The sequence below is a fragment of the Manacus candei genome, unplaced genomic scaffold (genome assembly GCF_025592945.1).
Source record: "Manacus candei isolate 608988 ecotype Guabito, Panama unplaced genomic scaffold, ASM2559294v1 h1tg000018l, whole genome shotgun sequence".
Lineage (NCBI taxonomy): Eukaryota > Metazoa > Chordata > Aves > Passeriformes > Pipridae > Manacus > Manacus candei.
In genome coordinates this window covers 2301614-3395685 of record NW_026138066.1, presented here as the reverse complement: position 1 = coordinate 3395685, position 1094072 = coordinate 2301614, and the positions used below count along the sequence as shown (strand labels likewise).

At 38.1% G+C, this 1094072-nt stretch overlaps 12 protein-coding genes, 4 long non-coding RNA genes and 4 other non-coding genes across 72 annotated transcripts; 5 read left to right on the top strand and 15 right to left on the bottom strand.

Annotated features, from left to right (window-relative positions):
- Positions 1-33172: 33172 nt before the first annotated feature.
- On the bottom strand, positions 33173-54724 carry GAS2L3 (growth arrest specific 2 like 3). 7 transcript variants are annotated; one of them, XM_051784865.1, is made up of 12 exons: positions 54640-54724; positions 53591-53709; positions 51826-51996; positions 50947-51075; positions 49560-49605; positions 48405-48573; positions 47879-47997; positions 46032-46173; positions 42363-42426; positions 41543-41681; positions 40255-40362; positions 33173-39539 (listed from the first exon to the last, which is right to left on the bottom strand). In XM_051784865.1, the coding sequence occupies exons 5-12, from the start codon at positions 49587-49589 to the stop codon at positions 38166-38168; spliced, it is 2145 nt and encodes a 714-aa protein (XP_051640825.1). In that variant the 5' UTR covers positions 49590-49605; positions 50947-51075; positions 51826-51996; positions 53591-53709; positions 54640-54724; the 3' UTR covers positions 33173-38165. The 7 variants fall into 7 exon arrangements, with proteins under 7 accessions (XP_051640825.1, XP_051640824.1, XP_051640826.1 ...); XM_051784864.1 differs by having other exon boundaries at positions 54539-54648; XM_051784866.1 differs by lacking the exon at positions 53591-53709 and having other exon boundaries at positions 54640-54703.
- A 763-nt stretch (positions 54725-55487) lies between these two features.
- On the bottom strand, positions 55488-100175 carry NR1H4 (nuclear receptor subfamily 1 group H member 4). Of its 8 annotated transcripts, none has more exons than XM_051784090.1 (10): positions 92740-92907; positions 87111-87250; positions 78415-78777; positions 73232-73384; positions 69490-69623; positions 68864-68962; positions 67646-67745; positions 66245-66391; positions 57464-57577; positions 55488-56145 (listed from the first exon to the last, which is right to left on the bottom strand). In XM_051784090.1, exons 2-10 carry the CDS (start codon positions 87193-87195, stop codon positions 55907-55909), a joined length of 1434 nt encoding a protein of 477 aa, XP_051640050.1. In that variant the 5' UTR covers positions 87196-87250; positions 92740-92907; the 3' UTR covers positions 55488-55906. The 8 variants fall into 8 exon arrangements, with proteins under 8 accessions (XP_051640050.1, XP_051640054.1, XP_051640053.1 ...); XM_051784094.1 differs by having other exon boundaries at positions 73244-73384; XM_051784093.1 differs by lacking the exon at positions 92740-92907 and adding an exon at positions 100157-100175 and having other exon boundaries at positions 55505-56145.
- Positions 100176-108709: 8534 nt separating this feature from the next.
- On the bottom strand, positions 108710-139989 carry SLC17A8 (solute carrier family 17 member 8). 2 transcript variants are annotated; one of them, XM_051783979.1, is made up of 12 exons: positions 139850-139989; positions 132468-132720; positions 127761-127879; positions 122482-122596; positions 121798-121885; positions 119529-119615; positions 118486-118625; positions 116779-116928; positions 113848-113980; positions 112479-112589; positions 110938-111065; positions 108710-110308 (listed from the first exon to the last, which is right to left on the bottom strand). In XM_051783979.1, the coding sequence occupies exons 1-12, from the start codon at positions 139948-139950 to the stop codon at positions 109970-109972; spliced, it is 1764 nt and encodes a 587-aa protein (XP_051639939.1). In that variant the 5' UTR covers positions 139951-139989; the 3' UTR covers positions 108710-109969. The 2 variants fall into 2 exon arrangements, with proteins under 2 accessions (XP_051639939.1, XP_051639940.1); XM_051783980.1 differs by lacking the exon at positions 116779-116928 and having other exon boundaries at positions 139850-139956.
- A 15246-nt stretch (positions 139990-155235) lies between these two features.
- Positions 155236-188096, bottom strand: SCYL2 (SCY1 like pseudokinase 2). The gene is made up of 18 exons (XM_051784805.1): positions 187948-188096; positions 182868-183072; positions 176717-176874; positions 173941-174085; positions 173160-173309; positions 172321-172542; positions 171324-171440; positions 169897-170022; positions 168228-168404; positions 164479-164601; positions 163110-163223; positions 162485-162617; positions 160567-160685; positions 159854-159954; positions 159116-159182; positions 158895-158984; positions 157708-157827; positions 155236-157154 (listed from the first exon to the last, which is right to left on the bottom strand). The coding sequence occupies exons 2-18, from the start codon at positions 183042-183044 to the stop codon at positions 156504-156506; spliced, it is 2790 nt and encodes a 929-aa protein (XP_051640765.1). The 5' UTR covers positions 183045-183072; positions 187948-188096; the 3' UTR covers positions 155236-156503.
- A 2-nt stretch (positions 188097-188098) lies between these two features.
- Positions 188099-207671, top strand: DEPDC4 (DEP domain containing 4). 3 transcript variants are annotated; one of them, XM_051784808.1, is made up of 9 exons: positions 188099-188306; positions 189295-189721; positions 190250-190398; positions 190914-191100; positions 191444-191670; positions 193545-193687; positions 193907-194032; positions 195309-195387; positions 207410-207671. In XM_051784808.1, exons 1-9 carry the CDS (start codon positions 188177-188179, stop codon positions 207526-207528), a joined length of 1587 nt encoding a protein of 528 aa, XP_051640768.1. In that variant the 5' UTR covers positions 188099-188176; the 3' UTR covers positions 207529-207671. The 3 variants fall into 3 exon arrangements, with proteins under 3 accessions (XP_051640768.1, XP_051640767.1, XP_051640766.1); XM_051784807.1 differs by lacking the exon at positions 207410-207671 and adding an exon at positions 197788-199820 and having other exon boundaries at positions 188099-188301; XM_051784806.1 differs by lacking the exon at positions 207410-207671 and adding an exon at positions 197788-199820.
- Positions 201541-209877, bottom strand: ACTR6 (actin related protein 6). Its single transcript, XM_051784819.1, has 11 exons — positions 209646-209877; positions 208844-208961; positions 207088-207156; positions 206668-206791; positions 205695-205830; positions 205548-205604; positions 204763-204861; positions 204498-204576; positions 203657-203828; positions 202619-202757; positions 201541-201835 (listed from the first exon to the last, which is right to left on the bottom strand). The coding sequence occupies exons 1-11, from the start codon at positions 209711-209713 to the stop codon at positions 201706-201708; spliced, it is 1191 nt and encodes a 396-aa protein (XP_051640779.1). The 5' UTR covers positions 209714-209877; the 3' UTR covers positions 201541-201705.
- A 2336-nt stretch (positions 209878-212213) lies between these two features.
- Positions 212214-214589, bottom strand: LOC127469927 (uncharacterized). The gene is made up of 2 exons (XR_007904128.1): positions 214212-214589; positions 212214-213454 (listed from the first exon to the last, which is right to left on the bottom strand). It is a non-coding gene; the product is annotated as an uncharacterized LOC127469927 (long non-coding RNA).
- Positions 214590-214715: 126 nt separating this feature from the next.
- Positions 214716-268031, top strand: BLTP3B (bridge-like lipid transfer protein family member 3B). 7 transcript variants are annotated; one of them, XM_051784783.1, is made up of 23 exons: positions 214716-214905; positions 216456-216612; positions 222109-222255; positions 231186-231348; positions 232508-232546; positions 235610-235701; positions 237188-237377; positions 240376-240516; positions 241045-241215; positions 242424-242604; positions 243945-244028; positions 247326-247508; positions 247612-247730; positions 249382-249523; positions 250256-250449; positions 252426-253924; positions 254355-254530; positions 255826-255962; positions 257518-257668; positions 260289-260545; positions 262430-262538; positions 265149-265315; positions 266014-268031. In XM_051784783.1, the coding sequence occupies exons 3-23, from the start codon at positions 222233-222235 to the stop codon at positions 266137-266139; spliced, it is 4344 nt and encodes a 1447-aa protein (XP_051640743.1). In that variant the 5' UTR covers positions 214716-214905; positions 216456-216612; positions 222109-222232; the 3' UTR covers positions 266140-268031. The 7 variants fall into 7 exon arrangements, 6 of the variants coding, with proteins under 6 accessions (XP_051640743.1, XP_051640742.1, XP_051640741.1 ...); XM_051784782.1 differs by lacking the exon at positions 216456-216612; XM_051784781.1 differs by lacking the exon at positions 222109-222255.
- Positions 268032-282660: 14629 nt separating this feature from the next.
- Positions 282661-697482, top strand: ANKS1B (ankyrin repeat and sterile alpha motif domain containing 1B). Of its 11 annotated transcripts, none has more exons than XM_051784790.1 (27): positions 282661-283340; positions 323722-323802; positions 327786-327942; positions 336718-337014; positions 344414-344489; positions 347549-347650; positions 355962-356072; positions 359202-359377; positions 380266-380406; positions 399279-399444; positions 425211-425347; positions 439185-439365; positions 480428-481008; positions 482882-482954; positions 503840-503946; positions 532962-533060; positions 543617-543769; positions 646762-646869; positions 652181-652360; positions 664940-665014; positions 670097-670225; positions 674067-674138; positions 684066-684149; positions 688670-688807; positions 694624-694791; positions 695567-695655; positions 695766-697482. In XM_051784790.1, the coding sequence occupies exons 1-27, from the start codon at positions 283207-283209 to the stop codon at positions 695803-695805; spliced, it is 3855 nt and encodes a 1284-aa protein (XP_051640750.1). In that variant the 5' UTR covers positions 282661-283206; the 3' UTR covers positions 695806-697482. The 11 variants fall into 11 exon arrangements, with proteins under 11 accessions (XP_051640750.1, XP_051640752.1, XP_051640751.1 ...); XM_051784788.1 differs by having other exon boundaries at positions 282673-283340; positions 664943-665014; positions 684063-684149; XM_051784789.1 differs by having other exon boundaries at positions 282673-283340; positions 684063-684149; positions 695852-697482.
- Positions 654376-664944, bottom strand: LOC127469922 (uncharacterized). Its single transcript, XR_007904123.1, has 2 exons — positions 663143-664944; positions 654376-660838 (listed from the first exon to the last, which is right to left on the bottom strand). It is a non-coding gene; the product is annotated as an uncharacterized LOC127469922 (long non-coding RNA).
- On the bottom strand, positions 677681-695311 carry LOC127469921 (uncharacterized). 2 transcript variants are annotated; one of them, XR_007904122.1, is made up of 4 exons: positions 694869-695311; positions 689392-694341; positions 680521-680620; positions 677681-678245 (listed from the first exon to the last, which is right to left on the bottom strand). It is a non-coding gene; the product is annotated as an uncharacterized LOC127469921 (long non-coding RNA). The 2 variants fall into 2 exon arrangements; XR_007904121.1 differs by lacking the exon at positions 694869-695311 and having other exon boundaries at positions 689392-694666.
- Positions 697483-698626: 1144 nt separating the features above from the next.
- APAF1 (apoptotic peptidase activating factor 1) lies at positions 698627-743544 on the bottom strand. Of its 8 annotated transcripts, XR_007904117.1 has the most exons (28): positions 742939-743356; positions 742025-742166; positions 741542-741731; positions 740700-740897; positions 739514-739697; positions 736348-736460; positions 735738-735869; positions 735102-735340; positions 734393-734560; positions 733425-733556; positions 730950-731063; positions 730186-730364; positions 728901-729027; positions 726807-726932; positions 726048-726179; positions 723734-723859; positions 722526-722687; positions 722130-722258; positions 721248-721373; positions 720255-720374; positions 718433-718558; positions 718033-718158; positions 716482-716601; positions 716028-716153; positions 715131-715256; positions 714551-714697; positions 709283-709429; positions 698627-702544 (listed from the first exon to the last, which is right to left on the bottom strand). XR_007904117.1 is itself a non-coding variant. In XM_051784800.1 (27 exons), the coding sequence occupies exons 1-27, from the start codon at positions 742977-742979 to the stop codon at positions 709394-709396; spliced, it is 3687 nt and encodes a 1228-aa protein (XP_051640760.1). In that variant the 5' UTR covers positions 742980-743356; the 3' UTR covers positions 703450-709393. The 8 variants fall into 8 exon arrangements, 6 of the variants coding, with proteins under 6 accessions (XP_051640760.1, XP_051640759.1, XP_051640758.1 ...); XM_051784800.1 differs by lacking the exon at positions 698627-702544 and having other exon boundaries at positions 703450-709429; XM_051784799.1 differs by lacking the exons at positions 698627-702544; positions 709283-709429; positions 742939-743356 and adding exons at positions 711911-712812; positions 743415-743544.
- Positions 743545-743660: 116 nt separating this feature from the next.
- IKBIP (IKBKB interacting protein) lies at positions 743661-752409 on the top strand. 4 transcript variants are annotated; one of them, XM_051784823.1, is made up of 5 exons: positions 743714-743844; positions 745233-745461; positions 747085-747202; positions 748096-748672; positions 751359-751545. In XM_051784823.1, the coding sequence occupies exons 2-5, from the start codon at positions 745268-745270 to the stop codon at positions 751361-751363; spliced, it is 894 nt and encodes a 297-aa protein (XP_051640783.1). In that variant the 5' UTR covers positions 743714-743844; positions 745233-745267; the 3' UTR covers positions 751364-751545. The 4 variants fall into 4 exon arrangements, with proteins under 4 accessions (XP_051640781.1, XP_051640783.1, XP_051640782.1 ...); XM_051784821.1 differs by lacking the exon at positions 751359-751545 and having other exon boundaries at positions 743661-743803; positions 748096-751030; XM_051784822.1 differs by lacking the exon at positions 748096-748672 and having other exon boundaries at positions 751359-752409.
- Positions 752410-758045: 5636 nt separating this feature from the next.
- Positions 758046-767942, bottom strand: SLC25A3 (solute carrier family 25 member 3). 2 transcript variants are annotated; one of them, XM_051784824.1, is made up of 8 exons: positions 767803-767942; positions 767492-767648; positions 763374-763495; positions 760764-760943; positions 760461-760642; positions 759580-759752; positions 758491-758601; positions 758046-758380 (listed from the first exon to the last, which is right to left on the bottom strand). In XM_051784824.1, exons 2-8 carry the CDS (start codon positions 767640-767642, stop codon positions 758220-758222), a joined length of 1080 nt encoding a protein of 359 aa, XP_051640784.1. In that variant the 5' UTR covers positions 767643-767648; positions 767803-767942; the 3' UTR covers positions 758046-758219. The 2 variants fall into 2 exon arrangements, with proteins under 2 accessions (XP_051640784.1, XP_051640785.1); XM_051784825.1 differs by lacking the exon at positions 763374-763495 and adding an exon at positions 763088-763209.
- On the bottom strand, positions 760056-760295 carry LOC127470042 (small nucleolar RNA SNORA53). The gene has a single exon (XR_007904149.1). It is a non-coding gene; the product is annotated as a small nucleolar RNA SNORA53 (small nucleolar RNA).
- A 4900-nt stretch (positions 767943-772842) lies between the features above and the next one.
- Positions 772843-801303, bottom strand: TMPO (thymopoietin). 9 transcript variants are annotated; one of them, XM_051784813.1, is made up of 9 exons: positions 801181-801303; positions 786094-786220; positions 784318-784473; positions 782724-782824; positions 778196-778315; positions 777989-778084; positions 777316-777426; positions 775987-776078; positions 772843-774728 (listed from the first exon to the last, which is right to left on the bottom strand). In XM_051784813.1, the coding sequence occupies exons 1-9, from the start codon at positions 801286-801288 to the stop codon at positions 774437-774439; spliced, it is 1203 nt and encodes a 400-aa protein (XP_051640773.1). In that variant the 5' UTR covers positions 801289-801303; the 3' UTR covers positions 772843-774436. The 9 variants fall into 9 exon arrangements, with proteins under 9 accessions (XP_051640773.1, XP_051640769.1, XP_051640770.1 ...); XM_051784809.1 differs by lacking the exon at positions 801181-801303 and adding an exon at positions 796144-796464; XM_051784810.1 differs by lacking the exon at positions 801181-801303 and adding an exon at positions 795360-795968.
- Positions 801304-802511: 1208 nt separating this feature from the next.
- On the bottom strand, positions 802512-802583 carry TRNAW-CCA (transfer RNA tryptophan (anticodon CCA)). Its single transcript has one exon. It is a non-coding gene; the product is annotated as a tRNA-Trp (tRNA).
- Positions 802584-803045: 462 nt separating this feature from the next.
- Positions 803046-803117, top strand: TRNAD-GUC (transfer RNA aspartic acid (anticodon GUC)). Its single transcript has one exon. It is a non-coding gene; the product is annotated as a tRNA-Asp (tRNA).
- A 142-nt stretch (positions 803118-803259) lies between these two features.
- Positions 803260-803331, bottom strand: TRNAD-GUC (transfer RNA aspartic acid (anticodon GUC)). The gene has a single exon. It is a non-coding gene; the product is annotated as a tRNA-Asp (tRNA).
- A 146090-nt stretch (positions 803332-949421) lies between these two features.
- Positions 949422-951405, bottom strand: LOC127469926 (uncharacterized). The gene is made up of 3 exons (XR_007904127.1): positions 951294-951405; positions 950364-950429; positions 949422-949511 (listed from the first exon to the last, which is right to left on the bottom strand). It is a non-coding gene; the product is annotated as an uncharacterized LOC127469926 (long non-coding RNA).
- Positions 951406-1094072: the final 142667 nt, after the last annotated feature.

Genomic DNA, 1094072 nt, shown 5'->3' with positions numbered 1-1094072 from the left:
CAAAACTGGTAGGTATAAACAGAAAACATTCATAGACCAACAAACCAAAGTTTTGGTTTAATGTTGCTTTTCAAAATAGGGAACCAATATTAAATATTTAATGATTAACTATTTTAAAACTTTTTAAAAGCAGTTAGGCTACTGCTGCATAACTCCATATTAACTATATTTTGTGCAATAACTTTGAAGTTACCATGTACCTTATGAAGACACAAGTGTCATAATGCATGAAGCAGTTTAAGCAATCTTAACAGATGGTAATTTCTGCAGAATGGTACAGAATATTCAATTTCTTTCTAGATATTTCCTTAACTAAGAAAATTATACTTGTAACAGTAAAACAAATCTTATGATAGCCCATAAAATTACCTCTATTCTAAACAAAGTATTTATACTTCTATTTATATGAAACCTGAAACAGTTAGACAGGAGATATTCAGCCAAAAAAAATAACAAAACAACAAAAAAAAATTAAAGCTTTTCCTTAAAAGGTACACATCTTTGTACTTTACTGTCAATGCAAACAGAAAAGTTTACTATTTATTTGAAATAAAGACAAAAATTACAGACCTATCCAGGATGATTCATTGGAGGTAAATTATTCAAACTGCACAAAGGACATAATCTCATAAACAAAAGTTCTACCTGTAAGTTAGTTCCTAGTATAAATAACCACAGCACTAAGAAGACAGTCTGTCCAATAAGACATTAAACAGAGGTCCACTTATCTTCTACTGCCAAAACTTAGATGATCTACTTTCACATCCCCTCAACAGAGAAAGAAAAGAACATTTTTAAAGCCTGTGACAGCATTTTCTGTCAATGGGGTAAGAATTTAACATGGAGACAAGTTTTAAAAAAGCTTCTTTAGAACAAAGGGTGGATTTTATGGAAGTTTTTAAGCACCGAATTACCAGTAGAAGATGGTAAAATCCAAAAGTTGGTGAAGATTCAGAGATAACAGTGCACTACACTGGAAGAGCACAACAAACCTTTAACAAAGCAAGTAAAAAAATAATATATGTATGCTTTAAACATGGATCCCAAGACACCTTTCAGGTTTTGTGGACTAAAGAGGAGTGATAGGACTTTTTTTACCTGCAAGGAGACCAGCATTTTACATAAGGTCATACAGCAAGGAGAGGCTGCAATACTGAGCTCATGAGAGGAATAGAAAGACATCTAGAAAGCACAGGGCCAGCTTCCAGGAACAAACAGGCCCCCAGACACTCATGAGGGCTTTCTAGTCTACTGTTAAAGCAGGTGGCTTAAGGCTGTGCCAGACCACCAGTCAAATTGGAAGTGACCACATACTAATCATTCATCTTCACTGAAGTAGAAAAATGAACTGAGGTTAATGCTGAAGCAGAGAGCAAGGACCCAGCATGGGTAAATTATCAGAAAGGCCCCAACAGAGAATCACCTGGTAAATTGTGCTCTGTATCTAAATGCACTGCCGATTCTGCAGTACTGTTTCATAGCTCCATCCAGCCCTACTTCTAGTACAATTTGCAAAATAGATCATGAGAGGATTTGCAAACAAAACATAATGTAGTACAGGGATATAGGAGAAAGCATTAGATGCCATGAACAGACCACTGAGATTTGGAGATCAGGTCCTTTACGGTCAGACACCCTGATATATTGAAGCAATCATCAATTAGGAGATGTATGTGCACACATGCACATGTGACAAGCATCTGAGCGTTTACAATAGCAGAGAGCGTTGCTCTCTAGTAGAGAGCATGTAAACACTTGGCACCTTCACTACTCACCTTTAAGAGGTTTAGATAAAGAATCATTCAAAATAAAACGTAATAATTAAGAATGCATGATCGCTGTGAAGAGACAAAATGTTTTATTAACTCCTGATTTGAGGTTTACCATTCCTATATTAAAGAGTAGGAATCTCATTTGAAAGAACAAAAATCTAAACTGTTCCTGTTTTCAGTGGGGGATTGGACAAGGTGATTTCAAGGTGCCTTCTAACCTAAATTACTCTACAATTCTAAAAAAATCCACCAAATTTCAAAAATAATCAACCCAAGAAACCCCTCAAATAGAAATTAACAACAGCAAAACTGTTAATGATAACCACTAAATAATCATGTCCACTGATGAACATACATACACACACACACACACACACATCATAACCAAGGAGCCTGAATTTCTTTAACTGGTATTTCAGGCAGAGTCAAAAAAAGAAGAGATTTTTATACTGGGTTCTTTCTCCCTGCAAGGACCTACATAAAAGGCCTCATACTGAGGAGTTTCAAAAATTGGCTAATCAAACTCTGAAAAGTGACTCCATGTATGATGACCTTTTAAATACCACCCCACCTACCAAGGCTGGGATGAGTTCTCCAGGACCTAGTCCTTTATTGAAGTTTACAGGAGTTTTTCTTGTACAGAAACACTTTAAGTGCATCTTAGAAATAGTAGTAGCATTCTTCCAGAAAGTGAAGCTATTTTTTAAATTAACTTACTACCTAATTACCTGGTTCATTATTTCAGCTCATTCAGAAGCATTAACCCTTTTTGGTTATTCAACCTTTAAAATGTTATGAATGCAGCAGAAATAAACTAACTACAAAGGCTCATGATTTATTTGAGTTTTCCAACTTTGCATGGATTTCAAAGAATTGTAAGAAAAAGAAATTCTAGAAATGTCACCATTAATAATCCTCTTGGTTCTCTATAATACCAAAAGCAAGAGCAAATGAAAGGAAAAATCCTTAAGTACTGTATATAATTGAAACTATACATATAAATGCATTTGCATCACTCCAGGGCACATCCACAAATACTGCCAGCCACCGACAACAGCAATTCAAAACAACCTTCTAATAGCAGCTTGCATCCCCTCGTAAAATATCTTATAAAAAGAGCTCAAAAGAACTTGGTCCCCACCAAGAAATAAAACCTATGTCATGGCACTTAGATACTAATTTTATTTTATTTTTTTCCATTGCATTAGGTCCCATTTGTGATGAACTCAGTATTTTTTGTGTATTTACTAATGACTAGCCCTGTCTATAGTACAGTGATACATAAAAACCTGTGAACTAAAATACACAATATTTTTATCCCACCGTTGCTTCTCCAGTGTAGAAAGAGCCTAAAAATGTCAACACAACAGTTTCTTCAATTTGGCAGGTAAACTGAAGAGTCACAGTAAGGAAAGAAAGAAAAGTTTTCTACAATGTTTTTACAGGTTCTACAGGCTTAGTTAAGTAAAGGATCTTTATGGGACAGTGTAAGCTGTTTTGACTGAAGCAGACAGAAGTGCTTTATTTAATTCTTGCTCTATGAAACCTTGTATTGATTTCCTCTTTCCTCCATTAATTTAGACTTTTTTTTTAACATGGAAAAAATAATTTGGAAAAAAAGCATTTTTGAAAACTGTTTTTCAGATTTTCAAAATATGTTTCTGGAAGAGAGACCTTGATGTTTCTAGTGTAACACTGTGCTCTGCCATCCACCTTCAGCACTTATACTGGTAGCCTGGTGGGAAATTAATAACCTCAGGGTGCCTAGAAGCCAAATGTGAGGTACAATAATTCCTGCCTCTAACCACAGAGCAGCTGCTTAGACACACAGAATGAGTCAAGCAAGTTTTTAGAGATCTCTTACATGACTAAAATTTTAATCTACGGGGAAAAAAGCACCCAAAATACCAGAATCTTGAGAAATATCAGTATTTCCCAAACAAAACACCTCAGTCTGAAAGCAAGAAGGCATTGACATTGCAACAGTTCTGCTTGAATAAGATCATTCACTAAATTTCATCTGTATTCACTGTTTTAGTTCCCATTTCCCCCTCTCTCATATCCAGATCACTTCTAATGTGAACTTATAACTTACTATTTTCGTATTATTTTCATTCTAACTACTGTTATATTTAATTTAAACATATTTCACCCACTCTACAATACTTTCTCCTTTGTAGTGAAGAAAAGGAAGCAGCAGTTGCTGGCAACATGGAAGACGCCTACACATTTATGTGCCAGCCCTGGAAGATAGGAAAAGTACAAAGTCCTACACGGTTCACAGTTCAACAGAAAGATTCAGGAAGAAAATCCACATGTAACCCAACAAACCTATTTCTGTAACTGTCTATAAAGAATTGATATTGATATCTGGAGCTAACATTTAAGGTCTTAAACAAGTTGCCTGAGACACACATAAATCATGCTCAAGGAAAGAAGACTCAAGGAACACGAATATTCCTAGTGGAAAAGGCTGTTGTGTTAATTAAAGATTTGGTAGCTGATGCTATTACATGAAACTAAGACCGGGTGGAAAGATTGCTGAGTTAGGCGCTGATTGCTCTGCTGCTAAAGCATCATGCAAGCAGCAGTGTCCAGCTGGCCCTAATGATGTATCTCAACACTCCATCTGCAGCTCCGCATTCTTATGCTGTGCAGGGCAATGTCCTGTGCAAAATATGGGAGATAATTGGGCAAGAGAGGCTAGCAATACAAAGCAAACAAACACTTTCTGCTTATTGTGATACATCCCAGTTTCCCCAATACCACCAAAGACAGATGACTGACCAGTGCACACTTGGAAGTATTAATTGCCATTTATACTTACATTTTTTCAGCTTAAATATTATTATCGTCTGAAGTGAAACACCATTTAAAGACAGCCCTGAAAGCAGGAATATGTTTTGTATCCAGACTTGCTCTGGTTCTTGTTTTCCTGTCTTAGTCTGAGAAAGGCTCTTCAAAACTAATTTAGTCTCCCATATTGACTTTTTGACACACTCCATGCTTCCTAAAGTCATAGATTCAGAAGAAAAATTTTCTGATGTTGCCTGGATTTTTCCTCATTTTTATACTTAAGAGCTTTGGATCTTAGTGCTAGCGAGGCCCTGGAAGAATTGTTTGTTTGTTCAGATTAGTGGCTATCTCCATGCTAAACAAAGACCACCAGCAAGGAAGTGACTTACGAAAAAATAATTGCCACAAGTAGTTGTACAGCAAGAAGTAATGATAAGCCTGAAAAGAGATAATTTTTCACCTACACATATGGTATACCAAATGAGACTGATCAATTGGCTGAAATAATTTATTACAAGCAGAAAATAAAGCAAACCTGTTATTAATACCAACTTTTAGTATAAAGCTTTTTTTTCTTTTTTTTTTCACCTTCTTTTCTCATATTTCGGTCGCTTTATTGCCTGAGCCTCAGAAGGGAAGATTTTGTTAAATTTCCATAAGGCAGAACTAATGGTTCTCCATTGGTCTCTTAGCCATAGACTCAGAAAAACACATTGTTAAGTTTAAAGGGAGGCAGACTCAGCACACAGTTAAAGTCAGAAAAGCAATTTACATTTACGCATACACATGTTCCCAAGATGATGTGGGAACATGCTGTCCTGATTGCTGCCACTACACAGTAGACTAGGAGAAAGTGAGATGGGTTTTGCTCTCCAGTATCTTCCAATTTATCACTGGTTTCCCCTTTAGAGATGCTAGATCAGGTGATAAATTCCTGACTAGATGAAATACCTCAGTTTTCTGATCCCAGCCTGTATTTGACCAAAGCAATTACAGAACAACTCTCTGTCATCAAGTCAGGTCAGTGAGGAAGGTGACTGGGAGATCACCACTGTGAGCACCATGGGCAAAACCCAATGTCCATATTCTCTCCTTTGGTTAAGCTGAGCTTTCTGCCCCTTCCAGGCACTTGCATCCAATGGTGTGGTTTTGCCATCTCTGCCTGGGCAGGTGTGGGAGCAAGCTGAAGGAGGTTGTCATGGATCAACCTGTAGCTTTCATCATAGCAGTGCCAGTCGTGGGTCACCTCAAAAAGTGCTGCTGCTCCTCCTCCTGCGTGGTACATCCTGTTGTGCCTGCCTCCATACCTGCTCTGACTCTACTGAGGCAACAGTGCTTTCCCAAGGAGAAAAGAGCCGCAAGCCACAAATCCCACTGCAGAGACCACAATGCCAGTGCCAAAACAGCACAAGTGTCTCTTCAGCATAAAAGTCAAAGCCTCTTAGCTTCCAGCATGGAAGCAAAGCCATTACAGGTTCTACACCACCTTTTTCAAACATGACATGAGACAGCCAAGGAAGGCTTGAGCTGGTTTTCCACAACCTTTGCTTGTGAGGACACACTACTCTATGCCAGACAGGAAGATTTCTCCCTGTAACTAGACCTCTCATGATACCAGTCCTTAAACTGTCCTTGCAGCTTAGCAGAAGGCATCCTTTTCATCTCCCAAGTGGCTGCCTATACATACAGGCTCTAATTGGAGGAGTAACATTCATTAAGTTTGCCAGCTTCATTGGGATTCGGTTTTAATAGCAAGATTGAAAAGGTGAAAGCAGTACAAAGTTATTCTGTCAGAGCCAAAAGCTTGTTTCTGAGGACAAAGTTGCAGAGAAGAATAAAAGAACCAAAACCTGTTTTATAAGATGATAGAACCTTCCCTGAGCTGTCACTTGAAACTCCCTGAAGCACCTTTTTTGCTGTAAGGGGGAAAAAATGGGGCAGCTGTATCCCCCTAGAACTGAGCCCTGCGGGCATCCTGAGGGCTGCTGCACCACACCACCTAACTCCTGCCCAACCAGAGGCTTCCAGCTGCCATACCTGCATTTATTCACAGCTTCCTGCCTTTTTTTTGTTGTTATTCTCATCTGCTTTCTTAACAAGCAGCAAAGCCACTCTCGGCTTCACGTTCCTCAACAAGTGGAGCCACCATTTTCCAAGTTTTATCCCCAGACTCCAGAATTTGAAAGCACAGGAGTGAGGCCCCTCCTGTCCCTGCAGCCCCTCTGATCACAGAGGGCCATCATGCTCTCTACATTTCTCCAAGCTTAGGTAGCTTTTGAGGTACTTGCGATACCTTCAAGACCATCTCTCTTTTTCATAAATAACAAACCACCAGGAGTATTTGTCAATGCTTACTTTACAAAAATTTCCATTTTCAGTCTGCTTTCAACTCTCCATAGGGACCAATCACATCGCAGAATAAAAACATAGGAGACAGGTCTGGCATGGAAAAGAAGCCTTCCACGTCCCTACCAAATCACAACTCAGATAAATTTGTACTTCTAGTACAGATTAAGTTCCTCAACACACCTCCTTTCACACACAGGGGAGTCAAGCACAGAATTTTTCAGCTGAAAGTTTCAAAAAATAAAATGAAGAAGAAAAAGCTCTCTGAAGTCTCAAAATGGAAGTCAATCATCAGAAGACTTCAAGATTTTAAATACATGCGGGTGTTTCTGCAGGTACACACTATTGCAGAACATCAAAGTTTCTTAAGAATTAATGCACTGAGATTGTTAAGTCCACACTCTTGGCAAAAAGTTGTAATATCAGTAAAGGACTTCATTTTTATTTCAGTGCAGACTAAACTCTTTCATTACTTAAGCTACCAAAAAAATTTTATAAATAAAACCTCCCAGAAGTCTCCTACTGACAATTTCCTTACAACCAGCAAAGGTGCAATCAGAGGTTGTTTGTGCAGAGAACCAAATGCCTTTGCTGGAAGGGCATCAACCAAGATCCAGAGCATTCAAGACCTAATCGATCAAAACATTTGAACATTAATCCTAAAGCACACAAAAGAACCACTAAAGTAAAAGTACTACGCACATGCTAAAAAACCACACATTAGCTAAAATATTTTGCTAGATCATCCATAATGGTCTCAGCATTATTTATAATTAATTACTTTCTTGTCTAAGAAAATTTAGGGCCTCTTCAGAGGACTGAATGTAAGGTCTGGACCTTAAATATGCCCATGTTTTAATTTGGTTAGAAAAGAAAAAACAACTATTCAAATAACTTTAAATAATGTAAACATGAATAATCAGATATTAGTATTTTCAGACTGGTTTTCTAATACATTTACAGTGATTAACTATTTACTTTTCCCAAAGGTGCTCCGCATAAAGACGTATTAATATAGAAAATTAGCCCAGCTTATTAAATTAATGCATTTGTCACCATCATAGAAAATTCTAAGTTTAGTAAGCAAATGCACTGTAGAAAGCAAGACTATCTTTACTTTGTATAAGCAAGGAAGAGATTAAAAGAAACAGGTGAATTTAACACAAAAATAAATGTCTTAAATGCAACAAAACAAATCTTTTTGTAAAGCTAACTATTGCATACAAAGCTGGAGGGATGTTTTTATGTTTTTAAAGACAGACATGCACAGGATCTGCAGAGTCAAATGTTTATTTATCATACAAATATTGAAACAAATATAATCATATTTTTAAATGAAATATCAAACCTTCAAATAATCATGCATGTAAGCAATTTCTAGACAACAGACATGCTTGAAGGGTTATGCATCTTTAAATTGTTTCAGAATGAAACCTAAATCAGTGTAAAACAATATTTGGAATAAAATACATCTATTAAGCCTTTCAACAATCTGTGTCAAGTCCCCACAGTTGCCAAAGAGAATTTTAAGCAGTATACCTGAAACCAAAAACTGAAGCTTTTTTCTCTGAGCCAAACTTTCCTTTGTATATGTTTGAGACTCTCATACAGATATTTTGAAGAATTAGGAAATAAAGTCCTATAGTCTTCTGCTAAAAAGAAGGATTTGATCAATAAAAGATATAAACATGTCTGATTAGTCTTGAGATAGAGGTCACTCAAGCAAGTCATTCTACAGAACTTCAACAGACACTGTCAACTTCAAAAGAGTACTTTCAACAGCTAAAGAAGGAAGATGAGACTGAAAGTCCACAGGATATAGTTAATGTAGATGCGGTCCTGATCACCAATATTATCTCATTATCAGGAAATAATACACTAAAAAGTATTATATTGAAACTATAATAATATATAAATTTAATAAACTTTGGTAAAGAATTTATTGATAGTAGTTGATAATAAAAAATTCTTATTTAAAGAGAAATATATATATTATCAGTCAGGTTTATGTGCATGAAAATTTACATTTACTTTTTTTCAGAGGTAGATTTACTGTACTTAATATTGAGTTAATAATTTGCTCAAAATAAGAGTGAACAGTGTGTTCATAATGCAAAACCAGTATCACTGTGCTCGTGAAACTGCAGACAATAGAATGACTGTACCCAAAAATATGCACTGAAACTACCTCAGTCCTGTATCAGTTCTCCTATATACATAAGCCCATTAAATGAGATTTCTCATTTATATGAAGACCTTATCGGATGTTATTCTGAAGTGTCTCAGAAGTTGTTTTACTGAAGCTTAAATCAGTCAATTCCCAGATTTTTTGCTTAAAACCATCTTTATTCAGTCATTAAAGGTTCTTTTGGTTCAGCTTTCAAATATTCACTGTCTGATTCACATACCAGAGCTCCAAAAAACCTTCATTGACAGAATTTTAATATTTTCAATCAAAATTTCTAACATACCACAAAATTCAGGGTTGCAAAGATATATGAAGAAAGTGTTTCTGGACTAAGAGCCCACAGTGTGCAGGAATAACTTCACTGAGATCATGAGACTGTGCTGAATGTCTGGATGTTTACAAACACAGAGGTATTATTTCTATGAATGTCCAGTTTTAGCCACATATTCTTTGAAGTAATTGACCTTTAAACTTGATGCATGTCCATAGGCTTGTTAAGCATTGAATTCCTTTGCCATCACTTCTATTTTCATGTACTAGCTAAATGGGTTTCTATTTTGCTGAAACAAGTATTTTCCTGTACTATAAAAGCAAATATATTTGCAGCTTCCTCCTTTCTATCATCTAAAAAGTAAACTATAGAGTAGAAGAGGATGCTGAAGAATTTGAAAAAATAATGTGGAACTTCATTGTAATCAAAACTCGGTGCAAAGTATTATCAGATATGCAACCTCTTCATCAAAAGTCTGGTTTCCATGGTGACCAGCACATCCTCTGCTGGGTGGTTTTATTTTTTAAAGACCTTGCTCTTTAATGTCACCCATCCCCAAAATTAGGATGGAAAGTAAGCTCAGAGAAATGTGAAGTTTTTTTCCCTACAGTATCTAAACCAAACGGAGGACTTAGATGCCCACACAGCACCAGCATAATACGTGTTTCCTTTTATCTAAAGCTCGCCCATCCACCACAGTTACCAGCAGCTGCTCTACTTTGGTGAAAATGTTCATCAAAGAATTTTAAGCCATATGGATGACAGTGATGAGAGGTAAACCACTGTTCAAGCTCCGTCTTTATACTGTCTAGGAACATATCTTAAAATTTGTCGTGCTGGATGAGACTAGAAGCCTTCTAGTCCACTTGGTAAAGTATTGTGTTCCCAGCAATAGCCAGAGGTCATAATTTCTGCCATCTTTATCATTAACAGTGATCACTCCTTCCCTCACCATATAAACTGAACCTTCACATCCTCCTAGCCCTGAGAGGAACTCCATTCTAACTAGATATAACTTAAAACCAAGTTGAGCTCATGATTTCCTATATATACCAAAATAGCTGCTTTTTAATTTTGTGATTTCCACTTGGCTTATACAGTCATTTCCTCACTTGCTACTCATGATATTCAATATAAAGAAAGATTGAAAGATGGTGTGCCTCATCTCCTTGCACAGGAGAAAACACCTATCCCTGGACTGGTCAGATGCCTTTCTTGTCCCTGCAGTATCAGCTGTAAGAATACACACAATGCTCAGATTGTAACTAAATAAAATCACCAGTAAACCCTAATCACTATATGTTTACATAGTATTCAACGTTTATATAGTATAGACACAGCCTATTTCTCACTGCAAATTGCATCCTCTATTCAGCTGCCCAGCACACTCAACATCTAATTCAAACACACATCCTATTTTTAACAATGACTCATTTCATTTCATCCTCACCCTCTTGCAGTCTCAGTTCAAGACTATTATATAACTCAAGCCAGTAAAATATACAGCTAGAGATTTTTACTGTTACAGTTTAATTGTTCATAATTTCTGCCAGATGCCTTTTAGTTTAGTGTAACAGAAGATGTTTACTAATACAGGTTCTAAACTATCAGCCATAGTAATAACAGAAGAGAAATATTTTGTTTAACCTGCTAACTAGAAGATCATCTAAAGAGATCTGATTTCTCCCAACTCAATAAACACCACCCTTGTGACCATGCAGAATAGTTGGATAATGGCTCCACCTTTCTGTTTCTTTCTCCCTCACCTACTGTCCACAGAATGGTACAGTGTAATATCTGCCTAGGGAAAAAAAAAAATAAAAGCCTGTTTTCAGCAAGCTTGAGGTGCAGCATATTCTTTCTTGTCTTTATGCACAGAGCTGCAGTAACACTTTCCCTTCTCCCTCAAACTTAATCTCCAATAACATGTTTTAACTCTGCAATATTTTCATCTTAAAGGCGGAAGTTTTTCAAGGATGTGAACGACAGTATTTTTGGCAAGGGAGAAAGAAGCACCCAGGGGAAGCACTTAAAAGAATAAGAAAGAAGTATGTAGGCATTTGTGCATGAGGTGTGTTTGCAGTTTTCAGCCGTGATGTAGAAAGATGACGGGGCTTTGAGAACTTGTCATTTGCAAAGCAGCAATTACTTCTGGAACCCCAGAGTGGTATCTGTTATGTGCATTATTTATTTTTTTCCTATGCAGACCATAAGGAATAAGTACCCATTCCAGGGGATTTCTGCAGCTTTATTTCCAGGATAGAAGGGTAAAAAATGAGGTAAAAAACAAGGGACAAAAGGAAACACAGACAGAGCAGTTGGAGGTCAGTTGTACAATAGCAAAACAAGGCTTGTTCTATAAGCACAGGAATAACAAAGGTAAACAAGTGGACTGACAGGAGGCAGCAGAGTGGTGGTTCCAAGACACATGTAAAGAAATTATACTACATTTGAATAAAATTTTGTCCTGGGTTCCATTGCCTCATGCTGCAGCACAGGTGGACCTTTCCATTATTTCCAACAGAGTTTAAACAAAGTCCTGAATTTCAAGCTAAAACTCAGAATTAAGAAGGCTCCTGCAATATGGTAATTAGGATTCAACTAGGAGTATGTCAGTAGACTTTAGAGCTCAAGTTTTTTCCCCTTCACAATAAACACTATTTGGTCTTCTCAACAAAAAGACATTGCCTAGACATATAGGCCATGGAAACATTAAAAGTGATCAGACTAAAGCATGGAACAGCAGAGGGTCTACTGGACACTGCTGTGTAGATCAGCAAGAGCCAAATAAGCCCTCTGCTTACCCAGTATAGAAATAGAGGATTGGTGTTGGAAGCTGTGCAGGAAAGAGAAGGAATTTAGGAAGAGATTTTCAGAGGTATGCAATGAATAATTAGGGGATGACTAAAGAGGAAGAAATGTAAAAATGCAAGGAAAAAGTGAGCAAAAAGAAGGAAATACAATAGATGAAAGAGTAGACAGGATTCCATTTTTCAAATTGGTAACGCCAGGTTTTTTTCTGGAACTTGATCATCCTTCTTTCAGTGAGGGGACTGATGGGGTACAAAGTTTGGCCTACATTAAACAAAGCTTTAAAGGCAGAGGAAGAAAATAAATAAGGCCTTTACTGGAGCTATTGTGCATAGTTCATTCCATTTAATTATACTGCTCTCACTCTCTCAGTCTTGTACTGCAGTGCTACATGTGAACACTTCCCACCTGACATCTGAAACTCTTGAGATGTCATTTCTCTTTCAAAGGACCAAGACTTCTTTATACATATAAAAATGAAACATCTCATTAAAAAATTATTGAAAAACCATAAAGAAAACACATTCACTGGTTTGTTTTTTTTTTTTTCTGGTTTACCCTCTTTAACATGACTGTCAAAAGGAGATTTATTAGAAAGTTCTTTTTTTTTTTAATAGTTTTACCTGCTCGTGGATATATCAGTTACTTACAGATACAACACTTCAAGGTTTAACAGTGCTATATTCTCCAAGGAGCAATAAAATAAAAAGAATTCCATTGTTAGACACTTAATTTCTCTGGAAATAAAGTTGGGAAATGTCTTATTTTGATTCTGTAATGTTAACAAGAAGAGAAATAATAATTTGATGCTTATCTTTTACTATACACTAGTATTCTGGTTATAAAACATGTCAGATAGGTACACTGTTCACAGTGAAAGGTATGTCATCGATGGGAGAGTGAAACAGATTGCTGTTTTACACAGCACCAGTAAACCCCTGTTAGACTTAAAGAGTTAAACATTTCCTTCTTGTGCCAAGCCTAAAAGACTTTCTATCACTAGAAGTCCTCAATTGGACATCCTTAGTTAAGGATGTCTTCAACTACTGACCTGAACTCCATCCTAACCCCCTTCTACATTAAGTGACTAGCATACAAAACTGAAATATTGCCCAGAGAAACCTGGCATTCAAAACAATTCTTATTGCCCCAACTGTTGTCAATGGACATTGCAGAAACGTATTCAAGAAAGAATAAGACAGTCAAGAAGAATGAAAATGCATACATCCAAGTCTGTGTTAGTGGCAATTTGAGGAAGGGACTGTGTGCTTATGTTCACGTGAAGCACCAGCAATAAGCAAACAGTGATAGCATCAGATTCCTGTTTAAATTTGTACAATAATGCGCCAACCTCAGATCAGCAGAAAGGGCAAATACCCACATTGTAGGTAAAAAGAAACACCGGGCCTTGCAATTAGTTTCAAAATTAACAGAAAGAGAACACAGGAGAGTAAATGCACTTCCAGCTCTAAAGGTGCTCTCTAAAGACGAGGCTGAAGCACACTGATACAACACTACAGGAGGCATGTACCAGCGCTGCCCTTGTTAAATACCTTCACAACCAGTGCTGGCTGGCATTTCTGAATACATTATAACACACACTACAGACATTGCACTTAGGAAAATTTTGGTTTCTAACTCATAAGTGGTAAGAACCATTAGAGAAGCAGATAAATTGATTTCCATGGCACAATTCTCAAGTTGAAAATTAAGCATGCACTTCATTGCTTTGCTGGATCAGAACCAGGCAGCTCAGCAGCTTCTACACTTGATCCTACAAGGTCAGAAGCCTAGAGAAGTTTCAAAATTTTTTTTCTCCTTCCTTTTAAACATGAGTTTTTTAGAACAGTCTGTGCACTTAATGTAAGCCAGAATTTTGAGTAAACAATATTACACATCTTTGAATCATAAAAGCAATTCTACTGGTAGCCAGAGCCTTGAAACTCATTAAGTACATGCATTTAGATGTTTGGAAATATAGATTTAAAGGCACTCTCTGTCCCAAGACTCAGCAAGGACATTCTTTGTAAAGCACTAATTTATCATAGTTATTGAATGCAGTATGCTTTTTAGCCATATCAGGTTTAAACTTAAACGCATTAAGTCTGATTTTATTCAGGGTGAAAACGCATACAGTGCATTTCAGGAGCAAAAGATGACACAGCACTGGAAGAAAGGCATTCTGTAACAAACCTCATAATTCTGAGAAAAGTAGTGAACGTTGCCATTCATAATACTAGAAGATTCTACTGGAGGCTGAATGAAAGAATTAAGAAGGATAAGTCTCTCCTCTTCATGGCTACAATGATTAATGAACAGAGACATGATGCTTTTGCCAGCAGATAGGACAGGACTGTGGGGAAGGCAGGCTGTTCTCAGGGCAGTGAGATAAGTTTATGCAGTTGTCAACTGGGCTGTATTGTTTCTTAGGTTCAGCTGACTTCAGAGATCCCAAGTAATATTTTTGCAAACAGTATTTTTCTTCTTTATAAATCTCACTAGGAACTCTCTATTAGGTTTTTATTATGAAACCTAATAGAGTGAGATAGACAGCTCACTATTATGGCTGTCTATCTCTTTTAAGATGCTGTACAGAGAATACCAAACAAACTCCCCAAAATGGTCCCTGCCTTGGTGCAAGAATAAAAAGAAAATAGGCAGAGAAGCATAAGCACTCAGTAACACTATAGGCACAGCAGATTTTGTCCCTGGCAGTTAAAAAACATGGGAATTCAAGTGAAGATTCTAATGAAAACACAGATGTGTTTTCTTTCTACTTCCCCATTTCATAATTTCATCAATCCCTCTGTAGCTGAAAGCCAAGCAAATGGGGGTACAACCTCTGCAATAACCATCACCTTTCTAATTCCCTTCTTTCTGCCTTCCTTTCCCTCTTTCTCCCCAATATATTAAGTGTGTGTTAGGACCTCTTACTAAAAATCACTTAACTACAAATAGTAGACCAAAGTGAGCCACTGACTTTATTGCTTGTTTGCAGGTTAATACGCACAGAACTCCATGGAAATTTTGCCTGGTTACATCCAGGCCACTGCATTTTCTGCTGACTCTCTCATAATGCTTTTTGACCACGGTAAGGAGTGTTAGCACCATCTTGTGGCTTTCACTTTTGAACACAGTCCGCAGGAGTTGGGCAGTTTATAAACCCTCCATATTAAGCCTTGTAACTGGAACACAAAATCTAAGCACTATAATGAGCAGTTGCATCTCTGGGGTCCCTCAGCAGTTTCCTCATACTCTGAAGCCTACTGGTCAGGATAAATGAATGGCTGTTCTTCAAACCCAGCTATTTCCCCAAACTTTACAAACATTAGGTTTTTAAGCAGACAGAACCTGAAATGTACTCTTTTGGGTTTTCTTTCTTTAAATTACCTTTGTTTTGCTAGTCTAAACACAGTAAACTTTTTTACTTTCCTATATCGTTCTGGTAGTTTTTCCCCACTTAAGCTCCAGTACATCTCTATCCTCTTTGAAAATAAGCAGTTTAGGTAAATAACTTCAACCTCTGCCAGGGTAACAAATACTCCACCGAAGGTGTCTCAAGCCTCCATTTGCTTTCTTCACAGCCGCAGTACACTTTTGAATAGCAGCTGGATTTTTCTTCTTCTACCTCTGTCTACCTTTATCTTTCTCTACCTCTGTTTCCAGCTGAAGACTCCCAGCTCATTGGAGGAAAATATACACTTACATACAAAGTAAGAAATATGTAAAAATAAATTTTGTTTTTGTCTGTGTCAAATACAGCATTCACAGCAGGTGGCAATACCTTCCAATGTAGTAAAAAAGAGAAAAAAGTTTGATGCTATGATTGCACACACAAAATAAGATGGAAAGGTCACAGGAATTTATGCAAACAAAAGAAGGGATACGAGCTGCAGCCAGACTTACAGCAGATTTGAGGAATAAAGCTGTAATACTCCTTCAGATTTTCTTATGGTTGCAAAAGTTGTGTATTACAACCATAATGCTATTTTTCTCCAGCAGTGTGTTTCTGACTAACTATAAGACAGGTCCAAATGCATCTCTGAGAAGGGTTCAGCTGACTTGAGTCCCCTGCATTTTTCCTGTCTCTGCTGTGAGTACAAGTTCTCCTGAAATAGCTCTATTCCATACATTCACACAGCATGGACCAGACACAGACCTAGGAAAGTAACGTAGCTGCCTACTTCATGTTTCAGTAGCCTGGATGGGATTTAGCAACCAAAATATATTTTTGGGAAGACTCTATCCAAGTAAGGATGGCATAAGGTGCCGTAACAATGAAGAAGGACAAATAAAGTACTTCAGGTAATTACAGTCCAGTCAGCCAAACACCGGTATTTGAAAAGAGATGGTGACAAACTAGTAAGTAAGCAATAAATCAAGCTGTCTTTAAGCACCTTGAAGAAAACAAGATTATAACAAAGAGTTGACATATTTGTCAGGAACAATTCATGGCAAATCAATATAGTTGCTTTCAAAACAGCTGATCTAGCATACAAGGGGACAGGTTCCTGTAATAACAAACAAGAAAAATACAGTCTAGAAGAAGGTGCACTAATTTCAGGTCAGAAGTAGTTGGAAAAAAATTATTAACATTACTATTGAAAAATGGGAATGCATTTCAAGGAGACACAGAGGTCTTTTTATATCAAATATCTTAATGAATTATGATATTTTGTATTTCTTTAAAATCTGCAGATGACACAAACTTGACAGGTGTTGCTCAGCTCCTGACTCATTTCTACCCAATGCAAAATCTATTCATCTTAATCCAGCTGGTGTTGTCTAGCTAAGTCTTCTGGATATTCTGAAATATAGTGTTCAATGTAATCAAGAGTAATGATTGTAAGAAGAGAAAGTTAATCAACAGGAACTTTTCATGACTCAGTTAAAAATTGATATGTAGCTATGAAACAGTTACCAAAATGATGTTCCTCTCTGGTACTCCCTCACAAGATTACCAGGTTAGGAAATCAGTACATCCTCATGTTTTGCCTCATTCTAAGCAGAAGCCTGGCTTTTATTAACTAGAGCAATGCTCTCAAGAAAACATTATTTCAAATCACCAGTAATATTACAAATTGAAGAATTCCCTTTCAGAATACATAAGATTGATAATTCTGCTGTCAATTATACTCCCATATACAAGGACAAAATTTGACACTACTCTGTAAATTATACAGCATTGCAGAACACTGCAAAGCAACAAAAGCACTAAATTGAGACTAATGTTTCAAGTAGGATGCACAGTACCCACTACAACCAGCTATTAGCTGCAGTTTTATCTCTTTTGTACTGCGTATATGAATACAGAGGCTTTTTATGTCGGTATCTTAGTTTCTGCATCACTATCTCATGGCTCTGAACATTGAAATCCAGCTCAGACCTTGCTGAGTACAGCTTATTACAAGGTCCCAAACATGCCCTGCTCAGAAGGAAGCAGCCAGAGTATTCCCACCATCAGTAGTTAAAAAAATATTTTGAAAAAAATTCTTTTGAAACTACAATTTATGTATTGTATGCATTATATATTGGTGGTTTAACATAGTTTGTTTTTTAAAAATTTGTTATTAAAATATAGATAATTTGACGTAAATTCACAGAAGAGAAGCAATGCATTAAGCCTATGATATGGTATTCTTCTGCATTTCAAGTTCCTGTAAATGAGCTGATCAAGTAGTCTTGGATGTAAATGAGCTTGGATATAACTTTGGGATTCACCCTACCTCATTAATCTATCTCTAAGTTACCCTCTGTCTTTTCAAAAAATTTCCCCATTTCAGCTGACACTGTACTCTTGCCTGAGCTTCCACAGACGTACTGTATGCTGCTGAACAGCTGTTCCCTTTGCTACAAACAAGCTTTTCAATCATGGCAGGACCCTCCCTGAAAACTGATAAGAGTTTAAAAACCTTGAGGAATCTTTGCACGCAAAATGTTATAATAAGGCCCACAGATAGGGAATATCACTGGTGTTGCAGGCACGACATCCAGCCATATGGAGAAGCTGCTGACGCAACACGCTTCTACCCCTATGCGTGGTAAAACACTTCACCCTGGTTATGTGCAGAACCCTTCACTCTGCTGCAGGAGACAATTAGATTTAAAATAATCCCATGGATTATATTTTTTTTAATTGGATAAGAAATTAGGATATTAACTCATCAGGATGAAGACTGTACCTTCCTGTGCTAAAAGGTATACTTTGAACCAGGACTGCCTAGCCCTGCTGGAAATGGACATCACTTCCATGCTGACCTGTCACCATGCTGCTATGCTGCTTTTCAGTATGACATTTTCATAAACATCTCAGTGTGAACCCTTCAAAGACCTTGTAGCTTCTTAAATTAGGGTATTTGTATTTGGCTTTCTAACATAATATCATAACGGCATCTTAGGTTATATTAATCCATATTTTATAACTAGGAAACTGCTCTGCAGTGCCAACAGCTCCTTATCAAGTTTTATTATACTACTACTATTTTATTTTATTTTAAACTAACCTTTCTTCCCTTCTCCACAACATTGCCTATGGGTGTCAGGTGCCTGTGAACCTCACTTGCCACCTTACTGACCCAAAACAACTTCACAATTAAAACCAAGGGTTTCACTCCTCATATGGGGAAAATATTAAGTATCTCACAGTAGTACAGTATTTCTATCATTAAAATAGATAGTAATATAAACCATGATGCAAATTAAGCTTCTAGAATATAGTCACAGAGTTCATAGAATGAACACCGCCTTGAAGCAGGATGTGCAGATTTACACAGCTCTTAATTGAAAGCAGAAAAAAGATAAATGAAAGTCACAACATTTAACCTTGCTTGAATTGTTCAGCATTTGCCCTAACACTCTTGCTTTGCAAATGTCACGATCAAATCAGGCATTAGAATTGGTACTTGAAGTGCTGGAGCTGAGGATTTTCAGCTGCCATGAACATCCAGTCAGGTTCAGAATATTAAGTCAGAAAGTTCCAGAAAAGGTGAAATCAGTTTTGATTGGATTTCAGCACCACCACAGAGTTTCGGGCCCACTATTTTTTGGCAACATGCAGTAATGTCTACATCAGTTACACTAAATTGCATAAATGTACTACAATACTTACAAGGAAAAAAGCAGTAATATAAACAGCACTAATATACATATTTGATTATCATTTTTACTACAGATTATATTCAGCCACTGTTTCCAGCAATTATTACAATTTTAAGAACCAAGTCAGCACTAGTTAATTAGACCAGCCCTTCTCCAGCCTTACCCATTTCAGTACTGGATCCACTAATACCCCACTCTCCATATACACCATTCTGTTACCTGGCACTTAGGCAGAACCTTGACAATTCCTGCCACTTAGCAACACAAAATAGGTAGCAGAAATCAAAATCATTTTCCAGGGTTTCAGTTAGGAAGTATGTAGAGAGTCTCATTTGCCAGTCAGAAAATTTCCCTGAGCTTGTGACCCACTTCCTATCATCACCATCATCATCAAGAGACAAATGGGACCAGACTGTGGGTCATGTGATTTGTCCAAACACCACAAATCTTCATCAGCTGTCATCTTTCCTGTAGCTCCTGAGAGATTTCCAAACCTTGGTATGAAAGAATGTCACCAGTGACCAGCATGCTGCTGCTTCTGGTAGATATAAGCCTTTAAGATGGTGGGAGGACAAGTGTGTTCCCATGAATGTAATCAGATGCTCCTTGTACACCCTATTTTGTGATTAGCCAGGTGCTAGTAGCATTTTGGATACAGATATATCAAGGTATCCTCCATCATGCAAAGTTTTATGACAGGTATAGAAGAGACAATACTGTCCTCAAATGCCTTCATATGCTACCATGGATCCACCCTCATCAAACAGTTGGTCTACAGGTTTTAAAGCAAATATACACTAACTGTATTATTGTTGCTAAGAACATGATGACCTTTGTTTCTGATACTTTTTGAACCACGAGGGAAATTGTTAGAATAAGGATTATTTGGCATAATCATGATGTTTCTGTGGTCTGATACTTTTTTAAGAGCAGTCAAAGCAGTCTGGCAGCAGAAAGAGGCATTTATGTTGACCATGAAAACTGCTGATCAAACGAAGCTCAAACACATAAAAAATAAATAATCACTTACCTGCAGAATCTTGACTCAAAGTTTCTTGACTACTACTGTTGTAAGAAGGCACCGGCGTGATAGAAAGCGATGCTGGACAGGAGAATGGATATGAGAAGTCATTTTGTGTTGCAAGACATTGACATACGGGAACATGGGCATCTTCAGAGAAGGTGAGAGGGAGAGGAGGGTTCCCATAAACACACAGGTTTTTCCAACGAAGCAGTCCTATTGTAAGAGGGCCAACAGCATCAGAACCTGACAAAAAACACCAGGAATTAAAACCTGTGTCCTTGTACTGTAGCAGCTTATAATTTTGGAAAACGAAGCTATAACAAGGTCATATTAATTCCTGTTTTGATCATTAAGTTAGCCTGTCCCATATTTTATTTTGGTCCACTATCAGTAATGTTAAATGCTAGTGTAATGCTAAAAGTATATTTCAGTACACATTCTCCCTGTACTAAACAAAACAACATTTAACATGGAATAAGATATCATAATTTCAATGTGAGTTTACAATTTGTTGTGGTCTTGCTTATACCTGAATTTCTGCAGGAACTCACTCATACCTTACAACCTGAAGGTTTCTCAGCGCAAGTGAAAAATTAGTGTTGATTTTTTTTTTAATCAACAACTTGCAGCCATTTTTCTGACCCCTATCAGATTCAGACCCTGTGGAAATCAGGAAGTGGGGAGTACAGCCACGCCACTGTCACAATGCACTTTTCTGTTCTTCTGCTATAATCTTCAGCAATTCTCTTATCCACCAATCCGTGTTTTGGAATTTCTTCTATCTATATCACATTTTCTTCAAATTAGTCTTTATTTTGCACTCTTTAAATTCACTTTCTGAAGACTCATATTCCGTCTTACTAAAAGCTTGACTGTATATGACATTGTAATACAAAACAGTAGGGCTTATTATGAAATTATACCACATGACTGTGGAGGAGAAATACCCTGTAGAGAGTATTCTGCTGTACATGATATTACCTCTACTGCCCTACCATCATCCTATCCCAAAATACAGAAGAAGAAAGAAAAAAAAGACAACACTTGGAGTATTGATTACTTAAAACTGCAAAATAAGGGGACTTCTATATGTCTCTCCTACAACTAATTTCTTATTTTTTAACTCTCATGTTTGTGATACTTAGAAGACTGGGAGCATCTGAATACAAAATTGCACTCTCAAATGCAGACAAATCAAATCTGTGATGGTCTTACTAAACTCCCCCAAACAATTATGGCAACACTCGAGACTACAAGTGCTGCTGCATCAAGCAAGCACTGAAATACGATGCAACAACTCAGACTTCAGACATGATCCTGTAAGGAATTCTTCTGCAGAAAACAAACTATGTAACAGTGCAGCATGCCTGAATGGAACTGGTGACTGGCTCATAACTTCTGCAGGAGCAATATGACAGTATCTAACATAATAGTAATTTCAGTTGCTCTAACCACAGTTCCATTACCTACTGTAACTAAGCATCAGACTAAGCACCTGAAGAGTAGCAGCTTTTTATATGTATATCCCTTAAAAGGGAACAAAAGAATAGAAATTTTTCATCAGATCTCTCAGAAGAGGAATATCTAGGAGCTAGGAAATAAATCTCTTTAAATAAGTGTGTGTGTACATCAAGAGCTATTTGAGTTACCCACTAGACAGAGAGACCCATACATCAAGGACTTTCAAGTGTGTGCACTCCAGAGAAAGTGCTTTTTGGCATTACAGAAAGTTCAGTGAACTGCTGTAAAATAGTGTTCAGTGCTAGCCAGTATTGCAGTAGACATTATGTTTAAAAACAAGCTCTCATCTTCCCTATTTTCATCTTCTTCTTTATACAAAACTTTGGCTCATGCTTTTTTTGAAACATAAAATTGATGGATTTTCTAGGGAGCTATCTGCCAATATATTTTATATTGCTTTTGCAGACATTCAACACATTTGAGCCCATCAATAATACCGACAATGGAGCTAGCAACACATAACTTTGCCTGCCTACACCTAAAAGGACACAGGTTTTACTCATCTTTCCTAGTGGTAATTTAGGTTTACTTGTATACTAACTAAAGACTTTGGTTATCTCATAGTGCCTGACTGCTTTATCATGAATGCTCAGGAAAATGGGAGCATTAAAATATATCTGTGTACAGAGGATATCAAATTTATGGCTGTTTTTAACTGTCAATATAGTTGTGAAAAATCTATAAGCACTTTATGTTCAGATTTTTAAAATATGCTTGTAGTCACTCCTTTGTATAGTATAGTTTCCTGTAAACATTGATTTTCACTTTCACCAATAGCAAGTCATTCCATAAACTCATTTTCAAGTACATGGAAATGATAATTTCTGAGAAAAAACCCACAAACAACCACCAGATAGATACATCACATCAAAGAGACTATTATCTGTTCACTACTGCAAGGCCATTTTGCCTATACTAAAACCATCAGCTTAATTTTCATTTTTATCTGTAAGAGAGCATATGCTGCAGCTGTAAGCATACACCATACAGACTCTCATACTGAAAAACTAAGCTAGAATACAAAAAGTTCATAAATAGAACTATCCAGAACTCTTGAGTGAAGACAAGCTTTGTAAGTCTTTGACCTTGTTTAATCTCATTAGTCACATTGGTTAGCAACAGCTTTCACCATAACCACTTTTTGTAGCCACATTAAAATAAATGTCCAATTAAAGTAACACATATATATCAGTGATACGTGTAAGTGTACCTAGATATAAAAATGGATATATATACACATACTCATAAAAGCACAAAATTGTATGTATAAGTGAATGCAGCGGTTTTGAATTCTAAAATTGCAAAGCTATAACAGTTTTGCTTGCAGAAAGCTTTTTTTTTTTTGAAAGTGGAAGAAAGGTCTATGAAGATTTTTCACTAATAAAAAAGAAATAAAAGGGGGAAAAGCAGTGAAAGTCACTTTAAAAAGTTATCAGAGTTCAAAGTCATATCTTTCAAGGTAAATGCAACACCACGGATCAGTACAGATAGATACACTTGACTGCATGATCCATGCACAAGCTGTTTCTGCCTGCTTTTCCAACTGACAGCAAACCAGTAGCTGAAACAGAAGAAAAAAATTCAAAAAAGAAACTTTTGCAGCAATTATATATCTTTTAAGTTGTGCCAAAATTTCAAAATTATAACAGCAAAGGAAAGCAGTATCTTGCTCTCATCGTAACTTCTTAACATCAAGGCAGGGAAAAGGATTCCCTGAGATGTGCTGAAGGAGGCTGTTCAGCAGCCTAATAGAATTTGTGGTTGGAAACGTGGGGACACCTACAAATTCACAATGTTCCTGCTGCAAGCTTAATGCTATTCCCAAGTGTTTAGCTATAGCTATGCTTTGCAGAAAACCAAGCACTTGAATCCGTTATTAGCAATATAGATATTAAATTAAATTGTATATCCTGGAATAATTTCTCCCAATGAGGAGGACTGAAAGGGGCTTGATAGTCCCCCAGAGCTTTGCAGAAGCAATACCCTGAGAAATAAACATTAAAGCTTGAAAATCAATACAAGCCTGGCTACCCTCATCCCTCAGGTTTTCTTATCAGACAACCACTTCTTATGCACTTGCTTGACTGTTAGACATGTTTCCCTTTGTCTCTGCAGTTTTCTCAGAAGTGGTTGATTTCCATCTCTGAGTTTTCTCTTTGCTGGCTTGCCCCCAGGCTTGTTCTCTCACAGACACCACCATGTCATGTTTTCTCCCTGAAAACCTAAAATTTTACATAGCCTCCTGAAGCAGTAATACCCCAAAACAATCCCCTAATATTCCTCTTACCCCACAAATGCACTAATGCCATACAGCAACCACATAACTCCTGCCTCTACTTCATGACATAATAAGCTAAAACTAAGAGAGATAAAAAAATAGCATATACCGTGCGTGGTCTGTGTATTTGTCCTACCTGGGCTCCAGGCTGAATTTGCTGCACAGTGACAGCACACTGTCTGTTGTACCTCCAGACCTCTCCTTTTTGCTCGTGTCCTGGAATCCCCCATCCTGCTACGATGCTTCCCTCTGCTGCTGCCCAGCCAGAGCCTCTCACCTGTGCTCCTACTGCCTCCTGAAGCCTGTATGGCACATGCTGACCACATGGTATACGTGCAGTCTTGCCATTTAAGGCTTTTTTTTTTTTTTTCCCCTCCCTCCTCTCCTCTCCGCTCTTCTCCCACTTCTCTAGCTAATTCTCATCTTCACAATCAGGCACACCTGTCCTCTCCTGCAGCTGAGGTGAAGCAGGAGCCACTATCCCTTCACATGGTGCTGCTCTAGCCAGGGTGCTCCATAGGGAACTGAACTCCCTTAGGGAGGGGGGCACAGAAAAAGGCAACAATATGCACATATTTATTCACCTAACCTCTTCTCGCTGCACATAGTACACATTGTAACAAAACAAATCTGAGCCCAAGAGACTTGGGTGACAAGTTTAACTACTACATTTCCACTCGAGATGCTCTCCCACCTCACCTACCTCTGTTTGGAGCAGGAGGCAGAAAGCCCAACAGATTATCTGGACCTGATGTTCATTGAAGGTCAGGACCCAGCCAGTTCCTCTCCTTCACTGATGCTACAGGAGGGAGACTGTGGCCACCTGAGTCACACACACTGACGCTTTCCTCCAAAAGCTTAAGCGTAGCTGTGGGTGCCCAGCTCACAACTTTCTGGAACTTCTAAAACCCATTCCCAGACCATCCCACTGTAAAAGATTAGCTTTCTGAAAGGTCTCAACATGCTGGGGAGGACCTGCTACATCTGGTCACAGCTAGAACAGGCAAAGCAGGACAGTTCTTATCCCTGGGGTAAAACTCCCCCAGCTGTAGTACCTGCTCTGTTTGTCCCAGGAGGCTGATTCTCTGCAGTGCAGAGAAGGAAGGCAGAAGAGAGATAGGAACAAGCCTGACATCAGAACTTGCCTTGCTACCTGCTCTGCTTGCTTACAAACTGACCTGAAATACTTCCTAGGGCTACATGCTCTGAAAAAGGTTCTCTATATTCTCTGACCCTGGTAAGCAGTTAAGGGATTGAGACATCTCATTCCCAAACCTAGTTTCCTTCTTTGAAATAATTTGTTCTGAATAAACCTTTGCATTTTTTTCCACTGAAAAAATACATTTTGGGAATAGATGACATATAGCTAACATGACAACAAAATTCACAAAAGCAGACCAAGAGTACCAGTTTTTAAATAAATAAATAAAAAATCCAAATGAACAAACAAAAAAAACCCCCAAAAAACCCCAAAACGTTTAAGTCTATATAATCATTTTTTAGTCTTGCATATTTCTGGTGTGTTCATAGATATATTTAGCCAAATGAGATAACAATAATTACTTTCAAGAAATTCTGTTCCAGCTAAGCAAATTTGACATTCACACACAGCATAAAACTGAAAGTGCATACATGGGATTTTTTCAAAGTTTGGATTAAGCAGAAAAGCAGCTTTTAGCTTTTTACTATCTATATGTGCCCCAATTCAAGCTTTTCAGCTTAACTCCTTGTCCAGCTTTCAAATACTGGTGTTAGCTGGTAGACTGGCTAACACCTAATCAGATACAAGAAGCATGTTATATTAACAGGGATTTGAAATGACTAAATTATTTTCCATCTTTGCAATCACACTGTCCTTTCCCCTTTGTGGAAAGGGAATTACCCTTTAGCTGTCTCTCATTTGGAGATATGCTCTCCAGGGTGAGCCAGATTTCCCATGGCCATTATTAATTCACATCTAAAGAACTGAAATTTGTATGAACTTTAGGTAGAAAGTCAACACAGCAGTTTACATTTCCTCTGCTAAAGACCTAAATCCCATTTATATATATAGTTCAGAAATTTAAAAATATTATTTTTGTGCGTACATAAAAATATTATGTGCAATGTGTACTCACATTACACTTGCTGACACGTGAGCAATTTCCTTTGGTTCATGTCAGGACTACACATGCACATCCAAGGATGGAGTTTTGCATTCAAACACAGAAAAGACACAGCAGACCACATGTTGTACAGCAGAAGGGCATATTCTCACTGCCTAGCTTCAGTTAGCTGCATTAGGTGGCCAGTCTTCATAATTTTCCCTAATAAGTGAAGGGAGAAAGATTGACTGGAGTAATTTGTAGTAAGATTAAAACTCAGGTCTATGAATCATTCTTGATAACAGCTTTATGCTGTCTCTATTAAGTAGAGACACAGCACAAGGGAAGTAGCTACCTAATTTAGCTGGCTAAATTAGTTTCCTGAAGACATGAAGTGTAAACAATGACCCCATGAATCCATTTTTTCATTCAGTCTTCTTCCAATTTTTTCTGGATTCAATAAGCACTTAAGATTTTATTCTAGAGAGGCAATTCCACAAGTACTTTTTCTAATTCTAGCCTCCATTATCACAGCTTGTCCTCTACACAAGGGATGCATTCAAATCAGGACAGAGTGCAAATCATAAGCAGATGATGGAGTTCACACTGCTTCGATACAGCTCAAGGCAAAAATAATAAGGTATTAAGGACAAGGTCTCATTGCAGAGCAGTGGGCAGAACACCTGGGAGAGCCAGAATGGCCAAAGGGTTCAAAAACTTCAAAAGATTTCCTTGTCTTCTTACCTGAGGATTTTGAGACTGCTTCCTGTGGAAGGAGAGAGTGTAAATATCAGTTTTGGAAATCTCTAAAAGAAAATGGTAAGAAAAATTTTTACTCTGCTTCCACACAGGAGGATCTGTGTCAGTAACAAAAGCCTTAGTCTTCAGCTGATCACCTCAGACTGATTATCTGTCAGAGGACTTCAGCTTGATTGAGAGCCCTTGCTGAGCTTTTTCATGTTAGTGCAATAAAGCAGACTGTTATGGATGTCCACTTTATCAGTGGTGTGGTTGACAGGATGGATTTTTTTTTAGGATTATCTGTTTAGCTACACAAGATATGATAGGAACACTGTAAATCACTGCTATAGACATACCATGATAGAGTGATTGGGAAGAATTTGAGCATACTGCATGGGAAACAGATTTCATTTACAACAATAATTTACTAGGGAGTGCAACTTCATTTAAAATACCCACTGCAGAAAAAGCTCAAGGGAACAATAATTACAAACATCTTCCCTGAAAATGCTTAATGCATAGCCTAATGGAGTTATTATTACTCACGTCTTTCATATCTCACCAAGATGGCAAAATCACTGCCGAAGAGAGTCTCTAAAAGCCATTTACCTCCCTCCTATTCTGGAGCTGAAATCCACTTAAGTTTCCAGCACTACAAGCAGTGGGAATTATTCTCTGACTTCTTCCTCCCAAGAACTTCTCCCCTATAGTGCCATGTACAAAACCAGGCATTTTGCTAGATCCCAGGTAGGAACACAGCTCTTTCTTTGTCTGATCATTATTCCACTTGTAGTTTAATGGCTTTTTTAAGCATTTAAAAAGTATTCTGCTAATTTTATTGTAATTCTTTCTTGTTCATGATCTTATGTGGCATATATTTGCTAGGTGCATTCAACTAAGGCCAAGGCACAGAAGGCCAGACTTCTGACCAGAAAGTCTGGAACCTAGATGATTCAAGGTGAGGAGTTATTAGTTATCCTCTTTCCCAGTAGCGGGTTATAAATGTTTAAGGTACTTCTATTACTTTTTAAAATATATGTATCAGTAAAATTTATTGGCATTTTAATAATAAGACAAGTAGTTCAAGAAGAGACTGGCTTGCTGCATTCAGCAGCCTATACAGGAAGAAATCTTTAAATGCTTTGACATCAAACAGTACCAAAATGCACAAGCTTAACAGCTTCTCCTCCCATCAGTAACTGCGATATTCTAGCTGAATAAAAGTTAAGTAAATCCTAAACGCCTTACTTTTTACTTTGGAAGTGGAGAACAAAAGATCAGACTTCACAGCAGCGTGAAATTCAGTCACCCCTCTCTATTTAACTAAATTTTCTTGTCTAGAAAAAGGAGAATTTTGTTCAGAAAACAGCCTTCTTGCAAGTGCTGACAAACGGATAACACAGGTTTTGCTATAGACCTTGACAAGAAATAACTGAGAACATCAATCACAATCTATTTGGAAAATTTCATTGCGTACTAGATGCAAGTTATGAATGTATCTTCCCAATTCAAACATTCAGTCAACAGAAGTGAAGAGTTAGATGCAGAGTGCCAGCTGCCTGAAATATATAACCTAACATCATCATTCACCAAATGGGTCCTGTCCCAAGAGCCTTGGCACCATAGGTCTCACCTTTGGTTGAAAGTATGTACACTCAGAGGCACAAAGGGCTTTGAATTGCAGTGAGGTTTCCTCATAGAAGATACAAGAGACTGAAGTACAAGTGTAGCCTTTAAAGAGAGACCTCTTTTTCCTGTGAGCAAAACAGACTGAATAAAGCCTTCCCATTGCTCAGAGTAGAACCGGTCCTCTCCTCAACTCAGCAACTTCTACCAATTTCCTGTCTTGCACAGGCTACACACAGATCTTCACAAGCTCCTCGTAGTCTCTGTTGCCTCCAAAGGTCCAGAAGGCTCAGGTATGTCCGTTTCACAATTGCAGACTGACATTTGAGTGTAGAGCAATCTTGCTTCTCTGCGAGAGGAGCATTATTTGAATGTAATGAGCTCCATAAGGTACCACCCTGGTTTATCAGATTAAATGAACAATTTTATAGGTAGCAAACAGAGCACCTTGGTTTTTGTTGTCACTGGGTAATGTAGTCTTGCTGGAAATTTCAGACAAATTTGAATGATTTCTCTGCTTTTTTGAACCCTCTCCTGACCTCAGCTCATACCCACACACAGACTCCTAATGTTTTTACTTCTATCCCAAAACATGTATTTCTGTCCTGTTATTGCATCTTTTAGCCCTAAGTTACTGAGCCTTAGGCAGTTCTCATTGTTTAAAAAAAAATAAATCAAAGGATTGTTTTCTGGTTCTTATATATTTTCCAAAACCTAGATTTCTACTTTGTTTTTAAAAACTCCTTTGTGTTTAGATGTGTGTCAAGTGAAAGGCAAGCCAAACACTACCATAATTCATTACCTGCTAGAACATTTGGTGATGAGTGTTTCCAAAGAAGAGTATTCCCAGAGAAGCAAAAACTGAGCTGAGAACAGGCCTGAGCTCACCTACAGACTTGGCTTTACAGAAATCTTACTCGGTCATCCAGCACCCCTAAGGCAACATCCCTCTTATTCAACCCATTGGCAGTCACCTAGTCATGAGATTGTTCTTGTTCAAAATCTCTCTTCTTTTTGGTTTTTGAGAGGTAGACATAGCTTTTTAATCTTCCAAGTGAGACAATGTTGCCTGTATCAGGGAGCAGAGCAAAGTATGTGGCTGAAGTGGTTTTAGGCTGCGACTGGTGTTCTGGGAGTGAAGAGGCAAGGTCTGAACAATGTTGTTTCAGAATTTCAACAAAGCTTTTTGAGACCATAGGTATGACTTCATGACTGATTAATATAATTGCCTTATTGAGAGAGGGGCAAGCAGTAAGAGACCTAAAATAAGTTTACATTATTTTTTTTTAAGGCTTTATAAAACACTCTTGAACACAGTTCTTGGAAAACCAATCACGCAATGCCTCTGCGCACAGTCTCAGCAAGAGCAATATTCTCTTCCAAATTACAGCTCTCCAGTATCCATTTATACTAGAATGTTCACGAGAAGTTTGTTGACCAAGCTAGTAATCACTAAGAAGATAAATAATAAAAAAAAAAGGTTAATAATAAAGCATCATCTGTACGTTGTATGCAGCTGCTTTTTCTTAATTTCCTTTCTTTTACCTTTGCCACAGGAACTGTACTGTTCTCTTATAGCCCAAACCCATCTGAATAACTCAAATGCTGTCTGAATCTAGCTTAATCTTTCACAAGCACAAGAACCTACTTTTGCTTGATTTGAATAGGAGCTTGTGCCAGTAACATACAGAGTAGAATAGCTAAGTTGGAATGAACCAATACCAATCATCTAGTTCAATGATACTTCCAGTGTGATCCAGAGCTTGTGGAATACAGATGCTGCAGGTTTCATTCTACAGAGCAACATACAAAACTGTCAAATAATATTGGAGTCAAACATAAGCTTAGGAAATAACACAACTAAATTGGTCAGAATTACTTGTAGCTCCTGAACTTAGATCCCTTACATGCATTTAAGATGAGATGAGCTGCAACTTCTGAACAACTGGTTCTGCTTCCTTGGGAGTGATAGATGGAGATGAACACGGAGGTAATACAGGAAAGCTGGATTGATTATTTTCTCATCTCTTGCTTCAGGCAAATAATTTCTGTCTCTAGTAACAAGATTTATATATTCTTCTTTTTTTTCCTTTGTCCTTTCCTGCATGATACCAGACAAATGAAATAAGCCCACCCTTTCACAAAGAGTTACTTCAATTTCTCATTATGAGTGTCTGACTTAAGCCCATTAGTTAAATTTGCAGTGCTGCTAAGCTCTCCCAGCTGTAAGTAAAGTCACTTGAAATTTCAAAGTCCTGTATCTCACTAACTACTTTAAACACTGAAGTATAAGTCAACTCTAGTTAATTAACTCAACTGAGTGGGTGCTTTAATCTCAGTGACTTTCAGGTTTGACTTTCCTTCAGTTTAAGGAGATAAGCCTGTTTGACTTTATACCTCAAGAGACACTCAGGTGCTGGTGATGAGGTCGTGGAAATGCTCATGACAATGAATCACTGCCTTCAGCACAGGGTGGAAAATAAGGTAGGGGGGCACCCACTGCGGTACAGTGAGAATCCCCAATACTGTACAGCTGCTTATGCAGTCAGAGCTGTCTCTTCTGCAGGCTGAGTGAAACAGCATCCTGATGAAATTGTAGTTTATAATGGAAGTATATGTCAAAATTATAGAATCATAGAATGGTTTGGGTTAGAAGAGATCTTAAAAATCACCTAATTCTAACCCTCCTGTCACAGGCAGGGAAGCCTTCCACTAGACCAGGTTGCTCAAAGCCCATTCCAACCTGGCCTTAAACACTTTCAGGGATGGGGCATCCACAAATTCTCTGGGCAATCCATTCCAGTGCCTCACCACCCTCATAGTGAAGAATTTCTTCCTAATATCTAGTCTAAACCTACTCTCTTTCAGTTTAAAGCCATTGCCCCTTGTCCTAACACTATATGCCCTTCCAAAAGTCCCTCCTCGGCTTTCCTGAAGGCCCTCTTTAGGTACTAAAAGGCTACTCCAGCCCACTTATCATATTCATGGCCCTCCTCTGGCCTCATTCCAATGGGTCCAGGCCCCAGAACTGGACACAGTACTCCAGATACTCCATGCGTGCTAGAGAAACAGTTGCACTTACCGTCTGAATTATATTTTTTTCTAAACTGTAAATGTTTGACTTTACAGTCCTAATATGTTACTTTTACTTTCCAATGTAAAAGGACTGTGACTTAAGGACCCAAGTCTTGGAGGAAACTTGTGTATTTTTAAGCAGGAAATCACAAAGAAACTTCTCAGTATTTTCCTTTAAACAATCAAATGCACACATAGTCTAGCATAGATGTTCCTATGGTCTTTTTCACATAAATCACCAAAAATGCTTCTTCGTGTATATATTTTGTAAGCAACTTGACCTAGCTGAATTTCCTATACAGTTAAGGGTGTTCTAAACTCCAGACTATACAACTGTGTACTCACAAAAATCTCCCAAATCTAATGTATTATACGGGAGCTTAATTCCAGGAATATAGACCCAGACCAAATTTGATTTTTAAATAAACTTATTCTGCTGCTCTTTTCTTTGAATGCAGCAATAAATAACGTCAAGGTACTGCAAGGGTCAATGCTGCAGTGTGTACACAATAAAAGTAATTTATTATGGTTTTGTTTCACAGGTGTCTATAGAGTACTGTACTCAGCAAAAATCAAAAACAAAAAACCTGTGAAGAAGCATACTGTTCATCACCATGACACACCATGGTAATTATTTCTGTTCTTCTGGGAATATAGGGAAATGTAAGTTCCAGTACAAGGTACCTTTTGTTACAGCAGCCATGCTTCAGAAGAGTAAATAATAATGATGATTATATAAAAGATCAGCAAACTACAAGATTCTGAAACTGAATTTCAACAACTGCTTTTATTTTCAAATGCAAGACAGGTAAAGCATATGCTTTAACACTGTAAAGATGGATGTAACTGACCTTAATATGGTTCTTATGAGGTGCCATGGGTGAGTACTTTGACAAAGACTAATGTATTCTACTTTTCCTGTGTGAATATCCAAGCATGGTCTTTTTTTGAGGAAGCATGCAAGTTTGTCTTTGTTTAGTAGGACCTCAGCTTTGCACAGTACTTTCTGACTCAGCGCTAAAGACCGATTTTATATCACAGTTCTATGCTGCAATCCTACCTCCTAAAAACTCTTAGCACAACTAATCTGTCAATATTTTCTGCCTAGCTACATTCCTTGGAGAAATGGACAGCTGCTCCCATCCTGTAAGTTTTCTCTTCCATCTGGAACATAATACTTCACATAAAGTGCTGTAATAGCTTTGATTTAGACATCAGTACTCCTCCCCAACTAGAAAGTCATCTGCTTCTGCCATTTCCACCAGCTGATACACCTTCAAGTTTGTGTATGAGTTAGTGGGGATTACTAGCTAGCTAGACCTGTACTGTGAGCAGATCTACCTCTCAAATATTTTAATGATATCTGAAATGTACAAAATGTTCAGCTTATTTACATTTCACACAATTCATTTTTAAAAAGTTTTAGTAAGGAAGTGATCTTCAATCTCAGCTCTTAAAAAAAAAAAGAAAATAATGAAAAGGTTTTCAAGAATGTATTTGCCTGAAATGAAAGGGTCTTACAGAATTAAACATTTCTTGCAGTATTTATTGCTTGCCAAGTCTGGATTTTGCCAGCTAAAAGGTTTCATTGGAATCAAAGAGAAAAGTTTTGCCTGTGGACTTCAAGAGAAGTTAAAGAGTTTACATTGCCAGAGTAGCCTCTATAAAACTCATAGACACCAGATGGCCCCATAGCTCTCGCTCATCTAACAAACAGATTTCAGTTTCCCTGTAGGGAAATAGAAAAGAAGCTGTAGAGTTTGCTGTTCAAAGCTATAGCTGTTCAAAGTTTTACATGGAAAACTGCCTTGAATTTTATCATATATATATATATGTATGGGTTTTTTGGTTAGTATATATAGGTAAGGGTTAGGACACTTACCTGAGACAGTCTTGGACTGTCTTCGTATTTTATTGGCCAGCTGTAACATCATGTCTTAAAAGAAAGCTGCAACTAACATCTTTACAGAACTTGGTCCTGTAGGAAAAAGTAAGGTAGATGCCACAAGAATGTGACCAGACAAAGCTGAAGTGGAAGCATAAGTGTATCTACATGATCAGGCACTAGCATCGGACTGGCAGGAACTGAAGACACTGGAACAGGCAGAGAAATGCAGATATTAAAAGATTTTTAAAAAATCAAATAGGGAAGGGGGAAAAAAAGTTCATTAGGTGGCTCCAGTGAGAAGACTCAATTCACTTCTCAAAAAAACTAATTAGGTTTCTGTTATTGATAGCGACAAACACAGAGATGAGTCTAAAGTTTGCTGACAAGATGTAAGCATGGAAAATATTAGCACACAAGTGCTTTATATTTCAAGTGGAGCTGCAAATAATAAAACTCTCAGAGGTATATCTGAAAATACTTGGGCTCTCTGTCAGCTAGGGATGAATAGAAAGCCCCTTCTACACAATTAGTCATATTGAAAACAGGATCAGAATAAAACGTCTTGAACTCCAAACAAAGCAATGGATTTGATGCAGCTATTTATGTCTTTATCACAGCCTGAGATACCATTTATGTGGTGGTAGAGAGAAAACATAAACCTTCTGAAATACATTCTCTTTCCCTTCCCACAAAAAGACATGAGGACTAAAAACATGTGTGCACCTAAAAAGGTGCAGTGTATGTTTATTCAAAATAAGTACTCATACAGAAGGACATTGATATGACATGAAGAATTCAGTCAGATTCTTGCTCCAAATTATCTTTCCCTCACAAAAAGTAGCACAAGCTGAAGATTAGACTTGCTATTTGGCAATATAAACATTGCAAAAATAGTATGTATTCCCATTAGGAGGTACTTTGTTACATCTTATTCTTGGTTCACCTCATGTTACATGACACTTGTAGTTAGAATATGACTATACAGGTGAAGACTACAATATTCACAGAAGTTGAACCACGCTCAAATACACTATTTTTATAATAAAATCAAACCAAGTCTATCCATGTGTAACAGAGGAATGATCTTTAGATTAGCTGAAAAAGGTTTCAACTGTAAAAGCTTATGCTTTTTATGTCATTTTGAACCATAAAAATCAATTTTTTACATGAAATAATAGATCACATTTTCTCTGTAGTTCAAAAAGGTAGATGTTAAAATTGCTTTACACTGAGATCCAAGAGTCTCAGTGTTTAAATTGCTACTAAAAACCTTGTAAATGGTTCAAAAATATTGTGGGTTGACCTCAGCCAGCAACCAAACACCTATGCAGCTGCTGCTCCCCTCATCTCTCTTTATCCCCAGCAAGACGAGGGAGAGAAGAGCAGCAAAAGCAGGACTCACTTGCTGAGATAAAGACATTTTAATAAGTGAAGGAAAGATATAAAAAAAATAAACCACCAAGTGATGCAAAGGCAATCCCTCACTACCTCCCACATGCAGATTGATGCCAAGCCAGTTGGCAAACAGCCACCTTGAAAGCCACCCACCCTGCTCCCCCTTCTTTCTCCACCTCTTCCTTGGTTTTATTGTTGAGGTGATGATATATGATATGGAATAGCCCTTTGGCCAGCTTGGGTTGGCTGTCACAGCCATGTCACTCCCAATCTTTTGCCCACCCCCAGCCTACTCACTGGGGGGCAGAGCAGAAAAAAGAAAGACTTGACCCTGACAAGTGCTGTTCAGCAACACTGGTGTGTTATCAACACCGGTTTAGCCACAAATCTAAAACACAGCACCATATAGGATGCTATGAAGAAAGTTAACTCCATCTCAGCCAGACTCAGAAAGAAACCCCAGCAATTCAGCTATTAATCTGCATGAGATATATCGCATGTAGCTCACTATTTGGATGTCCAAAAATCAAAAGCAAGTCATCTACTGTAAAATGCTTTCAGCATATAAAACCATGTGCCAAATTTATCAAACCTGACAGCAATCCACTACAGTCAATACTTTTCTTAACATTTGTAGCAGTGGCTTTGACCGGTGTACTTATAAAATAAGTAAGCCTAAGGCCTTCCCAAACATACAACTTTGTATGTGAGCTTGTGGGACTTGTGTCCACATTATCAAAAGTGATCTGTTTTCCTCTGACAATTTGCATATTGGTTTTTACTGTTTACTCCCAGCAGGTTGTAAGCAGTATGGTACAGTAGATATGCATAAATAGAATCATAAATAAAATAAAAAAAGCTAACAAGGTGCTCAGAAAGGCAGCTCAGTGACTTAGCCATGCATGAGAACTCAGTTCATGATGCTTGCTTACTGTAGTTCCAGGGAAAAAAAAAAACAAACCAAAACCAATAAAACCTCATAACAGCAGAAACTGTTGTCCTTTTTAGGAAACTTTCTTGTCTGACCATCCAGGAGCCGATCTGGCAGTCACACCTGCTCCTGCCCATAAATAGACTGGGAATGGAGAGAAGTGATGATCTGTGGAAGTCAGCAGTGTCTCTTCACAGACCTTCACTGCTTCTCAGTGTTTGCAGGAATGACTGTTCATTAAACCCAAAAAAACCCAAACAGTGCTACTCCCAAAGACAGTAGTTTTTAATCTACCATGAAGCTCCTTCTGTTAAGGGTAAGACATTTAACACACTGAAAGCCTTCAGAGTTGAGTGTAAACAATGCATAGCTTTCTGGCATTTTAAGAGGTTTACAGGCATTACCCCTCACCTCCAGAGAGTAATAGAGAAGAGTCAGTAAGAAGGTCTCCATAAATAAAACAAAAAAGGCCACCGCAGACTAAGAGTGCCTACAAAAATGAACCTGTAGCACTGAGAAAAGTATTTAATGATTCAGCCTTACATGCAAAGGCCATTCCTGCAGAGCAGTAAGACTCTGCCAGTGCAGGTCAGTACTTGCAGCTCAGTGTTGCTGCAGCTGGAGCTGCTTTGGGGCTGCAACGTGGGAGCAGCAGCTAGTGTAGGGCTCCAGCCCAGGGGAAAATGTCCTACCAGGAACTCAGGAACATATCTTAATGCAGCAAGAGCTTTCTAGGAAAGCCTGGGCTCACTTATAATCAGATTAGAGCATGGACTAAGCAAATTTGTCTGCCCTGGGTTTTAGAGGTAGTATTGCTCACTGAAGAGATCTTTTATGAATTTGAGAGACTAAGGCACAATGAGAGCAAGCAATCAAGGCCACGATTTTCCATGTCCAATTTAACATAGACCAAGAAAGCTCCACTTCCAAGAGAGCTGAAGAAGGCATATGGGGGGCACAGTGAACACTGATAACAACATCTGTAAAATCTAAACATGAATAGAGATTCTTTCTAATACATGCAGGTGACCCAAATTTGGATTGTGGGACACCAGTGAACCAAAAACCGTTGTTTTGTTTGAGGTATTACAAATGTTACAGTAGAGCACAGCTCTACTGCTTGCCATGGGCCTTGATGCAAACATGCCAGAACCACCAGAGTCACTCAGGCTCTGCCCTGGGTAGCTGTTTCTTGTGCAGACTTCGCTCCACTGAAAATGAGCAGCAGCCTTAGCTCCCCTTTCCTCTCTCCTGCTGTCCTACAAGGGCTGTACAAGGGCTGGGACCAGTTTATCACTATGTGGGTATAACCAAAACTGTGCATTCTACACACTCTATGTCATTTGTGATGGACTGTTAATAATGGACCGTTTGCAGCAGCTGCCCAGGGCACACCTGGCACCTAAGGCTACCAGCTGGGTGTTAAATAAACCCTGCGAGGCTGTGAAGTGTTCTTTTGTTTTCACACCAATGACTCAGCTGCAATAACTCCCCTTCGGAAAGGCATTAACGCCTTCTCACCCAGCCTGAGGAGTCACCTCTGCTAATGGGCCATACTGGACTGGCATAATAGGCAGCTGCGACACTTAGACTTCAAAAATCAAAGACTCCAAAAATATCCCATGACTAACAGAGTTAAATCACCCACTGTGAAACTCCCCGCCCTGGAGGAGGAACCGTGCATTACCACCTGAACTTGAGCATATATAAACTTTGGGGTTTGGAACTTCTGGTACCACTCATCATATCCAGAGGACCAGAACTCCAACAGGACTGCCATTGCCACTCTCGACAAGACTGTGCTCATTATTTCAACAGAACTGCCACCATCATCTGAACTAACAGGTTTTCTTTTCCTTATACTTTACAGTCAGGGAGGCCACGTAGTGATCAGCACAGAGGCCACTAAACACTGTTCTGTTCTTGTCCCAGGGTTATATATCTGTTTGGGGGGGGTGAAAAACAGTTTTCTCTGTATCATTTCATTTATTGTAATCTCTTTTTGGGAAATTGTAACTCTGACTTGTAATCTCTGTTGAGTTGCATTCACTTCTACCTCTAGTTTACTTTTAAACCAGCACACCCACTTTTCTTACAGCAGGTCAGGAATATTTTCTATTCCACAGTGCTAAACAGTAAGCAAGCTCACTTCTAAATATATCCAAATAGAAGTTTCTAATTGCAAAATAAACACAGTTCTTACAGTAAGTTATGCAGCAAAATGTAGGTTATACCTAATATTTCATGTTAAATGTAGTGTTATTTAACATTTTTTTTCTTGTCCGCAGTGTTTTATAAACTTATTTTGAAGAAAATAAGTTTACTTTCTGGGCTTTTTACTCCCTGTCATAACAAAATAGTGATCATCTTGCCTGCTCTTCACAAGAGGAACTTTTGACACACCAGGTGTGCCTTTGTTACATGACTGTTCCTTCGGGAGAGGCTTCTTGGCTGCTGGGGCCAGACTTTTGTTTGTTTGTAAGGTTTTGGCTGAAGGCTGACCTTTTGTGGAAGGCTGTGCCGACTTTTTGGTCATTGCCACTTTGGCAGAAGTTTGAGGAAGTCGTACAACAGATAAGGGGGTACGTTCAGGAGGTTTGGATAAAGAGGGCCCAACCAGACTGGGATTACTGACATTCGGCTGCTTACTGACAGCTGATGATACGTGTTTGTTTGTAGGTATCAGTGAAGGTGGTGACTTTGATGCTTTGCTAACTGCGAGGGAAGGTGCAGAAGCGGAGAGGACCGATGCACTTTTCAAATTCTTTGCCAGGTCAGAAGTTGTCCGTAGGGCTTTCTGAGGATTCTGAGACGCAGCTCCCGAGATCTGAATAGCATTTTCAGAAGGAGGTTTTGCAAGGAGCTGCTGAGAATGCGCAAACTTGGCAACAGCACGCAGATTTGTCACAGGCGGCCGAGCAGCCCTCGGAGCGACTGAATTCGCTTTGGTTTTAGTGATAGATACAGGTTTGCATTTAGCAGGGACACGCTTCTGTTTTGAAGCCATCATTTCAGCTGTCTCAGACAAATGAGACGGCTGTTTTTTAGAGGATGAGAGGGTAGGATGGAGTGCTGGTGCTGCGGAGCCCTGAGGCCGGGCAAATTTCACCTTGGGAGCATCGGGGGACCAAATACGTTTGCGCACTGTTTCGGAGGGAACTAGAGCTGTTCTTGTTCCTGCACATGAAGAACTTTTGCTTACAGGCTGTGAAGAAGCAGAAGCTGGTGAGCTGCATGCAGGAGACTCCAGTTTCTTTGAGGTACCAGCTAATGTTTTGAAAGGAGACTGCACACCTGTTGCTGAAGACCCTTGCAATTTGGACCTGACTGCTGATGACTTGGCTGTGGAAGATGGGGGCACTGGCACTCTTGGTGATGCCAGAGCAGGGGACTGAGGATGTTTAGATAAAGCCTTCTTGGCACCAGCCCCAACAGCTAAAACAGGAGTAGTGACTTTTAATGGCTGCTTTTGAAACATATTGACAGCTGACATTGGATTCATAACAGGAGGCTCCTGATTCCTAGCTGATGAGTTAGGGGTACTGTCACTGGTGACCCCCTTCTGAAACGCAAGGATTTTTTGTTCCAGAGTTGCAAACTGAAGCACTCGGCATGGATCATATTTGAGCAGAAAACCTTGAAGAGTGTCCCAGCCTCCACCAACACGTACCATCACGTGCTTGCCATGTAGCATCTGAGAATGGAGGAAGAGGGGTTGGAAACAGAAGGACAAGAGAAATTTCTGTCTTGTTTTATGCGGCATTAGGTCTTCAGCTTACATTACCATCTATTGAAATTACCTAAAAATAGCACCTCCTTTCTTATAGAGAAACCTTTTAAAAGAGAGAAATTATGCGATAAACAAGGTTTATGCTTCCCAATTATTTTATTAGATAGTTTCTCCTGTAGAGACAGTCATTACACATCTGCAAATAATGGAAGCATCTTTACAGAAGACATTTTAACCATTCTGTAAGCATCCTCATTTAGTATTTAGAGTTTTGGATACAGGTTTTGTTCAAATTATAGATGCCCCTGTAACACAATCTCTTATGATTGCTGAAGAGAGTACTTAATTATCCTGAAAATTATAAACTCCAAGAGTGGAGGTTTTGAACAGTCAACGTTCTCAGGATATTCCATGACATTTCCTTATTTATATTGCAAATAATTGTTGAAATTTTAAAACCACCACAGAAAAGCATTAACTTTTTTTAATGTGATTGTAAAATGAATAGTTGTAAGATCAAAGTAACTACACCTACTTTGAATAGGTGATTGAATGGCAAGTTGTTCCAACCCAAATAATTCTGTGACTCTAAAACAACACCATAAAAATGAGGTATTCCACTTAAAAGCATTTCTCTCCCCAGTAGAAACATAAGTTGGAGTTCTGAAAAACAACTTACTCTTATGAAGAGTATTTTATCTCCAAGTCTATAACGTCCCTCTGATAAGTATTCAATTGAAAACCGATGGGAACAACTGCAGGGAGGATCTTCTGCTATATGTTTTACCTAGTTATTAAAATTGAAAGTATTTGTTAGTCTTTTGAAAGAAGCATGTGTTGAATACAAGAAAAGACACCAATATCTTCAGCCCATAATATAAGAAAATACTTGAATTCTCTTCCTTCACAAGAAAATCTCAGCTACATAAAGATACAGAGTGTAGAATAAAAAATTAAAAGAAAGAACAAATTGTATGTACAGACAAATATTTTGAGTTGTTCTAATCCAATTTTTTTGATTTCTTCAATTTTCTGTTATTTCCAATTCTGGTATTAAGACAAGTCTATACTTCTATGCATAGTAGCCTCATTTCTAACCACAACCTTGTAAAGACACTCTTATGGTCTCTAGAAACTGAAACGAATGCCTGGGTCTCTCTTGTGACCAAATCCATTGCTACACCTGGCTCAGAGCTACTTCACCATTCTCCCCAAATTTCTGTTAGGCTAAGTTAATCTTCTGTGAGATGACCAAGAAGGAAACCACTGAAAAAAGGAGAAAGGTAGTCCCCAGATATGTGCCAGGTTAGAGAAGATGCGTCTCTTAGAGCCATTTAGAAATGTAATAAATTGGAAGGTCAAGACTATTGCCAAGAAGAAAAAACAGTGAGAGTTTTGAGAGAGAGCAAGGACTTGGTGGCTGACGTTCCCAAAGAAACAGAATTTTTACATTACTACAAAGAGGACCTTTAAAACAAATGAATTTTAAAGACTTAACATGCATTTTTAAGCAAATCGGAAAATTACTCGTAATTTCTTTCGGACCAATTCACAAGCTGTTGTGAGTTTCATCAAAGCCTACTTTAACATTTGATAAAGTTTTAGGAAAACATCAAATTGAAGAGAAGCATTCATTGCAGTCATAGGATATTGACACACCAGAAAAACTGAATGAGATTATTTCTTATACTCAAAGAAGCAATGAAAAGGGAGCAGGGGAAAGGAACTCAAGGTGGGTTATATGCACAAAGGCATTTACTCCAAAACATATAGAACAGCATTGTCTTTATAAAACAAAAACAAACAAAAAAAAATTATAAAAAGAGGTGCATACACTTTTGTTTTCTGTTTAAAGAGGCTAACATATTAGATGAAAACCAGCCAATGCTTACTGAGCCAGATCATACAAGTACAAAACTTAAGAGCTTGATTTAAAGCCCATATCACACTAAGTAAGAAGTACTTACTGCCTCATGTAGCTCCCCATGGTGACAACACGACTTTGCTGCGCTAATAGGTGATGGTGGCCCAGAGGTCATCAGTAGGGTTTCTTCTAGCTCAATTTCCTTCTCTAGTTTTACAAGTACAGGAGGTTCAACTCCATACCTCAAATACCAAAGTAGAGAGTTTAATTGCTAATTTACTAAAGAAAACGGAAAGAAACTGATATTAACAAATTTGCAAAATTCTAAGTGGTTTGGCTGACATGGCACAGCACTAAATCAGTCAGAGGGATAACTGCCTTGATAATCCAAAGAGAAGGAGCAGTTCTGAGTTTTTAGCAGAAGTCTTCCTTAAGGTGGCCTTGGTGTTACCAGAGAAGGAAGTAAAAATACTGTCAAAATTACATAATTTAGGTCACAACCAATTTAGATAAACTATCTTAAAGCTTCCAGCTCTGCACTAGAAATAAATCAAAAGTCTAAATGTAGAGAACAAAGAGATACCTGCCAAAAAGATGAAAAATTATACCCCTTAAAATAATCTTTAATGTTCACTGAGTTCTTCCAAGAGGTATACATATCTATAAGTTGAATGTATAACTTAAACACTCAACTATAAAAGGCAGCATGGAACAGTGCCTCTCCCTGAAAAGGTCTGATAATTATTTGAAAAAATATTCATATTATATGATGGTCCTAGAAAAACCACTCATTACTTTTTGTGAGGAATTAACATCCACTGCATTGCACTAAATGACCACAGATTGTCTTAACTTTGTCTTAGTTTTTACTAAATAGGATGTATTCTTCAATTTCTTGTTAAGATTATGTGCAGTTCACGTACTTGGATACAATGCGTCCAATTTCCAACAGACAAAGATACACTTGTCTTGGATCCTTGTGCAAAACTAAAAGGGAAGAGAACGAAGAGGAGTTACAGTTCATATTTATTGCAGCAAGGCCTATGCAATTAGGTACATAGAAGAGAAGATGAGGTATAGATGCCTACAATTTCCCATTTTACCCAGGGGCAAGTTACATTATCATTGACAAAGCACTATATGCTTTCCAACTCTAATTTTCTATTTCATAAAGTCCTTAAATGCATCTTGGCATTCCTGAAATCAAACTGTTCTTTCTAGGAGAATTATGTTTTATTTGGTTTTATGATCTTCTTTCTTGATGAGAACAGGAAAGAAAGAGATCTGAGAGCTTTCCCTACCCCCAAATACATTATCATAGTCTTAAAGATGAAAAGCATTTAGCAACTGCAAATAGGAAAATATGCTCATGCATACAGACAGATAGGCACAGGCACTCTATAGGTTAACATCCATAGGAGGATACACTGTGAAGGACCAAGTGGTTGGCTACATAGCCAGTCAGCCTAAGCGGTTTAGTCCCTTGGCTGTGAAAGAACAGTCTGGGTGACTGCTACCATTTCAGTTAGCAACAGATCTTTTTTCTTATAATTTTAAATGTTCCAGGTGCCAGCAGTGTCCATCCATATGGCAGATTCATCCAGTTCCACTAGAAGATACCACTTTGTCAGTGGCAGCTCCTGTACCTCATCATTTTACCCCCTCCCAAGCAGCCCAAACCTCCTGCCCCATCCACCAAGAGGTTTTCTTCAGAATTTGGCATCTTTGTGAGGCTGTATCTGAAAAGGGTGGTCAAAACCCCTGAGCATAAGAAGGAGGGGAGAACAATGCTGGTTTAAAATACAAATGCTCAGATTCAAACATGAGATACTAGCTGTGATCACAGAGAAGCAGCAACACACTTTCAGATACGTTAGTAGCACAGTTTTGCGCAAGGCTTTGCTTCTCAAAGACTTGTCCATAGTAACTCAGCTAGTGCCCAAAGCAGAGGCTGCTTCACACCCCTCAATTCAGAGCAGCTCTAGCAGCTATATGAACTTGATCTTGTAGGCACACTAAATGATTATCAGGAGAGCTGAAGAATGAGATGCAAGAGTGATAGCTAAGCAATGTGAATATGATGGTGGCAAGTCTGGGTTTTCTTAAGAACTTTGAAATGGAAACATTCAATTATTTCTACTGTTGCACTGAAGAATGGAAGAGGCAGAAGGAAAACAATGTCTGTTTTGGTTTCTTGAAAGTTCCATCTTTAGGTGTGCAAGAAAAAGCAAAAAGAAACAAGGCCAAGAACAGAGAAAGAAAATAGTTTAAAACCTCACGCACAAGCAACTACTTCCTCCTCTGTCCCCATACAAGCCTCAAAATCGAGATTCTTTCAATATGTTCTAAGAACAGTTGTACAAATGCTTTAGAAAACAGACGATCCCTGTGCTTTCTTAAGTACGTAGGAATATTGCCTAAAAACTCAAAAATCAAAGACTGGGAGAAAGGTCATTCAACTTGCCTCAACCCACACACAGCACCATTCCTTTCCCCACTACCATCAAGTATAAGAAACCAGATAAGTTGTAGAACATCTATGTGAACAAGTCTGACTTTCTTCACACCATGTACTAACAATACTCAGTAGAAACCGGAAATTCCCTCTGAAGAGAAACCTGAGCCTGCTCTATATTTACAGATGAAAGCTGACATCTTTCTGATGTTCAATTTGATATTTAAAATTGCTTTGATTTAAATAACACTGAAGTGTTTCCTAAAGTATAAGCTGAGTATGAAGTCAGATTCCCTTTACATCATCTACTCCATTTTGTAAGTCTGCTTTTTAAAAGGTCTGATTATGAAGGATAAATCTAGAATAGAAAGTTGACACAGCCATAATTTAAAAGTTACTAGAGGTCACCTAATATCTTTTCTCTGAGTGTGTGTGTTTGCCAGAAGTCTTTTAATTTGCCTGAACCCAAAAGAGAAAAATCCAAATATACCCCTAGCAGAAATCAAGATATTTATTTTGGCTTGATGTCAAAGGGTATCCCATGATGTCTACTCTTCCTTTCTGCTGTCTCTAGACCCTCTTAATTTATTTCCTTCATAGTCATCTATACTTTCAGGAGATGTTGCCATATGCATCTGATGGGAAAAAGACAACTGTTAAATTACCCTTCCCCTATTTCATTTATAAAGAATGGCTTGAAGGTCTGATGGAAAACATCAGTGGAAAGAATGTTTCATCAAGGAGGCTGCAAGTCTGCTCATTTCAACTGCCAGAAAGGCTCACAGAAGATATTTATGCCATAAAGCAAGCTTCTGTCAGGAGTCACAATCAGACTTCAAAACACTTATTTGCTGTGAGTGAAAGCCACAGCACCAGGAAATCCTGTCTGCTTATCTCAGGAAGGCTAAACAGGCTCCAGTTACCCATCCACTTACAGGACCTAAGATGTTTAAGCAATACGATTCATACAAGGAACTAAAAAAAAATTATTAAAACTAATTTTCTTACAGCTCAGTTCTACTCATCTGTTTTTCATGGCACTGAAAAAAGATACAGTCACCAGACTAGTTAATCAGAGTGAGACAGATGCAAATGATGGTGTTTTCTCAACTATTTTAAAAGATGACTTATCCAGTGGAGAAGGCACTGGCAGTCCAACGAGCATGCAAATGGCATTAAATGGCACAAAGACTTTGAGAAAATCCTGTGAATATTGTGACAAATTCATTTGATTACTGAAAACAAAGGTACTTTTCAATTTTTTTTACTATTCTGCTGACAGGCAGATATTTTGCTTATTTTAAAAAAATTAACAAAAACAAACAAACAAAAAAGTATTGGCTTGCCACAGAAAGTTTTGGATTAATTAATTTTTACTGACATAATAGCTGGTAGAAGAGTATTTCTTTTTTTACCATGTGATAGAAGTATAGTTCCTCTTAATTAGCAGTTAAAAAAAAATTATTTCATCTGTAAGTATCAGTCTAGAAGCTGTTTGTTATAAGGGACCAACTGTGCACTGGGGCAGGCACACAACACACAACACAGTTGGCAATATTTAGTTTTATAACAATCTTATTGGATGAGAAAACACAAATGGTTTAGGGGCATATCAAGTAGGTGCTGAAGCAAATGTTAATTGCTAACAGACTGTTGCCACTTCAGGCACAACTCCCTAATGTAGTTATCAAATTTATCTGTTATGAATGCATTATTCTGAGGGATTCCTTCAACAAGAATGAGCTCTAATACCAAATAAAGGATCTCATTGTGAGTTGACTCCATGGCCCTGTGGTCTTCCCACACAGGGAAAGCAAAACCACAATTTTCTCCTCTGTTTCTCAGTGCTTCTTTTTACTGAAGGACAACATGCAAGTTTGTTGCACAGCTGTCAGCCCCCGCTTCATCCCACACCACAAGTTTGGAAAAGCATCATGCGAGTTAGAGCAGTCACTGAACTGATTTTTCAAGGCTTTTACTTGGACACTGCCTTAAAATTAAAAAAAAGCATTAGTAGCTTGCACAAGACAGGAACGGTCAAGAGAAAAGGTTCAAAAGACTATACACAAGGGATCTCCCCAACCAGGTAGTTATCCACATACAGAGGGAAGTAAATCTTACAAAAACAAAGATTTACCTAAACCTTCAGATTCAAATAGATAAGTCTCCTCAACTCCAATGGCCCTACACCAGTTAAGAAAGTTGGCTGTATTATCTCTGGCAAAAAAGGATCCTGATGGAGCATCCTTCTTACATGGAACTTTTCTCATAGGAAAATTCTGGCAGGGGAAGAAAACAAAAAGTACATTGTGCACATCAACATTGCCAACAGACTTCAAAGCATAGTTGCAAAGGAAAATACACCCTAAATTCAGAGTACAGAAACAGTTGTAACTATTTTGTGTTCAACCCACCATGTACTCTATCAAAAAAGCTACACTAATATAGAAGGCATTCTATCTTATCACTGTGAACAGTCACTGAGTGAAAAATCCTTAGCTCTGCAGCCTCTCCCAAAGCTGTCCATGCAGTTGCTTCCCCATTTCCCCACATGCTGGGGTAGAAGTCCTACTGGTGATTTCACAGGCCTGGATAATTATTCCCCTTTCCCAAGCTTAAGTTCACAGCAGCAGAATAAGCACAACAAGAGAATGTTAAATCAACTAACTATACTTAGCTGACAGATTTCAATATTTTAGAGCCTTTTCTAGAAAGTGAAAGGAATCATAAGGGAGCAAGGAGCAGTTTCCTTTAAAGCAATTCAGTACTTACTTGTTTTTAAATTGGTACCTTCAAAACTAAAAACATAGTTCAAAGATACACAAGTTGTACGTTTCATCCTCCTTAAAGAGCCCTAAGGATTTGCTGGGTATCTGATGGACAATGGCTTACACAGTGAAATCCATACAAGTGTGGAAATGCATTGTTGTGTTTAGCAACAGAACCACAGGAATCACTAACGTTGTGGATAACTTGCATATTTCTTGTAGACAGAGTAAGGAAGCACTGGGACAGGCTGCCCAGGGAAGCGGTTGAGTCACCAACCCTGCAGGTATTTAAGAGATGTGGCACTTAGGGACTTAGGTTTCACAGTGGACTTGGCAGTGTTAGGTTAGCAGTTGGACTTGCTGATCTTAAAGGTCTTTTCCAACCTAAAAGATGCCATAATTCGAGGGTTCCTTATAGCTCTTGTATAAATAGTGTTTGGCATCTTAAATCTGCTGTCTTGTACCCCACAGTTAATAATAATTCTAATATTAGTAATTATACTGCTAACTGGTAAATATCCATTATTTAAAACTATTTTACTAGGTAAACCAGTAAAAGTTAAACATTAAAAAAATGGTCTGGATATAGTGAAACAGTTCCTCCTGTCCTCCAGGGCAATTTAGCTGGTAATCTACTGTTTAACAAATCCAAGCATTGCTGTAGCTATACAGGGTACTTGTACATTCAACAAATGTTATCTTGACCAGTTTACATGACTTTGTACTTCAAATACAGAGAGTTGCTTGAGATTCACATTTCAACTGAGCATTGATTCCCAACCAAAACACTGAAGTCCATCTTCAGGTATATCAGTTTGGATATTTTTATGGCTGATCTGTACACTAGAGTACAGCCATAAAACATACTACCAAGTGCCAACATATATCTCATTATCAACCCACACTGATGTGGGTTGATAAAACTCCAGAACTGGACTAAATCTTCCTCAGGCAAGACTTCTACTGAAATCAAACTAAAGACCAACCAAGGACCTTAGGATTTGATTAACAAAGCAAGAAGGTAATTTGTTGCACGAGGCCAGTTTATCCATCTACAAAAACACACTATTGTTAATCAGTCCCTGGATACAGAGGGTACAGAGCATTACTTTGGGAAGCCTCACTCATCTGCTTTCCTTTTAATGGCAACTACTTACTTAACTACCTACAACTGGAGAGTTTATATATGTATTTTAAAAGTCATGATATGACTCACCATTAAGTTATTTGAGCTACAACATTTTTTAATTGTGTTTTGAAGAACACCAACCAACTGGCAGAGTAATACCCCATTATCAAGTTCTTCTAGCAGTTGTTCTGCTTTGACTTCCATTCCTTAAAAAAAAAAAAAAAAAAAAAGAAGGTCAGTATTAGAGTTACTCTACAGAAGGTGAAGAAGTTTCATATGAATTTAGAGGCAACCCAAACAGCGTTCCAGTGTTAAAGACTGAAAATTAGTGGAAATATATAAGTAAACTAAAATCAAATATCCATTTAATTACATTTTAATTAGACTAACAAAATTCAGAAATATAAATTAGAATTATTAATTATCCTCCCTCTAAGAGGTGGCAGCTAATAAAATCTGAAATCAAAGCATGCATTTTAATGCAATTCTCCCAGCCATTCAGACTCAAATATGCCACATCTCAATAGTAGTATAGATATTAAATGTCACCAGTGACTAGAATATTGGAAAGTTCTTTGAAGTTCATTAGACAGTGATTTATTTTTAACCTCACCCAGCAAGCCAGACAGCCAAATGGACAGATCTTCTTGCATAGGCACCAAAGTTGCTTCATGCCGCACAGATATCCATTGGTCATACAGGCACACATCTGCCAAACCCGGCCCGTGTCTGGGAGTCAGAGGACTTCGGGGAGTTAAGGGAAGGTCATCTCCAAACCACACCTGCAGAGGATTTCAGTAAGCTGAAGACAGAAAGCTCTAATACTTGCAGTCAGATGACAAAGAGTCATGGTTCTGAATTACGCTGAAGAACTATTATTCAAAGTGTTCCTTTCCCTTCGGACAGATACACCAAACCAACACAACACCAATCAGATGGTGAAGCTATCATTAGTAACTCCTGTGTTAAAATACTACTGCGTTCATTCTCTTGAATTTTTCAGATTTAAAATTACACACTTTCTTGAATATTGAATAAAGAAAACATGCATTAAATGTGTGGGTGATTTTTTTCCTCAGCACATTTTAAGTCTTAAAATCTGAAGTTTATCATATAATTTACTACAGACTACTGATTTCTCTGATCAAACATTTCAGGGGGATTTTGTGCTTCAATCATTAAAAATTATGACATTAAAAGAGGAAATACATTCACGTACAAGAACATAACACATTTATTGAACGTGAATCCTTAGCATTTCAGGAGTGCATATTTTCAAAATGACAGGTAACTTACATTTCAAGAAAAGGACCACACTGAAATTTTGTGTACAAAATTCCCAAAAACAGAGTCCTTCTGCTACTCTTAACTACTTTCCTTCAGTTCAGTGTGTGTAAAAAATACATTTATTTATTTATACTTAAGTAATTAACTAGAATGTTTTACATATATGAGGTTTTAAAAACTATAAAGTTTTAAAAAACACTTCTTAATCACCAAACAGATGTTTTAATAATCTCAGCCTCTGACTTCAAAACCTTCTTAGGTAACAGCACTAAGAAGTAAAAGGGTCACCTGATAGTAACAGTGGGTTATTCATTGTCACATTACTCCACTTGTAAAATGGAAAATTATAACTTTTTTTTTAATTAGAGGTAACTCTGGGGAGTCTAGTATTTCATCTGCCTCAGGGTAGATCTTTGCATTGAAAAAAACAAAAATATATTATACATGTATGCAGGATTGAAACACTTCAAAAGACATTTACCTGAACTGCATTCTGCATGGTCACCTGCATTTACATTCGTTTCTCTCTCTGGGAAAAGAGAATAGATTTTTAATACAGTTTGTCCTGCTTTCATGAAAATCCCAAGAAAAACTCACCAGTACTGTTTTGGAAAAATAAGAAGTCTAATCAGGAAAGGAAGGGGAAAGAGAAAAGTATCTTAGTGACTAAGGTTTTGATCCAGTCAACTTCAGTTCTCTGCCCTGAAATAAAGGCACAATTATTACAGCACAAAGTAGCAACTGCCTTTGCTTTGGATTAACACTACTCCAAAGTAGCTGTATGGCATTTATTCTGCCAAAGTGTAATACAAACACTTCAAACCATTCTTGGATTTAACAACACTGGCATTCATCTTTTTCTTCTGAGTTATCACATGTATATCTTTTATGTGTGTGTAGGCAGATATATGCATCCTGACTTCACATTAAATACTCTGAAGATTATGAAAATATTAAAGCAAGGAAACAATTTTGAAGAATAAGATTTTTTCTTACAGAATCATAGAATGGTGGGGGTTGAAAGGGACCTTAAAGATCACCTGGTTGTTATACAGATACATGAGAGAAATCAATGTTTTTAGTAAATTCTATTGGGATTGTGACTTCCCAGGCAGCATGCATACACCTAAGGTTTCAACAGGCAGCTGCAAACTATTGCAGCAATATAGTTATCCGGACAATTCCCTGGCAAAACAAACCTTAAGGAAAGTTTTAGAGGCAACCTAGTCAACACTTTCTCTCCTGAAGCCAACACAGTATTTTCCAGAAATGCTTTTAACTATGGGAAAATCCAGCACAAGCTCTACACTGGGCTGAGGATTAGTAAGTTTCTCCATGGAGGCTCCAGGTCTAGAGATGTGCAGCATTACCAGGTTTGCTAGATACACATGTACTAGAAGGTATTTCTCCATCATAATTCTCCACAGTGGTACTGGGGGGCATTACAACATCAAAAACACCTGCTGTGTCTTGCAGCCAGTTAAAAGACAACTTTCTTGCTCTGTTACTCAATAGCTGCAATAAAGTGTCTTACTGATTAAAGTGAAAAATCAGACTGAAGACATTATCAGATGTTTTTAACTCATCTGTTTTCCTTTGAAAATAAGTAACTTTCCTCTCCTGTCCCAGATGTTTAAGTTTTGTATGTAGATGGTATTGTTCTCTCGTCCTGCAAAACCTGGCCTTCCTATGACAAAAGGCTTGAATAGCCCATCACAGAAAACACAATTCTTGTAAAAATTCTCCCCTTTCATCCTACACAAAAAGCAGAACAATGTCATTTCCTTCCCCTTTTTTCCTCCCACTGCCTTAAACCCCACACACTACATCAGATCACATGTCAGCCATTTCAAACATTTCAAACTTACCTCTGTGACTAGCAAACAAGCAACCAGTTCGTTTTCAGGCTGAAACCACTTCCCTGTAGCACAACGGCTAGCACTTCCCAGACTTTATCAGAGACACTCCAACTGGTATCTTTCCCCTTCCTTTTATTTCTAGGGAAAGAAAAAAAAAAAAAAAGACATGCTCTCCTTGATGTCATTTTTCCTTCTATGAATGAACAAGGGAAGGGCAGGGTATGTACCAAGCATTACTAATGAGCATGTTATGTTTCCCAGAGCTTTGTCCACAGGAATACATTTTCCTTTGGCATAAGAAAGCTATTGTCCCAAGAGAAGCTCAGTAAGAGGCTTCATTGATTAAAAAAATAAATAAAGCAACAGCAGACCAGCCAGTAGAGATGTTGGTCTCATTAAAATAAGGAGCTTCATATAGGCTAACAAGAGCTCCAGCATATTAACTGCCAAGGGAAAACAAAAGGCAGCCTAATTCACAGGGAGAACTCAAAACAAGAACAAAGCAAAATATTCACACAGCAGCTATCACAAGAATTCTCAGCATCTGCAGTTTTGTGGCATGCCTAACAAAAGCTAGTCTTACAAAAAAAAAAAAAGAAGGAAAAAAGAGGAGATTGAGGAAAACTGTGGCACTTGAACTTCAAGGGCCTGTTCTTCTAAAACAAGTTATTTTGTAAACCCATATGCCAAAGGGTTCCCTAGAAAGTGAAACGGCTTCACTTATTATCAGGGCATCTGAATAACACTTAACAAAAAAACCCTCTGATGATAAAGACTACTCTGCACGAATTTTGAGTTGAAAAGGTAATATAGTAACAATTACCCATTTTCAGATCTCAAACAGTTCAGCTCTGAGACTGCAGAGAATACGGATTAATATAGGCTTACCACTTACTGGGAGAGGCATAGGATGAGAAGACCCAGACGTCTGCCACCTTCAAGTAGTCAGCCTGCAAAGGTGCAGAAGGTGTTCTGGTGAGGTGAATGCTGCAGTACCAGGCAGAGTCATAACCAAGTCTGACTTCTTCTAAAACCGGTTGGGTTCCCTGCATCAAAAAGCTGTACATAATGAAGTAAGTATTTGACACTGAAATCTGGCAGTTCCAGCTAGAACTGTATCAATTTCTACACATGCCAGTTTTATCAGCTGGCCTTCATTCAACAGGAATTTGGTGTTCAGAGATCACAGTTTGTGTAAGAAAAGACCTCAGAATGAAAATACACTGTAATATATCCCCCACATAGCTTCAGGCAATGCCATTCCCATGCCAGCTGATATCCCCAAGGTCCCTTGGGACAAAAGACTGAATAAGCTCATCACAGCAGAAACAATGCTTTTAATAATTCTTTCCCTTCCTCTTACTCTTTCTGGGCAGAAAACACTCTTTCTGGTGATGTTTTCCCTCCCTGCTTCACCTGCTAAAACAGGGAAACACCAGAAAGCTCTCTACTTCTGTTGCTAATGGCTCTAGGATGGAAAGATAAGAGAAGTGTCACCTAGCCACACCTTACACCTGTATGAACACAGCAACACTGATTTACTGTGAGATGAGTGGTCAGCCCCAAATGATACATTGGGAAAGGCAAGCACTGCCTTCAGCTGGCAGATTAACAAACCTCCAATAAAGGACTAGAGCTATGGATCAATATTAGCTAAGAGAGATGAGAAAAACATTCCTATCTATTGACATGTGGGGCAGAGGGACAAGCACTTCTCAAGAAAAGGGGTGCAGACACCCCCTGGACATGACCCACACAGCCTTGCAAGACCACAGTCTGTCTCTGCTCTCCAAAAAGATGCCTGGCATTTTGCCCTCAGGGAATCTGAGAAACAGCAAAGTCAGCAAATGCTAAAGCACTTTACGCAAATACTTCAGGGTGCTAAACACATGCTCTTAGATGCTACATGAGATAGCCTGTTTAACATCAGTTGTATCAGGATTTATAGATCATTCACTGGTGCCCAACCCAAGAAGACATGCTACACTAATTACAACCCATTCTGTAGCACAAGATGAACAGAGTCCAAGTCCCATTTTACTTGACTGCACAGTTTACAAAGAAAGAAACAAACAAAAAAATCCTCAACTCCATAGGTAGCTCCAACATTGATGAAGCAGCCATTGACCTAGCTGAAGTGGAACCTAAAGGGATTCACAGGCTCATTAAAATGCCTTGGGTTAACAGGCTCATTAAAAAAAAATTGGGTAGAAACACTTTTACATCTTCACCCTATATTTAATATATATAACACATCATCTATTCCATCAACACCCAAAGGCAGCCACAACAGACTCACCCAGAGCAGCTGGAAACTAGATTAGTCTTAACAGTACCTACTGAAACCCATGTTTTTAAACACATTGAAACGAAAGAAGCTGTCATTTCAGTATCTGTTGAAACCTACTACAGGATAGTCAAGATTTTATTTGGTACACGTATTCTTACATGCAGAAGAAAAGAGGTAGGCACAAGAGATTCATTGAGTGGAGCATTACTCCCTCCTCACTACAGCAATTACAGAGACTTTTTGTTGCACTACTGAGTCAGCAGGAGCTCTGCTTCCCTGGGGAGGCCTTAGAGCCATGAAAGAGAAAGAACCAGACTAGTCAGTCCAAGGTGATGGGCTTTAAGGTGGCAACCAGCTCCTTACATTCATGCACGCTGATTGCTCTCCTCAGGGACTGCCTTTCCGCGCCTCTCCATGAAGTGAGTGAGCACGCAGTGAGCACACTCTCTCCTTCCAAATGGCAACAAAGGCCTTGGATACACCTGTCAAAGCAGAGAAAACCACTTGAAATCAGGGAGGAGTACTTAATCTCAACAGCTGGCATCTCCACAGGAGACAGGCAGACGGCTCCTTTACCACAGGAGCATCCAGTCTGGGGAGAGGCTCATTAACACAAGGTGCACTACCCTAGCTCTTCTCTCGACTTCACAGGCAAGCTCTTCTCACTCTCTCCCATTCCCACCTCAGACTTTTGCCAGCAAAGCAGCATTGGAGGGCATCACTGCTAGATGCCCATACAGTAGGCTGCTGACTGGCAACAGTCAGGAGGAGTTTATTTTGACTTAAATATAAAATCCTGTCTTATTATGAAAGATCCACCCAGTACAATTTCAAATGCATAGGCCAGTTATGCCTTATAGATCCTAAAAGAATACATGTACTTTTTGCCATGGCTTGATCTGATACTATGCCAAAGGTGACACACAGCATCCCTGGAACATGGCCAGCTTTTGGGCAAAGAGAGGAGCCAGACGCTTTTCGGCTTATTAAGCAATATGAATGAGTGTTCTAGCCAAGAGCACTGGAGCAAACTTCCTACAGAAACAGCACTGCATCCTCAAACGCCTGTATGGGGCACAGGAGAGACTGGTTTGAAGGCTGTTATGCAAAAACTGTCCCCTCTCCCTTCTCCAAAGTAAGTTTCGCGGTGCTTTCCCTTCCGACACCCATGCCGGAGACGCTGGATGGGAGCTGCTGCCCCTGGACGGATGACTGGGCTCAGCCCAACACCGGGCTCTGTCCGCGCTGCTCGGGGTCCCCGACACGCTCAGCGAGTTTCCAGCGCTGCCCCTACAGACAAGTGGGACTCACCGAGAGCCGCCGTTCCGGAGCTGCGCGCCCGAGGCACGGACGCGAGCGGAACCCTGCCACGGCCCCCAGGCTGGGCCCGCCGCAGCTCAGGCGCTCCTCACCTTCCACGCTATCCTATGCGATCCGGTCCGGTCCGGTGCCGTGCCGTGCCGTGCCTTGCCTTGCCTTGCCTGTACTCACCAGCCCCGCCGCGCTGCCGGCCCCGCACACCGGGACGGGACGGGACAGCCCCGCCCGCGCCGCGCCGGCCGCTCCTTTCGAAAGCGCCAATCAGCGCCCGGGGGCGGGGCCGCGCCCGGCCCACCTGTCCCGGCGCCGGCGATCCGCGCTCGCTGACGGGGACGCGGCCCGCGGGGACAGCGCTGCCGCCCGGGGACCCTCGGCCATCGGGGTGGGAGCAGGGAGCCGGCCACCTGCCCGCAGAGCAGCCGAGAGCCGAAGAGGCCCTTTGGCAGCCGGCATTCTGCACCCCGAGCCTTCCGGCGCGCTGCTCGCACGGCCGGCAGCGCGGGGCTCGGCTCACCGCTGCTGATGAGCCGTCGGGGCTCAGGGCCCTGGGAGCGGACCCGGGCACGGAGAAACTACCCACCCTGCCTGCAGCCCCTGTTGGCGTCAGGAAGCCTCGCCCACCATCCAGACGCATTCGCGTGTTCCAGGGATGTTGCTGATGCTATTTTTCAGAGCCATTAAGCACCAACAGTCGAAGTCATAAAGCAAAATAATGACTTGTGTCATTATTTTGTGACACACTTTCACGAAGTACAGATACTGTATAATTTTTACTTTGAAATAGTAATGCAAATGAAGCTACATGTTATATTATGAAAAGGGGTTTTGTTTTTGTGTGACTTTTCTCCATTTCATAATGTTTCTTCTTGTGAAGAAATAACATCTTGCACACCTTATATGAACACATTTCATGGCTAAACAGCAAATGACTATGGCATTACCATCTCATATGGTTTATTACAGTAAATATCTGGAATATGTTTTTTAACAGAGGCAAAGCACAAAAAAAACCACTGAAATGAAAAAATACGAATGGAAACTTGCATTTCCCCATTTCTCTAGAGGAACTGTAACTCCAATCAGCTTAATCACAGAAGGAATTAACTGTTCCTCTGAGGAGCTGGTGGGCTCTTTCTGATCAGACAGTATAAATACAGAAAAAGTTATACTCACGTGTGAAGATCTGGTAGCTATACAATATTCTGTGCATAGTGAACAAAATGACTTTTATGAACCCATGTCATGTTTCTATAAAAATGCATTAAAGAAGATACAATGCACTGTGGGATACTTTTCTATGAAAGTAAATGTTATGTGGTCCTTTAAAAAGATATTTCTCCTAAAATAAAAAAGTATCCATCACTGCACATCCCAGATCTCACAGAGAAGTGGTGTGAATTTGTGATCATTCACTCTCCATGACATCAGCATCTCTGCGTGATGATGGTTAAATGTCCGTAATTCTGGGAGACGACCCAGAAGACATGCAAAGTGTTGAGGGTTGTCTGGGTGGTGAAGTTTGCAGAATTTTTGTAGAATGTCCAGCAGTGGTTCCTGAAGCTTTTCCACAGAATCTCTGTCCTTTATGTATTGTCGATCTGGTTATGGTTTTAAAAGGAAAGAAGTAGTTAGCAAATACATACTATGATACATTGCAATTATTTACACTGATAATATAAAAATATTCAAATATTTACATGTGCCACTGATGTTCACACCTACCAAGAATATTTATTTTCAAATTAAGAGGAAATAAAAATGCTTAACATTGTATTTTTACATTAGGGTTTTCATGTAAACTTCCCACTTCTGGCTAGGGAAAACTTTTAACTTTCTCAAAAACCAAAGTGTTTTAACTCTGCAATGTTTCACTGGGGTTTTATCATCATATCCCCATGTGGTTCTGCACCTGAGTATGTTTTGTGATGCACTGCAACAACTGAGCAATGCTGCATAAGTCCTTGGAGGTGTAGTACTCCCTGGGAATTTGGCCAGTACAGAGGGGTTACAAGTGGGTCACCAGGGCAAAATCAAACATCTTCATCCTCAGATGAAATTTCTTTGTTAGAAAATACTTGTCTTTTTATTTTGTTCATATGGAAGTATGTGTTTGGGTACTTGGAGAGGGAGGAAAAGAGGAGGATGGGGGTTTGTCACTGAAATTTTTAATGTAAAATAATTTCCTGAAACACATTGACTCAGAGAGTGATAGAAATGCTTCACCTTCCCATCTTCCATGAAACCTGATTTGGAAACCTCACTGTCCATCTTTTACCCCGAAGCATCAAGCTTCTCTTCTCCCATTCCTGTGATAGTCAGTTTGTTTGATGCACTATACAATTTCTCTATATTCTGTACGTAGAGATAGTTAGCTTTGTGTTGCCAAAGAAATAGATTTCATGGCAGAGCCTGTAATGAGGGCAGAGATGCTATCATGCCAATACTTCCAAAAAGTCTGTTTTCAACAATTTAATAGTCAAGAGGGCAACTTGCTACTGTCCTTCTGCTCTTGGCATCTGGTGTTTGTCCAACAAAGGATGAAGACTTTCATTGCTTTATTCTATTCTAAGTTATAGGATTTCCCAATTTCCCTCTAAAAATGTGACATTCCACAATTGTCAGTAGCGATGAGCATGTAACCAAATGGGATTTTCTGAAGGAAGAAGCCTGTTGTGCTAAGCAGTGAGGAGACATCAGTAATTTTTTTAAGCAGAGTATTTAACCACTCTTTTCCTTGTATGCAAAACAAAATGATGTAACAGGACATTTGGTGTTCGGATTTGTGTACTTGTTTTCTGGTTTAACAACTAAATATACTGAATAAGCATGTATGCTCACTCCATGTAGAACGCAAGGTCACGCTCTGCGTGCTTTCTTCCCAGAATCACAAATATTTAGTTCCGGATAGGAAGTTACCTGGAGACAGGATAACTATGGCTGTGAGCAGTGCATATTCTTCCTGTGTCATCTTTAGCTCTCCAATGCTTTTGTAAAAATTAAACATGGGAGTTATGAATTCATCTGAAATACCTGTGGGAGGGAAAAAAGTTATAGTATTTCTTAATTATTGAAACAATCCAATTTATTGCTATATAGCAATTATTTTTTATTTCATAATTATTGTCTTGGTGGGAGAAATTTACTACACAAATCAGACCTGATGTAAGACAATTACAAAAGTGTGAGCATATCCTTGTTTTCTAGAGCAGACTAGACATGGGCAAGTACTGGTAATTCCTTTTTGCATGGTTTCAAAGTCTTTCAAATAATTAATTTTCCTCTACAGGTATGTTCATCTGGCTCTTCAGGACAAGTCTCATACATGGTTTCCTCACTGTCTGATATTCTAACTGCCTCCTCTTTTTGAAGCAGTCCCCACGTTCCCTGTCTCTGCATTAATAATGTGGAATTCTCTCAGGGCATATGGTTTAACTCTAGCCCAACTCTACTCTACAGCTAACTGCCTCAGGCAGTTGCTTCAGTAATCTCCACAGAGACATTTAATTACTCCTTCTATATAGCATGAAACTTTAGTTAGGTCTAGGTATATCTGTAGTCCAAGATCAACTTGCCTGCAACTACTACTACTACTTTAAAGCATAAAATAGTGTATTATAAAATACAGAGCCATAAATAACTAAAATCCAGCCAAATTTAAGCATGGGATTATGTGATTCTCTCACCATCAGCGAACCCTTTTGGGGTTACCAAACTGCGGCATGTCAGTGGGGCTTCCTCTTACTGACTTTGTCATCAGGTCACAATGTTCTTAGTTAGCCTTAAATTACATATGTACTCCATTCTGCTCTTTGGTGTAAAAGAGAAGTAGGTCCTGTGACATCAAAATTATTATTTTTCGAAATGATGTATGAGTCACTCAGAGCAGACACTAGATTATTGACAGCAGCTGCTTGCAACTCTGAAATGGTGGCACTGATGAAGTGTAGACATCCAAACCAGCAGTTCTGCAACAAAAGCCTTTTGGCCTTCCTTGGCTGAAAAGATGGAAACCTCCTCTGTTGCCATATATGAGTACCATAGGATCTCTTGTAGTTTTACTCTTATTTTTGAGCTGTTCTAGGAGAAGCCTTTATAACTTGGTGTGGAAATCGCATGAAATAATGCAGTTTTGAGTGCTCAGTACAACACAAAGCTGAAGCCCAGGACTGGTTATGTTTGGAGTGTCTCCAATAGGGGAAAGTCAAAATGAAACTCACCAGGTGGAACTCAAACAAAGGAAACATAAAGTCACTTGACTTAACCATGAAACAGTCACATTTTGCTGTGACAATGAATTTACTTCATCCAGTGGAATAGTTATGTGTCCCAACGGTGAAAGAATGGTCTTGCAGGGTGTGGTTTATTTCATGGCTGAGTCATGTGTTTAAACACATGACATGAGCAACCTATATTCACTTCAGATTACAAGCCACAAATTTTGGTTTTGTAATGAGTTCAACACTACTGAGTCTAAGTTAATTAAGCAGATATATATGATGCAGGTCAGCTCGTCCTGTAGAAGTTAGTAACACAGCTGGAGCTTTTTACAGAGCAAACAATAGTCAGAGATTTTAATGTTCTGTGAGGATTATGTTGTTAGTCATCAGCATTAACTATTTCAAATTTTGAACACTTGTTATTGCTAACTTTTGGGGAACCACCTGTCTCTCTCCTGGGTGGTTTTAAACACCAAAGTTCCTTACAATATCTAAGTAACACATACCTATGGCACATCAAAGTCTTAAAGTTTGCATGAAACTAGAAACAGGAAAAAAATCTGAGCCTTAAAGCAGAGCAAATGAATTCCTTTCATGGAAGTTAATAACTCAGCAATGACATGAGAAAAGTCCAAGACAAACTTGATATTTTTAGAAGTCTCTGTGCAAGGTATCGTGCCGCTGGGCACAATCGTTTTGGCAGCAGACAAGAAATAGGAGGAAGTGGGCTGTGACTAAGACTCCCATCATTTGCTTCTCATATTCATAATTTGATTCTTTTTTTCTCTCTCCTTTTTTTTTTTTTTTTGAAAGTCAGGTTAGCTTTCAGCTGGATGAATTTATTGTTTTGCTGACCACAAACTCTTGAAGTCCTGCTGTTGATATACCAGAGGCTGGGGGAAAATGATGCTGGGGAACAAAGTGAGGAATAATTAATTCAGGTCCTCACTGGTCCAAACACTGCATAAGCACGCAGTAAAACAATCCCTGTCTCACAAAGCTTATAAGCTAACCCTAATAAACTAAAGTATGGATGAGTGAAGCAAAAAATGAGTATAGATGTGGAAACAAGTGAAATTATGGCAGAGAACTTCTCTGCATTACTGTACTCCAAACAGAGAACTAAAACAAAATAGAAGAGATGAAAGGGAATAAAAAGGGATGTTTTGGCAATGCAACTGATTTACCCTTCGACTTTTACTAAAGAATGCTGAAATCTTTAAACCGATATATATCACAAGACAATTATTAACAAAACCATGCAAAATGAGCAACTTTGAGACTAGGATAATGGAATTTTCTATTAGTTACTAGTTTTGTCATCATCCCATCCGTGCTGTGGTTTCCCATCATCGTTTGCACATTAAGCAAATTGCTCTTCCGTCACAAGAGGGGGCTGTTTTCTAATGTGATTGAAATGCTTCAGTTTGGATTTAATAAGCTCCAACAGAAAGAAAAAAAAGGCAGAAAACACAGGAAACAGATGTTTGTGGTTCTTACTTTCTTCTTCTTAGCTACTGTAAAATATGTTGTCACTTCAATTCAGATTATCAGAACAAGAATTAAAGGCGACTTGGCACTTGTAATGGGAAACACTAGAGAAGAAATAAATTACATGACTTTCCCAATGCCATTGTTGCCACTTATACCCCAAAAGTGAGAAAAAAATCAAATAAATATAGTTATATTTCTGGCCTCAATAAGAATAGAAAAGTTAGTTCTGTTTAACCCTCTTTATCTAGATCAGCCAAGAGCCCTGCACTGTTCTGTGCCAGGCAGGCAGAGCTTCCTGATCAGTGCCTCCTGATCAGTGCCTCCTAATAGTGCCTCCTTCTTAATGCTAAAAAGGTTTCAAAACTTTGTTTCACGCAGCATTACGGCAATAAGAACATGCTCGTCCTTCATGGGTCCTTGGGCATCATTCTGAATTGCACAGATTTCTACCTGACTACCAGCCCCGCTCAATCATCTGCAGAAGATATTACAGATCATTTGATTGATTTCTCTATGTTAATGCATGACTGGCTGTAAACCCAAGTGTAGTCAATCAGAAATATGAGCTTTACCGAGTACAGCCTTGCAGCATCAGATTAGAGCAGATTTAAACCCATGAACATTATTCATTGAACACCCCTTACTTGGGTAATTTCATCCCCATTTGTAGGTTAAGACACAACGTTGCTTTAGACCCTGCCTTTTTTAGAGTTTCGTTGCTATGTTTTCTCTATAAAGTTAGGATGACTGATGCTTTCATAAGGTTTGCAGTTTCAGGCCATAAATAATTATCTGGTTAATGTAATCCTGGGGTAGGTGGTTTTAGTGTGATATCAAGTCAGTATTGGCAGCTTTTTGAAACAGTATTCTCACTCCTATCTTCTCTGTTTGATAAAACTGAATAATTAATTTATTGCAAAAAGAAAGCTTGATAGTATGTACTAATTAACAGTAACTAGCGCTGTGTTATTAATATAGATAAAGAGATCTTTTTCTTGATAAACATGGAGGTGGCAGTGGATATGAAACCAAGGGTATATTAGCAGCTGCTTTATGCAAATAAAATATTTTAATTACTTGCAAACTTACATTTTATCTTGCACAGTATTTTATCTACCAGAACTACTTTCCATGCTGCTTATGAGCTCTCCCTTCTGAGCTATTCAAATGTATCAGTGGCCCTTGTATGTATCAGGGACCAAATTCAGCCCACTGATGCCGAATAGGGGAAAATCTAGCCAGTAGAGAAGACACATTGGAGCAGTGCACATGACCTCTCTTCTGTCTGTCACCATTTTGTAGGGATTAAATGGCTAACTTAAATGAGAAGTTAGCATGTGTCAAGGAGAACTCAGAATCAGGATAGCAAAACTCCATCTCCTTTAAAGCAATCCATAGAACTTCTGTGAACTCAGTATTGCAAGCAAAGAAACCTTAGTTAGAAAAAAAAAAACAACCTAACCTTCAAGGAGGGTGCAAATACCATCCTTTGGCAGTAGCCTGAGTGCTTGCAATCAGGAGACAAATTGGGTCTGGCACAGAGCAGCAGCATCTGCACTGCCTTGAGCTCGTCTTTGTAGGTAGAGTCTAAATAAGTTTTTGGCCTGGAAAAGCATGCTTACATAGAAGAAAAGAGACTGAGTCCCTGAGATCTGTTCTTGTTTTCATGGGTATAAATCTACTCTGCAGATGTAATTTAAATACTTTCGGCGACTTTATTTGTAATTCAGGAACATAGCACTGGCTAACTCAACGTGCAGGAAAGGTATGTTCTTCTTAAGGAAAGAACAGAAAAGCTCTTTACAATATTCTGCAATTTAAAGTGGTCCTAATTTCTAAATGTTTTAGGCAGTGTGCCAGTTTTGAGTTGAGTCACAGAATGGTGTGTCTTTCCCTGAGGATGCATGTGACTGTTTCAAGGGTTAGACACTTTGGACTCATCAGTGAAGATAATTTCATTTTGTTTCTCTGCACAAACCCCAGTACAATGGGGGTTTGAAACACCACCATTACTCAGTACCAATAACCAAATGATAAAAACCAAAGACAATGGAAGTGATTAGCTCTCCAGGGTTCTGATAGCAAATTTTGCCTTTGGTTGCAGGAATCTCTTGTCCGAATTAATGGGAACTTTGTATCCCCCATTCAATGGCAAAAGGTGGCCTCTTGCCAGTGGTTTGAAAGTGTAGCTAATTCTTTTTTTTCCTTGGATCTGACTGTACTTCAGCACCTGTAACCCATCCAGGAAGACAACAGTGTATTTCACAATGTCAGTTGTCCTGCTGCCAACCTAAAATTTGTGTCCAGATTCTTCCATTTCTGTTAATATCAGATAGTATCTTATTTCCCAATACTCAAATTCGTAGAACAGCTCTGTAGAATAAAATGATGAAATAAAAATCCGTGTCTGTTCATGACCACTGAAAGTTGGTATCCTTAGGAAAACAAACTACAAATGCTCACTGAGAAAATAATTCACTATCTCAGCACTGTTTTTTAACAATACTGTACTGCTCAATAATGGGGAGAATTTACCTTCAAAATAACAGAAGAAAATCTAAGCATTAAATTACTAGGATGTCAGCCTTTCACAGAAAGAGTCAGTCACAATGTGGTGTATGCATAATGAAGCATCTACTAAGATAAATGGCACAAATTCTCAATAATATTAAATAAAATGTCTGTATTTTTCATAAAGTCTTAACATTAGGGTGAGTAGGAGAAGATTTCAGTCACAGGAGCAGCTAATGTAATAATTTCCATAACACCTTATGAAGAAAGACCATCAGGGCACAGTCTCTGAGATGCAGCAGGACTTGAGCAATATGCACAAGCTAAGAAATAAAAATGCACCTCATCAGCATGAGAATGAAAATGAACGCTGATAATGCTCAAAGGTCATCACCACCAAATCTCTGACTTCTATATCAGAAAAAAACCAACAAACCATTCCATACAATCAAACTGGGGAAGGCATAAATATTAGTACAAGAGAGCAGCTTCAAAGTGGACTTGGTGGCAGGTGACATATCTGGACAGCTTGTGACTTTTAGGCAGGATCACCACCACCCTCCCTGATTTTATGGATAGAAGCATCAAGGCTTGACAATAGGACTTATGTGATATTTAGGCATTTGTCTGCACCTAAAAATATGCAGACAGAAGTTCTGACTAACAGCAATATTTTGTGGCTGCTGGCGTGATGGTGTTTAGGATCTCACTAGGAGCCATGAATAATCTTGATACTGTTTTTCCATTTATCACCTATAAACTTAATTTTTAAACTCTCATTCAACCATCCCTGAATTTCTTCTGCTGTTCTCTATTTTCTTTGTAAGTTTCAGTTCACTGCATTTAGTCTTTTTTTTTTTTTTTCCAGTGAGGTGTTTGTAAAAAAAAAAATGTTTAATCTCTTCTGGCAGTCTTATCTCTTGGACCAGTCTATAACATAATGGCCAGCTGCAACTTTTAGTAGTGTTTGTCCTTACTGGTTAAGGCCGGAAAAGACTGCTTACATTTCTACCCTGATGTCACGTTTGGTACAGGTTACTATTCAACCCAGAGTCCTGATGTTGAGTCTTATGACATGCATATTTAGTATTTTTAATATATTATACTTAATGTTTTTGAAAGCCATATGTGTAAACAACAATAACAGAAGAATTTGGATGCTTTTCTTTAATTTTTTTTAAACTTGCAACACCTGAAAATGATGAGGATTTAAGCCACAAAAATAAGCTATTTCAGTAGTAGGTATTTTAAAACTATTTTTAAGTTTTATTTATTTAAATAGGTTTAGTACAGCAATTAAGTTAACAGTGCTACAATGCAAAGATTTACAAGCTGCTTTTGTTGTTTACTGTCACAGCCCCATTAAATGCAGTCAAGGAAAATCTTTTTAAGTAGGCTTGAATTTGCACAGAGTGGAGAAATAAAATATATGGAAAAGGGTACTTTGTTCTCTATTCTGCCTTTTAATAGAAGGAAAGAATGCAGTCAGCAGCAGTAAGCTGGATAATGCATTATCCTTCTGTAATATAGGGAGGGAGAAATTCTAGCAGTATTTCCTCTTATGTCTCCAACTTGAGCCTGGCTTCAGGGAAGATGTTTTAGAAAACCTTTTCCAAGGGCAAAAAGAAACATGCATATATATATATACACATTAAAAAAGTTATTGTGTTTCATTTCTTGGGAACTATTCAGCCTAGGTTTTTGGTCTGATCCAGAATCCATTTTTAATTTACCTTGGAGGGTTTTTTACCCCCAGAAAAAAAGAATTGCAGGAAATCTTTCTTTGGAGTAAACAATACCTCATTTGACATGGTTACTTGTCTTGACATTTTCTCCTACACAAAATGCTATTTTTCAAATCTGCTTCATGACAAGTAAATAATACTAATGCAGAATGCAATGTAATATTCCAGCTAGCAGTGTTGTGAAGTGTTATCATTAAGTCTAATACAAACTTGCAAAAAATAATATTGCATCTTATCTGGATTCAGTAGTTGCAGACAATTAACAGAATATTTTAAAATTACGACTAAGGAAAAATTATTGGTATGACATAATGGCTTATGTAATGGTCTGGATTAAGTATTTCCTCTGCTTCTGATTTTTTTATGAACAGTGGATACCTTGAACAAGAAGGATGATACTCACTGTATAGATTAGAGGAGAGAAGTTTTCAGTAATCATGTAGCCATATGGATTACTTTCTCTAAGACCTATTTTTATAAAAAATTTAGGTTAAAAACCAATAGAAAAATCTCTTAATGAAGAGATTTGGATACACTCAATACAGTTTCCAGGAAATACATCTGGTCTTCTTGACATGCTTATCTGCCTGCAGAACCTGGACAAGGAGCTATTCATATCACTCTGGAAGTCATCATTTCCAGTCCATCAAACAGTACCCTCTTACAATCAATCAAAATGAAAGAAATATAAAAACCTACTAAATATTAACCTATAAATAAGTGTACTAAGGCAAAATAAACACATACCTGCAACAAATGAATTATTATTAAATTTTCTAACTCCTTTTCAGTGTTTCCAATATATAAGTATTGGCTTAATTTTGCATACATCAGTAGTACTTTCTGATTAAGAGTTTCAGAACTGAGATCATGCCCATTTTCATGACTAGTATTGAGTTTACATGTTCTTCTGTCTCTTCTCTTTCTGACTCTTAAAACAGAATGTCAGAAGCCAGAATCTATAAGCTAACTCTCTGATTCAGAATTGTTGGCATATTCTGTATTCTGTGATTTGAATTTTCAATGATAGGTAGCTGAGGCTTAGACAAAGCTTGCTGGTCAATACAGAAAAATGGAAAACATTCAGTATTGCAGCAGTGGAGTACAAAGAATGCATAATAAGACAAAATACTGCTTTGGAATAAGCAATATCTAGAACCATTTGGCTTTTCATAATTATTAAGATTTATGTCTAGAACCAGTGGAATTTATCAGAGTCACTGAGCCTTTGATGGACCTGAAGAATCAGAAAACACACTGAGAACATGCCATGTTTATAATTCTTCTATACACCTTTTGCAGTGTCATTTAGTTTTACCAATGACCCTAAGAATAGGTGGTTCCCTTCAGTCATCTCCAGTAACATCCTAAAATCACTTTTTCTTTCCTTCTTACAATGATTGCTTTTGAAAGCACACTTTATGTGAAAAGATTATAATAGTGATGTTTCTTCTTCACTGTTCTTTCATGTCTATGATTGGAGACATGCACTACATTTATTTGATATAGCATTATTCATAATACTTGCAATGTATTTATAAAGAAACCTTAACCTTTTGAGCTTTAGACTCAAGGCAGAGTTAGGTTTGCTCTAGTTAGTATAAAGAACAACACTCAGATAAATCTGTTTCAGTGCTAATAAACAATTTTACTAGCTTTCCAAGGGCCAAATACTGACAGAGAAGTGTAATGGTGTGGTTTGTTTTTTCCTCATTAAACAACACACTCACCACTGTTGCGAATTCTTTCTTCTAAAAGGACAGTATGTCCTGTAGGAAGTTTCTTGCTGAAGATCTCAGCTGAACGGAGGAACATGGCTTCTACTGCTGAGCCCTTCAGCAAAGCAATCTGGTCTTCATGATCAAGAGTTTGGAAGCCTGTGGAGACATTAGAGATAAGTCAGGCAGCAATGGTGAAAGTTCCCACTTCTTTCTGTCCTGAAATTCTTATATGTGAGGTGTCACTCATTTGCATAACACTGATGTGGGTGTCAGTAGGGTTGCCAAGTGCTGCATAAATTCTCACCTGGATTCCAGAAAATGACACATATTTGAACTTCACCAAATTGTATGAGGATTACATGTGTTTCAGTGTTCATGGTACTTTTAGAGGAACGTGATAAGCAAAATCTAGTGGTGTAGCATAACCAGTAGAATTTTGTCTAGCCTTATCCTACTCCCTAATATCTTCTTTCATGTTTCCACCAGAGCTCTCTATACGGCTTTCCCACTGCCATGCTGCTTTCAGACCTTTCCGTGCTCTGATGGCAAAAATCAGCACTTGAAACATCTAATTTTAAACATTTCACCTTGCCTTTGGACTAATATACTATTTCACACAGAAGCTTCCTGCTGTGTTTTAAATATTCATTTCTCTTTCAATTACAAATCTCCTCCCTTCTTCACTTCCTACAAGCCTGTATCCCAGTTAACATTAAAAAATACAGTTACAACTGCAGTACCAGGCTTTAAAGCAGCCTGTGAGACACAGAGGAAGGACCAGGAAAATCTTGGGTTTGTACAGCTAAGTGTTAAAATGCACCTTCCCTAATTAAAGGGAATCTCTACCATGTCCAGTGTTCAGTACAGAGGTAACACCAACTTGGAAGTTAAAAAATACTAGTAATAAACTCAGATTTTCAGTGCTTGTCAATAACACACAGTGCAAGGACCATAAATATTGGTGCCACCAACCTTTTGTGTGTGACTCACAATTCAGTGGATATTATGACCTAGAGGCATTGCTAGAAAGTCAGCAAAGAGCAGGAAGCAGAGTCTGGCAAGTGTTAGCAGTAATTAGATTGCAGCAATAAATGAAAATAATTATATATACATATAATGTATATTTTATATATATGTAATAATGTGTCTCTCTAGAGACACAATCCCTTCTCTGAGCATTTTGTTTGTCAATACGTAAAGAGTGCTACATCTCAGAGTGGCAGAGTTTGAATTATTCAGCATATTATTCTTCTGAGCACAAAGCACCTTTTCTTTAGACAGTGTCTGAACAATGTGGAGGAGGAGGAGGAATTTTCATATGCTCTTCAAAATATGCACAATTGCCAAATGGCAACTGAAAGGCATTTAAACTTTGCAATAGCAAAATTTGCCCCAAAACACTGGATATACCTGGTAGTTTTTTAGTGAATTCCACAAGAACCTGCACATGACTGGTAGCCATTTCTGTTAAAATCAGAAAATTTCCTTCAGCACTGAATTCCTCGTTTAACTGTTAGAAATCAAACAAAAAAAATCTGTTAATTTTCACTGACATTTCACATTTAAGAGTATAAAATATAAGAACTATTAGGTTGGACCAGGCAAGAATTCCACCTAACACTGTAATTCGTCTCCAGTGGTTGTCAAAACCAAGTATTTTGGAAGGCCATGTAAGAAGTAAAAGAATTAGACAATGTGTCTTTTCTCTGGAATATATATTATTTTCAGTGTCTAGCAATGATTTAGGCACTTATCGATCTAGAATTTTTATGGCTATCATCATATTTAAACAAAGGCCTTGCTATAAATGATTTTGTCTATTTCTTTTGGCAATTTTTTCCTTTTTTTGACCTCTTCAGTCTCCCACAGAAATAAGTTCCACAAGTTAGTTAAGGCTTATTCAACCCTTCCCCTACAAGTGTCTTTGTTCTAGTTTTCAAAGCTGTTGACTTAGGAAATTATTTTCTACAGTAGTTGTCATTTTAAGTTTGTTTTGGTTGGGTTTTTTTGGTTGGTTTGTTTGGGTTTTTGTTTGTTTTTCAAGAGTGAACCTTACAGTTTTATTTTAAAAATGTATCTCTTTAAAATCCTTTTTCCTCTTCTCCCTGTTTCCCAGCCTTTTTCCATCCTACCATGAAAGCTGGGAGTTCTTAAAGGAAAACAGAATTTCTAGAGGGTATAGAGGAAAAAGAAAGAAGAGAGGATTAAACAAAAACCAAAACTTGGAAAATGTTGAAATTTGTGTTAAAAATAATTAAATATTTTCAAGTTCCCAGGCTGGTGTCTTCATAGAAAGGAAGCTCGACAGCAAGTCAAACTCAAATCTCTGCCTACACTAACAAGGCAAAAAACAAAGCTCCAATCAACAAAGGTTAGATTTGAGTATAAACATGTTATTCTAGAGTTTAAAGTTTTTCTTAACATTTAAGTTTGATAAAGATGTGGTCTAACTGTTGACTGAATAGGAGAGATTCTGCCCCACTTGCAGCATACTTAAACTGTAAGCTTTTACCCAAAGTTCACTCTACTACTTACTACACCTATTTATGCTGACTACAAATATTTTTTGCCATGTAATCCTCAGCTTCATTATCCCTATCTCAAAAATGAATTCATCAATATACTTACTAGTTTTTTTGACACCTCCTGTGGTATTTGTTGTTTACTGTATGAATCCATGATATAATCAAGAAGGTTCTGCTGTTCTGGGGTAAACTCTACTTTCTCCTATACTGGCAAAAAGAAAAAAAAAAAAAAAGAGCCCATCATGATATGCAGTCATAGAAATGATCTAATATCTCTTGCTTTAGGCAAAAGCCACACCTCTATTTTTCACACTTCAGACCAAACATATAAGAGGTTTGCTTGTCACTGAGGTTTTTATAGAAGTGTACAGAAGAGAGGTGTATAATGTTTTTAAACTGTATGAGTTTGTGTAGTTAATTATTAGAAATAAGGAAATGTTTAGCAAATAACTAGGTATGTTCAAGTTTTATTATCACACATCACCATATGTGATATATACCTGACATATGTACCACAGAAAAAAAATACTGTATGGATTTTCTAGATGCTTTACAGCATATATAGAGTTTTGACTTCTCTACTCAAGGTACTTCCTTGGCTTGATGGAGGATCGAGTTTTAACTAATAGAGACAGCTCCAGAGAGTTTGCAATACTCTATTTTCACTATACTAGACACATTTAACAAAAACCACCAGTACTGTACAAACTATTACAAGAATTGTCTTACCCTATATATTTTAGTTGTAGATGTTACTTGTTTCACATCATGGCTGTCATTATCTTCGTTGACTGTCTGATCTGGGGGCTGCTTCACATTTTTCCGGAGCCTTTTTGACTTGCACTGTATCTCGGTTAACAGGCCTAGAACACATAATCCAACACAAAGCAATTTGATTTATATATGCCTCAGGCACTGAATAGGTACCTAAGCATGCCTGTGAATGCCCTTTACACCAATAAACTCGCTTACCTGTGCAGATCATTTCCTGAATGTGTCATTATCTTTGGTCTAATGAGTCATGCTGTGTACACACTAATGAGTAGTCTAGCCCAGATGGAGCTCATCTGCAGAGCAAAACAGTTGTTTATGGTGATCCAGCATCCACACAATGAGCGTGTCACAGGTCCTGCTTTGGACTAGCTCTAATCTATTCTTACAGACAGAAAACCTGTTAGTGATGGGAGTGTGCTGGATTATGCCTTTGGTTTAGTTTTATCCAAAAAAAAATCTCTTCCTGTGCTCCAAGACCAGAACCAAAGTGCAATAAAATAGGAGCAATTGGAAGACTGTCATCGAAAGTGTGCTCCTCATCTGCTCCTCATCTGATCCAAAATGGTAATCCAGGTGCATCTGTTTTTACACAAAGGGCACTGGATATTTTCGATAATATTTAAGCAATATTATATCTGTTGTGCAGAATCTTCAGACAGAAAGTCTACTAAGAAGAGTGGATCCAGGGCTTTATCTACTACTGTGTCACTATAGATAAACCAACAGCTAAATATGAAGAGTAAGAAGTAATTCAGGCCGGCAAATGTACCTTTAAAATGTATTTATTTAAAACTTTACCAGCTGGTCTTGCTATTTTGCTTTTCATTGTATTAGAGGACTGTATAAACCCCTGGCTTTATTACAGAGTTTCTCTTGCCGTAATGAAAAAAGATTTTTGCACTTGTGGTTTGGAGGGTTTTTTTCTTTCTTTGTTTGTTTTTTTTTTTGTTCTAGGCTTCATTTCAGTACCTTGAACCAGGGAGCATCCTTGAGTGGATGTCATAAAAATTATAATTTGCTTGTGCTAATAAAAGAAAGGGACAATAGGTACCCTACACAAGCTGTGGAAGACAGTCAGAAAGCACAAGTGAACAAGTAAACAGCTAAGTATTCATCTAAAAATAAACCCATCAGCATGGGACTGACTTTTTCTTTCTTTCTTTCTTTCTTTCTTTGCTTCTTTCAAGTATTCTTCCCATTCTTCATCTTTGAAAATGCAGAGCAGGAAAATAAGCTCTTTCGGTGAGTATATGATGTGGAGGAAGATACCATGTAAAGAGTGAATTTCGTTGTGAATGTTTTTAATTTCCTGTTTAAGCCCTATATAAAATAAGCTACCTGAACTGCTGAGAGAAGAGGAAATTTACATGATTAAAATAAGACCTGCAAATAATACCTTGAAAGGAAGGAATAGGAACGATGGAGATAATAATTGGTATTGAGCCATGTAATTTGCGGTGCCACACAGCACCATAGATTTCTTTTTCTAAATTATTCAGTGCATCCTTTGGTAGTGTTAATGGGCTTGTGCTTTTTTCCACCAGCTTAGGGTCTGGTCTACTGCCTTCTTAGGGAAAACTGGATTTACATTTGCCTCAAGCATTAAGACAAATTTTTCTCACGCTTCCTGCTACTAAATATTACCTTGACATCTTATTCTGGCTCCATTTAAGTCAGTTGAAAAACTCATGTGTGAGACAGGACTTTACTTTTTACCTCAGCGATATCTAGGTTTCAATGGGTATTAAATTCCAGGAAGAGTTGCAGAACCAGAGTCTTCCCTAGGTAGACATTTCACCCAAATATTTGCAGTTTAGACCAAAATGACAGCAAATTACTGAAACTGATGGGTAGTAATTTTAGTCTGTCTGTACTTTGTGTATAGAGGGCAGGAGTAGGATTGTTGAGTAGCCATACCATAAATATTTATAATACTCTACCTCCTTGTTCAGAGGGGAAAAAGAACCCACAGAACCCGCAATTACAATCTCACAAAATGCGCAACTGAAACAAAGTTCAAGGTAACCTTTTATTTCCTAGTCATATATTTTCACATAAATGCTCTATACTACTAGAAGTTACATGTTATACTGTCCTGTATTGCCTTGAACTAAAAGCAATTATACAGCACACTCCTACTTAAAAGCCATTAAATAGTGCCTTGCCAAACATCCTCATTGCAGTGCATTAGAGCACGCTTATGGTTAAGTCATGAGCAACACGAGATACCCCACGTTTCCATTGCAGAGAGAGAGAGTCAGATGGCAGTGGCACTCACTGGCTTTTATTTCACATATGCCAGTTTGTGAAAATGATAGACCAGTATAAAAGTTTCATGTGGTCCCAGTCAGTATTATTTACACTGACCTGGTTTTTTTCAGCAATGGGTTGTTTCTTTTGTCACGCTGAGTGAATCAAGCTATTTCAAACCCTCAAAATTTTGGAACAATGGATCAGAGACTAGGTCCACAGGGGAGTTATTTTCCTCTGACACTGCAGGACACATTGAGTTCTGTCATCACAGTGTTGTGTGCTCACATATTTATGTATTGCTCAAGAATATGTCATATCTCAGGATCTTTGTAGCCTGTTCAATTTGCAGAATGAAAGATTAATTACATTATGCTGGCATCGCCTTCCAAATATTGATGAAGCTTATTGTTTCTCACACAACCAACAGTTAATATAGCATCTTCTGATCAGATTAGAGGATAAAAATATATTAAAAATTCCAAGTAGATTAATTTCCTGTATGAACCTAAATTGGTTTCACACATATGTGTATGCTAAAGTGATTGGAGCCATCAAGAAAAATAAATTGTATTCCTATTCATTGAAGGCAGAATAGCAGATGTATACAGATTGTTTTCAGGAGCAAGCTTGGAAAAATAGTGCAGTAACTCAAAAAGGAGCTTTAAATGTGTTCGAAATTGCACTCAAATATCCCTGTCATTCTCTGTTATCCAGTTTGAAGCTCAATAAAGTTTATAAACTGGTTCATCTGAATAGAATATTTACTTTAATATGAAACATTAGTAAAATCCATCAGGTTCGTTTCTGGAGACAGTTCTGCCTATGTGCCTATATGCAAGGCAGGAAAATCTATAGTGCCATAAGAAAAGCTAATGAGACTATAAAAAAGGGCTTGCCCTTAGCAGCCTTTTCCTGATTGCTGGGTGAGGTCTGGGAACATACACTTGGCAAGTCCACAGAAACTTCCTGCTAGCAACATTCTTGCTCTTTTCTTGAAAATGGCATTGTTTGTGTGCCAAAATTTGGACTTGGCTAGCAAGAATTTGACAGGGAGAGCCCCAGAAAGAGCAGGAAATAAAAGCACCAGGACTTTCCTACTCTGGTTTCCCCAATACTGCAAACTCCTCACTCCTGAGAGAGACTTGCTTAACCTGACTGCTCTTCCCTCCCACTCAAGCAGAGTTGTAGCTGTCATCTAGTGCAGGATAGCCCTTCCTTCACCATTTGCTCAGCTCCTACACCCTTGCATCCCTGACTGCTAACAAAATCCCATTGCTTCTATGTGCATTTGTCTTTTTCAACAGGATTTGATGCAGAGGCATGGCATCATCTTTAATACACCTTCCACCTGCCAAATGACATATTTTATACCTTAATTATTAAAAACAGACTAATTAAGCAAATAGAGTATTTGATGCACACTCTGACTATATGATGCAAATACCTGTATACATACATTCAGCCAACATGCCCATTTGCTTGCATTTCCTTAGACGGCACTCCTGGCATTTTCTTCTCATGTACATGTCCATCTCACAGTTGCCTCCATTTTTACACTTATATACTGCATTTTTTGTGATACTTCTTCTGAAGAATCCTGCACAACACAGCAATGACATAGATGAAAGAAAACGCTCAAAGAAGCAGTCATCAAGTTGAAGAGCACCTCCATTTGCACTGGATTTTCTGAATGACACGTTCTGCCACAAGTTTCTTTCAGTGTCTGAATGACTGCCCTCTTGATATTTGTACTGACAACAATATCAAAGTCATATAATTTAATAAATTAACACAATAAATCATGGCACCAAACATTAGACATTAACCCCAACTAAGGTCCTAGAATTGTGGATGTTGTGAAAATCCAGACCCAAATCTGAAACCTGCCGGTAGCAGGCTGAGCACCAGGACTAGAGCCAGAGGGTGACACCATACAAATAGCTGGAGAAAAAAAATATGAGTCTGTTAAGTCTCTCAAGGTACAGGATATGCAGAAAGAGTTGAGTACCTAATCACCCTTCCCACAGTTCCTGGGAGCAACAGGAGCTCCACGTACTGGTCTGCTCACCCACCCTCAAGTTTAATAAGGAATCTGCATTGTATTGCCTATTGTACATGTGGCCTCCTCCCCTGTTTGCAAGATGTTCCAGCCTTGTTCACTAAATATTGTCCACTTGATGAGTTAAGCTGTCACCTAATTCCACCTGCACAGGCAGTCTTTGTTTCCTGAATTTTTAGCATGACTCACTGTACCATCACAATCTTTTTATGTTGTTCTTCATTTAGCAGAGACTATTTAGCATCAGATACAGAGATAATCAGTTTTCCTTTCCATATGAGGGCAGGTTTTTGAAATAAACTCATAGGAGCTTCTACTGGCACATCACTGATTTATACTGTGCTTCAAACTAGAGTCCTGTGTAAATTTACATTAACCAGAGCTATTAAAAATCTTTTGCTTTCTTATCACCACTGGCTGGCACAATAAACTCATCATTTTCCAAGCTGGCACTTTGATGCACTAAAAAAGGCACTTGATAAGACCCAAACTCCCATATTCAAATCACAGAGAAAATTCGGATGTGAATCTGAAGGATTTGTCTGTGTATTTGCAGAATGCATACAGCTAAGTTACCATCCCACTGAATCTAAGCAAGATAACAAATGACATGATGATTTTGCCATTGTCAGATGACAATTTCCCAAATTTGATCCATGTTCTTATAATTGCATAATCTCTTCCAAGCACCAATGTGTAGCAACCAGTAAAACAATTCCACTACCTGGTAAAAAAAAATCTGGCATTTCTCTGAAGCTGAAATAATTCCTGCTTGAAATCTTTTCCGTGCTGTCCATTTTATTGGCTGCTTTTCAAATAAATACAGTTGACTGGCATCAGTCTCTTTTGAAATGCAAATTACTTAGAACCTCCGGCAGCCCCAGGCATTATTTTTATTCATCATTCACATGGTTTTAATACATTACCGTTTACCGGTCAGGGAAGGGAGAAAAAGGCCTGGATTTAAATTGTAGGTTCTTACTGTCAGTTAAAGGCAACTGCATCTGCTTTTTACCATTTATAAATTCTGTTAACTTTAAATCCTGTAATTTATGACAAATTAATTAGTAGTAAATGCTGAAAAGCTCTGCACAAATATTTATGACATTCTAAGACTGATTGATGACTTTATCACTCAACCTATCTACCAGGTGTGCATTTGTTTCTTCATGGGGGAACAAAGAAAAAGAGCTTTAGTAAATGAATTTTTTAAGATATGCAAGAATGTGAAAGAAGAATGCAAAATTATGGATACAAAAGCTAGGAACCAAAAAGATTCAAGCAGTCAAATATTTTCTCTTGAAAACAAAGGTTTTGAAAAAGTGAAATAATGTGAAATGAAAAGTGAAATAATTTTGTTGGCAAAAAGTACTCTTGCTTCAGTTTTATTGTGAAGTGACTCTTAAATCATCTTGTTGAACAGATTTCTTCATAATTAACTTTGAAATTAAATTTTGGTATGAATGATAATTATACATGTATTATTCACTATTAATTCAAAATGAACTTAAACTGTCTGAAATACTTTATGTGTGACTATCTATAACAGGAGGAGTTTTACTAAAATTTAAAAGTAAATCAGAAATGGCAAATGTTAAACTAACAAAGGGTGAGTAACCCCAAAAGCTGAAGGTTTTTCTGGCACAGTCTAACTTTTATCTGATCTTGCCAAATTACAAAAAGCTTATGTTGGCTGGAAATGTTGAATTCACTTTGTTCTCTTAGATAGTCATGAATATGATTAATTATGGTAGAGCGGTTCCAGTGTTACTGATGTTGATTTTTTCTTATGGAAATCATGAAAGTTGAAAGAGGACAGTTGTAAAATGTGTAGATGAAATCTTTGGAAATATCTCTGTTTGCCATCCTGATTGGTTTTAAATTTAAAAGTTTTTGAAGTTCACAATTGCTAACAAAGCACCTACTCTGCTCTGACAATCAGGACTTCTTTTGGCATTCCTTCCCTCTGCCCACAGTGGTGGGTGTTAGTGAGGAGAAGATTAAAGCAGGGACCCTTCTTTGCAAGAAAAATTCTCAGTCTGTTGTGAGAGACATCGAGCAGCACAGGAGTGTTTTGAATACTGCAAAACCTCATAATGCAAACCTGCAATGACTCACAGGGTTATAGCATAGTTTGGGTTGGAAGGAACCTTAAAGATGGGGACCTTTTCTTTCAGCAGAACTGATTCTGTGGCTTTATTAAACAAGCACAACATTATGTCAAATTTGTTCTGTAACATCTGGAAATAGCCCTTAAAATCCAATATCGCTATGCAGGCTGAGGCTATACCAGAATGTCTTTGATACCTGTCTGTATAGGCTGTCTCAGAGATGGCCTTTACAGTAGCAGGTTTAAATATAGTGCATTGTTCCTTCTACTGTAAATGTTATGTAAAATATTAATTAAATAGTTTGTACATATTTGTCAATGGATGGTAATGTATTAAAAAATATATAGCAGTGTACGCTCCTGCCAATATCTTCAGATGAATATTTTCATGAAAGACAACAAATAAGATCTTAATATTGTTCCTTCTGCCCAAGAAAGAAAATCAAAAAGAATGGAAGGTGTTGCTGAATGCATTACCCAGGAAAGAATTTTTTTTTTTTTAAACTTAACATATTCATCACAGAGGATTGAATCCCATATGTGCAAAACCTCTCTCTTTGAATAAGAGCATCCACAGCATCAGTGGAGCAGAAGGGGATCAGCATGTTATTTTGGACACACATGGAGCATGGATTAACAGTCTTGTTGCCAAAAAGAAGGGCTAATCTCATACTTGGGAGTGAGACACAGAAACAGGAGATAGTTCTTCTACTGCACTGATAAGAGCACAACTGAAGTACTGAGCCTAATTTTGGTCTCCATGCTCTGAAGGTAATGTGAAAAATTCCACAGATATACAGAAATGATCAGAGGTCTAGAAAACATAGTTTCTGCTTCATTTTGTCAAACAGAATTACTGTCCTCAGCATATTGTTTTACTGAATCAGCTGGTACTTTAATCACCCCTAAAGTTTATTGTAGAAACAGAATGCATTATCTTTAAATAACTCAACTTTTACTGTGTTTGATCATGGGTACTATTCTTTGTAATTGATGTTGCAGTCATGAAACAGAACAAAAACATAAAATAGATTACCCCAATAAGGCAGTAAAATTGTGGTTACATAGAGTGATTCAAACTGAATCAGTAGGGAGGTGGATGCATATCTCCTTTCAGTATGGGTTTTGGTCTGGATAGTTGCCTGGTGGTTTTTAATCTCTCTCCTAGAAACATTCTTTAGAAATTTCAAAGTCTGCAATTTTAAGTCTGACAAGTTGCTAAGACATTTAATAATGAAGTTAATAAACAGTAGGAATAGCTTACTATCAGAATAAATGTATCACTACTTGGAATCTTCACACCAAAACTGAGTTTAATCTGATTTGTAATGACAGCATTCATATGAGTTAATTCATAGTTTTTGACTTGGAGACTATTCACACAGACAGCAGAAAGGAACTAATCTCTTATTTATTGGAATTTCTGAGATAAACTGTGTGACTCTTGACTGTATTCATGTTTAGAGTGGTTGACTAGTGTGGTCTGTTGTTTCCTCACAAATGATTTTGTGATAGATAAAGCAAAAGGCCAAAATTGGTTCAAAGTCCACTGTTTGTGACAGTGAATTCCACATAAAGATGTTTTAGTGCTTCAGTAGTTTCCATGCTTTAGCCTTTATCCGTAGAACAAAAATGATAATGAAATATTTATTCACAGAACAGAATGCGAAACTGGGGCACTATTTTTCTGTACATCAGCCCTGTCGCAGAATAACCATCTTCAGGTTTAATAGTTGGAATAACCTTTTTTCCCTCTCTGTTAAAATATCTGGCAATCATGTTTCCAATAATGGCAATGATTTTCTATATCCCATTTATCCTGATACCAACATGTGAATACCGTTCTTCTAAGAAGCAAGATATTTGTCCTACAAGTACCACCTGCTTCCTGAAGAAGCTTTCTCCCTGGAGACAGCAGCTATCCCTAGAAGAAAGTCTAGAACTAGAAATCCTCTTATTTAACAAGCCTGAAGACACCAATCATATCCTTTGAGAGGTGGGGGCTGCAGTAGGGGCTGACAGCTTTCACTTCCCTTCAGTGCACACTACAGGAGGCACCTGGGCTGGTTTTACAGCTATTTTCTAGGGCAGCCTGCCACTGAACTCTCAGCGGCCTCCATGGGTGTGGTTCCTTCCGCAGGCAGAGAATGACATAAGCAGCCTCTGTGGACAGCAGAGCCAGGCTGCTAGGCTCCACATAGAAGTTGTTTTTCAGTTTACCAAGAGCTATTGGTGCTCAAGAGCCATAGGCTGGCATACTGTGATGTATAATCACAAGACAGTGGTGGAAGACACTGCCAACCTATCTTGGGGAAAATACAGAATAGGGTACAAAATATCAAAATGTAGACTCTAAAATGCTTAACAACTTGGATAAAATTAACAAGAAAGTAAAAAAATACTCATAAACCACTGTGCTTATTAGCTGAATTGCATTCTGTAATTGATTTCATCCTACCTTTGCATCCTTCACAAGTAAGGGCGTTGTAGTGGTACCCAGAGGCTTTGTCACCGCAGACCACACAGAGCTCTTCTCCTTTCACTCTTCCTGTAGAGTGACCCAGTCTAGGTTTTTTGGCTGCAGGGATATCCATTATGTCTGTCTCCCTGGTGAAAAAGGTCTCTGAGGGTAATCTCTTGAGTTCGTACATCCCAGGGGAATACCATTCCTCATGCTGCGGAGGGTAGAAGCCTAGGTTGGGGTAATAAGGCGGTGATGAAATCTGAGGCTGAACTTGGGGAAACGGCACACTGTTGTACTGTGCATAAGGTGACACATCTGCTTCTTGTACTGGAGAACTCATTGGTTCTGAAAGGACACCTGGAAAATAATAATGCAAAACCAATCTCTATTACTGCTGTGAAACTGTAGTTATTAGAGAAGTTTCCACTTCCAGACATCTATCTCAAAAACCAGGCACAAACATAAAGACTGCATTATCTGAGCTCAGATTTGCTACACAAATACACTGCAAGATGTTTTAAAAATAACTTAGTCATCGTCAGCCACTCCTCTGTCATGGGTGAAAATGTCCAGCACTGGCATTTATATAAAAAAAATTTTGAAAGATATTGTGCAGATAATCATATAATTATTCGATTTACAAGAAAGATCAATCCACACCTCAGGAAAGCTAGCAACCCATATTAGGTCTTATAGCAGAATAGAAGAAATCCAAACAAATGCCAAAAATCCTATGGCATTGGTGAAAGCTAGATCAAGATTCGAACATCATATTAATCCTTATTTAATTCAGAATGAATACATTATGACAGAGAAAAACAGCACTAGGGAAAAATTACAGGGGTGAGGCTCAATTAGAAGGCTAAGAACATGAAATAAACCTTCAAGAGGACCTGAAAGATGGAAGAGAGGTTACCATGAAGGAATAGGGAAGGTATTCCTAATATAAGTGGTGAAATGCAACCTTCTCACCATCCAGCTTCCAGTGGCCAGCCAGCCACTACAGCCTGGTCCCCAGCCCCTGCAAGCCTGTGCCATTCAGTGCAGTTGTGCAGTTCTCATAGGAAGCACCTCTGTAAGCCAGCATTAATCACCTCTGAGCCAACAACAGACCTGGTAGTGGTATAAGGAGTGGCAACCTTTCCTGTAAGGATCAACACAATATCTGGAGACTACCTTAACTTTGCTCATTAAATTTCATGTTTAAAATTGCAAACAACTCAAGTCTGCCTTTTTTTTTTTTTCTGTACTACAGGTACAACAACATCTAGCAGTCCCTGGATGGTGTAGTTAAAATCAAACCCATGTCAAACATCTGAAAAGTAGAATTTGAAAGTTATTTGCAAACTACTTCATATTTTCTGTTGGAGAGAGCCACATCTTGCTGTTTCATGAAAACTCTGACTCCATTCCTTTAATAGTTCCAAGAAGAGAGTCTGAGAAAAATAGTGCATATTTCCAGGAAGATGACCAGTCCACTTTATTTGAGTCAACAGCAGTATTTACAAGGAAATCTTAGATTAATATTCATTGGTGACCATCACTTAACGGTGCTTCAGAAGAATTCCAAAAACATTTTTGCTGCCATAAAATTGGTCCTGGGTAAGCATCCTTCACTTCTGAGGAATCAGAAACAACGAGAAAATGCTAACAGTTAGGAAGAGGGAACATCTGCAACGACAAAAATAACTAAAATCTATAGCAGGGGATCCTTCCCTCTCCTTTGTCTCACTTCAGTTAGTGCCAGAAACTAACCTTTTAATTTCAGCTACTTTTTCACTTTCAAGGTCTCACATTTTTGATCTGCAGCCTTCTGCCCTTCCTGCTTTCACATGCTGCAAAAGCCATGCAAGTGTTTTGGATTTGTCGGGTTGCTGTCCTGCCCACAACACATCTTTGCCAATAGCAAATGTTGAGATTCCAGTTCCAGAATAAGCAGCGAGATGTATGTCAGGAAAAATGTGACAAAAACCTGAATAAGAATGATGGTCCCATATATTACTAACAATTAGTTTAACTACAGTTGCATCTGGTTGCTCCAGAAGAGGTCAGGGCCCCAAGTACTATACTGGCTGGAGCAGAGTAACAGAAGGCACTCCCCAAACCCAAGTTTATACCATTTAAACAAACAATATACACATACAGAGGGCATCTGGGACTCTATGAAAGAGCCTGGAAGGGAAGTTACACCTTCATGTATCAAATGCAAACTGTCACTGATACCTGCCAGCCACAGTGGTGACAAAAAAAGAGTAGAACAATGTTTTGATGTCTGGTATAGGTTTAAGGAGTGGGTGGTAGGTTTTTAATTATATTTACTTTTTGTTGAGACTGCTGCTTATTAAGACTGGTCAAGGTACTTCAGGTACAAAAACTGGTGTTAATTGTGGGGTACACAATCATTCAGTGTCTGTTTGGAAAGGAATCTGTTCACCATGGAAACCTAAGCTGTTATTTGCTTGTTAGGAAATTGCTTAGTTGATTGTGTTCACTAAAGGGAAATGGGACAATCCCAAAATGAAATGAAAGAAATTGTTCACTTTTAATTTTATGCCATCCACAGGAAACTCCACGAAAGCTGTATACCAGCATCCTGAAAGAGCTGGAAGAGCTCTTGCTCTGAAAGAGCAAGAAGAAAAGTCAGTATTCCTTCCACATCAAAAATCTTAGGGCTGGTTAAAAAACTCAGGACTGCTAAAGAACTGTAGAACATCCTAAGACAAGACTGGGTGTTTATTTAAACCACTGTAGAACTGTTTGGGTTACACATGTATTTAGAAAAATCTTCACCATCATTAATTCTACTCTGCTTCTGAAGGAAAAAAAAAATACAAGTCTTAATGCGTGAGGTTAAATATGGGCAAATAAAACCCAAAAAGCCTATATCACCTTCTTCCTTCTGTATCAGACACATAGTTAAAGAATTTAGCTGAACTGAGTCCATACCCAGAGCAATGGAAGGGAAAAGGAAGAACAAAACAGGGTTGAGAGAGACTGCGAGAACATGGTCTTGTTTTACGTAAAACAGACTAAACAGCTGAAACTCTGCAAAGTGGTCAGCATCCAGTATGATTTTTGAAGATAATGAGGTTGCAATTATGTAGGTTCCCCCACTTTCGCTAAAAGTTTTGAGGGGCTTTTGTTTGGTTTGTTTTAGGAGACTTGAACATGATATACCTGTAGACCTGTACATCAGAATCTAGACCAAATAATTTCTTATCACAAAAGAAAAGTAATCTTATCTTGCCAAGGGGAATGTACATAAGCTTTTCTCCAGATACGTATTCGTAGAAGTCTGTGATGGACTTGTCTCATGTTACTAAAGCATAAGCAGTCGAGTAAAATCATTGGAGTCACAGTAGTTTAAGCAGTGAAACTGAAATCAGAAATGAGTGCACTGGACTACACCGACATTTTATGTTTGTGTGATCTTAGCTATTTTGAAACATTTATCTGTTTTTCTTTTTGGAAGCATACCTTTTACATTTCTAAGGAAAGACTGCTTACACACACACAAATGTGATGTTACTTACAGCTGCAGATCTTTTAGCTTATGTTTTGCAAATAGATGTTTTTCAATGAAAACATTTCACAGAAATATGGAAAGCTTACTAAAAACCTTCCCGTGGATATGATAATTGTCTTACAAATATTTTTCCACTGTCAAATGAAACTCATTGAAGAGTTTTGCTTTTGTTACTTTCAAGTTTACACAGAATATTTTACATAAAACTTGAAAAAATATTTGACTTGTAGAAACTAAAGGTAATTTTCCTTATAGGAACTAAAGAAAGTGTTTTCAATTTGTAGAATTATTCTGAGGTTATGTATAGACTAAAGGTGGTTTTATGCAGACTATTACAGAAATTACAATGAGATCATTAATGTAAAAGTTATTGTTCCACTAATATAAAGCTAATTGAAGAGAATAAAATTCTAGGCAGGTTCAAAATATGAGCATCCTACAATTTCAAAGAAGAGTGCAAGAATAGTGGCAAAAACATCCAAGCAAGAACATAGCAGTATCCTACCTCAGGCTGGGTCCAATCTGACCATTTCTTGAAGTAAAATACTCTCCTTAAGGTGCCCAGTCTTCCTTTCCCTCTCTTTTTCTTTTTTCTTCCTCCTAAAGACTATCTATAAATAAAACTTTTCAATTCTGCTCTGTCTGTATCCTGTTGCTTTCTTTACTGTGAGAACTTTCTTTAAGATTAGAAAGGAGTGACACAGACCAGAGGTTATATAGTTTACTGATTAACTTCAGTACAGAGAAACTTGTTTGTAAATGTCTGAAACAATATCTGTTCCCAGCGTGGATTTACCTGGATAAAATTTGGTTATCATTCGATGGGATGCCTTCAAGCAGCCTAGCCTTGTAATTTTGTACCTATTTTGCTTTAGTTACAACAAAATTTTTATCAATAAATATACTGTAAGGTCAGATTAACCACTTCCATAGCACAGGAAGCATGTTTTAGCTGAATGGATTAACAGATGTTAAGTACAGAAATTTTAAATTCTCAAAAAAAGGCCAAAGTGCTTTGGCCATACTGGACACATCTGTATGAGAAGATAGAATGGTTTGGGTTGGAAGGGACCTTAAAGATCATTTAGTTCCATATCCCCTGCAATGGGCAGGGACACTTTCCCCTTAAACAGATTGCTGAAAGCCCCATCCAATCTGTCCTTCTCATTAAATTTTTTTTCTTAGATTGCCACTCTGTTTGGTTCTGCTCTTTTCAGAATTATTATACATACAAGATTTTCTGTTTTAATTTGTGTTGGCTTGTTTCCTTTGTATTTGGGGGTCAGTTATGAGCCTAATTATCTTCTCTACAGGGATGAAGCCAGATGTTGCATCATCTGCCAGGTGGTGCTAAAGACAAGTAGTTATTTAACATATCTTATGATCTTGAAGCTGTTTAATCAGTTTGGACACTTGACCCTACTACCTTTAAAAGAAAAAGAGAAAAAAGCATAACTAGAACAAATGCAGATTTACCTAAAAGGAATCAGCTGTTCAAGCTCCTCTTAGGCACTGTTCTATGCCTACAACAATTTTCAGTGGCATTTGGTTGTTCTTTCATTGAGAAGTTTAGATGTATTGCTTTCTTTTCCCCTTTGTTAGGTGTAATTTTTTTTCATGTTCTTCCTTCTCCATTCCAAGACATCTTTTAAAAGTGCTTATTCACCCAAAAAATTTCTTTCTCAGCAGGGACATACGTAATGAGGGTAGCATTTCTTGTCTTGTTAATGTCATGTAAAAAGAAAACATTTTCAGGCCATCAAAAAATGGTTTTCATTCAAACTAAGTGTATAATAGTACTGAATTACCTCTTCAGGTTCCTAGAAATAATTCTATTTCTGATATCTGAAGCTTCACACTTAATATCTTGCATACTAATAACTTCTATATAAGGTGCTTTCACAGAAAACAGAATGGAGCTATTACTTTAGAGGTGTGCTACTTATAATAGAAATGACAGTTTGAGTCAAATGTTGTATATAATTCAGGTGCCATACAAATATATAGGCTTACCCTCCACATTTAAGATTTGAAGGAGAGATTTGTTGTCTGAAAATTAATTCAGTCCCTTGTGATAAAGGGCAAGTGATGACCATTGAAAGAAATAAGGTAATGGAAGTATAGGTATTTAAAACACATATTGTCCCTAATATGAAAAACTTTCAAAGGCAATTGAAAGAGGTTATCAAATAACTTTTTGCAACAGTCTTGCTGTCCCAGCTGAATTGCCAAGCCTTAGAGCAAGGCTTGTCACAGTGCTCTGCTAATGCATCTCACCATGTTCTGTGTCACAGCTTGTGTCCAGTCAATTTGGAGCAAAATGGAGAAGTTCAGATCAGTCTACATCTGTTGTAGCTCTAAAGTGAACTACAAAGCTCCCAAAGATTTTAAAGGAGACCATGATTTCAGTCCTAAATTACAGAGGTTAAAAAATACAATTTGGTAGGTGTGTCACTTTCTCTTAGTTCAGGGTATGAAACTGGACCACTCTTCACAGAGCTGGCCCTATTCAGTCCAATGGGCCTTGTGAAATAAAAACAGTTTGACTGAGGAAGGGAAGAATCTCAGTGAGAGAGGTCCCATGGAGACCCACACACCTCTGGGTTTTCTTGTCATAGAGAGTCCCTTTCCATCACTGGGAAAACCAGAGCTGCAAGAAAGATAAAGTTGATTTTGCATGCTGATACTATAGAGATTGTATCATTTTATGAATTTGGTTTTGGCCACTTCTTCAAAGATATATTTTCTGTAAAGAGGTCTGGGATGTTTCTAAGTCACCTGAGTAGGGATTTAGATAAAGAGAAGCAGTTTTCCAGGAAGACAGGGTGGAAGGGAACGACTTTTACTAGGTTAAAGATTCTTCCTCATCTGCATTTCCGGACCTTTTTTCCAGGGACTTATAACTACAGAAGTGAAAAACTGTAGAACACACTGACTCCAAAGACAAACAGAGACACTTTACCGTAGACATATACTGTTAAAATGACAACGTAGAACTTCCAGCTACTGAAAGGTAGGAAACCCTTCTTTTTTTTCTTTAAGCTCTTCTGAAATCTCCTGCAACTAGAAATCTTGAGGCTAGGTATATAGAAGTGCCCTGGAATTACCATGGTGATGAGGTTCACAGCACAAGCAACTCACAATTGACGTTTCTTTTGAAAGACCTGAACCTGGTGCTAATGTTTGGAGATTCAATTAAATTTGTTTTTGAGGTCTAAGGACACTCTCCCCATAGACTAAGTGAGTCATGATGAAAAGAAAACACATTTCCAAGGGTTTTTTTTTACAGAATGCTAGTATGTATCTTTGAAAAAAGGAAACTGGTTTGTATAAAGGCTAATGTTTGTAAGCCAACAATTTTCAACCTGTGAGCTGTGATGTGTGAGAAGTCCTGAGAGAATTTTATATTCTAAGGGCATTGAAAAGAAAAGCTTTGTTCCTGTTTCCTTGGGTTCACAAGTCACTTCCTGCCAAAACTGAATTTCAAAAAAAAGTAAGTAATTTACAAATATAAAATTGAGACGAAAAAACAATTCCTACAAGTCTTTCAAAGAGAAGAGTCATATTTGCACAATGAGTAACTTTCTCTGTGGACTCAGTTGCACATTATTTCTGACAGGTTTTTTTTCAGCTATAAAAGCAAAAAAGACACCACATAGGAGTGACACCCCACTAAACAAAAATCAGCTTAAATGAAACACAGCAGGTGTGCTGTGTCTCCTTCCTAATGGGTCCCCTGATTCAACCCCTTAATACATTATTTCTTCCTCTTACAGAAATGTCAGCTTGAATTAAATCTCCATTTTGCTAAGGTCTGAAGATCTATAATGGGAGACACAATCCCTCTTATGAAGGCCTCACAACTTGTAAGATTTCCCTGTGAATGGAAAGTATTTTACACATTAACATTTTTCCTAGTATTTTAAGCTACCTGATCATTACTCTTTAAAAATAATGAAATAATTACTGAAAAAGTAGATACTGGGGGTAAATCTTGATAAAAATCTGAAGTATTTCAGTTATTCAGGAGTTTCTCAATGATGACTAGATTTGAATATCATTCTCCTCCTTGTATATCATGGCCTGAGACTAGAATTAACAGGTTGCGAGGAAGTGTTTTAGCTCTTTGCATATACTTTTTTAACAACTCCAAAATATTTCTCCCACCCAACCCCAACACAGAGAGGGATAAAAAGCAGTAACACACAATAATGGAATGGGTTCTGCTTATCATTAGTGACAGTGCTTTAGTTTAGCTGTATGGAGCCAGGAGACTGGAAGTGGTTTGACTTGAGAGATGCTCCTGACTTCTGAGAGCTCTGCAGCTGGAGTGGCTCTGTGTGTCAGAGTCCTTCCATGCCCCAGTTACTATTCTTGTTTCAGACAGATAAAACTGGAATGTTTTCATTTTTCCAGTACCCAAAAAGGCAGAATTGTGGAAACTTTTGAAGTGTTGTAGCATTCTGCATATCTCACAATACTCAATGTTTCATGTTAGTCAATGAAGGACCCAGTCTACCGTCAAACAAAAAGCTAAAAAATGTATTATTCTCTCTTTTTTTCTTAGTAGAAGACAGCTACCCCATGCTTACAAAATATTGACCAAGAAATTTTCATTCACTAGCAAACCCATATGTAGCCTTGAAATATTCAGTGGGACCGGAGCAAGGGGAATTTCCCAGCTTGCTTTATAAATTTTCTTGTGCACTGAAGTTAATAGTTTTTAATAGTCTTAATAAGAAAAAGATTTTAATTTAGGTGAAATTACTTTCATAAATTTGCATAATATGGCAATGCAAATACATTGCAGGATAATTTTGTTACTAATTAACTGGAAATACATCTGCTCAGCTTGATTTAAAGGACTCGCAGGAAGATAACAACCAGCCTGCATACAAAGGTCTGTCCTCACTGAATGGTTTTCAGTATTAGAAGAGTTTTACAAAAACAAACTACAGGCTCTGCTATGAGCAGTGATGAGAGCAATAGTGTGTGGGATTACATTAACACCACAGATCCATTGTTATTTCTTTTGTAAGTATTGAGGATTCAAGGAGGTTGGCACATGTCTCTCACATTTCCTTGACTTGAAATTTCAGTCCATTTTCTTCTACGTTCCTGAGTAAAGGACAGCTTGCTATTTCAACCTGATTTGGTGACTTACCAAACAAATGAGGACCTTCAGCAAGAGGAAATCCATCAGCAGTGGCTAGCTGATGATGTCCAACTAAATTCATTTCAGATCCCATTTATTCTTCAATTCAGAAGGAATATGCTGATTAAAAAATAGGTTGAAAGGAGACCCTGAGAACATATAAAGCAAAAAGAATATTTAAAACTTGGTTTTGTGTACCTAATATAAGGCAGGATTCAAGAGGTTGTTTCAATATTTCCTCTGACGAACACTGGCTTGAAGTTATAATACCTAATTCAGCCTTTAAATAAAATGCTGCATTCAGCTTGTTTGTTTTTTCCTTGCTGTGGCATATTTTATTTGCCATCCTTCTGCTATTCATTTTAAACGAATGTCAGTTTTTGCTCAGACTTATTCAAATATTCACAGACTGAAGCACTGGCCTGACCTGCTGAGAGCATGCTTCCCAGTCCCCCTTCCACAGAATACCAATTGTTTGAATTATTTTTTCATCACTCTTTCACCATTTCATTGCTTTCACTTACTGGAAAAGTATAATATTATGGTTAGATCAGAAGAACATAGCCAGGAAACTTGACTTTAATTTCCAGTGACCAGTTCTTTATTTTGCCTTCAGTAATTTCTGTCTGAACAAGATAAATGGTAGCAAACACAGAAAGCAAAGCCTTGCTCTGGTAACCAGGCTCACCCATCTACTCCCTCTGTAGTCTCAAGCAGTTGTATAACTCTCACCTGGGGAGGTTGGGAGATGCTTGTGCCCAGTCATTGGCATATTTTCCTAGCAGGTCAGATGGAATAGCTTTCTTCCACTAAGGCTGACAGTAGCACTCTACCTAGGCCATCTTTATCCCATTCCAAATGCTAGGCTTAAAATAGAGGCAAGAGACCTACCATTGTCCCTACTCTAGCAGAAGCTAGAGCTAGAGTAACACTGCATCCAGGAGGAAGGTGCACAAGAGGCTCCCTTGCCCAGGTCTGGTTCATGTGAATGGAGTGGGGCAACTCCAGATTACATTTGAGGCAGGACCATCAGCAACAGGAGAACATAACAGCTCCAATGACGAGATGTCTCAAGAGCTTATACAGACACCAAGAGGATTCTGCATAAAGTTGACACAAATCTGTTTTGCTTTATTGTCTTCATTATTTATTTGGTTTTATTCCCATGGGACTGTCCCTGGGAGTGAATTTCCACTAACTGAAGGTGTTTGAAAGTTATAGCCCAACTCTGCTTCCCAGTGAGAGCTCAGCATGCTTCTCAAGCAGAAATGAAGTCATCTAACAAAAATGTGAATGCTGCAGGAGGCCCAAGTTCTGAGCAGGCTGGGAAGTAGCTTATGAGACTGGCAAGCACACTCTGTAATTATATTCAGATTTGTCCCCAAGGATTCATTAAGTTCTTTCTTGACATAAACAGCAGCCCTCTAATTAGACAGATGCATTTTAAATGTCTGCCCACAGATAACTTAAACAGTTTACTCAGAGACGTCAAAAGCTACTTGTATCACAGACCAGATAGGGTTCTTGTGGCAAACAACACATAAACACACAGTCTCAAATCCAGCACAGAAATACAGTTTTGCAACAGCAAAAAAATTCAAAGTATCTTGGATGGGGCTTGGCCACCAGCCCAGCTACCCTAGTAGGTCCATATTTACTTCCAATCATTTTACTGCCTCGCTACCACACTTGCTAGGGAAGGTATCTGCTGGACTCAAGAGGTGGGGCTGCCCACATGGCTGCAAAGGTCCTACAGTTCCTGACAGTCTTCTCATGAACCGCCTATGAAAAGCCCTCGGGATGGGATTCCTCTTGCAGCCCATTACAAGTGTTCTGGAATGGGAGACGACAGCAGCACAGTTCAGACCTTTATAATGGCCAGCAAGAGAAACATCAAAATGAGGCATCTTCAGAGGACTTGTGAATATTTATCCGGATTTTCTTGCTGAAGATCAGAGGAGAGAGGCCATCACCACCTTCTCCCCATGTTCAAGCCCTTCAATATTTTCCTTACAGCCCATAGGAGTGCAACCCTTAGAGTTCCTTGCAGGAATTGCTCTCCCTACACCAAGCATGACGATTATGTTCCATCACTATTACTACTCCTCATGTTTCCTCCTCAGACCCTTAATTTTGGTATGTATGGATTCAGTTCAAACCAAATGTTCATGATGATTTTACACTTCCCACCTTTCTTAATACTTCATTTTCTTTAATATATTCCACTTATACAGACCATTTACGGGATTTCTTGGAAAAGACTATTCCTATCTCCTTAGGATTTCTGCAAGGCACAAGACATGATCACCATTAAAAAGGTTGGAAATACATTTTCCATTGCATGTATCTTTGCTATTGTAAATTTCCCTGAACACCAAACTCTTCTGATTGACTGATTGACATTTTGCTTTGATTTGCTCCTGAGTCCAGCCTGCTGTGAGCTGTCTAACCTGTATTAGATTCATCCTTACAATTAATTTCACTGATATTTAAAAGCAGCAGGTACTGATTTCTAGCTTTCAGACCTACACTAGGTACACAGTACAGAGCATTTAAGCAACACTTACCTACACATTTTTCAGTTCTGGGAAATAGGTCACTATAGGTCCGTGTTGCAAAGCGTCACAGATCTAGGGGTGGACTCCCTTCCAAAGAGCTGGTTCCACAATGTGAACTCTGTCCTTAACCTCTTCTCAGCCTCATCCTCCTGGACTCTTTCTGAGGTTAAACAACTGTCATCCCAACTGTCTGCATCTCCCATGGAGCCGAGGCATTGGTCTAGCCAATGGGATAGGCACACCTAGCAGATATAGAGAGGCACCCAAATTGCTACCAGCATGACTGGGTGAGAAAGGATGCCCATGTGCAGCACCTATACATGGAACCTCTTGGCAGAAGTATTCCTTCCACAGCTAGAGGGGTTGAGGCGTTGTTTTGACTAGTAACATATGTTATGTTAACATATGGTTACATGTGTTAACATATGGTAACATATATTAACTGTGTCATCTTAGCTTCCAGAATGAGTTAATCTACATGATCTGGATCAATAACCAGTCTCTTAATTCAGATTTCTTTATCCACCAAACCCTATGGTATGGGAAAGCTTCTTGATATTTTTAGGCATCTTTGGTATGAATAAACATTCATAAGTATTTCTACGTCATGCTTGCTTTCTTATATGAACTACTTCTTTGGAGCTACTGCTATCACGATGAATCTAGACTACCTTAGCCAACTTAACTGGTACTCCACCCTAAGGTGTAACAAAAAGCCCCTGCATTAGATACGTAAAAGCTGTAATAAAGGTAACAGTTCCAAAGGAAATCAGTAGTGCTCTCCAAAATAAAAGCACCTTCAAGAGAAAACAAGAGGCATGGGATAAATCAGAAATTTTAATTTACCAGATAATTATGTTATTTAACTTTTGAAATAAACTTATTCACTCCACCACCTTTAGAGATTATTGTCATAGGCCAAAAATATACAACAAAGAAAAACAGGGATCAGTATGTATAAAGTAAAATATATGCCCAACTGCTTGAGATTATAGTCATCAATTGCATTTTAAGAGATCCAAATTACATAAAATTTTATTACATGTAACCTTTGACATACTTCAGAACAGTCAATCAATGCATGTTTACATGTTCTATGTTTAACTGAGAAAATTGACATGTGTATTATAATACATGGGGCTTGTTTTTCCACTGTATGGATACGTACACATTTATTCAGATTTCTTAAGGATATATGTTCATTAGAGTATACAAATATATATGTATACACATGTGCATCGGGATGCAGGTTTCAGATTTATTGTGGACTCTTATCAGTGCACTACCTGTGCTATGGTCAATAGTAAAGCTTTCCCTGGCTTCTGTGTAAACAAAGCCAAGTCTGTTAGTAATAGAATTAAAATTAAATCTACTGAGCTCACTGAAAATAAAGCATCATGGCCTCATCCTTTCAAGTAACAAAATTATGTTTGATCATCAGAAAAGCTCTATGACAGTCTAATTGTGGTTTACCTTCAGAAGAATGATTGAAACTGTTTCAGTTAATCAGCAAAGGAAGGCAAATCAAAGCACTTGCAAAATTTTTCACAAATATTAGTGAGGTACGTTTCTTCCACCTGTCCCATAATATTGTCCCATTCTTCACACATCTGACTGCCTATTGCTCAAAGAGAAATTTCAGTAACATCATAAACTACGGCCCAATCCAAACCATTAACATCAATGGGAAGATGGATTCCCATCTAGTTCACGGGCTTTTGATGTGGCCTCATAGCCTTTTTGTAGAATATTTAAGGCAGTGCCTCAGTTATTTGAGAGGCCGTTTTATTTACCTGCTTAGTTTTTTTAAAGTGTATCAAAGAGACATGAAAGCATTAGGAAGATTCATGCTTTCTGTTTCTAGACTATTGCTGTTAGGTCATTTTGACAAGCATGGCACCACAGGCAACTACATAGCAACTGATGCAAAATGCAAGCAACAGTACAAGCATGTGTTTGTTTGAAATTTTCTGTTAGATTCCTTAATAGGGAGTTTAAAATTAGAGCAGCAAAGAGACATGGGACACAGAAAAAAACCCATAGGGCATTCTTACAGCTTAGTTAAGAAGCAAAATCAAGTATCTAAGACACAGGTAGAATGTAAACCTATGAGAAGTTTCAATAGCATTCCTGTAGGCAGGCAAGTAACTTCAAAGAGTGGGGCCAGCTTCTGACTGTCACTGGGATGACCACCTGAACACCATTTCTCTGTGTCTTCCTTTCTCCGGCATCTTCTTCATGTCTCAACTGATAAAACTGCAAACCCTCCATTGCTAACTGTTTTTGGACTCCCATTTAGCCTAGTGGAATCCCAATCTAGTTTGGGATCTCTAGGTTCTCTGTAACACAAGCAATAGCAATAAAAATAACAAAAGCCAAATGTGTTTCACCACGATAATAGTTGTCTGAAGATAAACAACTAGCAGGAACACTCAGCTTAAAATGACATTTTATTAAAAACTAGCAATGGATTCAAATAGTAATCACTTGAAATTTGAAACACCCTTTTCCTTGTGCTAGTTATGCAAAATAAGAGCTAAAGTCCTGGACTTTGGAAGATGCACCTGGAGTTTCTACACAAAATTGTCAAAGAAAAAATTACATGAAACAAATATAAAAATACAATAAAATTACATGAAACTGTTCACTTTCTGGATTGTTCTCTGCCCATTAATCACATTGAAAACACTGTCTGTTCCTAAAAGGATACAAAAATTAACAAGTATAATTTTAAAGCTAACGGACATAATTAACCAGATAGATTGCAGGAAAGACTCAATATCAAAGTTACACTTTCTTTTCCAGTGACACACAGAAGCCAGGTTTCTAAAGACAAATTTCAGCACTGTCATTATTTTTCATGACCCTACCATTTTTCCCAAGGGGAATTCCTGCTGTTGAGACAGTTTTTTCATGAAATTACTTCTCCTTATATTATTCTTCATTGAAATACTAAAGCTTTTAAAATATGATCTTTTCTGGTCAAAAATCCACGAATATCCACTAAGTAAGTCAGGTGAGAAAATTGCTTTTATACTACACAACAGCAAGAGCTATCAGTTTAAAGAATTATTACTTACTGTTTTTTTCTAGAAGACTGCGGATGGCAGGATATAAGACAGTTCTGTGCTCAGTTCAGTATCCTAATGATTCTCACACAGGAACATTTTTGTTTTGTTTTCTTTTTAGGTTTAGCAGAAGGCTGCAGTGATAACACAGTGAATCAAAGCTTGGACTCATTGGCTCAGTGCCCTAATGGACAAGGATTACTCATTAACAATTCCTTCTTTGCGAAACTCTCCAAACAAGGGCTGTATTAAAATGTGAATTCCAACTCAACCATCAGCACAGAGATTTGAGATGCTCCTTAATACTTTAATTGGGTGCAGGGGGGAAGCTAACTCAAATAGCAGGGTGATAGTACCTTGCTGCTGATTTTAACACTTTTCTTGCACATGTACATTTTTATGGCATTTTCAACCTCCTTGCCTTTCCTATCCAGAGAGCCAAGATGTCATTCCAAGATTGGAACCATATCTTGATTTCTAAGTAATTCTGTCACTCTTTACACTTTTTAGTGTACACTTTAGCATTACACTGAGTACTGAAGCAGAATGGGCTATAAATAAAAGCATCACAGGGATGTAGGGACATTAAAGTTTAGTTCCTGGATCTGCCACAATCTCCAACAGACTGCATAATTTTGATTTGGGCTCATTCCATGAAGTTTTAGATGTGAAAGTGAGGCCCTTAACTTTAAATCTATTAGACTCATGCACTGTTTGTGCATAATGGGAAGAAAATGGTACCTGTAGATAGTAAACCACAACCTGGGTGGGCTGCACTGCATCTGAAAATGCTGATCTCTTGCCATTGACAGAAAGGGGACCTTGAGCTACTATATCCCCACTTACCCAGTAGAGGAATTAAAAGTCAAGTGGAGCTGATTGAGGCTGTTTCAACATCCCACCTACATAGGAAGGGTAATAATTCCCTGGTTTGGGGACAAGTTGATCTGGCAGTGGTGCTGAGAAAAATTTCAGCCAGAGGTGACAACTGACAGCATCACTCATGGTGCATTCATGACTGCCACACAGTATATGGTCTCCATCCTTCCTTACATATTTGCACTGTCTGAGCAAGACTTAATAGGCAGAAACACAGGCTGTGCCTCCTACTTGAGCAGAGAGAGACATTGTGCAGCAAACACAGTCCTCTCTAGGAGAAAGGTGAGAGCTGCTGGTCCTGAGATTACCAAGAGTAAAATTCCCTCACTTTGCCTCATTTTAAGAGAAAATAATAATACTTTTTAAAGATATATTCATCCTCAAGCTTGTATCAAGGAAATTCTCTATCCTTCTCTTGAAAGTATAATTAATAAAGGGTCTTTTTTTATGTGTCCTGTCCCTTGCACATTCACCTGGTAGCCATCCAAACACTTGTGGTACAACAGGTTTCTGAAGAGATCAGTGGAGAATAATGCCATAAGACTGTCACTGGACACCAATACTCCCAAAAGGGTGCTGTTTTCAGGGATTTTTGCCTATAGTTCATTCCAGCAGGCACTGGCTGTATGATAAGTACATTTAAGATTAAGGCTCTTGCAGTTCTCACTTCTGACTCTCTGAAAGCTATCTCACTACTGTAAACATAGAGATTTTTGTTTGACAAATACATGCTTAGCAAAATTGCCAAAGTACTTTCAAATAGGACAATTCTTCCAAAACAACCCTACCCATAGGAGGCAGGAGGTCTCCTGAACTCCAAACATGCAAAAATCCCATGTAACGCTTTCCAATACACGTCCACTCCAGTGGAACCTAGAAAACACATGCCAAAAAAATAATTTCTGAAGCCAACGATGGGTTTTGTCCCTTATCCAATGAAAAAGCAGAAGCAGAACCAAAAAGTCCAACAAATGTCATATGTCTCATGGAGCTTTCTGCCTCTTGGCTAGTTCTGCAGTTCTGAAATCTCTTTTTCAGCTTTCAGCTTCCTGCAACGTTGGTCTGAGATAGTTGATGGCACAGAGCGTTGCTATTTAGAAGTCCCTAGAGACCAACTTTCAATAAAGGTTCTTTCCCAAAAAGCATTTTTCTCTCTCTGGGTGCTGTTTGTCTGACAGCAAAGAGCTCAACACAAAAGAAATGGAATTTAATACCCCTATTCACCAACAAATTTGTTGCATGAAAACATTTTTCCTTTCCTTACAATAATAAAAAGGCAAGTGTCAAAGTAGTGCTTTGTCTGCTAATCAATACTTTCAAGACTTTATAGGGAACAGCAGAGAAAGAATCCACATGATCAAAAGAGATGTTGCCTGTAGCAACGACATGTGGCTTGTTCAAGCCAGGTGTTCATATTTATTGTGGTTCATGTACAAATGAGAATTGAAGAGAAAGGAATTAGAGCAAATCAAATATATCTTTTGTAGTGTTAGGAAAGACAATCTACATAGCATTGGGGGGAGGAAAAAGAGAAAAAGAGAATATTCAAATACAGTCACTTATAAATGGAATATCTTTTTTGAGATCACTTGCATGCTATAATTTTTTAAATTTCAGAAATTTAACTAACATCTTAAAACTAGTAAACAATAGTAACATCACATCAGTATCTGATAAAGAGCATGTGTTCTAAAGTACATACATGCCATTATCAGTGTAAATACATGTTCAGCAACAAAACCAGGCATACAGATAACATTCAGAGCTAGAAATGTCTGCCTAGAAAATACCACTTTGTAAACTTTTAAGATTAGTTTAGCTTATTCAGTAAGTCTTTCCTTAATCAGAGCCTCTTCATTATGAATTGCTCTCTGATTATTCGGTTTCTGGAAAGCATAAAATTTATTCAACAATCCTGTGTTGTGCCCCCATGAAGTCCAGTAGTCTGTCACTCACATATTTTAAGTAGAGTGTCAAGAAGGGTAAAATGACCACAGCACAATGTCTCCTAAGAGGGGGAATTCCTCCCTGATGCAAGGCAGTTAATTTTTACCTAATGTGCTCTAGCAAGAGCATATATGTTATTAACAAGATACCATCTTACAGCCACCTGGGTGCGAGAGGAGAGCTGAGCACATGTGGAATCAGCTGCAGTATCAAATACTAAGCTTCAGCAGGGGGGAACTTGGTCTATGTCCCTCTAGCTGGCTTCAACAGAAATTCAGAATGTTTTTCTAAGAATAAGTTCTGGTATTCCATGTGTCAGTTCTCTCTCATTATTTTAAATTTTAATTAAGATGCTGATGTTTCATGCTCTTTCCCACCAGAGTTTACAAGTTTGAAAGTTCCTAGAGAAATCACAGCTTTAAGTTAAACATGCTGGTACAGTATTAGCTGATAAGAAGTTTTACTAGAGGCCTTGGACTAAATATACACTTTATTCTAACAAATTTTTTTCTCTTGACATTTTGATGTTTTACAGTACAGTAGTGATTGAGTTCAATAAGGGTTAGTCTTCATTTATATAAATATTTGGAGAGATAAAATTATTAAGGAATGTTGACGTTTTCCAGCAAGTGAAAGCACTGTCCTTTCATTAATAAGTTGTTCTCTTAAACTGAATGTCAAAGGTGACAAATGAGTTATTATTAATAAACAAATATTAGAATATTTTTAGATTTTTTTTTAATTGTTAAAATAATCACATTAAGTAAATTCATTCTGCAAACTTTTAAACACCTACTTTTGTCTCGGTGTCAAGAAAAAAATAGTCGTAAAAAGACTAGTTCAGTAGCTAGCAAGAAATCATTTGTTTCAGGATAGGAGAGGAAATGTAGTCTAGACATATATAAATGGATACTGTAAGCCATTGGAGGTGCAGGAGGAGCCTCTGCTAATGCTACCTGGCAAGCTGGAGTCACTGTTAACCTTTTAAACTCTCAGTTCTATGCTTTACTGTTCTAGAGGAGGCTCTACCATACCTTGAAGCATTGCAGGCAGATGACTGCTCTCATTATTTATTGAGAGAGAGGGCTGCAGAACAGGTACCAGATCCCCAACAGGTACCCAGAGGAAAGCCTAGGGGAATCTCCCCACCCTGCCTCTAGAAGTCCACCGAGACCACCAAGGGAACAGTGGAAACATCAAACACTCAGCAGCTGATAGGAAGCTCATTACATCTGCCTACCCATCCAGGAGAAAGGGGAACATCAGGTTCTGCTACAAGGAATCATGCAGGAAGCTGTCTTCTTCCTTCTACAAGGGAGACACTTGTACATCAGGGAGGAGCAGGAGCAAGTCTATTCCATGAGGGGATAAAACAGAGCTGAGGATAGCTCCACAGTACCTGATGGGTCAACATGCAGATAGCAACAGACCTAGAGAAGGCAACATGGAGAATCAGGATGAGGGGTCATCCAGGGATCAGCCAAGATCAGCAGAAAGAAGTAGGGCTAGATGCAGCCCTAGAGACACACTGTTTGCAGCATAGTACAGGATCCTTCCAGGAGGCAGGGCGGCAGCAGGACTGGAGATAATGTAGGTTACAGTCAAGCATCTGCAGTCTGCCCAGAGAAAAATACACTCCTGAGCCAGATTATGAGACAGCAACACCAAGCACACTTCCAGCTCATCACAAACCAGGAACAGAGGGCCAGGCTTGATCTTAAATAGCTCATCATAAATAACCCCTCAGCCCACAGTCAAGGCATGTGGGAGGCCCCAGATGAGGCTGGTCAGAGTTATTAAAGCCTATTAATGCCTCAAGATCCTGATATAGAGCAGTTCTCAAAGGTCTTTTTGACTCCTCCTTGTTCCCTAACAGAATTTAGACAAACAATGACCACAGTTACAATCACTTGTGGCAGGCAACAGGAGTAGCAGCAGGACTAGCCCCTCAATGTCCAACTTGTACTGAAAATACTGAGATATTAAAAAGCCAGTGCTACTAGTTCAGCTGAAGAGTACTCATGACACCACCCACCTAAGGAAAGATGAAAGGAGTTGGAAATTGGATAATGTTGGGTCCTCAATATAACTGAAATACTGCCAAGCTCAGAAAAGTACTTTCATGGACTAGGGCCCAGGTCAGTTGGATCATCCTCTTGGTTTTCACCCTGCTAACAGTTGGTACTGAGGAGAAAAGGGGATTTGAAGGCCAAGAAAAGGTGTGGTGTTTGAAGAGAAAGTGAAGGAGATATTGAACAATAGATCTTGGAAGAATTAGTTTATTATTCTTTCTTTCCTAATCTTCAGTTTACATCATTGCATTCTGAAAACAAATTACTTCCCTTTTTAGAAGAAAGAAATTAAATGCGGTATAAAGTTTATTAAATTTAAACAACACATATCAGGAAATGGAGAGGTTACTTATCTCATGGCAGTATTAGCTTGGGCTCACTCTGAAACAAAGCTTTATTTATCAATATCTAATCTGAATACTGGTTTTGTCCAAAATTGGGTCATATCCCAAAATACAAATCATTTGCATTGGCAGATACCTCATTTATGTCAAATCTCACTTGGCTGATATATTTCATCTGCCCATCTCATCCCAAAACAGAAAATATATAACAAAACCAGGTTACCTAGAGAATAATGATAAAGTAGATTTCATGCATGGGCAATCTGTCTAATTCTGTTTCTTGTCTTTGGTAACCCCTCCTCCCAAACCTTCACAAATGAGGAAGTCTTACATATCCATGAATTTTAGGCTTCAACTGTTTGTCTAAATAGGTGTGTAGGATAAGACAATTTATGTAGAAAAGGGAAAAAAACAATTTGAAGCATGGCAGTTCACCCAGTCAGCAACATAAGCCATTGTCCCTCCTTCTGCACTGGCCCCTCACAAATACAGAGCCAAATTAGAGATTTCTGTCCTTTCCCTCCAGCTTTCCTCAAAATTGCATCACGCTATTGGGGGACCATGCCTATAACTCTCTGAATTTACAAGCCTTCCACCAAAACTTGTATTTCCCATGAGCAAAGGAGTTGCCTACCCAGAGAATCTGTCATGCTCCTACTGGAGATGGCTCTTTCTCAACTGCTAATTGGTGGTAGAATAAATCCTCAAGAGCCTGTGGTATTAGTTCCTATGTTTCACTGGCCAGTTTTAGCCATATTTGTATTTCTTGGACACAGAAACTGATTACCACAATGGCAAATGAAAAGGAAGGTTACGGCCAAGCATCTTAGTTACAGAAATACCAGCTAGGAAGTTCTTCAGAGCAGTGATTGGACTGAGCAGCCAGCCCTGGTGTTAACTGTTTTGTGTGTCAGGAACCAGCAAAGAACTGGGTTGCAGTAGGAATCGAGATCCCTCCTACCAACCTCTTTGATGTACAGAAGAACTGTTTAACAAAAACATCCCCAGTCCACAAGAACCAGCTGCCACGTAGCACGGAGAATAAAGTTTCAGTTTCTGATCTTTTAAATTTGAGTGAAAAATTAAAATAAGACAGCACCAATGATTGATAACTATGGAACTGCTGTTCTAGTTATCATGAGGACTACAGCTAACTCTTAGCTGCAGCAAACTACATATGTACTTTTTTTAGCCAAAACACATGGGTGTCTGTGTGTAAGTGTTGCTATTTCTACTCAAAGGAAACAGAATCTCTACACATGATAAAATTAATGGCACTGACAACTGAGGGGCAAAAGTCATGCCCTATTCTTTTTCCGGTAGTCTTTCCCCGTAACAACTGCTGCTGATAAACACAGCAGTAGAAGCATCAAAGGTACCAAATACTGTAATAATACTGTGATTATTAGATGCAATTGCTGCTGTTCTAATATCATTAAACTGATTACATTCAACACGTAATGCATACTTCCTGAAAGTGATCCTCGTGTAAACACAACAACAAAAGGGATTCCTTCCTGTGTGCATGAAAATTACCGAGATACCAGCAGATGACTCTGTATGTCAGATTGTGTCTCACTAATGTGCAGCCACTAATGTGCATCCTGCCAAATAAAAGATTGACAGAGGAGAAGAAAAATAATGCATGTGGCAACATTAGTTTTCCAGAACAGAAATACTTTTCTCCTGGATATATGACATCAACCTGGAAATGTACATAAAGCCTGAACTGCATTTTTTTTCCTCCACAACCAGGTCATTCCAGAGAAGGCCAAGGAAGGGTATACCTACCTGTTATCACTTTCAATTTAGTCCAAGTGAGGTAACTCGAAGTTCAAAAACGCAAGGGAACCTCTATTTTCTGTGACAGAACTGCTGTTCAAGTGGGTGATGCACTGTAATCTTAAACTATGCAAGCCCTTTATGCCACTGCTATAGCATGATACTCTCTATATTCAAAAATATTTCCTCTGAAGAAACATCATCTTAAATCTTTTTGGAAAATTTGACAAAGCATAACCAAGCTGTATTGTAAAGTTGATCTAAAAGTGAAATTTACTAAACATATGCCTCTCCTCAGACATTAAAGATTATACTAAAAAAATTGACTGAAAAAGAAGATAATAATAAGTATCAGAGACTTCAAATAAGCAGAACAGATAAATTTTAGTACTTCAACTTACTTACAACTCAGAGAACTGGGTTTTTTAAATTCTTCTTACTTTCTAAATATCTTTTAAAACTAGCAGAGTTGATACTCATTTTATCAGTTTAATCATTGACTTCTTGCTTAACTTGTCTTGTTACCTAGGTCTTTAAAAGTCAACAGATAATAATATGAAATAAATAAAACCTTTGTCACTCATTCCTACATCAAGTTTTATGTAACCCTTCTAAATATGAGTTGCAATAGAAACCTTTGAACGACATGCCAGTAAAACAGAGTGTATTGCAAAGAAACTGATAAAGTCTTGTTTGGAATACTGTCAATTTATTCCAGGAATTTAACTGCAATTAACCAGATACTTTAGGCTTCTTGAGTGTAATAAATCTCTGTTCTGTAAATATCCTGCTTCTTATTTCTTCAAGTGGAAAAGCTTGATCCATAATTCCACAGACACAGTTCTTTGAGATTGCCAGTAAAAGTGGGCAGATATGATGATTTCTCTAATAGGAGTGTCAACCAGCAGGTGCTAAAATGAAATGAGACCTTGACTGCCTTTATACCCGACCTTGGATTATTTCAAGGCAGTAACTGAGGTGTGGAAAAGCACTGTTTTCTTGTACCTACCTTGATCCCTCCACTTAATATCACAATTTAACAGCATTTTAGCAATCTGCTTCCTAGTCCAGAGTTTTAGAAATGAATTTAAAATTTGATGTGTCTCCTTTGTTTGCCTTTAGGTAGCGAATATTCATATACCTCCTGCTGTAAACTTAGCTGATCCCCAATGCAGCTTGGGGTGGGAGGAAATAAAAAGAATTAAAGGTCTGTGTCCCTCACAGGGCTCTGATCTCTTTGGGATCATGGAGTCATTGTGGGATAGCTCATGTCACTGGAGTGCTGTCTTGGGTGGATATAGGTCAGCAAGGAGATGAAATTGCCCTGTATGTGAGAGCAGCAAGTATGTATGGACCTCTGCCCTGGAATGGAGTCTGAGCCAGCTAAGATTTTACAGATGAGGATTAGAGGCAGAACAATGAGGGCAGTGTTGTGGTGTCTCCCACAGATTGCCAGAAGAGAAAGAAGTAGATGAGATCTTCAGGCAATTGGAAGAAGTCCAAGAAGAAATAAGGAGCAGAAGTCCAATATGTAGCTTGTAGTTCTCATGAGGGAGTTTAACCACCCCAATATCTGCTGGATGCAGATATCCGAGCAAGGACAAGAAATCCAAGTAGTTTCTGAAGTGTGTGATAACTGGTAACTAACTATATGTGATAAGAACTGACTGAGAGACAGAAGAGAAAATATACTCTGCTGGACCTGATTCTTTGAAACAAGGAAGAACTGCTTGGGAGGATAAAAGTCATGGACAGCTTTGGCTGCAGTGACAATGGTACAGGGATGTTTAAGATCTGAAGAAGTGGAAACAAGACAAAAAGCAGGATCATCACCCTGCACCAGGAGAGCAGACTTGTTTGGAAAAATCTCATGGAATATAGCCCTAGAGAGAGCCTGAAATGAAACAAAATCATCAGGTGGCCCATATGGATGAACAAGGAGTTTCTAACTAAAATCAAACAGAAAAGAAGCACACAAGTGGTAGAAGCAGTGTTACATGAATCGGGAGGACTACATGCATGCAGAGATGATGTTAGCAAAGCCAAAGCCCACCTCACTGCATATGGTGAGAGGCGTGAAGGGCAACAAGAAAGACTTTTATAGGTGTATCAGCAGCAGAAGGAAAACTAGGGGGAATTTGGGATTGCTGCTGCATGGGACAGGGGACTGGATGACGAAGTACATAGAGAAAGCCAAGTTGTTCGATGCCACCTTTGCCTCAGTCTTCACAGATAAGAGCAACCTCCAGGAATTTCAGGTACCTGAGACCCACGTAAAAGTCCAGAACAAGAAAGACTTGCCCTCTTTGGAGTAGAAGCAGTTTAGGGACTATCTATACAGATTGGACATGCACAGGTCTATGGGCCCTGCCAAAATGTACTGAGTGTTGAGGGAGCTGCTGGCACAACTCTGAGGCCACTTTCAATTGTCTTTGAAGGGTCATAACTATTGGGAGAGGTTTCTGATGACTGGGCAAAAAGCAAATATCACTCCTATCTTTAAGAAGGAGGCAAAAAAACTGATAGACTTCTATGACAAGAAGACAGGCTCAGTGAAGGGAGAGCTTGATTTTAACAAGGCTTTCAGCACTATCTCCTATAGAAACTTCATGGACAGAATCAGAAAGTTCATACTAGGTGAATACACAGTCAGTTGGATTTGAAACACGCAAAGCTGTCTCAAATGTTTGGGATCAGCAGCGTGAAGCCCAGCTAGAAGCAGTAATTTGTGATATATCCCAGTGATGAATACTGGGACCAATATACATTCATTAATAATCTGTATGATGAGACAACAGCTTTGCAGATGATGCAAAACTGGCAAGAGCATTGATACAACAGCTCCTTGTGCTGCCATTCTGAGGGGCCTTGACAGGTTGGAGAAATGGCCTGACAGGAATCTCATGAACTTCAACAAAGGGAAATTCAAGTCCTCCACCTGGGGAGAAGTAGCTCTGAGAAGTAAGCAAATTAATCTGTGCATCTTTCACTAAGACAGTAGCTACAGAAATCTGTCTCTTTGAAGAAAATATAACATCACGAAATAAATTAAAATGTTAAGCCTACTCCCAATTTGGGGAGCACACCAGGTGTGGAAACTAAAACTCTACACCAGTTTGGTGGATTTTAGTTTCTCATCTTTAGTTATTTCATAGTTTCTTGTGGGAAGCACTAATGAAAATATTACTGAAAAAAATTCTTTTCTTTCTAGAAGGATTTGTCCCAACAATTCCTGATAAGGAAATCTGCATGTGTGTTGTGTTGGGGTTGAGGGTTTGCTGACATTCAGCTGCTGCAGTAATTTGATGGCTCAAAAAAACACCCTGCGATATTTTTTTCAAACTAACATATGCCTATGTTCTCTGAAATCAATCCCAACCATTGGCACAAACCAAAGAAAAACCTGTTAACAAACTTCTCCTACATGCCTTTTTGAAGAGACAATTATTTGTTAAACTTTGGATGAGTCTTTCCCAATAACTGGCATGAGTCAGTACTGTATCTTCTCTGAAAGATGTAAAATTCCCCAAGAATCATAGAATCATATAACAGTTTGGGTGGGAAAGGACCTCTTAAAGGTAATCTAGTCCAATCCCCCTGCTATCAGCAGGGACATCAGCTAGACCAGATTGCTCAGAGCCCTGTCCAAGCTGATCTTGAATGTTTCCAGGACTGAGGCATCTACCGCTCTGGGCAATAAAGAAGGGGCAAAGTGCAGAGAGGTGTACGGGCCAAAGGTACAGCTCAGGGGCAGTGAAGGAAGGATGGACTGGGAGCACTGAAGGACTCTGGGGTAGGGATACAGCTTAGGAGAGAGAAGTAATTAGCTGTGGGACTGGTCCTTGTTATAGGTAAATATAACAGCAGAAGATGCCAGTTGACAAGGGGCATTTTGAGCTGCTCACAGCTTTTTCATGGAATTGGAATAGAGGTGGTTGTTTGGGAGTAGTAAAAATATGGATGAGGAATGCAGAAAATTACCTGGAAAGAGCAGCTATTTCTCATGATCTGAAAGTTCATGTAACCTGCCAACCAACAAGGGTAGGGGACAGAGATCCTGACTGCAGTTCCCTTCCCAGCTTCATCAGCAACTTTGCCCTCCAGCCCCATACAAGCCTGACAGTTCCCTCTGTGCTCTGGCAGTGCAGAAGGGAGCAGGGCAGGTCAGCACAGCCTTGACCTTTGGCCAGCCAGGGTAACATTTCAGCTGCCTGCCGTGGACTGGTGGCTCCAGCTGCTGCTGCCAGCAGGAACCTTGGTACAAAATGTAAAATGCTCTTTCTAGCAAAAATAAAATAAAATAAAACAAAATAAAAATAAAATAAGGAATATGCTAAGAAGTAAACCCTTGCTATTTTTGGCTCTGTGTTGTCCTGGTGTCTTGTGCACCATTCTGTTAGTTAACAAGGGTCAGGAGAAGCCACATGTGGAAACAAGGAAATACAAGTTAAAGATAAGGGTCTGCTGTGACTTTTCTGCACTCTATCGAAAGCATTTTAACAGGCAAACTAGCAGCCAGTACGAGCCACTGGGAAATGTTCCCAGTGAACAGTGCAGGACAGAGGATATTCCATTGAAGTCCCACGCTGAGGGAAAACCTATCCATTGGGGTACTCCCAGTTGCCCCTGCATGCTGCACACAGCATCGTTATTCCACAAGAGTAACATTACATCCATTCACACAAATTGCCCTTCACTTGTTTGTCCTGAACATTAATCTCTTTCATATCTAAATTCAAGTTTCATGTGAGTAGTATGACTTCCCCTTGCCCATCATGGATCAGCAGGGACCCTGAAGCCCCTTCCAGCCCCCTGCAGATTTGTACCAGCACAAACTACAGCACTGACTGCTGTCAAGTGATAAATTAGGTCTCTCAGGACATGCAGACATCTTTTTTTTTTTTATTACACACTGGGGAGGGAGCAGAAACCAAGCAGATGGGATCAAAGTCCCCTCCCTAAAAAATACCATTTCCCTTGTCTTAATCACTGTATCAGCAAGTTTCTTCAACTAAGTCCCTCACTCTTCATTCCAGCTATGCCCAGCAGAGAGAGAGCACCTGGCAGGGTGATGATTGCCATCTCTAGAAAGCAGAGCTACCTTTATTGGGGGTACTCAAATATTTCCTAGTTTACAAAAGTTGTTGTCTTCCTGGTTGGTGTTCCAATGATATGTGAAACACCTCTGGACAATCATAACTGAGCAAATGGAGATTTATTTCTCATGAGTTCCAGTGTTTTTCTGATACATATTTAACAAAATGGCCATGAACTGCTCAGAGGAGCTCTGAGTTTGTCATGCAGGTAGAACTAAGCCTAAAATAAGCAGTGAAGTAGTTGTCAAAAGTTTGTACAGCATGTGTCTGAGCACTGACTTTATTGAGCAGATAAATACGGTTATACATAAACAAATGTAGTCTGCTACATTATCTGCAGATATCTAATAAACTAATTGAATAGGGTGGGAGTGGGGTGGGAAGGGGGGGCTGGGATGAAGTGACATAGGAAGAGGGACAACAAATTAAATGGGTCAACTTTTTATTACTGTCAAGACTTAAAATACCTCAATGGTATGCTTATGTGGAAAAAATGTGTGGCTCCTATGTTACAGATAGTTCAACATGAAGAAGTACAATCTTACTACATTTCTTACACAAATTTCTTTCTTTACTTATGTAATTTTGCATGCAGAAGAACTGTAAAAATGATAAGCAGTATAAACACCAAAACAAAAAACAGTTGAGGCAAAGAAGGGACAATTTTTTCTGTCACAGCTAAACAGTGTTATCAAATGGAAGATAAAAAATAACTGATACCAGTATATAAGTAATTGAAACCATTTTTACAAAGAAGCCTGCCAGACTGTCTTCTGCATGTGTATGTAGAGCTGCAATAGTATTACTAGTGTTGCCTTGCTAGCAGTGTTATCTAATCCAACATAAGCATTTGGAAGACATAAGGATGAGAAGTTTTTAATCTTTCTATTAATTCCTGATTTCATGAGAGTTAAGGTTTTACATGAGACCTGAGTGAAATCCCTGAACCCTAGGATGGTTCAGGATATCAGATCTTGGCCCATCCTGTAGGGTTTTAACTCAAAAATGTAGAGGACTCCAAGTTCTGTTTCCAGGATTTGAAAACTGATTTCTTAATCCAAACTCAGCCCTCCCTCTACATTGCCTCGTAGCTGCAATTTGCTCTCTCTTTTTATCTATTCTTCAAACCACAAGAAATACTTACTCCTCTCTCTTAAAATATGAATAATTAAATAGCACTATAAAATTAAGATCTTTAATGGAAAAAAGGAAGAAAAATAAGGTAACAAATCTGATTTTTTATGAAATGTTATTTAAAATAGTGACTAAACTTTTAGATCTCTGTAACTACCTGTCAAGAGGAGTCAACTGGAATCATACATGTGAAACCATATCACATTTTGCATGACCTTGTGTTCATTTTTACCTTCCTACTTTCAATTAGTTATGTTACACATGAGACTCCTTCTGGCTCCTTGTTAACATCTGGATGCCCTTGTTATATATTTTGCCCCAAAGTCTGTACATTCTTTTGTACTAAGTGATTATTTCCCTGAAGAAATTCCTACTCAGGTAAATTTTTATCATTTCCATCATTAATTTTTCCTTTTTTCATGACAAGGAACATTTTGCTTAATTCTTACATAAATATAAAAGCAGTATTAATTATCATTGAACTTCTGCTAGTAACACCTAAAAAACACAAGCTGCCAAAGAAATAAAAGCTACAGCTTTCTTTGTTAAGAAAGATAACAACACTGAACAATACATTCCTGTCCTGCTTCTTCTATCCTTAAACTTGAATTCGTATTCTGTGGTCTATCTTACTATTTCATGCTATGGAGAGCTGACTCTTCCTCTGGCTTGCTTAAGATCTCTATTTCAGTATAAACTAAGTTTTGCTCCCTTTTGCAATCAAAACCATTTTCAAATCCAACTCTGAGTTGTATGAGCACTGTCATAGCTGAAAATAAGAACTTATTTTGGATGTGGGGACAAAAAAATATGCAAAAAATGAGATGAATGAAGTTTAATCAAGCTACTATTTTTCCTTAGAAAATATCTTTTGAGTTATTCACATCCACTGGCATTAGAGACATGACTTTTTGGGGAGTCAAGGCTGGGATATGCCAGCTGTTTTCCTGATTCTTTAAATGTGCCAAGCTGAAACATATTTTAAGAAGTCAGTTTTAGGAGAAACACCCTCAGTGACTGCACTTCCTTAGATTCCACAATAAAATGCTATTGGAGCAGGTTGTACATAGAGACATCCAGCAAAACTGGAGTTACAGAGTCAGTTTGTTCTCAATAAGTTGTCTGTATTCCTGGTCATACATGACTGTGGAAGCCACTGTGTAAATCAAAGAGTTGATTAACTAACAGAGATTTCCAGGAAAGAAAACTAGTTTCCAACCAGTGCTGCTGTTTATGCTTCATGCAATGTACCTGAAATATTTAAACAGATGAAAAGGAAAGTGAGAAAGGCAGCCCAAACATCTGAATGTGAGTGCCAGGAAAAGCACTGTGCCATGCATATAACTTCAACTGGTCAGAGCTGATACTAGGTCTCTGGAAGAAGCTAAATTTGGAAAAGAAAGAAAGAAAGTCGGGGATTTTTTAAATGCAAAAGCTTGTCCAAAGGTTTTTAAACCATTTTTTTCAGGGTACTAAATAATGCTCAGATGTCCTCTGAAGTCAAACTTCCACTGCACTAAATCAGTGCAGTCTGGATACAAAATGATCCTGCTAAACTGAGCTGCTCACTGTCACTTGTGACAGCTGTGGTGCATCTGTAACACTAAGAAATAGGAGCTACATTCACCAGAGAGGCAACTGAGCTCTCATGGGCCAGTTGGCCATTTCCCAAAATTTTGGGATGTTTGTAGTTCTTTGTCATAACAACAACGTTCACTCCCTTTGTGTTCCTCTTAACAAGACAGGAAAGTTACCCTTTATCATTACTGGGAAAATGATGCTGCTTCTGAGAAAATGTTACTGTTTCTAGAATGGTATGTTGTCTTGTCTTCTCTTTCCTCTCTGTCAGATTATACTTACACTGATTATTATATTAAATCCCTTCATAATATGGTTTACTCTATTAAGAGTTCCTGTAGTAACTATATGCATGTTACATCATTGGGGAGGGAGAAAGAATTTATTTGCTCTGTACATATGTAACACAATGGCCCTCTTTCCTTTGTAAATTGTGGTAGGCATTGCAAAATACCTTGACAGTAGCTGGACCAGCTACTGTGTGATAGACTTGAACTCAAGTTCCTGCCAATGAAACCCCCAAATGTTGACTGTAAGCTGCAAGAAATAAGATATTTTCTTATACCTACTCTGAATATCAGTAGTGAAATAAGCAACTCTAGTCTAAACTAAAGTTTAGAATTTTGGAAAAAAAATATTCTTTTCTGTCTTAACAGAATAAAGTTAACAGATTTTTTTGAAGTGGCTCATTAATAAACTGCATTTTTGTCGAAGTAGGATTGAGCTGTACCATAACAATACCCCTATCATTAAATTATCTGCTCATACCAACTAAAATCTTCACTGTAGTCAAATTTGGCGTGCATTCATTCAATTCATTTTCCATCTTATTTATGTACAGTTGTAGATTGGATTTTGCTGAGTAGAAAAGAAATAAGAGACAAGAACAGAGAATCAACTAACTTCCCAGTCACCCTTTTTAATTACATTTGTAGGGAAGATAAATAATCTGTGGATTCAAATTAATGTACAAGTATAATTTCACTCCTGGTATTCAATTGCACTTCAAAAAAATAAAAAAAATGCTTATGAGAAATATTCAAAAACTTGTGTGCATCACAGTGGCTATATATGGTACATGAGAACAATAATGCTGAAACGTCACAAAGCACAGCATAGGCTAGACATCATAGCTTTCACTTGAGTTTAATGAGGCAACAGTCATGATGAGAGACAAATTAAAATACAGCTTACTGAAATTATCCATTCTGAAAAGAGTTTTGATGTTACAATGAGTGTCTGAGCTGCAGCTAACTGCTTGAGATGACACAGCATACTCCACTGGTTGATTCTAAAAATGGTAGAAAAAGGCTAAAGCCACTTTATACACTCAAACATATACCAATGACAAAAGAGAATTACTTCTAGACATAGGTACCCTCATAACTCTCAAATGGTACAGTGCTTCATTTGTAGCAAAAACAAGACTGAGGCATTGAAAAATTACAGATCCAGAACTAAAGACTTTACTCCTGTAAGGAAGCTCATTCACCTAAATGAGGACTGTTGGTGTTGAGACCAGGAACTCTATCAGTATAATACTAGAAAAATATATTTAAATTACTTCACAATAATGAATTGAGTGAGAATCCTACTCCAAACAGGACTAAGATTTCCTTTCATAAGGAGTAATAATATTGCATCACTAACGATGATTTTGTATTCAAAATTATTTCATGCCAGCACAAAATCTTTGCAGAGGGTGAAATTTTACAAGTATCCATTTTATTGCCTTATCCAGACTCTGTGGGTTATGTGTATAAAGAAGATTTTCAATCAATTTGTAGGAACAATTGAAGCAACACTATACCACTTTTGTTACATATTCCACTCCCTCTTGTTGAGTGACCATTAGTAATTAATTAGAGCTGACTGTTATAAATCTGCTTTTCCCTCTACTCTGATCTTTTAGCATGGGCTAGTGTTTTGACATGGAATAAGCAGTTCAAATATCAATCTAGAGGAGTCCTAAAAAGGCAAAGCAGGGTCACTCACAGCAGACTGTCACACCACTGGAGCCTCAGTGATTACACAGATCACCGTGGATCCATCTGATATGAATTGTCCTTTCTCTGTTCAGATGAGAAGATGAGGGAACTCCTTGCTCCTGCAGTCAGTCTTACAGCTTGCATCAGGCAGGAGCCCTACTGGCTGGTCAGCTAATGGGCACAGAAACACTTCCAAGGGCATACGATGGCTGGGAGAGGATTTACTATCAATTCTCCCAGTTGCATTGCCATGAGCCCTCTTCCACACTATTAGGAGGGAACTATCACCCCTTGAATCTGGCCAAGTGGTCAGATGTTACATAATTGAATAAGAGAATAAACATGGATACCTGATGATTTGGGGCAGCTAGGCAGAAGGAGTCGTGGGAGTAGATGCTATACAAATCTTACAGTTTCAAGTATTAAGACAAATCTTGAAAATTTCCATTTTCATAATGGTAAGAAGTCTGTTCTTCCATGTCTTGAGTTACTTGCTTTTGCTTCCTCCATTCCCTTCTCTGTACTTCACTATTTTGACTGGTAGCACCGTACATTTTCTTTGGACTTACAAAAGTTTCATTGTTCATCTCCGTTTCTTCAGCTAGTTCATCCTGATCAATTATGCCACATTTCTCTTCATTGAGGTTTTCAGGGTCAGCCCATTCCTGCTTCTCCCCAGAAGCAAAGATGGCATAGAATATCACACCACTGTAATGCACCAGGGCTGCGATCAGAAAGACGTTCTGCCATTCTTCACGGGTCTGAAAGAATGGTGCAGGTCTCATTAAGTTTCCAGTAAAAAGAAATATTACTCTCTGAATTACACCATGAATTAGCGTATACTGAATACAGATTGTGATCATTGTTTGATTTCTGATGTTGTGGATAAAACAATTTATAACAATCACTGTGAAGAACTTTTTTTCTTTCCATAACAACAGCTAAAATAATAAAACTTGGGTTTCTTTGGGTTTTTTTCTCATGTTGAAGTTTCTTTCTTGCATGTGAAATATTCATGAAGTTAGAAATACAGGGATTTCTCTAACAACTAAGTTAATCTTATTGTAGATCAATAATTACTTAGGAACCCTACCAGGGATGCATTGTAGAGGAGTTTCCCAAGCCCTATAAGCATTGCACAGTTGTATGGAGATATTGCAGAGACTCAGCCTCAGGGGTATAAAATAGTATCTCCCTACACAGATAAGTAGTTTATAATACCTAAGAATCAGGTCACCATGGTACTATGAAAGTGAATGTTTAAGACAAACAACAACAGAAAACAGCTACAGAGACCAGTGATAAAATGGAATATCCAGCAGTTTTTGAAAAGTCTTAACTTTTGTTGCACTACCCAACGCTTCTCCTAGAAAACATGGAGGAATGTTACCTTGTGTTTAGTCATTGCACCAACAATGAGTGGGCACACCATTCCTGACAGTGTCCCCACGCCGTTTGAGATGCCCATCAGAATGCTGGCATAACGTGGGGCTATGTCCAAGTGATTCACATTGAATCCTACAAAACATGAGAGACAGTGGTCAGCTATGCAGTGTTGCTCTACCAGGCCCACAGGGCTTTCTACAGCCATTATGGCTGAAGGAGCCTGAAAAAGGTAGGAACCCTACTACTATGTGTACTAAAAAGAAGAATAGTATTTTCTTGGTGATAAATATGGAAGACATTGCAACTCTATTCTTTCTCAAAGCTCCCTTTTTCCCCCATCTCTGGAGATCATGTTGTACATAATTTAAAGTTTTAAGTGCTTGTACCTCATATCTTATCCTGAAACAGCACTCCCAGAAAATATTTTTAATAAAGAAATCAATACCTCATATTAGTAAAATATCTTCTACATTTCTTACTTGGGTAGTAGTGGTTTTTAACACATGCTTTTTGGTATTTTAAGTAGCAGTTTAATAACATGATAAAAAAGCAGAATATAAACCAGTAGGAAAAATATAATTACCCTTACTAGTGTGTCTTCTGGGTACATATTTTATTAAGAAATAAAAACAAATACTAAAATACAAATAGTAAATACTCAGACAATTGTCATGCCTTAGATAATGAAAATTAGTCATATGAAGTAAGGTTGATCGCAGGAAATGATGGTGAATTCCAAGTGCATGGTATTAAATACAGTAAGAAGTAAACTACTGGGTAAATCCTGCAATAAAAATTGATTAAGAGAAATGACCTGCTATGCAACGATCTCATAATTGAGTTATAAAACCACTTCCCATCTGCATAATCCTGAAATAACTGAAGACTAGTAGTTATTTTTCTGATTAATTTGGTTCAATAGATCCATCTTCCTGGCAGCCTTCTTAGAAGATGTTGTCCTTCCGTTTTCGCAACAGAAGGTTTTGGATTTTTTAGGGATGATGATACTGTTGATGCTACAAAACAGCCTGAGATTTGTGAGACCCATGAAAGTGTTAGAAACAGCTGTTCTGGAGAAGGGCTGGTTGTAGGACACAAGAGAGAGAGGGCTGACCTAGAAAGCAGAAACCAGCCACTAGGGCTTGGGGCAGAATTGCAACTGATAGCCCTTGTGCAGCTATTCATTGCAGAGTAATTCTTTCCTTCTCTCTCTCTCTCTCTCTCTCTCTCTCCTTTTAGGGATACAGTTTAAACAAGAAGAAAATGGCAATTGACTTTGTAAAATTATATTAGAAAATAGCAGAATGCTGATGTAAACCAGAATCAATAAAAAGCAGGTTCTCTCAAAGTTTCATGTTCTGTGTGCAATATGTTTTATAGATTCTGAAGTAAATTATTTCAGATATGGGAAGAAATAGAAAACAACCCATAAGTAGCCACATTAAGTGCAAACATAATAATAGAAATTATGACAGTAAGAACAGCGAGGATAATAACATCACTTGTATCAGGAACAGTAAAACCAAGAATAAGAGTAATTCTTACCTGAAATGGCAAAGCCACTGAAGCCTACTGCTAACACAAGAAAGGAAATGGCCACTCCTTTTGTATGAGAGTAACCAACCACCAAAAGCAAGGTTGCTTCCATCCCAAAGCCTTCAAATGAAACACATAAGAATGAATTACATTTAAATTACTATTGGTCATGGAGATGCTAATAAGGACTATCCAGATTAGAAGCTTAAAATGAGACAAAATTCTTTTCTATCTTATAGCTATTCTTAAACATACTTGGGAAATTTGTGGATTTGCAGAAATATTTGTATATTTATTGTTTGAGAATATGTTGGGTTTTTTTACTCCTCATTCATTGCTGTGTAAACGATCCAAACAGTTGGTGAAGTTAATTCACTGAACAGTACAGGAAAACAATGAGAAAATGACTGTGCAAAGGGCAGAAAATTCACAAACACAAAACCATCATAGGCAAAGGAGAAAAACACTTGCCTTCAATTTCTCAGGGTTGTAGTGATGCAAGATGCTCTTGGTAAATGGAACAAAAGAGTGTTTTACATACAAGTGTGCTACCAACACCATAGGACATCCCTGGACATCACAGGACACTTCCAGTCTTTACTGTGAATTCACATTTTCTAATATGTAACAGTACAATCCTTCTGGTTTGTTTTTTTTAATGACACTACTAATATGCCCTGAAAATACAATGAATTTGAGCATCTTCTGTGAAGATGCATAGCAAGTTGCTTGGTATCTCTAATTGCAGGCATCTCTGTTTCTAGCAGCCCCTACCATCCATAAATAATGTAAGCCAGCAATTGGCAGTGGACAACTAACTGCACCACAGGCTATCTGGCTTGAAATCTTTTCTCTAACTTAGTGTGTCTACCTTACAGGTAGATGTCACTGATTTTGCAGTTCAGTGACTGAACTGGAAACAAATTACTTTGTGCTGAGTAAAAATGAGCCTGTCCATCCTTCAACTTTTTTTTGTCCCAAAGTTTCCAGCTTAAACTTGCCAGTGAGTTCTGCTGGAAGTATCAAATGGGAACATCACCACTTATTACAAGACTGTATCCACTGAGAAAGGGTCTCTCCAGCACCATGGTACAGGATTAACTTTGTCTGTATGAGTTTGCAGTATGAGGCCTATTTGACCATACTACTCTATTGCCCTTTCAATTATTAACCAGACTTCTTGCCTCCTCTGTTTTTAAAAGCATGTTCATATGAATAAGGATTTATGCCATGAGACACCAGCTCTCCATTTAATGTTTCAGATTAATCAGCTGTAAACGCAATCTTGAATAAATCGTTTCATTAAAATTAAACATGAATTAACTATTATATTTGTAACATACAATTGAAATATCATATTTTCAGAGTCCAATAGTACCTCCACAGTTCATGACCTTCCTTACAGTGGTGGTGGTTAAGATCTTCCTGCTCCGTAGGAAGTCAGCTAGCTGCCCTCCGATGGGTACAATGATTGTCATGACCATGTGAGGAACAGCTGACAAAAGGCCAACCTGCAATTAGACAAATGACTGCTTACTGCTCACATCCTCCTTCAAGACTTAGGAGGAAGAAATCAGGAACCATAACTTTCCTTCATCTCTTTCCACCTTATTACCATTAGACACTTTTTTATCCTAGATTCTTGTGTGGGAGGTTTGCAGACAGGTCCAACAGGAACTGCAGCTAAGACCTGTGTGACCTTAAGCTACCTTTATCCCATCTTTAGGGATTTCTAGGAGCTTGAGAGACTCCAGCAAACTTTTGTCCAGTTAATAGAAGCTTTCATCCCAGACTTTCTCAGTAATGGTAGTATATGAGCCACAGCATGGTTGACCAGTGCCTAAGGCACCAGGGAAGTGGAAAGAGCCTGGGCACCTTAATTTTTTTGGGACTAACCTGGTGGTTTTCCTTCCTTCCCCCCTTCCTGCCTTTCTCCCTCCATCCCTCCCTGAAGGAGAGAAGGGCAGGTAGGGTTTTTCTCTGTTCCTACTTATTTCCTGACAATAGAAAGAGTGTTGCATATTTGTGCATATTTGTACATATTCAAGAGGCAGGGGGAAGAGACACAAGCTATAACAAAGATTAAAAAGAGAACTCTAACTAAAAATTCTGATGCTTATGCTCTGATGGAGTTTTTCCTCTCTCCAATAACCAACAAAGAAGCACAAGAAAACTGCTCTAATTTATCTGTAGACATCACAAAGTCCTGTCTTATGTGTCCTGATATTGGAGTGCTCTATCTTGGTTTTCAAATGCTTTTATATATTTTTGTTATTCAGGTTCTCAAGGACCTCCTTTCTGAATAAACAGTCTATCCCCACCACCTGCCACTATGTAAAGGAAGGAAACGCCTGCACATTGTATATGGACTGAAGACGGTGCAGCATAAAACCTGGTAATAATTTAATAATTTTACAAATTATTAAATAAGCATATGTGTAAAGATATGCATGCATTTTTATTCTTGTGGGATTACAACCTACAAACTGATATTCATCTTCTTTAGATTTCTATAGCATCCCAGAATCACAGAGTGGTTGAGGTTGGAAGGAGCCTCAGGAGGTCATCATCTTCAATCCCTCTGCTCAAGTAGGATCACCCAGAGAAGGCTGCCTAAGAATGTGTCCAGACAGCTTCTGAATGTCTCCAAGGATGGAGATTCCACAACTTCTCTGGGCAACCCGTGCCAGTGTTGTCACCCTCATAGTATAAAAGTGTTTCCTGATGTTCAGAGGGAAACTCCCATGTTTCAATTTGTGCCCATTTCCTCTTGACCTGTGACTAGGTACTACTGAAAGAGCCTGGTTTCATCTTCTTTACACTGTCCCTTCAGAAATTTTCACATATTGATGAGAATCCTGCTGAGCCTTTTCTTCTCCGGGTTAAATAGTCCCAGCTCTCTCAGCCTTTCTTCATAGGAGAAATGTTCCCATTCTTTAATCATCTTCATGGCTCTTCATTGAATTTTCTCCATATGTCCATGTCTCCCTTGTACTGGGGAGCTCAGAACCGGACACAGTACTTCAGGTGTGGCCTCACCAGTGCTGTGTAGAGGGTAAAGATCACCACCCTTTTCCTGCTGACCTTTCCATAATGCAGCTCAGGATAGCATTAGTCTTTACTGCAAGGGGACACTGCTGGTTCATATCTAATTTGGTGTCCAGCAGGACTCCCAGGTCCTTTTCTGCTAAGCTACTTTCCAGCTGGGCAGATCCCAGCATGGAACTGTTTCTCCCCAGGTGCAGGATTTTGCACTTTCCCTTATTATACTTCATGAGGTTCCTGTCAGCCCATTTCCCCGGTCTGCCAAGGTTCCTCTGTATGGCAGCACAACCTTGTATAACCTATCAGACACTCCTCCTAGTTTTATGTCATTTGCAGACTTGCTGAGGGTACACTCTGCCCCATCATCCAGATCATTAATGAAGACGCCAAAAAGGATCAGACTCAGTACATCCCTCGGGCTACTAAATTTTAGTGATCAGCATGACATCTTCTAGAAGCCTTTCCTTGAAGCAGTAATTTAGTGATAAGTTTGAGTTTACTTTCTAGAATGCACAACCTCATTGCATTGGCAGTCAGTCAGTTTTATGTTGGTTTTAAGTTAGTGAGGTACAGAGGGGTGCAACTCCAGCATTAATGAAAAGCAGCTCAGAATAAACAAATCTAATTTTTCTTATATCCATGATCTTCATCTGTATGTTGTACTTGGCCATTCAGAGTGTCATCGCTACCATGTTGTAACTTGGACACACTGTGCTCCCAGAACACATAAATAATGATTAACTTTGCTATCATTATCAGCCATAGAGTTGCTTGAAAATAATTACCACATAGCAAGTAGGTTTGTTAAAGGAATGTTTTTTTGAAAGGGAAAACTTTTCTGAAACAATTATTCTGAATTCCTCATTCATGCTCTGAAGAGGGACTGTAACAATGCTGATTTTAATGAAATGGTGGTGGCAAAACATTCTGGGAATAATCTACTGGAATTATCTGATTTCTCCTCAAATACTCTGCATAGAATCATAGAAACATTATGGTTGGAAAAGACCTCCAAGATAATTGAGTCCAGCTTTTGACCAAACATCACCATGCCAACTAAACCATAGCTCTATATTTTAAGTGCCACGTCCATTCATTTCTTGAACACTTCCGGGGTGATGATTCCACCTCCTCCCTGGGCAGCTCATTCCAATGCTTAACCACTCTTTCAGGGAAGAATTCTTCCTGACTTTCAACTTGAGCCTCCCCTGGTGCATCTCCTAGGGTGAGGTCTGAAGGTCACCGCTTCATCCCAGACATTTACCTTGCTTATTGCAAATCCAAAGACTTCTTCAAAGTAAGCAGGTTGGCTTATAAGGAGCAAATAGAAGGTCCAGCTTCTGCAGAAGTTTGCCACAATGATTGCGTAAACTGGCATTGAAGTGAAAAATCTCTTCCAGGGAGTACTAAATTTCTAGGGAAAAAAGCCACAAAAATTGAGTAGACAGAGGCAGAATAAAGGACCAGTGTTTTTTATTATCAAGCCTATCCAGAACATTGCATGCAACTTACATTGCAGATCACTAAGAATGCAAGTGAAATATACCTCTTGAATTAATGGCAAAAACCAGGTAGAGACATTTTCTTAGAATAGTTAAGATTTTTAAGACAAATACTGCACTAATATTGCCCTGCTTACCGAAATTACACGAGGTCTTCTGGAGTCCTGCTATTGGGATAACAGGATCAGTAACAGAAGCAAAGAAAACTAGAGAAAACCTTGTGTCATTCCCCACCTTTTGGTATGATGCAGTTTGACACTTTCTTCTGAAAGGAGTGTGAAAAAAGCATTATCCAAGCTAAGAGACATAAGTAGCACAGCAGTAAGCAGCTACCTGCTTCAAATTAATTAATTTAGTTAAGAAAAAAAAGCCTGTGGTAGAGAATTTAATTTCTGTAACTTGCTTTTGGCATTTTCAATTTCTATTTATGCTCCAGTACTCCATACATGAGGAATAAAACGCACTTCAGAGACCTATTCATTTGTAATAGAATTCAAATCAGAAGCTGAAATATGTAGCTATGGCAACATGCACTGACATTCTCCTTTCTTTAAAAAAAAAAGTTATCTGTGTTTTACAGGCAGCAGTATGCCTGCAGTTGTGTGCGAACACATGAAAGTGGTACTACTGTCCTTTGCTTTAAAACCACCATACAGCAAAGAAAATCCATGATCTGGAAAAAGGATGTGTGTTTCCAGCCAAGACCTCATTGACTTCAGCCAAATCTCAGGAGCATGCTCAAAAGCAGAGCCTTGTATTTTACACTCTCAGCAAGGCTATTACCCAAAATATGTAGAGGAAAAAGCTTGGAGTTACTTTGTTCCAAAATGTTCAAGACTAAAAGTCAAGAAGGAGCAGTTTAACAAGAAACATCTTTGGTTTTTACTACTAGCAAAAATAAGTTACCTAAGGGAATGGAGAGAAGTTCGATGGCAAAATAGATTTTAGCTCAAAGTTTCCAGGATCTTCTCAGAGAGAGGATAAAGAGCCTTAAGGAAGGACCTGAGCTGCTGTGAGAGTGAGCAGGGCAGAAAACCTGTCCATAAACTTTCAGATTTGCAATCATCCTTAATAGGAGATCAAAAGGCAGATGGATAAATTAACATCTGCAGCCAGGTTTCTTATTTAGTTAAATACATTAATGTTTTTTAGAACAAGCATGACAGTTACTCAAGAGCAGGAGACCAGAATGTGTTGTTCTCCCTTGCATCCCATCCCTTCCCTCCCTAGATCTGGGAAGCTCTATAAGCCGTGGGCTGAAACAGCATTATGTGTTTTCCTGTTGCTGTACTCATCCTCTCCAGCTGCATGAACCTGATCCTGTAATTTTCATAAAAGGAAAAACCCCTAAACATCAACAGAAACTAGTTCTGCCACTCTTATGCAGCTAACAGTACCCATCCAATCTTACGCTCATCTTGTGCAAAGTGCTCACAAATTATAACAAGAAAGGCCTTTTTTTTACTTACACTTGCATTAGCCAGGCTAGCTCCTTCTCCTATACTTGTTTCTATATATATTCTTTCTTCATTGGTTATTGTTGGATGCGCAGCAGGACTCTCATAGGCATGAAGCAACCAGAACATGTACCAAACAACCCCAAACATTCCTGCAGAGGTCAGAATAGCAAAGCTTGATTTTAAAAGCCAATAAAGCTACACTTCAGTATCTGCAAGTCTTGAAGTTTGTTTCAAGTGCCAGTTAAACCAAACCTGCACAGAAATTATGCCCAGGGAAGTAACAAAGTACTGTAACTAACTCTATGTATATTGTATGCCTGCTGGCAAAGTATTTTAGCATTTTGTTGCTTGTATTACATGTTATGCATGGGGCAGAGAAAAGGCAGAAGGAAAGCTCTGTGTAGAACCTGGGAAAGGAAAAAAGCAGACAGGCCATAACACGATCAAAATCTGCATAAAGGGATTTCACAATCAGATGGTGTTGGCAAATCTTGTGGTGTGTCCTGTATCTCCAGAGAAAACCTGTCTTAACTGGGTCGCTGATATGCAAGGCTAGGTTGGAGCCAGTTCTTCCACATAGTGGAGGGGGGAAGAATGAGGCACAACAGATCAGCAACAAGGCCATGCATGTGTAGTGGGACCACTTTGTAGGGGTGGCATTGCTTTACTGAAGATGGGTAGCATGGGGAAGATTTGTCGGGGCAGAAGTTTTCAGAGGTATTGGGTTCCCCCTCGGCAGCATATGCTGTGGTGTTCACTGTTAGTGTGCATCTGGGGCAGATACCACACAAGTGTTTGTGCTGCAGAGGAACCTTTGCAACTGGGTAGCCATGGGCTGTAGCCTGGTCATGACAATTTTACAATCTTTTGTAACAGATGATTACAAAATGAAAGCTCTCAGAATCTGCAATAACTAGAGAATAAATTGGAATACCCATTTGCAACCTCTTAATTCATCAAAACAACTTTGATCCATACCTGTTAGACAGGTTTAAGGGAATAGCTGGCAGTACCAGTCTAGTGGCAGAGGTCCTTCGTGTTAAGCAACTCACCATAAATGTAGAAGACAGATGACCATCCTATATACTGTACCAGCACACCTGCCAGTGGCATGGCGACCACCGCCCCTGCATAAGACCCTGAGGAGAAAACGGATTAGTAAAACATATCAGTCATGATAGGTGTGCCCAGCTTTCAGAACAGATGGTCAAGACAGGTGTTCGTGGGGGAAGAACCAGAGGGACATGTTTGGCTGACTTTTTATGAACGTGGAAAATTGGATGGAAGCTCCAAAATTTTGCTTGGGGTGGTGGGAAGGACTGACCCTTGCTGGTGTGAGATCACCAGTCTCATTTTGCAGTTAGAAGGGTTGTGCCCTGTAGGTAAATAGGATCTGCAAATCCAAGACTGATGACAAACCATCACAGAGGCATAAGCTGTATGTATGCACTCGAGTGGGAAATCTCACCTAACCCCATGGTATTTGAGGTGAGTTTCGGTGAAGCTAATGACCCAAGTTTTGGAAGTCTTCCTTGGTGCCAAGGAATCCTGATGATTGCAGATATTCGGGGAGGCTCTTGTCATGGCTCTAGATTCATGACCACACAAGAGCTAGCGGTGGGGAGAGTGTTCAAACCAAACCTGTGTCTGTGTAGCCATGTTTAGTTCATATCAGTGGTATAAACAAACAGTTGGAATAAATAGGCAAATATTGATGGGAAAAGTAAGGATAAAAACATGGTCTGTGCCAAGGTTTTGGATTGTGAAATATATAGTAGTGGTGAAATATATTTCCAAGTGACTTGTAGAAAGAGATGAGTATTTAAGTGCAATCTGGACAGCAGGTTTCAGTGCAAGACAGTGCCAGTGGCTTCACATGTGAAGAGTGTTGCTTTGAATTATTCTAGGAAATGAGATACTTGTGATTTTGAGAGTATTACATACTTCACTAATAAACACTTGTTAATAATCTACTCATTAGCAAATATTCCTCTGCAATGGTTCACAGTGATCCTTCTCCTCATCTCCATGTAATTCATTTTTCCTACAGCAATAGAAAAGCCCTAGGCCAGAATGTAATAGAGAAACCAGGAACCTGGTTAATATGGGTTTTCCTAATTTTTCTGTTGTTCCTGTGCATCTTACAAGTGCAAGACTCAGTGATCTGTAGCCACTAAAACTGGTGTTGAGCTGAAGGAGTGGTGGTGAACGGTGTTGCATCCAGTTGGCGGCCAGTCACTAGTGGTGTCCCCCAGGGATCAGTGTTGGGCCCAGTTCTGTTTAATATCTTTACTGATGATTTAGATGAGGGGATTGAGTCTATCAGCAAATTTGCTGATGACACTAAGCTGGGGGGGAGTGTCAATCAGCTGGAAGGCAGGAGGGCTTTGCAGGGGGACCTGGATAGGTTGGAGAGTTGGGCTGATCCAACAGAATGAGGTTCAACAGGGCCAAGTGCTGGGTCCTGCTCTTGGAGGTCCCTTCCAACCCAGCTGATTCTATGATTCTACGATTCCGTGATCTTTCTATATCCACTGCTAGGGTTTCAAGGAGAGAGCACTGAGTGTGGAGAGACTTTTCTTTTGATCTGTTCTTCTGCAGAAAATGGAAACACTTAAATAATCACTAAATCCTGAAGTAATCTGTAATAAAAATAAAATTCCCATGATATGCAAACATGGGATTTTCCCTCTTGCTTCACTCCTCCTTTTATCCCTTATCTCATATTTTAGTGCTATATTTTCCCTAGCCTTACAACTCCACTGCTGATGGACAGAATTTTTTCTATGATTTTTACATTTTCTATTGAACATTTTCTCCTACAGACATTCATCTTCAGCTGTCAGCATTGGAAAGGGACTCAGAGAAAAGGCCAAAATACGTGTTTGATCATAACTCAGAATGAAGCAGAACGGCTACTGGTGAGAAGTTACATCATCTCCACTGCAGTATATTGAGAAGCCAGCCTAAAGCCCTTTTAAGATAATTTCTGAGTATGTGTTTGTTTCAGAGCATCCATTCAGTATGTATAATAAATGGAATCACTAAGGATGGAGCAGATAAAAAAATACAGTGTAATTTCTTTCATGTGACACCTTTAGACCCATTTTAGTTTACTATGAGAGCCATTATGAGTGTTGGCTTCAAATGATAAAATGGTGACATATTAAACAAAAAGGACTCTCAGGTTCCTGAGCTTAGAGTACAAGTTGATTGTAGCAAAGGGCAGAGGGTTCGTATTTCTCTTTCAAATAATGAAATTAATAAAATAAATCCAGTAGGAATATGTACTTACTTAAATCACATAAACTATCAACTTACCACAGAATGATGTGGTAGCCAACCTGCTCCTCTCCAGCGGCGGAGCCCATTTACTCCACATCCCATGGCAGGCTGGGTAGGTGACGCCCTGGCAGACATTTCACACATCATATGATTTGCTTTCACTGCATTCCACTTAAAGTATTACAGAATCACAGAATATGCTGAGTTGGAAGGGACCCACAAGGATCATCAAGTCCAACTCCTGGCCCCTGCACAGGACCATTCCCAAGAGTTACACCATGTACCTGAGGGTATTGTAGTTGCTCATACTATCCATACTGTCTAGCGTTTGTCATCATGGAATGATGTAGGAAGGGTTAGTTAAGTTTGGAAGAGCTCAATTGTTTGGGTATGAAGATGTCAAACCGATCCTGATTACTTTTTACTTCAGTAGTAATACATACATTCTGAGGTAAAAATGCTGTTTAGTATATGCAGTGGATGGCACAAGTAAACTAAAATAGCTCAAACTGCTGCACTAGAAATATAATTTTTTCTTTACTTGTAAGTAAACTTAAAAATATAAATTAGCATGATTAAAGAGTTATCATCTAAAAATAAGTAACAAGTTAAACTGTAGATTGATCAGAAAGCTTGATCAAAAAGATCTTACAATGTTTCAGAACCAAATCTCAAAAAACAAACTATATTTGAAAGGACCAAAATGGTGAGTGCTCCTACCTCCACCAGACCTTGAAGAATCCTTACAAACATCACACAGCCATAATGCACTCTTGCTGCAGAAGGGATGATCATGTTCAGTGTAGATGTTAGAAAGATAGCTGCTCCAAATACCCTGTGGAGAAAAGTACCATGAAAGGGAATATACAATTATTGTCTATTTTTCAGAAGTGACACTGTTTTCAGTTACAGTTGCAGAGACAATTACACTTAACCACCATTTCAACAACCCAAACACTTATAAAGTCCCCTTATTGTCAAAAGGGGATAAATATTCAGGTGGTCTATACATTTTCTTCTCTGAATGGAACAGATTTTTGTACATGCTTAAATAAAGGTGCTGGACTTCTATTTGTATCAAGAGAATTAGATATGGATGTAGGTACTGGAGGCCCGGAGGTACAGTTTATATGAATCCTGACCTGAGAGAAGTATTGCTATCCCAGGAGGTACTTAAATTCTGTTATAACAAGAGGGTTTAACTTAAATTAGGTATGGCCTGGTTTAAGTGCCTCTGTGAACATGCTCCCACGTGCTGGTTAGTTCCCCTTGCTGCTGCTAGAATGGGTAACAGGGCTGCTTAAGATCAATTCCTTTCCAACATCACTTCTCTAAATAACAGCTACAAATGTCCTTTATGACTATGACATAGAAGGGACATTTCTACAAGACAAATTCTGGGGAAAATATGATATAAATATTTTGTTACCCTGCTTGGGAAGAGCACTTGCTGCAGCTGGACATTAAGTCAGTTGAGGATCTAAATATACCTGGGGCTCAGCACCTTTGGGAAATCATTTGCAGCCTCCCAAAGGTTAGCATCTGTTAGAGAAACAGGCAGCAGAAACCTCTGTGTAATGGTAATGAATGCAAGCAGCAGTCCTGAAAGTGCAGGCTACACAGAGGTCCCTAGGGTAGCACTCAAAGCCGTGTCTGCTGCACTCACCACAGTCTGTGGGAGCTTTTCCCGACATGGACATGGGCTTTCCTGTATTTAACTGAAGAGTGGTGCACACTTAGTGCCCAGTGACAATAATAAACAACAGTGACACTAGACATGGAAGACAGCTGGACTACAAGGCAGTCGTTTCAGTATGGCAGAGGCTCTGGGTTTGCCAGGCACTGGTGCTGCAATGCAAGGGAAGAGTATCCCTGGGTTCCCAGTTTGTGCCCAGAAAGGACATCTGGGAAGTTCATTTGAAAAATGAGACTGCTGCATCATGAAAAAAATCATTGGAAACCAAGAAAGAGGCTGGGAAAAACCAGCTGGAACCATCACTGAAATGACTACCATTAGTAGGAATGAGCTGTACTTGCTTGATTAGATTTCACATATCTTCACATCTGGCTGAGTGAAGCCTCAGGTTTCCTTTCTGTGCAATGAATGGGGTTCATTCAATAGCTGTGTCATGAGTGCTCTGAACATTAGGAGTTCATTACTATAGCATCTGTGGAAGTTGATATACATGAGGATCCCCTCTGAGATCCTGTTACAGCACTGAAAAATATCAGAACTGGCAGTCAGAGTTCTCCACAATTGCCAAGCACCATTTAAATTGAATGGATTGCTACTAATCTTCAGTAGTTTACTGTCTTCTTTGTGTTGTCTGCAATTGCAAGCAGCCATGCCTGGCTCCCTGTGGACAGTCTTTGTATGGGACACCTTTTATTCTGCAGCTAGAAAGTTGCAGCAGTTGGTGGCCCTGCAGACCACAACACAAGGACATGGGACATCAACCCAAAGCTGCCCTGCCTTGCTCCAAGACTCAAGGTGACACTCTGGGAATAAAGCAACCTGTTTTGTTCAGGGTCCTCAATTCCTAGCAACACTATTAGCTACCAGCATGCTGCTGTTTGTGAACTGTAATTCATGTTTGTTTTTCAAACCACTCAAATTCAGTGACATTTAATAAGCTTTGAATTGTCTTGTTATGTGTGTGGCATTTCAGGAAGACAAGTTAAGCTTCATTCTGATACATGAATCATATTAGACAGATATTTGCTCAGAAATTTTGTGGTTTGGACAACAGCAGTATTTCTCTCCATTTTGATTTTTTCTGGCAAAGACATAAAAAATATTATTACAGATAGCTCTTTATCATGTTCCACTTCAAAATATTTATAAATTTTTAAAACTTTTTGTTTCAATTCCTCTTTTATTTTATTTTATTTTTTTTAATAAGGATTTCAATTGTTTGACTTTCAGTCTCTTTTTGAAAACTTATTCACAGGAAATATATGTGATTTCATTTTTTTTTCTGGTCTTAGTTTTTGCTGTAGGATTAATGGTAGTATTATAGTGTGAGGAATCTACAGTCAGAGATCAACACTGTTTTATCTAAATTCTCTTCACCTATTGACAAAACCAACTCACTACCTCAGTGACAAAAAAGCGCTAAACAGATGAGCACAATAGCAAAGAGGCTGAGCAGGCTGGCAGAGAGAAGTGACAAGGGAACTATATAGAAACCAATCTGAAAATATGAACTAGAATAAAAAGGCCACAGTCATATCTTGACATTGAGAAGACTGCTTTCAAAGCCAAGTAAATGTTTAACTGAGAAATAAGTATTACTTATCTATTATGATCAGTGAAGAAAAGACTTTTGCACCTTGCTTTCTTACCACTAATAGAAATATCAGGTCAGTTATCATAATGCTGTTGACTCATGGAACTACAGCAAATCATGTAAATTAATACACATGTGAAAGAATAAACTGTGAGAAAGAGAATGTATTTAATTATCCAAACAGGTAGCTCTGAAGACTGAGTTTCCGAACTCTGCTACTTCTTTCAATGCCAGTTGTTAATATGCCTGGGTTATAAATGCATCATTTATACTGAGTTAGAACCAGTCACTCTTCTGCTACTATTTAAAAAGCTGAGTATTGTTTCCACAAAGAGGCAGCAGCTTTTCAGCAGTTCACTGCCATTTATCCCAAAGAAGTTGGTCTATACCTTGATTAAAAATATTCCAGTTTCTTTTCACTTCATTCACATATTCTTCTCTCCTGACTACCATGATCCTCAGGCCTCTTTGGGATCAAAACAGACTTCTTCAGCAACACACTTCTCTGCCCAGCAGGGTGCTCTTACCAAACACCAGTATCAAGAGATGCCTTGTCTTTCGTGTATACACCAAACAATGATGAAATTACATTTAGCTGCATATTTGAGGATAAGCAGCAAGTCAAAGAGATGGTGTCACTAAATGATTCATGAACTTTTCGGTGGAATGCTGACCTACATCAAGTTGGATCAATGTATAGAGCAAATTATATAGTGTTAGATGGTTTTGCTGCAAAACCATAAAGCACTCAATATTTTCAGCTATTCTGAGATCCATTTGAATCCTAGATTATTACAGATAATTATGTCCAACAGAGAATTGCCTGGGGTGGAGGCATCCATGTATATTCAAGGTTGCACAGTTCAAACACATGGCAAAAGAGCCTTTGCCTAAATCTACAACGTCACTAGTAGGATACAATTTCAGTTCCAGAGTACAGATGAGACAAAAGACAGCATTTGTCTTTCTAGGGATGATGGGTTCACTGGTCCCAGAACTGCTGTTTTCCTATCCTGTGTCTTAGCAAATAACCCCTCTGAAACAACAACTTGGCACCACTGGTGAATCTACCTAAGCTGAAATTGATTGGGTAAACAAGGAATAAAGGAAAAACATGGACTTAGCCAGACCTGTGAATCCTATTACTGCAAGCAGAAATTCTCTTCAAGCTCAGCTTTTGAGCTATTTTTGTTCCTCAGTAAATTCTACTCCTAAATCCAGTTGTAGTGGAGCATTAGATTGAGTTGGAAAAATGCACTTAAGGAAGTAGTCTGCTGACAGAATACATTGAGTTACAGTGTAAATGTGGTTGATTTTACTGTTTGCAAGTAAATTAAGGAAACAAAAGCCAAACTAATAATATGCTGAATTATTCAACCACAGTGTGCACATCTGTGTTTTGAAGCCCTTCTGCTGCAAAAGCTGGTGGCAAGACTAGAAAGGCTGGGGAAATTATTAAGCTTAGCTAATTTGTTTGTCTTATTTGTCAGATGGAAAAATACTCTGCTTAGGCACTGTTACGTGGTAGAGAAATTAATAACTGAGGATGCTAAGAGTGTTGAAGAAGCAGTGTAAACTGAACTCTGAGTAACTTTTGGTTATGGACAGAGGGGATTTGGAACTGAACAGTTTGGGCAATTCTATGGGATGACTCTGTTCTGGAGTAATTTCTGCAAGGATATATGGTGGGAAGAACATCCAGGCAGTCTTGTAACCCCTATAGCTCTTTGCAGAAGGCAGAGTAAAGTACTTTGATTTGGGGAAAAACAACATATAAATGGTGCTAAAGACTTTTCCAATTCTGACAGTGGTTTTAGCTAAATCACATCTTGTTTGCAGAAAATGAAATTAGTACCAATCATCTTGTTTTGTTAATCTAAAAATCAAAAATGCCCCAAACATGCAAATCTCATGAGCTCATTCATAACCAGCTGTCTTCAGACAACCTCCCCCTCTCTTCTGAGAGACCGTGTTCCAAGTTCTTAAGACTTTTTGAAGTAAAGTCCAAACTCAAAGTTACTGTTGACAAAATTAACCACTTTTCTTACTCACATTTTCTAAAGCAGTTGAATTTAAATAAAATAAAATAAAATAAAATCAGCTGACAAACACATTGATCGTAAAAGAAATCTGTATAGATGCTCAAAGGTCACCAAACAGAAATCATGATGCTCTATTACAAGTTCTATGCAATCCTAATTACAGTCAGTACTAGATCCAGCCATGTCCAGGATGTTTGTGTGCACTAGGATAGATTTGTGGCTTCAGAAGACAAATAGCTCTGCAATTCCTTCATGCTTCAGTCCACATGGAATTTTTAAAGCAGAAAGGTCAGATTTTGTTGGAAAATTCTTGTTTGGTGTTAAGTTGAGCTAAAAGGCACTAAGGCAATTTCTGAAAGACAAATGCTACAACCATTATCTGAAGCACTAGGTGTGATTTTCCTAACACTCTCCAGATAGCATTATTGTTTAGAGAAGAAACGTATAAATATTTGAGATGAACCAACTAAATTGGAAGAATCACCAATAGGCCTATAATGGAAATTGAGTCCCATTTTTAATTATAGGCATAAATACTGCATGTTCAGTTTCAAATGTACATTTCTGAAACACACTAATTCACTATTTTGCTAATCATAATTTAAACAGAAGTGTAAAACTGTCATCAGGCTCTAAAGCTTAATTCTTTTGCTTATTTTTTTCTTACCTGTTAGCAGCCAGTTTGTTTGCAATGAACCCTCCTGGAATTTGTGTCACAATGTAACCCCAGAAAAAAGAGCCATGAATGAGTCCCACGGTCTCTGGATCCCAGTTGAATTGGGCTGTCTTTAAAGGAAATGGGAAAAATGCTGTAAAATGAAGCATACTCACTGGAAGATAACTATTGTTTGGAAGTCACACAGAAGTCACACCATCCTCCAAATAAAGGCAGCCTCTTTACACTGGCTGCTTGGGCTTGCTGAGCTTGAAACCCCCAGTTAAGGCAGAAGGATATCTGATTTCCATGTGAGATTGCTGCTTTTTTTCTTAGCTTTCAGTTGAATGGATAAGAGGGGGAAAGGGTTCAGCCAGGTTGTAGTTAACACTGGACCTTCATCTTTGCCACTTACCACTGCTTCCCCCTGGGCTGCTTCATCCTGAAACCTTTGCTTTTGAGCCTGCTCAGAGTTATAAGAAGGACCTGAAGCCTTTCAATGGTACCTCACTAGGTGTTATAGTGCCAATCACACTCCCTGCTTTTAAGATGAAAATAACAGTGACCAGGTGCTGCAAACTGGTAAGTCATGTTTTCCACTGTTCTGGCACATAAGCTCCCCAGCTTGTTCTTCTTCACTTCTTTCCCTCTAGTGACCTGCCTTGTGCTCCAACACCTTGTTATCACAGAATCTCTCAGCCTTAGGATGACTTGCCTTTCTTGGTGACTCCAGTCACATTCCAATGGCAAATCAGAGCAGGAGATTGAGAGTATGTCCAACACTGGTGGTCTTGAGCAATTCTTCTGGTGGACTGATCGTATTGGGAATGTAAGTCAGACCATTATCCCTGTGTGTCAGTGATTCATCCAATACCTGTAGTCCAATAATCAATACGAACCCTTCCTTATTTCCAGCCTGATGTTATTGCTAGATTTCAATCTATTTTCCCAAGATTATCAAGGTTGCTTACATTCTTTGGACTCAACTCATGGTCAGACTTACCCATAGTTCTCCCTGTCAGGCCAAACTCTGGCCATCCACGATCAGCACTAAGTGGTATGGGAGCAGAGAAGGTGGGGGGTGAAGGACGTAAGACCTGAAGACAAGGAAATCTGAAAATAAAACTAGGTAACACTAGCTACTGACTAGTTTATTTTTTATTAAAAGTGATGCCAGTTGTAGCGCTGGATTTGGATGCAAAAGGCCAGCCACAGGCTGGTCATAGGTGGTTCCTAGACAAAAATACCTGCAGCCAAGAGAAGAGCTTTCCTCATAGTTGAATACTAAGCAGTTTCAGTCTTCTCAAAGCTCTTCCTGAATAAGCATTTCCCTGTCTTCTGATGACCTTGTTTGACATACCTTGTTCAGAAGAGGGATAGCCAAATTCCAGGGCAAAACATAAAGAAAGTGAAGAAAAGGAAGGTGGATCCAAGGTGCCCTTACTGCCCTCCATTCTGTGAGGGCAGAAAGGGCCTGGCTCAGTATAAACAGACTACTGTAAGGTCAGTGTCAAGTTTTTCTCAATGAGCCCTCAGTTCTGAAGAACTCTTTTCAAGCAATAAAAAACCACTGTGTTTTGCTTCATGGTCATTTTCATGCTAATCACATGGCAGGGAAAGGTGGTTAAGTATGATCTGAGGAAGCAGCACAAATGTCCTTTGGATTCAGGATTAAAACTGTCACTAAAATGCCACAGAGAAATGACAACTATAGTGATAAACCTTAACATCTCATTTTTTGGTATTACTTTCTGCGTGTAAAAAGAACAGTTTTTCCCAGTAAGTTGCTTTTTACTCCCAAACAAACTAAAAAACAGCTCATTGTTTGACCTGCAGGGAGAAAGATGGCATTAATTAGCCAGACATGTTTACAGAGGGCTAAATGTTTTCCCTCCTCATCAACACGCATTTTGACAAGAGACCCACTTTCCTGTGTTGAGCTACACTTCTGTATAAATACCTAATTTTCTGCTGGTGATTTCCAGATAAGTTTCTAGGTAGTGTTAATTTTTGAAGGCAGAAACACCATGTGACATCAAAAAAGTTTCTGATTCAGGAGATGCTCATGCCCAAACAGTATAAGTTTAGACTTGTGAAAGGAATTTATCCCAATTTCCTGAAACTACCTCTTCTGAGCCTCCCAACCTATGCAGGCACATCCTTTCTCTTGTTTCAGGATTAAGTATAGAACTGTGAAATCCCAGCAGGATCACAGGGAGCAGGGATTATAAAGAATAAATCTATCTAAGCAGGAGCTGGTCAGAGGAAATTGCAGCTGAGGAAGAACTAGGATCATAGAACCATGGAATACCAGGTTGGAAGGTGGATCTCAAGGACTGTCTGTTTCGTTCTTTTTTGGCAAAAGAAACACAATAATAAATACTGGAGTGTGATGATAAGGCCTCCTCTATGCCTTCTTTTCTCAAGGTGACCAAACCCAGCCCCCTCAGCCTTTCCTCACATGGCAGGCTTCCCAGTCCTTTATTAATCTTTGTGGTCCTTCTCTGGATGCTCTCCAGTCTGTCTACATCTATTTTGTGCAGGGGGGACCAAACTGAACACAGTATTCCAGGTGTGGCCTGACAAGTACTGAGTAGAGTGGGATAATGACTTCTTTATCTATGCTGGTGATGATCTTGCTGATGCAACCCAGCATTCCTTTGGTTTTCATTACCACAGCAGTACCCTGTCCTCTCATATTGGTCTTGTTGTCTACCAGGACCCCTAGGTCCCTTTCCACAGAGCTGCTCCCCACAAAGAAATTCTTCATTCACTTTGGTTAATCTTTTGGGGGTTTATTGAGTCTGATTAGAAATACTCTGCTTGATAGCTAGGAAGGAGAGAGTAAAACACTGTAGGACTGGCCATGGCATAATGTGGGAAGGAAGATTCATTTAAACTCCAGTCCTAGAATCATAAGCATCATCTCTGATCTTTGCAGATCAAAAGCTCCTATCATCATGAGTCATGAAGACAGGCGTACTTTTAACTTTGGTAATTTACTATAGATGCCTTCTGAACTTTTCTTTACCAAAAGTTAAAATATCTGGGAGAGAAGCTGATGAATAATTGCACAGCATTTCATTCAAGAGTCAATATTCGTGTGAATTAAGACAAAAATATTAAAAAGATATCAAAAAATAAGTCAGCAAGAAGAGCAAATGTAAAGTTTATAAAGTCCATTAGGAGACTCATGATATCACAGCCATATACCAAGGCAGGACAGGCAAAACTAAGGTATGAATTGAACCTGCAGTTCCTTGGGTGCATTGATAAAGATATGTAAGCATCTGCTGTGGACCACATGCAAATTTGAAAATAGCTTGGTACCTAGCTCTGTATCACCTCTAGGCAGCAGTCCACACTGTTGATAACCCCATGCCTTATTGCCTGTGACTGCTTTAAGATCTGGAAAACTATCCACTGATCTGAATAGAGTGGGTGCAGCCCTACATAAAACAACTAATAATTCCTCCGGTAGCAGCATCAGAGCATGTTTCCATGAGAGATACTAAATAGTAAAAGCTTCTGCCACCACAGCAAAATCTGTCTACAACTGAAAAATCAGGGACCTGGTAGACATGCAAGCCAATTCAGTTCTCCTTTCTGCTACTTACATCCTCTCTATGACATTGCAAATCCTCAGATCAGCAAATTTGCAAATTACACTAAGTTGGAGGGGAATGTCAATCAGCTGGAAGGTAGGAGAGCTCTGCAGGGGGACCTGGACAGACTGGAGAGTTGGTCTGATTCCAGTGAGATGAGGTTCAACAAGGCCAAGTGCCAGGTTCTCTACTTGGGCCACAACAACCCCATGCAGCACTACAGGCTGGGGACAGAGGGGCTGGAGAGCAGCCAGGCAGAAAGGGACCTGGGAATTGTGGATTGACAAGAAGCTGAACATGAGCCAGCAGTGTGCCCAGGTGGCCAAGAAGGCCAATGGCATCCTGGCCTGGATCAGGAACAGTGTGGCCAACAGGTCCAAAGAAGTGATTCTTCCCCTGTACTCAGCACTGGTGAGGCCATACCTGAAGTACTGTGTGCAGTTCTGGGCCCCTCAGTTCAGGAAGGACACTGAGGTGCTGGAGCAGGTCCAGAGAAGAGCAACGAGGCTGGTGAAGGGACTGGAGCACAAGTCCTATGAGGAGAGGCTGAGGGAGCTGGGGTTGTTCAGCCTGGAGAAGAGGAGGCTCAGGGGAGACCTCATCACTCTCTACAACTACCTGAAAGGAGGTTGGAGCCAGGTAGGGGTTGGTCTCTTCTCCCAGGTAGCTATCAGTAGGACAAGGGGGCATGGTCTTAAGCTGTGCCAGGGGAGGTTTAGGTTAGATATTATGAAGAAATTCTTTACAGAGAGGGTAATCAGGCATTGGAATGGGCTGCCCAGGGAAGTGGTGGATTCTCCATCCCTGGAGGTTTTTAAGATGAGACTGGATGTGGCACTTAGTGCCATGGTCTAGTAACCACGGTGGTAGTGGAAGGGTTGGACTTGATGACCTCAGAGGTCCCTTCCAACCCGGCTGATTCTATGATTCTATAATTTTACAGATTTTTAATGTGACTTCATCACATAAATAGGAATTAAGTACTTGCACATCTACGTGAATCGAGACTCATGTGTCTCCCTCCCTCAGATTTTTGCCACACTACTTCACTATGTGGCCCTATGATTTTGCAGTGGGATCTGCTCAGAAGAGTGAAAGAAAGATGCTTTCTCACCTGCAGCTCTGGTTTCCCATTGACATAAACAGTGCTGTTGTTCACCATTTCCACAATGGCAACACCTAGGTTGCACCTAATTCCAAAGGAGATGCAAAAGCCCAGACCGCTCATGATGGCGATGATGTAGCGCTTGGGCAGCCCACAGCAATAGCATTCACACAGCGCTGGCTTGCGGGTGCTTGCCTGCACGGGCTGCCCCTCTTCTGTCAGCTCAATGTGATCCTCCTCTACATTGATGCCATCGATTTTCCTAAATGGATGAAGAAAGAAAAATTGAAAATGCTTTATTGTCTCAGTAAAATTTGCTGAAGTGTGGATTGACAGTTATGTGCTCCAGTCACCTGCTAACTCATCTCCTTGTGAGGCACTTGTGTCTTGGTGGTATGATGAGTTAGTGCTGGGCTAGTGCTGAGACTACACTTCTCCATGAATGACCTCTGAAGTTTATAAATCTGAGCCGTCTAGCCAGACAGCTAGCTGCAAAAATGTTCACAGGCTATTCATGAGCATAACTATGAGAACTAAATGGAGGTCTGTTGTGATGAATTCCACCAATTCTCAGACAAGTATACATATGACAAAATTAACCATAAGTTCTAACTAGATCTACTAATAAGAGGTGCCACTAGATTTCAAGAAAAGGGTAAATACAACACAAATAATGGTTTTGCTCAGCCCAAAATATCTTGGAATTTGTTTTCTCCTGTGAGACAAAAACCAAGGCTGTACTGCAGAGGAAAAAAGTCTCTGGTATCAGAGCTCCCACTTAAGACATGGAAGAGACAAGCCCAGACTTTCTCTTCCCAAAGGGATTTGAAGCCACATGTTCCCCCTTCTCTGAAACATCACTCTCACCACAAGGACTTAGGCCACTGTACAGTGAATCAGTGCAATTCCTATTGTTGAACATATTGCCCTTTGTGTAAAACACTCACTGTTAAATGAGATCTGAAGGAAGACAGGAACTTTCTGGGTTGTTGATTCACCATTTCTCAGCAGTGGAGGCTGAAACAGTTTTGCCTGGGATCAAATTTGGTGTGGCAACTGCAGTGCAGCTGGGAGGAACTGGGAAGGAAGATGCCAGGGATGGAAGCTCCCCCATTTACTTGGAATAGGAGCAAATGGCACCCAGCTATATCAGCCTGTGAGAGGTTTCCCACCAGTTGCTAACATAGGAGTGCAGCTCCTCCAGCTTTGCATACCCAGCCTTTACTAGTCCTACAAGCAATGTAGCTGAGAGATTAATATTTAAAAAAATGGCATTTCCATGGAATCTGGAATTGCATGATAGTGCAATTAAAAATTAATTTGGTCTCCCAGTCTGATTAGGGTTATTAACATCATACTGCAGGGAATGTGGAAAATCTCTAGTAGAAAAGGTGAGGTGCGAAAGAACTGAACACACCCTCCCAGATCAGAGCTAGATAATTCCTTTCCTAACATTAACTTTCCAAGCGTTTGTTTTAAATACAGGATATGGGTTTTCTGACATGCTGAAACTCTTAAGGACATGACTGGCCATGAATACATGACTAGCCCACTAAACACTATCCACTATCTTAATGTTAAGTGTTTGCTAAGGGAGGCCTTGATCAGTAGCTACATTATAAAGCCTTTCAGTTTTGGCATCACTTTGAAGAAGTGAGCTCGGAATCCAGCTCCTTTTGCGTCTACCATGAAGTTACATGGAGTACTGTGAAAATAGGAACAGTTAGTTAATCTAAAGGAAGCCCAGCTTCCCATATAAGATGAGGAAATTATTTCATTCACTCTTTTCTGATAAGGAATAACTTCCTTCCTTCTTTCACACATCCGGTTGAGTGCATTTTAAATCTAAGGCACTTTGGTTTTCCATATAAAAATAGACTATAAAGAAATATTGACAGACCATACATGGATGGGTTACACCTGATTTATCTACACGGTAGCTGGTTGGGTTTTTTGGGTTGGTTTAATCACAGCTTTGTCCAGTTGCTGTCTAACGTACTAGTCATAATCTAATAGTACTCTGTACTAAAGGGTTTGCAAATATAGGTGGTGAGTATAGCTTCCCGGGGAGCTTCTTGTGGACCTAAATATATCTTTCCAATATAAAGTTCCACTTAGAAATCTCGTTATTTTTAGGCTTTAGAGCTAACTGGTGCATCATTTGCTACATTATCCCCTTTTACATACCATAAACCCATTACTTCAGCCTTAGTCTTAACAAAAAGAAAAAAAACATTTTACAGGCTGTCAGCTCACATTTTCAAGAAACACTAGAATCCCAGTGTTTGGGGCCAAAAAGGAACTCCCATAATTATTTGATTTGATCCCTTTCTCAAACCAGTGCTCACTGCAAAGTAATCATTAGCTCATGGTCAGGTTGGAGCAGACTTTGCATTAATGCAAGATAACACAGGAAACATGATATTGCTGTGGTGTTATTGAGGGTGATTGAGAACTTATGATTCACTGGCAGGGAAACAGCATTTGTTAGTGAAATGAGAGTACAGAGAGTAATGCAGTCAGGCACTTTAAAAAGGAGACACCATATATTCCATGCTCTATGTGTTAATATAGGTAGATGTAAACAGAATGAAATATCAAAAATAAAGACATCTGGAAGTGAAAAGACAATTGAATAAATATTTTTTAGAGCTGCTGTCATCTCAAAAGTGTTATTAACAAACTGAAAGAAATAAATTAGTTGTCTTCCCCTAAAATAATCTAAGATATTAATTGAATAAAATCAAAGCACAATTTTAAAATTTTTGTACCTTTACTGGGCTCTATTTATAAGAGAGACGTTAGACTTTAATTGGTTCATTATTGTGGGCAGCTGGCAAAGAATAGACACATCATGCAAAGACAAAACATCTGTTCTGAACTGGATGTTTTCAGCTGGCTGTCAATTCAGATAGGCATGAAAACATCCTTCTGCTCCAAATTCACTGCTGAAAGTGGTGAGCTAAGACTAACACTATGGACCAATATTGTCTCTACAGGAAAATTAATTGCTTTGCTGTTGTATTTGACTAATTAATAATGGAAGCAAGTTGAGCACTGATCCATGATACCAAATCTATACAATATATTTTATACCCCCAAAGATTAATGCTAAGCCCTTTATAGCAGGTTTGTTTTGGAGAAAACTATTTTGCAATAGCACTCCAAAAACATAGGCATTAGAGCAGTGCAGACACTCACAGAGCCAGTGTCTGACCTAGCTTTTGGTTTTATTGTATTTAACAGATATATAATGAAGATATGGCAACCCCACGAAAAGATGAAGAGATATATCTTCCAATTGATCCATATATTTTGGTAGTGTCACTGAAAACTTTCACCAGTGATTTAGAAGAATACTGCTTCAGGACCAGTGCTGTCCTATAATTACCTGCCTCATGCAGAAGAGCACTGTGCTGCGCAGGAAATGTTCACTCCTTAGATGTATGTTTTTCCCTTTTTCATCAAACATACAATACTTGGCAACTAAGAAGAGCTAAGCTATTTGAAGATATCTGCATCCATGTTCTGTGCCCAAGCATCATAATTACTGTATGCAACATTTCTTTTCTTTATTGAATGGCTACTCTGGCATATACAGAATTTTGAAAGAATTAAAGACATTTCAAAAATTCTTATCAGTAATAAATAAAATCCCTAGAGCTCATTTACATTTGGCAACCTGTATTTATGGGATTTTTAGCCTAGGAGTTAGTTCTTTCTTCAATTGATAAAGTAGGTAGATTAGAATCATACAATTTAATTTAATTGGATTAAAACCTCATCAATTCTACAATAACAGGCAAATGTTAATATTTGCAATGTGTTAAAACAGACTCGAGAACGAATTTCATCAGATATTGTAGGCTTTCACAGGCAGCTGGAGCACCATCCTACACAATACTCAAACCTCACATCTACAAATTCAGTAATTATGATGATCTCTGCATAACTTCAGAAACCTATACACTGATTACTGAAAAACATCATTTATTCAAAAGCAGATACAAAACTTCTGAGACCTTATTTACTCGTCAGGGATTTGCCCAGGTGATAATTTTCCATACCAAATCCTGGAATTGACGCACTGGTACCAAATCCCAGTACAGACAGGCAAACTCTCTTAACTCAGTCCATGGGACCTGTCTTGCTGGTTTCTGTGTAGTATTTCCATGAAACTCATGGCATGTCTCAAGGGACTGCATCTCCCAGGCTGCAGGGCAACCTTGCAGTTTCTCCTCAGCACAGTCTCAGTGCACTGAAGGGATGATGCCCTTTGGGTGCCGCAGCGCCGCACGTGTGCATTGTGCCCTTGCTCTAACCCCGTTGCACAAGACACCTCACACAGCTCATAAATCAGCTGAATCTGGACCCCCCACGTTGTGCTCACAGTGGTCTGGAAGGCACTAAACTCTCTCTCTACTTGTATGCAAAGGGAAAATTTGAGAGTCCAGTGCAGCCAGAGAAGCCTTTCCTGATGCAAGGGTGTATCATTCACCTTCAAGTTGCAGCTTCTAGTAATTTAGGCTAATTCACCAAGCGACATCTGCAGCAGCCAGAGCTACACCTATCAGGGCCCAGACTTCATACAGCAGCCGTGACATGGCCTATATGACTTTTCACATCAAAAGTGATATTATTTAGCTGTAAACCCACTTAGTCACTTCCCACTTCATCAGTAACCCCACGGTTGCCTTTAGCTCGTCCAAGACTCCTGAAATCCTTAAGCAGGGAGAGCCTAAGATTTTACTTCAGTTCATAACTTTTTCTTTGACTGCACTAAGTTCACAGAAGGACCAAAGTGTTTGTGCCTGCCAAGAAGCTCTGCATGAAAGGATTTCTTTTCTGGGGAACATAAGGTTTACAGAGTCACAGCTCTGATATTCATCCGCCCAAGCCTTGAATCCTCTAATTTTATTCTTTTTTTGCTTCCTCGCTGTATATACTTAATCAACAACAAAAAAAAATTTTGTGTTAAAAATATTTTATACAAAACACTTAAAACATTTTCTAGATCATCTTCTAAGACCTCACAAAATGAAACTGCTGCCAAAGGCCTAAAGAAAGGATGTCCCTTGAGTCTCCCAGTTCAGTCCCCCCTGCTCCCTTCCAGGATCCAGACACCCTAAAGTCACCTCCTGTGAACAGACTTATTTTGCAGCACTCACAAAATAATTTGATGTTGTTGCACACCTGTGAGGAGGCCAGTGAGTCACTTTACACTGCCTGCACTTTAGCACTTGAGCTCGACTGTGGACAATCACTATGCAGCAGCCGGTGTCTGGCAGCTGCTTTTGCCAGGTACCAGTTTCTGGGTCTGCTCTGTTGTTTGCAAGACAGAGGAAACGTGGTGGGAAGGCACAGAATAGTCATATTTACAAAAGCTAAAAAGTATTTTTCTATCCACTTTGCTAGTTTTGACCCCACATCAACACACTGCAGTCAGTGAAATCACACCGCACAGCCTAATCAAGAGTACGCATTAATATAATTTGTCATCTATCAAATGAAAGAGAAACCAAATTCTTTGCTGATTTACGCCAAATTAAAGCAAATTGGATTGGATAAAGAGCAAAGTCAAGGTTGCAGATGATACATATGTACAGGCACCACCATGTAAAAACACAAGTGTATGCTCTCATTTGTAGACTAAGCTGTAGAGAATGGAGTTCAAGTTAAAAACATGCCTGTTTCATTTGTTTACAGAAACCTTCAAATATGACTGCGTACTTCCTTCGAGATTGCTAAAGTTGCAGCAATTATTACTTAGAACTGACTGCAAACACAGTAAAAAAGACTTTATAGTTTGGATTATTTCCTCCGCTGGCTAGTACATCTAAGGAAGGCATTAGGATATGTATGTTTAAAACAGAAAATAATTAAGCTTACAAACTGTCTTGTATCTCAATTGGTATTTGATTTAATTTGATTCAGTAGCAGTATTGCTGAAGTTGGATGCCAGTACTTATCAACTGTGTAGGAAACCAGCATGATATCCTTGATACATGGTTACAAGAGGAGAGTAATCTGGATAATTTAAAGTGAACTCAGTGTACTGCCACATCACATACTCATAAGATAGAAATCCTACACGGTTTTGGTTAAATTTGGCCAGCAAAGTCCACAGCAAAGAAAATTTATCATTGAGTAAGTGACTTAATCTAACATTCCTAAAGAAAAACTGATTCCCTGGAATTACTGTAGAGTATTGCAAAGGTAAAAAAAGCAAAATGTCAGACTTCATCTGTAACATCGTAAACAAAAAAAAAAGTTAAGTAGAAACTGTGTAGAACACAAATACTTTGTTCACATAATACAGAAGTAGAGTAACTGGTTATCTACCAGTTCCTAATACGTATCTCTTAAAAGTGTACATTCTTACTCTCTTGCATATATGTTCTGCAGCATAGTATATGTAAATTATTACACATTTTCTTGTTATCAGAAGCATGTTTATATGTGCCAAGAACTGTATCTGGAATCAAAATAGCATTCCTAAAAGAAGGTAAAGGGATGGATATGAAAGCAGATTCAATTCAGTCACTAGAAACACCTTCAGTTCAAATGTTGTCCTTATCCACACAAAGATTTAAAACACTTAACATCAAGTATGCAAGAAATGCCACTGAACCCTCTGGCTCTCATTTATTGATTAAATAAGTGTTGTCAGTGGCAATTACTAAGAGAAATAATCTTCCATTTAAATGAGAAATCTCTTTCCCTTTATGAAACTGGTCATTTGTTACGACAGATTTTCATCTATCTAAAAATAAAAATCCTCCATTTCTTGTTTCATAAAACTGTCAGATTAAGATGAAAATCTTTAATCTTTTCTATCTTTTTACTAGCAAACAGCTGCTTCTCCTTTTTCTCTCTCTAATTTGCTAGTCTCAATAAACACACACATACACATCTCTATTTAATATATTTTCTCTTACTGACTCAGAACAAGATTTAAAAAACTCCAAAACCTGTAATTTAGGAACACTAACTGAAAATACCATTCAGGAGTGGCATCATTTGGGAGTGTTAATTCCCATTAAATCATTACTTTTTCTCATGCATGCTAAACTACAGAATTATTCATATGTAATTATTTAGAAGTTTTTAATTAAACAGTTTTTCAAGCTCATTGTAATATTACAACATTATTTCATAACTTATTTTCACCTTTTTTTGTTTAATATAAATATTCTATGATCTATAGTCATATGCTGTTGTAACAGTGTTCCTTCTACATCTGTCTTACAGTAAGGTGTCTCACCCTCTAAACTCGGATATTAATTTTACAACTCTAAATTCTGTTTCATGTTTATACGTTTTTCTATACTGCATTTTCCTTACTAGATTGAAGCAATGGATCCATCTGGGAATTTTCTGCTGGATTTTACCTTCTCAGATTCCCCAGCGAGTCACTAATTGTGTTCTTCACCTTTTCCTTTCCTGGGTTAAAAAATCTTTCTTTCAGTGAACCGAGCCCTTTGAAAGGCATTTTGTCTTTCTTCTTCAGTAAATCCCTGATGTCAACAAGCATTCACTTCTGCTGTCATATTTCCCGATGCCAGATTCAGGAGCCTCCACAGGTCCCCTTGGTGACCTCTGCAATACCAACCAGTTGCTCAAGAAAGGAGCATGGAAGAAAAAAAAAAATAAAAAATCAAACCAGATCTTCCAAATCCAGAAGGGCAAAGCTCTGGAGCGAAGCCCCCTCAGAAGCACTCAGGGACTCGGCGTTGCACTCGCAGCAGCTCGGCTGTGCATCTGTGCACACTCGGTACCTGTACGGGGTCAGTTCATCTGGGGGCTGCAGCTGGGGAGCTGGAGGTGCTGCTGAGGGCCAGTGTCCCTGGGCAGGATGAGCTGCCTGCTCCACAGGCAAACCTCAGGCTGGCTGGCTGGGGCTCATCCTCAGTGCATCCCTCCCTCTCTCCTTCCCTCCCTCCCCTGCCTCTTTCATGCCGAGATCCTGTGCAAGGTGGTGCTATAGTAACGGACACAATACCTGTCCTCAAGCCACTCCAGTTCATTAATAAGACCTCATCTGTGGCAAGGGCCAGAAGTTTATTAAACATTTATGAGTCCTTTCTGCAGGGAGGGAATTATTGCAAGCTACAGTTCCCATTCACTGTGTACCCCCCACCCAGGGGAGCCCCCTCACCCCAATGCACCTGCTGGTTTGAACCCAAATTTGCCTTCCCCAGCCTGGTCATTTATTATTGATGTTGTTGGGCCCTTGGGCAGATAGATGCAGAAGTGCATTGGTGCAAAGCTGTTTGAATAAGCAATGGAATTCTAGCTATAAATTAAATCAATTACATTTTTGAAACAGAGTGTGGCTCAAAGAGGTGAGCCAGTCCAACTCTATGTGACTTCATGATGGCAATGCTTCTCCTAGCACGGCAGAAAGTACTTAATGAAAACTTGCATGGAAATGCAGCCTACCAGTATGTTCATCATGCCTGCACATTGGCTGGAGTCAAATGAAGAATTTCTGCTTTTGGCAAGGCTTCAGTTATTGGATGTGGGTTATAGACAACAAGTAAAGAATAAAAAAAAAAAACAAAAAACAAAAAACAAAAAAAACCAAAAAACAGAACAATCAACCAAAACCAAACCAAAAAAACCCCAAACACCACCAATCAACAAAAAAACCTCAAAGCCCCAAAACCAAAAAAACAAACTATTTCATATACTCTCTTCCCTGTCAGCCCTTCCCTGTTCTTTGGGTGATGGGGAAGGCAGAAACCTCACAGGTTGTTAGAAAAAGGGAGAGCTTTGTGTTTGGCATATTACCTTACTCTCACAAGAAAAGTTAAAATAAGAACCCACCAGTGCCTCATCAGGCCACTAGCAGGATAAGAATTGGTTTCCCCTGGAAGTCCCCAGCTGAGAGTTGCCATGTGGAGGGCAGATGGGCAGGCTGCTGCCCAACCACAAACCTCAGCTCCTGTTTTGCCTCTGGCCACCTGGTGTCCCTAAGCAAGCTGCCGTGGTTCTGGTAATCCTCCTCCTGACCTACACTGACATTATCCTTCCAGGCACAGTGCCCTCACTTTCCCTGTAACTTCTGTTCAGAGCTTGGTCTATCCAAACTCTACAGAGAGAAGAAAAAAAGAAAGCAAGAAAGTGATTCCTCCAGAGAAATAAACCGTATCTGAGTTGTTTTCACTTACAAACTCCTCATTTGGATGTTTGAACTGAGTGTGTAGGATTGAATGGGACGTAAATATGGGCCAAAGCCGTGCAAGGACTATACATCCACCCATCCATTCCTCTCCTGGCTCCTTGCACAGGCCCTCAGTCTCTGGGTTTTAGATGTCTCCATAATACAAATACCAAATGTCTGGATTGTTCCAGCTCCACTTTGAGGAAGGGGATGTTGGAAAATACACTTCCTCATGGTTATGTCAGGCAGGTGAGTAGCTTTCACTGAAATCCTTTACTCCTGGTTCAAATCAGGAGCAGAGAAGAGAGGGAAAGGAGAGAGGAGAGAGAGAGGAGAGAGGGATGAGAGAGAACATACCTAGGAGCAGAGAAAGTTTTGCTTAGCTGGAGCAAAACTGGCTCTGCTACTGCAGAACTGGTTACAGTTTCTTTCTTCTCTTTGAATAATTCATATGATGTAGAGAAGCCTCCTCCAGCCTCTGTCCTTGCAGACAGTCCTCCTATAGTGAGCAGTAGGAACATGGGACCACCAGCTCCCAACATTACCTACCCACATGCCTGCAGCAGAGCTTCTCTGGGTGTATTTCTGTCTAGTAGGGTGGAACAGCAACTGCTCTCACTGCCAACCCAAGGACTGCCCAATGACTCTCCCTGCAGCATGTCCTGCTGCCCTGGGAGCAGCTGCAACTCCTATTTCTCCTCTGCCTCCTCCTCGCACTGCTCAAGCTTGAATCTGGCCATCTCCAAACTGAGCACAAGGAAGTAAATCCTCCTAATTTCTCACTCCAGATCCCTGGCCCTGGTTTACCCTGGCTCATTGGGGCCTGCAGACAGCCCGAGCAGCCAGGTCACCACTGTGGAAAGGCCCCACACAATGAATTAAAACAGTGTCTCGCACACAGAAAATGAACCCTAGCAGGTCAACTGCCAGACATGAGAGGTACGTATGGTTTTAGGGATATATACATATCAAAAATAATATATAATCAAATTGTCTTCCATTTAAACAAACATTATTTTGCTAGCATTTGAGAGAGTTTCCTGGATGTTCTTATGGCAGCTGAGCACCTGAAACCACGTAAGAACCCAGCTCTGAACTGAAAATGGTGCAAAGTCTAGTGCAAGGAATTCACTTTGGAAGACTAGAGCTCAGGTTGGAAAGTGGTGTTCAAAACCCATACCTCCCAGCAGCTGTGGAACAGAGGGTTTTAGCTTGCCCTTCTTTCCAGGGTTCTGGTCCTGCTTCAGATAAAGAGATCACAGAGTAGACACAAGAAAGAAGTTATGCTTAAAATTCAGGGCTTTATTCATTTATCCACTCATTCTCTAATTGCATGGATGTCTGAAGTCTGTCCTTCATGCATTTGGGACTGATTTGAGTAGCTTCCTCAGAGATATAGCCTGGCTAGCCCCTGGCTAGGTATGTTCCCTTCGTGCAAGTAGGGCCATTAACAGAATTACACATTTCTCACAGCAGGTTTCATCCCTCCGTCCTCTTTACTCTTTGTAATTCTTCACTGCCTGCCCTTCTGCAGTGCTGCAGTAGTATCCCATTTTCAAATTCATATACCGTTTCCCTGAGGCTTAAAGAAAGGATGTTACTCACTCTTGCTTTTCTTGCAGGGAGGCAGCTCCATAGGGGCAGTGCTGCTTCTCTGTTTCCTACTCCTCAGGTACAGACTAGTAAGCTGCCTAGATTCCAAGCTGCAGAGTGTGTCACAGCAGCTTTGCAGTGCCTTGATCCTGCTGGGGCACCATCCCTGGGACACCACCCAAGTCCCAACAAGAATGTACTGGATGAGGCCATGGCATTCCCTATGTGACTAATCTCAGTACACATTTTGGAGCATCAGCTGAGGAAATCTCTCTTCCTTAACAAGACCTAACATTATAGCCCCTATGGACCCAGTTGCCATTGTTACTACTTTTTTCTTTCCTGTTTCAAACCTATGTCCTAATTTTCTTTTCAGAAATTATACTCCATTGTGATTCTTCTTTTGCTATCTCAGACCTTCTTAAAACACAGTGTATTGTATTATATAATTTCATTTTAAGTCTGCTGCTTGCAAGCTGGAGTTTAAGTTCAAGACACAGCATTTGCCTGCACTTGCAAAGAAATATTTTGCAAAATTAAAACTTTATGGCTCTCACAACTTGTAGCCACTACTGAAACTCCAGACTCATATCCTCAAAGAATCCTAGTAAGGCCGTATCAAAACTGTGTTTTAACACCAATACAGAGCTAAAACCAGCATGCAGACAGCCACTGCTGTGGGTTTATATACTATCATTACCTCAGGATAATTTTCAAGAACAAAATGAGTTGTAAGAAAACTTGGAAAGTGATCAAGTGCACATATAGGAGATATGCCCCAAAATAACTGCGCCTTGCAGACACAGGGCTTGATTCAGGATTGCAGCAGCCCCTTAAGAAAACTAAGCAATCAAACATCAGAGTTAGCAATAAACATAACTCTTATGTGGAAGAGTAGTTTCTACAGGTAAAAGTACACCTAGAGGCTACCGAATTTGTTAGTTATTTCTTCTGTTGAAAAGCCTCAAAAAATCATCTTTATGCTACTCCTACCAATGATTCCTCAAAATAATGGCTGGGGTAAAGTCTTAGCCACATTTAAAGGACTTTTGCTATTGGTTTCAGTGCAGACTGGATAGCATACACATTTCATATGCAGGTGTTATTCAGACAAGTGTGCTTCTCATTAATATGATTCCTGATACAGCCTTGCAAGCAGCCATTTTTCCCAATGCTTGTAAAACATAAAATTTTGAACTCTTTACAAATTATCATAGTAATTGACACCCTGACACTAACATCCTGAGAAAGTCAATTTAACCTTTTGGTGTCTCTACTGAATAAACATAGAGATGCTTCACTTCATGCTGTGTGATCAACCCTAACAGCAACCAAAGGCTGCTGGGGTCCTCCAGTGGAAACACACACAAGTGCAAAGCATTGTCACAGCCTGGGCAGCCAAAGTCAGACTAGAATAACTTTGTTAATTTTTAATCAGTTTCTTTTCAGTTCAAGGCCATGTGATCACATCCCTGGTGCTTGTGGGCTGCTTGTTGGATCACAGTTTGTTCTTGTTATTTGGAGGAACCTTCCTTTGGTAAAGCGAGATGAGTTTGTCTTTTTAGTTCTTACCAAGAGCTCAAAGGCTAGAAAATCCTGGTGACCTGTCTTCCTAAGTGAAGATTTCTTAAAATTAAATTGAATTAAAACATTTCAATGTTTCAAAATTAAGTCTCTTCGAAAGTTTTAAATACTTCCTTTACTTCCAAACGGAGCAAAGTAATGAAGCAGAAGTGATGAATGTTGGTTTCATCTACATGTGGGCCTTACAGTTGGTAGCAGTGTGAGTTTGCCAATGCTTTGCCCATGTACAAGACCTATCTCAGAATTTTCTGTGATTCTGTGAAAAAGTTGTCCGGTAGATTTCACAGAATCGTAGAATCATTCCTTCAGGAAAAGACCTTTAAGATCATCGCATCCTCCTGTTAATCCAGCACCACTAAGCCATGTCCCTAAGTGGTGCCTTAAAGGTCCACTCAGATGACAAGCATATTTTATCATTAGGCATGAAACTTTGGGGTGAAATCAATTATCCCTTTGTATAGTGACTGGTGTACTGGAGACTGTATTTCTATTGGCATCTGTAAGAGTCTCCCAGCCTTCAAGATCTACAGCATCTGATGTCAAAGATGAAAGGGGTGACCTGGGATGCCATGGGGTTAGGAATAAATGATCAATATGGTTCTTCAGGTTTTGAAACCTATGGTTTTACATCTATAGTTTTCCTCCATAAATGAAGATGGATTCAGAGACTCCAGGATCCTGATTTCTATTTTACCATATATGAGAACTGAGTGCTTTCCTGATGGCTTAAATGCTTTGTGTTGAGTCTGCTCAAATCAAATTTTCAGATGCTATGTTTGATTCCCTAATGACTGTAGCAAAATCAGCACTAATTTCAAATGGTTAAAAAAACTCATCTTTAGTTTCTAGTTTCTGCTTCCTGATCAGATCACTGATAGGAAAGATATTTGATCACAGTTGGACACAAAATAAAAATAGAGGCTCCTGGGATCTAGCAACAAGTAAAACAATAATGGAAATAAGAATTCTTATTTATAATTTTCATTACTGGAAACTGCTAATTAAGTAGTAATTTCCTACACCTTACACAGTAAGTAAGAGGGCTTTAAAGCATTTCTATGTGGAAAGTTCCTGTGTGAAGTATGTGTCTTTCTCCACCAAAAAAAAAAGACAGTTTCCACATCATTGCACTAACTAATACAAGATACATTGATGATAATTTCTGTGCATACAGAAATAGAGTATGTTTTTTTAAAAATGGGTCCTTTTTTACTTTCACAAAGCAGTATAAGGAAAGCCTTGTAGCTGGATAAGAACACTTCTATAATGTTTCCAATTTATTTGAAAGTTTCTTGGGTTATAGTGACACCTTATGGCAGTTTTATTACATCTTACAGGTCATTTTGAAAATTAACATCTCTTATAACCTTTTATATACAGCCTGTCACTATCAGTAAGAAACTGTTTTGATGTTTTTAGATATCTTTTTGTTACAAGTTACTCAAAAGATGATTCCATCTCTTCAAATTTGTGGCTTCCCTTTTGCTCTTTCTAGGAAAATACATTTTAGAGGGGAATAGTCTTTGGTATTGTCTTCTCTTCATGTTTAACAGATAATCTATGCCAGGTAGTATATACATATCATAGTAATTATAAATAGCTGTAGTGATACCCTGCTTGTAAATAGCCTCTTGCTTGATTGATTTACCAAATTATATCACATAGCTCATTGTGTTCCTCTAATCCTAGACCTGAAGTCTTTAAAAGAAAGCATTGTAATAAAAGCTAATGAAAAAATTCTTCCCTTTTAAATACTGTTGGAAAACAAAACTGTGGGATATGTAAATAAAACTGGCTTCTTTGTGAAGATCAGAATGTATAAAACCTGCCTTCCCAGGGGTCTCCCTTACACGAATTTTCTAGTGTCTAACCAGAGTTATCTCTATCTACAGCCCTTCCCTCACTTGAAGGGCAAAGTTGGTCCCTCTAGTGAGGTAACAGTTATCCTAAAACTTACATTAATTCTTTACCTTTAGTATTTCAATAACACTTTCATCAAACAAGGGTTGAAAGTGGGCAACAGGTTTGAAGTTGCAAAGGGCTAAGAAGGAATGGGGGAGAAGGATGACTGAGCAGTCACATTAATCTTAAAAAACCAGCTGAAAATCTACATATGCTATAGTTTACTTGAAGGGGGAGTTGCACTTAGGCTGAACTGCAGTTAGGGCTTATTTATGTTAGAAAAAAATAAGCTCCAGAATACCTTTTGTGTAACCCTTTCTTGTTTAAAAATTATTACATAGAGAGAGATGCAGTTTAAAATTATAATCAACATTTTGTTTCATCGAGCAAAATAGTTCTGTTTAAAATTAATATTTTAAGTTCTGAAGACAGATATCAGTGTCTAAATATGTTATCTCTTACAGCCTAGAAATTAAAAAAAAAACCAAAAGTATGCTTTTGCCAGACTGTTAAAGATATTCCCATTGCTAAGCTAGGTGAAATCACTGACTAAATACCCAGCACTGTCTGAGATTCTTTTGAAAGAGTGGAAAGGAAATCAGTTCTATTTCAATTTTAAACCCACTAGTTTTTCCAAGTTAAGAAACTGAGAAACACTGACAAAGAAAAATCTTCTCTTCTCTTACAATGCATGCATTAAAAGGAACTGAACAAAAATGAAATTAAACAACTACGGCGTCTTGAAAGACATGGTGACCAGTAATGCACAGTTCAGCCCAGTGCTTTTAGTTCAAATAAATTTGTTTTAAAATGCACAGCTTTAATAAAGTTGCTTTTTAATAACTCTAATCTGTATGTATACATATTTTAGCTATTGAATATTTTACCTACCTCTCTCCAGAAAATGTCTGCTACAGCAAAACAAAGAGTGGAAAAAAAGGGATTTATTCAACTTCCTAGTCACAGTCATTCAAAGTAACCTTTTCCAACAAAAATAATCATAATGAAACATTCCAATAAGTGTGTTAAGATTAAATTAAATCTGAGCTCAAGCAGCAGCCCAGCAGCAGCAGCAGCAGCAGTAGTTGTCAGGACCAGTTAAGCTCTTCCATGAGACAGCATCAACCAGCTCTTCTGCACAGGCACCAGGAATTTGAGCAGAGCAGTTTGGCAGGGGGCACCGTTTCAAAGAAAATAGGTCCAAGCCTATGGAGTTGGCACTAGATATTCTGACATTTTGGAGATGACATTTTCCACTGTCTTTCCTCCTTTTTTTTTTTTTTTTTTTTTTCAGGTATGCCTTGAAATCTGCCTCTCTGCTCTGAAGGGTTGCTGTACCACTCTGGGATCTGGATTCAGTAATCCTGCGGATCACTTACCTGCAGCTGCTTTTATCATTTCTCCTTTGGTCTCATGCTGCCTGTAAAAGAGCTAGCAAGGGAAACAGAGGCCTACTCATCTGCCCTCTCCATCAGCTTGCCAGAGCTAGACCATCAAGCCAAGATGCAGAGCCTCATGTTAGGTTCCCTTCTTCAGCCCCTGATGGCAAAACAAAACCCTCCAGATAAAAGGTATCAGGCACAAAATTCAGACTGTCACTGTCATAAATTCAGCATTCCCTTACCAAGTATCACCAGAAAAACAAAATTCTCAAAGCCCCCTGCTTTTTGTTGCCCTTCTATTACTTTACACAGCCATGTGCTGCTTGGGAGCATGGATGCGAGAAAAAAAATGCAAGGGAAAGGACATGCAAGAGATGGCTACATCAGAAAGGGTCTGGAAAAGTAACAGGCACATGGCCCAAAAGAAAATTCTGACAAAAGAATTGCTATACATGGGATTGAACTCAGTTAAGTTGGCAATTATGTGTGAAGAGACCTCCACTTATTTAATCTTTCCAACGTGCAGAAAATCAAGGTTTTATACTATCTATGACATGAAAAGAATAAGGAAACAGTTCCTACCCAGCAGCCAGATAACGATCTGATTAGCTTAAGAAATGTTTATAGTGCTTGTTTAAGCAAAGAGCTTCAACTGTATTTGCAAAATGTGGCAGTTGAGGATATTGCAAAGGTGTTATTTCACTGTAAATCCTTCTCTCATAATGGTTGTCAATCAGTAACAATTCACAAATTAATTCTTTAGGAAATAAAGATATATATATGCACAATCAAACTGAAAAAAAACTCAACTAATTTAACAGTTTCCTGCTTGCCAGATAATAAAAAAAGAACAGATTAAATATTAATTTAATCCTGCACAGGATAATGATGAAAATACAATAGTACTTTATATTGAACTCACTTCAATTGCAACATGACATTTAGTATCTATCAAGTCAGAAATCCACACAAAAAACTACTTCTCTTCCTAGTTTTATCCAACAGATGAAGGCTTTGAGCAATCACTGTAAGACATGATTGTTTCTAGAAATTTAAAAAAAAAATAAAAATAATTAAAAAATCTGGTGCCATGTTACGATAGATTCTTCAGAAATTTATTGCTGTAGTAACAGTCTCATCTGATTACTTCATTAGCATTTTTGTTTATTTGCAGTATTTGAAGTCACTTCTGTGACATCAGCTAAACACTCACAGCTTTGGTACTATTAGGTAAGTGTTTATTTCAACAGCATGGCAGGGGCAAGATTTTTATTTCTAGTTTTTTAGTTCTCCGTTCTAATGTTTGATTTTTCTGTTCAGAAAATCAGCAGTTATTCTGCCTTGTGGTGCTTGGTTCTTAAGTAACCTGCTGGAAAGAAAGCTCTAAAAAGTTTTGGTTTTGTTTACTCTTACAAACCATAGTCCTAAGCTAGCATTAAGGATACATGGAGACAGACACGAACAAATGGTGCCAGTATAGTAACTTCAGCTCCCAGTCCCTGGTTTTCAGGTCAAAGATAACAATGTTTTTATTGATGTGGTTTCAAATGGAGCTGCTTCTTTCATTTTCCTTTATTTGAATGGCTAATTACTGCAGAAGAGTGTAAAATTTAGTCTTTTGAATGTTGTCCAAAAGGTGAAGCATTTTAAGAAATTCCATTAAATAAAGGCCAAATAATAACTGTGGCATAAACAAAAAAACCTTCAAAAATCGGTATGCAGATGTAGGCAGGTCATTAAATCTCTATAATTTCTAAGTTTCCAGTTGCTTCACATCCACAAGTCCCTTAATTTGCAGTAAGAAACTGCACTAGAGCCATAACAGTATAGTTCATAGGCAGGTGTCCTACAGAGGAAAAAAAAAGATTTTTTTTTTAGCATTTTACAGTTTAAAATTTATGTCTGGAATACTTAGTAAGTTTTTTTAGAGCTTGAATAACTAGTACTTATTTAGCTGCTCTTAGGTTTGTGCACGAGTAGGAGTATAAACTCAGTTCCTTCTTTGTAAGTTTGGCACAAGAAATCAGAATCCCCCTTGTCATTCTCAAGAGCCAGTTTTTCAATCTACTGAGCAAGTGCAGTGGCCTCCAGTAGGTGACATGAGCACAGGGAATTTCTGAGATGCAGGATACAAGTGCATTTGTGTCTGGCAACAGGAAGAAAACATTGAATGAATCATTTCTGTTTGCATAACTCCTCACAAAGAGCCAATTTCCTACATCTACTGAGCTGCACTCCTCACAGCTGCAAACTCCATAGGATAACACAGCCCTATAAACACCGATATAAAAAAGATTAACACAAAGCTCTGGTATATGACAAATCTAAAAGGTGGGACTAGAGACACTTAAATGATGAAGCAGAGATGAAAGAGTTTCATGAAAGAGTTTATGAAAATTTCAACCTTAAGCCATAACAAACCAACCCAAAACATCTGGATTTCAGCATCTGTTATGGATCCTGCCAATATCCAGAAATAGAGGGACAAAGAGAACATTGCCATAGTAAAGGACATACAAGTCAGATCAGGACTGTGATCTGTTGAGCAAATTAAGGCATGTCTTTTCTCAGCAGTGACAAGGCTGTAGTCACTTGACAGATACAGCTGCAGAAGGAATGGGGCTACCGTCATCCTCAGCAAGTGAAGAGAGAACTGAAGCCACCTGATGCTACCTTCACATTTTCACCTAAACTATCTTCTTCCTTTTTTACTCTCTCCTCCCACACCATCTCCAGCCAACAATGATACTTCTAAGCAGATCAAATGTCTCATACTTTATCAATTTATACCATATAAAGAGCTGAGAACTATCTTCCCTCAGAGTGCTGGAAAACTAACCTGACAAAGCAGTGTATTTTGAAACCCAGGTTTAGAAAAAGGGCTGGTTTCTGGGTCAATGAGCAGTGAAAATGCCAATTGAGATTACTATGTGGCACGAGGACCCCAGATTCCAGCATGGGTTTAGCGTGCCTTCAGAAAAAGTAATTTTAGAGACATCTAGTGCATTAGTTTTTCCCCAGGACTTTTATTCTTTGCATGAAGGCAATATGTGATGACATTTTACAAATGTCTGGACGGCAATGACTCTAAGAAATGAACTCAAAAGTATGCAGGATAAGATGCATTTCAAACTAAATATACAGTGAGAGTTTTCTGCAGAAGTTACCATTAGTTAATTCAATGGAAATTTTAAATAAAAATATCCTTCAACATGAAGATATGAAAAGTTCATTTATTTCCACAGGCAACCTAATTCAGAGTAAAAAGTGATGTGAACTTCTCAAAACTGCCACCGTATCTTTTACATATTTTTAAAGTAACTGATCTAAAAGTTGATACAAGAATAAATTTGTTTTGGAAGAGATGTCCAATAAACTGGGTATACACTAATGCCATGCTATGACAGTTCTATTTATGAATCACAGCCGACACTACAGTAACATCACTTTATAAATCTCATGAGAACTTTAATATTTTACAATCAAAACATAAAACTGCCACTCATACAGAGATTGTACAATTAGACAAGTAAACAAATATTAAATATTTTGCACATGGCCTGAGTTCACTGTAACATATTTTGATTTACAACTTCATCTCAGAAATCTGTACAGTAGTTAGAACTGTTTCAGAGAACATAAAGATAATACAACTTCAGAGCTTATTTGTCCTGTTGATAGAAGTGTGAGGCCTGGAAGGCAAGAGGATTTGTTGTATGAATCCAAGGTTTTACTGCCTTGTGTAACCTCCTTGCAAAGCAGTCAAAACCTAATGGAAAGTAAGGTACAAGGCAGGACCTCACTTGAAAATAAGCTAACTCATCTGAAATTCTCCAGATAGGTTTCCTCACAGCTATTTCAGAGTAAAAGTTCACAATGAATATATAAAATGCAGCATATCTCTTAACAAAGAACAAAAAAGGGGTCACATATACAACAAGGTACTTTTTCTGTATTCTCCCTCCCTATATTTCTCTCATCGGAAATGGCACAAATCAGCATCCCCACCCATCCCCAATAGAAAACTCCTAATCAATAAACAAAGGTCACTCTAAAGTCCAAAAACTTCATTGCAATGCAAGATCCAGTGTTCATAAACTTATGTTTTAAAAACTTTCTTTTTATGCTTAAGTCACATAGACATAGGCAGATTAAGCACGTACATTTATAATAGATAACACAAGTATCATGTAATTCTTAACCTGTATAGAAGCTTTATGGAATTTGATTAAAATCTAACTTCTCATTTAATTTTTGGGTTTTTTTTGGTGCAGTTGAGCTGAAAAATCTAAAGTCATATAATCTACACACAGACTTGTCTATCTACAGACACCAATAACATTACAACAGGGGTTATAATACAAAAGTTAACATATGTTTTCCTTACTTTAAAAGGCCATCAGGGTATTTATTAAGGTTCCACGTAAATGTGAAACAGTTGTTGCTAAAAAGACAAAACTTAACAGAAAAGTTTTAAAGAATAAGGCTTGAAATGTTGTGTACCTACACATCCAAAAATCCAGCCTTCTACTCAGCACCTGTGTAGGCTACAACTACCCCACAACACTTCTTACTCATAGAGAGGAGATCACAGTATCTTCATTAAAACAAACTAGGGCATACTACCCATGTTCCCAGTAAAAAAATTTTTCTCCACATCTCCCAAATAATTGGTGGACTCTTTTACCTTTCAAAAGACTCTGGTACTGCTGTCTTCCTGCATGAGCAGGTTCCATGGGCTGTTCTGTGCCTTATTCACAGCACCTGCATGATGAAAAGGAACAGAAAATCTGCTCCCTCCTCCATCCTTGAAATTACACCTCCTGAAACAGTCAGAACTAGGGGCTTATAAATTAATCTGTAACTCAGTAGTTTTAACATTCCTCTCCACCAGCCCAAGCAGAGAAGGTTTTTCAAGCTTCTTTAATACAATCTTTCCCTCTAGTAAAATAGTTTGCTTTCTGAGTTTTCAGAGGGTACTTCAGAGACTTTCATACTTAAAACCAAATGGAACCAACAGTTCTAATACAGCAAACACTGCTGTCTTGGTGCAGTCATGTTCATTTAGCATACACTAGAGCAGCTAAAGCACAACTGATGCACATACATAAGATGTGCAGTTGTTTTCACTTCTTTTCTCCTTTTGTGGTGAATACAATATAGATAAATCAATTAAAGTATAGGAACTTACTCCCTTCTATTTACCTCCCCTTTAAAATTAATGTAAAGTAAACTATCTGGGCTGGGCACTTCAGCCCAGACTATGCTCTAATTTCCACAGTAGAATAAAGACATGCTCATAACTTGCTGGGCTTCCACATTTTTTCCTTCAAATTAGGTTGACTAAAAAGGGCAGAAACTTAGTGTACTTTACAGTCTTGTTCAAGGCATTGTAAAAAAGAACTTTTTTTTTTATCAGGTTACTATTTCAGTAACAGCATTTGTAATTTCTTAATCAGATACCTATTTCAAACCTGTGTTCTCCATTTTATTTTACATTAGGGCTAGGCAGACCCTCTGCTTCCGGCCAAGCTAGATGTAACACTGCTTTCCATCCAAGTCCAGACACAGAAGGCTCCTGGAATATCCACACTCTTTCCAAAACAACAACTTGGATGTGAAGTATAACTGCTGCTCTCAAACAACGGTATTCCCTCTGGACACAATATGAGTCTTCCAGCCTCTTGCAGGGCCTCAGGACAATCACTTGCAAGTGGAGAGATTATCTGGACAAGGCTTCCTAAAAACTACTGTAGCAGTACAGTACTGCTACTACTACACAGCTGCAGTGACTTACCTCTTGCAAGTCCTCTTTCCTCTACATAAAGAAGAAATAATTAGAGAACCTCACATACACACAGTTTCCTGACAAACTGAACAGGAAGCATCTACATGAGAGAGGGATTTGACTCTCTCATTTTAACTAGTTACCTTTTATTTTTAAGGAAGATTTTGTTATGACTTTCATAAAGCACCCTTTTCAGTTTTCTTTGTTGTTGCTATTCTGTTTTGCTCATTCTGAAGATTGCAGCAAACAAGAAATCGAAATTATGTTTCAAATATAAATGGAAAAAAACCTATTGCTTGAGACAGATAAAGACCTTATTCCATTGTACTACCACTTCATACAAGAGCCTCTTTAATTTGAACTTGTAGGATTTTTTTTACTTTATTCTTACAAAATAGATTATGTTCTTGTGTAGTCCACGCCAAAAGCACATACCCCAAGCCCACAGTTTAGGTCTACTATATGAAATCTTACCAAATATTTTCAGTTAATATCCCCTCAAAAAAGTTAAATTAAAATCCAGTTCTGAAAAGCCCACAGTCCAGGGAGCTCAGTGACTGAAACCCTAGATCTAGAGACTGAAATTTAAGACTGCCTTTGCCATAGATGTATTAATCTAATATATTGTAGAATCCTGAGATGTTGCTTTTAATATAAACGCATTTTCCAAATAATTTAGAGAATTACAGATTCAAGTAATTCTTCAAAGGTTTGCTTTAAGTTATCTTAACAAAACGCAGCTTTCAAGAGTTGACATAAAAGAAGACATTAGTGTGACTGAGAATATAGAGCACTAGTAACAGCAAATGAACTTATATAGTTTAACAGTTCTAGCATTGTACTTAAATTTACACAGATCTCTTAACATAACCTACAATGTTTACCATGAATACTAACACCACATAAGCATTACAATGTGTCAGGGATTGTTTTCTAGATCAGAACTTCATTGGTCCCAGGTGTTGTAAAGTAACAGGACTAAGGCAGCAGCTGTAATACATAAATGATTCTTTAAGAAATATGCTTAAATGCTATTACTGCTTGGAACTGTGGAAATATAATAAAATACAAGTCACATTTACAGCATAAGGCCCTTTGGTTTCTTAAGCAGCAAATGAATGAACAGGTTCTTCAGTGAAAGGCTTTGAAAAATAAAGCAGGTAGGATTTCCATAAAAAAGGTAACTAGTTCTTTCCTTCTCAAAATAGCCATCTGTAGTCTTCAAAATATTATGTAAGAAAGCTCTTGAAATTCTTAGGAAAGAAAAAGTTAAACCTCAACAGTAGTATCTGACAGAGCAGAGATTCGTTCCATCATGGGCAAGCTGAACATACACCTTCTGGGAAGTAGAAGAAACTACTATTTGGATTTCTGGAGAGCTTTATTGACTTTAGAGCAATACAATAAAAAGGATCTGAAATACCTGCGTATTTACCATATATTCTAGAGCTTACAAATCCATATTTGAGAACTCACTTTATGTCAATCTATCCTTCATAACGACTTGAGTTAAAACAAAATTAAATAGTTCATTCTCGTCAAGGCAATTTACGGCAGTCTGCTTTTTCAACAATCATGTGCAACTTGTACAAGGCAATCCTTTTCCATCTTCTCAATTGAGCCAAAAATAATGGATTAATTCAAGATATTTCTGTGTAACTATATGATGTGTGTTTGGTTACGCAGAACTGTTTAGCTACACAGCTGTGGCAATCAATATATGAATTTTACAGAGAACATTCATTTTGTGAGGTTTCATATCTACCATTACTCTTTTTTACACATCAGTTAGAAGCAGTATCCAATAAGCCAAAACACTGAAATATATAATAAATGTGATGAAGTCACCACATGTATTTTAAAATCCTGCTTAAGTGGTACGTTGCTTTTGCTATGGGGCTTGCAACAAGGATCTGGCATTATAAAAGAGATTGTAAACAAGCATGACCTTTGAAGCAGTGTTCTTACCCTGTCCCAAACTTGTACAAAATTTTAAAACTTCTTATGCCTGATGAATCTTGTTGTAGTTTACCACCATATTAATTATAATTATCCTATATAGATAGAAAAGAAAGTCAAAATATGCTCTCTTAGCCTCTTTCACAGTTATTGTTTAGAGCTCTTTCTATATAACATGGCTATTGAAATTTTTGGGCTAGCATAAGAATTTCCTTTTTTCAAACGGCATATGGCAAATTGACAGTTTGTGCCAAATGCAGGCAACACGAATAATTGTGGAGGGTTGCATTCACTAGAATCATTATACCCAAAGCATTTTTGGTGAGCCTAAGAAACAAAATTTTGTATGAAACTTCATAGGGGTTGATTGAGTACACCTCTGAACAATTCTGATATACTTCTTTTTCAGTTGTATATATACATCCTACATTCATCATTCTCATTTTCGGTAAAGAGACAGAAATCTTTAGCATGTAAGATGATTTGCACTTGCACAATTCCACTGCAGTACCAGCTGAATGCAACATCAGCCTTTTTTCCAGTGCAGAAGTCTTTACTTTGCTGGGCTGAAAGTTTCCCCAAATCGTGCTTTTACTAATCAAAAAAAGATGTTAATCAGCTTACCCATGATCCAAATTTCATCAGTCTTTGAAAGAAGAAAACAAAACATTTTACCCAAAAAGATCTTTTAAGTCATTACTAGCTGAGCTGCTGTTTGTCATTGTGTTTGCTGGCTGTGCAAAGTTCTGAGGAGAAAAGAAAGGATTACCCTGTATACCAAAGCCAGGCTGTCCCATTATGTTCATCTGAGGTCCCAAGACTGAACTGCTCGCATTTGGGGACCCTGGTGGTGGTACAAACTGATTAACCCACTGGCTTGATTTCTGTTGAGCCAACTGTTTCATGCTAACTTTGGGTTTTTGAGGACCAAAAAGATTATCTAAAGCAGACATATCTGGGGGTCTGTTTTGTTGTGTCAGTGGAGAGACTGCAGATGCAGCATTCATAGGACTGTAATTTGGCATACTGGCAGTTGGTACAATGCTCATCTTGGTTGCTCCTGTTGCACTTGGACCACTGAAGAAATTCGGAGTGGCAAGACCTGCTCCCATAGTGAATCCAGCAGTCTGAAAACCCATATTTGGATTTAGTCCATTTGTCATATTTCGCTTTGTGTTGTCAACAGGTGATGAAAATCCCATTCCAACACCCATAGAAGGAACAGAAGAGAAGCTGTTTGCAGATGAAACTTGAGCTTTGTTGATAGGATGGCTAGTCAAAGATGACATGTTATCTATCAAGGTATCTGTCAAGTCCTTTGTCTGCAAAATATATAAAATGCAGTTAAATGGTCTTCCTGTACAACACTTCTCTTGCAACACTTTTAGCATTGCTCCAGTAGAACTGGCACATTAATTTTTCAGAAATTAGAATTTACTGCATGGAATTGGGCAGAAAATGTAATTATACACAAGAGAAATGAGGTTTTTTTCTTTGCTACTTAGAACTAATTGTTATGCAGCTTTAATTTGACAACTAAGACTACACACAAAGTACTACTGTGACTATCTGCTTTCATGCCCCATTTCTATCCCAAATTCCTTTACATATTTACTTAATAAACTCTTCAGAGCAAAATCATTTTAATATGTCCTTTTTCCTTATCTAGAACAATAGCCTTCTGATAATAATGATACCCTTGGAAACTCTTGGAATATTGCTAATGAAGCAAACGTCAGACACAAAAATTTAATTTAGTTTTTCTCAGCTGTGCCATTGTACTACCAGAGAAAACAGAAGTGACTCAGAGAAGGAAAAAATGCCAAAAGCATCAGAGATCCAATGGAAGCAGTGCAGTAGTTTGTTCCTTCTCACCTGCTTCACTGGAGGTGTTATTGCAGTTGCTTGTGGCTTAAGAGGTTGCTGGCTTTTCAGTTTCTGTGCCTGTTCTTGTTCTTTAGCTAACTTTTGCTTCTCTTCCAGTGTAAGTGATGCCTTTAAAAGGAAAGGTACTAAGTTGCAAGAAACGGTGATTTGTACATTCATATTTGTATTGCATAAATAGCACTGTCATTGCAATACATGGTTGAAAAATACAATTATTTAGAAAAAGACATAAAAGAGAAAGTGAATAAGCACAAAATCTATCATAACATTTACCACATTACTAAAAAGTACTTAAAGCAAATAAATATAAGAAATTTGGGCAGTCAGAAATAAAAGAGATATATCAACAAAACCACTTTAGCTTTGTCTTCTTAATATTGGTCAGAAGAAAAAGTGTTCTTCATAGTTTTTGGTTTTATATGGTTACTAACTTGATATAGAGCTGCAATTGACCATGAAGTAGGAAAGGGAATTTTAAGATTGCTCGAGAGCCTTTTCAGGATTTTAACTTTACTTTTGTTAATAATGAAGGATAAAATAATGAAATCATTCCCCCTTAGTCTAAAATTAGTGAGAGGATTCAGATAACTAGAAATGAAAATTATACAGATTCTGGGAAGCCACTTCCATAATTATAAGTATGAAAAGAATTTTGCAGTAGTTTATGCTTATGTTTACTATTCTATCTCATGTTGTTTTTCTCTGCTTCTTGTATTTAACCCCATACTGACTGCTTATTTTCACTTAACTTTGAACTCTACAGTGAATGTTAATCTCTGCTACTACATGAAATTCTACATTTTATCTTCATTTCTCTTTGTAATTTTATCAGAAAGGTCCCTAGTTTGTTTTCCTACCTAAATCCAGTGCTGAAGTTTCATTGAAATCTATAATTAAGGAGAAGGAAAATGACCACAGATTTATAATCCTAACTGCTGCCTACTTTGTATACAGCTATTTTCAAGGAAAGGCTTCCATGGAAATTCAAGGATATAATTTGAACATTTTTCAATGGACCTGCACATGTGACTATGTATGTGCCATACAAAAGTAATTAGTTTTTCTATTAAAGCTTTAAAAAAGGTAAATATTTACACACGATCTTTTATGCAACCATATCAGCCTTATATTAGATAGCTGGACATAACTGAATTGCAAAGCAAACTAAAGCCCACCTTCTTCTGTATTGATGACACCTCATTCTCTTTACTGTCAGATCCACTAGTTAGAAGGTCAGTTCCACTACTATTAAATACCTTGTCGATCTGTTTAAGTTCAAAGAAACAAAACTTCATTATTTGAACTGTTGCAAATAAAGGTAACAGAAATATCAACCAAGTAATTTTAAATTTCAAATTTCTATGTGTAAGTTACATAATAAAATATTGTTACTTACCTGATTGCTTGTACCACTAGATCTTGCCTCTTCAGACACACTCATTTGGTTAGCTATATCCAAAGATCTACATAGTGCAGAATATATTACAAAAAGATAACTTTGAAACCACATCCATCACTAATATAAAAAAATTTCATTATGAGACCACTGCCATTTTTATATAATGCCTTTAAGAGACTGGGAAATGTTACTATGATGAATAGTAAAGGTCTCCTAACCATTTCACGTGGTTCTTAGTTCCTTCTTTTGAACAGAATGACCCAGACTTGAGATAGTCCAAGTTAATTTGTCTCAGAAATCTCACCTCACATCAGACTCCATAAAATAGCTCTAAGTATCTTAAAACATCACAGTCTTCTAAAAGGTTGCAATGTTTATGTTTCCTTAGTATGATTTATTTCTCAGCAACTAGAGGAAAGCAAGTTAGCATATAGAAGCAAGGCATCAAACAATACTAGTAGAGCTCAATATGAACTTTCAAATTTAATGAATTAAAAATTATTGACTTAAAATAATAAACTGTACCTGAACTGTATAGAGGGATTTTTTTCTATAAATCCACTAATATCACAATATTATCATCATTTTAGGACTAGTAAATCTTGACAACTGTGCTTATTTGAGGTAATTCTCAACTACTGAACTAAGAATTGCCTAATCTTTTTATTGTTATGGCTAGAGTTTTCTAACATTTGCCAAAAAAACTACTTCTTTAACGTAAACATAAACACTTACTTCTGTTGCTCTTGCATGACATGAAGTTGTTCCAGTTTTGTTTTATGTTCTGCTTCCAATCTGTTAAGCATATCTTTTATAACACAAATAAAAGAATTGAACTGGAAAAGAAATATATAAGAAGTTCGGATTTTGGAGAGATGGAATTCAGACAGATATAACTTAACAGGTAATACCTCATAAAACCTACAATATATCATTGTCAGATAAGCTGCAGATTTTTAAATAATTTATCACCTTCGCTATCATGCATTAGATACAAAACTACAAGCAGAGTGCATATTGGAAAAGGGAAAAATACATTCCACTAAATAAAAAAAAAGGGACAATGCAGACAAAACCCCTCACATATGAGTATTACCAGATTAATTTTCAAACAAACAAACAAACCTACTAGGTATTCCCTTTCCAAATATTTCATAGCGACATAGTATTTTAATTTGAATTCTTATTATGTTAGTAGCTAACTGCTTTTGCAGGATATTTGGAAGGTGATAGCATTAATTTTGAAATTTATACCAGATCCGTTAAACACACTGAAAAATAACATGCTTTAAACATACAAATGCAGTAAAACTTGAAAGGGTTTTGGTACTGTTTGTTTTTACAACAGATACAGACATCCAGTAATGTATGAATTTCTCATGACAACAGTTTAAATTTATTCTTTGATAATTATGAAGAAAAAGCAAGCAAAACAGTCATGTTCCTACCTGATTGAGATTAAGATTGTTCTCGATACTAAGAGGAATCAGATGGGGCAATACTTTTCCTGCAAGCTGTTCTTTGGTAATTCCCAACTTCTTGTGAGTAAATGTACATTTGTAAATACCTAATATACAACAGCAAAATAGCAAAAATTGTTAAGCTTAGTAAGCAATGTGAACAAACTCCAAGTAACACGCTCACGTATGTACTGATCATCTGAATGATCACTCTGCGCGAGCAGGGACAAACATGACCAAGAGAATCATAAAAAGTACTCCTTCACAACAGAAACTTATAACAGCAAAAGGCTTTGCTACAGTTCAGAACAAGAGGATGTCCAAAGTAATATTTAGCAGTTATGAAACCTGTTATTAGTCAAGGTATTATTCTATCCAATTATCTGAGAATATGCATCTTTGAATAGATCTCGTGCAACTGAGTTACCACAAAGTGACAAATTGCCACTGAGAAATCAAGCTATGTTAACTAAGGATATGCTCTCTCCTGGCACATTGAAATGGCTAGGATTAACTATCATACTGTTCTCTGATGGTATTTTACAAATATTGTTACCTAGAAGTATCTGGCTGTGTTACATTTGGGATCAGAAATCATGCATAATCTTTATCTGTTCTAAAATCTCTGAAAAAAAGAATACTGACAGGCACGAGGGACACAGTGTTAAGGCCACAAGTTCTATAGTGTTTCTGACAGGAAGAGTCCTCTGCTTAAATAGTCCAGCTCTTGTGGCAAATGCTAAACATATTAGCATAAAAGACACAGCAGCTTTCTTCACTTTCTATGGTAGTAGAACAGAGCTGTCACCAAGACAAAGAAGGTATCACATACAAGTAAGATGGTATTATGATTCTGGAGAAAAGGACTGCCTGAGTATATAAAATTGATTTCAGTCCACCATTTCCAAACAAAGGTTCACTTATTCCCTGTATCAGAGCAGAATTCAGCAGTAACATAACTAAAGTAAAAAACACAGTGTCCCTCTTCTTAGACAGCAAATATAAGTCAAACCTGCAAGGATTAAGGGAAACAGGCAGTTCTAAATCAGTACAATAGTACAGTTCTAAAACAGTACAGCCTTCTTACTGATTCTGAGCAAATCAAAATAATGCTGCCATCACATATTATTACAGTGTTTAATGAGGGCTGTTGCTGATACACCTCAACTGTTACAAACAGTCTTACTGACAACTTACTGACAACACTTCTTTGTCAGTAAGAGAAATGGTCACTGTCCTCCAGACGTGGCCACGCGGTTACACCTCTTTCTTGGCTGTCTCTATGGTCATCTGGTCTCCTTGAGTGCATTGAAATAGTTAAAATCACTCACCCTGAGTTAGGCAAGCACCAAGTGACACTAGAAAAGCACAACTGGTAGTGAGGTCTCCCCTTCCAGAGGAAACAAGCCATTAGGTTTTGTTAGGCATTTTGTGAGACTTCACCCAGCTCATGTTCAATTTCAGTGCAAAAGGCAGAGCTGTTTGTTTAAACATCCAACAAAATGAGTCTAACAAAACCTGCAGTAAAGAACAGCAGATTTGTAGACAATCATTCATAGCATCTGACGTGAAAGAGTATCTGAAAGAAGGCAGATCATACATTCTTCTGAGGAAAACAGCCTCTCTGGCTCCATGGAGCACACAGTCCATAAAGTGTCACAGCCCAAGAACTGCAATGAGTACTCAGAACTGCACTGGGCCCTGAAGACTAAAAATATGTGTACTAGTGTCAGATGTACCTGCAGTACTTAAGGTAACTGAACAGGGACGTACTTAAGAACCAGAAACAGGAAGTTTTAAATATTCATTTTAGAAATACACTATGTAAACATGATCAATGATGAGGAAGCTCTCAGATTTACAACATGAAAGAACATAAGATGAGAAAGTGGGAAGTATTAATTACCTAGAATTCCCATGAGCACTGCAGGTTCCTTTGATGGAATTTGTTGTAGAAAAGGTAAAATATCATCAAGTACAAACCATTTATCCAAGTACTCCAAAATCTTGCCTAAGCACACTAGTGAGTTTACCCGGACCTGTGAAGTATGATAAGAATTAAACCAACTCTTCATTATATTTTTGTCCAAGAAAAAAAACCCAACCTTACAAAACCCAGAAGAAAACAGGTGCTACTCAAACTACAACCTTTATATCTGAAAATTCAAGAGAAGTTTAAAAAAATCCTTTTGTGTCATGAAAGTAAAACACTTGTATATTATGCATAGTTACATAATGCTCACAAAATCTTGGCTTTTCTGCATGACAAACACTGTCAGTGTATATTATTGTGGAGCACACTTCAAAAATTTTTCACAGTATTATTAACACAATAAGATAACAACTTTAAAAATTGTTAAAAAAGTAAATGGCACTTTTGCATTGGTAAAAAGTATTTTACAAAATTTAAAAAAAGAAATCAGAGCACACTGATTGGATTTTCTTTAAAGACACAACAGCAGAAAAGCCAAAGTAATTAAAGGTAACAACAAATTCTGAGGACTGAGAGATAAAATTACTAGGATACTCACAGCAAGAGAAGAAGTCTGCAAACATGCATTTTTAATTCTTGGAATTAATGAATTTTTCATTGATGGGTAATCTATTAAATTGGCAAACGTGGGAATTATGTTTAGGCAAAGCTCCTACGAAAAAAATTCCATACAAGTTTAAAAAGAAACATGTACATTTATTACAAAATTAGTACTAATTTTACTCAATATCAAAGTCAGTTTGAAATGCCTTCTTAAGCTTTTCTTTTAAGGAAATATGTTCAACTAAGTTGACCCTAATCTATCAGACTCACTTAAAAATAGCTAGAATAATAAAGCATCATTGTATGTATACAGAACCTTGGAAACAGTCTTTAGAAAAGAGAGCATTCATAAAGTCATAATAAAATATTTGGATAGCAAGAATATCTTGTATTTTCACAAAACAACTTTACATAAAAACTAGTTTTTATTACATCAAGCTAATATAAAGCAAGCAAATTTGAATGAGTACTATCAACAGCAATACAATGATAGGGTGAAAGATAAAAGAGCATTAAACATATTTTAGCAACAGAGAAAAAATAAACACACAATTTCAGCCCAAAGCAAAAAACAAGAGACAGTAATATTAAGTGAGTTGCAAGTAAATACCTGAGTAACTAAACTACTGACGCAGAAAAAACTCATGCCAGGTACTTAAAAACCAAAAATCTTTCTCCATAATATTGCAAAGGCTTTGCAAAGGCAGAAGTCAAATCTGATTATCCAAATCGTTCTTTAGGAAATATTTTTAGGTTTATTTATCTCCCCCTCCCACCCCTGAATGTTTTTGGGTAACTGGAAGTTAATTCCAGTAGAATGATTAGGAAAAAAAAAAAAACCAAACAGACAAACTTGAGAAAGGTAGAGAAAGAACAAAGAGAAAAATTAAAATACAGATACATAAAAATGTCACCAGAAGGTATATTAATATGATTTTACAGCAAATCAGGTCTTCCAAGGTAACTGTCAGCACAGATGTTCTTACCAGAAGGATCTCAGTATAAGCCACCTCTCGCTGACAGGTAAGAGCATGCATGCCTGCATAGTTTCTGCTGCACAGGCAATGGAGTATAAATGCATATCCTACTTTTTGCTATGGTGGCTAGTAAGATTTTTAAGATAGGAGCATTAGAACACCAGTCAAGTGGTTACCCCCTGGGAAATAAGGGAACTAAATTTTATTTTATTAAAACCAAATTTTCTTTAATAAAACACTCATCTCTTTCAATATTCAGGAATATTACACAGATTTATCTTCTTTTTTTTTTCCAAGTGAACAAATACATGAGTATACAAAAAGTTGGCACATCAGCTGAAAGAAAAGAGAAAACAATGTTTTAAATAAATGCTGCAATTGCTATACCTGGATCTGAATTGAAGGTGCTTCCAAAGCTCTATAAACCATTGGTAGAACGCTGTTCTTTATTTCATCTGGTGGAGTTTTGGTTAGAAGTAAGTCCATTTTTTGCAAGAAGATTAACAATATCTATTAAAAGAAGGACAATTCAGAAGCCAAAAGTTTTAACTCCAGAAGCATATATTTACAACTTAAAGTGTATTGTAACATATCATAAAAACTTCACAAGTTTTCTTAGAACTCAGTAAATGCGATCACTTACCATGTTGCTTGCCTGAAGGCATGGAAGACAAAAAACACTTTGACATATTATTGCATTTTAAAAAGAGCAAATACAAATCAAACAAAATATACATGTTCTAGACTGACCTCTCTAAAATAACAAATCCAAATAGCTAAGTACGGAGTTCTTGTTTCTATTTACTCCATGGTCTTTTGTTAAAATTCACCCACATAAAAATCTTTATACATACATCACTATTGAAAAAGCTAAACTTTCAGAAACCTATGACTCAAATTCTGACCTCAAAGCACTTGATTACAACTCCACATATAAAAGCTGTATTCCACGTGTCTAGAATAAATAGGGATGTAATGAAAACAATATTGCAACTACTAGATGGCCACAAAATGCCTTTATTTTATTTCACATGGAAATTGTATATCATAAAATAAAAAATCTCAAACAAAAAACCCTCACATTGCATTAACCTAAAAAGTAACACTAGAATAGCACATATATATAGTGTGATTCATCTTGCTCAGGCTTAGCCATTTAAAAATTAGCCACTATTCTAAGTCACTCATCCAGGTTCAGTCTCAAATACAGAGAGTGTCTCTAACACATAAGTTTCATAGCTCAGCTCAGACAGGCAAGACAACTTGCTAGAGGTGACACTGAGTATCCATTGATATATGGACCCATTTTAGAAAATAGGTTAGACTAGATAGATAAATTATGTTGAATGTCAACATATTAATAGCAAAATGTCAAGTATTTTATAGGAGGAAATTAGACTTAACTTTTAAGTCTAAAAATACATAGCAATCAGTGCCTATATGTCAAACAAATGGAAGCGTCAAAATGTAGAAATAGAAGTATATCAAGAGCAAATTACAAACTTCCCCCATTTATTTGCCTTCCTTTACAGGGAAAACAGATTTTTAAACTGCAGCTAATATGTGTTTTCTCATTGTATATTTATAATTTCCTAAACTGCACACACACACACAAAATCATTCATTCATTCCAAGAAAACTGCTTCTGATGAAATATCCCCATATTTGGGACAAAGAGGGTAAGACGGACAAGATCAGTTTTAAAGTTAGATTTTATAATTTTCTTCAATATAGAATTTTTGTTTGTCCTAAACTTGGCTTTTTGAAACCTACATGTGCTCATAACACATGTTCTTCTCTAACAGCTCTGTAATGCTGTGGAATTACAGTTTGTATGTTAGTTACATCTATAGCTTTGGAGAAACATCATTCGATTGTTTTTGCAAATTTGAAAAGAATATGAATGAAACCTCTTATTTAACAACTAGTAAATTTCCTCTAAAATAAGAACCAAGTACTATACAGTAATTTAGACTTTACAGAAGCAGTTCAGCTCTTTTCCACTGCCTGTCAATGCTTTTCATCTAAGATAAAGCTGAATCATTTCTATCTCCCTCTACCTGGGTTTAACTGGAATGTAGTTCATGTTGTTCCAAAGAACACCTTTTAGTTTTAGCTTCTATGGTCATATTCATTACTTTTTATCTATTTAGGTAGAAACTAAGATGCTACAGTCACAGATTCACACATATCATCTAACAAGCAAGTAGTAGCAGTTGCACTCTAAACAATAACGCATCTTTTATTAGTGCAGAGCCCAGTACTTCTCAGGGTACACTGTGGTGGACTGAATTAGAATATGGATTTACAGCACATCCTATGCTAACTCTCCATGGATTCCTGTAATTATAAATTAAGGGTCTGTCTGGGCAGCTATGCCAGAGTAAGCTACTATGTTAATTTACAGCACACGTTACTCCACACTAACCCCAAGAGTATGATATAAATGAGCAGTTTAACTAAATATTTAATTTTCATATTATAAATTTCCTCATACAAAGACATTGTGAACACTAATAATGTCTTCATACTGAATTACAGTAGCTTCCCTATGATATGTTTATTTCCTAACCCAAGTATACTATGAAAGTTAAGCAACAGGCCCCTCACAAAAATCTACATCTCAAGACAGCATTTGGAAGAAACACTGGCACATTCTCTGTCTGCCCCTCTCTAGGAGCAAACACACAGAAACTTTTTTGCCTTGCACAAAGATAGACCTAGAATTCTACCCTCTAGCACTCTGAACCTTTGTATTTTTTTCTCAAATTCCTGGTAAATTAATTTTGAAAACATGACCTAGATTACTTAAAGAAACTTTACCATATTAAAAAGACCACAGAAATAATAGTTGAATAAGCCTTGTAGAACTTAGCATTGAAAATATCAATGTAAGAATTTAATACATAGTATCTAGATAGCTACAGAAAAACTTGTGGTCAGCTCATAAAGAGAGCTTTGCCAAGTTTGTATTTTGCTTCCCTCATTTCTCAAGACATAAACCAGCTTTTGTGTCCATTATGCTGCTGATAAAACTGCTACAAACTTTTTACAGTGAAGATCTTTCTCACAAATCTAATGTTAAAGGCAGCAAAACATAGTGTTACCTTTTAGGATGACACAGCACAAATGAGATGTTCACTGACTTTTGGTTGGTTAAATGTTTACTTTTTTCAAGACAACAACAAAGCTAACATAAAGCCTCAGTGTACCAAAAGTAAACAGTAATAAGCAGTTCAAATTTTCCAAGGTATTCTCAGTTACACAGTTGTTCCCTTTCTCCCCCTCCTCAGTATAATGAGAATTCTTTGGTCCAGTTTTCTGAAACCCAGAAATAAAAAGTCTACTTGTTCATTTCTATGTTTACCTTGCCCTTTAGGTGCTCTACCAGGAAATAATGGCATAAAGCAATAAACCAAGGTGAGCTGGAAGGAATGCATACATGCCTTTCATCTGTGGAGGCACAATGCCTAACTTAGTGACAGAATTCTCAGGAATCATCACGCACATGGTGATGATAAAAGGCTGTAAATTTTTGCTCCTTTACAGTAACAATGGTGTCTTACTACTTTTATGCATTTAAACTACAGTGAAAAGAGCATAATTATCTTACATATCACATTTGACATACAGAATTAAACAAATTTCACAAATTTGTGCACAACCCTCAAATAAACACTGTTCTTATTATCATGGATAAACAGCAATTCTAAGAGAGTGCTAGAGTTACAATTTTTTCACCCCATGATCCCAATGTCAGCAATCTGGACACACAAAAAAAAAAAAATCATGGGTACAGCTTGCTCAGATTGGCTAGATAAGTGATAAAATGCTTATAAGTATACCTTCTACAATCAACCAAAACCAAGAATTGAGTGGTATATTAAATGTTTCCTTTTCTGCTTCTCTAATCTCCTTAACAAATATACCCTCAAAAAATTCATCTGAAAAAGCAGAGGCTTTGTATATTTCCTGGAAAAATCTATTTTGCATGAATCAAGACTGACTGCTTGGACAACTACAGACAGGTTGGGCAATATGTGTGAAGCTGGAAAAGGCAAATAGAACAATTAGTCATTTTTCAGAAGAAAAAACCACCAAAGGGAAAAATTGTAATCTGAACAATATTAACATACCTGGATTGGTTCTTGCTGCTTAAAAACAGGACCAAGATCAGGCAGTATAAGCCTGACATACTCCTCTTTGGTACATTCCTCAGCAATTAAGAGAACATTAGGCAAGACGAAGGGTACCATATCAGGATTCACAAATTCAGAAGTCAAGCAAGGCAAAATTCGCTGAATTATAACACGCTAAAAGAAAAAAAAAATACAACAAAAAACCAAGTATGCCTCATGTTGTACTGCACTGCAGTAAGTCACCACTGTGCCAGCTCAGCAGCTTCTGTGTTAACCCAATATTTACAAAAAAGCAGACAGACAATTTTCAGTTTTGAAGTCTTATTTTCACAGTATACTGCAGCTAATTTATACTGTGCTACCCTGGTTACTTTTCTGTTAGCACTCAAAACATAACTGGAGACTTTAACAACTGTGAAGCTCAACAAAGCAACAAACTGTACAACAAACTCAACAAAGTAATAAACTATACAGAAAAAAGGACTTTCAACCACATAAATGAATTAAGAAAACTTTATTCTATATGCTTTCTTTAAAAAGACCCTTAAAAAAGACCCTACCACCCCCAGAAAATAATCCCTTTTTCTGTTCCCCATCATTCACTCATCAAACACATAATGATACTATACTTCCCAGTAAAACTCCAGGTACATTCCCTAAATAGGATTTTGTTGATGAAACAGGTATTTGCACTGTGGATGTCTACTGCAGAGTCAGACATCCTTAAATGCTTTTCAAGTCAATAAACAGAAATATACAGTTCAAGGGCACAGTCACTTCCCTCATAGAACATACTTTCAAGACAGGAAAAGAAAAAAAGAATGCCCTGAAGATGATTAGGTCAGTCTGTGGCTGCCTAAAGTTAAGTGAAATGCATGCCATCTATTTTCAAATTCAAAGCAGTAACCATTTCTGATCAAAGGAGAAAATTACTAAATTAAAAAGAAGAGAGTATTAAACATGAAGTCTGAATTTTGCACTGTGTAGTGCAAAACAGAATTAAAGAAATTTAATGCAACAGTTGAGAAGCTCCCTTATTCCATTAGGTATTAAACTAATACTATTTTTCTATCACATATGCATTATGGCTTATATAAATTAAAGTATACTATAAAAGGAAAAGGAGCGAGTCTAGACATAGTGTCTAACAGCACACAGAAGAAATCTGTAATGACAGGCATTTGCCTTTGAGATTTCTGGGCACTGTCAGCACAATAAAGCACTTAGTCTATTAAGGGAAGGAAGCTTTAGACTATTCAACATTAAAGTACTGCCTTGCTATGAAAAAAACTTGAAACAATCTTATTGGGAGAAAAGGCAGCAAGATGACTTCCAAGAGCTATGATAGTACCTGGAAACAAAGGGAAAGCCTTGTAAGTGAAGACAGCTTGCCTTTAAACTGGGGTGAACTACAACAGGACATGCAAATGATGGTTCCTTACACATATTGATAGCATGATTTGCCATTTTCCATTTAAAGTATTATTTAAAGCTGAGGAGTATTTCCAAACTAGTTGTTTTCTAATCTCCCTTTCTTTCCTACTGCTCTATTCTGACAGTCTACTATGGTACAATACCAAAGAAATTCCAGCTTCCAAAAATCAGAATGCTAATAGATGTTCACATATTTTCTAACTCGTTATTTCAAGACATCGTTCAAACATACCTTGGGTAGTTTTGGCAGAACCTTTGGTAGTCCTTTAAAAAACTGTGATTTCTGCAGGTTATCCCTTTGAAATAATGAATCAAAATATTGAAGTGTCATTGCTCCTACATCATCGAAGAATGGTATCTAAAGATAAGATTAAAAGTTTGTGATCTGGAGGGAGACGACACTGACACTGCTACAATAATTCCAAAACATAATCATCTATTTACATTTTCAATGCCCTATAGGAAACCTTTACAATGACACATCTGCGACTAAAAATGAGAACATTTTTAGACACCAAGTAATATAATATTCACAGATACAGGTTGATTCAGACAGAATTTTCCTGGTATTTTTCAAAAACCCATGTATGTTATGTGCACCTAAGTTAACTTACTGTATATGAAATAATGTTTTGTCTACAGAAAAATGTAATGAAAAGTAAAAACTTCGATTAAAAGTTCTCCTAGGAATAATCATGCTATTTAATATTACAGTAAGGGATTACCTATTAGATCACAGAGATCTAGCTACCACCCCTGGAAACTCTAGGAAACCCTGGAAGCTCTAATATCTCTACTCTACACTTCAGTGTGCAGTGTACCTGTAGCAAAAGAGACTTAACATCTTTATAAAACCATACTGCTTAATACAACCATTTACAGATTTGTTTTATTCCTTCAGACAAGTGAGTTGATACTGGAGAAATATTTGCCGATTCCCTCACTTGCCATCTTTCAGCATATATGCTGACAGAAGTCATTACCTGCTCCCCCTCTCTTCTGCACTCACTATTTCTTCCAACTGTTAAAACACTGATTTCTCTCTCTGCGTACAATCTTTTTATATGACAGCAAAAGAATAAAATTATTTAGCAAAGCAAATCTATAAACAGAAACCTGAAAGGCTATCAGATATAAGAAAAAGGAGTATAAGACAAAGGAAAAACCAGGCTTTAAAGTTCTACTTTCAGATAGGAAAGAAGAGCAACAGTTTGTCAAATGAAAACTTACATTATCCTACTTGCAATTAATTTCTGAATATACTTTATTCTTCTGCATATTTAAATCATAAGACAAAAGTTAATCCTTACATTTATAGCCCTTGATCATTTTATTGTTTCAAAATCCTTCCAATACAGTTTTAAATACTGAATTGTATAAAAATATAGCATAGAGAAGCTTCCAACTGTATTGGAAAGGAGTAAAACAGTGTTGCACTGAATAATTATTCTAAATTCTGTCTCAGTACCCACTTTTTCTATATAAACAAAGGTCAGCATAAGGACAACTTCTGGCATCAACAAACATTATTTCCGAAATAGTTCAAAAACATTTAACATTTCAACTAAAATGATTAACAAAAACCACTTTAAAATAGATCTACACATCCAACACTATTTCCCCTCTATCCTATGGCTACTTTATTTTCCATGAACTGACCTTAGTCATTTGATCTGCGTCTGGTCTGACTGCTGGAGCTACATTTAAGAGTAGCTTTACATGTTCACGCACCTCCTCTGGTATATTCTGAAGAGTAGTGGAGCTTAAACGGCTCAGCTGCGTAAGTAATTTAAGCACATGCACCATGAAGTCACAAAATCCTGTATATAACTATTTCCAGTATACAACAGGACTATACTTGATGGTTTTTCTACCCACACCTTTGATATCCCTCCCGTCTCCCCTTCTATAACCCATTTGTTTCTGAGTCCTCATAGTCTTCTCTGTTTCCCCACAGTCTAGCTGTTTCAGGTTCCATTCCACTATTTTCAACTTCCCATTGTAGTTCAGGTTATCAGAGAACACAAACATGGTATCTTTAAACAGGCAAATGTCATTCCATGAGGTGTTGTCTGCGAACATTAAAACACAGGGCACATAGCTACAGCAATGGGCACCCAAAGAAGTTACAACAAAGGCAGGCTGCATATGAATGGACATTATGTCATCTGATCCAATTAACTGCTTAAACCATGACACTGTCTTCTGTTAATGTGCACAGTCCACAAAGAATGCAAAATAGTGGACTACGTGGATACCAATTACAACGTCAAGTGATCAAGTCACTCCAAACTCAGCCCTCTTTCAATGGTCCTACATAGGTAATTCACTGCCATATGTTTCATACTGTTCACTCCAACAAGTAAACATTATTCCACAAGACCAGTATTCAACAGGTTTACAGAGAATTCAGATGAAAAATGCAATCTGTAGTTTATAAAGTTGGTACATGTAACCTTCTCTAGATATGTTTTTATTTCCCATATTTTTCTAGGATTCTTTTTTTCTTGTTATAATGACAGTATGCAAGGCAAGATACCGTTATCAGATGGTTTATGTTGAAGCACTGATACAGTGTTCTACATATTTAAATCTATTTTAAAACAATAACTTTTCAAATATGAAAATCAATGAATAATAGTCACAAATAGAATACCTGATCCAGTTGTCTACTAAAGCTTTTATAAATATCTTGCTTGTTGACCTCAAAAATTGGTTTCCCTTTATTAAACACTGCATACATAACAGCTCCTAGAGAGTACATATCACTGGCTGTCTCACAGCTCACAGACAGAATATATTCTGGTGCCAGATACTCAGGATTTGGAAGACACAAGGATGGCAAATTTGGATCCCATTCCTTACAAGGGAACTTTGGCTACAAGAGAAGGAAGAAAAGTAAAAGAAAGTACATTTATTAGGGATTTTTAAAGACTATTTTCAATAAGAAACTCAAGCAGCAAAAAACAACTAAGCTACTCAAATCCAATTATGAATCAAACAGAATCAGAGTAAGGCAAAACTGTTAAGAATCTGTCTGTAGCTTAGAGTGATTAGCTGATGCATTTAAGTCTGAATATTAGAGCTGGGAACTGTAATGTAAAAATCAAAGCACCTCTGCAAGAGAGAAACATAAGCTATGATGGAAATTCATTGCAGGAGGTAGTAAACAGGCACTGAGTGGATGCAACAGATTAAATTAGGTAGTTTTGCATGTCATCCAACATGCAGGTGAGCACAAGTGGCATAGGCTTCAGCCTCTGTCTGAAAACACCACTAGTCTATTTTGACTCCACTGAGCCAACTCTTTTTCTGTGATGACCAAATGCAGCAATTAAATCCAGACCTGTGCCATATGTTCAAAATTCCTGCCAACAAAATACAGAGGTGAATATTAAATAAATGATTCTGTACTGGAACGCCAAGGTCATGAAACTGGTTTCAGACAAAGATCTGAATTTGAAATTTAATGATGATAAATATAAAGATTATTACCTCCTGTTCAGATGGATTTGTTGACTGGATGCAAAAATCAAAGCCCATAATTTTCCATGCTCCACTCTTATTCAAAATTATATTTTCAGGAGTAATATTTCCATGGACCATTTTCACACTACTATGCAAAAATGACAAGCCTTCAGAAACCTGTTAATAAAAGATCGTTATTTCAGGTTAAGTATTTCCCCAAACATCCTGTAAGACATTTCTAAAAATTCTGTTCCTACGGTCACAATTAAATTCATAAATTAACTAAGAAACAATTTTTCACCACTATTTTAGCCTATGTCTTGGAAACTATGCATGGAGAAAATTAAACACAGATGGGTAATTAGCAGATGAGATTACTAACGTCCATCACAGCATAAGTGTGGTGGTGCATTCCCCCCTCCCCTCAGGCCACACTATGATCTTAGAACAAAAATGCTTTACAAAGTTGATTAGTATATTCACCAAAAAAACCCTAGGAGCTACTGGTCCTCCACAGAAGGTAAAGTTTCACATAGAGGAGAGACAGCTGTAGCATGGACATTTATACGGAAAATAAAAATTAACTGAATTTTGTGTTTTACATGTCAAAATAAGCAAAAAAGAGTAGTAACTTAGAGCCTCCAGCATTAATCCTCTCTCCCACTTAGAGTGATCAGGGCACTATTATCTCTCACTTTGCAATTATTTGATTTACTAGAGGTAGACAAAACTTTGTCAGTTTACAGACTTCATAAAAAAATTATTAATACTAAATGCACATGAAAATTGTACGGGCAACCTGTCATACCTGAAGCAAACCATATTTGGTCTCCACATCATAAAGTTTGTATTCTTTAATATCAGATGGTAAAGGAGAAGGTAGGTTGTCCCAGTTGCCAAGAACATTAGCTAAACTTGCACAGACTGGTTCTGTACAAAATGCCAAGCAATCCCTGTATAGGAAATGCATTAAAGAATTTCTTGTAAGTAAATGTAATAAGTCCCCTGATTGTGAATAAAGAACCACGCAAACATCATACTATATATTACCAGTGCACTTGGTGCTACCAAAAACCATATTGTATTTCAGGTTTTGAATTCTTATAATATTATACTAAAGAGAAATATATCAATACCTGAAGTATTAAAAAAATACTAGAATTAAGTTATTTTATTCTCTAATATTCACATAAATCGCTAATGATACACACAGTGCTTCATAAAAAGTTTTAACAAAAAAAAGACATTCTTGTCCTGATCCAAGAAGATCAAGCAAATAAGTTTTACTACTAATAAGACTTGTAAAATCAGGCTTTTACCCGTGCCTAAAATTGACATGTCCCTGATTGAAGCAATACTTAATGTGTTCAATGATCAGAAACAAAATTAATATAATATAAAGTAGCACCTGAATATTCTTTTTCTTTGCAGAGTAGTAGAAAAGAAGAGCTACAAACACAAATACACTTGTTGTATGAACTGCAGTTTGCATGTGAAGTGACTGTTTTCTAAGTTGTTTTATCGATTCTTTTCTTCATGTAAAACTACTGGTCTTATTTATGCATTTTTGTGCCAACTGTGTTTGAAGCAAACTTCTGCACACATAACACTGTGCTTCAAAATTCCAAATTTCTAAATTGATCCTGAAACCAATATATGTCTTAGTTTCCCAAACTCCAACACAGAGTCATTCTTTATATCCACATTCTTTATACTGGTCTGCACACTGGTGGAGGTCCTGGACAGTCATTACAAATCACTTCCTAATTGTTTTAAAGTTTTTTTTGGAGAAAGCATTACATGGATGGTAGCACACATACATGCTTTAAGGACAATTAATTCATGAGAACACTAAATACTGCATAGCATGAATAGAGAGAACAGACACCAAGTAACAGTAACAAAGATATATTTTTGAATATAAAGTTGCAGGCAAGAAGACAGAACCTAAATTTTTGTTCTTTCCACAAAAATATCACAATGTCTCAGCATGGATCTCCCACATACTTTTAAAGTATTTTAATAATTAACAAGCTTGGTCTTTGAGGTAAAATAAGGCTGCTGAAACATGCAAACCTCCTATTATTCATCAGATTTTAGTTTTATCTACTGCTTCTCTGAAGGAAAAACAACTGAAAAGTAAAATATACTAAATCATAGGTGTCAGCCAACCTGACAGAACTTCTTTGCTTGGTTTCCTCCCTACCATTCTGTTAATGACATACCTTTCACATGTCTATTAGCACAACCAGGGCTATAAAAGTTGTTTCTGTTGAAATCACAAGGAAGAATCAGAGCACAGAAAGACAGTGTCATTCATTTTCAATCTGACTTCAACTTTACCACAGAGCTTATACATCTAGTTATGGTTGAGGGCATGGATGATAGAAAATACCTAGGGAACTATTCAGTGGTTTTCATAGCATAAACTCTGTGATTACTGTTGTTTTGAGGGAATAAAAAGACGAGTGTTTATTTTCTGCTTTAGAAGCTAATTAAAGGCTCCAAACCAACGTAATGGAAGGATGCAGTAAATCTAATTAAAGTAACTGAATATTGCAAGAGCTGATGTCTGCCATACAGTGTAGCTTCTCTAACGGTTTCTGACTAATATCAGAATGAAATTAATAGTAGGATAAAAAAAAAAGAAAACACTTTAAAAATAAAAATGATGCCCAAAACCGCATATGCTTTTTACAGGGAAACAATGTAACAAATTGAATCTCTTGTAAATTATCTGGGACTCCTCACACTACTATTTTTAATGGGTAGCAATGATATTATGAGTTAACTTTCAACTTGTTTGTTTAATCCTTTTCTCCAATAACAAGTTAAATATAGATGAATATTGGTTACCAGTTTTGTTAATGGAATTAACTGACAAGTTGCAAGTAAACATATTCATATTAAATATTTAGTGTAAATAAGGAGCTATTCATTATATAAATGCATGTAAAGATCTATACATCATTATATATATTATATAAATATAATTATATTGAATACCAATAATTTGTAGTAGACACATGCTATTAATAGTGGGAAAACTACCTACACACTAGGGTCAGAAAGATATGGTCTTTCTTTCTTTCTCTACTTCAACTGTGCAGGTATATCAAGTATCCATTTGCCCCATAAAGGAGGAACAAAGTGTTCAACAGTTCAACACAACTGTATGTTACTTGAGAGACACAAAAGAAAAAGACCAGGTACAGTGTCTCCAGAAGGAGCCCATGACGGATTTCTTCAAGAATAGGTGCTCTGGGAAGACCTGAAATTCTAAATAAATCTTGTAGCATGCTTGCACAACGTTACACATACGAATATTCTAAGCAAACCTTTCTTTTATGAATCCCCTCCAAAAACCGTTACATCACTTTCTACCACAGCAAGCAACTGGACGGGTTTTGTGCTTCTGCTGTTTCTACCAGTAGCTGAGTGTGCTGAGTATAGAAAGAACAATTCTCCTATGAATAAATACAGTAAACTTGAATCTCATCACATGTGTGGGTTCAGTGTTCCAGATATTTTACATCCAATACCAAAACAATGATTAAAAATGTCTCAACTTTACAAGAGCTTACCTAGATTCTTCCAATGGATGTTGAACAGTAAGTAGTCGAGGGTGTCGAAGCCTGGTCAGCTGTTGAACACCTCGTTTTAAAGACTCAATAATCTGATCTTTTTCAAATTTTTGATACTTGTCTATTAGCTTCTTATCAAAGACAAAAACAGCCACTTCCTAGAAATAATCAACAAAAGTTAATCAGTATATAACATAGCCAAAACCCAAGCCTATACACAATTACACACACACACAAATTTTTTGATTCAACAGTACAATGCCACAAATACAATAAACAAACAAAAAAACTTATTGTTCTTACTTTGTCCCAGTCATGGGACAGGTTACTGTATATAACCTCTAAAGTATGTACTTAAAGAGTTAAGGTACTAATGCTCCTGATTTTGCAAATAGTAATACATAAACTATACCCACTAACTACACAGAGACAAAGCAGCAGATGCATAGGACAGAAATCAGCTTGATTTTAAGTAGATGAAAGCATTTACATCAACTATGAACAGTTAAAATATTCTGAGTGTATATGCAGTCATTTGGCATTAAATATATCAAGTGGAGCTTTATTAAACCAGATCCTGTCTCAGTGTTCTGCCCCAAACCAGTACAATCTATATTAAACTAAACTTTCATTAGAAATAATTTATAGTCACAGTAATCTATTAATCTGATCAGACCATTCACATGATAGAACATTAAGAATTTTTTAATGCTTAAAGATGTGTGAAAAGAAGTCACAGAAATGTTAAACCAGAGAAAACCTCTCCAACCTCTGCAATGGAGTGAGAGAAAATCAAGTTTATATTTATATGAAACCTTGAAATTACAGAGGTCAATGTGAAATTAAAAACTACATTACATCACCATCTTGGAAGTCATTAAAGAGAAGTATATCAATTGACAAAAAAAAGGAATTAAAATCTCTGTCATGAAACAGTGACTTTTATATGCTGTACAACAGCATTATGAATAATAATAAATGTTAGAAACAACAAAAAATATGAAAACACAATTTTCAGTCCCAAGAGGAACTCTATGCTCTTCTACTGCACATTTTATAACCATTACTCTAATTAAAATCTCACAGGAGAAGTTACATTATTAATTTAAAAACCCTAAAAACTTCTAGAAATAGTCTATATAAAATAAGAAATTCAGCCCAATACACAAAAAGTTGGTTTTTAGCTGGTTTCATTAAGCCATTAGCAGGTGAACACCTATAACTAACTGAACTAAGTACACTTTTCCTGCCTCTATCCATACTGGCTCCCTGATCAAGCTCTAAGTGTGATGGATGAAATATTAACACTGACACAAGGCAGAGAGGAACCAACAATGGGGATGAAACACATACATTGAGTAGGACATGACCAATAACAAAATTTCAAACCAAGATGGTACTTCTGAAAGCACTTCTGTTTGATGGTAAGTTAAAAGAATCAGAAAGTGAGTATTGAAATTGGACAGCATAAGACATCAGCTATGGTTTGAATACTTTATGATGGCTCTAAGTTCTATTGGTGCTTGATGCAATCCTACGTGGTTTGTTTGAACTCATCATTCCCTGCAGCTGGAAGGACAGAAGAGAACACAATTTGTGCTCCAGATCCCCTGACCAGTTGACCCAAGGCCCTTTGGTTCCCCTTGACTATCCATAGCCTTCTTGTTGAGACTTGGCTGGTACCCACCTGGAAACCAGTAGTGGGGAGTAACCAGTGGGCTGTACCAGACTGGGAAGTTTCTTCATGATGTCTCTTACCCAGGCCCCAGGGAGGCAACACACCTCCCTGTGGGTTGGGTCTGGTTGACATATTGGGCCGTCAATTCCTCTCAAAAGGAAGTCACCAATGACTACTATACTTCTTTTTTTTCTTAATTGAGGAAGTGATGTGGGGGGTTAGTTGCCTTGCCCTAGGCAACTCCTCCATGCCAGAAGAACCTTCATCTACATTATTTCCCTGACCCTCAGATTCCAGAGCCTCATATCAATTGTATAAGTGCACCGGGAAAGCTAAGGTAGGTTGGCAGGGAATTCACCTGCCACGCTGAGCAGAAGCCCGTTTCCACTCCCCTCAGTCTCTAAGGTCCCCTCTTTCTGCCCAGTAGTGAGAGGGTAGGGGATTCATTACTTCTTGTGAAGTAGAGGGCAGGTTCATTTGTCTAAAGTATGGCAGGCTGTGGCTCCACTAGTCAATCTCTTCCTCAGAGTCCCTAATACTTCTTAGTCTTTCTACTTGATCTCAGCTCCACCACTAGGCTGAGCAGATTGCTGACTTGATTGCACCTCATGCAGCTGTTCTCTTTGTTGCCCTCCAAGAGCAGTACAAATTTTCTTGTTTTTCTTCGTATTTTCTGTCCTCAGCCTGCTGGGGATAGGGAAGTGAATGAGTAGCTGTGTGGGCGCTTGGTTGCTGGCTAGGGTTAACCTGCGACATCCTCCCAGACTATTTGCAATCCTGAAATCTTAATGAAACATGCACCAGTTTGAAACACACATTGACAGTTTAAAATACGTGTCCTTATTTACCCACATAAACACCTTTCAAACTAAAGAGAATGCAAAAATCCTGCTCCTATCTTAGCCAATGCAACTACTACAAAAAGAGAAAGAAAGGGGGAAAGAGGGAGAAATAATTTTTTCCAATCAAAAGAAGGCAACCAGGTAACCAAGGCGTGTGCCCCTTTCTCTCCTGACCCCAAGAGGAAGGCAAACATTCAAAAAGAAAATGGGTTTGTGTGTCAAAAGAGATGCAAACAAAACTAGAAATTATTTCTGAAGTAAAGACTCCAAAATCTGCAGAAATGTAATGATATCGGAACAATATCTCTTCCTATTGATCCCACTGGATATTGAGGAAGCATGTTAATAAAACATGTAAAATATTCAAGCACTATATATTACAGAAACTCAAATACTGAAATTTTAAATAGCATGGAGTAATAATGACAGCATCTAAGCACAGAACATGGAAGCAAAAAAACCAACTCCACAAAATGTTTAATAAATATAGTTCACCATCTATCCTGCGAACTGAATTAATGTAGCGCTCTCATGGAAAAAACTCAAATTTGATCATGTTAAAAACTAAATTGTAAACACAAAAGCAAAGGAAATTTAAAGGTAGCAGTCAAAGTGCTTGATTTTAGAAATTTTATGTTTGCTTTCTCTTTCATTTTTGTCCTCTATTTTACTCATATGCACTCACACATTTTTTAAATGAAAAATTAAATGTAACTCAACATGCAAACACATGATATTTTACCAAAGCCTCCCACTGAGATAAGCAAAACAGTCTCTGAACTAAAACACTGGAAAGCATTCCAATATTACTCTGGTCTTTTGCCAGAAAAAGATTTTCCTCCCTCTTTTGGGGGCTTTATTTTCTATAAGCTTGTCAATGTTTTTTTATAACCCTACTTTCCCTCTAGTTTCTTTCAGTGATAAGGTATGCAATATAACTATTTCAATTTTAAAATTTATCAGCCTTTAAAGTATGAACAGGAAGCTTTAAGTTCAAAGTTACTATATGCACAGGCAAAACAACAAAAAGTTGACTTACCTACCTACCATAATACATTAGTACTACCACAATAAAAGTTAAACACAACTACAGTAGTCTGGAAGTGCAAATCATTATTTAATGAATTCTGCTAGTTTTACAACCGAGCTGCCAACAAGAACTTGGTGACCTCACCCCATCTATTCATGAGTGCACTTTCAGACACAGAAGCAAAAGAAAGGACAAGTGCCATATTATGCCAGAAAACATATAAAGACTAAGTTAATTAATCCAAGATGAGCTGAAATGCATACTGTAAAATTATATGCCTATATATAACCAGAGAGTCATAAATCTTTCAAACAAACAGCAGCAAACCAGCTACAGTATAGAACCAGATAAACATATGCACACAGGTAAGTAATTTCCTCACATTCTGTTAGGTTCAGTCACCTACAAAGTAAGCAAGAAAAGACAAAGTACATTAAAAGAACCCACACAAACATTCAGAAATCCTGGAGAAACAACTAGGCAGGAACCAGGACGAACTCAGAAAAAAAGAATACAATCATAGATATCCACTGTCACCAGAGATGGAATATTTGTAACTGTCCACTGACAAATTCATCCTGAAAACAAAGATTTCTGATGGGATCTGTTGTACAGCTACAGACTCCAAATTTAGCTGTTTTATCTGGCTACAATGACTTAAACTATTACTTGTGTTGTTGTAAAGTCACAACAACCTGGGCAATTAAGCCCTTATATCCTGCTTCTCTGAATACAATACACATTTACTGCAAAAAAAGCTAAAAGTTTGTAGCTTCAAGTTAGCTATACACACTTGCAATACAGTAAATATGTGCATCACTTCACAAAAGTGACTGCTACCCCTTGGAGAATGACAGCCAGCCACTTCCATACTGCCCAGCAAACATTCAAAAGGTACACGTGAAAGAAATAAAAAGTTTATATTAAAGAATAGATATACCGCATTACAACACACCATAAACTGTTTGCATTGCTGCACAGTTTTGTTGTGCAATGGCCAACAGAATGTTGTCATGATGTTACCTAACTGGTAATATTAATAATGAATGGTAACTTCATGTCAAATCAGCAGCCACCTAAAATTCCCAGCAGTACAACTGCTGTTGTATTTTTAATGACCAATGATGGCACACAAATGTACAGATGTTAGTCAGGGTTTACAGAGATACTGTAGGATCACATGTGGTAACAACTGAACTAAAGCTCCATAAAATAATTGGTCAGAACACCCAGTCAAAGCTTGAAAAACATGATCAACAGGTACCCAATTACATATATTCTGTACATACACAAGGGAAGAAACTTGCTACAACTCTCCAGAACTTAAAGCTACACCTGCTACAGGTCAAATGCTTACTGGACACATAGATTGTATAAAACCTATCAAAACTACCATACTTCCAATGTTACCACTTATTTGTATAGTTGAGTAAGACCAAAAAAAGAGCCCTAACCAATTGGTATGTTGGGTAAACTCCATAAATACTAGATGCACAGAGCTCTGCAACAGCTAAACAGATGCTTCAAGATATGGCAAAAGTACCTGATTAAACATTATTCCAACACTGTCACAATCAGATCACACATTCTTCATAGATTATTTATTCTGCATATTATATCTCTCCTCTATTTGCTACAGTTTATTTTTCCATCATCTAATGGACTGTATATACATTTTCCAAAGTTATTCCTTTGTGTCCATTTCTTTTTGGTACATCTGAAGCAAGCTGATTCATTGTCTAAGTGACTTCACATCACTTCAGCATCAAGTTTAACTGAAGGCCACAATTTATTAACACTTCCATTTACATGCTGAAAATTCTACTTCCTCTCCAAGTTTGAAAAAAGACTTTTCACATTTCTCCAGTACAACAAAATAATTTTCTATAATAACAATCCTTAAACTCTGTTTTTGGCAAACCTTCTTCTAAAGTCACAATCCCATACTCATTTATACATGTGACTTCAAGCGAGTCAGAAGTTTGTGTATTAGTGCTCTAAACCCTAATACTTCAAGGAAACTAAAAGGGAACAATACTGATCTGAAATCAGCACAGAGAAGGCACAACCAACTTCCTCCACAACCTCCTCCACTATCCCATGCCTTCCTGTTACAGTATCTCATGACTTAACATTTCTAAAGTTTCAATTTCTGTATGACAGCTGAGCAAAAAACTACAGTGTCTTTTGCTGACAACAAATGATGACATACTTCACAATTATTTTAAACTTAAAAAGCCAGTATTGCTGCCAAAAAAATGTTGCAAGGTACAACCAACTGGGGAGCCCATCCATGTTTAAAAAAAAACTCTTCCTTTTTGTCAGATCACTTTTAACTCAGATGAATTCTTGATCTTGGTCGCAAATTCTATGTTATGAATGCAGAACCACTTCTTTCTCCAGCAGTGAAAGCTTAAAGCAAATATCACCTACATAGCTGAGAACACTGTATTTAAATAGTGTTGAGGTTTTTGTTCCCCTTTGCTACTCTTAACCTTACTTTGCCCAGTTGGATTTTGGCTTTAACTGCCGCTTACCAACTGCTATCTATCAATCTGTTATCTAATGCCTATAAATGCATGTCTTTACTTGATAACTCACCTGCTTTGTTGATTTTTTAGTTCCATTAAATATCTTCCATGCAAGACCATTACCTCCACTGGCAATATGACGGCCCACATCAAATTCCCTGGTAACAGGGTTTCCCATGACCGCACTGGTGACATCAGCCGTTACCTTTGTAACGGTACTCTTCAATTTATTCAGCATGGACTCCATGGTTTCAACTGTGCACCAACGTATTATCCTACAAAGACAAGAAAAAAACAAGGGGTCACAGTCCTCTCAATTTCTGCTAACGGAAGGTACATGTTGAACACTACAACTTCTAAGGATCCAATAGGATACAGGAGCAAGCCACAAAAAGAATAGTGAAATATAACTTCCAGGGCACATTCACACTGCATACATGTATCTGTGCCTGCATTCCTGTGGGATTATATGTCATTGCTTCTACTCCTCCTCAGAAACTTCTGAATCTCTTGACTGTTCTTCGTTAGATCTAACAAAGAAATTCAATCATTTCTTGAAAATGGGTAACTGAACAAAGCAGAGAATCTATATACTGTCCCCCTGACAGGAAATGTCCACACCTTGTGTATCAGTATAAATCAACAGAGAAACAAATCTGAAGGAAACCAGACTCCTTTATTTCCAGTGCTCATGGAACTACACATTTTCTGAAGGGAAGGATTACTTAAGATCCCAGACTAGCAAAATAATAGATGTGTATTATACAGATGACAAGCAAAAAAAAAAAAGTGTTCTTTCCTACACTGTGCTTTTCAAAATACAGGCTCAAAATTCAGTATTTTACCCATTAGATTGCTGGCATTACTATTTGTATGATCTAACTATTAATGAACTTAAGTATTAATGCAGGGGAAGGAAACAAGAAACCATCTTTTTATACTTTATCAAAATTGCACAAGGAAGTTTTTTTTACGTCCCTTTTCAAATTTAAGAGCTAAAAGACTCTGGCAGCTTCCAATTTAGTTCATCTTCCCCTGCAGTGTATACCTCCAGAGTTTCCTAAATTGTCATAAAAAAAAAGTCTGACTTGCCTATTCTGCGAGACAGAAGTTCTGAAGCCTATGTCGCATTTATACAATTGTCTCTCTGATAATGTCTACACAAGAAGGAACAAAGGCAGCAAACAAACCATGAAAAAATGAGATAGACACTCATCTTCCTTATCAGTGTGAGCAAAGATGAAGAGAGAATGCAAGAAGAAATTATTTCCAGGAGTCAGTGTCATGCAGTATATTCAAAAGCAACATTCAAGGATATTTCTTCAGTCTCTCTTTCAAATAAGGTGTAAAGAGCACTATTTCTTAAAGGTAAAATAAACCTAAAATAGCACATCAGCAAATATACTGAAATCTGCAGAAATACTTTTTTCAATTATGGCCTTATTTGTCTTATACTCAACTCACTGGCATACTATTGTGTAAAACTGCTTCTTTGAAAAATAGAGAATGTTATTGCTATCTAAATGGAAGCAACAAGATTCTGTTGTGATAAAGATGATGCTTACCAAGTCAAGGTAACAACAACAAAAGCAGCAAAAGGCATAACAAATAATCCAGTGAGCACAGACAAATCAGTCCAAATGTCCTTCTGATCAGATACGAGGTGCTTGCTTGTATGACCTAAAACTCTTTCCATGGTATTACACACATTTAAAAGGCAATATTTTAGTCTAAATAGGTTATCTCGTGTCTATCAATATATGCATTTACACCACAGCTTTTTCCCCATTCAAGACACAGATGGAGTTTGTTTCCTCTTCACAGCTCCTTAGTCCCAAAAAACCTGTAGCAACTTTCTTTTGACATCTGTACACCTCAATCAAACCTGATTAAAATCAACCACACTGACATTATTTGGACATGCACGCCTTTGCTCCCTGGTACTATTAATTCGATTGCATTAGAAATCTGGACAAATAATCAGATTAGTTTTAAAATGCAAATATAGGCTTTTTTTTTTTTACAAAAAAGGCAATAAACATACTAAATAAAACTCCTTAAAAAGTTACGTGTGTTATGGAATAATTCGCTCCAGTGCAGTTGTGTGCAACAGCATAAGTCAAGCCCCAAGCAAACTTCAGCACAGTGCTGGAAGCAGCACAGTTATGCTGCTCTGCCTTAACTATTGCTGCACTTATATTCCACCTTCACTATTCCCCCGTAGGGAAATGCAGAAATACATTAATGCTGTGGCTCCATAGGTACTTCTCCAATTTCCATGTCAGCTGAAGTGACGTAACTTTGTTTGAAGAAATCAGACTAGGAGTTTTAAGAAAATATATTATAAAAAAAGACAGGAAATCCAGCTGCAGAGACCTCAGTCTTGCAAATACTCAAATTTAAATCAGAAACAGTAGTTATGACTTCAATAGGCCAACTCAGGAGCAGAAACAGATATGACTGCAAGCATGTTAAGGGTGGAGTTTGTCTTAATTGCGGTGACTGTGACTTTTAGATAAAAGAAACTGTGTCTGAAATCAACAAAATAACCTCCAGAATAACTACATACTTGTTTGGTATCTGATGTTTGGTTGAGAACATACCTGGAAATAAATTACCAAAACACAGAATTCCTTTATTAAGTAGTTTCATTACAGTATGTGACATTTTATTATTACAGTTTACTTTATAAATTGTGCTATGGAAAAGCACCTGAAACTCCTAACTTTGCAGCCCCAGACCAAACAGTTATTAGACACAAGCTAATGTCCCTGTATAAAGGAACTTTTCCTTAGCCTGATAAATGGTAGAAAAAAGGATCATTGAGTATTCTAAAAAGGAGCTATAGGCATTTCCAGCTCTCAGAGCTTTTATTCTGCAGCTACTCTATGGGCATACTCTATATGCTAAAGGACTATAAAATCAATCCTAAGGAGTTTAAGATAATCACAAATCTAAATTTATTTGGTTTTAGATCTTGTGCTTTTTCCATTGTTTCATTCACTCCCAGTCATCAAACCTTCCCTAGTAGCAATGAAACACCATCTTGTGCTAGGATCCTCAAAACTATAAAAGGCTCTGCAAAATTAACTGCGGATATATTATGAAGAAAATGCCTGTGCGTGCATGTTCAAATTTCTTTGTGTAATTCTGAAAGGGAGCTTTCCACCACACAGGTGGTGGAAAAAAGGTGTTGTATTCATTAAATCAGAAGTGCCCTCTGCTATGGGTGACAGACTAACTGCAGTGAGCAGCCTAGAAAAGCCACTAGGTGAGAATGTTAACAGCATTCCAGTGTTTGAAGCGTTAGAATCTGAAATTCAAGCCTGGTAGACCCTGTCCAACCTGTTCCTCTCCAACTTGACAGTATGCAAACTATTGTTTAATTTAGCTACTGAGCAAGGAGTACCATGAAACTTCCTTCTCAAAATAGCGTAGTTTAATGTTTACATCCATCAAACTGCAAATTTGTAGAAATTCTCATGTCAACACTTGACTATAAGCTAATAGTACATTTTGCTCCATAAAAATAATTGCTATTACCAACTTCAGTAAAAACTCTATATTATGCCAACAAGAACAATGCACCTAGAAAATCCACATGCCCCCCCAAATATCTGTTTTGTGTAGTATCTATGATACCACAAATCACGATAATTTAACCAGATGAGAAATATGCAACTTTAGTTCTCTACTGCAGGAAAACTGGTTTGTTTGGTTCTTTCAAGACTGGTCTGCTAATTCTAGAAAAATTAATATCCAAATGGCAATAAAGTCAGTCACCCACAATGAAATTTTCATTTAAAATTAAAAGATAATAAAAAAGACAAGTACAAAATCTGAAGAGCAACAGTGTTTGGACAAGCAATACAGGACATGCAACAAATGATTAAGAACTCTGATTTCTTCCTCTTCGAATTTCATGGGTAATATTAATGCTACTGATACTAAATCCATGAAACCTGGAACTAATCCTAAAAAAATCTGGATGATCAATGTGTCCTTTTAATGAATGCCCCTCACAACTGAAAAAGGGTTTTATCTTGATGTACATCAGCAATGATATGTCAGCATGATGAGGACAATCACTTAGCAAGGTAGTAAGCAACAACCAACACTGCACTAAGAAATGAGGCAAAATATCCAAAATGTTGAAATAAAGGCTGTTGAAATCCAAAACAAAGATTCCCCACCATTCTTCAATTCTCACTCATCTAAAACAATCAACTGCAAGATGTAAATCCATTAATTTACGTTTGAACTAATTCAGGATATAGGTGCATACCGTACAGCACTGCAATGTACATTCTACCACTATTTTGACTATAATAAGCCTGGATTCCTCTTTGGGAACCAAGGCAACAGGCAGGTGCATGGGTACTTCATGCCACCCAACCCCATCCTATCCATCTGTCCCAAATCAGGATGAATTCATAGAAAAAATAAATGCCGGAAAATCTGAGTCACACCAAACAAAAGGAGAAAACCCCAACATTTTTCAGGCACAACCAACCTTTTGCATTTGTTATAAAAACAACGGGAAGACCAAATGCAATGAAGCACTGTGCACGGGCTAACTGCCCTCACTGCAAATCACCTTCGTGACTTTTATTCCCCATTTCGGTACCGAGCTGCAGCTGAACCCCTAACGAACACTCACGGTACGAGATCCACGAACGGGGATCTGCCACCTGCCGACAGGCGAAACTCAGCCTATACGCTGCACAAACCCCAGGACAGCCTCATAAGGGCCAGTCCTCCGGGCAAAGTATTTACTGTATTTACAGCGAGCCCGGGCTCGCACCGCTCCGCCAGCGCCGCGGGGACTCCGCTCGTCCCCGCGGGGTCGGTGCCCGGGCTCGGCTCCGCGGGGCAGGCCGGAGGCAGCGCGCTCGGGGCGGGGGCGGCCGCGGCCACAGGCGGCAGGTGACCCGCGACCCGCCGGCTCGGGCAGCTCAGCGCTCCCCGCCGGGCCCTGCCCGCGCAGCGATCGCGCCTCCGGAGCGGCCCTTCCCCTCCACCCTTCGGCGCCGGGCACCCGGGACCCGAGCCCGCCGCCCCCCGCCCCAGGAGCCGGCCGGCCCTGCCCGCCCCGCGCAGTACTACCAGGCCACGGGCAGCCGCTCCTGCCCCGGGCCGCAGCCTCTCACCTGAGCCCGTGGGAAGCTGCCAACACGGCGTCCGGCTGCTCGTCGCCCTGTGGGCCCGGCGGGCCGCCTGTCACGCCGGCTCCGTCTCTCGCTCCGGCCCCGTCCCGCTGCAGCTACTCCATAGCGACAGCGGCGGCCAGAGCGGCGGGGCGGGGGCGGCCGGAGCGCGGCTCACTTCCGACCCGCAGGGGCGGTGCTGGGCGCGGCCGGGGGCGGCGGGCGGGAAGTGATGCGCTCCGCCGGCTTCCGCCAGCGGCCCGGCCGAGCCCATGGCGGGGTATTTGACTCCGCGCTTCAGGAGGATCCGGAGCCGGAGCGAGTTGGAGCCGCGGCGGGGGAGCGGGCGGCGGCAAGGTGGGGTAAGAGCGTCGTCCCCGCCTCTCCGCAGCTTTTCCTCCCGCAGTGTCTGAGGGGCTGGCGGCGGCTTCGCGCCTCGCCGGGAGCGGAGCGGGCTCCCAGGGCCGGCGTCCGTACGGGCGGCCCCGGCTGCTGGTGCTGCGGGAGGGACCCATGGCCGGTCGGCGGTCGGGACAGGGCTAGCTAGCGAGGGGCTGGCAGCTGAGCTTCCTCTGGCCTTATGCCCCGGCGCCGGGGTAGCGGCGGCCGCCGCTGGTACGGCTCGGCGTGGAGCTGTGGCCAGATGTTCCAACCGGGAGGCAGTTGGGATTAATGCATTGCAAGCGCTGGTTTGTCATCTGCTGAGCTCGTAGCTATGCGTGAGGTTAAACTGGGGTCTGGGGAACACCTCCCCCTGGTGAAGCTGGGAGTGCTGGGACTACTCAGCCGGTAGCTGACTGTCACCTGCTCAGGGGGTTCTCTGCAAGTATCTGAAGGGAAAGTGCAAAGAGGATAGAGCCAGACCCTTTTCAGTGGTGCCCAGAGAGGCTGTGATATCTTACGTGGCTCTCTCCGCTTCTGGAAATATTCAAAACTTGTCTGGACATGGTCCTGGGCGACCAGCTCTGGGTGGCCCTGCTTGAGCAGAGAGGTTGGACCAGATGGACCCCAGAGGCCCCTGAAAGTCCTGGCCATTCTGTGATTTTTTTAGTGTTTTAATGTATATGTACACAGCCCATTCATATAGTATGTGTGGTCATAACAATGAAAAAAAAGCTTCCTCTCCTGTTTTTAGTGTCATTTTGTTATCTTGGCTCTAATGGGTGTGAGTTAGCTTACAAGACGGACTGATTCATGAAGCACTGTCTTTCTCTGTCTTTATAAAATTCAGCTGATTTTTGAATATTTTTTATAATATATAGATATAACTAAATTCAGAGTGTTAAAATATGGGGTTTTAAATGTTAAAGGTTTATAAATCTGTAAAACTCTCATATAAATGTCTTGCAGATTGCAATGGTCCTTTTCAAGCAACTCAGCTGTGGAATGGTATTATACGTGCCCTCCACAGTCAACTGGAAATCAAAAGACGTAGACAACATCTGAAAACATATAAAAACTGTTTCACTGGCTCAAATGCTGTCGATGTGGTACTGAGCCATCTTATGCAAAGCATGTACCTAAGCTGTAATGATATTTCTCGACTGAAGGGAGTCCGTGTATGCCAAGCATTGATGGATCACAAGGTGTTTGAGCCAGTTGGAGCAAAGCTTTACTTATTCAAGAACGGGAAAGAAACAGAGTTTGAAGACACAGACACTAGCCTCTATAGATTTGTAAATAGTAGTCTTGATCCTCCTCTTCAAGGAATGAATGAGAACAATGAAAGCTTGTCTCCTGAGCAAATCTGCAAACAAAAAACAATAAGATGTTCCAAGTGAGTTACTCCAAACTATTCTAATTTTTTTTTTTTTTTTTTTTTAATAAGTTAAGGTGGGTTACCTGTAGGTGAAGTTATGTCTGTCTAACTCATGTGTTGGAGACTTTTCAAAGCTATGTGTCAGTTTTGAGAATGTCATGCTTAAATTGCAGAAGCTACCAGGAATTTCTTGGTAATGTTAAAGTGCTTTGATTTGCCTTTTGTTATTTAGAATAGAGTCTGGCACAGTAGCATAAGCCTAGGTATAATTTGGTTTTGCAGTCGATCGTGCTGAAATCTGAGAATTAGCATGAATGAGGTAGGTACTGAACGCTGGTTAAGGAAAGGGAACTAATAAACAGTATTTGGAATCAATATCCTTGCCCTTTCCACAAAGCAGATGTGGATGACTGGAATTCTAGCAGCATAACAAACCCCAGATACAATGAAGTCCTAAAGTTCTGATTTAAGAACAATTTAGGAAGTAACAGACATGTCCTAATCATATTTGTTATACAACTAAGTTTTTTTTTCCTCCCTGAGCAGAACAAAGTGTGACACACTTTCAAACCCCTCAGCATTAGAAGCAGCTGATAAAAAGAGGGTAGAGGAGCTTCTCCGATCAATCTATGTTCATGCATCTTTACCTCCAAAGATCATGGTTAATGAACCAATTCATCTGCTTTCAAAAAGAGGTGAGGATTGAATTTTTTCATTTTAAAACTTGATTATTCTTCACTGCATCTTGGAGTGAGTATCCCATTTCTGTTAAACAATGCCCCTCGGAGTCCCAAATTTAACATGTCGCTAATGACAGAATATCTAAATGAATGCTGAATGGGTAAGTGCTTGTAGTAAGTAAATTGAAGGAAACACAACAGGATTATGTTTTTGCAGAATGGTGCTGTTTATGCAAATACTACTTCAGAAGGAAGTAGGGTTTAAGACTAAGAACTTTTTTATTATATGATTCCTTTGCTATTCACTTCTACTAATTGGAATAGATTATTATGAATTCTAATATGATGGGAGAGATATTTTTTTAGCATTCCTATTTTGGTCCCTTCTTCCCCAACAGAGAAACTTCACACTGTGCTGTTGGCGTGTTTGCTTTGAAGACTTAAAACATTCTTGAGTGAGGTAAAAACAAAGGTTAGTGGTTTACATAAGATCTTGTTTCTGAGGATTTTTTGTTTGTTTATGGTTTCAGTAATAGAAGATGTTTGGAAACAGCAAACTCTGTTGCGATTGCTGCAGTTAATTGATATTCCTCTTCTAGAAGATATCTTGGTGTCTTCAGTGAAGACAAAACCAGACTGTTTTGGCAAAGAAGAAGACCTAGTTATCTCAAATACTTTCCTGGACAGAGAGGTTACATGTAGCTTAAACTTGCCTGAGTAAGTTTGTACACATAGTGGGTTGGTGTTTGGTTTTAAATACTAGCTGAATTCCTGGGGTCAGTGACAGCCTAGCATAAATACAGCTTGTTTTGATTTGAGTGTACCTCAGGTGTATTGCCTGTAGCATAGGAAAACAATGCAAGTTGCTTATTTTGAGCAGGTCCTTGAACTGCTGTAGTGAAATAAGTTACATCAACTGCGTAAAAACAAACTCAATGTTGTGGTTCAAATACATGACTATACCTTCATGGTTGTTTCTATCTAGTTTTATTTAAAAGAATGAATAAGAATAGGCAGAGCATTTTAAAGTAAGCACTAAAACTGACTTTTCCTTCTCCAGGCTTGACAGATGGCTCTATGCTGCAATTGAATGCTTGGAGTATTTTCCCGACCAATTCATAGTGATGATTAGTCAGCAGTTACCTCAGAGCACTGACGAACCCAGCAATCTGAATACATACAAGAAGATTCTTTTTGACATCATAATGAAGTATTATAGTCAAAAGAAGGAGTCTCTTCTTGCTGCTCAGGATCCCCATATTCATTCAGGAATTATAGAACTTATAGGTAAGAGCAACCTGGAACAAAAGATACGGGTGAAAGCTATGTAGAGGATGTAACTTGCTAAGCGTCAATTGACTGAATCGTGACACCGTTTGCAATGCTATTGCAGATGCACTGTATAGCTTGGAAGGAAATGTTCAAGATCACTATTAAGAGCCTCTGCTCAAGACAAGGGCAAATTTCAAAGTTAGATCAAATTTGCTTAAGGCCTGGGCCAGCTGAATTTTGAAAATCTGCAAGGATAGAGGTACACCGACCTCTGTGGGTAGTTTCAATTAGTAACTACTCTCATTGCAAAAATTTCTTACCCCAAGTCAGAATTTCCCTTATAGTTACTTGTAACTAATAACTTTGTGGCAATGATTTTAGTTTTATGTTTTCGTGTTAACCGGAAAAAAGTTTTGTAAATTCTGGATTTAAGGCACTTTTTAGTAATAGAAGTTATTTAAAATTATTAAAGGGACTGTTGAGATTGTGATTCAGGCTGCGATCCCCCCTGCAAAACCCTCCTATCATAGGCTTACAAGTAAACCAGAACAGTTTAAGTTAAATACAAGTTTAAGATAAATCTTACCCTAAATAGGCTTTGTTACTTCTTCAGTTCTATAGGGTTGTTGTGGCTTAACCCCAGCTGCCAACTAAGTTCCACAGAGCCACTCACTCGCTACCTGCCACTACCCCACTCCTGGTGGAGGTAAAAAGTAAAACTTGTGAGTTGAGAAAAGAATACTTTAATAATTGGAACAAAATGAAATATAATAATACTAATTATAGTAATAGCAGTAATTATAATTGTAATTATTACAATAATAACGAGAGAGAGTGGAATAAAACCCAAGAGAAACAAGTGATGCACAATACAATCATTCACCACTGATGCCCAGCCTGTTCCTGAGCAACAGTAAGTGTCTCTTGGCCAATTCCTCCAAGTTTATGTACTGGGCATGATGTTCCATGGTACGGAATATCCCTTTGGCCAGTTTGGATCAGCTGTCCACTCAACCCTAGCTCCCTCAGCTGCTCCTCACTTACTTACGCTTTTGGTGTTCTTTTTAAACAAAGGTGGTTTCAAATGGCTTGTGGCACACTCCTGAAAGTCCAGGATTATTTCTTGTAAAATTCGAAGTCTGTCTTAGAAGTAGGACGGAGGCCAGAAAATCTTACGTAGGTTGTATTCGTGTATCTGCCTTTGTCTTACTCTTGCTTTAAGAAAGTTAAACTTTTTCATAGCTTCTCACTTTCAAAATGAAGATAACTAGAATTATCATCTAAATGGTTTGGAGATTATTTCCACTGTATGATGTTTCTTTGAGACTCTCATAGCCTAATGGCTTAAAGGAGGAGGGGGGAACCCAGAGACATGGCGCCTCACCAACCAACAGTAACAAAAAACCCCCAAACAAACAAAAAAAGAAAAACCCCAACAACAGCAAAAAGAAACCAAACCAAACAAACAAAACCCCCAACAAAACAAAAAGAAAACAACAAACTAAAAAAGAACTGTCAAAGCAATGAGTGTTGGAATTGTTCAGCTCATTAAATACTTAGAGATGAATCCTAGAAATAATATGAAGATGTGTAAACACCAACAGTGCAAACGTCACTTCAGTGTTTGCACATTGTAGACAGACTATAGTAATGTCCTGTATACATTGTTCAAGCACAACTGTTCCCTGACTAGCTATGGGACAAAGACTTTAAGCTTTTATTGATTAAATGCTGTATAAACCTTGCAAGGTTTTAGAATTCACTGAGATAACCTGTTTTGCTTGGAAGGAAAGCCCCCCAAAAGTGGGATTATTATTGGGATTTAAATATGTGTTTGTGACTCTGAAAATGAACAATTGCATTGAATACGCTGCTTTACTCCATTGCAGAAAAAGGAAAAACAGATCAAGCTCTAGAGGCATTACAACTTTATTTAAAATTATTAGCACCAAATATCAGAGAAGAACTACACAGGCTCCTGACATTCCTAGCCATTGCATCGGAATCTGAGGGCTATAGATTACAAAAACAAGTAAGTATCTGCTATGTTTAATGTAGAAAATAGCACTTTTCTATAGCAAAGCTAATGTTTTTGTCCAAAGGTAGAAGTATTCTATTTACTGCCTTTCAACATGATCTGTTTTAAAACAAATATCAAGATGTTTTTCCACTGATAGCATCCTGTTATACGTAGTCTTTACTAGCACATTGCAAGTCAATCTAATGCCAGATGTGGGTACTTCTTTTCTAGTTTGAGAACAGATTGGTGATCATCAAGACTTGCACAAAGTTCATCTTGCAAAATAGAACACTGTCAAAACCACAGGCAGAACTGCTGACTCAGTTTCTTTTGGACAATCACTCTGAGCTCTTCAAGGTATCATTTTCCTTACATCATTGGCATTTTAAATGTTAAATGCCATGAACTGCATTTTTCCAAGTAGGACAGGTCTGAGGAGCAGTGTTTAATGTTTTATCTGTTACAGTTTAACAGTACAACCAAGCAGAGTGAGAAGCTATTCTAGACTATGAAGGACAGATTTTTGAGAGCTTTGCAATCCTTTATAAATTATATCCTTTCTCTTTATGTGCATCGTGTGTATTCAGAAAATATTTAAAGCATCAATGTTTTGTAGAGGCCTTTCGGCACCTTATTTGTAATGGCTGCCTCCTAAATCTTTAGGCATCTTAGCGTCTTTCTCTTTTAGAAGCTCACTGACATACTCTGAGTTGTGTATAAGATGGTGTGCTCTGGTGCCCCAGTGTATGTGTGCAGCTCTGATAGCTTTAAAGTTCCTTTGGTATTTTGAAATGTTAACTTGTAAATTAATAAATAGAACCACAAAATGAAATGACCTTTCTATTAAGCTTGATCAGCTATGTAAATATACAGATGTGCTTTATAGTCTCTTTTGTTTATGTTCCATCATATTGTCACAAATGTGAAAAGATGGAACTTTCCCATACTCTATACAAATAAGATTCACATAAACATTGATTTGGTTTCAGTAAAATATTGGTTTTAATTCTTATGCAACATATGCATTTCCAATTCTGACTCTGGGTCAAGAGACTTGGGAGATTTTACTTTTTTTTAAATTAACTCCAGTTTAGTTTGAAAGTATCGAGTGGTTAGTGAGAGTTTTGTATGTGTTAATGCACAACCAAACCCTATTTTATTTTCTTAAATATTTTTTTTCTTTTTCTTGATACTCTTGTATCAAAAGTTCTGATATAAACGTTAGGGCTTTGATTCCCGATTGGAGATGGAGCCAGAACTGCAGAGCAGTGACAGCAGAGGAGATGGTGGTTTGCTCTTTCACAGCTGCAGTTGAGAGCCTAAGCTGAAATCAGTTTGTTTTACACTACAGTTTTTGACGTATCACTGGAAAACAACATCTAGAGATTTTTGCTTCCTATTTCTTTGGCCAGAAATACCGGAAATAAACATATGTATCTTAGTAAAACTATGTGTTTTAGTCTAATTGTATGAGAGATTTTAAATGTGTACCTAAATAAATGTAGGCATAGATTCTTCTGCAGTTAACTGTGGGGTTGTTTTTTTTTTTTAATTGGTCATCTGAAAGCTTTAGATTATCAAAACAAAGAAGTATTGCTTTTGTAATTTTTCCCTTATTGGGTTCTATTTTCAGACTCCTTTAACTCTTCTGGAACTAACAAGTAGGAGACTTGAGAGTTTGCTAGAAGGACAAGATCCAGATATCAATTCAGGTAGATGACGTGATACACATTTTTATAGAAACTATTTTATACAAACTGGTTCATCATTAGTTGACTATAATTCTGCATAGACTGTGTTCCTTTGTTGGAAGTGAAGGGTTAGTGATTAGCAGCTAATGCAATAAATAACTGAATTATAGGCTATCAGCAAAACTCTTGTCTGAATATTAGAGAACAAGGGTTCTAGTAATTACCTTGTTTGAATACATTACAATTTTTTTTATTATTTCTGGAGATAACAGTGCAAAATGTGCTTCCTGAAGTAACTTGCTTATTATTTGGTTTGTGAATGTGATGTGATTTTGTATTTAGGAACAGTATTCTTTTATTTCTTCCACAAGACACCTACAAATTCTCGTAGAGCTCAGTAGTTACAGGTTCTGATAGATGTCTTGAGCACAGACTTTGATTGTTCAGTGTTTTGAAGAACTCTCTTCTTCTTCTAGGTAAGCACAAAGTTTATTAAGAGCTTAGAATTTACATACCAAGTGTCAAATGCCTTTTTTTAAGCTACACTACCTTTGTGAATGTGGGATTAGTGTTTTTCAGCTTATTTCTTTTATGAGCTAAGATTCCATCTGTCTTTGCTGCCAGAAATATCTTGCAGCACTGATTAAAAGGCTTGGCTTAAATAATTGAATTTCTCTCTGACTACCTTTTTTTCTTTTGACTTCTGTATTGCCAGTGCTTAAACATTGAAGAAAAATTGAGTCGGGTACTGATAACACTGTTATTTTGCTGTGTAATACTACATTTAATACAGCATCTGCCTGAGAAGTAGTTTAGTACTTCTTTGGTAAGAATCTCTTACCATCTGTGGTGAGTTCTGGAATGTATCCAAATTCCCTCCCATTCAGTGTTCTGAGAATCACATTGTGTAGCCAAAAAATTCAGAGATGAGCAATAGAGGAAAGAGCTGCTTGTCTGCAGTATTCTTGGAGCCTGTGTCGTCTCCAGCAGCACATTGAACAGACAACTGGAAATACAAGCCCCATACCATATTCTTTCTACTAAGCTTTAGAGTTTCAATCTGCAAATGCATATAGGTTCCATCTACTTGCTGAAATACCTAGTTTGATCTAATTGTAAGCTCTCTGGCATGGCATATTTCTATTTTCCTGTGTGCCTCATATTCTGGTGTCATTTTCCCTTTTCTCATAAAGGAGACATGAGGAAAATCTTTCTTTGGAGCTATTGAGCGTGCTTAGCTGGTGAATTTCTCGGTGTGGGTGGGAGCAGGAGGGAAGGCTGGGGGACCCTGATAAGAAGAGGAGTCTGTCTATTGCAGGAGGGTAAACCTTAGGTCTGCTGGAAATACAGAACACTAAAACCACTGAGAAAATTCTGGGGTTGGTTTTAATCTAGTGAGCCACTTATACCACCAGACTAAAGGATCCATGCTGAAGTTTTAAGAGTTAATAACTTTGCCAGAAGCTTTCCCTTTTGAAGAACTATCTTTTTCTTCATTTGACCCTATAGCACCATAAAAGGTACTGGTGTTTGACAGACTCATTGTAAAAGATGGGAAGGACACGTCCATGTGAAAACTCTGACAGCTCAGGTTAATAACTGCTCTCTATGTGAAGTCTTAAAATGATGGTGTTTGTACAGAAGGATTACTAAGAATTTTTTCCCCTTTAGGCAACTGACAGTTGTTCAACCAAATCACTTTCTAACATGTATAGGAGGAAAAAGTGTCTGTAGAGTAGCTGAATGCCAGTCTTTCCTCAAGCCAGAACTCACCTGCCCAGTGATGGGGCTTGAATTCTCGCAGGGCAGTGTTGCATAGATTCCCAATCTTTTTATGGCTAAGTCGTGCTTGAGTTGCATATTTCTTGGGGTTGTTCCTGGCTCTGCCCTCACTCTGAATCACTGCCTCTTGCATCACCTCTGCTTCTGGTGCCCAAACTATGCTTAGCTGTCTACTCGTTTAGAAGATCTTAAATTCTATTCCTGATTTCTGAAGTGTGGTTCAGAGGCAACTGTTTCTCCACAGTATTTATTCACTTGTATTAAGTACTGGACCTTGGTACAGATCTGATTCATTCACAGAGAATCATTGGATCATGACAATGTAAAGTGCCATTCTTGTTGTGTGATGTTCTTCGTTATGGTTTCTGTTTGTGAGAACTGTATTTGCTCTTTGTCTTGCATGCCTGTTTGCAGTATAGAATCATCTGTGATACTGCACTTGCAACACTGTTTTTCAATTTTATTTTTGCAATTAAGTTTAGATGTCCCTCTGTGCTCAGTGGAGGGCTTTCACATTGTTTGGAGATGTAATCACATCTGAAGTGGAATATCTGTGTATCTATGTTTCTGATCATATTTTTTAACAAAGCTTTTACATGATATGTGAAACTTACTCTGAACCTCTCATTTCTTACAAAGGCTTCACCTTCTGTCAGCGCATTACAACTCAAGAGTATGAAGATCAAAAACAACAAACCAATCAGCATCTTCTAGCATTGATTCAAAAGATGGACAATGACCCTACTGTTCCTTTGAAGCAAAAGAAGAAATTAATCAAAGAATTCAAAAAATATCATTGTCTATTGTAGTGGTTGTAAAACTACTTGTGAATTTTGTACTCCAAATGGTTTGACACCAATACAGCCTTTTTTTATCTCTTTTAAAAAACGTGGAGGATGCACATGAAAATTGTTCATCATAAAAAAATGTGTTCTTCTTATGTCTTTACATCTTCAGTTTCAGGAAATACAACTATCAAAATTACTGTGGTGCTAAAAAGCATTAAATCTAATTATTCTTTTAAGCAAAATGTACTTAATTACTCATAAGTTAATACAATACTGCTTGTGCTGCTTTGAGTTCAGGGTTTGGCACTTTTTTCCTTCTGTCCCACAACCCCATGGCACTCTATCTGAGCCAAGTCTACATTCAGAGCCATGTTTGGGTTGATAATCAGTAGGGAATTTTAATCTTTTCTATCTGTAATTAATAATAATTGAAACTGTAGATTATGACTCCTGCGGGTGTTGTAAAAGTGTACAAAGTGTGTCAAAAACGTTAGAAGCAGGTAACTGGGTTTTGAATCTAGCAGGCAAAATTTATTAGGCAGGGAAACTGTATGTGCTTGCAGGCATTAATTACATCCTGTTGTTAGTCCCTCTCCACTATGGCAGACTGAGCTGCTGCTAATTCAGCAATTATGCAAAAGCAAGTAAAAAATTACATTTTGAAGAAACCTTAGAAATAATAATCTGGGTTTAGATCTCTTGGTATACTTAAGTAATTTATTTTAACATGAGGACATTTTGAGAGTGTCTAGTTATTTATCATAAATACTTTGATAATGTTTATGAATTTCTACAGCAAAGCTAGAAAGCATGTTGGCCCGTCTTGAAACATTGATGGTTAACTGTACATTGACAAGAAAATGTTGACACAAGTCATACAATCATAGAATGGTTTGGATTGGAAGGAACCTTAAAGATCATCTTATTCCAACCCCCCTGCCATGGACAAGGACACCTTTCACTAGACCAGGTTCCTCAGACCTCCATCCAACCTGGCCTTAAACACTTTCAGGGATAGGGCATCCACAACTTCTCTGGGCAACATGTTCCAGTGCCTCACTACCCTCACAGTGTGAAATAAATAATTTCCAGAGGAAAAAAGACCACATTTCACCTTCCAGAGGTGAATGCCCTAAATCCTAGACTACAGGCCCATGTGTTGTTTTCCTAGCCTTCTGTGGGATTTCTAGCCCTATGTCATTCTCCCAGAAGAGGGAGCATGTACAAAGCAGGTTATTGAGAATTTTAAAAAGGAAAGTATTTCCCAGTTAAGTGCTTTTGGTGTTGAGTAGTGGGAGAAAGGGATTTTAGTTGCCTTTTTTTTTTCCTCTCTTTTCTCTCTCTGTCTTCAGTCCTTTTACTGGGTCTTACTCAAAATACTAAACCTGGTAACAGGGAGGGGTGATAACATGGTAATTTGTAGGCTAGATGAGTGGTGAACTGCTTCGAGGAAAACTGTATTTTTAAAAAACAAACTCTTGCACTTTGTGACTTGAATTTTTTTGTGCTAATCTAAAGAAGATAATAAAGAACTGTATAAAAAGTGACAAATCTATCATTTCATAGTCCATTTGTACAGAAGAGGCAGCCTTATAAGGGGGTGTAGATCCAGGTATCAAGTAGTAAGGAGACGTTCCAAACAGGCATTTATAGCTGCCATGTGGTTCCCATCAGTTCATGGGACAAGAAGTCGAGATTGATCTAGATCTGGGAAGGGAAGGAGGAGCTTTTGAAAGCCCTGTTTTATTCATATACCCTGACAGGAGAATTTACTTACCATTAATCTTCCGTTGAAAGAAATGTGATATTTTACATTTAATTATGAGGGCCTGCTGAACAGAAGAAGTTTGGTGAACTATAGACTACTGGTTTTCGTTGTAACGCTTTCAGTTAAATTCCAAAATTAGAAAAATGTTATTGGACTTCACAAAGTTTTGTCACGTATTTTTAACAATATTCGACACAGAATCATCTGGTAGAGAAACTTGGGACCTCTCATTCATTTCTGTTTATGATTTCTAGCATAGAGCTATCAAATTAATTGCCTGTATAAATTTGTTTGAAGTAGAAAATTTCCAGAGCAAAAAGTTTAGTCTATAGGTACTTTTCAGTACAGTCTTACCAAAGCACAAGTGATGCCACCTTCAAAGTAAGAAGGCTTACTTCTATTTATAGAGCATTCATGTTTGCTCCTACCAAGGAAAAGGTTCATTAGTACTTTCATGGGAACAACGTGTACATTTCCTTAAAGTCCTAGCTAAAGTATGCTCACAACTGCGTGAAGCAGTTAGTTAAAAAACTAGAGCTTGGGCCTCTACACACAGCTATCAAAATAACAGTGGACTAGACTTATTCACATCCTACACAATGTAATACAAACTGTGTCCAACAGTTTGTAGGTGTTGGTCTCACACCTTCATACCCCAGCTGCCTCCTCTGTGGCTCATATAGCTGTTAGCAGCAGGAGGAGGGTACCTCTTTCGTTCCTTTCAGTAGGTTAGACTAGAGGAAAGCCAACACGAGCTGGCAGTCCAAAGTAAAAAAGATCATATTCAAGAATAACGATCATCTCTCATTCTCTGAAGCATTGGCTTCTCTTCTGTGTTGCCCTTATGCAAGGCAGCCAGGTAAGTGTACTGTGTGAGTATACTTACTGGTATTATGTTAGGGCAGACAGCAGAGGGAATGAGACACAGCAGGGTACTCCTCTGCAAATCTGAGAGCACTGAGTACCACCAGACCTAATAAAGAGGCCATTTCCCTGCTGCAGTGAGCTGTATCAGCTCAAGGTCAGTGTCAGCACCATGTATCTATTATCCACCCTGTCCAAGTGACCATCTCAGTCTTGGCAAGCAAGCAAGCCAGGTGGGACACCCCCAACTAGCATGGCCCTCCCAGGTTTCTATCTGGCTATTAGCCCATGCTGTGCTCTTTCTCCTGCAAGCCATGCTGCACAGACTGATGGCACAGTGACAGAGCTTCTGATGCCAGAAATAAAAAGTAGTGGGGTATTTGTGTTTATCTAGAATGCATGGAGAGGACACAGATGGGTTATCAGCTAGGACACAGCTGCAAGCTTTTCTCACCTTTGTGGCTGCTCCTGATGTCAGCTTTTCAAAAAGGTGAGGGGAGTGACACAAAGCTTATTTGCCGAGCCATTGTTCAAAACAAAAACCAAACAAAAAAAACCCACAACCTAAAATCCCTTTAAAAAAAGGAATTGTTCAAATCACTCTTTTCTCAAAGCCTAAGCATAGTTTCAATAGGAGTGGTCACACTAGAAGTATATTCCTCTCATAACTATTCACTAAAATAACGAAAAATAAAGCTCATGTATTTCTTTTCAAGATAGGCAATCTCAAAGACTCTTTTTGAGATGTGTTTAACGCCCATTTAATTGCATGCATGATTTAGAATGATATTCAGTTAAAAAAAAAAAACCAAACCATTTCTTCTCACTATGTATTAGTGTCACACTGGTACAAGCAATTGGTATTTTTATTATCTCATGCATTGAGGTTTTCTGCAATAAAGAATACAATGAAGCTCATCAGTAAAAGATGAGAACATTATGAAATGACAAGTAACATATTATTTCATAGTATTAGGCTTGTAAAACTTTATTTTTAAACTCTGAAATGATTTTTTCCCAACCCAATTAAATACAGGAAAGCTAAAACACAATCCTAGCTGATAGAAAACAGGTTGTAGTTCAAAGAATTCCATTCTGAGTAAAACAATGGAATAACAACATATCCAACTATGCTACCTATATATCAAATTTCTCTTCACAGATGTTGTGTCCATGTTCTTCATAATCTTCTCTAGTTACTATCATGTCTTCAAAATCGTCATTTTCAGAAATGAGCTTCCCACCTTCCCAAGAATAAGTAATAGGGCTGAAAAATGAAAAAAGTTATTGTTACTCATCTGTAAGTTAATCTAGAATAGAAGTATGCAGTGATGATTTCCAAGACTTTCATTTAATCATATCTATTTAGAAATACATTTTTGATTGCTAAATCAAACCATCCAGCTTCTGAGAAGTTATGAGACAAAGTTTGAAATTTTAGCAGGGCTAGCTGACTTTCCTTTTTAAAAAAGTGCCTCTTTGGAAGCATGTGTGAAGAGGGAATGGCACGGACATGTCTTTGTATTTACTATGCACAGATAATGATTCTTTAATAATATTTAAAAATACTCTTTAATAATACTTTTTAAAAAGTAGAGATTTTTTTGTACTTTCAAGGTCTATTTGTTTTGTCTCAGTTCTCTCTGCAAAGATGTTACCCCTTCCAAATCCCTGAAGTAGCTACATTAATAATGACATGACAGCATTCAGATGCTGAAAATTCTTCTAAGTAAAAGTCTAAATTCATTAATCTTGCATACTTGCATATCCATTTAATGAAAATAGTCTTATCTGTTTATAATAAAAAGGCTGATCCTAAAAACACTTAACTTTATTAGCCAAAGTACAGAGCAAGCAGGTGGTATCTAATTTATTTGGTTTGTCTGAAAATACACTGATTTAAAATATTCTTTTTGTACAATTTTTGTTCACTTAATATTTAAATTAACACCTTTACTCAGTCTATCTTTTTAATCAGCAAAAGAAATCCTACTTTATAGTTTGTTCTACTAGAAAGATAAAGCCTTCTGTTTAGAAGTTTAGAACTTACTTTTCAGGAAGAACAACAGAAACATCGTAATCAGTTGGAGTAAGACATCGAACTTCCGAATAAACTCTATCTCTAAAGCCTGGAAAAAGGGTGTTTCCTCCAGTCAGAACTATGTTCTTGAAGAAATGAGGCTGCATTTCTGTAAAATAAATAAGTAAATCTGTAGTTAAAGACTATGTAGTTAAAGATTAAAGGGGTTCTTTTTCCAATTTTGTTATGAATTGGAACAGAAGTAGGAAATATGCATAGAAGAATTTTATGATCATCTAACCAGTTAAATACAAGAAAGTGATCAATCACCCTATGTTCTTCCTGATTGTAGAATTTGGCTTTGATAACTACTGTTTTCTTACACTGTCTGTTAAATTTCATGTTTGCCAACACAATTCCCCATTCAAAAGGGGTTTTAAATAACACAATTTTTAAAGAGTACACATTAATAGCCGAAATGCTGCCATACTTATGTGGTATGATAACAGTAATCAGCTGTACATCATCTATAAAATGAAAGCTTTAGTATTACTTCTGACAAACAGCAGTCAGGAAGGTTCTACACTTTGATGCCTAAATTACTAAATTTGGCCACTTTCATTTTTCTCATCGGTTTGATTTTTCTCTTCCTCTAGTAAAGAAAGATATTTTAAAAGATAAGTAAAACTAATTTCAAGTTTATTCCACCATTAGTGTCAAAGACAGACAGGTTATGTTAGAAAAGGATGTTAAGAAGAATTAAGTCTACAGAGATTAGCTGATTCAAGAGTAGAAACCTATCAATAAATCACCAAAAAACAGGGCTGGCCTAACACAGACTTTTGCAGACAATCAGTTCTAGAGTATATAAAATGCATCAAAAGACAGAACAGTTCACCAAACTGTTTAACTGCCATATTGAGAGTTTTAGCTTCTCTAAGACTATTTGGATCCTTAAAAACAAAACAAAACAACAAAGGAATCCAAAACCAAACCAACAACAAAACCCACCACAACATCCCTCCTTCCCCCACCTCCCATTCTTTTCATAATATTTTTAGGTTATACCTTCGGGTAAATTCTGAATAGAATAAACAATGGCTTCAGGAATTCCCATCTCTTGAATACCAATATCCGAAGGATGGAAGAGTATTTCTGGAACTGCAAATCTTTCATTCGTTAGACGAAGTATTTGTTCCCCAGTCTTGTATTTTCCACTTAACACCATCTCTTCCCTCGGCTACATTAAAGACATGAATAGTACCCACTGCTTAAGAAAAGCAATCACATTCTAGAGTATTCAGCTAATCTATTTCATGTACTGCAGAGGTAGGCAGTCATATTATCAACAAATCTTTTAAGAATAATTCATATTCTGGTATTAAATCTGAAGTGACTTTGCTCTTATCAACCGCAGTTTTGTCGGAAGGAAAACAGAACTGGTATGCATGAGAATGGCCTTAAAAGATTGGGACTACTTTCAAAATTATGTCCAACACAGTAAATGAGATAAAACTGTTAAATTGTCTTCAGGCTCTTCTATAAAATGACATTGAACTTTCTACCTATTAGGGTATTTAAATGAAATTCAGAGAGTCTGACAAAAAAGCTTAAGAGCAGAGAAAACATTTTCTAACTTAATGTTAAAAACCCCCAACAATAATCATATGGCTAGGCTGTATGACAGAGCACAAGCATAGAAAGCTACAACTGTTAAATAACAGAACATAAAATGCTATGCTGAAAAAACAATATTTCATTTTCATCTCAACTTACTATGGAAAAGCTTTACCAATGAATGCATAGCAATGAAAGATGTTACAGCATTAGAAAAAATAGAGTATTTTTAACCTCTCTACTAGACTTGTGCAGGGGAACAGTCCCAAAAAAATTTCAAAACTATTATTACCTTACAAAATCCCTTTTTGATTGTGCTGAAGTCTGGCAAAACATAATCTACCATTACAGTATTTTCCTCTCCTTTCAATCTGAAAGAGAAGAATGTAAAATTCAACAGAATAAAGAACAGGTTCTAAATTCCAACTATTTTATACTAACAAGACTTTTTTCATTTAACTGGAAAATTTTCTGATTAAGAGTATAGTTTTATTTGTTTGTACAAATAGATTATTCAGAAGTACCAACATTTACATTTAGTACTGCTGCATACATACTTGGCAATGTCCATGTCCTTGTAAAAGTCTTGAGAAACATAGCACACATCTTCTTTCACTTGATTAATTACATGCGTTTCATCCATAACATGTAGCTGTCTGACAAAACCAAAAACCAAAAACACTGAAGTTTGAGAATAATCAAGTCTTCCATTTCCTGTCCAGTTTTCCACTGGAGATGAGTAACCATCGTTTTCATGTCACAGAAAACTAGTGCCTCAATACCTAAAACTCGTATTCAATTTACAGATGCATTCCCGGCCTACTGGAGTTTAGTATTTTTCTATTTCACAGTTCAGTAAATACAAATATTAACCTGCATTTGCCCATTGTCTTCCTAACAAGCATAGCCATAATCCTGCAATTAGCTCTCTTAGCAAAGACCTTGACCTAGATAAAGTTCTAAGCTAAAGCATCCCAGTGAAAAGTTGACCCTATTGAATTTTATTTGTATTATTGATAATTGGCAAACTGACTGATGATCTACTGAGACACCTCAGAAAATATGTAAAGACTTGTATAATTGTGAACACACAGCTAACCTCATCAACTTCAAAAGCGCGGGCTCTTTGAAAAATAACAGCCTAATTCTTCAAAGAGTTTAAGCTCATCTTAATTCATCCTGAGCTGAAGGTCAAGATGGCAGTTAGCAGATTATAACAGACAAAAATTCCCTTCTCCTTTAAACAGCATTTAATCTAAAATTCATAGAACCAGGAAGAATACCCCATGAACTTTTAGCTCATTTCATACCAAGTTTCATAGTGAAGATCAGCATGCTTTACCTGTAAGAGATGATCTCCTTTAAATGGTTGGTTAAGAGTTTCCCTCCAACATTAATCCTACAGAAAAGGAGTAACACAAGGCATTCTGTCATTATTAACTTCAGGCATAGAAAACGATTCTTCTAGAAAATATATACTGCAGTTTACCTTATGATTGCCTCTTTCTTCTTTTTACTTCTACAATAAGGTACAATGTGTGTAAAAGAGTATCCACTATCCACAATGATACAACACAGCTCAGATGGATTATCTCGGAAATACCTGTGTGCACTAAGAGCTCCAGCTGAAATACAGAAAATTTAATTCAATTTTTATGTGAATATACACTTTTAGAATTTACAGTGATATGGAAGTGTGCTTGCTTCATATTTTAAATGCCTTTGACAGACTTCCAAGACCTCAATACATAATACTAGTCAACACATGAATTCATTTTGACAGTGGATAAAATTAAGTGTTGTATATGGCCCCATTTAATCTTTTTCAGGAATTCTGGTCCACATTCAGTTTCCCCTCCTAAAGTCCAAGCACATTGATCACGCCACAACTTATCAAACATATATAAAGGAGTATCTCATGTCCTGTTACCTTTCAGAAGGGTGGCGATGTTATTTACATATTCCCTTGTGAGATACAATATATTTCATGATTGTAATGCTGCATTTGATTTGCTAATACAAAACAAAACCAAACGAAAAACCAACCTCAGCCCTCAAAAATAGAAAGCTACCAAAGACTTCATGCGAATTTTTGGTAGACTTTTTCAAATGCTATCCTTTTTAAAAATCCATCTGTTATTTCTGTCATCCTTACTCTCCTCAAATTTCTTGTAATTCCATACTATGATACTCTCTTCAGAAAATAGTACAATAGTACAGCTGGAATTTATAAAATAAATAACTTTTAAAATTTTAATACAGTTAAGAGTACATGTACAAGTATATTGCTCAAGAGCCAGGAAGGAAATTAAGGAATTTTTATACTATCTTTATGCAAATATATATATATATATATGTATTTGCATACGCATGCATGCTTTTTATGTATGTATTTATTTATTTATTTTAAAAGACTTAAGCTTCAAGATATATAAATGCAAACTAGAAGGAGACAGACTCACCATTTACTCTAAGAACTGCTTGAAATTGATATTCTTCAAATAGAATTTCATTCATAGATTCTTGTATTGAACTGAAGTTAAAATAAGGTTCGGTAATAATAATATTGGTATCTACAAAATCCACCTATGAAAAATATATTAAGATTGTCATTACATAAAACCAATATATTTTGGCCTACTGACCTAGTTCATCTCTTGTATATTAAATATTTCTTGATCTGTAAACCACACTGTATCTGTCTGTGATTATTGTTTTTCTTCAGTTTGCAAAAACATAAATCCCTGTGATTTCTAATTGAAGACACTTTCAAAGAGAACAGTAAGCTCTCCAGTTCTATTTTAATATTTGCGGTACTTATGTTAATTTCATTAGTCAGTATTTAATCTACACAAAATAAGTAATTAAGAAAAGGCTCTTACTTGATACATTTCTTTTCCAAAAAGATAATCCCAAACCTGTCTCTGGACATCCCAGTTCACCAAGTAACCCTGTAGGAATTTAGAAAAAAACTTTCACTATTTAGAAAAAAAAAAATCATACTTAAAAAAAGATCTAATGATTGATAGACTGGTAATACAAAAGGTTTGGAGAGTTAAAATGTTTAAATTTGCATTTCTAGGCTAAGGAGTAAATGTTACATAGCATAAAGTATGTTATAAATATTCCTCATTGATATGTTAATTACTACACTACAAAAACAATGTAAACTGTGTTTTCTGTATACATTATTCTCTTTGGCAGAAGCCTGTCAGTCTGCCCACTGTGCCATAAGCGGTTATGGAGCAGATTATCTGGAGTGCCATCACACAGCATGTACAGAACAAACAAGCAACCAGGTCCAGTCAGCACGGGTTTATTAAAGCTTGACTAACCTGACCTCTTTCTTTGACAAGGTGACCTGCTGAGTGGAGGAAGGAATGGATGTGGATGTTGTCTACCTGGACTTCAGTAAAGTCAGACAAGTCTGAGCTGGCTGCTCATGGCTTGAATGGGTGTGCTCTTTGCTGGGTAAAAAACTGGCTGGAAGGCTGGGCCCAGACTGGTGGTGAATGGTGCCACATCCAGTTGGCATCCAGTCACCAGTGGTGTTCCCCAGGGCTCAGTATTGGGGCCAGTCTTGTTTATTATCTCTATTGTCAACCTGGACAAGAGGGTTGGGTGTACCCTCAGTAAGTTCACAGAAAGCACAAAGTTGGATGGAAGTGTTGATTTGTTGGAGGGCAGGAAGGCTATGCAGAGGGATCTGGACAGGCTGGATTGATGGGCCGAGGCCAGTTGTGTGAGGTTCAATGAGGCCAAGTATTGGGTCCTGCACTTGGGTCACAACAACTCCATGCAGGGCTTCAGGCTGGGGGCAGCGTGGCTGAAAAGCTGCCCAGTGGAAAAGGACCTGGGGGTGCTGGTTGACAGCAGCTGAACATGAGCCAGCATTGTGACGAGGTGGCCAAGAAGGCCAATGGCATGCTGGCTTTTATCAGAAATAGTGTGGCCAGCAGGACCAGGGAAGTGATTGTCCTCCTGTGCTCTGCACTGGTGAGGCTGCACCTCAAATCCTCTGTTCAGCTTTGGGCTCCTCACTACAAGACACTGAGGGGCTGACGTGAGTCCAGAGAAGGACAACAGAGCCGGTGAAAGGTTCAGAGAACAAATCTTAGGAGGAACAGCTGAAGGAGGCTGTTTAACCTGGAGAAAAGGAGGTTCGGGGGGGACTTATTGCTCTCTACTACTACCTGAAAGGAGGCTGTAGTGAGGTGGGGGCTGGCCTCTTCTCCCAAGTAACAAGCAACAGTACAAGAAGAAATGGCCTCAGGTTGCCCCTGGGAGGTTCAGATTGGCTATTAGGAAACATTTTCTCACCAACAAGGCTGTCAAGCACTGGAACAGGCTGCCTAGGGAATTGTTTGAGTCACCATCCCTGGAGGTATTGAGAAGATGTGGCACTTAGGGACATGGCTTAATGATGGACTGGACAGTGCAGGGTTAACAGTTGGATTTGATGATCTTAAAGGTCTTTTTCAACCTAAACAATTCCATGACTCTTAAACTTCACACTATTGACTCTGATTCTTGGATAATACCACTCACAACCCTGCAGCTGTGGTATACTGTATGAAAACTATTCCTTACAAAAATTTACGTTTAGCTTTCATGTTAAACTGAGGATTACTTACTTACTTTCTGAAAGGGAAGAATATAAAAAAGACCAGAAGGATCCTTAATTTCATCCAGTTGATTTGCTGTAAAGGTTTTCAAACGTGCAGTCTTTGATCTGAACTGACAGTTGGGAATAACGCTGGAAAAGATTGGGAAGTTTCCTATTCAACATGGTATGAGACACATTCATTGTCTTTATGCCACTTGCATAAATAGCATACGTTCAATAATGGTTTTGCTGCTGTATTTTGGTTTTAGTCCATTTATTGGAGCTAGTTACGAGGGAAATCTCCAATTTCTGACACCTCCAGTGCAGACAAGACACCTTTTTGAAAAACAACCCCCCCCAGCCACTGGTCTGAGCTGCAACCACCACCCCCCGGCCATCAGTACAACCAGAAAAGTGCCAGGGGCTCTTCTCCCACCCTGGCCGGTGGGGCATGGTGTGACACGAAGGAACATGTTGTGACACGGCGGGGCACGGCAGGACATGGTGTGACACAGTGGAGCACACCGTGGTACAGTGTGACACGCTGGGGTACAGTGTGACACGGTGTGACACGCTGGGGTACGGTGTGACACGCTGGGGTACAACATGACACGGCGGGACACACCGAGACAGCCCCGCCGACAGACCCACGCGCGCCGCAGGGGCGGGGCCCGCAGCCGCCGCAGGGGCGAGGCGGGGCCAGGCCGCGCCAGTCGGCGGCGGGCGCAGGCGGGGGCCGGTGAGGGGCCGAGAGGCGGGTCGGATCCGCGCCGGGGCCGGCGGAAGCCATGAGGGGATGCGCAACGCCCCCCCGGTCCCGCCCCGGGCCCTCACCTGACGTTCGCGTGGCTGTAGCCGATCTTGGCGTTGTAGGCGCCGTTATCCAGCACCAGCGTCGCCATGTTCCCCACGGCGCCACGGCCGCCGCCGTCCCAGTATTGATCCGCCACCGCCGTGGATCTCTATGGTGACCATAGAGCGGAGGAGCAGCGCGCGTGGCCCGTGGGGACGCGGAGGTGCCGGCAGCGCTCCGCCTCCGCCTGGGGCCGCCCGCCGTGCCGGTGACGCTCGCGGGGCTGCGGCGCCATTGGCCGGGCGTGACCCGGCAGCGCTCGGCAAAGGGCGGGCGGGGCGGTGACACGGCGTCACCGCGGACAGCGTCCGTCACTGCCGCCCGCCGCGCCTGCCTGCGCGCACAGACCCTGCCCCGGCCGCCGTCAGCCCCGCGGGGGCGGCAGCGACCGCTGGGGACCGGGCGGGGCCGTCACGGCGGGAGCTGAGGTCGGGGGTGTGTTACAGTTACCGCGCGGTCGAGGGAGTGCTGTGCCCTCGGGTGTTCCTGGCAGTTCGGGGCGCTGCCGTACGGGAAACCCGCGCCTCGGGGAGAAAGGTGATGTTCGATAATCACGTTATGTGGGAAGTGAGCAGCAACACGGGGCTGCGCTCTGTAACGGTGTGACAAAATGAAAAGAGAGACGACTCTTTAAATCCCACTGTCATTATTTTAATGTTGCAGAATCACAGAATCAGTTAGCTTGAAAAAGACCTCTGAGATCATCGGGTCCAGCCTGTGAAAGAACACCACCGTATAATGTAGACCACGGCACCAAGTGCCATATCCAGTCCTTAAACACCTCTAGTGACAGTGACTCCACCACTTCCCTGGACAGTCATTTCCAATGCCTAATCACCTGTCCTGTGAAGAAACTCTTCCTACTGCTCCACCTAAACCTCCTCGGGCACAGCTTAAGACTATGTGCTCTTGCCCTGTAGCTGGTTGTCTGGGAAAAGGGGCCAACCCCCACCTGGCTACAACCGCCTTTCAGTAGAAAGGAGGTGTTCTAAGCATGCTGTGATTAACACTATTTTATTATAAATAATATTAAAAGCAGTGTTGGAGTTCTCTGTGGATGCAGCCCAGGATCTGTTTTGCCTTTGCTGCTGCAGCAGTGTACTGCTGACTCCTGTTCAGCCTGCTGTCCACCTGGACCCCCAGATCCTTTTCCACAAGGCTGTTCCTCCTGCTACACAGGTCTGAGCCTGCACTGGGCTCTGTGTGTATGTTGTCTCAAGTGCAGTACCTTGCACTTCTCTTGATGAATTTTGCTGTCTTTATATGTTTTACTTACCATCACTACTATCTTTTTTCTTATCCAGTTAAAAAAGCGCACTACTACTTTGTATCTGTGTATAATTGACTCTCCTGTAAATATGAGAACTTAAAAATAACTGCTGCTCTCTATGATGACTCTTTACCCTAACAAATATCAAATGTCTTTCTGTGAGCCAGGATGCTTATTGGAATGCACAGCAATCTGATTTTAGACAAATCCTCTTTATGTGCTTGTAAAGGAAGTGTATCTTAAGGACAGCATCCTTAATCCTCACTCTAGCAGACGCATTATTTGGTTCTTGAGGAGAGGTCAGAGGAATTATCAAAAGCCTGTTTTTCCAGTTCAGGAGTTTCTGGGTGCATTTAAAGAACACTGTAAAGTGTTGTTAGTTCTCCTTCTTTGCCTACTGACAGGTATAGTAATAGTAAATTTGGGGGTTGTAATTAAAATCCAAAATACATAAAACAGAATAGTAACAAATTATTTAAGTATTCAGTGTCAAAGAGAAACATACAATATTACTGTTAAAATTACATAACTTTTACTTCATCCTTTAACTCATAGAAACTTCTTAAAAGAATATTTTAGACTCAAAAAATCATCATAGCTATTGCTAACTTTTGCCTTGTAAAAACAAAGGTGAAAGCCAGAATTCTGTAAATTACTTTTTCCCTTCTAGATACTAGCTCCAGTTCTATGAAACTTCATCTGTTATCATTCAGTGCCTTATGTTGGATTCAGAGTTAGTTTCACTTTTTTCTTTCTTTTTTTTTTTCAGGACCTACAGGACAAGCACCAGGCTATTAAGAGTTCACTTAGATTTATGTGTAGTGGTTGATACACATAAATATTTAAAATCTCTGGGAACTAAAGTTGGTATATTTACTGTCACTGCTACCCGAGGGCAATTCATACATATTTATTGAGTTTGTTTACACATTCACTCATGTATTGCAATGGCACTTCTGATAATACTTTCTGTTGTTAGAGTACGTAACAAAGTCAGCCACACAGCGTGGACACATAAATAGGACTTTCAAAAGTCCATGCAGCAGCAAACCTTGTACCTTGCCCCTTACAACAGTGAGAATTGATATTTTGTGATGCTCTTTGAATAATGGTCTGTCAGACTACTTAAGCCTTGCACATCTGCATTTGAAAACAGACCATTATCTTTTGCATTATCCATATGAAGCCATGCCAAATTTCTCATTCTGCAAGTATGGTACAAAGCATTCACTGAAACTTAGGTCACATTTAATTTGCTGTGTTTTGTTGTTTTTTGGGGTTTTTTAACCACATCTCCTTTATTAGGGGAAAATCAATTTTTTTTTTGCTAATTCTGTGACCTTCATGTTTCTGAAGCTGCTTGAGTTCTACTTGGTTTTGTGGTTTTTTTTCTCTCAATTCCATTCCAGTTTTTATAATTCAGAAATCCCTATGACCACATGAAAAGTCAAACTCCCTCTGCACACCCTATACAAACCACAGGTGCTTAATGGCTCTGCTCTGTGGGAACACGCAGCCTCAGAATGCCTGAATGGTGCCACGTACAGAATTTGCAGGTTGTTTAGAACATCCAAAGGAAGTTGCCCTTGAGGAAGAAGTTATTGCACCCTTTGACAGAGAGGGCGTTATCCAGGACTTCGAATCCTTCTACCTTTATTTAGGTGACAGTGAGGGGCAGGTTGATGGGTGAGGTGACTGCCTGATGGAAAACTCTACATCCGCGCCTTCTTGGGTTTTCTGTTAAATTAAGTGTTCGCAATTTGGCCCTGAAAATACCTATGGGAAGCATAAGACAATTTTTTTCTTTGAGATCATTTTAGTATCCTGGACACACTCACAAGTGGGGTTCTTTCTTGGTAACATGAGTGCCAGCTGCTAGATAAGGGAGGGAAGCCAGGAGCTGGGAGGGATACTGTGGCCAGCAGGGTAGGACCTTGCTAGAAAGGGCCTGTCCCACCACCAGGGAACAAGGCTGGCAAGGGTGGGAGGGAAGCCCAGAGCCCAGGTCATCAAGCTGATGATAAAGCAGGTCCAACATCAAGTTAAGTCAATCCTCAAGTCAGGGGCAGGATCAGGACTAGTGGGATGAGTAAGAATCAGACATAGTCCAGAGATCACCAGGCAGGTCCATGGTGACTGGGTAGGTCTGAAATCAACATGGAAAGCTGGTGCCCTTCTAATTCCCTACGTGGTGGGGACAATGTGGTATGTGGTTTGTGTTGATCTGTGCATTTTCCTCTGTTCCTCCATTCAGTGTGCTCCAGGAGATGGGAGGGATAACATGAGGTTACAATTCAGATCAGCCCTGCTGCACAGAAATATTTCTGGTTTTCGGTTCTGACATTGGTGAAGAGCTTCAGGACTTCCCCTGTTCTGTCAGTGCTATGCTTGCAAGACATTTGAAAGAGAACATGCAGCATGGGTCCTGCTTTCCTTGCCCCTCATATTTTTTCTCTTGATAAGAAGCTGATCCATTATGATGATGAGCATTGTTTCTCCATGATACTGGTAGATTTTTTCCTAGTTGAGAAAATTGAACTTAAAACAGGCATAAAGTGTTAGCTTTCATACACAGCTCATTTCTACTTTATAAATCTCTTTTAAGAATATAATGAGGTCAGTATTGCACAACTGACTGTTTTTTAAATGTCTGGAAAAATCAATTGAAAATGTTCATCTCCTGACCTGTTTTTTCTGTTACTGCTTCATATTTCTGACTTAAAGGTCCTTGGGGCTTTGGTTCATTGCTTGTAAATTATTAATGTTATGCATATGAGAAGCAGAGAAAATACTATCTGATGTCTTTCCTTTGCAGCTCTAGACTATTACAGAGGCAGCAAGCCATCCTTCATATGGAGGTCACATCTGAAAAGCTTGTTAGTTTTCTAACTGATAATTTTTTTTCTTTTTCTTTTCCCAGTTAATACTACTTTTTATAGAGTCCTTGGTTACCTACCACTGAAACTCTTCAAGATACCTTTTCTGAATGAGGGACCACCAGACAAGAGGGTTACTGGATGAACAAAACTAATACAAGGCAATTATTTTTTAACTAAGTTGGAGATTTTGCTACAGCATGATAAGCTGTTCTTTCAGAAGTAAAATAACTCATAGTTTTTATACTTGCCACAGATACCCAGTGAAATATAAGCACCGGAGAAACATGATTTTACAAGTCTCTGGGTTTGAGAAATTCAGCTTAAGGGAAATATATACGTGTGTATATATAAGAATGTATTGCCAAAGCCTTATAAGTTTCTGACAGTAAGCTCTTCACCTTGCCATGTTCCATTTATCTGGTGCTGTAGAAGCTGCTGCCATCCTATCTTTTAGCTCGGCCAAGATCAGGCCCATGCAAAGGTGTGCGGCTGTTTGGACACGCTCCACAGGCGGGAGGAAGGATAGAGCCACAGGCGGGGACGCAAAGAGACGCTTTCAGAGTTTTGGAGATGGGAAGGCTGAAGAGGGATGAAAGAAACAGCTGGCGGAGGAGAGCGGGGAAAAGGGGGGCGCTAGAGCTGGGGCGGGCACTGGCACTGGGGCGGGCACAGGCTGCGGGCGCTGAGCCCGGACGGCGGCGCTGGCACTGGGGCGGGCACAGGCTGTGGGCGCTGAGCCCGGACGGCGCCGTTGCCCAAGCTCTGCGAGCGAACAAGGGGAGGAGTCGCCGCTCCCGCTGCCCCGACCCTGCCCCGCTCCGCCCGCCGGGGCCGCCTCTCCCCGCGCGGGGCGGGGGCTGCGGGCCCGTCCCGCCCCCGTCACCGGGCGATGCTGCAGCCAAGATGGCGGCGGGCACGGAGTGAGCGCGAGCGGGGACAGCGGCTCCGCTGCCGGCGCTCTCCCCGCCTCGGGCAGGGGCGCGCAGAGGGATGAGGCGCTTTCCTAGTCCCGGCTGGTTGTCGTGAGGGGCGCGGGCAGAGAGACACCATGGCGGGGATTATCAAGAAGCAGATCCTGAAGCATCTCTCCAGGTCAGTGGGGCGCGATGCCCTGGGCAGGCTGAGAGATGTGCAGGGCGTGGGTGGCGGCGGGTCCCTATCCCAGAGAGCGGCCCCCGGGGCCAGTGCGGGGCGGAGGGACCGGGCTTCATTCTGCCCGCGGAGGGTGGAGCTGGAGCCGCCTCCTCGCAGTGATTTGGAGGCGGAGGGGGTGGCCGTGTGCTCGTGTGGGACTGTCCGGCGGCGACAGCCGCTTGGCTGTCCCGCGGCCCCCTCAGCCGGTGCCCGGCGGGCGAGCGGGGAGGGGGTCGGTGTGCCTGGCGCAGGAGGGAGTCATCGAGTGAGTCACCGCCGGGCTCCGGCCGCCTCCCCGCCGGGCAGACGGTGCCCGCCCCCGCTGCTCGAGGTGTGCAGAGGGAGAGGAGCGGGGAACACCCCGAACCTCGCCGTGGTTCCGAGGCGGGGGGGGTTATAGCAGCCGCCCCCGTGCGCTGTCTGGCCCGGGCTGAGGGAGCTCGGCCTGTGTCCTTGCAGCTCAGGTCGCGATATCTGAGCTCTTGCAGACATAGGTGAAGCCGGGCGACAAAAAAGGTGCGTCCGGGTGCACGCAGAGAGATGAAAATAAGTTCGTCGTTTTCTGTGTGACTGAAATCATGTCTAACGTGCCTCGCGGGTTAAAGCAAAAAAAACAACCAAACAAACCTGCGGTAAAATTATGTGGCTGTCAATGTCGTGTGTTTGAAAGATGGAGAAACTGCAGAAAGTACACAATCTGACTGATACAGTTTTGAAAAACCACATCACATTTTTCTCAAGGTTTTCTAAAGAGAGGCAAAAACCTGTTAGGTACTTGATATGTCATGATACCACAGCGTTGCTAATTCTTCAGAGCTTACTTTTGTATCTTAAAACATATAACCTGAAATATTGTTCCATTTTTTGCTTATTTTTTTCTGAAATGTTTTATTCTACTTTTGTGTGGTATTTCTGAAAATGTTTATAGAGGAAATCAAACCAAATGAATTGACAGATTGTCATTTGACTAATCTGTTGTTGATGCACATGAAAAAACACCATTTTCATTCCAAATCCTTTGATATCTATCTGCTAAACATGATGTATGAAGCAGTAGTAGAATAATTTTTCTTCTTCATCCTATTCATGAGTTATGTAGCTGGGAATGCTGATAAAGAAATCTTGTCCTCACATGAAAATAGCTGAGCACTGTGTGAATGGAAGTGCAGTGTGAAGATGTCATCAGCCTTGAGTCAGCTTTCTAATCAGAAGTGTGCACAGAATAGCTGAATTTAAGTTTGTGTCCTAAATTGCTATATAGCAAGCTGTATGGAAAGAGGAGTGAACTCTAGACTCTGCACTACAGGTTAGACTCTGAAATGTGCCTGGGACTTAGGCAACAGTAAGATGAGCTGTTTTTTGTCTAGTTTTTCAAATAAACAGTTGAGTAGATTAGAACTAAGTACTTTTTAGTGTTGATAAATCTGTGTTTGCTTTCTCATGTGTTGTGATAATGCTTATGCAACAAGGCTATGTCAAGTGATTATGACACATTTCATCACTTTTAGGAAGCTTACAGAATATGACAGATGATCTGAGGTTTCCAAGTTGAAGTTGAGGCTCATGATCCATACTGTGTTGACATTGAAAGAGTGTGTTTGCTACCTAAAATACGGACAGCATTGTTAAGCCCCTTGTTATGAGTGTTCTTAATCACATGATCAGGTAATGTTTTCTTTCTGCTTTCTTTCGCTGTGCTTCAGTGGTTGCAGAAGTGGGTTGCTCAGAAAAACAGAATTCAAGTGACACATGCACCTGTAAGTCTGGTGGCTTTTTAAATTTCAGGAGCTCAATATTTCAACAAAAATGATAATATTATTTCAGGATTTTCTTTAATATGTTTTGTAAGAACAGGATTATGGAGCCAAATGCATAAGGAATTTCCTGCAATACAGAGACACTTTCACTTTTTACTCTGTTACTATTGGTTTCTGTTCTGCAATTGTCATAGTTCCTTGAAACTGCTGCCTGTTTGTCATCTTCAACAAAGCAGGTATTAGTGACAGGATTACAATCTATTGAAAGAAGGAATAGTGGAAAGAATTACCCTGTTACCTCAATTTACTTTAATTTTTAATGATTGTATTTCTCTTTATGTTTGAACAAAGACAAATCTAATATGTACTTCGAAGAACAAGTAGAAGATTAGAACTTGTTCCTTCAGTTACAGAGAAGTACTTTCATTTTATGCCACGAATCACAGACCAGTTGAGGTTGGAAGGGCTCTCTAGAGGTCTTGTCCAGCTCCCCCCAAAATCATAATTGATTTTGCAATGTTTGCCATGAAGATTGCTGCAATATCAGTTAATCACATGTTAGCAATTTGCAGCTTTTTTAAATATCTAGATACTGTATTTGCAAATTTAAAAGCATTGTGTCATTTAGTAGTGCAGTTTCCATTTAGCAGCTCACAGTGCTTTTAGATGAACTGATAATGGTCTCTGGTGTTGTGAAGGAGCCTTATCATTCTACATTTGTTAGCCAGGAAAAATTTTGCATAGGTATGAGTCTTTAGGATCTGAGAACAAGAAGAGGAAGACAACCCAAACTGCATTTTGAAACAGTTTTGATATCTAAATTACTTTTTATCTTTATAAAGGGTTTTACTTATTGCTATGTTACATCTTAAAAACAGTGAAGGTAATAAAGCTTGTTTTACTCAACTTGTAACAAACTTATGTCAGGATCTGGTGATGAGTTTTTTGCTTTCTCAACCTTTTAAAATTTTTTAAAATGTCCTCTATCTTTGACATGCACTGCTCTTTTCCGAGGCTGTGGTAGAAAATGAGAAGGAGGGAAGGGGTAGGAATAAAATACATGTTTTTTTGTTGCTCTTCGGATTACATGGTGCATGCTGTGGAATATGAAACTAAATGTAGCTGCTAAACTGTAGAGATGAGTTTGTCATTAGGAGGCTTGAATTTTCGTCAGCTCCATATTGTGTTAGGTGAGGTTTTGGTGAATGCGGATGATGGAGTGTCTTTGTTTCGTAATATATGTGCCCTAAAATGAAACAAGTGTCTGGATAATGGCATCATCCTTTACAAAGGTAGGAAAGACACACTGTGCCTAAGAAAAGTCTTCTCTGTAGCGTTGGGATCATTACTCTGTGAAGAGTTCCCAGTGAACTGAAACTTGTGTTGAATCTTCATGTATGCTGTTACATATTTTCAATGGGTGAGAGATTTCAGCACCTTTTCTTGCAAGTTTTTCTGTTATGATGATATCATCTGTTATGCTGATAGCAGATATCCTTCGGCATTCCTTCTTTTTTCCTCAGTTAGACTTTGTGGACAACTGTATGAAACAATGGCGTTAAAGATTTCCAATAGGAATCTAGATTGCCCTACACAAGCTCACTGTGGTGTTACTATTATACTGTCTGTGGTTATAAGGGGATTATCTCTATGTTAGGGCTTTGAATCTTGAGTTGTGTGTATCCAGGATATAGACAGAGATCAGATGTTATTAGTACAGACTTGTATGAGGATATTTCCAAGTGTTTTTTGGTTTTGACTTTTAGTATCACTGAAATTTACTGTCTAGTTAATGAGCAGTCTGACTCTTCTGTGTATCTGCATTATCCATGTTATCCATGCCTTTCTGTGAAAAACAGTTTTGTTTATCAAAATATGTCTAAGAACCATGGAGTTCAGCTTACAAACTTTGCCTCTATGTTAAGTAGCCTCACTGAATATGACATTCTTCATCTCAATTAGATATTAACTCTTAAGTTTATCGATGACAGCACATAGTTCAACTTAAAATTACATTCTTTCTTTGTGTCTTATTTGCTATTTTCACAAAGAAAACAGTAAGACTTTTAAAACTCTTTGGTATGGCAGAAACCCAAATTGTTTTCAGTTGTGTCATTAGTTAATGTTCTGTGTGAACTTAGACCTTTGCTTCTGCTCACCTGAAGCAAAGGATGTGAGCATACTAAGATTTCAATAGAAAAAAATTGCATGATTTTGTGACAATTGTTTTCACTTCATAGTCGGGAAATCATTGTAAAGCTCATATGAATGTTGGGTTTACAAAGAATAGCATACTAATTATGTGGATATCTGGATCATCTGATCCTGATATAAGCAGTGATATCCTACAGGATTTGGTACAGCTCCACTGATACATGTCTTACCTAAATATTTGCCCTGCATATTTCCCTGCTTTTATACCAGTAAGACATGCCTGATTGGTGAGGGATGTTGCCATCTCAAGAGATCTGAGGTGACTCCTTTTAGAATATACCGGTGTAACACCTTTATTTGGCTAGAATGTAGAATGTATTTGGCTAGAATTCCTTCCTGGGAGTAAATTACCAAAATTGTTTGAATGAACTTTGAAGCTTCTGCTAGTAGCAAAATAAGAGGGTTTTTTTGCTTATTTTCAGTTTTGTGTATTCCACCTCTATGTCACTTTAGTTTTGTGGAAGTTATCTACTTCATTTAGCAGCCAAAGCACACAAAATGTGTACTTTGCCGCTTCTCTCTTTGCTTGTAGTGATTTTACAGAGTGTATTCTACATGACTGACTTTACTGGCTTGTGTAGCATGTGGGAAAATTGCAGAACACAATGTAGGCATAACAACCTATGTTGTCCTGAATGAATCTGTATTGAGTCTGAATGCTTAGGGAGAGTGTTAGCATTAAACAAGTGCTGCGCTTAATGAAAGAACAAGCCTGAAAAACAACAGGTGGTAAAGCAGAACTGCTTGAGACAGCAGAAGAGAACGAGGAGGAAGAGCAATTTAAAGTTTCATTATTATCCTGTATCTCTTAAATTTCCATATGTTTGAAATTCAATGCTATTAGTATTTAAGTGGAGATTTCATACCAACAGTTTTGTCTATGTGAATGTGTTGGTAATGTTTTGATGAGCGTAAAGGAATCAGTAAATGTTTTTTGGTTTTTTTTCAAGAGAAATAGAAAACTTTCACTTTGTTCTGTTTTTGTTGGTAGCTTCATGCATCATATTGCGTTTTGAGCTTCTGTGACAGAATATCTTCCATAATCTAAACTGAAATTGCCATGGTGCTTTATGAAATTATGAAGGTATTTTGGAGATAAACAGGCAATAATGTATTTTCTGGTAGAATTCTTAATCATTACATTTATTAAGAGTGGATACTGAATCTTTTGTTACATCTCAGATAGATCTCAAGCTTTCAGTATTTGACAGAATTTGACTTCTACCTTTCAGTTTGTTTTAGATTATTTTTGCAAATGTATTATAAATCTGGATGCTGAGTCTACAGACATTGTATTTGTACAACTAAAGTTCTGCTGAAGCTTTGTTGAAGTTGGACAACTCCTGTGTACACATAATACAAATTAGTGCATTTGCACAATCAGCAGCATTTTACATGTCTGTAATAATTTTTTTTAAACAATTCTCAGAATAGTTTTAGTGGGAAATAAGTTTCACATCAAAAATAATGTTGAAGATCACTGTATTCAAGTAGCTGACATGGTAGTATGAAGCATTCTCAGGGAAAAAAAAAGATATTTGAATAAGCCTGTGAAGGAATAAAATTGTCTCTTAAGTTCAAGTGATTATTGAGTATGTAAGAATCAAAACAAAGGCCACAGTTACATTTTTTTGAAATGTGTTATTTCTCCTGCCAAAGCCTTGGTGTGTTTGTTTTTTGGTTTGTTTTTTTTTTTAATATCAAAGGAAGATAAAATTATGTACTAAACTTCCAGAGTGAGATGTGCTTGTTAAAGTGTCTTGTTTTATTTTTTGCTTTTTTTTTTTCCTACAAGCAGGTTGGATAGAGGAGATTAGATAATTTCTGGTGAAACATTAATGGAATTATAAAGGCCTACACAAAGTGATTTACTTCACAGATTTTTTGCAAATCATGAGAATAACTGCTAACAAGTAACTGCTTAACATATCTCAGGTTTGGCTTCTTGCGAGGCAACCCAGGTTTCTCAGTCCAGGAACTTATGTGGGAGTTCTGTATACCTTTGTGGAGCTGGTGCTAACCAGGATTCAGATCTTTTCATTGTCCCTTTTTTTCATGAGAAAAAACAGGAGAGGAAAGAGCTCCAGCTCAGGCTGTGGCTTTTGGTACTTCCAGCCTCCCCTGGGTGGATGTATGAGCCTTGCTGTAGGAAGCATGTCCCCAGCATGGATTTCATGGCAGGTCTGCCATGCAGCTTTACCATATAGCTTGAGATTACCAGAGCTTTTTTTTCCTCAGAGTTGTTTGCTGCTTCTGTTAAGAAGCAACCTTGGGATACAGCTACTCAGGAATGTGAAAGTTATGTGGTTGCTTACTTCTAGGGCAGTTTTCATGTTGTAGTTTCTCCCATTGCGGGAGATCTGGAAACCTGAGAAAAATAATAATTTGTAGCTAAGTGTCTGTAATTCACTTTAGTGATAAATCTCTTAAATGCTGTTCAAGTATCCCAACAAACTGCCTACCAAGGGCACTGTCCAAATGCTTGGATTTTATTGCACCCAGAAGTGTTGGAATTAATTATATTTAGGCTGAGACATCTCTTCAAAGTGAAGACAGTTAACAGAAAACTTTTTTTTTTGAGAAACATATTTGCTAAAATTTCGTAGCCTGCAAAATCAGAATGTCAGATGTGTGCAGGTTTTTGCAGCGCCACCCCAAATACAAAACCAAATCCAGAAGTCCCTGTAAGATGAGGTTTCTTAGTGTGAATTTTGAATAGCTGAGGTTGAGACACTGTGAATAGGAACAAATAATATGGGATGAGAAATCTTAGGATAGGCAAAACAAAACTGAAAAGTTGCATCCCATTTAAAAATAAAATAAAACCCTCTTATGCTGCATCTCTGGGCTATCTTCCTTCTCATCTTCCAAATATACTTACTGAAAATATATCTCTGAAACCACTTGGTTATATTATATAGCTCTTTTCTCTACATAGTTACAATTTTCTCCATAAACTATTCATTCAATGGGGCTGCAGTATTGCAGTATCAAACAGCAAGGGATATTCTTATGGGAATTTAGTATTTTACATAGGTCTGTTTCCTTTTGAGTTCTGTAATGTCATGATGTGTAACAAACTGTTGTAACTGTAGTTATCTTCAGCTAAAACTCTCTTACATTATTGTATCACTCCTTTTTCCCTTTGAACTTGATCCCTTGTGTGTTCCCTGTGTCCCATTCCCTGCAGCGATCCCAGCTGGCTCTGGTGGAGATTGGTTTGCTGTGAATATCCTTACTACCAAAATGAGTACCAGAAGCTTCTCAGAAGCCATGGCAACTGACCACTTACTTTCACCAGGAGTAGGGGCCTTATGTCTGAATACCTTGCCCTCAGGTAACTTCCCCTCTCCCACCTTTGTAGAGTAAATGTAAGAGGTGGTATGCATTTATATAAATTTGGGAGTGAAATGAGCTCTGTAAAATATTACTTGGATTTTCTCTTCTTTTTGTAACTTACACTTCTGCAAAAAGTAATTGTTTGCCATGCAGCTATGTATTCTGATTTCTTTGGGGTTTTTATAAGTCCTAAACTAAATTTGCAAAACTGATTTATGAAGTAAATCAGCCATCCCATTATAAAAATATCTTAATGTGTATTTTCTAAATGTAATCTAGGTGTTTCTCAGTATCTTTAGGCTATTTGACATTTGCTGTTTATCATTTGTATCTACTTAATTCCTTTTCATTACTCAATGTTTATTACCTCTGTAATGATATATTTGAAGGATCGGTCAGCTTTTTACCTAGTTTACAAAAGAAAACAGCTGATTTTATTTCATTTTTTAAAATTAAAATAGTTCTTATAGCTATTGTCTTATCAAAAGATCTTATTTTCGTGTGAGATCTGATCAGTTAGCATTAAAAAAGATACCTCCTAATGTCACATAAATAAAGGATGCAGTTTCCAAAAGGCAGATGTTGTCATACTTTTACTCTGTATCATTATTTCTTGATTTTAAATTTCTAAAATTATTTTTTATCAAATGGCTTTTCTTTGCATTAGGTACAGAATGTTGTATTTTAAGTGGAATTTAATAGTTTTCAAGTATTAGCAAATTCTCAAAATGTGTTTTTTTTCCTGCCTACAGTGTGCAAGTTGCATATACGTTGCCACATGCGGTTTAATATATTAAGGATTTTATGTTTTCTTGTCCTCAACATATCATTAAGGCCTGACACGTATAGGATTGACACATTTGAAAAAAGTTCTTTGGGTTTGGTCATATTGACTATTTCTACGCTGGATGTGAAAAGACTCATGGAATACAAAAGCTCATACTGGTCTGGGTGAGGATATATCATAAATGAAAGATAAATTGCTTGAGCAATATTTTGCTTGCAAGATGATTATCATTCATGCAGTGCAAGCTCTTCATTTATGCACAGGGCTTGGCCGCGTCTGTGCAGATCTGCTGCATGACACATAATTAGATAATAATCATTGATGACAGCAGCTGTCTCAGTTCTGCCTGTACCCAAAAGGCAAGCAATACAGTTTTTCCAAATAGGAAGAAAATAATTTCCTATATGTGTTGTTACAAGATTAACTAGGGGAAGCTTTATGTACTGTCAAGAGACTTGGTAGGGATGTCAGTATTTGAGAAAGTAGGAGTGTATAAAGATGCCTTTAGGAAGTCACCTGGAGTAGAAGCCCATGCTGAAGTCCTTCTGTGTTGTGATGAAATGGAAGCAATTACTTGGAAAGTGTCAGCAAACAGATGTACTATTCAGTGCTCTACCTCCTAGGATGGGAGAGATAAGGAGGGGTGTGTGTGAAACTGCACCAGAGGTGTTACACAAGTATGGGTTGGTTGTTGAGCCAGGGTCCTAATAAGTAATTTTCCTGGAAAGGAAGATCTATCTTTAGACGATGATAACTCAAAAAGCCTGATGAGTGTTAGATGGTTTAGGTCCTGTACAGTAGCCTTAAAAGTCCCACCTGAATCTGTAGGGATGTAGGTAGTGTTTTGTACTTGTTTGTTGTGCAATAACTCGTGGCCAGATGAGAGTAGTAGGTCCAGGCTGGGTGTGTGAACAGGGGAATGCCCTGTCCTGCTACAGAGGGTTGGGCTGTGAGCACCTTCACAGGATGCTTTGTAGCAAATGATGCAGATCCTCTCCATGCTGGGCATCCAGCAGGCCAAGGAGGGTTCTCCATCTTGCACTCAGCCACCAAATACACACCTGACAGTGCTGCAGAAGTTCAAGGTGTGATTAAACAGAGCATACATGCATTTGTGTGCATTTGGGTAAAGGGGTGATACCCTTCTCTTGTACAAACTGATGTTGGAGGTTATAAGAGGGTGCCAGTTGGGTATCATAGATGGTGAGGGGTGTACCTGAAAGGTCTGGTGGAGGTGCGGTTTCTGCAGTTGGTATTGTCACTTAGGAGTCCCCTGCGACTCCCTATAACTTGCAGAATGAGGGAAGGGTAGTCCTTGCAGTTCATCTTCTGACAGGGGCTTCTTGGGAGAAAATGGCATGGTATTTGGGAATCCATGCAGGACACAACATGGCTGATAGACACGACTTCTGGATACGGGCTGGAGGATGGCCTCTCACACCACTCTTGCCTTGCATACTGCTCACTCACTGGCTCACACTGTGGTGAGATTTTACAGTGCTGCTGTGGCAATGCTCTCTTCCTGGTGCAGAAAGTGAGAGTGTCACTGTTTGTGGGAGGACTTTTTGTCCAAAAATAATAAAATTTATCCTCACAAGTGTTTATTTTCAACTTAATGTATATTCATAAATAAAGAACTTAAGCGTTTATGTGTCAGTGTGTCTAATTAATCCTACTATATTGTAAACATAAAAGGTGATGCCTCTCCCCACAAACCCTACCACAAGTGCCTTAAGTTTTAATTTTTTTTTTAAATTCTTTTGAGCTTTTGATTTTGGTACTGTATTCTGTCCTGACGTTTTCATGGGCATTACAATGTTCTGCAATTAGTTTCTTTTTGCTTGTGTTCAAAGTGTTCTCATTAGTTTCATGTGTTCTTATATTAAAGTAAATGAGCATCCAATTAACTCTTTGTACTAAAAAAACCCCATCAATTGCTGATTTTTATAGTAAAAATTGTAATTTTTATTTCTAAATATTAATATTTTAAGAAACAGAAATAGTGTCCAAGATGAGGATGTGCCATCATATTTTGTGGTGATATTTAGTACTACTTACCATTCATTTTTTTATACATAGAAGTACTCAGATACTTTATGTATCTCAGGCAGTTTTTCATCAATTGTCTCTTGTCTTCCAGCTTTATTGCCTAAAAATGTACCTTTCACTTGCAACCCAGTAGTTTCCATGCATTATATCTTTGGATGTTCAGTATCTTGCATCAGCGATGAGTCACCTGTTGCTGCAAAGCCATTTGCTGCTGTCTTGTGTTCCTCAGAAGGACAGTTTTCTGGGGACTTGATGAATGTAACTTTTATGCTACCTGTCAACTTTTACACATTTTAACTCAGCCTGTGGAGCTAAAAGTTTTTTATTCCAAAACTTATATACAGCACAGCTAATGGTTTTTTGCTGGGGGAAATACTACTTTAATGCACTTCATAAAAAGTAGAACATCCCTAGGACAGCCAGGATTCACTCAAAGGTTTCTGGTACTTCACCAGCTTTTTCTAGGGCATTACTAACTATATTCAGAACCTTTGGCTTTCTGCATATCCTTTGGACAATGAGGTGTGAGATAATGTTGCTCTTGCAGTCTTCTGACACATACTAACGTTAAGCCTTTACTGTTTTGTTATTTTTTATAGCATCTTTTATGATGCTTTTTGGTTGAAGTTTTTTGAAATACCAAGAGAAAATATCAGTTATCTGATTCTAATCTTATTTCTTCTGTCTTAAGGATTAAAATAGACATCTTTTATAGAAGTTTGTTTTTTTAAATTTGGGTTTTTTTTTTCCCCTGGTCTATCATGTCATTGAAAAATTTTCATTAGTGCCTTACGTTTTAAATACAGGTCAAGCATATGTTGCATCTGTAAAGACTGTCTAGCCAGTCTACCATTTATTTAGTGGCAGCCAAATCTTTAATCCTGCATGACTGTAGTGGATCTCGCCCTTTCTGTCCTGTCATACTTGGATCAAGAAGGGATGCTACCAAGAACTCTTCTGAATGTCATTGTATGTAATGTTACTGGTACATAGAGTTGTATTTTAATCTGGGGAGTCTGTCTTTTTCTCATATAAAACTTGCTGCCTTCTAAATAGGTCTAAGGATCTTGGTACTCGGGACTTGAATGATGAAGTGCTACCATGGGAAAAAGTGTAGCAATACTCCTGAACTCACAATGTGCAGGTGGTATTTTTTTCCCTGAGACACTGATATTTCTTTTGGCTACAGGAGAGAAACTATGAGAGAGGAGATTGTTATGTTGCCTGCAGCATGCTATTTGCTGTAACTTTTCTTTTTCTTACTTAAAAGTGGGAGGGATTTAGATTTATTGAAAATCAGCCTTGGTTTGTGGTGTTACACTGGATGAGAGGAACTTGCTTATAACAGTACACACTGTTGATCCCAATGCTTTGTTTCTGTGGCAAATTTGACAAAGACTTAGTTTTGTTCCTCTTCTACTTAAACTTGAAATCTTAAAATTTGAAGTGGTGCAGCGAGCAGAGTGATCGTAGGCCTCCTTCTCTCTGTTACCTGGAGTCATGGGAAGCAAATATCTTCCTGAGAAACTAGGTTGAAAAAGACCATTTTTCTTGCTTCAGAAATCATATACTGTTCCTTAGTGATCTAATAGCATGATTCATCCAGGTGAGACAGTAAAATAAATGAAGCCAGTTATCTTTGTGTGTTCCATTTCTGTTGTTTTGTTATTGATACAGTTGCCAGTGCTTGGTAGGTCATGTTTCCCTTTTTCAGAGCCTGTTGTTTTCAATCATACATTTTTTTAAGCAGTTTGATCTGTAACAAGGAGATGAGCAAAACATGTGGCATATTATGATTTAATAGTCTGTCATGATTAGAGCACACATGTAGGATCATATAGTTGAGGGAATTTTATTTAAAAAGCAGGGGAGGCACATGGTGGAGCTGGGGTAAGCAATTGCATGTTCAGGAGATTTGCAAAATAGCTGAGATTCCTGCGTCCAAATGTGATCCAAACTTGTCTTATTTTTCTATTAAATCCAGAGGTTGGAGTTTCTGTTGTTAAACTTGACAAGGCATCTGGTATTCACTCCATACCTTTATGGAGCGCTGCTGTAAGCTTCCTGTGGTCTGTGGCTGCCATTATACAACCCATAAGCTTGTGACTTCAAGGAATTGTTTCCCCCTGTCTTCTCTACTCATTCTTCATTGATTTTTGTTTCTGTTTTCACTTCTTGGCTGTCTTCTCTGCAGGCATGGTGGAGTGCTCTGTTCAGAGCTCTAAGCCTGTAGTGTCACAAACAAGTCTTTAGAAAATAAATACTATAGGCAAAAAAATGAATCCTCTATGTAGATTTTTAGTTATTTTAGAAGGAAAAGAATTAAAAGAACTGTTGTGGTCTTGACAAAATATAATGATTGTAACGTTTTGCTCTATGATTCTTAATACTCTGCTCTTACTGTGCAGTCTTTTACACTTTTCACTAAACTCTTAGTCTGTACTTTGTAAATTGAAGTCGAACCATCTATCTATAACTGCATAGTAATAATTAGTGCGTGTGTGTATGTAGTCAAGGGAGCTATGTCAGGCTGCTGGTTATATTTGTAACTTCCTATTTCTGGGTTGTTGCATTTAGAGTAAAATATCTGCAGCACTATTCTACTTACAGAATGCAGTATGAAAACGGTATTTGAAGTTCATGCTATCCCACAGTAATTCAAACCTCAAATATGTTTTGAGAAAGGAAGGGTGGTTTGTGAAATTGAAACTCTATTTATGAAAACAGTTTTGCTAAGGATATTTTGTGGTGTTAGCAAACCAAGTGGGTATTGCCTCAGTAACAGTGATGTCTTACTGACACAGCAAAACAGAGTGATGGAAAGCTTTGGTGAACTCAACCATGACCTTTATTTCCTCTTCTCTTCCCCTTGCCTTTTACTTTTCTCCGTTCTACTTTATTCACTTTTTGTACTGAGTAGTGGATATTAACACTTAGTCTGTTCCCTAGAAAAGAAGCATCAGTGACAAGTTCATGGGATGTTGTGCAGGGAAATAAATGGCTGTGTTGTCAAGGCCTCTGCTCCCAGCTTGACCCAGTTTTTGAGGAGTAATTAACTCATTCTAAGGAATGAACACCAGGGTAAAGAACAAATGGCAAGCTGTGTGGAAGCTGTTTGGTTGTGCCTGGTCAGAGAGAAGAGTATGTGCATGTCATGAAGTTGGTGACATTTTTAGTTCTGAGTAGTTACATGAAAAGCTTGTAAAAATTTTTTAAATGGTTTTGCCCAATCAAGGACTTCTAATTGTGAAACATCATGACACAACCAAAGATTTCTAATTACTTCATATTCAGAATTACATGATTCTACACTAACTTTGTGGGAATCACCTCTCTGCTTTACATAAAAATTGTATGGTAAATATGATAGCCTAATAAGTTCTCTAAGTTTAAGCAGTTAAGCATTGTAGGTTACAGTAGTAAGAGACAGTAGTTCTTTAGATACAGAGATAGCTTGCCAACCTCCAAAGCCTCCTCCTTAGATTTTGCTTAGTAATAAATATTAGAAAAAGTCTCCAACACCATAATATTTAGAATAATATTAAAATTTAATTTAATAAAAAAATTAGGAGTTGATAGTATTAAAATATTAAATTGCAGATTTTATCTGAGTAACAATTTCGATGGGTAACAGTGATGATTATTCCAGCTCATGGCAAGTTCATTGGAACTTGCAGTTGACACACAGCAGTGTGTCTGTGGTACATCTCCCTGAGTCTGTTAGCTGAATGTGAAGCACACCAGAAGAAAAAGTCAAAGCACATTGGCTCAGTGGGGCATGTCCTGATCTGGTGTACCATGGGATCCTGGAGCAATACCATTTGAAGACTAGTGGTTGCCCTAAGGACTTTTTAAATTTTTAATTCAAAACACTGTTGTACTTGTCATCTGGCTGTGCTTTCAATTTTGTGCACAAAGATCAGAATTCTTACAAAGTCTAACTAACAGGTATGGTTGCCTTGTGTTTGCAACAAATAGACCAACTTCTGTTTTGTTTGGGTTTTTTTTTCTGTCAAAGGCCACTGTATAAAAGTAAAAGGTTTTCCTACTATATCAAGCAGTATGAAACAATTCTAAAGAGCTGAAATTATCCAACAGACAAACAAGAGTATATTCTGTGGAACAGATGAATTTAGAAGGAGCAGAGAATTGGCACAGATGAGTAAAGTGTTGGCATCCTCAGTGGAAAATTGGCTCTGGACAAAGCAGATGGATAAAGCAGATGTGGTTGTCATGTATTATGAAGTTACTATGGGTTTTGGGGAAACACCACAGTCTCCTCAGCATCCGCTCATCAGTAGCATTCCAGCTGTGGAAGTGGAATGAAGAGACCTACTAGAGGTGCCTATGCCTGAAATAGCTTCTCACAGCTCACCTGTCGAGAGTTTGTTTCTGCGACTCTTGACATGAAGGGTACAGTCTTCATAGGTGGAGATCCTCTTCTGTCCGTCTGTTCTGAATGAAGCAGCACTTTGAGCATTTTTACTTTTGCTGACTGCAGGAGACGAAATAAATTCAAAGCAATCCTCTTGGAAGAATTTTTTAAAAAATATATATAGAAAAGCGATGGTCCTTTTTGAAATTTCTTTCCCTGTTCTTCTGTTCCCTGTTGGGAGAGACTGGCTCATATTTTGTCTGATTGAAGGATATTGGAAGTCGCTCAGAACTGGCTTTGCACTTTCTTCCTTAATGGTATTTTGGTGTCTTGCTGTGAAGTTTGAAAACCTGTTCCTGTAGATCCTCTGTGTTTCACTGTGCTGTGTCTGCAGTTGGGACCAAGGTAACACTTAGATCTCTCTCCATGTTGAGTGGCATTTCTGATATGGCAGAGCAGCAGGGAACTCTGAGGGGGACTTCTTTCACAGAACATGAGTCTTAGCAGACTTGTATGTATATGTGTGTATGTAATGGCAGAATGTTTTGGCATTTGCTCTATAAATGTGACTATAAAATAACACCAATTTGTAATTCTTATGTTGACTCTCATTTAGAAAGTCCAGAATGAGAGATACTATCATGCAACTGTGAACACACAATGGCTGCTTTTTTCTTCTAGAAATTTGAATTAGCTGAGTCATATGAGACTTCTCAATGATTTCTGAGATAGGAAGCTTTATATTTTGCGGTTACTAATGGGACATTCTAATGTCTCTGACTGCAGAATGGCAGCAACAGAAGATTTTGGTGGGAAAAGTCACAAAGCATAATGCCAATCATAGTATTTTCTGTTACCTGATCTTGTAAAATTAGACTCAATTCGTGAGCAGAAACAATTTTTCATGGCAGATTAAAAGTGTGGTTAGGTATATCCTGTTCTTACCCTGTGGTAGATAAAATGCTGCAGCTGTTGGTTTTAGGGTAGAGTACCCATGGATTCTGTCACATGGTCTCACAAAGATGTAAACCATTTGAAACAGTCACATAGATTGTTCTATTGTATCAGCAAATCATACTGCCTTTGAGGTATAATGAAATTTTTTTGCATATGTACTCCTTTAAATGGTTACATTTTTCAGCCCATGGATATCATTGAACTTTCAGGTTTTCACCCAATATTTTATATACCTCATGCTGCTATGTATGTGTATGTGTACTTCTAATTTATGTCATTAAAATCTATGAGTAAACCTAATTAATATTGTAAATAAAACTTTTTATTTCAAGATTTTAACTAAATGTATGTAGAAAGGTACTGTTTATGACAGTGAGTTGCAGAGGTTTTGGATTTTTTTCTCCTTTTGAAAAATGAAAGAAGACTGAAATAGATGCAATTTTACCATATATATCTCAAAATAAGTAGTTCAATAATTTGAATCAAGGATTTGTTATTGTGGATGATGCAAAAATTAGAAGATATCTCATAATATATTTTTGCTTATGTATTTGTAAATTGAGTTAATGAGATGAAAAAATTTAGAGGAACAAATCATTTCCATCATACCATTTTCTTTTTAGGATGAAATTGTATATATGAACACTTGCATCTAAGATGATTTCCTCAGCCCCAGACTGCTGCTTTAAGTTGTCACTGACAGATAGGACAGCTTTGATTGCTTTATATGTGTTTTCTTAAGGTGTGTGTTTGTTTTTAGGTTCACCAAAAATCTGTCCCCTGACAAGATCAACTTGAGCACATTAAAGGGGGAAGGTCAGCTGACCAATTTAGAGCTGGATCAAGAGGTACTTCAGAATATGCTGGATCTTCCAACATGGCTGGCTATAAACAAGGTGTTTTGCAATAAAGCATCCATTAGGGTGAGTATTTTATTTTGCTGGAATGGTATTTCACCAAATGTTTCTTTTCCTTCTGTCTCTAAACTTTCAAGCAACTTTGTATTAATAGAAAATTGTGAGAAGTGCTTGATAAAATTTTAAAGACAAAGATGTTACCAGCAATAGTTTTGTACTAATTTTTGTTTCTCACGTGATGACATGAAATACATATGGAAATGATGAAAATAAGCAGTGTTTTTTTAATTATTATTTTTTCTTTCTGAGTAGAATTTATTCTTGCATGTTCTGAAAACCAGGTAGAGGTAAAAGCTTGTATTTGTCCTTGGTAATTAATGTATCATATTTACTGCTCTCTTTTTTCTGTGTTCTTTCTTTGCTCCTCTCCGTTTATTGCTTTCCTTCCCTTGTGTTGTGTTCTCATTTCCAAAAATACCTTTCTGAGGGATTCTGGTCTTTGGGAAATGTGGAAACACTCTAAAGCTAGTAGACATTGCTTTTTGGTCGGTGTGGCTGCTAATAATTGAAACAATGTATATCATCCCTCCCACATTACACTGATGTGGGAGTAAGAAACTAAGCGGTGGCTTGTTCTTGACAGAAGTTACAGTGTGGTCAAACATTGGCACCTCCTCAGTCTTTTGGAGAAGTTTGTTTGTGGCTTTTTTGTGGTGTGGCAGTTTTTTTGTTTGTTTTGGTTTAGTTGGGTTTATTTTGTTTTGTCGTTGTTGTGGTGTTTTTTTTTTTGTTTACCCCTGGTGGGACATTGTCCTGATTTTTCTCAAGGTAGTGAACTTGGTACCTTGTTGCAGGCACCAAATCAGCTGAAGGTCAATAAAGGGAATGTGGAATTTCTTTCCTTTGAAAGAACAGAATGAGTAACAAAGTGCTGCTTTTTATGATACTTGACAACTAGTATTAAAGAGACAGATTCTGTTTTGTTCCTCTGTTTTTCTGATCAGTGATAAGTAGATTTAAAAGTTCTGGGTTTTTTAAGACCTAGCAAATGTGTAGAGTTACTATATGGTATTTTCAGATAAACTTGATATTTTGAAAGTAATATTATTCCAAGTTCAAAAGTTAGAAATAAAATTTTTATACATAAAATGCATTCTAAACAAATGCTTAATTTTACTGTATTTTAAATATTTACTTTGCTTTAGAATACTGTTTTCTCTTGCAGATACCATGGACAAAATTGAAAACACATCCCATCTCTTTGGTGAGTTCTGAAATAACTCCTAAATATACTGTGTGTAGCAGAATCTTAAATATTTATATAGTTCTCTTGACTTGATGCTAGAAATAATTAAAACATCAGTAGGCCTTTACTTAATGTCCTCTGGGTAGCAGCAGATCAAGACAAAATGCCTTTATGTTTTCTTGGTATGTTTGTTTTCTTAATCTGTGGTTTGGATGCCATCACTATAATATTTGACTCTTAGCTACTTCTGTCAAGTTTTCAGTCATTACATGTTAATTTGGGTTCACCTGAAGGGTAGTTATTTGTCCAATTAAGCCCTTTTAAAAGTTCCTGCCTGTCTGTTGGAGCTATCTTTTATAAGGACTTCTCTATTCTACATCTCTACCTGATGTTCTCAGCCTCAGCAGGTTTGATACAGATAGCATTTACAGGGCTTCTGTAACACCTTAGGTTTCAGCCTGGATATAAATAGGATGTAAAATGTGTAAATAGAACTCAACAACAATTATAAGTAATGGTAATTATTGCATTTGTTTAATTTTGTTCTTTATTTTTAAGTACACTTAAAAATTGTAGCACAGTAATGCTACAATTTTGTAGCATTTGAAGTACTTTACTTGATGATGACTAAACTTCCTTAGCTGTATTTGCTTAAGAGTGAATATTCCCCTAACTGTCATGCTTCCCAGTCTTGCAGTGGATTTCTGAATGTGCTTGTAATTCCTTAGTTCTGAATCAGATTTAGAAAAGACATGTTGCTTTAAATATTTGCGGCATTTGCTGGTGACCCAGTTGTAATGTACTAATGTCTGTACTGCTTCTTCTTGACACCCAGAACTTAATCTGGTAATGCCAGGGTGGGATGATTCAACCTCTTGGCTCTATGATGCAACTGCCAAATTAGGAAATCAGTTTAAGCTGTGCTGTTCTTAAAGATTACACACTTTGATCTGTGGCAGCAAGGCATCGTTTCCTTTGTTCCTGTTGAATTTAAATTAGAAATCTTGGAGGCTAACATAATTTTCAAGGTAACCTTTTTTACATAAAGGTTTCCTTGAACAAGTTCATTAAATTGGTAACAAAAGTTCATTTCATTCTTCAGTGGTAGAATATACAACACCTCTTTTGATTTCTAAAGGAAAGTGAATTCAGTGGCCTAAGTGTCAAACTTCAGCCCTTCATTACATCACTGAACATCCACTAATTTGTGGGGCCATGGGGGCATATTTTTGCTACTGGGAGTTTAATTAAGTTGGAATAGCATCCTCTGTTTGCATAGCTTAGGAGGTGACTAGAACCCACGTGTTTAGCCAAAGGTCCTTTCATTCAGCTGAGTTGCCCTTTGTGAGAATCTGTCTGTTAACATAGTGGCACATACTGTTATCTTTGTAATAATCAATTTCTGGTTTTATATGATGAACAAGATACTTTTGAGGAGTGATCTGGGCTCTGAGGATGCTATGCAGAAGTTTTTGCTCTATCAAAGTACAGTAGTTACCAGTGAGAAAAGACATATATCTGCATCTTCGTTACCTCTTATTTATTGTATGCGAACTCCTTGAATCACTGTCCTTCCTACTGCTCTTTACACTAGTCATGTAGTGAAGAAAATTCTTAAAACCTTAAAAAGAATGGTCAAACACCCAACAATGTTAGGATAACAGGAGAAATCTTGGTTTCCCCCCCATCCTCAAACTATGGGATTAGGTTTTTCTTGTTTTTTCCTCTGTTATTGTTTTGTGAGGCAAGATAATCATTGAGACAGCTGAGAAAATAATTTTAAAATGTCCACATTTACTGTTAACAGCTAATGCTTCCCTTTAACCATCAAAATATAGTGAAGTATAAATAAATCCAGATCAGACAGTTTAGGATTTTTAATTGTAGTTAGGTTTTCATGGATAAGAATAGTACAGGAAAATGTTTGTGAAGCAAGCAGTTTATGAAGACAGGCACAATTAACCCAATATAATAATAAAGTCTAGTAGCTAGGGCAGATTGAATCATGAAAAATCTAAAACTGAGGACAAAGGTTTTTATTATATTTTGTCTGACCTAAGAGCATAAATGCAAGAATTCAGAAGGGGTAGTAGAAAGTAGAATTAGACAGGGACATAATCTTAACTGCTGTGTTTTGAATGGGCATCCAATGGGACAAAATTTCAGGACTATAAGCTTTAACCTAAGAGCCTTCCCAGGTTGTAATGATAAATTTAGGTCACAAATATTGCAATATAAGTTTGGAGATTCTTGTATTAATTCAATTGCTAGGAATATGGTTTTGCATTTGGTTTGTTCCCATTCTGTTCAACCTCTGTTAATATGCACGTTATGGTTCTACTACTTAAATAGGGCCTTTAGTTGAAGCAGGATTTAGATGTCTCATTCCCTTAATTGTCAGCTCCATTTGTAACAGCTACTCTTCAAGTACAAAGAATGCAAAAATATAATACAATTTTACTACAATATAATGTGTTGCAAATTATACTACAATATATCTGTTTAGAAATTACTTGTTTTACTAGATGTACTGAAGATTCATATATATATATATACGTGAGTGTGTATTCTATTCAGGTTTTATTTCAGAGATGCAGCACAAAACTTCGTGGACTATCATGAATTTCAGTGGACTAGTTTCAAATATTTTCCGTTAAAATTTTTTGAACTTACTGAACCATTCAGGAAACTCAGGAAGTATCTCACTATAAACACAGCCATATAGAAAGAAAACTCAGATGAGTACATTAAAGTCCATTTTGAAATGCAATTTTTTTGAAAATGAGTGTGATGGATAAATGATACTCAGGGATCAAGAATTTTGTGATACACTATTTGTCTGGGGATGTCTGCTAGAACTCAAAAAATTAAAAAACATGAAAAAAGTTAAAAAAGATAATTCTGGTACATTACAAAAGTTTATGGAAAAAACAACATGGTAAGAAATGTTTTATGTATATTTCAGAAAAAATTCTCAAGTGTTTTTTTTTTTTTGTTTCAATTTCTATTCTTCATATGTTGTCTATTTACTTTGTTACCTCTTAGATGTCCAATTTTTTTTGTTTTGTTTTGTTTTTCAAGTCCTTGGATAAAGTTGTAATGGAAATGAGCACATGTGAAGAGCCACGTGCCCCTAATGGACCCTCTCCTATAGCAACTGCATCTGGACAGAGGTCAGTGATGAAACTTACATGTGATCAAAAAAAAATGGATTACTATAAAACAGTTTGATCAACTGCAAATTAGCAGAAGTATATAGGGTTCCAGCTTGCCATGTCCATCTCTGCAAAATTTTATTTTATTACTTGTGCATGAAGTGGTTTAGTGAAAATGGAACTATCCAGACCCAAGCCTAGAGAATGTGTGAACTAGGTATGGAGCTTCCTAGGCATGTTTCATGTGGGGGCAACTGCTATATCAGATATTTACCAAGTGTAATTGTTAAGTTTTTTTAAAATTAACAATATCTTGCCTTCAGCTTTTTTAGAAAACATATGTAATGTTGATGTGGCTTTTAAAATTTTTTATTTTTTATTTATTTTGTCTAAAAAGCAGTTTTAAGGGTTATTTGTTAGTGTGGTGTTTTCAAGTTCTCTTTCCTTTATTGTATTGGCCAAATCTTACTGAGAGATTTCATGCACACTGTATATCCCAAAACTCAAGTAATTTGCTAGGACAATATAGAATTACATCAGTGATTTCCATCTCACCACACCCCCAGTCATTTCCTTTATATGGACACAAAACATTTTTCAGTGGTCACAGTGACCCATATATAGAGAAATGAATGTGGTGATACAATTGCTTTTCTTGTTTTAACTTCTGTGCAATGTGTAGAAGTAGTCCATGGACCTCTGTGTCTCCTGGGGTATAGCTTGAAAACCATTGCCATAGAGATTCTGTGTAGAATGCAAGTTATGAAAAGGAGAAGGAATGACAAACCACACAAACTGTACTTTTAAAACAAGCAGAAAAGGACCCAAAACAACAAAAGGCGAAAAATTTTAGATGTTAAAATAATATTTAAAATATAATTTTCCATTCACTAATCTAAAACACTCAGAACATATAAGATTTTCTTTAAAAAAGTAATTGCAACTCTAGATTTGCTGTAGAAGCGTAACCACTACTGTTTTATAGAATGAAACAAAGCAAATACTTTATGCTATTTTGAATATATGAAAGGTATTATTTTTAATGGATGGAATAACTTGACTTATAGAGATAAATACTAACCAGACTGGAATTGTCAAGTAATTAATTTGCTGTCAGTTACTCCTTATGTACACATAAAGAGTAAAATTTCTACATAATGCTGTAGACTGCTGTTCTTATATATGTATTATATATATTTTTATACATTTATATGTATGTATAAGACATTTAACATAGAAGGATCGCATTAACTGTTATACTTCATGTGGATTGATCTTAGTCAAATATATGTTCTTTAATCACTATGTAGAGATTAGGATCATAGGGTGGAAATTATTATAAACTAGATCAAGTATATTGAGTAAAAATTGCTCACTGGAGAATACACTAGGAACTTAATTTATTTTAACACCTGTTTCATTATTTATTTCACATGTTTAATATGCTTAATTTTGGTCCCTTTCCCTGGGCGTGTATTTAATATGTTGGCATTTCACTTTTTAGTGAATATGGCTTTGCTGAAAAAGTGGTAGAAGGCATTTCAGTTTCTGTGAACTCCATTATAATAAGGATTGGTGCAAAAGCCTTTAATGCCTCATTTGAACTTTCCCAGCTGAGAATATATAGTGTAAATGCAAACTGGGAACATGCTGACCTCAGATTTACCAGAATACAAGAAACTCAGCGCGGAGAGGTAAAGAACACCTTTTACTAACTTTTTTCCCTTGTTTTTGTCATAAAGGAGTAAGTTGAATTGCAGCCTTATGCAGTATAGGAAACATGCCATTACTAGAAATGGAGGCATTCTGTGCTCAGTAGTTTCAGCTGTCCTCTAGGAAGCCAAAGATGTAAAAATGGTGGATGTGAGTCAGATCAAACGTCATGTTTGTAGCAGTGGCCGAAGTGGATGCTTAGGGAAGAACAAAGGCCGAGGAAAGCAGGTGTAATGTTGTTTCGCTCTTACGTTCCCCTAATTTGTGACTATTTTAAAATTCAAACTGGGCCAGACTTGAAAAGTACTGAAAGAAAAAAGAATACTATATTAAATGTGGAGGGATAAGGCGTTGTGCTGGGTTTTATTATTATTATTGGTATTGGTATTAATTTATTATTTTTAAAGACTCAACTGGTTATTTGCTTGTGAAGGTTTGCCTGATGAGGATTTTGTTTCCTAAAGCAGTTTTAAATGAATTTTGGTAAGTTCTTGTGCAAGAATTAAATAATTTTCTTGGAATAGCTAAATCATATGTGTGCAAAAAAGTAATAGCAGTAAAGTGCATACATTTCTACTGTCTGGGAGAATTTCATGTGGAAGTCTGAGAGTGATGTACACCATTGGTTACCTGGCTTTCTCCCAGGTAACCAAAGTAAAATATATGCTGAGTGCAAGGTTGATTCTAAATACTGTGTTTAGAGAGACTTATTTTAGCATCATACATCTGGCCTTGGATAAAAGGGTGTTTTAAGTTTTGCCCATGATTGCCTATTTAGAGATGATTATTCCAGAAGAAATAGAGTTTACTTAGAGTCAAGAAATCTGGTAGTTGCTTTTATATAGCAAAAGAAAGCCCAAGAGAATATCAGTTAAAAATATCACAAAAATAAGAAGTTGAAAACTGTTTTTCTAACAGTTTACCTTTCCTGTAGCTCAACTGTATGTGTTAATGAAGTCTAAAGAGGAAGAATTAAAGTTTGACCAGATGGAATTTTGAATTGGCATATTTCTTACTTTTTAGGAAGAATTTGGTTCCGAACAGTTGCCTCATACACAACAGAACTTTCCCTGGGGAATGTTCCTTTTAGGGCAATGAATTCTGTAAACATAAATTCTTAGAAATTACAGTGAATGATTTGTTAGCAGTAAATTACATGAGAAGGTGAAAAAACAAATGAAGTGCTGTACTATGAAGATAACTTGTGCTGTAGCTTTGCACTGTAGCTATACTCTTATTGTGAAAAGGAATTTCCTTAGAATTTTTCTAGAAGCTTTCAATCACACTGCATCTCCTGTATGAGAAGGGTAGGTACTCTGCTTTTCTTCAAATACTGTTTCAGTATTTGAAGTATTTGCACTGGGCCTTTCCATCTTGCTCACTTGATTGTGTGTGTCTCCTTCCCAGACATATTGGGAATGTTTTACTTAAGTCTCTGCTTATATTCTCAGGACGTATGCCATAAGATTTTCAAATTAACAAGAAAAGAATGGCTGATGAAAAATAAGATGCATACCAAACAAACTCTTCCTTCTTGTGCTTTTCTTATGGCTGATCTTTTTTTCTTCAGAGAGTTATCACAGAATCACTAAGGTTGGAAAAGACCGCCAAGACTGAGTCAAACTTTTGACCAAACACCCCCATGCCCACTAGACCATAGTATTAAATGCCATGTCCAGTCATTTCTTGAACTTCTCCAGGGATGGTGACTCCACCACTTCCCTGGGCAGCCTATTCCAATGCTTAACCACCCTTTTAGTGAAAAAATTCTTCCTGATGTCCAACCTGAACATCCCCTGGTGCAGCTGGAAGCTCTGTCCTCTCGTCCTGTCACTAGGTGCCTGGGAGAAGAGGCTGATTCCCACCTTGATACAACCTCCTTTCAGGTAGTTGTAAAGAGTGATAAGGTCTCCCCGAGCCTCCTTTTCTTCAGGTTAAACACCCTCAGCTCCCTCAGCTGCTCCTCATAAGACTTGTGCTCCAGACCCTTCACCAGCTCTGTTGCCCTTCTCTGGACCTGCTCCAGCACCTCAATGTCTGACTCGAAGTGAGGGGCCCCGAACTGGACAGTCACTCTTCCCCCAGCCTGTAGCGCTGCCTGGGTTGTTGTGACCCAAGTGCAGGACTGGCACTTGGCCTTTTTGAGCCTCATAAAGTTTTCCTTGGCCCATCAATCCAGCCTGTCCAAAACCCTCTTCAGAGCCTTCCTACCCTCCAGCAAATCAATACTCCGTACCAGCTTTGTGTTGTCTGTGAACTTACTGAGGGTAACCTCGATCCCCTCATCCAAACCATGTAGGAAGGACTAGAATTAGTTTCCTCCTATTGATGTCCTCCTGTTCATTTGATGTTCTCCGTCATGTTGCTGCTGGACAGTCACTGTTTTTTCCCTGTTTGATTTTCAGTGTCCAGCTGTACTTGCTGCTCTTGTATCATTATTCTTACATTTGTTTGCTGTGTCTTCTAGAAATCCATGTAGTAGATCCAAAGCTTGTGGGATCTACATGGCATGCAGTGTGCTCAATGTTTAAGTTTCTCTTTTAATTGAAATAAAACACTCCAAAAAACCCTCTCCCATCCTGTAGCTTTGCTTCCCTCCCTACTCTTTTTCTATATACTATGATTTAACATTTTGAAACTAAACTACACAATCTTTTCTTTCCTCTCCCAAAGGCAGCCTAGTATGCAATAGTTGTGACCTTTATTTTCTTCTGAATATTTTAAATGCTGCTTGTTACCTTGGCCTGCTTGGAAGTAGCTAAACATTTCTGTGACATTTTGGAGGTAGGCAAGAAGGGTCAGGGCTTTGCTTCCCAACACCTGTAAGTGGAATAACAAGTGACTTGTATTTATTCTGTTCATATAGCTCATGTGAGTTTGTGTGTATATATATACAGATATATACATACACATGGTTAGGTGCAAGTAAACCATCATATTGCATGAAGTTTGTTTCTTTCTCTTTTTCTCTCTCTAAAGGTTTTGACTTTTAAAGAAATCAACTGGCAGATGATCAGAATAGAAGCAGATGCAATCCAGAGTTCTAAGCATGAAATCATGAGTGCTCCAGTTCGACTCATTACTAACCAATCCAAAATTAGGGTCACGCTTAAAAGAAGGGTAAACTTGAAAAGTTTGAAATCTTTTATTATTTTAATAATTAATTTGTAACTCATGCCCTTAATGCATACACACACATTGTAAAGGTTTTAAATTTAGACTGTATAAAATGTAGAATTCCCTGAACTAAATTTTTAATAACATATGATTGGTAAGACTGTAGAGTTTATGAGAAATACTGCAGGCAGATTTTGAAAATGAAGACCTTGTACAGGTCCTACTAATGAAACTGTTTGCTCTGCAGAACTTTGTTTATGATGATGCCTGTTGTTTTACCTCTCTAGATTCAGGTAATATTTACATTGCTTATATTTAGACAAATGCAGCAGTTTAATATCCAGTGCATGCCAAACACATAAAGTGAGGCATAAATATACTGTGTCTTGGGTAATTCTTAGTTAATGAGAGCAATACAATTTAAATTAAAAAATGTTATTGCTTTTTGCATTCTGCTTTCCCCCCCCATGTATATAAGAAACTTAAGTACTTAATGAGCCCATTCAACTTCTTTAAATTTTTTTTCTACAGTTAAAAGATTGTAATGTAGTGGCATCCAAACTGGTTCTGATTCTGGATGATTTGCTGTGGGTTTTGACTGATTCCCAACTGAAAGCCATGGTGCAGTATGCCAAATCTCTTAGTGAAGCTATAGAGAAATCAACGGAACAGAGGAAAAGCTTGGCTTCTGAAACAGCCCAGGTATGAGAATTGAGCGTCTCACTATATCATTATCAAGTGGTAATTTATTTTAGAGAATGTTCAGTTACTAATTTTCATTCAGCTATACATCTTGAATTACCCTGGGAATGAATCGTAGTATAAAATAGACTTTATTTTACAGGATTTTGCATATTGATGTTAGTTGCAGAAAATAAAAAAATATTTTCTTTCTTTATTCATGTACAGAGTATTTAGATTTCTGTATTTACTTAACCCTTGATTAACTAATTAGTAAATTTGTTCTCTGAATATTTTCTGGTTATGAATTTAAATAATTAAGACACACTAAGGTAACCTTAATGTGTGGGTAGATATGCTTACTATAATGATTTAAATTTCTTGTCCAGTTTGTTCTCATGGTACTGAAAAATTAGCTTTTAGTAAGAGCTTACTCTCATGCAGCTCTCGTTGGAACATATAGTGAAAAATGATTCTACTTTAAACATATTTCTGCTGGCATATCTGTGCTACCGATGCTGCATATAAACCTTGGTGGTCTTCAGCAAATGCAGCAGACTAGACCAACTGGGCTTTGTGAGTGTTGAGGGGAGGCACTTCTTGTCTGGGAAGAAGCCGGACAAATACACTGGTAAAAGACACTGCTATAAAAATAAAACATGATTTATTACTAAGACTGATTACCGTCAGTTATGTACTGTAATGGAGAGTTCAGTTCTTGTGATGGTCCTGATGCCTTACAATGTGGTTTGATGGTTTAGCCACAGCAATCTAATGGTTAGCTGTTCTTGAGCAGGGAGGTTCCAATGCTTCAGTGCCCTGTACTTACCAGTTCTCTGGTACTGGCACCAACTTATGTTTGATCCTATTGTGATTTAGTTTGAGGAGCTAAAGTAGCAGAAGGGAGCCCACTCTTGGTTTAGTTCCCTGAACAGCTTGCAACAAAAGTTAGAAAAATACCAGTGCTGCAAGTGACAGGCGTGTAAGGAAGTAGGGAGGACAGGGAGAATGGGGATGCACTGGCACTTCCTCTTTATGATGCACACCCATTAGTTCAACTTAGCTTTATTCTAAAACAGTACACTTAAACCTCAGTAATGATCCAAGGTGAATGTACATCATGCAGATTTTTCTTTATTTCAAAGGCTTGTTTTGTATAAGTAACTGGATACTTACGCTTGAAAGAAATTATAAGCATCATAAATTGATACAACTAAATATTTTTTCAGAGCTCTGCCCCTGCACCCAGCTCTCAGCAGGTGAAAATGCACCAGACAACAGCAGCGTCTGATCAAAACGATGCAATAGTAAAATTATTTAATGATTTTGATGTTAAGGAAACTTCTCATCACTTAGTAATTTCCCATTTGGACCTACATATATGTGATGATATCCATTCTAAAGAAAAAGGTAATTTTTTTGTTTTTTAAGTAACATATCTGTGACTTATAATCATCTTTAGAAGACATTTTGAGGAATACAGTAATGTTAATCAAGAGTCTTTATTTTAGTGGAATAGTCAGAATTGTCTCCAGTGTCTGTGGACACGTGTAAAATTATCTAGATGGCTCTACCAGGACAATATGTTGTTATTGAATGTAATTATTTTAGAATAAATGCAATAACTGTGCTAAGAGCACTAGTAACTTCTGTGTTTTTTCTGTCTTCTAGAAACTGATCCTCTCAGTCTGATTGTTACTGCTGGGGTTTTTTTCTTTTATAAGTTAACTGGGTTATGAAGAATGCAGTGGCAACATTACCATGGCTTGAAAGGGTCACTATACAATCTGCTTCTGTAATACTAATATACAGACTAATAAAAGAGCAGTCCTCTTTGTTTTACTAATTTAGACAATTTGGTATGATCTGCAGGACATGGAAAGAATAGAACAAGTGTCCCATGACCTTAAAATTTTGTCTGTAAATTTGATATGTTGGTTTTCTTTTTTTTAACAAAAGGCTATTGCATGTAGCCATATTTAGAATCAGAAAAACCGAAGGCAAATGACACTTCTTTCATGTCTTTTAAAAGTCATCAGAAGAGAGTGACATACTGGTGTATATCCAAGGAACTGGCTAGTTACTGAAAAAATTATGGAAACATACAAGGTCTGCTGAAGAAGAGTGTGAAAAACTGAAGTTTTAGCAAATGTGTTTCCTTGATTAGGGAAGGCACTTGCAGAGCAGCAGAGCATAACGTTCACTGGCTAGAGACGTACTTCCTTACAGGCTGTGTATCCACTACAGTTGGAATCTGTCATTCCTAGTGAGGTCTCTTTATTGGTCCTTTATTTCTGGCCATGATGCTTAAATTGAACAATGGAAAAAATCAGAACAGAAGACTCTCAGAAGATCTCTTCACTGCAATATTTGTCAAATAAAATATATTATATTTACAGTATTCTTTAATGTAAATGTTGACTTCAAATGACTGATCATAGTCGCATTCAGTGTAAAAAGTTTTGTTTCAGAAAAACCGCAGTGATACGAGTTGAACACGTTGTCTTTTTAATAACATTTAGAACAATATGCAATTTGCTAGTAGTGCCTGAGCACAGAGTTCTGTGAGTTGATCTTTAGAAATCAGTGAAGACTACCTGAATGAAAATTTTGAGGGAAGATAATGAGGTTGTAAGGAGAGACAGTAAAGGGGAGGAAGAAGTAGCTGTTGAGTGTTTAAAGGATTGCAGAAATTGAGAACTAGCATGCGAACTGCAACCTGCGGAGTCAGTCATTGCTTTATTTTACAGACCCAAATAGACGTGTTACAGGAGGGGCCATGCAGCTTTCCTTCAGCTATTTAACAGTGGACTATTATCCATTTCACAAAGCAGGTATGAAAGTGAACATTTTGTGAATTACCTCTGAATGTAACTGTTGCTTGAATACTAAAAAATAATTGTGTTTGTCTGTATATATTCAGCTTGGATAATAATGCTTAAAGCATTTGAAATGCACACCTTTTTATTTCCTTCTGTATTTAAAAACAAACAACAAAAGAAACAACCTGGGAACCAATTTAATTTCTGTGAATGAGCTGTTTGAGGCCACACACTTTTCACTGTTCTGTTTGGTCAGCAAAATGGTGTTTACACATTTCTGACATGAAAAGAATTGTGTGTTGACAGAGGAAGGCAGTATGTCAAACTGAGAATTCACTAACTGCATATTTGCAAGAGTCCATCTGCTAGATTTTTTCACATAAACAAGTCTATTATTTTACATCCATATCTGAGCAGTGTTTTGCTTTTTATTTTGCTAAACAAGAATCCTAGTGTGGTAGAGGTTTTTGCCCTTTTGTTAAGAAATGTCATTAAACAAATTAGCAATTTCCAAAGAAGCATTTCTTACAAATAATTTCTAGTATAAATCTAAAAAATTTAGAAGAGACAAGATACATGTTACAAAGCACTTGACAAGAAAGTGGAGAAAGTCTTGCTAAAGCTGAGGTAAACAATGCTCTACCCTATCTCCCTATCAAGCCACTTGTCTCATAGTAGAAGGCTGTAAAGTTCCCCAGGGATGACTCCTTCATAAAGCCATGCACATGTACTTCCAATTACCTGCCTGTCACTAGTGTATTTTGAAATGGTTTCCAGGATTATTTGGTCTGTTGCCCTCTTTTACCTTCTTCCATTACCTTCTTTGAGGTGAGGCTGACTGGTCTGTTGTTCTTTTTATCTTCCTTCTTGAAGATAGCAATAACATTCGCTTTCTTCCAGTCCTCAGAAACCTTTCCTTTCAAAGATAATTCAGACTGGCCTCCTCATGACATTGGCCAGCACTTGACATCTCTCAGCACTTGTTTCTATGGACTGGTGGATGTCTGATCAACAGATCAAATGTTTCCTAAGTTAATGCTCTTCTGCTGAGGGGAAGACTGCTGAAGTTTTCAAGGCCTGGGAATCTTGAAGGCAAGTGTCACCAAAGAAGGCATTGACTGTCTCAGCCTTCCCCATGCTGTTTTTCACCAGGTCCCCCGTCCATTCAGCAGCAAGTCCAAGCTTTCACTGCTCTTCCTTTTGCTTGTGATACACCTGTAATGCTTCTTATTAGACTGAACTCCAGGTAGGCTTTCCTAACCACCATCCACCATATTCTTTTTGGGTAACCTGATGCCGCTTCCACGTGTTGTACAGCTCCTAGTTCATCCACATGGACCCCCTTGAACATTTTCTAGACTTCCTGCTTTTCCATTCTTTGGCTTGGAGGCAATTCTCCACCCAACTCTCCTGAACTCTGCTTCTGTCCATGTTTATATCCCATATTCTTTCAAGAGATCAGAGGCTGCTCTCTTGAAGGTCTGGGCTGTCATTTGTCTTTGTCTCATTCCTTCACCTCAGAATCCTGAACTCCACCATGTCATGGTAACTGCAGCCAAGGCTGCCCCTGACCTTCATATCCCTGACCAGTTCTTCCTTTTTTTGTGCTCTCTTTGGCTCCTTGGTTTCCTGTGTTAGGAGGTGGTCATCAATGCACTTTCAGAAATCGCATGGATTGCTTGTCTTGGTGTGTTGTCCCTGCAGTAGATGGTGGTGTGCCTGAAGTTCCTAACGAAGACCAGAGTCTGTGAACATCATACTTCTTTCAGTTGTGTGAAAAGGGCCTCATCATCTTTCTAATCAGATGGTCTGGAGCAGAAATCCATCAAATCATCATCCTTGTTGGTCTGTCCTTTAATCCCAACCTGTAAGCACTCAGCTGGCTGATAAGCCATCCCAAGGTTGAGCTCAGTTTCCACTGATCTTGCCCTCCTTTCTCTCTTGACTTGTGCTTCCCAAAAACCTGTATTCATCATTTGCAGCACTTCAGCTGTGTGTGTGCTGTCTTGCCACATGTCTGTGACCCCAGTGAGATCACAGCCCTGCAACTGCATACAGATTTGTATTTCCCCCTGCTCCCACATGTAGCTCATTCTGCACGTGTTAGTGTGCAAGCACTTCAAAGAGGCAGCTGCCCAAACTGACTTCCGAGAAGCAGTATGAGAGCTTTACCTGTGGTGTTGCTGTACTGAAGTCCTGTAGGTACTTCAGAGTTTGTGTGCATAAACTTGGGGTTGACCCCACTTTAGTCCTGTTTTGGAGAATCCCAGCTTCATGGGCTTCAGTTTAATGCATCTTCGCCCTTTTGTTCTTTCTGGTTTCTTCCCTGTTCCTTTCTCTTCTTCCTTAGCTGTAAAGATGTGAATAACCACCAAAGATATCTGTGAGGTAGTAGGGTGGGGAAAAATATCATGTCTTGTGATAGGCCCCTCCCTAAAAGTTTCTTCCATGCTGAAATATTTGCATTTAGACTTGATGTCACATTTTTTTCTGAAAACATTTTCCTGTTTTAATAGCAACCATATCTACTCATCCTCAGTGTAAGTATCCAAAGGCTCATTAAGTCCCAAATAAAGTAAATTTTCACATGGTGGTATTTAAAGAGTGATGTACCAGCTGGTACAAGTTATTTGTATTGCATCCTTATTATTGAACAGGTTAGTAGAATGTCTTTACAGAGACTGAAGATATCTCAATTTCTTTCAGAGGTTTGAATGCTTGACCAACAGAAATGCTGGAATTGGAACAGGAATTGGAAAAAGGAATAAAAAATTTCCATTTGGCTTGATTTTTAAGGCTGTGTGTGCTGCAGCACTGCTTGAACTTACCTTCTTGTTTGTGTGCCATAAAGGTGCTAGAGAACTAAGACAAAAAGAATACATTTCTGGAAAGGGACCAGGAACTTCTTAGGACATAGTTCTGGCAGGAAAGATAAGCTTGGAAAAAGTGACCGTGATTACTTGCTCTCGTTTTTTTTTTTATTAAACATTTTTTGCATGTTCTCACATATGACATTGGTGTGTCATCAAATTTCTCGGAACTGCAAATATTTGATGATGTTTTGAGTGTTAGTGGTGTTAAAAGGCAGGTGGTAATATTATATTCTGAGTGATTTTGTGAAGTACTGAGACTTGTGTTTATGTAATATGTAACTTCTGTTTTAAAGTCTGTTATGACTTCTGTTGCTCTATAATTACAACATACAATGAGCTTATATTTTGAAGAATTGTGAAATAGTGCAAACTTGTTATCCTGTTAGAAGCAAACTTTCAAATGAGTTAATATTTTCACCATTCCTCTTATTTGCAGGAGACAGCTGTGACCACTGGATGCATTATAGTGATGCCACTAAAACCAGAAGTGGATGGGCTGAAGAATTATTAAATGAATTCAAAAGCAATGTTGAATTGCTTAAGCAGGCTGTGAAGGATCAGGTTGTAGATTCTCCTCCCAAATCACCACCCGATGTATCTCCCCAGAACCTACAAACAGGTACTTTGTTTACATCACTAATGCTCTAATTCCATGAAATGTTAAAACTATTAAAAAAAAAAAGTGTTCTTTTCAATGATTCCATCACTATTCTTTCCTACAGGCAAAGAACAGATACCGAAAGGAGCATCTAGGGCATCCTCTGTATCTTCCCAACATCCAAAGGGCAAACTGATGTCTAGTCCTATTGTGGTTAGACTTGCAGATTTCAATATATATCAGGTACATTTCTTAAAGTTAGTAAAACTGGGGCTACTTCACCCTTCACTGTTATCTATGTTTTTTAAGGGACAATTATGAAGCCCATTGAAATTAATGAGACTATGCATTCATTATTGGATTAGACCTTTATGGACCTGTTTCTGCTTTGTTAAAATTGGTGGATATTTTCTCATTGACTTTATATTGTGGCACTATCACAGTTATGTGTTGGATCCTAGTTCTACTATTCCCCAAATTATGAATTTGAAATTTAAAAATGGATCTTTTCATTGTACTATGTTAGGTACCCGATATTTTAATATGCAGTTTTGTATACCAGGCTTTATTGTTATATTTTTCAAAGTAAATTAAAAAATGTTGAGGGTTTTTAAATTTTTAAAATTTTTCTTCAGTCCCTCCCTCCTCTGTGATATCTTGAGTAGACACTTTAACCATTTCCATCCCCCTCCCCTTTGTTAGAGGGGGTAGTTTGAGTTGCTGGTTGTGGTCCAGATTCACTCTTTTGAGGCGAGTGGAGTAGAGAAGGACTATATTTGTTAGGCAGAATGGTAGGGATATGGGAGGATCTACTCTAAGTCTCAGGTCCTAACAAAAATGCTTAGTGTGTGCCCTTTGTCATTGTGATTTCTACTTGCTCTTGTTCCAGTTTTCAACACATTTTTTCCATATCACTTCTGGTATTGTGAAGGGTTGCAGCTTGCTACTAGGAGCCTTCATCTGAGTTTGAAGTGGTTTTATAATATTGTTTTGTACTGTTGGTGTTTCCATTTGCCTTCTGCTCTTCAGTTGCTTATCTCCTCCTCTATAGAAACACATTTTCAATTTTTTTAATCGTCATTATTTCTATGCAATTTCCGGCATCATCATATATTCCATATTAATACACTGGGTAATTTCAAACTAGCAGTTTGACCTACTAACTGTTGAATGAAAGAGCTTTGTTTTGACAACATTCTTTTTAAACTGGGATGCATTCAAAGAAATTTAATACATATCAAATCGTGATTTTTTCCGTGTTCCATAATTTACATTGTAAGGAGACAGGAATGGAGGATTACTGTTCCATGGTGTTTTGATTCTCCTGTGAAGTAGCCCTTCAGGCATATCGAAGCACACATATCTCTGCCAGGTGCATGCTGAACACCTTGCCTAGCACATATTTGAGAGTTGACCTGTGTACTGGAATCTGTCCTTACAACAGTACAAGGACTTCCTAATATGTGTGTAATAAACTTCTCTAGCTTATCTATCCCTTATCTAGTTATGGGATCCTTTGGGACAGACTGTATGCAAACACACTAAATCCGAGTGTAACTGCTTAAACAGGAGCTGTAGTGTTTGCAGTAAAGATTATCAGATCATTCTAGGCTTCTACTGAACACCTTTGAAAGTGACCTGCTACCTCCTGCCTCCTATGAAGGAAGGGGATCTGATACCTTTAAAACTATATAGTTTTCTTGTGAAAGTGTTCTGTGTGGATTGCTTCTGCTACAAGGCAACTAGGTGTATCGCATTGTGTGTTGTAGTTGAGGATCTACAGCTGAGAGCAGTGGAATATGACCCTGTTAGGGACAGTACCTTGCAACTACAAATGCCTAATGATTCATAAAAATGTAATATATTAATGAAATTAATCTTTTATCTTTTACAGGTTTCGACAGCAGACCAGTGTCGTTCTTCCCCTAAAGCTCTGATCTCTTGCAATAAAAAGTCACTTTATCTTCCACCAGAAATGCCAGCTATTCATATTGAATTTACTGAATATTACTATCCAGATGGAAAGGACTTTCCTAGTAAGACTTCTCTTTTTTTTGTACTGAAGCATAAATTTTGTGTGTTGCTTTCACCTTTTTGAAGCTTAAAGCTTGGAAATAAGTAGTAGCTTTCTAAAATGGAAAAAAACCCACAACACTGTTCCATTTCCTCAGTGCTTGCTCCTGGCAGACTCCTAGTAATACTCTTTTTTATAAACATGGTTTGTAAGTCTGGAAACACAGCATTTTTACTGGCACATTAATTATTCATTCTCCAACATCCACATACTGTTTCTGCAGTTTCACTGTCTGCCTACATAAAATAACTCAAACTATTGCAGTAGTATCTAAGATGCAACAAAGATCTGCTGGAGTTATTTGTAGGAATGTGTTCTGGGGCTGGCCCTGTTTTATATACAGAAATGTCAGTGGATTTCCTGGGAATGGGACTTGAGGACAACGAATCTCTGTGGTTTTGCCCTTCCTCTGTAATGAGGACATTCTCTCCCTCTCCTCAGACTTGATTCTATTCTAATATTAGTTTTTACATTCAAAAATTCAGTCCCTTGCTTAAAGTGAGAGAAAGAAGCATCACTTCAGGTATCCACTAACAATTTATTCTTCTGTGAGACTAAAGGAGTGGGTTTGTGTTCTTTCTCTGATGAAAAATACTGGTGAAAATGTAAGTCCGCACCCATTTAAAAAGCAAACAAAACCTGACCTATAAACATTTTACTTATTCTTATAGTTTTGTTTTCTCTTTTCTTTTAGTTCCATGTCCGAATTTGTATGGCCAGCTGAATGCTTTACAGTTCACCCTGGATGAGAGAAGTATTCTTTGGCTGAATCAGTTTGTGTTGGATTTGAAACAGAGTCTTATTCAGTTCATGGCCATGTACAAGCTAAATGACAATTCAAAATCAGATGAACATGTTGATGTTAGAGTGGATGGACTAATGTTGAAGGTATGCTGTCATTGAGGAAGGTTTTGTGGTTTCTTGGAAAAATGTTTTTTCTCTTATTCTAAAAAGCTACTAGCAAGCAACTTAAGGAATAAATACACCAATGAATGAACAAACAGCCCATGCAATAAGCCACGCTGCTCTCAAAAACTATGCAGAATATGATGGTTTGAAGACAGACATCTGTCTTCTGTACTACTTCATCTATGTCCTAGGGGTATTTTGGTTTTGTATTTGAAGACCTGAATGGGAGTATTAACAAAATATTTCCCTGTGTTTGGTGAACCTGACATAGCAGAAGAAAAAAATATTGAGCACTAAAGTAAAAGTAACTGGTGAAAAAAGTCATATTTTTACTCCATATTAATGCAAGGGCCCTCTCTTGTTCCTCTGCTTGTAGTATATCTCTTTCATCTTGTTAGTGAACAAGAGTAAAGAGTAAAAGAACAAGAGCCTGGAGCAAAGAAAGCAGTTCATCTGAAGGTTTATTTCCTTCTCCAAAACCCATTCTCACTGTTTTCTGTTTCATGCTGGCTGTTGGCTGTAGTTCAGGTACACAAGTTCTCTATATTCCAGAGGAGTGATGCTTGTTAATGCAACTGAACATCAAATTTTTGCTTCCCTTGTATTTTCCTTCTTTGTAGAAAAAGAATCATTGAGCAGATAAACTTCCCACCCTCCCTCATCCCCCGTTTGCATTGGGCATTTCACTGCATGGTTTCCAAGGTTCAGAGGTGAACAAAATGAGTTTTTTCAATGGTGTTCACAGGAGAGGTTTCAAAGGTTCTAAAAAGTCAGTTTATGGAGAGATCTTTATCTTCCTAAGGCTCTTGGTACATACTTAATGGAACTTTAAAAGGACATGGTTTGTACTGAATAAAAGTAGTTATTAAGAGTTAACAGCTGGACAACTGCAAATATAGATTGATCTGATATTGAATTATTAGTTATGAATAACCTACTAAACTAAGAGAAGTTAAAGTATTCTTAAATACCTCACCCCTTGATTCAAATTATTTATATCATCCTTGTATTAAGAGCATTATTTTTAATCTAGCAAATGATTACTATTTTAATGGTGTGCTCGATGTTTATATATCATATAGTAATTATTTCATTTTTTTATTTTGTTCTGAGTCCTTGTATGGACTTGAAGAAACTTCATTACTCCCATCTTTAAGTGTTATTAAGATGACTTTTTTTTTACTCCTGCTTTCTAGATTCAGCATGGAGATGTGACAGAAGGTAGTATCACTGATAGTACCAAAACTAGTGTGGCCAAGGTCCATGTTAACAACATCAGATACAGGATTTGGCATAAAATGTGTTACCGTTAAAACTGGCACTAAAAATACTCAAGTTAAATAAAATACAGTTTACCGAACTCTTTTGATGGTTTTTAGGAATTGGAGCATATTGTTATTTTTGTGATGAAAAAATGTATTATTATTATCAGATAATTGTCAGAAATACCTATTCTGTATTCTGCAATATTAGGAACATTAGCTGCATTAGCACATTTAAGTGTTTGCTTTTACCTTAATATAGAAATAAAATATTGTAGTACTCAGTGTAGTGAAAAACCTTATTTGACAAATCAAATTGAACTCCAAATTATAATTCTCTGTTTTTCAAAGTTATAAATTTTTGAAACACTTGAAGAAACTTTTTACCAAGCTGTTTCTCAGTTGAAGAAATGAGACACTTCAGCCTAATGTAGCTGAACTAAATTTAAGACCTTCAGATAAGAAAAGCCTGAGACCCTTACATTCTGTACAAACATTGAGGTTTAGATGCCACAGCATCCTTCTTGAAAATTAGAGGAAACATAAATCATAGACTGTGAGCCTGACTTATCCCTGCTCTCATAAAATTATATTACTTTGTTTTAGCTGTCGTGGCTATTATTTTGTTTCTTTAATTGTATACCTTCTTAAGCTACATATTTCTAACTAGACAAATATATTTCTCCCTTGCAGATCATCATCCCATTTGAAAACAAATCTGAAATTCATAAAGATCAACCTCGTGCACTTTCCATTCAAAGTTCAGAGATGATTGCTACGAACACCAGATGCTCACCAAACTGCAGACACTCTGATCTAGAAGCTTTGTTTCAGAACTTCAAAGACTCTGAATTTTTTAGTAGAACTTTCACCAGTTTTCCTAAGTCCCAGAAAAATTTTAATCTTTTGCATCCAATCTTCCAGAGACATGCTCATGAACAAGACACTAAAATGCATGATGTTTATAAAGGTTATATCATCCCAAAATTGAATAAATATGCATTAAAGACATCTGCAGCTACTGATGTTTGGGCTTTGCATTTTTCCCAGTTTTGGATAGATTATGAAGGAACGAAAAGTGGGAAAGGCCGACCAATAAGCTTTGTGGACTCATTCCCGCTTTCACTTTGGATTTGCCAGCCTGTAAGATTTGCAAAGTCACAAAAAGAGCTTTTATCGCATAATCAGACAGCTTTGAACATTCCAAGAAGTGAATCTAGTGATCTTGCTAATAGATTGCAACGTAAAAAACTTCTAAAGGAATATTACAGCACTGAGACAGAGCCCTTGACCAATGGCATTCAAATGTCTGAGACTTCAGGAGTGCTTTCTGAAAGCTCTTCCTCTGATGCAGATGTACATGTTCTTGTCCATGTTCAGAAACATGTAAGCGTGCAGATCAATCACTACCAGTATCTTTTTTTGCTGTTTCTCCATGAATCTCTTGTATTGCTCCTGGAAAACTTAAGGAATGACGTAGAAGCAGTGACAGGAAAACCTGCAAAGCAAACAGATGTCTGCATTGGGATCCTACTGAAAAGTGCAGAAATAGCCTTACTACTCCATCCAGTGACTCAGGGAAACCCTTGTAAGTCTCCTGTTGTGGAAGAAGGAAGTCCCGTGGCATCAGAACTCTCCCCTGTGGGAAATGGGGAAGCTCTTACTTCAGAGAGTAAATTAGTTGGTAGTAAGATAGTGGAAGCTGGTATTACTAATTTTAATTATGTAAATGACTGCAAGCCTCTGAATGCTGAAGTTAATAAAGGAATTTTAATAGATCCTCTTTTGTTTAAATCAGACAGTAATACAGATTTTCAGAAAGGAATGTCATTTTCAGATGATGCATCAGATAAAGGTTTGGGAGATACAAGTGAAGGAGGAAGCAGTGGACTCTTTAGTAGAAGTGATTCAGAGGAGGTCTGTGGACCTCTAAGTGAGAAAAGTAGCTTTAATCCTAGGGATTCAGTGTCCATTCTGAATAAGAGAGAAGATTCTACTGAATTTTTCATTGATAAAGAGGATGACAGAAATATATTCTCAAATAAGTTAAATGAACAGGAAGGCACAACTGAAGGCTGTCCTAACCAAGTCAATGACTTGGAAACAGAAACTGCCTTAGAATCTGAAGAGCTTGAAATCAACAAAGACCAAGTGACTTCAGTTAAAATGTTTGCATCCCAGTCTTCATCAAGGTATAGAAGATTTAATACTAAATCAGTTTTCCTACTCTTTGAAAATATTTAGCAATCTTGTTGGCCACATACTTCTAGTATTTTTAGCAGTCTGGAAGTGAACATCTAGTAGATGAAAATTTTTAAAGTATATAGAAAGATATGCAGTAACCAGCATTCAGTGAAAGCTAAAAGGAAGTGTTAGTTAATTGATTAAAACTATTTACTTTCAGTTCAAATGTTATAAAATATGTATTGAGAAAAGTGTTGACACAAATACCCAGAGGAATGCATGTCGTTTCTACATTTAGTTCTTTTACTTGTCAAAGGATTATTGAATAATCAGAGGGTTTTTTTATGTCTTGCCTAGTTTAGAGCAAGTTTTTTAAGTAAATTCTGTGTCTTTCCTTTAATTTGAAATAATAATTTCCTAATATCTTTAATTTTAAAGTGCTAAGCCTAAGGAACGCTGCTCATCCAACCTCCCTGCATTCTCTGTTTCTTACAAAAATATGAAGAGAAGTCCATCACAAGTCTCTCTGGATACCATCTCTATTGATAGTATGATGCTAGAGGATCATTTGATAGAGAGTGATGGAAGTGACAGTCAAAGCTTTCTGGAGAAAGGTAAGTAGGTTTAAGAAAATATTTTTAAGCAATACACGAAAATGTTGTTTATAACTAAAATAATACTCAAAAGGATTCTAGTCCAGCAAAACCTGGATACTTTACGAGACTATTTTTTTTGCCTTCACCAGTCAGTAATACTCAGTATATTCACCAAACATCGTTTCAAGGGAAAATAAGGTGTGCTACTTAAGCAGTGGTACTTAACACTACTAATTTTTTCCTCTCTTGAGGAAAGTAAGAGCACTGAAGTGCTGTGTTGCAACTTTGAATCAAGCAGAACTTGTTCCCTGCTTTACTTAAAACCTGTTGCTTTGGCTGCAAGTATTTACAGGTTGTTCCCTGAATCAGTATTATGCTTGAAGTGGTAAAGAAGCTTTCGGTTTAAAAGTAGATGAAAAAGAAATGGATTTTCACTAATGCTCACCATGCTAGTTACCAGGCAGATAAATTTGGTAGTCTCCTTGCAGTTTGGTCCTTAAGGAGCAGTTCCTAGCTGTTGACTGTCTAACAGCATCTGTTTGTCCAATTTTTGCTCGTCTGTGCATATACTGATTAAATAATTTTCTAATGTCAGGAAATAGAGTAAGAAGACCTTATTGGTACCTGTTTTCTGATAAATTCTACTTTGAATAAATAATGACTACTTTTTTTCTGTAGGATTTCTCTTCAGTCTAGAGCAATAATGAGAAGACTGCTTCACTTGCAAACCTGTTATATATTTGAATTGTAGGAGTATTCCTGTATGTGCTTATGTGGGAGTATGCCATAAAATATATTTTTCATTTTAAATAACTTTATATGTCTTTTTGGCTTGTTAAACAGTATTTAACTGCAGGTTAAGTCTCTATGCTTTCTAGTTGTCAAGGAAACAATACCATGATTACTCTAATGAAAATATATGTAGCTTATTTCTCTAAACATAAAACCACAAACATTTGCTCTAAAGGCACTGTGCTGTATTTTAGATACACAACTTGGAATCTGTAACCTTTTTTTTTCTGCTTGATCAGGTTTATATTTGATTTGGAAGATTCAGAATTTTTTAACAATGCATGTAGACTGCTGTTTTGGTTTTGTCACTATATTCTGCTTTACTTGCATAGCATCTAGAACTTTGAACTCTGTAAGAGGAATGGATTTGGCAGTTCAATCACAAATATTTGTTTAATAAGCCATTCAACTCATCTTAAAAAATGAATTAATGTATGCATACAGTAACAAACACTGACTTTATTCTTAATGTAGGAGTGCAAATGCTAACTTTGCATTTTTTTCTGATGTATATATGGAAGGTATTACAGCCACAAACTATCAAAGTCCATCAGAAAATGCCCATGAAGGAGGCACAGTGATTGAAAATTGTGATGGGTCATCTCCAGATGCCATGAGCGCTGCTTCAGAGAATGCCCATGAGACCAGTGAAGAAATGGTAATATTGTATTCCATGAGAATACATGCTTCAGTAAATTAAACCTTAAAATAGAACTAAAATGATTGTTTTTAGAGGTGATTTTTCAACTAATTTTGGCAGCTTTTGTTAGTGCATTATATAAGCTTACAGATCTAGTGCACTTGTGTTAAGTACAAATGATTACAATCCAAGTTCCACTGAGCATTCTCTTTGTTATCTTCTCTATAGCCACTGTTGAGAAATGACAGTAGCCACTTAAAAATGTCAGAAAATATTTATGCTTTAGTATACAACAATATTTTTTTAATACTATCACATTCTTTTATACTCTGTTGAATCTGATATTTAAAATGAGCTTTTCATCATCATTATCACATATAGCTAAGAGAAAGCACCATAACTCTGACATCTCTAATATGAAGATATTTCCTAAGCACTGGTAGCATTTTGTAGAATTTTCAAATACACTGTATTAAGTGTGCTGCGGGGTCAGATCAGAGATGCCTCTTGTCCAGGATTATGTCAGGACAATGCCCAGTGTTTAGAGAAGGTTATAAGACTAGCACATGTAGAAAGAGATTCCTTGCCTGAGACACCATGCAGGGTCCAGTTTTTTCATCTGCCTGCGTACTTATTCCATGCTGATCCTGGTCCTAATCAATGCTTCTCAAATTGTGTTCTATCAGTTAAGGTCATGAAGTGGAAACCTAGGACAATATGGGCCCAAAGGAAGACAGTGAATTTACTGAAATATCTTGTGTGCTTGCTGATGTATTTTCCTTTTCAGTAATGTTAGTCATGTAATCCTGCCTTTGCTTTAAAATATTTGTGGATCGCCTTCATTTTTTAAAAAATAAAAAAAAGCAACTCACTTGAATTATTGATTCCTTTTAAGTAAATTCTCAATCACCTATGCATATAGGTAATATGGAAAAAACATAATTCATTCGGATTTTTATGCAAATACATTTTAGCATATTTTTCTACTTGTAGACTGTAACTAAAAGTCATTAGAAAAATGAGCCCAAAACAGCAGTAATGATGATGGACACACACCTTCTGATATCAAAGCTGATTTAAAACTGGCTTCTACTTCTTTTAAAAAAAATACTGCAACCCAATAAATAGAGAAAAAGGGCTGACTACTATGCAGATAGCTAAAGTTTAGTACCCTCTCCTGGCTCTTTAACCTGGTCTGATTCAGCACCACAAATGCTTGGTTGTGCTTATGATATGGGTAAAGTTGAATGCAGCCTTAGGAAATTTCAGGTGTCACATAGATCATGTGCTTCTCTGTCAGAGTGGAAAAAGTCTGTCTCACTTTCATGGCTTTTCTAGCCAATTCTGAATTGGTGTCAGTGGGTTATAAATACAAGTGTCTGTCTTTGGACAGTTGAGCATTATGAAGCCAAAAAGAAAAGCAGAAATGAGAAAACTTTGTGCTTTTCTGTGAGTTAGGGTTTTGGATACAAAGGGGTTTGTGATGGAAAAGGTTTAAACAGATCCTAGAAACAATAATCACTATAAATTCATCTTATAATCTTATATTGTTTTATCTTGTTTTTATTGACAGATGTCTGTTGTGGTTTTTCAAGTATTTGGTGTTAATGGTGAAATCGACATCAGGGGTGAGGACACAGAAATTTGCCTGCAGGTCAACCGAGTGATACCACATCAGTTGGGAAACATTAGTGTTCGACACTATCTGTGCAACAGAACTGTTGGTAAGGACTACCAATTCAGTGTTGGGAAACTGAAGCTGGAAATATTTGTTCTAAGTAAATAAAGATGCAAACACAGTTTTATATTAGTTCAATAGCATCCGTTTTTATGCTGGTTTAGAACTCTGATTTCTTTCCTGCTTACGATACATTAAAAGGGAAGATAACAAATAAATGGGACCATTTATGCTTGTGTGGGTAAAAAAATGCATTATATTGAATTCTGGTCATTAGTTTGCTTTTTAAAAAATGAAGTTAGTTGCATTATGTGCTGGTTTTGGCTGGGGTGGACTTAATTGTCTTCGTAGTTGCTGGTATGGGACTATGTTTTGGATTTTGCTTTCCCTATTCAGCTGTCTTTATCTCAACCCACGAGTTTTCTAGCTTTTACCCTTCCAGTTCTCTCTGCAGTCCTGCAGTGGGGGAGTGAGTGAGCGGCTGTGTGGTGCTTGGCTGCTGGCTGGGGTGAAACCACAACGCGTTACACTGGTTATTGTTTTGTGAAGATGGAACTCCCTTATGTCCCTAGTAACACTTTGCTTAATGTACCTTTGTTTGAAGGGCTGTTCTTTTTTTTCAAGATCTGTTTTTCTAGATTAAATTACACCCACAGTTTAAACAGACTTATAATATTTGGTTTAAGAAAACTTTAAAAATTATTCTCTATTAAGAAAGATTAGCTGTGAGGACAGACCACCTTTTTTTGGGGGGGGGTTGTGGGGGTGTTTGTTTTTTAAAGCTTGATAGAAACAGAGTGTAGTTTCATGCCAGACATCTGCACAACTAGATCAACCAGTGTATTGTCAGAGCTTTTCTTGGGCATGAGTGCCACACATACATTCACCAAGTTCTCATACAGTGAGGTTCTTTCCTTGGCATGAAGTATTGGTATGCCACTTCATGTCACATTTCTTTGCTCCCCTCTGCCAGCCTTCCACATGGATTGCTGGATGCCAGCTCTGCTGTGCCATAGGGTTTTTGGGCAGATCCCTGATGCACCTGCTTCCTGCTTCTGGTTCATCTCCTTTCCTGGGAAATAGCTATAACAGCTGTTGGCTGCTATGTTTTATTTCAACCTTCTAGCAGCATGGGTTTTGTTCAGGAGGTTGTGCTTCAGCTTCAGAGGTGCCACAGCCTCTGATGCCCAGGCTAAAGAACCCCTTTACTGGTCAGCTGAGCCATTGCCAGCAGCTGCTGCCTGGAGCAGCTGTTCTACCATATTGTATTCAAGTATCAAGGCAAGTAGGAGGTCTAACAGGGAAGACTCATGGCTGACCTTCAGTTCTTACAGCAGGCAAATTGATTTCTGGTTATCTGCCATATCCTTTGTAAAAACCAGAGGGAGTAAACAGTATGAACATATCACCTTCCTGCTCTCACATGTGTTCTACAACTAGAACCTGCTTCCTCTGGTTTAGCTGATTATGAGAGATTTATGCACTGGTTGATTATTTTGTGGACAAAAGGTTAAAACATGATTGGGATCTTCAAAGACTTCCTTCCTCTTTCTGGTGGGTACCTGAATGGGTGGGCCAATACCACTTTTTTTGTACATTGCTAGTCACTCTGATTCTATAATGTACATCTCTCCACTGCAGGGCTATGCTTTCTGTACTGAGTCAGGAAATCTTCTGCAGCCACTGCTGCTTCCCATCTCCTACATTTATTCTATTAGAAGAACAAAGGGGGAAAAGCTTGAGAATCGGATCAAAAAATACCATTTAAATGAGTTAACAGTAACAAAATACCACTAAAAGAACAAGTGAGCAAACGTGTACAATAATATCCCACTAGAGGCAACTCTTTCTCCATGACCTTTAATAAAACTTTAGGTGCTACATTAACAGCTGTAACCAGTAAACTGAAGAACTATGCAAAGCAGCGAATACTCAAGTTATAATTACAGTCTATGAAGGTGTTCTGGGTGAAAATAACCATTTAAAATGTATTATACTGTTAATGCAGTAGATGTAGAAAGGGAAAAATGTACCTAAAATCTAGAGTAAGCTGAGGGCAATGTGGCAACTGTGCAATTCCCTGCAGGCCTGGATGCAGGACTATGCCTTTATCAGATCTTGTCTGGCAGCAGTAACAAAAGAAGGGGGGATGGAATATGGCAGAGGTTCTGTGGGAAGGACAGTGATTTTACTGAGACCTTATCATGCTTGACATGCTTGTGAGAAGGAAACAGCAGTTCATAACAGCTTCCAAATTGTTTAATGCAATTTTTACTCCATCTTCCCTTGATTCTGCCTCTTTCAAATATCTGCAAGATAACTAAAATTGACTTAATGGCTGAGACTGAATAGTTGGTTTTCCATTGTCAAGGCACCAAGGAAACACAAATTTTTTTGTGGGTGGTGATACTTCTGCATTGTCCTTTCTGTTGTCACAGTGAGGTACTAGTCCTTGTATGTATTCTTAGTTTATTTTTTGTACTTTGAAGTGATATGCTTGGAAATTTGCTCTGAAGTTGTGTATTTGTAATGCTGCCTATTGTGGATAATACTTTTAAGGTACTTTCTGGACAATCAGTTGGACAATAGAGACAAATAATTACATCATAATTGTTTTTTTGTATGGTGCTAAATTTTAATGCAAATTTGTTTTCCTTTTGCAACAGGTTCTGACTGTAAATCTGTGACTGGATCTCTTAATTCATCACCTGAGATTAGTCTGAGATGGGAAAATGGTCCTAGTGCTGTTGTACATTCACTGCTAGCTGTGAAAAATGGTTTTCTTCAGTGTCATGTGGAGAACTTCAGTGCTGAATTTCTAACATCTTCCCTCACAAACATTCAGCATTTTCTAGAAGATGAAACTGTTGCAGAAGTGATGCCTATGAAGATAAAAGTTTCTAATGCAAGGATTAATTTAAAAGTATGTTAACAATGAGATATTTGGCTGCTTTAAAAGAAATTGTGTTCTTGTTTCTTTGATGATAAACTACTAATCTGGATACAGTTAACTTCAAAGAAATTGCTATCGTACTCTGGAAGGTCTTTAGATAACACTAAAACAATTTAAAAATCCATAGATTTGGTTAGCTCTGTGGTATGCCTAGAGGGGAATTATCTGCATGACCAAGCTACTTGTATGAATTAACATTTTATACCTTTTCCTCCTCTCCTAAGTCTCTCTTGTAGAGTGACAGTGTCTGGTAATTTTAAATGCAAGGTATACCAAGCTTCTAGAGGCACAATGTGGGTTTTCCTGGTTGGGCTTTTTTGCTTAGCAAAGTAATGGTTTTCTAATTACAAACCACGGATTTTAACGGTTATTTCTCTCTCCTCCTTGGAGGATAATTGAAATTATCCTTAGCACTTGCCAAGCAATGAAAGTTCAGTACAAAAGAAGGGAAAAGGTTATAGAATTCCAGTTCAAATCACTTATACACTGTTTCTTACAACCCAGATTTCATGTTCTGCTCTACCTAGAAACAGATACTAAATAATGCAAGCTTTTCTCACCACCGTAGTTTAAAATAGTAACATTAAGAGGACACTCCTGCTAAACTCTCCTTGGGGATTTTCTTTCAGCCATGTAAAGGAGATAATGAGTCCTGTACTGCACAACCATTGAATATAAAGATAAGGACACTTTTTTGGGGGGTGTGGAGCAATAGTAACACAAAGAAACTTAACAATAATTGTACCATTGCTTTGGAAAGTATTAATCACCCATATAAACTCTGAAAAGAGTGAGGACTGGAAGAGCAGCTCCAGTTCTACATCTGAGGCTAAGGCCTTGATTCTACTAAGATCATTCTTGAGAAAGCAGCTGCTTGAGGTGGGGAATGTACATTAATAAACTGGCAACAAGAGTCTCCTTGGCAGCAAAAGCACTGAAGTGCTCGCTCAGCAGTGCACACAAGTCATGGTGAAGTTATTCATGATGGTTGACAAACTGCAAATTTGACATACAAATGATTCATTTCTATAGAGTTGTTGGGTAATAAGGAGCAAGAGGATATGGTTTAAATGTTTGCTGCATTGCCTATTTGATGTAGTGTGTTCTTCTATTGTTTCTGCATGATACGATGCAGTGTGTTTTATGGCAGGGGAAGAATTTAAGAAAGATTATTTTCTTGTTTGCATTTTCTACTGCAATCTCGATGCTGTTTCAAGAAACTTTGGAAGTTATATCTCAATATCTTTGTTGGTATGTGTTTAATGCTGATATGTATAGTTTGTGATTATACTGGCTGCATTACTCTGCTTGACAGGGGTAATGAACTATAAAGACTTCATGGGGAGTCCCCAAAGAACTAATTTGTGAAGTTCCTCTTCTGTTGAGTACAGTAATATAACTAAAATGCAGCTGGTGTCATCCCAAGCTAAATTCTAAAAAGACAAAATCTGCTCAAGAATGATAGCTGTACCCATTCAATCCTTAAAACAGTTCAAGGGAAAATCAGATACTATGTAGTGCAGGCTTCTTATCTCTGACTTGGAAGGTTCCTGAGCTAAAGAATGTCTTGAGTTGGGATATAATCTTATTGAGATGCCTGTGAAAACACTTTGAAGTATTTTAGTCAGACTATATATTGAGTTCAGCAGACTTATTCCACAGATAAATTTGAGCCTTTAATACGATCCCTGGGGGAAAAAATGGAGGCAAAGTTTAGTGAAGATCCTGTTAGAAAATTCTACTTTGAAATGTTCCCTTTCAAGTTTCATTAAATCCACTTATGTTTAAACGAACATCCTAATTAGCTATTTTGGTTTCCTGGTAAACTCATTTTCAAATACGTGTATTTTTTAGGATGATAGTCCACGTGAAAATCTCAAGGCATCTGAGGTGGTACCCATAAAACTGCATATTGACATACTCTGGATAGAAAGAAATGATGATGGCACTTTTGTCATTAGAGGTTTGTATAATCCTGCACCTTGATATCTCAGTTTTATAATCTTACTGTTATTTCCTTTGTGCGTACATGTGGCTAATAATGAAAAGATAACTGATGATAATTTGTGGAAGCTGTTGTTGCCATATGCCTTAATTCTAAGTGTTGTCACATAGAGGAAAATTACCTTTTTGAATAGTATACTGGCTGTGATAACCCACGGCTGAATCGGCCTGAAAGAAATAAAAATATGCATACAACATCATCAGGAAATGTTTCATCAGTGCATATCACTTCATCATGGTAATTTTAAGGTTCCTTTGAGTACAAACCAAACAAAAAAAATGCTTTTCTTTACAGATTACCAGGATGGTTACCATCTTTGTGGTCTTGTGTAATATTTATTTTGTAAATAAAAGACTATTTAAGAAGTGCAAGTAGCAATTTCCAATTCTGTGTATCGCAGTGCAGTCCTGGCAGCAGGTTGCACTGAGATTTGCATTTAGAATAGTGATTTAACATTCTACTTTTCATGAAGCATGTATGTGCTTACAGGATTGGGGTTTTTTTACATGCATGGGCAAATACTAAATACTCACAACAAGGCAATACATATAGAGCTGGAACTTTACTGTTGTCTTTCACAGATATGTCAAAGAATCATAATCTAGGTTGGAAGGAGCCTCTAGAGGTCATCTGGTCCTACTCCTAGCTCAAAGCAGGGGCAGATTAGATCAAGTTGCTCAATGCCCTGTCCAGGCAAGTTTTGAGCATCAAAAAAGGATACCACAACCTACCATAAGTAATCTGTCCCAGTGTTTGCCACTCTTATGGTTATTTTTTTTGGTGTTGTGTAATTGGAATTTCCTTTGTTGCAGCTTGTGTCTATTGCCTCCTGTCTACCCTCTCAGACAGAGGTGCTTGAGCACTTGCCAAGCACCTCAGGGACATCTGGTCCATCTTCTCTATACCCTTTCACTAGGCAGGCAAAGGTGGCATTAAGATCACTCCACAGTCTTCTCTTCAGATTTCACGAGTGCATGTTGCTGGGCCCCTCATTTGTACATCATGTGCTCCTGGCCACAATTCTCTTGGTGGTCCTCTGCTGTCAGTATCTATACTTTCTCACACTAGGGAATCCAAAACTGGATCCAGTATTCCAGATGTGGTCTCACCGGTGTGAGTATTGGGGAATAATAACTTCCCTCATCTTGCTATCTATACCCTTGCTAGTACAGCCTGCAATGTCCCTGGTTTCTGCTGTCAGAGCTCACTGCTGACTCATGATAAAGCTTGTTGACCAATGCCTACAGGTCATTTTGTGCAATTTTGCTTTCTGTTCAGTTGGTTCCCAACCTATAGCAGAGCAAGAGGTTATTGACTCTCAACTGCAGGACTTCACACTAGCTTCAGCTCAACTTCATGAGGCTCCAGTTAGTCCATCTCTCCAGCCTGTCCAGGTTCCTCTGCAGAACAGCTTTGCCCATCAGTGTGTCAGTCACCTACCCCTCAATTTGGTGGAGTTCACAAAACTGCAGAGTGCACCCACCCTTTCATCCAGGTCCCGAATATGTTAGTCCAGCAATATGCAATGTATTGCATGACTTGAGGAAGGCTGAGATTGGATGACTTGAGAGGCTGCAGGGTGATCTTAATGCCCCCTTCATCCACCTGATGGGAAGGTATATCAGGGATGGACCAGACTTCTCAGAGGTGTGCTGTGGCATGATTTGCTTGTATTTTAATTTTTGCACGTTATCTAATGCATTGTGTGAGTTCTTAAAGATGTACAATGTATTTTGGTCATCTTTTTATACTAAACATTGAAAGTTTAGTAATATAGTTAGAAAATAGTTTTAAGGTTTCTTTCAGCTTGTATTTTTTTCCCTTTTTGCTGAAGTGCTTTGATCCCTATACATGTCTTGGACTGCTCAGGCACAGTGACTTCAAAGGCATAGGTTAAATGCCATCTGCACATCAGCAATACATGTCTGTAGTGCTACATTTTTTGAGTCCTCAGTGTCTGGTGAGAGGAGGGGGTAATGAACAGAAAACTCTTGTTTAGAAGGAAATGTTTAAAAAACAAAACAGTCACAGAGTATTTTTTAGACTACTGAGAACCATGACTCTCACTTTTCCTCTTGGTGTACAACAGTATATTTTAACAGATATTATAGTGCACTTCAGTTACAAATGCTAGAAAGCTTCTTTAATGCCAAGTAATTAAAGGTATTATCTAATTTAAAAACTTGATCCAGCAGGTTTATCTCACTGTGTCTTCAAATGTAAATGCAGTCTTCAGAGAGACCTGTAGACAGTATATTAATAGCAATATTAATGGTTCTCAAACTTCTCATTATTCAGAGTGCATATTCTGTGGTGATGCTATTGGTCAGTATAAAAATGTGTTTATTTCCTTCAGGCTGGAAGTTACATATTGCTCCTTCCCTCCTTTTCTCTAAAAGGTTATGAGTTTTAATTTTTTTTTATTCTTAAATTTGATTTTGAGACGCTAATATAAAAGTACTTAATATCATAAGTATATTTGTTTGAGGTGCTTTTAATTTTGTACTGATAAGAACCAACCTTTAAAAAATTTTGACAAAACCCCTATGCACTATTTCTGTGATACAGATAATCAAAAAATAAATGATGTGTCAAAGATGAATTCAAGTAGTGCATTGCAGCAAACAGTGGAACCTGTTGAATGTAAAACAAAGGATCAAGCCACACAGATTACTTGTGAAATTCCCAGACCTTCTAAATCAAGCAGAGATTCAGCGGACTTCCTTAAAAATGAGGTATTTAGAATTGATTTTTACTTCCCTCTGCCCCCTCAAAATTATGTTACAATCCTTAATCATCATAATAGTTAGGTTATCTGGGGGTGGGATATACTTCTGTTTAGAAATCTGTTTGAGATGGAAAATACGGATCATGGATATTATAGTATGGCTCAGCAATTTAATACTGCTTTCTAAATAGGGTAGTAATACGCTGCACACTGATTCTTTTCCTTTACATCAGAGGGAGTTTTATAAGTTTTTTTCTTCTCCCCATCTCCCTCATCCTTGTACAACACAACACATCTCTGTACAAACACAAGGGACCAGGCTGTTTAGTCAGACCCTTACTAATCTATCAGTCATACCTGGGTTTTGAATCAATGAGGACAGAACACATCCACACATCATTTGGTTGTTTTTTCTACTGCGTAAGAATCCGTTCCTGGAGCTCAGAACCTGGGGTCGTTTCCACTCCACTCCAGAATAGAAATGGCATAGCTGAAACACTGGCTATCCTGCCTTTTGAGCTAATTTGCATCAGCTCTCTGTGTTCTGCACTCATTAACTGGGAATCAGTTGCAATTGACTCAGTCCCAGCAAGCCTCTGCCCAGGAATGAATGTGAGCATATAGTATTTTAAAGTTACTGCAATGGAAAAAGTTGTCAGTATGCAGGAATACTAATAGCTTTGTCTTCTCAACCGATCATTTTAGCTTATTGAAGAAAATGAATGTCTCAAACGGGAACTAGCCAAAGCCAAACTGGCTCTTGCTGAGGTCCAAATGGAAAAAGATGCCCTGCTTCATCACATGAAGAAGATGAATGTTGATCATCAGTAGGACAGTGTTCTGGCAGTGCAAGAACATCAGAACTTCAGGTGATGGTGGCATCTAAAATACTGTCTGTAAATCACTTGAAGGTGTGGTTATTTTTTGGTCACAGACAAAGTTTTCTCATTACAAAAAAATGTATGTGAACTAGGTACTATTCTGAATTTTTCATTAAACATTGTAACTTTTTTCAGCTCATTTTAAACTGAATTGACTTGGAAAAAATCAGTTTGTACTGTACTTTATTAATTTACAAACGAAAAAGTCATATCATCTACTTTTAATATTATCAAAGGAAATGTTATTTTTAAAATGTTTTCTGAAAAGTGAATGGCTCAGCTGTGAAAAAAGGTGTACCACATGTACCACACCTCACTAACAAACTGTACCTCTGTTTGTTAAAGATATGTTGTTTGATTGTTACCAGAAGGTATCCATACAAGATGTTACATTTGCACTATGATGATATGGGCTAGATCCTCTAGAATAGTATAGCTACTGAAAATTAAAATACCAGCCCCTAAACTGGCCCTAAATTCAGTGTAATTTGCCCAGAGAGGATTTTAAGAATAATCCTCTGGTGCTATAGACTTCCCTATACCGTTTCCATATGTGCTCCTAAAATACCACAGTAAATGCTGGAGAATTTAAGTAAGAGGGCATACTACTGGGCTTTCCTTCTGTGTGAAGGTCCACTGTATCTGTATAGCTGATGTAACTTAGACATTCACTCTCTCTGTGATGAGGATATAGCCCTGCACTAGGATCCAGCCCTTTGTGACAGGTGAGCTTGGAGCCATTTTGCATGCATGTCTGATTTCTGCACAACTCATCAGACATGCCCAAGGATTTGGTTCAATGTATTTAAATATGTAGTGTCAGTGCTCGTGAGGGGGGAAAATCCTACAGGGATTTATTAATTGTATATTTCTTTTTTTTGATAAAAAAGTTGTAGAGAATCCCTTAATTACCCAATGAAATTGTGAGATTACATGAAATGTAATTATACAGTTTAAATTATGGGTGATTTGTACAAATTGAACAATAACTTTCAGCTAAAAACTGGTACAGATGGATAAGTAAAAAAGCACAACACTGTAAAATAGAGAATATAAGAGTGTGCTTTTAAACAATTTAGGAAACAACATATAAAACTATAGATGCCTGTAAGAGATTGTCTTTGCTAGAAGTAAAAATGACTGAATAATTTAACTAGTGACCTTGAATCTGACAACTTAAAATCTTTTAATTGCTACCACAATTGTTTCTGCTCCATTGGATGTTGGAGGGAAGTTTTATTTGTAGATATGCAGGCAAATTTCCTAAATTATTTAGTATCCTGTGGTTTGACTTTGCATATGCAGGCTGTCAAACTAGTTTTAATTAAAATGGTTTTCATTAAAACTTTTTGGAGGACACATAATTTGCACTGCCGAAAATAGTTATTGAAACTGTGTAGATTTTAATGAAGAACTCTGTGGAAGAACTGGTTCAGGCACTATTTTAAAGCCTGCCTTATGAACCCTCATTGAAACTCCCCTTAATGCCCATGGAAATTTTTATTTTATTATTCTGAATAAGATGAAAAAATATACATACAATGTTTCTAATAGAGAAATTAAATATTTGTATTTCAACAGTTATTTAAGACAATACAGCAATTTCACATAAATGCAATGTCAGATTCAGGGGAGTATTTCTCCACTGGTTTAATTCTGGTTGGTACTATTAAAGTAATTCTTACTTGGTTTATCCTTGCCAAGATCTAGTTAGAATTATTCTGAAGAAAGGAATGTACAGAGCGCTTAGTAGCATGTTGCTAGAATATTACATTGAGAATTGTCTAATTTTTCAAAAGAAATAAATAGCAATATCAAATGCCTGTCTTTATTACTGCATAAGCTAGTACCTGCTTCTTTTGAGAAAAGCCAAACACAAATCAAACTCAAAACAACAGCCCAAACCAGCCCTTCTCAGATGTTGAAATTCAGGGTATCACTTCCTGGCATTTTGTTATAACTGAATACATTTCTACTTCATGGCAGTTTTGCAGTAATGAGCATCATATGTGCACAGTTCAGAAGAGGTAGGTGTGTTTGGTTGTGAGCTTGACAACACTGAGTGTGATAGTACTGTGTCACTCTGAAATGAGTTTTGCTATTGAAAAAAATGCAGAGGGAAAGTCCATTTATTAACTTTTGAAAGTGCATTTAAACATAGCTATGAAAAGACTCAGATTAAAAACAAAAAAAAGGCTTAATTCATCCTCAGGCTCTGCCAGTGTACACAACCTCCTTAAATCCTAGATAGGAAATGTTATGCAATCAGTAGAGCTTCTTGAATGAATCACTGCTTTTATTCTGCAAAGAACTTGGAGAACCTCAGTGTATACTGAAAACTGACTCCAGAAGTCCTGCAGGCAAACTGTTAGCAAGTTTTATTTTTATTTTCTGTGGAAATTTAAACTGGTCTACAGTTGAACACTTGTTAGCTTGTTTAGAAATCCTGTTTTAATGCCTAACGAAGCTTTCATGTTAGCTCACCCTGAAGAGGCTGTGCCCTTTCCCAGGCTCGGTCATTGAATCATTCTGGCACACTCTGCTCCAGTTCTCACTAACTCTTACCGTTGTTGGTAAGCACCGGTTTTAAATCAAAATTATGTGGCCTTACAGTATTACTTATAAAAGGCCTGTTGGAGAGGCAGCTTCGTGGAGATCGTGCCTGTTCTCTGATGTCCCTGCTCCCTGGATTAAGCCCACCATGGCTGTTGGTGCAAGGGACCATGGCACTGGCTAGGAGGGAACTGCCTTTTTTTTCCCCCTCCTGCCTAAGTCCTTTATTTCCCAGTCCCATTAGCAATGTCTGTTTGGACACTGTCTTGATTAGGAATTTACTTGGGAGTCTTAAACTGAGATCACAATTGATCTCTAAAGGATAACTGCTAGCTAGAGAATACTTCCTACAATCTGACATGCTAATGGTTACCTTTATTCAAAATAATTTTACAATAAATGTAAGGGGAATGTGATAATAAAGGTAAAGACTTTATCAAGCATCTACAATTCCAAGAGTACAAAATGTATGTAAGGTATTGCAGAAGCAAACTCTCCACAATGACCAGATTTCACGTAAGTAATGATGAGGAAAATGGTTTCTGTATGAAAAAAAAAGTGTTTGTCTAGTTCTTAAAACATTCATCACAAAATGCTTGAAGTAGATTTTCAGCTCACTGTTGCCATCTGCAAATTTTAAAGAGTACTTCAGATTCCAATTCAGCTGTTGATACAATTCAATGTCTTTTTATCTGTTGTAGGGACAGAACATGACCTTGCTAATATGTTAAGTAGCAATGAAATTGTGGGCACTCGCTGTGAAATCCACTAATTCATCCCTCCCAGTAGGGAAATGAATTTTTGACAGCCCTGCAATACAACTTTATCTTTTTTTAATTCCAACCCATGCCACTTCACTTTTGCTGACTAGCTTTTGAATAGCAGCCCCATTTCCTCTGCCTCGGTGAAGATACCTGTCAGTGTGAACCTAGTGGCAGGCTCTGTAGTGCTGAAGCACATCTCTCATGGCCTGAGGCTAACACATGGTTTCCAGTGGTGCAGGCACTAAGGCTGTGTTCAGCTGTACTCTGTTTAGTTCTGTGGCAGTGCCTCTCCTCATCTTGTACTGCTTAGTATGGAACCTGAAAGCAAGAACAGCACAAAGATCATGCTAATCAGTATTAAGGGATGCAAAACTTGTATAGGAATAGTGGTCTTTGCTGAAGGAACAAAGCTCTATTTCTCGATAAAATTAAGAAAAAGTGTTAATCATAAGATTGATAGTAAATAGAAGCTGTGTAGTTACAGTTCTAGGTATTTTTAGCATGCTTATATAAAAACTTAAAAATCAGGAACAATTTTAATTATGAAATATATTTTTTAACACTTTAAAATTAATATTTAAAAAATACTTTTGCATCTGACAGCTTTTAAATATTACAGAATGTCTCGCAACTATGTGTCACACTACTTCCTAGCTGAAACAAGTTGCAGGAATTGAATTTTCAAAAATCAACCTAAACTCTTGATAGCCTGTGTTCTCTCCCAAAATAAGGGGTAAATTTTGCATCCCAAAGAGATGAATCTTTCATATTGCCACTACTTAAATGGGTAAATATTAACTTTTTTAAAAGGTCATTTTGGTTTTGTCTACCATTGCCCAAGCCATCCCTAAACAGTTACATTAAAGTATCTGTATTTTGTTATTTTTCACTATCTCTTGCCTTCCCTTTAGTTGCCATCACCCATTTTCATATGAGTGGAAGTGGAATATATGTATTTCCTAAAGCTTTCAATCATGTAATGTCAGTATGAAATCTTGCATTGTCCAATTTCTGAGAGCATTGGTTTGGAAGTAAAAATAAGATGCACTTATGCCTTATCTTCTGTGAGAGTAAAGCTGGTAGTGAGTGTGTGGAGCATAATGCTCGAACTGGTTAATGCAGTTCTCCTAGGACAGAGTATGTCCTACCATTAGACCACCATGATTTAATTTAAGATAATTGGTAAGTAATTTAAACATTTGACAGAGACATGAACAAATGAGCACTTCAGAAGTGGTAGTCTGAGCCAGCAAGCACTGAATAAAGAAGCAGCCTCTAAGCAGCTTATCTGTGGAACAAATCCGGATATCTTCATATTGTCTGCAAACCTCAGTACACCATTACCACGGAAGGTGCAACTGTCATAAATACTTCTAGCAGTGTAATTATATTGTTCCAGTAACTTGAAGTTTTTTCAACACTGGAAAAATACTTTTGCAGTGAGAATTACCATACTGCAGTCTGTGATGGTTAATGTTTTACTAGTAAGAAAACCCGTGCTTAACCAGTTCTCAGAATGCGAATTTTTCAGTAGTTTTTCGTTCAAAACCGCGGCTGGTGCCGAGCACTCCTCCCGCCGCCGCCGCTTGGTGGCAGTGCGGGAGCCACTTGCGGGCTCCCGTCCCCGTGGGTACCAGCGCCTGGCGCCTTCGCCCATCGACAGCCGCACCGCGCTGGAACATGGCAGGGGAGAATCTCCAGTTCTTATACATTTTTGATGCTTCATCTCATAACATGATTTTAAACCAGGCTTTTTTTTTTTTTTTTCACATTTAATTTGGATGGTTTATCGCTGTTTCTACTGCCTTCCTCTTTAAATAAATCACATGAACTGCCTGAACGGTGTTAGTGTTTCTTCCCCCCTTTAGCTTTAAATAAATTCTAAAAGCCTATTTTTGTACATATTGTCCCTTTTATAGTAAAATGTTTACCAGATTTGTTGTTCTTTGTCATTATCTGTCAAAAGTTTAGATTATTTTGTCTGGTTTTCCTGTCACTGTACAGATGAGCAACTCCACCGTGATATCAACAATTTATTTGTTCAATTTTCTTGCTAACTAGGACCCCCCCCCCCCATTTTTAATAAACTGAGCATATAGAGAGGTTTTCTGTATTTCTTTGGGAATAAACAAATGTAGTGCTTTACAAATGCTTACCTTCACCAGATGGTAATCTAACAAGATACTTTATATTAACACTATAGTGTGTGGTAAGTGATCTGGAGTTACTTCTTTTTATATCCCGTTTGGTTATTCAAAAACTTACAGGCAGAATGACTAAGCAGAGAGAAAAGCATTCTATATAAAATTTACTGTAGGAATGGGGTCGCTTTATTTTTGTCAAATAGAGAAAATAGCACAGAAAGCAGCTGTCTCTTCATTCCTCTGGAATCTTGATGTGGTTTGTTCCTTCCACTTACTTTTTAATTATATTTCTAACAAGAGAGTGCAACTCAGGATAGGTATGATGGAGAGTTTTTTAAGGTCTCATCTTGCAATGCCACATACCAAAATGTTGCAGAATATGACAATATACTGGACACCAACACAATCACAGCCACTTACCTGAACGGACTTTGATGCAGAAATGAGGCTTCTCTGCTCAAACTTAGCAGGAAGATAGCAGGAAGACTCCAGAAGAATCATTTCCTTCTAAAACATGAGATTTGATATTTCTGCAATATTCACAAAAAAAAAATAATCTATTCAGATTTTTGAGTATATACATACTTGAAAATATTTAAACAACAGCTTTTTAAAAAACTTATAAAAAATATATCACTTCCAGCATTTCATTTCCTATCCAGAAGTAATGTAAGAAATACGGTAAGTTGCAAACAATCACTGAGAAATTCTTTAAAGCAGTATCAGAGCTATTTGCTTTAACTGGATCCTAAATCCTTTCAAGTCACTGACAGTTGGCAATGTAACTCATGGAAAACTACAAGTTAAATTTCCAACTCATACTCATCTGAAGATATATCTGGGAGTGGTCATGACCTGAACGCTGTTCTTAAACCTTCCTTTGCAATTAATTATCAGAAGCATTTTCAGCTTATGCAACAGGAAAGTATTCCTTCAAAGTCATAACGTTAAGAAGATTTAAAAACTCCTTGAAATGGGACTTGGCAAAATATTTCAGCAGGCAAAGACAACCTAGAGTTAATCTCTTTTGCCTTCTCATTATGCAAAACATGTCCCTTATTTAGCTACTGTAAGTCACCGCTGTCAAAAAGGAGGAAAAAAGGAAAGTATTTGAAATAAGCATAGGGAAAACGATACACTAGAACAAATTCTGGGCACCTTATTCATGAAAACGTGTTCCTGTGTGGCTGAATAGCTGTTATCCTTAATGTCATTGTGGCTGCCTTTAAATCTGCAGCTGCTGGAGTCAAAAGCAATGTTTTTACTAGCAGCAGTATAGGCAGTAACAGATTTATTTTTTTCTTACTGTATGTAGTAGCTGGCTATTAACTGACAAACACCATCATAATCTCCACTTTGCTGATGTTCTTTCACTTTAAGGACACTTAGACACTTCTTATGCCAATCAAGAGAACCTAGATAAAGTGGGATTTATGAATAATAGGAGACATAGTTATATTAGTTACCATGAGATCTCACCCACTGTATCATCCCTGATATCCACTGGAAATGGGCCTGCTAGAAGAGTCTGAGACTGAAGCACTGGAGGTGAACTTACTGTCAAAACTTAACTGAAGCTGCACATACTTAAAAAAGGATGAGGCAGAGCTCTAACACAAACATGTCCTAGGCATGATGTATGTTTTCACTACAACCAGCCTAACAGGGTAATCTTCCCTGTGAGAAAGATGGTATTATATTGTAGAAGAAAGTAGAAAAGAGAGACTAAGAATTTCCACGAAAAGAAGTTTAAAAATTGTGGCAAGAGAGAAATGTGCAATAAACAAAGAGAAGCTGAATACTAACTAAATCAGGTGCTATGAATGTTTAGGTACTGTATACACACTGTGCATTAGATCAGGTGCATTACAAAATGTATCAAAACATTCAAAATAACTGTAAATGTCATTTGATGTGAACACAATCCTACTTGAAACAAAAGAAATTGACCTGGCTTGTACAGCAAATCTGAATTTTTTCCTTGCTCAAATGGTGGTGGTGGGGAAATGTCTCTTCTCCCAAGAAACAAGTGATAGGAGAAGAGGAAACAGTCTCAAGTTGCACTAGGGGAGGTTTAGATTGTATATTAGGAAAAATATTTGCACCAAAAGGGTTGTCAAACACTGGAACAGACTGCCCAGGAAAGTGGTGGAGTCACCATCCCTGAAGGTATTTAAAAGACGTGTAGATCTGACACAGTCCAGTGGTGGACTTGGCAGTGCTGGGCTAAAGGTTGGGCTTGATGATCTTAAAGGTCTTCTCCAACCTGAATGTTTCTATGAAAAGGGATTAGGCTTATGCAGGGTAGTGTCTTCACTGGGGTATTGCTCAGAGAAGCATTAGTTTGATAAAATGCTTACATCAAAATAAAACGGCAGTTCCATATTTTGATTTTTCAATTTTAAAAATGTTATATGGTATCTTCAACATAAAAAGGAATATGTGATAAAACTGTAGTGTCACAGAAGCTCACTGATTTGCCATCACAAAATCTATTTTGAAGAAACTACAGTGTGCAGCAGGTCCAGAGGTGTGAAAAGAGAAACAAATGGAAGAAAACAGCAGTTATCAGATTTATGAAACTTCAGGATTTTCCTACTTGAATTATTCATCCTATCTTAGTTATTCAACCTTCTTTAATACACTCCCCTTATCCCACACCTCTTTACTGGAGGTGGATCTTTTTAGCTCCAATTTGTGCTATACTTAATTATTTGATTAAAGATTACTTTACATTAATTATTGCATATTTTTCTAGGATGATGCCAGCCTATTTGCATATCCACAGCAGAGGGTGTCTCTGTACTCTATTTTCTTAATACAATATGGAAATAGAACATCTGTCATGAATAGCCATAGCTGTTTTCTTCCAATGTAAAAGAATCCAGATTAATGTCTAAATGTGTTTTGCTGAATCAATTCCAGTTAGAAGAGTGTCACAGATAGGCTGATCTTCCTGTAATCCTCTCTGCTACCTTTGCTACTGATGCTCTGGGGTAGGTCAATATGCTATTGTGTTCTTAAAACATAAATCTTACATGTAATATTTTTTTGTGCATGGTTCTGCCTCTGAGATATTAGCTTTAACTTAGCTGCTGAATTAAAATTAGTAGGGCTTTTTGCCTGGGGTTGATAGTCACCTTCGGTTCAGATAAATAATAAGCATAAGTTAAATGAATTGGCTGGTTTAGCCATAGACTTTACCAATTATTATTTTGGACCAAAATCTATTGTATTGTTAGAAGGCTCAAAATGAGGGAGTTGCATATTAGGAAGCAAATTACTCATGCTAATATTTTCCTCTGTAATCCAGTTACACAAGAGGTAAATGAGATTTAGAATTTCACTGCATAACCACATCCTCATGCAAAAAAAAAAAAAAAAGCAATAACTTTCCTCCCTAGGCAGTGCAGGAGTAGCTTTCAAATTTTAATAAACACTCTAGAATGTTGTTTTGTGGGGCTTGAAGAAGTAATTAAGAATGAAGAACCTTTTTACTGTTGGGCTAACGGAATAAAATATAAAATAAGGACCCTAATCTTGTACTAGGAGCAAAGTATCAGCTTCAAAAAATCACCATCTCTGACAAATTTGATATTAATTGTTCCTTTTGGCAGATAGCAGCAGTCCTCTTAACATCAGAGTCACTGTGCGGTTGTACATGTACTGCAAAAAACCACAGTAAACAATGTGCTGTGTATTTTAACTTACATATGAAGACTACATTCTTATACAAGGCAGTAACCCGAGATAAGACAGATTAGCAAGACTATAAGCAAAGCTTACAAACCTATTATTTGTGCTGTGTTGCTATCAGTGTGCACACATATGTAACAGTCTCTATGCTAAAATATCATTTATCAAAATAAGAGCACATGCTTCCAAGTGGAATACAAAGCAACCCTAAGCCTATTCTAAATTAAAATATTTCAGTGAAAACAGTACATTAATGTGGTTTAAGTCTGTCTCCTCACCATTGTGATTTCTTAGTTCTTGTTTAGGAAAAATAATGGATAATTGTTTTATATTTAACTTTTTCGTATCACTTATTTTATATACTTCTATCTTCCTATGGTTATAATTTTTGTAAACCTGAAGTGGCACAGTCTATTTAGGCTTTATGAAGGCTGTACATACTATACATCTGATTATACCTCTTCTCCTTTACTGTACCTTGCCTAGTACTGATGTAATGTTTTTGATACAGGACAAACTCAGTGGTTTTATACATGCTCATGTCCTTTCCTAGCAATTCCCAGTAATTTTATTTGCCATTTTGATTACCATATAGCATTAAATGGACATCGTTATAGAACTGTCCCAAATAATTCAAGATGACGGAGATGTAACAGCAGTTCTGGAACTGAAAAAGGGGAATCCAAAATCTCCCTCCACTAGAGAATTATTCCTCTTTTGTCAATATTGAATTCCACCTTCTGTTTTACTATCTACTATAACAATGTACTCTTCCATACTCAGTTTTAGTCCAAACTATTCTGAAACCTGCTGTTTTGCTAGCAAATTGTTATTATGAGCCTGCTGGACAGTGCAGGTCCTAGGAGAGACCTCTCCATGGCTGTCCTGACAACCTCTCACCATTGTGAAAATTGGCTATTCTTCCTTTTTACTTTCCCTCCTTTAACCAATTGTCCATTCACAAGAGAATTGTCCCTCTTAATAACAATTTGGTTTCTTTAAAAGTATTCTGTAAGGACCTTGTCAAAAGCTTTTTGGAAAGCTAAATACAATCTATTGATTGAATTGCAGTTTTCCATATGCTCTTTGACTCCATGAAAGAACTCTAACAGAAACATGAGACATGACTTGATTCTCCAAAAGCTGTACTGAATCTTCACTATTGTGAAGATGTCTACCAATTTGCCAGGCATGGAAATCAGACTCAGTAGTTCTCCAACTCCCCCTTCAAGTTCCTTAAGAGGCATTAGCATCACATTTGCTACCTTCCACTCATCTAGTGCCAAGGCCAATTGAAGCAATAGCTTGCACCTCACCATTTTAATTTCATGAATATTAGATCTGAGGTTTTGCAGAGTATTTGGCGATCTGAATTTGGTCCAGGCAAGTTATTTTTCTTTAGTTAGTTGCTTCAACAAACCCTTTTCTTATGGGATGGTAACTTCAGTTAACACCTTGGACTTGGCCTGGTAGTTGAAATGTCCACCACAAATAGTTATGTTGACTGAAAAAAACCTGGCCAGACCCAAGAATCCAGTGCAAAGTTAGCTGTGTTAAGAATAAGCATCAAAGCTAGAATTTGCAAGGATTTGGTAAATAAAAGCTAGTAAGAGAATCAGTGGAAGACTGGTTTTCCTCATATATCTGACAATGCTATATCCACTGGATATTGAGAAAAAAGAGTGCTGTGTCCATTTGATTCCATTTTAATTCCCACTGCGATATTGATCATACATTTATCTGTCATATATTTCTCCTTTCAAACATCTTCCCATTCGTCCTAGTTGTACACCTCTTACTGCCCAGCTCTCAGTCTGACAGTTACATCTTTTAAGTATATAAAGACAGTTATGAGCCTTCCCAGATCGTTACCTATATATACTCTATTTTTTTCTGCATGCACCATGCATTTCCACTCACCATGCTCTCTTCTGGACCCAGTGAGGTCTGAAGCTATGTGTTGCACAGTAGCATGGTTAAAGTTTCAAATACATCCTGCCTTATTGGTCATCACAATGTGTATCCACAAGCACAAACACCTGAAGAATGTATGATGTATGAGTGTTTGCTCAACCGTTTATATTAATTATGAGAAGTGATTTACCACTATATATTAATACATAATGGCTATTAGAAGAGACAAAACCAGAATGGAACCCCCTGGCAGAATACCTCCAGCTATGCTACTGCCTTACAGTGCACCAGTCCCCTGGTGGTGCTTTCCTGGATGCTGACAGAGAGCAAGGATAACACTTGTGCACAATTCTAACAGCTGTCTGTACTTGCAGTTGTGGTCCCTCATCACTTGCATGTTGCAGCCGAGACTTCTCTATGATCCTTCTTTCAGGCAGTCAAAATCTGATGTGTAGGCAATGTTGTACACATCACAAAGGGAAGATAAGAAGGGGAAAATATTTTAAAGTCCGAAAGGGGTTGCAATGCATCAAAGGTAGAAACAAGTTATTTTTTTATGCAATAAGCTGTGCATTAAGCAGCACAGGCAAAGCTTTAATACTGTACTATATCTGTCAGCACACACTGGATTGGGGCATCTAATCAGCATGCTGCTCTTCTCAACTTGTATTCACATTCGATTGTGCATTTCTCTCTAATGCATGAAAGATAGTCTCAGGCATATTTTGATAGCAAACTGGTGTAAACCTAGCACAGAGCAGAAGGATTGGATGAATAATCATACTGCTAATCCCACCTGCTGTCACACAAGAAATACATGTAAAGATATGTATAGATATACGAGTTAACCTTTGCATCTGCCATCAGAGCAAAATTGCAATTGCACTGGAAATGGCACGGCAGATGAATCTGCCTTACTGTCAGTACTATCTCATCACACATCCTGGAGGTTCGGCTTTCCAGTGCTGACCCAACCTGCAGTCTGTGTGTACTTGTGACTTTCCAGCAGTGGGATATTTCAGCCCTCGGGAATGCAGCACGCTTCCCATGGTATATTCAGATGACTCTATAGGTCAGTGGCTGCATGACAAAATAACAGTTTAATTTCTTGCCCTTTTTTAGTGTGTTCAGAGCCCCACAAGAATGATGTTGTGGGGTCAGCACACATGCTGAGACAGCATCCTGCTGTTGTCATTAAGGGATCATTTCCTGGCATATTCTTTTCCATTGCAAATTTACAACATGCCTGAAAGGAAGTAAGTGTTTAGAGAAAATGTGATCTAGTCAGAATTGTATGGTCAGAGACAGGATTGTTGAGGGTAAGCCATCAAAAATGGCTTTTTCTTTACACGCTACTTTAGCTTCTACTTAATGAGTCCAAGAATCCACGTGCTCTTTTGAGACCATAGCACCCTTGATGTTTTTATATCCCTCATGAGTTAGGCTTAGTACCTTCAGTTTCTATAATTTTCTTTTACAGTGGGGGAGGATGCAAGTCCTTTTGCATATTTCAGTGGTGAGAGCTAAACAAAGCATCATGTGAGTATTATGGTGTGTCCCAGTTATCTAAACCGAAGATATGTCCACTGTGCCATCTCCCTTCTGAGCCTATCCCTGATGTGTGTCTGGGTTTCACCTTGGCAGGGAACCAGGACATGGTGGGCAATCACGCCTGGCCTCAAGAGCTCAGATGTGCTCCTGGGACCTCCATTTTGGGCTTAGCCTCTGAGCCTGATGTTTAGACATCTCCTAGATAAGCAGTGCAAACACAAATACAGTCATGGCTGTTTGAAGTTCACAGCTTCTTTTTTACACTATATATATATACCATAAAGAGCAAAAGGCAATATCAAGACTGAAAAATTCTTGCCATCTAGGTGCATGAAAAATAGTACTTCCTCTTGGGCACTTTGCAGCCTTTGTCCCTGACTTACCATGGGTGTACAAAAATTAGAATAATAATCAGGCCTATTTAATGCTAATTTACTTTATACCGTCAAACAGAACTGATGGTATTCCAGCATTTTGAGCTCTCTTGCAGAATATCCCTCAGAACTTGTAATAGGAATCTTAGACCTTCCTTAATCTTTACAAGTGTGAATTGATAATAGATAGTCCTGAAAGAAGATGTTAGTATATTTGCTATTCTACACAACTATTTTTTAATATCACAGATTTAGGGTTTTTTTTCAATACTTACAACTCAATTTTTCATACTCCTCCTATGCTTCTGCTTGAAAATAGAGGGGAAAGTCACAGACTGTCAGAAAGCCTTTAAGTCTGGGAGTTAATTTGCCTTTATGTCTGGGAGACTGCAGGAGGAAGAAATGAAGAAGTTGTCACCCCCGTATGAGAACAAAGCTAAGTGATAGTTGCACTGTAAAACATTAAGGAAACTCCCTGCTTATTACAGTCACTTCCAGTCCTTTCAAATGACAAACCAGTTAAAGAATTTCTAGGTAGGCTAACTACTCTCTCTGGAATTTTAGAAAATGGAAGAAAACAGAAGGTAAAGCATATGTTGTGTTAAGAGGAATTTTAAGATTGAAAGTGTGATGCCACTTAGACACTGACAGCTGCAGTGGTCATAACTTAAAACGTCTTCAAAAATACTAAAATCATAGAATCAAAATTCTGCTGTGGTATGGAACAGCACTGTTCAAAAAGCACACAATGTTTTGAAAGATCTCTTGGCTGTTTTACAAATTATTTCTCTCATCTGTAACTGCTGCAAATTGTAAAGCTATGTCTCCATTTTCTATGTCTAGTTCATATATTTATCATACAAAAAATTTTTAACTCTCCACAGTGTTTTCCTGATATTGCCAGGAACAAAGAATGTAAAACATTTAAAACACAAAGGAGCCTACTTAATCTAATGGGTTTGACCATTTACCTTCAACTCAGTCTTGATTTTTTTTTTACTTACTACAGTCCACTATCAATTTCATCTCTGGAAACAGACCAACTCATGTTCTGAATTCTTTGCTTTGGTAGCCCTTAGAATTTATCCATGTTTAATCCTTCCATTAAATAGTGCTGCCTACATTTCTTTTTCCTTTTCGCATTGATAGAATAATGCTGTTCTGCTCTATTTGCTAATGAAACTAAATCCTCTATTTAGCCTTTGCAGTTTTTCATTGGACACTAGGCTGATGAGTTTACTGGGGTATGTTTTGAGCCTCACTACATTCATAAAAATCTTCCTCAATTTGCTGGCTACTGCATGCATCTGCTCCGTTGATATTTCTATCCCGATTCTCCATACTGTTCTTCAACAGCTTTCTGGATGATCTTTTCAGTTAGAGCACAGTCTTGAGATTTTGTTTTCCCCAAGAAGAATTATGCAACGTTTATAGTGAGTCATATTTGCCATCTGCTGATCCAACCACATCAACAATACAAATTCCTAAAGACCCGAGTCGTTCCTCAGTATCTGCTTCTAAGCTAATTTTTCATAAATGTGCAGGTTTATGCACATATGCCTGCCTTATGATTAGCTCTTCATGGAATACTGGCACCTCTTCAGAGGCTCTCAGCGAACTTGAAGAAATCGGTTCATGCAGAGCACGCATGTCAGAAGGTATTTATCAAGCAAGGCATGTGATTGCACACAAAATCAAAAGCAAGTGAGAAATACAGGGAAATTACAGCTACCTTAACAGAGGACATCAAGACGCTTCAGAATGCAGGGGGTTTCTTAGTTTAAGGCTAACTTTTTTGGAACTAGTTAAAGCTCAAGTGGCTGGTAACAAGATACAACCTTTTAGTCAAGTTTTAAATTACTGTTTTCCACTGTGACTCTGCTGTGACAAAGGACTTAAACTATAAATCCTAATTCCTGTGATTATACGTTTGTTTATTTAAACCATAATAAGACATTTGTGATCACAGAATCAGGCCTTAAAATTACTTATATCAAGTAATTTTATACTTATTTTTTAAGTATATAAATTCATACAATTTATATACTTAAAATTATTTATATCAAACTCTTTCAATCAGAAAGACTCTAGTTATAGAATCTCTCCACCTAATAACTTTATGCATGTGCTCAGTTCTGTGTCCTGCTGACAGTATCGGAGAAGACATAATTTCGTGTCCTGAAAATTCCAAACTATGTAAATTACATTTTGTAGCTAAAATATACTTCACTGTGGACAACTGTACTGGAATGATAGGTCTCCATAAGGATTATTTTTTTTATCCTTTGTAAGAGAAAAATCAGATCCCAGAAAGAAATTTCTACTTATACTAAAAATTTTTAATTAGCTACACAAAAACATCTGTACAAGTGTTACTGATAGGGATTAAAACAAATAATTTGTGAAATCAACAAGAATCTTTCCACTGCCTCAAATGTACTGTAGGTCTGTAGTAATAAACACTCTCTAAAAACATAACATTAAAATCCTTGTTATTTGCCATTGCCGGACTTTACCTCTTGTGAGCACAGTTCATGGGAGAATGCCACTGATGCCAGTGGGGGAACAGTTAGGGTTGATAATTTATTTGCCTGTTGTACCTATGGTCCTACCTACTCAAATCACTAAACTGAAACAGGAACCCGGGGCTGTAATTTGGGTTTCACATATGCACAGTGCCAAACGATGCATTTATCAAGGATGTGCCCATGGCTTGGCCAGCACCGAGTATTTTCAGCATATCTTGAAAAAACCCAGTATCCACAAGGAATGATTAATTTTGGTGCCTGGAAAAGTCATACAATTTAAAAGGTCTCTGTAACAGAACCAGAAACTCCAGAAGGGATGACTGGATGTGATACCTAACATACTCAGTTATACCTCCCGTCCGTGGAAATACTGAAAAGCCACGATCCTGGCTTGTGGCGGTGCCAGCAGTCCCGCCTGCCCGATTCGCTCCCGACCTCCGCGGGGCCCGGGTTTTCCTATTTGCCTACATCGTTTCGCTCAAGGAAGCGGGCCGGTGTGTCCGTGCGGAGCGTCCTGCCGCGTCCCCGGATGGGGAGGAATCCTCGCTCGAGCCACCTCCTCGCGCACACACACACACACACACACACGGACACGGACACAGCGCCGTGACCCCACCAACCCTGCCCGCACCTGCCGCCAGTTCGGCCCGGGAGGGTGTCCCTCAGCGCCCGCCCTCCGCCCCCGGGGCTCGTCGCCGAGGCCGCCCCCCATCCTCGCCCCCAGCCATCCTCGGCCCGGCGCCGGGTGCCTCCCGTCACCTTCCGCAGCGCGGGGAGGCGCCACCGCCGCAGCGCTGCCCCGCCGCCGCCAAGCGCTCGCTGCCGCCGCGGGGGGCGCGGCCGATGCACCTGGCGGGGCGGGCGGCGCTCCCGGCTCCGCAGTGGGGCGCGGGCCGGGCGGGGCCAGCAGGGCGGAGGAGCGGGGCCCGCGGAGCGCCGGGGCCGCCGGAGCGGGCGGAGGGGGCGCCGCGCCCGGGCAGCCACTGGGAGCGCGACGGGCGCGTCTCCCCAGCAACGGGCCTGGCAAGGCAGGGCTGCGCTCCCTCCCTCCCTCCCTCCCTCCGGCCGCCCCTCTCCGCTTCCGTGCGCCCGGCTGCTCGCCCGTCCGGGAGGGTCGTTATCCTCGTCAGCCCGACACGGCACGGCACGGCGGCTAACACTGCCCGCTTCCCCCGCCCCATCCTCCGGGCCGGGGCTGTGTGTGCATGGCAGTGTGGGGGAGGTTCTTTATTGGCCTCGTCCTCCTTCCCACCCTCCTGCCGCCCCCCTTCACCTTCCACACTCCACCCAGAAATGATCCAGTGAAACCAGGAGGAGGTGATTCTCCTCCTCCCTCCTGCTGCTGCTCCTGCTGGTCTGGAAGGGACTGCAGGAATCTCTGCCGTGCTCTGCTCTGAGGCAGGGTCTGGGGAGGGGAGGTCGTTCTGTGGAGAGAGGGGGCCGCTGTGGCCCGGGGTACAGCTCTCTCGCGGGGGGCTGCTTGGCTTCCGACCATGGGGAAGGATCAGGAACTGCTGGAAGCTGCTCGCACTGGGAATGTGGCTCTGGTGGAGAAACTCCTCTCTGGGAGGAAAGGAGGGATCCTTGGCAGTGGATCTGGAGCTATCCCCTTATCCAGCTTACTGAGGTAGGGACATCGTTCCCCATCAGATGCTGGGGATATTAACCTCTTCTGTATCATCATCATCGTTGCCCCTCTCATCTTCATTTCCATTCCCGCATCCTTCATAGTAACAATAAATCGTTCACTTTCTCACCAAGTACAAGCGTGCCAGTGTTTAAAGTCACAGGCAGTCATTTTCTTAATATAGTGGTACTGAATTTCCTGCCTTCAATGCGTCTGTAAGGTCCATGTGTTCATTCTGTTACTAGCTGTGGTGCAGAACTTATATTTTGACTGCTGTGCTAATATGTACGATGTATTGATTACCCTTCCTTTGATATTTCTATCTTCACATTGCTCCTTGTAATCACAGATGAAAATGTTTATCACAGACAAGGCATTGCATTGTGGAAGTCTGTGTAAAAAGACGTAGCTTCACCCCATACCCTCACCCATAGTTGCAGCCCTCACTTACAGAAGAAATTAGGCATGCCATAGTAATGAGCCTACAAAACAAAGGGGATCTCTTTTTTGTGGGAGATAAATCATTGAGGCCGAGGAGATGTAAAACTTATGGAGCAGGTTAGGTAAGAGCAGCATTACTTTCAAGGTACCTGGGTTTAGTGGAGTGAAACTGGGTTACTGGCCATATTGGGTGAAAGGGCTTAACTTTAGTCATTATTAGTCATATCTCAGGCGATCTACAGCATAGCTTTGATGTTGGGTTTCATCATGCTCTTAAGTCAGAGCATTGTCACAATCATTTATGGCATTTGACTGTATTCAAGCCAGAGAAGGTCTGCAGGACCCAGTCCAGTGCTAGTGTTCAACACTACATTAGGCATAGCAAAAGAAGACAAAATGAACCAAAACACTGTGGACCTAGAACTTGAATAAATTGGAGGTTTGGTTTGGTTGTTTATTTGGTAAAGAAAGAAAGGCCTAGTGCAATGGAAATGGATTTAAACAAAAATATATTTATGATTCTATTGCCAGTGCCTTCTTGTCAATGTTTTTATATTATTTCTGTGTCCCCTGTCAGGGAAAATTTAGTGTTAACTGTCCGAAGTGTACCTATTTAAACTCTGTTATAAAGTCTTGCTATTTTAAAGCTGGCTTTAGTGCTGTAAACAACAACAGTTCAGATATTCATAGTTTACCAAAGTTCTGTGGTGTCCCAGTTCAATTAGGTGTTGCACCATTGCTGAATTACTAACCCATTGACCAAAATCAAAACACACCATGTGATTGCTTTTTGTACTGTACTCAAATAGGCTGCTTAGCAAGGAGTATGCCAGATAGTTGGTTGAATTTAAAATATGAGTCTTCTTAAAATGTGATACCCATTTTTCTAAGTACAGAAGTAAGTTCACTTCAGTACAATGACTAGCCGTTTATAATCCAGTTCTACTGCATGATTTGTGTAGTGACTCTCTTCAGGGCTGGTGCTTGTGCTGTATTCTTGCTCTGTTACTTTCATGTTGTGTATAGTAACTTCTGTGTATCCAGAGGGAGCGTATTTGCTTGTGCTTTCCTTTCTTTATTAAACAACAGTGGTTTACATTGTGTATATGGAACACATGAGCCAGGTGTTTTGTATATACAGATGGGTCACCACAGTCATTGTTTGTTACTCAGAATTTAAGTATTTTAGGTTGTAAAGTCAACTGGCTTTCCCCCCCACCCCAAAGTGCACTTGGCTTAAAGAGAAGTAAAGCAAAATAAAACATATACTGTTACATTTATGATATTTCTTACAAATGTTGTAAAGAATGTCTATGGCTTCTGTTAATGTAACTTCAAAAATTAAAAGTGAACTTTTAGCTGTGCTGCATACAGCTGTATGCTAAAGTATTTCTAATTTAGAAAGAATTTAGAATTCAGTAATGGATTGATGCATAAATGTTCACAATCTAACACACTATTCAACATAACGCCTTTGAGAGGGTTCACCAGGAGTGCTCAAAGTAGAAACTACTATGCATTATAGTGTTTTCAAGAAAGAATTATATGTCCCAGGTATTTTAACATACCTTTTTATTTTGGAGATGTTCCCTCATCTAACTAATGCCATTAATGATGAATTAAGTCCAGAATGACATGCAAGATTAAGGTTGGGTCTGTCTTGGTACAGGACACATGGAAACAAAATGAGGTACTGAAAGAGAGTTATACTAACATCTTGATCTTTTTTAGGAAATCAACACTTGCTGAAAATAGTAAAGTTGTAGAAGAGCCATAAATGTAGAGTATAAAAGTTTGCATTTGAGGTTGGAGGGGATCTGAAGAAGAAGATTCTTCAATCTTCTATTGAAGAAGCTTACTAGTAGAGCTAACTGGTATTTTTGCATGCAGTTTATTAGAGTAAAAACTGATTTTGGAAGTTATAATAAGAAGAAAGCAATAGAAAAAAATATAGGAACATATTTTTCTTCATTTTATGTAATTTTTAGGAGTCATTGTGTTTGATAATATCTCCTGCTCTTTCAGTGGTTGTAATTAATGCTCAGTTTCTAAAATGGTTCCGCAGAACTTTATGTATCCCATCATGGTGAGAAGGGTCCATGTTGCTTTTTCTTTCTCCTTTTAGCAATGCTGTTTCTAGCATTAGGTTGGAAAAGTCCAACTTTTTCAGCATACAAATGGACTTATACTGTGCCTTATACATTGGTCTACATAGTAGTAGTACATTTTCCCTTTGGATTTCTTCAAAGTGCTAGAGACAACTCAGTTTGTGTGGCTGAACTCTCCATGGCAAGATGCCTTTTTTGGTGGAAACTGGCTTTGCAGTAATGATGTGCCTTGTGAATGAAATTTAATATTCATGAATTGGCAAATATACATTGATTGTTATCTGAACCAAGGAACAAACTACCTGAGCTCTGGTGACCTATTTACAATTTTATAACAATTTTTTTTTTGACTTAATGTATTTTATGGTCCTTGGGGGGAAAATAGGGCAAACCTTTGTATGGTTCTATAGTTGGACCTATTAATTGATGATAATTGCAGGGTAAATTATCTAATTTTTAAAGGGCTGGTTTCTAACTCCTAAGTCATTATATTAAACTATTACAACAGTTCAAGAAAACAGCTTTGTTCCAGAAGGCTATTTAAACACATGTATAAACATATGAATGAATTCCTGTGAGGATTTAAACACATGCTTAGAGTATGTGCTAAGAGCATCAAAATTACATATGCTTAATTAAGACATCATATGCACACAGATATCTGCAGTAGTCACTATATAATACCTCATGCCCAAATTGATTTATCTAAAACAATGACAACAAATCAATGATGTTTGACTATGTGGACTCTATAACTTGTTTCAGTTCAGGAGAAACACTGAAAGGCTCTGGGTCAGTTTGTGCTCCCCTACCTCCATACTTTGTTTTGTAGCATAAAGATTGTGGGTGAATATACTGAAGGTGAATTCCTCAGGTGCAAAAGTCAGCATAAGGCATTGCAACCTCTTAGAGCAAGAAACCTAAGTAAACACTTGGAATAGAGTAATTAAGTTGCTTAAACCTGGGTAATTATTGGTATTTTAGATGCCCATGAGTTTCTGAGGCATGTGATTGGACTGATGGAATTAAACAAAGAGCCACGAACTGTGGAGTTTCATCTAAGTTTCAGGTGTGATACACTAGGATGTCTAAAACTCTGTTATGTCTGTGTTGCCTACAGTCCCCAACCCCAAACATCAGTGCAGGACTGGGATCTTTTACTATGAAACAAGAATATTTTGAGATGCCTCATAAAACATTCAGAGTTTAGAAGACTGAAATATAAGTTTATTTTCTCTGTTTCTTCTGGGATTCCACTGTCTGGAACTGTCATACGTTGGTATATTAAGTATGCTTCATATTAAAAAAAAAAGTTTTTTAAGTTTAGAATTAGGGGGGTTTTTTTAGATTGCAAAGAAAACTTTCACAGATTTTTACACAATTTCACTGACTTTTATATTATTTCAATGTAAACACAAAAACTTGACAGTAAAATCCCACAATCCCTCTAACAGAATTTATCATTCAATTCTTGTATCCCAAATTCTTAAATGCACATTAAAGGATTTAACACATGAAAAGAGTAAAATGTTTCTAACAAACCTGGTATTTTTGATTTACTTAATTTGATTACCTGTGTATACATAACATGTTTTTATTGACCAACTAGTTTTTCATTGTTGGATAGAGACAGGTTTCATTTCTTTCAGTGTTATTAGGAAAAATAACTTTGAAGGTTTTAATGTCTCTCAGAGACCTCATCTCATTTTGCCACGTGCGGTCATGTACATACCTGTTTACCCTACTAATATGTTACAAGCTAAAGACTGGATAGTTCTTGACTAGATGCTAATTTTTAGTCTTTATAAACTGTACATGTTAAAAGAGCTTTGGATTTTTAACAGGACTGTGGGATTGAATATTAATTAATGTGCACTGGCACACATAGTAGGGGAGGTTGAATTGGCCCTTTTTTGCTCTTTGTTGGCTGCTGCCATTACACAGCATGGGAAGGCGGAGCACCCGGCCTGGAGCTGGTTTTTTCCTTTTCTACATTTGGCAGACTGTGGCAGGGAATGGCTCCATTCTTTGCTTAGCCTTACTTAGTGCAGCTACACTATGTGTAGGCCTGGCCCAAGTTATTTCTCCTCAAAGTATAAGAAATGCAGCAAGCAGATTGTCGGTCTGCGAGTTGCAATCTGTTTCCTCATCTGTTTCTCAGAGCAATGTCTTGCTTGTAGCAAAGCCACAGTTTAGCCTGATGGCCTCAGTGCATGCTGAAAACCACACAGATCCTCTTCAGTCCTTGTGCAGAGTCCTCTGATTCATTCAGCTTTCTTTTGAAAAGAGATCACTCTTGGATGTGGCTTGTAGAGCAAAAAGTATTTAAAATGTTGGAATACTTTATGAAGCTTTACTTAACAGTTTAAGAAGTTTTTTTCATGTTATAATTTAAATAGCAAACGGGTCACCTTATCAACAAAATTAAGGCAACTAGTTCTGTTCTTCATTACAAATAGCATTGTTTAAAGTAAGGGAAACTTTCTTGGGTTGATTTTATAAGGAGATTGTATTATGTGAGACTTGAAGTAGCAGGATTCTGGGCTCACATAATTCCGAGGTCACTTGTTTCTATATTAGAAGGTATTTATTTCAGGCAACCAGCACAGATAATAAAACAGAAAGTATTTGTTACATTGTTCAGTGGGGCATCTGGTTAGTCTATTTCAGGTAGTCTATTTCTAATTTTAGTTACACTGCTTTTACTTAATAGATTGAGAGGTTTGTAGTGATGTCCTAAGCAGAGACCAGCATTCCCAGATTCCCCAATTAACCTTCTTTAGAGTAGGAAACTTAAGTTTTTTGGAGACATGTTTAATTTTTCTTCCTTTTGTCTTTCAGTTTGGAATGCAAATTAATGGTCAGGACAACACTTAGTTTATGCTGTTTGGTATTAGTGATAGTTAATTGCTGCCTTTGCTCTGCGTGTTTTTCCTTTCAAATGTATGAGCTTCTCTTAACCTTCGTTTTGCTATTTTCTACTTTTCTTAGACTTATTTTTATTCTCATTTTCGATAAATGCTTTCAATCAAAGTTAAGACAACATTTTATGTATGGAATTCCTTAGATTTCTTTGCAAGTTTGAAATATTTACAATATGTAAAGGTAGCAACATAGCAGAGTCCAGGACATCTGGTAGATTGTTAAGGGCAAGGCAATTTGCAAAGTCTGTGTAGTGAATCATCCCTAGGAGTTGAGTGTGATGCTGGATTCACAGTTCTGTAGTTAATCTCTATGGATAAACTTCTCGTTTCTTACTCCAGAACTTTTTTCCTGAGTATTGTTCAAGTGTATGCTCTATTAATTTTCTAATATGTTAGAGTAAATGCAAAAAATGACCAGCAGGAACGCTAGATCTAGGCTAAAATCTTCCAAACTCATGTTTATCTGCCCATACATAGGATCAAGATATGGTAACAGCTCTGGGAGGACTTGCTGGAGTTTATGATGGAGTCAGGCAGACTAGTGTGAGAAATTTTACAAACACGTTAAAAGGAGAAGGTAAGGAAAAGCCTTCAGGAAGCTGAAGTGTCTGTAACTTAAAACATTTCTTTTAGAATTCTTAGCCACTACATGGCTACTATCTAACTCCACAGAGGACCCTATAAATGCATTGTGATCACCACCTTCTTTTCCCTCTTGTCTAGCATTTCTGATTTTAGTAGTTCAGTAATTCAATAGAATTAATGCTGCTTTATATATCTTAAAATTTACATATGATATTGCTGGTTTTAAGTGGTAATTTTATAGCAGAACTAAGGGGAAATAAATAAAATGGAGAATGATGTTATCTGAAAGGTCTGCTATCTTGTGAAGGTTGAAAACGTTATGAAGAGCAAATATGGATGCTTTTAGGACAAACATTTTCATAGTCAGTGCACTAGTGATTCGGAACATAGCCATGTTTTTAAAAATTTACAGTAGATTCTTTTATTTGCCTCATTTTCCGTTTATATGGGCATTCATGGATGAACTGTTAAGGAACGCTTAGAGCTCTTGGCTGTTTTCTTATTGTCGTGATGTAGGCACTAGTTGAAGCATCCTATAAACTGCTTTAATTTATGCTACTGGTATATAAACCCTAAGGGACAGTGTAATGTAGAGTGCAGTTACAGTCCCTTTCCTTCAGCAAGCTTAGCCTGCTCATCTGGAGAGGTGACCTATACAAGAGTTTCACAGCTGGAATTCCCTTCTGCCAAGGAATTTCTCTACTGACCACTTCCAGTCAGACTACACATCCTAATCCTATACTGATACTTCAAGGTAAAATATTTTGACAGTTTTTAATGTTAAATATGTAAGGCATAGTAAGTAGTGTTAGTTTCTGCCTACTGATATGACATTTTCATGTACATGGACCCTTTTGGGAAATAGGGAATAGAATTTTTTTTGAACCTTATAGCCTTTGTGGGAAGACTTTTTTAATTTTAATTACTTTTTCCTGATGACAGTATTTTCAACTCTCAAGGATTCTGCCTCTTGACCTAACTTCAACTCTCAAGGATTCTGCTTTGGTTTTTTTTGGTGGTAAACTTTGACTTGCCAGGTTCTTGAGCCTGCTAGGAAAATTTTTGTGGCAATGAAACATTGCCCAGTGTAGAGGAAGATTAGGAGAACACTTAAATTCAAGGGACCAATGTTACTATGAGACCACTGTCAATTTTTGGAAGCTCATGTCAAACATGGCAAGTTTCTGATGACTGAAAAAGGAAAATGTCATGCCCATAGGTAGTAGGTTTCTATGACTGGGTTTTGGTAGCAAGGGTGGGCCTACAGGGGTGGCTTCTGTTAGAAGCTGCTAGAAGCTTCCCCTGTTCCGTGGAGCTAATGCCAGCCAGCTCCAGGACGGGCTTCCTGCTGCTGGCCGAGGCCGAGCCAATTAGGAGCAATAGTAACACCTCTGTGATAACATATTTAAGAAAAGAAGATTGTTGCGCAGAAGAAATTCCAGCCAGGGAAGAGCGGACTGAGAACATGGGAATAACAACATAGACACCAAGGTCAGTGCAGAAGGAGGGGCAGGAGGTGCTCCAGTCCCTGGAGCTGTGGCCCCTGCAGCCCGTGGAGCAGACCATGGTGGAGCAGCTGTGCCCCTGCAGCCCATGGAGGACCATCGGGGTGCAGAGACCCACCTGCAGCCCGTGGAGGAGCCCATGCTGGAGCAGGTGGATGCATGAAGGAGGCTGTGACCCCGTGGGAGGCTCAGGATAGAGCAGGGTCCTGCTGGAGACGTGCAGCCTGTGGAGAGGGAAGCCCACACTGGACCAGGTTTTTCCCAGGTAGGACTTGTGGCCTCTGTGGGGGACCCACATTGGTACAGCTGATTCATGAAGGACTGTACCCCATGGAGGAGTGACCCACGGGACAGCAGTTTGGGAAGAGCTGCTGCCCGAGGGACGGACTCATACTGGAGAGGTCCATCAAGGACTGTCTCCCGTGGGAGGGACCCCACGGGAGCAGGGGAAGGACTCCTCTCCCTGAGAAGTGACAGAAACAACAACTGACCTGGTATCTGGCCAGGGTCAGCCCACTACACCATGTTCAGAAAGAGCGTAAGGAACGTTTTGGTGTCATCATGCTCATCCTAGGGAAAGTTACAGAGCATATTCTCATGGATGGAATTTTTGCTTGCATGAAAGATAAGAATGAGATTGGGAACAGCCAGTGTGGATTTACTAATCTTAAATCATGCCTGACCAACCTTAATTGCTTTCTACTGCCGCTGTGGACAAGGGGAAAACTGTGAATGGTGTTTTACTTTAGAGCAGTCTCAGTCAAAATGGTGAGCTATGGACTGAATAAGAGGATGATAAGATGGGTTGAAACCTGGCTGGATTGCATGGCTGTGAGGGGTTGTGATCAACAGTACAAAACCCAACCGTTGGTGTATACTAGAGGGTTTTCTCAGGGCCAGTATTGACTGTAATGTATCAAGTATAGTAGGTTTGTAGATGACACCAAATTGTTGTGAAACAATTCATATGAAGAATTGCTGCAGTCCATAAGGAGGGACAGGCTGGAAAAATGGCCTCATTGGAGCCTCATGAAATTCAGCCAAAGATGTCGTGTAGCCTTTCAGCAGGAAGTGAATAACCACTTGCACCACCACAGACCCTTATGCTGGAGTTGGACAATTTTTTGTGTATTACTTCTTTTTTTGATGCATTTGCCATTACAAAACCACAAATATCACATTTAGTCTTTGAGTTTACACATCAGTAACTCCTTTCTCCTGTAAGAATGATGTGATTGGTGCGTGGATTTTCTCTTAATCCTTTGTAGCCTGGACAAGTGCTGAAATAGGTTAAGTTGTAAAGTATTCATGTTGTCACAGTATGAGAAGTGTCCAGGAAATAGATACCTTTTGGAGAAGGTATAAAAAAAAGGAGTTTTATAAATCAGAATTGGGAATATTTTTTGGACTAGGTATTTTCCGTCTGCATACTGCTTGAATTTCAAACCTTCATGATCATAGAATCAGCTGGGTTGGAAGGGACCTCTGAGGTCATCAAGTCCAACCCTTGATCCACTACCGCTGCAGTTACTAGACCATGGCACTAAGTGCCACATCCAGTCTCATCTTAAAAACCTCCAGGGATGGAGAATCCACCACTTCCCTGGGCAGCCCATTCCAATGCCTGATTACCCTTTCTGTAGAGAATTTCTTCCTAATATCTAACCTAAACCTCCCCTGTATAACTTTCTAGTGTCGTTTTTACTGGCAGTTCTGAGAATTAACTCTTGAGTTTTGTGTTTACTTACTGACTTGTCAGGGTCATTGTTTTCTATTTTAAAGTGTCACTAGATATGAATAGTGGATCTCTATATCTAGGTTATTTTTGCAAATTAACCCCCCCCCAACATATTAATATTAGCGGTTCGACCCCATAATCTCAATTACGTTGTTGGTAAGGTTTCCTAAGAACATAATTCACATTTATTTTTAGTTTTCAGTTTTCTCAAGTAATTATTTATCCACTTCCATATCCTCCTTGTCATGTGTATAGTTAATTTGTCAGAATATGCTCATAAGTGATTTGCAATCACTCTCCTTCCTGTTTTGTGCACATTTGTTGCAGAGCAGTATCTTGTATAACCGAGTGGAAATGATCTGCCAGGGATCTTATCACAGAATGTGCACAAGTAACATTTCAGAGAACGAAGTATTTAATTTGTGGAAACAAAGCACACAGCATGTAGTATATGTATATGTTGCAAATCCCGTTATTTGCTTGTCACGACAGTTAAATCTGTCCCCTCTATTTTTACTTTCATGTAGTCTATGTAAGTCTTGATTTCAGAGGCATAGGAGTCATGACATAAGCAGAAAATGAAGCCTCTAAATGTATGGAATAGGCATGTGTTCTGTGTGAGGAGATGTGGGTAGAAGATGGGTGGAGCAAGAGAAATCTGAATCGAGGGATTTGGAGTGTTTTGGCAAGTAGACTGTATATAAAAGTCTGAAAAGGCTGGAATGCTAGAAATAGTTGGTAAAGGAAATGGATATAAGTATTGAGACTAGGAATAAGAGCTGAGACTGATTGACCAGGGAGGTTAGCACTGCTGAGGAGAGTGAGGCAAGTTCAGGAGACCAGCTACAACAAAGACAGAATAAAGACAAATTCATTCAGCAGAATAAAGAGAACATGTATGTGCACTGAAATATAGTTTTCATTCAAAGCCTGATATTTTTGTATTTCCTTGCTATAACAAATATTTGTGAAATGCATTTGCAAACTGTCATTTTCTTTTAGTGTTAAAATAAACTGCTATAATAGTGGTTAATAAAGTGCCACTAGTCATTCCATTAGTTTAAGATGACAGTACATGGTGAAATTTCAGGAGTTCTAGTTTGCTTTTTTGTTAGTTATGAAAATAAGGTTGCCAGTGCAGTTTTTATGTAGCCCCTTGAATGTAGGCATTGCATGTTTTTTTTAATGACACAGTCCTGTAGTCTTTTTTTTATAAGACTTTTACCTCAGTTGCGGCCCAGGGTATACAGTGGTCATTAAATAAGCAATTATTCAGCACTTTTTACTTACTACTTAATATTTAGCCCTGAGCCTTCTTTACTGCACACAATTCAAACTCTTCTCTGGAAAAAGAATGATTAATTTTTCTCCTGGGCTTTTTTTTTGGTGGTGTTTGTCACTATGGTATCTGACTGCTTCACAGCATTAATGAGTTTACTGTCCCAGTACTTCTGTGACTGGGTAGGGGTTTTTAATATCTCACTTCACAAGTGCTGACTGAAGCACAGTTAGATAATGACAAGTATACACTGACTTGGCATTTCTATCTGGTGACTTCATTTTTCACAGTATTAATATAGTTAGTGTAAAATCACAGGAGTGACTCTTCTTGATCAGAAAGAATATCTGTCTAGCAAAGTACTCTTCTCCAGTTTTGACTTGGAGTTAAGAGCCTGATCTTAGAAGAATATAATAGCAAAACAAGCATATAGTAAGTAACACTTTCTCTAGTGTACTCTCGCAGCTTTTAACAATTTACAGCAGCTCTCCAAGACAGATGTATTGTCTTTGTATTTAATACCTCTGGTGGATTTTTCTTCCATGCGTTTGTTCAATTGGTCTTTGAAGTAATGCAAATGTTTAGCGTTAATAGCATCTCACAGCACGGGTTTCACTTCTTAATGGAGTATTATTTGAAGAACATTCTCTATAAATTAAGTAGCATTTTATACGTTTAAATTTATAAAAATCTGTTCAGATGTTCAGAGATTTGTTTCTGAAGTACAGACATGGATAGAATTCAGTTCTGTGGTGCAGCATTACACTGCTGTTTAATCGATTTAGTAAGTACCACTGCACCTTTGAATACCTTTGATTTTCCAAAAGAGTAGAGTTCTTATTCTATCATCCCCATTCTAGGGGATAGGCCTTCAACTGTTCCAAGATCAGCATTCATTGCACAATAATAGGAAATCATGTGATTAATAAGGCTAATTCATATTTGTAAAAAGGATGACTTAGCACCAGAACTTTAGTCCTCGCCTTTGCAATCTCAACACTTTTTAATACACTTTCCTATATATAGTTTTGTATGTATTTCCACAGAATTTCTTTTTTCCACAGAAAAATACATTTCTTTTGAGAAATGTAAACTACCTGTATGGTGGTGAACAGAACATAAAGAATTTGGAGATGCCTCTAAGAACTTTTAATTAACACAACTCCCGATGTGTATCTAATATCCTTATTAAAAATTATGTAGAATTTGAGGTGCTGGAGGATATTTTTTTCCTTTTTTTATTCTTTTTAGCAAGTAATAATATGAATTTGAACAAGATTCCCATTACATTACCTGAAACAGCAAAGATGAGGCAAGAAAAATCAAACTTTAATTGTTGAAAGTAATGTGTGAAGATGAAATGAAACAGCCATGTGTAGGGGAAAGATGTTATTTTCCTCTCTTCTCTTGTGGGAAGAAGTTATTGTGGAAAGAGCAAGGTCATTACCCAGTGATGTTTCCTCCTATGCCCTAGAAAAATAGTTTGAGGCATAAATGGGATGTGTATCATTTCCCACTTAAACTGGTGAACTGGAATTAATGAGTTACTTCAGGAGTAAATGCAACCATTCCTGGTCCAACAGTACCATGCTCTGTTTAACCAAAACAGAGAAGCTTCAGCATTGAGCCTTTACGTCTCTGTCATTCAAGGAAGAAACAGTTACATAGGTATAAATGGCATAAAAAGAGTAAAAGCAACAGAAATCTTGTCATGTGTCTGCAGTGCAGGAATAGTTCTTGCTATGACATGAACTGTTGCAACATTTGCTTCTCCTTGTCTTGCCTTAAAGCTCACCTGATTGTAACAGGGCACAGACTGAGGAGATAAGTTTTGGGAAAAGCAAGTGAGGTTGCTAAGAAATATCTGCTTTTTAAAATGCCAAGGGAGCATCCTCCTTGTTAGGCTGCCTACTTCAGTAGAAAACCTTCAGGGAATAAATCAGCTAATTATGATGGTGGTAAAAGACAAACAGAACTTTCTTTCTCTTCTCTCAGTAACTAAATATTGTTGCCATAGAATTTTTTCTCATCACCATCCCTCCTTTTCCTAGTATAACTGTGATAGCCAGCTTGAAAAGGGGGGAAAAGTTAGGATGTGAAGAATCCAGAGGTTGCTTATGCCAGCCTTGAAAAAGAGAACCTTGCTGCAGATACTCACCCTAAGGCCAGGGAGTCCAGTATGGGGGGAAAAAAAAAAAAGAAGATCTAAGTTAATGCTTTTGGAGAATACAGAAGGCACTAGGTTTGAAAATAGCATGGAAAAAATTGGATGTAATCAGAGCAGAATTCATTGGGTAGCTTGAAAGAACAGACACAGTTCTTACACAAAAGTGTAAGATCAGGGATTTTTGAGCGTAAGACTGATTTGCAAAGTGGGGCATGATAATTTCTGGACAGAGAGGTAGAGATCCACTTTCAGAACCTTCCTCAAAGACTGACGAAAACTAAGAAGTGGCAAATAAATTTATTTAGAGAATGATAACAAAATACATGGAGATAGTGGGATGTTGTCTGGTCTTTGCCCAAGAGACCTATACCACATGGAATAGCTACTTGGGAAAATGCCAAAACCGAAACCACTATCTCTGAAAAAAAGCTGAAGGAAGGAGCTGAGTCCTGTTGTGGTACTTCTGTTTAAATGTGTTCTTGGGTTAAGAACAACTCAGGAGAGAATGAGAAAGCAGGCCTCGGGGATACATTTTAAAGGATCGAGCCAGAATGTCTAGACTTCTTTCAAAGAAAGTGTACTACTCTGGGTAGTCTTCATAGAGCCTAATTACCCAATCTCCTTTGAAAATAGGATTTTCTGAAATAACACGGTATGTCCCCATTTCTGGGTGTGACAATTCCTAAAGAAGAATTAAGAACAATTATTGCAGAAGGTCAGCTCCTAATACCCATCTCACTTGTGAATGGCTGTGGCATTGTCAGCAGTTTCAGTAGCTGTCATGCAGAATGCATTGTTGCAGTCTTCTGGGATTCTTGGAAAAGTCCAGAATACAGTTGAGATCTTCCTGAGGAAAATAAAGCTTTTGGTAAAATTGAAAATTCATTATATTCCTGAAAAGTTGGATCTTTGGGGATTTCCTTTCTCAGCTCCATTGAAAGAAATCTATATACCAGATTCACTTCAGAGTATTGCACTACCAAACTTACTAGGCATCAGATGAACCTCAGATAAAGCATATGAAACTCTGCAAAAGATTGCTTTATTTTCTAACTAAAGGCAGATGATACCGTTCAAAGCAGTTAAATTGACACTCACATAGAGTGTTTTGAGGAACTATTTTAAATGAAAGCAGATTTATCAGAGCAGCAAAGAAGGCTGTCCTGACTGTGTTAGCACTGCTCAGGGCATACTTCTAATCATCTGCAGTTTTAGTCACATGGCCTAATATTCAGATCATCACAGGTAAACCCACTATAGCTTTGGTGACAAATCTCTTTCCCTTTGCAACTCCATTAGGGCACATTATTACACATCCACACATACAAAACTTAACAATAATATGAATGATTAAAACGGTTGCTTTTCATTTAAAGTTGTTATTTAAACCATTTTTCATTAATATATGAAGAATTTCTTTCTTTCCAAAGGTGCTTTGGGTTTAGTTTTCATGGGCATTTTGCAAAGAGTTTTTAGCTAGATTTGAAAATGCTGAGAAACCTGGTAACAAGCACAAGACTAAGATTAGTGATTTGAAACACGCCTTAAAAATTGTCAGAAAAGGAAATAATGGCCTGACTTTAACTTCTCATTTGAAGTATGATACGTCTCTTAATTTGGTATTGCATTGCTGTGCTGAAGTTGGCTGTCTGTAATACAGTATCTGATTTTTTCCATCATATTCAAGTGATGGTTTGTTTTTTGAGCAGATATTTTGGTCACTAAGCATATGCTCTGAATAGCAATTACAGTATCCAAAGAAAGCTTTGCCTGTATCCCTTCAAATGGATTTTCAGGCTTAAACTGTGATCGTTTATGTTTAACGTAACAACTGAAGACTTGCACACCTAAACGTTAGTTCACATTCCCACTGAAGAAAATGTATTTGGCTACCAGCAATGTCTTCTGTAACTAGACACTGAACATATTAATGGCACCATGTAACTGAGTGTTACTGCACTAAATATGACACATCTCAAATTCTGTTAGTGCTCTGATCATTAGATTCTCTTTTCCATTTGAAACACTATCAAGTTGTGTTTATGTGTTTCACTGTTGATCAATAGTGAGCTAGCCTATCAATTTCTCAGTAGGTCAGTATTTTCCACTACAGCTTAAAAACTTCAATGTAAATAACTACTTACCTTATCTTCCCACTTTTTTTTCCTGTTGAGGGATGTTACTTAAATACTGATGTGACAGGCCTGGGTATCTCCATCCTCCAGAAAATAATGCAAGTGGGAGAAAACATACTGAAGAAATATTGCAAATAAATTTGAGTGGTGTTTTGCCTATAGAGGAAACCTTGAAAAATCTTGAAAAGAGTTCAGTCACAGTTAGGTAGTTATGTGTCCATTTTATAGACCAATGCTTCAGTGAAAACAGCCAAGTTCCTTTCCCTAGAGGCACACATTCTCAAATGATACAGTGACGGTGAAGGTACATGTTCTCTTCCCCTCCAATGATTTTTTTTTTCCAGAAAGTAGAGGTGTTGGTTTGTATGTCTGTAGTTGTGCATGAATGTGAAGCATAGCTGTGAAGAGGAGCTAGTCCTACTGAATCAGGTAGTAAAATTAAAGTGGATAATTTTTTTCTTTTCTTATTTTTTTCTTTTTTAAAAAAATCAGATTTAATGAAGAAATACCAGCTTTTCCCCTCGAACTGCACTAGTTTTTACGATAGTTGTAGTGATCTAAGTTTCTGAGCATAGAAATGGCATGGAGTGTAACAGAGTCTGAAAAAGTAGTTAAGCTGATAACTGTGTCACTCACCTCTGATGTGGAGACTCAGGTTCAAGTCTCTGCTCTGTCATTATCCCAAGAGAGTTCTGTAATCACTGGTTTACCCAACATACACTTTTCCCTGGTCTAAAGATTGCATATAGTTACATAAAAATATTGAAATAGATTAAAGATATTAGACCCAAAACATACAAGTGATATTGGTCAGGACACTTGCTTGGAAAACAGAACAATGGTGCAGGCTTACTTTAATTTTAATCTTCCCAGCAGTGTTGAGTTTCACATTCTATTCTTTCCTGTTTGGAAAAAGCGGACACAAAAAAGTAGACACTTCAGAATGATTCTTGGTTTAAGTTTCACATAGGAAAGTGGAATTATCAGAAGCTCAAAATTTGGAAGTCAAATACTTTACTGGATTCTAAAGGCAATATGTTGGAAAGTAAGGGAGTGTTCTGTTTGTACTGTATTGAATCCTTTCTAAACCACACTTCTCAACTCCATTATTTCTGTGTGACAGTTTGAAATGTGTTAGAGCATTGATCATAGCTTCAGAATTGTTAACACTATTTGAACTGGACTTGCAGTTTTCTCTTTGACATGGACTTCGAAGTACAGAACTTTGAACTTCTCAGAGTATTATAACTATGGTTTTAGAGACTTAGCAAGAACTATGCAGTTATTCATGTATTGATTGTAGGTTTGATTTGTTTAGGCACTTAAAAAGATTTAAAACTGTTCCCTCTTTAGATGGGTATCATCAGTCCATTCTTGTCTGTGGTGAAGTTTTATATTTGTACAACAATTTTCACCTGCTGAAGTAATTACTATTCATATATGACTTCTGGCTAAACTGTTGTAGAAAAATACATTCACTGAAGTATTACATTACCGAAATATATCAATTTGGAACATAAAGGTCTCTCTTTAATATCTCCTTTTCTTTCATTCCCTTTCCTCCCATCTCTTTCCCTTAGTTTCACTGTCCACCTGTTCTCCCACTCTGTGCCCCTCTCTACCTCTCTCTCCTCCATCACTCTCTCTCCAATTAATCTACCTTTCCATTTGTCCTCTCTCACCATGTCTCCCCAACCCCCTCCACCCCAACCGTCTCTCTCTTCTCTCTCTCCACCAGTTTAAATCATAAAGAGAATCACCTGAAATGAAATAATACAAGAAAATAAAATCAGGAAGCATTGCCTATTGGGCTTCCATAGTTAGAGGGAAGGATATAGTGACAAAGTAGTCTGAAAAGAGAGAAATTGATGTCTTTGTTTAGGAAAAAAAATGGTGTTTCTCCCTGAGCATGAGCCAATGGGAAGTATGATTAGACTGAAACAGGACAAGTCACACATAATCCCATCCAAAATTAAAAAAGGAAAAGAGTGAAATAGAGAAGACAAGTTTTACTTAGAATATGGAAATCTGCTCTTCTATGAACTGAGTCTTACCATAATAAGAATAGCAAATATCCTAAAGAATTGTTGGAATATTTGACTTATACATAAGTTCATGAAAAGCCTGTGGAGAAACACCTTATAGGAACATGAAGTACTTCAGGCAGTCGAGAAGGGAGCTTAAGATGAGAATGTCTGATATATTTTCACAGATAATTTAGATGACAATGAAAAGATAAAAAAGTGTGACTAGGGATTCCTGGCAGTAAAGAAAGAAGTTTTAGATTCACACACATTTAATTGATTTTGGTGATATTATTAGAATGTGTTGGATGGGCCTTCCTTTATAATGTATTGTAAACAAAACAATTTAACTCTCAAGTGCTTCAGATTTACAGTGGGTCTGCTTTGGAATTAGCATGAAGAATGAGATAATTAAAGTAATGATTTTTATGGAAAAGTACAGTGACTGGCTGGTTTTGTGGTTTATAAAAATCTGGAGAGATTTTGGAGATGATTTTGTTAGTTAAAACATAAACATGAATAAACATATTCTATTAAGAGGAGATATAAAAAGAAGATATGGAAGGGAAGTAATTTGCAGTCAGTTTGCAATTGTCTTGAGGTAGTTCACGTGAAAAAGGTGGGTGAAAAAGCTGTCTTGCAGAGGTGGAGGTCATGTACTGCAGTCCACTTCATAATCCTGTTTTTCTCCTTAAAGATCTTATGTCTAGGCACAGAGCCATAGAAGTGGGAAGAGCAGATTTAGGGTCTCTTAGACCTAGAAGACTTAGAAAGCATGGTGAGGTAACATTCAGCAGTGTTATCTCGGATGACATTATCTGTGTCAAGATCAACAGAGCCAGCTAATAATCTATTCATGGTTCTGTTTAGATTCACATAACATGGAGCAATGACACAGAGCGAGCTTGAGTCTAGCGGGACTTCTTAGCTCAGATTCAGTGTCATGCAAATGTGGCTACAATTCTTCCAGACTTCAGCTGGCTTGGAGCATTATAAATGCATGCAGTAGGCTAAGAAGCACTGTTAGATCCAAACTGGCTTTTGCAGAGAGCCCTATGTCTCTGTACCCATATTTGTGTGCAGATAGTCTGCCCATGAACTGGGGCGTGTGGGATGCACGCTGATGGCATGTCGTATGTATCAATGAATGTCGCACATTATCACATGACATTCTTCAGATAAAATTCACTCCTCTTTAATCATATGAGATGGATGATGCTCCCTTGGTTAGTTGTTATTTAGTATTTTATTTTCTCATTGTTAGTATGAGCTAATGCCTTTATAGCACTGTTTGCATGTGTTTTTGTAAAGAGAATTCTTTTTCTCACGTATTTCACGGCAGAGTTTTGCAAATATAATGTATTTATTTTCAAAAACAACCTCGTTTGATGGCAGGGTATTATTACTCCATTTTACAAATGTGTATGTGAAGCCATGAGACATTAAGGTCAACATTATTGAGTAATTTTAGATGCCTGGTGCAAAACACCTAAAACCTGATTTCCAATTTTGCAGCATATTTGTCATCACAAACCATTTGAAAGTGCAAAGCACAATTTCCCCTGACTACCAGGGCAACTGCAAATAGTGCTTTTACAGTTAAAACTCAGGGTATGAAATGAGCACCCTGAAAGTTACATGCTCAATGATCATTCTTGCAAAGTTAGATTTAAGAGACTTTCTTCTTGTCAAAAAACCATCTGTGGTATGAAAAGTCTACGTCTCTAGGGCAACATTGCACTACCCTGCATATGGATTTCTTCTTTTTCTCCTTGCAGTCATCTAGTTAATTTAGAATATATTTCCCTTTCTGTTTAACTTTACATTTAGCAGGCTCTGTTGGTACAGAATCATGACCTACCTTTAGAGTAGGTTACAGAGACAGGTTGAGGCAGGTTTACTGAGGAAAAAAAAAAATGCATGCATAATTAGGAATTGAATTAAGATAATAAAGTTTTATTTGTGATATTTCTTGACTTTTCAGTGTGACTTGTCATAATATTTTTATATAATTATATCTCTGTAATTTCCTTTTTCTTTTCTTTCTCATTTTTCAGAATGAACTGATAAATTAGCAATTCCATTATGTTTGTGGTATCAACACCCAGATACATTAGGCCTGTGCAATTTTTGCATCCCAGCTGACCAGCTGCATGGCAGCAACTCCTGGGGCTAAGACCCTAAGTATTCATGACCAAAGAAGTCACCTTTTAGGCCTGATCAAGCTTGTAAGTCACTAACTGGATGAACCTGATGTAGGTCAGTAAGAGATGGCACTTCAAGATGTACTGCCCAGAACTCTGTGTGCTTTACTAGAATGCTTGGTAGGAGTAGCCAGTGGTGATATGAATTTTTATTTTGTTGAAAGTGTTGCTCACATTTGCCCAGTTATCATGGGATTCACTTTAGGAAAATGTGTTCTAACAAATGTTTCTGGTCACTAGATGAAAGTTCAACTCTTCTAGTCTGTCTAGCTGTCTTCCTAGCTTCAGCCTTTACTCCAAATACCTTGTGTGTCTTTGTGTCCTTTCACATCTCTTAGTCTTACCCTTGGAGGCTAATGCTTCTAGTCTTTTTACTCAGCTATTTTAACTATTTCAGTGCCCCCTCTCCAAATTTCTGGTCTTGCCTGTGTGAGTTGGGTCCTCATTTCTGTCTTCTCATTTAATTTTATTTTAATTTCCTATGACTTTCCCTTCACATTCTAACTCTTGTTTCCTGCCCTCATAAATCCCGTATTTTCTCCTACAACTCTAGATCTCCTTTCTTAGAACTCTTTAGTCTGAGGTAGATATCTGACGTGAAATTTGAACTTAAATAAAGCAGTTGTAGTTATAAGCAAAGTAAAATGTGATTTTACACTGGGGAGTGGACGTAATGTGTAAGAAGAGGCAGTGTTACTAGGGCACTTACTAAATTTACTGTCCACAGAGAAGAAAAGTTAGCCAGAGAAAGAACATGTCTGAACCTGCTTTTTACTGATAGGCAGTAACTTTTTAGCATGGTTTTTATGGAAGACCATGATTTATTTAATTGTGCACGGTAGGATGAACAGAGTCTTAGAATGCATTAGTGTGTAAATAGTACACTCAAGGGACTTACTGTTTTTAAAAGACAGTCTGATTGTTATAGTAGAATGAAGGGAATGCTGTAATCAAGTAGTATGGAAATAGTTTTAGAAATCTGAAAATAATACTGAGATTTCCGAGCCTTTTCAAAAAATCATGTGTGAAAATGCAAGGAAATCTGTGAATCAAAGAGCTTTTGGTTGAAAGGGTGAGAAAGAGCATTTATTTATATGTGTGTGTGTATATATATACGTATAGCTAAAAGAAAAAATTAAATCCCTCAGTAAATGAAGTTAATTTTATTGGTTTGACTAGTTATTCTGGAGAATGAATGGGAGAATTCCTCTATGCCATTAAAAGCACTGTTTTGCTCCCATCCAGCATATATACATGATAGAGGTACTTTGTGTTACAGCAGTACTGCTGCACTGGTGACATGTTTCAGATAGAGAACTATCTTCAGAATTTCAGTACATTCAACACTTTTATAAATCAACCTTGACTATGAAAGATACATTCTCAAAGTATTTGATTGATGAGCAGTGGGAGAAGACCTTGTAATATTTCTTCCCCCCCAATATGCAAATTTCAGAATACATGATACCTAAGTACTTTTTTATTATATAGGCTGGATGTTTTATTTTATTAAGAATATTAGCTTGAAAATGTTTGCCACATCTGAGAATTCTTTTTTAAAGAAATTGTGAAAATTGAAATCATCCCGCAGTATGGTTTGTAGCTCTCAGGAAAGAAAAATATGATCATAAATATTGCTTTCTATAAGTCTAATATAATATTTTACTATCATATAATGTGGAATATGAAGAAAATAACCATTAATTATCTGGAAGCATAATTCCTTAAAAACTAAGTTCCATCCTAAAATAGAATTATAAAATTGGATAGTGAAAGGAATACAGAATATGCAGCATTTTTATTTTAAATATATAATTGGATTTAAGTAAATCAAATGATATGCAATTCTTAAGACCTTAATTATGAAAAAGGCAAACATTGCATTGACTTGAATATGAATGTTATAAAGGATTAAAGTTTTACGAGATAAGAGACTTTAAACACAGAGACTATAAATGGTAGCTTATTCTACCAAAATTTAAGGTTAGAAGCTAGAGGGTTACTCTAAGAGTAAAACAAAGAGGAAGATGCATTTAAATGTGGCTGATTCCCAAATTAACCTCAGCAAAGTCTGATATGAAAGCTGTCATGTTCCTCCAACCTGTTTGTTTCCTTTGCTCAGTGTCTTGAAATAAGTTGGCACTTAGAGACACGCCAAAGTTTGATTCTGCTGAGTATTTTTATTTCAGAGGAAGAAGCTAAAATTGCATTAGTCAAATTGACAGATGCTGAAAAATCTGGAAACTATTGCAAAATATGTTATAAAACAGAGACTATAGTAAAACCTTGTTAATTCTGCAGGAATGGGTTAAACACAATTAAACATTTTGATAAGTGAAGAATATTTTTAGGAACATAGATAAAATTATAAAGACAGAGTATATAAAGAATAGTGAGTAAGGAGAAGTTGCTACCAGATACTTTAGATAACCACTCTATACAGATAACTTCTGTTTATACTATCAAAAGGATTGAGAGATCAAGAAAGCTCAGGGAACCTAAATTCTCTAGCAACATACAGTAAGAACACTCCTAATCCCAGTTTACTATACAAAAGCACAGGTAAGCCATAGTAATAGAAACTCCCCCAATATTTTATGTCAGTTTTTTCTCAAGGCTACAAAAGAAGTGTCTGCAAAAATTATGATTTTTTCCCTCACATCTATTAGTGTGGGCAAGTAGTTCTTATTTATTTAGAGTATGTCTAAAGTTCCTCAGATGTCTGCATTTTGATATTTGTTTCCCATCTCAGAAAAAGTGGTTGAATCAGATGATTCCAAAGGTCCATTTTGTACATTCTGTGAGTCTTCACAGTTACATTCTATGCATGTGATTTCCAAAATGTGTTTTCCTTCCGTAAGCTTTCTGTCTTTTTTGGCAACAATATCTGCAGCTGCCAAGTTCTTTTCATGCTTAATGTTGGTTATGGGATTGATCATGATCAATCATGCTTACTATTGTTACTCAGCTTCTTAAGCAGTGAGATTCTTGGACAGGAGTGTTATTCTCCTCCCTAACTATCTTTTTGATAGTATTTTTTTGTTATCAGCTAGTTTAAGGTGTACTGATTTAGTAACTTTCCTCATCTGTTACTTTTTTCATTGAAAGTTGGTAAAGGTGAATGCGTGTTCCCTTAGTTTTCTGCTGCAAAATCTGTCATTGTTAAAGGTGGCATTCTTCACAAATTATTTCACAGTAAAGCAGTTCTGGTACCTAGAAGTTCCTTCAGCCTCTGAAAATTAGAGTTATTTTTTAGTTGGGCAGAGCTTATGTTTTCCCAGTCAGCCCATTACCAGCATTGTCACAAACACTCTGAAAAGAAGATATTGTTCAAATTGGCTTGCCATCCAGACCCCAAATATTTATATTTTCAGGAGAAAAGTATGTTGGAAGTTTGCTTGGATATTGTCATGTATTGTGGTCTTATTTTTATTGCAAGTCACGTGACCAACTTTTGATCAGTCTTCTAATTCTTATCCCAGTGATTACTGGGAGTACTTTATGGCAGTACTGAATGCAGTTCAACGTATCTCCTATGGTTCTCTCTAGGACAGCCAAAAGCAGCCTAGATGTTATGAATGTTGAACTTAATTTCTGTTGCCTCTTGTCCTGTCATAGGGCACCATTGAGAAGAGTTGGGCTTTGTCTTCTCTACATCCTCCAGATACTTTCTGATGAGATCCTCCTCAAGCCTTTTCTAGCCTAAACAGTGGCAGAAGTCTCAGCTTCTACTTTTATGAAAGATACTCCAGTCCCTTGGTTTTGGAAGTTAAATTATTTTTTCTTTCAGTAACAATTGGAAAGTAACTGTGCTGATGGTTTGCCTTAAATTTGTAAAATGTTTTTATTTTGATTTCTTTTATCCTGAAAAGATAGCTTTATTTAAAGCAGCTTTATCCCTTTACGTAAAAGAATTCAGGAAAATATCAGGAAAAAAAAAATCAGTGTTTTATTCATGTATTATACAGCTTTAACTTACCCTCATTTTATGTTTTCATCTTAACTACATGAATAAAGAAACAGTAATAGAAGCAATAAAAATAGAACCAAGTGCTGTTGGAAGCACTTATACATGGGGAATTGCTGTTCTTGTATTGCCTGAATTATTGACAATGTAACTTCGCTCATTCAACTTCAAAATATTTTATGCATAATTTATGTTTTATAGTATAGTACCAAATGTTGTAGTAAAAACTAATTTTATATTGCTGTCTTTACAATGCTGAAATATTGATGATGATTTGATAGTAACTGTGTTGACTTTGGTATAATATCTTATTCATTCAACTCTTAGGTTGTGTTCAGCGTAGTAAGACTACATTGGTTCACCTTTGTAAAGATAAAATCCACATATTTTCTTTTGGAGAATATGAAACTTTTTTCCTCAGTTACATTACATATATGTTTTCTGCTTGATGTAGCTCAATGTCTAAGTATGAAAATGATTTCCAAAGAAGGGAAATGGCCTTGAGAAGAAGTGAATAATCATAGTATGTGTATATATTTTTTATTGACAAACCCGTTCCCAGCATGTAGCATTTAGAAGATTATTTTTATCCTGTGTTTGCAGATATCTGTCTTTGCTTATAGCAATAACTATATTTAAAATTATTTCAATTTAAAATAAGGTTACATTATGCAGTGTGCCAAGAGATATGTGGTTTCTAACTGTGGATTGTATATATATGTATTGTCATTATTCTTGTTTATTTTATTTGAGATCCATGGGTTGCAATCTGAGTTTAGAACTGTATACTTCTTTTATTTCACCGTGTAGAAAGTGTAAAAAAAGAATAACAAAATAATATGAATTTTATACTGTAACTGAGTTCTCCTTATTATTTTTAATCTTGTGGTGGACCACGAGTTTGTGGTTGATTGATTTCTGCACAGCTGAAATCAGAACTCCTTGACAAGCAGTGTCTGTAGTTCAGTACATCCGCTGTGTACAAGTGTAAAGAAGGTGGTACAGCCAGCTAGCGAGTCTGTGGTGTTTTAAGGCTTGTAATTACGGGATTGAACTAGTAGGAGCTCAGTTCAAATACATTTCTTTCTTCCTTTTTCTTGTGTTGTATTTATTTTTATTTCTAATACACAGTATTAATTGCATTTACTTTTTAGAGTTGTTTTAGATTGTATCCATTCTGTACTTTTTAGGGCTTCAAGTCATCAGAAGGGAAGGGAGACCTGTAAAAGCTACAGCGCTTTCTGCTAGATCTCTTTCATTAAAACCAAGTAGTGACACCACTTTTGTAAACTCTTCACAGTTTGAGAAAAAGAAATCAGGAGTCTTTAGGAGCATGTTTCCAATGTGCATGGTGGTCAGGACAGTGATCTCCTCTTATCAGCTACTCTGAGCAGTTGCAGCATATAGAGGATACTGGGGAAAAGCAGTAAGAATTCTGGACTTATCATAGTAATTCTTACTGCTGAGGCTGAGGATGTTCTCACAGCGCTCACCTGCGTCCAAAAGAAGAGGTATGAGTATTTCCAGTTTCTAGTTGTCGATGCCAAAAATGTTAATCCTGGAGTTTTTCAGACAATTATGATATTAAATGGATGATCCCCTAGGTTAAATGAATGAAAACTTCTCATTAATGACAAAGCTCACAATTTACAGAATATCAGCACAAGGAAAGTGCCATATCAAGAAGACCTCATACGTCTGAAATGTTGCTCTTTAGTGCATGGGGTCAGGGAAATACACATCTGTGCTACAAACATTGCTGACAGTTTGCCTGTATGAGGAAGGACACTGAAGAATAAGATTCCCTTGTGGTTCTGTGCACAGCCAAACTGCCAACAATGTTTGAAGCATAAAATGCTTCTATATGGCTAGTAGACTAAGAAACTGTCATATCCTTTTTTTCCCCCCCAGAAATAGTGAGAAATAATAATAGAATTCACTTTGAATTTATCGAAGTTACGTTTAGAATAGGAGGACTCTACTTTTGTTGTGTATCTTCGTAGTGGCATTGGTTAAAACATCCATTTGAGTGTCTCCTCCCAGCCCCATTATTGTACAGAACCACTCCCATTTTCCTTCAACTTTGTGTGACAGTGGCCAAGAAATCATTTCCATTTTTGTTGCATAAGAAACCAATGGTAAACAAGCTACTTTCAAGTTTGAAAGAAAACAGAGTCCATCTTGAACTTAAAGAAGAGTTCAAATGATAAAATTCAATGCTATTTTATGTTTATATTGACAGGAGTAATTTGTATCTCTTGGTTTTGTAAGATAATTTTTTTACGCAATTTAATTTATCTGTGAGAAATACCCTTTACTTAAAATTGGTTATAAACAATTCCAGTATATAACCCTACAGTTCAGACTCTTCGTGACTTCAGTGACAGTTTCTCATTCTCAGGGGGACTGGAGTGCCTTTTTATCCTCACTGTGATGATTAGATGTGAAAATGTAGCTCTACCACAATGTGATATATAAACAAGGAGATACGAAATTCTATCTGCCATATTGGGAGCTGGCTAATCTTTCAGATCAGTATATCCAGTCTAAGATTTGAATTCCTAGAAGCTCTGAATACACGATCAGACAATTCGACCTACTTTAGGCTTCTGAACTCTGAGTGGGTGATTTAGGACAACGTTCTGTAATTTGATTTTATGACCTCAACCTTCCAAAAGCTGCTGTTTTGTCTCAGAGGTCAATAGAAAATGTCTCCTGCCCTGCTTTAACTGTGGTAAGGCCTTGAGGTCTCCTTCTTCTCTGTATAAATGCCCTGATTTATACTTTCATTTCTTTTCCATTTTTTTAGGGATTTTAGGGATTAGACAATGTGACAGGCAGGGACTATGGAAGTGCCTAGTTCCAGGATGTGCCTCATCACGGGTCTGGATATCCAACTCTCACTTTCATCCTTGACCTGTTCTAACAAGAAAGAAACTTGTTCTTCCTTCTGGAGAGACCATTTAATTAATTACGGAAAATACCATCTCTGATAAGTGGGACAAATTTCCAGTGTCTAACTAGGTCCCTTTCACTTAAGAAGGTTTCTTTCTCCTTGATATGTGATGACTAGGAAGTCAGAAATGAGAAATCTGCCAGTTTAGTAAGGGCTTTGGCTGTCCGTAATTTCAGTTCATTTTGTACTGGTGGGATTAATTCTTTTTTCCCACCTGGTCACTTCGGGCTTCCTCCCATACAATTTGGGAGTTTATTTCCAAGAACCCCTGTTTATAGAACTTAAATTTAGGTTTTTTCATGTGAAAATTTTTCAGGTCTGTGCCTACTTTGTCTTTTCCGAACCATTTTCTAAACACTGCTTTTTTTGGTAGGTGTTCTTTCTGTGAAAAAGTTGAAGAGATTCATGCCGCTGTAGCCATTAGCAATCTTTTCCTGGAGGAAGGTCACTGAGTCCATTGTGGATTCCTATCTTAGCTTGTTAGCAGAATGAGACTCCTAGACTGCCTTGCAGGTAGTATGTGCAATTATGGATGCACTGCTAGGAATTTCCATCAGTGTGAGTGTGCATGTGAAGAAGGAGAAAAGAAGCAAAGAATTTAACTTAATGGTAGCAGCTTATTGTTTGGGATATTCACATCTACAGCTTTCTTTCCCCTTACCCTCTATCCTGGAGTCAGGCAAAGGGCAAGAAAGGAGGTGAGGGCAGTGTACCAGCACTCCCCCCTTCTATTCCCTCTACTGGGAGAATCAAAGGGAAAAACACAAACATGAACTGTGGACAGATGCTCATCATCATCTGTCTGGACCCAAAGTCAAACAGTGGTGCTCTTGTATCCTCTGCGCTTATAAATGCTGTTGTTGAGAGACAGTCTTCTGCCAAGCTTATGACAGGAGTGTGAAGCTGCATCTAACTTCAGTGTGCCAGGGAACATTTCTGGGTACTGGAATGTGCCATGTGGCATTGTCCCAGGGAATGAGCTACCAGGCACAGCTGAAGAATTAGTATGTGCCTAGGGCCTCATAGACAATCTGGATGCAGCTATCCTGTTTGTGAGGTTTGAGTAGTGTAGGCGTGGAGCATTCTATGCCAATAGGACCTCAATGCCAGAAAATAGTTCCAAACATGTTTTATTTACTATTGCTCGTGCAGCCTGAGTTCCTAGGTGTTCAGACTGGAAGTGATAAGAGAACTGACATGTCATTCAGAGTCTGGCAGAATGGAGAGTCCTAACCTGCATACAACCCATGATGGAGCTAAGCAGAGTCAGGTAGTTTTAATGATCTAGACTGTACTTTGATCTCAACAGTATATAAACATTCTAGATACCAGATTGTCTGCTGCCATTTTGCAAATCAAAGTGAGGACTGAAAAAATTGTACCTCTTACATGGAAGAAAAGTACAAAAACTCCACTGTCTAAACATGATTATGTGGAGAATTTGTTATGGATTTTAGATTGTTCAGTCACTGGGGAATATAGGAAAGCCAAAAACCAGTTTCCTTTGTCAAACTTAAAAAGACAATCCTGTATCAGTTTACCTTTATGTGAAGATTTTTGTAACTGTGGTGGCTACAAAACTGAAGTTGTAAAACTCATTCTGCCATTTAAAAAAGCCCCCAGGCTGTTCTGAAATAATTTCATGCCCTGCTCTGTTCCTAAGTTTTTCTCTTCTATGTAGCAGAACAGGATTGTACCACAGGATTGTATCAACTAGGTTGAAATTTGTATTTCACTGTAATGAGAATCTATTCCTTCATTGGTTATTGAACTATTAAAGTTTTCTGTTTTACAAATAAAGTTTGGAAGTTTTGTTTCTGACTTTGTAGTTTGGTATAGTTTTAAAATTTCTACAACCAGAAACTGCATCCTGGTATTCTGTTTCTGTGCCCAAGGAGAAATTAACCTTTCAGCTTTGCTTGATTGTTCTTCTGTTGAAAATATTTACATATTCTCTGTGCATTCAAACTAGTCTGAACTGGCATGATCAAAGTCCGTATGGAATCATGGCTGCATAGAATCTCTATGCTAATAATGTACTCCCAATTAATTCAGTTATCAGTAATGCTGTGGTACAATCCTTTTTCAAAACATAAGTGTGTTGTCAACAGAGGTCTTTCATATAAATCTGGGATGAGCTTTCATGTCTTTTAAGATGCCAAGTTCCTTCAGGTTGCTTTGCACTCTTTTCAGCTGGCTTCTTGAAAATACAGAGGAGATGGATATTCTAGTAACTAAATGGTTTTCAAATGTTTATCTTTTACTACAACCCCCTCACACTGGGAAAGAAATGTTGCTGGAATTGCACTAACTTAAGCTATGTCAGACACATCTATATGAGGTTCTTTACTTCGATAGTGGGACTGAGGGAAGCCAGCCATGAACCACCAACTAGTCAGGCCTGAGCAGGGCAGTTTGAGGAATGAATCTCTTTTTCTGTAGTTCTTGATGAGTATCCAACTACTCAGGAAAGCTGATCTAAACAAAGTATTAGATCAGTTTAATACTTTTGTGGGTGAAGCCTTGGCCACTTTTTAAATTTAATTCCACTAAAAGGATATATAAGTATTTTCTAATATGACTCTAAATATGACAAGTGTAGTTTTGGCCAGGCTTGAGCACTTGGGAGGAAAACGTTCCTCTTCTTACTACTCGAAATCAGATTGTGCACCCTCTGGTGAAATGATCATTTCATCATTTAACTCAATAATTTTACTGTCAAGATCGAATTAACTATCAAATCTACTTGTGAAAAGTGCCCTTAGAATGAGATGTAGAAGAAGATCTTTCTTTCCAAGATAAAGATAATTGAAATTTAATGAGAATTCAGTATTAGGTAAATTCAATTGAGGTCTCTCTTTCAGGGGTTTTGGGGTCTGGATTCCTTTAACAGTTAATATTAAGTAGCTTCTAGAGAATCTATCCCATGTGTGTCACAGGCCTTCCATCTCCATCATTTTCTAAAAGCCTACACCTTTCTAGAGATTTCACAAACAAAAATGCTTTTCTCTCTGAAAATATATGACTTTTAATGTAAAACAACAGAATAAATATGATTTATATGTCCAATAAAGGAAAGAAAGATGGAATCTGCCATCCACACATGGTGTATCAATTCCCCCTTTTTTCTTGTAGGCCAGTCTATCCTTGCATGTTACGTTTAGTTTTGTACCTAAGGTGTTTAGTCAGAGATTGTTCTTCTACTGCTATATTATATAAAGGTTTAGGAACACTATTTGCATTAAACACAGCTGAACAAATCATAGTAATTGTTTCATGAGTCCTGCAGGTACTGTAGTGCTGACAGTAGATTAGAGAGAGAGAGCTGCAATGAATTATTTGGATGGTGTCTTATTGTGGAACTGGGATTTCCTCTCCCATGTTTTTAAAAATGTGTGGTATTGGGAGGACTGTTTGCACCCAATTTTGGGTTCTCCAGATATCTCTTACCAAACAGGCAGTTCAGAAAAAACATTAAATTATTCCTGTTATGGCTGAGTCCTATAATATATTTTACATAAAGGTATTTGCCAAAACAGATTTTGTGGGGTATCCTATCAGTTCTTTTTAAAGGAGCAGAAAAATGCCAAGATAATTCAGTTAACATTCTTGAAATACTTTTCCCCAAATTTAGCATTTTTATTTTAGTATTGCTGAAAAGTTCGTGTTCCATAAAACTGCAATTTTCTGCTTATGGAGTAGGTGACAGGTTCATTTTTTAGAAAACATGCAACAGTAAAGCTATTTAAAGTAGAAAGAATGTTTCTTTGTTAGTGTTTAATTGTTTTTGTAAAATTATAAAACACAGTGTTCACTTTAGATGCATCTAGAAATAAGTGATGGGTTATTGTTCTCATCAGTCAGATCTTCCTTTTATTGTAGAAGCTTCTGTGTCATTTAAACCTCTTAGTCTTGAATTTAATTTCTACACTTGATAAGGCTTTTAAATAGAATAGAAACAATAACCTCTAATGGATTTAAATAGGGAATTCTAACATAAATAGACTGCAGTTTTACTGAATATTCTTACTGTAATAGCATTTTGCCTTCTAAGCTATGTGTCATAAATTATTTTGTCCAATAAAAGGCATCATGTATGATGAATTTATTTTTTTCTTAGTGATACAAGTGATTGCTGCTATAATCTTACCAAATATTTTGTCAGTGATGTGATGAATATGACATTTGTAGGTTTTTCAATATCAGTGTTCTGTAAATTTTAAGCGGTGAAATTGCTGTTACATACCCAGAAAGTTTGGAAGACCTTTGTAATATGTAGCTGTGAAACTTCAGCCTCTCTCGTTAAAGTATGTTATTTGTCTTTGCAGAAGTAATTTTGTGGTGATAAAAGTGTTTCCAGTCATGATCATAGTAATGCTTCGGATGCTGCTGAGGTAATTCTGACCTCTGTTGGCAAAGCACAGCAAATGAAATGTGTGCTCAGTAGCACACTTCTGTTTTGATATTATTTATTTCAAACATGACATGTTGCTGAAATTAAGACATTAATTATGTGTTTTTATTGTTGGAAAGCTTTTTTTTTTGTCCTATTGTACCAATTAGCTTGAGCACAGGATAGAGGATTTATGCTCAAACTGTCCTCAAGTAATAACATTTTCTGATTTGATAATTTTTGTACCAGACAACAGCTTCATCCAGTATCTTTCTTAATCAGATTTTCTATACAATGCCAAAAACATCCGAACATACCACATTATAATAGCTCTGTGTGTTAAAGATTAGGTGTTGCAAAAATTCTGTTTGAGGTTTTCAGTATATCTGATACAGCCATCATTCACTTTAGGTCTCTGAGAAAACCTGATCAGTGGATTGGTTTTGCCCAGTTGTACTTTCTGCAGTAGCTAATTTCACAGTGATCGACTTCCTTATTTAACTTGTTAATCCATTTAAGAGAAGAAAGAAATATTGATGTAATCTGAACAGGTGCTAATTTTTTTTCTGTGCAGTAACTATAATTTCTATCATATATTTGTCATATCAATATTTGTCTTTCATATGTCTTTTCTAGGTTGTGTTCTTGTTAACAAAGTTAATACGATGCTGATGGAAAGAATGAATGTTAGCACTTGCATGGAACCAGGCAGCATGCAGATACTTCATGCTAGCATTCTAGCAAACACAATAAATGCACCTCTGCTTTAAAACTGTGCTTCTTCAGAGGGCAGACTCAAATTGTTTAATGTTTTATGTTATGGATAGGAAAAGGTTTTAGTAATTTTTTGAATTCATTTTCATCAAGGTTACTTTCAGTTACCTTATATCTTGCAAAAATGGACTGTTACAGGCTTCTGATGTTCTCTGCCTTGCTCATTGCCTGCTTAGGGCTATGGAGTCTGAATAATTGAGAAAATATTCTACTAGAAAGTACAAATGTTGTGTACATGTTCTACATATGTTAAAGGTCATCGATAGACTTCAAGAGCCTTAATATCTCAGGATAGTGTTGCTGTTGTGAGATGAAGATATGGAAACTTTGACTTGAGATTATGGGGAATCATGTGGATGACTGATTTGATACCATGTGAATGCAAACGCAAGATGTGAGACTCTTACATGTGTTACATTCTCATATGTCAAGATAGCTAGTGATTAATTTAATTGATGCAGGAATTAATACTACTGTAGGTTGATTTCTGAATCTCCTTTTCAATTCTCACCATAAATTGAGATGTGAGGTGGCCTTCAAGAATCAAGAGGAAATGGAGTCATGTATTTTTTTCTAGTGTCTATTTTGCTGGTGTCTGATAGAATTACTCTACTTTTGAGGAAACCCAGATGAGGAAGGGCAAGGTATTAAAGCCAGCTGAATTGCAGACTCTATATATAGCAAGCTCTGTTCTGTATGTCCTAGAGCTATAACATCTCAGGTTGGTTTCTAGGATGAACAATCTTTAATACTGAAATGAGGTTACAGATCTAACAGCATCCATATTAAATTTTTTTTGATATATATTGTTACTCTTCCCAGTGCTGCTTTCAGTGCCAGAGCTTCAGGAATTTTTATTCCACTTAAACAAATGTCAGTAAGTGTTCCAGGATGCATAATTAATCATTTAGAGGTTTTAAAATCTCCTTTTATAGTAAATATTGACTTTGCCTGTCTGCGATAAGAATGTATTTAAAATTGCAAACACCATGAATTTATGATGGATGGGAATACTGTGTTGGATCTCCAGAAATGTACTGTGGAAAAAAACTCTCTTTAACTTTTCTTACTAAAGATTCAAGGTCAGTTACATTAGGAAAAAAATGGCTAAGGGAATATCTCTCCTAACAAAATATGCCATCATATCTGTATTCTTGAGAGAAAGTTCCTGGTTGATCTTGATAATCTACAGATCTTATACAAAGTGGATAGATCTGATTCATAACAAGCCCATGTACCTCATATATGTAGGGAGACCAAACTCATGATACAAAGAGTGTGGAGTTGCCCTTCAAAGGAACAGTTAATCTGATGCACTGATTTCCAGCATTAGCCGTATGGCATCCCTGTAAATTGCTCAGATCACATAAGATCATATATGGAGATATCATTGGCAATGGTTTTAGAACATGATTCACATTGCTTAAACATGAATGACTTTACTCAGTAAAGGTATTGCCTGCTGATCTGGTTTTGGACCGAATATTTTCATAATTTAGTAGCAGTTCTTACAGTGTTCTTGTGCAGGATGATGCCAAATAAGAGGTAACATTTTTTCCAGTCGGGATGACTGGATTCTGAAGGACAGAACTCTGGAGTGAATCCAAAAATCTGTCTGACTCATCATTGACAAGCTGGAGTTGCTATGGTTCTCTGTGAAACCCCAGCTTGTCCCTGTAGACAAATGGAATACAGAGGAACTCTGGTGTCATAGCTGATGAAAACCTTCTGTCTTCTAACCAATCTAGGCAAATTGGTCTTGACTGTAAAAATAAAGCTAACCAGTACTAGTCAGGAACATATTGCTTTCTGAATATAGCCACGGTGTTATGTAGTATCCTCAGCCAGTGTACTTCCAAATGAGTAGTCCATAAAGAATGAAGAAGCCAAGCTGGTTAGATGAAGGTCAAATGCAAAGTGACCTTATATATGACAGATTTTTTAAATAAACCGTGACTAATTGATTGCCTTTTCCTTTGTGTAACTTCATCATGAAGTCAATGTGTTTCTCCTTTGCATATTTGCATATCAACTGATTTTTTGCAACATTTAAAATGATGTAACTATTATGACTGTCAGAATAAAATTATATACCTTCAAAGGAAATTGATTCTAGCTTCAAGTTATCACAGTTCTAATTCATTTAAACTAGTTCACTTTACTTTTGTTCAGGTTTAGTTTATTTGGTTTTTACCATACGGAGTACTTAAATGGGGAAACTGAGTGCTCATCAACATGTTTTTCTAGATAGATTCTTTCCCAAACTGAACATACCTAAATTTGCACATAGTTACATGTGCATGGACTGTCTAATCTGCAGACTTCTAGAACACACTTCCCAGTGGCCTGTGTGAGCCATACTAGACCACTAGTTCTCTAGTATTTTTGCAGAAGCCTGCTGGTTATCTTTTGGTTTGCAAAATTTAGCTTTCACCCTGGTCTCATGTGACATGAGCTCATGTGACATGAGCTCCTTGCACAGTCTCAACCTCAGACACATGCTGGCTCCCAGGCTACTTCACCTACTTGCTGGCTGATCAGCTCGATCTTCATTAGCAATCATATGCTGTCTCACATACCCGCCCTACAGTTGCAGGCTCCATGGGCACACACAGGTCCTCTGACCCATGGTCTCTCTCAGCCTGAAGTGTTCCCCAGCATTGCTTCATGTTGATGTGTGTCACCTCTGGACAGTGGGGGGGAGGCTCTCACAGTACAGTTCTGAGAGGGAGCCCAGCAAGGTGTGGTTTTGCCTGCTGTTGTGCTGCTGTTCTCTGCTGGACTCGTAGAGATGACCCTTTAGTGTACTGATGATGCTTCTGTGATGAACGTCAGAGTAGTTGGACTAGGGTATTACTTGATTCTCCTCCTTACTATTACCTCTTTGTGTTCCTTTGTGGATGTACACGGGAGCTGTCTATCACATAACTTAACATGTGTATAAAAATTTGTATAGTTTCCAATTATCTCAATACCATTCTGACTTATTCTTTGGGTACTTCACAATAGTAATTTCCTCATATAAAGGTTCTGGAATTTCTTGCCTCAGAAGTTCCTTTCAAGTTACTTCTTAAGTCCTAACTCTATCAAAATATGCTTTTGTAGGATCTTTTCTTTTTCTTTCAATTGCAATTCTTTTATCCTGAGCTTATTCAAAGGATAAGGCCACAATGACTCTTTGCAAGCCTCATTGCATCTGAATATCTGAATATCCGGACTTGGGTATCTCTGTGTCTGGCATTCTTCCTCTCCTCAACCACACAGTGAACTTCTCTAATTTATAATCAGCCTTTTCATAGTTCCTTCCACTGGATAAACTATGGATGACAGATTGGACTAATGACTGTACGAGTCTCATCCTTCTGCAACAAAAAATGCAGTTAGTAACAGTGAGAGTGGCAGTGGACAAGTATATTAGGCTATCTATTTGACATTAAGATTATTTGTGTAGTTCTAAATGGTTCCACCCTACTCCAAATTCTAGTCTGGGCAGGTGTAGTCTATTAAATCTATTAGTGCTCATTTAGCAGTGATATTTTACAAAAATTGAAAAATAATAATTACTGGTGAGATACTGGGTTTTGAGTCTTACATTGTTGGACATGATCCCTTTCTTCCACATGCTTTTTAAAATCACCCTTTCTTACTACTTAAGTTACCCTTTTTACTTATGCCCTTAAGTGCTGATCCTGCTGTTTGTATATTTGGAAAAAGATCTCTTTCTAACACACTGTTGTTGTAGCTTTTCATATAGGAAAGAAGAACGATACACAGAAGATAAAAATAATAGTAGCTAAATTCATAACGTGAGTTTATGAATTTTTTCCTTTTTTTTACTGCTTGATATCTGTCTTTACGGATATTACTGTTACTGCACACGTAATTCCTTAGGCAGGTTTTCAAAAGCAAAACGAAATTCTGAATTGGAGCATAACAGGAATGTTCTGTTAATGTGAAGATTATTAGGTAGCTATTGATCCTCATGACTTAGGTATACTAGATGGAAATGATTGACTCTATCTAATTTCTCTTCACATTTCTGTTCCCAGTTAACATTCAAAAGGAACTATATGTATACTGGACGCTTCCACAACAGTGGAAGAAACCTTCTCTGCCTTTCAGAGATGCATAGAATTACAGATAGACACCTTAGAACCATCCCAGAAGTACTGTTTTGTGAATGTCTACTATATCTCCCTAATGAGGGATCAAATATACTCCTTGATATGAATCAAATATATATACTCTTTTGTTAACTTTTCCCAACTATTTCTTCATGTTTCCAAGTTGAAGTCCATAATTCCTTGATGGTAAGGGAATTTAATTATCTGAGCAGAATCTTTGTATCTTACACATATGCTGCATGGGAGAATTTCCTTTAGCTCTGTAAGTCTTCATTGCAAAAGAAGAGTGGAAGCTGCATTTACCTTTAATTACCTCCATGTACTTGTAATACCTTCATCCAACAGTAGTTTTATGTTCCCGTGATAAACTTACGGAACATAGGCCATACCTGTAGATCTTGTACCACATTTACTGAAATGATACTCTTCTATATTTGATAAGTAACAATACTAATTTATATAGGTTAGAGCAAGATAGTTGTTAATTTGGTGTACTTGTGCATAAAATACAGAATGGGAGCTATTTTTCTGATGTTCACAGTAAGTACCATTATTGTTGTGTGTCTGAATGATGATACATATTATTGTGTAAAAGTTTGCATTTTCAAAAATTCTCTGTAAAATTGTCCATGTGCTTTGTATAAGCTCACCTTTCACAACTGACCATGTGTATGAATGTAGGCAGAGCACTAATGAATATAGTAGCCTGGCTGTGTGCTCAAATAACTTTAGGCAGTGTGTTTCTGTCAGGTTAACAGTTAACATGGAAATTTTGGAAGATTTTGGCCCAACACAAGTTCCACAAGTTCTCCTGTAATATAAAGAACAACACAAGTTCCTGTAATATGTATTTATTCCATGGAACAGAGGAACAATAAGGAAGCTAGATATATCTGGTTGGTGTTTGCCACCAACATCAGTGGAAAGAGGGTGAAGCTTAGAATTTCCCGCTATTAAAACTGACCTGGCAAGATGAGATTCATTACTTCTGTTGAACTGAAAAGCCAGGGTGTCTCTAGGAAGAGCTTCCAGAAATGCTGAGGACCTAGGAGAGAAGGTGAGGAGTGGGAAGGATGAGGACTAGGCTGTGTGAGCCTCTCAGCCCTCAACAGGGTTTAGACCCTAAAGTATGCAGGCTTGAACACCATGCTTTATCTGTCTTCTCTGGAGGAACTGATTCCATCCAGTGTCATCCTCCTCCTTGCTGCTTCATTTCAGAGAATAAATAAATTCCAAAGAGTTACAAGTCAGTTATCAGAGAAGGTTTAGTGAAACCAATGGGCAGACAGACACTCACGTCATCAGGTAGCCTTCTAAGGCTTTTAAAGGCTGTTATCATCGTTTACCAAAAATATTTTCCTTTCACCTTAGCAGAACTACCGTATAAAGACCAGAAGTATTAGTTCATGGATAACTAAATAGTGATGATATACTACAATGATAATGAAATAATATGATGAAGATATATGAACAGAGAGGAAATGCGATGGAAAAATTATGCATACCTTGCATGCATAGTTGTTACACTGTCGATGGGGAGTGTGCTTGTGTGATGATTAGCTGAATTAACTTTTGATTTCCTTGCTTTTGTGTCTGTATGTGTTTAACAACAGCCACTTCACAATTATTTCTTTCCATATGGCAAAAAGTGTAGCAAAACAAAAAATTAATCTACTGACCATCTTTTTCTTTAGTCTGTTATTTTCATGTTTCTTTTGAAATACTACTCTTTATATGTAATTATCTTCAGCTCATTAAAAAGAAAGAAAAAATACTAATTTTCTTACCAAGTAAAGAGTATTTTCAATTAATATTTGATGTCAGTTCAAAAGGTCAGTATTCTTTGTCCACAGTGAGAGCAGACTGTAATAAGGAGGTCTCTGCTTTTGGCAATAATGTAAATAGCATAACAGACTTCAGTTTCTTTGTGCCTTACTTTGGCAAGATGAAATGGAAGAAACTGATTGATAATCATGTTTTAATTAATTGTTGAATAAAAATTGATTTTTTGCACAAAAAGTAGGTTCAATTACTTTAGTAAAATTCATGAAGTGATAGGAAGATTTTCCTAACTTACTGATGTACGTAGGAAAACAAATTTCTAACTTACTAATGCATGCCAGTTTAAGAAGTTTGATTATTGACCACATCAAAGTATTAGAAAAAACATGTTTTTGGGAACATTCAATATTAACAGTATTCTAAAGAGCTGCTAATCTTCTGTCAACAAATATCCTTTTCTGGTGGTTGAATGGTATTTGTTTTGTGCCAGGTTCTCCTTAGTGTTGCTTTCGCAGGTGTTTTAATACACAGATAAATCAATATATTTGATAATGCTTCACAAATGGTATATGTTTATGATATCAATGAAGAACTCTTTAGGATTTTTCTCAATCTGCACTCTACTTTTCTTTGAAGTCGGGTGCTTTTTATAGAGCTAATATGCGACAGGACATTTGCCCTGCTGTATTCTGATTGCAAGAGAAGAGCTTTAGATGAATCTGGAACTTTTAGAGTGTAAGAACTTGCATTCACAGACTGTCCAATTTGAATTTGATTCTCAGTTATTAATGCATAAATAGGCCCTGTGTATACTGGGCCTGCATCCCATTTGTAGAAAATAATGTTACAATACTGTAAAATGTGAGACCACCTAGGAGGGGATTTCTGCATCTGTCCAAGGGGAAAGAGGTGCTTGTAGCCAAGTCCTGCTCTCGTTTGCTGCATTCTTTAGTTTGTTAACCAAGCTGTGATTTTGAGCATGTCTTTGTGTACCGCTTGGAAGCTGGCAGTGATTAGTTTGTCCATCCTGTCTTGTGTCTCTGAGTCATCGGTGACACTGTCTTTTGTCCTTTGTCTCTCAACCTCCCAACCTGTGTGTCCTGAGGAGTTTCACATAGGTGCATTTATATACTCACTAATAAAGTTTAAGAGGACTTTTCTTTTTAAATCAGTATAGTTTCAGTCGAAAAATATTTCCTAAGACCAGACTCAGGAAGTATAATAATGTTTTAAATAATGCATGAATTAAAGTAGAAAAATAGGGGAGAAAGAATGCAGATTTTTGGGCAGGGTTTTGGTATGTTTTTTTTTAGTTTTTCTTTGAGTTTTTTTAATGTTTTTTAAAAATATTATTCGTGATGCCCAGTGCATCATGAATAATATATGAACTCATAGATCCCTTGCATTTTGAAAAAACAACCAACAGACAAGTCCTAACAACTGTAAGCCAAAGCAAGCAAGCTAGCAAAACCAAGTAAATTTTATTCTGGTTGTTTGTGTATTTTTTTAATATTTAAAATGCTACTTTCTATACTACTTTTTTTTCTTCATTCTCCTATTAGTTGGTATAAATAAAGTGATGAAAATATAATCCATAATAATGAATAAAAATTATGCAAAAGTATGAAAGGTTATAGAGTATCAATAGATAAGGACTTCTTTCCTTCCAATAGATAAAGACAGTTTTTCTTTGCATATAAATCTTATCTGTCTATTACAGAGAAGCTATCAGTTCGAGGACTCTTTTTTTACTATTTCATGAAATTAAAATAATTTCCTTGAATTGAAAAGATTAGAGTGACTTTTCTTAGCTAGAAGTTGCCTTCTGTAGAAAAGAACATCTGTAAGTGTCTGAGCAGATTTTTAAAAAAAGTTACCTATTTTTTTTCTTCTTTGCACCCAAGAAAATAATTCAATTGTGTTCTTCCAAGAAATTAAATTGCAGGGAGAGGTGAGATACCTAGCATTATGTAGAATTACACTCACTGCAGAGCACAGTGTATCACCCAAATAATTCTGTATGCACCCAGTATTACTTGCAGAAAAACAAGTGCTTAAGTTTATGAGCTAATGAATCATTCAAACACACACAATGAAAAAGAGACCAGTCTACATCAGTATTCCGTAGTGTGTGTGTGTATATGCATATATTCCATTTTCTAGGTAGTAAAATACAGATTCTGTAGTATATAATTCTTAAAAAACATATGTTAAGCATACCATGTCATTTTATTCATGTAGATAATGAAAAATGTCAGTATGAAGAATTCCTTTTCCCTATTAGCTTCAGCTTATTTTCTTTAAACTACAGCACTTGATTCTAAGGTACGAAGTGAAGCAAAAATGTGGCTTGCCAATGACTGTTTAACACTGTATTAGAAACTAAAGAAAACAAATTGTAATTCAGGGCTCATAATTTTGTGTCCTGGAAATTTTAATACTAATGATTGGAAACTGTGATGCAGAAGAATAAATTGCTTCTACAAAGGATACAGTTAGTTTCAAATGTAGTTGGTTAGAAAAATACCTGTGGGTATTCAATATGCCTCTGTTATTCAATTTCCACTATTTGGTTTTGTTGTTGGTTTTGGTAGATTAGCAGCCATGTTTTTCAACTTTGAAACAAAATATCTCCTTTAGTGGTTTTTGAAGAGTCCATAATAGGTGGTGAAACTGTTTACACCGGACATATAATGAAGCTGACTGTAAAATACAGAAAGATAACAAAAGGGAAAAAAAGGAAGAAACATAATTTAATTAACTTATTTTAAAGGCATGTTTAATTTATTAAAAAAATATAATCAGTTAAAGTGGGAGCTAAAATATCAAGTCAAGCAAAAAGAATAAATGTACTGCCCCTTTAAAGGGGTTCTCACTAATCTTATGTTTGTTTGATTCCAGACTAACTGACCTAAAGTCAATGAAAACTTGTGAAAAAGTAGTGCAAAATCAGATTATAAACTCAGTGTAATTACCAGAGTAATAGGGGGAGAACAGATCTAATTGAAATGACAGAAGAGTCATTAGTCTTTAAGACTGCCCTACATAAAGTTCATGACTACTATAAAAATGAATGTGTAAAATTATTTTTATAAATAAATTATATTGATATCAAGATGACATTTGCTATTTTATATTATTTTTAAGGTAATGAATCTCTTAAAGTTTAATCACACTTGTTGCAGAGATCTTTGGATTATTTGTACATCAAATTTCTGACATGTCTGTACTTGCCAAGCCAAAAAATTAACTTCACAATTTTGCTTTATTTGCAGCATCTGGCGAGGACCAAACATAAACTGCACAGACAGTTCAGGTTATACTGCTTTACATCATGCAGCTTTAAACGGACACAAGTAAGTGCCTCACATTTGTTTTTATGTAGAATGGTATTTAGCTGTGTAACATAGAAATATATAACATCGCACTGAGGTTTTCACTGAAAGCTGACAAACTTTGACTTACTGAAATAGTCATTTTTCCCATGGGATATATTAATACAGAATGCTTTGACACTGTCATCAATATCAGCACGTGGTAATGACAAATGGGAAATGCAGTTTATAAGCTGTTGATTATGTACTCTTTCTTCCAAATTCTTCCTTGATTCTGAGTACATTTAGTATTGTTACTAGTTGTGGCTCTAGTGCTTTTTGGTTGCTGGGAAATTGCAGCAGAAAATTTTGTAGTATACTTTTGTGTGTATGTATACACGTGTAGTGTGTTGAACGTTTAAGGAAGCAATTTTGTTAAACAAAACAGTAAAGATTAATCATCATCAAAGCAAATTAGCATGAAAAGAATATTTAGTAATTATACACTTGGAAGCAGAGAAAAAAAAGGCTATTACCCCATATGGGACCTTACAGCTTTTCTCGAGGTGCTACTGTCCATCCAAGCTGCCACATGCATGTCTCCACAATTTTAGGGGAAAGCGTGGAAAATCCCCACTGAGGGGCTCTGCACAGGCCCACCAGTGCAGGTGAACTACTTAAGGCATTGAAAAAAATCTGGAAACTTGCTAGGCATTTTGTTTTAGACCCTCTTATTTGTTCTATGTTATCTCTGCTGTTACATTTCCCCCTGCTACATATTACCTCCACTGTATTTTTCTGCCAACTGCATGTTGTTATTAAGGCAGAACAAGAAAGAAAGGTTTTAATGAAGTCTAGAAATTTCTAGTGGGGTGGACCCCATTGTAACCACAGTAAGAGCTGCCCCACTTAATGCAGTCCAACTATCCTGCTTGCAGAGTGATGGTAATAACACTGACTGGATTTTCACTAAAGAAAATTCTAACATAAAGCTTTGGTTAATTCCTCTGTGGGAGATAAGAAACTGCCAAAAAAACAACTGAAATTAAGAGTGATTTGAACTAACTTTAATGTGATTTTTGACTGTCCATAAGATGTACATAATAATTATGTGTTTAATTTACTCATTGCACCATTTTTGCATTCTTTCATGGAAAAATTAAGACATTAGGATGTGTCTTTAATTATATTCTAGAAACCTGCATGTTTTCTTTAGGAAAGATGAATCTTTTGGTGAATATAGGATATTCTGCTTCTAAATAAATATGTGAAGTTAAAATACTGTTAAATTAGATACCATGCATTTTCCAAAGTTTGAGCTCTGTAGGAAGATCAGAATCATCCATTAATATATTTCTACTTCCATGGAATTAGGTCTAACTCCTTAATATGATCTGTTAAACTCAGCCTTTTTGTTCATAATTTATGGATTGTTTCTTGTGCTGTTGCTCATTTTTGGCTGACAAAAGCTGAAGTGCTAGCTCGCAAAGATTGCTGGTTTTAAATAGACAAAAACTGAGTTTAGTATGTTTAATATTGGCAACAAACCAATAGTTACGCAGCAAACTAAAAATATTACTTTATAAACACTGAAACTATCAGAGATTTCAAGTGAATTCTACCAATATAAACTATAAAATCTCAAACCATACAATATACAAAAAACCTATAAAATACCAAAACATTTCAGACACAGCGTGTGCCAAACTTCTCCTGAGGTTTGGGAGGACTTAAAAATATGGACTTATGTTTAGCTGCATATATAACTGCAGCTTTTGAAAAGTCCAATGCTGGCTGCTATGACCCCTTACACTCACAGCAGGGTAAGTAGCAGTTACTGATATCCCATTTATACCTTGTTATATTAAAGTACACTGAAATACGTTGTGAGGTATTTCGTGATGAATGATGAAGTTTCAGGACCTGTTATCCAAGCCGTCATACTGCTCCTGCTGCAAGAGAATTGGACAGACACCTGGTGGTTCTAATTTTGTTAGTCACTACAAATGACAAATAAATAACTTTACACTCTATTTCAGATTTCAGGCTTGATATTCAAAATCAAAACTATGTACAATCTTTTGATACAAGAATCTTCCCCATTAGGGGACGTTCTTGTCCTTTTAAAATCTTTGAGGTTTTAATTTTTCCCACTTTACATTAGGTTGAACCTGAGATATTTCAGTTTTTTAGGAAAAGTGAGAACACGAGACCTAATGACCAAACCAATAATTTTTGGCTGGGATACTTATTGGACACCAGTATTCAAATCCCTGCTTGATCACTGTATGCGATGAATTCCCTCTTCCTTCATTATTCTGACATAGTTCTCTTTCCTTCAGAAACTATTCTGCTTTATATAAGTAATTAAATTATATCTGGGGCAATCACTGGAATCTCAGTCTCCCTAAATAATTTTACTTAGCCCAATAATGTTACTGGGCTAAGGACTCTCAGTCTTCTCTCTGAAATTTATTTCTGCAAAATGAAAAAGTTCTGACAAAGTGCTAAAAAAGAACCACCCTAGATAAGTGTGATGGGTCAGGGCATTCTTGAAGGATGAAGGAGATGTATGTTCTATTTTGTAGCTTGAATCTTGCAATAGACTCATCCCGATAGTTCCTGTGTATTGTTATCTATAGATTTCAGCTGTGGAGGGTTTTTTGCTAATTTTCTCCCACTTAGTTCAATTTATGCTTCTTTTGGTTTGTGTCCCTTTCAAACAACTGTGTATCTGTCTTTCATTAGACCATCTATTACATCATCAACTATTATGATATGAGAAGTCTCTCAAACCTTATGTGTGCTAAAATGTTTCCCTCAGGATTCACTTTCCTGGAAGTTTCTGTGTAGCAAAAGTCCTTCTATAGTGGAGCTGCTCTTTCTTGGTTGTTTTCATGTTATTTGACCTTGTCAGGAATAACCAAAATCCAGCTTAAATTCTCCTCAAAGCTTAGATGTGATGACTCCATATCTTTTGAAGTTACCTGAGAGTTTCTTTTGACCTGGTTATAGTCCCTCATAACTCACCATATTTTTTTCTCAATAGGAAATTAAATAAGGTTCCATCAAGGCTGGGGGAATAATTGCCTCAGATATGTCTTCTGTCCTAATTTGTAGTCACAGGTTTAATTTTTAGACATAACATAGGCTACACCGAGCTTCCTCCCCCCACTGATTTTTTGAGCCAAATCAGTAAGTCAGTGTTTCCATATTCAGTAAAAAATGTGTGTAGAACTGCCCACACTGGATCATAGATTCTGTTAGCTTAAGAACTAATGAGGCCTGACTATGTCAAACTCTGAACTTAGTACAGGAGACTGCTTAAAAATCAGGGATGGAACATACCAACTTATACCAGTCTTTCATTTAATGTATGATAAGTCACACCAAAAATACTGAAAGTAATATAAAAAGAATTAAAATGATAATAAGTCACTTCTTCCCTCACTATTATAAGGAAGCTGCATGTGGGAAATGAAAATAGAAGCAGTTATTTCATAGAAGATTGTATATATCTAGCTAGATCATTACATTGTTTTTTAACTATCTTTGAGATAATGTTTTAAAGAAGAGGAAAAATTGTTGCTTAAGCCTTACTGTGAGAATCATGTCCATAAAACTACCCTCTTGTCTTCCTGCCTCCAGAACTCAGCAATGCTGGGGACAAGAGTACTTCTCTGCCTTTAATGTCTGAGGGACATGCACATTGCCTGGACTGGCAAATTCTAAAAGTGATTCTTTGGCAAGGTGATCCTACTGAAAGAAACAGATTCAGAGAACTGGTGATAATATTGGTGGTATTCATAAGAAGTAAGAATCACTAAAATTAATAACATTTTGACTGTTTTACTGTCTATTTAATTTTTAGAAATTATTGGTCTTCACTTATTCTATGTTTCGCTTGACACACAGGGGCTTTTTTCTCTTATCCAGGATAAAAATTTTGGTAATATGTATGTTCATGTAAAAACTTAATAAAATAAGCTTTCTGTCAATTTTTAGATTTACCTCCTGTTTTCCAGGGATATAGTTCTCAAATTACTTCAGTATGAAGCATCAACTAATGTGGCAGATAATAAGGGTTATTTTCCTATTCACTTGGCTGCTTGGAGAGGAGATGTAGATATTGTGAAGATTCTCATCCATCATGGACCATCACACTCCCGAGTGAATGAACAGGTGAAGTGTGATAAAAAATATTTGCGTACATCAACGGAAAAAAGCAGCAAATATTCTTTAGGTCTGACAAATTTATAGCCAAGTTTAAAAAAAGCCTATTTTCCATTGTTTCAGTAATTTCTTCTCCAAGACTGATAAAATCTTCCATTATAAGCATATCAAATACCTTTATTATGGATGGGCACTGACCTAAAGAATATTAGATTTAAAAAGTATGGAAAAACCTTTTACTCGTTTTTGAAAAATTGTGTGAAGACATACTCTATACATCTTTTAATTATGGATGTAAATTTGCATAAACTCTGCATCTTTTTTACTGTATTAAATATTAAAGTCCTGAAAACCTTTGAGATAAAATTAGCATCCTTGGTATATTTTAAGTGTACTGTAAATTAACAGATATGAAGAGATAAATGACAAACCAGATGGACTGCATCTATGCATGTGCAACAGAAAGGACACATATATACCAAGAAAAAATAATGAGAGTATTACAGTGAGTAAGGGCAGTATAAGTATGTTGCATTCTGTTGTCAGACATATGGCATACCTTCTCTTTTTATTCTGTGTATTTTTATCTGGTCCATTCATTGGGCCAACATTTAAAAAGAGAAAGAAGGTGATTAAAATTTGACACCATCTATAGTAGGCTGAACTGCTTAAGGACTGGAAGTAGGCTGTGAAGTACAAGTAGTAACCATTAAGCTATTGAATTTGCCAGGGTAATCAGGGAGTTATTGGAATGTAAAGGTGGGAGTCAGCTCAAGATTCAGATCTAAGCTGTAATTGCCTACATTGCACCATTTGGTTCCACAGAGGTCTGGTCAGTGTAATCACAGGAGCCAACAGGGTTATTCAGGTGACCAAAAGTAAGGCAGGATTCAATTGCCCAAACACAGGTCCTGGTGGAGTGGGTGCTGAACTTCAGGTGGGGTAACACCTGGTAACCTACAGCACCTCAAATGGTAAAGTGCAATCTGAGAAATGAGTTGTACTCTCAGTGCCTATATTAGTGTGGCCAGAAGGCAAATGGTTAGAAAATAAGAAATGTGAGACTTACATTGCAAACACTTAACTAGTGTGAGATGCCATACCTTGAATAATCTATTTGATATCTGAGGTTATACAGTTAGCCATTTGAATACATACAATAACTATGATATGAATATCAAGTATTAGTGCAGGAAATATAGGAAAATAATGTAATAGAATATGCCCATGTGACAGTCTTCTGGGAAATCCTATAATATTCTGACTTATCCAAGAAAAAACATAAACCCCAACATTTGTCATTCTGTGCTTTGAGTTGCAGATTAGAAGTTTCTTCAACTTTCTCATTCTCATTAGCTATTTTATGTAGGATGAAACTAGTTGAATTGTAGGATTACCTTTTGTCAAGGAGAGAATTTTTTTCAGTTTTATTTATGCAACAAAACAAAAAGCAACTTTCTGATTTCATGTTACCCATTTCTTGAAGAGATTGTATACTGACAGAAAACTGGAAGCTATGTGGGAACTTCAGAGAGGGGGATAGTGAAAAAGATATTTTAGTAAGATCAGAAAGAGAAATGGAAATTCAAACCTGCTTCTCCCCAGTCCCACATATACATCCAGACTTCTAGAATATTCTTGAACTTGATTAGATGTGCTGTCTCTGGTTTGATCACTGGAGCAAATAAGCAGGGATACATCTGATTATATACCCCACTGACTCAAACAGGTCATCCTGCCATCTATTAATTTTACCCAAGAACTTTATAATAGAAAATGCATGAGCGATCCTCATAAGAAATGTTACACCTTAAGTCTTTTAAGGGAATCTTGATCATATTAAACTTTGAAGTTAAGCATACAGAGTTTTTCTGACCTTGTAAATTCCTTGGTATTCCACTCTGGACAATGGCCAGCTTTAGTATGTGGACTACTTTGCTGGCACCTACTTTCCCCTGCTAATTAGCGCTCCGCGCAGGAGAATACTGTCTGTATCAAGAAAAGAGGGAAATGCCATCTTGATATAGAGCCACCTCCACCCACATGTCCTCAAATAACACCTAAGTGGCATCCTCACTCTAATACCTGTTGTACATTCTTATGAGCCTGTAGGCTTCTGAGGCTTTTGCTTATTTGCAGATAGGCTTTATAAGGCAGGTGACTCTTCATAGCTCTCATAACTTCTCTCACATCTGTGGAACTGAAGCTACAGCTTATAAGAAATCCTGGCCTATTTTTCTTCCTTCCTTTTTCTTCTGAAAGTTGGAGAGGATAGCCATTTTTCATTACACTTTCTCACCACAGCAAATGCTGTACTCAAGTCAGTCTTTTTTTCTCCTGGTTGGTTGTTTTGTTTGTTTTAAGGATCACATTAAAAGCGTAATTGTTTTCAGTTTGAGAAAATAATTTTTTTCATGATTTAAAATTAATTGCAACCAATTTGTAATAAATGTTTGCTTTTCCTCTACCTTCCTAAAATTCTGTGTAAATGAAAACCTTCTAAAAACTTAAGTGAAAGTAATGAACAGCAAATGAAGTAAATGACAAGCTCATGATGATATAATGTATATTACATGAAATAATGAATTTAATATGGTATACTGTAAATTGATTGAACTGCATTCTACACTTCTAAATTGCAGTTAAGTAGCATCATAGGATCATATCGAGCCATATCCAGCATCTAAAGCTCTGAATGCCCCCTACTGTTTCTATTACATAAAATTGGAAAAAACCAGTAAAGAGTCAAACAGTTAAAGGACAATTATTTTGTGGGGGTTGTGGAATATAGACTGGCAACTACACAAAGAACGTGGTTACAGCATAACAATTATGTAAGAAGAATTCTGTCGCTGTTTAATACAGGATTCTTAATTGACAGGTATGTTGTATGTTTTAAATTAAAAAAAATATGGTGAAATTACAAAAATATAAGTGTTTAACTTCATTGACGAAGACTTAAAATTATGTAAATTATCAATTGAATTAATTTCAAGACTTGTTATTAAATAATACCAAATAAAACACAGTCAAACTACGTACATGTTTATTTATATAAGGACATCTGGATAGCACAAAGATTTATTATGGCAATTCTCATCATAAATTAACATAACTGATAACAAATCCTAATCTATGAAAAATGGTTAATAAATAACATACATAACAGCCACATACAGATCAATAGGTAGTGTTTTTTTGCAGGAAAAAAAAAGATGAGTGACATCAGGAATAAACATAAAGCTCAGAGTGACATCAGGAATAAAAATAAAACTCAAAGTATGATTTTAGTATATATATATGTACGGAAAATGAATAGTGAAAAATTTACCAGAAAAAATGTGAATGGCTCTGAAATTTCTTGGTGATGTTCTCTCTTTTTCTTTATGCACATAGCATGTCTTTTATCTTACATTGATGTATTCAGTGTACTGTAGAATTTACTGGTGCATCAAATTGTAATAGTCACAGAAACCACTCCCATTTCTTTAATATTGTTTGACACTTCTGAAATATGAAGGAGAAGAGTTCAAGATGCATTCATAATATGTAAATACCTAACATCTAACTTATTTACTGACTTCTTCAAAACATCAGAATGAAGCACAGACATTATGTGCTTCTCCCAGTGACACCTCAAGGACTTCCAGGAGTACAGTTAATTTCCAAAATAGCCTGCAAAACCAATATTTTTCAAGTTCTGCATTTGATTTTACCCCTTCCCCTAAAATTAGAGACTATGTGGATGAATTTCGATTTCCCTTGCAACTCTTACTCTGCTTTATTCAGAAGACAAAATATGCAGGAGCCATCTTTTTGATTTGAGCCAATTGCAGAAATAAATTAGAAGAAAATTTTTTTCATTGTAGTCAACCAGATTACTGTTTTTTTACAATGTTTACATAAGTAAAGGTGAATTTCAATTGAAAGTCAGTAGATTTGATTTTGATTCCCACTGAGTACTTTGCAGGCAAACTTCCTTTATTTTTTCAGAATGATTAACTTATTGGTGGAACTTCTCAGGAAACTGTCTTCCTGATTTAATACATATGGTAAGACCATCCTGACATCATTCCTTTCTCTGTCTTGGATATATTGTTTTGTTTGTTTTTTTTTTCTCCTCTGTTTAATTCTTTAGTCATTAAAGCCTTATTTTTGTATTTTTTCCCTCTTTAGCTACTATTCTTGAGTATACTGAGTATACAGTTAGATGTTTTCAAAGCCTCCCATTGTTCCATCCTTCTTTAATTTTAACTGAAGTGCTTGTTTTGTAACTGAGAAAACAGCAAAAAGCTTTTCATAACAAATGTCTCATTTAGTTACTTGACATTGGGTTTATGTGACAAAGAAATGGCTCCATGATTTAGGAAGTCTTCCTTTTCAAGTTCATCATCAAAATGCATTGATAATAAGGAAGTTGAACATTCTTTGGGAAGGTCTGTTAAATCACTACTTGAGTTATTATTGGTTGTACAGTACTTGCATGGACTTTAGGAGCTTTAAAACTTGCTTGACAAAAATATCATACTACACAGCTATGCAACAGAAGTCCTAAATTTACCCACAGTTTAATAGAGGCTTCACAAGGGCCTATATAATATTCATGATAGCCATTCATTCTCTTGATATGTCCTGTACTACTTCACTATCAGACTGCCAAGCTACAATAACTGTCTCTATAATGTATTTGCTAATCTGTCCTCTAATGAATAGACCTCAAGATATGTTCTACATTTGACAGTGCCATGCATTCTTAGTAGCTAAATTTGTAGTACAGCCTGCAATACTGATGAGATGCAGTGCTGTGAAGGCACAATTCAGCCACACAAGCATGAGTTCTGGCTGCATGTGGAAGAGAATGGATTCAGAGAAGGACTACAAAATGTCAGGATCATGCCCACAAAGAGACCCGTGTAACAAATAATGAAGAAGAAAATTAAAAAAAGATTAAAAGCTGAATCATAGAATGGTTTCCTTATTTCTGAAAGAGGTCCACTGGGCCATAAGAGTAACTGCTTGGTTAAAATATTATTAATTGTGAATATTAGAGACTTCTATTTTACACTGTGTTTGCATAATGTTGGTCTAGTCTTTTTATCTTACATTTTGTATGTCTTCACTTGGTTTTAATTTCTTGATTCTTTTGCTCTTAGAATCACTCATTCGTAGGGTCTATCTTGTAGTTTCTAACATGTAATGAAGCATCTGAAATTCCTACAAGAATTCTAACCTTTTTCTTCAGCACTATGTATTATTTAGCGCTTGGATATCATATTTGAAGCTCTAATTACAGAATGGTAACTTGCATTTAGACATTTTATAGCAGATTAACTGCTCACTGCAGTGGCTGTTAACACATAAACTTTCTGTACTCCAGGAGCAGTTGTTTACACTTGGGACTGAAAATATAGGCAGTAGTACTAAATTACTAGTAATTTCTTCAAGAATATTTTTTCACATCTTTCATATATTGCTTCAAAATAGTGTGTTACTTTAGAGATATGAAGACAAACTACCTACCTACTACTACTACAAATCAATAGATTTACACCTGAGTTAGCTTTGACCGTACAAAAGACCTATCAGAACTAATAGCATTTGTGGGAGCAGGGAAATCACATCATTTCAGTTGTTAAAATAAATATCTTCATATGTTGGAGGTTTTTTTCAATTATTATTCTTACAGTATGTCTTCTTTAAACAAATTTCTTAAGGAGGAAACTCATAAGGCTGACAGACATTCATGGCCATCTTTCCCTGAGGGGTGAGAAGAGGAAGATAGTTTCTTCTAGTCCAGGAAATACACATTAGAGCCTCCATTATCTTAGGGGTCTCTCTGGGAATGCTGAACCAACTGTGTCTCTCTAGTCTTTCCTAAATTTGAAGATGGCAGACTCTGTCAAAACCTACATAAAACCTCTCTCCTCCCTCCTCAGAAAAACCTCATGATTCCAAGGTGATTTATATAAGTAGTACTAAATTGTCAAAGCAGATAAATTTAGAGGGCAGTTAAACAAGTTTTAATTTACTCTTTGAAAGTTAAAAATCATTCTGTCTTTGATTAATTTACATTTTGAAGAGGGAAGGATGTTTTATTAGAGTTCTAATTAGGTAACACCTCTCAGCTCTGATGACACAATATATACAATGCCTGTTCTGACTGCATATATGTAGGTAATTTAATTATCATGTTTGCCCAGGTTGGATTCTTCTGCTTTATTTCTCTGATACCTAGTTCTTTATAATTTTGTATCAGTTGGTCATTAAGTGAAATATAGGTTTAATTTGGCAAATACAAACCATAGAAAAATGTTCAACAATGTATATTTGAAAATAGTAACATTTTGTTACCTCTGTGCACCATGCTGTTTTAAAATATACTTTTCTGTAAATATGCCCTTGCATGAAAATTCAGCTGGATATTCTTTATCTAGAGGGAGCAAATTTCAGTTGGCTGCTCAGCAACAGTGATTTGGACTGTTTAGTCTCTATGTGTCTATATCTATCACCACATTTTGAGAAAAGGACCATAGCAAATTTAATTTTTATGTCTCTTTAAACATTTAATCAGAATACTTTTAAGCTACAATATTGGATCATTGGCATAAGATTCCAAATACTTTAAGTAATATCCATAAATTCTTGAAAAAAATTCAAACATAAACAGATATTGGACAGATAGTTACAGTTGTAAGCATGTATTTTGCTATTCACCTCCCAGAATATGAATATACTTATACATCTAATTTCTTTGTGTAACTATTTCCATTGGATATATAGAGTAACTGTAGGCAAAAATTACGATAATTGGCCATTTTATGTGCAGTTATCTGATTTTCATTCTTAATTGTACACAAAATTAGGCTGCGATTGCCTATTCCTCTGTCTGTCCATGAAGTATTGAAAACCTAAAAACAGATTTTAATAAACTGTACTTGTGATTTGTGGGTATACCACTGTACATAAGAAAATTGCTTTGCCTAGTCCTGTGTAAAGGATACATTAGAAGTCATTAGAGCACAAAAAGCTTATCACAGGTGGTTGATAGATCATTGCAACCATGTAGTATTGTGATGTCTTTTAATCTGAATTTATGGTCTACGTAATAAAGAAAGAGCACATGGTGGTCTGAATAACGCACAATGATTCAAATACTTACTATTCATCAAGCTGTGTCTGCCAATGGAAGCTTCTCACTTTCTACCTGGCTTTTCTCCAGCCTATGTCTTGCAGTTTAGAAGGAAACACATTCCGGTCTCTCGGATTTTGTGTGGTGGTGCAGACACCCAGAAGAGTTTAACTGCAACATTGTTTTACCTAAATGTATTTATCTGTCTCTTCCGTTTCCCAAGTTCATCTGAGTCACTTTAAATTACAAGAAGACATGAAAATGACAGCAATGAAGTTAAAACCCCAAACCCAAGCATTAAGTTCTTGGTTATAGAGTTAGAAACACCGTAACCAAAAAGAAAAGTTTTTCCCCTTTCCATCTTTCTAGTTTGTACTGCGCAGGATGGATATTCTTTTGCTCGCTGGCTTATGAGTAAGAGTCCAAAGCCTCATTTCTCTAAATCTCTCACTATTTTTGTCTTTCAAAAAGACAATTTTTTTTTCTATTTTTAATTCTCTGTCCTCTGAACTATCTTCAGTTGTTTCCTTGAGAGATAGAACTATGGATTCAGATTTATCACTTCTCCTTTCTTTAGAATTACATTTCTACCTTTCTTTAGTATCTTTTCTGAATTTACATTAATTTTTTATTTCTTTATATGACACGTTAGCTTATTGGCTTTCTACTTTTACAACATTTCATAAACTGTCATAACATTTTATAAATCATGTATCAGAAGAGGCATTCGGTGTACATACTTTTAAAATTTATAGAGTCTAACCTATTTTAAGGCTATATAGAGATTATATATAATATATTAGTAATATAGATGGCATATAGAATCCAGAGAGCTGTATAAATTATTTCCTTCCTCTTTGCCTGAAGTTATTTGTCTCTTTGGGATTGCAAGTATACAGACAGAACTGGAAGAAAACAATTAAAGAAGGTACTGCTTAGCCTCAATATTTATTATTAAATTTATTGAATAGTGTTTTGGGAAGACTTGGGGGGCATTGCTTTATAAAGGAAAAACCTATTCAGTCCACAGCATACACATACTCATGTGCCCTAAAAACACACACATATATCTCTTCCTGGAGCACTGAGAAGACTTAACTGCTTAAGTGACGTGTTAAGTCTTTCTACAGTTGCTATTTTGTATTCTTCCAAACTTTAGTTGTTGTCTCAATAGTAGCTTTTTATAGTGATACATGAAACTAACTTGTGCCTGATATATTTTCGTTGCACAGTTTTTCTCCATAATTCACTTATCTAGTAACAAACTGCTAGGGTACAAAACCAGCAAAAATGAGAAGAGAGACTTCAGTGTAGTGTTTTTAAGAGAAGGACTCACCTATGATTTCAAGAACAGTTGAATCAAGGAGAGTTACAGATTTTGGTGTATCATGAGCCTACAAGGTTTTTGGGAGCACATTGTTAAAAATGGATTGGGAGCAATGTGGACACATAGAGACCTGATCTGCTTGAGAGCCACAAAGCTGAAGTAATAATGTATTATTAGTAAAATTTTAGTGGAGTAATTTTTAAGCATTTAACATACATTACCATACATTATATTAGAAACCCTGCTTCTGTAGTGATCTCATGGAAGCTGAACAGTTCTATTATATGATTAAACATGAATTTCTGAAGCTTTTATTTTGCTTTAACAGAACAATGAAAATGAAACAGCACTGCATTGTGCAGCTCAGTATGGTCATTCAGAAGTTGTTGCTGTTCTGTTGGAAGAGCTGACAGACCCTACAATAAGGAACAACAAACTGGAAACACCTCTGGATCTGGCAGCACTTTATGGACGTCTGCGTGTTGTAAAAATGATCATTAAAGCATATCCAAACCTGATGAACTGTAATACAAGAAAACACACTCCTTTGCATCTTGCTGCACGTAATGGCCACAAAGCTGTTGTACAGGTGCTTCTGGAGGCTGGAATGGATGTCAGCTGCCAAGTTAGTGTGTAATTTCTTTCTTCTTCCTTTCATACTTTCTTCCTTTCCTTCCTTTACTTTATCATTAGAATATGATTCAAATGAAATAACTTCTTACTTTTTTCTTTAAAATAGACTTGCATTTACTTTGTTAGAAATGCTGCAAGGTGAAATATAATACAGATTTATTTTTTACATTGCAAATGATGTGTTCAAAGGGGTAACTCAAGAAAGATGCATGTCTTCAAAGCCGAGTGCATATATTTATATTGTCTTGAGACATGTAGATACACAAATCATATCAACTGTTCACGTAGGTGTATATAACTATATTTTCTACAACAGTGGCTGTAATGATACCAAACTGATTTGCCAAAGCTATGGCCTTTCATGGTCATAGCAATCTGAAACAGTGCTTGACTGAGAACTCCTTTTCCAAAGGTTATTAGGTTCCATGCTAAACCCAAAGTTACTAGGTAATAACCATTTTGATTTTCTGCATTTCTAACTTGTTGTCTAAATCTGAAAGAAAATTCTATAGCAATACACTCTTACAACTACTGACTCCAAGCTGTTAGGTGCTTGGTGCATCTAGTTCTATGCACAATAAGTTATAATAATGTAAAAGGGGTAACTATAAATAAAATAGACATAGTTTGGAACAGCTACAAGGTACAGCAGCAGTAAATTTTATGTTCAGTTCTTTCTACTGGAAAGTGTCCAAGCCCTTTAACAAGAGAGGACTAGATTCTGTTATGTGTGACGTGTTGCCTCAATCTTATGATTTCACTTGATTTAATTGACGACACTTTATTTGTGTTTAAAGTGTATTTTACCTTCAGATTTAAAGTAGCTTTCTTGGTGTGTATATATATATATGTATATATAAAAATATACTTTGAATTAAGGTTGTTTCAGGTTTATATCTATGTTCAGATAAACAAACAAACCAAACAATTACATCTAGTTTAGAGTCACATCCAGACATTCTCACCAATTAATAAATCTTGGGAACTTTGCCTAAACTTTGACTAAATTTTATATCCACTTTAAGCTTTATGTGCATTTAATCAAAACCTTTGTACATAAAATTCCCTTTTATATAGAAAGATTGCGCCTAGATTCCATGTATTTTCATTTCTGAATTCTTCCATCAAGGTGCTGTTTTTCAACTTTTGAGAAAAAGAATGTGAAGTGAGGAAGAAAAAATAGTCTAAAAAAAGAAAAAACAAAGAACAAAACAAACCATAAAATATTAGCATATTTTAAGATTAAAAATGGATATTCTTAAGTGCCTTGCAGATGAGATGAGGTAAAATTGTTTTACGACTTCTATTATCTCTAGTATGTTTTGAATTGGCGTTGTTACTTGCTTCAAACTATTTTAAGCTGAAACACTTTCCTGTGGTTTGCCTACTTGTGTATTTGCCTACCATTATACTTTCAATTTAATTTGATTTTGATTTTCTTTACTAGAAAGAGATACACTTGCAAAGGTTAATACAAACAGCTTTTTTTTTATCTGACTTTTACTACATCTTCAGTAATTTAGAAAAGGTTAATGCTACAGAACTCTCAAATGCATGTTTCTGAATGTATAATTTCTATCTCTAGCAAATGAGGAAAAATTCAGAAAGTGATGCCTGAATTGATATTTAAGACAGAATAATTGAAGAAAAATAATCTCTGTCATGGCAACTTACAGACTGATGGTTGCATGAGGGCAAAATATTACGCAATGCTTTTATGAAATGTGTTCTTTCTCTTATGTAATCTAGATAATTTTAGCACTACTGTGAATTCTCCTAAGCCATTTTTATCTATAGTTATACCAAAAGTTTTTCACTGGCCTTTAAAAAATGCAGTGACTGCAATTTTTTTTTACAATCTTCTTTTAAGAAATAAGAGATTCTTTTAATAATGGTGATATGTTTGGCATCTACACTAAAATTACAGGGCTTACTTGGTTTATTTATTTATTTTTATTCTAATTTCTTTTAAGGAATTTATGTTCTTGGGTTTTTTCGTAGTTATTTAGAGGCAGGGCAGTTATTTTATTTTGTTTTATTTTTTGCACTCAGTTGTCTTGTTTCTTCTATGTTTGTCCTCCTTGCCGTAAGGAAATATCACTTATTTATTTTCTCACTGGTATACATATTCTCTATCAATATGTTCCTTTTCATTCAGCATCTTAGCATATTGACAATTTGGCTCTGTACATATTGTTGACTTATTACTTCTATAGCCTCTGAAAAATTCTGTTGATGATTACTGGCAGCTAATTAAACTGAGCAGAACATGCAATGAGCCTGTTACTTAAAACTGAACTCGACTTTTGTTATTAATTAAATTGATCTGCATCACTTATTGGGAAAAAATAATATACAGTTCATACATGTTAAATAAATTCAGTTTATCACCAGTAGAGAGCTCTCAGAATGTTGAGATGATTATAGAAGTAGCCTGTCTCTTATCACTCTGTAATTGTAAAGATATATTTATTTAAATGGGAAGTTTACTTTAGCCATGTTATCTTTCTCTTCTGTACTCCCTGAGCACTTTTAATATTAACAAATACTTGGGCTAATAAAAGACAGCATTTAATTTTTGAATAAATTAATCACACATTTTATTCACTTCCCAGGTCTATCCAATATCCTGCAATCTGAAACTATTTAGAATTGGGCAAATCAGCTTCATCTCTTTATGTTTTGAAGTTTTCATTTAAATTGAAACACTTGAAAAATACAGAGGTTTGGGGTGAGTGATAGATTTTGGGCCCTTAGTAAAATAAGGTACTGCACAGTTTCAGTCTGTTTCATGTAATAGTAGTTTAATAATTGTGAATACCTTAAAAACTAGTCCCCTTCTGCTTATCCAACTTTCATCTATCCCTGTTTGCCTTCCCTGTCTGTTACAGTAAGGATGGCAATTTCCACTGTTTATCACTGTAGTTCTCTTGCAAAAAGCTGTGCCCCTTCTTCCTTTTTGATGTCACTATGTATGGAGGATATTCGGTGAATCAGTTTGCAAAGCCACCATTCTGTCTTTCAGGTTCTGTCTGAAATCAGTATCAAAACTATAGCAAACTGCCTATAAATAAGGACTAAACAAGTGGCCTAATTAAAAGCTTTTGCATATTTGCACGATTAAAAAAAATTAATTTGTCACTACTAAAACCCTCAATGCTTCTATATGAGCAAATTATATGCAAAGTTGATTTATGTATCCTAGTGTTCCTGCTGACAATGTCCTTCTGTACTTGCTTGCTTTGTGTGTCCAGCTGCGACATTGTACCTGTATTTGGCTGTAAGCTACTTGGGGCAGGTACTGTTTTGTTATACGCTTAGCACAGTTTGTGCTCCAGTTCTCTGTATTTCATATACAGAAAACTTATGGCAGGTAATCAATATATAAGCCATTGATGCAAACTCAAGCAGACTTTAGCTCAGTGTATTCATGGAAAAATGCCAGCATTTTTTGTATTAAGTATCAATGGGAAAGAATTTCCAAATATAATGGTAGTGTTCACTTTGCCAGAAACATAAGATCCAAGTCAGTGAAAGCTTCAGGAAGTAAAGCAGTGAGTATTGTCCATAAATCTTAAGCTCGCTTGCTGTAGTATAGAAGAGTATATTAGTGCATAAGTATGTCATTGTAAGTGAAAAAGACCTACCTAAAAGTTCTATCACATTTGAAATAATATATAGAAATTATTTGCAACTATATTTTTTAATCCTCATGATTTGTGTAACATGCTCTGCTGCACAAGAAGAGACCATTCCAAACTACTTCTGCCTTCAAGTAGTAAGCCACATGTACATTTACAAAGAGAGATATATCTACTCGGCCAGTCCTCAGAATTTCTCATGGCCCTGTTCATCCTGAGGCTCAGCATTTTCTCTATGTTAAAACGGAGTTTGGTAACTGAACTCTCTCTGGTAACAAGGACATTTCTGCCTTCTGGATAGTTTTTGGGTCGAGGGATCTGATTCAGCTGTTAGTTATTAACTATTACCATGAAATCCTGCCTTGGGCTTTTAAGATTTATGTTAGCATTCATCTTTGTGACATCTTATGCAGGATTACGCATCTACATCTTAAAAGTATGCTTTCAATCTCCATATTCTCAGACTGATTTTAGTTCAATTTCATGGTAATATTTTCCCTCTTGTTCAGAGAATCACCTTTAGAGCATACAGATCATTGCACTGCTTACGTGGTGTGCCTTTTGAATTCCTCTTTTGAGTAGACTGTTTGTAATATGTATCTCATTTCCGGGATATGACATTCATTAGCATTGTCTGAAAGCTCAGTTGTAAGGCATAGGCTGTCCCAGAATGCAAGGCAGTGCAGACTGCCTGTAAAGCATTTGAGGATTGTGTTCAGATATGACAGGAAATATCACGGTAGAATAGACCAAGAGGCAAGAAAGTATATAAGGAAAAAACCTGGCAGTTGGCTTTGGATCCCTCTCCCAACACTATGAATTACGTATGTAGAGGTGGCTTAAGGTTTTATACTCCTTTATGCATAGCAGAGCTTTTAGTTCATTGTTACAGAGCTGTCTTCTGGCTTTCAAGTTAGATTTGTTTGCCTTAGACATCTACAGGAAATTTCCTCTTCTCATATTTGTTTTCATTCCATTTCTTTTGAGATATGTGCTTTCATCAAGGAAAATATTGTTTACCTTTCCTCCGGTGGGGAATTTTGATTTAGAAAGGACTGCTGCCAGTGACAATTATCATATCAGGATCTTTTCCACCCTTTAACCGAGTAGTCTAAGCATAGATCCTCTTCCTGATTGTCAAAGCTGTTGATTTAGCATTCCAGAACATTGATCTTTCTCAGTCTCGGATCATGCTACAGCAATGGATTCTAGATAGCTGTTTTCATTAAAGTATGTCCACTTCTTCCATTAAAAAAGGTTCCTTATTAGTACAGAATGACCTCTGCAATTTTAGTCAAGGTGCAGCTGGTTTCCATCTCTGCAGTTCATCCTCACAGAACTAAAATTTAATGCTAAGGCCTTCTGTAGCAATTGAACCTCTGTGGACTTCATTGTTGGTGTATACATCACTAATTATTATCCCTGGCAGAATCACAGAATGGTTGAGGTTGGAAGGGAACTCTGGAAGTCTTCTATGCCAACCCACCCTGTCCAAGCAGAATCCCATGGAATAAGTTGCCCAGGACCACGTCCAAGCAACTTTTGAGTAGAGGATTGAAACTCTACAGCCTTCCTGAACAACCTGTACCAGCGTTCAGTCACCTGCACAGCAAAAAAATGTTTCCTTGTGTTCAAACAGAACCTACTGTGTGTCAGTTTTTCCCCATTATCTATTCTGTCACTGGACATGCCCAAGCCTGGCTCCCTCCCTGCAGATATTTGTACACATTGACGAGGTCCTTCTTTATAAGCTTTCATTTGTCTAGGCTAAAAAGTCCCAACTTTCTAAACCTTTCCTCATAAAAGAGGTGTTCCAGTCTCTAAATCATTTTAGTGACTCTCTCTAGTAGCTCCGCATCTTATCTTATACTGGAGTGCCCGGAACTGGACAGAGTATTTCAGGTGTGGACTCACCAGTGGTGAACAGGAGGGAAGGCCTCCTCCCTTGACCTGCTGTCAATACTCCTCCTTGATGACAGGGAACTCTACAGGTCCAGCTAAAAGTCTTGAGGTTTATTTATGTCAGTAAGTGACTGTTCCAAAGGAAATGCCATATCACACACAGAGAATAATAGGCTGTGTCAGAGTATTTTTTGAGATTGCTAATGTCAAACTTCTTTTTGTAATTGGAACTATTTAGTTCAATGACTTTTCTGAGAACTGTTGTTATTCTCATAAATCTCTGAGCTGCACTTAAGTCTCTGTGTGTACCTTTGTGGTTGCACTGTCATTGCAGTTAGCTCATGTTGAAGTTGACTTCAGTAACTGGAAACATCCTGTAGATACTGTTTGAGTAAAGGATTCTGAAACTGTGTCTAAGTATATCTTAATATTTAGTCTTCTTGTTCAGAATAAACCTGTAAATGTTCATCTGGACTGCTTCTGAAAATGGAAAGATTAGAAATTGTTTTGAGAGGTGTGTTTCATATGTTCATTCTCTACTGACTTCCTTCTCCTCTGTTATACTGTCACTAGACCTGATGCACGGGAAGTAGATATCACTGGGCATCCTCTACTTGTTATGTCCATGTATTAAGTGTGAGGAAAGATAATAAGTGAGCCTTCCTATTATGGACCTAGGAAACACTTCTCAGGCTCAATTGGTAGGGCATGTATACCCTTACAGTGTGCTCACACCTTATCTCAGGATCTCTGATTACTTCTGAATATCCTGTAGTTGCATTGCTGTAATTCTGATGCATTCTGACACAAGTAATTAATAATGAATCACTGTATTCTTTCAGAGTTGGAGTTTTTATGTGTGTGTATGTGTGTGTCTTTTAAGTCTTTCTACCACAGCAAGTATGACAAGGGTGCATTTGGATAAAATATAGAAAAAACAAATTCAAGGAGTAAAACCTTTAACATTTGCCCATAAATAAATCTCAAAATCAAATTTATTATCAAAAAAGGAGATAAACCAGATATTCAGTGAGATTTAGTAGTGCTTTAGCTAGTGCTAATGCTATTGTATGGAAAGATGTGTTGTTCAGAGTTTTCAGTTACAGTCAGCAGGATAAAATACTAAGAAAAGTAGCTTATTAAGAGAGGTATCTTGTTTTTCAATACTGTAAATTTTATTTCAGCAAGAGTCTGCTTTTTTGGGTCAAAGAAACCTGCAAAATCAAGTTCACAGACATCTAAGGTAGAATTTAAATGTTATAAACATAGGCATCTAATGCTGTTGGAGATGCCTTAGGGTATGCAGAGCATCTGTATGAGGCAGATGTGAGGCAGATCAAATGTGAGCATCAACTGGATCATCAGCTGGGGGCCAGGTGGGATATCCTGGGGCATCTCTCACCCTGCAACTGAATTGACCTTCTAGGGTGTGATCCACTTTCACATTAAAACTTCTAATTGTAGATATCCACATGTAAACTGTCTGACTTTGCTGAGCAGCTGATATATTGATGGTACTGATGGTATTGACTAGATTTTCACTGCCTGTTATAGGAGTCTAGAAATTTTACACAAATGCAGGCTTGTTAACTGGGAATTGTATTACATTCCTACTATATTTTCTTATATAGGTATTAATTTTATAGTAGAACTGACAACATTTATGTTGTTATCTTTAATAATAATAAAAAATGGTAGTATTTGTTCTTACCCATTCAGTGTTTTCTATGTATAGATAAAATAGAGAGGAAAAAATAATGAAATACTTCTTTTCTTAATGTATTCTTTACAAAAAGATTAATTGGTATTTTAATTTGCATTTTAAATGTCACAATATTTCTTTTCTAGACAGAAAAAGGGAGCGCACTACACGAAGCAGCCCTATTTGGAAAGGTGGAGGTAGTACGCATTTTGCTTGAAACAGGTAAATCTGATTTACAGGAAACACTGAAAAATACCCTTAATTTTCCTAATCTCTGTGTGCCTCATCAACTTTTGGTTATACAAATTACTTTGATCTTTATCAGCCTTTGCAAATCTAATCACATGTACTTCTCTTTAAAACACAGTTCTTTTAGAATAAGAAATTGCTGTATGCAGAGAACAAAGGGGATTGCACTAAGACTCATAAATTCCGTATATGACTCAGTGTATGCCACTGTATTCTGAGAATAAATGTATTCTGAGAACAAAATGGCTACATAAAATTTTGTTATTCACTCTGAAAGACAGCCAAGAATATTCTTTGATGTAGAGACCAGAATACTCATGTTCACATTTATTTCCTTCCGTTAGCTATTCCTAACAACCACACTATCCTGCTTGCTCCTTCATTTCCTGAATAAACTTTGAGTCCCTGTGAAGAAAAGGGGAGGCACTGTGTCTCTGAGAATTGCATTTGTCCTGAAAGGACAGAAGAACAGGGATATAAAGTCCAAACAAACCCATCTACTACATAATAAGAGTTTCAGAATTTTTTTGCAGGTAAATCACTCATCTAGACAACCATCTTAAATAAATGAGATCAACAAAAATAAAAATATCTAGAAATAACTTCTCACTGATACGTGAACTTTTGTTACGCTGAGGGATCTCATTCATCTTTCTTATCAGTGCTTGTGGGGTTATTTATATATTGCAGAAGAAGGTATGTCATAATCACAGCTCCTTATCTGAATCTCAACCTGATCTGAGAACTGTTTTCAGAAAAAAAAGTCCTTCCAAGTTGCTTTTCTGTTTGGATGAATGAGAAGGAGGCTGAAAGGGATTTTCTCGTTTTTATTTCCTAAAAAAGGAAGGACTGGAGAATATCACAGAAACATAGGAAGCCCTTTAGACTACAGAAAAAGAACACCTCTTATAGATTAATACATGTTACAGCCTCTGCCAGCGTATAATTGTACAAGACAGGACAGTAGAATTTTCATGGTGAACTCTTTCAACCCCAAATGCTCTGCAATTCTGCAACACTCCCCACCTTCTTCCTTTTTTACCTTACAATGCCCTTTTCTCTAGTTCTGCTTCAAAAAGACTCAGATGATGTTTTAAGTAGCTACTGCGAAGGAAAGGTGTAAGTTGGTGTGTCTGGCCTCTTACAGTCAGCTGCCACTGCTAAATTAGCCCAGCAATATTTTGGCTTTATTTTCAGTGGGGAAAAAAAAAAAATCTCTTTCTTACAAAACGAACTAGGAGACTATCCATTGGGTTAGGAAATTACTAGAACTGCAGCCTTTTCCAATGAATACTTTCAAAATGTGCTTATAAATCCTGCTTCCTCTGATCTTCTCTGTTCAGTGTCCTGAGAAGAATTTCGCTTTGTTAGGACTTTTCATGCCTTTACTTTTTATGGAAGTACATCCAAACTGAAAACCAACTTGAGTCTTCTACCATAAGGCAAACATTTCTGAGGCAACCCTACAAGGCAAAGGTAGAGAGTCATGCAGTATCACATACAACAGGTTCTGATTCAGGGCAAGCCTTAAACATAGTGGTTACATTCACAATTTGAGCCAATTACTTTGTCAGCAGTCTGAACAGTCAGTGAGGAAACGCTGTAGCTGTTCCCAATGCCCACATACTACACATGGGTATTTCACTCTATTCAGAGCATGACTTTCAAAAATGTTGCCTGAAGTACCACTTTATTAACATAAAGTTAAAAACTTTTTCATATTTGTCATGCTAAAAAGGGGCAGAAAAGAAGAATTTTCTGTCCAACCTGTCTTAATTTATTTTTGTCTATCAGTGTTCCTCCAGGAGATCAAAGCCTTTTAATGTCCAAAACAGTCTGTTAGTGTCTCATTAGGTGAGACCCTTTGCTTAACAGGTTGGCTGAGACAGACAGGGCGTTTGATACATTTTTTTATAGAGACTACACTTAATAGTGATAGGGAAACCCCTTAGCAAGTTTCTCCTGTGAGTTATTTTGCCGTCAACGAAACTGTCAGCACCTAGAAACAGACTCACTCTAACAGTTCACAAAATAACACATTTATTAATACAAATTTGTGACAATTTATAGGGTTCATTTCATCTGGAATAGGGTCTAACTGTAAAAACACATTTAAACTATGTAGTAATAATAATGAAGCAAAACATAAGCAAAAACTTTAAAGCAAAACAACTTACTAAGAGTACTATGAAGCAAAAGTAAACTCTAGCTATTTATAAGCCATTGGCATGCCTAAGATACGTCTCACCTTCCAGGCATCACCAGAACTAAAGGGAGAAAGACCAGCTTGTCAGCCATCTCTCGCAGTGTTGATGGAACTTCTCCCCTGTTTTTGCTTATGTCCAATCTCTTTTTATACCTTTTTTCTTAGGCACTTTGAGTGGCTATAGTCAATAAACTACTTTTGGAGTGATAGACAAATGACACAGGCCCAAGGGGGGTTTTTGTGTGTTCCCATCTGGCAGGAGGTTTGCAGATGAAGGCCGTGCTATCTCCATATCACTCCTTTCTTTGTCTAGTCCTCTTATTAGTTTCTGGGAATGTCTCCCCAGGAGCTGGGGTCTTCCAGGAAACCATCAGGAGTTTTTTTTCTCCTTGTCTATCACCTTACAGTATTGTTCCCAAAACACATATTTGTACTATCAACTAGAAAGTCCCAGTGAATTAAAGCAGTTTGGAGAGGAACATAGGACAAACATTCAGAGAATTTCTTGGTTTTATAAAATATTCTTTTCAGGATGCCTGTTTCTGAGAAACAGATTGTTAAAATAATCCCAAATTTGGTTTAAGAAGCTTACTTTATATCCCCATGAGTTACAGAAACATGAAACCCATCCATGTCAGCATGTGAATTTTAGGCTACTCAAGCTTTAAAGAGTCTGCTGTACTTCTGCTGTAATGCAGCTGTTAATCTGCTGCAGTTGTAAGAACACTTGCTTTCAATTTGCCAGATAGTTGAGTCTGATACAGTACATTTCTAATCCAAAGCACTTGGGGTTAAAAATTCCACCACAGATCATTTTCTTTTTCAGGAATAGATACCAACATAAAGGACAGTTTGGGTAGAACGGTTTTGGATATACTTAAAGAACATCCATCTCAGCAGTCGCTTCAAATTGCAGCTCTACTTCAAGGTAAGTCATATTCAGTTATACATTTGTTAGAGATGAATCAGAATAGCGTGGAGAAATATTAAGGCATATAGTAATTTCTAGTCTTTAAATACTTTGTTATAGAAAAGAACAGTCTTTTCAATTAAACATACAAAATTCTTGTTTGCTAGTTGAACAAAAATAAGTGGTTCAGTATCTGAAATTCAGAGTAAACCTTTTCTTTTTTGTGGACCATAGAAATTAGCATGGTGTGTCACTTAATAGTTACTCTTCATTACCCACTGTAATGTTTCACTTCATTTCTATTAAATTGTAATGATAACCTACAATTGAAATGCTTGATTCATTCATAAATAACAATATATGACTGAAAGATGATGATATTTTTCCAAAACATTTCATTGTATTTTTCTCAATTTCCTTAATTATTAAAACCTAAAACTACAAAACAACAACAAAAAACCCAAAACAAACAAACCCCCCCCAAACAAAACAAAACAAATAAAAAACAAACCAGGCAATATTGCTTGTTATTACAGCAGAAATGCTTTTTTTTTCTGTACATATCTTCGTTGTCATTCCTCATCTTTCTTTCATGGTGTAAGACTGTTGGAAGTCCATTGTTTACTTCAGGTTTTTACTCTAGAAGATGGCAGTAAAGTGATGAAACATGAATTAGGGCATAACTCAGTGTTAATTATAATTTATTCTCCTCTATGAAATTTTTTTCCTTCATCTTCAGAATAGTCTTTCATTAACTGTGTTTGACAGAGGAGTTCCTGCAGGTATCACTGCTGCCTCTCCCTCTGTATTGATTATCCCACCTTTAAAGAAGGCATTTTAATAAGTTCAGTGGTGGTTCTACATATGAACTAGCTTATGCTTCAGTCTCCTGCATAACTATATTTTATTAGAGCGTTTCCTAGAGAAAATGAGGTCATGTGGCCACGCTGCATCCTTTCTTTTCTGAATAGCTTCCAAACTTGTTGACTAGCTTCAGTAAAGTTTTCCTGTGAGATGATAGACTGAAGATACAAAGCTCTTAAAAGTATAATGAAAATTTTGCAGGATGGAGGACAGGTATTCCTGTAAGAAGCAGATTCATGTATAGCTGAACTGAATTAACAGCTTGCCTTGAGATCTCCCTCCTTCCTATTTTCCTTTGCTGTTTCCCTCATTTCCCCCTCCTCCTCCTCTTCTTCCACCTACTCAGTTCCCTTACATATTCCCCACTTACAGGAGATTTCACAGTGACCTGATACAGTTCATGAACCATTAAAATACAAAAATGTATTTATTATATTAAATATATTTAATAGTACATAAAATATTAAGAAATATTATTATAAATATAGTTTTTGTTGTTTTAATGGACCTGCCTTCTATGTGATTCAGGTCCTAGAGTTAGCTCTGTCCCAGGTATCTGGCAGAATCAGAAAGTGGGGAGGAGGATATGTGTGAGGGATGTAGGGCTTCCCCCAGTCTGCAAAAGGGAGTTCCTAATTAGACTCAGACTCAAACTCATGCTTCAACCTTTATGTCCTCACTCAGCTGCAGCATGAACATACCACTGTGTAGAGGAAAAGAGAGTTAATGTTATACTGAAACTTCTTCAGTGGCAGGAAGAGGGTCAGTCAGAACTTCCGCTTTCTTAGACATCCAAATCAGTCATCCTTCAGATATTAATCTAGGTTTTATCATGAAGTTCCATCACCAACTAAACTAATTTTCATTTTAATATCTCTTTATTGTTCCATTTTCTCCTTAGTGTGATAATCTTGCAGTCTCAACCCCACTGATGAACAGTTTCTTCAAAGTACGCTTGCTCTATGAATAATAAAGCACCCAGACCCCTCTCAGGGGTTTCTCATGTTGATGGATCAGTACCTGCCCTCAGTTTTTAACCACACACACACACGCAAAAGAAGTATATCAATTTCAAGGCTTTTTGATGCATTGACGTAGAATCTTTTTCAAATGTGTGCCTTGAAAGTATAAAGATGACTGCTTAGTAGTTTCAGCTCATATTAGTGTGATGAAACTGTGCTTTTAATGAGCAGCTGTTTATTTTTGCTCTGTCTGCCTTATACTCAGAAGTGAGGTACAAGGATGAAAAATGTTACAAAGATGTCATTCTGACTCTTAAGACAACATGAGGAGCCCCTTCAGAACTCCCTTAGAACCCACTTAGATTCTTTTTCATCAGCAAAATGTTCACTGAAGCTTTGTCCATCAAAGATAAAGTTTGAACTGTGAACCGTAGTTGAAAAATAAAATCAGGAGTGGTAGGATTCAGTACTAGCACTACTGATGATACAGTTGACCCTCCTTCCTCTAAAAAGCCAGCTGAGTATACTCTTCACTAAAGTGTGGGTATTTATCCTATTGTAGCTGAAAAGTCAGTGAAGCACTGGGATTTTGGCAATCTTGAATGTACTGTAATTGAGTTTGATGATGAGTAATGAATTCCATGCAAAGAAAGGGCAATTACAAAGAGAGCTTCAGTGGCTTCCAAATACGTTCCCATTAAAGCTGCTGTCTTCAGACGATTGTCTAGAGAAGCTTATGTATCTCCTTCATGTAGACTTACAGGAAAAAGAAATTAAATTAATGGTGTCAGACAATTACTGGCCAGATTTTGTAAGTTTCTTGCTAATTTTGTTCTTTTTGCAGGCATAATGTCATTGAATTTATTCTTTCACCTTGTTGCCAGGATAGAGTAAGATTTTTATCACCTAGCATTCTCATTAATTTTTACTGTTTACCCCTTGCACTGTTATGAGTGTTACTGCACAGTTTATAGCATTAACAGCATAATGTTTATCCCTGCCACAAAACATTAGCTTTCCACATAGGCTGAAAGATGCATATGAACAGGCTGGCAGAAATTACCAAGGAAATAATGTGTCTGGTATTACTAGTGGGCCTGATAGGTTCTTCACCCCTATATGCAGAGGGTTAACAGAGTTGTAAGGAAAGTTTAGAAAGAAAATGGTTTTGAGGATATTTATGAGAAAATTCTTTGAAGAAGATAAAGTAATTTATATGTTTAGAAGCAGTTAATGGAAGCAGTAATGCAAAATTCATTGAGCTGATCCTGAAACCTTCAGGGCTGATAGCCAGCTGTGAATGAATGCCCTCACAGTATTTAAGAACTGTGGATATAAATTGTTCTCTCTTTTTAAAAGAATATTTAGAAAACTACTTTTTACAAGTTATGGGTTTAAAAGAAACAAAACCTTTTGCTAATGAGGTTTTAGAAATTATCCTAGTGTTTTTGTGATCTTTACTTTACATTTTTTCTCACTATCCTGAGGAAATAGCAGTGGAAGTTTCTGTAAAAATATTTTTGTGTGTGTTTGCAAAGTCTGCCATCTTTTTTGAGATGTTGACGCATTATCTGATAGAAAGAAAATAAATTAAAAAATCACTTTAAAGAGCAACATGAAAAAGGCTGAGTAAGCTATATGCCACCTGAATGTTTTTTTTACTGCCTGTTAATTATAGATGGAATTAATAGAAATGACAGCTCAAGTTTTAATTCTAAACATGTCTTTCAAACATGTCACTTCATTTTCAGTGTCTTGCTCAGGTCTGAGTTGCATTGAACTCACATAAAAACACTTATTAGAGTTTAGATTTTTAATTTGATAAGGAAGAAATAGCTGTATAGGCATTGTGTACTCAAAGAGCAGAGAATTAGGATACTGTGCCAAGTAAGGCCAGGCTATTGAATGCATTTCATGAGTGCAGTGAAACAACAGCATTCAGTGCTGAAGCAGTTAACAGTATTGGCACTTAGGACTTTATAATTAGGCATTGAAGATAAAAGGGATGTTGCCAAGGCTAGTAGGCCTAAAATTAAACCAACCAGCTGTGTTTTAGTTTTAGCACATGTGAACGTGACGCAGGTGCATGCTATACTGTCTTTCAACTCTTTCTCCACAGCCCACTATGCTTTCTATTGGAATCTTGCTCTTTTACTATTTCTGGAAGCAGAATTCTTGTTATTATGGAATAAAAGAGGAGATAGTAGATAAACAGATGAAAAATGGCATGAGCCCCAGGAAGGCACAGTAAGCGTCTCTGCATAGACATTATGGAGGGAGATGCAATGGAAAGCTGTTTCCTCTTTTCTGCTGAAGCTGCTTAGAAACCTAATGTTGTTTGTACCTGTTACCAAATTATTCATAAACAGAAAATGTATAAGCAGCTGCAGAACCAGGACTCCTTTCTTCTGCTCTCTGCTTAAATAGCTTTGGTGTCATTAGCACTGGCTTTCTTTTGTGTATTCTCATTCGCTCTTTCCCTCTTGCTCTTTGGACAAGTAGATCTTCCATTCCCTTGAGTGCAGGAGGCCAGCCTCACTGGAGGGATGGAATAGGTTTTCAGTAAGGGATTTAATTACAGCTGTGTGGGATGAAAATAATTGAGATCTCAGCCCCCCTTCATTGTTTTTGGTTTTTTTTAGTTATGTGTTTGTTTTGGTTTGGGGTTTTTTTGTTTTGGTTGTTTTTTTTTTTCCTGAGGACTTCTCATCTCCTTTTATGGGCTATTGTGCAACAGCTGTAGAGTATTAACTATGCTTATGAATTAATTTAACTGCTGATGTTGTGGCAACTGAAAGTTTAGCTGCACTCCGAATCATACTATCTCAGAATCACTTCCCTGAACACATGCACAAAAGCCAGCTACTGATTTCAGGTTTCTCTGGGATTAAATTAAATTTGAGTAATTCAGATTTGTCCTCTGAAATTTAGGAGGTTGAAGTCAACCAGCTTCCATCTCAGCTCAAGTGTGTCACCTTAGCACACCTGACAATAGTAGTTACCAATCAGTTTTCTGCTACTGCAGCTGCTGTAAAGAGAAGGGAAATTGGGTCATGAAGCCTCAGGTGGGCTCCTTCCCAGGGGACCAAGTAAGCTGTTTTGAGCAGAGCTTCTTGACAGCTCCCAGGCTGGGACAGGATTCAGTGGAGCTGCAGGATCCTCAGCCAGGTTCTGGAAGAGCCTTGGGGAGGGCAGAGGGTTTTCTGAAGATTGCTGCTCTTCACGAAGATGTGGAGTGATGGAGGAGTAAGGACGCCTCTGCAGGGCCATCGGCTGTGGAGGGGAGTGGTTTCTAAACAAGTTTTATTTCTCTGATCTAGTTACTTGGAGAGTCTTCTATTTGAAAAGGTGAGTGTTCAGATTTTTATTCTAATCAAGTTTGGCCTTTTTTTGGTTTCTTAAAGTTTTAAAAAGCCTTTTGCTTTCTTAGAGAAGATTGCTCTAGAAGGAACTCTATGTGAATCCACTCATGGCATGGTTGATGTAGTGTTTGAAAACAAAAGGGAAAGGAGCTCCTGCTTCATTTAAAGCAAAATAAAAAAAAGTTTTTGGTTGGTTTTTTTTCCATTAAAAATAAAAACTTCTCTGAGGTGAATGTAGCCATTACTCTAAAAGCCAGGGTTTGTAAATAAAACAAAAGCCTTAACCCTCTCACCTTAGAGAAATTGGGATCTAAGAGGTGTTGAAATTAAAGCAAGTTGTGCTTTTACTGTCTTTGGACAATAGAGAGTGGCTCTCTTCATGGTGGAGAGGCAGCTGTGTTTCTCTGCTTACATGTTAATTCTTTCCCTTCTGCTTGGCTTTGGCCTAACCAGTGTTACAGAAACTGAGAAAGCTGGGGTTCCAGCTGTTTGAACTTTCCAGAGCTTGTTACCTTCTTTGGTTATGTTCTTATTTCCAGTGTTCTTCACTGTTCTTATTTCCACTACTGTAAGGCCACTTTTTTATGCTATTACTTTTTGTGCACATGACCCTATTTACGTTGCTTGGGGCTATGTCAAAATCTAGTCAAAAAGAATTCTACTAAGCAGGCAAAGTTTTTGAAAGTCTTAGTATTAATCCTCACTGAACTGTAATCTGCCGTCTGGGTAAACAGAAATAAAATAGTCCATTCTTCCCATTATGAATATGACAGGTTGTGTCCCAAACAGCCCTTACTCTCCTGTATTGTAGGAATGAGAGGCTTTTCTTTAAACTCTATGAGAGCACAGCTGAGGAAACTGTTCTGGTCATGTAGTGGTATAATTCACCAAGCTTGGCTTTGTTCTGAATTGTCTTTCTTGCTTTGGGAAAAGTGATACAACCTGAGCAGTCTCTGAAGCACACAGCAGCCAGAGCAAACGATGGTAACAGAATCACCTTTTTTCAGTAAGTTTGGGCAGGCTTTGAAGATGAATTCCTAATCAGCTGCAGGTGAAAGCATCCAGTGCTTGTGTGTGCTTTGTCTTTGGCTCTTAATATAGATCAGCTGTTTTGTGTCTGTTTCCCTGCCAATATTGTGGGTAAGTATACATTTGCCAAGACTAAAAGCCTCTCACAACTGAGTCCCTGTCTTTGTCTCGTACATATCTGGTAGAATTTTCAATAGCATAAAACAAAGTTAGGAGTAGAAGTCCCACAGGTGTCCAAATTTTCAAGGGTTACACTCTTACAAGGATGGCACGCTGCTGGCCTGTTGTAAACCTTACCTTACCACACCACACCTAGTGTGAGACATTTGTGGAGGTTTTCTGGAAAGAACTCTGCATTTTTAAAAGTAAGTATTTGAGACTTATGTTGAACTTACGATTTCCTCCTCAGAACTAGCCTCCAGCAGGTAAGTGTGTTGGTCTGGAAGTGGGGCCTGACAAAGAATAAAAATAGAGAATTATTTTAAGTCCACGGTCTTGTATGATGACAGCAAGGTTAAAGTCCTTCACAATCTCTCGTTCATTCCCCCTCCTAATAATAGCTGTATTGATCTAATAATTGTAACACTCACACCTGATAGAATTTCATTTTAGGTTTGCTTTTGGACAGTTGCATAATTACCAAGCAAATATTTTCAGACACAAATTGAATTCCTTTTTTCTTTTTGTTTTCTTTGGGTCTGGTTTTTTTTTTTTATTTCTTCTCCATCTTACCTATTAACTTGACAAATACTGTAGCTGACAGAGCTGGAAAACATTCCAGAGCATTTTGTCATGCTGCTAGTTTTCTTGTGGTCTCTTACAGCTCATCTTTGCTTCTTTGCTTTCAGTACCACACAAAAAAATTGAAGTATGAAATTTTCATATGAAGAAATGCATGACATTATCCAGGGGACCATGGCCAACCATCAAACTTAATATATGGCACTTTCAAATCATACATTAAAAAAAAAAACCCAACCAATAACCTGCACAGCATTCTGAAACTGCATGCTGTTTTATGCCATTTCCAGTTTCAATTTCTTGGATGTCTATTTTATCACAGACTGTATTTGGGTTTTGGGATTTGTTATTTAATCATGAGTAACAGTGAACTAAACAAATACATTGTTGACTGTAGAAATTAAATCAGGGAGATTTCAGTTCCCAGAAACTCCTTAGTCCTTCAGTGTGATATTGATGAAAGCAGTTGCTGCAGTTTGGTTTTGTGTGTGTTGCAACATGTGCTATTGTGGTTACTATCAGTATCAGAAAGAAATTGTTTAAGCAACTTCAGAAACCCAAGAAAATGCAGATGCAGAATAACTGCCAGAACTGAGAATCAGTCACTGTGCTGGAAAAAAAGTGCCACTATTGCATAAATTAATTTCTAATTATTAGGTCTTGGTTTTCCATTAGGTCTTGGTCTTCCATTGAGGTAGCCTGTGTACAAAAGCACATGAAAATAATGTAGATATTTTTATGAAAAGAACAGTAATGAAATTGAAGTTCATATTTTCATGTTTTTCTGTTTGTATAAACATTATTGTGAACGTGGTGCAAGGGAAGTTTTAAGGGGGAAAAATACAGAAATTTTAGCACACTGCTTTTTGGCCTGCTAGTTTTAACTAAATTTTTGAATTTGCGTTCTTTTTTTTTCCTCATATATTATTTCTGTGATGCAAGCAGAATATTTGGGTTTTTAAATAGTATCAATGTTTGTACTTATTGTGAGCATCCTGAATACCTGAATATCTGGACTAAAAACTCTGCACAAGTTTAGAATAAAAGCCTCTTTCAACAGTAATAATATAAAGGAACAATTGATATTCCAAGGAGACAGGAAAAAAACAAGAATAGTCTCAATTCATTACTCTTAAAATGAGATTTCTGTAACAGTTTCAGCAGATTAGAGACCTGGCCTTTATAGTGTTTTGCAATACTTTCAGCAAATGATTGCCTTGCAGCAGTGTTTATGAATAATTACAAGGTAATTATATTGTAATATGAAAAATTAGAAAGGCTTTAATGAAAAATGAAGTAGCAAATATTTTTAGATTGGAATAAACCCCCTTAATTCAGCCATTTAAGCGTTTGTGTATCTTTAAATTGCAGAATATATGGAAACAGGAAATGCAAGTATTTCAGAGGAACGTCCACTGGAATGCGCAGAACGTCAGTCTTGCATTTTGTCCCCAGAAGTTCCTCCATCTCCAAAGGCTAAAAGTAAATACATGTACTCTGTGAATGCAAAAGCTGTACCGCACTTCTCTTTAGTATTAAAATTATATTACTAAAACATTGATACAGACATGCAAAATGAAAAAATAAGAAAGTTACTGATATCAAGGAGCTTTTTTCTAGCATCACTTAGCTATCTTGACTACATACACTGTAATCCATGTCATATAGAAGAGCAAGGAATTGTATCTTCAGAAAGGACAAGTCACTGATGAATGTGTTGCATTATTTGATCTTAAATCTTTTTAATTTATCTGACGTTACACATTTCATACTCAAGTAAAACAAAAATGCTAAATATATCAGAAGTACTCTGCAGGCATTGTTCACATTTGGGTTAAAAATGGAATTTACTTCATCTTTCCCAGTGAGTACATCTTCCAATGGTGTTACATTTGGAAGCCTCTTTCAAAGATCACGTGTACTGTTCTTCCATTCATCTTCTCACACAGCTTTTGTACACTGTGGTGATCACTGTTGTCTGCACGTGCTTTCGTTTTATGTTCTGATTCACCATTTACACTCGCATCCACTAAAATAGGGCATTTGCTGAGTGTACTGTCATCCTGCTCTTTCATGAAAATCATCCTCTTGTAGAACCAAACCTGACTTCTGTCCTCAGTGATCATCCAGAGTGAATGTAATTGACTGCTGGCAAATAACTAAGCCTCTCTTTGTTTTTGTTGTGTGAGTTGTGGTGATGTTTTGTTGTTGTTCTTCTAGGTTCTTATTTTTTTTTAAACATGTTTGCAGGGAGAGTTTTCCTTCATGAGAAAGCTAAGCTTCCTGCTGTGTGTCACATTGTGATCTTCATGATTCTTCATTCATGAGAAAACTAAGCTTCCTACTGCATGTCAGATTATGGTCTTCATGGTGATAGTGAACAAATGCTATAGTTCCAGTCATATTTCCCATTGGGGTACTTAACAGATATGTGGTATATGAAGATAAATAGTTCCTTTGAGATTAGTTCAACTGCCATATGCAATAGGAGTGTTTGTCCTGAAATAAAGTAGTAAATATTTTTAAAATATGTTTTACTTCTTAATGATAAGGTCATGATCTCACATTCTTTATATCCACTTTCGAATTATAAATAATGTAAAACGTGCTAGCTGGGTTTTGCTTGTCTATTGTGTAATCTGATACTAAAGGAAAGAAATTGTACTTGATTGTGTTTCCCATCCATCTGCCTGCCATTCTCTTACAATCTAATTTCAAATAATTTAAACCAAATTTGGAAGAGGAATGGCAGTATCAATTACTTTCTGTGACTTTCATGAAAGTAAGTAGCTAGATAGAGGAGAGAGACCTTAATAAGTACCTACACTGAAAGAAATAGGCAAAATGTGTCTATTATGTATTCATTCTGGCAGCAATCAGCCAGTCAGTTAGTGCACTCTCACTCACAGGTCAGTCCAGTTTTGTCACACAGAATTCATTCTTGCCCAGTAAGAAGTACTGCAGGCCATATGTAGGAAAACATGGGATTGGGAACATGAACATAATTCTGTAGGAAGCAGTAGTTCTGTTTCTGTATAGGGCACTGTATCATGATTTTAGAGTAGATTTTAATATTTAGGTATTTTACTTCCAATTTTTAGTTATTATAATATTGATCTGGATTAATTTCAATTTTCTAATTAAAAAGCAGACTATAAATAAATTTGATTATATTTTTGCTGAATTTACTTGTTTTTTGCGAAGTTACCATTGAATAAGAGTAATGAGTTTTGAATGCAAAATTTCTGTTAATTAGATATTAAAAGGCAATTAAATGCTTTTAATTAACAACTGTTCTTGGCTCAGAAAATTTCGGTTATAACTGGCCATTGGTATAATTTTAAAAATATTTTTTGAGTATTTTTGTTAACTAAGCATAGCGAACAGTAAATATGAAGAAAAACAAACAAAAAAAAGCTCTAGACCAACCAGATACAGTCTCATCAGGGGATTCTTTAGTTATGTGGATATATTTGTCTGTTTTATGTATGCTGAGCTTAATATGCTCACTCTCTTTTTTCTTTTCAGCATTTTATTTCCAAAGATGGAGTAACATGGAACTGTCTGTATTTTATCAAGTCTAAGCGCTGTAGTTTCCAACAGTATAACATTATAACTGTTGGAAACTGAGTCAAGAGAAGGGGTTTCCTATTTGCTCCTGGAAAAACTTGGTTTTCACTTGTATTTTCATTGCTTTTACTAAAGGTAGCTGTGTAACACACATGCAGTAGATAATCAGAACATAATGCAGTTCATAATGAGTAGCTTTTTAGTCTGTGGAGGTCTTGCTGCTGACAGTGGACTATTTGCAGAATAGTTAGCACTCAGTGTGAGTCTAGTACTTACTACTACTACTACTGTTTCTAATAGTGGCCCTCAGTTAGTGTAGACATATAAAGCCCATTGCCTTACTATTCTTTTAGATTTCCTAACTAAAGATATTGGATAAAAAAAGGAGAAACCGTGAAACACAATGCAGAATGCACTAAACATAGGTTTCTGGTAGGCTGCTGCAGGGGGCATGTTACAAACGTGTGGGTTTGTCCAGTATATCCTTCCAAGATTCCATTTAATCCTAGGAAAGTGAGCAAGAATTGTTTATTCTTGCTTATTATTTATTAGCTACTTGGATGGGACTGATGTGCATTCTTAGAAACTGAGTTCCAACCTAGTCACAGTTTATGGAACCTATGTAGTGTATTGATTGATTACAGCAGCAGAGGTGAACCTGATGCAGAATATGGGACGTTGGTTTTCTGTGTTTGTAGAAACTTTGGATTCCTGGATTAATTTTACATTCTTGGATAGTTGCTATTTCTAGACAATTTTCAGGATTAGAAAAGAGAGAAAGGGTAAGTATATATTGTAGTTCATTCTAATTAAATGCAAGGTATAGGGCAATGCAGAAGTATGTAGATTGCCTCTAGCAAATTCCAACTCTGGAGTGAGATGCCATTATTTTTGAGAGAAGAATTGTGCATGAAGATTATTGTCTAGAAGATAAGGCATGGAAATAACAGATAATAAATTTAAGGAATGTGTATTTCCGTTTTAGGCATTAATTGCACCTGGTATTCTAATTACTGACTAATGGTGTGTCTGTTTTTAAAGGTGAAGCTGTGACTGGAGAATTATCAAAGCTCTTAGATGAAATCAAATTGTGCCAAGAAAAGGAATACTCTTTTGAAGATCTGTCTCATACAATATCAGACCATTATCTGGATAATTTTAGTAAAGTATCAGAGGAAGAACTTATGACCAGTGGAAACCAAACCAAGCTTAATGTAGTAAGTAAGATTGGATACAAAGACAATATATTCAGTTACATCTGCTTTATTTATGATGTAGTCAAGAAAAAAATAGTGCAAGAGTGAGAATAGTACAAGGTTAACATTATAATAGAAAAAATAATATAGAATGTGCTTCTTACAGATTTAGACTGTAATGTTCCCCTTATTTTACAAAGATATTGCTTACCACACCTCAGAATATGTTTTTATGACACCACTAATATGACTAATCATTTGGGTTACTTGTTTCGAGCATGGGGAGGACATGGAAGGGTGTTTTTTGAAAAATAAATGGAAATCAGTATGCTCAATACTGTATTGAATACTAAATGTTTGCAGAATCTGATCAGATGTGCCCCCAAAAGAAGCAGCTTAGCATCTTCAGTTGTTATTCTTATATATTTTGTTACTATATAGGTTTCTCAGTAGTCTAATGATATTGAAGACTGAGTCTCTAATACTGAAAATTGTTGTGGTTGTGATACTTCAGTGATTTTCAAATACAATGAATAAAGTGCTCTGGCATGCATTTTTTTCTTACTGTAATAAGCCTTTTTTTTTTTTTTAATTGAATTCTCTTCCTCAATAAGAAAATGGGATTGCCCAGGAAATAAAGGAAAGAACAGAGGAAGAATGCTAAACATTAAATTTCAATTAGTGTTGTTTGTAAATTAAGAAAAATTATGCTCTCCTATGTGAGGAAAACCATGGCAAGTTATGGACTTCATGTTCTGGAGAATTTATTACAGTATATGTAGAAAAAAAGAGATGTACAGAGGTGGTTAGCTGCCCTGAGAGGCAGTAGATACTTTTGTAAAGCCCTTCTAGATGTTTGAATGTTTAGATATATAACTCATATTAAACTCAGTTTGAACAAGGTACTAATCCCATTTAAACATTTTAGACACTCTTATAGTGTCTCTCTGAATTTAGGTGCTAGCTGCTATTTAAATCTGCTCAGCTGCTGTTTTGCAGAAAATGTATTCCATATAAATCTGTCTACTCTGACTGAAATTTTTACAGACCTAAATGAAATACAATGTGAATAGAAAGTATTCAGACACTAAATCTGTAATTTATATGCAGCAGGGATATACAAAGGTAAATTAGACAATACATTTTTTTGAGATTTCATCTATTTTATGTTGAACTAGATGTGAAAACAAATCTTCAAAATTGGGGACTGTTTAAAGCATTTTATGGGCTCTCCTCCTAATGCATCCAGCTTTTCTTTCTAAGAAAACTGTAATCAGGATGATGGGTGCATACTCCCAACATGAAGTCAGGATGAAGGGCAGAACATATTTTCCCTTAGAGTAAACCCAATTATACAGGCCTATATGGAGAGGACTCTTTGTTGTCATGTGGGATTTTCCTGTTTGTTCTAAAGCATCCACTTAATTTTTAAGTGTATTTTGGGTGACTCAGTCTGTTCAGTTGCCTGTTGGCTGCCTTGCATCAAAAAATGGAAGACACAATGTCTTTTAATTTTGGGGAAGTGCTGCCTTCCCTTGATGTTTAGGCTCCCTGTGTAGTGCAGGGGTAATACAAAAACCTACATGCACTTTAAGGAACCATGAAAGAGTAGTTGGGAAGAAACACTAAGAGATATGTTTAGCTCTAAAAATGGTTGCGAAGGTGAATGCTGCCAAACTACTCAGCGGGCGGGACCAGCAAGCATGGCCGTGGAAGACATGTGACTGTATGGTGATAATACATAAATATTCATTTAGGCTTCTTCAATAAGAACATGAAGATACGAAAAGAAAGAAGTGGAGATGTATATAGATGTGGGGAGTCAGAAATAGATTTCTTGGATATGTATTAAAGAAGAGAAAGATTCTTGCAGCTTATTCTGACTTTAGTTTTCTCCTCCATGGGAATCTTCTGTAAAAGTCTCAGTTGGTAAAGTGGGTTTTTCTCTGATGTCTGCATTTGTCCAGCTTGCATTCGTTTCTGCTGCACATGCCAAGACCCTATGGGAGGGGCAGCACAGGAGTGTGGTAATGATGGAGCACAGACTCTTTTTGCCTGCAGGACCAATTGTTGCCTTTCTCTGTTACCAGCTCCAACACAGGGCTGAGAACTGCACCTGGTGTGCCTCCATGAGCGAGCAGTTACTTCAGGTTCAAATCAGCAGTTTTTCCCCAACTTTCATTGCTGGCTGTGCCAGCATCTGCTCTGAAGAGGTGTAGAAATCAAGTCCCTGCTGATAATGTGTTAATAATGCCATGTCCTGAACAGATGTTGGTTCCAGAGATGATGACTGGTGCAGGCTTTTCACCTTCTTGTAGTCCAGTGGTCTGAAGAGGTTCCAAACCCCAAGCCATAGCACTTCATGACCTCAGGGAGATTCTGCAAAGGAACTGGCTGCTAGGAGACATATATACTTTTTGCATCGTGCTATTGTTCAGAGAAGTAGAAGGCCAAGACTGTGGAATTTTTGATCAGAATAGAAACTTGGGGAGTTGGAGCAATGAGCATCAGGAGCCAGCTCCTGAGCATAGCATGGGCTTGGGAAAGAGAAGGCAACAGGAAGCAGAGTGTATTTTAAAGCATTTTTTTATAGCAATTGGCTCTTTTGAAAGGGTCAAAACCACCTGTGGTACTGCTCTGGCTAAATAAGATTTATGTCGGTTTAGGACTGCAGAAAGTGGTGTCTGTCTATCCACGATCCATAGCCTGGAATTCTCTCCTGAATCTCAAGTGCCAAACTCTTTTGTTTGAAAGAGCAGGGCTCACTGTTTTTGTTTAGTGTAAGGGTAGGGGGGATGCCTGCTTTTTAATGCAATAACTTGACAGTAAGAGGCTTCATCTGGAAGAGTAGCATTCAGTTCTTTCCATGGCATAAGAGTGAGCTTTAACATTGGTTTTATAGTCTCCCAAATAAAGTACTGATTATCAGGCTATGATCCCATCTAGTATTCTTTCTGAACTGTATAACCATTGGAAAAGTACCAGTGCAATCCAGAGAGCAGGACTTTGGATGCCTTATACGTAGGCAAAGTCTTTACCTTTTCTGGTCTCAGGTGTCTTGCATTGTTTGTTGCTCAGTGATATGGCACTTGTAGAATACTACCTTTTCTTTTGAGGAAGCTGTGGTTGGAAGTTTTTAGGTCAAGGACAGAATTGAATCCATTCTTCTGTTTGCTGTGTTATCAGAAAATTAGTTATCCAACCACACAGCAAGTTGTTCTGGAATGATTGGAATAAGGGACTACTTTTCATCAAATTTGCATCGAAAACATTACATGTTTTTATTACTTTATATGTTTCTATTGACCAGGTGTCTGATGTGTGACATAAGGCATTAAAACCTTAGAGATTTATGTGCTCACAGTATTTTAAAGTCAAATAGGAAGCAGAGTTTGCACAGCTCTGAGGTTAGGTGAAAAATTAAAAAAGTTAAAACAACTTTGGGTTTAGTCTCCTGAGTTCCACATTACTAGTCAGATCTGACTCCTAAGTTTCCTTAGGACATGGAAGAGCTGAATAGGAAAAGTGAAAGTCAGGATCTTACGAACTGGGAGAAGGAGATTGCAGTGGAGCGGTAAGTAGAAGTAAGGAGAGTAACAGGAGACACCACAGTGAAGACATGAATAGAAACAGATCTGGAGATTAAAAAAAGTACCCACAGGACACTTCCATTCCAAAAATTGAAGGAAAACTGTGAAAACATTTGGGTTATGGAAAAGAAGATTGTGTTAACTTCCTGAATGGGGAGAATGTTTAATGGAGAGGGAAAACTGTGAATGCTTGTTTGCTGAATAGCACAAAGGTAGATGAGAGTAAGTTAATGTTATCTTTTATTTGAAGAGTACGTTATAAAGAATAAACTAAAGGAAGTCAAGTTAAAGCTGCACTGGAAAATTATAATTTCGGTATTTTCTTTCTCAACTCTGGCTGTGTTTAAATGTACTTCTGATGTGCTGTCATGGAAAATATGAATTCCATGTTTACTAGTACATACCAGGCAACAACTCCCTGTTCATTGTCTCCATGAAATTAAAGGTCAGATTGGACATAGTTTTGTGATTCTGCTTCAGAGAGCTCAAAAAGACCTACGTACACCTAGGCATCATTTTAGTTGGAATTCCTAGTTTTTCTCAAAGATGTGCAGGCTGGGTGGGTTTTGACGGTGGCTTTACAGATTTTTACTCCCAATTCCTGTCTCTGTTTTTTCCTATTTCGGTCATTGTGACTTGAATACACTCTTTAGTACCCCTATGAATGCAAAGACATGGAAAGCCCTGACAGTTGCTGCACAGGCAAGCTGGGAAAGCTTTATACTTTTGTATTGCTCAGTACTGACATACTACAGTTGTTGTATGTTTGCTAAATACAAATCTTCCAGAAAAAAATAGAATTTAATTTGTTCAGCAAGTCAGAAAAGGAGCTGTGCTTCAAAACACATTCCAGAAAACATGAGTGGGAAAAAGATACAGGAAAATCCTTGGTTTTATCAGTTCAGTTAACTAAGGTGTTTCCTTTTCAAGCTGAGTTAAGTATGATTGCTAGCAAAATCAGTTTTGACAATAAATTATAGCAGTTTTAGTTTTTTAAAAAAAGTTTAATTAAAAAAAATATTTATTTTCCAATAGATGGCAGTCTGGTTCAGTCGTTTCAAGAACAAAAGCAGCCATCTTATATAAGGGTTTTCCAACTTTTTTTCATTGCTGTGTAAAAATCATGTGTTTTAACACGGTTAATAGTACAAACCGCTTCAAAATGAACACCTGTAATTTCTCTAGGAGAAAAAATTGTAGAACATCATGACATCCATTTAAACTACAAACTAAAACATCAGAGCTAAATTTAGAGGTGTATCATAGCAAAGAGGTTACACATCAAGTGTGTATTCAAACAATCTCTGTGAATTGAACAGCAAGCAAGAAAATTTAAATAGGTATAACTTGCAAAGCAGGGATCCAGAAAAATTAAGTGTGTCAGAAAAAAGAACAGAAGAATGTCGAAGTGTATATTATGAGAATTCTGAGCTCTGGCAAGTAAATTGCTTTAAATTCCTCTGTCATTGGAATACTAAGATCATTCATTACCAGTTTCTTGTCAGGTGTGACATTCCTGTGTATGTATTCATGTGAGAACAAATTATTCTAAATCTGATATTAAACAAAGAAATATGCTGTCTTTATTGCAATGTATTTGCAGATTGTGTATGTTAAAAAAAAAACAGAAAAGAGAAGTATGGGCTTTTTGTACTTGCAAGAAAAAAATCTTGTGGATATCAGAGAATATGTTGCTTTTTATTTACTTTGCTGATTGCAAAGCAAAAAATAGGGTATTAAGAACTTCTGCACTTCCATATTTGTGTGTGTGTGTGTGTGTGTGTATATTTGCCAGATGTACATGTTGGATACAATAAATCTTAATCTTTTTCTTTCATAAACTTGATCTTTTATTTTCATAATACTTTCTTAAAATTGACTCTTAAAAAAGCGTCATCTTACTTTGTGTTCAGAAATTTATTCCAGTCCCTACTTTGAAAACTATTGAAGTTTTTTCCATGCATTAACCATAACTATTCTCCATATTTTTTGAGAAGTCTTGAGATTTTTTTTGAACTAAAACTAATTTTAAAATCTGCCACTTCAATAAAACTGAAGCTCCAAATTGAAGTATTTTCTTCAGAACAGTCCCTTTAATCTTGTGTAGTTGGTGGTTGCTTGCAATGTTTGCTTTTACATTTATGCTGTTGTGTTCAGAAGCATAATACAGAAATTTATGTTATTGATTTGAAAGTACAAATGCAATATCTTACTGTCTTTGGATTCGTGATGTGAGGTTAGATTAAAGAAACAGTTCCAGAACGCTTTTGTGTTCTTAACAGCAGAGTATATGTTAAAGAATTTTACTTAATTACCTGGAATGAATACTGAGAATCTGAAGTTATAAGGTGGCCCTATTTTTTTTTTTAAACTGAAGATGGTAAAAACATGTAGTGACTACACTACAGAGATATTTCACAGAAGTGGCAGTAGTATATCTGATTAAATTTGATGTGGTTATATAATAGATAATAAAGGCTGGCAGCAGTAATTTAAATTTAAACATGTGGAAAGGTTCTGTGTAGTCTCAGGAAAAAGACTTGGATTTCATCACAGGCATATAAATGTCACTTTCTGCTCACTTCTGTCATCCAGAAAGGGAAGTTGATACTTGTACACATTAAGAGAGAGTGGAAAAAAATATAGTTAAAAATATAGTAGCATTGTTGAAAACAGTAATGGTACGTATTCAAAGAGAAGATTCACTTTTTACTGTCGTGTCAGAATATCAAGAAGATGAAGCAATATAAAGGCAATAAAATATGATCGTGCTTGGTTTATATCTAATGGGAGATTTGAAAGTGTAGAGTTACATGGTTTTGAAAGAAGTGGGTAAAGAATAGATACATTAGAGGTTGATAAAATGCATGGTTGCTCAGAAGTCAGTTATTCCGATTATTTTTCTCTAAGGAAAAGAACAATTATTTTTGCTAAAAAGCTTTACAAAATAATAATCACTGAAGAATACTGAGGTAAACAATTTAGTAGCATTATTCAAGAACGCTGTTTTGGTTTTTACTTTTAATATAACAAATAAATAATTAGACTGAAATCTAATGGCTAAGAATAACCAAACATGCTGAAGTAAAATAATTACTGTCTTGGATCCACGTGGTAGCCTTTAAAAATATCACACACTTGCATACATGCATTATTGAGGGAGTGATACGAAATTTCACATGATGATGATAAGCAAGAAGTATATACAATTGCTTACTAATGAGGATACATTAAAAACACATTCAAGAACAATTTTGGTTACTTATTCATTAAGGAATAGTAAAATAATCAGACCTAATTGTTTGGGGCTCCATGAACAGAAGCAGATAAATTTTAATTATTTAATATAGTAATACTTGCTCAATTGAATAATAAAGCTTCACTGTATTTTGCAGGTATTTATGATGTGTTAAAAAAGGGAAGAGAGTTGTACTGAGACACAGCGTTTGCAACATTGTTGCTTTACTGAATTCCCTTTTTATAATGGAGTTAAATAATTTCTGTACTGTCAAATTTTGATGTTGCAAGAATTTTGTATTAAGTTGCTCTTTTGCACCCAGTCCAGTAAAGAGTCTTATTTTGCAAGCATATACTGACTCTTATTTCTATAGGAAGTAAAGATATGAAGGCCATCTCTCCCAGGATATGTAAACATTACTTTTTAAAATTCCCTTGTTGCAAAGGTCTACCCACTCTCTGAAGATAAGATTATATAACTTCAAAAATTGTTTTTAAAAGCTACCACCCAACTAAAAGCCATCTGTTAGTCCCAATTTCTAATACACGCAGTGGTATTTCCCGCTGAGAAGAACTGGTGTTGCTGTTATTTTTTTTCATTAGGTATTTATAATGTGACATCCAGTACCGAACATCCACTTGGTCAATATAGAATGATATATTTTCTGAAAGCTACTTTACAAAATGCTTTCTAAATTCTATTTAAACATGAGGTGGTTACTACAGAGAAGCAGAGGGGAACATACCAACTTGATATAAGATTTTGTCCCCTCTTTTGGGTAGGTTACCTAGCTGAGAGGACTTCAAACGTTTTTAATGTATGCTTTCCTAATCTGTGTTCTATAGCTATTAAGAAAGCTTATTTTCTGTATCTCTATGTTATGTTATGCTTCAGCACAGTGTTGTAAAAACTTCTGTGTTAGAGGGGTCCTGATAGTAGCTATGTGGCACTCTAAGCAGAATAATTTGCCTGGTATCATGCTTCACAGCCGAGTAAATTAGCCTGCAGCTCCCTGCTGCTGCGATTTCTGGTAGACGGATTGCTAGACAATGCTCGAGTGTGCTGCAGAGACCTACCCTGTGAGAAAGTCAGCACTTACTTCAGAATATAAAATCTCAAAACATGACAGCACTTAGTGTAATTTAAACTACGTGGAGTTAAGTATAACTAGGGGAAGGTGCTGGCCAAGCCACTAGTTAATCTGATCCACACTAAAAAGTACCTACTCCTTTTTCCACTATAATGATTTTCTGGAATATTTAACCAGTCTGTGCAATTATGTCTGTGTGTGGCAAATTCCTTGACTATCAGGTACTTGCAGGAAAACAGCTTACAGACAAATGCATCTCTCTGAATGCTGTTATGTGTTTAGCTTGCGTTGGTGAATCGTAAATGAATCTAATCCTTTTGCTCCACTCTGTCACATTGTTTACCACCATGACCCTGTATTGCTAGGTTTTGCAGAACAGGTGCTGTATATACAGGCATTTTCTTTTATTTGCTGAGTACATGCTTCCATTTATTCTTGTATAGTAAAATCTGACAGAGTAGAAAAGAAAAAATACTTTGTGCGCACCCATCCATAACTTGTAATACTTCAGGCTTGTTCTTTCTTAAAGCTTTCTTTTTCCTAAGTAAGTAATCTTAGCATTGTCAAGTTTATTTTGTATGTAAATCTTGCCATGCTGCCAACCACTTCTGCTTGCCCTGCTGCAGACTCTTTCATCTCAGCTAAATCTTCTACATAAGGATCTTGGATATGGGTGTAGAATTTTTTCCATATAAAGTAATTAAAGTATAAGCTTTTCAGATCAAAGGGCTTGTTTGTCTTTATGGTTATAAAGCTGTGTGTAAATGTGGGGTGCTCTGGAAATGATGAGTAATATTTTGTCTACTCAAAAATTCTGTTGGATGGCTATGTTTTATTAAAGTGACTACAGTAGTTTTTTTGGTTTTTTTTCACAAGGACATTTTTAGTTCAATACTGAGCACATGTGTAATTTGAACACTAATCTCTGTTTCATTGTACTTAGAGGAATACCAAAGAAATCTACCAATATCAATAGGATTAGCCAAGATCTGAGGACTCTCTCAGAACTGATCCTAAAATCAACTTCCCAATATGAAGTATATGTACTTTAATTAAGTATCTTTTTTGTGTGTGTTATTCAGTGATTTAGAGAACCTTCTTTTTCATCCATATTATTTCATTATTTTGTTCTTAACATCCCTGAAGCTTCCTGTGACATTGTGAACACTGTTGCCAGGCATGCACGGCAGAACACCTGTCTCTTCCCTCAGTGCCCATCCTCCTGGGAGTATGCAGTAGTGTACAGCACAATGTCCATTTTTAAACTGCAGTCTCCAGCTTCATCTGGGATCTTCTGAGAGAGTTTCAGCCACTTTCAGAGACCAGAATGAAGAGCCAATGTCATGAGATTTCCACCCAAACTGGTGATTTCAATATTAACATCAATTCTCTTATTGTCATATTATAAAACGAAATCATCAGGAAGACTGAGGAGTTTTTCTATTACTAAGTTATCAGTCACCAGAGGTGCTTCCCTTGTGCCTTGACCCTTCCTAGAGGTCTGGGAAAAAAATTGGTCATGGACTCCTGCCCTGCGTTTCCCTTGGGTTTCTCCTCTCCTCAAACTGTTTGCTAGTGCTCCAGTCAGAATAAGAATTTCAACTTCTTTTTCACAAGAGAACAAAAAGTTCTTTTCATCCTCATCTTGCTTGGTTTTCTCAAAATACATTTTCTCCCTATTTGATGAGGGCATCACCAATAGGGGTGCTGATACTCCAAAGGTGGGATCCAGCTGCCTTAACATTAAGTATGTTGTATCACTGTGGATGCAGGAGATGCCTTGCTACATAGGACTAACGTGGGCTTAGTCATACCTTCAGGAGCAGTGATTAAGGGCCAACTGCTACCCTGTAGTTTCTGAAATGATGCTGGATGGCTGTGCTTGGCAGCTGAATCACTAGTAGTTGCCCTCCTGTAGTTGCATAAGCATATGCATCTAGTGCTGTTCTGGTCGGTCAGCAGCCAAGACATCTACATGGGGCTGGCAGATGTGACAAAGGACTTGGAAAGTCACAGTGTTCTGGGGTGGCAGTTAAAAGCTAGGCAGGGTGCCCAAAGTTGGACCTCAGCGCAAAGGCAACTTAATCAAGATCCAAATACCCCTCCAGTAGATTAGGAGTTTTAACATTAAGGATTGAGAATTGTTTGTGGTCTTCAGTAATCTTTTTGATTTATCATATTTGAGCAATAGAGTATGTAACAATGTGTGAAGTCTAGAAGGAGTATGAAGGAATTCACCAATGTTTTTGTATGGTTAGATTTTAATTTCTGCAAATGTATTTTTGCTCTCTTGCAAAGTTAATTTTGATAGATTGTAAGAAGACTGAGCTTGAATATGTGGGAGATTTGTTTTTCACAGTCATATGTAGATATTTACCTGAGGGAAAAGAAAACTGAGTTAATGAGGAAAGAAGAAGAAAGAATGCTTGAAAGTATACTCTTTTCTATCCTGAAATCTAAACAAGGAATACATAATTCCAGAACTGTTTAGGTTTTGATATTTCTCCATGTTTAAGAGATAGAAATTTCTGCAAGATTTGTAGAACTCTGTCACTATTGTCAGCTGGTACCAGTGCAGGTTTGATTGTGTTTTGCAATACATAGTGAGCTCAGAATAAATGAGTGTTCTACCTACATATCAGTTACAAACAGTAGAGGGAAAAAAAAATTAAATATTTTTGTGTATAGCTCAAGTCAACACTGATTTCATGTCTACTCCACTAGTGTAAGAGTGAGGTCATTAAGCTTGCAACTGATAGTAAAGCCTGATGATCACCATCTGACAGGAAATACATGAGAGGAGTAAAAACCATATGGGTGCCTCTCTGAGTTGTTTTCTGTAGTGAGGGGAACAACATCATTTTATTGCAGTTGTATAAACAATTGTTTAGTAGCTGAGATTAGAACATTGGGTAGAACATTGGGTAACCACTTTGGACTAGTTGCTTAATTTCATTTTCATTCTACCCTAATGGCAACAAGCAGATCTATTTCATAATTCACATATAAAAAAGATTCAGTATGTTTGTCCTTAAGTCTTGATGTAGTTGACCATTTGTGACATAGAGTTTCATTGTATTCTGTTAACAGATTTTTTCAGTCCCCAGTAGAAAATGAATAGCAGAAAAATGTATTGAAACAGATTCCTACACCTCTATAAAATACACGAGTAATTCAGAGTAAAGGGCAACTGCCTAATATAGAAAAGTTTGCCCATGGATATCAACAGTGTACTGGAAATGCACCCATTAGCTTTTATGTGACTTCACTATATGAAATCCTTTGCTTTCAATGTTATAAGTTTTTAAATTGAGATAAGAATCAGAAACCAATTTTACTTAACCATACAGGCATAGGTTTTTACACCAGTTTCTTTTCCAGAGAAATGTGAGAGTTGAATGAGTTACACAATTTTTGATAATCTATTTTCATTTCTCTTCTCTTGGCATCTCTACTCCCTAAACTTAATATAAATTTCAGTTTAGTGCCATGAGGGAAAATCTCAGAAGAGGCTCTTCAATTTTATTTGCTTCAGTGGTTATTTGAGATTAACCAGTTTCCATTAATAATACTGTGATTATTTCTGTTGATATTGGTGCTCTGCCCAATGTCTCTGAAATATGGACTGTTCACAGCCTACAGAGAAGCAGCTTCAGCACTGCCTGTCAAAGTTAGACAAAAATCATATTAAAACATAGGTTTTTTTATTGCTATCCTGGTCTTTTAGTTATTAATAGTTACTTACTTATGGGTATTGGAATATTTACTACCTTACCCTTATCTCTGTCCAAAATGGTATTTCCTTTAAGAAATCTCAATAATTTTAACAGATCATGATCACTTACTGATACTTCATAAGAAATACAATGTTACACAGGAGTTATAGATGAAAGCATATTACTGACTGACTTGTTTATCTGTATTTTACAGGACCTTTGAGACACTATATGATGACTGGCTGAAGAAAGAATTTAAATATTAGCTCTTCAGCTACTTAGAAGTGTGTCTGGAAAACAACATAAAGCTGTGCTTGTGTTGTGGTGGATCTGTACATTCTATGTTGAATCTACCACAGGCAAAAAGAACAGTACAGATGAACTAGCACAGGAAAAGCAGCTACTGTCCTAAATCTTCTGGTAGTACTGGTTATTGAGATGACTGCAGTGACGTCACTGGTTTAATTATATAAGACAGGAAAAAGCAGCAGCTTGCAGTATGTGAGTTTCACACTGGCAGATTTTCCTACCAGCCATAGCAAAACCGTTGCCTTCCTAGTGAAGATGATTTTGAATGCTGCTTCCACCTACTATGTGTATCAAGAGCTGTTGTCCAGTTGATATTATTCTGCGTCTCTTACGGGAAGTGGGTGTGTGTGATCTGTGTGGTCCTTTTTTAATACCTCTAGAGGAACCTGAGCTCTTGCTTGTGCTACTGAGAACAAAAGGTAGATTACCCTTTGACTGATCTTTTCCAGTTAGGCCTTCAACTTCTATAGCCTGTCAAGAGATTTCAAGTGTCAGCTATTCTACTGTACTGTGTTTATATTATGTTTAGCATTTGGGTGACAATACGGCAAACCACTAGTAATTTGTTCCTGATGGATCTGTAAAGGTTCTACTGCAAATGTTCTTCAAGGCCATTTTGATTATCCACTCTTAACCAGCATTCATCTTCAGATGACTCACTCAGTGCTGTATATAGTTCTTCTTTAGATTGGATTTGTCTGTTCAGGTATGATACAAGCCAACAGCAACTTAATGGAATAATAACTGCATTTTCAGTAAATGCTTTTACTGAGAATAGGAATGCTAAATAAAAAAGTGCACTGGAGAAGTTATAAAGTGGTGACTTCTGCCTACTCACTTACCACCTGATTTTCCCCCTACTTTAATTTCTCTTCCTTCTGCTCTATTTCATGACAAATAATGTAATTTCTATAGGTTTCATCATACTGCCACCTACTTATCCACCCTCTCTTTCACAACTTTAAAAAAGGAAAAAATACATGTTTAACAGCTGATTTGCGTAGCAGTTACATTGCACTGAGTTTTTCAAATGTTATATGACAACATTCAGATAGTATAGGGCTGTTAAATGCAGAGATACCTTTCTGAGACATTTAAAGCCAAAAATGCTGATCATTACTTTAAATTATACTTTTTTCTTTATGCAAAAGCAAATATGCTGAAGCTTTTAATTCTATTTAATATTTCTGAAATTATTAACACTTGATTTTGCTTTTCTGTAGGCTCCCATGCCTTTCATTGTCAGTTTGTTCTTTTTCAACTGGTACGTGAGCTTTTCAGTGAGTCACATTTTGGAATGAGTCATGTGCATATTGTTTCAGGGAGACACATAAGCCTGTCATTAACATGAGAAATCCTGTTAACTTAATTGGAGCTATTTATGTGCTTAAACTTCAAGATTAGTAAAAAAAAAAAAATAAAATTAACAAATTCCTGCCTTTTTGCACCACCTATGCTTGTGTATACTCTTCCTGCATACCAACTTAGGTCAAATCTACAATGCCTGTGGGATGGAAAGGCATCCCTAGAAACACATTCTGTAGCACAGTGTCCTTGCACTCCATATGACTTGCCGGGTAGAATTGTCTTGATGCTTTCTGCTTCATGTGCTAAGTTGTTTTTCTTGGTAAAGTAAAGCATTTGCAGTGCTTTGATACTAATCATTTAAAATTGATACTAAGTGTGCAATAGTCTGATTTATTAGTGTTAAGTACATGCTCAAAGTTAGACAAATGTTTAAAATGGAAGTTCACTTTATTTTACCGGATGTTAAGAGAAAGAAATTAATTTGGCAGTTCAATCCTGTTGCAAACACAGATACTAGAGTGGAGTAAGTTATGGAAGTGCCTGTATTTCCATGCATTAAAGAGAAGTAGTTTAGTCCATAGATTAAACAAATACCTTGTAACAAATGCTTACTTTGAAACAGTTGAAAGTAGTTTGAATGATACCCTAAGTGCTTTTTCGATTCAGGACAGTGCATGTTGTAGCTTCAGGCAGCTAATACTTCATGCTGTTAATTTCACACTGAAAAAAGTGCGCAGTATTTGCTTCCCAAGATACTTAAAAATGAAAATTCTGTAGGCTCCAACTACTTCATAATTCTTAAAAAATACTATAGTTAGATTATAACTACTAAAACCACTTAGTCATCCATTCTCTGCAATTTTTCAGTTTATTGAATCCTTGAATTTTCTGTCATTTGAAAATCTTCACCTAGGTGGCAAAATTAAACAGGAGTTAGAAAAGAGTAAAGAATGTTACTGAAATACACTGAAGTGTCTTTTGTTTTGCACTTAAGGTATACTCACAAAGTATTAGATAATGAAATATGAGAGTCCTGGTAGTGGCTTTTATGTGTAGATGAAATACTCTTGTTATGAAGATCACGACACTGTTCAAAAGCTTTTATGTTTAGTGAAAAAGTAATTAGTGAAAATTAACCCTTTTATTAGTAAGTGACTATCCATTGATGGGTCATTTTTTCTTTTATGGTTATTTAGCAAATCAAAAGCTATCTTAGACTTGAAAAATAAAATTCCTTTATCAGCAGAAGAAAAGGTATCTTTCTCAGTTTATGATTAATTTATAGCCTGTTAGGTTCTTAAATCCTAAACTTTTGTTTTATGTATGTTTGCATCCTTTTATGAGAGTAGTGCAAAGATTATTAATTGTCATTATTTATGTTACATGCAAGAATGAATTAAAAAAATGGAATACATTACCCTGCTTTCAATACACATTCAGATGTACTCATTTTATAATCTAATTTTTACTTAAAATTTTGACCTTATTCAGTTTGCATTGTACTTGCCATCTGATTCAGGATGTATTTCCTGTATGCTGTCAGATCACTCTCTGGAGACAGAGTGATTAATTTCTTGGGTGCTCATCATGATAGGTGTCAGTAGCACTTGCCCACTGAGGGGCAGCAACTACACATTTGTGTAGTTTCCATCATGTATGTGAATGACTCATGTTTGCCTACAGTTAATACAGTTTACACAGAGTCAATTACCTTGACTCTACTGACTTCATGTTACAGGAATTTCTTCCCAGAATCAGGCATCACTGTTCTTGAGTTCAAAGTGTGTGACTTCTTCAGATGAGGTGGGTTTTTTTGGAACCCCAGTCAGAAAATACTCTCACATGCATCTGGGCAGATGTGCAGTGGTGTAGAGATCAAGATTCTGCATGTCTGAAACTGCTAGAGCTTGGACTTTCAGAGCACTTAGGCTCATATGTGACTGAAAATGGTCACAAAATCTCTCAAGGTGATTCCTGCTGTAGCCTGGCATGTCTGCAAACTTGCCTTCATCATTTTAATATAGCCAGCAGACACGGAATTGAAATGTAGAGACCATCTTGGAGAAGTTTAAATGACATGCCCGGCATCCCACAGGGATTATGACGGGCAGGTACAGAGTACATATCTCCAACATTGAGCTGCTTTAAGTACAAGACTAACCTTGTCCTCCTGATAACTCCCTGATAGAATACGGGAGGTACAGTGAAACTCTAGCCAGGTGTAAACTAAGAACATGTTTGTGGAAGAATGGCAGCAGATGAGCAGTGTAAGGTGAAGGGCAAGATAATGAGGATGGGAAACAGAAGAACACTAAGGAGGGAGAAGGCCACCTTGGGGGATGTGGAAAAGGTGTGCCCAGGCCACCAAAACATTTCAGTGTTGTTTGTCTGTGAGACACAGGATGTAGTCGCAAATGAGGCTCCTCCTTGTCAGGATCCTTACTGAATTTCAGAAGGGCACTTTTGCTTAATGCAGGGATCCTGTTGTGGAAAAATAGTATCCGATGGTGTTATACTTCATACCCAAATGATGTGTTGTTTTCTCTTCTGCGTACCTCAGGCATTTTCCCCTGGGAGCAGCCTAGGCAGCAGCAGGGGGAGCACTGAGAGCACAGAACCCTGTCCCGGCTCCCCTGTCCCTGGCTTTGCTGCCACAGCTGCTGAAAACAGCTGCTGCAGAGATCAACCTGTTCATTCTAATTTATAGAAGACATTCAGGAGCAGTTTCCCACTCTATTAGTTCTTAGCATAATGTCGAAATAGAATACGAGACAACAAATTTAATTTTTTACTTTTGTTTCATGACATAGGTAGGGTCCTTTGGGCCCAGCAAAGGAGGAGTAGAGGCATACCTGTGTTAGGATCATAGTAAAAACATGCATGGCCCTATGTCTGGGAAATTATTTCTTCAGAAGAAACCTGCTGACCTCGTTGTTACACACTGAATGCTAGCATTTGGCTTATCAAATGTCTGGTTGCTTTCTGTCTTCTGTAAGTGGAAGGATTCTGATTTTGTCTTTGCTACTCCATTTCAAAATCTTGTTTTCTTAATATGCAATATGCTACAAGATAAAAATAAGTTAATGTCCAGGACTATAATGCAATAGCAAATGGTAAATGTCCTATTGTTTTGTACCTTCAGTAGTTTGCTGATGCTGTCTTGCTCTAGTGGATACTGTCTGAGAGGTTATGTGCAATACTTCTACAAATGGACGATAATATGAAAAAAGCAGAGACACAAGAAGTAAAGATTTTGATGTTTGGTTTTAAGTTTCATTAGACACAGGAAAGTCTCCTCTGTATCCTGAAACAAGGGAATTGAGTCTGGTTTTGCCTAGCAGTGGCTGCTTACAAATGTCAAGGCAGAAAGCAGACCAGTTTTCACTAAAAGCTGAGAAAAACAGGGACTGAAAGGAAAGAAGAGGTTTTTTATCACTTACTGTATTCCTAGAGAAAACTTGTCTAGATAATAAGGTCACATGGTAGACAGGAAGTAGTTGATATCTGTAAAAAGAGATCAGAACTTTATGTATGTTTTATACATGGTGTACAACTGCCTGAGCTGTGAACTTGGTAGCTGTGAGTAATGGTTAAGATTAAAACTGCTCTCTCCTTCTCTTCTTGTTGACTTTTAAGAGTGAAACAGACTTTTTCTGCTTTTTCTGTCTGTATTCATCATTCTGTTGATAAATATTGGCTTGCTCTCTTAGATGAGGAGAGAGATGTCAAGTTACTGTGATAGCGAATCTGATGTACATACATATTCTGAGAGAATAAATAACCTCTTTATAGAATAAAGAGTCCTTCAGTCTAAAGTATCCTACAAGGCAGATTTTGTCTTTTATGTAGATGGGGACATGAAGAGGAAGGCTTCCATACCTAAATTTTCAAATTAATCTAAATGGTCATGAGTTATGAAAATGAGAGGTAATGTGTCAGACCCAGTAGAGTCTGAAGAAAATTTGCCATTAATTGTAGTGGTCCAATGTCCTTACACTACATCTTTCTACTCTTTCACTGCTATATCATTATTATTACTCTTTCTCGTATACATAGGGAAATTACTTTGTTAGCCTCTTATTACTATAAGGAATGTTTAATACTTAATTCAGTGTTTCAGTAAAAACTAAAACTTTTAATAAAGCTTTTATTCCCTATTAATATCTTGCAGTTTCTCTACTAATTTTTCCTTTAGCATATCATATCTAATATCATGTAGGGTTTTCTGTCTGTTTTGTTTGAGGATATATGGTGCTTATAGTCATGTCTCTTCTAACTCAGGCAGAAGTGGCCTTTTGGAAGGTTAGTATTGCAGTTTATATCGACTTTGCCATTTCATAATGTCTAATTCAATTAATTGAGCAATTGTGATTTAGGGGGCATTTTCTAACTACGTTAACTTTTGCTTTTTTCCCCCTCAAAACAGGCATAAATAAAAGGTTCTCATTTGTGTCTATTTTTCTTTAGTTGGCAGAAGTATCTTCCTCTCTATTTATTTATTTATTTTCCGAGAAGTGGGCATAAATAACTTTGGTTTCACTAAAACTCTCCCTTCAGGGCTATTTCAAGGCTTCCCAGCAGCACACACAGAATTAGATTTTCATGTTCAAAGGATCTCTAAGGAGGCAAAATTAAATTATGCAACAGAACAGAAAAATTAGGGAGTTCTGGGAAAGGAATGAAGACCGTGAGAGGATAACAGAAAACAGAGTGGTCTGGGTTTGGAGTTTTATGGGTTTGTGTGACAGTCTGAGGTCTGTGAGTTGATTTGTAGATCTTTCTGTATCTCGTTTTTCTCCTCCTAACGCATTCCTCTCCCCAGGCTGTGCAAACCTGGTCTTATGAAATTTGGGGGACTTGTGCTTCCTATTTCTCATACAGCTGTTAACTCTTTCCCTGCTCTTTGCAAATGCAGCTCTCTTTCCCCACAGTAAATCCAATGTATCTCTTTGTGCCTGTTTTCTGGGAAGAACAGGGCTTCTCATAGTGGGGGTGGGTGAGAAAATGATAGCAATAACTGTTTCTTGACCCTTCACATAGGTTTTCCCTAATGGTTCCTTTTTAGTGCTTTATCAGTAGCAGAAATCTGAGCAAGACGAAAATTCAGTATAAGTAATTCAGTATAAGAAGAGCTAACCCTACTCTGCAGTAGTCTGTAAATTAGCCTGTATCATGTTCATACCTCGATTGTCTACTGGCACGGGAGTACCAGTTAGTTTATTCCAATAGTGTGTGTAATGAACTCTGACACTGACTGATCTTTTTTTGAGTGATCAGGAGATCTGACTGTATAATATTTCCTACTTCTCTTTCATATCAACATTAAATTTCTGTGATTCTCAGTCTATCTTAGGCTATTTATATAGAATGCATCTAATGGAAATAATAGAACTCTCATTCTGCTTGTGTATTTTTCCCCTATCATTCAGTAATTATTTGGTATGGGTTTTTTTCACTCTATTCCTGAAATGGCTAAATACTCATATGTTCTCCCTTCAGTGATTCAAATATATTGAATTTCATTATTCATCTTCCTTTAGTTGTGTTGAAAAATTCTTACTGATGAGTGTGTAATTTTTTCCTTTAGAAGGTACACTGACGTTTTTCTGTGACTTTTGTCTTCATTCAGTTTCATTGGCTTGTAAGGTCACAGCTAATATTTATTACCTACTTTCCTGTGCCGAGCACTGCTGCAGTTCTTTGCTTTTTGCTCCAGGGGGCAAGAAGTGCTTTATTCTCTGGTACAGCAATTCTGAGATTTAAAATATAAACGTAGAGCAGCCACCATGAAAGATGGCGTCATAAATAGAGAGGAAAGGCTTGTAGTCTGCTTCCTTTGTCTGTGCAAATACATAGCAATAATAGTCTTTCACAACCCACACTCTGCAAAATTAACCCAATCCTTTTAATAATCAGTGTGAGAATATTGGTTGCTATGGCAACACATTCTGTGGTACTACTTGAGTGTCAAAATAACCTAATGAAATATCATGCTAAGAATGTTTCAAAATTGACTTTTAAAATAAAAAGTAAATAAAGCCACCTAACTGTAGAAGATACGGCTAGATTAATGAAATCTGCAACAAGGGAACAACCATTTTCTAACCAAGGGGAATCAGAGTAGTGGAGATGGATATATTGTGTTTCTCATCTTTGGTGAGCAAGCTGAAATAGAATTTAGAACTATTTTCCATGATTCAGTTAATGGTATACCAACCACACCTGTGTTAAGAAGTTACAGCAAGAGTCAAAAGTTAAATGATCCTCAGATGTCACACATTTAAGTCAGTGCCTGTCTGTGTGGTGCTTTGCTTCTGTTACAGTTTCCATCAGCTTGTGTTCATCTTGAGAACTGCTGCTGTTTCTGTACTTCTTTCCCCTCTACTTTTCTTTCACTTCTCCATTCCCTTCCTGGCAGCAGACTCCATGCATTTATTTATTCTGTTGGCTAAAATAATCCACACTTATGTGTTGGGGTTTTGAAAATTATTTTTATATGGGGCTCATAGCGGTGTTTTAGAGTTGAGGTTAATAGTTGTGGTCAGCCATTGGCTCAAACAGCGTTATTTTGGTCGAACAAAAATCCAGCCACTTCTGAAAGAAGCATTCCTAAAGACAGCATTTAGTATCTGAACATCAGGTAGGCTTCTCGAGCAGCTGTCAAGCAGGCTAGAACAGCTATTGCCTATTCCAATTTAAGTATGGGCAAAGAATTAAGATGTAAAATTTACTTTTTTTTAACTTGTAATAATTTTCTTTGACATGAGATTTTAAAAATCATTTATTGCTGGGTTAACTTTCCTCCTTCTTCTCCTGAAATGAATAAAAGTTGCTCCTGTAATTCAGTTGGGGTGGACTATCCTGTGTAGCAAAATAACATAAATATATGGAAACTGTTATATCTTTCTACTTCTCTGTCTTAGAAAATTAGGGTACTGGTTTGAGCAAAAATCAGGATTTTCCCCCTTATCACTGAGGCCAATATGTAAGTCACAATGTTCACATCTGAATGACTTTTCGTGATACCTTTCATTCCTTTCAGACAATGAAGCAAAGTAAGACATTTTTAAATACATTTTTTGCCTACAAAATAAGCTAACACATTTATTATTGATAAATACAAAATAAAAATCAAAACCTCGTATTTTGATTGATTTAGTCCTTTTTTTTTTTCTGCAAAAACCTTGGACTCATACAGGCAAGTGTAGTACAGCTGTACTTTTCTGAACACAGTAAAAGTGCTGAAATAAGATCCTCTCATATTTTCTTTCTTGGGGATTGTATTTTATTTTTTTAAATGTTAGTTTTTGTTCACTGTGGAATATCCTAAACTTAATGGTATTACAGCAAATTTTAAACTAAAATGAAATAAAAATTGCCAATTTCTTGATAATAAAGACAATAAATACATACTTTTACTGTGTATTATGTTCACTCATCTTTAAAGTATAATTGCAGATAGCTCAATGTGCACCTTCCTTAGGAAGTGTGATTTTCATACAGCATTTTAACAGTTGAGTAGGAACCTTGTATTAAAATAGCAGTTTATCTTTTGGAATTTATAAATGGAACATTCTTAAGTTCTTTTCATTAAGTAAAAGGTTTCTTTACAACATATGAGTATATTTAATTTTAAAGTATTGTTTTTTAATGCACAGAGACCTTCTTCAATGCGTTTATCACCAAGGGAGGAAGATGATGATGATGCAGGTGAAAATACATGTGGTCCTTCAGGTTTATGGGAGGCACTGACACCGTGTAATGGATGCAGGAACCTCGGATTTCCCATGCTTACACAGGTATATATTTACCTTCTCATCAGAAAACTTTATAACTATGAAAGAGCTGCTTAATCTTTGCCTTAACTCTTACAGTCATGTCTAGTCTTGCCTCATTCCCTTCAAAATTTTTACCTTCAGTCTTCATTTTAATGTCAAAATCTGGTTCTAAAATTAAATGTTGAGATTTGGTCATCCTAATGTAATACTTATCCAGATGAGTTTAATATTGAGACTGCTGTTTGTTTCCCCTATTTTAGATATCTAATTGCTGTGTTGGATAGCCTTCTTTTCCATCTGAAAAGAAATTTGAAGTCATACAGTTTCCTTTTGGATAAGTGCTCAGCTTCTAATTGATATAATGACATCTGAGCTACTTTCTTTATAGAATTGGGGACTTCGTGCTTAACTCAGCTGATGTAAGAATATAGCCTAAGACTTCTCTTTGAAGATTATATAAATTAAAAAAGAAGTCCCCAAACATTTTCAAATGCTCATGATAATACAGAAGAGAATAAATAAAAGTAGGTAATATACTTGGGTCTCAGTTGTAGCAATTCTCAGAGCAGACCAGCCTGCAGTGTCCACTGAAGCCTTCCAGCAGCTGTGTCCTGAACAAGTGATACTGTATCGCTACAGAACAGGATGATGCTTATTGCTGCTTCTAGGGTCTCCCTTGTTCTCTCCCTCCACTATAATTTACTACTCTCCTTTCTGTAGCATTTTTCCTCCGCTTTTTTTGTAGTATTGAATGAAGACCTGCCAAATTTCGGCTTAGCAGTCTGGTTTTTTTCAGTTGCATCCTTACTTGGCACTGCATTTAAATAGCTTTGTCAGATTCTTGTGTACCAGATTGGAATTACATATCCTGTCTCACCACACTTTATACACTGTTGCTTTCATATCGTGACTGTACCTTTTATTCCCTTTAAGTCTTATGGGACTTGCACCTGTTTGAAGTCAATGCTAAAGCTTTCCCTGCAGTCAATGGAAACAGGATATGGCAGCTAATGTGCTTGAATAACAATGAGCACTGCCCTGTCTTTTTATAAGGAGCTTTTATATTCCTTTCCCCTTTCAGTAGCTGTTTTCTACTTCATACTATCCATCATTTTAGACATTTGGCAAAGTGCAGAGCTGTCGGAATTATCCTGATTTACAATAGGAGTGTTATAGTTAGTAATTTCTCATTTTTAAGCATTTGTTTCAAAACATATTTCCTAAATGGAACTTTTCTTCTTTAAATATGTATCCCCTATGGTTTAATTATTGCTAAATTTTCTTATGATGAAAATGCATTTTCATGTGATTTCCTAATTTTAAAAAATGTTTTTGTTTTCCTTGTTTGTTTTTAATGTAAGATATATGTAAAGGGTGTTATAAAACTGAGAAATGCCCTTGAAAAATAGAATCAAGCTAGCTTGATTGGTTGGTTTCTTTTTCCTATATATAAAGCGAGATTAATTTCAAGAACAATGTAATTTGTAAGGTTGTGATTCCTGAATTAGTCTTATTCATTGTACTTAAATTTTAAAGTCAACCTGATGATATCTCATCTTCCTTGCTTTCAGAACTAATTAGATTTTTAGTTATAGGTACAAAAAAGATTTTTTTAAAGATATTTATTATGTGTTCATTCATGATATGGCAGATTGCCTTTCTGGATTGTTTCTATCCATAAAAATTGAAGACAGAGATAGTTTGGTCTTTTGTTGATTTTATTTCTAAGAGAGAAAGGAAAGAAATTAGGTAGTGAAAAATCTCCAAACTAAAACCCAGTGAATTTAGTTTAGAAAGCGTTGCCATCACTGTATGCAGTCTTTCAAGCTGTTAGCTAATCTGTTGGATCTTTCACATTTACTTCAGAATGCAGCAGAGAACATCTTGTTCTAAGGGGTTGAGAACACAAAGTATATACTTCAATTTTTGGATTAAGAACAGTATGTTGAATTGGTCTAAGAAATTATGAGATACGATGTGCAACAGCATGTTTTAGGTAAAAGTACAAAAATGTGTTTCTGATACTCATGCCAGTGCTCTAACATATCAGAAAGTGCAGACTTCATCATGAAGAAGCAATGAGATAAGGGTACTTGACATTATGTCTTAAAATCCATACTCTCCTTAAGATCCAAGAATAGGGAAGAATGTCTGTCCATTACTCTTGAACACAAATGACAAGTTCAGTTTTACACTTTTCCTTTATTTAAAAATAGATTTTACTGTTATATAAATGTATTGTGTTTGCACATCAAAGGTGAGCAAACGTAAAAATTGAATCTTGCTTTGTATACACAGAGGCACAATGATAAAATGAAAGTGAGTTTTAGGTGAGATTATGAAAATGTCCATCTGGGACATAGTGAGCTAACAGTTTTCAATATGACAAAGAAACAGGGCAGTTACCTCCTTGACAAACTTGGTTTCTTTATTGCAGTCATGGAAAAAAGCTTGTCTGGAGGTACTTCTGGCATACAGCATGTCATTGCTGTCTGTACTGTGCTGGGAAGTGTCATTTTAGCAAGGGCTGTTATAGAAAATTCTATGTAAGTTATTTTGCAGATATCATTTCTAACCTGACATAGCAGTTATACAGGTATTCTCAGAACAAGCTACTCTCTTCTACAGTCTCACAATTGGTGAAGTCCTGGAAGAGCTTGATGGAAAATCTTTGTGTCTTTTCAAAATGTCAGAGTTTTATAAAGTGCCCAATTCTATGTCAAAATGGACTGAACAACTAGTTTCATGCACCCCCCAAAAGAAAAAAAAGTAGAAGAAAAAATCCAGAGAGCAAGGATACGCAGCTGGATTTTTGGAGACTGAAGTTTAAATATATCTTCTTATTTTAGCAGAGGGTTGAATTCCATTTGTAGTTTATGATTTAAGGTTAATATGGAGGCTGTTGCTTTTTTCTGGAGTTAATCTTTGGTTCTGGGCAGAAATTCCATCCTTGCTAAAACTGATGCACGTTTTTGTGAAAAATTTTGTCTTCCAGAGATGAATATTTTACATCTGAAAAATAACCTTTCTCAGGAAATTCCAGATTATATGTTTTCTGGCTCTCAGTCAGTACAAAAGAAAAACTATTTTATCACCTGCATAACTGAATAATTATCTTCTACACATTCCAGAATTTCCAGTAATCTTAACTCTCAGCACAGTAAAAACAGTTTTAAAAACTTTCCAAGACGTAAAACCTCAAAAGTGCTTCTAAAGAACTTTCAAATTCTAATATTGCAGGCTCTCTTGGAAATAGTTTGCTCTGAAATGACATGTCTGTTAAACTGAGAGAAATCTTTTATAGTGGTATGATAGTACTAGAGCCTCTTCCATGGATCTCTAGTTCATGTAAAATCTTCCTACAGTAACTAACAAGATTTTTAATGCTTCAGTGGTTACATTTCTGCCAGTCATAAATACTGTTGAATATCCTTTCTGTCCAAGAGCTAGAATAAAAGAATATATTTCATATATCATTTTTCTTCAGAGTAGTCACAAAAATAAGACTTATGTGGCAAAGTATGTTTAGCTGGAGAGATTTCACTATGCTGTAGGTAAGTATGGGAAAGAAAACGGGGATATGATCCTTAAAAAAACTTCTTCTGCAATGGCTACTAATGATAAAAAAAAAACCTGGAAGCATTACAGTGTCATCACTATTGACCATGTTCAAATGAGGACAGTTTAGTCAAGAAACTGATAATTCAATGAAATATAGAATAGGAAAGTTTAGAGGTAGAAATAGAATAATCAGCTTAATATGTGCATGCGTATATAGTTATTGGGATGTCCAAAGAAACACAGACTGCTGTAACAGAGTTTTGCAGATAATTGGGTTGATACAGTAGCTTTGGTTAGTCAGTCAATGGAGTTAAGTTTCTGTCCTTACAGTGGCGAGAAGAGCAAATTTAGGTTGAATAAGGACAAGATAGAATGAAAACTTCAGAGTTTCACATTTGCTGCTTTATTCAAAGGAAAAAAGGTTTAGTAAGTGGATGTTGTCAGGGCTGGCAACGCCCTGGGAGTGATGGTGTCAGGACCCACAGGGGCTGCCTGGGGTGGCAACACAGTTCCTCACCATCCGGAGGATCCCTCACTTCTCCTGTGAGGGAGCAGGGCAGGCTTGTGGGGGGAGCAGCTTGGGGCCACCCTGAGTGCAGTACATCAGGCAAGTTTGTGATGCTCAGGCAGTTCCCATGTCAAGCCAGAAAGTCAGTCCATATATTGGGGTTGGGATCAGGACTGGTAAGGTTAATCAGGAACCGGGAGTAGATCACCAGGATGTCTATGGTGATGAGGTAGGCTGGGAAGCCAGTCAGCAAGTCAGGGTCCAGATCACTGGGGTCCCTGGATCAACACAGGCAGAGTTAGAGATGAGCTCTCATACACCTTGTCTCAGCCAGGAACTGAGGGCCCGAGGCTGAGGTAAAATGAGACTGCTTGGGCCCATGTGCACAGTGTGGATAAGGGCACCACGTGAGGTTATTCAGGGACAGTAAGAATTATTGCTGCACTCAGCACTGTGACAGATACTGATAAAAGCAAGAAAATACGTAAACTGGAAGCTGAGTTGAAATATGGTTCTTACTTGACCTGTTATTGCAGCAAAAAAAAGTAGGACCAAGAAGGAACACTTACTGATGTACTAGATTGCTTTGTATGCACTTCATATACAGATTCTCCATATATGTGTGAACGTATTTCATCTGCATTTAGCTGTGTATCTTGGCTGACATTTGTATAGACAGAGTATTCCAACACAGGAATATTCCCAATGGAGCATAATGCAAGAGCAGACAGGTTTGGGGGAAAAAAAAAAGGTTTACATGTCTTGTAATGGTCTAGCTATGCATTACCAAACTACAGGAGCAATTCTGGTAACAGTAGGGCATGTGTGGTAGTTTGGTCGAGGCCTTCCTTGGTGACCAGTTTGTAACCAAGGAAGGGCCCAGATTTACCCAGTATTCCCTACGATTTTTACGTAAGCCAGGCTATAAGAAGAAAGGAGGAGAGGCCTTCGGTCTCTTTCCTTCCGGTGGCTTGGAGGTGCAGGTTCCCTGCTGTTGAGTCTGTCGTGTTGGGGAGCGAGGTCTGGTTAGGCCTTGTCGACCTTGGGAGACGGAGGTTGCCGGCGATCGTTCCAGAGCGACTCTCCGTTGTCCCAAGGAGAGTAGTAAGATAGTCTTTTGCTAATTCTTTAAGTTGCTAGATCTCGGGCTACTGATCAGGATATATATATATATATATATTTTTTTTTATTTTGGTTTTGTTCCTTTTTTCCCCTTCCCCCTTCCCTTTCCCTTTTCCTTGTGAAATTGTATATATATTTCAATTGTATATAACTGTAACATAAGGGTAAATATATTTATATATATTGCTTTAGCTGTCTCTCTCTCATTTCGGTTTTCTTGGTTGTTTTTTCCCTCTTCTCCCTGAGGTTTAGGGGGGGAGGGGGATGGAGACTTCTTGTGGTAAGGTTTGGAGACTTGACAGGGAGCCAGCTTCAAACCATATCAGCATGAATGATGGAGAGTGCTGTGCATGTCAGTCTGCTTCTGTTTCTCACTCCTTCCTTATGGGGAAGACAGAAATGTAACTTATTATATTTAAATGTGAAATAGCATTAAGCAGCTCCGGCCTGGAGGTGAAGGGACTAAAGTACTTCAACCGTTTCTCTCATAAAGTCTCCTTATGGCAGAAACATAGAAGATTGGACAAGGGATGGGTCCTTTCTCTCCTACTTTGCCTGAACATAGGTTTTGGTAAAGTAGTGGGAAGCAATTTGAATAAACATCAGTTTGGTTGAGGGCATTTGTTTGCTTTATCAATTGGTTAAGGAGGGCAAGGTTAGGAAAGTGTAAGGAATGTGGTAAATAAGTGTAGAACACTCTTGTTTGCCAGTAATAAAATAATTTCTTGTTCTTAATAATCTATTCTGCAGTGCAGGTTTATTTACTATTCGACTCCTAGTATATTTATTTTATGAAGTGTATCAGTACCCACATACAACTTTAGAATAAATCATTATACTCCAAATATACGAAACTGTAGTTTTCATTACATTTTCTTTTTCATGAATAGTGTGCTTTAAATATTTCTCTGCTAACAGGCAAACAGGGCCTGATGTACAGGGACAAATACAGGGCTGTCTGCAGCGTCAGAGAGATGAGTGCTGCAGTCCTGTATGATCTCTGCAGTATTATCAGTTTAAAGCAACCAGTTAACACATCTTAATCTTGACAGCCATGCCAACTTGTTTTTCTAATTGTGATATAAAGTAGTTGTGAGATAAGGCAGGTTTAGCTCTGTCCCATTTAGGAAGCTTATGGATCAGCTCAACTACGCTGTGTCTTGAATTGTGTTGTGTGTATAACTTAAAAATCCTAACAGTTATTCCCAGTGTTTGACATGATGACAACTAGGAACACCTCATTTGTCTAACTATTACAAAATAAAAATAATGTCTGTAAAGAGACCAATGCAGTTACTATGGAAAAATTGAATTTTGATTTAAAAGCCATAAGTATAAATTATCGTGTTGCCAGTGGCCAGGAAGCATGGCTCTTTACAAAACTATAGCCAGATATGGAATATTTACTTAAATATTTAAAGAAATGGTACATTTCTAGCTTAATGTCAGATTTTCATCTTTTTAGAAGGAAGACCTTCACATTTTGCTTCTAAGACTGGTCTACATTCTGCTTATGTAACTCTAGGATTCCCAGTGGTAGGAACTCTAGCAACTTTGTCACATGTTCTCCTGTGGAAGAGAGATTTCCTACCAAAATGCCTCTTATTTAGAGGGAGGGAAGAGAAAGTGGACTCCTAACTACATTTTTAGGAGATGAACTGTATATAATACTGTTTCTTTATCAGTATAGGCAGTGATAGGAATATTTAGAGCTTGGAGTCTGATGCATCAGTTAATGGGGTTATGTATTTCATGTCTGCCTTCCAGAAGATCACCTTGTCTGTCTGCACTTCTTTTTATGTAATTTTAAAAAGTAATTTTTAATGGGAAGAAATTTTGTTTACAGTTTGTATTGTAGGAGCTGTTAGGGTTGTTCTATAGAAAGCCTGACATTGAAAATAATTATGTTGCAGTTATGTTTACATTTTCAAAGACAGTTCTGGATACATGAGAGATGAATGAGGTAAATAAATAAGGAGCTAACTCAATTTTCACATAGAGATCAAGTCTATTCCTGAAAAAACCTCTGTACTGACACTCTATGGAGAGATGCAGCATGACTATATCTTGTCTTTTTCTGGAGAACTTTAATACTGGGAATTTTTTTTTTGCATTATTTGTTTTCGTTTTAGTGTATTCTTTCAGTTTGAACCGGTTCTATTCTCAGTTACATCTAAAAATTGTCTTAGATTTTAAACTCTGTAAATGTTACAGTAATTTTTTGAACTGCTAAGGTGCAGGAGAGGTAGTATAGAAGAGGAAATATTTCTTCTTTGTTCTTTAATAAAAATGGAGAGAAGCAAAGTGTGTTTTTTTAACTAAACACTAATAGCTAAAGTGTTTCATCTTGGGCCCAAGAAATGGCATCATCCTTCAATTCACTAATAAATTTGCCTTTCAATGTATTCAGTGGAAGCACATTGCAAACTAGACTAGTAAAGAAACACACTTAGCTGACCTTACTTGGTGTTAAAGTTCTCCAAAATTAGAAACAGAAAGTCTTGTGGCATTACCTAACTTATATGTTACACAGGAGGAAACATGCTATCTTTTTTAGTGATGTACTAATTTGATAGGTGATGGTATAGACATAGTAAAGAAAACTTTGACATACAGTATACCTGAGCATGAATAACCACAGTAAGATTGTTATATTATCTATAATATTTTTCTATAGTTTCTAACCTTCAGTGAAAAATATTTTTTTCTCTTCCTAATTTAGGGGTTAAATGATGAGTTCACTTAAATAGGATTGACATGGAGAACTATATTGCCCATAAAAAAATATTTCTGTTAAACTCTTGATTTTCAGTGTTGTCTCTTCTGCAGTAAGCATAAGTTTTATTAGTAATTTCAGGAACATGCCACCCACACACTGAAGCAGCTACTGAAAACTGCAGTATGCATTCTACCTAGAAAGAATCAGCAGGTGATGATTATACGCTGCTGAACAGTGATGGGAAATAAGTATATTGAAAAAGATTGTAGCTTATTTTAATGCTATGCTACATTTTCTGATGGTCTTTTAAGGAATGAAGCTGTGTGTTTTGTTCCTGTATGTAGTGTAAATTTCCAGTTGCCCATGGACTGTAGATGTCTTATAGCAAATGCATTTTTACTGCAGTAGTTGTATAATCTAGACACTACTATACAGGTATGTAAGGTAACTAGAGAAGTTGTAATCTTGTTTATGCTTGGGCGTTTTCAGAATTGACTGGTCAAGGTCCAGGGAAGCCTAATGGTTAAGATAGCTCTGCTTTGACTGAAAATTTGGACGAGATGATTTCCAGAGCTCTCTTTCATATCATTGTTAGCATCTACATTTTATAATTCTCTCTAAAATTCTAGCTATGTGACCTCAGATGAGCTAATTTCTTTCAAAATTTAGGATTAGCTTTGCACTTTGTAAATGACTGTGAAAATATGGCTATGCCTGTCCAGCACTGTGTACATTTAGGCACTGCTGGGATGAGTTGTCTCTTGCTGTGGTCACAAAACAGCACAATTAAATGGGATGAGAGTGAAAGGAGAGAGGTGTCAAAAAATATGGGAATTGTTGATATATGTCCGAAATAATCTGAAATATTGATGTCTGTAATGTTTTACAAGATACAATTTAATTCTGATTAAAGACATTCAAATTAATGTAGAAATTAATGTTGAATTGAACACTGTCACATTCCTAACTGAAACGTCACAGTGATTGTCCGGGAAGATCTCAAATAGTACGTATGTCACATTTTGTTGTTTTGTGCTTTGAAGCTTAGTGGTAACCAGAAGACACACTTCCAGGGAATGTTTTTACTTTCAGTACCACCTGACAAATTATAAGAAAACAACAACAACAAAAAAAATCAATTTGAATTGCACAGCAAATGGATAGCAATAATGCATAGCAATTAGTTTTGTATATGAACGAAGTTCAACTTTGTGTTAAAAACGTCACGTTTGAGCTTCAGCTACTTCATAACAGAAATATTAAAGCAGTATATTGAAACTTGAAAATTTATGTAGGAGTTCCTCGTCAATCTGACCAAATTGGGTTACTGTTCGGTATTACATTTTGTGGGGAAAAAAGCCATCCTTGGTATGTTGTATTTGTTGTTCCTCTGATAGCAACAGAAGCAAAGGAGTTTCTGGGCAAAAAAGCTGGTAACCAAAAAAGCTGATAATCAAAGAAGCTGGTAACAAAGGAGTTGTGGTGCTATCTGAGCACGGTTATTACTACATGGATTTACTATATCGATTAGCCATTAAGTCAGGCTTTGTCTAAGGTTGTATTTCTGTGAAGGACTGTTTAAAGGCACTTGATATTTTGGGACTTTTTTTGAGCCTAACAACTTATTTTCTATTTTGGCTTGTTTATTTTTTTTTATATTCAGTGGTGGTACAAATATATTTGGGAACTAAGCTAATACTGGAAACTGCGAGGGATGGTTTTACTACTTCAGTTTTTAGTAGTAGGGAAATTCATGGCTTCATAGAGTAAGTCCCTGGAGAAGTCTGTAAAATGTATAGAACTTGATTTCGTTCTGAAGAAAAGACCTGACTGACAACTGGGCTTTTAAAAGAACAATTCTGTAGTCTGTAACAGTGAATCCTCTCTTGCTGTGCAAAAGAAATTGCATGCCTTGGGTTTAAAGTCATGTCTGGCTGCTGTATTTCACTAAAAACTTTTAGTATTTGTATCCCTTATACTGATTCTGAAAATGAGATAGATCCTGAAACAACAAGTTACTTAAGCATAAGCATTAATGTGCTTAATCCCTCTTGGGTTTCCATACAAACATAACTTTATCAAGAGATACTTATATTTTTACCAAAATTCAAAACTAAGGCTAAGAGTTTCTTAAAATCTCCAAATGATTTTATGACTTTTTTGCTAGATGATGAACTCATGAATTAGATGTAAAATAAAATGAAACTGAGGTTAAGGAGAGTCCATATTTTAGATATCAAAGGGAAATATCATAGAATCAGCTGGGTTCGAAGGGACCTCTGAGATCATCAAGTCCAACCCTTGGACCCTTGATATGTAAGACTACACCATCTCATGTTTTCATGATAAGGTATTTTGGATTTCTTTTTTAAAGTCTTTAGACTTTAAGGTCTCTCAGAATGGCAATTCAGCTAGGAAATGAGGAAATGAAGAATCTCATGTTCTGTGTTCTATGTTCTTCTATCTAGAATGGCATTAATAATATATATTGCTGTAATTCTTGTCAAATAGACACATGATTCTGTAATAGTTGTTCCAGAACTGGAATCTTGCAGTGAACCTATAGAAAGTTTTTTAAGTTCAAATTTCATTTAAGAGGTGATTTTGGTTCCCTTATAATCCTTATTCATTCCATTTTATATAATCTTCACATTCTGTTTTCATTTTACAATAGCTAAGGCTGAGTATTTGCAATGAATAAGTAGATTATCACACCACAGAAATTATTATAGTAACAAAGCAGTAGAGCTCTGATGTTAAAACAGTGGAATGTCTTGTTTAAAGAGCCATAAGGAAGTAACATGTTTCTTAGCAAAATGTTTTTCCTTCAGTGATGAGTAGTGAATTATGTAATTATGCTCATTGGAAAGTCTTAGCTACTGGAGTTCAACACGACCACGTCAGTCCTCATAAATTTGCCAAGCATATAGGCAGTATGATGAGATGGAACTTACTGTATCCATAAGGCTAAATACCCATGATATCAATGTTAGTGGGCTTTGGCGCATTTTTGCCCAGGAAACAGCAGAGTTCATAGGGTCCCATTCAGAACTATGGTTTGAAATAGAAAATTACTGGGTTCTTTAAGAATATATAAGGATATATGGACAATATTCTGTTAACTTTTGTCTACTGCTATGATGCTTATTTCTCCTGTTGTCATGGAATAATTTGTTTTATAGGTTTTATGCACCAGTTCTAACTTAAAGTGTGAGTTTACTTTCCCTCTGATTGTCTCTTACTGTCAGACTCAGTTCTCAACACTGCTGAAATACCATACATACTGCAGACAACGTTTGGTTCTATTTAATTACAAAGTAGTAACTTTTACAAACTTTGCGTGCATCCTGGGATATTTAAAGAACAATTTAAAATTCTTTTGCTATTGACTTTTTATCTCATTTTTGTCTTCAGTTATGTGACAGATAAAAGTATGATTCACAACAAAGTTTTTAGTTTGTGATAAAATGACTCTCAATAACTTCAATATTTTGAAAAAAGTTTTTTTTGTTCTTTCAGTTTTATTGTGGGAGCATGCAAAGGAGAGATATCTTCTTGGCTTATGCTATTGCAATAATAACTTTCATACCAAACATAATTAAATTTTTATTTCTTCAGTACCAAAAACTTTTAAACACAGGAGATTCCCTTTCCTGAAATAGCAGATTTTTATTTGTGACTTCTATCAAATCCATTGTGTGTGATATCAATTATTTGGTTTCTGTTGTGCAGATATGACTTCAGAACAAGATGCATGGGCAGATATAGAATATTTTCTAAAAATGCATAGATTATTCATAATAGATAGTGAACTAACACACTGATGTTAAAGCTTTCTTTTCAAGGAAAGTGTCTTTCATAATGTCTCATTATAGTGATGCTGTCTGTCCTCCGATCAAGTCAGATTACAGTTCTAGGGTTACTGTTCACACAGATGTGTTTCGTGTCAAGATCTACTTAGGTGTATTCAATTCCTCTCTCCCCTCCACAGCAAGCCATACATTTTTCATTTACTGGCACAGTAATTGATAGAAATTAAGCTATAAAATGTGAGAAAGTTTTGGCCAGTCTGCTTAACATAGAGTAGTACATGAATGTTTTCTGCATTTGCTGTCTAGTAAATATTGACTCCACTTTAAAGTTTCTCAATATCTAACATTTTCCATGGTTTGGGCCCTTATAATGTGAGGAAATATTCCTACTTCATGTTTGCTGTTTCCATTAGAACTCTGTGTGTGTGTGTTTAAAACCTAGTCACTAGAGCATAAACAACTTGCAGAGAAATATTGTTTCCATGGAGCTTAGGTTTCAGTTCATTTTGTCTTTTTTAGTATAATAGCCTTTATTTTAAATAGGCATTTTCCTATAACTTGATATTCAAACAAGACGTGATTTTTTTTGTTTAACGTTTTTCATGAAAACACAATGGGATAAAAAGGGAAAATATTTAACCTGGAATTTACTTTCTAGTTTGTAATTGTATTTTGTTCGGCTAAACTAAGAATCATTTATTAAACTAGTTATTGTATTATGCTGCATTGCCACACACAACCATTAGCATTTGCATAAACCAGACTATGTACACTTTTAGTATATTCTTTGTCACAGTGAGTTATTTATTTGAGGAAGCATCTGCTTTTTTTCATGACCTGAGCATTGTATGCATGGGAAAGCGTGTAACATGACTAAAACAATCTAACTTCATTTTAAATGTTGGATATCTGCCAGTTAGAATTATGAAAACTCTACCTAAAATATAGCCATATGTTTCTGCTGCAGAGGTTAACAGTACTGGCCATCACTCACTATTATTAAAAATTTAGCAAAAATGTAGACTACCTCCTGGTCTCACTTATAGGGAGTTTCTGCAGTAGAAATTATAAAGGCAGATATATTCTCTCTACTGGGTATGGACATGGAATTAACTCCAGTAAAAAAAAGTTAACATCTATTCTGTAATGTAGCTCAGACTTCATTCAATATTTTTCCTAAATAAAGTATATGACATCATTCATTATGCTCACAATTTACCTGTATTTTCAGACATTTATAGTTTAGGCCATATTAGTGAGTTTTATCTTGTAAGGCTTTGTAGGAACCCTTAGCTTCCAGGAATAGATGTCTGTAGAGTTTTCATATGAAATTTTGGATTCTAAACAGGATATGTGAAAATATGCACTTGAAAAGGAGAAGATAAACCTACTACATTTGCAGTGCTATGTAAATAATGCTTTTTTTTTTCCAAAAAAAAGTTTGAAAAAGCAAATCTAAATTTTGAATGGTTTCTGAAAAATTACACATCATATTTACATTTCTAACTATATACACAGGACAACAAATCTAGCATGATTTTTAGAATTAATGTTTTTCTCAACTCTGTGGAAGGCTTACTGAAACTTACTCACAAAGGCTGTTTCAGGTGCTAAAGGGTAACTGAATATATATTATCCTACAACAGCAAACACATCATTTCAGATGTTTGGTGAGAGGGTAAAAGAGAATGCTGTCTTAAAATCTGTACTCTAAATACTTTGTGAAGACCAGAGTAGATCCTCTAGTGTCATTACCCTTAAATGAGATTATTGGTGTTTTTCCAGATTCTGTAATATATCATGAGCCCTATTATCTGTTCTATGACAAATCACACATTCAAGTGTTTCTAGCTGTCATAACAATGAACATTTATCGTAGTTTGACTCATGAAAAAATTATTCTAATTACATGACACTGTGAAACCTTCTTTGGTTAATTTATTAGTAATAGATAAATGTGTTTTTATTAGCCATAAATTATAGTAATATTTCTGATATCTTTCACTGGGAAGGTAGTCAAAATAAGTATTTCACCATCTATTTGTAGGTTTGGGTTATTGTGACATAGGAAATACTTTCAGTTGATTTTGCTTAGTGCAGTATTGTGGGAAACTTGCACAGCACCCTTCAGGTTCAGTTCCCCCACGACTTGCTGCATGTCAAAAAACTGTCCTAATTATCTTTGGTCACTGGTCAGAACTTCTTTCTTTCTTGAATTCTTCATTCCTCTCAGCAACCTTCGATTACTTATCATTAATTTTTCAGTGTGAAATGTCCCAACTCAATAATATTATACATCAGTCTGTTTACAAATGTCAAGAAATATGTTTGATGCAAATACACTCAGACTAGATGTAAGGAAGAAATTTTTTATGATGAGCATGGTGAAACACTCTTAACAGGTTTCCCAGGGGAGGTGGTAGATGCCACATATGTGGAAACATTCAAGATCAGATTGGATTGGGCTCTGAGTAATCTGGTCTACTTGAAGACATCCTGCTCATTGCAGGGGGCTGGACTAGAGTACCTTTAAAGGTCCCTTCTAACCCAAACCATTCTATAATTCTATGATTCTATGACATAAATGGGATAAATGCAATATTCATTGCTCACTCTCATTGTAATCATCAGCTTTGGGTTGACGGAGTGTTGAGAATCAAGAATTCTCCACAGTTTTAATTAATTAAGTCTCACAGTACTCTCTTAAGAAGAACTAGGCAGAATTTATCCCACTATGGTAGAAGGAAAGTCACTTGGATTCTTCATGCTGGTCCTCTGGCATGCAGCAAGCCAGGGGAAAAGGATCTCAAGGGGTATGTCAGAGTTTAGTAGCAGTTCTTCATTGTCTACATAAATGAAAGAAAATATTTTTAAAGATGTCAGATGTATTGCATTCCTCCTTTCTACATTTATGAGTTTATTTCTCCTTTAAGAGGAAAGTCATGTCTGACTCTGGTGTGTTGTCCCGTGTTCCAGGGAAGTATTAAAGCTTCAACTGACCTGATTTCTATAGGAAAGGGGATGGAAGAATTGAAAATTTTCTGTTAAGTACAAATTCTATCTTCTTGTCAGAGTGTCTGTTCAGATTAGATGCCTGCTGAACCTCTGTCATTTTATTCATAGCTCATACAAACACAAATTTGTATATACTGCTTATATCTCAGTCCTTAAGTATACATTATTCAGTTTGATTCTTAAAAGAAATGCAATAGTATATAGAAGGCAGAAGCAAGAGTAGATAGAAATCTGGCAAAAACGTGAGAAAAAGGTCTAACTCAACATCATGTAGTTTTTGAAGATTTAGTCGTGTTATGGCATATTGTTTCACAACTGTATATAACCCTTTGCAATGGACATATAGATATTTTAGAAGCAAATTCTTTCCCACTGATAAACAATCTTTTAGTCCTGTTAAGGTTTCAGATAACATTTCATAGGTATTATACTATCAAGCATATGCTCAGAAAAAAACCGGAGGCCTGTGAATAAGGCCCACAGTGTGTCCCTGGCATGTGCTCTGCAACTTCACTGTCACATTGCTGTTTCTTTCTACAAGACAAAAATCTACTTTAGATTTTATCCGTATGGGTGACTGTTCTCTAATGCTATCCCAGTGACTCACCCACTCTCTATCTCTCTATCTTCTCTTTTTTTATTACTTCTATTGTGTATGTATTTTTATCCTTTCCACAAAAAAGACTTATTTTAATCTGCTAGAAGCCCAGCACATTACTTTTATGAAGTTGCAATTTCAAGTAAGGACTAATTCTGACTTGATAGTGGTAGTCAGTTACATGTCTCATTTTCAACATTTTGGAATAGTTGACAGAAATTTGAGATGGAATAATCTCTATTTTTAAAACAAAAATTACGCAGATTATTTTGATTTCAGGACTAAAGATAATGGAAAATTATTTTTAGAAGGTTTTATTATGAAGATGATAACTTGGACATGTAGAATTACTGTAAAGTTACTGGTTATGGCACTTGGTGAGGTGAGACAATAGAACCCATATTATTGAGAAGAATGCTGAAGATATTATTAAGAATGCTTTTAATCTTAGAAAAAAACAGAATCACATTGCTTTATCCCTGATATTTGTAGACAATGTTATGTCATCTGCTAACATCTAAATTGAAATAGTTTAGATCCTAAAAATTTCTAGAAATGTTCAGGACCAGCAAAATGGAAAACACACTGCAACAATCAGAAGACTTTACAATGCTTTTCTGCAGCAAAGAGAATTTCCTACGTATGGAATTTTTAATTAAGGTTTGTTGTCTTCATGTAATCACTTGATAGAATTCTAGACTTGTTAAAGTCTTAATTCTTTTTTGACTCTTACTGCTGGGCATACTATTATCATATTTGCTTTATTAGGGAGATATTTAGGAAGAATTTACTTACCTGTAATTTACATTCCAACCATTTTCTCAGTAACCCCATCATTTTTAGTTATTCTCCACTGACGTTTATATTTGTGCAGTGTTAATTACAAAATATTCAATAATGTTCAGAAAACCAAACTGAATGTTAAAAGTAATTAGGAAAGGAGTAGAGTACAAAAGAGGGAACATCATTATGACAGTATGCCTACTTGGTGAGCCCTCATCTTGAATGCCATGTGAAAATCTGATCCTTGTTACATCACTGAAGGCTGAGAGGGTGAGCAGTGACAGGGGTGGTCAAAATCCTGGAACAGCTGGGTGTGTAAGTTAGTATTTCTCAGTCCCTAAAGGAGAGGACAAGGGAAGCATAAATAGAAGATAAGTAAAGAACAACTATTCATTGCCTTCTAAAGTGTAAGAATTAGCGAAGTCAAACTTGGTGAGAGAGCTGAAACCAAAATGCGGTGCCTGCAAACTGTAAAAAGGAACGTGAGCTCTGAAAGTAACTTGAGAAGGTAATTTTAGAAGCATTTTAGAAAGTTGGATTGGTAGACATGCAAAACAAAGTCAGCACCTTTTGATTATGAAATGTGAGATCTTCAAAGTGTTGCAGGATGAGAAGCATCACTCCGTGCTTGTCCTGGTCCCATGGTGGTTTCACTGTTCTCTAGGTCAGTACTGTTGGCTGCCTTTACAGACAGAATATTGGGTGACAAAGTATGATCCAATTTCTATTCTAATGTTTAGTATATAATTTTTAAAGGTTTTTTTAATGTAGCCAAATTCAGGAGCTGAGAAGAGTTTCACTTTGGTGTTTGGTGACAATTTTAAGACTACAGTGTTTCTTCATGTGCTTCTCTAGGCAGATATACTATTATTAAGGTTTTGGCATTCTGACTGAAGTGCAAGCTTCTAGCAGAATACAAGAATTAAATTGGGATCTGCTCTTCTAGTCATTGCTTTGGTAAATAATTTTTTGCCTCTGTTTTTTTAGAGCAGACTTAAATGGACAATGTAGGAATTCCTTTTTTTTTCAAGCTAGGAAGGATTCCTTTTGTCCTGCCATTGCACTTCAGCTGCTTTGATACCTCCCAATAATTATCTATCAATTTAGGAATGAAATGGCTTAAGTTAAAAAAGTTATATTTGGAGCTGCAGGAAGGCCACTTACAAACTTTTATAATTCCTTGTTACATCTTTAGAGTCTGCTAGCTAAAACTACTTACTATTAGTTTATATCTGTGGGATTACTAACGCAAAAAGCTCATACTCTGACCAAATATAAACTGGATAGAGTAAAAGAGGTAGAGACACAATCACATCCCGCTTTCAGACATGTTTTTTGAATGCTGACCAGCAATCTTGTATTGTTTGATAGTGCGTACTGTTTTTTTTAATTACAAATGATTGTTAGTATCTGTTTATTTTATTTGATATGATTTTTTCCCTGTTCACTGTTTCCAGTATTCATTTTAAAGTTCTTTAGTTGTGGTGGTTTAGCTTAGAATTTAAATCTGTCTCAACTGAAGTCATCAAGTAGAATTTTGAAGTGAAGCTCCTGTTGCTGCCGTCTCAACCCTATCCTTCAAGAGGCCTTGAATTATTACCAGACAATGAATTCTCATATGAAGATCAGATGACCAAAGTGACCAGAAAAAAAAAAATGCCTAAAAAAATTCAGTGATGTAATGATCTGCTAACAGTATAAATCATTTTCCTGAAAAGTCACTGTTACCTACAGCCATAGTTTACTTAGGTAACATAAGTTCTTGGTGAGGAAATTGTTCTTCCACATTTTGTTCTAGTCATCACATTCTTTCATCATTTTCTGAGTAGGGCTATGATAGTATATAACTGTCAGGGTGCTTTCTTGCCTTTTGCTTTTTATTATATCATATTTGATTTATGTCTGATGCTTGACTTTCCAAGGCATCCACATGTCCAGTGTAAGAAAGAAATGAAAGCATGTCTTTGCCCAAGCAATTGCTTTCTACTGGGATTAAAATAAAAAAATCACAAATCAAGAAACTTTGGTGAAGCTGTATATTGTCTTCTTATTCACATTCTAAGGCAGAGACAGTCTGCTGGATTGGACAGTTTACTGTACCAGCAAAACATCGAATTCCTTTTTTCCCTTCCCTCAACATTTGCTAATGAGTAGAATTTTATATCTATATCTATATCTATATCTATATCTATATATATATATATATATCACTGTTAAGGGACCTTTCATCATTATTTTGCTCAAATGTAAAGCAGTATTTCATCTTCATTCACAAAATGGGATTCTGCCATCCTAATGTAGAAGGCATATTTTTAGTTTTCTTATATATAATATAAACATACTGCAAACCCATCCCTGAAGAGAAAGTAATTGCAGTGGTTAATGTAATTTTCACTCTCATGAGATATAATTAAAAAAAAAAAAAAGACATCTCCTGAATTAGAACCTAGCAAAGCAGGTATGGCAAGACCAGTTATACAGCTTTCACTAAATACCAAGACCAGTTATATAGCTTTCACTAAATACCAAGTTTGATGAGTAAAGCTTTTCTGTAAATTAAACAAACATTATATTACACAAAAATTTAAAGAAACAGAAATGTTGTCTTCTAGAATCCAAGTAATTCTTCCAGTCTGTTACAATTTGGATTTCAACAGAATGTGGTATTTAATTTGTTGAATTTTAAACCCGACTAGCTAGAGTTATTGACCCTGGTTCTTTTCCTGTGTCATCTGAGAAATATCTCTCTTACCTGCTTGAATTTTTGCATTTCAGGAATCTTATTCAAAGAAGAGAGGTTATGCATTGGAAGCAATATCCTCTGTACCTCTGGATGCAGTTCCTTCAGAAAATGACAGCAGTCATTGTGATTCGATAGACGTAGCAGTGACCAAAAAGCCTTGTTCCCTAGAGATAGCAAGAGTTCCTTCCTCAAGACCAGGTAAACCACCAAATAATCCTTTACATAGTCATTGGTGTAAGTGTAATGTTATAGAAGGTATAGGTTTATATTTTTAAGCATACAGTACTCTGTTTACTTACCACAGCATGATTATAGTCTTCCATTAGCTACCGTGACAGCTTAACATCAGAATAAAGATTAATAGCAAAAAGTTGTAGAAGGGAAAACAAAGCAGAGGTTTAAATACTTTCCTAGATAGGAAGGTTACCAAAAGCCAAATTAGAAATAGAGTTTCTTTAAGCCCAGCCTTTTGTGGGAATCTATTTACCAAGCTATTGTTTTTTTTAATGAAGTGCTTAGCAACATTATAGAACTAGTTCAAAATGTAAAGTGCTTTGCGTTTTCATGTTACAGAAAGGAAGATCTGCTCCATTTTTGAAAATTAGTGGCTGAGAATTGAGAAAAATATTAAATGACATTTTGACAGACTGTTGTTTGTATTATATAAAGGTTTGAACAACAATGAGTTAAAGCAGTTTAAAAACAATAGAATTGTGCTAAGTCAGATGCATGATATTATCTGTAAGGAGTCTGTTTATATTCGCCAAAATTATATGATCTCTTCCATCACCCTTGTTTGAACTCTTGATTAGTCACCACCTGGTACAGAAATTTCAGAATATAGTCATTTCTCTGTAAGTAATTAAACTGGGAGTCTTCTTTGACAAATGACAGTTCTCAGCAGCAGAGACCTATTTGAAACAGGCAATTGACTTTTCAACCTGTGCTATCTTGATTATGAATCATGATTTGGGTAATATACAAGAGTATAGGCGAATGACAGATGCTTGTTGACTAACATCATGTCTGTGTAAGGGGAAGCACCTTCTTGATCTCACAGCTGAACTAGTATTGGAAGAGTGCCAGAGCTATATTGGGCATAGTATATAAGGGCAGATATGAAGACAGAGCTTCGGAGTCTGCAGGGTAAGGTGAAGTGGATCGTAATTGCCACCTCTCCACTAAATTTAGGCTAAAAAAGACTTGAGGGAATCTACATTATAAACAGCAATCTAAGAGGCGGCACAAAATAGGATAGGAGCTTTATAGCATATTGCACAGAATGGACCAGAATCTGACTTTGAACATCAGCATGACTACTTGTGTCACTGAAGGCTTACTTTACTGACTGTTTTGGCTCTGATAATCTAAAAAATAATCAATCTGTGCAGGACAGTATCGTGGGTTGTTGTTCAGTAAAGGAAGAAAATGCCAAATTGTCTTCCCCCCCCCCCCAAACTTCTACTTGATTAATCACAATAAACATATATATTGCACTGGAAAGACTGCCATACCCATATCCAGTAAATTGGTAGGAAGGGAGGCTCAAGACAAAAGTTTTCCATTGTAACTAGTATTTTAAGAAAAGATAGACTTTTCACTAGTTAAAATACCAGGATTTGGAAGCGTGCTGTCTGCTGAACACAAGCATTTTTCTTAGACATAGTAAATCCATTAAGATCAGTCTGAAACACAGATCCTAAAAAGGACATTTTTAGGTCTTAATCTGGAAATATATTTTGTGTAAGGTTAAATATAGTGTGTATCAGAGGCCCAGAGTATAACCTCAGAAGCTGTAGGACAGTCATGAGGGCACCCATAATATTTATAAGAACTAATAAGATCAATGAGTTGACAATACAAATGTCCTGTAATTCCTTCTGTCTTAGTTTTCCATATACCACTGTGATATTTTCCTTGGCATTTTATTGGGAAGAACATTTGGATGTGTAGATAAGCAGATTTTAAAATGTGATTTTATTTTAAGCTATAAATGTTAAGGTTTTCTAACTGGCCTGGCTTGCAAGCCATATCTGGAATCATGTTGGCGATTATCTTGTACTGCAAATGGCCCAAATTAGTAAATCATGTCACCCTCAGTTATAAGGTATTTAGCACTATGTGTATGTGAATGTTGCCCTGCCACTTTAGGTCATATAAATTTATTGCTTGAATAAGTTATGTATGATTATAGAGATAATTTATTTAAAAGAAATATCTGATTTGCGTGCTTTTATTTCCTGAATTGCCCTGTTTTTGTGTCACTGAGACATGCTGACTTTGGGAATACTGTTTCAAAGTTCTGTACTATGTCATAATGTAGAGTTCTTTATAGAGCATGAAGTAGCACTTTGAACATAAAATTGCATCTGTCAGTCTCCTTTCCCTAGGTGGTAGGACAGTGTGATCAACTTATAACAGGTTGGGAATAGTCACCTTGCCAATTGTCATTCTCTGATCTACTGAGGAAAATCCCAGACTGCTCTGTAGTTCTCCAAAATTTTGTTGTTGAACTGGTAGGGAATTGCAGAGGATGAGAACCCCATATACTGAGTGGTAAATATTTCTTACATATCAGGGAGAAAAACTGAATAGAAAGCAAATAAAAGTAGTCACAAAGTTCGTTACTTCTACTTCTGAAATTCTGTGTTGTGTTTGTTTTATGTCTGTTTGTAAGAAATTAGATTTATATAGGAAGACGAACAGTTACATTATTGGTTTATGCTGGCAGTTAAAGCACTTGTTTCTAATTAGGACAAATGTAAGAGTAATAAAGACTGGAAATGTGACTGAGTTCAAGTTAAACTGTTCTTTGTTTCTGTGATAGATTGATCAGGCAAATTTGGCAAAGTGTGTTGGCATCCCTTGACATTTCTGCCTTTAAAATAATAATTAAGATGTGATAGGAAGATTCTTGAAATACTGCAGTCTTTGTGATAATTTTTTCTGCTAAGTAAAATATAAATTTGGGGTTAAAATTTTGTAGATCAATGTCTTAAAATGAATTTTACAAAGTAATTGATTCACAAATCAGTCTTACTGATTCTTCTGTTGGGCTGTTCCAGGTCAGTATTCTATTCCTTAAACTAGATATTTCTGCTGCTCATTTTCATTTTTACACTGCCCTTCCATTTAAAAAAGAAGTCACACGATATATTTAACCTTGAAAAATAGTCATAAAATTTTATTAGTTCGTAAGGCATGCATTAGTATTGCCCTTTTGCTTTTAGGGATGTAATGAAACTTTGTGAACTACAGTAACAAATCATCTTGGAAAAGGTGTAAACTTTGAATAAATGGCTAAAGCTCAAACCTCTGGATAATTCTAATGGTAAAGTAGGCATTATTAAGTGTCTTCATCAAGTTAGTGTGGTTTTGATCAGCTATCTAGAGTCCAGAATACTGGTAGCAGCAGCTTAGGTGCATCACCATGCTACCTTTGGGTCTCTGCTGTTGAAGACCCTAACAGACCTAACTTGAACCTTTGGTAGCTTGGACGTTCTGTACCACAGTCCATCCTTGCACCTCATAATGTCATATACTTTATTTAGGAAATGTTGAATGAAGTCTGAGCTACATTAGAGAATAAATGTTAACTTTTTTTTTTCTTAATTGGAGTTAATTGCATATCCCTACCCAGTAGAGAGAATATATTTGCCTTTATAATTTCTACTGCAGAAACTCCCTATAAGTGAGACCAGGTGGTAGTCTATATTTTTGCTAAATTTTTAATAATACTGAGTGATGGCCAGTACTAATTAAAGTATTTTTAGTCTCATTGAGTATCATTAGGAATCAGAAAGGACTTTTAAAACTCTGTTTCTCATAGATAACTTGTGGAAAAAAAACCCCACAACAACCTTCTTTGGGAAATTTTATCTGTTCATACAGATTAACAAAGGTTTTAATAAAGTATCTCAATAACAAGATGCGTGAAAATCATACTTGGATAAGAGAATCCTAGTTCAAGGACCCATTTTTTTTAGTTACGTTACTTCACTGTGGCAGCAGGTTTAGGAGACCTTAATGAGCCATCTTCAACTCTGGAAACAGCTGAGTGTAGCAATGCAGAACTCAGTGTGGGCTGCAAAATTCAGCCGAGAAGTAAGGTAAATGCTGTGGGGCTTCACTTATGCTGAGCTCTCAGCCACTGCATAGTCAGCAATTCCCAAGTCAGTGATTTTAAAGATAGCTCTCATATAATTACCCAGTTATATGTAAGATATGGCTTCTGTCAGGGATAAAAATTGTCCTTAGGTGTGGGACGTGTTGCCACTAGCCTGTAGCAGGCAAATATGAGGCAAGAAGTTGAAATGTAAAGGAAGAGATAGTAGCTATTAGTGAGTCCTTCACCCAACTAAGTGTACTTTGGAGCAGTCTTGCTGTTGTCAATCATGATGTTTCTGTTATTTAAAAAAATCACTTGATTTGTGCTTAGATGTAGGTAACTTTTAAGGAAGATCATACAGTTAATAAATCTGTAATTAACTGTATCTTCTTCTTATAGCCTCATAATCACAGCAGGGAAATTAACAAAAAATAGTTGTCACTGAATCGTTACAACATATCAAACTGTTCCCAAGTTGACCAATCTATTGCAATATTAGGGTTTTTTTTTTTACTTTCTCAGCCTAGGATCCCTCTCCTGTCACTATGGTGAAAATGAACCTGAAACTTTGTAGCCAGTATGTCAGATCACCTCTGCTTGCATTCCTGTGTCTACTTGTATAACAGTGTGTTACAAGTCTTATATATATCTAGGAGACAATTCTCGAGAAACCTGAATTGGAAAAAAGAGCCTAACTGTCATAACATTTTTATGAAAATTAAAATTAAAACATGTGTCTTTTACCTGGTTTCCAAAATCATCAAATACTTGACTTGATAAATAAACTTCGGTTTCTCAGATCATCAGTTTCTGTTTGACTTCAGTAGTCCTCAGTATTTGGACACTTCAATTCTCCAGACTGATACTAAGATTGCAAATATATATTTTCTTACTTGATGAATTTATACCTTCACTTTTGTGCAGTTATATTCTAGTTATAAGCAAAGCAGTGCAAAGTGGCCACAAAAAGGAATTGTCACACTGCTGGATATACAAAATTGCCTGGATGAATGGAATTTCAAGAGGCTAACCTTAGTTACCCATGCTTCATCACTTTGAAACTCTAATTGATCTGAAGGGTCACACACTAACCTTTCTAAAGACCACTCACAAATTGCTTCTAACAGAAGGACCAATAATAGAGCTGTATTTCATTTAAGTATGCTTTTAAAACCAGAGATAGCGGGATATAGTGCATTTAAACACATGACCCAAAGTAAAACTCCTCATGATTAAATATTTTCTGTGATCAAGAAAAATCATCTTAGTTGTGTAGAGAAGAACATATTAATGGAGGGAGTCTCTTATCAGAGTAACTGCAATTCAGTTGGTCTAGAACCAGCTGAAAATAGCTAGAGTCTGTGTAATTCAGCCTAATGTGACACAAATGTTTCTTAAGCAACTGATCATGCATGAAAGCTTTTGATATTGCAGTGCATATTCAAAACCGGTACTATCTACTATCAGTGCTGAATTTTCTAGGCACTAAGACTCAGGCCTGATGTGTTAAGGAGCAGCGGGGTCCAGGTGCCCCTTCAGGGAGGGAGAGGTAGGAGTGAAGGGCACTACCATGGCTGACAGGGCAGAGGCCTCACTAGGCAGAGCCCTGTCTCAACCCCCATGAGCAGGGTAGACCTAGAGATCATGGTGAACTTCAGCCGAGAGCTGATCAACAAGCAAGTTTGTGCTGAGGAGGGTAGGTCTAAATTCAAGCTAGAAAGTCAATATGCAGGTCAGGATCGGGTTTGGTGATGGCCAGGAAAGTTCATGATGGCAAGTCCGAGTCCAAGATCATACTGGGAAGTCAGCCCATGAGTTGAGGTCTGGATACACAGAGCAAAGGCCTAAGCACAAGATGGGCACTGCTTCAGCTTAGCTTTAGCAGGAGCTAAAGGCCTCAGACTGAGCTGAAATGGTGTCCTCAGAAAAGGGGACGTGAATGAAGAACCTTGGAAAGCTGGGCCATTAAAGGCAGGGCCATTAAAGCTTACCAGTGCTTCAGGACCTCACAGCACCAAGCCTGCCAGAGTTCAAGAAGTGTTTGGACAATGCTCTCAGGCACATGGTGTGATTCTTGGGGCTTTCCTGTGCAGGGCCAGGAGTTGGACTTTGACGATCCTCGAGGGTCCCTTCCAAGAAATTACTGTCTGAATATTCTGTAATGATATATGAATGATAATCAAATATCCCTTAGTTTTCTGTCTATTACTCAAGCAGACAGCATCTCCAAAGACTATAATTCATCTGTACGTTGAATGAGAAGTGAAGAGCCACTCAGAGCTTGTCAATACAGAACACAAAGCATTAGTGTGTATTGTAATGTGAGACATGCATTGGTTTGGTGGAATAGATCACTGATTAAAGAGGCTTGTGTTTCCATAACAACCTAATAGCTGAATGTTTTCTTAGGCAGCAAGTGGTTTCTCTTCTAAGGAATTTTTTGCTTTAGAGAAATTCTCCCATTGTTAACTGAAATTTTGCAGTCTCAGGTTGTTTTACACTGTGTAGTCCCCCTTTATGTTTAGCACAGAAAGAGTAGCACAGGCCATGAAAAGAATGAGCAAGAGTCTCACAGTGCCCTGACATGATGACAATACTCCCTGTAAAGAGAGAAGAGTTCTAGCCTTTGTGTAGTTCCTTTAATAAACTCTCAAGATTCAGCTTAAAAATAGCTGGGATTTTGTGCCTGTTACTCTGTGTAGAAGTCTATATTAGAACCACTGATTTCTGTGCTAGTGATTAAGAACCTTTTCATTTCCAACCTGAGTGTATTCATGGCCAGCTGCAGTCAAGACAGAGTAGCCCTAATTGGCTAGATTGGAAGTCTCCAGTAACTCTTCAAGAGGCAAATTTGGGCAGCCTGTGATTTATTCTGAAAACCTCTTATTACCCTTATGCATATCTGTTTGTCTATACTGCCTTGTCTTGGTGGCTATAGAACTCCAAATGGTGGTGAAGTGTTGCGTGGAGGTATTCCAAAGGTGTGTTCTCTGTATCACAGTGTTCAAATAATTTTTTTTTATTTCTGTATGTATACCTCTATTTAAGGTAGTGGGTTCTATAGAAGTCTGGATTATATTATCTATATACAGTGCCCTAATAACCTTCCCTTTTTCTGCTTAAGAAGAGGAGAGTGAGATTATAAACATTATAAGAAGAACTGTAGTAATCGAACTGAAAAACAGATACCTTTTTTCAAAGGTATTTAGTCCAGCTGAAAATATTTTTTTTAATTTAGAGTTTATTTACCTGCTTTTTAGTGAAATTTGCTTTAAGGTGAAAATTAAAAATTATCAAACAGTTTTTCAGCTGTATTTTTAGTCAATAACTTCTTAATAGTGAAATCTAGTACCCATTCTTAGTTATAAGACCTGTACATACTTTTCTCTGCTATTATTTTTCTTCCTTTAACCTATGTTTGAGCCATAAGGAACTATGGTACAGAATTTCTCAATTTACTTCTTTTAACAAGTTAATTTATAAAGTTGTAGGGGTCACATTTGGAGCTTCAAGATACAAATCTTTGCCAGAACACTGTATCGGAAACCAAACTAACCTTCTCCTGACTTTCAGCGATGACACATTTTGTAATGGTCATTCCTACTGCCACAGTATAAAGTGCATGCTTCTTCTCAGAAGCTGTTTTGTCTAATGCACTAACATAGGTTTACAGTTCATATTTTTAAATTTCTTGAGACATTTTAATAAAGATTAAGAGAGTACTGATGGAAGAGTAAAATATACAATTGTTTTTCTATCTTGCATTTCGCTGGGGAGAGTGTTGCTGATATTGTTGTTCCTATCGGAGAAATTATAGAAATATAATTTATTTTCTGGTTTTGAGTATTTTCTGGCATTTTATAGTTCTGTTTATTTTCTTAGAGTACAAATCCCCCAAAATGTGGTGAGCTTGGAAGATTTGCTTAATCATAATGACATTTTCAGACCTATTTTTGTATTTCTGATATTATTATCATAGTTCTGGAATACGATTAGGATGCTTTCTATTAATACTCTATCTCCTAGAGGAGCACAGTTCACCTGTGGTCCTGTGTTAATTACTGTTTTGTTGACAGGTGTTACTAACCTGCTGATCTTGTTGAGTAGGTATTCAAGTGATCTGAGTCTCAGACGCTGACATATATTCCTGTTGTCACTGATGTTAGGACATATTTGACTGTTAATTTCAGTTGGGATAGATTTTAACTGTATACATTATCTTCCAGAATAAGAGTCTTTATTAGAATTAGGAATTAGTCAATTAAATGAGATCAAGAAAAATGTCTTGTACTGTAAGATGAAAAGTGAGGTACTGTATGTGGGAATAATTCCCTTTTCTTCTGATTTTGTCTGAAATCAGTAGGTACCTCTTAAAGGATCTATTACAGTGTTGTAGTTGGAAGTGGCTATAGATGGGTAAGTGAGGTATGCAACTGATTTCTGCCCAGTTAGCTACCTCCCTAAACTCACTTTGTGATAGAATGTTAAAGCTGTGACTCACTCTAACTGTATTTGGGTAGGTTTCAGAAGGTGAGTGAGACAGCCTGAGAATTCTTTCTGCAGTGAAGTTTGTTCATAGGTCGTTCAGGTAAGGCAGGTTTCTGGTATTATCCAAAAAACAGGTCCAGGTGATCCATATAGACTTTATGTAGACAGGTCCTGTTCCGTATTCTTTCTTGACATAGCTGTAGCTTGCTCTCAGTAGATATACCAACAGTGCACTATCTAATGTTTAAAGAAAAAAGCATATCCATGCTTTATTGTTTCGATTTCCTGTACAATGTGGGAATTGGCTTTCTTGGTAGAAGTTACAAAGGGAGAGAAAAAAAATAACTTCTGTTGTGCAAAATAAGCATAATTTTCATTAGGGTGTGACTCCAGTTACAAATGTATTAACAGAACAAATGAATAAGAGAAGATAGAAAATTTCTATAGCAGTTCATCCACTGTCTTCTTCCCCTCTGAGCAGTCCTGGGCAGTGTGAGATGAAACCATAGGTTCCCCTAACACAGTTGTTGCCTTAGTTATTCTAAGAGCAATTTTGTATTTGGACAAACTTGTGTTATCATGAAATTCTCATATTAATAACTAGAAAATTGAAATCCTCCAGTTTTGTAATTATTTGAGTGGTGAAGCACTTTGTTAAAAAATGATTCTTTGTTATGCTGGGAATAAAAGAAGTTCTGCCTTTTTTTTTTTTTTTTGTTTCACTTCTTGCCTTCTGAAAAGATCAGAATTTATCCATCAAAGCTAAAATAAAACTTCATTGTCACAAACTGAGAAGCAGACAGTGAAAGCATTCAGTGATTGCTGTTTCTAATATGCTTTCTTGGCTGATTCTTGCCCATTTAACTGGCAGCTTTCAGAATCCCAAGGAGCATTAAAATAAATTAGATTTATGTAGACTTTTTGACCCATCTACTACCTGCAGTGGTATTTGTAGGATAAAGAGGGGTAAAACTGTTACCCCTCTTGTTGTTTCATTTGGGTAGTGCATACTTCTCATGCACATGTATCTGGAACCATACAGTATTAAATTTTTAAAATTATCTCCATTGCAAACATAGACCACTTGAATAAGGTTTATTAGCCCAAATGTAATAATTAACCCAAATGTATTATAAAGGAGAATACCAAATTAACTCTATTTATCTGTATTAAAAAAAAACTTACAGTTTTATTGAAAAAGGGCAGGTTAATTAATAAGTTCCAGTTTTTCTGAAGTAATGCTTATTTGCATGACATATGTCCCTACCATTTATTATTAATGGTGATCCATATCAGCTATTCCATTATTTCTGATCTCAGGCTGAAAGCTTATAATGACTAAGGTTCCTCCATTAGCTTCCTTTTAGTCTTCTCAAATCTTATCAATATTCCAGATGCTATTAAGAAACAACTGCATTTGTTGAGATAACTTCTGCTAGATCTTCTAAAATTCTTGGATACAAATTAGATGGATCTGTTGATTAAAAATTTCTAGCTTTAGTAACTTTCTTTTAACATTCCCTTTGGATATTTTCATGAGTATAGTTTCATGTGAGTTTCTCTTTGATATTTAGGGAAAATATTTCACATCTCTTGGTTTATAATATCATTTCTCCTACCACATTTCTAGAGTAGTATGCCATAATTTCATTTGTTCTCTTGTCCATTTCCCCCACTTCTTTATGTCCTTGATGCAGCAGAGGTCATGCAGAGAAACAGCATTACAATCATAAAGACTTCTTCAAAATGCATATGCACAGGAGACTGAATTGAGGTTGCACAAGCCACATCAATTCATACATTTCACAGCTCTAATGTACTTTCCTTTAGAACATTATCATTCCTCTAAAAGGTTTTTAGTATATAATTAGGATAATTGCTTCCCATCATATGCTACCCTGGATAACATCTTTGATAATATTCTGAACAATGAAATGTTATTCCCAAAAACACTCTGTCATTTTTGAAGTTAGAGCACATGGGGATGACTGACACCACGTGACCAGTTCATTATAAAAAGGCATGCAGGTCTCTCTGCCCATCCACTATGTTCCAGTAAATATGTTTATGTTGTTAAAATAGTTTAATTTTCCAGAGGACTAACTTATATTGTCTCTGCAAATGGAGAGAAAAAGGCTGCTGCTTGACATATGTTAAACATTTTCCAATGTTTCATTGCTTTTTATTTAAATTCATTAAAATACATTTGAGAAAAATTAGCTCTCACAGGAGTTTTGGGCAATTTTTGCAAATGAGTGCTCATCAAAGTGTATGCATTCTGACCAACGCTAAGTTTCATCCATCTTGGTGTGATTACTGTCTAGAATGATCTCATTATACACTTGACTGCATGCTGTCAGACAAAACCCCTTTTTCAAACCCAGACAATAATTCAAAGGAACATAATTATTTTCAGGTATTTGGCATTTTAAAGCTCACATGCAAATATATTTAGTACGATTCGAGTTTTTCTTTGTTAAATAACTATTAGTTGCAGCATCCTTTGCAAGTACTTTTGAGTTAGGGCTGAAATATATATAGATCACACAGAACATATTCCATTCTGGTAAGTAATCCTACACCTCAGAATGCTGCAGATATTGTTTGATGATTGAGCAGATGTAAGTGAAAGTACCTTTTGTAAGTGGCAATAATTTAATAGGTGTATGAGAAATAATACTTCTATAAAACTCATCAAAATGCTAATATTAGCAGTGATGGTAAAACTTCACCTTAACATTAATTTGTTTACAGTTTACATGAATCTTTTATATTCTAGAAGAATATGTTTGAAATGGATATAGCACTGCATGGAGATTTTCTATAGGTATTTAGCTAATATTATGTGTCTCCTGATGCACCTGTGCATTTTCTACAAACCTTAAATTGATATTTCTACAAAGCTTTTCATTTTGAATCTTAATCCATATTAGAAGTTGGGAGGAACCACTTGTCTGGACTTCATACTTTTTATTCTGTTATATTCAAGGCTTTGCACACTTTACTATTTTGCATTAAGATGAAACTGAGTCCTATAATTTGAGAGATCCAGTGCTCAAGAGTTAGTGCTTTACTTCTGTCTGTAATGCAGTAAAGTTCAAGTACTATGAAAAAAGCTAAACTGGTTTTCAGAAACACTGGAAATGCAATATAGATATACCTTGAATCACAGGAAGAACTCAGCTGTCTTTTGTGGAAGATTAATTTCTCCACTGTTTGGTCTCTCAATTTCAGATGCTTCTCAACTCTGAATGATTAATTGATAGACACTGCAATATGCATATGTGAGGGTCATCTAGACATTCTCAGCTGTTGCTGGAAGTTATGACAGTAAAAATGTTCCTCATCTCTTCTGCTCCATGTGTAGTTTTTCAGGTTTTTTTATATTTTGTATTAAAGGTTGCAAGTTTATTAATACAGTTTATTAGGGAGTATTTTGTGACTTGCTGTAGATGTAGTCTATATGTCTTGTAGCACAATTTTTACTATGTGATTGCCTTTGATTTATGTATTAGATTTGATGAGTTGTGCAATCCCTTCTATTTCTGTGTCCCATATAAGAGCATTTATTTGAGATGTGCAAGATCAAACTGAGAATCCTAAGTACCAGGCTATATGAGCAACTGTATCTGTATCACGGGACATGGGAATTCTGTTCAGTGGTAGGTACATGCCAGACCAAGAAATATGAACTCAATCCCTGCCCTGTTCTGTTAGAATGATGTTGAGTTTCAGCAGGACCCACGAACTTTCTGAGAGAATCAGCTTTGTGGGATACCTGCCCTGCAGTGTTTTTTCTTCCTAGTCTTTCTTGCAAACACATACCAGGACTTCCATCCTGCTCAGAGAAGTATTTCTGATGAAAACGTCCTGAGATATTTTTCCAAAGGACATCAGTTTGGATTAATGGGTTTTTATATGGTGAAAATCATTTGTCAAAAGATTCACTATGGTTTGGTGGCACTGCTAACGGGTAGATACTGAGGCCTTTGCATCACAGCTGTGCCTGCTACCCCTCCCTGCCCTCCATCATTTCTTCTCTTTAGGGATCATCTACTGCCACACAGTTACTGTGCTTTTACAAATACTTTAGTGAAGAGTCGATGGCTTTATATGAATGGAATTGGTAACCAGTTCCAGTAGCCGTAGAACAACAATAATACTTCCCTTTACTCGCCATCAGATAAGCTATAAAAGATTTTCTGGTTTTCCTGAATGATAGTTTTTAGGAGAATATTTCTTGTGACTGACTGTGTCAAAATCGGGATATAATTTTAGCTTATATCATACAATCAACTGAATTTTATTTCAGCATTGACCTGAATCAGATCTGAAATACTATCTTTTAGTATGAAAAAAAAATAATATCCCATTTCTAGTGTCTTTACTTCTCCAGTAAGTAACAACTTAAATGTGGTAGTTTTGTGAAAAAAGTTTTTGTATTTAATATTTTAGTACCTTTAACTGTGTTCCACTGGGAACTCACTTTTTAATGGAAATGGTATGTTCTATGCAGTTTTTTTAATAAACTTTTGTTTTAACTTTAGTACATTTGGAAAGCAGAAATCTTGGCATAGCTTGCTAAATTTTGTTAAAATCAAAATATTTGTAAAAATATTAAGCAATTGCTAAAATAAAACAATTTTGTACATAATGAACAGATTTATTTGTTTTATTCAGTGTCAGAAATGATTAAAAAATAGAAAAACATTGATTCCTAGTGAAAGTAATCAGTGTTGCATTTTGTAAAAAAATTAAAAAAAAATCCTTCCTGTTCTATTTTAAGTTAAATAAAAAACACTTCCATTTTCTCTGCTTCTGTCTCCCTTTCTACATCTGCTAGTCCTGATGACAGTCTGTAGCTTGCTGCCAAAAAGTTTTCTTCTGTTACTTTACAGGGATTTGATTTTTGTTCTTTTTATACCATTTTCTTTTTATGCTACCTCAAAAGCAAATTAGAGGTATGCAAGAGATGTAGGATTTTGGTACATATCAAAATGGGGTGGGAATGGATTTGTACTGCCAATCCACAAACATATTGATGCAGCGTATCTTTAATAGGAATTAATAATAGAATAATTTGCTACTGCAGTGGGATATCTAACTAGTCTTTTCCTTTTTTTTACTGATATGCCTTCAAATACTGCAGATTTGGAAGAACTCACATGAAAGAATATTTTAACAGTCAGTTGCTTTATTGTTCTCCAAAAGCAGGAGAAGTCTTGAGAAGGACCATTTCAAATTTTTTTGCTCCAGAGCAGGATTCTTTCTGTAATACAGTATATCATTGTATGTAGCAGTAACTGTTCTGAGTGATGATATTAAATGTTATTCTGTTAGTAAGAATATGCCTTCTGGTCTAGCTCCAGCTGTTTACTCCATGTCCTTTCTCTTTCAGAAATCATTCCCTCCATGCTGGAAGATATATAAATAGTTCAGCACAATTAAAACCATTTTCTTACCAGTAATAAAGGATTTGAAACTAAATTTTTTTTCTAAGTGCATTTCCATTATTTTTACATCTGTTTATATCTTACATTATGCTGAAAAGTTATAAGAACTTTCTGTGAATATTGTGCAAGTAAAATTTGAAAAAACCACTTTTTTCTGATCAATTAAATAAGTTGTCTGTCAGACTTTTTCTCACCCAACCTGTAATAACTTCAACAGGGATTTGCTATTAATCAATATAATGAATGTGTTAAATGCCTTGTGAAGTCATTGCAAACAAAAAGCAATACATTTTGTAAATTACTTGTCCAACTGCTAGATATCAACCTGATAAACACAACGTGGAATAAATTTGTGATGCATGTTCTAATGGAATAATGACATTTGCACTAGGAAGCTGTTAGTGGCTAGGAGTTCTGGCAGTAGGAGTGACAGGACTAGTGTGAATCTTGCCTTTTGTTTTAGTTAAATTCTTACCTGTATTCCAGTGGGATTTAATTGTAATTCTTTGACGTATTTTAAGAACTTGATGTTAAGAAAACTTGTCAACTGCCCATATTTCCACTTAATTATAATCCCTCTTTGTTTCTGTCCCACTGTCCTGCTATACTCCTCCTTGTCTGAATATACTGATTTGGCTCTATATCAAACAAGTGGGCCAAAGCTGCTTGGTCTAGAAGTTGAGGTTTATTCCTTTGCTATCAATAGCAAAAAAAAATAGCATACCTCTTCAATATATGCAAAGTTTGTGCTATCTTTATCATTCCTTTATATAGTTATCAGCAGCTCTCAAAAATTCCTTGGTATATCCAAACTCTATATCTGTGGTGACTGTAAGAAATGTAGTAGGTTGTATTAGCGGTAACACTTAATGGGAAGAATTTTAAAAAATCTGCAAAGCTAGCTTGTGGATCTTAGAGAACCTAAAACCAAAATAAGAAGAGAAAACTGTGACAGTAGCGAAATTAAATATGCTGAAGTGTCGAGAAGATTCTAAACACTCAGAGCAGAAGTTATGTAAATCCTGCTTTGTCAGTCAGAAGGTAAGCTTAATAATGTCTAAATATATAACAGTGTTATAACATATAATTTCATCTAAATTGCAGAAGATAGAAAATAAACTAATGCAGGAATATTAGTATAAAGGGTAGAATTTGAGTGTTTTTCAGAAGAAAATGCTAAGTATAAATAAAATACATAAAATATGGCAAAATTGTTTTGGTATATTATAAAAGAGATGATTTGGAAATTAAAAAAATACAAAGTTTTGGGGGTTTTTGAGTTATTAGAAACTCTGATGCTGTAGTGCCACAGATTAGCTGTTAATGGTTGGAATCTGCATTATGATATTCCAGAATTATCCACAGTATCTCCTTTATCTTTCTCAAGTCATTTGGGCATCATCAGAGCAATATATAAGACTAGTTAGCTGGTCCACTCTGGTACAGATGTTTCAGTATTCTTTTCAAATTGAAAAGCAAAGACTTTAAAGATTCCCTGAGTTTTGGCTGCGTAATGTACACTAGCAAACTAAACATCATTTCTGTCTCTCAGGCTTAAAATTTTTGTTTAGCTCTTTGACTTTGGTGTTCTGATAAAGAGCTTTATTAATAGATTGATACTTCAGAAGAACTGAAGCTCATGAAAATATAGTTTTTCCACTAATTGCTTTTCACTGCAGCTGTAGGTAGATAAATATTGGAAGGTTTATCTTCAAGCCTGCTTAAATTATTTACTAACTGAGCTTGATCTCTGGGGTGTATGGCTATCACCAGTATTATTTAAATTATTTCAGTGTATTTATTCTCACCACCTTTTGTGATTTGTATTCTGAAATAATTTGAACCTGATTCATTAATCATCTATTGCATTTGTAATAGTAGAATGCTTTTTCTGCACGACACAGTTTGGTTATTTATTTGGGTTATAGCAGAAGCTTTATGATATCTTAATGTATGCATATGACCACATGCAGTGGTCTCTCACTGATAAGTGAAATTTAAAAATAAGCACAGACATCCCCAATATGTATCATTCTTTTTTTGGGTGATTTTTTTGTTTAACAAGGCTACTAGGCAATCCAGTTTTTAGTGAATGGCTTAAATAAAAAAAATATTTGGCACCTGTAACTATACCCTATGCTTTTCATTTAACTTCCAGAAGTATGATACCTACATGGTGATCCAGACAAATGTAGAAATCTGTGAAATATCTGTCATAGACAAGTGTAACCATTTCACTACAAACCTTTTAAATATGGAAAAACAAACAAAAAAGCCATTACACACCGAAAAAAAAGGTAGATGGCAACTGTGTAGCATTGTTTTTGAATGCTCAATTAGACATCAACAGCTTGCAGAGACAGTCTCAGAAGGTTACTCAGGAAATGGTGGAAATCACCCATCATCTCTCATTAGTACTTAATGAGAGATGTTTTTCCAGACAGTTGCCTGGTATTACAAGGGTTATGCAAGCTTGAAGCAGTTCCAAAGTTCTATTTGTGCAGGTGGGTGATTAGAGGAAATAAAAAGTTGATAATAGTCATACCCAACTCTCTTGGATGATGCAGAAACAACTAAGCAGACCCCCTGCTGCCACTGGAATGCACTTCACTGGTAATTAATTCCAAATACAATCCTGAAATAGCTACCACATCCAGGATTGGGTCAGGTATAGCTTTGAGTGCTTTCAGCAAGACAGTTGCAGATATATATTTACAGTCCTACTCAGAACAATGGTTATTCAGGTTTGAGTGTGTGGAAACCAAGCAAATTCAAAAGAGCAAATTCAAACAGCTGAGTCCAACTGTTCTCTCTCTGCATCCAGTGTAGCTACCTACTGATTCTGTTATTCAGTATTCCATCTGTTCTTTTGAAATGTCTCTTATAATGTTTGTTCCTTGAAATCCTGAAATACATGATTGTCCTTATCTATAGTTCCTAGAGTTATGCCATGTTTTAAGTTTAGTCAACTTAAAACAATTTTAAAGCTGAATCCTATGCTATGGAAAATTGCCTAGTCCCTCAATCAAGGCTACTATGTAACATGAACATTTTTGTTATCTGCCTGACAAATAGGAGATTTTCTAATATTTTCCTGGATTTCTGTAACAACTGCTTAATTTACTGTATACAATTGCTGTGAATCTTTGCAGTGGATCCACCACTTACAGGAGACACCATTTTTTTCACACATGCTATCCAAGAAGTCTTAAACATGGCATGCCAGTATCAAACCAGGATGATTCCTACTATTTTGTGACCTACTCTATTCAGTTTTGAGTCTTTGTTAGTTCTTTTCTACTTGTTGCCTTGGGCTCCTGCTTTGTGAATTTTCTGCTGCTGGAATCCAGCAACCAAGATTGACCCATAATGAATGGACTGAGCCCAAGTAGTGTTGTCCTCATACAAACAGACATACTGTTTTAAGTCTTTTACTGAAATCTGTCCATGGGTATGTTTTAGAGTAGGGTGGTTCTCCTTGCTCTGCCTTAGAAAGGGATGTGTTTTAATGAGCCCTCTGTAAGCTTCAGGGTTCAAATTCTTTTTATCATAGAGAATTGGATTTTCATGATTCTTCATGTGGACCTATCTCTCTCTCACTTTTAAGTCAAGCTCAGCAGCAATAGGATATATTATGCCCTGAGGCATAATCAGGGCAAGTTTCTTGGTCTTCTCCTCAGTATGAGGATGTCAGCATATCCCTGATAAAACTTCCATATATTTGATTATCACAGGAATCAGAAAATACTGTTTTATGACTCCAGTGTGATTAGAAGTGGCAATTCTGCTTTCATTCCAGTTATGAAGCTTATAAAAGGACTTGATGATCATTCCCCCTTTATTGAAAAGCACTAAAACCTGCTCCTAATGGTACCACACATTAATGTGGACCTACATTAGTGTATTAATTTCTTAATGAGTCAGTGAAACTAGCCATTCTGATGGCTCTGTCCTCTGCAAGGAGATGTATGTAAATTCAGTCACTGGTAACTGATCTTCCAGAAATAATACTATTTCCATATTATCTCCTTTTGTACGTTTCCAAGATTTCTACTGTGATGATGATTGATTTCTGTCCAAGACAGAAGATTAACATTGCCATATTCTTTTCAGAGTTGTTTGCCTTCATGTAATACATTTGATGTTAAGAGGACGTATAACATGTACAGACAAAGGCATTCCAGCATTTTTTAATAAAGACAGATCCAAGGCCATTGAAATTGCCAGACTGGATAAGAGTTTCCGTAGTAGTTTTCTAATAGTCTAGCAAATTGAGTCTGCTATAATTGATCAAACTTAAGTCTGTCTTTATACCACACTAAAAAGCATTTTGAGCCCCGACAACACCAAGCTATGTGGACCTTTATTCACATTTTTTGCTTTATTCTGATGCTGGGGTATCCAAAACAGATGCAGGATTTTGACCTACCTTCAAGTAGTTTGAAATATTGCATGAAATATTCTACAGGGAGCAGAGCTTGAGGAAGTTAGTTGCTAGTAATAGGGTGCCTTTGGAGTTGTTGTCTATTTATGTGTGCATATGTATCTATATATATTTATGCATATGTATATACATGCATAATAATTTTCCACCCTTGTCTTTTTTCTCTCCCAGATTTGCAGTGTACAAATCTGTTCAGGCCCTGAGGTTTTATTATAATGCTCTACAAGGTCATAATGATTAGCCTTTGTGCTTTAAGTGTTTTGTTCATGACTAATATTATATTTTCAGATGTTTTAGAATTTGGTATATATATTTAAACACAGCATTAGATGTGTAGTATATAATGTGGTTCTAGGTTATTACTGGTCCATACCTCTAAAGTTAAATACACGTTTCTTCCCCTTTTATAGCAAATTGTAAATCTGAGCATACAGTATTTAAGTGACTCCGCAAATAACTGGAATATGGAAATAAAATAGGCGGAGTATACATTTGAATTTTGGCTCAGAGCACTGGATGTGAATATAAAATAAATCATCATCCACCGTTACTATTCATTGCTTCAGTCACAGGCTGGTTTTGGAGCACATAAACTAGACTCCTTTGGATCTGAAGTTCCATTTCAGGTGGTCCTTCTGGAAGCTGTGAGGATCATATATGGTGGGGGTGTTTGATAGAATAAATAAGAATGATGTGTAGTGCTAAAAGTTAAAAGCCACATGTATTCTAAATAGAAAGTCATGCAGATGAACAGCTTTTGATCTGCTGATCCATTGCCATTACACTAAATTGTAGAAATAACTGATGTAATAGCTAATACAGACATAACTGTAGATTTTGATAAGGATCCTAGCATGTTTCTGTAATGAAAGTAGGAAAATAGATTAACTGTGTTCCATTTGAAAGATTTATTTCTGAGGTGAAATCTAATTATATTTCTGGAATATGGGCTGCCTCTGGCTTTTGATATTTTGCTTCCTGAGATGTGGTAAGAAGTGTTCTGGTTGGTATACTTGGTATCTGCTTGATAGTTAATATTGTGGCATTGTATACATACAGTGCCTTTTCTCTGAGTACGTTGTGAGAAAAAGTATTTATTAAAAAAGTTGCAGTGAACAGTTTGTCCTCACAGAACATGGAGAGGGGGATGAAAATGTCGATGAAACACTTGTTGAACTGTGGTGTTATGGTCTGTTACTATCCACAAAAGCCATTTTTCCCTAGGCAGTGTTCCGTGTGAAAGAAGATGTCAAGCTGACTACTGATGGCACACAGCACAGGAAAAGGCAGAATTCCCAGGGCCTGATTTTTTTATCATTTCAGTTAAATACTTAATATTTTTATATTTTTTACTGACATCTTAGGATATACTCCTGGAATAACACCTTAGTTTGCTCTTACAATATACTAGAAGAAGAACACATTCACTTTTACCTTGCTCTCTCCAGACTCAAATCTGAGCGATGCAGTCACCATATCCATGAATCAGAACTCCTTGCACTCCCCTCTTTTGTTGAAATCCTGTTATCCCATACACTTCAGAAAAAAAATTACCGTAATTATTTTACCATGATGGTTAAAAAATCAGTATTATTAGATAGACATATATAACATATTACATAATTTGTTTTCATTTTATTCAGAAATTGTTCCTGTACTGAAAAACTGCATTGTGAATGAATCACTGAGTACTTACAATTTCAATGATAGTAGACCCATCTTTTATTCCTGTGAAGGGATTGGTTACGATGTTAATTCTTATATAATATTTTTTCTGTGAGACATGAGGTTAGTGTGCACTCAGAGCTAAACATTTTTATGACCAAGATAACTATGCTTACATTAATTGCTTCAGTAATATTGAACTGGATAACAGATAAAACAACATTATTCTCAAAAAGCATCTCTCTTTTTTGCAATTACATTCTATACGAAAGTTGGGGGAAAAATTTCTGAGATTTTCTGTTTTCTTGATGCTTCCTTCCTCTTTTAACATTATCATAAAAAGGTCCTGTAAAAAACTAAATATTTCATATATGAAGTGACTTAAAAACTCTTGAATTTGTAAATTAAAAAAAATAATTATGTGAATTACTTCTTATTCAATGCTATTCAATTTCTACGTATCATTTTCCTGTAAGAATCTATAAAACAATTGGTGAAATGTTGGAATCACTGGAAAAAGCCAGTGTTGTGGTTTAAGCCCAGCTGGAAATTAAACACTGCACAGACATTTGCTCAACCACTCTCTCTCCCTCCCAGTCCAGTGGAATGGGGAGGAGAATCAAAGTAAAACTTGTAGGTTGAGATGAGAACAGTTTAATAATAGAAAATAAAGTAAAAATACAGTAATAGTGGGAAATGATAGTGATGATAATAATAAGTGAAAAAACGAATTATGCCCAATACAATTCCTCACCATGGGCTGGCCGATGCCAGACCCCCCTTTCCCAAACCCAGATCGGCCCCACTTCTGAGGGGTAACTCCCCCCAGTTGCTATACTGGGCATGATGTTCTTGGTGTAGAATATCCCTTTGGTTAGTTCAGGTCACCTGTCCTGGCTGTGCTCCCTCCCAGTTTCTTTTGCATGCCTCCTCACTAGCAGAGTATGAGACAAGAAAAAAGATCTTGGTCTTAGGACAGATGTGACAAACGTGACTTAGAGAAAACGCAAAACATCAGTGTGTTATCAACACCATTCTCATTCCAAATCTAAACCACAGCAATCTAACAGCTACTGAGAAGAAATTAACTCTATCCTAGCTGAAACCAGGACAGCCAGTAAAAGCCTAATCTGGGTTTCTGGATTTGGTGGCATTGATTTAATATTATGAAGTTCTAGTGTAGCTGAAGTCAAGGCACAGGTTTATGTGTTGCTGTAATTTAAATAATGCTAGAGTTGCTTGAGAGTAAAATGTTGTTAAAAAGTGGTAGGAACAACCTGACCTTCAGCTTTTAAACAAGTTGTGTGAAGCACTAGTGTGACCATTGCTGTGAATATTGAGTCTGCTCCTCCTGTAAATATTTAAAAAATTAGGAAAAGTAGCAAATAGAATGTCAAGAGACATCGAGATTTGGAAATTAAGATTAAGAATGTCAAGAGACATTGAGATTTGGAAATTAAGATTAGGATGTGGAAACCTGTCTAATCCTGTGAGAAATTTAAAGAATCACCATCTTCTTTCATATGTCTGTGAGATGGTTAATAATAAATGAGATTGTAATTACATTGTAACACTTTCTATCCTTTAAATCTTGTATGCTGAATCAATCAATCAACCAACCCACAAACAAAGGAAATTAGTAAGGTTTTCCAGGATGTAGATCAGCATAGCAATTTTCATAGTCCACATTACATGAGTCCAGTTGATCCAAAACCTGAGTTCTTCTAACCTTTAAAAAATCATTTTGGTTATTGTGGACATAGAAAACATAATGTAGTGTATTATCCTTGTTCTATTCTGTTTCCTTTGCCCTGAAACAAAGGACATGGAGAATGGCAAGTCCTCATTAACCATTTTTAAAAATCAGAATAAACTCCAGTTACATAAACCTTGTGACAGTTTCTCATGTGTGATGGAGGCAGGAAGGAATATTGTTAGAGCATGCTGCAGTTCATTAATTTTTAGCTGCTAGATGTCCCTGGAGCCTGGTGTTATCTGACTTATACAGAAGCATCTTCTAGTTTGTTCCAACTTGAGCCAGGAACTAGAAGAGAATGACAGCCATAAATACTTCCCTGTTGTCTCCTTCTATAGCACCTATCAGAAACTCAGCAGGAGAGCTAATCTTTTCTGAGTAAATTTGGTAGTTTCTCAAGTTTCTAAGTTCCTTTTCCCATGAAATGTTCCCCTGAAACTTGCAGTATTGCCATTATGGTTACCGAAAGGGGAAAAAGAAGCTTGCTTTAGTTTTGTCACCAGAGAAAGAGAAAATTAAATTATATAATTTAATTACAAAAGAAAATACATTTAAATATATTTTTAATGAAACTACGAGTACTGTATACATAAACAGACAAATCCTCCAAATTGGTTGCAGGAACTTATTTGATGGTGATATTGTCTCTCTGATGGAGACCCAGGTAATAAATCATTATTGGTTGCCTAATGGGAAGATCCTACTGTGAAAATAAACAGCTGTCCACAATAAAGAAATTGTTTACAAGGAACCATTACATGTCAGACACTTATCCTGTTGAGAAATGAGGGAAGGCATGAAGTACTGAGCAGTTGGATTTTTTTTTCTGGGTTGTTTATTTCAAAGAAAAATATTTAGCTTCTTTTTGCAAAGTTTTATTTTTAGATTCTAAAACACGATCCTTTTTTTTCTTTTTGTGTTGCCACTTAATTTTGCTTGGAAGGAAAGACTGTAACTACTCTTTTCTGAGATTGCTGCATATTGTGTACGTTGCTGAATTGGTTATGGTTGTACTCACACACTGTAGTTGAAGAATTTCTTCTTCTCCACTTGTCTAGTGGAGCATATAACAGCCCTTCCTCCCCTCATGAACGACTTCAAATAAATTTCCCTTCCAAGAACATCATTCCCAGTCAGTTTGATGCCACTTGTGTGGGACTGTATTTATGGGCAAAACCTAGTCTTCAGTGAGCTACCATTGAGCAGGGGCAACAAGAAGTCTTTCCTATGCAAAGACAAAAATCTTACTCTTATAACTTGATCCCTCTATTAACCTCTTAAAGTGTGGTTAAATTGAGCTGAGGTGATTATTGAATAAACTGGTGGGCAGACAACTGTATTTGTTACCAACAGCACCAGTCTGTATTTCTCTCTGTCCTTTGAGTGATCCATCTTAAAGATACTTCTGCATCTGCAAGACTCCCTGATTTCACTTGCAAGGCTTTCATGTGCTAAATAGCTCAAGGGCAGCTGTGCTAAGCTCACCCAGGGAAATAGTAACAGAAAGGGCCAGGGACTGCTGAAGTAGTTTGCAGAAGAGTTTGTGCTCTTTATAGATTTAGCTGTTTGTCAGAGACAATAATTCTGTTTGTTTCTCGCACTAGTGAGTAAAGAAGTGCAATAAGTACACTTAGCTAGACTCATGTGGAGCATTTCTCACTCTAGAATGTACTTCTTACCTTCCAGATGGTGCCTGTATTCCCACATTTTTTGACAGCAGTATAGTCCCTTGTTTAATATTTGCCCAAGCACAGTGCAGAACTCTCTTAAAGCAGCTCTCTGATTCAGGAGATTCATGGATGGTTATCTATTGATGAGTCTCTCCATAGAGTGAAAGAAGATAATATTTCATATTCTGGAGCAAAAGAGGCTGAGACTTTCAGCTCAGCTAAGGTGCTACTAACACTTCATCCTCACTATGAGATTTTCAGAGTATGGCAAGGCTTTAGGGGATCTCTTCTTGTCAAATTGCTATCCCTCCTTTGATGAGCTGGGCTTTCAAATCACAGAATACTCATTTGCATGGTGCACATGACCAGGTTTAAAGTTAGGGATCAGGTCAGATGGGAAGGCATAAGAGGGACTTAAGGCTTTCTGAAATGCTATCAAGAATCTTCCACATCGGGTATGTTATTATGAGGATTTACTGTAAGTTCCTTTCTAAGACGGTGTAAAAATTTTTTTGACTCATTGTATTAACACATATTTATTAATTTCTGAAATAAATTACTTCAGATTCAGGATTTCTGTGCACACTTGCAATGGTTCAGGAAGAACTGATCTGTGTGTTAAGACTGCATACCTAAAGGACTGGCAGTTTTGATGAGATACTTTTTAAAAGAGTTGGACTTGTCTTTCTGCAACAGGGAGGGTGACTGTCAGATGTCAGGTAACACCTGTGGTTATCTACAGGATGTCTCCATTCTCAGTGTCTGCTGAACTGCCATCTGAACTTTTGTTTGCACTTTCAATAAGTGTAATGGTATTGCTGAAACATTCCAGCCTGATGTTATTTTAGAAGAGTAATTTGTCAGTCTGTATTTGATTAGAAACTTTAAGACCTCATCTGATTACACAGTATTTCTGCAGGAAGTGTATCTTAGAATCATCTGTGCTATGAAAGTATCTGTAAGTTGGAAAGACCATCAAGTCTACACTCTTGAAACTATTCGTCTTTATCTTATGTTAATGTAACTGGATATTTCCTTCCCTTCGATCTCTCTTTTACACTTCCAAGAATTCTTTCAGGTAGTAGGGAGAAGCTTCTGTCACGGCTTTCGCAGAGGTGTTTCTGACTTGTGCAGATGGAAGAGCTTATGTGTGTACCTGCAGAAGTTGGTCAGGCAAAAATTCTCCAGCTTAAGAGAACTGCTTTTGCTTATTGGTGTTTGGGTTCTTCTGGAGATGATTTGTCCACAGAGTGGAAGCACATGTTGGAGAACCATTGCAATCACAAGTAAATTACCTTTCTTCTGTGAACTCTGCAGGTTGTCAGTTGAGGCCCACACACATAAGATTTGAATGTAATCATTGTCTTAAAGCAGAGCCACAGCTGTTACAGTACATTTAGGAGCATGAGCACATGTCTTTGTGATTGACAAAGAAAGGTAATTGATAAATTTACAGACACTGTAAAGACCAACATAGCCATGCACAGGCAATGGCATTTTCCCCAGAATCTGAACTAAAGCATTTCTTTACTGATACAAATCTAAAGGCATGAAGTAATGTGGAGTTTTTGGCCTCCTGCTAAGTCATTCTGGTGCTCAGCTACAATCACAGCTATTTCGTAGCTATTTCGTAGTCCTCTCTATACTATGATCTAATTTTCACTAACTTTACATTGATCAAAAAGCACTAAGAACATTTAGAGAAGGTAAGAATGATATTTTAAGTCCTCTTAATGGTCCTTCACAGTGCCATAAAATGCTAAGAGCAAAATATGTCCAGACAGCACTTTTCCATGTACATGCACATGTTTGTAGACATTTTTAAGCCATCTGTACGTTCTCTAGCTGAGATACTGTTGGAAAGGTAGCTAGTGCAGTGCAGTGCAGTGCTCTATGGAGGATGCAAATTTTAATTGAGAAACTGAGTATATTTTCATGTAATTAATATTTGCTGGTCAGTTACTCTGATCACAATGTTCAGGAAAGCTGTTGTTATATAACATGTTGGACTGGGTTCTATGTGTTATGATTTAGCAGGATGAGGTAGGAGTTGCATTATAAATTTCCCTTTCAAGTCACCCCTGTTGTGATAGTACTTGGATTCAGAGTTGCTAATGCAAGGTAATGGAAGTAAAATATTTGTGCTTAGTTTCTACTTCATTTTGTTTAGGTACTGAGAGAATGGTGTATCTTGCCTTAACATAGAATGAATGTATGCATTGACAAAATAAGTGTAGAGATGCAATATATTCCTTAGCAAATATATTTAAATTATAATAGGTTTTGTAAGTTGAAACAGTGTTCTGTTTTCAAAATTACTTTTTATTTTAAAACGTATGAAGTATTTGTAAGTTCACATAAATTTTATTTTTGTTCACAGATAATGCACCTCAGGTAGCAATTACCGCACCAGGATCTGGTAACCATAGAAACAGCTCTACAGGCCCAACACCTGACTGCTCTCCTCCATCACCAGACACTGCACTTAAAAACATAGTGAAAGTTATACGTCCTCAGGTAGGTGCTCACCATAAGCATCCTCTCATTAGCTGTAATTTTTGTTTTAATAGCAGGCTATGATGCATGCGTTCTAAGAGGGTGTTATTGCTTTACGCATGCAAGTAGACCAAAGACAGATAAACAGAGCACAAAATATGTTTTGTATTTAAGAAGCAATCTTGATAGCAGGAGAAGATAAAATATTTTATGAATGAACCCGAATGTACAGAGAGCTAGCAGTACATTTTTCTTGTAGCACTAATTATGAAGTCCTTATGCAATATTTTGTAATTTTACATACTATTAGTTTTCTTTCCAGTATATGTTCTGATCTTATCACTATTAATTCCATATGGCTTTTTCAGGTTTACTTTCCTCTTTCTGCATCTCCGTTTACATAAACTTACAATGTTTCATAGCTTCTTTAGTTTACCTTCCTATATAGTATTTTTTCTCAACTTTCATCCTTCCCAACTATCCATATTTCTAATACTGTTTGGGAAACAAGATGCATAATTTGTTGGAAACTTGAGTGCTCCTTATGATTCTTGAAGGACTACAGCCTTTAAAAATAAAAACTTTACAAGAAATACATTGTAGGCCTTGATTTGGTGGTATAGAGGTAATTAACACAGAGCAGTTCATTTTAGAACCACAGGATCATGGGATAACATAGGTCAGAAGAAACCTTGGGATGATCTAGTTCCTTGTTTAAAAAGCTGTGATATTAGGTGTGCCAAAGCTAGCTGTGACAACTGCATGATTAATTGAATAATTGTGAAACTTTTTGGTGTGAACCAAAAGAACTTCTGTTCCTCTCCTACCAATTACTGGGTTCAAATGCAGCCATCTCTTCTTTATTACTGAGCTGCAACTAAACCACTCTGATGCTAGTGATGTATCATCAGCATGTCCCTGGCATTTGTTTTACTTGAGAAGTAAGCTGACGGATACATGATATTTTCAGAAGAATTATATAGGACAGATTGTTTTGGTACCACACAACTGTTACAATGTTGGAGGTGAATCTTCCTTTCAGTACTCACTGGAGCACACAGTTCAGCAAGTCTTGCAGAGTTGAAGGTAATCAATCACTAGGTGTACTAGCCATTTGTGTCTAGGAGCCCCTGAGTTTTCTATGGCTGACACTGTCACTGCACAATAATTGTAGTGACTGGTGGGTGCAGACCGTCCCTCTCTTGACACTACTGTAGTTTGGGTTCCACATTCTGGTTTAAATCTAGATCGCAGGAGGTCTAAAATAACAGTTTCTTCTCCTTTTTTCTTTTTATAGTTGTTTCTCACTTTCCTTGTTCCTGTAGTGTCTCTGTCCCTCCCACCCTACATCAGTATAGTACTGAAATACCTCCTTCCCTCTGAGCTGTTTTTTATAGCAAACAAACAGAAAGGTATTGGAATATTGTTGGAACAAGCTGTTGTGTGAGAGCTTATTGAAAATAGCATTTAAAAAGCTGTTTCCATCATGATATTGCCAACAGATGGACCCAGAACACTGAATGGTGATGTTCTCCTGCTAGTTAACTCTGAATGTATTCGGCAGATTCTGGGGAGCTATTTTCAAATTTAAATCATACCATACTGACTCCCAGTGTTCTCATCGTTTTGCAGAACAAAAGCGAGCTGTGTGATATATATGGTCAGAACTTTACCACATTTTCTAAAATGTCTCTTATGTGGCCCTATATATGGCATGCTTTCTATACAGAAAACAGCAGAAAGGCACATGTAGACTGGTGCATAATATATGTTGTAAGTTTGTGTGCTAATACACGAGAAGTTGGATACACTGTAGCATTCAGATACCACTATACTTCTCCTTTCTGCATGTGTTTAATCCACATCCCCTCAGTATTCTTCTTTGTTTTTGTTTTTGTTGCTTGTCTGATCACCTTCCCCCAAGATCTCAACTCCAGAATTTAGACAAAGAAGTTGTAGATATTTGCAATGTGCTGTTTGCTAACCGCTAGTGTTAATTCTGCCTGCATATTTAATTCCTTTATTCCATTCAATTACATGGCAAGCTCTTTGAAGGTTAGCACAATGGGATTCTATTCCTGACTGACCTCTCACCACTCATGTAAAACTAATGAATAGTGTTACACAATGTATGCAAAATAATTAATTTTCTGTTGGCTGCCAGGGCCTCTTTGCATTTTTCTAGCAAAATAAATAGATTTTGAACAGATCTAAGCCAGGGATAATATAAATGTCCAAAACAGCTGTCATTCCTTTCCCATTTCATGTCCAGCAAATCCAGCACAGGAAAGTGCCAGTGAAAGGCAGAATGGGAAACTCTTCAGCAGCCAGTTTTGCACTAGGCAGGCTTTGGCAGCTTGGATGAAACTGCCAGGGAAGTCTGACCTTTCAACCCTTATTTTTATTTTAATTTATAACCTTATCTTTCCTGAAGAGTTGTACATGTAATGGTTTACTAGCCATGAGGAGAGACACTGTGTTTCTGTGTAACCAAGACAAGAGGACATAGTCTTAAGCTGTAACCAGGAAAGGTTTAGATTGGACATTAGGAAGAATTTCTTGACAGAAGGGGTGATTAGACATTGGAATGGACTGTCCAGGGAGGTGATGGAGATGTCTGGTAAAATCAGACCATCTGTGAAGGTGTTTAAGGAAAGACTGTACATGGCACTTAGTGCCATGGTCTAGTCAACATCCTGGTGTTCGGTCATAGGTTGGACTCAATGATCTCGGAGGTCTTTTCCAACCTAATTGATTCTGTGAACTAACAGCAGAAAAAAACAAAGATTCTTTCCTCCCACCAGTCTGGTGAAGACAGGTGGTGGCAGAGAGCGGAAAAAGAGAATTCTGAAGTTTGAAGGCAGAGGTGGGGAACATTCTATCTCTTTGGCCTTTTCCTTCTAGGAGTGTGTGCCAACTCATGTGATGGCAGGGCATATATACAGGCTTTAGCACATGACAGATTTTGAAGATGCTTGTATGAATATGGGGTTTAGCACAGCGCAGTGCCCTCTCCTCACAGACCAAGTGCATCTTGTGGGGGCCTCTGTCAGCTACACGTGCTTCATGGGGTCCCTGAAGAGGAAGGAGGCTGTGATACTGCACTGACAACCTACAGGGTGAAAGTACCACAGCTGGGAAGTGTGAGACAGGAACAATCTCATACACAAAGGGTGGATCATGGATGTTAAGAGATTCCTCAGAGCGGACTCAAAACTTGTTTTTTCATTTTCTTTCTAGTTCTCTCTTAACCTGACCCTAATTATTCCCTTCTTATATAAAAATACATGGTATCCCAAGACATGGCTGGGAATTTCTACTTTCCCCCAACCTTTCACTCACTTTTCTGAAAATTTATCCTTTCTTCAATTAATTATGATTAATTTTGAGATGAGAAACCTGCAATTTGTTGTGACCCACTGCCTGTCCCTTATGAGATCCCCTTGCTCTCTACAATCTATTTTAAACTCTCTTTGGATATGTCTCAACTATTCAATTCAGTGTAATATTACTAAAACTGAAGGCATTTTAATGGAAATGCAGTGCACTGGCACAGTGCAGTACTCTGGAGGGATACTAACTGAGTTCTCAGAAGCAGTATTAGGTTCAGTGCCACTGTGCACCCACCTGTACTACCTTCAGTCCTGAAAATGGCACAGTATTTAACAGTATTTGAGGGATCTGTGTACTCTTTTAGTTGTGCATCATAGCTAAGGCTTGTACTTCTGCTCTAGCATTTTGCAAATATATTTCTTATTTTCAAATTTTCCCATGGTGAGTCTCTAAAAAGAAGGGTTTGTTGAAAAGTTGCATGTATGCAGAGGAAAAGCAAACAGAATGTAGCTCAGGTTTTTAATTGCTTGATCTTTTTTTTCTGGATTGTCCAGACAAGACTTACTAAGTTTTTAACTGGTGAATTGCTAGTTAGTGAAGACTTTGAGAAAATAATACACTTTCAGGTTAAAGATACATGCCTCTGTGGAGTATACTAACAGCACATGGGATCAAAAATGAGATGTGGTAGGAGACCAGGTAGGTAAAGTCTCTCTCAAATTTTAACTCAGTTACGTTAGTACATATAGTCAAATATAACTTATCAGACTGGAATTTTAGTAAGTGATAGTAAAATTGAACTTGTTCTATCACAGTTCCTCTAGCTCTCAGTTTGGATGAAACCTGAACAAAGTTGGGCTACTTGTGATGCTTCATGTATTTTTTGTATTAGCTACTCAATTTAGTGAGATTCTCCTTACTTATTTACTTGTTCAGCTCCATTTGAACAAATAAGCTATATCCATAGAGGAAGGAAGACAACTTTTTTTCCCTAAGAGACTCTTTCTTTTGCTGGTGCTATTCACTTGTGGGTATTGGGCCAATTCTCGTAAAACCGAATTCTGACTTCTCACCTGCTTCATCTAGGCATAAGGAAATACAGGGACCATGAGATTCCAATGCCTGTATCAGCCTGGACATAAATGGACAGACCAGCTGTTAGGAGATATGTGCTCCAGAGCCTCTCTGGTTGACTTAAAAAGTGGTAGTAATTTACATTCAATGAAATTATATATAATTTTTTTTTCCAGATAGGTGCAGGAATTTGAACACAAACAAACAAACAAATCATCTTAGAGGAAGCTCTGGAAAGTCACAGTTCCAGAAAATAGATTTTCAGAACTAATGGTTCCGTAAACAGGATTTTTGAGTGGATTAGTGTCACTATATCCCCATGGTGAAACAGTGAAACTATTTCCACCTGGTTTCTCCCCCATGCTGGGACCTTATTGCAGTATCCTTACTTGTTCACATATGAAATGCATGCCTTTTAACACTCAGCTTGAATTGGCACATCCCTGTCTCTGCCAGCTGTTGCACCTGTGCACAAGAAAGTGAGAACTCATTGTTGTATCTACTGTACTTGTTTTGCAACCCACAAAAAAAATCTGTTTTGTTACATTTTATCATAAAAAGGAGGACTGGTGAACACAGTTATGCAATAAATTCTCTCACTTATTGAATGAGATCACAGGACAGCTGGGGTGCAAGGACCTTCTTTCTCCTATGAAGTGCTTTTTGTGCTGAGCTCCTGTTACATGTGCTCAGCCAGGCAGGGAATAGCCAGGAAAATGACCATGGAGAAATGCTGAGTGGGCACACTGTGCTTCCTCTTCGGGTGCACACTTCTTTTTCTGCTGTGTTTTGGTGCTGGACTTTGTGCAACCATGTGCAGTGTCCATGCTTAGCACAACAGGTAAATAAGATTTTAAGAATCTTTACTGAGAGTAATGATTTTTGGAGGATCAAACCCATCATATCCAAGGTAAAAGCCAACCCTGTGTACGTGCTTTAATGAAGTTCTGGAGGGTGCTGAGCATTCCCCAAACCCACCAAAGTAAAGATGTATTCTACAGTCCACAGGTGAGTAGTTTTGGTCCTCATCCTTTGTGTGCCTGGTCTGGAATGTTTTTTCTGGATTTCATAGTGTTTCCAAGGTTGCATGTATCTGTTAGGCTGTAGACACATTAAGGTAGTTAGCAGCAGTCAGTGTCCTTGATTATAGGTATTGAAATGTATTTCAAAATATTCTCTGTCTATGTGACAGAGAATGTCTGTACAAATCTACTGCACACAGTTCGATGTATTCTCATTCTAATGATGTCGAAATAAATAAACAAAGAAACAGATATATAAAGCTCCTAAATAGCCCTTTAAAAAGGAGAGCAAAGCAAAGTTAGAGGTATACTGTCAGTGCCATTAAGATGTGGTTAGCAATTCATCTCTACATGACTGAAAATAGGACAGGCATTAGGAAATTATTTTATTCTGGAATACTGAGTACCAAATACAAAAAACAGGTTGTGATTGTAATTGTCTCGCAGGACTGATTCCTAAGCACACACACCCCACACACACTCCCACACCCCCCACTCACCCATTTTACCACAGAATTAATTTGTAGAAGACATGTAACAGCTCCAGAGGAGAATATTAGGAAAAAAAAAATCCTTAGAGCATAATGGATACTTTGTGACTACTTAATAACAACATTAAACAAAATATTGTTAAAGAGATGCATTGTAAGAGATCTCCTTTGACAAGTAACTGTAAAATATAATTCTATTTAGATTACTTTAATTGGAGCTGAGATAATATGAAAACATAAACACATCTACCCAGTACACAGTACTAATGAAAACAGCAGTGTGTGTGAGTGCATTTAATTACAGGTTCAACAGGATGCTAAAACACAAGTATAAATTAAAGCAGAATAACACTCTACTGTGAAGAGTGTTAAGTTTTTAGAGTATCACTTGTACATGCATATGTCTTCCTTAGTTGAAGTTGGTGGCTTACCTGGAGAGATTCTCTAGGCTGTGATTCCTGATTCAATATAAACACAAGTCATATGCAGAACAGAACATTTTTCCTATCTGAACTTAAAACAGACCAGGTGAAATATTGAGCATAAAGATAGTTCAGATACTGAAAGTTGCATACAACACTAGTAAAATGGGCTTTTAGCTCTGTAAGGTTGTCATCTACACTGTTTAATTGTTGACACGGTCCTGGGTATAATTTTGGTCCTATGCCCTTCTCTTTCTCCAAACGTTTCTGCTGTTGGGCCTGATTTGGGATTTGAATGGACCAAGCACCATTCCCAGTAGGTATTTCTGCTTTAAAGACCCTTCTCTGACACCTAATGAAGTTTAATGGTAGGAGTGTGAACAAATCCATACCAGTTGCCCTGCCCTATTACACATAATGCTTGAAAATAGTAACACACTCAGAATTTGGAAGATTAAAGCCTTACCTATAATGCCTTCATGGTTATCTCGCCAGATACTTAGCACTTTCCTTTGTTTCTGTGTAGTATGGGATGGTACTGAGCACCTTAGTTATTCACTAATCCTTTATCATCATCTGAAAATACAACCCATTTTCACACTTGCATGTTCTCTGTAGCATGCAGCTTAAAAAAGCAGCCATCAACTTGGCCCTTCAAAATTTGTGGTATAAAAATATGATATAAGCAATTTTCATAATCTGCAGGTCAAAATAGGGTGTTACAACTAGAAGCTGAGCTTTTTTGAAGAAAATGGCCTTACATCCTTTTTCCAACTGTTTCAGGCAAAACAACACTTCTTTTTTTAATCTTTGAATCTTAGGAAATTTTAGTAGCTGAGACATTCTTCTTATTTATCAAATTTATCTCTTGAAATTTGAAGCTCATTTCAACCAACTTTTTCCCAGGATAGGTATAGTGGTGTATCTTCAAAATCTGGTCACATCTGTCAAGGAGGGAAACCTCTACAAAAGTGTTGCAGTTTTTAGCATTCAAGACTGCTACTCTTCACAACCCACAGCTGCAATATGGTTGCAATTGAAATAAAAGTAGAAGGCAAGGAAAATGGAAACTGGGGGTAGATCAGCTTTTTCCTGTATTTATTTCCAGTCTGATTTGTCATCTGAGATAAGACCACAGGTAGAAGGAGGCAGCAACCCTCTGACGTTTAATTACATACTCCGGTGGAGGGCTCCTAAGGCAGGGGCTGGGTATCACACACAGAGGAAAACAGAAAGTGCTATGTCTGTATGGTGCCTGGAGTCACACAGCATGACTTCCTAACCACAGGCTACAGAAAAAAGCTGAGTCTGTGCCATTCTTGAACACGTCACTGGCAGTGGAATGATCAAAATGTGCTGATGGACCATGAGATTACTATAAAAAAGTATGCACTTGCTGCTCATGCAGGATGCAAGTGGTGTCTGTCTCTAAATTAAAAGTCAGTCAAACAGAACTTTCTAGGACTTTGACACTATGATGCCATTAAAAATTGCAGAACACATAATGCTCTTAGTGTTGAAAAGGATCTACAGTTAAAAACCAGTTAAAGCATTTTTTTCCCTTTTTCTTTTTTTTTTTCTCCCCGCCATGATCCTGTGAACTCCCTGGTATGGCTGCTTGAGATATATTAGTTGACAGCCTCTGTGTAATTTCTGCTTTCTACTTTTAAACTAAATTAAGATGTTGGGAAGTAAAAACAAGATGGGTACTGAAACTGCTTGTATTTTATTTTTAATTTTTGTCATAATTTAAGATAAGGTTCTGTGAAATGAAAAAAGAGAAAATTATATTACCTTATTAAAAAGACAGTGTGTCTTCAGCTTGTTTAAAATGGTATTTTGAGGCTTGACAGAATAATTGATTCAGTATTCTAGTAATAATTCGAGATAGTCTTTCACTTCTAGGTGACATAGATGAATCAAACCCAGATGCATTGTAATCTCCAGTTTTTGCAATTTCAAGGGTACTTGATCACCTTAGTTCAGATCCTATAAATCAAATAATTCTTGGCAGCAGCATTGACTGATGAGAATGTATCAGGCCTGATGATGTCTGCAAATCAAACTGAGGTACTGGAGGCAGTAGTAAACAAAGAAGCCTGTCTTGTCACGGACTGTATTTTACCAAGAAAATTATGAATGTTTTGGGCATTTATGTAAGTGTACATGAGGAAAATAGAGATAGTATGCTGGGATGTTGAGACAGAAGACAGAAACCATAAAAGTGATGTGAAAGTTGTATTTGAAATGGAGGACAGAGGCTAGAATTGGATGCATTGAAGGACAATGAGGGATATAGGGACTGATAAGGTCAGTGTGAGATAGTACCATTTGGGAGTTTGTTTGAGGGATCTTGATGACAAAACCACAGAGAAAGCAGAGAACCAAGTTTTGGAAGACCAAGTAGAACTGAAATCAGGAAGGATACTGTGAAGGGTGTTTTAGAGTAACATAGGTAGTTATGGAGGAAATGTCACAAGAGAGGTGCCCATAGGGGTTGTGGATGCCCCATCCCTGGAAGTGTTCAAGGTCAGATTGGACTAATGACCTTTAAAGACCCCTTCCAACTCAACCCATTCTGTGACCCTATGAAAGGGGAAATGAGAACATAGAAAGAAAATGGGATTTTAGAAGGAAGGAAGCTGGTGAATGGAAAATTTCTGAAGTAGGAGTGAGTCGATCAGAGAATGGAAAGAATGGAATCATCTGGGCAGGTACCAAAATGCAAGATTTATGTGACCATGTGACTACACTCATACTGTATTATATATGTGAGATGAACCTGGAGGAAGAGACTTGCTTGTTTTGGTAAGTCTGTATTTTATGTGCTAGCAAAAATTTGAGAATGTGTGTTCAGTTCTCTATTCTATCATACATTTTCTGCATGGTATAAGGCAACTGAAACCAGTTTTTACATTATGTAGGGCAGCTGGAATTTGGTAGCATTTGCCAAATGCAGATTTCCTTAGGCTTGTTCATTCTCAGTGATTTAACAAACCACACATTTATCCCCTGGGAAAGCTCTATACCCTAGTTCAGCATCTGTAAAATGGGGCAAATAGCTTTGCCACAGTAGAGAGTGTTGTGAACATTAATTTTTTTAAGGCTGTGATAGTGCTATGTACGCAAATCCGAAAGATAAAAGAAGGTGAAGTCAAAAGCTGGAGAAATATTTTATCAAATTGAGAAAGGAATTTTGCCCTACTCCCTCTGCAAAATGTTGTAAGAAATATTTGAATGATCCCTTCCATGTTCATAGTGTTACATGCCAGTCACTGTAGCATTATGTGCAAATTTCATTCATGGAAGCATTAAATCCTTACTTGTCTTTTTAATAGACAGACAATTCAGTATGTGTATTTTGATGCCTTTCCTGTTTTTGCAGTTTCAGGGTGGTATCTTTCATTGATATATGTTCACTACAGAACAAGAAAATATTCTTCTTATTAGACCTGATTTGAAGGTTATTTAAATCTTGTTCTTGCAATACCTTTAAAGATTTGTATTGGTACATTTTTGCTTTTGCATTGATAGGGTTTCTTCATTAGCCTGATCTGGTATGCTGTTTTAGGATACTCAAGAGTTTTCTAGCTTGGTATTATGACAATTGAAATAATAGTTGTGAAGAAAAGTCTTGAAAGTAAATGTGAGTCATTAAAGAGATTTAAATGTAACAAATAAATTAAACACATGATTGTAATGAATAAAAATCTACTTAAGGACGAATTTGCATGCAGCTGTGTAGCACATGTATTGGGGTGAAGTTAAGCCGTAAGTATGCTGCAGTTTCACAAGGGTTATCTAAGCATGTCCAGACTTTTTGAATAGTACAAAGAAGGCATGTAATGACTGACAAAGCTGGCTATAAAGAATGAATTAAACATCATCTCTTTGGGACAGAGTTTTGTGTTTGTACAGATCTCCACTAGGAGATCTGGACCCCTGAGTAAGTTATGGTATTCCATACAGTAAATAATCTTCTTAGAATTTTTCAGAATCTATCTCGAGTTCTTGGTAAATGTAGTTAAAGGGTGGCTTTGGCAGATGCAATCCATGAAACCAAGGCTTCTGCCGGTACGGCTGGAATTTGACTTGAGATTCTAAAGAAGGAAGGTTTCTAGAGTATGTCTAGATGTGAGCTAGAGGGAGGTGTGATTCAATGTGGGACTAAAAACCCTGTGCTTTCATTTCGATATATAAGAATATCTCTCTGATTTAGAAATCTAATCTCCTATCATGCTTAGTACAAATGCAGGATTGAATTCAGTTACCTAAAAATAGGAATCTAATGTCATTTGAGTTGCTGTAAAGTTGTCTTTGAAGTGTACATGGAGGCTGTCTAGTATGATACAGAGCAAACATAGGGGAGACCTGCACTCTTCTGAATGGCAGCTGGATGCCAGGTGGGATGTCACAGGGAATCTGCAGTGATGGTAGATACCTGCATTAAGGCAAGTGATTTAGTACCAAGGTGGCTGGAGTGAGCCAAAGTGTTCACTGGACTCTATTGATTTTGTCGACTAGATCTCAATTGACTCTTATAGGAGCTTAAATAACTAGTGTAGATGTAAATAGCTATGCTGTAAATTTAGTTATCTAAATCTGGAATGGAATTTAATCCTACATTTCTACTACTTTTTTTTTGTGCAAATGGTACTTCAGAGAGATAGCAGGAGAGGGATGCAATCAACGCATACTGGTTTACTGAGTCTCTTAGCATATATTTGTGAACAATTAGTGTACTTTAACAGCATAACATTTTACAGGACCAAGCAAAGGTTCAAAAGGCTCCTCTAGTTAGCTATAAAAGTTCAGATGCTAGATTCTGGTGTAATTATGTAGAAGAATTATTGGCACATATTGACAGATAGACCTTGTTAACTCTAAGCAACATAGCAGAAGTGTAATGCTGTAGAGTAGCAGAGGCTGAGTGAGATTCTGTTCAGAATCCTTAGATTGGAAAGACGTATGCAACTGAAATATGTTTCTCTGAATTAATAATAATAATGCCCAAGAAATTATATAGAAACTATTTTGTATCACCCAAGTCAGCAGATGGTTGCATTTTAGCACAACAAACATAAAATATATTTCTAGCTTCCATGATTGTCTTTGAAAATCAGTCTAGAATTATTTTTTATTACTAGCCCTTGTCCCCAGAGAAAATAATAGTTTTTTGTTGAGAGACACACTTTTACAACCTGTGAGCATTTGTAAACTAAACTGATCTGTAAAAGAAACTTCAGAACAACTTGGTGGTTTTTTGGTGTTTTGTTTACCTACTTCCCCTTCTCCCTCCATCCATCAAGACCTCACAGATTTTTTTTGTGGAACTTTTAAAAGATATTAGAGTAGCTTGTAATACTACACTTAGGTGTAGTCAAACAACTATCAGCCTTAATAGGAAAAGACCAAATTGGGTATCAGATGCTTCTATTCTAGCTTCAAGAAAGGGGCACACAGTCAAAGCAGTGGCTGGAGACCTTACTAGATAAAGGCCAGAGCAGTTGCTTTTGAAACTGCTTTGGAAAACAGAGCTGGACCATTCTAGCTGCCCATTTAGGTAGAAACTGTCTCAGCTAAAGCATAATGAGGAATATCACACATCATGTTAATTGAAGTGGTCCCTTTTCATCTCAGGAGTTAAGTCCTGCCAATCTGCAAAGACACCATTGCTTGGGAAAGGGCCAGAAACATGCTTCTAAATGACTGGATATCTTTTTCAGTTTTAGAAATAATTAGGTCATTCATGAATCTGTTGTCTAGCAAAAGTGTGCCATTTAGGTTTAAATACACGTGAATGTTTTTGGTTTGATCAGAGTGGTTTTGGCTCAGGTCCCAAACAATGACTTTCAACCAGACTGTTTGATATTGAAGTCTGTCCCTGTTCACTGAACTCTCTCATGAAATTACTAAACTTAGGAGTCTACCTTTTAAAGCAGAAACTGGTTTTAATTATTAAAGTAAGTAAATCCCCTTGATAGACCATAGATGAGTTCCAGATGAATGCCCAACAGGACACAGTTAATTCACATGATGCCCACCACAACTTTAAGAAATAATCCATTATATAGACCTAAGTCTATCTGATTTTTTTTTCTGACATTCCTATAGAAAGAGTGAATTTTTACTGAAAACAGTCTGGTTTGGTATTTGTAACACAAACATTGCAAGACTTGTAACCTAAATATTAAATAGACCACAAAAAAATTTGAAAATTAATCCGCTGGGATAGACTATATTTTAACAGCTAGTTCTAAGTAAGAGACGGTGAATAGCTTCATGGTCCAAGAAAGATCTTATTGCTCTCAAAGGCAATAATTTGGTCTTGGCAGTAATAAGTATAAAATTCTTGACCTTTACAAATATTCTGACTTGTTAAGCTTGACGTGCTAGAATAAGAAGAGATAAAGCACCTTTTACTCTCTTTTTTGCTACTTACTTTTTCCAGCTTTAGTTATTTAAGGCAGAAGTTCCTGAAAAGTTTTTCACTGTTGTGAAATAAGTACATAGACAGCAATAAACCTGGATGCAGGGCTTTCTCTCTTTTGGAGATGTTTTATGTTTCAGGTCATTAGTCCTGAAGTGGCAAGGAGCATCGTGGGGTCAAGGTATTTTGAATCTGAAGCTAGATGAGTGGTGCAACAGACTATTTAGCGTGACATTGCAAAACAGCAGTGGTCTGTGGCTTATAACCCATGATATCGAGCACTAAGGTTATGTCTGTAGTAATAAGTAGTGCAGCGTAACAGGAACAGGACTGTGTAGTGAAAAAGTTGTTGCTGACCTGATGATCACACTATATAGATTTAATTTCTACAACTTATGGTGTAGATCCACGTGAAAGAAGTGAGTTTCTCGTGCTCTGAAGCTACTCTGCAATCCAAAGCCAAACCGTTAAGCGGGGTTTGTTCAGAAGTTCACTTCAAAAGTAAATGTTTGATATAAGGTAGTACCAAGTTTTCACACTGTTCCATGAAAACTCATGAAGAAAGTTTGATTTTCATGCTTGTTTTTGAGGCTGACACTGTTCCCCTAAGCTTTTAGACATTTCAGTCTTTGAATATTTAAGGCGTATTCATAAATGGAATAAACAGCAGAGGGTTGCTTTTGACTGATGAGTGCTTGGTATTATTTAGTAAATTTCATTATACAGGCATCAGCAGGCTAATTGTTTTGCAAGATGTACCCAGCAATGCAGCTGGTGAAGAGTTCCCTTTCTTATCAAAAGATGATTGCAATTATTATATGCAAGAACGTAAAAGCCTACTTTATGTTGAATTAAATTGATTAGAATGAAGACATGCATTTTTGCTAATGAAGATTAATTGAAATTTTGGAAGGAAATTATCTCTACACAGCTTGTCACATGGAATGATTTTTACTAGTATAACCTTTGAGCCAAATAAAAACGGTAAAAAGAGTGAAACCCTATCTAGATTTGTGAAATGTTAAGTAATGAAAATGATACAAAAAGTTTCGATTTTTTCATGCCAAACTTTTGTTTCTCTTGTAGCCCAAGCAACGTACATCCATAGTATCTTCTCTGGAATTTCACCGAATGAATCACAGCCACGATTATTTTGAAATCAACTCATCCATTGGCTGTGCAAGTTTTATTTCTACTCCTGCAATCAGTCCAGCTAATTATTCCTTTGGACCTCTGGAATACAGTCTCGAAGAGAAAGAACTTCCAGGTATAGAGAAAAAAACACTTTACTTTGCCTGTCAACAAAGCTTTATAAAGCCATAGGTCTTTGGGTTTAAGCTGGAATTGCTGTTTTCTCTGACACTGAAATACACTTACCATAAATACACAAAATTATGCCTGATTTTTTCCTGCTGCTTCACAAAGGGCTCTGATATTTCATGACCAATATTATTAAAACATGTTCCCCCTCATTATATTTTAAATAAATCAAACCTTTTTTTTACATACTTGCCTAGAATTTAGGTATTGTAGCTATCTATTTTCATCATTTTGTGGTCCGTATAATTTAATAAGAATTTTAAGTTGAAAAAATGTAATTAGAATTCATTATGCAATCACCAGTAAAGATGAGGAAGGGGACATTTCTAGGAAACCTGAGATTGTTTCTGCAGTGCGAATGGGATTTAGTAAAGCAAAACTTCAGTGTATTTACTCAAATGATAAGAGTTGAACAGAGTGATAGTGTCATCATAATGGTGAAGGTTTTATCTGTAAATAGAGATTCACATCATGAAAATGCTTTAAAAAAGATGTAAGTATTTTCTTTTTCACAGATCAAAACTTCAGGAGTGGGAAATTGTTGGTAACCCAAGCATTTAGCTTTGTCCCTTCAAATTTCACATGCAAGTCGATTATTTAGGCTAAACTTGTAGCAGAAGAGTATGGTATTTGGGAAAGCTGATGCATTGAAACAGATATCTTTAATAGCTAGTTTATGAGATCTGCAGATGGAATTTTAAAGAGATACGGTATTTAAGATATAAATAGAAGTAGGTTACTGCAAAATAAAAAATAATGCAAGTGTTGAAATTCAATGCAAACATATCAATTGGCTTCTGTAGCATTGATCTTGAAATTAGATGAATCCTCTACGTTGCTTGTTGGTAGGGTTTGAAACTTCTCAAATTGTTACTTTTCAATGATTTAAAAAATAATTAATTTCATAGCTAGATCAAAGGAAAACTATATCGTTAGAGAACTGTTGTGAAATAAGAGTGAGAAATTCTATCTGCTTTGATAAAGAAAGAGTTTAAATGATCAGGAATTATTCATATTGGTTTTGTGGACTATAATATATTATAATCAAAGATAATGTGCCATTATCTTTGAAACTAGAAGAATATGTTTATATTCATGGATATAGCAAATCTTTTCAAACTTAACTGGAAATAATTAATTTGAATGGTATCTTTTATTTATCTGGGGTAATTTGATTCTTTAGGGCTTTGTGTGTTTTTTATTTTTATTGGGTTTTATCTACTGTAAATTCTCTTCAGTGATCACAGTTTTATTCTGGGTAGTCAAATGATGCTAAATACTTCTTGATGTTTAAAAGCAAAAATAAGAAAATAGAAAGAACATTCATTGGCATTAGATTTTAACTTCTCCAGATTTCTGCTGTTGCACAGTTCTTGTTAAGTTCTTAATAGTATCTGGATTCGCTTTACTTTTATCTTCTTTGGTTAAATTTACAACAGACTACACTCAGTAACTTCTAATTTTTGCATTTAACTGTGTGAAATTGGAACTATAATCTCATGCTTATTACTACTAAATGTTTCTAATTTGTGGATGATTTGCTTTATGGATTGAGTGAAAGCTGAATTTTCTCTTATCTCTGCTGAGAAAGCTAAGGAAAAATAACAAAGGCAAAATGACTGAAGTTCAGATCATCTTCTACAAGTTTTTCAAGAGTATGTTTTACCATCAGTAAATCATTAATTTACAATCAGTAAATGAAATAATTATAATAAATTTAAATTCCACCCTCCATTCTCAGCTGGTATCGTAGAATTATTTTAGTAATATAGGATAACAGCTTAGACACAATCTTAGCCTGAATGAAAAAAAACACTTTATTTTACTAATTTAATTCTTTTCGACTACTTCCTGATAGATGATGCACTTTAATTCTACAAGAGACAAGAAGTACTAATGTGAAAAGAGAATAACAAAATCTGGAAAGAACAGATCAAAATTGTGTCTAATGGAAAATTCACTGATGCTTGTCTCTTACCTAGGTTGTTAAAAGCTGAACTTTGAATAATAATAGTCAGCAAGGAGCAGTAAAAGTAGGGTTCTGTGTTTTGCTACAGCTTTTTCCTGCTTTAGCTAGCTGTTGTTTCTCTGAAAGGTTCCTTGTTCCCTTTCCAGATCTACACTGACAACAATTACAGTTCATCATATTTCTTGATTATAATCTTCTGAATTACCAATTTGTTCTGAAAATTTGTGGACCATCTGCACCTTAAAAGACTGTTTCTTTTAATAATAATTGAGAATTTGTGCACATTTGACTGTTTCCTCCTTTATTATATTCCTGTGTCTCGCATTTTATTTTCTTAAAAAAAACATCATCAGCAAAAAACGGTGAATTATTTTATCATGCGTATTGATGTCAAGGGTCTTCTGCCTGACCAGAAAGAAATGATATACAGAAGGAACTTATTTTCATAGTGACTGCAGCTAGTGGTTTTCTGTTCCCTTCCTTGAAACAATCACAATACTTTTTACAGGATTTCTAAATCAAGAACTGACATCTAAATAAGGCATTAGTATTTCCCTACTCAATTTCAGTGCTTTTTATGTTTTCTTCAGAAAACTTGCAATGATTCATTATCCTTCAGATAAAAATGAGAGATGAATACAACAAATTAATTATTCTGTTTCTAAAATCTTTATCATTTTACCTCTACCTCAATAATCTGCTACCAAAAGAATCAGTCAAGCTCTTGTAACTTCTGATAACTTAGAGAAAATTCCTTTTTATGTTTGGTGATTGCAGTTTTATTCTTGGTGTTTGCTAATTCCCTAAATCCCCTGATTTGAAACAGGGATCCCGATTTTTGAGAAGTATATTTCTATCGAGTAGAAGATCACTGAACTCTACCACAGCACTATATTATCTGAATGACAGCACACGACAACATTTTCTAATTAATTAACTGGAGAACAGGCGTCATATAATGATAAGTATGTGCTTTAGCTTTGGCATCAGATGACCTTGTAGAGTAAACAAAACTACATATGTTGCATGCACGGATGGCAGGAGATACCTTAATATCAGGTTGCCTGATGTAAGGATAAAGGTTGTGTTATATATTTTGAACTTTAGCTGTGGAAGAACCTGCAACAAGTTGATGAAAACTCTGTTTTCACTCCAGTATGTGTAAGGCAGACTATGTGAATACAGCTTCAGCGTGACCTGTTTTCACAGCTTTATCTGCAACAAGAATGCTTCATAGAAGCATTCTTGAATTCAGAATGAATGGTTATGCTTTTATAGCATTGCATTTCACCTCAAGTTGGAGTGCATATCAGTAATGTCAGCTATTACATATACTAATATAGAAAGTTACTGTACTGAACGTGAGACTACTCCGTTACACAGGGAAGTCATTACTGTGTGTAACTCTGTCCTGCCAAGATGTAATTTTCTTGATCATTTGAATACATGTTTAGTAGGTGTTCTGTTAGATAACACAAATGAAAAATTAAATACCTTATAGTCAGGTGATTGTTTCGTTTGTGAGATATTCCTCATGTAACTTGACCATGAACCAAGACCACTAGATGTGCAAGATAATAAACTCCAGAAGAGGGCAGCCTGGGCTTTCAGGGAGATACCTCTCTAACATAGCTTCGTGCCTTGTTATATGCATCCCTCAAGATCTCTTTAAACTGTAAATCTTAAAGATTGAAGGTGACCAAATTGTGGCTGCCTTGGTAATATCAACTTGGCACAATCAACACCTGCAGCTGAAACTGTAACTCTCTGGATGATTTTCTTTCTCATTTTTACTTGACCAGTCAGAATAATTACCTTTCTCTAACCCATATAACTTCTTGTCCCGAGTATAATTGGGCCGTGAAATTAAAAAGACAGCTCTTCAGATGTTCTTGTTCTGTTTCATATCACAAAATAGGTCTGTACTCAGATGTATGTATGCAGTAAAAATGTCAGCAAATGTCTGAAGGTGATCTCATTACAATCTTTATTTTCAGTCCATGAAAGTCTTTTAAATTGTCAAAAAGTTCTGTATACCATTCATTGTCAAAGAGCACACAGTTTTTTCCTCATCTTTCAGTGGTACTGAGTTTATCTGTTGGTTAGAAAGGCTGTCTCCACTGTAGGACCTTAAAGTAGCTCTTACTCTTTTTACGTGCCTTGTTTTCTGACCATGAGAAACATTTCATTCATCTAAGAGGGGTACATTTTTCCTTAAAACAACCCAAAATGTACAATTCAAGAATTGAATCTAGTATATGGGCTATAATTTTTTATCTTCTACAATGAAAAAGTAATATTTGATTCACACCTTAGATTTCTTCTAGAAGTGTCTTCAGATCTTTCTTTACAGTAAGTATCAGATGAAATTGTTCTGTCTCACAAGCCATATTTCTGAAGCAAAAGCAGTCCTACTCTTAAAGCTTGCAGTTTTGTTTTTCTTTTTTGAGAGAATTAGGAAATTCAGCATATTAGATTTAGAAACTTGTTTTGGAGGTCTGGTCTAGAATTCCTGGCTGTATTGCAATCCTAGATACATTCTGCTGCAGGAATGTTCCTTTATGTGACAATAGGAAAGTGGCTATTTGAAGTAGTTCACATATTTGTCAGCATTACTTTCTCACTCAAATATCTCATTTATTAAGAGTTGATACAAAAATATTAAACCTGTGATGTTTATGTAGACTTTTCAAACCTTGTTTCTTCAACTATGAAAAGTTTTGGAATTACTAGAATCGAAATACAGAATGAAAGGAATAGAAAGAAAAAGAAAATAACTCCTATTGCCAGAGCATTTTTTTAGATGTACTGTATGTAAGTTCATGGTACACTGTCTTTGTTTTCTAATTAGCAAAAGAATGCATGGTTGACAGAAAAAGGGGAAAATATTGTCTTGTAATGAAATAAGAATAATCAACAAATGCTTTAAATAAAGCATTCTCATCTCCTTTATACAGCCACTTGCACTTCCAGTGAGGGAACATCTCAAAAAAACTAGTGTTACCAGTCTGTACCAACGTGTCATTGATTGAGAACTCTTCTCCAGATGAGATGCCTGAGAAGGTCAAATTCAAGCCCTCTCTTCTCTGGTTTTTAATTTTTTTCATCTTCTTGATTACAATACAACAAATTCTGCCAAGGCATCCTTCAAAACATGTTAATTTGAACCTTTCCATCTGTGAAGATTGTCCTTTTTTTCCCGTCAATTTATAGCTCAGTTCAACTGAGTGCAAATAGTAAGATGTAGAGCAATTCCAGGAACTGCTCCTGGGGATCGTACTCACTCGGTACTGTCTCATACAATTTATTTTTCATTCTAATTAACTTGTCCAGCAGATGTAGCATGTTCAGGTCTCCTTATGTTGCCCTTCTTTTTGCTGCATCTAATTCCAGCCTTTGCACAGTTATCCAAGGCAAGATATGATCTGTTCCACATGAACAGAGAAATGTAGGGTTGATTAATATTACAAACTGCTCTTTATTAACTCTTATTGTCTTTTACGCAGTCCAGTTTCAAAGCAACATACTTCATGAAGCTCATTGTAATTATATTTCAGTGTTACAAGTATATCAACATGTCCAAAAATCTGATGGCAGAAGGGTCATGTGAGGCAATGCCTGGAAAGCTGTGGATGAAACTGATTCCTGTCATTCCATTCAAAAACAATATGTGTTTTTGCAATAAACTGGTCTGTGTTAGCACATACATGAAACATTAGGTACAGTATGCCCCTAAATATCATGCTACCTGAACTTAAAAATAATCTTCTTGGAGGCAGCTGTATTATTCCAACTTAAAGTTCATGACAGTGTCACCTAGCCTTCTGTAATGCCTCTACAGTGTTATCAGTCAGTCTTTTCTCAGGCTTAAATGAATTACTTGGGCTAAACCCACTTAGCTGCTCCTGTGAACCTGCTCTCCAAACATACTGTCTCATGTGTCACTAACTGTGGATATTCCGATTGCTAAGACAATAATAAGCTAATATGAAAATAAAACTATTTTTCGCAAGCATATTGAAGGGGTAAAACTGCAGATGGGTCTCGAAGCCCTGCTGTCAGATATAGCACTGGATGTGTTAATCAAACAAGAAATGACATGAACAGCTTCTCTCTTTTCAAATCAAATTCTGAACTATCTGGCCACATGTGGATAGGCATGTGTTGAGCCATGTGCATACCTATCTTTTCTTCAAATGGCTATTCTTCACAGGATTTGCCCTTTTTCCCCACATTATTTGCTTGCTATGAATAAAGCCAGTTAGCAACTGTTGACAATACAGTGGGGAAAAAAATCCCTTGTAATATTTAAAATACATTTACTAATTTTGGAAACCTGTATTTTTAGGCCTCAGTCTGGCAAGCAGGAAGGTAGGAAATACAGCAATGCCATGATGATGCTGGAGATGAAAATTTTAGAGACTGTCCTAAAATTGGCGAAGGAACACTATATGTTACACTGCTGTCAAATTCAGGTGTTAGCTATTTCTCAGAATCTTTTTTTACCTCTGAAGTAAGCATAATGTAATGTATGCATGTTTGTGTACATGTCTATTTGCACTATTAAAATCTTTTACACTTCACTTAGTTGCATACATCCTCTTCCTTGTGAGATGCCAGCACAGATAAATAACAGAGCTTCATCACATCATAAAATTCCTTCCTGTAGAAACAACAGATATTACAATATTAATTCAATAAAGACTTTTTAAGGATCTTCTTTTGAGGAGCAGGTAATGAATACAGTTTTTAGAAGCAATATAATTACAAATTTTAGTTATATGTATCTGATGTAGATTTTTCCAGTTGTAATAATTATCCTGACATGTAAGGTCAAAGAGAAAAATATTTCCCATAATGTTTCATTTACAATTCTTAGCCATTTCTAGAAGCACAGTTACTATAGACAATATTCATATTTATCTGATTGTCATGTTAGACAGCTCTTTACTTTGCTGGTTTCATTTGGTTTTTTTACTGAGCTGAAATCAAAATAACTCATGAACTTGTAGTAGGACCATTTTCAGAGACAGATTGTTTTACTCTTTGGACTGTCACCATGCCTTATTGTTCCCTTATCTTTCCATTGGATATTTTGTAAATAAGATTGACCAAGCTGTGGGGGATGCTCATGAAAACTTCATCAGTCAGAAGAATTGCCCTTGCAAGATAAAGGCAATGAGCAAAGAGCGCTAGGATATTTCAGTCTTCAGTTCCTCACAGTATTGTTTGTGATAAAATTTTCTTTTCACTCTATGAATGCATTTAAACTGATTGTAACATTAGTTAGAGTATTCTATCTTACATTTCAATCTATTTCTCTTGTGTCATGTCCTCTTATTCAATTGCTTTTCTGCTTCTTCTCTGTATGAGAATGTTTGTACCTTTCAGAAAGCTTTCTACTCACCAGCTATATTTCTGAGCCCTGTGTGAGATGATTAGAACTGAAGGAAATGGCAAAAACATTCCTGTTTTTTTTAAGAACTTTTAGTCCTCTAAGCATACTTAGTCATGTTCAGTTTTAAGAAAAACAAAAAGCTCTCTGTATTGCATACCAACCAGTTTTCATTTCTTCTAAGACCATTCTGAAATAAAAGACAAGTTTTTTTTCTCTTTCTTGCACACAACTCACTAGATCTTTTTCTTTTTTTACGTTCCTTGCTGTCCAATTGTAATGCTACTAACATTTGATGTAATAAATGTCTCCCTTTATGTTGTTCCACACTGTATAAAAAATGGTCTGTGTGGGTGGGAAAACAAGCCGCCTTTACCTTTGGTAAATATCCAACAACTAGGGTAGCGTCTGTCTTACTCATTAGCTAATTAACTAGGTATTTTATAAACAGCTCTAGTTGAACAACATAAACGTGACACATATCAGAGTACATTGCTGATGGCAGTATTCTTTTGGAAAATGAAAATTTGATGCCACTGAGTGAAAGGAGAAAATTGAATATCTGCCTGCCTCATTCTGGAATAGCCACTATCATTTTTTTCTAAAATGGAGATGATGCTGTGAGTTCTAGAATTTGATTCTGACCTTGAAATCCCTTTTTTTGCAGCAGGAATTGGTCAATAAATCTGAGACAATTTCATGAATGATTTCAGTATGACTGAGTAGATCTTACTGTAAACCAAAATGAAGTATTTATGTCTGGGTTTTGCTATATTGTTGAATAGCTTCTACAGCAGCTAGTTTGATGATTTGTAATTAGATAAGAATTTTATAAAATACCTTATTTAGCACTTGATCATACAAGTTCTGGATATAACTTTTCAATTTGTATTTCTAACTGTAACATAGCTCTATCTGTAAAGTTGAATTAATTGAAAGGGTTTTTTTCCATTTCTAATTTTTAGATAGTGAGAGCTTGATTACCTTCTTAGAGTTATGCAAAGGATTCACTGAGAGTTTGGACTTACTCAGTTGAAGAAGATAGAGGCAGATGGCCATGTCTGGGGAAGATAAAAAGCTGCACTCTGAAAATATGTCAGAAATGTCAGATACCCAAATGAATAAATTCTCATGAGTTTAGCAAAAAGAGAAGGACAAAAAAATAAAAAGTTTGGCCTGAGTAAAGTTTTATCTATCCTGTACCATATTTGACCAGTTATGAATGCTTTTGGGAAATGTGTAATTGCACAACAAATGCATGGTGACACTTCTTCAGAATGTCATTACAGCCTTCAACTATTTGCAGCCCAAGGTCCTCCTAAGCCCGAGTACCTCCTGGGTGTTTTCTGTGTGTTACATAACCTTACTAGATTTATGTTCTATGAATTTGTCCATTCTCCGTTGAACCCATATATAATTTTTGTTCCCAGAAAGAATTTTTATGAGTAGTTCCACACTTAACTAAATATCTAACCACCATGAGAAGGTTGCAGCTTTTGTTTCCAGGCATTTCAAACTTCAGAAGGCTGAAAAGTGGGTCCATTGCTTATGTTTAGAGCTTTATGTTTGTGTTCTAGAGCTTTCATTTGTGTGACTTGCACCCAGCAGATTGTGACACCAGCTAATGCCAATTTTTTGCATTTCAGCAGCATTGTTCATAGAACTAAGTTTCTTAATTCCTGAGACATAAATTAATTTTCTTTTGCATCATGGCTGTCCTTTTGGATCATGGCTTTTTTTTTTCCACTTACGCATATTTTTCTTGTATCAAGAGAAGCCCTTTGTTAAATCATTTAAAAGGAAAGTCTAATTCTCACTTTTGTTGATGTTTTGTATATCTCATTAGTGGCTATGCTTGTATACAGGAATGAAAGTATTGAAGACTTACTCTGTAGTGGCATTATGTATATTCTTTCTTACATTTGAGTCATGTTGAAGTAGCCTATTAAGAAAGAGCTCTGGGTTGATCTTGTACAGCTCAGGAGGAATAATATTCCTTATCTCCTGTGGATTTTTTTTTAAAAGAAAATATTTAAGAATTGGTGCCTCCAGACATATCTCATAGAATGGCAAGATTCTCTTTAATTCTTCCTCCCTGAAATCCATTTTGCCAACAAGAGGCAACACACGTCTCCTGTCATCAAAAAGATCAAACATAGACTTCCACATAGTCCAACCAAGGAGTTTGTGTCACACTTCTGATGATCAATAACTTGTGATGCTATTTGCAGTCTCTTTTTCCATGTGTCAGGTAACTTGTGGCTTTAATAATAGAATCCATGCTTCTTACATCAGTCAGGCTTTAAGTGACTGTAGAGAAGTATGTCCTTGTGCAATTGTTTGCAAAATGCTTGCTTGTCAAGAAAAAAGAATCTTCATGCAAAACATCAAGCTATATGTGAAAACCCAAATGCATGCAAAAAATAGTTTTGTATTTGCAAAAAATAGTTTTGCATTTTTAGTACAACTTTAATTGAAAATCTAGTTTAGTTCAAATGCATCTTAGTTGGATTCTCTGGGGTCCAGATGCCCACTTTTTAAAATTTAAAATTCAGTTCTTCTTCAAATATAATGCTTCCCAAGCAGCTTTTGATTTATCAAACTATCAAGATATCATATATATATATATATATATATTTTCATACTTGAGAACTGTAATGTTAATGTTTTGCTTAGCTTACATGAGTTTTAGTCAGGAGAAAGGTAGATGTAGATTTATTTAGTTTTAATGTTAGCTGGATTCCACATAATAGTATAAACCAATACTATAATTGAATAATAATTCAATATTTTAATAGAAAGAATTCAATAACAAATTATTAAAAGTTAATTTACTTTCTTGTTACTAGTTTTTGTGTTTCCCATAGTAGGCCACTGTGGTTGCCGTTGGGGACTTCTGTTTCTGTTAAATGGGTTTAAATTATGAAAAATCAACATTTGCCTACACAACAGACCTCTAAGAGGCAGTTTAATATTGCTGTTACTAAGGCAAAAGTAAAAACTAGGTATCCTTCAAATGAATCCTGTATGTCATATACTTGTGAGGTCTTAAAATACTAGCTGCAGATGTTTGGTGGCACATTAAAAATGGTGGAAGAACAAATCGTGTATTTTCTACAAGAAAAAGTCAACAAAGGCATAGTGCTCACATGTAAGCCCACCTTCACATTTAATTTTAGATAGAAGGAAGACACTTCATGTGCTCCAAGATAGCTCTAGGATGTGAACAAAACCAAACAAAACTAAATAGGAACTGTGGGGAGATTTCCCAGCCAAACTAAAACACTGATGTGTACAAATGAGCTCCTGTTAACTACGAAAAGTCAGAAGAATGAAACAAATGAGAATGAGAGATTCTGAATGTTTCAGCTGTTGAAAAAGCTCTAATTGTCCCTTTTACTGTGTCAAATATCAGAAAGCCTGACTATGAGACACAGGTCTTGTATAACCAAACCTATTGTTATGCTTTTCTTTCTGAGAACAATTCCAGGAATTAAATGTTAAAACCATAAATATTCAATTATTTGAGTCGCTTGCTGTCTATTCAAGCAATTAGAATAACCTCTACCTTCTTGCCGGCTAGCTCACAGCCCTCAGAAAAATTGAGATGATACTCATAATTGCCTTCCCCTCCCACCTCCTCTGGAAAGTATTCTATGCCATCCTTATAGGCAAGAGAAAGGTCTCACTTAAAAAGAAAGAAATTTAATAAAAAAATAAAAAAGAAAAACACTGCTGAAAATACAGGTTCAGGAAACAGGGAAGACTGTTTTTCCCTGTATTACTAGGCATTTTGCACAAATCTAAAAATAGACATTATTTCTCTGAGCAACTGTATGGACTATATTCCATAGGAGTTAGTTTTATATCATGACCACAGAACAATAAATATTAATCACAATTTCTTTTCACATGGTAAAATGATATATGGTCTGTCCATCTTTTCTTTCCCTTTCTCTGAGTGAGGCACTCCCCTTCAGAGCTTACCATACTCTAATAATGCCTATGGGCAAAAAACCCCTTTGATGTAATTCCAAACCAGTGGAACTGACAGCCTGTATCTACCTACATATCAGGGTAAGTTCTCCTTGGACAGTGTATCACAGAGTTACCCATAATTTAGGCAGGCAGCTAAGTTTTTGTGGTTTAACACCTAGCTGGCCCTCACCCCATCTGCTGTATTTTCATGCTTTTACTCTGCAGCAAATACTGAATTTATGTGTTTCACAGTGAAATAGAGATGGAATACTGTTCATTAACATCCGTGTAGGAATGCTAAGAGTAAACTCTTGATAAGAACATTGATGTTCAAGTGATGTGTTGCTTTTTATCATGTAGTTACATGAGGAAATGGAAATATCAATAATCTTAATTAAAGATAAGGTGAGCAGCACCAAGGTGCTAAGTGCCTCTTTTAATTTAATAGAAAATTTTGGAAGAGACCTTTTTCAAATTCCAATCAAGTGTCCTAATTGGATTTAATGATTATTTCCAGAAATAATCACACTTAAGATTATTTTAGGATTTCAGAAAATTCTGAACTGAGATATTCTTTCTCTCTTGAACATTCTTCCACAGTAATGCAGCAGTTGAAGCATCACCTATAGCAACAGTAGCCATGGGGAAATATTTTTTCTCTGTCAGTGGAAGCAAACCAGTATCACAAAATGAAGTACACACAATAACATCGAAACAAGAATATCTCGTGATGGTGCTTACCTGGTATCCCAATGAAATATGCACTCCTAATGAATACTTTAGTTTTTTAAATTTTTAAATTATACTCTTTGAGTTTAACAATGTCATATAGTTTGGTCTAGATTCCTCTGCCTCTTATTACTCCAAGGAAGATATTGAATTGCCTTAAATACTTATATCAGCTACATAAATAATCAGCACAATTACTTCACAAAGTGTCATATAGTTATTGCCTTCCTTCACCTTTTGGGATTTAAATGATCACAGATTATTACATCTGGAATAATTTTTTAACTTTCATTATAATTAGATGTCATGTTGTATTTTCCTTATGAGAGCTTGATTTCTTTTTATGGGAGCTATATGCACTCTTCTCAGTACTTGGAAACCAAGCTTTGCTACTGGATAGCAACTCTCCTTCTTTTCTGATCTTTTACATCACAACCAGTGAGACCAATCATGCTTCCAAACACCATATTCATATACTGGTATTGAGCTACAGTAGTGTGAAACAAAGAAAAACCCACCCATCACTCTGTGCATAATTAAGTTCTGGCTCAGCACCACAGACAACAGATCTTGTACAATTAGCATCCTATCTGTAAGCAAATTAAACTTAAAGAATTGATTACTAAATACTGTCATTAAAATAATATTAGGAAAAAATACACAAAATAATAAGAAGACATAAACTGTATTTCACAGCTACTAGTCATCTTAGTCCTAAATCTGAAAACCCAAGGATGATGACACTAATGATAAAAAAAAAGAAAAAGTTTCTGAGCAAACAATTCTTAATGTACTAGAAATGTAATTCTTAGCATTCCTTATACCCCTCATCCCCTGGAAACTTGAGAGGTAAGATTGAAATAAACTAAAGATATGGCAGTAGGTCCAGTGGTTCTCTTAAGTAAATGTCAATAATATACTTATACTTAATCTGATTAGAAATTTAGAAGTATTTTGTATTCTTAGAAGTACTGTCACCTGTCAAAACTATGAGAAAGGGAACAAGAAAAATGAACTAGGTAGGTCAAAAGCAGGAGAGAGAAGAGAAAGTGAAAACAAATACTCAGCAGCTTGATTGTTAGAATACTCATCTATGCTTTAAAATCCTTTCTTCAAGTACCCATTTTTTTAATGTGTATAGCAAATTGTTCTGCATGCTACTGCTCATTGATTCATAATCTGAAAAATAAATTAGACTTTTTATAAAGGAATTTAAATTACATGGTGTAGTTACATATTGTATACTTTGAAGTCACTGAGTAGACCAAATTGTGCAAATGTATTTTGCAAAATAAAATATTTTGTAAGATATCTATAGTTATAACTATCTTTAGAAGATGCCATTGAGTATTTGATACTGTCAATATATGCTTTTCAGTAAAAAGAAAGTGTTTAAAATGCTGATTACCAGTTAAAATTCTCTGTGGGCCTGATCCAAAGCTTATTGGTATTAGTGGAAATACTCATACTCAGTTTAGCAGATCTCAGTTAGATTCTGACTCCAAGACATTAAAAATTACTAATGTGGAAGAGCTTTTTCTTTCTAAAAACACTAGAGGCAAATACATTAGTTCAAAACCAGTGAGATATCATTCTGAACTAAATCTCTAATTCTAAAGTAGAACATGTGCAGGATAGGACAGAACAGTGATTTAAAACAGATTTGAATTGGACTGGCACACTTAACTGACAAGACTTGGGATTATTCTGTGCTCTAAAAAGCATTTAAATCTGCATGCTTCCTGTTTTGCTAAGGCTAGCAATCAATTTGGGGCATTTTAGCACAGTACATAACTTATTTCTGTTTCAGATTCTAAAAATTGCTTTGAAGTGTATGCCAGAAGCAAAATTATTTCTGCCCATAGATGAAATAACTCATTCTCTGTGACTTCCTCAGATGTGAAGTCAATCTCTGCTCAGGAAAAATACAGTTTTTAAAAATAGAATAATATGTATCTCCCAATTTTAAGTTTAGCATTTAACATTCAGAAAACCTTGTGGGCTAAATTGTGGCACAGAGTCAGCAAGCTTTTCTGATGGAGGTGCATCAAAGATGTCTGTCTCTGTTGGGCACAATCTGCTCTGGGAAATAAGAGAAATAGGAGTGTCTGTAGTTCATTGGATGATGTGCCAGTGAAAAGGTTTACTTGAATCCTGCTGGAGAAATGGTTATTAGAAAAGCATGGAGGTTTTAGAAAAAAATTGTTCAATTTCCAGTATTTTTTACTACTTCTAAAGAGTGCAAGTTAATGCAACATATTTTGAGCCTGTTACCTCTTCAACTATATGTACATTACAGATATGTAATGTATAACATGCCAAAAGAAAAGAGGATTGGTTTATCTCTTCAGTCCTTACCATGAGAAGAGTTCAAGGAGGGTTTCTGTCTGCTGTTCTTGAACAGCTGTCTTGCTAGCTGGTGTAAGGTCTTGTGGCAGGCTTTCACACATATGCAGAAGATCTGAAGAAGTACACAGTCTGGCCCTGTGTAGATTCAGAGCCATATATAAATAGAAAATCATAGAATTATGCTGTATTTGAAAGAGATATCTAGTTCAGACCATCACAGCTATAGTCACATTACTACTATCTGGTTTTCAGAACATTTTATTACCAATTTTATGCATAACTCTGAACTCTTAAATATTATGATGTCACCACAATGAAGCACTGTATCATCATTTCTGTTGCTGAGACATTTAGGGTCAATCGTATCTACCTATGTTAGTATGGATTACAAGGAGATTTCATATAAAGTAAATGCAGGGCATATTACCACTAAGGATAGGATCTGTGAATCATGCTAGAGACAGTTCTAGCATCTTTCATTAGTGGCTAAGGTGGATCTCTGAAGCTATTGATTTTGCCACTGCTCTGTTCACAACCCTCCCAGATCTAGTACAAGTCCCACACTCCCTTCCCATTTTGGGATTGGGAGGACACATTTTCTTTTAAGGATCCATCACTGGAGCTTTTGTATATGTAAAGCAGTAGTGAATTTGGTGGTGATATAAAATCTAAAGTACAGTTGAGAATAAGCATATTAAACATGTAGAAATTATTGTGACATTCTCTTCAGAGCATCCAGATTTCTGGAATGAGTAAACTGAAAGTAGTGATGAATGCTTAGATGTGCAATAGGCTAGAGCATGCTTATACAAATTTTGGAAGGTGTTTGCATTGTGTAATGGTATGTGATGTTTGGGAAATGAAAGGTTTTAGAATATTCTCTTTTGGCACTATCTTTTGGTGACTTTGAACCTCTTTCTGGGCCCAGAAATGCACAGTAAATGTGAAGACTCTTTTAAAAAGTATGATTAACAATAGAAATGTACCTTTCCAATTAAGTATTTACTAAAGCTGTTTGAAGCTCAAAGCCTGAATAAGCAAAACAGATGCAAAAGTTGTCCCAATTATGGTTCAAGTGTGATTCTGCATATTTTTTTATATAATTAGATAGCATATTGGAATTACAGAATTGTGATAAAGAAAGGTTTGGTGAAAACTATGCTGCCCTGGTATTTTGCAAAGAGTTACTGAAAATAAGTTAAGTGTGAAGCATTTCCCAGATGGTAAAAATTCACTCCAAGGAATTTAAATTGATACTCAAAATGTTGCTGTGTTCATGAAGCTCCTTTTTCCATCTTTAAAAAGAACATTGCAATGTACTCTAATCACTGCCAATTGTACTGTAATTTATTACAGGGAAGATTAAATGAACAAAAAAATTGCAGGTGGAAATTTGATCTCTGCATTAAAAACTTACAGTATAATATTCTCATCTTTCAAGTTTTGACCTGTGTTTGCTATATTATCATGAAACTGAGCTTTCTATCAGTAAAACACCATGCCCTTATGAAACAACTATCAGTGTTAATTTAGTTACAGAGACATTTCCTTCAGTGTAAGCAAGATTTCTTATGTTCTCTTGATGCAGTGCTAGTTTCTAAAAAAATATTTTTATTCAAAGGATTCATTATTTGAAATATTTGAGTCAGTTCAAAGTACCAGTCTAACATAAACCTTTCTTCAAATTCCATAAGATTGCAATAGTTGTATCATTTGAAACTGTTTTACTGTCTAAAGTACTGGACTTTTTTGTCCCAAATTTTGCATATAATTTTGTTATCCAGTGTTTGATGTGTGCTTAATGCAAACTGAGTCAAGGCAAGTAATGCTGATTTGATTAAAGAACAGAAACATACATATTTAATTTGATATTGTTGGCATAATGATCTGGATTAATTAATATAATAAATGGCACATTATTGAATGTGACATATTGAAAAAACCAAAATTAAGTATTTTCTTAGTTAAAATATCTATAAAATCAATGCAGTGAAAGAATCAGGAGTTAAACAAGTACTTGTGCATGCTCCTGCATGGACATATTTTCCTAGAATTTCCAACACACAAATTCAGCTTTTTATGAAAAACAAACCAGGAACAAAAGGTCTTCAGTTGTGACTGATCCTAATTCTGTCCTTGCTCCTGCTTCTTTTAGAAGCCAAACACAGTTTTGCCAATATAGGTCACAGTAGTTTGTCTATCTAAAATGCAAAGCAAGGGAAGTATATTGTTTAATTTCTGTGGCAGAAAAATATGAGATGCTCCTCATAAGTCTGCTGAATAGTTGCCATTGTGTTCTTCAGAGGTAGCTGCCTGTTAGTGGTAGTTAAAATGTGTTTCGTGATGTTTGGATCAAAGAAGTTGTATGAATGATTGTGCTTCTAGTTATTAATTTATTTCTGTGCAAGGAGAATTATTACTAATTTGCAAAGAGAATTATTGCATACATTTCTGTGTATAGATAGTACAGCACTGTGAAAGCAAGCAATATAAGCCTTTCAGTTTGTGATATTTAGAAATGAATGTGCTGTTCAGAGAAGATTGTTCTGGTTTTGGTGTTTTTCTTAAGCTGGCAGTAAAATACTAGAGAAAAACCTGAAAAATGGAGAGATTAATGCAGTTTGGTTTATAACGCAGACAAAGGTGTGATTCTCAGATCAACCCTATTTAAAAATAAAAAGTATTAGTTTATGTTTCTCTTAAAAGCTGTGGTATGGATTCTGGCTCCTTGAACATTTATGTCAAATAAAGAGAACATGACAGGCTTATATCCAATAGTAGAGGAATATGTCTGACTGTAAGCTAACCTGTGACACATCAGTAGACTAATAATTGTTTTCTCTTTAAAGAGACATAAGCTCGTGTCTACATTAAGTATAAAATATGAAATGCAGCCACTACTTTAGGTGACGTATTATTGTGAGATTTTTTATTAGTGGAAATCATACATAAATAATCAAGTATATATGTTTAGCATGTAGCTGAGAAACAGGGTTAAATGCCAATTCTTAGAATTTTAGTTTTAAACTAAGATATGAAAAGAAGATCTGTGAGTAACTTTAGTATCTACTTCAGTATTTGCCTCGTTATGATTTAGCTTTTTCTTCTGTGTTTGATGTTTTGAAAATTACTTCTAAGACAAAGTTGATGAGAATTAATCACTGTTGCCCTAACATCTTTATTACTGATCCTCTGGTCTTTAGAGGGACCCCCTCCTCCTTTCTAAAACACAAGGAGTGACCATGCATCTGCTATTTTTCTAATGCAATTCAGTATGCTAAATACAGAACTCTTGGCTATGAACCTGTGTCAGCTCTTCAATTGCTTGTATTGTCCTTCTATCTTGACATACCCTATGTTTTCTTCTATGTCTAATGATATTCATTTTCTCAAATGAAATTCAGAGTATCTAGGAAGACCAAGCTCTGCAAAATACAGCTCTATAGAATGATTGCTAAAATTAGAGCTAGCTTTATTGCAAATACTTCTTTTAAAATACTTGAGGGGAGAGGTAGCATTACTGCTATAGTTAATATTCTTTATTCCATTACTAATTCATATTTTAAAAGTGCAATAGATCACTGGAATTTTTTTTTGTGAGGCATCACCAGAACCACATCAGTAAAGCGAAAGCTGGTACCAGGACTGTGCTATAACTACCTTGATTTGTTGCAACAGTGGTAGTGTTTAGATGGCAGTGATTTTATACAGGATATGCTTTGCTGTTCAGTACATTGGCTGGGTAATTCGGCTCAGAAGAGCTTATCTATTATTTCTTACTGGCATATAATGACTTTCATAAACTTTACATATGTATCACAGAAATTAGTTCCAAATATTTTAATGCTTTACTTGTTATGAAGATGTTGCTAAATATCAGTGAGTATTTTTTTTCTGAACAGCAAATTTAAAATTCAGCTTTCTTAATGATTCAGTGCATTTTGGAAGTAGTATAAGTTGTTGGTACTGGTTCTTTTCCAATTTTCGTGATATAAAATATGCATCAAATCCAGACAGTTTTTCTGATTGTAAGTAACATCATCCTACCTTATAAACTGGATACCAATTCTGAATTGAGTGGACTCCTGTTCAGTGAGATTACTTTTTCCATGTTTTGTTTCATCACAGTGGAACTGGGTTGCCTAAGCAACAAGTAAAATACCAAGACTGGAATGCTTTCTTCCTCACTTCTAGCCTGAATGCAGTTAGTCCTGTGCAGAGCTCCCAGTCTCTGGTACCCATGGAAGGAAAGCATTGTCCATCACACTTTACAAAGTGAAAAGTGAATAAACTCCCCTGGAGTACACAAAATCTGTGCTATTTTCTGTGAGGGATTCTCCTAAAAAATATGAAGCTGGAGCTGATGCATCAGATGAGCTCAGAAAACTAAGGTTGCACATCTGAGGACATGAGCCTTCATTAGCCTCTGTTCTTATAGGGGAATTTATCAGAGAGAAAATTGAAGCACTGACAAGTGGTGTGATTTGTTAAAAGTAAGTGGCATAGAGATTTGCAGACAATTGAAAAGTCTTGTTAGATCTTCGCATTCTCTGCATACAGATCAAGTCTTGCCCAAAAGACAAGTACCTCTGCGAAGCAGTGTTCCTGGGTGAAATATTTTTCAAGAGTCCCATTGATGGTTCTCACATTTTAACTTTTGTTAGATAAAAAGGCACTCAACTGCTCCTTCTCTTGGATTAAACAGAAAGAGGATGGTAGGCCCAGTACTTCAACAAAATTTATCAGTCTGATTTGTTCTACTGTAAATTGAAAATTTTGGTACCTCTCTTTAATCTACAACAAAATTTCATTGGTAGAGTGTGTTGAAATATGTGGAAGATCAGAAATAACCATGATATGTTCTTAACTGTTTCTTAAAGGTATTAACTAGATTAAGTATTCTCAGGTCAGGTGCTATCATATGAAAAACAGAGTAATTATATATTAGAAATATTTGGGGGGGTTGAGTTTATAAAATGGAAAAAGGTGAAATTCTTACACTAACATTTCCTTTCCTGAGGTGGTAAGAAGGTATTTGAAGAAGATGCTTATATGCAGGGAAAGGAAAAAGGAAATATTTTCTTCCTTTTTTATTCCTTTTAGTGGTGAAGAAAATAAAATGAGATTTTAGCTCATTGGAGCATAATTTTCCTGTACATGTGGATAAGGAACTCAGATACTTTTAGCTCACTTGTTGTGTGTATAGTTCTGCTACCCAAAGGGAGAACTGATGGGTTTGAGGGTGAAGGTTCCATTTTTCCTTCCTCATCTTCCATCATCGCAATGATCTGTAGTGTAACAGTCCCCAGATTTTACATTTTTGCATTTTACAGTCCTCAGAACATTAAAACACTGTGGCAGGGACTCTCTACAAGTTTTTCTTACATAGCCAAATGGAGTGTGAGTATTAAAAAGCCATATCCCTGTTCAGCATGTCTGCTACCAAAAAACTGTGTAGAGAGGTAATTTGTTATTTGAAAACTGCCCCTTTGCTAAAGTACATGATGATTTTGCTTTTCGCTTGTATAAAATTTCCCTTCTTTATGGGGGTGGTGGAAGTGATGTGTCTTCTATAACACTTACAGCTAAACTGAAAATCCAGACCTGTGGCTATTTTAGTATCAGGAGAAGACAGTCTTTAGAGACACACCAGTCCATGTACCAGTTTCATACACAGGTGGCCTTGCTCACACACTTGTAGGTTGAAATTAACTGGTCAGTTCAAATGAATGAAGTTACCTGTATGCATATTTAGGTATAAACCCGATATTTTTCTCGAAAAAAAAAATTCAAAATACATTGTTGCTTCTTGAACAAAAAAAAAATAGTTTTCCACAATTTAATTTTTAATAGTATTAGTTAACATAAGAAATGTCCAGCCTACTTAAGTAGTAATTGCCAGGATATACAATTGATGGCAAAATTACTGCTCTTAGTTTTTTTATCATATTATTAGCCACTTCTGCATACAGACTGGACAAGTCTGTTTTATATTCCTGATTGCTAATAAGAAAGATTAATACACTTAGTACAGGGGAAAACACAGACTAATCACTTGCAGACCACATTACAAAAAAAGTCTATACTAAAATGTAAATACCAAACAGAATTGGATTAATGGCTTTATTTAGTTTTCAATATTTTAAAGCATAATAAACTGCATTTAAACCATGTACAGGTGTGCATTCTATTTCTGAACAGTTCCATTACACGATTTGCTTTTTAAAGACTTGTGTGTCTTCACAATCATAAAATAATGAAGTTTGGGAAAGACCTCTAAGTTCATCAAGTCCAGCCTTTGACCAAACACCACCATGCCAAATAAACTATAGGACTAAGTGCCACATCCAGTCATTTCTTGAGTGCTTCCAGAGATGGTGACTCCACCACCTCCCTGGAGAGCCTGTTCCAATGCTTAACCACCCTTTCAGTGAAGAAATTCTTCCTGATGTCCAACCTGAGCAGCTTGAGGCCACTTCCTCTTGTTCTGTTGCTAGGTGCCTGGGACAAGAGGCTGATCCCCACCTTGCTACAACCTTCTTGAGCAAATGGTCATGTTTAGAAATAGAGTCCCTGAATGTGTTCTGAGGCAGTATCATATATCCATTGACTTTAGTAGGCTTTGCACAACGCTTCATGTGCCAAAGTTAATGTCAGTTCATCACCATTTCATGTTTTCCCAGAAGCAGAATTATCATAGAAATATTAGTTTGTAGTCATTCATGCTATCTATGGGAAATGTGACACTCTGAAAATGAATATTGTATTGAAAATTGGCATATGGATTGATTGGGAACAGCTTCATGAATGTTAGGTGTATCCGAAGAGCCTCTGGGTATTTTCACATGAAGAATTCCATAGGGATGAAAGAGCGAAGGACATCTGAAGTATTCTTATCTCTCCTGCCAGTTTGTTACAGTGCAAGCTCTGGGGGTTTTTTTGCGTGCTGTATGTCTTAAATTGTTTTGAGGAGCTTTTTGAGGACCTGTAGTTCATGGCATGTCTACACATGGTTTCTGAACTCTGAACTAATATCCTGCAGTACCAGTGCAGAATGTTCTTATGAAGGACTAGATGCAGTGAGCCCATCCTGGGCTCCTTGTGCAGCCTTTAATGGTGGTATTCCTCCATCAGTCACAGTCTCCTCTTGGAACTGATGTGAATGGATGGTAGTTAATACAAATGGCGTGTTTTGGTTCAACACAAGCATCTTCTCTGTGAAGTTTTAGCCACTACTGGAATAAGAAAAAATGAGTCTGGAAAACCCAGAAGAGAAAGACCTGAAAGTAAATAAGCAGTCACTCTGAATTAATATAAATGTCTTATATTCTCCTCAATCCAAAGACAAACAGACACTGTTCAGTAAATAAACGACTTGTAAGATGGTTTGATAATCTTTAACACTAATGATCATAGTGGTAGTAGTGTAACAATATCTGATTCTTAAACACGTATTTGTATTAATTATTTCTTATACCATGCTACAAAAGTCAGTCATGTTGCCATTTAACAGTATTTCTGATTGTACAATGAACATGTGAAGATAAATCCAACAATTCAGCAAGTAGAAACGATTCATCTGTACAGGTCCTGTGTGAGGACCTGTTAGTCCTGAGAGAGGACATTGAATAGACAAAAATTGACAAATAAGACTGTATCTCAGACCTGAACTTGTATTTTTGCATTATGTATTCAGAGTTAGATAAAAGGTGTTACACAGCTATGCAGCGTTGTTGCTTGGTGCACTTACCTTGGTGAGGAAGTCAGATAAGAGGTGTAAGAAAGCATGGGAAAGAGTCAGTTTCTGGAAAGATGAAATGCATAGGAGGAGAGGAGGCAGCTGATATGGTTTGGGATCATAATATGGAACAATAAGGAAAAAGGCTGCAGGGCATAGGGTTGGTACCCCATTTGGGAAGCTGGAGCTGTGCAGTGGGAAGATTAAGAATAGTGTTTTAAATGGTAGCTTCAGAGATGCATATTTTCTAGGGTTAGCTCTCTCAACAGTATAAAATCTCAGGTGATGTGACTTTTCTTATAGAATTAATTCTTGAGGTTATTCAGGTGACCTTAAATCGTATCAGGCTCTAGGCAGCAAGCTCAATGACTGCCTAGTTACCTAGACATGTAATCTTATAAGATAGTTTCTTGAAAATGTCTCTTTTAAATAAAAATTGCTTTTTTTAAAATAATCTGTATGGTAAGTACTCATCTCTGTCATAGTTTGTTAGTGTGCCAGCCACATCTTCTGAAATGAAGTTATATTTGCAGAGATAATTTGGGGATTTTCAGGAGGATTTAGTTGCCAGCATTAAAGAATATGAATGCAGTTTTTATTACAAAAAATGATGATGAATATAACTCTAAAATCTAAATGGTTTGCTGTGGGAAAGGTCATAAAAGGGCAAGATATTTAATTGAACTTGGCAATAGTGACAGCATTGCAGACTATTGATGTAGTTTTTCCTCTGTACTTTTCTATGTGTGCCTGCTTCTAGCACACTAAATAAACGTTTTAAATGAACACTGTATTTCTAGCTCCCCTTCCAGTAAAAAATGGTTTTCAAAGACCCTAGAGACCCTGTTTGTCTTAAACAGAACAAAACAGTAGATTCATCTGACATATCAGTCTTCTCAGTTGTAAGAATACTGGGTACCATCTGCTTCTGATTTAAATTCATTGTATCATACTGTGTGAAAAATCATGTCTTGCAAAATAATATTTAATCATTTAGATCTTTTAAATATTTTAAATTCATTCTGTTAAACCATAACCAAAAAACTTCACATTTTCTTTTGATGTATATGTGCCTGGAAGTAACACATCATTTTTATAGCCACAGGGCTTTATAAAACATTCTCTAATTTTTCGATTTACAATATATATAATGACACTTTGTATACTCTGTAGTTAAATTTGTTTTCTCAGGTATTCAGTTCCTTTCATCTTAAAAAAGTTTCCTACAAACACTACAGAAGTATAAAACCACAGGATAAGTATTTTTAAAGGACTTCTGAAAAATTCAGGATTTATGGTAAAGTCTGATAAACATCCTAAAAGATGGTGATAATACTTAGCTTTCCTATAGTGCTGTTTTTATTAGCAGGTCTTAAAACCCTTTAGAAGGATTGGTGTTATGACAGCTGAGGAAATTCAGGCAAACTAATATTAAACTGATTTTTGAATGTCACCTAGTAAACAACTGAAAAGGCTAGGAGTAACTCCTGAATCACAATACAGCAGTTTATACTTTGGACTACAGTGTTTTCTCCTACATTCTGATCTGCTTTAGTTAGACAGTCTCCTATTAAGAAAAATAATTGCTTTTAATAATTTGTAACATTGTTCTTGTGGACAATTAAAAACATAAAGGTTGGTATTTTTAAAGGTATCTGTGCATAATAGGCAAATGGAGGCAAACCCTAATTCCTTTAGTCTTTCTTGGCAGCTCCAGTATTTTACTTAAATTATTTGGAATATTTCTGCAAAACTTGTGAATTGTACCATCTTTAACTGCCTCCAGCTTGAGAATTGGTGTTAAAATGCAGCATAGCATAGGCTAATTTACTCTGGTTTTGGAGCAAATTTCACAGTCTATTCAGCGCACTCTCATGATATTGCAAGGTTTCTGTAACTAGGTAGGAGGTTTTTTTAAGCTATCTTACTCTGTACAGAACACTGTAGTTATTGTTGTGAATGCAGTGTGGTCACATCTCCCGTCCCTTGAAGGAATTTTGTTTTTATTCCTCTCTCCTGACCTTTCATATCACCTCTTTCCCCCCTTGTCATGTTTCGGCTGCAGCGTTAAATACTGATGAGAGGACTTGATGAAAAGGTATTGGTTATAAGTTAAAATAAAGAGATTTTTATGGACTTTCTGTAGGTGTGCAAGTATGCAGCCATTAAACATGACAATTTTGAAGTGTTTATGTCTGCAGAGTGTACACTTAAATGCATTTTCAACAAATTAAACTTTTTAAAAACTTTTTTCCAGCATCTGAAGAATCTTTCAGACAAGAAGCAAATTTGCCATTAAACTAGGTAATGAAAGCGTTATCTATGTTTCATGAATCAAGTCAGTTTATCCTCTTTTTTATCTAGAAGGAGATGTGTAAAACTTTATTTCCCCTTAGTAGAAGGGAAACTACCACGTCAGGTAGTTCAGATTTTTCATCGGATACACCACAATTTATATTTGGAATGGGCAATCTCTTAGCAGAATACTCTCAGTGAACAGCTGGTACACAGTAAATTTTATATCATTACAGCTGTCTTCAAAGTGATTTTATGACTCAGCCTTAGTTTGATACCAAGACTAGAAGCTTAAATTATGTTCAAATTTTCTTTCTTCATACTTCAAAAAATGTCTACTTCAAAAATAAATGAACAATATCCTAATCTCTTGATTTATGTAATTCTTGACAGTCTGAAAAATCCTAATAAATAATTGATCTCCTTCAAGAAAATCAATTCCTCTCCAGTGGCTTGTGTAAAAATCAAGTTTCTTTCTAAATATGTAAAATCTTTATTCTAGTGTTGATTTAGTAGGTTTTGAATGTTCTACTGTGAAAAAAAATGCGGCACAGAATGCCTTCATATTTTTGACTGTAGTAGAATCGTTATTATTCAGCTAGTCTGTATCACATGTTCATTCCCACATTCTCAAGCAAAAGCAGTTACTACCTTGAAGACTCCTTTTTAATTAGGAGAGTGAAAATTTGTCACGATGGCAGATTTATTACAAAAATATTTACCATGTACTTACTGACAGATCTGCAGTATTCTCACTGAAATTGTGGGAAGAGATTTTTTTGTAAGAAAATTGAAAGCTTTAAGGTGAAGACAAGATTATGAGAAGCAACCGCTTGGAGGCCACTGTAGAGAGTGGTGCCTTTTATGCCAGATGTATCATTGGAGTGGGATGTGAGAGAAGATGTACCACATATAAAAAATTATTCTTGGTGTCTCTTAAGATCACAGCTGTCAACTGAGTGCTCTTGATACTGTCGCGAGTGCTACAGTAAAGGCTCTGCATGATATCCTTACGTTAGTATGGTTTAGTGCTGTTGGGAGTGTATAAGAGCCAATGTTTATACATGAAATTGAGAAAGAAGTCTGTAGTTTACCCATTTATATAAATATGTGGGAGCCTAATTGTATTAACAGGCTTTGAAGTTGCAGATGAAGCAGAACAATAACAATCTCGGGCATAACACTTCCAAACTTTTCTTGAACTCTATCACAAACATTGGATCTGCATATTAGCAGTGTTTCCATTTTCTGAAGAATGCAGTAGACAAGGTATGTAATTTCATAGCTCATCAAATAATCTTTTTCTCAAAGGGCTGAAAGGCATTGTGAAAAGGCTAAAAGTCATCCTAAGATTTTGTAATATTCTTTAAAGTAATAGAACCTAATGACTTCTTTACCTGCTTAAGTTATTTTCCTTTTTTCCCTCTATCCCAATCTGTTTCTTTGGTGTATAATTTCCATGAATGCTTTTGTAATCTCATGAGGATTTGGGATGAAATTTAACATTTTTAGGTTAGAGTTCTCCCTGTAAAATTAGTAGAAGGAAAAGTAGATTCTGTAAGTGTGTGCATTATTATGTTTTAATTTAAAACATTTGTGATGGCAAATATAAGTCTATTTAGTAATGGACATGTGTGTTTTGGATTTTTTGAATATTTTTTATGTCCCCTATAGGCTACCTCCTCACAAGAAAGGCATGGATTCATGGAACAGATTAAAAATACCTTTGGTATTCTATTCCTTCTCTTTGACCCCTTCTGTCTTCTATTCAGGCTGTTGTTTGGTTGAACTTTACTTCCTTCGCGTTTGATTTTTCAGATAATTTTGAAATTGTTGATGATTTTTCTTCAAGGCCCCAAAGTGGCGATTTCTCCTTGAGCTGGTCCAGAGATCAGCTATGATTTTGGTATCTACTTCCAGCTATGCCAGAAGCTTGGCTTCCAGCTTTTTCCTTCTTGAGCTTTGTACTATTTCTTAGGGTTTGGGATGTTGTTTCTTTGTTTGTTTTCATGTGGTTCTGGAGACTTACAGTGAATGAAGGAGAAGAAAAACACTTGGGACTGAAGATTTTGATCTGAGGTCCATGAGTATACTAATTCTTCTTTGGGAGTCAAAGCACAGGCCATATTGTGACACAGCAAAGAAATAAATACATAAGGACTGAGAAGGTGTCTTTGATGACCTTGAAAAAATTCTGGATTCGTGACTGAAGGTTATCTTTGTTTAACAATAACATTGATTTTACAACCTGGATTACAACTCAAGAACAGCATGGCTGAGCTTCCCACATGACATAGCTGAAAGGATTGCTGAGTATGGAATATGCTAAGAAAACTCACTATTGATACAGCTAAACATTTGAGGAAGCTTTAATTGAAAAAAATATGTCTGTCATAACTGTGATAGCAAAGAAAAACTATCTAAAATGAGTAACTAAAAGGTATTTTGGGTTATTCTATTCTTTATAATTGAATCAATATATAGTTTTTCAAAGGTACTTTAGCTACTGTAAATTTGACCTTGATTTTTTCATCAGTTTTCCTGTGTGTGTCACTGAGGACATTATTATGACTTTGTCCAGAAATTGTCTATGACAAATCTATAGGTTTAATTAAAGCAAGAAAATCAAATGTAATACCAAAACTAATGTAATTGTTATTCGTGTAAGAAAAGTTGCATTTAAACATGATTGACCTCAGGCAAAGTACACAGTACAACTAAAAACTCCATGCAATTCACTTCATCTATAGAGAGACAGCAAACTGAGCGTGTCCAGTCAACAAATATTTGAAAACCTCAGCTTGTATCTGGGCAGTAATTTAGAATTGAAGTGGCTGTGATAAAAATATGGGCAAGGAACACAGCAGAAATGAAAGACAGATACATCTAAATTCAATATTTTGATCAAATGAGTATCCTGACAGGAGAGACAGATGTAGCAAGAATAGTGAAAGCACTTGCTGAGCAGTGCAATTCTGGTCATAGTTTCCTGGAATTCAGACTTCCCCTTTGACTTCTGCTTCTATGTTTTCCCTCTCTCCTTTCCTAGCTCATTATTCTTGAATATTTTTTATTTCTCAGGCGTTTTAGCTCTTCCTTTAAGTTCTCTCTTTTTTTTTTTTAATATCTTCAAGCAGCTTTTTTGGTATATTGGATATATGAATGGAGTGTAAAATAGAAATTAAGTGAGTTTTTAGGGCCTTTTCCTTTTAAAAATACTTCAACAAATACTAATTTGTGAAAGAACCATCCCATGATTAAAACTGAAAACTAATTTTTGTACTTAGTGTCTTTAGTGTCAGATGTATTGTTCAGGGAGATGAACCTCCTTATTTTATGCTCTTATATGCAGGACAAGTGCAATGGCACTTTCTGATCCCAGAGTTATGATTTTGAGTTATCAGCTGCTCTGTGTGTTCTTTTAAAAGACACTGTACACCGGTCAGCTTCAGAAGAAGACAGGACAGCATTGCCGTAAACTCTAGTCCACTTTAGCCAACTAAGAACCTTTGTCTGATGCCTACCTTTAAAATTCATAGAAGGGTTTGGGTTGAAAGGTGCCTTTAAAGGTTATCTGGTCCAACTCCTTTACAACTAGACCAGATTGCTCAAAGCCCTGTCCAAACTGACCTTGAATGTTTCCAGGGATGAGGCATCCACCACCTCTCTGGGCAATGTGTTCTAGTGTTTCACCGCCCTCATAAAACATTACTTCTTTATATCTAGTCCGAATTTACCTTCTTTTAGTTTAAAACCGTTACCACTTGACCTATTGCAGTAGCTTGTACTGAAAATTCTGTCCCCATCTTTCTTATAATCCACCTTTAATTATTGAAAGGCCACAATAATGTCTCCCTGCAGTCTTCTTCTGGCTGAACCACCCCAACTCTCTGAGCCTGTCTTCATGGGAGAAGTGCTCCACCACTCTGATAATTTTTGGGGCCTTCCTTTGGACGCACTCCCACAGGTCCAGTGCTGAGGACTCCAGAACTGGATCCAGTACTTGAGGGGGGGTCTCATCAGAGTGGAGTAGAGAAGAAAAATCACCTCCTCACTATACACCTCTCACATCTTGGTGTATAGCAATACTTCCACCCCCACAATGAAGATGAAATATTTTTACTTGCTCTGAATCAGTCTTTCTAACTGTCAAGATAAATTAAGAAGAACTCATACCACAAAGCTCAGAGTTCTTACTTTCCCACAGCTCTCATAGGATTAGCCGTGCAGGGGAAAAATATTGCTCTTTAGCCCTTCACCTCTGAATTGTGAAGTAAAGTCATACAAGTGTGATGGTCTTTCTATTTTAATAGTCTTCCTCAATTAATTGACTTCAAAAACTGTCAAAAAGTATCAGACCTTGGAAATTACTGATTTATGCTGAATCTCTGTCTTTCATGTGGTAAACATTGCTGTGTTGGCTTTAATATAAGGTATGATTTAACTGAAGTAGAAGAAAGATGCCGTTTTTATTAAGCAGGCAGTTACTTTGATTGAAACTTCTGTACATCTTTGTGGTGATTGCTGCATGTTGGGCTTCTATAAAATGACAAAAACAGTTGAAGTTCAGATTGATTAGAGATAATTTGAAGGCACTTACAAACTTCAGACTTTTAGTCATTATATTGACAGTCTGATTGTGAGGGTAGGTAAACCAAAGTCAAGTTCCACTTAAGATTTACTTTTAAACTTCACTGGTCAATTTTCATATCTGTGGACTTAATTTTGGTTTGGAAACACATGGCATATCATCATATATGTGTAGATGGTTTGCAAGTTTTTTTTAGGTTTGTCCAAATTATGGCTGAAGAAAGGAAGCTGCTTTCAAAAAACCCTCTGTGCAGATTTACTCTTTATTTACCAGTACTGTAGCTATCCCAATTACTTTAAATTTTGTCTCACCCTTTATTCTCTGAGCAGAGAAGATTTTCATAGCTTAATGCTTTGTTTTCCATCGAAGAAAATTCAGTTATGTGTTAACTGGGCTAGAAAGAGGCTAATATACATGTCTTACATGGTAGTTGGCTCCTTGTTCATTTAAGAACTCCTATCATTCTCCTTGGAAATACCTAGTGCATGTTATTTATTCCCACCACCCTCATCAGCATTCTTTCATTTAGGTTGGTGCAGATAGGCAGAATAATTAAATAACATAATCTGAAGTACTAATAATACTATAATTTTCAAGGCAACCTATTCCAGGAGTGACCATCTTGACTTAATTTTTTGATTGTGCTTCTTTATATTAAAAGCATAAAAGTGCTTTCAGGAAAGAAGTATTGACTAAATACATGGCATTTCATCTTTGTATCTTCATGAGATTTTAAAAAACTAATTTGAAAAAAAAACATAAAAACACATTGGACATTAAATTATGCAATGGTGCAATGGTCCTTTATAGGACCAATTTAATTTGAAAATCTCATCAGAAGTTTCTGGGTTTAGAATCTGTGGTCATCAGGATGGCTTCATTCTTTTTCCCTGTTCTCTCTCTCTCTTCCCTTCTCTCTTCTGTTATTGCAGAAGAGGTCGTTTGCCCACTTTTAATCAGAAAAGTGCTTAAAATTTTTTCATGGTAATTTCTCATTATTTTAACAATAAAAGCTAAAAAAAAAGAAGAAAAAAGAAATCAGCTATCAGTCTTTGTTCTGGTATCTCTTACAGTGCTGATATGTTGAGCTGCTAGTGATGCTTACTTGCTTTTATAAAGAAAGCAAATAATAATGTAAATTTCTCAGGAGACCATGGTCATCTGATTTCCAGTTTATTCCAAATGAAGAATATGCTAATTAAAACAATTGTAATATTTTTCCTGCAATTATTTTTTAATTACAACTGACTTAATGAACTACTTCTGCATACTCAGTTCTCATTGGTGTGTTTGGTAAGTTAGAAGACTTGCCAGAGCAAAACTTCATCAAAGAAAACACTGGGAAAATCAGTGTTGTTTCAGAGCCAGTCGATCCTGAACCTTCACCAATCTGTGTAGTAGCATCAGTGGCCTTGAGGCAGTGAAAGGAATTGTCTTTTTCAACAACATTATGTATACCAATATTAATTTTTCTACAGCTGAGAATGTAGTTGAAATACACAGTTGTTTTACAATCCCTTTCAGTCATAAGAAATTGGAGCAATTAAATTCTGCTACATGACTTCTCAGCAGAAGTGAAAATAGCAAAACAATAATAATTGCCAGCACATGAAAGACAGGAATTGGTTATTTGATGTCTTTGAAGATTTATTAAGAAAGGACTTGTATTTCCACAAATCGCCTTAAAAGTAACACTGAGAGCCAAAGCATGTAACGTGCTGTGTGCAATGGTCCAAAAAGGTGACTTTTGTAGAAGAGTTCTTGAAAGGGACAAGAGCAGGGGGCCTGAAGTTTAATAGATACAAGACAGTGGTTTGTGTAGCAATTTTTAGCTGGGCAGGTAGAAGCCCCAGTTTAGAAATAAACTGCACTTTAGCAATACTCTGTGTTGAGTGTTAAACACAGGACAAATGTATTAATTTGTGTAAGTAAGAGACAACACCCAAGTTACAGAACAAAGTATATGAGAAAATCATAAATCTGTTCTCTCCTACTGTGTATGTAACACAGAATCACAGGATAGGCTGAGTTGAAAGGGATCCAAAAGGATCATAGAGTTCAACTCCCGGGCCTGCACAGGACCATTTCCAAGTCACACCACGTGACTGAGAGTATCACCCAAATGCTTCTTGAACTCTGTCAGCCTTGGTCATGTGAACACTTCCCTGGGAAGCCTGTTCAGTACCCAGCCACCCTCTGGGTGAAGAACCTCTTTCTAATAGCCAACCTAAACCTCCCCTGACACAACTTCAGGACATTCCCTTGGGTTCTATCCTCTTAGTCCTCCTTTGAAAAGGCTGTCACTTTAAACTGATGCATATTACAGTTCATAAATATGGACTATTCCATGAAATTTTTGAGCTCTCCTAATTGCAATTCCCTGCCCTTTGTCAGAGTTTTCTCTGAAGAATCTCTTATAGCAAGTGAAATCTTCCTCAGCTTCTTGTGATGTTTCCAATTGAAAATGGGAATCCCTTGTCATGAGAGTGTAAAACCAAAATAGAATTCACAACTCTGTCTGCAGGAGGAATATGATATCTGTTCACCTTGTATTTGCATGGAACTTCCCTGTTGATGGAGATTCTGCCCGTCTGCGTATCTACAAAACAGGATCACAGTGATCTGTTCTTACCTGATCTGTTCCTCAGGTGAAATGGAAGCACACTTGCTTAAATATCAGAAATACATGATAGGAAGATCAGATCTGACTGATTTGAGTTCTTAGTTCACAAATAAACATAATTATTGATGTTTGTTCATCCGTCTTCCCCATACCAAGTGAAACATTAGAAAAATAAAGCAGAATGAAGCAGTAATAACATTCTAGGCCTGCCTTGCTTCAGGTGTATCCGGTTTAAGGACCTGATGAACTTGTTAAAACCTATCTTGAAGCATTCATTTCTTCTGGCATAGTAGATAAGAAGTAGATAACTCTCTATATAACTGTTTTCCAAATCCAAAGTATAAAATTACATAGTAAGGAAGTTTCATTTACTTGTTAAAGATATGCCAACCACTGGGTGCGGTTCTCTGGTAAGGAAGAGTTTCCTACAGTCTGTTTTTCCTGAGATTCTGACTAGACTGTTACCAGAACAGAATTTGGTATATTAATTACAGGACTAGAATGTGATAATTCCCACTAATATCAGTAATATCTGATCCCTTAGGCTCAAAAAAACTTTCTGTTTTCCTGTTTACAGTTCCTAAACTCTCAACTTAATGTGTTTCTTTAGGTCTGGAGGATGTTTTTGAAAGCTGTACCATCTTAAATCCTTTTAGCTTGGTAAATTATTCCTCTTTATTAGATCATGCTAATATTTATTGTCATCATGCACATTATTACATGTATCTAAGAAAATGTCATTCATAGTATGTGTAACATATTTGAAAAGCAGAACTTTTTGGTGCCTTAAGGGGATATCTACCTGCTGTATTTCAGAGAGGAGAACTGACCTTTATATTGCAGAGAAGCATCATGCTTTCAAGAATGGCAGAATTCTGTGTAAGCAACTGAAGATGTTACCAGCACCTCCTTGTCATTGCACTTCTTTCATAGGCTGTCCCCAGATCTGGCTTCCACAGAAGGGTTTCTGAGAGAACTTTTAATCCAACCCAAGCAAAATAAGCAAGACCTCAACTACTGTACTCAAACTGGGGCAGTTGATTTGCCCTATAAGCAGATTAGAGGCCATTCTTACAGCAGCTCTTGCTGTGGAGCTGTTCAATGATACCTTCTATCTGAAGAGCAGCAGGGTGAGTGGTAATGTTTTCTGTTGCCACAGCTATTCAGTAGATGAAACTGTCCTCTAACTTTCATGTGATCCTAACAGAAGATAAATTCTTCAGGGTTTCTATGTGTAGAACTTGTGTGGCGTGACTTTTCAACCAGTTGTGTAAGAGTATAAATGCATTAAACTGTGCCTCTCTGTCTCTGTGGGAGCTTCTGTCCCACAACTAGTTTATGATTCATACATTTTTTCATAATAATATTTTTATTTATTTATTTGTATTTCTATAGTGAGAAAACTTAATAAAGTGTCATTTGTGTTAGAGCATGAAAGTTTATAATTGTCTTCAAAGTTCATTCACTGCTTTTCCATCTCTGTGCTACTGCAGTCTGATGCTTGTTTTTCCTATATCTGAAATGGAGCAAGTGCTTTTGTGCATCCTGATAGCTTAGTAAAGCTACACATTGCCTCTCCTAGCAATCATAGTTAATTCATAGCAGGTTAATTTATTGTCCCAAATGCATATATGTTTCCAAAATGTCCTGAGCTGATATCTGGGGTCAGCCAACCTTTTGTACTCTGTGTCACTCAGGTGATCTGGCTTCTTAAAGTGAATGCTGTTTTGGTAAAAGTATCAGCAATCATTACTTAAAATGCTAACAATTTGTCAGTTCCTATCTAAGGTAAGTGGATGTGAGTCATCTGAAGGTGGGGTCCATGCAATTATTTATTCAATTGCATATAAATATGCAATTATTTATTCTACTGTAATGGATTCTTTGAAGTGTATCGTCTACATGGTACTACCATCAGTACTCCTTGTCTGCTACCATTTGACCTCTAGATAAAAATTCAAGTGCTGAAAGAGATGTTTAGAACAACTTGGACACACTACTGTTTCTGACCTCTTGCTACTTCACCAGAAAGACACGAGTTTCCAAGTTGTGTGTCACATCTATCAGCCCTTACCATCACCTTGGATATCCTATAGTGTCTAAAATGGCCATATATGTCTATATATGTATAGTCTGAATATATGTATATGTATAGTCTGAATCTCTTATATTCTCTATATATATATATGTATAGTCTGAATCTCTTATATTCTTTTCACAAAATCTACCTTTAAGCGTTCTTGTGTGTAACATTACTTTTTAAAGCAACTACAGTTATTTGTGAAAAGTAAACAACTTTTAGAGATTCCCAGTCTGCCTCTAGAAAGTTATTATTCTTAGCTAAATCATTTTGCACTTAATTGTGTAGATTTATTTTTTTAAGATCATTTATGTTTTGTAAATACTTTTCAAAAGAATTTATGTGGTTATCCTCTTACATTTGCAACCCCCAAATAAATCATTAGGAGAAAATGGGGTAATGTGGATAATGTGTTTTTTATTCTTAAATTTTCCCCACTCGGTATTTATAACTAAAAGACTATGATTTTTAGTCATTAGTTTAAAAACAGTTACATGTGAGCAATTATATAAAATTTCAGTACATATTCCACTTGGGGTTGAAAAACTTTTCAGTTCTGAATGTAATCTTCCATGACTGTATGTACCTACATCTAGAACTGGACTGAAATTCTACAACCAGAGATATTTTTTAGACATTCTTCATTTTTATACACTCTTTGTCCCTACAGATTTGTTTCTACAGCCTAACAAGAGATTTAGCAAAAGCTAAATGTGGTCACTTGGGGCAGAGGGCCTTTATTTTACATTATGTCTTATGAAAGTACCAGTTCCACTCTTTTTGGATTTAAAATGTAAGTTGAAACAGAGCTTGTATGTGGAGCGAGGAGAGGAGAGGCAAGCTGAAGTATCTTAAAAATACTGCTCAGATTGGAAACATTCTTTACCAAGGTTAGAAAAGAGAAATGTATGATCAGAGCAAAGGACAAAACATATATTTTGTTTGTTTTCTGGTTTTGTCTCATGCTTGGGGAAACTGAATTTTTACTTGGACAAACCCTTCCTTTCAAATGAAATTGTTAAACAGTATCTCCTTTTAGAAACATTATTCTAAAAATCATCCATTATTTTGCCTGTGTCTTTTGTCTTGAATATTAGTAAGCTTTGTTCCCACTTGGTGGAGTGGGAACTTGAAATTCCTTCTTTGCATTTGGTGTGTAAAATATCAAGAGTGGAACATTTAACGAGGTTTCATTACAGTCTTCCAAAAAAGAATATGGTTTCAAGAGCTCATCTGTCACGTTCATAGTACTTTGCACTGGTTTTGGTTATTAAGTGTCACCCAGTTTTCCTCTTCCCTGCTGTACTACATTGTCAAATGAACATGTACTTTCTGAGCACAGCCACAACCCACTCAACTGCTAACTTTCTCCTGCAAGAAGAGATCACTACAGAATTTCTCAATGCAAGTATATGTGATCTTTCTGCAAAACTACGTTTTACATCTATTTCCATTCATGTCTTGAAAATTCTTCTGAAAGATTAACTGAAAGTTACAAAGAAATACTGAGTTGTTTTTTTTTTATTATTTTTGGTGCATGGTAGAGCTGAAATATTCCAGTAGAATTTTAGCTTGAACAAGTGTATTGAATTTGTCCAGTGTTTCACCTGAGGGATGTTGACCATTATCTTATCTGTCTGATATTTTTAGTCCATAAACATGTTAACATTTTAGTTTTCTGACAATTCTTATTTTAATGTGGGGGTATAAGGCAGACTCTTGTGCTGTAAAATGTGGTGATTCGTGAGAGCCTGTCTGTCATTAAGATGTCTAGGAACCATGCCTTATATAGTCACATAGAAAGAAATTCTCATGGAAACGGCATTATGGAGGTGGCAGCTGCAGCTCTTTATTTTTGTCTATGTTGAATTTTGCAGTAAAAGCTTAACCCTTTCTGTGATTGATGCAAAAGTTACACTTATGTCCTCCTCAAGTACAGAATATATGTATATCCAAACAAATTTCTGAAAATGTACAGAAGAGTCAACACAGCTTAATAGGAGTTAAAATTAACTCTGTTTTTACCAGATTACACTGCTATTTCTGAAAATTTGGGCAAGAACTATATTTGGGTATTATAATGTGATTAGAATTAGCAGTAATTACTGACTAATATCCTTCCTCACTGAAAGCTTTTTTCTTCATTAGAAGTTGGCAAGCAATGTGCAGAAAACGCCATATGGAGATATCTTTCCCCTGAAATCTTTCTCAACTTTTCTGTTCCTAATAAGTCATTGTGAAACAGATGAGTAAAATGTGGACAGTGAAAATATGAAGGTACAGCTAGTGAGGCAGCAAAACCCTTCAGTACACAGTCAAGTTCAGACTGTGATGTTAAGGGGGTGTATTGGAGGTTGTGAAGCTAGTAAGGGCAAACATAACCCACAGAGACACTCAGTGTGATTTCTAAGGGACTGTATGTTTTTTGAGAAGCTGGCAATTTTGGAACCTGGGTGCAGAGCCTGGAGACCACCAACACCAACCTTGCCAACCACATTCCGATGGTTTCTTTAGATTTAGGAAGAAGCAGAAGAAACTGTAATGTGGCTGGATGCTATTGCTCCTTTTCTGTGTTGTTGCTGGTGACAGAAGAAGCCCACATTCTTCAATAGTTGCTTAGTAATCGTGTTGTTATATTTCCCACATAGGTCTGTGGTACCTTGCTGTAATTTTTACTAGAGTGAGAAAACATTGCTCTGCCTCATCTAGGATACCAACAGCCAACATATTGTCACCAAAGAGCTAGAGCTTGGTCGAAGCACCATGTTGTTTGCTGTGTGAAATAATGCCTTCCTGAATATTGCTATTTCAGTTTTTAAATACTATGAATTTTCTGTCTTACACATTTTCTTGCTGATCATCCCATTTTGTATTACTTTGGCAATACAATTGATATCCTCACTACTGAAGGTATTCCAATGTCTCCAGAGCAATCTTTACTATGCAAATACGAAGACTTCTTTGTTTACCATTCTTCTCTAAGAGGGTAGTCTGCAAATATTACTCAGTTTTGACTGTTCATTTTATCAATCAACTGAGTGTGGAGAAAAGGGAGTTGAAAATACATTTTTGGGCAAATATTACACATGTGCAGAGTGTGATGCTAAAAACATCTTTTTGGATCAAATGAAAGCAGAACTTGAATAGATTAATACTGCATGTGTCACAATACAGTTGTTGCCATAGCTATAGAACAATTTTCTCATAGATTTTTATTTTACATTAGAAACTTGTGCCATGGCAACAGCAATGCCTGTGAAAGATCTAGCTCTGTCATTATAATTTGTCTATTACAGCTCTTTTCATTAATATTATTAACAACTGTTATTCTCCTGAATGTACTTTAGTTTTGAACATGGAATCTCTTGAGATGTAAATGGGAATAAGATGATTTCCAACTTTACATGAATGCAAAATTCACAGTATTCAGTATGCCTCTGATTTTCTTAATGTGCTCCACAGTCTTGGAGTCAGATTCAGAAAAAAATTATGTGAGTTTGATGAAGCATCTGTAAATTATAACTCTCAAATACTGAAAGTGAGAAATGGTATTCCATAGAGTTCTATATATGTACCACGAGCAACTGTGCTGTGGTGCATCAGTGTGAAAATAAATAGCTGATTGAATTGCAATCTGCTGCCTAAATACCAGTTTGGTTGTATATAAACTGGTGATAATAGCAATATGTATCTGTGGCTTTCAGATTATGGCAGAACTGAATTTATTTGTAGTTACAAATGTAAATGTTTTCCATGTAACACAGATACAGCAGTATCACAGTGATTTTCAGAAGTAATCCACTCAGATGGATAAGCTGTACGTGCACTTGTAATAACACTAAAGTTATGTAGAAATGACATCTGTTTATGTTTTGGTATTTATGATACTATTTACAAGTAAAAAGATAAAGTGGTAAGAAAAGCAGTATCTGGTGAGGAAGCAAGATTTCTTTCTATTGGCTTTTTTTCTTTTTTATAATTACAAAAATAAATGTACTTGCAAAAACAAAAAAAACCTTATTTATAAGCAGAAAGATTCTCTCCACTGGGATTCAGTCCAAGAGTTTGAGCTTCCCCTATTAACTCTCCCTTGTATCCCCACCCTCTTTCTTAAAGTCTCTTCTCAGAAGGCTTACTCAACTGCTTGTGAGAGAGCAAAACTGGTATCATTAAATGACTTTTCACTGACTAGAGACCTATGCAATGTAATTGTATATCATATAATTTCTTCGTACCAGTTAAGTTGGCTGAAACAAATAAAAATAAGAATCTTATTTAGTGTTCAATAGCATATGATGAAGTTAGGATATAGAACACAATAGAAATGGAGAGTCCGAATTTCTCCTATATATCTGTAGATTTAAAGTTAATTTTAACCAATCAGAACATTGATCATTAGTATAAGCAACTTAATGAAATGGTTTTTTTCAATGCCCAGCAGTATTCAAAAGAGCAAGAATTACTGTGATATGTTTATAAAACAGGCAGAAATTAATACATAAAATATTACATTTTATGCATTACTACTGAGTCTCAGTGGAAATATTTATGTCAGTATCAGTTTTCTTGAAATTTTTGACAGAAATATGCAACAATAAAAAGACATCAGTCTCAGATATGGGTAATTATTAAAAGCTAAGAAATATTCTTTTTTATTAAAGTTGCCTATTTTAGCAAAGATATAGGAGTAGTATTATATTATTCTGTTTGAAGTTTTTCATACTTTAGGTTCACAGAATCAGAGAATCACAGAATATGCCTAGTTGGAAGGGACCCAAAAGGATCATCGAGTTCAACTCCCGGGCCTGCACAGGGACATCCCCAAGAGCCACACCATGTGACCAAGAGTATCATCCAAATGCTTCTTGAACTCTTTCAGCCTTGGTCATGTGAACACTTCCCTGGGAAGCCTGTTCAGTACCCAGCCACCCTCTGGGTGAAGAACCTCTTTCTAATATCCAACCTAAACCTCTCCTGACACAACTTCAGGACATTCGCTTGGGTTCTGACACTGGTCACCACAGAGAAGAGATCAGTGCCTGCCCCTCCACTTCCTCTCACAAGGAAGTTGTAACTGCAATGAGGTCTCCCCTCAGTCTCCTCTTCTCCAGGCTGAACAGACCAAGTGACCTCAGCCACTCCTCATACGGCTTCCCCTCAAAGCCTTTCACCATCTTCATTGCCCTCCTTTGGACACTCTAAGAGCTCAAGATCTTTCCTATGTTGCAGTGCCCAAAACTGCCACAATATTCAAGGTGAGGCAGCATCAGTGCAGAGCAGAGTGAGACAATCCCTTCCCTCGATTGGCTGGTGATACTCTGATGCCCCCAGGACACAGTTGGCCCTCCTGGCTGATCAGCCACTGCTGATTCATATTCAACTTGCTGTCGACCAGGACCCCCATGTCCCTTTCTGTGACACTGCTTTCCAGCATCTCATTCCCCAGTCTGTATGTACATCCAGGGTTGCCCCATCCCAGGTGCAGAATCTGTCACTTCCCCTTGTTGAACTTCATATGGTTGGTGATTGCCCAGTCCTTTGATTTGTCAAGGTCTCTCTGCAGGGCCTCCCTGCCTTCTCGGGAGTCAACAGCTCCTCTCAGTTTTGTGTCATCTGCAAACTTACCTAGTATCCCTTCCAGTCCTGCATCCAAGTCATTTATGAAGATGTTGAAGAACACAGGGCCTGAGATGGAGCCCTCTGGAACCCCACTAGTGACAGGTCTCCAGTCTGATGTCACCCCATTCGCTATTACCCTCTGTGCTCAACCCATGAGCCAATTGCTCACCCATGGCATGATGTGTTTATCCAGCTGTGTGCTGGACATTTTGTCCAGAGTGATCGTGTGAGAGACAATATTGAAAGTTTTACTGAAATCCAAAGTGATTACATCAACTGGCTTCCCTTGATCAGCTAGGTGGGTTACCTTGTCATAAGATCAGGTTTGATAAGCAGGACTTTCCCCTCACAAAGCCGTGCTGGCTGTGACCAATGACTGCATTGTCCTACAAGTGTTTTTCAGTACCTCCCAGAATAATCTTCTCCATAACTTTACCAGGCACTGAACTGAGACTGTCTGGCCTGGAGTTTCTGCGGTCTTCCTTCTTGCCCTTCTTGAAAACTGGGCCAACGTTTGTGAGCTTCCACTCAGCTGGGAGCTCTCTGGATTCCCAAGACCACTCAAAAATCCTCAAAAGAAGGTTTTGTGATGACAGCTGTCAGCTCTCTCAGGATTCTTGAATGAATCCCATCAGGCCTCATAGTTTTGTAGGGATCCAACTGGAGCAGCAGATCCTGCACAAGCTTGGGGTTGATTGGGAGTTGATCATTTCTTCCTACAGTAGCAGGCAGCATCTGTAAATTCCTCCTTGACCTTGCTTCCACTGGGCATACACCTTCCTTTTCTTCCTTATTTTCAAGAGAAGATCTCTGCTCAGCCAAGCCGGCCTTCTGTCTCACCTGCTTGACTTTTTTGTGGATTACCTGCTCCTGTGCCCTTAGGAGGTGATGTTTGAAAAGTGACCAGCACTGATGGACTCTGGCACCTGCAAAAACATTTTACCAGGGGACCTTAGTTCTTGAGACTGAGATCTTTGATATTCACATGAGCAATGAAGACACATAGTTTTAGTTTTAGATAATGGTGCAGTTTGAAGAGGTTATTAAATATATTCTTTTTTCCCAGTGGTTGCTATTACTATTCTCAGAAGTTTCTAGAAATAAAAACAACACTCAGATCTATTCTTTAGCGACTGTCAGTAAAAAGGCATCATAGTGTAAATTCACTATTATTATAATGACTATAAAATGAAAAATTACTAAAAATGCTTCTGGCAATACTGGTTCTTCATGTATTTTACCACCTACAAAATAACTACCTAATTCATCATACAAAACTGTATATAATAACTGTATACATAATTTTTACACATTTCAACTCAATAGCAAATTAAAAGAGACACCATTATGATGATGGAATAACAATGGCCTATTTTATAAATTTGGTTTTTTTGTGGAATTTATGTGTAGCACTGAGCATTGTTTGTTGTTCTTCAACCAGTCAGGGTAAAATAGTCGAGTTTAAGGAGAGATTTATTTTTTTTTTAAAGAAACTAATAAATCAGTTCATTGCATATTTATCTTTCGTTTCTTTACATAAGAACCAAGCAGCATACAAAAGTAATGTTGAGGAGAGTAAAGGTTTTGTGGTTTGCAGTATTTTATCATCCTGTTCTTCTTTACAATGTACTCTCTCATTTCAGAGCAACTTTGCCAGCGTGAAACATCCACTGAAAGTGAGTTTCCAGAAGGACACCCCGCTGAGCAGTTTGCAGGTTTACTTCATGGATCATCACCTGCATGTGACCCACCTGAAAATCCACTCCAGCTGTACAGCAAAGTAAACCTGTGCAGTGGTCCACTAGAGAAAAGCATTTTGAGCAAGAGCACAGTGCAGCAGATACAACTACGAAAAGAAAGCAACTCTGATCCTCCTGTTAAGAAAAAAAAACCTCCAATTGTAAACAGAACCATATTTCATACTAAAAATAAACCAGTAGAAAATCATACACTGGTTGGTGCACCAAGGATAAGTGAACAATGGGTTATTAGCACTGGGGGATTTGTGGAGCGAGCATGCACACTTGGGAGAATACGATCCTTACCGAAGACTTTGCTTGAAATGCATTTGTGCAAAAATGTTTCTAAATCAGATTCTAATCTTATCACCCATCCACCAAGTGACAAAAAAGCAAGAAGCAATTGGAGTGAACCCACACCAAATCAACAGTGCTCCAAAGGAAATTCAGAGAGAACACCTTCTTTCACATCAGAATGGGAAGAAGTAAGTTTTGTTCATTTTTTAAGTATTAGCAAATGGTCTTGTAAAGATGCTGTTATTGTTTTCAGTTTCAGAGTTGAAATAAAAAGTGAATCTTTCACAGTGCAAATCTTCAAAGGGAATGTCACAGTGTAATGCAGGGTAGTTCAACAGCTGGCACAAAATGCAAAGCATTTCTATTCCAATGCTACCCACTCAATAAAGTCTATTGTTTCCGTAGTGAATGAAGTTAACCAGAAGTAATTCTGTAATTTGTTGTGGCATTGAAATTATTGTCTACTAAAGCCCTCACCACTGACACTAATAAAATTGGTAAAATCCTTTGTAACTATGCCCATTATTTACATATTTGCTAATTATTTCCCACCATGGCAGTGTCTGCCAGCGAGAGAGGAAAAAATGGTGGGAATAGAGAGTTACATTCTACAAACCCTCCCTGTGTATCGTATCCTCTAACTGGTATGTAGCCTGTGTACAAAATGCTTGGCACATACCTGACTTGTGTGAAGTGGGAATACACTTATAGCTGCAATAAATTCGGGACTATGTCCACATAAACATAAATGTCCACACTGAATTTGTAATGCACATGCTTGCTCATATGAGAGACTTTATTTTAGGTTTAGAACTCAATTTAAAATAATTCTTAGGCACCTTATGTTTAGTTTTTTTTCTCCTGTGCTGAATTTCAAGAGTGTAAAAGGTTCTTCATAAACACAGAAGTTCCCATCGCATTGGAGTGAATTAAGAGGGTAAAATATCTTTCATGCCCCTACAGAGAAGTGAGCATTTCTCTTTAAAACAATTACACAGGGGAAAAGTATCTATCTCCAGGGTACTTTTTCATTCAGAAAGCACACAGAGGTTGATTATGTGATTGGTTATTTTTCTAGAAAAAGGTTTTCAGCTCATCTAGATGTCTAATTTGATTGGGCATCTAAAGGTAGTTTCTGTTTTAAAGGAGACAGTTTCTCAGTGGAAATACATTAAGGATCAGGTTTCAATCTTTATAACTTTGTTACATTATTATAAAATCCTGTCCTCTAAAAAATTAGAGTCAGTTCCAAGTTTGCCTCTCTAGGGGAGCATCAAGGTTCAATTGTTCTTAAGAGTAAAAGAATGCAGTTCATATATATTAAAAAAAGTATGGATTCCCAATCTGCAGATTCTGTCATAAGTGCTAGATTGTCTCCTGTCACCAGTGACTAATAGATACTTTTTCTACTAGTCCTAATATTAAACTTAGTAAAATATGCTTCTCTGTCTGCCTTCTTAGTCCACACCAGCGTTTTGATTCACTTTTTGTTCTGTCCTGTTCTTATAGAAAATAAAATAGGTAAAATGGTTTTGACATAGTAAGTTCAATGTGCTTTAAAAACATGTAAATAAGTTTTGGGATCGATGCAGTGCAGTTTCACAGAGAATATCATTCTGCAGTGTGTGGAGGGACAACAATGTTTCATACCTACTGAGTAGCCTTGGGGCAGATGAAAAAAAGGGAGCTAGGAAATTCTCTGGATATCTTACTTGAACAATTGCTTTAATACTTAAGAACACACCAAAAATATTTTTATTCATTAATATTACTGCTTAAATAGACCAATAGTGATAATACCTAGATGGCATCAGTATGAAAGGAGCTCTACTGTAGAAAAAGAAATACTAGTTCCAAGCTTTAGCTTTTGCTAGCATAAAAATATTGCAAAATAAAAATCAAAGTGGAGAAATTAATTTTCACCTTTGATTTTTGCTTTTTGCTATTTTTATTTTTGTTTTCTGAATGAGAGTAACAATGCCATAAATTGCTGCATGAAAACTAAACTAAAATAATGAAGATGGGATCCATCAGTTGTTTTCACTGTTGTCTCTTTTGTAGATTGATAAAATCATGAGTTCAATAGATGCTGGAATTAATACTGGACTGGGGGAGATGAGTGATCACACTACAAGTAAGGAAAAACAACCAACTATTGTTTAATTTTGATTTTATTGTCTATAGGGAAACTGTGGATAAGACATTTGTAAGTAACTCATTGTGGTGAAATCATTTGTAGGTATTTTGAATAACCATGAACAGAATCAATGTTGTTTAATGTTAGAGATGCATTAGGCCCAGTATCCTGGAGCTGTTGCTTTAAATAGCATAATGGAGTTATTAATGTTGTTTTGAAATCTTACCAGAAAAAATACTCCATTAATGTCTTTGTACTGAAGCCTTTCTTCTATGGGGATATTTTACAGTCTTTTTCAGCTGAGGTTTTATTTGGAGTGATGGGACTCTGAGTATATATAATCCAATAACTGCTGACACTTTTTAAAAGATTTTATTATCTAATGCTGCTTCGAAGAAATATTTGGCACAGGGCTGAAAATGTTGCTGACAGCCAGGGACTGGTGTTAGCAGTGATGAGAAAAACCTTCCCTACCATGGTGGATTCTAAGAACTGTAAGTCATGCCTAGCCTGTTGGTCTGTCAGCATAAACCTGTGCAACTGTGCTGATAAGAATTTTGAAATCATTTTACTACATCTTCTCCCTAACTCATGGAAAGAAAACTTACTTGAATGTCTGAATAATTTAGCGTGGGGCAAAGCAATGTTAACTCGCCTGTTCTCCCCTGCTAAAAATTGCATTGGGTTTATGTATTGGGCAGGAGGTTATGTACCTTATTGCTTAAAATTTGAAAAGGAATATATTTTAACATCTGTCCATTTTATGGAACTTTATATGTATATAGGATGAAACTGTGTCTCATCAATTAAATAGAATTGACACAGCTATTTTCACTTGTACAGTGAAAAGGGACTCTAGGTAAAAGAGAAAACTGATTTGTATACAAATATAATTGCAGATAAAACAAGCAGATTCAGATTGGTTTTTTCCTAAAAATAATAAAGGGCAATATAATGAAAAGTGCTAGACATGTACTGGCAGTCTGTTCTTTGGTTCTGAAACTTACAAGTTTCAAAAGTAGAATTATTCATAGACAAACTCTAGGTTAGGAGATAGTTAATAATTTCTGAATGTATTATAAGTAATTCAGGATTTGTTGCTTATTATATTTTATCATGGTAGTTGTATTGGGTCAGTTTGAGATGGAGTTCATTTTTGCACAGCAGCACTCATAGTGCTGTGCTTTGCTTTGGTAGCTAGAAAGGTGTTCACCTTTAAAACACCCCAGTGTTTGGCTGCTGCTGAGCAGTGCTTGCACAGCACCAAGGCTGCCTCTCCAACATTCCTCCCTCCTGGGAGGGGACATAGCCAGGACAGGTGACCCAAGCTGCAGAGGGATATTCCATACCATACAGTGTCTGCTCAGCAATAAAAGCTAAGAAAAAGAAGGAGGAGCTGGATATCACCTGCAGATGAGAAGTAGACCATAAATAGTTTCCCTTTGGTTTCACATAGGCCTTTGCTTTTGCTTTATTAAACTGCCTTTATCTTGACCCAAAAGGAATGGTTTTCCATCTCATTTGCTCCCCTGCCCTGTCCTGCTGAGGAGGGCAGTGATAGAACAGCTTGGTGGATACCTGGCATCCAACCAAGGTCAGCTTACCACAGTAGTACACAGGCACCAAAGGTAAAGTCAGGCATCCATTAAGAAGTTGCACAGCACGTAGGAGGTATGAAAAGGAGACAAAAGCAACAGTATGTGTATGCAAAGTTGCATAACTTAGTGATGTGTAAATACCACTCTCTCCATTCCTCTGACCACTGCTTTTCTTTTTCTACTTTTTTAAGATCAAAATATATCTCACAGCTCTTATCTTCAGCCATTTTGTGGCTTCTATGGCATGCATTATTTTTCTTGGCATTCAAACATGGCATTTGGTGTTTCAGCTCTTTCAGCTGGCAGATCTGTTCTTTGCTTCACTATTTCTTTTCCCAGAGTGGACACTGAGTCTCAGCTTACTTTCTATTCAGTGTGAAGCTTTTTGAAGACCAGCATTTTTTCTTTTCTGTCAACTCCTTTAGCTAGTTTAGGATGATAATTTGACTTTGATCTTAATTAAGAAATCAAGCTACAATCAATCAAAATACAACTGTTTCTTTAAATTTCATACTTTTGCTTATATGCAGATTGCAATAAACACCTGCTTTCTGCTGTAGACCTGACTATATGCAGCTTCACATGTATGTCTTCCACTTTTCATTCCTTCTGTCTGTTTCCAGGTTCAGTCAAACACAGTTTAGGCAGAAAAGCAAAAGGAACTATTATCATATCAAATGCATAATATGCATTGCATCAAACATTTTATACTTCAAGTATATTGTTATTTTCATTACCTAAGTAATAATCAAGTAATTGGTTATCTAGGAGGAAGTAAGGAATTTTCATTTCTCACTGTTTGGAGGCTGGAGTAACCAATCAAGTAGGGCCTTATTACACTGATGTTTACATATTTAAGAGTAGATTTTTACTTGACTTTAGATTTTAGCTCATGTTATGCCTATGCTTAGGAATAAAAAACTAAGTAGTATGGTATCACATAATATAATTTTGAAATAATTCATCAGTTTATATATAAATATGAGTTTTGATAGTTTTACTTGAATACATGTATAAAAAGATAATACACTAAAGCTTAATGTTTTTAATGTTCAGAGAGTATAAATCAAAGAGACTTCTAGTGTTGAACTGAAAACATCTAGATTATTAACAGTGTTCAGAAAACTTCACTTGTCTAATAACTTTTTAGCAAATAGCAGAATTTCTGATAATACTGAAGAGCGAATGTAGCTTCAGATGGAATGCTTCATTTTAGTATTTGCTTAATCCTGTAATTCATATTATACTTTAGTTTTTTAACTGCCAGTAAAAACAAAAGTGTATAAAAGTATATAAAAAGTATATAAAATTTAAACACAATCATGAAGAGCTCCTTGTACATAATATCTCATTCTCAGTAAAAAATATTTGAGAGGAAATGTGTCATATACTCATGATTCAGTAGCTATATTTAGAATTAGACAATGATGACATCTTGTGATGAAATTCTTGAATGGATTTGCCAGATCTTTGGCCTATATTTTCCTACTGGTGACATGTGGAAAGACTGCCCTTAGCTTACTAGGGAAATCTCTTAAGAAGCAAGTAGAGGAGCACTGAAAGAAGAGATTCAAAACTGACTGAGTATGGTGATGAGGACTCCACAGCATGCATTTGGAAACAAAAAAAATTGAAGCAGACTTTTCAGTTGGTAGCAGTACAGGTACTGGAGGAATAAACTTAAAACTACAGAGAGAAAGCTGGCTGTTGATGTCCTCTGAGGGCATGTAGCATTCAACAGCTGAATAACTTAAAGCTGAAGTCAAAAGAAAAAGTGCTGACCAGGAAACACGTAAGAACCAATCTCAACGATAACAGACAAAAACCCCCAAACACTAGCCCAAGGAATACAGAACCTCTTGGTAATAGAGGAAATGAAAGATGCTGCTGGCAAGTGATGTTCTACTGAAGCTAATGTGGAAACATCTATGCCACCTGGCACTTAAATTATGGCTGATTTGTTTCTTCACAAGAGTCAAATTTTGCCACAGCTGTTTATTGGGAAAGAAATTACATTACTGCCTAGAAAAAAAAAAGGCTCAAAAAGGTAGATGTCAATAAAATTCAGAGAATTTATTTTAAAAAAATCTCTAGGGTGCAAGTTAAAGAGAAATCTGTGGGCTTTTCAACAGAACTCTGCTAAAGACCGTAGTTATAAGCTTCACCAATGGGAAGAAAAGAAAGTGTAAAAGACCAGCTTAGTTAAATTTTCATCTCTTCTTGCAACTTAGGCATAATGAGGAAAATTTCTCTCTTTACTAAGCATGGTGGAATAACATGCATGTAGAGAAAAGTCAGAAGTGCCAAAGCACTCAGTGAGATGCAACTAGCAAGAGAAATTTAAGATTTAATATAACATGCATGTATCAGTACATTAATAGACAGAGGAACAAAGAAATCTTCAGCACCTAAGAGAGGTACTGCAGGAAAGGAAAACTTGCTTGGAGTAAGTGCAGAGAAGGCAAAAACATACAGTGATTTTTTATTACACATGTTTATTGAAGAGGTCTTCAGTGAACATATGACATGCAGTTTATCCTAGAGGTAGAACCTCAACTGTAGATAAGGAAGGAACAGATTATATAGGTTAGGGATCTTACAACTTATTTAATGAACTTCAATTTGTGTTACATAGCTGTCTGAAAAACTTAGTTCTGTTAGTGGGTTTCTGTGAGAATTCTTGGAGGATGGTATCAGGTACCAAAAGACTAAACACGAATGGCATTGAATTTATCTGTAAAAGAGGAAAGGAAGGAGAATGTGGGGAATTATTTTCAATTCACAGAAGAGTCAATGAACATATAAACTACTTAAAGTAGCTAGAAAATAAAAAAGAAATACGTAAGAGGCAATATGGATTTGCCAAGTGCAAACATATTAAAGCAATCTAATTCCATTCTAGGAGTGGCTATCAGATTTTGTAGGTAAGAAAAGAACAGTAGATGTCCAGTATTTGGACTTATAGTTAAGGTTTTGACATTGTCTCATGTGGGTTTTTTGTAAATTAATTAAGAAAGCATGAGCTTGATGGAAATGATGGTAGGTCAGATAGATGAATCTTACTCGTAATGGCTGAATTCAGGCTTCAGGAATGTAGGGCTGCATTGAGTACATCTGAGCCACTAATACTGAGTTAGATAAGCAGGCACTTTGTTATTGTTTATCATATCTAAATGCCTGAAGCATGGCAAATGGCACTGGAAGTGCCTTAGAGGACCTCCTCAGATGTAGCTGTCTAAAACTAGCTAAAATGAAACTTCCCCTAATATCCCCAGGACAAAATTATGAAGGCGATATATTGAAGCATCCAAAAGATTATTAAGGAGATTATAACCTTGGCTACATTTAGCAACATCTTGAAGACTTTTGAGTATTTGCTAGAATGAAAAGAATAATGGTTGGGGGATAACTGCCCTTGGCCTGAGTCTGAATGGAAATGTTCACTGTTTTAAATCCCTTTACGTCTATTTTGTAATGATTCTGTGACTACTGTAATAGCATGATTTAGAAGGAACATGTCTACAAGGTAAAGTAAAAAGAAGAAATACTACAATTTGATATTTTCTTTGCCTACAATTTTTTCTCTATAATAAAAAGTGTTTCAAGACATGTGTAGCAGTATTTCTGTGTTAGTTGAAGCTTGGTAGCTGTTCAGAGGTTTGTTATTCAGAGTTTACTTATATTTGCAAATCACTTGAAAGGGAATAATCAAAAAATATTCTACTTCAGAAAAAAAATTTAACGTGGGTTATGGATATCATATCATCATCATGATTAAATCTAGAATTGTTTCAAATCAGAGCAATTAAAATAATGACTAAGGAAATAATTGTTGAAGGTCATTCCACATCAAAATAATCTACAATCGTTTTAGCACTGTGCTGGGCTTTTGAGAGAGCCACTTCTGTCAAATATGTTCCAGCATATGGAGGGTGATTTACAATTTTATAATTCTACTAGGCATGAAGTCTTTTTTGGTTACTATCCATAAATGCACTAACCAGTTGCTGTGTGTATACAAGTGCACTGTAGTCAGAATTTTTTTGGTCAGCTGAGCGTGTACCTATCCTCAAGTGCCCTCATTGTTCCACCTCTCAGGGTAGAGTTTGCAGAATTATCTTCAGTTTCTTGATCTACAATTTTAGTTTAAAATGTAATATATGGATAAGCCTTTTTCTTACAGCTGATGTAAGCAAAATTCTTTTTACATTTAGCAAGTTTATATTTTACTGAAGTTTTTTTGTTGCCCTTTGTGAGAACAGTGCCTTTTCCTCTGCTTGGAGGTAATCCTAGCATCACATGCAGCATCTATGTCAAGTTCTTCCATAAACAAGATCTGATTGCTTTTTGATGTGCCCATTATATATTTATGTTTCTACTTCATGTAGAACATATTTAATGCCAGAGATTGACAACAGGTCACAGAGCACTGTACCTTTTGTACAGTACACTGTACCTTTTGTAGATTTTGTAGTGTACTTTCTCAAATCTTTCATATCAGGATGAAAGTTGTAGACAGTCATCATACAGAACTTATTTTCTTTGTTTATTTTTCCTTTTCTACTGTTACGACCAAGGTTATTATTGATGATTTCTCTTTTACAGTATGGGGAAAATTGTAAGAAATCCTACTCTTCAGATTTTCAAGGGACATGAGTTTGAGCACAAAGTAGACATGACTTCAGCAGCCTAGGAAAAGATGGAATCAGGTGGGGCCACAGACAGAAAAGTTGAATGAGAGGGATAAGTGCTCGTGTTGTACCCTTTATATCTGTAATATAATTAGAATTGGATAAACCTTTGACTACCCAAAGCTACATGGCTTGGTTTACTCTTTCTTCCATCTGTTCCACTACCACTACTCAGACATGAAGCCTTCATCGTCCCTAGTGTGGTTCTGCCTATAAAAGCTAAAATCTCACTCAGAAGTCATCAAACTTTCTTAACAAATGAAGCCTTGTTAGATTGGCCCTTTTCTATTTGCTGCCATATGGTTGCAGTTTTGGCAAAGTGGTCTTCCTCCAAAGCTGTTAATATCCTCCCTCCTCCAAGGGCTGAAAACAGATAAAATATAAGTACTTAATTAAGGCAGAATTTTAATTGGATATGTGTAGGCATGTTGGCATAAGGCAGATTTCACAGCGGTAAGTTATATACTTGAAATTATATATTTTTATTGCAATTTAGTCCCTGTTTTGCAGCATTTATCTTTTCCTTTTTAAATCTCTGAGTGATTAAGCTAAGAGCTTTGATAAGGTGGATTTCATTAATAGAATTTAATAAAATGAACCATGCACCTTCTCATAAAGTGGGAGACATCTTAAGTTTTGAACACATAACTTTATAATTTTGCAGTAGCCAACCACAACAACCAGACTATAAAATAAGGATAACATTACTTCCCTCCCAACTTCCACCTTTCCTTTGAAGCTGATATGCTGTGCAAAAAGACAGAAATATCTGTAGCATCATAGATACCAAAAAAAAGTAAAAAGCAGAGGGAACCTGACTCTGTAGCTGATAGAAGAGGGACCCAAACAGAGGAAACAGCTTCAGCAGCTGGTCACTGCTCCCAGTGCTGTTTGAAGGCTCCTTATTAGGAAATGCAGATGCAGTCTGAAGTTTTTAAGATGCAAGTCTTTGAACTCTTTAGCATCAATTATAGGACTGCGCTTTAGGGAAGAGAGCCACACATTTGGGTTTGATTCTACACTTCCTTGTATCTTATTAATAACTGGAAAGTGAAGGTGGAATTTTAAGTTGCAGTGGTAGAACAGCTGGGGGGAATTTGTGTAAATGAAGTCAATATGAGATGTTATGGAAGGTGAAATTGATTCTTCTTTTAGGCAAAACTGGTTTCAGTCACACATTCTCTTATGGACTTTCTCACCCTCAGGACCCAAAAGCACCAAGGTGTGCATGTGTGCGTGGCCAAGGTGCCTGTCCATGGTCATTTATGTGCGTTGTGGTAGGCTGACTAGTGCATTCTTATTGTATTTGTAGAGTTCCTTTTGATTAGAAAAAGTAAACTAGTTTTTCATAGATCTTTAGGGATCAACAGTTGCTATGATGTAGTCCTTTTGATACAAAATTTTCTTCAGTGACGCTTATTGATTTTGCTTTCTTTTCTCAGATATTTTAGGTCATCCTTTTGGAATAAGAGGAAGATGAACATTACATGCAGTGTGCTGTAATGTTGTTGCTGTAGCATAGGGTCTTCTCCTGATAGGTTGTCTGAGCTGTTGTTTTATCAGAGCACACTCCTCCTCGTCCTGACAGAAATAATACTCCCTAGTGTTTTACCACTGGCAGCGATGTCCTTGGTTATCAGTACAGACTATGCCTTTAATTCTTCGAGGCACTGTTTCTTCTGGTGCTTTCACACAGATATTTCTATCCATGCATTATTCATACCAATCTTCATATTTCTGTTTCTATTATCTGCATTTCAAAATATTTGAATGGTAATTTAAGTGTATGTAATCATCTAGATTATAAAATAGTGGAGAACAGAAGCCATGTAGCTGCAAAATGTGAGGAAGAAATATTTTTGGCATCTATTTACTGAGAACATGATAAGTCCTAATGTATTGCATGGCACTGAACTTACCAAAAGATCATATAAATTCTACAGAAAATATCACATATAATTGGGTTGATGTTTTCTTGACCTCTACACTGTAAAAGCCTAAACAAGAGATAAAGATGCATCTGTTTTAATGACCCATTGAATCCCAAACCAAACCTTATAGACAACTGGGCAAACTGCAGGATAATTGTAGAGCTTTTAGCTGCTTTATAGTAAATGCAATGGAAGTTGGATGCAAAAAGCTGCAGGCATTTACTTTATTTTCTGTTATTCATATATTCCTATTATATTAGTAATTTTACCCTGTAGTTTCATAAATGTAATATTCAGCTATATGCTCTCCATACACCAATTAATCAGAGGTGTGTTTGAAACAGCCTGCTACAAAGGAAGACACAGGCTAAGCAGAAAATAAAATAAAAATATAAGTCATCAGACCATATTTGTCCATGGAGTCTTTAACTCTGATACATCTTCCTTTTACATTTCCACTCTCTCTTTAAGTGCCTGTTAACATAGACCTTTTATCTCTGTCCATGCTTTTTGCTTTTTCTCTTCAGTGTTAGGCTTCTTTTTCCAAAACTGTTGCAAAGCAACTCAGTCATTATATTCACAGACTTAAATAAATGATTTCTGGTATATGTCTTCTAGAAGGAATAGAGAAGATTGATAGCAAACAAAGAAACTTAGAAAAATGGAGCTACGATATTATAAATATTGATATTCATCAGAGAGTAAATGTATAGCCTAATTCTTGTCAATTTAGGTTGTAGTCTACTCGTAGCCATCAGACCTGGTCATGCCAAATTTAGATACTCTGCAATAGGACTGCTTGAACAAAGGAGTCTTCTACAAACTCTCTTTTAACTGGAGGATTGACATGTAATTTTGACTGAATATGCTGAGAGTTCCGAGGTATTTCCCCACATCAGATATAATATTTTAGTGACAAAAGCATAGAAGATTCAGACTCCATTCCAATACTGATATTTTTTCCCTTTTAAAAAGTAAAAACTTTGGCAGTCTGGTCTGCTGTACTGGTATTTCTGAGAAACCAAACTTCTTCCATCCCCCCCCCCCCCAGAATACAAGTGATGTATTCTTCCTTGGAAAGTATATACTAAAAATTTTGTCAGATCTGAAGGTACTTATGTTTTAATTTCTAGAAATACTTATTCTCAGAAAGAGGAATAATGCATACCGAATCCCTACCATCTCTTCTCTTATTTTGTTATTAAACTAATATCTGATCCTTATGTTCTACTGTTAAATATGGTTAAAACAGAAGTCTTTATGACCACAAACATGAACAATTTATGCGCAGTTTGAATATACTACTCAAATCTATGAAAATTCAAATAGTGTACTTACCACTGTTTCTAAAGCCTTGTTTCAGTATTTTTAAAATATTCTCACATTAAATAATTTCTCTTTAGAAGAAGTGAGAGACATTGAGTTACAAAGAAGACAGGTATGTTAATAAGTAGATGTGTCATGATATAGACCTATACTATATTCATATAAACCCATATTATCTGTTTTGAGACAGAGTGCAGAATAGTGTGAATACACAGAATGCAAAACTCAGAAAATCAGATTTTCATTGACTTCCACAGTCATGAAACTCAGAATATTTTGACAAATAATAGTAAAATGGAGAATTAAGTAGCATGATGTTTAGGAATGTTTGGGTGCAGTGCTTAGAAGAATTATATATGTTTCTGTACAGAAAATCAAAATTAACTGATTAATAGTTATTCTCACTTTAAAAGTTTGGATATACATGCCTATGGCCTAACCTTACAAAATCACACTGATAAAAACAAATAAGGTTAGATCTCAAATTAATTGGTTGTGAAAGTTGCTTAAAAATATTACTTGTATTACTTCCTGGCTTCTATTGGTAGTAAATGGGTCCCTAACTCAAAAGTGGATTTTAAAACATTTCTGAGGATAATAATGTTAATGCTGCAATGTGCTCTTCCTGGTCAATTTGCTACTCTGTTGGACCAGTCCCTGAAGTCACTGAGCTGTATAGAATGTATCTTTTTGCACTACGAGGTTGAATACATTGCTGAGCTTTGCCCATCTAGAAAGGAGATAAAAGGATCAACAAAAGTAGATTGCAGATTTCAGAACTTGAGAAAAGATTGATTAAAACATTTTCAAAGTTATTTCCAGTAAGACTGAGGCCTTGGCTGTGTCTCCACTGAACCACAACAGTACAGGAGGGGTACTAATATTCTTTGTCGTTTCCACAAGGACAGTTGGGCTGGATTTCACAAAGTTAATACCAGAGTGTTTGTTGTTGTACCTAAAAAGTAACAGGCCAATGGTGCCCTCATTCTATAATGCTCTCATAATCATCCTACTGTAACTCTAGAGGTTGATACTTTTTTCAAGCCATGATAAATAACATGAAAAGAATTATCAGATTACTTGCAAGTTTTAGAAGCCACGTGCTTAGGTTCAGCTTTTTCCTTGCTGTTTAATCGGTACCTTGCAACTATGTAGCCATTTACAGACATGTATATTAATATTTTATTCAACTTATTTGACTAAATTCAACAGCATTTATTTCTAAAGCAGAATCAAATTCAATATAAGGTTGAAAAGTGTATGTAGCATAGGAATTAGCACATCAGTGGAGTTAAAAGTATCTGATGAAAAACGAAGCTTTCACAACCTGTGGCCAGGAAATACTTTAAAGGCAGCAGAATATTCCTAACGTCTAAAATAGATTTTACAGATTTACCCTTATTAATCACTTTATCATTTTCATATGTGGTTGCTAAGGGCAAATCTCTAAAACTTTGTACAATATCTCTGGTGGTGGTTTATATGAGATGATAGGGGTGTTAATCGTACAAATATATTAGGATTAGAGATGTTATGGCAAGTGAGACTATGATGAAGTTTATCTTTCATGAATTATATAGAGATCTAAGTCTACTAAAACTGAATTAATAACAGTTTCTTGAAAGTTCAGCTGATTCACTCATGTTTCCTTCTAGTAGTCCTTAGATTTAAATAGATAGGGATCCTTGGAAGCTCACATTTCTAGTAATCACAAGAACATCACATGCTAGTTGAAAAATCTTTGGCTTGTTATAGACTTTACGGCACACCAAATTGTTTCTAGTTTTAATTCCACCTACAGAAAATGAAGTAATTCAGAATATTGAACTTATTAAAGTGAATCCGTTTGCTTTCTAACCCAGACTGTTAACCTGATTTCATGATTGTACCACTAGGATCAGTATCTTCTTGTTTCATATCCCTATTTTCAGGAAGACAGTGTATTTGAATGCCTTCACGTCCTTAAAAATTATTTGCTATTTACTACTTACCACCCCTACATCATAACTTACGATACCAGGAACTTCACAAAACTGCTTTTCTGCTTTTATCTGTTGCTGCCTTTAGCTCTTTATTTTAGGTTATTGCTTTATTTCAAGTCTGGGATGGTTGAGGTTAAATTATTGATTGCTAATATGAATTTCCATTAAATACTAATAATAGCATTTAGTTTAAAGTGGTGAGATTTTCTGGAATCTATTTCTAAAGTGTATTTATTATTCATGACTTCATGCATGAGTTTAGATAAATATTTCTTATGAACTCTGCTGTTTGACTGCTTTTCTATTTACGGGATATGATGGCCCATCTCAGTTACTTAGAGCTACTTCTGTTCTGTGATAGGCTATTTGAAATGTTTTATAGAGTATAATTCCAAAGAATATATTATCTTGTCAGTAGACAAATCCCCTACTTCCATATGAATGTGGCATTTATGTAGAGACCAGCCATTCTTCTCAGATTTATGCAAGAAAGAAGTCCACATTTGTGAAAGTTTTTGAACTATGAATAGCAACAAATATAGACAGCTCTAGACCGGAGTGTAAGAGAATAACTGTAGGTGTTGGCTTTGCTTATTAAACCAGCTCAAGTTTTGATCTGCTTTGTAATATAGGAAATAATCATTAATATGTTACAAAACATTAGTGGAATCAGTCTGATGGGTGTATTTTCAGCTAACCTGTACCTGTAAGACTACTTGAGCTCTTGCCGAGATCCATTAGTCTTGACAAATGAACTATGGAAGGAATGATTCCTGGAGTACAGTTTATGAAACTTGACCAGAAAGTTGCGTTTTTTTCATTCCAATTTCTAAAACAAAAAGCCATGCAGGACTAGGTACAATACCATGAGAGGTATTTGCACTTCTGTAAGCATCAACACAGATTCCTGAAACAAGATCCTGGGCTCCAGAGGTGGGAGAGTGAGAATAGAGTTATCGGCATGAGGGAGCTCATAGACAGGATGAAGAGGGTTTATATAATCTCATCCATATGCAAGCAGTCCAGTGAGTTGCCAGGGCTGTGCCAGCATGACACCCACTCAAGTAACATCTTTATTATTCATTGAAAGATGTTGCAGTTTTCTTTTGGTGCTGCAGAACCTGTGTTAGCAGGGGATAAATATTACAGAAGGTCGTTATAGGGTTTTTGTGTAATAAAGTACGTTCCTGTTGAGAACCTGACTTCTTGTCAGGGAGCAGAGAGGGATGGTTGTTCCCTAAAGGCCGAGAGCTGTGCCCTCACCCACAGTCCCATGGGGTCTGCACCCAGTGGACAGAGCCAGGTGCTGGTAACACACTCCACTGATCACCCCAGACAGGCCTCTGAGAGATGACTTGGTCCAGGGTCCATTGAGGGAGCCCAGCCAGGAACAAAGGGAGGCTGGGTTAGGGATAGAAATGGAGATAATGCTGTAACATGGGTTCATAATTCATGCAAGAGGCAGGGCTGAAGATGGGGCTGGAAAAAAGACACAATTTATGTCTGAGGGGTCTATCCAGGAGAAAAACTACCTACATCCATCTTGTGGTTAGGATCAGAGGCATGGCCAGAAACTGGCACTGCTTTGCATTGCTGGGGCAGTAACCAATGGTCCCAGACTTCCCTGAAATGAGGTCCTGGGCTGTGGGCAGGGTTAGGAAGACCTGCAGAGATGCTGGGCATGGGCATCAAGGCCCATTGGTGCCCTCAGAGCACAGATGCCTCTGGTTTTTGTTCATTATTATAAGTTTGTTGTATCATATCAGTGAAATATGGTTGTGTCTGATTTATATATCATTATTTTCTAAAATTTTGGGTGTTCTAGAGAAGAAATAAATGAGGGGTAGTTCAGACAGGATTTTTTAGTAAAGAGTTTCAAGTTACTTCTGCTTCCATTTAAACATACTTTTTTCTAGTACAGATTTAGAGTATCAACTTTGCAATTAGCTTCTGGTTAATGTTGAAGAACTAATGCATGTAGCAGTTGTCATGCTTTATCTAATCTATACCTCAAATACGTAATCCAACGTAGTCTCAACTCTAAAGAAATCTCAGGGGGTAATTTAATCTCAGATAAGTAATTTCATCTTTAAATGAACAATTTTTTACCTACTTTAAAGGATTTGAAAGGGGAAGTGGGATTAAAAATTAAGGAAAAGGAAAAAGGCAGATGCAAAACAAAACAACAAATTGTTGTAGCTGGAGGTGAAGGGTGACAAAAGAGCAAGTGTTCTTACTTTACAAGGAGAATAAGTAGAAATGGGATAAGTAGGGAGCATAGAAAATGAATTATAAAATGAGGCTAGAAGAAACAGAGAGAAGAGAATTCTCTAATCGCCTGAGGAGTTCACTCTAAAATCTGGTGCATCAGGGGCAAGGGAGCCTCTGAACCCAGCTAGGCAAAAGAAAACAAAGTGTCACACTGTGTAAGGTTGAATCTGATTTATAAAATAACCCAAAGAGAAATATTTAGCCTTCTATCATGTATACTGTCAAGATTCAGAATTTCAAAGATATGTGTCAGTACTGGCATCTCATTTCTACAGCTCTCCACAGGACCTTGCAGAGTTATCAAATCTATGAAATTGTTACCATTTTTTATCAGCTGTATTTAACTTCTTGAGCTATGTCTACTCTTTTTTGACCACTTTCTTCGAATAGATCTGTTACCCAGTTCTGTGTTACCCAATCTGCTTGTTTGCTAGTCCAGTGTTGCTCAGCACAGAGCTGTAAAAATATTTGCTCAAATTTGAAATTACATAAATTTGGGTTTACGGTGCCAGGAATTATAGTGCAGAGGGTTGAGCTTGCTTAGTATTTTTAGCAAAACTATGTAATATACATTTTATGTATATTTATATACTCAGTGTACTAGTTTTTAACAGTAGTCTAAAATCTTTACTGAATTAAATAAAATATTTTGATTGGTCATGGTGTCATGTAAATTTTCGAGGGTTTTTCTTTTTTCTTGCTAGACAAAAACAGTGAAAATGATTACTCATGGGTGGTGAGTGTAGTGTTACTATTATCCTGTAGAATGTCCCGAGACAAGCACAGAAATTGCTCTGAGACAGTAAGTCCTTTTTTCAGAAAATATTATTAACTTCCATTGAAGCCGGAATAAGGATGCACACATTTATCCCTTGGATGTGAATATGATTCCTGGACAAAATAACAGGCAACTGAAAGCTCTTTGTCCTACCAAAGGAATTTGCATTAGATAGAATAATTTCATAGGATAGTGGGGATCCACTGAGACTGGGATTCATATCAACACTGCCTCCAGAGAAGTAGGAACTCCTTCAGTGCTCATGGAGAGGGAGGAGAAAAAGCAGCTGAATTCTAATTGCATCTTAATGGTGTCTTTCCTAAGTGCAATACAAGATTACAGTAATCTATTACCCTTGTGATGGCATTCAAAATGCAAAGAGACATTCCCTCAATTTCCTCCATTTCCCTTGGATGGAGAGGATGACAGAGGAAGGATGGAAGATGAATCCAGCTCTCCTTTCAACCCTCTTTCTCACAGTATATTTCATCAACCACCAAACTGTCAGAAAAATCCATAAAGGACAATTAAGCATAAAGACACTATTTCTCTTTCAGGAAGGCATTGAGCTGCAAATTGCTGGAAACTGGGAGAATGCTAGGAAAGAATCCATCTTATTCTTATGCTCTTCTGTAGTGATCTAATAGTAGCCACTGTGAATGAAGCTGATGAATGATGAAGCTAGATGAAGTTAGATGAGCTAGATGAAGCTGTGTTGTGATCCAATAGTTGAACCTGTGATCTTGTAGTGAAACATCTCTCTTCTTAACTAATTCTTGCAATTCAGTAGCTTGCATCTTAGATTTCTGTTCTGTAAGCCAGGGATATAAATCTGACTGAAGTCAGGACTAAAACAATGCTATATAATATAGTTTGATTATCCTGATGTCTTTAGAAAGAAATTATCCCCCAGATCAGAATCTGGAAAGACTAACTTTATCTCAATCAATCTTGCTGCATGTTAATAAATAGCATATATATATTTATATATATATAGCTCGGCACTATAGGAATGACAGTCTTGAGTAGAACAACCTGCCCTGAGTCCTAGTCCAGTGGCTGTGCTCTAGAAAACAGATATTTTAATTTTCCAGTAAGATCTGTTCCTCGTTCCCTGAACAGGGTAGGTTCTGAAGGAGACTAAATTAAAGTTGCCAAAGCAATCACCTGAACATGAAAAATACTCTAACTTTGAAGTTTCTGTAATAAATACATGTTTTATGAAATAGTGGAGTACTTTGACTGAGCTGTTTCTGGGAAAATAATACATCAACAGTCAGAAATCCAAAGTTGTAGAAAGGCCAGTGGGGTTCACAAAGTACAGTTCACTGTTGACAAATAATCTGTCAAGTAAAATGAATTGTCTTTGTTGAATTTGTAGTTATAGTTATTATAGATATAGCTATTGTACTTACATAGTGGTAAGGTAGAGTTATAATCAATATTGATGTAAAAATCAGAAAAGAACTGTGAGGATGATTTTCCTAGTCAATAAGGGTTGTTCCATTAGCTTGATTAGCTGTGATCTGAGAGCTATTTTTGTGAGTTCTGAGCTACACGTAAGCAATGGAATGTAACCTTTAGATTATAGATACTAGATAGTGTTATTTAAATTCAAGCTGTTACTATTGATTTTGTTTTGTTTCTGTATGTCATGAAAAATGTCTCTAAAAGCACTTTCAGAGAAATATTCAGCATCACCAAACATGATCTTCCACAGTGTCATCATCATCCAAAGAGCCAGGCTGCTGACAGAAGTTACAGATTTTATGTAAGGCATCCAGGTTTTTCAGAGTTTTATGAAAAAGACCGTTTAAAATCTAAGCCTTTTGAGTAGCCTAATAATATAACTGAAATGCATACGATAAAGCAGAACACTGCATACACTTCTTGGAACCTACTATACTTCTCCCATAATAAACTTTCTTTAATTATAGTGGCCTGCTGGATGTTAGGCACAGTTGTTCTGATACAACATCCTGTTCCTAGCTATTCTTATCTCCTCTCAGGAATGCATGTTGTTAGATTCATTTGTTCACTAGAACACCCTGTCATGCTAACTGCCGTAGCACAGGTTCTGTCACAATGTCGACAGGTAGCTTTTTTATCTGGCTGAAATAATATAAAGAGAAAAATTATATCCTGTTTAGCGTTGGATAAGGCTGAAGGCTTTAATAATAATTAAAAAAAAGTTTACAGTACTTACTATAGCATCCATTTCTTCTCCAGCTCTGCTAAACTCTCTACCAGCTTACCTAAATGAACCATCCTTTCATATTGTGATATATTCTCCGCTCAGAAATTTTTTGGTCAGTAGCTACTGAAATTCTCCAGGTTTTGATTCCTTAACACCAGAAGTGTTTAGCAATGTTTGACAGGTATTTACCTACTAAAAAAAGAATTGTTTATAATAGTCTATTCATAATGACTAGGGGAGCACCTCCTCTAGAAATAATCACTGCAGTTCTTTCTTTTCCTCAGTCAAAAACAAATAAAGAAAACTCAAGAAAGAAGAATCCATATTGTTAACAGTACAGAAAATAAAATTGATGAGACCTTAAATTTCTTAGCATTTAGAGCAGATATGCCTTACAACATATTTGAAATCATGTGCTCTCTGATATCACAGATTCAGTCAATTCCAAACCCCACAATAAATATATTCTGAGTCCCCTTGGGAACAAGATGTCTTGTAGAAATTGTTGTATAGTGTACCAGATGGCATATTTCTTGTAGACATCACTTCACTGTGCTTCTTCTATTGCCTTGGAGAAGGAAGAACCAAGTGCTGCTATCTCTGCAAGAGACTTACATGTCAGTTTTCCTGTGCAGGAAAGGGTACATCTTTTTTGATTGTGGTATCACAGAAGGATTATCATGGGATTTATGTCCTTTGAAATCATAGGAAAGCGCAGCAATATGTAGATGTGTTGCAAGTAAGACAATCCCATACAGTCAGTTTTTCAATGTCAGGACCAGCTTTAGGTATAAGCAAAGTAGGCACTACCTGCAGCAGCACAGTAGTGGGGCTGGCACTGAGTCATAGACTAGCAAAATTAAGAGATAGCCTTTAGGCTCAAAGCAGTAGCTTCTGCTCTAGGTTACAACTGCACTGGCTCAGAAAAACTGTCCAAACAGCCCCCCTGAGGTAAGACACCTGAACTGGCTAAAAATCTGAAGATCTAAAGAGCTGCAAGTTCCCTAATACAAACGTTCCTGTCTCTGTTCTGTGCTCTCCTTTGCCTTGCTACAACCTTTGGCTGAAGAAGGAGCAAAAAAAAGTCTTGCAGATCACAAGATGCTTCAGCAATAACACAATAGTCAGGGATGAGGACTAGACAGCAAGCTGACTGTGTTTCTCCCTAGTTTCTTTCCCCTTGCTGAGCAACCTTATGTTGTGTTGATGGATTCAGATGTTTAGTTACACTGGCAAAGGACACTGGGACGAGCAGCTATAATCATCCAGTGCTGGAGCCATAGAGATAGTTAGACACAGTACCAACAGCTACATGAGGAGATGTGTCTGGGGAGCCACTCAAAAACTGAATTTTGCCTACACTGTTGCTAGGCATAGAGCCAAGCACTTCTCATTGTTGGCAGCATAACTTCCATGCTGCTTATAGTAAGGTAAGGAAGAAGCAGTTTGACCATGGAACTAATATACTGATTATTGTCTGTGCCTTACTGTGGGCAGAAAATTTTTGTTAGTGTTAGTTAGGGTGACACAGTGCAGAGACATTTGTGTCTATGCATATATAGGAAATACAGGCACCAGTCATGTATAATCCTTTCAAAGGGACTATGCTTCACTAGATCTCTTTCCAATATCAGTTTTTCTGCTTGTGGGGGAAAGGGAAAGACAAAATCTGGATTTTTTTTTCAAAGAAGTTTATGATTTCTCAGCCGACTAAGAAAAATTCAGAAAGGTTTAATTCTCATCTTATTTAAGATAACTTTGTTCTCAATTTGCCCTCTGGAGATCGTGTCCACCTCTCAGATTTGCCTATTCAAGGGAAGGCCCCTATATTTCAACTCAACATAGCCTACCTTTCTCCTTGCTACTGACTGGGCACAGCCTATATACAAGGGTATTGATTCACAGTAGAAAAAACTCTGCAAAATAGGGATGATTTCTAGACAGGTGTGAACAAATGCATTGGGATCTCCATGAGACATAGACTCCTATCAACTTGGTGTACCTACTTTCTCTGAGAATAAATTAATTATCCATTTGTTTATTTGAAGTAAATTTAGCTATTAGAAAATTCCTAAAAGTTTCTTCAGCAATTGCAGATTTACCAGTGCTTGATAAGTCTTCAGTACTTTTTTTGAAGATCTAGTATCAAATCAGTAAGAATACATGGAGTAACGTCTGAGCTCATAACAGACTTGTTTTGGGCAACTTTCCAACCTCATGGAAGATCTTCTATGGCTCAACTAAAATTGTTCTACAAAACATTATGGACTTCAGTTTGCATGAGTTGTTTCACAAATCCAAGCAGCAATATCAGAGTGAAAGGTCAGCCAGTTTTAGTCCAAGGACTAATCAGATTGGAGTTGAAACTCTTATAATATTCCTAATTCTAAATATCCAGCTATATTTCGGATCTGTTCTGTGACTGCTCAGGGATTCTCTGCATGGCACTTGCAGAGACTTTGTATTATAACATGTTGGTCAGACTATAGGTTTGGATTTCTATGAAACAGTTTTCTGCTATATCTGCCATCATCAGTCCCAAATGATGCCCTTGACAGATATCTATAATTTCCTTATGCCTGGAATTAAATTCCTTCTTAGAAATAGTCGTTGCTCGAGATCCACAATGGACAAGAAAAACAAAAAAAGTACTTAATGTGTTCAATAAATGAAGCTCTACTGAACAGGGTTCCTCTTAGAATTTTGTCCTGAATATACCCATTTTCTGCCTTTTTTGCTAAATCCTTTCATCCTGTTGTGAAAAGCAAAAGTTTAGTACACATTCCTGTCAGAACAAAGGAATAAAATATTTCCATTTCTAGAAAAACCGTCTCAAAAATGGAGTGTAGATAGAAAATACATCATGAGGAGTTTGGTTTCTTTTGCAGAAAATGAACTTTGCTTTCATTTAAAATTCATCATCTTTTTTTTTCAGTTATAGTTGATAAAATATACATCCTCTCTAGAAATCATGCAAATCTTATATGTGTGCTTGCTATCATTCACATTTTTGCAAGAAAGGATATAAATTTGCAATTTTATTTAGTAGAAACATTCTTTTAATTATTCATTTGAAATGGTGACCTTTTCAAGTTGAATTATTATATATGTCGGCATGAAGGTTTTCTTGTGTCTTATAATATTTTATGGTTGAAGAAATCATGCAGATAATCTAATTACTTTGACTAAAATTGTTGTGCCATTTATGTGTTTTGCTGTACTACAGGAGAGAAACTGTGAAATGTATTCATTATTGATTCATTAAAGGGTTTTCCTATTATACAAGCAGAGATGCAGACCACTACCTATATTATATTAAAAGGGGTAAGGGGAAGATATAGTAAACCATACCATAGGCTATGGTTTATATATTGCATTTCTTAATGTCTTGTGAAATGTAAAAATCTACAACAAACAGATATGTAAAGCATAACTGGTATGAAGATTTTATTCAGATTTAAGTGCTCTAGGTTGCTTTTGAATCTTGCTATTTTCTGCATTTGTTTTGACTGCTCTCATCATTCAAGATTGACGCTTGGATGGGTGTGTAGGAGGAAGCAGCAGCAGCAGGCTTACAGCTTGCAGACAAAAAAAATCTGCCTTATCTGATGGCTATTATTGAAAATGCGAGGTGTAGCCTAGGCTGGGTAATGAAGGGGAGCGAGCGAGGGGGAGCAAGAAGCATGGGGATGCATACTGATGAGTGTAGGAGTACTTGATAAAAAGAATTCTTGCTGCTGGCAGTGCATTGCTCATTGTGGAGTATTCCAACAATCGCATATAACGGAGAACAGCTTAGCTGACAGCTTGATATGCTTTTTTTTTTTTCCTCCCTACTGTATGACGTACTGGTCTGTAGTAAAGATTAATAACTAAGAAATGTAGAGCTGCGATCAGATCTTACGCTATATACTGCCCTGAAAACTATGTTTTACTTCTGACTTTTCTGCTTGCTGGAAGCATTAATCTGTCAAGCTGGCGGGCTCGTTTGATACCAACTTTTCCAGGAACACGATGTGGCAATGCCACCTCTCAGCCCAGGACTACCGCTATTATCCGGTGGATGGTTATTCGTTGCTTAAACGCCTCCCTCTTCACCCTCCTACAGGACCCCGATGCCCTGTCCAGACAGTGGGACAATGGTTGGAAAATATTGGGCTACCTCAGTATGAAAACCACTTGCTGGCTAATGGATTTGACAATGTGCAATTTATGGTAAGAAACCTTCTGTGCATAGCTGTGTATATACACTGTAGCTCTGCCTTTTTTGTCTGTCTCTTATGTGCTCATGAAAACCTTAGAGCTATTCTGCATTGCACTGAGATCTGTTTGGTGTTTCACTTTTCTATGTGTAGCTGAATTAGTATATAAATTGTCCTTGTATAAACTCCCAAACTGTACACATTACAAAATATTCTAGCCTGAAATATGGTAAAATAAAAACTGAATATTAAGGTTCTTTCTCTCCCTCATAAATCTTCAGATTGAAGAAGAAAAATGCACCATTCTTTTAATCCATTGAAGAATTTTCATAGTATGTAAAAGCTGCAAGCACCCCTTTCTGCAGTACATCACATTCTTACTTTTATTTCAACACTAACTTGCAATGATAATTAAATAACATGCAATGCCATTCTTGCCTTGAGATGTATTTTAATAACAGAAAATTATTTAATGAAGTGTGCTCTCTCTGCAAGTGATTCTGAATGTCTCAGTTAAATATTTTTGCATCTTAGATAGTCAGGCAGTGGGATTCACTTGTTGAAACTTATGCCCTGGGAGGAAAAGTAATGCATTCCTATTAATTGTTCCATTTTCATGTTTTAACTGTAGGCATTTATCAGGAATATTTGAATGAAATGAAATGTTAGGTACTTCAAGATTTACAGTATCACCATGTGGTGTAAAGTAACAGAGATCTGTCATGCACAAACTTTCAATTGGAATGAATATTGACAGTAAAGCGAGAAGCTTACTTGTAAGGCTGTTATATAATCACTTTTCTATCTGCTTCAGTATTCCCATTACTTCAATCTCTTCCAAAAATCCTGACTGCATTTCTTCTAAAGTAGCAGACCCTAAAACATCTTTTAAAATACCTTTTAAAGATATTTTTAATATATGTTGGAACAGTTCTAACTTTTCATAACTTGCACACATCATATAAGAAACAGAAGTGAAACAGCATGAATTATGACTATAAAATCATCACATGAGTTGTAGTCTCCCTATTTAAATTATTTTGCGAACAACATTATATGCCATTACTGATCAGAAAATTAAGGCACATATCACTGTCATTTCCACATAATAATAGTGCAGAGGTTTCTTCCTGTTTTTACATGGCTGCCATGTGATCATTTGCTTATTCATTAAAAATTATTAGAATCTTTGCCTTTAAGTGTTCTTGAAAACGAAGCTGTGCTCAGCAATGTGAAAAAAAATAAAATCCAATATGTGTTTCATGCTACAGTTTCCCAAAATGTAACTACATATTATCATATGTGTTGTACCATTAGTTACATAAGTAGATGACCATTTAGTCTTAAAGAGGTTACAGAAGGAAATTGTTCACAAGAGGCTGTAGGTGGCACAGCAAATGCAGAGGGGTACACCTACCACAGGTAGATTATGAGCACAAGAGAAGCCAAATAAACTACCCTGGAGGGCTTTTCAGTCATACCCTGACTCTGGAGGGGCCTGAACCACATTCTCGGGGAATTCATAAGACTTTCCTACGTCTCTTATTAGTATACTTATGTAAACATACAAATTATATACAAGATGTTATTATTCAGTATAGAAATCAAACTTTTAAGGTATCAAAGAGAGTAAGTTATGCTTGCATACCTGTCTGTTAGCCAGTGTTTTCTGATAATTTTAACCTTTTCTGAAGTGCTTTGTTTTTAAATATATATTGCAGGTAAAATACTTAATTACCTTTAATATGAGTTGATGTAACATACATGTGTGAATGGAACAATCCAAGAGTTCCTAATTTATTGATTTCAGACTGTTCATCCTGCTGTTACATATTTCAGTTTTTGTTTGTACCAGAAATTTTATAGTTCCCATATTTTATTGGAAATAAGAATTATCAGAAAACAGTGATTTATTTTTATATTATTCCTTTGAATATATTAGCATTATGTAAGAAAAGCCTCCTTTGAAAAATTTAAATGAGTGCTTGAGAAATTATTTTCCATTCTAGTCAAAATGTTAAAGAGAAAATTAAACTCGGAAAGTATATAGGAAAATGAGAGAAGAAACACCTGCTATGCTAAGAGAAAAAAATCGGGTTACTTCAATGTGTTGTAATCTTCCTTAATATGACAGAAATGCTTTACCTTTATTACAGTGGTTTACATATTAAGCTAGAGTTTCAATCTTATTAAATTAAATGTTTCAGATAGGTTAGCTACTTTACAGTGAAGAAATCTAATACTTCAGTGCAGTAAAAATCAGTTAAGACATATTTCTTATTCATTCTCTACTATATTCCTGCTTTTGTTTTTCTGGAAGCACATTCTGACCTGCATTTATTCATTCTGTTGCCTAAGCAACAACCATCACACTCCTATTAAGTATGATTTAGTAGTACAGGTCTTACTAGATGTTCAGAACAGAAGAGAGAATATCACAATGTTATAATTAATGTCCATGGAATAACATAAATCTGAGAACAAATATATTCTATATATACTACTCTAAACAGCAAAATTCTATTAATTAAATTAGCATTTTAATAAAAAAGTGGTTTTCCGATAAAAAGATTTCATGGTTAATTATTCATTAGATCATGGAAATTAACTCTTTATGTTTAGTCCCCCTTGGGCATTAGGAAAGTTATTCACCAGACTGTACTTAGAATTAGGGAGATTTGTTTATCTTACGTGAAGTATGTGGACTTAATAGGAATCAGGTTGTTTCCTAATATAAACTTTACAGTATTAATATTTTTAAATGCTTTACGAATATGGTGTTTTAAAAATATGTTGAAACATAATATTAAAAAATTAGTATTATTTCATTAACTGCTTTATTTCTACTTACAGCATGTTTGCACACATAGCAAGCGCAGTTTCTATCTACTATTAATGTCGTGCAGGAACGACACTTCCATAATATTTAGTAGGCCCCAGACAGATTCAATCCCAAGGCTTGGTTCACATGTGCTTGTAATAGCATCATACTTGAATATGTATACGAATATGCAATCATTAACTTTGATAATTTGTTGTGTAATAGGCTGCAGTGTCCTTCAGATGTAAAAATTTGTGGTGACTTTGTGCAGATACTCTGTATTTGAAGATGCAGATGATATTGCAGTTTCATAACATGAAGGCTATTTTGTAGGTAAAATAATTCTGAAGTGCAAGAAAACAGTTAGATCAATCATAAATCACAGTATATAAACTAGATATAAGGCATAATGAAACCTATCCATCTTTTTGATGCATTGGTCCCATGGACAAGCTATAAATTTATGCAGACTTGCAGGCCTGCCTCACTTAGTATGCTGAGAAAAAAAAAAAGTTGAATTACAGAGAAACAGATGTAAATATATAAATGTGCAAGGTCACTAAATGGTTGCATGCAGCTTTCTACAACTCTGGAGCTTCATCAAAGACTCAATTCTGGATGCACAGAGATAAAAGCAGTTCAATCAAATCACTGCCCAGTGAGAACTACTTCTGATTAAGGACTGCATATGACTATCTATTTATAGGTTATCCTAATCATTTAAGATATTCTGAAATTTTATCACTTAAGATTGCAATTTGATGAAAGTAACGTCTCTTAAAAATATTTATAAAACATACTATGACAGAAACAGGGACCACATCATAAAAATGAATTAACAGAAAAATATGAAGCTTTTTATTATATTTTTGGCATTCTAAAATACTGTTCACTATTAACAGTTAATGTTTGCATTAGACTGTAGACTTTGATTGCTGCTGTTAAGAGATATGCATCTCTTCCCCTTCAACTAAGGGCATTAAGTGGCTTGCGTTGTCTGATGATCCTAAGTATTGCCTAAGTATTCTTTTTTTACTGTGGGGAAACTGAGGCATAGAGTGACTGCAGGGTGGAATTTAAAACTGATTATAAATTTGAGATGAGGTAGTAATTCTTAAAGTACCTACTAACATAATGTTTAACAGATCAATGTAGTTGCTTAAATATAGGTGCCTAGTACCAATTGAAATACAGTAGGGAATCCAGGAGATCTAGACAAGGCTGACATATTACTGAGGACCAGAGACAGCCAGACCCTTCATGATTAGCAGCTGAAGTTCAGGTGGGATGTCACTGAGCACCTCAGATGGCTCTAGGGTGTGATGATTAGGCAGCTGAAATGAATCTTAAATTATACAGGTCTCACAGAGTTTGCAACTTATCTAAAAACTGATTATAGATGTCTTGTGTTTCCACTTATAATCTTAGTTGCATATGCATTTCTTTACCTTCTAATAATTTTCTGTGTTTTTGTTCATGCTGTGAACTTACCTGCAGAAGTATTTACCTGGCTTCTCAGTGCTAGGCATGGACTACCATCTCAATTCCCCTTAGCTGACTGTTTTGGCTTTAGTTTTTAGTTAGATTTTGACTTTTCTCCCTTCCTTTCTCTCTCTTTCTTCCTTTGTTTCTTTTCTTTCATTTTTCACTAGTTCTGGAGGTTTATTAGCTGAAGTTTATCTGGAGACTGTCCTCTCCCAGATGCCATTCCTAGGATTTGCTCTCCTCAAATACACAGGAATTCTTGCCTTTAATCACTCTGGAGGATCTTAGTTTTATGGCAGATCTGTAGAACTTGAAATGTGGAGTCCTCTCAGTGTCAGTGTAGCCCTGGCTTGTTCCATGAGTAAAGTGACTTTTTGTCACTCAGCTGTCTTCTGAGTCTTCCTCTCCTTGACCCCAGTAACCCATAGAATGGGGCAGATTTAAAGTTCAAATATAGACAACTACATGTCTATTTACATGTCAGTAGACGTTTAGGACTCATCAGTTGCCCTCATGTTGAAATTGAGATATCTGAGACATCTGTGTAGGCCTGGAATATGTGATACAGGCTCTATAAAATAGCCCTAGCTGTCTGGAGCTTCAGTTGGATTCCAGGCAGTGTCCATTTGCAGCACCTCAAATGACTCTGTGGGTGACTGGGTGAAGCACCTAATCAGACATAAAAGTCAATGGAGCATAGAATGCAATTTAACTGGGTGACTGAATAACTATTAGGGTAGTTATTGTAGGATAAATTAAAGTAGATTCATCTGATCAGTTGAATCACTGTCTGGGCTATATTGATGGGTTTGTACTGGATCTCCTTAAGCTATCATGTAGACACAAAGTTTTTTGATGGCTCAGTTTGGGCTAGAATCCATACAGAATTCACTGAAAACAAAATACAAAGTATTTTTATTACAGCCTTTTCTCCTCCCTCAGAACATCCAGCCCTGAGGCTTCAAGATCTTCTTTTTCATCCCAGTAGGGATTCTTACTACAGAAACTGCAAATTAGAGCTCAGGTGGGTGCCAGAGTTGAAGATTGTGCCTGTCATCCTGCAACAGCAGCAGGTCTAACAAATAATCCCATTCCACATGTTCCAGTTAATGCTTCTGTCATGGTATTCCTCAAGCTGGTCAAGAGGCAGAAGGGCTTATTAATGTACTCCTCAGTATTGTATGTGTAAATAATAGCTTACACTGTCTTTCTTTTTTGTGATCCCAGATGATTCTTCATCTATGAGCGCATGCAGATCTGGAGAGGCAGTGCTCATTTCCCAGAGGAAAGGGAGTTTAGAGGAATCCACTTCATGTTTGTGTATCTGTGTATGTAATAGTGAAAAACACAGCACTGCAGACTGGTGATGATCCTACACTTTGTGAAAATTTTGGCAGTAATGATTGCTCAACAGAGAGACAATATAATTTTTATGTATTTCACTTGAACATTTTTTTCTTAAGGAACCAATCTCCAAACAGACTTTGTTAAGACATCCTGGGGATGGGGGATTCCTTGAGAGTCAGAGGGAGTGTGTTTTCATCTAAACCTATCTCAACAGTTGTAACTTGAAGGTGTAATCAGGGATGGGTCTATCTGCCTATCTGCTAGGTTCTGCTAATTAGACCTTCAGGTGAGGGTTTCTCTGGTTGTTCTGGAATATGTGGTTGTCTTTATTTAAATGTTGTTCCACAAAAGGTTGTACCTACAAGGTAGACAGACAGAACTTCAGGCTGTACTCTTGGTTGACTATACAGATGCCAGTATATTTGGTGGAATGTCCTTGCACTCACCTCTGCCATTCAGGTTAGTGACATCTGTGTTACTTTGCTAAGCTCACTCTGCAGCAGTCTGAGAGAAAAGATCCTGTCCAATGTACATGGCAATGTATTTGGCTCAATCATACCCTGACTAAGAACAAAGGGCCAAATTCAGACATTGAAAGCCATTGCATGTACAGTCACCACTAAAAGTGAAACTATTTCATTATACATGTCTGTGAGTACGATAATGTGAGGACTGGAATTAGTTCCATCTGTTCTAAAAATATGTTAAATGTTAATGTTAAACATTGTGCTTAAGCTAAAAGCCTGCCTAGTGCAGAGGGTGGCCTTAATTTTGATGTACAAACACTGATGAACTGTATTCTGAGACTACATATATGGGGAATTGTCTATTGGCCCTAAATACAGTTTTATGAGAAACTGGTAACAAATGTTTCCTGTGAAAGTTAGTTTGATAAAGCAGATGAAAATTCTAATAATTAGAATAAAGGATAACATCTTAATAACTTATAAAGTAAGAGGTGTGATCAGCATCACACTGTGTTTTTATTTAAGGCCAAAAGCTTTTAGCTGATTTTGTTATCAAAAAGAACAATGGTAAATCTTCAAGAATTAGAAATGTTTGCATATCGAGTGATGTTTATAATGCTATTCTTGATAACTGATGAAAGATACTGAAAACCTGACAATATATAAACTGTTAAAAGTAACAAAATTTAAAGCTTAAGGAAAGCAGAAAATCTAAGAGTTTTTACTCTTCAGAGTGAAAAACTGAAGATTCACAGGACAATCAGTTTATAATTTTATTTACACTGTAGGTAAATAATGTAAGTCTTTGCTATGAAAGGGAATGGTAAACTTAAAACAGTGTCCTGTATGTAATAAGAAGTGACAGCTGATTCTTAGTTGTTTCATATGGGAATACTTTTTAATTAAATGAAATTTAAAAAAAAAAAAAAAAACACAAAAGAAATTTTTAAAGGAATGCAGTATACAATTGTGTATATTACTGTTTTAGAACAACATTGTCCAACAAGAAACAATTAAATGGAATCTGGAACAGTAGCTAAATTAATTTCAAACAATGACAGACTTCCCTGACTAAGTTAAAAGACAGAGCAGTACAGAGAAGCTTGATTACAGATAATTGCATGTTGGGATTCTGAAGGAGTTATCAGGTAGAGATTAATGAGTACCAACAGATAACTGGAAATAAACATATGATTCTTGGGCATGTTATCCTTTTTGGATGAAGACCAGATGATGTAAGAAAAGCTCGGGTAGTTATACGAACAAGTATTACTGCACATCAAAAAACAGAAACGATCTAAAAGAAAGAGAGAACACATCAAGAAAGAACAGATAAATAATCAAAATAGAAAAAGGAAAAAAAGTTAGGAGAGAAAATGCAATTTCATTAGTTATGTGAGTAGAAAAGATTTTATCAGCATGCAATAGCTAAAAGGAATATTAAGGAAGTTACAACCACCGTTGGAATCAGATGAAATTCATTTTAGTTTTAGAATAAAGAACAAAGTATGATAATTAGTGAAGTATAGTGTGAATGAAGACCACTGAGAAATTAGAGGAAGAGAAAGAGTGAGAGCTGTCATACTGCAAGCAGACAAAAGAACAGTTGGTTAATTAAAATATCTAAATCATCTAGGTTAGGTGATGTTTGATGAAGTCTTAAGAAACTGAAGAGAAAATACCAGATCCTTTAGCAATCATTTTTGAGAATGTCCAGAGAATGAATAAATCGTTAGAGGATAACTAAAATACAAATGTAGTACTGATCTGTATTTTAGATGGCAGGATTCTTCCTCAGTATAGATTTCCATTCTCCTGAGCTGTTTATCTTCAACCATTCACCATACAACTATTGCCTTAATCAAGAAGGAAATGGATGGTGGTGTTATTGGCAACAGATCCCATCATCAGTTCTGACTGTGGTGGGAACAAAATGGGGGAGCATACAAAATGTTGCAATAGGATGTAATGGAAAGAGAATAAAGCTAAATGAAGTAACTCTGCAGTTGGGAGATGAAGAAACTATTTAAAGGAAACAGATGTAGTGTACAACACATTATGCCCCTCATCATTTAGATGAGAAGCTTTTCTTCTGTCAAAATTTACTAAAATTTCGACAAGGGATACAAGCTTAATTTGGCTAGTAAAAGTAGAGCTACCTTTTAAAAGCTGTTTTAGAATGATGTACTGGAGTTGCCATGCAAGCAAGATATTCCTGGTATAGAGTTTGCCTGACTGCTAGTAAATTTCCTGGGCATGTAAACTTACTGTCCTTCAGTTTAGAAGTCTTCTGTTTTCCCACACATTGGAGAATTTTTTTCCTTCTTCCACACACCATGCCCATATATTGTTTATGGTACCAACACCTCAGCATCCATTTTAACCTTGGTAATGACAAAAGTGATGAAAGCCATGTAGCCTTTTTCAACATGCTATTCATTCTGTCTGTTCCCACACACACTTGCACAGAGACATTTGTGCATACACATATTACACAAAAAGGTTATTCACTAAGGGGAAATATTCCATGTGCTCAGAAATAAAGAACTGGAGAGTTACAGTAGTTGAGTGACCTCAGCTCACCCCTCATATTCATATGCCTTATGGTAGAGTCTTTAGTCACAGGTTTCTTTACTGATTTTTTTTCCCTCAAAATTCCTTTCTCACTAAGTGTACTGAGATTTGAGTATGCAGAAGCACACATTTCAAAGTATTAGCAGGTAAAAATAAAACTTGGTTTTAAATGTTGCATTGCTTAATGATTTTACAACCTTAGCCCAACAGTCATTTAAAACAATAATGAACCCCCTAAACTGCCTTCTCTTCACATTCAGCAGTGATGTACACTTGTCTAGTATTGTTCATCTGGAACATTAGAAAAAATTATACACTTGTTGTAAATACAATCCCTAACTTAACTGAAATCTCATGTTTCAGATGTTTATTACTCTTATGTGGTATTTTATTGAATTATTGGAAGCTGAATGATTTCATAATATTATTGATAGGAACAGCAATGGGTTAAATTTGCGAGATGTGCCATACCTGCTCTAGATTTGTTTGATTAGATAATAATTATTTCAAAATTTTTTCATCTGAAGACTAGATCTAGATAGAAGTTTTGAAATACAAAAGCCAAAGAATTTGCCCAGGTAGCAGAGGTGGAGGCATAAGGTTACTGCAGATACAAGTACTAACAGTCAGTTTAAATATTAAAAACTGGAACGTCATGAGTAAAAGTATGCTGGATAAACACCTATCAAGTGACCTTCCGATATAAATCCCAAATAGTATTTTCTTTGACTGCCTAATTAGCAGCCAAAAATTAGCAAAGAGTGGCCCCTCTGTGCAGAATCCCCTTTTGCAATTAGGAAGAGCAGGAAAAAATCTGCGTGTTCACTGGTATCTTACAGCTTACACTAAAAAAAATATATGTTATTTGTTGCAGCTGATTACAGCTCTTACAATATCTGAACTGATTGTTAGCTTCTATTATTCAGTAACCACACTATTTAACAGCTTTTTCACTTCTTCAGGTTTGCTCTCTCCACAAACAGCTCCCCTTTTAATCACGTAGAAAGACCACTTCTTGAAGTAAGTTAAGATGGCGTTTATAAAGAAATAGCAGTTCTTAGCTGCTATGCTGCATTAGGATAAAAGACTGCACAATACTGAGTTGGTTTTTAGCCTTGATCCATTTTTAAATATAATATGAATATTATAGCCCTGATCGCTTCTCTGAACTCCCTAGGCATCCCTCTTGTTGCCAGAAAGGAATTACAAATTGACAATGCAAGTAATTTTATTTTCCATCTCTCTTGGAATTTGGCAATGTGTCTGTTCTGTCCATGAACGTTTTTTTTCTTGATGTTCTGATTTTTTAAGTACTTGCTTTATTTCCTGTAGAAATAGTAGATCTTCACTTTCTGCTGAGAAAAAATAACTTTATGCAACAAGAGTGGAATATTATACCAGAGAACCCATATACAGACAAATCTTTGATTCCCAGTAATATCAGGCTTTTTGTCAGCAAATTCTGCAGTCACTGCTTATGTGGTTGATTTCTCTTTCTAACTCTACTTCAAATATATATTTGTTTAAAATGCATTCTGATTTCCTTCGTTGTTCGAAAGTAAGAAATGGAGATTCAGGGGAAAAGAGAATGAAGAAAACATTTGCTAGCACGTGCAGAAGCAGCCTGGTCCATGGAGAATGCATAGGACAATATATCTAAGGGTCTTCTCTGTGGTCAGCTTTTGATTTGGATTATGAGTGTGGGGGAAAATGCTTCTTTATTCCCTTAATTATCTGGCTAGGACATTACATATTATTGCTGGGCCACATATAGGAAATCAGGAGAGGACTCAGGGACAGAAATATCTGTATATTTTGAGCTATCTTGTGGACAATTATCTGCTTGTGTCTAACCTTTGGTAGTGCAGATTTCTAAGTACCTGTAGCTGGAAAGCACAGTTTCTCAGGAGGGGGTCAGAGGTAGCCAGATTGCCTGAGGAATCTCATTGAGTATCTTCAGTTAAGTTCTGAATGAATTCTGTGGCAAGAATTGGACTCAAGCTGAAAATAGTGCAGAATAACAAAACAAGTATCTAATAATTATTAATATTTTATGATCCAGCAAAATGAATCAGGAACATTTTCCTGTGTATGAGCTACCTAAATATAATTTAGAATTATTTTAATCTTTAAGTCATATATTTTATTACTTCTATAAGCCAAACTCATGGCAGAAACTGTTTCTTAGCATTCCTCTTGTATCCCCTGGAGCTACCTGGGTACCACTTATCTTTTCTCTTTATTTCTGAGGTTCTCTGTGTGTGACCCTCTCCTCCCAAATGCACTTGGTTTCTGGGATCTCTCTCTGCCTTATCATTCCTGCAGGCTGGACTCTTCTTATGCTCTCCATGTCCTCCTTTTCTCCATTTCCTCCTTCCTCAGTAAAATTATTTTATGTCCTTTTTTTGACTACAAATTAAAGGAAGGAGAGGAGGAGAAAGGGAGGGAGGAACAGCGGGAGGGGAGAAGGGAAAGAGAGGAAGAAATGGGGTGGAATAGAAGAAAACAAAGAGGGACAGAGGATATCTGCTTCACATCTAATTTCTTTTACTGACTTAAAATGTTTTAACTTGATTTAAAAAGCAGAGGGAGATTTAACTGAACGGTTTTCACAGAGATGTTCTTGTCACTCACAGCTCAAACTGAACAGAGCTGGTGATGAGTGAGAGCTAGTTTGCTTGGCTGGGCTTAAGATGACTCATTGCTGAAAATTGGCCATGCTTTCCAGCATGCTTTCTAGTACCATATTATTCAAATTTTTCCATTTTCCCAGGTGTCTTAGGCTTCTGATTTACCTGGACACCTGTATGGGCCATTCACTTAAGAGTTGGACTCGATGATCCTTGTGAATCCCTTCTAAATGGGAATATGCTCTGATTCTGTAATTCTGTGAAACTGTGACAAACTTTTCTGATAAAACTGTTGCACTTAAAATCCTTTGCTAAACATGTGGAAGGGAAGGAGCAGACTTGCTGAAGTGTGAGTCTTCACAGCTATAACTGAATATGACTACAGTTGTCCTTTGAATACATATACACATAGGTACTAAGCAGTTATTGAAGAGGAAGAAAGCAATCCCTGCATTTAGACATTGAGAGCTAATAGATTTTTTTTTTAATTCTAGTCCTAATTAATCCTATTTTAATTATTTATCTGTATAATGGGTATTAAAATGCCACCTTGCTTTGAAGGAGTCTTAAAAATACATTAATTCCTGGTTTGGAGCTGTCTAATATTATTTCAATGAATGTCTAAAAAAAGTCTGAAGAAAGTGAGTCATTCTTACTGTTGAGGTCTTCAATGGGAAACTATATATAAGACGTGGACCCACACAGAGAATGATAAAGGCTAAAAAAAGAATTATCAGCTGCCTTACTTTGTAACTACCATCCATCCTCCTGTACTGAATTCTTGGATTATTCAGAAATATAATTATACTGTGTGTATGATGCCATGTAGAATATGTAACCTGGGGTGAAGGGTGCTTAGCCAATGTTAAAGAATCGGCATTCTGGTATTTTGTAGCTTTATGACTTTGCAACATTCCTATAATGTGTAGTGAGGATCAGCAGCTCCTATTTTGTCTGTTTTATTCATTGCAGTAACTTTTCCTTTTAAAAAGGCGTACTGAAATCTAGAAATTATATCAAGTGAAGTTATAGTCTCCCACAATCTTGTCTCACTAGGTTGGAAGCATACAGTTTTATTATCCAGTTTGTTGATAGCACTTTTCTGTTTGGAATATTAGAGGCAGAAGGGACAAGGGAAACTCACAAGTGTTCACCAGGACTATTAGGAGAAATTTTTTATCACAAAAAAGTTAAATTAGAAAAAGCTAGCTCAAGAAGAAATGTGTAAAGCATCAGTAAAACAATTGCCTTGAATTAGGATAGTGGGAGGCCCCAAAGAATCCCAAAATATTAGTTGTCGAATGCAGTATCCTTCTGTAGAAGGGGATAGGTGAAAATGCTCATCATAGTAGCATCAGGAAGAAGGGTGCCAGACAAGGTGGACTGACTTGAATAAAGGTTTCCTTGTGACTGAGGGACATGAATTACTAGAGTGTCAGATTACTGCACTCTGACAAAAGATATCCCAACATGCATACTTTGAAAATCAGCTGTGAAGCAACATAGCAGAATCCTTCCATAGTGTTTTGGGACTCAATCAGTCTACGTACTGTTAATAGTACCCTAAGAGTATATCAAACTGTCTTCTCTCTAATTTTGAAAACGTTAATTCAGATTTTTAAGAAAATGCAGTAAATCTATGGGAAGAATAATCAACTCCTCAGTCAAAAAACAGAACAAGTTTACCTTTACATAGAAGACTCTTTAAAGCAAATACTAGTTGCTAGGTGGGAGGGATAGTTCAAAGGGCTATATCAAGATGCTAGGACTGTATGTATGAGACCAATATGTGATTTTAAATTTCACAGTACTTGCTTTGGCTGAACACAAGTTACTTAGTTCAATTTCTCTGAAAAAGCTTCTTCAAATGGATGGGTTGTTTGTTTTTTTTCTTGCATTCACTGGTAATAAAAGATTATGCCTACCATTATATGCAAGTAATTTATGCTGGTGTGAAAATAGCATCTTCTGTGACTTTTTGTAACTTCTAACTACTCAGGTATAGGTAGAAAACAGAACTATGGTAGTCTAATTACTGCTCTTGTGTTATATCTGAGGTAAACAATACAAGAACGTTTGTAGAAGGGTGAAAAAGTGTAAACAAAGCAGATAATGCGAACAGAAAGAAAGGCCACAGTATTAGAACTATTTCTGAATACAATATGTGGATGGGGAATTGGTTGCACAGGAAGAAGAAACAGATATGAAGAGAAAAAAGGACCAGAAAGTAGACAGTTTACTCTCTGTCTTACACAACCAGAAATTTGATTTTGCATTTGTTTATTTATTGAATGTGCTTGTTTATATTTTACATTTCAGAATTATAAATGTTATTGTTCAGTGGCAAGATACTTAAAATTTGTGGGCAAACTGTTTTGAAGCCTGTGGAAATTAATATTTTATATGAGATCCTGTCAATAGCTATAAAGGGGTTTTTTATAGGTTCTGGGGAACAGTTGCTGCATCATCTATAACATAGCTAGATCATGCTACATCAAATGCTACTGTTTAATATTAAAAATATGTTGTCATGAGTCAAAAAAGAAACACTAAGAAATGCAGTGATCAGTGAATCACTACAGAGTGCAATTCTTATGTATCAGTGGCTACCCAATTGTTTTCCAAAATGGAAGCTTTAATTTTTAGATAAAATTAGCATAAATGGAATGTGTTTCATTCTTTGGACTCATTCATCAGGTTGAAAGGGATTTTGAGCAACATGAAAATTGTCCCTGCCCATTACAGGGGAGTTGAACCAAGTGATCTTTGAAGATCCCTTCTAACCCAAACCATTCTGTGATTGTGCTTCTATAGAATCATAGAATTATTTAGGTTGGGAAAGACCCTTAAGATCATCAGGTCTGACCATTACCCTAGCACTGCCAAGTCCACTGCTAAGTGATGTTCCTAAGTGCCACATTCACATGTCTTCTAAATATATCCAGGGATCGTGATTGAGCACTGACCACCAATTTCAGTGAAGGAAGTTTCCTCATATATCATCTGAACCTCCTCTGGTACAACTTGAGGCCATTTCCTCTTGTCCTATCACTTGTAATTTAGGAGAAGAGACTGACTCCCACCTGCATAAAAACTCCTTTCAGGTGGTTGCAGAAGGTGATAAGGTCTCCCCTGAGCCTCCTTTTCTCCAAGTTAAACACCCCCAGTTCCCTCAGCTGTTCCTTCACCAGCATTCCCTTCTCTGGACTCACTCCAGCACTTCAGCGTCTTTCTTGTGAAGGGCCTAAAACTGAATCCGGTATTCAAGGTATGGCCTCACCAATACCAAGTCCAGGGGGATGATTCTAAATATCCTTTCTTCCATGATCTCTACCAGTTTGAGCCTGTCATCATAACTCAGTTTTGAAGGGAGTGCTTTTATCTTGTGGAATATATCTTCCCAAAATTAATTTGTAAGAAAGCTAGTCCAGGGCTTCTGCCATCTTTGCAATACATTAAAAAGAAATACTTTCCAGTGCAGGCATGATATGTATTTTGCTTTTCTGGGCAGTTTTGGCCACTAGCAGAAACACTGAATCAAGAAGATCTTTCATTTCACCTAGTATGGTCATACTGATGATTCTTGAGAACTGGAGCCTCAGTTTAGATTCCCTACAATGTTTCTGAGGAGTGGGGTCTGCTTGGTGCTGAACATAGGCTTCATGGTGCAAAGCAGTCATTCTTGAAGTCACTACATGGGAATTGAAACGCATCCTAAGGTGATGCAGTAGTGCACATGTGATGTGTGGGATGACCAGTGGAACGATAATCAATCCTTCTTTATGAGAAATGCATCTCCCAAATTGTTACTGGGGAACAATAGCACTGTGTAGTGACATAAAGCGCATGGGATCACATCAGAGCGATCTGCTGGTTGCCGTGGTGACGGGAGTGGGCCTGCAAAGCCAGCCTCCTGGCTGCTGAGTTGGAAGGGATAAGAAAAACACAGCCCACTTCCCCTGTGAAATGAATTACAAGAACAAGCAAAGGAAGAAAAGAAAAATGTCAACCCTTAATCAAATGTTCTCTTATTTTTAGAAAGGGCTTGAAGAAAATGTAGACCATCTCTGCTTACCTCATGGGCTTCAGGGATTTGGCCAGTAATATCTCTGTAAATACTGTAGAAATAAATCACAGTGGTTTGTATAAGAAAAAATCACATGTAAGAGATATCTGTGTGCAGTGGGAGATGACAATCCTACCATTCCTTGTGCTTGTCTTAGCAAACAAAATCTGTAAGAATATGTTAAAATGGTTCTCAGTATAACAACTATATTTGGCAGGCAAACTAAATACACTCATTTTCACCTAAAGAAAGTTAGTATATTCCAATTTCTTATTACCTTACAATCTTTCTTACCTTTTACCCTTTTCTGCACCACTACATATCAAAAGCAGCACGGTGGACTGTGAAATACACTTAGACATAACAATTCAGTGGCACATAGAAAACACCATTCATTTTTCAATCTTTCTCATTTTTGGGAGCTGCTTCATATTTTACTATATTTAGTAATATTAAACAAAGCAGCATGTCCAGTCAACCTAACAATCTCTAATTACTAGCAACTAGGTCCTGAAAATTATTTGGTCACCTGAAGTTAGGCAGTGCCTTGATTTTGCAGTGCACAGGGTGGATTCCAAATGGCCAAGTGAGGCCTCCAAGAGCATAATAAAAGCAACACTGAGCTGCAACAACTGGTGAGCATCATGATGCTTGACCGTACAGTTCCTGTCTCTGGGAGCAGGATGTCTACAATTGAATTAGGCAAACAAGACCCTACGTAACTTAATAGGAAGAGAAAGGCAATTAAGAAAAGGGTTTGCAATGGCAAGCAGAGGAAACCAGTGAGATGCTCCAAAGCAGGAGTTATATCTGAAAGTTTTGCCTCCCTTTGCAGCCCTGCATTAGATACCATTTCCTGTACTGTTTCCTTGATCTTGACATGCAAGTCAGCCCTTTGGATAAGGACATTTGGCTCACTGTTTTCTTCCAAATTACAATAGAAGCTTGAGCACATAACTCAGAAGTTAGGATACTTGGTTGAAAGAAATAGAAAGTCCTGAATTTTTAGCTTTTTCTCTGCTTTTTATATTTGGCAGTCACTGGATGTAAACTTAGAAACATTTCTAGCAATGGCACAAGAAGACTGATTTACCACAGCCAGCTGTCACTGATCTAAACAATAACATTCCTTTCTGGCTTACTGACTAACCTTCACAGCAATTGAGTTTCAGCAGGACCAATGAATGATTCCTCCTCAATGCCAGAGTATCCTTTCCTATTAGTTGGTTCATAGCTTGCTCTTTTTTAAGGAAATTTAAGTATAAGAAAGAGAAATAAATCTGATCTCTTACCTTCTGCATGAATACTCTGATAGGTTGGTTGTGCTACGAGAAAGAAAGATAAAACCATTCTTCCTCCTTTTGACCCATTTTTAAGAAAGAGCAGCAACCAATTCATGCTGTGCTCCTGTGTTTCTGCCTTGGGCGTGCTCTGAGGCTTCCTACCACATCAAGCTCTGATGATATCTAAGAGAAGGGCCTACTTTCTAAACACCATCAAAGGACTGATGTGGTTTCCTAGCTGCTCTGTCTGCTCCGAACAGAGAGCTTGAACACCAGGCCACTCAAAGGTAAAACTGCCAGTGTGACCAGGATTCAGTTGCCAGCAGGAGGTGAAACAAGCACTTGAAGATGTCAGTCATAACTTTAGGGTGTAAGTGGGTGAAGACTGAAGTATTTTCTTGAGCATGTTTTCCTTGGTGATATTTTAGAGGCCCTTTCTGGGAATATCCTGTTTTTAAGACGTGGATTCTGCTCAGAATTTTAGAGTAAAAGTCTTTGACTCTGCGTTTTGTGTTCTCTAGGATGATTTGGGTGGCTCACATTTTAAAAAACATGACTAGGGTTGATAAAAATATGGGGAAGGAAATACTTCTGTAAGACATTCTGGGAGGTGAACCGAGTTTTTTCATGTCATGGAATTACAGAATAGTTTGGGTTGGAAGGGATCCTAAAGATCATATAATTCCAACTCCCCTGTCATGGGCAGGTACATTTTCCACTAAACCAGGCTGCCTAAAGCCCCATCCAAAGTGGCCTTCCACACTGTCAGCAATAGAGCATTGACATTTCCTTTGAACAACCTGTTTCAGTGCGTCACCACCCTCACAGTAAAGAACTGCATTCTCATGTCCAATCTAAATCTGTCCTCTTTCAGTTTAAAGCTATTGACCCTTGTTCTGCCACTACTTGCCCTTGTGAAAAGTCCCTCTCTGTATTTCTTGTAGGCCCCTTCCAGGTACTGGAAAGCTTCAATAAGGTTTCCCTAGAGCCTTCTCTTCTCCAGGCTGAATAACCCCAAGTCTCTCATCTTGCCTTTACAGGAGAGGTGTTTCAGCTCTGTGATCATCTTCCTGACCCTCCTCTGGACTAGATCCAACAGGACCATGTCCTTCTTATGTTGAGAGCTCCAGAGCTGGATGCAATATTCCAAATGGAATCTCATGATAGAGGAGGAAAGGGGCAGAAAGACCTCCCTTGATCTGCTGGCCACACTTCTTTTCATGCAGCCAAGGATATGGTTGGCTTTCTGGGCTGTAAGCACACATTGCTGGCTCGTGTTGAGCTTCTTGTCAACCAGTACCCCCAAGCCCTTCTCCTCAGGGCTGCTCTCAAACCATTCTCTGCCCAACCAGTATTTGTGCTTGGGATTGCCCTGACCTGTGTTCAGGGCCTTGCCCTTGACCTTGTAGAACTTCATGAGGTTCCCATAAGCCCACTTCTCAAGCCTGTCGAAGTCTCTCTGGATGGCATTCCATTCCTCTGTGTTGACTGTGTTGTTGGCAAACTTGCTGAGGGTGCACTGAAGCCCGTTGTCCATGTTGCTGATGAAGCTGTTAAACAGTGCCAGTCTCAGCACCATCCCCTGAGGAATACCACTCATCACTGGTCTCCACTGGGACATCAAGCTATTGACCACAACTCTTTGAATGCAGCCATTCAGCTAATTCCTTATCCACCAAGTCCATGTCTCTCCAGTTAGAGACAAGAATATTGTGTGGTTCAGTTTCAAATGCTTTGCACAATCCAGGTAGATTACATCAATTGTTTTCTGTTATCCCCCAGTGCTGTAACTGCATTGCAGAAGACTGCCAAATTTGTCAGGCATGATTTGCCCTTAGTGTAGCCATGTTGGCTGTCACCAATAATGACCTTATTTTATTACAAAAGTTATTTTGTTATTTTATTATCACTCCTAATTTATTACACAACCACCAGTGTTAGCTCCAAGGTTAAACAGAACTGCATGTTACATGCAGAGAAGGTATTGAGCATTTTTGTTATATCTGAAAATATCATCTTTGCCCCTTCCTGCACTCAGCAGCCTTACACATTTATCGGAGTAGGGAATATTTTTCTGAGAATTTAGAAGTCTGTTAATTAGCTCACAGTAATATTGATTTTTAAAGTGGGTCCTTTGAGAAATTTAGCATCTAAGCTAAATAGCATTTATAGCAAGTAATCTGAATAATGGTACAATATAGACTCTGTGGAATTTTCATTACTCAAATGAAGTGAAATTATCTTCACAATATAAATTCAAGACATTAAGATGTAATTTAGGTAAGTATTCATAATTATTTTAATTGTTATGACTAAATAGGTAGACAGAGTTGGGTCAACAACGTTAATAGTTAAGTGGGCCAAGTGCAACATCAGAGGTAATTTTTTCAATTGCCACACTATCTGTGCAGCTAATTTGCATGTGACAATTGTGTTGGTTTTAATGAATTGGTGTGACAAGGAAGAGGGGATAAAAATAGCAGAAATTCTTCCTATAAGGATCCTTGTCCCAGCTATCAGTATTGTTTAATTATCACTATAGTCTAGTTAACTATTCCTCCTGCGACTATATGATCATTTGAATGTCAATATTTGAAAAGCTTTTGATAGCATTGGTTACTTCGGGTTCACCTCTGAAAGAGCTGAATGTGAACCAGAGATCTTTAAAACTTAGGTCTTATGAGTCTTAGATCTGTTGGGACTCCTTTTTAAACTGGCCCTACTTACATCACCTTCTATTTTTATGGATAGGTTGCAAATTCATACTGGGAATTGCTATCACCCCACTATTATCTATGAGTGAAATGGCCTTTTTTTGGTTAACATTTCAGTAGTAGTTTATTATTACTTCCTGACAAAATGACACTAACATGGAAAACTTCCTTCCAGTTTTCTCTTTGTTTCTGTGGGTTTTTTAATTGCTAAGAAAGTCAGAAATGTAAAGACTTACAATAGACCAAGGTGAGGATTGAGAATGAGTATCAGTATTTTTAAAGCAAATCAATTTTGGAAGAACATTATCAAATTTTTATTTTGCAATCTGCATAGTCCTTTCTTCCAAACATATTTTATAATCAATCCCTTTCCCCCAAGAGAATATTCCAAGTTTCTGCAAGGGAGTTTTCTAACATAGTCTTGTCAGATTTGTAGATGAAATAATTTCTGCAGTATCTTCAGGAATCTGATAAATCTTTATGACCTGAAAGTCCAAGTTAGGCATTTAACTCAATAATCATTCTTACAGATCTTGTTTTCATGTTAACAGTGGCAATTCTAATGAGAGGCAACCTTTTCACTTATACTGAAGCTTACTAAATTCTGGTCGTTTGCCAGTTCTTGTTTGGAAATTAAACATGTGACACATTGCCTGAAATTTTTGCACTAATAAGAAGCAGTGCTTGTTACTCAAAGCTACATTTCTGTGGTCATTTCTTGCAAGTCACTAAGAAATAAACTCTTTTACCTTGTGGAAAAGCTATACTGTGTTGAAAAATTATAAACCTTTTGGCATATGATTCAGATTATGAAAAAGTCCTGATTATTCAGTGTGGCCTTAACCACACTGTGAGATGTCTCCATTTTTTTCCCAGGCAGTTTAGATGTCAGCTATTTCAAAGGGATACAGTTTGGAAGGATATTAGGGTTAGATGAGTGAGAAATACAGCAATTCAGACTGAGGAGGCTGGTTTAAGTGAGCTATTGAGGATGTGACTCAACTGCCCTTATGGGGGACTTTGACTTGTCAGAAATTAACTGGGAGCATCACGCAGCTGGTACAACCCGGGCCAGAAGATTCCTAAAAACCTGGATGACAACTTTATGGAACAGGTCCTAAGGGAGCAGACTCAGAAACATGCCCTCTTTGATCTGCTGCTTGTCAACAGAGTGGATCTCATTAGCTAAGTGGAGATTGGTTGACAACCGTCTTGGCCACAGTGACTATAAAGCAATTGAGTTTCAAATCCCTTTTGACAGGAGGAAAAATGCCAGTTCTGGACATGAAGACAGCAGACTTCAGACTGCTCAGGGAATTAGTATGTAAGGCCTCCTGGGAAATGTTTTTGCAGGTGCTGGTCACTTTTCAAACATCACCTCCTAAGGGCACAGGAACAGGCAATCCACAAATGTCAGAAGTCAAGCAGGTGAGGCAGAAGGCCAGCTTGACTGAGCAGGGATCTTCTCTTGAAAAGAAGGAAAAAAAGGAAGGTGTATGCGCAATGGAAGCAAGGTCAAGTGACGTGGGAAGAATACAGAGAGGCTACCTGCTGCTGTAGGGAGAAAATTTATGTGGCCAAAGCTCAACTGGAGTTGAAGCTGGCCAGGAATGAGTTTTTTTCAAATACATTAATGGCAATAGACAGTATTGAAATATCATTGGCCTGTTAGAGGATGAGGATGGTCACCTCACAAACAGGGACAGAGACATGGCAGAAATGTTTAACAATTTCTTTGCTTCTCTCTTCAACATGGATGATGGACCAAGGGGGTCTCAGTGCCCTGAGCTGGAAGACCATGACTGCGAGAATGATCAAATCCCATTGACCCTGAACTTGTGTGGGATCTGCTGCTCCAGCTGGATCCCTATAAATCTGTGGGGCCTGATGGGATACATCAAAGAATGCTGAAAGAGCTGGCTGACGTCATCACAAAACCACTTTTGAGGATTTTTGAGTGGTCTTGGGAATCCAGAGAGCTCCCAGCTGAGTGGAAGCTCACAAATGTTGGCCCAGTTTTCAAGAAGGGCAGAAGGAAGATCGCAGAAACTCCAGGCCAGACAGTCTCAGTTCAGTGCCTGCTTCGTTCACGAAGCCTAACCATGAAAGTTATGGGGAAGATTATTTTGGGAGGTATTGAAAAACACTTGCAGGACAATGCAGTCATTGGTCACAGCCAGCACAGCTTCATGAGAGGAAAGTCCTGCTTATCAAACCTGATTTTCTTTTATAACAAAGTAGCCCACCTCGTTGATCAAGGGAAGCCAGTTGATGTAATCCTTTTGGATTTCAGTAAAACTTTCAATACTGTCTCTCACACAATCACTCTGGACAAAATGTCCAGCACACAGCTGGATAAACACATCATGCCATGGGTGAGCAATTGGCTCACAGGTCGAGCACAGAGGGTAATAGTGAATGGGGTGACATCAGACTGGTGACCTGTCACTAGTGGGGTTCCAGAGGGCTCCATCTCAGTCCCTGTGCTCTTCAACATCTTCATAAATGACTTGGATGCAGGACTGGAAGGGATACTAGGTAAGTTTGCAGATGACACAAAACTGAGAGGAGCTGTTGACTCCCTTGAAGGCAGAGACCTTGACAAATTAGAGGACTGGGCAGTCACTAGCCATGTGAAGTTCAACAGGGTAAGTGCCGGATTCTGCACCTGGGATGGGGCAGCCGTGGATGTACATAGAGACTGGGGAATTGTAATGGTTTGAGAGCCCCAAAATCCAGTTCTCGATTACAGGAGATGAGATGCTGGAATGCAGTGCCATAGAAAGGGACCTGAGGGTCCTAGTTGATGGCTAGTTGAATATGAGTCAGTAGTGCCCTGGCAGCCAGGAGGGTCAGCCATGTCCTGGGGGCATCAGGCAAAGCATCACCAGCCGGTTGAGGGAGAGGATTGTCCCACTCTGCTCTGCACTGGTGCAGCCTCACCTTGAACATTGTGTGCAGTTTGGGGCACTGCAATAGAAGAAAGATATTAAGTTCTTAGAGAGTGTCCAAAGGAGGGCAGTGAAGATGGTGAAGGGCCTCGAGGGGAAGCCATATGAGGAGTAGCTGAGATCACTTGGTCTGATCAGCCTGGAGAAGAGGAGACTGAAGGGAGACCTCATTGCAGTTACAACTTCCTTGTGAGAGGAAGTGGAGGGGCAGGCACTGATCTCTTCTCTGTGGTGACCAGTGTCAGAACCCAAGGGAGTGTCCTGAAGTTGTGTCAGGGGAGGTTTAAGTTGGATATTAGAAAGAGGTTCTTCCCCCAGAGGGTGGTTGGGTGCTGAATGGGCTCCCCAAAGAAGTGTTCACATGACCAAGGCTGAAAGAGTTCAAGAAGCATTTGGATGATACTCTCGGTCATATGGTGCGACTCTTGGGGATGGTCTTGTGCAGGGTCAAGAGTTGGACTTGATGTTTTGTGGGTCCCTTCCAACTTGGCATATTCTGTGATTCTGTGATGTGCTTCATAACAGTCCTTGTTCCCATTGGTACCCGATACCTGCTCCTTTCCTTTCCAGTTATGTATTTAGGGTGGCAGGACTAAGAAATAATAGAACACTTTGGTGCTGTTAATCTGTTTTCTATCTCTGACTTCAGTCTCCAAGCATGTATAATGGAAGAACATTCCCATCTGCTCCTGCCCTGCCCCCACCTCTGTTACTTGAGTGGAAGGAATGGTGGTACTCTTGTATGCTCCAGCTATGTGTACAACCTACCATATTCTCTTGTTTCTTTTCTGTGCCAGGTCATATTTCCTGCAGTCCTGTAAGCCAAAGTATGAGGCCTGTTGCCCCAAATCCATTGAAATCTATGCTCCTGCAGTGCCAGGTCTCAGTCAGGGTGAGATTCAGTGCAGTACACATTGGTAGAGATATTGGCAAGGCACTTCAAATACCCACCAGGCCTTGCCTGTGATACACATACACCATGATCCTACCCACTTTTATGTGTATGATGCCACCTGTACCAGCTCTTCAGAGTCCCTAATGATCTCATTATGTTGATATTGCAACAGATTACAATTGGATGGCTGGGAGAGGGCAAAGGCGAGTGTAAAGTGCTCCCTGCACATTGGGAGTGAAGCAAGCAGCAGCACTGCCTCATCAACACTGTGCTTACCTCAGAAGTCATCCTTCCCATACCAACACCAATTCTGTTCTTTGTCAGATCAGTTTCCAGTGCATCAGAAGCATAAAATGTTACCAGAAGTTGTTGCCACCTCCAGTAGCACTTGGTATCTCCAGCTGACCTTGGTCTCAATAATGGCTGCAGAGCAAGTGAATTCAGCTCAGTCTGATGAGTAGCAGCTGTTACACAGCTTTAGGTACCAGATTTACTAGTTTTCCTCCTCTAGCTGATAGAGCTGAACACTGAAAGGGCCAGCCTATAGCCAGAAGTCCCCTAAATCTTCTGTTTCTTATGTAACAGTCTTTTAGGGAGAAAGAAAGCTTTAAATGTAAAATCAATCTGTTCTTTCTCTTTTATTTTCAGTCAGTTTTCAGTCCATGTACATGAAGTGATGCATATGCATGTACCTCTCCAGCAAGATCTTTTTTCCTAGAACTTTGCAATGAAAATCTGTGAAACCTCTTTCCAACCTTTATCAGGTTTTCAGTGTATCAGGCAAGGCGAAAAACAATAGTAAGACCAAAAATCATATGCAGATGGTTTGTTCCCCATAGCTCATGTCTTCCAACCTCATTGGTTGCATTTTCACATAAGTCTAGAGGTACATCTGCCAGCTATTTTAAAGCTTCTGTACCATTTTACTTAGGAGACAGAACCAGACATTAGAATTTTTCGTGACAGTTCTCAAGCACAAAAAATATACGAACTAAGATTTCAAAACATAGGTACAAAAGGAGAGATGGGAAACATACAATCATGCCTGCCACCTAATAAGTTCTTCTAATCACCATATTTTATTGTCTTCAAGGACAAATCTTCAAAGTGCTTTTGTTGCTGCAGGAGATAGAATGCATATGGGCTGCTGCTTTGTTTTTTCCAAGAATCCTCAAAGTTGATCTGTTTTGATAGTAAATGAAGTTGTCTACAGGTTTGTGAAACTTGTGGTTTGATTAGATTTTAGAGGTTCTCTGAGCTGTTTAATGTATTAATATTAGGCTATTTTTAAAAGAGTATTTTTTTAATAAATCTGTCATATTCCACGTTAAGTTGTTTTCTAAAGATTTCATATACATATATCTGTACTTAAATATATTTGGAATCTTGTATAAAGGACTAATCCAGAATTTCTGGCAAAGTCTCTATTCAGGTGGAAAATGCCAGAGATGATTTTGTGTTGAACAACCCAAATACATGCCAGTGAAATCTCTATCTCATAATGTACCATTATGTATTTTGTTCTAAACTTATTTATAGGAACTATCTCAGAATTTGGCAAAATTTCTGGGTTTTTAAAATTATGTTGTTTTTCATATGCCTCCAGTCTCCCACATGCAGAGTCATTTTTCCTTCGTTCTTGAACCCAACTGTTCTGTGAAACTACTGCCTTCTTACTCAGGATATTGGCTTCCTGTCTGTGCTTACAGAGAAGAAGATTATGATCTTGAGAATCATAGAATCATAGAATCGATTGGGTTGGAAAAGACCTCCGAGATCATCGAGTCCAACCCTTGGTCCAAATCCAGTCCATTTACTAGATCATGGCACTCAGTGCCACGTCCAATCTGCATTTAAAAATCTCCAGGGATGGTGAATCCACCACCTCTGTGGGCAGACCATTCCAATGCCTGATTACTCTCTCTGTAAAGAATTTTCTCCTGATATCCAACTTAAATTTCCCCTGGCGGAGCTTAAGCCCGTGCCCCCTTGTCCTATTGCTGAGTGCCTGAGAGAAGAGACCAACCCCCACCTGGCTAGAACTTCCCTTCAGGTAGTTGTAGACAGTGATGAGGTCACCTCTGAGCCTCCTCTTCTCCAGGCAGAACAGCCCCAGCTCCCTCAGCCTCTCCCCATAGGACTTATGCTCCAGTCCCTTCACCAACCTCACTGCTCTTCTCTGGACCCGCTCCAGCACCTCAATATCCTTCCTGAACTGAGGGGCCCAGAACTGAACACAATACTCAAGGTGTGGCCTCACCAACACAGAGTACAGGGGAAGGATCACTTCCCTGCTCCTGCTGGCCACGCTATTTTTGATACAGGACAAGATCCCATTGGCCTTCTTGGCCACCTGGGCACACCGTTGGCTCATGTTGAGCCTCCTGTCAATTAGTACCCCCAGGTCCCTCTCTGAGAGTTGTGCAGAACCACAAATCTGGGAGGTGCAGGGTTTGAGATATACTCTTTTCTACTTGGAACTTCAGAAGCAGGATCTTTCCAACTCATAAGACTGTTATGCACTAATAAGACAGGAATTTCAACAACTGAAGTGAATGAAATCTGAATCTGTCCTAGAATAAGCAGTTTTGGTATATTCTTATGACTTTAATTCTGAGACATTTTCCTTTTAACTTTTTCTATAGACTTAAGAAACTACAATATCACAAAGTCTCATGTTTTCTGTAGAAAAACATAATAAGCCTAACAGAGATTGCTGTCCCATATTTCCTGTTATAAGAACCTGTTTTGTATGTAAGCATATTGAAGTTAAATCTCTGGACTCAAATTCTCTAGATGTCTACTAGGATTTTTTTTTTTGGCAAAAGTTTCAGCTAATGTAGCTCAACTATTTTTAAGGATGAAATAATGTGAAAAGACAGTCTTGCATTCATATTAATTTTAATTACATTTACCATGTCATCTCTACAAAGTTAATTGAGATTACATTTGGCCCAGTTTATAATAGATGGAAGCTAAGAGCAGGGAGAGAATTTCTCCTCTTTTTTCTACTCTGCTGCAAAAGGAAGTTAATATTCCTTCACTCTCAATGTAGGAGCCTATGGAAGGAGACTGGAAGAGCACAAGAGGAGTAGTCAGGTAGAAAGATAATCAGGGACTAAGATTAAGGGGAGAATGGGAGCAGATACAAGGGAGACAGGACTGTTGGGGACTTACTGTTTCTTTCTCTTCACAGGTATTTCTGCAGACCAAACAACAGCTTTCTAATACTATGAGTTAATTCCTCTGTGTTAACCAATGGTGGATTATACTGAGTATCTACATTTTCCTGTTTGCTTTTGTGGAAAGATGAAAAGTTAGTTTAGTTCCATGGCAGGCAACAATAAAGTCAGTTTTACAGGAGGGATGAGTATCTGCTACTGTTGACACTTAATGTTGACACAGCAAAAGCTCCATTAAAAGACCAGGTTGTTGCCCTATTAAACTAGGAACAATGAGGCAACGTGAATTCCAGGCTTTCCTGAGTTTTAAATACTTGATTTTGTAACCTTGACATAGCTTTAAAAAATTCATTAAATTATATATAAGGAAAAAATAGCAAAGAATTAATAAAGTAATGCTTTTTTTGCTTGGCAGCAGCTATGTGCAAATTGACAGGATTTTTCCTGTGCCTGCTAGTTTAATTGAGTTTTAAACATTGCAGTATTTGAAGCTGGATGCCAAGGTTACTGACACCAGTAAACAGTGATGAGTACACCATGATTGTGTGTAAACATCATGCAATGATGAAAGGTGAAATCTGAAAAACAGTGAAGTGAAATGAAATTAAAGCTGCAAGCAAAATAGCTGCATTTATTAAAATGAATGAAAATGTGTAGCCTTTGTTTTGGACTGGATTCTCAGTTTCCTTAAATCCATTTATGCTAGCTATTTCCAGTATCTGGAGAATCTAGCCCAAAATGGAAGGCTTTTTTTCGTGAGTTCTTCCTCTAAGTTTACAGCCTCCTTTATGTTATTTAAAAGAGAAAGGCAGAAAGGGGAAATTATATTTTGTATGTGTTTACTAGGGAGATGAAGGGGATATTAACCCCTCCTCATCACTATCACTATTTGCACAGTCTGTGCTGCATGCACTCTCATCGTGTGATCTGCTTAAACCAGCATGATTGCACAGCTTCTCCCTTTAGAACAGGTCTCTACCTGCCCTGTTCTGAATGCTGTATGAAGATTCTTTCAGGGTATTATCTGCAGACTCCTAGTCTTAAATCATACCACTTACTGTGAAATATAATTTTAAATATAGTAGCTTTGCAAGGTTTCCATGACTACCTTAAAAAGACATCTCCCAGATTTTTCAGGGTACTCTGCGGAGCAGCACTTAAGAGTCCTCAGAAGTACCCATGTAAACTAATCAGTCCATCTGAAAAGAGTGAAGATTTAGCAGCTGAACAGGGTGAAGTATTGCATATTCCAGTGTACTTTTTGAAAGAAATTCATGTTGCTTTGGAACAGGAGATTTGATATTCAGAAAGAATTTATATCCTTTATTAGAGCCCTGACTCAGCAAAGTATTTAAACATGTTCTGTTATGCCCCTATTAGCTTTTCATTTTGCTGCTTCTTAAGAGCTGTGGTGAGTCAGAAGCAGCAAACCTAATGGAAAGGGAGAGATGTTTTCATGGGTTTGCTCACATAAAACCTATTTCATGATGAATTAAATTAGTACGAATAATAAGAATTTTTGCTTCTAGCAAATTAGTGTCATGAGACTCCAACAGGGCTAAGAGATCAATACAGATCATCTGTTTTTTGCAGGTTTTGTTTTCAACTATAATAGTTAGAAAATTTTTAAAAATAAAATATACATTGAAAAAAAAAAGCTGAGGTTTTATCTGAAATGAAGAGGTCAGAAAAGGAGTCCAAGATTGCTAGCCTACTTTAAATTATTCTGATCTGATCTCTTGCTGGAATTCCCCTTTTGGACTACTGCTTTGCCTCCTATGATTCCAAATAGTAACTGCCAGCTCATCAAGTGTATCTTAACCTTCAAATGCTGAACTTACTCTGGGTGATGTCAGACTCCTTGAATGTAGGAATTGTATTATCCTATTTCTGTAGCTCTAGGTCCTCTCCTACTGCTAGCAATTTGTAAGAAATGCTTGAATTATGTAGGCTTATTTTATGAACTTTTGTGAGCAATTATTTAGTGTATTATTTGAACAGATGGTCTTTTTCAGCTATTTGCATGTTAGGAATTATTTGACCTGCCCACAAGCAGGGAGATAAGAGCAGTGACAAGTAGTTAGGATTGTACTGGTACAGTTAAATTTAGGGGGATGGGGACTGGTTGATACCACTCACTTTCTTCATCGTTTTGTTAACAAGGAACTAAATAATTTTATTCTCATCCACTCTGTTCATCTTATTCTGTTTTAATTTTTTTTCAATTTAGAGAAAAATGAACATCATGTATAGCTGAGTGAGGTAGGAGGTGAATTGAAAAATTGAGAGCTTCTGAATATTTCTGTAGTCATGTCCTTGGTGCCAGTCAAATGAAAGAAGGTTCACATCTGGTATTTGGCTTGAGTGAGAGCTACAATTTCTCCACTGGCAGTGCTGCCAGCAGTATAGTAATTGTCCATGGTTTCAAGCACCTTCCACCATATTTTGTCATCGTGAAAATGAATGCAATCATCAGTAATTTATTATTCTTGTCAGATGCTATAAATTAAGCAAAGTATTATCTTTTAAATGCAACAGAAGGGCTTGTTTCAGGCTATTGAAGGCATCTGTTATTTTTTCATTTTTATTACACTATTTTTTTCCAATTTTTAGGGAAGCAACGTGATGGAGGACCAGGATCTCTTGGAAATAGGAATCCTTAATTCTGGGCACAGACAGAGAATACTCCAAGCAATCCAACTTCTCCCAAAGGTATAGTTTCTGTTATTATCCAGACGAGGGAACTAACTTAACATTATTTGAAACATTTTTTTAATGGAAATAAACATAACTCTCTACTGATTTTCTAGACATGTTTTTTGCATATGCAACCATGGCATAAAATAATGCCATTACATTGGACTCCCTTTACATAGATATAGTTGACAAAGCAAAGGAAAGTAAAATCTGTAATTTGAAGTGATGCTGTTTCAGCTTTATTTTAATTATTTTTGGTTTTACAACCTGTTGATAGACTGTCATTACATATGTGTAAATAAGGCTGTTCATAAATCCTGGACTGTTTGTCTCTTACATAGCAGTTGCCCTGGAAATATTTTACCCTTCATATAAGTATTCTTAAAAACGTTGGATGAAAAATTGTTTTCCTAATGCCTGCCTTTTATGTTAGATGCAGAGATTTCCTTCAGGTTTCATATTTGATTTGTTGCAATGTATATGAATTTTGCTTCTCAGCTGTGGACAGAATAACTTGCAATCATTTTTCCGATCATTTTTTGTGCTAGCCAATTTAAAGTGTAGATTTTAAAATCGACAGTAGAAAGAGATTACTCTTATATTCTGCTTACCAGAATATATCAGTGGAGGCTTCTACTACCATTCCAAACAAGAGAGACAGTGGACCTAGCATAAAATACCATCATTTTAATTAGGAAAGCTGTATAAGGAGAATGAATGAGGAGTAGCAGGGACCAGTAAGGCTCAGAAGGCTGCCACATATGATAGGGATACTTCGTACAAAATACTGGGACCAGAATAAAAACAACTCTAAAGTGCATTGAGAGTTCTGGTAGCAACATGTGTAAAATAACTGAGATAAAGATTAGTCCACTTGCACCTTCATATGGCTGGAGAATGAGAAGAGTTATTAAAGGGCTTTTGAGTCTAGAGCATGAAGCTGATGTTGCTGGAAGAGGCTTTTTGAGGCATCAAGGCTTACTGGATGGATGACTTGTAAAAGAGAACAAGGGTTTCTTTTGTATGGTAAAATCAGAAGTTGCTAAACAATATCTTTATCTGAAGGTGCTAGTCAACCCATACATATTACAATATGAGTCTAGGCACTGAAACACAAAAAATCATTAAAGATAATAATTTTCCACATACAATATTAGACAAATGAGATAAAGGGTACAATTAACAGAGTATATAAAAGTAGCATTGGATGAATTACAATTGACATTAAAGATTTAACTGTGAATTTTTTAATTTTTCAGCAATGCTATCATTCAAACAAAATTTTTGTAATCTTAATGCAAGCTCGTAGGTGATGATATACTTAATCCGTTTTTCATACTTCTTAGAGAGATCAACTTTCATATATTCTTATTTACATTTTTCAAAATTAATAAATAGATTATTAATACATCAGCATCTTAGTGCTATCTGCACTCGGTGGCTGGTGTTTATGAAAATATTGTTAATATTGTCTGCTTTTGGAGATTTCACTAATGCTGAGACCAGATTTTGTTATAAAACTACAACCGAGGTATTTTTGAAGTTTTTTTAATGTGAGAAAGGACATAATCAAGATTTAGAGGTACTCTTGAAACCAGTTTAGAACAAGATGGTTATGCAGTTACTTGGAAGAGTTCTGGATGGCTTGAAGCATGGGCTGAATAATGGTGAGGTAGTTTTCAGCATCTTCCCTGTTGAGCTAAAAAACCCCAGTCCTTAAGAACCATGTTTTTAACATGTCTTTGATGCCAAGTTCTTACACCAAAACAAAGGCAGTCAAAAGCTGTGCGTCGCATTTCTTCACTTAAATGACTCGGCAATGTAAAAGAGCTTACACAGTAAAAATACGTAATTTCTTATACAAAAGTGAGTTCTTTTGAAGGCACAACTGTCAGAATAGTTATTGTAAAGTAAGACACGCAGGTATCCCCAGAAATGCCAAGGCAGTGGAAAGAATTCAGAAAGTTTATTTAGAAGTCCAGAAACTTACAAAATCCCTGACAGTGCAGTTTCTGCACTGGGCCCCAGGGAGAAAAAGGTGAGTTACCACCCTCTTAAGGCCTCTTTATCCTCCGTGTTTCTCCCCTGCCTTTCCAAGGCCTCTGTACGTGTCTGTTAGTGCTATTTCTCTCTGGCATAGGAGAGAGAGAGATAACACAGCTCTCTCTGCCACCCCCTCTGGACTGCAGAAGGCAAAAAAAGCATCTAACCCTCTCAAGAAGGCACCTTGCAGGCTTCCTAAGTGTAATCAATGTCTAACTTTCCTCTTAAAAATTCTTCTGAGAGGAAACTATCCCTACAGTTATGGAGCCCAAAAGTTGGGATCATGGGTAGTTTTATCTAATGTAACTCACCCTTGCTGTATTCACAACAGCTTGTTAAAGACATAAAACACTTCCACATCCTGCAGTGAACCGTGGAATGTTTCTGTATATATATTTATTTGTTGTTAACTTCAGCTCTGTCATCATGCATTCAAAATCCTATATCCATCTAAATACTTTAAGACTTCAAATGATAATTGGAGTCACACTAATTTGAATCCCATTAGATAAAAATTCTTTTAGTTTGTTTGTTTTGAACATTTACCTCTTTTCTGTTCCTCATTTAATTTAAAACTTGATGACTCCTTGTTTTTTACTACTTAATAACTATGCTGATTATGTTATTTTTAGTTTTACTATTAATGTTTCTTGTCTTCAGATACCTTGTAGCTCAGATTTTGATGTGGAGGTTAAATGCTTTAAAAAACATCTATGGAACAACACTTCCTTAAAGCCATATACTCAGGCAGCATTGAATAAGCTTAGAGGGTAAAAATCAAGCAACAAATCTATTTTTAAAGCTCTTTTTGTTAGTCTGATCAATATTCAACTCTACAGCCTGGAAATGCAACAGGCATTTATTAGCTGGAAGGAAAGGCTGTCTTTTTTACTCATAATTGCTGCCTTTCTAAAAAGTAATGAATTTCTATATGTCAAATACCAGTATCCTGATTAGAAACCATGCTCCAGAGCTTGAAGTAGTTTTAAATAGGGAAAAAACACCCACATATTTGTCTGAATATAGATAATTAATCATTGTAATTTCTTATGCACTATTTAACTGGTATAAAAAGATATGTTTACCTGGATTTCTCAAAATATTTTCCCATGATGATTCTGTATTTGGGGAGAACATTTCATAGGAAGGTAAACTGATATGTTCACCAATAGGTAGATAGAGTTGAAATCTTTCAGTTAGAATTATTCTTTTCAAAATACCCTTTATTTTTGTTAGATTAGAGCTTGTAGCCCAAATTCTTATCTTGTACCAATATAATTTAGGTTATTCAAGTTTCACATTAATATTAACTGGAGCACTTCATGGCTTATTATTATTAGATAAGATTAAGACAGTCCATTAGAAATATAATTTGTAAAGTTAATTCTTGAAGTGGAAATATTTTATATATGACATCAGTCTTAGAACGAATTTCATAGCAGAGTTTAATATTGCATTTAAGATTTTTTGTGTGAAAAAATGAAATTAATAAATGTTTGGAGAAGAATTTTATATGTTTTATTAAAATGAGAAGAGAGTTGTGTGCAATGTATGCTTAATTGACTAAGAAAATAATAGCAGTCATGACAAAATTTTAGTCACACTTAGGTTCCATAGGAAACTTAGGGAGCACTGTCAAGTTATTTCAGCATCCCAAACATATGTGCAAGTGACTTCTCAGTGAGTTCCTCAAAAACTAATATATTTTTTAAAAATAACAATTATCCTAGCTTATCTCAGAACTTTTCAAAGAAAAAGGATTGGTTTTGTGTGGGATGCTCAGTGTATGGCTGCTTCTCCCAGCACATAATGGGAACACATTCTCTCATTTGACAGATGGAAGAAAGATGTTCGCTGAGAGCAGCTTTCTTCTGGCTTCAGAGCTATTCTTAAAGCAGCTTGTTCCTTCCTGCATAGAGAGGTCTCAGTACAAAGCAAGTTCAGGAATAGCAGTGGTGTGCAGGCAGCCAGCCTCTTGGGTGCTTTGCAGAACTAGACAAGAAGTAGGATTTGATCAGGCTATGAGTACATGCTGTCTGTGAGTGGTGTTATATGAATGGTAAAACTGTGCTTCCAAAAAGTGCTGGACTTATTACTCATATTTAGCACTCTTCTGTGCTAGCACAGTAAGTCTGGCATTTAGGAAAACAGAACTACTGTGCATATGCTCATTAACTATGCTGTGTATGTAACAGAGAAAGACCACATCATGTGTTTGCTGTTGCTATATTGCTATTCGCTTAGACACCCCAGAGCTCAGTAAGCTGATTTCAATCCTGGTGTTTAATAATCTCCCATTTAGCACTTCCATTCCTAAAGACAGTTTCCAAACTAGGAGATGCTGCAAAATGATGTCATAATGTTTATGACCCTTTCTGACTGTGACTCCTTGCTTCTGGTCTGCTGGAAGTGAAGGTGAAAAACAGGGGTCAAAGGAAGTGCTTTCTACCCTGCTGTTTTCCCTCCTTCTTGTGCCTCTGGGATTTACTTTCCTGGTTTAAAAGGAGACCACTCACATGCTCATTACACTACTTGCAAGACCTTTAACCATAAGGACAGAAAAAAAAGTGTTAGAATCCAGCATAACACATGAATTTTTTAACTCTGAAGTTCAAATGTGTGGTCTAAATTATTTAAGTAATGCAACACAATAGGAGTGGATCAGTAACACAAAGCAGTTAGATGTGTGCATGCTATAGTTCAAGGTGTTTACTTCAGATTAGCTTTAGACTGGTTCCCTAGACCAAATACCTCCTCTGGGCATGTGCTTCAAAACTGCCTGATGAAAGGAGTATCACAAACATTTTCCTTCTTAACTGAGCCTATCAGTGAGCCACTCTAGACATGACATGCTGTCATTTATCTGTATTGTGTAGATAACAATAGCATGCTGCTGGTCCTACCACCATTGCCCATACATATGTCTTACTTACCTTCCTGCTTCTTTTATACTTTCTTATTTGTGATTGACTCTGCAACATCTACTGATTACACTGAGAATAGTCAGTGAGAAAACAGTTCCCTTTTTTTGGTAACCATACTAGGATGACAACCTGAAAGACTTTTTTATGAGGTCAAAGGCCATAGGTTCCACTTAGTCCACAAGTTCCAGATTTAGATCTCTTAAGATAACATTGTATGCAATGGACATGTCCTGAACTGTTGCATTCGTTATCCTCAGTAGCACTGACTGAGAACTGTTCTTCCCTTGTCCCACACATTGTATTTGATGAAGAACTAGGAAGCCTGTTCACTGTTCTGGATGTGGAACTGTTTATACTTCTCCAGAAAAAGAGAAAGAAAGAAAAAAAGGAAAAAAAAAAGAACATGTTTTCCTTTAAATTTGAAATACAGATTCCAACTTCATAAACTGTAGAAATTACAATTCTGACAATCTTAGGCAGGAAACTCTGAACTAAGTCTGGATCTACCACTGGGGCAAGATCCTGAATCAAGTAGAGCTGTGGAGTGTGCCTGTACCATCTTTTTCTAGTAAACTCCACAGGAAGACAGAAGGTTTTTGATTAACAGAAAGAAAACATATTAATAGAACACAAGCTTTAATAGTTAACTTTTAAAATATGTGACAGGGTAGACAGAACAGAAAAACAAAAGGTTTATATAGAGTTCTTCCTCACCCACTGTGTCTCTGCAGTCAGGTCCCTGTTTTCACTCAGTGTCTTTTTCAGCAGCAGCAAATGCAAAGTCTTCTCAGGTCCTTAGGGTTTTGTACCCATCCTCTGCGAAAGCTGCTCCTCTGCCCCTGACTGCAGGCTCGATTTCTGCCCAGGCACTGCAGGCACAAGCTCCACATGGTCCCACTGTGCCAGCCAGGCCCTCTGATCTTCAAAGTGTCACTCTTCTGAGCTTCTCTTTCAATGATCCAGAGGAGGAATGATCTCCTCTTCCAACAACATGACTCCAGGTGATCACATATTTGTAAAGTAATTTATAACAGACAACTCGCAAATACAGGGGGAAAAAAAGGACTGATACATACAACATTACAATAATCCAAAATTACTTAGCTTGGTAGTTTATAGTTTCATATAAGTTCTAAAAAACACTGCTTAGATCTCTTGGGTGGGCCAATGGTGTAAAAGAAAGGACTATATGCTTGCTAAAAAGATCTTTCTTCCAAACCAACATAAGCATAAAATCATAGCCATCATTTAAAAAGCAGTGCAAGTCAAGTAATCTCATCCTTATCAGTGGATAAAAAGCTTGATTTTAATACACACAGTGTTAAGATCCACCAGATAGTGATATTACCTGTGGAGAACATAGTATTAATTCCCCATCTGTCTGAGAAGATCAGAGAAAACTGGCAATAGTCTGTGTTACTGAATTCGCCTTGATGCTTCTGGTGCATATATGATTACTTTGAAGCTCTATTTGTGTTTGACCTACCTTTTAGAGGCAAAAACTTAAGTAGCTTTTAACCTAATGTAAAATACGGTATATAATCACAGTAGTGATGCACCTTTAAAAAGTCTGTTGTACAGACAGTCTCCTGTGAAGGATTTCTCAACCCATTAAGATGCTACTTGACATAACTATTTTATTATGAGAAACAGCTCTTTCTGGCTTCTGCTTTCTGTTCATTTCAAAGGAAGTGATACTAGTAAAGATCAATAGGACCTAGGAAAGAAATCTCATATGGTTTGTGTCTTCTTCCACACTCCTTTTTATATTTTCATAAACATTTCTTTTTCTCTAAATCCTATGGGCTTCAATTCCTAGCCTTTTCTACAGTCAGCATGGAAAAGTTTTCTGCAGTGAAAGAGCTAACATTGGTATTGTTCTCTAACGAACCAAATTAATTAGTAGTAGTGTCTGTGGAAGAACGATACTGCCCCTATTTATGAGCAGTTAATATTTGAAACACTGTCATGACTTGAAGCTCAGAGATTTTACACTGATCTGAGTCAAACAGTATGCACATTTCTTAGGTGTTTGACACCACTGGTGCATATGTTGTAGCTGATGCGAAATGATTGAAATATTATACATGGAAATACACTCAGTAGATAGGAGGGAGTTCTTCTTTCAGAAAAAAATCACAGCAAATATCAGGAAGGAATCCTACAGGGTCTAAATGATCTGAGAGGAGTCTAAGATAGTCTCAGAATCACAGAATAAAGTGCAGTATAGAAGAAAAAATAGTCTAAGCGCTATGACCTGTTAATGAGGACTGGGATAAGATGCAACTAACTGGAATTCTCATAAAGTAAAAGGACAGCACTTCCAGAGAGATACTTCAAAGAGTTTTTATTTCAAAACTCAGTAACATTTTATATGAAAAGCAGATACTATTAATGATACTGTCACATCCATATAAACTATATCTGTCAGTAAGTATGTAAAAGGAAAACATTCAGCCAGCTATGAATGACAGTTAATAAGCTAGCTGATGTTATTAACAGACAGAAAAAGACCTTCCCATACAAGAGGACAGATACTGAAAGTTTATTAATTTTCATATACTGGACACATTTTAGAAAGTCCCTTTTAGATAAGAGGGTGTTCTTAGTTCATGAGAAAACAAAATATTGCTTTTGTGATGAAACTAATAGCATATATTCTAGTTCTGAGATTAATTTTCTGTGATAGGAACAACTGTCCTGCCATGGTAGGTAGGCTCAGGGAGGGAGCTCAGGGGGACAGTGGGCAGGAAGCACTGGGACAAGGCAAGTAAAGGCAGGGACAGTGGCAGTGACTCTGAGCAGCTACATCCCAGAGCAAATCCACAGGACATCCATAGGGATGAGAATGGGACAAGGTCAATCTGGAGGGTGACTCAGTGGTTGAGGATCAGCAAGGTGCATGGCCAGGCACAGACATACCTACAGCATAGCTCAGGCAAGTGTCAGGACATGGACCTGAGATCACAGGCAGCTCCTGCAGAAGGTGGGGTGGCCCTGACTAGACTTCTCCCCACTCTTCCTCACACTGATCCAAGGCTATGCAGCTGCAGTACCTGCAGCATGACCTTGAACAAAGGCAACCAAATCTCTGGGATAGGAAGAGGGAAAATACTTGCAGAGCGTTCTGCTGCCCAAAACCAGACCAGTGTTTCATGTAGGCTGTTGAGTGACCAAATCCAAACAGTGAAATTGTCAAATCCATTTCAGTTGTTCTCAGCCTCTTGCTTATTGTTCACCTGTGTTTACTTGCCTGCAGCCATATTAGAGGAATATCTGTTTTAACAACCCTTTTACTGAAGATCTCCAGTGGGAATTGAGAATTTAGAAACTTGCCATGCTGTATTTACTTTTCAGAGGCTGTTGAGTTACCAAATTACAGACCAGACTGTGTGGGTTTTCTCAATCAACAGGTCAAAAAAAAAGTCATATTAAAATCAGAATTTATTAAAGGTAAAGATCAAGTAGTAATAAACAAAGGAAATAATTTGCATAACATACCCCATCTGGATACATTGAAAATTGTTTTGATGGTGCTTTGTTTTGCTTTGTTAGACAAAGGAAACCAAAATACCTCATATTTTCCAAACTCATTTGTTCCTTATTGGCCCCGTATGTCTTCATATCTTCTCTATATAAGATTTTTCTTCTTCTGTTTATCAGGTTCTTGCTTTTCAAGTGTCACCTGTTTAAGCATACCTTGTTTAAAATCAGCTCTTGAAATAAGATTCCTAGGAGTTAGAGCTCCCAGGATCCTCAATGTTTTAGCAGTCTACTGGACAGATTACTATCAATCTAATATTTAAAGCAAATCTGAATGATGATGAAAGAAGAATTTGCCATGCTTTTGACATAGAATAATTTAATTTTAAATTAGGATGAAAATAAATTCAAAAATGTCAGGTTCAACAACAAAACTGAGCTCTTACTTTCCAGTATGACTCCTCTGTTACAGGAGCGACCTGAAAGGCTTAATTCCTTTTGTTAATTATATGATTTCTCTTGTCTTTCCTTTATGATTTAAGATAGTGGTTTCACTACATCATTTAAATATTTTATACCCAACGTCTGCAGCAAAAGAGTAAACTGTCATATTCACGGTGCAATGTGCCTGCATCACTGCTCCCTGATACTGCAGGAAACCAAGATCAAGATCATGACATGCTGGCTTTCTGCATTTGAACAGACAGATCGATGAGCAGTACAGTGGCTTTCAAATGCAGACTTTAATTTTCTTTTCTCTGCTTTGAATTCAAATTATATTTCAGATAAACTGTGGGAAATAAATTGGTTCGGGCAAGATATTAAGATCAAAATTCTCTCCTTTTGAAATTACTTTGTCACTCACTTCAAACTTAAGCTCAAAGCATTAGGTTTCTGTCAAACTTCCCTTGTTTATCCTAAAGTAAGAATGTATATAAGCAGGCAGAAATAGGAGGCTGGCTTTCACTATCCGCAGTGTTACCCTTGCACAGTCAGGAGATCCTATGCAAAACACAAGGTTTCTAAACCTTTAAAGCTTCTTAACATTTTACCAGTTCAGTGTATTATCAAGTTAGCAATAGTTACACTTCTGTAGAAAGACGATATGCTTATAATACTGTTGAAAATTGAGGCTATTGCATAATTTTTTCTACTTCATTCCACTTCTATTTCTGCCACTATTGTAGATTGCTTTAAAATTCATAAAAACAATATGGCATAACAAACTGCACAGGTAGAGGCTTTATACATTTTTATCTTTAATGGCTAGCTTGAAAGTCTTCACTTTTGTCACTGAGAGGCAATTCTGAAAGAGAAATTGCAGCTTTTTACTTCTTAGTAGCTTAACAAAATTCAGAAAAATAGGATGCCAGTGGTATTTCTTAGTTTTTTATGAAAACAAGATTTATGAGATTAGGTGACTGTGTTGCTATATAAATGCAAGTGGTGCACTTCTGTGCACATCATTCTGTCAATTCCATTCCAATAATATCTGATTCGATTGTCCGCTCTCAAACAGCTTTACAGACAGTGAGCAATCTAAAATATGATAAATTCCCAGGAGTTCCATGAAAAATGTGAGCAGGTAGAGGAAAGAGACTTTTTTTAAACCTTCCCTAGGGGCAGAAAAAGTACAGTGCAGCTTCAACCATTATAAAATAACAGATAGCCTGGTAGAAAAGATAAATTAGGAATAATATAACCAAGGCGATGTGTTTCATTTGCAGTGATACCAAAAGAACCATTTCTCAGTCTAATTTCTTCCCCTTCTATGAAATTGTAGGTGCAAATCTGACATTTTTGTGCAGTCAGGATATTAATAATGTCTCTTCCACCCTTTTGCCTTCTCCCACTCGTGGATTCTCTGTCTAGTAAGAATTGAACTCCAGCTACAGTCTTGGTACAGTCTGGTGTAAAAGGCAAGCAGCCATAAGAAAAATATCCATTGACAATTAAGTTTTATTACTGCTTTTGCACACACAATCATTTCATGTTGTACTAATCACTAAAAGAATGTTGATCAGAGAATAACTGACCCAAAGAAAATAATACCCATAACTCCTTTTCTAAAAGATGTTTAATGAGTATAATCAGGAATTTTTGCTCATTCTTGTTTTTCAGATGAAGCAGATCGGTCACGATGGCTACAACCCCACCTCTGTAGCTGAATGGCTGGATTCCATTGAACTGGGTGACTATACCAAATCCTTTCTAATTAATGGCTATACATCGATGGACCTTGTGAAAAAAATCTGGGAGATTGAATTAATTAATGTAAGTTGATCAATTTATAGCAGTAGTTCCTCCTAAATACATTACGTAGTACTTGTCTTTATACATCAAGGAGAAAGCAGGAAAGCAATTTTCACTACAAATACTATCATCAGGTACTGTTAATGACTACAGCTGTTATGCCTGTACCTAGGTTGACTGTACCTTTACTTCCATTTACTTTGCCATTGTCTTTAGCATGGTATTCAATCAGCATGATTGTGTTTGCCTTCAGGCTGCTGAACGACATTAAAAATATGTTTTGGGAGTTTATGGCTACAAAGCATGAGTTTTAAAGTACTTCTTATAAAGATACTTACAGCTTACTTTTTATACATGCTCTGTCTAAAGTAAACATAAAACAAGGAAACCTTAAGTATAGTTATTAGGTAATGCTAAAAGAACACAGTATTTTCTTTAATTACCACTTTTGCTTGAAACTTTATTTACATGAGTCAATTACATTCGATGCCCAAATTGGGCAACCATAAACTTTAGTGTGGACTGCACTGCAGGGTAATTTGTAATGAGATGAAGTTTGTGCTGTTACAATGAAGACATTGACTGTACAGCTTTGCCAGTGGAATTTTCATGTAAGTTATGTGTCTGGAACTGAGTTGTTTTCTCTTATGAAAGATAGATGATTGTAGCTTTGGATCTGCTGTGACTTTTGAAATCAACTGTATTGTCAGTTTATCTGACCTTTAGCACAATCTCTACATGAAGAAAAGCCCAATATCATATTTTTATTGATTCTTCACAGACAAAAGGCTCTGCTCTTCCTTCCATTGTAGGAGATACTGCATCTTTGTTTCTGATTAGTGCCTGAGTCCCAAACAGTCATAGGGCTACCTCTAATCATAGGCAATCAAACATAGGATAAAACAGTTGGTATAGTTTTATACTATGGAACAGTTCCCACTGTGTCCCAGGCTGGAGAAATGAAGAACATAACTATGGTGCAAAACCATGTTTCAACACAGTAACTGGTGCATGAGGCAGAAGTAGGTATAGCCTGAGACCGGCATCTAAAGAAAAGAAGAGAAAGAAAAATATAAATGGAGTTATATCACTTGAAAGACAAAACCATTGCATGCTAGAATTTCTTTTCTTGCTGTTACAATACAGTCAATGTTAACTGGCACAAAAATGTAGAGTAAGGACCAAACTCTGCCTTATGTGTTATGTCTGTGGCATTCAGTGTATGTTGTAGTTGTATAATTAAAGTCAGGATATGATTGATGCTATTATAGGTGTCTGCTGCTAAGCTATTTATAACTGTGGCTTTTTTCTGTAAGTGGCTGGATTTTAATAAGAACTGGGGACCCTTTGCCTGAGAAGCTAAGTTAGATTAACAACTAGCACTGAGTTGGAAAAAAAAAGTGGAAGACTCTGCTTGTATTCTATAACTTAATTTTGCATCCCAAACATTTTGTCATAATCGATTTGGAAACAGATTACCCTTTAGCTCCCCCAAGTGGATCATTAAAACTTCATTAAAGGTTTTTGGTTTTATTCCAACCTTGCTTAAGCTGATGAAAAGGAGAGTACCTGCACTGAAGTTAACAGGAATACACTTCTGTAAAACTAGTATAAACCAGACCTCTATATATCCCTCTAATTTTAAAGCTTAACATTATGTTCTGATTGAAGGTCTGTGCTTCTTAGAAAAACACCCCCTCTTGCCATGAGTTGCAAATAGAAGCTGTTTAATAGTTGTATAAGTACTTGTATAGATACAGAAATCTATATAGAGAAATGTTTTTCCCACTTGATATGTTTGAATTATGTTGTTCGAAAGCGTAGTAAATCACAGAATATGCTGAGTTGGAAGGTACCCACAAGGATCACCAAGTCCAACCCTTAGCCCTGCACAGGACCATTCCCAAAAGTCACTCCTACAAGTTCTACATTCTATGCATTTCTATTTTAGTCCAACCAGTATATATTTGATTCCCCCCAATCAGTAGCTAAGCTAACTGTAAAGATATTATGTTCAGTGAGAAAAGCTATAGCTTAGAAAATTATTTACTGTTACTTTTCTCTTTCAATTGAGGGGAATCTTTCAGAAATGGACAAGAAATTGTTTTGAAGCATTGTGCAGTCTGACAGAACAAGATACTTAGCTCTGACCAGCAGGCCTGCTGTCTGAAATTGATTTCAAAGGTCTCACTTCCCATTCGGGTGATGGCAAAGAAAAGCTTATTACAGAAAGTGTTTCATAAAAGAACGCATAAAGGTCAAAGCCACTAAGTCTGGAACAGAACTCTTCACTTGAGTAGGTCAAAATTCAGGCATTTGAAAATAAGAATAAAACCAGACTCAGCATCCTGAAAAGAATTCAAAGTACCCTTGTTTTGGTGGCTCTTGGTGCTTAAGTTGTATGTGGAACAAGAAGTTAAATTTAAACTTATGTTCAAATATGCAATAAAAATATGTTAAGGGCTACAGAAGTGATAACTTCTTCATTTTAGCTATAATTTTGAACAGTTTCAGCCACTAAACTTGACAGAAAAGACATACCTGATTTGGTGCTAGGAATCTCTGTGTTTGTATTTGGTACTTCTTTCCATTTAGCCATTGGGAAATAATCCATGGGTCCCTGTAGTGAGGGGATATTATCTCTACCTTCAAATCTGTTTCTACCCCTCACTACAAAAAAAACATTGAGGCACTGGAGCATATCCAGAGAAGGGCAACGAAGCTGGTGAAGAGTCTGAAGCATAAGTCCTGTGAAGAGCAGCTGAGGGAGCTGGGGTTGTTTAGCTTGGAGAAAAGGAGGCATATTACTCTCTACATTTACCTTGAAGGAGGTTGTAGCCAGGTGGGGCTCAGTCTCTTCTCCCAGGTAACAAACATTAGAATGAAAGAAATAGCCTCAAGGTTCGAATTGGGTATTAGGAAAAAGTTCTTCACCAAAAGGGTTGTCAAGCATTGGAACAGGCTGCCCAGGGAAGTGGTTGAGTCACCATCCCTGGAGCTATTTCAAAAACATGTAGGTGTGGCACTTAGGGATATAGTTTAGTGGCACTGACAGCGTTAGGTTTATGGTTGAACTCAATGAACTTAAAAGTCTTTTCCAACTTAGATGATTCTATGATTAAAGTTATCCTTCATGAGTTACCCCTTACTCCCATAGGACATCGGCATGATCAGAACTTTGAATCTTCTTGTCTTCCTAAGAACAGTTCTTACTCTATTTCCAACACAGCTTTATTATTCTTGTAAGTTACCATCTAGGCAAGGACATTTACAAACACTGCAAAGAGAACACCAAGCATATAAGAGAGAGAGAAGGTCTGAGGCATTGGTGGTAAAGGCCGTCTTCCCTCAGCTTTTCTTGTCCTCTAGCTGGCTCACTGGCATTAAGAAACAAATTTAATATGCAACTTCCTGAAATTTATTGCAAATTATTCCAGCAAGGTAATGTCTGATCTGACATGCTAGTTTCTTTCAGACTTCTCTGTGTGTATATGTATATGTATATATATAGAGAGAGAGAGAGAGTGTTTCTTCAAACTCAGTCAAGCAGCAATTTCTAAAAGCATTTGAATCAGAAGAGTAATTTTAAAAGTGTTTTTTTTTTCATGTGAGCTCCCACCGGCATTCTCAGCCCTTTTTCAACAGGTCAGACTGTGGCGGTTTGAGACCCTCAAAAATCCAATTTCCAAGTCCAAGCCTCCCTCCTACAATTTATTTCAGTGTGAAAGGGTTTTCCAGACATAACACAACTCAGTATGGGGGAAAGGGAATTATACCACATAAATACTATAAATACTATAATACATTATATACACAATTCTAACTATCTCTCCTAAGGTAAAGCAACATATTTACATTAGGTCCCTCCTTTCCCTCCAATAAAAGTTCAGAAGGGAAGAAGGAAAGATCCTTTCCACTTCCAGGGCAGCAGTGTCTCTCCTCTTCAAGGCAGCAGTCGTAGCTGGAGTTGTTGTAGCTGGAAAATATCTTTCTCTCTCTCTCCATTACAACGCAAGGGTCTCTCTCTCACCCCTCTCAGCCCTTCAGCTCCAACCGAAGGTCTCGCCCGTGGACTGCCCGCAGGGACAAACACTCGCTTCACCATGGTCATATCACAGAATGCAGGGCATCCCGTGAATCCTTGGGGGATTCAAGCTCCTCCTAAGTCAGAACGTTTAGGGCAGCTCTCAGTTCAGTCTTTGCCCCAAGCATTCTACCAGAGCTCCTTTGCTCCGTCTCAAACTGCCAGTATGGCAAAGGGGGAAAGGAAAGCATCTTCCTCCCCTGTGTTCCTCCTGGCCATCCCGGTCCAGCTCCAGGACATCTCTGCATTTCAGGACTCCCTTCAAGTGGAAGTCCACCCCCTCCTCTTCCAAAAAAAGGGATCTCCAAAGGGTTTGGGGAAATAAAGCCAAGTCTCACCCCCAAACAGCCTCCGCTGAGCTTGGTCCTCTCTCTCTCCGTCGGACAGCTCTGCGTCTCTCAGCTTGGTTCCATGCCATCTCTGCTGCTTGTTATCTTCTTTGACTCTCAACCACAGATCTCTGTTCAGTGCTGCTCTGCCGCCATCTCAGTGTCTCTGGCTGTCCACTCACAGCAAGGAAACCCCCCCAGCTTTTAGCCACAGTACTTGACCCAGTTTAACACTGTTCCAAGTTCCTGCAGCCCCCAACCAGAGCTGGGGGGCCTTGGCCCCCAGCAAGGCTCCTGGCCCCTCTCTCCTCGTGGCCTAAAACATGACTACTTCTCCTCCAACTGTGTCATCTTCTCCCTTCTTTTCTGGTCTACTGTGATATGTTTTAATTTTGCAGGGGCACTGATTGGGTCAACACCAAGAACACCACCCCCCTGGAGTTAAACACTTTCCAACTCCAGGGGAAAACCCTTTTTAACGCAGGACACAGACCTTCAGACTTTGAAGTTTAGCTTTTGTTTCACTAATTAATTTTCTTGTAGATAATTTAGAATTTTTCCAGATCCATTTCCGTCTGGGATGTGCTTTTTGGGAAGTATTGTTCTAGTTTTCTTACCCTGGGATTGCAAGTATTCAGAATGCCTTCTCCCAGCATCAGCTTTCCCAACACTTCTGTTTTTGTCTCCCAGATTTCTGGGCTCATTAGATGGATCAAATTCTGTATCCTGATTCAGATATCATTTATTCAGTGCTGTAGCTATGAGGAACTTTTCTGAAATATATATCATCTACTGAAAAAAAGTCCAGTATGTTCTGTAATCCCCTAACCCATCTAAAGTGTGCACCCTTGCTTTAAAGTATAAACGCTCTTCTACATGACTAATCATATTATTCTTGTCTGTTATTCTGGATTACTTACATAACCTTCCCCCTTGGGACTCCCTGTCTTCAGGGAACTTTTACCGTAGAGATTCTTCAGGCAAGATATAAACAGCTTAAAAGCACAAAGCAAGTTATTTATCCTCTAACACACAATACATTGTGGGACTAATGAGCTAGGCATTAAATCAACCCCCACCAAATGAGTCACTCAATTTAATGGGCAAGTAGTCATAGCTCAGGTATGGCCTCTGGGGCTCACTGGAACAGACTGATCTGTGATGTTGCTGAATTGCTGTATTCTGATTTCCTTTTTTTTGTTAGGATTTTATACCTCTTCATGTGAGTGTTTTTATTCGTGAATCTTTGAGGTGCTAGGTTTTCCCTGTCTCAGCAATCTTACTTATGTCTGCAACTTTACCTTTCTTATCTCAAATGCTTCCAGCCTGTGTACTCTCTCACAGCTCCCTCTCACGCCCTAGCAATTTTCTCAGAAGGAAACTGAGAACGGTTGCACAGCTGCGCTGTACTGAAAGTAGGTCTGGAATCACAGATAGCTGAACTCCTGGGAGGAGGGTTACATGGAAGTGGCCTGGTTTACATTTCTTCTCAATTAGTTCATCCTGCACTGTGAGCTTCTTTTTTCATGCATACTTCTTTCATATGGATGATTCGGGCTTTGTCTTCTGTAAAATTAATCTTTACCAAATGGTTCAATTACTGTCCAGATTTTGAGCTTTTGGGGAAGTGTTCTTGATACTCTCTCCCAACTTGCATTCCTGGTTTTCCTTAAGGTGTAATGATTGCCATTCAGGGTCAGAGCAAAGATACTAGAAGAGAGAAATTAGCTGCCAATGGGCTGCCTTCCATTAGTTTATAGCTAAATACTTTGGACCCTGCACAACATCACTGACAAGATCCACAATATATTATATGTTCTTTAGTTTTATTTAAAGCTGCTGCGTGATTATTGCACCACAGCCCACTAGAATTTGTACTGGAGGAATGAAAAAGTCTAAAAATGGCCTTAGTGAAGCAGATCAGTCCATCTACCTAATCCTCCGTGGTGGCTATAAAAATCATCATAAACAAATGACCAGGGAAGGTTACATGGATAGGACAAGCATATTATCAGCATAGCATTCTTTTAATAATAGTTTTCAGCTCAGGGACTTTTGGAATTGGGCCAGTTCTTCCCAGCTGGTCCTTGACTTTTCAACCTCTTATCATCATCAAGTTTTGTGATCTTACTGCTAGTCTGCTTTCCTACAGAAAGTGTAAATACATTGAGCTGCAGAGGTCCATTCACAGATCTCTTCAGGAATTCACTAGGAATCTTCTTCCACTTTGAAAACTGCATTTTCTCCTGCAGTTTCCTGGTTTAACCAGCTATTTCTCCATGGCACAACCTCTTCTTATGGCTTAATGTCATAACTGCTGTTTTGTGGTTTTTTTTTTTCTTAAAAGCCTTTTAAGAGTGGCTTCATCAGAAGACTTTAAAAATTCATGTAAACAAGCAGATTCTCTACATATTTTTGACTGTTTTAAAGAACAACAATAGGTTCTTGAGATATGAGGTATCCTTACATGCAGTCACTTTAACTCTTCCTGGTTGTATTTATCCATGTGTGCATTTTCACATTCCTGTTTTGCCTGAGACAGGCTAGTATTTCCATGAATCTTCCATGAAACTGTTTTCAAAAATTGGCATCAATTTTGTCACTCTTCAGTCCTCAGATAACAAGTTTTTAAGGGAAAAGTTATACATCATTGCTAGCAGTTCAGCAAATTCATCCTTGAATTCCTTCTCTGTTTATTTTTTCTGTGCTGTGGTTCATTTTACATACTTTTATAATTTCTCCTTTCAATCATCTGATTTGTAAACCAAAGAGTCTTACTTCATTTAGCAATTTCATACTTCCAGAAATCCTTGTTCTGTATCTATCTGGTCCTTCTCTTTACAGCTCCAGTACAGTTGCAGAGTGCCAGTGATACATGTCTAATTTCAAGGTCAGAGTTCTTTTTGTATACATATGTAGCTTGAGCCTATAGGTCTAATAGAAACCACTGTGTCCAGCTTAGTTCCCAAAGCTCTCATGAGGCCTTAGCTGACTAATACACCTACCACATCCATACATCTTACAGTCTCTGCTTAAAGAACTTTAATATGAACCACGTACTGCATTCAGATTCCTTGATCAGGTTAGTCTCTCGCTTTGCAGCCCTCTCATCTACTCCAACAAGTAGTAACTCCAGATAGTAACTCCACAATTTTACTGGGTAGTACACACCAATTGGATGGATTTTGTACAGTGCTCACTTGACAGCTTAATTTCCCATGCTATATAGCATGAAAAGATGCCTTTTTCTTAGGAGGGCTGTCCTTCAGATTCTGTTTGAAAAATTACTCTGTGACTCTTCTTCTCTTGTTGTTACTTAATTTCCCAAGCATGCCACTCTGCAGTTTTTGGAAAGGAATGAAACATTACATCTCAATAACATATTCTCAGACACTGTGACTGCAGAATTACAATTCCTGTTCTTTTGCCTCTCTACCTCAGAGCCTCTTGCTAGATGTCATATCACTGAAAAGAACTAAGAGTGCTTGGAGTCACAGTCCTTTCTGATCTCCCAGGGATACTCCTGACTGATAAAGATGCCCATAGCTCTTCCTGTAGTTGCTTTCTAAATGGCTCCAACATATTTGATGATCAGGAGAGCTTTCAAGACCATGAAGCTGCATTAGCAATAAGCTGTGGGATCTCAAGTTGTTAGATAATTAAAAATATCTTCTATAGTTGTTGAGTGTAGAAAACCGTCTGTAGGACTTTTTCTTTGTTCACTCTTTCCAGACATTCAGGACCATATTCCTAGAGTACTCGATAAGGTACTGGAAGATAATTTATGTGAACCAATACTTCTTTCAAGACAACCATGTTGATGTACTGGTGCAAAACCAGAAGTCTTGTATTTCAGAGTTTCTAAATTTCAACGTTTCTCAAGCACATTCTGAAATGCTTGAGAATGCCTTTGACATCTTGTAAAAATAAAATGTGCCTGTTTTACTGAAGATAAAAAATTTCTAGTGTTTGAAAGTTTTACGGGAATCTTTAAAATTCTCTGCCAGGCCGACTGAACTTTGGGTCTTCTCACTCATTAGTAAAGTAGTAGTCTATTTATGAGATGCACTAAGACATCTAAGAAAACCTTTTCTGCTACATTTGTGGTGATTTTTGTATTCAATAACTACAATTTTGAAATGGTTAGTGCATGGCCTTGATTGGTTTGAGGAAATATGAAGGACACCTTCGGTATCCATTCAAATTCTTTGGCTCATCTGTTTGCAAAACTATCGTAATTAATATAAATATAGGACCAAATATTAAGCATTCTTTTGACAACAAGGTAGTTTTTCATATGTTTCACATCAAAAACTCTGAAGATCAGTATGGAACTGAATAGCTTTCATCATGACACATTATTTCTTCGTGAGGTAAGACATGTATAGGGATTTGTTCAGTTGCTCCTGCATTAGTAGAACAATGCAACAAATGAAGTTATATTAATATGTATTAGCTGCTATGGTTGCAAATACAAAGGATAATTGTCCAAAATACTTTTTTTCCATTTTAAATTGAATCAGTAGGTTCATTGCGTGTACAAAAAAAGTTATGAGGTGTTATACAAACAGCATTTTTTTTGCCCATACACAATAGTTGTGTAGATTTTTTTCATCCAGGGCTCTCACAGAGATCTCAAAAGGGTTTAAGTACTGTATATCTTTGTTTCTTTTGCAATAATTAAATACTTATCAATTGTAATCATATAGTGGATTTTTTCCTTTGAATCTTGCATTTGAAAATTATTCTGCAGTCAGATTCTTTTCTGCTTTGAATACTGATAGCAGCTCCATTAGTCACTCAGTTCCTAAAGTACTATGGATGTTACTTATAATTTAGAAATCGTTGTTATTTTGTAGTATTGCAGTGGCTGTTTCTAGAAATCTCATTGAAAGCTTGTATCCTCAACAAATCCATGTGCCAATATTTTAACTTCATAACATGTTTAACATTTTGCATAGGTAGTGATCTTCTAGCCTTTGAGTGATTTGATATGTAAACTTCCATCTGTTCGTTATGCTAATGAAAATACTTTTTCAGTACATCATTCTCTTTCCTCTGTACTGTTCCTTGCAGCAGATGACATAAACCATGGCAATTTTTTTAACCATGTACTGTTTACCTCTTCTCACTCCCACCTTGGATCATGGCAGTGCTCAGACTCCAGAGCAGTGGGAGGAAAAACAAATCTTTTAGTTCAAATACAGTGTTTTATTCAGTTTACAATACAACATGGTAAAGAAAGAGAGAAAGAGGAAACGTTTGCTCTGTGAACAATGTAATGACAGTTTTTTGGTAGTATAACGATTCTTTTGTAATCCTCTAGTGTCATTTTGCACTAGAGGTTATTTAAATAGAAGACATGATAAAAGTACTTTGAAGTAATTTTCCTAATTCTGTTATTTCCTTATGCTATGGCAATAACAAAATAATACTGTTTCCTGATTTAAAAGTGATAGTAAAATAACCATGTTTGATCTGTACATCTAGCCATTGAATTCTGCAGATTTTTTAATGTTTCTGATATCCTGCATTTATTTCTAAATACAAGGATTTTAGTCCTATCAAAATGATATGATTTTTTAACAATCACTTTTCCCTCTTTTCAGAGGCAAATATTTGCTTTAAAATTCTTAAAACCAGAGCTGTCCCCCTCTCCTTTTCTCTTTTATTTCTTTCCTTCTCTCCCCTCCACGATCTCTTCAAACAAATTATAATCAGGTAGTGATTGGCAGCCATTTTTAGTACTAATAATCAAAGCTGAGCAATTTTAGCACCTATTGTATTCCACCTGCAGGATCATTTTCTTGTCCTGTAACACAGTAAAAAGCACAAATGATTGATTTAATAAAAAAATTATCTTACATTGTAAAGCAACCTGCCCTGCCAATTACCAGAGAGCGTACTGACTCTGAAATATCCTAACGAAATCTCCCTCCATTCAGAGAGCAAATAAATTGCCTTATCATTTGATTTTCTGTCTAAAATCTCAGTGTTCTATCAGAAGGTTCATATTTCAAGTTTTAGAATGTGGTCTCCTTTCCAGGGAGTACAATAGACTTCTTATTTCCTTTAAAACCACTGCAAAATAACCTCTTCTGCCAGCCCACAAGTTCTCTACAAAAACAGATAAAATAGTCACTAAATATTTTGTTGTCCTAGGCAACAACTTGTTCTGCCTTCAGTAGCTTAGAAGAGCCTTGAATAAAGAGTTATATTTTACCAGCTTAACCTTTTCAGTGTTGAGCCAGCAAAAAAATTGGATTTCTATTGTATTTTTTTTAAGCTGATATTAATTTAGAAATTTTACACACATCCTATTTTTGAATTTGGCCTCTGAAATGTGAGTCTTAGGACTGTAGTAAAAGATAGTTGCTCTAAAATGTTTTCATTATGAGTATTTTATTTCCTAGACAATATTTGTGATACTTGTGCTGGAATAAATGGCTTGTTTCAAATGTTTGCATTTTCTGCCCACAAAACCTACCTCTCACAGTTTTAGCCTATGGCATTTTAAAGCAGATTGTGTTGATTGAAGGTCAATATAAAATAATTCAAGTTGATGATAGATAAAAGCAAACAAGAACATAATTGTGTTACCATTGTAAAGCAATACTTCTGTCTTTACTTTGAAGAAATTGGAAGTGATATAAAATCATAAAGAAGTATCCCTTTTTTGTAAAGAAATAATGCTGCAGAATTTATTACATAATGTTTTCAAGGACTGCAGTACTATTTAATGCTTTTAAAAGAATACTGTGTTTTTCAAGTAAATCTGTTCAGCAGTGTGCAAAGGAGAAATCATTTTTCTTTTAAATGTTTAAAAATCTTTTTTTTCTCCTTCTACATTGCTCTATAGGATATTATGAGGAGTCAATATTTCCAATTAAAATTCCCAAGAATGTATCAAATTTGTCTTCTGTGCTCAACTGATTTTAATAGTTAAAGGGGACTGAATGGCAGTCATTTTAGCTTTAAAGATATTGAAGATCAAAAACATTTTAGAAATATTTTCCCTGTAAAGCACATTTTGTTACCATTCTCGGGCGTAAGAGCCAATGCAGTGCTGTGCCATATAGACCTATCAGTGTGATTAATGTGCCAGAAATAGGACAGCAGCATTGTCCTGGGTCTTTTCCTTGATTCTCCCATCTCACATTGTTCAGAGCTAGCTTGGATATCTCTGCAGTCCACTGCATTTGTATCATACAGATATGGTCCTGGATTTAAAAAAAGACTGAAAAGTATTATACCAAGATTATTAATAGAAGTAAGGTCAACGTTTTTCAACATATTAAAGATGAGGGGAAGAGAAGTATTTACTTAAATATAAAAGGTTCTATTGCAGCCTACAGCCAAAAGGGCTTGTGTCCTTAAAGTCATCTTCAATGATTTTTGTCTTTCACTGGTTTTAACTTTCAAAGGATTAAGATTTCGGTCACTTTTCATAAAGGACAATTCAAAATTCAAGTAGCTGATGCTGCTGAGAAACGTGTCATATTCAGTCTGTATTATTTCAAAATTACATACTATTATCTACAGTTATAATGGCAGCCCCAATGTTTACATCCTACTTATTGGCAGGTATTTGTGATCCCTTTCGTAATGATCAAGACATTGCAAGGTTAAGTAGATTTAACTCCTGATTTATATTCCTACCTGGGTTTGTACTTTCTTATTCATTGCTTATTTTAAAGCATGCAATATTCATCCAAAAGTAGTATTTGTACGGATTTGAATTCACTACTATAATTTGAAAAAGAATTTGAGAAAATGCAGTTAAACTCATTTCTTTGTGCAATGATATTCAAAATGTTATTCAGATAATGAATTACAACATAGCTATTGTGAATGTCTTTGTTAATAGAAAATGAGAGCTCTTTCTAATTTTATGGGGTTTAAAACAGAAAGTCAGTTTCAAAATCTATTGCAATGTTTTATCTGTGGTTTTTTTCACTGATGAACTAAGCACCTGATTCAAATGCACTAATGACAGAAGCTACTGGAAAAAATGTGAATATACCTTAGTTATTCTTTTGTTTGTGTGTTGAAAGCTGGATCAGAACCTGTCTGAGTCACTCAGGTTATATGAACACACTGATCAGTAAAGGACATATATCGGTTTTCCAAATAGCATTTTTTATCACTCCGGAGGCATCAGCCCAAGCACCTGGCCATTGTGATTTTCTCAGGGTCTGGACTTCATGATGCCATTTAAAGGAATGAATTGAATAATAACCCTCTTGGGAAGTTGCAGACGAGCTGCTAATGGCTGTCTTTCAGTCTCTATCATCAAAAGGATTTTTTTCCTCATCTCCTCTTCACATGCATGATCTACTTGAAAAGTCATATGTCTTTCTTTAAAATACTTTCCCCTTCAGTAAGCTACAAAGAAATGCATACGCAGTCACATGCACACATGAAGCACAAGAGGAAGAATTATGCAGAGCTAAGTATTTAAGACATTTTTGTTCCCACACGCAATATGGTTCTACTGTGCTTTCAGTGAACGTAACCAAATGCAGGGTAGATTGTGCTTCCTGTCTTATGAGTTAAATTTATGTAAGATTTATATAAGCAATAGATAAGTATCAAAGCCATAGCCAAGGAGGATGGATGGCAAAACACCAGGCTAGTTCATAAATTTACCTTATTAAAGAGAAGTGATAGATCTATGCTGCTCCTTTAGTTGAAGCTGAGCAACAATTTGCAAGGAGAAATAATTCTTCTTACCTGCTTTTAATAGTAAAGTATACAGGAGCACTAGTACATGACATCCACCAAAAAAAATTCATTATCTTGGGTTATCTGCTCTGATCTGTGAACATTTTTTTTTCTTAATTTCTGGTTCCTTGGGAATCAGAGGTATAAGATGTGACAATGTGATAGAAAAAAAAATTACAGAAGTTTAATATGCCTCTAAGCATATAGAGGGGTTGGCTTTGGAAATTTGCTAGAACTGAAGCGTGGGAAAGAGGAAACTGAGAATTAAGGCAATTTGGTAGTAAATGAGGGAGTTATATGCAAGGATGAGATGTCAAGAGTGGGAAACAAGTGCCACTAGATGCCAATGGGCTTAGCAAGAAGGACTAGAAATACATAATGAAGAAACAAACACAGAGTATCTGTGTCATTTAAATCAGAAAAAATATTAAAGTCCTTATTTTATGTCTATCTAAAATGAAAGCAAATGACTACACAGATACATAGAGAGTTTCAAATATTCAAAATTATTTTCAAAATTAGGTTTTTTCTGTTTTCCTTTAGTCAAATCAGCTTGCTGACCCTTCGCATCAGAGAATCATCCTCAAAGTTTGATAGCAAGCACCTGATCAAAAAGTATAGTTTCTCTCAGTATTTTATGGTGTTATTAATAAACAGTATAATATTATGGATATCAAATGATGATTTACAGAAATGGGAAAGATAATACATGTCATGTATTATAGAAGAAATAAAACATTGGATAATTGTTTCAGATAAGAAGATTTGTGTCAAGAATACATTGATGTAAGAAAGAGTTTAAGAGTTTAAAAAAGATTCTTTGGAGATGTTTCATTTAAGCTGAGGTTCTCGGCAAAATATTTTCTTGTGGATTTTGCTATAACGTACTTCAGCCTTTCACCACAAGATTTCTAATGGCTGCTGGAATTCAGATAAGGAAGAGAAGCAATCTGGCTACTATCTCCTCTGCATTTCCCCAGGGATTTAACACAGATTATTCCGATGTGTCCAGGATAAAACCCCCTCACTGTTTTGCAGGACGTGCTGTTAAGCAAAATGACTGAGATTTTGTGTTTATTGCTGACAATTTGTTATATTTCCATAAGCAACAGCATTTTAGTATCCCATTTGTTTGTGTTATCCTAATTATTTTTTTTCTGTGTAAGTATGGAATGAGCTACTGGATGTTTTCTATAGAAATCAAGGAAGATATTGCTCATAATTAAGCACAGACCCCTTAATAGGAGAATGAAGAATTTTATTTGGTCCTGAAAACTCACTTATTTTGTTTGATTCTGCATGTAGCAATTATAAAGACACTAAATATACTCAGAAGGTCTGAAATATAAATCTTCTGATGTGAAAATGTCAAGGTAAATTGAAATGAATAAGAGAATCAGAAATGTGTTTACTGATACTGCAGAAATCTATCATCAGAATCACAGCCAACATAATTCTGATTATCTGAAATCTTGTACTCGGTTTCAATCTTTGTCATGTCCTCCTTATGTCTTCAAAGTAAAAAAAAAAAGAAAAAACAAGCAAATAAACAAAAACACACAAAAAACCCAAACCAAATGAAAAACAAAACCAAAAAACCCAAACAAACAGAAAACCTTTCCAGGTATCTGCCAAAATCTCTATCTCTGTATAACAAATCATTTTATTGAATTGTAAGACAGATGAGTTTTACTGATACCTACAGTCAGTTTCCACATGCAACCAGTAAAGTAATAAGTAGTAGCATGCTTTATTTATTTCAGAAGCTAGCTGACACTTGGCTTTGAAAAATACTGTGTGAAATCAATTATTTTCATTGTACATCTTGTTTTTTGCTTTATCCCTTTTATCTCAAGGGCAGTTTCCATTAAAGCATTTTGGAGCTTTGTTTGCTCTCACTATGAGTTTCTCACCTGAATTCCTAACCTGTTTAGCTGACATGCTGAAAGTAAGTTGTCCTGGTACATAAAGAATAAACACTGGTCAGTGCAATGTACATTCTGGGATGTATCTAGAGGCCTAATACCTTCAGTACTTTGACCAAAGCTGTCTTGCCAGCAGCTGAAAATTTGGTTTGGTGGTACATGTGTCAGAGTTTGCGTGTGTCTGTAAAGTTTTGGAGTTCTTCTGTGTCTCCTCTTAAAACTTATTGATATTTTAGTAACCCAGCATGCTTGTTCAGTGCATTACTTGCCATGAGGCTTTTGAGAATGTTTTAAATGCATGTACTCAACTGACTGTAGCAGTAGAGTACTGTAAGGTGTTCAGTCGATATGTGAAGCTATATAAAAAGCAATATAAAAACCCAAGCATTACACAATCATTTAATAGGATGATGTAATTTAGTATATACTTATCCTGATCTGCTTCTTGTGTTGTGTTTATTTTGCTTATGTCATCCCTCCCCTGGCTTTTATTTCTTAAAACTTTTCTTTTACCAGTCTTCATATGGTATTACAGCATGAGCAATAAAACCCAAGACTAATGACATTCTCACAGAACTTTAACTCAACCAGTTTCTCTCCTCATGGATAAACAGAAGGAACCTCAGTTACACTGTCAGTATTTTAGAGTACATTGCCTAACCAACTATTCCTAAAATGCTTCAAGTTTCTGAAAAGAGTTTGAAGCGTTTCTTTACAAAGTTTTACCAAATAAAGGACAATGTTGGGCAAAATTCATAACTATATATTTCATCTGTGCATTATATTAATTAATCATTTTATGTATTCCACTCATTAAGTGGGTGAAGGGAGCAAGACATTGCATTGTTGGAAAAGCTTATACTTTTCATATATATGTGTTAATTTTTAAGTTCTTTGCAACGATTGGTCCTGCAGTATGCAGTCATGGATATACTGGAAACTTTCCAGATTATTTTATTTCTGCTAAAATGAGTTGGCTCAAGAAAGAGACAGTGGTTTTTGTAACAGAATCACAGTTCTGAAAAAAAATTTTGAAATTTGGAAAATCTTGAAAGTTTATTTCATTTAGCTAGATGATCACTTGAAATTGCAGACAACAGGAAAGAAATCATTAGTGTTTTCTTTGACCTGTGATGAACATGTTATATTCTATTTTAGCAAAAGAGGGATCTATGAAGGAATAAAATTTCAGTTGCTGGCTATATCAGTGAAATTCATATTTACATCTCAGTCATAGGAGATACATGTCAAGTTTCTTGCTATAATCATTGAAGATATGCAGTCATTTCTCTGATATGATTCATCTCATCCTAAAGCAAATGCTTCAGTTACATCAAATGAGTCATGCCTTAAAGGTGCCTATTTTTCTCTGTTAATTAAAGGAACCTTTACATGAGTACTGAGGTCTCTGTTGTGGACATTTTTTATGCTGTAAGACAAATATCACTCTAAATCTGTACATGGCTTTGTATGTGAGAAAATGCAATAGAAATTATTGACTTAAAAATATGATATCCAAGAAAAATAATAATTAAAAATAATAATAGTCCCAGTATCAAAAGTTCTGAGATGAAACCTGTTTCCCCTAGAAACCTGTTCTCAATTGTAGAAACATACTGGAAAGTCTTGATATGTTCTGAGAAGGTTATTGTACCACACCATTGTATACCAACATGTTTTATGATTAACAACCACTGGATCTTCCAGAGTGCTAAATGATGCCTACTCTTTAGGAACATCGTGTGTCATACTTCTGGGTTCTTTTCAGTCCTGCAACTGTATATCTCTTACTTCTATGTCGTTTGAATCACAAAAGAGAACAACTTTTGCCATGTCTTTTTAAATCCATACTCTTAGTTTTATATAGAAAGAATAGCTAAAGGAAATAACCTCATTTTTCAGAGATGCCATTTTCCTGAAAAGGTCTAGAATAATCCCATATGAAACAGATTTTCCTATTCCCTTTTTAAATTCCCTTATTCTATCCAGGACCTGTGATTCTTATTCAGGAAAGATAAATCCCATTCAAATAGCACAAACCTGATTTAATTATGCTTTCCTATGTGCTGAAAACAGAGGAGCCATACATACAGAATCACCAACTCCTGCCCGTATCCCTGAGATTAGTTTAAAATGCAAATTAGTTTGAATAGGTTCTTACAGTTATAAAAAGGCATGTTATGAAAAACATATTGTAGAGTGCTCTTGATATTTCTGTGCATCATTTTAGTGCCGTTTTGCACATATCACCAGAAAGATACTAAAGCGTGCTTCAGGGAATTGAGAGAAGACAAAAAAGGTTCACAAGCTAGTTGAAAAAGTCCAATTAAAAGATATCAGTAAAAGAATTTAATACTGTTGCCAATACCACTATCAGCTACAGGAGGGATGTGACAGAACTTTATAGGTTTGAAGTTTAAAACTAGAAAGTTGTCAGAGTAGTGTATTCAATTTTTTAAAAAGTAAGATTACATTAAAAAGACACATTTAAATTAATTACAGGAAAAAATATTCACAACATATGAAAAGTTTGAAGAAAAGGTCTCTAAATGAGCAGTGTAAACATCATCCTTTGATACGTTTGAAGTAGGTGAAAACCGGCGTGCAATAAAGTGACAGCCCTGTGTGACAGGAGTACAGGGCAGAAACCTAGTTGGAATCTCGCCAGCCTTAACTTGTGTGATTCAGTGGTGATAACACATATTAACTTTCCCACCAAGCAGCATATATTGCCATACTGATTACAAGATGGCATTTTAGAGTCATTGTAATAAAGGAAAATTCCACTAGGTGGGTCTGGTGCTCTTCTAACAGGGACCAAGAATGTTAGTGCATGGCAATTCTGTGCTCTTTTTTTTTTTTCTTGTGTTGTTTTCCTAACTATTCTGAGTATGTCAAAATCCCAAGATTTAGTTATATTTTGAATAGTAGCACTAATACCGTATTTCTTGACTAAGGGTAAAATAGCCTTGGTCAAATAAGACCGAGGTATGAGACTTTACTAATGTGAAATTCCATTGGTAAGTAATTAGTATTTATCTAACTGCTAGAATTTATCTAAACTCCTAGAGCTGTGTTTTACTTTAGCCTTCAAAATTACCTTCATGAACTTGTAATCTTGTACTGTAATCAGAGTGGACTTTTAATTACATTTTAAATGAGGTATCATCAATCTAAGTAGAATTTTAAATGAGTACGGTCATTGCATTTAAAACATTTTATCATCTAAGGTGGAATGTGACAATAGGACATGAGCAACTATGCAGCCAGGGGACTTTCTTTTTGTATAGGCCATTGCTTAAGTAGGATATTTGTTTAAAAAATCTTCTCTAGAGCTCTGCTATGGCCCACTTCAGCCATTCATATTTTTATTAAAATCAGCTTAGAGTTATCACCTTTTCCCGTTGCAATTCCTCTATTTCACAAATACCAACTACTTTTTTTCTCAAATAGCCTGAGATATACAACTTGAGAAATGCACCTTGCATATTCTCAGCTGTTTCCCCAACACCTGTATCTCCCAGATGTGTCCATCTGGTCTAGTAAAAAGTGTTACTCATTACTACAAGTCTTGGCCTTTCGAGAAGGTTTAGAATGAGTTGCTGTTCTACAAAAGGTGCAGGATTTTCTATATTAAATAAAAAAAAAAGGGTTTTTCTGTCTTTTTTTTTTTTTTCATTTCTGCTGTTACACAGTTGGTTATTATTGCTAACATAGTACATGTTATTAATGCTAGGTAACTACAAATATTTCCATTGACTACAGAATTCAGTTTGTTTCAGCTGTGTTTGGATTTTCCTAATATGCTAATGAATGAATTTCAGAATATTCTGGAGAATAATACAGAAAATACAACAGAACAGATATGATAAATTCCCAGTCTGCACACCAGAAAACCAATTCTGGTAATTAGTGTTTTTTAAACTAATTTAGTATATGTGGTCTTATATTTATTTCTGGTGGACATGTAATCTCATATGCAACAAATATAAGCCTATTGACAATAACTCTGCTGAGACATTAGAAATTATTGTCAGACCCACAATGCAACACAGACTGTCATCAGACCTGAAATGAGAGCTCATATCATGTACTACTGACAATTACAATTCATCTGACATTAGTTTTCCAGTTTAAATATTGAGTAGTCACAAATCAGTCTTTCAAAAAGCCCCTGGATTGAATGTCACAAAAAGTAGGAAGCAAAAGACAAGGACATTTCATAAGTTCTTACATTTCTTCTACCCTTTCAAGTTCTTAAATGCATGTCTCACATGAGATTGTCCATTTTACAGAAAGTGTGTACAACAAAATCAGTGCTAATTTGTGCTTGGATGTGCTTTTCTGAGCTTATGTTTATGCTGGTTTGTATCTAGGATTTAACAGCACTCCCACAATTAACATGATCATCGTCTCCAGAACTTGTGAATACTTTCTGCAGATGATGGGGGATTTTTTTAACTGTTAAGAAAGCTTGTAAAATCAGCCATGCATTGTTATTAAATATAAAGGTGCAGACCATCTATTTATCAGCTGTTTTCATCTAGTGCTATGCCACACAACCTATGCAGGGAATTTTAAGTGGATTGCTACCCCACTTTACCAGAATAATCTTCTTACTTCTTTTCATGGTATGTGTAGAATGGAGATCTACTTCAGTCATTGAACAAGACTAGAAGTAGAGGTATTTCCCTGTACACAAAGATCTAAAAAGATTGCAACAACCAAAAGACAGTCATCAAGAAGAGTAAACCAGTCTGAAGAGGGCTATGGCATTTTTTGAAGAACACTGATTTGACTTGCAGATGCAGAAAGTTCCATCTTTTTCTGATACACTTTTTCTAAAGCTCGTATTTATTCTTTTATCTTGCCATAGCCAGTCATCCGTATCAGAAGTATTGTAAAGGTGTGATGTAAATGCTTTCTAAGCTCCAGAAAGCTTGCCTAAAAATGCCAGGTAAATAGAAGATCAAATGTGCAACGGGTTGTGATTCATGTGTTGAAATACTCTTGTGACTTCTGTCATTCTCTGTCAGAAAGACATAAGACCAGAACATAAGACATAAGACTAGAACAAGATATAACAGTACAGCATATATTGCTGTATTGTGAACACAGATAGAAATGTCTCTATGAAGACAAATTAACTCTCTTTGTAGTAAAATGTAATTAAGCACCCAGTAGCCAGTACAGAAATGTGGGGATTTGCAATATTTATTTTTACCAGAGTGAAGTTGGAGCAGACATGCCTTTGAAATACAAAAAAACTACTCAGTCTTTATGATTAAACCCCAGAAATTCATGAGTTAACAACTAATGGAAGCTTGCTTTTCAATTATTTCGACTGATGTTTCTTGACTTAACCATGAAATCATTGTAACAAATACTAAGGCAATGTGGGTGTGAAGATCTAGCAAGGAGCATTATTTGTTTTTTCTTTTCTAAGCAACACTACTAGCACTACTACAAGACTACTGAGGTTCAGTTCTGACCACAAGCCATACCTTAAACAAAGGAAGAGTACGTACTTAGAGAATACCATTATTCACGATCTACAACATTTATGTGAAAACAAAATGATCTTCTGCCAACATTTAGACATCTCAAGTTTATCTTACTCCTCAAGGTAAAGAACAGAGAGGTCAGTCATTGTGGCATGAAAAACTTTTCATATGGTTCATAATTGGCATTGCCAGAATTTTTGAACTCAGAAACCTGTAAGTATATTTCTTTTCTCCTGGTATTTCAAAAGAATATTTCTATTATGTCTTAAATATTGTTTATGATTGGGAGCTTTATTTCAAGACTAACCTCTCATGGTATGTTGTTTCTCAGGAGAACATATAAAATGTCACAAATCAGCTTTTAAATTTTCTTAGTGGTTCTTAACACAAAGAAAATTTATGACAGAAAGAGACAGAAAACTTTGAAGATTGTTTTTGATTAGAATTCTGATTTCACACGTGGTTTGCAAAGGCATTATTACATGCATTTCCATCATTCCATGTAAGTGTCCATTATTCCTGGTGGATTTGTACTAGCTACCAGTAACAAGCAAGCAACAGACATAACCTCTCTGGCTTATGGTTCATTACCAAATTAGTTGTGACCTTAGAACAATGAATTCCATAGCTATGTCGATCTAATAAATTAAACAGTGTTCAGAAAGTGTCTCCAGGCACTAGAGCACACATTCAGAAGTTTCCAGGTACCCTTTTGGCATACACCTACTAGCATTGAAGAGCTACTTGAAAAAAGATTTTTTTTTTTGCTTCTTCCTCTATTTTTCTGCTCATTGCATTGTATCCTAGTATTCCAGAAAAGGTGGGAGCATTTGTGACCTCAGCACGGTTTTTATACCCTGGTATCGGAAGGTATATACATGCATTAGACCACCTTAAAAATTTCCTATGCTATCTGCAATGGCAAATGTGTATATTTAACTCCCAGTTCTTTTTGTTTCAGTTATACTGAAACTCATCTTGATTACTGTCTTTCTATAAGAACACTTATATAAAATTCTAATGACTTGGATCTCAATGAGCAGTTTTAATTAGTGACAAAAGTTTTCCTTTTCTGTCTTCCTCACAATACTGTCATACAAGCAGCAGATGAAACGTTTAAATTTTAATGTGTACTGCAGCATACCCCTTTGATTTGTGTTGTAAATACTATCTGGCAGCCTGCCTGCCCTTATTACTGTGTTTTACTTTATTACTATCCATGATTTTGAAAAATTACTTTAAGAGTTGATAAAAAGTATGGGTGAGAATAATCTAGGTATTTGCTGTTATTTGCTTCTATTATTATTTTGTTTCCAACAATTTTGCTCTGCTTTTCAGTGATCTCACATTCTATGATATCCAGGTTTTAGGATTGCTTTCTCATTTTGACATCAACTGTAAATTAAAGTCTGCTACTTTTTCTGTTGCTTACTCTGTAGACATTACTACATTAACATTGTAAACTCCTCAGAGCAGGGATCACTCTGTTATCTGCACAGTGCTTGTCACAGTGACTTTCTGACTCATAATCAGTGTTTCTATCCACTCTAGAAGAAAAATTATTTATATCCGTATTTTGTTATGAGTGATTTTAATTTTATTTCCATTTGATTGGATAAAAAGCAAGCAAAACAGACTCTTCCTGCTGTCCTGCACTGACAGGGTGGCTCTGTTTGCCTGCACTGAAGTGCGAAGGTGTCATTTCAGAGGTTTCATATATCCTGGCTTATCCCATGGAAGCTGGTTTATCCTTTACCAATTAATTGTTCCATCCCAAATTTTATCCAAGGGGATATCTGTTGAAACTCCTGGTACCACAGATGTGATGCTTTCAGTAGCTGTGCTACCTGGGTACATCAGCACAGGCTGAGGTCGCACATCTGGGCAGCTGTTCAGTTGGTGCTTAAGTACATCTCAGCCTGTGACTTGTTTCCATTGGGGGTATTTGCCTGTCTCATGGTAGGGCAGGAATATAGAGGGGGAACCTGATACCACACTGACTGTGCTGCAGCACTTCAGCAGTCAGATGTGCCTGGCAGGTGGGATGGTGTGGGTGCAGGCAGCCCCCTCCGTTGCGGCTACAGCCTCTTTCCCTATGACTGGCAGTGCCTGAGCCAGAAATGACTCAACTTCCCTGGTAAGATACCAACGGAAGTCTCAAGCACTGTTTTTTAAAACTGTAGTATTTCAAAGCTGAACTAAGCTGACGTGTAACACATACCATAGAGCTCCATCGTCTCTTTTATGGAGTCACTTTGTGGAACATTTAAAAGAATGTTTTACCATTGGTGCTGGAATGGAATGGATTTTGAGAATAGATGAAGGTACAACAAGAATTGGCAAGAGTCCAAAAATGATGGGGTCCTACAAGACTGGGGGCTCCTCTGGGCAGCACGGCAGGGTGTGGCAGCCTAGCCCCATCCCACTACCCCAACCAGGAACAGGACAGCCAGAGGGGGAACCAGGGCAACCCTAGGCACTGGGCACCTTCCTGGGGAAGGGAACAGGTTGAGGCTGCCCTGGGATGTCAGCCCACGGGTGGGTGTCAGGATCAGGCAGGGTGTGGGGACTGGAGTCAGACATGGTGCCAGGCTTGTCATGTAGGGCTTTCTGATGGCGGTGTCTGGGGGCCTCCCTGATGCCACAGGCACCAGAAGGGATGTGCTTTGGCCCTCATCAGAAGCATAGAGGTAGCTGAATGCAACATAACAATGGCATGTGACTAGTGACTCCTTTTATTATTAAAATCCTCCAGAATGTAACAATCTTGTTGTTTATATAGTTTACAATATATCAGTAATTTTTTATTTGATTTGAGATTGTTTAGATCTTTCAACAAATTCATAGGTTTGGATATAGTAATCTACTTGCTTATATCATAGAATCATGGAATCATAGAATGTTAAGGGGTTGAAATGGACCTTAAAGATCATCTAGTCCCAGCCACCCCTGCCATGGGCGGGCACACATCCCAGTACACCACGTTGCTCAAGGCTTTATCCAACCTGGCCTTGAGCACTTGCAGGGTTGGGTTATCCACAACCTCTCCGGATAACCTGTTCCAGTGCTTCACCACTCTCATAGTAAAGAATTTCCTCCTAATATCTGACCTAAATTTCCCCTCTTTCAATGTGTACCCATTACTCCTTGTCCTATCACTACAGTTCCTGATGAAGAGTCCCTCTCTGGCTTCCCTGTAGGCCTCCTTCAGATACTGGAAGTTTGCTATTAGGTCTCCACACAAGCTTCTGTTCTCCTTTATCCCTTATGTCAAAATCTGGATATAACGAAGATCCCTTTACTGAAGAGCACTGGTGCATAGATGTAGCAGGTTACCTCGTTAGGATATAGGTGATGATATAGGAACATTTTTTTTCTGAAGAATCATTTCTAGGATATCTCACTATGACTTATCTTTCCTGGTGTGTGACAATCTAGCTCTTTTAATAGTTGAGTATGAAGCCTGGGGATTTTGTTGTTGTTTGGTTTGGCTTGACTATATTTCTGTAAATTCATTTTATAGCTTTCTACACATTGAGTTGAGCAGACTATGCTTGATGACGGAAAGCTGACACTTCCCACAAAATACACATTCTTGCCATCTAGTTCTTTTTCAGTTGCAAATATGAGAAATTAAGCTATGTTGGATGAAATGTGTTTATTATTAACAAAGAAATATATTTGTTAGTTATTCTAATATTTAAATTCATGACAGTGTAGATAGATTTTTTTGGTAATTTTGCTCTTTGATATAAGCATATTAGTTAATTATCCTTATTACTTTGTAGGCATTCTCCAAGGTCAGTGGAAGGATATAGGTACCTTCCATGACTAATTATCACGTGCTAAACTGTTGTTTTATTATGAGATCGTGTTTTTCACCTGTCCTGTTCAGAGGTGACTGCATGATGAGGAATAAATTTACGCTAATATGAAGATTCCATGTTTCTGAGATATTTACTGTTGAAAAATTTCCTTTACCTCTGGATAGTGATCTCTTCTGCAGTGGTTGGGGATGAGAGCAGTGTTTGCATCATAGCAGTGACTGAGTGTTGAGTAATATGCCAGAAAACTTATGAGCTTCACGAATCACCAAGTCTCAGTGGTGTGGCAATTCTCTGGCTCATTTGGAGGGTGGGGCAGGAAGCATTTCAGAATGGTTCTGACCATTCTTATAATCATCTTGAAGTGATCCAGTAGCTTCTTGTAGTCAAGTTTCCACTGTATCAAACACATCATATATGTTGAGCACAGAAATGTTCTTAGCCACTAACAGAAGCAGGCAACAGCCAGAGGAGTCAGAATCTGTATGCTTTTTGATGTGGAGTTTAGATTTGGGGGGGTAATTAAGAGATCAGGAAGTTTAATCTAAAAATATTTGAAAGCAACTTATCTTATTTCTGGAGCAAAATACTTCTACTCAGGAAAAGGCCATATATCCCATAGCTGTGGAGGTATTTCTGAACATTAAAATTGATACGGACTCCAAAAAATGTAGTACTGTTCGATATTTCTGCAACTTTCATGATGGTGGTTTATGGAAATCCTCTGGTTGACACTTTTTGTTATCAAGAGTATTTACAACTTTTAAGCTTGAATGTTCTTCCTTTCTATTTTCATCTGCCGTAAGAACACTGGCAAACTAGCAGAGCATATGAGCTTTTTAAGTATTTAGGAAAAGCAGTTAAGTCCTATGTATGATGAAACAATGTATAGATTTTAGAAAGCCATCAAGGCCATTCTGGGCTGATGGACTTAGGATAAGGTAGGTACTGGTAAAGTTAGAGATTATTTAAAGAAAGATTTTTTGAGAGAACTAGTGATAAAGAGGCTGAGTTAGATTGCAAACTGAACATGGTTAGGGACTGTTTCTGGGCTCTGAAATTAAGTGGCATGACCTGAATCATATCTGTTCAGCAAAAATCTCCTTCTTACTTCCAAAAGCACCAGTGATCATGTCCGAACGAACTACTGAGAATGGTCCCTTGAGCAGGCTGTCATGTGAACTGTGTTGCAGAGAGTGCTAATTGGCCATCCCAGGGTGAAGGCTATCAGTTAATTAACATGTATGATCAGCAGTGTGGTGCCTGGGCTCACTCCCTGGCTCTGTTCCACTGAGCAGTTTAGCCATAAACAGAGCTATCCTTGCTGGGGTGAGCAGCTTTTCTCTGCAGGCTTCAAGCTCGCTAATGGGCATTGCTGATTGATTTAAAGGCAAGTTGTGATTTAGTCTTGTTCAGTGGGTTGCTTGTTTGCTTCTCTTGCCTTGCTTTATAAATTGATGCAAGCCCTTCTGTTGGAGCCTTGACAAAACTTGGTGACTGAGATGGCAGGTAAAAGACCAGCTTATACCTCATTCTCTTTCATTCAGCCTTATTGCATTTTTATTGAGAGATAAAGCCAACTTTTGAGCAACCTAGCCAAGTAATCTGTGTGTATCATAAAAAATACCGTGGAACACAGTCACAAGTCCCATTCTACAGGAATTTAAAAAGAATTTTGAGCATATATACAGCAGCTAATCAAATCCACATCACTGATCTTTTACTCTTGGGTGCAATGGGCAAATTAGATTTGCAGCAGTGTGTATTTGTTTTTATGAGAACTATAATTCTTTCTTTCCTTACTGCACAAAAAGGACTATTTTCCCAAAAGAACTTAGAGAAAAACAGCAGGAAAATATGAAGCTGTAGTCCCAGACTTTAGCTTTTGTTCATACTCTGCCCCAGTTCACTCTCCTTTGTCATAGTAGTAGTTCCAGGATGATATGACTCTTCTTGCATCTGGATGGTTTACACCAACAGGTCCTTCCTGAGCCAAGAGGAGGCAAATGCTTGCCTCTTGAGGCTTAATGAATTTATTCTAATTACTTAGCTGGGTTCTGCAACCTGTATTATAAGTATTTCTAAGTGAGATTGGTTCCTTTTGACCAAAAGACCTGTTTACATGTCAGTAATTACTGTATAAACTGAATTTGATAAAATCCGCAGGCAACCAGAAGATGCACTGGCTCTTGCATCTTGGAGAAACATTAAGAAACACTTGCAACTTCTCATTTTGATTACTCCAAGCATTCCAGGTATCATTCAGAAGTTGTTCACAGCAACAAGGAGTGATGGGACCAAATACTAAACCCTCTCTTCCTGAGATTGGAAAACAAATGAATCATTGTGGTAGGGTGATACATCTGCTTCTTCCTAAATGATTTGGAATAGATTGTGAAGTTTTTTGCATTTGCAGAGCCTACCATGTTATTGAACAGCACCAAAGAACAATCTCCTGTATAATGAGGGGAGGGCAGGTATTACAGAAAGCATTCAAAATGGTGATCAAGAGAAAGAGCACCCCTGGAAGGGAAAGCGCCTCTCTGGACCTGCAGGAGAGCTTACTATGAGTGAAACAGAGAACTGTCAAAAAAATGAAGACACCAGACAAGGTATTTTGCTTTTTAATGTCACTTTTTAAAGCTCTTAGGGGTATGTGTTTTTTGTGGGAATAGATACCATATTTTATAATTTTAGCAGACAGCATCCCGGACATGATGTATTTTTTCACTAAAGTCTCTGCCAACCACATGCATAAGTCAATCACAGTATCCTTTATAGACCATTTCTTAGTTTTATGTTTTACTTTAAGAAGCTGCTGGTTTTTGATATTCACTTCTGGTGTAAGAATTATGCTAGCCCCCAGAGTAAAAATGGAATCTGATTGTTACTGTAAAAGATAAGTGCCTTGCAGAATGTGAGTAATTCCAAAGAAGAAACAGAAAACATTGAATCAGTTTCCTAGAAAGCAACTAAATTCTTTATTTGTAGCCTATCTACTATTAATGAATTGATCAACATGTTTAGATCATAGCACTGGAATAGTTGCCTATCTAGTTTTTCAATCTGTAATTGCTTAGGTGACCACTTCACATTGGCAAGATTTTCTCCCTGTACTGGTTTACCTAGTTTGACTTTTGTTTGCTGAATTTATTAATAGTGATAGCTAAAGCTTGTGAGGCCAAGAGGCCTTCCACATCTTCTGTAACTGATGCTAGCCAGTGCAAATGGGACCCTTTGGATTAGGACTGAGCGTGCAGGTTTGAATTATCTACTGCTGTACTCTTATTTGGTCCTCCAAGTAGGAGCATTTCCTTAGAGGTGATTTATCAATACTAAGGTTGAAGTCCTCAGAGGATCTGAATTAGTGTTGCTTCACTACCAGTTTGTCTTTTACATTGCATATCTAAAACTTGATGAGAAATGGAGTACACAATATCACTGCTAATCTCCTCATACCTTTCATTTTTTTTCAAGATGTTACAGCTGAGAGTGAGAAGACATTACAACAACAGAAAGAGGCCAGGAGAGAGGTCAGCTGCAATAGCAACTGAACTTTTGGAATAACAGAAGACTGAGGCAACGTCTTCCTCCTTTTATGCAATGAATCATGAAGATACTCTGAATTGCAAAAGTCCAGGAGAATAAGGAAAGGGAAGAGAGTAAGCAACAATAGAATGTGAACACCTTTGACTTTTCATGGAGTTTACATGCTCAGCATATCAAAACAGTACTGAAAAAAAAGGGGATCAATAACAGCCAAAACAAATACTGCAGAAGAAAGTAAGATAGAAAGAGAAAATAATCTCCTCGGATTGGTTTTTTGAAAAATGAAGACAGTTAGCAAAACACTTAGCCAAGTTGTCAATGTCCCTGGTCAAGTGCATTGTATATCAAATCTGAATTAGCACAGAAGCAGAACACTTTTGTCCTCTGTAAAAGTGGTAAGAAAAAGAAAAAAAGCAATGGTGTAAAAGGATTTTCTTTAAATATGAATAACAGTCCTTTCTTCTGCAACATATGATATTCCATGACTATCCTGGTTCTGCTTTTTGAGACTAAAAAGCTCTGAGAACCTTCTGGAGGAATCTGTGCCCTCCAGAAGGCAAATTCCTCCGAACTCCTGTAACACTTCCTGATTGGCTTCTCTCACTAGAAACAAAAATACAAGCAACAATATTCTATTCCTTCCTGCTATCATCCAGAGATAGGTATCTGTATTTTAAGACATTCAAGTTGTTGTAATGTACATATTTTTTTGCTCCTTAGAGAATGATACTCAGATTTGTGACCAGACTGTGCTTTTCTGCCAGCATGCCAGTCTGAAGTGGCATATGCCTGCTTACCATGCACCCAGCATAGTGTGGCTGGACTTTATTCAGGGAATAAAAGTAGGATTCCCTTCAAGATACCCTGTGCCTTCAATTCTTGGTAACCTCATTCACCTATGACTATATGAAAGGTAAGAACAGGCTCCCCCTTTTTGTCTGAGTTATGTCAGGACTGTAAGAAAACATCAAGAGAGAATCAGAGTTTTGCTGTTAGTGAGCAAAGACCAGTTTTTCTCTGAAACCATTTCCTTATTTCCACAGACTCATTGCCTTTCATATTATCTTTCTGTCTTCTCTTGGAGAAGCCAGGGTGAATGAGAACTAACCTATTGGCAGCTTTTCATATTAGTGTTCATGCTCATTGCTGAACCATGAGAATGAATTACAGAACAACCCTGAATTTATAGAAATAATTGGTTTTCACATTTCACAACAGTTAATATTAATTTTAATTATTTAGTCCATTAATACGTGCAATCTTTGCAGTGCATTCCACTGCCCTCTGTGTCTCTCTTTACCTTTTAATGCCAAAAGGTTCCACCTGTATGAGATACCTGATACCATGTCTCCTATTCTTCCTGCGTTACTGTGTCTCTCAGGCCATCCTCAGTCATCTACTTGAAATATGAATTTTAAAATTGCAAGCGCTGCAGTAAAAATTACTCATACAGATTGGTTTTAACTACTACTAATCCAGCTGTTCCACCTTGCAATTCTTTGTGTTTAGTAGACTTGAGGGAGAGCAGTCTCCTCACAGTTTCACAAAGAAACCACATGAAAGCTCCGCTGTGGGCCATCATCCCCAAAGTTCAAACTTTTCTCCTTCCTGTGGAGCACATCATAAATAGATTTCTTCTGAGGGAATTCACAGCTCCTTCTCAAAGCACTATCATGTTATTCATTTGTTGTTGATTAGGAAAATATTAGCACATCTCCAATTTTGAAGGTTGCTTTTGTCACTCAGGTTTCTTCCTGTTTCTAGCAACTACCCAGCAATAGGAAGTGGTTTCAGTGGAGGTTAAGTGATCTCTGCACAGACCACTTCACTGACTGCAGGTCTAATGCCATACTGTTGGGTTGATGGAGCATATCCACTTGGGCTTATGTTATGATTTAAGGCTTCATGTTAAATTAACAGTTTTAAAGGTTACAAATATTTTTTATGCACAGTATCAAATTCAACAAATTAAGTTTTGCTGCTTCATGATCTGTTTGCATAGAAGTCTGTGACACTGTGTTTATCCAAATGTATAGTACATATTGATTATGTGCAAATAACCAACCTCTTTGGGTTTTTTTATACGAAATTACCAGAAAGCTAAAGTAAAAACATTCTTACAATAAACTCATTGGCATAAAGTTAATTTTCTTCTGTTTGTACTATAAGTGATCTAGCATACTTCCAGCAGCTGTAACAATGCTGAGGTCTTTCAAAAACAATTTTAATAAAAATGGTAAACTATGTAAAAATGACTGATTGTATTTTGTCATAGCTAAAAACTTACGTAAATATAATAATAAGTAAGAGTGTGAATGTTGGCTACTATTAATAATACTGTTCTTGCTTTAAAACATTTTTACTCTTATTTCACAAGCTTGGTATCTGATATTGGTGATGACTAGAAGTTTCAAATAATTCATGGCAAATACTGATTAAATTAGTTTTATTTCTATTTCTGCATGTGATTTTGTCATGAACATCTTATAATTTTCTCAAATGTATTCATGAGATTATTGCTCTGAGTAAGTTTTAGTGTATATATTGTTCCCAAATATTTGAAATTCAACATCTAAGCTGTTTTAAAGAGCTTTGATTGGTTGTATGAGTCATACAGTATTTTTGTGTTCCAGGACCGGTTAAAAGACACTTATAATTTTTTATGACTAGTCATATTTCTAAGTTCAAAATTTGCTGTGTTCTTATTCTCTTTTCTCTGAACTGTTCTATTATTTGACTCCTTTGCCTGAATAGACACACAAAACTAGCCTCAAAGTGAGTCTAAACACAGCCACAGCAGAGTCAGCAGTAAATTTCCAAGTAAATATTTCTGAAAATTCTACTCAGGTAGATAGACATCTCTCATCAACTGGCCATTTCAAATATGCTTTGATATACTTTGTTGAAGTGACTTTGTGATGGGAGTGTTTAGGTCTTGCAAACTGCGGGAGGAGGAAGGGTAGAAAAGGTCATTTGCAATTCTTATGTATTTTGTGCTGTATTTAAGGAAAGGCATTTAGTATTCCTTAGTCTCTAAGTTCACATAATCAAACTGAATACTAGCCCAAAAGTATCTGGATGCAATTATGTACTTATTTTTGCATTCACAGTTTGCCTACTCTGATACCACTTAAATGAACTAGCCCTTAAACTAATACTTTGTTCTAGAACAGGGTTAAGAGGTATATATATTTCTCTTACTCTGTTTTATAACTAAATCAAAAGTGTATTTCTGATGTGATTATTTATACGTAGTGGTTAAAAATTAAAGCTCTAAACCACTCATACCACCACTCGTACCCCAAGGCAGCTGTTCTGCTTTGCTGATATATCATGCTGAATTAAGCTGGTCACTTTTGGCCTGATCATCTGATTCACATGCTCCATAACGGAATAAAATACTTTGTTACATTTTTATTTACCTGCCCTTTACCTCAAATAGTTTGTGCAAGAGATAGAAAACCCAAAATCTATTGATTACAAACTCCACAGTTTTGTAGTGGTTAGTTTAATTTGAAAAGAAAGTCATGCATGTGAATTGGTATAGACTCATACCCAAGATGTTGCTGGGGTCCCACATATAATGGCATTTAATATCATGTACTTTAACCATGACTAACTAAACTTATAAAAAATAGTTCAGTGGGACTAATTCAAAATTCAGAATATGCTTAAATTCTTTGTAGACTTGAAACATAAGAATTGCAAATTTTCTGTCATTTCCACTATGGCTCTTCCTGCTCTGTGGTAACTAAACCCAAGCATATGCTACTCTGAAGAGGGGAAATTTCATGTATTTTACAGCAAGCCCTAAGTGTACCACAGAGTTCCTTCAACCCAATCCAAGATTCTGTAAGTTTGCTGCATCAGAAACATTCATTCATACATCTTAACTGCCAATAATCTTAGACTCTTTTCAACTAGCATTTCTAGGACTACTGTTACCAGCAAGACAATTAGTTATGTGGAGTCTTAAATAGTATCAGTCAGGTTTTTTGAAGTTGGTGTATTTCAACCTTCATTTTCATTCACTTCTACTGTCTCAGGTAGAAATTAACCCTGTGTTTCCAAACATACAGCAAGTACTGCTTTCAGTTTTATATTCTCATTTCGCAGTATCTATTACCTATCTGAAGACTTATTCTGGACCTATGGAAAGGGATCTGAGGGCAGAGCATGGCCAGATTTTCCACAAACTACTATCTCTCTCCGAACTGTGTATCTTAATTGCCCTATTTTTTATTTCAAGTAGTTAGCAGACGCTCCTTCTGACAACCTGACACAAAACTGTGAAACTGTTCCCAGAAAATAAATTATTATCTGGAATATCTAATAGACACAACTAAATGCATTTTATTTTTCCAGAGCTATTCCACCACTTAAAGCAGGTAATGCTCTGACAACAAACACTATCTTTAGAACAAGATGAACTTTTATATTTTACCCTTTATAGAGATGTGCTTAAAAAGTCAGCAATACTATCTAGCAACCAAAAAGGGTAATTATAGCTTTCTCCTTCTCTAACTATGTAAATTCATTTAGCAAAATAAACACAAGGATATCCCTTATGTTTTATGATGGCTTGTTCTTCTGCCTTTTTTTCACGCAGAGGGATAACCATACCTTACATAGGATCCCAGCAGGAAAAACTCTAGAAATTCCTGGAAGCCCTGCCATCTGTTGGAGCATAGCAGAATGGGAGCTCTCAGATATATAGGAAGTTTTGGTCCATCACCTCTTCTACACTTTCTGTAAAGAACAGAAGATAACATACAGCCCTCCTTTGAATTTTGGGTAAGCCCCTTTAACATAATTCTTATACAAGGATGTTGCTGGCTTACCTGAGGCCCTCTGAGATCACCAGTTTGGAATCATCGTTATTTTATTATATTAAGTAAAAATGAAGTAGTAAAGATGTAGAAACTAGCTAGCACCAAATGAATGCAAGTTTTGCAGTTTTTTATTTATGTATGAACTTCATATCCTCAGACAATAGCTAAAGATCATTGTTATTTATCAGTATACAAATTTGATTGCGCAAAAGGAATATGAAGGTTATTTCTGCAGCAAATGGCTTTGCAGTGGTAGTATCCCATTGACAGTCCTTTAGAGAGTAGAGCAGCTTTATTCAATATTCCTGGCCTTCCGCAAAAACATCCTGTCTGCTTCTTTTCTCCTTTTTAAAAACAAAGGTAGAGCAGATAGAAGAAGCAGAATTAAATGACATAAAAGTATTTCCTGTGCAACTCCTTTCAGTGTACTATTTTAAACAGATTATCATAGATACTGAGATAACCACTCTTTTTCATTCTGTATATAAAGACAGCGATAAGGCCTATTTGTTATGAAGGACCGCAGGGATCAAAAATAATCTGGCAAACAGCATGATGAAATAAGAGCAGAAAGGTCACAGTAGACAGCATCTGGGTGGATTGTGACAAGGAAGAAATGGAGATGAATGACTAGTCTTAAAGATTCTCAGAAGTGTCTTACAGTAATCATCATTGCAAAGGTGATTAAAATAGCACGGTTAGTCATGTTATATCCACTAATCTGGAGATAGAACATTATTATACAGCACTTATTCACATATGTAGTACATGAAGGCAGAATTTTAAAATGGTACATCCCATTTGGCTTGTGAGTCAAGCTAAGATTATGGAACACCCATTTAATTGCCTCTGTAATGCCACAGCTGCAGTATGTGTATATCTGTATTCAAATACTAGAAGCTACTTTCCTAGCTATTTTAGCTCATTTTACCTTCATTCTCTTCATTTCCCTGCTAAATCAGCTGCCCAAGGCCTACAGTGAAAAATGGCTTTTCTGCAGTCTTCTAGCCTCCTGCACCCAGCTGATCTTCAGTAAATCAGAAACCTCCAACATTTCTTTTCAGAAGGGAAAAAGCGTCTGTACTCTGCCTAAAGAAAACACTGCTGACATTCTTAACAGACCATCAGACACCAATCTGCTCATGAAATCTTCCTAAATTATTTTCATCAAATTTTATGTAACAGTTATGCTCTGTTATTACAGTTATGCTCAGTTATGCTTTAATCTATCCAACCTTCTCTTACAATTCATGGAACTAATTCCTCTGATTCATAATCAGATACATGATCTGAAAATTCCTGCATGCAGCCTGCATGCTGGAAACTTAAGAGTACCACACTGTTGCATTAGTTGTGGTTTATCTTTTTTTCACATCAGTTTTAGAAAAAGATTCCTTATCTTCAATAATTCCTGACCTGAAGGAATTCTAGTCTGCTTGTTCTCCTTGTAAAGGCAAGTGACCCTGAATATCCTGCAGCCTCTAAGAAATCTAAGAAAATAATTAAATATTAAAAGAGATCTTGTCCAAAGGTGAATAAACTATCCCACATGCATCTTTGTGTACATAGAGACTGATTAAGAAAGGCAAGATATTAATTTAACTGAAAATATTACCATTGTAAGTAATATTAGAATTTAGAATCTGAGGATGAGAATGTAGAACATAGCAAGACTGCCTTATCTTTGATACTTTTAATTTGTGAATTGAGAATGATCTCAAGACTAAAAGAAAATTATTGGCATTAGTATTGCAAAAACATCTAAAAAAATAGAAAAATTAGATAGAAAAATGTTTATCTTCCAAAGTTCAATACAGTTCTTGATTAATCAAGGTAATAGCTAAACACAGAACATAAACTTAGAGGGAGTTGCAGTCCCTGATGTAGACAGCTCTGTGAAGCCCTAACCTCTCGGGTATTTCCAGGAGACAGTGGCAACTTTCCTAGTAAGAGGCAATATAGCTGTGTTGTTGCATTCTGTTTGCTTTAATTTTTTCTGCCAAGAAGTTGTGTATGTTGGACAAGGCACGTCCCCTCTCTGGTGTGACTATGATGCTGCAAGTCACTGATCTACCCTGTGCAAATTGTGTTGTATAGCCATAGTTGAAAAGATTTCTTTTCTGACAAAAATATAAAGATAAACAATTATAAAATATTTTCTTTTGTCACATGTTATTCTGAGTGATATTGATGGTTTTCATTTTAGTCTCCTTTTGAACTCACATAGAGGAAATTCTGGTGTAGTGCCTGACAAAATGATTTGTCAGGTGTCATCACTCTCAAATCCCCTGTGATACCAAGGAGATTTTTCAAGATTATCTTGCATAATTTCACTAATAAGGGACAGCTGCCTACAGAAGACAACTATAAAAATTAGTTCTAAATTTATGTATTTTTTAATTCATTTCAAGATGTCTTTTCATTGCTCCAGTTTGGACTATAGATATTGATAAAGTGAAAATTCAAATAATTATGACACAGACTCAGATAGTTGCGTCCTTTCAACCAAAGAAATAAAACTATTACTGATATTTGCTAGCCCACTGTAGGGAGCTGTGCCAAACTGCTTTTCCAAACTGATAGCTTCCAGGGTAAATAGGCCAGAGCTTTTTCTTACTTATTCCTCCTCTTCATCTGTGAAATGTATTCAACTCAAACAAGAGATTGGCCTCTTCCCAGGGGATCCAGAACTTCATATCCCTAGAAGCTAATATTCTCTGCTCTGCAGCAGTACCATGATTATTCAAGAATCAAGATACTTTCTGTTCTGCCAGAGAAAAGAAGGCTTTTGCCAGATTTTAATCATGAACCATATAACCTAATAGCCTATGTTTAGAAACTTCTCTTCCAGATGGTGCACATTTCCTTTTCTCATCTTAGGAATTCTTCTACTCGGTTGGACTGTTAATGTTATTCCTTCCTGTTTTTCCCTCCGTTTCTCTTCAAATAAGACTCAGAATTAGTCAATTCAATTACTGTAAAAATTCAAAATCACTCTCAAAGTAAAAGCCTCTCATTTGCAATAAGTAGTCTGCCTCAGGGTAAAATTTGGTATTTTTAGATACTATAGTGCCATTTTTTCCAGATGACTCAACAAATATATCTGAAATTATTTTATAAGTACTCTGAATGTTCTGTCATTTCCTTTTATTTGAGGTAGCAATAATTTTGATGGACTCACATTGCAAGGTTACATTTTAGCCATCCTTGCACTAATAGAAAACAGTAAGGTTTTGAAAATGAGTTTGAAAGACATTGTTCCTTAGAGACTGGACCAGCAAGAAAAGAAAACATAAATCACTATTGCCTAATTGTAAGGGCATACAAGAAAAGAAACAAAGTTCAATATAACTCCAAGCTCACTAAAATATGTTCATTAAAAGGAAGGCATGACCATGAGAGCATTTTTGTTGTTGTTTTGATAGGAGAAATCTTTCTTTCAAGGGTGTAGAATTTTGCCAGGAAGAAAACAACCAAGAAGCAGGGAAATGAGCATAAATACTGCCACGTATACAGTGGGGCAAATGTTTTTTCTCTTGGATAAGATCACCAATAGCATTGTGACACTGGTTAGAGCCTTCCTGTATTCCTGTCTGCCAAAGGGAATGTGCTGTTGAATAGGAGCACAGCCCAGATAGCTTTACTTTTGCTGTTGCTCTAGAAGCTGTAAGAATGGTGGTATGCTGAACACCTGAAAAAAAGAGTGGAAAGTAAAAATAGATATAAAGATAAGCAAAAAAAGATTTCTAGAGAGAGAGGAGAAGTGGCAGTAGGAATCACCATGAAGTCCAACAAAACATTCTTAGTAAAACCTCCATCTCTTCCATTGTGTAGACATTGACTCTGCTGTTCATGAAAGGATGTTGCTCAATATTAGAGTGTTATTCCTGTTTCTATTCCCTTTTTAATGCTTAGGACTTGTAGCAAGATGTTCTGATATGATATAAAATTGTGGAAAATGTTTCATGGAGCACAGCACAGTAGATAAGCCTTAGTATCTTAGAAGAACATTATTGGATTAGTAATGAACTATATAATTTGATGCTATCTTGATAAAGATGGTAACAAAAATGAATCACAGTAGCTTTAAGTTATCACAGTTCTGTTAAATCTTTGGACAGAGAATCACCAAGACTTCAGGGGCCATAGGTGGGATTTTTCACTCTCTCCCACTCCTACTGTCCAGCCAGTCTGATCTCAGTGGTTAAGATCATGGGGAAGCTATGATCTGCTTCAGCATTTGTGAGGGAGAGGGAGGAACACTGCAGGCAGTGGGGAATGATATGTTTTGGGGACTGTACATCCCCTCTGTAGGATAACTATCAGATAGCATGTCCTCACCTTTCAGGAAAAAATTGTATTAAAAGGTCAAAGGAGCAAAAGTAAATGAACAGAATTGGATCAGGGAGTACTGTACAGAACTAAGAACAAGGTTCATGTTGTGGTAACCATCATGCCTAATACACGCTTAATAATTCTGTTATGGTTTAGTATTGCATACTTTTTAAAAATCTCAGCATGGTTAGTTATGTAGTGTGGTAATATATAATGATAATATGTCTACACTGATGCAGATACTGGTTTTTTGAATAGCAAGAAAGAGTGAATTCCTTTCAGGTCATGCATACACGTTCACATTTTCTTGCAGCTGAGGAATTATGAGCATCATACAGAGTCTGTTCTTTCTTTTTGGATCTGAAATCCTTCAAAGCTGACACAAGCTATTAATACCGAGTTGTTAATACTGCTCTTTGATGACTCTGGAATGGACTATGTGAAATGTATTTCATGGCTGCCATTCTAGCTTCTATATTTGTCAGTGTTGTTGGTTAAAGACTATATGTGCTCAAAAGCAAAATTATTTGAGTATCTGTGGAGCTGATACTTGCAAAATGATTTGAAGAGTGCTGGCAGGACTGTGGGGAAGTTTGCAATGCAAACTGATATACTTCTCCAGTGGGGAATGTGAATTTGAAAGAATGAACAAAATGACCATAAAAGGTTTAAATAAATACATAGACAGTTGGATGCAGTTAAGAGAAAAGCTGAGTTAAATGTGAACTGAACAAAAAAAAGAAAATATAATAATAAACTGAATAATAATTACTATTGGGAAAGTAAGAGAGAACAGTTCACATGACAATGAATAATAAATAGTATCAAAAGGGGGGAAATCTCAAAATTGCTATATAATTAATTGCTATTTACAACCTGGAGAGATGATTATTTCAAAATCGTTTTTTTCTCTAAGCTAGTTACTGGTAGGTACTGTATACCTAGATAGCTGGATCATCTTTTTTTGCATTTTTTTAGGAGATCAGGCAAAATACACTTTGAGTTTTTTTAACTATTAAAAGTAGGTTTTTTAACTTTCCACTTATTATGTGACAACCGAAAATTATTAAGAAAATGGTATCTTTTCTGGTCACGAAAGCCGGTTTAAATATTTTTAAGCTATTAATAAGGTGATAGTCATAAATTGATAGCTGGTGACAAGATTCCAGTATGGGGCATTACTTTTTCCATTATTAAAGATAGATCAAGTTTCATGTTATAAAAAACAATTTCACTTGTACATAAACTCATACTTAAGATCACCAATAGCTTTTTACCAGGATTACTTTTTTTATAATTTTACCAGGTTTCAACTTTTGCAGACGTTTCTCCTCCTTTCATTAGAAATCAAGATGTTAGGAAGCTGTTGTCTCTGGAGGAGTACCTTTAGGAACAATTACATAATATTCTGGACAGATACTGAGAGGAATTGAGAAAGTCTTTTCTTGGTGACTGTTGAGTTATCTACTGAATAAAATTCCTGAAATTACAATCAAACTCCACTGAATCCTTTATTTTTTTGCCCCTAGTTAACAATATTTTCAAATTATTTCAAAACAGATTTCAAAACATTATTTCAAAATTATATTAAACAGCAGGTGGGAACATTGATGATTAACAATGCAATTCATATGAATAGGTTGCTCTGGATGGATGAGCAGTCATGATGACTGATGACTTTGGAAAACATGGAAGATCATTAGTGCTTTCATGTGTGAAGAAGAGAAGGAGATGAGACTGGGCATTACTTCTACAGGATATTTTTTCTGCAGTGGCTTCAGCCGGTGGGATAAGACTGGTTTTTTGGCACTTCGGAACATAGCAGGCTGAACACAGAACATAGGTCTGATAACCTAGATAAAGCTGTAATAGGAGTGCATTTTGTATCTTGCAAAAAGTGTTTAGCCACTGCCGTCTGGAAAGCTGCTTTATTTCCAGTCACATATGCCTATAATCAGCCATTTTGATGTTAGTAAATCAACCACTGAAGGTGTTTTAATGAGGACAGGTACTCTGATAAGTAAAAATATGTCTGCACTGGCCACAAAACTTGGAGTAAAAAAGATTAATTACAGGTTTTAGTCCCTAAATTACAAAGTCAAGTCGAGCAAGCACAAGCAGCCAAAGATGTAACCACAAGACAGGACTATGGGCTGTCCCTTTGCAACCCTGCTGGAATACTGAGACAAGCAAATATTTCTATAAAGTGCCTGTACACCAATGCATGCAGTATGGGGAACAAGCAGAATGAACTAGAGGTCTGTGTGCAGTTGCAGGGCTTTGACCTCATCGTGATTATGGAGACATGGTCAGATCTCTTGCATGAAGCACTTCATGCTGTTTAGGAGAGATGAAGCAGGAAGGCACAATGGGGTGGTTGCCCTCTATGTTGGACAACACTTGGAATGTATCAAGCCCTGTCTTGACAAAAACTTATGGGTTAGGATAAAAGGGCAGACTAGTGAGGGTGGCACTGTTGTGGGTGTTTGCTACAGGCCACCTGATCAGGAGGAGGAAGCGGATCAGACCTTCTACAAGCAGCTTGAAGCAGCCTCAAAGTCACAGGCACTGGTTCTTGCTTTCTACTAGAAAAGCAACACAGCAAAGCACAAACAGTCCAGGAGGCTCTTGGAAAGCAGCTTGATGACTGCCTGTCACAGGCAGTTGAGTATCCCACAAAGAATAGTGTGCTGTTTGACTTACACTAACAAACAGGGAAGACCTTGTTGGAGATGTGAAGGTTGGGGGCAGCTTTGGCTGTAGTAACCATGAGATTGTGAAGTTCAATATTGAGTGGTGAGTAAGATTGCAATCATGGACTTCAGGAGAGCTAAATTTAGCCTCTGCAGGAATCATCTTGGAAGAATCCTATGGGAATAGACCTTGCAGAGAAGAGGGGTGCAGGAGAGTTGGTTGATATTCAAGGATCATTTCCTCCAGGCCCAAGAACAATGCATCCCGATGAGCAAGAAATCAGACAAAAGGGATGAGAGACCTGCATGGATGAATAAAGAACTGTCATTACTCAAGCATAAGCAGGAAATACACAGGAGATGGAAACAGGGTCAAACCACTTGGAATGAATATAGGAAGTCATCAGGGTAAGTAGAAATGAGACAAGGAAGGCCAAGGCCCATCTGGAATTAAATCTGGACAAGGATGTTAAGGACAACAAGAGGGGCTTCATCAAATACATCAAAAACAAAAGAAAAAGGATAATGTGGGCCCATTACTAAGTAGAAGGGGAATCCTGTTAATAGAGGATGCAGAGAAAGCACAGTTACTGAATGCCTTCTTTGCATTGGTCTTCACTGACAAGACCAATCCTCAGGGATCTCTGACCCAGTAGATCAGGGTAAAGGAATGTTGGAAGGAAGACTTTTCCTTGGTCACAGAGGATTGGGTTAGAAAACACCTAGGCAGACTTGACATCCACAAGTCCACGGGCCCTGATGGGATGCATCCACAAATGCTGAGAGAGCTGCCAGCCACCATAGGTAGGTCCTGGCAATCAGGAGAGGTGCCTGAGGACTGGAAGAAAGCAAATGTCACCCCAGTCTTCAAAAAGGGAAAGAAGGAGGACACAGGAAACTACTGGCCAGTCAGCCTCACCTCAATCCCTGGAAAGATTTTTTATAAACTTTTTTATAAACTATTAGAGTAGTTAGAGGTTGAGTATCTTATTTTCTAGGAGGCTGGTGATGGGAAATAAGATGAGAATGATTGTGAAGTACGTAGTTGAGGCAAGTTGTCCGATGATAATAAATGGATGTTCGACTGGTTGGCTACCGATTCATGTAAGGATTAAAAGATTTGTTACTAGGATTCAGAATAAAAGTTGGGAGAGAGGTCGGAAGGTTATAGTTCGCTGTTTTGATATGTGGAGGAATGGGGCTAGAAATAGGATTAAGACGGAGGCGGCTAGGGCTAGAACTCCTCCTAATTTGTTTGGGATTGACCGTAGGATAGCATATGCAAATAGGAAGTACCACTCAGGTTTGATGTGGGGAGGTGTTACTAGTGGGTTTGCGGGTGTAAAATTCTCTGGATCTCCTAGGAGGTTAGGTGAGAATATGGCAAGTGTTATCAGGGGAATGAGGAGGAACAAAGCGCCTCATTCTGGAGGCCATCACTGTCCACATGAATGTCAAGAAGGTGATCTGAGATAGTCAACATGAATTCACTAAAGGTAAATCATGCTTGACCAATCTGCATTCTACGATGAAACAACTACCTGGATGCATGAGGGAAGAGGAGTGGATATTATATATCTTGTCTTCAGGAAGGCTTTTGGCACTCTTTCTCACAACGTCCTCGTAGGCAAACTCAGGAAGTGTGAACTGGATGTGTGGACAGTGAGGTGGATTAAGACCTGGATGAACAACAGATCCTAGAGGGTCATAATCATTGGCACAGGGCCTAGTTGGAGGCCTGTTACTACTGGTGTCCCCCAAAGTTTCAGTAGTGGGCCCACTACTTACTCATCAATTACTTGGATGAAGGGGCAGATGCCTCCTCATCAAGTTTGCTGATGGCACAAAGCTGTGAGGAGTGGCTGATATCCCAGAGTGCTGTGCAGCCCTTCAGCACTGCCAGCAGGTAGAGGGAGGCAAGCCTGCCCTTCTACTCAGTCCTAGTGAGGTGTATCTGAAGTCCTGCATCCAGTTTCTGGGCCCCTCTGGACTAGAGAGACATGGAGCTCCTGGAGCAGGTCCAGCAGAGGGCAACAAAGATGATTAAGAGACTGGAGCATCTCTCTTGTAAGGAAAGGCTGAGGGAGTTGGGCCTGTTCAGCATCAAGAAGAGATGACTGAGAGAGGACCTCATCAGTGTCTATAACTATTGAAGGGAGGATGTTAAGAGGATAGGACCAGGTTCTTCTTGGTGGTGCCAAGCAATAGGACAAGAGGCAATGGGCAGAAACTAACAGAGGAAGTGCCACCTGAATATGAAGAAAAACTTCTTTACTGTACAGGTAACTGTGCACTGGAACAGATTGCCCAGAGAGGTTGTAGAGTCTCCCATACTGGAGAGACTCAAGAACCACCTGGATGCAATTCTGTGCCATGTGATCCAGGGAGCTTGGACCAGATGACCCGTCCCTTCCAACCTTATTTATTCTTGTGATTCTGTGAGTCATATGTAGCTAATATTTATTCTCTCCCCCCAGGACAACACAGTGCAAGTACCAGCCGATTAGATATGATTGATCCATTAACATTAATAAGTATCTGAAAAGGTCCATTGTAGCATAACATTTTGAAATTTCACCCTGCTCCAAACAATGAATAATGAAACTCTTTCCTGAAACAGATGTTAATGGTACTATAATTCCAAACATTTTTCTAAACATTTGCTCATGCTTCCCTGTTTCACAAAAATTAATGCTATTTGTATTCTGAAAGATGTTACTTATATCCCAATTACAGAGTGATACTCATTTCATGTGATAGATGTTTCCAGTGTTTGCATATCAGAAAGATGTTTACACAGAGGTGATGGATTGGGACCAGATCTAGAGAGTCTCTCAGAATGCTCTCAATAGGCTGCAATGCTGGTTCTTCGGATGTCATGTTGGGCTTTGGGTTCATGACCAATTAAACACTATGCTTGATTTGTAAAGTGGATTTATGTTGGGAACAGTTAATGTTGTGTTGGAAATTGTTACATACTATGGTACCTGCTTTGATTTTGTTAGTAAAATACATGATTATGGGGATACACATCTGAATGGCATTTTTCAGTGAAATGCAGTTCTAGAGTAATAAAACTGTAGCTTTGATGTATAACAGTGTAGTATAGTGGAAAACTAAAGTAACGTACAAATGGGCAGTGTACAGGATGAATGCAGATTTGTACAACTGTGGACCACAGCAATGATAGAGGGGGACCATAGCTGTTCTTGCTGTGATTCTTGACATGTAGAGGGTCTGTCTGAGCCATATAACTAGAAGAATAAGAAGGCTTTAAGTGGTCTGTGTTCTCAGTAGGTTTCAGGACAGGGTTAGTTCAATAGGCCAATACACTTATGCACTGTCAATCACAGTCCTTCAGTGAACTCACCTCTACTGTTTCATATCCAGCATCTGTTCCTGATGCTGTCCAGTCTTTTTCTGTCCAGTCTTCCTTTTCTTGACTTTTTCTGGCATTTTTCTAGTTCTTCTGCCTTGTTCTTCTCTTCTAATGTAAGTCTTCCTTTGTGCTATGGTTCAGCTGCCAACTTGGAGGCATAACTGGGTTTTGTTAAAGCACCACAATTCTTCTTTTTCATTCCGTTTCTCATCCCTTAGACATATAGCAAGATATTAAGTACTGACACCAGTTTTTTCACCTTGTGTTAGGCTGTGCTTGGTGCATTTTTTATTCCCTTTTTGCAGTGTATTTTTCCAGTGTGTTTTCCCTACAATACAGTCTAACAATAGCCTTTCAAAGACTACACATCTTCCTAAGCAGAGGCAAAGGATTTAAAAGTAGTAAGACTAGTAACTTCATTTTAACTCATCCAAGACAGGCAGGCCTTAATTTGAAGATAGTAACTGCCAGCATACCTCCAGAATTAAAGTATGCTTTTAATAAAAAAAAGCAAAGAATTGGAAAGATGCACTTTAAAGTTCTTCAGTGTCCTGAGACCAAGGATTTAACAAATACCATAAAAACTGAGAGTGACCAATGAGTGTTAAAGATCATTTTCCTGTTTTTTGTAGGCAAGGATAGTGCAATAGAGGATCTAGTCATCAGGGAACAACACATATGCATGAATAGGCTCAAAGAGATCTAGTTCAATGAGATATGTTTAACTTTTTTTTCAGCTGAAAACTGCCAATGATAAGCTGCCATTATCAGATTTATTTGAACTAGGGAAAAATACATTACACTGGAGAAATACTCTTTCCTTTTAAACAACACATGATTAAGTTATAACTTTCAGTATTACTAATTGATTCTCTATGAACAAGATAAGAGATACATGAAGTTTCTTCATTTCTCCAGCAGTGTTCTGCCAGTGATACCGGATGCAGTTCATAAACAAGATAAGAAAATTTATCACCCAGACTCTCTTATTATACAGGGGATAAAGGATTTAAGTGGTCCTTGAAAAACCTTTCTCTTTGAGATGTAGAATAATTAATTCCAGGAAATTATTGTGGGAGCAAAACGTTTGAACTAGACCCTGACTAGCATCTTGATCCCATGTGAGTACCAGTACAATGTATTTCTTCATGTTTACTCTATTTAAAGGGTCTAGGCAAATTTCTGTCAGAGTATCACTGAGCAGCTGCTCATTATATCCCTGCAGACAATAGATTTGCTTTTGCACATGATACAGTTTGAAAATGTATGAAAGGTATTGGTAATTTGTACTCACCAGTAAAAGGTGAAGTTCTGTCATGGGAACTTAATTTGGCAATGATATAGCCTGGATCCATTTGAAAATATTATTTTTTATTTTATTTATCTATTTTTCAACAGCTTTGGTAAGTTTATGGCATATGCAAGGTTAGAGGAATTTGCTAGCTATAGTGGCAGTTGCTCTTTTTCAAAAAGTTAACCTCCTCAAGAATCCTTTTAAAAAGGCAGGGTCTATTATGTTCATCTTATTAATTTATTTAGAATTTATATTTCTAAGATTGCCAATTCATAAAGCTGAATATAAATACACATTTCAGGTTAGTCACCAGTTAATTTGGAATATGAACAAGAAATCTTTAAGTCTAGGTTTCTATTTCTTATGTTTTATCTCCTATTTTTATGGCAACTGTAGATAGATATTAATTCTCAGTCATTATATAGATGAATTATTCAGGATATAGAAAAGAGGTATAGGGCAGTATCACTTCTTCCTTCTCTAAGAATTTGGACTAAATTAATGACAGCAGCAGTGGACATATAGTTAGCATGTCTCTGACATATTTCTGTTCTTGAAGGATCTCTGTAAAAAATAGTATTAATGAGATACGGCTTCTAGGTCAAGACTTAGTTTGGTAGGACAATATTTCAATACCCGTTAAACAAGGATTGAAATCTACTCTGACTGGCATTGTATGGACAGGACACTGAAGAAGGAGTGGATGTTACATATTCATGTACTTTCAGGTTCCACTCACCTTATCTTTTTTGGGTGAGAGGAAAAGGGATCCTGACTAGAATTTTAATAAGGTCAAAATAGGTGCACAAGTTGGCAGAGAAAAAAAAGCTGAGACATTGGAAAAACCATCCTTCCTTTAGTAGCCTGTCTTTAAAATGTGCAGGAATAATTCAGAGGGGAGGACTAATAGGGGCACAAAAGGCTGTTGAAAGGAAGTCCTGAAGTATGAAACGTTGTCCTGCCTCTTAACTCTGATTTAACACTGCAGAAGCAACCTCCATTTTCACAAGATGGTGATGAAGTAGGGGAAAGACTACCTATGTAACATTCAGCCAAGCCTCTAAATCTCTTTGCTTGAACTTTTATAACCCCAATTCCAAAGCAAAGCGAAGTAGTAATATCTGTAGGAATTAGTTACCATGATATATATACTCTGGCACAAATTTAAGTGTTATTTACAAGTGAAAGTTTATTGAAAATACAGTTATAATCCTTACTATAGCAATTTCTTATAGCATTTATATGGTTTTCAAAAGAAAGCTTAATTTAACCTCAATTGTGCAGTTTTAATTTCATTTTATGTGTAAGAAAATTTTAATATCTCTAAAAGTTCAGGATGGCACCAAATTTGTGACCTTATATTAATTTTCTAGTGGCATATTTCTTGGACATTTTTTCTTTTGTTCTAATATATGGCTGTGGTAAGTTCAAGGGCATTAATATTTATATCTGAATGTGTTACATTGCCAAATAGAAAAATGAGCATTAGAAGCAGTTATAAGGTATGAAATGGTCAAGCAAATCAGAAAAGGTGGGAGTAGTAAATTTTGATTTACAGATAAGGGATTAAAATGTGAAGTGGGGGAAAAAATGTCACCATTTTTACTGCTCTGTTTTCTTGCATAAGAAATACTCTGTAAGTGCTATAGCATTAGAAAAACACCTAAGGAGCTGGAGGGCTGAAGGACAATGAAATCTTGCCCTGTCATTACTTACTAAACATAGAATTTTTCAAATCCTATACAACAAGCACAAATGGGAGACTTAATTATTTTAAAGTACTTTGTACCTCCTGCATTAGAGACTTTCTGTGGTATTGTTACTGATATTTCTCATAGGCTATCTGATGGTGGGACTCTCACTGGATAGAAAACAGGCTGAAGACAGCTGAAAGCAGATATTTCTCTTGGCTGCGTTCTGATGACTTCTGTTGTCTCAGAGAAATGTGTGATGTATTGCAGGTCAGACACAAAATATTGAACACACATCATGGTTCTGCCATGGTTACTACCAGGTAAAAACCTGGTCCTGTTTCTCATGCAGCGCATATGGAAATATACTGGTGCACTGAGAAAGGTTATCTGCGTTTGGTTATTTACCCTGAGCACTTTGACAAAGAATCTGTCCCCTGAAAACAGGATTTCTGTGTTTGCTTCAATTAGTGTAATGTGAATGAATTGAAACACAGTTAAAGACAGGCCTCTTCTCAAAGGCGTGAAACACCGGGATCTTGTATTATGGCTGTTTGGAAGCACAGGACTTCTGCATGCAATTGATTTCACTGTCAAAGACCTTGTCATGTGCTGGAATTACTGACTGCCAAGTTTTGAATATGTCTACATTTGAATAAATGGGGTAGGACATAGGTTGAAGGGGATCAAAGAAGGGGAGAGAACACATAGTTCCCTAAGCAAAGCAGACGTGGAGCAATGCTGTTTGTGATAATTGTGGCAAGGACTGCTTGAAGAAATGATTGAAATAGTCATAACAACCTTACTCAGGATGAAATAGACCAATGCAGAGCATAATTTTACATAAGGCGAAAATGATCACTTTTTTAATATAAAATCTTCAATGTATAGAGAAGTTCTGCATTTTGATAGAAAAGATTCCATTGCTGAAAGACTTAATTTTAACTTTTGAGAAAAAAAAAACCTTTATAAATTTCATATAATCAAATCTATACATTTTATTTCTGTGCATGTGTTGGTTTGGGCCAGATTAGAGTTAATTCCAAGTGCACTTAAACCACGATGGTGCATAACAGACTCAGTTTTTGTTAAAACTTCACAATTCAGTATAATCTATCAGGAGAAGCTATCAAAAGCACTTCCACAACAACTTCAAAAGCCTCTTTTAAATCTGGAGGAACTGGCTATCAAAGACTGTCAGCACTAACATAATACCATCAATTCAAGTCATGATCTAAATAGAAAATAAGGTTTCACTTTAGAGCACTTTAAAATAGTTCCTCCTTCCTCAGGCTGTACTACCTGATTAGCAGAAAGCTGTTAACAGTACAGTTCTCTATTCCAGTAGTTAATCAAATAATGCTAAAATTTTCTACAATAAGTGTCACTCAGGTTTTTTTATGATTCAGTATGGGCATAATCCAAAGCTCATGGCAACAGGAAGGAAAAGCAGTGATATCTTCCTGAAACCCATCAGCTTGTTAGGGAATTTATCTCCCTGGAGATGACATCTGAACTCCTTTCCACTGGATTTTCTATTGCAAGCATAAAATGAGGCTGATAATAAATATAGATGTTATAGAAATTGGTCTGCTTTATGAAATGCAAGTTTGTTTACTTTTAATTAGAAAAGGTGTTCTGAAGAAAAAAGGTCTGTTTATTCTTTGTACCTCATCCATTTTTTTGTATGTCTCTGTTAGGATGCTCTGTATAGTTTCTTAACTAACTCTTGCCATGCTAGCAGCTGAATGTTTCTCTTTAAAGACATTCATTATTACTGAAATTTCTGCAAGAAGGCATGGTACTGTGTATTTTATTATGAGAGGCTGCCACACCCAGACCTTGAGTAAGAGCTGAAATTATTGAAGTCCTTTCTGGTGACATTCTGCCCAGTACATGCCCTGGAACTCTTTTTGGAATAAGAAGAGGATCCACTAAAATATTACTGTTATTCTAAATCCATAAAAAACACAGTTCTTAAAAATGAGCATTAAATAGAAAAAAAATCTGATTGCGACTTGAACTAACAGTCAAATAACAAAGAATTCTTCTGACTGCTTTAATAACTTTTCTTTTCTTTTTATTTTTTAGGTTATTGTTTTCCTGCTTCAGGACAGTCCTCCCCTATCCCTTAATGTGCCAGAACTGCAGGGCTTAGTCATCTCTTCCCCTTCCTCTCCTCCCCCAGTGACAGAACTTTTCATTTACGCTTTCATTCTTTGAGGAAGCTAAAGCAACATTTGTGTTCTCCTCATGATTTATCAGTAATCCCCTAAAGTTCAAGGAAAACCTGAGCAGAGAATTTTTCAGAATATATGGGTAATAAAATATGCCTCAGAAGAGCTTCTCTGGTTCCTAATATAAAATTCTTGATTTTTTTTCCCTTCTGCTATTGTGGACAAGCCAATAAGTAACATTTTAATGTTGATCACTGACTCCTGATCTAGGAAAATGGGATTCTCTTAAGAACCCATTTAACACCATGTAGTTACTGAGAAGAATCACTGCTGGGCAATACAGACTCTTCCTCACCTGTAGGGATTAAGGATTTGGCATCTGCAGGCCCATTTATCTTTAAATTGACAAACTTGGGCATAAGGGTGGTGCTGAATCTTCATAAGGCAAGGAAAGTAATTATCAGTGGGCCATGGGAGCAGCTGACAATTTTTTTTCTTTTCTTTTTTTTTTTTTAATGGCATATGTATAGTTTCAGGTAGAAGCAAATAGTAGGTTGGAGATTTTAATTTGTTTGGAGATGTTACCAATCTGAAGCCATTGATCTTACACTTTATAATGCTGCTGCTCAATTTAAGCTATGTTAGAGGAGTCTTGCTCTTGGGATGTCAAATCCAAGTATGAAAAAGTGTCATTAAAACACAGGTAATTAGAACTCACTGTCCATCCTTTTAAAAGCACTAAATCAATTAAACTAAGTTGATGAGAGGAATTCAAGGTCACTATCTTCTCTATGGCCATCGATGGGAGGTGGATTCCTTAGGCATTTAAATCACTGTTTTCCCACAAAATATTGCTCTTTTTCTTTGACAGGTATGTAAGAATAGACAATTCCTATAGTAAAGAGAGAATATATGGCAGAAATTCAAAATTCAGCTACAACACAAACCAAGCAATCAAAACTAGATTGATTTCAATGAAGTGTGCCATGTAGCGCTGTTGGTAGCACAGAGTTAGTCTGTAGGGATGGTGACCCATACTTCTCACTGTCAGAGTGCTTACCTGGGAACTCTTTAATGATTCCAGTTCTGCAAAGTGCTAAGCAATTTCCCAAGTACCTGTGGCTCCCACTGGCTTGCTGTGGGTCACCACATTCAGAGGCAGGAACCCAAAGAGAGATACTGTGCCCCTGCTAAAACTGGTGCTGTAAAAGACAGTTCATAAGAAAAGGTGACTGCTAAATAGTGTGGAGAGGAACTGATAATGCTTTCCACTGTAGGAAATTATGTGGTTTACTTGGTATGTTTTATATTTATTGTGCGTCCTGGTGATTTGACTGCTTCCCTTTTATGGAGTGTATTTGGTTCTTAAAGGGCATTGGTTACTACCAGGTGTTTCCAATTTTACATAGGTTGTCACTGATTAAGTATCAAATAATAATACTTTACATATAGTAGTTCACAAAATACAATTGTTGTCGCATGCCACTGGATGGCATCTAGCATTCTTTAAATTTGTATTTCACATAACTTGTCAATTTGTGCCACTGGATGCATTGATTATTTTCAGATTGATTTTTAGGGTATTTGTGGTCATTGGCTAAATTAGTGTTTCTTCTGAATGGCTGTTCTTTTCTACAGCTTGAATTTTATTTCAAAAAACCTAAAAGATGTGTGGAAAATAAATATGGAAAGTAGAAGTAAAACAGTGCAGCAAGTCTACCTATGTTTTTAGAGAATACTTAAAATCAGATCTTAATTTTAAGGTTTGAGAGTTCTGAATGACAGGTTACCTCAGTATTTAACTCAGTTGGCCGAAGAAATAGGGAAGTGAAGAGTACAATCTGAAGGTTACAAATCTTATCTTGAACAGTAGCTCATTGTTGGTATGAGTATTTGCACTTAGGAATTACTTCTGCTTTTTACTGTCACTCAAAAGGGATTAACTAAAGTCCAGCAAACCATCTGAGCCTTATGGGGAAAATGTAGAAGAGTGCTAATTGGCTGATAACAGAGAAAACTCATGAACAAACTTTGAGAGTCTGTTCTGCTGAAAGTATCATATTATGTTGTTTGCTCATGGAAAGAGACTGGAAGAGTCAAGGTATTTTCCTTGAATTTCTTTACTGCCATAAAAGCGTTTTGAATTACCTACACTGGTAGAATTATCACAGTAAATTTGATATGAATTTTATACATTACTGAAATAAGAAAAACAATAGAGAGTTATCTGTTCAGATAGGAGTTTTGCCTTTCATAATTTATTCTGACATATCTAGGACTTGGCTAAAGGTCACTGGCAAAGACAAATCCCTTGGATTTGTGGGGTTTGTTGTGTTGAATGCAGGGAGTTTTCATTCTGTGACAGACTTGGACGTGGACCCTGCTTAGATCCAAATACCCTGCCTGCCATTTGGACATGAGTCCTTCAGGCATACGTACCTTAATGCCTCAGGCCAAATACTAGATTCAGAAAAATTTTCACAAGATGAAGTGCACTGATTAGAAATGTGCTGTAGCCATTCTCACAGTGATTTATAGTGAAAGAATAACATCTTAATTGAGTTACATTAATTTCTGGTAATTATCATACAATAACAATTCAATGTGGGAAATATTTTGTCATTTAAGGAGTGCAGCTGTTATTGCATATTACAGTTTGCTTGAGATTTTGCATAATTTACTGATAGGCAAACCTTCACATGTTCACATAGAAATTATAATATAATAAACATAAACATATTTTATAATGCTCACATCTAATTGCAAATATTCCTATGTCAGGAATAGTGTGGCCAGCAGGACCAGGGAAGTGATTCTGCCCCTGTACTCGGCACTGGTGAGGCTGCATCTTGAGTACTGTGTCCAGTTCTGGGCCTCTCAGTTCAGGAAGGATATTGAGGTGCAGGGACATGTCCAAAGGAGGGCAACAAGACTGGTGAAGGGACTCGAGCACAGGCCCTATGAGGAGAGACTAAGGGAGCTGGGGCTGTGTAGCCTGAAGAAGAGGCTCAGGGGAGACCTTATCACTCTCTACAACCACCTGAAAGGAGGTTGGAGCCAGGTGGGGGTCGGTCTCTTCTCCCAGGCAACAAGCAGTAGGACAAGAGGGCACAGTCTTAAGCTGTACCAGGGGAGATTTAGGTTAGACATAAGGAAGAAGTTGTTTACAGAGAGAGTGATTGGGCATTGGAATGGGCTACCCAGGGAGGTGGTGGAGTCACCGTCCCTGGAGGTGTTTAAGAGACTGGGTGTCACACTTAGTGCCATGGTCTAGTTAGACGAGGTGGTGTTGGATCAAGGGTTGGACTCAATGATCTCGGAGGTTGTAGTGGTTTGGATCTTGTTTTCCAATCCAGTTGATTCTGTGATTCTGTGATTACAAGGAATAGCAATTTGAGAATAATATGATTGCTAATTGTCAAATCAGATTTTTCCGTGACATTAAAAAGATTATTTTTTTTGAACTGTATTTTTTTCTATTTTGAAAAGCTTTTCAAAGTTACCTTCTGTCTTTCTTGGTTGTTGTGTGCTCAGTTTCTCTTTAAGTGGTAACATCACTGAAATCTAAGTAAACGTATCGGTTTCTGACCCCAAATAACTTACTTATTAAAAGATGCAATATAAATACCCCAGAATGGATTGGCTTGGTGGCACTCCATGTTTACTGAACTAATTTATATCTTAGCTGAACAAGTTCCAGTGTCTGAGGGAGTCAGTGGGAAGGTACCTGGGTACCTGAGGGAAGAATTTGTCTTGTATAAAATCATCATTCAAATAGAGACATTTTTGTCAATACCAGCTGTGAACACTGAGGGTAGAGTTTATTTTTCAAAGTACAATTATCACCAGAATATCTGAAGGTCTTAGTTACATTTACTTCCATGCTGCCTGTTTCTTTCATAGGATCACAAGTAATATAAGTTGGAAGGGACCTCTGGAAGACATCTGAGCAAAATGAGAGGACTGGAAGTAAACAGGACCAGAGAAACATATTTGCAAATGCTAAAGTCTTCAGATACTACTGGGAATATACATTAGAACCTGACATTTTATGTGTCACTGCACTGTTTATATTCAATGGTATACTCCTTTTACCATAAAACAACCATTTCACATTAAAAAAGATTACTTCTTTCAAAAAGACAAAAAAATCCTTTTTTTAATCTGGCATACAGTTTCATAAATAGATCAGATTTTTTCCTAAGCATTTAAAAAGCACTGCATTACTATGCTGTCCATGCACTAGCATAAAGAGATGCAATCTAATTTTAAAGTTTAAGTTGAGCAGTTTGCGTGCTTGGATAGTGGAACTCTTCTCAGCAACGTCTTCTGCATCTGAACAGCTCTGCTGTCTGCTCAGAAATGTACAGGTTTTTCCTGCTCAACTTTCTTTGATTAGTTTTGAGGTACCTTAGAAATGTATGCGCATGGGTGGATTTTGTAGCTGTCTGTCTGACCCCACTACAGCAGCAACACATACCATACATCAAGTGCAGTATTGCAGGCAGTTCTGCTCCAAACATGACTCTTTTTTTCTTTAGTCTTTCCAATTACTTGAACAAAGGCTCAAACAAAATGTCCTTGTGCTTTTATTTTGCCTAGTGTCATAGTAAGTCTCTCAAGAAAGGAATTAAGTTTTCAGTCAACATTTGTCCTAAAAAAGAATAGGCTGTTTTCTCTTACAATTCCCTCACAAGTCTAGATTATGAGTTTTTTGGTAACTCCTTCCAGCACTTTGTCTTTCTGTGTCATCTTCAATTTGGGAAAATCTCTAGTGTTTTCCTCAATATGACAGACAGGTGAATAGATTCCTTCCCTTCTGTAGAAAGCATAGGGAGTGAAGTAGCTTACTTTGATTATGCAAAGATATGGCAGAAGTAGAAAAATTTCTCAGAAAAAAGTTACAAGACTTGCCAAAAGTGGCCCCTTCGTTTGGTTTTGTCAAATGACAGCCTCTGCCAGAAGTTGTAGAAGGTTTCCTCCCTGTTCTGTCAGGAAATAAATTGGTGGTAATAATTAGGCACCACAAAGTAGCAAATTGCTGGGTCTGCACTTCTATGCTCATTTACTTTTCCTCAACTGTCCACTACATATAAAAAATAACTGTCACCTTTTAATATTTAGTCTATTAAACTTCATTATTAATTTTATTATCACCCAAGCTGGCTAATTTGTGCCAATCCTCTTCTTTCCCATTAATTTTTCAGAACAATGAAAACACCCCATTTCACAATGACATAAATTTTCTGTTTTGCCCTTGGTGCAGCCAGAGTTACTTGTAACTCTTGTCCATATTTACCATGATTGCTCTTTTTTTTCCTGGACCCCCTTTTTAATCCTTTATATTTAATATGATTTGTCTTGCTTATTTCAGATGTTAAAAGGGTAATAGTTTTTTACCGTATTCTATCATATTATTAAAAACATCCAGAAACTCTAGATTTATCAAGGGAGTTCTCATTTGGCAGTTAAATTATTTTTTTCATAAAGTGGATATTATCAGACTCTTTGAGAGGAAGCATGAGACTGAAATAATGGGACAAAGATCAAAGCTAGCAGCTACACAGAGTTTCTTGAGTGGAATTCCTGACTGGAAAAGAGAAGCTGGCTGATGGCATTTTTTTGTACAACTAATGAAAATTTCTCAAGAGGTTAAACCTTCTAATAGTTTAGAAGATGTAATAAAAACTCAGTTCAGACTAATACAGAGTTCTCAGCAATATGTCATATGTATGAAATTTGCACTCTATTGCTGGTAATTTTTCACCACCTTAAGCTTCTGTCCACAGAAGCAACCACACACAGGAGCAGTCGTGTTTATTTCAGAGCTTATTTTCAGAAAAACTGTAAAGGAGGGTCTCATTGCTGCTGATCTTTCTCTAACTTTTTTTATTCAGATGCTCTGTTCTTTTTAGCAGTACTTTTGTATTTTATCAGTACTGAAATTGAATCTAAAAGCCTTTGATTAAAATGATAGAATAACTGCCTGTGAGTGTCCATATTCCTTTACCGAAATGCTTCTAGATAAATGCAGTAAATAAAATCCTAGTAAATTGGTAGGACTGGTAAAACATCAGTACATTTTCATCAAAATCCTTGATGTCTCATTAGGAACATTCATAAATTCTGACTTGTAAATAAGATCATGTTTCATTCAGTTATCTGGAATACTCACTTTATATGTACAATATATATGCAAACTTATTTTACTTAATTAAAGAAAACCTTTTTTTCAGTTTTAAGGGCAGATCAGATAATACAAGATGCAGAAAATAAGTGTGGAGAATAGGTAGGAGAAGAAGGAGAAATAACAGAAAAAAATTTTTAGTGAAAAAGTATGAGAATTATACAATTTAGGTAATTTGTTGCATAAAGTGAAGTAAATTATCCAAAATAAGAGTCAGCCAGCAAGATTTATCTGTTTTCTGGGAAACTATTTAAAAGTATTTTTCCCCTTACAACTGCAAGTAGTTTGGTATCATGTTTATATAGTATGGCCTGTGGCTTGTGTACTGTTTTATTATTTACTCACAAGGAAGAGCACCATTCATTAAACCACCAGAAGCATTTTGTGCAGTGTTACAGGCTTTCTTTACAGGAGATCCATCACAATAAAGAGGACTGCAATTATTAAGATCTGACAACTACACAGTCTGAGTGATAAATATAAAAGCTCTTTAACTACAATTCCAGTAGACTATAACCTGCAATAATCTCTAAAAATATAAAGCACTTCAACATTTTCATCCTGGATGGTCGGTTCTAAATGTGTATGAATTTTCAGAAATTTTTAGAGACCTATCAGGAAGGTAAATATTACCCAGAAAACATTCAATAGAAATGTCAGTTTCTCATTTTTGTCAGAGTACAGCAAGAGATGTCTGCTCTGTGAGGGAGAGGACCCAAGGGGGTAAAATTATAATATGAAGAAAAAAGAAATTTTTGTTCTGAACTGTGAAGTCTCCTTAATCATGCTGCAGTAGGGTGTAGGCTGTCAGCTTGAACAGTCTCAGCTCCCTTTTCCCTGAAATTTGGTAGAAAAGATCTTGTAAAAACAGACACAAAGTCTGTTGTTTATGAAGTTGGCATAAGCTGTTTTCTAACTACTTCAATGCTCATGGGTTTGGTGGGATTTCTGCATCATTTAATCAATGCTTTCTAGTCCTAAGAAAGATGCTACTGTGGCCTTGGATTGACTCGCCCTTTCCAGGACCATCCATGTTCAGATACTTGCAAGCCAAGTGATATGTTCAGCACAGACAGGCAGAAATGTTGAACAGCTGACTGGACTGTAAGAAAATGATGCTCAATTGACAGTCATTTAGATGTGCTGGGGAGTTCCTTGCTGTGTAACACACACGAAATGTCTTACACTAGTATTTAAGCTGTCTTACTGATCCAGTCTTTCCATAAGATTCAGAAACTTCTTTTTCAGGGAAACGTCTTACTGGCAGTTCATTCTCAGTGGAAGATTGTCTTCCTTTCTTATCTTAAAACCATCCTTCCTTGGAGAAACATAACAGCAATTACTTCATTGATCTGAAGAATTTTTTTTCTCAGCAGTCTTGCCTGGAGAATAAGAACATCAAATATTTCCTGTGATTGCCTTTGTTTATCCAAACCTGATAAACCAAAGTATTTCCATGAAAATGAATCATCCAGTTTCTCTTTCTAACTGAATTACTTCCTTCCTGGAAAGGAATTCTTCTGCTTCATGAAGACAACCCCAGCCCCAGCCTGGGCTTCTTGCTCTTGGCAAGTCTTTGCTCAGAGCTTAGAGTCAGGCCATGTTAGCTTAAGAGCTAATTCGAAGTATTCCTTACTGACAACACATTTTTCATTAAGACAGAATCCTATCCTAATGCTGTCATCCTTTTCTTTTCTTTATTTCTTTTTTACTCGATGCAATAGATATGCAACTGTAAATATGCTTGTATGTCACTGAAATCCAAAAGGCTATTTTATTTGGTTATAGATTTGGGGCTTTTGTGCATGTTTGGAAACAGGCTTATCTAGAGAAATGTGTGAAGTCTGCCACTAGACAGTACTGTAATACAGGTACCGAAGAATACAGGGAAAGGTGGAAAAGGAATTTAATTTTTGTCCTGGAATATGAAAATTATGGAGTAGCAAATCAGTTTTTCAAGTTTGAAAGATTACTAGGTTTCCATTCTTCTAAAAGAGGTAAGGAAATATACTTTATTTTATACTTTTAAAACATCCACAAAAATTAGTTTTTCATATGAGAACTCTAATTCTGGAAACCAGCTATTATAGTTAGGTCTGAACATATCAGTGGCAGAAGTTAACCTAAGTTTTCACCTAATAATAGATATCATATTTCATTCCAGTAATCAGCTGCTGCTAACACAGGGAAGAGAAAATTTAGAGATGTTGATTTATCTACTGTTGATTATGCAACATTGGATAACAAAAAATAATTACAGGTAATGCAACAGTTTTTGTTTTTATAAAATGGTATACAAAAATAGTAAAGCTGAATTAATTTCTACAATATCCCAAGAGAGCAGTAACTTCTGAAGAAAAGCTAAAAGGAAAATAAGCAGTTTTGCAGGAACAAGTTATTTTCACCTTAATTGTCTACCAAAAACAGATTGAGCATCTTTACAGAGCCATTAGCATATTTTCCACTCTATTTTTATCCAGGAAGACTCTGTTCCTCTCTAGTTCAGACTTAAGTGTTTTGCTTTTGAATAATTTTATAGTTGTGGTAGGTTGCTCCAGTGGCATGGCCCACTTGCTTTAATCACTATACTACATTCCAGAGTGGTAAGGAGTAATTTTATTCTGTTCTGTAATTCCATCATTCTTCATTTGCTGAGATATGCAGCAAATGGATGTGGAAAAAATGCGAGGTATCACGAGAAAGATAAAAAAATAGTTCCAAATTTAAAAGTATTAAAAAATATTACAAATTGATAACTTCTATTTGAACTCAGTATGTTTATTTAAGATTGTCTTTTTTTAAGTTATTTTAGCAGAAGAAAATATATTATTAAAATTAATTTCATATAATAATTGGCTTTAGTAATTTGGCCTCTTATATGTCATTTCTTTGATAGAATGTGGTGCTTTACTTGAGCAAATACCTGTTGATAAATCCGTTATTTAAATGTTGCAAAAGGTTATACACATTATGTTTATTTATCAACAAAAAACCTGCCTGTATCAATAGTAAACAGCTTGATTTCATGCGCCAGATTGGAAAACAACTTGAAAATGCTGATTATGCCAGAGCTACCTTTTCTGACACCCTGAAAGCTCTAATTTCATTATCACCACCTGCCATTGCTATTATAGATTCATAGATGAAGATGAAAATTGTAACCAGTGAATCTTCCCTTATTCTAATGAAAAAATAACTATCAAAATTATGCACAACCAAAGGAAAAAAAATAATCAGGATTTCTCTCTGGCATACCCAGGTTCTGCCGATTACAAAAAAAATGGTATCCATTCAGGAACAGGCTCAAACTTGCTGGTATTTTGCCCCATTCTGCCTGAAACAACATGAAAGCAACAGAAGGGATGAGAAAAACTTGTACAAAAGGAACTCAAAGCCTTTTGACTGCTGTAGGTGAGACTGTATTGAATCTCAAAGGTGAGGGTAGACTTCAGGCTGTTGGACCAAAAAATCTTGAATTTTCTAAGAACTCTACCCTCTGATATATCCATTTTCCCCACCACAAATGGATGAATAGAGAATTATGTCACATCTTCATTTACTAACAGATTTTTGTCTTTGAGACCCCTTCTACATTCCTACTACCATATGCACCATGGAGTGCTGATGTAATGCGGGAATTCATAAAGACTATCAGACATTCAGATTAATTAACAGTTTATTAGCAGCCCTTCTGGCCTTTGCAGTTAATACTTTCCAAATTCAAGAAATAATTTGAATAGGTAATTATGAATGCTATTTAAAAACAATGAATTGAAGCATCTACAAGATTTTACCTTGACAAAAATGTGATTGCTAAAATTGCCACTGACTAATACATAGAAGGAACAAGCAGCATTTAAAAGCAAAAAAGTGTATTCCCACTGTCCACAAAAATTCATTAGAAATAAAGAAATTTGGAGGGTCTCCAAAGAAAAGAATATGAAATGGAAGAGAGAAAAAAGTAATTTCTTAGAAATCTTTTTTAATGGATGAAAATATGCACCATCCAATGTCAGTTGTCAGGAGCTGGGCTTTGCAGCAGGCTGGGGTGATTATCTCACCACAATGCATATTACAAGACTGGGGACTAAGTAGTCATTGTCACGCACAATTCAGTATTATAACAGTTTAGATTTGATTTCTACCGCCTTGAAAAAGTTGTTATTTACAAACCGAAATGTATTCTGTCATAGTCTGGCTTTCCAGTCTGCTTTTCATTCACTCATGCCCATAAATCACCATTTTCTGTTAATATTATATAAGGTTACACTAACATCCTTAATGTAACAGTATTTGAAGCCAACCATTTATGAAAATGAATGGTTTGCATACGTAGTGGTAAATGTCTGAAGTACCTAGAGGGTGGTTAAAATACAGTGTAATTGTATACAATACAAAGGTGTAAATCAGTTTCCTGTTTTTGTTGCCTTTTAACAAAAGCCATAGGTTATTGCAGCTGCAGAGTTGCTTGGTCTTGGGATGACCTCTAGGGGTCACCTGATACTTTCTCTTATAAAGCACAGGGTTTATGTCATTATTTCTAAATCACCCCAAGAAATTAAAGACTTCTTGAGTGGTTTTTCACTTTAAGCTAATGATGCTCTGGTTTGTATATGAACTCTTATTTGTTCAAATCTTTTACTGTCTTTCCTAATGTGTAACCTAAATTTTCCCCTCTGCATATTAAATGAGTTCCTCGGTCTTCTTTGATTAATCCAAAAGATGGCCTACTTTTTGACATGCCTTTAATTATTTGTAGCCAGTTCCTGTTATGTCATTTTCCTCCGGATGGCGGGATTGCTTAACTCTATAACCCCCCTCTATAATAGATGGTGTTTGGAAAACTACAGTCTACCCAGCTGGCTTGGCCAGCACATCCTTTTAAATACTGTGTCCCTAGACAATTCTCTGATCTTTAATCAGTGTTGAGTACTGCATAGCCATCTTGCTCAGTATTTGGGTTGTGCTTTTCCAGAGTGAATGAAAAGTTACATCTAAACCTGAAGGGAACCCTACAAACAAGGAGGAGGAAAAAGCCAATTTAAGGGGAAAATTAAGAGTGATGTTAAGAGGGGCAGCAGCCACGAGAGTCCTGAAATTCTCTCCCCTGTGTCAGTCAAGTGTGGCTACAGAACAGCAAGAGCTGATGTTGTTCTAATGAGCCCAGGAGAAGTGTGTAGATTATTTCCCTTCTTGCATAGAAGTGTTCCTGTGATGGGAGGCAGGTTTCTTAGATTCTCCTTGCTGTAAGTTGGCATATGGCATGACATTCCAGTATCTTCATAAAGAAAAATAACACATTTCTCTCTGCTGCAGTAGTGTGAAATATTAACATAGGATGAATTTATATTTGATTCTGGGGAAAGAATTAAAGGTCATTGTACCTTTGCTTTGCATTTGCTATGTAGCAATCCCGTCTGCCCCTAAAAGATAGGAATTTACTGAATCCTTAATGTGGTTTTGTATTTATACAATGTATGTTTTGTCTTTGATTACTTCCTAAAATTGTATAGATTTTTTTTCCTGAAAATGATAAAAATAGTTTTCATTCAATGAGTATTCTATAACTTTAGAAGGTCTTTTAACTGATTCGTGTCAAGAAAAGGAAATCAGAAAATATTTAGTGGAGAAAATATTCTGGAAAAGTTTTCAGAAGAGTCTGAACATATACTATGTCCATATTTTTGGTCATAGGCAGACATTTGTTTTGAATTTTCAGTCAAAACAAAATAGTAGCATTGCAGTTTAAATGCCTATTCCATTCATTTTCATGTGGGATCATTATTCATACCCATATTTCGTAATAGTCTACAGTCTACTGATTGCTCTGATTTACCATGGTACTTATTCAGAAGGAATCTTGTACTATAGTGAAAGACCTTGAGGGATTCTACTCTTCTGGGGAAACATAGAAACCTTAATTATAGATCCTGAGAGAAAGTCACTGATTTGGAAAGATAGTAATTTTTTTTTTTAAATTGGAATAAAAAGAGTTGTTAATACAGAATACTCCATTTTGTTTTACTTATTCAGAACATACAATTCAAGAAAGAAAGGCTTTGACTAGATTTCCAGATGATATTTCAGTTATGAAACATGTTAATTATGAGGAAATTACATCTATCAATAAAGTAAACAGCATAGTAAAGATACTGTGTATCTTTTGATTCTCTTCTGACTTTTTTTTCTGATCACTCTACTTTATAATCTGTCTGTCAATTTGCTACTAATACAGTGAGAAATTTTACACTGAACAGTCTTAGAAATAGAATGTTTCTGTCTAATATTTGAATAGTGCAAATATATTATGGCCACCATTACAACACAATAACTATTTGCAGCATGGCCTTTGACAGCAATGGCAATATTCAGTATTTAGATTTTTTAAAAAACATGTATATGCATCTTACAGTGCCACTAAATATGCATTCGAAGCCATATATTTAGTGTTTGATTACATTCTGCATGCATATGTATGCATTTCTAAAGTCAAGGAAAATTTATTTTCTTTTGGAAGCTCATCATCTCATGGTGGTTTTGGACTAACTATACCATCCAGCTCAAAATTATTTTTCTCAACTAGCCTTCTCTCTCTAGCTCTCTGGGAAGCATTTATTCCTTCCTCTCTGACTTACAAGTTTTAAAAATAGTACATTTTCTGGAAAAGTATTAGAACAAAACAGCTTCTATGATTTTATGCTTTCCTTTTCCACATGAAGATCAAGCGGCTGAGCCAGGTGTCTCCTTACTTCACTTCAATACTTCATTATTCCTTCCTTTCTCCCAGTAAAAACATGCATACTAACATTCACATACATCCCCTTTGTGGGTCCATGATTAATTTTCTAATTACTAGGAAACAAATATTCTGTTCTACAATTCTAAGGTAATATTCTGCTTTATACATTCCTTAGTCAAGAGTAAGAGCAGATTTTCACTCCTTTTCATTGCTTTGCTTTCTGATCATACGTTAGATTCTATCTGTTCACTCACCTCTCTATTTTGTTTTCTAGTTAGTCAAAGGGAGAATAACCATTGTGGTCACAAGAATAAAATGGATCTGTGTACTTTTCCTAAATTTGTTTCTTTTCATCAACCTACTTGAAACTAGATTATACTTCATAAGAATATTCGATATGGAAAATGCAAGATGCTTCAAACTAGATTCTATAGGCTTCTAGAAACTACTTTTTTTTTTTTTTTGCATCAATTCAGGTTGCAATGGGGTCCTTTTAGGGAAATTAAAAAAAAAAACACCCTGAAAGCCTCAAACCTGTACTACCTCAAGAACTCCCTTGTGCTGTCTTTTGCTCTCAGAGAAACTGTCTTTACAAATATTCCATGTTTATAAGCACCACCACCATTAGAAATTGATCAGATAATTTTTGACACCTTTTTCAAAGACAGGTTAAGATGATTTGGAGTTACTCCATTAATTTGGCACTCAGGTACCAGCTAGTTCTCAGCAAGCAAGACCAGATGCTGTGTGAGCCTGTATGGACAAAACCTCTCTATTTGTACATTCAGTTGATTTTCAGATATTAAATTTCTTCTTTGACTGATGCTTAATTTCTTTATAGACCCATGAGATTGTCCTGGAGAAAAAAAAAAAAGACGAAGAGCGTAATCCCTGTTTGCCAAAGAGAATTCCTCCCTAAACCCCAGCGCATCACAGCAGAGACTCTAGTGGTTTCAGAAGATAGCTCCAGTTATCTCTTTGGCTATGAGTCCTACAATGACTGCATCCCACACAACTTTATTTGGACTTTTTCTTTCCAAAGAGACTGTATAGTCCAAATTTATCAGCTTCTTCGAACTTCTCTCCAGCATGGAACAATTTTAAGAGTAAAAATCAAAATAAATTCTGATTTTTTTCCGAAAAATGACCATTTCAGCTTTTAATTATGAGATTGGAATTAAAAGAAATGTGTAAAGACAACTCTGGTTGTAGTACAATATCCAGATTTCTTTCTAGTCCTTAACTTTTCTTCCTCTAGGATATTTAAGCTATCAGAAGTGTTTTTCCTATAAACAAGATCCCATCCTCTGAGTGCTGACCCCGAGCTGAAAATAAAGCCAGCTTGCAGGACTGGCGTGAATTCCCCATGAGATTTCCCTGCTTAAAACAGCATTCTGTTAGCCTTCTGTGTTCAAAAAATGACAACTTTCTTTCTCTTCCTCACTTTACTTACCCAAGCCAACACAGCTGCTTCATCTATCTTCAGTTAGTGTATTCCCTTTCTCCTGATTTGCTGCAGCACTGGTGGAAGTGTTACACTCACTGTTGAGTTATATATCATGAGAATTACATAAATAGATTTTACCAAGTGCATAGTCTTTCATTGTGTGCTTGACTTTAAGGACTGTGCATCGTACATACTTCCAATAACAGACTTCTGTGATTCTTGTTTGCAGCTCTCCCTCTCCCCATGTCCTTTCTCACCTGTATATTTCCCCCTTAAGCAGCTATGGGGACATTTTGACAAGTATAATTTACTAGTAGAATTTTCTAATATTTTTTTGTTTATCTATTGGATTCACATTATGATTTTGCTTGCTCAGCAAATATACATAAACAATTATTTTACCTCAATATCTGAATATTATTATGTTAATGTGTACCTCTAATAACCTGGTGTATAAAGTCAATCTGCTCACTCCCTATTCAGAAAATTCAAAATCAACATATTTAGCTCTGAGAAAACATTGTAAAATCAGTCCAGTTAAATATTTTAAGTCATTTTATCTTGCTTTTTAATGAAGATCCCTTCTTTACTTGAAAACACAAATTAATTTTATCTTGCTTAGACTTTCTAGATCCCTTGATAGAGTATAAACCAGTAAGGGTATGGATATCAGGAAAACAGTTCAAATTAGCAAATACTTCTCTCTAACAAAAAGGAGTCAAGTTATTATAACATAGACCTTTACAGCAGTATTGAAAGAAAAAAAAGACAGTGTGCAGGTGCAGGCATGTCTCACCGCTGATGCAGCCATGACACCTACTCAGCTGTAGGTGGTCAGACCTTAGAGAAAGTGCTGGAAAGGAATCCAAGCAAGAAGGTCTTGAATCCAGGCAAGAAGAACGGGAAATGTACCTCATGCTAAAATCATGCAGATCTTCCCTGTCGAAACAGTACAACAATCTGGGTTCACATTTGCCCCCTCACCAAACTTCTAAATTTCTAAAACTGCCCTTTCTTTCACCATGGTGCTAGAAACTTTCATCCTTTCCTAGGACTTGCTAGTTGTTACATACTTGCTTCCTTCATGGAGAGCTGCTATAGTCTGCAATGTGTTACAATCAATGGAAGTAATGAAGTTTATGGCAGGTATAGAAAGCAGCTGGCACATCTACAATGCTCTGCCATCATCACATCGGCCTCATGCTGACAGCCTTAACTTGTTCCTCCTCTGGCTTAGCAATCCATTAAATTATTGCTCCTATCTCAGAAAGTTGTTAATGGATCACATCCCACCTATAGTAAAGATCTGATTTCAGTTTACAAATGCAGATCACAAAATCCAGGAGAAAGGGAGCTGGAACTATGCTAAAAGTCTTGTTAGTTGCAAGGATAGAGATGTGGAGATCCAAGGTATTGGAAAAATTTAGACAAATCCATAAACATCATTCAGCATTTTAAAGAAATACTACCAAAGTATCTGCTTTGAAAAGACCTGTTTGTGTCAGAACAAAAGTGACACTGACAACTTAGATATAAAATTTAAACTGCATTGACATGTTTTGAAAGGATGAAAACAACATTTTGAAATGGTCATTTTCATATTTACAGCCTCGGTCTTTGGAATTCTATTCAGGAAATGTTGCTAAATGTTTATGTTTTGTTCTGATTCAGGATGAAACTAAACTTTTGTATTCTGTTCAGTCCTTCTCCATATGGGCTACATCAAATCTATATAAACACCAGACTGCGTCTATAAGATTTTATTGGAAAAATGGAGCTCTGCAAAGAAGCAGAGAGTATTCAGTTAAAATCAAAATAACTTTCCAGATCTCATTCTAAGATGTGCTTTTGAACCAATGCTTAGCATTCCCCAACATTATTTTGGCAGGACTAATTAGCTAAAATCAGTTATGATATAGAGAACTGTTATCTCTAGGAGTTTGCTAGAATGATTGCTACTTTAATCATTCCTTTCAACTCTCAACTCAACAGTTGATTTTAGTGATTCATAGGAAAATGTTACTGCCTTTACTCACACACGTGCTAGTGTATTCGAAGTCAGCACTATTTTGTGGTTGAGTCAGTCCAGTTGAGCTGTTGCACGTCGCTGAGCTTGGTGGCTACGTGCATGTTATCAACACTGTTTATAACCTAGAGAACTATTTGTATATATGATAGTTTACACTTTGAAAGATTTGCTTTTGAAAAAATGCAGCTTAGCACTAGTTTGAGACCTAATTAATGCTCTGAGGGACATCCACTCAGAGCCTCAAACAGGATTTATTTTGGTGCTCAAATCCATCTATGATTAAAGTTCTATATAAGCACATGCAGTTGGGCATGCCAAACAAAAGGGCTAGTGAATTAGGTTTCTACATTTAATCAGTGTGAGGTCTCTGAGAAGCTTGAGTATGAACTTGTATGTGTGCCTGGAAAGTTTGCCTTCCTGGTGTGCTGGGTCTGCAGCTACTACATCATTCATCTGTGTTCTTCCTTTTGCAGAGGCTGAAAATGACAATGAATTTTAGCAGTGACTTGTCTGTGTAAAACTGTGCCTAGAGAGAAAGACTGAGTTTTTTCTTTCACTCGTTTATTAAAGATTTTATTTCACAGATGATGGAAAGCCTCCATAGGCAGGATCAGGGCCTGAGGCACCTGCCTGACTGGTGTCTTGGATAGGTCTGCCGGGAATGGGTTGGAGAAATGGAGCCGGTGTCAGTAACCACATCTTCCCCATCACTTCACCTGCTGTAACTGAGTAAAATTTTTTGACTTGGTAAAATGTTTCTTCCAGCCTCAGCCGGCTGAGCTTGTCAGATAATGTGCTCAGCCATCAAGTGTGTAACTTCCTCGGGGAAGCCGAGATAAGAGCTGCCATGGGGAACTGAAAGTGCAACTCTGTCCTCTGACATTTTGTAAACTTAAATTATAGGGGCGTTATCTTTTGTATTTTGTTTCACTTATTAGACTGCGCGGGTGCTGCTTAATGGATGCAGTTACCGAAGTAAACAATCCCGTGGGATGCTTATTTGTTCGTATTAACGCAGGAATTCGAGATCGGATGAGATTTATGTAGACACTCGTGTTAGGGGGAAAAAAAAAAAAAAAAAAGAAGTGGTTCTGCCGAGGGAGCAAAGGAAGGCGTTCTCCAGCCGGCGGCGGGGACGAAGTTTCGCCGGCGGCTCCCACGGCCCTCGAGCCGCCCCGACTCTGCGCCCCGGCCCCCGCCAGGCCCGGGGCAGCGGCGCCCTGCAGAGTGCCCCGCCCGCGCGGGTGGGCGCGGGGGGAGAGGCAGGGCCCGTATCCATATATCCATAGTAACGGCGGGGGCCGGGGGAGGCGCCGCGGCAGCTCCCGCCCGCCGCAGCCCGCGCGGCGCCGGCACCGCACCGAGCCGCGGTGAGCGCGCGCGCGCCCCCGTCCTGCTCCGCCCCTCCCCCCGCGGGCAGCGCGGCCCGGAGCGCGCGCGCGCGCGTCCCCGCGGAAGGCGGGAGGGGGACCGGGGGAGCAGCGGGGGCGCGCGCGCGGCGGCGGCTGGACGGGGAGGGCGGCGGGGGCTCCGGTGTGCGCGGCTCCGCGGCGCTCTCCCTGCCTGATTCACCGCGGGGCGCGGGGAAGATGCTCAGCGCGGAGGGGTAGCGGCTGCGGAGCAGACGTCGGGGCCCCCCCTCTCCCCTCTCTCCCCGCCCCCGCCGAGCTCGGCAGCTCAGCCCGCCGCCGCCGCTCTAGGTGAGACCGGGGGGCAGGGGAGGGCTGGGCGAGCACGGGGGGCCGGGCACGGGGCCACCGGGCACCGCCCCCGCCCCGCCGCGCAGCCCGGAGGCGGGGGGGCAGGAGCCGGGGACCCGGCGGGCCACCCCCGGCGAAGGGAAGAGCCGGGAGCGGACCCCGGGGGACGGGCGGGCGGGAGCCGGCGGCGCCTGCGGTTGCCGCGTTCGCAGGATTATGTCAACCCGCGCCTCGCCGGTGCCGCTGGGGCGAGTGTCGGCGGCGGCTCTCGCCCGGCGGCGCTGCGGGGCGCCGCGCTCCCGGGCGGGCGGGGGGCGGCCGCGGGGCAGCGGGGGGCGGCGGGGCTGCCGGAGTTTGAGCCGCCGGAGGGAGCCGGTGCTGGGGGCTGGTGAGTTCTCACCGGGCCGTCCTGGCCGGGGGAGCGGGGTGCCCCGGGCAGCCCTGCCCGCCCCAGTGTGCTCCCTCCGAGCCGTGCGGACCGGTGTTTAATGCGGGGGGCGGTAGGCGCGCACCTCGTGTACCGCACGGGAGAGCGGCAGCGCGGCCCGCACAGCCCGCAGCTGTCTGGGGGGCTGTGTCCGTGTGCGCGCTGCACACCTCTGTTTGCTTGGGTCTGGGAACTTGGCCGTGGTGTGCCGTGGTCCGAAACTTGCCGGGCGAGGTCTTGGCTTCACGGCACCGCTGGTCGTCCGCTCGGTTATTTCAGGAATGCTAGTTGGGCGAAGTGCTACGGTTGTTAAAAAAAAAAAATAAATAAAAAAAAGGGATGAAAAGCAGAAGCGAGTAGAGATCAGAATGATGGTTTGTGCTTCAGCATCTCAGAAAAGGTTCATGTTTGAAAAATATATCGTACAATAACGAACAGTTATTGTACCTTATGGCAAGAAGGCAGCATTGGTATTCGGAGAGAAGCAAACGATAACTGAGAATTTAATCTGGAATTCGGTTTGCTGCACACGTGCAGTAACAGTTTTCCTGAGCATTTTTAGCATGTGGACTGATGCATGTTGCCATGTGCCTCGCAAAATTCCTTTAGCTCTGTGAGCAGTGGCAGTGTCTGCCCATACCCACAAAATCAAGGTGTGCTCCGTACCATTCTTAACAGCAGCTGTATTAGTGAGGAATGCTACAGTGTGTCCATCTGTGACAGGATTACCGATAGAACTCATCTTACTGGTTCCTTAAAAAACGTTTTAACTTGTTCCGTTAATGAGACACAGAATAGTGTTATAGTAGACCCTGGCACGATGGATAGTAACTTTTCATTTGAATGCACTTTAAGAACCAATTTGTGTCCTCTTCTGTATATGCCAAAATATAAAATATAGTCACTTCCTAGAAAAAGCCTCAGTGGAAGGTTGCCATGTGACTTTTTTCCCCCCCCCCGAATAAATATGATTACAAGTTGTAAGCACTCCTGTAGAGCTGATACTTGTTTGCTGAGTACAAAACCTTGATCCTGTGGTGTGTAATTACAATAATGAATTAAACCTCCATTCTGATGGCATCTTAAATTTGGTGGTGCTCTGAAAAAAAATGGAGAGTAAGTGATTTTAGCACATGAATTTTGATCTGTTGGCACTTGCTCGCTAAGAGATTTGTTCTTTTTGATATGTCTATATAACTTATACAAGCTGCAGTTGTGCTGCCACTCCCATACTCTCTTCACCTTACACACCTGAGAAGTTCCATTTAAAGAATTTGTGCAAATGGTTGACAGATAAGAATTGGAAGAACTCGCTGATATATTCAAAGTAAGCTCTGCTTTCTGTACTATTGGTGAGCGCCTTTATAATTTTTTTTCCAGAGAAAGGAGAATGTGATAGTCAGGAAGAGATAAATTTTTCCAGTAAGAAGGCAAATTAAAATGTACTATACATATTCATTCCACTTGGAAGACATTTAAGTGCAGTACCCCAAAATTAATTCAGAAAGCTGAGAGCCTGATGCTTTTTCTCTTAGCATTTTTCTTGGGTGGGGACGAGGGGAGAATGACACCTCTAATTGGAGTTAAAAAGGGAGGGTAGAGGATGTGGAAATTTGGAACAGAACTGTTGATGAAGCTGCCATCAAAGGCAGCTGCACTGAAGTAAGAACCTAAAGCAAATTGGCTCTAGGTAAAAGTTTTGCTACTGAGGAACTTTATGAGGGAGCAGTGACCCAGGTCAGTCATGATTTGATTTACATTCCAGGAGGAAGACATTTTAGTGTTGGAGGAATCAGAATTCTGTGTTGGAAATGCTCATTTTAATTTATTTCCATCAGCTGGGAGGGTGCAGATTTTACTTTGTTTTAACTGGCATTTTGTTAAGGATCTTTGTATTTATTTGTTACATGTTAGTAATAGGCATAATGAATAATATTCTTCACAAATAGTAAACTCCCACCTTGCTTTGGCCAGACTGAGAAACTGTCAAGCCTTGGACTTAAGCTCTCTTGGCTCTTGATCCTGAGACCTACTCTGCATGCAGACTGCAAGTTAAAGCAGAGATGAGTGAATGGCATCGTTCTGGGTCCAAGCTTATTTGTTTGCCAAATACCAATCATGACTAGATTTTTTTCCTGATGATCCTATTATCACAATGCTTTGCTTATTAAATGTTGAAGATTTGTACTAGTCATTCAAATCAACAGTCATTATGATGAACTGACTAGCTTTTACTCTGAGAGATGTGATTTGGTATTGTTTTTGCATTTGGAAACATGTTGGCTTATACTATTTCACATTTTCAATGTTGTCTTCACAGTTATATGACCTGTAAGCTTATTTTTAAGAAATCACAGTCAAATTCTGGAGAATAACACCTTTAGACAATTATACCATCCTGGCATTCTTTACAATCCAATGCATTTTTTTTCCTTTGTGTAGGCAATAACACAGGGCTGCTTGTATTTGATCTTTTAGTCCATGTGCCAACTATGCCAGCTTGTCTACAAGACAGTAGTCATGGTTCCAAGTATCAAAGGGTTATGCTTCAGATAAACCTGGCTTTGACAAGGTAATTAAGCTAGGAAAAGTGTTTCATTGTCATAGTTTGCTTGCTGTCTCTATCCACAGCCTTTCTGTATTTTTTTTGCCTTTAAGGAGAAAAGCATCAAAGTATTTGAGCATGTTAAATTAAGTATTTTGGGCACTGTGGTTCAAAGAAGCAGGTCTCTACATACCTTATTGTCAAGTGTTTAGCTCTATACAGTGTCAGTCTGCTCCCATATTTGAATTGCTCTTGGAGATTGCCTCGGTTTACAGATTACATGTAAAGACAGTGGACATTTTTGAGACAGTTGCAGTGTTCATACTGCTTTTAACATGTAGTCTGGGAGAAGAAGAGATACCTGGTTGGGTTGGGGTTCTTTTCCTGCTTTTATATTTAGGTACTCTGGAGCAGTAGAATTTTTCTAAAAGTCCTTCAGTCAACTAAGAAACATTTCTTCCTCCAAAGAGTCTTAATTTAAGAAAAAACCTGAAATTTGGGCTAGATTTACTCTTACAAGCTTGAGCATAGAGTTAAAGAAAGGATCTTGTTGACATTCTCACCCCCCCCAATGAATTTCTCTGAAGCGAAGTATCTTGCAACACTTCAGATAGCAATTGTGCCTAACTCATGTTAGCTGCAGGTGGAAATCATTATGTCTAGCATAAGGGAGTGATGTTACTAGTGTTGAACAAACCTTAGCCAAAGGAAAATCACCAGGGAGATAGCCTTTCTTCCTGGTTGAAAGAATGGTGATTCTGTGTTGAGAAGTGCTGGCACATCTCCTGGAGACTGTCTCTGTCCTTGGATCACAGAGTCAAAGAGGTTCTTATTGTCATGGAAATGCTCAAGCAGGAAGGAGAAAATCCAGGACCATCTCTAGTCTTCCTCCATTCCTTACTTATTGCCTTCAGCCTCCTACTAGTGGGTTATTTCTAACTCAGTTGACTGAGGAACATCTTCAAGAGTTTTGCAATGCCTTTCCTAAAGACAAATGATATTTGGTCCCTGCTTGGCCCATCCTGTGGGGTAGGTAGTATCTTTGATATCTCTAGAGGAATAACCAGAACATACAGGTTGCAGTGTTACCAGCACTAACAGTAGTACCCAGCATTTGTCTCTTTTTCATTAGGACGCAAATTGTAATATATCCATGCCCCGAGAACTGAGTTTGGGTTAAAGTCAAATGCCTGAAACACAGCTTGATCAAGAGAAGAGGTAATGAGCAAGGACAGTGTGTCTGAAGACCTAAAATCTCTGGCTGTTCTGTCACTTGAGGGCACTTGCTCAACGTTAGAAAGCAGTCTTCAGCACTGGAATATACACACTCTGCGGATGGTTAAGACAGTACTTTTTTCCCCTTGGGGATATTGATATCCTGGCTTTTTTCCTGGACTTGCGCGATCCCTTGCTAAACAACCCAAAAGAAGAGCACTTTTCCTTTGGGAAAACCAACTGGAAATTCCCCCTGGTCCAGAACTAAGTAATTGTAGCCATCCTGTTTTGTCTAAATTTATCACACGTGCTATATGCTTATCAGCAGTGCCTGAAATAAGTAAGTGTTTGGTGGGGTAAAAAGGTCTTGGGAAGCTTGAGATGGAAGTTCTTTCTCCCAGGCCTTTGTCTTTGGAGTTTACTCTTTCTAGAAACATGAAACTGGGATGTGTTAAGGAAAGATAGGTCTCTTTTCTTATGTTTTCCCAGCTTTTTGGTGTAGGAAATCCAAGGTGATTTGTATGAGGTTTGTTATGTGTAATTGGTTTGTTCTTCTTCATTTTGTTCGTTTCCTGCAGTTGGAAAACATCAAGAGAGGTTTTTCTAATGTTTAGAGTATTTTAAGTTCTGATGCTGCGAAAAGGGTAAATTTAATAGTAGCTGCAGTAATAGCAGATGAAGTCAGCAGGGAGTTTTGCCTCTTTGACAGCAGATTTTAGACCATTGTTTAATTTTTTAAGTTCTTTTTTTCAGGAAGTGCTTCTCTACAGTGGAGAATAAACATTTAGTTTTGCAGTACTTTTAAACATGGTGAAACATGAAGGTGATAAACATTTGTTTTGCTTGTCTGACTGTGGATGATCATCTAAACTCTTCATTTAGTTGACTGGTCCTCCCAGTTGCAGAGTGAAGTCAGAGCTTCAGTGCTTCTGGGTATTTCCATGTGTGCTGCCTTTGCTGGTTCTGTATACTTTGAAGTAAAGCTTTTGCAGTTATATCAGTGCAAATATATGCCTCTTTTGCCAAGTGTCATCATGGCTGGGCTTCGCGAACGAAGATTTAGGAAGGCTCTATCCACGTTTGTTACAAGCACACTGGTGGCTAATGAGGCCAATATGAGATAGACATGTCCGATTGCAAAAGGCAGAGCAGAGAGACTCCTTAGGTGGTATATTCTGCAAGACATGATTTGCCATGTGTATACCGAAGATAATTTCTTTCTCCGTCGTATATCTGTTCACTGAAGAACACTATTACATGCAATATCTTTGTTTCTAAGTATTGAGAATGGTGTTAAAAGCCACTGGTAAATTGGTAAGCCACAAAAATGGTTGGATGTAATTATTCCTAATATAGGAAAATGGAAAGTCAGTTACAGTGTTCATCAAGATTTATTATATTACTCAAATGTGTGTGTATATGTATGTGTGTATGCATGTATAATAGAAATAACTTTAATTCCAGAAGTTTTACTCCTGTATTGCATGGTCATCTCACTGTTTTTAGGCTTCATCTTACCCCCTGAAATTGATATTAAGGCTCTCATAATTTTAAATAGATTCATAAAAAGTGCTTGTAAAAATAATTAGTAACTCCTTACTGTTTATATAATCTTAGATGATGTCACTTATTTCATAAGTAAATATGCTGGACAAATGTCAGTTTGCAAATAGTTCAATCACTTAAAAATTAAGATAACTGAAAACCCTCTAATTATCTCCTTCAGGATCCCATAATCAAGAGCTGTTATAGAATTGTCGTACTTTGTTAATGCTTTTATCTTCCTGGAATGTTTTCAGAGGTAATGCCGAAATCTTGGAAAAGTGTTAGTTTGATAATAGTGCAGTCACCTGAAAAGCACATTATTTATGAGTACCAAATTGTTTTGTGAAGCACCTGCATTGTTATTATTATATGATCAAAATATATAGAACTTCAGTGTTCTGTACTAATATTTAAAAACCACCACAGAGGTAAGTGGATATTGGAGTGAATTGTCACACAGAAAAATAGTTCAGCAAAACCGAAGGGAAGTAGTGTATGATTCACTGTATTTTTACTGAAGCCATTATAAATGATGCAGATTATTACTTTTCTTTAAAATCTGAATGTGGTAGTGTTCCTGCTCTTAGCACTAGCAAGAAAAAAGAATGTAAGGATTTTCATAGGCTTTCATAAGTGTTTCTCAAATCTAATCCATGTTATGCCCAGCTTGGGTATTTCGGAAGCAAAGATTGGCTCTACAGGAGGCATATTATAAAAAGACTTCCAAACATCATCTTCATTTAAAAACTCACTTAGAAGTGTTAAGTTTAACAGGTGCTCATAGGTTTAAAAACCTATTGCACTAACCTTTTCCTAGCAATTTCTCCACTGCTTATTAATTTAATTAATTGATTGTCCATGTGGTTTTTACATACCTGTGCAAAATGACAATGAATCTTTAATATTGTCTGAATACTACAAAGTCACACTTCTGTAAGCATGGAAGTATGGAAAGAACATTAAATATTACGACTGTCATTTTCCACTTGGATTCTATTTATGCTAATTTTTGTTGTTTGCAAGAGTGTCTTTATGACCTGTGTGAGAGATTAACAGACCCTTTGCCTTAGTACAAGATACTGATTTTGGAGTCGTCATGTGGTGCTGTGATTTGAGTGCTTCCAAACCTCTGTATGCACTGAACCATCTCAGCACACTTCCAAACAGCTTCATACTTGTCCTTTAAATACTTTTTGTATATATTAGTCACAATCACAGCACAGTAACAACAATTGTTCAGTGCTGTCCCCATGTTCCTTTCATAAGCATCCACCTATCAGTGCAGGATAATCTTTGGGTTTGGCCCATATGAAATGGGCCCTCTAGTGCTTGACTGTGCCCATTTCCACTTCCTTTCTAAGGCTTGCTGTTACCATTTGTGTCCTTTACAGAGCTGTCTGGGACTAAGCAGTATCTCTGCAGTGATGATACACACAAGGAGGCATAGGCCAGGGGAAGAAAGCATTATGTACCTCAAGGGTTTGCGCTCAGAGATTTTGAACAAGGTTCTTAGCTGGTGAAAATTGTCATAGCACTGTTTATTTCATTGACTGCACAGGCTGAAGAGTATGCCTCACGTTCAGGGGTAATCCTGCTGGATATTAGGAAGAAGGGTAAGTAATAGAGTATGTGCAGTTATAACTGCAGTGAAGCAGCATTTGGGCTGCTCCCCTAATGTACCTTTCTAAAGGTAGTAAGGAGCTCCCTTACTGTTGCTGTCACAGTCATGAGAACTCCAATTCTGGTAGAAACCCCATTGACTCTTGCTAAAGACACCATCTTTTAATGTGATTTTACTTACTTCTTGAGTCATTTGCATTGACCAATTAATTGGCTAAAACTTCGAAGAAAATGAATTGTTGAAGAGGAAAGCTCGGTATGTGGTTTTCAAAGGTGCCTTTAGAGGAAGCGTTAAAATAGTTGATATTCTCTGTAAATGCTCAGTTGTGCAAATAGGAAACTAATGTTAGGCGGTCCTGACCTGGAAATCTTGACTGTAGAGTGTTAAGTTTCCCTTTGAACTGTATTTCTCTAAATATGACATGTTGTACTATATATACAAACAAGTGGCGTTATTGAAACCCTTTGGTCTTGATACTTAAGTGTAGTACTGCAGGACTATACTTCTGTAATAAAAGTATGGATAATGTTCATTAAAAAATAAAGGCTATTTGAAACATAAGCTAGAGAGCAAGTCCTATCCCCCAAACCAGCAATTTTTCCTGTTTGAATAGTTGACTGCATTGAGATTGTATTTTTTTCTTATTATATGTACCAAAGTCTACTCTAGTCAACAGGAAGTTGGGAAGCTTCTTTCTTTTTGAACAAACCATTTCCTAAATATTTTCACAAGTAAAGAAAAGCTACTGCTTGCTTCTACTGACTCTTGGTGTGGTGCAGCAGTGTACAAATGTGGTACCCAAGGACTTAGTAATGCCTTGTAGCACTCAGACCACCCCACCTGAGGACAGTAGCTTGGTCAGACTGAGAATTGATTCCCCAGCTTCCCACTCTTTGGTGTCTGAGATCGGTAATCTGTGCTGGGATCTTTGCAAGAGAAGGATCCCTTTTTATCTGCAGAGCATCGCATAAAATTTATTTTTGAAAATGTCTTTCTCATGGTACAAAAACTTAGACTTTGTGTCTTTTGGAAAAGCAGTTTAGAACAGAAGTACTGCAAAAGAAACAATCTGAGTTAGAAGCAGTGAATAAATACAAAACAGTCTTTCCATGTTTTTTTTCCTTGACATGCACCCTATTTTGAGTTATGTAACTTAAGTAATAGGATTGTTCTTTGACCTTCATAATCTCTTTCTATCACTGGAGGTACAAATACTCACGTAAAACAAAATTTCTTCTTTTCTAACCGATCTTCACTTTTAGTTATCCGTATGTGATGATGACTTTATACTTTAATGCAAAACTGTTGATTCGTGGAAGTAATCCTGTGTTCATGCATTATACAAAAGCTATATCTGGTATTGCTGCTATTGCTAGGGGCTGATGTGTCACATTTTTATAAATCTTATTTTTAGAATATCTTATTTCAGCCACCACAGCCTGTTCTGGTAAAACCTTGTTATGTTGATCCTAATGCAGTGATGACATAAGTAAGAGGGTGAGGGGGCTAGTTAAAAACTAGTAACATCCCTGAAGTATAATTTTAATTTATTAGGAATGTAGGAAATCCTTACAAGTCAGATTCTCCTAAAGAGGTCAATTTGAATGTGTAAACTAAGTAGAATTCATCATTTTTGGTTTATCTTACATTTTTCTGTCATGTTCCCCGTTTTTTTACTGTGAAGTTTATACTTTTATATTATGCATCTTATATGTCATTATTCACATAATGAAGTATAATAATTTCAAAAAAACCCAAACCCTAACCTTTTGCCCTCATGCCTTTGAGCTTCTCTGTGGGAAAAGGACTGGTGGAGCTGCCCTACTGGAGTACGTGTGTGTAGAATCCCCTTGACTGATAGTCTCCAAGGTGGATCTCACCATTTGGCTTCCCATTGTTCCTTCTGTTCCTGATTTCCCACCTCAGCCCAGGGCCCCACTGATGAGACAATGCTCTGGATCTTCCTGTTCATGGAAGGGAGGAGGTGATTGAAGCTTAGCTCAACCTTGAGGCATCCCTGTATCCTACAGGTTGAAATTGAGGATTAGGGGATCATAGTATAACTTGAAGTCACTCTTTGTCACACATTGCTGTGGTAAGCAGAGGGTCTAATCCAGCAGTATGAAAACTGACATAACTGAGTTTGGTTTAAAGGTTTTCATGTTGCTGAATTTACACAGTTTGAATTTAGCTCAAACTGTAATGGTGTGTGTGAGTCTGTATAATCAAATTTGAAGATATTTACATAATTACTGATATATCATATGTATTAAGAGTTCTGTCGTGCATTATTATGCTGTAAAACCTGATACCCTTTGTAGGCTGTGACACATGAAGTGTTTTTGTTTATACTTTTGACATACTACAAAAGATTGAGTGATGCATTCAGAAATTACATTGACATTATAGCACTCTCTGTCTCCTTTTCTAGATGGTAGTTCCTCAAAAAGAAGAATGTCAGTCATGGTTTTCTAAAATCTGAAAAGGGATAAAAGTTGAGGTGGTTCATCCTAAACAAAAAATTTTTATACAGTTTTTTTTCCTATTTCTTGATGCTCTGACAAAGTGGATTTCTTCCTAACTCTGCAGTATGTTTTCCTGAAACTTGAAAGTTAGGGAAAGTACACTTGCTAAGTTGCAGACAGGAGTAGTTGAAAACAGAAGTTTTAATGTTTTCTGTTTGTATTCTGGAAAAGATAGTGATGGCAGAAGGGAATAGAAACTTCAGATCTGCAGGAGAGATTCTAGATACTGTACTGATTGGACTGTAATCAAGGTTTAAATGATTGCAGTTTCTATCTGTATTCTAGTATCTTCTTCCAAAGACAAGAATCCATTAGGCATATTGGATTGTTTAGATTTTCTTAGGGCTGCTTTGAAAGATTGAAATATTGCCTGTTAATGCAATGGGTTGTTTTACTTTTTGGGATACAAGACTTACTGAGCTACATTTGTGAGGGTTCTGTAAAGATATTATTATATTCCAGGTGTGTGCTGGGGAACTTGTCATGTAATTCAAGGACTCTGAATGGAACTTTAGTCCATTCTCCCTAGTGTATCTGGGAGATATTTTGTTACTTGTGTATGTTTATCTTGGACATGTACATTACAGGAACTATGCATATTAGAGCAAAGGGCATGTTAGTTTTTACAGAGAGCATCCCTTCAATGTCCTGACATCAACTTGAAAATGCAATATTACTATTGTTTAGCTGAATGTCTACGAATTTCTAAAGCTGGTACATTTTGAATTATATATATGCGCCAATAGAATTGCAATGCTTGGTCAGTGACAACATTCTGGTAGGTGCCACGTGGTAGAAAGTTCTTGAGCCAACTGGCACAAAGTGTGAGTGGCTGAAGGCAGCTAACAACAACAAAGGGGGCTTATAAGAAGGCTGGAGAGGGACTCTTCTCAAGGGCCTGTAGTAATAGGACAAGGGAGAGTGACCTTAAGATGAAGGAAGGTAAGTTTATAGGTTAGCTATTAGGAAGAAATTCTTTACTCAGAGGTGGTGAGGCACTGGTACTGGTTGCCCAGAGAGGTTGTAGACTCCTCATCACTGGAGGTGTTCAAGACCAGGCTGAATGGGGCTCTGAATAACCTGTTTTAGTGGAAGGTTCTCTGACCATAGCAGGGGGTTTGGAACTAGATGATGATTTTGAAGGTCCCTTCCAACCCAAACCACTCTGTGATTCTGTCATAGCAAATATGGCCCATCACTAGCCTCGCATTGCCAGAAAAGGCATTGCAAAGTCATGTCTTTTTTTTTCAGCAGTAAGAAGTGAGAGGCATGTGCTCAACTAAAGCAAATGTTCCTTTATGAAATCAGTCCTGTTGCTCTTATTTCAAGCCTTCTATAGGAGATTCGAAAAGGTTGTACTAGTCTGCTACAAATAGCCCCAGGACCAGTCCACAAGTTCTGATTTTATTAGAGTAGTAGATTCATATACTTATGCTCGCTGTAGTGAATCATCTTTCTGAGGCAAGGGTGTTTTCTACCAACCAAACCAAGGATTTGTTCAGTGATAGGGTTGATTGCTCCTCTAAAGTATAACAAATCCCACTGGAAAGCAAGAATACTTTCACCAATACTTGGTCCATGATGAAAGTGGAAATGTTTTTCTGGATAAAGTAGATAAGAGTGATGAGTGATGCTCATTTCAAACACTTTTATCCCAAACTACTGACCTCCTCTTAAGTAGTCCTGAATTTTTGTCAGCTCAGTAAGAGCCCTGGACTTTCATCTGTCTCTTTAGGATAATAGTATGTGTGTGATTATTCTACAGTTAAGAAATTTTTGAGGTATTTATTCCCTGTGTTTGCTCTGCTGCCTGAACCATACCTATCCTAGGAGTTGATTGCAGTATTTATCAAAGCTATGGAGCCCCTATCTGAGCCATCTGTAGGTAGTGGTTGTACCATCTGTCACTAAAGACTGTGTTCCAGAGGGAGAGACAATATGCACAGACTTTGTCATGCAAAACCTGTAGGGTATGGTCTCTGATGTTTGCTTTATTCTTCTAAGACGTATAAGTTCCAGTGTTTCACTAACTTCTAAAATCTTTATTGCAAGAGGCTTCTGAATGGCACAGTAGCTGATACTTCATCCTTGCCCATCTGTATGCATTATGCATTTTACTGAACTTCACACATTCCACTGGGAGGTGAACTATGGTCCCCAGTTGCTAAAGACTGTGAGAACATTAAAAAATGGGCAAAACCAAACTGCAGTAACTTTCCAATGAGTATATAAAGCTCAGAGATAATGGTGAGAATCACACAAACTAAGGTGCCTTTGGGTGCAAGCATATAATTTTCTGAATATTTTTTCTATGAATTATCAAGGATTACAGCAGCAGCAGATGTTCGAGGCAGCGTGATATAGATTGTGTATACTTTTGTGCTGTGATTAACGGAGCCAATATCCTTGCATGCTAAGAGATAGGTGACTTCAAAAACTTTCAAGAGAACATTAACAGCACATTTCAGGAATGCTTTCAGTACAGATGTTGCTACCAGGAGCAAGATTCAAAATTTTTGTGTGGTGGTTAGTGATCATCTAATTTGTGATTAGCAGTAGTGGTATGTGATTAGCCACTAAATTTGAAGTGAAATTTGTGTTGTCTTCAGATGTATTTTGTGTTGTATCTGAGGGCAGTGGGATGAGGTAGACAATACTGAATGTGAGAACCTCCTAATGAAACTGCAAGCCTTCAGAACAGCAATTTTCTTGACTTCATGTTCTCTCTGTTGCACATGCTTGTTTGCAGTCGTTGTCGCAGGGAAGGATATGTCTTCATACTGTGCAGTCATGAGACCATGAATCCTTCTCCTGCCCCTTTCAACTCTGAGTAAAGCATAGACCAGACACATACTGGTGAGCAGAGAGTTCAGAGGCTGCTGCCGGATTTAGGTGTTGCCCAAGTGTGTAGCTTATCCACACAAGTAGGACTCCTGAGCTACCCTTGTTCGTTTTTGACCCATACAGTGTTGGCAGTCTATCAGAAAGAGACATGAAACACAAAGCAATGAAGTGGTGGGGGTTTTAGTACTTCTTTTTATTAAAAAAAAAAGGCAACACAAGGAACAATTTGTACAAATGACAGCAACCTAAAAAGAGACACTGCATCAGTAAGAGGTGATACTATGCGTTGCTATGTTAAACGGGAAAGGAACTGATTTAGCATATGCAAACAAACTTTAAGCAAGCCATATGATAGCTATTCCTATTCTAATACAGATCAGATGTAACATTAAGAGCCTGTCATGACTTATATGTGTAATGTCTGTGTACTTATATACGGATTAAAATATTCCAAGAAATACATAGCAAGAACATTATATAGTCAGCAAGAGGTTATGCATGTTTGATCTAGACTGAGCTTCTGAAAATACTCATGAAACGTGGATGATCAAACATTTTATTTAAATATTGAATTTGAAGGCATTTGAGTGGATTATTCTTTGTTCTTTATGGATGTTCTCTCATGAAACGAAGGGGGTATATAAATATATATATATTTCCTTTTTTTTTTTGCAGCATAGCAGAGCCTTGCTTGGTTGCTAGGTAACAAGGTATTGCTTTATTTGCAGGAGCAGTAGCTGAGTTGGTAGTACAGGCAATGATTTATCTGAAATGTATTAATATATACTGGAGCAGTAATAACAATTATTGAAATTGCTTATTTGATTGTGCTCCATGGCACAGAAAAATACATAATCGGTTCATTAGAATATTTCCTTCTGCTGTGTAGAAAAACTGCTTAATTACTAGGAATGTCCAGTTATTTAATAAGCATCAGAATCTGTATTGTTTATTTAGTATCTTAAAATGAGTTATTTCAACTACAAAACAAGAAGTTAACAAAATAAAGGGATTTATAAGGTGTAGCTACAATTGTCCATTCATACTTTTTTTTTGGCCTTTCATAGATGGGCTTGCTTTTTCAACAGCAATACGTTTTTGTCCAGGGATCAAGACCAAACCTGCCAGTCTCCAGGGCAGAAGTTGGCTCCTTTCTGGTGGCAGGCTGCCATCTCACTTCTACCTCCAAGAAGACCAGCAGGTGGTCGGCAGGCCACTCCACTACCTCCTTTCTCACACAAGTCTGGAAATTCAGAATGGTCAGAGTTGCCTTCAAGGCAAATGCTAATACCACCTGTTTTCACTGGTAGCACACTGACTAGGTGGTTCTGGATGCTGTATCCATGACCAAAATTTCACTGCTGTTTGGTTTTGCTGTTATTTGTGAGAGGGAAGCATATTCAGTCCTAGTGGATTCCCCATTGACTTGATGCTGTTATGTCGGGTTACTCTTATCCAGGTAAACATCTTCACCCCTGTCTGTTCTGTGGTTTTGCCTTCCTATCAACTGTTGTTGTAGACTAACCTTGCTCTACATCCCAGACTGATAAACACCCCTTTAATTCTATTTAAATAAAGCAGGATCTTGCTTTGCAAAAAAACCCCAAACAAACAAACCAAAACAACCCTAATGAACCAAACTGAATCATCAGGACTACAGATAACAGTCTTTTGAAGGATAGTAGAGATGACAAAATTGATTTTGGTGTACCTCGCCTGTGCTAAGTATTTGCAGCTGTGGGTAACATGTTGCTGCTTGTTGTAGTTTTTACATTGTATCATATTGTATCACATGACATTTTACCTTAGACCTCTAATGACTTCTAACACAGTCATTGACACAATCATTTCATAAGTAAATAGCTGCAGGCTTGGACAGTGTCTTAAGTATTCCTGATCCTTTGGCTTTCATTTCAGCAAAATGAAATGAAATAATGAGTAAATAAAAAGAGGCACTCTCGCAGAATCTAGCTTTCCTGAAAAGTTACAAAAATAAAAAAAGCCAAAGCACAAGGGAATTAAAAAGAATAAAATTTAGAAAGCTGTTTCTGTATCTATATGTGTAGAAGATCAAAAGAAGTAAAAGGAAAACAAAAAGGACAATGAGAGAAAATGGATGCAGCAATAAAAAAAAGAGCCGCAATTATGGTTTGGCATGAGTCAGGAGGACAAACAAGGATGGCACTCTTCTGTGAATCATCAAAAGGAAGGTATTTGAAGCCATTGCTGGGTAAGACCTTCAGTATATACAATTCTATTATCTTCAAGTTAGAGAAAATTTTTTTTTTTCATGTATTATCAAGTGGAAGTTGTGCATTAAGGAAACTTGGGCATCCAAGGTTGATCACTACTTGTCTGATCATCCTTGCCTCAGGTTCAGAAGTTTCACCTCTTCTGACAGCACCTAGCTGCAGTGTCTTGGGGCTTGGTGCGCAGCTGCCTGGGTGATTTTTCCTGGCTCTAGGAGCTTCTAGAGAATCCTTGGATCATTGTCATCACACAGAGGCATATGAATATGGACTGTAGGACTTCCTTAACTCCCCAGATTTAGTGAGCTTTGTGTTTCATCTCACTGCTGTTTAAAATTCCCCAGTCATAATAATCAGACTGACAGAGGACAACATTTGCCTGCTTAATGTTTTCGTTATTTGAACAGCCAGGTTGACAAGTTGGTTCTTCTCTTAATAGAAGACTATCTGAATGGCTATTTTGATTAAAAATGCTTTCCTTAGTGGATAAATCATCAAGGAACTGAATTTTTTTTCTAATTTCAAAATACTTCAGGATGTTTATACGGGTGTGTTATAAGCTCAGAAATCAATCTGATCCTTGCTTGTCCTAAGCATCAGATCTCTCATTCCAATCTGAGTCAAAAGAATCCTGCATCTAAATTCTGGATGTGCATTCTTAGGTGAGAGGAAACACTGAAGACAGTTGCTTAATTAATTACTGTTCTGACATGAGGAATGACATTCACTCTACAGGCATGTCATATCATTTAGACATGAGTGGACAGCTTACGTTGGTTTCACCGAGTTTTATTTATCACTCCTGAAGGAAGGAATTGAATCTAAATTTGGAGTGCTTTAACTTTTCTGCTTGTAGAAAAAGAGTATTTTAACAGTAGCATGATTCTTTTATTTGATGAGGTGAACAGTGATTAAATAACTGCAGTAATGTGAAGTTACATAAGAAGCAAGATTTGAGGTTCCTGCTCTGAGCTATAATTATTATTAAAAGACACATTTTAGCATTTTTGGTAATTGATTTACTCCATTAAAGTTTCCTTTTGGAGAATATTTTTTAACCTAAAGAAGTATGGTTTTGCAGTTTTTCTGCCAGCCTTTCAAACTGATTGGGCATTTGAGCTGGGAAAACAGTTTCTTTCAGAAGTATTAAGTTCCCATAACTTTCATGAAAGTGAGTAGTTGAAACCCTTTTGAGATCCTCACTGGGGCAGGGATATTGTGGCTTGCATGGCTGAGGGTGGGAAAAAGTGCAGGTAAGGAATAGTAGAGCCATGGTGGGAAGCTGAAATTACTGTGAGGACTGAGGAAGCTGGAAATAATACAGAGGACAAAGAGGTACAGAGAAAGGAGGAGTTCTGGTATGGGTCAAGAGAAGGATTGTGGAGACATGAAGTGAAAATCCATAGGAAAATGTACTGTTGTTTATGCTCCTGGTGGCACATGTCAATCACCAGTTGTCTCTTTAAAATAAGTCCCTGTGTGGTGAATGACATACCGGCTTAAGTAAAAGCACTCGCTCAGTTTCAGGGAGCTCCTCATGCTGCTCTCCTCACTGTGCTAAGTGCCCTCCGTTAGTACAACCTGACGGATAAGAGCCACCAGCACCTGGCGGTCTCATCTTCTACCCATGGGAAAAGTGCATGCCACAGAGGACTGGATTGAGCAGGATGTTACAGTTTGTGGGAAGGAGTTTCTCAGTGTACATGTTGCTATGTAGCGGGTAGGGAAGGCAAAGGCAGATAAATATACCTTCTACACTTTTGCTTTCTCACATCCTTTTAATCGGATATTTTACTTTTTTTACAAGAATTAGTGTTTTCCAGTCCTTGATTGGGATTTTCTGTATGTTTGTGATCAGTAAGTGCAATGTCACTTATGTAACCATAATAATTTTTCACTTAAACAAGCAGCCCATCAGAAGAACATTGATATTTTCATAAATATTATCATTAGTTTATAAGAACAAAGAAAACAGTGTGGGACATCTGATTTTAGGCTTACCAAGAGTGAAGTCTGTGAACCACTTCTTGCAGTGCCTGGCCAGGCTGCATACGCAGTACATGTTTTTTAATGCCTCTTATTTCATCCATTCTGATTGTGTGGATACAGCAAGTAAAGCTGGGATGATTTTATGAATAAAGCATGGCGTTAGGATTTAGAAGATGTGGTTTTCGTTCCTATTAGTATGCCAAGTTGTACCTTCAACCTTAAGTTTATCAGTTAATCCACATGTGCTTCAGGTTTGCATTTGTTGAAAAGAAAATAGGAAAGAAAAATCAAGTTAGTATTTTTTCCCTTCTGCGCTGATAGAAACATACACTTGCATTATTCAGTGACTCAAGAGCTGCACTCTATCAGCAATACAGAATGAAGTGACTACGTTGCAACAGGGAGGGCTGACTCTATATAAAATTAAAGTCAATGCGTTAAAAAATAGGCTTATAACCTGATGTTTGTACTGTGATAAGACTCACTAGAGTACAGTAAGCTTGATCACAGGCAATGTAAGATAGTGGATTAAATTTCTTAATTGCTAATAATAAGTAATCCTTGTGTCTCCAGGGTATAAAGAAGTTGAAAAGCAGCCAAACCACTGCATTTTCATTGTGTCAGTCTCCTTGGCAGTTCTCTGTGGAAGCATGCTGATGGGCAGGGGGAGGTTAGGAACAGCCTGTGGGTATGTATGGCATTGCTGTCAGGTTAATAAATTACACGGGTCCACCGAAAAGTAGGTGCAGAGAAGCACATGTTGTGTATCCTTCTGTGACACTTCAGCATGGCATTCTTCTGGCTCAGGGGATTCAGTTATTCATTGCACTCTCTCTCTCTCTCTTTCTCTCTCTCTCTCTCTCTTAATTTAATTTGTGAGCTCATTTCACAGGAGTCTATTCTGCTCCTAATGCTTCTACGTAATCATCCGGAATACTAGAAGTGTATAAAAGCAGTGAGAATAGACCCCTGAGCTTGAACTGTGTTTTCACTGTGCTAAATTCATGTTTTACCATTCATAAGCTCTCACTCTACAAAACCTGTGCTGCTGTTATAAGATAAAATGTAGGTTTGGATTTAATTTTTCTAAGAAGCTGGATAATAGACATAGAAGTGATGCATACAGTCACATATCGGAATGGTTCTGTGTTATATTGCTGTATTTGAAAGTAAAGCTCAAAGAGCAAGTCTTTTCTTCTTCTTCACATTTCTTTAATCATTTTTTAGCATGCTGTGAAATAAAAGTTACTGTGTTATATATTTTTCTTAAATCACATTGCTCTACCCTATTCTTATTTGTCTAGTGAAGCAGGAGGCCATGTCTGAGCACGTGTACTTTGCTCCCTGCTCTCCAGTTCCAAACTCATTTGATGTTCAGTTTACTGCCCTTTTTCATTTCATCTTGCTGGTCTGTGTCTTCTCTTATACTTTGCCATGCAGTGATAAAAGTCCTGGATGCCTGAGATGCAAGGACAAATCTTACCGAATGGGATACATCCAGTTGTCTTCATTCCACCATGGGTATCATTCTTCTTGGGACGAGATGCTTTAGCTCCTTGCAGGCTTCTACTGTAGTAAAACATGGGTGTTAACAAAGCAGTCTGGAAAGGTTGAGAGTTGACAATATAGGATCAAGAGAGCTATTAGTAAAAGTTGCTATCATCTGCATCTTATACTAGCATATCACTAATATTGTGACTGGGATGAGCTGATCTGTGGCTCTTTCTTACCACCAATAACCTGGATGAAGTTCCTGTAGAGGAAGGAGGGACACATCAAAACTGCAGTTTGCCCGCAGCTTGTCTCAGATCTGCCTCAGTTTTACAAGCCAAATCAGTGGGTTGGGAAGAGAATTAGCACTAGCAGCAGTGTCCTTTTACACCTAAGTCTCAACAGAGCCCTTTACAGAGCAGAGTCAGGGAGAAATACTGCCATACAACTTCTCTCATTCATTTTTGCATGTCTTCTTGGGTCTGTGTAGTTTGATTACACTTGGGTTGTGTCCAAGCTTTTCTTTGCATCCCTGAGAGATTATAAATTCCTTTTAACTAAGTGAAAGTTAGAACCTTTCTCAACCCAGTGTTGTGAAATCTGAAGGTTTACTGAAGGATAACAAAGTGCCCTGTTCATTTTGTCTGAAAAACCACAAGGAGAAAATTGTCAAGTTTGGAAATAAAAGGTTTGTCCTAACTACAGTATGCATGTTGCCTGCAAGCCTGATTTGGTGTCTGAAAGGCTTCTTTCTTGTCCTTATATAGTAAAAAGGATTCTGCAGGTGGTATTTACAGTAGGGCTGCTCCAGCTTGGGCAGACTGTTCCTGTGTGTAGAATTTAGAAGTTCAGTTGTCCTTTAATCAGCGATTATCTGCAGAATGAAAAGCAAGTCAACTTTACAACTTCAAATATGATAGTATAATTAAGATGTGGGGTTTTTTGTTTCCCCCTCCTATATGGTAATTCAAAACTCTCTGTGTAGTCATGGGACTTCTGCATTTGTCTTCCTAACAAAAGCTGAGATTCAAAAGTTTGTGGGTTTGGGGGGAAGATAGACTTTATTGAGAGTCGTGATGAAACCACAAGAGTGAGAGACAATATGAACAGGATCTGCTTACTCTCACCATAACTGTGCCATCTCTGAAATGGAAATAAAAAGTAATCCTAGGGGATTTTTTTCTAGCTGTGAGTATAAGCAGCTATGAGATTGAATACATTTGTAGGGTAGGTCTGCTGAATAAGAAAATACTATTTTTACACAGTCAGCTTTCATTCTAGCATTTCATTTTAACTGTACCCATCCTTTTCAGTTCTGCAATGCAGTGTTATTCCTGTTTTGTTGGAATACAGCATGTCCAACTGAGACACTGGCTTCATTGCAATCAATGGTATTTTGACACTGACATCAAGAAAACCAGGTTCTCATCCTTGTTACCATTAAGTTGTGTTTGAAAGAGACTCTTTTGCTGGCATTAGATCATTGCAAACAGGTAATTTATAAACTTGTGGGAAATATTGTAGATTCTATCGAAGTTCTAGTGTATGTGTACTTAGTTAAGTTCTTAAATAGTGTTAATATTCAGTGTACAGTCAGAATTTTTTGCAAAGCAAAGTTTCCTTTGGGAACAGGTTGCCTTTGACCAAGAACATAAGTGTAAATCTAGACAGAAGATAAAGTGTGTCTTAGCTAAGAACTAAACACAAGCAGTTTCTACAGGGAATGTAGGCTGTGCAGCCCCAAATGTCTAACACCCTGGTACTTACAGCAAGCTGGGGAGGCTTTTCAGTGTTCTCCTGGCCTGGAAAAAGTCCTTAGGTCCCCTGCAAGGGCAAAATAAATAAATAAAAAAAAAGGTATTTTGATTCTGCTTGGAGGATTTTGTTGTTAATATTTAAGTTAATGAAATGCCTGACCTATTGAATTATTTTCCTAACCATTTATCTAACTCTAAAATGCATGAAAAATTCAATGCCACTAACATAGCAAAAATGATTTAAACGTGTGTTCACTGAATGCATAATAATCTGCAGTGTATAGATAACTTTTCAGTTTGCTGCACGGAGATTTAGCTGTGCAACTTTGAGCTAAAATAATGATGTACGTTTTCCCATTTAATTTTAGATCCTATTTTTCAGTATATGGGTCAGCTCCTTAACTCAATCCTGCATTAGTCTTGTTGCTCAAAGCAGGTTTAGAACTATGATCAGGTCTTCCACATTTTCATTTCTTTAAAATACTGAACTGTAAATGAGATGATTTTATCTAGAGATATAGATGCGTCCAGCGACAGTTCTTGTCTTCTTGCAATTTGCACAATGAAAATTATGTTTACCCTCTGAAACAAATTATTTTTACTAGTGACTCTTCTGCTGATAAATCTCTGCAGGTTTTTTTAACCTTTCAGGAATTAGAGAGTTTAGAGAGGAGAGATGGTTTCTTCTCATCTTAATCTCAGTTGTAAAGTTTAGCAGGTTTTGCTGTCTCACGTGTCCACATACCTTCTCTGCTGTTGTGAGGAACATTTTAGCACAGTAACTTGTGTCTGCATTTTTGCTTAGAGCAGAGGGAAGCTGCCTTGATTTTGAACTTAAAATAGAGTGTGTGAGCCTCTGTGAGCACATCTGAATAAATAATTGTTCACTTGCGTACCCCAGAAATATGAGGCTTAGCTTCTAGTTTGCTGTTACCTGGAGCAGATCAATGGTAACCAAATCTAGGGTTTGGTGGTCTGTTTCTCAGGCATATGTCTGATACTACCCTGCTGCAGTAGTATGAGGGGTCCTTTGCACATTTCTCTTTTCTGCTTTTTAGTCACATGTGTGTGTGCAGAGATGGTAAAAGACATCACACATTTTTACATAAAGGTGGGTGTGTTTATTTCAACCCCACATACACAGTTCCACGTAGTTGCTCAGCAAGTATTTGTAATCAACTCAATGAATCATGCCAATGCAAGATTCATTATACTTTCCATTTTATGCCTTAAAACTATGCCTTTATGAGGAGGGTGGTCTGAGAGATTTGTCAATGCAGGTCAGTGGAAAGCACCACTGAGGGATACCAGCCCAGGTCTTGTCCATAGAGCACTCTGTATTTAGAGGTTTTGTATTCTTCATATATGGAAATTCCTCCTGCCCTCGATTTATTTTTTATGCAGGCTTTGTTAATGCACATTTTCTTTTTGCACACACAGAATGAAAATGTGATTGAAGTTAAAAGAACGAGTGACTGTACAAAGAGAAATACACACACAAATATATATATATATATATATTTATTTTCTGAGTATACATCACCTAGTCTTTATTCTTAACAAGTGGTATGAAGTGGTGAGCTGTGAGGTAAATACTACCCTTTTCCCTTCTCTGATTTTAAGAGATATGTGTGGAAAAAAATGATAGCTAGTGTAAGCTTTTGGAATTTTAGTGCCTATTGAAAAATAATTGCATGCAGATCTTACAGTAGACACTCTTCATTGTGCTTGTCAATTGTTTCACAGCTTTACACATATTTTAAATGAGATAGCTGGACTATGCTGCTTTAGCATTTAAATGAAGCCAAATTAGTATTCTGTCAGCAAGCAGAAGGGGTTTTTATACTAGAAAGGTGTAGGAGGGAGATGGATAATGACGGATGAAACTTGCTGATACAAACACATGCCATATTTTCTTAAAAATATGAAATTATTTTGAACAACTGAAGCTTGTAAATTGCTAAAGCTGACCCTAGATGATTTTAACATATATGCCAATTCCTGAGGTCTTATGAAAGTCATTAGCAAAACGATACAACAGTAACATACAGGAGTAAATTTTGGTATTTTCTAAGTATTTCTTGTATCATGACACAGTAATAATTTTTGGTGTAGACAGTCAGAAAATGTATCCTAGGGAAAGGATTTCACCAGATTTTAAATAGCTAAAAATTAGATGCACAATTTTAAAAAAAATTATAATCTATACCAGGAGCCTGTGTTCATAAAATCAGTTCTTTCTTCAAAATTATATTTAATAGCCAGCCATTCTGAAAAATGCTTCCTATTGGTGAAACGCTGCGTTCTCTATATGTGTTACCTCGATAAAGAATTAAACAATCGTACTATGTGTGGTAGTATACTAAGTCATCCTAGGTCGCAGCTGGTGATGGGAGCTGGTTGCAGTGCTCCCAGCAGCACCACTTGTACAGAAGACTGCACAGACCATGAGAGAATAGAAATGAATGTGGGTGTTTGTTCTCTTCATTTCAACGGTATCCTAGAGGTGCAAAACAAGGACAGAGATTGCTGAAGAAAGGCGGTCTTTTTCTGCAACCTTGAGTGGTTATCCCATAAATAACATATGTAATAGACGTTGAACATACATTAAAAATGTTTACTGCATGGTTATTTCACTGCTTATGGAGGAGAGCAGATGCCATTAAATCAAATCTGATTTTATTATTAATCCAACTGCTTCCTTTCCATTTTTCTCTGGGCTTTTTGCCTTATTCATTGGTCAGCAGTTTTTGCCCATTCTTTTGCTGTCATTTTTCCCTGTCACCTCTGCAGTGGTCATCTGGATGAGGTGGGAATGTGGTTGCAAGTGCAGATGAGATTGCTGATCTGGGTGGTGGGTGATGGGTGGTAAAGAAATGAAGGGGACCTAGAGCAAAGCTGCAAGGGAAAAGGAATTTGGGGTCAGTTGAGCTGAAAATAAGATGTGAAGAGAGAGAGGGAGAAGGTTGACAGAGGAGAGAGAAGGAAGTTGAATTTGTAAAGAAGAAAACAGGAAAGTTATCCGAACAGCCAGAAGAGACAGATAAAATTATCTACTGTAGTTATCAAAAAACCTTGTGATGTCATCTATTGATGTCCTTCAAATACTTGCCTTTTAATTTCATTGTAAAATGTTATCCTTCCGTTAGCTATTTCTCATCTGATTATTATAATGACCCATTTTCTGGTCTTCCTATTCTTCTCCCATGTTATTCGTCCTCTTAAAATTTCTGGAACTCGTTTTATCTCTCATAGGTTCCAAATTCCCATTTCATTTTATTCTTTCAGGAGCTTACGTTGGTTGTATCTGCAGTTAAGAAGCAGGTTAACAAAACTTAACATTTGTATTTTAAGTTCTCAACAGATATAGTTCCTTGTACAGTTTGCACTTAGTTATGGCTCATAGTGTCTCTCGCCATCTTTTAATTTATGATTTGCACATGGGATTTTGTCATTTATTTGCTTTCCCTGAGCACAGATGTGGAGGCATCCCTGGCCTGTACAAGGTCTTACTTCCCATTGTTCTGTAAAACAAATGTAGATTGGAATGTTCTGTAGTTCCAGTTCTATGTGAAGTTATTTGTTAATGACTGTGTGTTCCAGAGATGAAGCATGGAGCAATGAATTCAGCATGACCCTGAGCAGCACTTGTTTGCCGCACTGGAGCTGTGGGATGTCTGGGAAGCAGCTCTAAGCAGGAAGGGCATGCCAAGGTGGTGGTGGGAAAATCTGTGTGTTGAAGCATTCCACTATGCTTCAAACTCCTCCATCCCACAGCCTACCAGCATCTCGGTTTTGAACTGGAGCTTCTGTGTCAGTCTCCAGAAAGCTCTACTGGCAGAGAGCTGTTGTCTAGAAATTTCAGGGTGCTACCGAGTGCACTGTGCTCTGCTCCCTCCACAGTATGGATTTTCATATCCCGAGCAGTTCTGAAGAGCCAGTACATTCAGTGTTTTCACCCAGAGGGTGGTTGGGCACTGGAACAGGCTCCCCGGGTAAGTGGTCACAGCACCAAGCCTGACAGAGTTCAAGAAGCGTTTGGCCAACACTCTCAGGCAAATGGTGTGGATCTTGGGGTTTTCTGCACAGGGCCAGGAGCTGGACTCAGCGATCCTGATGGGACCCTTCCAACTCAGCAGATTCTGATTCTATGATTTTAAAATGTTTTGTTAACTTTATGTATAATTCTAAATCTTCAAGGGTGAAGAATCTGGAGAATTTTTCCCAGTCCATCCATGCCACACTTCGATAGGAAAAGCCTGGCTGCACCACTCTTGTGCTGGTTCTGTCCTCTGGGCTCACAGCCAGGGAGGGCACCCAGCTCCTGGGGGCTCAGTGGGAACATCAGTGCTTGGTAAATTCCTTGCAATCGGTGTTCATTCATAAAGGATCACTGGACCAAATTTAGAGTGAACCACAGAATGAGTTCCTGAAAATAAAGAAATGTTATTTGTGGTACAGAAACATAACGTTTCAAAAGCATATATTAAATTTAAGACAGTCATTTGCTTACAATTCTGTTCAGAAATTTGGTTTACTTATGTGGTTGAGTATCTGTGAGAAATCTGAGAAGAAAATAGGGACACAACATATAAATGTAAATATTTTATGATTCAAAGGTTCATATTACAATAGAAACAAGTTTAAATGTCAGGATTCTTAAAATTAGAAAAGGCTTACAGTTTTTGGATCCAGATCTGGGTCACAAATACAGGAAAAATTAAAAAACCTGCATAAATGAGATGTATGCTTGAATAGTAGAGTTTCTAAAACTATAGTTAATTAGCAGTGACTAAATTTAGGCTTACTAATTTGAAAAGCTAAAAGTGTATTTAATTCTCTAGTACAACTCAGAAATGCATTTTAAGTCTAAGTCAGTCATGTGAAAATACCTTGTATTAGAAAACATAGCACATACGTAGGTTACATTATCATCTAATTGTCCATAATAAGAGGTTTTTTTCTCTTTGCTTGGTATTCATATAAATTTACTCTTCTGATTCATTATTAATCATAGTTCATGTGGTGATTTGGCATAAAAAGTTCATGACAGGATTTCTTATAGTGAGTTAATGTGATCTGTGCTGTAGTGCACATTTGTGACTAGATGATATAGAAACTTATTTGCTTTCACAATAATGCCTCTGGCTATTATACCTAACACTATAAATTAAGAGATATAAATATACACATAAACTAATGTCTTTTTTGCTCTAGCAAAACTTGTCATTCCAAACAAATGTGCATTTTCATGGCATTATTTCTGATCTGAAGGGTGATTATTTAATGTTATAGTAACATTTGTAAAATAGGATTAAAATAGAGTATGATCTTTGTAATGCATAAATGGGCTGAGTCAGTTATATAAGTTTTAATTGAAGAAATGTGAAAGTGATTTATTTTGAAAGTACAGATCACATGAGAGAATATAATGAGCTCTGAGTATATCACTGAACAGCAGTACGGGGGGAATAATATGGGCAGGAGGAGTAGAGCTACTGGATATTTGATTGAATATCAGTCAACAACAGAACACAAAAAAAGGACAGTGATATATGAATGTTGTGCATAGTAGCAAAAGGAGTGTGTATAAAAACTTGTAGATTTCTGTCCCCTAGTGTGGTTCGCTTTATGTTTCAATTGGGATAATGTGCATATACACTGGATTCTTTATGTCCACTTAAAACAAATTAGGAGCAGAAGATAAATTTCTTGGTTAGAAGAGTTTTGCAAAATTGCATGTATGTTATGATAAATGACTTGCAAAAGGTAGTAAAATTGTTTATAATGATGAATTATTTTCATAAATCAATGAGGACAGAATAAGAGACAGACAAGTGACAATTTCAGTTAAATATTAACAGAAAACATAATTCAAGAATCAGAATGGTTAATCATTGGGTTAAGGATATTTATAGTCACAGAATCATTTAGGTAGGAAAAGACCTCTCAAATGGTCGAGTCCAACCATTAAACTAGCATTACTAAGGTAAGCTAGCACTGCTGAGACATTTGCTAAATCACAATATTTAGAATTATAAAAAGGCATGACTAGAGATTGGGGAGATTCATGAAAACATTTAGAGTGGTTTGGGAATAATTATAGATGTGATTTAGGGCCTCTGACTTCTTGCAACATGGTATTGCTGTTAGCTGAACCCACAGGTCTACTAAGTCATTTTGGTTTCATGCAGGTTCAAAGATCCCCTCATGTAACATTTTTGCAAAATAAGGACTTGCTGGTGTTCTGCTGCTGATGGGAAAAGTGGGGACTGGAATCCTTGGACCTGTCTTTCCTTTTGACTTTATTGCATGTGTTGAATGGGCTTAAGGTAAAGAAAAGCAAAACCTGAGCTGTGGAGATGAAATTTATCCTCCCTTTGAAGAGGAGGATTTTTTCAGGAACTTTTGATTAGATTGAAATAAAAAGGAGAAAGAGTGGAGGTGAAGAAAACATGCTGCACTACCCTATATGTAGAGTCAGTCCTGTGCAGCTCTTCTCACTGAAAAAATTCAAATAGAATTTATAGCAAGAAAGCCTTTCCCATGACAACCCATTCACTGCTGGGTTTTACCAGAATGCTTCATTAGTAATGGATATGCCCAAACTGTGGAATTTAAAAAGATACACACATCTATATTCTTTTTAATTTATAAAATAACTTTATGGACAAAAAGTTTGAGATGACCAAAGCTTTGCTGGTTTTCACTGCTAATATGAAGTTCAGTTTATTTTATTTTTTTTTTAACTGTAGTACAAAATCAGCCTCCTGTTTGGAGAGAACTCTTCAGTACAGCTTGCTTTGTTCTAATTTGGTTATGTACAAAAATGTTTCTTCCTTAAGCCAGACTAATGTTGAATGTTTAATGAAGGAAGCTGCATAAGAAGATATGTATGATCTGAATAGCCTTGTGGTTTCAATTTATCTCAAATCATGCAGACAATAATCTTTTCTGTTCGAATTTGTCGTGTTTCTCAGAACCACATGGGAAGAACTCACTTAAGCTATTGACAGATGAATATTTTTGCCACTTTATTTGTATCCTTTTGTAACCCCACTTTTTGATGGTGTTCTTTCCTGCTCTTACCTCAAGGCATAAAAGAAAAAGATATTTTGAGAAATGCTTTTGCTATCCCCTTGCTGCCCCTGGCAGAGTTAATCCAGCCATCCTGCTGTGCTTATAGAGCCTGTTCTTTCCCACCCACGGTGCTTCCTCCTCACAGATTAAGAGTCAAAGTACAGGATGATGCCTGCGCTGCCTGTGATGTATGAGTCTCCTCTGCCATGGTGGTCGTTGCCTTCTTTTAAGATAGTAGTAGCATTGATACCATTGTGACAGCATTAAGGATATAAACGAAGTAAGGATATAAGGAAGAATTAATAGTTTTTTTGAAGCCATATCATGTATTTGGAAAATGTACAAGATTTGGGGTTCAGAATCTGACAGGCAACATCACAATCCAAACTGAATGTGGATTAGTCAAAATTGTTCTTAGTTTATTTAAAGTTTGCTGATCAATCAGACTACCTGAAAGAAAACAATAGATTACTATAGCTGGAGTTGAGATGAATTGGTAGCTTTTGTGTATGTAGCAGCTTCTTCCGTTTTGTGTTAAAGGATGAGATTGATGAAGGTGGAGAGGAGTGTGAAACCTGGGGAGAGGGGCTGGTATTTAATTCAATAATTGTTTAATGAGAAAAGATTACAAACCATTATAGCATAAAACAACTGGAAAAATAATTTGATGGAGGATCTTTTATTTATTATTTTTATGCTAAAGTTGTGTAAATCATAACCTATACAGAGGTTATCTGTCATTCAAAGTTTATTCTTTTAGGGAGTGTCCTTTCTGAAAGGAAAGTGATGAAATAAGTAACAGCTGCCTGTTACTGCAGTGCAGGTAGAGCGATAATTGAGGACCCTCTTTACATCACATCAGAGATGTAGGTGCATATTTCCTGTAAATTAATGAAATTAGGATCTTGATAGTGGTGACATCCCTGGACAGCATAACACCTGGTACCCAAAGATAGAGTCAATGCTGCCTATTACCAGCACATCACAATATGTGTTTTCCTCCAGTGTGCCAAATACTGTCAAAGACTGGTATGGCCAAGCCTAAGCAGCCACTTTGCAGTAGAGTGAATTCACACTGATTACTGGTAAGACAGGAGCAGTTATGATAAGAAAAACATTTTTCATTGAGTGGTTACTCCTTCTCTGACAGATTCATTCCAGTCTTCAAGGAGAAAATGGCAGACACCTGACAGACAAACTAGAAAACTAAATTTAGTGACTGCTGAATACTTAAAAATATAGGCTCATAGACCATGGTTTCTGTTTAGGGTTCTTTACAGATTTATTTTTTTATGCTAGCTGCCCTCTTCGTTTGGGTGATCCATTGTGAAAGAAACTGCAGATTCACTGTGGTGGACGCATTTTGTGTTTGGCTTGCACCGCTGTAAGCACAAGCAGCTGTTGAAATGAAATTTCCACCCCTCCCTCTTTCCCCTATCCTTGGTTGTACTTTCCTGCCCATTTACTTGTGCCAGTGTTACCATCTCTGGGGTCAAGGAAGAAAGGAGATGAGGAGCTGGCCATATGGAGAACTGCTCCCTGCCTCCCTCCCAGGTTCGTTTTTAAGGTGGTTGTGATTCCTGGAGTGAGATCCTTGTGAGGTTGCTCTGCAGCTGCTCCTACTCTGCAGCCCAGCACCCCTCCTGTTGGACCACACCCTGGTATTTATTTCTGCAGATCTTTCTTCTAAGGAAGCAGTTCCATGCCATGAGACTTACAGGACAATTCACCTGTATTTTGGCAGTGAATTGGGATGGGATGACCTTAGGCATCATGCTGTCAGTTCATACTGGTAGATTATTATTATTACCAGTGATAGTTCCTGTATCAAAGCCGACAAACACTTTCCACGTTTTTGTAATTATGATACTTTTACAACTCTTCCTCTTAAAAAGTGGGTAAATATTCATGTTAGCAATAGAACAATATTACCTTATCAAGTTTATAACTCTGAAATATGTACTGCTATTGGGAATAGGTGGATTTTGGATTGCTGTATGTGATGTCCTGTATGAACTGCTCCATAGCATGCTGGAGCATGTCCAGAGAAGGGCACAAACCTGGTGAAGGTTCTGGAGCACAAGTCTGATGAGGAGAACCTGAGGGAGTTAGGGTTTTATATGCTGGAGTAGAGGAGGCTCAGGGGAGACCTCCTCACTCTCTAAAACTACCTGAAAGGAGGTTGTAGCCAGGTGAGGGTTGATCTCTTCTCCCAAGTTACACGTGACAGGATGAGAGGAAATGGCCTCAAGTTGTGCCAGGCGAGGTTTAGTTTGGATATTAGGAAAAATTTCTTCACCAAGGGGGTTGTCAAGATTGGAATAGGCAACCCAGGGAAGTGGTGGGGTCACTATTCCTGGAGGTATTTAAAAGATGTGTAGATGTGGCATTTAGGGACATGGTCTAGTTTTAGTTTTATGATTGGACTCAGTGATCTTTCCAACTTAAATGATTTCTGTGATTCTGAGATAGCACATCCTGAATGAAGCTATAGGTAGCCTCTGTGCATAGATCTGGCTTGAACTAGATATTCAAGAGTGGAATTGATGCTTTTAATGTGAATGTTTTAGAACACAGAAAAAGAGTTTTACTAAAGTAAAATTCAGTTTTACTGAAGTAACTGTAATGCAAAAGTAATTAGGTCTTTGCACATACTTTTGGTAATTTGCAAATATTCTAGGGAAATAAGTGTGTTCTGAATAGCATTTCTTAACATTTGTTCTGATCACTGATACAGGTGCTTCTGTCCAGTGTTTGGCTTTTCTTTCTGTATGTTGAAGACAGTTTTTCTGCAGTCATTGTGTATCTAAAAGATGTTGATGATTTAAAATAAAAAAAAAAGAAACACAGAGGGACTTTCATTAAATTCTAGTATTGGAAAGAATTAACACCATCTTAGGTTTTTCACTATTTTTACTGCAATTTTTGTCAGACTATATAATTTTATGATATAGAGGCAAACAATTTACTTTCAATTGTAATATATTAATATCTTTATAATTAACTGATACTATTCCCATATTACAGAACTCACCTTTTCATGACAGCATTGGTTATAATTGTGAGCTAGAGTAATTTGCATTTTTACTCTAAGTGCTGAATGGCTGTTTGCTTTTTCTTATATTATGATAACACTCATTACTGTATGTTATTAGAAAGCTTAAAAAAAAAAGCTATTTATTTAGTAGACAAATGTCCCATTCATTAAATGGGCTTAAATGTTTGGGGTTTTTTTCCTTTTGCTTGGAATTAAGTCTGTGATGAAATTGAATCAAAATCAGAAAAAAGGATCCATTTTAGAGGTGTTAAAATTTTCTATGGAGATTTGTGTTCTGTCTTTTATTTCTCATTGTACAAAGTGTATTTCATGCTTGTGTACAGATTAATGTCCTTTGCTGATAATTGCCTATTAAAAATAGATAAATAAATAATTAGCTCATTACAAAATGTGTTGTAGTACTAGTAACTTTAATTATAATTCATCTGCTGTGTAAGTAGTCCTGGAAAATATTGTGGGATAACATATTGGTATTGCAATTGCTCTCTCGTGGTGCTATATGATTAACATTGAAGACCTCAAGGAGTAATAGTACTGCAGGTCTCTGTGACCACACCTTCTCCAAATCTGATCTAAACCAGGAGCTGGACCTGTCATTAGCTCAACACACAAATGGAAATGGAAGTCCCCAGTGGAGGGAACAGTCTATCCTTTGGGACTCAATCTTGGGAATGTATTCCACCTTTCAAACTGTCCAGTATTTTTTCTATTTAACGCCTGTGAAAACAGAAGGAGTGTTTTCACTTAATGTACAGATCTCCTCAGTGCTTGCCATTTTTCATATAAACAATATTTTTAGACTTGTCTCTTAGAGTAATCATTATTGTAACAATCTTGGTGTTTGTATGTATAATAGATGTTTAGGATTTCTGATTCGTGGGGTTTGGAGCCTAGTGTGATAAAAATGCACATATGTAACATTTTTCATTACATCTGAGGCTTGTAAAATGATTGAACCATGATTTAATTTTTAAAAGACCGTGGATTTAACTTCCTCTTAATTAAAAAATTGTTTTTAAAAACCAGTTCAGTGTGCAGCCTGAGACACATCCTCAGGAGGCAAAGTGACCAGCTCTCAGTTTTGGCCAGGTCTTGTTTCATTGCATTTTACTTATTTTTATTAATGAAGTATTAAATTGATATTTTTCAACTGAAATATTAATGGTTATTGATTACAAGCACAAAATTACAGTTAATTTTTTTATCTTTATTGGAGCTAAAAGTACTAGCACCTGATATTTTCAGTCAACCCAACCAATTGTTAAACTGATGAAAATTTGGAAAACACTTTAATGACAAAAATGGCTTCGTAGTGCCAAAGTCTGTCTTGAGAACTTCTGCAAAAAATAATGAATTCTTACTTCCCTCAGTCTGACCTGGGGTGGCAATGGCTGAGCAACATTGTAACACCACTTTACTTGGAGAAGACTCTTGGCCTTAGCTTTCTCAGTACCCTTAAATGGAAATCTGCAGCTAAATTATTTATTTATTTAAGTGGTGGGTGACCAAATAAACATCAGTTCCTCATGATAATGTATAGAATTGGGAATTATGAGACAGCCATATGCTTTTGTGAAATGCTGTCACCAAGACAAATGACATTGTTTCCCGTTGGGTAATTAATTCCAGAGTAGTATTATGCATATTTCTTATCCTTATGATATGAAATAATTATTATATGCATAAGTCTCTTAAAAGTCTCTTCATAGGCATAATAAACAATTGCTTCCCCTGAAGTTGTGGACACCAGAGAAGCTGCAGCAAGCCTCTGACCTTCAGAATGTTTTGGAGCTTCTCTGTTCCCATGTGATGAGAAAGAGCATAAAGTATCCCTGTGTGAAAAATGCAATGGAAATTTAACATGGTTTCACTGGATTTGGCTGTGTCTGGTATTGGTAAGCCACTGGGCATTCAATATCACAGAATCATAGAGTGGTTTGTGTTGGAAGGGACCTTAAAGATTATCTAGTTCCAACTCCCCTGCCATGGAAGGGACACGGTCTGCTAGGTCAGGTTGCATGAAGCCCCATCTAACCCAGTCTTGAAAACTTCCAGAGATGGGGCATCCACAACTTCTCTGGGCAACCTGTTCCAGTGCCTCATCACCCTCACAGTAAAGAATTTTTTCTAAATATCTAATCTAAATGTTTCCTCTTTCAGTGTAAGTATCACAGCTGACTCGGATATATTTAATTTTCAAAATATGCTGATCATTAAATCATGTAATCTTGGTCAGTGTGTGGGATATAGGGTTTTTTCGCCTTTTTAAATTGTGGGCTTTGTTTGTGTGTTTGTTTTAACTGTTAATGCTGCATTAGTGTTCTAGCAGTTCTGTGGGTAGGATTTGTAAAGTTTGGAACAGTTGTTGATGCTGAGAATTTATACAGCAAGTGTGTCTAGTCCTTTTCCAAGTTTTTGGTTAAATCAGTCATGATGATCAGGTGAGTTGTACTGGCTGGTGTGGGCTCACTTGGTGGGTATTCTGGGCACTGCCATGTTTTAGGATTAACCCTGTGAGTCAGCACTGTGGCAGGAAAGAGGTAGTAAATGTATCCTCCACTTGCAATTCCAGATACCTTGGAGTTTATTCCAATATGACCAGCAGTAAAATGGTTAAGAAAAATTAATTTAGCTAGGGTTTTGGGCCATTTACTTGTAGGAATAGGAAGATCCCACTTTGTTGGCTTGCATTTACCATTTTTTTCTCAAATTTTAAAGTGTCTGATGCTGCTACCAGAGAATCACTAGTACTGTTCTTATCACTCTCTAGTTTTGCACTTTGTGGCTTTGTGTTCAATAGTGCTTAATAGTGTGTTCCTAGCATTCAATTGCTGTTACACATGTAGTCCAGACCACTTGTGCTATTATAGTACTAATTTTAGCCCGTACAGTAACGTTTCAGATTCTTCCAAAAGAAAAGGAATTGATGTCCTGAATTTCTGTAATCTTTATAATACTCTTAAAGAAAGGTAGAATAATTATAAAAATACAGTATTGGATATTGGATATTATTATTTAATTAGAAGAAAAGATCAGGCAGAAGAATGTTGCAGAAATAATACTTATTTTTAGATGGAATAACTTGTTAATTCCAGCATCTGCACATACACAGTCATCAGGGAGTTATTGGGCTACACGTATTTTTTGAAACATCTGTCAACTAAGCCAGAAATCTAAATGCAAAGTGTTACATTGGTTGTATTTGTGGATTTCTTACATTTCCTAGTGGAATTTCATTTTGTATGCTAATCATTGCAGAGTATGGAGGTAAAAATAAGATTAAATTTGTGTGCATTTATCAGTTCTCTGGACAAATGACTTGCCCCGTTCTCCTTTAATTGTGTTACAGCATCAAATATAATCAAATATACGAGATTAAGTTGTATCATTTTTGTCTCAGGTATCCTGCTGTCAGTGTGGAAAGAAGTATGTCATGTACATGCTTTTTTTTTTCTTTTGTCCCAGTAAGGAAATAACAGGCCATGGATGACCTTAAGGTACTCTGAACAGTTTCATGCCATGTTGCTGATTCCTACAGCAACGCTGCAAAACTCATTTCTTTGTTGTATACTAAGTAACCTACAGTCCATTTGACAAAATGCTTCACTGCATAGCTCTTAGGTGTATCGTACTGACTGTCCCTATTCAGTGTTACTGTGTTCAGTGTTACCTGGTATATACAAATTATTCATGGGAAGCTGACTTGTGGGCTATGTAAGTGCATGACTTTTAATGGTTACCTAAAACACAGCATTAGGGTATTTCTAAGGTATTGCTTTAGGCAGCTGTACCATTCCACGCTGTTGACCTAAATTTGTGATATTGGACATTTTTGATAAATACTGTCAAAGATAATCCATCACAGAACAAGTTTCCAGAGTTTTAGGATGTTTGTTAAACTCTTATAACTCAAATATAGAAGTGTTTCACAAAACAGTGTTTTACATTTGTAAGTTAAGTAACAGGTTTTCCAAGTAAGAAAATTGCTAGGGAGTCATTTCCAGAAGAATACAACTGTCTTCAGTTAGTGGACTGTGTGCTCCAGACGAGACTGTGATGCAGCTGCCTGTTGACTGAGGATCATATGTTTCTGTAGGTTGTATCATTAAATCCCTCTCACTTCAGATTTGGGGTGGCCACCATTATATTGGGAAAACAAAAAGTGGAGTAAGCTTAGCAGTGCATATGGTGTTTAAAGATCTGTTTTACTTTCAAATTGAGCACAGTTTTTGAAATAATTTAGCCATTTAGACCTGTCTACTGATCTCTTATGACTCATGTCCTTTTCTCTCCTGTTCTTCAACAGCTCTGTGAAGTCAAAGAGAATTGCTTTGTGTGGTTTGATATAGCTAATAAGACAGTCAGAGTGCTGAGGACCTTGAAACAACCCAAGAACTGTAGCTTGGCTTAAAAATCTCTGGATAAATGATCTTGTTGATGGGGAAGCATTATGAAAGAAGCAAGTTCACTGAAGTGCATTACTTGACTAATGCTTAAAGCAGCTGTAGTTCATGCACGTGTTTCATATGGTTAAATATGGAGACAAACTGTGCACCCTTCTGTTTAACACTCAATGTAAACTGAATACATAACTAAGTCTCCTGCATGCCTCAGGCATTTCTGTGTGTGCTGCATTATCTCAGCTTCACTCGTACTTCTCTAGATTTAGGCTGAAAGAGTATCACATAACAGGGTGGTTTGTGGGACTGCAGCTTGGGTCTGCTGCTGAGCTGCAGGGTCTGCAACACCCCTGTAAGCTGCCTCTCGGAGGAAGGCCTCCATCTTCTTCATGTCATAGCCCATCACTTTGTAGATATGGGTAAACAAGATGATACTCATGTTTAACAGTATCAAACAGCACAAAGACCTCAAAAAGAGGAAATGTGGACAAATTCACATGCCCATGGATTGACAGGATAATGGATGCATAGTGATGGATACTAGAATAAAATGACTGTGTGTTGTGAGATACTGGATCTAAGAGATGTAGTAGGCGAGGTGCTGGGATTTGGGTTTTGTTTGTTCTTGTGAATGGTAGCTCTTAGTGCTGCTGCTTAAGCTGAAGTAGTTGTTCACTTAAGATACAGCATTTTCAGGTTTTTTTTGGGGACTATTACTTTTTCTAGGTTGAGCAAGAACTTCCTCTCGACTGAAGAGTGTTGACACACAGTGGTCCTAAATATAGTGGGAAGTACTGTTTTCTGAGAGGGAATGGAGGCAGCTCTGGTGTATAAAACCACATATACAGTCTGGAAGTTACGTAAGGACACTTCTGTTTGCAGAGCAGAGGCTTGCTGCTACAATTAGGGCTGCTTTACACTCTTTACACTACAGCCATTGTAGCCATTAAAGAATAGCATTGAAATATGATTTTTTTTTTTCCCCACTAATGTGTAAAGTTTTCAACTCACTGCTTCTCTTTTCCCTGTTTTCCTGAGAGTGATGATGGTTTTGTATGTGGCAGGGACACAGAGAAATGCAGATGGGGAATAGTTGCAGAAAATTTGGAACAACCTTTTTGGCAGCATTCTTGGAGTTTGGACAAGCATGAGATATTTGAACATATCCACTGGTGGACATGTTTGTGTGCAACATGTTTTTTTCATTGCATCTGATAAAAGTAATAAAACTTCAAGACAAAGTTTGTCCATCCTGTGTCTCTTACACAAGGATGATTCTCCACCATAATGCAAACTGCATGTGATGTTTGGAGATTACCTGTGAAAAGCATAATGAATAGATTTAGAAGTGATAACATTTATCCATTGTATGATTTCTTTTTTCCCTTCTGTCCCCCTCTAAGCATTCCTTTCACTCTTCCTCATCCATCCGATGAATCACTTTAATCCTCATCACTCACTGTTTGCCTGCTCTTCTACATTTCCTTCTCCAGTCTCCTTGTCCCCTTTCCTTTTTTTTCTTCCTACTCTGCTACCTTCTCTTCATTTTTGTCTCCTCTTTACTCATTTTTTAGTCTGGTTTTTTCAGTCTTCCACATCTGTACCTGCTCTAGTTTCTTCCTTCATTTTATGGCATTTTTTCTCTGTTTGATCTCACCTCTCATTTTCTCTGCTGATTGTTTGCCTCACACTCTCTGTCTGCTCAGCCTGTCTAGAGGACTAACTTGTTTAAAAGTTTAAAGAGAAAATGGCTTCACTCTGAATGGATCTTTATTTAATTATTGCCATGTGTTTTTTTAATGAGATATTTTTGATATTATTTCAGGTCTTAAAAATTAGCTTGATTGGCCACCGGAAGCGCGTTCTGGCATCTTTGGGAGACAGGCTTCACGAAGATCCTCCTCAGAAACCACCTCGGTCAATAACCCTCAGGGTAGGTCCCCGTGAAAATTTGTTTGCATTTCTCAATAAGTCAGTAAGCATTTCATAACATTCACATGAAAACAATGGCTGCTTTCAGTGGGGTTCAATTTACCTCACTTCAGTGGTGTACAGTAGGGACATCTTAGACTGACCTGCTCAGTCACATCTCCCCATATAGCCAGCAGAGATAAACTGACATTTTTTGCAGGGTGATTCATCTGACCTGTTTCAGATGTCTGCCTTAGGATAAATAGTATCTTAGAAGTACCAGCTTATCTTTGCTCAGGAAACTAGCTCAGAACCAGGTGTGTACAAGCTGCACATCTACATTTGCCCTCAGGAATCCCTGCACAACCCAGCTGATCGATACTGCTGAAGGAGAGTTACCATTTTCCTTTTATGTTTTTGAAGGCTCGCACTTACTTTTCAGACGAATGCTTTAGGCTGTCTTTAAGGAGAACCTCTTGAAATTGTTGATATAAATGCCATTAAGATGTTTCTGTATATCAAAAGTTTCATCATGTTTTTAATTTTCATTTGTATTCCCTCTTTCAGAAATGTTGTTGCGATGTCCCTGGGGTTTTTCCACACTTGACCACATTTAATCTCTTCTCATTACACCACCTTCACTCAGTTTCTCCAATCCAATGCCTTTGCTTACTTGCTGTCTGCTACTCTTATCAAGTTGTGGTCTGATGACCAATTCCTACTGCGTTCTCTCCAAGGGAGTTCATAGCAACACTTTTTATTTTGATATTTTAGGTCACACCTTTTGCATTTGATTGGATCTGATTATTTTTATGAGGCAGCATTTCTGACTGAAATCTCATTTAGGATTAAATTTAAAAATGTCAGAGTGTCAGTGCTCCCAAGTTAAATTTTCTGGTGTAAAGAAAAATACAGAAAGACAGAATGAGGGCTTATTTTCAAGTGCATTTAAAATTTCTGTGACCAGCCGATTTTCACCCTGCTTATTCTCAGATGCCCCTTACAGGCGTTTTAGATCCCACCCCTTAATTCAACCTATTCCTAATGCCATATTGAAAAAGGTCTGACAAGTCTATAATGTGCTTTAAGGCACATTGCACATACATGTAAATGTTTTTCTTGTACTTTATTTTCTATGTATTATGTGAATGATTCCTGATGCATGACAGGTGTTAAAACACTCCAAGGAAAGAGAAATATATCGAAAGGCACACTTTTTTCTCAATGCCTTCAGTACTCTGAACTGGAGAATCTATTCCTCTTCAGCGGGTGGGAAAGTTTCCACGGCCCACATTCTTGGTCAGGACTGTATATTCTCAGTTAATTCTGAAGAGAAAACTGGATGTCCTCCATCTGTAGTCAAAGTGATAAAAAGTATCTGCTGCGCCACAGCTAGAGCTACTGATGCGGGCCAGTGCTAAATGTCATTTATCACCTCTTGGTACTAGAGACTTCACAGAGAATCCTAAAGAGGAGGACATGCATTTGGAATAAAGGGTTTTTTCCATCAACTGCTTCTATGCCATTTTACACAAAAGAAAGTAATAGTGTTTAGTTTGTACTGTGCAATAATTTGTAGCTTGAAAACTGATTTAAATTAACTGTCTGCTGCTGCTAGAAGATTGATTTATTTAGAATCATAGAATGGTTTGAATTGGAAGGGATCTTAAATATCATGTGGTTTCAACCCTCTTTACCATGGGCAGGGACACTTTCCACTAGATCAGGCTGCTCTAGATCAGTAGGAGAGGTAGTTTGTTATTTAAAGCGTCTACTTTTAAGGTCCCAAGCTCAACTTAAGCAATGCTAATGCTTCATCTTTTTTGACTGTTTTTTTGTATTAGCCTTTAAAATATTTCAAAGGAAAAGGTTAAATATTGAGGAAAAGCAAAAAAGCATTAAAAATATCTACAAAATCTGTTATTCTCACAATAATTGTGTACTAAGGAAAAGTTATTTTGATTCAAAGTTATATATTCAGAAGTATAGTAATTGCTGGATCTCAGTTTACCTGTGTAATCTTGTTGTGCTTCTTCGAGTGCATGATAATCTTTAATTACAGAAGCAGTTTCCATATTATTCATGGAAGCCTGTCTGCACCCAGTCAGCACTGGAGGCTGGAATTTAAAGTGAAGGACCATCAATTTAGGCAGAAAATTTGGAAAAGTGTTACAATAGTAATGACAGTATAACACAAGAATTAATTCACCAGAGAGAATTCCAGTTTTTGGGAACTGGTTAGGCAAACATCTGTGGGACATGAGGTATTCCCAGGCAGCTTGAGGAAGGATCTCTTAAGCTCCCTTCCAGCCCTAACCTTTGTTTTTCCAGGTTTATATGACTGGCAGGACTGGCAGGACTGACAGGTGGGCATGAAACAGATTTTGAAAGTGAAATATATGGTCAGACATCCCTTCAGGTCATAGATCCTTGCATTCACAGCCAAGTAGAAACACGGTATGAATACCTGGTGACTAACAGTATCATGGTACTGAGGCCGTGGTAGCACCTGCAAGGGTGTCCATGCTTGGTCTGCAGGTTTGTTAAGGAGATGAGAAGGTGGGTATGGAGTGAGGATGAGGAATGAAGGAAGAATGGGAGAGAGGCTCATGATTAAAGGAATAGCTGTACCTATGAAAATACAGATTTACATCTGCTTTTGCCACAAAAGCCTTGGATAATGCTTGTTAAGTTATTTAGTTAATTGCCTCATAAACAGTCACTAATTGTATGTTACCAACATTCTGCATATTTGACTGGAGTCTGGTTTGTGCTAGTGCTGAGCACACAGTGCTACAAATTACATCAACAAAGCAGCGGATTTTGGAATACGAGCACTTGGAAAATCAGGAATAAACATTCTAATTGGTCATCCGAGGTGACTGATACTTTTTAAACTTTGTGTAGCTCATGTCACCCACACAGAAGTGGTGATTATAAAATGCCAGAAGTCACAGGGGCATGGTGAAAATTAATTGATTGACATTTATAAAGCAGTTATGAGCATCATGAATATGACAGTATTAATCATCCTATCTTTAGAGCAGGATGTGAATAGAGTTTAGGAAAGGGGTTATGGGCCATGAAACAAGGTGAGAATAAGATACTGACTACACAATAACTAATGATAACATGGTGCTGAGTATATGACAATATGCTGCACAGTTGAGGATCCATCTGTGCTGTGAAGGACGACTGTGAGAAAATAGCATAAAATCATATAATTACATGCTGTTCCAGAATGCAAAGGCATGATAATTCTTGTATTTCTTGACTTGGTATTTCTTGTCTGCATTGCCTTGCCAGCAATCTTCCAATATAGATCTCAGAGTGAACTTCCTCTTTACATGCAATTTGATAAAATATGAAAAGCTCGATGAGAGCTGGAATCTACATGTTCATTGCATGGTCATCTGTCTCTTTGATGCACTGACAGCCCTATCAGTCTAATGATAGTGTGTGAATTGTGATTCAGAGCAGAGAGGGGTTACCTACCTATCTGAAGCAGCAGGTAGCAGTCAGTAAAGAGGATCTTGTTTGGTGCCCCTGTACTCAGGTTATTTTCGGGGCAGAGGTCTGTGCACCATTTGTCAGGCCCAGAGAGGGTAGGTTTTAGAGATTATGCTCCACCAAACCTGAGCATGTGCAGACTACAGCTTTTTAGAAGCTTGTAACTGGGCTGACTGTAGGTGGATTTTTGTGAAGGAGGGAAAAAGACTATTCCTAAGAGGAAAACACTCTTTTCTTTGCCCTGGGAAATGTCAAGTGCTTGTCTCAAATCATAGGAAAGCTAGAGAATTTAAAAAAAAATCCAAGGTAATTAAAAATTGCTTAACTATATTTCCCTATATTTTTTCTTGTTGGTTGACTAGAGCCAAAACGAAAAATACTCATCCATTACTGTGATTGCAAGGAATAATGTCACATAGACTCCTACACTTCAAATGTTAACATCAGGTGTTACTATGACTTGAGTCCCTTTCCTTTCCATTTGGAAGAGATTATTACTCTCTGATTTCTTACACCAGCTCTTATTTCTTAACAGCATCGAGTAAAGTATCTTGATGCTTTTCAGAACTGGGTTTGCTTCAACCCAATCATGCATGAATCATCCAATTTAATTCTCCCTTTAAATAAAAAGGCAGAACTTTTTACCCTCCATGCACACTGGTGCAGGTTTTTGCTTCCTCTAATATTTTCAGGTCCCTTCTTGTTGCTAAGTATTGAAATAGAGTATTACAGCAACAGGTGATTTAGAGAAAGTCTGCACTGTGCAAACATGCTCCTGGGTACATTCTGCCTCCAAAGAACTTACTATCAGAGAAATCTCTTGTGTCAGATAAATTGAGCCCAGCAACCTACATCATGAGAGGGGAACGTTTTCCCATTCGGTTGCTATGGCAGTGTTTTACTGCCCACACTGGGATGGTACAGATGCAGACTGTCTGGCCAGTAGGCTGTAGGTCTCTGCTCCTTCTGATGGACCTCCAAGAGTGTTGAACAGTAGAGCTGGGCACTGATGTTTGTAGTTGGTGTTTGAACAAGTGATGTGATGTGCATGAGAATTAGTGTTTCCAAACATACGAATGGTGGCTACAAATGAGCGGTGTGGTAGCAGATTCTGGTAAAATGGATGATCAGGAGGACCCCTTTACCTATTTATTAGATAGAGTTTATGTATCAATTGAGTATGGTATTTGTACACTGACTGATACAAGGTTCATCACAGATAACAAGAAAAGACCAGTAAAATATTTGTGCTCTGATGCTTTCATGTGTTCTAGGAATTGTTACTTAGCTTGTGTCTGATATCTGGTACTTGGAGTTCAAATGGATGTTCTGCAAAACCTATAAAAATTGCAACAAAGTATCTATACTGTGTAAATGAACATGCATTTCTTTTTTTCCAGCAAGAGATGTTGCTAGAGTTCAAATCACTTTCAAATCACTTTCACTGCTCAGAGTGGCTGCTCAGTAGTGAGAACGTATTTCATCTTACAAATAGCTAGTCCTAAATCATGGCTTTATTTGGGCCTTGACAAGAAGTAATTCACTGTTTTATCTCTCCAGCAGTCCTAGAAGGAAGTATATATAACACAAGGAGGTTTTGGAGAGGAAGATTGCCACTAGTTCGTGTAAATAGTGAATTATTTTTCCTTCCACATGTGCTCAGCACTTTAGGTAGCAAATCTCAAAAGTTCATCCACAGTAACCTCTACTGCAGGAATTGTTCCTTATTTTTTTTAGTGTGAACCATTCAAATACACTTTTAAATGTGTGGTTTGAAGACAGTAATATGCTGTTCTTATGCTGCATTTTATTTCTCTGTCCAGGAACCCAGCGGTAACCACACTCCTCCTCAGTTGTCTCCATCACTTAGCCAAAGCACTTTCACTACTGGTGGCTCCCTGGACGTTCCCCACATTATCATGCAGGGCGATGCAAGGAGAAGAAGAAATGAAAACTATTTTGATGATATTCCCCGGTCAAAGCTGGAGAGGCAGATGGCACAGGTAGGACTAAAGCAATGCTGTTAAAAGGCTGAGCCTTGCTGCATTTGGTTACAGAACTAACCCTGAGCAGAGCAGTGGGTCCTATATGAAGTTTGAATTGTAAATGACAAAGGTTGACAATTTTTTCAAGCTGTCTGTTCCAACTCTCTGTACTTCAAATAGTGTAAGTTGGCATGTTGGTGTATAATTTCTCCTGAGAGGTGGAGTTTTGGGGGGCTTTAGGTGCCTGGAGTCTGAGATGAAGGTGGCTTCTGAGCAGCAGAGCATACAGTCTTCCCCCTGCGTTGACTCTGCCTCTTGTTCCTGTAAGAAGGTGCAGATTCCTCAACTTCTGAGCAACCTAGATAAAAATAAGGTGATGTCAGTTCCCTGGCAGAAACTTAGAGGACTTGGAGGGTGGTGATTGCTGCATTTATTAATGGAGAGGGTCAGCATTCTGCAAAACTGTGATCTGGAGATATATCTTGAGTGTTTAAAAAAAGATTTAATGGTGCAAAAACTCATTTGAGCATCACAACAGCAATAGACTGAACTGGATGTTAAACTGTTCATGAAAGAAAACCTAAAATAGTCTCCACCTCTAAATTTTCTTCATCCAATCTCTGAAAGAGTACTGATATTTTTAAATTAATGTATATATTGACCGGAGTGATACTTTAGAATCATAGAACCATTTAGGATGAAAAAGACCCTGAAGGTCATCAGCTCCAACCATTAACCTAGCACTGCCATGTTCATCACTAAACCGTGTCCCCAAGGATCACACCTACATGTTTTTTTAACACCTCCAGGGATGATGATTCCACCACTCCCCTGCACAGCTCATTCCAATGCCTACCACCATTTCAGTGAGGAAGTTTTTCCTAATATCCAATCTAAGGGGCAGAAAATTATGCATGGGCAGCCTGTTGGTGAAAATGCTTTAGAATGAACTCAGCTGGTTTCTGGTGGTACCTATGATGACAGACAGCCAGGTCTTAATTTGTATGTTGGGAACAGGGCTTTGATTTGCTGTCAGAAGCAGATGGGCGGCCAGGGCAGCTCCTGGAGCGACTCACTCCATGAAGGAGCAGGTTGCTGCGTGCTGCCCTGCATGAGGCTTCCCAACAGTGGCTCTACCTGCCACAGTCCAAAATAGAGCTTCTGTCCAAAATTCAAGCTCAAAATGGAAACAGCTATGCAAATAATTGTGTTATAATGAACAAAAGGCTGCAGTCTGTCAGCTAATTGCATGAACAAGAAGTAATTAAATAAACAAAGAAAACAAGGTGCTGCCATTACCTGGGAACACAGAAACAAATTGAATTCCATTTGTTCAGAGAACGTTTCTAGAGAGGTGAAATTGCATTTGTTTGGGTGGGCCTGTTGCCTTGTCTTTTCTTAATCTCCTAATTTTCTGCTATATAATTTTATTGTACAGAATTAAGGAGAAAGTTGCTGAGTGAATGAGCTTGTTTCCAAACCAAAGTCTGCTGGGCTTCTGTGGCAAGAACAAGGTTGAGCTGAAGTCCAGCAAAGAAAAGCCGAATTCTTAACATGAAAATATTTCTTTGAAGGTTATGAAATTTAGGTGTTTGAGCATAAAATGCATGCTTGCTCATGGCTGAGTAGACTGGTTCATCTACTTAGTTCATTTTATTACTTCATTCACAAATCCCTATTCTCACTTCCTCTTTTAGTCACTAATATTGAAGACAAAAAAGTCAAACAAACCACAACAACACAAAGACCTCATGCTAACAATTCTTTCTGTCTCCATTTTACTCTTTTCTTTTACTGTTTGAGGTCCTGATATTACCAAGAGGTATGACATACTCTCATATATGATACCTGGAGATTTTCTCTGTGCTGTTAAATACTGCATTTTCAGAAGAACTGTGATATGTTGCATGTCCAAAGAGAAAATTGAGAAGTTATTATTTGCACCAGTCCAAATTGCTGTAAAACCAATCAAGTACTGGGATTTGTTTTGGTTTTGGTTTTGGTTTGGTTTTTTGGGGGGGGGGGGGGGCGGGTTGGTTTTTTTTTTCTTTGTTTGTTTTTTTGTGAGACTGTGTACCCACTGAATTAAAGACGTCAGTGCCTTCTGTCTAACCTTAACCATGGAATATATCAGTCATCCTTTGGGACTCCAAAAGGGAAAATGGATTCAGATTAAATCCATAAAACAGTGGCTTGTGTTAGTCCCTGAACTCTAGTCTGTTTGAAGTCTTTCTCAGCTCTGCCCCCAAATTCTGCATTCCTGAAGTATGTAAAATTCCCTTTGACTTTAACGGGAAAGTCAATGACTCCCTCTGGTGATCATTCTCAATAAATTGGACTCACCCCATTAAGAGGCTAATCAGGGATTTCTTCAACCATTCAAGCCCAAAAATAGATTCTTAAATTTATTTTTTGCAATATGTGCTTTGCTAAAATGAACTATATTTCCTTCAGTCTTTTCCCCCAAAGCCCCCTTGAAATTAAAAGGTAAAATAATTGTTTCTAGAAAGTACAAGAGATCCAGCTGGTTCTTAACATGAGCCTTCTGCTCCGTGTGTTTGTTTATTTGTTTTATTTTGTTTTGGGTTTTTTTATCTAGCAACTTTCTCCTTGCAGTTTGCCAGTTCCTTTGGCTTGTGTCAGATCAACAACTTCTGAACTGATACGAGGCCTGCTTTCCAGCTAGAATACTTCTCACAAACACTGTGATCTAGAGGAATTATTGGAATTGCTTTGAGGATATTCTTTGTCTTAACCCTCTCTTTGCTAGGCTGTTTGCATGCTGCTGTGTGGATCTGCATGTTTACTGGATGCTATAGTACATAAACATGCATAAAGATGTCTTGTATGCTGTGATGCTGTGAATGTGGTTTTGATGTGTTCTTGGTGATGAGATTAGTGGGTGTTTTTATGGCCTCAAAGAGAGAGGCCAACAGTGTTGAGACCTTATTCATTGTATAGCTTTCATGAACTTGATTTTATTTCAAAAATGTTAGAATAAAGCTATTTTTAGCCTCAATTTAAAATCTAAAATCTGAAGATATTTTGATGAAATGGTGAGATTGGATGTTTCCGTCTTTAGTATGACCTGTGTTTTCACTAAACTTTTACTAGGAGCCATCAAGCATGTTGATCTTTGCATCAATCAACCAGTGTTTGTTAAACAACGAGCACGGCAGTTTAAATCTGTTTTCCTTTGATCTGCTAGATGGGTTTAAAGAGTTCCCTAAACCATAATCAGATCTGATTGTAAGTAATACAACACTTTGTTTCCTGGAGGAAGCACTGATTTAAATTTACTTCATGTGGGTGGTTTTGTCTCAAGGCCAGCATTGTACCTTCATTTGCAGTTCCCTAGCAGACTGTTCGTGACCTAAGAGGGGAAAATCCTGATATAAACAATGGGTCTAACCAATTTAGATTCTCCACTGGAATAGATTTGGTCATCCAACCCTCCAGTTGGTCATCCAACTTTGAAAGTCTTTGATATCTGGTTGTATAAATCACAACTGCCAAAATAGTAACACAGAAGATTGTGAGATGGCTTATTTTCGAAAAAAAAAAAAAAAAGGAGGAAAAAAAAGCAGAAAGGAATGAGTAGTCTGAGTCATCATTGACTGTGGATGTTGAATTCTGAGCCTGCAAACTGTAGGTTAGTATGATCAAATTAATGTGATTTAAAACAACTGAGGTTGTTCTTAAGATTGCCTAAACCTTTAAAATAGAAATTAAATCATACAGACCAATCCTGAGTTCTTTGGAACCAAAATCAATAGGAGGAGTTCCATTGAAGAGGCTCTTCATTCACCCCTGAAATGATTTACAGGGAAGAACTTTGAGATTGAAAGGAATCATAGCTAAGTTCATTAAAATACACCAGTTAAAATGTCACATCCTTAGGATTTGCAATTCTCTAGGCAGCAGAGAAGCTTTAGGTACTAGCTGCAAGCATATTCCAGACTGCCAGCCCCAAGGCTGTGACTATTTATTGCGCCAGCCAGTGACATATGGTGCTTTTAGCCACCATGGTCCATAAGACCTCTTGCCCTGATGTTCAGAGCACTACACCCTGCCCCTAGCCAGGACCAAGGGTCGAAACCACCTTTCCCGTGGCAGGCAGGCAGGGAGGTGTGGGAAGCACCCTGCCCACACAGAAGATGAGCTGGGACAGGCATCGCCGTGATGCTGATGCACTGTCCCCATGGTGCTGAACCTGCAGTGCACCTCGAGAGGGAAGAGGTCTGTCATTTTGGGAGGCAGTGGGCAAGTGCCTCTAGGGTTCTGGGGAAAGCTTCAGCCAGTGTCTGCCTCTGAGTTGTGGCCCGTATGGGGAGCACCGCAGTGGGCTTTGATGGAAGGAAGAGATCTTTTAAGGTCTCAGGGGGTTGGAAAAATTGTTCACAGGCAGGAGAAGTTCTTTCACAGAGATGCTGAACTCAGACTTGATTTTGAAAGCCTTTCTGGATTCTTTGGTCCCATGGTCTGAGGGCTCTTTTTATTTTTCCCCCTTTTTTTTTCCTTAAAACACAAGATAGCTTGTGTAATGTCACTGTAATGACTGCATAGTAAGTTTTAGTTTGAAGTAAAGCTATCCTGATTGTTGGGATTCTGCATTTAACGTTATTTTGTAAGATATAATAATTCATTGCCGGGTTAGGATTGATACACAGGGAACAATCATTTAAATGGATTTAGTACAATAGATCCTCTATCTACAGTAGAGGAAAAGTGTAATAAAAACAAAGAACAATTAGTAAGGGCAGATTTATATTAAAATTTTGAAATAATGTTGCTTCTTTCTGAAGTAATACCTTCAGCTCAATAATATCTTCCAAATACTTCACAGATACTAATGCATTTGTATTTCCAGTGCACTGTGGGACTGTGTGGTTTAAAATCATGTTTTCCATTTTACAGCTAAGAAAACTGAAATATAGGGATGTTTCAGGTTGAGTAAGGTGACACGGAAAGTTTGAAGGAGCTGAAAATAAAGAACTCACCTTTAGTTTTGTAACTTTTAATCACAGTGTGAAATTTTTTTATTTACTTGTTTCCTGTTTGTTTTTCTGTCTCCTTCTTTGCTTTGGAAGGATTTAATGATTATTTTGAATGAAGGAAAACATGCCCAAGAGAATACCGTTGTGTAAAATGAGATTATCTAAGCAGCAATGAAGTATGGTTTTTATCAGTGGTTGAAATTACTCTTCAGATAACAGAATTCTTTACTAGTTGATTTACGAAGCAATAAATACAAAAATATCGTTGTCTAGATTAATTGTCTTTTTAATTCTAAGATTTCTTATTTGCATTTTTTTTAAAAGCATAAAATAGTGGATGTTGTGAGGATAAATAGGCAGCTATTTTAGAAACAAATATGTAAAATCCCAATAAAATGCTCTATGGTTCATGTTTTAGGTGCTTTTTGTTCAATATGGAAAGATGACTGAACTGCGATGACCTTGAATTTAACTTCAAAAGAAAAATGCTCAACTGAATCAATTGTATGGTATAGATGTTGCTAGCCCATAATGTTAATTCCCATAGATGTTAATGCCATAGACAGCTGTATCTTGAGCTGTAAATTTCAGCAAATTTTCAGTATTGTGTATTTCATAGAATCATAGAACCACAACTGGGTTGGAGGGGACCTTGAAGATCATCTAGTTCCAACACCCCTGCCATGGGCAGGGACACCTTCCACTAGACCAAATTGCTCAGAGCCCCCGTCCAACTTAGCCTTGAACACTTCCATGGATGGGGCATCCACTACTTCTCTGGGCAATGGACAGGTAAACTGATAAAGACATTATAAAAAAATCTACCTAATTTCTGCTTGACTAGAAAGATAGAATTTTTTCATGAATGTTACAGAAGCTAACATTTAGGAACTGAAGTCATGTCATGTGGATTATACCTACATGCTGCTTCAGCATATGGAGTTAAGGAAACTGCTTCTATATTCAGTATTAATGATCCAAACTAAAGCCATAAATGCTACATCAAGAGGAGGACAGATGTTCTTAATTAATTTACTGTTTTTCACACTCAATATTGTGAACTAGAGGCTCTACATTGAAAAGGTTGTATGAAAACTGAAGTTTAATATCTAACATTTAAATTTTTGAGCTCCTAGAAAAAAGCTGTTCTTAGAGTTTGGGGTGCTCTTCTGTTTTTGTTGTTTGAGGGGGAGTGTTGGCAAAAATATAGATACGTGTACCTAATGTTCAGGGATTAAAGTCTCATAATCTTCCCTGGTGTTTGTCCAGAAGTTTATATCCTCTGTGCAAAGTTAAGAGGCTGTGGCACACCTGACATACTGAAGGCCCTCGGTCTGTCCTCCCTAGCAGGAGTCCAGCTCCTGGTCTGCTTGATCAAAATCGGTTGAGATCAACTGCCTAAGGAAAAGATGGCTATTGTGTGAAGGAGGGTGTTGGCCGGGTGAGAGAGAAGCGTACCTCTGTGATGAGACTTTTCTCATCAGAGAAGTAAGTGGAAACCATGGCTCTGTGTGGACCTAGCGCAGGAAGAGGCTTTGCTTCTCACCCTGACACAGACAGGAGAGGACAGTCTGCAGGCTTGCTGTGGCCCTGGGTCAGTCCCCTCCTTCCCTGGGTGTGCTGGCCATGGCATGCACCTTCTTGTGAAACCTCACTGGGGGCACTGACTTGGAGTGTGGTGTTGCTGCTCACGCCTGTCATGCACTGCCTGCCTGCAAGAGAACCAGTCCAAAGAGGGTGGTGATTTTCCAGAAATTTTCATGTGAAGCATTTTCAGGAGAAGCAAAAGAAATATACCAATGCAAAACATGTGACTCCTCTAATAAGAAGTGGTATTTTGAGTTTCTGTTTCTCTAAAAGAAGTACAAATTTCACTCTCCATCTCTCAAGATCTTGTTTTTGAAGGAGGATTTGCAGTTATTCCTGCTGATAAGGCAAGCTCTCCCCAGAGCCTTGGGAACATTCAGGGAAGCAGCATCTATTTAGATGGCACAACTGCTCTCCTCTGGTCCTAAAACTTTTGGAGTTACGGTTACAAAAGTGGCCAGACCCCATTGATCCAAGTTTCATTTGTTTCTTTCAGCTGTTGCACCTTAAAAGTTTGTTCGCCATACCAAGACTGATTTTTCTGGGATTTAATCCAAAATTATCCTCATTTCTGGAGCTAGACTGAATTATAGTTAGCGAGTTAGATTATGTGCATCAGGGGAGTGGGGTTTGCTGCTGTTTCTCTCTCTCCTTCCTTGTGCCTCACTGGAGCTGCAGCACTGGGAGATGGGAGCAATTTTCTGAGGCTGGGTCCTGTGGTGAGACACAGAGGAGGAGGCAGCGGGGGAATAAGCCCAGAGGTTGCATTCGGCAGCTCCTCTTCTCCCTGTGCACCATCACTGCCATGTGGAAGTGTGAGAGGGCAACCTTGCTGAGGAGAGGTGGAAAAGGCAGCAGATCAGGAGTCACCAACAACCTCTACTCAGACTAGCGCAGGGCTGAATAAACCATTGGTGCCTACATTTTCCTAACCAGAGCCACGCCCTGGTGTTTTCTAGACTTCTGTTTGTTGTTGTCACTCTCTCCTGGACTCCCTCCTTACACTGCAGTGGCTAAAACTGGATGCCACCCCATGTGAGACCTCACTGGTGGCTGCCCCATATGGCTACTTTTATTGAATACCTGGGTTTTTTTATTTAGGAGAGGGAAATTCAGCAAAGGACCACCAAGATGGTCGGGAGCTGAAAAAGTTGCCCTCCCAGGAGAGGCTGGACACCCAGGGCTGGCTGGAGAAGAGGTGGCTTTGGGTACTAAAACTGAAAGTGGAGAGACGCTGACTGGATGCCAAGAGAAATTTCCTCCCAATGCAGACAGGCAAGCAGGGGAACAAGTTGCTCACAGAGTCTGCCCAATCTCTGTCCTCGATGGTTTTCAAGACTTGACTGGATGAAGCCCCGAGCAATCTGGTCCCATCTCACAGCTTCTCCTGCCTTGAGCTGGAGTTGGAATGGAGATTTCCTGAGCTCCCTTACAGCATGAATTATCTTGTGATTTATTTCCTTTTTCTTTTTAAAGACTGACCTTATCTAATTTGAGGTATACTGAAACTTTCAGATCTTTTTTGTCCTGTTGCAACCTAAATCACTCTGCTAATTTGTTTGCTATTTTATATCTGTATGTAATCCTACGTAATTTTATCTGACTTTCTGTAGTTCATTAGATCCATTTTCAGTTCTTACCACATTCTGAAAAGTCCCTCACTTCTGGATCCTCCTTAGCCTTGGCACTCCTCCAGGCCACAGCATGGAGCAGGTCCTTGCAGATTGCCTTGGCATATTCCAGTCCATTTGTGCTTAAATACCAATAATTATTCTCAAAAGGTGAATTTCAACTTCTTGTGCAACCACTGCATTTGATTCAGGCTAAGTTTGTGTATGGGAGTTGTTCATATGTTGTTGCATCAGTGTCCAAGTCTTGCAGTACTTCTCCTTGATGCCGCTGATTTAATTGGCTAGTTTTCCAACAAAGAAGAAAATTTGATCTGAGATGATTCATACTGAGGAACCTCATTATAAACATCTTGAATTTTTCTTGGCTCGTAGAAGCTGTCTTGGTAACACATGGCAGGCAATATTACACTTTTTCTTTGTTATTCTCGATAATGGATGCATAGATGTAAATATACGTGCATGCATACATATATTTCTGAGTGTTTCTTTCAGATGGCCAGGAGTAATGGCAGAAGGTCATGAGAATTGGGGGATGGTGGCTGAATTTTGAAACAGTTTCTAGTCACTTGCTGGTCCCTGCAGTTGGGCTGCATATAAGTTTCTGAGTCTTCCTTCTAACACATCTTAAATATTCTTTTAGCCCTTCTTTGGTCCTTTCAGTATTTTCTATGACTTTCAAGGATAATTGCTCCTAATTTAGGTAAATCCTTGACATCTCCTAAAGTGCCATCGAGTGAAATTCACTGAGCTGTAATGAATACTTCTGGACTCCTTCCACGCAGCTCCTGTTCCTCCTCTCCTTAGAAAGCATATAATTTCTATGAACAATCTTATGGTTTCTTTCTTTCTTGAGATTACCAACCAAGTTTTCCTTGTCTATGGGGAGGAAGCCTAAAGTTCTGCTTGGATAACTCTATTCACTTTGTGAGACTTTCTCCCTTCCTTTGCCCATCTTGCCTGTCAGAGTCATGTCCCGCCATGACCAGATGGGGAAATCTCTTATGCAAGGGACACCACAAAAATGGTATGATGGCAGAGTCTTGTTGTGATGTTACTTGTAAGCATTTATCTTTTGAGAAGTATTAAGATAATGGCATGTTCGATACTAATCAGACAATAGCAGATGCTATTTCTTTGCTCATCTTTACCATATTACTTAGGAAAATATTCTTTGTTAAACTCTTTTTCACATAACCTTTGTGTCAGTGGTATTAGGTGCCCAAGTGTATTTGTGTTTGTTGTGGTAGAAATGTATGCACAGATTGAATTTTTTACCTGTTTTTTGAGAGCATATGTTTTGGGAGCTGAAAATTGTGAGTGTTTGAAGCCTAATCTCCATTATTCCTCCTACTGCCAAGTTTCTGGCCTCAGATACTCACTTAACCTTTTTCCTTTCCTTGGTTCTTTCTTCTTCAGCACAGGGATATGTAACTTTGAGTACTTCTCCTGGGGATTTCATAATTCATTAAAAATTTTAAGCACTTTGAAGATATAAAATATGTATGTAGTAAATGCCAAATATTTTTACAATGGTGCAAGGAAAAGGTTGATTTCTGAATTTGAATTTGTTACCATCCATAAAATTAATGTTCCTTCTGTACTGCATTACAGTACCTCAGTCATTCAAACAATAATGAGTACAAAACAGAGTCATGAGTTTTGCACTGCTGCCCTTCAGACTGGGCATTCATACACTCGTGGGAAATTCTGTTTCTGCTGGTCTGTTCAATTTATTGTTGGTTTAATAAATCAAGTCACCGGTATTTAAAGATGATTTAGCTTAAGCCTAGATCCTCAAAACCTTTAGTTCTGGGGGTAGGTCTGTCTGATGGGGGTAGTTCATTTGCACAGTTCTTGAAGCAGAGACCTGGACCCAAAACTTGTCTCTCATATGTGAGTGCTTCCAAACATCTTGGGCACTCTTCTTTCCCTAAAGAATTAATTAGAAGGACTTCCTGCCATTTATAAAAGGGGTTGAAGACAGCCTACCTTCTACAACTGTTTTAACCTGTGAAAGAGAAAGGTGAAATACATAGGTGTGAGTCCCCTCAGTCAGAGAAGGGCATGAAATCAAGAGTTCTCAGTTCCTGGGGAAAGTGCCCTAACCTCTGTGTCTTCATCTAGGAGAAGATGAGCTGGGGAGGGAGAGGCAGGATGGGTACTATTGGCACGTGTAAAAAAAATTTATTGTCTGCCCTCTTTTTAAATGGGGCAACTTAAAGGCTGTGCCCACACTTCCTACAGTGCTGTGTTACCTGTCCCTGAGTTAGCACCCAGGCAGCCGACAGATGTACCCGATGTATTTGTAGCTTTAGGTGCCGCAGCACGGCAGGACTGCTATGGCAGCTCTGCTGGGAGACCCCGCACGCCGCTGCTGCTCCAGCTCATGGCTGAGCTGGCTGAGGCCCCACACCAACCCTTAAAGTCAAGGCCTTGAGAGGGGCAGGATTTAAGGACACACTTTCGTCTTAGGAATATCAAGATGGTGAGAAGCAGCTGCACAATGTGATGGCATCATGGCAACTCCGTGCCAGTGCTGGGAAGAGATTAAACATCTGCCAACATACAGTACCCTGCTGCCTTACCTTGCTGCTTTCAGGACCTCAGTGAGTGTGTCCAAATAGCACTGCAATAAGTCTTCTTGATTACCAGATGCTTGAGTATGCTTCATCTGGCATGGAAATGCCTTCTCTTTACTCTTCTCTTAAAAAGTGGGGGCACAAGCTTCTGCCATGGATTCCTATTCAGGAATCTTCTCGTCCCTAGGCAAACAAAGGTAGGCATCCCAGCAATGAGCATGGCCAGAGCATCCAGAAGTCAGTTTGCTTGACATACACAAAAAAATGTCATTAGTACCAACTAGTGCACTGTTCTAATGATGGCACAGCAGAAGTAGCTGCAGCAGTGTTTGCTGGTGACCTTGCACTGAGACTATTTGTTCATCACGTGGAGGAGGACTGTTTTGTAGCAAGTTGCAGAAGATGGGGAAGAAGACTGAGCAAAAATCAAAGTTTTTATTATCTAATGCTATCAAAATGTAGAGCCCTGCACCTCACAAAGGAGAAGCAAATAACTTCAAAAGCAAGATGAGGGAGGTGAAATTAACCAGATACATGAAAGTTTAACAATCACTAAAGCTGGAGGAAGGGATTTGTGCTCATGCATTTCAGATCATGAAGGAAATAAGGGACTATTAACAACATTAGGCAGCCACCAGTCTGTCTGGCAGTGCTTTGTAGTCAGTCCAGAGGATGCCAGGCTTCCCTGGCAGTAACCAGAAGTGATAACCTAGTCTGTCACTAACCAGGCAGCCAGGTTGCCGACTACAAAAGGTAAGAGCAAAAGCCATGTTTTAAGAAGAGTTGCACTTTTTTGGGTTGTTTTGAGCATTGGTGCTAGATTCCTGCTGCCGCTGCTGACAAGAACCAGCAATGCACATTCCTGCTGTTGTTAAATTACTTATATATTAATTGCTATCTATTCTGGATACTGCAGTTGCATTTTTCATGTCTGTTGATTGCTTTTTGTTGCTGCCTGCTGAAGATAGCGTGGGCAGATTCTACGTCTGATGCTTTGTTTTAGTTGCCTGGCTACTGTAAAATGTTATCTTAGCGTTTGCTGAGGTGCCACAGATGCTTTCTTGATGAGTGTCCAAACAAGGAAATATATAAAAGATGCTGGTTGAATGCTGTGCTTGCCTGTTGCTTTTGCTAGAGATGCTACAGTATGCTGACTTTGCTTTGCTATTACAGACTCTGTACAATAATGTAGAAGGTAGACTGAAACCTTTCATTTATGCTTTGGGGTCATGGTCAGTACCAAAGGTAATATTATCTGTATCTTTGAATGCAAAGGACTTGTTGTTGGAAGGAGATGGTGGGCAGCTGCTTCACTTGATTGCAATGCATTCTTTTCTGGTAATTGTTACAGAGAAAACATATTTTTTCTGTTGATTGTCTTGCCAGATTTTTCCCTTCCTCTACCTGTGAAAGTCTCCAACAGAGAGAGATTTAAGTCTCAAAACTTAATCAGGATGTTGACTTCAAACTTCTTCCCTGCCAAAACCTGAAAGTAACCAGTATTTCTTCTGCTCTCTGTGTTTTCTGTTAATGCCTGCATAACTTTATCTCACAAGCATTTCTGACTAAATTGTTTTCTTGTACTCACAGTCTGAAACCTCTTCTAGAGTCTCTGAATAAGCTATGCGTCTTTCCAGCCAGTCCAAAAATATTTTGTCAGCAAATAAATAAAATTACATTTAACAGCTATTTTACTTCCTTCTTTAATATTATTGCAAGCCTTTTCTATAATTATTCTTGCCTTTTGGCAGTTGCAGTGCATTAATATTTACAAGATGAGATACAGTTTTCTGTTTATATTAGCAGTCTTCGGTCTGTGAGATCTGGACCAACCAGAATGCAGGATATCCTTTCTCATCGATTCATCAGGTTCATAATGTAAGATACAGTAATAAATGGCTATGTTGTCATTCTTTGGATGTACAGTCTGTTGCCTTGGTGTTATCTACGGGTGTCATGTCGCTGGAATGGTAACAAAAGTTCGTAACTTGTCTGCCCTCCTTGGGGATTACGTGTGCGCACATCCGTGTGTCGTGCCATGTGGTTAGCGTATGTTGGCTGTATGGTGTACACACATACAGGACGTGGGGGCGTTGCCAGCAGCAGTCGTGCTCGGGGGGAGCTTTGACTTCTGTTCCTGATGTTTTCGTTCACTCGCTTTTCCAAAGCGGGAAACCGTGTAAACAGCTCGGTTTGCACAGTTTCACCCCCACGGTGTGTTGTGCTGCCCTTTCTGTGTCAGCCCATAGGCTTTGCCCAGCTGAGGTACACGCTGTGTTTACAGAGTCACCTTTGGGGGAATTAGAGGTAATGCTGATGGTGCCCTGAGTTTTTATCACTTCTGTGACAGTCACAAAGGCTGTGCATGTGATCCTGGTGATCCATATTGCAGTGTGGTAAGGATGACAACCTGTTGTTCAGCAGAGTATTTCAGAGGAGCTGTAGATTTCTCCTGATTTTTGCCATGCCTCCTTGGAACATTTCTGCCAAAGAGGGAACGTTTTGGCTACCAAGCTTTAGAAGTTTTTAAAATCTAAGTACACCATAAACCTGTTCCCATTATTTCAAGAGCCAAAAATATAAAGAGCTTAAAAAATTCCTCCCAGTCTAGGAATTAAAACATAAGGAAACAATGAGGATTTGACTGGTCTGCAGAGCATTTAAAATTTTTACAGGGAGAAAATTATTAATTTTTCAGCCAGAAGTGTTGTATCCATGCGTGCTCCAATTTGTTGTTGTCATGGTGACTAATGCATGTTACCATAACCAGGCATGAAAAAAACAGGTGAAAAGTTATAAGATATGGTTCTTGTTAAAAATAACTACATTCAAACCACTCAAACTCGGACTTTTTTGGTTTTTTCTTCCTTGAAGCATGGAGGGGTTTTAACTTGACATTTTTATAAAAAGACGAGGGAGGTGTTAGATTTTATAAAATTGTACTGAGGTTACTTCTTATCTGTGACTACCTCTGCATCCAGGTGCCTTCAATATGAGTCAAATATGCTTCTCAGAAAATGGGATGAGATAGGAAAATGTGCAACGACTGTAAAAAAACCAAAAATATTTAATAGTTGTGATCTACCTCTGTAGCTCATTTGACATCAAGCATCTGACCCTTTGTAAAGCACATCTGCTGATTTTCAGGGTTAGAAAGCACTGCAAGAGCACAAGATATTGGTCTTTAAGGTTGTCCCTGTAAAAGGATTGAATCCTTACCACTCTGGCACCTGACTTGAGACCATTTTCTGATTATAAATTCTTTATCTGCAAATGTGGAGCAAAAAATATTCTTTTTCAAGTTGGGAGAGGCCAAAGAGAGGAAAGGTGCTGGTTAAAGGCAAGGGGACGTTAGAATACTGAAACACAAGCAATACAGCAAAAACCATGTGATAAATTGCACAGCTGTCTGATGAGCTGTAAAGTTAGATGAGGAATAAATTATCTCTTGCCTTTCTACTTCATCAGAGAGATAAAAATCTCCATCTGTATATTGTGTGATAAAAAATACATAAGCTTAAATGTTTGATTATTTCTTATAATTGCAAATTAAATATTCAAACCAGAAAATCCTTATCCTAGCATATCTATTTTTAAAATATAAATCAAACATTATAGTTGGTCTTGCATGGCAATTTCTGAACATTTCTGTACTGCTTGAAAGTGTATTAGGTGAAGGATCTGAATCTCAATACATCACCCATGAATTGTTCCACATCAATTCCTTGGAGTTAGGACTACTAGTAATTTATATTTTTCTATCCCAGACTTGAGCCTTGTTGTTTCAAGTCTTCTCTAGGTCGAAGATGGTCCTATTTTGTATTTTGCCTGAAGTCAACTGCCATCATGACATCCTAAATCTCAGAATTTCAGAATCTGACTAGACTCAGTCAGCTGAGGAGCTCCCTTTCTTTCTGTTGAGGTTTTTAGACACAGTTTTTTTAATGTATTCAGCTGTCTAAATCTTGTTTAAAAGCTTTTCTTCCCTGAAAAAAAAATCTATACCTGTGATGTTTAATTTTATGCAACTTTTCTTAGTAGCTACTCCCTCTACAAGACATGCTGAAATACATGAAAGCTCTCCAGGTGCAGTGGTCTGTCGGGAACAGCAGAAATCCTGTATCCCTGCATTCCTCTAACCTCAGCTCTATTGCCTGTTTAGAACATCCTAGAGAAAAGTATGGAAATCTTGGCAATTCGGTTTTGTCTAATTTAAAAGGAGTGGGTACTAGGATGATTATAGAGCAATTAATGGATACAAACAAGTGGTCTCCACACAGTGCCTCTCCAAGTGTCTCATACACTAGTTTTATTAGCCTAGTTGAAGATTATTTCTCATTTCCTCGTGATTATTTTTTCCTTTATAAAATTGAACCAAAACAAGAGGTTATCACTGTTCCTCTTTTACTGCCCTTTTATTAACCGACAGAAGAAATGCATTTCTCCATGCTTTCCATACTATCTGTGCAAAAGGGAGACAAACTGTAGAATTATGTACTCATTTTATTCCTTACTTACTCCTTACTCCCTGCTTAATTTGTCCATACTGTCCCTTTTCTGCATGTGGGGAAGCCACCTGCTGAGCAGTGCAACAGGAGGGTTCGGAGCACTACCCCCTGTCACTTGTTCAGTAGAACATGGCACAGCCATCCCCGTGCTTCCTTAGTGAAGAGACCAGTGGTCAAAAGATGTACTTTTGTAGCTTTTCTGTCCTAAATTTACTCGTGTTCCATCATAGTAGCCTTTTGCTAAATGGATAGATCTATCTCCCAAGCAGAATATACCACCTAAGGAGTCTTTCTGCTGTGCCTTTTGCAAACAGGCACGTCTATCTGGTATTGGCCTTATTAGCCACCAGCGTACTTGTAACAAATGTGGATAGAGCCTTTCCCAAATCTTCGTTTGTGAAGCCTAGCCATGATGACCTCCCAAGCTCTGCTTCCTTACACAGAACATGCAGGAGTGTATCTTTATTAGGGAAAAAAAAAAGGACTATTTCAAGTGGTCTGTTAGCTGTGGCCTTGAACAGTTCATAAGAGACAGCCGAGCACGCTGTGAGGATTTGTGATGGGTGCAATCCATCTTCTCTTGTTGTCAAAGACAGACTCCACTAATAACAAGGATGCAGATCCTTGCCCATTGTAATATGATGGAAACCTTATTTTATAAGGAGAACTGCTTCTTAAAGAAATCAACCTCCCACTTCAGATTAAATATGATAGAAGGTTTTTGTACATGCGAAAAATTGGAGCAATTGCTTCTGCTGCTTTCTTTTCAAAATCTAAGGCTGAAGTCATACCCATGGCATATAGGCAACTTAACTGGGCAAGACAGAAATTACACTACTGTGTAATTGGTAGATGTGCTAATGGTGTAAACAGTAACTAGGTTCGACTTGCTTGATGTTACCATATTGGCAGGGTAATGTTGATGTTTCTAGATTTATCTATTGCTTTTCATTGCAGAGCTGTGCAAATGCGTGTCATTTTGTTATTTTGTGACACATGAAAATGATGTACTTGTTTTGTTTACTCTGTCCTGATTTAATTAGTAAGATGTGATAGTTTGCCAGACTTTGAATGTCTTCGGTAAGATTTTTTTCGTGTGTTTTTGATGCATAACTTCTTTTTGCTATAAAAGTCTGAGCTTCCAGCCATATTCTGTGTGAAATACTGATGATAATTCCTTACCTTCTTCAATACATATTTTAACAATATGACATGGATAGAAAATATGCAGAGATAAGTGCAGGTAAAGAAAGTAGTAGTGTAACCCAAATTGAAATAATCATATAGGAAAGCATTAAATAGTTTGAGAGAAAATGAGCAGGGGAAGAAGGAGAATCAGGAAGGAGAAATGTAGCTGCAAAAAGACAGAGTGGGAAGAAGAGGACAATTCAGAGGTAGTCCAGACAGGACAGAATAGGATAGAAGTGGGACTGGTGGCAGAGGGGAGAGGGGTTGGGAAGAGGAGAAGGAGTCCATTCACGGGTCATTTTCAGTTAAAGTGAGCCGATGCTTTGGCAGCATCCCTGGTGTTGAGGATGTGGGCACATGTGAACGAAAAGTAGGAGAGATCACAGTTAAAAGCTTAATAGTCTCAGAATAATAATTATTTTTTACATGGGCTTGCAAGATAGAAGGAGCCCCTATAATAGTAAAGCCATGACTAAAAACACAATGGCAGGTGAGACCCAGACCAGCACTACCAGGCTGGGGACATACCTGTACTGACGCCTCCATTGGCTCTATTGGAAGGGAGAAGAGTGTGCTGCAAAGGGATTTGGCAGCAAACTGCAGTCTTACCTGTGTTCTCTGAGGGCTTTGAGGAAAGAGAGGAGATGACAACTCAGGAAGGCAATCACCTGTATCAGTGAGAATCATGAATGTGGAAGGGCAATGTTACTACCTCCACAATGAGGCATCAAGAGGTGGTGATCAAAGTAAATATTCATAAAGAGATTAAAGAATGCCTCATATTTTTGAAGAACATATAATAAGTCTTCAAAGCAAAGTCTCAGTTATTGAGCCATCTAGGAAAGTTAATTATCAGTTATATGTGCCGGATAATGGAAGACTTATTAACTGTGCAGAAAAGCTTGTAAAACACATAGCAGAATTTGTGAAAGGCATTTTCGTGCATATCATGATTTTTTTCAAGTGCTCTCATCCTCATATATGTATTGTAAACACTTATTTTTAAGGAACATTTCCGGTGCCTAATGATTTTATTCTCAAAGCAAATAGATTTAATTAAAGCCTCATTAAACACTACAGTAGATGATTTTGGATTATAAATTAAATCATGAAAAATATTGTAGCAGTTGTGTTCCCTTATTTTAGTAACATGGCTCTATGCGTAGAAAATAAATTCTTCTTAATTGAGCACAACAGTGGAGGTCTATTTTGTAGCTAATTTGCCTGCACATACTCTGATATCTTGAACAACTGTGATTTTCAGACAGGAGACTGGGGAGAACCTTCAATTACCTTGCGACCTCCAAATGAAGCCACAGCATCAACGCCTGTACAATACTGGCAACATCATCCAGAGAAACTCATCTTCCAGTCATGTGATTATAAAGCATTTGTAAGTGTTGATAAATTTTAGTGGTTTGATTTGGGGTAAATATGTTAATCTTGGATTTTGATAGGCTGTTGTGTTTTACTTCCATTCTTAATATTTTTTCAGTCACTTTTAGTGAGACAGACCACTTTTTCTGAAAAACTCTAATTGTAATAAATGAGAAACAAGGATGCACAGTACTTTTTGCTATGAATTTTGTGATATATTGCAGTCCATGTAGCAATAATGTTAGAGAGCGGACACTGAGTAAGTGGTGAAGTGTAGAAGTGACAGTGAGAGCAAACATCCCTACTTCTCATCTGTCACAAATCCCTGTCTAGTAGTTATGGAAGAATAATAAAGCATAATATGGGATCCTCACGTCTACCTCAATGCTGTGTTCAGAGTAGTTAAATTAAGTGTTGCCTTACCTCAATTTTATAGATTTGGTTTTGGGGAAGGGAGATAGGGAAGATGGAGATCAGGATCCTGAAGCAGTGTTTTCCATCTCTGGGACAAGAACACATTCAGACCCCTGCCGTACTGTTGGCTGCTTGAAGTACCAGTAGCAGTCAGTTCCATCAGGGCAGGGCATGTTTATTTTTACCCCCCTCTAGCTGCAGCTGATTACCACTTCCCATCCCTGGAGAAACAGAGCTTCCTTCTACAGCTAAAGACAATTAGTGCTTTATGTCTGTTATAAATGCATGTGGAGGAGAGAAAGGTCTCCTGCAGCACAGAAAGTAATTTTTTTTTTTTTAGGTAAAAACTGAAATCTTGAGTTCCCTGGGCGGGAAGACTGGAACTTCTGGGGATCTGAAGAGGTGCCTCAGCTCACCTCTTTAAATGCTAACATTTCCCCCTCCAACTTTGCTGAAAAGCGTTGTTAAAGTTGCTGAAGGGGTTTGCCAGACCACTGTGTGTCCTCTTTGGAGGTGGCCCTAATGAAGTATGGCTGACCTACTGTACAAAGGAAAGGGGCTCAGTAGTTGCAGTGCCTTTAACATAATAGCTAAGGGTTAACCCCTGGTCCAGGACATGGTGTTGAGATCCTCTTCACTTGAAGGGGCTAAGATCTCTAGTGCTTTTTAGGATAATGCTCTGTTTATCAAATACAGCTGTATTTTGGGGGAGAGTTGGAGGCTGCTGCACCTCTTTTAAAGCATATCTGGAAAGGTAGGAATTAGAGACTAAACACAGGTGAGACAGAACCTGGCTCTCACTGAGCAAGGGCAGAAGGGGTGTTACAGGCCTGTCTCACTGGAGTACATCTGTATCTTCCATCAGACCTTCATTGGGTAGAAATTGCCGTGAATGTAGTGACTGTCCTTGGACAGTAACTAGAACCTCTGCCTTCCTCAGCAAGTCAAGGTCAAAGACCAGCTCACCTACTATTCAAAACCTCCTTGCTCACCTCAAATTGAAAAGGAAGCTTCTAGTTCTTTAAATATTTTTCCTAGTTTTCAATAAAGTGAGCATGAGTCCCTTTTATCTTATTGCATGATCCAGCATGTCACCCTTGTAATAGATTGGAAGGCATATGGATCATTAAAGAAATGAAGTTGAAATGACCATGAATATCTAAGTTACTGGTGATTAAGGAAACACCTTCCTTTCCAAAGGACCATGCATCACTGCTTTGTTTCAGCTCGCTGAGCTGTATTGACCTGATCCTTACAGAGTAAAACCCTGGCTTGTAAGTTATAATGGGTGCAGCTTTCACTGTATGCCACATCCCTCAGTTAAACTGTTGGATGTTCTCTGCATTGCTCCCGTGTGCTCTCAGTATTTGAGAAGGAGCATTTCCAAAAGCACAGCAAGTCAAAGGGAAGCAATATTCCCTCCTAGAGTTTCAGATTTTTCTGACAACTAAATTGGACGGTACCTCTGTGATTTGTTTGTCTATTCCACAGTCCTTCCTGGGAAGCATTTCTGAATGCCTTCAGCTGAGACTTTTTGCTGCTGTGCAGATGGGACAGGAGCTGCCCACCTCTTCTCTTTCTTCCTCTTGTTCTGTCGTGAGCTCAAAGCACTGATTTTTTTACCCTGGTGCCTGATAAACTGGTATCTTTCAAGGAAAAAATAATTTGTTGTACTGTAGTCCATAAAAAAATAAGAAAATTTAAAAATATTGAAGAAATTAATTGCAACCTGCACAGGATGCCAAAAGTGTCAGACAGCAGGATCCAGAAAAGAATACAGTTCAACTCAATACACTTTTAATTTTCTAATTTTTGAGTTTGCTTTACATTTATTGTTTTTCTTCAAGGGCAATATCAAGCTGTCCCACTGAATTAATGCCCAAAGCCCTATTCACGTCACCATCGAGCCCCCAGCTGGACTCACAGCTGCTCAGTTTATGAATCTTTTACATCTGCAGTCCTCCAAGAATGCCCTTCATTCATTCCTTTCTGTATGTGCTTGTCTGGTAGTGTTGGTGTTGCTCACTGTTCCATCTATAATGCCCTATAAAGTGTTTCTCACTAATTGACATGTTGGCTACTGTCTACATTGAAATATTTATGCATTTTCTTGCAGGTCAGAGACTCCTGCAGTACACAGTGTGAAGTGAAGGCTTTAAAGAAAATATCTCAGTTTAGGTCAGGAGACCAGAAAATTGAACCAGTACATTCTCTGTTCAGTTCCAGCTTGCGTTCAGCTGTAACTGAAGTTCTTTTTGATAGGTTCTTGTCTAAGCTGAAGCTGGTTCACTAACTGGTTGGGTCAGTTCAGGCTGTTTCCAAGGGGAGTCAGTGTGGTAGAATGAAAAAGGTCAGGCAGTGATGATGGTCTGCAGAATCCTCTGGGAAAAGGCTCCTGCCCACAGTGGCTTCTCTTCAGCTCCTGTGCTGCCTCACTTAGGACTGGAGACTTGGGAGAAGCCATGGCCTTGTGCTGCAGTGAGGATACAGAGAGAGACATCTCTGTGCCTGGGGAGGAGCAGGTGAGGGGTGACTTGCTGTCCTCTCTCCTCAGTTAAGCCCGACTTGCATGTGACACCATACAGAAATACAAAAACATCCCGTTTGCACCATCCAAATGTGGCATAGAGGAGTACTGAGACCCCAGAGGAACAAATCCAGAGGAGCAGAGCCTGCTGCCAGGGTGCAGGAGGACTCAAACTGCATGTGCCAGCAAGTGACAAAGTGAGGGAAAGGCCTGTAGGAAGGGACCTGTTTTGGTGAGGCACTCACTGCCCTCGGAGAGGAGCAGGCTCCTCCGAGGGCATGGAGGCTTTCAGTGAGCTGAGCCAGGACACAGCACCCTTCTGCTTCCTCTCACCCAGCCCTCCTCCAGATCAGTAAAGGCTTTAAAATAATAGTTCAGGGTCAGCCTGAAGGAAGAAATAATGGTCTAAGCTAGTCTTAGTATAGATTTATTTTCTCTGTTTGCTGACGTCGGGCTCTGCTATTTGCGCGTAAATTAGTTACAGATTGAGTACGGTGAGGTTAAGATTGCTGCTGCCCTTCACATCCACGTGATTGCACACATAACAATAGGAGATCAGCAGATGGCAGCTAAAAAAAGCAGATTCTCCATTTTTTAATCAAATGGCTTTTTTTAAGATGGATTCTGTAGTACTTCCTCATTGTTTGAGTGACTAAAGCTAGGAGACTTTCAGATATTGTTTCAAAAGACACGAGCTGATTCAATACACTTGTTGCTGTGCATTCTTGTTTTGTAGGTTGATTAATGCATTGGTTTAAATGATTTATCAAAGAACTGCAGAGTAAAGAAACTCTAAAGTAATATATTAAGTTGACTGCTACAAGTAGGCTTTTTAAAGCATTTTTAGTGCATTTCTGCAGATGTTTGTCTGTTCTGGAATTTGAGTTAAAGTAAGTTCAATGGATTTTTGTTTTAGTATTTAGGTTCTATGCTGGTAAAAGAGTTAAGAGGCACAGAGTCAACACAGGATGCATGTGCAAAGATGAGGGTAAGTTTGTAAACCTACTTCTTTCTGTATCATAATAGTATTAAATAACATCAATCTGTGGTTGGTTGTACTGTGCCCTTTTTACTTTTATAACGTGCTGTTATCCATTTCTTTTCCTTGCATTTACAGTGGTATTCAATAGGAAATCTGTTCTGCATTACATCTTAATTTCATACTATGAAAATTTAAAGGTAGATTTTTCTTTTGCATGTGGTATCTAACAAAAAAACCCAAATGTATGCATTTTGTTTTCTCGTGAATCTTTCAGTATGTTTCAAAGTACTGTCCACACACTTTAAACGTGTCCATACCAAATTGATTTTATAAACAGAATTTATAGCTTTTATATGATAATCTAAATTTAATTTTCTATGTGAAAATATGTACTAATAAATATATTAACGTGTTATCAAAGCTTTTTTTTATGCATGGTAAATCCAACAGTCACGTAATCCTATGGATGCTTTTAGTCATATGAGTGTTTCCATTAAATATGAGTTACTTACATGCTTTTTGATTGAAGGGTAAAATGGGATCTAAGTCAGTCTCACCTGATGGTGGAAAAGCAGTTAGGTTTCCTTCAGACTGTTAAGAATATGTTTTCCCATGGCTCTTTGTCCTGATACTGGTTTGTAGAAAATTGCAACAAGGCTCGGTCTATCTCCAAGAAACATACCACTGCTGGAAACTCAAAACAAACCATGACCTGATTTATTCCCAACTGTAGTTGTAATAAGAATGAACTGGTTCATAGCCATGGTGAACATATCATGGTCTGGCATGATTAATTAATGAAGAATGTAATTGTTTGCTAATCTACCAAACGTGTACAATTACACAGATGAATGAGCTAAATTTTTTCTTCTGTGTATCTCTTAAGTTTTGTATGCAAGATACCTCTGAGCATGAGACATGGCATTCAGATCAGTTAGAAAGCTGGAAGATGTGTAAAATTCATGCAATCGGACAACCATTTCCTACTGGTTACATATCTGCAGCACACAGACTTTTATACAAGATGTTTTAGCTAAGGGTTTGCAGTAATTCATGCTTACTAGATTGCCTAAAGACCTGAGGCTTTTCAGATAATTACATGCTAATCATTCCGTACCTGGACTTAAACTCTTCTAAAAAAAACCCAACAACTTGACACAGGGGGATCTACAATCAAATATACTTGTTCTGGGGAATTAATTGAGGCTGCAAGCGTACCATCTTCCAATCCAGTTTTCAAACTGTCAGGCTTAGCAGTTCTATTTTTTAGGCATATGCCTGCACAGATCTTAGGGCAGAATTTGACACCATAGTAGCATGTGACAACTTCAGTAAGTTTTCTGACTGAACTAGGAAGCTTAACATCAAAAAAGGCACTCTAAATAATTTATAGGTCTTTTAAGATATATTTTTATGAGTAATAAGTTTGACCAATTTAAATTATATAACTGAAAGAACTAAGTGTTTGAAAGCAAATTTAATTTAAAATACAAATTTTCTATAAAAATAGTGGAGTTGCACTAGTTGTCTATAGTGCTGTACAGGGCACTTATATAGCACAGTGACGGGGTTAGTGTACATTTATTTTTTACATTCTCTTTTGAAATCATTGTGCTGTGAGAATGTTTATTTTTTAGTCTGAGGTTTTTTATTGCAAAGATATTTGAATAAAACAGTTTTTAATCAAGATTTCATCTATTCTTTCTATGTAGTCCTTTTAATCATGTTCCTATTCAAGTCAAAAGCAAAAAACTTTGACTTAATGGGAACAGATTATTATTTTAGCCTATTTCGCAGTGAGAAAAATGGATCTTTTTCCAAAACTTTTTCCCTATGGTTGTGTTCTGAAAGTTGGTGTCTGTGAACTTGGAGTCCAGGTTGTCCAAAGTCATCCTGAAATGTTGCATTTTGCTGTGATGATCATTATTGTATTTAAGTACCACTGGGTTGTCATCAAAAACGCGGCTTCTGATATAGTTACATTTTACTTTAAATGTATTGAGAGGGACATTTCACTTAAAAAAAAAAGAACTTAAAAGCTAGATATATTAGTTGCTGACTCTGAGGTACTGAATTCTGTACACTTGTCCAGTGTCTCTAAAGTCAGTAAGATTTTTACATAGGGTTGTACTTTTGTGATAGAGCAATATTTTTTAATTTTAGTATTTTATTTGTATTTCCATGTCCATATTTCAAATCTGTAGCATGCTGCAATCTGAAACACGCTGGGGGAGGGGAGTATGTCACTCGTAACCTTGTACCATGTTGAGGTCACTCCCTACAATTTTTTTGTCTTTCTAGACTCAGCCACATAATGGTTTAATGGAGAATGTATGAAAATTAGGTACCTAATTTTTCTGTCAGAGTGGCTTTAGATTCTCCATCTTTAAGCTAATGCTGCTCAAAAGTGTCGATATTCACTTAATGTCTTCCAGTCAGCAGATGCACAAGAGTGAAAGAAGTGTATCAGTGAGAAAAAAAAATCTTGATCTTCCTTAATCATTCATAAATACAGAGAAACAACAAAAATGACATGTTTTCTGACTGCAGATCCCTCACTGTTAGTTGTAGATGCTCCCAGGGCTTTCAGTTATTGCAATTGATGGTTTTGGTTCTCAAGGGAAGTGTCATGCAGTTATCCCTTCTCTCTCTCCACAGGGAGGTTTACAGTGGCCTCCTTCTCTAATAGCTCAAGAGTAAAGGGAGATCCTAAATCTTTTATAATGTAAAAAACCACCAATAATAGTAAAAAACAAAAACAAAACCTGGGAACCTTTGTTTTAATAACTCTTCTTGGCAATCCACTGTGCTTCTGGGCATTGTGCAGCAACGTGCTCCAGCAGGGCAGATGATGGATTTGTTTGGGGAAAATCATGCAGGTGCAATAACTTGAGCTCAACATTAGGGTCAAGGTTATACATGGGGGTTTTTTTCCCCCCCAAAATTGCAGATTCTTGTAGCCATTCAAAATTATGGATATTTGGCATAAAAAGTGTTTTTCCATTCGTATATTTGCACTCCTTTATATTTTATTCAGCTATTTTTTCTCACAAACTGCCTTTGCAGTTGACAGTCCTGTCTCCTTATCTCCATTCTTCACCTGCTCTAAACTGACCTTTGGTACTTGGAGATTAAATCTTGCTGTCCTGGCCAGAATAGGTTTATTAATTATATTTGAGAGATGCCTTCAAGAAGTTAAGAGCTTTCATCTTTCCCAGTGTGGAATAGGAAATACTGCAAGTTGCATTTTCAATCAGATTGATGCCTTCACTTTAAATCATCATAGGAAAATGAAGGGAGAATATAATGTGTTTGCATCAAAATAAAGACAAGGAATAAAGTTAAATTTGAGCTAGGAAGGAACTTGTTCTCTACAGAAGACTCCATCTGGCATTTACACATCTGAATTCCTTGACCATGTAGGAAGGGGATGGTTTTATACTTACTACCATGAGCACAGCACCAAGGATGACTCTCTTCTTGCAGCAGTGTTAAATCACTGATGTTGCATACACTAACTGCACACTCTGAACTTATCAGATATTTACTGCAGCAGAAGGGAACTTAGATTTTGTTCTTGGATCCTGCCACTTTCCTGAATATTATGTATCTTTCTTATTTATTTTGTTGTTAGAAAAGAGGTTCTAAAATTCAAGTCAAAGTTCTGAGGAACCAGCAATATAGTTCTGTTCACAAAGCAGGTATTTAAATGTCTCACTGACTTAAGACCAAAATGTCAAAGTTGGAATTGTTACAAAATCTGCTTCTCTTTTGCTCTGGGAGAGGAAGATGAAGCAGAGTTGACTCGCTGAAAATAGGCAGCATCTGGGGCATTTTTCTCATTTCATTTCTTCTTACATAAAGAAGAAGGACGTGAATTTAGATGGCAGTCTCCTTGTTTCTACCAAACCCTTTCTACTTTTCGATCTCCATTTCATTCCCTCGCCCCCAAAATAGAAGTGCAGAAGCCTCCATAGGCCTCCTAGTGAAACTAACCAAGCAAATAAATGTTGGGATCAAACACTGTATTTGACAATTCAGATTCTTCAGTCTCTGGACTCTTGGGACTTGTAGCTCTCTCTCTCTCTCGTGTGGCCACTGCTTTGGGAGGGCCTGCAGTAGAAAAGGCACATGGATATTAATCAAAAGGAAAAAATAAGTGGTGGAAGGTCTTCAGTCCCTATGCACATCCACATCATGCTGCACCATGTTCTTCAGAGGATTTTATGTCCTTGAACTCTGTAGCTGAAAGGAATCTAAGGTGCAGGAGGGATGCAGAGGAGTGTTTAGAGATACTGCAAAAGCAAAAAACCATCTCACTCTCAAGTACATGAGTTCCAGGTGCACCCCCAGTGCAGTGTTCATATTAATGATGTAGCTTGGAGGCATCCACTAATTGTAGAGAGGTAAACAGTCTTGTACCACAAGGATTACAGATACAGTCTTATTCCAAGAGGTGTTAAACTATGTCAGTAATGCATTTTTAAGCCTTTTGGACTGAGAGAAGTTACTAAATATTTGTTACAAGGCAGACTTTAGTTTCAAAATTGGCTTCGAAACTAACTGTTCAATTGTGGACTTTGACTTTTTATTTCCATTTAATCTCATGCATGATCTTGTCAAAGCAATTCATTGCTCTTCCACAGCTAGTCGAAGGAGGTGATTGTCTCACTATGCTCTGCACTGGTGCGGCCTCACCTTGAATATTGTGACAGTTTTTGGGCTTCATAAACCTTAAATAAGTAGCAGACTTATTTATGCAGGTATGATAGTAGGTGGCACTAATACATATTTTGAAATGTGCAGTCTGATGCCATTTGGACTTAATAGTTGGACTTAATAGGTTTAGGAAAAAGTTCAGAATCTTTTAGTGAATTGGTTTCCAGTGCAGAATTGAATAGGAAAATTGCCAGCTACAATGTTCATATAGCTATTAAAAACCAGTGTAGGACTGAACTAGCAGATTCATTTGCAAAAGTAGAAAGCCAAGATGAAAATTTAAGATTTTACAGGCTCATAAACTTGTACTCAAAATTTACTTATGTATGGGGTTGTTAGTGACTTGTCATAGTTGAATAATGTTTTTTTTCTGTGTATTTGCAAGATCAAGTATAATTACATACGCAGTAAAACCTAAAAAACATGATTTCATTTTAGCTGCTGTATGAAATCTGAATAATCCAGTTATAAATGTGTGTATACGTACATTGAAGTGGTCAACATGGCAAAGTAGAAGTACCAATGTATCCCATTTCCTCTTGGCAGGTAATAAATAAATGAGATGAAAGCGTTTTCAGAATGGGCTGGATTACAGCATATGCTATGTTTTATCAAGTGAATGTGTGAGCATCTTACATGGACACCATTCTGTGTGTGTTTCTGAATTTCTTATTCAGCTGCTTTGTGTGTGTGTGCTCAGAGGTACCATGTTTTGTACACTGCAGGAATATTCAAAGGTGTTGCATTAGTACTCTCAGTTCTGCACAGAACAAGGTACTGTGGTACAATCCTGTCCTGAAAAGGTTAAAAGCCCTTCAGAGTTAGAGGTTTTGTATTTGCTTTTTAAAAATAAACTGCTAGTTTATATTACTTTATTCAAAGAACGAATTCCTCTGCCTCTTAAGCCATTGTTAATTACCTTGATTTGTTAGGCACACTGGCAGGGTGGATCTCAAATTATTTGGATTAGTTTATATTCAAAATAATTGTCTAGCAGTTCTGCACAGCCTTTAATGCAAAATCAATATACAGATGGAAATGCTTTACCCACTTAAGACAATTTGTAGTACTACTATACTATGGAAATGTGTTTAGAGGCTGGATGTGAGAATGGTATTTTTTTCTGTGAAACTAAAGAAAATTCATAAATTATGAAAAGCAAGCTTGCACTGACTCGCTTCCTCTCTGGCACCACTGCTCTTGCATCCCCTTATGACCCATTCAAAAGGAGGAATTGGGAGCAGCCCTGTCCAAGCCTATGCAGGCTTTTGGCACTGTCCTATGTAATGGCTGCAGAGCGTTCAGATGCAAACTCTGAGTCATAAATTCAGACCTTTTTTGTACAAGCAATCACTGTACTAACCAAGCAGTTATGCAGATGGTGCCTTCCACCTCCTTCCACTGGAGTCATCTCCACTGTGGGTGCTGAGGGGATGAAACAGCTTCATTGCAGCAGCTGCACCAAAATCCAGATGAGACCACTATTCCTGATATTTTTTATTCTAAAGAGGAAGAGGCTCTATGTCTTTTGGGGGAGGTCTGGCGAAGCTGCACATATATCACATTAGATTTAGGATGGTGATGCTTTCTTCTGTCTTCCTCTGTCTGCAGACAAGCCTGCTTTATGATTCTTGAATTATACATGACCTGCTTTCACATAGTCACCTACCTGTCCAGCATGAAGTATTTCAGAGGTGGGACCAAAGCTCAGTCTCTCTGGCATTGCAGACTGTGCAGCATTGAGACTTCTGGCTGCAGGAACAGTGCACCTGTGGAGACAGGGCATGCACATCTGTCTTTAGGTAGATGACCAGCTGATCAGTGACAGGCACTGGCAAGGAGCCTAGAATAGACTTGCTGTTCATCCAGGTGATTCCCCTGAAGAAGTGTATTGAAACAAAGAGCCAAAGTTGCAGTCACAAACAATGGAGTTCATAGGAACTATGACCAGTTCCAGGCTAGTGAGCACTTGCCCAAAGACAGTCACTATGATTACTTCTATATGAGATGAAATATAATCCTACTTCTCTGGTATGAACACGCCTTGGAGCATTAGACCATATGTCAGCATGCACATGACATGCAATGCCAGCCCTCAGCTGTGACTCCTATAACTTTGGCTCAAGTCCATCTGCTTCCCATAGAGACACCAGATGGACAAGAATATTTTGCCATCTCATTGTGTCCTTGTGAAGTTGACACGGTGGCTAGAACCTGAAAAGCCCAAGGAAAGAGAATACTGACTCCTGTGTCCCACCTTCTTCTCAGGTTCTGGGCACAGGCAGAGATGCCCACTCGGCCTTCACAGAGATGTGAAATGTCTGACCAAGAAAGCTGTAGGACTTCATCCTAGAATTCAGAGCCAAAGCACTTACAGTGCCTGAGTGAATGGTATTCATACTGTATCTCTGAAAACTAACGTTACACATTCTGGCAGACACCTGCTCCATTAAAAAGAAAGGAACAGCAAGCAAATAGTATGAACTCACCATGACAACTCGAAACTGTTGAAGCCTGGAAACTGCTTGGAAATAATAATTATGTGGTGGACTTTAGTTACTGTATCACTGAGAGTTGAGCAGGGGAATAGAGCTGTGTGTTTTTCTTGATGGCACTGTCATAATAACAAAGGATGTTATTCCACTGCCCAACTCTTTGTTGCAATGGGAGTACCAGTGCAGAGTTGTTTCCCAAAATCATAATTCTACACTGGACTACAGTCTTACAGAACACCTTTACACAAGTCCTGGGGGTTTTATGCTTTACAAGGTGATGAGGAATATCCCCTGCTCCTTACCAGCTGAGACAGTTTGGCCTAATAAATTACAAATGTCCATCAGTCTGATTCATTTCCTAATTTGCCAACTGTAATTGAATAGCTCTTGATGAGCTGTTTCACTGAGATACAGTCTTCTGGCAGTTCACAACCTCAATTAAATACTAGAGGTCAGGTCTGGTCTAGACAAATCCAGGTGGATGTGGAGCAGATAAGGAAGATGATTAAATTACAAACTACTGTCTAGAGGAAAGAGGACACCCAGATAGTTGGTACAGCATGGCCTTGCCAACAGGAAGCTTCACCTTTATGACAAATACCAGACAGGGAGAATTAGACCAAAAAGCTAAAATATGTGAACTTAGTAGCCATGTTTGTACAGCACGTTGACGGAGAAGGGGAATTTTGCTGCTAAGGAGGCAAGGAAGGACGTAATTACAATAATCAAAATGGGAGACAAAAAGCTCTTGCATGTAGCTGTCAGGCTAGAACAAAAGGACAAAAGTTGGATGATTGGTGGGTTGCCAGATGATTAAAGTGATATTGTCATATTTGTGACTATTTTGTCTAGTATAAGCGTGTGTGGGGTTTATTGCTTGTTATTCTGATAGATGTATCCACTGCAGCTTCTGTACAGGCACTCTCATGCTTTCTGTGCATTGAAGGTGAATTTTATGAAAAGGTTTATTTGAGATCTATTACAGTGACACACACACATATGCACAGGTAGGTACTTGCTCTGCTTTTGGCAGGGATGCCGTTTCTTTCTCCACTCAGTTCAGAGACATGCAAATCAGATTAATGTCTTTTTTCAGATTTTGTTAAAATTCTTCAGGTTGTTTTACCATTTAAGCTGTCATTTTTTAGAAGTGCCTAGAATTCTGAGTGAAAGGAGCTTTCTCTGGGATAAACTGACACTTGATTGTTGTCTCAAGTCTCTTGTCATTTGATATGGAGAGATGCAACAATCCTCTCTATTACACGGATGGGCAGGGCTCTCCTTGGAACCTTAATTAGAGGTTTTAGTCTTCGTGGAATGGACACTAATTGCAGAATGTAGCTGGATCTGCAGCTTTGAATTTTATGCTGGCAAAAATGGAGTCTAATTTGATTCTGTAAGGATTGAGAGCTGATAAGGAGACTTGATTACAGGATTTTGGTTGGTTTTGTTGGGGGTTGTTTTGTTTGTTTGAAGCTTTTGTTTTGCTCTCTAGTGTTAGCATCACCTATTTTTTTAAAACATATTTTCTTCAGTTACAGTCTGTGTTTTTAAGCTTATAACTATACTTGTTTATTTGTCTTGGATAATACAAAACCACCACTGCTACTTTTGTTTAGCAGCTCTAATGATCTTCCTAGGTGCCAATTCTAGATCTTTCAGCATGTTTACACTTTCCTTCTGTGTGCTGATGCTTCTTCATATTTACCTGTAGCTGAACTTACTCTTTCCTCTCAAGAAAATATTTGATTGATCTCTGTGATTGTTTGCAGATGCTCCCATGAATAAGCATTCTCTGAATGTTATCTAACTTATTTATCTACAATAGTTCTGTATAGAATAGTCCATCGTTGTCTTCAACCTTAAAAGAATTCAAATCAGCTATAGACTATTATGCCATATTTAGTTTTTTCTTTGGTTGGTTTTGGGGTTGTTTTAGTAAATTTAATTTGTAAACAACATTTTTTTCTTCAGAGAATTTAAATCTGATGCAGATATTTGCCCGATCTGTTCAGCAGGAAATATCTTTGCTATGTGCATCATATTGAAGGCACACAGAAGTAGACTAGCATAAAAGAAAAAACAATCTTATTGGAAGGCATGAACTGTAGGTAGGAGAACCTGGCACTGAGGGAATGCAGAATAACCCTCCATGCTAATTCATGTGTAAAGCAGCTTCCAGTAGCAGCTGCACTCCAAGTGCAGACGGTCAGACGTGACAAGATACAACAATGTTGGGCTGACGGATTGACTGGCAGGCCTAGAGGGTTGCAGGGATAGTTCATGTCACAAATACAACTACAAGAGGCAAAAGAGTGAAATATTTCTAAATAACAACTAATTACAGGAAAGAAACGGTACTATGAGAGGTACCGTGCTGTTGGTGTTTACAGCTGGGAAGGGCAGGAGGAGGGGAGGGAGCGATGGATGGGGCATGTCAGGTAGATGTCTTAACCACACACATTTTGAGAAATGCTGGTTGCATGACTGCTCTTTCTAAGCCTGGCAAAGTTACTTTATTCTCTTCTCATTGTGTTAGGAAAAAGGAGAACTTTTATTAGTTTTGTAACTGCAAGGCAGATATTTCAAAAGCCCAGAGCGTAGTCAGCTGAAGAAATAGTAAAATATTTGTTTAACTTAGGTATTTTATCAGAAGAAAAGAGCACTGTTCTTGCAATGCAACACAAGTCTAATAACATCTTCATTTTGATTTCAGAAGTCTACAGAACAAATGAAAAAAGTACCAACCATTGTCCTGTCTGTTTCTTACAAAGGAGTCAAATTTATTGATGCCACAAATAAGGTATGTGCAATTATTCAATACTAGCTTTTATTTTTCACAACTAGGAAAAATAGTAATACCTATGAGGTCCAGGCCAGAAAGGGGACAGATTTGCCCTTTGCATTTTCCTCTCCTTTTTTTCACCTCTTCTCTCCAAAATGGATGTAATGTCATTGCCATTCTTCAGAAACTCAGTCTGGAGGACAAGTGCAGCAGTTTTAATGGCTTATTTGGAGAACATTGTGTCTAGTGTTCTTCCATTAAAAGGCAAGCTTATCACAAAAGACATTTGGCAGGGAGCCTCTGTGGAATCCTTTATATTTATTTATTTATTTGTTCATTAATATAATTTGGGCAAATAATTAAAAAAAGTCTCACTGAAATAAAGATACATGGTTTTATCCAGGGCCAGCCATTTTAAGAATAAGAAACACGAGACTTCAATGTCCTTTGAAAAATGCTAGAGGCTCTCTGTGAGCTGTTTTCCTGGCACTAGCCACTTAACTCCCTGAACTGCAACAGTTTCTTAGCAGTTGTTATTCCATATTTTTTTCATCTTCCTGTGTGGCAATGCTCCTGTGCTTTGTTTCTTATGTTTTAAAATATATCCAAAATCTTAAAACAAAAAAAAAAACCTAACTAACCAAAAACACAAAAGCAGAAATTGAGAGGTCAGAGAACTCAGTGATGGATAGAGCAATGGATTAATGCTTAGCCAAAGTAAAATGTACAGGCTCTGTAAGGAGAAGTAAAGTAATGCATGAATTTCTCTTCTTTGGATGCCTAAAGTGGCAAAAAAATGCAATCCATACTGATGCTTTCATATGAATAGAAAATAAATTATCTTTTCTGTTATGTGACTAAAATTCACTGAGCAATATAAAAAATAAATCTGACAACCCAACTACTTGACTAGGTTAATAATGTATAGAGTGGCTTTGTGTTGCTGAACATTCAGACCACACAGTACATCTAACCCAGTATCCATCAAACTTGCCAAATGAATCAGGTTTTTAAAGCTGTTTAACTAGAACTGGGTTTTAAGTGAAGGATGGAAGCAGATTTGTGAACTTCTGCTAGAGTTTGGAAACCATATTTAGAGTTAGAAGACAGCATAAAAGAAAAAGTGAGGTGAAATTACTGTTATGTCAGGTCTGGCGTTTGCCAGAGCAGAGAGGCCAGGGATTCCTGTCAGCTCCTTTTTCTTCCACTGATTCAGAAATGAGCTTCTACAACCCTCATTTCCTTTATGTTCTCTGATGTGCAGGGCATAAATCAGGACATTGTAATGCTATTAACTCTAACTTGGATAATGCTGTTTTCAGCTCTTAAATCTCTTCCGTAGCATAAGGGATGTAACTGCAATGTCCTTAGGTTTACCAAAAAAAATCAGGAGAACAAAAGGAGCTTCCCGTGTCTCTTTGTACAGTGCATAGAATCTTACTTAAGATGGAAACTTGAAAGAAGTTTGGCAAATTGCGTTAGATGACTCTGCACGAGTCCCACTGAAACCTTATGCCTAGTGGTGCAACGGATGTTTTTGATGGAGGTAAATAATGCCACAGTCCTGTGTTTTTTCTCAAGTGGTAGATTGCTTTCTCTCCAGTTCAAAATCTGCACTGCCTTTCCCTTCTGTAAAAACCAGGTAATAGCCTGCAACTCTCCCAGAAGCGTTATCATCCTTGTCCACAGTGTGCTGTTCCCAATTCCTTCAAGACCCAAAACAGATTAGCACTAAGGTGAGATCCTATTCAGACTTGTACTGCTTCCATATGAGCTTATAGTTGACGGCGCTGGGCACCACTTAGCAATAAATGCATACTTTTTAATTACAAAAATAGCTAGCAGTTCTGTGCTTGAAAACTCAGCTCTCATGGCTGTTCATCTTTTTCCTTTATACCACCAAGCTAAGAATTTGTATTCCAAGTCATAGCAGGCAAAGTTTCAGGTGATGAAGGGACCCTGACCTCATTCCTCGACAGCTATTTCAGTGGCGCCTTGAAGCTTGGCATGACACCACTTTGACATGACACCATTTCTTTGCAAGTGAGGCCAGAAAGAAATTGCTGCTTAGGAAAAAGCAGACTTGCAGAATTTTCTGGTGGCTCACAGCTCACTCTGTCTTCTGGGTGATTTCTGCCAGGAGGGAGATTGGCTGGCATGAGGTAGGCAAGCAAAAGGAAGGTTGCTTGGCAAAAACCTGGTCTCTCCAAGGTATTTCCTTGGCAGAACCAGAACTGACTTTCAGCTTCCCTGCTTTTTGAGAAACCAGAGGTTTCTCTTGCCAAATTGAGAGACAGTTTTAGAATGACAACTGTGCAGTGTCAGTCAATGCCTGAGGAGCATACCCAGAACGGCGAGCTGGTTCACAGCCTCCTACTTTCTACAGAACAAGACTATGGGTCTACTGAAATAGTGACCCTAGGAAGCAGTAAACACATGCATTGAAAAATGTTTAATTTTGAAAGGAGATCACAGAGGATGTCCTATAGCAGCTGGGGAAAAACTCAATTTCACCACTAATTTTCACCCAGAAGATTCAGTTTAGTTATACTTTATTTAAAACAAACTTGATATGTGTATATTTCTAAAATTCACTTGGTTTAAAATTAAAATATTAAAATAATCTCTGTGAGTTTTGACTCAAGTGCAAATCCCTGTGTCAACCCCAGGTCACCTAGAAAAGTTGCAGCATAGCAGAACTCTTTTCTCATATGCTGCATAAATTCAGGTGATTACATTGTGGGTCATGATTTGGCATAAGTACTTCACATATGATTTTATGACCTTCCAAGCTTTCTGCCTTCTAAACTACAGTGTTGTCAACACCACATCAATGACAGTGTATTACAGCTCTAACTGTGGATATCTGAATCCCTGGTTTTGGTATAATTCTAATTCTCATCAAAATCTTTAGTGAGGGTAAAAGTTATCAATTTGAGAACAAAGACAATAAAATGCTTCAAGGAACATAAAAAGCGAGCGATTGTTAAGCAGAGATTATATGTGTCATTATAAATTGGCATATATTGAAACATAAGTACTGGTTTTGTCATTTTTATGAATAATGCATTAAACAGAAATAATCAAGTGTGTTGCAACAATTTAGGAGGATTATTTCATTTCTTCAGTAACAATTTCCTTATCTTGGTTTTTCCATAATTTGAAATATGGAATGCTTTTTATTAAGATTTTTCCTAAGCTATGATTTCTTCAATTAGATATATTACTACATTTTTTCAATAACTTGACACCTACATGCAAGGGGGAAAGTTGCCACTTAGCAAATGAAAGAAGATATGGCAAAGCATCTAAAGTGATTTAGTTGCATATAATAAAAAAAAAAATTAATAAAAGAGGGAGAGGAAAGGAGGTGGTAAGGGAAAGAGAGGGGTGAGGGAAACCAGAGATGTTCAGAGATTGTTTTAACATGGACAGATGCCACCAAGGCAAGCAGTGGCTGTGCAAGGAACTGGGACACCACAGATGTCACATGTTCTGTGATGCAGTTGCGATGTCATGCTGCAGCAGGCTTGATCCCTTTGGACTTTTGTGGAAATGTTAGAGCTACAGCCAACAGGGCCACAGTTCAAGAAAGCATAACTGCTAAGTAAATTCCTATTCAATTAATCATTCTTCTGTTGGAATAAACCCTTTTAAATGCATATGTTGCTGAAGCAAGGCCTAATCATAAGCCACTCTGCAGTATCTTCTTCTCTGGCTTCATGGTTCCTTTGGCCTGAACACAATAATTACATATCAGCAATTTCTGTAATGAATATTCATAATTTTCTTCAAAGCTTTAAGACAGCTTTTTTTTATTTCATCAGACAGACATGCCCCACCTCTCAGTAGTGTGCTATAGCTTACATTGGCTGTTGCAAGTAGTGTGGCTCGGTGCATGAATGGTTTCATTTTCCTATATCTCTTTTACAGGATGCTCTTGTCAGTAAGTGGAGAGAAATTGCCAGATCCTCCTGTAGTTATCTTTTTAGTAATCAGAAGCCTTTTAATATCTCATGGTTTCAGTTATAAGTCATGTTTGGTGTTTTTTTCTCTTGAAAAGGTATAGCTAAAATTTGTCAAACACCACGTGCAAACACCTGGCTATTGAGCCTGCTAGGTTTCACCAGATCCTGTCTGTCAGTAGACTGAAACTGTCCTATTTTGATCATTACACAAAAAAACAGCAACTTCATAAGATGCTCATATAGTGCTTTGAAACAGTATTCATAGCTGTATGCCAGGAAATAGGTCTCTTTGTCAAAGGATACTGAATAAACTGTACAAAGCACAAGTAGCTTCATATGCAAGACTCTAGTACATAACGGTTTCCTACCAGATTTTTGGCAATTGAAGAGGATCAAAATTCCAAATACCTGTGTAAGATCACACATGGGGTATATTGAATCTCTTCTTACTAAGATATTTCTGAAATACCTCAGTACAGCAGATCAATATAAATGTGAATCTAAACCCACACCTTTTACAGCTCTTTTAAATTTAATTCCTAAATTGATTGCAAATTTTTTTTTAAACAGAATATCATTGCTGAACATGAAATCCGTAACATTTCCTGTGCTGCACAAGACCCCGAAGACCTTTCTACATTTGCGTACATCACTAAAGACTTGAAGACTAATCACCACTACTGCCATGTATTCACTGCGTTTGATGTGGTCAGTTTATAGAACATACTTCATTTAATAGTTCTTTGTAATAGTAACAGTTATTTAATTCTGTTAAAATGTTTTCAGGATATATGATGATTAATGGAAGGTATAATTCATTTACCACATGAAAAGACTAATGGGATATCAAAAGGACATTTCTGGAGAAGAGCCAAGATTTTCTTTGATATCTCATTTTCCATATTAAATAAGTCATTTCTGTCACCTCAGCTGTTGACTGTAAACTTAGAGAGCAGCTTTTCATACAAGTCTTGATGTGTAATTCTTAAGCTATAACCTTCCAAGAAGTTTGTAGCAAGCAGGTTTGGCCACCTATTCTGAAATCTCAGTGCACACCAAAAAAACAAATCAGAAAAGGGTCCATGTGCATTATATACAGTGCTCAATCCTGCCAAGAGGTAGGTTCAGGAACTAGATCAAACTATGTTTGCAGGGCATCCTGCATGTTTTACTGCATTATACTGCCTGGGCAGTCAGGGAAGGACAGATTTGATGACATCCAGCCTTCTGGGTTTTCACCTTGTGTGTCCATCCCATGCCCCCCAACAAGCAGCTAGAGGGTCAGAACTTACTTGAGGGGGCCCTCTGAGCCTGGACACATCGCACCTTCTTGAAGTAGATGGAGGCTGCTTTTTGGATGAAGAGGTCAGATGTTACCACCAGGAGTGATTTCTTCAGATTTTTTTTTTTCTTTTAAACTGGAAGAGGGTAGGTTTAGATTAGGTATTGGGAAGAAATTCTTCACTATGAGGTGGTATGACTCTGGAGTTGCCCAGAGTGGTTGTGGATGCCATCCGGGAAGTGTTGAAGGTCAGGCTGGACAGGGCTTTGAGGAACTTAGTCTAGTCAAAAGTGTTCCTGCCTGTGGCAGGAGGGGATTGGAACTAGATGATCTTTAAGATCCTTTCCAACCCAAACCATTCTGTTATTTTGTGATTCTTACCCTGCTGTTCCATGACTTTTAGTGTTTCAGTGTTAAGCTGGATCAGTCCCAATAACTCATCTCTCTAAATACTGTTTAGACTTTTTGGCATTATACTGAATAAACTGGAAAACTGAAGCTTCTTCTGAAAATGTGTAGAAAATGTATGAGAAGTTTTGTATTTATTTTAACCAAAGAACCGAAACACAGATCTGACAGAGACCACACAGGTAGCTAATTACATATCTTAGGAGGTCCTAGGAATATTTGGCTACTATACTGAATCTGAAAGATTCAAAATGTCTGTAACAACAGAAATTATTATTATTTGCTGATCCCTCTGTTCTGCTCTGCTGTCTGTCATGTCAGAGGGAGTTTTAGCTTGACAATTAAGGGAGATATGGAATTTGGTGAAATTTTATTTTATCAGCAACTTTACCTTGTCAAAAAGATATTCTTTATTTTGAAAATAGCAAATTAATTCTTTATTTCTTATTTCCTTGTTCCAATTTTCTTGCCTACATACCTCAAAACGTTATTTCAGCGTAAGTCCTTAGAACTCCTGTTATTTTGGTGGAAAATTACTCAGTTCTTCCTATATTTATGCTTCTCAGATGGGGATGCACAAATTATTACTGTTGCAAGAAATCATGAACACATCATGCAGTTTTCAGCTAAATTTGGTGAAATAAGTAGTAGCTATAGTTTTTAGGACTAAGATTTATTGTCCAAAATTTTCGGGAGTACTTGCCCTTTGAGTTGTGCACAAGAGAAATTTAAGGTGCTATTAAAACTTCAAAATTATTCAAGAAAAAATATTTTACTATAGTATAATGCGTATGAATTCTTGAAACATGATTACATGAATATAAATAAGTTTAAGAAATAGAGGGGCCTGAACGGTGGCATTTTATTTGGGACTGAGGGAATAGTTAACATTGCATAGCAATAGCATGTAGGAGAATTTAAATAACGAGTTGTACAGGTAGGTTAGAAGCAATTTTAGCATTTCAGTGGCATTCTGTTGTTTAAATTCTCTGTGGGCATTTTACTGTCCACAGAGAGTAGAAAAAACTTTAAAATTGTGTTAAAAGTAGATAGATGATGGTCAACAAGATGTTCCATTATATAGATTTTAGTGATAAGTGAATCAGCTGAAATTAGACTGATTGAGTGAGGTTATTATTTCTCCTCATCCATTTAAGTACTACTTAATGGTTTTGAAGTACTGCAGTTTCATTTATAGGTTTAATAATCAAGCACAAACATAGACTCAGGTATATAGCAGATAAAATTCATCTCCTTTCTTGGCAAGGGAAGAAAAGTGATCCAGGAATAATTACATTTTGCTCACTTCCTGTATCTAAGGAGGAGCATTTAATACCCCAAGCACTTTAAACAGCTATTTTAAGCAATACAGAAACTTTATTGTCAAACTGTCATAACTTAGTTTTCTCCTGCAACATAATCCTCAGTGGGGTGTTACCTACTCAAATATTCCCTTTTTGTGTTGTTTTATTTCTCAGGATCTAGCATTTTTGATGCAAGTACAAGCTGTATAAAAAATAGCTAGATATTCAGAGCAGAAGCATACAGTGAATTAAATTTTCTGTTTAAAATCTAATGCTCGTGTTAGAGCCTGATCTCCCAGTTTACGAATAGAAGAAGCAATCCTACTCATTTGTCAATGGATAGAAGTTCAATCATTTCAAGAAAAATAAGGTTTAAAATGGTAGAAATCCACAATAAGGTGTAAAAATATGCATTTTAATTTATATATGTTATGGCAATACAATATACGCAATGTTACGGTCTTTCAGTTTCTTGGGAAATGTGGACAAGAACAATTTCTTTGTAGATAGGGAAGTATTTTAGTCAACCACCAGCATAACTGATACTATTTCAGAATAGCTGTACGTGTAACTTGTCTACTCAGAGTTAAAGTTCTATAATCAAAATTGCAAAAACATCTTGACTAAAGAATATTGAAGGAGACAAGGTTTGGGAGAAGAAGAGGATTTATTGCTCAATATTTGAAATCCACTTTCATTCACTTACTAAGTAGCCTTAAATCTACCACTGAAGGATTCCCTCTTGAGAAACAAACCATCATAACATCCTAAACCATCATAACTATCCCTTACCAAATTCTGGCTCACGTATTGGAGACATCCAGAGTAATTTCCATTGGATATTCCTTCATTGCCCAATGCACCTATGAATAGAAGACAACAAAAAAGTCAGTTAAAATGTAAGAAAACAATTAGCCATTGTAATAGGTTGGCTGAATTAAAGCAGATGAAGAATCCTGACTCAGACTTGCACTGGGGTGTTGAATTGTAACATTGCAAAGCAAACAAGGCAATTGACCTCATTTCTCATCTCCCAGAAACTGTTGCTTAAAGGCATTAGCTTACTCACTTTCCTTCTCTGCAGTACTGAGCAAGGAGCAGGATTGTAGCAGCCTTGGAAGCACCACAGTCCTAAAGGTTTTGCCTCATTTCTAAAGAGCTTGATGGGGTTCTGTAAAGGCCCGTGTCTTTTACAGCGGCCAGGGGCTCTACAGCTTTGGTGCTAAGCATCTTTCAGGGAGGCAGACCTGTATCCTTCCTTTTGCGCCACGTGTCAAAAGTTCAAATAGTTTCCTTACTCCGTCAGAAGGATTTCCACAATGGATTTTGTGGTTTGGTTTTCCACCCCTATTCCCACGGGAATCCTGCTCTTACCTCTCCAGTATAGCCCCTGCAAGAATCTGTACCAACTCTAATCCTTATAATACTCTCCCAGTACTACTGGTGAGAAATACGTCAAACCAAGCTTATTTACCTATGTTTTTTTTCAAAATACAGTTTTTCAGATAAGTTCTTTAAATTTTACAAGGTACAATGTTAAAGCCCTCCTTGCCTCCATTTGCAGACTTCCCTTTGTCAAGGCTCTACCACAGTACACGTGTGAAATTTATGTACCAGTTACGGTTCGGTTTGCATTCGAATACTGAACAGAATAGTGAATGTTCTATTTGCTATATTTCAAATATTTATTAACCAGAGAAACAGTTACATGTTTCTTATGGCTTTCAGGCTCCAGGCAGGCCTATTTTTTCATTTTACAGACTACAAAGGAAAACAAATTATAGTGGCTTCAGATAGGATGCAGGACTCAGACTAGATTTATGGCTCAGCGTAGCAAACCTTTAGTCTGTCTCCATGCTTATCTTAGAGATTTTCAAGCCTGTCTTGGTGACATTTTGGTATGCCTCGCTGGATGGTGTATTTTCTCAGTCCTACTAGTATTGCAGCCTGCATTTTCTGCAAGCCATTACTACACCCTGTCTTGCTGATGTATTCCTTAGTAATAATGTTACCCACTCTAGACAATCCCAGGATGATATAGTATGCTCTTTTACTGTCACAACAGCTGATTCTAAAGACATCTGTCTTTAGATTAATATTCTTGTCCTACTAAAAAGCACACTCCAGTTCAAATTATATTATTTTCTACATTTTTAACAGTTATACTCTGCTGCTCTTAATTCTATAGCCAGCATTCTGCTAAAAGGCAGAGCAGTTCATAATAGCCTCTTTAGTTTTCCTTTTATTACCACACTGGCAAACTGCACCCTCAGTGTTTCTCGGTCCTGGCCAGTTTCCCTTGAAGTTAAGGGGGAGATAATTTGGAGACTACAGCTATCAAATCAGGCAGACATTTTTATTTGGGAAGCTCTGAAACTTTGGCTGGCTTGCTGTTGTAACTGCAGTTGTAACTGCTGAGAGCTTGTCCCAGTGGAGGAATATAATTGTTTTCTGTCTGACCTAACACAGGCCAGAGCTGGCACTTTTATAAGAAGCTCTTATAATGAGCTAAATATGCCAAATTTAGCCTGTACTATCTCAGTATACACATGTGATAAAAAAGGGATTGAATTTCTTCAGGGAAATTAAAGTGTAGGGTGTGAAATAAAATGCTTATCCATTTAACTTTGTTTTAACAATTGAAGGACGAATTATGTACTTCCAAGTGTGTTGCCTTGCTTTCTGACTTACTGCAAATGTAACTTGACTAGGTAAAGACATGTCTCATTTAAAATTGTATCAGAAACATGTGGGAATTTTAAGGGATCACCTAATTTCAAAGCAATGCAGAATTGCTTCCAACTGTGGGCTATGGAGGTTGAGGGAAGGAGAGGGTAACTTCTTAATCACGTCAAAGATTTATGAATAATTTTAAGGGGACTGTAGGACTTCATATGGAGGCAAGCCTGCAGGCTTGCATTTGCTCTGCAGAGGTTCAAAACATTACTGCAAAGTTAGTAGCCCAGAAACAGGCTCAAATAGGAGCCTAAAAATAGGCTCTAGCAGGAGCCCAGAAATAAATATACCAAAACAAACCCACAAACCTGAAGAAAAATTACCATAGGAATTCACTTGCCGTTTAGATTTAAGGTCAGGCTGCCAGCTCTGGAGAAGGACAGGTCAACAGAAGAGTTCCAAAATAGAGCGAGGCCAAATGTCACATAGGTGCAGTAGTGCAAGAGGGGTGGGATCATGACAGCAGCAGATATGGGGTGAGCTGGGAAGTTGGGGCAGTTAATGTACTTGTTCTGAAAAGAGATGACACTCTTTTTTCACTCCTGTTTCCATGAGAATGTTTCAAGGGTTTTAGAAGTAATTACTTTCAATACAATAAATTACATTTAGATTGTTTTTAATCAATGAGAAATCAAATGACAAATGTAAACATTACAGAGACTAAAGAAGCTATTACCAGTATGACTTTAATTATTTACATTGCAAATCACTTCTGTAGGCAGTACTACCCCACTTCACATATCCAACAATAATACAATCTCACTCCAATTTTAACTGTTTCTGTTTTGTTCCAGAATTTAGCTTATGAAATCATTCTTACCCTAGGACAAGCATTTGAAGTGGCCTATCAGCTTGCACTACAAGCACGAAAAGGGGGCCATTCTTCAACCCTCCCAGAAAGCTTTGAAAACAAACCCTCTAAACCTATTCCCAAACCACGTGTTAGTATTCGGAAGTCAGTGGTAAGTAGAAGGTAGTTATACCAAATTCAGCTATACAGTTAAGAGTTTATATACTAGAAGCTGTACAAATAAAATACCTGTTGAGTCAGAAATGCTCCATTGTGTCACCTCTGCTCATCAGCCGGCAGGGTTGTGTCACTGCAGCACAGGCAGCTGTTTCAAACAACTGCTCATTGGAGCCTACATATTGATTGTCTTTAAAGGGCCCTCCTGAAGTGCAGAGATGACAGAGAAATATTCTTTTATGGTAGAACTTTTTAAAAAATTATGAAAGCTATTTTAAATCAAGTGAAAATACAGGCATAGGGTGATTTTGGAGGGAAAGGAGAAAAATGACTGCACACTGTATCATATTCACTGGCTATAAAGTGAGGACTGTGATATTTAATTACTGGGTGAGAGAACGGGGAAAAAAAATGTATGACTTTACACTTTGTCATCCATTGCCACAGAATCTTCCTCCATAAAATTGTAAGTAGGAACGTTTCCTGATGCTATCGTCTGTCTCATTAGCAAACAGACTTCTCAGGATCGAGCGTGGCTTTAACGAACTATGGTGCCCTATAGCTTGGGGGTAGACACAGCTCTGATCTCCACAGGAAGAAGAAGGCAGCCGTGAGTACATGGGAGTGTAGACACCACCATACTCGCTGCTGTAGGACTTTGTCCACTCAGGATTTGTTCTGTGTTCTGTTAGTTTAAAGAAAAAAAGTTCTGCTGGAGCTGCTGTGCACAGAGATGGTAACCCGTGTGTATGTTTGCGTTTGTCTTACAGCAGATAGATCCATCCGAACAAAAGACTCTTGCGAATCTACCGTGGATTGTTGAACCTGGACAAGAGGCCAAAAGAGGCATTAATACCAAGTATGAAACTACAATTTTCTGATACAAAACTGTCCCCCTGTTCCTTGTTGTGCCTTGCACGCCAAGCAGTCACAGCACAGCCTTTCCTTTATGGCAACGTTTCAATCCAGCAGAGAGGAAGACTGCACTGTATGGTGGCCTTGTAACTAACAAAAAAGGCTGACAGTCATTTCTGGTGATGTTCTTCTTCCTGCAGCACTGACAGAAGAATGACACTATATGAAGACTTTTAAAATTACAGTCCACAAGAGGAGTGAGAAACCTTATTTTTCACGCAGTTCTCCCTTGTGACTCTGCCACAGTGCTTTCTTTGATTTCTTATTTTAGGATTCTACTTTTTAAAGAAAAAAAAACAAAAGGTCTCTAAACTAATACTAATGCTGCCTATGAGTAGAGTATTTGATTGGGTTTTTTATTTGAATCCTGGCAGTTTTTAATTGAAATAGAACCAGAATTAATAAATAGATTATTTGTGAAACCACTGAATTCATTAATAATTACTGTGTTGAATAAGGAACTCATTAAAGTGACAAGAAATTAGGTACCCTGATTTCTGTGTGCGCTGATTTTATATGTAAAAATTGATGTCCTTTGATCCTCTACAGAAATAAGAACCTCTTGCATTGTAGCAAAGGATCAGAGTTTTATGAATTGATAGAAAAGGGTATTAATAATGCACAGAAAACATTTATTAGATATTTTTATGGAAGAGAAGTACTATAGGAAAACATATGAATATTTATGGAAGGAAGCCAGATTAATTATGAGAAATATTGTTTATTTTAAAGTTAAGTAAACGACTGCTATTGCAGCATTATGAAAATTGTAAGACTTGTAGCATCAGTGCACTGGATGTTCCGTGTAATCAGTCTGGAATGAAAGTGGAATGGTCATTCTACTACACCTACATATAGTTTATGCAGTTCAACATTGCTATAGCCATGAATTCTACTAATATTTTTAAAAAATAATCTCAGTGGTTCTAAAAAAAAGTCAAAACCATGGATTTTGCTATCAAGATTTCTGTCACAGAAAACTTGTTTGAAAGAGTGTTGATAAAATTCTATTGCAAAACATTTTCTAAATAAAAATATTGAGAAAAAGAAAAAATTCCAAAGTAATAAAAATGTTTTCATGGAACAAAAGTTAAGCATTTGCTTAATATTTGATTAAATAAGATTTACTTACTTTTTCTTTGAAGTGTTTTAATTTTTTTAATGTCTGTGGAGTATTTGTATAATACCATGATGTATATTTATGTAGAACTGAAATTATAACAGTACAAATATCATTATAGGAGAAAAATGACATTTTAACGTATATTGTTCTATCCAGTCAAATTGTGAATCATTTTGAAGTTCATTATAGAGATATTGAAAAATTGTGTGGTTGTCTTAATGTTTTTTTAATTATTATTTCATATCCAGCTGAGGTTTTTCAGTTAGAATCATCAGTTGGTATATTCCAAAAAATGGATAATTGAACTTGGTTTAAACCTGATAATTGTATATGGTTTAGTTACACCTAATCATAGCGCTGAGTGATGACATACTTTTAATACAGTATTCAATTTACTTGAACAAAATAGTTCCTTGTACATATTTTTGCCTATTCACTGTTGATATGTACTTAGTCAACTGACAGTAAAAAAAATAACACTAAAAATATGGTACCAAAAGGAAAATTGTATAGGAGAACAGTAAATAGTAGCCTCACTGCAACAAAGACTTATGTAAATATGCTTGGGCTTCCAGTTATAAATTTTGTAATTTTGTCATTTATTTATATCCTATAAAAGCACACAAAATAAAATGAAGTTGTACAGTCCCAGTGCTTTGTGCATCATTTTATCATTGCTAGAGGAAGTAAGTGGCCTGATGCAAAGGGTACTGAAATGCGTGCAAGGTCCTCCCCTCCCATTTCCATGGGCTTTGGATCTTGTACTGAGCAAAGCCAGAAACTGCTGTGGAGGCAGTTTTGGTTTGGAATACAGATTTTGTTTACACGTGGTGAATACTTCACACTTTAAAGTCCTTAATTAACTGGTTCTTCCATGCACTAATCAACTGCTGACTTCCCATATTTAATTGCACCCTGTAAAGACTCTTGCAGGGAGTTATGTTAAAACACGTTCACTTCAGGCACACAAAGTATAGAGTGGCCAGGTTTTCAGGGTATAAAACTGGAGCACCTCTTATGCAGCTGAGTGACCCCTAAAATTAAAGGATGAGACAGGAGTTGCAGCACAACACTAAGCAGATGCAAAGGAAAGGTGTGAAACAACAGGAAGAACTGGCACCTTGCGGGAAGAATTTGATCTGTGTTTATCAAAGAGATGTCAAGTAGGTAAGGTGGCACAGTAAGCAGCTGAACTTGTTTGAGAGAGATAATTGGGGCAAGAGAGACTGAGGATGACTAGCAAGACTGATGAAAGATGAGACAGATGAAAGACTGGTAGGGCAGGAAATAAGTGTGAAGGTTTGGGGACACAGCAAGGCACTGAACAGAAGCCCCCAGAGCAGAAAAACTGAAACTAGAAGGAAAGATAAGAATTAACAGATGTAAGGCACTTCTGTATTTGCAGAAACCTGGGACTTTAGAAGGAAATATTTCCCTCACTAACTGATAAAGTGTAAGCCAGTTGGAGAGAAGTCCATAGAGTCCCCTCTGGCATGGGATAGTGATTCAGCAAAGGTATGTAAAAACACTGGAGTATTAGGATGCTGTAAAACCAATTGCAATGACTGTCTTACAGTGGGAGGGTGGAGAACAGGCAAAAGAAGAGAGGTGATAAAGAAGTAGAGTGGATTTGACATGAGCAGATAAGCAAATTCAATCAAAATGAGGTGTGGGTGACAAAGAATTTTGAGAATTATTTGGGTAGTGAGGTCTCTGATATGCTGTTGTGAATGGGTGTTTTAGGTCACTCAAAGAAACACTGGCAAAGGTGATATGCTGTTGTGAATGGGTGTTTTAGGTCACTCAAAGAAACACTGGCAAAGGTATCAGCAAAAGCAAGTTTAATAAAAATGTGAAAACACGATGAAGTTAATTGAAGTGCACTCTACTGCTTACTAGATGGTTAAAGCACACAGAGAAAAATCAGACTAAAATCTAAAATCAGTCAATCTATACTAAAGTCAGTCTAAAATTATCTGCATAGAGGCTGGGGATGGGAAAAGGTAAGGATGGAAAAGTGTAAGGATAAAAAGGAATGAGTCACAAGGTTCAGAGTGGACCCCCTTGCCAAACTCAGCCTCAGACTTAACCAATGGTTTAGGCCTAAAGGTTTTAACAGCTCTTAAACATAACAGCACTTAATTGATAGCATAATTTAAACGATTTAAGAAAATACTTTGTAAAATTTACAATGAGCACAACAGTAACTCACAGGCTTAACTCATGAATCTAACCTACTTAAGAATCTAAGAGAGCAGCATTCATAGTACATTTGCTATAGTGTATTCACACTTGCATGCACACAGACCTAAAGGAGTATGTACAAGGTATGTAATACCTGTGAAAAATTCCCCTCGGGTTCAGTGAAGTACTCAGGTCGGATGCCTTTGCACCTTCTCAAAGGGCAAAGGGTTAAGCCTCAAGGACTGGGGGTCTCAGCCCAGGCTCCATCACTGGCTTTTAGCTGTGATCCCCCAAGTATAGCAAACTTGGGAGTTTGCTGGGTCTGAGAAGGGTCTCACTCAGAAGGAGATTTCTGGTCGCAGCCCACTGTGGTCCAGGAGAGCTCAAAGGGTCTTACTTAGGACTGCTGTTTATTGGGTCACAGGAGAGTTGGCTTTGAGCATAGTAATCTTCCATCCTGGCCACAATTCGGGTCAGTAACTTTCTGTGAAAATTCAATCCTAAAAATGTTGTTACACGTGCATTGTTATTCAGGCAGGAGAAATAAGTTTCCAAGGCTGTTCGCTAAATAACAGGAGCTCATTAGCCAACATAAGTTCCTGGGAGCAGACAGTGTTTCTGATAAGCTCGAGGGGAGCTTAGCCCAGCTATTATTTATCAAGGCCAAGGCCTAACAAGCATTTCTGAAATCATAGTGTGGGCTGAGGTGGGAGGAGGGATGTACCACTATGTATGCAAGGCAAAAAAGCTGCTGCTGGGAGAAGGATTCAAGTTGGAGAAACTCCTGAGGAAACACTATGTTGGCGGAGCTAGAGGGTTTCCTAAAGCAGACGTTGATGTTGCATTTCAGACTGGACAGAGTGACTCCTCCAAACTGGCCTGGTGTTTATTAAAAGCCAGAAGAGCCACTACTCACAGCTGGCAAGAAGAAACACTCAGCATGTCCAGTTCTGGTATCTCAGTTTGTGAGAGGTTGCTTTTCCTGCAGAAGAAGGTTACACATGCCTTGCAGTTTAAAGCCAATATCTCAGCATCAAAAACTGGCATGGCCATAAAATGGTAACCACTGGGAAGACAACTGGCAGGTTGGCTGTCCTTTGAAAAAGAAGCAGCATGCTAGACAACTAATAAACTTGCACTTCCAACTGTGAAATAGTTTATTCCTTCCATTCTAGGTTAAAACAGGCAGTCTGTGCCACGTGCAGAACTCTAATTTTGCCCTAGATTTCTTTCAACGTGTCTGTTCAGCTGGCCTGCTTCACACTTCACTGGAGTACAATGTCTAAGATGTCATCAAGACAATAATCTAGAAATAGTAACTTAACTGTCTCCAAACTACCAGCCCAAAAAACAATTGACTCTGTGGAGGAACTGTGTGGCAGTGACAAGTACGTAAGTGAAAGACATGGCATAGGGATTAGGGAAAATATTTAGATGTAGGCACTTAGATAAGAAGTATAGCTGTTATCTCATGTTAAAAAACCATCTGAAGAGAGTGGGAGAAAAAAGGGCTCTTAACTGGCTGGAAATATTGACAGGATTTTCAGCTCACTGGGAAGCATAGGGGTATAATGCTCAGGCTTCTACTGAAAAGCTCTTTAATTGTTTAGTCCTCTGTAACTTCATTAGGTGAAACAGCTTCTTTGCTAAGCTAACAAATGGACTCTACCACTATCAAGTCCATGCTGATTCTAGTTAATCAAATGCTGATTCTAGTTAACTTTCACACCTGTGAGCTGATAACCTGAGCTAGGCAGAGGCTGACCACAAGCTCAGCTAACTGAAACACATACACAAGATTCACTTGTGGCCAGAGTTCTCACTGGATGTAGATTTTGTAGAACTGGTGGATGATTTCCTTCCTGCTGACTAGACAGTCACACTCATCCTCATTACAAGCCTGAATGCAACCAGCCCAAACACTGCTGTCCTACTGAAGAGGCAGAAAATGGCCCATGGTCCTTGCCTTTCAGGAAGGCTATGCTCAAAATGCATGAATGGGAAATGGCACCTACATCTAGCTCCCGCTCTTATAAAGAGCACAAGCAAATTTCTCTTCAGTTCTAATTAATTTTTATGTAGTGCCACATCTTTCATCCTTCTCCTGTGGAGTCAGGTACCTAGATATATTTGAGAATGTGGGTCTGAGTAAAGTGGTAACAACTAGGCAAGCAAAAATGCTACCAGTATGTAAAAGAAACAAAATTCTCTTTCTTTCTCTCCCATATTCTCTTGACACTGAGAGTTTGGATAGGAAAACTAATTTTTCTATCCGTCAGAAAAGCCAAATTCAAAATACTTTACAACAACATAAGAAAAAAATGAAGCTTACTGGAGATACTCAAGAACTGCTTGGACACAATCCTGTGCAACATGCTCTAGGATGACCCTGCTTGAGGAGGGAGGTTGGACCCTTCCAACCTTACCCATTCTGTGATTCTGTGAGGACCTTATAGTTTCTATGTGTGATGAAAAATCTATCACAGATTTAAATTCAAAAGCTCACTTAACTGTAAGATACATCCCTTTTGTCTTCTTAAATGTTGCAATTCTACTTTCAAGTCATTAGAAGAAGTGCTCAAATTCTCCACACCCTTACACAAAGCTAAATTTGTTCTAATATTAAAAAAAAAAAAAAAAGAAGAAAAAGTCATACTCACTGTTAAGGATGGGCCAGTGCTTGAGAGAACATGTCCAAATTTGAAGGCAGTGTATTTATTATCATATTTTCTAAACACATAATAGAAATCCAGAAAGAGTGAAAGAAAGGAGATGGAAATATGCTCCAGTACACAGAATACCTGATAAGCATTAACTTTATCCTATAGTGACACCATGAGGAAAAAAGAAATAGACCACACTAATTTAAAAAATGCATTAGATGCAGTGCAGTCTTCATTCTTCCAATTGTGATTATTTGATAATGATAATTGCTATGATGCAGAATGTCAGGCTTGGGCATGTCCTAAGCAAAAATATCTCAGTGTTTGTAATTGAGACTAGCACTACTTATTTCTTGAGTTTATGTTGCAAAGAAGACTAATATTTTAAGTTACCTTCCAGACAGTATATAAGCATATAAAAGTACCAGTGATGGATTAAGTGAACACTTCTGCGTTGGAATTAAGTGAATTTACTGAAACATACCAGTGTTTTGGAATGCTGTGCATGAGTGGAGGTTAATATGAAAAAATACTAGATAATTAACCATGGCCACCTCTCTGTCACAACCATTACATTTCACTCAGTTACACTTATATAAAACTTCAATGGTTACCTATGCCAAATACCTCAAAAACCTAGAAAATTAAACTGATTGCTACAAGAAGTAAGGAAAAAAACCTACTAAAGTGCCAACATTATCCATAGCCCATGATGTGGCAAAAAGTCCTTGGGTGAGAAGGACCTCAGAAATACCAGCTGCTGCCACATATACTACAGAAAAAGATGGGGGGAAATATTCTGCCAATGTGAGTTTGGGGAAACCTGTTCCCCATCCAGAAGTCCAGTCATTGCATGATGCAATCTGCACGGAAACAAAAAGATAATTCTTTTTGTTGACAAGCCTAAAATGCCCTGCCTTTCTCCCACACATGACAAACATATCACTTCTCAGCCTTCTCTCCAATTCAACAAAACAAATCCAACACAAACTTTACACTGCAAGACTTTTGCCCAACCCAGGAATCATTTTTTGTGGTACTCTTCTAAATTTTGATTGAATCCATTATGTCCCTGAAATACAATTACCAAAGCTATATGCACTATTTCAACTGGTGTCTTATTAATGAAGCAGAGAACACTTTCTCACTCCTTCAAGACAGATCCTTTTTATGTACCCACAGGCCCTTTTTACATACCACTGCTGACACTTGGGAGTTTGTATGAATGACACTATACACTTTCATTCCCACACTACCTTTCTCAAGATAGTGGACTTCAGAATGCCAGTGAGGCTGTGACAAAGCTATACTTTGTCCATAAGGTAAGAAAACAGTGCTGTTGGATGTTGAGAGCAGACATGAATCATATTGTGATAGCTGGTTATTCTTGCAATTCACCCTTTAGCCAATTTATATAATTTATATCATAGAATCATAGAATGGTTTGGGTTGGAAGAGACCTTCAAGATCATTTAGTTCCAGCCCCCTTGCCATGGCAGGGACACCTTCCACTAGTCCAGGTTGCACAAAGCCCCATCCAGCCCAGTCTTAAACACTTCCAGGGATGGAGCATCCACAACTTCTCTGGGTAATCTGTTCCAGTGCCTCACCACCCTCACAGTAAATAATTTCTTCTTAATATCTAATCTAAACCTCTCCTCTTTCAGTTTAAAGCCATTACCCCTTGTCCTATCACTACATGTCGCTGCAAAAAGTCCCTCTACAGTTCTTTTGTAGCATCTCTTAAGTACTGGAAGGTGCTATAAGATCTCCCCAGATCATTCTCTTCTCCAGGCTGAACAGCCCAAACTCTCTCTGCCTGTCTTCATAGGCTTTATCATCAAAGGTTTTATAGATCATGGACAAAAACATTAAACAACATTGTACCAATAATGTGACCTATATTTTAATCCATCTAATGTTCTCTACCTGTGCTACAGAATAGGAACTCTTTTAAATCAAAATATGGTGTGATAATAAATCAAATTGACTAAAGAAATCCAAAGCTCATGTATTAACACTGATGTGTTATAAAAATCACAAAAAATAAAAATCACAAGCAAAACAGTTAGAAATCTGTCAGTAACATTTGCCAAAACCAGTCTCTCAAAAAACCACAACAGTCAATAATGCCTAGAAAAATTCTGTGGTGCTCAGAATAGGCTCTACTTTTCCATATAACCTCAAATCTGCCATTCTACTGTTTTCCTCAGGACTGATTTCAGGTCAACAGTTGTTGTGGTCACCTCTCAAAACACCAGAATTGTCATGGTTCACAATCCTTTAAAAATTTCTCATTTTTATAAGGTATGATAAATTTTACCAGGTGTGATTCAAAGGACACTTCATCTTATCTATCTCAGGCATATGGCTATTTATTATTTGGACTTGGCGATTCAAAATTCTATAGTTTGAACAAATGCAGCCTTGCTACCTGTTAAGATTACCAATTTCCAATCTCTGTGATTAACATATTAGAAAGATGCCATCTTTCCAACATCATATTTCACAACTGTGTCACTGTGATCAATAGAATAAGCTTCTTTTTTAATTACATAGGTTTAATATTAAACAATCTCTCATTTACTTCACTTATCAATATATCAATCCTTGGTGTAAAAACCCCTATCCGTTGCTCTTATAGTTTACTTTGTAATTTGCTCTCTAAAATATCATAAACATGATCTCCTAAGACATTTATCTGTATTACACTGCAGCTTCCACACCTTTTTTAAAGGAATGTCATGTAAGATAACATCTCATTCAGCAGGTTTGGTGGTGTGGTGAAGATTTTTTCACATCTGTGGAACTGTGACTCCTTGGACCCCTTTCAAAGCCTTCCAGCTTTGACATATCCTACATTACATCTGTGCTCCCAACCACGTGAAAAATTTACTTGCTGGAATAATTCCAAACCTGTAACTCCCTGATCAAGGTGATACCCTGTTATACAAGGAATATGCAAGCAGAGTACAGTCAGCAACATCTGGAAAACTGATAATTTTTTACACCTTGAAATTGCTTTCATAATTTGATTTCATAATAAAGATTTCATAAAGGTTTGCTTTTCAAGAATGTCTCTTCTGATCCAAAGCCAAGTGTGTGGGTGTTTTTCATCTCGCTGTAGTTGATTTAACTTGTAAAAGGAGAGTTAACTTCCTCTCTATAGTTTCTCTCAATTACATAAACATTCCTGTGAGCAAGTCAGTAAAAGTTTATGACAGATTTAGAACTGCTTGGTGGTAATTTATGAGTACTTTATGTTGGCCTGATTACTGAAATGTTTGTTATATGACTTAATTTGTTTAACGTAGCAAGAATCTGTCAGGAAAAAACCAATTCTGAAAGGGAAGGATAGATTAAGGTACCCAGTTTTCAAACTCTACTCAGTTCTTAAGGAAAAATGCCAGAATTATTTGAATATCCTATTCAACATAGCCTCTAAAACTAGCTTAGAGAAAATAAAAACAAAGTCCAAGAATCTCTAAGAGCAGAACTTGTATTTCAAATGGGAAGTGAATAGTACTTAACTGCTAAAAAAAGTACTGCTTCTGTCAGTCACCACACAAACACCACCGCTACAGTTACACAGCATTTTTGCAGTCCTCCCCTTGGAACTGAGTCCTAGAGTTACAATGCCTAGTTGGGATGTTCTTGCTTTGAGGTTCTGACTGTGTTTAGGAACTTTTCATCTTTTCCCTTAAAGAAATCTCAGCAACCATGAACAGTCACTTCAGAAATAACAAAAAAAAACCACAAAACCAAACAAAAACTACTTTGTTAGAGCTCAAACATTCCACAGAACACATTCAAAGCAGAAGACACTCAAGCTTAAAGCCCATTACTGCTTGTCTTAGGTATCAACTTAGACATCCAAACTTCATTTTTGTGAAAAAGATTATATAAAAGTTAAGACCTCTTGTATTTGCTGCTAACTGCTTAAAGTATTCACTGTGATAAATTTCTCATTTTCCAGATAGGTTCCTGTTTAACAAAACAAAAATACGGACAGATACATAGTATTATTCTAAAACAATTTCTAATCCATGATAGAAGTCAAATAAGGAGCAAACTAAGTAATGATAAATGGAGGGACAAGTTGCATAAGCTGGAGGCACTGTGGTGTAATTTTTTAAAAGGAGGAGATGTAATTTGTATGCCAAATAAAAATAAATATAGAAAGGATAATACTTTTTAGAGAAGATGATTTTAATTTCCTAGATTCACATTTTAGCAAAATGATGCATAACACACATATGTAACAGCTTGTTAAATATCATTCTCTTTTTTTTTTTGCTAATATATGGTGAAGAAACCAGAGATCCAGAACACAAACTGAGAAAATGTTCCATTCTACAGAGCCATTTTATGATTGAAAAAAAAAAAAGAATAATGAAGTACAACTTTGCTCCAGCAAATCTTCCCCTAACATTACCAATATTAGAACCTGAACAGTGGAACCCCTCATTTAAAGAAGGTTGACAATAGTAACTAAGAGTAAATACAAAATGTAATGAGGGGCACAAGCAGTGTGAGAAACTGCAACGTGTAAAGAGCTTCACAGTTAGTAGAAGCCTAGGAGGAAAAGTAGACTATAACTCAAGGAATAAACTTATTTTTTCCACATCTATCACAAACAAAAGTTTAACCCTTTGAACAAAGATATTTCTGGGAAAAGGAGATAAAGCAACTGAATTGGTAGACTTCTAGCTTATTGCCTTCTACTATGGTTAATATATTTTTAACCAAATTTAAATGTTGAAGATATACTATGAAGTAAATTCCAGGCCACATGTAGTTCTATTGCGTTGTACCTGTCTCTGGCAGGTATTCACTGTTACAGCCTTGCAGTGGAAAATGATTCTCCCACAAGTTCAGCTTGGTCCCTTAAACATTCCTTTGAATGAATGTGTGCCCAAAAGACCTACCTCAAACCCAGTGCTCCAGAATATGAAAAACCAGCTGCTGAGTAGGACAGCAATTTAATAGCTGAATTACTGATACTGTACAAATATTTTCTAAAAAATTGCTATCTGTTCTATAATTTTTGGGGTGGAAAAACAACACCTCTTTGGCTTTGTGAAATTGAGAGTGCCACATCTGGCACTATTATTTCTTTAAATATTTTGAAAATTCAGACACACTCAGATAGCCTTTTTAAACGCTATTTTTGAATATATACCAAAATAGAGGTAAAATTTAAGCAACATTGCTTTTGTCCAAACTCTTTGAAACTCTTCCTCCTTCAATTTCTCACATTGATAAGACCATACATTTCCTCCAGTCTCTCAGCTGGAAATATAAAATGTATAATTGCTATCCTGTACTGAATATAAACACCGCAGCACCTTGTAAGAAGTCATGCAAATACACTGAAAAAATTAGGAGCTACCAACTTCTTTAAGTATGTCTTACATTACCATTGAGTGCTCAACTATCAAGACATGACTATCCACTTCAGATTGGATTCTTAAGATCAAAATTTTTGATCTGTATTTAGAGATAGATTTCCACTGGCCTATGCCTATGTCTGTTCACTTATCTAATCTTTACCACAAAACCCAAACCTAAATAAACAAAAAAACACTCATGTACACCATGAACAAAAAAACTGTTAAAAAGACAAAACTCTAAGCATTTCCAATTCTCACATTAGAAGTATACCATTCCTCTCATGTATTATTTCAGTGCTGTTAAAACAAAAATACATTTTTCAGTTTTCCTTGATCTTTTTTGTCCTACAGTACTTCTGCTGAGAGGCTTATAAACAACAGTCAATACTGATCACAGCATTATATTAAAAGATTAATTAGAGTGGTTCTAACTGGGAAGCACAGAGAGAAATGTCCCTGCCATTGTGTCTCTGGGACAGGAAAACTTGCTCTCAAAACATGTCAAGACTAAGATTTCTTATTAGTATGGTAAGAGTTTGAACCAGCAGGCTACAAATTCTTAGCACACATAAACCCAAATACTGACCCTAATGAGGAAGAGGAGTATGGAACAGTTATCACTATCTTTGGAGAATGTTACAGGTAAATAATATGATTCTTAGAAGTACAAGATCCCTTGTCTCATGTGCTAGAAAGTACCAGTTATCTATAGAAATTAAATTTTCTGTACAATTATAGAGAAGAATTAAAAGAGCTTAATGTCCTAGAAAAGTAACATGAAATAAAAGTTTTAAAAGGTATTTTAAATATCAAGCATACTTTGTATGCCTGTATGCGTTACAAATAACACATGCTTTACCTAAGAAGCATCATGTTTACTTTTATACAGTTTGATTGGGTAAATTTGTCTTTGCCTAATTTTGAGTCATTTTAAACATCATGATTTTCAAAATTCATCTGAGTTCACATGTTATTAGAGAAACTGGACAAAGCTAAAAATAAATCAGAAAGATACACAAATAAACTGAAAGAAGTCAATACAGTAAGAAATGAAAAATACCACATAAGCACACGGAGTCTAATTGTGCCATCCTAAGTAGGTACTCAGATGAACCCTCTTGAGTACAGAACAAGAATCCTCTCTAGCCTGAAGGACAGGAATCTAACTGTTCTCAGAGCACTTCTTGTACATACAGTGTATGGTTTGTTAAATGGAAACAAGCACGGGAAGCTAATTTGTTCTGTAAACAGTCAGGGCTCAAGAGAGAAACTGCTTATTGAAACACTTCTAAGATACTTCAGCTTTCTCATTCTTCTGAGCAAACACACACATGCCACTTCAATAGTTCAACTAGTCCAATTATCACAGTTGTGCTATATCCCACAAGTCTAACTGTAGGAAGTGATAAAGCTGTCAGTAACACATGCAGACTTAAAATCTTACTCCTCTGTATTCTTTTGGAATGCACCCTAACAGTCCCAGATGAGGCCCCTACTAAATCTATTTGCAAGGTTTCTCATAAAAAGGCCTTTTAGAAGAAAGATGTGCAGTAAGTTAATTTGGAAAAAAACACTCTTAAAAGTCAAGAAAATCCAACATCCACATTCCAAACCCACCTCCCCAAAAAAACCCCACACCAACACAAATGTGGATAGCAGCACACTGCACAACAGCTTTGGAAGTGCCGAAAAATACAGGTCAATCTACTGCAGAGTTCCAGTCACAAACAAGCCTAGTCTCAGTTTAACATCTTACTGCATATTGGCAGAGTCAGTGACTGTGTCGCATTCCTAGTCTGAAAGAGCAAAGTGAAATTGAGCACGAAAAAATAAAAACCCCAAACCACACCAGAAGTGTTCAGAGTATCTGGCACACTCCCTGTTCTCCAAACAGTAAAGGTCATTTGGCTTCTGCTTTTCTTGAAATCACAACAGAAATAAGGTGTCCCAACTCCTCAGAGCTCTTGGGCATCATTGTAACCATGTATGAGCCCAAATAAATTTATGTCTCAATAGTAGAAACAAGGAGGGGGAAAGCACAACATGGACAAATACACTCGAGTGTGCTACCAGAGGGAAATACATCCCCAAGGCTGACTTTTCCACTCCTTGGCATTGCCATGGCATCTGTACTTGGTATGAAGGAGAAAGGGCAACCAAATAGTTCAGTAAGGGGGTTATGTTCTACTAGCAATTGCAAGAACATACCTGAATTCTCTGTGACCTACTGGTATTCTGGTTTTACCGGCTTCTTGAAGATGGGTGGAACTGGTCTCGCTGCAATATTCTGTTCCAGGAGGACAGAAGAAACCACCTGAGTCAGAGTGCTTTCTCAGCTTGGCTTTTCCCTGAAACCTGCAAAGGCAGCAGTTTCTGTAAAAACATACCAGGAGAGCAGTGATAAGGACACAGACTATGTCATATCTAGATACAACCTGGGGAACGGGGTCCCACGCAGAGGCTTCACTAAATCTCAAAATGGTAAAAAAAACCCCAAACAAACAAGATAGTAATTTGCACAGCATTCTAAAATAGGGAGTTTAACTGCATAATTTTCTAAAGAAGGCAAAATAATTTTGGGTTGGGGGGATGTCCCTCTACTGGGAACAGGTTACCAGTTCCAGCTCTAACTCCACATTCCAGCACTACAAGAGATCTATAAACCTTTATACAGAAAAAACTCAGACAGTAAGGGCACAGTTCTATTTCAAATGACTGTGTAAGATAAGAGAGGGGGAAGGAGAACACTGTAGTTAAAGGAATGGTACACCTCCACGCAATAAAAAGCATCCTCTTGAGCAGGTGTATCACACTTAGGTACAGTTCCCAGGGAAAGAGAAAGGAGCTGTGGGTCTAATTGCCAAAGTGAAGACACCGAAACTTCTACAGAAACTGACAGGCATGGTTAATAGGAAGTGTACCTAAAACTTGTTTATATTAAAGCATATTATAATTTAAGTTAAAAAACTAGATAAAATTGGCAATGCTCATTTGTTAAATTTGAATGCAGACTCATTCAGTTTGATCTGACATTACAAGAATTAATGGAAGCACTAATGTCCAATCTACGTACCAATGTCCATAAAAATTGTTTCTAGTCAAATTTCCCATTTCCTTTAAAATACATCCAACATCAAAGAGAACAGCTAAATCTGATGATACAGGAAGACACTTTTTATTACAGTAAACTGTCTTCTTAAACATTTTAAATTAAAGAAGCTGCTGTTCTGGTTCGTATTGTAATAATTTTTCACTTGAATTTTTTCATTCACTCCCTGCAAATCAGATCTACTCTTTGGCTCTTCAGACTTTTTCATCACTATTTCTCTTCTTCCACTTCAGCTATAAACACCTACAGCCAACTCCATACACTTACATATGTGATCACAACCATCCCAACTCAAGTAACATTACCTTCTATGAAACACAGCCTCCTCAGTTCCAGCAACAAGTGCAATGCTGCTGTGCTGTCATTCTTCCAGAACAATCCAAGAATGCGGTATTCATCTCACATTTTGTGCTACTTGCTTCCTACTCATTCAACATCACAATCATCTATAAACTCTGCTCGTGCACCATTTACTTTCTGCATTAAACCATGATCAGTTTTTCCTATCATCAGGGTTTAATTAGTGTTCTCACAGAAGACAAGTTTCTGCGTTGGTTCTTCATGGGAAACACTTAGCCTGTATCTCTTAACCTGGACTGGTCTCTAAGTTCAGTCGACAGGGTTCTGCACAATAAGGACAGCACAGATCCACATCCTGGATCGAGGGATATTTGTTGAGAGAAGCTTCCTGTTCCATGATTCTTCAGCTATTCAGGGAAGTACTGATGGGCTCTGTACAAATTAGACAGTAGAAACAACTCTGTCCTGAACACTGCTGGACATGTTCCAGGACTTCAGTTCACTTTTTCCTCCACACTCATATTTAATACTCTGGCTCACCTGTCAAAGTATTTTTGATGTAATTTGTAAAGTATCATTAAGTATCATTATGTTTAGATTGAAAATAAAATCACAGTGAAAGACAATAAAAGAGGCAGCACTCTCTCTCCTTCTTACTATGTATTAAGAAATACTCAAGAATTCAAGTTCATTTATAACTTTGGCAAGTATTGCCTGGATTATCTTTATTGAATATTGTACATACTTAGAAAACAAAACATCACGTTCTTTTCCATTGAATTTCTTCTCTTTACATATCTGCCAGCAGTACTTTGATTATACTGACCCGTATTCAACAGCACCTTAGAAATAGCAGAATTTCAAGTTAAAAAAGAGGAAAAACTGGTGATTGTCAAAACCAGGGAAATACTAAGAATGCATATGAAATCTTCTGAAATGCACACAAAAAATACTATAAGTGAGAATTTCATTATTCAGTATCAGTTGAGATACTTGCTACTGTACTTTTTACAATCAAGTTGTTAGACAGTGTTTTACTGCCAGCTACAAAAATATGAAAACCATATCAATGTTTGTGCAGTTGCCTACAGCAGTTGAGGCGATTGAATAGAAAAAGGTTTACTAGGTACCTAAGAAAAAATTGTTACCTAATTATTCACACAACATTTGTCAAGTGTAATTAGTACAAAATGTCGATATTTCTACCCTATACGGAATCTATAAATAGACTGTAAAAATTTAAAAAATAAATTAAAAAAATCACATATTACCAGGCAAGAGATCAACTGGGCATAGAATCCCATGTAAACAAAGCTGACGACAGCAAAGTGCCTCCATAGTATAAACTGAATTTTAAATCCAAAAGAAAAGAAAAACTATTAAATTCACACCTTTTTTATATTTTTCAATACACAGCTTTTAAGCCATTTCCATTCTCAGTTTAGCTGGTTAGCTGTAGTCATCCTTGGACTGCAAATGTGGCACTATCTCTTCCACTTCAGTTGCAGTATCCTTTCAGGTTTTTCCTCCAGAAAACAAGACTCAGGATGTTCCCCTTAATAGGAACAGCTCAGACGTGTTACAAGCCACTTTATCTCCACAGATTCGAAGCATGAACATTCTTACCACAAATGGGAGGCACTGCTGCTGTAAACTGAACAGCTACTTGATTTGGTTTGAATGTCAAGCACCCAGATGGTTGGTTTCATATTTCAAATGAAGAATGCCCCTCCTTCTTTCCATTCCGTACAAAGTGAAAATCTTTGCATCCCAGTAAAAAAAAATGGGTTTGCACCTTATACAGTTGTGTTCATGACTAAAGAACATTTAGCCATCAGCCTCAACACAAAATATAATTTCAAAGTATTATACTCTTATTATTTTTTCAGTGATATTAATTTCAACTAATTTGAACAAATCTTAATATAATTTCCTTACGGAATTGGAAGCAACATACTTAAAATGCAAATCAAAATTTAAGGATTATAATAACGCTTATTAAAACCAAGATTAAATGCTAGTTCATTTGAAAAAACATACATAAATGTACATAAATATACAGGAAAACATCATGAATACAACAATGAAATATAATTCACAGCTTAATGAGAGTCAGATACACATTTAGCAGAATTTTGTTTCCAGCTTAAAAAATTAGTTATCTTTGCAGTGTTTGGCACACTGATCAGAATTTCTGTAATACATAAAGAATACCAAGATTATCAACAGTCACATACACTTTGAAATTAGGAGACACATGTATTGACTTGAGGTTGGTTCCATTTGTGTAGAAGGTTTGTAAGGATTCTCCGGTAGTTACATTCCACCACTATAAAAAATAATAACAGTTTTGTTAGTAGGACCAAATTCTTTTTCAGTGAGATTACAGTTTCTAATTATTATTTTTTAGAATATGCAGTAAGTACTAATAGCAAAGAAACTGAGAAACCTTCAACCATCAGTTTACTGTAGTCTGAAATTTCACATTTCTCAGAAAAACTATAGACCAATGCAAAATTGACTTAAACGCAATCCAGCACCAAGCTGTTACTCAATTGTGCCAATAAGAAGTCTACCCTCTATTCTTGCAGATTTTGACTGAAGCAGCAAAATATCACAACAGATTACCATCAGCTTTGATCATCTAGAAAAGCAGATGGTATTACTAGTTTTTAGCTTACTCATCTCATGAAATATGTAACATTACAGTTGTGTGCATAATACAGATTTGCAACTACACAGCTATAATGTTCTGATTAAAAACACTGTCCCTACAGTGGCTGCTATTTGATGAAGACACCCAAAAAAAGAAAGAAAAAACCAACCAAACAAAAAATGGATCTTAATTAGCTCCTGAACCTTTATTGGTGAATAAATGATCAGGTGCTGTGCCAGGGGGTACCACTCACACAGCAAGTTTAACGGTTCACATCTGGATACACCTTATCTATGACTAAGATGACTCATTTGTTTAAAGGTATCGTCCACATAACTCTACAGTACAACTCAGTCCAGTTTTTAGGGACCCAGACTTCTGAAATGTTCTAGAATTTCACTGACTAGCATCTCCCTACAAAATGGCTGTGTGTTTTCAGGCACATCATACACATCCAGCCCAGTCTGTCCAGCCCAATGGTCATTGAGATGGCTGGACACCTAGAACAGATGCCATAGAAGAGAAACAGAGCACTGAATTTATGTAGGTGGTTAACTGCTGTCTTCAACTACTAAAAAGAGGGTTAGAGATGACAGAGTCAGACTCTGCTTTCAGGACCCAGAGGTGACCCTGTTGGATTGGGGAACAATATTTGATGGGGCAAGGCCCTAAACAACTTTACCTAACTCTGCAAACTAATTCTAACAAGGGGCTGGACTAGATGAGTTCCAGAAGTCCCTAACATCCTAAACAATTCTACACTCCAAGAAGCATCACAACACCATACTGCATAACCACAAGACAAAATGGGGAGGAAGCTAGAAACAGAAAGTATGTCTTGTTCTTTAATATGAAATGAACATTAGAAGATGTTTTCAAAGCTAAGTTAGAAAATTCAACTGTCTTTGTTAAATGATTACTGACTGACTTCAAAGAATTAGTCTGATAGCATGTCCAACAGCTAGACACGGAGCAACAATAAACTAAACTTCATCACTCTGAGGTGAGAACTTCACCCCCTGTCACCTCACATACACACAGAGTTTCTAATAACTGGTATTGGCTATTACATGAGGGGGAAAAGAACAACAAAAAACCTCATGAGAAATTCACAATTACGAAGAACCATTCACAGACTGAAAGAAAGGCCAACTCTTCCCCTTCCCAGAGGACATATGCCTGGTAGATGCCTGAACCAATGAGAGAGTTTGAAAACAAGCCTGAATTCTTAAGAGACCTTTTCAGAGGACTTGCAGATATGAGAAGGAAAGAAGTGAAATTGAAGCAGCTCTGTGTTAAGTGAAATGTTCCAGATTTGTTTCTTTGAATTAGTCTTCATTTTCCTTTAGAATTTACAGTGTGTTCCCATTTAATTTGGTATGTTAGGATATTTTATTATTTCAAGGCTTACCTTAAGATAGCCTCCAGATGACACAAGCATTTTACTGTCAGGAGAAAACGAGAGGTCTGTTACCCAACCCCCGTGAGTTGGTTCTCCTTCATCTACAGTAACTGGGGAGCAGAAGTGAAGTAATGTACCTGCTAAAATGTCCCAAATCTAAAAGAGAAGGAAGATTATGCAAATAAATAAACTTAACAAGAAAAAAAACTAAAATAAGGATATCTGAAAAGTATTTTTCTATATTAAAAAAACCTCTTGTAAATATGCATTCTCCTTGAAGTGACAAAATAATCAAAAAAAGAATTCTCCTCTTAGAACTGTATCATATATGGAGGATTTAATCACACATGCGATTCACAGTAGAATTATTAGTAAATCATGTGAATTGGTTCCTTATTATTCATGGCACATAAATCTATCAATTTGTTTACAAACTACTGCCTCAAGTGACAAACTTTGTTATTTTCAACCTCCAAGGTTCACCACAATGCCAACAAATTAGACATGCAGAACACAAACTATAAGAACTTTTCTGTCTGTGAGCTGAATATCAACTGAATTAAAGTAAACATCAAGATTAGAGAAGTACCCTTATTTCTCCTTTGTCATCTCCAGTGGCCAATAACTTGTTATTAGGAGAGAAAGTACAGCACCGCACACAGGCTTCATGACCTTTCAGCTCATGAAGAACAGATGAGCTTTCAAAGCTCCATATCTAAATGGAAAACATTACAGAGGAGTGAAAAAGACAAGTTCAAAACTAATTACGACCTCTTTCTAAAAGGCATTAGCATTCAAATATACATAAGACTTTTCATATATATGCATATAAGTGTGTGCATGTATGTAAATGCATTTTACTGTAGTCTAGTTTTCTTTTTATTATCTGAATCACACAAGAATGTGCTTGCTACAAATTACTGAATGACTGCAAGTATATATCTTTCCTTGGAACATACTTTTTAATGAACCCAATTTGTTCACAAGGAAGTTTAACACTGTTCATAGAAACAGGATTTATCAATCAATTTAAAGTTACATTTTAAAAATCTAATAGAATGCTTTTAGAATATAATGGGGCAGCCCCAGTCCACTGCTTTGTGCACCTGACTTCAGAACAGGAATACCAGAACCTATTGACAGCACTTTTCTGGAAGTTTCAGAGATTTTTCATAACTTTACAAATTAAGAATGTCAGGCTATCAACAAATCAATACAGAGAAATAAACAAAGTGTTCTGCACAAAATTGTGCACTAAACATGCATTTTATTTGTACATAAGCCACTAGGACAGCTTCAAGTTATATCCAAGATCAATTGTGAGTGACTGTAACAGCTTTAGAAACATGATGGATACAAGAAATTTAATACTAGAAATACAACAGGATAACTTGAATAATCACTAGTTATCTCAAAATAAAAAATATAAATTACATTTCAGGACAAATAAGGCATCATTTTTATCTTTGTACAGAAGGTAACCAACCTTTGCAGTTTTGTCAGCAGAAGTAGATGAAAATTTACTACCATCAGGTGAAACAGCACAGGAAAGAACAGCACCTCCATGACAAGAAAAATCTTTTTCTAGGTTTCCAGTAGTGATATTCCAAACCTAATCAAATATACAGGAAAAACAGGTTACTGTTGTAACACAGTAAAAAGGTTAAAACACTTGCATCGTACACAATGATATGTAAGAGACAAAACTCAGTTAGCTAGTTCTAATATGGTCAACACTTTATTATACTTACTGCTATAGTTAAAATACAACAACAGTGTAAATCTTACTAAAAAGAAAATTCAAAACTTTGTCTCTAAACTCAGCTTACACTTTATGATCAAATCAATAAAATTCCCACAAAGTGCAGGAAATACCAAATGTTACAAGAGAAAGTAAAACATATTTGATGTGATTTGTCAATTCACATCCCTTTACTTACCTTAACAGTTCCATCAAATGACCAAGAGAGAAGTTTTGAATATTCCAGAAGTCTAAAATCCTTGATTGCTTCCATGTGCCCTCTTAGAAACATATGTTCACTCAACTGCCAATTCCATACCTAGTTATAAAAACAAAATATTTTTTTTAAAAATTGTAACAACAAACATAAGTTAAGAAGAATAAACCAACTGATTGATTTTTATATCATATGACTAATAAAAAGTTCTTATGGTGGTGGCAATTAATTAAAATGTTAGATATCGAAGAGATCCATAGTAGAAATGCTGAAGATTGAGGGTGCCACAGAATTTATTAGTCAAGTTATGAGACAGTCCCCATAATACACATATTATCTGATTTTCAAAGTGAATTTGATCCTTAAAATTCACTGGTAATTTAAAAAGAAAAAGCAAACCAATAAACCTTTGATTATTGCAACAAATAGACTTATTTTGTCTGGCAGACCTCATATTTTGCATACTTAAGTTAACTTTCTTTAATATGTTTAATGGGCATTTCTAATGAAATGCCATTTTGCTTTGCATTTTTATAGCAAAATGACACTTGTATTTTTAATTCAACTATTCACTTAAAAATGAGCGTAATTTTGTTTTACAGGAGCTATTAAGCATCAATTTGTTTTAAATGACAATGATTTAATAGTTTTCAAATTGATAGGTTTCCTGCTGCAAAGAGTGAACAGAAAGCAGCTGCGTTCAGGTGACAGTCCGGGAGGTTTAACTGAGGTGCTGCCCACAAGAGGGAGCTGAGGACTCAGCAGAAAAGCTTCCCACGTTAAGCCTGAGAGAAGGATCCTAAAGCTGAGGACCAGCACCCATTTGTGTTCTGGAGAAACTCAAGTTTGGTTGTAAGGACTGAATGCTCATTAGTAGCCGGACCACGTGCTCCAGTTTAGGAATCCCATCAGCATGCTGCAGCTGATCTGAAGCACAAACTAAAGCACAGTAAGCATAAAATGACAAGGATGTTCAGAAGTGCATCCCTGAGGTGAGCTAAAATGCTAACGTAGACACATCAGAATGCATCTCCGAAGCCAAGCTACCTTGTTGAGAGGCAGAGGTTACTAATTTGAGACTACATTAGTGCAGTCACTCTATTTCTAGTATTATCTGTATTCAGCACTCTACTGGACTAGGTGAGCACATAAGCCTGCTCTGAGACCAGACTTTTTACCTCATTCCCTAAGAGAGTATAAACAAGCCCACTTGACAGATCTACCACATGCAGCCAGCTCTGGCTCACATCCCAAACCCTCACTTCAGAACTGTTGAGTTGTCTTGTTTGACAATTAATGTTCCTTTTACTCTTCTCAAAGCAGTTGGTGCTTTTCTATCATCCACAGCAGTAAAAACAGAAAATCTAATATTCACCCTCACATAAGGTATAAATAAAGGCTACAGTTTCTACACTCTCTTGCATGGAGCAATAGAGAATACAGTAATAATTTACTGAGTTTACATTGTGTACAGTATAAAAGCTCTTTACTTTCAGTAAGTTACAACATGATCTTTTTAAATATCTTCCAAACCTGTAGAACGGAATCATGAGCACTTGAAATGAGAGTCTGACAATCAGATGTGAATTGACAATGCTGCACGGATGTCCTGTAGGCCTCCCAGGACTTCAGAACTTTCCCATCTGACAACTGTAGTACCTTTAAAATGAAGAATGCAATAACTCTACCTATTTTACGTACTTGAGGAAAACACAAACATGCAAATTCTTTTTTAAATAACATGAGACTGAAAATACATGATTCTCAGTCATTGGATTAGAACAACTAAAAATTCCCATTAGCTTAGTTATTAGCTTTGAATTACTACATTGAAGAACATCATTGTACAAAGTCATTCAAGTGACATATATTTAAAAAGCACCAAGAAGAGTGTTTTTCTACTATTGTTAAAATCAAATTTAGGATTTAATACCTTTATTGTTCCACTTTCCTGTCCAAAAGCCGCAAATTTAAGATCTTCACTTAAGCAACAGCAGGAAATGGGGGATTCTTGGACTGCTGTCTGCATAATAACATTGTCTGTATTTCCATTGATAAGCTGTAAGATAGGAAGTTAATTATTACAATATTTTAAAATTTAAACTTAAATAAATTAAAACACAGAGCTAAGAATGCCAAAGGGAACAGTGCATAAATTAGAAACTTAAAATTAAAAGAATCAGTTACTCTCATAAACCACTTGCCTTGAAGGTCAGTGTAACTATTTCCACACAATGTTCTCTGAACAGGACAAGTTTGCAGAAGGAAATTCATCTCAGTATTAGAAGGCTTTTTAAAGTTTGTCTGACTACAGGAAACAGTAACTCAAAATGCTACTCCCAAATTCCAAAAGCCATATAGCAAGCTTCATGCTCAAATTTGCCTTGCCAGCTAGATTTAACAGCCCATGTCAAATGGAGCATAAAATACTTTAAGTGCATCCTGTAAGCATGACTTTAAACTTACTAGCACACACAATACACCAAATCTCAACTCAGTATTGTCCTCAAATCAATTCCCCGGGGGGCAGGGGGGATCTTTAGAATACAGTAATCTACAAACATAGTTTAAAAAGCTATCAGTGTGAATGAATGTTTAAAAATGAACATATTGCACATCAAAAGGTGAGTAAGACTCCAGTTCTGAGAGACAATAAATTACAAAAGGTAAAACATGGTTGCAAGAAAAACTTTGAGATTATGTGATAGCAGGTACACTGTTAAATCACAGTACACGTGCAATCTGTCTTTTCAGTCAATTTTTCTTCTTGTGCAAGGATAAAAAAATCTATTGCCTTTCTACACTGCAGACTTCTCTCATGACTGCTGTCTACAAGTTGTCAGAATATTGTATTTAGGGCAGAGAATCTAAGTACCGTCTTTCTCTAGGAAATGGTTCAAGTAAAATTAGAACAGAAATACACTATTTATAAACATATAGATAAGGTCTACTAATTCAAATGAGAGCCAGACTACACAATTACACAGTAGTTGCTACAGATGTTACAATTCAGGAAGATTAAAAAGTATCAAATGTCCTAAACTGCTCCTGCACATAAGCAGGTATAACTCCATTTGCTGTGGTTTCTCTCAGTCCTTCATTGCAGCAGATGAAAATCCTATTAACTGACTTTATTTGATATGTTAGAGAATCATGATTTAAAAAAGGGTGGTGTGCATGCACTTGCTATCACGGAATGGAAAAATATATTTTGGATGTTGCTGTACTTAGCACTTGGTGTGGGGGGGCCCACAGTAATAAGACTGTACTCACTGTTACTATTTTCTTCAGCACTAATCTGAGGCTATAGGCAGTCCTGGGCTCACACCTGTCATTGCCCCAATTTGAGACAATTCCCTCAGCTATTACACAGGGATTCTGATGTGCTGTGTAACACCTGGTCTATAGGTGCTACACCTGGTCTATAGGTGCTACACGTTACACGTTGCTCTGCACATCTAAGCCACCTGGAGGGCCCATAATATCACTGGTCACGAAGGGAGATGAGTTTTGTTTCTCTGCATCCACTTTCAGTTTCAACATTAGTGTAGAAATTTCCCCCCAAACTCCATTTTTCACTTACTAAACTAGGCAGAGTTTCGAGATATAAAGATGTTATCAAACATTGAGTCATCTGCTACGGATTCAACTGCTGAAACACATGAACAAGCAGCTCTTTCAGTACTTCCTTGGTTTCCTAGCAAGATTTGCAGATAACATTCAAATGTACTAACATATTGAGAAATACAGCTTACTTGTAAATGCTTCTGATTATAAATTGCTAAAATCATCACTTCACCATTGTGAAATACAACATCTAGTTCACTTTTCAGCACATCATCAGAAGACTTGCACACTTTCTTTGTTTCCCAGATCTGTTGAAGAACATAGTATTTCATTAGCTTTATTAAAGAATTAGATATAAAACGTGCTGAGTAGGAGTACCTGTAAACCAAAGGCTTATAACTTTGGACATAACACTGATTTTTTTAAAACAGTGAAAATCTTGCTTCCGCTATTTTTGATACTAGGGAAAGTTATGCAATTACTATAGAGATTCCAACAGATGAAATAGGACTTTTTTTTTCAGGATGACTATGAGACTCCTCTGTATTTAGAGTCTTAGCTATGAAGTCCAAAGTTTTCTAATCCAAAGAGCAGCATTGAAATCCAATTACGAAAAATACCAAGTAGATATTTCTATACTTAACTGCTTTCAAAATTTCAAAAATGTATGTGTTAATTTGAGAGAAAGGGAAAGGTTACCATGGTAAACTACAGTTCTACTTTCCCAGGGTTTTAATGAGACATCAGAATTACAGAACTCTATCCTAAATATTAACATGCAAATATATCTAACAACGAAACTATTATCAAGTCTGCTAGGATCCACAAAAAACTTCACAATTCCTGATTCAGATAAAATGTAAAACAAAATAGAAGGTTATAATTACTCTTGAAGAGCCACCAGACTTAAAAAAAATCATCTAGACACAGAAGAAATTTAGATAAACAGTAAATAAAGTAAAAAAGTCAGCTTGTTTTACTGTATATGTAAATTATTTTAATACAAATACTTAAATTTCTATTGGTTATAAGCATACAAAATACATAAGTGTGTTTTACTTATTTTATAAGATATATAATTTTATAATAAAAAAATTCCTTAAACTAACAATTTTATTTTATTTATATGTATATATATAAATAAAATTAACGTATTTCAAAACAGAAAGAAGTCATCTTACGCGTATTGTCTGGTCATCAGATGATGTCAGAAATAAAGATCCATCTGGCGAAAATGTCACACAGTGAACCCAGCTCATGTGTCCCCTGCAATACGCCACTTTTGACAGAGATTTAATATTCCATAACTACAGTAAAAATACAGCATGGATTTAGATTGCATTTACAGGAAAAACAGTGCAAGTACACTTAATTACTATGTCTTCTAGTATTTTCTTAATTCTCATTCTGAAACAGGTGTAACAAGAACTGTGCTCACTTATCACATTTCAATGGTCAGGAAAATTGAATCCGCAGCCTCTTTGACTGCTATAATTTTGAAAGACAAGGGGTAAAACCAAAAGAATAGAAAAAAATCACAGTATAAAAAACCAGAAGTTCAACTTGGCCATATAGATTGCTAAACCAAAAAACCCCAAACAACAACAATTACCTCAAACCAACCCCAAACCTGATAGCTGTATGGACTTACTCTAGCCTTGCTAGTCCCAAAGTTATTCTAGATGTTTCCTTCCTTTTAATTGAGTTGCCACAGTCTGTACCAGCATATAGAAGGAGAGAGGGTTTGGTTTGGTTTGAGTTAAACAATACTCCTGAGAGTGACAACAGTAACTTTGGATACATTTAGTACACTAGTCTTTTTATATAAATTTATATATAAGTTCCATTGTCCAAAATGAACATGTAACTTCAAAACGTTATTTCCCAGCTGATACTTTACACTGGAGAAGCAAATAAAAATTACAGAATGAAGCACATCGAAAGCCTGCTAAAGTACCTACATTTGTTTTATCTCTGCATACAAAAAACTCTTAAGACAAATGTAACATTTTAAAATTACAAGTAGTCTTTCCTTGTATACTGCAGCAAAGACAATTGCTTACCTCAACAGAACAGTGAGACAAAGCAACTGCTACTAACTCATCACCAGGACAAAAGTCACAGTATTGGATCGTACTGTGATGACTGACGATGACTTGCGTTAACAAATCACATGTTTCAGTATCAAAAAGCTGTGAACACATAGTAAAATAGTTGGTACCCAGTCTGAATGACTTCACTATCAACAAATAGCTTATGTGCACAACAGTGTACATTCTTGAATTTAGGAAGTATTTATCTCAGTCACGAGTTTGTTGCCGACATATTTTTACACACACTTGAAATCACACGCCCTCTCTCTGAAACACCTTAATAGCCTGGAATTTCATCAGTAACTGTAATTTCTACCTATGTTGTAATATACTACCTCCAAATAATTATTACAGTGAGGTACTTACCAAAAGCTTATTTTTGGCTACTACCAAAATCATGTCACCATTTCTGGACCAAGAGCAACATTTTACTAAAACCTCCACGTCATCTGGTTGCTCATCTACATTTTTGAAGAAATCTTTTATCTCAATACTTTTCAGTTCATTTCCTGAGCATGCTGCCCAAAGCTGCAATAAACAGGAAAAAAATGAAATCTCTTTTCACTGATGTAGGTGCAGAATACAACAGGGGAGAGCTAACTCACAATCACTTCTAGGAAAAGAGAGGGGTAGGGAACACTATACACGAAAAGCCCCTTGCTACTTTCCCCAGTCAATAAATAGCATTAGAATATTCACAAGTCCAAGTGGTTTGACAAAAAAAAAGAAGAAAAAAACCCCAAACAAACCACAAAAAAAAGAGGATTATGCTGTAGCAGAACCCTCTCCTTGGCTTTTTCCATCATATTATTCCAGGTACAATGCTGTCTCAACTTCTACTTAGCAAAAGAATAAACCCAAAAATAATATCTGCCTTGTAACTCTATATAAACAGTCCCCTCACCATGAGAAATCTGGTATACATCTAGCTTTGCACCTTAATTTCACTGAAGAACCTACCAAAAATCTACTGAATATTTCTGACCCCTTCAACCACACTTTTCCTTCTGAACAACAGCTACAGCAATCCTCCTTTCCTGATTTAGCAACTACACAGAAACATAACAGTGTTTTAAGAATTGCAGTTCTGAAATAGCACAGTTCTGTTGCAACCAAAGGCAATAACAATAATACATTCTCAGAAAAACACATAAGTTGTGTTCAGTTCTCTTCTAGTGCATACATGACAACAGCACATAAAAATTGCTTTTAACTTCTATGTCTCCTGATCATTTTCAGAGATGACAGAACTTTCAATTAATCTGAAAACTTACTACTATTTCTATTAAAATAGATTTCACTCTCCCCTCAAGCTTTCTTAATAAAGTGCATTAGGGGAAAAAGTATTCAAAATGAGGCTACATAATATTTCTTCAAAACTACAGGCAGCCAACTTTCTTTTCTTGGTACTGGACAAGCCATTTAAAAATCCTGCATTACAAATAGGACCAACTCTTTCAGGACTTGATTCATTAAAGCTTATCATGCAGACACAAAATTTTCTTTGCATTTTATACAAAAATACCCCCATCCATCATCAAAACAAACAGTTGATTTAAAAATACACTGTGTACCTTTACTGTTCCATCTGTTGAGCAGCTAGCAACATATTTATCATTTGGTGAAAATCTACAGTGATTGACAGAATTTTCATGACCTATCATCGTATTTCTACAATACTTTTCATTCACATCCCAAAGCTGCAAGAGAAATAAACATGTAAATATCATCATATTAATGAATTACATAAAGACAGATCGTTCATGCTCTTCTCAAAATCCTATGCTGGCAATCAAAACATCAATTTCATTTCTTTTTTCTTAGTTTTACCCACATGCTCATGGACTGGATGCTATGCCCCGGGCTACCCCACAGCTCACCTCCATCTGCTAACATGCATGAAAACTATTAACATCAGAATTACACAGATCTAGTTAAAACTGCACTGTACAGTGCAGACAAGGCCCTTGAACAGTGCAAAGTTGCAAAATATGCTGAGTTGGAAGGGACCCACGTGGATAATCAAGTCCAATCCTTAGCCCTGCACAGGACCACCCTCAAAAGTCACACCATATGCCCAAGAGTATCATCCAAATGCTTCTTGAACTCAGTCAGCCTTGGTGCTGTGATCACTTCCCTGGGGAGCCTGTTCCAGTGCCCAACCACCCTCTGGGAGAAGAACTTCTTTCCAATATCCAGTCTAAACCTCCCCTGACACAACTTCAGGTCATTCCCTTGGGTCCTATCACTGGTCACCACAGAGAAGAGATCAATGCCTGCCCCTCCTCTTCCCCTCACAAGGAAGCTGCAGACTGCAATGAGGTCTCCCTTTGGTCTCCTCTTCTCCAGACCGAGCAAAAAGCTTTCTCTTTTCAACTCTGAAGTTCATAATTATGTAGCTTATGCATATTAACAAAAGTGAAACACTCAAGTTAGTCTTGAATAGTCTGAAAATCAGACTTGTCGCATCCATACTAACAAAGTTAAAAAAATTTTATATGTTTTTTTTGTTTAGGGCTTCTGCTCTCCACCCTTCTCACATGCACTGATTTCCAAGTCTATAGCCCACACTTCCTTTCTCCTATTTATATCAAAAAAGAAAAAGAAAAAAAGAATGCAACTGAGCATTCAAGAAAGAGCTCAAAACAAGAACAGTTCACTTGCACAGTGTTCTCTAAAAATTATTGTGCATACTTCAAATCTGTTATTCGTTACTCATGTAAGTGTCAAATTCTTTAAAATTTTAACCACATAAACATTATAAAAATAGTAATTCTAAACAAGTCTCTTCTAAATCTACCTGTTATAAGGTGGCAGACTCAGGCAGTAAATGCATCTCCTGAGACATTCAGGAGATCAGCACAAAAGCCTCTTCTTTCCACCTTGACATCAGATCATAACTGTATTTGACCTCCAGTTCACACAGACACAAAGTCTTGCAAGAACTCTTCAGATGAGACTTCACAACTGCACGTTACAGCTGGAAGTGATAGTTGTTTCCCCCTCACACCCCGAAAATCTCCCGCCTTGCCATCTACTTCCAACAATTCTCTTGCATTGGGACTAGGTAATAGTGTCACTACAGGGACCCAAACAGGCAGAAAACCAATCCCAGCAGAGGGTTTTACAGAGCTGGCTCCATGAATCATACAACCGCAGAACAAGGTAAGTACATGCATTGCCTCAAAGGCAAGAATATACTGCCAGGGCATCTCTGGTGCCAGCTAATGAAATTATTTGCCTATTTGTACTGTGAAATTGCACTCCTTATTTGCCAGTGTCTAGATTTTACTGATTCTTCTGGTTTCCCCTTTCCCTCAGATGCAGACTTAAATTGCCCAGCTTCTGCTCTTTCTGTGTATACGTACTGTCTCCCAGTCCAGACACTGAAGACCAACAGTTAACTTGACGAAACTCTGTACTGATTATTATTTTGCTGGCTTCCATGTTCATCTCTGTACTATGCCCAGTAAATTTAATCAAAAAATGTCCCTGTTACACTTAACACTTTTTTTCCCCGTCTAATCTTTCAGCATCCAGTTTTTTACATTATTAATGTTTCCCAACTTAAATTTCTGCCTTCGTTTTTAATTATATTGTTTTTAATTAGGTATTTCACTCCCATTCCCATTCCACCCTCTGTCTTGCCAAAGCCCTCACCTTCATACCCTACCAACAGAGGACTTGCCCATTCTCCTTTGCTCCTATTCTGCCTTTTTGAAATCTGACTACAGAGCTGTAGTCAGTACTCTTAATCAGTTGCCATCTCTCTTCTACCAGGCTCATTAAAAAAACCCATTAATTTACAGTGTTTGGATATACTTATACATCAATAATTATCCTGTTATGACAAGCAGCATGAGAATCATCTCAACCTTTTCCACTTACTTTGATGAAAGTGTCATTTGAGCAGGTGGCTAGAAGATACTGACCACTTCTGTTGTTGAACTGGCAGCAATTGACCTGCTCTGAGTGTTCTTCGTACACACGCCTACACTGGCCTGTTCTCGAATTCCAGATCTAGACAGAATTGAAGGATGAAAAAGACTTTTACATAAATTTAAGGTAATTAATTTAAAAAAACCTGGAAAGTGTACTTCAATACAGATAAAGGCCTAAAACACTCTTAATAACACCTCAAAAATGTTTTGAAGATAAAGAGAAAGAATATACATCTGCAAAAAGAAACAAGAAGTTATGAGGGGAAAGGTCATAATTCAGACTACAATCTGATAAATACTGGAATTTCACCAAGATTTGGCTACAATAAAAAGGAATTAAAAATACCAAATATTTCACAGGTAACAGAAAAAACATTAAAAAGGGTATTATGGACAGATTCATCTCACGTTACGAATAAGATTGGACTCAAACATTATGTTCTAGTTAAAAAGAATTATATCTCATAATACAAGTAAAATAAGTGGTACTAGCTGCAAGTATGATGGTAACATTAAGCATATTTATTTTACATTTGCATATGTAACAAGTGGGACTTTTCTGTTTGTCAAGTACTGAATTATCCATGTAAGATTTAAGACAGTTTAAAACACCTTCAGTCTTAAGAATCTGCTCTGTCTGAATTGGTTAAACAGAAATTAGAATTATTAGTTTGAAAAAAAAATTGCCTGCTCCGCATTCCCTTACCTTCACTTTTTTATCACTTGAACAAGTTGCTACAAATTCACCATCTGCAGAGAAAGCGCAACAAAGTATTTCATCATCATGGGCATTTATCTCCAGGAGTCTCTCTCCACTTTCTGCTTTAAACACCTATAACAAGAAACAATAAAACCTTATAACTTGCATGTAATTTTAAAGCACAAATATAAGGGGTTTTTATCTCAAATAGCTCTCTTTATGTAAACTCTTCAAAAAATTGGTTTACTTTTGAAAGCATTCATATTTTCAGGGACAGTAACATAACTACAAAAATATTTGAGTTTTAATTTTGCAAGGATGATAGAAATTGTTAGGGAGAGAAGTAGTGAAAACTGATACTTAAAAATATTTCTGTTCTATCCTCACTCTTTAAGCCCAGAGCCATGTCCTTTCACAGTATTTCTTAACAGTAACTGCAAAACACTATCTATTAACAAAATCTAAATTATTCCCAAAACTAAAAATTCCAGTTTTAAATGTATGTGATGTTCTTCTGTGGAAAGTACGAATTTCATCAGCAATTCACAATTTGAGGAAAAAAACCCCAAAAATAAGGGAAATGAAACGACAGTTGGGGAAAAGTGTCACATACTAATAAATTTCCCCAAATTCTGAGATTTACAAATGTGGGGTGAGTCAGGGGGAAAATCACGTCTCCCTTTCCATCTTAGGTTAAATATTCTTAATTATTAAAACAAATCACAAGGTGTTCTTTACAGCACTGTTCAGTATACTACAATTGTGAAATCCCTGTTTTTTCCTTTACTTTCTTATTGAACGGGTATGTAAATGACAATGAAACAGTTCGTATTTGTTCAAATAAGAACATAAATACTGAAGTAACAGGAAATCTACATTCACAATAAGTTCTGCAGAATATCTGCTCTTAATCTAGCAATTGTTTAAGTAGCTTTGAAAACTGAAAAGTTTAGGTCATGATTAGAAAAAAACGTGAATAAGTTCGAAGTTAAACAATGAAAAAAGGATTATCACCAATTTTCCTATTACTTCTTCAACAAGAGTTTAGTTTAAATGCAATCACAATCCACAGGGGGTTTTTGGGTAGAAAATGAAGATAAAAATAAGCAATCTGCAGTGTCAATAATGAGGCTATTAAGTACAGAAGCCCAGCACAGTAACTTCAGCACAGCAACTTCAGCACAGCATGAGTACATTCGCCAGACATCTCCTTAAGTGGATGCCATGATCATAATACTGTAGAAGCCAGCAAATAAAATAAAGAAATTAAAAGGACCAATAACACACTAAATAGCCAAATGAACAGCAACTAAGCACCAGTGATATTACTGCTTTAGTATTCAACTTCTCAAGCATCCAAAACAATACCGAAGGTTTGCAGAGAAGTTGTTCTTTTCCCTTACCTTTAGCTGTCTGGAATATGGATACTTTACCAGGTTACTGGCTGGCTGATTGCTAGTTCTCTCGAGAGCTGGCTGACTCCCCTGCAGGCAGACTGCTGGCAAATTTATATTAGTCATTTTCCTCTCTGTCTCCTCTAATCTGCTTCCTAAGCACTTTGGGCCCGTTTCCAATCTAATACTGTCTTCAACTTCAGGGGTTTTCTCCACAGATATATTTCTTTTGCATAAGACATTTTATTAATTAAGCACCAAAGAGGCATAATGTCCATTACCATCTTATATAAACAGTAAAACTGTAACTAAAATATCTTACTGCTTCTCAGTACTGTAGAAGGTCTACTGTGACTGGAAATAACACTTTTTGCAAGCAAATATTAAACAAGCTGGGGTGCATTACTTAGGCTGTGAGTTTTTCCATATCATTAAAAGGCATATCACATTCACGTATTACAGTAGTAAGGGTATAAACCCTAAAATCACACCGTTTGGCTTTTGAACTAGAAGATAATGCTCACTCTTCCAAACATGCAACTTGATGTTTATGCAATAATATATCCTTTTCAATCATTTGTCTCCAATTATGGTCCAGATCCAAATATTTCCACATAACATCAAAAAAAAAAAGCAACAGGACTGTTAACAAATGTTATCAATATGGTACACAGCATCTCTTTTCACTCATGCATAGGTATCTTACCTGAAGTGTTTTATCTGCTCCACATGATGCTATTCTTTGTCTATCCTTAGAAAAGCAGGCATGGTAAACTGCATCTCTATGTGGACGAACAACGAGACGGTAGAGGTTTTTCAAGGATTTTTTATTCCTACAGGGTGAGACAATTGATTTAGATGAGTAGGATTTCTAGTGCCTTTGTACTATTCAAAATCCTCTCTAAAACGATTAACACTTTTCCACATATCTTGAGCAGCCAAGCTTTATCACAACCAACCAACCAACCAACGCACTCTATCTTACCTCTCAGCTTTCATGCTGAAGTAATAAGGGAAAAATAAATTCCAACACTCAGAGTTTTTTATCATAATCATCCTGTTTAGCTAGGTCTTAATACAGAAAGCTGTCACTGTAATAAGACGACTTTTGGTGATGAATGACCAAAACATCTATCTCTATTCTGTTGATTTCAGTCATGTTCAGCATGTCTCCCATATCCAAGGTGAAAACCTTAAACTGACTGGGGATCAGTTCTTCTGAACTGTGCATCTTCCAAGCAGTTTTCTTAGAATTCTGCTAGCTGTGCTAAATTAAATAACCAAGCATTCAAAGAAAAGACTAACCTGCCGGGCTATTACTATAATTGCTTGATACAGAGTCACTCTGTTTTGTGACCACCAAGTACTACAAATATCAGAACAGAAACATCAAACAGAAGAATCTAAGAGAGTTACATGGTCAGATGACTATTGGACAATGCTGGTAAAATGTTTAGATATGTATATTTTTTCCTTAAACAACTTCCAAAACCACAATAACAGCAAAGAATTACTTAAATAGGGGAAATTTCAAGATTGCGTAGAGATTATAAAGTATTTTCCACCTCACTATTTTCAAAAACTTTGCAAGTTAGCACAAATGTTCTCCTTTCTTAAGCTGTACATTTTACTATAAAACCTAAAAACATACTGTAACATACCCAACACTTGCACTACAATTCTAACTTTTAAAAAAAGCATTTAAAGAAGTTTCAAAGTATCATGTTTTCATCTTTGTATAGTTATTTAAAAGAACAATAATCGAATTCAGATGTAAATATATTACTATATTTATTTCTGTGTAATTATTACTAATTTGTGGCCCTACATATCCAGGGTTCTTGAAAATTATTTCACTTTCTTTCCCCAGAAAAAAACCTTATCAGTTGTTACAAAGGTCCTTTTATTAGCCATATGTTGTATTTAGTTGTACATCAAATGATTTCCTTGGATCAAGGGATCAGCATAGCAGATGGACTGCATCTACTTACATCCACTCCAAATAAAAAGTTCCTGTTTCTCTTTGAGCATGTAGCTTGGCTTGTTGATATACCTCTGATGTCTCTGGCTGGCAAAGACCCAGCTGTATAATGTCAGGAAATGGTTGTCGTCCAAGAAGGTGCCCATTTAAAGAGAGAAATTCCTGGAAGTTCTCACGAACTGTGCTATCCTAAGTACAGAGCAGATAATATTTGATAACATAGATTTATCTTAGTATTTATTTCCTAAGTGCCCTTTGCCTTTTTAAATTTCTACACAGTAAATACTCTCACAGAAGCACTTAGCTCTATTTTTATATTTAGTTCTATTAGCAAGTACATACAATAGACTGAAATATTACATTATCCTACTCAGGAAAGCATAATCTCCTTATTTTTCAAATAAAGAATATTGGCAACAACGATTTATTCAAGAAGCAGTCAGTGTGAAATATCACAAAGACTATTCCAAGTGGCTAACATAATTCTACACCTCCTCAAAAGCAGAGTACCTTATGTACCCACCATTAGGTATTGATCATTTTGGTTACTGAGTTCCATGGCCAATCACTTACACACTGAAGTTAAAACTGAAACTGAAAGTTTCCTTCTTTTTTATCTTCTCCAAGTTAAAATTTAATTTAGTATTGGCTTTGTGCTTCAGTTTTTTAAGCTTTCTATACACCTGCCATATATACATATATCCAACAAAATGCAATTACAAAATAGAGAAATATATTTGGAACAGACTGATCATTTACCTTTTAGTATCATACCTTTTGATCCAGGATTGAACTATATTCTACATATTCATGAATCAGATGAGCAGGCCCCACTAATTCTGTTTTAGCTTTAATCCAATCTAAAGAAAACATAAGATCACGGAGCTCCTACAAGAAATATAAATTTAAGTTCAGAACATAAGTTTCACAATAGAATCTACTTAGGGGAAAAAGAAAAGGACAGGAAATACATGAGGTATTTAATATGCCCTGGTATAACTGTCTCTAGTTGGAAACAAGCAATTCCCTGTTTCCTGCATCTTATTTAATTGGATATGAAAATTCTGTGTTATAGAAGGCTAAGTTTGTTATTTTAATGCAAAGGACTGCTCTTTGATACAGTTACTCAGAGAAGGAATGGGAGTACAAAGCAATTCTTGACTTGTAGCACACAAAACCTGGTTTAAGATACAACTCTGAAAAAGCTTCTTCTAGTCCAATCTAGTAAAGATCATTGCTAATAGTGATTGTTGATCTTCCTAAGAGAAGCTGAATTTGAACAAAAGCAAAAAATTTGTTATAGCTGCATTTCACTCAAAAATGAGAAGACTACTTAAAAAGGTGATCTGAAACTGCAAATGGAATTATTAGAATAGAATAGAAAATTTCAGTCGGTAGGGACTTACTATGATCATCTAGCCTGACTGACAGCTAAAGCATGTTATTAAGGGCATTGTCCAAATGACTCAAACACTGACAGGCCTGGGGCATTGCCCACCTCTTTAGGAAGCCTGTTCCAGTATTTGACCACCCTCTTGGTAAAGAAATGCTTCCTAATGTCCAGTCTAACCCTCTCCGGGTGCAGCTTTGCACCATTCCCTCAGTTCCTATCACTGGGTACCAGAGAGTAGGAGCTCAGAACCTCCCTCTGCACTTCCCCTGCTCAGGAAGCTGTTGAGAGCAGCAAGGTTGCCCCCTCAGACTGGGACCTCCCCAAACTCATAAAACCATTGGCAGATGATCAGGAGGAGTCTTGCCATAACATCCTTTGTGCTCTTGGTTGTATCAGATCAGGCACTATGGACTTGTGAATATTCAGCTGATACAGCCAGTTACTTACAACCTCGGTGTCCACAAACGAAAAGTCACTGTACCCAGACTCATGTTCCTCCAATCCAGAGGGCTGGGCAGCCCAAAGTCTGTCAGTATTGTTAAAGATTGAGACAAAAAAACCCCAACATTGAATGCTTACACTTTATCCCTATTAGTTAGATGACCATCTTCAACAAGTATTGGCCCAATGTTTCCTTTAGACCTCCTCTTGCTATTAATGTACTTAAAAAAGTCTTTCTTTTAAAAAAAACATACTTGTTTGAATCAGAAAAACTGCTTAGAGACAACACTGCACAGGCTCTAAGTATATTTCAATTTAAAGACAGTAAATACCACAAGGATTAAAATATTATCATGGTTAAACAAAGGAAAATAATACCTCCCAGCTTTATTAGCCTCCCAACAAATTGAAATCATGCCTAAATAATGAGAAATAAGCGGTACATAGAATGCAAACTCTAGGAAGCATACAGTCATAATGAGTCAGGCTAAAGAACTCAGAAGCTAATTCTACAAAATGTAGAAAGGCTGCTAATAAAAACATTTTTAAAACACACTGAAGTTAAAGAAATTAGGATAATTAAATAAATATGATCCAGAAAAACAAGATTTGTAGCCCACACTAATTATGAAGGTTCTAGTAAGATATAAATCCACAAAGTGTATTATATGATGAGTCAGATGAACCATCTTGAAAGAAGGTCAACTGAAAAGGTTTGAGTACATGTGAAATAAAGCAATCAGCAACCACTATCAAATGCTATTCAATGCATTTGAGACTCAAATTCAAGTGAGACTACTGAATTTTTAATACTTCTGCATGATTCGCATCTTATTCTAGCTGAAAATCTACAGTACAGTAGGTAGCAAAATGACAAAGTTTTTTAAAGATGCCAAGGCAATCTTGGGAACAAGAGATTTGCCCATCTACTTCTTGATGCATTGTTTTTTGGCTATTGAAATCAGCTAATGAATTTTTACATGCAAATCCGCATGACGTAAGAGGAAAAAAACTAACAAGACTTCCGAAGAAAAAGGTAACTAATTGATAAAATTCTCTGACTGAATCAATTTACTTGTATTGTCATACAATAAAGTGAGTTTAGGTGTTCAAAAAGGTTTAGAGAAGATCTCTTATCAAAGCTTCTTAAAATAGGAAAAAGAAAATACAAGCTATTAATATATAAAATAAGAAATCTTCTCAAACGAAAAGACAAGATACAAAGGGTAGAAATAAAACAGGTTTTGTAATGGACAGTGATTATCAGTAGGTCTCCTAAAGACTCTATGCTGAGTGTTCATCTAGATGCACAAAGGCCTAAGGGAAGAGAGGCTGAAGTGGGAAAAGGCCTAGAGGGAAAAGCAGAGGTAAGAGTGGGTTAAAAAGGGAAACAGAGGACACTTGACAGAACCCACCTGCTGCATGTTGGCACCAGCCATGTGATATGCTAGGAAGTTATACCAGTACATGCAGTCCTCTTGGGATGGAACAGGCATCTTCAGTTTGTAATATTTCTTGTACTGATTTACTATGTTTCTATGTAGCTCCTGTAATGTGAAGAAAAACACAGTTTCAGTTAAATCTATACCAACGTATGGGTTAGTTTCAGTATTGAGGAATTATAAGTATTATTAAGATTATATTTTAAATATTATTAAGGAATAATAATATCATTTCTCAATCACAATATGTCAAGAAATGAAATAAAAAAAGCTTACCTTTCCAAATTGTAGACCCTACCTAATTTACTCCTTAAGACTTCTCCAGAAACATTCTCTGGATATTAAAAGGCAGAAAAGAAAGCTGTTAACCTTCCTTCTCAGATTGATAATAGCTATCAAATCTCTCTTCACATTAAATGTGGGTAGCCAACAAAAAAGGACCCTTATATACGTCGCTCTGAAGCAAGGCTAAAAACTTGCTTTTTCTTCATATCTACTCTTTCTGCCTTGTCCTTCAGAACCGAAATTTTCTGGTCCCAATTTCTATGTCCTCTCCCTGCAGGTATTGCCTTAAATTGAAAAAAGGAAGTAAAAAAGCACTTTTCTGCATTAAAGAAAGAACCTCCTATTCTGGTAGGGTCTTTATGCCTTTGGAATCAGCAGTGGCACATTACATCTCCTGCTGGAATCATCTGATAGAGAAATAATGGATATAGTCTTCTCTCAGTTTAGTCTCCTAGGTCCAAATGGAACCATCATGAAATCATTCCATAGTTTCAAGCTGAAAATAAGTATTTGTAATTAATCAGCATTAAGCTGAACTGCATCACGGACTATTCTATGAAACTACTCGGGATATCATTTAACAACACAACATTTTCTGAAGAGTACTCAGTTTTGAAGAGTAAAGTTAAAAGTAAGCAGATTCATCAATATGCTACCTGAAGTTGGTTGCGATTCTTCTCTGTGAGAAAGTCAAGTTGAAGATCGTGTAAATAATAATGGAATGACTTCCCATTACGATCACAGAACAAGAGTGATTTGTTAACAAATTCCTGCAGTATATCTTCAACTTCTTCAGTTTCCATATCCCAAAGAATACAGAGAACCTAAAACATATTAACACAGTAACAGAGAAAAGAATGAGAACTAAGTCATAATATGACTTATGAATATCATAAAAGGCTACCAATTAACTGACAAAAAAGTGTATACTAACAAATATAGACATATTACAAATAGTAATCAATTCAATAAATCACCAATTCTTTCATACCAAACCACAGGACAGATACTACAAGTTATCCTGTCTTTTATCTATTTGCGCTGATTTATGGTGATCATATATTTTTCTTAAAGGAGACAAATTTCACTTAACAGTTTTTAAACCTTCCATTTTAAACCTACTTAAAGAGTCATATGCGGAATGCACATTAAACATTATGAATACATTTATTCAGTTATGATTTTTTTAGTTTCACTACTAACAATACAAGTCATGATACAGTAATGGACCAAATCTACCTAATCTAGCAATTACTGTTAAGTTACACACAGCACAAGTGACACATGACAATTGTAAATTTTATGAATTCTTTAAAGTTGTTGCTTGTATCTCACTAAAACTGACAAGATTTCTTCTATTATTACCTTAGTAGGTACTTTAACATCTTTTGGGAGAATAGAGAGGTCTCTGTAGTAGTCTTTGTAATTGTCATTTAGTTGCTCAACACTTATGGACATTGCTTCATCAAGGGCTTCGTAATCATAAGAAGAAGATTTTCTTATTCTTTTAAACTGCTTATTCTGCAGCTGTCTGAGATAGTATTCCCAACGACTAGGGAAGTCTCGTAATAATGCACCTATCAAGGATATCACAAGAGGGGAACCTGAAGGAAAAGATTAAATCAATTTTAGAGCTTTTCAAGGAACATGAGCTGACAGTCAAGTCATTGAGTAAATCAGGTAATTTTCCCAACACATTTATCAAATTCTTGAGTTGTGGAGGACAAACAAAACATGTAATCCATGTAGACATCTGCAAACTCACGAAAGTTAAGTGCAATTGTAGCGCACGAGGAAAATACGCTGAAGAAAAATACTTGAAAATCAACATGGGACAATCCTATTTTGCTTAAAAAAACCCAAAAAACACTTGACAAGCACTTGTGTTTTACTTAAGGTATACAATATTAAAGGATGTTCCCTCTTCTGTTTGTAAGTCTAAATCTAGAATTAAAAAATCCATTCAGTGATAAATGATATGTTGAAGAGCGACCAGTATACCTTTGCATTCTCTTACAAGGGAGTTAGCTTGTTCTGGCAGTTCTGATATTTTCATATTCACAAATAGGGATAAAATCTCCAGTCCTTTCTCATGTGCTAGTCCACTCTCCACATGAACCTCAAATTTATTGCCTAGACACAGAAACATGGAAAAAAGTTAAAAGAATGTAAAAAATCCCATGGAAATTGAAGGAATTTTCCAAGTAAAACTGGGAGCAAAGGACCTGGTTCATGATTTTTTGCATAGTATTTTATAGGCTTAACACTAAGAAGAGCATAAATTCTACTTATCAGAATCAGTTTGCATCAGCAAAACAAAAAAAAGACTATAATAATTACAAATGCCTTATGGGCAGTGACTACTCAACAGTGTAGAGATAATCAGGTTAACAACGTCATTGTCACACTTCAATGCAAACATTTAACTTTCAGGATAACATATAAGTCTTACTTCACAAACAGCATAAAGTCTTACAGAGCAGAATTCTAAAACTTCGCCACAAATTGACCAACAGAGATTCTACTAGATTCTTTTAAAAATTCACAAGAACAAATTGTATACACACATATACACAAAATCTGTGGTGCAGAAGAGGAAACTGTTCCTTACCAGCCACAGCATCTGTTACGCTCCTGTCCCTGCTGGTGATAAGAACCTGACATTGATTATCGAATGCTTTTAGTACCCAGGAATCCCAAATGTCATCCAGGACCAAAAGAGACCTAGTGCAAGAAGAAATATTGCAGATTTCATATTAACTACTAGTGCTAAAATAAAGTATTGCATTTTAGTAATGAAAGAACATTTTCAGAACTTACAATGTATCACTGCACAATTTTTTTTTACATTGCACAATTTTTTTTTACATTAATACATAAAATATCTTCAGAGCATGTCCAGAGGAGGGTAATGAAGCTGGTAAAGGGCCTAAAAAATAGGTTCTATGAGGAGCAGCTGAAGGAACTGGGGTTGTTTAGTTTGGAGAAAAGGAGGCTCAGGGGGAAACCTTATTGCTCTCTGTAACCTAAAAGGAGTTTTTCGTGAGGTAGGGGTCAGCCTCTTCTCCTTGCCTCAAGTGGAAAGACAAGAGGAAATGGCCTTCTATTGCACTAGGGGAGGTTCAGATTAGATATTAGAAAAAAAAAATTCAATGAAAGGGTGGTTAGGCATTGGAATAAGTTGCCCAAGGAAGTGGTGGAGTTATTGTCTCCGAAAGTGTTCAAGAAGCATCTGAATGTGGCACCTGGGGATAAGGTTTACGGGTCATTATAGTGGTGCTGGGTTAATGGTTGGATTAGATGATCTTGAAGGTCTCTCTTAACCTTGATGATTCTGTGATTAAGCACTGTACAAGAAGTTGAATGCAGGTATCTCAAAAAAGTAAGTTTTTACCATTTATTATTCTATAGTTACAACTGAAGTGCGAACAACAAAGTTTTGAGAAATATTTCCATTAAGAGATGCCAGGAAAAATAGAAATATTTACTCTGTTTTTCAAGTCACCAGGCAGAAAAGAGTTGTACACGACTAGATAACAACTCTGCTTGACACAGGCTAGTGATAAGTTTTGTGGGAGAAGGCATTTCAGTTTCCTTTTGACTGAAGAGTTTTTAGTTTTATTCTTGTATCTTTGGAAAGAACCTCTTGTGAAGGAATTGTCTTGGATGATGAGGTTATTTTTACAGAAACAACATTTTTTAGTGACTACACATTCAAATCCTCTGGCTAGCCACATTTGCAGGTTAATACATCGAATTTCACCAAAATAATTTATAGTAGATTTCCCTACACCCACCTATATATGACAAAGAAGTTACTGAAAGTCGATTTTAAAAGGTTTGTTCCAAGAGAGCAAAAAGTCAAAAGTAGACGTATGAAAAGAAATGCCAGTTATTTGCACTCAGTGAGGTTAATTATTGAAACCTAATCTTACAAATTGTTTATACTTACTGCCTTTTTTTTTCTGGAATTTTCTGCTACACTAGTTATTGGTTAAGTTGTCCAATTCCCACTGAAGCGTGCCAAGACTTCCGCATTTTTGTTCAGCTAAATGGTGCTTGTGCCATCGAAGCTTATAAATGAGGATCTGATCTTTCTTAGAGAAATGCATACACATCATACCCCATTTTGAAAGTTGCATTTAAGTCTTGGATACCCCATCTCATTTTTATACAACTCCACTATTAATATCCTTTTGATAAATCAAAGAATACCGTCACAGCCATAAATGACTCATTTTGCAGCACTTTCACACTTGAAAATATGCTGGGTGGCATGAATTTCATGCTGGTCTGATTTTATGTTTTTAATTAATCTGAACACTTCAAAGTCCTCCCAGTATTTTGGCACCAGTGATTTTCTCCTCCAACCACACCAACAAGTCTTAAATCCTAATTAGGATTATTTAAAAAAAGAAAATAAACAAAGAAAAACCAAAGCAAACAAAAAAACCACCCTAAGCAGACAAACACAAACCCCTGTGGCAATAATGACAGGAGATTAAATTCTGTAATTTCTTACTTTAAAGTATATCATAGTTTCAATTTCTTCATTTGACTAATTCTTTAATCCCAAGAAACATAATGGATTCACAATGTGAATCCTTTGCCTAGTACTTTATTCCCAAGAGATATCCTGGGTTGACTATTTGAATCCAGAAATAGTTAAAGTGACTTTTTGTCACCGAAGAGAATTCCAGTGCAGAGCAAGCTCCTCCACCAGATGCAGAAAGAGTGAAGCCTGGTTTTCAACACACTTGCACCTTATGAACTTCACTCCCCAGTACATTTCCTTCTACTTCCTCCCATGCCCACTGTGATGTTGTGCACAAATTAAACATCCAAATTCTTCTGTATTCAGGAGTTTTGGTTTGTTTGTTAATAAACAAGAAATAACAATGGAAATGTGTCAATGAAAACAACCACTTTGCATATTTCACGAAAAAGTCTACTTTCAGCTGAAAGTGCAGTTTGAACTTTTCATATAAGATTTCCACAAGGAAAAAAAAAAGAAAGATTTCTTGTGGAAGACCTGGCGATATTTTTCACATCTTTTCTTCACAAGAAAAAGCTTTTTTTTTTTTTCTGTACAGAAATGCCAGTATTCTACTCTATGTCATCTATAAAGATACAAGATTGGAGTATTATTCCCAAGATATCTCATTGAGGTGCAGGCTTGTTTACTTTAGTACAGATTTTCCCAGAGACTAATGAAATCCCCAAAAGTAAAAAAAACTATTGCTCAAAGATGAAAAAAGCTGTGCAATGACTGAGATGTTGCTTAATTAAATCAGGTCACTTTCCCTGAAGTTTGAAAGAAACTGCTTTCTCAGTGGTAAGTGATCACATCATGAAAACCTGCTTTCACTTTAGTACCTCTAGGCCAAACACTTTTTAGACATCAGCTGTTCTGGAAAGGAAAATATTTCTGCAATGATACACATCCTTTTTTTCTGCTGTATGATCCTCACATATCAGTAAAGCACTATATGCACACAGTGAGAACAATGAAAGTGAGAGCAATTCTTATTTCCAGTGGTTTGTTCCCTACTTTCATTATTCAACAACTAATACTTTTTCAAGCAAATATGACTCCTGCACAGTCGGTTAACGTATTTTGTTAGCAGAAGCCTAATTAGTTTAAGTTAGGAAGTTGGTTAAAAAAAAAAAATACACATCACAGAGACACGTAACTACAACACAGACACCTTAGATTATTAGATCGAAGTTAGTCTGCAAAGTTTTAAAAGAATACTGTTTGATTTTACTGACATCACCTGGGATATTTGCGCAACATCAGCAAACGAAGACGATCTTTAGCCTCCTCAATGTTAAGTGGTGACCTTTGTGAAAGCGTCAAGTCATGTTCTAATCTACTACAGAGATTCTGAAGTTTTATTAGGAGCCCTGCTTTGTCTTGTTTTCCAACAGAGATCCAGTGAACTCCTCCTGGAAAGTAATCTAACAATAAAAGCAATATTAATTGCGCTATACATTTAACATCAGAAATATTTAATAGCAGCTTACAATAGCAATCGAGAATTCAACTTTAATTAAAATATAAACCTCTAAAGTCTATTGCAAGCCATCCTTGCAACTCTAGTATTAACACCAAAGGATGATTCTACAAGATTACTATTGTTTATTTTTAAAGGAACAGGCTCTGTAGGGCAAATTCCCACAGAAATTTCACACCACCACTGATACTGCTGTCCCTCCTTTGTACATGTCTTCCTGCCTGTCCCTCAACAACCTCTTCTGTAGTCTAACTTAGTATTTATATTTTTAGCCCTGTATTACAGCAGAAGTTCAGAGTTTGGGATGTAAAAACGATCCCAAAACAGTCATCAGAAGACATCTAGAAGAGTCAGCTGTAGCAGCAGATGCTGTGGTATCTATCCCTACATCATGTTTTTTTAATGTCCAAGTCCTACTTTCTCCTCCTAGTGTACTATGCAGGGAAAAATAAATAAAATAAGAAAAATACCATTAAATAGTTTCATTTATGATCTGCTTTAAGCTAAGGTGATACTACTGTAAGCATTCCACAAATGCCTGCCATTGTTAAAATTTATGCAAAAGTCAGAGCAAGATTTTTTAAAAGAGGAGTCTAAGGACTTTATCAGCTATGTCCAAAAGGAATATAACTACTTATATATTTTTCATTAACAGAAATAAAAATTTCAAGTTAATTAAGGATGCATCTACTATCATAAACCAAAGCAGATTCTAAGGTGAAAAGCTATTCAAAACTTTTTCCATAAACTAGTAAAATACTTAGTGGTCCCAGAGCACTAACTGGTCATGAAACTTGTATGTTGTAAGCAAATATTCCAGAAGCAACTAAGGAATTTAGAAACCTGAATCATGTTCAAGATGACATACGATATTGCACCATATATGTCCAAAACGTGTATACTTGCAGTAATTTTTATTAAAATATAGATATTTTTCTAAAAGTACCTTCCAAGAGCTGATGATCCCTTAAAGCTTCTGCTGTTAAAACAGTCTTCCCACAGCCTGCCATTCCATAAACTGTGACCCAGCCTGGATCACTTCCCAAGCAGTACAGCTTCTTTTTAATAGCATCTACCAGTTTCGGCCGAGTGACAAACACAACTGGTCTCTGTGGTACGCCTCCTTCACAGAGAACTGTCTTCACTAGAGTTAGAAACAAGAAACATGAAAATAAAAAGTGAATTCTAAATGCGATGCCTCTTCAAACCCAACCAAACAACTGCTCACCCAAAATAACTAGGGGACTCCCTCCCCACCTCATGTCCCATAAAAATGCTCTAAAAACTGCTGGACTCACAACATGAAAGACTGAAAAAAAATTACTCTTTAGAAATAAATTACTTAAAAGCCCCCCACCTACAACAGTATTCCAATTAACGACCACATGAGGTAAGCTAGTTACATCAATCCCTAGAAGTTAAAAGATAATTAACAGCTCCAGTGGAAACTGTGGCCAACACAGGAGCTCAACATTACTACACCAACAACCAAGTCACTTTCTCAGCAAAAAGTTACCACCCTATGGATGCAGCAGAAAAAAAGGATGCTGTGTAAGGCTTTTACTTGGCACTTAACAGCACAGCACCGTGGTCCAAGCAAGACTTCCACTGATTTAAGCTGAGATAGCATAGCGGGAAAGAAAATGTACACTTTATCTGTCCACTTTGTGGCCATATGGAGTAGCATATTACACTGGTAAACTTTTATTATCTGAGTAAGATTTCCAAAACTCCACAAGGCAACTTGTCTTTACGTTCAAGCACAGGGATCGCTGTAGTTACACTGACCATATGAAGTCATTCCATCCATTGAACTCTTTCTGTTACCAGATGAGACAGCAGGGATGCCATCTTGAAGAAGTGCAGCAAGATCTCTGTACCCTTCATGAAGCAGTGCATTATAAAAGGATCTATATGAATTATTATCTTTTGTAAGAATAATGTTTATTAGCATGGCTGCTCGCTCCTTCTGTGTATTCTAGAAAAAAATCCAAACATTAAAAGATGTATTATACAAAACTAAGAGACCTTAGAAGTCATTTAATCTATCACTCTGTCAAACTCTGTCAATTATAGATTATTTACAGTTAGAGAAACAGCCTTTAACTTGACCAAGCCCTTAACTTGACCTTATGAAGTGCAATAAAAACTGTGTGCTGGATTCATTTGATGAATCCAGGAATTAGATAGAGAGAAATTCCTATTTTTAAGAAGGATGGTAAAGCATGTGACTACACTAGGAAGATAAAGAACAGTGAAAGATGACTCTACCTGCTGTTTCACTCTCTCTTCCTCCTGTAATGTTAGCACTTCGTCAGAAATCATACGATCCATAATATAAGAAGTCTTGATGTCTTTTTCCAATGCTTGGCGATTCATAAGCAAATAATTTCTACTCTTGACATCCATGTTCCTTCCGTGTGAAAAAGGGAGAGGGGGGAGAAGTCAAGTAAGAATGGGAACATAATTTACAAGTATAAGGAAAGAAGTTTTAAAATAGCTTAGGAACTTTGGTTTTAAAGTCCAAAAGAGTAGTGAAGCAGCTGCATTAGTGGAAAATATGTACAGTACCTGATACGTACTCTTAATTCTGAAAATAAAGAGTCTGAGTCCTTTCCCCCATTTCTATGAATTTATGTTTATGAACACTTGGGAGCTACAAAACCACAGACTTTGCAAGCTTCTCATATACTAGAAACTTGCTAAATGTCTCTATGAAAAGGTTTTCTCAGTACCCACTACATCTCTCAATTTTTTCAAGTCCTTGGATCATGCGACTGGGACAACAGGATGAGAAAGAGGACTGGTCTCATCACACAAGATAAACTAATTGTTGTCTCCAAGTTCAAGATGCCATAGAAGCATATAAATAGTGACACATGATGGAAGATGGAGTGCCCAACACTACCAATGACTTTGCTATATTGATATATATACTGATCTGACACCCAATTCTATAAACTGTCATTCTTCCTCTATGTCATAAAAACCCCCACATGTCTGAAGCCAACAGAAGGTGAAAACTATTGTCTATAACGTAAAGGTTTTCCATTACCCATCAGTTGCCCCTGAGAGTCCCCAGTGACCAAAATTATCTCTCCGATCACACTCCTGACAGAAAGCTCCGTAAGCAAGTTCAAACTCCTCCATGGAGCAACTACGCAGGTGCCGGCAGAAGCATTCACCTTTTCCGATTGCTCCCTCCTTCAGGAGCTGGGTAGAACATCTGCCTTTGGATAAGCTGGAGCGCCTCTTCCGCCGTACCGGCAGAATTCCCTACTTTCACTGAAAATTACGCGATCAGGAAAGCCTTCCCCCCACCTTTATCCCACCGCACCGCTGAGGTAACGGGGACGCGAAAGCTCCCCAGCCGAAAATCGTCCAGGTCAAACAAAAAAACAAACAAACAAAATAATAATAATAATACCAATAACAACAATAATGAAGCCACGTGTGAAGCGAATACAAAAGAAACCGCCGCACAAACACCCAAAACAAAAGCTCACACCCGAGCCGCCGTTATCCGCCGCCCGGAGAGGGAAACAGAAAGGGGAGCGCTCAGACCCCCCGCCCGTCGCCGCTGTCCCCCACCCCGCCCAGGCAAACCCCGGTCTGGCCTGGCCCGGTCCGTCCCTCCCACCCTCTCCGCTACGCCGCTCACCTGGCGGGCAGCGCGGACCCCGGCAGCGAGTCCCCGCCTGGCCCCGCGGAGACGCCACTGCCCCGCGACCACTGCGGAGGCGGCGCCGCCACGCTTCCTCCTTCCGGGACCGGGGGCGGGGAAGGGCCGGGCCGGGCCGGGCTGCTGCTGCCCAGCCCCGCGTCCAGCAAAGCCCGGCGCTGCGCGGAGCCCAGCTCTGTGTGCCCAGCTGTGTGTGCCCAGATCGCTCCCGCGGCGGCGGCCGGCGGGCGCCGGACGTGGCGTACCGGGAGGCGATGCGCCGGCCCCGGCCAGGGGAGGGGCTCCGCGGCCTGTAAACGTGGTGCCTGCGGGGCAGCGCGGCCGTCCCCGCCCCTCCGCCCTGCAGCTGAGGCCGTTGGAGCGCCGGGGTAATGGAGGAGCGCGGCGGCGGCCGGAGGGAGCGGGGAAGGTGGCGCGGGGTGCTGGGGGTCGCCGGGGCGGGGTGGCGTCCCCGGGGGCGGGCGGGTGCTCGGGTTTGCGGGGAGGGACGTGGGGGCTCTGGAGGGGAGGGGGCGGGCGGTCGCGCTCAGTGTCCGTGACCCAGCGCGGGCAGGGCTGGGGCGGCCGGAGCCGAGGGAGGGAGGCACGGGAGGGTCTCTGGGAAGCTGCGGTTCATCCCTCTGTACCGCACCGCTCTGCGATCTGAACCCGTCCTTTTAAAGCAGGGCTTTTTGGGTTTTTTTCTGTATTAAACTATTTCCTTAACTACCATTCAGATATCTTTTTTTTTTTTTTTTTACTTTAACTTCGTAATGCTCTCAATCTCAAAGTGTCTTAAAAGTTATAAAATAGCGGTTTTCTGTTTTGGGGAGGTTTTTTGAGTTTAAGAGGTGTTTTTTCCTACGTACTTCAAATTCAGAGCATGCTGCCCTAAGCTACCTGCTCTTATGACAGATTAGATTTTAAACAATATTTTTTACGCTTGTATGTGACTATGCAAGTGTCTATAAATATTTATATTTTGATATGTGACTAAGCGGCAATACTGCAAAGTGATCCAAAAAGCAGCACAACAGTTTTGTCTCAAAATGTGCTAAACCAAATCCACCAAGGATCAAGTCTATTTTGAGCAGTACTGTGGAAGATTTTAGGCTTAAAAATTCCACTCTGTACTTCCACTTGGTTGGTAAAATATGAGGCTGAAGATTACTTGTTTCTATTCAGACCTTAATTTTATTTAGAACAAGTTGTAGCTTTTCTTTGATCTAGATGCATAATTTAATTAATCTTCTGAATTTTTCTGTTATTGACCTTTTATTAACTGATGTTTATGATTTTACGGATGATATGAAATCATTACAATAGAACTATTTCTAAATTAAAGCTTGACTTGCAATTTCATTTTTTAAAATAAAAAGATAACTTTCCCCTTTTAATGTGGTATAGGTAATAATTATTTAAAAAAAAATCTACAAGTAAAACACAAGTCCATTAGTGAAATTGCTGATGATCTTGTGACAGTCATCAACTACAAAAAGAAATGTGCTTTTAGTCTTTGTGATTTTCAGTATATCTTTAAAATTTCTTATTCTACTCCAGATGAAATATTTCTGGAAAGGTGAAATTAGCTAAAGCTTGAAGAGTTTGGTTTTAGAAAATATGAAAGGTGGGCTCTATGCTATAGAAGGCAAAATGAAAGTCTTGTGACGTTTTACAAAAGTGCACATAACTAAGAAACATAGTAAACACTGAAAGAAACATTTTTAGGCGTGTATTTGTATACTTTAAGGGTGAAAGTTTATGTTTGAGAATGATTAGAAGTTAAGTAGTCCTTTTTGGGTTTGTTTTTTATCCTAGCTTTCTCTTTTGCTTCTGCTTTTTAAAACCACAAAATGTCTGAAGTTAAGCAAAGGAAAAAAGGTATTTCTTCGTCTAAGACCAATGAAGGCTCACAAAACATTGAGAAGAAAAGTAGTTATGGGAAGCTGACAAATCCCAGGACGAGCTATAATCAGAGTTCCTTTTGGGTGGACTCACGGACAAGCTTGACCATAATTTCCCTTGCTGTTTGCCTGGTGGTGACCTGGTAGGTAACCCTCTAAAGCGGGTTTTAATATTTTCTTTTGTATTCTGTATGGTATTCAGTCACAGACTGTATGATTTATATTTGAATGCCATGCTTGAGTTAAGTGACTACATAAACTTGTTAAAGCCAGAAAGATCAAGAAAAGAATAGCAGTATTCACAAGCATGGAAATATGGATGTACAGTAAGTTATAACAGAAGCTCAATTTATTATGTCATGTTGAAAGTTTAAAAGGTGCCTTCATGAATTTTAAGTACCTGCTTTGGAGGCTACATCTAACTGAAGAGCAGCTTAATCTGCCAATAAGTACAACAAGGCTCATTTGGCAGGTCATAAATAGACAGTAGAAATGAAACAGAGTTTTCTGTAAATAAATTGCTCAGCAGTGTGGTAATTGTTCCTCAGGTGGAGTCTTCAAGTAAAGGTTAAATACCTTCGTTAAAGATGTTTTAGAATATCTTATCAGCATCAGTACCTTAGTTCCATCAGAAACTGAGCTTCATGCAAAAATGATATGATGAAATTCTTAGAAATCTAGTGCCAGCAGTTAGTTTAGGTTATTCACTCTAGACATCAATCCGAAAATTAAGATAAATTTTTTATGTTGATGTCACCTAGATTTCATTATCTAAATTTTTGTGAAACAGAACAATGTAGAATAAAATTATTACTTATGCTTCTGCTTACTGTTTTATGTATGTCTATGTCTCTTTTGCATATATCTGTCTATAGCTTTTATTGCCTAACTTAATCTTACAGAACATTTTATGTATTTTGAAACTTCTAATTGTAAATAATAATTAATTTACCATAAATTATAAGTATAAATTTATGAAAGCACAAGTATTTGAAGTAAGCTCTGTTGTTCTAGATAAAATTGTTCTAATACAGAGAGGACCCTTGCATAGTCTTCAAAAGACCTTGTTTGGGGATTAATAAGCATCCAGCAAAATGCAGGGGTTTTTGCTTGGTTGTCTCATTGCCTTTTTAATTAGACAAAGTTCAGAAAGCATCCAAGTTCACAGTAAATGAATCTAGAATATGTATAAAGTACAGGATTGAGATCTTCACTGCCTGTTCACAGCTGGCATTGTCATTACAGTAGCTGTACGAGCTTTGCCACCCTGTGTTCTTGGGTGGTTACAATTAAACGGAAACTAGCCTTTCTAAATTCAAAGACTTCTATGCATGCTTTTGTGATGTTTTGTAAGAAAGTCCAAATTTCTGTGCGTGTGGTTTATTTCCACCAGTTAAATAATGCTTCATCAATAAAATATCTTGCGAGGCAGTGCATCATGACTGTGTGACAGTCTTCTTGTGCCAGTACTCTGGACATTTTTTCTGTTTGAATGGCAGTACAGTGTAAAAAATGAAGTAAAAATGAAGACATCTATGGATGTTTCCTTCTTTTCCTGCCTCTTTTGGAAGATAACTCCAGTATGTAGACAGATCAACTTCATTAAATCCTGATTTTTATTTTTTTTTTCCTCTTACATATTGATCTAGCAGATTCTGTGAATAGAAATCCCTCCAGTAACAAATTGCTGTGAATCAGGTCCTGGAACACTTAATATCTGCTAATTATGTAGTTACGTTTTCTGTTTATTTACTTGCAATTTGCAGGTTTCTGTTTCGGCAGTCAGTTCAATTTACTGATATGGAAAGAAAGTACAATTTCTTACAGCAAGAAGCTGAAAAAATCCTGGATGTGGAAAATAAAGTAAATTTAATTTCTGAAAAGGTAATAGTCATTAACATCTTAATTGGAAAATCTCTCGTGAACATTTACCATCATTTTACATTGTTGTTGTTAATTTTTCTGTTTTAAAATAAATTTTCATAATGTGTTCTACTTGCCTGTGAATAGGCCTTTAGAGAATATTTCATGTGACAAAACAAGTCTATCCATGCCATTGTTCAAGTATGTAGATGTAGTGGTTTTATCTCAGTATTATTTTTTAAACTATTTTTAAAAACTTACATTGATGCACGTCCTTCAGTCTACCAGTACTTTTTTGTGTATGATTTCAACATGTGTTGATTTGAAGAAAATTTACAGGCATTTTTATGCAGTAGACCTGTTCTAATAACATGAAAACATAATGAACTGATAGATAAGAAAATAAAACAATGAAAAAATATTATGATGTGTGACATTATCAAGTAGAAAACTTGTGCTGACTGCCAAATTATCCCCAGTACCTTACAGATAATGATGGGATCACAGCATGGCTTATGCCAGTTATTTTGTTTTAGCACTGATCTCAGAATGATGTCACTTATACATGATGTAATTTGGATATTTATATGCTACACTTAAGATTGCAAAATGTTGCATGGCATTTACTGTATTCTACACGCAAAAAACAAACATGGAGACAAGGGATTGACAAAAAAGAAAATGGCATATATTCTATAGAAATGCAACAATAGACATACCTTTTTACTTGAGCTTTTCGTGATAGGTTAATCAACAATATTTTAAAGATGAAATATGAAAAAAATCATATAGGTCCTTTGTAACAAGTACAGTGGCTTTTAAGGGACTTTATTCTCTCTTAAATAAATGGAAATTGTTTTCTATTCTTACTTTTGTTAAGTAGACACGGACATTGTTTTGTGTTATAAATGCAGCTTGCGTCTTCTGAAAGTGTCCTGCAAGAAGCTGCTTCATCCATCTCTGTGATGACTGATTTTGAGCAGGAAATATCTTCTCTTCATAACATCATAAATGATATTCAGAACAATGAACAGACTCTTTCTCTAAAGATGCAGAGCATTAATAAGAAGTTCCAAAATGTTACAAATTCCTGGAGAAGAAGCTTGGATGAAATGAATACAAACACTAGTGGTTTAAAATCTGAAGCAAAGTTCATACACACAGAAGTTACTTCCCAAATTAATGAAGTCGACCAAAGAATTAAATCCCTTTCAGAAAGAGTAAAAGATTTGGAAGACAGTACAGCCAGAAATATTAGAACAGTAAAAACGCAAGAAGATGATGAATTCTCTAGAGTTGAACACAAGTTGGACTTGCATGCAAAGGCAGTTGAAAAGCTAGAAGAAGAACAGAATAGTCTGGTAGCCAAGGACACGGACCTGAATCAGAAACTTGCAAACTATGAACCTAAAATTGAGGAGTGCAAGACTCATTTGCCAACAATTGAAAATGCTATTCATTCCATTCTTAGATTGTCAAGTGAATTGCTAGGTATGGAGAAAAAGATACAGGACTTGACAACACAGCTGTTCACTGTGGAAAATAATATGTTGAAAACAGTTTCTGATACAATGGCGATGCAAAAGGTTCTCGAAGGCATACAGTACAATGGCAGCTTGTTGAAAGTGCAACATGAAATAGCAGCTTTAGAAACAGTAGTGCCTGACATAACAGTATCTTCAAAAGCAAAAGGAGTAACTTTAGAAAGCTGTAACTTAGGAGATGACCAGAAGGGGGATAAGTAAATTTGGACTTAGGTTTTTCATTGATGAAAAAGCACTTTATTTTAAATAATGTGATTTCAGTGTATGTTAAGGATATGTCATTAATTTAAACAGACATTGGATTAGCCTGAAAGGCAAACTTATAATAAAGAGGCTAGAGAACAAGCCATACTGTGTTGAAAAAGGAAAGAAATATTTTCTTAACTTAAGGATTATATTCAGCTTATTTATTAAAAGATCCTTTTCATTTAAGGAATTTGAAGCAAAGTGTTTAGATTTAAGGAAAAAAAACCCTAATATTTTTAGTTTTCACTACTTAAGTTTCTGTTGTTATTACTTTTTGTATTATTTTCCATGGACTTGTAACACAATGAACAATTAATCACGTATTTCTCAGTAGAGAAACATGTACCTTCCTATAATGTATTGTATACCATAACGGTTTGGGGCTTATGGCACAGGCTTCTCAATGTGAGAATTGCTATTGGGATCTATGTATTTTATTATGTGCAGGAAAGCACTGAGTACATTTTTAACAGCTGAAGCTTAGCTACTACAGCATTACAGAAAACACTAGTGAAGAATCCCCTACTGAGAACGTTGTCTTGTATTTATAGGCAGCTGGTATTTACATAGCAGCTGGTGCTATCATTTATTTCTTTGACCCCATGAAAATATTCTCCTTAGACCTCATTTCCAGCCTTTTCAAATGTCCTAAAATCACTGGCATTGCTTTGTTCTGCCATTGAAGTCACTGAACTACATATAGACTAAAGTTCTTATTAACAGATATTCCTGTTAGATTCTTCTTCCATCATTTAATTTACAAGTTTGGTGTGATCAGTCACTGGATTAGTTTGGGGGTTGTTTGTTTGTTTTGGTGCTGTTATAAACAAATTTTAACCTTTTATTCTGTAGAATGTTCTCTATTAGGCATTACATTATATATCTGGTATTGCTTTGCATTTCAAAGGGAAAAAAAATTAACAGTGCCACTGACATTGTTTCCCAAAGTTTGCTGAACCAAGAGCTGCAAAAGTAATTAATGAAATCCACAGAGTTAAGTACTTGGGATCAGGGAATATCCAGTTTATCCATAGATCTACTTACACATATTATCTAATAGGCCTGATAGCTGTTCATTGAAATGTGGATCTCAGGGATAATATCATTTTTTTGTCTACAGATTTATATCTTGCTAATTTTGTATTTCGGAACTCAGGAAAGTAGTTTGCTTAGTTGAAACAGTGTGAACCCACAATATTTATGACTTAATCAGACTTAAGTTAAATTATTCTGGTTTTGTACAGTTGTTTCTCTAGAACTCCACTGAAATCTTCACTAAAGAGGTATAAGTGCCCATTCAAGAGACTATGAAACCAGCATTTCTCAATGTTATAAAGCTGTATCAGTTTCATATATTTATTGCTTATGTATCAATTTGTGTCTGTTTACAGTCATATTCAAAATAAAAATACATTGTAGTGAATTGTCCTGTCCTGGTACATAATCTAATTCAAAATAAACTGCTCCTTTGGAAAGGGTACAGAGTAAATACTTTAGTGTTCCATGTCCCATTAAGAAAAACTATTCTGTAAAGAAATGTTTTTTAAATACTTTTCTGAAGTGTGTTCTAGTTATAGTGTTTCTACTTCATATCTTTTTTGGGGAAGGGTGGCTAGACTGTCAACCTTAACATTATTGAAACCTGAATGTACAGGAATTTGAACAGGAAATCTTCATCCTTAGAGGGCATTAGCTAGGAAACAAGCACAACTTTCCACAATTTTGGTCTTCTGCTTTTGAGCAGACAGTTCTGAGCTAGTGAGGAATGACCAACACTATTGAAGAGCTAAAAGTATTTGTTTCTTTGGTGGTATTTTTACTGCTAGCGTCTAGAAAAGGATTAATATGAAACTAATGATAGCCTCTTAGAATGTGTTTCAACTTGCCCATTTAGTGGTTTTTTTCTCTCCAAGTTCTACCCTGACTTTTTAGGGATTGAACAGGATAGTATCACTCACATATTTTCCTTTCTTCCTCTCAAATTTGAAAACCAAGAACCAGTCATTTAAAAAAAAAAAGTGAACTAGCAAATCCAGGCAAAAATCCAACAATAGCATGAGTGTTCTCTCATTAAAGTAGCTTTTAGGGAGACTTACTACAAAAATTCCTATAAATGGAAAAAGATTGCATTTGATGACTTGTGTTTTCAGAGGTCATGTGGGAAAGTCATATAGCACCTTCCTGTAATTTTTTGTTGTAACAGAAAAAGTAGTAACATTTTTTATGTATACTGTCAGGAAAAAAAAATTTGGTTGTGTTGCAACAGAAGCTGATTTCCTAGAGACAGGATTTGCACTCAATTTGAATATCAGAATAGTAAGATATTTGAGTATAGCTTGAATTATGATGTGAGTTGTTAAGCTAGATATATTTTTGTATCCCTCTAGTGTGAAAAGACTTGGAACTTAATGGAACAGCTGGAAGATCTTGAAATAATTTCTCACATAAAGCATCTGCAGGAAGATATTTATACAATGAAAACATGGTCTAGCAGCATAATTAGAAAACAAGAAGAACTGCAGAAGAATTTAACAAGCCTTTATCATGCAGTTTCAAGCATTGAACAGAATGCAGCTTCTGTAGCAAAAAACATAACGTTGACAATCGTGACAGTAAAAACTGACATAAGGCGCATTTCAGGCCTAGTCTCAGAAATGACTGCACTGACAGATTCTTTGCAAGCACTAGAAGATAAGGTAGAAAAAGGTGAAAAGACGACAGTAAAAAATATAGGTGACCTCCTCACCAGTAGCATTGACCGAAGTACAAAAATACAAAGCTTGGCATCCAGTAATGCAAGAAAAATCGAGCAAATGAAGATGGCATTGTCTGAGTTAAGGAGTGATTTTAACAAGCACTCAGATAGACTTTTGAATCTTGAAGGTGACAGAGCAAAAGTTCTGAAGACGGTTACATTTGCAAATGATTTAAAACCCAAGATGTACAAAGTTAAAAAGGAGTTTGCTGTCTTGGAGCCATTAATAAATGACCTAACGCTGAGAATAGGAAGATTAGTGGAGGAGGTACTACGACGGGAAAAGGAAATTGCTTTACTGAATGAGAAACTGGCCAATCTAACAAGAGTTCAAACCAAGATCAAGGATGTGAAAGATGAAATAACCAAGATCTCAGACATGAACTGATCATTGAAAGGCCACTGCCTAAAGAATAGTGTTTGAGGAGTTGTTAACTTCATCACATGCAGTACTAAGAAGACAGACAATATTTAAAGGCTTCATTTAGAAGCACACTCAAACTTGAGGTTTGTCCTATTCCTTTGAAAAGGACAGGAAAAAGTCATACTGATTTCAAGGGAGAAGTTTATAAAGTGAGCAAAAACCATGTCTCTCTGCATGTATTTCTCTTTCTGAAGAATGACAAATGCTACATTTAATAAATTGCTTGTTTTGTACAATAAAGCAGTGTTAAAACACAAAATTATGTTCTTAGCTTTGGAGTTTGCTTTCATGAAGAAAGCGGGACACAAGACTGACAGATCTTCAGTTTTCCTTTCCTGCTCCAAAGGAGGAAATAAAATTGTGGCTTCCAGCAAAACAAGAGTTAGTCAAACAGCAATAGCAATTTGTCTCAATATATTCAGTCTGTGATTTTTGTAAACTAAAGTGGTTTCTTTTTTAATAATATTTAATGAGGTAAATGCAGTGAAGCAAGCAATGCCCAGAAATATTGCTGATGCCTTGCAAAGAGTTTGTCATGCAATTAGATAGAGTAAATTGTATAAGGTTTCCTGTGAGGCTTTATAGTTGTAAATCGTAATTACTGTGCAGCACCATTCATCTTTAAAACACAGAATCTCTATAGGGACAATGCTCTGAGAGACCTACTAACCCTGCTGATGGCTTTATCACCAGTGTCACGGTGTCTGTTCAGGAATCCTAACAGTTATTCATTCGTTATTTCTTAGTCTGCAAAATACTATAGTGAGTAGCAGAATTGCAAAGAGAAGCTACTTACATCCCAAAAGGCTACACTGATATGAGCCAATGGCAGCATTTCTGTGCTGAAAAACAGGAGATCTGGGACGTTTGAAAATGCTGTAGGTAGTAGACTGAAGTAACAACATAGTGAGAATGGGTTTAGCAGACGAAGGGCAGGGGGGAAAGTACATTAAATAGGAATAAAAATTACTATAAAAACCTATTAGGAGCAATACAGCAACTCAAAAAATCCCTGTAAATGGAATTATATCAAGAAGTGTCAGTATATGGTAAGGCCTTTATAACTTCTCAATTGTTTAGTTGGTCATACCTGGACATCTTGCAGCTACTAGACTCTTGATTGAATGGAAAATATAACCATTCCTCTCCCTCACCATTCTCATCCTCATTCAGCATTCCATATCTTTTGGTCAGCTTCATGTTGCTGGTCTTCCATACCCCTTCATTGCCCTCAGTCAACCTCAAATACTTCATTTAAAATCTTCCTCTTTTTGGTAAACGTCTGTTGCTACCTCCCAATTTTTTTTACCCCTTTCCAGTCCACCTGACAGACCACAAAAATAAACCTGTCAAAAGACAAATGCTTCTAGAAAGCATCCACAGACACCCTTTACCAACTCCTGACCCTTTGCTCTTTCACAAAATTCTTAAGTGAGCCCCTAAAAATAACCAAATGGCATTTAAAGGAGACAGAAAAATCAACAGCCAGAATGGTCAGCCATGCTAAAGCATGTGGTGTATATACCTCAAAAAATATATATGCACATACACCATGAGAGTTTGAGGATTACATAATAAATATATCTCATCTGTATATTAAAGCCTGCTCTTCAGTGATCCACCAACTCCATTTTGGTTATTTTAGTGTGCAAGCTGATGTTGCATCAAGGAGAGCACTTGGCACAACAGACATGGTTACAAAAGGAACACAGATACAGCGGAGTGAGAAATGCACTCTGCACGTCTTTCACTGTGACCCATACGATGCAGTTCACAGTTACCAGTGGATTAACAGCATCATGGGCTACAGTAATTTAATTTATTTAGTTTTCAACATTATGAATGCACCATTTGTCGTCAGTAGCCAGCAAAAACCTGGAGAGGCAGAACTGGACAACCAGCAGAGTGCTATCTACACAAGTGATGTGGAAAATACGCTCCAGCCGCACAGTTAATCAGAGCACTCTTGACACAACAGAGGTCTGTCTGCATGAAAAGAGCACTCTCTCCTTGGAACATTAACCAGAAAATAAGCCAGGATAAACAACCATGGATTTCAACCCCCGGATGAATAACCTCCAAATTCTAGAACACATCTACCAAGAAAAAGCAGAGTAGACGGCCCTGTGCATGGTCTCTATGGCAAGTTCAGGACCATTAATTTCCCTTTCCCTTCAGATGTATGCAGACCACCCACCCTTCCTTCCCAGGAAGTGCAGGTCTAAAGCATTATGATCCTTTCAGAAACCTTTCCTGCTGCAAGCAAGAGAAAAAATTTAAGTCATAAAGATTACTTCAAAAAAATATTTTAAAAAAATCTCGATCTAATGTTGGCACATCCACATGTTGTCCTCATACATAAGGAGAGCAATCAGTAATTCTGCCATAATCTGCACAAGTATTACAAATCTCCATTTGCCCTTCAAGCACACACCTCCACTGTACCAAAAAAACTGAAGAGTAGTTTTGCAATTACACTGCCCTAAGGACAAAGGCAAAGCTCTTTCTACAGCAGAAAAGGTGAGACAGAGAGTGAAGTATTTTTCAAAAATTTAAAGCAGTCTGCTACTCACCTTATTTTAGTACTGTCAGTGATGGGGAGAGTTATCAGCTCAGGAAAACTACAACCCCTTACTAAGTTCGTTTCTAGGGTCACTCAAAGATACTCTCTCCAATTTTACCAAGTGATTGAGAGATTCAGATAATAATGAAAATTACAGCTATGGTACTTAAAACAGATCATCCCATGGAGCCCAACCTGTGGTGACACTCAGGAGATCTTTGCTTTTAATTTAGTTTGTAGGCACAAAACTGGTCAATTAATATTCTTGTCAGCAACTTGCAAGGAAAAAAACAACTCAAAAGCCAGCAACAGCATCAAATAATCAACAATGAAAAATTACATGAGCAAAGTAATCCCAAAACATTAAAATCTACTTTTAGACAGTAGAACACCTGCTCAGCCAAGAATTTCCTGCTAGCAACATCTTTCTCCCCATCATCTGGAGTTACAAAAATCGTATTCTGTAACAAAGCCACATAGCTACTAAGCTCATCTCCCCAGGGTACTCATATTTGCTATAAAAAAGCAGGATGTTTATTGTTTTCACTGTGAACTACATCATTTCTATATAGAAATGTAAATTAATTACAACTATTTGTATTATTACAGCCCATTTTAAAATGATATGCAACAAACATTTCAGCAAGTATCAGCACATTTGATCTGTGGTACAACCTCATACAAATACTGTGTGTGAATGGAGTTGTTATTCCAAATTTATGTAACTATATGCTTTAAACCAGAAAACTCAGCTCCAAAACCAGCAAGAAAGGACGTTTTGTCATTCATAAAATATACACAAGCAGCATATATATAATCCATGTTTTACAAAGCACTTTGGGGTTTAGTGATGGGTCTGGAGTTATCCAAGTTCAAAATGGAGTGCTCCTTTTCGATACAGGACTTGCCCTGCAATGGAAGAGCGAGTCCATCAAAAGCACCACTGCTCCCACGCCCCAGCCTCCCAGACTTCGGAAAACGTACCAGGCATTATGCACAAAGCAGTTATCAATGACAAAGTTGACCTTTTAAATGCATTTTAATACTACGTTTTTCCCACTGAAGCTTATTTAAAATACCAGCAGGTATTTTAAGAAACTTTAAGAAACAACGTTTTATATGTCAAACCCTTTCCGAACAAGCATCTGAACGAGCCCATGGCTGAATGTCAATGAAGCCAGCACCTGCAAGACAATTCTCTCCCCCTCTTGAGTTTTCCACTGAAACACAACACTGCAATGATCGCTATGTATATTTTCCCTTTCTCAGTTACAGAAGAGGAACTGCTGGCTGCTTCTTGTAGTCTCAGATCTACTTTGATAAATCTGAGCATCTTTACAAGGACAGTTTCAGGTCTACCCCTGAGCAGTGAGAAAACAGACTTAAGATTCTCCTATTACTGCACAAAACAACTGTGCAACGTTGACCCTATTCTAGGGAAAAATTGTGCGATTTTGCTCAACATATAGAACAAGAAGCAGTCTTGTGAAATGTAGCTCAGCATTGGATTGTTAGACAATCAGGCTACCTCACTGCATGAGCCAAGCTTGTCTCACTCTTCTGCCAGCCTTAAAATTTGACAGAAGTGCTTCACTTCCCCCAGAATTAGAAGGAACTTGAGATGTTTTACAGCAAACAAAGAAGTATCTACTGAGTTAAAATATGCTTTTAAAGAAACTGATATTTGGTACACAAAACTGATACTGTTTTTTTCTAACAAGTTGTACCACACACATAGGTTAACTTCAAAAGTTGATTTAACATCTATGGTCTTGATACAAGATCAAGTCATACTAAAGGTTCTTCCCCAAGAAAGCTCTTAGAAGCATTTAATGACTCATTAATAACTTCAAAGCTTCCCACTCACTACGAGGAAACAAGATTTATATACTTTTCTCATTAAATAATTCTAATTCAACACCAAAGTACTTGCACAAATGTTTTGTTTAGACTTAGGGAATTTGACTTTGCTGTGTAACACAGTTAAGATACCAGCCACTCTAAGAGTGCCTTTACTAGTGTCCTGGTGACAGGGAAATGGAGAAGTTTTAGATTTTATTCCACATTCTGAAAGGCAGCAATTCAAAATAAGGCCCAGCTTTCTTGTTCAGTATAATCATCAAAATCGTGGAAGTTGGAGGGTTTTCCCAAGGGGTGAGAAGCTTGATGCTAAGCAAACCAATAGCAGGCACATCAGACTCCAGCAAGAAGCAGCAGTCAGTATATTTATTTATGCTATTCCAATGGCACCTGCCTTAATTGTCCTTTTAGCTCTGAAGGAACCAAGTAAGAGGAAGGAACAGTACAACATACGTGAGTGCCAATGTAAGTTCAGTATCATCAGCTCACGTGCTGTAAGGCAGATAATATCCACAGTTTTGCACAAAAGAAATTTCAGCTCCAGCTCTACTATGTGAACAAAGTAGTACTGGAGAGGGTGATTATCTACTGTGGGTTACTGAACAAGTGAAATGCAGAGGGCAGCGTTATCATCCTTCAGTAAAAGACTGCATGACTGTCTCCTCCTGCATGCCTAGGAACCTAGATTTCTTCACATCAGGGTCCAAAAAAAAAAAAAAAAAAAAAAGGTTATGCAGAAGTGCAAGGTTCAACCAAAGCTCAGCATTAAACTGATTCATTAAAAAAAATAAATTAAAAACTACAGCCATAGCAAACATAGGGAAAAGCTGGCAAGTTTTTCCAACTCTCCAATAAAAGACAAGCCATTTTTATCTTATTGGAAAGCTGAACTAAGTTTTTAGTGGTTAGATATATTTGAAAATCTTTATTAACATCAGCATTTTTCTAGTTAAAGAGGTTTAATTCCACAGGACAACCAGAAGGACCAAGTTCTTTGGTGTGGTTCAAAGCCAAGAGAAGCAAAAATTAGTCAAGTAAGCATAAGTTAGTTAAGTTGGGATGACCATCCAAAGGCAGAAACAGCTTTAGGATGTATAAGATTCTTTTTATCTCTGTGGGGAACACCAGTATTACGACCAGGATGCCCTATCGGACTGCAGTCTCAGCTACTCAGGAGTTCAGGTATTCTACAGTAACAGCTTATTATAGGCAAATGACCAGTGGACTCAAAGTGCACAAGACTGCAGTTTGTTTCTGCAGTTCTACAAGGACACGTTTTGGCACTTCTCTGGAAACAGTGAAAGCCTAGTTTCGTTACAAGTGGAAGAGTAACACTTCTCTGATCCCTAATGTGTAGAACAGAGCCACTTTTTAAACTTTTTTTTGTGGGGGAGAGGAAAGCAGGGAGAGTATTTGACATATTTGCTGCTATGAAACGAAGCTTACATATGCAGTAGTAAACAGACACTAAGCACTCTGTTTCTCATTTATTTCAGGCAATGACAGTGGTTGAATTTAAACCCTCATGTGAGATGAGGGCACAGCCAATAATGACATCATATAGAGTTTGTTTTCTACATAGTCAAATATATAAAAGTTTCATGAAACTCATCACTGGGACAGCCAGCAGTCAGTCCATGAGTTGTCTATTCAGTTAGACCAAGCTTCTTCTTCAGAGATTCTGGCATTTCAGGTGGAGGTGGGCGAGGAAGTCTGAAATAAACCTTGACAGAATCATAGATGAACCACTGTAGTGCAGTCAGGGTACCAATCATAATGATACGAGCAAACAGACCTTTCCATACACCTGCAGAGCAAAACATTAAGCATGAGTAGCATAAAACGACAGGAAAAACAGAAATCCTCCACAAAACACCACAAACACTTGATCCAAAATACATGAAAGTAAGGATGTACCTTTGAATCCAAGCCTCATAAGAACCTGTGAAGCAGAGCTGCCCTTTTCTTTGTTCAACACAGACACCACGGAGTCAGCAGGATGGGAAACAATTGCACAGAACACGCCAGCTGAAAGAATAATTTGACGTTAGTTCTGTGGTGTTTTAGCTGTACCATTTCTGTGTACACTAATTACAACCAGCTGAAACCACATCTAATGAATTGCACAGACATCATGTTCTGGTATCCTAAAAGGACTTTGATGAAGATCTACAGGTCTCATGTGGAGCAACTGAGGGAGCTGGGACTATTTAGCCTGAAGAAGAGAAGGCTCAGAAGGGACCTTATCACTCTCTACAACCACCTGAAAGGAGGTTGTAACCAGGTGGGCATCCATCTCTTCTCCCAAGTAACAAGCAGCAAGACAAGAGGAAACAGCCTCAGGTTGCAAAGGGGATGTTTAGATAGGATATTAGGAAAAAATTCTTCACCATAAGGGTTGTCAAGCACTGGAACAGGTTGCCGAAGGAAGCATTAGAGATACCATCCCTGGATGTATCCCTGGAGGTACTTAAAACAGGTGTGGATGTGGCACTTGGGGACATGGTTCACTAGCAGAGTCGGCAGTGCTAGAGTAATGGTTGGTCTTAATGATCGTAAAGGTCTTTTACAACCTAAATGATCCTATGATTCTGTGATAACGTGATGTGAATAGAAAATACCTCAGTTCTGCTATTGCAGTAACTCTTTTGCTAAAAAAGTCCTTCTGAGTCTTTGGATATTGAAAAGCCTTGTTCCATCCAAATATCTCTTACCTTCCTTTCAACCTTCCCGACACTAACAAAGATGCAAGTTTTTCACTTAAATCAGCTGCAGTTCCTAAACCTGGGCATCAACACTGGTAATATACAGGAACAATTAAGAGTACTGTCCTATTACAGACTCATTTTTCACTAACAGACAGAACATAGTTTTTTCCCCTGCATATATTTAAGTTCCAAGTAATTTCTCCCATGCTAGTGACATTTATTTAATATTCTGAGAAGAGACAGGACTCTAGAGTTGCAGTAGTCCATTAATGAAGTGTAGGACTTAAAGATTCCTTACCAATATAGCCTGCAACAAATGTGACTACCAGCTGTTCTCCTTTTGTACATTCACTTCGTGGCTTGGGAACGACATACTTGTAGAGAGCTTCTACAGTGCGTTCAAAGCAGGCAAATTTCATCATTGTGTATGGAATCTGTCTCATCCATAGTGGAGCAACACCTTTATAGAAACTTAATCAGAGAAGAGACAAACTCAGTTTTGTTTTCTTCAATATTTAAGGTACATTTCCAACTTGAAATAAATTAGCTTATTGTTATTATCAAGAATAAAGCTTCTAAATACTGATATTGTAAGGCTGTCAATACCTACAGAACAGAAATTTAAGTTGTATTAGTTCCTGAGTACTACCTTAAAATAGCAACACAAATTAGACATTTCCTGATACCCAGGCTGCACAGCAGTTTCTGTAGTCACTTTTCAGATTACAATGCACTGCAGTAATGTAGTACTGATACTACCAGTGTAGTAAGGCTAATGTCTGCATACCAGCCAAGTCCTGATAGTGAGAAATGACTGGTTTATCTACAGCCAATTCTATCAGAACAGAAAGCTAACATGCAGTTATGTTACTCTCACATGCCAATGACTCAAGCATCTTTGACTGTACAACCAGAAAGTTGCTGAATATCTCTGACTGGAACTGCTAGAAACTGAAGTTATCCAGCAGAACTCAGCACAAAGATACTCACAAAGATGGATCTAAGGAGCATGTGGAATTAACAGCCAGCTCAATACAGATTCCCTGAAGTATGTTGTTATCTTAAAATACAAAGACCAAAACGTATTGTAAGCTAAAGCCAGAATTAAAGCAACAGTTCTTACAAAAAAATATTCAACATCAAGAACCTGAATAAAAATTAAAACTGAGAGATACTTACGCCCAGATGCCTTCTTCTCCAAACATTTTAGGCAAAGCCTGACGCAGAGTGTTTGCATATCCAGGTTGTGTCTGAATACGAACTTTAGCAGCTTCCATTGGAGCCAGAGCAATGTCAGCAAAAAACTCTGCACTGGCAGATGCAGCTAAATATAGCGAAGTACGCCACAAATAGGCATTTTCCTGAAGTGAACGTGAACACACAGTTTTATTAATGAATCGTGCTTCTGTGATTACTCCACATTACTATTATATTGTAGATATACAATATCTACAATACTTACAAAAACTACTTGAGGCTTACCTCTCCCAGCATGTTGCCATACAGGATTTTGAAAACTTCATAGAAACCAAATTTACAAAGCCCTTGCATGGAATATCCAATAAAGGTTGGAGCCCATCCCTTAGCCAAGCCACGAACGCCATCTTCATTGATTGTCACTGAAAATCCATTGAAGATGCTCTTGTATTTTTGGGGATCAACCTAAACAGAATAGGCAGTTAAATACTTGATATAGCTTACCATTTCCCTTCTCACACCCCCATCAAAAATTTAAAATTTTTAAATTCCTCAGACAGCTGGCTTCCTAAAATTCCCTGGACAGATGATATACTCACCACAAGGTTACAGTAATGTAACTTAATCGTTACTTGCTGGTCTCAAACCCTGACTTATTGTCTGAATTTTGTTTTATGCTTATTCTCCAAATCAACAATACAACTATAACTAACAGATTTACTGAAATCACTATTCTAACACTGTCAGAGGTAATATGGTGCAATTATGTATAGATCAGATTCTTTAAAAATTTGATAGCTCCTGTGAGCCATCTCATCCACTCTACATGTCACACCTACATACACTCAAGTGTCGCCACAAACCAAACCTGATGATTCACCTGATTCCTAATCAGAAAAGGTTCTCTGCCCACCTTCAGTTTGATCCCCTCCCCAAGTCAAAGACAGATGGAGCAATGGGGAACAAAGAGTATTCGACAACTTCTACACTTTACTGTGAAGTCAAAGTACAAGGCTACATACAAATTGTTTTCTGCCCACAAAACTTTGGAATTTCGTTAACTTTTCAGAAATTAAAAAAAGATTGAATTGAATAGTTTTGTTTCACGTGAAAGGAAATAATTTAACAGAAATTCTTAAAGAGGTAATTAAGTCACATCACACTTTTACTTTTCATATTTGACATCATCCAACAGTTCCTCAGAGCATTAGGAAGGGAGGTATCAAACCGAAAGCCAATCAAAGGTTTCAGAAAAAGCTATGGGACACACATGCCAACCTGCATGTGTCTTGCAGTCTGGCAGCAACCTACTCAAGAATCACTTCACCTAAACATGTCAATTTTGAAAAGAGACATTATTTCAGAAAACTGGATATATCATTAGGTACACTGTAAAATGAGGCTACGTTCGAGTCAGAACCATGCTTAGTTATTAGCTATGTAACAGGTGTCCTGGTTTCAGTTAAACCATAGCAAAGGTGACCTCTTCTTAAAAAGACATGGGAGGGCAGGCAACAGGTTTCTTCCTGGAGAACTTAGGAAGGATTAGTAACATGCTTTGTACTGGATCTGTAAAGAGAAATGCTGACAGGTTTTACAAGATCATACCTGGAATTCACATGGAACCCGCCCTCCTGAACATCCCCTTAAGTGCTGGAGAGGGAAGTATCACCACCCTTACCATGTAAGAAACCCAGGACTGGTAAGCCCAAGCCAAGCATGTCTGATGTGTTACAGAATTTCTAGTTTGAGACCAGAATTTCAAGAGCTTAAGTATGTGAAAAAGCATCTCTGGTAAACAATGCTAAATAAAGGCCATCCAAAAGAACACAACTTTAAAGAATATCATCCAGTACTCCTAGTGTGACCAGTAGGTCTGACTAATTCAGAGTTCCCTCCTAATTTCAACTACCGTATTTCCAGAAATTTAGAAGTGTGCTTTAATTTGCTTCATTCTTGTAGATTTGCCTGAGAAAATCCATTTGTATGCTTTTAGCCATGGCTGCTCACTAAATGATTTTAATGCAAAGCTGGTATCACAAATTAAGTGTGATGCAATGACACTCCTTTCAGGTCAATCAAGAAGCACTTCAAGGAAACCAGCTGCAAGCACCAATGGCCCCACTGATACCAAATCAAGTTTTAGCCATTCTACTCAAAGTGGCATTGTTAGAAAATATCCAATCCATAAGCCATGCATTGATATCCACAGTGTTAATGGATAAAATTACACATGCATGTCACTCCAGGCTAAAATCCAGATCTGCAGAACACCAAAGATACTATTTTCCTACTCCAAAAGCACTGGAATAGTGCTAGACAGCGACCAGCCAGCCAAGAGTAACACTGTGTTGGGTTCCTTTTAGCAAATATAGTCAGTTAAATGTGCCTTAAAATGTCATAAAAAATAATTCATCCAGATTATCCTAAATACCTTTGCTTCTCTCAAAAGTGGTATTTTGCTACTCTCACAGTAGCAGATTTGATAAAGTAGCGTTCAAGTTTACTCACTTCCTGTCATCCAGAAAAGAGTGCATCCCTACTGCAAACTATTAATATTCTGTCTATATAGAAGTAAAAGTTCAAGAAACATTTAAGTTTATACAAACCTGCATACGACATTTCACTAAATCCAGAGGGACAACACCAGTGTGTGTCAGGCCACAACTTAGGACCCCACCAACGCCACAGAGAGCATAAAACTTGAGCGAGCCATATTCACAACTGTATTCTGCAGCAAAAAATAAAGACACACCATGCTTTTATATAAACTCCATGCACTGTTGGACAATGATGTCCAAGGTATAGTTTATGCCTCCAATTCATTAGTAGATTAAATATACCACACTAAACATGCTTTTTCAATGTCATCACATACTGACATGCAGAACAAACCTGCATTCTGCATTTAACCAGGTCTAGGGGAACCAGTGCCGTATGTGTTGTTCCACAGCTAATAATCCCACCAAGGCCACAAAGCATAAAGAATCTGTTTGAGCCATAGGCACAGCTGTATTCTAGTTAATTGGAAAAAATTACATACATATGATCAATCACAAATGGTAACAAAGATAAACAAAAAAAACCAAAATTGACTGAGTGCTACTTTCTCAGAAGTATTAAACTGAAATAAACTCCCATTTAAGTTTGTGGGAGTATAAATGTACTGTTAAACACAGAAATAATTCCCTTGCTTTAAATTACCACCTTTTAGACTGGCAAGATTTGATTCCAAGCCTTCCAAATTGAATTTGTTCCTTTAAACAAGCAATGGAAGAAAGTGACATTTTAGTTCACAACACACTTAAACCACAGAAATTAATCCCAGAAGCTGCTAGTAGAAATTATGACTCAAAGTTGCAATGTCCAACAATTCCCTCTAGTACTCAGGAAACAAAGCTTCTTTGGTTAAATATTGTATGATAGTGTAACTTCCGTATTTAAGTAGAGACTTATAATGATCTACAAGATCAGTGTTGGAATTTTGTTTATGCAGTTGTATTTTCAGGTATTTTTCAGATTATACAGGTTTTATTTTCTTTCAAATACAGAATCTCAAATTTATATACAGCTTGTTCATTCAAGTTTACATTTAACAGTACAAAATAAGGATAAAGTAGCAGCACAGTTCTGCAACCATGCTTAATATTTTAAATATATAAGTAAAAACAAAACTAATATACTTAATAAGCATCCAGAAAACAATACACTATGTAGAAAATATTTCCCTGAGTAAAAGGGCATAATCTTTTGCTATTACATCCATTGCTGTTACTTGAATATAATGGAAGTCATTAAAGTTACACCAGCTTAGTAAGAACTATCTCCAGAGAAACACTAATGAAAACCAAAAGACAGTGAAAACCTCTCATGCAAAGCTTCTTCACTCTCTTTTTGATTCTGAAATAAATTCCTTTACGAACATCAACAAAAATTTACAATTATGTTTAACAGTATCAATAGAGCAGCAGTTAACACTAGCAGGCTTATCCAGCTCATAACTTTGCTATTTTAAGGGAACTTCTTCCTCCATATCTTCCAGATATATTACATTTTAAATTCACATTTCTCACTTAACTCTTAAAAATTAATTACCAAGTCAATACAATATCATTTTTTCTTTATTCTAAAATAACCAAGTCACAGACAGCATATTAAGCCTAAACTTAAAGCTAGACATCAGTTAACAGTCAATTGAGATACTGCTCAAGACTGCAAATATGCCGATCTGGGACTTACACAAACCTCCAAAATAGCTTGGCTAAGCTGGCAGATTTGCAGACAGCAGTAGTCTGTTTACAACTCTGCAGAATGACAGGTTAAACATACACAGACCAGGCATTCTGTGCAGGTGTAATCAGGGAACAGACTCTAGATCCGTATGGGGCAGTTCTGTCCAGCTATCCTTCGCCTGCAGCACAACAGCACTTCACTAGTTACCACACTGCCCAGACACCAGAAGTGTTTGTTCACAGTCCCTTTTTCACAGTAATTTACTGTTAGAAGTCACACTCCTGAACTAACAGAGACAGACCTTTGTAGTAGTCACAGAAAAGTAGAGCTTTAGGTATGTGCTGTATCACTATTCAGGCTGATCTGTCAGTTCAGTGTTCAAAAACAGCAATTAAGAAAAGCAAGCCAGTATCAATCAGGTTGGAGCTCTTAAGAGGTATCTAAGTTTGTGGCGGTACATCTCAGACTTTCTATTTTAGAGGTAGAGTCAAATGTCCTAAAAACCATTACCTGTGAAGAGACCTCTAAACACATAGTACAGAGAGCAAGAAAGTCATTCTAACATACCCAGGCACTGACTTAGCACAAACACCACAAAGCTACTCAAATATAAACACAGCATAAAAATATGCCTACTGTTGGGACAGCTACATCATAACTACTTTTTATCTCTGCTGCTGATCTGACATGTTAAGGACAAATTCCAAAAGCTGATCATAGAACATTTTGCCTCTGAGCTGGGTTATAGCTGATGCCCTGAGCTAAACTCTTTAAAAGGTCTTGTGGTTTGTACTGACTTTGTGTGACCTTGTGCAAGCTCAGATATCTTCCGCAACACGTTCTTCTTCCAACACAAAGGCCAGAGAAGCAACTGGTATGTGAAATAATGAACCCAGCAGAAAAGACTACAAAGATTAAAAACTACTGGCCACCTTTGACTACAACTGCCTACAAACAGGATGAAGATTAAGCATAATGCTTTTAAGAAATAAGTGCACCTACTGAATATATTTAGCATACCAACAAGCGATTTAGGGCTTTAGTTAGCTGGCAAAAGGATTACTACACTAAAAGCCAGAAGCAATTTCTTGAAAATTTATTAAGTAACATCCAACACTGAGTTGTCTTTCACATATTATGTGAATGTCCATCTAACTGCTCTAAAACACTTCAATAATCACAGTACTTGAAAAGGTGGCTTGCTGAAACCATTTAGTTCTTTTATGAAAAGATGTTTTTAAGCTTTTAACAGCTTAAAAGAATTTTAATATATACCTTCACTATTGTGCAGCCCTTCAAAAGCACCTCGACAGGCTGGAGAGATGGGCAGAGAAGAACTGTCTGAAGTTCAACAAAGGCAAATGCAAGGTCCTGCACCTGGGAAGGAACAACCCCAGGCACCAGTACAGGCTGGGGGCTGACCTACTGGAAAGCAGCTCTGCAGAGAATGATCTGGAGGTCCAGGTGGACAACAAGCTGTCCATGACCAAAACTGTGCCCCTGGGGCCAAAGAATGCCAATGGTATCCTGGGCTGCATCAGGAAGAGCACTGCCAGCAGGTCAAGGGAGGCAATCCTGTCCCTCTATTCAGTCCTAGTGAGGTGCATCTGAAGTGCTGTGTCCAGTTCTCAGCTCCTCTGGACTAGAGAGACTTGGAGCTCCTGGAGTGGGTCCAGCAGAGGGCAACAAAGATGATTAAGGGATTGGAGCATGTCTCTTGTAAGGAAAGGCTGAAAGAGTTGGGCCTATTCAGCATCAAGAAGACATGACCAAGAGGGGATCTTATCAATGTCTGTAACTATCTGAAGGGAAGGTGTCAAGACGATGGGGCCAGGCTCTTCTTTGTGGTGCCAAGTGATAGGACAAGAGGCAGTGGGTAGAAACCAATGCACAGGAAGTTCCACCTGAATATGAGGAAGAACTTATTTACTGTGCAGGTGACCACACACTGGAACAAACTGTCCAGAGACATTGTGGAAGTCTATTTAAGAACCATTTGGATGCAATCCTGTGGCATGTGCTCTAGGATGACCCCACCTCATCAGGGAGCTTGGACCAGATGACCCACTGTGGGCTCATCCAACCTTACCCAGTTTGTGATACTAGAAGTATTATCACGGTACGACCTTTAAAAGTCACAAAAGTGATCGGGAAACATATGGGAAGCACTTGACTCTAATGTGCATCTTAAACACCAGTTATCTGGTGTATACTCTACAAATGCTAGGCACAAAAAAAAAGGAGGAAACAAAAGCCCAAAAACATCTGCAGGCACGTCTGGATGTTCAGATGTGAATAAACGGGAAAAAATAAGAGGAAAAGGAAAAGAGAATGGGAGACATGGTCTTTTGAATCCACAAATTCATACTCTGCTCTTCCCCAGGGATGAAAAAGTACGGGCCTATAACCTCAGTGACCGAGGCTGCAGGCCCTACAGAGACAGAAAAAGTGCTCTCTGCTCCCCAAGACAGACTCCGCGGGGCTCTCTGTGATTCTGTGATTAGTCTGCGCAAGAACCTTCCCACGTCCTTTCCCAGTAACTCCGAATCTTCTTGCCCCTCGGCACACCCCGCAGGGACGGCGGAAGCGCCTGCCAGCGCCTCCCCCGCCTGTGCCCTTCCTCGTCCTCCAAGAGGACGCACAGGCCCAGCGCCAGCCCCTCCCGGCCGCTCACCCTCCCTGCGCCGCCCCGGCGGACATAGGCGCGGGCCGGCAGGGGCAGCGCGGGCACCGCCGCCCCGAGCCTCACCCCCGCCGCGGCCCCTCCGTCCCGCTCTCACCTTCGGCGGCCGATGCGGCCGCCAAGCCCCGGCGCGCGGTAGGCGCCTCCGTGGGCTCCGCTGGGCGCTTCCTCACGCCGTCCTGGACCAGCTGGAAGTGCGGCGCGTAGAACGGGTTGTGCCGCGCGAGCGGCGCGATGGACGAGAACATGGCGACCTGAGGCGGGCGACAAGAGCAGAATGGCGTGGGACCGGGAAACCCCGCCACGGCACAACTGCCGGGCCCCAGCCCCGCACCTGCGAGACGGCCCCGCCAGCCCAGGGCGAGCGCGGTAGCGGGCGGGAGAGCCCGCCGCGCCGCCCCGACTCACCTCGCAAGATGGAGCCGCTGCGGCAGAGGCTGAAGGCGGGCCCCGCGCCGTCACCTTGTCCTTCGTGGGCCGGGGGCGGGGCCGCCGCGCAACGTCCCGCGCCGCGATTGGCGGAGGCGCCTATAACGGCCGCGCACGCGCAGCCGCGGCCGACGCCCTCCCGCCCCGCGCCTGCGCCTCGCGCTCCACGCGGCGGCGGGGCCGCGCCCGGCCAGAGAGCGGGAGCGGGGCAGTGTCAGTGACAGTATGTGCGGGCCGGGGCTGCGGCACCGCCCCGAGTAACGCGGGGACTGAGGGCCGAGGCCCAGCTGGCAGGGACACGCTTCTCCTCGGGTAGTTAGGGGTGTCTGAGCGCACCTCCAGCGCTAAACCCTGCGCCTCAACTTCTGATCCTTCCCCCTCGCCGCCCGGCTCTGGGAGCTTGCCAACTACCCCACGTGCTTCCCGCAGCCCTGCCCCAGGCAATGTCAAACCGGAGACATTCCGAACGCCAGCTCTCCCCGTGCAGCGGCAGCCTGCTGCTGGCACCAGCAGGCTGGCCTTGACCCGTGCTCTGCAGCACTTTGCACTGAACCATAGAATCACAAGGCTGGAAGAGACCTTTAACATCACCAAGCCCAGTACTATCACCATAACCCCTAGCATCACATCCCTTTCTTAAAATTAAAGAAATCCTCAGTATTGCCCCAGATTCCAGTTCTGCAAATCGCACCTAGTAATACTTTCTAATCACAGCCTGCTAAAGCCATAGGATGCAACTCCCTTAGCAAAGGGAGGCTCTGGCCACAGCTTGCTGTAAGACCAAGCACAGTCAGATCTGCCACCACACTCTGCATGCTCCATGGCCAAATTCCACCTTTGGAGGGTAAGCTTGCAGGGCATGTTGATGTGGCCTATGCTGTGACAGCTGCAGCTGCTTACAGAATTACTTGTTACTGGTTCGTGAAAAGCAGAATGTTACTGAACACAGGACCCATGATTGGTCTTACCTACCTTAAACTATGCCTTTTCTAACATAGGGTGATTTCACTCATTTTAGTGATTTACATGGTATAAAACTGGCACAGCACAGTTCAGCTCTCCAGTTAACAAAGAGGCAAGAACTCCATTTTTTCACCATCTTGATCACATACCTTTCATTATAGTGCTCCATGACAACATAAGTGCAGAAGCCAGCTAAGCAAGAGACATGCACTGAACATCCCAGCTATTACTTATGGGCAGAGAGATATAATGCAAATAACAGCACACCTGCACCACCACCCTGAAGACACACCCTCCTTTGGTCAGCTCAGTAGCTCCTATCAAACTTCCAAGGAGAGCCTTTAGACCTTGGCTCTACTCACTGTGTTTCACAACAAAGTTGATCGAGGCACACTGTCACACAGGCAAAAGTGACACACCTAATAGCACTGCCACAGAAATCAAGGTTGGTCAGGTCCCTCTAGAATAAACTAGACTCCAGCTGCCTTCTAGGAAAAGGTCAAATTAAACTTGCAATTCTTTAAATACCTTCATTTAGCAACCAGCAGAGAGCCTCAAGTGTTCACTTCACTGCCAGTGGCAGCAATGAAGACAAGCCAGAATCGTTTATTTTGCCATTACTTGCAATCTAAGCCATTGTTAGTAATGTTTTATCTAAAAACCACTGATATTTATTTTCCATTAATAATCTCTAAATGTGATAAAGACACTCTTATCTTGAAATTGGATATAAGTGATTGCAATTTTCACATACTTTTGATTAACATATAGAAAACCTCTGCTCCTTCCAATTATAAAGGATGAACAGAAGACTATTTATTTACAGACACCTAATGGCAATTTATGTGCTCAGCTAGTACTGATACTTCTGAGTTACAGTCTGTGAACAGGGTTTTTTTTGTTTTAGCTGACAACTAACAACTGTGCTATTAACAAGAACTAATAAACAGCAGTCTAACATAGCCCCATGAAAATACAGGGATAATACATGTTCCTGCTGAATGCATACCATTTTACAGAGAAATATCTTCAACCTTTCCCTGTGGAAAAAAAAGTAGCAAGAGCCTGTAATTCAAACCACCTTAATCTGAATTCTGACGCACATTGAAGGTAGTGACAGATGAAGACTTTAAAGACGCTACCTTTTGGTGCCCACCTGTCAGATTCACAGTAAAAAGGGCTATTGCAAATTAAATATATCTTTTTAATCAGTAGCTCTTTAAGCTTTATCCATTTAGGAAAATGCCAGTTTGGCAACACCAAACTTTCTTAATTTCATCTATCCTTCTGTTATTAACACCCACCATGACCCCCCCTCCATTTCCTGTCCCCCTAAAGAGCATACAATCAGGACATTGTAGGTTATTTCCTATCTTACAATAACTTTTACAGTTCTAAAATTTTGGTGAAGCCTGCAAACAAAATCAAAGCTCTTATGAGCTAATATTCCAGGTGACATTGTTTTCAAAAATATACGAGATAGTGAAACCACCATCCACACCTTTGATAACCAGGTTAGCACAGCACCATCTGCTCCTGTTGTGCATATATTATATTTTATGTGCACTTTCCTGGTTTCAACACCAGAACTACTAGACTTAAGAGTCAGTAATGGATCAGGTTTCACAGCCCAAGGGAAGCCTTAACACTGTGGCATCTCCTTCAGCAGTATCCAAGCTTGCTACATTGAACAGGAGTTCACATCCTCTGAATGCAGAAAGTAGTGAAACCTCCCCTCTTCTTATTAGTTGGTGTCATGAGTGTCCTCATCTAGTAATCTTTTTTAAAATCTAAACCCTTCTCAGATATTACATGTTTTTCCTTCATAAAACATAACATTTTTTACCTAAATAATAAATAAATAAGGCAATGGTAAAAAAGTTAACATTTTTTAACCACAGACTACCAATGCTAAAAAAGAACTTCAAAGTGAGCTGGGACAGAAAATTTGTGGGATTTTTTTTTATATCAATACATACATAGTAGAGGTGTCCATGCCACCTCAGGACTGCTTTACAAGTTGAATTAACTTGTAGACCCTGAGCTGTATGAACACATGCATGTACTATACATCTGTTGTAGCTCGCTGTTGCACTGGTGCAAAGCAGCCTGGTACACACCCTCAGGAGAAAGAAAAGCCAAGGTCACAGGACAGTTTTAGACAAAGACAGGCAGACTTACCACACACACACTAAAAGCCATATTAAAACACCTATGTTTGTAAACGCAAAATTAAAAATTATACATCACAACCCACCCCTGTATCTATTGCAATCAGTCAGATGAAGTCTTAAATATTTCTTAAAGCGTTTCGGCCCAATATGTAACTTTAGCCATATCAAAGCAAGACATGCTGCACAACTTTAATTATATTTTTTTTACTGCTGAACAGTCTGTTATTTAAAGGCATTCTTTTTGTACTCAGTTTCTCTGCTTTAACTCTGTATAAACTAGTTAACACGTTTTTAAAAAGATATTTTGTCCACAAAACCATCTAAGAAGATAATTAGCAGGAAATTTTAATACCATGAAGGGTGTTGTAAGTTGTGCCACAAGAAACAAATCAAAACACACATAGACTAAGCCTAGGAGGGACATGAAATCATTCTGTAGGCAGTACTGAGCATGCTGTTATAGAAAGTAAACTTGGAGAAGACATTCCTTCACACTGTTTCCTATATAAATACAAATCAAGGTTCCAAAACACACACAGAACTTAAATTCAAGATCCTTGAGTTTCTTGCCTCAGACACTACTCATCTAGTCTCACCATGGATCACATGCCATAAAATTAAGTCTCAAACTGCAAGTGAAAATCCTCTAGTGATTTGCAGCCTGATACCAAGCTCCTGAGACCGTATACATGTTAAAAGATAAGCACACAATTTAAAGGAAAAAAACACAAGCTCTGTAATAGCTCTAATTCAGACAGCTAAATCAAGACCTGTCATATTTTCAGCACAGCATTCTGAGCAGTATGACCAATCATGAGAACAAACCCCATGAAGTCAAAACAACACTGTTATGCCCCATTAACTTTCACAGGCCTTTTCCAGGCTTTTTGTAGCTCTTGCCCCAAAAAGGACTTAAACAATACTTACTACATCAGAACTCCATTAATTTTTGCTACTGGATTTTGGATACTGCTCCATAAAATTACTCTATTTTGTGATTGGTTCTGAAAGGTTAACCTGCCTTTGTCCAGGAGACAAGATGAACTAATGGAACAAAAGTGAAAGTTTGTAAAAGGAAAAAAAAAAAACACCTATTGCTTCAGCACTTTGATACAAAGACTACAGTATACTTGTATACTTCAGCATAACTTACAAAGCAGTATTTAGGCTTTAAGCAGATACAACTATTCAGCTAATACTACATGTGTTACTCTTAGAATAATATGAATAGCTTTAGGTACGCTGAAAAATCTGTATGTGGGGCCAGGGGAGGAAGGAAGAGAAAGGTATTAGTCTCAGGGCTATTTCACACCATTAAATGCCTCAAGTATAAAAAGCCCATTAATTTCTTGAAGATGCACTGCCTTCCAACTACAACTGACCTACATGTAGTTACTTTAAGGACTTATGTAGAAAACTCCTTACCATCTGTGAAGTAACACTGAAGCTGAGAGGATTCTCCAAACCAGTGCAAAATGAAAGAATGATGAAATTAGTTGCATCGCAGTTCAGTTTGCGGTTTGTTTTTATTTAAATGATGCTAACAGTATCCCTGAAGGAGGTCAACTGAAAGTATTTCATGTAACTAGAAGAGAAAGATTTATTTCATGTTAAAACATGCAGCAAAGTTGTGCAAGAGAGAATTTAAAGTGAAAAGGAAGTTCCTTAAGCATTGAAAAGCAAAGGAAGGCTAGTTTCTCCTCCCATCCAAATTAAAGGTCTAACATAGGCTTAAGGATTACGGTGCAAAACTCTTATTGTGCAAGAATGCTGAATATTCCTCCCGCCAAGTGACATGAACTGATCTTACTATCAGATTTTTAACTTTTTTTTTCAGTACGGAAGACTGTAGCAGCACAAAATGACACCACTGATACATCAGTTGTCTTGCTTTTCCTGCCTTTCAGCAATGCATTTATTTTGATAAGGAAAATCCACACACATTAAAATCATTTTATTTTTCTGCATTTTTGACACCAAAAGTGAATGTCTTATGTTACAATTTTCTATAGGATGGACACAAGTTTAGCTATTTAGATTACTCAAAAAAGCAGTTTAGAAGGAAAAAAAAAACATTAAACAGGAAAAAAACCCCAAAACTATTGCTTTGCTACAAATTACCATGTTTGTCCCAAAGTTCACAGAAAGTAAAGCTTCCCCATTGCTATAGTCTACACAATAATTGTACCTAGAGTAAAAAGATATTGACTATTAACTAATGTTCTCAGCGTTTTATAAGTAGCACTTTAAGAATAAGTAGTATGATTTATTGCAATTTTGTACCAAGCAATAAGACTTAACATCTGTATGCTGCAGATTTAAGCACACCAAAAATGTATACATTCACTTTAAAAAAATTGTTGCTTATCACTCTTCATTGGTAGTAGTGAAGTCAGCTGCCTGCTCAACCAAGTTACACAATAGAGAGTGTTTCAGCATGCTTCCACTGAGAAAAATAGTCAACTGCATGAAAGTAGTAAATCTCACCTTAGAAGATGAAACTGTAGCAGAAAATGCAGCAATGCCCTCTTCATACAAGAATAAAACTTCATATGGAATTTTCACACTTTGAGAATACTTCTCTACATGAATACTCAAAGATAATCACATAAAGCTGTGTTGGAAAGACCTCGCTTTTTTAAAAAAGAAAAAAGACCACTGCTTAAATTGGAATTTAGACTACTTCAGATAACCTTGACCCAAAAAAGTATTTTAGTAGCAAATTATATTGATGCAATTTTTATTTTCCACACATTACTAATAAATAAGTTCCTCTAAGACATCTCTTGCCAATTAGTTTTGTATTCAGTTCCTACAACACTGTAAGCACTAAAATGAAGGGATACATTTAAATGAAGTTACACTTAAACAGAGTTACTAATATGATACTAAGACTTTTACAGAAATGCAAACAGGTTTACAGTTACATTTACTAAAAAGTTACAGTAATCTACAGAAAAGGTTGTTGTTGTACTCTCTCTACACCCTAAGAGATCAAATTCAAATCGTTACTGAAAAAATGCATACAGAAATGCATTTCCCTTTATCCCATGTTAAAATCCTTCTCCACTATAATCTAGAGATAGAAGTACAACTTCTTTTCTGTACAAAGGAAAAGCTTTAAAAACACAGCTTCACATTTTACTAAATTTTTGCCCTTCTCAGCTTCCAAGTTCTTGCAAAAACAAATATACATTTTCTCAAAAGTGAATTTAAATGATGTCCACATTAAAAAAATAAAGCCTACAAAAAGTTCAAAGATTTAAAAAAATGTTACTCCTATGGCAGTGATCTCCTACTAGTCCAAAGTCCAGAAAGTTACCGATGTCCATTTAATATTATCTTTCTTCATTTATCCAATTTATCAAGTTCCAATCACATTATTTGTAAGAAGTCCTTGAGCCGATGAGAGGGCAGAAGAGTTCTCTACAATTAAAAATAGGAGATCAAATCGGGTGTGCCTTTCAGAAAGATACTCATTTGGCACTGCCCGGAGAGACAATATTCAGGTATTTAGAGAAAGGATTTCCTTGATTAGTTTCCATTGACTGATAAACCAAAAACAGGAAGACTGACACAACAACAAAGAGAAGAACTTTTATCCACAGGGGAATGGACCGTTCTTTTTTTGTTGGTAGTTTCTCCGACTTGATGTCAGCCGAGGTACCATATTTTTCAACATACTTAGAGAAACTTTCATCCATTCTGAAGTCACTGTGCTCTATAGGCCGGCTAGCAGCTCCTTTGATTGGTCTACGGCAGCTAGCACTGTTAATTAAAAAAAAACAGATTGAAATATTGCATATTTAAAAGAGCAATCTAAAGTACACAGGAAAGTTTTAGTATAATTAACAAACTAAATTATTTCTGGTGAATTCAGTACCTGAAATATCCAGCAAACTCCCAAAAGAGAAATCATAGATATGTTAATCATTCAGTGTTCAAAAAAACACCCCTTAAAAAACTCTCAAATGTCACTTTACCCTATCCACATAAAAGGAGCATAACTGGCAATAAAACTCTAGGAAGTGTCTCTATTTGCTTCTTTAATGATCACTTACGCAGCCTTGCTGGAATTTCTAAACATAAGATTATCTCTGGCCAATAAAATGTCTTCTAATGGCTAAGCCAATACACAGAGCCAGAAGACAAAGCAGTAAGGATTAAAAAAACCACATACATTGCCAAGTCCTTAGAGACAAGAAGTGTACATGCATAATTTTTATTTTAAAAGTGGTATAGATTTAACTAGACCTCGAAAACAAGAGAAAGCAAACCTGAGTAGTCAGCAATACACCACAGTAGCAGTAACTGGTACTGTATATTTTCCTTATCGTTCAGACTTTATGTAATTGCAGTTTAAATTGAAGCTAAAATTAATATGTTGGAAACAAAGAAGATGATTTCACATCTTAACACAAGGAAACTGTCTTATTCTCTAAACAGGGCAGAGTTTTTTGAATTGCCTAATTAACCATAGGGTTGCTTCAATTTTTGTTTAAATATAAAGTTGCACACAAAAATGTAACAGCCCTTCCTAGATGCCATCTTATTCATACTGAGAGTAATCTTTGACTACAACAGGACTGCTACTTAAAGAAAAAGGTAGGGTATGTGAAAATTCTTTTTGGTTTTGCAAAAGAAAACTCAAATATACTTTTTACACTAATTTAACAGCAGGCCTAATGGAGTTGCATCTAGCCAAAAACTTAAATACTGCAAGTCATTACCACAAAAAAGCCCTTTCCCTTTAACTTCCAGCACCCAGAAGTTCCAATAATAATTCCTATTATAGTACTACTCTGTTTTCCCTCCCCCAATTTAAATAAAGAACGAGCTATTTTGGCTAACAAAACTTGTATATAGAACCGAAGAACTAGGTGGCCACCAAAAATGTCATTGAGCTAAAGCGCAAAAACTGTTCCTCAGAAATCTATCAATATAATCAAAAGATTATATTGATATAATTCAGCTTAAACTGGTTTAAGAGAACTGACAAACAAGCCCCCATAAACCTTAGAAATACCTAATTCCTGTAGGTGTTGATGCTTCATATGGGAACATTTCTTTCAGAATATCCCTTTCTACTCTTTCTTCTGTAGCAGTTCTCTCCAGCACCTAGGAAGCCAAAAACAGTTAGAGGCCAAGCAGACCAAGCAGAAAGAAAAACAAAAAGCATCTGCATAGCTATCTCAGTGACCACAACCGTGTGCAATTTGTAAGAATGAATGAGTCACCCAGTGATACCCAAGAAGTTTAATTCTTAGGTTTAAGAATTTCATTTGACCTTAATTATTGGCAGAAGTCTGGTCACTTTTGGTATCTTAAAGCATTCAGAGATCTCCTCAGTTTCCTTTAAGATAAAGAATATATTGTATACATACTATACACCTGTCAGCCAATGATGTAGATGACCAAAAACAAAAAAACCAAAAACTTAACCGTCACCTCTATCATGGCTGTGTTGAGCAGATCACAACACTGGTTGTAGTGAACATGATTAAAAAGGCACTGCTGTGGGTAATCTGTCTCTTCATGCTGTAATAGCACAGTAAAATACTGATAGAAAAAAACATCAGCAGCTTGGAATAGAACATCAAGTTTTCCCCACAACCTTCTATTTGATAAATAAGTCTACGTTCCAGTCATATTGGAAATGAAGTGTTAATAGAAGTTTTATCTACAGTAACTACACAAAGCAATGAACTCCATTTAAATTCAGACAAGCATTATCTTGCAATGTAAAATTCCACAATATTACAGTATTACAGTAACAGAATTACATATACTTGCAGGTGCTTTAGACAGTTCTCCAAGAGATATAGTTTTGACAGCTTGAATAGGTTAACAGTAAAAGAATTATTTTCTGTCTTGATAACTGACAGGAATCTACAGATGCTTTTTTTAATTCAGGTGTTTGGTCTAAAGTAATCCTACTGCTTGATTCCCTAAATTAAAGCACATTGTGTTTTTTCAGGATAGGCTGATCTACAAGATCAAAGGTAGATGGCCCAATTCTGCTCTATTTTGAGCTATTCAAAGAATTTAAAAGAAAAACAAAATCTTTATTTTGTTCAGAAAAAGAGCAGCAAACAGAGAAATAACACATCAAAACATATTTGTCTGAGGAAAAAGAAAAAAAAAAGATTTTCACACACACCCCCCACAAATCTGAAAGAGGAAGATAAAAATAAGTTTATACTCTCTCATGTCATGTGACAACACTAATTTAGATTGACTGTCACCTGGGCAATGACATCCTCCACCCCCCTCTGTACTCAGAAGTAAGCACATACACACAAGAATTTTGTTCACAAAGAGTAAGCAAGAGCAATCTAAGTTTTAATTTATTTACTTCAGCTGTCATCAGTGGTTTCTTTGGTGTTCTTCTGGGCATGTCTGAGAGTTCACTGATTGACAGCGTAGGAGCTGCATGCTTGAAATTTCCAGGCACCCTATTGACAACCTGCCGAGATTCAAAATTGTTCAAACTCAGAGACAGCCAAGATACAAAATGAAAGGGGGCAAGGTGGCAGAACCAAACAACAAAACCTTTATGTGCATTGAATATATGCATGTTAGGAGTTAACTCAAGAAGGTTATGTAACAGATACTCCGAAACAAGCACAGGAAACATACAGCTTATCATTCCAAGCAGTTTCTTTTAAGCCATTGAGAAACATAAAAGCTATTTAGTTCACGAGAAAAGCCAAACTTAAAAGCAAATATTCTGCATGTACTTAAATAAATTAAGAAAAATATCTAAGCTTTTAAATTGGTTCTTTTCCACCCTCCCCCCAAGAAGACATCAGATGGGACCTAGGTGTCTACCTAGTCCCATTTCAAAGTGAACAGCGTTAGGTACTAAACCAGATACTGAATATGTAGTTTCAAGACTACTGAATAGTCTTACTTTCCTTAAAACAGTCTTTCATCTGTCCAAAACAGAATGATTCTGTCAGTGAAGACACATTACAGAAGAATGCCACTTGCACCATTGATTAAACATATTTACTAAGCATATTTACTAGGGTCTCGTTGCTTGAAGTCAATATAGTTTCAGCTATGGGAGTACTCTCTGATATTACAGCATCATCTATAGGCAACTGTGCTGTAGCTTCCACCTGTTTGTTTAAAACAAACAAAAGAAAACAATTGAATAAAATAGCCACTGGGACCCTAACAGTGAGAAGAAGAAGAAAAAAAAGCTTGTCTTAAAATAAGCCTCTCATCACCCTTTTTCTTGGTGTTCTTCTTGACACTCTTGTAGACTCCCTAGAAAATGCCTGGAGAGGTCCACTTTTTGAAGATCCACTTGTCCAGACAGTCTCAGTAACTTCATCTTGAGAATAGGTCTATTCAAGCATCAAACACATGATCACATACATGAAAACCAGCTGCCAACATTGGATACTCACAACCAAAAGCTAAAATAGCATGCATACTCCAAAACATGTCTACGATCAAAAAAAAATGGATCCTAATACATTCAATAATGAATAGCCTGCTAGATTAGTAGAGTTGACCACAATACTTACAACATTAGAGCACATTACTGTTTAAATACAGAACTGAGTAGATAATGCCCAACAGTAAAAACTGCTAATTTGCTCACTGCAATAGAGTGAGCTAACTAATACTGTGAGTAGTCACATGAAGTCATAGGCAGACAACATGAAGCTTTCAGGCCCATTACATTACCTGCCTACACACACACACACAAAAAAAAAAAATCTGTGAACATAAGCAGAAAGCATCCCCTTCTTCTCTACACAGATAGGGCTCTATTCTCTCAAGCAGAGATAGGAATGGTTTATGCACAGCCACCTACATTTCAACAGGAACTAATCTCCAGGGGTCTCCACAGGGGTCATGCAGAGATACTTTATAATCTTAAAAGATTCCACATAGAGAGATGAAACTAAAAATTCTCACATAACAATAGCCTTAAAAGATCAAGCCTGACACAAATATTTACAAATCTAAGTAACAACAGAAATCGCCAAACTCTTATAGCCACTAACAAACACAGATCACTCCCTATGCTTTCTTTCAAGTTTTATGCTCAAGGAAAATATCCTCCTCAAAACTAATCCCAGGAGGGAAAGGGAGATGAGGGCCTGCTTCTTCTAGATTACATATAAGATTTTCCTTTTTATTTGGTTAAGTTTAGAAATAAAAATTGTTACTTTGTTATAACTGAAATCTTTGCAAATTAACACCTCATACAGTGATGTGTTACCAAGTTTTTGGAAGTCACACAGTTCTGATCAAAGTTACACACACTGGTTCCACAGCAGAAATAACTTCACTAGAACACCATCAGCCCCAAAACAATGTGTTGAGAGAACAGGCTGAAAAGTATTTATTTATTGAGAGGGGACAGTGAAACTAGAAGCTGAGCAGTTTTATGATTCTGTGATGAGTTCTATATTACAGCAACTACATACCCAGCAGAGGGAGCACAAGTGTTTCACTTTATTCCAAAGTCACTGAAGTACTTTAAAAAAACAAATGCACAGACCTCAGGTCCCAGCAGATTCAGGTGTTTTATACAGAATTGTAGGTTTTGGCCTAATTCTCAAAATTTCTTTACCATTTAAGCAGACTTCTGATGAAACATCTTACAACCCCTCTTTAAATATTCACCAGACACTGTCCTCTCTTCCTTAAGAAACATTTAATCTGCAACCTACAATAATGGCTCCCCAGCTCAACCTCATACACTTTTTATTTGAGAGGTGTTCTTTAGAAGCTTTGGGAACAATACTAATTTCAGAGTGGTTCTACTCAAACACAGTCCACTAAAGAAGGCAGTAAGACAATTCTCTCATCCTAATAGTGGAGAGCTCCCCCTTCCAGACTGTTTGACTAGGAATTACTTATCTTCTAATGAAAAGTTAAAAGTACTTCACTAATAACTGCCTCTCTGTGTTCTCCAGATGCTTCAGTCATATGTTTTAAGTACCAAGTTTCAATTTTTTTCTTGCATGAAGAGTCTAGGGAAAAACAAGAATCTACTGCTTACAACCCAACCATACTTCAGCAGAGCATAGTCAACAAACAAAATAATAAAAAAAAAAAAGAAAAGAAAGAAAAATTGTTGCCTACAGTTATGGTTATCCTCACTGTCAACTGAGCAGGCCTCTAGTCCTATAAGAATGTAACGCTTGTTTAGGTACACCTAGGTAACCAGAGAAGCTACAATGGTGTGGTATGCAAGCACTATTCAGCATGTGCTTTTAACTGCCATACTACTCACGAGCAGCAAAGCTACAGATTATGACTTCACCTCAGTTATCATTTACAAAGCTTTTTATTGGGTGTATGCCACATAAAATTTGTACGTCAGCAGCTGCAATGAGGAGCTAATTAAACATAATTAAAGACAAACAGCTGAGCTAAAGTTCATCCAGCCCTCCACTACTAACTAACTGGTAAGGCCCATAAGCCTGCTCAACCTCCCGACCCAATTTCTCTTGCAGCAGTCTGCTTAGTGACTATCTATTTGCACTCTCTTCTCAAGAGAAAAGCAACACCTATCCTTGCCAAAGGACAGACAATCTTGTCAGCTGTCTATGTCTGGGCTAAAACTAGGGCTGCACAGGACCTAGGAGTAACTAGGAAATCTGCTCACACCACACTGCCCACCACTCTTAAGAGCCTCATAATCTTTAAGCCAATGCCACACAGTGCATGACAACTGCAATAATTCTGCAAAACAAGTATAGTCCCTTGACATACTAGCTGAAAACCTAAGATCTGATTCCACAGAAGAAGGAAAAAACCTCCAAACTTCTCCATCTTCAGGTTTGATTCTCATCAAATATATAACTGCACACATTTGCTAGCCAAAATCATTGAGCTGGTTTTGGCTTCAAGAAAATTTTTGTGGGGGTTAGTGGGGGGTGTTTGTTAGGGGTTTTTCATATGTCGCTTTTTGTTGGTTTCTTTTTTTTAACACAGAGATCAGGAGTTGAAAGGTAAAAGGTTTAAAAAAATAGAGTTACATTTTCTGAGGAATTAGACATAATTCTGAAATTAGATCAATTTTTGATTAATCAAGTGATATTCCTTTGATTAACTACTGGTAATTAAAATACGTAAGTTGCAAAATATTGCATCTAGACTGCACATGTAAGATTGCAAGACAAAATGGGTAATAACATAATATTAATACAGTGAAATAGAATGACCAAAAATTTAGTAAACAATCATCACTTGAAAATGTCACAAAAATACCTCACTATATATCTCTTGCCTTTTATTCTGTAAGTGGGTTCCTGAAGACCAGAATTTTTGTTTGTTCATAGCAGAATTAAATATCTCTATTACACTGAATCTGGCAAGGATTTCTGGCTGAATAGCAATTTAGAAAAAAAGTAATTCTTAAAATACAAGAATCTAAAGATTCAGATGTCCATTATGAAGACCATCACGAGCAGAAGTTGCCTGAATAAAGTAAGGAACATTTGATGCGTTGAATTACATGTGTATTTTGATTTGTAGAAGTGAAATCTGTTCAGCTTGTACTCTAAAAATCCAATTTAAAAAAGCAGAACTACTTATAAATCTCCATAACTCTACTGTATTACTCAAGATCACACAGAAAATAATAAGGTAAAGCATATTACCTGCTTTAAGAGACATTCATAGTGTGTGTATATAAACATGCTTTTACTATCTAAATTGCAAGTATCTAGCATTTACCACGAAGTACTAAGAAAAGTCACTGTGATCTGCTAAAATACACCAAGCAATTAACAAGTCAGATTCTGAATTACTGAATGTTTTCTATACAAGTCCTTTACTGTAGCAAAACCTCTCTATTATTGGTCAGATGAAAACAAAGACCCCCTAACCTAAGCTGAGGAACAGTGTATTTCGTGACACTGTCACACTGTCACATCAGCCACCAACTACCAAATCCAGAATTGAGCAGTTTGAAAATCTAAAGCGCTTCCGTAAAATCCCTCTTTTGTCAAGACAACAGAACTAATATTATTGATAAGTAAAGGACAAGTGGTACATACAGACAGATCTAAACTTGGTATTTACTATTTTTCTTCTCAGGACCAGCTTTTAAACAAATTCATGTCTATCTAGTACTGCTACTACAAACATAGTTGAAGAAAAAATATTATATAGATAGCTACTGTATGTGTATACAAACACACACCTAGGCATATACTGAAATACATTACTTCATGTATTATATTTAAATGAGTCATTAAACAGATTTTAAATGCAGATTTTAAAATGCAGATATATATCCACAGATATACACCACACATATATATGGTTTGATATGTATGTATTTAAAAACATTTTTTAAAAATAAAAAACCCACCCCTTTTTCCAAACTTTTTTTTCTTGAGAAACTGCTGCTTTTATTAAATTGAGTTGATCACAAACATCCCACAGGATGACATCAGCCCATGTGACTTAAAAACCTGTCAGGTTTCCAAAACTAAACATGTTAAGGTTGCCTACTATTCTTCTCTAGGAGGTGCTATAGCAGCTGGCAAGTCAGACTAGAACATTAAAGTCAAACTTTGAACATTATTAGACAGGCTAAAAATGGCACCTATAGTTAATTCACAAGATTTTCATGCTGTATTAGAACAGGCTTTCTGAAAGAACTTTTAAAAAAACTGCAGAGCTCACTTAGTCAAATGTGATTATGTTAAAAGTAGTAAGGTGTTTAGTGAGCACATCACCTGCAGTTAGTAGCTATTCCACGTGCCACTAAATTAAACATACCTGATTGTGTTCAACAACTCTTTTTTGTTTGAGTGCTACTGGCGTCTTCGTCCGTGCTTTCAGTGGTTCTCTCTTCTCAAGCCTCAGCTCAGTCTTCGGATCTGCAACCAGGTTCAATATAACTAGTTTCTATAATACTACTGGTTGTTGTACTAGTTGAAACCTACTGTATTTTAATAAAAATTCACTTTAAGAGGCAACAAAGTCTGAGTTAACATTTCCTTAAAAAGTTGTGCGAAACAGGTATGTTTCTCCATTAAATGCAGAAGAACAAAGACTTCTGAATAACTTTAAAATTATTTTAAAACACTGACAAAAGTATTTACATTTTGTCCTACAAATTCTACATTTCAGATAAGCTTTGACCAATCCAGCAATTCCATTTAGAAACTGGTATCAAATTGCAATTCCTTTAACCGAAGTACCATTCTACGATGGATTGTATCATGGGTATTGAAGCTTTTCAACATCATTTGATGTTGTCAGCTTTGTCCTTTTATATAAAACTCTGGTTTTGATGCCATAGAAAGGCAAGTGGTTAGCAGTCATCAATAAGAGAATGTATTATTTCCACTGCTTTTCTAAAATTCTAATAGTATTACACCAACCTATTTAGGTTTATTTATAAAAACCTTTTTTTTTTGGTGGGCGTGGAAGGGGAGTGTTTGGGTTTGAGGTTTTTCCCCAGCATTTGAACAGTTCAGTAATTAGATGAAGCATATGTAACTATAAGGGGGGAGCTGTCACTTGTGACTGGGCTCTTGGCTGTCCCAAAAATAAATAAATCAATCTCTAACATCCCTTCCCCCTTGCAAGTGCAAGAGAGAAAAGTTGAAAAACAAGTCCAAACATGCAAGGGAGATCAATCAAATTACCAACTGTAATTCAACCCTTTCTATCCTACCTCCGTAGAAATTCCTGTAAAAACAACAAGAACAACCCCACCCCCAAAACCAAACCACACTATAAATAAGCATCTAACATTCCATTCATGTCACTCTTTAAAGCCTATACTTCTACTTTTTGTAAGATGTAAAATGGTGTGATTTAGGTTCCACTTCCCCCACTACACTTTTTTGATACAAACTTGATATTAAAACCACAAAGAAAACACACACAGGACCAACCGATCAACCCACCCCAAACTAAATCTATAAGGAACAGAGCATAAAAGGGATTGAGTCATAAGTGAGACATTATAAAAAGTACAAAAGTTTAATAAACAAACATTCATTTGATATCCCATAGTAAATAATTGCTGTGAGCACCGTACGACAAAACTGCAGTGGTACTTGGGTATGAAGTGCAAAGAACACCTTAGCACCTAATACACAGTTCTCTATCTCTCAGATTTACAGGCTCCAGTCTGGGGCAAATGGATAAAAGCTCAGTAGCAAAAAGTTTACTTTCCTAGAACAGGCACCTGGATCACTGTGCTAGTACTCTGTGATGAAGCACATGACTCACAGGGTTCACAGCAGTACCTTACAGCCTCACCTAACAGCAAGGCCATACCCTCTTTAGGTATTTCTACTGCAAAAATTATTGATATATAATTTGAATCATTCCCATGCAAGTTTCACTTTAGTCCTACCTTCTTCATTGTCACTGTACTGGTCAGAATCACTGTTTCCATTCTGTCTGGTGTTCTCAGTAGTTGTAATCGCTGGGAGAGGCACAGGCTCCTTCAGTTCAGGACCTTGCTCCATCAGTTTCAACAGCTTTTTCTCATAAAGTTTCCTAGTAGTAGCTATAACAAAGGAAGGATACATGCTAAAGATACAGTTTTCATCTTTCCTGACTTGATTGATAGAACTTGGCTGATACATATTCCTTGGGAATATTATTTATTTTTAATCAGTTTGTATGGCCCACAATGCATACCTTTAGGTACATAACTCTGCCTCTAAGCCTCTAACTTTTTGGTTTAAGAGAATTTTTAGATAAACTATAGGCCTCTTTGTACACTGAAAGTTATGAAAATGAAATCGATGGAAAGGGAATTTACCTGTTTCTTACATGTTTTGTTTCATATGCTGCAATACATAAGCTGTTATGCCCTCACAAAAAATTTAGTGAGTCTGACATTTCAAAGGCAACAGTTTCCATGCAGATTGCACTACTATTCTCCTAATTCCTTCACCCTGGAATTAATGCCCCTTCAACTTTAGCCTGTGCCTTGTTGGCAAATTGAGTCCAATAAGCATCAGAGATGGTGCAAGCAAGCAGCAACAGAACTTTGTTTGCTGGATCTAGCCATTAGGTTGGCTCCCTTGATCTCTGAGGACAGATCTTTGAAAGGTATCAAGTCTAGCACACACTTCCACGTCAGGACTGTGCTGGCAAAAGTCTGTAGAGGTGACTGGTGCCTGAACTGCAGAAAAAAAAATTCTAACCTTAGAATTTTTCAGATAAGAGGAAATCACCCTTAAAAAGAAGTGGCAGACTCAAGAAACAGAATCCATACCCTCTAAGAACTAAAGGCTTTTAATTAGACCCAATTTGAACATCTTTCCAGTGGACTGCCTAGGTTCTTGAGTTTTGCAGATTTGAATACCATCCAAGAGGAACAGGTTGCATGGGAAAGCATACAGAATCAGCTAACTGAAAATACTGTGCATAAGACTTTGAATACATACAGGACTGCAGTCTCCATCACTGACATTTCCATCCCCCTAGGATTTCAAGGACATTCCACAGAAGGCTCAGCATGCTACAGACAACAATCTTTTTTTGAAGAGTTGTGAAATCAAATCCCCTTGCCATTAGGCTAGTGCACAATCTGAAAGGCAAGGCACTTGGATCCCACATCACAGACGAGTGCTCAGGGCAGGAGATTAGGCTGGGGTCAGGACTACTCCTGATGTAGGCCAGCACAAAGAACAGAATGTTGGGCTCAAAGGGCCAGAAAAAAAACATTAGCAAAGCAAAACATTACTGCAAAATGCAGTGAGTAGGAAATGCTCTAGGGAAAGGGAAGTTCCCGGCTCTCATTCTGCTTTCAATGCTATTAGGTTATTATGTAAGATGTATTTTCTATTTACGTGGGCCCAGATCTCAACCTCTGTATCAGAAGACCTAATTACCCCAGCACTGAACTTTAACTAATAGTTACAGAGCTTCAGAACAGAAGTTGGAACATCTCCAGCTGGCCTAGAGCACAAGAGGAGCAAACTGCAGACTTGTCTGCACTGCAATACTTCAAGTCTTAATGTAAATAGTTCAATGAAAACATCCTAAGTAGGAAGTAGTATTGAAACAGCACTGGTATTAATAAGTAACTGTATCAGAGGAGCTTAGAGCACTCACAAGTGAGGTGTAGTGAGAAATATGTTAAACAGATGAGTATTTGCTAGTTCAGTTGACCTACCTACAATTGGGCCAGGATTCATTCCGTACTTCACAAGTTGCTCTTTAAGGTCTTCATTACTCATCTCTGTTATATCTAGATCATCTTTCTCCTCTGGCCTGGGTTTGTCAGTTTTCTTCGTAGCTTTCTGTGAGTGCGTGAGGGAGAAAGGAGAGACAGGGTGTTTACAGTTCCTACAGAACACATCTTTTTCTTCTAAGGGAAAAAGAAGTCGTAAGAGTACTAAACATATAAACCCAGAAAAAAGTTATTATATTCTCCCTCCCCCCACACTACTAAAGGTTATGTGAAACAGTACAAACATTTACACCTACTAAACAAATATGCACAAGTTTCCTACTTAGGAAGGAAATACCCATTACAGACCTCCTCTATAGTAAAAAAAAAACAAAACAAACCACCTCTTACTCATTATTCTGGTCATGTGTTTTAATTTGAAGTTCAAGTATACAATGGGAGGGGATTGCTTTCATATGACTGAAAAAGTAAGTTTCTAGCTGTTTCACCATCTCTACACTAAACTACAAATATTTATGTTCCATTGGTACTTCTTCACATCATTTTTCTACCTAGTTGGTTAACATTTCCTCCTCTAACGATATGGAACAAGTTCTTCAGTATCTACATCCTCTCAACTAACTTTTCAAAACCCCTCTTCTACTTGTCCTAGCACTCCCTCTGAGGCGCCAGAAAGGCAAAAATCAGAAACAATCTCAAATTTTCAAAATCCTGCCTGTCTGTTTAGGCCTCTGCTACTGTAGCTCTTACAAATTTTAAGCCCAACTCTGGCAACACTATTTTAAACAGTTGGCAATGCACCACCACATATAGATGGTTATCAAAATAATCTGCGGAGATGCTACTCCTAAATTAACAGTTTCCGCTAAACCCAAAGAGAGTGATCATAACATTTCTTCAACTTGGGAAGCCCCTACTACTATAACAGCCATTTCAAGCTCCAAAATTTGGAAGAAAGTGAAGAGGTAAGACATAAAAAAGCATGCTCTCAACTAAGAAAGATCTTGATACTGCTTTGAAATAAGTTGTATTTGTATTTCAAAGTTGTAGGATATAAACAGAAGCAATTTCTACACTTATTATTTTTCTCAGCTTGGCTGCCCAGAGGCAAACCTACCTGGGCTTTCTGGTATTAACCAAAGACTAAAATTCCAAATACAAACAATCTATAACACTCAGTCACAATTAACATGTCTTTTTCTTGTTGCATTTTGTAAGATAGAACCAAAACACTAAGATGACTGACATGAGTCAACAGTATCTGGCTAGGCCTTAATGCCAGTTCAATATTTGTCTGCATGTAAGCTTGGTCTTGCCACAAGTGTCTTAGTATTTTAAAGTTAAGCAGGGACTGCATGAGGATTTCCCAAACATAACTGACTCCAGATTTTCCTCTAACTCCTGGATTGTGAATATCCCAGCATGATGAACTTAAAATCAGATGCTGAAAAGAAGCATTATCATGAACTCTTGGAATAGACTGCAAGCAGTCTGAAGAAAGTACAGGGTCATTAAAGTGATAGATTTGACTAAAGACAGATTTACGATTCACTTTATCAATCATTCCATTCCAAATTACTTTTTGAAGCAACAGAGCCTACTTACATAGCACACAAAAAACAACCAACCTGGAGCTATATGAGACTTTTATTCACTTCTGAATGTGCTGGTCATAACACTATTTCAAGTATCACATTAACTTAAATTTCATATTCAGTGCATTTTTTCTGGACTACTGAACTGCCTAAACAGTAAGGAAGAAAAAAGAGTTCCAAAACAAATGCTGGGTTTTCTTGTTGAGATCTGTTTAGACTATTGACAGCTCCGGTGTTTGCACACATCATCAAGCAGATTAACCAAGATGCTATTCCGTATTTCAGAAGAAAATTAGCATCGTGCAGGAAATCAGCTTTTCAATGACACTTTGAAGAAACTGGAAACCTAATTTTTTCACCTATCTCTACCTTTATATCACTTAGAGACCACAGAAAATGCTATGACAATATACAGCAGAAGCACTATTCAGCATTCTGCTGGATGCTTTACAGAAATATTAACTATCAAAAATCTAACTGCAAGTAATGAGTACTATGGTATTTTAACACAAGTAAACTCACATATCTCATGGTATCTTTGAGTTTGGTTTTTCCTTCCAAATACTGTTTCACTTTTTCCTGCACTACTGTCACACACAGACCATCAGAATAATCAGTTCCAGCAGAGAAAAAGAGCAGGGAGGGAATGAAAAAAGTTGAAAGTAATCTGCACTCTTCAATAATTGGGCCAGATGTATTGATTATCTTGTGCTCTTCAAGGTCACAACTTTTACTTTTGAACACCTGTTCTCCTAAGCGCAGAAGCAAATGACTTCACTGGTACAAGTACAAAGTTGCCATTTAATCATTCACTGGACCACAAGATCAGGCCCTAGCGTAAGGCAGGATAGAAGAATTTCTCTCATATCTTGGCTGTGGTATGAAAGCATTAACCTCAGCAACAACATTAGCTCTAATTACCACTACTATTATAGTATAAAGCACCACTACACTTCTGTGCATCAGGACAACTTGTCCATTGGACTATGCCATGAGACAGATCAAAAGAGCTAGCTTTAAAATTTATCACTGCAAGTTAAAAAGCAATCAAACAACAACAAACACACACACACACACACACACACACATTTTCCTGATCTGGTGACCACTGTGGTGCAGAGGTGAAGTGCTTAAAATGAGATTGTGGCAATACCCAGGACTGGCCACAGTAAGGTGGTGCCACTGATCACTTCGCACATATTAGGTGCAATATATTTTGCAACAATATACCCAGACCTATAAATCCTTATCTCAAGATCATCTAATTCCATCCAGAGCTAGCAGCATTAAAAACATATTTCCATATTCCTATTTTATAGAAAACCGAAGATGGAAAAGGATCTGCACACTTCACTTGAGAGAGATTTGTTCATACCGAAGAGATGGCAATTGGGTAGTATTATCTGTCAGGCTCAGTTTCAGATTACCCAGGAACCAAGTCTTCAAACAAGTACTGTAGTGAATTATAACCATGGGGCTGCTACACAGCATTCTCAGTACTAGGGCGACAGAAGAACAAGAGCACAAGAGAAGTTCATCTTCTCTCAGTATCTCTCTTGACTGCACAAAGCTTTCCCATTCTTCCATTAACAAGAGCAGAAAACACAAGTGATCAGAATTCAGACTTGGAAGCTACCTACCTCACCTTTGCCATTTCTGATGAATAGCAATTAACAGCCACAGACCAGTTTATCAGGCAAACTTCACAAGCACCTGTACTAGTCCCAGCACTATTCCAAAGACACGCATACGTAACATCTTGAAGAAGCTATTAAATAATATAAACAACTGTGAGACATCATCAAAAGCAGCATTTTCAAATCCCAAGGTAAACAGCACCTACACCAGGATACACAATGATTTTAATCCCAAACAGGTGCAGCTTCATCACTAGAAGCAGAAAGAGTCAGGGCCTATTTACTGTTTCTCTGAATGAGGTTAAGATAGGCTAAAGAAAGGCCAAATCACACCAATAGAATGCTCTTTAATTCTCCAGTTTGCACAGAGTTCTCTCTGGTAACAAATAAATATTTCTTAGGAGAGGTGAAGATAAGGAACTGCATATGTGAAGTGTTAATAATAGACTTACATTATGAAATAGAGAGGTCTCTGTACCATACACAAACATTTCCTGCAGTAGAATTTTCTTTTTTTAAACCAAATCCTACTGAACTTTTTAACCTCAAAGGCCTGGAGACAACATTTACCAAGAGCTACAGGACAGACAAAATAAACAACAGAAAGGAAATTATGCAGCAGCAATTCAAAGATCCTGATACACACAACTTAAAAAACTCACTACCTTTTAACCAGCTAGTAAGTGTCAGCCTAAGTACAGTAACAGTCCTAAATAAAGGTAAACATTAAAAGTCCTAAATAAAATCTTAAATATAAGATTAGGGACTACTCAACTCTTTCAACCCCTTCTCCCTTCAGATGCTGGGTTCCAGTGAAGGGAATGTATCCACTTTGAAAGCAGATGAATGCTACATAATGAAGAGTTGTTTCCAGAAACAACTCTCTTTCACTTAGGTGAAAAGTAAAAATTCACAACAAAAAACCAAATCGAGAAACCAAACTGGTGGGTCTCATAGCTCAATCAACTGAATGCTGACCTGGAGACCTGGCTGGTGTACAACTGACATGCACTGCTAGACAAAAATTACTTCTGTGGGATTCTTTTATTTAAATATAAATTATTACCCCAGCACTCTAACAAGCTTATCTCCTTAGTTCATAAGTCTAGAATTGCAGAAAACCTGAAGGTGCAGAGCAGCATGGCAGGACTTCTCGCTGTAGTGGGAATTACTTTGGTCATCTCTCCCCTACTGCCCACAGGTGTCACTCAGCCAGCAGATGACTGCCATTTAAAAGGCCACAAAGGTTTTAAATCCGTATTCTGGGTCACATTTGTATGGCACATCATCATCAAGACATACAGCCACACACAGGGAACACCAAATAGATTCTCTTTCTTCACTAGGTAAGCATGTATGCTCTACATCAACTCACCTATCTGAGTACAGTTTCACTTCCCACACACCTAATCTTCATAAATTACCAGTTTACTTACCTTCTCTTTTCCAATAGGGAAGGAGTCGAAGCCACAGTTATCTCAGGTACAGATATTACCACTACCATACCATTCTCACTATAAAGGATTGAAGCTAGCTCTGAACTTACTCGGCTACTTAATTAGCACAAAAAACTCCCAAAGAAACAAAACCAAAAAAACCAACAAACCAACCCGAACATCTTTACCTGATACGTCTCCCTTACAAACTTTCATCAAACAGGTCCATATGATTTCATCATACCTTCACTGACAGATCTGAGGAAGAGACATCTGACTGATCTTTTTCAAATCATCACTTTAAAGGTCAAAAATTTCACTCAATGTGTTTTAGAAGGGATTCTTCCAGGACATGATATACACCAAATAGCTAAGTCATAATAACCTGCACATTCTGAGCTCTGAACAGTTCCTGCTTGGCAATGGTGTCAAGACAGTATTTTCAGCATGTGTTTTAAAACAATGGTCCAAAAGAGGCAAAAATGCAATTTCATAGTTACTTTTGAGCTCTGTCCTGATATTCAGCCCATAACTAACCAAGACCAGGGGGATCCAGATGCAGATGGTTTCCCCTGCAGGAAACAGGTGTCTCACATACCCAAACACTGTCCTCACATACCACTATGCTAAACAAGCTTAGGGAAAAAAGTTGCTTAAAGACATTAGTAGAGCTAGAGAAGCTGACTCTTCCAGACAATATTATCAGACTGAGAAGAACAGGCATGGTTTTAAAAGCTTTTCCTCTCCTGGTAAGAGTATAGCTAAAGTGATAAATATATCCTTGGGCTGGATTTAGTATTCATAGAGCTGTGCTGGAAAGACTGGTGGATTGAAAAGGCATCATTTGTAGCACAATTAAAACTATAGGGTTTTGTCTCTGCACAACTTTTATCAATAGAAAATGTGCACCTAAATGCATCCTCGAATGCCCAGAACTTAGGAAAAAAGAACACTAAAATGACAATGCACACAGGTTAAAATGACTAATGATTAGAGCAATGTCAAAACACTAAGTTCCACTATCAAGAGACCTGGTTTAGCCTTCAGTGACTGCAGCACAGACATTCAGAGTACTCCTCTGAACTTGTCCATTTCACAAGCAGCAGCGCCTTCCCCTCCTCAGGATCCGCAGTCAGCCGACTGGTCCCGTAGGGTGCCGACCCAGCCCCACCAGGAGCAGCCGCGGCCTCGCTCCCGCACACGCGGCTCCTCCGCGCGCCGCCGGCCCCGCAGCGCCCCCTGCCGCCCACGGCCGCACCCGCTCTGCCCTCCGCCTGCTCCACAGACACGGGCACTGCGCTCCAGCGGGCTGCAGGACCAGACAGGGTTACAGCTATCGGCTCTTAACAAAGGGAACTGTGAAACGGCCCAGAGCGGGATAGGAGAAATCCCAATGACCAGTAAACCCACCCAGCGAACACCACCAAGCGGGGACCACCCTTACTCAGGCCAACACAGTATCCTCATTACAATATTTTTTTTCCACACCAAAAGCCATATTAAGGAATATATTTTGTAGATCTTTGACAGCCTATGCCATAAAGTAAGGACAGACTGCTTTTTAACTGTAATCCCAACCCTTTCAAAGAAGCTAAACAAGAGAGAATTGCTGTCAAGACTGCTGGCCTTCAGCAGGCAGCACACAGTTAAGCACTGACAACTGTTGTGTTGGTATTACTACTGAAAAAGCACAAACTTCAGAAAAACGAGGTTACGTCTCTCACTTGTGTTGCTCCTCTCCTCCATTCAAAATAACACATTCCTCTGCTCCAAGAGTGATTCTGACCCTTTACTGCTTCTCCCTCTAAACATCCAGCATTCATTCATTCCAACAGCGAGAGTGAGTCTTCACTCCCAAATCAGTTTGTTAGGGGTTTTTGTTAACCGTTTATTATTGCTTGGTTTGGGTGGGGTTTTTTAAGGTTTGTAGAATATCAAGCTAGAGCCAGAGAAATACCAAGTAAGGAGTAGGAGAAAGCACAGTGGGACAGAACCCTCCAAAATGCAAGTCTATGTAAATGCTTTTTCAAACATTTTTACAAGTTAATACTAGCATTGACTGAGTCATCTGGATTGAAGAAACTTCTGTAACTTTCAAGCTAAGCAACAGTAAATTTTTAGAGTGGTACAGGAAACACAGTCCACGTTTTTAATCCCATGGAAGATATACTTGTAATGCAGTCAAGTATTTTGGTGTTCTAGAAACATATTTAGTTGACTGCCTAAAAGTTTGAAACAAATGGTTTAAAACTCCCCCAAGGTACACAAGCCAATACTACCATTTCTAAGACCTGTAACATACATAAATATGGAGCTATTAAAACACTGCAATTCTGTTATTCAGATCTCAACCTAACAACATGTCATTATAGCAGTACATGTTATAAAGTACTTTTAATTTCCTTGCGCACCCAGTAAAATCTGTTTTCTAGTCCTTTTAAATGTAAAACATAAAAGCAATGCCCAGTATAGAACAATGAATTTACACAGAGGAGTTTAGAGACAGAGGTTTGTTTCCAGAGCCTACTAAGTGACCTACAGGTAATATGGAATTCCTTTATTTTATTCCTCCTTTCCATAAATCCTTGCAGTTCCCGCTTCCTCTCTTCGCCCCTTATTTCTAGTTTCTTCTTTTTCAGAGGTCTGTGTGCTTCCCCTTCCACCTTCTCTTAATCTTATCAAGATATTTTGCTTTGTTTCCTCACCAGAACCCCAGTCCTCTGGGACGTCAGACTTACTTTTGCTCTACCTCTCCGTTCCAAGTGCTCTGAGGACATGTAGATTACTCTTCTTGAAGGAGAGCTGATCAGAAAAGCACTCTTGTGCCAGAAGGCATTAAGAGGGACAACAGGTAATCAAGCTACAAGCAATTTCAGAACTACTTAAGCTGCACAAAGCAGGCAACAAACATACATCCTCCAAGTTTGTTTGTTTTGCTTGGCCGGTATTATCTAGGATTTTTCTGTGTGTTTTGGTTTGGGGTTGGATTTTTTGGCAGGGGGAAACAACACAACACAGGGCACAACGGACCCAAATCTGAACAACTATCACTAGAATATTCGCTGAAGTCCTGGAAGTTATGATGATACAGTGTTCTGATATTAATACACAAGATAAGCATAAATAGCACACAGCCTTCCAGACATTGTTAACAGCAGTGTAGGAGTACCACCCATTCTGTAAACATCAAAAAAGTCACCCTTAATTGTTTAAACTTCAGCACTGTGGAAAGGAAAAATCAGATCTAGGAAAGAAACTTCAGCAGTTTCAAGACCTTCCTCCTCCAACAAGTGTGAAACAAGTCAGATCCAAGCTCATCCTATTTTACTCAAAAGCACCTTATGAGCGCTACCAGCAGATCACTGTAAGCCAGCAAAGTGTCTAGTTCACTGTAAAGTTACTTCAGTGAATGCCAGTTAACCGTTTGAATTAGACAGATGTTAAAAAGCACTAAATAACTTGGTTAGAAATCTCTTCCTCTTGAAGTTGCAGTTTTCAATTTCTTAACTCAAGAACTGTTTTTTGGAGGCTAAAGCATGAGAGACCTTAAAAGGATTCAATTTCTCTGCACTCCCTTTACTAATGAGCTTTGAAAGATAGTATCTCAGATACAATTAAATACTTGTAATATCACACACACCACAACTCCAGAAACTGGCAATCAGTATCCAAACCCTTACTCGAGACTAGACAGTTTAGAATTATCAATTACACGATTGCTTTCTCAATATATGCAAGTTTACAGACCACTTATTAAAAGCTAAGAAGGAAATCACATTTTCCCAAAGAGAAAAATTCCAAATAGCTTCAGCTCCCCCTCTTCCTTTACATGATAAAGTCTAAGAAAGCAAATACATTGGACAAACTGAGCATACAGCAGAGGCCCTTTGCTATAAAACACATGCTTAGAGGTACGAGCGAGACATCTACATTATGCAGATCCTCTTTACAATAAACAGTCCACTTCATTAAGTGAAAGCTGTTCCCTCACAGATTCCTCCTTTCATCTAGAGGTATTTACACCGCGTAGCATTGCTGCAGTACAACTGAGACAGCTGACGGGAATCCTCTCCCACAGTAAGCTGCAACCTCGCGCGGTTCTCTCGCTTCGTTCCTCCAACACCGAAATTTTCTACTTAGGAGACCGCCCGCCAAACCACAGTAAAGGCTTCCCAATTTACAACCGGAGGGCTGTCGCACCCTCCCACGCGCGGTCGCGCGGCCCTGACGGCTGGAGGGGCCCCCCCGCACGGGCCAGTCGCTCCAAGGTGGGACGCGACCTGGAGGCGCAGTCGGCGGCCACCCGGCACCGACCCACGGTCCCAGCTCCCCCCTCGACGCAGCGGCCGCTGCCGCTCTGCCCCGGGTGTGGGACCGTCCCCGCTGGGCACGATCGCGCGCTCAGCCGAGCCGGAGGGTGCCCCGGTCCCACGCGGGAGGCCGTGCGGGGCGCCCCGGTGCCTCACCGCGGTCCCCGCGCCGCGGCCGGCGGGCGAGAGCGGCCGCCCCGTTCGGGCGGGAAAGCGGGCCCGAGGCTGCGGGAAGCCGCCGCGGCGCGGGCGGGAGGCGGCTGTACTCACCCGCCCGGCGGCGGCAGCGCCGCGGCTCCGGGCGCCGAGAGGTGTGGGCTCCCGCTCCTCGTCGCTGGAGAAGTCGGGCTGCGCGACAGCAGGCGGGTTGCGGGCGGTGAGGTGCTGCAGGTAGAGCTGCACGTACACGTCCTTGCGCTGCTCGCCGCCCGGCAGGCTCACATTGTTAGCGATCAGCTCGCTCTTCAGCTTCTCCTTGGTCAGCACCGACGGGTCCGCCAGGAACTCGGGCATCGCCGCCGGCCACCGCCGCCACCGCTCTCCCAGGAGAGGCAGCAACAAAGCGCGGGGAGAAGGGGCGGGGGAGCAGCAGGAGGAGGAGAAGAAGGACTCGCCTGCCCCGCGCCAGGGACCAGCTCCACAGCGGGCGGGTGCACGCAACGAGCGCTCCTTCCCAGCCGGCAATAAACCGCGCCCCGATTGGCGGGGAGGAGAAGGAAGCGGCTCCGCTATTGGCTGCCGAGCGGCAAAGGGGCAAGGCGCGCGGGCCCCGGCAGCGTTGGTGCTTTGCGCGAGGGACAGTCACGCAGTTTAAATTCGGCTCGGGCGGGAGAGGCGTGTGGGGCGGTGCTGGCGCGCGGGGTTGGGTAGGCCGGGGGGAGCTGTCCCTCACGGCGGCACCGCCCCCCACACCCCCGCTAAGGCCGCCCGGCGCTCTCCTGGGTCTCCCCACCGCCCTCTCGGGTCACGGGCTACGTTCTCCCCGCCAGGAAGGGAATGAGAAGCGCAGCGGGCGGTTGAGGAGATCCTAGTAACCTGCAGTGATCCCGGTCACCTGCCGCCGGTTCTGCCCGCGCCGCCGCCCCCCAAGGCTGTCCCCTCGGCAGAGCGATGGGCTGGCCGAGCCCTCCCTCCTTCCCGCCGGCTGCAGCGCGGGCCGGGCGGACACAGGAGCTCGCTGTCCCCCGGGATAACTGCGCTGGCCGCCGCCCGAGCGCGCGGCTGCGCCTGACCCGTTAGCTGTGGGCTCCAGAAGAAATCCAGCCGGGAAACCGGTAGCTAATCTGTTACTGCGACTGCTGCCGTTGCGTGACTTAAATGTTAAAAAAAAAAAAAAAAAAAAAAAAATTAAAAATCGCATCTATAGTTTCGCAGAGTTTGAAAGGCACGTAGTTGTTTTATTTATTTATTTACTTACTTATAAAGCTGACTTCAAAAATTTCTCAAGTGTGTCCCTGCTGGGGAAGTAGAACTGAGTTTTAAGACAGTCTTGCAGTCTCTAAACAAACGGGTTAAATCTTTCTATGCTTACATGCTGGTTACTGGGAACACGTACTGCTTGTATTTTATGATGGGAAGGGTTTAGTATTTAGAACTGACTATATATCCTATGCTTTTGAATTTGCCCATCAGTCATAGACCTAAAACAGGATTGTTAGTGTTTGCACCCACTCCTCTTTATGTTCCACAAAGAGTTTTAAATTGCTGTTGAGGAGAGGGATTTCCACTGTTCGAGTGTGCTCCACCATGGAGCTGTCCCGGTGGCTGTTGTTCCTGTTATCTCACCATAGCTGCAGTATCAGCTAGATGAAGGTGATGAGGGTTATCTTTGTGGAAAGTAATTTCGAGGCAAATCAAGGACCCGCTCCCAGGAAGCCTGATGCTTCCCACTGAAGAATTGGTGTGGTGTAACAAAGTAATTAATACAAGTGAGAAGTTTAGCTTGAGGAATTAATTTAGTGCAAGTAGTTCAATGAGGTGGCAATCATCTGAAGTTCATTATAACTTCTATCTGAAAGTGCTTGGTTCTTGGTGTTGTATATACTTCACCTATTCAGTTTGTTATACAACAAGGCTGAGCAGTGGGCAGAAATATCTTCCATTAACAGCATACACAGCAAATATGTATCAATGTGGATTGACTAGTATCACTTACTTTTAAGCCTGAATAGAACAAATGAGATGGTTCTGTATATTTTTCAGCATATCTTACCCAAAATTTTTCCTGAAACGTGGATATTAAATGATAGGTGTTTTGGAAATAGTTAAAGGAAATTTAATTTCTCTCCAAATTTGATAGTACTAAAGTGTAGATAGTATTTTTCACCTTAAAAAGCTTTTAGGTGCCTTGAAAAATAGACTTTCCCCTACCTTTAAGAATTTGCTTCTTATTCAGATATGAAACCAGTAGCACAGTATGCTTCAGAGAGATTCTTCAGCTATCATATTAATGTAAAAAATAACCATGTCAACTCATACCAAGTCTAAAATGTTTTAAAGCAGTGTAAGGGGAAACTGGGTCTGGGGAATTTTAGCCAAAATTAACAGTGAAAATACAAGCTAAAACGTTGGTGCAGTCACCATTTAACACCAGGGACAATAATGGTACAATAGGCCTGAATTGTGCTTCTTAGAACAATGCAGCCACCATTTGCAATTCATCATACTGTTCATAATGTGCAATACAGGTGGTGCTGACTTTTCTTGTGAGTGACCCTTTAGGAGTGGAAGGAATTAAAACTCTTGAGCTTGAAGTCTATGTTGATGGTTAAGTCTGGTTTTAATGCATTAAGTGTAGCACAAAAAACACCAACAGGAACATGGTTATGAAGTAGTAAATCACTACAATTCAGCTTTGATCATAACAAATGGATGGGTTGACTGGCCTTATCTTGGATCTGTGTTTTCGCCTTTTTGCTGTCAGGCAGAACTGGCATACAAATGTAAAGAAAGCAGAAACTTGACATCTTATGTTTTGGCTATTTGTTCAAACTCCAATACAGAGGCTGTGGAGCCACTGAGGTTGTGGCTCAGATTAACATTAATTAAAGTGCATATTTACAGTCCATTTAAGTTTTGGAAGTCATTTCCCCAACTATAGAAGTATGTATTATCTTTTCTTTTTTGTGAATTATTTACTCTGTTACATTGTTACACTGATGTAACTCCCTTGCACAGATACTGAACTCTTTTATTGCCTTAACTTTAGCCGCTTCCAAAGCTGCAAAAGCTAAAAAGCACCATACAATAATTTAGTGTCACCCTTCTTCAGAGCAATAGACTTCTCTGGGAAGCCAAGTCCCTAAACAATCCTTGGCACAAGCTGTCTCCTACTGGTTCTACACTTTTTACGGGTTCTACTCTTTATTATTGCACCTTGGGATCAACAGGTGTTCTCCAGGCAAAGCAAAGATGGGAAAGTAATATAAGAAAGCACCAAAATGTACACACGCATGACAATTAACACTGGAACCTGCAACGTGTAGACCTTTATACAGCCGAGGATCCACACCTTTATTGTTTGTTTGGTTGGAAGGAAAGTAAGTCACATTTTTTAGCATTAGGCAGCAGTCAAGGGGCCTAAGGGAATGAGTCCATTATGAACGAGCTCAAAAGATCTTTCTAATGTTGTTACAGTGGGGAACAAACCCCACAAATGTGAGGTGGTCCGTATGCCTATCCAAGGATTTGTTTCGTCATTGTTTAGAACATGGAACTGTTGTTTTACTGTGCCTTCTGTGAAGCATTCCAATATTTGAATGTTTATCCCTAGCAGCAAGTTCTGGTTTTCAAAGACCAGAATACCTGCCTCTACCCGAGAAACAGGTAGTCAGTATAAATGCTGACAAAAGGGAAACTTAGGAAAAAAAATGCAAATGTTGTGAGACTATGGCCATTTTTAGTGGTTAAAAAAACTGTTGTAAGCTTGCCTAAAAATGTGAAATATGCTGAGAGGAGAAGCCAAAAATCTTTCCTTTGTAGGACCCTCCCAAATGTCTGGAATTTGTTAGTCTTCCTGAGCGTGAGAAAGAGATTTTTCAGTCATACGTTCGTCTTTGACATGAAAACATTGAATGTCTCTTAAACTGTCTCAGATTTCTAGCTCTGAGTTTCCCCAAGTGTGCAATTCCTAATCTCTAAGGCCATCCATAAAAATGAGATAGATAGTTTATGTTGTGATACACTGAAAAAATATATTTTCTATATCTGTTCAAAAAAGTAACCTAAGTTCAGTGGAGGACTTGGAAAACAATTCATAATGAAGTATAGATATATAATTGGCATTCGTGTGTAACATTTGCCTCAACACATAACATTGTGAAGACTATAAATTTGTTCATAGCCAAGGCATTTAAGTAAGTGTTACAGACATGCCGTTGCCTCAGACTGAGCTGATAAGGAAATGTAAAAAAGCTATATATGAAGTATTAATTCAGTCTTGGTGCACAGCGGGTTTCACTATGAAAATGATATTCCATCTGAGTAAGGCAATAGAAACTGGAAAGCATTACTATAAATAAAATAAGCAGTTGCCTAATCATTATAGCACAGTGTAACTATACTTTTTAGAATCAATAATTTCTTTTCCACATTCTTGATTAATTTAGAAAAATTAGGTGGCTTCCTAATAACTAGCTTTTTTATTAGAAACATCTGAAGTAGAAATGGCAAAGTGATAAGGAAAAAAAAGCGTGCCTTACTATAATGGAGCACATTGCTTCTGGAGCAATTCTAGAGCTGGCAGCCACTGGGGAATGCTGCTCTGTGGTGTTGCCTGACATGGTGCACAGACAGGTGAATACAGGGGTGTCCAGCACTGTACAGCTGCTCCCAGGCAGGGAAAGAAACGTGTACGACTGCTTTAAAACTTCTTACTGCTGACACTGTGATAGTCAAAGGCCTGTACCAACAAAGACTGGAAACAGAAGTATCAGCTCCTACTTAAGTACACTGACAAATGAAATGAAAAGGACAATTTTCAGGGTAGTTTCTTATACTGAATCATTTCCAAACTATAATCATTTGTATATCTATTTCTATCATACACAGACAGAGATAATGCCAAAGCTATGTTTACCATGTGTAAGCTATTACCTCAGCACCACAATTTTTTGAAGCTTTTAAGTTATTGTCTATATTGTCTATATTTAGCTAGGAACAATTTCATAAGAAAAAAAAACATCAGCGTAAAGAGATCAGTTGGGTTAAAAACAAAGTATTTAGAAGTTAGAAGAAGACAAAAAGCACAGAAGCACATGTGCTGTTGAAATGCTGGTAAGAGACAAATACCCACCAGAATATTTAAGTGTCCAGAATTAATGGAATCAACTTGATAAAACAGCTGTGAGATTACAGAGAACTACTATCCCCACTTCACTGGTAGGAAATTGAGAGGGAGAGTTTGCATATAGCTAAGGCACATTTAATTTTTTCATTTAGTATTGAGACATAACTAGATTATTTTGATTTAGGGACAATGGGCTCTCTCTCCAAACAGCTGACAAAAACCTTAACTAAGCCATTAGTATTTATGGTTGTTGCTGAAGGGGATGATCCTGCTCTCTATCCTGTCCCACGCACTCCTGGTGCTTTTCTTGTGTTGGATCTAGTAGTTGTGCCGCTGGATCTGCACGCTGAGCCAGCAGCTGCTGCTGTGCCATTGCAAGATGTGATCCAAGGGGAAGGAGGGGAATGCGCAGGCAGGAATAGGCAGAGCAGAGGGAGATGGACTGTTTTGTGACAACCTGCACTCATGTTAGGTATATTAGTGTGAAATCACACCCGGAAAACTTCGACTCCTATAAGCAGATCTTCTGTATTGTCACTAGTTGAACCCCTTACTGCAAGCCAGAGGTATTGCCTGGCAACAAACTGGAATGTTTAGAGCAGAGCACCTGCTTTGGCAGAGGTATAGGAATGCAAGCAGATTGCCACCACTTCTTATATCCAGCTCTCTGGATGGTGAGGCAGAGAGACAAGATACTTTGTGGGATCACAGAAATATGTAACAGATTATGCATCCCATACAAAATGCATCCATCTCACAGATTACACATAAAAGAAAAAAAAAGAAAGAAAAAAAAGGACTAACCGCATAAATGGAAATCCCATCAGCATAGCATTGTGAGGCAGTCCTCCATGTCCATTCAGATCTGGTAAAGTCTGAGTCAGCTGAAATACTGTGATCAGTTTTGAGCATTTAAAAATGCAACTTGTTTGGAAAGACTCCAGAGGGAAAGTGATACAAACAATCAGAGCCCCAGTAAACACAGTTTGTTACTCTAGGACAGCTATAGAAAGGCATAACAAATTTCAGATATGTAAGAAGTATCTATAAAAAGGAAGGGAATAACCTGTTCTCCAGCACAATGACACAAAGGCTGGATTTAAGTTACAGCAAAAGAGACATCAGGGTTAAACTACACATAGTCCCTTTGTAATAGAATAGGAAAGCACTTGAACAGATTGCTTAAGGAAGATGTAGAACTTCTGTATTTGCAAGGTTTTAAGCATATATGGAACAAATATTAGCATGTGAACTCCAAATTACTTGGCTTAAAAAAACCCACATAATTTGATGACCGCTGAGTCTGGTTTCTAGGACTTCTGTATTCTTTCTTCTACAGTTTACAATATTAATCATCAGTTCTTACAAAGTGAGAATTGTATCTGTGGCATTCTGTCTGTTCCTCAAATTTGGGCCCTTGACAAACTATTATTTCTCTTCTAATTCAATTTCATCAAGTGTCAAATTTTACAGTTTCTCCAAATCACTAAAGTACTACTTCTAGGACTCGCTACCTCATGTGTAGATCAAAGTTAAGTATTCTTTGTGCCTTTCTGCCTCTGGCACCTCAGCATGTGGAAATGTCTACTCTGAGAAAACTCTTCTGTTCTTCAGCCTAACCCTATGAGGTGCCCTGTCAGGGTTTCATTCTTCAGGGTTCTTAAGACAAGCATATGTCTGAGCTCTTGACTACATGAGACCACTCCTTGTTATGTGAATTTTTGTACTGAAAACAATGGTACCCCTGCAATTTTGCGGAGCTCTGTCCCCATTAAAATTTATACATCTGTTGTATATCTATACATGTATTTATAAATCTATACAACTTTCTGACTTTTTCCTCATCATTTCCACACAGTGGGTTGTCTTTATAAAAGTCAGTCTCTAGACAGGTTCTTGCCTTTTGTGTTTAAGTGTGGTATTAGACAGTCCTATATACACAAAGACCATAAACAAAGACATACCAATTACATTGCTACAGCAGCAATCCTATGCCATGACCCCCACTAAGCCCTCCACACCGTGCTGCCCTCTCAGCCTCAAGCGAAAAGAGTAGACTCTAGGCTGTAGGGGGAAAGAAAAGAACAAAAATGATGTTCCTCGGTTTCCCCTGCGAGGAAGGGCAGAAAAGTAAGTGACCCCGACGTGATTCGAACACGCAGCCTTCTGATCTGGAGTCAGACGCGCTACCGTTGCGCCACGAGGTCCTGCTGGGCAGGGGCCGTCCGAGAGTTAGAAGTGGCCCATTCCGGGCCGTCGGCCGAGCGACCCCCGGGGCTCGAGGAGCGGGGCGGGTGAGGCGAGTTCGGGCCGCCGCGGGGGTGCGGTTGCCGCACCTGATCGGCCAGGTCCGCTCCCGCTCCGGCCCTTCTCCTCCGCCACTACTTCGCTTCCAGCTTTCCCGAGCAAGTGCGTTACATGTCCCCACCCACATCCCCGATACCGGCCTCCAGCAGCAAAAGCCTCCCGCCCCCGCCCCCTGGTGGTGCCGAGCCCGCCTCCCGCGCCGTCGCCGCCGTACGCAGGCTCGCGGGCCCCTACTCCCGCTCCCTGGAGGTCATTCCTGTCGTTCCTCTGCCGAAAACCCTCCGTTCCTACCTCCCACCGCCGCGGAGTGTTTGTCTGGATTTGTATAAAGGCACTCCCACTGAACAAACACCCAAGGCAGTTCCTCGTTAGTATAGTGGTGAGTATCCCCGCCTGTCACGCGGGAGACCGGGGTTCGATTCCCCGACGGGGAGGCCGCAGGGTAATTTTTTCCCCTCCCGCCGCTGGGGGGCGCAGAGGCGGTGCCGGCGCGCGGAGCATTTTTCGCGCGCAGTTGAACGGCCGGCCGAGCGCGGCGCGCGGCAACAAAAAACGCCCGCGCGAGCTGGCGCGGCCCTCCCCGTCGGGGAATCGAACCCCGGTCTCCCGCGTGACAGGCGGGGATACTCACCACTATACTAACGAGGAGCCGCGGGCCGCAGCCGCCCCCGCGCCCCCGCTCCCTGCGCGGGAGGGGCCGGCCCTGCTCCGCCCGCCTCCGGGCTCGTGTTTTCCTGGATCCTGCGGGACCTGGCGTGGGTGGCGGGAGGTGTGGTGCTCCCACCGCGGCCTTTGGCTGCCCTCCCGCCCCATCGCCCGCGAACCTGCGGGCACGGAACCCTGGAAACGGCAGCGCGAGGGAGCTGCCGGACTGGAGGCGGGGCGGGGGGATCGGAGCAGCAGCAGGGGCTCGGGTGTCTTTGCGTTTCTAGTTTTGCATCTCGTTCACGCAGAGTTTCTTTTTACGGGAACCTGAGAAGCCTTGGAGTCAGCAGTCCTTGAGGTGAAAGGATCCGAGCACCTGCTTCTTACCTACCTAAAAAAGGAACGAGGGAAATGGAAACCGGCTACTTTGAGATTTGAGAGTAAAAGGCAGGACACAGACTGACCATCTGTCTTGATGCTGACCCGGTCAGCAGAAACATGGTTGTAAGTTTGTATGGCAGTGACATTAGACAGGAAACTATATTTAATTTGCTGGCTTCTTAGATGAAGAATTAACACCACATAATAAACAAGTGCTTGGAACAAATGGTGTTCTCTTTTGATGGGCTCCACTACTGCTGATATTTCTTTGGATACAAGGACCCCAGCTTAGCTTTTTCAGGTAATCATAGCTGAAGACCAAACAGCTACCGATACGTAGACTTCCAAATATAAGTGTCCTGTAAACAAAGCATTTCTGAGAATTGGCCTTCTAATTTAAATGTTTGAATATGAACATGTGTTTCTCAGTGCATGCAACAGTTTCAAATCTTGCCCTGACAAGTGAAAAATATAACAGCAGTCTCATAATAATTTCATTACTTTAGATGTAGTGTAATGAGATGTATTGGAGGGCTGTGGTCAGGTGATAGGCTTTAAACCTCCAAGAGCAGGATCAAAATCGGTGTTTCCAGGCAGATCTACGCTTACTGTGCATGCTCAAATTTTATTTAAAAGATGTGAATGGTTCACTTGAAGCTGGGAGACTTTCTGGTAGATCAAACATTTCATGTTTGAATTTTATAGGACCACTCACACTTAGTTTAGATCTTTTTGCCAGTCACTTCTCAGTTGCTTCTCTTCATTAATCCCTGTGGTTGGGGAGCTGAGCTGTGACCCCTTGTGTAAGTTGTGGCGCTTGCTGCAGCCAGACCTTCCCTTACTGCTGCTCTTTGCCTCAGGCTTCTGCACAGATGTCTTCTTGGGCTGTCCTCTCTTGGAACAGGACTTCTGCTGTCTCCATAACAACTCTTGCAAATTTTTGGCATCTGCTAAGCACTTCCATAATACCAGAGCCGGGCTTACAGCAAGGCATTTTATTGTCTTCTTAATTTTGTCTGTGAGGGCCAAAGCAGATCTGGCTGGGAGTTCTGGACCTGCTGGAGACCTGGGGAAAGCCTATGGTGTGACAGGCTCTTGAAGCACCATTTTCAATAGCTCAGTAGATTTGCCTTGAGGTTATCAGTTACTCCCTTCAATTTGATGTCATCCACCTCTGTCACCTGGTGATGCCTATTTGCCTTGACAAGTAACATATATTATTACTGACATGTTGAGGTTCAGCACAGCTGATGTCATCATGGCAATATGACCTGTGATGGAGCCTTCTGTAGCTGCAGAATTTATTCTTCTAAATCAATGTAAAAACACAAACCTTAGATGAGAAGTGAAGCCCTTCTCTAGGTGTGGTCTTTAGGATGCCCCAGTCCCAAAGAGCTGCTGCAAATTGAATATATTTGATTCTGATTAATCCTCATAGCTATTTTGTATGCTGTTATTCCTGCCCATTCACACATATCCAACGCTTCATCTACTATTTGTGTTTTCTTTTTAATTTTCCTTTATTTTCCTTTTAATTTTGGTCTGTATCTGCACCCTGTAAAGTTCACAGCACAGGATTTAATGAGCTTTTCAGTAAGAATGTATGAGTTATCAAATGACATATTAAGTTACAGGACTTCTTTCTGTGTAGTTTTTGGCCTTATACCATTTCTGTCCAGTGTAATGGATTTGTCATACAGTCTGTATGACTCAGTGATCTCTTTCTGTGGTAATGTATTTTGATCAAGCTAAAATGAAGTTTTAGGAGATATTAGAAAAATCAATTTGCATCACTTAAGGGAATGAGCGATCAGACATCCTGTGTGAATTAACAGCTGAAGAGCTGAAGAAATTTAAGGTAAAGAGGACTGTGACATTGTACGTCAGTGCCTGGTGGATTAGTGGGAGGAGGAACTTAAGGGGCTTTCCCCTATTAGCATACCTAGTATAGTTTATGCAGTATTAAATGCAGCCACAGAGCTGGGCCGTTTCCCCTCTGTCTTGAATCTTGTGGATTGTCTAATAAATGGAGCCTTTTAAAAACTTGTTGGAGGAATCTCAGGGCTCTAAAATTTATGTCTCAAGAACTGTGAAATAAAATAGACAAGAAGTGCCCATGCAGAATTGCGTTTTCTGTTTTGGGTAAAAACTACTCCAAAGGAACAGTCGAACGGTTGAATCTGGCCACTTTTATTCCTATAGCATGATTTAAATGCAATGGGTAATTCCAATAAGAATAACTTCTTCTCAGAGGCAATCTGCATTCTCATCACTTTTGCCCTCAAAAGGGATTGTCAAGGAAATGTACTGAAGAGGTATCATAAAACCGGGAAACTTCAAGCCAGGAAAGGTGGAGGTTGACTGGTTTTAATGAATAATATAAAATTTAGAATCACAAAAACTGAGAGATGCCCTGCTTAGAAATAGGATGATAGGACTTAGTAACTAAAAGAAAAAAGGTTTATCAAGTTCATGTGCAGAATACACCTCTTTTTGTGTACAAGATGTATTGTTTCAGAGTAATCCCAAAAGAGTGTTTATGCAGCAAAGCCTTTAGACACATATCAAGATACTCCAAAATCCAAATAGATTGTGTACTAATGTAAGTATTCCTGTGTAATGCAGTTCTGGATACTAGAATATGTCTACCATATGACTACAAGAATAATCATAACTTTCTGGCTGTGAGGAAAGATGCAGTGGACCCAAACAGTTTCACCATTGGTCTGACTTGGTCTGAAATAGCATTGGCATTTCTTAGAATCTCGAGATTGTCAATAATTAGCTTCAAAATAGGCCTATCATTTAGTGCCTAAGAATGAAAGTTCTAGGGTCAAATGTGAAAAAAAATCAAATATTCTGATATACAGCTACAAAATCAAATATTCTGATATACAGCTACAATATAACATTCAGGACTGACTGTCACGTCATATCAGTTCTAGGAGTAAACAAATGTTGTTCAAAAAAAAAGAATCATGAACCTAATAAAGCTAAATGGAGTGTAGAAGCAGCAAAAACATGGGATAGTATGCCCACAGAAAGTAACACAGGAAAAAACACCATTGTCTGAAGTTAGGTAACCCAAACAAAGTTGTCATGAGATAATGCATACATAAAGGAATTAATTCTACTCTAAACAGCCTGGGGAGATATTTAAAGGTATTGGTTTTACAAAACTATAAATGCAATATGCATATGCAATGAATTTAACTTAGAAAGCCAGTCATCACACTTCTGTGCATTCCAGTGCTCAGTACAGACATGGACAAGTGCAGGCCAAATAATTGCAATGGGGAAACAGAAGACCAAAATCAAAGATGAGCATTGGGAGCAGGTGCTATTGAAACTAAAACCTCTATGCTTGGCTAAGGTACAAAATCAGAAATATACAAAAGACCCTGCAGAGGACGGGGGAAAAGAAGCATGCTGCCACTTCAGAATGCAATAATGCCCCAGACCTTGAATAGTGCTTGCTGTTCTCTAAGTTGGACAGATTGCACTGCTGCAGTACTGAAAAATCAGTGGGTAAAAAAAGAGTCAGTATGCTGAGCAAAGAATGAATAGAAATCAGTTTGGGTTTTATCTAGTAGGGATACTGACCTCCCTGACAAGGGGAACTGACCTCACCTTGAAAGCACTGTCGGAATGTGTAGTAGAAGTGAAGAAGGAAATTTACATGTTTTGCTGCTTTTGTGAAGGTTTTGAGAAGTTTTAGTATGATAGAAAGATATGCATCACTGAAAAATGTATTAATGACTCAAAAAACTCAGTTTAGAAAACACTGTAGCTGAGAGACAAAGCAGCATTGTGAGCAGATACCGAAACATTCTAGTGCATCATCAAGGTACATTTTGCCTGTAAAAGCATTTAACACTAAGTAGAAAGCAAACCAAATGAATGTTTGGAATCTTTTAAATGGCGTATGAGTTAATGGAGCTTATATGAAGAATATATGTATATGTCTATTTATAAGAAAATATATATATATATATGAAGAATATATATGTCTGCTAGCAATCTTGCTTTAAGAGTTCAATTAGAGAAGACCTTCAGAGCTTGAAGAATGTTTTGAAAATAAATGAAGAGATGAATATTAAAAAACCCAGAAGTGCTAAGAATAGTCTCAGCAAAAGACAAAGTTGACAACTCATTTATTTTAACTACCAAACACTGGATCAAAGCTACCAGCACTCTATAATTTGTTGTAGTGCTGGCTTCACTGTGCATTTCTGGTCCTCCAATTGTCACCATTTGCTACTTCATTGTGTTGTGGATGTGGAACAGAAGAATAGCTCCCTTTCTAGGCAAAACTATGGCTTCGTGGGGAAATAGTTTCCTCCCTTCTCCTTTTCTTATGATACAAGGACCATATGGCATGGAAACCACATTATTTTCCTTACTTAGGGGTATATTCCAATGATTGCAGTAATCCATGTGCATAGGGAAACCTGGAGAAACCTGAAGTGGTCCTCATAACTAGCAAAAACCCATAAGGCTTAAATCTCATTTCAGTAGTTGATTTTTATCCTTGCCATGTGTTGTACTATTACTTCTGTTTCTAGCTTCTCCACTTGGCAGGTTTTTTGTCTTCCTTTTCACTATTCTTCCTCCCCTCACCCCACTTTTTTTTTTTTTTTTGTTTCACTATTTCCTTTAGAAAAAATAGGATGCCCCATGACTTGGAAGTCATGGGAGTGCAAAAGAGTGATCTGAAGGCTGGAAGAAACTGCTAGTCCTGTTAAGTCATGCCAGTCCTGGGACTGGCTTCTTTGGCTATTGACGCAATTTTAGATGGGTGAACAAGTAGTAGAAGGGAAGTGGATAGATTTTTCAATAAAAATAAAATAAAACATTAAAAAGCCCTTACAGAAATTAATTGCTATTTCCAATGTTATTCATGATAGAGAAAAGCAAATGTGCACATTCACCAGAGATTGCTCAGGATGTGATGGATGGTTAACCATCTTGCTCAGCTGTGAAACTCTGACACTTAAAGATGCAGAAATTAATCAAATTGCACTTTAAATCTGAAACAAGAGATGAATATTTAAAGTCAGTTGAATAGCCAAAACAACAAATGAGGAACTGTTGGGAATTATGTGCTTAGAGCACAGCTAATTGAAGTAAGACCTTAACACTACTATGTATCTGGAATATGTTGCTCAACAATCACCAAATACTCATAGTTCTAGCAAAATCAAAGAAATAGCATTAAGAGGAAAGGTATCAGATGCATTGCTAGGTGGAGTCACAAGATATTTTACAGCTTTCTCACAGCTAATAGGCATGGGAGATGGTGATCTACAACCAGCTCCCCTGCTTTGGAGATGTCAGTTTTAAGAGATGAGAAAAAGGCTGAGGAATTCTTGTGGGGCAAAATATGAAGGAAGACATTGTCAGGGTGACAATAAAAGTAATAATAATACAATAATTAATTTAATGCAATGCCATACAGAATAATGCATCTATTCCTAGGGAAAAAATATAAGCAAGGTTGTTTTTCATTTACATTATTGTTCCTGAATATGAGTGATTTTGAATGTGAGGATTTTTGCCTCAGGAGGCACAAATGCCATGCTTCGGAACAACAGTCTTTATTTCTTTGCTATTTGCCATTTTGCAGGATAATGATCTTTCCCTACGTGTTTGTTTTTGTTGTTTTTTTTTAAACTTAGAATTTCAAGTTTGCAATTGCACTGGCACCCTCTGGTGGCATTCTGAAGTGCTCTACTTTACAGTTCGGTAAAATTAGATTTGCATTTGCTTTGGTAGAGGAAACGTGAAGTTACTATTTAATAGAATTGTTATATTAAAATAGGAGAAACAAAGAAACAAAGAATAATATATCATAACTCCAATTCAGCTTACACAAAATGAGCTCATAAAATGAAATTCTAGCAATCTGGGTCAAAATGTCTGGAGAAAACATCTTTAATTTCCCCTCCCTCACAGTCTCTTAACTGAATTCGTGGACAGCATTTTGCTAGTATGGGTTTGGAAAGGAAAGGAGTTACAAAAATGTCCTAACTATGGGACTGGCCTGTTTCACTTGGCAGCAAATATCAATCAGTCTCTTACAGAAAGTGTTCCTAGGAGTATTTCCGTTTTGAAATTAAGACACTTGGCAGCTGTTGCTACTTGCATCCTGAGAGTTCTTGCCAGAGCTGAGCCAGATGTGCAGTCTATTTGTCCATTTGTTAATAATGAATATAGAAAAGAGTAAAGAAAAGATAAAGAGGAGCAGGAAATGCAGAAATAGTTACACTATTTCCCCCGTTTATGCATGTGGGAAGGACTCACATTTTTGGGGATTTTGCAAAAAATGAAACTAAGCCTTTCACCTAGAGTTGGGTAACTGTGCAGCTGCCCTTCCTCAGTGTAGCAAGGCTGACTGAGAGGAAAAAAATTATTAAGATTGCATTATCACTCTGTCCCAGTCCCCTGTCTCTGCAGTGTAAGTCCTTATTACTGAACATGCTAAGTTTCCCAAATGAATGTATGTTCCTGCCCCTTCTTTTCCTTAAGAGCAACTGAGAGTTCAAGAAATATTGCCTGGAGCACAAGAAGGGGAGTACTTTTTTGTCAGTTTGACTCTGCTGTATAAACATTCTTAGGTTGCACATTGACATACTTTTAATTATAACTCTTTAGAAGCTTTGAAAAAAAGAAGACAGGGAAGTCAAGTTTTTCTGTAGATTAACCTGCTCATATTGGAAGAAATTGTGTAGGCTCTTCATTTACATGAATGACGAGGCCACAGTCTTTTTTGACATAGTTTAAGTAAATTAAAAAGGGAAATACTGAAGATATTTTTAGAACCATTGTTCTCTAAGGGACATGAAGACTAAGCTATTTGAAAGGACTTCAGTGCTATATACCAATAATATTTTGCTCTTTTGACAAAATTCATCTGAAGATATCAAATTTTTTGCTCAGTCCGACATTGGCAAAATCCGCATCCTACCTACTCTTCTGTTTAAAGAAAAGAATTTAAACAAACTCATTAGATAACATTTTTTCATGAACTTATTGGTCTAATGACTCTGAAATTTCAGCTTTTCAGAATTATTTCAGATGGTTATTTCAGGGTTTCACAAAAACTTCACAACCAACAGTACTACGAATAAGAGCTGTACATCTGACTAGTGTTTTTATATATATATATACACACACATATATATATATATATACTCATAATTTGTCTACCACAGAATGATTCTATGATTCATTTATGGTTATATTTAAACATAATAGCTTGGCATTCGTCAGGCCTATTTGCCCAACTCTGCACATCTGAAAGTTCTTGGAACATCTCTTTAACCTGTAAGACACACAGCACCAGATGAGCAATATATTGTATGTGCCAGCATGTTACTCTAAAATATTTAATTTGAACTTTGGTATTGTTAAATCTGGTTTCTTCATATGTGGAAGTCCTGTATTATTCAGCAAGTTCTTTACCTGAAATTTCCACAATGTGTGTTTGCTTTACATCTACAAACCCCACTAGTTTTGGATAATGCCTTTTCACTTTTAAAATCAATCGAACAAGTAACAAGTTACCAATCTTTAAATAAAGCTAGCTTCTGAACCAAGAAAGTATATTAGAAATTTCAGCCATGTTTAAAGGGCAAAAATGATTGCAACTGTGCATTAAGAATGGGAAGTCATTTATAACATATGATTAAAAGCTAACTTGATTTTTTACAGCTAAGCACTGTCAAGAGCAATATGTGCTGATGAGAGAACCTGACTGTTACTACATTCCTAGGTTAGGTGCATGTTAAGGAGACCTGTACAGTGCAAGAAAAGGGATAAAGAATGAAGATAATATTTAGAAGCCAGAAAGCGTGTTTAAATTGCTTAGATATACAAAATTATGAAATTGGAGGCAAAAAGAGCTAAAATAGGTCAAATTTTCAGCCACTGTTTGTAAAGTAACTCTGCTTCCTATAAAGACTTAAAATGTAAACTCCTAATGATTTAAAATCTACTTCTAACAAATAATTACATTAGTATTTTTCATAGTAGTTAATTACTACTAATAAATACACCCCCTCCCCATTAAATAAATAGGGATTAATTCATTTAGAATTTATGTTTTCCTGAAGGCATTTTTTTAAAATAAAGGAGAGAAAGCAAACACTTCGTATAGGGGCTCAATTCCAATACCATGCTGAATCCAAGCTTTTTAATTTTTGTTCTGTATTAGTCTGGGTTATATTAAGGATAATTTTAGGATAATTGGCAAGCATGAAGGCAAGCACAAAGGTATTTAACTCTTAGGGGTGTGTCAATCCTTAAACCCAGCATCACTTTTAGTGTCCATCATCTGGTACAACTCCCTAGAACATTTCAAAATTTAAGGGATGCAACTTTGTGAGACTATTTAGATCAGTCTAGGAATCTGACCAGAAGATGTATATTTGTAGCAGAAGTTGTATCAGAAGATAGATCAATGGATTAATCAATCAATCTTCTGGTCATCACTCTTACTCAGAAAAAAGTCCTTCTTATGCATAGGAGAGAGTTCCTAAAGTTTGACTTTCTTATTGAGTAGCATTATGTTTGCATTTGATGAAAGGTTAAAATAAAGAATGCTGCAGGGGTTTTTTGTGTTTCTTTTAGGTAAATGAATTGTGGACACTCTATTACAACATTCATTCTTATCATATATCACCTTCTGTAACTGCAGTGTAGCAATCTGTTTTCCCTGTATTTGGAAGTGAAAGAACAACTGTACTTTCAAAAATGGGCACTACAGGGCCCACAGTATTCCTGTTTCCTTAACAAGAGACATGCTTGTGTGTAAAGTTTAGACCTAGATCTGAGTTTGCCACAATTTAGGGAGGAACAGAAGAGCACTGCAGTTCTGCAAACCGGATGCAGAACTTCAGCTGAGATATTTGGGAGAAGGATGTTGTGGATAGATACGTATCTCAGATTCTAATACCTTTGTGTTTCAGGATGCATTCAGAATTTGGGTGTTGCCTTGTGCTAGTTCCATATTTAAACTTCCTCTGTGGTAAAACAATTATTTCATTTGAGATTTTGTTGAGTGAAATAAAAAGAATTCATGGCTGTTGAAAAGACAAAGTAATGAAAGTTGTAGAGAGGAAAATATGCACAGAACTCATGGAAAGAGGATATGAAATTTGGAAGGCTGCAACTACAGTTTCTGCAGCCCATAAACCATATTTCCTTCTTGTGTTCAAATGATACAACCAAGAAACAGTTGTTGTGCAGTGTGCTCTCTCCCTTTGCCAGGTCGCTTTCTGAAAGGGAAGACAGCATGAAGTTATGAATGAAGAATGACAGTTTCATGGCTAGTCCTGAGTGGCTGGATACAGTACAAAGAAAGGATGAAGGTGTGTGATGGTATCAGGGCAGTCCAACAACAGGAGGTGTAACATGCACACTGTCGAAAGGTCAGAGATCTCAGCAGGTGCTTGTGCCTACATTCATCTTCTCTGTGCATACACGTAATGTTGGTGCCAAAATTGTGATCGTTTATCTCCTAGCTCACAGCTGCAATACTTGATGAGAACGCTGTGAACACTTCCACCTTATATAGTAAGTTGTACTGGTTTTGCATGGGGTAGAGTTAATATTCTTCATAGTAGCTGGTATGGGTCAGTGTTTTGGATTTGTGCTAAAAACAGTGTTGAACATGTGGGGATGTTTTTGTTACTGCTGAGCAGTGCTTGTGCAGCATCAAAGCCTTTTCTGCTTCTTACGCTGCCCCACCAGCAAGGAGGCTGGGGATGCACAGGGAGCTGGGAGGGGACAGCTGGTACAGCTGACCCCCCTGACCGAAGGGATATTCCATACCATATGCTGCCATGCTTACATATAAAGCTGGGTAAAGAATAAGGAAGTGGGGGATGTTTGAAGTAATGGTGTTTGTCTTCCTAAGTAATCCTTGTGCGTACTGAAGCCCTGCTCTCCTGGAGAGGGCTGAATATCTGCCTGCCCATGGAAAGCAGTGAATGAATTCCTTGTTTTGCTTTGCTTTTGTGTGTGGCTTTTGCTCTACCTATTAAATTGTTTTTATCTCAACCCATGAGTTTTCTCACTTTTACTCTTCCAATTCTGTCCCCCATCCCACTGTGAGGGATTGAGTGAACAGCTGCATGGTGCTTAGTTGCTGGCTGTGGTTAAACCACAACACAGTAGAGAGATAGAGGCAACATTTCAGTGTGAGGCTAGCAGGGTGTTATTTTGGGCTGCCTGCAGTGTCTGAAGTCAGAAGGGATAAAGACAAGCTTGTTTGACAAGGAAACTGTTATTGCTGCTTGTTTCATATCTCCCTCCTTGTCCCAAGAATTTAGTTTCTAAAGTTTTTCGTTATTTCACAACACAAAAATATTATCTACCCTGACCCTTTTTTTTCCATTGAGTTGTCTACAGAAAGATTGTCATACACAAAAGCCATAATTTATATTCTTGTTATATTATTACAAAAGAGATGGTTACACTGGGAATGAAGATTGTTTTATATTGAAATACCTTTCATTAGGTAATTTAATTGATGTATTTTGTGTTACCACAAGGCAACTTCCAAGAAAAGGGAAGCTTAATATACTATGTATAAACACCTTCCAAGCCTGTATGGTAATTGCTCATCATTATGTCTGAAGCAGTGGTCTTTTGGCAGAAACTTAATGACTGTTATTCCACTGGGCAAGCTAAAGCTCTGTTATTCACTTAGAAAGTTATTGTCTTAATTCTTTGTGCCTGGATGATCACAGAGAATGTTATTAATAATAGATTGGAAATGAAAGAGAAGAGGGTCTATTCATCAGAGACTTTATCCGAAGGACATACGAACTCTAGCTGACTGGACTGATTGTTTTTATGCAAGTGATTGTGGCATTTGTACAGCAGATGCCTAATAGCAGCCACTGAAGAGCCACTGAACTGCATTGTTCTCAGAAAGATGGTAAGCATCTTACCATCTTTGCAAATTACAAAAATACATTTTCATAGATGAGATGCTTTTCATAGATGAGACTGCTTTCAAGGGACTAAAGATGTCATATGACTTAATTTCCTTACATGACTAATGCAAATGCAGATAAATGGCAAGAAAAAGTTTGTAGCAGAAGATAGCATGAGAAGAAAGACACTAAAGGGTCTTGGAAGTATTTGTGTTATGAAGAGTTCTTCTATCATGCATCTGGCTATGGTTCCTAGATTCATCTGAAGGGGAGACATTTTCTGTCATATTTTGAAGTGCTTTAAAAGTTAACCTTTTATATACCCACTGTTTGCTTTTCTACAACTTGTTGTGGGAAAGGATGTTTTTGTTGTTTTGCAAACAGCATAATTTTCTCCTATACACAGCCATTTATGATAAACTCAGAGGAGGAGTACCTCCTAGAGGAGGAGGGGTTTGGGGAAGGCATGAGTCACACAGCTGATGTGCTGCAAGAAAAGCCCATTTATAACATTTCTTTAAGCAGTCCCATAAACCAGTTCTTATTTTCCTGGAGGCCCAATGTGTTAAATTATGTTAGTGTGGCTCAGGATACGGAAGGTGATACGTAACGGAGAGCTCAGGGATGCAAACATGTGATGGGGCATATGTCGGCTGTATTGGTCATTTTACAGGGGAAGAGCTGAGATGCTGCATTTACATGTCAGGGCCTAATTTCAATGCAGGGACAAGAGCTGCAGTGCAATACTGTTGCATCTTTTTCTTTCCAAGACCCCAGCTGGAAAGAGCTCACCAAGGAACTGCATTTACTTACATGAGGGGCAAACATGAGAGAGGTTGTAGCACTGTATTGACAGTGAAATTCAGGCACTAAGGTAAGATCTACCAAATAAGCAAACCTCACAGTAATATTTAACAGTTCCATAGTTCAATTTTTAGAGTCTTTATTTTTAAGGGCTCTTCATGTTACTAACTTGCACAGAGTGCATCCACCCCTGGGATTGAACTTAGTTTTGTGAAAGCAGCAGCTAGAAAGAGAACTGTAAAGCAGTATTTGCTAACACCAAAGCAGAGCAGTGTGGTGGGACTGAGATCACCAGCAGTCTTGGATTTATAGCAGCATATGGCATGAGCAGCAGTTGACTTTGCACTTGGATGTGGTCATGGAGAATTAAGATGAAGAGATGGCAGTAAATACATTTTACTGCCATTCATGGTATCTGCACTGGCTGAGTGTACATATGCTTGCATTCAATCTGAAACTTCCATTAAATGTGAAATTTGTATCCAAAGACTTGATTGCAGAAGAACAGGACTCGGTCATTCAATCAGATGGATTGTGGATTCCAAGTAAAACCATACCTGCAGTATAGATCACCAGCTCTATTTGACTGAATATAAATATATAGATAATACAGATAAGCTGTATTTGAGTGGGTATTGTCCCTGCTCCACAAGGACAGGTGACTTCCTGGGGCTGGGGTGCTGGGGTCTCTCCATAGGGGTTGAGGATGTGGCAGGACAGGGAGCAGGGCAGCTGATGGGCACCGAGGCAGCCTTAGCCACATGCACTGGGCACTGGCTGTGTGGATGGGCCAAGGCTGTGCTGGTCTGTCAGCCACTGGATGTGGGATCAGTCCTGGTGAGGAGCTCTGGGTCAGACACAGCCCTGGGATGGCTTGTCAGGTCCTCTCTGTGGCACTGTCTTTCAGAAAATGCCTGCACTGACTACCTTGACCCTGAGCCCCATTGCCAGATCCCTGGTTGGGAGGGAGGGTGCACTCAGGATCCTTAGAAATATATTCAGTAAAGGCACTACAAAATAAGCGGGGAAATAGAGAGCTGGTGGGAAACACAGAGTTTATCACAGGATTTATAATAATTGTCATTTAGGGGCCATACCCTACATTAGGGTCATGAAGATTGTTGTGTGAGAGCTGCAGAGCAGTGAAGAAAGATTTTCTGCAGGGCCATTGTCTAACACAAGGTAAAGACATGTTTCCAGGTCATGAACTTGTATCTCTAACTTGTCCCTCCCTCTCTGCAGCTCAGACATCTGAAATGGAGAGTGTTAGCCCTGTTTAACCCACGGAAGGAGGAAACACCAACACTGAAAATAAACAGCATCATTATGTCTGCTGAAACTAGCACAGGGTTAGTCAACAGCTAATAGTGGGCAAAAAGTTCAGAGAAACCAAGGATGTCAGGAGAAGGCTCTGGCAGACACAGCTAGTCAAACTATCCAGCCATTCTGCTTGGGTGAATAGTGCTGGATCTGAATGATAATGTGGTTTTCTGATGTAGATTCCTGGTCTTCAAATATAAGTGATGATTTTGTCTTTATAGGAGAGAGAAAGATTAAGAGAGGAGTGATTTAAGAACATCATGGTAAGCTTCAATTATTTCTAAGCAGCAATATTGCAGAATATTAACTTGATACAGAGGCTGAGAAGACCTGAGGTCTGAGTGTCAGCAGTCAAAGATGTGAATGAAATGCACTCACCTTGTCATTAAATACGAATTTCTCCATCAGGTGATAACAGAGGTTTTCTGCCAACTTGATTTCAGACCAAGAGAAAGGCTTATATTGTCTGAAAATGTCTCATTTTTTTCCAGCTATATGGATTGCAAAAATAAAAGATGTTTCCTCTCATTACAAACCACGATGACTCGAGGCTTCATAAGAAATATTTCATGACTGAAATATTGGCTATGTACATTTTGTGAAACTTATTCTGTTGCCAGCCATTGATTTTTAATTATATTGCTACAGTAGTTCTGAAATTAAAGCATTAGGGAGACAGTTCTCTGCAAATATGAATTTCAGCTACCCAAATCTTCTGTATCATCTTCCTGACATACTTAGTAAATGGTAAAGCTGATGATTAATGAGAAGAAAATGGTACATAGACCAGAGTATTGACAAAAATCATTGACAAATGGCCTCTAGTCAGAGCTTCTGAGGGTACATGACAAAGCTGAAGTGTATACAATATTGAAAGTGTTTACTATATTGAAATAACTGAAGTGATCAGAAAATGCCGAGTCTTGCTTTTTTCCACAAGAACAATGAGCTCATTTTTTTCTCAAGAGATTTTACTGATTTCTTGAGACAAAGCAGTTCTTGGTGCAGAACTCTTCCTACTTACAATGCTATAAATCTGCAGAAAAACATAGAAAAAGATATCAATCCCCAGAAAAAACAGCTGCATCATCCTACTGTCCCCTTGTGCATTTAGCCCTTAGTAATCACAAACTTGATAATTAGGTATTAGCCAAGTCTAAAATCTTCTTTCAGTCCCATGGCTTTTCTTCTCACCTTTTCCCAGCAGTATCTTTCCCTACTCATTTCCTGCCACGTCCTCAGATTACATTTCTAGAGTTGTAGAGGGGACAGACTACATCTCTTATCAAGTTTGCAGATCATATCAGATCGAGGGGGCTGTTCAATTCTCTTGATTGCTGGGCTGCTGCTGACAGGTGGGAGGGATGAACCAACAGGAACTTTATGAAACTCAACAAGGACAAGAGCAAAGTCCTACACTTAGGAAGTGTATTGCCAGTACTACTGGCAATGATACAAGCTGGGGACTGACAGGCTGTAAAGAACTCTGTGCAGAAGGACCTGAATCTACTGGCAGTCAGAAATCTGAACATGAGCCAGTGGTATGCCCTAGCACAGCAGAGAAAGCATTCTGAGCTGTATTAACAGCAGCACAGCTTGTAGACTGAAGAAAGCATTTATCTTCTTCTACCAGCATTTGTTAGAAAACAAAAGACAGTGATAAAATCAAGCAAGTGCAGCAAAATGTCAGCATAGCAGTCAGGCTGGAGGACCTACCCTGTGAGTGGAACCTGAAGTAAAGGGCCTTGTTCAGCCTGGAGAAGAGATGGCTTCAGGGAACTTAAGTGCAGTCTTCCATATCTACAAGGAAGTGATTGAGGAGGTGGAACCAGGATCTTCATGGCAGTGGGTGGTGGGAAGCCAGGAGACAATGGATATCAATTGAAACAAGAGAAGTTCAGACTGGATGTAAGAAAAGTAATTTTCCCCATGAAGACAGCCAAAAGGTGGGATAGGAGCCCAGAGGGTCTGTGCAATCTTCCTTCAAGGTTTACAACATCTGCCTGAATAAACCCTTGAGCAACATGGTCTGATCTCATAGCTGACCCTTATTTGGTCACAATGTTTGACTAGAGAACTTCTGTAGATCCCTTCCAACCTGCATTATCCTCTGACCCTATGAAATTATTTCTGAAAACTTTCTTCTCCCCTCCTTTGGTGACTTGAAGAGGATTTAAGGAGGCAGAGAAGAAAGGTATGACATAGGAAGAAACTAATTCTTTATTTCAGTTAATTACATTAAAATCTTATATTTAGGAAAAGGGAGGTGAAAGTGGCAGAAACCTTAGGAAAAGAGAGCGTGGGGCAAAGTGTTTTGGAACAGAGTCTGTAAACAGTTACTCATGTGAGCAAGGACTGATAGCCAGCCCTGATTAGTGTACAAATGTAATGGGATTTCATGCTCTACGAGATCAAAATAGCAAAGTGTCCCGTTATGGCAATTATCTATCAACTGGTGAAAGCACAATAGATGAAGCTGCTAAAATACTTCTGTGTTCATTAGCCTCATTATGTGGCAAATGTGTTATAAGGCACTACATGCTGATGCTTTACCTGACAAACTGAAAATGTTAATAGAAATGATAAAAAGACAAATTATATGGAAGCCAATCCATGTCCAACCATCACAAATCCAGCTACACGTTCAACCTACAAATATTGGTGAGTCTGTGGTCATCATCAAAAATCCTTTCATCTGATCCAAGCTATGAGGGGTTTGAGGTGAGGCAACATCTTGCTTGAAACGTGATGAATCAATAATATTCTACTCAGAGCCAAGACTGAACCATTTTGTATTTTAACTTAGGGAAACAGATAGCTCTTCATTTGGCCTTGAGGAATATAGGAAGGCAAATAAATGATCAAGTATTATCCAGTATTCTTCGGGGTAAAACTGCTTGTAATCAAGATCTGCAAAATGAGAGACCCAAGTTCAACTTGGATTGAACTAAACTGTAGCTTTTTAACATGAAAACATAATAATTTCACCTATATACATGTGGGTTCCTGCCTTCTATCATAAATATGTCTTAAGGTTTTTCATTTAACTATTTTACATATATTATCTTTTTCATATAACATTTTATTAAAGTAATTACTTTTTGTTCTGCTCAGAAAAAATCCTTTAGCTCATCAGGTACCAGGAGATTCAGACATGTTTTAAGAATTTCACCATTCCTCTGTGTGGCTGAGTCAGGAGTTTAATATTCACTCAAGTGTCCAGGGAAAACAGAAGGTGTGTATAGATCTTTACCAATACAAAATACATTCCCTCCATCATGGTACTAGTTAACAAGCTATAGGGAGGAAGGACTGTTCTCCAGATCTTTTTCAAATCCTTCCAAGCAACTCCTTCCAAAGCTCTAAAGAGTCCTTCAGCACTTACATTCATAAGATTTAAGAGTTCTAATTATAACCAGTTCTTCAACACCGACATAGATGATGAGGAGGAGAAAATGAGATCTTAGTGTGTTCCTTCTGTTTTTTATTAACCTTTTTTTATTAACCTACAGTGAATGTCAGAGAGACAACTGGCTTCTATTGATTGCATATGCCACCACAGGATACTATCATATTCAGGATACAAGAAAAAAATTATATAAACAGCTGATTTGTATAACTGATTTGATCTAAATTTGGTACTCATTTCTAGTTTAAGGCCTTAGAACACAGATATACCTGCCCAAACTCTTTGGAGTTATTACATTTATCTCAAGATTCAAGCTGTATGTAATGCTGGTGCTCAGGAAAGTAGCTCCTCAGTAGCTGGAGAGGAATAAAAATACAACAGGATAAAAGAGCATAATAACAGGAAAAAAATGAAGATATAAAAAGGAATGGGTTGTTTTCGAGGTTAGTGGAATGGGGCTCTGTGCCTAAACCCGGGTTTCCTGAAGGAAGAGAAAAATAAGGTTAACAAAATATCTAAGTAAGAAGCATGCCAATTAAATTTTAATATGATTTGGGCAAGAAACTAGCAATGATTAATAACAATCTAATTAAACTTGAGTGTATTAACTGTCAGGAACAAAGATATGTAAGCGGGGAGTTCTTAAATAACCAGCATGTATATTTGCTGTTAACCATATATTTCCTCCAAGGAGAATTTCAAAATATGACACCATAATTTCAACAGTCTTCCCACTTTCTGGACCAGATTTTCTTCCCTTTTTTTTTGCATCTCTGCATGCTTTAATAGCTTCAAAAATGTTGCAGAGGGATAGTAAACTTGTTTGGTAGTTAACACTTGCAGATAGTAGTTAGGAGAGATTTGCAATCCGGGAGAAAAAAAAACAAATTTCTGAATAGAACAGTAACAGAGATCAAAGTATGCTTTGGGGCAAGCTGTACTTTATGATTGCAGCAAGTACAGCAAGTGATGTAGCTTTGCTGTGCAATGAGGATAAGGTAGGCTACTGTGCAGAGTCTTAAAGGGCCTTGGCATACGAGTGTCACCTAAGCAGCACATACTGCTTTGCTGTAGCTCACAGTAATTAGAAGAAGATAGTCTTCTGACAGCCTTGAGGATGATGGGGACCAGAGAGGCTTATCAAATTTCTTGTAGTTTTGTTTGGTGTTTTTTTTTAATAAACGATGCCACCAAAATGACTACTGCAGCCTTTAGACCAGCACAGCTCCTCCGAGTAGGCTGAACTACAGGATGGAACTGAGAATTTCTCCTTCTGTCCTTTACCTAGTGCTCAGCTGAGAAGTTGTTCATTTGTGAGTACTAACACTGGCTTAAGCTCCCAGACTTCTCATGATTCATATCCTCTGCCCAGAATGTCCAAATGTGACTTTAGAGCCTTGAGCAACTCATGAGCTATTGAAGTTGCTCTGCTGTTTCTGTGTCACGTGATGAGTTATGGAGTAGCAGAGGCACTGAGTCTGGGCAGTGATCTGAACCCTCAGCCACTGGAGCAATGTAGTGGAACAGACAGTTCTGTGCCACAGAAGGATTCAGCTGTCCTTTAAACCCAGCCTCAACTGGGAGAAGGAGGTGGTGGGACCTTGTGGATCTAGTGTAACCACCTGTGGACCAGTGCTGATGTCCCCTCTCTTCAGATGTGATGTTGCTCTTTGCAACATGGAGGTTTTGATATACTGCTTGTAGGCTCTGAAAGATTATGTACATTGGATAATGTATGTAATAGATGTTGCATATGATTAAGGAAACCTCATACAATATTGCCAAATGAAATTTTAATTGCATTTATTAAGAAATTAAAACCATTTTAAAATTTTGAATTATTAGGATACGCTTTGTCGAGTAGACTTTTTCATGTTATCCAAAGAGAAAATGCCAGTAATTAGACATGTAGCCAATGAGTTGCGCAACTGCAGTTATGGGATCAGAGCAGTTGACAGAAATATTTCATGGTTTTTAAATCTATGTTCAAACCACTGCCCTAGCAGCACTCCCTCTATGTTCACGGTCACAGGACCATATATGCCTAATCTACACTTTTGAGTCATTATGAAGCCAGTGCATTTTCACATACTTTCAGCATTGCTGTATGTTAGAGCCAAGGGCTGGAGTGCCTTTGACTGTGCTCCCTCTTCTGTGCAGGGCTGCATAAAACCAAGGGGAACCAGGGTCAGATATTCAGCTGCTTTTGATACATTTTCCCTACCCTAAATTCTTGATGTTAAGAATATAATCCACATGGTGGCTGCGTGGCATGAACTTTAAATCTTCCAGGTGCTGCCTTTAACTTTTTTTAAGACAAATAGCTTGTCACTGTTTGCCATAGAAAGGTATAAAAAGAAACCATTTTAGTTGAAATAGGAGAGGAAGATAGCTTTGAATTTTAGAGTTCACTTTTAGGCATCAATATAGTGTGATAAAAACATCTAGAATGTAATTTGTGAAGTGAACCCAAGTGGAAGCACATTCTTTGTAAAAAGACATAACATTACTCTAGCTTTTTACTCAGGACAGATTGCAAAATGTTTTTAATGTGACTGTAACAGGTTCTTTGCCATTAGCAGACACGTGCAGAGTACAAATACCTCAGTCTAGGACATAATTAACAGGAACAGAAAACAACATGACCAAAAGCTGGTCCCTCTCCGCTGTATTGTGTCATCCCTTCTGGGAGTCATAGGATGTACTATCAACCAGTATTAAGCTAGGGTTTAATCTCAAGCCTCAGGCTCTTCCAGCTTCTGCATTGCCCTCTAAGTCATCCTTTCTTCTTAGCAGAGCTTGGTTGGGTATTAAGGAGATGTTTATATCTAAGCTTCAAAGTCAGTACTTGCAGATACAATTATCTAATCTACAGCTCTCAAAGCTAAAGTTAGATGTTTATTTTTAGGTATAACTATTTTTCATCTGAAACTGCTGATCTATCAAAGTTGAAGTGTTTTGTGGGAAGATGTTTTAGCAAAAATTGAATAGAACAACTGCCTGCTGAGAGGGCATGAAGAGAATCTGCCAGTTTGACTGAGCAAGGGGCAACGGCAAGTTGAGAGCACACAACTATGGAACCAGGCATGTGGCTCCTTGCAAACTTGTCTTCTGTTCTCAGTTTTTACAAATGCCAGGAGCCAGCAATGGGGAAATCCTCAGTGTTCAGTCCTGAGGTGCCCAGCCACCCCAAACATTAGTCTAGCAAGACTTGGGGAACATGAAGGAAATTTTTGGAAAGGTAAAAAACCAAACAGATCTGGACTTTTGAAAATTGATTTTGAATTTTTTTGCTGTGACAATTTGAGTTTTTAGTCTGAAAGAGAAGAGGCTTTTTTTATATTCTCTCAGCAGAAGAATTCCTGTCTCTAGACAATAATATCCGCAAATGTATGTATAGAGCATTATCTTCCCATTTCCTAAGCTGTCTCCACAGGGCTTGTTAAACCCTACCTGTTTCCAACATGAGAATAGATGTTATGAGAAACACAGCAGCAGTCACCAAGGGAAAATGCTGACAGCAGCATGGTATGAACTAATCAAATAAATCCCACATTGCAGTTGCACAACTTTATGAAAGGAGTCTAAGAAAGCATGCATTAGTAAATGCAAGGAACTTTGGGGTACACACTTGCTTTCTCCATCTCTGGGTTGCTGCCTTTAAGACTTGTAGTTTCACCTTGTTGTATTATTTTTGGAAGAAGCACAGAGCACCTGGTTTGTTCCTCTGAACAGTGACTCTAAAGATCTAGGGTCAGAAGCTGTGAAATAACTACTCTCAAGTCCCTGAACGAACTTGCTATTGAACTGTCTCCTTTGTTCATACCCAGGGAGAGTGTGCATCTCTCTGATTTGCTTGGCAGCTGAACCACAACCTCCTACTATTCAACATATTCTGAAACTAAAAGCATTGGTTTGAATACTGTTTTATAGTGAGTAGTTATATAAAAGAGTCACTCACAAACGCAACCTAAATAGTTGTCTACACAATTGGACTAGTATAATTACACTGCTAAGATAATAGTTATATAACTTACCCAGGATGAGTGTCTTCTTTTTTTTCCTCTGAAGCTCTATATCTCTTTAAAAGGGACATTATGATGTAAGTCTTGGCTAGTCTCCAGCAGTGTGTTTACTAGGACTTGAAACTTTCAGTATTTAGGTACTCTGAGCAGTAAAGAATGAAAATTTGATTGATACAGGATGCATCTTTTCAGACTTGGCCTTTTGTCTCTACAAGCACTTTCTATAGTGTTCAGAGCAGTCTACTGTTTTGGTGTCTGTATTCAAGATACTTCAGGACCTGGCCTCAGCTTATCTAAAACATCCTATACAGTCCCAAGAGGAAGACAGCAGCGGGTAATCTCAGGAGAGGAGCAACAATTATCAAAAGGGGGATGCTTGTTTTCTTGTGGACATTTGTCATTGGTTTATTCTAACCTCATATTGCTTTCCCAGTCATCACACAGTCATCCTGAAAAGTCTGCTGTGACTACAAACCAATTCCTTGAAGTATGCTGGGAAATAACATAAGATTGGCCAAAATATGCTGGTTTGTACAGTGGGAAATTGGGAAGGAATGTGAGAAAAGTGCATGTGAAGAATTATAGCTCCCAGTACATGCTCCTGGCTTCTGATAATATGAAGTTTATGAACGTCTAAAGACAGAGTGATATTAGCATTTAAAATGAGAGGTATTCCTATCTAGAAACCTTTTTGGAGAAGTGGAAGAGTATATAGGAGTTCTTTACTTTTGATCTAGATTTTGCTTTTTTCATAGGGCACAAAATTTCCATAGTCTCTGTCAGTCTATGAGGTTCTTCTCTCAACCAGGATTTTAGAAAGTACTTATTCAGGAAATATCTTACGGTCCTTAAGGGTTAATTATATGTGGAATTTAATACTGGCATACCAGGAACTAGAATGAACCACTTTTAAGTCTAAAAGTGAATTTTATAACTATATAAATTTTATAACTTCCCCTTCCATCTTTTTTAGTAATTAAATGGTTCATTTTCATATGGCCCAAAATACTCTTACATCTCTGTAAGTGTTGTTACTGGTGGGCTTTTACATCTAAAATAGTCTGAGATGTATTCAAAGTTTAGTTAAATTTGGGATAATTAAACCAGATGTTTCTGCATTTTCCTCAATAGTGAAAGATATTTGACTCTCAAATTATAAGACATTTGGACATATTTTGCTATTTTAATATCACATATATTCCCTTTTCTATCCTTGAATGCAAATAACTTTTTTAAAGAACGACAACCCTGTGAATATTGTGAGAGCTAAGTAGAATGTAGTGGCATTTCCACAGCTGTGGGAAAATCATCTGGAGAGATTAGGCAGGACTACCTTTTTTTCGTTTGAATGCATAGAATTGGTCAGTTCACAGTCAGTGGAGGTCACCCATTCTGGGCTTGGGCTCTCTGAACCATATCCAAAAACAACTGATGTACTTTCCTCCACCTACTTGTATCTGCCTGTAGGGACAGAAAAGTCTGGTTGCTGAGTACAGAGGCCAAGCAGTGTTAACTCAAAACTAGAATTTAAAACAGATGGTGTCCCATGCTGACACTGACCTCTCATTGCTTCTCTTGTCACCCCTGTGCTCTGGCTGTGATATGACCCCATATACAGAACAGTTGCATTTCTTTGTTTTGTTTTGTACCCCCTGCCTGTCACATGTTGCCGCTGGTTTTACACAAGGGCAGCGTGGAGGAATGGGAAGGGAGATGGCGCCTGCCATCATCATCAAAATCTGTGAATTACAGAAATCAGAGTCAATAATACGATAAACATTTTGCCAAATACGCTATTTTCTCTCTACCTGTTTATTATTTTTAGTATTAAGTCTTTTATCTCATTAGATGTCCAAAGCCATGCAGCAGGATTCAGGAGAGGGACGGCACCTGGGGTACTCCGGGGGACGTGCAGATCGGGGCCACCCCTACGACCGGAGTCTGCACGGGAACCCAAATTGGACCACGCTGGGGAAAAGGGATCATCATAAATATTGAATTTAGGAGTTAATCTGGCTCCATGCCTCTGCATAAAGCCGCTCTCAGGCTGGTGCTGCGGGGCTTGTGTTGGTGCAGGGAGGACATCTCGTGGGCAGCGTGGGAAGCTCGCCCACTCCCAGCCGCTGGCAGCCCGCACCGCCTCCCGCACCAGGCACCCGCGCGGAAGCTTGGGACCCCCAAATGTGCCCAGCCTCAACTGGAGAGAAAGGAGCGGTCTCCCTGTTCCCTGCTGAGGTGGGGGAGCTGCCGGAGCCCAGGGTTTATGAAAAAATCGCGTTTCTGCAATGGGTGTGCATCGACGGAGATTTAGTTTCTCCTTGACTTACACCTGGGAACCACAGCCCTCAGCCTGAACAAAGTTCAGGCATGAAGCTGACTCAAGGGAGGTTTAGGTTAGATATCAGGAAAAGGTTTTTCACCCAGAGTGTGGCTGAGCACAGGAACAGGCTCCTCAGGGAAGCGGTCACAGCACCAAGCCTGTCTGAGTTCAAGAAGTGTTTGGACAACGTTCTCAGGCACATGGTGTGATTCTTGGGGTGTCCTGCACAGGGCCAGGAGTTGGACTTGATTCTGATAGGTTCTTTCCAACCCAGCATATTCTATGATCCTCTGATTCTGTGAAAGTTGCTCCTTGTGGAGGGTGTTTTGTGTCAGCAGGGAAGTGAACAGTCCTCTAGCTTGCATCAGGACACAGGGATAAAAACCTGCCTTGGAAATGTAACTGTGGCAGGGGAATGCAAAAAAGCCCCTGAAGCTGGATGCTGTTATCATTCAGTGATTTGAATGCTGCACATCACATACCATGTTCAGTTTTGGGCTCCTCATTACAAGACAGACATTGAAGTGCTGAAGTGTGTCCAGAAAAAGGGCAATGAAACTGGTGAAGAGTCTGGAGCAAAAGTCTGATGAGGGCCATCTGGGGGAGCTAGGGTTTTTTAGCCTGGAGAAAAGGAGGTTGAGGGGGACCTTATCACTCCTTACAAACACCTGAAAGGACGCTGTAGCCAGGTGGGAGTCCATCTCTTCTTCCAAGTTACAAGTGATAGGAAAAGAGGAAATGGCCCCAAGTTGCACAGGGGAGGTTTAGATTGGACATTAGGAAAAAATTCCTCACTGAAAAGGTAGTCAGAAAAAACTGCCCTGGAAGTGTTCAAAAAACATATAAATGTGGCACTTGGGGACATGGTTTAGTGGTGAACATGGCAGTGCTGAGTTAAGGGTTGGACTTGATGACCTTAAGAGTTTTTTCCAACCTTAATGGTTTTGTGATTCTATGAATATGACTGTGAACCCGGAGTGGGGCCTGCAGTGTGGTCACACAGGCCTTACCCAAGCTGGCCTTGCAGGCCATCAAGCTGAATGGGGCCAGGCTGAAAAGAGACCAAGGCTGAATGAGCTGGCTGCTTCACATGCTGCAGGAATAACCAGGGACAGAAGGCAGCTGGGATGCACTGGAAGCAGTGCTGTGTGGTGGCCAGGCTAAGGAGGGCTGAGCAGCAAGAGCTCAAGCAAGAGCCTGCAAAGGCCGATCAGAGCTAATGGTGTCACTGGTTGGCTGCATCTGTCCTGCTGTCCTCACACTGACATGCATCAGGCACTTGGCAGCAACAGGCACAGGAACAAAAAAGCAGTAATTTGTCGGGGATGGGACTGTTATGTGCCTGCCTGGGATGTCCTCTGCAGAGAGTTTGCCAAGTACTGTTGCTACTCATGTCTCACCCACTGAAGCACAGACATTGCACAGGGACTGACATAGTAGACTCATACTAGGGATTTCTAATCACACACAAGTACAGTGTGCCTCCAGTTCTGTCTACCAGACATATGGAAATTCCAAACAAACACAGCCAATCCTCAAAATCTACCAGGGAAATGTATCCAAGGGGAAAAGGAGAATCTGGGAAAACACAGGTGTTTTAGTTGGAGCTACAGAAGGATGGAGAAAAAGAGCAAAATGAGTAGTGAAAAGCATGCTGGGCTTTTCTGAGAGCTGGTGGTAGAAAGCCCTGTTCTGCACTTTAAAAGATATTAGCTAAACTGCACTTAGCTTTCTGTGCTCTTTCTCCCCATTCTTCATCTACCCTTTTGGGTCAAGGAGTATCTTCATTGTGTCTGTGGAAAGTCTACCACAATAAGACTGATTGGTTTCAATTTTATATCTATTTCTAAAAATAGATAAGTATGGTCAGCTGCCACATTTTGACACTCTACTGTAGAAAGATGAAATCAGTCACATGAAAGACATGCTGAATGAACTTGGTAAAGTCTGCTTTTTATGGATCTGACAAAAACAAACATGGAAAAAGTGTAGACCCTTGTGTTTTATCTCAATTTAATTCTGTAGATGGAGTAAACAGCTGCACACTTGACTGTTTTAATCATTGCAATTAAACATTTATTTTGATAAATCAGCTAACAATAATAGAGATAAATGTTTTGCTACATTAGATCATTTGTTATCCAAAGGTATTTTGTTTAAACTTCTACCCCACAATCCTGTCTTAAGTTCTTTGCTGCAAATCCCAAGATTAGGATGACATCCACTGTTCTGTGCACACCTTTTATTTCCTTGCACTCTATGCCACCGCCTCTATTAACATGATGTAAACACCTGACCATCCAATTTTCATCTTCTTATACAATGCCTAATGTAATGAGGTCCTGTGGCTACAGGCATTACCACAGTAGGGCAGAAGTAATTACAGTAACACAATAATTAACACAGTAACACAATCATTAGTGGCTGTGAATTTTCCTGACATGATATATCCTTACCAGCATGACCAGCTGCCGTGGCATTGTGCAGCTGAGAACTGTGGACAGAAATTGTAAGACAGTTTTCTGATGGAGATTGCTGCTGCCTAAGAGACCACCTTAAAATCTTCATCCTTGCAGCTTAAAATAACTTGAACTTTTCTTCATGTTTCTGTACAGCTGTAGCTAGGCTGCTGAAGAAGTAGCAGCTGTTATTAATCTGTCTGGAGAAATATACACAACAATACCAATGAAAAAAAATTCTGCTCTGTCTAGAATTCATTTTCCTCTGATACTGGTATGGATACAGGAACATGGGCAATTTTGTTTTATGACTGCATTTTCTTCTATTTCCTGTTTCCTTTATTTAACATGTATTCTACCCTTTTTTTACTGTTAGAAATCTTCATATGACACTGAGATAAAACATTTTCATGGTTTGTCTTTGATCTTTGAATGTTAATTTTTGAGTTGGGTTTTTAAAATTAGAATTTTTTGTTTTATTTTGCACGTGGAAAGACTATTCCACTAACAAACTCTTGTTTACTGTCCTCTACATTTATTATTGAGTAGGCTCCCCAAAACCAAATAAGTTTTTCTCTGTGATCAGAAACAATTTAAATTCCAAGACTGCTTATACTTTCTTCTTCTAGTGACTGTATTTTAAACCATTTTCTTTCAATCTGCACGGTTTGCTTCTAGAGCAAGTTGTATACATTTCTCTCCTCAGAATGAGATATTGTATATTTCATAATGAGACAAAAAAAGAGCAATCTGCAGATGATCTTTTGCCAAAGCAAGGAAGGCAACCATAGAAGCTAGAAAAGCAAATATGAAACCAGACAAACCGCAATGAAAGAAAAGTTCTTTCAATTGCAGAGAATAGTAGATTCTCTGCTAGTCTGTTATGGCCCGACTTATTAACATACAGAGCATATCTAACAATATACACATATTTAACGCATATCTAATCATATTTGCAACAGAAAATAGACTTATTTTTCACAGTCACGGCCCAAATGTATCTTTAGGTTTATCTCATATTCCAGTAAGTTTGGGAATGGGTTTGTGTCTCGCACATTTACACCAAAAGGAATGTGTGAAATTTGACGGTTCTGTCTCAGGTTTTGTGTGACAGATTCTGTGTGTTATGTAATATATTTGACCAATGAATCAAAACTAGATAGCGTTCAAATGTCTGCAGTGCATAATTGTAGGTAGTTTGAGTCTATATGCTTTCACAGAAAAAACTGTTTCACACTGAACTGCTGATCTCTACAGGTAGGAAATAACTATACTGGTGTAGCTCACCTTGAACCTGACTTCTGTTACATCTATCCTGTAACCTTTTTTACCTCTTACCACCATAACAGCACAAGAATCTAAATCATGAAGTGGTATTGGTGCTACAGTGGACAAAGCTGTTGATATTGTTTCAGGAGCATTGCCTGGGGCAGTCTGCCTTGCCTGTCTGATATGGGAGCTGCTGTAGCCATTGCATTGTTGGGCTCAGGATATGGTACTTATGGCTTCCCAGTTGACGTGGTTTATAGCCCGATACATTAGTTTGCACAGTTTTAGTGAAATGGTAGCAATTTAAGCTACTGTACCAGACTCTGAAGTGCAGCGGCTGAAAGCTGTTTCTGTTGGCTCACCTATGGGCAAAAATTTCCAAGCAAGTTATGAGACACAGATCTGTGAGAATGAAACTCCCCATGTATTGCAAATCAGAGCCCTTTGGCACATTTGAACCTGCACAGTAATTTTTCAGGAAGTGTTTGCCACGGCTACTGGTCCTAGAGTACTGATTAAATGGGTACTGATGGCTGGAGAAGACCCTGACCAGGCTCTTCTTGTCCACTGGTGGTCTTAATGACATATCATCAGAATTGTTTAAGAGTGTTTTTTAATAAGCCACTGCACCCTAATACATTTGTTTTATTTCTCTGTATTAAAAAAAATATTGATTTTTGAAATCATAGCCTGCAGCCTATTCTCCCTTAATACAAATGAATCACTTTGGTATTCCTTTTTAGATTAATCCAGCAGTTGTGATAATGACATTTTTGAAAGTGGCTGCTGCCTAATGCTGTGTAATTATTTTTAGTAACAATTGATCCATAAAATAAAATTCATACCATTCTTAATACACATTCTAACTAGAAGCAGTGGTGGTGTGTGTGCAGAGCATGCATATGAAGAACTATTTGAGTTCTTGTTCCATGGGGCATATTAAGGCCCTGACTGGGGCAAAAGTACTTGTTCTCCTTTGACTAGACTGGAATTTCAGTTGCTATCAGCTGCTGAGTTCAGTCTATGATCCAAACGAGCCTGACCCCAAAGCACGCTACAGAAAATTAAAAGTAGAACAGTATTATGTGTGAATACTCTCTATCCTAGACAGTGAACGAAAAGAAGTCAAGAGAAACAGAGATGGTGTGGGAAATCCCCTGCCTATGCCAGGGATGTTCTCTGTGATCAAGTAAAATGCAGTTCTGGATAGTTCTTCACTTGTAGGATCTTAGGCCAGTATAACACAGTTCAAAAAACAGAATTGTGGCACATTTTATAAATTAAGAGAAACATTTGCATAACTTTTTCTTTATAAACTGTCTTCATAAGATGAATACCCACTTGGTCAAACACACTTGGCTCAAGTTCTTATATACAGAATATGCTTGAAGGGAGCTGTTATTAAAGAAATTATAACGAGGTTAGGATGAGTCATAAGAGAAAAAAAGCTTGTCTTTAGTCTCAAGTGAGCGTACTCCAAATGTATTAAGTACTTTAGCAAGCAATGTCTTTTCTTTTGCTGTGGAGTGGAGTAACAGAACATTCCTTTCAGCACTGTGAAATACTCGTGTCATCTGCTATGACATGGTATCTGTGCAGGCATTTTACTAGCAGCACCACTTGACCACTGGGACAGCAATTTAGGCCGATTCCTGCCTATTACAATAATATTATTATTTGACTTATGTCTTTTCAAAAAGTTCAGAAATATCTTTTCTCTGTTGTTGCTCTGTGCATTATTTTTAATGTATGCATCTGCTGGTGTATATACTTTTAAAAGTCATTGTACATTAGCTCTAATTTGCTATCTACAGGTCTTAACAACAGTTGCATTTTAAAAGCAATCTGTTCTACTCAGTACAATTAAGTATGCTTTCAAGAGCTCGTAGGTCCATCGAGTTACAAAGACTTTCCCGGACTATGACGTTCTCTCCCATTGGTGTGTGAACTGCTTTCAGAATGCAACCAGTTAAAAGGGATCAGTTCAACTGAGGCCTGCTGAGTGTGCGTGGGACCCAGTCTTTTGTTTGTAGGCAGATACTAATATCTGAAAGACCAAAGCATTTGAGGGATGTTACCAGCAGAATAATGAAGGTGGGGTTTTTCTTTTTTTTTTTTAATCTTAGAGTTATAGCGAAAGAAAACTACTACAGTGATAGCAAGTGTTGCATGTCTAACGTTACATGCTCCTGAGGGGCCTTCCTTAATGAGGAACTCCAATCCTGGAGAGCTCCACTCCAGCCTTGGTTCTGCTTTGCTGGGACACTTGCTGGGCAGCAGAATCTCTACAGGTAAAAACAGTACCTGCAAATGTAATTGTTGGATTTGTATCAAATGCAGAACCAGCCTGAATGGAGAAACTGAGGATCTAAAGTCAACAAAGTGAATTTTAATAGAAGTAAGTGCAGATGATGATAATCAGACAAAATCAAGCACAAAATGGCCAATGCCTGGCAAGGTAGCAGAGCTGCAGAACAGGGCTTGGAGATTATACTGGGTCACAAACTGAAAAAACACGCAGTCAGTGAGGTACTGTGGCATAGAAAATCAATCTCCCTCTGGGATGTATTAGCAAGAGTGTCACTGAACTGACCAAAATTTACTCTTTGTAGCACTGGTGTGACATCATTTGGAGAGGTCAAAGCATCAGACATTAAAAGGAAGACATTCCCAAAAAGAGCAATAAGAATAGTCAGAGGCATTTTAAAAGCATTATCTGTGAGAAATGAAAGAGGAAAGGATTTGTTACTTTTGGAAAAGAGATGACTATGACTGGGGAGAGGTAATGCTGATAACCTTTCAAAATGGTAAAATGTAAAAGATTATTATAAGGAAAGGGGACAGTGATCAATTCTTATCTCTGCTCATCACAACAAACCAAGGGAAATTGCAGCTGAAGTTTCAGCAAATACTACTTTGGTTGAATATTAGGAAAAAAATCAAGCTATAAATGTGTTAATGTTCTGGAACAGTCTATCAAAGAATGTCATGTATTCTACCAAAATTTTTCACAGTAGACTATAAAAATGCATGCGTCTTCATGACAGGAGGCTGTACTGAATGTCATCAGATCCCTTCCAAGCTTTCAGTAGGAATGCCAGTAAGATCTGTAGTGCTGCCTCTGCAACAAAAGCCTCTTCAAACTTGAAGCTGCATCTGTGTGTGGTGTTACCAGGTCCTCATCTTGATATAGGTCACTGTACTGTGTGCAGGATTACCTTCATGTTAGGAAGCTTTCAAATCCTTGGGGCTTGTGAAGGTTTTTTAAGCTATCAGGTCAGTTCCCATGATAAAACCAACTTACAAAGAACTGCTTCCATGACATCCCACTTCTCTCTGAGACACAGCAATACTCCCCAGTATACTCTTGCACGGGATCAGAACATGGACTTGTAGCATCTGGATCAAATCTGTGAAAACTGGGACTGCCATTGAATGTAACCATTGTTTCCCCAGTTTGTCTGCTGCCTGACTTCTTATTGAAAGCCTGCATCTTTTTTCCTATATCCTGGGCTGTCTGAAGTAAATAGAGATGAGCTGAAGGACTTAATGTTGGCAGCCTGGAAGGCAAATAATTCTGTACCTGGGACTGTAACCAGGCAGCTTAGTCAATATCAACTTTAGTAAATCAGTAACACTCACTGCTCTCAGGAAAAGTCTCTTCTTTCTCTAAAAGAGCACATTCTTGGAAATCCACTCAAAACCCCACTTAGAAACATTCCAGAGAATTAATTTGCATCTCTCTGGCTTTTAACCCCCTCCCCCCACTCCAATAAGTTACAAAATTTGGGCTACTCGAAAAATCACTGTAGCACTTGAAGGAGCAAAAATCAACATTACTAGAAATCTATGTGTAGTTCTTTTTGAATTAATAAACTCTTTTTTTTTTTTTTTTGAGCTGGGGACAGAGGAACATGCAGTACTGTTTTGATGGGGCATAATATATATGAGAATAATTTGTGTGTAATGACAAATGGGCTCTCAAATCCGTTAATACTCCAGTTTCTTTGACAGGCCTAAAAGCATTTGGAGTGCTGTGCTACCAAGGAAGAGGTTCAGAGGCATATTCTAAATGGTGTGTTGGAAATGGTGGGAAAGTCTTGGTGCTGCTGGGATCTGTGCAGGTGAAACATGACTTTTTACAAGCTATTGCCCACACTTCTCCTGTCACCTGGGGATCCCAGGGCAAGTAAACTTTATAATCTTTGACTGACTCTTTAAAAGATATTGCTAGAAACTGAAACGCACTATTTCATGCAAGAAAGGTTTCCTACATTTTGGATTTAGAGAGTCTGACTGCTGAAATGCTGCTTTCATACAGCCCTCTCTTCTAAAAATTGGTTTTCCCAAAATGATCCCAAACTTTCTGAAATAACCTGACAAATCCTAATTCCTGCAGAACTTTTTTCTCATTTTTGGTGTTATCGCTGGTAAACATACCTCTAGGCTGGTATTAAGTGGCAAACTTTTGATGTACTTCTAATAACTTAAACACCTGCCTCTTTTTTTTTCACAGCAGAATAAATCCCACAGAAAAATATTTATAGCAATCATCATTTCCGATGCCTTTACAATAAGCCTAAAGGACTTAAGAAAAAGTGTTGATCTTTTCTGTGGGCCTCCATAACTGCAGCAAGTCTGACTGCAGTAAGTCACGGCTCCCAAAGGGACTTTATGATTATATAGAGTCCAATGCAGAGAGAGCAATGATAACGCGCTAAAAAGCACTGAATCCTGCCTCAAAATTAACAATCACAAAAGCTTTATCTATTTAAAGCTTTGATTTGACTAAGTCGCTCAAAGCACAGATCAATCATAGGCACAATAATGAAGCCAATCACCATAATGTCTGAGAATGGTTATCCCAGTCTTATTCTTCCCCGCATTAGCCTAGACATACCGTGGGATCAAGCTCTCTTGTTAGACACTCAGCCATTCCTCCCTTTGTATCTACAAATGACAGACAAGGGACAGAAACAGATATGTCTTGCAGTCCACAACAGCATATCAATATCCCAATCTGCATAGCACACAACAGGGGTCACCTTGCAGATGGATTAGTGTGCCAGCTGCCTGTTGCAGCTTGGTGATACAATGAGTTACATAAAAGTTAATTAGCAAAGCAAAGAAAGCAGAGAGCCTGAAAGGCTCTGATGTTTTGTTTGAATACTATAATCCTCTGATATTCTGCAGATTTACAGCAAGACTTATGGATTCCTTTTCATTAGGGGAGGGGATGGGTTACTGCTTGGTGTGTTTGACTCTTTAGATGCATAGATGAATAATCTACAAGGCATAGCTATAAGACAGGGTGATGCTTGATGAATCAGTCCCAGAGCTGCATGTTATATAGTGTCCTTTTGATTTATTCCATTAAGATAGCATTGAATAGGATTGCTGGACTTCTCTTGAGTTTCGCTAGCCAGGGCCAGATTTCCAAAAGGTAAAATTTGAAATAGTTTGGGAGTACAGGGCTTCTAATTTCTTTGTTTTACTTGCCTGAGTGTTGCAATTCTATAGTTACTTTTATTTTTAACAAAATAAACTCTATTTTTGTGCTAACCCTCTTGTCTTTGCAATAAATTGGACCGCTAACTTAGCTGCCATATACGGCCCAGCCTGCTACCACAGACAGAGCAAATATTTACCCTCAAATCTTTTATGTCCTTTTGTAGCAACCTGTCTGAATGCTGCAACTCTATAGAGCTGAGGAACAAGCTCTAATCTTATGCTACAAGGACTGCTTTTCATCTTGGTGAGATGATGGTTATACTTGTGGGCATCAGTTTTCTTTAATGGGGATCAGGACTTCACTGTCATGGGATTCCAGACTTAGCAACAGGCACAGGATGACAAAACAGATCTACACAACCTAGTAGAGATCAGATGAATGTAGTGATAAGAAGAAAGTGGTTTATGGACGTGGAACAGCAGAGCTTCTTAATTTCCACCCAATATGGTCTGTGACTCAAACAAACTGAGTCATAGCAATAACTAATACAGCTATTCTCAATCTCATTTCCTTTGGGTTTGCACTCCCTTTGCAAATATATGACTACTGCTGCAGATGCTTTTATTAATAACCAGCAGTGTTCTCCACAGAAATTAGACCCTTGGCTGAATTTCTGCAGCTGTGCCTCGCTCTGGCCATCTGAACATCTGAACAGGGTACCTCCACAGAGGGACGGAGGAATTAACAGAGGCAAAGACCAAATATGTTCCCTCCAGATCAGTGCTGAGTGTGGGTGACAAGGTGGCAGAAGGAAACTCACTATCTGCCTATGTTTGAGCTGTCCTTTGGTAAAGCAGAAGAGTTAGTTCACAGGGGTAGCATGTGGAGCTTTCAAAAATTTTAAACCCCCATAAGAGGAAAAAATCAACAGTAGATCTTTCAGGAAGGACTAAACACCGGGACACCCAAGGCACAGGATGGCATACAGGGGAGTGAGCAGTGACATTCAGCTAGAAAAGTTATGTTTTATTGTGATTTCAGGATTTGGGCTGCATGGCCTTTGACTAGTCATTTCACTCCTTTGGGCTTTCACCCCACAGTTGCAAACTCCTCTTTTGTGGTGCTAATGCAGAGACCACTGTGGTTTCATAAAAGACAAGAGGAATGACATAATCTGCAACATTTTTCTCTTTCACAAATGTTTTTGTGGCATTTTGGAAATGGTACAAACAGCCACTGGATGGCAATGTTTCACACACAATTTCAGCCTCAACGGTTTAATAAGACTTGGAGTGCAGGTGCTCTTCTGATTAAAACTTTCATCCAAATCCTAGTCTAACACTTATTTCAATTCCATGTTTATATCGCTGACAGAAATTGAACTGACAGTTGTATTATGGAGAGGCTACTGGCTCTGCATAGCTAAGGTCGAAACTTGTTTTTCATTATAAACTCAATCTTGGCCTCATCTCTCAAATTCTCTGTAAAGACCATTCCTCTTTCACATATTGGGACCACAATGAATAACAAAGAGAGACGTTTTGTTCACACTTCAGATAAGTTAAGCAGAGTGTCCATTTGGCTCAAGTCTGTAGACACTCTGGTGTTAAAATGGGTTTTCACTTTTTTTTGTTACACTTGGCAGTGCCTCCTCTGTGAAACTTCCTATGAAATTCAAGATCCCCAGGACATCGCATGTTGGGACTGAAAGATTCACTAGGTAAAATGGGAAGCGAAGTTCCTCCAGCTGAATTCACTCTTTTTTCTCTATATTTGCCTGCAGTGGAAATTCACCTAACATTTCTGAATGTTTTCAGAAAATTAAAATCTAGTGACAAGTAACACAGTGACAGGTGCAGGTGTTCCCAGGAAGCAATTTTTTACACTCATCTATCAGTATTCGTGCTGGGAGCACTCACACCTGGATTCAGCTAGGAAACGAGCACAGCACAAATCGAGTGACTTGGCTGGCAAATTCAAGCTGATTGACGTGGCTCAAAAAGAAAATGCTGAATGCTTAGAGAAATAAGGTGGCATATCCATCCACTTTTTTTTTTTTTTAACTCTTAAAAAAAAAAAGGGTCACTGGATAACAATCTGATATAAGAAAGTTGAAGAATCCCGATCAGTAGAAGTATTTACTGTGAAAAAGCAAAACACTGACATTCACTGATGTTATTATTTACTTTGCTTCACTTACCATGTTGCAAAAGTCTCCTTTCTTGTCATACACCTGCTCTTGTTATCTATTGCTGGCCAGCACATACTCTGACAGGTATGCCATATGCCAAGCCAGCAAACAGAAAATCACTGTGCAAAAGAAATTATCCACAAATCTTTGTTTCTTGTTTCAGTGCAGGTTTCAGCAGTAATTGTAATTATAGGAATCATATTTACAGTACATTCCTTCCTGTCTGGGTCAATTTAGCATGGTGTTTACTGGCTCCTTTGGAAGAGGACTGTCTCTTGAGATGTTTCTTGATGCTGAAATCATCCAGGAACGGATACACTTTCTATTCTGCCACTGGTTTTGAGCAACAAGCTTTTCATACCTGCCCTCAGAGAACTCAGAATAGCTATATATGGGAAAAATCCAATCTCATTCCTATATTGGCACAACCTTTGAATTCTCTCCTTTACTTCTACAGATCATAGAGAATGCTCCTAGCAGTTTTTGTGTAACAGATAAAAAGGTACACAGAGAGGAGGACTGAAAGCCTGGTATTGCTGTGGATGGGAGCCAAGATTAGAACTACACCTGAAGATCATTTCTACTTTCAAGCATTCTCAGTTTAGTCTTACAATGTGTTCCCTAACATTTTAATGTCTCTCTTAAAGAACTAAAGTGCTCTTATATTTTACTTCTCTGATACTGACAGGCAATCTCACACTGTACACAGGCTTCTGTTTGGGAAGTACAACACTTTTTTTTCTTTGCTCCTCTGTACAGCTAAATTCAGAAGGTGAATCTGTATTTGATCAAACCATTTCAAAATTGACACTTCCACATTTTTTGATCATCAGCAGTGACATGCCACAAAAGTACATAAACTGTTATAACACACAAATGATGTATGGTCGGGCAGTGAGGCAGAAAATAAATTACTTACATTGCCTAGACTGTTGTGAGAAAATGATGCAACCTAGTCCTAGCAGTAGCAAGGTGATACCATTTGTGTCACTGAAATTCATTAATAAGGTCACCATTTCTCTAAGGAACTATTGCTTCATGTGTTAGTAAACTGAGTGTGAATATTTGTTTTGACAGGGCTTTCATCAGTTTGGATATATTTAAGTCAACTATTTTAAAAGGGCAATACTTCAAAAATAGTTACTTCCTCATGCAATTAGAGCAGATTGTTAAAACCCTGAACACTTTACCAAAATATGTTTTACAGGGTGTATCATAAAGAAGTTTTTGATAACAAGCATCTGTTGACGGCCTAGGAGCTCAAGTTCTTGGCTGATGCAGTAGGTCAATCATACAGAAAGGGTAAGTCTCAACAGCACTCAACAACCACTTTCATAACCTGCTCAAAATACCCAGGGCCTGACTTTTTAAGTTAATGATTTTATTGAAATGAATGAGTTCAAGCCATAGGTCTAATAGACAGCTGCAGCTATGCATGCAAATCTGGCTCCAGGAATTCCCACTGCACATTTTCTATATGTGGAACAGGCAAATAGTGATCATTTAGAAGCATGTCAGTCTAAATGCCCTGCCCAATATCACATAGGACCCTTTTGGCAGGGACATGGGAATTCTCTGTGCAACTAAAATAACAAAAGATTCAAGTAACTTTTTTTTTTTCTCTTTCAAAAACATGAAAGTTTTCTTCTCTGAATCAAAATGGAGTATTTTATTTTGGGATCTTGACACATATTGAAATATTTGGATGCAACTTGAAGCTAATCATGCAGATATAAGTCTTCAGCATCAAGCTTATATGTCAAGTATGTTGTGGTAAGCTCAGATCAGGCAGACTTCCAGAATATGGTACCTTTAATTTAACATTTTAGCAAACGTCTTACAGAAGTCATCAGGCATTTTCCTGAATAAAAAGTGTAAAATTTTCCTGAATATCCTCTTTAATGTAGGACTAGAGATTCTCCTCCAGGCTGTTTTTGGGAAAATGGTGCTTCTCTCCTTGAAGTGTGACACCCCAGAGGGGTGTCAGGAATGTTGACATGATCTTCTACAAAAAAATTAGTAATTTCCACCTGTCACCAAAGAAGATGGTTCTAAAATACCCTCCCCACAGAAGCACATAGCTTTCAGAAAGTAAATGTAATTAAGGAAATACAGAAAACACTGAAGAATAGTGCTTCCACAAGTAAAACTTGGAGTTAACTATAGGACAGAAAGAAGGAGGGTACTTAAAGCTTATGAGAAGCTTCTGGATATGAGCACTATATTTCCTGTGGAATTAAAAAAATTGAAATGGCTTTGAGATATTAATGTCCAAGTATAAATATTCTAAGAGGCAGTAGGCAGATTTTCTTAGAGGGAAACCCTCTGTAGTACATCATCACCAAACACAGAAGTGGTCCAGAGACATGGTGAAACAGTATGTAAAATGAGACAGGAATTTTTCAGTGTGGTAACTTTGATTGTGCTGTGAAGTCAACTTGATGTGAGGGACATAGACTGACTTGAAAATTTTCATTGTTAACATTTTTTGCCAGTATTAATGACATCAAAGAGATTTGAGAAATTTTATTTATTTCGCTTTGAATATGACAATATCCTGATACTTTCTCCACATCAGATTTGTGTGTGTACTGATGTCTGTTTAGGGATAATAGTTGTCAAACCCAAGAGCTCATTAAGTAATGGGAAAAGGCAAAACAAGAACCAGGCTGCATGGGAGGACACATAAGATCTAGGATACTGTTAGTGATGTGTGTTTGTAGGAGCTGAGTGGACAGAAGGACTGCCAGGATGGAGATTCCAGGAACTGACAGCTATCCATGCCTGAGGCTTTGAGGCAAACTTCAGGAAATGTGATAATCAGGGAACGACTGAACTTTTAGACAAATGTCTTCCTTTGCTTCATCAGCTGTTGGCTTGTCAGCTCTGCACAAAGAATGTGATTAGAAGACAGTTATCCTCTTTGATGCAGGACAAGTGTTTCCCCTCCAGGTTGCTTTAGGAAAATGGTGCTTCTCTCCTCAAAGTGTGACACCCGAGAGGGGTGTCAGGGATGTTGACATTCTCTTCTACAAAGATCTTTTAATGGAAGAGGTACATGAAAGGAAGGGTCACTAGTGAATGCCAGCCCAGCCCCCTGGCTTTGAGGCTGAGCAGGGGAAGGTGCCAGCAGGATGCCAGACCTATGGTCCTTCCAAGTTGTGCAACAGTGGCTCCTGGCCATTGGCCTCCCTGGCCTGCCTCACACCTTCATCCCACGTGCAATGCCACCCACCACAAGGCACTTTCTCCTATCCACCACTCCGTTTCAAACAGATGCAGGGAGACAAGTGTCGCTGCAGCTTTTCTTTGCTGTGACCGGAAAGGGAGGCTGTGGGCAATCAGGGCATTTCAGAAATATGTCCCTTCCCTGCCTTGTGACAGACAGTGGTGAGAGGAATAAGAACACCTCACAAACAGGTAGTGAGTACAAAAATCCTTGTGCATAGAGGAGCAAAGGAGGTGGAATGTGAAACCTTGTGACCACAGAGGTCAGAGGCAAGTTTCCCAGGAAATCCCATGAGACTACTCCTGCATCAGGACTGGGAGGCAGAGAGAGCCAGAAAACTGGAAGTGTTCACAAAGAAACTGGCTTTTTGTTTTGTTACACTGCAAATTAAATGTGGAAAATATAAATATTTCATGCCTTGGCAGAACTTTGTTTTTCCTCATGGGAAAGAAAATAGAGAAGAATTTCTCAGAAAACTTGTAAAACGGAGGGGATTTTTTGGGTTTTGTAAGCTAAAGACCAAATGTTTTGAAGACTGAAAGGGAATATTTTTGGATTTTGTTATTTTGTCAGCAGCAACTGTGTGTTTTACTAGAAAAGAAAAGCCTTCAACAACTTTTTTATGTACCTTCATTTCCTAGTACAATGTTTTCATCCATTTCTTTTCAGATCCTTGCAACAGTCTGCATTAAACTCTGCTTTATTTTGCCTTTTCCTGCTTTCATTATTCTGGTTTGCACCCAGTTTTGCAAAATGGGCTACAGAAATGGTTATTTTTTTGGCAGAGAGTCTCTTTCAGGTTTATAAAGAAAAGTTGGAAGCAGTTTCTTTCTCAAGTTTCAGAGAATCAAACACTAACTGGTTGCAATCCTTCTCTCACTGCTGCCCTCCTGCCTACAGCTGTGATTTTGGATTCACATCCAGTTTTCACAGTAGACAAGATTTCTTGTTGCATATTGCTATGGTATATCAGTCTGAAGCTGTGATACCACTTAGCAGTTCATACTTTTTAAAATAATCCCTTCAATTTTAATCCAATAAATGGCTTCTTGTAAACACCCAGTGGAATTGTACTGTTTTTTAGCTTTGTTTGACAACATCTTGAAAAAAACCTTCAGCTGTAAATCTATAAAGAAGGCTTAATTTCCACCTTAATTTCAGACACAAGACAATAAAGAGAAGACTATATACCTGTTTACTGGTGTATGGGAAAGACTTGAAGAAGGTAACCATTGCAGAGATTGATTCTGCAAGTTCGAGAGTAAGTAGGAGGTTTAAAATCACCAGCTTCAGCATTTTCAGAATCTAAAAAATAGGGAAGGTGCAAAATGTCTTTCAGTTTGGAGCTACAGAGAACAGCATCTGTTACATTATGACTTATGAATAAGCAAAGAAAGAATAACCAAAGACATTCATATATTTAGGAAGGTTTTATTTTGGATATGAGGAACTATTTCTTGTATGAAAGAAAATTACTATATCATGTCCAAGAAATTTGTTTGCTATAACATGCCTAGTTATTTTCATAATAGAGTAGTCAGTATTTTTTTTCCTTAAACAGAAGAGGATGCAGTCTTTGGAGAACCTAGTGTTAGACATACTTAGTGTACAGAATCACAGCCTGGTTTTGGATGTTTAAGTGGCAACGTAATTTGAATTAATGCCCTGGGAGAGCCGGAGTGCTCCAGTGATTCCTGAAACCTTCAGCAGCAGGAATCTTGATCTTTTGATTACATTTTTCCTTTTTTGTGAGGTGCCAGATCCCTGTCGTGCTTCATAAACAAACAAAACACCTTCACTGAACAGGACAGTGAGAGGTAAAAATGCATGTTGATAACATTGAAATGGTAGAATGAATTTTCTTCCGCATTGCTAACATTAGCCTGTCTGAGGAATGGTTGGAAGCAAAGCAAAGCAACAAGAGGCAAAATCTTTTATTGATAAGTCCTACTCTGTGTGAGGAGATTGCATCTTGGCTCTTGGTAGCAATTCAAACTTTTTGTACAAAATGATGCTGATGATAGATTTGTCAAGAGGTCTGTTGAAGACACTGGTGAGTGCCTGGATAATTCTCTAGGGCAGCTCTGGTAATCATACTTGTGGAGTTATGGAATTGTGAGAGAAATACAACTAAAAAAATATAATTAAAAAAATAAAAAATGAGATTATTCTATGCTGGAACACGACAATCTTCTTCAGTGAGTCCAGACCTCTCCTACATCTTGCTTTTCCTTTTCTTATGATTCTGAGTTTTCCATTCAATCTACATTTATTCCCACCATTACTTTTAGTATTTGCTTAATTTGTTTGCTGCAATCTGTGAAGGGATTATTATTGTTGCCTTCAGCTTGTCTGGAGTCTAGTGGGTCTAGGGAAGGTTGATAATCACACATTTGCTCTTCTTGTTAACAGTTTTGTAAGAGCCTTATGGGAGGGAGAAATGGTTTCAAAGTATTTCTCACCAGAAAATTAACAGATCACTGTGACTATAGTCAAAGCTAAGGCTCTCCAAAGACAGTTCACTCCTCAGACCAGCATGTGGTCCATGCTGGCTTTGCAGAACAGTCCTTTGATGCCTGTAATTAATAACTCCCTTTTCCAGGAAAAGGTTGGAGAGATATTCACATGTCAATGCTGAAGAGAGGATAGGTGAAAAGTACTTCTACACAACACCTTATCCTTTCAGCAACTTTTTGTTTTCATTCAAAGCTACTAGCTGAAATACAGCAATACACTCTAGAGCTTGGTGGATTGCTTTGCCAGGGGACCCTCGTGTTTGCATAATGGTCATGGCAGGTTATGTGATGCTGGTAGCTGTCTCTTTTCAAGCAGCTTTAGTGGCTCCCAGTGCTTGCCAATTGCAAGGTTGAGACACAGAATCCTTTGGGAGTTGAGACACAGAGTCCTTTGGGAGCTCAGTCTTTATGAAACAACGTGGAGAAACTCTGTTGTTTTAGAAATTTGAAGCACATTAGAAGGGTGATTGACTACTTCATGGCTAGCTCTACCAGCAATTGTGTTAATCCAGAGAGAGATCAGCAAATAAAAGGGAGTAAAGTGGAGTCTACTTTTCAAATGTTTTTAATGGTTAAGAATTTCTTCCCAAATGTGTTTTCACCATTGGACTAGCTCACAAAGAGGTGTCACAAACATTTACTACTTCCCAGCCTGGTGTTAATTATGTAAGTCTCATGCATTGTTTCTGCTCTCTGGTTGAATGATTTAGATAACCACCCATCTCAAATAAAATTATAACAATCAAACTTAAATGTGTTTTTTAGTTTGTTTTCTGAATATCTCAGAATTCAAATGTAAAAATCAATGTTTTGAACATCAGTGGAAGTGAAGCTTGACTGCATGAATATTTACTGAAAGCAAAGATGTCAGATTGGCAAATCATATGAATCAAATTTGGGTTTGCTTGTTACTGTTGTTAATAATAACTGATTATGCAACAGTATTACTTAATAGTCTTTCAGTGTTCACAATATAGTGAAAGCATACAACTAAGAGAGTCTCAGGACTTCAAAGAAGTTGCATTATGAACATGAAACAGGGGGGTTACTGGTTTTGGAAAATGTTTGCAAAAATTTCTCTCTTTCCTCCCTGTCTCTTCTCTCTCACACACACACAAATACACTCTTTCCCAATTATAAGAGCCACTGTGAAAAAATGATTTAAAGCTACCACTTTATAATCCTCAAATAGGATTGCATAAAGCTTTTAGTTTGTCCGAATTCTATAAGTGCTTTGTTTTAGGGAGAGGAATCAGATCACACGGATCACATTTCTGTGATGTCAAAAGATTCAGTTATATTTCTGATGCACTTTTATAATTCCTTCTGCAGAGGGATCTGCTACAAAAAGTCTTCTCTTAGGGTCAGCATAGAAATCCATCATCTCTAATAGTGGTATAGGTGCTTTATATGAGGAAGAGGGTTGGATAAATATCCCTTAAACTTTCCTATGTGTATTAGTAATCTTATCATTTAACTCTTTAGGCTCTGCTTAAAAACTTCCAGCCAGAATAATTATTCGGGATTGAAACTCTGGCCACTGAACCTTTTGGCAAGATTGCTTATTGAAAGCTCATATCTTAAGTAAATTTTCATAAACTGACTAGTAAATTCATAAGGAAAAAAAAGCCAAACAACTGGATTTAAAAAAAAAAAGTGAGCTTTTAAAATAGAAATACTAGTCTGAAAGTTATGATGTGTAATCAGAGCATAGAAACGTGCCAAAAAACTATATGCTCAATCCAATGAGTTAGAATGTGACATTTCAAACAGTGAATACCTTCTATGGATTACTCAAGCATAAAATGCAGAGAGGGAATTATTTTAGAATAAGCAGTCAGTATAGTGTTTGAAACAATGCATACATTCAAGAAATTCATAGTCAAATAATAACAGGGGAAAAAAATTAACAATCGTCTCCACTTGCAAGAATAGTTTGTCACTCAGAGGCAGAATCAGCTTCAGAATTACCAGCAAAGTGAAAGAAAGCTTCAGCAGCCTTTGCTAGTAGTGGCTGGTAAAATGCACGCTCCTACATTACCTGATGTGGTTACAATACCCTCCATTTAAACCAGAGGTGTTTCCATCCATTCAAAGATCAGTTCAAATTTTATTTATTTATTTATTTATTTTTACCAGGTAGTTGAAGACCCTTATAACAGAGGCATGCACTAACGACAATGTTAGAAAAGAGTGAAGTTCATAACCCCTAGCAAGATTACAGTAATGTACTGTATGAAATCAGAGTGAGAAGAGACAGATGATACAGAGCCTGGTCAAAAGTCAAAGGAAATCAATGACAGATCATCTGCAGGCTTCAGTGGGGTGGGATTGAAACCAGGGCATCTAATCTCAAGTCTGATCCTCACTTTGTCTGTAAATTTGGACAAGCTATTTCTACTTTATAGCCTTCATTTCTTTCTGGAATGGTTGTGAGACTTCAGTTAGTGTTTCAGAAGAGTGTCAAAACCTTAAATGAAAATATGAACAATTCCAGAAATATGAACCAATATCAACAAAACAAAAATATGGGCTCTTTATCTTAATTGAAAGCAAGTAGCAGCAAGATGATGATATGTATAAAGTGTTCTCTAAATGCACTTAAACTTCCAACTTACAAATTCAATTAGAGAGATATTGCAGGAGTATAGATGAAATATATAGAAGTACTGAAGAAAAGCAATAAAACATCCAAACCACCCAAATCTCTGTCATATGAGATCTTTCTCCCACATGCACAGAAAACCCACAGGTACTGAATATATTGGTAAAACAAAGGGAGAAGCATATTTCAAAGCAAGCAGGTGCTTGCAAAAATAAAACCATTCAGGGAATCTAGATGAATAATAATATGACTACTTATCACTTACAAAATGAAGGAAATATTTTTGCCAAGGGCTCGGTACTAGCACAATTTAGCAAAATTGTGGGTGAAGAAAAAAGAGTATTGTCAACATACATATCAAAAGGTTATTTGATTTCATATTAGGATATTAAAAACTTCCCTTTCTGAGTCTGAATCACCCATATTTCTGGCTCCACAGGAGCGTTCTACTAACAGCTAATTAATCCTTTCAGTTGTTCAAATATGTATACATATATAAATGCACCTTTTTGCATAAGTTTAGATTGACCATTTTTGCTAATTAGAAATAATTTACTCAGACAGTTTAAGCCAAAAGGACATTTTAATTGAATTGAGTTGATTCTTGAAATTGTATTTTACAGTCGTATTGATCTTGGGCAAAGCATTACTCTTCACTTAGAGAAAATTCTGTGCTATCCAGCACTGATTTCATATCCTGAAATTACAGTTTTCTATAAATTTTGCTGTATTCCTGAGCAATCTCTTTTCAGGCACATTTTTAAGTGCTCTCACAAAGGTTTTTAGGTGCTACACACAAAATATTCTTGGGCCAATACGCAGTTTTTTCATAAATGTATTTTTGCCAAATATTTTCATGCAGGCAAAAGGACATGTCCTTTTGTCCACTAACTGCAGTACTGTAAAAATCCAGAGCTTTTTTATACAGATCAGTTCTCCCTATATATTAATAATAGATATTTTAAAAATGAATTCAAAAAGATAACTTAAAAATATAGGTTTAATATGTATAAGGAGTTATAATGCGAGATAAGTCTACAAAGCTACCCTGAAAGCCACTGTGGTTCTTTCCTAACATTCTCTGACAGCTATGTAATGGAAAGTATGTATGACAATAACATTTAATTTTTTAACAGGGTTAAATTCTCTCTATATTAATGAAATCCTGAAAAATATGACTGATGTATTTGAATTTCAGATGAAGAGAGACTGGTTTATCCATGATAATGTTGTATAACCCAAAAGGATGCCGTCTGACAGCTGTCGAATAGCATATGTGAAAGATGGGCTGTGGGAGCAGTCAAGTCCATTATAACCTATATTGATGCCCCCCTTTGGCACTTTTACTATAGAAATCAAGAATTAGTGTGCCTGAAAATAATTACGTTCTCCTCACTAGAGATAGTTCTTCTTTACTGGGATAATGCTATGTGGACAATGGCTGCGGGACTGCTTTTGTCATGCTCCTCATGCAATCTGTATTTGACTGACAAACAAAGAATTTCAAGGGCAAAAGTTCAGGTTTTTACAAGTCCTAGTTGTAAACCCACAAGGTAAAATCCTCTTCTCATAAGTGTCAAGATCCTCTGTTCTCCCTCATGTATGAGCCATCTCAGAAGGTGGGTAGCAGAGAATAATGACTACAAGAGCACTGATGTAGCTTTGAGATGAGACTTTTGCTGTGAGAACACTCAGTTCATTTAAACAGAAAAGGACTCATTATCCTGCCTTCTGTGAGAAAACTTTAAAGGCTAATTTCATTTCAGTCCTTTTGTCTGCTTGTGGAAAACTAACCATTCTAATTCCTGTTTGCTCTCATTTGGCTGAACAGGGTAATTTCAGGATCTTTGTTTCCTGATTTTAACAATAATTAGACTTTTGGGCATTGCTGAAGCAGCTTGGATTTTTAGAGCTAAACCATCATACTTCAAGGAGTGGGGAAGACTACAAAAATGAAAACTATCCAGCATTTTTCCCCATGTGGGGCATTGCTTATCTCACTGAGGTTACGACACTCCCTGTCCTGATACATATGTTCTAGACCTGCTTTTTCTTATTCTGAAAGGCCAGGGTGTGAAAGGGAGATTTGTAAGGAAAACATAGGACCCAAAAGCCCAGTGCAGGTTCAGAAGTTGCCTACAGGCACACAAAACCCGGGCTCTTTGCCTTGCCTGGGCTCCATAAACATTCTCCAATATTCTATAGCAAACTTCAGTAGAAAGAGCAGAAGGCTCTGAAGCTGCTCCTTGCACTAGGAAGGGAGCAGGCACATCGGCACTGCCTTGCATTTTTACAAACCCAAAGAGTTTGTCAGTTGAGAATGTCTCAGCGGTTCCGAAAGAGGTCTGTCTCCACAGGTACCAAGGGAAGTAAAAAATAAAATATGTCATGTTTTATCTCTGTGCCACTTTGTCTCTCCCTAACTTCAGACTGACACACTCCCCTGATCTTTTCAAATGTTGAAATATTTTGGTAATCTCTTGGTCTCCCAATAGACACAATAACTGCATGTCTTAGCAGGCAGACTCCAGATTGAGCAACCGAAGATGGAACAAAGCTCTCACTGGGGAGAAGTGCAGGCATTGAAGCTGCTGTCAGATTCTTGCTGTAGTATGGGAGAGAGATGAGGTACAAGTTATGCTAGCTTAGACTCTTTCTGGCCTCAAGTCCTATTCACTTGGATCATTTTTGGAAATGCTTAGTAGCTGTCCCTGGGCCCTGGTTTTTAAACGTGCTTTCAGTTGAGCACTGAAATAAGCAGGTGGATTTAAAAAACGCTCAAACTCCTGGACTGGATTCTTCTGAAATTCTATCTGCATTTGTGGGTGATGAGTGTTTGCAGATCTTGCTCTGAGAGCCTTTGAAAAATGACTCTGACTCTTTCAGTAGAATAAGAATTACAGCTGTGTTTCATTTTTGCACATATAAGGAACAGTACAGGCAGGTGCTGCCTGAAATCTTTACTTTCTCATCCTTTCAATGTCTTGACTCTAAAGTAATTTGAAAGTTGGTCTATCTGTGGCTTATTTCATCCCGTAAAGCAAGCCAGATCTAAGATGGTCTGCCCAGATAGGATCTGAGCTGTTAGCTCAAAGCCTCTTGGGAACTTAAGTGCCATTTTTTTTCTGTTCTGTAAACACATGCATGAGAAAGCTCCTGGAGGACTAACTTGTTGACTATCCATGAATTGTCATTTTGGTCTTGTCTGGGTCAATAAAAAAACTTCTGAGAGATCTTCTAATGTGCTGCAAAACCTGTTAGTTGAAGATAGTAATTCTTGAGTGTCCCCTCTGGGTACTCTTCTGGTTCTTTGAAAGAAGGAAATCATTCACACAGGAAGATATTAACAAAAATGAGAGACCAATAAATGCACCTGTCAGTATCCGGCAACAGCTAAAATTAATTCACAAATCCAAACAATCTGTAGAAAACTGAACACAATTACATAAGAAATTAAGTTATACAGTTGCCATGACCTTTAATCAATCATTCCAGCTGTTAATGTTAATTTTGTGATCTGAAAATCATAGTTTTATTTGCATTTTAATGGCCGTTAAATGAGCGTCATCAGGAAGAAATAGTGACAGCTTGGCCTTTTGATACCAAGTTCTTCCTTCCTAATGTTATTTGGAAGATTTGGAATTTCTGTTTTGAAGGGGTTTTGTTTCAACCTGCAGCAGGCACAGGGAGCCAATTTTGCAGAGAAAAACAGGCAATTCAGAGCTAAATCCCTTTTTAATCCATCTGTAGCTATGAAAAGATAATAAAAAAACAGGTGAAAAAGCTGTAATGGCAACTTCATTACCCTCATACTAACAAAACCCCTAGTGTCTTTTAAAGCCCTTTTCACAGATATATACTGGTTTAATATTTTTTTCCATCAGTGGAGATCTTTTTACTTGACTAACAGAAATTTTTGTCAAGTAGTCAATGCAGTAAAACACAGCAATACAATAAAACTACTAAATAACCACGAATTTGAGGATTAGTTCAATTAATGCACTTTGCATTTCCTGACCAAAGTGTTATATACAGGACTGTCTTGCAACATAAATACCACTCACTGGCTTATTTTGCAGGTAATGATGTTAGTGGTATCACATTAGATCAAAACTCTATTTAAATCAGATTCCCATTCTGGAATAACTGTGAACTTGTTGATTGCTTTAATTTTTAATAAGACCTAAATGTCTGCCAGCTTCGTGTGCTAGTATGTTCTATTTTAACATTAAAATGTTTTCTTATTAATAGGGAGACCATTGTTACATGACAATTTATTTGTATGCGAAGTGCACAATTCTGATTAAAATGTGATGTTCTTCTTAAATCTTCATCTAAATCTCCTAGGAGACAGTTCCCAGGTGAATCTTCTTTAGTTAAAAAAGGAGGTCTTGGAACTACACATTCAGAAAGGGAAGCAGTGAGCTGCAGACAGATTTCAGAAATTGGAAAGCAAAGTCAGTATTAACAATGGAAGAAGAAAATGCTTTAGCTCTATCCAAAGTCCTTTTTATTTAAAGCAGGTAAATTGTAAGAGGAAGAGAGTTTCAGCAGATGTTTTCAGGATGAGTTTCATAAAGGACTGAATAGCAGTAGGGAAGAGGAACATTGATATATGCCCTGCCTTTTATCACACAAGTAGGACTTTGGTCCATAAAGGCAGTCTAATTTGAATGCATTGAACAGCACACCTGCTTCTTTCCCCAAGCAGAGAACCTATGCATTTTCTGCTTCTACATTACTTCTACAAATAAAACATGTATAGATGGTATGCATACTAATGGGGCTGATCTCTGAAGTCAGAACACTGACTGATGCAGGAAATTGTTGCAGGGCAGAAGGACTCTCGTCCTTAGTATGACAAGCCCTGTCCTGGGTTCTTATGCAGGCCTGCAGTTGCCCTTCATACTTCCCATTTTGAAAAGCTAACCAGGAAACAAGGCAGCTCATAGCTTTGACTGAAATGAAAATCAGAAGCAACAGCTTCAGGATGCCAATATTTTGGTTTTGCTGGACTTCAGGAGGTTTGCTTCTGTAGAAATTTAAGGATTCTTCTCTCTGGCCAGTAATGTTCCAACCTATAGTACGGCTTTGTACAACGACAGTGCAGTTGTGTATGTGTGCACGTGTGTATGTGTCTAAATGTAAGGAAGCAGCACTATGCTGGGCATAAATGGTGATAGAGATCCCTAGTCTGATATTCTGACTCTACAGAATTCGATCAGAGCTTTGCCACCAGTTTTGCTGGAATCAGGCAGTCACCCTGCAGTCTGAAGTCCTTTAGTCCAGTCTAAGAATGAGTGAAGTGCAGGGCTCTGAGGGCTTCTTCACACTGGAGAGAGTTAAGAACATTTAACTGAAATGTCTGATCATACTTAAATAGGAATAGAGAAATCTCCAAAACTTTGGAAATTTATTTGGCCAGATGTTCAGAATGCCTACGACTAATTCTCTTTCTCTTCTCTGGACCTCTTCAGTTAAGACATCAAGCCACAGATCTCCTGAGCACAAGGTCTTTCATAGCATTGCTAGTAATTTCAGTTCTGATCAGGTTAAAAATAAGAATAATTTTTCTTTTTCCCTGTGTACCTTAGAATTTCTGTGCACATCAAGTAACTAGATATTAAACATTCTTCAAGGACGGTGTGTAGAAAGGATTCACCTAGATTCTTTGCTAAAGAATCAGGCTTCTCCTTCTTTACCCAACCATACACATCTGTCCTGAATTTTCGTTGCTGGATTAAAGAAATCCCCAAAGAGTGATATCTTATTATTTTCCACCTGTTGATAATCCTTGGCATTTAAAAATGTCACTATTTTATTTTTGAGACAGAACTTTCTTAGGAAACCTTCTGTGTGGTGTTTATTGTACAATACATATCATGGTCCTCAACAAACCTCGGGAATCAAGCCAGCAGATTAGCTGTAGAGAACAGACAAATCTCAACGGTATCTTTATAGCTATATTGCAGGTCAGAAGCTCAATGCAAATGGGGCCCATTTTGCTAATCACAAATTGCTGAATTGCAGGAAACATCTGCATAAATATCTTAAATAAATATATTCTTCCTGTTACTCTTGATCATATCTTATTTGTATTGCCTTTTTCAAATCCAGATAATTTAGCATTAAACTGAAATGGTTTAACAAATCAGACCCTGGGGTACTGTAGGGTTGGTTTTGTTTGTTTTTTTTTTTATTCCATCCTCCCCCACCCCCACAGATAGTCAGGGCTTTAATTCACTTTTGTTCTCTGATTTCACCATTTTTTTCTGAATTCATCAGAATTGCTACCTGCCCCTTTCAGACAGATTAAAGTTTTGGAAACCCCAAATATTTTTGAAGATATTTGTATCCTGATGTAAGACTTTTATAACACTCAAGAGTCATATTTTTTTGGTGATGATCTAGACTAACACATGATGCTGGCTGAAAATCTTTGTGCAAAAATAAGCTGATTTTCAATTTCTTTTCTGAAAGCTTGCCAGAAGAAGTGATAGGTAGTGCACAGTCTGGGTGTCATGTACCTTCTTCCTCTTCATGAATACACTCTTTTTTTCTTCGGAAAACTCTGACCAACCTTGTTCCATCTGACCATAGATGTTTTTTAGAAGCCTTAAATCATTAAAATGAGCTGATAGAAGTTGTGAAAAAGAATTTAATTTCTGTCCCATACTGTTGGCAGTAATGCTAAAATACACATAAAGGCCATCTAGCCCATGGAAGATAGTTTCTATACAAATTGGATTATGACAAAAGATTTAAGAATACAAAGATAAGTAAGAAGACTCTTGAGACTGAAGGAGAAGACCCTTCTCGGTAAAATACTGACTACTGGGGGCTTTGATGTGACAGCAGAACTGAATTTCCTCATATCCCCTTTGAGGAGACAGGCTGGTTGCAGTCTTGATTTCTTGGTGTTGTCCTAAATGGAAAAGAGGAAAGATTTGGGGATAAGCAATTTCCTGGTCAGGCTCCACTTGAAGTATGATGATGGGAAGGAGTGAACAGTGTCCCAATTGCCTCCTGTAGTGAAGAGTGGAATCCTAGTCAAACCCTGAGGGCATCATTGCTGAGACAACTGACCCTACATCCAGAAGTGAGAGACAACTGGCCTTTTTGTTGACAGGCAGCTGCCTCCAAAACTGATATGGGAAATCTCTGTTGCAGCTCTGCTGCTGGATTCATTACTCCTCAGCCTCTCATCCTCCTGGCTTCACCCAAGAGTCCTCAGCAGTGATTATTTACAAAGTTAGTAACCTCATCTCTTATGGTAATTATGAAAAACGGGTAAATGTTAGATGTTTAACCTGCATCATGCCACCTGATCTGCTAAAGTGCAGGTGATCATTTCCTTAGCCACTTGGTGGAAGAGTTTATCATGTCTTGTTCAAGTGGAAAGTTTGGAATAGCTTTGGGTGTCCTGGTTGAATGACTCTCCAGACAACAGGATTTCTCATTTGCCTCAAATGAATCTTTGAAGACAGGTTTTGAATGCTAGGCTTTGCAGACTTAATGGTAGTATAAGAAAAAAACCTGCAAAGAGTGTAATGAAGTGAATGAACAACAAAGTAAATGACAGTCAAATAAGTGACATAAATCTTCGAAGAGAAATGAGGTCTCAGCAGAGAACCAAATTTAATGGAGAAAAGAAATTTATTGGGAATTTAAACAGAATCTACAGGAAGGAAGGGTAAAGTGAACTAATCAATAAATGTTTAGAAAGTTGCCATATCCCCAAGTCTCCTAACACTCACAAAGTCCTAATCTCAGCTTCTTAAGCTGTATAGCAGAGCTGAGGTTGCAGGATAAGATAGTATATCTGGTCTTGTGCTGGCAGACTTTAACAAAGTTCCCTATATTTTCTTCATGTCTGGGACCTACAAGTAGGCTAAGCTGATTTCCCAGGGCTGAACTGCTGACAGAATAGCCCCACAGGCTATAAAACAAACTTGAACTTAGCATTGTTATTCAGAAAACTGCATTTAATAATTAAGGACGCAGATGATTTCAGCTAGAGATATATTTTAAATAGCTTTCCTGCTTCTAGTTTTAGACTAATGGATAGGAATGTATCACAAAATTGTAATAAATATAACTCAGCATTACATGAAGTACTGTTAATAAGTTGCTTCTAGTGACAATGTTATTGCTCCTTATGTGTGAGAACATACTGCAGGTGTCACAGGTAATTTCTTAAAGCAATGCTCAGAATATTTACTGATAAGCCTGACAGGATAATTGTTTGGGATGGGAAAAATGAGAAATAGTCTCTCTTCTGAATATTATATGACTGATAATAAAGCAGTGAACAGAAATTCTCCGTCACTGCAGAAGTATTTATAGTGAGGTGCAGTTTTATCAGCACAAGAATAAGTAAAATATATTTTAAACTAGGCTAACATACAGCACACTGGATGTGAGTATTCTTGCTTTGGAAACTTTTTCAGTATGATTACACTCCTGTTACACAATCTAAAACATAAATTGACAGCATTAGGAGGAGCTTTTCATTCATTGGCATTATGGTTCAACGTGTTATGGAAATAACTTAGATTCATTTATATTCAAGGGCTTTGGAAGGACTTTTATGTAGAATGGTGCTCATATGCAAATTTTCAGCATATCCAAATTCACTTGACATATTTTTCTCTTAAAATGAATTATCAAACACTAGGATAATATTATGAGGAAAAATGCATGTTTTAAGCAGCAACAGTCATCTTATTGTGAAGTGGTATTCACATGCGTTCTATTACTGTGAAAATGTCAGATATTTTCTGTATTTATTTTGCATATATCCAAGGATGTGTGTGTGTTTTGTTGTACATTCATTATTTAAAGCCTTAGTCCTGCAGCAGGGCAGTAACAAACACCTCCACACTTAAGTCTAAGAGTAGCCTGTTAACAGCCAACTTCTCAAAGTGATCAGAAATCCAAGTGCATACGTAGACCATCCTGGGAGCTGCTGCATCTTATGAGGATGAGGGGCATAATTCAGCATCCAAAACAGAAGCCAGAAGAGGTTGCTTTGCTGGACGATGAGTAGGTGCTAATTAACATGTTCTCTGAAGTGTCTTTATTATTGCCATTATATGATGCCCAGAAGAGGAGAGTGGCCAGCTATGAAGTCACTCAGATCAACAGATTCAGACTGTTGTCAGCTGTAAAAATTTGTGGAATGTTTATTCCCTATTTGATGCTTATACTTCATGCCATCAGAAGCAGTAGAGCCCAGGAGTCCCAGCTCTCCATCTCTATTTATACAAAGCCATGCTTTCATCCATTTAGAAATCTTTGGAGACAGTAACCACTGTCCTCTCAGATCCTCCAAGTCAGAGACCATAGAAAACAACACCTAAATAAACAAAACTGCCTGTAGAGAAGGCTAGGACCTTAATTTGTTTCACTGGGAAGTCTTCAAGAAGTATTGACACATGCACCTAATGAAGATATCTTTGTTTCATAACAACAGGCTTCTTCACCCAACCCACTAAAACCATCATAGGATACAAAGCAATTTGATGGTAGGCTGGAGGATTTACCACACCACCCAATATTGTTCATTCATCCATCATGGCCCTAAATTCATAGTCTGGATTATCCATATTGGCCTCCTTGCTCATTTCTCTTGGTGATTTCTGAGGGGTTACTAAATATCATTCCTTGTGTACAGTTACAGAAGACTCCAGTGATTCTGTGAAGCTTATTAAAGGCAAATGGGTCTCTGTTTAAAGAAGTGAAAAATGGAAATGTGAAGTTGGGGAGCTGCTTCAGTCAAGTGACCACAGAGAAGAAGGGAGGAAAACATAATAAGGCTCTGAAAATGCCACTGTGGAAGAGCCGACATTACAGCCAGGATAGGAGAAATTAATAAATTCTGAATTTATTTTTCCTGAATGCTGAAATATTTTCAACTTGAATCTAAAATAAACCTTTAAAACAAACTTTAAAATACCACTGAGTAGTTCAAAGAAGCTTCTGTGAATATAATAGACCATAGCCGGGATCTAAAGTGTAAAATTCAATCCGAGGGTCTGTGCTGGCACGGCTGGAGCTCAAACAGAAGTAGTGTCTCTCAGGCACTGGCTGTGTCTTGATCATATCCTACCTATATACTACCAGCTACCAAAAGCCAAGGAAACAGACATGCATATCACTTTGAAGGATTGCCTTTTTGATGGCGCAATAGCCTATGCAGGAACCTCCAAACCACCATTTTCTGACAATCTCACAAGGACTCAAATTCCTAGGAAATCATACAGACGCTGTTTACCTCAGCAACACAAAAGCTGTGTGTAGATCCTCCAAGTTCTCACCTGCCATGTTTATTCTTGCTCTACTTGTGCTGCTCAAGCTGAATCACAGACAAACACATCAAAAATCATCTGGGATTCACAAACTGTAACATTTAAACACCATAGGTTCAATGTGCCTCTGCTGAGCAGGCAGCCTTTCTGCTCTATTGTGCAGAGAGCAGCATACGTGGAAGGATGTGAGGAAAGGAAAGCCGTTTTCTCCCAAAAGTGGGTTGGTTGACTGAATTCCATGGTCTTCCCCACAGGTCTGTCCTACCATCTTTCCCTACTCATGATTGGTCCCTGATCCCTGATGATCCCACAGCTGCCTTGAGGCTCCCTGCAACCTCCCCTATCACTTGCTTAAGCAGCATATAAGGCTTTACACACTTTCTACAGTTTCTCAGAGGACACTTCTAACCCTAAGCGGTTTATAGTTGAATGTATATTTGCAAATTGAAAATTTTACATCATGTTGCAAGAGGCTGCTTAGCCCTGGGCAGTGATGTATTAGGGATGCCATTAATTCCCTCACAGGTTCCTGAGCAGAAGCCACAAAGACTGAAAGTAGAGCAGAGAGCTGGTGTTGGCAGCCTCGGAGGTAGCTACTGACAGCCCAGCGCATCAGAGAGGATTCAGGGTCCTGGAACACGATGGACAAGCAGCTGCAGCTAACTGAGACACTCTTCCCATTCAGTGCCTAATGAAAGGAAGAGTCTGACCTCTGGGACTGGAGCCTCCCTCGAGGACACAGATAACCACACTGCACTCTCACAGCTTTATTCTCAGTGGAGTAGCCCATGCACAACATTAAGTTTCAACAGGAAAGCACAGCTATAAGGTTTGCTCTGCACCAACAAACAGAGTATTCCCTAGCTTTGCTGTCAGGTAACCTCCCAAAACTTTCAAATGGAGACATAGGCAACTCTTCCCTGCCAGCTGTAGAGCTGCTTTCCTCAGAGCAGCTATCATGCCTCAGGGCTGCAGTGCTACTTTCCCCCCAGACAAGAAGACACGACAAGAGAGGGGAAAGGGATAGTCTAGTCAGGATAGCAACTGGGAGGGTGTAAAAGACGAAGGTTACTAGGAAGCAAAATGCAGTTCAGCCTTAGGAAGTCACATTTGTATTGAACAGTGCTGGGGCTGGCTGGGAAGTGAAGCAAGTGAATAGTTCATGCGTAAATAGTAGCTGGGTAGTTATTGTGCTAAAGGACTTGGAAATTTTTGTTGATGAGTGGAGGTCTGATGTAACTGTCATTGCAGAGCATTAGCAGGGAGATTCATGTGAGTGGAATCTTCGAAATCAGGGTGTAGTTCTTGTAGGAAGGACTGAGGGGGAGGGATGGCACCCTGCACTGCTCCCTATACAATGATCAGTAGTAGGAGCAGTGTGAAAACATGCAAATGATAAACTTCAGAAAGGATGTTGGGGGAGTGAGGAGGAATGAAAAGATGCTGACTGCTGCAAAACACTGAATCAAATCAGAAAGTAGGATGAATGACTCCTAAAGCATCTGCCTGCACTGTAGAATAAAAATTGAATTATTATACGGGACTCAAATTTGGAGGATCTCATGCATCTGGTAGTAAAACATTACAAGTTTTAGAGATTGAAGCTTTTTTTTCTCTCCACAAAAGGAGGTTGCACTTGACAGCAATGTATTTGGAGACTCATTCTAACAAACAATAATACATTAATTCAAGGACTACAAGTTGTTGATTATCTAAGGCTTATATGACCTGGTTACATTCACCATGAACGAAGGACAATTCTAACTAGTAATATTTATATTTGGAACTTAACGAACTGGACTTCTCATCCTTAATGAATATTAAAGAGAATTTGACCAAAGGGTCAAATACAAGACAGAAAAAAATGCCTGAAAAAAGCCATAGCCTAGAGTCAAGAACAAGGACAACTTTGGCAGAAAGCTCAGGACAGTTGAGAGAGGAAGCCCATAACAACAGGTTTCTTAAGCACAAGGGGCTATAAAGGGGCATTGAACTGTTGCACAGAGACAACCACAGCATATGGCTTCTAGCGCAGCACATGGATGTCCTTGGATATTGGCAATTTTTCTACAGTCCATCAGGCCTTTCGAAGTCCATCCTCTAGAAGGATGACCCTGGCTGAATGACAAGGATAACCCATGCAGCAGTAGTGTTGGGCTGGCCTCAAAAAGTTAGTGATTGTTTTCAGCCTGACATCCAAAGCCTGACAGTGGGAAAAACAAGTATCTTCTTTGAGAAACTACATTTTCCCCTTTGTGAACAACGAGCCTGTGTTTGAAACACAAGCAATTTTAACAGGAGGAAAGGAACACTAATTGAGGGGAGAAAAAACAATAGCAGAAGCAAATCAATAGTTCAGTTGTACAAATAAGATGTGAAACATCTGCTTACACAGTAACCCCTAGTAGTCTTTTGTCTCACTCTTCTCATCTGCCTGACTGGTCAACAAATGACTGCTCTTTCATGGGCCGCTTTCCTCCCACCCTTTGCTTTTTGATGCCCCACTCTGGGTCCAGCATCATTAGCTGACAACTCCAGCACCCAGACTCAGGTAGGCTCTCTTCCAGTCCTGGGGGGAAATGTTATCATGTTTCTGTGACAAAGGCTCCTATGCCATTTGTCCCTGAATGATGGTTTTCTAGGTGAATATCATTCTAGAAGCTTCCCTCTGCCAGCCTGATCCAATCCTGCAGGCCAGCCACAGCCCGTAGCAACGAGGATTGCCATGGCCTGCAAAGAGATACAGCAGTTCTACAGGGCTGTGAGGCTGCTGCAGCTTCATAGATCCCTTCAGCCCAGACTGTGCTTCCATCCCAGCTCCAGAGGTGGGATGAGCTGCTCAGGGCTCAGTATGATGAGGTTATTAGGGCGCAGGATGGGACCACAATACCTCCAAAACCACCTCCACTCCGCTTGTAAAGACGCAGGTTATTTAAAATTACCTTCTAGCCTGGCCAACATGCAAACCAGGTTAGTTATTACATTATTTTGGGGTCAGGTTTAGGGTGGCCGCGCGGGGCTGTCATTCAGCAGAGACGGCTGGGGGGCGGCACGGCGGGCAGCTCAGCGGGCAGCTCAGCGGGCAGCTCAGCACCCATTCGCTGACACAGCCTGAAGCGGAGGGTGCGAGCAAAGCCGCAAAGCCAGAAAGCCTAAAACCCAGCCCACTAGCCCAGAGGAGCCGAGACACCCGCGCCGGGCGTGCCGGCGGCCACTCGGGCACTGGGGGTCGCTGCCGGTCCAGCCGCCCCGGTCCGCGCTCGGCGGCGCCTGCGGCGGGCGGTGCGGGAGAGGCCCCGCGCGGCGGAACCCCCCGCTGGCGCAGTGCGGCAGCGCCGCCCGCACCGCCCCGCGCCCGGCCCGAGCCGCGGCCGCCAGCCGGGACGGCCTGCTGCTCTCCCTGTGCAGCGGGGGAGATCGGAGAGCCGCGGGTGCTCCCTGGCGCCTTGTGTCGCTGTGCAATCGTGCGATTGCTGCTCGGCTGGGCTAAAGCTCCAAACCCACGCGTGTTCCCGGGGACTTCAGCTGCCTCCAGACCAGAAACAGAACTCCCTCACCCTCATTTAAGGCATAGGGACTCCTCGCACCCTGCTTCTGGGGTGGAAACTGCTGGGACTGATTTGTTTGAACCTCTTTATGTTCAGGAATAGTTCCCTTAAAAATACTCCCTTCAGGGGTTTTCTTTTCTTTTCTTTTCTTTTCTTTTCTTTTCTTTTCTTTTCTTTTCTTTTCTTTTCTTTTCTTTTCTTTTCTTTTCTTTTCTTTTCTTTTCTTTTCTTTTCTTTTCTTTTCTTTTCTTTTCTTTTCTTTTCTTTTCTTTTCTTTTCTTTTCTTTTCTTCTCTTCTCTTTTCTTTTCTTTTCTTCTCTTTTTTTTCTTTTCTTTTCTTTTTTTTCTTTTCTTTTCATTAAATCCGGAATTCGGAAACGTTATGACTTATGTGTGTACAATGATGTGAATAAGTTGTTTGGGTTTTTTGTTTGTTTAGTAGAGTGAAAAAAATCAGCAAATTCCATTAGCATTTATTTCAGCTGTGCTTGCTCACTTTTTCATTTTCCTTGTTTGAGTACTTTATGATAGATATTAGTTAGCAAGAGTGATAGGTGAAAAAAGTGACATTTTGAATGATTACAAGAGAATTCTCATCAAAAGTAATTTTGGGATTAAAAAGCATTAGAGCTGGCATTGGAAAACTCTTTCTATAAGAATGTCATCTAATCAGGGAACAGAAAACTATCATCTGCTACACACTATCAATCAATATTAACCAATACAGCTCAACAAAGAATGTTGAATGCTGCTGTAAATTTCTCTTGAACAAACTATAAATCAAGAATATATGCTAAATTATATGACAAATAAATTCTAGCAGTTTTTCACATTGATATGAAAAAACTTTCATATAGTTTGTCAACAATTCACAAAAACAAGAGCTAATTCATGTAGTCATTGTGAAATACAAACCCAGCTCTAATTTTTTGTAACTAGTTTTGCAAGTGCAATTACATTTTCAGAAACATGGTATCCATTTTTGTACAGAAGTAATTTTGATTCAATGAGATTCAAGCCAAAAGCCCTTTATTCTTTTAAAAATGATTACTGTGTGCATGGTGATGTTGCAGAGCTCAGGTAACTGCCTTGTTGAATACATTTTGCAGGAATATTAATCAGTTAGTATATACTGATGATCATGTGGGTCTAGAAATAATCACCTTCTCATATAGGCAGGAAAGATTAAATATAAAAATGTTATCCCGCATTTACTGAAGATGGGAAAACTGTGAAAATGACATTGACAGGCTTTCAAAACTCTCTAAGTGCTTCTGGTGCCAAAAGGCATGCTTGGGGATTATAGCCTTGTTCCTAGTCACCTTGGTGCATCCCTAACACGTGAGTTAGACTCCCTATCCAGCACATGCCTAGATGTGCTTGCCTCAAGATGGAGTCCAAGGAGTTGCTCTGCTGTAAGATGACAATAAGCAACAGTTAACACTAGCAAATATTACACATGTCCAAAGAACGTTTCTCCCTTGGATTCAGGAAGGCTCCAGGCATTCAGGAAAGCTCTTCCTTTCTGGACTTAATCTGTTGAGTTTCCTTTGTTTGTGAAAACCTCATTCAAGCTTCCAAATAGCAACATGATCTGAGTAGCTTGCTCCCAAGCTCTTCTTGGGTGCTGACTGTTAAATGGTAATTGGGAACTCAGACCACACCTTTTCTGCTTTCAAAGGAGACCTGAATCAAATGAAGAGAGCATCAAGTTCTGCCTTTCCCTCTCCTATTGCTAACAAGTATTTGATTATTCTGTACAGATCACAACTCGTCCAAAGCAAAGTAGCCCAAACAGAGCTTGGAAGACAGTCCAAACTGCTATGGTTAGGGCATCCTCAGGCCTGTGAGGCAGTACAATGGGTTAATCCCTTCTGGTACAGGTGAGTGATAGCAACAACTTAGTTGAATTCCTGGCAGAAAAAGCACCCCAGGGAACCTCCACTGCAACAAGTCCTGCAGAAAAGCACAGCTCTTAATTTAGGGGTCCCGACTGTGCCCCTGTCTGAGTCGGGGTGGAGCCACTTGCTAAGGCTGGGAGAGAGGCTTCTCTGGGATGAGGCAGAGTCAGGTACTGGACTAGAAAAAGGCAATGTTTGAACTGTAAAAGCCAGAGCCCGCAGGTGCTTTGGAGTAAAGGAAACAGGGCTTACAAAGACCTGAATTTTGGAAGCAGCATTTTAGTGCTTGTGTGGACTTAGCCCTCTGCTGTCTGGAAAATAAAAATATCTTTTTATGAATGGAAAGGTGACCTTGATCTTACAACTAAAACAAAGGGAAGAAGAAAGGGTTTGATGGTTAGAAATCCCATTTATACCTAGGTCACTGCCACTCAGATGTTACACAGTTGTTCCCAGACCTCAGGCAAAATGAGAAAAACACATAGAGAACAGCCTAAACTCTTCTTATGGCCCCTGAATATGTGAAAATGTTTATCAGAGGGAGCCAATCTGAGTGTGTTAAGTTCCTTATGCAGTCAAGGTGTTCTAGTTTTATTCCCACAGAAAAAGTCTACATATCAATCAGAGATGACATGTTCTCCCTCACCCCACTTTGGCTGTACTAAATTGCTTCAGAGTGTATTGATGCTGTTGTTCACTATAGCTCTGTTGCAGGTACAGGTGCTTGCCATTAATAAATACACTAAAAAATACCTGGAGCTCTAAGATCTTATTAGCTAAATGAAATGAATTTTTCACAAAAAAAACTTCTTAAAAGGTGACACTAGAATGGAGCTTATTTAAAATGGTTTCAAAAACAGAACCAATAACTTAAAAGTAGGTTTGAGATGACATGTTAAATGTTTTTCCTGTACAAGTGGACAAATGGCTTAATGGACAAACAAACAGTGATGGGTGAGAGCCTTAATATTTTATACAACAGAAATTCATATTACAATTCATGGAAATTTTGGCTTGAGTAGTCTGAGGGAAAAAACTATTGAAGAGTACATTTAGTGCAGGTAGCTCTGTGTGCAGCTCTAGTGGGAGCTGCAGTCTGAGGTCTGGGTGGTGGGAACCCGAGGCAAGTGGCTGTGAACTGGCACCAAGCCTTTGCACAGTGAAGTGCACAGGGACCTGTGGCGCAGCCAGGTGACCAGACACTCAGAGATATGGCAGCAGGCAGACCTCAAAATACTGCACACATGGACTGTGAGGGTATAAAAGCCCAGGGCTTCCTTTGTTTGGGGTCTGTCCTTAGAAGCACCAGCTTGAACTGTTATTCTATTGTTACGCCATGATTAAATTATTTTAAGGATCCCGATGTCTGAGACTCTGCTATGGGACAGCTGGAGTTGAGCCAGTAAGGAAACCTTGTGTGACTATGTGAGTGTGGTGAGTGTAGGGAGTCAAGTGGGGCACCCATTGGCTCACTGGAGCCGCCTGCTGCTAAGAGACCTTGATCCTGGCACAGCTGGTGCACGTTTGGACGCAAGAGCATCAGGAAAGTTTCCTTGACAAAAATACAAAAGAAATTTTTGCTTATACTGAAAAAGAAATAGGCTCTTCCTTCCTGTGGTTGTGGACCTCTCATATCAGGGTATCTGTTCCTCATATCCTGGCTGGAGGGGGCAGGCAGGGCAGCTCACTCACCAGGGCTCTGCACAAGGGATGGAAAGAGAAGGGAATTCGCTCCATATTGTTGCAACATAGGGGCTATTCCTGCAGGTCTGGCACGGGAAATTCTCTTTGCTGCTCCCTGGACTGGCCCAAGGTCCCTCTGCTTGAAGGAAAAGACAAAGAGGGAATGGATCTGAGGTTATCTGAGTTACAGCATAACCCCATGGCTATTCTGTGTTCCTGAGGTAGGACTTCAGTACCCTCAGAAGTAGAAAGTGAGGGAAAGTTTCACCCTATAGGCTTCAGAGAATTTGGATATATCAAAATCTGCATAAATTATTTAAAATATAAATATGGCAGATAAAAGCAGATAAAACAGAACCATAGATATCTGCCTTAGTCAATCTGTGTTTCTGTGTACACACATGGCAAATGCAGGGTTTTTAAACATACATATTGTTAAAATGAATGTTTTCAATGTACTCTAACTAGATTTCTTCAAGAAGAAATTTGCTGTTAAGACAACACAGAAAAACTCAGTCGATAGACACTGCAAAGGCATTACGGTTCTGAAGGAAAATTATACCATTTTTAAAAGAGTGTTTAGGAAAAAAAAAAAAGAATGAAAGCCCTAACAACAAGCAGCTATTAGCTCCTGAAACGAGGGCTTCAACACTGATGATATTTTATCTTTGAAACTGAAATCACCATTGACAAGGGCCAAAGGTATGTTGGTGTGCACATTCTTTTGTTCAAGTGAACCCAAGCAGTGCTGATAGTTTTAGGCAAATCAGCTTTCTGTGTGGGAGTCATCACTGCAGTTTTCTATGGCTCTTCTGTCATTAGACGCTATCATGAAGATGGGAAATTCTCCTGTACAACTATTGTTGGATTTGCATTAGACTTGTTAAACATACAGGTCCCCTGTGTAATTATTCCGATGCACTATCAAGTGATCCTGTTTTAAGCATCTAGATATGGGGCAGAGTATCCAGACTATTGTTGATAGCTGGATTTGCAGCTGCTTGTGATGGGCTCACTCATTACTGCTCATGCAGTGCCATTAGTGGGTAGAGTGTATTACTGACACAAAGACACACTTGCCCTGAGGAGCCTGCAGTCAAAAGCAGACACCAGGATAGTGAAGGCTACAAATATTCAAAAACCACAGGAATGAGAGAATGAGGGCTCTAACACTGAAACATTATGAGATATGCTTGTTATGTTCACCTTTTGCTAGTGCCTTGTTTTTTCAGCCTATGCTGACATCTAACCTCAACGATCTTGAGAAAGAATCATGTTCTGAATTCATATAGCTTCTTGTGATAAGCTTTTGATATGCTTGTGGTATTTTTAAGATGCAGAGGAGACATGTCAGGGAAACAGGAGCCCGATTGCACTGCAGATAGAATATTCTAATCAGCGAGCAGCTTATCAGCACACTTATGGGCAGCAAATACTTCACAAATCCTGGAGAATGCCAGCTGAAAATCCCCATCATTACTGACATAACTTTCTCGATAAGCCTCCTCAACAATATGAGCTATTGTTTATGCTGAGAAGCATTGCTAAGGTTCAGTGGAAAGGTGTGCAGAGCTTTTTCCACCAAACAAATGAAGCACTGGATTCGTGGGTGAGAAGCAGACCTTTAATTGTGGGTGAGAAGCAGACCTGCTGGCATTCACAGCTCTTATTCTACTCAGTGGTCACAGCAAATGACACCCTTTCATTTTCCCTTCCTGTACTTCATAGTACAAAAGAAAAACTTAAACCTAAACCAGCTATTTTTATTTTTGATTAAATCTTTTTCCCCTCTCCAGATGGTACATGCAGGGGCATGACATTAACCCGAAACAAAAATGAGCAACCAGAAACAAGTGTGCCATTAGCTCAGCTCAATGTCTGATGTGTTTATTTTCAGTGGATCTGTGAAGCAGGCTGACAAGCTGAATCTTTTGCTTCACGTACCACTTGCAGAGATCCAGTAGAGCAGGCACCATATGAGACAGACAGTAAAAAAAGCTTCAGCAAGGCATGACCATGTTTGTTTTTTTTCTCATTAGGCTCAGATACAGTCAATCAAAACCTCAATTGATGAGACTCATCAGAGACAAAATTAAGATAATTGCATCATAACTACAAATTGTCATAAGAGACGTTTTATGACACAATTTAGCAGAATTAAATACTATTGACCTCAGAGTGGTTTATCAAGGCAGGAGAAATAAATTAAGAGATATGAGTAGTCTGAATACAAATGATAAGCTGTGTTTTCCAACTTCATTAAGATAGGGTGGGATACTTCTATTTACAGTCACCAAAACGATAAGTTCAGACTTTTAAGCTGCTGATATTATATGGCTTTGTCTATGGCAGTGAACCCAGCCAGGTTCTGTGTGTTGGCCTGGGATTATCCATACTGGAACTTACATAGCAAGGTCCCTGACATTCTTTTGACCTGTGCCAGTTGGCATCCCTCCTGGGTTTCAGACACAACCTAGGGGTTAGCACAGCCTAGGGACATTTTTGTCTGCAGGTCAGATGTGACCTGCTGTTTTGCAAAGAAATTTAACCATACAGATGAGAGCGATGCTGTGCTAGTGGACGTTAGGGCCAGAGAATGGTCCTTATTTACAAATACGGATGTGTAATATCAGGTAGAGAAGGAGCAGCAAACTTGTCTTGTGCACCAAAACCAATATTCAAGTAAATAGCATTGGTAACTAGACTTTCTGACTATTTTATGGTGGTTACGTTGGAGTGCTCCACTCTGGTAAAGCATCAGCAGGTATGGCTAATTTTGAAATACTGGCTTCCTTTGGGCTGGTTCCTAAGCTGGACACACAGAAGGATGCAATGGGGATATACACTTGTCAGATGTGAGACAACTTGCACCCAGAGGTTATGAAGGTATGCCATGGTGTTGCAGCTCATGGGAGAAGGCTTAGCTTGTAAATAACGACAGCATCCCTGTGTGGAACTTTTGGTGCAGGTCTCTGCTGGTGCATATGCCAGCTGGTGGAAATGACTGTGGCCCACCAGCATGTCCTTCCCCAGGACTTCTGTGTCACCTGGGAGGTGACTTTTCTTAGGTGTTTGCACACGGAAGAGCACTGGGGTGAGAGGGGTCTGTCCAAATGGTTTAGTTGCTATTGAAACACAAGTAATAGCTAATAGGAATCACTAACAATGAAAATTAAATGAGCATCAATCAACATCAAAGTCTAACTCACCTTGAGAAACAATGCCTCAAACACAGGCAAAACTGAGATGTCCTCTGCCACCTATAACTTCATTAAACCAGTAAGGTTTTCCACAGAATGTACTTGGCAAACACCACTTACTGAGTTCTCTGCTGCTTTCAAAAAGTGGTACCTCTTGGGACCTGGAATCTGCTGACACAGATGTTATAAAAGACTTTTTGTAGGATTCATGGCAAATAAAATATTCTGCTGCTTATTGCAAGCCTTTTGACGGCATAATTATGGGTATCCTTGCTCCAGGCTTCCTGACTGATTCCCACCTGACAGACAGCCTCATAGATTTTATGTATTCAACAAATGCACTGGCACTCTCCCTCATATTTTAGCATAAATCCAGGAATGGAACAGGCATCAGGTGACTGCCTATTTTGAATCTGTTGTACAGCTTTTCACGTTCCTGTCTTTATTGTGTTGTTACAGAAAGTCTCACTCTTGCCTCTCAGCTTTCTGAAACAAAAATAAAGCGCTATATCACAAACATCAGAAACAGAAGCCAGGGTGCTGTGTGTGTACATTACTGTGGGCCATTCAACATTATGTGCTTAAAAGGGAGTGGAGAGATACTAGAAAACCAGAGACTTCATTTCACAGGTGTTGAGCTTCTAAAACTTCCATTACCTTTCTAAAGGCCTCCATTTCTTTTAGGTTCAAGGTGCTCTGTGAACAAAAAGCACTTAAGAGAAACACTCTGCTTTTTAACCAGCAGTAGCCAATGACAGACAATAACAATTTATGGAAGGACAAGGAGCACTTTTCTGTAAAAAGACAAGAGCACCCCTGAAAAAAAACAAACCAGGACAACTTGATTTTTCTGTGCTTATTTTAGCAGAATGTTCCAGAGCAGACCTATTAAAAATCTCCATTAAATCTTATTTATAAGGAGTGGTATAATTTCGGATCATGTGCACCATCTTGAACTTTGACTGGAAGAACACTATGCTCCTTTTTCCTTATCCTTTGTAACTTTAATTGTGCAGTAAAGTATTCTTAGCTTTCTCATGTGGCACTATGCTAGCAGTCAGCTTTCTACTGTACATCTCTCTTTTATCACATCTTCAGCTTTTCTTTATCTTTCTGTAGTTATTGCATTAGATATTGCTCTCATTTGTTGTAATCTCTTGCCTAGATTTCAAAAGGCCCTCTATTTTCGAAATAAGCTTTGTACCTTGTAATCATCACTTCCCATAGGTTCCTTTTGGAGCAACAAATTTCAGTGCTAGCATGCAAAGTGCAACACTTTGCTTCCTGTTACTTTGTGCAACCTGTTGGGATCCAAGGAAGTGGTACCAGTGTCACAAAGGTGAGTTCAGATCATTATATTTTTGGTCTCAAAGGCCTTCTTGCTGTTTCTCAGAAGAGTGTATCCTCAGGCATCTTTATTGCTTCCACATGCCACGGAGCCCCAGGGAGTGATTCCTTAGCATGGGTGCTGCTTAAAGTCAGCAGCTGAGAATGCAATGAGGAGTAGGGCTTTTCTTCTTCTGATCTTGTCCCCAGTACAACTCAGACATTTACATTTGTAGTTACTTTCTCCTGTAAAAGCCTGACAGTGGAGTCTGTAGTCCCAAGCCCTTCTAGTAGAAGGTTTCAAAAATAGTGCCACTACACCAATATTACTTCTAATGTAATTGGCATATAAACCCCAAAATATCGTAATTTTGCACCCTAAGCCCACAGAGAGTACTTACTGCTACTGTAATTTTAATTTCCTATTTAGGACTGAGTGGTAGTCCAGTAAGTAGAAAAAACAGTAGCAGTTTTGCCAGTTATAACTGCCTGATATAGTGCAATGAAGTGCAGCCACAAATTGTAATTTGAGAAGTGATACTGCTTCTTAAGACCAGCAGTGCATGTTTCTTTGGAATATCAAAGTAAATTTGTACAGAGGGGTTACAATGCAACACCTGTCCAGAAGTGCCACTGTAGAGGCTGTCAGAAGCAAGCTCCTTTGCAGAGGGAGCACCCAGGTGCTGCAGTGAGAAACCCCCAAACTACTTACATCATTGTCTCCATGGCAGTCCTAAGCTTGGAAATACTTCACTGCACAGGACCACTGATGTGATGTCTCAGCGTTACTGGCTAACAGGCCCAGCAGGTATTTGCATGAACTGTGTGTGTGTGGGGGGGTCTCTTGGATGGAGAGTCAGAATTAAAAGGTGAAATAAGTATCTGCACGTACAGCCTACCAGAAACATTGGCATTTCTCAGAACCAATGAAACAAGGAGGCAGCACTGGAGCAAAGTGTAAATGAAGTTCATTTTGGAGCGAAGCAGTAAGGGTCAGAAGATAGTGACTAGCCCTGAACTCTTTCTTCAAAAGTGGAAAGACCCACTGAAGAGAAAAATCATGAATGTTCAATCCCATTAAGTGAGCTCACAGTAGGAGTAATTTTTAAAATGAAAAGCATGCCCACTGTTCAGAGATACAAGCAGGAGAATGGCAGGGAAATCTACAAAAGGAGAGGTGATAAAGAGAGACAGCAGGAAATCAGACTCTACTGAGAGCAGCAACCAGCAAAGTTCCAGAGCAGTCCAGTCTGCAAAATAACAAATAAACTCTCCCCAAGATGAATAAACTGCTAAATGCACTGGTTGAAAAAGAATGAGTTGTACCCACATGTACCTCATGGCCCTTTTAAATGGTAAAGTCCTTATGTGAATACAACCCTCCTTTTCTTTCTCTAACTCATATTATATGTGCTTTTATAACAGCAACATATGGAATAAGGAATTTGGCAACTCAGAAAAATCATTATATTTCAAACAACCTACATCACCATTAAAATATTTTCATTTTCTTCTGATGTATTAATCCTTTATGGAAGAGTATATAAATTATAGACCCAAATAACTGTAAAAACATACCTTCATATTACATTTATACTTAGATATAGTAAGTGAAGCCAGAAACTAGTGTAATCTCTACCTTAATCAGAGGTTGTCTGATAGAAAAAATATTCTTGACTTGTAGGTGTTCTCACTGCCCACTTTCATTACTTAGGTGTAAAAATTGCTCCATTATTTTAGTGTGAGATATTAGCTTTCTGATAAGGAATCTTGCAATGTATTGTCTATATTTTACTTTTGAAATATCTGTGACATTCATGTCAAGTATATCAAGAGTTGTTTCAGGTAGATAAATTAAGGAGATTTATTTGTAGATTTTTTGTTAAACTTTATTGCCTTCACCTATTTCCGAGGTAGCTACTGAACCCTTTTTCAGAGTTTGAGATATATCTAAACTCGTTAGAGATGGGAGCTTTGATTGGTCAGGCATAGTAGCATAGTACATGGCTGTAAGAACTCAATTAGGAATTTAAAGGCACTGCCCAAAACAAGAAAGATGGGTTGATTTCATTAGTATTGATGAGCAGGTCACTGAGAAGTTTACCATGGGAAGAACTCATTTAGATAATAAATCCTCACTGGCATTTACAAGGTAAGCTTTACTTCCTGTCCAAAAGAAAAGTTATTTCCTTTTTTCCCCTTTTTCCAATAATGATCGTGGCTTTAGGATTTAATACAAACATATTTGGATTATAGGATGGTCAGCAGTTTCAATGGGAAACTTTGGACAAACCTACCTAGGTAGTAATTTGCACTAAATACAGCACTGCTGTGTCACTTCTGCTTCAAGTGCTGGATGCAGTGCTGAAGAGAACATCAGGGCTGCAAGACAGGTATGTGCTTGCTACAGGTATTTGTCAATTCTCCTTGACCCAAAGGCTTGACTTGATTCAATGGTAGGAAACTGCATTTAACTTGTTAACTCTGATTAATTTGTGCAAATTGTTCAGTAATCCTAAATCGTTACAATGTTTAGAGTAATGACTCTGAATTTTTATTTTGGGACATTTTCATTAATGCCATTTCATTACTACTTAGAGAATTCTAGCAAGGAAAAAAAATGTGTTGAGATGGTATTTTCTTCAATTTCCACAAGTGTGGTACTTTAGGTTGGTGTATCTCTGTAGGTGTTCTCTTCCACAGATACACTGTGGGCAGCAGACTCAAGATGTCCCCATAGTGTTTGGGGTAGTCACTAATGAGACACTTTGCAGCATGTTAACCAAGATTCTGCAGAGTTGGCAGAAATGGAGTCAAGAATAAATTCCTCCTCTGCAAATTGTGAAACCAAGCAAAACCACTGTGGCAGTGGTTGTGAACAGCGAATGTGTTGCTGATTTTCAGTCAGTGGAAGTACATATTTGCAACCACTGCAGGCACACTTGGACTCTTCCTTCAAACTGTTCCCCATGTTGCTGCTGTCTTAGCTAAAATAGCTGGCCATTTTCTGCTGCAGATGGTTAATCTGCCACTGCTGCCCTGCAGCGAAACCAAAAGAAGAGTTGAATGTCTCCCAAAACTGAATTTCCAAGTAGCTAAACTAAGCACCCCTGTTTGGGGACTGTTTAGGAGGGCTGCAAACATAATCTATTGATCATCTATCTCAAGTGGTTTCAAATTGTACAGGATGAACTGTCTCTACAGCTGAAAGTGATTGCCCCAGTGTCTTCAGCGTATGGAAATTAAAGATGTACTGAACTTTTGAGATCACTGGCATCAGCAACTGTGCACCCAAGGATATTCATGACAGTTGCACCAATTTAGTGTGTGATCAAGATTTTGAGATTGCTATGATAATCAAGTCGGTAAGTATATGCCCAGGCACGTAATATATCTGGCTTTGGAAGTACACTGAGCATGCAAATGAGCAGTCTTGTTAATTCCTTACTTTATTTAAAGCACTGGAGATCCCTAGCTGTACTGTTCACTTTAATAGGTTGAGTAGTGCCTCCCCCTCCCTTCCTCCCTCCCTTCCTTCCTTCCTTCTTTCCTTCCTTCCTTCCTTCCTCCCTCCCTTCCTTCCTTCCTTCTTTCCTTCCTTCCTTCCTTCCTTCCTTCCTTCCTTCCTTCCTTCCTTCCTTCTTTCCTTCTTTCCTTCCCTCCCACCTTTGGATAGGTTGTAGGCAGTATTTTTTTCCAGAGTGAGCTGAAAGCCAAATCAGGAAACAAAATGTGCATACATTTCTGTATTTGTACACAACATATATACATATATCATATTCAAAAATACCATTGAAAGGATATGAGTGTTTACGAAAACAAGCCCTTAGAATTTAGGAAATACCAGAATCAAGTTTGCCTGTGCACATTTAATTGAGTTCTGTTCTGGTTTTGAATTATGATGAGTGCTCAATCGTACAGCTACATGTTTTTTACCCACAGGTGGCTGCTATGGATTAGGATCACTTGCTGGGCAGCTTTTCAATATTCTGTTTTATCTTCATAGTTCAGCACGTGACCCCATGTCTCAGTATTGCAGTCTATTGAAGCTGTGATCTGGATACATAATTATTAGTTTCATCAGCAGCTTTTGGGTGGCAGGCACTGCAATTGTTTTCAAGCGACTCACAAATAACATTGAATTCTGTTTTCCCTCTCTAAGATGAGGGGACATTGTTATCTTAATTTTTCAGGTGGAATAAAAAGAAGCAGGAAGATTATAGTCCAGAGGTTCCACTAATTTCAGCCACTAAAGATCTCTGCTAATTACCCTTGTGGAAAGCTGATAGTGTTAGCAACAGCCTTTATGTGGTCCAGTGCTAACAAAGCCTCGGCAGCGGCCATCATAGCTACTTGCTGCCAGGGAAAGCACTGGAGCCTCAAGTACCTCCCAGACTCTTTGAGATAAACACACTACAGACAGATACAGACTCCTCTGCTCACCCCCTCCACAGCAAATGATCTGTGGGCAGCCAGTCTCCCACTTCCCATCCTTGCCTCTGCCTGAAGAGGGCAGTTTCATCACAGTGCCACCGAGCGTGAGCCAAGTGGGGGCTCTGCTGCCAGCCCTGGTCACCGTCTCCAGGTGAGCAGCAGCAGCAGCCTCGAACAGTAGATGCTGGGTGATGCCGAGGTACCCCAGTGGGGGCCATGCTCTGAAAACACAGACTCTGAGGAATTTAACTGCTTTCCTGTACTTGGACTGTGGTCTTAGGAAAGTGTGTAACATGCAAATTTGGGCTGACTTGCACAGGGTTAGCAAATGACCTGTTAACTTTTCAAGAAGATGAGGCCAGGATAAATATTTTTTCCTTAAACTTCTTCTTAGAAAATAAAAAAGGAACAGTCTGAAGTTGGATATTTCCCTAAGTATACAGCCTGCAGGAAAATCTGCCTAAAATAATTCAATCCAACAGGTTAAAGTCTAGTAAAAATGTTAGCAGATGAAGCAGGGAAATCCTGGATGACTTTACTATTAAGTCGTTCTTGAAGTGGCCTTGCTGCTAATAAGAAGGCACATAGACGCAGGTAGTCACCCACACACGGACTGTGTGCATGCACAAGCACAGTAATTAGCAGAATGCTAGATGCCTTCTCCATTTATTTTACTTGTTCTTTTCTGTAGAGCTTAATCTTGCAGACAGTTCGCTTTAACCATGAGCGGGTGGAAACAGCAGGAGTTTGTATAAAATTGGTGTGAGTTTTTAGCTGCTGAGAGCAGAACCCATCAGAAGGCAGTGCTGAACAAATCTAGAAGAACACTATGGCATTAATTGTGCACTGTGCTAAGCATACCTACTGCGGCAGAAGGTGACTCCCACCTGGGTGGAATGGAATCCTGAACAAACTAGATCCTCCTCATGTTTCACCAATGCAGAAGTGCTTAAAGCTTCATGTCACGGCCTAATTCAAATTACTTGAATTTAAATGGTAAACACAGATCATACAAAGAGCTGAAGTACAAAGCGAAGGAACCTACTGCTGTCATTCCTCGTTTGAAATGTGTTAACACCTTTGGAGGACAAATCTTGAGACTTGGAGGAAAAAAGAATCATTTGTTTATGGAAAAAAAAATGGTGTTAGGCCTTTTAAAGGTGATCTGACAAATTTTTTTTTATATTAGTTGTATCTTAATCAATAATATAAGTGGGGGTAATGCATGAATCAGTAAGGGCTCAGAATTACAAGGAGTGTTAAACAGTAATTTAGTCCTCCTGAGATATGTTATCAGTGTCAGTCCCACGCTTTTTATACATGCGTAAAATTAAGTGGAAGCCACCTTAACTGTTTTCCTTCTTATTAAACACTATTCCAAAATCTATAATTCCGTGAGACATTAAGCAGTTGGCATTTGTTTCTATGCAATCCCATTCCACAGGCCCCACTGCGAATTCAGCAGGGCATTTGGCATTAGCCAGCTTATGTTATCAGTAACTCTACATGAAAGAACTTGCATTTTCCTGCTGATGAAACAAACTGAAGAATAATAAAGTATTTTATTTAAAGTATTTTAAAACCTTAGGGTGGATTCCAGCTCGGAGATTTCAACACAGAGAACTGTTGAGATGCTCTCAAGTCCAAGAGTCTCTCACTGCTAAGTGCCTGTCTGCTTTTATCTCCTACAGATGAGCATATACAAGTTACAGCAACTATTAGACATCAGTGAGATAACATCTGATAAGGGATTGCAAATATTCAATTAGCTTTATCTATATTAGGGAATTACAATTTGAAAAGGCAAATTAGACCCTTGGGTCTGAAGATGGTGAGCAAGATGATGAAAATGGAGGGTGCAAACACAAGGTAGAAATATCCCTGATACATATCTCCCCTTATCTTCCTACATGATCATTGCTTTTTAGGACCTGTATTTTTGAAGAATGGTAGCAGTTTTTGCCCCTCACATAGTTTATTGACTGATAAGCCTGGCAGCAGCACTCCAGTTGCAGGCACTGACTTCAAATCCTCTTTGGAAGAGTGCACTGAGGTCCTGACAGCTACTTTCGGCCACCCGTGTGTTTGTGTGGTGCCTGCCACTGCCTCCCCTGTGTGAACCCAGCTCAGTCTGAGGAGATGGGTTTTGCTTAGTGAAGTGGCTGGTGTTGCTCCTGAGATGACCAAAGTGTGATGGATGGAAGTTGCTCAGAGTGAAGTGTCTGGGCTGGACATGGTGGTGTGGGGCTACAGCACTTGGGAAGTCCTGGTCCTAGTGCAGTGGGGATCATGCTGGAGTGTCACCGGGGCATGCCTGGTAAGCACCTCTGGCTTCTGGAAAGCTCAAAATGGAGATAATGAGAAGATGAGTCAAAGCTATTTTAAACTTTGGTCTCTGGTTTACCTCTTTCCTGCGCTTCTCAGGCCAACTCTGTGCTGTCATTGTGTCCAAAGGCCGGTCCCTCCATTCCCTTTTTTGATTTCTGGTAATTTGCCTGAAGAACAGGTTATTTGCCCTTTGCTATGATGTGTACACCCATCTTGTTTCTCATATTATCAAGCAAAGGGATACAACATCTTTTTTGGAAAACCACACCCTACCCTACTACCTTGGATTTCATTGTCCATCTGCCTCCATCCTGCTCCACAGAAGAAGGGAATTAACTGGATTTATCAGCATTGTGGGAGTAACACATGATGTCACATTAAGCTAGAGAAATTCTTTCAAATGGGAGGAATTTCACTTTAGTAGATAAGAGACAATTTTTGAGAAGCAAGTGCTCCAAGTTTGGACTCTGTCAGCGGAGGAGAGTCTGTATCCCACAATCAGCAATAGGGTGAGTTTGCACTGATGAAACCAGGACAAGTTTTGCTGCTTATCTATGGATGGGCAGTCCAGAGAGTTCTGCTTTTCTGCACTTGTATTTTTCAGCTTTTTTTTGACTAGATGAATTAATGCTGAAATAATTGTAAAGAACCCACTGCAAATATCTGCCTTTTGCAGGAAAATGCTCCATCTCTCTCCTTTCTGCACCCAAAAATATATCTCCTCAGCTCTGCTTGTTGAGGGACACCACATCAGAGCTAGGAGCACAGTTTTGTAGGGGGAGGGAAGGACCGAAGGACCAGTCAGCAAAGTTACAGAAGCTGTTGCATGAGATTTGTTTTGCCCAGCACAACATTGTGCTAGCAAAAGGTTTCCAGGTTGTGCAAAAATATGCAAAGCATTAATGATCCTGATTTCTAATGAATTTCAAAAGGAATTTGTGCTGGTGCAATCAGTTTTGTTAACTGCTGAGCAACGGTATTTGTGTTCACAGTTGGTTGTGGAAGTACAATGACAGGCATACAAATAGAAGCTGGATTTAAACCAGCACATTCCAATTAAGTACATGGCTGATAACTACAAGACTGGAGGCTTGTAACAATGGTATTGTCAGGAAAGATCAGATGGAGGCAACTTTGAGGGTTGAAATACTGCACTCTGTGATGTCTGTGAGGAGAGCTGGATCTTTTCACTGCAAAAACCTGGATTGTGAGGGTGAATGGGAAGCAAGAAAAACAGTTATAGACTTCTTACAGTGGAGGGTTGTAAGGACTCTTAAGTATGCCAGAACAGCAAGGTCTCAGGGCCTCTATTTTGTCCCTTGGTCTGACAGAGAGACCCGCTTGTTCCCATTATGGAATACTGTGAAGACACAGCATCAGCCCCTTTGTGCAATAATTGCAACTTTGAACTATCCTGTTTACGTAAGACCTAGGAAGCAAGTTGCTAAGTGTATGGATTGCTGAGGACAGAGGAGAGCACTGTATTTTCGGAGGTGTCAGTTCCTGGGTTACTTCACAAGTTTCTACCATTGCAAAAGGGGACTTTTATGAGTCCCTTCTGTTGCGAGCCGGTCTTGACTTCCCTGAGTAGCTGAATTTGAAGACCTTGTGGTAGGACATTCATATGAGAATAATCATATTTCCTAGCCAGTGAAGTAGAGTTTCCAAAGTTTATTATAAATCTTGTAGAAAAAAATGGGAAGCGAGACATAGAGGAGGGAGACCAAGGAGTTCTTCTGCCTCTCCTAAGAGCCCTAGATTCCTTACAGTCATCACATCACAGGACACTGGGAAATACCCAAGATGGAGAAAACACTGGTAAAATCTCTCCTTGTCTGTCTATGTATTCATCTGCATGTAGCCAGCTGAAGAGACAGAAGGGAACTGGTTTATTAGTTCCTCAAAAGAATGTCTATTTCTTGTCAGGGAAAATGCAGGCTGAGACACAGTATGACACTCCACACCTGCCAGGAGTAGCAAGGAGATGGGCTTGGAGCAATATCCACATCCAGCAGTTAACATCTGTCCTAGCTGCTGGTGCTACAGGGGTGGGAGGGTGAGTGGAGGGGCTGCCTGTAGGTTTGGCACTGGACAGAACACCTGCTGTCTGCTGCCTGTCTGTAGCTGGTGCCTTAGGCAGCCCAGTCCTGCTCCATGGGTGCACACACCTCCCAGTGCCAAGATGAGAGACTCTGAAGGGGTCTTGTCCTCTATTATCCTTTGAAAAAGGGATTATCAGTGTTAAAGATGCACAGCAGTTCTTCTGGACAGCTTCACTATTCCCATTTTATTGCCTCTCTGGAGGAGGCTGCCCAGCCCTGACACAGTTGCTGGACCAACTGCTGTTGTTGTCTGGCTTGCTCATTTTGCCAAGGGCTAAAGGGAGATTGGTCGGGAAGAGTTAAGTCATTGGGCTGATGATACAGACTGGAGGCATGGAAATGGCATGGTGTGAACAGAACAGAACAAACCAGAATATATTTTTAGAGCTGATAGCTACTTCACCACCCTATTCCCTGGCTTCCTATCTTTAGGCCTACTCCACTGCTGTGGCAGAAAGAGCGAGAGAGGTTAACTGTGGAATCAACTGCTGCTCATACAACTAGCACAGTTTCTGCACCAGAGAGACATAAACAGCAAAATGTGCTATTTTCAAGGAAAAGTGCTACTGTAGATTCCTGGAGAAGTAGGGGAAATAAAGGGATTTTATTCCCCTTAGACTTTGGGCTACAGTTAAGTGGCTTCCGGGCACTTTGTGCAAAAAGAAATACTAGACACATAGAAAAGCAGCTCAGGAAGTATTATTTGAATGTCAGGATTCATCATCATGGCTAGGCTTCGCAAACGAAGATTTGGGAAGGACTCTACCCACACTTGCTACAAGTGTGCCGGTGGCTAAACCACCCTGATTTTAAGAGCATCCCCTGTCTCAGGTGGCTAGGTAAAGGGCCCCTTTGTTATGAAGCTTGTGAAAGCATCATCAAGACTGATTTATCAAATAATTGCATAAACAACAATGGTATTACAATAGCCAGACTTCTACAGTGCTTTGAGTTCCTCCCTGAAGAGCTCACTGCTGGGCAGAGGGGAAGCAACTGGGAGGACAACACCCATTCTTGCAAAATTTTCTGTGGTTTAAAAGTTTTTCTGCCAAAGAAGAATGGACCAAGACAGAACTAAACCTGTTCTCTATGCACAAGGCTATAAAATCATCTCTGTACCTGCTTTGCTTTACCTGTCCTTCCTGCACACCTCTTTGTCATTCAAAGTATGCTCATAGGAAACTTCAAGAGAAGCTGCCAACAACATTATCAACATCAGGAGACACAAACAAACCAATGACACAGGATGCAAGTGAAAGGATACCACTGAGAAAAGCTACAGAGATTGTTTTAGAGATTAAAAAAGCTGGCATTTCTAAAGCTCAGGATGGTTAAAAAACATCGACAGATAGAGGGAGAGAGGGTGAGAGAGAGAAGTAACCTACTTATTCAATCCTTCTGGTCTGGTATTTCTGTAGGCCCCATCTGTATGTCACAAGAATGGGTTTGTTCTTTTGGTTGCACTCCCACCTTGTTCTTCTAGGTGTTTATAGACTATCCCAGATGTCAAATTCTTCTTCACAAAGCAAGTTGATAGCTCCTCGCAGCAAGAATTGTTTTGTTCTGGGACTGTGCTGAGGATTTTGCATTTTTGAAGTGATTTCCAGTCCAGAGAAGTCCTGTGAGGAATGACTTTTCTCTTCCTAGGGCAAAGAAGCACTCTGTCTCTCTCTTGGCCTGCCTGCCTTTTAGCTAGAAGAAATTCTTAGTTATAACCTTTGTTGACTCATTCTCTCTTTGCCTAAAATCACTTATTCTAGTAGTTCCCAAAACATGATCTCTTGTGACACATCAAACAGTGCTTTCTAGGGTGCTTTCCACTGAAGGCTTCAGGAAGGGAACACGTTCTGAGAAATTTCGGTAGTGCAATATTTGAACAAAAGTTTTGGAAAAACAAACAGACCATTTCTCTTTCAGAAGATTTATTGGATTACCAGCAGTGAGACATCAACAAGGAGATAAAAATGGTAAGGGGGACTCCACAAGCCTTCTAGAATATTTGCCGAAAGTTGCAAGGTTTCAGGAATTCTCACTTCTGAATAAACCACCCAAAAAAAGCCATGTCCTTCCTGCTAAGTAATTCACATTAAATATAAATAAGTAAAAATTAAATGTTACTTCTGGGCACCCAATCCACACCTCCTGGTGCCATGCATCCCCTGGCTATCCTGCCAGATTCTGCACCAAACGGACCCCAACTTTGCTGGGCATACCTCGTGTCTTACCTATGGTCCCAGACAACAAGAAGGCAATAAAAAGATCCTGAAATATTTTCTTCCATGCCAGTCCCCTGGCTAGTTTGGCTTGTGCTGAAGTTTCACTTTCCACATATATGGCAATCATGAGAGGCACAAACTGTCCTTGGGTCACTTGCAGCATCTTGGATGAAAGAGGGACTATTCCAGGCAGCTGTTCATGGCATTTCATTTCATAACCCAAGCAAAAGTAATACTCCATCTCTGTCAGAGCCTCTATTTAAACGTTTGAGGCTGTGACAAGTGTTTGATTAAAAAAACTCTTCTAAGGGAAAAAATGTTTTCTTACTGGGGACTGGAAGGGAATAAGCTTCTGGGTGGTAAACAGAGAGATAGAAATATGTAGACAGACGAATGGGTTGGTGATAAAATTGGTCCTTTACTCTGTTTCTAACATATTTCAAAATAGCAGCTTTGGAAGATGGCACTTCCTTTTACAGTCCTTTTCAGAAATGATAAGTGCAGTTTGCTAGAATTTTGGTCTAACTATATAATTACCACATTACCTTTTAGCAAAGGTTTGCCTCCCATCATTAAGTAATTCACTCGAGGTAACAAGTGGAATAAAACCAGGGTGATGATGTGGTAGTCTCAAATGCAAGCCTTAAATGACAATAAAACCCAGTGTGGTTAGGCTTTCTCCACAGGGTACTTTTTTTCTGTATGTGTTTCCTTGCTTGTTACATCTTGCAGAAAGCAGAGATTACAATATGTATCTGCTGATCAATATTAAACTAGTAGAGTAAAATGTCAAGAAGAAAAAAATTGAAATCATACTAGATTTCAACACCAACAGAGAAAATCCCAGCATTGTGAAATTCCAGCAATAAAACTAGCAATTGTTATTTAGTTTTAAGTAATGAACCAAATAAAAAATATGCTTGCTACATTGCCTCCCAAATGGAGCTTATTACACTGCTGCATGAATGTTTGTACAATCTTTAATTTAAACATTTTCTCTTCAGGTCTTAATAATAGGCATGGATTGTTGCCTTCAAAGGCAAAAAATGAAAGAGGAAAACAAAATGCTTTAACAACTCACATGTGAACAGAATTGGCTCATGCAGCCAGAGGAGGGGTTGAAAGTCAGAGAATTTCACCCCATGATTTATCTTTCAGGCAGGTAAGGGCGGGATTAGCATGTGGGCACTCCAAAGCTGCTCCCCCAGTGAGAAGGAAGAGCCATTCATCACTGTTTACCGGGCCTTTGTTGTGCTGCAAACCCTCGCAGAGAAGAAATATAAGGAGTAATTTGTGTTTCTCAAAAGAAGACCAACACGCAATCACATAGATGCTTCAAGGATTTTTTTATTATTATTATTATATTTTAATATGTAAGCAATCAAGAAAAGCCTTTAGAGGTGAATGTTAATATATTCCATTCCTCGTGGCCCACAGGATTCTCAATTCTCAGTTCAGTTTTTTCATTATATTTCTGGAATTACTGTGATAGTTTACTGGTTTGAAGGACTTTAGAGTCATAAATAGGAGCAAATCTTAACCTTGAAACTTGAATGACAAAATAATCCTATTTGATACAACTCTTGAGTGGCACAGGGAGGAGAAAGAAAAAAATAAATTAATTCCCTTTTTTTCCCTCTATATGACAATTCAAGCCCAAGCTGCTATTTAAAATTGATTGTCTAATAAAACACCAAATTTTAAAATGCCTGGCTCTGATTTTTTTATGAAGGAATAGAAGTGGGCTGGAGTATTTATTCCTGGCCTTGGGAACTGTGGATGCATGACCCTCTGTTTCCCCACTCCCTTTGGGGCACCAGTGCTTACAGCTTCATGTACAGGCAGAAGTCATGCCTGTTCAGATGCTCACCTTAAAGGTAAATAAGGAAATTTTCCTCTTGGTCTACATTTGATTTCTTTAAATATTTTTTGTCTTTGGATTCTGGTATGCCTTAGCAGTGAAGCATGGATCATTACACAGCCTGCCAGGAAGTAGGACCTGAATAGAAGGGCTGCTGCTTTGCAGGAGTCACAGCTCCCTCTGGGCACTGCACAAACCCAAAGCTATTTGGGGTGAGACCCCAATACACCCACCTGAATATTTACATCTGCATTAAGGGGTCCTCTGGAGCATGATGAGACAATCCCCATACTTCAGACTTTGTTATCCTTACCCATGTGTGCAGAAACCTTCAGGACAGGACACATTTCCAGCTTATCTGTGACAGCTGATAGAAGAAACTAGGAGCAAGTGACAGTGATATCTGGAAAATGCATTGTGAAAAGTTGTCCAGAAGAATTTGGGTTTGGTTTGCTTTTACAAGGGAAATTTAGAGAAAATGTGTGTTTAATAATGAGTTACTATGTCGAAGAGTGTACTGGAGGTCTAGCACAGCTGCATAATATGAGAGTTAAGAGAGTACTGCTGAAATGTTATCAGTACTTGCACCTACATAATGCTGTTCATCTTTTAGGATCTGTTACAGATAGACTCATACAAGCATGGTAAAACAGATTGACATTACACTTTTTTTTTTCTAGATTAATCTAGGAAGCAGCTGGAAACACAGTATTCATTTCTGTCTTCCTTATTTGTTGCATTGAGAGTTTTTAACACATTCAAACTATTGGTTAACCAGTAATCTTTAAGCCCCAAGAGGCTGGCCATAAGAAATTAAGATAGGAAACTATTTTCCAAATTATGCCATATAATTTTTCCTCAATCACAGTTAAGTTAAAGGAAAAAAGCAATTAGAAAGATATTACTTAAGCCTGAGTATATATAAGGCAAAGAGACAGTTCTTGCTGCCAGCAATAAGACTCTCTATCTATCAAATATTGAATGTTGAAGGTAGACCCTTCAAAAGCTAGGAACAATTTTATATCTAGAGAGAATACAATTTTAAAGAGACTAGAAATTTCAATTATGTATAAAGATTTAAGAAAATACCAGCTCTGCATGGTAAATTGAGAAAAGTGCATCCTAAATCTAAGTGGTTACCTAATGAACTTCAGAGGCATCAGGTGATTGTAGATAGTCAAAAGAGAGCATTGTAATAAAACTATACCTCAAGTGCTTACTGTTTTGAGAGAGAATCTAGCTTAGGGAAAAAAATAACACCCACACATACTCATACATAGCTGCACAAAACACATGAAGCTTTAATGATAATCCATCATCAACATTAGTGAGGAAGCCTTGCAGCCACATGAAGTAACCATGAGTGGGTGACCACACCTCGAGGTACTAAACCAGCCTGCAGTCATCATAATTTTCCTGGTAATTCATTGCTTCTTTTTTAATCAAGTGTTATTGTATACCTTCATAGACCTGTTGACCTGGTCTCCCAGGCCAACAGCAGTACACAAGGCAAGGAATTTCAGGCAGTACTTCCTACATCTTATAATCCTTTGTCCTTGCCTTAGAGCAGGAGATAGCCTTGGGACCTCTAGAAACTAAGTAGGCACTCAGCTATGCAATGATTTCCCAGTGATTTCAGGAGTTGTTAGCACCTTCCCCAAAGGGAAAGAGAGTTAATCTATGTTATTAGTAACTACATATGCAAAAGAAAGAAAAGTTAAGAGAATTTCAGTATAGCTGATAAAATTGAAGAGTCCTCTATCTTCTGGGAAGTGTTACTGAGTCTGGCTCAGATTAACTGTGATCAAAATACATTTTTATCCTCAGAAGGCAAAGCAAATGCTTTTGTCTCAGGCCTTTGCTCCATGACAAAGGTTAGGTTTTTGCATCTGCAGATCTGACCTGAGGCTGCAGAAGTGCTCAAATAGGAGAACGAGGAAAGCAAGGAGGAATTATCTGTAGCTAAAAGGCAAGCCCCCCAACAGAGGTTAAAGCTTTTTTGCTTTCAGCTGCTGTCTCTTGTTTCATGTTGTCTGATCTAGCATCTAGCTGATAGAAACTCCCTGCAAAATGAGGCATAACAAAGGCAGGAGACAGAGGGGAATCACTTCACTCTACATCAATGGTTTATGCTTGGTGCCAGGGAGGAGAGGAAGGCATAGGCGTGCAGTCTGAAGGCTTTGTCTCTCTGTAGCAGGGAAGGACGCTGAAACTGAAACAATACACTGTTGAAAGCTCAACAAAACCAATATTTATTACCAAGAGGTGGCCAACAAAACGAAAACCCAAGAGAGAGGAAGGAGTAGGAAAATAAGCCCTCAGTACGACTCCCCCTCTCACTCAGATGTTGCTTATGAAGTTCTTACCAACCCCAGAATGCCTAGAATTACCCATAGCAGAATCTGCATCCTCAGAGAGTCGGCAGGCTCGCAAGGTGGCGGGTGTCCCCACAAAAGGCAACGTTGTCCTTTGATGTGAAGCTTGCATTCCACTCCTAGAACGAGCTCTCTGCTTTTTATACAATTAATTGGTGACGTCTACCTGAGCAGGTGTGGTCAGCACCACCCAGCTAGAGGCCTTCAGTCCCTCCCTCCGTTATGCAAGTGGCATCTCTTCTGCGCACGCATGGGTACCTTAGAATTTCCCTGTGCCTGCGTGCTATGCCTCAGGGGGTCTTTCCTAAATGAGTCTGGGGGCTTACTTTATCATCCTCCTTTTCACTTTCTTTTTCAAATGCCCTTGAAGGGCCATCAGCCAATAGTGAGGCACCAATTAATTACAGTTTACTCAAGATGCTCCCTTCAAGGACGAAAGTTCTCATTTATCAGTGCTTGTTTTCTCATAACTTGGCAGGAAAAGAATAAATTCTCACAGGTGGGTGGGCCAACCACAGACCAAAAAATAGCAGCATCTAATTAAGCACGAATACACCCTTGTTAGGTCAAAAAGGAAGAGCCTGTAGGTGGAAGCCTTGAGAAAAAAGACAGTATTTATAGAGGCTATGGAACAGGAAGGGAAACTTTATATCATGAAAGAAGAGAACTCCTGTTTGAGCAAGAAGATAGATAGAAACTTAAAACCAAACGAGGGATTTTCTTGGAAGGAAAAAGCAGAAGAGGGTGGTGTCCCTGCTTACGAGATAAGACCAAAAGAAAAGACAGAACAAAGAAAATTTTCTCAGTTAGAGACAGAAAAATAATCATAGTAGGAGAAACGATGGAATTTTGTCCATAGCAGCAAGCACTAAATATAGAAGATGAATGGAATTCTGTAAGAGAGACAGTGGAACTCGGTGCTTGTTACAGCTAATACCAAGCAGTAATACTTTACCCCACCAGGTATTAGTGAACATTAATATTATGTCATTAGCAAGTTTTCAGTACCACTGGCAGTATGTTATGCCTTTTCTGGGTGAAATGAAAGAACTCAGTTTCTAGCCCTACTAATTTTATGTCTTTTAAGAGCAACCCATTCCCTTCTAAAAATAAAATACAGCATGCAAAAGTAGTAATTTACAGCTAAAGCAACTATTTTCTGATCTCATTAAGCCTATTTTATGCACCTGTCTTCAATTCACTCTTTTGAAATTGTAGACCACAAATAAGTGTACTGGGAATGAGTAATTAGCCATAATTATTGTTTCTTTGTAATATTTTTGGATGTTGAGAAGATTTCTTACATGAGAGTGTCCTTTGTGATAAAGGAAATATTCATAATGATGTTGAAGCTTATGACTTGAACCTACACATCAACAGCAGCCTGCAGTGAAGAGAGAAAGAAAGAATTATAGCAGGATGCTTGCAGCAGCAGGTTTCACCAAGGACAAATCCCAATATGGTCTAATCACTGCTTGGTTTTAAATGTTTTTCATGAAATATTTGCATTTTTATGTCTGCTAAAGGCCTCAATAGTTACAAGCTCTTTCATTTCCCAAATTTGCTGTAATGGTGTGTATGTTTAAATACATCTGTATATGTATAATGATCCTTAATGTCAGTGATCCTCTGTGTAATGAATTAGACTTTTCACTGTTGTAAATACAACTGATGCAAGATTAATAAACCAAGCCAAAGAGTATTGATACATGGAATTGATTAGATTGGTTAGATGAGAAGCTCATTAACATGCTTGAGTGATTTGCAGTCTGGTCCTATACAAAAGATTGGAAACCAAACTTGTGAGCACTGAAACAACGAATCCCAGCTGAAGTGTTAAAAATAATGTTCCAAATTTTTCCATGGTTTATCCCTTCAACACTCCTTAATATTACATTAGGTATGATTTTGCAGACTAAATATGGGCATTGGTATTTATTTTAAAATTGGATTTAACATGAAATATATTCTTCACAAGGATTTTTTAAGAAATGAGTGGATTTCTCCATCTATTTGCAAATCTAAACTATTCAATTCAAACAGTAACTGTGAAAGTGTGAAAAGCTGTTTGCAAGTCTACAGCCATCTCTAGTTTCATCAATTTGTTTTTCAGTCTTTGCTGTTATTTCTTGTTTCTCATGTGTCTCCTGGGACAACTTCTTCTTGAAGAGAGAATGTTAATAGCTCATTCATCCTCCTGGATGTTTCCTCGCAACAATGAGAATACTCCCCAAATTTAATCTAATTCCTTTGCCTCTTTTCTGTAAAATCAAGGGAAAAAATGGCCAAGAAACATGAATGTCATTTGAATAAGGTTACTGTGTAATAACAACCTGATTTTGCTTGGTTTGTATAAAGGGATATGAAAATAGATTATAAGTTTCAAAAATCCATTAGTGAAATTCCAGACTATTTTAGATCCAAAGTTCAGAGTACTGTAGATGTTAAACAAAGTTCATCTGAGAAGGGACTTATGCTTTGGGGTTTTTTTTGGTTGGTTTTTTTTTTTGGTTGGTTGGTTTTGTTTTTGGTTTTGTTTGTTTGTTTGTTTTGTTTTTAAATTTACCAACATATTCATCAAACCTGTGTACCTGTACACAATTAAACCCTTTGTACCTGTACAACTAGTTTCCATTTTCCTGGAACTGTAAGATATTTCTTAGCCCATGTAATATGCAAATGCACTGTGATGTTCGTAGTATTTCTTAAAAAAAAGGTAAAGAAATATGAGCATGAATGTAGACAAGTATTTGCACTCTAGATAGATTCTAGAGAAAAATAACCTTGAATTAGGTGGAGAGCTTAAGTTTTCTAATATAATATACGGGGAAAGCATCTGGTTTTTTTCTCTTTACCTCCAATTCACAAGAAAAGATAATTTCTTTTGTTTGGGGCATGTCTACCAGGGTAAATTGACTATAACAGCATTCTGGATTAATTCTTCACACGGAGGCTGGGTTAATATCAAACAAGATTTGAGCATTCTTATTCCAGAACTACAGAGCATATGTAAGGGAGATAGTCTTACATCTTGCAAACTTGTTCTGTTCATTCCTGAATTTATCCAGATTAATTTCCTTACAGTCACCCTGGAAAAAAATCTGTTCTTTTAGTTTTTAGAAAAAGGACTTAGAACCATAGAATGGCTTGTCTCAGAAGGGATCTTAAAGATTATCTCATTCTGAACTTCATGCCGTGGGCAGGAACATCATCCACTAGACCAGACTGCTCAAAGCCCCATCCAGCCTGGCCTTGAACACTTCCAGGGGTAGGGCATCCACAGCTTCTCTGAGCAACCTGTTCCAGTGTTTTGCCACACAGGAAATGATTTCTTCCTAATACCTAATCTAAATCTGCCCTCTTTCACTTCAAAGCCTTGTACACCTTCAGGTGTTATTACACAGTAGCCTTATTCAGATGACATTCATGTTTCTTGGCCATGGTCAGAGAGTGGTTCTTCATTCTTTCAGTCCCTGCCTTTGCCTTCTGCATCTTGTGCAATGTGGCTGGAGCACTTGCAGGTGAAGACTGAAGCAAAAAAATGAGTACCTCAGCCTTCTCCATATCCTGACTTACCAGGTCTCCTGTCTCCTTCCAGAGAGGGCCCACACTTGCTCTAGTCTTCCTTTCATCACTGATGCACCTATAGAAGCTTTTCTTGTTCTATTGGTGTCCTTAGTCAGATTTAATTCTGCCAGAGGCCAAAGTCTTCTCTCCTGAATCCAGGGTAGTGAGCTTCCTGTGTGTCCTCCTCATTACCTTAAGGGTCTCAAACTTCACCATTTCATGGTCACTGCAGCCCAGGCTGCCCTTGAGCCTCACATTCCCCACCAGATCCTCCTTGTTGGTGAGAACAAGGTCCATCATAGCACCTCTCCTTGTGGATGCTCTATCATTTGGAGAAGGAAGTTATCATCAAGGCAATCCAGGAACCTCCTGGATTGCTTCTGCCTACTGTGTTGTCCTTTCAACAGATCTCAGAGTGGTTGAAATCCCCCATGAGGACCAAGGTTTGTGAATGTGAGGCTGCTCCTATCTGTCTATAGAGGACCTAATCTCCTTGGTCTTCCTGGTCAGGCGGCCTGTAGCAGACCCTCTTTATTATCTCACTTGTCCTTGCCTTTCCTTTAATCCTGACCGATAAGCTCTTGATCAGCTTCTCGTCCAGCCCCAGGTGGAGTTCCAGGCATGTCAGCTGGTCATTGACACGGAGGATGACACCACCTCCTCATTTCCCTTGCCTGTCCTTTCTAAAGAGCCTGTATCCCTCCATTCCCACTCTCCTGTGATAGGAGCCATCCCACCATATCTCAGTGACTCTGATAAGATCATAGCCTTGTAGGCCTATACACGTTTTTAACTCCTCTCCTTAATTCTTATGCTACATTCATTTGCACAGAGGCATTTAAGGGGCCCCCTAATGAAGTGAATTACTGGCTGGAATGGCTTGAATTTCTTTGTGCTGCTCTTCAGGTGCTCTCCTGCGGACCTGCAATCATTCTCTAAGCTCTAGGTATCTATTGCTGACACTGGCATCAAAATGATGCCAGTGGGATAGGTTTGAGATTCCCCTTCCCCAGCAACTTTTTTTTAAAGCTCTCTTTGCCATCTTCATAGTAGTTCCTTAAAGTTGGGTCTGAACTCTGAGAAAAGGAGAATTACCTGTGTACTGATTTAATCTATTTCTGTGTAGTTACTACTTCAGTTCCTATATGATTATACTTTGGGAGTTATTGAGCATTGTGACCCTTGGAGCTGCATGCAACAGATACGAGCTCTGTTCTGAACCGACCTGAAAAAAAAAAAAGAAAACAATAAAATTATGTTCCCTGGAACAGATCTATAGCAAACCAGAATATTAAATTCATTGTTGAAGTTTGGTGTGACAGTAAAGCTGAGACTGTGACTTCTCTGTCCACATCTTACATATCTGTAAAATCTGTGAAATTACTGAACCTTTTGTCTTTCTAGACTCTGACAGGTTATTTCTCTCTTTGTTAACATAAATGGCTACCTGGTAGAGGGACCACATTCTCATATTAGTTACATGATTATTGTCCAGCATATTGTAGCTTAACCCAACTTTCCCTCCCCATTTCCCCTCAAACAAAAAGCCTCTAAAAACCTATGGGAAATCAGGTGAGAAACTGTATTAGAGAAAATCAGTTCATATATATACAGACCAACAACCTTCTGACCTTTCTTGCCAGAATACACATGATAAGGGTAATTGCCAGCACTGTTATTTGTTCTCATTTTATTAAGTCTGTTTTTACAATAGGTGTTAGAGATAAGTACTCTGATGGCTATTTCTCCGGATGTCTGGTTTAAATGTACCATAAAACACACTAGATGGTGTACCCATTAACACCATATAGTGATGAGGATAGCAGATAAACATTAAAAAATGTGTTAAAGGGGAAAATGTCTCTAAATTGCATTTGCTTGGGTTAGTCGCAGCAACTGGAAATAATAAAAACCGGAATAATTTAAAAAATATTTCCTTCTCTACTCAGTTTACTTTTTTCTTCCTTTTTTTAATTCCCAGATGCTTTCAGAGGAAGGATAGTCAGGCTTTGCACTTCTGATGCTATGACAATGGAGAGAATATGTTTTGTGCTTCTAGATCTGGTAAAGAATCACAGATATTCTGTCTCTACTCCCTCTGCACTCTCTTATTATGCACAGACACTCTGCCCTTGCATGTTGGGTTATTTTATACACAAATGAGATGCACAGCACCATGATAAATGCACACAGCTTTTAAAAAATAACAGCTTTTCTGTTTTCAATATTGCTGCTCCAAATTTTCACCTTTGAAAGTCTCTTATGTATTCCAAACCTAACTGTTGGACCTACGCTACAGGGAAACAACTCAGCCTTTCAGCCTCTGGAAAGAGTCAATAGTCTTTAATTCTAAGAACCCATGATGCTTTTCATGAAATACACTTTCATATGTTCTTCTAAACAGCATCTCTCCTCTTTTGGTCCCCCAACAAAACACTGAATACACTTTTTGTGTGCATTGCTTTGTTGCCATCACCACAACCCTGGTTATACCTTTTAGCTTTGGTGTTCTTCTCTGCCTTTTTCTATAACTCCTAAACAATAGTCTCCAGCTACTTATTAATTTTCTTTCTTTTTAAACTTTTTTATTCCTTTATTGGATAATTTCTCCTTTCTATCTCTTCCACAAAGTATTTTTCAACAGCAACAGTATCTGATTTCTTTGATTTCCTTTCCTAGTAACTTGTATAGAGAAAACATACTTTGGCAGATATTTCAGGCACATAATGAGGATTTTGGAGATGGGTGATCATGTGGTACTTGAAATCCCTGCTGGAATGAATAACAGCCTCTCCCCAACTGGATGTGTTCCATTTCACTTTGTTTAAATGTCTGTCTCAGCTTCACAGACTGTAGAGTAGCACTAAGTTCTTCTGAAAGGTTTTCAATTAGTACTGTGTTCCCAAACTATCAAAGAAAAATTGCATCAGAAGGGGGGAAAAAAAGCAAACAATTAACAATTTTATTTCAAAATCCTTAAACCACTTTGGTTGCCTTGCATAGCAAGAAACATAATTTGAATGGAGCCTAATGAACTAATTTTGATTAGTCCTGTGCTCGTCAAGCATTGTTTTTTCCCCCCTTTAAACTGATACAACACATTGCTTTTATTTCTAAGCAGTGAGGAGAAGTAAGTGAAACATTTTAATTGAGCACTGAGCTGGTATATTCAGCATAAGGGGAAAAAAAACAGAGAGCAGAAAATGTTTCCTTTGCATTAACAGATGATGAAAAGTTTTCCTCTGTTCTGTGAGAATGTGATGATTTTCATTTCTCAGTGTCAGCATATTATGACCCCTCACAATACTCCAGAATTTTTTTTCCTTGACTTTGGATGTTTACCTTCTTTTTAAACCTCAGTGCACGGGATGGCAGCACACCTACCACACAGGAGGCTGGACCCTGAATTTAAACTTCTCAATGAAGTGGGAGTTCCTGGCATGAGGAGGGTGATTATATTCATTGAAACACAGCTCTGTGAGACTGGATAACTGATGATTGCCTGACTATGTGTTTAGGAGAAGGACTTCTGCAATTACCTATCAGGTGGAAGCAGGAACAAGCATTGCTTTACTGGGAGGAAATATTTCAAGGGATTAACATTATGGTACCTACCTATATGAAGAGGTTTAGTAAAAAGCTCTTGTCTTCTGAATTGGTAGATTTTTCCAGCTGTATTGCATTGCTTCTCAGTAGGGTTGAAAACCCATGAGGCTGATGCCTAGGTCAGCCAGCACCATTTTGCACCCACAGTCTTCAGGAGGAAGGCAGGGATTTCATGGGTAAAAGAGGGCTCTTGAACTTTATGAAGGTGATCTTTTTTGTCTTCTCTTAACCCCTCCCAAACGTGGGAGTGGGATACCAGCTGAGGCTAGTTTTCCATGCACAGTGGCCATTTGTCGTCATCTTGAAAAGCTTCCCAGCAGACAGGAATTTGGAGAGTTGATGTGAGTTTGACAATGTTTCTTTCTTCCTTGACAGCTCATCAGTCACAATATTTACAAAAGATTTTCAGTACAGTGAACGGATACAGCATAAGATTTTCATTAATGGGTTTCACTGCTGTGATGAGTGGGACTTATTTTCACTTGTAATAGCCCAGGCACCCCCTGAAACTCCAGCGTTTTCTTGTCGGCTCAGAAATTAAGGTAGGTAACATTGGTGTCCTTTCCTCCTGAGTAACTGTTTGGGACTCAGCTAACCCTTTCATCAGAGTTGTGGATTAAAAACCCGAATTATCACAGCTGACACTTGGGTCTGAGATTAGGGGAAGGCAAACAGGGGTTATTATCAGATGAATCATAAAAAGAGTTTAAGAAAGTTGTTAAATTCCTGTGCTTAAGTGCTTCACAGTGCCTCAGCTTCCTTCAGCATGCAGTGACCATTTGTGCCCTCAAAATTGCAAGGACATGTGACGAGAGATCAGAGAAGCCACAGAGGGCATGAAAGGAGCTTGAATACCCCGGGGCCCATGGATTTGTGATAGAAGAGGAGTGAATGAAAGTGCTCTCTGGTGAAGAGGAACAGGAAGAAGGGATAATGAAGGAATAGTTACAGTAAGACAAAGGGGAGAGGGTGAAATGATCATGCAAGAAAGTGGAACTGGAGACACAAAACCAGAGTAGAGAATAGATGGGGAAAGATGGAACTCCATCCTCTGCTGCGACTGCCAAGAACACTGCTGTGTCAACAGTGACAGGGAAAACTTCAGTTATACATACAAACTGTGTTGTTGAGACTGGAAGAGGAAGGCCATTCCTTGCCCCAATTACCCATTTAATATAGAAGGATTCTAGAGAATGATAATGTTAAATTCAATAACTTTTTAAAAAGATGTTCTTTTGAAGTGGTGCAAATTTTACCTGATCACATGAATATAAAAACATAGTCTGCAAAGTTAGGCATTTGATGCACTGAAAAATTAGAGTAGAAAATTGCTTCTTGTGGAGTGATTACTATAATGAACCTCGTTTATAGCAGTTATGTTTATAATGGATATGTCTTCAGAACAACAGAACAGTTTTATGAGATCATGTCCATTTTTTGCTGGTGATAAAAGTTGTTAAAGATTTCCTGGTCTTTTTTAGTATCCCTTTGTGACTAGTACTTCTCACAAAATGCTTGCTACTGTGCAAATGTAATTAATATGGGCATTTTGAAATAGGTATGTTCCATCTTCTGTATAGAAAACATTAACAGGAACCAATGTTGGTGAATAGATAGAGAAAACAGGCCAGCCTTTGAATTTTCTAGCACATAACTATATAAATCTTTTCCCTGTAAACCAATTCTGTAGAAGAACGATTTCATGGTGTCACTGGACAAAGCTATGTTTTGGATTTGTACTGGTGTGTTGATAACCCAGAGGTGTTTTAGCTATTGCTGACTGGTGCTTGCACAGAGCCAAGGCCTTTTCTGCTTCTGATACCACCCCACCAGCAAGGAGTCTGGGGGTGCACAAGGAGTTGGAAGGGGGCGCAGATGGAGCAGTTGACCTCACTGACCAAAGGGATATCCCATACCTTACAGCGTCATGCTCATATAAAGCTGGAGGAAGAAGAAGGAAGGGAGGACATTCTCAGTGATGATGCTTGTCTTCCCAAGTCACCATTACATGTGATGGAGCCCTGCTTTCCTGAAGATGGCTGAACACCTGCCTGCCCTTGAGAAGTGGTGAATGAATTCCTTGTTTTGCTTTGCTTGTGAGTGTGATTTTTGCCTTATCTATTGAACTGTCTTTATCTCAACCCATGGGTTTTCTCACTTTTCCTATTCTCTCCCCTAGCTTGTGGGAGAATGAGTGAGTGGCTGCATGGGGATTAGTTGCTTGCTGAGTTTAAACCATGACACAGGTTTACCTTGACTTTCAGCAATAAGCTTCTTTCAAATAAATAGCACTTTCCCTGGGTACAAATGGTTGTTCAGCAAACACAGACAAAAAGTCAAAACCCAAATGCATGAACAAACAGTAGTTGTATGTAATTGTACTTCAGAAATGCCATGGAGTGTGTTTTAAAAGTATAGGACAACAGGCAGGTTTTTTCCTGGTTTGATAGTATTGAAACCTCGTACAAGAACTGGGAAAGTTTTGAAGTACTGCCTCTAGATACAGCTTGTTATTGAAGCAACATAGTACTGCTCAACAAGAAATTCCTCTAATGAACTCCTCTGCTGTAAGTTCCCCAAACCAATAAGTAGCAGCTGGACGTAACATGGGCCTTTTGCATGCTGGAGAATATACCTGCTCTCACTCAGCTAGTGAGGGAGCATTAATTCTCTGTGGCAGCTTGGAAAACACGGACGTGCTACCAATTAGGAAACCTTTCAAAGTGCGGCTTTGCAGCTCATCTGTGATCAGCAGACCTCATCTTGGGAACCAATATTCTCTACTAATGGCACCTGTGGGGCACTAGGAATGGGAAACTGGGGTTTGAGGGAGCAGAGTCTATTAAATGCTATGGCAACAGGTAGCAAAACAGTGTTCTCCCTTTCTCCCTTACTAATTAGTAGCTGTTAGCATCTGGAGTTTGACTGACTGTTTCTGGATGCAATTTGCTGCACTGTATTTTGTGACAGGGCAAGGAAACTGAAGGACGATGCAAGGAGCAGACAAGAGGCAAAAGAAATATTAGGGATGAGCTCCTATACATGTGCTTTGCAATACCATGTTTAAAATATATTCATGCTCCTGGAGGCCTGGGAGTAATGTGCCTAACATATCAATATTTTCTACCCTGTCTTAATTGTTTTTTTTTACACTCTGCATTCTTTTGGCAGAAAGTAGTCCCATACTGATCTTTTCACTTGTTGGAAATTTCCAGAAAATTAAATTGCCTATTGAAAAGAAAACTCCCACAGTAGATCTGAGAATATCTTTACCCTTAACTATCAGTGATCCAACCCCATTGGAAAGAAGAGATTTCCAGGTAAGTTCTAGTCTGGTGGCATGCTGATAGAGGGCTGGGGAAGGAGCCAACAGAAGGGGTTGCTCCTCTCCATGGGGAAAAGTAGGTTCACTTCAACCACTAGTGAATCAAGAGTGTTGTTAGTGAAGTCTTTCTTTTTACCAGAGTTGAATGTTCTGAGATCACCATCTTAGATATGATTATTATGAAATAAATTTGGCCTTTAGGGTTCAACATTGTTTGGAGAGAGAGGAGGAAATGTGTCTGAAGATGTACTATATTTACAGAAGCAAATATATTTCCTCATTTCCTGAGGAAACCAAGCTAAAAGGAATTTCAGACTTAAATATTGCATATACTGGATATGTTTGCATGCAGGAGTGACATTAGACCACTGTGTTCAATTGCACTGATATTTTATGCTTGATTGTATTAATCTCTTTCATTCAGTGCTCAATTACTACCAAACTCCACAGTTTCTTCACTGACTGGCTGGAGTGGAAAAAGTAGTTGACACCAAGAGATGTCAAGGGAAAGATCTGTCAGCTGAAACTCTGCCCAGGATCATTTTCTGTACAAAATACGTTGGGGTGGTCGCTATTCATTAGTCAAGTACCAGGGTTTACCAGGTGCTATTCTGACATGCTACAGAGAGAACAATTATAGTTGTACAGCTCTGATGGTCCAAGGAATGTTCATTCTCCTGCCTGCTTCAGTAGCCAAGAGAGTGCAGTACAATTATTTATGTACCTTTATAAGACTTTATATAAAGCTGTGCATTTTATCTGGTCCTAATCGGCAAAAATTTATTCATAGATTTGTTTCTATTGTTGTAAGAAATTCCAGTTATACATATACACATTCACAGAATGTAGCTATCTCATGATATATACTAAAGCACAGCCTTCCAAGTTACATCAGCTCTTTGTCATCAGCAGATGGACAATATCTAATGATTTAATAAGCACAGTTCTGATTATTCTGATTATTCATGTTTTCCTTTGCTGCTTTATGTGAGTTTGGACGAACAATGCAGCAGCTCTGCAGGAAGTTAGATATTATTAGAAACTGGAAGAAAATTGAAATTTCTTCTAAAACCAGAAGTCACCGTTGATTTATTAGGTAAACAGTATAGTTTAACAGAACAAAGGTGTTTTAATTTTTAACCACACCTAAATCCAAGTTTCAAATTCAAACATCATGAGTTTTGCCGAAATGGATTATAATTCTCCTCTGTGTTTTCAGTCTGTATACCAGCTTGACCTTGAACGCCTGCCAAAGAGACAAAACTATCTTCTCTAAATGCAGAAGAAATGATAAAAGCTATGAGATCTAGGTGAGATGGGCATTTGAAAATCCCACTAGATACTCATCTCTGTTTTTAGGCACCTGAAATAAAAATTCATCCTAAAATCTGCAAAAACATCAATTACTCGTTGAGCATTTGTGATGGCAGATTTAAAGGGTCTTCTGCACTAATAAGAAATCAACAGGATCTGAAGCAACAGGAATAGTTGTGTTATGCAGAAACTGTAAACCGGGATGGGCTGCAGGAATGAATCAAAGGAAAAATTTTGGTGAAACTTGAAAAGCAGAAGCTCCATAAGGACCACAGGGAAATATTTGATTAGGGTAGTTCTGGTTATCATTAGTGCTTGGTGCATATGTTTTACACAAATATTTTCTTTTTTCCCCAAGCCCAATTTCAGCAGTTCAATGGATGGCACTGGATTAAACCCTAATGACACATACAGTAAAGCAACACTGAAGTAATTGCTTGGGATGCAGACATTGTCTGAGACATGCAGATTATAGAAGGGAGAAAAAAAATCGATACAAATCATACCAAAATAGTCTTAATCACTACATTGGTTTTTAGTGCCCAAATCATTGAGAAGGAGAAGAATGGCAGACAAAGTGCAAACGAAATGAAGGTCAGACAACACAAAAGTAAATCTAGTGTTTCCCTTAGCTCCAAGTCCTGCCTGTCATTTCTCTACATTAAAAAGGTATTTTTGAAGTACCATTTCATTCAAGATACATGATACCTATATCAAAGGTAGTCTAATGCTTTGCAGGACTAAGATATTCCCAGCTGCAGGATTTTCCTGTTCGAGATTATGAAAATTCCTTTGTACTGCATTTTTTAGCTCAGTGGCCCATTGTACTTGCTCTAGTTTTTTAGCCTACAAGAACAATGACACTCATTTTATGAGAATGAGGCTGTAAATCACTTACTTTTTCAGTTCAATGTTTTCCACCAGCGTTCTCCTCTGGGAGCATCTGACAGAGCTGGGCCTGGAGGACAGTACTTCACTGCTTAGTCCCTATGACTGCCATCTTGGTTTTTCTTCACCTGCACGTTTAAGATAGTTCTCCTGAACTTCCAGTCACTGTCACTTTGAGATGAGACATCTGTTAATTGCCTCAGGGACTGTTGTGCACGTTCTTCAACCTGGTCCTGGACAAAGGGTGTGGGATGGCATCACAGAAGAGCTAGGACTTGACTCTATTCTGCTTGTATTTAGCTGGACATACAAACATACTCAGAACTGATTTTTCAGATATTTTAAAATTTATCACTCTTATTACTTAATTTGTACAAGCTTCACTGTGCAAAATCAAGTCTTACATACAGTGGCATGAGTATTATTTTAGATGTGAGACTAGAATATGTTTTAAATATCTTCACTAGCCACTGAGACTCAAAATGTAAAACTTATGTTTAAATATAAGGGAGAGAGAACTGCAAGAGCAAATAAAACATGTCTCAGCAGACTTTTCAGAACCAATCTGCTTAAGTAAGAAACCTTAGCATAGTTTATTCTCTTGCAGCAATTTTTTGAAGTTTTACAGAGGATGGTTTTCAACTTAGGATGTCTTAACTGGAAAATATTCTGGAAAGAATCACTTTTGGCTTTTTGGTTGATTGTCAGTTCCATGCTGCATCTTTTCACAGAAAGACAGTTTTTCTTAGTAGAGATAATTAATAGTATTTTGATAAAAGTAAATTGAAAACAAAAAGAAAGTTATTAATATAATTTTTTCTTGCTTGAAACTGAAATTATCAGATTTAGAAGCAATGAGAAAGATTTCTTCTAAGCACAAGTCCGTTCTCGCATTTTATCTCTTGACTCTAGCCCTACTGAAACTGATTTCTTTCTTACTTTTGCATGCCAATCAACTGAAAGGACAATAAAGTAATTTAACTTTCTCTTACGAAGTAGTAGTTGGTCCTACTATTTATTTGCCCCGGAGGGCAAGGGGGCCTAGAACAGCTGGTTGATTTCCAAGGACAACCTCCTGAGAGCACAAAAACCACTCTGATGTGCAGAAAGTCGAGAAAATGAAGGAGCTGACTACCATGAACGAGCAGGAGTCTCCCAATTGAGCTTAAGTGCAGCAGATAAGGGCATGGAAGGAAGAAATATGAACACCTTCCCAGGAGTGATAGGGAGCCTGCAGAGATGGAATTAAGAAAATTCAACTGGAGTGGAAACTTGCAAGGGATGTGAAAGGCAGATAGGTGTATGTTGGCAACAAAAAGAAAAAAATGAATGAAAATGCTGCTGACCCCATGGCTCAGTGGAACAGGAAGCCTAGTGACAGGGGGCACGGTAAAGACTGAGATGCTAAATTCCTTTCTTGGCCTCATTTTTTACAGGAAAGGTTTGCTGGAAGGACCTGTGGGCTTTGTTGAACACGAAGTAGAACTTGAGTCAGCAGTGAGCCCTCAAAGACCAACCACATACAGGCTGTACTAGCAATAGTGTAGCTGGCAAGGCTAGAAAGGGAAGCTATTGCCTCCCCATACTTAGTACCAGTGAGACCATATCCACAGTACTGGATCCAGTTTTGGAGTCTCAAGTATGAAAAAGATACTGACAGAGAAGGACTACCAAGATGATTGGGTACTGGAGCACATGATGTATGAGTGGCTGAGAGAAAGGGATTTGTCAAGTCTGAGGACAAGAAGGCTGCCTGGTGATCTTAGTGCAGACTTCATCTACCTAGGGGAAGTGTATAAACCTGTTTCTCAGAGGTGCTTAGTGGCAGGTAAGAAGCAATAGATATAAGTTGCAAGGATGTAAATTTTTACTAAATATTAGGGAAAAAGGATCTACAGTGAGAGTAGAAAACCATGGGACAGGTTGCTCAGAAAGCTGTGGAACATGGACAAGATTGGAGACAAGTAAACAACTGGACAAGGCCTTTAGCTAGCCTGAGTTAGATCTGCTTTGAGTAACTGATTGGAATAGATTAGCTCAAGAAATTCACAACCTAAATTATGCTGTGATTCTGTGATTTTATTATTCTTGCCTTGTAAGTGGCTAAATTTGAGAAGACAGAAATGAAGGAGCAGATTGGAACAGCTGTTCAAATAGCTCTGCAAAGCTGTATTCTTTGATTCAAAGGAAGAAGAACATTGTAGAGAGAAGTAATACTAGACACCAAGACCAGCACTTGCATTTAAACTTAGGGCCCCAAACTTTGCCTTCAATAACAAACATTTCTTGAGACATTTTCACAGCTGGAAGAACAGTGTGCTCCACAAGACACTGTAAGAGTCACCATGAAAAGGAGATTCTAAATAATTACCAACAGACCGAAGAAAATTTTGTCATCTGTATTGAAAAACTAGAATCCCTATTGATTTCTACCAGAGCTTCATTAATCACTTTCTGTAAAACACTAATTTGCTGGTCACAACCAGCAGCATCAAGAACAAGATAGAATACACAGAGAACCAAGATCAGTGCACTTACCTCTGCAATAATTTATTCACTAATCCATAATTTAAAACAAAGCAAAAGGGTTGGGGTATACACTCAGAACCTGAAACACCAGTGTATCAACTTTGAGGAAATCTTATAACATCTACCCAAATCTGCCCCTAAACTTCCAGAAAAGGGTCATCACCTATGAAGCCATTCTGTGCAAATAGAGTCCATATATAACCACACTACCATATACAAAGTCTCTTCATTTAAAAAGTCACATTGATTGTATGCAGATACCTGGGCAACACCTCAGCCTTGAGAATAATACTGAATTATCATCCACACTTGAAGAAAGTTGGAATTTATTTCCTTCATTGGAAAATAAATTGGCAGCACATTCCATCTCACTCTCCCTACCTCCTCCGGTCTCACTAAGTTCATTGCCCAAAGCAAGTTTCCTGGAGATCAACATGCACCACTTGTTTAGGGCATTGTTCAGGAAGACTGGGAATTTTGGCAGGAGGCCCATTTGGCTAAGCAAGGAGCTTCTTAATGAGCTAAAATGCAAAGCACATAAGAAGTGGAAACAAGGGCAGACAACAAAGGAAAAGTATAAAAGTACTGCTCAGACATGTTGGGACAAAACCAGAAAGACCAAAGCCCAGTTGGAGTTACAACTGGGGAGGAACATAAAAGCTAACAAGATGTGGTTTTACAGGCACGTCAGAAGTGAAAAGAAACTCAGAGAAAATGTGCATCCATTTCTGAATGGAAAGAAAACCTAGTGATGGACAGTATGGGAAAGGCTGAAGTGCTCAATGACTTTTTGTCTCAGGGAAAACCTGCTCCCAGATCTCTGCACACATCAATGCTGTATGGGAAGCCAACAGTGTATTAAAATCCCTAGGGCTGGATGGACTCCTCAGCAGGTGCTGAAAGGTACAGCTGATATGCTTTAGAGGTTTGCCATAATTTTTGGAAAATCATGGGTTTTGGGAGGGATTTCTGATGAATAGGCTGATGTTACACCCAACTTTAAGACAGACCAGAAGGAGGATCTAGGTAACTTCAGGCTAATCAGCACCACTTCAGTCCTTAGAAAAATAACAGACCACATCCATTTCTGAACACATGAAGGACAGGTAGTAATCAAGAGCAGTCAACAGATTTATCAAAGCAAATCATAGTTAAGGAGATGAACTTGGACTGAGTACTGGACTGCATTAAAAGATCACAGCTAACAGATTGAGGGTGGTCTGGTGATGATTTCCCTCTTCTTGACACTTGTGAGGCCACATCTGGAACACCAGTTTGACCACTCTGTTTCTCCCATATGTCCACAGTATAAAGAAAAAAACTGACATATTAAAGTAATTCTTGGGGAGGGTCACCAAGATGACTGGGAAGATCATGGTTTGTTCAGCCCAGAGAAAGGAAGGCTACAGGGAAGTCTGATTGTTGATTTCTACCATCTAATAGAGTATAGAGAAGACAGAGACTTCTTGAAAGTGCTTAGCAAAAGTACATGTTATAGAAATGGCAATTTTGGTCACTGGAATCATCAGAAATATTCAAAGCTCAGTTGGACAAGCCCCTGACCAGTCTTATCTCAGTGTCAAAGTCAGCCCAGCCTTGAGCAGGATCCTACTGCACAGCCTTGAGTTCACTTCCAACCAAAATCCTCCAATGTTTTTATGATTCTGTTTTGAGACAACCTGGTTCCTTTCTGCAGTGAAAGGACTGTTGACATGGATATGAGTGGTCCATGTGGGCTTGTATCTTTCTTGTCTGGAAACTGAAGAAGAATAGCCTGGATGAATGGACTCCTAAATGAACTGAAAATCATCTGGGCCAGCAGTCTGGAAAGATAGTAATCAATGTCTCAAGGTCAAGACAGCAGCCAGCAGCAGAGAGCTCAAATGTTTGATAATGAGGTTGATACCATCCAATATCTTCACCAGTAATATGGATGATGGTGCAGGATGTACCCTCTAAAAGCTGTGGAAGGTTTGGTAGAGTGAACCATGACAATCTTGAGCCTGAGGCAAATGACCTATTGAGATTGAAGGAGCTGGGTTTGGTCTGCAAAACAGACCAAATAGGGGTAGAATCTTAGAGCAGCCTACAACAGCTTGAAGGGGAATTACAAAGCCAACAGAGCCGCAATCTTCTAGTAGACAGCAGATGGTATAAAAACATGCAGTGGCTGCAAATTACAGCTTTAAAGATTCAGAGTGGACATCAGAAATTACTTACTCATTAGGAGCATAGGACAACAGTGGAACAGGCTTCCCAGAGAGATGGTGAATCTCTGTCTTTGCAAGTTTTTCAATACTTGCATGGCTAGGCAGAGCCACAAAGTCTGATTTAGTGCTTGCCATACACTTGCTTAAATAGGACTCTAGACTAATTGAGCACTCTTCCAATCGAAATTGTAATGGCTCTGTGAACCATACTGCATCTGAGCAACACATGTGAGACCTGCCATTGTATCTTCATGTCCACAGCATTAAATGCACAATTACAGAAGCATCAAAACCTCTGATTCCTGCACAAACACACCTCAGAACACACTATGTACTGGCCAGTGAGGAAGATGTCTGTTTCCATGGCAGTAAAACAACAATAACCACATACTGTAAAAACTCACAGAGATCATCAGTAAAGGACAGAAGCTTCCAGTTAGTAGAAGGATTTTTTTTTTTTTTTTTTCACAAAATAGCATTTTCATCTGTGGCTGCTCAGGCCTATCCATTCAGGGAGATGTGCAAAGCACCTTCAGAAGAGGAGTGAAGGAAATAAAATACACACCACAGATGGACACTAAAAATTACAGACTAAAAAGAGAGATTGGCTTTATAGTACATTGTAATTCCCTCCCCAAGCCCCTCCATCTTTCACAGACAATGAATTACCTGTCTTCTTCTCTTTTTGCCCAGTAGGAGCTAATGACCTTATCAACTTTTTCATTGCTCACACCACCTGTATGCTCTACAGGTACCAATCACTTTCTCGCCCAGTCTAACTATTTAATGTAATCAAGTTAACCTCAGACCAACTGTTCAGTTGCCTTTAACACTGGAGATTCTGCTTTTATTTTGGCTTTGAAAAATGGCTCTTGTAGCTGAAAGGCTGTCTGCTTTTTTCCAACAGTCTTCTGAGTTTAATAAAAGATATTATCTCCCCCTACAAACCTTGTCCTATTTATGTCCATAGATTATCCTGATATAACAACAGTGCCACTTTTCTGAATGACATGATTTCAAGGAACCATGTTTTAAAAGAAAAATGCATAATCCTCTCTTCCACTACCACTCATTTCCCTATATGAAGGCACATGCCCAGACTCTGCCTGTAAACTGCATTTTCTAGTGGAGCCAGATGATATGAAAAAAAGTTTAATTTACTCCAATTTGGAAGTAAAAATCTTAATCCTGAGTAGGTCAAAACTTACTTCCTACAGTCTGCTGAAGGCTGATATAAGTCAGCCATTGAAAGTTATCTGTTTGTCTTTATGAACTGCATCAATCTCAGACTCCTCAGTACAAATACAAGCAAGACTATGTTGTAGTAGATTTCTGTGCTCCTGGAATTGCAGAGCTGAGCAATTTATACTAGTCAGGTGGTCTGTCAAGCCTGCATTCTTTAGGGTTAGTGATCTTGGTTGATAAGGAATCTTTTAAAATATTTAATTTATAACTTTTTACTGATTTTAAATCAGCCTATTAGCTAGTTGCTGAAAATACAAGGGAACTTCTGAGGCCAAAAAGGAATCACGGTCCTCTTTTGATGGACTGTATCCCATGTCATAGACATGTCATTTCAATTTAAGACTAATTTAAAGTGAAAGCTTCTGTGAAACTTGAGTATTGCATTGAAAGAAGGATTAGTGCAAAGAATAGCTAAAGTACACTAAATTAAGTAACTTTTGTGGTTGGTTGTAAACTAGTTATACTCTTACTTGAAGCCAGCACCATCATTGGAACTGTTCTGGGTTTTCACTTTCGACAGTTTCGCTATAGGTCATAGTTCACAATAAGCTGTATAATGAACTAAGCCAGAGGTGTAGTGGTCTAAGTATCAATGTTGAAATATCCAGACACCCTGGAAACAAAGGTTTAAATTCCAGCAGAGTTGACTCAACTCTTCTACTTTTTGAGACAGATATATGGTGTGCAGTGTGTTAGACTACCTATGGACCTCTCTGGTAAGGTGAGACCTGAAAAAGAGACATGCAATCTACTCTCTGCACATGTGAAAGGACTTACTGCTTCTTTCTCTAGGGCAGGTTTGTTTCAAATTCATGTCAAAGTTTTTCAGCTCTAAGAGCTGTGCAGTTCAATCTGTATTGCTTGCCTGAGTGACTATTACCTCCTATTTGAGAGACAGAAATGCTTCAGTGAGACTGCATGCACTTCAGCCCGATACAAAGCCCATCAAAATTAAGGTTGTTCTTGTAACCTTTATATTGACTTTTTTTTTGGCATGACAGCTTCCATAAAACCCTAGGTGTACCCCCAACTCAAATATTATTAAAGACAATCCCTGTAGTACAGTATATCAGAAGTAGAAATGCATGTGTAATACCATATATTTATGTCCTCTTAGATATGCATCTGTGCACACACCTAATATGAAAATGAAATCAAACAAATATGACTCAGTCCTTCCAGATACCTCAGCCCACTTGTCCCAGTTGTGTAGCGTATTAGCATTCATCTCACAATGATTTGCCTACAGAAATTTTGCAAGATGAAAGTTTGATGCATAAGAAGAATCTCAGGACAGAGCGGTTCCCTTAGCAACCCTGCAGCCAGCTCCAGCAGCCCTGACCCAGCTACAAAGCCCTTCACAAGCAGAGGAGACCCACTTAATGACAGCTGGCTGAAATTTGGGAGTACTGATAAACTGCCTTCTTATCTGGAAAACACCTTTGAGGAATATTATCCTTATTGACTTCCTTAAAAAAAAAAAAAGCCGCAAACTGCTGCTACAAATTAGTACACAATAATAAGTAGCAATACCAATTTATTAGTGTGCCCTCCCTCTCCACTGGTAAAACACCTGGGGCACTGAATAACAGAGTAAAAATAAACACAGCATAATTAATTAACACTGATTATACTTCCTCCCCTCTAGACCATCTTGAACATAGCTGTTAGTCCTGTCTGTCTCACCCATGCCTCTTCCCACACCACCTACACCGGGGAGCCCCTTGTCACATCCCCAGCAATCCATTTCCTCTGCAAGATCTGGCCTTGCTTTGTGTCTTGGAGTCAGCATAATTGTCCTTTTTCTATTTTTGCAAGTTATGTCCCTGCCTCCATTTTATGAAAAAAGGCTAGTTTTGTCTTTTGTTGCAGAGGGAAATAAATTATGGATATGAATGAATTGTGGTAGTGAGGAAATATTTGTAGAATAACATGGGCAAATGTCGCTATGATTTCCCAAGTCTTCCTATCTGCAATGCCAAAAACAAGTAATATCAAAGTTTTTGCTTTTAATGATGTATTCACATGGTATCTCTGGACCAGCCCTCAGCCTCCTGTGTTGTTCAAATAAGAATAATCAAACATCTCTATGGACAGGTTGGTGGTATTGGCCTCTCTGCTCAGTTACAAGGTGCTGCCTTTTAGCCAAGTTTCAATTTGAGTTTTGTAAATCTTCTCTGCTCATGCTAGAGCTGACTCATGGCCAAAGGCAACCTTCAGCAGGTAGGCATTGCAACAGAAAATTTTTGATGTGTTTGTATTTGAATGCAATGGAGGTTCAAGAGAGCTTTGTCTTACACAGCACAAGAAAAGCAATTTTCCATAGGTCAAGATCATTCTTTTCCATCATCAAGCTAACAGTAACAATTTAAGAATATGAAATTGTTGTATGCCAGGAAAAAAGGCCTTTAGCATCTAAACTTTCTCCAATGTGCTCCTTTTTGTGCTCAGCCGCTGTCACCACATGCCGATCTCTGCAAGGATTAACCAGCAAAATCCCCACTGAAGACTACTGTGCCAGTGCTCAAACCTGTGAGAACTCGGTAACATCTTCCAGACTCTTAGAATAAAAACAAAAAAGAAAAACTGTGAAAGTTTTGTTGTATGTTATAATAGCTATTACATGCTGTAAACTGTTACATGTTGCAACAAATTTGAATGAAGCTTGTAGCTACCTGCATTGTATTATTCATATAACTATTAAGACAGAATGATAATGAAAAAAATCTTAGCAAGATTTATAAAATTCTGATGAGGATGGAGCTCCAGATCTCCAAGATAAAAGCTACCTGTGTAAACAGAAAATCTGCATGTCAAAGGGAGATATTCCCTTTCACAGCTTGTGTTAGGCAGGAAACCGTAGAAGTTGTGGCTGAAAAATGAGCACTGTGTACCCGTGCAAGACTGTGGCTGGAGATGTGACAGTGCGTGCGACAGCAGCTTCAGCATTCCTTCATGCTGGGGTGAGCATGAATCTTCTTTCCACAGATTTGCATTTTGAAGGCGTTGTTTGTGTAGAAGATGAGGTTTTTTAGGACAAATACGCTCAGCCTAAACCACCATTCATTCTAAACCTCAATTCTGCATCTGTAGATGTTCAGAAACAGATATAAATAGGTTTAGATTAAATGCTGATAAGTAGATCAAATATGCTTCCACATCTCATGTTATTTAAAGTGATTTTCCCCAGCTCACTTGCCAGCCTCCAAAGCTAAAAGATATCCCTTATGTAGATACACATACACAGTTTATTGCTTTGAATCATCCTCTCACCTTGAGATCAGCTGGGCAAAATTCAGGCACAGGCAGAGCAGGTACCTGTCTTGGATGCCTTACTATCAGTGGCTGTAAAACTGTGATTGGCCCAGGCTGGCACAGCTTTAGCATTACTGCCTGTTTTAGCCTGTTCTTTCTCCTGGAAGGGGTGGGGATCGGCTGTCTGAGCCACCTGAGCTATCCCCAGAGCAGACATCTCTCTCTCTGCAGGGCTGGATGTGCTACTGCCCTGTGATTGGGGTCAGAGCATGGTGCTGGGGAAGATTTCTCCAGGGTGGGGAGAGAGACAGGCTTGTTGCAAAGCAAATCTCCATGTCTTTACCTTCCCTCTCCTTCCCCGTGCCATTTGTGTGAGAGCACAGATTCATAGGGAGAGAGGAGGAGGAGCCAGCAAACCTCTACCATAACCTAGCACCACCAAAAGTCTTCTGTAGTCTCCCCAAATCTCCCCGAACCACTGAAACTTTCCAGACCTCTGCACCATTCAACCCTTTTCCTTGTCTCCCTTCTCCCCAGACATTTCCCATTCCTGGTTCCCAATACCTCCCTTCTCCAACCAAGACATGCTTTTCCACACAATCCTTACACTGCATCTGGTAGTCCCTTTTCACTCTGGATTTACCTGTGCACTTGTCGGCATTTCTGACCTCTGAGCAAAGTATTCTTATTTTCACCCTCTGATGTCTTAGTTCTGCCCACACTCTGCCAGCCCAAGCTCTTGCTGAGAAGCCACAGGGAGCAAACTGGAGCTGTCAACCATGAACCAGCCCCACAGTGCCATGATGCCAGCCCTGCTAAGCTGACAGAAGCTCTGTCCATGAAAGCCACTGCAAAGAAGTATTTACAGTCTTGGCAGACAGGATGAGCAAAGGATTGTGAGAAGGAAAACAGGAAAGCAGAGAGAAGAAATGTGACAACCCAACACAGAGGACATGGTAACATCTTCAGAGTTAGACGTGCTAAGGAGGACCTGCATCTCAAAAAGAACAGGGTATAGCTAGGGGACTATGACTCACAGAAATCAGCGTTGCAAGATTTTATGATTGACCATGTGATCCTCAGAAATGTTGAATTTAACTCTCTAAACACCTAGCTCAAATAAAGAATAAATTAGGATGCCACAGACTGAATAAAATATTAAGACATATTAAATAGACAGGGATGCGTCACCTCTGAAGTAGACCAAAATAACTACAAAATAGCTGGTGAAATATATATGGGACAGGAGAAAGGACATCCTTGTTAGTACACTGCTTTAAATTCAGAATGATTGAAAAATTTCAGAAAGATATTGGCAGCTTTTCATGGAATAGAAATTGAAAGAAAAAAAAGAAATGTATCTGCTTCAGATATCCCAGTTTTGTGTTGTTTTTCTGATTATAAACAGCCTGATTTTTTTTTACGATATCATTTGTTACTGTACCACAAGGTTCCAATAAACATTTTAATAAACATCATAACCCAAGACCTCATCATCTCTGGTTATGTCTCCATAAAAATTTATGACAGCATCATTATGCCAGAGTTTCTGATGGAAAAATTTAACTTGGACTGTTATTTATGAGTTTTGGCTGGGGGGCACATTTTTGTAGAACAGTTGGATGCAGCTGGCTAATCACATCCTCCCCACACCTCCATAGTGAAAGTAATTTTGACTTTTTTTTGGACATTTGCTGTCTTCGGCCTCCCACAGTGGCCTGGTTCAAAAAGGGGTGAGCAGCAGAGTGGTTACAAGCCTCAGACTGAGCTGCAGCTCAAGCCTATGGATGGGACACTGGCTCTACCTTGACATTGCCTTGCTGGCTACAAGCGCTGGTACTGGGGCTGATGAGTGACTCTAGACACCAGAAGGTGAATTCCAGTCCAGGCCTCCTGCCTATTGCTTTAGATGTATCTAGAACCTGCCTGACCTTTATGGTTTAAACACTGATGAGAAAACACTTGAACTGACCTTACCTCACAACCCAACTCTGTTCTTTCCTCCCAGTTCATAGCTTCAACTGATAGTTTTGCACCAAGTCATGTTGAAACAGTGAGATTATTTTCATGTATGTCTTAAGGATACTTGATGCTATCAAAACTTCAAAATAAGCTCTGATATAAAGGCCTTCACAGACTACCGGAATGAAGGAGTAGCTCTGCCATAAGCAAAGTGGAGGCTGGACCTGCCCATGGTTCTGGGCTTGGTGGGAACCAACAGCACCAATGGAGCAATTCATAGGGAGGGGCACTAAAACAAAGAGCAAGAAAGAAAATAAGGTCTTTCTGTTACCCATGATAAGGAAATCAGACATAGTGAGATCCTGATGTCAGTGCTCTGGGCAGGTGCTGGGTGTCCTCAACTTCCATTTGCAACTGCACAATGGGCAAAACTGGGAGCCTGCATGAACACTCAACTCCATGCAGCACTCATCCCTAGGAGCTGCTTCTTGGTCCCCCCTTTAAACTTCCATTTTTCTTCAGTTCTAGTTGCAATATGGAAAAGTGAAATAGGAGGAAGGGATTTGATACACGAAGAGATGTTTCAGTTTAATAGTGGCAAAAATCTACCAAATTCTCAATATTAAGTGGCCATGTTTGTCTCCTCAGTTGAAAAGAGACTTTCTCAGGAATGTGATTAATATAAAAGATTGCTGGTTTTATACCTCTTTATACAAAGCTGACAATGTTGGCATAAATCAGCATTAAAGCATTTAAACAATAAGTTGTTAACTCATAAAACAGTAAGTCATCTTCCAGCACAAGAAAAAATCCATCACTGTCAGGTTCTGATCACTTGGTAGGAGTCTCCAGGCAATTTCTCTCACATCTGTGCCTTAAAAATAGATTTATATCTATGCATGGGGGATTTAGCTCAGATTCTCATCGGAAAGAGGTCCATTTCCAGGCCATTTTTAGAGCAAAGTCATAGTCGCACACAGGTGTGGGGTTTTTATTTGTTTATTGGCTTGCCTTTTTTTTTTTTAAAGGAAATGTCACTTTTATTTTTCATGAGTGTTGCACCACAGAGACCAAAGTATATGGGCTTCACCACTGTGCCTTCATTTGTAAGTTGTTCTGTGGCTCAGTATATGACTGTTCTTTACTACATTGGCTTATGCAGCTTTTTCCTTTTCAATTTTCTTAGCATTGCTTCCTACTGTACAGCTCAAGAAAAAAAATAAAGGATAAAATCACAATAAAGGCTCCCAGGGAAAAACAAAAGGGAGGAAACATGAAAAGGACTTGAGAAGAAAAGGGTATAAAAGCACAAAGTACAAAGGAAACTAGAGTTGAAGAGATTATAGAATTAAGGGAGAAAAACGTCCTAATGTAATCTTTAAAAAAAAAAGGAAATAATTCAAATGAAAAGCCATCAAAAGGAAGATAAAAGGAGGAACATTTAAAAAAAAAAAGGGAGATATTTTTAGACAGCCTGTTTAACCTGAGAAGACCACCCTCAGGAAAGCCAGATGTAGTTTACTGAAATTATTATCCTAATAAAACGTGTAACAGAACAGAGAGCACCATAACAACGCTTTTAATGGAGAACACAAAACCATCTTCTCGCTCCCTGTTGGTAACACCTTTGCTTAGAGCACAGCTTTCGTAAAGGGTACTGGCATTCCCAGCTTGTTATTTCTCTGCCAAAACAGTGCCTGTGAAGCTCATCCTTGTTTTCCTGTGAGAAACATTAAAAATTCACTTTTCCTACCTATAAATTTGAGGCATTATTTCTGGACTTGTCTCTCCCCAGGAGGAGAGCAGGTGAATTAAGGGCCAATGCGGACCAGTCTGCAAGTCCTCTGCATCTTTAGAGAGCAATGGGTATGCAGAGTGAGAGCAGTGTTCCCAGTCCTGCCTGCTCTTTGCCCTTTCCTGAGGCTCATCCCAACAGGTATGTTTATTTATGTGACACTCTTAGCAGTGTTAAAATCAAATGGCCACTCTGATGGCACAACGAGAAAGTCAGTTAAGCTTGGTAAAACAGTCATTAATTTTCTACATGATAATCTTTCATTATAGTGCTCTATTTAAAGCTAAGAAGTTTGTGCTTTTTTCCCCTCTTGTTGATAGCCCTTATTTAGAGCGATGTTTACATTTTCTAAAATACTAATTTTTTTGCTGAGAATTATTACGATTCTCTTAATTTCAGAGATTATGTATTCTGAAAAATAATAATAAAAAAAGTGATACAACTCTGTTCAAATGATATCAATGTAAAAAAAAAAAAAAGAGTGAGTAGTCATTAATCCACCTTTTCCGTTTCATTTCACTGGGGCTGTAGTATAAAGCAGTTGAAAAGGCAGTTAGATATGTTAAAAAAGAAACATTCATCAAAGGCTATTAATCACAAAGGTGCAAACTCAGTTTTCAGCTTAGGAAGCCACTAAGCTAAGTCACTAAGACTACTAGAAACTGAAATATCACATGGTTCTTGCCTTGATTTAATCTTGCTTTAGACCAGAGGGATGTGGCTTAGATGCATTGTTGCATGCAGCTTGGCATTTTAATGTTGTAAAACCAGAGCACAAAGAACAAAGAATACCTTTTTAAAGTATTTGTCATGGGGATTTTGCTGGCATGCATTGCATCAGCGGAGAGAGATTGTCGCTGCTAGACATGCCATTAAGAGTTGAGAGTATAAAGGCTATGTTTTGCACTGCCACACATAGGTCTGCCTAGGCTAAAGAAAAAGATCATCAGTGGAGCAGCTTCTTATTAGGTCTGCACATGTGCAGGGAAAGGCATTGACAAGGAAGGTAGAAGGCCACAGAAATATTCAGAAGTGGTCGGTGCGGTTCCCAGGCAGGCTGGGTAGCTGCTTCTGATGTTCATGAAAAATTGCTCACTATGGGTTACACACAGCAAAATCCTATCAGTGGCTGACCTAATCATTGCTGGGATGAGGATAAGGGAGGGGGGAGAAAGGCTGAAATCAGGGGAGCCTAGACAGGAAGGAAATTAAAGGCTAAAAATAGACCACTGTCGAGCTGTATTTGACATTTCCCACATGCAAACCCCTGGTAGTTTAGAACATTCAGGACCATGTATAAAACTTCATTTCTGCCCATGGTCTGATGTTGAAATTGGGTTATCTCTCTGACAGACCCAAGTCCATAAGCCTTGGGAATGACATTGCTGTCATCTAGGGATGGACCCAAATACCTCCATCAAATGTAGCACCATATAACCAAGACGTGCAGTCAAACTGGAGCAGTAATGAAGACAAATTGAACAACCACACTCTGCGTACCTTGTGAGTTGATGTGTGTTTGAGTAAGATCACTTATCAAATCCACTAGAGGAAATGAGAGGTGTTTTGTGAAATTCTCAGGAATACAGAAATAGTCTGCTAGAGAAACTCATGCTGATCACAATTAGATCTTCTGTGAGCTATTTGGCAACATGCAGGTGAGACTGAATGGGATGCAGTAGGCAATTTCTCCCAGAAGGAGGTGTTTTGGGAGAAGAGCAGAGTAGTAAAGGATCACAGAGAGGATGCAATCAGAAGGTGTTGGCTGGTTTACCAGTTCAGGCACCCAAACCTGGGATTCCACCTGGGCATGTGAGTCTATTACAATAGGACTGAGGCTCCCTCAGTTAAAAAACATAGTTCTGTGTACTGGCATCAGTACAATGATTCTGTGGAAATGAAAATACATGAAACATTTCCCAAATGGTCATGCATATGGTTATTCTTGACTTCAAAGCTGAGTGCATTTCTATGACCTCTCTTCCCCCACTCTCCCTTTTCCCAAGGGAAGAAATTCGTGTCTTCATTTCTTTTGCAAATTCCTTTGAACACATGTTAATGTTCCTAATGTTAACTCCATTCTACTTTAACTTTATATAAGAAGTCTGAAAGCAAACTTGTATGTGAAGAATGGTGTCAATATTCCCCTCCACAACCTCCTTGTCTTTAAACAGTAAAATTTTTGACACATGGCTCAGAATATGAATATTTGATCAAAATGAAGCTCCAGTGATTCCAGAAATTTTACGTCCCCAAGCATCTTTTTGGCAGATGGCCAGTAATCATCTACATTTTTTTCCATTTGGATCCACCTTGTTTCAGGTTTAATGCCCTTAGAATAGAACAACCATTATGGAAATTAGTTAGCAGCTGCTGTACATCAATGTTTAGAAAATTAATATTACCCACATTACACAGCACAGAAGCTGAATTTTAATGAAGCATGGAAACTATAAGCAAATTGACCTTTCACCTCATCAGAGAAATATTCAAACACAACTTTGTCTGAGAAAACTTATAATTTCCACCAGAATTCTCTGGGCATGATAACAGAAATACAGTATTTTCATTATAACAAAAGGAATTAAACTCTTTAGCAGATTAAAGATGACAATAGAATCTAAACTATTATGTGTTCTTACTGCTAAGCTTTAGAAATATTTTCTCTTAGTTGTATGACAGTGGAAATTACAATGCTTTATAATAATAGCTGTAATGCGTGGAGAAAAATGATCAGATATATGCTGAGAAGAAAACTGATCTAAGCAGTCAGCTGAGGTTTCCTCTGGCTTAGGAGCCATTACCAGTCCATACTAAGAAGGCAGCAGCATCAGTCCCTTGCTGGCTTTTGGATTGCTGGTTTCTTTGCTTTGAGGGTTTTTTTCTTTTCCTTTTTATTGAACTATCCAAAATGTTCAATTCCAACCTCTGTAATTTAAATCATGTATCTTCTTTTATATTCTAAGACAGTTATAACTAGATCACAGGAAAAACACAAAGAGTGAATTTATTATACTCAAGCAATGTATCATGGACATTTTAATTTCAGCTAGAAGCATTTGGTTAATGCATTTCTCTCTCCTTTGAAAAGGAAGTATTACAAAACCCATTTAGGCAAGCTCGCAAGGTGTCTTTCTGACTTTCTAAAATAATTTTGTAGCCTTTCTAAAAAAACCCTCCCAATGTGTGTCTCTGTGTATGTGCTTGTGTGGCGTTGGGCATTTTGTTAACATGCATCAAGACTGCCAGTATAAACTTACCTTGAAGGTTCATTAATTCTGTAAATGGCAGCTAGTACAAGAAAGTCTTTTGATGGACAATTATGCACAGTTTCTAGCAGAACTATTTACTGGTGTACAAAGTTAGAGGAACAGGTCTGAATGCTGTAGTGGCCACATTTAGTTTTTATTCACATTTAGTTGGCAATGAAAAAGGTCTGAAAATCTCAAAAGCTAATAAATGTAAAATAAAAAAAGGCATCAGGAAGACATTATAAGACTGAAATAACTGTACTATAAACTGACTCACTTGGCTGCAGCAGGAATGGTGTTTGGTGTGTAGGGATTCAAGTCAACAGAACTTTAGAGGAACAAAAAAGTCTGCTTATCATTTCCTTCAGACACAATGCAGATTAGAAGACTGCAGCAGAACCATAAAGTGCTATAAAATTACTTAAAGGTCATCGCATGTTGTAATAAACTGTAACCTAATTTATTTTTTCTTTAATGTTGACATGAATCTGCTGAAACTGAAAAAGCAGGTAACTTCCTCAATTAATGTCAAAATGTTCCATTTTATTTTATAGGTTGTTTTACCCATTCTAAGTCAAAATGATGCTTTATTATGGCATCATTTTATGAGCCCAAAGAGACATTTTGACATTTAGTATAATATTCCAGAAAATCAGTAGAGAAATGGTTACAAAAGATGTACTGAATAAAACACCCTGAAAAAAAATGTAAGAAAGACTACATTATAAATAGGAGTGGTGATTAAAGTATTGTTTTTTCCCCACTTCAGATGTGGGGGCTGTATTTCCCCCCGCCTTCCTAATACTCTTCAGCAACGTCTTCGAAATAAAAGGCAAGCAACTTGCAAAGGAGACCTTTTAAAAGCAATAAAAATCCTTCTTCAGCCTTCATTTTTGTCTTATTATTTTACCTGTAACCATTTGATGACAGTTTAATGCAGAGGTATCATGGATTTAAGCTGCGATTTATGGGCAGTCTCTGCTCCTTACTGGGGCACTGTGGGTGAAGAGATGAGACACAGAGGCTTGAATAGTCTCACTTAAAGAGCCTTTTTCTCCTGGTAGTCTCTCTGCTAGGGAACTTGAGCACCGCCATTCATGGCACCACAATGCAAAGGGGGGAGGACGTCGGCAGACCCTCTCCCTCTGCTGGCCTTTGTCCCCTGCTTGTCTGCTGCTTCCCCATGCCACTCAGCTGTAGTTCATTGCCATGGCTTGTGAGCTGAGGGAGATGACTGACTTACTCTGCTTTGATTCCTTCAAGGAGGTGGCTGTCCTGTGCCCCTCTGCTAGCCTCCTTCCTGGCTCCCAGCCATGGCTGCCAGTGTGTGAGCCACACACTCCACATGTCTCTGAAGCCAAGGGATGTTTAAAAATACCCGGTAAGGGTCATTGAAGCCAGATGCTGTAGGGATTGGCAGAGACTCAATCTCTCTTAATTAAAAGTTTTAATTTACTTTCAAGCCACCCCTTAGGTCTCCAGAGCAGTCCTGGTGTCCTCTATGTGTCTTCAGAAGGGCGTTTCCCATTTTTCTATCCCCACCAGAGATCCAAGAGCTGGAAGTGACTCTGGGAAGATGCTTTCTTCTGGAAGCAGAGGTTGGAGGAGCAGATGGAAGGCAGTGGCTGTGGACTGTCAAGGTGCCCAGGAATCAAGGTTAAGCCCAGCAGATTCTTGCTGTCTGTGGACTTTCATGTCTCCTCACTGGCAAGGAAATGGGAGGTTGTACTTCACTAAATATTAATCACTAAATGGTGATGCAACGTCTGGGGTATCCCTGTTTTAACAGCAGCTGGTTCCAGGGATCCAGTAGCAGCTCACGGTTGCCTGAGAGCAAACAGTGATGCCTGGCTGCTAATGGACATCAAACACTTTAAAGTAGGGGATGTGTGTGTGGAGGCAGCAATCCAGAAGGTTGAGGGGAGAGGTATAAGGAAAGTCCATCGCCAGTTCTTCCTGGGAGACCATGAACATCTGCTCAGAGCCAGAGGGGCCCTGTTCTCTGTCTGCAGTCAGGAAGAGGTGAGAAGAGCAAGCCATGGAGGGCTGGACATACAGGGGGACACTGTGAACACAAAATGCAACCCCTACACAGCTGGCATGGTATCTGGGATCCCCAAAAACCCTGTGTGTTGGACAGTAGTAGAAGTGGAACCAACAAGACCTACAGTCTGCATAGTGAGTTGCCAAGGACAACCACCCAGAAATGCTGCCACTGGGGAGAAGGTGTGGAGCTTGCACCTGGGACAATGTCACTCTTTACTTACATGAGGAGGGAGCAACCTGAGAGAGTACCATCCCACTTCTGCACAAGATGTGGAGCTCAAGTCAGTCAGGCAGGGGAAAAAAGGCTTCACCAGACTCAACACCACAGGACAGTTATGTGGCTGCTGGGCAGTCAGAATGGGATGTGATGGATCACCATCATCTCCCCCTGCCAGGTGTGTGTTATTCAGGGTTTGGCATGGCAATAGCACCCAGTCCCTGCGTGCTTGTCAAACTGCCAGCAGCAATTTTCTTTGGGAATTTAAACACTGCCAATTGACAGAGAGGACAGCAAAACCTTCATTTTGGACAAAGAAACTTTCTGCCGAGCAAATTACCTGTGGTTTCCCTATAAACCTCAGATATTTTCTGTTCTGACGGTGCTCACTGGAAAGGCAGAAAAATGCACTGCTGGAACAAAAGGAGGGAAAAAAAGAGACAAAAGAGGAAAAAAAAGAGGAAGGCGTGGGTGTTGTACAGTAAAAGGTGAATGTTAGAAGAGAGGGCATATAATTTGAAGTATAAGGCCGGAATGCCCACTGATCTAATGAGCCTCACAAGCTGCTTTCTCACCATGTGTTAAATCACCAGATCCCTTCCCCAGCACACCTCGTAACACACAGCCAGCTGGTTTTCATCCTGAATGATACGCTTGCAAAATCTCCAGTAGGCCTCATTAGCAAGGAACTGCTAGCATTTGCAGACGTGTTGGATTGAACTGCATCTCACAGGCATGTTTTTAATGTCCTTCTATGACTGCAGCTGCAATTTAGAAAGATTATACCAACTCCAAGCGACTGCAGCTTTCTGCCTGTCCCTAGGAAGAGGACAGCAGTCACAGGTCACAGAGCACACGAGGATTTCTGCTCTTCTGTGTTAATCAGAAGGCAGTATCTGAAGTGCCAGTTTTGTAAAGAACTCTCTGTCCAGTTTTCCTCCATCCCTGATGCTGAACTGTCTGATCAATACTAAATCTAATTTATAATGATGGCCCCTGCGAAGCTTGCAAATGTTATGTCAACATATCATAATAGCTTTGGCTTCCTGAGTAGCCTTGTTAGCTCCAACCTTCTCTACTTCTGCTACTCTCTCAACTACTTCCACCTATGGAGCCCCATCTCTAATGATGCTGACCACTACTTCCATCATTCTTGCTCTCTTCTACCAGCAGAGGCTTCTGTGGTGTTGGCTTGTGTCATGTGAGACCTCTCCAAGAAAGACATGGATGAAAAAGAGAAAAAAAGGGAAGAAAAAGAGAAGAAAAGGGAAGAAAACAAAATTAATTCCCCTGCCGATTCCCCCCCTTCCTGCAACTGATGAACCAAAGAAGGAAATAATTGCTACTCTCTTTTAATAATGCCACGTTTACAAAAATTTCCATAAAGATGATTCAGAAAGGAATGCATGGATTTCTTCTCTGTGGGGTGTCCAAAACGGTTTGTATTGTTCGGTAATGTAATGTTATTAGTGCTCCATCTAATTTATATTTGCATTTCCTTGTCTCCAGGGCAAATTTTTACAACTCACTTGCAAAGTACTAAATGAAGAAGTGCTGCAGTGCTAAAGAACTGCATTTTCTAGCAAGCTTTCAAGCCATCATTAATTGCCAAAGGGCCAAAGAAGGTATTGAAGGAGTCCAAAGAAACACTGAGTTTTCTCCCTCCTCATGTGGAGCACATAGCACACATCACTGTAGAAGAAGTGGTTGACCATTACAGTTGTAATATGGAAAGTGGAAATGTGTGTCTGTAGTCTGCAGTTGCTATAAATGGGAAGGGTTGTCTCCCTACTTACTATTGGAAAGCAGGTTGAAAGTGGAACAGAGATGGATTAATGATGAGTGACAGCTGGAGAATCACCAGCTTTCTGAGGTGTCTCATTGCCAGAGCATGTGCCACATCCATGTGTGTGGTGGGAGAGTTTAGACAAACCAGCTTTCATTAATTGAATACTTAGAAACACTTAAAGAGCCCTAAGTGTAGAAGAGTTTCTCCTGCCAGTTAGTCTGTAGGCACAGGGTCTCTATCCCAATGCAACAATACAGGTGAAGACAGGAAATATCAGTGTTATTAATGAATTATTCTGAAGTATCTGTAAATTCTCCTTTACGTGCAAAAAGATGTAAATGACTTGCTCAAAAGTCAAATGGGAAATGAGTGGAGAAGGGAAGGACACAAATCCCATGAATCAGTCACATTCTTTACACTCAAACCATTTATCATCTTTCAGATATCATTGTTATAAGAAGAATAAATATCTGTACATAAAAACCTCTGCATAAATTAAACACCACCAGTGGATTCTTAATTCTGAGAAGAAGTGTATGGTATTTCAAGAGTTTGCCCAGCATTTCAGGTCAAGTTATCCTGTGTATAGCAAAACAAGCTGCAGACACACCTGAATAGTCACCAAGGGACAATGATTACTTTTTTCTTCCAGAAAAGAGCTCAGGCTTCCCAGCCCATGGAAGAAAAATTGTGCTAAAAATCACCAGGACTAGGAGAGAAAGAAACATAATATGAGCTTTCTGTTCTAAATACCTGATAAAAAGACAAGAAAAGAAGAAATTAGAAGCTTCCTAAGCTTTCTGGGCAGTAGAAGGTTGTGATGATTTCTGTGCCTGTGATGCCAAGGCGGTTGCTTTGCTTTCTAACAAGAGAGTATTATAGTCCAATTAAGACAAGATAAGCTTATTCCACCTGTCCTTTAATGTCAATAACTCAAAACTGTAGAGTATGGCAAACTCCATCCAATGGGGAAGCTGCACCTGCTTAAACATCAGGTCATTAGGCAAAAAATCTTTCAGAATGCACCTCAGATCTTGTTTCAATAAGATGACTGCATACTTCACTGGGTGCTAACATTTCAAATGTATTTGCAAAGCAGAAAAGTGTAATATTTCAACACTTAATCATGTGTCTTAGTTATCAACTCAAGCCTTATGTTACAATATTTTAAAAAACAATTAATTAAAGGTAAGGAGTCAGAATCATGTGCTTTTTGGTTTTTTTATTAGCTGGTATTTGAAGAATCCATCCACCTGTTCAAAACAGAGGCTGAGCAAAAATTTCCTGTTGGAATAACAATTATGTCTGTCAAGGAAACAATGGTTCCCCCCCTCCCCCTTTTGTTTAGCCCATGCTTTCTCTTCTGGAATGAAAGTGCAGTCAACAAGTCCAGCAAGTATCATTTGCAAAAATTATACCAAGTTAAAAACAGCAATAAGAACAAGAACTAATTTCCACTTCAGCAGCTTGAAGGTTAGGTTGGAGGTGAAGCAATGCAGACACTTGTGTTTGTAAATATTATTGAGCTCTAATATGTAATGAAGGTTGTATTTTAAAATTGAGGTAAACACTGTTCAAGAGAATGTCCCACTACTTAACTGTTTGGAATCCACAAATAACGAATGTGGCTTTCAAAATGGAGAAGAACACAATCTATCTGAGGGCTGGCCTGTACCTTTGTTCAGTCCTCTATAGATCTATCTCTCTCTGTTCCTTCAGCTTTGGCAGTCAGTAAGCAATTTTCACTTTGGCAGGAGGGTTTCTTCATGGCAGTGATAAACATCTTGCCACTTATATCAGTGAGATTCTTCATAAGGAAGAAAAACCTTATACACCATTCTCACGAAGCCTGTTTCCATGTACTAGGATCCTAAGGACAGTGGTAGTGGTTGGAGACTGTAAACAGCCTATAATATTTAGGAGCAAGTCCCTGGGATAATAATTTAATAACTGGACCATGTTTTCACGAGACAGACCAGAAACTCGCAGTAAAACATGGAAACTGACTTTCAGGTCAACATCTAGAGTTTCTACAAACTGGGTATCTGCAGGCTTTGAATGTAACTTTCAGGAGACCCGAAGTCTGGCTCTGTGTGAAGGGTGCCTAAATGAACCCTTGAGGATCATGCACACTGAGAGACAGAGGATCATGGGCACTTTTTCTGATTGTCCTCTCCAGCTGCACATGTGTGTCCCCTTGTTCTTTGAGGGTTTCCTTTTCCCAAATATGTGCTACAGGTACAGCTCTGCAATTCTGCCTCAGAGGGGACCATGGCCAAGGTCTATTTTGCTAGGCTAATCAAACAGCCACCACACAAAGAATTTTTGCTGGTTGAGTCATGTGCAGAGGTTGCCATGCTCTTCCTCTGCCTCAGTGTAGTATCTGCTGGCTTAGTTTGGATCACATTAGTGGTACCTTGAGCTAATGCTGTACTCAGAGGGAGAGAAATCCACTGATATGATGCTTTCAGTAACATAGGAACAAGAAGCTCTGCCCAGCAGTAATGCCCAATGTCCTCACTGCCACTGCTTCTGTGGCTGATCATGGCCATGGACATCTGGGCCATAGTAGCTAGGTCAGAACAGTATTTGTTACAGGCAATCTGCCTTTAAGTGTCTGAATTTTCACACAGGCTAGAAAGTGTGAGCAAACATTTGCAAATGAACCCCCTATAGATCCTAGTCTAGACCAAGCCAGTGAATGGATGTTTAAGTTGGATTTGAACGGTTGGGCAACCAGCCAAGCCACTTATTCTCTATTTGTAGCAAACTGTTAAAAATAGGATAAGGTTCAGAAGGCTCAGATCTGCCCTGGAAAAAAATCCATACAATTGAGGAATTTCTCTCCCCGACACGTTTCTATTTCTGTTGTCAAAAAGGAAAGAAAAACTAATAATGTTGGGGTTTAATAGCAGAATATCCCTGACATACAGAAGGTCCTTAGATTTTGATTGGGAGATTACAAGGTAGGCTGATGTTACCTGTGCGTAGCAAGTGGTGCACAGTAAAATCATAACTGAAGGGCTGAGGTAGAGGTCAGAAACGCCACAAATAAAGAAAAAAAGGGGGACAGGAGAGTTATAACATCTTTCATTACTCTTTCACCCTGCAGGGATTTAAGAACAGCAATAAGTAAAAACGTTTACAGCTGTCCACAGGTGAAGGGTTTTCCATCACCAATATAGCTATATTTTACAGACCTGATAAGTTTAGGACTAGCGTTTTTTAATGACCAAAACTGGTCCAAATTTCAGCCTTAGTATCTCAACAGAAGTGCAAGATCACTGTCTAAAACAGCAACAACAGTGAAAGTAGTAAAATACTCATTACAGGATCTGATTTGCTGCCTGGAATCCTTATTATTGGTGGCAGTCAAAAACAAACAAAAACCCTACCCATTTGTCATGGTTTGAGATCCCCAAAATTCTAATTCCCTAGTCCTAGCCCCCTGTCACATCTCAATCCAATGTGAGATGGGTTTTCCAGACAAACACACCAGACTCAAAATGGGGGAAAGGGAATATATTACAATGACTGTACAAATAAATAAATATTATAATACATTATACACACGATCACAACTATCTCTACCATGACATAAGTATTTTCAGTGGATCAAATCTCTTCTCCCCTCCAAATAAAAGTCCAGGAGGGAAGAAGGACAGATCCCTTCTTCAGAGCAGCAATATCTCTAAGGCAGCAGGTCTCTCTGTCTCTATGCAGCAGCCGTAAATGGATTGTTGTAGCTGGATCTCTTCTCAATACACACAAGGGGGTCCCCAAGCCCCTTGGCCCGTCGTCTCCAAACGAGGGTCTTCAAGACACAAGGGGGTCTCCTTTCACCCTTCTTGGCTCTCCTTCGACTCCAAGCGAAGGTCTAACCTGTGGACTGCCAGTAGGGACAAAAACACTGGCATATCATGAAATGCAGGGGGCATCTTCGTGAAAGTCCCTTCAGGGGTTCACCCTGAGTCAGAACATCTTGGGCAGCATTCAATTGAAAGCCTTTGCCTCAAGAGTCCTACCAGAGCTCCTGTGCTCTGTCTCAGGCTGCTAGGCTTGCCAGCAGCAGCGAGGGGGGCCAAGGTCAACCCCCTGCATTCCTTCTCCGTCCTGGTCCAGCTTCAGGACGTCTTTGAGCTTCTCAGCTCCTCTCTCTCTTCATTAGACATCTCTGTGTCTGCTTGCCTGGTTGCAAGCCACCTCTGCTGCGTTCTTATCTTTTTGGCTCTCTGCCATTGCTTCTGGACGCTGCTTCTGCCACTGCTGTCTCTGCTCACTCACAGTGGAGAAAACTTTCTTAGCTCTCAGCTGCAGGCACCTAGCCCAGCTTTATGCTGTTCCACGTCCCCTCAGGCCCCCGCTGGGGGCTGGGGGGGCCAAAGCCCCCCAGGGGGCTCTGCCCTCTACTCCTCGTGGCCTCAGAACATGGCTACCACTTCTACAACCCAGCTACAACTAACCTTCTCTTCCGTTTGCTTGTGGTTTGTTTACATTTCGCAGGAGCGCAGATTGGACAAAACTTCAAAACTTTCAGGGGTCACCACCCCCTGGGATTTTACCATTTTCTTAGCTTCAAGGGGAAAACCTGGTTCAAACCACTACACCATTTTAAAATGGCAACTGAGTTCTATAAATAACCATTCCCTGTGAGACTTTTGAAAGATAATCATTCAGTTTACTGAAAAAAATTACGTACTTTTCTTTTGTCAGCAGAGTAGAGGCAATAGAGGCACACACGAACATACCACATTCTGTCTCAAACACTTCCCTGGAGAATTTTCAGTTAAGTTTTTATTCTACAATTTTTACAGTCAGCAATAATACTTAAAGTACAGAAATAACACAGTTTAACTTGAAGCTAGCAGGCTGAATATCCACTCTTGATCAAAGAATCTTGAATTAACTTTAAAAATGAGTGAATTCATATGGAGTTTATGGTGCAGAAATATGTGGGGAATGTTTGGATGTCATTTTCATAAGGACATTTCCTATAGTAACTGAAGCCGATATAAATTGAATTATGGAATATGAAAGTCCTTAAGGTTTATGGCAGAGTTTGTGACTACTGATAGGAAGACAAAGAATTTGAGATAGTGTATCAGCAGCACAGAGGTTAAGTATTATGCATTTTGATGTAAAATTAAAATACAGTATTTTCTGCAAATATTTGAATTCCATTGTAGGTGAGTAAATACTGAGTTTGTATTAATTCATGCTGGAAAAAAACCCCTTGCCTCTTTGACATTGAATAGACTGTATTACACTATGAAGTTTTACTGCTTTTATTTCTTTTGCCACTAATATTTTTAGAATTTCATAGCTATTACACTGCCATACTCCTTGCACTTGAAAATATGTTCTGTGCACTGATCCCACAGAATCTGTTTATGCATTTCACTCTCCTGAGTTTGTTCATTAGAGCAGTAATTACTTACAGGAGCAGAGCTTTCCTCTTCAGGTCCTAAAACATGCTACTCTACTCTAATTAGGTTCTTTGAAGCCAGCACATTCTGTAAATAATTCAAACGTATCTGATTCATGAAAACAAATCCAAATGCCTTGTAAATGTAATTTCATACAAAACAGAGATTGGGATACCAGTTCCTAGATTTCTTTCTCTTCTGAAACACTGTGGCTGCAACAGGAACTGATGCTGCATTGGGATCTTTCAGAGCCAAGACGTGTCCTGGTGACCCAGGCTTCTCCATGCCAGCATCAGTCAGGGTACAGCTTCAGCTTCAGAAGCAAGGCAGCAACTCTGTATTAGTATGGGTCAAACAATCTTTCAGCTTTAATGTAAAATTCATACTTGTATCTAACCATTCCTGAAGGAAAAAGGGTGCATTTGTCAAGCAAGAAGATTAGCTGAGGTTTTTCAAAAGGCTTTGAGATGTGTGGTGAATTTAAAGGAGAGGAATAAACCTTGGACGCTTGGAGACGTGAGGTCAAGTGTCAAGGCAAGTGTCAGCTGAATGCTAAGTATAACTACTGGTATTGCATTTAGTTACCACAGGAATAGGTACTTACTTTTGAAATAAAAGTGGAAATATATTTAATGTTGGTGAACACAGTGCCTTTGAAACACACTACAATGGAAACTTTGACTTCCCCTCACCCCTAAACAAATGCACCAAAGGTACCAGTGAAATACAGCAAAGGTAGCACCCAGACTAACCCAGAAGTGTGCTGCTGACTGACCTCGAAGCAACTTCAAAGGCAGAAAAGTTGCTCATTTCTATGGCCCACCTAAACTCTGACTTGTCTATTTAAAACGTGCTAATGAAGATTACAGTAGTGGGGCTTTTTTGTTGTTGGGTTTTTTCCCCCCATTTTTTTATTTTCTTCAAGCCAGTTCCTGCACCAGTACGAAGCAAGCAATCCCAACTCTTACATAAAATATTCACAGAAAAATAACAATTTGTTGTTGACATCAGCTTGAACATGAATACCACCTGCTTCTCTTTCATGTTAATGGGACCATTCATGTGCTTACAGCTATATGTGTTCAAGTGTCTCAGTGAATCAGTTCCACTGAAGTGGAAGATCTTAAAGACCTACCTGAAAGATCTTGATTCAAATATGGCTTTTCTACTTTCTGCTCTTATGTTATACAGCAGCTCCTTGAGAAGGCAAAAAGTCCAAGTAGGGGTGATATCTTCTGGGTATTAAAAGTGAGTATAGAAAGTATCAAAAATTATATAGTAAAGTGGAAGTTACAAAAATTCTAATACATTGTTCATAATGAAAAGAGAAATGTGATAGCTTGAGATACCTTATAAAAATTGAATGGAATACTGCATTAAAATTACAACTCCATTTTAAATTCCATTGACACATTTTCATTATTTAGACATTTCTAAGTCTTTACCTCAGAGATATTTTTTTGTTGTCCTGTCTTCTGAAACCATGCTTACCCACTTCAGACCTGGTGCTGATACCTTTTAACTGGTGGGGATCTCAACATTAGTAGATATGTGAGTGTGTTTGGATATGCTTTATGCAATCAAAGTTTAGGGGAGTAAAAGTGTACAAAACAACAGTAGAGTTTTTCATTAGAAAGATAACTCTAACAAGACAAAAAAATATTTAGTGGTTAGATTTTGGAAAACAGATAAAATGTTTCCTTACATTCGGCAAGGACCCGTCACACAGGCACACAAATGCCTGAAATGCATTTTTTGAACTTGTTTTACAACACTAAGCCTATCTACTTTGTTCAGCTTCCCATGAAAAGGACAGCTGAAGCACATAGCTATACAAGAAATTCTTACTACTTACCTCATCAACAAAATCACAGGACAGATGAGTTTTCGAGACCTTCTATTTATATCCTAAAATCCTCCTTTTATTCAGTCCAATGAATAAACATGCATGAACACGCCTACACTTGTGACCTTGGGAATAGCTGAGGAATTTGCCACTGTGTTTGGGCTTACGCTTCTGCTGTGCTATGGGCTGGATGCTGGCATGTGCACCAGCCATGCTCACCACAAGGAGGGGATAAGAAAGATTTTGCACAATGGTTTGGATCCCACAACCTCAAAGGTAAGAGCTGTCCCTGCTCTGCTACCAGAAAGACAGTGGTTGGCACAAATAGTAAGGTCATCTACGGAAAGGAAAGCTTGCAGTAGAATTAAGCATTCTAAACATAATGTCTTAGAAACCCAACATTGTCTGTTTAAAATCAGCTATGTTTAAAGAGTTGGTGAAATATAAATAATTTAGAAATGAAGCTGACCAATGGCTGCAGTATATAATTTTGCCATTTTCTGTTAAGCAAAAAAGAAACCAAGTACATAATCTTGTAAAATAGCAGGAATTTAGAGTCTGATAAATTATTAAAAACAGCTAAACAGATAATGAAAAGCAATACACGAATGATCTACATTTCAAAAGCTAAAACACAGTCACACTGCATTTCTTGCAATTAGTTTTGCTGTCATGCTCAACCTGTGCAGAACTTAGGAGATCCACTTTTACACTTTCCAAGTACTTATTTTACAAAAGGCTGTCTCATTACACAACCAATTAAAACGATTTGTTTGTTCATGAGGGAATTTAATGTAGAGATTAGTTTTCTTCCAATAGATACCTTCTGCTAAAAAGGCAAATTGGTACAACTTTATAATTGTGCTAGTTCCACTGGGAGCTACAAAGAAGTTTGTGAAGCTGATAATTCTTTAGCGCAAATGAACAAACAATAAAGACAAACCACTTATAAAATTTTCCACTGTGAAAATTCAGAAACATTATAGCATCCCAAGAAAATGTAGGACATTAAAAACCCTAAGACTGTGTTATATTATCATATTTATTGTATTACTTATGTATAATATTTGTTATATTATTATATTAGCATATGAATTATATTATCAGCTTTATTGTTGATGCATCAATGAAGTCTTTGTCTTGAGAATTTTCAGACCAACAAATCAATATTGCAAAACCTTGTTCTTTCCCAAGCAATATACCAATGATGCTTTGAAAGTTGTCACAGTGGCAAAGTTTTGGGCTCTGTTTCCCAAATAAACTCATTAACCATCAAAGCCAACCTGGGCATAAAATTCAGTAACTTACACCACCATGTTTTAAAATGGCAAGGAAAAACCTACAGAGCCTTATAGCCTTTGCTTGTAATGAATGTGAATAGAAATTTGCTATGAGGCACACAGAGCAATATGCACCCCACACAGTGTAGCCTGTTCATCAAAACTGCAGTACATACAAACTCGCAGATTAAAGCATGAGGCACAGAGGGAACAGGAGGAACAAGACTGCAGTTTTTTAAAACTGAAGCTGAAACTGAACCGTAATGAATGTGGGCACCATTTCTGAGGAAAAAATAAGGGTTTCTGTAGCTCACAGTGGAGCTGAGTTTGGCATAGAGGCTTAACTGGTGATATTGCTGCAATAGAAGCATTCATGAAACTTAGGTCTTTTTTTGGCTCTGCAACTTGTTTTTCATTTTTTTGGGGGAGTGAAAAAATAGTGGAATAGGGACCATCAATGCGATCAGAGACAGACCTGATCTCCCAAAGCTGGTGGAGAGATTAATAGTTGTTGCAGACCACATAATCCCAGAGCAAATGCTGAGAAAGCCAGACATGAAGGATTTGTCATCATCCTTCTGAGCATAGATGAGTCTGTGGCAGTGGCAGCAAACTACCATGATTCTCATGCAGCTATCAAAGGAATGAAAAAACATGGGTGCTGTGTGCAGTGCTGGGGAGAGGATGTGACCCCTGATGCTCTTGACAAATTGTATTTATGGGTGACCAGAACCTCACACTCTTCTCTCTACGACAGTTAGCATGTCAGTAGAGACAACAGAATAAACACAAGTACTAAAAAAATAAATACTAGTACTGAAAGTATTTCCCTTTCATCCCTTCTTACCCCATGCAATCCAGCCCAAAAATGAGGGAGTTGAAGGACGACTCCAATGGCTCTGAGGAAGAGCTGCTGCATACCTGGAAGCTAATCAGAACTCCAAGGGTGACACACAGGTTCCATTGCAAGTGATTTGGTGGCCAAGACCTGAGGGTTTTCTCCGCACTGCAGTACTAAGAAGAGAATTATGTTTCCTCTTCTTGGAGGCAAAGGTTTGGTTTATACCATTTGTTTTAGAAGATTTAGATTAGGAGCTAAAATGTGATGTATGCTCATATACCTCCAAAAGTAGGAATTTTCTTCAGGATATTTAAATTGAGTCAAGCAGACCTCCTTTTACGGGCACAAGTGTGTGGAGCTGGCATTTCCCTTACCTTGTGACTTTATCATCTTTCAAGCCATTGCAAAGTTGCAGTCAAGTACCACAAATCCAGAAGCATGTAACATGGCATTTTGGCTCAGTAACTCTACGAGGTGCAGGAGAAAAGATGGTTTGCTATAGTATTTGAGCTATTTTCCTTTGGACAATACATGCCAGTTTGAAACATCATTATTATTCTTATTGTGGATAAAATTAGAAATTTAAGCTTGTAAAATATATGGCAGCAGCTGATGATATAATAAAATGAAGTTTTGGAGCTGATGAATAGTTTATACTGTGGATGCTCAAACAAGATAAAGAATGGAGTTAATGCTGAAAAAAATGAGCTGGATACATCTCATTAAGGGCTTACTGCTGTATTTGCATTTTTGTTTAATACTCAAATCCTGAAGCACTGCAAATGAGCTGTAACTTTGCAGTCTTAAAAAAATGTATAAAGATTAGATAAATGCCGATGCTATGCAAATAGTCAATCAGCAGCAGGCTACCGGGCAGCCATTAATGAGTGCTGGGAAGTTACACGGGTGATCATAAAAGACCTTTCCAGTAAGACTAAATGCCACAGTGATGTGTAAGTTCCTTCTGCTTCGTTCCTTGAATTTGTCATCCAGGATATACGAGGTAATCTGAAGTTATGCCTTGTTATTTGGGGAAAGTTGATGTATCTGTAGGTGGGGAAATACATGTAGCATTGCAGTTATGTAAAGAAGAGACAAATAGTATAATTGCACAATGCCTGAATTATTACAAGGGAAAAGAAATAACCTTTTCTATTATTTCGAGTTCTTCATCATTATCAAGTAACATATGAGTATCTCCCGCATTCATGATCATACTCAGATCTAAAAATGACTCATCCTAGATCAGATGAGACAGTTGCTCATTTACACACCAGATTACAAAAGCATTTTAAAAATCGTTCTTTCACTATCCATTTATTTGTCGTCCCTACATGTTCTTATTGGTTGTTCGTTATGAGGGAGATTTATAGTTTAAAACTCCATCTTATTTATCCCCTTCCTTTTAATGAGTAACTATAAAATAAGCATCATTTTCCTAATGTGCATTTTGAGTGTCAGAAATAGGCAATTTAAATGTGAAGCTTCAAAGGGCTATTAATGCTGCAATTTAGTGACAAAATATCTCTCAGTTTTCAGTGCCTCTTGCCACTTTTCTTCATTTCAGTGATTTATTGTATTATTTCTCTGCCTGTAATAGTTAGTGCCGTAAGTAGCTGGTTTATTTTTGTATTCCTCCTCACATTAATACATTTTGGTATTGGCTAGCTCTACCCTTGTTTGACAATCAGCCAAGAGGAACACAACATAAGCCCCACATTGTGCCAGGCCCTTCGTAACACCTTTTTGAGATTGCGTCTCCATTCACTGACTGTGTATGACTCCTGAATACTAACTTGGAAAAGCTCAGCCTGCCATAAATGGCTTCAGTCTCGCCAGAGAGAGCCAACCACTGCTTTCTTCCCCTGACGACAAGTGGGAAAAGCTGTCACAATGACTAATGTGAAAACCTAAGTAATGATAGAGATTAGAGGTTTTCTTGATGATTAGCTCAGCTTCATCTGTTCCTAAGACTTTAGAGAGGATGAACTCTTGTCTCGAGAAAAGCACTGTTGCTCAGTGAGTTTACCAGTCTCTTCTCTCAAACATGCTACAAACACAAGGAAGTTCTTAGTACTTGGAGTATGACAGGCACAGTTTCGGGGTGCTGGATTATATGCCTGCCTGCATGAGGCACAATGTAAATTATCCAGCATCCTGCTGCTATTTGAAGATATTGAAAGGTTGTTGCTGTTTTTAATATGTACTCGAAATCCAGACTGCACCAACCATGCGTTAGATATACACTTGTGCTGAAAATGTATTCAGACAGCTTTATACAAATGGGTCTTTTGTGAAAATGTATTGTGGTGCTCTGAAAGCTGCAAAAGGACAAATTGTGCATGTGAAAGCTGTTTCAAAGTCTTCTCTTTTTCTCTTCCCTGACTTCAAAGCCTATAAAACAGTATAGGTACCCTCATCATATACATACTGTGTACGATGCAGGGATTGCTTAGCATCAGTGTTGCCATTTAGGGTTGAGGAAATAAACCCCAGAGTTGTGAGGTACCTGTCCTAGTGCTGTACTGCAGATCTATTAAAAAATTTCCTTGCTTTGTGCCCTAATCAAATATTGCTAACTGGCTGACACAAACTAATTCCAGTGATGGTGTCTCCACAGACAGCTAAATCAACTGAACAGCAACATTTTCCACTGCAAAAAAAATATCTACAAATTGCTACAAATTTGTTCCTGAGTTTGACTTTTGTGTCCCTGTGGATCACAAGCCCACTTTTGTTGAGATTTTGTCCTGTAGTTGAAATGTTAGCAGAAATGCAGGAGTCCAGTTCTTGGGGATAAGTATAGGGAAAGAATAGCCCCCATCCCCCTGTCCCCCGTGCCTGAACATCTAAAAAACCTGGAAGGTTATTTCTAGAAGAGGACAAAGTTGTTAACATAATGATATAAACAACCAAAAGATGGCCTTATTGGGAAACTGCATGATTTATTGTGGTCAACAGCTCATTCTGATGCCACAAGAGCAAATTTTCTTACAGCTTAGTGTTTCTTTTTCTTTTTGTAAGGATAACACCCCACTGACCTAGCAGATGATGTGATGGGCACGTGTCTCATGAGTTGTTGGGGGAGATAATTGCCGAAGTATGTTCCCTCAAGGAAAAACCAATGCTGATGTACCCAGAAAAAGCATGCACCACTATATTTGTAAAACCTACCCAGGCTTGTCAACTTTATTTCTACTTAGACGCAGGCTCATGTGATATTTAGCATTGGAACACACCTTTTTTTTATCCTAAACTACCTTTCTCCCAGTAGAAGGAAGCCCATCACTTTAGCAGGAGCATCCTCAAAGCCAAACCTCTCTGAGGTTCAGTGGAGACTGTCTGTGTAGGAAGACTGTTAGTGTAGCTCCTGGACTATGGATTGGGCAATGCCATGGAATGGGCCTTGTGTGAATCTCCCAAAACTTCAAGATCCTGTGTAAAACTTGGGTCATCCAGGAGATGGAACACACTTGCCCAAGCACACTTTACAGGTGACGAATTTTATAAGACCATATGTGCCAAAAATTCTGCCATTGTGACTCCAGGTTATACCCACCTGCTATTCAGTCTCACATCAAGTTTTACTGTGAGAGGACTTAAGTTTGCGTAGAGCCTGAAACAATATCTTGAAAAACATATTCTCCACTTGAAATAAAATAAAAAAATACCAAAATTTTCTAAGAGAAGTATGAAATGTCACTTCACTGAATGAGTTCACCTGAAAGAACAGATCAACCAGAAAATTGTTCTCTACATGCACCTGAATGCTCTTTGATTGCCACAGTCAGTCACAGACCATCACATTAGTCTTTGAAAGAAGAAACTGCAGACTGACTGCAGAGACTTGAAGACATTAGGCCAGCAGGGCTTGGAGACACTCTGAAAGTTTCTCTCCCTGCTCATATGATGCGGCACTGCTGAGGATTTTGCAGTTTAGCTGACCACAAAGAAAGCTGTCAACTATTTTTCCAAGTGCTAATCATGACACTTTTGTGGAGAATAAAAGAGGGGCATAATAGGAATGAGCAGTGCCCTGGAACAGGAAGATTAAGCTGGCCCATCTGAGAGCATCATTTCAGGTACACATGCAAGGTCCATGAGTCTGGGGTACCCAGTTCTTCAGGCTGGTCCTTCTGCACAGCAAGATTATCTTTTTGCTTCTCATTTGAAACAGTAATTTATCTTTTACTCATTTTAATTATATGGTAAATTGGTAATTTTCTTATTCTGTCATTTTAGTTTTCTTTGAAGAGACAGATTTATTAAAGACAAAGCTATACAAATCATCCTCTTGTAGCAGTGCCCCTCAAGAAGGGAGCAGTCTTTTTCCCTTTGAGTGAAGTTTGCACAATGTTCTAAGAGAAAGGTCTGAATAGCTCAGTCTATTGTATTCAAAAACCACATGGACTGTTAAAAAACATTTAATATTTTTACCACATTTTCACCACATTTTTCAGTAGAAAAGGCAAATCTGGAAATAAATGTGGAATGATATAGTTCAGGTTTATTAAGTCTACTTGACCCTTATGTCATATACTGACATTTTAATTTTACTGCCTGACATTTAACAAATTCTTAGCAGTCCCGAAAAAGCCAATGATTAAAAAAAAAAGACATCTCTCTGCATAGTTAACTTAACTATATGCAAATAAAATAAAATAATTAGCATAATTTTTGTTTTATCGTATAAAATTGTTTACTATGATGATTTTTTAATTGCATATTCAGCATGTATTTATCTACAGCCTTTTGACTAACAGCTTGCCCCATTTATTTAAACAGTGGTTGTTTCTTTAAATAGGCAATAAGAAGGAGAGACTACTATAATAATAATTTATAATATTCCTAACATGTATCCGACTTCTTCCTACTTCACACTACTGACCTGGAGAGCCTCTATTACTGGAATGAAACTACTGTGATGCCTTTGCATACTTCCTCCAACAGGATCGTGTCCCTCCCAGCTATTTGCAAGAAGTCCTATAGGAACAATTATGAAATACTCTCATTCATTTGGCACAATGGCATATGAAAATTTCCTGCAACACTAATTACTATGGTTGCAATCTTTAGCCAAAAATGTCAGTGTCTAGGATTTAATTAGGCTGTAGCAGGATTTTAAAACTGACCTTCTAGTTTAGTTAATTAATTCACCAGTTCATTTCTTTCTTTTTTTCTTTTTTTTTCTTTTTCTTTTTTTTTCTTTCAGAGAATCCTGTCATGTAAGTTTTTAGGAGATTTTAATTAAACAGAACACGCTACTTCCAATGCTAGCAGGATATCTAAAAGCAGTTGTTAAAACAGTTTTAGCAAATAAAGCAATGAGGTCAAGTCCCTATTGCTTCAGAATGCCCCTCTAGCCATTGCGCACAAGTGTTAAGTCTGCCACCCAGGTATTGGTGAAAAGCAGTTTGCAAAATGTGGAAGTGTAATGAAGTTTTTCCCCAATTAGCTATTCTTCCCTGTGCTTGCATCAGCACTCTTTGCTGAGAGGGATTTCTCTACAGGAATCTTTTACAATATTAATTAGAGATGTATTTGAATCAAAATATAGGAAACAGAACACTGAAATTCTTGGAAAGATTGAATTGTCCCAATATCTCCAATGAGTGTTTGAGGCTGGTTTCTCATTCGAACTGGAAATCTTGATATAAATTCAGTTTCAGAGTTATACAGGCAGAACTGCAAGAAAGGGGGGTTTTTTTGTTCAGTTTTATCTTGACATGAGCCAAAATATGCCTTTTATTCTATCCTCTTTCTTTGTGACAGTTACTCTGCTGAGAAGTTACACATTACTCTTTCCTGTGGAGAAAATTAAAAACAAGCTATCTAGCAGTCCCAGCTCTGTGGCACATTTCAGCTACTGAACTGTGTCATACTGTTTTAAAAGAAGAACTATAGTACATCTCCTGAAATGGAAGCAGCTATGGCTTTTTAGGTGCAAAGGAATCAATAAAAGGATGAAAAAGTACATGGACATGCCTGAGACTGCTCTTGACACGCGCACCCAGACACAATTACGAGCGTAGAGTGTACCATAATGGTAGGGGTTTTACAGCTAGGATTTAATCACCACGAGCATGGATGTTACCAGCTAACCCATGCAAATGAACCTTGAGCTTATGCAAAATGAAAAATTTTGGATGGAGCCATTAATTTGCTTCTGAAAACGAGTGTATTAAGTTGGGTGAAACACTTTAATAAAACTTCCAGTAATCGCCCTTCCCACTTTGCAGTGTTGACATACCTAGAAGGAAAGAAGACTAGGTCTGTAATAAACCTCGAGCAGTAAATTGCATTTCTTCTTTATCAGTGGTGTCACCCTGGAAGTACCATGTACCCCACTGTCAGCCTTTTCTGTTGTGCTGACACAGGCCCTTCTTACTCCCCTTTACTGGTTTTGTGTTCAGCTTCAGCTTTGGTGTGTTCCTGTTTCTTTTTCCATAGTTCTACACTGTCTTTCTGAGACATTTTATTTGGGGATTTCAGAATACTTTTCTTTATTTTCTCTTTTTTTTTTCCGTGAAAAGAGAAGAAAGCAAGTGAATTCATCTGAGTCACTGAGTCTGACATTCTCATATGGAGATAGTTACCACAACCTGGGCACTTTTCCAAGACCATTTCTAAGGCCTACCTGGCAAACTCCAAAGAAAAGGATGAGAAGCTCCATGTGAGACAAGGCATATCTACCTGTGGACAGATAAGATTGACCTGGCTTTTCAGTAGCACTTCAAAAGCTGAAGGCTCTCTGCTAAGTCCTACTGCATGTCTTACTACATTTTTGCTATGTGACTTTGCTGGATGAGCTGATGTGTCCTCCTAGCTCTATGGTTGCATGGGTGACTGAGCATCTTCCAGAAGGTCCCAATAATCCAGTGATAGACTCCTAGGGAATTTCACTGTCACTATTACCCAGCCACCAAAGTCAAGAACACAGCTGAAACTATAGTTAACTTCAAGGAACTGCCTTTTTGCAAACCTGTGACAACCTTTAATCTCTATGGCAATACTTGTGGTGGATTTCTAGTCATTGGTCCGCCCTGTTTCCCCCATATCCTGGATGAGATAAAGGACTTAAGGCACGAGTAGAAGAATGGTATAATTTTCATAGAGTTATCACCTTGCCAAAAGCCCCAGTGATATATAATCCCAGAGCTATCATCTGGGATAGCTCATCAAGCCACTAGGATGAGCAACAGCTATATCAATGTATATCTGCAGTTCAGACTGCCTGTATCTGTCAACTTTTCATTGCAGAGAAATGCTCCCCTTACAAGCACAAAATACTACTACATCATAGAAGCAGAAGAAATGAGACCCCATTCTTTAAAGGAGGCCAGGTTGTTGGAGAGGTGATGAATGGAGAGGAAAAAGCAGAGTTATAAAAGAAGCAAGATTTTAAGGAGGTGAGAAAACATCAGAGAAAATAAGTTCGGGGAATAAGCCCATTTAAATCTCAGGAAAAAAAAATCACAGCTTTGCAACACCTTCTCCATTGTTAATGTTGCTGATATGAGCAAGTAATACACACTTGCAGAACAGAAAGCCAATGCTACCCTGGGCTTCATCAAAAGAAGTGTGACCAGCAGGTTGAGGGAGGGGGATCTGTTCCTCTCCTCTGCTCTTGTAAGACCCTACCTGGAGTATTGCGTCCAGCTCTGGGATCCCCAGCACAAAAAAGACATGGACCTGTTGGAGTGGCTCCAGAGGAAGGCCGTGAAAATAATCAGAGGACTGGAACACCTCTCCCATGTAAAAAGCCTGAGAGCTGGGATTGTTCAGCCTAAGGAAAAGCAGGCTCTGGAGAGACTTTGTTACAGCCATTCAATACAAGAAGACTGAGGGAGAATTTTTACCAAGGCCTGCAGGGACAGGATAAGAGGTAATGGTTTTAAACTGCAAGAGACTTGATTTAGATTGGATATAAGGAAGACATTTTTTACTGTGAGGGTGTTGGGATGCTGGAATAGGTTGCCCAGAGAAGTTGTGGATACTGTATCCCTGGAAGTGTTCTAGGCCGGGTTGGATGGGGCTTTAAGTACCTGATCTGGTGAAAGATGTCCCTTTCATGGCAGTGGTGTTGAACCAGTCGATCTTTGAAGGCCACTTCCAACCCAGACCATTCTGTAATTCTATGGTCAGCAGTTTGATGGTGAGATGAGGGCCCACTAGCTTCAGTTTGTTTGCCCAGTAGAACATAGTTCATCACTAGTGAATTATGAATACCACATCACTCACTTTCCGTACAAAACCTCTCTTGAATATCATGAAATCTCCCAAATGCAGGAACTCATTTCAGTTGCTCCATAATTTCAAGGAATGTGCTTTTGATGTTGCCCCATTATTCATTCATCAAAAGGAGCTCTCTTTACAAACTGCACATGCCTGCTTTCATTTCTCAGCAGTGAACTTGCCTGAAGACATGAGTTCTCTTCAGATATATTTTTTTCCTCATGTTGCTGGTCTCTTCCTGCATCATTGCATGATGCTAAGCTCCATTGCAAGGACTACCAAAAATGAGATGATCTCTCTCGTATTTTAACTGGTTTAACTACTGAACACACTCTCTTGAGAGAGCTGAAGAGGCTTTTTTTCACACACGGCTGAAAGTGGCTGCATGGTTGTAGTGTTTGCTGACTCTTGGTCCTCAGCAGGGGAGGGTATTTCACAGTTCACGTGTTTAACTGAATGTTTCACAGGCAGCATCACTAAGTTAAAATCAAATAATTTCTTTCCCTTTAAAACAAGTACTGCAGGGAAGTTACGGCCTTTCTGTTGCATGGTAACTGTTGGCCATTTAACAGTTCAAAGCAAGTTCTGAATAACATCAAATATAGACTTTGTTTATTATTATACAGTAAATGAATGGGTTACTGTTTCCGTCTCAGAAATAAGAGAGCCGACTAGCAGTAATTGTGAAATGAAATTAGGTTTACAGGGAGCTAGATTGAATACCTCATTTCTACACTACCATTAGCAATTTTGACTTTGCATTGTACAATATATGTTCCAAAGGCAGGATTTCATTTACCTGAACGTATTTTAGACTCTTGAAGTTAAAAATCAAACAAGCAAAAGAAAGAAGAGTCAGTGCATCTTTCATAATATTTTTTACTTTTAGGAGCTCCAAGGCTTTGAAGAATTGCCTGAAATCATTAGCTGATTTTCTCATTACCTTCATAGTGTGGAAGAAAGTTCCCTCTCTACCACCTTTGACTGTCTATAACTTTATCACAAAGGACCCAACAGACTTCCTGTACCCATAGTTGCATTAACTTTCATATCCCTTCAGTAGCTTAAGGGACTTGTTCTGCCTTCAATAAAATCACTCCTTACCAATCAATAAAAACCACAGAGAATATGAATCTTTCAAAATCAATATTATGTACAATAATCACACAAGTATGCTAGCGACAGCCAGAGTGTCAAAGCAAATCCCAGGACCCATGATCTCAAACCCTCCAGAAACTAGCAGAAAGTGATGCAGTTTTATTCACTTGTACTTTTGTGTGAGCCAGTGTCAAGATTAGATGATAAGTGGGTGTATTAACTTCTCAGCCTGTTCCCTCAGCTTTCACAAAACAGGTTCCACTAAAATGTGAGGATTTTCAGTTTGATCAAAAACTTTCTACTGCTGTCTGCCCATTGAAATGGCAGAGTTCAGACAAGGTGGCAAAGAACAAAACAGTGTATGTGAGTGCTAACCTCTCACGTTAGCCATTAGTGGTACAAAGAGGATTCACGAGGCAGCCCTACAGAAGTAAAAATTACAAGGCTAGTTAGATATGATTGCTAGAAAACAAGCTGAAAGCAGCTTGGAAAGTCCACATTTGGCAAGTTCTTGTCTTCTTCACAACATTTTTTAGTCATATTACAAAGTTAGCTGGTGGGCACTCTAGGGACTGCACTGCTTCCTAAAAAATACATTGATGTAATGTGTCTTTAAGAAGCTTGCAGTCTTCAAATTCCAAAATATCCAATGACTTCCATGTAACTGTACAACCTTTTCAAATACAGAGGCTTTTCTTAATCTGAGATACTTGCAAGCTATGGCTGGATTTTTTAAAGTCTCTCTTAGTGCTCATTCTAAGGTCCACACTCATATAAGTTTGTTTTCCTGCAAAGAAAGTACCAAGACTTTGACAGTAGAAAGTAAGGAGAGGTAAGGGTGACTGGCACAAAAGTGTATGTTTTTACATTTGTCCTCAATGATCAACAGTGCTCATTCTAGTCTAGCCTCAGTTTGTGGTGTTCTTTCTTTCTATTGCGTTGGTGCATAAAACTGAAAGACCATGTGCATAACTTTGACCTTCCTTGCTTTTGACTATTTCCTAAGTACAACAAAATGCAATGGACACCCTCAGCAACCCAGTCCTCCATGTGCTGGGGAAGTATAACTTCAGATGGACTTCCAAACTGCATTGCCATTTCATCCCTTTAAGCGTGCTCAGATCTAGGAATATAGACAAGCACCTTAAAAACAACCTGTTCCACTCAGTAATCCTCTTGCCACCACCCTCCTCCTCCCCTTTTTTTTTTCTTGGCGAATACAGATTTCTACTTACATCTTTACAGAGTCACAAAAATACATGGATTACATTTAGCTATTTCAAACTGAACATGCTGCCCAGAAGTATGCTGAAAAATCCCTTCTGGGGAAGGTGTAAGAAGATTTACATAAACAGCAGCCACAGCTTGGTTATTCACGTATATTGTTGCCCAAAACTGTAATGGAATAGAAGCAAGGTGAGAAATGGAATAAGAGAACATTTTAAAAATTTTAAAAAAAAATTAAAAGTACATCTATATTGACATTTCAAAGCACCACATTAGAGCTCGGATTTATCAGTAGGAAACTGGATACACTGATATCAAACAGTAGCTCTAGCCTGTCAGTCAAGAGTTCAGCCAAATCTTGTTTATAAGTGTGTGCAGTTCTTAGGAATCCTTTGGTGATAAAATGAGCTTGGATGTAGCCCGCATTTCCTGTGTCCTTGGCCTCCAAGGAGAGTGATAAACATGTGTGAAAGAAAACCTTCCAGAATTAAAAACATCTGCCCTTTGATCATATTTCTAGACAATCAAGCCAGAGAAGATATAAGTCAGGTCAGTCAACAGACTAAACATGGATGTAATCAAAACACAAGAGGACGGGAATCAATTTGAAAAAGTAAGTGATAAAAGGAAATAAAACTTTAGCATGCTGACAGACTACTTTATCTTTCTAATCCACCCATGGCTTTCTTGGCTATTTTCATTGTTCTTAGGCATTTCTTCCTATATTATCAAACCTCTGTTTGCATCTTCCCCAATTTCCCTTCTCGTTTCTTTATTTTCCAGGTATTTTTAAGGGCTCTGCCAGAATTTTACAGACAGGAAAGACTGGAAAAGATACACTAGAGAAGCCAGAGATATAAGCCTTTAATCAGCAGGAGGGTAGGTTTTTCTGAAAGACTAAAAATCCAAATAAAACCTAACTTTTGCTCAGCCTTGGCCATTTGCAGTTGTCTTATTATCTCAGGGCCTTGCTCTCCTACTCAGGTTATTTTGTGGCCTGCAGTACAAAAAAAAAAAAAAAAAAAAAAGCCAGGCAAGCAGAGATGAGCATCCACAGGGGTCTTTTGACATAACCGTTTTTCTCTCTCTGCAGTTTGGGGCTCCTCTGTGAAAAGTATCCCTATTCATTTCCTTGGTACAATTCAGGACCTGAGAATTTACTTTATTAAAAGTTCTCAATTTCATGCAACCACAGTTCTTAGTGTGTATATATATATGTGTACTGATTTAATTTCTTCTTCAGAACTATGGAAAGAATAAACCTGAGTTAAATATGCAGGTAAATAAACCCTGAACATGAAAAAATATGAAAGGAGATCAAATCTCTGAGTACAACTGCCTGTCAAAACAATACTAAAGAACTTTTTTATAAGGAAGAAAACAAAGAAGGATGCAAAACTTCATTTGGCTCAGTTTGGTTTTCCAGCTCACAGTCACACTTTACTGCCATATTACCATGTAGATAAAGAGTGACAGATCTGTAGACTGGATAAATAAGATTTGCAATTAAATCCTCATTGAAAAAAAATGCCAAAATTCACCAGCAGGACTCTTTGCAAAGAATTTCATCATTTTTTTACCAATTCTAATGAATGAGGTGACAGATGGCCCCAGATTCAATACAGGGTTGCACTGGCTCAGGGGGCTCTGCTTGTTCACGGGTAGCAGCTGAACTCCCTGGGAGGTGCCTTTTGTTTTAGTGGGTAATGTTTCATACTTGTGTGAGTGTGGAAGTGTGCGTGTATGTGTGTGTGTCCCTTTTTTTGTGTTGCACCCACATAGTGGCTTGAAAATGATTCCTCACTAGGTTTCCTTTTTGTACCATTGGCAATGGTTTTGTCATCCACCAGTTCTTTGGGGAAAAGGCTTGCATAGCTTTTCCATAATGACCTTCTTATCTGTGCAGCCAGCAGCAACGTTGGCAATGATGGAAATTGGGTTTATAATTAAACTAGTGCTCCCTCTATTGGCTGGATGTCAAAGCCCCAAATCAAGGGCTTGCATAGCCAGGGGATGCATTGATTGTGGAAGAAAAAAAAAGTGCTACAGTTGTCCTCCAAATGAAAATTAGGTCTCGAATAAGCACTTTAACTGAGTGCAGCCCAGGGACATTTAAAAAAAAAAAAAAAGGCAAACAAAAAAAACCCCACTCAAAACAAAGAGATGTATAATTCTGACTCTTTGTAGAATATGATTTCTCCTTTTTCGAGTGTGCATGCCAAAACTCCTTCCCCTCCCTGTACATTCACATCAGTTGGAAATAATGTCGAGATTTTAAAGTTTACCTGCAAAGAAGAGAAATAATTCAGACCTTTCACGTCCTAATGCTGATGAATATGCAATGAAGTATGAGAACTGAATTTATTCCATGTCACTTCAGGCTGTGCCCAAATTCAGCTCAGAAATGTTTCAGAAACAAAACTTAGCAACTAGCTGGGCTTTCAAGTAGCTCCATAACTGCCAAAGAATGTGGATAAATAATACATACAAATAAGGTTAAACAGAAAAAAAATGTACCTCATTCAAGTTGAGTAAGACCTGCACATAGAGTCTACTTTGCTTAGGTTTGAGGGTTCTACTGTCTCAGTGGTTTCCCTCCACAGTTACAGAAGAAGAATGAAGAACTTTACACCAACCAACTAAATAACACATCTGGAAACTGATGGAGTATTTTGGATCCCTGTGTTTATCTCACTCACACTGATGGAAGGTGAGTCAAAAGAGTGTAATGAAGTTTTGCCCTCTGTGTCCTATTATGACACAGTGACAGAGAGCCTCATTATTACCTTGTTCTGTTTACAAGGATGGGACTAGACTTTTGAAAAACTGTGATTAACCAGGCTTTCCACAGAATGCTGAATATCTTCACTAAATTACAAATCTTATGTTTCAGAAATAATGCTGTTCTCTATTTCAAGAAAGCCAGTATGTATCAGCTTTTTAATTAATTACTTACCTGGTGCTCTGTTGCAAGATAAATACATTTGGGGTTGTATTATTAGCAGACAACATTATCTTGTATGCAGCCCGTTGGGTTGTCAAGCACTGCTTGCATTAGAGGAGAGTGTTTCTACTTGTTTGGCACAATGGAGTTTAGGATATTTTGAACTTCACAAACCAAAGGGGAGGCAAGACAAACCAAACAAAAATGCCAAGATGTGATTCAACTAAGCTCAGGAATTCCTTTAATCTTACCTCTCTGTAGGACACTGCCACCTGCAGAGGTGTTCCTTGGCAGGGTTCCGGCACTGGCTTCTTTCCAGAAGCTCTGACCTGCCAACAGTGTGTTGCACCTCATTGGATCTTGCTGGACATGAACTACATTCTCAGCTAAATCCATTCTTGAAGCTTGTTGACCCAGCTAGCTCACTAAAAAGATGTCCTTCCTTCTCTAAAGACTGTTACATTTTTTTCCCTTACTCCATATTTCTTTTCCATTTCTCTCCTATTAAAACTATTTATCACATCAGTTTCAATCTCAGACTGTTTTGTACTTGCTCCCCTTATAAAACCAATTTTCCTTATTTGCTGCTGAAGCCATACATGCTGCCAGTCCCTACCCCTACCCTCACCACTGTCTTTGGTGTCAATTTTTTTCTCCGTTCCCCATTTGTTACCTCAAATACTGCTGAAATAATTTCTCACATTTCAAGTACCACAGGGAAGATCAATACCAATTAGGAGATCATATTGTAATAGAGATGTATTAAAATTTTTCATTCTTATAGGCCAATTTTATTCCCACTGAAGGGTAAAACAAGGCAACAATTTAGCGACAATTTCCTTTTCCTGAAAAGGGCTATATATCAAGTTAGCTAAGAGCTTAGCAGGGAATGCTGCATTTGCCTACAGTGAAAATCGTATTCCTTCCCATCAAAACACTTGCTCTTAGTTACTTTTGGATACAGAATAGCACATTAACCTGACATTGGTTATGAACTAAACGTAGGAAATAGCTAATACATGGCTTAAAACCCTGAAAACCATTGAGAAATTATTTTAATGAATACCTATGAGGCTTTTCGTTATCTTTATTGGAAAAATAATATAATCATAGTACTCTTTTCTTCCTTCTGCACAAATGCAAAAGTCCTGTTTACTTCCTTGGGGTGCAAATCCTTGGCACAGGATTTGACTCATATTTCTGTCAATATGGGCAGAGAAGACAAGGTACATAGTTACTAAGGTTTTAAACTTGGATATGATTTCAGAAAACTGTCAAACTCTGCATCAAAATGCTCAGTCAGCTCCTCTTGAAAGATACTTGCCTTGTTTTCATTAGGGAAGTCATCTGTGGAGATTACATCAGAAAAAGGACAAGGAGACAGGTATGTCTTCCACCACCAGGAGGGGCCATAGCTGCAAACAAGAACATGTCCTTGACTAGTACCACACCCCTGTCTTCCTACATCAAAACCAAAAATGACTTAATTTTTCTTTCATCTCCTTTCCAAAACCCCAAACCCAATGAATATGCCTGCTCTCTCTCCTCAAACTCTCTTTAATGGAGAACCTAAAGCACTCCATACTATCCCTCTCTTACTAAGAGTGCCTCAGGATGCAGAGTACAGTCATAGCACAGAATATGGACAGGGGATGCTGTTTACTGGAAATGAAAGAGGGGGGCTGGGCTGGGGGGTGAGCTTTTCGCAGCCTGGTAATAAAAGGTAACTGCATCTCTGCTGCTATCTCTAAGGCAAATGGATTCCTGACAGTGTTTATTCTGGCAGTTTGAGTTTAAAATAATGATCTCAGACTTTAGTTAAGCATTTAGCAAACAGCAAATTAAGATTTTCATTCTCAGAGAAATTACTGGAACAGGCCTAATTTCTGGTCTGCCAATCAGACAGAGCAAAAACATTGAAGGAATAAATTGCTTTCTCCCATACTCCTGCCTGCCTTCAGACAGGAAGACCCACCACTCCAGGAGAATTTGCTTCACCCATGTGTGTCCTCCAAGATGGGCACTATACTCCCAATAAAGGCCATTCTTTCGTAACATGCAGTACCAGTTGTACATGCAGCCATGTTTGCACTAGCCCAGCAGCCCCCTTTCCCTCTGCTCCTAAACTGGAGCTGACTCCTTCCTCTGGAACTTTGTTTTGGTGCCTTTTCCATCATCACTGCCCATGGCTACACCAAAATAACAGAATAGAGACTTAGTTTCTGGTTTACTAACAATTTGCATTCTCCCTCTTGAAAATCAGTTCTTTATCCCTTGTTTTTGTTTTGCCTGTTTCTTTTATTTTGTTTAAACAGCCCTGGTGGCAATCCAGTCAATTCACTTGTCTCTTTCCTCTCTCCTCAAAGCAATTCTTTCTTTTGTCTCCCCTTCTACCCCCTGCCACAGTAGCAATGTGTTGCTCTTCTCAAGTTATCAAAACATGTCCATGTCACAGATCTGGAACTCTGTTCTCCAAAAAAATGCTGTTAAATTTCAACTGAAAATGTGCAGTGGGCAAGGAAAGAGCCTGGACTGCAGTGTCAGAAGGCTTGAGAGCCTCGTTACATTTTTGTTTTTGTTGCAGTTCATAAAGCTACTACCCTGGGAGGCTGGGAGGGCAGAGCTGGGATGGGGACAGAAGTTGATGAAGTCTGAGCCTTAGAAAAGTGCAGCATGTCTGGTGCTAGACCAGTCCATCTGGTGGTTCAGCTTCTTTATGGCTTGCTGTGAGACAATCATATGGCTCTATTCAGGCATGAAAAAAAGCAGAAGACAGAGAATCACTGCTGTGCTTCGAAACATGGTGCTGCCTGACAGTCTGAGCGTCACCCCAACCTAGCAGGGCTAAAGGTAGAGGTCAGTGAGAGATGGGCAGCAAAACCTGAGTGGGGGTGAGAAAGCGATGTAATTTTCTTCACTGAGACACAAGATTCCCAATTGTCAGTTGGACAACTGTTTTCCCCCTGCAAATGACTATTAACAGTTGGGGAGAATTCTCATATAAAAAGAATATAAATGTTGATTCTTGCTTTGGCTGTGCTTGGCAACTCCATGTCTTCTGATTCCTTGTCAGGTCTCCTCTGCACAGGCTCCCTTTTGCCCCTTATAGAGACAGGGGCACGGGGTGTGATTGCCGTGCTCTCAGGGCCACTGATCGCCTCTTAATTGCTTTACCCATGACTTCATCAGTGTTCAAGCCTTGCAGGATCTTTGATTTGCCATGCAATTCTCCACAAATATGCAATAATCAAAAAATCCAATAGGCTTTGCAGAAGTTTCTAACCCCATTGCTCTGACACATCAAGGTTGCACAAGAAATAAATATACGCTAAAATGTCCGACTCATACCTGCTTCTCTCTGATTCAGTTTCCTTATCAATCTAATGCAACAGACTCTTTAAAGCACTCAGAAAGTATCTTTTCTTCCATCCCTGGGCTCCTTCTGCCTCCTTCTCTTCTTGGGCTGTTAAATAAACCTGTCCTCCAAAGAATCACAGAATGGTTTGGATTAGAAGTGACCTTAAATATCATCTGGTCTCACCCCCCTGCAGTGGGTGGGGACACCTTTCACTAGACCAGGTTGTTCAAAGGCCCATCCAGCCTTGGCCTTGAACACTTCCAGGGATGGGGTATCCACGGCTTCTTTGGGACACTGTTCCAGTGTCTCACCGTCTTCATGGTTTCCCAGTGGGCTCCTTTGTTCTTAGGAAGACTCGTTCAAATCCCCCACTGTGTTATGAGGCTATAAGTGGACTGACTTTTTTAAACTGGCTACAATCTGACCAAGAATGCTCCATTTTAAAAATAAGTTACCAAAATGTAACCTTTCTCCATAGTCATCCCTCTTCTTTGTCTCTGAAATGTTCACAAGCTGAAGATGAAAACACACTGGAGAAGGTAAACGAGGCTCTGACTCAAAGCGTGAGTTGCATGACAGTTATATACAAATAATTATGCTATTAAGTTTGCAAGCAGTTCTGACTAAGAAACAAAACAGCAGGTATTACTAGAGCAATAATAAAGTAAATATAGAACATTTTGTTTAAAAAAAAATAGAATAAAATAATAATAATTAAAACCCCAAAATTAATTATGTTTCAGCACTTTTCAATAGAAAAAAAAATATTAAGAATGTCCCAGATATTCATTGTAGTGTTTTCTGTTGTTTATCAGTATTTGTTTTAATTTCTTTCAAATCACAGAATGGTTCCTATTTCTAGAAAAAAACCCTTAATTTCTTGGCAAGTACTTTTTTTTGCTGTTAAAGATGTCTGACACTGACAGTCTTGTTCAGTGAGTAATAGAACTAAAATAATTGTGATAGGGCTGAAGATGTGATCTTGCCTGCACATCTCAATTTTTTGTTAAATGCATACGCTGTTTTCCAAGAGCACTGATGTAAGGAGTAGAAATACTCACAAAATGCTAGACTAACACTTCTAAAACCATCATTTCAGAGACAAACCTTTTGGATTTTATATATAACTTTTAAACTCTGTTCATTCATCAATGACCTCCAGGAGTCTGTGTTTTTAAACCATGGAGGGATGGTAAAATATCATAAGCCTTAACATCATTCAAAGACTGGTGGGTATAATATGTTACAGAAATTGAAAGAAATTGAGAGCGAGAAGAAGAGAGAGAAATACAGCTAGGATCCTTGCCCAGTTTCACACTGATTATGTGAAAGACCAAGAGCTCCTTTGGGTGCTGCCTTTGAGGTAAAGAAACAGTCAGTAACTGCCTGGTAACTATCTGGAGAATTGACCAGGACAGCACAAAAGGTGTCATCTTGCATCACGAAGGGAAGGATTTGTGTGTGATAAGGCCGAGAAGAGGGGCAGAAGAAAAACACACATCTAAATCTCATAGAGACTATATAAGCTCTATCATGGTAGGGAGGAATGGACAAGTACATTCAAACCTCCTCTAAGTCAGCAATTAAGGAATCCACAGAGATGCATTTGTTTTCATTATAGTTCTATGTACATAGAGATTTTGCAAGGGTGGTGTCAAGGTGCAAATCGAGAGAAAGAAAGGAGTTTCTTCTGAATCTTGTTTCTCTGTTCCTGTCCTTTGCACAGTTTGAACCAGATTTCTCGGGGGGAAACTGTGCTCAACAGAAGAACGGTGCTCTCTCTTCCATCCCACATTTCTAAAACAACATGTTAGATGATGGGGATTAAAAGGGTTGAAACCCTGAAACTTTTCTATGCGTAAATACTCTTCAAAATCTAGAATCCAAGAAAGGACTGAAAGATATTTTTTTTTCTTATTTTTGTTCCTTCCAAGTCAGTTCTCTCATTAATAGACCAAGTATAAATAGCCTACACAGTTGGCTCTGGCAATTTTCAAAATATGATATAAATAAATTTAACTTCATAATCTCATGATAAGTATGACTGTATGAAGAAATAATAAATTATGCACTCTGTAAGGCATCTTCAGAGGCTGTTGAAATATTTTATTGCTGTAGAAAGATTCATACTATCTGTTATGTGAGCAGAAAGGGGAAAATTCCTTTTCTTCTTCTTCTTCTGTGCCCTACAGAGAACACAAACCATTTGCGACAGTCCTTTCTTAGGTAGCTCAACTTATTTTCTCTGTCCACACTGGGAATCGAACACTTTGAGTTTGGCCTGGAGAGGGTAGGGACAATTGTCAGGGACCAAATGTTGTTGGTTTCACATCTATGATGTCTCAGAACCACATGAGAGAGAAGAGTATGAAATATTCTATCTAAGACTGAAAAAGGGTGACTTGGGGTTCATTTTAAAAAAGAGAGGTATAGAAGAAAACAAGTGGGAAAACTGGCAGGTTAGGAACAGAGAAGCAATGGGTATAGAGACAGGATGCAGTAGATGAAAAGTTGCAGAGAAGTCAGTCAATCTCCCCCCAAGTTTTCCACATTTCATGGTATTTTTTTGTTCATTAGCAGAACTAAAACCTCAAACCCAAATGTGTACATCCTTGTGATTGTTTTCTTCCACAGACACTACTGTGACTACTGTCTCCAGAGGTATGTTTGAACCGATATTAAGTAAGTTAATATCGGATAACAGTGTTTAATTGGGGCAGCAGAAGCAGCACCGACAACAGAATGGCACAGACAACTAAGCATTTGCACAGATTTTCAGGCAAGATTTGCAGCTTATAAAGCCCATGTTGCTGTGAATGCCCTTCTGGTAGCTTCAAGCTACTTCTCATGAGCATCAGTAGGGGCAGCCCAGGCAGTCAGCCCTTAGGCTTAGCCCTGACACCACGGCAGAGCTTCTGACTCTTCTGAGTACAGTCACACAGGTCTGTAATGCAAACTACAATGCTCTAGACCTCTTGTCCTCACCCAGCACGGCTAGTGAGTTAGGATTTTTTCATCCCTTACCAAAATTAACAGATTGTAGTGACCTCGGGTTAGACTCTGCTGCAGTTTTCAGACAAATTCACAGGATTCTTGAGAAGTGGGCATGGAGGGGGCAAAGACTTCTCCTATTGAGATAAATGAGAGAAAATATCCTGATTTGATCAAGAGCTGTTATGATGGAAAGTCCCACACGATGGACTGCTTCCCTACTGTGTTCATATCTACATAAAAAGGCATAAACATCCACAGATCTACTGGCTATTGTATGATGTTATATTAACTATATTTCTAGATATATACATATATATATATACACACATATATATATATACAGAGAAAGAGAGAGAGATATAAATATATACATTATGCGCATGTTTCTTTCTCCTCAAAATGATTAGAACCAAGGAGTGGACAGATGAACAGCTGGTTCTTGATTAATCCAGGATACACGTGTGATACTTACAGGGAGAGAAAATAGCACACAACATATGCCAGAATTCTGACCTTTGTCAGTTTTGTAATGTCTTCTGGGTCTTTTGGGATGCCTGGATGGAAGAAGTGTGGTGACAAAAGCCTTCTGTCATTTTTGTCTGGCTGACATGCTTTCGTTTGCTCATCCCCAAAAAGAGCTGAAGTTCATCCTTTTGCCTGCCCTGGAAGATTCTTACTCTACTTGGAGGTGAATGTGACTGCCTCAGATTGGTTGAGTCAAATATCCCAGTAATTCAACCACCCATATGATCTACAAAGGACCCAGTGAACACATCTCATGTTTCTTTATAAAATTCTCCAATTACACATTCCTTCACACCAAGTTCAATTCATGCTTAATGAAAAACATTTCCAAAAGCAGGACTGATCCATCTAAGAAACACATCCACTAAGTTTCTCATCAGCCACTAGAACTGTATGAGTGAAAAGCCATAGTTTTAAAGTGATATAAATTGAGGATACAAGACTATCTGGCCAACCACTGGTTGTAGGACCCGCTTCTGAAAAAAAACAGACTAAGCTGTACTGCATTTAAATTTAACCTTTTTAATACAGTCTTTTTGAGGCACAGTACTGGTAAATAAGGCAATCAAGGCCCATGTATGGGGAGGAAGACAAATGAGAGAGAAAGTAAGAGAGAGAGAGATTCACACATGCAGTATTTCTTTCCTTGCATCAGGAAATAACAGGGTTCTGTTATCATGGGAAAAGCTACCCACATCACAGTATGTATCTTAGGGCGGGATTTGTTCCTTTTCATTGCCACATGTCCCATCCATTTCTCCACTCCTAGTACAGTTAAGTTTTCTGTTTCATGTTGAGCATGAGCACATCCTTATTTTGCCACCTCAGAGCCATTTTGTAACATATGGTCTATTAGGTGCAGATGTGCAACAGCTTATATAACTTAAGGCTTGCTGGAGTACAAAGACCTAGGTATACAACAGATGTATCAATGAACACATGGATGAATGTACTGTGGATACAAAATGATGATGATACTGCTCAGAATCACATTTATTCTGCTTCTCCTGTGGACTACACCCATCTTCTGCTGGTGATACACGTGGCTCCAGCCAGCAAGGCTTCCTCATCCAAAACTAAGCTTAGATCTTCTTTCCCCCATTACTGCACTGTGATCCCCCCTCCTACACCTCATTTGCACAGGGCATCTACATGTTTGTCTAAGCATTTCATTAGCATATTCAAGGCAAACCCCTAATAGACTTGAATGTGATACACACAGATGCAAATAAATAAGCCTAGACAAGTAAACACAAGTATACCTGTGCGTTTGCAGTAAGTTTTAAACAAATTCCCAGAAAGAAGATTAAAGGTCATGACACCTTTAGCTGTAAGAGAGTGAATCATGCTTGTTAATCCCTTCTGGCAGTCCACTCTCCCCTTCAAAGGGTGCCATGCTACTTATGTCATGAAGAGAGCTTCCCCAAAGGAGTCTCAGCTGCAGCCTTCTGCCAGATGGAGCTATTCCAGAGGTCAGATATTATCTCCTGGCTTGTGCTCCTTCACTCAACGTGGGTAGTGCAAAGGTGATGGAGCTACTCACATCCAACAGGTAATTGGGGACTCTCCATGTGGTATAATTCTGCTATGAATGAGTTTACTCCATCTGCTTTTCCCTCTGATGCAGTGCCATGGTTTGAGATCCCCTTGGGGCCTCTGGGCTCCCCCAGCCTCCAGCTGGGGTCATAGAAACTCAGAAACAGTGTTAAACTGAACTGAGGTCTGTAACTGAGAAGCTAAAGAAGTTTTCTCCACCGTAAGTGAGCAGAGACAGAGCAACAGCAGAAGCAGCGTCCAGAGACTGTGGCTAAGAGCCAAGAGATAACTGAAGAAGCAGCAACAAACATGCAGCCAAGGAAGACACAGAGTTGTCTGAGAGAGCCGAGAGAGAGCCAGCAGCAGAGAGACCACAACTAAGATCTACAGAGACAGAGTTGGGGTAAGAAACTGAACCAAAAACCCAAAACTCCTTTCGTGACCTTTCCTAAGTGGAAAGGATGGACTCCTACTGAATGGAAGCCCTAAAACCGCAGCAGTACTGCAGAAAAGAGCTGAAAAACTCAGGCGTCCTGGAAAGCTGGACTGGGATGATTAAAGGAATGCAGAGGGGGTGACCTTGGCCCCCTCTCGCCGCTGCTGCCAAGCTGGCAGCCTGAGACAGAGCACAGGAGCTCTGGTAGAACTCTTGAGGCAAAGGCTTTCAATTGAATGCTGCCCAAGATGTTCTGACTCAGGGGTGAACCCCTGAGGAAGGGACCTTCATGGGGGTCTTACACCCCATGATATGACGTGGTGACACGAGTTTTGTCCCTGCTACGCAGTCCATGGAAGAAGACCCTCGCTTGGAGACGAGTGGGCGAGGGGGCTTGGATACCCCCTCGCGTGTACGGCAGAGATCCAGCTACAGCTGCTGCATGAGAAGAAGATAAGCTGCTGCCCTAAAGACATTGCTGCTCTGAAAGTGGAAAGGGATCTTTCCTTCTTCCCTCCTGGACTTTTATTTGGAGGGGAGAAGAGATTTGATCCATTGTAAATACTTATGTCATGGTAGAGATAATTAAGATTGTATATAATGTATTGTATTTATTTGTACAGTCATTGTAATATATATTCCCTTTCCCCCATTTTGAATCTCGTGTGGTGTCTGGAAAACCCATCTCACACTGGGTTGAGATGTGGAAGGGGGTTTGGACTAGGGAATTGGATTTTGGAGTTCTCAAACCATGACATGCAGGTATGGGGGCATGCTCAAGGTAGTCTGAGTGCAGAGCTTGGTATGTTGGGCTCCAGCAGTCTGGAGGGGACTGAAACTCACAGAAAAGCTTTGACTGGTAGAGAAATGAAAACATGCCATGAAGCATGTAGTTGCAAGTAGTTGCAAAGCTGTCTTGAATATTTACTAGAATAAAAATTATTTGTTTCATGGACTGGAAAACCAAGGGTCCTTTCACCCCTTCATCCAGCTCTACAGTTTCAGGTTCCATAGTATGGCCCCCATAGGCCTCCCAGCCCAATACCCCACCACACACAACACTTGCACCCCTCTCATCCTTCCTTCGATGGCATCATACCTTGTGTGTTTAAGATGCTTTGACATCTCTGAGACTGCAATTGCTGTGTCAAAACTGGTTCACAAGTTCTTAGGGAGCAGGGGCTGACAGATAATCCGAACACAAGGGCATGATTTTCTTGGGACTTCTTACCTGCATGAAATCAGAAACCTTTCTTGTTGTCTGCAGTTACCTCGCACATAGTGTGACAGAAAGCAGCCTCTGAGGCAGTAGTGAGTCTTTTGTGAGCAAATCTTTCCTATTTAGCATCCTCAATGGCTTTGCCACCAACAGTTTAATCACCTTAGAAAGCCATGGATCCCTCTGACAGTAAAGGACACTACCTAGAATTACCTCATCTGCTTCTTCCTGTGGCTATATTGTCAGACATTATCAGCAAATATTTGCTTGTTATAGACTGTCATTGGGGGAAAAAACATGCCAGTCTTCCTGCCTTCCAGGTAACTAATGCTTTGTTGTTTATCCAGCAAAGACCATCTTGCTCAAATTGTTCTTTCTGTGTATATTGCTCATCCAGACAGGCTGACAAGTGACAAGCTGCACCCACAAGCACAAGTAATTCTGAGTATATAAAGGAGCAAAACCTTTGTATTTCAAATGGCATGAGTTTGTTTTCTCATTGTCCCCATCTGCTTCTTCCCATCTCATGGTTCATACAGAGGGTAGGGTAGGATGAATATTTCTGACAATGAAAAGCCTTATTGTTCCTAAAAGAATAAAACCGCTGCTGTACTTTTAGAAAATGAGGGATTTTGGAGCAGGAAAATTCCATGCATTTCAATCACTCTTTCTCAGGTTCAGTATAAAGTGGTAAAAAGGTTCTACCTAATGCTTTAAGCTTCAAGTGCAAATTCACTTTGAAAATATTAAGAAACATTCTATACTTTTGAGAAAACATCAGACTTGAAAATGGGCAGAAGCCTTTATTTTATTTGGTCAGAGTAAAGAGAAAGGTAGGTGTTCCAACTGAAATGCAGACAGTACCTGCCAACTTTCATGCCGCTCTCTGAAAAGCACTGAGGGATCACAGGCTGAGACTGCCGTGTAAAGCTGCAATACAATGTTAAATATGCATTACTAGAAAACAATATTTTCAGTACAGTAATGTGTCTAATGAGTGGTTCAAACATAATTATGAACTATAACAATAATAAATTATACAAGAAATATCAGTTCTTAATTAATGGCCTATTATTTTGGTAAAAGTGCAGCTGCTTTATACTTCAGGTGTATAAATTAAGTCTGTCATAAAGTATGGTTACATTTTTCTAATATTTAAGCATTGTAAAGGAGCCTCCACGGCTAGGTGTTATTTTACTTTTTCTGTTCAAATTTAGATACTTTTTTTTAAAGCAGCAGATGAAGTAGGCTCACTCTTAAACAACAGAAACCTTTTATGTTCATATATATGAGACATAAACAACTGAGAATTTGAAGTCTTTCTAGCAATCAGTATTAATATGAATCATGCAGAAAAATGTCTGAGTCTATTACACACTGTTCCTCTAAACACCGACTGTGTGTTAGAAAAGCTGCTTCAACTGCATTTCGACCTCAAAGTCATTTGCTGAAAGATAAATTATTTTGTTTCAGTCCTTAACAACTAAGAACCAAAAATTTATTTGAAAGTGGTTTGAGCTGGCTTAAATACTGATGATGTTTTCTCAAAAACATGAAAATGCATGTTGTGTCTTTCTCCCACAAGGCTTGGCTTTCTCGTGCTGTAATTCACAGCAACATATAAGCCTTTATTTCTTTTCCTATACAGGGAGTCGTGTAACTCAGAGTGTTTTCCTGTTGTGACTGAGAAGATGAGGAATTATAAAAGACTAACACTACAATTTAACGCTTCAGAGAAACAGTGTATATCATTACTCCTCTGTAGCCAAGCACACTAATTAATATTTATTGCACCTGTCAAACCAGTAGCCGTGGTCAATCCATTGCTGCAGCAGTTCAATGGGAGGCTGGGCACCATATTTCTCCTTGGCAGGCATGTTTAGGTCATCAACAAAGACAAAAGCCCTTTTCCCCAGTGGAGCACTATAAACCCTCTTCTTTCTCCTGCAAAATTAAATCATTAATTTTATTCATGTTAATTTTCATCTTACTTTGAAAAAGCAGCAAAAGAAAGAGAGAGAGGAAGAAGAAAAGAAGAGAAGAAAGAAGGGAAATCACACACTTTCAGGGGAGCCTGCCTGACATTATTATTAGAACCAGTTCTTTTGGAATCCATGACCTTTTATTTTTATCAGATGTGCCGTAAAGGTCACAGAAACATGGGGAGGACATAGTTATAAATCCACATGGAATTTAATCAAAGGTGGCACGTTGTTCTGAAGTAAACAAGCTAATAAAACTATTCCAGTTTAAACTAAGAAAAAAAAAGGAAAAGAAAAAGCCTTTGTTAAAGACTGTCAACAAAACTCTGATTAACTTGAATGTATCAATGGAATTAATTAGGCAAGAAGGACTATAATAAGCGAATTTCGGTGTTGCACCTACATTAAGCTCTTTGGCACCCCGAATAAAATGCTTTTATTTCTAGTCCTGCACCTTGTTCCAAAGTATGTTGTGGTGCACAGTGTGCTGCTGGGGAGATGCATTCACTCCAGCTAATTACAAGACAGTGAGAACTTCAAGTAAAGGCAACTACAGAGCAAATTGCTCCAGTTCTGCCCGCCTGTATCCTGATTACACCATGAACGCTTGTAACACTGTGAAGTAACAACACGAAAGGAAGAGAGCTGAGATATGACACCCTGTATTTCTGCATGTACTATGACAACAAATTTTAATTGTAGGCCTGGCTGGGGAGTCAGAAAAAGAACAGTGTGCTCAACTGTGGGTACTATGTAAACTAAGGAGTCAAAAGAAAGATATTGGTTCAACTTTTTCTCAGGCTGGATTTGTGCTTAGTCCCTGGGAAATGTCTAACACACCTAAGACATGGGAGGATCTGGCAATGCAAGGACAGGAGGCGGTGTTGAAATGCCAGATACCAAGAGCGAAAGTGGTGAAGCAACCTGAAAACCTATTGGCTAGAAGAGGAGTAAAGCATTTGCTGTTTTTGGAGACGAAGCCCAGTCCTTTATGAGTCCTTGCAAACACTGAATCAGATGCCAAGACTTATAGAATACATTATAAAATGGTCAGTGAATAGGTGTTTTAATGTTATAGATGTGTATTAATAGCATCATGCTTCTCCCTGCAAAACACCGTGAGCTCGGTTTTCAGTAGATGTACAATACTCAGAGAAATAGATAAATGCTTTGAAAATCTTGCTGGCTGTCTAAATAATTCTTTGAAATAAGAACTGGCTGTCAAAGCTACTAAGGTACATTTGAAAATCACTTTAGCAGTTACATGACTCAACAGATGTCTACATACCTTAGGAAATACAATCCTTTATGATTAGGTATACAAGTACAGATGTATAAATATTTTGTCTCTTACACTAAGGCTTGTTAGTCAGATGGGTCTAGATCCACCAGTAAGATTTAGATCATGCCACACAGCTTTTAGGCACTCTGCCTTCTTAAGGAAACCACAGCCCCAAGCTGGATGCTTAAGGCTTCTCCATATAGCGAGAAAAACGGGTTCAGAGCCACCACCTGCCAATGCTTCTATACAAGGACCTTGTCCTCCAGGAGACTGCAAGTATCAGAGCAAGGCAAAATCCCACTTTTTAAAGGAGAGTTAGGCACCCCTCTGCTCTCTTTCCTCATAAGCCCATCTAATGGCTTATTGCTTAATACAAGGAACAGGAACTGTGCCAACCCCAGGAAAATGCCTTGGGTAGGCATTTCTCAGCTCTCCTGAGAAATGGCATAAGCCCCTGTCTGGGTGGAGGAGTGTCCTGAGCCTGGGCCCCCAGCTCCCAGGAGGTAGGCATGGGCAGTCAGGGAGCCAGAGTCAGAGCAGAGGAGGCAGTCTGCACATGCTGGGGGTGCTGAAATGAGCACTAAGTGCCGGCATCTGCCTTGTGAGTCTAACCTATATTTCTTGGCTCTTTAATTCCTCTGCAGGGTTTATTACGCGAGGCTGGTGAAATGTATCAAGAACTACACTGTGATCTGACTGTGGAAAGAAGCCATTTTCCCTGTGCAAATAATTATAGAACTAATTCTAGGATCTTTTGTCAGCTGTCTCGCCTCTCCCTTAAATGCTGTTGGATGGTTGTAGTGCCATAAAATGGGTCCAAATAATACTTGAAATTAATACAGTTTGATTTAGATGACCATTTATTTTATAGCCCTAGTTAAAGTGTCAGGGAGATTTAACAGAAGATAAACTTTGTATTTGGCCCTTTATGCTAAAGTAATTCTAGCAGCTCAAAGCCATGTTTTGAGGGCCTAGTGTTAACAGTATTTTCCATTTTCCCTGACAAATGGACTGTAACTTAGCCATCAGTTAATTACTGACAGATAGAGGCAATATATCAGATACTATTTGTTATCAGAGAATCACATGAATTGGATGCAGAAAAGGCTTCTTATGTCATTCACATCCCTACCAATATGGAGCTGGTTTGTATTCCATATATCTGTACGGTTCATTTTACATGACCTAAGAAATGCTGTCTTCATTGTTTCTCCTGGAGTCTATTCATTAACAGAAGGTTTTTTTCTAATATGCAGCTTCAATGTTCATTACCTTATTATGCTTCACAATGAACTGAATTCAGTGCTTTCAGCATATAGTCATAATTTTTACCTATCAGCTGGAAGTGTACTTTACCATATGAAAACGTCAGAATTATCATACAGCTACTGCCTGATAAAACATTACTCAAATCCTGTAATGTTTTCAAATCTTGAGTTATTAATAATTTAACATAATTAATTCAAAACACTTCACTCAATGTGAACCAGAGAGAGATGATGGGGAAATGATGCATATTCCATCTTTCAAGGGTGGAATTAAATATGGAAAACAAGGAAAAGATAAAGAGCTGCCAACACTTACTTGGAGTGTAATTCACCTGTTTTGAACTTGCTATAAATTTCACGTTTCTAAGACTTTCAGCTAACTTCACAGGCATAAATAAAAAACCTCTTTCCCCTATCACAAGCAAACAATTTAACATGGTTAGAGCTGTCTGTCAGGCATAAGAAGAAAAGAAACAAATTAACAAATGGGGGAGATTCTTCTACAAAGGGAAGTAACAATTAAGAAAATGAACATTTAAAATGCAATACACAGAGATTCCTTCCTCTTTTTGTTAATGCTTATCAACAAAGAGTATTGTATTGCTAATGCTTTTGCTTGATTAAACCTTCTTTAAAAGCATATTGTTGTTGCTCTTTTCATGATGGGGTTGCTTTTTAAAATTTTATTTATTTAAATCAAGGCTGGACCCAACCTTTGTTTTCCTGGTTAGAAATTCGTGTTGTTAGAAAGAACTGCAGGTGCTAAATTATGGCACAATACACAGCAGCTGCAGAAATGCACCTGGAAAAAATTAGGCTAGTAATGAAAATTTCACCTGAAAAGTGCCAAATTGGAAGTCTCAGAGATTGAATACTTCCATTAAGCCACCACTCAGGAACAAACCAAGTAATAAATATTGGAACTTTCTCTCTTTACTTTGACCATGAGGACTTATTTCAGGTGTATTTTCCTCTCTATTTGGGGAAAGAAGGGTAGAACACAGAGAAAGCATGTTCATCTCTCATCTCGATTAAATCCCTAGCCAACCTCCACTGCCAATAGAGGTACCAATTAGTGCTAATTGTAGTAGACAATAATAGTGTAGACATCTGTCACTATCTGTTGAGCTGGGACCATCAGTAAATTCACAAAGGCCACCAAAAAAACATCTGGAATAATAATGATTATCATTTTGGTACCCACCCAGCCTGAAATTAAACTGTTGATTCTGAGGTAAAAGCTGAGCAATGCTTTCCGAAGGTACAACAGTCTAATAAAAATAATGCACACACATATATATAGTTTTTTATTTCAGAAACACATGAGAAATGATACAGAACTGGTTACCATAGCAACAGTACTTCCTGCACTGCATGGACCAACTATCCTCAATATTTTGGAGCATTACAATGGATTCCTGCTTTATAAAAAGAAGTTAAATACTGTCCCCCTGCTCCACGACAGTGGCAGGACCTGTGTGGGTAGAATGATGAACTCCAGTCTGTCCTGATCTCTTCCACAGCTGACACATACATCACTCATGCCCACATAGGTCAGTGTTCAGGTTCTACTATTTCACACGTAATAATGTCATAATTTTTATGTAATATGTCACAACGCGATGAAAGGTAGCCACCTTTCATTCTGACAAAAAGCATGCAGAGTCTGTCAGCTTCAGCACAACAAGGGCAGTTCAAGGGCTGAGCCTGAGCGCTGTTTCCAGGACACCTACCGATTATGTGATGTAAGGCATTCCATTAAATGCTCCCTTCCCTCAAAGTGGTTGTGGGAAAGACAAAACCCCTATGATGTGAATCATGCTAAACCAGCCATTCAGACACAGGACATGTGCTGCCTGTCTTGAGAAAGGCAACCAGCACCTGTTGGTCTTGGGGGAATTTGTAATTCCTGCAATTATTCTGCAAGCACTCCAGGCACATACTGCAAACACTACTAGAGTGATAACAAGCCCATAAAACACTGAATGGTACAGATTACATGTAAGCATGATAGAGAAAAATTAAATCCATTAAAAATCCCTGCCAGGCTGTGATTAGCTATTATTATTTTTTAATTCATTATAATATACACTGTGCATAAGAGAAAAGCTAACAAATATAAATGAAAGGGAAGTTAATAAACACATTCATTTCCATTTTAACTTAGGCCTTTTGACTGGAATAAATGGAAGTGGTAACTCATCTAGATGAGTAAGATATGTTCTAAAACCCACTGGGTGAGGGAGCCCTACAGAAATACCAACAGGATGTCATTTGTGCGTGGCTTTTCTTTGGCAAGGGAACTGCCTGCAGTACTCAGAGGAGGTCATCTTTCCTCCCTATGGAACATCTGGACAGCCATGGATTCTCAAGCAATTTCCTTGCATTGAAGGCAACGGGGGATTGGGAGTTTGGAGGATTCCTACAAGCTGTTTTCTGCTTGAAGCTGAACACAAAACAAATACATAGGAATATGAAGAAGCGCTTGGGAAAGCCTTTTCCCAAAGACAGATATGTTTCATTTTCAGTTCACAGAGTACCTTTTTGAATTTCTGTATGTTGGGAAATCTGCCACAAAGCTTCTCTCTATATTCTAATCTCTCCTAAGGCTGCATTTTGGGGCCAGCAACATACATCACCTCCAGCAGTGCCTGATGGGACCAGTGATGCTCATAAGCATGGTTTTTTTCTTCATCCCTCTCTTGGAGGAAACACAGAGAAGGTTTGCTTTAATCACTAACTCTCCGGGGAGAACTTGTATCTGGAGTTCCCTTTGCTCACCAGAGGGCCGTGCAGACAAGCATGAAAAGGTGCTAGTTTGTTCCTTGCCTTTCAGTACAGCACTTCACATTACTGAAGCAGGCATGATGAAGCGATGTGCTTAACAGTGCAACCTATCTACATGCTCTGTGGAGAATATTGCTGCATGCAGCTAAGTTTCCACTCAGGGGCCTGAGTGTACACCCTGAAAAGACTCTGTCTGTGAGCGAAGTTACTTGGCAAAGACATCCCTCTGTATTTCAGGAATTAATTAAAAGTGGTCACCAAGGGATGGTGAAAGAGCTCAGCAAAGAACTTCAGAGCAAAAGCTGTAATCAAACTACGGAAATCACTCAACCCACATTTACTCCAGCAGGTGAGGAAATGCAATCTGCTCTGAGAGGCAGCACAAGAAAAGCTCCACAGAAAGAGATGAAGTTTTTTCTCCAGCCCCTGAAGAGCATTCTTCCCCATCTCATGTTCCAGGCCAGAGTATTTTGACTGACACAGAAGAGAGTACACTGCAGCCCTCATCTTCCCCTTGCTGCCCGTCAGCAGTGAGGGTTTGGACAAATTACAAACCAAGCAGACACAGGCAAAGAATTGCAGGGTGTCCTTCCTCACTTATCAGTTGCAAGAAGGGAAGGCCAATCTTTGGCATGAAGGATGAAAGAAATCTCATTTTAGAGAGCACACTGTGCACTGTTAGACCCCTTATGTACTTGACTGTTTAATTCAGCACATGACTTCAGGAATGTAGTCAGACCTCTGGTGTTCATTTTCAGTCAGTTGACAAACTGCCTGAAAGTTTGAGTCATTTGATCAAATACTTCATTAAATAATCACTGGCTGAATCACACTGACAGATCCAGGTTGGATTCTCCTTTAGCTGATTTCTTTGTAGACTAGACTAGACTAAGAAGTTGCTTTGTGCTTAACGTAGCTTAAGTGTCTCTTTAATCAGGCATTTTGGCTGTATTTATTACATTGAAGGTACATCATGCACCTGTGAGAGAGTGGATCAGTAAAAGTATTATTACATTATTTTGGGTTGGAACTAACTGAAGCATTTGTGCATGGAAGGGCGCATGGAACACACATGGAAGCCTGGGAAATCATATGGCAGGGCTCATGGAGCCTGCATGGAGCAACTGTCAGTCAAAAGGGCAGCCTGGGAGCTGCCCACACCACACCCCCTGTAACCCTTGACTCAGCCTCTACATCACCCCTCACGCCGGCCTGGAGGCACGCAGTGCTCAGTGCCAGAGGTCCAGTCTGGGAGGATTGGCCACAGAGGGCCAAAGCACATAAATACAGGAGCACATGGGCTCCAGCTTGCCTTTTCACTAGGGAGGTGCCATCGCTATGTGGAGCCAGACTTCCATGAGACTCTTCGGTGGTAGTTATTTTTCTCTAAATATCTTTTGTTAATCACTTTTCTCTCTCTTACTTTACTCCTGTTTCTTCTCTTAATAATTTTCTTTCTTTGGTCTTTTCTTACTTACTTGGTTTGGGTAACACAAAACCAGTGGGTTGGAATCTGCTAAGTTATGTGGTTTGGCATGTGCTGGGTCAGTGCTTTGTGGAATGCACTACTTGGTTGTATGTTACCCCTTTTAAACTTTTGCCAAGATCCTTATTTCCTTCTAAAATTAAAAGTATCTCCTGAGAAAAGGGTGTGGTTTCTTTTCTTTAGGCTATTTTAAGGTATTAAGAATGAAAGGCTCTGCAAAAGTTTGTTGGGCAAAACTTTTGGAGTCTTGTATATTTTTAAAAGTAATACTCCCAGTTAAGCTTGGGGCATCGGGACTGGGGTCTTAGAGCACATCTGTCACAGCCTCCTGCTGCCTCCACTCTGGCTGAAAACCATGACCAACTCTCTCCTGCCCCCTCCTCTGGGGCCACCATCTCCCTCTTCCCTGGTCTCGGTTGATGGTTGTCCAGATGGACCTATATTCATTTGGCTTTCTTCATCTTACTCCAGTATTTCTGTGCCCCCAGGAGAGCCCTGCACCCTGTACAGGCTTACTTTTGGACCTTACCCCTGAGTATCTGCATTGGAGATATTTTGGGGGGGTTTCCTAGTGCCATGTTCATCCACAGCATTCTCTTAATAGCTAGACTGCATTTTTCCAGTTGTTTCGACACATCTAACTTTCACAGCACCCACCTCAAGACAAGAGCCACCGACACCATGTGGATCAAGTTAAGTGCTGTGTTATTCTATCATGGGCTTTTAGAACACTAGATTGTGTTGATTACTACATAAACACAACATGCTTTGTGCTGGGGCTTTCAATTTAGCCCCATATGTTTAGCAGTTAAAAAGTTAATAAAATACAAACAGTGACCTTTATTACAAAAATAGTTTCTCTGTTCTTTGCTTTTACAAGTATTTGCAATCAACTGGAAATACAGTTTCATTTCATTCCCAGGAAGTGCTTGTAGATGCATATATTAAAGATTTGCTTACTGTGAGTAAATATTTCTGCAGTGTTCACTATCTGCTTCAGTTGAGGAGGCCTGGGAAACTACCCTACCAGTTGTACCACTATGATCCTGGCCTCTAACAAATAATCCAGAATGATCCCAAGCATAATTAGGGAAGAAACCTCTTCTAGTTCAAACTGGGTAGTTGGTATTTATCATTTAGAAAAGTACATTTCTTTCACATGGTTTTGAAACACCACATTGCAGATGCTTCAGCAGCTTTTGGCTCAGAAGCAGATATGAAAAGAGAATGAGAGGCACTTTTTCAAAATATTTAACAGTTTTTCTAGATGTATATTACAATTTTCAGAATCTATGTGTTCTCACTCATTTCATAGCTGATCCACTGCAATCCATCACCCAAACAGGTGGACTTTTCAAGCACTTTTATGAACTGGAAAACCCAAATGCTAGTAATCAAAAATTGACAAGTTTTACCATTGCTGTGTTGAACTAGCAGTTTGCTAGAATCTGCTCTGCTCTTGCATATGTACTTTGATAAATTGAAAACAGTCCTCTCCTGAGAATTTTTCTCATTTGAGAGAAAATTCTTATTTTAGTGTGGGCTAAAACAATGCATCTGCCTCAGAGAGTTTATGGTGACCTTGTTAGGATTGGGAGTGATCATTTTTGGATGTCTAGGTATTCCAAATCTTCTAAGTAGAGTACCTTAACAGTCTTTTTGATGATGGACTTTGAAAATACAGCCTATAGAAAAATATAAATATAAAACAAAAATATATGGAGCAAGTGGTTTTATCTTGACTACCCAGAGATTAAAATAATCATGACTTGTGAGCCCCGAAGTAAATAGTCTCATGGTATTTTTTAGCCCTTTGTATTGTTGGTAGGATACATTTCTCCATTCACTAGAGTCTGTCAGTTGTCATAATAGCATTTATCAAATGCCAGTGTGGATGAAAATGTATTCTCTATGTAGTTCATTTATGTTACAGCTGAGTCAAATTCTTAGTTTTGTTTGCGCAGGGAAGTTACAACTACTACAGTAAGTTTTAGCACCAATAAAGACTCACGCTTGCACTGACCACTTCCAGTACTTTCTCCTAATTTTTTTTAATTAATTTATTTTTTCATTCATTGACGTCTGATATTGCCCATGGATCTCACTTCTGGTGCTTACAAATACAAAATTTGAAGTTTCTCTAGGCTGTCTGGCAAACAATGCCCTCCGTATTGAAAAGTGAAGAACATGGTATGAGCTCCCTTTTATCTTGCCAATTAATGTTTGACTTGTTTGTCTGCCATGTGATGAATTAAAAATGTATGATTTAGATACTGAAGAGATAACCATTTTCTAGATATAATCCCCTGGGTGCTGCCATTCTTCCAGTTGATCTTTTGCCCTCTGTGTGTTGGCGAGTACCATATATAGCCTACTGCTCAGATCTTTCCCTAACAGATGGCTCTCTTTACTAGTTGGGACTCAATCTGGTGATTCCCTTTAATATGCTTTAGACTGAAGAATATCCAGGGACAGGCAGCTGATTCACTTTTCTAAAGCAAAAATGGCTAAGATGATGAAGTTAAACAGATGTGCTTTCTGGACTATGTGCTGTTCTATATACCCCATAAATCAGAATATTTGTCAACATCAATTAAAGTGTGGTTACCCCAGTAATAAACATTACATAGAGAAACAAATCAGCTTTCATTTATTCTGTCAGAAATGGAAGGAAAGCATTTCATAATATTTTGTGGATAATCTCTGAGGAGTAAACTAAGTGCAATTACATATTTGATTTTAATTAAAACTCTGGATACCCTTCGAGTTTCGTTAGGAAGATGTCCTGGGTATGATTAGCTGAGGCTTGTGCTGAGAAGTTAATTTGACATATAACATATTTTTCATGAGGTAACAGTCACAGGAAGTTATGTGTAATAGCTATCTTTCCCAGGCCTGTGGGGGCAACAAAAAGTAATGGCTTATCCTGAAGCAGCAACTTCTCTGGTATGAAGCACATCTGCATAACAGTCCCAGTGGTGCTCACAGTAATGTCATTAAGCTGAGAGAATAAAAGAAAGAACCAAAAGATGCAGATAAAGGTGTTTCATTACCCACTGTACACAAAACAACAGTAGAACTCAGTCATAAAATAATTTCAGGTCACAATAAAAGCAAAACCCACAGAAAATACCTGGGAATGACAAAGGAGTTCCAGTTTATGAGCATTGGGCTGGCTGGAATTGCCAAGCTAGAGACTTAAGCACAAAAGAGCACTAAGAAATCCTGTTTGGTATGAGGGAGAGAGGCTATTATACCCAGAGCTGGTAATGAGAATGCAGTGTCGTTAACTGTTTTCTTTTACAATATTTGACACCAGGATGGCTTAATGCTATGTTGTTTTCTCTTCAAGCTACAGTTTTCCTTTGCAAGAGTGTGAGAGCAGAATTCTAATGTGAGTATACACTGGGAAAAAGGGCCTCGCTGCTCTGCTTTGTCTTTTTCAATCTCTTACACTTTAACTGGAAGGTCATTTCATTTATTACACACAGAAAAGGGCAGGAGTCAGGCTTAAAACTTGGTATGTACTCGTATATCAAACTGGCACTTATTTTGTTCTCCCCTATACAGCTTACCTTCCTGCCCTCATCACTGCTATAGGTGTGTGTGTCTGGCTAGAGAGAGGTCAGAATGATCTCATTGCATGCAATCCTCCTTCGCACCCTTCCAAAAGAGTTACCTTAACTTGGGGTATTGGTGGCAGAATTGTTCTGCTGTTCCACAGGGCATTTTCTAACCTCAGCAGCTATTCCTCTGCATGAGAAAGCTACAAGGAATGTGTGCTTCATGCAGCAGGTTCACAAAGCAATTTCATCTGTTCACAGCTGGCTTATTAAGGGAATCTAGCAAATGACAGTATCATTGAAGCATTATGTTTCCTGCCCTTTTCCTTTTGAACATAGCTTTGATAATGTAACCACTATAAGCTGATTGAAACCAATTGCTGGGGTTGATAGGTTGTCACTTATGTTTCCTGAAAACCAGAAGTTATTCACAGTCCCCTCTACTGGGGTCCAAATATGTGCTTTCAGCAACCACAGCTGCAAGTATCTCATTTTCCGTGCTTGTCCAGGGCTGCATGTAGTGCCATGTCTGCACTGCCTACCCCAGTGTGTGGGCTGGCAGCTCTCCTCCCAACTCAACCTGGCCACAGCACATCTACCAAACTGCCAAGCACCCAATGGTACAGTACTGTACCAGGCTCTGGTACAGTAGGTCAAGGTGTGGAAGTGCAGAGAACTGAAGACCCCTCTTATGTAATGCTGTATTTCTCATATGAACTGTCTCTTTGAAGCACTCCAGTTTCCTCCCTCCTTTCTCCTGGATTACCACTGACAATGCATTTGCACCACAATGGGTATATTGTGTGCAGCAACATTTTGCTAGGCAGTATGCAGACATACAGGTAAAGCTACCTACCTCCTGTGAGAGCCTAAGTTATGAACTGCCAAAGCAGCTAAATGGTGTGAGGGAAAGTCAGAGAGGTGATATGATGTCCCAGTGTCAAACTAGCAATTCTGGAGTGAAATAGTTAACAGTATCCCTGGCTGCTTGTGACTCACTCCAGGGTCCCTTCCAGCAGGTTACTCTGTTGAGCAGCTAGGTGCAAAAGACACACTGTCCTCTAGTGAGGGCATTGGTAGACAGCCATAGCCAAATATACAAAATACATCAGTGCATAGGGAGCTAACAACATCCTTTTCGTTTTACTGAGAAGCCTTTGAAGCCTTTTAAAGCTACAGATTGAAGAGGAAGCATTTGGCCAGTGCTTCTGCAGTAGAACATGGCCTTTCCTTGGGCTTTCCCACCCGTTTTTGTAAAAAGACAAATTAGTTCTGTTTGGAGTGTGTCCTGAAATACTGTAGCTCTAATCAGCCATCTTCCTAACCAGAAGCTGGCTCTGGGCCTGGCTGTACATTACCAATGGGTTGGAATTAGACATTCTTGTAAGGGACAATCCTTTTCAGGAGTTCCTCACCCCTGCACAGATCACATGCCAGGGGACCTTGTTGTGCTCTTTAGATGCAGAGCTCAAGGCTGCCATAGAAAAGGGGAAAGAGAAGAATCAGAGAAGACCAAAAATCTCCAAAGACTATTTAATAACTGCAGAAGTTTTGTGGCTTCAGAGACGTGCACTGTATGCACCTGAGGGTACAACCACAGTTTGACCTGTAAAATATTGGTAGCTGTCCTTACAGATTGGTTTCACTCCAGTCCAAATTCACAGCCTAAAAGGTTAAATGTATAATACTTCATATTGTCAGTAATCAATTTTTCCTGCTTTCAGCAGTAGGAAGAAGGTGAGCATACAGCTAATTAAAATACATTTGTTGAAAAGGTCATGCAGTGAGCTACAGTTCAGTTGAATAGAAGGATTATGATCCTATTCACACAATCTGGTGACAAACATACTGAAAATGGAGCCTAAAAGACAATTAATCTGTTTTGCTGTCACAGAATGGAAAATGGCTCAAACTTAGCGGTATTCAGGTTCTCAAAAAAAATCCCAATCCTTAGTGTTCCCAACATGCTCTGCTACAGTGGTAATGGGCTATGGCCATGCTTTTCACAAGGGATTTAAGGGGTCAGCTGCTCTAATTCTATTCAAATGCAGTTTGAGCATCTCATTCACGTTCCTGTAAAAATACCAGTTTATTTTACAGAAGTAATTTGTATAGTGCAGTCACATATTAGTGACTACTACCTCCTGGCAAATAACTAAGCAATTAAAATCTATGCTCTGTTTGAAATCACTGATCATCTCCTTTTTCCTGGGAGAAAACTTACAACAAACAAAGTTGCGTGTGCCTACATCTAAATGTTCTTCCGTGGAGTCTGATCTCAGTTCAGGAGTCTGATATTTGACTTTATCAAAGACAGGAACTGTTTTATATTTAGATTTTACCATCCACCAGAGGAATCTAAAGGTATCTCCTCTGCATGAATGCATAAAATAAAGAAGTTGTGAACATCACATTTTTCATGCCACTCACTGTTCTGAGTCAGACACCTCCATGACGCCATAGACCAGAGAAGATTTTTATGCCAAGGATAGTTGAACATTAAAGAGAAAAAGATTACATTCATCAACCTCTCACATTACTGAGAAGAGGTTTGAAAAGCCACATACTTGTGCTGCTTGTGATCATTATTCACTCTGGGGCTCTTTGTTGAAGTGCCAGCTCCCTATCCTAGTCAAATTTTATCACCAGGGCTCCTGCTGGAACTGAAGGAGCTCAGCAGTTCACAGAGCCTCTACACATGTGACCTATGAGGTGATGTTGTAGAATTGTATGACCCATGCATTCTTGAATAGTCATCATGTAGCAGGGAAAAAGATGCAGTTACCATTTGTACTAGTGGGAAGACTTTTCCATGCACGGAAATGCAGAACACCAGCAGAAACAATAACAAAGTGAGAATATGGTACCTACTTGATTATACTCAGAGGTAAAAATGTAAATAGGCAGACAGCAGTTAGCCACAGATAGTGTAATTGCTGAAAATGAAAGGCAGCCCAAAGCAAAGTCTATTTTTAGGTCTTCAGGTTGAATTACAGGAGGTTTAAATTCATTATACAACTATAAAGACTGACAGAATTTGGAGTTTCAGAATACACAATTTAATTCATGGAAACACAGGTGGTCAACAACTAAGACTAAAAGTTAAGTTCAAAATATAATGGACCAAAAGCCATTATATTTTGGCTTTTGGTGCTGAACTCTTAACTTCCTTCTCCTTCTGAGATTCCAGACCTCTTATGCAACCTAAAAGGTTGCTGGTATAGGTGATCTTGTATATCATCATTATGAAGGGCAATATCATGAAAAGTTTTGCCCAGCTATCTCCAAAATTTTCAGTAGCCTTGAGAAAGAGGACAAACTAGTATGAGCTACAATGCTTCTGCACTGCAGTGGGTAAACAACAGATCCAGATCCAACAAGGCACAGTAGAGACTCAGATGGCCATGGAGTGCCCTGTGCAACAACTACACCCTAATGGCATGATGGCATGATGCAAAGTGACATTTCCCCAGCCTGGAGTCCAATGGCCCCCAAAAAACATGTGTCACACAGGCATTCTCATATGCAGAATGGGCTCACAAATAGCCAGCATGCTGGGCAGGAAGATGCCTAGAGCTAATTGACACATGCAGCTAATGACAACAATGAATCTTAAGTCCTGTCCCTCAGGCAGAAGTTGCCACCAGAACTCTCTTGAAGATCGACATCTGTACTTTCCTTCTTCCCAAGGCCTAAGCAGGATCTCAATTTCACTGCCAAAGTAATTCTTATTACTTACTATCCTCCTCATTCCTCACACAAGGACAAAACCAGGAAGCTGTAGACAAACATGAAAAAGGATGCTAAGCAGCTCCTATGTTGAAATTATCACTGTATTAAAATAATACAAGATAGGTACAGGAACCAGGAAGAAGTGGTTGATGAAACATATTTAAAAAGCAAATTTGATTATATTATAGACCCCATAGTTTAAGAAAAAAACGTTCAACTGTGAGAAGAGAAGCCTGGTTTCCAGTATGGTTTAATCCAACACCCTAAAACAAGGGCTAAAGTGAGGTGTTTGTCATCCCAAGCTAGTGTCTGAACTAGTATAGAGTACAGCATTGTAGTCACTCTATTACATCATCTCTGAACTTGTTCAGTGCACACTGGCACAGCCCCAGAGGCATCTCTGGCCTTGCCCCTAGGCCTGAGGGTTAGAAGATTTCATAGGGCCCTTCAGGCAAAGCAGAATTGAGCAGTGACCAGTTGACCACTTGGTAGATGAGCACAGAAACCACAAGCAAAGTTGGTACACTAAGAGGAAGAGGGGGCAGGTGTTCTCAGAGCTGTTCTGAAGGAGGACACAGCTGGGCTGGCCTCCCCAGGGGGCCCAGTCTGGCTGCCCATGGCCCCCAAAGGCTGGTCAGGCTGCCCTGTAGATGACTTTTCAGAGGGAAAGTTTTCACTGGGTTTGATGTTGTGTTGGATATGAGTTGCTCATCTCTTTTAAAACAGAGGGAAATTGGCAGGGATCAAACAGAGCCTTTAGGGATTTTCAGAGTCAAAATAATTAACTAAACTAAAAATAGAGTAAAATGAGAAATTCTGCAAGCAATGGCACAAAAAGCCCTTTTTTCTTCTTAGTTTATCTACTCTCTTACAGAATATGAGTTCTGACTTGCAATTTCTGAGACCACAGCTGGGATTTGTGATTCCCTCCTTCTCTCTCATAGAGACTTCAGTGTCTAATAAGGATTAAGCTCATGCTGCAGGCTTTATCACAGTGGGCACCCTAATTACAGTCTTACTACTCTACACAGTTGTTTATTTTCATCAAGCTTGTGGAATTTAATATATTTAAGACTGTTGTTCCACTTTCAAATCTATTTGAAACTAAGTAATGAGTTAAAAATGTACTCATGGAGGTTCTGTAGGTAAAACAAATGTATTCTGGATGATGACATCGGTCTTACTTAAGAAACCAGGTAAAAATCTGCAGTACCTATGAAGCTAAGGTACTTCCAAAGGTAGGGAGTAGTGAAGGGAAGTCTTCAAAGGTATGTTTTGGAATCACATGCTCAAGTTTGATAAAGTCCCACTCGATGATCTATATCTGGGAGATTTTTCTTCATTAAAAACAGAAAAACACAAAACAAAACAAAACTAACAAGCACTCCAGAGGAAAGGACTCATTTGTTTTCTTACTGTGTTGAATAGAAACATTCTTCTTTTGACCCACATGACCCTGCATATTGTTAGCTGTACTAATTGTAAACAAAAGTCACACTGTCAAAATAAAAGGGAGATGAATTAGCAACAATAGAGTTCATTAAAGCTTGTTAATCTTTAAGATGATGGGTGCAATATAATTGGAAGAAAGGCTAAGAGCTATGTGGATAAAACATTTCAAGGGAATACATTTCATTTCAAATGACAAAATATAATTAAAAGTGAGCTGTTAAATCAACTGTCAAAAGTGCAGTTACAGCTGTCTTTTTTTTTCTTTACATTTTAAATACAGTGATGTTCTCTAGCCAGCTTCCCCAGCCTGTCTGACCTACTGTGCTCTGCTCTGGTTTTAGCTGCAGGCTCCATCATGCTGCTTCTCATAGCTCCAAGGGAGACTGTACCCCTCGTTTTTTTTCACTCTTTTCCTCCTTTGTTTCCCACCTCATGTACTTAACTACCAAATCATCCCCGTAACAACATCTGCTGCAGCTTTCCTTTTTCTCACTGAACCCTACTTTCCTTCCCTAGCAAAACTGATACTCATTTTGACAGCCAGCCACAAAATCCACTGTTTGCAAGTGACTCTGTCCTGTCGGTAAACCAGACATCCAGAGATCTGCAGTCTTCTGCTTCAGTCTGTGAGAGATCCTTCTATATCAAATACCTCAGCCTACTCTCCTGGACTCTTTCTATTTTAACTCTTTGCCCCACGGTCCTTGTCTTCTTCTCTGCAACTTTGCAGTCATAATATTTTACCAAATATCAATTCTTATTCATCTTCCTATTTGAGATGCCTGAACTTTTGCTAACAGTGCTTTTGTAGTGCTCTTCTGCTGGGCATGGTAGTCTCACAGATACGGTTCAGGTCCTCTCAGCCAGCGCAGTGCTCCATTGCCTGGACAACCTCTGCTATCACTGCAGTGCCAGATTTGTCCATCAGCCCATATGAAGAGAAACCTGGGAAGTTATGCTTAAAGCTGCAGCATCTGTACCCACAGCATACACTAACCAAGAGGATTTTGCTTGTCTCCCTTTGCATTACTGCATGCTATCTCATCTCTCGGTTTAATGCTGCTTCCTCTGGTACTGCCTATCTCAGCTAGACAGTCAGCTCCTTGAATCACAAGCTTTTATGTGTAAGCTATCTAAACAGCACACATACACTAAAAGTGTCTCTTCCTTCAAACATAAGCCCATTATATTACTCTCACAGTCAAAATAGGTGCTTCCCAGGGAGGGAGGGAAGAGAGATGGGACTAAATAGTAGCATAAGATGATTTCCCCACCATATCATTACTTCTAAGTCCTCTGTTGTACTTCTGAGGTCTGGTTTGTAATTAGAGACTGGGTACTCGCACACAAGCACCTGCCTTTGTCTGAATGTAGACACAGAGAGTTGCTGGTGACTATTGCCAGGGCCCTGAGGGCACCTCCCTCACCAGTATCCCCACCTGAACCCCCTGGGTTCCCCCCACCCTGCCTAGATCCTAGGACCCCATTTCAAGCATCCATCCCTGTCCCAGCAAGGCTGCTGCAGGTCCGGTCTCCAGCTACCTACAGGAGCTCAGGGGAACTCTGAGCCTTAGCCCTTCCCCATGGCCTGTGGAGCCATCCTGGGGCTTTGTCTGAGCCCATATCCTGACCCTCACCCACAGATTGGTGTTCTGGCCCAGCTTCAATCTGTCCCCAGGGAGGTGCCCGATTGCCAGGACTGAGGTTTCCCTGGTGACCTCCATCTGCTCCTGTGTCTGGCTGGGGTGGTGGGGTGAACCCTGGCTCTCCCATGGAGAGAGAGGGCCTAGCTCCCACAGGGCCCTGGCAGTTGTACCCAATGGTCCAGCATTTTCTACAGGCTTTCACAGAGAAAATACTGGGAATGGTTGGATTTTTTCTGCAAGAGCTGCCCCTGGGTCACCTCCATGTCTGTGCCCATACTGAAATTACCAGAATCTGTCAGATTTTCATGTAATATACAGAATTGTTGTGCTTATATTTGTGGAGGGCTATTTGTAGTGGATTGGTGCAAAGAAGCCACCTACCCTATATCTTTTGGCATCTCATATTCGCCTGGCTGTTGGGCTTACCACACTGCCTCCTGGTCGTGGCTGCACCTATGTGATGCTCCTGAAGTGTCAGATTCTCCCTTCCTCACACCAGTATCACAGGACACCTCCTAGATGTTGAGTACTGATTGCATTTACTGTAAACAGTAATCATGGAGGAATCACTTGATAAACAATATATTGTCAAAGTGCTGTTCCCACAGATGTCAGCAAGCTAACTTTCTGTCATTTTTTTTACAGGAGTCACCTATTACAAGACACCTCCAGGTCTTTGAAGTATGTCCCATTGACCAGCAGCAGCCAAAAATATTGTCTCTGCAAATAAAGTAAATGTCAACCTTCCTGACTTTCTCATCTTGGAGTAACCAGCTTCCTCCTAAGTGCTGGGAGCTACCTGAGCACCTCAGGTCCTCAGGGCTCTGTAGATGAGCATCAATCTACCTCTTTTGCATGCCAGTGGCATTGCTTCATCTCCTTGGCTCAAAGGAACTGCACTGGTAGACTTCAGCCTCAGTCTGTGCTAGAAATTGTGTGAGCCGGACATAAAGATGTACCTCTAGACTCTGCTGTGAGATCTACTGCTGGAAATGAATGGTGATCAGATTCCCTAGGCAGGGGCTGAGCTCCTGCCTCTGATGCGACAATCTGAATTAGGTCAGCATCTCCTGACAGTATCTATTAAAAAAGTATCATCCCATTGGACACCCCAGAACAATCTCTTAAAAGCACTCCAAAGAGCTGGGACCAGCAGTGCTATCGTATCTGCTGGCTGCTTTCACCAAGTATGGAGGTAGTTGTGGGCACAGCTGGTTGTAAAATTAGTTGGGGTGGGGAAATGAGAGAGAATCCTGAAAAAGGGAAAAGAATCAGCAGCAAGTATTTCAGTCATTAGTTTGTATACTTTTATCCTGTCCCAGTCACCTCTTACTTATTAGTAATAACTCCTTAAGTCAGAATAACAACTCTGACTTTAGAAATGGGAAGTAGTCTGATTATGTGCATATAAAGTATCTAACACTCTGTGGATGCTGTATATAAATAATTCATAATGTTCCTAATAACATGACAATACTATTCACAATTTTCACCATTGTCATTTTCATCCTAGCAAAATAGGCAGAGAGAAGCCTCATCTGTACTAAATGAAAAAAGTATAAACAGAAACCAAAAGAAGCAAAAGTATCCTTCTTTCTAACATATCTGAATCTGTGACCCAGAAGCTGTAAGCACTTCAGTTTCAGGCTCAGGATTAGAGTGTGAAATGAGTGGGACCAAAACTCTACCTAAACATGAAGATTTAAGGTGTCCCCAAAAGTTATCTGTTCAATTTATAGGAGAGAAATAGTGTACTATCTGAGGTAAATCTTTCAGTTCAGTGATATTTATACTGTCAGCTTAGGCCGTCTTCCAGATGAGGTATGTATAATAGTAATAAAAAAGATGATTATTGCAGGTTAATTGCATAACTACAAGAGTATACTACAAGGGTAAAGGTTGTTTCAATAACACTGCTGTGAACACAGATCAGCTTGCCCACCGTCATCGTATTTTAATATGCTTTCTTGTGGTGTGAATTATGATTAATGAATTTCTAGGTGAATGAAATACTATATTGTGATTAAACATAATACATTAAAATGTCTCTACTGGCATCTCTGTTCTAGAAAGGAATTAGGGTGATTCTTTAGTCTTTGCTTGTGTGAGGTATTCTAGAACATACTTTAGCAATGGCATGTGTGATAATTTTTGAAAATTGGAAGACATTTCTTCCAAATAAAGCTTATCATTAAACATGTCAATAATTAATAAGGAAGAAACTCTACCATCCTTTTAGAGTTCTGAACTGTGACCTTTGGCATGGGTATCTTTGGGGACTTAATATAGATTTTTTTCATTTGCATTCTTTAAGTCAGACCTTGTATAACACCAGTTCAATAAAGTGCTTGAATAGCATGTATGTCCACTACTGTCATATACATAGTTTTGGATAGTGTTGATTTTCTCACAAGAGCAGGGAATTTATGGTCATTTTGACCACACAAAAAATGCCTCATATGAGAGGCTCATCATTAAGTCTGGCAACAAGTCTGACTTAACTCAGTTGCAATTAAATACTATTGAACTATAAATAATACATAAAGAATTCAATTATTTTAAATACCTAATATTTTTATAAAGCAAAGAGTTTAATGTTGTATGAAGCCATGAAGTTTTCTTTGCACTACTGTTTTAATGAAAATATTATTGTTCACCCTAGTTTCTGATTTTTCACCCTATTTTCTGATTAGAAGTGTGTAAACAAAGCATACACATCCTGATTTTTAATGTTTTTTTTTTCTTTCCGTCTGATTGTAAGAAAATGAATGACATTTTCCCTTTGGCTTTCTTTTTGGTTTCTGTTTTACTTTGGTAGGCATAAGCCACGTAAAACCAAAAGCTCAAACAACTGTCGCAGCTCAAGGATACAGACTAAAGACTAACAAAGAAATTATTCTGATTTTGAAAGATTTATATTTCAAAGGATGATGTGCTATGCTCCAAGTACAGTTGATGCAGTATATTCTCCTTAAATACAGCATTCTCATCCTAAAACTCAAAAAGGTGCAACCGCTCTGCCAGATATTGACGAAAAACTCCACTAAATTGTTTGTGCCACCTTCAATTCCCTGAACAGTAGCCCTTTAATATTTTTTCTAATAAGAATCATAGACCCAGGCTGCAGCATACTAATGAGTCTAAGCTTACCAATTACATTTTGCTCTCCATTTCAGATTAAACGACTGTCTACGCACTCATGCAGCTCACCCCCTCCCCACACCATGGTGTCCTGGTTTTCAAAAATAGAAATAATAACAATAATAACATACTGTATCTTTCCAGTTAGCTACAACTCTTTATGCTTTGTTAGGCTAATGATAAAGAAAATGCCTGAATCTCAATGTTATGGTAGCTGCTTCATGAGGATAATCAACTTGCCATGCATCCCTGACGCTTTGCACAGCAAAACAGAGAGGTAGGCTTTAAGGAGTCAGAAACAGTGCATAGAGAAAACAAAAATAACCCACAGACGAGAGAGCAGAAGAAAGTTGACGGGTAAAGACAGGAGAACTGCTTGGAATTTTCCACTTCATTCTTTTCCTCTGGAAAAGAGTTTTCCCTATTACATGCCCTTTCCATTATTTTCCTTTAGAGAAAGGAAATTCTGGCAATCTTTGTGTCTACATTCCTGGCTAAGAAGGCAACTAGGATAACTGCTGTCCGTACTCCATTCACCCTAGCTGCCAAAAAACCAGTGGTTTGGGGTGCTCAGCTTCCAGCAATACATGGAAGATTGTTCCCAGTCTCTCTGTTTGCCTGCTAGATGCAGGTGGACACCCAGGCATGCAAAAACACCTCCTTGGAGCTCAAACATCAGCAAAAACAAGGAGACTGAACCAGACCCATGCCTCTCATAATCTGCCCTCCACTTCTGTATGTCTGGCCCCATCTTGGACATCAACAACGTACTTGATATTCTATTAGTTGTGCTGAAAACATAACTACAGCAACTTGGACTTCTGAAATAGGCTAGCTGTCAACACAAAAATGCTCCCCAGCTCAAGGCTTAGCCTCTTGGATGCCAACAGATTGGGAAGAAAGAGAAGGAGAGTGAGGCTGCAACTATAGGCTACTTTTATGAGAGACAGGGATTGGATTTATGTAGAGTAATTGTAAGAAATGTTTGACAAGAGACTTGTAGAACATGGTTATAATATTCCAGAATTTGATATTCACATGCATCCAGGAATACCATGGACAGGGTCCTTCAAGGGATATTTCTCACAGTTCTTCCTCTTGGGTAGTAGGCTAGTTCATTCCCTCCGTACTGGGAGGATGTTTTGTGCCAAGGGGATAACTATAGTCCTATGGAATTGTAGCAGCCTGCCTGCTCTGGAATTTTAGAGGAAACAGAACAGTTTGGGGAGATTTGGTGCACTCATCTTCATAGTGGAGAGGGTCACTATTGCCCTCTGAAGCCTACCAACACGCACTTTATATGTGGTAGCTGGACAAACTAGTTTTAGGTTGACAGCTTCACTGTTGGCCCATGGGTAGTTGAGGTCTGCCTTGACATTTTGCTGATGATTTTTCCGCTGTGTAGCTAGGGACCAGAGGAACACACTGAGCAAAAATTATCCCCATTGCTTGGTAAGATGCTTATCTATTGCTGTGCACAGCAGGAGGATGGAACTATTCTGAAAAATTCTTCTTGCCTCTAAGTGCCATGGCCTTGCATGGCCCTTATCTCAGACAAAAATCCCTGTTCATTGTTAATTAATTAATTTCTTCTGAACATAACATACTTCCTTACTTTTTGCTCTATCTCACCACAGGTGGACTCCTGTGCTGTGCCAAACTCCTTTGTCCCGTGTGGTTGGGGGAAACAGTTTTCTCCCTGCAGTTATAAAATGGTAAAACCCCAGGGGGGGTGACCCTTGAAATTTTGAGGTTTTACCCAATGAGTGCTTCTGCAAAATATAAACATATCACAAGCAGAATGGAAGAGAAGGTTAGTTGTAGTTTTTGTAGGAGAAGTAGCCATGTTGTGAAGCCACCAGGAGAAACAGCAGGAGTCCCCGGCAGGGGGGCTACAGAGACTTGGAACAGTGTTAAGCTGGACTATGTATCTATAGCTATGAGCTGGGGGATGTTTCTCCACTGTGAGCCGCAGCAAGAGATACTGAAAAGCAGCAGCAGAGACAACAGTGAACAGAGGCTATGGCTAAAAGCCAACAGATAAGAACTGAACCAGAGAAGCAGCAGCAAACAGCATGCAACCAAAGAAGACACAGAGTTGTCTGAGAGAGCCGAGAGAGAGAGCCAGCAGCAGAGAGAGAGGAAGTTGGGGTAAGAACCAAAATAAAACCCCATACCCCTCTGAGACCTCCGAGAAAGGAAGAAGATGATGAACTCTTACTTGAAAGAGTCTTGAAGTGCTACAGCGCTGCAGAAAGGAGCTGTAAAGCTCAGAAGGAATGCGGAGGGGGTGACCTTGGCTCCCCCGCTGCTTGAGGCAGAGCACGGAGCTCTGCAAAGGGGAATTTGAATCCCCTGAAGATACGGACTGTCATGAAGACCCCTGAGCTTCGTGATATGACGTAGTGAAGTGACCCTTGTCCCGGTGAACACAGCCTGTGGAAGAAGACCCTTGCTTGAAGATGAGTGGGCGAGGGGCTTGGATACCCCCTCGTGAGTACTGGCAGAGATCCGGCTACAGCTGCTGCATGGAAGAGTAAAACAGAGACTGCTGCCCTAGAGAAACTGCTGCTCTGAGAGTGGAAAGAGATCTTTCCTTCTTCCCTCCTGGACTTTTATTTGGAGGGGAGAAGAGGTTTGATCCGTTGTAAATACTTTTATGTCATGGTAGAGATAGCTAAGATTGTATATAATGTATTGTAGTATTTATTTGTACAGTCATTGTAATATATTCCCTTTCCCCCATTCTGAGACTCGTGTAGTGCCTGGAAAAACCATCTCTCACTGGGTTGAGATGTGGGAGGGGGTTTGGACTAGGGAATTGGATTTTTTGGAACTCTCAAACCATGACACCCTGCTTTCAGAGCAGGAAGAAAACCACTTCTCTTGAACCTGATAGCTCATGCATGAAGAGAAAAATGGGAAATGGACAATGAATTGGTGTGATGCCTGAAGAGTGGATGCAGCAGCCCTCAAATTGGCTAAAATTAATGAAGGAGGATGGCTGACCTATACTGTAAAGCCATTCCTGGATTGCTTAATGATGATGAGGAAAGGTAACAAACTTGCTGCATAAACCACGTTTTAATTGCCTTGTCCTGAGCCTCTGAAACATTGAAAGATTGGATAAGAAGGTTGATTCTCTTTGTCAGTTCTTTCCTAAGGCTGATTATATGTTCCCAAACTCCTTGCTGATTGTTGTAAAAATGTTCTGGCTGGTCAGAAAGGGCCAAGTACCCAATTTCATCCCCATCTAATTTTCATATGGCTAGTCCATTTAGAGGATTCTGGGGCCACCTTCTAGAATAGATTTGTACAAAGAATTTGATTACCTTCTCTGCACAGACTCCATAAAGAGAGCAGAATTCACTCAACTGACACACAGGAGGGTGCATGATTACCCTACTGAAATGACGGGTAAAACTTCACATGCGGGAGCCATGGGTGAGTATTAGAGAAATCACTGTTAGGTTACAAGTCACTAAATGACTCCCACTGGTTTGAATCAAGCACATATAGTGTAAGAGAACTAAGGGAGTTGACCTACACTGCAGTTGTTAATTTTTCCTGGTAGGCACAACTGAAAAAAAACCATACAGCAAAACATAAAAATTACAGGTATCCTGTCTGTCCCTTTGGAGTTCAACAACACAAACTGCTGAACTGGCACAACTACGGAAGCGGCAAGACCTCACAGGGGAGGAAAAGGGATGGAGGCTTGGTGGTTTGCATTGGGAGTTTTCTAGGGCAGATCCATGGCTGTGGAGGAATACTGTTCAATTGAAGAAGACCGCCTTTTATAGTTCTTGATTCATCATGTTCATCCTCCCCTCTCTCCAGGGTGCCAAATGTCAAATCATGCATTTTGACACCTATGGAGAGACAGGATTATGAGACCTTCAAAAGAATAAATAAAAGAAAAAGGGATTGTTGTTTTTGAAGGTGATAATTAGAAGTCAGATACCCACCTAACAGCCCTAATTTGGACATGATGGAATATTGCTGAAAAGAAGAGTCCTCAGAGGCAGCTTCACTTTGATTACAGGTGCAAAGAGACATTATGGCCAGTTGCACTTTGTCTTTGACTTCAGTGGGATTTAGATTTCACCCTGCAAGTCTGTTTAATTGACATTAACATATTCAGATATATTTGCATCTCATTCCATTCAAATCTACTACTGTCAGCTTCCAGTCAGAAGTATAGCACCAGCTGCAGCCTTCACCATGGTCAACTCTACTGCAAAACCAATTTTATTCTTGGGTGAAGTCTTACTCAATTGCATCAATAACCTATCTGGAAGAGGACTCATTTGGCAATAAAGGTTAATGGACAATCACAGAATATTCTAAGTTGGAAGGGACTCACAGGGATCATCAAGTCCAACACTTAAGCCCATACAGGGATCAAACTCACAACCTTGGTGTTACTAGCACCATGTTCTAACGAACTGAGCTAACCTCAGGGTCAATCAGACAGTCTAACAAATATGGAAAGGTGAGAAACCTAAATATGACTAGGTTGTCCAAGCACCAAGTATGAGTGGGAGGATACATGAACCCCCCAGAAGTACCAGAAACCCCTGAACACCAAGGATGGAAAGGAGTTGATTAAAGTGGTGTCACTGCAAGAGCAGTAGTAGGATCATCTTTTTAGAAATGATACATTCACAGCTATATATAAAGCCAAGCTTTGACAATATATAGGAGAACAGTTTTACAGTGAGCCATTAAGCCCTGTCTCCTGAGACCTTAAACCTAGACTGAGAAAGTACCTTAAAAGCCAGGGACAAAGCTGCCACAGCCTGCAGTATGGAAAAGATGACCCAATATATCTTTTTTGTCCATAATTTTTATAATTCTATGAGCTTTCATATTTGGAAAATAAAATTAATTTCTGTTCATTGAATGCTGCCACTGCATTTTGCTTTGTGAAAGTAGAAACCTCTCTCCCCAAAAAGTTTCAGCTGCCCTTTATTGCAGTCTTTCATCACTGTCACATCTTCATCTTCAGGCTATCTGCACCAGAAAAAAATTGTTTAGAAACTAAGATTAATAACAGGTTTATTGGAAGTGGTGAAAATACAGTAGGATGCATGATTTTTAGCCTCTAGCTGTTAATGCAGCATCTTACATATGTTGACATTCTTTACCTTTGGAAAAGAGGAATGCTGTTTTTGCTGATACTGGAAATGTGGCATGTTCCCAACACCACTCTGAGAAGACAAGTAATTGTTGACCAGTTGCTATTAATAAACAAAGAAACCCTGACTTGCAGTATAGCTGTGCTTTCTGAGGACATTTTTTCCAATTTATCTAAGTTACCTTTTTTTTCTTCCCAGCATTCCTGAAATGCACCGTGACATTTTTTAAATTATTTAAGGTTGAAATTAAGTAGAACAGTAAAAGAAATAGTGGGAATGGAAAGGAATTTTTGATTAAAACAGGGGTGACTGAAGTTAGATGTATTACTGTGGAAGAAAGCTGCGCTGTCTGTAGCAAGTGGCTAGCACTTACTATGAACTCAGAGAAAAATCAGAATTTCAACAAGACTCAGTAGGGCCAGAAAGGTGACACAAAGGAAAGCTGGACAATCAACTGTGAATAAATTCTCTGAATATTTTCTCCTTCCCTCTCTTACCCTCTTGGTAACAGTAAATCTTTGTCCTACCTATTTACTCACTCTTGAGTATCGTGTGCTAAGTAGTTAGTCCAAATTTCACGGAGTGAAACTTGTTCTATTGGGAAATAATTGCTCGGTTGGGGGTGAGGAAGGGGAATGTTTTATTACATATCTTGGAGAATGAGATGTGTTTGGATCATTAAGCCATTCTTTTCTCTCTGGATAAAATCAGATCAGAGGGCGCTGGAGACATGACAGCAACGGTAGCAAAGATAGATGGACATATACAGAGATAAGATGGATAGACAGATATGACACATGCTGATAACAGGATTTTAATATATATGGTGTAGAAAACATTGAAAAAACTACAGTCTTTCTCTGGTCAGATGTGGAAACTGTTTTCTGGAATGTTACATGTGCTGTTAAGAATTTTATAAAAGCATTAAAGTGATCTGGTGTGTATGATTTATAATAACTATAAAGAAGTTACCAACCTGTAAATGGAAAAATGGAAAGGCTCTGAGGAGCAGAAAATCGTGGGACAACAGAAATAATTTGAAAAATGGTATCCTCAAGTAATATAGACACTTTCTCACAGGTATCTCCAGAGAAGAAACTTCTTACTGAAATACACAGCAGTCTTGTATCTAGTCCCTGTAACCGATTACATCATCTGCTATATTTAGAATAGCTCCAGTGTAACCATGGAAACTGCTTGTGCTTAAACTCACATTATTCCATTCAACATTAGTTGACAGTACGGTAATACTTTTGGAAGCTCACAAAACAATCTATCACTGTTATTATATGCCTATATATATAGCAACATGGTTTTTGTCTTTTCTTAAGAACGCATTGTGCAAACCCAGAGATGTCAGATTTCCGACAAAGACTACAAAGAGCCAGATTCATGGCATTGGAGTGCACATACAAGACTTCAGGAGAATTCATAGTACATCTCTGTAATTTGCTATAGGCCAGCTGCCTAATGAAAGGGCTCATGCTGTCACACTGCATGCATATTTCTGTGTGTCTGTCTTTCACATGCAACTTTTGAACTCAGTTTCAACCAAATTAGACAAAGACAAAAAAAAGGAGGCTTTTAATCTCCCACAAGGTCTGCAAAGGTAAGCAGCTATGCCGAAAAAAGTCTTAACCAGTGGTGCCACTGAAAGGCTACCAAAGGAAATCTTTATTAGACGTATGAAAATCTAAAAAAAAAAGAGGCTCTGTGATTTCTGCAGGTCATGGAATACTTATAATATTGATCATCATATTAGAAACCAAATGAAAACTATACCTATGCATTGCATTGCAGAAACACAAAAAATAATTTCCATTGTTTCTCTATAAAAGGCAGATTTGCAGAAATTATTAAGAAATCCCAAACAAGTATTAAAACTTCAAACAAATACCAGAAATCCTGGAGAGTAATTAAAAAAATTACTTAGAAGCAGAAGTCTCAGACTCAGACTTCCAAACTGGACTCAAGGAGCCATAATCATTGCAAAAGGAAATTGCTTTAAATTTATGCTAGTCATTATCTGAGATTGAAATGTAAAGTTAGTACTAGCGAACAAAATACTACAAATGCCCAGTTTTCACTGGGCAGGAATGTTACTATGAGGTTCCAGATGCATCAGTACTCTTCAGGGTATTTAGAACTGAAATATAAATAGGAATGAGGTGACTACATTTTCAGACTACAGTTGTTTGCAAACAGTTTCAGAAGGATCTGCTGCTATTTTGTGGCTGAGTGATGAAATGGCAAATATTATACTATGGTAATAAATATGAAGCAGAGTATGTGTATGGAAAATAACCCCAATTATACATGTAGAGGGATAAGCTCTAACTTAGCAATTGTTCCTCAGAAATAAATACTGGATTTGTAGGCATCTAAGAACAACGATGGGGAAAACAGGAAAATCAGATATTTAGAGTTACTGGAAAAGTTATCAGAGTAAAATGGAAAAGACCTTATGTCACACACATTTTTATGACTGCAGGTGATTTTAGTCACCTCAGAAGTGATGTAAGAGAACTGGCTAACACAAGGAGGAAGAAGAAAACAAGAGAGCCAGGCTATGGCATCCTTTCAAGAAGAGAAGAATAGATGAGAATTCCTCAGCCTGGAAGAGAGTCAGCTGAGGGGTGGTAAGATTAAAGCCTACAGGCACATGAATTGTATGGAGAAGATGAAGGGGGAGTGACTTTCTTCACGCTGGGGAGAGGATGAAACAGGAAGAAAGGAAATGGCCTTGACCCCAACTTCCACTTCATTTAAGAGTTCTGTCAGCGGTGCATCTTTTACATCTGTCCCAAGTCCTGTATCCTGTCTCTGAGTGGTTCTTGCCAAGAATGTACTGTCACATAAAGACACTGAAGGAAAGCAGAGGGAATAATTACAGAGTTTTCTAGCAACTATATATCTAAATGAGCAAAATATTCACCAAAGACCTTGCTTTTAATCCATTAGGGCTTCTTGGGTAGCTTGCTGCCTCTAGCAATATCCCAATTCTGCAGTAGCATCATGGCAAGACCAGCTGAATACTTTGACTGAGTGGCACAGCACATGCTGTGAAAAGACCACAATTTTTCAGCCTTTTCATCCTTTTTCTCAATAACAGCAGACAAAATTTGTTGTTGGCTACACTTAAAATTACCAAGTTGGGCCATGAGACCAGACCATTAGAACAAAAGGATCTGATGCATTCAGTTTGGGGAACTAAATGTGCCACAGCTTAGCTCTAGCCAAGTACCATGGTCTCGTCAGCCCTGCTCCAGGTCTGTCCTGGCACCTGTCTTTGTCCAGCCGGGCTATAAAACAAGTTGCTGAAATGATCTGAACTAAAAACAACCAAGCAGAAAAATCTACGCAAAATACTTCTCTGCTGCGAATGATGGCCAACAGCTTTCCAGCTGTGGAGTGGGTTTTGTCCGTATGACTTCTGTGGGAAAGCAGTCAAATGGATTTTCAGTGCAGTGGCTGAGCAAAGGAGGACAAAATGAAATGGTAGTGACAGTCAGTTCCTCTAGCATCAAAATATCCCCAAAATGGCTGGAAAGAGACATCTAAAAGTCAGTCCTCTATGTCGAGTGTTGGGGTCCCTTACATAGCATGGATCAAGGAATGAATCCTTCCTGCTGAGAGGAACTCTGCAACTCCTTGATGGTGGCAGATCACCAGTTATATTCTGCAAAAGCTTCCATATTGAACACATAAAAGCTATAAGTACTTCAATTTGAACAAAAATTATCACTCATATGTAGTAGATCGATTTTCAAGGAAAATTACTCATTCAGCTTTTATGCTTTTAACAAACTTTTCTCAAAGTCCCAATCCCTATTCAATCTCATGAGTTTCAAAGATCTTAGCTTGAAAAGCATATATTTTGCACGTTGATGTGCAAATATATTCGCAAATATTTTGCACGTTTCATGGTATGTCCACTTTTAAGTATTCCAGTGGAATTCTTAAAACAGAAAAATCAGATTGTTACCAACATCCAGAAACTAATTAGGAGGGGAAAGTACATTTCAAACTGCAAATATTCCTTTTTATATTCCCAGTGCATTACAAGTTGAATGACAACTTGATTTTCAACCCCCACCTCCTTCTGCAATGTTAAAAATGTGACTGGAAAATATTATATCGCCAGTCTGAAACCTTGTTTTACATTTCCAAGTTGTAGCCTAAGGCAATAGTTTCAAACACTCAAGTGGGAAATCCTGAAACTGGAGGCTGGAATGTCCTCTTGGAGTGGAGACGCACCCTGAACTAATGCATTGTCTGCATGTTGATGTTTTGTAGCATCTTATTTCATCTAATGGGGTAGAGATTATTTCAGATCTACATTAATTTGCTAAGCAAAATCATTAGACTCCTTCAAATCATTTGCATCTCACTTTAATCTTTCAGCGTAATATAGACACATAGTCCCCCATAATATGAACCAGCTGAATGGATTCCAATTTATCAAGAAATTGTAAATTGCAAAATATCAAGCTGAAATGGTAGTAACAAATCCAGTGATCATTGTCCCGTACATTTTATGTTGTTATTTAAGACCTCGTGGGAGATCAATGCTGTATAACCTATGCTGTATAACCTATTTCTCAGGATTCTTGTCAGATATATGAACTCGTTGCAACTGTTTTCACTAATATATTATGACTTGTTTATGATACTGAAGAATAAGTGATGGGATCAGCATGGTCAGAGTGGAATGGGAAATGATGTGGAAATCATCTGGAAAAGGTATATTTTTTTTCCTGTCTCTGTATGCATATACTGAAGGATTATTATTAGCCTATTCCACAGACCTCCCATTTGCATCCCTCACACATTGTTTTTGGACCTAGATGTACTCTCTTTGTGAAAAATACAATATCTAGAATACTCACTGACTCCTCAACAATAATCACAGCACTCAGACTCAAGATTTAACTTTAAAATTAAATTTAGAACTTGCTGAGAAGATATGTCAGCAAAACTTTAAATCTGTGGATTTCTTCACAGATTATGTGGCTGCCAGGCAAGCAATACCCTACTTTGACAGCAACAGATGTAACAGCTCATTTTGTCCTCTACTGCGTCCCTGCCTGCTCCTGCTGGTGCATATGGCTTCCAGGAACCAGGAGACTGAATCTCTCCAGGAGAGATTTCCTGCTCAGCTGCAACAGAGGAGATGGATCCAACAGGTCCTTTTGGGGAAGTAACACATCAACTACCCACTGGGCAGAATATTTGTGATTACACCACCTTTACTTTTCCACTTCTTTAGCTAGCACTTCCAGTGAATAAGCCAGGCCTTGTCAGGAAGACACTGGAAAGTGCAAGCAAAAGACGAAGTTGGTTATCCTCCCTCCCTTCTGTGGGAGCCCCTTCTGATAATGAGGCTTGAAAAGCAGTTGTGGCTAAAAATGTCAGGGAGAACAGCCCTGGGATCACTGCTGGCAACATTTCATACTCCTTTCTGATACATCTTGAAGCCAGGCTCCCTTGCTCTGTGTCCCATTCCCATGTCTTATGTGTTCATACCCTCACGTGCAGTCCCCAGTGTCAACGGCACCTCAGAGCACATCTTTCACACTGACAGCAAAAGGAATCATGTCCCTGGTGAGGCTGCTGTATGCAAGCTGTTTTCAGCATTATATCCTGGATTTCCCAAAAAGCTTGTGCTATCAGTACAATTACTCCCATTTTACAAGAGGACATAACTGCAGCTGAGAACTTACCGGTCTTCTCAGAGATTTCTCATGTGAATAACATTTTTAGCTCAGGAATACCTTTAAGTATATACTTAAGTCCCTTTACACTGCTTTCTAGGACTATGCTATTAAAGACTTATTTTAAAGCCCACTTTAAATCCTATTGATTAAACTCCATGCCTATATGGCTTTCTGAGAAAGAAAACTTCAGCAAATTGGAGTCTCATGTATAAAATGGATGACTAAAAATAAAATGCTATTCACTGTAGGCACTCAACAGAACAAATAAATGTATCAAGGTCTTTCCTGCGTGTTGTCAGGCCTTATCAGATTCAGTTTGGTCTGTCCTCTGAGCAGCGAAAGTACCAGCAGTCTGAAACTGTAACACATGAAATAAGAAAAATAAACACAAAAGTTTCATGTGATAATGAGAATGCAATCTGTTTTCTGTTGCCTTCCTTTCCTGCCCTGACAAAAAAGTCTTTTGTTTTCCACAAAGCATTAAAGAATAATAAAACCATTTGTCTAATAATGGAAGGTTGAATTTCCCATTGTTTGCAATGCCTTAACGTATCCTGCATCATTCCGACAAGGCAGTGAGTTTTGCAATCAGTACGGTCCTATAACCGTGCTTCTGTGAGAGGGTGCTTTAAAAGGTTATGCTCTACCATAATTTCTCATGCAACTCAGCTCCTTCCTTTTTCTTTCCTCCCTGCACAATGATTTGCAGGACACAGTCAGAATAAGTTATTTGTAAAGCCATCACTTCATTTCATACACACCGATATATAGATCTCTCACAGCAAAATATTGTACAGTTCATTGAAATAAAAGCTGTAATGGGAGGAGTTAAATTGTAGGATGTGTTGCAGTTGTCAAGGAGAAACTATTAAAGCCTTTCTCTTTTCTGTCATAAGATAATATGTACCTTCACAGTACAAATAAATAACTTTACAAATAACTTTACAAGTAACTATTTAATTATAGTAGTCAGTTTCAAGTTCTCATTCTTAATCTATTTAACCGTGTCTCATGCCCATCTGTAGGTGGCATCTCTTCCCTGATGACCTGAGGCACCATGGGCCCATCAAGCTAGAACAACTTTTCCTTATGCTGCCTAGATCTACCTGCAACACTTTGACTTGTGCAGCTTGGTCTGCTTGTTCGTTGCTGTGACGTTCTTCATTTGCTTGGTTTTTGGGCACGTGTGGTGGACTCTCACGATCAACTTCTCTACCTGGGCTGCAACGTCTTGCCACATTTCAGAAGCCCAGATGGCTTTCCCTTTGAGTTGCCAACTGGCCTTCATCCATGTCTAACCATCCCCACAGAGCATTGGTTACCATCTACGAGTCAGTGTAGAGGTAAAGTCTTGGCCACTTCTCTCATTCGATAATGTCCAAGGCCAGTTGGATGGTTCTGAGCTCTGCAACTTGACTTGATCCACCTTCTCCTTCAGGGGCTTCTGCAACTCATCATGGAAGGCCCCATACAGCTGCATTCCATTTTCAGTTTGTCCCTACAATGTGATAGGAGCCATCAGTGAAAAGAGTGTATTATTTTTCATCATCTGACAGTCAAGTTGTATGATGGAGCTTCCTCAGCAGGCGTCACCTGCTCTTCTTCCCCTTCATCTGCTAGACCAAAGTTCTCATCTTCAGGCCAATTTGTGATTATCTCCAAGACCCCAGGCTGATTAGACTTTTCTATCCCAGTGCGTTGTGTGATCAGGGCAATCCACTCGCTCCATGTAGCATCGATGGCATGATGTGTGGAGGGAACTTTTCCTTTGAACATCCACACCAGCATGGTTAGTTGGGGTGCCAGGAGAAGCTGTGCTTCTGTGCCAATCATTTCTGAGGCAACCTGAACTCCTTCATAGGCTGCTAGAATCTCCTTCTCTGTTGCAGTGTAGTTGGCTTCAGACCCTTTGTAGCCTTGGCTCCAGAATACAAGCAGTTGTACTCGAGTCTCCCCTGGCACTTTTGGCCAGAGGGTCTGGGAAGGATCATTCTCCCCAGCTGCAGAGTAGAACATGTTCTTCACCTCCTATCCTGCTCTGACTGGCCCAAGGGCTACAGCATGAGCAATCTCCTGTTTGATCTGTTCAAAGGCTTGTTGCTGTTCAAGGCCCCACTGGAAATTGTTCTTCTTATGTGTTATGAAGTAGAGGGGACTTACAATCTGGCTGTATTCTGGCAGGTACATCCTCCAGAAACCTACAGGGCCTAGGAAAGCTTGTGTTTCCTTCTTGCTGCTCTGTGGGACATTGTTGTTATCTTGTTAATACTTCTGTTGGGATCTGACAGCATCTGTTCTGCCACCTCATTCCCAGAAACTGGATTTCCCAGGCAGGTCCCTCGACCTTACTTTGTATGATGGCAAAACCAGCTTTCAGGAGAATCTGGATGATCTCTCCTTTCTCAAAGAGTTCTTCTGCCATCTTCCCCCATACAATGATGTCATCAACGTACTGCAGGTGTTCTGGAGCCTCACCTTTCTCTAGTGCAGCCTGGATCAGTCTGTGGCAGATGGTGGAACTGTGTTTCCACCCTTGGGGCAACTGGTTCCAGCTGTACAGCACGCCCCTCCAGGTGAAAGCAAACTGTGGTCTGCATTTTGCTACTAAGGGAATGGAGGAAAGCGCATTAGCAATGTCAATAGTGACATACTACTTGGCTGCCTTGGGCTCCAGTTCATATGAAACTCCAGCATGTCTGGCACAGCGGCACTCAGCAATGGGATAACTTCATTCAAGCCATGATAGTACACTGTCAGTCTCCATTCTCCACTGGGCTTACGCACAGGCCAAATGGGGCTGTTGAAGGGTGAGTGGGCCTTGCTGATCACCCTCTGGCTGTCCAATTCATGAATTATCTTGTGGATGGGAATCATGGAGTCTCAATTTTTTTGGTACTGCCAAAAAAATGCACTGTCATGGTACCAACAGGTAGTTGTTGTTCCTCCACCTACAAGAGTCTTACAACAGAAGGATTTTCTGACAGACCAGGCAAAGTGTTCAATTGTCTAATCCTTTCTGTTTTCAGAGCAGCAATTCCAAAGGCCCACCAATGTCCTTTTGGGTCTTTGAAGTTGCCATTCCTGAGGCAGTCAATGCCCAGGATATGTGGGTTGTCTGGACCAGTCACTATAGGGTGTTTCTGCCACTCCAGCTTCTAACACTGTAAATTCTTGGGAACCCTCTGTCACCCCAGAAATGGAAACAGACTCTGCCCCTACATGTCCTGATGGTATTAAGGTCCACCGAGCACCAGTGTCAAGCAAAGTGTTGAATTTTTGTGGTTCTCATGTGCCAGGCCATTGGATCCACACAGCCCAGTAGACCCTACTGTCCCTTTCCTCCCCCCTGGTTGGAGGCAGGGCCTCTCTAATACTGGTCATCATAGCTGTTTCTACCACCCTATAAACATATTCGGGAGGTACCTTCTAAAGGGTCAGACATGCCATTGTCCAGTCTGTTTTGCCTAGGCACTTGCTCATGGGAAACTGGCACTACATTCACCCTTGCTGACTTCTGTTTGGTATTTGCTTTCTCCTTCAGCTCCCATACTCAGGCTCAAGCACGGCTAGCTCTCTCAGTCATTGGATCCCTTGTTCCAGGGGCTTGCTGCAGCTGGAGATCTTTCTGTGGGGGTTTCAATGACCATGTCTGGCTAGTCTTTGTCATTAAATTAACAAATATTAGCAAGGGGAAAATAACTCAGAGAAATTTTAGGGTTTCTAAAAGCCTATTATTACACAATTTTTTTTTTAAAATGTTTTGGCTTAGGAAAATGAATTAGCAAAAAGATTAGGCTAAACTGATCTCTAAGTGCAAGCATCATGGAAAGGATTGAATGCTTAATAATTTCAGGCCATGCCTAATAATAATTGAGAATAGTGCTTGTCTCAAGCATAATAATACTAAAGGATAGCAACACCATTTTAACTGGAAAAAAGTGGAAGAAAAGAGTTTGGTCTGCTTTGATATTTAGGATGCAGTCTTTGACTTTGTTAAGATAAAGTTGAAGATGGAATGACTTATTCATATAAATGTTACTGTAGTAACAAGCCAGCAAATGAAATAATGAAAGTGGTTCCTTTGTTTTAAGGGGGAAACTACATATTTCATCCACTGAAAGATCAATAGTTGGTACACTCCAAGGCAACTCTAACTTACATCCACACCTGCAACATACCAGTTCTGCATGATCCTGAATCCCCCCTACATATGGCCATTTTTAGCATTCAGAGCAGCGCAGGAGCAATTGCCTCAGTGAGCCCCATGCTGCATGAGATGGGTATTTCAGCGTCACCCAGAACCTAGTCTTGCAATGAGCGGAGAAATTTTTTTCTTTTCTTTTTCTAAAAATCTAGGTAGTTTCATTCAAAATGCTTTGTTAAAAGAAAACTAAGGTCAAAAAGCAAAGCCCACAAGATCAGGAAATGTCAGCACAAAAATGATAATGAAAAGATTTTCAAAAACACATTTGTGGAAACGGATGAGGATACAGAACTTTGCATGTCCAAAGCATTTAAATCAATTAGTGAGAAACCAACAAAAGGAATAGAGTAGGGGGTTTATAATGCCTGGTGAAAGTCAGAGCCCTGTGCCTAAAACATGGACTGCTATTTGGTGCCTGAGGAAATTCAGCACCTAAAACTGTCCCAGCTGGCACAGTGAGACAGGGTTGCCTGACTGAAGGCAGCAGACCAGAAGGGAACAACCCAAGCCTACTGGCATGAGGGACAGTAACATGCCAAAAGGGGATCCCTGGGAAAAGGGTCTCTGTCCCTGACACCCAGCCAGGGAGCACTGTGGGTGAGACAGTGGGCAATGCCTGACCTTGTGTGCTGCAGGGTGTCCCTCCACACTGGCCAGGGGGGCAGGGGAGACCCACACATCACTCGGAGCTGAGTCACTAACCCCTCAGAGCAACTGTGGTGCTCAGGACACTCACCTGGGAATGGGAAATTCAATATTTCTGGCATAAATCAGAGCATTGGTAAGCTGCCTAGTGGTCTCAGATGTTCCTCCTGGCTGTCAGAGCCCTCTCTGACCCGCTTTGTGGGGGAATGAATGTACACACAACTGCCCCTTACAGGTGTGGGTGTCTACATGCATACATAGACATTTTCTATTCTATATTCAGTGTTTAAAATGGGGTTCATCTGGAGACCATCAATACCAAGGTGCCAACCAGGGTGCCACAGGGAACGCTCACCAGTCAGGATGAACAACCTGTAGAGTGAGACTTGTTTTCCTGAAAGCTGTAGTTTTAATCATAGGTGCTTTGGCTTATTTGGCAAGTCCATTTCTATTCAGTTTTTTCTCATGACATCAAAAATCAACTCATCAACAGTATTTGGTTCTGTAAACAAACCCAAGGCTAGGCTAGGAGCAATACCAGTTTATACCATCAGAGAACCTGGCACATATTCTTTCATGTTCTCTCCTTTTATTTTTTTTTCTTTCTGATTTTTTTTCTGGAAGTATTTATTTTAAGTAACTGTACATAATATCAGAGAAGACAAAGTGCAATGTGATATTTTTGTAGCACACTGCTTAATGTCCTGGGTGTAATCAATTGAGACAATGTCTAGCAGCGGAGAGTTTAAATAAGGGTCAGATTCTCGTCAGGAAAAATTTCACTACTTCTTCTCTGTAAAAAACTTAAAAGTATATGTAGTTTGACCAAAAAACTTATTATGGATAGCTTCTTTTAAACAGAATATCCTCTGTGTCTGATATTTTTCCCTTCATTATCATCTAAGCTGGGCTTTACAGACTACCTTACATCAGATCATTTCAAAGCAACATCTGTTGTTTTCAAGGTTAAGTTTGCTGTTACAATAAAGTACTGCTAAAATGTTAGCTCTCTATAGGAATACCTTGGCTGAGGTCCACTTTACGCACAAATTATTGTCTTGTAATACTGCATTGAAACTAGAAGACAATGTAAACTAAATGACAAGGATATTTATTTGGAGCTTCAGCTTAAGAGCACTGAAAGACCCTGGCTTTACACTATTTTTGAGCCTGTGTTCATGAAACAGAGGGCTTATCCTCGCATTCTCACACCTCCCCAAAGTGCCAATAGATTCCTCCACTGGAGTAACTGCATCTCATCAGCCAGTGCAAAGGATAAGCAGGGCTGGATGGGACCATAGCTCTTGCTTGTAGGGGATCCCCATCAGTGTTCCATCCTAAAAATAGTGTTGATGGATTACCACAGAACCCTTCCAGGAACAAAACCTCAGTTGGGGCATGATTGACTGAGCAGACAAGTCAACAAAATTATTTTTCTTGCATTTATGGTGGTTATTTTCATTCTGCTGAATTTAATAAACTAAGATTAGACAGACTTCTGGTAATTTTCTTGTTACCAATTTACCTTGTTTGTTGTACTTAAAACTGCCTTTTATTCCACCTGAGCTATTTATTAGATCAACTTGTGTAGGTGATGATGCTTGGGAAGTATGTGACTACACAGGCGCTGTCACTGCTTCATTTTGGTTTTGGTCGATAGCCTGAAACCCCAACCTCCAAGTGGGGCAGATTAATGTTTGTACCAAACAGCTCCAGCAGCATCATGGGTCTCAAAAATTCTCCTTAGCAAACAGAAGTTTCATTAGAGGTTAGAAATATAAATTGGTGAAGTGACAGATTCTATGGCATGATGGAAGTTCAATTATAAGTGGATAACATAATATAACAAGTGCAGATGAAATCCTATTAAGGTCTGAAAATCCAATATCTCATCTTCCTGACTTTTAATTGATCTTTACACATATTGTCATTGCAGTCAAATATTTGAAATGATTCCTGTACACATAAACAAATGTAAGCACATTAACTCTGTTAATAATTTTAACAAGTAATTTGTATTTCCCATTAGAGTATCTTACAATTTGCTTTACCATAATTAAAGATATCATCAGTGATAAGCTTTAATGTGTTATTTAAACTCTGCTTGTTTATAAGATTTGCTTTTATCATTAACTGCAGGTTGATAAGACCCACATCTTAATGAAGATACCCTCATTAAGAAATTAGATTTTATGCCTAAAGCAAATAGGATGTTCAGGAAGGGAGGGACTGCTGATTTTTTTCATAAATCCTGAATATAGACCTTTCTTCCTAAGGTTGATCTCTGGTAAGTCAGGCAAGTTCATCAGACCATGGCTTTCAGTCTGTTTTACCAGAAAAGCAACATTTCTGTCAAACAGCATATCCTTCACTTGCCATAAAATTACACGTTTCTGTGATATCTAGAGTACTGACGGGCAAAAGAAGTTCTGCACATAAAGACAGTTATGGAAACTTGCTCTGGAGCAAGGTCACAGGTCACTTTTCTTTTGAGTAGGATGAAAAGCCCTAAAGAATGGAAGTCCTTTTGCCTGGGTTTCTCGAAGCCCAGACAGCAGAGGCTTTCAAGTACCAAGCTAGAGAAACAAATGAGATGCATGTGATATGGGACACCAGTTAAATCCTTTGCAAATATTTTGCTTCTTATGCACTTCCAAATCAGGTATAAAACATGCTTCCTTTATTCTTGGCTAACACAATGGGAATAAACAGACTATTTGCCTCTGCCCCTGCTCTGTCTTGTGCAATTGATATGTCTCACTTAACAGCAGTGTTCTGAACAGCTGTTCAGAGATGATTTCTTTTACGTTATTTGCCAAGAAGATAAAGAGAACTAATATGTATGTTTCCAGCTTGAGGTCTGAACTGTTTGCTTGTGGTAAAAATGTGACTTTTGAGAGTCTTTCTTTAGATATACCCTACTCTGACACTTTGTAAACAAAAACAACTTTTGTCACCAGCTATGACTAATCCATTGCTTTAGTTCAGTAAGTAGAACATATGTTCAATTCATAATCAAATAGCTGAATTTATCCTTCAAGGCTGAAAAACAGATGAGTGGTTTAGCTATATTTTTAAGGTTATAAGACTTCTAGATAGAGGTAAATAAATGTCCTAGTGAATAAATTGGCAGAGTAGGTGGAGGTGAAAGTAATTTTCCTTAGTTTATTTTCCACTTGTGATTTGCTTAGAGGAGTTTTTTTTGTCCTCAATTTTATTTTAAGAAATGAAACACTTATTCCCTAGCCTCAACACCTGCTGCTTTACTGTTCTTATTTTTGTGTGGAGAGATGATCTGGACCTTAATTAAAACTGGAATCACTTCTTCCCGTGGAATGATATTAAATATTTTGCTAGCAAGAACTAGCATGCAGTAAAAACTTTTGATGAAACTTTCAACATTCCTTCAAGAGATGTAAAAAGACTACAAAGACATCACTGGCAAGTAATAGATTGATGCTCTTCCATTCCACATATCATTCAGAACAGCAAAATAATTTGCATCCTCCTTCTCGAAGATCTCAACTACCCTTCCTCTGTAACTTACATTTTCTGAATTGTTGAGGACAAAACAGATTCAAGCATAACATTAACTGAGAACTGTTTAACTATGCTACTATAATTTCGTATTGATTTTATGTAAACTTTTAACCAAACACAGATTGCACTTCTTAAAGAAGGCTTTTGGGAGTTCCTAATAAATTGCCTTTCCAATCTCTAATGGAGCATTAGTAATTATTGGAAACAACTGAATTTAAAGTCACTTAGAAACCACAGAACAGTAGCTTGATACAGTATATTTCTGTTTCACTAAACAGCTCTGTTAAATGAAATTTGTATCTGACAAAAAATACTAGAAAAAATACTGGCAAAAATTTATCTTGACTATAAAATTCTATGTGATCTTCCTGATATCTCATATTCTAGATAGTAGGTTCATCACCAAAAACTAATGTAGTGATTTTAGCAGACAGAAGCAGACAGAATATGCCAAGTTGGAAGGGACCCATGAGGATCAAGTCCAACTCCTGTCCCTGCCCAGGACCCTCCCCAAGAGCCACACTATGTTCCCAAGAGAATTGTCCAAATACTTTTTGAAGTCTGTCAGGCTTGTTGCTGTGACCAGTTCCCTGGGGAGCCTGCTCCAGTGCCCAACCATCCTCTGGGTGAAGAACTTTTTTCTAATATCCAACCTAAACCTTTCCTGACACAACTTCAGGCCATTCCCTTGAGTCCTGTCACAGGTCACCACTGAGAAGAGATCAGTGTCTGCTCTTCCTGTTCCTCTCACAAGGAAGTTGTAAGTGCAGTGAGGTCTCCCTTCAGTCTCCTCTTCTCCAGGCTGAATAGACCAAGTGACCTCAGCTGCTCCTCATATGGCTTCCCCTCAGGGCCCTTCACCATCTTCATTGCCCTCCTTTGGACACTCTCTAACAGCTTAATATCTTTCTTATATTGTGGTGCCCAAAACTGCACACAATGTTCAAGGTGAGGTCACATCAGTGCAGAGCAGAGCGGGACAATCCCCTCCCTCGACGGGCTGGCGATGCTCTGCCTGATGCCCCCAGGACACAGTTGGCCCTCCTGGCTGCCAGGGCACTGCTGACTCATATTCAACTTGCCATTGACCAGGACCCCCATGTCCCTTTCCATGGCACTGCTTTCCAGCACCTCATTTCCCAGTCTTTATGTACCTATGGGCTTGCCCCATCCCAGCTGCAGAATCCGACAGTTTCCCTTGTTGAACTTCGTATTAGTGGTTGCCCAGTCCTCTAATTTGTCAAGGTCTCTCTGCAGGGCCTCCCTGCCTTCGAGGGATCCAACAGCTCCTCCCAGTTTTGTGTCATCTGCAAACTTGTTTAGTATTCCTTCCAGTCCTGCATCCAAGCCATTTATGATGTTGAAGAGCACAGGGCCTGAGATGGAGCCCTGTGGAACCCCACTAGTGACAGGTCTCCAATCTGATGTCACCCCATTCACTGTTACCCTCCATGCTCAACCCATGAGCCAATTGCTCACCCACCACATGATGTATTCATCCAGCCATATGCTGGATATTTTGTCCAGAAGGATCCTGTGAGAGACAGTATCAAAAGCTTTACTGAAATCCGAAAAGATTACATCAACTGGCTTCCCTTGATCAACGAGGTGGGTTACCTTGTCATAAAAGGAACTCAGGTTCAATGAGCAGGACTTTCCTCTCATGAAGCCGTGCTGGCTGTGATTGATCACTGCATTGTCTTTCAGGTGTTTTCCAATACCTTCCAGAATACTCTTCTCCATAACTTTACCAGGCACTGAAGTGAGATTGACAGGCATGTAGTTTCCTGCAGGATTAATGTGCACTTATCTTCAACAAAATCTTAGCCAAGAGAAAATAAGCGGGACCAGGGCAGGTAAGAAAATGAGTGAATAAAAACACAGTCCTGCTTGCGGCAGTCAAATTATAATGGTTTGCCCACAGAAAGATGAAAACAGAGATATCTGATTATTCAAAGTTAAGACAGAATTTCTGGTGATGACCAGATCTTTAGACTTTCCTTTCAGTTATTGGTTAAGAGCCAAGGAAACCCAAAAAACACACACTGCTGGCTAACAAGGATCTTTGAGTGACCAGAGGTTGCTATGATGCAGCAACTGGACATGAATGCATTGTAGTGGGACATATGAATGGCCTAACAAGTCCTCTGTGTCTTTTCCTGCCCTCTGATGCTTGCTTTAGATACAAAATCCTTCAGTAATATTTCTGTAGTCCTCCTGTTGGTCATCTGGCACAGCTGGTTTAAGCAGGCTGACTGTGCAGTGAATCAAAGATGGTCCAGAGAGAGAATCCACTTCTGTGTGGATTATCTTTTGCTGCTGACAATCCCCAATTTTCAGCAGTCTGTACCTAAGGCAAGGACTTACTAGTAGGCACCATATAGCCATGGCCAAAGGCCCCATCACCTTGGAACTGCACACAGGCCTGAGAGAAAGCTTCCTACCCCTTGTACCCAGCATGTTAAAGCATGCTATGCTGTCAGTTCATGCCTCTGTTCTTGTCACAGCTCACTGCATCCCCAGCCTGCTCACAATACTCACTGTCCCTGTTCATTCTTGCTCCTTTTTTCAGTGCTCATCCCCACACGACCCTGAAGCCCACACATATGTCCCACTCAGATGCCAATCCCCTGTGTCCCTGCCTCCCATTCCTGCCTTTTGTAGACCCAGCTCCCACCTATACATTTTTCTCCATTCAGTGTCTGAATCACCTCTTCAGTCTCCTTTCCCCATTAGCTGCTTCCACTTTGGCTGTTACTGCCACTCAATTCTCTTTCATATTTCCACTCTATCCACAGCAAACACTGCCCGGGTCTGCAATAAATTTCAGCTAACCCATTTCTTGTTCCTTCCATCAATCTACCCTGGTGCCTTTTATCAGTTTTCTCCCTAGAGAATTACTTGCCCTTTACTTGGCCCCTATAACACTGTTGAAGTAACTGTATTCCTATCATGTCCACTAATCTATCTTCAGCATTTATGGTCCTCAGGTCATTACAGAGCATAGGTACCGCTACCTTTCCTGAGATCACCAATTACCATTGGAACCACTGCCTTAAAACTCAACCCATTAATTAGATATTCTTGCTAGTAGCCTCATCTCCTTCTCACTAGCTCATATATACATTTCAGTACCTTTGCCAATCTATAAACAAAGGAAAAAGACTGCAGGACTTGTATTTGCACATACTTTCTGCCAGGCAGAGCTGAAAAGGCTGTTATGAATAACAATACTCCCCTCCACCTTTGCAGATTGCCAGATTCCCTGGCCTGGTGCGTAGCCCATGAAAGTTCATCTGTTGACTTGAGTGGTCAATGAATAGGATCTGCTGCCTTATTTCTTTATTTGTAAGAGCAGACAGGAGCAACACGACCAAGCAAACATTTTTAAGATTTAGGAGAGGGTTTTTTTTTAATCTGCTCATTTCATGGTATGCCATGACTCATGGAGGTCACGGGTGTGACTCAAGAAAGCAAAAAGCCCACATATATTCTGTGCAGCACTCTACTGGTGGAAAGAAATGCAAATGTTCACAGCCAGCAAGCAGTTAGCTTACCTCATCCATTACTTCAATCTGCGTATTCTCATGTGTGCAGGAACCTTCTTAGATAGGTCTAAAATGAGACAGTGATTGATTATGGAAGGAACTGTTATGTAACTTCAACATCATCTCCGTTTCCACAACCTTAATCACAAAGTTCCAAATGCATTCAAGTGACAAACCAATTTAAAAACAATTTGACTCCCAAGACAATCACAACAGGGAAAGACTTTAAACCAAGCAGGTATTACAATGCAATTAGCACAATTAACCCTTTGTCACAGCAGCAAATCAAGAGTTTCCACCTCTTACTGTTTCTTTAAATGTCTGCTATTGGAAAAGTGACTTCCAGCAGGGAGGAGTTAACACCACGGCAATCTCTCCCTCACAGATTTTTAACAGTCACCAGGTGGCAAAATCTATTTATACACCATATGTTTGTAATAGGATCTCAATTTGTAAGATACAACATTAAATTTCTCAAATGAATATACTGAACAAAACAGCATGGCAACTGGAGCCACAATAACATGATGAAATGTATTAAAATCAGTGTTAATATAATAATCAGCTGTGTTTTGTTCCATACGGCAATTTATGTTAACAGTTAAGCTAAACCCCATCTGTTTCTTCAAAAGCTGAATAGAATAAAAGAAGAAAGGTCATGATCATGAACTTCTGCCTCCAAGTCACACTGTGGTGTATTTAATAATAAATGTATAGCTTACTGGTTTTCTATATGGTGCGTGCCAAGTTAAAAGGCAGTGGTTTTACTACATGTAAAAAGTAATGGTTTTGGAGAGAAACTCGCTTCCTATTTCCTAGCGTATTGAAGAGCCTTGCGGAAGCACACAGATGGCAGCAGAATGGTCAACGGCAGTGTAAAGAGCAGACCTAAATTTTTCCTGCACCGAAGATCCTGTCATCTCAAGGTATACCTGATTCTGCAGCTATGACAAGACAAATGGTATATTCCACACATCTAACAGGTGTGGTGTGCTACCGTTCTGCTTGTACTGAAATGCGCTGACAGTACAGCAATGGAGAACATTTGTCTTTATAACAACTGACAAGATGCATGATTACCATTGTAAGGGTATCAGGGATAAGAAAAAAAAAGGCAGGCCCTGTCCATGAGCCTAGTTATAGTCACATGCTGAAATGCTGACCAAGTCTAGGAGAGCAGGAATTATTTGCAAAATTACCTTCAGATAATATTATCTCCCTCTCTGCTTCCAGTAAACAGCTCAAACATATCTCACCTGCACCACATTTTCATATGATTTTTGTGAGATTTTCTGTCAGTTTTGTAACTTAAACAAGTTCAAACTATTAATGGCCACCTGAAATTCATCATATCTGTGGCTTTATTTCTTCAGTCTTTGAAAAAAATACATTACTATAATGGATTTTTATCAACTCAAATATGTCAGAAGAGCTGCTACCCATGAATTTGCCCACTGTGGGCAAAATATATATGTATACTATGTTTGTTTTTGAAGACAAACCTCTCCTGAGATACCTTTGAGGGAAATATAATTATCAAGCCCATGCTCAAATAGGCGATCCTTGCCTGGGCATCTACCCTACATCTTTTTTATCTTACATCTTTTACTGTGCTGAGCTATGTAAAGAAAGGGTCTACTTTGTCAGTTTTGCCACACACATGAGAAACAGCCTATCAAACACTTCTTATGTCAGCCCGTTAACTAGAACATCATTTTTAAACTGCCTAAAGTGTAGGATTCCCCACTTGCTGCCTGGAAGTTAACCTGGAGTGTAATTTCTATGAATACACAGATCCATAAATATAATCCTGCCGTTGATGAACAGATGCAGTGTCCTCTGCAATGCACAACAAATTCACTGTGTAAACAGCTCTAGGTTTCCTGTTTAGAGCCAGGAGTTGACATACAGAAGGGTAAAAGTTTGTGTAACCTGGGATACCTCTGTCAGCTACACAAATAAAGAGGACTAGAAACAGAGTTTATTCCTACCAGTTATAATTTAAGTTTCATGAATTGCCTCCCAGGACAAATGTGGTTTTTCCTCTACCTGTGAAAGCATCGTTTTAGCTAAACCTTTTCCCACAAGGAAATTACACATACAGCACTGCTAGCTAGTATACAATTAGGATATCTTCCCGTTCCTTCAAGTATGTGGTTATGAAAAGATTAAAGGTCTCTTGCAAGATCTCCTGCAAGATCTCCACCAAGTGAGGGTAACATGTTCCCCAGTGAAGACAGTCAATATGAAAAAGTTCAGCTGCCCTGACTTTTTACAGCAGCAAACTGGACACAGGGGTACTGGTAGCTGCTGCTCAAGGTAGAGAACAATGTGACAATTTGAGTCTCCAGCAATGTGGGTGTTATTTTCAAGGTGTTCTCCCCCAAAAGATATTAGTAAAAGGGATAACTGAAAAGCAGATCTTCTGTCTTTGAAAAAGCTTTAAGTCCCAGCACCACTCAGAGTCACGTTCACATGAATTTGCTGATCTTCCTACCAGCCTTATTTTTATGTTGCCTGTCCTCTCTGTAAGCTTCTTGACCAGGTATTTTGTCCTTATATCTGTCTGGAAAAGCTATCAGTCAATTGTTCAACCAGGTAAACATGCAACTAATAAAAAATAATCGATTTAGAAAGTAGGTCTTTAAACAAGTGGTAAAGGGTCCTTTCTATCGCACACAGGTGACAGGAGAGCTGTTGTGGCCTCTTTCCACATTCAGTTCTGCCTGTTCTTTTTTATTTATGATAACGTAAAACAAAAATTAATTTAGAAGGAAATGATATGCCACTTCTATGCCATTAAAATTGAGATATAAACCACAGAAGCCAAGATATGCAAAGACACGACTGTCATTTTTCCTGACACCATGCAGTTTGACATAGTGTCAGACTTAACTTTGAATTTCCTGGCTTTGGTGGGTTCTTGTTTTAACCCTGAGACATCATTTTAATGTAGCTTGTCGTTTCTGAATATAACTGTAACTCTTATATTATCAATAATAATAGGGTACCTTCTGCTCCTCAGGGGCAAACTCTCAAACAAATGGGTTGTGAATCAATAAATACATTGTGTGCTGCAGTTGAATTTATTTATTCATGAGATGCTTATCTTTCAGTAAATTCCTTAGGAAAAATCCTTAATCCCACCACACTGAATTGACTATTTATCAGTTTTAAATTGGACCTTATTAATTTTTTTCCATGCTGGAAAATGTCTTTCACCATTTATCTTTGGACAGAATTAAATTTGTTTCTGTCTCCCTTTTCTCTCCTAGGGACAAAACCCAATGGTTAAGACTGGGAAATAACAGATGGCAACAATCTCCCATATACAAATCTGCTCCGTCTGAGCATCCTGTAAGCTCTCTTTGCAATATACTTGCAGAAGCCTCTATGCCATGGCATAAGTACAGTCATATTTGGCTTCTCACTCATCAGTGACAGGCTGAGCTGGTTTTTCCTTTGTTTTATTGCTGGCTCGTTGGCAGCTGTTGCAAGTAGAGATCAGTTCCATCACAACCGAGCACAATTATATTTATAGGGTACTGAGGTATTTACAAACCCTTAAGCATAAAATTGAATTCAATGCTAAGATTGTGATTTAGGTTTTACCTACTGACTGTGGCAGGAGATGTCTTCTCAAGATCTAGGAACTAAGAAAACAATGTTCTGCTGTGGGCTCATTTGAATAATCTCACTACTCATTAAACACAGCTGCAAGGCAAGGAATGACAGAGTTCAAAGGCAGACCAGGGGAATATATTAGTAACAAAATTATTGTCAGAACCTTTAGGTACATTTCCTCAGTATTCCACAACGTAATGCCATTAATTACAATGGGAACAATTTTGTCATTTGCAAACAGTTGAAAAGGTTAGCAGAATACTCTATGCTGGTAGCCTAAATAGTCTATTTTTAGAAACACTATAGCTAGAGAATTTCAAAATGTTATACATTTGGATGAAAGACCAAAAGAGGGCTTTGGTTTGGATGTTTGTGGACTGTTTCACATTATGTGATTGGTGAGCTGCAAGTCCTAGACAATGCATTCTTTTCTGAAAATGGTTGTTGATGTGATTTAAAATATATTGCCTAATTCTAATATTTTTGAGAGGCTGCAGACTGCAAGAATAAACCCAGCATTCAGAGATTCACACAAGGTTATGTTTTGCTTGTGTTTTTACATATTATTATCATCCAGCTACTTTTCTGGCCAAATGGCTCATCTGAAATGCACCATTCTCCGCCTTTTTGGCAAATGTTCTCTGATACACCTGTCAGGACAGGCAGCGAGCATAGCAATGGGCAGCCTCTCTTGATTCAATTCCTGTGATTGGGGGGTGCCAAAATGCTTCAGGGCTATCAAAGTGTTAATCTCTCCAGTACAATTTTCATCTTTGCTAAATAAAATAAACTTTCCAATATGGCTCAGGAGACTGGAGTAGTGTCTTTTTCTTCTCTGCAAATAAGAACTGCTGCCATCCTTTAATATTTATCAACCCAAATCCAGAGGGAAATATTCAGCTGCTCATTTTCCAGAATACTTGTTTTTTCTCACTCCCCAAAAAAACCCTCCTGGATTCTATGAGGCAAAGAAATTCAGATGCATTTGATTTGGGAGAAGGGGGATTACAAGTGCTTGGAGGCCTATGTGGCAAGTGGCCATTTTTCAGATCTGCTACTGTAATCAGAAGCAGAGTGACTAGAAGGTGTTTTCCATGAAATACCTCTCTGGAGCTAAATCCAGGGACTGCGGCATTGTTTGTGAAAACACTGTCATTTTTAAAGGAAATGTACTTGTTTATACATCATAAAACATTTAACAGATACTTCTCCTTTAGGGACAAGTGCAGACGACTAGAGCTGAAGAAAGTTGTTTTACAGATTCTTCAAGTGAGAAGGAACACTGAAAACTAAAAGACTCCTAAGTGCTGCTTATGGAGTATGTCACTTTTAACTTTTGTAAAACTTGTAAAGCAAACCCTTCATACTGAAGAGATACAAGAACTCCCAATTAGTCCTTAGCTTACACAGCACTTAGGCACCTGCTTATATTTCAGTCAGTGAGTAGTAATGCTGACTCCCCAAGGACATGCTTACAACTGAGCATAGTCTTTGGCCTGGACAGAGAAGAGGACCTGGCACAGCGGTAGTGTGCCCCTCCATGCCTTACTGTGTCTTCTGTTGCCTTGCTGTGTCTTCTGTGTCCCTGACTCCCCTTCTTTTCCAGGTCAGAGAGCAAAGGACCTCTACAGGCAGTGAGGGTTATTCTGCAGTGGAGATCAGTGTGCAAACAAATGAAGTTTGATCATATTCACTGTTGTTTTAAGTCTTGTTTTGATCTGCAGATGCTTTGCTCAACCCTGCAAAGTCATTCACAGGCAAATTCACAGGCGAAAGTCCTTTGTTAACAGCAAGCCAACAGCAGCTGCTTTTAGCCTTTCTGTGTGGGAAAAAATGTCATGAAAAAGAAGGAAAGAGAATACGCTTTTATTTTTTTCATGGGGAATTAAAAGCACTAAAAGCCATAGGCCTATCTCACTGCACATTTTAATTAGGCTATTTTTCAGTGGTTTGTTTAGTTCTCTTATTCATATTTAATGTGGTTGTAAACAGCAAGCAACGAGTTTGGTTCAGCAGCGTAATGATGCATTATGCTAGCAACTAAACTCCTGAGACTTTGTGATCCCGGCATTTATGGTCAGGTCAGCTCCTATTATTCAGTTTCTGGAGTCACATGTGAAGAATATTAACATTTGTTCTTCCAGCCAGGGGAGGAAGAGCACATGACCAGCACATTGGTGGATGCTGTTGCTAGGCAGGATCCAGAGTCCTGCAGTAGGGTCATGCTTGCTCCCCCTCTTCCATGGTATCTGGTGTCATCACAGATTACTGGAGATGGATTGAAGAAAGCAGATCCATATTCTCTGGAAGGACAGAGCATAAAGAGCAGATGGAAGAAATACGGTGTTAAGAACAAATTGTTGCCATTACTTGGCACAAGGGCCCATGCACATCCCTGGCTTTCATCATGGCTTGTTCTGCTGAGAGGACAAACAGTGCAAAAGGACAGACAGAGCTAGTTGTGTCAGCAGTCCTGCAATGCTCATTACCCCCTTCAGCCACTGGGAGTAAGTACTGAAACTGAAGCATACACTCAAGTGTTTAGGTTTCCAATAAAAGAGAACTGCAGGTGGTGAGATTTGGAAATCCTTGCCCTCGTCATTCCACATCCCTATTAAACGGGTCTGCTGCCCTGGAGTTTTTCTGAGCCCTGAGAGCTCTTCAGACACCATGCTCTAGGGTAATGGTTTCACCCTCTGAGAGAGAAATAGCAGAGTTGCCTGGGGCATCTGCCAATAACACAGGAACATGACAAGGGGAATTTATGTTTTGGTTTCCTGGGCCTTTCTTTTTAGTGATTTTTTTTTTTTTAAATGAAGCTTTGATTTTTAAATCAAGCTTTGATAATCTAGTGAATGTAGTACTGATCAATTTAATTTTTTCAAGTTGGTTATATATTGCAATTTCTGGACCACATTTCTGTGAGTATATATAACATGCTGGATTTCATTTAACAGGAATAGATATTTTTAGTAATTTTTTTGAGTATATGTAACAAAAAGGCAGAGTGTCAATGCCATGGTACCTTTGTCAGGGTTTTAGAAAGTTAAAAGACCTATTGAGAAGTCTCAAATATTAATTCACACTTCTAGCTAATGAAAGAAATACATTTGGAACAGAATAATAAGGAAAACTAACTAACTACTTCTTATGCAGAAAAGTTTCTAAATCTTTGTCCCAGAAAAGAAATAACTCTTAGGAAAAATTAATATTCCAAACAAGTCTTAGGTGTTATTGCAGTCATATCATACAGCAGTGGTATAATGGATTATGAATGATGAATGAAGGACATAAAATCAGATAATCTAAAACAGCTCAACATGCACAGGGCTTTACAGCCAAAGCTGGTGTTGACATACTATACAGTCTCAACTGAAAAGAAGGCAAACAACTGAAGTCTACTGATGGTCTTTTGCTTTCAGGATTTTTTGCCCTCTTTATGTGTCTGAAAAAGAGCTATCCTGGATTTGAAATCAGTTCAGAAAAAAAACCAGGGAAAAAATCCATGAAGGAAACTGAAGTTGAACATGAATGATATTTTAAGTAGAGGAAGGCAAAAATCTCTGCATCGAATATGGGTAAAGCTTCTTAAGAAGGCTGATGAATATCTTCCTGGTGCTTAAGAGCAGTAAAACTGTCAGATGGAGACAATACTTTCATAAAATGACCATGACGTACTTTAAAAACAAAGCTACAAACAAATGCAGAGCTTACATGTTCTGGGGTCAGAATACATGTTGCAATCAGTTGGTCAATGCTGGCCTAAGGTGGCTGTTACCTGTTGGGTTTTGTTTCCTGCATTATCTCCCTAAGGAAGAGTAGTGTTGAAAACACAGCCTTGCCCCAGTGGCAAAGAATGGAAAAATTAAGGTGTTTGACCCTATGGAATTTGTCTTGTGATTAGACAGGCCAGCCAAACCTAGGAAACTGCACAACAGAACTACTGGATATGAATGCATCAGGATCACATGTACAGTGTTTCATTGATGTTGGCGCGTCTTGTCTGGAGAGGACCATCCAGCAGAAAAGGCAGATTAATTCAGATCTTATGGCTGCTTTAATATGAAAATGAAGAGAAAATTCTCAAGAGGTGCTCAGAAATTTGTAAGGACTCTGCCTAAGAGTCAGAAAAACAATCACATTTATTTAACTCTTTCTGTCTGTTTGCAGAGTTTCCTAAATAAATGTTACTGAAACATGACCTTGACATCTGTGTATATAATCAGTTTCAAGTCCAGGGTGAAAGACTGACATTTCACAGAGCTCCTTAGTCCATGCAGTTACGTATGAACAGACATGATAACAGTGATAATAAACATGATGAAAAGAAATGCAGGAAATGCAAATAGACAGACAGACTATACTTTGCATACAGCATTTGTATAAAAGGATTGCTTCCCTTCACGGCTTTACAGTGGCTATGAAACAAGCCTTTGTAACTCTTTAGCAGCATCAGCAGTGCTGAGTGAGATGTAAGCATGATTTACGTTACACAGCTGAAATGATGGAATTTGGGAAATGCGGTCTAGGGTAAGCCAGGCTGGACTGCAGCCAGGACACTCAGTTAAGTAACACTACTGGAAGCTTATGAAAAGCAATCTTGGGATCTTTAATGGCTGCAGAGGAGCAAGCTAACTGCTTTGCAACTCATCTGAAAAGCTGTTCATCATCACAGTGGAGACATTCAGTCTTACAGCTAAGGCACTGTTGGTCATTTGGGAGATCTGGGTTTATCTCCCCACTCTGCCACATGCTTCCTCTGGAACAGAGGGGAAGTAGGTCCATCTTTCCATGACCCCACTTCTGCCATGACACACATGGAAGCAACCAGGCACTATTTCCTCCAGCCTTTGCCTGCTTTGTCAAAAAAAGCAGAAATGGGATGAGATGGGGTGTGTTTGTACACATCTAGCCCAGTGTGGCCCTTCCATTTGTGGGAGCTGTTCCTGCTCTAGGGAACCTCTTTCTGAGGCTGGGGAAATGTTCTGTGCATGTGGGAAACAACAGAAAATGACAGGTACCCCGGGGGGTGACTGCAGGGTTGACCATGACAAAGCAAGGGTCCTCCTGCTGGAGGCTGGAGGGCTGTACTGATGTCTATTCCAGCAAGGAGTCCCCCATGCCAGGCATGCTTTGGTAGAAGACTGGGGCTCCACAGCCATTGCTGAGTCTCAAAAGCAGAAGAGATGTCTCAGCAGTCCAATGCAAACATGAGGGAGAAATATCACCATGAAAGAGAGCAAGGCCAAGGTCAAAAATAAGTGACATTTCATGGATCTGGTCTGGAAGCACGGACAAAAGAAACAGAAGACAGATGTTAGAACAAGGGCTTGTGATGAACAAGTCAGTAATACTGAGGGACTTGCTGCTAGACATATTAATCTGGAATTAAATAATGTTATGTAATTTCAAAGGAGGCATAATAAAATCCCCAGATACATTACAATAAATCATCTAATTTCAACCCCCTAAAATATTCATATTTCTAAAGTGGTCTGATAGTTAAGTCTAGAGATAGGGCATTGAAAGATTTAATTTAATTAGCTATAGAATTATAGGCGTTTAGTCTAAATCAAGAAGGACAGCTGTAGTGGTTGCCTAAGAATTGACTTTAAACTCATTCGGATTGGAATTTTCTAATCACAAACTATCAGCAAGCTTTTGAAGAAGGTGCTGAGAAACGAAATAAAATTAATCATATTAAATAATAAACTCAGCAGCTTAAGGAAAAGAAAATGTAAATAAGCAGGAGCTGTTAGGAAAATAAAAACACAAAAGAGTGGACCAAAAGGACAACGAAGCTGTCCCATACAAATTCTTTATCAGTAGAAATGCAGCCAACCAAACTGTTCCATAAATCTGAATTGCTATGCTAAGATGATACAGACAGAGAAATATAGCTATCTGAGTTCAAATAGTTAATATCATTAACATAAAGGAAATCTGATTGGGTTATTTCTAACAACCATTTGAAACCTTTGAATAAAGAAACTCTCAAATATCTACAGAAAATATGTCCACAAGGTCAAATTGCCTGTAGTACATTGTTATAGTAATATAATTAATTAAATGAATGGGTTTTTCACTGTTACAATAAGAATATCTGACAAATATATCAATATTTCTCCCAGGCTATGTGAGAAGATGAAATATTTAAGTAAGACACTGAACATGTGAATCTGTACCTTTTCATTCATGGAAAAGGGTCAATCTGAAAGAATATCACTCTATGTGGAAAAAAGATGAGCTAGAGAAACCAAAACTAGTGTAAAACTAAGGTCCACAGTTTTAAAAATAAGCATTAAGTAATGGAAAGTGCATATTTTTAGACAACTTGTTATGTGACAAGTCGCTGCATGCGATCCCTCGAGGGCATAAAGGAAGTGCCTTGGGATACTGCTGCTTCTTCTGTGCTCAGGTGTAAGGATCTGAGCTGATAAGAGTGAATTCAGTCTTTAAAAGCCCCATTAACATTTCTCTAATAGTCTTCCCTGTCCTGCTGTGCTGGTTTTGCCTGTTTTAGATCTGTGCTGAAACCAGTGTTGATTATACAGAGACGTTTTAGTTACAGCTGGGTAGCACTTGCAAGCCTTTCATGCTTCTAACAACATACCACCAGTGAGTAAGCTGGGGGTGTTCAAGAAGCTGGGAGGGGACACAGCTGGGAGAGTTGACCACATTGACTAAAGGGATATTCAATGCCATATTGCATCATGCTCAGTATGTAAAGTTGGGAGAAGAAGCAGGAAGGGGAGAGAATTTCGGAATGATGGCATTTGTCTTCCCAAGTGATGGAGCCCGGTTTTCCTGAGATGGCTGAACACCTGTCTGCCCATAGGAAGTGGCAGATGAACGTCTTGCTTTCCTTTTCTTGCACACCTTGGCTTTTGCTTTACCTATTAAACTGTCTTTATCTCAGCCCATGAGTTTTCTGTCTTACACCCTTACTACTCTCTCCTTCATCTCACTGGATTGGGGTAGGGAGTGAGTGGCTGTGTGGGTCAAGGCAAACAATGACATCTTGGAATTCTCCACTGTGGTGAGCATTCAAGGGAAAGTAATGCATAGTGTCAGAAAAATGTCACAATTTGGGTACCAAGTGGAAAAAATGGATGGACTCTAGAGCAAGAGCTTTTTCAGAAACCTGTTTTTGGAGCAAGAGCTATTTCAGAAAACTGCTCTTGGAGGGAAGAGATTAATTCTGTGGGACAGCAATGGATAAATGATCTGTGGGCCAGGAATCCGTAGACATATCTCCTTATGCATTTTATACAGAAAAGCAGGGATACCTGTGGTAGCTAGTGGAAAACCCACTGAAGCCAACAGCTGTATGTCTAGATTCCCTCTCAAGTCAATGGAGTGAATAAGCTCTCCAAGGGTAACTTCGTTTTATCCTAATGTAGGTGACTGGAAATAGGTCAGATTATTCACACTTTAAAAACTGCTTATTTCATTCATGTGGATAAAAGAAATCTGGCTGATGCACGGATTTCCATAAGTCATTTAGCAAGGTTCTTCCACAGAAGTTCTTAAAGTATCTAAATGGGTATGGGATAAAAAAGAAGGTTGTTGCATGAATAAACAATTGATTAAACAATTGGAATAAAAGGTAAGAGTAAATGGCCAATTTTCACGGTGGAGGGAGGTCACCAATGGAGTCCCACAGGGACCATGCTGGAACTCATGCTGTTTAACATACTCTTAAATGCTGTGAAACAGTGTAGCCAGTGAAGTGTCAAAGTTTTCTGAGAACAATGGGTTATTCAGGGTAGGAAAGTTGAAGACCAACAGTGGAAAACAGTATAAGGACCTCTAAAACCTGAATGACTGGGCATCAGAACTCAATGTAAAGAAATGTACAATGAGGAAAAACTTCTGATATGTAATTGTCCAATACTATCTGATATTACCCTTCAGGACAAAGATCTTGGCCTTCTAATGGATAAGTAGAAAATTTCTTGAAAATGTTAGCAAGGTGGAGTTATGATCAAAAAACCAAATTGCCAACATAAAGAACCATCAGCAAAAGAACACAGAACAAGCCAGAAAACAACATGATGCTTCAAAAAGCAGTGAGTGAGGGAGGCAGAAAATTACGAAATTGTGAAGGCCAGGGAAAGACATGCGGGAAAGAACTTATGATCTGTTCCCGTATAAGAACAAGAAAGCATCAATAGGCACTCAGGGGTGGTATGTTCATAAAACCAAAATTAAAGCAAGTTGCTTTTCACACAGGTATTACTATAGCTGCAGAATTTCTTGCCTCACATAGCTATAAGCACTTACACAGATTCTAGAAGCGACCTGTCCAATTAAGAGAATAAATGTTTTGAGGCTAATTAAATGAAAAATAAATAAATAATATAACCATCCCAAAATCCCCAATGTATTGGTTCACGAAACCACTGTATTGGCTTATGAAACCACTGTCCTGTAACTTGTAGAATGCTTGGAGAATATTTTAGTATTAACATAGATGGCCAACAGCCATCAAACTCATCTTTTGGCATCTTCTGTTAGCCATTGCCAGGAGTAAGGCACTGGGCTGAATATACTTTTTTCTCAACTCTGTCTGGCTGCTGTTATATTATAAAATATGAATAAAAGGAGATTCTTGACAAAACTTTGTCTTTTGTCCACAATGATTTCCATGCTAGTGCTAGAATTAGGAATGTAAACCTCAAGTGAAAAATAAAAAACTGAGGAATTTCAAAGATCAAAATGCAGAACACAACAAAATGAAGCAAAAAGCTAAAGAAATGTATTTGGAAGAACAAGCACACACACACACACAGACTGCTGTAGCAGTTACCAGATCTGCAAAACATGGGAGTTGGAAAATGGAGAAATTGAGAGTGACAATGCAGTTAGTCCTTTAAAAGAAATAATAAGCTCACACTGGGTTGCACAGAAACTAGTTCCCTTGACTACCGGAGACTTTTAGAATGGAAAAAACCAAGAGGTGACTGAGAGAAAGAGCAAGTGCAGAAATAGGGGAAACAGAGACTCCAATTAAAATGCACCAAGTCTGAAAAGATTCACGAGGACACTTTAGATGACGTTATGCAAAAAACTGGGCAACAAGCAGACTTTATTGGACCAACATGAATACATAGAAAGGAAAAAAGGTCAGAAATCATTGCACTGTGCAAAGTACCAGAGACAGAATCCCTGGGAGGCTGTGACCATTTGTGATGCTCCCAGCAGAGCTTGGCAGCAACTGGCAATTGATGTATTTGAACATGGAGGAAACCACCGCCTGCTGATAATTGATTATTACAGTTGTTCTTTTGAAACTAAGAGAAGTAAGCAACACATTAGCCAGCATCTAGTGAATCACACTGAGGTGATAGTCACCAAACACTGTATCTGTGATGAGCTCATTTCAGATAATGGGTCACCATACACATTGGAAGAAATTTGAAGGTTTGTACTGAGGCTTCAAATGCAGCTGGTAGGTCTTATAACTGATAGAGTAATGGATTGGTCAACATCACAAGTAGCCAAAAAGACATTAATGCAGACAAGATCTTCCTCGATGTTTACTGACATGCCCCTATGGAATCAAATGCTTTACTGGCTAAGATGTTAATAAGCTGAAAACTCTACTCCTAAGTCCCATGGCATGCTCCTTCTACAACCCAGGGCTGCAGATAACAACCAAATAGAATAGATGGGAGCAGACTGGGGAAGGAGAGAGCAAATACAGCATGATCATTCCAGAAACTACAACACAGTTCTGGTGTGGTTGGTGGCACGCTTGTGTGGAAACAACATTTGTGGAAAAATTCACTTTATCTGCAACACAGGTAGAAAACGGAGAGAACCAGGATTCACCTCAGATGTTAGAAGATAGCTGTGGCCATGAAACTACTCTTCTGCTCTAAAAAAAGTCTGATTCATGATCCTGAAACTGCATCTGAGAAAGCCGACAACTACAATCCCACCATGGCTTTAATGCCACTCACTGCACAGAAAGGAGATGACTCACACCTGAGCATCAAGTGATACAAGTGAACTTATACCATGTCGCTCAAAAAGTTCAAGCCCAAAGAGCTGACATCCTAATGCTGTGAATTACACAGAAACATTTGTAAAAGCATTTCCAGTTTTATGTCATTTTCATGCATCAACAGCTAACTGGTGCAACATCATTTAGAGAAAGGCTCCTAAAATGACTCCAGGAGATTGTTTTCTGCTCACGCGATCAGCATTGGTGCTGGGTTCAGATGCTGAGAGCAAAGGGTGTTTTGGAAAGCACAAATAAAAAAAACCTGTTTAAGTTTATATGTGTGGAGTGCCGTTCAAGTGAGCAGTCCAAATACGACAAAATATAGGTCAAATAAATAAAAATGAACAGTTACATTCAAAACAGAAATTAACAGCTGTGCTGTGGAAGGGTTGGGGAAGATTTGTGTTGCTAAGCTGGATCTCTTTCATCTCACAAGGGAAGAGGAAAGTCTGTGATCCTGCAGCCATGCCATGCCCTCCCCTCATACAGACGTTGCCTCAACTAAGAATTAAGGTAAATTAAGAGCATTGAATGTTATGAAGCAATGCATTCAGGTAGAAAGGCGATAACCACACTTTGTATAATGGTTTACTGGAAGAATAGGTCCCTTATAGTGCAGGAGTAGGTTCCTTTCCGTGCCCTTAACACTGTCTCTGGGAGCAATCTGGCTGATAAACCATGTGGTATGTGAGCTGAATGGCTCTTTTGATTCCCCTGTCTCAGCTAAATCTCCACTGAACACACTAGAAGCTTAGGCAAGAACAGCAGATGAAGACACTCATGTAGCCACCTAAATTTAGGTATTTTAAACTGAATGCCATGCACTATGACTCTTTCTCTTCTCCTTTGTGGCTGTCCTTACTCCCTTGCCCTTATTCAGCCTAGATAAAATGAGTAAAATTGTAATTCATGTAAATCAGCAGAAATCAACTATCCTTCTTATTTCTTTGTTTGCACAGTCTATTTCCAGTCCCCTTGACTCTGTCTGACTGGTAAATCTAGGGACAGTTTCTTTTTTATGCTTGCCAGATTCTAGCATAATGCGATCCAGGAACCAACTGCCTTGTTGGATTGTATCACAATAAAATTTTATATCGTTGATCTTAAACTACTAGTTACATGTTAGATTCTATGTGATGTCAAAGTAGGAGAACCTGGCTCTTCTTGATGTGCATGCATATAATTTCAGTGTAACATTTTCACCTGGCAAATGTCAGACTGGAAAATACGAAGCTGATCATGTATATATGTATACACACACACACACACATATATATGTAAATGAAGTAATTGTGACTGTGTTTATAAAATTTCTGTTCTTCTTAATTACAAAGTAATAATCCACATTTTGCATAAACATCTGTAATCACAATATTTTTTTGAAAACAGTACGGTCAATTTATTTGAATTAACAGTAATAAGTTTTTCTGTTGTTACTATCTTTTCCTAATAACCTGTTGTTCTCAAAGCTTTTTTTAGCCCTCAGGATTTTATTCAGTTCTCTATTCAAATATTGATGAAACTTAACCCTGGTTAGGTTTTGCATCTGACAAGATCATAACTTGATGTTTACGGTTATCCATTAAAAATCACTTAAGGCAATTGCTGTTACCACTGTAACATGATAAACCTGACAATAGACTGTTAGTTCAAAAGAACCCAGTAATTTCATTTATTTCCTATTTCTCAAAACATCCGCATTGACATGAAAGAAATGTCAAGTTAAAAATAACAATTCATGGGTCATGGTATCAACTGTGATTTCATTACATTATGTCTGTGAGCAGATGAGAGCTGCTGTGGCATTCAGACTTTAGGTGAGCTGGTAAATGAGAAAAAGCCTAATCTATTTCATTTTAAGATTATCAATTATTCAAATACCTACAAAGAGTCTTCATTTTCCCCACATTCCTCAAATGAGAACCAAGGTTGATTGCTCCCCTGTGGGGGGCAGGCAAATGCTGGTGAGCTCTGTTTGCAGTTTGAGCCTACAGCATCTATGTTAACCCAGGGTGAGAGGCTGGGAGTGCATGGTTGATGTGGTGCTGGGGATGGCTAACCAGCCAGCTGGGGAAGCTGGGACATCAGTTCCATTTCAGCATCGTGCCAAGGTGCCTTCCTGCATTTGTATGGGAACTCTGCTGCACCCCACAGAGAATCTTGCCTATGCCTGCCTGCTCTCTACTGTGATGGTGTGCCTTGGCTTTTGGAGAACTGCTGCTTAAAAGAAAGATCTTCCAGGTTCCTTCTAAACACCTTTCCCCCTATGTTGAAAGTCAATTATTACAAAGCATCTATCTTATCACTTAGAAAAATTAATTTATGAATACAAAAAAAGAAAGAGCTGGCAATCTGACAAAAAAACCCAGCAGAAGAAAGTATATGTTACACCTTACCCCTTCTATGCATTTATGGCAGTTATATTGCAGCATCTATGACTGACAGGATCTGGTAAGCTCATGTTCTGGTCTGAGACACCTGTGTCAAGAAAGAAAGGGAAGTTTTTTCCCTGTTTCAGAACGACATTGCTTTAAACTAGTAAATCTTCAGGGCTGACCTTACTTTTAGGGAAAAAAAATTGCCTACTCCTAAGTGAGACAGACAAAGATGAAATCTAGCAGAAGAGCTGATATTTCAAGACATCCCTTGCTTTAAGCTATCTCCAAGAAAAATGAAGCTTAAATGCAAGAGTGATGTAGGCACTTTAGAAAACCCTGTACAAAAAGGGATAGACACTCAGAGATATGTATGGTTATAGGTGCCCATTTCAGAATGTATCCACCTAATGACACTGCCCAGCATTTGGGAAGAATGGATCTCATGTTTAGGAATGACACAGACAATAAAAATTTAAAACATTCGCAAGCAGAGAAAATCTATAGACAGAGAAGCATTTCACCAGGGTTATTTTCTTTCCTGAAAGCACCATGTCTGCAGCTAGTGGTTGAATGCATGCACAAATTAAGTTTACAGATTTCATATAGCAATTTATTCTGGTTGAATGTAATAGCAGTAATTTTTCATGCAAGTCAGCAAAATACAATCCATAAAGGAAAAAGTACTGCCATTATTTTAAACTATTGTTCTTATTCAATTCAAATGTGAATTGAAGCTAAATAATTTACTGTGTAAATTTCATTTTTAATTTTATGCCATTCCAAAAGAAGAGAGTGAATGAGAGAATGATGGGGAAGCTTCAAAGCTCTAAATCCTTGTATACTAATGTCTCAATAGTAAAATAATCTAAGGAGCATGCTGCAGCAAAAATGATTGCTGGGATCTATAATAGGATTGTTTTAACTCAATAGTGTTTTATAATTTTTTGATTCACTCCGAGTTTTTGACAGCTTGCCTAGTTGCAGTTTTTATCTGATCATCTTTGCATTAATAATACATTACAATAAGTTTCATGGAAAAGTGGCCATTTTTTTCTCACTGAATACTTTACTTTTGCCAGCAAAATATTGACTTGGGTTTATAATCAATTCCTGTTTGGCTTGATCATGCTTAGCATGAAGCTAAAATATCTGCTGCTAGACAGATGCCAATACAAATGTCATCATTGCCATATTATAACAAATTCGTTCAGTTGCTAAATAATCTGCCTCACAGGTTGCAATATGTATCAGACTGAAGCCCAGAGCTTCAGATACACTAGGATATGAGTAGTTGTACTTACCTGAGGCTCCCATTCCCCTGCTTCAGAAAAACTTCCTCCCAGCAACAGCATCCATTTCCATACAGTCATCCTCTGAGTCACCTGTGGCTTGCTCACTGACTAGATTCAATCAAGGCAAAAATACTGAATAAAAGAAAATATGTCAAAAATTATTTTATTTGCCTTCCCCCATCTTCTGAGGCATGAATGAAAATAGACTTTCAAGCAAAAAAAACCTCAACCACTAGAAAAAGGACTTATTTCTCAAGAAATATTTCAGAAAAAAAATTTCAGCTAGGTGCAACTTATGTATCCTTATCTTCCTTCATAATTATAATATTTATATACAGATTAATTATGCTTGATTGGTATCAGGAAACAGAATAGTATGAGAAATACTACTGTTTAACCTAACTCAGTTAATTTACTTCCTGAAGACTTAATTCAAACTATCTTTTCCTTTGTATTGGCATGCCATCTCAAAAGCCCCACCCTGTTCTGGCACATCAGTCCCTGACTCTGAGTTTCCCGTCTGCAGTAACAGAGCCAGAAGTCATGTAGTTCTCTCTTTCCACCTTCTAAGTTGAAAGCACAGCACTTGGAAGAGTCTGAGATTGGCACTGAGCCAAAGATCTGCACTGTTGGCAAGAGATTACTTTGCCACATCACCTGACCAGAGAAGGCAAGCATGCACACCTCTAGAAACTCCATGATGATGATGGGTAGCATATACTCTCCAAACAGGAGAAACCTTGCTGCATCCTCAGCTACTTCCATTGTTAGTAGTGGTAGCAAGAGTGGTCTTGTGATCTTTTTCAAGCCCCAGGATGATGACTGCAGAGAGTGAGAACATACCTGGAGAATATAAATGTTGGAGTCTGGCTTAAACAAAGCTGTGCTGAGGTCCATCTTTCTGAAAGGCAAAACAAGCATGCACAAGCGGCACAGGAACAGAACAAATGCTGAACACCCTACCTGATCCCCACAATACTGTCTTTCCTGCTATAGATCTCACTTGACATGTTTGAATGCTCTGATGCTTTGTAACCCTGGGGGGGATCTGCAATTGATATAATGTGTTGTTCAGTTCATGCCCAACTTAGATATTCAAAAAGAGTTAGGAAATTAAAAACAGGCATGTGCAGGCATTGCAAACTAACAGATTTTGTGGGTCAAGGCATGACTTACAATTTCATAAAGTCACTCCTGATGTACAGACATTATTTGTTATTAACTATTACTTTCAGCGTGATCTGTTAAAAAAAAGAAAGAAAGAGTTTATATTTAAACACAATTACACATTATATTTAGTGCTTAATATAGTAAATTTCTTCTCTCCCCCAGGCAACAGGTAATTACAATTGCTCACATAAAATATATGTGAGCCACTAAACTGTGCAGGCCCTTGAAAGCACTGCATACCTCTATAGTGTGCCAGTAGCAGTGACACTGCAAATTGTAACATAGCAATATTGCTTTTCTGAAAGGAATTTTGCTAGATCTGGTCATTATAAGGGTATTTTCAGAAATATGTCTCATCTTTCTGAAATTTTAAATTCCTTTCAGAAAAGCATGTGAAATTTTGTCTCTGAAAATGTCAGGGTTGGCAGTCCTCTGACACATAAGAGAACAGTGCCCCAAGTCTCAGCGCTAGTGATCTCAGAGAATAAACTCCCTTTATAGAGTTTCATCTCACTTGGGGCAAACAAGGAAGACAAGAATGTGAGTTTGCTGCAGCTGATATCTCCTGCTTGGAAGTGACTGTCAATCAGCTTGAAAGGTAAAGAAGATGCATCCCTCCTGTTGCAAGACACAAAGAACTGAGTACGGTATGAGCCCACTAAATCAACACGGTAAAAAGCGTCATTTGAAATTAAAATTAGAAACAGGTGGGCACAGACCTTCTTCAATGTCTGTGATTAATCAATACATCTATAATTTATCTATATCTATTATGCTATATCTATTATGGAGGTTAAACAACAGAAACAAAATTCAATTGAAATAAATAAGCCTGCACATATACATCACTGAAAAAATTGCTCTGGTATACTACAAAACAAATGTTCATTATTTTTAATGTATGCTTTCCATTTGCAGACGTGGGCTTCCCAGTCCTCACGCTGGGTGAAGGTGGCAGATGGATGGTGCTGCAGAGAATGCTGAACACATGTGAATGACACACGGGACTGAGTTAAAAATTACCTTTTGTCTTACTAAACAATAAAAAGATGGCAGCTTCAGATTCATTCACATCACTGTCTTTTTGCAAATCCACAACCGCCACTCCATCACTGATACAGCACACAACACTCCCCATTCCAACACAGGCAAGCATAACCTACACAGCAGCAAAGGAAGTCTGAAAGCAAGAAATGCCATCCTGATTTCCCTTTTGACAGTATAATTTGCATTTTGCAGATTTGAGAGTGTCAGTGAATTCACTGAGACAATGGATGGGAAAGAAAAAATTAAATCTCTCTCTCACTGTCATGTCCGCACAAAAGGAGAATTATCAACCCAATGCAATCAAGCACACGAAAAACAATTTTATTGTTTATACAATAAAAGTAAATAGGTTCATTCAGCCGTGGCTTTCCAAACTCTAATTTGCTATATTTTCTTCCAATAGGAAGGATTAGTTGGTTTTGAGTTTAATTTTCATTGAAACATTGAAAGACACATGGGTGTCCCTTTCTCTGTGAACTGTTATCATGACTTGAGCTGAGGTAGAAGGTTGGTATTTTGCATTTTCTTGCAGAGAGGTAGCCTTTTGGTTTTGTCACAGTAAAGAAAAATGACCAGAAATAGTCACTGGCTGAAAAACTGTGTCAGAGATTAGTTGGAAGTACATAATCAGGAATCACTAATAGGAACAACACCGGTAATCATTTCATCACTTTGCCAAAGAAGAAAGACACTTTCTGTTTTGAGGGTTGTTGTTATTTCCCCCTGTTGAAATAATCATTCTTCCATTAACACTGGTCATGGCATCGTTGGTTTGTTTATGTGATTTCCTAACACCGTGGATATCTGTGATGCTTTATCCAAGCATCCTGACATCTCATTTTCTCTGACAGCAATCATTCCCATCCCAAATGTCAGTGCAGAATGCTACAATGGAAGAAAGTGAAATTTGGTGCTTTCATAACCACCCGTCATTGTTACAGTTATTGAAGGTCAAGCAACAGGAGTACAGAGGGTTTTGTATGGCTGCAGCAACACTGAGTGGCTGATGCCCAGGAAATCGCCTTTTATTGTTTTCTTTTGTGTTACACAGACCCATGAGTTTTACTGTATGCTGACTTGACCTGTAATGAGGTACATGTCATCTGAAAATCAATATCATGGTCCTTTCTCTGTATTGCAGTTCAAAGAAAAGGAAGGTGTATTTTCTTGTCTGTTTTTTTTTTTTTTTTTTGAGAAGGGGTTCATCTGAAATGATCCAGTGGGTAACAATGAAACTTGAAAGGAAGCTGGTTCCATTAAGAAAAAAAGTATTCAGAAACATGATGAGTTTTTCTTCTATTAAATGAGGAGCTGACTCACATAAATGAGGAGGCAATCAAAAGCCAGGTACGTCTCATAAGAATATCACAAGTTCTCCTCTTTGGCCTGAATCAACATGGGCATTTCATTATGTCAGTGCATCTCATAGTGTTTTGTTTATAACAACACTCTCATATCCCAAAATCCCTACTTGGCTCTAAATCACGCCTCCTCCAGCTTCTGACTAAGACAGCAGTCCTTGAGCACACAGGAGCAGCAGACAGAAACCAAAGTGGTTTTGTGGCACATAATTTTGTATCTTTAGTTGCAGATATCGGCAAAGTCTCTGTTTTCTAATTGAGCCAAACTAGTTTGTCCTCTCCTAGTGCCAAGCCACTCACATGTAGGTCTTTCATTTTCCATGTTCACTGCATTTTCAGCAGAGGTGCTGGGAAACAGATGATTCTCTAGAAAAGCTGCAGAGGCTATGTCCTTTTCTTCTCTGTATTTCTTGCTCAGCTTCTTTGTTCTCACAGTTTCCTGCCACTGGCACCAGCAGTTCCACTTTAAATAGAGTTTTAACATAGATATTCCACCCCGTCTGCCATTCTTCCTTGGACTAACATTTGCATGGCAGATGGTGCAAATGGCCCAGCAAATATTTACTGGATCAGTGTTAGAAAAGCAAAGCAAAGCAAAGCAAAACAAAACAAAAACACCCCAGCTGCCAGACTGATGACTTTCTGGCACCATATCCTGTGCCACCAGTCACCAGGATGGGGAAAACACCACAGAAAGATAATTGATGTTGAGTTTGCTAGATTTTTAGGAGTATTTTTTGAATCTTGTTGTTTGGAGCACCCCCAGAAGGCAGGTACAAGGACAGGAACCTTTCCCCTTCCTTCTCAGAGTCTGTCTTTTTCTCATTCCTTAGGTGAAAAAAAAAAGTATTATGTCAAATTAACGTATTCCCCTTTCAAATAAAAACCAGTCATATCTGGTATCAGAATTGTATTAATTACAGATAATAGACTGATCTCATTGCAAATGGAGTCTGCTGAAACTCCATTTCAGCAAAGTTTGGGACAAATATCTTACAGATTTATATAGTGATAGAAGGAGGGGAAGGTGATCAATGTTAAGAATGACCTATGGCTTTCGGAGGCACTGACTTGCTAAGGTGTGTTGCAGGAAGAGCAGAACAGCGAAATACCTGTGCAATGGTAGCTGTTTTTTAATTTCCATGTTCCTGTCAAACACTATTTCTCTATTTTGCTATTTTTTTGATAGCTGAAGTAATTGGGTGTCAACATCTTCAATGGTAAAGAACAGTGAAATGCCAGGATGTCCTATGGAGCAAAATCCTTTTTCTCCACCATACCAATACTCTATATTATATTTAACAGTGCAGAATCAGTGCCAATTATATTACTATCCAAATGGATGTTATTTTCTAAGCAGGTTATATATACCAAAACTTAAAAACAGTCTGTTAAGATTCCAAAGAGGAAAAGAAAGGAAAACAGGAAAAATAGAAGCCAAAAATATATGGGCCGCCATTCTGAAAAGTAGTTCAGCAGATGGTCAAGGAAAGATTTGTACAGAATGGGACACAAAAGAAGGAGATGGAGCACATCTGAAATTCTTGTTCCAATTGGAAGTCTGAACCACTTGAAAATAAATTGCATTTATTCTACAGTTAATTTTTAATTTTAATTACAGTCTAAAAATTTTTTAATAAAGTCTTTGAATACACATTTTTTTTAAGGAAAACATATTTTCCTTTTCCCATCAGTCCCTCAGGAAAGATTCAATTTCTCTTTAAGCCTAGCAGTAGGAAAGATAGAAGGAGAATATACACAGAAAAAATATGAGTCAAGAGAAGAAAGAAAATTCCATCTCCCGCAATTGTATTTTGCCCATTTATCTTGCACTGTAAACTGTGAACTACATGAGAATATGCCATGAACTGGAAAAGGGAAAAACAATAGAGTCCTGATTAATCTAGTTCATCCAAAGTTCTCTTCTTGATCTTATGGCATTTCAGAAGACAGCGTTCATTAGTTATCAAAGCTAAAAAAATGTCATTGTATCCTCAGTACCAAAAAAGAAGTGAAGAGGTCCTCTACTAGAATACCAAAATGACTACAAAATCTTTGCACAAAGGCCACAGAGGGTAGGGCTAGTCTGGGGTCCTCTCTCCAGGATTTCTTTTATGACTTTCAAACAAATCTTGCTTTTCAAACTCATATGTCCTAATGCTAAACCCGAGAATGTTAAAAATTCACATCTGAACTCTGAAATACTCAAAACTGCAGCATCAGATATAGGCATTCATGAACAGTGAAAAAGTTTATCTACAGTCACTATTCCATAACCTAGTGGATCCTACTCTCCAATTAGGTAGATTCATATAGTCTAGAAAAAGAATATATTCTTATACAGGGAATGAAGTTCAGAAAATCATCAATTAAAGGCATAGATACACAGACTGTCATGATGAATGCAGAGAAGATGGATCAGGGTATTCAAGTGCTTGAACACTCTGAGCAGCCAAAAGGGTAAAAAGAAAGAGAAAAGAAAAATGGCAAAGACAGGTTGGCTTTGATCCTTATGCCTGTCTCCCTGCTTACCAAAAAAGGTCACCTGGTTCTGGAGGTTCAGTGGTTCCCATCTTGTACACCAGTAATTCTCCAGCTAATCTCAATTTGGCTGCTGGTGATTTATTCCATAAAAAAAACCCCAACCAAACAAAAACTTACCCAATTGGTTGGTATTTTTATATATACAGTAAAAAAAAAATAATCAATGCTTGAGTAATTTATCTGTTTTAATCATCTTCCAGCTGCACAGCAAAGAGATTCTTTCTGCTATTGTTTCTACCATTTTGTCTCAGTGATTCCTAGAGAGGCTAATCTCTCTGAAGCACCTGCAAACTGCCACCTTCTTAAGCCAAAAAATCTACCAAATGATATTGGATTTCACTGGCCCAGGATAGAATATCTCCATGTCCTTATTTTAATTCACTGCTTTTATGTGGTGAACAGAAGAGGTCAAGCAAGGAAAGACCCAATTTTTTTGCCCACCTTCCTTTCTTTTTAGAAAAAGGTAGGTTAAAACAGCTCACATTACTAGAAACAGATATGCAGAGTCCAGGGTTTAAAATAAATTTACTTTCTAAGGATTAGATTTTGTAAGCAAATCTGTTCATTATATGATTAAGGAAGAAGCCATGAAGTCACTGACCAGCTCCTCAGCTGGAGGAACTGTACAAAGGTGTGCTGAAGCCCAGGGAAAGGGTACTTGGGGAAGTCTTGAGCCTTTTTTTAATATATACCCCTTTTTGTTCCTCTGTACATAGCAGTTTCTATGTGTATCCCTGTACATAGAGGTCTGCATGTCACATATGTCTTGTGCACATGCACATAAATTCCCACCTATATAAATACTACAGAAGGGGCTAGTCACAGCTTCTGTAACTGGGAGTGACACCTGTCACTCTTTTCCCTTGTATAGACAGCACTGTGTTTTCACAAAGCTTTTTGTTCTGTCAAAGGCACCGAAATTTTCCATGTGGGACTGCTACCCCAGATTGCACTGCTTTTTAAAATTTTCAACCACAACATTCAGCAAATAAGGTGCAGAAAACATCTTGTAAAAGAAGTTCTTCTCTTGAAAGGACGGAAGAGAAAGCAATTCAAATGAATGTTAAAACCAGGATAAGTGGAAATGTTGCAGGCCTGTATCTATAAATGGGGGTCAGTGGACCCTGCTCTTCCTAGGGTATTGTAAAGAGTCATTAAAGTTTATAACGTTTCAGATAGAGTGAGAACTGCAGTAACAGTCACGTAGGAAATGAATAATTCTGTCTTTAGAACGAAGACTGAGCAGTGTGCAGTAAATAAGGCCTGAGGCCAAACGCCAAGCAATGAGGATAAAAGAACATATTGAATAGCTGCTCATTAAGTGAGCACCATCCATCCTGTGCCCTGCTGAAGCAGGTGTCCTGGGGAAAAGTAATAGTATGCAACCTTGTAATTAAAACTGTATCATAATGCATATTCACCAGGAGGCAAAATTAAGGATGCCTTGAGAAATTCAGTCTGACATTGCCTAACTTTTGAATGCTGGACTTTGTAATTTTTATGCCCTTTTTGCCATGTATATATATGTATTGTTTTTTCTCTTTTTTTTTTTCTCCTGTTTTCTCAAGAGGTGGAGACATAGTAGAATATAGTCCTTCTGGCCACACATGCAGACAAGAATAAGAATGCCTTCAAGCCAATGAACTGAAACTAAAGTCACTGCATGTGTCTGAAGAGCCCACAGCAGTGCTGAAAGGAGAGAAGGGGTAAGTCTAACAATCTGTAAGAGAAGTAAAAAATGTCTGAGGGCCAGAGATCATCAGTCTGTACCTAACAGGCACTCCTGCATGTCAGAGCTCGGTCTTGGTACTTTCCTTGCTTGCGATCTGGTAATATTTCACTACAAACTTTATCTAGTAAATTTTCTATTAAATAAATTCTATGTTCTTTGACACTCTCCTACTCATTTTGCATCTTTCTTTTTTATTTATAAAGAAAGAGGTGTTTTAATACTCCAAATTCTATTTTATAGGCCTTGAGAGAAAAGAAAACTTATGGAAGCTAAGAGAAATATTTTTTTATATATAGATATATAAAATAATTCAATAAATTCAACTTCTAATATCTAATTCTGGTGTTCATTCAATACCTTTGAGAGTCTCCCTTTTCCTAAGAAAACATTGTTTGAGGTCAAATCTCCAGAGCTTTTGACTTCCAGCCTCTAAAACAGTTATAGTCTCTAACAAAATATTGCACAGGCTGAGGCTTAGGGCTAGCACAGTGAAAAGGTAAAATCCTATGGGTTGGAAGAAAGAAGGAAGGAAATGTGCTTTTATGCCTTCAGACAAGTATTTGTGAACAGCAGAATTAATGAACATGAGTTTCAGATGTATTTGTGTCTTCTGGTTGGTCTGCCTGGTGGCAAACAAAGCACAAGATGCAAGCAAAGCTTTCCCTGCATCAAGATACAAATCACACAGTCGATGCCCATCCCATAGTCTCCTCCAGCTGTTGGTCACAGCAGCATCACCAAGAGCTTTTAACACTGAATGCAAGAAGCTGAAAGAAACCAATATGAAATTGCAGTACTACCTTTCCTGAGCACTGTGGGGAGAACAAAGATTTCACAGGGGAAAGGCAGCTTGAGCTGCGCAACTGCAACACAGTAAAGGTAGAGAGGAAGGAGCAGCTGAGTGTCCTATACTGTGGAGGGATGAGCACACACTTTGCTAGGGTCACTGAGGACCCAGTTCTCTGAGCAGCTGCTGCTGAAGGGACAAGGAAGGCAAGAATCAGAGTCTGCAACTGAGGAACTTCCTTGTCTCTTCACTGGCTATATAAAGCCTACAGACAGAAAAGAAAAGAGCATCTTGATAAGAGCTGAAGATGTCCCTGCTCATTGCAGGACAGTTGGACTACACGACTTTTAAAGGTCCCTGTCAACCCAAATTATTCTATGATTCTATGAATACCAGTGATCAAAGATGAGCAAGAAAAACAGCACACAAGTATGTGATTGGGTTCTCTATTTGGCATCCCAACCTCTTCTTCCTGTGTTTAGAACAGTAAGGGGAATTTTTCAGCAAAGCTGTTGAGAAGAACATTTTCTCACAGCTTGCTTCACCTTATGCCAGCTGTACAGTGGTGCTTTCCTCACAGACCAGCCAAAATTGCTGCTGACAGCTCTGGAAATCTACAGAGACAGCAGCAAAGAAACAGTGGTGGAGACAGGGGTGAGGGAGTAAAAACTGCAAAGCATGGCTGCATTTACCCAGAGAAGGGAACTCTCACCTGAAGGGGTAACAAGTGACCAAAGGTCACCCTGGCTGTGCAGTCCTCAGACATAGCTGAGCTCTGAAGGTTCATACTTCGCTGGTCTGCCATATCCAGAGAACCGAAGAGGCGTTTAGCTGTTTTTTGTTTACAGTTCAATGCCATGGTAATTGTGTCACTTCTTTTGAATATAAGAAGAATGGAAGGACAGAGGGAGGATTTTGAAAGAACAGCTCAGAAAGTTTGGTTGCTTGCACTTACTCGTTTGTTCTTTTTCATGAGAGACCTTTCCAAGAACGGCTCTTTCGTGAAAAATATCTTTGTGCTTTATAGCACCAAATTCCACTGAGAGCACATTGAGGTTCCCATGTAACACAGTTTCTACATACCTGCATTTATTTAAATCACATCCTTAGTCAGCAAAGGATTCAAACTGCTTATGAGTCTCAAGGACTTGCAATTGCTTTTCAGACTAGAGAATAATACATCAGTGTAGGAAAAAGAGACCTTGAAAAACAGCACTGTGACAAATGGAGTCAGAACTGAGCCTGAAAGTTGTGTTTTTAAATATCAACAATAAAAAAAAAGTTATGCATAGTATATGAGAACTGTCTCAGCACAGAGTACTTAGTTATTATTCTTCTAACACATTAATGACACCCTTGTCACCTGGACAAGACATACTACAGCTCTATATAGATCTTTTAGCTCCAGGCAACTGGGCTATGTGGAACAGAAGCCTAAAGTGTGTTGTGATTGCTATTGCCAGACTGTACTCACTATGTTCATCTACAGAGTCAGAAGAGACTTTCCCAAATGTGGACTCAGCATTTGCCCCATAGTAATGAAAATTTACTTGTCAGCAAATGCAGCAAGTGCAGAACACATCTTGCAGACTTTATTAGCATTCTCAAGGTGTATCATTTCCTGTGTTGACGAAAAAAAAAGACAGAAGAAGTATCACAGATGATTTCCACTGGCAGTCCATCCTGTTCCAAGGGATGAAGCAAAGCTATTTGTTTAGCATTATGGCATTCTAGTTTAGGTATTAGGCACCTCATGGAAGCCTGTTATATATTTATTTATTTATACAAATGTGGAGTTGTATAAGTTGTGTACTTCATAACATGAGAAGATAAGAAACAGAGTAACATCTGAATCAGATCTTAGATATTCTCAGTGTTTTAAAGAATGGTTTATGTATTAAAAGAAACCTGAATTTTGGAAATGAACAAATTTCCAAATGACACAAAGTTAGTCACTAGCTGATGAACAATCATTACTTTACCTCTCAGTTAATTTCTCTTTCTTACATGAGAAATAAGTTAACTTACACATCCATTTGGAAAAAAAATTCCTTTGAAAAAAAAAGTAAATCACAAGTCCTATACCAACGGAAAAAAGCTAATAGAAATTTAATGAAAACACAAACTACATAGGGTTTGAACTCAATATCCTTGAAATATATGGCATCTATCCCCCAGACTAAACAGCTTTTGGTACCATCTACAAATAACGTGCATGATTTTCAAAGGCTCTCCTGAAGAGCAGAGTTATTATCATACATTAGATTTTGCTTCTTGATTAAAAAATCATATTAATTAAATGCAATTAAATTAAATTAAATTAAGAGTTGAAGATGCAGCAATCCATTTATTATTATTTTCTCACAGTGTGGGCCACGTTCTAATAAAGCGATCACCCTCCCTCCCAACCTCCCAGTCACAATTACCCAACATCCCTGGAGCACTTGCAGTAACTGCTTGTGCAGAAGTATTAACATATTTTAATTCTCTTCAGTGAGACTTTGTCTTTGCATGAAGAAAACTGGTTTTGAGGCCCTCTCTTCATCTTTGGGTTAATCTCTTCCTTTTAATTGATGTTTTCTTTGTCTTGCTGCTTCTGTTTGGTCTTTTCTTTGTCTCATTATGTCATGTCTCCTTGCATTGTCTACATCACTGTATCCAGTCAAGAATTCCTGGAAACCTTCTTGGGAAGGACAGACTTCTCTGCTGATAGTTACTCTTACTGCGTTTGAGTTGTACAATCACTGAGTACATCTCAATGGTCCTTGAGAAGAGAGAAATTAAGAAAAATGGGACAGATGCCTCAAAGTAAGAACAAATTAAATTTTCACTGCTCTTGAAGGCAGGATCTATCATCCAAAAGGCACTTTTGGTTCCAGGTACAAAATTTCATGTGAGCTTTAATCAAGTCACTTAAATACTAGAGGTCTAGATTATGTGCATGTGTTTAGGGGGGAAAAGCTCCCATTCTGGCAGGATATGTTGGCACTGAGGAAACTGCAGCAGGCAGAGTGCACAAATTACTGTCAGGTCTTTCTACCCTACTCTACATAGGCTGGCAGTATGAAACACATGGGCTGTCCTGCTAAACTGGAGCTGAACAAACATGTTGGGTGCCCTGAAGTACGACACAAGAAAAGGTTAAGTCACTTTGTCCAGCACTATGGAAGTGGGTAATGAAGTCTCAGCTGGCTGAAGAAGTGAGAGCAGATGAGGAGTCTGGGGCAGAAAAAAAAGACCTGCACTAAACAAACCATTTCTTGCCAGATAAGTCTCTGAGCAGTCCTGCTGGCAAACCTGTGACCTCGTTAAAAAGAACATTTTCTCCATGAATTTTTATCTTCCTGAAAATATGAGAAAAAAATTTTGCTTATTTGCAGTTCTTTGTGGGCAGGCAATCCTCATGTGGGAGAACTATTGAGATCCTGAGCAGCTGCCCCTACAAAACTAAAACCCAAGTCTTCATTGATGACTGGCACAGACATGACATAAATTACACCACAGCCAGTTTTTTAACAAGCATATAATAGAATGTGGAATTATTCTCTGCTGTTGTGCTTTCCTTCTTTCCACTAAGCTAGCACTACCATTCCTCCTTTTCTGAAATTCCTGCTACTCTCAGGAATGTTCATCTCCCATCCTTCATGCTCCCACCATCTGCAAGAAATTTCTTCCTATATCATTCTCATCTATTTTCTATCTCACTTCACTTCTGGTAATGTATCCTCTCTCTTTCCCTCCTTAATTCCTTTCTCTCAGCAATATAATTTTATATATTAATACTTTTATTTAATATTGTCTGAAGTAGCTTTTGCCACAGTATCTTTACACATTATGTTTTTATCTCATATGGCAAATTTCTTTCAAGGACATTATGAAAACGAGTCTTTTCATGATTATGTACTGATGATTCAAGACACAGTTTTGTTTTCCTTTTGGAAAATCATGTTGGCTAGATATCTTTCTTTTTGGTATCTCTGGACAGTTTCTGCATTTTGCTTCCTTATGACTGTTTCAGAATCAGATTAAACTATACTGTAAAATAATCTCTTTATACTATCCAATTTATGGAAAATACTAACAGGGACTCTACTGAAAGGAAGATGCCTTCTATAAATGGTATGAGTCCATAACAGTTTTTCCTTCAATTCGTATGCAGTCAGAAACATGGGTTTAGAATTTATTCTCCTCCCCATAGCCAAATCCTGATCTTCAACTCCTTAACTCAGGGACACATCAGCCTGTAAGTCAAAGCAGGAACTATCCAGAAAGGCCAGGTCATTGCTTTACAGACAGACAGTTACGCACATGCATGCTCACAGTCATCCTCTCCACTTCAGTCTGCACTGCAAAGACATTTTCTGAACCAAAATAAACTGTAGCCAGGCACTTCATCAGAACAAGCTCCTCAGTCTTTTGCAGTTCACTTATTAACATTGAACACTGCTGGTTAAGACTGGCCTTTAATTCAGTATCACTTTTGAAAATAGTTTTAACTGTTTATTTGTAAAGCTGATTTGTAATATACGTTCACACATGAAGCCCAAAAAAAAAAAAGAAAAAAGAAAAAGAAAAAGCTTGCCAGGTGTCCATTACTTTCGAAAGAAAACCGTAACCTAACTAACCTCTCGAATCTGAGAAATAAAATTGTAAGCCTTTCAAGAAAATTGCACTATAAAACAGGTCACGCATGAAAATATAATTAAAGTGGTTAGTAGTTTTCACTACAGGAGCCCTGTTCTGCTCTCTGAAACACCAGCCATCACTCCATTCATGTGAAATTGGATCAAATCTGCTATACAACTGCTCCACAGTGATAGTTCTGGGGCATATGAAAACATGCTCTCCTCTGTGGTCACTCATTAGACTTATTCCTTCCTGCTGTTTAAGAATCTAGCAAGTACTTTCAAAGCAGAGGTTTTTGCATCCTAGAGAGCTTTCCACAAACATAAAACCAAGCCAAACTAGCACTTTTTCATAGACTTTCAAAGACAAAAAAATTTTCACATTTATTTATTTATTATGCTTAACGAAGAGATCATTCAGTTTTCCATGACAGAAGTTGCTACGCATAGCCTAAATCCCCTTCTAAAAAGACAAGATCTATATTATGTCCTAAAAAAAGTCTGTTCATTTGTTTGTTATCTAATGCAGCATGACAGAAGGACAAGTGGTGCACCTCTGAAGTTATAACGTGATATATAAAACTGATTCAATACACTAAAAAATATACAGAAGTAGCAATATCACAACTTACCTAAATAAAGAGAGTGGGATACTGGGGAAGGAGGACGGATTTAAAGGTAAGGTTGTTTTTTCACAAGATACTTTTTTTAATTTCTAAAACTTTTGCCCTGGAGGTCCATTTATCATCTTGCTTAAACAGTGTATACACATGGTTCAAAACAATAACTATTTAAAGATACGAAAGATTATGTATGATTCCACAGGAATGCTCTCACGTTATTTTCTTAAAAAAAGAATTCTACATTCACATTTTAAAGCATTAAACAGAAAGATGCCCTGGTTTGTATTATCTAACAAATGAACCAATGAACCGAGGAACCAGCTGCAGATTCATTTTCTGTATGATTTCCCTGATGGATATATTCAGGATGCCATGGTCAGGAGGTGGTGAAACAACCCCTGGGAAGAGGTCAGAAATGATGCTATCAGAAAACAGAATACTGTGGGACAGGCATAGAAAATTAAAAAAGAAAACAAACCAGATAAGGAATGTGCAGCTAGGGCCACAACTAACGTAATAATTTTAGCCTCTCTTATTCAAATCTCCTTTAATCCTTCATCTACAATTAATAAGATTTGCTATTAAAAAGTAGTTCAGAGGGCTCCACAGTTATTGCTGAAACATAAAAGTAAAGTTCTGGCCTTTCATCATCTAAAATATATATAAAACTTTGTGAATCAAAAGTCTCTTTCAAACATCTCTGAGGGTGACAAGTTAAAAAACTGCCCAAAATGAGCATTTTATTGTCAAAATTCCACCACAGAGTAGCAAAGATATAAGCCAAGATGATACTCGCTGGTATACTGAGCTGCCATCAAAGAGAATGAGCATTTCATCTACTTTGGAAAATAATTTTTCATTTAAAATAATGGGTAGCCCATTAAAGATGTAAAGATTATCTTTCTCATACCTAATAAGGGTCAGACAGACTGGGAACACATAAGCACATAGAAGCAATAAGCACAAGGAAATGACCTCAAATTAGAGTTAAATGTGGACTTTCATAACAGCAATGACAGCAATAGCAAGATAAAAAGGAACTGTACATACACATATTTTGTGTTCTTTCAGACCCAGATGAGATATCTGCACAAGTGAGTCACACAAAAAGGCTGTTTTCATAGCCCTGGATTGCTAAACAAAGTCCCGTTTGATATATAGAGATAAGCCTGATGCGGTGTCTAAGGAAGGCGAGCTCCTGTGTGCCTTCCCTTCATTAGTGTCACACAGACCAGCCTGGGCTCAGCCTGCACTGAGGGAATGCAGCCACTCCCATCTGCATTGCACCCTCTCTTTTTCTTCCAGTCCAGATGTAAGGTGAGGCAGTGCACCATGGCACAATCCCTGCTTGGATATTCCCAGCTACCAAAGAGCTCTGGCCAAGGGGCTGGTGCTGCTCCGCCTGGGGTTGGAAAGGCGGCAGTGGGGTGAGTAGGGGGCATGTGGGCACAACCACCCCCGAGGGGCACAGAGCCCACTCTGCTCACTACACTGCCCAAGAGATACTGAAGGAAAGCAGAGCAGGAAAGAGACAAAAGAACTACAAAATGCAATCCCCCTTCTGACCAAAGCCAGAGACTGAGAGGACACTAGCGTGCTGCAGGCACCACAGACCAGCTCCAGAGCTACACTGCCATAGGAATAGAGATATTTTCCATTCTCCTCTACATATTTGCTTTTGATCTGATTTTTTTTTCATTTATTGCATAGGCAGGACTACCTCTTCCACCTTTGAATGTCTTGTATAGTAAGTGTTCCTAGAAGAAATACTTTAAAAAAAAAATCAAGACCAAGCAGCTTAACAACAGGTGTAAAAGACATCCTTTCCTGATTCCATTTCAGAACTGAAAAAGCACCTGTGCATCTAAAAGTGTGTAGTGCTTTTTCGCCTCATAAAGGATATTTTTTCTAAATTTGCTGCTATCAGAATGACCTACAGCATGAGCAGTAGTGCTGCCTTGAGAGATTTAGGACATGGTATTGCTTCAACATGAGAGGAGACATCATTACCCTTCATCATTTCTAATGTTCTTATTATATATATAGATACACGTATGCATCTAGGAAAATAAATCAATTTTCTCTGGATCAGTCCCCTTAGTCAAGCACTTCCCTGTCTTTCTTCAACAGTGTTTGGAATTGACACAGGTAGTTTCTGCAGTTTGGAGAGTTTTGCTCCTGTAGCTTTGAAAGCAGATGACGTCCTATCTGGATCCAAACAGCCAACCTCCTTTGGTGCTCTTCCAGCCTCGCCCTCCCAATGTGCAGCATCACAGTGAGGTAGAGGTAGGGCATCAGTAGTAGCTCACTCCTGCTGACAACTGCTTGCACAGAGAGGGACCCTGACAGAAGCGTCCCCTGAGACCATTAAACAAACTAAGGATACTTTAGTGACAATAATTGCAACCATGGAAGATGGCTGACACAAGAAAGTTGTTGGTTTTCAGCAGGATACCTGAATAGGTATGTATCTCTTTTGTTTCTACAGAAGTATGTGCTGTGTATCTCTTTTAAATGATATACCTTTATATAGAATCATAGAATGACTCAGGTTGGAAGGCATCTTAAAGATTATATAGTTCCAACCCCTCTGCCATGGACAGAGACACCTTTTACTGTACCAGGTTGCTCAGGGCCCCATCCAACCTGGCCTGCAAGGAGCGAAACACAGTCGTGTGGGTAGTATTTGGATACACAAGCCAAAGATTTTCAACTGTGAATTGTTTCTGGTTTTTCAGTTTAACAGCATTTAAATAGATCTGCTTTGAACAGTTAGCTTTCTGAGATGTCCTAATGTGGTCTCCCCTCTTGACCTAGCAGAGCTAGGTTGGTTTTCACAAACAAGTAGTTAGAAAGAATGCTACTGTTTTGGATAAAGTATGTAAAAATGACATTATTCACATTTCTAAGATCAAAAATGTCTTATTATTTCAAAACACAAAAATCTCTAAAATCCAAATTTCAAATGGTAAAAAACATCTTGTTTGTCAGTGTGTTTTTAGTCCTATCAGAGATTTGGTTGCAATCATGCCCAAAAGAAACAGTTGATAACTACTGTGTGATCAAATTGCTTAGATACATTGAACTCAACTGCTCACTGTGACATTTAAAACACTCTGGTTGCTACAAGGCAGTATAAATACACTGAAGAGAGGTTTCAAACCATAAAAAAAGAAGAAATTTATCACTCAGTAAACATAATTCAGATCAACAAAGAGAATGGCAACTTCCAGAATAAAAGCCTGTCAATCCTCCACCCCCTCCATACACATACAGTTGTGCATCCAAGGGAAAATAACATCTCATAGCTTCCATTAAAATATATATTTAATAACTCTCCATGGCTGTAATGATGCTTTCAGGTTTTTCAAACAATAAAAACATTTCCAAATGCATTTCAAGGAGTAAAGGCTACTAGCAAATTCCCTGCCAAAACAACTTAAATTACCATGCCACTTTTCCATGCATGTTCAAAGGAAAAATGGAGATGAATATGAAACACCAAGTCTAAGATCTATTTTTCAAAGTGTTGAAGCCAACACATGAAAGTGAAATATTTCTTAGTCTCTGTAACTATAGATCCAGCACATTAATGCAAGACAACGACTAAAAGCTATACCATAGCATTTAAAGGCTAAAAACCAAGCAATCTGGTTTTCTCAAGAAGGGCATAATAAATTAGCTGTAGAAGGAACAAAAGTGTTCAGAATTCTAAGACAACTAAAAAACTGTCTGTTGAACACTAAGAAATACCTAAGTGTGAAATTTCAAAACCTGAAATATCTAATTTATTTCTATTTTTAAAATGCCTGTTCCTGTTAGGAATATGAAATAAGGTACATGCACAATAACCTGAAAAACCTCAAGAAGATGCAGAGACAGATGGAAATGTAAACAAGTTTGAAGGATCTCTGCCAAAAGTCTGCTCTAATCCACTGTCCAATCATTAAAGAATAAACACCACACAAACCTCTTTGTTTTGAATGAATTACAACCTGGAATTACTTGGCAAATACATAATGCAGAACATCATGGAAATAAAGAATTAGAATCTAGCATTGAGGGATATATTTGCAAGTCATCTCCTTCTGTGCAAGATCACAAAAAGGTAAAAAATACATCTTTAGGACTCTGTTGGCAAAGGTATAGAAAACAAACTTTTCACTTTTTGCTCCATGGACTTGGCAGCAGCAGGTTGGAGGCATTGCAAGCTGCAGAATCCATGGCAAATTGGACTGTCTTACAAAAACTGCCTTGGAGCTGCCCTTGGGACTTGTTTTTTCTGTCCAAGCAGGCAGTAAGATTCTGGGGAGGCCAGCATATCCTATGGTAGCTAGCCTGATGGGCAGCCAGCACTCTGAAAGGGACCCAAGGGCCAGCTTATTGTGTCTGTGGGTGCAGGACACACGAGGTTGCCATTCCTGTAGCTGCATCTCAAATGCTGCATCTTCAAAGGTGTGTAATAAAGAGACTAACTTTAATTCCTCCCCAGACCAAGTCCCCTGGTAGCTTAGTTGGCCAATTTCCCTGCTGTAATTTACATCTCTCTCACAGTAAAATACTTCTCGTTTTAGGAAGAGAAAATATCCTTAGCAATTTCCTGTTCACTGTCTCTTAAATTAAGGGTTATCATCAGAGAAGGTGCCCAGCATGAAGATTGCACTTCATAAAAAGTAGATGTCTACAATGCAGAGAACTAGATTTTCAGTGAGGCCATCAGTATTCAGTTCCTCTCTAGTTTTGTGTTCCCAGCAGTCCCCTTCATTTGGTGTTGTCAGCAACACCTACCAGGACCTGTCTGACCAGACAGGATAATGGACACATTGCTTTTAATTACATGACTCATTAGCTAATGAAATTAAGTATGATCAGCAAAGAAATTTTTTGTTCTATTTGTCTCATAGATTAGTCTCACTAGATTCACATAAACAAAACATTTCACTTTCAAATTCCCAATATCCGCTACAGTATCCCAGTCATTCACCATCCACATTTTGTAGCAACTATGAAAGAATGATTTTTTGTTGACAGTAGGCACAGAAAAGGACAAGACATCCCCTTCAACAATGCCAGCATAGATTGAAAGTAATTCTATCAACGACAACATGGACCTGTCAGACATTGCAAATCCATGTTTCACAGGGAGGGAAGAGAGTAGGAGCTGAAAGCAGGAGTGTAGTAGGTTAATAGTCAATTGTTTTAAGAGAACTTGGCATGGTAGGATATAAAGCTTTGATTATATTTGTATGTACATACACATAGATAATATATATCTGAGCAAGAAAACAGATTCTCTTATTAATCTGTTGGGGAGATCTATCAAGGATGCATTAGTATAGACCTGTTTTCCTTGTCTAGATTCATCGCAGTTGGTTCCCCCTTTTTTAAGAAACTTCACCTCCAAATAAGGCAAATATTAGGGTCCTCTTTCTGCAATCAGCTATATTTAAATACACTTTTCTTGCTTGGCAGATGTGGCTAAGGCTACAAAAAATAGATCCTTCCCACTGTTTCCCTCCTAGCCTTTTGTATCAAGAAAGTACCTTTCTGTGAAGAGCCACTATCTGTGCTCTCTGACGCAATAGCAATCATGTCTTTATTTAGCAAACACATATACAACTTTGTCTTTTGCCTACTGGCAGGGAAGATCCAAATACAAAGGGGTCACTGGAGGAGATGGGTGTGAAAGAGAGTAATCAGAAAAGGACAATGCTAGTTTGTTCGGGGACCCAGTAATAAATTTCCAAGGTTTATTTATTTTTCATGCAGTAAATAGGCTGAGACAACTAAAATGTCTTCCTCCCCACACACATATCCCAGAAGCAGTCACTATCAGAGTGGCTGATATAAAGAGATGACATTTGAATGCCTCGCACAGCCCACCCATGGAGAAAGGCAAGTCAGATCAGATATACAGTCCTGCTCCACCCCCACCCACCTCTCATCAGCCTCCGTCTCGTCCCCTTTCCTGCCTCTTGGAAAATTTTGCCCCTTCCATTGCTATTTCTGTAAAAGCAAAACTTTTACAGAGTTTCAGGTTTGTTCAGCATGATGTCTTTGCACATCATAACTGGGAAATGTGTTAATTCAGCTGTTAGCTTTACTAATTGAAACATGCTGCTTGGGGCCCGTGAGGTGTGGAGTCATCCTGTTGAGACTAACAGCAGCCTTGGAGCTGGAAGTAGAAGCTGGAAAGAACCAGGAGAGCAGGCAAGTAAGGTGCCTGGAAGAGGCGAGAAAGGCTCATTGGGGGATTTGGAGAACCTCGTGCAGGGACCCCATCGTGCCATCGTACAAGACCCGGCGCAGAGCCAAGTGCAGCTGCCCCCTCCCCAGCTGCAAAGACATAATTGTACCCATAAGTTTCACTGCAGAGTAGTGATGAGTGGACTTCTTGGATATTGTTTGGAGATTGTTTTACTACATGATCCAGGTGATTAGTTGAGCCCTTTGAGCCTTCAAGACCAACATTAAATCTCATGTAAACCAGCTTAATTGTGAGATGGTGAACATTTTTACTCCCCTTCCCAGACAGCGCATAATGCTTTGAAAAGGCAATGACAATTTGAAATATTTCACAGAACTCAAATTTTCAAACCTGGGAAAGATTTTTACTTCATTTTCTTCTGCAGATGAAAGCTTGTAACATTTCTGATTTCATCAGACATGTTTGGCATCCATTTGCAGCAGTAAGTGCAGTATTCCCTAAACTCTGTAGGCAGTCATTTGGGGTGGCAATATTATAGCACTGGGTATAGGTGTCCAGGTATTAAGGGAAATTGTTTTGCAGCATTTCTCTCTGTATGTTCAGCTGTTTCAATCTAGCGCCTAGATTGAATCTCTCAGCCCCAGACACTCAATCTCGTTGGCATTAATAAAAATATTAAGATGAGAGATTCTCTTGTTATCTAAGAAACAATTCTGATTTCTTAATTCTCAAGGCTTTTATTCCACTTGAATTAGTCATTTACAGTGACCTTGCTTTCATATATATATTCCTGAGTAAAATTTGTGAACAAGGAGTCTGTAGCACACTTGCACTTTCACCCAAATCACTACTACAGTGGCTTGTCTAACCAGCTGCACATACTTTACCCAAATGCTCAATACCTCCTTACTCTACGGTCTGCTGAACTCCCCCGGGTTGTTTTCTACTGAATTTCAGTGTTGAATACAACCTGTGAAAGTTAGCATCTTACCTTGTTATCCGGCTGTCAGCCCTGTGCATGCAGATTCTTCCACTTTCTTTACACCTTCCCAAATCGTGTGACCCTGCCATTGAAATCTGCTGGAGTCCGCATTAGTACCTGTTTTATGTGTCTGGGGAATTACTTCCACAACCTAGTGGGAAAGAAGCCACATAAAATTACCCTGATTCTTAAGGGGTCACAGATTTCACAGGCAGCAGTGTGCTAAAATTGGGCTTTACAAGCCTCACCAATGAATTCTTATGAGCCAGTTGTTCCCCAGATTTTAATTGATACATTCCTGGGACTGATGAAGAATAGAAGCAGCGTGTCCACCCACTGTAGCAGTACATGGCTGGGAGTCCACTCCTTCAGTGCAGCTGCGTGCAGTGCTGCAGATTGCTTAGGTAGCCCTTGGTATAAGTCCATCTCTTACAACACGTGTCATCGCCATGGGGAATTTTCCCACCCCTTCACAAACCTCATCCCCAGGACTACGTTGGGAATGACACCTCAGGGGGCAGACTCTGTGGGCTATCCCAAGGAGAGCTCAAGCATGCCCTTGCACCGTATTGACAGGCTTGACCAAAACAAAGGGTCCCACGCTTCACACAGAAATCATGCAGTTAAGCCCAGAAATCCTGAGTGTGCAGAGAAACTCTTAACCTTGCAAAGCTGGAGAGCTTCTCTGACAAGTGAATTTCATTTTAAGTTAAGACCAGAAGCTTCTCCCCTGCCGGGGAGGTGACTTTTTGAATCCCATTAACTGCTCATCTCTCGCGGCTATCTGCAGGTACTATCAATACACCTTCCACCATCTCTCCTGGGATAGCTGAGACACTTGGCAATTAATCTGCAGGATCTCAAGCAGAAAATTATCTCTCTGTAGAATGAGCAAACCCTGACTGGTCTCCATTTTAAGACAGATAGTACAGAAATGGCTGCTATTCCTGCTAAATCCTGAGTAGGCATCCCCTCTTCCACTTATCCCCTCTTAATTCTCCTTGGAATTATATAGGTGATAAAGGACAGTGCTGTTGTACAAAAAAAATCACAGCCTGAGTGTTGTCAGAACTGCACCCAAAACTGAGCAACAGCTCTTTGTGGAGCCATCTGACTGTCACTGCTTGCATTTGTGTGAAAATGCTGGATCCAACCGACTCTTTGGAGAAGGCTTAAATAGCTGGGGATAGAAAAAATGTTTTTTTGTTAATTTTCACTATGGAAAACAGCATCTTTAACACATAAGAATTGGGAGCTGCATGTTGCATTTCTGTTTTCTACAAGTAGAAAAAGCATTGAAGCGAATATGTGTTATTGATTATTTTGATTGTGGATCTGGAGAATAGGATCTATTCCAATTTAAATTTTAATCTATTTCTATCAATATATTTTCCAAAGCTACCAAAATGTGTTCCAGAGTAGATAGTGCCCTCCTTGGAATTTAAAGTACAACATATTAAGGTTCTTTCTACATACTTGGAATTTTCTTGCAAAATTGAAATCTGTTGCTATGAGTGCTCATGTTCAATACAACTAACTAGGCCTCTTACCATGTAAATCAAGAAGAAAACTGAATTCCAACTGACGGAAAGTTTTTCTTGGAACAGCTTCAAAGGGATATAAAAATGGTAGTAAAATGGTGATATAAAAATTAAATAAATGTGTACAAACTGAAATGTTAAATGCTACTCTTTCTATTCAAGAGTTATCTAAAATAAAATTCCTAGCTTTCTGCGAATAGCACAATCTGCTTTCAGTTATTATAAATCAGATAACACCTATTCAAGAGGAATTTTCTCTGGCTTTGGGGTTGGTATTTTGTAAATTGATCAGGTATGTGAAGAATAAAGAAGATGAAGATCAGTGCAAATCTGGCAGTACTGATTCATTTTCCCCACTTTCAGATGAGTTTGCTCACAGTAGCTCAGCAGCTTCAGACCTACACTCTTAATGAAAGTGTGAACATTTCTTTAAAGTTCCTGCAAAAGTTAATTCATAATCAGGGCATGAGCAGTAAATTTCTTTTCTCTCCCTTAACATTAAAGTAACATTAATTACTCAACATTAATTAAAGTAATGTTAATTATTTTACCTAAGGAGCTTTATTCTCCCAAGTTGCCACTCAGTTAAAGCCTCACTCATATTTTGAACAAACAGACCCTAAAAATAAACAAAAAATAAATCCCAGAACCCCTGGAAGTGCTCTCCTGTCTGGGAATGTCCTGGCAAATTCTGTCTGTGTATTCATCTGAGATACTGATATTGCCTCCAACAGCAGGCTTCCTGAGTACCTCTCTGTATTAAATACGTTTAGTGCCCAGCCTATCTGTGCCATTATCCTATGATTCAGAGAAAAAAAGCACAATGTTTTCCTGCCCTAATTTAAGTGTCTTAAGTTAGATGTCACCCCAGGCTTATCCACTGAATAACCCTCTGGAAACATCCCTATCTCTATCTCTCCTGCCAGGGCAGTGAAAGTCATCGGCTCAAACTTAGACGTCTTAGTCAGAGCCAGGTGAAGTGTAGCCCAGCCCAAGTGATTTTCCTGAAGTGCAATACTGGGAAAAAGATCTCATCTCTAAGGGTGACCGTGCACTCACACAGGCTTCCTAGAGAGATTGTGGAGTCTCCATCTCTGGAGATATTCAAAATCTGCCTGGGTATGATCCTGTGAAACCTGGTCCAGGTGAACCTTCTTTAGCAGGGGTCTTGGACTGGATGATCTCCAGAGGTCTCTTCGAACCCCAACCATTCTGTGATTCCGTGATCTTTCAAGCCCAACTAGCTACTATGCTTTCTCTTCTCCTTCCCTTATTTGAAATGGAGCAACAGCCATTGCTTCTTTTTTTTTTTCTTACACAATTTACATTTTTTAATTCTCGAGGATTGCTGCCTGGTTAAATAGACAAAGATTTCCCCATACGGAAAATTAGAGGGCATTTAGCAGAAAAAATGTACTTGATTTCCTGATTTACATAGTTTGTGGGTAGTTTGGGATTTTTTTTTTTTTACATGATCATCACAATTTTTCTAATGCAGAATTTACAGTATCTTTCAAGATTAGTTAAAATTTTATTATTAATTATATATAGGTGGTGTCATAATTCTATTATTGCTATAGAATTATTTGGCTGAATCTCGGAGAGTGGAATTCAGTGCATCCCATTTTAATATACAAATCAGAAGAGATTACCAGAGTTTAATGGTTTACTGTACTTGATGCATGAGCATAAAGTGCCCCACATATTTAGGAGGTTGAAGAAAAAAGGAGCTACAAATACAAGTGGTCACAAAGACATAAACCAGAATCAACATAAGTAACCTGTCAGGAGGCACACTGTAAGATTTTGTTACTCACTATGTAAAAAAAGCCTTTAATCTCTTATAATCTATTTATAAATAGAGCCTCCTTGCAAAGTCTCACTTTAACAATTCATAAGAATTTAAAGAAGTATCACATAAAAAAGGTCTTGTAGATAATTAAGAATGCTGTGCTTGGTGTCCCTGGCCCAAAAGGTGCACTTTTCCAAGCCTAGCCCAACTGAAACCAACCAATAGACATGTATTTGTAGCTAAAATTGACAACAGATTAAAAAAACAGCTGTATTTAACTCAGAATTCTCCTGCTTCTCGTGGTACAAACAAGTAATAAACATTCAGCAAAGAGATCCCTTAACCAGACACAGTTTATTATGCATGAACTCAAGGTTAGGGAGATCTGCAAGTTACAAAAATCCTTTGGATAATGCCTTGCCTCTTCCATGGACCCCATATTCTTTTGCTTTTCAGCCTGGATAGAGCTATCTACTTTCTAGTCTGCTGGCTAATGTGGTAGTTTTAGGTCACTCACCAGCAATAGTTGTTGAAAAGATGGTCCTGAAAATACAGGCTTCATAAGCCTTCATAAATATGGTACAGCTACAACTGTAAGGGACAACCTCTTTTCATCATAATTGTCATCTCTCAATTTCAAACTGCAAAACAAACCAAAACCATGAGTCCTATTAAAAAAACAAAACAAAACCTCTCATATTTAGCAAATCACTACTCTTCTAGGACTACACCTTCAGAACATATGACTCACTTTTTTTTTTTTCCCCCAGAGCTGCAAAAAAAAGAGTGAAATTTCTCCTGCTTTATTATTTACAACATAAGGTGGATCTGAACTGGGGGTTTCATGTCAGGAAGATGCTTGATTGATTTTTAGAATAGAATCTTCAATGTCTAATACAGATTTTTTCATACACTAATTGAAGTTAAAAGTCAACTCTGATTGTATAATTGCCTGCTAAGAAGAAAAAGAACAGAGAGGTTTTTTGCAGACATTTATTTCTAGTCCTTATGAGTCTCCTGGTATGTCATTATAAACTGGGGAAAACATGAACCGGAGATACTAATGGCTTTGTTCTCATTTTCTTGCCTTAAAAAAAGATAAGACAGAATGAATAGTATTCAAACTTGCTGTGAGCCTCATGAATTTACATCCAAACGGATGGTAAAAATAAATAAAATGAAATGTTCCTACTTTGATGAACTACACTGTTCATCTTGGATAGAATTGTCTTCTATATCTTATTAGACATTATTTTTTGTAAATTCCTGCATTAGGCTGCTTGTTAAACTTTTTCATTCAGTAGCTATGAAAGTAAGAAAACATAACATACTATCTGATATGTGAGTGAGAACACATAGTAAACAAGATATAAACTTCAAAAATCTTCCTTTGGGGAGTTTCCAAGCCCAGCTCTGAGTCCTTTATTTCCTTAGCTTAAAATCCCATTTTGAATATATCACTTTTCATTTCCAGCAACAAATAGCCTCCTAAAATAATTTTAAGGGTCATATTGATAACCATAATGGGCCATACCAAGTATATCTGCTAAAGTCTCCACTGAGATGTGATTTCTGATATGCAGAGATCATAGCTTGTTTAAATACAGTGGAAATCCCAGTTCAGGGTTTGGCTTACACAAGAGGCAACTTGCTAGAGGTGACTTGCTAGGATGGTTCTCCTCCTGGAAAACCTTGTTTAGGTGTTCCTAGAGTAAAACATTAGGAAAACATATTCTTGATTGGCCAAAAACAAGAGGGGGAATGACTGGTAAAAAAAAAAAAGATGTGAGGGTAAAGAAACCTCATACGAATATAGTAAGAAACCATAGCATTGCACAAACATTCCTTACTCAGCAGCCACAAAACAGGTGAGTCAGTTCCTATCCACCCACAGCAGCAATGACAGGTATAAGCTTACATGTAAACAAGATCAAATTATGAGAGCTTAATAACTTACTGCCTCTCAGCTGAGCACCCGAAGCCCAACTTCCATTTGATAGAGCCTTCCTGCTGTGTTTTATTTCCACCTGGCAACCAATTCCCATGCAGCTGCTCGCTCACTCCCCCTGGTGGGATGGAGGAGAGAATTGGAAGAGTAATAGTGAGAAAACTCAAGGGTTGAGATAAAGACAGTTTAATATGCAAAGTAGAAGCCGTGCATGCAAACAAAGCAAAACAAGGAATTCATTCACCACTTCCCATGGGCAGGCAGGTGTTCAGCCATCTCCAGGAGAGCAGGACTCCATCACATGTAATGATTACTTGGGAAGACAAACACCATCGTTCCGAACGTCCCCTCTTCCTTCTTCTTCCCCCAGCTTTATATGCTGAGTACGATGCAATATGGTATGGAATATCCCTTTAGTCAGTGGGATCAATTGTCCCAGCCATGTACCTTCCCAGCTCCTTGTGCACCCTCAGCCTTCTCTCTGGTGGAGTGGTATGAGAAGCAGAAAAGGCCTTGATGCTGTGTAAGCACTCCATAGCAATAACTAAAGTATCCCAGAATTATCATCACTGTTTTCATCACAAATCAAAGCCACATCTGCATATTAGCTACTATGAAGAAAATTAACTCTATCCCATCCCAAACCAGCACAATTCCTCAATTATGAGCCAAAACGCAGAGTCTGAAACTTCTAACTGCATTAACCTCAGTCTATTTCATTGAGGTTTGGACTAACCCACTGCCAGTTCAGCCAGGCTCATCCTGCACCCAGGGCAATTAGGGCAGCCCTTCTACAAGATGGTTACACCTTACACTGTCAGTACCTCTGATTACACCTCTGCTAGCCCCATCTCCAGCCAAAGCTTAATTCTTCTCTTCATTGGATTATTTTTACTGTGTGGTCTTAAATCATCCTGACAAAACATGTCCCTTTTCTGTTTTTAAACAACATATCATACTATACTTTTAAATAATAATGCTACCCTATAGCAGAAATAGGAAATCAAACGTATTGTTAATATATACTTATATGTATAATTTTGTTGTATGCTATGCATTTATATTCTTTATCAGTATACATTATAGCTCTTATAAGCATACCCTCCAGCCATGTGTTCAGCAGCACATCTAATACCTGCCATTTATGTTTTATTCCCTCTCTGCTCTGCTCTCTGGGGGGGAGAGAGGGAGTGCAGTGGAGCGCTCAGTTCTGTCAGGGTGTTTGGTTTGGTTCTGGTGTTAAACATATGTGTTGCTCTGTGCTTGTGGCAGGGGCTGAGATGGCTGAACAGCATTTCTTACCCTGGAGCAGCAGGTGATGATGTGGTCAGTGCTCCTTCAGGAGGCCATTGGCTCCCTGCCTCCCAGCCCAGCACCCCCAGAAACCCCAATTCCTGCACAGAGGAATTTTGTGAGCTGAATCTATGAATTCATATGTATGAATGCACAAATTTGCATTACGCAGTGCAGAAACAGGACATAAACACTCAAGGAAGTTTTTTATTTTAAAGAAATAGTTGATACCTCATGTTTGAATGTGCTAACACACTTGAAACAGAATAGTTTGACAGAGTTATTTTCTCTGTAATGGTCAGAAAAGATATTTTGGCAGCAAGGAGGGAAGAAGTTGATTCTGTCACTCCACCGGTTCCTCCTGAGAACAAGCAGACAGTAGGGAATGTGAGCATAAAATAGATGCCTCTGAGGAAAATGCCCTCTGCTACTGTCAGGAAAAGTTAATTTTGGCAAGCTGACATCTCTGGTTGTTTTGCTGAGAACGAACACTTTCAATGTCTGGAAATTAACTTTCAGATTTCCAGTGAGGATGAGGACAGATTTTACCCTTGTCACCCATGGGTTGCAAAGATAGATCTTGTAACAAGAACTAAAAATCTGCAACTCATTTTAAAAGCATATTTCATACAGCAATAGCCATTGGAATACATCCAATTTATAATTATAAGACTGGGAAACTTTAAATTAGGTCAAACTTCAGCTCAAAATTAAAATGAAAGCATTCAAGGGCTTGATACATACAAGCAAGACATGCAGCATTGCATCTGCTTTCACACTGGCTACTTGAAGGCTAAATTGATATTAAAAGCAAGAATGTAAAATAAGTGAATTTCTTTTTAATCAAGAGTTGTAGTTTTCTTTGCTCATCACTTTGTGTTAAAGGACCATGAAACTATCTCAGCAAAACTGTCAGTGCTTGGAATCTCTGTAGCCGACTCCCCAGTGAAGCTGAGCTCCTTATTTAGCTATAAAAATGTTTCCCCTAGTTGGAGTTTCTAAAATTGCACACAGAAACAAAGAAAAAAGGTTTGATAAATCTCTCCTGAACATAATGGTAATTCTCAAGAAAATTATCTTTAAAAAAATTATTTACCAGAGACAATTCAAATTTAGATGAAATATTTGCTTTTCCACAAGATTTTGTTATTCCATAATTTAACAACAAGATTGATTGGTAAAAAGAAAAGCTGATAAGTTGCCACAAGTTACATAATGAAATGGTGGTTTTGTTTACAGTAGATACCAGAGCTCTGCTGATTCTCACATTTTCAACCCTCACAGTGGACCATCTTGACATCCTACTGGAGATTGGTAAGATCCCAGTAGGAGCCATACTGTGTCCTTTTCTTCTTCTTCCAGCCTAGAGTGTGGAGAGTATGCATAGTGAAGTAGCAACGTGCCTTGCACTCTGTACTAAGCTGCTGGACACAGCTCTGAAATGAGACAGTAAGAACTAAACTAAACTAAACTAAACTAAACTAGTCAGGAAAAGTAGTGTAGTTAATGGGAAAATGATTTATATTTGGGTTATGGAAGAAATCTTCATGCTTTAGAATGAAATAAAACTTTCCCTAGGTGTAAAGAGCAAATAGCTTCCATTCTTGTTTCTTTTAACATTCCCATTTATATGACAGCAAGACTAGCAAACTCTCTACTGTGAACCCACCTCTCAAAGACATTTCATCAAAGTAACAAGGTTACCTACTGGAAATCCAGCATCAAAGATACAGTGCTGTCGTACAGGGCAGGGGCAAAAAGTACAGGGAATAATGCATTGTTTCCAACTTAACTGCAGGTAGTCAGGAGGAAGTTCAGTTATTATTTTTTTTCCATGTATGTGTGAAGACAATTACTCCAGGAAAAAAAAAAACCTGCAAACCCATCACATCCAAATAAAATAAACCCCAAACCACAATCTCTTCCACTCCTAAAAGATCACCCTCCTAAATTATCATTACATTGCTTCAAACATATCTTTGTCTTTTCCTTTCACCCCTTTTGAGAGCTGAAAAAGGCTGCAAAGACAACAGAGAATTGCTTGAATTAATTAATGCAGACTTATTTTCCACTCTGTCCAGGGATGCAAAAACTAAATGTATCTAACAGATGGGCAAAATAATAAATATTCCATTTTATTTTGACTTGTAATCACTTTCCCCAAGTTGTATGAAAAAGAACATAGATAATCAGTTCCTTTTAAATATGAGCATGCTAATTATAACTTATTCCTTAAAACTGCAATAGGCAAAAATAAATGACTTAGTTAAAAAGGAGCTACTAATTTATCAAAATTGGTGTAGCAGATAGAAAATTTACTCAGTAGTTTGGGATTTTGTTTTGTTTACTTTTATGTCACAGGCTATCTTGGTTAGGAATGCAGTTTAAAAGAAGAATTAAAATAATCAACAAGCAAACAGGAAGCAACCATTTAAAAAAAGGGAAAGACGTGATTACTTAGTTTGGGCTGAGGCATCTCTGTAGGTAATAAGTCTGCAGCCTCCAGTGCAGTATAACACTTTCCACCTACTGCCTTAAGGATGTAATTCCTCTCCCTGCTGCCTTCAGCTGTAGCTGCCTCCATGCCATAAGAAAGGCACCCTTAAGGGCAGGGAGTCATCCCCAAAAGTGTCCTGCACAGAGTTAGGGGAGAGGGCTCAGCCACCTGCCTTGCTTGGGGATGCAGCTGCCCGGGGCACGATGGCCACTCCAGAGGCTGCTCTGGGCTGAGGATGGGTACAATCCATTCTTGTTTTGCACAAAAACCCAAGTCCAAACACTTCTTTTGCTCTCTCTTTCTGGAGTAATGATTTCTGGGAGGGGCTTTTATTGAACACCAGACCAGTGTTTCTAATGCATGCTGTGTCTCTGCTCTGAGGCGAAGCACTGCAGTGGCTGAAACACCCCACCCCTCCATATTTCTCTCCTTATCACTTTGCTCTTCAAGATCTGCATCCCACTCTCTGTAAAAGACAGTGCAACACCTCCTAATTACCTCTTACCTTCAGGGTTGTTTTTTCCCCCCTATTTTAACTTTCTAGTGGTAGTTTATTCAAAAGGATCCTTGCAGGTCTTTAATGCGTGAGGAAGGAAATCATCACACAAGCAGTGTAACTAGGACCTGAACTCTGCTTTTGACATAGAGCAACATTAGCTTTGTGAAAAGCAATATTGTGTCTACTTGCAGTTTAGAAACCTTTTGCCAAGACATTCCTTATGTTTCTTTAATCAACTGTCCTTCATGAAAGGAAAGAATATAGCTTCCTTCCTTCAGAAGTACACTGGCCAGACAAATCCTCCTCGCCCTAAAAATCCCTATTTAGGGCCAAATTTCTTTGTTGGTTACTTGATTAGGGACTTCCAGAAAAATGAATAGGAGCTGCTTTCAGGCCTTAAAGTCTGGTCCTGCTGAAGGTAAGGAAATATAAAATTCCAACAGAAGAATCCAACATTTCAGAGAAAATGCTTTAAAATATTCAAGTTGACTAGAAGGTTGTCTTTCCATTTACTCCAAAGAAATAGGGCAGTACACTTAACTACGGCAACCTAGCTCTTCTTTTATCAAATAGAAAATAAACATTGGCTCTAGCCCTTAGTTTAAAAATAAAAAATTCCACAACAACTATCTCAACATTAACTGTATAAGGAAATGTAATATGGCATGTATTTTCTTTGAGGAAAATATTGCAACCTTTCACCAGGATAAAATATATACACAGATGTGTGGTCATCAATTGGGGAAATTTATATACTTGAAATAAATATAAACATAGCCAAGCACATTGTTGAAATGCAAGTGAAGATATTACATGCTATAAACATATTAGGCCCATTACTTGAGTCCAACTTTCATGTACATTAAATGACAAATAATGAAAAGCTTTAAAAAATTAGTGTGGAGTTAGATCTAAAATGGCCAGGGCAATGAACAGCTCTTGTTATAATATCATGTTTGGGGCATTCAGAATACCTACTCCTCCACATAATTAAATATGCAAAAATATCGTGAGGGAAGAACAGATTTTAAAGTGGATTTCTATATAAACTTGGCAATATGTCCATGAAGAAAGTACCACTCTGACATGTGGATGGTTCACTTAAATATAAGATCACTGTCCTAAACAAAATAACTGTCCAACAAGATTCAATTTTTTATAGGACTTTAGTCACAAGGAAAAAAATTAATACAAAAGAACAGATATTCTATGTGTTTTGAAATCTGCACAGATCCAAGTCCCAGTCAAGTAAATCAACTGCAGTAGTTGTTTTCATTAATCACAAGCCAACATACATTGCTAAATTAGCAAGAGAGTATATAATGCCTTCAAAGTTAACGGCCACACTTTCTTTGTGGTAAGGTCAGGATTTCAAGTTGTTTCACTACATAAATGTTAAACAATTTTACCGAGACTGTTACTGCAGAGCTAGCACTGTAGAGCTTTGGACAAATGATCTAAATCCTCTTCTGCCTTCTGAATTGTTAGCAAGGGTGCTGGCAGGCATGTCCAGTGCACAATCTTTGAACTGCATTAAATTTTAAGTAGCAGAAAAAAAGTCCAGATACATCTTAAGGTTTAAATTTTGAGATACTCTATATTCAATCTTCTAAAATACACACATTTGATATAGAAGACAGTGAGAGATACATTGCATGAGAATTTTAAGAGGGTGTAGTGAAGGATTATTTTTAATTATAATTACCTTTAAGGACAAAAATAAATGTTTTCATACTTAAAAAAGAAAACAAACTATAAACAGCTGACATTTCACACCAATAGTTATGAATATCAAGACAATCCATAAGAAAAAATGGGATTTCAGTGTTTGAACTAGTTATCCAGAGTCTTCTTTGAAGTTTTCAAAGAAAAAAATACTGAAAATGTTAGAAACAGGACAAATGAGCTTAAAAGTCTGCTTAAGGAAATAAGGAAATAAGGAAATAGAAGAACCTATTCACAATGGTTTCAGTGGGTACAAAAGAGCTGAATTTATAAAGTGACATTTAGAAAATGGACAGGCAAAATCAGGTATTCCTGTCACTATTAAGGAAAAATGATGACGGCATGCTGTTCAGAAGGCTGCTGTGTAAATAAATGGTCATTAAAATAAGCTAAACAAAATACCAGTAAAGTGATACATTGCACAAGAGTATCATATAATAGTAGTGAAAATTGAATAGCCTTGTGAGCTATCATAAAATAAAAAGTATTACCAAATTATCATAAATACATAACCATCATTGATATGCAGAGATACACACCAGAAGATGTTTGACAGATGGGAAAAGAACATTTTTGAAAGAATTATTGCACAAAATTTACAGAATCAGCATTGGGCAGTATAAGGCTATGGTGTCAACTCAACACCTTCGATAGCATTCAATAGTCTTATCCTATACTTGGAGGATGTCACACCTTTTCAGGGTGGCAGAAAAGCTGGAGATGGTACTGAACTGTATTTTGAATGCACAGAGATCTATAGGTCAGAGTGGGTTTCAGGTGAGGGTACTGGTTACAGATCAGGAAATCACACTTGAGAGCAGGATGGATCTTCCCTTGAGCCTCTCTCAGGGAAGGAAAAAATGCAAGCTTCTTGCTCATGTTGATTTTGGTCTGGAAGACACAGGCTGGAAGTGAGCACCTCCCAGTAAACAGCATTTCTGTTTCTAAAATTTAATGTTTTCAAAAGTGAGAGATGATCTCGTAATACAGAAGTCTTTGTATACAACACAGGTCACTACTGTAGATCTCAGTGTGACAGTTTGAATCACAGTCCTGGGAGTAGACATTTGCCCTGAGGCCACTGAGAAGATATGTTCCATTAGGCAGTGTCTGTCCTTCCCATGGATGTGGGAGGGAGCACTAGTAAGTCATTTTTTGAGGACAAATTAACAATTCTGTCATTGTGCCAAAGTAGAGCATGTGTCTATGAAGACAGTGTTAAATCTGGACCTGTGTGCATGCTTCAGCTTTCACAAGATAATATGGAGACATGGAACCCAATTCAGACTTTAATCAGTGGCAGAGAATGTGCAAGGGAGGTTAAGAATCTGGGAAGAGAAGAGTACTGCTGGTCAGGGAATACAAAAATTGGCAGTGAGGAAAAGTGCATGCGGCAGTTCAAATCAAGCAGGTGTAGGGAGGCAAATAACAGAGACTTACTTCCTCTTTTACCCCATGTGAGTTGAAAGTAAAGTTCTCCTTTAAGATAATTCCATCAATTTCCCTTATTTATAAATGCCAATAGCAAAGCAGATATCAGCTTCCTTGAGACCAAACACTAGCTCAATGGCAAGAAGAAATTTTTGCATTCTTCTTCAAGTATGCATCATTATGTGACCATCTTTGCACTAGCTCAGACAAGCGTATGTGAAACAGCTTTCACATATATCCTCTAGTTCTTCTGGCTACCTGGAGAAAACCAGATCCATCCAGCTCCAGTGTCTTCATGGTGATTACATGGCCTGATGCAATGGCTTCTTCCCATTCATGTCTGAGCAGGGCATCTGGGCAGGTCACACATTTAGGGTGGGTGGCACTGTATGGGAGCTCCAGAGGGAGAATGACAAAGAAATACAATTGATACATACTATAAAACCATGCTGCTGGTTTCTCTACAGCTCCCTCATAGCTACTGTTTCCACACTTGAAACTATGTTACTTATTCAGGCACTGAAAAAAAAACCACAATGGAACACAAACTAACAGATTAAAGAAAAAAAAAAGGGAAAAGTTGCTGAGGCTAGTAATCCAAATACTTTATTATGAACAACAAATACTGTTGGGGTCAGAAAGTGAAAGGTTGGATTCTCTCTCTTAGAATATTTATTATAGAAATTAAATGAGTTTTTATATCTAGTTCAGGGAATATACTTCCAAAAAAGTTGAGTTCATTTCTTTTGCTGTTTACCAGCAGAATATACCGTCCTATTTAATTTTCCTGTTACAGTATTACTTTTCTTGTGATTATAACTGTGTCAAAATATACTTTCTTTAAGCACACAGAAACAGCATAATATGAAACGAGAGAAATTCTAAAGCTGTTTGAATTGTGTGATCTATTATAATGTTAATATCTGGCCTGATGCAGTGGTATACCAGCTAGCTTCCTGCACAGTCTGAAATTCTTGTAAATACTTACCCCTTACACAGTTTCAGGCCTTGTAACATGCCAGTGGTGAACCTATAGCCATTTAGATCTTAGTACTCAGAATTCTAAGGCAATATTAGATTTCCTAGTTCTCCCATTTATTCTTTCCCATAGTATGTCATTAAGAAAGTGTTCAGTATGTCATTAAGAAAGTGTTCAAGTATGTTACTTTAAAAATATTTAGAAATTTCCAACCCCCCACCGCATATTCTGAATATTCTTGTGTGTATACTTAAACAAAATTAAGAGTGACAGTATCAGAGCTTTTGAAGAGCAATTAAAGATAATGAGACAAAATTTTGGATCTACACATTTTAATGGTGAAATTCCCAGTGGAACTCCCAATGGTTCTCCCTACAGGACATTTAGAGTCTCTGTGTTTTAATCTAATCCATTTTGACACTTATAAAGGAATGAATAACTTTGTGAATTTCTAGATTCAGGAGTAGTGATAGCAGATGAGTCAAGCTTGTGCAGATGAGACCAATGTCATGGTACTGGACTGAGGGAAGAAACCAGACATGTGGTAAAGATGATACTTTTTAAATTGAATTCTACAGACTAGGAGCTGCATTAGACCTGAGCTTTTTTTCAGACATGAAAAAAACCTTAGGAAACCCAAGTCTTTTCTGACCCACAGCTCTGATGTTAGTGCTCCAACACAGACCTGACTGTATTACTGCCAGGCAATTACTGTGATAATAAGCAGTGGCTAGGAGTGGCTGTGGGGACTGACCAGCAACATGAACCAGGATAAAATACCTACTAGCCCCTTAATGATTTCCAAGCACCGATCTACATATGCTATAAAAGCCTTCAAATTATATCAGACTATTCACATATATGTGTGGCCTCTACCAAAGTTACCCCTTACCAGCTCACTCCATCTGTGGCAGCCTATGGGTGTCAGAGGCTGAAAAACTCCTTAATTAATATTGCCCTCTGGTTAGACAAAATTCTTTGCCAATAGTATCATACATTTGCTTTGGAAATAAATTTCCTTAGCAGTTTGAGAACCAGAAATACCACACAGGTAATATTTAGATCTCCTAATCTTTTATTTTCCAGTTGGAATACATCTAGAATTCAAGCTAGGTCTCATAATTAAAACAAACAGAAAATAATGATAAAAAGACAAGTAAAATCAACACTGGATAGCTGGATAGCTGTAATCCTCCAGTTGAATCTCATCAAGTATATATCATTATATCCAGTGTATGACAATATATTAATTTAACAGAAAATGATAATTCATTATGGGTCAAAGAAAGGCTAAAAATTACTATATATTTAGGACTGCACATACATGTGGTTTAACTTTAACTGCACCCTAGCCCGAATTTAATGTAAGAATCCAGGTTTTAAGTGACTTTACATTAAAGAAATTAAAAAAGAATATCACTTTGCATGCATGAAGCCCATTCAAAAATGCAACTATATGGGATGAGCTAAAAGAAAGTTAACTACCAGCAAGAAACCTTTTATAGAAAAGTAACTTAGTTTTTAGAAAAAATTAGAAAAAAGAGAAGTATTTTTTTGGTTGTTGATTAGTGGCATGCAGAAATTACAGCGAATGGTGAGTATCCTAGTCATCCATTCTAATTAAAATTTAAATTGAAAACTGGATTCTAATGAAGAGGAGCTTATTGCTGGTCTTGAGGGATCTCCTGTCAGTGGGCGAAGGAAAAAAGTGCACAGAGGCAAACGAGATTTCACTTAGGCATTTATTTTGTGCATGCTGCACTCTAATAGAAAAAGGAGTGCACAGTGCCTTTTTATTGGAAAAGAACCAATGCAGGTGCAGTTGCTCTTCATGGTCCTGCAGTCTAGGGAGAAAATCTCTCTAAGTCTAGCAGAGGATCAAAACAGCGATAAGGAAGAAATGATCTTATAATTTTGTCCACCCTAGCAAAGTTGTTATACTATGGTTCCTTTTGGATTGTTTGACAGCTCCACTCCTCTAACTCACCCAAATTGCTGATAACAAACTTAGTGGGAGGTGAGTACAGACATATCTTCCTACACCTACATCAGCCTATACCTGATGTCTGAAGGGTCAATATTTGCAGAACAGTTGTAAAGAACATTGAAGTAAAGTGTAAAGCAAGACCTTCAATACACTTTTGGCTTGAAAAAACAGTACACTTGTTTTTAAAATTTAAAATGATGGCTTAATGTGCTACTAAATGTAATAAAACCAAAAATCCATCACACCCTTAGGCTAATAAATTTTCCAGTGCACTGAAAAATTCCCTATTCATCAAATGATAACCTGCTAAATGAATGAAAATGCTAAGGCTGTAGCATCTTCCAGAAACAGCTATGTATCTCTAATGGTCTAATACAAGATAATGGAAAATACAACAAGTATATTGTACTTTTAAAGTCTGTTTCAGTGGTACCTCAAAAGCAGAAGTTTAAATTAATGGTTATAAACTAATTCAATATCAATACCTTCTACCAAGGGTTGCCAGTAGCTGTGATTTAAAAAGAAAAAAAAATCAGAAGAATTTAGGAGCTATATAAGACCAACCAGATCAGTTTATACAAGGAAATAAGTTATGCAGCATTTCCCAATGTGGACATTTAATTATGCTTTGTGTATATTATATTTGTGCAATAAATTAGTTTCTTAAAACCCAGAGCTCTTGTTTGCCACACATCCCTCTTTGCAGGGTTGGTTTTTTTGGCTTTTTGTTTCTTCCCCCTCCCCAGCAAGGTAATAAATGTGGCATTAAAGCAGTCTCTCCCCCTGGCTGTGAGCTTTCTGAAGATGAAAGTTAACTCCTGTCTTTCAAAGCACTATGAGTGGCAGGTTGCATACCAGTGCAAAAGAGAAATCTCACCACTAATCTATCACGAACAAAATACAATGTCTCCCCATAAACCTTTCTGTCACTGGGCTCAGAAGGTTGCAACAGCAATATTGCTGTGCTATATTTACAGTAAAGAATGCAGAAAACATAAAAAATCACAAGGACAGATTTGGTGTAGACAACCAGTTGTGTTTTATTAAATTGTACTAAAGTTGTATTTTTTTTCATCTAACAGTAAAATTCAGTCAATGTTGTTTAATGTCAGTGCTGTTAATGAAGTTGTCAAGCTTGTCACTTTCACTGAATACCAACTTTGCTAAGAAACTGGTACTACAATTACCTCCAGCTCTATACGATTAAATTCATCAAAGCGCACCAAGGCTCCAGATTGTGCCAGACCTTTGAAGAATTTCCCGATGGCTTTGTAGTCTCGTCCATCAGAACAGTTCAACACAATGCACTGAAATAAGAAAAAAGCTTAAAAAAAATCAGGTTTTTTTATTTGAAATGTATAGGATTGGGCAACATTTATTTTTACCGCCTGTATTTCAGCCTCCCCTGCTGTCACTCCCCAGCCCCAGAATTTCCCCTTATTTATCCAGTCCGAATCTGTAATATAAAGGCAGGTCATGCAGTTCTTAATGAACTCCATCTTTCACAGTAGCATGTGAAATGCATTTACACACAATTTAAAAAATAAATCCCTAACAGCAGGAAAGTAAGGTCAAAAGAGGAGCAGCAGTTTCATGTCCACCCAACTTCTCCACTTGAATATACTTCTCAGGATCCCCCAATAAAAAAATCAATTATTTTAAAGAAAAGACATAACTCTAAGGAAAAAAAAAACAAACAAACCTCTAAAATTAGTGAGAAGATGAGAGAGGAATGCTTCTTGCTTGAAAAAGTCAATGGGAGAAAAGACGTTCCTGGATTCCTCTCCTCTCTCTGCTGACACAAGGAAACCCTGCCAGGGTGAGATGACTGCTCTCACCAAGAGGTGCTTGGGTGAGAGCTAGCTTCCTCCTCCATCCCCATGTCTTCCTCTCCCACTAAACTGCCTGGTAGCCTGAGGAGGACCAAGCATCTGAGAAGAGCCCAATAGAGAGACTTTGACACTTGTGGAGCCATCAGCCTGCAGCTCATGCAGAGGTGGAAAACACCAAGCAGAGTCTCACCTGCCACTATCAGGAACCTCAGCTCCAAAGTGTATAGTGATAAAGGAGATGCAAACACATAAGAGATGCAGAAACCCAGACGGGTCACACCAGTAGCCCCTCTAATCCACCAGAGGTCAATCTTTGCACATGAGACTGTATAGCCTATATGAACTGTCTTAGGAATAAAAGGGAGAGCTGACAAAGGGGGCAAGTCACCATCAGTAAGCATTAACAGGAGTTATCTGGTCAAGCCACAAAAATTTGGGAGCATGAACCTATTCAAAATAGGATTAAAGACAAGATAAGGAAGAGAATAGTGGATCAAATTCAGTGATTATCTTAGACATCTGCATACCAATACACAACTATATGGAATAAACAAGACTGAAGTCTTCAAACATGGTCAGAATTACTGCTTACTTATCACAGTGGCTCAATCCAACCACATTCTCAGAGCTAGCATAAGAGGTAGTACAAAACTTTCTTAAGAAGTAAAGGTTGAGTAGAAAGGAAAGATCTGATATTTCAAATATGAAGTACATATTTGTTCTGAGATCCCAGAATGCAGAGGACTTTTGAGCAGCTGAAAAGCTCTTAAGTAATGAGTAAAGGAAGTACATGTGGTGGGCAATGTATTAAAGTTCAGCAAAACAGGATGATCTGGTAGAAGATTATTTTATGAACAGAATCATTTAAATGAAAGGACTTGGTGTCACTCAAGCATTTCAGCTAGATACACAACTAATGGAAACTGGATATACCAGGACACAGAATCCCATTTTCCTTCAGATGCTCTGGTAACAACTACTCAATACAGAGAGCAGAAAAACTTCCAGAAAAAAAAGTATTTCTGTATTTGATTCTAACCAATGATGAGTCATTTGAAAACCTGAATATAGAAAATAGCTCAAGTGAACATCATTACAGAGAAAGAACAGAAAAACATAAACCAATGGACTGCAAAATACTGATAACCTCAAAAAATTGACTGGCCATCTCTTTAGGAGCTAAATTGAAGGTGAAAAATAGTCAGTGAGAAATGGCAGTTCCTCAACATGACTATACTAAGGACATAAGTGTAAACTATAATAACGAGGAAAGTAGAGAGAGAGATTTCAGTAAACAATAGTGTTTTCACTGACTAGAAATACTGTAAGACACACAGGAGGCAAAAATCATGTTCAGTTACAGACAGGCTTACAGAAATAGCAAAAGATGATAGACTCACGAAGGCATGAAACAAGAAAGAACTACAAGTGACATGTTGCCTAATTGGAAATCATTCAAGAACATTACTTATACTAGAAGATGAAAAAAAATGTTGGAACACAAATTGCAAAGGAAAAATTATCAACAGGTAGTGATAAGAAGTCCAAAACTTACTGCTTTTTTACATCTCTTTACTATAGCCATCAGCCACAATATGGTAGCAAACAATACCGATGGCAGTGGGATAATATCTCAGGTTAACACAGGTAAGAGGTTAAAAAGTAATTAGTTCAGTTATTGTATTTAAGTATCTGGCTGAAGCAAAGTCAGAACCATTACCCACTACCTTCAAGGATTCCTAGGTGACTAGTGAAATATTAGAAAACTGGCAAGGACCAACAGAAAGCTGATATATACAGGAGAAGTTAGAGAATGACCAGCCCGATTTCAAATCCCCTAAAAAGCACTGAAACAATTTAAAAAAGGACTGTTCATAAGCCCTGAAAACAAGATAAACAACAGTCTGAGTTGATTTCCTGGGAACAATCACGTCAAAAAAATCTAATTTCTTCCTGTGACAGGAGACTGACAAAAAGATATGGAAGCTACAGTAGACGTCAAATACCTTCTCTTCAATAAGGCTTTTGACACCATCCCAGGAGAAAGCTAAGGAAAACTGTTCTGGGTGGAATTTTTTTCAGGTTGGGTGTAACTGCTAGAAAAACATAGTTTAAATGTAGCTACCAGCAGCTGATTATCAAACAGAGGACTACATCAATCATGGCTCTGCAGTGCATTACACCTGAGTCTGCTGTTCTCTGATAATTCCATTAGCCACCTGCATGACAGAACAGAGTGCAAAACTTAAAAAACATACCACCTTACTAATGTGAATTAATAAAGCCCTATTGCTTCAAAAATGCTGTGATGAGAGGTCAAGAAACATAGAGAGATGCTCAAAAAATAATTATCCAGCACTGGAGAATCTCCAGCTAAAATGCTGTGCTGAGTTTTGAAGAAACTGAACAAAACTGTACACTATTGGAGAATACCTGGAAAGAGAAATAGGAATGTTCTACAATGGATCATTTCATCAGACTGAAAGAGACAATAAGAATCATCAAGAATAAGCTTTTTTAAAAACAAAGAGAATAATCTTTTTTGTCACAGTGGCAGGTGAGCAGGTTGTGTAACGTCCATTCTTTGGTCTTAAAGATAGACAGTTCTGCATGAAGTCACACAGCTTTTTTTGGTCTAGTTCTGTTGAGGAGAGACAGACTAGAAAGATCTTGAATTCTTCTCAGTCTATCTTTTCACGTGATTTTACAATTAGAGAAAGGTGTGAGACATATGAGCTAATCTCTGACGAGAAGTTTATATCTTGCATTTTCAGTTTTAAGGTAGAAGTGCCACAGAGACATACCCAAACTCTATAATTAACACAGCAATCTCAAGTGCCTAGAGTGACAAAGTGTGGGTGAGACCTCTGCCTCGCTTCTTGCTCAGTTAATTCAATCATATCTGCACAGCAATATCCTTTCTGCAATGGAAACATACACCTGGCAATTAGCTCAGTTTTTTCAGAATTTCAGAATTTCATAATCCCAGCAAATTCAGTTTTTATAATCCCGATTAATAAGAAGTGTGTGTGTGTGGGGGGAAAAGGATCCTTTCTGAAGAAAGAATGGAGGTTTTCATTGTCCATGCAAATGTTCAATTCTTGTTTCAACTCCCAGAATATGGAAGTGTCTTTATCAATTGGATATATTGGCTACAGTTTTAAATTTATTTATTTATTTATTTTCCAAGGTCATTGTTTTTCATGTTTACTTTGTCTTTTCCCATATGTTACTAAGAAAAAAAGTGAGCCAGAAGCAAACAACCTCTTCTGGGCAATGCCCTTTTCACATATAACTGTCCTGATACTTTTCGGCCTCTTCTCATTTCAAAATCATAGACTCATAGAACAGCTCAGGTTGGAAGGGACCTTACTTGTAAGATCATCTAGTCAACCCAAAATCTCTCTCTGTCTTAAAATATGCCATACATTTGTTATTTGCAGTTCCTCCCTCTTGTTGCTACATCCTCCCGAGACAGAATTACTTTAATTCATTAGATAACAGTTTGACTGGGTTGCTTCTTAATTGACTGCTTCACATTTGCACATTAAGCAGAGGTTTACAGTGATCTGTCCAGAGTGATATCCTAGTCTTTTTCCTTACTAGTTACAGTGAATTTCAAAGCATCAGTGTTCATGAAAACTCAGAGTATTCTCTCGGAAGTCCATCAGCCTGTATTCATCAGCAGTGTTTTAATTTGCCGCTGTGTTCCTTGTGCTTTTATTTTGGTCTGCCTGAATTTCCCACTTTGCTCCACCACAGCACAGGGCTGGCGACCAGTGGGGAATGGCAGATGCACACAAATCTCCCAAGAGCAGGGTTCAAACACCTAAGTCTAAGGAAAGACCAGGACCTACTGTACAAGTAAACTTGGGTTTGCTCCCCTCAGTGGGTCTGACACATGCCCACTCTGATAAAGCCACTCCGAGATACCTACAAAATCAGTAGAGTTACACTAAGTGAGATATCTGGCCCAGCCTGTGTTAGCAGCTCTTCTGAGCTTTTCATATTCCTCAATTATCATTTCTCTGCATTTCATTTTCCTTTTTATTCATTCCCCTACTTCCTTCTGTTACTGTGTGAGAACAGAGGTCTGGGTAATCCATTTGTCATTTTTTAATTCTAGGTCTCAGTTATTCTTTCTAACCTGCTTTTCTTCTCTGTCAGCATTCACTCTTGCTCCTAACCTTTCGTTTTCTTCCATCTTCTATCTGCCCAAGACTGATTTAAGTAAATCTGTGGGAAATAAATGTGAATGGGACTTTTGCCTGCAAAATGAAAAGCAAGTGCTCTACTGGCACTACATTTCTATACCTTATGCACTGCAGAAAGCTATATTCACATGGTCAGAAAGTGCACATATCTGGAGACAAGGAGGGAAGCTGACTGGAGTTTCTTTGTGTTTCTCTCAGAAGCAGCAGCCTCAACCATAACTATGAAAAGTGCTCAAATGACTCCTTGGAAATATCTCATCCAACCAAAGTATTTAATGGTGATCATCACATGACAAATAAAATAGAAATCTCAGATTTCAGTTTCTTAGATTTCTTAATGAAGTATTTTTCCCTGAAATGTTCCTATGACTGCATTTTCTGAACCAGCAGTATCTCTCTCAAACCTCTTTCACTGTGTATTTATTTCCCTCTCTCAGCTTTGCTTCCGATGTTGTGATCACTTCTCTGGTTTCTTAGCTTTTCCCTTTACCTAAAGCCTCTAGTCTCTTTCAGCTCGGGAAGACTGAAGAGTTGTGCCATTTTGCACTGCTCAACAACTGACATTCTCTGAGATGTTAACACTTTGCTGTTGCTGAGCAAGAGTATTGAACAGCTGAAGGACGTCTGCCAGGAGCTGGGAGTGAAAGGCACTGAGCACAGGCATTCATGTTCTTTAGTAACACTTTTTAACTCTTAATTTTCAGCCATTGATCTGTGACTCTCTTGCACTTCTCCATAAAGCACAGTCTAAGAACAACTGCAGAGCAACACAGACAAGCCATGAAGATCCCTTCCCTGAGAAGCCAGCACTGGCCTGAATGAATAAATCTGGACTTGTAACAGGGATTTCAGTAGGCAGCTCAGGACACTGCACTAGTAGTTAGCACAATAGCATTTTATTTAACCAATAGATAGAAACATGGTCCTCATGTTAAGCACACTTAATGAGTCAAAATTAGCTAGAAATTAGAAACCAGCCATGGGATGTTTTGCTATTACATATATATCTATGTCGGGACCTGTTTATTATCATTTGAATATGCTTATGTATTTAAGAGATATTCATAAGCAAATCCTCCCTCTCCTACATGCTTATTTTCTTAATGAAAATACACTGTAATTTTTGCCTTAGAAGCACTGGACTTTTATCTGTCAGATACAAAAATTTTTGATCATTTTCTTACTTCCTTCTTTCTATATTTCCTTCTGCTTTCATTTTATGATTTAAGAAGATGAAAAACTATCAACAAAAGAAATCTAAGTGCTGAATGGATTATTAAGAAAGGAAGCAAAGCTACCAGTCATCTTACTTTATGTTCCCAGCAAATGCTAATGACTGTTTGTATACATAATAAAAATATATATGTATAAAACATTGTATATAGAGCAATCCAGCAATGAAAAATATCCCTCTGGGACTTACACTGTTACTGTATCAATGAAATTCAGATCCTCTTTTCACCACTAATTTAGCAGCACCAAACCCAGAATTCTTCCAGTCTCACACTGTGCCTCAGAAATGCCTGTGTACACAGACGGTGTTTCTTTAATCAGTGTAAATTCACCCTTCAATTTTCTCTCCCCACTGCTACCCCCTTGAGCAATAGCTTAATAAACAAACAAACAAACAAACAAACAAAATCCGCTTAGCTACTCCCCAAGTCGAGTGCAGTCAGACATCCTCTCCAGGTCTTTAGGTAGATGAACAACTGCTGACTCCAGTGACTCACATACTTGTAATTATGTGCACACAGGGAATCTACATCCTTAATTTGTTTTTTGCCTCCTGTGGTGTTTAAATCATGGGTTGTGGGTTTGGGTTTTTTTAACCTGCTTGTCGTTCTAGTCAGGTCTTGGCAAGTTTTCCTTTTCTCTGTTCTAGCTGGCTTTTCAGATGCTCCAACAAAGTATAAGGTTCCCACCAGAGTCCTTAAAGAAGAAAGATTTCCAGGGTGAGTATGCTATATTAATAAATGAAACACAACCTTTTAAAAATTACACTGTCAGAAAAACTCATTAGGCTGTAAAAGAGTTGAAGTAAACATTAGATTTTAATATCTACTGCTGCTTAGATTTTTCTGAACTGAAAATCCCCAGTGAGCACTTAAAACTTCATTACTACACTGAAAGGTTGTGAAAGGCTATTTAAAGGTTTTCAATTTTGCTGAAGTCTAGAGGTTATTACAGCTTGAAAGAATACAAACCCTAATATTACATGGAATGAAAGGAATCAAATTTATGTTCTCATCTCCCCTGTAGTTTAATCCAGTTCTATTAGATTCAATGGAGAAAATTAGGGCAGGTTGAAACTTCTTAGAGGGCTGATGAAAAATAATATTTGGTCACTAGAAAACATTTCTGTCTATTATTCACACTCCAAAGGATATTCCTATCTCTTGATCCTACTGTCACAACTTATAGTGTTATCAGCCTCCTGCTCAGAAACCCATGGGCTATAACCTGTGTCAGAGTCATATCAAAAAGTCCAGAATTATACAAGAAAAATGAGGATATCTGACTCCATCTCAGAAATGAGGTTATCTATAGCTTGATAGGCAGGGTTGCATTATAAATATTTTAGGCTCTTTTCCTCCTTAATTTAGGAGAGATTATTGGGTGAGTCAAACATTATTGGCCATCTATTATCATATTAGACAGCTATAATGGAAGCTGACCAAACAGCGCAGTGCAAATTATGATAAAGAAGAACTTTTACACTTGTCTACTGAGCAGTACATCAGATTCCATGTTTGGTCAGTCCCAAAGTGTTAAATGAAGAAGAGCATGTGCCTGGTGCGCAGCTGTGGCTGTGTGAAGAGCTGTTCATCTCCAACTCTACTGGGACTGGAGAGATCAGCAGCCCATTTCTTTTCATTTTGCTGCTCTAGACATCTCAGGGTCTCGCAACTGAAAGAGAGAGGTACCTAAGTACAGAGATTTACCTCAATTCATTTACCTCAACAGTAAAAAGACCTTAGAGTTCTGCTTGGTACCACCCATACCTGCATGTCTTTATGCTGTCATTTTTACCTTGAGCCAACATATTGCCATTTATTTTAAAACATACAGAGTGCTAATTGCTTAAATGCTTGCATGACCATAGCTGTGTTGGACTATATCCTTAAAGGCAAAAAAAAAAAAAACACAAAAAACCCCCAACAAAAAAACCCCAACAAAAACCCCCCAGTACTCTGCACTTAAAGAAACACCTTTAACCAACTTGTGTGTTAAAAGAATACTCTTAGCAAACACTCCATTCCTGTAAGAGGAAATAAAATTACTAGACTGTCTTTTAACAGCTGAAGCATATCACCCTCTTAAACACAGTGGTCATGGTGCAATTGAGAAGAGGAGAACAAATAAAAGTCTTTCTTGCTTTCATTTACCTGTTTCTCTGGGACATGGCAAGAAGCAGATCAGTCCATAAGGCAGCTGTGTGATATGCTCACTCCTTGAAGGACTGCTCTTGGGTGTATGACACGTATTCAGTACTCTCTGCTGCTGCTCCTCCACCAAGTTCTCAGTAAGACCAGTCCAGAAGATAAGCAGTCCCTATCAACCAACCATCCTGAAGAGAGCTTCGTATATCCATATTACACACCTTTTATACAAGGCTGTTCTTCACTGTTGAAGATGTTCAGTTCCAAAATTTAGTCCTAATTAAAAAAGGTTGTAAAGAGGTACTGGAAGTGTTGACAGCCCTAACCCTAAGTAATCTGTGCTTTTGGTTTCTTTCCTCACCCCTTTTCATCATCTTTAACTCCTTCAGGAACCACACAATTCTTAATGCCATGCATGTAGGAACCAGCAAGGAACCATAAAGTGGTTCAGGGCAAAGTAGCTGGAAGGGATCTCCAGAGGTCTTCTGGGTCCAGCTACCCATTCAAAGGGCATCCACCAAAGACAGGTTGCTCAAGAACAGCTCAGCTTGAGTTTTGAATCTCTCATGATACCAATGTCTCTGTAGGCCTTTGGGTGGAAAAGAGTATTTCTCTATATTTTTATACGGTAGTATCTCCAGCTGTAAGGTCACAGAAAGACATATTACATTTATTTCCAGCAATTACTTCCTATCTTGAAACCCAGAATCATAGAATCAACTGAGTTGGAAAAGACCTCCGAGATCATCAAGTCCAACCCTTGATCCAACACTGCCGTGGTTACTAGACCATGGCACTAAGTGTCACATTCAGTCTCATCTTAAAAACCTCCAGGGATGGAGAATCCACCACCTCCCTGGGCAGCCCATTCCAATGTCTGATTACTCTCTCCGTAAAAAATGTCTTCCTAATATCCAACCTAAACCTCCCCTGGCAGAGCTTAAGATCATGCCTTCTTGTCCTACTGCTGGTTGCCTGGGAGAAGAGACCGACCCCCACCTGGCTCCAACATCCTTTCAGGGAGTTGTAGAGAGTGATGAGATCTCCCCTGAGCCTCTTCTTCTCCAGGCTAAACAGCCACAGCTCCCTCAGCCTCTCCTCATAGGACACAGAAGGCACATGAATGGGCAGAATGCTACTACCAAATGTACTCAATGAAGTATAGTGATTTTAAGATGCAAATTGCTCTTCAAATTCAAATCTTAATTTCATTCACTTGGGAGAATCACAGCTTACACTTAATATGTGGACAGAAACTTATATTGGCACTGGCTGTTACAAAAATCACTTATTCAACACAGCATTGCAAAATATTTATCAACATTTCAGAATTAATGCATCTTCTACATCATTCTAATACATCTTTAAATTTTTATTAAGTAGGATTTCTACCCCTTATTGGTAGGAGAGTTAATGTTCATATTTTTGCCATATAATAAGTGCCAGAGCATAGAACCTACTCTTTCCTTTATGTTTGTTTAGAGACAAGATATAAAAAGGCATTAATTTCTTAAATATTGGTATGTGTGCAGTTTTCACCATTCCTGTAAAGGTCAGCGAGTCTGTTGTCAGTGGAGTAGAAGAAAATAAGTGCTCCTTTGCCCAGGAAGGCAGGTGTTATTTGAATCATTCTTGTTAGGCAATTTTCATCTTCCTTTGAATTTATTACTTGTGTCAGCATCACCGACAATAAATCAAGCAAGAGTTGCTTGTCCACATGGACACTTCTGTTGTCTCATATTGTGGGAAGCTAATGAAGAGGAGGAAATGACACTGCATGGATGATGCAGGTAAGCTTGCTCGCCTGGGGAGGGCACAAGGATGCTGTTTGTCCCAGCTTCCACCTATTCGAGTGCAAGAGACACAGGTAATGGATTGCTCTGGGGCCATGGACTTCTCTTCCCAGAAGCTTCTCAGCTGTGGAGTCCAGGTGAAGCTAGTATAAATAAAGATTTTAAGAGAATCTCATTTATAAACAGCACCTTGGGATCACAGTGGACTACAAATTTTATATTACCATATATTAAATGCATGTCCTATAATACCACACATTAACTTTCAGTCCTCAAAAGTACTCAGGTCTTTAGGGAAGCCACAGCTTTGCTCAGCTAGATCTGAGTCTAACCCCACACCATGTTGTTATCAGTGGCTGCCTAACCCACAGCAAGTGTTCCTTTAGCCTGACACTGTTTCAGGTCTCTGTTCTTTCCTTAGAGACATAAGTGAACACAAAACAAGTTATGAGCACAGTGACCTTCGAGCCCTTAGTCCTCTGAAGTAACTGTCTCTTGTAGGGATGTGATGGCTGGCAAAATCCAACTTTGGATCCAGTGGGGCTCGACAGTGTTCAGGGAAAAGTGGTTAAGTGTAATACATACAGATGCAACACACCAAACATAAAAATCTAAAAGACTTTTTGGGGAGTGGGAAGGTTTGTTGGTTTTTGTTTGCTTGGAGGTTTTTTGTGGTTTTTTAGTTTGTTTGTTTGTTTGTTTTTATGCCTACAGAAGGCTTACTTACTTTAAAAAAAATAAGAAAGCACTGTCTCTACTGAAAGCCTGTAACAATTTTCAAGTAAGAAACTTTGTGTTTTATGCTCATATCTCCTGATTAACCTGAGCTGAGAGACACACAGTTTCAGGCTGTTTTCCCTGTCACTTACTGTATTTCCAGAATATGGTCCCAAAATATGCGCTTCAGAATTAACAGGGGCTGAATGGTTAATAAATGCAAAAATGTATCCCAGCCTTTTAGCCATAGACTTTGACAGATACTTCCATAGCTTCCTCAGAGAAAAGTGGTGCATTTTATAACACTTTGAATATTCTTCAAAGAATTTAAAAATGGGATACTTATACACACACACAGAGAAAGGCAAATGCAGTCAGCATTACTGGACTGACTTTATAATACAAAAATCCATCAACATTAGCTTTATAAATACCCTCTACTGGGGAATCAGCAGTTTCTTAAGCTATCCAAATGCTTTGGAAAGGGAGCTGTTTCTCTCATCGGTGCTCAGATGGTTCTTTATGTAAGCGCAGAGAGAGATCTGAGAACTCATCCAGGAGGAGACTTGGGCTCCACTCTTGGTCTGGAGTACACATTTTGTTAACTCAGGATACAGATTCTTACTGCAATGCTGTCACACAGGTTCCAGGGTATGAATTAGAGGGGTTAAACCTTTAAGGGGTTAAACATGTAATGATGACATACTGAAGTTTCTAATGTTAATGTTTAAATGTCATCTAGTTGATTAATGAGCTGTTTCATTTGCAGTCCCTACAAATTTATTTTTTTTATCTTACTTGCACAGCCTACAGTAGTTTCAAAGACATCAGCAGCTCATTATGAATAATCACAGAGTGTTCATGAAGGAAGAGTACAATGAAAATGACAAAATTCCCAAGTTATTAATGGGCAAATATTCAGTGTAAAGTGAAAATTATTTATAAAAACACTCTGAAATGTTGTAATGTCATTTGTACAATTTCACAGTTGTAAAAAAAAAGGAGAAGATGCAATCTAACTTTTTTATAATTTTTCTAATATTTGCTATGGTATTTTCAAGAAAATGTATGTCTTCTTTTTACACATCTGCTGCTTTGAGACTTAGAAAAAATATTTAGAGAAAACAATTTGTTTTAAAAGAGTAGGAATATAAACATTGCACAATTAGCTGTTAATGATATTGTAAATATGTTTCTTAAGAAACTTATTTAACTCCTGATTTTAGAAATAAATATTAGATCTACATTAAAATATATTCTACTCTCTCAGTTTCTGTTCTGAGATTCAAACGTGTCCTTTTCCTCTGAAACATATTGATACAGATATATTGCAATAACCCGCTTAGTAAGCTTCTGTATTTCAGGTATTAAAATAATAACAAAGAGAGAAAGACATATGTGAATGTGGAAATATCAAATTTAAGAAAGTCAAGGCGGGATCCTCTCCACATGATGAACACTTAACCTATAGAAGACTTGATAAATAAAAGTTATCCTTGAGGCAGAGTAGGCTTCAAGTTGGGAGTCAGCCTGCAGCTATTGGAAGCAGGAAGGCAACTTATTAAGGCATGTGGAGTTACACCAAACAAAACAAGAATCTGGTCAGGGTTTGTTATGGTTGAAGTAGAAGAGTTTTTTTCTCCTTGAGAAGAAAAAAAGAATAGGTTTGAAGCCCATGGAAATAAAGAATTTGCTTAATTTTCCTGTCATGGAGCTGTTTGCTGACATTTGTTTGCGTATCTGGCAGTCAGATTTAATATTTGACAGTATCACTTGACATGCCCAGGCATAGGGCTAAGAGATTTCTAGGAGGTTTTTTTCTTCCCAGACACAGTAAGTACGCACACTTTATCCTGATGCAGGTCTCCACCTTTCCACCGTGTTTCTTAGGGGGGCCAAAAGAAAAGAGAGGTATGAAGGGCTGTGATAATAAATAATTTTAGATCTAATAGGGTTTTGAAGGCCTTTGAAATGTGTTCTGAGTTTCATGTAACACTGTTTTTTCAAAGCAATGAAAAGCTTAAATTAGTGTTGCTTGAGAACATTTTCAAGACTGATTTTTCTGTAAATTAATTTCTTGCGCTATTTTCACTGCTTTTGGCTTGCAATAATTTAATCAGAGTCTGTAATCTTCTATCAGTTATCTTGCCAACCTGTAATGTTCCTTTACACTTCAATGGAGTCCCTCAGTATGCTTCCAGCCTATTGAGGGGATACATTCTGCTGCTGGTCCTAAACTTCATGTTTCAGTGCCTGAGAAGCCAAGAAATAATTAAATAGGTGAATGTCAACTTTAAATATTCTATTTTTCTTGTTATACGCACTGAGGATAACATACCCTCACAGACTCATTAAATTCTATATTCTGTTGATAGTTGTTTCATGTCTTGGCAAAGATTGTTTTGAAAATATGGAGATCCCTTAGATAGGAGCATATCTGTTATCTTAAAATATGAAATATCTCAGAAAAAAAAAGTCCTGATTGTGCAGACCAATTGCATAAAAATATTATTTCTAGTTGTAATTTTTATTTGTTGTTTATGGCAATTTCCAGTGGGCTTTTGCCACAAATCCTAGGTGGAATCTATCAATCTTTCTGTCATAAAGTAAAACAATGCTTCACCCCTTTTGTGTGACCCTAGTGCTATAATATTTTTCTAATTAAGATCACTATAAAATTCATTTCTCCACTACTTCCTCCTCCACATCCCACTGCCAATTTTCTCTCAGAATAAGACGGCTACTGTTTCTGTCTACAGCCAACATAAATCAATTCCTAGCAAATAGCCTTGTGTGATATCTATTAACTTGTCACCAGGGATAAAATTTATTTAAAAGTTAAGAAGTATTTTGCAATATAAAATTCTACCCAGTGCTGCAGTAAATAGTATATGCTTCCTTAATAAAGCACTTTTTCAGGCACCACTTTTAGAAATGCAGTCTACCAATCCTGGAATACTGAATGAAATACACAAACCGTGAACATCTTTAGTGATTAGTGTCTCAAGAGTAACACTTACTTTTCTGGACAGCTTGCCTTGTATTACGTCAACAAGATTTTCCATTGTTTTGCTCTCCCTTCCTTGTTTCTTGTTTTCCCAAATAAGCAAGTAGATCACATCTTTTGAATAGGCCCCTAAGAAAAACAAAAAGCATATGAATAGTGCAAATAATTTTCTGATAAAAATCATGGCATGGAACTGAGCTAATTGCATTTTTCTTTTCTCTAGGTTGTACCGTAATTTGATTTTGGTTCTACAAATATGAATGCATTTGTTAATCAACTCTGGCATGTCCAAAACTGTGTAAGAAATGTTCTCATATTTTCTAAGCTGATTTGAAAAAACTCTTTTTGGAGGAAATAACATCACTTGATAGGTGTATAGAACACAGTAGGGTAGAACAGGCACTACAGCATTTGTTTACCAAGTCACAGCACTTTTATTTTTCTGGTTTTCTCTGTTTATTAATATCTAATGAGAAAGAAGAAAAAGACACAGAAATTAGAGGAAAAAGAAAACAAAATAAACCAGAATTTCAGCAGATTACATGCAAAAAGGAAGACAAGAGTTAATCTCCAAAGACACACATGAATCTTTTTAAAGATAATAAGCATAAAGAAAATAGTTGGTATTGCATGTTAGAGTTCTCTTTAAAATCCCATCCATTTGTAAAGGAGAAAACATCGTTGTATTTTTCCAGTTCCACGAACCACCCTGTGTTAACTTCTCCTCAGAGATATGTTGGATAGGTCATTTAGCAGTTTTGCATAAAATGGAATGTTTCATATTTCCCTTACCTAAGTATGATTCATTTAGCCACTAAAATTGCTATTGAAAACCATTTTGCATCATTAGCCAGTATTACTAAATCGTTCAGCATGCTTGGAAAACACAACCATGGGAAAACATATGTTCATGTGAAGCACTTTTGATAAGCTGTTATAAAGAGAGTTCCAGTACATAAACCCATAACTCCTGCCTGTAAAATGAAATATGCAACAAGTAGGCCAAATCTTGATTATATCTCTGATATTAAAGCCACAATTTTGGTTTATTTTACCACGTGGTAATTACGCCATCTGTGACTGACCCCTTTAAACTCCCCTGCAGCCTTCTGTATAAAGCGAAAAAGAGCTATTTTTATGGTTTGCTTTCATTTAATATTTAGTTTTTGTTTTAGACAGTCCCAGTTCATGATCTCTGGCCTGGCCTAGGAATAAGGAGTTCTCAGGTTTTCCTCCAGCCCTCTGGCCTGACCTCTGCCCAGCAACTGTAGTGCAGCTCTGCGATGAGGGCTTCCCTCTGTGGCACTGTGGCGATCAGACCCAGAACCTGTCAGCATCTCCAAAGAATTTCCCAATCAACAGGGTGTGGTGTATACATATTTTTCTTCCTCATAATAGTCAAGCAAGGCAAGAACTACAATAAAACATTTTTATAAGCAACAAGTTGCCACGGGGTTTTCACTTTTCTTTGAAAAAACATATTGATTCTTTGCTGGAAAAAGACACAGGAGAGCCAAGGCTATGTGTATATGTAAAGACCAAAGTTCTTTACAAGAAGGCATCAGCACCTTCACACCCAGCCTAAGGGATCATCTCTGCTAATGGGCCATACTGGACTGGCATAATAGGCAGCTGCGACACCTAGATCATCAAAACTCCGAAAATATCCCATGACTCACAGAACTAAATCACCCACTGTGAAACTCCCCACCCTGGGGGAGGTACTGGACATTCCCACCTGAACTTGAGCATATATAATCTTGGGGTTTTGGGACTTCTGGTACCACTTGTCTGACCGAGAGGAGAACCAGAACTCCAACAGGATTGTCACTGCCACTCTCAACAAGACTGCGATCGTTACCTCAACAGAACTAACACCATTGTCCGGACCAACAGATTTTCCTTTGCTTTTACTTTGCATCCAGGGGGGCCAAGTGGTGATCAGCACAGGGACCAACGAACACTGTTCTGTTCTTGTCCCAGGGGACTGGGTTATACATCTATTTTTGGGGGTTAAAGCCAGTTTTTCTCTGCATCATTGCATCTATTGTAATTTATTTTTAGTAAATTGTAACTCTGACTTATAATCTCTCTAGAACTGGGTTCATTTCTCCCGCCAGTTTACTTTTAAAACAGTACAATATTTTATACCTTTTAAGTTTTTGCATATTAAATCAAAAGACAGAGCATTTCCATGGTATCACAAAGACTGAAGCTGTGGTCTGGTATTTAGAGGCAGATGTGCTCCAACTGGTTCCTGCCCCATTCAGCTATCCTTTTGGATGGCTTGCTCCTGGCCATGAATCATCGTGTTCCTGCTGCTGCACTTGTGTTCATGGAGTCAGGTAGGCTGGAGGAACTTGGTCCAGTTGAAAAATGCCCTCGAGAAGAAAATAATCAAGAGTGTTTACTTTCCAGCCTGTTTCACTTCCTGCCTAGAAAATTCCCCGTGCCAGCAGGGACTGTGGGGTGAGGAGAGATGCATGAAACACAGAGCAAGAGCCAGCAGCAGGGGCAGCTGCTGCTTATGCTGATGTGGCCACCAAAAAGCTGTTCGGCATGCTGTGACCACAGCACCCTGCCTGTCACCTATTTGATTTTCATCATACTCTCTCTAATTGAATTTCTGTCTCTTTCCTTGTGTTTCTCAACAAGTAACTCCTCAGTGTATAGAGACTGAAGCTCCACTTACCACTAGTGCCTGTATTGCTCTTTGCAGAGGGAGAAGTGCTAGTACCTGATCAGGCAAGTCAGCAGAAATACCCCCCTTCCATTTGGTCAGCAGAATCAATGAGGTCACAACAGTCAGCAAACATTTCTTCACTAGCTTGATCCACCAGTAAAAGAAATCTCTCATGAAACCCAGTTAAATATAGCAAAACCACTGTTCATCTTCCTAAATACAGATATCAAAACAGAGATATCACAAGGGCATTAGGAAATTTATGTGAATGATCATTAAGCATCTTTCTGACACAGGGCAAAGATCAGTCTCATCAGCAGGTAGCACACACAGGTTGTCAATGAGGTGCCCTTACAGAGGGAACAGAAGGGAGGTGTTGAAATCTTTAGGGATGCAGCACTTCCCAAAGCATTTTCCCTTGCATTACATGAGTCCTTCATGGCAGAAGGGAGCTTGCATGGCTTGGTCCCTTCAGTGCGGACAATGAGGATCTTGCCAGCAGCACTGCAAGGCAAGTTGCATGCTCTCTGGCAGGCAGCCAAGCATCACTTAAGAAATATTACCAGCACAGAGAACTAATTTGAAATAGCCATAAGCATTGAGAAAACGCTGAGAAACACCAGTGTCTGCACTGCTCAACTCTCAGACATGCTGGGAAGGGAAAAGGACTAGAAGTGGGATACCTCAGGCCAGGAGCAAGTTGCTGCCAAACAATTTTGAGAGCTAAACTGACCCTTCTGATGTCTCACTGGTCCCCACAGCACCAAGGTGAGACAGAGATAACTGACAGCTGACGAAAAGTACAGCACTCTTTTACTTAACCTGTGAGTCATCAAAACAGTCTTGTTCTCTGAATTCTGGTGAGATCAACTCCTAGACAAAGCTGGCAATGGTATGCAAGCTATGTTTTCTGGAGACTATCAGCTCAATATGGGCATGCAAAAAGATGAGACATTTTTAAAACTTACGGAAATATCACCACTGTATGAACCTCCACAAAATAAACTGAAAGATTTTCTGCTTTCCAACTGCACAGCAGGCTTGCTTGGTACAGCTGCTTAGGTGCTATTTTTGTATCACATCTCTCAAAACCATTGCGTCTCACTGCAGAGACGGGTGTTGGGCAGAAGGATGAAAGACACAGATGCTGTGTCTGAGGAATTGTTTTTAAATCGCCATGAATTTAGTGTAGTCCCACAGAGCAAGAGGGTGTTGTTAGCTGATGGGATGCTGTCTGCCATTAATTAAAGCCTGTTTACTCAGGGATCATATCCTGATGCAAAGGAAGAGAATTATTTTAGAGAGATTTCACCTTTATTGCCATTGAATGAAATTAACATTAGCTGAATGGCTCACTTGGAAACATAAAAAGCAAAAGTATCTTAGAGTGCCAATTATAAGCATAAGGTCTGGAATGGCTCTCACCAGCAAGCAGTAGCTACTGGTCCTTGTGAAATGACTCCGCAATGCCCTCTCTCTCTCTTCCTTCCCACTGTTGAATTTGCTGGCTTGTGATTCTTCAAAACAGCTCACTTTACTGCAGACAGAAGCAAGCACGATTAACCCACTGTCCAAGCTGACTGAAGCAATCCATGTTCATGGCAGAATGGCTATAACCCCAAACCCGCCTCTTTCAGTATTTATTCTGAGATGTTTGCCCAGTTTTAGAGTGTATGTTTTGATGAGCTGAAGAAGCACCTCACCTTGATGAAACCAGTCAGTTCAGGGACAGCTTTGATCTTTGCATATCTTCTATCCTGCAAAAGGATTTTGCAAACAGTAACCTTGAAGGAAGTTGGCTTTCAGCCATGAACAGGAAAACAAAAATATTCTGCTCAGTTGAGAATTTTATAGAGAATTTTGGGGTAATTTGGGGGGGGTTAATAGAGAATTTTGGGGTGATTTTGGGCAATTTAATAGAAAGTAAATTTGGGACAACTGAATTCTTCCATCATGTTTCAGTTTCTGATGTGCAAAATGAAAATGAAACAGATTGGCTCAGGTTGAATTGGTCCATGCAGGACTAATTTAGTTTCCTAAATACAATTAAAATATCTTGTCTCAAGACAGTTCAACATTAATCTTTCCTCAAGCTGCTACAGTGCTTCATGGGAGCTACAGTTCATTCTCTTCTGAGAGATGGATACCTGAGAGAACACATGCCTTATGGTCCACACAGTTTCTAAATGAGACTGGGCAAAATAAAGTCATCACTTTGCTGAATTTCATTTTGATATATTACCTTTGGTTAAATCTGAAAATGTGGGAAATTTTGGATGAGAATTTAGGAATCCACCTGTCTGGAAAGCTAAAAATCTGTTTGTACCAGAGTCTGAAAAGCGCAGAAGTAGATTACACCTGGCCCTGAAAAGTGTAGAAGTAGATCATATCTGGCTCTCCAGGCAGGTGGTGAACGACCTCTTTAGAAATGAATGGCTTCTGTGGCTAAGTTCAGAGAACTATGACAGTGATGCATAAACAACAGGTCAGATCCCCCAAGGTGGACCAGGTGAACAAGCTCAAGGTCCATCATCCATACTTTTACATTGCATCATTTCTGTGAAGAAGTCATCCCCCATGATTGCCAAAGGTGTGATTTTGTTGCCCTAAAAGGTCTCTGAATTGTGCCATTGAAGAATAAAGGCAGCATCTCTCCCCTCCAAACAGCTTTGCATGGCTGAATACCTTGTCATTGAATGCTTTCCTCTCATTTTTTTTTCTTTCCAGCACAGTTTAAAAATTGATCCCTTTTCTTTCAATAAGCTCAGGATTTGAAGGGTTCAGCTGTAGATGTAACAACCAGTTTTCAACACTGAAAATGCAAGGGTGGAACAGTATACACTTAAAAGTAGAGTTTCGACATTTTTATTTTCACAGAAAGGCTATTTCTTTCTGGAACACTAATGAGGACTAGCTTGTATAGGAAAAAAAATACAGACGCAGGTATGCAGAGAAACTGCAGAGAGTTTCACCCTTTAGTGAAGGCATATTAATGCAAACCTGCTGTTCCTCCGGCTTTTGGCTGAGCAGAGCTAGGTTGCTCATACCACTCCCACTGGAGCTCTGTCTCCTGGGTAGACTGGGAGGGCAATGTACACAGAGGAGTCAGCTGCCACTGGGCGCTGGTAGCTGAAAACTTCTAATTGATCTTTCAATTGATCTTCTATCATGAGTCTATAAAAACACTTAGTGCTTTGGGAATATGTGTTACAATTTTATAAAAATCTTCTTTGCTTAAATGGTAGTTTCACTATTCCAGTGATAACTTTAAATCTGTGCAACGTAGACACACGTGTTCCAGTACATATTGTTGACAAGATAAGAAGCTTAGAGATAAACAATTGCCTTCTTTTCACTTCAACTATACCACAAAGACAAATACACAATGCGACAAACCCCTGAGCAGTGAAGTCCCTGGAGGACACTGATTTACACCAGATGAGAACTTCGAGTGAAGCACTTGCTTTCTCTTGAAGCAGAATAGTTCTTATTTCTTTCCTAGGATTTTTTCTATGGACTACATGGATCATTAGAAATTAGCTAATTTTACAGAATGTTTAAATATATTTTACATAGGTAGTGATGCACTTCTAATGTAATCGATAGCACATGATAGGCTATACATTACACTAGAAGGAGGTAGGTGTGATGTATGAATCCAGAAATGGCATTTCCCTTGCCTAATATGTCTACTTCCTAGCTTCTCATCACAGGTATATTTTCTAACTTCCACGATGTAATAACTTTCTAAATTTTCATCATAGAATCATAGAATGGCCTGGGTTAGAAGAGACCTTAAAGATCATCTAGTTCCACCCCCTCCGCAGTGGGCAGGGATACCTTTTATTTTTAAAGCTTTGTTTAGTCACAGCTTAATGTTCTGTGCAAGTTCAGCTTCATCCGCACCTATTGATTCAAAGTGTTATTTAAAAAGAACTCATTAATATATTTTCCTGTCATTCTCACTGATTCATTGCAATCACCAGACAGAATTAATAATGAGCAACAAAATTCAAAAAAATATAACAAAGAATAATGATAAAGCTCAGAGATATCACTTTTAGAGATATAAATTTCAAATCATGATTATCCATTGATGACTGCAAAGGCATTCTACGTTTTAAGTCCTACTATTTGTGGCCTAAGTGTAGCGCACTTTAAATAGTGCTTTTCCAAAGGAGCATATTGGAAGACATCACAGTGGGCATGATTCTGATTGCTCTTGTGTTAATACTGAGATTGACTAATATTCTCTATTTCTAAATTTATTTCACCATTTTCACTACATTATCTCTTGCTTCAAGTCTGCTTTAATTTACCTTCTCATTATTTTTAATAGTATGTAAGCTGGAAAAATGGGACCTCTTGCTTTCCCCATATCCAGAGTTTGCAGAAATCCTTCCTGCCCAAGCCTAAGAAAGCAGGGATGTCAGAAGGCAGGAGACACTATGCCAAGGGTAGAGGACAGGATCTGTCTTATTTTAGTGCATCACCTCAGATCCCATCGATATGAAAGGAGTCATGGTAGCAGCATTAACCATTGTTTGAAATATTACCTCCCGATCAAGAGACATGCATGCACAGGTTCAGACTAAGTTTTCCACTTCTGCTGAGGAAGTAGAGAGGACGAGCAGCTGAAAACGATGGGACTTCTCTCTGACTCTGAATGGTTTAAAAGCTGTGGATGTTCCCCTGTCCTGATGCCCACCCCTTTCAGATTTTCAAATGTGGCCCTTGAAATCACAGAGGTTATAGAAAAAATTTTACGTTTGATAGCCAATTTGAAACATCTTTCCCAGCAGATATAGGGTGCCATGCTGTACTGGTTGTTTTCTCTACTTCCAAGGAAAGCAAATAAACCTAGCTGTCTCTTGACTGTCTGGGTTAAGAAGAAATGTTGGAATTTTGTTTCAACTTTCGCTGAGACTACAGTTAAGAGAACAAAAATATTGGAAGAAAGGGACTCAGGGGAATGGGAAAAAAAATATGAGAGATGGTATTTGAAACCTGCACTCACATCTCTTTTCTGGATCAGTCTGTGCATGGGAAGTTTTCTGTCTTTCTTTCCATTACCCAGTATTCCCTGAAACAAAGAAAAAGTCTGAATACAAGTGTTATTGACTAGGACGTGAGAGAACCCATCCTAATCTCTGATTGAACCAAGCAGGTTATGTCTCTTTTTATACATAAGAGATCATCTCTGCTGAAGGAAAACCCAGTCTGCTGTAAGGTCAGGGGGTGTGAGGTGTCTGCATGATCACTGAAGGCAGCTGCACTAGCAGCAAGTGACCCTAACAGCACTGGAAACGGCACCTGGAGACTGGTGGCCATGCCAGGGTGCCTGCCATGTACCCCTGGTCTGTTGAAGAGCTCCTTAGACTCTAGTACTTTCGAGAGCAGTCTCCAAAGGGCTTAATTGTCCCTACACTGCCCCTGTGTGACAAGCTGAACACAGGGAAGAGAGTGCTGCCCAAGATACTTAAAATATTTCATTGGGATCTTGTGACAAACATAAAAAATGGCCAGACATACCCAGTAACATTTTCTTCTCAATATTTTCTTGGTTGTGGAAGGTAGACATGACCAGACTGAACATCTGTTCAGTCCCTCCAGTGCTGTATCCTGTCTTGAACAGTCAGCAGCTCAGAGGGTTGCAGGGGCAGGAACCCTCTGCCATGGAAACTCTTCTGGGTGCCAAAGTACACTCTATTTCTGATATATATAGATTACTACTACTTTTATACACGTATTTTGTACACTGCTGAAGTAAAACAGCTGGAAACCAAATCTGTTAAGTAAGGTTACCAGGTAAAACATTTACAATTCATCTTTGTGACTATAGAAGCAATGAGAAGTGAATGAGCTGCAGCGTGAAACATTTTACTTCTGTTGCATGCAAGAAAATGAAAGATCAGGTGCTGTGAAGGATCACAATGGGCCTAGGAAGAGAGAACAGCCTTCCACTATGGTCCTCCATAACCAGAGAAAGACAACCAACGTATACAGCCAGCACATTTTGTCATTAAGCAGCATCTTCAAATGTCAAACTTACTTACTGAACTTACAGTTCTGTGTTATCTTTTACAAGCAATGTAAAAAAGTAATACCCTTTGTATAGATTAATCCTTGTAATTCTACATTGCTTATTCTCAGAGATAACTCTCACTCACTTTGTCTTCTCATTATCTAAACAGACATGCCTTTCCTTAAGTCATCAACAGAGGTCATCACACAGATGCCCTTGTGGAATATTCATTAATCAAACAACTAATTTGAAATGGATCTTCAAAGCATTATTCATTTCCCATCATTCTTCATACATCAATTTAAATGCTTTATCCGTATAATGATTAGGTTGATGTTTAATTAATTGTGAAAATGTGAATTAAAGCTAAATTAACAGACAAATTATTCTACAGCACACAAAAAGCTTAATTCTCTACTGTTAGGTTTCAAAATCTCAGCAATTTTCCATAAACACCTTTTTCTGCTTTGTAATATGTTGTTATAGCAGTTGGCTACACTTTTTAAAAAATGTTACAGTCTCAGTCCCACTAATTTACTTCCTCAAATTGTAGAATAAAGAAAGGTTAATGCAAATGCAAATCATCTATTTGTAATTAAGAATAAATAGGATATTCACTATTTGAGAGGCCCAAGATAAAGGGAAATACACTGAAGATGTTCTACTTCAGCTTGAGAATTTATCTAATCTCATCAAGCCATTAGATCTAATAATTAATTTCTCAGAGATCACAAAAAGATGAATCACCAACTATAGAGCATGAACTAGGTGATACACTATGTGACATGTCTTGGACATGGCAAAAATCAGATGATTTTATGACAGAATAGCGTCCAAATTGCAGTATATGAGTTACACTTGTCCTATTTACAAACCAATGGCTCTATATTTCAAGTGGATAAACCATTGTTTATGTTACTTCCTAGAGGTTTTCACACTTTGTTGATCTTGCAGAATGGATACTGCTTCTAAATGCAAGAGGGCATTTCATAAATGGATGGCTGATCTCACTACACTACATCCCAAAGTACATGCCTTCTGCTGAAATATATAAAGTAAAAATACTGATTGTATTGTAGCAGTAATAAATTATTTACAAGAAGAACTTGCCAAATTTGCACATGAAAAATAATCAAATATTTCTATGTAACAATTATTAGAACAACTTAAAAACTTCTATTTCAGTGTAGATGAAATGCATGTATATAAATATAGCCAAAGAGTACATATATATGGCCAAAGAGGTCCAAGAGCATGATGAATGATTAAAAAAATGTTATGAAAGGTAAGTATCCCATCTATTTATTATTACAAAAGTAAATATGACATCTAAATAAGTTTTATTACCATCTGGTTATTTTATTCAGGTAGGACAAAAAAGGCAACTCAGATTAAAAATCTTTCTTCTCTTCAAAAAATTAATGACAAAAGCCATACAAAAGGCATCATATTGAATTAGAACAAAATCAGAACAGGGAATGCATTTTACAGGACAGTGTGACAGCAATTGGTCCCAGTGTGACAAAGCAGTAAGCACAGGCATTTGTTAGCACTGTTCTGAGTCTTGTTTGTGTTGAGTTCACAAATGCTTCAGCAACAAGATCTAAACCCACATCCTTTGGGCCTGCCCATATTCAGTATCGCACCAAAGTAACAATTAAGGTTCAATTAGATATATGCTTAAATGTGTTATATGATAAGGTTACATTATTAAATGAATGATGCCTAAATGATAAGCAGTAAGATTTGAATTGAGCTGCTCAGAATTAGGCCATTTTAATTTTATCTTTTCAAAAGCATGTATGAGCCAGCCTGAGGTGCCTCCTTATTTGTATGTCTCAATAATGAGAAATGTTGAGCATCTACAGCTCTCACTGACAGAATCAGATGCACATACAGTAATAGACCAATTCTCTTAGATTTACTTTCTGTAAGCAACCAGGGAAAACCACCGACTTTTACAAAACACTGCTATTTCATCAGCAAATCCTTGAGTGTACAGACCTGGGCCATCAAAGCAATATGAATATTAAGGATGCTGACTATTAGTCAAGATGAAATTTCAGATCAAATTAACGTCAAAATACAATGCAGAAAAAGCATAGTCAAGCAGCATTTCATTAATTTTCCTGTTTGGGGAGAGTTCAGTAGAGGTTTTCAGATGAACCAAGAGTTTTCAATTTGCTCAACTGTCTTGAATAATAAGTCCTTTTTTCCCCTTCTCTCCTTTTCTTTTTTTATCCCCCCCCTCCATCTGGGATAATAGCTTTATAGTCTACAAGTCACACATGTTAAGAAGCAGCAGTGTCCAAATTCCACTTCAACACATCACAGCCCTCAGCAACTGATAAAGCAACATTTATAAACCTGGTCTCATCTAAGTTAAAGCAGATATCATTCAGAAGACATAAAATACAGTAAAAGAGATTGAAGTATATTTTATTTTTCAGTGATTTATTTATGACATTCCTGGGGGACATAGCCACACAAAGGTCTCAAAGCTGTGGTCTGTGGTAAATAGTATGTCATAATATATTTAACAAATGATAATTCAAAACACAGAAAAGTATACAGTGAAAGGTTCAGAAAATATTCCTAGATGGGAAGTTAGTGAACACTTGGTTTTAACATTTTATTATAGCTTAGAGGTAAAGTCACCACTGACTGTACAAATAAATAATTCCCCCTCTCTGTAGTAGCAGAGATTTTTGCTCACATTAAGATTGCTCAAATCCTAGAAAATTTACAGGTCAGGATTTAGAAGTTTCTATGAAAATGTCCCTATGGATTGTCAAACACTAATGAAAGAACAGTTTCATATATGGCAGTAAGCTTTCAGAGGTTATTCAACACCAATAACTATAACAATAAAGTATCAGCAAAAGAAAATTGATTCAGCATCAGAGAAAACCTCAGGTGGTATATCATACTGGCTCTCAGAGTTAATCACTGAAAAAATAAATGGAAATACTGTACAAAATTCTGTATTCTATTCTATAGTGCAAAGTGTCTGTAACTAAGTAGCCCCCAGAACAGCAATGCTATGCTTCTTGTCAAAAAGTCATTCCTTCATCTAGTATTGCTGCTAGAAGCAGCATTTGCAACAAATCAGCCAGAATCTTCAAGCCTCCTATTCCACAGCATCACTGCCACTTTACAGTGCCACAAGCAATTGTTTCCTTCCGTTGATGCTCAGATATGCCAGGTACTATATGGGAAGTACCCTTATCAAATCCCATTGACACCTCTCATAGAACACCTCTCTTGTCCTGCTGCCTGCTGCATATTACAACAAATGTACTCCTCACCACGCTGCTGCCAGCCTGCAGCCCATTTCCCAGGAGTTTAGCTATACTGTCTTTCAGTGTCCCAAGCTACAGTTTATAGGATACATGCTTATAGGATGTATGTTTTTAATGGTGTATGCTTTTACTAAAAGAACTCCCTAGGGGATCCACTAGGCTTCCGTTTTTACAAACCCCTGAACAATGTTAAACACTGGAAAAAAATTACAGGAATTTAGTTGGGTTTTGGCTGACATATCCTATTATGCTAGCAAAAGTTTTAGTCTGGAAACTCTGTCATGCTGTGCCTGTTCTCAGTCCAAATGCTCAGAAAGGAATAATGTGTGTGAAGAAACCCTAAGCTCTGGATTTCTGTCAGAGGAAATCTCTGTGAATGTTCTTTTGCTTATTGCAAAAGTCCTATGCCAAAGTCCATTATCAGTTTCTCACTTTTAAGTAGTATGGTTCTTACTTTATTTTCCTTGTTGCTCCTTGTTTTCCTCTATTATTTCCACTATTTCTGTAAAAAAACCCCAAACCAACCAACGCAAAAGGCATACAGTCTCATTAGGCCTGAATACAAAGTTCATCATATGCAATCATGAGGACTGTGCTGAAATGTCATTCTTTACATGCAAGCAAGATACTTCAAAATCCCAGCCATATCTCTGCCTGGCTCCCAGGAGATCATCCTATAACTTGTCATATTCACATTAATTAATTCGGGTTTTGTTTGTTTTGTCCTAGACTTTATTTTCTCTTTTTTAAGGAAAGGCTACTGGATGGTAACAATGAAAAGGGCAAAAGTCACGTATACAGTGTCTTCTGAAAGGTCAAGTCATTAAGAATTTGCTTATATCTTTCTTTGTGTCTGCACTTTTTTGGTACTGATATCAAAAAGCTGAGCCCCAAAGCTGAGCAGGAGAATCAACTCTCCTGGTCCCAGCGGACACTGCATCAGCCTGCATTCATCTGCTCTGTGTAACTTGGCTCCACTCAAGCTTCTCACTGAAATTACCTCCAGTGTTTACCATCACAACCCTTCCACTCTGTGTAAACAATTCAAAATACCAGAAGCCATTAATACCTCCTTTAAAACATCCTTGGAATCCTTGACTACTGTAACAGTGAAGAAAAATGTAGATTTAACAATCAGAAACCTCACAATGAATACCAAGAAGTAGAGGTTATACTTGCCACCAATTCTCCAGCCTTGTTGACTGTCTGCTTTAAGACTTTTCCTTATTCTTCTTAGTGATTTAAAAGTGTTTGAGAATGTCTATAGTTCTGCTACATACAAATTATTGTCAAGTAAAGATAACCATCATCAAAGAAAAAGATTAGTTTGTTCTCTCTCATTTGCCCCTTCAACAATACCTGCTCAATCAAGAGAAAAATCAGGAACAAGAGATGATGAAATAAAACTCTTCTAGAAGAAAACACTTTACCAGCAAGAAAACTAGCCTGTTCAGTTAGCTTTTACTGTTCAGGTCTGTTAAAAATGGTCTTGCCCACAGACTTCTATTTTCTCCTGGATCTCCAAAAAGATAATTCCAGCTGATGACTTGTGGAGCTTCCAAATCCCACCTTTTATTCTTTATCAGAGAGAAATGTCTGTAAAAGCTTAAAGCTTCAGTTCCTTTACTAGCATTATTACTTGTCTTCAAAATATGTTTTCCATCATCCATCCAACATAATTTCCTTGTGTCGATGCAATGCAGTAGCAAAGCCTATGGTTTACCAGTACATTTCCCATTACTTGCATTAAAAATATTTGCTATGAAAACTACTCTGTCTCAAAAATAACCCCATGGAAAATGTGCCATTAATCAACAAAATAATTGCAAGGACCTTCATTCCACGATGGAAAGAGTGGAAAGTTTTTCCTATTCATTCCATTTGTTTTTAAGACAAAGTTCAGAAGCAAGAGACGCCTGAAGCAGAATTCTGCATTTTACTTAATAAAATCAGCAAATTGTCCTAAAGTCACTGGATTAAACTTGATCCATTTCCTTTTTTTTTAAAAAAAGGTGCCATGGCCCCAGTTGGAGAAAGGGTAAGCCACACTTGGGGTAGGTTTGAAGGAGAACGGCCTCTTTATTAGGGGAGTTCTGGCTTATATAATGTTGGAAGAGAACTTGCTGGAAGAAGGGGAGGAGCGAGGGCGGAGTGTGTAAAAGATGACCAAACAAGGGAACATAAGGGTGGTTACAATCTGAACAAGGGAAAATAGGGCAGTAACAATCCATTTAAGGGAGAGGATGGCCATAAAAGGCAACACTGCAATGCAGCAAGCATTGGCCAATCAGGGGAAGGGTTTGAGGGTACAGAGAATATAGAATTATTAAAAAACGACTTTTAGAGTACAAAACAGGGGAAGATACAATAAAACTGTAAACTGCATCTTGGAATAATAAACACAACAAAGTCAAATGCTCTCAATAACTTCAAACGGAGGTTTCCTCGTCAGGAGGGTTGTATGATTCTTGCTCTTTTCTCCACTTTTCGTATTCTTCATCAGTCTCATCCCTGACAAAAAGGTGATGAGGCTATTTAGTAGCTTTTGATAACATCACGATGGTGATTTTGGGGCACTTACAATAACTTATTCAAGCTAGTATGAACGTTGCTTTGGTACCCTCCTATAATGCAACCTCTGCAACCCAACCTCTGCTGTTTTTCCTTTCAAAATACCCTTCAGCTTTGATTTCTGCTACTCTAAAAGCAGTGTGAGACATGAATGTTTTCCAGACTGGCCATGCAGCCTCCAAGGTCTCTCATTTTCCTTTTGTGAGAAAAAATGTTAGCAACATCTTAGGACAGTCCTAAGTGTGATGACTTTCAGATCAGTAAGCACAGTACTGAACCAGCAGTGTCTCCAGGCTGTGGCCTGCAAACCAGGGGTGGTGCAGACACTAGCTATAGTGCAGCTGCTTGGTAGAAATGCCTAACTCCTCCGGAGGAGGTTATAAAATCTTTGGAAAATAAGGGTTCCTGGGATTCTGTGGTGAATTGGAGAGAATGGCAGTGGGCTGTGAGCCAGTAGTATCCCCCAGGGCATTGCACTTCTGACAAGCTTGGACCGATCATCTTTGCAGCGTGGCATCAACACAATTGCACCTTCTTTACCAGTCACAGCTGACCTGTGTTTCAGCCTTAGCACTAGGCTCAGACTGGAAACAGCATCCTCAGCAGATTATCACCCACTCCTTGTGCCAGTGCAAGAGACTGGCCTTACTGCCATAAATAGTTAATGCATTTTCCCAGCAATGTGAGGAAACCTGACAGTCATTTGGAGATAAAAGGGTAAAGCCCTGGAACGTGTGTGGTCTTAAATACTTCAGGGTCAAAAATGGACGTGAACACAGATGCACCCACAGAAAATGCTGTTATCAGCACGAGTTTTCTGCTTTTAGTTCCCACAAGGTACTAAACTGTAATAAACTGTACTGGCAGAAGGTACTGTAGTGTTGGTCTAATGGTATCTCTGCTCAGAGTTACACTTTGGGAGACAAAAACTTATACTCCTCTCAGATAGAGTTAAAGCAATTAAAAAAACTGCAGCCAAGTGTAAGCCTAGAAAAACATAAGCTATACACATGCAGAAAAGCTGATGATGTTTTGCTTTTGTGGACCTCAGACCAGCTGGGAGTGCACAAGGGAGGATGACTGGTGCCAACACCCTGAAACAGAGTCACAGCTCTCCTGGCCACCTCCCAACCCAATCATACACACACATTCCAGCATTATCAGCACAGCTGCTTCTGCACCACACAGCAAACCAACCCGGGGGTTAATTGGCTGAAAAATTAACCCAGAAAGTAAAGAGAAAGAGAAAGCTGGGGGGTCTTCTGTCTCAACTCACAGAGGTGTCACAGGCCAGTGTTTGAGCTGGTGCTTCCGGACAGGAGGATGCTCCCTTTGTGGGGCATTATCCTGTTTTGTTAGCAAAGGCTTTGCACCATGATATCACAAGCTGTTACACTGCCTTGTCCCCATCACCACTTTGATGCATTATACAGATGCATTGCTAGTCTCTCCAGTCAGACATGGACCTACTTCCATTTCCACACTAAGTACCCCACCCCCATCAAAACACAACATATATTTCAAGCTCTTTAGCACTGTAGAAACAGGTTTTCATCACCACATCCTATTTCACTGCTGTCTACCTGTTTTAGAAATAGGAAAACACTTGTATATCCCTTTTTACACATATTTCCTTTAGTTGACTTGGTACAGCCTCAGGTATCTGGATGTGTATCGTAACACTCTTGAAATATCTGTCAGCAAAACTCATATAATTTCAGGCAGTATCTGTTCTTCTTCTATCTTTGCAGTCTAACCACAGTTTCACTTATCAAAATCACTTCTGCTACAGAAACACAAGACACCAGTAATATCCTTGATTTCTCCTACTTTCTTCTTGTGTGCTACATAGGTAAATGAAAGATGGACTTTATTATCTTGTTGAGGTACCTTTCATCATTTTCAGTGCACTTCTCCCTCATAACAGGGTTTGGCTGAAAAGCTCTCCTTGCAGATTGCAGGCATCACCTGCAAATTGCTAACTATGGGAACATGGATATCAGAATTGACCTGGATAGGATTTAGAAACCATTCAAACAGTGACAAGCTGCAATGACAAAACCATAAGGCTTCCAGATCAAGTGATGTGGAAATGCAGAAAAACAGGCTGCTCTTAGCTGCACTGGGAGTTCTTTCAGAAACTCTGTTAAGAACAACCAATGAATCTGAATCTCAGTCTCAGTCACCACATCCATCAAGCCAGTGTTGCATCCTCCTGCTCTGGACTACAGCCATATCTCAAATATTTGCTAACAATTCAGACAGAATCACCTTGGAATTCCTTTATACATCACACTATTGTTCTAGTTTTGATATAATTTACCTGATTGGTAATTAAAACAATAAACCTCTGAAATTCAATGAAATATGAGATAATAATTGATGAATAGAGGCAAAATCCCACTTGAACAGCTCCCTGCCTTCTGGGTGGAAGTCTCTAAATTCTGCAGTTAAGTTCTGGAGAGAAAAATTAAAAGGGTAATAGGATTATATGTCCTGTCTCCCCTCAGCAGACAGCAAATTGTTGTCTATATAAGAAAAGTGGTACTGGTTATGTGACCAGCTCTCATGCTCGGGACTTTTGCAGATTTTTGTCTGTAAGTTAAAAGATTAAAGTCTTAAATAAACCAAAGAATAGCAGAGGATCCCAGTGTATTAGCTAATATTAATGGAAAGATAACATAAGTCTTTCTACCCCTTGAGTACCAGAAATTTCATAGTTTAAAGTACAATTTTCTCATACCTTTCATTAACTTCAGTGATAACTGCAAAGTCTTAAAACTTCCTGTTTTAGAGACTTGAGTTAGAAACTTTCTGTAGTACTGAAAATATCACATCATATTAGCAAATTTGCAGATGACACCAAGCTGGGGGGGCATGTTGATCTGCTGGAAGTTAGGAGGGCTCTTCAGAGGGACCTGGACAAGCTGGAGAGATGGTCTGATTCCAATGGGATGAGGTTCAACAAGGCTAAGTGCTGGGTCCTGCACTTTGGCCAGAACAACCCCCTGCAGCACTACAGGCTGGGGACAGAGTGGCTGGAGAGCAACCAGGCAGAAAGGGACCTGGGAGTTTGGATTGACAGGAAGCTGAACATGAGCCAGCAGTGTGCCCAGGTGGCCAAGAAGGCCAGTGGCATCCTAGCCTGGATCAAGAACAGTGTGGCCAGCAGGACTAGGGAAGAGATTCTTCCCCTGTACTCAGCGCTGGTGAGACCACACCTGGAGTACTGTGTCCAGCTCTGGGCCCCTCAGTTCAGGAAGGATATTGAGGTGCTGGAGCAGGTCCAGGGAAGAACAACAAGGCTGGTGAAAGGACTCGAGCACGAGTCCTGTGAGGAGAGGCTGAGGGAGCTGGGGTTGTTTAGCCTGGAGAAGAGGAGGCTCAGGGGAGACCTCATCACTCTCTACAACTCCCTGAAAGGATGTTGGAGCCAGGTGGGGGTCAATCTCTTCTCCCAGGCAACCAGCAGTAGGACAAGAAGGCATGATCTTAAGCTCTGCCAGGGGAGGTTTAGGTTGGATATTAGGAAGACATTTTTTACGGAGAGAGTAATCAGACATTGGAATGGGCTGCCCAGGGAGGTGGTGGCTTCACCATCCCTGGAGATTTTTAAGCTGAGACTGAGTGTGACACTTAGTGCCATGGTCTAGTAACAGTGGCAGTGTTGGATCAAGGGTTGGACTTGATGATCTCGGAGGCAATTTCCAACCCGGTTGATTCTATGATTCTAAACGTGAAAAGCACAGGGAAAATGTTGTATGACTCAGAAGGCGACATGTTCAGATGTTACTTACCAAATACAGATGATGTCTATTTGCAACATAGTCCACTAATGTCTTCACTCCTTGGGCACCAGCTGTGCCAGAAAGGAACTCCTCTATTTGCTGAGGAATCTCTCAGTCTAGATACTAAATTCTTGCTGGGTTCAGAAAAGCACTCTTATTGGGAGTATTTCAGGATTATAAATGCACCAGACACTGTAGACACTCAATGAGTTTTGTAGTGACCACAAGTGAAGTTGGGAGCCACGGGAACAAATTAGGTGCTCCCATCTTTCTTTTCCCTGAAGTTATGAGATAAGGAGTAAGATTTTCCCCTTTGTGGAATGAGTAAGTATCTGTTCTGAAAATCTTGGTGAAGACCTTTGTTAACCTTGCTTCTCCTTACCATAAACTTTGGCCCACTGAGAAGGATGAGCAATATTACAAAAAAAAAATTAATTCAGAATCATTCCTTTTGCCTCCCACTGTAGCTTGAAAGACTAGTCATATTGCAGGTTTTTTTATTGAATCTTAAGGCATTTAAAGAAAGATGCAGGTGTCACTCTTTAAAAGGGATATTGGGCTGTGAAGAGCACGCAATTATAATGTACATACACAGATGTTTACCCAAGTGTTTGTATTTGTTGTTTGTGTAGGATATGACCTGGCTGGTTCCTGTCTAGCCCTGAGTAAAAGCTATTGAATGAATATCCAATACAACAAAAATAACAAAACCAACAAAGTCAAACCAAACCAAACCAAACGAAACTAAACTAAATAAAATCAAACTGAACTAAATGAAACCAACAAAAAAGTGCTCTACAATTTAAGTAGTCACTGAAAATATTGGGTAAAACCTGATAATGGAGCTTTTTCTTTCATACACTGTTTTCTCTTACTGTGGTGAAGAAATACTACATGTAAGCATTCAACACAGACTCATTTTTTCAGTTAAGTAAGAACTAGCATGTCAGCTTGGCATGTTCAATGAATGGTTCAGCAAGGGGAAAGGAAATCTAGAAATATGGAATTTTCTAATTCTTAATAGGACAACAATTTGACAGGACTTGAACCCATAAACTGGATACAGTTATAGTTTCCCATTCCTTCCAGCACAGCCTTGTGCTAAGGGTTTGGGCTGTAACTGGCTTTGAGTAGACGCTGGAGAGGTGCTTGAAGCATCCCACCAAGGCAGTGCCACACAGTCAGGATTAGCATGCTATCAGCAATGATGCTACTTTGGGACACATTATCCTTAAATGAAAAGGGGTGCTCCTCCTACTGTTGGTAACAGAGGACCTGAACAATCACAATTTTAATTTGAGTACAAAGAGACAAATTTCCAATCTGTCTTTTCTGACCCCGAGACCCTCCCTATTCCAGGTTTGCTTTCATGCATCTGCCATAGGTCAGATGAATACAGAAGTCTCTACCTTTCTGTAACCTAACTGCTCACACAATTTAATTTGTGGATTTGTACTGGCAGAATAAGAGGTCAGCTCCTGAAAACCCAGCCTTAATGTGTCCTGTTGACAGCTTCTCAGATATTGCCTATCTGCTACCCATATCACAGTGCCTGTATTCTCTCCTCGTAACAGTAACAAACCTCCCTTCATTCTCCAACCTGTCATCTTTTCACACTGTGAATTTCCAATAACATCCTCAAAAAACAGCAGAGGCTGAATGAAAGAGCTGAGAAAATACCGCAACCAGTGCTATGCTCCTGCATAATCCTCTAAACTATGGCATATATTAATACAAATCTATATTAAGACTAAAGCCCTGGAACAAAACAGCACAGGTTTTCCCTTGTCTATTTGTTTGGGTTTGTCTTTTTCACTCCATGTATGTTAATATAAAAGACTGTAAGCAGCGGTACACGTCCAGTGCATTACTCTCAGCTAATGCATGCCTATGAGGCATTCCAGCTGCTCCTTCAACGAGCCGTTTTGTAATGCATGTGAACCTTGTTTGAGCTGGCATGATATAGTATCTGGGAGAGCAATTTAATGCAATCTCTCATCTATTTCACTGATTGCAACCATTTAGTGCAATCTTAAAGAAAGGTGATTAGAACTCTCTGGTTCTTAATGCTTAATTTATTTACATTCATGTCAGCTAGAGAGCCATTTCATTCATCTCCTAAATGATAGCATAAAATCATTGAAAAATGATGTGCAATAAACATTATTATTATACTGCTGTCCTCACTAGCAGATAACAACTGCTGTCATTTGTAACACTGATTGACCTATATGGCACAGGTCTTTAAATTCTAGCCATAAGAAAACACGTAACATGCATAACCATTCTGTATTGATGCTTGGCCCAATAACAGGTTTTTAGCTAAAATAAAATTCAAGCACAACTGGCATTTCTGTACAAGTAGGTTGAAGCACAGTCACTCTTTGAAAGAAAAAGACACGACACGTAAATGTCACATTAGCTGAAAAGAAAGGGTGAATTTTTGGAACCATGACTGCATCCTAATTGGCACTTCTGGTGTTGTTGCCTGGTGCAGAGGCATTCATATTAGGCTGAACAAATGCCACATTTGCATTTCCGGTAAGAGATAACATTTTTCTCATTTCTCATGCATCTCTTGTTTAAAAAAGCATACCTGAGAAGTTATCTAAATTAGCCTGCCAAGACAACTGACTATCTCATTCTCATTGGCAAAATTGTGAAATTTTTGTAATAATAGCCTTGATTGCAGGTAAAGAACTTTGCCAACAACATTTGGGTGTTTAAAATAAGAGCAACGTCAAAAGTTAAAATGGCTGCAAAGGATATCTTCTAACAAAGCAGCAAACAACAATTTGTGCCAACAAACAGTAAGTATTTAACTGAGTTTCCAGTGAATGAATGCATTCATGAGTATTAAATGTTTTTTAAATAACCTAATACAGATTTTTCTGATTGTAATGTTATAAAATGCTGTTTCTTCTATTTGGCAAAACCCAATATTTCTCTTATTATTACTTCTTTCAAAGGTAATGTACTATTATGAAAGAAGGTATACATTTTTCTTGATGGAATCAAGGTACTGAATAATTGAAAGATACTCTCCGTTCCAGCTGTGCAATGTGGCTTCTAAGTTTCCAGTAAAAGAAAATTGGAAGTAAAAATAAGTTACTCCTATATAATGCATGGATACATGTAATAAACAAATAAACAAATAAATTAAGTATCATGCTTTAATTACACTCTCCCCCAAACACAACACTGAGGACCTATCAAGTTCCTCTGACAAGGAACCTGGCATCAAAATGCAGCTCTCATGCAGGAAGAGATTACACCAAATGGGCACTTTCCACTTACACAAACTAAACACACTTACACTTACACAAACTAAAAAACTTGTTACTTTCCTTTTCAAATTTACAACATTGAAAGAGACAGACATACAGATGGATGGATTGATGGATGGACTGTTCTCTCCACATTATACCACATTGCCACCTGAATTGCTAGCCAAATTCCAACCTGTCACATGTGAGCAAACCCTGGATGGTCAGTGAGGTTGCCCAGGCGTCACTGGGCAACTGATATTACTTGGGAAAACTGATATTACTTGGGATATTGCTTGCCAACTGATATTACTTGGGAAAACTGAGCCTAACTCTGACTTTAGGCTTCACTTCCACAGCTGAAAAGCAAAGGAAGAACCCATTTCATTTGATGGAGGCTGAAGATACTTCACGCAAAATTAGTCAAGTGTCCAGAATCTGTACTTTAAGTCCTTTATCAGAGAACAAGCTAATGCTAGTATAATAAGGATACTTGGGAATTCATAAAGAACTAACTAGATGAGGGTAAGTAAGTAGTTCCCACCACTATTTTTAACTGTTGCTATCTTTAATTATTTTATCTTTATGTTTGATGATATTACTTCTGTATATACCTACACACATACACACATTTTTATGGCATAAGGGGGTAAGGGAAGAGTTCAGAGAAAAATCTAATGAGCTTGCAGATCAAGAAGGTGGTGACCTGGGAGCACAACCATAGGGATCTCTCAGCACCAGTTTCAGATCTGTGGAGTGATGGCTTTTTGGGGGTATAGACCCTGTGAGAGCCTAAATGGCCACTCCCATGCAGGAGGGGGAATGAATTTATGAAGCTCTACTCTCTGCTCTTCTGTAATCAAAAATCCTGCTATAAGTGCCATTTCCATGACATAACTCTTGAACCATCAGCATCTGCAAACAGAAACACAGCTATTTGTACAACTGTAAGAAAACAACTCAAAACTACAAACAACCTACTCCAGGCAACAGAGTTTCAGTCCAGATTCAATGTTGCATAAACAGTATCGACTTTTCCTTATAACTTTTGCGGTTTCTCTTACCAAATTTGATGGCTTCCTCTTGAAATGATGGGTCTTATCTCCTCTAGGAAGCCCTTCTTGGAGTTACTAGAGTCAGAAATTTGGAACAAAGGCAGTTCAGGGCATGGTGCAGCCACTTCTCTTTGCACAGAGCTGAAAAAGAACAAAACAAGAAGTGTTCCTCTGATGTCCTTCCAGCGTACCTAACTGATCTATGCTAGCCTGAGGTGCCTGAGGGTATCAGCTCTGGGGGTATCATAGAGTTTTAGGTCTCTCAGTGTGTTAGTTTGGACCTGGCTCCCCACCAAGTCCCTGAATCCCCAACGAAAGCTCCCTCCTCCCCCTGCCCCTTCTTTGGCAAAAGAGTGAAAGGAAAAAAACTCCATATAAAAAAAAAAAAGAAATAGCAGAACTATAGCAAAATATATAAATTTACATATATCACAGTTATATACAGTTACAATACTATGTATGTATAAAAAGGAACCCCAAACACCCCCTCCTTCCCCAAAGGAAAGGGAGGGGAAAAAGGGAAAAAAAAAACAGCAAAACTAATATACTCAAATATACACTGCTAATAGAGAGCTAGCAAACAAAAAGAACCTTAATACTTCCCTTGAGAAAACAGGACCACGCCACGCTACTGGACTGCCTCCTGGATCGGCAGAAACAACAGATCCTGCAGATCCTCAACTCCCAGATGAGCGAGACCAGCCACAGGGACCTGCCGTTCTCGAGTCCACCGGAAGAGAAGAGGGGAGAACCTCCCCTCTCTTTCCTATTTATACCCTTACTTATGTAAAAAATAGGAGGGAATATCGAGAGAGAGGCACTTCCTTGGTTTCAATCTGGTCACCAATGAAGGCCTAAAAACCAAGTCATTACACCCAGGATTCTTTAAAACCCAGTAAAACTTGCTCAAAATGCCTAGGCCTACAACGACCTGCTTTGTTAAGAACAGTAGAACCAACCCGTCACTGCACAAGGAGCATTTTCTTTCTATTGAAAGTAAAGGTTCACCTGTTTAAAGTGAATTTTGAACTGTCATTGCCTTGGCATGAGATTTAGAGTCCTTTTCACACTTTCCTCCATTTTACCAGCAGAAAGGAGAGAGAACAGCTACTCCAGCTGTGCTGTCTCTCCAGCATGGTGTACACATGGTCACCAAAAACACCTTTCAACAGCTGGATAGCAGGCCTAACCTGGAGAAATGAAATCAGGAGTAGATAATGTTTGGTATGCAAAAAAATCAATTTCCCTGGTTTCCAATGACCATTGCTGCCTTCATCCAGCTATACTAAAACAGCCTGATGGGTCCAACTGTGCTTGTTCCTACATCACGCTTGAACACTGCAATAGAGTGGATTCAAAAGCACTGGGACCAGTACTGTGCAGATCAGCAAGACTTTCCATTAATGCTGTGTGATTGCTACTACCCTGAGCAGTAACTACCCTGATTGCTACAATTGTGAAGGGGGCTTACTGATAAAAGTAGGTTTTGGTGCCAGGTTAATAGGTTCAAAGTACGTACCAGAGGTGGGGGAGCAGTGGGGGCAGCCATTAGGCAACCAAGTTGCTCTGAACTGGTAAACTCCAAACCAGGTAACGTGGAAGCACACCAGCCAAGCGGGGAGCCTCTCTGCCTCCATTCTCCCACAAATGGCATTCATCCCTTTAGCTGCTATTCCACCCTTCCTGACTATTTAGGCTATGGGCACATGAACATATGACTTTTGCAAGCTATCTTGATTTTAAAAAGCTGTAAATGACAACATACCTCTTAAAAGAATTGCAGGCTTACCTGAAGAGCAGCAAAAACATCAGCGGATGAGTCAGGGCACATCATGTCACACTTCCAATCACTTACTTACACAGTGTAATTTGCTTCAGGTTTATGACTTCAGTGTCAGCTCCTTGCTCAGGGGTATCCAGTCTTACAAAGTCTGAGCTAGTCACACAGCAAGATTTAATGCCGATAACTCTACCTCCAAAATCCTTGTTATGTGTGTGCCGTGGATAGCAAAGGATGGAGCAGAGAAAAGGCAGCAGCTACTCTCTTAAGCTCCTTTTGAAGCTTCTAGTATTTCATGGCTATCCTAGTGCCAATTAGGACTCTGATTTAAAGTTTCAGCAGTCCCCAAGGACAATAGCAGTCACAGCAGAAAAGTAAATACTTGAGTTTGCCTTTGCCTTACACTGATCAAGAGAACACTGACACCAATACATTTTCCTATTTCTCTGTGACTATTACTGGCAACCAAAAATAACTTCTAGAGAGAATTAGGCAGAATGGTGAATTGGGCCCTGCATGTATCATTCTTAGGAAACAAATGAACTTATTATATTGTGCCAACCAGAACAAAGGTGCAAGAGTCAACCTACATGGATAATTCCTTTTATCCTGTACAATAATTCCTCTTACACTGTACACATAAGCAGAGCAGTCCCTCTTCTTACTGAATTGGCAGATTTATTCTCCATGGGTTTTTATAAATTATTGAAAAAACAGGCAAATCATGGGCCTGGAAATGTACATGGTTCTGTTTTGTACGAAGCGTTGTGACCTTTTTCTGCTCTCCAATAACTAAAAAGTGTCTTGCTTTTAAAAGTTCAAACTTGTCATGTTGTTAATCCCGGATGACGACAAGCGCATACCATATATTTGAAAGATAATGGTTGGAAAATAAGAATGATATTAACATTCAAATTGATTAACCTTTGCAGGGATGTCATATTATACTGACAGAAGACAGGCTGGATATCAACAATACTATTTAAGGTGTCTGATTGAAGCTCTCTGATTCACCACCCCTATAGACATTCATTTCCTCCCTCTGGTTCAGGGGTAAAGTTGACCTCCTCGTGGCACCTCCTGCGTCCTCCACTGTTTCTTTAACATGTTTTAAGACGTGACACACCTTCAAGCCACCACTATCCAAGCAATGGTGCCAAGGATGGAAGATCAGGGTAGTAGAAAACTTTTGACAATCTGTCTAGGTACTTAACAGTTTTCACTCCTGGTCGGCATTCACTGGAGCATCCTGCAGGTACGGTCCCACCTCAGATGTCAGGGCTCAGTCCAGTGACCTTCCCAATGCACCTTTGCACCTTTGCACCTTTGCTGTGGTGTCAGCCACCACGGAGCACAACTGGCAGGTGATACGACTGGTGACTGCTTCCCATGGAAGATCCAAATTCAGCTTTTTGAATCGTCATTTGGTGTTTTAGTGTAAAGTTAGAAAGCTCAGCTTCAAGGCAATTGTGTCAGTCTCACTTCTCTAGTAAGCAAAGGAAGGACCAACCTGCTTGAAGCTATTCCCCAGCCAGGCACAGAGTCCAGTTGGAAGGAGCAAAGCTTTCCTTATGCAGACCTAGAGGGTCAAAATTATTAAAATTGCTGGTGAAGATAATTTTAAAGCCACTAATATTTCTGAAATTCATCACGCAAAATAATAACAGTATTGTCAGTTTGGGTATCAGAATTAGGGTTGTTATGAGCTTTTATTTATATTTTTTTTTTAAGAAAAAGCTCTTTATTTGCTTCTTTTAGAGACAATTCTATCTTCTTTCTTTTTAAATCAGTGACCAAGAGTGTAAAATGAAGAATGAGAAACTTCAGGTGCTTGAGAAAGGCAATGAAAGCAGCTACACATAGTAGCTTTTCCTCATTTCCTATTCTGAGTCCATGCGTAAGATGGGGCTCACACAGCAGCATGCAACAGCATGAAACAAAGGAGCAAATGGCAACAATGAACACACCTTGGAAAGAGAAATAGGGAATAGGAGCTGCCCTGCAAAAAAAGTGAAAACTGTACCAATTTTATTGGGTTTGTATGTCCTGAGAAGGGGACAATCCAGTGTAGTTAGGTAGGCAATGATAGGATACATCATTTCAAATTCAAAACCAATCAACTTTACATAGTCTTCACATAAAAAGACAATCTCTACTTACCTAAATCCAAAAATGTTTTGCATCTAGGCTTCTGCTACTTACATTAACCTCAAAAAATAGAAAAATTATACCATTCTTTTCATCACCTAGAAAATAGCATTCAAGGCAGTAAAGCCCTGGCTAATGCCTATACCAAAAATTAAAAAAAAAAAAAAAAAAAAAAAAGGAAGTAATATGCAGGAGAATCCTGGCTAAACTTAAAGGGTATTTTGCTTCTTCTCCAACCTAAAAGGCAATTGCTTTCTCAGGCCATAAATTGTGAGAATGGGAGCAACTGGAATCTGAAAGTGCTTTTACAATTGCTACTTACTGTTTGTGGAGCTGGTACATTTTCAAAGGTATCACCATTACATGTCAAACTCTGACTAAAAAGATGAAACGTAAGAGTTTTATTTATAAGTAGTACTAAAAATCTCTAGCTACTTTTTATTGCACATTAAAGCTAGATTAGAATTTAGAAGTTCTATTGCTAAAGCTGCTGTTATTAGCCAGGCAGAAATATTAAAAGAATGTTAACCAAACCATATATAAGGCACTAAAAGTGAGTAGAGTTCAGATCATGTTTCTATTGAAATGAATAAATGCTTTGCCCCTGACTTCTAGCGATATAGTTGAATGTGGGAACTATGTAGGCAGCAACTCATCCAGTACAGGTCATTTTCCTTTTGTATATGTTCACTGCCAATCTCCACCCCATCATCTTTTAATTTCAGCCCTCTAATGGGTTCCAACAACTAATCAAAAAGGTTAGAGAATGAAGAGTACTTTATTTTCTCACTGTGCTAAAGCCAGGGTGAGAAACAGAAAGCCTAAGAAACACCATTCCCAATCCACAGTGTTATCAGAAGACCACAGAATCACAGAATATGCTGAGTTGGAAGGGACCCATCAGGATCATCAAGTTCAACTCCTGGCCCTGCACAGGACATCACAAGAATCACACCATGCACCTGACAACATTGTCCAAACACTTCTTGGACTCAGACAGGCTTGGTGCTGTGACTACTTCCCTGAGGAGCCTGTTCCAGTGCCCAACCACCCTCTGGGTGAAAAGCTTTTTCCCGATATCTTATCCAAGCCTCCTCTAACTCAGCTTCATGCCATTTCCTTGATCCTGTCACTGGTCACTGGAGAGTGAAGAGATCGGTATTCTCCTCTCTTATTCTACTTTTGGGGTAGCAGGCAACAAAAATCAGCTCCTGAACTATAACTACCACTACACTCCAGCTGCTAAAGATACTACCTTGGTTTCCTTTCATAATTCTTGGGGTACTTCCGTATTGTTAATTCTTCTCAAATTGTAATGGTGGTAACTGTCTCCTGTGGTATTAGTATGCCAGTGTATTTGCAACTCTTTAATAATTTAGACACCATCTGACAGACTATCTTCTGAAAGACCATCTTCTGTGAAGGTCATCAATGCTGCTTTCATTTAATGAAGTTGCAGTAGATTTACCCTTGGGCTACTCTTTGTTTTCTTGTACCTTCCTCTTTGTCCTTAGTTCTCACTCTATTTTTCACCCCTGCTCACTTCCCAATGATCACATGTAATGTCCCCTTATAAATATAAGAATACCCATAGATTCCAGTGCAGTGCCCTTTCATCTGATAGCAACTTAAAGGGGCTAAGGGCTGATAGGCATTTAAACAAACTGCACAATGCTACACCTAGACATCCTGTGACCTGGTGGTCTCTTGTCCCTAAAGAAAGGGAGAATAAGAAAAAAATAACATATTTACATCAATGCCTCCAAATCCCCTTCAGTCTTTCATTGGGCAGTGAAAATAAAATGGCTGCTGTTCCAAAGCAAGTGGTGGATGTTACCACACTCTTCATATTCATCAATATCATCATGAACTGAAACTTTCTTATTGCACTTATTTCTCTTCCTCTTCTTCTTCCTCCTTCCTATTCTCCTTCCTTTTTTTCCCTATGTTTTGAACATTTTCTGAGCCAGGGTATCAAATTTCTTCTCCCTTCCTCTACCAAGATTGCAAAGTCCCATCCAAATCTAGCTGAAACATAATCAGGCCACACCGAGGCCAGCATTTGTGTGCTGCTGAAATAACTACGAGCCATTTGGTAATGAAAGTATCTTTCTACACTGTGTGTTGTATAATAAACAGCTCCAAACAGTATAAAACTGCGGTCCGTAATGTACTCCTGACATCTCACGCTCTTGTAACATTCAGTGTGCAAACAGGTCTAATTGGGTCTATCTCTTCCACCTGATTGCAACTTTGTTACTGAACACCCATCCAGTTTTGCTGTGAACTGCAGGACTTCAGTAGCTTGGCACTAGCGGCAAGGCTGGGCAGAAACTACTTGCTGCTCCCTTCCTGCTCCCTTTGTGCCCAGCATCAGCATACAAACAGCTGGCAGTGCATACAGATAGTTGTCAATGCATACAAATAGCTGGCTTCTAGTACAAAATCATCCACTGTTCTTCTGAAAGCATCACTGAAAGCAAAAGTACTGTGAGTGAATTCCTGCCTTCTATGCATTATGTACAAATGCAGGATACTGTTACTATTCCCCTGCACATGGTTTGTTACAGGAAAATGTAGAGTGAGAAAGGGATGTGTGAGTCCTCCCTTTCATATCTGTAAGGCAACAGATTTTAGTGCAGCTTTCTGACCCAGTGAAAGAGGCAGTCACAGCACGTTCCCTGCCATGAAGAACAAGCCTAGTGCTCGCCAGAATGACAGTATCTGTGCATTTCCCAAGGCACAAGAATTTATCATCCTCCTTTGTCACTGCTGAGCTGGAAGAAGACAGTTCTTGTTTTCAGTGGATGGGAAACAAAACCTCGTTTCTTAGACCTATGTTAATACAGCATATTAAAATCTCTCCTAAGTTGGCAGAACTTCTGTGGTTGTATATCAGCAAGGTTGTAAAAATATTTTTAACTTCTCTGACAAACTTCTTTCTGGAATGAAAGCTACATAGAAGTTATTTTATAATCTGTAGTGACTTCCTGGATATTTTTTATTTATGTAGTTATATATATATATATATGAAACTACGGATATATCTATGTAGCAACAAATACAGCTCACAAATTTCTAACGAATGAGACTGTGTTACTATATGTATACTCTGAATTGCCTGGCAGTACTACCACAGAGCTACAGAAATACACAAGTTTAAGTCATTACAACCTACCAAAATGGAGGCTTTGTAAGCTATTAAGAACCAACCAAACAGCCTGACTTCAAAAAATGCTGGAAAGACAATGCAAACCTTAACAAAAACAAAACAAAACACAAAACAAAGCAAAAAACCACAAACAAAACCAAAAACCAACTGACCAAACAAACAAAAAACACCAAAAAAAAAAAAAAAAGGAAGAAAAGAAGAAGAGAAATATTTTAATCAGTCCACCCAAAACATTATTTGACTTAGCAATTTATAATGGCTTACAGGACTACATCAGGGTAAACAAGTCCGCTAAAACATGCTCACATTGGCTGTGAGATGTGCTAGTGACTTGTAACCATGCTGAATTGCTTCTCTTATCTGTTTCTCAATTTCTACTTTTCTATCTCTCAATAAATCTGATTAAATTGTGCTTGCTTAGTGAAGGGCAAAGGAAAGAGGAGATAGAACTGGCTAGGATTGAGAAGCAAGGAAATGAAAAAGGCAAGAAATAGAAGTTAGGTTATTTTATTTTAAACCTTCTGTACCCTATGAGACTTAACACCATGCAACTGAAAACAAAAAGGGTTTCGGAAAAGCTCAGAACAAATACTGTAAAAGAAAGGAAAAAAATCAGCTTCAGATAAAAT

Bases quoted from the DNA above. Each gene is read 5' to 3' on its own strand.
- TMPO (XM_051784809.1), bottom strand. From the start codon at position 796,449: ATGCGATTTTTAATTTTTTTTTTTTTTTTTTTTTTTTTAACATTTAAG. The intron at 784,474-786,093 runs GTAGGTCAACTG...CCTTTGTTATAG, and splicing joins GAATCCTGGCCCAATTGTAG to CTACTACTAGGAAACTTTAT. The intron at 782,825-784,317 runs GTAGGACTAAAG...ACCTGGTTGCAG, and splicing joins GTACAGTGACAATGAAGAAG to ATCCGAAGACTGAGCTGAGG.
- APAF1 (XM_051784798.1), bottom strand. From the start codon at position 742,979: ATGTTCTACCCAGCTCCTGAAGGAGGGAGCAATCGGAAAAG. The intron at 730,365-730,949 runs GTATGATACTAA...CTCTGTACTTAG, and splicing joins GTTCAATCCTGGATCAAAAG to GATAGCACAGTTCGTGAGAA. The intron at 714,698-715,130 runs GTACTTCTCTAA...CTTCTCTTTTAG, and splicing joins ATGACAAAGGAGAAATAAGG to ATTTGGGACATTTTAGCAGG.
- GAS2L3 (XM_051784865.1), bottom strand. From the start codon at position 49,589: ATGCAGGTGACCATGCAGAATGCAGTTCAG. The intron at 46,174-47,878 runs GTGAGTCATATC...TTCCCCTGCCAG, and splicing joins GTAGCTCAAATAACTTAATG to AATTTTCCTATGAGAAAAGT. The intron at 40,363-41,542 runs GTAAGTACTTCT...TTTAATAACTAG, and splicing joins ATGGGGAGCTACATGAGGCA to GTAAAACATATAGCAGAAGA.
- ANKS1B (XM_051784786.1), top strand. From the start codon at position 283,207: ATGGGGAAGGATCAGGAACTGCTGGAAGCTGCTCGCACTGGGAATGTG. The intron at 533,061-543,616 runs GTATAGTTTCTG...CTTGTTTTTCAG, and splicing joins CAATCCAACTTCTCCCAAAG to ATGAAGCAGATCGGTCACGA. The intron at 646,870-652,180 runs GTAGGTCCCCGT...TTCTCTGTCCAG, and splicing joins CTCGGTCAATAACCCTCAGG to GAACCCAGCGGTAACCACAC.
- IKBIP (XM_051784821.1), top strand. From the start codon at position 745,268: ATGTCTGAAGTTAAGCAAAGGAAAAAAGGTATTTCTTCGTCTAAGACC. The intron at 745,462-747,084 runs GTAGGTAACCCT...TGCAATTTGCAG, and splicing joins GTTTGCCTGGTGGTGACCTG to GTTTCTGTTTCGGCAGTCAG. The intron at 747,203-748,095 runs GTAATAGTCATT...TTATAAATGCAG, and splicing joins TAAATTTAATTTCTGAAAAG to CTTGCGTCTTCTGAAAGTGT.
- SLC17A8 (XM_051783979.1), bottom strand. From the start codon at position 139,950: ATGCCTTTCAAAGGGCTCGGTTCACTGAAAGAAAGATTTTTTAACCCA. The intron at 118,626-119,528 runs GTGAGTTGCTTA...TGACCTCTGCAG, and splicing joins ATCTGTCTTCTACATTTATG to GAATGTTTGGGGTTGTTTGG. The intron at 111,066-112,478 runs GTAAGAATTACT...CATGTTTTGTAG, and splicing joins CAGTGGCTTTGCCATTTCAG to GATTCAATGTGAATCACTTG.
- DEPDC4 (XM_051784806.1), top strand. From the start codon at position 188,177: ATGCGCTCCGCCGGCTTCCGCCAGCGGCCCGGCCGAGCCCATGGCGGG. The intron at 188,307-189,294 runs GTAAGAGCGTCG...AATGTCTTGCAG, and splicing joins GCGGGCGGCGGCAAGGTGGG to ATTGCAATGGTCCTTTTCAA. The intron at 194,033-195,308 runs GTATCATTTTCC...TTCTATTTTCAG, and splicing joins ATCACTCTGAGCTCTTCAAG to ACTCCTTTAACTCTTCTGGA.
- SLC25A3 (XM_051784824.1), bottom strand. From the start codon at position 767,642: ATGTTCTCGTCCATCGCGCCGCTCGCGCGGCACAACCCGTTCTACGCG. The intron at 763,496-767,491 runs GTGAGAGCGGGA...CCAATTAACTAG, and splicing joins GGCCGCATCGGCCGCCGAAG to AATACAGCTGTGCCTATGGC. The intron at 760,643-760,763 runs GTAAGCCTCAAG...CGTTCACTTCAG, and splicing joins ATGGCAACATGCTGGGAGAG to GAAAATGCCTATTTGTGGCG.
- SCYL2 (XM_051784805.1), bottom strand. From the start codon at position 183,044: ATGGAGTCCATGCTGAATAAATTGAAGAGTACCGTTACAAAGGTAACG. The intron at 170,023-171,323 runs GTCAGTTCATGG...TCTTATCTTTAG, and splicing joins ACGCAGATCAAATGACTAAG to ATACCATTCTTCGATGATGT. The intron at 159,183-159,853 runs GTAAGTGTTTAT...TGCACTATGTAG, and splicing joins GTCATGCAAGAGCAACAGAA to ATCTTTGGATATAGCTAACC.
- ACTR6 (XM_051784819.1), bottom strand. From the start codon at position 209,713: ATGGCGACGCTGGTGCTGGATAACGGCGCCTACAACGCCAAGATCGGC. The intron at 204,862-205,547 runs GTAAAGCATGCT...TGGTTTTGTCAG, and splicing joins AAGGAGATCATCTCTTACAG to ACAGCTACATGTTATGGATG. The intron at 204,577-204,762 runs GTATGTATGCAG...CTTCTCTTTCAG, and splicing joins AAGGACATGGACATTGCCAA to ATTGAAAGGAGAGGAAAATA.
- BLTP3B (XM_051784780.1), top strand. From the start codon at position 214,862: ATGGCGGGGATTATCAAGAAGCAGATCCTGAAGCATCTCTCCAG. The intron at 242,605-243,944 runs GTAATTTTTTTG...TTTATTTTACAG, and splicing joins TATCCATTCTAAAGAAAAAG to ACCCAAATAGACGTGTTACA. The intron at 244,029-247,325 runs GTATGAAAGTGA...TCTTATTTGCAG, and splicing joins TTATCCATTTCACAAAGCAG to GAGACAGCTGTGACCACTGG.
- NR1H4 (XM_051784093.1), bottom strand. From the start codon at position 87,195: ATGGGATCTGAAATGAATTTAGTTGGACATCATCAGCTAGCCACTGCT. The intron at 69,624-73,231 runs GTATTTGCATCA...TATGTGTTCTAG, and splicing joins GGCTGAATGTATGTATACAG to GCCTGTTAACCGAGATACAG. The intron at 57,578-66,244 runs GTGAGTGTGTTG...TCCCTCCCACAG, and splicing joins AGAAAGAATTCGCAACAGTG to GTATTTCAGATGAATTCATA.